This window comes from Grus americana, chromosome 1 (genome assembly GCF_028858705.1).
Source record: "Grus americana isolate bGruAme1 chromosome 1, bGruAme1.mat, whole genome shotgun sequence".
Classification (NCBI taxonomy): Eukaryota; Metazoa; Chordata; class Aves; order Gruiformes; family Gruidae; genus Grus; species Grus americana.
This window is the reverse complement of record NC_072852.1, coordinates 25,188,800-26,192,170: the sequence shown is the minus strand read 5'-3', so window position 1 is coordinate 26,192,170 and position 1,003,371 is coordinate 25,188,800. Positions and strand designations below refer to the sequence as shown.

Here is a 1,003,371-nt window from a genome sequence, read left to right as displayed (position 1 = left end):
TGCCTATCACGGGCTTGAGTAGGGATGAGGAAATAAAAGTAGAAAATGAGTGCTTCTTGGTGGGAAGAGTGTGGTTTTATTCTATGGTGCTACTTATAGGGTATTGTACTGTGTGAGAAATATGATAGAGGTCATTTTAGCTAAACAAATGTATAATTGATTATCCAGCCATTGCACGTCACTACACAGAAAATGGATGCATTGCTCTGAGATCTAACATTTGTTCAAATATAAGACCATATGAATTAAAAAAATGCAATTATAAACCACCACAATCTATTCGTGTAAATTACCTGTTGTAATTTTAGCTCTAGACAACAATGACAAATTACAGTCCTCATTTCAAGGATATGAGATGCATTACATAATGCAGATCTATAGTGTTTAGAACCATTAATCATCATCTTCTGGCAGCACCGTTTGTGTTAATCCTGTTTACAAAAGAAGAGACGCGCTAAGACATACTATTTTAGGCTTTTCTTCTTCCAGTAAATATTCTTTAGGAGCAAACATTTGTAACCTGAATTTATGTTTCGCCTCAAAATGGAAAAATGGCCCAGATGTAATCACAGCAAAGAAATGTTGACATCTATGATAAAAAAGATTTTTACCAAATCTTTATCTGTTATTATGTTAATTAGCAGCTAAATGTTGTTATTAAATTACAACATTGTGTTACCTGATAGTTTTAAGATTATACCTTATGCAAAGAATTTAGGGGCTATTGGATTTTTCTCAGAAATTTATAAAACGTTGTCTTGGAAGGTATATAAAGTTCTCCAAGTTTTCCGTCAAATTTTTCAAGTGAGACTCTCCCTGTCTATATACGGAACATTGTCAACCATAGAGGACCAGATTTCAATGCTAACAAAAGTCATTCTTAATGATATCAGGATATAAATACATTCACAGTCAAACTGAAATAATATGAGTTTATAATAATGTATAATCATAAATACTTTTTATTAAATCTGTCCCTTATTGATGAAAGATGGTCAATGTCACATTAGACCAGGAAATGGTTTTTTGATCCCGTAAAACTTTTTAAGGTTTATTAAATGTTCTTTTTCTTCACTAAATGACATTATCCCCTTTCAATTGTATGGATGCACAGGTAACAGTCTGTCAGTGAGAGCAATTTACCTAGGATGTGAAAGATTCAGGTTCAGCCTACAGGTCTGCCATTCCTCCCTGTCCCAGAAATCTGCTCCAACCACCAGGAAATCAGCTCTGCAGTGATTTGCCTAAGCTAGAGATGGATTACGACTTTTTGTATTTGTACATTTTGCTTAAATTCTCTGTAACAAAGCCGTGAAGCTGAGTGTCCACCATCCCAGACAGACAGAATAATCGTCGGACCAGCTCTGTAGCAGTTTCTCTCACACACAGCGGTCAGGGGACTAAGTTAAGATCAAGAAGAAAAAAATCTCAGGCCCAACACCTAAAAAAGGCAGAAGAGACTCCTGAATGTGCTGCTCATCTCCCAAGAGAGTTTCACCATCACAAGGCTATTACCTACTGTACCCTCTGGCTCTCTTTGAGTTTTGCATTTCAGTAAAAGTCTTGTTGAAGCACCAAGGTTCTTGCAAGTGCCTTAGTATATACTGAATGAGTATTTTCCAGCTTAAAAATTGTTTCATTGAAGAATTCCCAGTCAGCTGCATTCCCAAGTGTTTTGCATTAGTCTTTAAGGGCAGACACAGAAAAGAGCAGAGAAAATCTGAGATTGTAACTAATAGAGGATTTCTAGTTAAAGGGGAAAAAATATTTGTGTTTTCAAATTGAATTGGAGTAAAAAATGTGGTAATTTTATTACTTTCTTTATAAATTATTGACAGTTAATTAACAATAAGGATTTTTATTTTTTCTTAATAAAAATATGTTCCCCGGCCACATTAGCTCAGAGTTGCTGACATGCTGTAAATTCAGCTTGTGACCTCCCATGAAGTAGCTCTCTTTTCTAGTAAAGCCCTTAATTCTTATAACTTCTGTGATACCAACAAATTTAATGGGCAAAACATATGCGAATGTAAAAGACCAGACAGCTCTGCAACCAACATGCATGAAAACGAAAGCTGGAAAATCTCTCAGTTCGAACTTCTTCACCAAAATTAACTCTTTTGCGAGTAAGATCTCCTGCTCATGGTAGAAAAGCTGTTTTTAAAATGGCATTCCTACCACTCGTGACACTGGAAATATGCTGTTTATTGCAATGGATGCCAACTAATATTATGCCAGATAAGTCCAAAGTGGCTATGTAACTCTCTTCGTATTTTGTTGAAGTACAATACTGACGTAAGGCGGATGTCTACCAGGCAAACTCCATGTGCACTAAAATAAAAGAATATTGCACACTGAAGACTTAGATTTCTTTTTTGGAAAGAACTGGCCTTGAAATACATGAGAATTGTGGACATGTCCAAAAACTTGAAACAAGATCAGTACTTCTAAAATGGACTGCAATGGGACTTACTGCCTGTTCTGTTTTAGCAATGCAATTTCAAGTAACCTTGGGCATGCTTACATTAAGGATTTTTGCATTTATGCAAACAGTAAGTAATTTGTTATATCATTATGGTATGTGCTGATTGCAAACCATTAGAAGTCATCTAAAAATGCGGTAAGGTTACTCCACCAATGCATGAAATGAAAAACAAATTAGGTATTAACTTAGCCTGTGGCAACTTTTTACTCTTTATTTCTATAGTTACTAACATGACAGGGCTCACTAGATGTGGGACCATGAATTTGCATTTCAAAGCAAAAACGATAAACAATAATAACCTTAAAGTAAGCTGATGCAAGTCAGTAGGGAATAATATTAGCTCATTTGTAAGCTAAGCAGGTATGTTGTTAATAGTGATGCAAATTTGACCAAGGATATATAAACCAGGCATGTTTAGATCATGTGAAATATTTGTAAAAGTTAAAAAAATCACATAAAAAATGTCAATAGGACAGTTGGAGAAGACCTTATGTGCTCTCCAAATTGTCTGTATTTTCATCAGTTGTATACATCTCTAATAAAATAATTATTACGTGAATTAGCTTCCCCAGAAAGATGACTTGATTATATCTTTAGAGCATCACAGCTACAATATTAATACATCCAGTAATAACATTTCAAGCAGGTCAGTTCTTCCTTTTTTTCCCCTAAGTTTTGCCTAACATTATCACAGCAAAGAGGTAGACCTGTGTCTTATGCTAAATTTCAGTAGATCTTGTCTCCTTTGGTAAGAAGTTATGGTATTTGCATTCTGTCACAAGGACCTGTCCTCTCCTGCAACTCCTCTGAGTCTGAACTCCAGTTTCTCAGGTGCCCTAATCTCTGCACTGCTCTTGCTTAACGACCATGAAGAAGAAGGTGATTCCTGGGTTATCCTCAGGCATCTGACAGTGTATGCGCAGGAGTAGTGAAGATTCGTGCCTGCCCTCAAAGTCTGCATGCTCTCCTGTGGCAGCTGTGCTCTTTCAGTCCAGTGGGATCGAGTGCACCCTCAGCAAGTTTGCCGATGACACCAAGCTGTGTGATGTGGTTGACATGTTGGAGGGAAGGGATGCCATCCAGAGGGACCTTGACAGGCTGGAGAGATGGGCAGACACAAGCCACGTGAAGTTGAACAAGGCTAAGTGCAAGGTCCTGCACGTGGGTTGGGACAATCCCAAGCACAACTACAGGCTGGGCAGAGAGCAGCCCTGAGGAGAAGGACTTGGGGGTGTTGGTGGATAAAAAGCTCAACAAGAGCCGGCAATGTGTGCTTGCAGCCCAGAAAGCCAACCGTGTCCTGGGCTGCATCAAAACCAGTGTGACCAAGGGTAGTTATTTCTTCCTCTCTACTCCACTCTTGTGAGACCTCACCTGGAGTACTGCGTCCAGCTCTGGGGGGCCACAGTACAAGGAAGACATGGAGCTGTTGAAGCAAGTTCAGAGGAGGGCCATAAAGCTGATCAGAGGGCTGGAGCACCTCTCCTATGAAGACAGGCTGAGAGGGTTGGGATTGTTCAGGCTGGAGAAGAGAAGGCTCCGGGGAGACCTTATAGCAGCCTTCCAGTACCTAAAGGGGGCCTCCAGAAAAGCTGGAGAGGGACTGTTTACAAGGGCATGGAGTGATAGGAGAAGGGGCAATGGCTTTAAAGTGAAGGAGGGTTGATTTAGAGTAGATATTAGGAAGAAATTCTTTACCATGAGGGTGGTGAGGCAGTGGAACAGGTTGCCCAGAGAGGTTATGGATGCCCCATCCCTGGAAGTGTTTAAGGCCAGGTTGGATGGGGCTTTGGGCAACCTGGTCTAGTGGAGGGTGTCCCTGCCCATGGCAGGGGGGTTGGAACTAGATGATCTTTGAGGTCCCTCCCAACCCAAACCATTCTATGATTCTATAATGTCACTATCTTGGCAAATTTCTCAGAGTATTTCTTTCCCCTGCTACTGCTTCCAACTTCTTTGAATTTGCTCCAGGGACAAAGGAGGCTCCAAAAGCATGAGTTTGGGTGGAGGGTAATACAACTGCATTGTCATCTCCTAACTTTCAGCTTTTTATTTTTTAAACTGCTCCATCTGCAGACCTCAACTCTCAGAGGACATGTCTTCTGAGCAGCACAAGGGATAGAAGGTGTCATGTCCCACATTCTTTTATGCCACTGATGGCATAGAAGTCATTTATAGCATTTCTTGGTGGAAAGCTAGCAGATATGGACTTCTTCCAGCCACAAGAAGGTGCTGATCTCGTGGTAAAAATTATGGTTGTACGTCTGACAATAATAAAAATGCAAGAAATATCTTTCATTACAGACAATTAGCTAAAGGTATTTGAAACTTAATATTTACTGGAAATAATAATGAAAATAATTATTTTCAAACTTTATTTCCATGCATGCCATGTGACCCAGCATTCAGGATTTTAAGAAAATCAAGAGAACAAAACTAGAAATTCTGTGAGCAGTAAAACTGCTTAAGTCGATTCCTTGTGCATTTGTGGCTTACAGTGGTGCCTAATAAGTAATGTTCACCAACTGAAGCTCCTTCCATGGCTGGGGTACTCATTGCTCTTGTGTGTGGATGCTCTTGAGTCTAATAGGTGGAAGGTTCATATCGCAACCTTTTCCTCAGTGAAAGGAAGAAAAAAATCCCAAAACTATTATGGACAACGGAGCACTTAAGAAGTACACAATTCATCTCTAAAAGAACATCTTTTCTTTCAGAAAGGTTGAAATTAGTCAATTAATTCAATAGAGACAGGGCAGAGTGGAAGGACAAGTATAGAAGTGTGCACACAAACATATGGATTGCTCATATAAGCTTTATTTCCTTAGGAAGTCAGGATCAAACATTTCAGCGATTAATATATAAACGGCAATTGCTCATATCCTGCAGACTTTGAGGAAATAACTGAAAACTGCAAGTGAATTTAACCGAGTCTGCAGCAGATAAAATTAACTAAAAGATGAAGATGTAATTGCCTGAGTCTGTACACAAAGTCAAGCTGAAAGATAAATGGCAGTTCCATTTTCCTGTTGACTGTTAAAGCAAATTAATTATCTGGGGTCATAGATTTGTTTCCAGAAATAGGAACGTGAATCTCAGAATCTGAAAGCGTTTGTAATAAGTAGAAAAGGAAGGTGATTTCTCAGATAGATTACCATCCAGCCAGAACACTTCTGGGCCAAATTTGCCCTTTTCAGGATCATTTCATGGAAGTGTGAAGTTTCTGCACCAGACAAGGGTAACATTATGTATGTGATAGGCTCACCCAGCTTTTTCCTAGGATCTGGCTTTGGATGGAGTTTCCCATCACATAAATTTGATTGCCCAGAACAAATACGATCATGCTGTAACCCTTATGTGGTGCTCAGTCTCAAGACAATTTAGTTATTTAACTAATGTCCTCCGATAGCCATGGTGTGTAGTACAGCAGGAATGATAGTTATTTCCTGCAGAGGGAGAATGAGGCTGCGGGTGATGCCCCTGCAACAGCAGAAGGGGTGGAATATGGGAGATGGCAGGGTCCGTGGCAGCTGGGAGGGACAGCTGGACTGTGAGACTGGGAGGACTGGAAAGAGTGGAAAAGCAGCAGCAACAGCAGAAAAATAGCAGGCAACAAACAGGAAGTGAAGAGGAATTATAATAAAATAGTTGAAAGCATACGAGGAGACCAGCAGGCCTGATGCTGACACTGGTGGACAAAACCGCTAGGAATGCTGCGATCGACAACACATGCTCGCAGCAGTGCACCGTGGTGAATGGATTCTGGCCTGCCAGACAGGGCTGCTGTAGTGCAGCAGCAGCAGGTGCCAAAGAAAAGCAAAATGCTCGTTTCTAGTAGTTTGAGACCTGCCCAGGCTTGTAGTTGTACGCAGGCTCTGTTGCACCACTGCCTGGTGCCGCTTAGCTGTCACTGTGTCTTAAAGTTCTTCTGTGAGAGCAGGCTAGCCCTTGCTAACAGACAGGTTTTGCTTTCTGCACTCCATATGTCAGTGATCTTTGTGTGCAACGGGCAGCGAGGCTCCCTTATAAGAAATCGAAGCACAGGAACCTACCAGCAGCAGCTGAGACCCGGAGCATCAATCTAGGGATGGGCTAGGTAGGTCTTTCCTAACTTTTTCAAATCAAAGCATTAGAAAGGTGTCCTTAAAAACAAAAAACCAAAACATAAGGACTATAGGTCTGGAAACACTGTATTAGGCAGGAGCTAAAAATCGGAAGAAACTATAGAAAATATGCAGCTGTGAGAGTCCTAAATGGGTACAGAAAGCCCCAGAAATCATACAGCTTAGAAGACAGAATGGATCTGGAAGGACCAACGGATTGATTGCAGGTGGAATATGAAGACGGTGAGGATGGAGTTAGAGATGTGGTAAACGACCCTACATGTGGGAAGAGAAAGAAGAAATCAGAATAATAGAAAAAGGACATTACAGAGATCTGGAACGGGTAAGGACAGAAAAGAGGGAGAAGATTTAAAAGTCTTAACCCCATCTGAGAAGTGTACATCAGAATATAAATCCATGGTTTTAATGAGGTTTTTTCCTCTCAGTTGAAAACTAATGAAACCTATGTAAGCAATTAGCTTAAGGTAGATTACCGGGCAACCAATATTTATGTCATCATTCTGTCACAAGAGATGATACATAATTTATGTGAAATATTTTCTGGAGAAATGCCATCAACATTAATAACGTTATAGCAACAGGAGAAAACAGCAGCTCCTGTGGCCTCCCTTCCTTTCTCTGTGCTAGAGCAGTTCTGTTGCTGTACGGAAGTTTTTTGAGCAATGTCAATTGGAATTCACAAATTGAATTTCTTTTTACCTTGAGTTCACGGCTGGTGTTTAGTTCTTTTTCACTCTATTTGCATCCCAATAAACACTGTCATTAATCCATGTTTCCTTATCAGGAGCCGTTCTAATTAGGCTGTTCTAAAAGTTGAGTTAATCAATAGAGTTAATTCTTTACATTTATACACAACAGGAAGTTTTCCATTGTAAAAGCAGTTTCTTTTTTTTATGGCCCGAGTGGATAATCACTTCTTAAATGTCAGCTTAAGCTCAGTTCCATCAGTATGTCATGATAAGCAGCACTTACACACAATCCCACTGAAGTTGGTGTGGCTACTCATTTGACTATACAAGATGAATTAACATTGGCAGAAATGAAAAATGTGACAGTTTCTCCATCTGACTAAAAAAAAAAATACTGAAGAAAACTACAGGTATATAAATAAGTTCCTGTTTGCTTTTCAACAAATACTGAACAAAGTTAAATTGCATTTTCATTGTATTCTAATACATAATCCCCTCCCATCCCCTGCTGTAAAGCATTACAATGAACAACTTTTGAAGCAGGTTCTGATTTTTATAAAAGCCTCTCACATGTTCCAATAAACCGTGAAACACAAAGGGGGGCACTTGAAGACAGCAGCCTGTTGCCATGCCCAAGTTTCATTTTCCCTTTCCACTAACGTAGACGTGCACATGCTGTTTCTAAAGGGAATGACTGAGACAGCCCCAAGAACTGCATTTCTTGGTTTGCTTGATCTGGGCACCACAACGCACAGAACTAGATGAAAATACCTTTGCGCAATAGCCCTCTGTGAGGATTTTGCCCACTATTCCCAAGCTTGCAAAGATGAGAATGTGGCAAACTCAGGCATGAAAACTGGAGCATCAGAGAAGTCACAAGGTCCCAATGTACTGGTTGTCCGAGGATTTTGGTCATGAAGCAAATAGTAAGAACGTTTTGTATGCCTGTGTTTCAGTTGTGGTTCTAACAGTGGAGTCTTTGTACGGTATTTGCGTACAATGTTGCTCTCTTAAACTTCTGCTGCATGAAACATGCTCCCAAACATGTTGTGATTTTTTTTTCTTTAAAAAGCATTAAAGCCACTACTGACCTTAAAAGAAAGTGACCTCGTCCATTCAGATTTCCCTAAATTCACCTAGCTTGTCGCCTAATAAATATGTCATTGCTTTGTTGTGCTTTTGCATGGGTCATGTTCTCTTGCTGCACCAAACCCTTTCAATTCAATAAAAGCGCAGGCATTCATATTCCTAGGGTCAGTCTTGTCTTCCACATAACAAAATGGGGCCAAGCAATTTCTTACACAAAACTTCAAAAACATTGTCATTCCTACACCAGTGTGTCAGAAGTCGTACAGTAAAGAGTGATCTGTATGAGCAACAGTATACAGATTCTTTCAACTAAGGCTTCTGGTGGATAGTAACTGAGCTTAATGGCCAGCTAAAAACTGTTCATTGGTATGTATGAAGCTAGTTGATATTTCTCTTTTGGCAGTACAAACGACATGGCTAAATGATGGAGCGAGCATGGAAAGTGACCACTTTGGCACAGCATTTTTATTTCGCAAAGTTGATAGTTATTGTTACACCTTTTTTTCCATCTATAATGACACAGAAATTAAAAAAGAAAATGCGTAGCTATGCCCTATATATTTGAGACATAGCTAACATCAGTCTTCATAGAGGTTACACACAAAATTTATGCTTCACTTGCCAAAATTCAGTCATCCTTAGCTAACTACTCACAATATCTGAACTTAAACATGAGAAAAGAATGCCATTTTCCATTGGTCCTGACACTCAGAAACATCCCAGACAGGTTTTTAGTCAGACTTGGCTTAAGCATACACTTTCTGTCCTTGCTTGGATGCATATGGCACAGATGAGAACATGAAAAGGAGATAAAAAGCACAGCGGAAAGCTAGCCTGTTCCGCTACCACAATTCTTATGCTCCTGTACCTGACATCACCTGTACCTGACATCATGCAAGCCCTAAAAATTCCTTCCCCCAGTCAAAAAAACCCAACTGCATAGAAGCATCAGTCCATGACTGGAGCAATAAATATTAGATAGTGATAAAACAGTGATGAAATAAACTATTTGGGGGATTGAAACTGCATAAAAACCCTCAGCCCCCAACATTTAAAATTACATTAAGAAGTATTGTAACTGGATTGCAATCACTACTATCTCCTTCGGGTCTTTTCTACCCTGAACAGCAACTCTAAAGCCCACAGAAGTTTATGCTCTCGTATGCCTGCAAGGTTGTTACTACCTGCCTTACTGACATATGCTAAACAGAGCGGCTTTCTTCACCTAGTCATGAGAAGACACAGAAATTAAGAGTAGTTCCATTAGTTTTGTCATTTGTTATGCTTTTTCCGCACTATTACCAGCTGTGAGCATTTAAAATAACGGTTAAACAAACAAAAACACAGAGCCTGATCAAAAGGTCCAAGTTTTTCCTTTCTCTTCTCCAGGCTAGCGGCGCTGCGCTCGGGTCGGGGGACCCCCGGGAGGGCCGGCAGCCGCACGTCCCGCCTTTGCCCGGCAAAGCGAGGACTGAGAGGGGGCTCCCGCCGAAAAACCGCACGGACCCTGGGAGTCGGGCATGCCGACGGGACGGGACGGGACGGGACGGGACGGGACGGGACGGGACGACGAGGGACGGCCACCGCTCGGCGTAGCGGGGCAGAGCCCCAGCGGAACGCCCTGAGGGCGGTGCTTGTAGTTTCCCGCCGCCTCCCTGCGCACGGACTACATTTCCCGTCAAGCAGCGGGGGAGAGCGCGAGGCACGGTGCGCGTCAGAACCGCGGACAGCCAATCGCGGCGCGGCCGGAGCGAGCGCCGTCAGCCGCCAATGTTGTTTTCGCTGAGTCGAGCTGCTGGTGTTGTTGGCGGCGGCGCCATATTGGAAGGGACGAGCCCCCGTTAGCGAGAAGCCCCTTGGCGCTGGCCCGGCCGCCGCCATGCTGTATCTGGAGGACTATCTGGAGAGTGAGTGTGTGCGGGACGGGGGTGCCGGGCGGCCGGGCACGGCCGGTGGACGGGAGCCGTGGGGGAGCCGCGGCGAAGAGGCGGCGCCCCCCCTCCCCCACGGCGGCGAGTGACTGACTTCCTCCCTCCCTCCCTCCTTCCTTCTCTCCCCGCTCCCCCGCCCCTCCGTGTCCCCGCAGTGATCGAGCAGCTTCCCATGGATCTGCGCGACAGGTTCACCGAGATGCGCGAGATGGACCTGCAGGTGCAGAGTACGTGAGTCCCGCCCCCTCCGCCTCTGCCCGCCCCCTCCCCTCCCCGCGCCACAGCGCCCGCCCCGCCAGCAGGGGGCGGCCGCGGGCACCGGCTCCATCGCCGCGCCCCGCCGCAGGGCGCGGGCCCGCGGTGTGGGGAGGAGGGAGGGGAAGGCAGAGGAGGGAAGGAGGGGGCGAAGAGGCGCCGCCGCCGCGGCGATCCGACCTTGTGTGGGCAGCCCCGCTCCCCTCCCCGCCGCCGACCCGCGCGCTGGCCCGGGGTTGTTCGCGCCCATTCCCCACCCTGCGCCCCGGCTCTCCGGCAGCGCCGCTCCGGCGCGGGAAGGGGGGGGGGGGCGAGCTCGTCTCGTCGGCACCGGGCGCCTGGCGTCGTCTCCTGCCGGCCGGCGGTGCGGGCGCGGGGCGGCGGGCGCTGGCGCGGCTGCGGGAGGCGGCGCTGCGGAGGCCCGGCGCCGCGCCGGGAGCCGCCGGGACGCAGCGAGGGGCGGGGCGCGCTCGCCTGGCGTTGTGTCAGCGAGCGGCGCCGAACCGCGGCCCCGCCGAGCCGCCCGCCCGCTCCGGGCCCGCCCCGGCCCCCGCCCGCGGCCCGCAGTTGAGTCTCGGCGCAAGTAGGATCTTACACGAGTTTCGCTCCTGGGCTTGTGCTGCTCCCCAAGGCATTTTCGGTGGCACGTCCCAAACTCTTTAGATTTTTGATCCCTAAGAGCAGTGATGGTGGTTTGGAAGATGAGTTATGTCCCGCTCCTTCAGCAGGTAGTGGCGTGCTGTCTCTGAAACTTTCCAGCCAGCTCCCCTCATAATAGCCTATGCGAAGGTGCTTTTTGCTTAGTCTGTTGTCCTCTAGCTGACGCGTAACCAAATACACAGTCTACTTCATGTTTCTTTGTAGATCACTCTGTATATCTCTGCTTATATCCTGATAGAATGCACTGCCTTACGCTGTTTTCAGGATGCATTGCCTTTTCATCTTTTCTAATGCAATCTCATCTGGTGTCCCATAACACCCAGTTAGGTGTTCCTGTCATTTAATGCGCAATTAATATGTTCATCTGTAACTGATGCAAAGGTCTTTGTTAATGAAACTGTTACTGCACAAAGGATGAGAGGAATCATCAATACAGAAGGGTCAGACTATTGTAAAGAAGAACAGAAAGAGCAAGGGTTGAAATAACAAGTGAATGCCATACAGGAATGGAAAATGCAGGACTATGTGGGAGCACAGTTCTTGAAAACAGTAATTTAACCAATAATACTTTGAAGTGTGGTCTCAGGCTTTCCCTTGGATATTTACTTTAGTGGACCCAGCAGGTCTGTTTAATAGACTTTACTGACACATGTTGAACTGGCTGTAGGATATTTTATGTGTATTATGGCCTAGGTGCTGTCTTGGGTTCAGTACTTTGAGTTGTGGGAACAGGGCAATGGCTCCTTACGGGAGATAACACCTCTGAAGTAACTACTGCTAGGGAGCACCAGGAGAGGGAGTGAGCTCACTGACTTAGGTAGTTCTCAGTAAGTTCACAAATTCTACTTCTATTCAGTAGGGAGGCAAAGAAGCTAGTAGTTTTTTTGAAGTGTATGTCGGAACTGAGCCAACTAGCGCTGCCAAGGTTGCAGTAGTGTTATTTCCTCTGCTTTAACTGGAAGTGGCAAATAACACTGAATGTTGTATACTAAAACCAACCTTTAGCCCGGAGAAAAATTCTCTCAGACCTTGGTACTTGTGTAATTCTTGCACAATGAGTGACAAAGCATCCAAAGACATTTATGAAACTTCTGGACTAGCATCTCTTGAACATCAGTTGCCAAACTGCCCACTGAATACTGCATGCAAACCTGGAGATTGTTCTCATGCTGTGACATAGTGACTTGCTGTGAAGATTCAGTATCTCTGAAGTCATTGAAAACAGTACTTTGATGAGCAATGGTGTCCCAGAAACCTGTATGAGTTGTAATTCAGAAATAACTGTGCTGCTGTGTTTTGGAGTCAATGTTGACTTTATATTCTGTCCTGTTTGGACCACATGGACTTCTGATGGCACAGGTGCTGCTGTTTGTTGTTGGAAGAAATAATAAACCAGCTGTACCTACTGTAGGTTCTGATAGGGCTGCTGTGGGAAAAGTAAAGACCATCTGATTTGTGACTTGACTCTTGAGCTTTAATTGAGCTGCACATGGAGCATAAAATGTGTTTATTTAAGTTCAAATCATGGATTATCAGGCCTCCATGGTAAAATGTCAAGTTCTGGAAAAAGGCCTCTCTTCTAATAGAGTTTCTGGCAACTCTCATGGGAAATCTGATCTAAGAAATTAATAACTCAGAATATAGTATCACAGTTGGATTGAAAAGGTAGGGGGGGAGAAAAGGTGAAGGAACTTGAGTGTACCAGAGAGAACTTTTCATGTAATTCAGTAGATCTGACCTGCATTCCCCTTTGCTATGTCTGCCCTTTCAAGAGAGACCAGGTCCTCAATAAAAAGTAAAGAGGGAAGATTTTTTTTTTTCCTTTTTCTTTCTTTTCATGTCTGTTAAGCCATTAGGATAATTATCACCTAGCTGTTTGCACTCTGGGAGTAGGAGATAGAACATTTTGTCTCTTTGCTTTATGGACCAAATTACAGTCATTTGGTCAAATAACAAAGCTTTTAGAAGCCTCCACATAAGGTGTGTGCTGCTTGCATGCTGCTCAGGTTTCTTAATCTTCTCAGTGAATAACAGAGTGTAAGTGGAAGATGCTCATTGTACAGATTCTCCTGTCTTTAACCTGTTTTACACCAAAACTGTTTACTTTGTCTGGGTCTAAATAAAGTTGACGTGAGCCTATGTCACAACTGTTCCAGCTTGGGATTAATTGTGCTCAGTCTGGTCTGTTGTTAGGTTCCTGTTGGGTTTTATGCTGGGGATTTCCAGCACAGGGAAAATCGATTAATATTTTTGATCATTTAGAATAAATTATTTTTGGTTATTTACATGAACAGTTAGTTCTAGTTGTGGATTTTCGGAGTGAGAAAACCTTCGGGCTCCATTGGATTTGAAGAGTTAATCATACCTGGGGATTCCTGAGTTTCTTAAACTAGTTAATTCACTTTTTTTTCTTTTTTCTGTTTTCTTTTTTTTTTTGTAAGAGATGATGGCCATCATGTGATCCAGTTTTAATGGTGGTTTCTGGAAGGTATCTGAAGTGTTTTATATCCAGAGCCTGAAGTTTGTAGGTAGTTGGTGCATTGTTACATTTTATTTGAAACTGCTATCTGGACGGTATTGCTGAGAGTGCTGTGAAAAAGTTTTCAGTACTATCATCTATCCTGAGACTAGCAAGGCTGTCAAAGCCAGTTTTACTGAGGCAGATGCATGTTTTTGGGAATACACAAGCTGTTGCATGCACAAGTGTCCAGCTGTTGAAATAGTATACTCGGTGTTTTGTTGGGGTTTTTTTTGAAGGAGGGAAAGGGAAGGGAATCCCTGTTCCTGTCTGAATAAACAACAAAACAGAGAACTTGTAGTTGACATTTTTCTTTCTTACGATAGTTAATGTTAGAGAATTGGTGGCTTTATTTTTTCACTTACGATATTTCTCAGCTTCATGTAAGTGAGAATCCTGTCCAAATAGTATTTCGCCAGTGCATTTACCCCTTAGTGCTGCCCTGTGGGGTTGGGGGGAGTAACTTGGTAAGTGCTTTCAATTTGCTCTCACCCTTCCTAGCATACAATGGAGAGGGCCTCGACTTAAAGGTGGTGACTTGACTCTTCAGTTGCTCTACCTTTTTGCGGCACTAATTTTTTTTCAATTATTTGGTTTTGTATTTGACTGTTTCTCTTAGGAGAACATGTTGTTTCCTGCTCAGTTTGTAACTGGCTAGAATGTTCCAAAGTCAGCAGTCTAGAGCCCTGGGTGAGGAGTTTGGGTCGTGCTTTAAGTCACTACCACTGCTCTTAGGGACAAAAAACCTTTAGAACTTGGAGTCCTGCCTGTCCCATGCTGGAGAGCACAAGAACCTTGATGAGAATCCTACCAGAATGCAATTCTGCTTCTTGGAAATTAAGGTAAATATTTCCCTCCTCTGTCCACTGTCACTTGGTTGTTTTGGTTTTTTTTGTTTTATTCCTCTCTAATAGTTTGCACCTCAGTCCTGTCAACTTTGTTTAAGGAAAAAAATGGGTCTTATTTCATAATGTTTATATACATGAGAAGATAACATTTATCTTAATCTTTTCCTGTGCTACAGATGCAATGGATCAGCTTGAGCAGAGGGTAAATGAATTTTTTATGAACGCAAAGAAAAACAAACCTGAATGGAGAGAAGAACAAATGACATCGATCAAAAAAGTAAGGATATCACAGGAGTGGGTCACATTTTTCTCTTGCAAACGAAGATAACCTTAGGAAAAAATAGCTTATGATTGATGGAGACTTAGCGTTCAGAACTGTGAACTTCCCTTGGGCTTTCACAGAGATGAATAGAATTACCTAGGAGGAGAAAAATGACTGAAAGGTTTCTTTGATCAAGCATTTCTCTCAAGTTTTACCCAGTATTTGCTAGCGTTTTAAAAATTATGATCCTGAAATGGTGAGGAAACCAGGTATTAAATTTTCAGCTCAGACTTCTTGTTTCTGCTTGTGTGGCATGAAGCTGCATAAGTTAATTGGCTTTCTTTTAGAGGATATTTTTCAAGCTTAGCTTCAGCATTTCCTGTGATTCTACCTGTGTCCTTGTATATGTTACACATATGGTGTATGTAGCTTTAGGGAGGGAGGAATAAGAAGATGGATGTGTTTTGTTTTATCCTTCAACGCTCAGGCATTGGTGGTGGTATTGTTAGCAAGGTAGTCCATCATTTTGTCAGGAGAAACTCCTTTTTAGTCTCCTACACTTGTTACTTCAGCCCTTTATTTGACCAAGGGTGGTTTTTTTTTTTTTCCTTAATGCAAATAGATTTCTGTGTTTAAAAAAAGAAATAGTCAAAGCTCTGACTTCACAAGAATAAATGAAAAATCTGCTTCTGACTTCAGTTGGACCAGAGTTTCAAGTAGTTTTTGCCTAAGCAAAATACTCTTCAGTGGAAATTGAGAATAAAAAGGCACTTAAACATCTTTAATTGTGGAGTAAAAAGATGTTTAAACATAACTTAAAAAAAGGTTTTGTCTGTGGATTTCCATTAGAGCAGATTTTAAAATTGGATTGCTTTAGTCAAAATAACTTATGATTTACATAGATCTATTTTAAAATAATTTAAACTATAAATTATATACATCATTATCTCTATTTAAGTACAGTGCTAGAAAGGCCTCCCCTCACAGTACTCTTTAGCATCATTTCAAAGGGCAGTGGTATCTGCAATAGTCGTAAAGATCCATACAAAGTAAAAGACTTCATCTCATTTTGAGTCCGTAACCTTATGCTGTGTAATATAAAATAAATCCAAGATTGTTTCTATTCTTGTGGCATTTCTTGCAGAAACCTAAATATCACTGTGGGAGGAAACGTCCACATCTTGTAGTTTGGCTATTTCTAAGGCACAAACAATAAATTGATACGTAATACATCTCTCATCTAAAATTTAGCTGACTGTTGTTAACAGTAGAGTTTTAGTCTTTCTGAAAACTTGACTTTTAATTTCTCACATTTTGTTCTGGATATCAATAGCTTAAAATGACTGAAATTAATTCAGTTAATGTTCATAATTTAAAAAATATTCTCTTTATAACAGGATTATTATAAAGCTTTGGAAGATGCTGATGAAAAAGTGCAACTGGCTAATCAAATATATGATTTGGTAAGTAGACAGAAGGTTTGTGGTAAATTACCTAAATTTATGCCCAAAGGAATTTTAAATACTTTGATAAGCACTACAGCTGTGCTACTTGTACTGTTCTGTCAGCTACACACAGATATTTTTGCTGGTGAAAGAAACATTTAATATTTTATTGACTTTAAAGAATTCTGTTGCTTTGGGTAGTGTTACTTAAATACAAAACATACAGAAATAATTTTAGAAATCCTAAGGTTTTCATGCGTGTTGATTTTATCTTAGTTATTTTTTTCTGAGAAGAGACCACAAGCAAGTTACTCTTCCTTATAGCATGTGGATTTTGAATTTTAAGTATATTTATTTTACATTCACTGGAAGAACAGAACCTGCAAGTCAGACTACACTAAAGTATAGTAGACATAAAACAAATGCTTCTTGTCTGCTTTAGTTCCGCTTCAGCTAACCAAAAGTTAGTTCCAAAAGTTGGAACTTACCTCTGCTCTTTTGGTTAGCTGGTAACTGCAAAAAACCTGTTCAATTTTTAATAGTTTAGAGATAGGTACAGTATTCTGCTGTATAATTACAGGTGAATAAAGCATTTGGAACATAGCATTTCTTTCCATGATACTAAGCTTAAAATTTTTTTTAAGATAATTTTCAATACCCAAGAATATGTCATGCTTGACTCAAGTGCACAGGAGTCTTTACATTTTCGGTTAGAGGCCCTTTTACTCAATACTTAAGCTTACTGATGTCTATAGTGGCATACAAAATGCAATTTGGTACACTTGCAATTTCCTCATGCAGCCCAGCCTCTTCTAAACTGCATGTTATGTACTGTTCTCTGTTCCCCTTTCTATACCCATACCCACAACACCCCCAAGTCCTCTTAGTCTTTTTTTCTCAAAAGAATCAGTGTTATGTCTCGGAACATTGCCTACAATAAGAGGAGGGCTTCTAGCTGCTGAGCCAATATGCAGTCTTATTTTATCCTGTGATTGACTGCGCAGCTTAGGAGCAACAGCGCTGTTTTGGTGTTAATTCTAGTATCTCTGCTGAGATAGGGAAATGTAGGTGACCGAGACGTTACGCTTCTGTGTCTTTTTATATGGGCTTAGTGCCGCATGGCAGAGAATTGCTGGAAGGGAAGAATTTAGCAATCCTGAGATTAAAGGTGTAGATATCCATGTTACAGAACTGGATGCTAGCTATTGTTGCTTTGTATCAAAAACAGGTAGACCGTCATTTGAGAAAATTGGACCAGGAACTCGCTAAATTTAAAATGGAACTTGAAGCAGATAATGCTGGAATTACAGAAATATTAGAGAGAAGTAAGTATGCTTGATTTTCTTTAAGAACTTGACAGATTTTCTGTCAATTTGCAACATTAAATTGTCATAAACTTGTTAGTGGCATGCAGTATTTCCGCTTGTTCCAAAACTGTGTTTTGACCTGCATACTTTTCATCAGTCAGTGATTCTCAAATTTTAATTTCAACCTCAGTTTTTACCAGTGAAGTCAAAATACAACTGAGTCATTAGAATAGTTTTGTTCACACAACTGTTGCACTAGTGAATTGCTACAGCAAGGTACAGAGTTCTTTAAACCTATTTTTAATGACTGTAAGTATTCAGACAAATACTTCAGCCTAAGCTTGCCACCTACCCAGTTGAAAGTGTACCATTTCTTACTTGAATTGATTGCCACCAAACTGAGGAGGGTCATTATTTTAGTTATAGGTGTGGAATGTCAAGTTATGTACTCAGTGGTTTTCTTTTTCTAAAGGGGAGAGAGTGGTTGTTTTGTAATGGGTTAGCGAGGGAGAAGCATTTTGGGTAAGAAACCTGCATGCTTAACAGACATAGCAATGCTAGTATTCAGAATGTGAACAAAAATGCAATGGCACAGCTTTTTGGCCAGCCTGGCATAGAAGAATCTGGCCTTTCTGTATGCATCAGCATTTAGACATCAAATGTGATTTCGGAGTTGACTTAACTACTGTGATTTTGGAGCTAAGAGGCAGTGACTGTTCTTCATATCCAAGGACAGTGAAAAGTAACATAAATTACTTGAGGAGATTAGGAATAAATATTCTTTCTTTGAACTTTGTGTGGTTTTGCCATAAAAGCTGGAAGTTTTTGGATACACTACTTGTAATTGCTATTACAAATAACAGGTACAAAAAGAAAACTGCAAAGTACGTGTTTTTAATGAACTAGCAACTACAGAAAAGGACTAGTTTATTTTAGTTGGAGTCTCAGCTGCAGTTTCATTTGCGGTACTACCTGCAGTTGAACTACGTGTTTTATGAGCTAGGTAGGTAGAATTTCAAGAACTCGGAAGAGAAATGTACCAGCCTGCATGTTGCATCTTTAAGGGTTTGTTTGTTTGTTTATTTTTGGTTTGTTGGGGTGGGGTTTTTTGGGGTTTTTTAAAGTGAAAAGTCAAAGCCTCTTAACATTTTTTAGCTTTCAGAGTAAATACATATTGTTGAGGTTCCGCCAGAGGGCAGCCTTCGGACTCGTTCATAACATGAGTAATGTTATCTCCGCCAAAAATATCTCCTTATGCTTTGAACCTTTCCTAGAATAATTTTCTTTAAACTTTTGTGATGCACACATACATGTTTTTGAAAGAAAAAGAAAGAGGTAAAAAAATGTTGAAACCATAGATTTTGAAAAATGAATGTGAATTACTTTCTTGAATTTTCTTCTGTATAAATGTAAATTGGTAGGTATTGCAGCTGATTCAAAATCTTTTTGCCAAAGATTGATACACAAACCATTGCATATTGTTCTAATGGAAATATATGGTCAAAGTCTCTTCTATGCTGCAATCATTTAGCCTTTGACTCTGTGTGACAAGATGCCTCATTAATACCATTTACCTGTTACAATCTTCTTTTCAATTCATATCAGTGTAGATTGTTAGTACTTTTGGTGCAGCATTTTCCAACCATCACTGGCTTGTATACAACTCATTTGAGTAAGTGGCATGTTGAGGGCAATGTTTTCGTTTGTTCTTTTATTTGCCTTGATTTTAACTTCTTGATTTCAACAGGTGAACAGGAGCAGTCACCAATATTTATTTTAAAACTGTTGTTCTCATTGACTCTTGGTTGTACTACAGGAAGAGTTTCTAGCAAAAAATTCTTCTGATTAAAATAAATAAAGTTGCATAGTGATTTGGTTGATACTAAATGAATCTTTATAATATTTAAAACTCAGAATAATGCCAGTGATGAAATTTTCCTATCCTTTTTGCCTCCCTCTTAGGGTCTCTGGAGCTGGATACACCATCACAGCCTGTGAATAACCATCACGCCCATTCTCACACTCCAGTAGAGAGTAAGTATTTGATACTTTAAAACATGTTCACTTTTTGTGTTTCCTTAATGTTGCTGAGTTGTAGTAGGGGAAAAAAAATGCTCACAACTTTTTTCTTTTTTTCTAAACACTGGGGGGAAAGAAAGCATAATGCAATGATGATAATGTCTATTCAGAAGAAGCGAAAGAATGAAATAATAACGTTTTGCTGGTGGGAATTAATTGAAAGTGCTGTTTTATTATCTTTAGTTATAGTTTGACTTTCAAGCTGAAAAGGTTTTGCATTTAAGTTCCCTTCATTTGTTTCTTTTAGAAAGGAAACATAATCCATCTTCTCACCATAGTACAGCAGATCATGTTCCTGAAAAGAAGTTTAAATCTGAAGCTCTTCTATCTACCCTGACTTCAGATGCTTCTAAAGAAAATACACCAGGTAATCTTAATTGTCTTGCATTTTATTGCTTTTTAATCAGAAGAAGAGAAACCCAGTAACATTTGTGAGTTATTGTCTTTTGACATCAGAGGCTCATCCCTTTCCTCTGGATTTTCAGTCATTTGAACCATGAGAAATTGCAGGCATTGTTACTCATCTGTGTTGTCCATGAAGTGCATCAGCTTTGTTCTCATTTAACAGCTGCATGTTGGCTGTTCCTTTTTATTGACACTGCTTGGAAGAAGAAAACAGTACAGTTTCATTCAGCCAGTAGTAGAAACAGAAGAGATCAATGCATTATTATTTTGGGGAAAAAAATGCATGCAACAATTTCCAAAGTAGGGGAAAAGAATTTTCACACTTTTTTTTTTTCTCCAAAGATTGGTCTGATGTGGCATTCAGCTACAATAAAATTCTTTTGTGTGTTGTCTGTTTCAAAAGAGGTGAGAAGTCTTTTTGAGTAGTGAATAAAAAAAAAACCCCACAGCTTTCTGCCCATTTTAAAAATTAGGGTCTTTCATAGTTTCTTTTCTGAAAATAAAAGATTGTGAGAGGTTATGTTTTGGAATTTAGTGCTGTTAACCAGACTTAAGTAGTCTCCCTCATAGCCATTTTACTTTTCTTTTGAAGGAACTTCCTGTGAGATGGCAAATAAAATGTAACTATATTTGAGTAACTGTCAGTCTGTAGACAGCCACGTAAATCTGTGTCGTATTAAAACTGTGATTTGTAGTTTTTAGAATTAAGGTTGTTAAAAGTTTTACTTCAGAAGGAGTATAGTTGTACAGTCAAATTCTTACCCTTTTCTTGATGATTACAGGAGTCAGCATCATTTCAACAGAGATTGGGTTTATATAGACATAGGCATAGCAACTGCATCTGTTCTTTGGTAGCTGAATACGATAGTGAAGAGTATTTTTCCAAAAGGACTCTCTGCATATGAGGATAGGTGGGGAGCAAACTTTTTTTTTTAAAGCCAATACTGGCTGTGTCAAATGGCTTTTTAAATTTTTTTCCAAATGATGACACTGCTCCAATGCATAAATGGAGTTCCTGCTCTTTCACTGGTTGTCATATATAACTCTTCTTAAAATGCAAAGGACTTCAGTTTCATTTTGAATTTCATAAATGTGTTCTGTTCATCAAGGGTGTCGAAACAGTAATTCATCATCCTCTTCAAACAATGCATACAATACAAACTCTTCTCAACCATTGGCATCATATAACCTGGGCTCATTATCTTCAGGATCTGGGGCCGGTGCAATTACCATGGCAGCAGCTCAAGCAGTGCAAGCCACGGCACAGGTAATGTCAAAACATTCTTGTCATTTTGCCATCCGCTATTGATAAAGAAGAAAGGCTAGTGATTTTTTTTTTTTTTTTAAAAATCTGATTTCCATGATCACTTTCAACTGATGTGATTCAGTTGTCCTGTTATCATTTTTGTTTATTTGCTATAGTTTCTTCCTGTAAAACTTGAATAAAGGGACAGCTTGTTTTCTAGCTTTTCCCATGGGATATTCTTACACCTTTTTACCACTTGCTATACATCATTTTTTTAACACAGTTACTAATGAACCTGTGTAAATAATTAGTAGTTAGCAGTCTGGTGTATGTCTTCTGTAAGAGCTCTACTGTGTAATCTGATACAATATCAGTATTCCTTTTAGATGAAGGAAGGAAGACGAACATCCAGTCTAAAAGCCAGCTATGAAGCATTTAAGAACAATGATTTTCAGCTTGGAAGAGAATTTTCATTATCCAGAGATTCAACTGGATATTCATCATCAGCTCTGGCATCTACATTAACACAGACATTAAGTTCATCAACCACAGATTCACGAAGTGGCAGAAAAAGCAAGTAGGTTTTCTTATGTGTTGATTGCAATTACAGCTTTTAAGACAGCTAAGCTTTCTTTTAAAGGTCATGGGCTGTATGACAAATACATCATATTAAGTATCTGGGGGGCAGGGATCAGCAGAAGGTAGTTACTGCCTGCTGGCCTTTTTTTTGCTCAGGGCTTTCTTCTTTTGTCCTCTCGCTTTTTTTTTTTTCTTTAAGCAAATTCACTCCAAGGTTTTAAATAAATGTCTTGATTTTCTTTGTCATCTGTGATACAGTCTGGTTTCTTCCCTTATTTTTCTGTATTTTGGAGAGAAGATTTGGCCTAATGGCAGATGTTGGGAATTACTGTGCATTCATAGATGGTTTTGAAATAATCTGGAGATCTGCTTCCTGCCACTTCAGAAATAATCACAACGCTTTGATGGTTGACCCTTCTAGGACAGGAAACAGAGTGAATTTTATTTCTGATTAAAATGAAATTTAAAAGTGTTTTAAACAACACAATGTCACAACACACTTGTGACAGTAATCACAAGTTGTACTTGAAAGATTTTGTCTCAGAGTGCCCATCCTTTTAAACTGACTTGCGTGTTTTTCTTCATACAAATTTATGTTTGGTCACAGCTCAGTTAATAATTTTGTCTTTAGAAGCATTTTTCATCTATGGATATCTTGGGTGTCAGGTCTGACCTATAAGCAAAAGCACAGAATTTGTATTCTCGCACTGTTCCTGTGGAGTGATTGGTGATGCTTGAGTGGAGATTAACATAGAATCAGTCATTTTCAAAACACAGCTATCTATTCTACATGACATATGACATTATTTATATGTAAATTCCTGTTTTACTGGTAACATAATTTTTATGGGGACTTTATATCAAGGCTGTTGATGGAAAGTTTTGTGTAGAAAAACATTGATTAAAGCCATTGGGCACTTTAAAGCTGTTAAATTCCATTGATTAGAATAGTCTGTCTTGCACTTGTAAGCTGGTAAGATTTGTTTCCTTTTCCAAAGAGCATTCCAGGTGTCCATTTCAGTTCTTGCAATTGTTGAATGAAATCTGTCAGGGAACGATGCTTTGGGATTTATATACTGCAGTATTTCAGAGTCAACAAAATACTCGTTTTGTGATCCTTTCACTTGGCAGGAAATGAATTTAAATTATGATAGAGTATTTTTAATTTTTTTTTATTTTAGAAACAACAACAAATCCTCAAGTCAGCAGTCGTCCTCATCTTCCTCTTCTTCATCTCTGTCATCATGTTCTTCTTCATCTGCACTGGCACAAGAACTGTCTCAGCAAACAGCAGTAATACCAGAGTCTGATTCTAATAGCCAGGTTGACTGGACCTATGATCCAAATGAGCCACGTTACTGCATTTGTAATCAGGTAAGGATGGCTTCCAACCTGAAATATAACTAGAGCTGCTATTTCACTGTAGTTGAACTTCCTTCTCTGATTGCTAATTTAAAAATATTCTATTTGCAGTCTTGAAATTGTGATCTTTTTTTATTTACTTACTGGTGACAGGAATAATGAACTCAACTGTTGAAGCTAAAAACAAACATACCTGGAGAGTTTTAAGTCTTCTAATGAAGACTTCAGGAATAATTAAATTAAAGATTGAACAGGTTCACAGTGGATTTAGTTAAATAAAGCGCATGAAATTGTTATGCATGCAATGGAAATGCCAGTCATCAATATAATCTTGAAAACTGGGCTGATAATGTACTGAGCGCTGTTGTTTAGACCAAAATGTAGTTCATTCAGGTTTTGAATGCTGACCTTTCTCATCCAACCTGAAATATGCAGAAGTATCTCTTTTTTTTGCATTAAAAAAAAAATTGAAAATCAATTTGCTATGAACGTGTTCTTTGGGTTGTATAACAAAAGTAAAATCAAAATACTGTTGCTGCTGTTAATGGAAAAACTCCTCAGAGGAAGAAACTTGAATTTTAGCTCTTTGAAAATGTTGATTGCTTTTAATTAGTAATATAATTATTAATATTTTTTTTCTTATTTACTAGGTGTCCTATGGTGAAATGGTAGGCTGTGATAACCAAGATGTAAGTAACAAAGTCCAAAAAGTTCATGAGATGCTTGTGCATGTAACTATTGCTTGCAGGCGTTACTTTTCTTTGGAGTTGGTTTTAGAGTAGCGTTTTTTAGAGTAATGTGCACATGAGTTGAACCATTCTACAGGAAACTTCTCATCTGTCCCCACAGTTCAGGTTCTTTCAGAAGGCTTCACCCTTCACTGGGAAGATTTGACATCTTTAAAATGTCCTATATTTCTGGGAACATTTAGCTATGTCACTACTAACATCAGTTTCCCCCTTCAAATTAAAAAAAAGATGTTTTTAAAGAACAGTTGAATGTGATCATGTACTTACTGAGGTACTACATTTGAACAGAAGTGAGTGATAAGATTTCTTTTGTGTCACTTAGTGTTGTCAAACTAGGTATTTTGAAGCACAACGTACTTCTTTTGCTTTGTTATGTGAGTCCATATATGACTCCTAGAATTTTTATCACTTTTCATATTCTATTGAGTGTATGTTAGGGACTGAGATACTCCTCTCTTCTCGTTTTGTCCTGTGACTTTGTGTGAAAAGCAGAATCTATGCTTTTTACTCATGCTTCATTTTCATAGAATTGTATTTGTGATGGGTGTTTTGGGGAAAAAAAAACAACCCAGAATCCACAACCTTCTCTTTAACTCTGTTTTTATAGTGCCCTATTGAGTGGTTCCACTATGGATGTGTTGGACTGACAGAAGCACCAAAAGGGAAGTGGTACTGTCCGCAGTGTACAGCCGCAATGAAGCGAAGAGGCAGTAGACATAAATAAGTTTCTTCATCTGGAAAACAAATTACATACTGAAGGTTTTATAGAGGACTTGGGAGGGGAGGGAACCCCCACCACACTTCCTTGCAACCACTTAAGGGTTAACATAGCAGTCATAAGATCTTGAACTATTGATTTTGCTAGTTGTGTTTTAATATTGTAAGTAAATTATTTATGCACATTGATGTGCTACAGATATTATTCCAGTGAGCCTTGGATTGTTCCAGTGGCCAACATATGCAGACATTTGTACTATCAAACCATTTCTCTAAACAGTGGGCATTCTATAATTATTCAATCTTCAAAAAATTCCAATAAGTCAAGATTTTAAATGTATGTTTTATATTCCACAGATATATTCTGCTGCATGTACTGTACTCAAGAGCTGTTATGTAACACTATGTATATAAATGGTGCAAATAGTCAGTGCTTCTGAAAAAAAAAAATGAGACAATGGTTTTTAAAATGCCTTTATAGCTTTGGTTCTTTATGAAACTTAATTCAGCAGGCTGAAGAAAATGGTTCTCGTATACAGCGGGCTGTTGTCCTCTAGGGTACTTGAGTATGTAAAAACAAAAAAAAAATGCTGTAGAATAAAACAAACTTGTGCCATTAGTCTTTATATGTTTCTGCTCCAGAGAAGGCGCAGGCCATAAGAGGAAAAAAAGGTGTTAAAGTGATGATAAATTTTTATACCAAATGTGTTTATTTTTTTGTGCAAGTAATCCTTTAAATTTGAATTGTATTAGGTGTTAAAATAAAACAACCTCAACTCCTCAAATTCATGTTTTCTGTACATTTGTCAGAAGCGTTTTCAGGTTTGTCCCTGAAACGGTTTCAGAAGAATATAGCTAAGTTTGCATAAGAAATTGCTACACAGGACCCATGTGAAGGATCATTGTACAGGAGGACATTGCTTTGATGGGTGGATAATTAATACAAAAAGAGGCAAATGCTGAAATATCATTTGCCTTGATGTCTCTGTCTCCAGACAATAAGTGGCACTGCTTAAATGGGCACAAAAGTTCTGTTTTCCATGTGGTTAAAAAAAGAAAATCCCTACCATGTTGAGATACCATCCACAGGCAGGATTGCCTTCCTGTTTCCATGGCACGGATGGAAATGGGAAGGGGAGAAGAAAACCATGGTAAGTGTGTCTTGCTCCCATGTTCCTTCCTGGACAGTGGTTTTCCTGTAAAAACCAACACACAGCTCAGGGAGGAGGAAAGGGAAAACCAGTTCATCCTGCTGTAGAATCTTTAGGGTAACGGGGAGCATGATGTTAGGAAGCCTAAATGCAGGCCCATAAATGTTTGGATTTGTTAGCTGTACGTGTTGTAGTACAGGATCAGAAAACTCGTCTTTAAATCAGATCCCAGACCATGAATATAATGGAAAGATTTTTCTATATTTTTCCCCCACTTGCTTATTTTAGACAAAGTTTGGAAATTTCCTTTCTCTGACAAGTTCCTTTTGTTGTTTTTGTATGGCTCTTTCACGCAGCAGAACAGAAACAAGATGATTGCTCCCTTTTTCTTCTTCCTTCCACTACTGAAAAAAATGCACTTTCCCTTTGGAATGAAGATTTTACTTTAGCACTGGGTTGCTCTTTGGGCTGTCAGGCTGGAAGATCATGACCATGGCAGCTTTCCAAACCCATGCAGAGGGGGAGGAGAGGGTGTTTCAAAGTGTGACTGTGCAAATAGTGTCAAGGAAATAAAGAGTTAGGCTCATTAGTCATAAGAGTAAGCACAGAAAATGCAGGCTTTACCTAAACCAAAATGAAACTAGGCTTGTGCCACAGCATTTGTTTAAAAATAAAAAAGTAGGCATTTTAAATCCATGAAGTGAGTAAAAGGAGATGTGTAAGAAGGAAATTATAGATGGTGGTAAATAGACTTTGGTAAAAGAACAGTATAGAAGTTGGTGAAAATAAACAGCGAAGAGCAGAGTAACTAAGGTTCCATTAAAACTGGAACCGAACCCACTGTGTATGTATTTCTGTGGAAATATCAGTCTAAAAAAACACTTGAGAACTAGAATATCTGGTTTTAAGTGAGGCTATTGAGACAATAGAGATATCAGAAACTATTTGTTCTGTTGGAAACTGGTGCCATGCTATGAATAGAAGTTAAATAATGAACAGGTAATCTAGACTCCTCTTGGACTGAATGTCTAAGTCTCTAAGGTTAAGAAATAAGTCCGTGAAGAATTAAGACTCTACATAGCAAAATCCCTCACTCTGGTGGTAACCATACCTAAGATGGTGCAGAGGCTGCAAATCCAAATAACAATTTCAATTTTCAGTGTGAGCATTGATTTTGTGTTTCATTGCACAATATAAAATACTTTTTCATGGAGGAGCTAGTTAGAGAACTCGAGAAAAAACTTACCTTTGTCCTCATTAGTACATCAGTATTTTGTGTCTAAGTTAAGAAAATAGAAATGGACAAATCTGGAAAACATGGAAAAAATGCAATACAGAGGTCAAAGATGTAGAACAATAAAACCTGTACATGCTATTGTTTTGTTTTCTTCTAAACAGGAAGCCTGTGAGAGAAGCTTAGGGGTCAGCATGTGATTATGGTGCAAAAAGCACTGAAAATTTATAAAACAAGCAAAATTATTTCTTCACTGTGCAAGAGGTTAGACAAATTTGAATACCAGGGCCCTTTCTGCAGGTTGCTTGAGGATTGCTGTCAAGGTGAGGCACCTGTAGAAATGGGTCTGCAACAAATTGGTGGGACCAAACCTGCCAGAGTTCTAGGAGAACTTGCAAATGGAATATCTGAGCAATTATTAGGTATTGTAAAATGTCTAAAGGAATGGAAAGCATTAAAAAAGGCCAATTTTTAAAAAGCTTCAAGTTGGATCTACAAGCTTAATTTTTATTTCTTTGTACATTGGCAGAAACTGATAAAAACTAGAATTAGTGTATGTGTGAGTAGTTACTCATTGGCAGAGTCCTTGCCTCATGGTCATCAGCGTTTGTGGAAAGCTTCGCTGAGTAGACGAAGGCTGGCAGATTGGTGTATATGGGGTCTCATTAAAGTTTCTTTCACAAACTGTGATGCACTGGTTGAAGAGCGGAGGTCCCTTAATGTTACATGGCTGTTTGCAAAATAGAATAATAAAGAGTAAAGGAATAAATTACCAATATTCCCAACATGGAGAGGCTGCTAAAGGAGTCCTGCAGGACTCTGCTGCTCAGCAGATACATAACAGATCAGTTAAAGAGGGGTAAATAGTAACGGAATGTTTGCACTTACGTTGGGTGCCTAAAAATAACAAAAATGCAAAGTGTTAAAAGTAGCAGAACAATCTCATGAGACTGTCTGATAAAGTGGAAGATGTAATTCAACATTTGCTAAAATAATGTAAATAGAAAATAATAATTTACCTGCAGCTAGCGCCTCTGAAGTAGCTGTTGCTGTGTAGGAATGTGGTTTTGGAGTTAGCTAGGTAATTCTATGGAAACATCAGTTCATTGCTCAGCAGCAGGTCAGACAAGTGCTAAGAATGACTCAGTAGGAGATAAAGAATAAAACGGAGAACAGTTTTACAATGTGTAAATTGATGTGCGCTTGGGTCTTAATGTAATACAAAATTCTGGTCCACTCCTCTGTGAAAATGTAGCAAAACTAGGAAAGGCTCAAGGGGGAGGATGGAAGTAGTCAAAGCTGTGTAATGACAACGCATCTGAGAAGCAGCTGGATTGTCTGGGACTCTTCTGGCTGGGAAGGAGGTGGCTCCGTAAGGGTATATATAACAGGGACCTGTAAATGCAGGAGTGCTGTGGAAAAGGTGTGTCTTTTGACAGGCAAAGTGGTAGGGAGATAGCCAGTCCTAAATGAAAAAAAGAGCAGCATTTTTTCACACGTGGCATGCTTAAATTGTGAAATTGGCCATGTAGCTTACATGGGTGTAAAGAGCGACTGAGACATTAGCGGAAGCACAGCCCATGGAGGTGTAAAATGCAGAAGTAACACATCTGGATCAAAAGATCACTAAAGACTGATCACTAGAAATTAAGAGTTTGTAACCAGGGACGTGTTCCTGGATGCCTGTGACGGTCCTACGCTCCCCTGGCATACGGCACCGCATGCTGCCCGCTACAAGGCACTAGGTTAGGCGACCCTTCGGCACTGTGCAATGCAGCTGGTTTCAGTTTCATCCCGGTGCTCCAGCGTTTGGGTAAATTTTTAGGATGAGGAGGTATTTGTAGTACCACAAACTGAGAAGCGATGTGCTAAGCCCTGCACCAGTTCAAAAAGTGGCCTCTGCCTTGTAAACTGTGTTGTTTGTTTGCATTGTGAAGTAACATTTTTTCTCAGTTGTAGGTTTTATTTATTCTAGGTCTGAAGTGAAAAAGAGGAAGTATGTTTCCTGCTTTGAAAATCCTGCTAGGTTGTCTCTCTGAACAGCACAGAATAATTTGCCTTCTTGTTGTCTTTATTGAACTTTGCACAATGTTGTTCAACCACACACAATAAAGATTAGAAATTCTGAGGTTTGTTTTCCCCTTTCTGTTCCCCCCTCACCAGGGAAGTAATTTCCACTGTGAGCTGGCTTTTCTTGGCAAATTTTCTCCTCTCCCACCTCATCCTGCTGGAATGTCTGGACCCTGCGCTCTTCTTGTTCCACAGATGTGACAGGTGACAGAAGGAGGACCCAGGTGCCCTTCACCTTGACACCAGAGGCTTCGGGTTTGCACTTAGGCTAAAAATCCCTGAGAAGCAGAATTGCGAGAGGGATAGGGGTCTGGCTTTTTACACTCTCTTAGGGGTATACTTGAATAACTCAAGTTGGGCCACACTGTATGAACACTTTGCAGCTTTGTTACTTTTCCCAGGATTGCCTAAAACGCTCTGAGAATAACTAAACTGAGAAAAATGCCACACTTCATTATATCTATACCAAGTTACAGTAATATTCCTATTCTAGCACTTTCAAATACACATCTTGCTTTTATACTCTTATCATATTCTATAAAGACAAGCTGCAGCTTTTCCCTCTAGATATATCTTGTATTTAGGAGCTATTTGAGCATGCATAAGTTGTCAACGAGTAGCATGATTGATTACAGACATGTGCTTGCATACATCATGTCTTATATTTTAGAAAAAACAATAGTTTCCTACACTAGTTCATAATAGATTTAAAGTCTTAGAAAAAGTCAAGAAAATGAAGAACAATGTTAGGATCCACAGCTAGTTTTACGCTTTTACATTTTTAAAGCCCTAATACTTATTTGTACCTTGTACCTTATATTATGAAAACAGTTCTGAGTGTTGTGACTGCTTTGCTCCTAAGTATTTATTCAGCAGTGACATATACATTGAATCAAATCTGTATGCCCACATTTATGAAACTAGCTACTGCCAATTAAGAGAAGTTTTACTGAAGCTTAAGACTACAATGAGAGGATTCTTAAATAGATACAGTTGTTTGGCTACAATTTGTATGTTGTTCATAAAAATAACAAAATTTTGGGGAATCTTAAGTATAATTTTGTTGCTGAACACAGATTTATTTATTAGTTTGACAGTTAATGTGGGTTTCCTAACTAGGGTTATACTAAGCCTTTCTTCATAGAAGAATAAATAATAGTTATACTGTAATTGCACACATGAGAATTGGTGAAACAGGAATAGGGGAGCAATGCAAAGATAATTTTATATTGTTTCCACCTGTGAAATTGTGGCCCTATAACTTCAAAGTAAGTTTTACTATTTATTTTCAGGAAAAGACATGGGGTATAGATGTTTGGATAAACTTTGCAAGCGTGAGTGTCATTAAGTGCTGGAAGGGGTCAGTCAGGGAAGTGCTATGGAATTAGGGAATCCTTTCTTGTCAGAAGTATAGGAATATTTTTCCCTGTGTTGATAAAGGAAACGTTTTTGACAGTTCTGTTTTCTTTTATTCTGGTGAGACTAAAATTACATTGTTTCTGTGTGTGGGTAAAAATAAGTGCTCATCATATTTAAAAATTGTTTTAATATATGTTCAGTTATGTGGTTTGCTTGAAAAGGTGACAAGTTGGAGTGTTTCTGCTGTGATGAATTCATCTGGATATTCTTGACTGAAATTATTTTAAAATGTGTTTAATTTCTCTGTTGTGTTATTTGGGGCTAAATTAATCTCAGGCTTTTAAAGAAAGCACATTCTATAAATGGATGGATTAGTCAACAGTTGAATGAACTGACAATAAAAACGTGGTCCTTAGTCAGGTCTGGAAAATGGAATGGTTCTACAGTCAGTAGTATTGACCAACCCCTTATTTTAATTTAGGAAGGTATACCATATTCCTTGGCATCCTCCCAATAGCCTAAAACACTTGGAATGGCTAAGGAACTAAGGAATAAACAGAGGTTAAGCTAGGACTTCTTTTAAAATTACCCTCAAAAATTAAAATTATGTGTTAATCATTTTCATCCAGAGTAGAAATTTTCTTAGACACTGACTTAAAGCATGCTTTTGCACACAGAAGCCCTGATTTCAGAAGTAATGATTACCTTTGAGACAGTCCCTTACATCACAACGGTTTTGCCCACCTCTTCTATAACACTGTTGGTTGCTCTTGTAAGACGTAGATACAATCTAAAATATGCACTGGGAAAGCATCTCAGTGAAGTTTTAGCCCAGGACAGGAAAACTAAAGATGATTCTCAAAAACAAAAAAAGAGGAAAAAAAATCCAACTTTAAGGTGTTTTGGTTAGTATCTCCACTATTGTTCAAGATTTACCAACTCCAAAGTACTTTTCATTTTCAAAGTTCTTTCCAAACACTCACATACAGCTGTTTACTTAAAAACTTCTGTTAAGAGGGTGAAAGGAATGTACTGGGATGGGAATGTCTCTTTATGGACGCCAACAAGCCTTTTAATAGAAAAGATTCTAAGTTTTCCTTTCCCCTACTGTTTAAATCTTAAGCAGTAATATTTAAACTCATGAAGGAAGGGGTCATCTAAATGTATTGTTTGTAATTACATCAGCACATTTTAAAACTGTAACCTGATTTCTTATTTGGCTAATGATGGCATGATTTTAAATCAACCTCAAATATTCTCTGTAATTCTCTTTCTAAAGTCTAAATTAAAGTAAATTAGCTATCAGCCGTACATACATTCTATTAATTTTCTGTGTTCGTACTAGCTGATTTTACTTTATTTTCAAAACAAATAGTCTCTTCAGTATGCTTTAGTTTTAAAAGTGCATCAAAACATAGTTATATGGAAAAAGTGATTGATTTTAAAATATTAATAAGATACTATTCAGCTACTTCATACTGTATTTCAGAGGGATTCTGATTTGGTTATATTTTAATTTTTGCAAAATCAAATCCTAAGAACATCTATAGAATATACCTCCATAATTAAAAAATATAAGAAAACAACCCACAAAAGAGACAACCCCAAACAACCCAGTAATCAGACAATGAACAAAAATACTTCTATTCACTTTTCAGGCCATCTGGACAACTCAAATTAGGTGTTAAGTGAGAAAATGACAGCAAAACATTTTAGATCTCTCAGATCTGAGAAATATCTTGCTTAAACCTTGCGCTTTCAGCAGCCCCTTGCCTGGAACGCTAGTTTTACACACGACCCGTTTAATCAAAATGGTTAAGATCACCCACTGACACTGTGATGTTCAGCTTCCTGCCAGCCGCATCACAGCGGTTCAGCATGACATCCCTCCCTCAGTTTCAGCTTTCAAGCCCCTTCCTCGCAGCCCAGTGCAATAGCCACCCGGCGCGGTTTGAGCAAGCTGTGCAGCCCGGGAGAGCGGAGCCGGGAGGCAGCGTGGTGACTCTGCGTGGGGCAGGACACAAAGAACTCATCCGTCTGCGTGCCAGCGGCAATGGGGACATGCCGTGCCGCCTCCTGCAGCGCACGTATTCTGGCCACCTTGCTTTTGTTGGCTGCAAAAATGGTTAAACTTAAATTTCAGCTTTACTTTTAGAAGTACCATGTGGACTAGGTTGTCAAAAGTCAGCGCTTAAAAGACGTAATGCACTTAAGGGTATGTCTAAAGCAACTGCTGCGCCACGGTGGTTGCTGTCTTCTTGTTCTGCTGTAATCATGCTGCGGCAGCTGGACCCATGAGAGAAACCGTATAGTTATAATCAGATTGATAAATTCAGAAGTATGCCATTATCTTTTTCTGCTTGTCCATAAGAACAACAAAATAGCATGTCTTGCATCTCCACATATTCTGTTTGCTTGTACAATAATTTCTCATATACGTGCACAGTATGTGAAGTGCCCCGGGTGACACATCTCTGTACTGGCTTATTGTATATTCTGGCAGCACCACAAGAATGCCACAAATGGGAATAAACTGTTAATATACTCCAATATATATAATAATGGCTGGCCTTGATGGGGCTGGTTAGATGTATGGGTGTCTTGAGAGGCACAGGTGAGCATTTTGTCTATCTTTCTGGATGATGTGGTTGTCTTAAAACTCTCCTTGATAAAAGAGAAACTCTGTTAAACCAATACCCATCAGTACAAAGCCTTTTGATACAAAAAAATCAAGTTCTTATTCCCTTGTGCCTAAAATGCCCACACGTATGAACTTGTCCACTGAAGTCAGTGTACAGTCGTACATTTGCGTGGATATTTACTGTACTGGGGCTAACCAAAATTTAATAATAAAAACATCTGAAATGATTGGAACCTGGAAAACATGATCCAAAATGACAGAGCTTGTTTGCAGTTGTGGCAGGCACACCATCTGCAGCAGCGCTGACTAAATCCTCTTGAGGACGACACAGAGACAGCTGTAGGTACCCGAGACCATTGCACCCCTGTTTTATGTGCATACAATAGAGGTAACACTAAACGATATTTTCTTGTTTGTAGGAGACCTCTATTCATTTCCCTGCTGCCAAAGAGCATCAGGGGACTGCTGAACCTAGGAGACACTGGGACGGTCATTCAAAAGTCTGAGAGTGGTCTCAGCAAAGCAACCACTCTGCTAAAGGAAGGGAGGGTGTTCCTGATCATGGGAGCAGTGAAGAGGAAGAAAGGCAGCCAAAGGTAATGGAGCAGAAGAAAATACCGTTTAAGGAATTTAGAGAGTGAATCGGAAGATGAGTGTTTATGGAATGGAGTCTAGTTGTATTTTTTGTTTTCAGCTTCTGAAAGCTGGTTTATTTGAAACACAGCTTGCTTCTGAACTTGAGGGCAACATCATCAAACTGATGCTTGGGGATGACTGTCATGAATTTTCTGGTTACCTTGGCTTTCCTCATTTTCTGGACCGTCTTGGGTCCACTTGTGCTGTAGAACAGGTGAAAAAAATAAACGTGCTACTAGTCTTGGATACCTACAAAATGAGGCCAGGCTAAAGTGAAAAGGGAACATGACAATGAAATAATTTAGTTTACACAAAAGAAGAGGAAAGACCGTGTGACAGGACCTGGAGCACTATGACATTTCAAGTCTATATTTGGGGTTTATTAGAATACAAACTAGAACAATCAACTTAAAAAAACCACGGGGACTGGAGCACAAGTCTTATGAGGAGCAGCTGAGGGAACTGGGGTTGTTTAGTCTGGAGAAAAGGAGGCTGAGGGGAGACCTTATTGCTCTCTACAGCTACCTGAAAGGAGGTTGTAGCCAGGTGGGTGTTGGTCTCTTCTCCCAAGTAAGAAGCAGTAAGACAAGAGGCAATGGCCCTAAGTTGTGCCATGGGAGGTTTAGATTGGATATTGGGAAAAATTTCTTCACCAAAAGGGTTATCAAGCACTGGAATAGGCTGCCAGAGGAAGTGGTTGAGTCACCATCCCTGGAGGTATTTAAAACATGTGTGGCTGTGGCGCTTAGGGAGATGGTTTAGTGGTTGGACTTGGCAGTGCTAGGTTAACAGTTGGACATGATGATCTTAAAGGTCTTTTCCAAACTAAATGATTCTATGATTCTATGAAACAAACAAACAAACAAAAAAAACCCCAAAACAAAACAGAGAAAATGCAGAATGCTAAACATTAGAAATAAAAAGGCATGTAAATGCTTCTCTTCCCCCTGCTAAATGCCCTTACAGACTGGGCCTTTCCTTCATGTTTGTTGCTCTCATTCCAGGAACTCAATGACTGGCTTTGAAGCTTCACACATTCCTACTGTATAGGAAGCTATTTAGGACATGTCCTACTGTCACCCTGGAGGCCTGGCTGTGATCGCTCCTTCCTCTTTGCAGTAGCCTCAAAACCGGTATGCTTGCCAACGGTTGTCCCTCTCTACCCTGTCTCCTTCTTGTGGAAGCTTTTCTGACCTGGTACTGTGGGGTGGAGGGGAAGGGCCTGGTGTGGGGAGGGTGTCCCAGCACATGGAACAGTTGGTGAGCATTACAGATACCCTCCATTGCAAACACCATTTGAGCAGGTGTGAAGTGGCTAGGACAGAGTCAATGACACTGGTATTCTCAGTTTCTTCCCACTCCCATTGGTCATTTCAATACATTTTCACCTGAATATAAGCAACTAGGAAGAACTGCAAGGAAAACGCTACTATCCAGCATATAAAGTGCATTCAGAGCCCTTCTGCAGGTACAAGGCAGTGAACAGCTCTGCTTACAGAAGTGCATGAGAAAGTAGAGAAGTATTTGTACAAATACCTTTCATATAACAAGCCCAGAGCATGTAACTGAAAAAAAGACAATAAGAAGGATCTAGATAAGCTGAAAGAAGAGATTATTCAATGTGTTAAAAGAAGAGAATTATTTTGAGAGAAGACAGAGCTGTCATTAGAAAAAGTTTGTAGGAAGAAAGAGGAAGACTTGAGAATGGATGTTCAAATGTTCCCACCTGAAGTGTGAAGAAGAGCAGGACCAGCAAGATTCCAGAGGAGAGATGTGGACCATGACAAAATAAAATATTTCACTTAAAATAAGAGAGACCTTATAGCAACTTTCCAGTACCTAAAGGGGACCTACAAGAAAGCAGGAGAGGGACTGTTTACAAGGGCATGTAGTGATAGGACACGGGGTAATGGCCTTAGGCTGAAGGAGGGTAGATTTAGAGTAGGTATTAGGAAGAAATTCTTTACTGTGAGAGTGGTGAGGCACTGGAACAGGTTGCCCAGAGAGGTTGTGGATGCCCCATCCCTGGAAGTGTTTAAGGCCAGGTTGGATGGGGCTTTGGGCAACGTGGTCTAGTGGAGGGTGTCCCTGCCCATGGCAGGAGGGTTGGAAGTAGATGATCTTTGAGGTCCCTTCCAACCCAAACCATTCTGTGATTCTGTGATTCTATGATTCTATGAAAATAAAAAGGAACACAAATGCTGTCAGTGGTCATGAGACACTTCACTGTGTTTCTGTTCTGCATACCCAAAGATAAATGTCCATGTTTTTGCAGCCTATCTAGGCATTTTTTGATTATCAGTGTTTCTTATACAGCTCTCAGCAGTAACCAATGAGTCTGAGCAATCAAACTGGCTACAGAATTCATAAATCTCTGTGTAATCTCAGAACAACTGCTGCAAGGGGATTATGTCAAGAGTCAGTGAATAACTGTAGACAGGAAGAAGCAAAGAATTTACTGATCTATTTCTTCCTCCTGACATGCAAATTTGCCTTTTAAGCAGGAACCACTTCATCAGACTTTGATCTTCAGCTGCGTTCCTTTACCCTCATGTCAAGCAACTTTGTGTATTAACATATATAAATAAATAGATATCTGTGTTTCGCTGTCACCCTTCTGCTGAAAGATAGTAGTGAGGATCAGAGATCTTCTGAGGCTGAGATACAGGGAGATGCCTCTGGACAAATAACTCAGTTGGCCCAGATCCTGCCTAAAAATTTTGGGGAAGCTGGGGTAGGTTCAGTAGCCTGGTGAGCTGAGTATTAAGCTTTGCTGATGCCTAAAAGGTCCTGTTCCCGTCCTCTGTTTACATCCTCTCCCACTCGTGTTCTCCTGCTGTTTAACTTGTGCCAGCCCTAGGGCCCATTGGACCTCTCAGTTGATTCAGCTAACTCACCTGGCAGAAAACCAACCCAGCAGCGCAGTTTTTTCTCATGACAGGATCTAATGAGCACCACCACAAGGCAGGAAGAGGGGAAAGGAAAGCAGGAGCAGAGGTGAGGAGGAGATGCTAAAGGCAGGGGAGAGGGGAGCAAGCAAGACCTTCCCCTTTCCATTACTAGAAATGGGAATTACTGGACTGGCTGATCTGCCCATGGAACTGCAGGCCTAACAGCATCTTTCTTGGGGCAAAACAGCAATCACAGCTCTTAACATACTGATAAAATTTACGGTCTAAGGATCTAAAACGGACTATATATCAACTGTACATATATATGGACTGTAAATCCTATCATAAGAGAAGTAAACACATTACTTGTGTAATCCAGATAATTTATTGCTTCTTACATAAAGACAAAATATTAAATAAATCAAATAATAATGAGAAGCACAACCAAAATGGGAGTCTCCCCTAAAACTCTTCTCCCATTGACATCAATTGTTTTGCTTTCCAAGGATTTGCAGAATCTTCTCCACTAGCTGCCTTCACTGTGAGCCAAGACCAGAGAGCTGAGCCAAAGTAGGATTCAGACGTGGATCTTTGTTCTCTGGAGTGCTCTGTGGAACAAAATCACAGTATCGTTAAGGCTTACAGTGTTCTATGAATGGGAAAAGGGGAGAGAGTCTGGGTTTTTACTATGCTGGGATTAATTTAAACTTCAGTAGTATCAAATTTTCCAATGTGCAGAGCAGTAGTGAAATGTATTTCTCCTATTTTCTTCCCTGTGTTACTCTGTGCCAGTCTTCCCCATTCACTATGTGTAACGGGACCACACACAGGACTGAAGACACTACAAATCTAATTGCAATCTGGACTGAATTCAGGGTGAAGTAAAAATCCGTGGAGGGTGCGGCAGAGCAGGCTTTCTCCAGTACAGTTTAACTAGATGCTTTGCTTGAATATTTACAGTGCTATTAATGCCTCTTGTTCATAAAGCTTTTATCCAATATTTGAATTTAGTGAGAATTTATGGCCCTTGGCATCGTTTTTAGTATGCTAGAAAATAAAACAGAAATTAAAGAGTTGACCATAAACAATGAAAATTGCATATGAGTTTGCACTGTGAAGATGACAGACATGATTACAAGGACTTGACTATCAGTTCATTTAGAAATGAACTGTTTGAGCTTATTTTTCATGTGAGCTCATTTATTACTGAAATCATTGCTAGGATGCTATACTTTGTAATTTGAAACTTGCTCTAGAAAAGGGCAATTGTGAATAGATTTTTAAACATATTTTCTTCCTGGCAGCTTCTATACAGTGAAATTATTGATGCAAAATGGGTTTTATTATATTGAGTCCTGATCTTACAAGCACTTATGTCTGGACTTAACTTTATTCAGAGTTGCAGAATGATTCATGTTAGATCTCTGGGCGAAGTTAAGCATGCATAAAATGAATCTATTCAGCTGGCCTTAAATTCCTGGTAACTTTCTGTGCCTAATATTTTCTTCTTGGTTGGCTCTTGGCAAATATCTGTCCAGGTCACTACTTAGACCATGGAAATCATTCCTCGGTGGTCACTAGCTTTCACCACTGAACAAACACAGAGACTTGTGTAAAATGGAAGCAGTGTGAATATGAGCTGGATTGCTTAAAACCCCAGTGAGATGATGAATGGTGCATGTTAGGTGCCTGCATGGCGCATTGGCTAAGTCCTTTCAAATCCCAGTCCCTGGCAATTTTTGGCAAGTCTTACGGCTTTCCTCTCACCTTTTCTGTGTCAGGGTACCTTTAAGCACTTACAGTCTATCCCAGATGATGCAGATGGAACTGGCATTCTGGCTGAAAGCACTGGAGACCACTCTTGACCGCTGTGGCTGGTTGGTTTTGGCAGAAGCGATGCCTGCAGGACCTTGCCTGACGCAGAGCAGGGCAGCAGCTGGCTGCTGTAGGGAGCATCCAGGAAAGCAGCCCTGAGTGAGTGGAAGGAGTAGGAAGAGGAGCAGGCAAGACCACCCTTAATCCATGCAGTGGGAGCAGCCACTGGAAGCAACAGGTCTGGGAATCCCAAATGGGAAATGAATACTAGATTTTTTTTTTTTTATGTCAGAAAGAGGAGATTTGCAGCTTTCTGCTAAGACTTCTGAAATATGTACGTATACCCGTAAGTATAAATAGTTAGCTGGATAATTCTGATCTTACAGGTGATTGTGTTCTGCGGTTATTTGAATATTATGCACTGAAGACTCACGTGTTTGGGAGCCAGGAGGCCTGACTCTTTATCCACTTACATCCTTTTTGTAAGTGGCTAGTTGACGCTGGGGAGATTGGTCCCATTTGCAATAGTCTTTGCTTAATTTCTGAAGTATCAGAATGTGACCAGATAAGTCAGTAGACACGTAAGCCCAGAGGTGTGGTGGAATCTTGATGCAAAAGATGACAGGAATCATGTTCACTGCACTCTAGCTGTGATCGAGAAAAGTATTTACAGCTTAAGAAATGTGCATTGCATGCTATTGTCATGAAAAGAAACCACAGAACATAGGGAAAAAGCCAGCTCACTCCTTGGAACATAGGGAAAAGCAGATGAACAGAAGGCTGATTCACAGGAGTATACGGGAGGCAGCGATCTGCCTGTCCTCTGCTGATGTCCCTTCATCTCTGTTTTTGCAGTATCAGTCTTGGTACAGTAAGTGAGTAAAAGTTGTCAGCTTGTCCTGAAGACCTGGGGCCCATGAGTGATCTTCGGGCTGCAGGAAGGATGAATTGGCTCTGAGACATTGGGGAAAAAGTGAGGATAAAGACCCCACTTAGGAGCTTGAAAGGGGAAAATGATGTTGGGCTGGAGGGAGAGCACGGTTCCTTGCTGTGCTGAAGGTAACTCAGGGAGCAGGGGGTGCAGACAGGAAGGATTACTTTGTTCTAGCGTGGGATTCTATCACGAGGGTATGATCTCCACATCATGAAGGAACCATTAATCCAAATCTTTATAAACTGGCTTTAAGCAAGTCTTCTAACAACTGCACGTAAAGCTCTGACTAAAATCCCCTCACTAAGAACTTGGAAGAAGTTGACAGTCTCTTAAAACAATAAAGCAACTCCACTGTGCTCTCCTCCTCTGCTGATGGGGTCACTGTGGCTTTCCCAGGCTGGCTGCAGTGTCTCTGCACTCCTTTGACTGAACCAGCTCCCCGAAGCCAGCTGCAGGGAGCCCATGGCTTTCCCACGTCCGCAGACAGAAAACTAACACACAGTGCGTGTGAGAGCCGAGGTTCTGCGCGAGGTGTTGAATCGCTTCTGTGGTGTTTTTCTATATGCGCAAAATTGATGGGTTTAGTATGGGGGGAAATAAAAAAAAGGATCTGAAAGCTGAATAAACACCAACACTTCTAACAAATACACACTCTACTCTTCGTTGCTGTATCTAGGCCTCTAACTTGCCAGTGTTGCTGCTGCTGTTGAATTGTGTAGATTGGCTCAAAGTTATCATAACAACGCTCATTTCTTATATATGAGGCAGTGTAGGAAGAACTCTTTCTTTTCAAAAATAACTAAGGATGGAGGATAAAACAGATGACTTGTATACAGATATTTTTAGCTAAAACAACTTGATTATATGAGAAGTTTAGGTCTACAAAGATAACAGAGTTCCTCAACTGTTCCCATCTGTCTCGTCCCAGTCCTGTGTCAGCAGGGGGAAGTAGAAACTCAGACCTTCTGTGGCTTAGATACTAAGTGCTTTCATTGGAGTATTTTTGTCTGCCCTCCTTTCTTTCCCTCTTTGACATCAGGAAGAAGTTTTATTTATACACTGCTATGAGATATTATATCTACTACGGAAAATTACTGACAACTGCTTTGTCAGTGATGCTTATGTCCAAGTAAATCTGCTTCCTTTTACAACATTTTTGTTAATCTGGATTAAAATACTGCAGGTGCTGCTCAGATTCCTGCTGCCTGCAAGATATTAATATTGTTTCAATTAGACTGATTGCTGTAACAGCAGTTTTCTAAAAATTGCAGTGATGGTGGCTTTGAGGCATGCAGTGTGAGCAAGGACACCTCTTGCTCCCCATCCAGATCTCAGGCTGCGTCTCCAAACCCCGTGCCTGCTCGGAGCGGAGCTGGTTTAGCCCCACCCTCCGAGCAGTCCAGCCTTTATTTATATGAAATCTGTGGTCCAACTGGCTTCAGACGGCGTGTGTATGTGCGTGTGCCTGCCTTCTGAGTGTGTGAGACGAGCTGGGATCATGAGCCAGGGTTGTTCCAAGTGGTTTTAATCAGCAGCCCATTAGAGGAGAACGGAAAACTTCTAACAGGATAAGAACCAAGTAAGTAAACCTAACTTTGAACTCGCAATCTGGACAAAACAAATGCAAACGAAAAGCTTCATAGACTGTCAGTTTTCAGATAAATGAGCACTTTTAGAGAGAAAGCTGTGCATGCTGACAGGAAGGAGGCAATTTAAAAGGACTGGAATGAAGGAAACAGTAAAAACAAAGTGGGAACTGAGCATGCAAGAGAGAAAAAAACAGCAAACGATTGTTCATGACGTTGGTACACTCTCTTACTCTTTTCAGCTGTGGACAAGACATGTTAAGCTTTAAGCTTTTGCTTTCTTGGATACTATTGTCTGGCTGAGTAGTTCCTTCTCCAAAGGGGGTGAAGATTTCAGCTCCTCACCTGTCTGCCAGCAGGTCTGCTCTCCCGAGAGCACGGTGTGGACGAGCTTGCCACGGCTCCTTACAGAACTCCCCATGGCACGCTGCTCTTTGCTGCTGCTCACTTGTTGTTTTTCCACAGGTTGCCCCCGTACCCCCACGGGAGAGTACTTCCCAAGCCTCGGCTCCTCTGGAACCCGTGACTTCTTGCCAGGAACCAGGAAAGCGCCCGGCAGCAGACATGGGGAAAACTCTTGCTAGTTTTGGGTAAAGCCTGCCTTTGACATTTTTTACCCTGGCAAGACGTGGCTACTCGGGACTGCATCTGCAATGTGGCAAAGGGTGAAGTGAGGACGGCAGAGAGGCCATGGTTTGTGGGCACGTCCCCAGGTGCCGCAGGCTTTGTCGCCCTCGTCCCTTCCTTCTGGCCTTAGTGGTGGCCGTCTGCCTGTTCTGCCAGACCCTGACTCCTCTCACGACCAGCATCCTTTCGGCAGTCGTTAATGGGATTGCACCCAACAAACTGACTAAAACACAGCAAGGGAGGTACAAGGAGGTCCCCCCAAGCGACGTGCACTGCTTCCTCCCTGGCAGTAATTCACAGACAGTGAAAAAGGTAAGTCAGCTGGAGCAGAGTGCTGAGCAATAATTAGCAAAGCGAGGGATAGTGCGTCTGGCAGGATCATCTGAGTCCAGCTAAAATTAGCCTAAGCTTGGAAGTCTGAGCTCTGTATACAAACAAATGGGCGATCTAATGACAGCGGCATATGCGCAAGCACATCTCCCTTACCAGCTCCTCAGTGTGCAGTTATTAACACAGGAATCCTGAAATCCTCCACCGAAACATGGCATTGCTCTGTGACCCCAGGGAGATTTCAGTTTGCTGCACAGACCATATTTTATTCTGGCTTCAGGAGTCGGTTCAGAGGCTTTACAGTACAGGCACGTAAATCAGGAGCCAGTGGGCTTTCATGAGGGTGACTGGGGCTGTTAATTAGCACCGGGCCCGCAGCTGCCCTGCGTGGAAGTTATCTGCTGGTCAGTTTGGAACTTTACTGGGATTCTGCTGGGAAGCTGAATTTAACTGCATTTGAGAAATAAAAACCCCTGCTTGTCACGTTTTTGGATCACACTATTTCCTTTGGAATCTTTGTCCCACAAATTTTACGTTGTCCTTAGGTTACCTGACCTTATGTTTATTTTGTATAGGGTTCCTAGAATGGGTGTTAAAACCTAACAAATGCAGACACTGTTATTTTAGTTGGAAAATGTGGTTTGTTAAATAGTTCAGACTGAGGTAGTTATTTTTACTCTGGAATCTGTGATCAGCACTAGCGCAAATGTTTCAGGTTTTCTTCAATCCTATAGAGGGCTGCTAATAGTGTAGTAGATATCTCACGGTGAAATTAGCATTATGCTGGCATTTTATATACAACTGTATCAGGACTATAAACATTAATCTGTGACTTCACAAATTATGGACAGCATCCACATAAAGCAGTTCAAGTTTAAAAAAAAAAATTTAGAAGGCTGCTTTTTTGATTAGACAGGGTTCACAGCGTGAAAGGTCAGCAATATTGATTTTAGGAGAACAGTTGTAAAGTGCATCTTCTGCAACAATCAAAACCAGATATGTGAAATAACTTTGGCATGAACTCTTTAACCTTCAGCCTTAAAAAATGGATTGTTTTTCTTGTGAAGTTCAGAGAGATTTATCTTATGAGTTGCAGAAATCTACTCCATGCTGCATTTGTCATAATTTTATATTTTAATGACCTTTTAGTACATCAGGTACCCAGTTTTGGATCTGTTCAACAATGTGACCTGAAGAATTACAATTTAAAGGGAAATAAGCACAGCTGACGGATGCGGGTCACATTATGTTACAGATTTTGACACTTACAGTCTATTCCTTTTTACTCATTGCTATTGTAATGGCAAAGAACATTTCATTTCTTACCTTGGGCTACCTAAAGTCTGTAAGAACTGGTGAAATAATGGCAAAGTTTTGCTAGTATGCTGTTTGGCTGAAAATATCTGTAATTTCATCTTTCCCAATTTGCCTAAGAAAAATGCAGATTGACATTGAACGTGGCGTGCTGGCTGTTTGAAATGAGAAGGAAGCTTATGTTTTTATAACATGCTGTACTTACTGCCCTCCAGCATACGTGGTTGGATGTGACTATCACACGCACATGCTGGACCTACAGTGCAGATGTAAATGCATATGTTAACCCTTATAGGTATGTTTTCCAGGGGTGTGCTACTCTAACACATTCCTCTTCAAGTTCTGAAGACCACCCATAGCTGGCTCCCTATTTGTCTTTAAAGTTTCCTCTAGAGCATGATGAACGAAATGTCTTGCACATGTTGGGATGTTACTCTGGGTAACTCTCTGTTTCCAGAGAATACTCTGCTGGTTGTGTGGGCTGAATAATCATCTCAGGGAACAGAAAAGACAAACATCTCCAAAAATCTCTGCCACTTTGCTTTGAAAGTGTGTTCTTGAACTGAGTGTTTTCGCCCACTGCTTATTCAGATAGCTGAACTGTTATCTTGTTTGATTTTATTGGGTAACCGGTAACATCTAAGACAGATGTCATGGTTGAAACTTTACACTACTTTATTTTACAGTCACATGCCCACCCACAGTAGCTAGTTTGGAAACAAGTTTTCATTAAAGCAGTGGTTTAAATCTTCATGTATGAATCTAGAAAAATACTTTAAAATATAGTCCAAATTATTCAGTTATAATTAACTAGTGACACATCTATTCTTATTCTATAAATAGTCCACCAAGCCAATTTATTAAAAAGAATCTATTGTGCAGTTAAACAGTGACTTAAAGCAAACACTGCAAAGTGTCTTATGAAATCAAAGTTCATGAATAAATTTCAAGGAAAAGAAGACCCTGCTGGAGACGATATTCTTTAGATAATACCCAACGTTTCTGGGTTTTGAGCCATAGCATCTGTCACACTGCAGAATCTCTTCTGGCTGGGTAGGGGCAGGTTTAATTCTTGCTTCCCTCAGAGAAGCAATCAGTATTGTGTTGAGCCTGCTGTGAGAATTTGGTTATGATTGTTATTGCATGAGCAAAATCCCCTTCCAAAGTCTGATAATTTCTCCATTCAGAGTATGCATAGCACTAAGTGCCTAAAAAAAACCCCCAAACCGGCACTTTTTATGAGCCATTGCGGGAAGCAGAGGGAGAGATCTGAGGAAAAGTGCAGCTTTGCCACTGCCTCTCTGATCTCAACATTCGTCTCATTTTAGAAGGGAAAGTTCCAGACAAATGTGGAAAAAGCATGGGGCTGGAAATTGCCCATTTGATCTGTAAATGTGTCTTTAACTGTATCCATGATGCCCTGGGATGGAGCCATTACTGTCAGGCACATAGCGCAAGCTGTCTTTTTTAAATTGCAAAAATGCAGATTTCATACATAGCCTGGAAAACCTGACAGAGCTCATAGTACCTCTCTCTCAGGTATCACACATTACAGGAGCTTTAAAAGCTACTGGAGAGCTGGTCCTGTAGTCTTATTTTCACATGAACAGAGGTCAACATTTTCTGGTACAAAATTAAATGTTAATATATGTACAATGAAAAATAGAAGGCTTATTTCTGAATCTCCAACATTACAAACATTACAGGGAGATATCACATCCAGCAGCAGGCTGTCTTCAGATTCAGCCAGGCACGCTTACCTCCTTCACGACAAAATATTTGTGAATATAAATAATAAGAAGAGTTGGTACTGTAGCATCAAAACTGAAACAGGGATCAACAAAAAAAGCCCATACAAGCCCTGTGTGTAGGTCTGCCTGGCGTGGTGTGGTAACCAGAAATACCTTTGGTACCAGCCAGATGTAAAACCATTACACTCATCCTAAGTAATTCAGCTCTGCTTCTCAGCCTGTTCTGAGAAGAGCTAATTAGCTGATTATGGTAATTCACACTCTCTGAATTAATTCAGCCAGAGCCAACTGAGGTGTCTCGGCACAGCAGTGTGTTTTGCCCTGGCAGATGTAGTACCTCTGCCGTTGGGAGGAAGCAGTGAGACGGTATTGCTCACGTGGTAGGCACTGTTTTGGCATACTAGCTCTCTAACCATGACCAGTGTATAAAAAAATCCTAGATTTTTACATACTCACAAGATACTCACAAGATACTCACAAGAGCGTTGCTTCGCATCCCCTGGCCATTTCAGGCCAGCTGAGAAAAAGAAAACAAACAAGACATACAGACTCTCATGATTATATGAGAATTTAATGAGTGGGTGAGGCTGGCATCTTAATAACTGAAATATAACAGGTATGGTGAAAAAAGCTGCCTTCACTTTCAACTTCACTCAATGTGCTACTTACATTTGGTGTAAAAGATCTATCTCCAAGAGGAGCTATAATGAGGTGAGCAAACAGGAAGAATGAGAAAAGTTTTTTTTATGGCTTCATTCTGAACAAATAGGATAGGATATCATTCACTGGGAGTGGACAGTATGAAAGATGCAAGATAATGACAGCTTGATGTGGCCATATCTCAGAGATACTATGCAGAAAAAGAGAAAAAAAGGAAAAAAAAAAAGAGAAACATCAGGTGTAAATCCTAACCAAGCTCTAGAGGTAGATTCAGCTGAATATCTGGCACAGGTTAGAGGCCCAGGTACCTATAGTTGAAAATTGGGAGTGAAATTACTGAAAAGCTGAGGAATTGTTACTAGAACTGTAGAACTCTGGACATCCAGAGTGGAATTATCCTCTCTTGAGTGCTCCACTCTATCTTGTCAGAGCCAGAAAGCTGGACTTCATAGTCAATGGAAATAACTGCCTCTAATGCAAAATTCATCATGACTTAATGCAGACATTTAAAACAAATCTGATTAACTTCGCCCCCTAAAGGCATATGTCTGGGTTTTTTCTGTTGATTTTTTGGATGGAATATACTTGCTTCCGTCAGAATAAGCAGGGAAGGAAGGGGGCAGGAGAGGAGTGTCATGGAACGGGGAAAGGAGGCACTGGCTGGGGAGATGTGGGAGGCAGAGCAGGGAACTGCGGCTGCAATGTATTAGTGTCCTCAGAAGGCACGGAAGAGATTGTGCACAGAGGGCGCTGGATTTGTGCTGGGGAAGAGAAGGGGAGAATGGAAATGGAAAGAAAAGAAGACAAAGATAGTGGGAACTTTTGAAATGTAAATAGGTGAAATGGGAGAAATGAAGCTGGATGATACAATGAGAAGGGGTGATTTTTGCTATTATGCAGAAATGGAGTGTGGTGAGAGCTCTGGATAGAAAAGATTGCATTATGCGTAATAAGGTTTGATACATTTTTAAAGCAAATTTAATCTTTAAAAGGATATTTATTTTATAGAATACAGTAGGGGGATGAGAACTCTTTTCTCCTCACAAAAGAACAAAGAACTTTCCTAGTATGAAACCTCTGTTAATAGAAAGCAATCAACAGATGGTATGGTATCAGCAACTGGTTTCCTTGGAATGGTACCACATTTGCATTGCACCCTCTGAAAGCAGGACATTTTTTGCAAAAGGCACTGAGGAAAGAGCTATTTTTACTGCACAGATAGCTAGAGATATTTTGGTGATAAAGAGCAAGGCTATTGTGGTAGCAGTCAGGAAAGAGGGGCAGGGTGGAGACTCTTTGCAGGAAGGGAACTTTGAGAAGGATGCATCAGCAGCAAGTGGGAACTGGAGGCAGAATCTCGGTCACGCACTTCGCTGGAGCCCTTTCCTCAAAAGCAGCTGTTTTGATAAGATGGTAGGATTGACTCGTCGTCTGTTCTCAAGAGAAGGCAGTTGGTGCCATGAACTACATGCAATCATAAAGCAAAGGCATTTTGATAAAATAGCTCTGTACTTCCAGCTCAGAGTGCTGTGGATGACTATGCAAATAACTCCAGTTTTGCTCTTGGATTTATGAAGTCACCAGAAACCAGCCATCAAAGTAGTGCCAATAATCTAGTTGCTTGTTCTGTATTTATTCAGCAAACAATTGGAAGCAGGATTACATTCCAACCATTTCATTCTACAACCCAGTCCTTTCTGATTAGGAAATCTAACAGAACATAAAGCTGACACATTTAAATACCCTCCAGAAAGTGAAACAGGAAATTAACTTCTCTGTTACTTCTTGATACGGGAGCTATGTGCACTTCAAATATAACGGTAGTATGAACAACTTGCTATTTCTGTGAACTTTTATGCAAACATGAAAAAGAATTTAAAAGTCACATTTGGAATTAATAAAGCTCTGCACAGGCCTATAAATGAACGACTTAGGGCATTAGAGCCACATGCTAAGTTTTTATTATCGCTCTTCTTATTAATGCTGTTTAATATTAGCGTGGTAGTTTCTAGGAGTCTCACTCATGGATTTTTTTGTAATGTTGTTGTGCCAGGTGGTATTTAGCAGTAAAGGTAGATCCACACTTCCTTTGCTGGCTAAATGGGAATTTAAGTGGTCAATATTGCTAGTCATGCTGGTGTTGTTTACATAAGGCTGGTTCTCTTTCGTAGTATTTCTGTTGCACTCCCCTTTCATGCAAAGGCCTTTTGGTTTGCAGAGTGGCTCGTATCTCTCACAGCAGCCCAGTACCTGCAGAAAGCAGTGGGGTTAAAGCAAGCTGCAGTCAAGTTACTCAAAGCTTTTGGACAAGACTGACAGCCTTGGCTAGCTTGGTGTAAATCAACGCAGGGACTAACGCCACCACAACTGGGTAGCTGAAAAGATGATTCACAGTTTTTGGGTTCTTTCCTGAGAGAAGCTTAGGCAGACATGAGTTGGGCCATTATGTTAGGAAGAAGAATTTTGTTTCTGCAGTTGAAGTGATGGTCAATGAAATTCTATGGCAACAGTTCAAACTGTATATTTGCTTCCTTGCCAGGCAGAGACAATGCATCAATATTTATGGAATTATGCAATCTTCCTGGAATCTGAAAAAACGCCAAGGAACTGTTTTTCTCTCCTCAACTTGAAATATCTTCGCTGTTTTCTTCTTGGCCAAAACAATGACAGTAATTATATATTATAACACTCAGTTACTGACCAAATTTTGGATCTTTGGAACAACCCAGAAATTCTGTACAATAGAGGAAAGCTTCAAAGACTAATACAATCAATTATATCTTTATGCACTCATAACCTAGAATTGGATAAACTGGTTTCAAGGAAAATGTCAAAACATTTTCTCTTTAACAGAGAACTTCACAGCTATGTGGAACTTGCAGACAGGAAGAACTAAGAACTGCAACTCAGATAGATAATAGATGTCTATTTTTGGACAAGGATGGTTACATAATTCTTGAGCTTTCATATTATGTAAACTGGGCTGTTTGTCTTGTTTGTTAAGACCTCAGAGGAATATACATTTGATTTGACAATTTTTTTAAAAATCCATAATAAATTTTATGGAGCTCAATTTGTTTTCTTTTGCGTTTTTCATGTTATTTTGTAAATGGAAAACAAAATTACAAAGTTCATTTTTATTCACTTTACAGCCCATTGTGGTTTGTTTAGGCCAGTTTTTAAGGCTGTGGATCATCTGTGTAACAGCCTATTGCACTAAAATGAGGTCAGTGTCTCAGCTAAGTGCAACGGTTGGCAAGCTGTAAGAGCAGGTATATCATGTCAAAGCTGACATAGGCCTCATCCTAAATCATATGGGAAATCTCAGCTTTGCTGTAAAGCCTCATTAATTTCTGTGGAGACAGCCACACTATTCTCTAGGTAAGACATGGGCGACAGATGTTCTTTACCAATCCTTTTCACATAAGGTGTATTGAATCTGTAATACACTGACCTGCTAACAAATAGCCCGAGACTTCATACTAGGGAAGAGCTAAGAAATGGTTGGGACATGAAAACATTTGACCATTTAACAATTATTCTCAAATATTCAAAATATTATGGATCCTTTTTTTTCTTTTTTTTTTTTTTTGGTCAAAGACTGCTGCACATTAAAGTTATAGGAATGCCAAAAAAATCAGAACCATAAACCGTCAAAATATGTGAACAGCTTATTTTCATCTATTGCACTCTGCTTCTTTTATACCAGCTCTCTGCGCAGACTGCATTTTTATGATTGAGAAACATTTTATAAAAACCAGCAGACTCTTTAAGTGTATAAACATGATTGCTGTTGCTATAATATTGGAAATTCTGAAAACATCCAGTAGTAACTAGATCAGCATGGCCAGTGATGTAAGCCATTTTTATATAAAGCTTTGGAAAAAATTATGGAATCACTTGCTACAAGCGTGCACTTGGCCAGAATTATTTTAATTCTGCGTAGCTAACAGGAGGTTTAAAGCAAAACAAAAAACCCACCCTACATTGCACTGACTTGGCAAGAAAAGAGAGAGGACACGTTGCATCTTGTAACTTGGACTGCAAATAGCTCTTAAAGGAAAGGGCAGAGGAAATAAATTTGGTAACACTACACATGGACCTCAAGCAAGCACGTTAAATGGTGTTGAGCTACTTCATCTTATTTAATAGTACCAGATGAGAAATCAAGCTGTTAAATTTCGGACCCTGAATTGTCTCGGTGTCCCGAGGATCCTGTCGTGGCTTTTTGGGAAGCCAGTGGATAAAAGTGCCTGGTGCCTGGGCGGTGGGAGGGAGGCTGGGGGCGCAGACAGACAAGCGTGTCCCCTGCCAGCTCTGCTCCGTGCCTGCCGGCCTTGCGTCGGGGGGCTGTGGACACTGGCAGCCTGAGGGGTTTTCACATACCTCTGGACTGCATGTCCCAAGGAAAGCCCTCCAGAGCAGCGAGTGGCATGCTCCGCATGTGAGGGCCATCGCCAGCCGCCATGAAGAGTGCAGGGTGGGAGCCAGCTGCTGTGCAGGCCCTGTGGAGCCGCTTGAGGCCGTTTGTGTTTTGTGGAAATGACCTAGGTTACTGCCACTGCTTGAACTTCCTTTTTTTTTTTTTTTTTTTTTTTTTTTAGTGCTACTATCAATATTCTTTTGAATATTTGTCATTGCCAAGCTGGAGTGTTGCAAACACTTCTGCTGATCCCCAGGGAACTGGGGAAGATGCCGTCTGCATCAGTGGGGGCGGGAGGGAGAGCTCCCTTCCCCTGGAGGGTCCTGCTGCAGGCAGGCTGACCCCGTGGGGTCCCCACGGCCCTCGAGACGCCTCCAGGCCAGTCGGTTCATGTCCCCCTGTGCCTCGCCAGCCAGGCACGGGGAGCGGCGGGGGCACAGCTCGGCCCCAGGCCAGGCCAACACCCTGGGCAGCCAAGGCCTGTTGCACAATGCATGGGCTGCAAGGTGGCGGCTGGGCTGGCGTGAACCCGGTGAGGGCCGTCCTGGGAGTGCTGCCCGCAGAGGAAAAGAAAGTCATTGCTGGTGCTTGAGCAGAAGCTCTTAACGTGTGTTTGAAGCAAAACACTTAAGGAGCGATACTGCAGGAGGCTTTGGTTTCGCAAAGAAAGGTGCGTTTTGGTAGCATGATGAAAGTGTGATAACTGTTAGTGAGGAGAGGTGCGCGCTAAGTGCCGTCAAGTCCAAGGCGGGACTTGCACCAGGGAGTGGGCACCCTCAGCTGCTCCGGGAGGGACAGGAGCGGGAGAAGCCGTAATCGTTAGCTGAACCCGGACAGGGATGTGCGCTGGGCTGCAGCCCCTCCGTGCTCCTCACGTGTCCTCAGTTCACCCCGCAACACTCGTCCTTGCAGCACACGTGGGATTGAAAATTGGATTTGCTGGCAAAATAAAGCGAGAGGTGTCTCTATCCTCTGAGTTTCTTCCGCGATGCAAGTGAAATGGAAAGCGGGACGTGTCTGGCTGGACTGCCAGGAGGAGGGAGCGGGAGTGCAGAAGCGGGGCTGAGGCAAGGGCTGGATTTAGGAACTGGGAGGGAGGGAAATGGAGAGAAAGGGCTGCCAGCAGCTGCTGGCGCTGCAGGAGAGCAGGAAGGAGAGAAGATAAGAGGAGAGGAGGGAGGGGCAAAGGCATAAGGGAAAGAATCGCGGGTGCTGTGGTGGGGAAGGGCGATCTGACACGCTCTAACGCTGTGCTTGCCACCCAATTAATGTGTTTTAAAAACACTGGGATGCCAGGGAGGACATCTGACAGGTTGCCTAACTCAGTTCCTGTGACTTCACCCTGTGCTATTTGTGCATCTTCCGGCTAGCACATGATCAACCTTTACTTGACTTTCCCAGTGCCTAAAGTAGTTTTGGGTTGCACATTTAGCAAATATACATGAAAGACTGACAGTGTTGTACTGAGATATTTTTCAGGATTTCCTCATCGGTGATACTAACCCTCTTCACAGGGGGATGTCTGCTCTGGAGCAAAAGCAGAGGTGGCATTAGAGGCTCAGGGCTCTGAAATAGTTTGTGTTCCTCACTGCCGCAGAGAAGCTTACACTTCAGCCAAGCGTAACGTAAAATTGCATTCTGTAATTGGGTAACAGACTGCTGAGAAGAGGGACTTTATCACTGGATCTCAGGCCTATAAACAACTGGACACATCTTGAATGACATTTGTTTATGTCATAGCATCTGTCTCTTTTCAGTGTGGTCTACTGTGCACAAAATGGTGGTGTCTTGTTTGTGTAGCACTTCCTTTCTCCAGTGATAACCTTACTAAAATTAGAAGTTATGGAATAACTTAGTTTTTAAAGGACATACTGCTAACTACTGCTGAGTTGAAATTCATGAACTTGCCGATAACTAATTTCATGTCCTGAATTTAATCCCTTGAATGCTGGTATGTTTCAATCCTAAAGACAAATACTTTATAAGAAAAGAAAATCTTGTCTGTAGATGGTGTTTTTATCGCAAAAGAACAGCTAGGCTATTCCAGATATTAGTGACCTGTTTCTTACATAGAGCATCCTAATTTTATGCCTTATGTAAGACATAAGATATCCTCCTGTCCCAAAGACCCAATGACAGTGGCCCAATAATTTGCTTTTTTCAGAACTTAATGTCGAGCTCACACTATCTCTGTGTGTTTGGGGTAGCTCTTTTCCATTTTTCCTTGCAAGAAGCTCGTATCCCAGGCTATTATACAGAGGAAGGGTTTTCTCTAGATGCCATTGTCCCTAGGCACTATGTGGGAAGACAATGAATGGTAGACAATGCAAGAGTTCCTTGGGATTCATTGGAGACATACACCTTTCCACTTGCTCCTATATACAAGCCTCTCTGCTAGTCCTCCTATGGGTGGGATCGTTTTGGACTAATCAGGCAATGAGGTACTGACAAGGTTACATTTAATTTGCTAGAGGCACAGAAATCTACAGTACTGTTTAGGATTCCCTTGCATGCTTTTACATCAGTACTCTAATGAAGCTGTGCAGCAGAACTCAGACCCCTGCACTTACCATCTGTGTAGGACTCACGTTCCTTGGAACAGTTTATGTGGGACCCACCAAGTCCTCTCTGCTAGGTGACCCACAGATCAGCCTGAGGCCACGGTCAAAGTCAGCTGGCAAGTACTGTTACCGGCTCCCCAGAGCAGCCCAGATTTCAGCCAAAGGTGTTTCCGTGGGGGCAAGACCACGGTTTAAAGATCCTCCATTGCTGTCCTGAGCTTTTGAACCCTTGCAATATCAGTCCAAAATGAAAAAAAAATGGAGAGGAAGACAAAATGGAATTTGTGGTCAGAAGTCCCTGATAGAAGGAGAATTCTTAATTACACCAGAACTATTTCCCTGATTGTCACAGTAATTTACTAGTTTCTTTTTTTGAAAAATACCAACTATATCTTATACTGCTGAGGAGTGTGCTTTCTTACCACCATTGTCTTTGGATTGTGTTTGCTGTAGATCGATGACTCCATTCTCCAGTACTTTGGAAGCCATACGAGAAGAGCAGTTCTGTACACGCCTCCTGCCCACCGTGAGACTGACCGTCAGCTCTGTCAGCGCATCCTGGCAAAATATGGATATACAGTCACAGTCTTTGAAAACAGGACACTGAGGGAAGATCCCAGGCATGAGGGCCCTTACCACAGTAAGATTAATTGTACTTAGTTAATTCATTAATTACTAAATGTTAGCTATTCATCCAGCTTTCTTCCACAGAGATAAAGCTTATAACATCTCGATGCAAATATGGATAGAAGCCAAATTCTAGTTGTTCTCAGTTATGCAGCTAATTTTCTGCAATTAGATGATTCTTCCATTAGATATATCCTTCTGTAAAAAAAATGCAGCAGAGTGATTCATCATAGTCTTGGCAACCAAATCAGATCAGTTTTGTTCCTGATGACTTCTCATACCAACTTCATCAATATAACTGAGTAATTTTCAAAAGAGCATTTCATAACAAAACAAACACCTGCTACATTTGGTTCTTTCTCCTTTTCTCTCTTAAAGAAAAGCTGTATGCAAAACTTCTTCCAGTAAAGTTTTGATTGTTCTTTTTAAAGAACATGATACAGAAGAAGTACATTTTGCACTTGCTGCAGAAGCTGGTGTAAGTTATTGTTGGTTCTTAGTTGCTGTTGAAATGTGATCCACAGGTAAAGCAGGCTACTGAAGAAGCTTGATCTCTTGCACAAGGGACTATAGCTTTGTCATACAGAGTTATACTGTGCTTGATAGAGGAGCTTTAAGCACCAGTTATGTATATGCGGACCATGTTTAAGTGCTCTTGGACACCTTAGAGGTATGAACTGAAATTGTGCTCTCAATTTGGTATTCTGTTGGAAGCCAATTTTGGAACTGGAAGGCTTTGAGAAAAATACACAGGCCACCATGCTGTCAGTAGAAAAATGGCGTGGTTGATGATTATTTCTCATGCTAAAGGGAGTGCTGCTTGCATCATTCAGGCTAGCAATACATTCCTGGGGTTACCAGAGAGCTCAGTTTTGCTTTATGCTGTAACCAGTCAGAGTAGTTGCATAGATGAAAAACATAATTACTTAGCATGCTTAAGGCTGCTCAGAATTCCACCACTAATTTCAAGTTTCTTTAAGAAACTTTCTTGAAAATGAGGTACATGCAGTTTTCTTGGCACGCTGTATCGAGATATATTAAATTGTCTTCACCTCACTCTTATTTGAATATGGTTTCTTAGGCACCTTTCAGCCACTCCTTGCCTTGAGTACTGTCCATCTCAGAGTGACAAGACACAGTGTGTCTGCAGGCTTTGTTAACGTCAGATGGGCTGCAGAGAAGAGATGGCACCTCTGGGGACCTGCATACCATCTCCGTGAAATACTTTTGTTTCAAATGGCCACGGAAGTACATATGGCAAATTCAGTTATTACCTAGAAAAAAAATGACTGTGCTAGAGTTTACTACAGTAATCAGTGCTAGCTGAAGTTCTCCAATACAGGTTTTTACCCTCCAAACACTTCCTCTGCAGAAATCAACTTAACTGTGGGTATTTATATTTTTACAGGCTAGCACCAGCACTTCCTGTAGTATTTTTCCAGTAATGGAAAAAAAATGATAAAAAGGTTTTAGGTACTTTCCAAGAACATCCTACAGCTTTCAGCAGATGTTGGAGTATATAAAAAAGTCAAAAGGCTTGCCAATTTAAGGTAAAGAGTAAGACCCTACTAATTCCATTTAATGGCAACATAATTCTGCCTTTAACTATTCCCCGTGTTATGTAAGTGCCTAGCTTTAAAATTATATTTTAAAAACAACAAGTAAGTAAAAGAGCATGTCTGCATACCAAACCAATGATCTTTTTTTAGAACTAAACAAGTTACACTCATAGTTATTTTTGTTTGGCAGTAGATGATGGGGTTTACTGTTCTGGAGGGGACAGTACTCCTTATTTTGGAGAAGGGTATTTTGAGCTATGCTTTGTCATAATATTTTCCTAATAGGTGTGTTATAAACTATTAAAAATATGTTCCTCTATTAAAAATATGTAGATAATGAACTGAGAAACATAGATCATGAGTGAAAAATCTATTAAAAGAGTCGTTCCTTCTTACTTGGTATTATTGAGCAGCTCTATCCGGTGCTTTTATTTTTGGTGCAGTCTGTCTTACTCGTGTATCTTTCAAAGTTCACTCTAATTTTGAAAGGATTTTTTGTTTAGAATGGCTGAGAGCCAAGAGTCTAGCTGAAGTCATATATGGAAAAAAATTCACCACAAAACATTCCTAACTTTTTTGTGCTGGCCCGCTATTAATTTTAGGACCAGTTCTGCTCCCTTTTGAAACCCAAGTGTCACGGCTCTGCACACTGATCTTCCAGAGAGATACTCCACACCTGGCCTGCAGCATTGTGTTTTGTTCCTTGCTGTCAGAGAGAAACATCAGGAGAATAGTTTTCTCCAGTGGAAATTTTTTACTTCTTACAGACCAACCAAAACATTTTGAGTTTTGGTAACTGGAAAATAGTTGGCTAAAAAGGAAAAGCATACCCCTTTTTTTTTTTTATGGCAAAGAGACTGTGGTTTATGGGTTTCCTATGAAAAATCCATACAGATGCGTTCTGCAGTAAAACATAAATTATTCAAACCCCTAATTTTTAACTGAAAAATAGCTTTGTCAGTAAATTTTCAAGCAGCTTTACTTGAACAAAAAGTAGCTGTGCTTTCACCATTCCTTAGCAATTAAGCCCACATGGAGGGAAAAGCCCCTGGACTGATGGTATCTGTGCCTGCTCCGAGCTCTTTGAGTTTTCCTTTTGCAGCAGCCCTATATCAGCCATTTTTTCTGTAAGGCTTAACACATCTCTTAGTCTGCTGCTGGGCTGGCGATAGAGAGGCAGTAAGTACTGTGTTTGTAGCAGATGATGGGATAGCCAGGTTTTGCGGAGAGCTGGGATTGCCACCTTGGGCGTGCAGCTGCTGCTGGAGTAGATCCATTTAAGCATGGTGTGTACCTCCAGTGTCTGTGGTAAGTCCATCATGAAGCAAGCAGTTCAAATGATAACAGAACAACAGCTGATGAGAAAGATATCAGGTTATATTGGCAGCACATCTATAAATGGTACATTTGTCTTGTTTGCCAGCTAGGCAGAAGAAGGTGTTCTTAGTGTGTTGTTCCCTCCTTCCTTCCTCCTCCTTTTTTTAAAATGTGACAATCTGCTCATAGGGACATAGCCTCTGGGATGTGTTCTGCCTTTGCTGCAGCCTGGGAGTGGGTCTGAAACAGGTGTCACACATCTTGATGGAAAATATTAAAAAGATCAGAAGGAGGAATGAGAAAGCCACACACCTCTGGGCTTTCACCTGGGAGGTTTTCCGTGCCAAGCCACACAAGGCGCAGGCTGTCCTTCCCGTAGCCCAGCATGGAGCTGTGCTGCTCTATCAGAGGTGAATGGGACGAGCCGCCTGGCTTCAGAGTGCCCTTAGGTCCTTCCAGAGCAGCAAATGCCGGAGAAGAACTTGCCAAATATTTTCCAGAGTCTTCTGCCTTCTTCCCTGTCCTTCCAGTCCGAGAAGCTCTCATCTCTGGGGCCACAGGAAACATTAATAGGATCTGTGGGTCCCTATGGCTCTGTGATGCCCTGCCAATATTTTCACAACATTTTTTAACAGGGAAGTTTTATCTTGAAATTTGTTGCACTAAAATGCATTTCTGCCCTCCAAAAATAACGTTCCTTAGTTACTGTCTGCTGCCTGAACCTTTCCTTAATTCCATACTTGCCCCAGATGACATCTTCTAAGATAATTAAACTACTTATATCTTTTTTTCTGAAGCCATGAGTTTTTCTGTCCTTTGCTCAATGTGCCTGCCTCATTAGTCAATGGTGACTCCCCCCTTAATAGGCATTTCCTTTATTTCTCAATTCTTCACCTTTACTAATAGTTACGCAAATCTCAGAAAACTGCAGGCCCCGAAAAACATGTGCAGTTGTATGCTACAAATCTGACCAGCCAGTTTTAATTCTTTCTGCAATAACATGCAAGATGTTGTTACTGCTAGCTTTTGGAATGGAAGAGATTCTGCATAACCTTAATGACAGTCAGTTTGCCCATGGGAAACAGCGCATCTATTCAGGCTGCTGGCAAACTGAGTGCAGCGTAACATTATATGCTCCCTGCTGCCTTAGAATGTTAATTTTAATAATTTGGTGGAAATTTGTGCAATTGCAATGGCTGATTTTTAAAAAATAATCATAAACCATTTTTATAATAGTGATTTTACGTGAACATTTCCTATTTCTAGAATACTACAGTTAAGTATTTAAACTTTACTATGGCTTCTTGTTTGCAGTTTGAGTGCACTCAAGATCCACTGAAGATGAAATTTTAGCCATGCCATTAGAAAGATTGTTACAGTACAGCTATTGATTTAGTTTTCGGTTGTGGCCTTTTTTAGGGTTTGGGGTTTTTTTGTGATTTATTGTTCCATAAGATATAAATAAGATATATATTGATTTATTGCAAAGAATATTAGATCTGAAGTTATTTCCTCTTTGCTGACTTTATCAATACGCACTGAATTCTGTTCTGTTTTCTGCATTTTTAGAGCATGTTGTGTCTAAGTACTTGGCTGTGTAAATTAAGCCCTGGTTCCAGCAACTAACTATGAGGATGATCTGGCTTTTTGCAGATGTGGGAGCGGTGCTTGGGTGGAGCTGCTCCAAGAACAGGAAGGGATGAGTGAGACAACAGACCCGTGGGAAGAAGTCCGAGCAAATCTTGGCCCTTGTCTTTACGTGCTGGGGTCAAGAGATCTGTCTGGCATTTAAGGTGGCATCTCATGGCATTACTTAGGTATTACAGCAAGGAGTGAATAACCCCTCATTGTTAAAACTGCCTGAATATATTCAGGCATAACTCATTTTGTTATAAAATGCTGATTTGAGAATTGTTGTATTGTTATGGCAGATATGGCCTCTGCTGCCTCCCTTATTGGGTCTCAATAGAGCAATCTGTTGCTTCCTTGAACCCCGCAGTTGCTCCCTGTAGAAGCTGCTGCTTGGGGAATGTCGGGAAGCGTGAATCTGCAGAAGCAAGCACAGGTGTTCAGCAGACGTGGAGTGGTGATAGCTGCAGGTTTCTGTCTCTCTCTGGATAGTGAATGACTGAAGAAGCAGTTGGGGGCAGAGGAAAGAAAATTCTGCTTTGATTCTCCCAAAAAGCAATTTTTCAAGTCAGTCTTTGTCAGTTTTTCATTTTGGTTTGTGGAGTATCCTTTGGAAAATTGCTCTTTAAAGAAAATCTACATTTTCCATGGGAAGAAAATGTCCGTGTCTCTTCACTTCTATTCGCAGGAGGACTAGGAGGCAGAGAAATGTTGCCACACCGAAGTTGGAGAAACTAGGATAAAAACCATATGAGTCACTGTCAGAACTAGGGTAAAATGCATGCTCCTTGCTGTATATCTTTGCTAATCCTTTAGCATATTGTATCACCTCTAGTACCCCTCACTATTCATACTTTTGACCAGAGGCTAAATCAGCAAAAGAATCAGCTTAGCTGCTGACATCTGGCCAGCAGCAAGGTAAGAACTTGCAGAAGTGCCGTGCTACTTCAGAAGTGCAGCCAGTAATAGTTTCCTCAGGGCTGCTAATTAGTCTAGAGAATAAACTACAGCCGTGGATTTCGGAGGCCCCCAGGGCCACGTCTGCTGACTGTCAGACATTTGCTTTTCATTTTCCAAGACATACTATATCAGCAAAAATAGTGAGAATTAGAGGAGGTGGTAGAGACAGGAGGACGCAATGATGCTCTTTCTTCAATGAGTGTGAAGACTGGTATGACTGGGGGAACAGAGGTACTTGTTAATGTAAGATATGTAAAAAGTCTGCTGCCAAGGAAAAAAGAACAATCTGTTCTTCATGACTATGGTAAATAGAACATGAACTACTACAACCACAACAAAAAAGTTAGGTTAGGTATTAGGAAAGCTGTTTTGGTGGTCAGGCTAATGAAGTAATCAAATGGATCCCCTGGAGCTATGGAACATTCAATCACTGGGGTCTTGAAATGCTAGGTAAAGAAATTTTATTTGGTGTAGTGTGTCCCCTTGTGGGGTAACAAGACGGACTCACAAACTTCTTGAAGTCTGTGACTAGCCTTGAGCAAATGAAGCAGATAGATAAGAAACTAAAGAGAGAAAACAGTGATTTCTAAAGCAGATGGAGAGATTTCAGGTACAAATCAGCTGTGGTGACTTAGGGCTTTAATTGAGGAACAAGCAGTATGTAGTTTACAGCTTCTTCTTAAAATGCAAAATATTCTCAAAAAAAAAAAAAAAATCCCAAATGTATGAGAAAATATTGCTGATGGGAGTGTGGAAAAGGGAAGGGAGCACAAAATCAGCCAGCTGAAGTTTGAGAAGGTAGAAAGCAAATAACATACTCTTGAAATAGGGAGGGTTTTCATGGGATGGCATGTAAAAATCAGTCCTAAGAACCAAATCTTCTCCCTTAGTGAGTGGTTTTCCATGGAGTTTGAAATACATTAACAGGAATAGCTAGCATTAGTCTTAACTTTACTTTTATTTCATGTTTTATTTTAGTTGTTCAGAGTATAGTTAGGAGGAGACCCTACTTGCTGTTTGTTACTTAGACAAGTTTCCATGAAGTCCAACTAACTTTAGCAAACAATTATAAAGAGTAAAGGCCTCAAGGAAAATTGCTGGTGTGTTCTGTAAACATCTGGTTGCCATTTTCAATTACAAGGACCAACCCACTGAAGGAAGCAGTTTAGTTTTTTTGGAACAGAAATGGGACACTGGGGTTTTTGTTCTTTTTCATAGTGGAGAGTAAAGGAAATGTCAGGAATAGAGAGGTCACTAGATGCTCAGCTTTTCTAAATACAAAAGTCTCTGAGAAAATTAAAGTAAATTGAAATCAGGTTCTGAAAGTGTAAACAACCCTGTGGAGGTAAGGTTAAATAAGCAGGACTGGAGATCCTAGCATGCCAGTAAGAGCACAAGATCATTCTATCAGAAGTCAGTCATTTAAAATGTTGTGCAAAATAATAATGGTGAGGCTAGCCACAGAAGTATTTTGTGGGTTACCATACAAATACATGGATATCTTCAAATCTAGAAAATTTATATTCTCTTCCAAAAATCATTTTGCTTAACTGTTGGTACAAATATATAGCTGACAGTATACAAAGCTAGTTGGTTTCCTAATGCAAAATATATGTTATGTGAATCCTGGACAAAGTTTTGAGGAGTGAACCATACATTTCAGAAGCATTCTTTTTGTATGTTGTTAAGCAAGGAGCTTCTGAAACAAGCTAAATAGGTAGAAATATGATTCTCAGAGCATACTGAGTTGCAAGCACACTTAATGTTTGTTAAATTTGTTCTGCTTCCTTAAAATGAAAGTTCATATAGTTTTAGGAAGAAAATGTATACCAGACACATACACTGTCTTGATCACTTTTTAATTTTGCTTTTAGCAATTAAGCCTGGCTATTTGGCAAGTAGTTGAGAGTGGATGCCTAATCTCATGCCACAGACATCATTGGTTTCAGTACAAGACAGATCAGTTTCTGACATACCCAAATTAATGCTGCTCTCTGATGTGATGCTGTGGTTTCTTGTTAGAAAATCTAAATGCATCATATATTTTTCTGAACAATATGTATTCTCCTTCCTTATTACTAGCAGAACATATTCATGTTTTCTAGCAGAAGAGCACACAAACTATTTCTTTGTGTCACTAAAATAAACCCTCTGTAGAATTGTACTAAAAACTCTGTTTCAAATGTGCTATTTTCCTTGAGAAAGGGAAATTCTTGATTTGCTCATAACAAAAGTATAAGGACATTGAACTTTGTCAAGTATTTATTGGGCTGACCTAGAACTTACAGTAATTAAAATATTACACACTGATTACACAGGGAGCTAAAATTAAAACTTTACTGGAATAAATTATGTCATGTTAATAGAATCTGAAAAACACCACTGTCCAGGCAGATACACACATAGGCCAAAGGAAAGCAACAATGTGCGAGTCTACTGAAACTGAATAAATACGAGGGATTAAGGTGTAAGTATACAAGCTGTATAACATGCTAGTAACATGCAAATCCTGTAAAAAGGGTTTGAGGCAATGTTTTGTAAATGTAGGCTATGGAATAAGACGGTAACAGCAGGTAATTGTTTATTCAAGTATTTTTAAAATGCCTCCCTCTAAGAAATGAATCCTGGCTCTGATAGGGTTCAAACAAAGTCTCTGGTTTATAAATATATATGTCTGTTCCTAAATGTCAGATGACTGTCTACTAATGTAGGTGCTGGGAGAATGACAGGAAGTGTAGCCAGAAGCCCGTAGCAGACCAGGCAGAGCACTCTGTCTATGGGATTGTTGCATTCGTCTTGCTCAGTGTTTTGGCTGCTGGAAGCTGTGCACCCTTTTGATGCACTGACTGGCTCTGAGCCCTGATCAGCTGTGAGAAGTGTGGTGTCTTTCATCACTCTGCTCCCATTTTAGGTAGAGGCATTATATACCACTGAAACCGAACCTGGCTGGGGTTTTTTTTTACCTTACTTTAGCTACCATGACTTTTATTGGTTCAGATAGCAAAAAGCTAATACACCATGTGGACCTTCCTTGTAATTTGCACCCAGCCCACTCCATTCCTAGGTTCAGATTCCAACTTTCTCCAGCTGCATCCACTTTCAGCTGACAGCTCTTTTGAATGCCTCATCCCAAAAATGCCCCAGACAGCAAAAGTGCAGTAGCCACCCACGGGTTAGAACATGTTTCTGAAAATTTCACGCACCAGAGTGTTACACTGGCTTATTTTACATCAAATGGGAACCTTTCCTTTATGAGGGGAATGATTATTCTCTCCTTCTGACGTTCATTATAATCCCTCAAAATTGATTTTTCAATGTAATATTGAATATTCTTTTATTTGGCTGCTGAGGTTGTCCATTTGGAGGTAATCCTAGTTTGCACAGATGTTGAAGAGAAAGGAAGCTTCTCTGGCATATTCAGAAATCAAAACTAACTATCCTTCAGTTTCAAGTTGGTCATGAGAGCTTTCAGATTTCTGAAAAAAAAAATTGTACAGAAGACTAATACTAAAAGTGGCACCTTCTCTTTGATTAGAAAGAAAAAAAATTTTCTATAATATTTGGCAGGCACATTTCTTTACAAAACAACATCCGTTTTTAACAACAGGAGGACAAAATATGGAATGGGTTTGGATTAAAAAGTAACAAAAGAATAGGCTTTGAAATAAAGTTGAGGAACCTTAACCGGTAGCAAGAATAAAAAAATATAGTCTAAACATATTCCCTCAAGGGTGCCTCACGTAAGTAAAATATATTCAGACTTTGACAGAGGGAAGGACGGAAGAGCTGAGTGGTATGTATTTTGGAAAGTTTGAAACAAATTATTCAAGGCATAAAGTGTTTCTATAACAAGCTCATTGTTGTAATGACTTTGTTTCTGACATTTGTGGTAATGCTTTCCAAAATAAATATTTAGCTATAAAAAGGAGTTTCATTTTTAATTTATAGCAACTACTAAAAGTGTGTCTGTACATAGAATATACCGGTGGGGGGTTTTTTGCATTGTGTAAATGCAAGATGAATTTGGCAGAACTGCAGTTGTTTTAAATCTGACAGAATACAGCTCTATTGATTAGCTTTTTGAAAGAGGACTTTTAGTGTAAAATGGTAAAATAAGACAAAACCATTTTTTCTTTATTTGGAAGGAAACCACTGTTTGCTACAATTTTTATTTTTTTTTTAAAGAGATAAACCAGAAAACCTTTCAAAATATCAAAGTACTTTGCTAAACAGGCTGATAAACAAAATAAGAACAAGACCTAGCTGTTTTGGACCAGATCAAGAAGTATTTGTCTAAATGGGAATTAGGTATTTAAATATTTTTTTTCCATCTGGCTTCAGCAACTGTCTCAAAAAAAAAAAAGCAAAGCACTAGCTCCAGTTTTCACAACCACAGTGAGGCTAGGTATTACTGGTGCCTTTCTAGAAGTCAGTCTTCAACAGAAAATAATTGAGGTAATTCTCTGTAAAGAGTAGGCTGAAGACAAGGGCTTTAAATACATAGAGTTTGGCACGTTAACCCCATTTTCACTTGGAATGAAGTGCAATAGCTTTAGCAAAAAGGTTAGAGGACCCTTGGAGAAACCTCTAAGAATAGCAAGAAAAAAATACTTGAGCTGGTACTAGCACGGAAGGTAACTGTAGACCAGTTGGATTGTCCTCTTTATGACAGGATAATGTGTGAGGTAGGAGAAAGCAGCAGGTTTTTTTCTTCTCTACCCAGCACCACGACACATCTGATTTACATCCCAGACATTATAGTACACATTCTTTGCAGATCTAACAATGTGGGGGGTTCTGCTGACCTTCAAAAGTGAGAGATCTGACCCTATGTTTCTTTAAAATGTTTGGAGAGATAATGTTAACGTCTACTTTGAAGTCCATGTTCCATGGATGCTCTACATGTAGTCATGATGATGTCTGTATCGCTGACTTTCACTACCCCATGGCATGCCAGGTGAGTAGAGTTAAAGGCAGCGTAGTGTTCTGCAGAGAAAACAGCATCTGTGGGGTACAGCTGGAAATCTCCCTTACATTAGCCATGACTTAATTATCGCATCACTGTCTTCTGTTGTTTTGTCTAAGTCATAAATAAAAAGGGTCAGTTGCCTAGTCCTGAGGAGAAGTGATGCCGTATGGCTCATGTCCACATACCTAAACTCTTTTCCCCTGACTGAGGGTGGCCTGCTGTTCACTGAGTTTTAGGAACTGTCACTGGCTTGAGCTGTCTCCTGGGGCATCGCATGGCCACCCAGGGAGAAGAAAACAAACACAGTGGATGATTGCAGGCCAATGGTTGAGCCTGTGTCCTGACACTGATTTACCCATTGCCTCTATTCCCAAGCTTCTCTTTCTCAGTATTCTGGTTGTTTCCTGCCTCTTGGGTATTAGGGAATCTGACACATTAATTAATGTTGGCGTGGGATGCCCGAGTGCTGTGAATGCAGTGATCAAGAGCCGCCATTCAGACTTTAAAATATGTGCTTTGTTTCTTGCAAAGGAGATCAAATGCCATGCTTTTAACACTTTAATTGTAATCCTCATTCATTGTAATTAGAATGAGATAGGACATTAAGCCAAAGAAACCCATCTACTCCTTAGCTGCTTATCGTGAGGCTCTTCTATACCCATAGAAGGGAAGAGGCAGTTTTCTCAGCTCTAGTAGTTTCTGCCCTTTAAAGTCAATGATGAATTCTTATTATTGCTGTCATTCAGAGGGCTTCTCAGCTCAGGTTCCTCATGCTTTCAGTCCTGTTGCAAAGAGTGGGAGTGGTAGAAAGGTTGGGGTGAAGGGCAGGATGGAAAGTATATTCAAACGGGCAGTTTGGTTTCCTTGGGCAGAACTCGTCCCCAGGCACTATCCCATTGAATTGCCCATTGAATTTCCAGCCTCTGGCTCTCTCCATTTGTTGCATGTGCCTCTCTAAACACCCAGACTACTCCTTGTAAGAGTAGCAGGATCAGCAGGCTCGGTCATAATAAGGTGGGGAAGATTCCTCAGTACCTCTTAGTTTTGTTGAAGCTCCTATGAGCACACTCATCCAAGTTAGGGATTGCCAAATCCAGCAGCCCGACAGAGGCAAGGCTGACGCAGCGTGCTCCTGGGTCTGGCCAGCAACGAGGCTGAGCGTGTGCTCCCAGCCGCACACCTATACACCCCACACATACCGACACACAGCCAGCCACGCAGATAAACACACTCAGCGCTCACACAAACACAACAGCGCCTACAGCCTCATCCACTCGCCAGCACACACACACACACACCCCCCCGCTCCTGCTCCAGCTGCTGCCCCACCATGGACACAGCAGCTTCCGAGCCCTGGTCCCACTCCAGGGGCTGCACGCAGAGCCCCAGACACACACATGCACACATGTGCGAGAGCCCCACAGCCAGGAAAAGAGTTGGCAATGGAGTTTAATGAGAGGACAGGAACAGACTGTCCTGACCAGGTGCAGGGCATGGCCGGCCAAGAGTAGTAACCACCCACTGCTTACACATAGCAATCCCTTTTTAACCCGTTATTCCTCTGTTTTCCCATGCTCGTTCCTCTCCAAACTACCTTGATACCTCCTTTTCCCCACCTTTGGTTCCTCCACTAAACAGCCTGTAATAAGCAATTGGGAAATGCTCTTACCCTGCACCTCCTAACGAGTCCCACACCCTTAGGCAATGCACTTCCCCCCACCCCCCTGCCCCCCGGGTCCACAAGATGCTTTGGGGCTCCTGTTCACTCGCCGTGATGGGCACTGGGGCTGAGTCTTCCCTAGGACAGCTGGGGAGGACCAGGGCAGGGGCTTGTGTCTGACAGGATTATTGGGGTTCCCCCACCCAGCATATTGCCTCTGTGCTCCTTCGTGTCGTTTTCTTCGCTGCAAAAATAATTGGAATTTTAGTAAAAGTTTCTGTAATGGAATCTTTGAATCCTGGTGATTTTGCATCAATTGACTCTGTTGGTTTTTCATTTTACAACTCTCTATCCAGCAAAGAGGAAGTTTTCCTGTCCCCAGTGTGTTCTTCATTGCCTCATGTGTTTGCTTCCCTTCTTTTGCTACTCTGCTCTGTGAGTGGCAGAGGTAACTACCTCACGTATTTAAACTGCTACTTTGCTTTATGTTATCTGAAGTCTAAATCAAATAACTTTATTATGAACAGTGGGAGATCTTGAAGAACCTTGTGAATATCAGACCAGAGCGGGCATATTATGCACACAAGCAGTGCACAGTTAGCTACGCAAAAGCTGTGACGTGCACTCTTCAACTTTGATTTGACTCACTCGCTTGTGATACATCCTTCCACTTCATGACTGCATGCCACTTTTTCACGTGACTTTGCCTCAGGGTGCACAGAACAGGGATACAAAGTTCTTTCCTGGATACAGTCCTGAGAGTTATCAGTTGGAGTAACTTGGATCAGTGAGGGTTGTCCCAAGGCAGTTGTGTCAGGCGGAGTCTTCTTCCTTGGCACAAAGCGGGGAGGAACTATTCTTCCCTCTGTGCTGAGGCTTGGAGAGCCAAGCACCCTCTTCTTCAGCTCATGAAGCAGTGTGGTTTTCCTCCCTCAGCAGGATGCACGTGTGAAAATCTGGCAATACTTTGATTTATTTTCTTTGATCCATGTGTGGCACACTGCCACCTGTCATGCTCTGCCCCAAACCCTGGTACCAGGACGGGGACATTATTGCAGATTTTCCAATGCCTATGACAGATGGAGCATATGGACAATAGCATCCTTAACTATAGAGTTGCCCTCCCCATGAGCTTCTTCACCCCAGTCTGATCCCTACATGTCTCAACTGCATGATCCTTCTCCTCTCTATATGCACATCCTCTCTTTCCAGTTTTCACCTGGTCCTTCATCCCAGCCCACTGTCAGTAGCCTGTCTCTAATATCTCTCACTCTGGCTTTTCTGTCAGACAGTTGCCTTCTCCACCTTCACAGCAGGTAAGGAAGCACCCACACACATGGATTAGCAGAGCTTTGGCAGATCTGTGGCAGCTATGTGCTTTAACTAGGTACCAAGTACTTCCATCCCAAATGCTTTCTTGTGCAAGTGAGAAACATGTCTAGCAGCTTTGATTGTGGTAGCCTACCTGGCGTATTAAATATATAGAGAGTAAGAATTCCAACATTTGGGAGCAACTAGGAATGTAAACCTTTTTTAGCTTGCATACAAATTGAGCATACCATATTGGATTACTAGATGCTTTTGGTTTTACTGAGGCTTGCTACGCAGAAAGTACCCATGTGTGGAGAGCATACCAGAGTAATCTGAATATTCATCCAAAGCACAGTGTGTAAGCACAGAAGTGGAATAACAGGCTTGAGTGTTTTAATTGCCCTGATGTGTTTGCCTGTGGGTCAGGACTACATATTTTCCTTTTGCTTGCTGTTGAACCTCTACTGTAGCTCAGAAAGTATTTTGACAGCATGTTTTCATAGCTTGAGTTGACAGATTAAGCCACGATAAAAACTATAGGTTGAGTTACAATCTGTAATACAACTCAGTGGAGAATTATTCTTAGCCTGACACAGCCTCTCCCCGATAAACTAAGAACCATCCAATGCACCTGTCTTACACACTGCAGTACTCTTCTCCCTATGTCAAACTAATCTAATTTTTGAATGTACTTCAGTTACTTCTATTTCCAAATTATTCTTTGATTGCACAGAAAAATATGTGGATATAGTTTAATAATACTGTAGGTTTTTTGTGTACCACTTTTTGTCATCTTACAGACAACCATATATCTGCAAATTGAAAAACACAGCTTTACACTGTTTGCTGCAGGTCTACAAATTATTTCATGGTTGTCTCTTATAGTAATTTGTTGATTGAAGAAAGGATTATTAATCTATTGCATGAGTGAATGTGATACAAATGGAGAAAGAATTGTCCTGTCTCTTCTCCATTCTTGTTTTTATGCCTATGATAGATTTCTTTTGCTTCTTTTAGAGAAAGTCATCTGCCTTGTATTATCAATTACTCCAGTAAGGAAGATGGTAACTGGTTGACCTGGTAGATAGGTCCAAGGCAGTTTTAGAGTCTGAGACCAGGTGGAAAAAGGCAAACATCTTGCCATATTTGAGAAGAGTTTTGGGAAAAACTGGTAGTTCTTGGCTTGTTACACTCATTTATTTTTTTACTCTTAAAATTCTGATTTGGACTGACAAGAAAAGCAGGCTTGCAGCCTGGCCCTTCATGATATAAGGAAACCATAATGAAATAACTCTTTTTTTTCCAGACAAGAGTGGAATCATTATGCCTCCCCATTTGTAGTTAGACCTAACATCTCTCCACAGTATTTGCAGAAGAGATACAGAATAGCCAAGCATCACCCTTTTTTATGGCTGAGGCACTGTGATAGGACTTCAAATGGCTATTTCACTCCCCAAATGCTGAACTTGGATAGGACACTGCATTAATTCTTGAGCACAGGACAATGTTTTGTGCTAAGCTGTTCAGGGACAGGTGAGCTGTCCTGGGAATTAGGCTGGTTCCACTTGGTTCACGCCAGCCTCTCCTCCACAAAGAATGCTTCCCTTGGTGCTTCAGATCCTCTTAGTTATGGTGTAACTGAGCCAAAATAAACCACTGATCATCCTCAAGGAAGGTGAATAGTGACTGTCCTCAGGATTCCTGCAGCCCTTCCCAGGCAGCCATACAGCAACTGTACAAAGTATTTTGTGAATGAATTGACTGCTTCCAACAATCTCAGCCTCATACATAGGGTGGGGTTTTTTTATACTTATAATATGATACTGCAATTAATGTGCCAAAATATTTCAGCCTAATTTGTTTAGTTAAGCAGGTGGTTACTGGACTGGACTCTGCGTTATGGTTGAGTACAGTCAGTCTCAACAAGTAGCATGGAGAACGCTGTGTGAAACAAGGAGAGGTTTGCACATGAACAAGTGAACAGCTGCTTTCCAGAATAGTTCAGAAAATATCATAAACCTTGCTGTCTTTTCCTACACTATCTTCACCTACCAGAGTGATCATTTCTTCATTGTTGTCATAGTGAGTTCAAATTGGTGATAGCTCATGACTATCAAGAGCCATGCCAAAAGAAAAATTAAAATACCTCCAGTAACTACTTTAAGGGAAAAAAATCCTGCACACCTAGGTATGAGACATCCCTCTAGGGAAAGCCCTACAAATGAAACAGTGATATCAAAACCTTATAAAAGGACATAACAAAGAGAAAGCATTCAGTCCAACAAGTGGCATTCTAATCTTTGCACTAGCGAGACAGCCAAGCTGCTGTAACCAGAAATAGTCTTCAAAGGATATTTTTCCCTGGAGTGTTATCAGTGAAGCTCAGATCTTCAGAGGTGTAGAATTCCCATGTCCCCAAACCCCGTCACGCAGCCTGCCTGATGCTGCTGCCCTCTGAGATGCTGAGGGGCATAAAAACCAGCCCGGAGTCCAGGGCCAGTAGTTGTTCCACTCTAAACTCTTGACTAGCAAACCGTTGGCTCCTATAAATTGACAACATTGCAGGGATGAAGCCTACTTTGTAAAATATATTCCTCTGTCTTGTTTAAAATTGGATTTGTGCACAAGCAGCTACTTCCATAAATATGTGCCTCCTCACAAAACTTGGTTCAATCCGTGCTCACTCCATTACCCTGCAGGAGCAGAAGAGTTTGGTTTTTTTTCCCTGTAAACTATGAGGACTCATGATACCTAAAGCTAAAATTTACATTCATCATATTTATTTTTTTTTTTTACAGATCAGAATTATAACATGCCAAAAGTATATTTGAATACAGTTTAATGTGTCAGTACCTAAACAATAACTTTTCATGAAAATCTTCTCTCCACATCCATGCAGCTCAGAGGTGCCTGGAAATATATTTCAAGTAGAGCTGAGGGGAACATCTTTTAAAAAACTGTCATTTACAAATCTCAGGATCTCCCTTGGCAAGGGTTCTGTAACCTCCTAAAGTAACATATTCCACTACTTCATCCTTGCAGTTAGAAACTTTCCTTATATAACCTTTGCTGCAAATTAAAATGATTACTTTGTATTCTGCCACCAGTGATTAAAGAGGACAACTGATTTTGGATGGGTAAAAATTTATTCTATGGTGTAGTGGTTTAACCCCAGCCAGCAACTAAACACCATGAAGCTGCTTGCTCACTCTCCCCCAGTGGGATGGGGGAGAGAATCGGAAGGGTAAAAGTGAGAAAACTCATGGGTTGAGATAAAAACAGTTTAACAGGTAAGGCTAAAGCTGTGCACACAAGCAAAGAAAACCAAGGAATTCATTCCCCACTTCCCATGGCCAGGCAGGTGTTCAGCCATCTCCAGGAAAGCAGGGCTCCGTCACGCGTAACGGTTACTTGGGAAGACAAACACCATAGCTGTGAACATCCCCCCGCTTCATCCTCCTTCTTCCCCCAGTTTTTTTCTGAGCATGATATCACATGTTATGGAATATCCCTTTGGTCAACTGGGGTCAGCTGTCCTGGCTGTGCCCCCTCCCAACTTCTTGCCCACGCCCAGCCTACTTGCTGGCAGGGCAGCGTGAGAAACAGAAAAAAACTTGATGCACCATTTGGCAGTAGCTAAAACATCCCTCTGTTATTGTCCTGGTTTCAGCTGGGATAGTTAATTTTCTTCCTAGTAGCTGATATAATGCTGTGTTTTGGATTTAGGATGAGAATAATGTTGATAAAACACTGATATTTTAATTGTTGCTGAGCAGTGTTTACACTAAGGCAAAGACTTTTCAGCTTCTCATACTGGCTTGCCAGTGAGAAGGTGGGAGGTGCACAAGAAGCTGGGAGGGAACACAGCCAGGACAGCTGACCCCACCTGGCCAAAGGGATATTTCATACCATAGGACATCACACTGAACAAAAAAACCCAACAAACCCACGTCAGTGAAGCTGGCTGGGGAGGGTGGCAGATGCTGCTTGGGAACTGGCTGGGCATCGGTCAGCGGGTGGTGAGCAATTGCATTGTGCATCACTTGTTTTGTAAATTATCATTATTATTATTTATTATTATTCCTTCCTTTTCTGTCCTATTAAAGTGTCTTTATCTCAACCCACAAGTTTCACCTTTTTTTTTGATTCTCTCCTCCATCCACTGAGGAGTGGGGATTGAGCAAATGACTGGGTGGTGTTTAGCTGCCTGCCAGGTTAAACCACAACAGTTGTCAACACTGTTTTGGTCACAAATCCAAAGTATAGCACAATACAAGCTACTATGAAGAAAATTATCTCTGTCCCAACCAAACTCAATACATATGGGGAAGCCATTTCCTATCACCTTAACTTGTTTTAGTGAAAACACATAAAAAAAAACAAAACCAAAATTCTATCAATCTTCTTCATAGTTCAAATGTGTTGTATGTTGACCCCAGCCAGTGACTAGGGACCCACCAACTGATCACTCAGCACCCTGTGCAGCAGGATGGGGGATACATTTGGAAGAGAAAAGGCAAGAATAATTTCTAGGTTGAGATAAAGACAATTTAAAAAGTGAAGGGGAAAAAAAAGGGAAAAAACCCCAAGTGATGCAGTGGTAATTACTCAGCACCCCCCATCAGCAGACTGATACTGAGCCAGCCTCCATGCAATGGTGGCCTTGGAAAGACTACACCCAAGTTTTATTTCTGAGCATGGCATCATATGGTATGGAATATCCCTTTGGTCAGTTGGGGTCAGCTGTCCTGGCTGTGCCCCCTCCCAATGTCTTGCCCACCCCAGCCTGCTCACCAGGGGTCAGAGCGAGACCCAGAGAAGGCGCTGACACTGTGCAAGCACTACTCAGCAATGGCTAAAACATTGATGCATTATCAACACTGATTTGGTCACAAATCTAAAAGACGGCACTCTGCGGCTGGAGGGAAGATTAACTCCATCCCAGTCAGACCCAGTACAAAGTCTTCTAAAACTCACCTCCTTCTTGTAACCCTCTGCTCAAACCATGTTTTCCAAAACCGGGAAACAGAGTTACTGATGAGGTATGACCAACACCAACCGCGACAGCAGGATTACCCCCTGTTCCTTGTATATAACTCTCAAACGGGTTCAGTTGCAATTCTTAATGCCTGCGGGTTATGATTATAAGGAAATAGTCCCTATTATTTAGAGTTCTGTTTGACAGGAATAAATTTAAAATGCAATTTTAAAGGAGGGGAAGTCGGCTCTTTCAGTCCCAATAAATCTTTGTGAACAACTCAATAGTTACTTGAGGATTCTTTTTGCAACAGTATTATGTTGTTAATTCATACGCAGTTTATGAATCAGATCTTTTTCTGCGGTAGTGTTCTCTGGCCAATTGTATCTGTCCATCTGATTTCTCCTTCCAAATTGTTTTGAATTTCCTCAGGTTGAATTTGGACCATATGTCAAAATTATTTTGAATTCTGATCATGTCTTCCAAAGTGCTTATACTTCCCCTCAACTTGATGTCATTTGCTATTTATAAATGCAATTGCTATTCCATCATTGAATTTGTTAATGAGAAATTTGAACAGAACTGAATGTACAGTGGGGTATGCTTTGAGGTTCTGCTCCTAAAAAAAAATCCACTTTGATAATGTAGAGTTCATTTTTTCAAATAGCTGTGCACTCACCCGACAGGTATGTTATGTGGAAACAGTGTCTAAAGACTTAGTAAAGTCAAATTGTTTCATCGCTACTATTTCCTTTGTTCACTACATCGGTTACTCTGTCAGAAGAAATTAAACTAGTTTTATATGATGTGTCCTTGGCAAACAAATGTTGGCTGTTTCTTGTCATCATCTTATCCTCTAGTGCTTGTAAATTGACTATTTTTAGGGTGATGGTGTGAACCAGTGCAAAATTGCAAATTGACTAGAAGTTAAAATAAAAATAAAGCTGACCAGCCTTTTAATTTTCCAGAATGAATGAAGTACAGAAAGATAAGAATAAAAGATGAAAACTGTATTTGATTTTCAAAGTTCTTTCATTTCAAAATTCAGAATGAGGACGTTAGCACTGAAAAATGAAAATCAAGCTATGATATTGGGATGAAACTTACTCATTTGGTTAAAGCAAAGAATACTTTTCTGTGTATACACATAAGAGATTAAAAACTCCATTGAGCTGCATGCATCTAACAGTTTTCCTGCAAAATCCAGCCTCCAATGCCATAGCTCATGGGGAGAATGTGATAATTTCAAAGGTAGCAATAACATTACTTCATTTTAGAAATAACCTCCAGAAATTCTTGAAGTTCATCTATAAAATGTATATGCTATAAGCTTAAAACCCCACTAAATCCTACAGTTCTCATTTTGTTTCTGTTCACTTTGAATACAAAAACTCTCTGCAGAATATTTTTCTAGAAAAAGTTAAATGTTTTTATTGGTCTCTGCATTGCTGTTTCCACTGCTGCTAAAAACATGTTTGTTTTTCTCTCTAGATTGTTATCTTTTAGATTATTTTGCCATGTTATCCATTTTAATTCTTTCAAGTAACAAGTCAGAGTCAAAGCCAATGAAAACAGTGGTATCTTGTTGAAAATTATGATTTGTACATTATATCAATTTTCACTTGAAAGTTATTGGTCTCTGAATTGAATAGTATGTACTGTGACTCATTCAGAATGAGAGTAATTAAAGGTAGTCACAGTGGATTGGAATCAAAGTAGGCTGTAGTACTGATTCTTGGATTAGCAACTCGGCTTGGTACTCTCAGGTAAACAGGAGAAACACATTCAGGTACATAAACACTTTTTAAGATGGGATTGCAAGACAGGGCTACAAAGACTGGAGGAGAGGGGGGAGAAAGAGCTGGCAGAAAAGATAGATGAATAAAAGCCTCATGCTGCCAGCTTAAGCCGTATCCACATTAAGCTCAATTCGCCTGCATAATAAGATGTAATTCTGTAGATGAACGTTCCTTGTGTAGGCAAGGCCTTAATTAACAGGCTGAACTAAAAAATCCGGGTTTGAAAAGGTGCTCAGAGAGGGAATGAACATACAATTGCATGTCCTTATCTGAAGTTACCACTCTTCTGCTTGTCCAAATGCAAAGTAATGCAAAGCAGTAGAGACTATCTCCATGAGGTGGGATTTCATACTGTTTAACTGATCTACTGCTCCTGCATGCTGAGCTCCACTGGTTTGCTGAATAAAGCAAACAAGATTTCCATATCTGTAGACAAAGCCCTTTACGTGGAAAAAGCTTCATGCAAATTGCTAGTGGTTAAATTGTTCAGATAGGAAGTATCCTTTTTAATCTTCCACTTCAAATGTCCTGTGAAAGCTCGCTTCTGGTGTCAAGTCTGCAGGGAACCAGCAAAACAGTGTGTACATTGAAGGCAGAATAATATGGACATTATTTATGCTTCTTCACTAAACATGTCTAAAAACATTTTGAAACACAAGTTTTTCCATGCAGATGACTTGTATTATTACCGTCACTTTTGTTCTCTTTTATTGTAGACTGCTTTAGCTCACACGTTGTATCACTGTTTTATTTTAGAAATAATTTCTGTGAAAGGGATCGTCTTCTGTGTTAAAATACAATGCCTGACAGCTTAGGATCCTTCACCTGAGCCAATTGGTGTTACTGGAATATTAATAACACTAGCACTTTTATGCTGAGATATAGTTTTATAATTATTACATTTGCAGAAGGGAGGCAGACTCATGGTCTCACGATCATAGATGTTCATTTTCCACTAAAAGTTAAGCTGTGAGAGGAATGACACGGGCAATTTCTAGGCTGTATCTATTCACAGAAGAGCCTACTCCAAAACCAAGTAACTGTTGTAACACATGCCTCTTTCATTTTTGTTTTCCAAGAACAATTTTTCAAGTGTAGCTGATTAGAAACCTATTGCTACATTTAAATAGAAACCAGACTGCTCTGTCAGCCTGGATCTGAGAGACAGCACTAGGTGTACGCTGTTTTTCTAATAGGAAGTCTCCTGTTTCCTATAAATAGACATGTTTCAGTCCTGATTGTTCTGTACTGAAATAACTGGCTAGATGTCTAATTACTCTAAATAGAAAACACAAATAATGGCAGGCATTCAATCCCTCCTGAAAAATTGTTCCTAGCTGTTAACTGTTCTGTTTCCTGGGCACTGGCTGAGAAACACACTGGGTCTGAGGGCCCTTTTTCCTTTCTTCTTCTGCTCTTCGCTACATTCATATCGATCACTCTGCTGTGTCCTGAAGGCAAATGATACACAGTGCAGCGTATCCTTTGGAGTCAGGGATCAAATTCATGCCTGGCCAGGATGTGTAATAATAAACAAGGGAAGGAAATGAACTGCTTCTGAGAAATGGAGTTCCCTCCAGCTCCCTTTCAATTTGCACACAGCTAGGCATTGTGCTTTGTATATAATTATAATGATTTATTCAAAGGTGTTTACTAGTCAAAGGCATCACATCTTGCCAATCTGATAATTACATAGCCAATGAGGTCATGGAGTAGGTTGTTAACACTGTCAATCTTTTGCGCTAAAATGAAGTTTTTGCTTGTACATTTCTTTAATGTTTCATTTATTTGCTATCTGTGCCATTTTTATCTACCTGCAGTTTTTTGTTTTTTCTTTCACAAAGGAGCGTGTAGTGAATCTGTCTTGCCTAAATTTCACATGCCTTAGTTATTTTTATACCATAATACTGGTTCTCATAATGTGAAATTGAAGAATTCTTTACAGTAATGGATGCAGCATAACTGAAAATTCATCTCTTCAGCTTTGTCTCACTGCTTATAAAAAAGGTGATAGTTACTTTCATAGTCCTGGACCCATTCTACACAATCAGTTCATTACTGCCTTAATGTAAATTGAGTGTTAAATCTCCTTAAGTGAAATCTTCACCCTGCTTGGCATTTGTGATTGGGATTGGGCTAGGAAAAAATTACATTTTGGAGGGAGCAATCAGCCAAAATAAATATCTCTGTGGGCCATCAGTGGGACCAAATTTAGGGGGTAATCTAATAAAATTAGGAAGGTATCACAGATGGGTAGCACAAAATAGAATAAAATGCATGTAATCTTCTCAGCCTTGGGAAAAAGTACCAACCAACCAGCCACTGAAATAGCTGTCCTGCAAAGAGCTTTGACCTAATGCTATACCCTGCCTTGGATGCTGTACAGCTCCTCTGGCTGCCCTTTCTGTTTGGAAGTTCTTTATTTCCAATTGTCATCCTGTCACTGAAATGGTTTACCCTTTATTGAACATATTCATGGTGTCCTCAACAGATGTAGTGATTCTGTTAATCTTTTGAGAGATGCCACTATCTCTTACTAGTCCAAATTACAAAGGCTGTATAACAGAAGGAAACAAATAACCACCTGAGGGAGCTGACCAAGATCATTAGAAGCTACATTAGCATTTCTATACCACCTCACATGCTGTGACATGGGCAAACTCCAAGACCTATTTTTGTATCTTCTAATCCATAATGGTGTTTTAATTGGTGCAATTTAGTTTTTTCTCTTCTTCAAGCCATCTCTGATTCCGGTGTTGCTTGTTTCCTGATAGTAGAACCCCATGGTCTCACAGGTCAGCTTTGCCCCAGAAAGGAAGCATCAGAACTAGCTCTGAAGCTAGCTACTTGCTCAGAGCAACTTATTTCCCACTTGTACACCAGTTCTAGATGTTGGCAATCTGGTGTCTGATATTTAGGAAGCTGCTACACCAAAATTCAGGCTAGATATTCCTGTTGTTTGTAATAGCATGGCCAATATTATGTCCTGTAAAATTTACTTCCCAATAATGAAAGACCTCAGAAGATAACACTGCATAGAGTGGATGTGTGTTATAAGTGTGCATGTTGAGGAGTTCAGAAAAAAGAACAAATTAAAGCAGCACCATACTATTCAGCTTTTTTATTTCTGAATGCTAAACAGGTGACACACCAGGGGATGGGGCATCAGTAGGCAGGTATAAGAGGAGGTGCCAACTGTGAAATACCTAAATATAGTTCCAAAGCTCGAACTGTGGTAGTGAATATGTCTTTTTCCTTTCTGCCACCTGTAGCTGTTCTTATTCCTAGCACTCAATCCTTAGGATTTGGCTCTAAGTATTTTTTTTCAAATAGGAATTGTGTGCTATTTTCTTTCTCAGTATGCTTCTTTTCTTTCCTGATAGGTGGTACAAGCCCCTGGGATCTTTTGATCTGCTTATCTTCCAGAAAAAATGAAGGTACTGGCTGCATTCAAATAGAAGACTTGCATCATCTAGAGTTATTCCAGAAGGTACAAGATTATTGTGTTATCCTTTGTGGGAATGAGGACAGGGCTAGACCAAATTTTTAGCACTCAGTCATAAAAAGAAAAGTATCTAAAGCTTATTTTATACTGCAGCAGCATGGTTTAACAGCAATAAAAAGGTTTTTTCGAGTTTCCTGTCTACTGAGAAATACTTGTCAGGTACCAACATTTCATTCGTCTTTCAAAAGTGATCAAAAGCAATTTCTCATTTGGACATGGTATGTTATTTTGGATGCAAGTATTTCAGTGTAAATACTGAAAATTGTTACAAGTGAGTGTCAGGTTTTCCTTTTCTCTTCTTTGCTTGAACTTTTGTGTTCTTGACCACCCTCAACCAGCATGTCAGGCAGCAAAAGCATCACCAGAAGTCAAGGGAAAATTAAACAATTTACCCCATTGGAAAAAGAGAATTTAGAAATGGGGAGAAACACTAGCCAATGCATGCAATATTTCAGAATAATAGCATAAGCAGAAGATAAAGCTGGACTAATTTAGGTTTCACATCTTATATCAGTATTGAGTTTCATCTAATGTAATTGCTCCTTTGTAAACATAATTTAGGCACCTCTCCAAACAGTGACAGTGCTCCTACAATTGATAATGTGTGAGCTGGACTGGTGCCCTCCTCCAGGGCCTTCAAGGGAGTTCCTTACTCTGGCACTGCAATCTGTTTACTCACAGTGATGCCAATATTTTATGTATTTTCAGGACTTTTTATTTTTTTTTCACTTGAGTATGTTGTGGGCACAGTTTAGGTTACTGCGGGACTGGGAGAAATAGAGTGGCTTTTAAAAGGTGTTTAGTTCAGACAGGAAGTTCATGAGGTTGCAAAGAAACACTATGTGTCCACAGAAGTCCGAGCTAGGAGCATGTACGCTGGGGTTCCCTGGGACAGGATGCCTTATCTAAGTATATGCAAAGTGAAATTTTTATAGCAGTTCCAATTTGCTATACATGCTTTGGATTCAGGTCTCAGATCATAAAACATCCCAGGCTTCTGCAAACTGCTCTTTGCTCATTCTACCCATATTATCATATCTGAGACTCTTATACTGTACAATATGATAATCCTTACAGCACTTCGCAATGTCCAGAAGTTTCACACATGAATAACTGAGACATAAGGTGATCAAAGGAATTGTCCAAGTTCCCTCAGGAAGTCTGCAGCACAGTAGGGACTTAAACCAGATGGCCCATATCTCCGGATAACTTTAAATATTGGACTAACATTACTCGCTGCTGCCATGTCCATACCATGGTGCAACACAGTTCTTTGTTGCAGAGCCTGGATGTGGTTTAGCTGTGTTAGCTTACTGCTGCTCCCAAGCACAGCGATTCAAGAGGCATAGACTATTTCCATGCGGTGAGAGACAGTGATTGATAACTGGCAGAGAACAGAGAAGCTGCAGAAACTAAAAAGAGGGCAGGGAAGGGGTGAAAATTCAGCAGCCCGGAGGGGAGCCATAAGTCTAAAATTTTGATTTGTGATGGCTATGGAGGAAGAGCCCATACTTTAGCTTGATTATCTCACGTTGCAGGAATGGCAAAGTTGTAATTTGCTATTGACACTGAGAGGAGTTTTGCACATGAGGTGTGTCTGATAACTTAAGCACAACCCCATTGAAGGCTCCAGGAAAAAGAGCGCTTTTCTGAATGAAATCATTAAAGCTTATCTTTCTACCTACAGGTAAACCTCCTTCCAGAAATCCAGCATTTCCTTTGCAGAAAAGAGGGATTATGCCAGATAACAAAAGCCTTTTCAGGTAACCTAATTTTTCAAATCTGCATATATGATGATGGTCTTTTAATAGTTGTCATAAGAAGTCTCTGAAATGACACTGTCAGGCTTACAATTCCTTTTTATTTTTAGTCATGAATGCATAGGAAGAAAAAATGAAACAAGAATGATAATCCATTTCAGACACCTCTTAAATTACAGTTGTGCAGTATCTTTTCAGGTAAAGATACTGTGTTGGAACAGCTACCTCAGCCCCTAGACCACCTGCTGATGTGGAGACACCTAGATTAAAGAGACGGATTTTTATTTTTTTTTTAACCTTAAAACACTGCAGCTAATTTAGGTTCAAAATCTTTTTTACTGGTAACTGAAAGGCGAGGGGTAGTCTTTCTTCTATCTGGCAATTTTCAACAGCTAAAGTTGTTTAGCCATTGCATACTGCAGAAATAATTTGACCATAAGTGTCTTATTTTTGGACTGTTTTGTGTTGATATAGTGTATTGGTGTTTACACTTCAAAGCCCTGGGTTCGGTGTAATGTGTTTGTTCAGCTTTACAAAAATGTTGTGGCATGGAGAAGGAGTAGGAGTTGGGATTTGGTTCCCATCCAGACGTAGTTTACTGATAAAAAGCCTTTGTGTATTAAGATCATCAACCAGAAAAGTTTAAAGGTTACGGGCCAGTTGCCAGAGAATTCTAATTTACTATGGGTGAAATTCAGCTTTGAATAGAAACTGGAAGAAACTGTTGCGCACCATATTAGGTCTATTTAAACTACAGAGGGACACATTCTGGTCTCAGCTACACCACCAAATATCCAACATCAATGCTAATTTGGATTTATGATCTATCCCATATAAACTTTGCTTATAAGAAATCTTGTCTTTTTTTTTAATCCAGTAACAACCAACCCCACATTTATTCCATCAGTATTTGGGCTTATTTACAGACAAATATACAAGATTGATTGATTGGTCTTGTCTTCCTCTTCCTCTTCTCTTTCTTTTCACTTTTTATATATATGCTACATTTAGCACATAAGGAAAGGATTGATTATGTCTCATTTAACCATTTAGAAGTCAGGTATCTTCTGCACCAGTATTCTAGTCTTCCTCTTAAGCCAATGGAGAGAGAGGGGCACCTTCAAACACTACTTCATTTTATACTAAACTATGTGTTTAAAATAGGTGTGTTGAATTACCCTCTGCAGGTACTTACTACACAATTACCTCTCACCACTGACTGTAAGTGGAGCCTAGACAAGTAGTTTAGATTAAATACCTGACACTTGGACGCTTGACTAAAGCTGAGGTTAGGTAGTTTCTAACCTAAGCATTCCATATTTTCCCTTTTAATGTTTTTACTGTTTCATTTAAAGATTGATCAATATTTAAAACTTATATGAAGTGTTTCCCTTAAAGAACTGTATGTTGAGGGTCAGTTTAAATTGGACATTTCCATTTTCCTGGTGCGGTAAATTGTCAAAACTGGTCATAAGGAACATGCAGTATTAAGGAACATCTATCCAGGTCCCATGAGAGTCCTTTATTGTGAACTCATATTACACCAGTTATGTGATATATTCTGGTTTGGCTGAGTTTTAAATATGTCTTCAGTGATGCCTAGTGCCTTGATTCCCTTGCGCTGGGAAGTGAATTAGAAAGTATTCTGATATAGTACCAGTTTCAGACCAACCTGAGCAGATTTCTAAAAATTTCAGGGACTTCAGGAACTGATATTTCCTACTTATGTTGTAACAGACTGCCTTTAAAAAATATTGGTTTGCCCTCGTACTTGGAGAAAGGCCAATTGCAGTAGTTTTATTATTTTGCTACCACAAAACCACAAACACAAGAGGCACTCGCCACACACAGAGCTTTCCCCTTAAAATATGCATATTTTCACTGTTGTCCATAAACTGTGGTACAAGCCACTTTGTGTAAGTGGTCTGTCAAGCTGTCCAGTGTTCTCTCCTCTTTAGCGAAGGGCTATTTGTAAACATCTTATTCCATACTTATATTATTAGTGCTTTCCTGGCAAAGAGAAAAGCCCTTCTGACTGTTGCCGAAATCCCATTGAAATCAAAGTAGTATGCGTGCTTGGCAACAACAGTCTGAGTCCTACTCACCCAGTAACGGAGGATTATTTTAGCAGTCTGCTGAGGGACTGCCAGATAGAAAAAGGACTACCCCTTGCCTTTCAGTTACCAGTAAAAAAGATTTTGAACCTAAATTAGCTGCAGTGTTTTAAAGTTAAAAAAAAAAAAAAATAATCCATCTCTTTAATCTAGGTGTCTCCACATCAGCAGGTGGTCTAGGGGCTGAGGTAGCTGTTTCAACACAAGGGTCTCATGCCAGCTGAGATGTTATGGAGAGTCCAGGACGCCCAGAAGGATGGGCAGATTCGGCACAGAACCTATGTCTTTCTGGTCCAGCAGCTGGAGGCCCAGAGGGATATCCTATGGTGTCCTAGATGGCAATGTGTGAACACCTGAATTTAACACTTGCTATCTAAACTCCCAAAATTAACAGAAGTACAGTTCAGAGCGAGCAAGCCCAAAAGAGCATTTACTTTCGGCACAATTTAGGGTTAGCTGAATTGCTCCACACTGACTGTGTAGACTACACTAACGTCCACTGACAGGAATGGCAACTTAGATGGTGGCACACAGGGGTTCATCTTTGTATAGACCAGGCTTCAAAGTGTCTCAATCCGGAAATTAATCCCATTCAGTATCACTGGATATGTAACATCTAATTTACTATGAGTGAAGTTCACCCATAGAAGGTGAAATTAGAATCAGAAGGGTAATTAATTTGATTTCAGGTTAAGGGGACAAAAAGGCAAACTTAAAAAGTTAAAGCAAACTTCTATGTAGACCAAATATTTCAGATCCTCTGCTCCCTTTCCATTCATCTAATAAAGTCAGCTCCTTCCACTTCTTTCTTTTGCTTGCATCCTCTGACAGACTTTTCTTCCCAACAACAGCAAAGTTGCCAATTATTAAGATTTGTTTGACCCTCAATTTTAAAATTATTTGGGGAAAGAATGGTTTTCATCAGTATTTCCTCCACAGAAGAGTTTGTTTCCTTTCAAATCAGTCACGTACTTTCACTCTTGTGTGTTTGAGACAAGGCTTCTCTGCTATTCCGGTTGAAGAGGATCAGTTGGTTTGTTATTACTGTGTTTGTCATTTAGTCAGCCCCCCAAGGAGCCAAGCAATTTCCTGTAAAAGTGAAAACATAAAGTTGCTGTTCTAAGAATTGTGTGATCTAATTAAAGACACACTAAGTAGTAGAAAGACATATCAGGCAGCAAGGCTGAGATGATGGGATTACTGGATTTACTGTGGGGATGACAGTGTTGATATTGATAAGCAGTGGGTACGAGGGTAAAGGTTATTTTTAAAAATTCTATTTGTTGTTGTGCAACTCTTAAGCTGCTAGGTTTTGTATTTTAGAGAGCATGCCCCTTCTCATATCCCTGTTGTATCAATGTGGGAAAGAAAATGAATTGTAGAAAACATCAGGTCAGTGCTTGTTTCTTTGCTTTGTCTCTTTAATGGAAAATCTTTTTGTTACTCTGAAAATTCAGATTGGTTCTATCTGTATGGGGGAAAAAATTACACTCATGCAGTGATGACTCCTTTTTTAGGAGATAGGAGAGAAGCTGGGAAGAGGAAAAAAGTTCAGAAAGACAGAATAGAGGAAGAATTTAGAGGAGCAAAAAAAGGCAAAAAATATGTGATGTGTGTGAATAAATTGGATTAAGTAAGAGAAGGAAAGAGATGAAAGCAGTTGCTGGAGGATGGGCACATGTGGCAGTGGGTTTGTGATGAGGCATAAGAACGGTAATGGATCTTAAAATTCAACATGGAAGACACTGATAAGTTCTTGCTGCTCAGCCTGAGAAGATTGGCTTCACTCCTGCTTTTGCAGGGCATTTGGCCCAGTGTTTAATCAGGTGCCTGATGTCTGCTCCCTATGTGGGACTTGGGCCATGAAGAAGTTCTGGCATGGCTACCGACTAACCAAGGAAGGCTCCTGGCGCTTATTGCTCAGGTCAACAAAAGTTACGGCTGTTGCAGGGATCTGTGAAAGAAATCTTCCTGCAAGCAACCCAAACCTAGGAGCCCTCTGAGGTTAGAGAATGACTGGCAAAGAGATTTCAGGCACTTATACTCGATGTCTCATCACAGGTGGTGGTACAACTGGGCTTGGCTACCTCCTGGAACTACTCACAGCTAGGAGATGGAGAGGACTAAGGTCCGCAATGTCAGCAGAACTGCCCAGCCTCAGTTTAGGGCACAGGAAAGGCATCCTGATGTATGCACAACAAATACAGTCTTTGACAGGTTTTGTCTGGAAAAGTAGTGGGAACACTTACAGCATTGCCTCCCTGATTTTCCTGTTCCCCAAGCAGCCCAGGCTAGTCTGTCAGCATTTGTCTTGCTTCATCACTTCCAGGGCCCAGACTGTGCCATGCATAGCTGTTTTCTCTACCCACCCAGATCACTAATTCTTTTTAAAGTAATACTTCTGCTGTAGTCTCCCTTCTGCATTTCTTTTTATTAGTGTCACTAGTGCGGAGACTTTATGAGTGTCTACCAGCCTCGCGTGCCCACTTGGTCACCTGCGGGGCTGGCCAATGGTGTTAATCACACAGAAGGTCTCGGGATAGGCAAGACCCAAATGAAATTGGGTGGGAGGGAGAGCCAAGATAGTGCAGGTGTGTGACTGTGCTCTCACAATGTGATATGTTTACTGTCTGGTGCTAGACCCGCTCCAGCTTTCCTCTCCCCATGCCTAGCAAATCTGCCCTCTTTGTCCCCAGTGTCCCTGGCTGTGGGGGTGGTGGTCAGTGGGAAGGGTGATGAGGTGAGGGGAGGAAGCAAAGCCTTATTGGGCCACCTATGTAAGAGAGCAATTATAGATTAGATTTATTTTCTGTTGTAATAATTCAACATCTCTGTGACAGGAACATGCTTCTTTATAAAGCGATGCATTTCTTTTGCCAGCTGGCCCCTATAAATATCTGCACACCAGTTGTGATCAGTTTTGTGCCCATTACCTTTCTGCTACTGAAGTTGCTAAGAGCCTCAAGAGTGGCCAATAAAATCAGCATCTGATTCTTTTGAGTTAATTTGATTATAAAGTATGTGGGGCAGGATTTTCTTTGTTTTACAGCAGGGTCATATCTCAAGACAAAAATGTGCTTCTGTAATAACAACAAATATGAGGACACTGAAAAGAATTAAAGCAGCTAAATGAATTTAATTACTTGGGCTATACTATTCTATATTCTGCCCTGTCACTAGTACACAATCGTAGCTGCGGCTCCAATAATGTAAGTCAGCCAGCATTTTCACTGAGATGCTTTTTCCAGAATTTTGTAGCTTATCTATAAATTTAAGTTCTAGTATGAAAGGTGCACACAGAAGAAGCAGCCCTTATGGAAAATATTGAAAAAAAATAACCCTATCTTTTAACTGTGAGGATGCTTTAGGAATGAAGAAACAAACACTGTATTTAATAAATATGGTTTGCCAAAACAGAGAAGCAGAAAACATAGTAAATGATTAATCTAAAGGGAAGCTGTATTTGCTACTGTTTTAGAGAGGAAAATAAACAGCACATACACTTCAAAATGATGCACTATCATGATTTTGTCTTTATAACTCTGAAATTTTACAGGTGTTTTTTGGTATGAATTTCAGTGCATTCCAACCCACAGTTTAAATTCTTTTCCCTCTAGATCTACTTTACTATAAACTTTTTTTTTTAATACTAAACAAATTTTAGATAGTTTAAATTTCTAGAAATGACTAATAGTTTGAAAATTCTGAATATTCAGAGTGGGTTGCTTTGAGATTAACTGTATTACAGAGGGAGGGATCACTCCATTTTTTGAATATGAAACCCTTTTAGGGACAGCCAGATCAATACTCAGTAGTGGGTGGGATATTGAACCTGCAGCAATGTGCACATCGCAAATGAAGCTTATAACACATGTCAAAACCATCACAAGAGTGTTAATTATCAAGCAAGAAATCATATTCCTGTGAAATCAATGGAAATTTTGCCAGGACTTCATGAGGCGGGGGGGGGCAGGATTGCTCCTAGTCTTCCTAGCATCCTTCAAATACTTGGCGTCTGCTTTGAGTTACACAGCCACCCTTTTCTAAATGCATAGGTTAGAAAACTGAGTGTTAAAGGTTTTCTTTCTTTCTTTAGCAACCTCAAGGCATAATCTGTAAACCGTAGGAGAGTACTAATCTTTGTTTCAGAGTCTTTTCATCCAATAGGTCAACTGGATAACAGAGGCAATTAAATGGAATACGTCTGCTTTCTGTGACAAGTCTGCAATGACCTCAAGGCATGTAGCAGCAGTAGTTCAACTGAAATCATCCATCCTCCAAAATCAACACTGAAAAATGAAAAAAATGCACTTTTAATGCTCATGACTTTCGTGGTTATACAGCTTAGAGCAGGTTGCTATACATGACTGAGCAAAAGGTACTGGATAGTAGACTTTATTTTGATCAAAATCCCCTAGTCTTGGAGGTGCTTGGAAGTCTGCCTAAGACTCTATGAAAGCTTTTTAAGCATCTCCTGATGTGAAGCAATCTTTGCAGCTGTTTAACACACCTTTCCAACCTACAAAGGCTGGAAAATTGCCCAGCTGTAAATACCAGAAGAGGACCAGGTTGTAGCAATGCAGTTTGCCCAGCCTGCTTCAGAAATAAGCTCTTTGTGTTCCAGCATCCCGCAGCAGTCAGGCAGATGGATGACCCCAGCAGAGGAGGCAATATGAAGTTCTTCAAAGTCACTGAGATGCCCTGTCAGAGAGCAAGCCTGCAAGGCAGGCAGAGAGGACCTCTTATCAGCCCTTCCTGAATACTGTGCTGCAGAAACTGCTGAGAAATGATGTGAGGTGACTCTCATTCTCCTTTTTTCCCATGTGAGAGAATTCAGGCTTCTGTTAGAGACAGACTACCACTATGAAAATGCAGGAAGAAGTTCAGAAGACTTCTGCGCAGATGGAAAGTCTCCTGTACGCTTTCAGGATTAATGTACTTTCATGTTCTGAAGTGACATTTTTCCTGCTAAAAAGAAAAGCAATTGGATGGAGACTCTGCAAGTACAAATATGCTGAGCTTACAATGTCCTTTATGGAAGAAATGAACAATGTGCTGAGCTCAGGATGAAGCACAGTACCTTAGTTGTGTTTCATCCCATCTCTAGCCTTGTGCTTCATGAAACAGCTATGAGCTCCCAAGGTGACTCAGTTGCTCTTGAAATGTTTCTAACACATCTGACAGTTGATGGGCACTTTAGAAACAAAATGACCTTTTTCTTACAGGCAATAGCCTTAATCGTTCCTTGCTCCATGTATGAAGTGTGTAAAATATAGCCTATTTCATCTTGAACAAAGTAAAAAAAAATTAACAAACAAAGCCATATCGTAACCCTCGTTGTAACAACAAAGGATAATATAAAAGGAAGGATAAAGAAGAGGACATATCCTCATTCATCTTCTGTTTCCTTTTCTTTCAGCTGAGTGTTACTCACTTAGTTCAACCAGTAGGTCCTTCTGCTGAATTCATTACCTTTGCAGATCGCCAGATGTTCATGTTAACCTAAGCATTCCATTTACCACCAGTCCACGTGTCCACAGCCGAGTCAACACTGACCTGGCTCTGCTCCAGGAAGTCTATTTGTCCAAATGTTCTTCTAGCTATTGGTAAACCTTTTGCTCAGCCACATGCCGTAACTCTTAAATCAGCTATTCTTTATTGCATATGGGTTGAATCTCATGTTACACTTCAGAACTCTGAGCCAAAGACAAGTAAATAACTTGGGAGCTGGAGATGGGGGGAGAGGGAGCAAGAAGTCATGGCTGTGTAAAATACTTGAAAGGCCTCATTAGATGTCAGTGTAGCTGCTGCGTTAGATGTCAGTTGTTGCTGTCAACTGATCTGTTTGACTCTCTGGTACTTTGAGAGATTGCAGTTGACAGAACAATATCTACCACCAGCTCATGTGACAAAGAGGTGCTTAATTTTTTTGATCTAGAGGTGTTGACTTGCTTTGGTGGATCTTATACCTCCCTTTCACATGTGTCCCCCAGCTGTTCCTACGTCTCAGATCTATGTTTTACCCGTTGCTGTGGTTAGAAGGCTAATGTGCGAATTCAGCTGAGAACTTGTAGTGGCTTCCTTACCCATCAAAATGGCATCGTGGAGAACACCCTAGGCAGAGGTGAAGTGGTGCTGTTTGTCAGTATTTTCAATGGGAACATTTCAGAGATGTCAGCGTAAGAAATCTTCTTCAAGCCAGAATTTCGAGGAAATGAAGTTTTGGGGTTTTTTTAAGTGAAAGCAGGTATGTGGCCTTAGGTCCTTTGCTGTACACTGGATCATCACAGGTGGCAGCAGCAAAAATACTTGAAGCAAAGCCTGCAGCTGCTCCTCAGGAAAACCAGCAGTTTGTGTAGCCTTTCCATTACTGCATAGCCACTTTAAAAGGGAAAATGTTCTTTTATAGTTTACATCTTTTATTTTTTTTTTTATCTTTAGAGTCTGATACAAAAATTACTGATATTAAGATCTGGATTTTTGAAAGAGGGGATGTAATCTGGACATGGCACTAGGATGCTGGGACTCTTTCTAACTTGGCTTCCCAAACTGCCTGACATATACCAACTGCTGAGCCTGCCTCACCTCTTCTATTATAAAATGTTGATGTTTTTTACGTACTTCAAAAAGACTGTTTAATTAACAACAGCTTGTAGAGTGATTTCAAGATGGAAAAACACAGCAATTACTGCAAACAGTAAAGGAACCTCAGGCTAATTTTCATTGATGATAATGTTGATTAACAAATTTACAGCTTTAATAAACACTGTTACTGCTTTTGAGTGCAAGAGCAGGTGAAGAGTTGCCATGAGAACCGATGCAGCTGAGTGTGCTGCAGTTCAGCGCTACCGATGTCTTTATTATTATGATAATTGTATTCATTGATTACTAGGAGTAGATTTACCAAAGTGAGGGACTGTCACTCCCTCATTAACTCTGCCTCATGGTGTACGTGCTGTGTATCATCTCAAAGGAGCGAGCGCCTTGTGACAGTCTCACTCCCCTTTCTCCTTCTTCCACCTTGTGATGGGCTCTCTCCCAGGTGTGATGGGCTCTCTCCCGGGTGGATGCTAGCACAAACCAACAGAGATCTGTAAGGCACCATACCAACAGGATGCTCTACAGCATGAGGAATAATTTATGAGCATTGCCCCTTCTTTGTTCTCGATGCTAATTGCCAACACACTGTATTTCTTTAACCTTCTCTTCTTAAAGAGTTTTCATTTTATTACGTTGAGGTATTTTGCAATGACTTAGGGCAATATTAAGTAGCTTCTACCCAGTAGTCTGAGAATTTCAGGACACCTCTTTTTCATCTGCCCCTACCCAGTTTTTTTGTTATGTCCAGCTCTAGTAAATGGTCCACTGGGTAGTGACAAATGAATTAATGTCAAAGTAATAATTTCTATTTCCCTAAAACAGCTAAAGCTCTCATTTAAGAGGGGTAAATATAGGTACAAACCTCATTACATTCTTTTCAAACTCTGCCTTGTGAGTTAATACCATATTGGTTACTTGTTGCCTTAGCAACACAATTAAAACCATATTTTAAAAAGGAAAAGAGACTTTCTAGTTTCTCTTGAGTAACAAGCTGAACAGCCCTTCTCTGCTGCCCTGTTCTTATTTTCAGTGAAAAATTGGCTTTCTTTTAAATAAGAAAATCATGTTTTGTGCATTTCCCTTTTCTCAACATTATGGTCATTTTAACTGAAGCAATTGCTGAAAAATGTGCATCTTTGACATAATTTGTCTTTCAGATAATCAGCTGAGAAGAGAACTGTCATTCTTGTCCTTTGCATGGTTCTGTTACTGTTGTCATGTAGCTATGGCCTAAGGTAAAAAGTGTATACGCTATAGGGAGCTTGGTCTGGAAGCACAGGTTCTGCCTCCTTTCAGCTGTGTGCTGTAGCCATCAAGGTAGGACAACCTCTCTCTTGTCTGCCCCGAGACAGCATTGGCAAGGGGGTAGCTTGGATTGCTGTCATGGGCTTCGTTGAGTTTTGTGTGACGTCTTTGATTCTATTCACGGTCAACAGATCAGTATCTTGCTGTTTGAAGATGTAGGCCATGAGATTTGAACTCCAGAGTCTGACGGTGCTGGGCTGTTCCTGATGGATGTGCTACAGTACCAAGATACAGGGGTACAGGGCTTGGCTCCAGAACTCCACAGATAGTTGCAACAGCTGAGGTCTGCGTCTTACCGTTTTACCAACATGATGATAAATCAGAAAAAGATTTCTAAAGTCATCTGTGCACTGTGGAGGGTCTTTATGTGTTTTAATAATTCTAGTTTTGCCTGAACACCAAAGCTGTATGATCAAACTCTATACTCTGGGAATTACTTGCATCTGCAAGTAAGTAGCTTAGTTTTCTTGCATAGTCAGTGAAAAAATACAGACCAGAAAAAAAAAAACAGAGGCCAGTTCAGAACCAGTATTTCCCTTAGTGCTCCAAGGACTGGTCTCTCTCTCTCTCTCTCTCTCTCTCTCCATAGCCTAAAGATGAAGCCTAAGAACACTATTTTGCTCATACAGGCACTTCAGTTAGGTAACTAAAACGATGCATAGGAGTAGTTGCAGTGGGACTATTGCAAATTGCCATGGTGGAATGCCATTGTCTCTTTATAGGGTGGAAATTGCCATTGTGAAATGCCATTGTGTCTTTACAAGGCAGATATGGAAAAAATAGCTCTTGATTTAGCAGATCTGCTATCTGTGCATATTTAGAAGCAAGTCTGGTAAATAAATGACTTAATGGGAATTTACTGGCTTATTCCTGTCATCACTGCACAGTCAAGTAGGCAGACAGTAGCCCGTTTTGTCTCTGCTCCATCAACAAACAGGTAGTCACAAAGTCCAAGTCAGTTATAATGCATAACACAACACAAAGATGCCAATGAGAGTATAATCTGAACATGAGGTGCTATATTAATAAGTGCCTGTTTTTCATTAGTAAAGCCTTTAATCCTGCTAAATGGTGCATATAAGGCAAAGGACCAGATTAATTTTAGATCCCAGTTGAGCTTGGAAGACTGAACTGAGCTGATCTGATGAACAGCTGATAAACAGAGACAATCACAATGTCATTTTAACAGGATCTGTATGAAAATTAATAGTTCTTTTCCTTGAATGGCTGCTCACAGCTCATCACCAGAAATACAACTTCAGTTTTATTTTTCATTTCATGTACCAAAGTAGAGAGTGCATGCTGTAAATGAGAAGCTATACAAATACATTCATAACATTTGCGCTGTGCAGTATGTAATTAAAAAGATAAGTAATAAGGTTTGGGAATAATGTGAACAGCTTGACTTTCCCTGACTGTTACTTAAGAACTTGAAATGTGAGGCGTGTTAGAGTTAATGAAAACCACCCTACATTAAATAATGATATAACGTAAGGGCTCTGTGCCTTTTTATCAGCACAGTAAAAGCAGAAAATACATACCACCCGTTGACTGATCTCACATCACAATATTTTGATTACTATTAATAGTCACATGCCTCAGTAATCTTGAGGACTCTCATATATCAGTCCTGCTCCCACTGTGTTCAGTGGCAGAACTAAGCCTCCCATAGATTTCAGGAACTACAAAATGTAGCCTTAAACGGTGAACCTAGAAACAAGGTTATGTGGTTATTTACTGAGCTGTCTGTGTGATTACAGTGGCAAAGTCCCTTGGTCCTTAGTCAAATAAATTTCTTATCCCCATTAATTGTAATTAGGGCTACGTGAGAAACAAAGTTTTGGCATTCTATATTTAGAAATAAAGGATTTCTATTTAGAAGAAGGGGGAAGAGGATGCTTTTTGTATGCAGCACTCGTGCACTCACCTATGAAGTGGGAGTTGCAGCTAAGCCTCTGGACTTGCAGCTGGAACGGGGTGCTTGGTGGGTGTAAAGCTCTCTGCTAGCAGATCCAAAAAGGATTATAGTCTCAGCACTTGTTATTTTACGTTTTCAGCTGACGCTGTCAGCTCCTCTCTACCTATTGTGTTTTACACACCCTTAACAGCAGGAGTCAACCGCTGCTTTCAATGCTCTGCTGACTTTCTCATCCCCTTGGTACTTTTTCAGACCTGCAGCTCCCTGTCATCTCCCCAGAGTGCTCCGGCCAGCCTGGGCTGTCAAGGGCCAGCGCCACCAGCAACGTGTCCCAGGGCAGCGAAAGCACTGACAAGACACGTACAGCCCATCTGCGGTACTGGTGGAAGCAGAGCGGGAGCTCAGAGCTGTAAGCTAATGACACCCCACCCTTGGAAACTGCGAGTGCTTCATTGTGCTTCTAGTTGGGAGTCAGGGATGCAGAAGGTAGCAAGAGAGGAGACCACAGCAGGTGGAGCACTTGGGTGTATTGCATCTCTTATACTTGCATAATGTTTGCTTCTGTACCAGCCAAGCTTGAATGTTTTGTGTGTGAACAGCTACGTCTTTATGTTAAGGGCATTGAAACACCTAGACAGATAAATACAGACCCAGAGACACCCCTGAATGTTTAGGTCTCATATTGGCTGAGCTATTTCTTCCTCCCATCCTTGCCTTGCCCCTAGTACAGACACACATATGTAGGTATTCCTATGCACAGAGACCCTCCCTAAAGTGAAGAACTAAGCAATATTTGAGAACTGGCTGTCCAAGTGCTCTTTCCTATGTTACAGTATCTCACAAATTTTATGCTCTGAGGCCCTACCATTCTGCAGAGGGGAGAAAAAGGTCTCTTTAAGATAGATATTATTAGACTCCCTTAACAGATAGCAAAATTGAGGTCTGGAAAGGCCACATATTGGCAAAAATTACACAGAAATGGGAGGAGAGCCCTATGTCTTTTGCCAGTAATCAGTCTTAGAGACCCGTAATTTGTATACTCATCTTATTGCATTTGCTATGAGGTAGATTGATGCTCAGAGATTTTAACAGGCAGAATAATAACCACATTTGTGAATATCCCCAAGTATAGCTCAGATTTTCCCAAGTAATAAGCTTTTAAATAGCGGATTTTTTTCCTTGGGTTTGTTTTTTTTTTTCTGTCCTGTTTCTGTGGCTGATTCTTTTTGTATGGACTGTAAGTGTTTAAGGCCAGGTCGGATGAGGCATTGAGCAACCTGGTGTAGTGGAGGGTGTCCCTGCCCATGGCAGGGGGGGTTGGAACTAGATGACCTTTGAGGTCCCTTCCAACCCAAACCATTCTATGATTCTATGATTCTATGACTATGGGAGCTGCAGGCCAGTATCTAGAAAGCCATGCCACTTCCTAGACAAAGTTAACTTGCATAATTATTCTATGTTTAGCTGATTTATTATGGGGTATTTCTAGGTGTCATTGCCACTCATAATATTTAGAATCATAGTTCATGGCTTTCATTAGGGAAAGCATGCAGTACCACATGCTTGTGTCCCTATATTGCATCGAAGAAAGTGCTAACAATAGTGCAGTCTTTCCATAGGTTAGGGGTATTTTTTCTGAATTCACTACAAATCAGTGTTAAATTTGGGTACCTGCGCTATGCACTTCTGTTATTTCTTTATTTTTTACCTTCACTCTGAATGTCCTGGGTTTGCAACAATTACAACATGCCCACAATGCATTTACCCACATGTACTCTGAAGCATAACTGCCTCCTAACATAGTTACTTTCTGTGTATGGAAATTCAGATTTTAAAATACTGAAAGCAATAAAAAGACTTGATATAAAGCTTTGTTCCAGCCTGCTTGACTTCATCTACTGTGGTGTTTAGCCTGGGTGGGCAGGGAGAGGCTAATTTCCTATTTCCACTAATTTCATTATTTCACTATTTTCTTAAAACTCATTTTCCTCATTTGCAAAAGCATTTCATTAATGCTATGTATTCTTATTACTTTCCAGAAATAAGGTATCAGGTTCACCAGACCACAAGGACGTCCTTAAAGCTCAAGACATTTCTGTCATCATAAAAGCATATGTACTTGTGACATCCTTAACACCGCTGCGGGCATTCATTCATTCAACCGCCACTGTCTGGCATCCACCCAAGAAGAAGCACTTTTCTGTAAAGGTAAAACATTTCATTTCCTAATTTTTCCCTTTTTCAGGCAAAGTAAAGAGACATTAAATGAGATAATATCTTTCTTCTTTTTTTACCCCTTCTTTATTTGCAGTCTCCAGCTGACATGTGAATATGCTCCTCATGTACAGCTTTCATTTCTCAGGACTGGGGTTTGGTTCATGAAGGAGGGAAGAGTTGCCCTGTGCAGTGGGGTTATGAAGGGCCCTGGGATTTGCTTGCTTCAGAGCCCAGTTTTATTGGTGACATTTGACAGCAGTTGCAAGGTTTTCTCTAAAGCACAGCAGTGGGGGTGCTGTCATGCAGTAACGTCTTTTGCCCGGATATTGACAGTGTTGTAAAAAAGGAAAGTAAATATTTAAAAAAGTTTGTTTAGATTTCTTTTTTAGGTGCAGTAAAACAGAATGGAGGAGGGTCAGGGCACTTCTAAATAGGGGGAAGGAAGTATACCATGCAGAGGGTGAGCCTCCCATGGTGTCTAGGTTTTATGAAGAAGGATGTTTTACATGTGCCTTAATTGGATTAGCTCTGGACATCTCCAAGTGCCTGGAGAGACCCCTCTCTCTCCACATCTAGTTTGCTCAGCAGTACTATGGATTTCCACATACGCTTTCCCATTCCTTTGTTCCTTCAGCAAGGAACTGTGCTTGCAACACAGCAGCTCTTCGTGAATGAACTACAGTTCTGTGGTTGCTCCTTTCCTTTTGAAGGAATAAGCCGACAAAGTAGCAGTGATTTCTTGAGGTCACGGAGATCAGCTCCTGCAGCAGCCATCTGAGGCTGGCACTTTGCTCATGTAGCCCTCTTGGGGTAGGAACAGGTCTTGGCTTTGGATTGGTCTGAGTGTTGTGGTGTCACTGTCAGGGCTTTTGATGATGCCAGCCATTTGGTATGTTCTACAATTTTAGCTCTCAAAGTTAAGTGGCTAGTCTAAGCTCATTATCTAATTCTAGTTATTGGAGAAACAGACACCTCTAGAGAACAAATCATCCCATCCAATTTAGACACTAATTTTGGAATGAGATGAGTTTCCTGCTAAAAGTGTCTGCTTCCTTCCATGGGCTATGACATTCTTAGAGAACATGCCAAATTGTAGATTGCCAAAACTAGGTGAGATGAACGTGCTTCTCTTTCTTTCCTCCTTTGGAAGCTATGGAAGCCCACAAAGATATAGTATTTTGCCATCTATTTTCCTCTGTTTACATTTAGGAAGACTAATGGTCACTCATTTCCAAACCATGGGGTTCAGCTTTGTTTTATGTTTATTAAAATAGCATGATGTCCAGCGGCATCACTATTGCAGTTGAAATAAGGGCTACTTTAAAGGCTAGCAGTCATTAGTAATTGTGATATGGCTCTGTAAAATAATTCCCACCGAGGGAAGTCTGCTGAATGAGGTGCCAGCCACCACTTACAGAGTATTTTTGCAACTGAAGAAGCAATAAAAATGATAGATAGAAGCAGCAGAACATCTACAGTAGTTCCAATCTGGTTAGTGCTGCTGTGGTGTTATATCTTCCACAGCTTTAGGCAGACTTGTCAAAATGGCAAGAAATAAACAAAAAATAGGCACCACGGAAAGCACATTTGTAGCGACGTATAGATTGAAATGCAAATTAACAAAATGATGGAAAGTGGGGCGTATAAGACTGTCTCTCAGCATAAACAGTGTGCCCTACAAAGAACCTGGGAGGAGTCAGGGAGCCTCCACAAGAAGTGAGACACTGGGAATTCACAGAGTGCCCAGAGAGCACTACTGGGAGAATCAGAGAGAGGCTTCTGTGCTTGGTGCAGAGGCATCAGGCAGGAGATCATCAGTCAGACAACAGTACTTGGGAGAAGGTTTGAATTCAATTGTTGATAGATTACATCAAGTTTCTTATAAACGTCACGGAGTCATCACTCGTTGCCAGTGGGAAGTACAATGCCAGCAGAGCAATCTCTCGCAAAGTAGCCAGTGAAGCTACACATATTTGTACCAGCCAGGGAACCTGATCCAGAAAGCTCCTAAGCTTTCAATTCCTGCCAACTCTGTTGTGTAGGAGGGAAAATTGTTTGTTACGTTGTGAAGCTCCAACCTGTCAATAGTCAAGAATGACAGAAAGGATCTCTAAGACCTGTTCTTCTGCTGATTGACAGAATATCCATTGGTGTCACTGGGGACTGAACATGCCTATGGAGGAGCCTTTGGTCTGGAAAAATTTACTAGTGTTTGATGTGTTTTTCCCCAAAAGCAGCTGACTGATTTTTTTTATTATTTTTTAATAAACAGATGAGAATAATTTTAAGCTGCTGCATTGCCATCATAGATGTGCTGCTTTCAGTAACATTGCACAATAATTTAGAGACCTCCTCAGTGTACATAGGCCTTTGGTCAGCAAATTTTCTCAAACCAGAATAAGCAAACTGTTATTGATGAGAAATTGATCCACAATTGTGATTAATTTGGTTACAACATTACTATCATAAACTCTGTATGTTAAGTTTAGAATTTGACCCCTATGTACAACAACCCTTTTTGGTTGCTAGAAGTAACCAGAATGTGCTATATATGAAGGACAGATTTTTAAGACTGGAGATGGGGTACCAGATGATATCAAATGATTAAGAGAAACTGTAAAGAAAAAACAGAAGTTTAATGAATAATACTGCATTCCCTACTGCTTCTTTGTTAGTAAACGATTATAAATGATTTTTACAACTCAGATTTACTTATCCTAATCATAGTGGCAAGGCTTCAGAATTACTCCTTGAATAAGCATTGGCCAAATGGCAGTTCAGGAAGAGTTCAAGTGTGTTTTGCTCACCAGCTGCCCGTTTTTCTCTGGATTATACGTATTTTAGTATCTCAGTTCAGAAAGCAAAGGAAGCTAATCCTGCACTGGCATGAGGATTTTGTGTGTAGTCAAGGAGTGGCAAAAGTGCGACTCTACATTTGGGTCCTGGCTGGGAAGATGCAGGAAATGCAGGGGAGAGAATGGCTTGCTGCCACACAAATGTTTTAATAAGAGACTTGCGTAATAGCCTTATTTCCTTGAGGAAATTTGGAAACCTCTTATTTAGACCATCTGTGCTTTGAAAAATTAATAATAAAATAGAAGCTTTCTGTTTTGCATATGGTACCAATTAAGGGATGGGTCTCTGTCAATGTATGCAATAACTCCCTTCGTGTTAATCGACATCATGCATGTGTTTTGAGCAGAAGGCTGGCCCCTGAATAATTTTCTGTTTTATAGAAGCTGATATACGAAACAGTCATTTATGATTAATTATCTCAAGGTTTAACATACTGTGAAGTGCTTCCTTTGCCCTGCCATTAACCTTTCCCAACCTGGTCCCAGTTCTTAATGAAGGGATGCACTTTTGTACACTTTAGTGGTGCCACATCCTGCATCACCTGGGAAGGTTCTTCTCTGCTGTGAGCAGCTTTGCACGGCCTCCGCTCTGGTTCACCGTCCCTTCGCTCATCCAAAATAGACAGTCAGGTGTCTCCTGGATTTGAATTTTTTGACTGGTGTGCTTGCATAACCCTCGATACCCTCAGCTGAAACTATGCTCTTAAGTGATTTTCCAGTTGTGCAGTGAAGTAAACATAATTTATTAAAGCAGTTTGCTGTTAAGCTTGCTGTGGTATAAATCACTGTAACTATCGCTGAAATTCTCTCTCTCTGTATTAAACATTTGAAAACTGGAATAAAAAGAAATAATTTTTGTACTTAACATATATGCAAATAAAACTAGACCCTCACCTACCCAGGAAATACATCTTTTAATAGGACGTGGAGGTCTGGCTTAGAGCTGAACACTGTGAAAATTAGGTTGTAGTATTGCCCTCAAGTGGCCAGTTTTGATACTGCTTCAAGTAATAGCCACAGATATTTAATGTGAAATAGAATGCAAACATACACTCAGATAAAGAGCAAAATGCTTAGAAACAGCAGAAAGGCTCAGGATTTTTCCTTTTCTTTTATTTTTGAATTCCATATTCTTGTCCTCGCACTTAGCAGAAGCAAATAAAAAAGAAAATTACCATTGACTCTTAATCAGTTAGATTGCGGGATTATTTGGGAATAAAATTAGATTTCTTCATTAGGTTCTGTAAGAACTTAGCATACGCATTTCACTGCTGCAAGTAGCCTGTGTAGAGAATCAAATTCTCCAATGCTTCTCTTCCTGGGAGGCTAAGCATAACATAAATGCCATCTCTGTTTTCTGTCCTCATAGCATCTACAGCCCTATCATTTCTCTTTTCGCTGATATAAGAACAAAAGTCTGTCTAGACTGAGTGACATCAAAGACATGCTTAGACATGTTTCTGGCAACAACCAGACAAAAAAGCATCCTGAAACTGTAACGGGGCAAGCAGAAAATGGTACTCGTCCTTAGGCAGACTATAGCTATTTCTGGCAACCTGCGAGGTAAGACACACAAAATTGGAAGCAGAATATATATCTTTAATAAGCTCCAGGGGACTTTTACACCGTGCAATTCTCTACTAGATTTTTTAATCCATTAATGCCTTTATTCTTCCCAACATCTTGCAGTAATGACAGTCTACAGATTATTTATGTGTTGCCTGAGAAAGAATGTTTGCTTTAAAACTTCTACCTAATTACTTAATTTCATATCCCTAATTCTTGTCTTAAGAGAAAGAATGAGTAATCATTCCTTCTTACCTTCTCCATGTCTGTGCCAATCTGTCATGCAGTGCAGAACCAAAGTTAAAATTCTGCCTGGAGTTCTTTTCTGCTCTTCTCATCATGAACATCCCAGTTTAGCTAGTAAGAGCTCTAGACTGATTATTCTTTATATGATGTGCATATGTTATAAGTAAGTCTTTACACTGTTATCCAGGCCCTTAGCTCTCTCCTTTTCTCCTGCACCACAGACCCTCTCACTCTGGCTGCTCAGCGCAGGCAGCTCTGTCAGCATGCCCTGCTGTGGCTCCCAGCTTTCCCAGACCTGCCTTCTGTTATCCTGATTCCTCTTTTCAGCTTTCTCTTTTTGCTTTCCAGCTTTCCTTAGTCAAGCTGATCCGCTTTTGATCCACAGAGAGCTGGGAAATGCTGTTAGTAAATCACCTTTACTTTTCCACTAAGAAGTCGATGCTGGGTTGGGAAACCACTCTTAGTTCAGTCTGTCAAAGGACCTAATTTAGTGGTTGCTGAAGCTAGTGAGTGGCCTTTTGTCTTTGGACTTAGTCTTAAGAGCAAGGATCTTTAGAGGAAACGTTTTTCAGATGGCTTTTCCTCCTCCAGGTAAGTAGTTACAAAAGTGTTAAGTGACAGGAGGTTTTTTTTGTCCTCAGCTATTAAATAACATCTCTCAAAAATCTTATGTAAAGAAAAAAAAATATGCATAAGTGGGAAATCTACTGTATAAAATAGCTGAATAATACTATGGCTTCCCCCTTCATCAAGTGCCATGTTAGAGCTGCAGAGAAATGGCACATCATAACAATAAATCAGGGGTGGAATAAACAGACCTACCTAAAGCTAACACTATAAACTTATGATAAATTACTGCACTGTTTTCTCTGTGATGTATTCTGGAATCATTGTTTTGATTATGGGTACATTTTTCTCCTGTTATATGTCTTATGATTTTTTCTATATACTGTGATCAGTGGAGAGGCCTGCCTGTGTTAGCAGGCAACATAGGAGATATAGCTTCATTGCAAAATATGTTTTTTCTGGTCTTCTGTGTGGAATCAGTCTGTATTCTTGCAGACACCTTAGATATTTAGATACCTCCATACATAAGGTGAAAGAGATTCTTGTTTGTGTGTCAAAGAGTATTTTTGTATCTATGAATGACTACTTACACTTGGTGAAGAAATTTCACTAAATACAGATCCAGTAAGAACAATGAATGTACAAAAATGAACTGACAGTACAGAGCCTATACCGAAAGCTATCAGAGATTGATTGAATTGATTCAAGCAAAAACATCCTCAGTTATTTTCAAGGGGAGGCAATTACATTAAGTCTTTTGAGACCCTGCAGATCCAATTGATCAGAAAGACTGCAGCAGCTCCAATGAATAGCAGAACAATCTGGAGAGGACACCGTTACTTCAAAAAGGGTCATTTCTTGAAACCAAAGGTCATGCTTTGGTTCCTCAGATGTAAACCTTGCTGTCAGATATGATCCCGATAACTTTGCCTGCCATCTAGTTTTGAAAGCTACAACTAGAAACCAGCAAGATCCTTTCAAAATCTATTCATACAAATCCTGTAAAATATGATGCACCAAATCCCAAAAGGTATTCCTCAAAATTACACTGAATTACTCAGTAGCCCAAATGGCCTCTTATCTTCTGTCTCCTTGCTTCTTGGGTAAGTTCAGAGCTCAGCTACACTTCCAAAGGTGAGATACTGTTGCAGGAGAAAATTGATGAGTTCCCATTGTTTAACCAAAGCCAGGATAGAAGTGGCTAATTGATGACATGTAATTAACTGGCAACCAGTAATAATAATAATAAAACACTCACTATCAATTTAAGTAACAGAACAGGTAAACCACGATACCAGACACTTCAAAAATGTTAATAAACATTCCACATTTCTAAACATCTTTCTATAAATGCCCCCTGAAGCTGTAGTCACACCCAGCCGCTCACCCACATTTACCCAGACCCTCTCTCACAGGCAGCACGGGTTGCAAACACAGCCCCAGCATCTACTGGGATGCAGCTTCCCTTCTTGCACGCACCTCTGCCTGGAGAAGTGGGGGCTCCAGCTCTGCCTGTACCCATTCAGGACCCATGCCCATCCTTTCACCCTAGTATTCCCTGCAGCCTCTGCAGAAGGTGTGATGCCAGTGGGCTGACTTCTGGCAGTGCCTGAGCAGGTTTTGACTGCTGCTGTTTCCACCCCAAAGTCTTCCCCCACACTGCAAATTTTCATGCTGCTTTTGTATTATTTCCCAAGCTGACTCCTTCCTAGTTTCAAAAGTCACTTTGTAATTTCCTGGTTACTGTTTAACCTCACTGATGGTTGCCTTCCTCTTTATCATGATAAGTTTGGGCAAACATCCTCCCAGACAGGTTCTGTATATTCCAGGCCCACAGGTTTTGCTGTCATGGGTGGGCTGTGCGAGCACTCTGGTGGTATATCTCCTAGCTGTCTTCAGTGTCTCGTTTAGATTCCCTGTACAGTCACTGGAGGAACAGAGCAGTTTTAGATTGCAATTAATGTCACCATTTTGAGATGTCTACCGTAGGATGGCATAAATCATGCTCTTGAAGCGTCTGTGTTCTGCAGTGAGGTATAAAAGGAACCCAGACATTTAGCTTGTACGCAGACGTAAGCCGTGTAGTCTTGTAGGGTGGGATTCCTCTACAGATTTTGACACCTGAGGGAATTGTCTTCACGTGAGCTGTGCCTCTGAACACCTATCACAATCAACAAAAAGATAATCAGTGCATTGAAGGCAGGCATTTTAAGTTTGCCTTTATTGCCATTCCTTAGGGTAGTCAAGAAAAATCTTTGTCATCTCATCAAGAGAGAAGACTCTGCTAGGACTGAGCTAGAAGGCAATCCCAGAAGGGTTGCTAAAGGGTTTTTTTTATTACAGTAAAATTAATTTACGTCTTCAGTGGAATGTTGGTATACAAGGCCCAGTGCACACAGTGTCTGGCTGTGTCTACTGCTCAATGCACTCTGAGCAGGCCCCTTAAAACAAGGGGCGGAGGTAGAAGGGGCTGGGACATGGCTGTCTAAATCAGTTTATACGCTTTTGCGGGGAAATCCTCAGTCGACCATTCAGCTAGCTGCCCCAGGCTGCCTCAGCATCTCTTCTAAGAAATTAATTTGCAGAAAAATTGCCAGAGGAAAATCCTCTCAAGGGAATTACTTCAGTCACCATCCAGCCCTGTGGATGGCACACACTCTTCCACTCTCCTCGAGTGTCCATGAGTCTGTGCATGAAGCTTGCAAATCGGAATTCCTTTGTCAATTAAATTGCATTTTTTCAGTGTGTCAGGCCTTTAACTGATGGTTCAGTGTATTTTTGAGGAGCCAAAGGGATCCATGTCACTGAGATCATAAACTTTATTTTAATGACTGCAGATTTTAAACAGTGGATGTCAAAGCGAGTAGAGAAAAAACATTGTAAAATTAATATTGAGTTAGTCAAATCTTTTTTTTCCCCAATGGCTTATCCTAAAGTGAAAGTTGTTATCAGTGAGCAAAAGGTCAATGAGTTAAAATTAATCTTAAGAATATTTCTAGTTCATTCCACCTTTAGAGAAAATGTGTGCTTGATCCATGTAATTTGACTGCATTTACACACTTTCTGAAAGGCATTACATAAATATGTGGAACATACCTCCAACTATATGCATCCAGCATGTGGATGAATGTCTTCAAGCTCCTGAGGAGTCTTGCGATTCTGTATACAATGGTGTCATTGTACAAAATTTTTGTGCATGTCTGCATTATGTTTTACAGCCTACTAAAATTTAAGCCATATTCCTCTGCTTAAAGATTTGCCAGCCAGAAGTCAGCTTTCTCCCAGACTAAATTCCTGTGATTGCCACCAGTTTTTCCTATTCTGTCCTCTTTTTCAAGGCTGCTTTTAATCACGGTCAACAATAATGAGATTGAATCTTGCTGGACAGGTAGTCTGTTTCCTCTGAAGGTGGGAGAACAAGCATTAGTGGTGATTATCTAAAGTAACCTTCAGCTCAGTGACTTTAATATTTTGCAGTTGAATACAGATATTTATAGAACTTTATTGGGCATGCTCAGAAGAACCTGAGGTTGCCACAGGTTTTCACACTTTATTACCCCTAATCCATATACTCTACTTTTTACCTACCAGTTGCTGAAAATCCTGTAGAATCCGTAGGAATCAAACCTAACCTGAAGTGGTTTAAACAGGATTTTTTTCATCAATTGGAATTTAACCTGAAGTATTCATCTCTTGTCTCTATTGGTCCTGAAACAGACTGACTAAATATTTATTTTCAGTCATTGGGTTAGACTAAACATTGTCCTAAAACCTGATATCCCCTAATGAGGACCTGTTGACCATTGTTTCTTTTCTAGTCTGGCTAAGGAGGGCTGTAACTAAAATGCAGTTCCTTGGAGAAGCCAGTTTTATTTTCACACCTGTTGCGTTGGAAACAATTTGCTGTTATAGCCAACAGCATGCTGTGAGTGCAAATAGGGCAAATCAGCCTGGTTTTCATCAATTCTGACTAGAAGTATAGGCATTGTATATCCTTTGTGTTGAGGTGCTTAGGGATTGATTTATGGTGAGTAGCGAATGAGCTAATGGGGCTTTTTCTGTCCTGCTTTCCCTTCCTTCCAGTAATCCCCACCTCTCTGTGGAAAATTCTGCAACTCCTTATCTTCCCTGTGTAGCAAAACAACACAGCTTCTGCTTAGCCCATCAATACACACTGCAGATTTAGGACATCAGAGAAAAGGTGCAAGCTAGTGTAGCAGGAATGTGAGTGATGTACAGGATCTTTTAGAGATGCTGGAAATAGTTGTCAAAGTCAGCTGAAGAACTACCATGTAGTCCCACCTTGGTGAGATGAGTCTTCATTTTAATTTTTTTATTTCATGTGAACAGTTTAATTAACTGGTTTTGCCCTGAACAAGGAACTGAAATGGGACAATTTCACTCAGAGAGGAATCTAAATCAGAACTGATTTGAAAAATGTGAAACTTCTTGTTCTTAATCTTTTTACTACTCTGTGGGAGAAAGACAGCTTTGGTGATCTTAGACTTTGGAAAGCACAGACTCCCTCTCAGCCTGTTGTGGCAATGAAATGGAGTGTGATCTGAGGATTTGCATAATCTTTTTCTAAATAGACGTTCCAGGGCTCTTTTGCCCTAGAGACTCATGGAATTGCAGTACACGTGGAAAACTTTCTACAGGGTAACAATAGTGTGATGTAATTCAAGATTCCAACATGACATGAATATCCAAAGGGCAGAGTTGAGGCTATATGTGCAACCTTTGCTTTACAATGTCCTAGCAGTCAGAGGTTTAATTTTATAACTTTAGGCATATATACTGTTGTCATTTTTTTTCTACCGGCATTTCAAATAACTTTATTGGAAACAGGAGAAAGAGTCCCAGGCATTGCAAACCATCAGCCCAGATCGGTGCATGGGACACATTTCTTTTAGTCAGTAAAGCTTGGGAAGGGAACCACTTGGTAGAATAAAACCAGAGGTAATAAGAACAGGAAGACAGGCAAACCAACTTCCTACCCACCAGTTATTTACCAGTGCAACAGAATGGAGTTACTGGAATTGAAGAGAGCATAAAGCAAAGCAGGATCAGCATTAGCTGCATACTTGAGTATTTCCCATGGCTGGCCGTAGACAATGATACAGTGATTTTTTTAAAGGAAAGTGGAAAATGCTTATTACATTTAACTGAAATATGCTGCCTGAAGAAACTGAAATCCATTCATCCATGCCAATGCAGACCAGCATGCTTGGCAGTATTCATGCTCACAAGAGGAGGCTCCAACACTGTCTAGAAAATTCTGTGGACTAGACTACACAGAAGTATGTTGTAAGGAGATCCAGTGTCAGCACAGAGAATGCATCATAACACATCGCCAGTAACTAGCAGTGTATGCCAGGGGTCCCTACTGGTTCCATTCCTGTTCAACACCTTCATTAGATGTCTGTGTGATAGGACAGACTGTAGTGTCTAATGACACAAACCCCGGAGGAGTGGCTGATATGACAGAGGGTTGTGCTGCCATCCAGAGGGACCTTGACATCTCTCCCCCATGGAGAAATGGGATGACAGGAACCTCATACAGTTCAACAAGGGAAGTGCAGAGTCCTGCCCTTCGGGAGGAACAATCTCACCAGTACATGCTGGGCACTGACCAGCTGAAAAACAACTTTGCAGAAAAGGCCCTGGGAGTCCTGGTGGACACCAAGTTGACCATGAGCCAGCAATGTGTCCTAGTGGCAAAGGCAGCAAATGGTATCCTGGGCTGCATTAGGAGTGCTGCCAGCAGGTCAAGGGAGGTGATCCTTCCCCTCTATTCAGCATTGTCAAGGCCACACCTGGAGTGCTGTGTTGGGTTTGCATGGCAAGGTTTTGGTAGCGGAGGGGCTACAGGGGTGGCTTCTGTGACAAGCTGCTAGAAGCTCCCCCTGTGTCTGATAGAGCCAATGCCAGCCAGCTCCAAGATGGATCCACCCCTGGCCAAGGCCAAGCCAATCAGCACCTCTGTGATAACATATTTAAGAAGGAAAAAAACCACTTAGAGGGAGCTTTTGCAGCTGGAGAGAGGAGTGAGAAGATGTAAGAAACTCTGCAGACACCAAGGTCAGTGCAGAAGGAGGGGGAGGAGGTGCTCCAGGTGCCGGAGCAGAGATCCCCCTGCAGCCTGTGGTGAAGACCATGGTGAAGCCCGCTGTCCCCCTGCAGCCCATGGAGGAAGGATGAGGGGGTGTAGAGATTCCACCTGCAGCCCGTGGAGGACCCCACGCCAGAGCAGGTGGAGGCACCTGAAGGAGGCTGTGACCCCGTGGGAAGCCCACGCTGGAGCAAGCTCCTGGCAGGACCTGTGGCCCCATGGAGAGAGGAGCCCATGCCAGAGCAGGTTTGCTGGCAGGGCTTGTTACCCCATGGGGGACCCCACGCTGGAGCAGTTTGCTCCTGAAGGTCTGCACCCCATGGGAGAGACCACGCTGGAGCAGTTTGTGAAGGACTGTAGCCCGTGGGAGGGACTCCATGCTGGAGCAGGGGAACGATGAGAGGAGTCCTCCCCCTGAGGATGAAGAAGCGGCAGAAACACCGTGTGCTGAACTGACCGTAACCCCCATTCCCCGTCCCCCTGTGCCGCTGAAGGGGGGAGGAGGTTGAAGCCGGGAGTGAAGTTGAGCCCGGGAAGATGGGAGGGGTGGGGGGAGGTGTTTTAAGATTTGATTTTATTTCTCATTCCTCTACTCTGTTTTGCTTAGTAATAAATTAGATGAATTCCCTCTCTAAGTTCAGTCTGTTTTGCTCGTGACGATAATTAGTGAGTGATCTCTCCCTGTCCTTATCTCGACCCACAAGCTTTTCGTTGTACTTTTTCTCCCCTGTTTAGTGAATGAGGGGAGTGAGAGAGCGGCTCTGGTGGGCACCTGGCCCCCAGCCGAGGTCAACCCACCACAAGTGCTGTGTCCAGGCCTGGAGTCCCCAGTACAAGAGGCATGTGGAGCTACTGGATAGAGTCCAGCAAAAGGCCGCTAAAATGATTAAGGGACTGGAACATCTCACATATGAGGAAAGACTGAGAGCTGCGACTGTGGAGCCTGGAGAAGAGAAAGCTCAGGGGGATCTCATCAATATGTGCGAATATCTGAACAGAGGCTGTAAAGAAGACAGAGTGAGGCTCTTTTCAGTGGTGCCCAGTGTCAGGACAAGAGGCAATGGCCACAAACTGAAAGACAGAAGGTTCCATCTGAACATCAGGAAACACTTTTTTGCTGTGAGGGTGACTGAACATTGGAAGAGGTTACCCAGGAAGATTTTGGAGTGTCCATCCTTGGAGGCATTCAAAAGCTGTCTGGACATAGTCCTTTGTAACTGGCACTAGGTAGCCCTTTTTGAGCGGGAGTTTGGACAAGATGACCTCCAGAGGTCCCTGCCAAAGTCAACCATTCGGTCGTTCTGTGAATCTCTGATCATGCTTTAGACCCAAAATATCAGTAAGCCTTGTTACAGACTTCTGCTAAAGGCCAAGCTTTGTTAACCCATCTGCAATGAATGATCATGACTGTGGTCAAAGGCAGCTAGAGAGATGCCAACCACATCAGTCCCCAGTGGGGTTGTCTACAGAAGCCTGCATGCTTCAGTCATGTTACCCTAGTGCGTCATGTAGGATAAGTGAAAATAGAAAATATATAATTGCATTTCTAGGTCAATTTAGTAGAGAAATTCCTAGAAATAATCAAATATTTTTTTTCTTTTCTGAATATCGATACAAAACATGTTCTGTGTATACTTTATGTGCCTTATCTCTGAAGACAATGCTTTTATACTATATAAATGTATCTGGTAGTACAGGACTACTAAATTATCTAATAGTTTTACATGGTCCAGACATTAATTGAGTTCTGTGCAGTGTGATAATATAGTTCAAAGGCAGCCCTTTTCTTAGCACAAAGAACTCTGATGCAACAAAACCTGCCTGTGTCCTACTCTTCACTGGGGCTCTGTGTTACTCCAGTTCTGTTTTGCTGAATCCCTGTCTGAAGTGATGAGATGGGTGAATTCTCATGAGTGATGAAAGAAACCGAGAGGACAGTGTTAGGCAGGCCAGAGGATATGCAACTGGGAGGATTCATGAGTCTAAAATCCTCAGGATGTGCAAGAGTCCAGTCAAAACACAGGCTGTGGTGGCTGATAATTTTTTTCAACATCTCTCTTCTATATTCTATTTAAAATTTGTTAACCTGGAATAAGGATTCATAGTCAAGGTCAAGTGGGATAGTACTTGTCACGGTATGGTAACAGGAGAAAAGGCTTTTACTTTGAGTGTGCTATTACCTACTGCTGAAGAAATAAGTGTTTGTGGTTTCTGTTGCCTAGAACCAGTCGACAGCAAAAAGTTTTATCAAAGTAAGCTTAGACTGTGAGCAATGGTTTTTAAAACCGTTAATACAGAGTTCATCTCTGATATACTTATTGTGAAAAAAAGAATCCTTCTCTACTAGTATACTGCATGGAGCTTTTCGTGCCTCTTTTCTTTACTGTGCAAATGAATAAGAACTGAAGTTTACATTCTAAGGCAATTTTTACTTGTACCAGCCTTTTAATTTATGATCTTAAGCATTGAATTACTATAAATGTTAAAAAAAAGTGTAATCTCTTCACAGCTGCAAAGTTTTTTTGAGATATTCTTCAAAAGCAGTTCTCCCCAACAAGCCTTCAACAACATGAAGGAAGCTATAAGCAAACTTCTACTTATAACTGAGGTCTTCAGTGAATCATCTGCCTCAGGACCAAAGTATTTCAGTCAGTAAGTGACTCGCAGTGGTCATTGCTATGCTATTGTCAAGATAACACCTTAGAAAAGAATGAAAATTGTAGAGGATACATGACTCCTGAAATAATGAAATCCTCTCTATTTCATACTTCCTTATAGAGTGAGGATGTGCTGCATTTAGGGAGTAAAACTCTTCAATATCCACAGTGTTTCTAGTTTGCAAAAAGGTTATGATCAATACCTAGGACGAGATGCTGTGTTCTGATGGAGTGTTTCAGGCAGTACAAATAAACAGAAATCCCTCACAACTGGGCTAGTCCTACCATATATAAAGCCGTATTTCCCTTCAGTGAGCCCTCTGTCATATGTCAAATATTTAGAGTAGCCCAGATGGTTCAGAGCTGGCTGCAGCAGGCAATCTGAACAAGAGACACTGTAGAACACTTTATGAAATGTACCGTATGAAATATACCTACGCAGTAACAGTCACTTTTCTATGGGTGTTAAATCACTGTAATCACTTCTATTTGAGTGTTACAGTTCTTACACATAAATCAACATTTATTATGTAATATTTTATTAATTAAAATTAGTATTTGTTCTATATATGTTATGTCACATCCCTGACATTTTTATGGTAAATAGTAAATAAGTTACTATTTATGACATTTATATGTTTTATAAGCTATTTGAGAACCCAGGTGTTTTAGTAGCAGTAATATAAAGCTCATTATTTGACTTATGCAAGTTGGGAATAAAGCTCACATTGTGAGTGGAGAGGGTAGCGAGGAGGGGAGGACTGTAACAGGGATGGAGCTTTTTTGACAGTGGTCCAAACATTTTTTTTACCAATGGGATGGATATCTCTTGTTTATATATCCCAAGACTTGCTTAGAGCTCCTGGCCCATGCCTTCAAACATCCCCATAGCTGCAGCACAACTCTTTGGCTTCAATGAGGCCACAGAGTTTTGCCATCTGTTGCCCTCCAAATGTCTTCAGAGCTTTTGCAGGACCTCATTCTCATCAATAGGCATTTCCTCCTCCAATGTAGTTCACCTCCCTCACTGGTTTAAAAGTCAACCATATAAATACACATTAATCTAGCACTGTTTTCATCAGCTCGCAGTCTGACTCTATGTTTAATGCTGCTGGCTCTTCTTAGAAATTTTATTTAGTCTATATCGCATGCTCCTCTTGACCTATGTCTGTACGTTCTTGTGTACGTTCTCTGGACCTCTGCGTGTATGTCATCGTAGCATATATTTCACAATACCTAACCTCACCAAATGTCATTCCTGTTATATTGTATTTCAGATGCAGACAATGTTTTCAAATGCTAACCTTTGACATTGGATTTGGTACCTCCATATACCCAGTAGTTCTTGAGGTGAGAAAATTACACAAATTATTGCTTGTCCCACAAAACTTACACCAAAAAGAACACAGCAGAGAACCCTCTCTGACAGTTGCCCTCAAACCTCTGACAAATGTCCAAATACATTAATATTAATTTTGCCTGACAATGAAGAGTTGCTGTGGGAGAAACCAGTTTTTAAGGGACAGAGTTCCTGTGATGAAGTTCAGCACACCACTGACGTGTGCAAACCTGTCAGTTTTAGCATTACGGAACTATCACCCCAGCTGAATATCAGCTAAGCAAAATCCATAGGAAGCATTACATGCAAGTGGAGTTGGGTATTAACTGTGTCAGAACAAAGAGGAAGGGAGGAAGTTAAAGTACCACAACTGGCTTTTAATACAAGTTAAAGCTCTCCATGAATTACATCGTACTTCTTCAATTCATCACCTGCGTTGACCTCCACTGTGCTGCCTTCTTCCTGGATGGTCCTCAAGGCCCTCAAAACCAGGGAAATGTGACTTGTGGCATAAACTCCCTGTGCCAGTCATGTACCACTCCTGCCTCAGAACAGCCTGCCAGAAACGAAAATTGTACTGCTTTCCAGCTGCTTCTCATTACCCCTGTATATACATACAAATGTGTATGTACCGAGGTATATTCACAGAATCACAGAACAGTAGGAGTTAGTTGGAAGGGACCTCTGGAGATCATCTGGTCCAACTGCCCTGCTAGAGCAGGATCACCTAGAGCAGGTTTCACAGGATGGCGTCCAGGCGGGTTTTGAATATCTCCAGAGAAGGAGATATATATATAAAATCTTTGTCCATATTTATGTTACACAAAAAGAAAAAAAAAATTAGTAAATATATCCTGGGAAATTAGAGAACACTTTTAAAATTCATCCTCAGTTAAAATCTGTTCAAGTTCCTAGTAACAACAGTGCAGTCAATCTCTCCATCCTTCACAAAACAAAGATCCTTTAAACACAAAGGAAAAATGGACATGTGAAAGAAAGTTTGCACAGTTTTAAAAATCCATGAAGACAACATCCTTAATTAGTCTGACAAGACTTGTTTAGCTAGTATAAGAAATGTGACATGTCATAAAAATTTTAATAATTGTTTATGAAGCTGTAAAAAAAATCTCCCAGGAGTTGCTTAAAAATCTAAACTAAACATAAAGCATAATGTCTACCTGCCTGTGTAGTAGTCTCAGCCATCAGCCATAATCCATAAACGTACAGTAAACAGTAAACCACAAGTGTTTAATAGTTTCTTAGGAAAATACAAATTACTCTAAAAAATAATGGTTGATAATTACTATGACATTTGACTTTGAACAGTAGCCCTTGGAAGCTGTATTATGCACACACCCCATGCAGCTTGAAGTTATATTTGTGTTTATGCTAAAATACTAATTTATTCATATTTTATAAACATGAGTTTATTCACTGTGTTTATATATTGTAAAATTTATACCTTCATATGCAGTAAGTTGTAAATACCTGAGAGACTTGTCTTAACACGTAAGCTGATATTTTATTTCTTTAATCAAATTTCAAATCAAACACGGAAAAAAAAGCTCTCACATGTGAATGCAATATTGTACTCTGTCCACTGGAGGTCAGCAAACATTGTGGTGTGTAGTTCTGACAGAAGATGTGCTACAGTATTTGCTATATTATAATCCTGTCTTTTATTAGTATTATTCTGACTTTTTTTTAAATAAATAGTTCCAGTTTGGTATATGTGGTTATGAGAAGACTGGACTTGATATTCAAACTATAAATTCTTATATTGTTTTCCAACAGGTGCATGAAAACTTTGACTTCCAAGATGAGGACGAATCAAATATTCAGGACCAAACTTTCAAAGAATTACTTTTTGAAGATACTTTTAAATTTCTCTTATCTAATGAATCTTCAACATCCAGTTTCATAGAAGCTTTACAAAAAATATATGGATCAGCTGTGAGCAAGGTAGTTCATTCCACCTTTTTCTTATTATTAACTATTTTAAAATATTTCATTCTAAGTTGTATGCCTTTCTGAAACTGTTGGTGCTAACATGTAGAATGAAGGATTTATTTAATCAAAACTGTCTGTTACTGAAGTCTAGGGAAGTCATGAATAAAACTGTAATTATATTGAATAATCAAATTTTCTTTAACAAAAATTCTACTCTCAAATTATGTTATTCCCCAAAGTACAGTACTTTAAAGATATTTTTTAAACTTTAACAAAGTAATTTCCCCACCATTTTTTTAAGTGATCTTTTTTAATATACAGGATTGTATGTTTTCATAAATCTATAGCTGATTAACTCAAACAAGTAGATTCATGAGCATCAGAATTAAATTTTGTTTCCTACAACTTTGTGTCTTATACTGAATGCAAAATCTGGGTCTGTATGAAGTTTGCATCACTTGTGAAAACTGTTTCTGTCAAGCTGGGAACTCCTTTAGCGGTATTTCTCTCAGCCTGGGCACTTGTGAAGGGGCGTTTCTGAGCAGCTCCCTGCTTGCAAGACTTACAGGGACTACACTATCCCTGCAACTTCTGCCTCTCAGGCAGGTGTGACGAAAACAGGGTCATGGTTTCTAAGTTTGCCACAGGGTAAAGTAGGAAGCCACAGACATATGCACACATATGATACCATTGCCTAAGTCTGTTTTCCGTAGGAGACCAGACCACATTTCAAACTGCCCACTTCATTGTCTATACTTTATGCAGTCTCTTCCCATGGTACTTTCTGTGGGTTCTTTTCTACACAAAGCTAATGCACAGTCTACTGTATTATAGACCGAGAAATGGGAAGAGTTATCAAGGAGCTAGCTTGATGTGACTTTGGATGAGGTTAGGGCAAGTTGAGAGCTGTTGTAACTTGTTCCTTTGATCACCAAAGGGATTGGGGTCTAATGAAAGCACATCGCTTTCCATGTGATTTCACCAGAATATGCTGCCCTTTCCTTCACAGGATGGAACTTACCACAAAGAAGATGAGCAATGTTTGTCTTTAGAAGAGATAAATTCAATGATTACTTTCATAAAGGAGCTGAAGAGTCTTGGACAATTTGAGCTGGTAAAATAAACAGTGTTTTATTAGATACATATTTTATGTATATCTCTTAACATTTCTTCTTCATTATAATTCTTCACTGTCTGGCACATGCATTAGGCTGGATGAACGGGGAAGCAGGGAGATAGAGGTTATTCTGATTTTATTTTGGAGGATTTTTGGAATTTAAATTAAAAGAGATAAAGAAATAAAACAGAATTTGAGTTGAGGATTCATTGAAAAGGACAGTGTTGTGGTTTAACCCCAGCTGGCAACTAAGCACCATGCAGCCGCTTGCTCACTCCCCCCTGGTGAGATGGGGGAGAGAATTGAAAAAGTGAAAGTGAGAAAACTCAGGGGTTGAGATAAAACTGGTTTCATAGGTAAAGCAAAAGCTGCACACACAATCAAAGCAAAACAAGGAAGTCATTCACCACTTCCCATCAGCAGGCAGGTGTTCAGCCATCTCCAGGAAAGCAGGGCTCCATCACACGTAATGGTTACTTGGGAAGACAAATGCCATCACTTCGAACGTCCCCCCCTTCCTTCTCCCTCCAGCTTTATATGCTGAGCATGACATCATATGGTACGGAATATCATAGAATCACAGAATGGTTTGGGTTGGAAGGGACCTCAAAGATCACCTAGTTCCAACCCCCCTGCCATGGGCAGGGACACCCTCCACTAGACCACGTTGCCCAAAGCCTCATCCAACCTGGTCTTAAACACTTCCAGGGATGGAGCACCCACAACCTCTCTGGGCAACCTGTTCCAGTGCCTCACCACCCTCACAGTAAAGAATTTCTTCCTAACATCTAATCTAAATCGACCCTCCTTCAGCTCAAACCCATTACCCCTTGTCCTATCACTACACTCCCTGATAAACAGTCCCTCACCATCTTTCCTGTAGGCCCCTTCAGGTACTGGAAGACCACAATTAGATCTCCCTGGAGCCTTCTCTTCTCCAGGCTGAACAATCCCGACTCTCTCAGCCTGTCCTCATAGGAGAGGTGCTTCAGCCCTTTGATTGGCTTCGTGGCCCTCCTCTGGACTCGCTCCAACAGCTCCATGTCTTTCTTGTACTGGGGCCCCCAGAGCTGGATGCAGGACTCCAGGTGGGGTCTCACAAGCGTGGAGTAGAGGGGCAGAATCACCTCCCTCGACCTTGGGAGGTGATCCCTTGGGTCAGCTGGGATCAGCTGTCCCAGCTGTGTCCCCTCCCAACTCCTTGTGCACCCCCAGCCTCCTTGCTGGTGGGGTTGTGTGAGGAGCAGAAAAGGCCTTGGCTCTGTGTCAGCACTGCTCAGCAGGAACGAAAACATCCCTGGGTTATCAGCACTGTTTTCAGCACAGATCCAAACCACAGCCCCATACAAGCTACTATGAAGAAAATGAATTCTATCCCGGCCAAAACCAGCACAGCTAAAGCAGAAACAGAGATCAGAAAATAGAATAAAAGGAAAAGGAGGAAAATTATGCAAATGACTAATGAGTTGGTAAGAAAATAGAATTATAATTCAGCAAAGCAGGTGTGAATGGGAGAACTGGAGAGAGCACAACACTGAGATCATGACCAGAGAATACATATAAATGAAAGAGTGGCAAAAAAAGCAGGTGGAATATGTAATATGTCATCATCTTCACACTTGAAGTGAGTTCATGGAGGAATAAGCATCAGTGTCTGTGAATAGGCATGGCAGTTAATGAGGGAAATGACAAGTATTGGGGAAATAAAAGATCTGCAACTGGATCTGTTGTTCAGAAAGTCTGCATGATATCAGGATTTCTTCTAGACCTCCTGGATGAGTATCAGGGCTGGAGATTAATGAGGCTTTGAGTTGAATAGATCTGAAAGTTGAATCAGAGGCAAAGGAGTTAGACTTCCATGTCAGTACTAGTAATCCTGATTTGCAAGTCTGGGCAAGACAGTCATTTCCTACACATGTGGGAACGACCATTAATATAAATCAATCCATATGCTATATACTCTGTGTTCTGATCATTTCTCATTTCTTTGCATTGTACAAATATTATAACATGTAGTTGCTAATCAGTGTCTCTCTTCTCAGCTTTTCCCTTCCACTGCACCTGAGATTCAAACTTTACTGCACGACCTTTATCACATGGTAGACCCAATGAGGCGGCTTGGTTCAGTCCTGACTGTGCATTGGTTGCTTTCCAGTTTACTTGAACAGTTCCAGTTCATGACTAAAGAGGCACATACAAATCTTTCCGAATGGTAAGATAGCTATATGATATATTCAGGAGTAGTTTCTGAAATTATATTAATTGCAATAGCTCCAGTGAGCACCTTAAAACTTAATCCTTCAGTAGATGTAGGTGTACTTAAAGCAGTTATGATGAAGATCCATCATCCCATCATGGTGCCCTGTCAGCCATTCTGCCATTAGAGTTGCAGCTAGCTTTCTACATAGGATGGTTTTGCTCATTAATAGAGAGGGCTCTGGGTTAAAAACTTAATTGAAGCTACAGTAAATTTTTTTCTAAGAAATACGAAGAGAATAAAGTAGGTTGTTTCTGCACAACTGTAAACTCAAAATTAGGAGTGCTTCCCGTGGTTAAGAGCATCTTTTAATTTATTCACCAATTAGAAGCAAAACTGCAAAGAAAATATAAAATTTTAAGTGAAGGTTTTTCCAAAAGGGACTTATAATTTTAAGTGGTTCTAAATTTTCTGTCCAATAAGAGACAGGTCTAAGAATACCATACTCTGTGATCCTCGTTCTAACTGTTTTTGAAAAGCTGGAAAAATATTGTAATGACAAGTTGTATCCATTGAGCTTCTGGCAGGAGATTTTAACTTTCATAAGGAGGGAGGGAGGGAAGGAGGGAGGGAGGAAGGAAAGAAAAGAGGGAGTAAGGAATTAATGAAGGGATGGAGAAAAGTTGTGGTATACTAAATGTTTAGTATAAAATTTGTAAAAAATGTGTTTTCTGTGCTCATTCTGTCCTGGCTAATGACATTTCATACATGTGTATGCCATACTTCTTTACTGACTACAGGCATATATTATTTTTCAAACAAGGGCTTGGGAACAGAAGCACATTAGAAAATGTGTGTGCTCAGTTCCACTGAGTCTCAAGTAAAATGGGCAAATGACATTATTTTGTACATTTTGCTTAGACAATACCATAGTGATTATATACGGCATCTGTAAGATTTCTTAAGTTTTAATTTTGTTCCTCATTGAATTGAGTGTGGCTTTCAGCAAGTCAATCGTCATCTATATCTTTGTTTGCTTAGCTATAAAGCGAAGCTTATACTTTACCACTGTGCTAGGTAACTGTTTATTAGTGTTTTGGAAATACACAGTTCCATGAACGTGCTAAGTATTATTGTTGTTACTGCAGGCCACTCCATGAAAAGTAACTCAAAGATGCAGCTGCTTGCATTCATGTGTAAGCCTTTGCCCTTTTGCCAAAATATTTAGGTTTGCATATCAAAGCATACCGATCTTTAGCAGCTTTCTGTTCTAATCTAAGCTGTGCCACTCACTCACTTTGAGCAAGCCCCTTGGCCCCTTTTTTTTTCTTCAAGCTGAACTTTATTGTATGTGTATAACTATGTAGAAGTACCATGACCTTTCTCTAGGGCATAGGCCAGTCTGCTTCTTTGCACTGTATTTTTCTGCAATGGCTAAGCTAATAACACCATTCTGTTCATTCACTGTATAAAACCCCATGTGTTTTGACATTGCTAAATCGTAATCTTCCACTCCTATAGCTACATGCATATGATGGTGATACATGTGTCAGATATGCATGTAATTATACTTAATTGCAAGGAAGAAAGAGCTTAGTGGAGCTTACTCCCCAAATAACTCAGGTATGCATTTTCTTTGAGCTTTGATTAATCTTTTTTGAGATTCCCAGCTTTGATGAGTTTGTATATCAGAACACTTTTCCTGAATTTCTTCAGTTAAGGCCAGGTTGTTCCACTGATTTATTTAACAGTTCTTATTTCTCTGACTATGCAAAATTGGTATTTCCATTTACAAAATTCAGTGATTTGCATAGCTGACTGTCCAACCAGACAAGCATGGGAAAAATAATAACTTCTGACTTAGGTCCTGTGCAGTTAATGCTGTTCACTGATCATGAATCCATCCATAGCACGGAGACAGGATTTGAAGAACGTTCCAGGTGTACTTTTCTTAACCCATTTGATCCATAGGATTAGTATTGAAACTTTAAATGGTATTAGTGAACTCTCTGAATTCCTTCCACAGGAGAAGCAAGAAGAACTCTAGAAACATATCTCAAACTATAATGAAATGGTTACAGCCTAGGTGAGAATGACCATCTCAGATATATTGGTATAACATATGACAAAGTTCTTTGAAAGTGATGGAGTAGTACTACCTAACATGTACACTGTAATAAGTTCTCTGCATTGATTGTGCACTGTTTTTAAATCTGCAGTTTCAACTTGTGATATGACTAAGACATACATCATTACTGTCTTTTAGAATACAGGCTATGAAGTACTGTGGCAAGTATGTTTGGCTGTGTCAGACAGCCGAGTAGCATGGGGGAATCCAGTTAGTGAGAAAAGCTAACCCTTTTGCATTTGCATGAGACAAAAGTGTAAGCAGATCAACAAAGTTGCAAATGCTTTTATGAAATCAACTGATATAGTTGGAGAAGCGTTACTAGCTTCCCATATGCAAGTCCTTTTTTAGGTCAAAACAGAAGCAGCAGCCCTCAAATTGAATTTGGGTTGAAAGTAATTTCTTGGAGTTTAACTCGGTCATACTCATCACCTGGGCAGACTGAGAAACAAACATGGTTTGGACTATGAAGCAGAAGAAGACAACAGCAAAGAAGTCGGGAGTAAGATCACTGATCTGCAATGGGAAGAATGAGAGACAGAGGGAAGGAAGGAAGGAAGGAAGGAAGGAAGGAAGGAAGGAAGGAAGGAAGGCAGGCAGGCAGGCAGGCAGGCAGGCAAGACATAGTTGGGATTGACTGCCACTCTGGAGTATGCAATTTTATATTTCTCTTTTGATCAGCACAAGATACTTCATTCAGTGAACCAAATGCCCTCATGGAAACTCTGTGACTGAAGCCAACCAAGCACTCTACAAAACAGAGCGCTCACACTGCCAATTAATCAAACAGAAGAAAAATTGCTAGTGATCATGTTTCAGAAAATTACCTGTGGTGGCTCCTCATTTTCAAGAGACACCTACAAAGCACCATTTAAAGAAATAAAATTCATGACTCTGCTAAATACTGAAATATGATCTCAACATTGACTTTATGACCCATTAAAAATTGCACCAGAGGCCCCAAAAGTGACCAGATTTTTACCTTTTTATGTTTTAATCTTACAAAAGATTAAAAAGATTACCCATTTCTATACATCCTTCATTGCTTATGTCTCTGATTTCTTAGACCATCATAGCTACATTACTATTGCTGCTGTCAATCCTTTCGCTTGTTCATTTGCTGAATTAGAGAGATTCCTAAAGGACAGGTTCTCTGTCAATAGTTTGTGATGTACATAGTGGGGATCTCTCATAAGGTACATTCACGAGCAATCATTTGCCTAGGGTAATGACATATAGTCATTAGTTTCATTAGAGCTAATTGCAAAGTGTGTAGGCAATGCGCACATCTGTGCTTGATAGCTCCTCTGAGATACTAAGTAAATAAGAGGTCGCTCATACAGATGAAGGTCCCTCCTTGAGTAACAGCGCGTGAAGGAAAGGACTCTGCAGACTCCAGGATCTCAGCCACTCTCTGCCTGAGGAAGAGCTTCATAACTGCATCATTCCTCAGTCCTGCTGGCTGCAAGGAGTTTGGACAAAGGAAAACTTAATGATGCTGATGATCAAAAAGTCCAGTCTTCAGCAGAGATAAATACAGTAATCTGAGTATCTTGCTGTAGTATCAGTTCTAAATATTGCATTCTGATAACCTGCTGTAATTAGAAAGAGTTATTGTATGTCTCAATGTTTGATGATAATCGCCATCTCTTTACAGAATTGACATGTGCAGGTCATACAGTTTCTCTGGGAGCCGAGGCCTTGCACTGGTGGTGGCTGCCACACTCCTCAGGTGTCCTCTGGCTAAACAAAAGTCTGGCATTTTATAGAGTTAAGACATCTTGTTTTCACCTTACAATAGGGTTTGTGACTGGGCAATGCAAAAAGGAACAGTGGAGGGAAAAAATGTATTTGACAGGTGTTAGCCATTACCTCCTTGGCAAGCAGAAAGAGGGGTGAAAAATGACTTATAACTTGGAAAACAAACTCTCTACTAGTTTGTTAAGTGCCTCCTTTGAAGGAGGTTATGAATGTGCATGAAATTAGGGCGGTGCAAGCTCAAAACTACATGTTCATGCACACACAGACACACAGAGATCTGCCAGCTGCTTCTTTCCTTATCTCAGTGAGATAATGCGGAAATCTCTGTTTTATTATTGGGACAGTTTACCCTTTACCATGATTGACTTCGCTGTTGCTTTCAGCAGCTCCTGTTGAAACATTAGCGATGACTGATTGCACAGAACAATATTGCCACCTCCCTTCCTTGGCACAGACAGTGACTTTGTGTCTTTCAAAACCCAGGCTGAATGCGCAGCAGTATCTGGGAAGAAGCTGCTTTATGAGCACTTTGAGGGAAAACACTGGGAGGAAAAAATGTGAAAGCTTCAAGAAATGCTAATGGACCTCTGAAAAGGTCTTATCAGCTAGTACCTGGATTGGAGAGGAGCCTACTGCCTTTCTTCTTCTAAATGCTATATGAAAGAAACTCTGCAGAGTCAGCAATATGGAGACACCACTACTATGTTAATGAATTATTGCAACTGACTTGTCTTTTTTCACGGAGGATTTATATATATATTCTGTATGTTGATCATGTGATTTGTTTTGAATTAGCAAACAAATCAAAACACATAGATGTTCCTTTATATAAATTCATGCTAACCTCAGCACAGATAATCACCATGACACAGGCTTAATTTATATTTAAATCTTTTTGAACAAAGTCTAGCTTTAACATCAAATATATATAAAAAAACCAGCATACAAACAGTTAAGAGATATTATTTGGATTATTTTATTATTGGCTATATCCACTCTTCCCAGCAATTCAGCTATGTTTTGAAATTTATTTCTGGTTTTCTTTTTTTTTTCATGTTATATGCTACTGTTTGTTATGGAATGTGTGTTTTCTGTCATGTTCATTCAGGTAACATTGCTAATGCTGGGAACATGAATCCAGAAGGTTCATCTTCCCATGGAGAATATTAAAATACCATGTGCCATGGGCTACTGTATAGAAATTTTTGAAAAACATTCCATGGATTCTATTTCTTCCATTCATGTAAAAATATGTCTGCTATTGAATTGACAGGAATTCTTCTCAAGAAAATGCGAGTCGTAGGCAAAATGTTCCTTCTGACTTCAGGAAGAATCATGAAGGTAAGGAATCAGAGTATGATCTTTCATATACGGTATGTCTTTCCGATTTGCACTACTTCTGATAACGTGTATGATTTAGATTACATTGTTTTGCATTCCAGCTGGAAGGTCTTGGCTTACTACATATAAAAGACTAATTTCTTCCTTATCTGTGTAAGTTGTTCTGCTGAGCCCGTGAGCGCTGTTCATGATCCTAAAGCAAAGATCTCACACTGAAAAGAATAAAAATACACTGTATTTTTTATAATTAACACAATGAGGATTCCTTCTCCTATGTGATTGTGAATCAGGCTTAGAGCAAATAATTATTAATTATTTCCATTTATCTTTCAGCATTGCATTATTCCAGTAAGACTAAAGAAAGACAATGCAGTTATGGTAAGTCAAGGTCTTTCTAGTCCATTAAGAGGGAAGAAGAGAGATTACTTGAACAAATTTATTGAGTTTTACTACATAACCTTTCAGTGAATGGAGTGCCTATGGGCTATCATGTTAAAAAAAGGATTTTTAAGTAGCAAGAATGTTTATGAATCACTCAATAATTGGGCTATTATGTTAAATAAGCCTCAAGCACAAAGTTAAACATTGCTATGCGTGCATATTAATATGAGTATTCCAGCACTCATTGATCCCTTGCAGCTCTTCAATAGACTTTTGCCCCTTATTTCCAAGAACTTCAGCATACATTTGTTCTTGTGGAATAACCTTTAAACTTGTATGGAGTTTAATCAGCCTTGTATGAGGCCAGTTCTTCAGCTCAGTGATGGCATTTTAAAGAGCTGCTTAAGAGATGAAGAGTTTTTCTAAAATATCTGCTTGTAGGAATATTTAAAGTATATTTAAAGATTTGTAAAGATTTAAAGTATATTTGTCTTTGGTGGGAGCAATGCTTTCTGCTGCCTTCCTCATTGACACGTTATCTTAGGGGTCACTTTATAAACGTGAAACAATTGCTCTGTGACAGAAAGGCGTTTCTACCCATTAAGCCTCATTTCCCCCCTGTTACTGAACCCTGAGTGCCTCCAGGAACTCCTCTGCGTCAATCAGAGGCTAGAAATGCTCCTGGGCTGGCGGACTGGCATCACCATTCCGTTTATATCCTATGTTATTTTGAAAATAACTCAATTAATTTTATTTTGAAAATTCCTCCTCATTTTTAAGCTAGTAGTGAGATAACTTGAAAGGCACACAGGATCTGGAGAACTGTTTATACTGATCTGCAGGATTTTTTTAAATGGCTTCTGTGTGTCAAGTTACTAGCCTCTATTCCCCTACAAATCTAGTCCAAATTCTGCTCTTCCACTGGAATAACCTCCTTTACATTTTAATCTATGCAAGAGAGTGCTGATATTGCCCTGTTTTGTTTCTCAAGGCAGATAATTCGAGGTGGAAAAGGCCCACATAGAACTGTTTGCATCCTTTATGACCTTTTTAAGCCATGTTTTAAGCCACAAGATTTTTTGGATATTATAGTAAAAGAATTTCTTGGCTGGTGTATTTTCTGAAGTTCCCAGTTTTAAACACATACTATGTGGAAAGCAAGTTTTGAATGTGTAATTATACTGTAAATCTGAATCCAATCTGGTTGGATTAAAATATTTGTCATAAGTGGGTTGCCAGCAAATAATTATTCTCATGAGTCATCTGGCAAACACTACAAAATAAAGGATACATTTGAGCAAATAGGATTTGATTGTGGAGATTTCATACACAGGGAAGGAGCTGGAATTTGTTGATTTAGGAATTTTAATAAATCATTCTTCCAGCTGTACTGCAAATGACCCCATGGATCTAGATATCTCCATGTGACTTGTTCTTATGAACAGTAAGAGTGTGTCTAACTTATTTTGATTTTTATTGGCAATTACACATGTACATAAACCCTGTACACAGGCTGGTACCTAAGTAGGCTATGAATTTTGGCCTAACTCTTCTTTAAGTTTCAGTTAACCAACTGGAGACAGGATCTCCCAGACCTAATCCTTGCATTTTCAAAGGCTTACTCAGACTTTGAGTTTTGTGACTCTGACTAGAGTCATTGGGCACTGAATGATTAAAATCCCTCCAGGGTCTGAAAATTTCTCTCAAGTGCCAATGCAAACTCCATTAAGACCTTACAGCAGGATTGTCAGTCTCAGAGTGACCAGGCATTAAAAATCTTGCCACTGTACATGTTATCAATCTGCCAGAAGTTGCATGTTACTTGAAAATGTTCATACATTTCACAGTTTTTTCTTTGATGCCTTCTTGGAACAGATAAAGATACCCTATCTCATATCAGGCAGATCTTCACCAGTCCACAGCTGGACTTGAATCCTCAGTTTAACCCAAAGATCAAGGAATACTATGCAGAAGTCCCATTTGACATGGTGACAGTGAAGATAGGAGCAGAACCCTCTAACTGTCAATGCCAAGTACACCTTGATGAGAAGAAAGGACCAAGGTATGAGCAACAAAATATCACTGTAAAAACTAAAAGTATTCTTAACTTTGGAAATACGTCAGAATATTACAAAATTGGTTTGAGTTTCCAAAAGCAGAGAATGCCTATAGATGAGTCACAGGAAAGGCAGGGGTAGTTCAACATTTGGAAGTTTGCATTTATTTGTCAATGTCCTAGAGGCAATGGTGATATGTTGTCAAGCCATAATTAACTCTAGCTTTACAGACTGCACAGTTGCTAGCATCTCCCCCGGCTTCTCCGGTCACTCACAGCATCAGAGCTGGGTGGGAACAGACCATCATTACACTGCACACAGCAGGGCAGCAATGAATTTGAGCTTTCGTATCCAGGCCTTGATTCTGCACTGTGGCCTAAGCTACTGTCCCACTGGGCTTTGTCCCTCAGCCAGCAGTCTGCTGATGTGGGTCAGAACAGGGCAGTTGGGACCAAAAGAAGAAATAAATTCATAGAATCATAGAATCACAGAATGGTTTGGGTTGGAAGGGACCTTAAAGATCATCTAGTTCCAACCCCCCTGCTGCGGGCAGGGACACCCTCCACTAGACCACGTTGCCCAAAGCCTCGTCCAACCTGGTCTTAAACAATTCCAGGGATGGGGCATCCACAACCTCTCTGGGCAACCTGTTCCAGTACCTCACCACCCTCACAGTAAAGAATTTCTTTCTAACATCTCATCTAAATCAACCCTCGTTCAGCTTAAACCCATTACCCCTTGTCCTGTCACTACACTCCCTGATAAACAGTCCCTCACCATCTTTCCTGTAGGACCCTTCAGGTACTGGTAAGCTGCAAAGTTCAAGTTTACTTATTCAGAATGATCCATTTTCATCAGAATTATATTATAAGGGATTGTCAGCAGCAAGAGTCCCAGCTTATCTGATCTTTTAGAGAAGTATAAGCCTGGAGGATAGGGGAGAGAGCAAAGTCATCAGTAAACATCAGGTCTGAGCACTGACCCACAATCATCCATGATGTTTAATTGCTACTATGATCCCTGGCACAGTTTTTGCTTTCCCAACCAGCTCTTTCATCGACAGCAGCATGTGCCGGGGATTGTTCCAAATACTCATTTTGGGCATGGCCTGGTTTAGGATGTTGGGAGGGACAAACATGTTTATTTACCTGGGTCAGGTACCTCAAAACCAAGAGCTGACCTATTTACTTAGCCATCAGTAACTTGATAAAAGATTTCCTTGCTGACCTCTGGATATTTCAAAGGGAGGGCAGGGACAACGATTCGGTTGGGAGGAAGCATCCTTAACCATTACAGAACTAGCTTTGCTCCGTGGTATGATGTGCCTATGCAACCCACAATCTTTCGACTGACTATGAAGCAGATACTTTGACCTGGAACACCTGCTAATAACCAGACAGTCTGTATGGTTGTTACTGATCTAATGCCTAATATGCTTCCTGTATTTTCAATAAGAAATTAGTCTTGATTTATCATTTCAAAAGAATCTCCCACAAAGTTCTTCTACCCAACTTTTTAGTGTTTTCATGTTAATCGTCTTGGCAGTCAACACAGATATGTGTGAAAAACTTAAGAGATTTCTTCCTTGTAAAAGGAAAACAGAATAACAATATGTCCTTTACACTGAAAAGTAAAAGCCCTGGATTTGCAGGTTCTGTGTCTTTTGGCATTTCTCATTTCCCTGCCAAGGGAAGGAGAGCACAGTCCAGCTTTGCTCCTGTCTGTCACTCTGACCAGTTTGTCTGGGACTCCAGCACATTTGGCTAGTGGACAATTTCAACAGCTAGCTGACACCTCTGATCTTGTTTGTCTCCCTATCGACTTCACCACAAACTTGGACCTGCCAGGAATTATTGTCCCTAGTGGCTTCATTCACAGGTTTCATGTCAGAATTGTTGCCACTGCCACTGAAACTGTTTTCACTAAGTTTCACTGTCAGTATTTTGTCTTCCTGAAAGAACTGTAAATTGTTTTTACAAATCTTATTTTACATGTATTTTTTATTTAAAATCATATGTATTTTGTAAGAGAAAGAAAATATTAGAAATAGAAACCTCAAGGAGCAAGTAAAATTTAACTGCCATAGGCAAAGCAGTGTAAATCTTCATTTCTTTAGTGTTTATTCCACTTCTTTCCCGTTTTGCCTTGCAGCATTGCTAACTACCCACTTGGCCTTGGATTGAACAGAGTCATTGTTCTCGTAACAGATGATTCACAACCCAAACCTCAAGTTGTGAGCAGCTACAAAATCACAATTTTTAGAGAGGACCGCCCTAGCCTGCCTTTGTTTGATGACTATATGATGTGTGGGTTTGTGCAGGTATTGTCTCTATTTTCTTTTGCTATACAAATTAATAGTGAATTTCACTGTTTTCTGTTCATACAGTGGTATAAATTAGGGTACATGGGCCAAAGCTGGGGTAGAGTCAGTTTTGGTGAGATTAGAATCTGAGTTCTAAATGCTGTAATTGTATGAAATACAGCATTTACACAACTTTTTGGCTAGAAAGAGTAAGACCTGCATAAATACCTGTTACAGTTACCATGCATTTGAGAAGTCCAGGCTAAGTAATCCTTACTTTGGTCAGCCAAAATCTTACCCATCGGAGAGCTGTTTGCTTGTGAGAAACAGTCCCTCAGTACCACGCGGTGAGCAGACTGCAGTTTTTGTAACTCTCTATCTATGACATTGGAACCATGGAAATTCTTTTACCAGGAAAGATATTTATTATGATGGTGTGTTTATCGCTGTTCAAGAGAAATGCTGCTAGATAATTTATGAATGAAAAATGTTTATTCTAGAAGACCAACAAACACAATGGAAACAAATCACTGATGCTTCCAAAGGAAGGGATGATTATCACTTAGATCACATTTAGCCGAATGTAAGTCTGGGGATGCAAATAAATTACTCCCAACAAATAACAGTCCTTGAGAAGCAGTGGGTCTCTTGAATGCAAAAAGGTGACAATCTGTCCCATAGGGCTTAGGAGGGGATTTTAGGGGGAAAGGGGCCTCCGGCTGAATTAAACACAAAATTGGAAGTAAGATAATGAAAAAAAGGAACAGTGAAGCTTTCAGTTAGTGAAACTCTGATGATAAAGATACTTCTCCTAAGATAGAAAACTTGCGATGCAGGCTGGAGCAGAGCTGTTTGGATCCTGATGTTGGAGGACTAAAAGTTGGTATTTGATATGGTGGGCAAAGATAAGCCAGTCAATTCAAAGAGGGAAGTGACATGGTAAATCATAAGCAAGGGCAGTGCTTTTGCCGGTGGGATTTTAGACAGGTTCAAAGGTTTGGTGGGTTCATTCTAAATAATACAGCCTCCAGGAGGAATAGTTTCACTGCAATTAATTCTGCAACCAGGAAGCAGGATTTTCAAAACCATAGAGTTGAAATTGTTATCTGTGTCCATGTCAAGTGTCTAATCCTATCTTATTTATCTTCTTTGTGAAGGTCTTCATATATTGATATATCCTTTCCATAAAACTTATTTCCCTTCTCCGATTCCTTTCTATATACTTGGGAGACCAGGGTGGGAGAAGGCAGAGCATTTTACATGATGGGACAGATCAAGAGGGATTTTTTTTTACTGTGGAGAAATAAACACTGGGGCTTACAACAGGAGCCAAAGAGATTATAAATGTTGATAGCAGATTGCATGTCGACAATAATTATCTCAATCTGCAAATCAGAACTGTCAGAGAAAATGTATGTAGTAGTCATAGCCTACTGACTGCTGATCTGAATACCTGATTATGGTGCTGTCTGGCACTCTACCTATTTGCTGTCTCTTCTCTTACACTTATCTTACAAGCTCGAAAGGTCAAGGACCATCTTCTTGCTCTTTGTACTGGCTCAGCACTAGATCTGCTAGTTGCTACAGTAATACAAACAAGAATAAAACCATATAAGACCCAAGATTTTAGTTCAGGTATACAGCAATTAGCCTGACACCTTAGGTGTGAATTAGTATGAAAAGGAGAGCAGTAGTAGGTTCAGCTGGTGTTATACTACCAGGAAAACACACTGGCTGGGAAGATGTGAGGAAAGGTCCTCTTGTCACCCAATTTAGGGCATGTATCTGGATGTAGGAACAGGAATTCAACCTCATACACATCCTCCCACACTAGAGTTCACACTGTTGTTAATGTTTTATGGTAGCATTTATAAGACTGAGTATGAATCTTTGAAGCACTGTGAAGGCAAAGAGATCTAGAATGATAAAAATGAAATGTGTTTTAGAAGTTTATTTTGATTGAGCTCAGTTTTCTGCTCATCTGTGAAAAACTGCTCTCTAATTAATATAATTGTTCAGAGCTAGGGAGGACTTCAGGAGTTTTGAGTAAAAATGAGATGAAAAGCATTCTTGTGGTATCTAATGAGGGCTGTGAAGATACAGTATGAGATTCTAAACCAACATTTTTTTTAGAAATGTTAAAGGCAAACTTATCAGAGAGTGCATTTCAAAAACAAACAAAAGCTGGAGCTGGAGATAGAAATGGCATTCTAAAACACTCAAAAGCCTGCATTTTTTTTCCCTTTTCCCTATTTGCTAGAAGATAATTTATTAAATTTTGCTTAGAGTGATGGTTTTTATCAATACAAAACTCAGGTCTTAAATAGCATTCTTACATTCCGCTTTTCATACCAGAGAACATTATGCGCTCTTGAAGGGTGGGTTAATACACCCTGAGCAATGGCACAAATGCTTGTTCTCTTAGTAACAAGACACCTGTTTTAGGAGCAAAAGGATAAATACAGTGTGAACTGATGGAGTCTCCTTTGGACACTTGACTAGGCACAACTGGGATCATGCATGGGGAGAGAAAGGTCACGGACAGTAGTGTGGTCTTTCTCACAGAAGGCTTCAGTTAAAATTCTAATCCAGTGACTTTTTTTCCTGACTTTCTTTTATGTTTAATCCCATTAGGATATTCAGGTTTCACTGCAAGATGATACTATAAGGACGGTTACAATAAAAAGACAGAGCGCGGGATGTCGTTTCCAGTCCTCTAACAATTCTCATGCAGTTGAATAATCCTGGATTAATTTCAAGGCTATTGAGTTAAAAAGTGTATGGTTCCAAGCCTTGCAGCCCCTAAAAGGGGAAAAATATTGTCCTCTCTACTTTTTTGATAGCAGCTATAATATCCTCATTAAGACCAAATTAGTAGGGGGTAAACTGTGGCATCACCATAGCACCTACAGCAGCTTTGGTCGCCCTTCATTGTGTGCTCTGCATTCTGACAGTATTGCTTGAACTGCAGATGGAGAGGTTATTGGTTTGTGCTTTAACTTAATTTTGTGTAATTATTGACAATATTCAAAGTAGGTGTTCTTGAGAGAACTGGTGCCATTTCATTATCCCCTGTGAAGCCATGATACCAAGATAGGCAGAATGCAAAGCAAGCAGCAAAAATCAATGAGCTCATAAGACAGGGGTATCAGCATTACCCTCAAGTGAAAGATCCCAGACTACCTACACACTGTCATAAAGCACAGAATATTTTATACATTCTTGCAGTGCCCATTATCTTTAAAATGCAAAAAGATTTATCCATGTCTCAAAATGTGTGGATGCTACCTCTTTATCGTTAATCTTTGCCTCATTGCAGTCATAGAAAGTAACTGGTAACTGAAACTTAGGGAACCATGTTTCACACTGTGAACTTTTGTACCTATAGTGTCCTGCAGCCACATATGTTTTTGTGGGTTTTATAATTTTTTTTTATTTTAGTAATACAGTTATTTATTTAGTTTTGCATTGTGAGTAATGGATAGCTAATATTATATTTTATAGCCATAGTGTGTATGTGTTTGTCTGTGCATTTGCACAAAACATGAAAACGTACTTTCCAGAATCAGTACAGTGCAGTGGGCTGATGCTCTGGCTGTCCTACAGCTTTCTCAAGTCTGAGACAACAGACTTACAGAAGTACAGCTTTAAAAACTTCCCTGATTTTTATAGAAGACCTTATTTTTAAGTACTATTATCTCTTATATTTTTATAAACCCTTTTATCATACTCATTTGCTAGAGTGCAGATGGCATAAGAAGTCCAACAGAGCCAATGATGAGATACTGGTATAGCGTTGCTGACTGCGTAACATCAAATGGCTGCAATGCAGCTGGCAACAAGATGCCAGCAACAAGATGTTGATTTCTCTTCCTGTCTGCTAAAATTCCATTGATGAAAAAGCAATTAAGACCTAGGCCTAATAAAATAGCTATATTTAACTTTACTGTAATCTTTGACGTGTAGAGATGAGAAAACCCTTTACAAAGGAAGAAGCTTTTAAAAAAAAAATCAAAGTAATTTCACTTTTTTTGTTATGAAAGGTATGAGAATACTTATATTTTTTTTCAGCTCAAGTTATAAATTTCCAAAGGAAAATGAAATGTTTTTACTTCATTTTAAACTGCATGCTATTACAATTACAATGCCTTTCACACCAGATAGTACAAGTAAAAACTGTCAATTATCGAAACATGAATTAGTCTTTGCCTAGTGCTTTCATGCAAAGATTTTAAAGAACCTTGCAAATATTAAATAAGGTCCATAAAGTAAAAATTTAAAAAAGCTTAGGAGAGAAACAAAGAGCTTGTCCTATAGTAGAACAGGCTTGAAGCACACTGTATTCCCCATTAGCTGCATTAGATTCGGTGTGACCCCCATTACAATCCACCCGTCTCTTCAGTCCTGAGAACACTGCGGGTGCCACGTGCAGACTCTTAGGTTTCTCAGTGCTCGTTGTAGCAGCAGCTAACCTTCCTGGCAGCGCTGGGTTTGAGTGCCTTGCTTGAAAACACACAGAGAGTGCATCTCTGGCACTGAATATACAGCCTAATTATATCAGCAACCAGATTCTGTCTTATCTGCAAAGTTAACTTCCCTTCCAGAGAATAAAAGAATATCCATTATAGGAGCAATCATGCATTGCATTCTTTAGTCTTCTCAGATCTGAAACTGGTGAGAATTTTTTTAGTGGTTTTGAATTTTTCAGAAAACAACAAAAATGCCCCAAACTTAAAAAAAATAGTTTCAGTCATTTTTTTTTTATTTTTCTGTTTTTTAAAGCTTTCTGATTACGGAAAAAATGTAAAGAAAAACATATGCTTTCTTCAAAAGAAGATGTTTTGATTCAAAGAGAGTTATTTGACTAAAAGAGATTAAAATTCAAAATTTATATTGGCATAACTGTTAAATTAGAGATTTTAGCTATTGTGCAGTCCAGAGTGCTAACTCTGTTTTCAGGGAGGGAGTGGCTGGGACAAGCAAGAAGCCCACTCATTATTAGATCTGAAATAACTCAAGCTTATATTTTAAATTTGCTTTAGAAACACTGGTGAGAGCATAGTATGACAGTAATTTTTTCCAGGAGCAATGCCAACTTAAGCATCCCTCTCCCTGCCTGCAGCTACTCATGAACCAGATGGGAGAACTTTTTTTTTTTTTTAATGGACTAGTTTCTAGGATAAGGTTCCCAATCTTTCTGTGTTAACACAAGGGAAGGGGTAGGTGCAGGGGCAGGAATGAGCAGCTGAGCACGTAAGAGTGGAGGTGGGTGCTTAAAGCAGCTTTTTCTTCCTTCATGAAAGAAATTCACATCAAGATTGGGTTTAAAGCACTTGCGAGTGAATAGTTATAGCTGTAGAGAGAAAACCTGAGACCTGGTTTTCAGTAAGCAGGAGCTTCATGTCCAGAAATTGTAGAAGTGGTTTACAGGTGAAAACACACAAAATACTAGCAGTACTTTTGCATTGCTATTAATCTATTAAATAAAGCATAAAATATTTTGGGGGTTGTGTGCCTGCAACCCACTCACCAGGAAAGACAATGCAGTGTTCACATAACCTTGAGGAGCAAATATGTGGAAACTGATTGTTAAACTGGAGGCATCATTTCAGATGAAAGCCACAAAATGTTTAGGGAGCTAGTACAGAGACTGCCATAGAAATAAAGGTGAGAGCTTATATCTTCAACTGCTGTACATCAACATGGTTCAATTAATTTCAGGGGAGCAATTCCAAATTACACTGATGGAGTACCTGTCCTGACAGAAACATATGGCTAAATTCTCTTCCATTATATACGCCAAGTAATGTTAGTGAGCGGATTCATTTGCATAAAACTGCTGAAATTGTTAGAAATTTTCCTAAATACTCATGGTCAAACTGGAGCTCAGGAAATCCTAAAAACTATTTGAAGTATTTAAAGATCAAGACATGTAAAATCAGCATTCACTGTAGGTATAAAATGAACAAGTACCTAAATCTAATAGCACAATTTGATGCTTCTAAAAAGTATATTTATGGAGGTATAAAAGTTAGAGATGTCAATAATAAATACATTGAGCTAATTTGTAAGTAGAGGGTTAATTTCTGTGCGTATCTCAGAACAAAATGGTTTGTTAAGTCAGCATATTCTGGCTTTGTCAACATCTCTGCCATTGGGGAGAGAATGTTTGCCACATTTTCTTAATTATAAGAAAACTTTTGTGATGATTTAAAGCATTGCTTTGTAGATGAGTCAGAGGAACAATTAACCATTATGATGGATCTTCGCTACATTTATGCTGTTCTGTGCTGAACTCCTTTTGGATCTCAGCAGAGATGTAGCTGTTAGGTTGGTATCTCGATCAGTGGCCAGTATCTGCTGCTTTAAGGAAAGGTCTCAAAAGCTCAACAGAGCACAGATCTGCCCTTTGGGGCAATTAATGTAACACTCTGGGTTTTCTCTAGAAATCAAACACAGTTCTTTCACCTACACAGTTGACTTCATACGTAGTGTGCACTATTGTCTGGTAATCATGAGTTCTTATAATCACTGTTCACTGTCAGATATCTGTGGGACTCTGAACAGGCCATAGAGAGAAAATGGGCACGACTAGGGCATAAGCTGGGAAGAAACAGCGAAAGGAGGAGTTTGGTTGTGCTTCTACTTAGGCATCTCTTTCTCTAAGCATGGAATTAGAGTGTGCTTTACAGTTTCATCCTGTATCTCCAGTAGGCTGTGCCTGACTAGAACCATCATCATACTCTCCAGCATTTTGGAGGTGCCATGCTGCAGAGCCCAAACTTTGAAGCTCAACTCCATCTTGGGTTCAGCTGCCTGGAGAAAAGCATATAGTCTTCTAGTTTACTGCATTTTGCTTACACTCCTAATTTTACATTAGTTGTGCTTAGTCTTCTCTGTATAGCTAAGTTTCCTGTTTAACATGTGATGCAAGATTAATACCAGATACCCTCCAGGAAAGGTCTCCAGAAGTATCAGGCAGAGACTGAAGAGAGCGGATATTTCCATGCAGCAGCCACATTTGTCATTATTACAATGCATTGTACACGGGAAATGGTGTGTTACACAGATCACTGATGGATAACTTGGCACCAGTGCCTTGAGACAATGCATGTGAATGCTGATTCAGTGATTCAACAATTTTAAGCCAATAATGACAGAGATGACACCAATGAACTCATTTTGTTTCTCATCATTAGCCAGAGGAGATATATTAGGTTGCTATAATAATTAGCCCCTGAAGAGATAAATTTTTTTAAGCAGCTTTCAGCCTTCATTTTTCCTCTGCTCCCTTTGGGCAGCACTCTTGCAGTTAAGAAGTTCCTAAATCAGGAATGATAACATTCTTCACCACCACTGAATTTATTGATACCAGATAGTGTTGTTCGTAGCACCTCCTATCTCTAGCAATGGAAAATTTAGTATATCCTTTCCCTCTTCTCTATGTTTGCAGGTTAGCACAGTCTTACTAGGAACATCCCACTATCCTAGACACTCAGGTGACTCCTGACTTGAAGGGTTATTTTGCTATTATGCTGCCGTAGAAAATTGTCATTAGTATATCATTATGTAAGGAACAAAACCGTAAAAAAGAAGCATCAACACCCTAACAGAGCAATTCCACTCTTTTGTGTGTTCAAGCTGTTCTCCCCCTTCATACAATTACTTATGTCATCCCATGGGTGTGCATGACCCATTAAAGATATAGAAGATGAAGATCTGCCCGGGAGTTAGCCAAGCAGAAACTCATAATTGCATAACTAAAAATGTTAGGGAGTCAAATTATGACCCATATGATTGCAACTGGTGAACAAGATCCCACCCTGGTGGGGTGTATGGTTGGACATTTCAGCCTGACAGATGCCTTGCAATACCTGCTCCCTAGGGTGCTGCAGGACGGGGAGATGCTGAGACACATACAGGGCTATGGATGCAGATTCTGTAGATACAGTGCTATCTCTGACCCTATCGAGGACTACTAGTACAGACTGGACTAGACCCAGGTTTTCCTGATTCCTTGCCTTTAACCATAGGATTGAAACGCCTTTTTAAATAATAGCAGTGAACCATTGTGGGTGGCTGTGAAAGGAGACAGACAACAGTAAACACTGGGTAAGCAATTCAGCTCCTGGGAGAACACTGTTCTCTGGAAAAGCTTCTCAGAAAAGCTGCTTTTATATAATTCTTGTTAGCTATGGGGTTTTTGTTTGTGTTATCAGGCAATCATCCCACATATTTAGAATAGATTTTCACTTATGCTTCTTTTTTGCTCTTATTTTGGATGAATTCAATATAACACAGGCCCTGTAACACCAGTGGAATCAATTACATTTTTCTAGAGAACTGGTAGCAGTAACTTCTGCAGAAGACTCCACACAGCACTGACTTTTTTTGTGCTTATTCTTGTTTCCTCTCCCTGCCCTCCACAGTAACTCCTCCATGCATTTCTGCATTGTGGCCCAGCTTGGCCAGGAGAGGTACAGCTTGATGGACTGATGGTTAGAGCCCTCTAGGGAAAAGAGGGAGCCATGAATCGCCTCAGCCCGAGGCCATCCTAGAGGCTGGGTGCCTGGGGGATCCTGACTAACCACGGAAAGGTTTGTTCTGCTGGATGCCCCTGCCTACAAGAGGGCACCGCTGGAGCCAGGCTCCGGGCAGAGGCAGCTCCCAGCCCTGAGACAGGTGCTCTTGAGATGTACCCTGTGTGCCGTACTAATAATTATCAGCTGGCTCTGGGTACCCTCGTCCCCGGTGTTGGGGAACACTGAGTCACCTTGTGAAGGCACCTGAGATCTCTGGAGAGAAGCAGATCATTCACTCAGGGACTCTCAGTGACTCATTAGCAGCTGATGTTTTTCCTTGATTCCACAGGAAAACCTAGCTTAGGCCATCTCAATCACCCTGGTGGGCCACGCTCTTGCTTTTCAGGCTTTGCATTGCCTACACTTGGTGCTTACAATTTTTCTATGCTTCCGTTTCTAACTGTGCAATACCAGGATATAAGCATTAACACCCCAGTAAAGTGTAAAGTCTTACAAGGATGAGCCATGTAAGCATGAGAACTGCAAAGTATGACTTAAGCAGTTCTCCTTTAAGAGCCCCAGGAAGTGCAAGGACACGTTTAAAAGTACAATAATAGAATGGGGTGGGGAGGAAGAAAAGGTCATCCAAAGTTTCTGAAGCCTCACTGAAATATTTACCTTATGTTTTGGGTAAATAGCTGTGTCAGTGTTTGCATTCTGTCAATGTACCTGATTCATGGAGAGAAAGTTCATTAATTAGAAATAACTTACACTGTGTGACAGCACACAAAATGTCGCAAACGTGATCAGACTGCCAGTTTAGAAGTCGCAGACAAATCAGTACATGAATATGGGCAAAGTATTTGCAAAATGTATGTTGCGTGTGCATCTAGTTCTGGGGGGTTTTTATAAACGGTCATTGCAGTTTGTACTGGAGCAAAAGTTATGGTTATAAGGTTAAACTTCAGTAGCTTTGTGTGACACACCAGGGCTCTGTGGTGCCTCAGCTACATTTTTTTGTGAATGGTGGCATCTGTTAAATTGCTGACATGACAGTAGATTGCTGTGGAGCTACTTGTAGTGGCTGTGAGCAAGCTGGTGCGAGTACAGGGAGCAAACAAGGTGCCACTGCCGCATGGCACCCAGGCCAGCCCAGCTCCATGTCAATGTGGTGTCATGGTTTCTGAGCTTATTCTGTCTGCAAGACTTTCTGTCATGCTCATAGACATATCATCAGGGGTGCGTGGTAAAACTGTTTAGGGCCAAGTTTGGGGCACACAAAAGTTGCACCTTGCTTAGTGCACAGTTGTGCAAGTACACCTCAGCTCTTCCAGTTCTGAGATTCTCCAAGCAGACTGTCATTTGGATTTAGTAACAGCTTCTGTACCCATTTTTGTGATGTCTATAATAGTAAAAGAAGAGAAAAATATCCTTACTCCAAGCCCTTTGAACAGGGAAAAGACTCCCATTAACTTCAATGTAATTTGGATCTAACTAGACTTATTTTGTTAGCATGTGGAGTCAAAAAAATGAGTCTGCAGAAAAGAAAGTATGCCTACCATTGCATCTCCAGAAATAATAACTGTGCTTTGATCATCTCAGCATTTGATGCTAGTGGAAATTATTGGTGACATTTTGCCGTTAGAAAGCTGTAATGTGAAGTAGGGAGTATAGGTTGTGACGAAGATGATATAAGGGGAGGACTAATGAGTCATAGTAATGACTCCATAACTCTTCTTAGTAATTTGTCTGGTCTTTTAATGATAACTTATAATTCCAATTTGGTAAAATAAAAGCAAAAAGGGCAGTTCTGCAAGTCAGCCATATGGTACAGTAGAACAATAGAGATTGAAGTGATTTATTGCTTCACTGTGTAAAGGCTATCACCTCTTCCAGCTATATGCTCACAATGCATAATTGAAATTCAGATTGTTTTCCCTGTGGATTATGTTGGTAAAGAGGATGTGACATGACTGAAATCCTGCTGTGGGTTTGACCATTTTTATTTTCATTGAAAGAGCCAAGGGTGCTGTGGCACCAAGAGTGAGTAACTTACTCAGGCTGCCACACGAAAGCCGGGAAATGGGATAATCCCATCTCTCAGTGAATACTTGAAACAAAACTGAGACCTGAAGGTTTTATCAAAATATGGGGCAGTCCTTGCATTCTGGGCCTGTCCCAGAGAAAGTGGAAAATTTGGTCACCTTTGTTTAGAAGCTTGAGAAATGGTGTGCTTCGTGGACTGGAAAATTATAAAAGTATTTAGCCTAATTCATGTCTCTAACATCAGTCAGAAGTAGTTGTACCTAGGTCACAAAGCCATAGATGTTTCATAGTTTCATCAAGTCAAAATCCAACTTCCTTTCTCAAAGGTCAAAAAGCAAATAAGGAAATCAGTGTTCTTGATTATTTTACTTTGTTCCGCGGTAGTTTCTTCTTGCACAATGTTCTTAATTGAGATCCAAAACAGAAAGTTGTTTAACTACTTAGCTGGTTAGTTTCTTTTCTGTCTAGATTTATAAATATATGAAACAGTTTTTACTGTTTTAAAGAGTGCTGGTATTTGCCTATGTTACACCTAAGTAAGACAGTGAAAGCTTATTGCATGGATATTCATAGTTTTAATTGGCCTGGTTTTGCTCTTGATAAAGAGCAGTAAAATGAGTCAGTGAGAGGTATTTACTACGCAAGATGAGCCTAACAGCAGAAGGACAAGGTCCTGCCAAAGTCAGGAAGCCAGTCTTCACTGCTCTTGTTCCTTTTGGAATCAAGGTAGATACAAAACACAACCGCCAATATAAGAAAAAAGGAGACTCATATTTGATGCAATTCACTTTGTAAGTATCTTCACTGAGAAAATGGAGTTCACAGTACATATCCATTGCTATTTCTGTAGCTGTAAAATTGTCTGTATCCTAAAGAGAACTGTTATTCTCTCTACCTATCCTTGTACAGTTTGTGTTTCAAAGCTGAAATCCAGGGTATTCACAATTGACAGTTCAATTACTGTATGCTTTTCAGTTCACCTCATACACTGCTCTCAAATTCATCAGAAAATGTGAAATAGCCTGTTGAATTTTCCCCTTGATGATAGCACAATAGATCTGAAAGAAGAGCCTTCAGTATGAGGCTTCCTAAGTGTTAACAGATCATGAAAATTGGCAACAACTGTTGTGCCGAGTATCATAATCTGCAAGAGGAAGGCCAGCAATTCCACAGTGATGAGAGGAGAGCGCTCGGTGTTTGAGCTGTGGTCACATTTGCCTTTCAAGTCATTTGGGCCTCCGTAACACACTTTGTGGGAGAAGAAAGCTAATGCAGCTGCCTTTGCTAATCAGTCAGTATGACCCAGCCCCTCGGGGAGGCAGGCAAAGGCAGATACATACTGAGACACACAATCCTTGCTGATTAACAGTGAAAGCTGGTAAAGTTACTCTCTAAGCCTGTCTGGCCCATCAGCTCCAGAAATGTAATTTAGATGATTATCTACATGCCCATTAAACCTTGTGACCCATCGCTAGTCTGTTTGAAGTTTGCCTGCTTAAACTTGCTAATAGGGAGAATAGAAGGATTGACTCAGAGGTCATGAAATAAGAGAGCAGCAAAGAAGATGACAAAAGAGCAGAGGAAAACTTCCTACTGCATGTATTTGGTAAGGAGAAAGAACTACCATACCACGATCATCTCCACAGATACTGCTACTTTATGGAGCAAGCGAGCCAACTGGAATTCAGGCCATTTAATACATTTTTGTGCGCTTTCAACCTATTTTGTTTAGCTGCACAAATAAAATGTGCTACCTGTGTGATAAATGTTGTCAAGTTAGATGTTTACAGAACATAACACAACCTATTGTAAAAGAGCAGGAATGACTGATGTATGATAGGTGTTTCTGATTTTGCTCAGGGTTACAGGGTGTAGATATAACCAAGGAAGCACTTAATTTAAATCAGTCACATCAGAGTAGTTGCAATCAGGTCAGAATCAAGGCCAGCCTTGTTCCCTTTAGGGTAAGAACTTCTAGCCATTACAGGTGCTTGTGAACTTAAAGATTATCAATGAAAAGCTTACATGGTGAATCTGTTTTTTAATTACTCAAATTGAAATAAGTATAAACATTTAGAATGATCTACATAAATTAGTCACAGGATGTCACAGTAAAAATGGTGACCGGTTAAAACTAAATTTGTAGAGAAAAGGTGGGATTCATTGCAGAAAACAGAATGGAATACATGAGTACCTCAATAAGGGTGTCCCGGCGGTCTGACTAGTTACTGGAAGAAAATGAGCTTTAACTTTAAATGGAGTCTGAAGGTCATTTACCTACTTTTGCATATGCTACCAGCCTTGGAATGAATCCTTGCCCTTTTGCTAAAGACACGGTCAACCTACTTGTGGAAAAACATTGGTTGGGGGCATATTTCACTGTATTTCAAAGAAGACAAAACCATTTCACTAGTGTTATGTCTGGATCCCTAGGTTTTGCAGTATGAGATCTCTTTATAGAGAATTATTGTGGTCTACTTTGCAATACTTTTGGTACATTTATTTATTTATTTATGTGCTTTGTGTTGATATAGTTATGATTAAATATAGTTCTGTTTATCATTTTATTATGTTGAATCAAGCATATTTTCCAGCTGGAGTCTCTGTATATCTCAGACTCCTTTCATTTACATGCACAACTCTGTATGAGAGAGACAGTAATATGCTGGTGGGGAAAAAAATAGAACAGTATTCAGTGCTGGGGCAATTCATTTTAGAACTTGAGACTTTTATTTTTTTCAGTGTTCTTAGTAATTTTTTTTTTGTGGCTGATACTGGAAACTCAGATACTTGCTGCTCTGAAGCTGCTGCCTGTACTTTGTAATAAAATGCATCAATTTTAAAATTCCACTGTAAGCATCACGCTGAAGCTGCCTTGCACCTTAATCTGGTTAAAAGTATTCAACATTAGTATTAACCACAGTTGGGCTCTTCAGTCTGAAACTATTATCCTTTGTGTGTTGACCACTGGCACTGGTTCTCACCTTGAAGAATATATTTTCCCAAAAGTTTTAGAAAGGAAACAAACTACTGTTGCTGATCCTCAGTCTTCCATTGAGTGGCATGTGCTCAGCTGCTTGCAGCCAGACAGCTTCAGAGGACAGAAGTTATTCATAAATCTCATTCTGTCGGTGTTGTCTGAAAAATAAAGTAGATGCCAATATCTGCTGGGAAGCCTTTTAGAAAACAGATCAAAGGCCTCTGGAGTTTATTTAAGAAGGACCAGTTGTGAGTGGCTTAATGTCTGAGCATGGCATGAAAAGTGAAACAGCCATGACAATGAGCCACCATACACAGAAGTCCTCTGTGCTTCAGCAAAGAATTTGGGTAATATGTGGTACAGGTGGGCTGATGTCTCACCCTGTCATTCTGTTATTCCTTTGCCTCTAAATGAGCATTGCCCTCTCTGTCTAACCCTCTGAAAAAGGGAAAAAATTCTTCTCAAAGAGATTGCAGAATAGAGCCCTCTTCACTTACACATAGTGAAGTTTTCTTCTCATGGTCCTTAGGTTTAAAGGGTCTGTGAATCTGTGTAATTCACTTAACCTGTGGTCCGCGTTCTGGCTAGCATTTTTACTTTGAGAGTTTCTCAAAATGAATCACACCCTTCAGTGTATCCCTGTTCCAGGTGTGAGAAACTGGCTTATTTTGCATTAGAATTATCTGTTTTATTTATGTCTACCCCTCTTATGTCCTGCAGGATGCCTTGATTTATAAAATACTTGGAGACAGCTGCAACATCCCTCAGTTCTTACCAGTGACAGGTCGGAATACAAATAGTGCCTGTGCTTTCCTACGGAACCATCACACTCATGTTTTAGGGATTTCTCTTCTATTCATTTTTGTCCAATTATTTTCTTCTTCCTTCAGACATTCCCCGTGTGACTACGTTTTCAGCATGGATGGCAAGTACAACAGAAAGAACAAAAAAAACTTAGAAGAACCCCCAAAAGGGTTAAAATTTTAGAGAAGTGGTTATCTGGCACCTCAGGGTGGGCTCTACTCCTTAGGCAGCTCTCTGTTTGTTGATCTCAATGGGATGCAAAGGCACAAGTCCTTTCCTGGCCATACCATCCTCTGCTGGGAGAAGGGTTTAGGACTACTTCCAGTCACTCAGACCTCTTAGCCTAATTTCATCCAAGGAAGGGAAATGCTTCAGCAAGGAAGTTCCCAACTATTGCTTCTTTAGCAATGAAATCACTTTAGAAAAAGGTCAAGGAACCTACTAGGAACTGCCATGTAGAAAGGATCTGAAGAGAAAGGAGCAGGGATCAGTTGCCCTGATATGTACTTCTTGTCACATCAGAAACTCAGGATCACATCTCACCCCAGGCTGCTGATCCCAAAGAGACCGGGACTGTGCATACTTGTCAGTTCTGTGTGAGTGCTTAGTATGCTGAATATAATTTTTACACCTTAATGCACCCACGTGGTACTAGATACCTGTGTTTCAGTACCTGTACCAAACCCTGAATGGTTTTGGCTGATCACCTGATGGGTTAAGATAATTCCCATGACTTTATGAATTTCTTCTATGAAGTATGTTGTCACACCTCAAAAACCCTACTGATACTCCTTCTGATACCTGGCTCCATTGTGCTATACCTTTCCTAGTCCAATAGCCTAGTGTTTTTCATCGTATTAAGCTACAGATGAAAATGAAAAAAAAAAAAAAAGAGATTGGAAAAAAATTGCTTGAGGATTTATCTTCTTTTAATCAAAATAAAAACTTTCCTAAGTAAAGTTATTATGCAGTTTGCCATAATAGCATTATCAACGGATGCAATGCTTGACAGAAACACAATTTTTGTTTAGTGGTTGCTGCTGCTTTTTTTTTGAGACAGATGTTTGACACTTCAGAATTCTATTCTGCAAGAGGGTGGATGTGATGGAAATTGGTTATGATGTTACCAGAAATCTCTAGGATCTGCCAAGTAAATTCTAGGCAAAAGGGAACGCTAATAGAATCCAGGAACTGAACAACAATATGGTGACAGCAAAAAGACACAGAAAATACTTGAGGAGAGCTCTAATCCCCATGGCTTGATGAGGTTTCAGAGGGAAAACATGAAGATTTAGTGCATTTTTCTGCAAAGAGGTACGCGCACTTAACTCACACACTGTGGACATTTCCACTGAAGTCAGTGGGATAACTTGTTCTGAATAATACCATATGTCTCCATCTTTGCAGGCCCAAAGTCTTAAGCAGAATTTATTAAGTTTGGGATGTGTATAATTGTATCCATGTTCACATTTGTCCAGTGCTAAAACAGGACAGTCAGTACTTATTTATTCCTAAAACAGAAACATATCTTTAGTGCCTATTAATGCTCGTGACTTTTGTCTTTTAATTCTTTTTGCTCTTTTTCGTGGTGACATGCTTTGATATTTATGAAAAATGACCCTGTTCTTTAGATAGGAAAAAGTAAATGCTCTATTTCAATTTTATGTGAATTATTACATTAGTAATTCAGAGAAGCAGAGTCATTAATTACACAGAGCCATTGATAAGTATCAAGGAGTTTCCTATATATATATGGGGCCTGAATCCTCTCTTCTGAACTAGTTTTACACTGGGATTTCCTGGAGTCTTTACAAATTGATGGAATATAATAATCTGCTAGAATAATCAGAACTAGCAAAGAAAGAATATATCCTCTTATTCTTTCAGTCTTTCAGTCTTTCTTTCTGTCTATATGCCTATCAGTAACACTTGGTCGCTTTCTTTGGGCAAATGTTTGTGGCAAATGTCTGTTAGGTCCACTATTGATGTCCATGACACAATTAAAAAAATGCTAGTCTTCATTGGCTGGTAAAATAATAAAGTTTGAGCAAATGTTTTGGGTAAAAACAAGTCAAAGACATGTAATTTCAGAAAGTACCTCTAATGAATTTACAGTGTGTGTGTGTCCTCAATTCCCACCGGGCTAGAGCCTTGGTAAGTAGGACTAGTAATCAAAGGAGAAAGAGAAAATTGAATTTGTATATTTTGTGCTGGAGTGACTGAGCTTTTATCTTGTAAGCATCATAGAGTAACTATTCAGACCTCAGGTTGTGAATATCTTTTCCACTTATTTATGACCAGAGTAAAAAAGTACTCAACTAGCTATAGTGACCTTGCATGTACCATTAAAATTTCTCCCTAAAAATATTTTGCCAGCAGTGTTGAATCAAATGCTTTCAAGTATTCTGTAGCTGTTTTACTCAAGACAAAAAAAGTATATTAAATGAAAGCTTTACCTGATCAAGTCATAACTGAAGCATTTTTTATTTTTAATAGTAAAATGCCTTAAAATATTATACAGTGCACATTATGTATTTTGGCAAATATGATTTTATGTTCTTCCTTTTCTAAGTTCGTTGGTCAACACAGAGCTTTCATTTGTCAGAAATCTGCAAGATACTAATTTTTGTTACCAAATCAACCACTCCCCTTACTGTTCCTTTTTGTTTGCAATTAAATATATTAAGTTTTCCCTCTGCCAAACCTTTGTATTCTTTCACGGCATGAGTTGACAAGCCTAACCTAGGAGTAAACGCAACACCTGAAATCCTCTAGCTGATTGAGCAATGAGAGCAGAGGCTAAACTGAGGTCTTCATGAGGATCTGGAAATCCCACAATACAATTTGAGAAAACAATATGGAGGAAGAATTCCGTATTTGTAATTGATCTTAGGAAAACGTCAAAAAGTGCAGACACACAATACAGGACTGTCTTTTAGTCCTCCCATTAAAATCTTAAGACACGACTTTTCCATTCTTTGAAGGGTGTGGAAAAATTTAGAGGAGTGTTTTGTTGTGGACTGTTTTGGGATTTTTAAAGCTAAAATTCAAATCTTGTGGCTGAAAACTTGAAATCTAAATGAAAGCTATAGGCAGTGCCAGTCACGAGCAGAGTCCCTGCCTATGGATGTACAGGATAGGTCTCTGCAGTACACATACTGTATACCACTAAACAAATGGCAGGAACATGTGACTGAAGAATTTATTTGTGTTTCAGTAACCTTGAGATCAAAATACTCTAGATGGGTTACAGTGACCAAAGGAAAGTACTACAGTTGTCTCTACAAGCAGCAAATTCACTGAACAAAATAGCCATGTGAGAACACTTACAGCAGTAGATCTCTGTCCCTGGCAGGTGCACTTACACTGGTATTTCAGTATTTTATTTCTGGTATTCAAAGCCTCTTGTATGTGATAACCTCTGCCACTGCTGCTCCCTATTCATTTGTGCGTTCATTCTTCCATTGTAATATTTTGACTGCTACAGAGGGCTGGAGAAACTAAAGCTGAGAGCAAAACTAACAAAATAAAATTTTGTTAGTACAAGATTATGGTACTTTATTTCTCCTGCCTGAAGTTTTATAGGACTTAAATTTTCTTCTCTCTTTCTCCTTCCTTTTTCCTTTCACCTTTCTCACTTTTCTCATTTCCTTTGAGACTTCTGCTGTATCTTGTTAGGAGGATGTATATAGGTTGAGGGAATAAGGTTGCAACTTGCTCTGAATGAGCTGAAGCTCCCAGCCATCCACCTCCCCTTCGGGAACAAGTACAACATCTGTCAGCTCAGTCACTGGGTAAGTTCATGCATAAGTTTTACTCTCATGAATCTTCCAGTTCCCCAGTTGTAAGAGGAAAGTAGGTGTCAGGAAAACTTTCAAATTTGCAAATAAATTGGGTATGTCCCAAGCAGAACTGGAAGATGAGTACAAAAGACTGTAAGGCCATCTAGGTCAGGTGGTGAAGCCCAGAACAGAGTGAACACCTGCACTGATGTCCTTTTCCCCTGGTTGCAAACAGGGTTACTGCACTGTTAAATATTGCAGCAAATCACCGAGCACTTTAGGGGCTGTTGGTGAACTGCATACCAAGGACTTTGAGGGCCAGGATGTAAGGACACGGTCTGTGAATCCATGGCTGGGCAGATACATTTGTCGTCCGCTTCGCTGGATGGTGCAGAAAGTGTTTGGACAGAGGGAGCTGTTCTGCTTCCTTGCACCCGAGCCCGGGGCGGGCTTTCCTCAGTTTGTCTGGCAGGGTGCTAAGACTCAGCATTTTGTCCCAGGCCCACTCTTTCCTGATAAAGAAAATGCACCGTAAGCTTTTAGAAATAGACAGTTCCCAATGTTGCTTACTCTCACTTACAGACAGCAGCTGGTGTTACAAGGCACTGCTACCTGCCAAAAAAACCTTTCAGAGGAAAATGTAAAAGACGTCTATATTGAAGGCATGAGCTAAACAGCAAGCAACGCATTGTAGATCACAGTGGGAGAAACTTGCATTATGTATCGCTATTAGCAGTTCTTAACTTGCAGTAGGCAGGATAAAATGCCTGAAAAGAGTTTGTGCTGAGGGATGAGAGGGTGCTTGGCTCACAGAACCCCAACCCTCTTCAGTCCCTACTTTTGCATACACTGATTTCAATTCTGCACTTTCAAAACTCAGCTGTTGCTGTGCCAGTCTGGCGTAACCCCACCAAAATAACTGAAGCTATTGTAACTGAGTACAGACTGTAGGCTTGTGTATTTTGCAAAGCATCTGGAAACTTTGGTGGATCAGAGCCAAAATCATAACTCATTGTTATTGCTCTGATTATGTGATGATTTTATGACATATAATATCCCATTTTCTTAACAGCAGTCTTTTAAATGCAAACCTCTGGGAACTGATATATTTCTGTCTCTAACTTTTGTTTGTTGCTAGCTTGGGTAAGGGTGTTATGCTGAAGACCAAGTAAAATGTATTTGTTAGACTTTGAATCTAATGCTCGAGTATGACGAACTTTTAACACATTACATAAGCAGTTCAGGCATTCAAGTCAGCTGCCAAAACAGGACTGGGGGCATCATAACACACCTGACCTTAAGTCAGAAAAAATCATGAAGGACCAAACCATTCATTCACTGTCTGAAAGACTGAGATACTCCCCTTAATAACATAATTTGCCTGGGAACCTCAGAATTCCCATTTGAAATGAGCACAGCAGAAAAATTGAATGAAACAAGTTGAATAACCTCTTTTATACCTCTGGCTGTCTTTAGGAGTATAAAGAAACTTAACAGATATTTGCTGCTTTGAATGTTTGCAGTGTTAACCCTAGGTCTGAGACAGGATCATTTATTTTTATTTGATAGGTATTTTTTTGGTACTTGCATTTTCAGAAATACTCCGCCAAATTTTACATTTGAATCATTGTATATAACTAAATATTCTCTTAAAGCAAACAGAGACTAAAGCAAAATAGGGGTTCAATGGAAGGCATAAAGGTCTTTTATTATCACCTTGGCAAGTTCTACAATAAAATGTGAATAATTTCTTTGGAAATTAGTTGATGCATGTGATAATTAAGTTCAGAAATACTGATTTGTTGTCTGTTCAGGCCTTCAGTTTTTCTACCCCTATGTTGGCTATCAGATGGCCAAAGAGACTTTTTTTTTTGAAGGCTGGTTCAACAGATTGGAAATTGAGCAAGTTGGTGGTTTTTTTTCATAAAATGAACCTTCAACCCAAAACTTCCTTCTGCTTTGCCAAGTCGTACCCCAAATTGAAAAGAGTAGCAGCTCCCAGCTTCTTTGTCTTCTGCCTCCGCCCCACTGGTTTCCTGTCTTCCTTATTCTGAATGGCCTTCTCCAGTTGTTCCAAATCTGCTCCAGGTTCTTCTCTCTATATATCAAAATAGAGATATTTTTCCTCATAAAATTATTTTCTCTGATGGGAGAGGAGAATTGGCTTCCTGGCCTGTAGTTTACCTAATATTTCATTGGTGAGGTGACGTTCAGATGGCCTGAACGCATGATGAGTGTTCTTGTGCCCTCCTCCTGGCTGGCTGTTGCCCTTGATGAGAAGTGTGACACCACCTTAAATAATTCTGGTAACTCCTGCTGGTGGCCTTAATGATTCCATCTGAATCATATTCCAGTGATCATCCTGGATCAAAATATGTGACTAGTCAGTTATCAGAGAAGCTTTCTATTATTGGTTTATAGAACTAAGTTCTCCACAGTCCCAAGTCAATATAGATGTCCTAAGGCAACAGTGTCTGTAGTTTGATCTCTTATATAACTGGATGATGGATTGATGTACAAAAAGATGATTCTCTCTTACCTTAAATATCATACAAGTTTAACTTCCCAGTCAAGGAAAATTCCACTCATTTGGGATTTTATCCAAGACAAAATATTTGCAACATCAAGCAGATGTTAAAATTTGAAATTATCTTTTGGGGTAAACTGTCAGTGAAGGACATTGATCACAGATGGAGACTCCAAGAAGAAACATCAGACAAAACTGGATTACTGAGAAGGTTCTGCAGCTTGTTCATTCCAGAAGTTCAAACCTTTCACTAGGACACCTTTGACTAGAGGTGTGTTAACCAGACGGTGGGATACACCAGCTCTCTGCTCTATCACTTTCAGTTGCTGCTGGTCAGCTGTTTGGTACTGGCTTCTCAGCAGAGGTGCAGTCACTTCTTGTATAAATGCTTGTCGACTATTTCAAAATAAAATTAACCAGGTTTGCTCATACGGGTTAGTTTAGCAGAGAAGAGGGAGCACATTCACTAATATTGTTTTTCTATTCTTACACATTTTCTTTCTTTAGCATTCTTATTTACAGTTATGTAAACCTCTGTTTATGTCCATCACATTCAAATAAAAAACTCATCTTGCTTCTCTACCATTACTCTGACATTTTGAAGGACAGAGTTCACTGAGGTCCAAAGGATACCATATATTCCTTCATTTCATGTTTAATCAAAACCTCCGCTCAGAATTTGACTTGTAGTCATATTCACTTAAAAGTAACAGGGATTAGTAATCAATATCTTATATGAATTCATATTTTGTAACATTTTAATTGAAATGAGCATAAATAATCTGGAGTTTTCTGTTATCAGGTCTTTTGGTTAAATATCCCTTTTTGTTTAAAATTCTGGATTCACTTTTTTCTGAATCCTTCTTGTGCTTGAAGGAAAACTCATTCATGCCAGTGTCTCTTCTCTATTGCACTGGTTTTAATTAACTTTATAGTTGCAGATCTGTAGAGAATTGCTTTTTGCCCTGTGAATTAATTCCTTTTTAATAACAGTTAGTTATAGATCCATCTATGAAACAAAGGAAAGTCCTATAAAGAAGAAATAATAAATGGAAAACAGATATTTGGCAAAGAACATTATTGCTCATTCCTTTCACCCATCGCTGTTTCTTAGCATTTCATGAGTAATAGACTATGTGGCTTCTCCCAGGTTTTTTTTAGCTATGTTGTGGAATGCCCTTCACTGGAAGATTTTAAGTGAGATTAGTAAAACTGCTGGTAAACTTGGTCTTCCCTCAGTATGGGAGGATGAACTAGATGACTTCATGGTTTTCTTTGCTCACGGGTTTCTTTCCTGCTTTGTGTGTATGTGATTCTCACAACTCGGACTCTTTTAGTAAAAAGCTGTGCTGTGCCGCATTTAGTTTAGCCTGAACTGGAAATGAAATAAAACTGCTAATGATTTGCTCTGTCTATATTTCACATATCTGAGCTTAAGAACTTCTTCTCTTTCCATTGAGTTGTAAAGCAGTGAAACAAGAGAGAAGTATAATTTAGAGACTTCTTATTGCCAGAAATCTTGCTCACAAATGCTTTGTTCTCTAAAGATAAAGGTCAAGAGGGTTTTAAACCAGGATGTTCTTTGCCAACTGAGCAATTTAGGAAGCAGTTATTTGTAGCTAATACGGTTTGGGATGGATGCCATCATTAGAACAATGAGACTTTTGCCTTGTTTTTGATCCAGTAAGCATTCTGTTACAGAGCTATGTAACCATACATGTGGGCATTAGGGAAATGAAGGCAGAATTTGAAAAAGGAAGTCACTGAATTGAAGACAAACTCATGATGCAGATTTTAACTCAAAATGAAGCTGGGCTCAAGAATAAAGGCTTCATTTATGATTGCTGAAGAATTATGAGGTTGTTGGAGATCAACAGAAATGTGGCGTTATGATCTACATAAAAGTATAAAAATAAAGAAAGCAATTACTTTAATCCATTGTTCAAAGAAAGCTATTATGTCTACCTAGTTTAAATTAATGAATTGTGATGTAGTAGAAAACAAAGACTTTTCAAACACATATTTTACTTGCTAGCAAAGTGATCTCAAACTATATATTGCTGCTCTAATGCTTTTCCAGAAATTCAGCTTAATCAATAATCAATAAATTTTCCAGAAATGTTTTTCTATATCAGGTTCATAACGCCAAATTGAGAAGATATAGACAAAAGCATTTTATTTGAAATGCCTTTTTCTATCTGAAGATAATTGCTGTGTACAAGTATGAGAAGCTATATTTTGTCACAAGAGGTAAAGTTCTAACGTAACTTCTTTTTTACAGCACAGTCATAGGAAGCATTTAACACTTTTTCTGCAGTTCTGGTCAATTGTGCACAATGAAAGCAAATTATTAATATTTTTCCTGTTCAGATAAATTCTTTCCTCTGATATTGGTGGCAATTCCAACTGAAAGGAAGATACATTTGCTGAACAAAACACGTGTTAGCCACACAGCTCCTATTGTATCTCAGAGTCCTATGGAATGGCCAGTGTCCAAGGACACAAAAAGAGGTAAAACATCTGTTCCAAAATAAATATGGAAAACTACTTTAGGGGACATTTATGTCTATTAACATCAGCTGTGTCACATATGTTAAACTTATACTAAGCTCTAGTGTGCTGAACAAAGCCAGAGTATGTAAAGCTCTGTTCTTTGGAAACAACAGAACAGAAATAGGACAGAAATGAAACAGTAAAAAAGCAGCTGCAAAAAGAAGACCTGTGACCACATGCAAATACTAAAAAGATTACATTTTTTCAATTTTAATGATGCTACATTCCTCATCTCCGAAACATGTATTAACACATAGGTACCAGAAGAGCTGAACATAGCTTGTCAAGATGTTTGTTAATTTATTAGAAGCAGAATCTATCTGGTTGTTTCTGAAAATAAAATTTGGAGTGTGGTTCCATACATACTTGTGCATCACTAAGCAGGAGTATTTTAGGCTGCCTTTTTTCCTCTTGTAATACTATGTTAGAGATTTTACCTACACGCACTCCACTCTGCCTTACTGATGCTTTAACACAGTGAGGGAAGGCTCAACGCTTCCTTAGTTGTAACAAGTAAAAGATCAAACAGTCTCAATTATTGAGACTATGTTTGGTCTAGCCACCAAAAATATTGATTTTAATGATAAAAATCGTGTATCATATTTTAAGCATAGATAAGACTTCAAAAATAACCAGAGAAATCTAAAAATATCAGCTCAGTCCTTCTGTGTGGGAAGACCCTGATGGCAAAAGCTATGGAAGGCCAAAATGGCAGTAGGCTTTATTATGCAACTTTGGTGTTTGGTCCAGATGGGCGAAATTGCGGCGTCTTTAGCCAAGGGAAGTTTTCAGTGACCTCTTCCAGGCACAAACCCAGAAAAACACAGTCAATATGTCACCTGCATCTTCTTTAATATTTCTTTCCACTGGGGCTTAGGTTGGGAAAGAAACTCTTTATTCCTTGTTCTGTAGGTTTGCCAGAGTTTGAATGCCTGGCAGGCCAAATTAAGGTGAGGCATTATAGACCAAGCTCTGTCTGAAAGGTTCATTAATAAAGACAGAGACCTCTGCTAGAAAGAACAGTGTTTCAGAAAAAGAAAATGGAGCATTGTAGTTGTTTTGTTCTAGTTTGATAATTCTGTGTTTTGTGGCGGTTTTCAGCAAAGAACAGATGGAAAACTGAGTCATGGATTAAAGGTATACCACACTCAATAGGAATTTGATTATTTATTTTCTGTTTTACAAAAAATTAAATGAATAATCATCAGCTTTAGACAGGAGCCCATAAAAATAAGAAAAACAACCGAAAAAGAAATGTGAAAGAGTATAATTTCTTCAGAATGCTTTTTGTTGTTCCTTTTGAAAGCAAGATATTGAAAATAGTACAGTTTTAGTTTAGCCTTAAAGCTCTGTTTTTCATTATTGTGGCTTATTGCCCACTATTAACTGTTTCCAAAGCCCATTTGTAGCTCATATGTTCTTTGACTGCTTCTGCTACAGATTGTGAGAGAAACTGCTGTATATTGTGGCCCATTAAGTTTTATATTTGGTTTGCTGTAGAAAAAATATTAACAGTATCTTCTACCGCCTACCCTTTTGACAGTAGGAAAGATGAGGACAGTAGTGTGGATTCCCTCTGTGCTTTGTAGAAGTCTTAAAAGAAATTTGTTTGATGATGAGTTGCCAGAGAGCTGGCGTGGTACCCGAAGAGCTACTGTGTGCATTTCTAAAGGGTGCTCTGGTACCTGACAGCTTATACTGACCCCCTGTACCAAATAGTTTGCTCAGTCCCCACTCTCTGCAAAAATGAAAATATGGTGGTATGATGGCGGCGAAAGCCTTCAGTGACCCAAGTAGTTTTCTCAGTCTGTACAGCGTGGATGGGATCTGTCTCACCTGACTTCTGTTTTCAGCAATCTAGAGCTCTACAGCAGAGCTTGTTCCTTTGGATGCCTTTATAATCAACTGGGAAAAATCAGCGGATTTAACGCACAATTCAGCGGATCTGTTTTTGAATATCTATTTTAGTTGTCTGAATGGCTTAACTATAAAGATGTAGTGTCTGTGTTTCAGCTGTTAGTATTTGATCAGATGAAACCTATCCTGTGTAACTTGCACCCTGAGCAATCCTGCTAAAATATGTGTGACAATTCATGCATGCAAAGTTACATGAGTCTTGTGTTCACAGGAGGCAGGGAATGTGGTGCAAACTCCTTTAGCAGGATGTTGGTTGCGTCCACCAGCATGTGAGATAGATAGAGTTCAAACTTGCTGTCATAACTGTGGTGCCACTTTGTGCCTGCTGAGTAGCTGAAGATGGATGTGATGTTCAGAAGGTAAAAACTCGTGGGGTGCTGGATATTCTGTATACATATATTTCAGCAGAATGAAAGCATATGTTCCTAAATCATTTGGTCTATGTCAGATCTGACTCTTTATCCACTGAAAATTCCTAAAACTCTTACCAATACAGGGTCAAGCCATTATAAAGGTAATGTGATTTTTTTGCATAAAGGTTTGTTTTGGAAAAGGAAGTGAAAGAAGAGAAAAGGGGGGAAAAAAAAAAGACTGGTGATGAAGGAAATTAAACAGCAAAACCACTTTTCCCATAATAATTTTATTTGAAAGTATAAATTTGTGGGGTTTTTTTTTACTTTTTCTTTATATGCCTTGAGGCTTTACCCTTCATCCAGGGTTTTATCATCTGTTAGGAATGCAATTTATAATTTAAATAAACAATACAGAAATAAACGCACTAGTGATAAGACTGAAGGCTCCGTCTTTAGTCTCTATGAAATAAAAATTCAAAGTGTTCACCCCTCACCTTATGAAATTATAAAGCTTTGCTCCAGTCACATACTTTTGTGACTGTTCCTTACCTATAGGTGTGAAACACTTTGTAACATGTTCAAAAACAGTTGAAATATATAAGCTGATCTGTAAATATTACGATTTGCTTTTATTATTTTGTAATATACTAATATGAACAGCACAGCAAATTAACATACAGTGTATAGGTTAAAAAAATGCACTTTTTTTTTCTTTTCATTCTTTTGAGTTCTCAAGTCCCAGCCTGCCAGTCTGGGCTTTTTCAAAAGTGTTCCTTAACCTACAAATACGAGCTTGAAAGGAGGTAAGGACCATCTGGAAAAGTCTTCTCCCTGGAAAGAAGAAAGAAATGGATGATGTCTAAGTCTTAGGGGTAGGTGTCCATCAAGACAGAAAGAGCACATCAAACACTTAATTTTGGATGTGGTTTTCACCATCTCACTTGCTGAGCAAGTGCTGGACTTTAAGAAGCTTGGAAACTTAAGTCGTAGTGCTAAAGACCTGGATTAATTCCATTGCTCTTGACAGGAGCATTGACTTTGCATTAACTTTTCATGGGAGCATCTGTATTAAGGGGATAATTACAGTGAGTCCCCTTTGTGGCAAGTGGGCACTCTTTGGGTTCCTCCAGAAGGCTGTTAACTTTGGCATGATCCAAATCAACTTCTGGAGCTGCTGCTCTCCATCCTTTGAATAAAGATGGCTTTAGCTGCTGTCTCATAACTTACAGAACACTTTTAAACAGGAATATGGCACAAAACATCCATTTACGTGCCGAGATATGAATGATACAATACTCTTGTGTCGATAGCTAGTCTCTGTCATAAAATGTTATTGTTAAAAAATTTAAGACAACTCTGGATTTCATAGTCCTCCAGGGAGGGAGTTGGAGAACCTAACCCATGCCATTCAGACATTACAGAAAACAGCTCTTCTCAAAGTCAATAGCAGCCCTATTCTTCCCCTTCTCAAGGATAAGAGATGATGATCACTTTTAAAACCAGAAACATAGTTTAGGTGATGATGAGAAAAAAGATGTTTGGTAAGCTTGTACTCTGCCTTACCACAATCTTTGCAAACTGTCTTGCAGCTCAGAAAAGACTTGTGAGTTTCCTGGCTATTATTTGTGAAAGCTGATATAAATGAATACGTATTTTGAGTTCTGTATTGCTAAAAATATCTTGTCTTTATAGACCAGAACTGTGACTGATACCCAGACTTAATTGCAAACTGCAAGTAAGTGCTAAATTACAGCTTCTTGTTTAGTTGAAGCTGCAAATTATCTAAATAGGAGTTAAAATACTAGTAACATCAAATAGATGACTTGTCAACCTTGCAATCATTCAAATAAAACTTCATTACAACAGGTATAGTGCATCTGGTTAAATTAGGAATTCTCTTTACAGCTCATAGTAAAAATAATTTGATTGTGGGTTGTTTTCATGTATGACACAGTTGCCTAAAGTGGAGCAGAATCTCCATGCCAGATGAACCTCTACTTTAGTCTCTGCTTACCCCACTGGAGATTTTTTCCTTAAACCACTAACTGAACTCCCATCAATCAGTAGATAAAGGATTTGAACTTTCATCTCCTACATCTCAGCACTACTCATTAGGCTCCTGGAGATTACAGAGATCTGTTAGCTGTGTTTTCCGCTGGGCTTAGTCTGACATACACATTTGCAGAATATTTACTAATCAGCCTCTTCTGAGAAAATTAGAGGAATACCTACTTCTGCCTTGAATCTCAGCACCGTCAGGTCCGGGGTAGTTGTGTGCATGCCAAACTACAGCATAAAAAGCCCTTAGGGGGCACATTTGACCTGCAGCATTTGCCTTCTGAGGGGAGGCTGAGGGAGATGGTCTTTTTTAACCCAGAGAGCAAAAGGTTTCAGGCAGAGTTAATAGCAGCCTTCCAGTATCTAAGAGGAGATTGCCAAGAAGAGGGAGCCAGGCTTTTTATGAAGGAAGTGCACAGCGGAACAAAAGCCGATGGTCATGAATTGAAACAGGGCAGTTTCTGGCTGGGAACATGTAAGGGAACATTTCTCACTTTGAGGACAGTCAAGTGATGCAGACTGCAGAGGGGGGGTTTGCAGGCTCTGTCCTTGGAGGTTTTCGAGACCAGAACAGACAAAGCAACCAGAGCAACCTAGTCTGTCTGATCTCATATCTGAGTCTGCGTGGAGCAAGAGGCTAGATTAGAGACCTCCTGAGGTTCTTTCCAACTGGAATGATTTTGTGACTCTGTGATTCTGTGAACTGTATGGAAGAAGATGCACATTTTTGAGAGGTATAAAACAAATCAGATGTGCTCTTTGACTGTGGCAAATCATTATGATGTGAAAGATTCAAAGCTATATATATGTTAGTTTATATTAATAATTAGAAGTGCCGTTTTGAAATTCTATCATTTGACATCTGAAGTAACTAATATACTTTACAAAATATGAAGCATGTTACAACTGTAACATATAAAACACAGATGAACATACCGTAGGCTCAAGGTAACCCATTTCTTGCTTTATAAGTCAGAAATACTTGTGGGAGTATCATAATATTCCAGAGTGCTACACTGTGCACACAGATCTCTGCTCTTAGTTGACAGATGTGGAGCAAAAACATGTGGTCAGGCAACCCCTTAAACACTGCACATGTGGATGTTGCAAGTGGCAAGTTATTCCAGATAAAATCACTATAAAGTTATGAGTTAAGGTCAGCATGCTTTCACTCCATTTATCAGTTTTCTGACAGTGTATCATGATTTGACATTGTATTTTTTGATACCGTTACTGTCTGTGTGAGGAAGGCTTTGGATAAGGAGCGTGTACTGCAGAAAAGAAGGACAAAGAGATTTGAAGAGTTGCTCTGTTGGAAAAAACTTATGTATGTGAGCTGTCTCTGGTAGGGTACAAAAATGAGCATTCGGAGAACTTACGCCTTGCATTAGTTCCTGGCATTTGAGGCATTCACTATTAAGCATTGTGAAAGGCTAAAGATTACTTTTGGAACTCATATTTGCTGTGGAGAGGTACTCATTAGCCTCGTGGTGTTTGAGATAATTGCACTCAACAATTGCCACTGAGGTCAATCAGAAAACAGGAAAAAATATCTTGGGAAATGTCCAACTTCTTGTAAAAACTGGTTATGAACAGCATACTGCCAGTAGACCGCCAGCACTCATAAATAATGATAACACCTCTGTCGTTTGGCTTTAAGTCGGAACTAACTTCACAACTTCAGTCAAGGCTGAGAAAGGCAGAAGAGGGCTGGGACAGCTTTTTTGCTTTACAAGTACTGTCTTACAGCACATCAAAGTCTCATTTACATGAAGCTTCACTTCTGCACTTTGGTACAGTGAAAGGGCTTATACTGTTTTACCAGGAGAAAGCGGAGTCATCTCCAAGCCATTGAATTTGGCAATGTGAAGGCCATTTGGAGCCTCTGTGCGTCTGGGTTTTCATAGCTGCATTGAGGTAATTTGCTGGACCTGCGTACCTTTTCATTCCCTAGCATGCTAGACGCTGAAGTTCATCAGCCTAGAAGAAGGAGCTTATTTAATCACCATAATCTCTGTGTGGTGCAAAATTGTAAGCTGGAGTTTATCTACTACGTGGTTTTTTAGTGCACTCTATATGAAATCAGTAATACAGTGTTTTCAAACTAGCGTTCAACCTTGAGTTGTTTCCTCCTGTGTAATGCTTTCAACACAACAGAAGGCAGATTCAATATTGCAAAATAGAGGAATTTCAAAGTATTTGCTAATATTTTTTAGCAATTGCCAACAATTATTTAAGTAATTCTATTCAGTTGTCATAACATGGCACATCTAGACAGCCATGTACCCTAAGAAACTCATTTACCATTTATTTAACTAATATCCTTCTCTTTTCCCTTTCCTCCTTCTGATCTTCCCTAAAGCTTTCTCATTTTCTTCTTCATGTGAGTAATATGAAAAGAAAATAACTGAAAAGAAATAGGTTATCAAACATAAATACTTTTCTAGAAGTATCCTCCCCTGATTCAGTCATGCAGAATTGCCATTTTCGTGAGAGAAAGGGGTATTAGCTGCTGAAGTGTAAAGATCTGTATGGTAGAATCAGCACAGCAAGATTACTCTACATCTGTGTATTTCTATAAAAAAAGACTGTAAAGTTTATACAATCTCTACTGTTGTCAAATGATAAAAAGGCTGTAGAAAGAATGTGGAAGGAGGGAATTAAAAAGAAGTAAAAGCAAGACAACAACATCCTTGCACTAATATTTAATTTAACTTCTGTTAAATTACTATCGTATATCTAATATAGATTACAATATACTGTATATAATGATCTCTAATGTATGCTATATCATAATATACTGTATTCTAATATTTGCTGGAATAGGTCCCTTCCACTATCTCAGTCCTTTTGTCTGTAGTACATCCTCTAAGTCTGATTCGAACTGGAAATGCTTCAGTTTTCTGCAACAGCCGAGCCTGCAGCAAGGCCAGGGTCTCGGTGTCCACGGGTAGGTTCTGGGCACCCTTTGCCGCACAGGAGAGAGCTTGCGTGGGAGGGAATGTGGGCTCTGGCTTTGGTTCAGGAGTTGTAAGGGTTTTGCTGAGTTACTACTGGGAACACACTCTGAGCAAAATTCCTGTTGCAAGATATCCAGTATCTTACTGAGGAAGAGTAAGAATGTGAAAAATAGCTGGTTAACAACCAGGAGTATGGGCAGGCCAAGAGCATCCAGTCCGCTAGGCTGTTCATCTGTCTAGGCAAAAATATTTAAACAATAAGATAATATTCAATCCCTGGATTCAGAGCTGCTCAGGGGGCATTGCCTGTAACCAAATAATCCTATCAGTCAGAAAAACAATGTGAGTTATAACGTGGGAGGCTTTGCTACGGGATGTGAATGTATCCATGCCTACTTTGCTGAAGGAAAAAACTTGTTCCACATCTCCACAAGCCTGATTTTACAGCAATTCATTTTATTAGCAGACACGAGAAAGTTAAACACAAAACACCTCGTAGGCTGACTCAAAATATATACGAAAGGTGGAGGAGTCCTTAGCTCTACACAGAGTTATTTCTTTGAAGTGCTGAGTCTTGGCGAGTGTAGGTTGGGTCACCGCCTGGGCCTGGAACATTGCCCAGATCCAAGTGTAGCCTCTGTCCTTGCAAGAAAAAGAGTAGTTAACATGTTTCTGACATTTTGGGGGAACAACCGGAGTCACTCTGAATCACTTAGGTTCGTAGTGCTGCGCTGGCTGCATTATCTGTCTCCTCATTGCTCCCCAGACCTGAAGTGAATCACAGAAATTTTCCAGACTTCTGGCTATTAGGGAGAGTAAATTGCTGTATAAAGCTATTTCTGTAGGTCAGGGGAACTTAAGTGATTAATAAGCTGTAATTAACTGCCTTTATATATTGTTGAGGGAGCCTAAATTTCAAATTTTAAGGTTTTGTTTTTATTTCCACTGTGCTCCATCTCTGTGCTGCTGTCATCTCAGTATTGACCAAAGCAAGGCTTCAGCTCAGCATCACTTATCATGCCTTGTGCAGTAAAATAAACATCGTCACTAAGCACATTATTCAGTTTTCAAAAGTAATTAGTTGGTTTTTGTGAGGGGTGCCTTGTTCAACTAGTGACTGCTTGATTACTTTAGCTGAATGAAAAGGACATGCAGTAGTAAATTACTGCGAGCAGGCTGTTGGAGAAAGCAGGGTGAATTCTAACATCAATCTGCTCATTTGGCACTAACTGCGTGCAATCTGTTTCTGTCCATGTGTGAAAGCTACCTGCATGCAGTCTGCTGTTCAGTAAACCATCAAGCTGTAAGGACACTGCATTTTCAGTCTGCTCTGCACCAGAAGGCAAACCTTTAATCAGTATCTTTTGAAAAAGATCATGATTAATAAAAATCCGTGAAATTCACTTCTGTGATTATAGCAGCAAGTGTGCTGCAAGTTCATTAGAGTCAATTTTGACCCCATTATAGTTTAGAAAATAAATTACTACATGGCCAGATTTGTAGGTGTTCTAGGAAAGCAGATTTGCCTGTCTTACTCCTGTCTCCCAGCTGTGTATATGAAACGAGTGTCTGGGGATATGTAAAATTTAGTGCTGGACATAGCTATTAGACAGCAAGGAAAATATTCTAGCTCAAAGGTTCTTTTGAATGAAACGTATATTGATTTTCAAAGGCAAATCAGTCCTTCATTACTTCATTCTTTTCATGGTAAGCCACAGTGCGGTAAAATGGAAGTATAAATGATAACCAGACACTGTCTATAAATACATTTATCTTTTCTGCTTTGATACAGTCTTCATTGTGTGCATTGTCCAAGAAACTTTAATCTCCAATGATGCTGACTGATTTCCTTTTAAATATTGTATTTTCACTGAAGCTTTTCACTGAAGAGGAAGAAAGGGGGAAAAAAAAAGCCCCATCACTTCTTAAATCTTCACATTCTCTCACTCTCTTTCATACATACAGAGTAAAAGTCATTGTCTTCCCTTCTGCACTACCGTAGGCTTATACAGCACCTACCGAATAGAAGTAGCTTCAATCTGAGTTATAGATAGTGTGGAATGGAGACCTATCCATGTGCCCTGGACACAGAGACTTTCTCTAGTGTCATTTACACATGTTTAGTTTTAGCCCTCGCATTTCTTTGTGTATACAATGAGACTCTAAACTTTACATCTGCAATAGATTTTTCATAAAATATTTGCTGATTACAGTTAGAAAGATTTACGTATGTGCTCTCTTTCTAAAAAAACACAGTCTCAAGATCTTTGAACCTGTATCTTGGCTCACTTAAGCAAACAGCCTGATGTCTTAATAAGAGAAGAGTCTGATATTTGGCCAGAAAAGCCTCAGAGATGAACCCTTTATCAGAGGTGGGTCCTTCATCGAAGGCCACTCTAAAAAGAGAGCTGAATACAGAACGGTCAGGCTGCTGGTTGTGGGGCTGCCAGCCGCTATGACCGGCCTCCCACTGAGCTGCTGGGAGAGCACAAGGTGTTTGGGAGGAGAGCAAGCATGGGTCCTTTCACCAGGGGTATTGCTTTTTGAAGAGGGGTGCATCCGGCTCTTGGGAGTTGGCCTGAGTGACTCGGGTGTTCAGCGCAGCTGCTCTCTCGATCTGGCCCTGTGTGTTCCCTGGGACACCGGTAAAGACAGCCGACATCAAAGTGCACGGCTGCATGAAGCTGGCCGTGTGCTCGGGCTCTTCGAACATGTGCGTCAGTGCAGACTGTAAATATGTAAAGGGAAATACCTCCTGTTGTCCACCAGATACAAGCGTGCTTTCCATTAAAGTGAAGGCTCCACACATATGTAGACTCTGTCTTTACATGAAAGGCAGGAACTCACTGGGTTTTTGGCATTGTCTAGGAAAACAGTTTCAAACATCTTCCACTTGGTGTTTCTGAGTCTGTATTAGTGGCTTCCTCAATACTCCCCAGACCGTGCATAGCTCTGAAATATATTCCAAAACCCAGTATGCCACAGAGAACAATTTCTGTATAAAACAGTGTGTGCAGTAATTCCTTAAACAAAAACCATTTTAATTCACCCTGCAACTGACATAACATAAAGTCATAAAAATTTTTTTTGTTTTTTAATGAATATATTTATTCCATTCAAATATTATCTCCATAGATGTGTTTTTGTCTACTTTTCCAAATTAACAAAGCTCTTGAAATCTTGCTGTCAGTCTATCCATGGCTTGCTAATGCCTTTTCAATCCTTTGGGCCAATTTAAGCTCAATTTAGACTAAGAAAGGAAATCTCAAAGTTCCTTTTTTTTTTTAATGGGAAAAAAACAGAAGCAAAATCAGTGTTCCTATTGAACTGGAGTTGCAGAACTTAGTCCTTTTGCATCCTGTTTGACAGTCACCAGCTTGCTATTCATCATGAATATTTTGCTGAAAAAAAATCAGTATTACATTCCTTTTCTCATGCCCAGGGTATGTCTAGGAGAATCCAGGGGAATAGGTTGGGAAGACAGGTTTAAGCATCCTGATGTCTAGCGAAACAAAAAATGTCCAAGCTCCTTATGCATTGCACAGGGAGTGTTAGTGAGGTAAAGCTTGCAGGGAAAGGTTTAATATTTTTTAGTAGGATAACTGATAAAACTAGGGAAAAAACCACACCAGAAAAGTGTCTGGGTACAACCCCTTTTTAAATTTCAAATAGCAGAGTTCAGCTTGTAAAAATATGATCTACCAGAGCCAGCACAGTGATTAGGGAGCCAAATGTATTGCCCAGCAGAAAATCACATGGAAAGGAATGCATCTTAAGTGTACCTTTCTCTGGGAGTTACACATCCCGCCTTGGGTTACCGGAGACCCTTTCCTCCACTTGGAATTGCAACCTGCGCTCTCGGGGAGTTAAGTACCCACTTCAGTCGGTCCTTTCTGGCGTAGCAATTAACAGGGAGCCTGGTGGTGCTCCCTCCATCCACTTTCACCCTGCATTCTTTACACACATCTAGCCTGCGGGTGGAGTGGGTTCAAGGCTCTTTACAAGTCAGTATTTAATTATGTGTACAAAGCAAATGCAAACAGCTTCCTTGGGAGAGACTGAGACAGAACTGCCCAGAATGGCCTATAGCCTACTGACTGGAGGGAAGATATTGGGAGCTTGAACTGAAATCTCTGCTGCAAATCAGTTAAAAGAGGGACTTTAAATTGTGTTTCCTATATCACAGGGAAATGTTCTACCTATTATTTGAAAGGGGAAGTACCAAGTAATGCTTTGTGCAAGGCGCACTGCCGGTGGCATGTCCTGAGAACGTCTGCCAGATCAAGCACTGTTGGCAAAGGGATTTTTGAACTCTGTTAGGGCTAAAGGGGCTGACTACCGTAGCTCAGCGGAGCTCTGGGTGGGTTTACCTATGCCTGCTAGAAGAAACTTAGGAGGTTGGTAGCAACAGAGTGAGGGGTTTGAGACAATACATTACAGGTGTTGGATGGAGCTCCCAGTCATCTGCTGAAGCTGATACAGAAAATAAGAGGCAGAGTTGTGAATCGGACCCAAACATCCTAAATCTTTGCTTGGAATCTTAACCTCAGTATGCCCCACATCCTAAATAAAGTTAATGGATGCTCTTGTAAGGTCTACAGGATTTTGTGCTAAAAATGAGAAAGAAGTACTTTTGGTACAGTACGCCCTGAAACACTGAGTTCAAACCTGCAAGCCTTGCTTACTGCGAAAAGCAGCTTTAACAGTGGCTTTAGCAGCTGTATAGCTCACTGGACTGACTCCTTGGCTAACATAGGTTTTTTCAATGCATTGCATTCATTGTCAAAGTATTTCAATTTCAGAATTCAATGAACAGTAATGCTTTTCAACTCATTCTTTCTCTCCCACTTTCTGAATGCAGCGATAGCTGTTCGGTCTGAGTTCTGCTGTATTCATCATGGCTATGATATAAAGTTCTGAGTCGAAAATCAAGGGGACGAGGCTAGAGCTCAAGTGCCTCTTGCATATAAGAAGATGTAGAGTATAGATGTCTTTGCAATGTGAACTGTGAGCATGGGAGGGTACAAAAGAATGCTTCTTAAAAAATAGCCACAAGGCTGTGGGATGTCCCAGCTAAGACAGTATATTTTTTTACTTAATTACCAGGGAAAACAGCCAGGGCCACATCAGCACCTTATTGAAAGAGAACCATAAATACCTAATAATTCCTTTGTTATCACATAAAATATTTACTTCTGAGGCTGTCAAAGCACATGGGTTTCAAATGCTATTCCCCATTTTCAGACGGTGAATGTGGCAAAATTCAAATCAATTCACATTCAGAGCTTGCACTGGGAAAAGAGGGAGGGGGAGGGAAAGAGGAGAACTAAGTGGGAATCCGAAACTGATGCAGCTCTTAAAGCCTCCAGGTCAACATTACGGTCTAATTTTTTAAACTTAAAAAAACCACACCAGAACCTAAAATAGTAAAATGCCTCTCTTTATCTGCTATTCCTTGTTCCTGCTTTATCTTCATTTTGAGGGAGGAAGAAACACTAAATTCTTTTCATGCCTGTTTTTCTTGCTTTGTGCTTTTAGTCTATTAAGCATACAAACTGGAAATCATCACTGTTCTTACTTGGGAAAAATAACATTAGTTGCATTAGAAAACATGCTTGCTAAGAAAACAGTTGAAAAATCCATGCAGATGTTAGCTTTAAATACTAAAAAAAAAAAAAAAAAAAAAAAAAGCCATAATTGTCTTTAGGTACAGTTTGAAATATTTTCCAAAAACTTATGTTTACAATATTTTAGTCTTAATGGAGTTGGATTTCACATTCAGCTGTCTGTCTTCAACTAATTCTGTTGCATCTCTGAGCTGTGCAGAATCATAATTCACAAGTCTCTGCTAGATTAAGAGCTGTGCTTTTTAGCCCTCATGTGAACATTTTTGTTCTAAGGTTCACAAACGCAGAACTTTGAACTATTGACTATTTGGGAGCAGGGAGGCAGATACAGAGTCTAACTGACATCAAGTGTGCAGTATTAAACATGACGTAGAATTGAATTGAATAAAAATCCTTCATAGATTGAAAGGATTCTTTTATATTCTACGCACACATAAAAGATATTAAAATAGGGGTATGCAACTTGCAATATTTTCTCTTTAGAAATAGTGTTCAGTTCTCAAAACAGTTTCTTAGCTTTCTGTGTGGTTAGTATTCTCAGTACGGAGGAAGATATTTTGCATATGCTTTAGTGTCAAGATGAAATTTATTTGCCTATATAAACTGTATGTGCTTTGAGGCAGTGGTCTTTGTAGAGAGGCACCTACTGGGATTTCTAAAAGCTCTTTAGCAGATAGTAAAGATATTGTGTAGATGTGACATTCTTCCGTCACTGCTTAAAGCATGTGGTGTTATTCTCCAGAAAATTTTCTATGTAGAAATTTGTGATTGAGAGAGAAAAATCCTGCCATACATGGTATGCTTGTATTCTTAAGACAAAAAAATAATAGCAACAACATGAATAGTGCTAGTAAGAACTTGAAAGCGATTTAGACTGATGGCTGCACTTTGTCCACATTTCAAACTTCTCTGATGTCTCCACCATGCCTTCACAATATGGCCAGTATCTCAGCGTTTCATATCATTCCCAGTCTCCTACTGATGTCTGTGCACTGCATGTTCCAACTCTGTGAGTGCCCAGACTCCTTTTCTAAAGTGTTTTTATGGCCCTTTAACAGATCCCTGTGGAACGGAGCATCTCATAGTCTTTTAATGTGTTTTTTGTGACAGTGCCTTCAGGGTCATTGGGGAAACATTATCCCATTTTTGCAGATGGAACACATTAGGTTCCTTAAAAAACACAGTGGTGGCAGTTTCTTTCCTTTAAAACATAGCTGCAACACACAGACACACGACTCCATCAGTTCACCCCATTAATCCTATACTCTCAGTTTAATGGATTTGTGTGTCTTTTGATATAGGCAATGTCTTCATCTATGTCTTAGACAGTGCTTGATGAATAATAATGGTCATTGTTTCCCAGCCAAAAGCAACAGGGAACTGAAATTTCTCGGGAGACTGCCTCTCTCCTTGTGAGAACTTTCTAGACCTATTTTGTACACGCAGGAGTTTCAGTTCAATCTAGTTAATTTTGGGTGTTGAACTGAACCAGCCTGAACCTCTGAATCTTTGGAGGTCCATCTATCTCTGAATAATGCAGCCGGACAGAGGGAGGCAGTTGAATAGAAGTCAATATGCCAACTGTTCCTTCATTTGTTACTGCCATATTAATAAAGTTGATAGAGTGGAACTAATCCATCTGCTCACAGTTTATTCCCTAGCAATAAGATACAATTTCACTGTTTCATGAGCTCACTCTTTGACTAATTTTATTAGAATTCCTTCCATAGCATCATTTTTAATCACTTTTCATCCAGGTTTAGTTATGTGTAAAATAGTAGAAAAAGATGGGCTAAAGAGAGATGAAAGGATTTAATGAGAAACCTGGGTCAGCTTAAACAGAACCAGATCAAATAAAGTTAAGTCAGCGAGCCTGCAAAGGCCAACAGAAACGCGTTCAAAATTACCTCTTTCACAGGAAGCTTTGTTCTGTCGTGTCTAAAACGTAAACAGGCAAAAGCAATAAGGCAGCCCCAGCAGCATCATAAGGCAAGGCAGGGCTGCGGTGCCTTACGGGAGGTGGCTGATGGGCAGCGCTGGCCAAAGGACTGCAGGTCAGAGCCTGATGGGCGGAGAGGTCCCCTCACTTTGCCAAGAACTAGTGAATTTTCTCATCCACTAGTTCCCAGACACGTGTGAGCTCTGGATGTTGAAAAGATGCAGGATTTTGGTTACATGTTGTTTGTATGCTATGCTAAAATTACATTTCTCTTGTTGTTCACTTTAAAACATTCTGATAAGCTGATTCTTTATTAGTCTGGTAGGGGTAGTCTTCAGTGATTTGGGCTAGGTGCAATCTGAGACGTGAGTACCGAAGCGGAAATTACCTGGTTTGCAAAGTACTGAGCCCACCATTCCCGTGGATCACTAGGGGTTTTAATACAAATGCAAAGAGGAGTCCTGCTGAGAGAGCTGAGAGTAAAGCCTAGGAACAGGCATCCTGGTAGGAGTTTCCAAAGCATTCGATTCATTAACATAAGTCTACTTCCACTGAAAATGATAGTTTTAGGAACGGCTTTGAATGGACAGAGTTGGGTTATCCCAGAAAAGTTCTGGAAATCCTACCTTCCTATTTTAAAATGCTTTTTTGAGCTGAACAAGTAGCAGCAGCTGTAGATGCTAAAAGTAACTTGTTTTTTGTTATGCGGTGCTCTGTTACTGCTGGAGCACTGACCGTTCAAATGAACACAGACAGTTTGTCCCTGTTTGATATGAGTTTTCCCAGGAAAACTCATGGGCTTCTTACCTTCTCTCTTTTTAACTGCTTCCAGTTTGGTGGAAGCTTATGGGGTTAATCTGTAGGCAATTACTGCAATTTCAGAGTAATCATTGTTTCATTAGGGTGGAGGTGGTAAAAAGGTACAACAGCAAGTAAAAATCCATAATAGTTAAGTTAGATCTCTTAATCTAAAGCATAATTGCATCTACAATGATATTATCTATATAACATTCTTTCCATGATATTAGCTGCGTGACTGTGGATCATCTTTATAATGCTTTGGTTATCTCTCTCTCTCACACACACATCTACATGATTTTAAAACTGGTATTTTTTTAAATATTTATGTACACCTGAGTGAAACTGTGTGTGTGTATGTGTATGTGTGTGTGTATGTATGTGTATATGCATAAGTATATAATTGAGAGGAAATACAGTGCAGTTATTGCAAGCTGAGCTAAACAAAATTCTTATTAAATCAGGCATCTAGACTATAAATAAATGAAATAACCTATGCATTAATAATTTGAAAAAACTGTAAAAACCCCTGTAGAGTAGCAGGCTCAAAAATTGATGTGATCTCTTCATAAAGGCTAGAACTTACTTCCTTTATGAGGAATCAAGTTCACCGTAGCGTGCTCTGAAAATAAACAATTTTCATTTCACACAGCGGATGGACTCCAGAAATGCTCAGTCTCTACGTATCAGCTGCTGCTGACTGAAAGCTAGCTAGACGTACAGAGGAAAGCTTTTTTCCTCTTTCATTTGCCAGTGTCCAGAAAATCTGTAAAGATAAAAGAAAGTTTACTAGTAAAATGCCAAACCAGTCTTATAAAGAGTCGATTCTAACTCTGCACTGAAGTACATAATGCAGGGGAATTTTTCTTTTGATTCCAGTCCAGACATTTCAAGGGCCATTTTTACGTCTGCCTTCTAAAAATGAAGGTTTGCAGGAAGAACAGACGCAGAGCAAGAGCTATCATTTAAGTTTACATGTCTGGCTCTCGTCTTTGCCATGAGTGATCTTTTGTAAACATACTTAAGATCACAAGATGTTTCATCTTTGGGCAAGGCAAGGAGGGTGTCATGTCACTGCAGCACCTTAAGAAAGCTTTTACAAATCTGCAGGCGGTTAGAAAAGCCCTTAATGTGCCGTACGTTGGCGGAGCTGCGGTAAATCTGTGGCTGCCGCAGATTCATTTTGCACTTTATATTAAATACGTCAGTGATACTAAAGGATTGGTCTCCCACAAAAGTGAAGACGAAACAAATAAGGCTTGTTCAGTGATTCACAATATCTCATGACCGTATAGTTTTAGATGTGAATTACATATTAAACACAAGCAGTGTCCCTTAAAATTCATGGTTTGCATACCTTGAAAACACAACGAAGTCAAAGGGAATCAGTGACTTAGTTTGACCTGCGTATTGATTGTGATTAGTAATAAACCAGCCACATGAAACTGTTACTGATACTGTCCGAGGAATGCAATTAAAATCAATTTTTGTTTGTTTAAACATATACCCTGGGCAGAGGTATGAACAAGAAAATCCCTGTTGAGTTATTTTATGGCACTATGTTGAGAGCAATGGCAGCGCATTCAGGAATTTCGGGCTTTCTTGTGAAGTCCTGTGCAAATTGTTTTACTGCAAGGTAGGAGCTTTCTGATGTTAATGTTTGTTGAAGTAATACTGTCAAATAGCTGTACAGTGTGTCCAGACCCAGAGGCTCCAAGACAACATCACAGTTTAACACTAGAAGATACCGTGCCATTCATTTTGTCATAACAGCTTTCCCTAGTTATAGAGCATTAAGCAGAGAACAGGACAACTGTACAAAAGAACCCACACATATCTACCATTTCTCCAACTTTTTGTGCCCAAAAATGACCTTAACCCTTTGAAGTCAGTGGGAAGATTTTGTTTTACTACTTCTTTCCACCCCCCCACCCCCCCATGGAATTTAATGAGATCTGAATAATTGTGAGACAACTATTTCACTTTGGGTTTTGATTGCATAATCAAGACCCACCAGTATTTACTAAATGCCAGGATGAATTCATATCTCCATCTATATCGGTGGCATGTATCCTACTAACTGTCAAGTTTCACCTTTACAATATTAGACATAAATGTCACTTGCTCATTGGTCCAATTTAGGCATAGCATCCTAGATGTAGCATAATTTCATGGAAACAGTGAATGATATTACATGACAGTTGCCAAATTATTTTTAATATCATTTCAGAAAATAAAAATAGAAATCAGCATACTTCAGTGAAGAAAAAGCCAAAGAATTTTTTTTTCTTTTTGCAGAAATTACATTTTATTACTCTTTTATTTCAAGAATCCTCCTCTTTGAAAGGAACACACTCCAGTAAAAGTGTGTTTCCATTTGTGGAGTTTATTTGTAACTAATTAGTAATACTAAGCATATGAAATTCTTTAAAAAGGCAAATTTTGAATTATTGAACATTACCATAACTAATATTCCATTTAGACAGAAAGGGCCACAACTGCATTTTTCATATAGTATTTAAAAATAAAAGCACATTAAGTGATGATTGCCATGGTTAAATTTTCATAGTATTTTCTCCTTTGACATAAAATGATCTTTTCACTATTTTAAGTCCCAGTTTTATAGCTTTTCCATTTTGGGAAACAAAATCCTCATTGTGTTCTGGTGACCTTGTCACAATACAGAAATGAGGGTGACTCAATGAAATATGAGATAGGAGACACTATTTCTTGAGCTAACACTGCCCCCAGAATGCTCCTATCTTCTGATGAAACAACTGGCAATAGAACCAGTTTGGGAACTGCGGTACGGAGGATGAGTATTTTTACAAAGTAATCTGAAGAGAGATTCATCTGAACTAATGTAGATATATGCCTTTTAATTGTTCTAATTTCTTTTTACGGTTGAGGGAGAAAGGCATTTTTAGGATGCGATTCATTTTATCCCACAATGCACATCTAAACCAGGTTAAAAATGTGTCCTAGGAATGCTGTTTCTCTGCAGAAGCTGTAAAGGAAAGCTAGAATGAGCAACTCTTGCAGCCATAGATACTGCAGATGTCTGAAATCACCAAAAGATTTGTCCAATGTTGCAAATGCTGTGATGTCATTTATGTGATGTCAATGGATGCTTAAACATTATAACTGTAAGGCACAAAGTTGATATAGCCCATTACTTAAAATGTACGAATCCACATGTGCTAAAACTTATGGTAGGGAATCACTATTTATCTTGATATTTCATCTGAAATTTTTGGGAGCTGCTGGCACCTCTCGCCTTTCACATAGAATAATGTTCAAGTTTTCTAAAAGCCAATAACACTTTTCACTTGTAAATTTTAAGAAAGTTAATTTCAAATTAATTGATTGGTATTCCAAGTTGTTACTGCTATTTTTTTAGGCATCTGGCATCAATTAATTCTCATATACGTTTCTGCTAATGCCTATAAAATTTATCAGAAATGATCAAAATGTGAGAACCTTATGAAGTGTGTTTACAGTGTATGCCATTGCATTAGTGGTCTCTAGTTCTTTACTACATTTAATAACCAGCCCATATTTCTGTATCCAAGCATAAACATAGATAAAATATTTCTGTATTAATTGTGGGTCTTAGTAAACACTTCTTTAACTAGAATATGAAAAAAGGTCATATTCTTTTATATGAAGAAAATTAATTAAAAGGTTAATGTTTTAAAACATAGATATTTGTTACCCTTATGGTAGTGTCTGAGGTTTACTATGGAATACATCTCACGTGAAGACCCAGTCAGAAGATTGTATTTATATTAAATCCTTTCCTCCAGTGCCCCTAATAAGTTTTTGTAACCCCTCTACTAGCTCAAACATTTTTCCCTTGAAATTTTTATTTTTTCTTTCTCTTTTCCTGACTTTTTTTCTCTCTTTATGCACCTGTATCTCCTGAAGCTAATTGGGGGCATTTCATCACAGAAATGTATTCTGTATGACTGCAGATATTCGTATAAAATTGCTAAGGGCAAATAGCTAGAGATTGTAGGGTTACTAGAGATAACATTACATGAATGTGATGTATGTTTGTTTAATAAATTTTCTTATATCTTTAGCAAATATAGTATCTTGTACATTTACTGTGGATTGGGATAATTTATTACAAAACCATGTAATGGAATGGAAGAAGGATTCTAAATTTCTTATTGAAAGTGTATTGAAGAGCAAGGGATGAATGAACTGTAGAACCAACCCCAAATAATTTTTTTCCTTTTTAAATGTCCTTGAAGAGGATTTCAAAGTCATATGGATGGGTGTAGTGCTGTCATTTTCACAGATTTCATTTTAATTCAGGACTGTGGTTCTCGAATTCGTCCAGAGGAGTCCTGTGGCTTGCAGCCTCTGTCCCATGAATATCTCTCAGCAATTACACAGACGGTGTTTAAGACCTGTGAAGCTGGAGACACAAAAGGTTTGTACTTAATGCTCTGTCTTCTGAAAATTAATTCATGCACCTCATCAAAGCAAAACTAGAAAAAAAAGGTTTCCCCTTCTATGGACATGCACTAACCCCCACACAATAAATTTAACTAATCTCTTGTAACGGTTACAGATTTTTAAAATCAGGTTAATTTGCTTATGTGACAATTTTTTGTTCAATAAGTTTCTAATCAGTGATCCACGACTGCTTGGTTATTGTCATGTTGCCTTTAAAATGCTTTGAAATATTTCCATCAAAACCATTTAAAATAAAAGTACTTTATTCTAAATGAAAGGGATTATCTACTCAAAAATTAGCTTTAGGAAAAGAATGCAACATTTTGATCCATTTGAATTTTATATATTGGAAACACCAAACCAATTTACAAATTCAAACAGTAAAGTATGTGGTTTTACGTATATAAATACCTTAAAAATCAAGATGGACAAATCAAACATTATACAACAACCAATACGATCAAGACATCTCTTCGGTTTACCCAGATTACAACAGACTGTCAGACAGATATTCACCTTTAGGCCGCAGCTGCATGAAGATTTATACAAGTGTACTTTAACAAATCTGTGTAATCCACGGGACTACTCAGGTGTAGGGTCTTATTCGCAACTGAAGTTGTTGCTGGGTTAGACGGTAAGTAATTTTGGTCAATGCTTTATTAGACAAATGAAAAATAACCCAACACTCCCGTATCGTCCGCTAACACAACTGTATTTTTTATCTTGCCATAGAAAGGAGCAGCTTCTCCCAGCAGTAAATTTACACAAACTCATGGAATAATCAATACAAAATAAAAGGAATGTGGGAACTGCCTGAATGCATCACTTTATGTGAAACATAGAGGCATATATTAATTTTGTGTTATATGAAGGGAACACACAAAGGAGACACTGTTGTACCTAAAACAGCATGTTTTAATCACGCAGCAAGTTGTGAACCATAAAGAAGCACAACCCATCCTATGCTACTGTGAGTTCCTGACTAGAAAGCCCAAAGGAAATCCACAGAGGAGTCCTTTTGGGGCAGACAGTCTGTTCTCCTGATATATAACAAGCTCCTTTTGAATACTGCACCTAGCTAAGTGAAGCTGAATACAAAAAACCTTTTACAGCCTTATTGTGAATAATACACACAGTTAAAGTGGAGACAAACTTCAGGAGATGTAGTCTCAAAGGACACATATATTAAACAGGGAAGAATAATTTCTGCTTATAAAGTGAAGATTGCCAAGAGGTGTCTAATGAGCCTAGAACTGGGGTTTGCAGTATCTGGCAACAAGTGACTGTATAGTTTTAATGTCCATCACAGCTTCCAGCTGGAACTGGAAAGCATGGCTTTTTGTGGAAAATCATTCCAAATTTGTAACAACCGAATGATATCCCAATCCTGGCAGTGAACATTTTCCTAACATGTATGGGAGCAATTTCAGCTAAAGCAGCAACATTTCTTTTATGTAAATAAGTTAACTTTTCAGAGAAGCCAAGCAATGTCCTGTTTCCTCTCAGAAGAGAATTCAAAACTTCTGCAGAAGTAAGTCAGCATCGTACATTGCTCTTACACCAGGGAACAGCTTAGGGATACTGAGGACCTGGCTCAGCAAAACGTATGTACGCTAGCAAAAGCTGTGTTTGTGCAGACATAGGCAGAGGCTGAGGCAGAGATAGAGATGAAACCTTAGTTCCTCTGAATTTAATGGTAAAGCTTAGAAGTCTGCTCTGCAGTTTGGTACAGCCAGGATTTCGGGGCTCCTTTCTAGTCCTTTGATGCAGTTCAGAGACAGTAGTTCAGGGTCTAACCAAAAGCAGAACTCACGACCCCCTGTCCTAGTCACCATGGCACTGTTCTTTGGAGGAAGCTCAGCATCCTACCAAATATGCACTTGAGTTACATCATTTCTTTTTCTCTCACTTTTTTTTTTTTAACAATAAATAGAAATTGGAATATTCAACAGGGGAAGTTTCTCTCTTTCCATCTTGTTTGGATCATGGAATGAAATTATGTTTCTTATAGCAACAAAAATATTTTTCTTTCAGAAAAATCCCCTTTGATTCAGTGGGGTTTGAACCAGGCTATCATAGGAAAATTAGTTCTCTGTTCAGTATTGCTGTGTTATCGATAATACAGAAGTCAGCAAGCACTAACCATGTGTGTGGCTCCTCAGAGAGAGAGAAAATTGACAGAGACCATGAGAAGCCCAAATTGTGCTAAATTCCTGCAGGTGAATCGGGCTACTGCAGCCTGTGGAAATTTGGTATGCAGACAATTACAAAATCTGGTGGGTGAGAGATCATCACAGCCTCACTGCTAATGTTCTGCCTTGCTGCTGTGCCGTACGTGTTTTAGTTGTATCCAGCTTTCCACACTTTCCACAACTGTATTCAGTTTAACGTAATTCTGTACAAGCTCGTTCTTTGCATTTAGCAGCCATCTGGATTTAGGGCCAATAGAGATATAAACTGATGTTTAACCAAATGAGTGTCTCCTTCGATTACAAGGAGTAAATGTCACTTTGGACATGTTTGTAGGCCTAAGGCCATTTTATTCTGTAGCATCAAAATCGTGTCCTTTTTAAAATAATTTAACTTTTGTTTTTCATAAATGCAGCCAAAAGAAAAAAAAAATTTATACCCTGTTCACAGAGGAAGCATTTTTTAACAGTCAAGATGCCAAATAGACACCAAATGTAAAAGTAAATTAGTAATAAATCAACAAACTATTTTTACAATCAGTTTAGGTTAAATATTTAAATTTAGAGCTGTCAATTTAGAATTTTTTTTTCTTTTTATATGGATAATTGTTTGGCACTATAGAAAAACTTTGAATAAAAGTAAAAAAGGCTGAAAGAAGAAACAAAACTATCAAATTAAGTGTACAGCCTTTGTTGGTTAAAAGTTTTTAACTTTAGGCTAACATTTTTTAAATACAAGGTAAACAGTTCTAATGAGTTTTTTTAAAATTATATTTCTTTTCATACCATTTTAGGACAACAGTCTATAGGAGTACTGACAATGTTTAATCTCATATCATAAGCAGGAGATTTATGAATGCAACTGATAAACTGCTCTAACAAGCCAGTTTACTTTCACTCTTCCTGTGGAACCCTCCTACTTACAGGCTTTCATAAAACTTTGTTCTTAATTTGTGAATAAACTAAGAGGAGCTCTCTCTTTCCCGCTCTCTTTCATTGACTCATAGGTAAACTTTGCCTTGCCTGGTAGAGCCGACGCTAACTCTTTTAGCTGAAGCACCACAAAGCGCAGGGTGATTGAAATGGTGCTGAAAGCTGCATTGCGTGCTGCTACCTTATATAAATGCGAAAAAGCAACTTATAATTGCTATAGAAAATAAGCTTAATTTCCACACTAATATTGATTGTTTGCAATTTTTCACTGTTAATTGTCGTCTTTTATATATGAGAGATTCATTCTATCTTTTAACGCAATCTTATTTTTGAAGGTTAAGAATGCATTGACTAACTGTTGTGAAGTTACAATACGAAAAGTTCATAATATTTGGATTAAAAATGGATAAATTTACACACATCATTTAAAAATATATGTAAATAGAAAAAATGCAACTATTCTGTTAGCATTAAATATCAGTGCTTCCTATAACATGAATTTATCTCCATATATCCTTGGTGTCTGTATTTTTTTACATTTGCCACTAACCTTTAGCATATGCCAAAAATGGAACTATTTTTTTCTTAATATATCTAGAGAGCTATTAAATATAAATCAAACTATTTGAAAGAAACTTTTCAAAAGGTACTTATCACTTCCAGTTGCCAAAATTTAAACTTTTATTGTTCAGATGTTTCAGCTTCTCAATATTCATTTTATGTAGTTCTACTTTTCTAGTTTATTACCTAAAACCAGACCAGCTCATAAATGTATGGGCTGTTAAGAAGAAAATTCCATAAAATGAGGGATCTCCGATGTTGTATACATTGCCAAAACTTTCATGTATTTGGTTTGAAAGTAAAATTACAATGTCAGGAAAAAGCCTGCCCAGATTTCATATAATTTTTAAATATAAACCACTGCCCAAACCAACTTTCAGACCATTTATGAAGCACTGTGCAGTAGTGGTAGTCTCTGAGTCCAGACCTCAACCCAACCAACCATTCCATCCTTGCTGTTACTCAAAAGGCACGAAGCAATAAAAAGCGTTCGCACGGCACCTATTGCCGTGTTATCTGAGACCTTGCACTTCTTGGTCTCTTCGTACGACTGCTGTGAAGCTGGGAATGACCCTTCAGCCCTGGATTGCAAATGGGGCACAGAGGGAGCTAGATCCACAACAGAAATCTTGGACTGTTAAAGCATGCCCAGCCCCAGTGGTGGCCAGGAGGCCACAGCCTGGAGCGAGGGACCTCAAAGCCAAGGGACAGCCAGCATGAGGAAGGGATTCACAATGGCCAGCACTGGAGGCTGCAAGAAAGAGGAATCATCTAAATTCAGCCCTGGGTTTCCCAGCTGAGCAGGATATTCAACTGGAAGATCACTCCCAGCTCCTGGTTATCCACTTTGTACCACCTTTAGATAAAGATTCACTTTAACCCCAGATACAAGTCTGCATAGAATCTCACCCAGGGACCAAAGTTTGGATCTGTCTTCTCTCAAATAAATCACCAGGTTATAATCATGCTATTTTCCCATCCTAATGAGTTTTGAACTTTAAAGCGACCCTCAGCTGATGAGAAGAGTGGGGAAAGTTATCCATAAGGACAAGCTAGGTGATTAAAACCCAGGTGATGCAAGTTTGGAAGTCCTCTGGGCAAGCAACGCTGAGCAGGTCCATCTCCCTGCTTGTACCCCAGCACCATGGGCCTGAGCATCCTTTCCTTATGCCATGCTGAACCAGGCTGCTTGTCCAGAGGCAGCCTTCAGGAGGCACGCGTGGGAACCAGGGGAGCTGGGTTATGCTCACTGATCCACAGCATGGTGAAGTCAGTGTCCAGGCTTTTTTTTAGGTCCAGTCTGCTGTTACTTGCTCCACATCATCTGGAAGTGTAGCTGAGGCTGGGGTGAGCATGTTCTGCACGGGGCAGAAGTGGCGGATGCTGTGCAGGCTACACAGCAGGTGGAGCTGCGTGGGCATAGCCCTGTGGGATATATTCTGCCCTTAGACGTACCAGTGCGGGCTCCGGTACAAACAGCTGTTGATGGTTTTCATTGGAAGGATTTTTTTATCTGCTAAGATAACTCCCCCCTGCTACTTACCAAAACATATTCGCTTGGGACTTTTGCTCAGTGCAAGTGCAGGCGGCCTCCCTGGGAATGCCCCTGCTCCTGAGGTAGCAGCTGTGTCTCCCAAGGCCACTGGGATCCTTGCAGAGTTGCTTTTCTCAGCCTCCCACTCAGTCCCTGGACTGATAAAAGTCGATAGGCAGCAGCCTTGGCTTTTTGCTCTGGCTTCTTGTATCACAAGAATCTATTGCACACAGTGAAGAACAGCAGGCTGGCTGCGGAGCTGCTGCCCTGTAGCAGCGACAGTCACAAACCATCAGCCCAGATCAACTCTGAAACCATTTGATATTGGAGCTGTTTGCTGGGCTGCAATGAGAAACCCGGTTGTGCTAGCAAGGCCTGATGGCATTGACACAAGGACCTGGGGACATCTGTGCTTTTCCTTGTGTAATGCCTTTAATCAGAGGCAAAAGCAGGTTTTGCTGCTATGTAGACACTGGGAGATATTGTCAGGACGATGCACCTGTATGAGTGAGAAAAGTGTTTCTTGTGTTGATCTGAATATAGAGGCAACTCAAAAGTTTTCTGTCTTCCTTCAGAAGCTCAATACGTCTGACTTCCATTAGGATTTTGGAAATTAATAGCTTTAGAGAACTAAAATAACAAAACCATTCAACCTTAGGTAAGAGATGCCTAAAACCCACTGAATTTTTGTAATCCCACTTTATGCTTCTAATCTGTAAAATCATTTTTGAAAATAGGGATCAGACTCTAATAAATCGCATAGGTCATTCATCTCATATTACTTTCAGCTTCTGAAAGGTATATGTGTAGTCTGGGATGGTTCTCTGAACTCTCAGAAATTAAAGAAATTAGTATTTCCGAGGGAAAGTCATCCTCTCTCATTATCTGTACATTATCTGTAAAACCTTAGATTCATTTTTCTATCAATCAAGGGACTCTCAAAATCTAGCTTCGATCAACCACCCAACTTTCAGATGTTTAGTGGTAGATAAGAATGAATCTTGTCTCTAAACACTTTCTGAATGTGAATATTTTGTCTTCCCATTCAGCCTCCTCACCCCCTTTCCCTTTCTCGTATAACTTCTGTGGAGGAAGGACAAGCTGCTACAAGAAAGGCAAACTGAGAAATGAAGCCATGCACGACTGCCAAATTTGAGCATTCTCAGGAAAAACTCCCTTCCTTGCTAAATGCAAAAGGCATAACACAGAGGAAGGAAATAGTCTTTTCAAAGGGTTGGGGGGCATTTAATTTAGGGAAAACTCCCATGACAAAATACTCAGAAATATCTTGCTTGCTGCTCACAAGAATACAGAGGAGGTGCTGACATCCCGTTACTGTTTTCCAGGGCAGTGGATTGTCCCTTGCCTCAGCTGCTCCGACAACAGGACCTGCGACTGGAGAGAAATAACGTGGCAGCCCCACGGCTGCCGATACTCTGTGCTAGCCAAGCCTGAGCTCCAGCGCTGTGTGGAGGGCAGAAAGGTATGTAATAGATTTTACATTTTAATTTGGTTTTATTCACCCGGATATTTAGTGTCCTGAAGCCTTAAAAACAGCTTCATGATTGATGTGTAAGAATAATCCCTTTTTATTACAATTGGAAAAAGATTTGGTTGAAAAATCCACAGGGACAAAAACCAACCATTGTCCATAATTTAGCATCATACGCAGTCCCAGTTATCTGCTGCCATTTTGCATAGAGCTTAGGTCTCACCTGTGGAGTTTCAAGACCTACGGTATACGTGGTTGCCAGTTAGACCTGCAGTGAGTAGGTAAGGACTGTAAATGGAGGATGGATTTGCATTGTTGTCACAGTTTGTCTCACACTTGACATGCAAGTTGGGTTTCTTCTGCTGCATACCTAATGCATGGCATTGCTTGTGCACACTAATCTTACCAAGTCTTCTTGCACATTCTTTTCTTGTAGTGAAGCTTCTAAGGTGATTGCTTGGAAATGCAAGGTCTCCTTAATAAGCATGCTATGACTGTAAAACTGTTGAGAGAGCTCTGATCTGAGGCTCAGGTACCTTACTGAGGATACAAGTATCCAGAAAGTAAGTAATTAATTGTTATAAAGATTTTTATCTTTTGTCTAGGTAAGAAAATAGTAATTAAAAGTGGCATTTTGATAAAATCTGAGAGCATTTCTATACAGACAAATTAAAAAAAAAAAAAAGATTCTTTCAATCGACATTTCTTCCTTCTTTTCTGGTCATTTCTCGTCCTGCACAAAGTCCTTCATTGCCATTTGGCTTTATTTCTGCCTGTGGTTTTCTCCGTTACTATAGAGCTGTGGGTTTCTCCTACCATATTTTTCTAAAAACCCATAGGTTTATATGACAGAGGAGAAGCTTGATTTGCTCATCATGGCAAAGTAAGCATTTCTGGTTTGACCACAGCAAAAAATATAGAAGAATTTGATAGCTTTGTTTTGGTCTTTAATTTCCATAGACATCGGGCTGCTTCAATAAGCAAACAGCCTTTGGTCAGGCAATTGAAGGATAGCAGAGGAATGATATGCCACTATGGAAGTGGATTGCCAGGGTATTGCTGGGAGGATTATGCTGATATTCCCACCTCCTGAATCCAACCACTGACGTTCACCAGTGTCAAAGCAGGACAACGTTCATTAAGGGTCCATTAAAACCACGTCTATGAAATGAATGTTTGTGAGCTGGATTTCTTAGTTCAAATTCCATTATATTCTGACTCTCTGAGGTCACTGATCTATTCTAGTGTCAGATGAGAGCCAGATCCTATGTGACCTGCATTAACGCCATGCGAGAAAAATCTCTGTAAAACTAATTGCACTTGTTTCCCATTCTGCATCTTTTGCAAAAGTCTTCTGTCATTGTCTGATAACCTTGACTGCTCTGTAGAAATCTGGTGGATCACTCCTGTTACCTTTGCATAAATGTCCATTTAACTGGTTTATTCTTTTGAAGTCATTACTCTAATGCACGTTCCCCTTTTGGTATATTTCTCCTATATCTTTCCCTTATTTTTGTCATCACTTTGCAGTGGTTTTAACTTTGTGTGGCATTTTGCAAAAGCAGTTTTCCTTCTTTCACCAAATAAATAAATGTAGAGCATGGACCAACTCCCTTGTGTCAGTAGACCTTAAGAACTCTGAGAGTCTTTCTTCACTCCTAAGTCAGATGAGTAAAAATGGGTCCTCAACTTGGGTGATAAGGTCCTGATTTTGTCTGTGGTTAAGACAAACTTTAGAATTACTTTACACAGTCTCAGCAATGTAACAGAAAAAAGGGGGTTTTTTTGGGTTGTCACTGAAAGAGACTTTTGCCTGTCAGTTCTATTATATGCTATTATATATGTTTAAGCAATCTCTATCTTTTATAAGGGAGCTATTGAATAGACAGTAAGATAGAATTTTTCTGAACAAATATGCTTTTATTATATGAGAGATTTTGGTAATCATCTATAAATATTTATATTTCCCCTTTTTTTATATTAGTTTAAAACCATTAAGCACTACAGAGATCACTGACTTCTACCCAAACCAATGACATCATAGTTTCTGTAGTAAAATAAGCAGGTTTCAACACTGGAAACGTAAGCAGGCTGCAAAAAGAGCAGGAGTGCAAACCGTAAGGGCAAAAATCATCAACCCAAGCGAGGACACTGAGATGATCTAGAATGCTTTTTGATTTATCTTGTCATTTGCTGAAGCTGGATAAGAAATGTCTCCTTTGCAAAGGAACGTTTTGCAGCCTCAGAGGCAAAATCGTTCCATCAGAACTGGAAGTAACCATGAGCTCTCCCAACCCTGGCCCCAGTTTCTTACCTGCAGACCACACAGCATCCGAATTCTTGCTCAAAGTTTATTCTGAACTAAGGCAATAAAACCTCCGTACACCCCACATAATTACCAATCCTTCCTCAGGCAAGCAGAGATATGTATGTCTATAGCATCATTGGGTCAAATGACGTCACACTTTCCATCAAAACACTAACAGCCCTCTATGACTGAATTTCTCACCTGAAAACCATTCATAAAAAGTTTAGTCATGCAAGATTTGGCCAGGAATCAAAGGTAAAGCAAGTAGTGGCATTTGTGATTCACTAGACCGAAGTCTTTGATTTTTGTCCTGAAAAAAAAAAAAAAAAAAAAGATTTGGTTTCAGGATTCTGACCTGCTGGCTTTATTTCTTATGATTAACATGTCATGATAAGACATTATAAACAACATAAGTGTCTGTTATTATGTCTTTTCTTTTAAATAGGCGATGTTAATTACTATGCTGCTGCCAAATTCCAGCTATGATAACTGCAGGCTGTTTTCTTATACTCCCCTATTAGTTTTATATGAAAAAAAAAAAAAGAAAAAAGAAAAAAGGCTACTTGTCTATCTACTTTGAATGAACGCAAAGGGAAGCATGGAATGAGTTAACCACTGCTGTGCTGTGTCCCTGGTCTGGGTGCGCTGCAGCAACTGATGAAATAAGATGTACAGTGAATGCTCTTTTTGGCTGAAATGCAGTACATGTAAAATCAACTGTATGTTTCAGTACAATCATTCTGGTTTTCCCATGTTTCATAGAACAACAGTAAAATGCAACATTCAGCTACGTCTCTTGCTCATTAATTTCTTTTATGCATTTGTCAATGTTTCTGAAATATGTTTATGGTCACCCGAACAGAGCACTTCTTTCCTATCTACATCATAAATAAGCCTTCGAAAATGCTTTCTAATTTGTTTTCTACCTCCAGGCCACTTTCATGTCTTATATTAAAACTGATTTGTTTTTCAGAGCTCATCTCTAAAATTATCATCTCCTTTATAACAGAAATTCATTTTCCCTGGCTATGACTTCCAATAGATTTCACATCACTGTTAATTGCTATTTTAATCTGTGTGCATATAAAACTGTGTTTGAGCTAAGTTGTTTCTGTTTCATAAAAACCTAAGACCACCTGTACTGAAACAGTAACACCCAGATTGGTGGAGACATGAGAAAGGATATACATCCACAAAAACAGTTTATGAGGCCTTATTTTGCTTTATGATGTGTTAGCAAGACTAGTCAGTCATATGTTTGTATTTCAGACACAGTAAATAGGAAAATTTTGAAGTGTTGAGGCTAAGGTGATTCTGGCTGAGTAGATTTTCATTCAGTCCACTTCTAATATCTGCAGTCCTTTTTCTCCTCCATTTTAAACTCCAAGGGTAACAAGATGCAGGCTATGTTGTTCTTAGGCAACTCCTCATGCATGCCCTAATTGAATCAAAAAAATAGGCAATCATAATAAAAATATTATATCTGTTTTATATTCGCTCAACAAAATCCTCTGTAACTGTGGTTAATGAGCTTTTGCTGTAAGATTTATACACTTTTATTAAGACATGATGCTTTGACTTTTGTACGAGAACTTTAAAAAATGGGTGAAGGAAAAGGGGTTCTAACAGGTAATTATTTATCCAATTAGCAGCATGTAGAAAGCTGGCCTTAATAGCAGGGTGATATATATTTTGTTTATCATTGAGAAATACTACTCAGAGTTTAGTCTTATAATAAAGTACCATTGAGTCGTGTGTAATTAAGAACAGGAAATATGAAAAGGCAATATTTGCTGAAGTACTTAAAATTCAGCTGTTAAAACAGGAATTTAAACTTATAATTTCTTAATAATATTTTAGAGTTAAGTAGTGTTTTGGACTTACAGGTGTGTAAATTTCCTAAGTGTGGTTAATTTATAATGATAGATCTGGTTAAGCAGTGAATTCCACTATGCTTACACAATCTTTTAAAGCCTGTAAGCTATAATGGAATTTTTCACACAAAACAGTTATAACAGAAGACACTGAAAACATCTGTCTGCCTGGAAGTGTTGTTCTTTGTTTGGTAAAATTATAGCCTTATGTATGTTTGATCCTTTAGTCATCCTGCAGACAAATCCTCCATTGACCTGAACAGTACATGACTAAGCCGTGTACCAGACTGTAAAGAAAATGAGATATGGCATATTCTACACACCTGAGCCATCATTTTGCTCATTATTGTCACAGAGCTAAATAGAGAATCATCCCCAGAGCCCCTGGTTCAAATCATATTAAATACTACATGGCAGCACAACTATAGTAAGTTCATGCAACTGTATGGAAATAAATGTGGACATAGCTACCACACATTCAATTACATTGAATAATTATTCTAATTTATTTCAGTTCTGGGCTTAGTTGAAGGACATAAGTTTTATTCCTGGGGCTATACACCACTTGCTTTAGCCTTTGGGTCTTCCAAGCACTTTTTGTAAATGAAGCTGAATTGCAAAAGGTGGATGCTTTGAAAAATGCTGGTTGTGGTCTGCATACCACAACAAAATGTGCTTAACCAGCTCTGCACAAGGGCGGTTTGAAGAGCTACTTTGCAGGTAGGATTCCCTACCTGTGTCCTGTTCTTCCATCTGGAATTTTTTAGGGAGAAGAAAAAGAAGAATTTGTCTCTTTTTCCAGGTTTTACACGTCTCACAGCATGGTTGGACCAATAGTTAGAAGCAGATTACTGGGTGCAGACAGGTGTTAATGGATGGATGCTCTGTGTGTGCAGATTTGCTGGTGATGTGCTACGCATGCACCAGCCTGGGATGCATTGGATTACAAGGAATGCACATCCATCTTTCTATTTGAAATCTTCTCTGGAAATGTGGGAGAGTACACCCTTCAAAATCCCAGCACGCGCAGTCTCCAGAGTGTGGCTGCTGATACCCTCCTGTGATGACTACAAACAGACTTCAGAGCTCTCCATCAGGGCTAGAGGGCAGGGACCATAGGTTCACATACTGCAGTCCTAGTTTTAATGACATACCTTTCAACAATGCTGTGATTTCACTGTGAAAGAAATAGCTGGAGTGGAACAGAGCTGCACGATTCCAGTGATACGGTCCTGGTATGGCTCATACTTGAATAGTCAAAAGACTTCTTGACTGAAAGCTAATATGGTTTCTGTAATTGACTGACATCTTTGAGGATGACCTACACTTTTTACCTGGCTTTCTGTACAATCACAAGTCCACTTTGGCTCCTTTCTCTCTTCTTCACTTACATCAAGTCTTAACTGTTCTCTTAGCAGACTTGTTTCTGGGGACTCAGGTTAGTTTCCTTAATGAAACAACCTGTATTCCTCACCAATGTGATGTTGCCATCTGTCTCAGTCTTGACTCATCCTGCTCAGACACACCTTCTGCTAGGAATAAGTGTACGTTCCCAGACACTCAATAGCATTAGCTGTCTGATCTAATCTATTTCCTGACCTCCTGCTTTACCTCTTCACAACAAGCTCACTTAAGGGTGAAAATGGAGATGTTCTGAGACTCAGAACTTGCTCCTTCAGAGATGGGCTGTGTGCAGTCTCACCAGTCTTGTGATAATATTTGAAGAAGTGTGTCTGGGCCTTAACAGTTATCTGTTTCATCCGGTTGTACTGACTGCTCTACAGGAATCTACTCTGACTCCTGTCACCCCCTTCATGTTCTCAGAACATCAGGACAACAACAGTAGCACTGTTCTAAGACCCACCTGAGATTTTGATATGGTGTTTACAGACTAAAACTGCAACTGTAATACGTGATCGTACATAACTTGTCTCTCCTGGTACTGGTTTTCTAAATGACTGCACATAGTGCCCTCTCATCTGCAGGCCTGGCCAGCTAGGTACCCCAGGGCAGGCTTGAAAAACTCACTCATGGATCCACTGCTTATGTGTGCGTGTGCATGCAGAAATTGTAAAGCCCTACAACGCTGAAGTATTTAATAGTGTAAATTGAGTGTGTGCTGAAATTCTGACATAACAAAAAAATGGGACAGAGGCTGATGAGTCGATCCCAGTATTTGATGCTCTGCAATGTTTGAGACTGGAAATATTTGGGATGACACTTCACACTTCAATTGCAAGAGAATACACAGTGTTGGCAATGCATGACATCTGTGTATCGTGTTAATTGGCATTGGCGATGGTTCTTCTCTCATTTTATTCCATGAAGGGTGTTGTTTGCTATTTGAATTCAGTAGCAGGTGAGATTAGACCTAATACAGTTAGAAGGAGAAAATATCTATTGGCACCTTTGTCACAGTAGAATGAAGAGTGAGATAAAAATGCCACATCTACCATATCAGTGTAATTTACACCTAAATACACTCCTTTGCAATTAGAAATCCCTATGGGCAGTGATAACAAAAATGAGATCCTATGTTACTAGAAGCAGAAGAAAAACAATCTAGCATGTTCTACCAACTGCTCTATGTGTGTAACCTGGTAGAGCCTGTTTGTTATTCTGCTAATGATGTTCTGTGTTTTTATAGAAAAGTTCTCACCCACCTTGCAAGTTAATGATACCCTTGCCTGCTAATATCTGAGAACTGCTTTTAAATAGATGTACATCTAGATACCACAGTGATGGACTTACGAAATGGAGATTAAAGAGACATGGATATAGACACATTGGAGAGCTTAAGAGATTTTGCAAGTTAAAACAATTGTTTAAAACCTCAAATTAACCTACTTTAGAATTAGGACATATTTTAAGTGTGGACTGTCTTCCTAATTGTAAATAATCATGTGTCTGTGTAGGGAGGGAAAGAGAGAATATCCAACCAGCCGTTCCAAGGATCCAAGGATCCTTGATTTCTGTGAGTCATGTCATGCTTGGTTTAAAGGGTTTCTTCTGACACAATGTGAAAAGAGTTGGAAACTCCCATACATGTGAGAGAAGTGCTTGTGCAGTCCAAGCAGGAATAGCAGCTGTTTCAGAATTCACTCCATGAAGCAGTTTTGAGAGGTCCAGGACAGGAGGTAAAAGAGCCTCTATATGCTCAGTGCTTGTTTTAATTTGTTTGCTACCATACATAATCTATCAAGGGCTTCTCTCCAGCCCACAATGAGCAAGGCATGGGAAGTTCAAGTCATTGTCATGCCCATTCTTGGCCCTGCCACCAGATCAGGCTATGTTCATCTGAAACTGCTTCTGTTCTGTGGGAACCATCATTGGTACACTGTTGTGGCTTGTTTTTGCTCACAATAGGTTCATAGTGGTAACTGGAATCCATTCCTAAAACTGTGACATTCCTGAAGGGAATAGATAAATAGAGGTATATTAGATGAGAGAAGTCCAAGACGCTTTCACCACATAAAATCTCTAAGAGAAGCTTTGGAAATGTATTCTTAAACATGTAATCTTGTGCAGTCTGAATTTTATTTGCATAACCGAATATTCAAGGTGGAAGTGGTAAAGCATGAAGCCCCAAATCAAATTAAAAAACTGAACAAAACCCCAGCTTACAGAGTGCCAACTACCCTGAGTGCCAGAGAAGGTAGGAGAAGTTGCATACTGCTGTGCAGAGAACAGGGCTGTTACTGTGTTATGGTTCTGTGGGGTTTCTGACTCCCCGTTTTACATTTATGCCCCTTTATGTGGATTTCTGGCTGAGGTGACTGTGGCAATAACTGATTATGTACACAGTTTCATTGGGAAACCACAGCGAACCTGGGTTCTTTTCCCGTTTGGACTCTTGTCATTGCTTACACGTTCTCTTCAGCAGGAGGAAATGCTAGTCCTATCCACTAACAATAGGGCAATTACATTAAAAAAAGCCCACAAGTTAAGTTCTGTGGTCTCCACATACAGAGATGTTTGAATTGTCAGGGAAGTCTACAGAATGAGTAGGAGCGAGCCCAAATTTGACGACTTCATTTATTTGCAAGTTCGGAGTAGCCCAGCGAAGACTGCTGATACCTGAAGTACTTCTGTCATCCTGCTGGCCTTCAGGCCACAATGCTTCCCGGTGGTCACCTCACACATGCCAAGACTATATTCAGATTATTTGCCACCAAAATATCCCCCTTCTTTTTCCTCCTCTGAAATGGCAGAAAGACCATCCCTCTACAAATAAGGCAGCGGCTGCATTCATTGATGCGTGTGTGTTTCTGTCACTTTGGTATAAATTCTAATGAATCACATTTATGGAAGACAGACATTAACCAAGACGTGCTGTGTAGGAACAAACCACATGAAAAACTAGAGGAACGAAAGCAGGAAGCTGCAAGCAATCATAAGAGGCTCTGTACTAGCAATTGGAAGTAAATGTAAACTTAAGCAAAAGAAATGATCAACAAGGTTGAAAAATGCAGGACTAACTGTGCAGCTATAGCCATCTGTAACCTGTACTTTTTGTCTGCTAAAGGAGCACTTTAAGTAATGAGATGTCAGGGCTGGAGAACCGGCTGCTCACGGAGATATTTCTTGAACATTATGAGAAGGGTTTAAAAACCTCTAGACTAGCTGTATTCTTTCCTTAGCTTTTGGTTTTTGGAGTGTACACCTTCTAAGTACGTTGTATCTTTTTTTGCATCCAAAGATTCTTTTTATAGGTGACTCAACTAACAGAGGGATGATGTACTATCTAATAGAAAGAGTGAATAAGACTCTTCAGGAATGGCAAAAGACTCATGATGTTAAATGTTATCATAATATCAACGAGGGGAAAACATTTATCAGTTACTCATACTACCCCCAGTTTTGGATGAATGCAAACCAGAGACCGACTTTTGAAAAAGCACTAGAACAACTGCTGCAGAGGTACCGTACAAACTCTACTGCTGGCTTGTTTGTATTCTTACTCTATTTGCAAATGTGTTTAACACATTTTACAATTAAAGTCGGTAACAATTAAACATATGCGTGCAGACTGTATTGTGTGGTTGAAAAATAGTAGAAAATGACATCAGACCTCTGATCAGGATGCCAGACAGTTCACTGAAATGCAATGCAATGCAATGCAATGCAGTTAAAATGTTTGCCATCTGTTTTAAGGCAACACGTTGTTTTTCCTTTCTGGGTTTCAGATCACGTCCCCTGGAGAACACAGACCAGACCGTATTAATTGTAGGTGGTGTTCAGTGGCTTAATTCCAATCACCTGCAAATTATCCAAAAGGTGTTGAACAGGTAATGTTATGTGCTTGGTGTTATTCCAAGTCTTGATAGGATAGATTAAGGAAGACAACTAACAAAAATTTTAAATACAAACATTTAATTTGTTTTCTCATAGATGTGCACTTAACTGACTTTGAAAAAATAAAAACAAAGCGTCTTTTGATGTGTCTGTTAAGTAAAATGTGTATTTTTTTTTAATTTGTCAAACAGGGAAAATCTATCAAATATCCTGGTAATTATCAAATCCATAGGGATGGGTTTTCACCTCCCAGTGGATGGAATACATTCTCTATCACAGGTAAGCTACAGTATATTTAGAGTGCATTTTCATGGAAGACTTGCCATTTCAGCAATAATTTTGCTGTCTGGTCAAAATATGTTACAACCTCTGCTGAGCAAGCTTTAAGTGGATCAGAGAAATAATAATGTTTGTATTTGCTCATACGGCTTGCTGATGTGGGTTCAAGGCAATTTGCCTTCATGGATTCCACTGCAATCAGAGCATCGTTTGAGACGCTGCGCTCAGTCAGCCATCCCAGGAACCAGAAGAAGCTCCGATATTAAGCCTGCTGCCAAAGTTGAGAAATCAGGCTAGAGATAGGCAGATTTCTCCTCGTACCATGTCAAGCACAAGCGCCCCCCAGGCTTCCTCCATGGTTACTGCTGGATCAAATTTGCTGGTCTGGCTGCATTGCACAGCTCTCCATAAATCTATCTTAACCAACCTATGAAGCCAGAACGTTACAGAGCAGCTGGAACGTACCGGTGAATCTAGCCTGTTATTTGTATGTTAATCAGATGTTACAGTCAGTTTAAATCATGTCCAAGACTCTCAGAGTAACAGGTGGGTTCATTTCAATGCGCTGTGTAACTCATTCAATTCAATATTTTTATTTACAATTGGACGGTGGTTCTCTACTGAGCACATATAAAATGTATGGATGAGACGGGGCTGGGAAGTGCCAGAGGGCAGAATGGAGTAAATGATGCCTAACCAGCGCCGCGTGTAGCGCTCCAGCTATTCACAGGTGTTGAAAAGAGAAAATTATTAGCTTTCATAGTTTACGTACAGCACTCCTATCACACTGGGGACTGGTGCCCACGTCTTTTTGCATCCATAACACACTGCTGTATTCAGGGTGCGACTTACTGTTCCTCTCACCCTTCTTTCTGCTACGGAGACTGCCTTGTCAGATTTTCCCCATTCTTTCTTTCTAAGTTAGTACTATCTGCCTTGTCTCTACTGAATGTCTTCTTATTGATTCCAACCATTTCCTTAATTTATCCAGATGACCAAATTAGAACACGGTAGGGAAATGGTTGGACTCAACATGATACGTTGTTGTAGCTCCTGCCATAGCTTTCAGGGGAGTTCAGTCCTGGGAGGAAGAAGCAGAACTTTGATTGAAGGTAGGTGAGGCAAGGACAGAAAGAGTATTAAAGGTGTCCCAGGACGGCCTTTTTCTGTTTCTCATCCAGTAGTTTATAAAACTCCAGAAATCAACTGCAGTGCATAACCAACATTCTTTTCCCTTTCAATTTTTGAGTCATATGCCAAATGACCCATGTGGTTTGGGTGCTCTGGACTTCTGGATTACCCCAGCTACTCTCAAAGCCCTTCTGTCTTCAGTGTCAAACCCACCGCCTTGACAAATTTATGGGTAACCTTTTTTCTATTCCTGGCCTTCCTGCAGTATCTCAAGAAATAATAATCTGTTCTTCAGTGTAACCATGTCTAAGATACCCATGGCCATATACTCCTTTTTAAGCAACAGTCTCAATGACTTTGATTTGAAGCTGAATTTTCTTTTACAGGAACAACTTCACCATCTGTTACAGACAACTTTAAAATAGGATTTTTTTTCTGAATTACACCTTATATTAGCTAAGTATATATTAAAAACAATTACGCAGTAATTTTATTTTAAACAACATTGAATTCTTTCTATGAAGGAAGCTGCACAACTATTGAAAAGTAATTATAGTTACTGCTAACTTGATTTTTAGTTTTGATCTTATTGAAGTCAACCTGATTTTTTGTGTAATTAAGGGGAAATTTTTTCAGATTTTCTTGTAACTATTTTTGTGCTACAAATCCCATTCTAAGAAATTTCTGCAAAAATCTGCAACAGTCTTGGAGTAATAACTACTTTCAAGAGTGAATTTATAGTAATTCATGTCTGGAGTATAACATAATTGCTTTATTCAAAATGCAGTTTTGCTATTCATTTCAATGGCAAAATAAAATAACCTTTAAACAGCCCTTCTGACAAGACATTGCAATATTTTATCTGGAATGCAGGCAGAAGTGCAAAACTTGTGGAATGAAAACTTGGTTATTCTGGATACAGCAAAAAATTTCGGCTATGAAGTTGTTGACACCTTTGTCATCACCATGGGACGTTACAAAGAATTCCTGCAAGGGAAGTGTGGCTGCCATTTCCATGAGGTAATAGTTTACGCTCGTATCATTCCCAGGTATTTAAGAGCGATTTTAACTGTCAGGTGCTTAGAAACAAAAAGGTGTGCAACGAGGTTCGGATCCGTGACTCATATTTAGGCCTGAATAAAAACCGCGGAGATAGCAGTTTGTACGGCGGCCCTTGTCCCTCGCCACTCCACACGCAACACCGCCTGAGGACAGGCTGAACTGCTGTAGTGGTGATTCCTTGAAATAAAATCAATCAGGCTCTTCTGCAAAGGTAACCTGTATAAAAGGATGCTGTATGGTTTCCAGGTTCTTATATTATTTGCTATGCATTGTATATCCCTGCTGCTTCTGCACGGACTCGGTTTAGCTTTTTGCCATACCTCAGTCTCACAGGGTTCTGTCTGAAGCCTTCCTAACTGAGCGGCTCAGCAGACTCCCATCAAACCGTAGGCATGTTTAAAATGGAGCTGAAAACTGAAAGACCGATCTTACTGCTGTGTATCTGTGAAAGGGTTATCTGGGATAGTTACAGTGACTGACTAGACAAACGGAAGTATAAGTCACTTGTTCTCACTCATACCCATAGTTCTGCTTTCTTTTTTCGTCTGAAATCTATAGAAATTCTGTCTTCTGTTTTGTAACTACTGGACTGGTGGAACAGGAACATGGTAAAATATATATGGGAAGGGTAATTGAGAACATTTTCTTCTGTTCATTCAAAGTTCTGGCAAGGAATCTTCACAATATATTACAAATTACAGGAGTCCGTGGATTAAATCAAAAATGAATAAGCAAACACATTATTATATCTAGGCACAAAATCAGCCCAGAGCCTGCCAAACCAAGGAAAGTGAAGAGTTTGAAAAACAAGATATTTAAAGTTTTTCTGGTTTCCTTTAAAATGTATTTTGAGTATGTGGTATATCTTTTTATAGTGAGTGCTCTTCCCCATCAGCAGAGGAGGTATCTGGTTTAGTTTTGCATTTCTTGTACCTTATGTATAGCAAATGAAGAACTGCACCCCTGGTTTAGTGCAGGCAACCCTGAATGGGAGAAGCGAGTATAATTTTTGAGCAGTTAAGTAAGCAGGTACCCTCTGCCATAAGACTGATGACAGTAATTTTGCATAGACCAGTTAAAGAACTGTCACCAAGGCCACCAGACTCTTGCTGTAGCTTCCAACCAAGTCCTTTCTCATACCCATGACACCAGCTTGTTGTTATAAAAGCCCAGTTCCCAGGTTCCTGTTACAAGTGGTCAGTCTGCTGAGAATCCAAACACGTCATTGTAAAGAAGACCTGTGAATATGACGTTACTCCCTTTGAAAAGCAGATAAAGCTTTGAGGAATAAAGGAGGCTCATATCTTTCCAGGTGCTTAGCTCCTGATTCCCAGCAAAAAATATTTCTCCAGTGAAAACTGGAATCGTGCACTCAGACATCATCAGTAACCCCATGCCTCATTTTGTTGCTGGATATAAGGACAGAGAAGCCTTCTGGTACTTCTAAAGATAAAGTCATGTTCAGCACAGTAAGAAATTTCCTGTGATGCTACAAGGATCTTCATTCTTATGAAATGAATCTGGGTTGTCTGTTTAAGAAAAGACTAGGAAACTACCACAATTTATTCCATTAAAATCTGTTTAGGACCATAAAACTTGAACTGTCATAGCTTTCAGGAAGATTGCATTTCCTCTGAGTGATCAAAAGAGAGATGACAGGTGCACGTTCTTTCATAGAATGAAATATAGAATGAGAACAAATTGTTACTGAAAAGTTAAAACTGGAGGTGAAAAAAGGATGCCATGAAAGATAACTCTTTGAAGCCAGGAGTTAATGAATTTATGGTGTTTCACAGTCAGCTGTGGGCTTTGAGCCAGTAAGAAGCTACTAGTTGGAAGAAATCTCAGGAGTTTGTTACTGACTAGAATAATGACACAAGCGATTTGATGTGTCCTTTAGAAGACAGAGCTCCACAAGTTAATTCTTATGGAGAAAATCCTAGAACTTTTTTTATTAGAGTTATCAAAAGTGCATAAATGTTAAAAAAAACTATCAACCACACAACTGAAATGCTAGCGTTTTTCCAACATGAATTTAGGAACTTGTTTTCTGTCAAAGAAAATTACTTTAAATAAGAGAGACCACCAAAACATTTTCTGAATCTCTCAAGAGAAAGGTAAAACCCCTTTGCTTATTTTGCCAAGTCACGCCTGTCTTTCCGTAAGCCTCACTCTGCCCAAGCCTGTTCCCAGAACCTGGATGTGTGCAGAGCTAGCACAGAAGCTCCATAGAGCTTCGCAGGTACAAAGGTGGGCCGTGACACCAGGAATGAAGTGGAAGCACTAATTTTTGCTGTGAAGAAATGTCAGGACAGCTGAGATATATTTTCCTTAAAGATCCCAAAAAAGCAAAGATCTAAAAATAAGGTTTCCTTCATCAGACACCCACAGTATACACTGAAAAACAAAATATACTGTGGCTAATTAAACTCAGGAGTAGTTTAAACCAAACAAACTAAAATTCAGTGGTGATGATAGTAAAACTCAAGCATAGGCTCTGGAGTGTTCTTGCGGTGTCTGCTGGCCAAGGACTAGCATAGCAAGCCTAACTATTTTCTTGTAACCAGTGGATTATATTTAATTCTCTCAGCCACAGCAGTCACCTTTACATAAATTAGAATTAAAAAAAATAATAACTATAAGGCTTTGATTTTTCTCCTTAAATATCACAGGCAGAGATATAATATCAGAGACAGTCTACCGGACAACAAATGCATTCCCAAAAGAGAGTGGGGAGACGATCAGCTGTCACTGGTTGGGGCTCTGCTGCAGTGTGGGGCTCACTGGGACTGAGCACAGGTTTGGGAGCGTTATCGGACCCGTCTGACCTCGTGTGCTGACCTCACAGCTGGATTCCACCTCAGGCTCCTCAGCAGCTCACATGTTTTCAGCCCATTGCCATGGCCTCCATCCCACTTTGGGACCAAACACAGCAGGCGTGGTTAGTTAACCAATCCCTTAATCTACTCTGCTCAGTAGATGAGAGAGGCACAAACACAGCTCAGTCCAACTGGAGCTGGAAAAGAGGGAGTAAGTCACAGAGCAGATATTTATGCAATGGATAAATAGTCCCATGGAGTAAATGCCTCCCTCCATTTCACCCAGACAGCTATATTGACTCTTTTTTGTCTAGAATCCAGATGCTGGTGTCTTCGTGGGTCATTGCTGATGCTCGCCATTTCCACAGAGCTTTTGAGTGAAACGGAGAGCTTCAAAGTGAAATATTTCAGATGCTTTATATGGAACTGGGTGGAAAACAACAGGGTGTGATCGGTCATCAGCATTTTTCATGCACTCCTCCATCATTTTGTATGAGCTCATGTGCAGGTTTGGCCTTGCTTCTCTGCTGGAGGAATCTCAACAGAGAGTATGTGTTTCTGGGGATGATCACGGGAGAATTTGGCTTACGGAGCTGTTGTTAATGAGGCTTGAGAGGTCGCTGTGCCTAAAAGAGGAATAGATGTGACCAGGAGAATCCATCAGCCACCAAAAACCAGACTTGATCCCTGAGGAAAGCAAAAAGAAAGTCCTTGAATGCTTTTGGTACCTCATTAGTTTTAACAGTTTTGTCATCAGTTTATTTCTGCATCCGGGCAAGTGGAGTTTCATCAGGTGCTGAAGCAGTTTGCACTAGGAAAGTGGCATTTTGCCTCTGAGGAAGGAGCCAAGAACACAGAATAAAATCTCAGCACTTTTCATGTTTTATGAAACCAGACGAGATGGATTAAATCTACTGCTTTGTACTTTCACTTTCTTTCTCTTAAAAAATGACCTCCTAAACTCGCAGAAGACGGCACCCCTCTGTAAATGCCATCTGAGCTATGCGGGAACAGAAGGCTGGCCGTTCTGTGCAGTCAGAAAACAAGAACAGAAATGCATTCAGCAGTTCTCATTTAGTTCTTACTAGCTGGCCAAACAGAAAGCTATTTCCCCTGATTGTCCTGATAAATTACTTGAGTTCCCATGAACCCACTTCAGAGGGCCTCGGGTCACCCTGATAGCATAGAAACCTGCAGCTCTGTAGACCCTGCAATCTTCGCTCAGATTGCCAAGGAATCTCGACTAATAAAGGGATTATATTGGTCTGGGACAAAAAATCTTGCATAACTCTGACACTTTCTGCTCAAATGTACTTCTAGTTCTATGCACACATGCAAACCTGATTTTTTTAATTACCTCATTCTTCACGAATGCATATGGAGAAGTAGATTGGCCTGCAGTTATAAAGACCTTTATGGAACCTATTTTTTTATTCAGATTTATTTCCTAACTTAATGGCAATGAAATCATGGTCACAATATAGAAACTAGTAACCCTGGGATTTTGGTATCTTAATCAGTGGCTGGCTGCTGGATGAACATCAGATTGCATTCCTGGGAGATTATGCCTAACAGGAATGCAGTTTGGGTGATTGGTTCAAGGTGGCATCATTTTGAAATAGTTGTAAGATCTAAGGCACTAATTTAGAAAAATGAACCTGCAGTAATGGCATGAAAACAAATAACAGCCCTTGGCTTAGCTGTATCAAACTGATCAGAGGATATATTAATTTTCTACATGGATAATTCCTGGTCTTTTTTTAGTTTTTAGTTCAGCCAGCTCCCTCATAGCCTTTCTGCCCAGTCTTTCAAGCCTTTTCACATTTTATTCCTTCACTCACATTTAATTTTGTATGAGTTGTTTCATTTATTATGAGCTTCACTACATATGAACATTGTTTCTGATTGTTCAGTGACAGTAAATATACCTTACATTTTTAAAAAGCTAATATGCTTCCACGTAAATATATGCATTAGCAAATGAAGTCTGCTTTTTCAAGTGTCTGCTGTGATTGATATAGTAGGAAAATTGATGGGCATCAGAGCTATCAAGGCAGAATATATTTACTCTTTTTAAAATAAGTTAACCACTTGGCCCTTTTTCTGCTTTCTCTGGATTTGCCAGTGCTTGGGTGGGGTTCCTCTGTCCTGCATCTGTGCAAGGCTCTGAGGTTTTGTCTCTCCTGAAGTTGCTTCATTATTCAGCAGTGACTGTGTGTTCACTGAGACAAGACCTTCAGCATCTCACAGGAGACCACCCCCCTCAGTCATTAGGCCCCTGACAACCATACCTTTCACTTTCTCTCTCATTCGCCCCATGGGCATTTGTTTACTCCATACAAATTGAACATGATAATCCCAGAGCTTTATACATAATTGGGGGTCCAAGGAGGAGTATTCTTCTGCACTAAGTTACTGAACCACATTGTGGTTATGTCAGTGTGATGCCCCAGAGAGAGGGATGTTAAACTGCACTGTAACTCCCTTCTTGGAGAAACATGACACACAAGTGTGTTCATCTCAACGTGGAGCTGGGCCAGGTTTGCATCAAGACTTGAGAGCAAGACATTCTCGTAGGGCTCACAGCTGAGACACAGCATATGTTCCTCAAGTGCTTGGGATCAGAGCAGGATTTAAACCTTCTTGCAAGTCAGGGCTGTCCTGAGTTTATTTTTTCCCATGGTAAATATACAGACAAGCTGTTAAGTATGAATTTTGTTGTTCAGATAAATTGTCTCTAACGAAGAGGATGGAGTATAATATACAAAGGCATTACAGAATCGACCAACTGAGTGTAATGGGCCAATACATTTAGATTTCAAGACTTAAGTGAGTAAGATCTTGCACTTTAATTAGTATGTAACATAACAAGTTGGCCTACTAAAATACTCTTTGTGAGCAACCTGCAGCTCAAGGTAAGAGTATCAGGACTGCTTTGTGGAGAACTGTCTCAGCGTTTCTGTACGCACAGCTGTATATCCTCCTATGTTACTTCTTTTGCAGGTGGTGAAATCCAATCCCTCTGAAGAAAGTCCACACATAACAATGACGTTATCAAGGCACTATACACTGGGGAAATATTTCGGCAGTCAAAGCAAACCATCACAACTGCAGGACTATGCAACAAATTCTCAGTCCCCATATCATGTCCGAGGTCCAATAAATCAAGTTTATTCTGAAATCCTTCTCAGCAGGCTCTGTGCAAGTAAGAAGAAGCTTGTCAGCACATAGCCTCTCTTGGATGAAGCGCTGGGACTAGAGATGTGCGGCTACCTGAGTGACAATCAAAGGACCATGGTGAATTTATGACACGCTTCCTTGATTGGCTGCACACACACCAACAGAGTTTGGGACATGTGGCATTTTTCCTAAAACTTTATGAAATCAGGATGTGCCTTGGCAACTCTGTGCTGTCAAAATGGAAGATGGAGGGATGCAAAGGAGAGAAGAGAGGAAGTTACTTGAACTGTTGCCAAAGGCTAGAACAGCTGTAGCTCAAGCAACTGCGTATTAATGATAGCAAAGAGAGAGAGAAATATATACACTTGAACGATTTGGAAAGGACTGCTTTAGCTCTTCAGCACTATCTAGTTTTCTATTTATAGAGACACTGTAATATTTGAATGTATTTAGAAACTTGCTACATTCCATTTTAAAGAGTTTTATTTTATGTGGATACGTTCCCTTCGATATCAAACCTTATCTATTTAGACACTTGGTTTATACAATTTGAAAATGTCTATTAACTTTTTACTGAAGATGCCAAGTTTTGAACTCTAGTGTTTTTAGTGAAAACACACCCCTTTGATGGAATAGATGTCTACTCTATTTTTTGCATGTTCTAAAGCTAATATAGAGATAGATTACTTAGACTTGAGACTGATTATAACTGTCTCAATGTAACATGTAAATATAATGAATATGTTAACATAACCTTATTTATGGTCCCAGTTTAGGAGAATGGCCATATGCAGGAAGACTTCTTAGATATGCGCTTCAGCATCTGCCTTGGCCTGTAAGCCCAGCAAGTGTTCTTCCCACATGAAAGTGCCATTTCTTTTATGATTTTTTATAAAATACTTGCCAATGTGTGAAGTCAGTACCACAAACAGAAGAAAAATCCCCTTTGCAAGCACATATAAGAACTTTGGGGTCTGGTTTTTAATCTATCATGATGAGTGTGTGATGCAATGTGATGGGAGCAGAATATACTGCCTGCGTCTCGTGCTTGGCAGTAATAAGTCCTTCTCTGAATACTAGTTTCATGCTGTAGCCCAGCTGCATTACCGATGTTTGCAGACCTAGTATGGGTGAAACCCCAGGGAGAAGCTTCACCACTTTAGGGGGGAACTGTCTGCTGATCCCCTGCCACAATGCTGACAGCACATTCATTTGCAGCTATGGTGCCCTGATGGGAAACCAAACATGGTCCAGGCTTAGCAGCTGGGTGGTGGGTTAATGGCAACGGAGAGCAAAGCCCCCTGGGACTGTTCTCCCGACAAATTATCCAGTTATGGATTTTTTTTAGTCCAGTCACAAAGTTGGCAATCAGGGCACCACTCTCTCCCACCATGCACTAGTGAAGGGAGTCTGAACCAGGTAAGTACGAATCTAACGAAGGATCCGCTGAGCTCTGTGGCATGCTTCCTCCTTCTCAATTTTACATATAATCCTCCACTAGCTTCTACTGCTGGTGAGAAAGGAAGGCTCAAGAAATGTTAGCAACAAATTATAGCACAGAACTAATCACCATCTTATTGGCCTTAGATCCAGACAGAGGGGCTGCCCTAGATAGAAGTAGGACTAGAAATTCATGACTCCACATTTAGGGTTTGCCAAAGATCCTTAAACTCAACACAGTCTGTATCCCCCACTAAAGTATTGTGAATTCTTGCTCCTTCAGCTAAGATCCACGGAAATATGATGGGAAATGGTCATGCAATGTGGAGTTTGGCTTCCCTAGATGATTGGAGGATCCTCAGAAAGAGGATCTGACATATCTAATTCATGAGACTTTCCACTATATTGACAAAGCTCCTAATTTAGACAATGACATTACATTTAGTAAGACAGTGTGACTATTTCTGTTTCTTTATAATATGCTGCTGTTGTGCTTACAGTAAATGTCCCTGAATTTCTATGTAAGGTTTTCCCTGGCACGGAGCTTTACATGAAAGATGGGTCAGGAGCTGTGCATAAATACTGAAAATGTCAGCATTTGGTTTTGAGCAATATGATTATCTAAGAAATATAATTGTATGCAAATTATATAATATATAATCTTGAGTCTGGAACTCCAGGGCTGCACAACCTTCAAGTGGAGGGGTTTAATATCATGTCATTAATATCACTAGATGCAAAATGCAGCCAGATGTCTTAGGTATTAAGATGATCAATGATAGGTGTATTACAATTCTGCTTCTGTTAAGATATTTTTTGTAGCTCATTTAAATCCAGATGCTGTTACTCTTACTGTACTGTACACAAATGTTTTTAAGGCATGAACTGGTTTTTATGTTTGGGGGTTTTTTTAATCAAAGTCTATTGCTGAAGCATCAGCTATAGTGATGAAAAGGAAAGAGCTGACTTTGTTATATTGTAGCTGATATCAGTGAATGTGCAATTCATCACTTCTGGTTTCACCACAAAATTGTTTACATGTGCTGTATACCCAGATGTCTTAATGTTTTCCAAATCTTAATATTTTTCAAATGTATCAAGTTGAAATTTTCCTGTGTGTTTTCTATTTTTTACATGTCTATGTACATATATATGTCTGTACAAAGTCATTAGTCAATTTGCAAATTGATCTTTAAACAAGTTCTTTGAATAAGTTTTTTTCCAACACTATATATCATCCATGTAATTTTAGGAATAAACAAAGGGAATGCAGACTAAAGCAGGTACCAAGGCACATTTGCCATTATTTAACTTCAAAATATATCTAGCATCTATAGGTATGTGAAAGAAGAGAGTTGAGATTCACATGGAAGCATTGCTTGCTCATACACCTGAAAATTTACAGATTTAGACAATAAACGAATTATTATGTTTGAATTCCAGTCAGAGCACATGTGTTGCTATCAATGTTTTACTTTAGAATTATCACATCTGCTGTGACATTTTGCCTGAATAAGCATTAAAGTGTTCCTCCTATATTAAGACTGATTCATAATGTAGGATTTTTTCCCCATATATTTACCTTGGTCGCATTACTTACCATGAAAATAGAAAGGACCTAACTGTCAAGGTGAGTTCCAGCTCCTAATGCAGACACGAATGGCCCTGGAATTGGTGGTAGGATTGAAATAATCAGGCTGGGGAACAAGTACACCAAGAAGTGGTGTCTCCTGCTCAACATCTGCCCAGCAGCATGTGGAATTTAGAGTGGAACCAGGGTATACTTTAAGCTACAGATAGAGAGACTGAAACTGTGCTGCAAAAAATAAATACCTTGATATACAAAGCAGTAATCTCAGCTATTATTGTATCCCTTTACACTTTAGCTGAAGCTGCAGTATGATGTACCAGCATCCAATGAGTTTTAACTCCTCGTCTCTCATCTAACTCCGTAGATATTGCATGGTGATTTGGGTTTTGGCCTTGCGGGGTAGATGGCCACCATGATCAAGTCCATCTCGGTGAGTATCTTTGGAATAAATGACTCTAACAAAAAAGATTTCCCTATTTGTAGGGAATGCCTTGACAAGTCAGCTCTGTCGTTGGAGATGCTATGTTTCAAATAGCCTTAACTGACAAGGAGCTGAAAGAATGAACTACGAATACTATTTTTAGGCTTAGTATTCATTTGAAAATATTAATCTTTAGAATAATCTCTTTCACACCACTAAATATAAGGCCTTTGTTTTTCTCTTCTGTGACATATTAAAGGGACATCAAAGTCAATTTATTTGCTTAGTGGGTGGGGTAGCGTGGCATCCAATTACCTCAAGGTTGAAATAACCACTAATAGTTATGCTTCTGTTGCTATGCTGAGCCAAATAGAATGCTTTGAAGAAGCAGATACGTGTGATATTAAGTTGACTGCAGTCCAGGGATCTTTCAGATTACTTTTTTAGAGTAAAGCAATTTTTTAGAGGTGCAGCGAGCTATTTGGCATAGAGTCAAACTGCTAAACAAGCCTCTGTAGGCTCACATGAAAAATACAGTCTTACCTTTTTGTTTGCCTGCTAGCCTTGCATCTGGCTTGTTTTACCTCGCTGTTACGACTATCTGTACCTGCTCTATTCCACATCAGCTTTTCTTTGAGATGACCTGAGTAGTTTCAGTTTCATCTTAGAAGCAACTTTTGGAAATCTGAGAGGTGATTGTTGCAGATTCAGGCTGACTATTATCTTAATGTTTTTGTCAATTCCAACAGCAAAATATCTACTGAGTGCAGCAAGGGTTGAGGAAGACTCTTCTCTAGGGCAGTGATTTTCTCTGATGAATTTAATCCAGCTGCATTGTGGTAAGTACTTAGTGTGCACTAGCACTTAGTTCTTCACGGAGCTTGCCTTTACCGAGCCAAACTCCACCTTTCAAACTCCACTGCCATCTTTACCTGTGTAAATCTTCAAAACACCAGAACAGTCGGTGTATAACGTAGGCATACGTATGCATTGGTGCTGGTACATATCCTGCAGTATTTGCTGGTACCTTCACACTATCCATTGAATGGAAAACCCTGACTACACAGTGAAAAGCTGCTATGCATTTTAGCCTTACTTACATGCGGTTTGGTGGTAGTAAAAGTAGTGTTACATGTGTCAGTCTAGGCCAGCACCTAGAAAGCTACACGAGTCATTAACTTGAACAGGCAAGATGGGACTTGCGGCACCAAGAGGGACTCCTGCAGCACCAGTTTCTATTGCGATGGACTTCTCCCTTTTCTAGGTTCATTCATCCAGCTGCTTGGCCAGCTCCCCGGCAGCTGTGGGCAGCCCTTCCTGCAATCCCTTAAACATGTTCAACAGCCTTGGCAAGGTACACCATGTTACATAGCCCTGAACTGAAGAAAAAATGTATGTTTAAGTGAAATCTGAACTGAGGTCTTTGTGAAACACAGCACCTACTCAGCATCTCCGTGATTTCTTCTAGAATTGAACTTCTCTAATGAGGAGCAGAATTCAGTCCCTCTCAACTGAATCTCAGATAACAGTATTTTTCTCAACTTTTGACAAACTTTATTCCCACTGCTTGCTTACATGAAATAAAGGGAGGGAGAATGGATCTTCTCTGCACACTCCCGCCTAACAGAGTGAGGTGAGCTGCGTTCACACAGTCGCTGCAGTAGGCATTTCCCTCATATACCTCATTGTGGGGACAAATTTCCCACGGCAGATGGTGTTTTCAATATTGCGATTTTTTTATGAGTCTCGAGCAGTGAGAGGCAATGCGGTTGAAACAGGCAGTGCCTGGCTCAGTGTCTGCCAGTGCCGCCTGCCCCAGCGCAGCTCTCAGGATGCCAGTGACATTCTGGGTGAAGACGAGACAGCAGAACTAAAATCCTTGAGTGAGGAATCAAAATACCTCAGACACCTTTTGGCAAAGTCAGGGCAGTTACAAAGAGCTTACTACAGATTGAGCAGGCAAAATGAAAGTTGTCAAGAGTCCTTTAAAGTCAGTAAATTCTGTGGGATATTGCCAGGGTCTGAATACCAAATCTGTATTTGGCAGAGTTTCTCACATGCCATGTTCTGAAAATATCTTTTATCTTTTCTTTTGTACTTGTCATTATCAACTTCTATATTTCCGATGTGATTGTCTGGGATTAAGGAGCTTAAAGTAATATTTCTGCTCTGCTTGATAATGACTGTGCAGCCTCCCCGAATGGTAGTTGAATTGTCTTACAGATCAGAGAAGTTTTATTATTTCTGCAGGGTTTTTTTTTTCCTTTACTTCCACATGCTGGCTACAAAGATTCTGTATATTTACAGTTAATCATCAGTGGCTTTAGTTATAATAGCTTTAATGTCTCTAACGTATTCGAAGAAACCTGCTGATCCATTTTTATCCTAATAGGATGGCAAACACTTTAAACCTTGAAAACCTGACCTTGCAAGTCATTAGACAATGCAGCACCCAGCATGATCTAGCCCACAACTGGCTTCCTTTAAAATAAAGAATCAGAGTCACATCTTCCTATATAATAATGTGATGCTGTCCCTTACTAAAGTTTTTACTATAGTGATTACAATTTGAACACGATTTGTATGGACTGATAGGGTTTTTCTCATCTCATGGCCTTTGTTGAGCTCTCTTTACAGCAAATGGTATTTATTAGCTACTGTAAAATCCTGTTTCAACATCCTTTCTGCACTGTGTCCTGCCCAGTTATTATAAAATACATACATACAAGGGAATTTACAGCTGATGGTAAAAGGTTGAATCATAACAGGTCTTACTGCTCCGTGGATTACCGTGCCCTAAATTCCACATTGTGTCATTTCTGTGCAGTAACAAGGAGTCAGGGTTCAGTAATCCCGTAATGCTGGCTGTCTGCATGGCTCCTTAGTCTTTAGCACTGTTGTTCAGTGCTGAAGCCCTGACGGAGCTATCAAAATAGCACACCTTCAGCTATGAAATGCATACAGCAGAGCCTGCAGACATACTCAAAACATGCCTGTTGGGTCAAGTTCAGCCTGGAAGTCAAGGATGACAACTTCTAGAGACTATCTAGAAGTACTGCATCCAGCTCTGGCGTCCCCAACATTAGAAGGACATGGAGCTGTTGGAGAGAGTCCAGAGTAGGACCACGAAGTTGATCAGAGGGCTGGAGCACCTCTCCTGTGAAACCAGGCTGAGAGAGTTGGGGTTGTTGAGCTTGGAGAAGAGAAGGCTCCGGGGAGATCTAATTGTGGCCTTCCAGTACCTGAAGGGGCCTACAAGAAAGCTGGAGAGGGATTGTTTACAAGGGCAGGTAGTGACAGGATGAGGGGTAATGGCTTTAAACTAAAAGAGGGTAGATTTAGATTTGATATTAGCAAGAAATTCTTCACTGTGTGGGTGATGAGGCACAGGAACAGGTTGCCCAGAGAAGCTGTGGATGCCCCATCCCTGGAAGTGTTCAAGGCCATGTTGGACGGGGCTTCGGGCAACCTGGTCTAGTGGAAGGTGTCTCTGCCCATGGCAGGGGGGGTTGGAACTAGGTGATCTTTGAAGGTCCCTTCCAACCCAAACCATTCTATGATTCTATGATCTATTTTCAGGCACCAGAACCTTGATTCCTCCTTAACTCTAGATATTTAACTGAGACATTTTAATTATGAATGTGGTCACACTAGCCTTCTTCATACTCATCAGGGAAAGACCAAGATCTGAATAATTCTCTAGCAGTGTGTTACTTCTACAATATTGCTCATTATACAGGGAACCTAAAGTAACTCTCAGAATCATCTGATAGGTGCCTAAAGTTTTGAGAGATGAATGTCAGCTCAACAGAGTGGCTGTGGGATTCATTTTGCAGGTAGATGTTTTCACATCCCTACTCTGCTCATTTAGACCAGGAACTTGATCATAAGCCCACCACTACCACAACAAGGACATGCTCCCCAGCATGACCTAGGGTGTACATTCTTAACATCTGCTCCTGGAGCTGGTTGATTGTTTAAATGTGCTGGATCAGAGGGAAGCCAGCCCTGTAGGTAACCTGGTGAGCAGAACATTTGATGGTAGTATGGGATATACAGGTTCAAAGCCCTTCATTTGGGAAAATGAAGAACAAATGTCCATCTACTGCCATACAAAGGGGCTGGGTGGATGTCTCTGTGAGAAAAGCCAAGCTGACAGGCACTTAACTGCAGAAAATAATAGAGATACTTTCTGAGGTTTAGAAACTAGATCAGCGATAGGTACCTGGTTTGTATCTGAGAGCTCCAGCTTCTAGCGCTTATGCCTGTCCTATAAGTGTATGGCGAGCCTAAGCAATTCAGGGGCTGCTGACTTTACTATGCAGCAAAAGCATCTAATAGGTGTTGGAAACCTGAGCCAAACACCTTCGTCACATACCCCATTTTGGCTCTATGAAGAATTTACTGCTCTGAGCATCTCTCCATGCCTCACGCACACAAACACTCCCCCAACATTACTGCCCTGTTACTTTGGGGTTTGTAACTGTTCATGTAATTGCTCTCTAACTCCGCTCACTCAAAACAGTACAGGTTAGAAGAGACCTCTGTTAATTAAAGTGTGTAAACTAACCTGGGCAATTTCAGATGATTTGAGTTGGGCAGCTGGTAGATAGCAACTATTCCAGTATGTGAATGTAGCATCCCTGAAGACGTAAAGGGGAAAGGCAAATGATGAGCTGGAGGCAGGATGGAGCTGACAATCTCTCCACAAGTTAGCTGCAGACAGAAAAAGCGGCTTTCCCCGCTGAAGTCCCATTGATGGACTTGTCCTGCAGCCCCTGGGGTTTGAATGCCTGGCTTCAAAGCAATATCCTTAAATTAATATGAATAAATACCTGCTACAAATACAAGTCTATAAATGAGACAAAAAGGGTCAAAATCAGGAACTTCTAAATGTTTGGTAACTATATTTAACTGTGCCTAGGGAGTCTCTAGGGACTATAATGAGTCTATAAAACAAGTTAACACCTGCTCCTCACACTTTCCTTAATTAAAATTCAGTAGAGATGCAAGTCATTTTAATGAGTGATCTGTGGCTCCACAGGAGCCAGTCTGGAGTGGAGGCTGTCTCGACAGCACCATGCGGTTTGTGCAAGGCAATTACCACACTTTGCGTTGGGCACACCGTCTTCAGTGCTGCTCCAACCCAGGCAATCGGGTTTCTTCCTGGGGTCTGGGGAACAGAATATCAACCATTTAGTCATTACTCGTTTCCCAGGTTCACACTTGTTTCTAGTTTGGACTGATACCCCCCAGAAAAAGCTGTGTTTTGACTGTGGGAAGGTCAATCCAGGTGCGCTGACCTGCCTGTAAGGTATCAATGCTCGAATAACAGAACCTCCGTCACAACACTACAGAGTACGGTCCTGCAGCTACTGTGAGAGAGTCGGTACGTTTAGCACACCGCAAGCAAAGTGACTGAGCGCCGTACGCCAGCCGAAGGCAGCACTTGCACACCCAGCAAGACTTTTGTTGTCCTGAAGAGGTGCTCCCTGTCGTGGGCCTGCTTCAATTTCTTCCATTTGGGAATGTAAAACCTAGCCTTGCTCTCTCCACCATAACCAGGGCTCTGCCTCCTTCTGGGCCTTGGGGAAGCTGGGGTGATTCTGCTCTTTTCCGTCATCCTGGCCACACATTTTCTGGGATGTTTGCAAGTGAAAACACCACACTGACTATTTGTTACCTGGTTCAAGGCTGTCGCCGCCTCTGCTGGGCAAAGGCTTTCAACACAGAGTGTAGAGGATCTGGGTAAGGAAAACTGATGGGGAGAAAAGTCCTTTGGCACATTTAACGGTTTGACAGTAATTCAGCCACAGAGAAGTTGCTGAAGTGAAAAGTATGGCTAATGTCCAAGTGGCAGCTCGCTTCAATATAAAATGAAAGAAAAATCAAAGCTTGATTTACAAGGGCTCTCGTAAAAATGCTATGACACAACCTTGGTAGATTTTTCCCTATTTGTGTCTTAAAACCTTTCACCAAGTAATATTGAGGGACCTAACCTTTTTTTTTTTTTGTTCAGATGGAATACTTGCAGGTTTTTTCTCACCACAGAACAACATTAATGGCAGTGCAAGCTATGCTCAATAGACAGAAATCTAAGGTCCAATCCTGGCTTGTTCATGCATGATATCTTATTACTTTTGAAGGAAAAGAAAATACCCAGCAGAAGTGCTCAGTATCTTTCCAGGTTATTGCTGATAGATTTAGAGACAGCTACTATGAGAGCATCTAAGCAAATGCCCTGTCACGACCACATATTCAGCTGCTCTTAATGGACTGTTTCCTTGATCCGTAAACATTTTATAGCTGTCTAGTCAAGAATGTAGATAATGCTGTTTGGTATTAATGTCTTCCACATAGTTCCAACATGTGGACCAGCTACCTGGGTCCTTTTCCTCATGTCTAGACTCCTTCCTTGAACTGTTCCCATTTTTATTTGAAAAGATCCCCAAAAAGGGCTTCCAGATGGCCAGAAAATGACAAACCTCTGAAGCCCAAAGTTCTTCAGGTTTGCTCATGCTTTACTTGGATGCGCACACTGCTCTGTATGAACATGACTGCACGCAAGCAATTCATGGGCTCTCTTGGCTCGTCTTGATGAGTCCTGCAAACAAATAATTCCCATTCTATTACAAAAACATTCCCGGCTTTTTATTTTTCCTGCCTTTCATTGAATATTGCTTTGTAAAATCTTTCAGCCTTTCTTTTCCCCTTCCATCGTTTTGCCTTACTTCTTGTGTGGTTCCGTGCTTTCCATGTGCCCCGGCCTGTGAGCAGTTGATCGAGCTCATTTTTCCAGTCTCCACACACCACCTTAGCCTGCTGACTAGTGGTCAGTTCTCAGATGGTGAAGCTGTGGTCTCCATCAGCTTTATTTGGGCGGACAAGTGGCGAAGGCTTTGAGAGGGAGCTGGTATGCCTCTGTGCTGCAGCCACTTTCATAAGGATTACAGACTATCGTGCCAGGGAACAGAAGGGGCAAGGTGCACGGTCTGTTTCCTCAGAAGGTGAGCGAGCACCGTACAGCCAACTTACAACCACCACCGGACCTCCGGACTCAGCAAACCTCCAGACTCAGCATGCCTCTCCTGCACTAAGACTCCTTGTGTTCACAACTGGGGTCCGCTGCGTGACTAAAATCTGCTAGAAGTAAAAGTTGTGAGAAGATGAACATTAAAATCAGGTAGGAATGCATTTCAGTTTTCCATGTTCTCTTACAAGAGCCATTTCTTCTTTTGTCTCCATTGTTTTGTTTGCCAGTACATGAGTTTCAACAAATCTCTATTTTTATAGAAAGATGTCTTACCTACCCTTTTAACTTCCATTCCCTGTGCCTGTATAGCTGAAATTACATGGTGCATTTACACAGCCATGTCCTGCTTTTTAGTCGATCCTAATACCGTGACAGTGTACTGAAGGAAAGAAAGTTTTGTATCGGTGAGGTGGAGACCCCTGATTTGAATAGGCGGAGCTGCATTCCTGTAACATAGCAGATTCGGGATTTTGGTGAGTAAATTGCACAAACTCTCACACTCACACGTGCGTAAGTGGTCCCAGGAGCCTTATTGTAAAGCAGCCTACCTTGTAACACATCACCTCGGCATACAGCTTTAAGTGTCTTAAAGCTTACTCCTATAAAAAAGTCGTTTCCATAGCTCCTGGCCACTTTCTGAAACTCACAGATTCTGCAGCTAGGGAGTAGTTTTACATCTGAATTTTTTATTTTTTTTTCTAAACAGTTTGCTTATCTTTGTAAGGCAGGTAAATATAAAGTTAATATACAGCCCCTCTCTAGCCACAAATAATACAATGAAACTTTGTCCTCTGATATTGCTGCAGGGATCTGATCCAGTAAACACTTACTGTTAAGTTTGTATGATGAAAATACAGTCTGATATAGGTTGATTCAGCAGACATTTATATTTTGCTTTATTTATACTGTACGGATAGCGCCATTTGTTTCCTTGAAAGTAGTCACAGATATAAAATAGAGACCATATGGAATATTTGCAAGCTCTGGGTTTTTTATAACCAGATCTGAGAGTATGTTCCTCTCCCTTTTCAAATACATATGATTCACTTAACATTTTGTATTTCTACATTTTGTATTTCTATTTCCCTTCTAACTGTGCTGCATTATTTTTTGCCATTGCCGGTTTCTGTAACAGTACAAGTCATCTTTATTGATAAAGATAAGTGAAAATTATTTTTACTCTGTGTCCTTCCAATTCAGTTTATATTTTTGTTTTGGCTTTTTCAGTATATTTTTACCTCTCGATTTCTATATTCACCAGAAGGAGAATATTAATGGAGACATTATTGTTGGCCCTGCTAATGATAGCATTTTCAATCTCAAATGTAAAACTAAAAACAATACATCAGTGCTTAAAACCATGACAATAACATAAAATTTGTGACAACTATAGTAAAACGAAATATACTGGGTTCTCTTTCGTATTTTTTTGCACCTGAACCACACACTCAAGCTTCCTCTACCATCATGAAAGCTTTTAATCACGTTACCATTAAGTTGTACTTCAAAACACAGGCCAAGTATCACCAAGTCAGTCTGCAAATCTTTCCTATTGCATCACCTGGAGCATCGGCCATACTGTGGTATCCTGGGGAGCCTAAGGGTGAGATAGATAAGAAGTGCAAAGAGATACTGGATTCGCACGCTAACCAAGTCAGCTTTCTGATAATAAAAATAGAAAGCCCCTATCACTTTCCTCCCATTTGCTTGTGTAACAAGCCTTGGAAAACACAAGGTGAGGTGAAGATAGTGATAGTCATTTCCAGAAAACAGGCCCATTTTCTCTTCTTTTTTTTGGTGTTGGACCAGGCCTGCTGTATATCATCCTGATGTTTGTCCACGAATGAATGGGCTCTCTTGGGACCCTTGCAGATAACACCCCCCTAGGGCGCAGCTGAAGAGGGTACACGTCCCATTAAAACACAGATAATGGGATGTCTGACACTGGAAAGTAACTCTGAGTGATTATATATAGCTTACACTCAAATTTTGTTATCCAAATGTAGTTCCTAATCACTTCTGTAGGAATAGCCATAGATATAAAAAATTCAGCAACAGCAATGAAGCACCTGTTAGGCTGTCACACATGAAAGTACCAAGCACAGCTGGGGCAGAGTGATGAGACAGAGTAAATTCTACCGCAACTGCTGAGAATGCTTAGGAAATAAAGTAGATTAATATTTACACAAATGAGAAATTAAAGGACTTGATGGTTCTGCCTGTTGTCCTTGTCTAGCTAAAGGGCAGGAAAATTCTGAATCACAAGATAATTGAATTTACTGAGCAATAATGAGGGTTGAAAGAATTTGCCATGAGCATATTGAAACTATAAAAATATGTCTAATTTCTAGGCAGAAGAAGTCATTAACTTGGTGTTGAGGCTGTAAATAAATTGTTCATTCAAGAGGGAAACTTAATACTGTGTGCGCTATTAAAAACAGATATGGTACCGCAGCACTTAATTTTACAGCTGTGTTTGTGAACTCCTTTATGCTTCATCTGGGGAATCTTTTGCATACCACAGGAACTGCAACGGGCAAGAGTTCCCAGCCTTCCGGGCAGCAGCCCTGTCTCTGTAGGACAGGCAAGGAAAGGCAACCCACTGTTGGGGTCAGGATTAGCCACTGCACTTTGAAGGAGCTGAGACTCTTCCTGGCATCACCCGGATCCTCCAGGGCAGCATCGGGCCACATACCTCCTGCTTGCCTCTCCTAAAAAAACCAGCCCTGGCTGTAGCGGCTCCTGAATGGGGTTGGGGTGGAGGGTGCCTTGCCCTGCTCTCCAGGATGAATCCCAAAGCATGTTTGCTATTGCCCACGCCGTGCTAAGGGATGCTTCCCTCTGCTCACATGAGTGGGGGAAATTGTAGATGCTCAAACTCCACACTGACTATGTTTTCACTGGTGATCACTGGAGATTTTTGCAGCTGTTCAACCACTCAAACATCTCAAAAGACAAGAGTCAAAGTAAGTTTTCAAATAAATAATTATTAGCACAATAAGAAACTACCTCTGAGAAGGGCATAAAACCACAAAAAAACATCCCCAAACAACCTAAACTACTCCTTTTTATCCCCACTGGCCTTAACTTTCGTGTGATTTAGGTCTATGCTATTACAAGGTTGCTGAGATGTCAAACCCCAGCTACTTTGATAACTCGCCAGTTTAGCAGAGAGCTCAATTAGTTGGGGACAGCCTAAACCCTGTGGACTTTGGCATCTTGCCTGCGGCTACACACTTTTTAAACCGCAACCACCCTGCCTTATGCAACAGTGGATAAATATCACAGCTGCAGGGATGTAACAAGGGTAAGATTTCCAAAGCTGAAAGACTCTCTGTGACAATGGTGCTAAAAGGTTTAAGTAGGTTCAAATACTCCAGTACCAGGCCCAGCCAAAAAAAGCATGTCAGAAGAGAGGAGGAGGGGATCACTACGGAGAGGAAAGAAGAAGATGGCTCAGGAAACAGGTAACACGTAACACAGATTTAGCAAGATGTAGTAATATTCAAGGAAGGATTTGATTTTTATCATCTAACCCAATCAAAAATTTTGGAAGTATTATAAAACTGTCTACTTCAAGGCAACCTGTAACCATTTGACATTAAAATGAACCTTTACGAAGGGACAGATTACCTTCTTAGTAGGGAGTTTCTTGCACCTTTTTTTTTTAACATCTGCTGTGCTCATTATCAGGGGAGAGAGATAATTTTACACGGACCTTGGATTACCCAGAACATACTTGTATGATTTTTTTATTTTATTTTCATCAATCAGAAAGTGCTACGTGGGAATGGTGTAAGACTTGAAGCAAGCATTATTAAGGGTCTAAAGGGAAAATGCCACAGCAGAAAAGATCAAATTAATGCACTGAAACAGGTAGGATCATTGAAATTGGAAGAAAAGGTGGGTAATGAATGGTTTGACTTCCATGCTTGGGATTTTTTAAATGTTGTCATAAAACTTGAAAGACTGTGAACTTGAAAAATTAGGCCATTCATTCCTTCCTGTCACCACCACACTGCAGGTAGCAGGTGACTACAAGCGTCCTGTGGTTGTCAGCGCAATACCATTCCCTCCCATTTCTTCCTGAGCTTCCTCCTTTTGCAACTGGCCTTGTAGGTAAATTCACACGTGTGCTGCAAGTGGTCCGATGACTGGACCAAATGCTTTACAGATTAGGCACACGTCCGTACCTCGATGAATGAGAACGTAATAAAGTGAGTGCTGGCTTTGTGTTATGACAGTTACTCTACAGAGTAGATTCTTCTGTTTCTATCATTATCCTCGCTCAAAGGATAACTAACTTGTTAGACATAGAATTAGCAATGACAAACTGAGGTCCTAATCGTGCTTTTGATGATGATGTGCTATCTGACACCAGCAAATTAAATCTCTCTCTGAATGTCAGTTCTCTCATCACAGGATGGCAATAGATCCATCTGTGAATCATGTCACTATTATGAGAAATAACAAAATTATTGCTATAAAAGAGTTGTGTAAAAAGCATTGTGTGCAAATTACGAGTCGGAGCAGGAATATAAACTGACTGTAGACAACACTGCTCCCAGGAGAGCAGCTTCCCCCTTCCCCTACCTGTTGCATACCTAAAATACAGCAACCTCCTTGTGAGCACGCCGCCGCTGTGCACACAATGAACGCGCACGCATGCACAAACACATGCGCGCACAGAGAGCATTTTATCCTGTTATCTCAGGAACTTCTGTATAAAGCTTCCACATACAGCAACAAAACAGTGGTGTTACACCCTCAGGGGAGTCTGATTTCAAAACTAAATAAGGAATACTTCCAGACTTCCCCTCTCCACTAAAGTCGCTTGGGTTTTTCCACCACTTGAGCTACTGTTTTCACCAAACTCTGTAATTACCTCCTAGAAGTTCTGTGACACCAGCCAGCAGCACCAACCCTCCTCTAATCTCATACGCTTTATCTACAAAATAAAAAAGTATAAACAACCAGAGAAATTCATTGATGCCATAAAGGTGCACTGTTATCAAATACAATCTTACTACTAATTTTAATTTTTAGTACTAAGTAGGATGTGGGTGAAATCAGAATTAAAAAGGGGATTTTTTCCACATCTTTCACACCCCTTTTAGTTATGCTTTGAAACCTTATCAGTAGTCCCTTGACACATTCAATATCGGTATGCCAAAACATCCCATGGAGTAACTCTAGAAAATGCCTACATTTAGACTGTCCAAGTCAGAGAACAGAATTTGCCAGCAGCGCTTCAGATGAAACCTGGATCTACTTCCAGGATCCCCCAAAATATGAGCAGATCTCAAGGTCTCATGTAAATATTGGTAAGTCCAGGATACTGTCTCCAGATTTGCGACTGTGAGGAACAGCAGACCCCGGGGTCAGGCTGAGTCGTCTCTTCCTCATCCCTGTCCTTCTGGCAGCGCATCACCAAGAGATGTAGATCGCCAGCAGATCTGCTCGGCAATTGCTTTAGCAACTGTTGCTGTTGTTATGGGCTCCAGAAAACTTACTTGGAGGCTACACTAGCTTTGTTCTGGATGTTTTGGTAAGAAACGGAAGGGATTGTGAGAGGTCTGCTCTTGCCTTGCCTTCCAGGTCCTACTTCTCCATCGTTTACATATCCATGAACACAGAGAATGCGGTTCTATATACTGTGTTGTGCAGCTATTATAAAGATACCATTAAGGGGTAGCTTTGGAGTCATTACGCATATGAGAGGTCTGTTTGTGAAGTCCCTGTCTGCCACCATGTCGTTACCGGATGCACTTTAATTGCTGTCCCAGGCATTTGTGATCTCAGCGTGCCAGGTCTAAATTAGCAACGGACATGTGTACGTTCAGGCTATACACACCGAAATGAAAAATAACACTGAGAACAGCAATAATTTTAAACCTCTGAACAAGAGGCAGGTGGGGATCTCAGGGGACTCTGTATGGGAGAAAGGGCATCTCTAATTTCCCTTCCACTACCAACCTGAGCTTATCGAGGGCCTGACTTGTTTGCTGAGACACCAACTCACAGAGCAGAGAGATGCTGCCGTGTCAGCGGGCACTGTCCCAAGAGCACAAGGACCCCCAGCCTGATGTCTGGGGTCTCGCCACACACCTCTCCTCATGTCCTTTCTTGCTGAGAGTACGGTGCCCTCACAGCCCCCGCGGTGTGACAGCTCTGCTCAGGCAGCACTCCTTTTCTGGGGAGCCCTTCCCCGCTGCCGGAGCAAGGTGGCTGGCACCAGCAGCACTGCGAAGCCCCGGAGGAAGGGACTGGAGGCAGAGAAAACAGGCACGGGGTGGCTGGGCTGGGTCTGGCCTCCCAAGGCACAAGCTGGGTTTGCCGACGCTGCAATATCATGCTATCAATTCCCGGTAACCCTGGCAGCGTGCCGAGCTGTGCGTGGAGGACTGTGCTATCAGGGTATTGCCCCGCACCGGCTGTGTGACTGATAAGTGAGCACATACAATTCACAGCTGCTGACTGAGTAGCAGTGACCTTTACGCTTACTTCAAGGCTCTGCTGGCACGTGATCTCTGGAAACAGCCTGGGTGCTTTCCTCAGAAGAGTTTGTCACAGTCATCACATACAAACCTTGATGACAACACCTAACGCTGCGCAGTTCCAGTTTCTTCCGTGCAAAGCCTCAGCGCGTCCCGGGTTCCCAGGGCTGATGGGCGTCATCGTGCAGCCGAGCACGGAGGTGGATGGAAAGCGTGTTTGTTGCATTAGAAGAATAGAATTTGTGGTTGGTCATCAAACCTGATAAATTTCATAGCTGAAGGGATAACCTGAGTTACAGAATAAGAGAGATTTTTCTGTTTGGAAGGCAGGGTTTTTTCTGCTAATTTTTTTAAGATAAGGGGGTAATGCCCCTGTTGGTCAGTTGGGCCCACATCTATAGGTGGGATACTGCAGTCTACTGTGGTTTATTGATTTTTTTCATCTCTCTGCTAGGGCATCAGAAGTTCCAGGAGAAGGAAAATAATTTGAACAAAGCTTTCAAAAGTGGTGACTTCTTTAGCAGAAGTTAACTTCGTATATACTTGCATTTAGTAAATAAGATGTCAGACCTTCGTTATAGTGAGAGCACGAGCCACTGACTTTTTAAAGAGATAATTGGTCTGGTCTCTGAAGCATATTATCTGTCAAGTGATCTGCTTATTCACACAGAATCTACACAAGACAGTATTTTTCCTTATCTAACAATGAATCAAAAAATATATATCTGTGATTGACTCTGTCGAGATCACATTAATCATCATCAAACAGTAAATTAGTAAATGTCCAGTCAGGAAATACCTCTCAGCTTAGACACATTTCCTTCTTTTTTTCTTTTAACAACAGTTTATTGTCTCCTTTTTAAAATAGAAAAATGTGGATATTATAGTATGAATAGCCACAGATAGCCCCACCCTGGCAAAGAAAGTAAGATAAGCAGTAAGCCTAATTTATCTTCCCTGATTTATAGCAAATTGTGATCATTCAGGCTTGGTACTTGACCTTCTCTTGGATTCCGGTTCATTGTCTCTGCATCACAGTCATGTTGCTGTCTGTTGTGGGGTGAATGGTCTTCCAGCACAGAGGGCTCTGAAGCACCAGTGAATTAGAATTACAGACTTTAGAAATATTTGACAGATTTCATTAAATTGTGGTAGATCAGATTTCCAAATTGTATCCCATTGCAGGATTGCAAAGCACATATAGCTTGCGAAGTAATTTGCCCTTCCCTTCCCGGTAGCCAAGCGACCTGTATGCACAAGCATAGCTCTAGACTCTAGAGATTGTCCTATACAGAAATACTCCTGTACGTGCTGCTTTTGCCCAGGGAGGAGAATATTGATGGAGGAAATAAGAGAGATGATGTACATGGCAGACGGGAAGCTGAGAGGCAGGAGAAGGGAAGAGGCTGGGGGATCTGGGGACGAACCAGGCTGCAACAGCCAGAGAGGAGTTGCAGGGGCTGTGGGTGACAGGGGAGTGGTTGTAAGGGAAACAGATGGGAAGCGAGGCAGATGGGGGATTAGGGCACAAATGCATAGTAATCCAAACTTCTTTAAATCAGATGGTCATGGAAAAATGTGGTTTCCTTCCAGTCCCTGCTATAGATTGAATGGGATGATCTCAAGAAGTCCCTTACGATTTATATTATTATTCTTTTTCAGCATCAGCCCTCCAAACTGCAACTCTTTCACTTTACAGGAGTGTGCATGACCAAAGGGTTTTCCTAACTACATAGTGGTTATTGTAGCAAAACAATGCAGGCAAAGTCAGATCCCAGCATATGGAAACCAAATAGACTGGTAATTTATTTATGGTATCATATATAAGATATGCTACAAACATGATTGGAATTTTTTAAATAGTTATTTTTCTAATTTAAATGTTACATTGTTATTAGCATATAAGATTCTGCAGCTTCTAGAGAAAAATTCACATATAAGAATTTAGGACCAACGGCTCCATACTAATTTAAAACCAAAACCAAAACCAAAATCCAAACAAACCACAGAGAAGAACTCTGTTAAAAGAACTGGCAGGAAAAAATCATTTCAGAGTGGATGATAAATGCATATAGCAGATCAAGAAGCATATAAGAAATATATGGCTGCTAGACCAGGGCTTTGAATTAACTTTAGTAGGTGGAGCCAGGAAGCAGCAATGAGGATAAAACGAACCATGTGTCCTGGAATAATTAGATAATTCTCTGACACAGCCCACACAGTTTTGGCTGGTTCAGGCCTGTTTCATGGCCGGTTCCCTGTGTTCCGATGTCGTCCTTCATCCATTTCCCTCACTCTGGACTAAGTTCCTCCGCAACCACAAGCAGATGTTCTCCAGACTACAATTCAGAACAGAGAAAACAAGACGTATCAGAAGGTTTAAATAGCTCGTGGGGTCATATGGCGTCTGCCCAGAACTGGCGATGCTATGGAGACCCTTTAAGAGCAGGCAAATGAGCACGAAGTAGGAAGGAGACATAATTTTATAGATCTAAATGTACCACAGACTATGCTCTTAAAATATCTCAGCCCATCCATGGGGAAAAAGTTAGGGGGAACACCGCATCTATGTGATTATTCCTCTACATGTTGTACTCTTAAAAATGTACATCTGTCATTTGAGAAGATTTATTGCACTCTTCACTTAGAACCATTGTCAGTCAACAAGAGCTATTTCCTAGTTTACAACTGTGTCAAATTAAAGTCTTTGCAGAGCTGCTATTTTATCCAGATTATTTTTAGTGCAGGTGTTTCACTTACACAGAAGGAAGCAGCAATACATTGTGATCAAAGAGGACTTGAAAGTCCAGAGTGCCAACACCAGCTCTTCATCAGGTGCTGGCTGACTCATTGGCTTTTAAATGTGCAAAATGAGTAACTAACAATTATTAAGGCAGTAGCTGATAAGCCTGTCTCACTGAAGTTAACAGGAGTGGACAAATGGTGTCCTAATGAATATTGATGCCTACTCGGGAGCCAGTTAGTTAATGCTGCTGAAGTGTAAGAAAATTTGAATAAAATGCGGGGGGAATGTTATGATTTATTAACATCAATATTTTGTGCAAAATTTCTGTGGATGAAATCACCGCAGACCCACAGGTTCTTTTGCCTGCAGCCCCACTCTGCCACACCCGGACCCCCGCCAGCACCCCTCGCAGCAGTTTCTCAGCGCTTCACACCCCAGAGGAAAGGGGCAGCACCGCAGAGGGGCTGGCGAGCAGCTGCACCAGTCCCGGCCGGGGCACAGCAGTGCGGTGCAGAGCGGTGCGGAGCGGAGCGGTGCGCAGCCCCCGCGCTCCCGACGCACCCCGGCCCGCCCCGGCCCGCCCCGGCCCCCGGGCGGCCAATGCGCGGCGGGGGAGGCAGAGCCGGGGACGGAGCCGGGGAAAACATCAAACCCAACTTTCTCACCTTGAAGGGAATCAAGCGCTCCCAATGCTTCCCCTCCTGCTGCCCTCCCCTCCAGCCCATCCTCCCCGGGACGGCCCCCCGACGGCCCGGGCTCCCCCGGCCAGCTGCCCCCTGCCCCTCGAGGAGGAGAGAGCCGAGTAGGGGGGCGCCACTGGCGACCGTCCCCTTCGGTCCCTGCTGCCCGGGGGTCCGGGCGGCGGGCAGCGGCGGCTCGGCGGGGCTCGATGCGGCGGCCATGGGGCGCGGGGCCCCCCTCGGACCGTGCCTGCTGCGGGCAGCGCTGCTGCTCGCCCTCTGCCCCGCCGCCGCCGGCGGCACCTGGATGTGAGTAGCCGGGCGCGGGAGGGAGGGCTGCGCGGCGCCCGTCCCCTCGTGTCCGCCGGGGCCCGGCGCTGACGGGGGGGCTGCTTCTGCAGGTGGCTGGGCATCGCCGCCGCCGGCGGGCCGGAGAAGCCGGGCTGCGCCAGCCCGCCGCTGAGCCGCCGGCAGCAGGACCTGTGCAAGCAGAAGCCGGAGCTGGTGCCTGCCATCCGGGAGGGAGCGCGCCTCGGCCTCCAGGAGTGCCGCAGCCAGTTCCGACACGAGCGCTGGGACTGCCGCCCGCCGCCCGCCGCCCGCCGCGGACCCGCCGCCCCCGCCGCCTTCGGGCACCAGCTTAGCAGCGGTGAGTGTCCGCCCCCACGGGGCCGCCGGCCCGCAGGTGCGCCCGCCGCCGCCCCGCCGGGGCAGGGAGGGGCGCGGGGCTTCCCCGGTTCTCCTCTCACCGGAGGAGTCCCGTGGGGAGGGCGGCGGAGAGCCGGGGCTCCGGCGGGGCGGGCGCGGGGACCGGCAGCGCCGGGCAGCGGAGTGCCGTCGTGGCGGGCGGTTACCGCATCCGCCCCGGGAGGCTGACACAGGTACACGAAATGCACGGAGCTGACAAAACCTGCCACTGTCTTTCCAAAATCATTGTTCCTTATTGTAATTTTTGCTGAATACGTCGGTGGATGACAGTGCCTTTAACTAGATCCACTTAATTGTGTTGAAATGTTGTTATTCTTAGACTGATGTTGGGTTTATCCCCTTATGTCATAATTACTAAATAAGTGCGGTAATGACACATAGTATTTCGAAAAGGTCACTCGATTGCAGGTAAGAATCTGCTCACAGCACCGTATGCAATGTGAATTACATTAAAATGTATCGTATGTGCTCAGTTATGCAGTATTGCTCAGCCCAGCAAGACCAAAGCTGCTTTTGTTGCATGAACTGACGATGGCACTGCTGAAATTTACTCTGAAATAAGGACGTTTTGTTTGTATCAAATGGTCTTGATCCCACAAGATTCTTTTGAGCACTCTGCTCAGTGATTTTGCTGTAGCCGTTGATGTGAACTCAAGTATTGTAGTACTTCATTTTGTGTTTGTGCAATCTTCACTTTATACTGCAACAGTGAAAAAACCCCAAACGTTAACCATGAAAACATAAAATGAGCAATCAAGTGTGATGAATATTCCAAAAAGGAAAAGAAGAAAAACAGGGAGCAGGAGCAGTTTACGCCACCACATGTAGCCATATGTGTTGTATGTTAGTCCCTTCTGTCCAATGGGGAGGACATTTCCTACAAACCCATAAATGAGTGGCACTGCTAACCCACAAAGCTTCACTAGTGTGTTCTGTGGGAGCATTTTATGATGGTACCAGCACCACAGACTGATACAAACAGGAGGGACAAACAGGAACTCTCCGCCCATGAGTGGAAACTTGGGAAACTGGAAATAACAACTTGTTTTTAAAACAGCGGAAATTAGTAAAGTGAAATTTTAGCTGCAGTTAATGGCCAGGCATTGATTTTCAGTTTGCTTAGAGAGTATACCTTGCTTAACATGGTTTAAAAATCTGTGCCACATTATGCCAGAAGTCACAGAGAATAGTACTGGCTGAAGAGGCCCAGGCAGGTCCCACCAAGATTCTTCTGAGATATAAGAATTAAAGGGTTTTTATACTGCTGTTTTTTCCCATGGCCAGCTTGTTCTAGGAGTAGCACATGGCCTAAATATCCTTGTGCCATCTCCATTTCTGCCTGGTTTAAGATTCTTGGAGCTGTTTGCAACCTTTGTGAATTAGAACAACCTCAATGTTTGCTAAATTTAGCATGAGGTGAGTTCTGGCCCTATACCAAAGTAACCCGGGATCGTGACAGATTCAAGTTCCTTCTCTGGGATCTGAACTAACCTTTTCTTCTTCTCCAAATCAATATGAATAGTGAAAAGTGGAGTGTGGAGTAAGGGGTTTGGGGTGTGGTTTGTTTAGGGTTTGATTTTTTTTTATTATTAAAACTTAATTGGCTTGAAAGTTTCTGTGGCAAATAAAGTTCCCAACCAAATTTAGATAGGAGTTACCAAAAATCTCATGGTACAAGCAGTCAGAGACAGCACCATTAATAGCATGGTCATAGAAAGAGGCCCTGAAGTCTTGGACATGAACATCCACTGCTTTAAACAAGTTAACTCTACAGACCAAGCTGTGATGACTTTAAACTTGTAACTGTTCCCTTTTAATAATAAATAGTCTGGCTTGTAAAATCGGTTTCTACAGCTCCGCCAGGAAGGTAATCAGGGAGTTATGAAGTAATATATTCATGCCTTGCTTTGTAGGCACGAAGGAGACTGCGTTCATATACGCAGTGACATCAGCGGGCCTTGTGCATTCGGTGACGCGATCGTGCAGTGCAGGGAACATGACCGAGTGCTCCTGCGACACGAGCCTGCGGCACGGCGGCTCGGCCAGCGAGGGCTGGCACTGGGGCGGCTGCTCCGATGATATCCACTACGGAATGTCGTTCAGCAGAAAGTTCCTGGATGTGCCCGTTAAGGATGTAACGGGCAAGAGCGGGAGCGGGCTGGCGGTGATGAACCTGCACAACAATGAGGCTGGGAGGCAGGTATGTGTCACCATTCAGAAATGGGAGCAGTTACTTGGTCATCTTCATTGACAAAATGTCATTAACCAAACGAGGCCTGTCCTTGACTGCAGGTACAGATGGGGCCAGTGGCAAGAACAGCATTAACACCACTGAAGCAGAGGTGTACAAACCCGGAATCAGAGCTGGTTTTAACTAAGTAAACTTCATAGGTTGAAATAAAATCCACAAAATATTAATTAGATCTGGGCTAATAACCAGAGTAATCTCAAATAGATATTTGATATTCTGTAGCAAACTCAAAATAGTCTTGTTATCAGCATAATACATTAGGAGTTTTTTTCATTTATTATCTGTAATATTCTGTTATTATCATGACCTGCATTTTTACTTCCCTCTAATACTGAATGAGCAGAGAGAGGGGACATAAGGCATCGTTACCCCATTGGTATCCACGGTCTGGGGTCTGCATCTGAGAGCAGAATCATTCAGAGAGGAAACTGAGAGTTAAGCTTTTACTTAACAAGATGGGATGGAAATGTCACTCCTGTTTTAAAGTATCCCACTGGTTAGGGCACTCGTCAGAGAAGTGAGGGGTGACTGGCTTCAGATAGCTCTTCTTCAGCCCAAGGGACTTCAAACCCACAGCTGCAGAAGGAATGTGGGTGTGTGTGATGTTCAGTCCTTCTGTCTTGTTCTGCAGAGGATGATAAATGGGGACAGAAGAAGCCAATATAGGGAGGTGTGAGTCTGCAGTCCTGTGCTTGGGCTTACATCTGGAATGGCAGAGACTCAGATTCTGGTTCTGGCTTTAAAATTACTTTTTCTGCTTTACCTTGGAGTTTTTAACGTTGTAAGTGTTTAATGACTCTCTCTGGCCCCATAATACTTTAAATCTGTTCTGGTCAGTGACACAGCTATAACTAAAGAAAAGAAATGGAGACCCTCTGGTTTTGACTACACATATTGATGGACTCCACCATAACTCGGTAATTTCCTGTAGCCAGAAGCAGCATCAGTGGGTTTTACTGAAAACAGCTTACCTATCTGCCGTAGATGGGGACTAACCATAGTAAGCCATCGTAAGAGCCGTGGTGGTATCATTGCAAACTATTTTAATTTAAACTAATTTTTACACTTTATAAGGTAATATATGTTATTTTATTCAATTCAGGTATATAAATGGAAAACCAGAAAATCTTTCAGGGACATAGGCCCTTTTCAGGTCTGAAGTAGAAGAAGCAAACTTTATACCTAAGCAGATGCTGACAACAGTTACTGTGAGTTTAATTAGATGCCAGTCAGCTAATGTAAATAAGAGGAACAGAAGATTAAGTGATTATTTCCTTAGGGAAATAGCAAAGGGTCATTTATCATGCTTGTAGAGAGAGTCAGTTAGGGGAGGAGATAATCATCTCCATAAAACTATCTCTCTTAATTTCATGATTTTTAATATACAGTACAGATATGAATTTTTATTTTAGTACTCATGTTTGTCATTAGACAATGCTATTTTTCTTGGGTTAGGGTGACAGTGGGAGTGTAGGGAAGAAGAGTGCAAAGCTCCAGAGGAACTTCAAAGAGAAAGAGAGATGTGATTTCTGTGTTTAGATGGTCTTCTCTTTGATACCCTGCTCTTTATGTTAGCAGCAGCAGTAGAATCACAGAATCACGGAATGGTTTGGGTTGGAAGGGACCTCAAAGATCATCTAGTTCCAACCCCCCTGCCATGGGCAGGGACACCCTCCACTAGACCACATTACCCAAAGCCTCATCCAACCCGGCCTTGAACACTTCCAGGGATGGGGCATCCACAACCTCTCTGGGCAACCTGTTCCAGTGCCTCACCGCTCTAACAGTAAAGAATTTCTTCCTAACATCTCATCTAAATCGTCCCTCCTTCAGCTTAAACCCATTACCCCTTGTCCTGTCACTACACTCCCTGATAAACAGTCCCTCACCATCTTTCCTGTAGGCCCCTTCAGGTACTGGAAAGCCACAATTAGATCTCCCCAGAGCCTTCTCTTCTCCAGGCTGAACGATCCCAACTCTCTCAGCCTGTCCTCATAGGAGAGGTGCTCCAGCCCTCTGATCAGCTTCGTGGCCCTCCTCTGGACTCGCTCCAACAGCTCCATGTCTTTCTTGTACTGGGGCCCCTAGAGCTGGACATCAGTACTCCAGGTGGGGTCTCACAAGAGTGGAGTAGAACCGTAGTTTGCTGTCCTTTTGTCTTCAGTGACAGCGTTTGCTTATGGTCTTCCAGCACCACCCTTGTGCTCATCTCTAATTGCTGCAGGTATGCCAGCACAACTGTCTGGGCTCTTGCGCTGTGAACTGTACCAAGGAGCTTTAAAAACACACATATTCACACACACAGCCTGGAAGAGAAACTTTTTTGGGGGGTTGATGTCTTTACAGTTGGATCAGTTCCCTGACCTCACCTATAGCGGTCGCACAGACAGTTGCACACCTGCGTCATGGGGACAGGAGTGACTGGCAAAGGGGAAGAGTGCATTCAGCTGAAGATAACATATTTTCAAATAGTGAGCTAAAGCTACAAGGGGTTGGAGGATGAGGTTAAGTGAGTCCTCATTTTCCAGAAATAGTATTTTTGATAGGATCCAAAGTTGTCTTAGATACTTGTTACATGCGTGAAAATATAATTGATTTGGAATCCACATATTTAATGTTATGCAACTGTAGTATCTTTTATTACTGTTCATGTTGAGCAGTACCTCTTACCATACATAACTTCATGAAACCAGAGTTCTAGACTAGGCTGTCAGTCTCTGGGAACAGGGTAGAATCTGGCCCAAGAAGATCCATCAGGTCCTGAGGACCTCTCAGGGTTTCATGCTTTTCACGATACTGAGCTCTCCAACGAGGCTCTCAAAATATGCTGTCACAGGCTCATTGGGTGCACACGAGACATATGTTTATTCCTTTTCCAAGACACTTCTTTGTTGGTTTTTTTTTTAAAAAAATAATCCACTGAAAGGCTGGAAGATCCTTATTTCACTGATTTTGTATCAATGGTGTATTTGTTGTTCATTATCTTGGAAGAAAATATGCAAGGTATTTAGTCAGCTTCTGCAAATAAATATTTTGTAACTTAATGGCAAACTGTAGGATAAAGCAAATATTTTGACCACTCTCCTGAGTGAAAGAGAATATTTATGGTTGGTACTTGGGATTTCTAGCAGTGATATTAGCCAAAGTAAAGTTGAGGAGAACTCTTGATTTTTGTAGTTTCAAAATTCTTAACTAGATGTTGGAAAATGTTGACCTTCATGTTTTGGGGCTTACAAGAAGGATGTTTTGCAATATATTTTGGTACCTTATGACCTTTTGTAATAAATACTATCATGTTCCTGGTTCTGCATCTTGCAAGAGCAGTCTTGCAGGGACAATATTTCTGAGTTTGTTTGGAGTTACTAATGGAACTGGTATGTGCAGAATTCTCTTCTTCCTTTCCCATTTCCGTACAAAATACTATTCTACATTTCTACATCTCATAGTTAAATCCAATAAATATAAATTTTAAAACAGTAAGGATCCTTTGACTGGGCTGTCCACTGTTTAGGATACTAACCTGAACCTCAGAAGATCCCAATTTCATTCCTTACTCTGCCACAAGATAAGTGTTCATCATCTTTCATCATTGTAATGAGTCAGGCAGTGTGGGTTGACTATTATTGTATTAGTATTTTTTTTACAAATTGAAGAATTCTACTCAGTTTTGCACTTGTGGAAATTTATTTGGTGTGCAGGACTTGTGTTCTCACATTGAAATAGCTTGGCTCATCAGAGTTTCTTTTTACTGATTCTTGTGGGTTGGTAACAGACCCACCAACAGTCTGCAACTGTTCTTACGTGCTGTACCTCTGGTGGAACATATGCTTGTCTTCATGAATAGTCCTATTAGTTCTACGAGTGGCTTAAATTAGGCTGTTTGATTACAGGCATCGGTTCCCATTGCAAAAACAAGTACTGGCAGCCCCCGTCTCACAGCTGAGAACAGTGCCTGCAAACAGAGAGCTCAGCTTGGGGATATTAAGCATTAATTGGCATTAAGGGGTATATAAACTACAGTCGCACTGATACTTTCTTTTGCTGAAGACTAATCTCCACTTTCTGTCCGCCCGCCTGTTCTAGCCACAAATTCCCAACCCACGCCGCTCCCTCTGTTAATTGCATTTGATCAGTGAAAGGAAGTCAGTTTAAAAATGATCTTTTTTTCCAGGTTAATTTTTAACACAGCTCAGTGTTCAGCACTGTATCCGGTTCATCACTTACCCCTGTACTCTTGTTGCGCTAGTACCACCAGAGCTGAGGGCAGTGACAGGCCACAGGGGCAAGAGGAGCTGCTCCGGTGGGCTTGTGGCTGAACACAACGCTCGTGGACCCAGCTCATTTCCACACTGATCGCGTCCCACCAGAACTGCGTTGGCTCTGCAGGCACCCTCTTAGGTGTGTTTGCAAGAAAACGGCAAGAGAAGATTCCTAGTCCCTAAATTTTGCCAGGTGTTCAGCTTTGAGTGCTTGTTCACTGAAGTTCACACGGCAGCCTGAGATCCAGCGGCATGTTTTGTGGTCAGCCAAAGCAAGATGTCAGCTCCCTGTGCTGGCAGTAGAGGCAACCCAAAATATGCTGGAGTCCAATCAGAAAACTTGCCCATCCTAGCAGCTAGGAAGCAATAACCTGGGTTCATGAACAATTGTGATAACACCATAAATCATTCTAAAACAGATTGCATCAAAGCTTCATGTGAGAAGCCTGAGCAACAGAGAATGAAAAACCCCCAAATGTCTGTAACTGCTACAGATGCTCTCAGTGCTTCCACACTCAACCACGTTTGTAGTTTTTGCATTGATTTGATCTTCCATACACTGCCAATATATGCTGCATTTTTATATTTTTATGTCAACCTGAGACTCCAACATCAGTTGCTGCTCCTGTTTAGAAACTCTGTCTCCCTTTGGTTTTTGTTAATTTATCCTCAGAGGAGGACTCTGAGTGTTATCTACTGGGCTACTTGCCCACATGGAAGTATCTCACCCTTAGCACCTAGCAGACATGTCCAGGGCTTCCTCTGACAATTTGTGGATCCTTCTGCCTCATCCAGATTTTACTATGCCTGGTTCTAGCAGACTTGGATGCCCACTTCTTTACCCAAACCACAATGTATATTTTTCCCCTGTTGTTTCTTCCCTAGTTAGTACCCTGTCATATTGCAGTGAGAGCAAGGATTAAATCTGTAACCTTATAAATCCTACAGCACAATGTGATTTCGAACTACTTTGAGATTCCAGTTACTTGTCTTGATACAAATAACTAGTCATTAGAAATTGGAAAATACTGTTAAATCCCTTCTGTTTGTAAATTGTGTGTAAAATGTATTTGTCAATACTGTGTGTCTCTTGCCCTTGGCATTTTCTTAGGTTATCTGTAGTCTAACAAAGACTTTCTGTCCTTGGATCTCTAATTGTCATCTGCCTCAATCACTGTTATGTCTTAATGATGCATATTCTGACTACGCAGTGATTTCCTTATTGATAGATTCTGGAGATACGAGCATAAGGTCACGCCTGTCTATTAAACAGAAACGAGCCTGTGAAGGAGGGAAGAGAAGTGTCTACAAGAATTACTGCCATTTGATTTGCCAGTGAAAGAATCTGCGTGTGCTCTGGGGTGAGGGTCTGTTTGTTGCAATATTCTTATTTCTCCAAGGGTGGGGAAAAATCTCCAATCCCAAAAGCATTCCACAGCATGTAGAAATATCTCCTGTATTGGTGCACCGCTTCACCAGGTTTAGTTTGGAAGGCTTATGGCTGTTCTAGGTCAGGGCATACACCTGCTCTTTCTTGCTAATGGTTCTTTGAATACCTCGCTTGTTTGGCTTCTGTAGTAACCTCGACCAACAAATAGGTCCTGTTCATTCACCAGAGATACGACTCCAGGCAAACACTTTGGCCATGTGTATTTTTAATAATGTTTGTAGAGTTATATGCAAATACCAACTTGGTCTTGTGTCAATATCTTTGAGGCAGAATGTGCCAGGAGGCCTCAGCTCCCACTGGATTTAACCATGTCGGACTCGTCCCAAACTTCGGTGACTGCATTTACCGTGATGAAAAGTCCCAGTTTAACACAGGGGTAGAAACTGCTCATTTTATCTGTTCTGTGCCTTGACTAGCTCTGAAACTCTGAGGATGGCATTTGTGCTGCCTGAGCTACAAAGCAGTCTGGGACCTGAGTTTATTTCTGGTCCTGCAGAGGGTCAGTGGGGCTCGGTAGGATTTCAGGGCTCCGGTCTCACTGCAGAATCAGGGCTTAGGAACAGGCACAAATGAAACTGCTTTCTCAAGGAAAAAACAGAGGAAGGTGTTAGATAGTTGTCTTCTGTTTGGGTTTTTTTTCCCTAAGACAGTTTGAGAAAGACATAGATTGACAGTGGTTACTATTTGTGGGGGCTGTGGAGTAAATGAAGGTTTAGGGTGAGCATTAATAAATATCATGAAGTTGGGGTGGAGGTGGGGTTTGTCTTCCCATTTTGTGGGAAATAGTGGTTCCTCCACAGAGCAGTAATTTGAATCTGTATTTGCCTTGCTGCATGAGAAGTTTTAAGAGAAACTTACTATGAATTCATTTAAAATTCACACTTTCCGTTACACTTCCCAATTGCCTTTATTGTGGAAATTAAATATGAGGGGAAAGGATAGAAAATGGAAGATGGTAACATAGGCTTTCTACACCATTAACCGCTGGCCTGAATGAGTCTACAGGATGGCTCCAGAGGGTCCGTTAATGGAAAAGTAAACCAAACCAAAACAAAAATTATGATATCTTGTCCTTTTGCTATATCTGTGCATGCGATGATTTTTCTGTGCACTTTTCCAAACTATAATGTGAGATGTGTCACAAGTCTAATCGTATACTCTGACTATTAGGTATTCCAGAAGGAAGTATTGATTGTCTGCTGACAATTTGAGTTGCAGTTCCAGATAAAGAAAGTTACTGCTTGTTTACAGATTCCAGTTCTTTGAGGCTTGGTCTTGTATAAACTGAGCCAAAATTCTTGAGTGTTGCAAAAGCTTATCGCAGGCTGCAGATTCCCATTGTTGGTCAGACAGTTATTGTTCAGCCCAGTGCTTGCATCTGCACGGGTGTAGAAAAGTAGCTCACCTAAGGGTATTTGAATGTTGGTAATAACTGCGGAAATTTTGCTAAAACATTGAAAGGTATAAAAGTAATGTGAATGCAACAATCAAAGTTTGTTAAGTAGAGCCATTATGCAACTGGAAACACTGGAAACCCATGATAGTACTACTATGTCTAAATTACAAGAACAGGGTTTGATCCCGTAAGTGGTAAACACCTGAGATTTACTCCAGAATACCTGAAGATAGCTCTGCTGACCTGTAGCGGCTCCTTTGATGGCTTTTACCTGCAGCTCAGAGATGTGGCCGTCCTCCTGCTCTTCCAACACAGGTCTGCCCTGAGGCATCTCCAGCCCATACGCTGCGCTGCTTCCGATGCTGAGCCATGCTGGTCACACAGGCACTGTTGTGCAACCTCGAGCCATTCCTGTGGCCTTAGTTACAGACTACGTTGTGAACGTTTAGTGATCCGGATGGTAGCCACAAGGCAGCCTTAAAAGATGGCATAGGCCTGCCCAGTAAATGTCTTCCAGTGTAGGAACAGTGCCGTTACCTGTCCAGTCTCTGCTTCCCTCCTGCTATTCCCCACGGGAGCTGTTTGCATTCTAGCGGTGGGAGCAGTGACACAGGACGTGTCGTTTCAAGTATTTAGGATCCTCCAGAATGAAAATCCAGCCAGAAATACAAGCTTTCCTTATTGCGATTCAATATTGCTACGTTATCGCCATTGCAAAGTGCAAATGCAGAGCACTTCTGGAGATCAGGCTTCCCATAGCAGGGGTCCAGAGTTGGAAACCTGATTCCTAACATTTATCCTCCTGTGCTCTGGCTTCCCTGTCGCTGAAATGGGAGTGATAGCTGTAATATTCAATACTTCGAGACCTCTGTGTTACTGATGTCAGGCAGTATTCCTAATGAATGAAAGACCACATCCAAATATTGTTTTTCCTTTGCTTTCAGGCTGTAGCAAAGCTGATGTCAGTGGATTGCCGTTGTCATGGTGTTTCTGGGTCCTGTGCTGTGAAAACTTGTTGGAAAACGATGTCCTCCTTTGAAAAGATTGGCCGGTTTTTAAAGGATAAGTATGAAAACAGCATACAGATATCAGACAGACTGAAGAAAAAGCTACGCAGGAAAGAGAAAAGCCAGCGGAAAGTACCAATTGGGAAAGAAGACCTGCTGTACATAAACAAATCACCCAATTACTGTGTCGAAGACCAAAAATTGGGGATCCCTGGGACTCAGGGAAGGGAATGTAACCGCACCTCGGAGGGACCCGATGGCTGCAACCTCCTCTGCTGTGGGCGCGGGTACAACACCCACGTTGTCAGGCACGTGGAAAGGTGTGAATGCAAGTTTGTCTGGTGCTGCTACGTGCGCTGCCGGCGGTGCGAGACCATGACCGACGTACACACCTGCAAATAAGAAGAAGTGCAGCAAACATGGCCAAACCATCCCGCGCAGTTTGGTACACGCAACTGCCACACAGGCAGCAATTACTCTTACCGTGTGGGATTGCAGGGGGATGAGCCTCAGGGGAGTGGGTATTGCCAAACAGCGGGGAGTCCAAGAATTTGGCATGTGAAAGGGCAACTGAGCGAACAGCAGCCTGCTCGCAGGGACAGCTAAAACAACAAAAAAGGACTCCCGGTGACACATCTGAACAAATAACTCCATGAGCAGGGACAGACACAAAACTTTCCAAGTCTTTAACAGCCACAGCATCCTGAAGGTCCATGTGGTCAGTAGGTGCAGTGGAGAAAACTCAAGATCTCGTTAGCCAGTGACTGAGGATTTAAGAGGATGTGTAAGATACATTAGATATAATCTTTATATCTGTATTTCTAAAACTAGGACTAGATGGATCCACTAGATGGTTTATTTCTGCAGGCTTTAGAAAAAAAAAAAAAAGGGGGGAAATGTTCTGCTGTTGACCATGAAGTATTTGCTTTGTGACCCTTTGGAAAGCCATCTCCTGCATAATGTGCAGGAAAGCACCTGGCACTGAGAAATGTGCGTGACCGCAGAGAGCTGGGCTCTGCCTGGACAGATGAGGAGGGCCCATTGGCATGGAGCAAGCTGTGTCCAGAGTAGAGGGGTTGGAGCACAGCTTGGTGAACGTGAATGGTGTACCACATAGCAACCTCGGGACTTTTTTTATAGGTTGTCTTTCAAACGCACAAAGGACAGGTCTGAGGAGGGACAGAAATATAGTTTGGTATTTGAAGGAAATAAAATCCTTCATAGGCGTTTCCTCAGTATCTGAACACACAATTTGCGAGTCAGCTGATTGTCACCCCACTGTTGGACTGTATGCGATAACCTGCCGTGTTCAACCATCTTGCTGGTGGTTCACCGTCATTTTCATAATTAGCCATGTGAGACTCAGCCCAAAGAAATCTTCCATAAAGTGAAAAAAACTTTAAAACATTGCTTTCTCTTATAGAATAAGCAGCTAAGAACTTTCCAATAGGTTGCATCCTAAGTAAGTTCCATGCACAATGTAATTTATGGATTGGCTCACACCACTAAAATATTTAAACAGTTATTGATAACATTTTCTCCCCCTCCATATGTTGGCTCAGTTTTATTTCACATCTGTGAAAGGTTGTTTATTTTTATGCAATGATTTAATGCCTGGCTTAAAAAGCATCACGTGAAAGGATTTCTGTTGTTTAAATGTGCAAAGACCTATTTTTGATAAGACAAGAAAGTTTATATTTTGTAAATATTTAAATTATGCAAGTTATGTAAAAGGTTTTGAAAACTAATGTGATAAGATTACAGCCTTTGACATTTGTTGGTTAGATATTTGTTACTATTGTAGTAGCCTTTAATTGATTTTTATTTGCATGTGCAGGGGGAAATTAGAGAATTACATAATTTTTTTTTACCATCAGTGTGGTTATAACTATTGCAGTTAATACACACTGATGAGAAACACTTACTATGATTTTCTAAATGATCAGTTAATTGCTACTCTGTTTTCTTTTTTATTCTTTTCAATCCCTTTTACCAACAGTGAAATCCCAGCTCCAGCAGTAGGTGCAGGACTCGCACTGACATCAAGGGGACTTGCATGGGTTTGCAATCCCTTAACTTGTTCTACACTAACAGTTTTTAGAAAGAAATCATCTTAGACAGTTTGGTTGAGGCTTTCAAAGTTACTTTGAGGAATTAATTTCCTGGTTGGCAATTATTTTCCCACAAAAGATGGTGGCCAGATTCTCTATCACTCTTTATCAGATGTGTAGGTCAGGAGGAAGCAGACAAAATCTTCTGTGGTGTGGTACTTCACTGCCTTATGTGGAGTATCTTAGGAACACCAGTTCAGCGAGCAAGAAGTCCTTTGTCTGCTGGTTGTTTTTGGACCTTCCCTCCACATTTGACCAGTCTGTAGCCATTGACCTAGCCAGATAAGTATCCTGAAGCCACAAAATTTGCTGTCTGTGGGAAGGGTGCTCGGTGTACCAGTTGCTGTCACAGGAGGATTCGACACCCTTCCTGTGAAAACTTGAATGGGGAGGACATGTCCTGGTGGAAGACCCTAAAGAGAGAGTTGTCAGCCCCAGGTTGTTCCCATCTACCAGAGATGAAGATAAACCCGCAGTCTCCAGAGGCCATGGCACAGCACTTACTGGAATCATGGATTGGGACATGCTACTGGTCACTGTAGATATGAAGGTGTTGTAGAGACCACCCCCCTCTCTCTCGCTCTCTCTCAATCTGCCTTATGTCAAGCTGATGGTAAGTGCCTCGGTGTCCTACGTGAACCTGCTCCTAGTGGTGCCTTTGCCAAGACCTGTGTTGAGGTCACCACCATTTTGTTGTACGGGGCTCCAGCAGGAACCAGCTGTTGGGAGTTCAGCATGGAGATCGAGATCTTCTCTCGAAGCAGCTCCAATCTGTGTCTCAAAACTACCTTAGCTTTTATCAGACCTAAAGTTTCTTCCATGCCTGATCTGTAAAATAAGGAAAATCACCAATGCACTTCTCAGTACGCCTTAACTTCTTGCAGTGTAGGAAATGAGGACAAAATGGTCCTAGACTCCTGGGCCTAAACAGCTTCAGGGATTTGCCCAGGAGAAAAATCTCAGCAGGCTGTTTCTGTGGGTTTGAATGGGAAGGCATTCACATCAGCGTTGCACTGAGATGTGGGGCAGTCATGATGCAGCCAACACAGTCGCGGTGTCTCTTGCCTGCTCGGCTAGCCAGTATGTGAGGCTGTGGTAATTCTGAGAGGTCGTCTAGTTCCAACAAAATAACTTTTTGTTTTTAAATGTTGTTAATAAAATATTTTTTTCTGGTTTATGGGGGGGGAAAAGAGTTTGTTTTTTTAAAGAGTGACAAAAGGGAACAAAGAGAAGTGGCAACACACATGGTTTATGAATGCTACAATAGCTCAGCAAACAAGGAAATGGTTTTGAAGTTTCACTGGCAGCTGTAGGACCCATCTTTCCCCTGAGAAGCTGAAGAGAGCAATTTCATGGGAGATGTCATTACACTTTCTGCACTGAGTGCAGAGCACTGGTGAGAGCAAGCGCATGGGGTCTGCGGGGCTGCCGCTCGCTCTTCTGCTGTGCTAACGTTGAGGGATTGGAGGGGGGGAGCAGAAGCCAAGCTGAGTGCATTGGGGAGACTGGAGCATGAGCCCCTCTCTTTACCTATCACAGCTGAAATTGCTGTGTAAGTAAGTTAAGCTCCACTGTAACTTATCTAAGTTACATCCATAAAACTAGTTCTGCATAGGCAGCATCTGTAAAAGCAGTTCTGGACAGGATTAGGATATGCGCATTGTTTTGTAGTAGCATCAGGCTTAAATAAATAAGCTGACATCTACTGCGGTATTTATTCCACAAAACTGCCTTTACTCCTTCCACACTCTGGAAAAGCTCTCCTGGGTGAGAATGAGAGGGAGAACCGGCTGTAAGACAGCATGCCTCCTTAGCTTTTAGAGAAGCCTATGTACAACATAGCTGGTTCAGCTGCTTCTGTGGGCATATGGCACAGATGAATTTCATTCACTCACTTTAATAGGGTGGGTTTTTTTCCCAGTGCTGGGACTGGAGGATCAAGGTTGTTGACTTTGAAAACATAGCTTTATAATAATCTTGTATAGCTTTACAATAATACATCTTTTCTCTTTGAAAGTAGCTGCGTGTGTGCTTATCTGAGCAAGAAAGATTAAAAAAAAAAGAAAGTCACAGTTTGAGTGGGGGAAAGGTTTTATCTCAGACCTGTTCCCTCACACTGACCTTTTATGCATGGAGCAGCCGTTTGTGAAAAGTAGCAAACGTGTGAAAAATGCCACAGGTTTACTTTTTGAAGAAAGGATAACTGTAACCTCTTCTGAAAGAGCAAGTTACATATGCCATTTTGAAAACAGAAATGCATGCGTGCTGGCTGCGTATTTGAAGAGCAAAGTTGTGTTGTTGACTGACAGGCTGACGTACTCAGAGGAGTTACTGCAGGACTACAGCTGGCCAGTCTGTCGACACGCCAGCCTGTGCGTGCTCTGGTAAGGGAAGAACACCGTCTTGTCCTGCCTGTTGGAGATCCCTCGTCAAAGGATGTCAAAGGCTGTGTGGTAAATGGAGATTGTCTCCATTGCTATCAAAATGTCTCTCTGCACTTTCCAGTGAACGGCAAGTATGTGAAACGTACGTGTAAAGTAACCAGCAACAATTAGCATTGGTCATTCAGAGGAAATGGTGTTGAAAGGACTTTTCTGACGAAGCTGAGATGCTTGATTTCATCGAAGGATAAGGTTTCACAAGACAGAAAACTTGACATTAGGGTGGTTCCTTATAGTTCAAAACTATCATGGCTAGGTCAGGTAAAATGCTGAAGCGGTACCAACTCACTCTGCTGGCTAATGTTTATGAAAAGCGTGTAAAAGGATCATCCCACTGTGGCAGACTTCATGCCAAATGAGGCACTGTCTTTCTGAGCCCTCTAATGTATTGTAGATATCACACAGGGTGGAATATCAGGAAGTATCAGGGTGGAATAAATGTTATTATTTGTTCCAGGTAACCTGACAAAAACGCTAATTGCGAATCCTCTCCTGACTGTATCCCGTCTGTCCTGCCAGGTGATCTGGAATGCCCAGATCCGGTAGTAACAGTGAATGTGGTATCATGACTTTATTTTTCATTTCACACAAGGATTTGTAATACCATTTTTTAGGATTTTACACACTTTCACATTTTTTGCTGTCAGTGAATCGGCATGGGCAGACGCTAGCTAACAATACCTAACTGAGAAACAGGGCTTCACACCCATACGTCCAAGAAGCATCACCAAGGAGGTTAGTAGTGGTAGCAGTTGTATTCTGACTATAAATGGAAATCTTTGGAGAAATGACATGCTCAAAGTCACTTGCAAAAGCAGTGGCAGACCTAGGTTTAAAGAAAAAAGGAAAAAAAGAGAATAGGCAGGTCTCCTGATCATCAACCCAATGCATTGGCTACCTGGTCACTGCATTTGTTTCTCAGCCCGTGTAGTTTGAAAACTGTGGTTCGCCAGGTGGGACTGTACAGTAACCATCCGAGTCATGAGTACTGGGCAAGTCCTGCTGCAGGGACCACTACAGGTTTTCAAGGGCAGGCAAAGACTAAAATAATCAGTTGGTGAAAATTGCATTTCCTAAACCTCCTGTTGTTTGTATTTCTGGGATTCAAATATGCCTTTTTAGCCCACACAAATGACAAATTCATCCTGACGGGAATAGAGTCTGTGAACTCCACGGTAAATGAATGCTGCAGATAAACAATGCTAAAATACCCCAGCCTGTCCTAGAGACTGCTGTTACATTGAATCGACAGCTGTGTAATTCCACAGGTAGTTCTGTTAAATAACTAACAGTTTACTCGGTTTAATGAGGGTTAATCCTCTCTGGCCACTGTGTCAGCTCTGCAGGGCTGGAGGTATGGTGGCAGGTAGGACCACGACACTGGAATTCATTTCACAGCCAGCCGCTAACGCTGACTGGTGATGCCTCTGGCCAGGGCTGGAGTTTGGAGGCCAGGGCTGGCTGCAAATGGCTGATGGCCTTCGGTGGAGGGGAGCTATCGCTTCATTTGCACAGCAAAGAGGCGTAACAAATAAGGCGCCTAGGAGAGTGAAGGCAGACGCAGGCGTGGAGTTTAGATGCACTAATTGAACTGGAGGAAGAGAGATTCGTTAGAGGATAGTGCCGCATACCTTGTGAAACCTTCTGCTGAACCGGAGCCTGCGAGCACGAGTAGAGTTTGTCACGGGCTGAAAGATCAGAGCCTCTCTCAGGGTTTGGCCATTTCATTTTCCTCTCAGCCTTGCTATGTTTATGACCATACAGCGTAATTTTAAATGAGCTGCACATTTTCCTTGTTAATACTTCAAGAATCATCAGCTTACCATCCATTTTTGCTTTTTTTTTTTTTTTAATATCAAGTTATGTGTGTATCAGGATGCCTTAATTAAAATGCTGAAACGTCTGATTGAGTAAGACTTCTATAATAATTTTCCCCAAACCTCTGAAAATTTGTATTTGATTGTGGAGCGGAGTGAAACACATTTCATGAGCATTTCTGATTTCTAGAGAAAAAGCTTGGCAGTATACTAGGGGTTAAAACCAGACTGCAGTATTATTTATGTGGATGATGATTTACCCTCTGTGCTGAAAGGTACATTGTGCCTCATGTCAGTAGCACAAAACCAGCTGACAACTGAAACAATGTCCCATTCTCCTGCACGGACCAATCTGCCCCAGAATCTAATAAATTAATTTGACACTCTATTGTGTCTCAGTATGTACTAAATAATATTTTGATGTTAAACATACTGAGTTTTTAGAGGATCTATATATATCATTAAGAGACTCAACGTGGAGAGGAACCCAACAGCAAGATACTATTCAATTCCAGTTTAAGATGTGCTATTTGGGTTTTTGAAAAACAGTTCTGGCTAGTCAGCGCCAATTATGCCAATGGGAGCAAAAACAGAAGTTACCTGAAACTTAGAAAACTAAGTTGTTAAGTTTTATGCTCGCTGAGTTCGGAGCTTTAGGCTGTAGTCTCATGTCAGGCTGGGTTTGCACGCCGGGTTGGCTGAGCGCGTGCTCGGGCTCTCTACCCCCTGCCCTGACCCCAGCCCGTCGATAGGTTTAGCGATACGGTTCACAGAAACCCTCCACAAACAGTAGATTTGGCTCAGTTTGGAGCAGCAAACTGCAGAAAGGACACGGCAGGAGGAACTCAGGGAGCTGACCAGGAGTAGTAACTCCTTGAGCTGACTGTACTGCCAGCATCAGGATAGTATTCAGCTATGGTTTCACACTTCACGTGCATTGAGAACTCCAGGTTTTGAACATAAACCAACCAAACCAAACCCCACAGAGCACAAATGGAGAATATTTGACAGAAGTTCTGCAAACAAAGCAGCTAGTGAAATAAATCCATTCTAGTCATTTCGATGCAAGAGATTTTAGGTAGAACCAAACTTTTGGCATTATAGAATGCTACAACTGCCTCCTGCAGAAGTTTTATGATCCCTCACAATGTGCAAAAATTGTGCCCTCTCAGGAAAACAAGCAAGCTGCGTACAGTAAGAAGGGTTGGGGCTTCAGGGCTGGCACATTTTCCATTGATCAATGATTTTATGGCACTACAACTGCAAGTAACCTCTTTAAGATGCCCTCCTTGCTTTGGGTCACTCAGGACTAAACAGCACTAAGGCAATACAGAACAGTACGTACTCTCTGCTGACACCATATTTGGGGTAACACAATTCTGTCTGCTTAACCTTGAAATATTAGTTGGATTCAGTGTTTCTTTTTTTTCCATTTGCTGATGTGCAATTGCGTAATTGCAATGCTAAGAAACCACTCTAAAAACCTCTTGCGTTGTAGCACACGATCAGCAAGAGGAACAGAATTAACCAGCTGCTTTGCCTCCAGAGATCAGAAATTTTCCGTAGAGGATGGAGTGATTTCTGTGCATTTTACACAGTACACAATGTGGCTAGACTATTAGAGTGTTCTATGCTGATCCCTAACCCTCTCCATATATATTCTAAAGCCCTGAAAGAAAGTTTTCATTTCTACATACTTCAAAGGATAACAGACGATGTTGATTTTATTTATTAATACACCACAAAACACAAGGTATATTTATCTACATTGTTTCTTAACCTGCTTTTGAGACATCTATGAGGGCTTAGATATAAAAGCCATAAATCAAGACATTATCCACCAGGTTTTCCAATGGGAAGGATGATTCAGCTGCCAAGATCTGGGAATGCGAGGCAGTACTGATAAAGACAATGTTGAAATATTCAAGGCTGAGGAAGATAATTAGCCAGAGAAGATTGCTGCAGCATTTGCTAGGAAAAAAACATTTGCAGACTATGTTCCACAGAAGATAGCACTCCCTTCCACTGCCATCCATCAAGCTCAAAGAGCAGACACGATTCCTCCTCAGATGGGAGTGCCTTTTTTCATGTCAGTGAGGTTATAGCTATATCTGGTACGGACAACACCCTAAGAAAGGAACAGACCTTTTTGAGGGAATGGGTGATTACAGATTTACAGATTATAGCAATTTTAAAAGGATAAATGCAAGATTAAAGGAACTGGGTTGCACGCTCTAGAAAGGAAAAGAAAGGGCCAGGAAGAATGTAGACATTCCAGAGGAGAGTCATCAATTTTTAACTTGCAAAGAAGTAATCATTAATTTTCAGCAAAGAAGATTTGGATGGTACATGACAAACCTATCAAGATGGTTAGTTAAGCATTGGAAGAGACATCTGAGGAACATGTTTTAACCGGAGTCTATAAAGGACGCATTAGATCTTGTTTGTAGGCTGACTACAGGAGCAGCAAGGAGGAACTGGAAGTGGATTTAAACTAATATTAAGATAATCAGAAATGTAATGAAATATCTCAAGTAGAGCACATGCTTTCTAGCCATTCTTCATTTTTTTGCCTGCAGGGAGGCAGCAGCAAGAGGCAGCTGAGCCCAGATTTTTGTGTCCTTTTGGCACATTGCTCAGAGGATGAGAAGCAGTGTCCCTCATGTTGAGTACAGCATCAGAAGCTACTGACACCTCATGGTATCACCAAACAGGCCAAGAGCTGCTCTTGCACCTTCTTTCTTTGTCCTCGAAGATCCCATCCAGCCTTCCAGGTTTCTTTTTAAATTTTCTTAGCCAGGTCCCTTGTATTAAGGCCAGCGTATGGCCTTACAGCCGTAACAACAAAGAGGATTTCATCAACAAAGAGTCCCTTGCCTGGTATCCGTGACCCAAGTCAGTTTAGGGAGGAACCATGGCCCTTCCCTTCCTTACATAGGAAAGTCAGTCCACGCGTACAGTGGCAGTATTATTACTTTATTTCTGCCTGGATTTATCCACCTGGCCTATATTTTACTAATACACTCATTCTTGAAAAACACTCACACTGCAGAAAATCCCATTTAGGAGACCTTACACATGCATCAAGCATTTAGTAATGTCAATGTTTGAGGAAACCAAGTGCCACAGTAATGCATCTGGAAAGCAAAACGTGCCGAGCAAAGGGAAGCTTTTTCCAAACTAGCACTTGGGAAACTAAAGCTGTAAAAGGCTGTTTCCAGAGGAAAATATAAGAAGTTTGATCATGAAAGGCAGTAGGAAAGATGCAGAGTGCATGTCAAGGTTGAGACCCCCTTCAGAGTCTTTCTTAAGATTCCTATTATCCGCATAAAGCAACACTAGTACAGCAATTGAGAGCTGTGGTTTGCAATGAAGTCTTCAGGTGACTTGGATCCCAGCTGGGTGCTTCTTGGGGAAAATGAAGTTACAATCTTCCTGTGTCCTCCCCCTCTCTTCGCACGGCTGCACTTTCTGAGGTAAACATTTCCCACAATCTTTCTCTTTCCTTCCCTCACTGCTCTGTTCTTAACAGGTCTGTATGATGCTGCAAATGTTCCCACCACCTCATGTAGGAAAGTACGCATCCTGGAGCTTTGTCACACACAGGTACTTTCACATGAAGCTGCCTGTATAAAATGCCTTCATCTTTGCAACCGACCGCTTCCTACCACCAGCTGTTGGAGAGACCAGGGAGGCCAGAGAAGTAATCTTTGAGTGTGGCAACTCAAAGGAAACACACATAAGATATCAGAAAGTCTTGCTTAAGAGTAAGCATCATAAAGCCTACCTCAACAAGAGGATACTGCAACTAGCCCACAAGACAGAAGAGAGGGCATGACTGGATCTTGTGACAAGTCAACAGCCCAGGATGATGGATAAGAGCAAGGAGACCCCATTTGCACAGCCACTCCAGTATGAGTTTTATATACTTGAAGAGTCTTACTAAATATGATAACACATGGGTTAGAGAACGAGGGGAAGATTTCCATCAAAATTACAAGAATAAAAGGATTTAAGGACTTACAAAAATAATCCTACCATTTTATTGTTTAAAAGGTTTGTGGCAGGTGCAACTTTAAGGTGTTAGAGTCATAATACATTTACTTAATTCAGATCGCTGAAAAAAGGCACAAATTTAAAATATACAAGGGCTAAAAGAGGTCTGCCTCCAGTCTTATCTCCTTTCCATTTAATTTTGTAGAGGAAATTTGAACTTTTTAATTTGATGAAAGATGAAATATTCATTGCCATTCAAAACTAAAAAAATGAAGACAAGAGTAGTCCTGGGCAACTATTAATTCATAGAAATGTTCTTCTCTTATGACCCTCCCAAGTAGCTTCAAAATTATTCTGATATTATTTTGGATAGCAGCATACCAATACTGGCATATACACCAACAAAACTGTATTGCTGTGAAAATTCTCAGGACTTGCACAATTAGTTTTTCACAATAGCCTAATGTTATGAAATATAAATTATTTTCCAATTGATAGAAATGGGGGAGGTTATTTTGATGAAAAAATATACATGATTTTCACATGTCCTACATAAGAAAATCTGAAACATTTAACAAAAGCAGTTTCACTGTATAAGATGTATTTATTGCTGCTCTATGTTAAACTTGATGGAAAACCACATTATTTAACAAGCTAGTTAAACATACAGAACACCTCAGAATCCAGTCTTACTCTGGTATCACAGGTTATTTGACTTACAAAGTAATTCCCAATATTGCTTGAAATTTTTAGTGCACAATTAAATTTGTCTAAGACATCAACAATAACAGTATTTTGAGTACCACTGTGCTCAACTTGCACTGTGGGTCCCTGAAAAATCCTTTGTGACTTTTGTCCCATGGTACTGGCTAGAAGTTTCTGAAGATTACACCAGAACTCACAACAAAGCTCCAAGAGATTACACCCAATTCCTTGTCAGCCCCTATTTTGTGAATACCAACACCATCAGTTACACCATACTAACTTAGCTTCAGCAAAGTTTCAAGCTGGCCCTACTTAAAAGAAACAGAAGTTTCCAAAGAAAGCTATGTTTTCTGACAGCTCTGATACGAGCTAAAGAATAAAGCCACTTCAACTGGGTCCATTTTTTTTCCATTTAAAAAAAAAAGATGAAGGAAACATTGTCAGTTAAGGTTAAATGTCACACATTGCATAACCCAAGATACGATGCTTTCTCTAACACCTCCCTGTAAGAACAGCTTGCTTCGGCTCACATTAGATGTAACATAGGTGGTAAAGGTGCACAACTGTGTACCCTGAAACAACTCTCGCTAGAAGGCAGACTGCTTTCCAGCAGGCTCTTTGTGATAGGAAATTCATTCCTGATGTTAGAACTAGAAGAGGAAGCCATACCCTTATGTACATTTACCATGTGACTAGCCACTACAGCTGAACAGCCATAGGTAGAATCGATGGTTAAGCAGCAGTACGAAAATTGCTATAAAAACTGAACAAGCTAGCCACAGTACTGCTGCTTAGCATGCAAAGTCTCTTCTACAAAGTAAACATTATTTTCAAGTTAAGCACGAATCCCTCCGAGCTGCTTTTAAATATCACACACACTATTTAGATATTTACTTTTGTTCTTCCCCTAATAAAAATAATTTATATTGCGCTTCTCATGGCATATCTGTTACACTATCACATATTCTTCCTTTGCTGATTATTCAGTTTTGATGGGGACTGCAAAATAAATTTCTGGAGCACTTGGGATTAGAATAACCAAACAACTTTAATAAAAAGTGATGCTGCCATTAAAAAGGCAGAGGATAAAAAAAATTAAAGCTCTTTATTAACTTATCACTAAAATCTACAATATTCCACAAAGGTTACATACTCACAGCAACATTACGCTGTTAAGAGGACAGTACAACATTTGTCAGGATCTGTTTATTATCCGCATATGCAATTCATTAGCCAGTTGATCTACAAGGTACTATTTACCACAGGCAAACTAAATACTGTGCTTTTAAGAAACCTGCATAGAAATGATTTGATGTTTCTTTTATTTTGGACATATTTACAGAAAGGATTTCTATGTGTGTTAGCAATAAATAATCTGAATATTCAAAATGTCAGTGCTCATGCACACACCGACAAGATGGTTGCATGCTTTAAAAATATTATTTACAGTACAGTCTCCTTCATAGCCCTCTCCCTACTAATAGCAGAAAGTGCATTTTCTTCCATATTTGCTCTCCTTTCCTTTTGTTTTCATTTAGTCTTGCTTCTGAGGGATACAGCCTTCCATCTCAACAACTTCTGGCCAGCCTTCGTACTTGTTTGTGTCCTTGTTGTTCTTTATATGCTATAAATAGAAAATATCAATCTACTGTTAATGTAAAGTCATGTATCCTGTTGCGTTAACTCACAGCTTTAAAAGACATTTTATTTACTTGTTTTCAGGCCATAGACAAAGAAGACATCACTATTAGCCTCTTGTGCTTTGTATCAAATATAACAATCTCTCAGTATTTATCACAATGTAACTTGCTCAGATAAGTGTATGCTTAAAAGAGTTAAGTCGTATAGGGAAAGCATTTTTAAAATTTATTTTGGATGTTTATTTAGGAAGAAAAAGACCAACTGCATTAAAACATGAACCACTAGAAAAAATAAATAAGAATACTACATTTATAAGGCACTGTAAATGAATAGTCAGAACTTTAAGAACATTATTTAATGGTGAATGTTCATTTTGTTGTTTGGTTTTTGGTTTGTTTTTGTGGTTTTTTTTTTTTTTAAATAAGGGTTTATATTTCCACCAAGCAACCATCTGCAGTCAGGTAAGACATTACTGCCTCCAAGAGTTTGCCACTGCTCCTGCACCAGTTCCCACTCCCTCGCAAAGCTGGCAAAAGAGAACACACCTTCCTTACTCTCCTAGTACAAAACTACCTTTACAGGTAACTAAAGGCAACAATGACATATGTTGAATTTTAACAGCTAAAGTATGGGAACGTATTATATTTCACAAATTTTGCTACGGCAGCAATAATTTTAGCCAGAAGAGCAAAGTGAACAGCAGGGAACACCAACACCGTAACTACCACTTATTTATCAGAGGTCTACCATTGTTAGTGCATCTCAAATACAAGCGTTAGACAGTAAGTTTTAAATTTTTCAGTTTAATTTGATTCATTAAGAAGATAAATAATCTAGTTATTGGGATACTAAGATCTACCCCATAAAGATTTTTTCTTATTTGTTAATCACCAAAGAATCTTATTTTGTACATTTAAACGGAGGAGGCTAATCAAGGAATAAATATGAAAATAGCACTGTGTGCCACTACTACAACAGATAGCCATCTCGAACAAATGCATGGTATTTACAAAACATGCTATGCCTTTATTAATGTGAGCTGCTAAATTCCAGTAAGTTACAGAATCACAGACCTGTTCAAATGGGCTTTTAGTCTTAATTCCTTTTCCACCGCAGAAGACCCAGTTGTCTCTAAAGCCAAGGTTAGTAATAGATGTGCTTCCTAATTCAGCGATCAGTTTCCGTGCTTCCTCATTAAGCCTTGAACAAAACAGAGTTCAGTATGTGAATAAAATACATGCCCCTAGAGCTTTCCTTGTTCAATGGACCATTCAGCTTTAATCTCATTAAATATAGTTTAAGTCAGTCAATATTGGGCAAGATCTATCTTTCAAAAATCAAATAAGGCTAGTTCTGAAGTCACCTGATCTAATAAGCACTGCTCTTTAATCTTATAATCTCAAAGAACAGCGTACAAACCTATCAGTACACCAACAAAAGCCAAGAACCCTCTCCTGTGAAAATTTATACATACATCTCAAGTCATGTTCGCAATATTCCATGCAACTAAAAAAGTCGACCTTTAAAGTAAACATTGTTTGCAAGCTCAAGCTGAAGTCTAGATAAAGTAAAAGCTATTTTGGATTAGGAGAATGACTGAAATATATGAAAGAAGTTCTTGTCTGCTTGGGTCAATTAATTCAAAATGCAGAATGCTGCCCCACAGCATGGCTCAGTGCCTGTAGGTCCAAGTAGGATAATTTTAGTGTTGAAGGGAAAACAGAAGATGATAAGTTATCATTCCAAAACCTCCAAATAACAGCTCTTTATTTCTTCCTTTCAGTTACTATATTTGCCGGATTACTAAACACCACACACAACTTCTGATTATTACTACTTACTGAGATATAGTTGTATGACTCACTTTAGATAAAATTATGAAAATTATTAAGTACTTTGGAGGTTATTTGCACAACCCATGCTCCAATTTTCTAGAGCATTAGGGCAGCTTATATTTTAAAAAAAATCAAAAGGAAAATATTTTATCTTTTAAACATGTTGGTTCTTCACACTGAATTGTTTTCAAGAACTGGCATTTATGATTACCATCAACCACCAGTGGTAAGGTTTTGGCTAATTATGTAATATCACTAATAAGCAGTCATTCCTGGCTGTCAGCATGAATGGGCCAAATTCACCTTCTTGTTTAGCTGACAGCGTATCTGCATACCAGCTTTCAAAAACATCACCTGTGACATGACTATTGAAACAAACTAACTGTACTTATTATCTGAAACCTCAAAGAAGAAAGGGAAAAGAGCAAAGAGAAGAAAAGTCACAAAACAACAGACAGGAGATCCAGCCTTGGCATAAAGAAACATTAAATTGTTTTCTTCTCCTAAAGGCAGTGAATGTACACACACGTAACCATTTACTGCAAATATTGCACACTGAAGTCAGGATTTTGTCATAGCAAAGCTGGTCCTATATCAAAAATACAGACAAGTTGTGGATAACAAATTGAACCAAAAGAGAAAAAAAAATGTACAGAACACATTAGGAAACAGTTATTATTAAACTAATAGAGGAAAAGGAGGGAAAAAAAAAAGTTAATTTTCACTATGAAAACCAATCCTTTGGATAGGATGACTTAAGTGAGGAGTAGATTACAATATAAATTCTACAGTAATTTCGAGTATGTATTAAAGCTGACCAAAGTTGGGAAGGTTGGAAGACAAGTTTAAAGAGAACTGAAACCTCTTACGCTATGTCTACGCTAGTAAATTGAACAGCTTTAGGGTGGCACAGTTTCAAACACTGAGGCCAACAAGCATGAGGCACACACTAGTAACCTCTCAGACTTCAAAAGGAAGGATACAGGCAAGGCCCATCAGGAATGGTCTCTGCACCCGTGTAACCAAGCTCTGTCTTTGAGTTGATCCAAGAAAAGTGCTTAGTGGAACAGACCAATTTCCACCAGGTTATGTTCTCACAGTATGTTCCTATGTCTGGATGTATCTGAATTTACTAGGATAAGACAGAACAAGCTATACGCAACAGAAAAACCAGCGTATCTCCAAAAAGATTACATATCCTCAGCAAAATTCAAGGAGAGTGGCTAGAAACCTACAGGGTCTTTAGGAGCCAGGGAGAATAAGGGTATGGTTAAAAAAAAAAAATATATATATATATGTATATATACACACCCAATGTCTGACAAAAAGTATATTCTTCACAGCTATGACTAAATACTTTGTTGGACTTACCATATGCCCTTCACTGTCGTCTTGTTGCATCCCCATCTTCTCTCAGAAAAAGAAAAAAAAACCAAACCAAAACACCCCACATCAAAAACCCCACCTATGTGTACTGATACAGCAATTGCTAATTAGTCAACTATTTATCCCTAGCCTTTTCAGATTTTCAAACGGCATTTGGGATATTTCTGCTAAAGGGTCTGATATAACATCTGATTTCTTGTTTCTCTGTCGTGAGGATCACAGAAGTATGCACCTAACACTCCTCTCTGTGAATATATACAGAACCCATTACACCTGGCTAGTTTTAATCTGATCCTAGTGGTCCCTAAATCACAGCATTATAAAACTAATAAACTGAAAGCATAGTTTCAAATCCATCATCCTGAAAAAACAAAACTTTATCAGAAATGATTGTGTAATAAAGAATGTAGGTTTTTTAGTACAAAACAATTACAAGTTTAAGCAATATTTACTGTATAAATCAATGACATACTTGGTTGCACCATCATCGTATGTTCCCATTAACACTATCGTTCCATCCTGGATGGACTTCAGAAATTCAATAAATGGTGCCACATCTGAAAAGAGAGACAACATAAAACTGTTTAGTAAGAGGGCAACCATTCTATATTTAAACACCTGCAATTCCTTCCTGCAAAGACATTCCTTTTAAGAATATTTGTAAGTATACTTATAAATTTATAAAAATTTATTAAAAGTGGGAGAAAGATAAAATGCATCAGAGAACTCCCTCATTTTATAAATAGAGTTTCATCCATATTGTGTAAAGACACAACAACTAATGCGAGCTACTGGGGAGAACAAGTGTGTTTGATTAACCATACCATTCCCCTCCCCCCTCGACTATTTGTGTTTCTTTAAAGTTGCATACTCCTCGCAATTACAAGGTAAAGGTGAAGCACTCCTTTAACTATCACCTTAAACCATCACAACAAATGGAGCCTAGAGAAGGGAGAAAAAAAAAAGAAGAAAAAAGGGTCTTTAAGTTGTTTCTCTCTAACCAGCTACGGTAACTGCACCTACCTCCTCCCCACATGTCAAAGAATTTAGTGTCTAATGGTTCTCCTGTTTTACCTGGAGAAAAAAAGAAATATTTGGTGTCAAATATAGCCAAAATTATTTTACAGACAACATATACAAATCCTCTTAATGACTCTTTCAAAGAAAGTGCTGCAGAAGACACCATATAAATTAATTACTATGTAACTCATCTTTTATGAAGATTTCTCCTTAAACAGCATAGTAGTTTGTGAAAAGGTGCAGGAAAAGGCAAGAGGAAAAAGAAAGAGAAGATGCAAACTTCTGATTTTACTTCAACAACAGAGAGCCCACATCCTCTAAAACCAGTAAAGAGAAGTCACATCAAATATTTGCCCTTTTTTTTTTTAAGTTGTTTTTGCAAAAATAGACAGCACAGCTATAGGTTGTCTTTAGTGCCACATGGAAAGTAAAAGATTAAAATTACACTGGAAATAGACTGGAAATTCTTAGTCAATTTAAAAATCCAGAAGAAATAGAAGAAGGTGGACAATGTAATGATCTCATTAGCTCTTTTTTATATATATATTTTTTTTAAACTATGCTGTCTACCAAGGCAGTATTTAATGGAAGGCAGAATTTTCTTCTCAATATAAACATTCATTTAAAGTTTGGAAGACAGGCAGAAAGACTGGCAGCTATCTAATACAAAGGTAGGTATTTTGGGTTTGAACAGATTGAGACAATTTAGGAGGGCGAAATAAGATTAAGTGACTATTGTTCAAGTCATGCTTTAGATGACATAAACCTGAGTACAATCAAAAAATAACATGAATTTATATTGCAGTGAAATGACAAAGTGCTATCTCAGTGCTACAAGGAATTGTTTCCTACACATTAAGGACAAATTTGCCAGCACTGATGTTCAGTTCAACTTTCAAGGCGAGACACAGGTAAATTTGTTTGGTTTTAATGAAAGTCAAGAATCTTGAACACAATTCCATAACATGACGTATTTTGAGACAAGATCTATAGATATGGACTAATTGAATATACTGATTTCAAGTTAGGAAACAATGAGCTGGTTTAACAATTCTCCTACTACATGGAAAGACAAGTTTCACTGAAAAAAGGGCAACAGAAGAATTTAGTCTACAAAGTTTTATTAGTGCTGGCAACACACCAAGTCAAAAGAAGTAGCATGCATCTTGTGTCTCTTTCCATTTTATATGTATGTTAGGAATTTATCTATCACCGAGATAGTCACCACAGCACTCCACATGATTATTTTTGCTACACGGTTTTAGAAACAAAAATGCACTTAGTTTTTCTACTTTCTAAAAAAAAGTAGAAGTGCCAAGATCTGACATTATCTCAGTATAAATATGCTGAATACTTCCTTTTCTCCTCCTGCTTGCCTTTCACCATTCCTTAGTATTTCACTTTGAATTTCAGAAACAATTTGAAAATGAAGACAATCTGCTCATGTAAAACGTCACTTACCATTGACCAAGGCCACATTTATTCCTCTGCCGACATTATTTTTAACTCCACTCATTAAACTGAAACAAAATAAACACATTTATTTTTAATAGGACAATTTTCTGATGTTAAATATTTCTGGTTTTTAAATAGGATCAAATTTAAGAGATAGCTGAAAGACCACATCTTCACGAGTACTTAAATGAAGCAAAATCTCCTTGAACTAATCTATGTGCTCTTATGTCACCACTGAATTAAGAACAATAATAGATCAAATATCCTCAGTTGTATCCATTTCATTTGATTGCTTAATCATCTTGGTTCCAAAGTATGTGTGTATATTAAAAATGTCACAAAAAATAAAGTACTATTAATGTATTTAAGAAAATTCCTTGCAGTTAAAGAACCTGAAACAATGAATAATTTGAGGAGCTTAACACAGTCATGTAACCAACAGTTTAAGCTTTTTTGTAAGCACATGATGAACAAAAATGTGTTAATGAGTTTAAAAGCTAACTGAACCGAGGTATTTAATATTGCAGCACCACAAAAAGAAACAAGAAAGTCAAAGCAGTTAGCTACTTGTACCTATAATAGGAAACCTAAATCCAAGAAAAATAGTTCATACACAGATGGGACTTGAAACAAAAGTTGAATATAATCTTGTAGTACAGTTACACATCCCAACAAAATAGTCATAATCTATGACAGCAATTATTTGGCCAAACTCAGACTGGCAAAGGAGCTGGAAAGTATAGACATGTTGTGAAATGGAAGCCCTTCAGAGCTGTAAACAAGAGCTAACGGGAACATCAAGACTGTTAGCTAGGCTGCTGCGCTGTCTTGGACCATGATGGGTGTACCACTCCAGTGAGAGGAAGCTTAGAGACCTCCTCATCTCTTTTCACTGGCAATCACTGGCAGAGATTGTGTAACAATCTCTGTTCTGCCTCCAGGCCCCAAATATCCCAGCATTAACATTTTGAAGCCAGGAGTAAAAGAGTTAGAGAAACAGGAGTAAGGGTTGAAACTTACATAAATTAAGATAATGAAGAAGTCTACAGGTGAGATTCAAGAAAGCACCTCAGCAGAAGCATATAGGTGCATATATCTCATTAATTACAAACACATTCTAACAGGTGCTTTAATTCCATCCTGATCAGGATTTCTTTAACCTCCCTAGCTTGCTCTAGGAAGGGGCTGCAGATGTAGGTTGCTGGTAAAGAAATATAGCAATATCACCCCTTCTTCTAAACCCATTAAGTAGTAACTGCAATATTTAGTATTTTGACCATGACTACAGTAGAATTTTTTTCCTAATTTGTACTACGTCTTTCCAATATAGGAGAACAAGGCTATAACTGAACTTCTACAGAGCAAAATTCCTGTTTCACACCAAAATATCTACATAACTAACAATAAAAATTAAGAAATTAAATGCATTCTGAAATATTTCAGCACATTTAGTACTCTCATAAACAAAATTTAATACATTAAATCCTTAGGTTTAATACACAGCAAAAACCTAAATTGTAAATACCATTGACAAGTTATGAAAACTTGTCCCTGCTTCCTTGTCTTGGAAGTATGAAGAATACAAACTAATCAGACAAAAAGCATTTTGCAGGAGTGAGTTCACAAAATATCACTAAAAAAAACTACTGAAGAAGAAATAGGTTCTTTCAGAACTCTGAGATACTACTTTACACTGTCAGAAAGACTACAGGCTGTAATGCGACAGTCTTCTCACAGGAGGGCAGCCGTTCATCAGTTTTAGAATTCTTCCAACAATTTACAATCAAGTTATGGGAGCTTTTGAAAGAGAAATCAAATGTCTTATGAGCAAAGCAGGAGATCATATAAAATTAATCACATTTTCTGATGGACCTTTAAACAGACATTACAAGTCCTCCTCAGAAGGAATTCAGAAAGATTTTTGCCAAGGAAAAGTGGACTTAAGACTCCACTAGCTGTGCACTACCATGTGCACTAGTATTAACAGAACACAAGATTTCTTTCCAGCAACTACTTTCGTTTCATTACTTTCTTCAGTGAAATATCCAGTGGAGGATTTTTTTTTTTTGACAGGAACAATTTCTTATTAATCAGTAAGCAAGACATTTAAAAAATAAAAAAAAAATCAAATCCTACAATCCCAAAGTTAAAATATTATTTGTGCTCCCATAACTTTTAATCAGTGAATCACCTTAAGTCTTCACAGGTATTAAGCTTCCTAGCAACCAGAATGAGAAGCTGGCAAGTTTTGTAACGTCAACAAAACTACCATGCAGAGAGATTAGATAAGACTGTCCAAGGTCATGAAGCATATCAACGATAAGAATGGAAAGCAGAACTTAGCAGCTTCTAGTTAGTACGTGTCAACAGCAAGCTCCTGCTCGCTTTGCACGTGCTCCCCGACCATACCGTGATGCTCCGCTGCAAACGCACTCCTACACAAGTGAGCAAGCTGAGCTAAGTCAGCCTCACAGAAGAATGGCTTGATATTTGAATGGTGCTTGTGTTTCTACTAATAACACAAAGTGAAGATGCTGCACATGTTTAGTTGTCAGGGAAAAAAAAAAAGCTCCCATTTCAACTTCACTACATCTTAATTGCTAGAGTCAATGCTAAAAATACAGTCTTCCCTAAGTTCATGTAAGATTAATCTTACAGTGTTACTTTAGACAGTAAAGCGATGGAAAATGTAAACCAGTACTTTTTATTCCATTACAGATTAATTATCCTATTTACTATAGTACATGGGGGTTACGTTGGTCACGGTAAAGTTGCCATTTGCTGTAGAATTAATTAGCAGTGACTGCTGCACGTGCTCTCTGAATCACTCTGTACTAGCATAGCGTGGGCTGAGAAACAGCTAAACTAGAGTAGTTGAAATGCAAATGGAAGGCAAAGGCTGATATCAGTGCGGCTGATATTAAAAAAAAATCTGACAACGCTAACATGTCTTTTCTGACATGTAACACATGAGTGGATAGCTTATGTTACATGAAGCTGCACACTCTAGGTGACAATGAGCAGGAACAACCTACGAGCAAAGAAACAGAGAGTCTAAAAATAAATAGTAATATTCCCATTATGGGGATTACTGAAAGGTATTCACTTTCATACTCTAGGCATAGTATTACTGATAATACTGTGTTAAAAATACAGCATTAGAAATACAGGACAAACTCAAAATCAAACTGTTTCAAGCAGTTCCTTTCCTCATTTCACGATTATTTTAAATTTATTAACTTTAGTTACCATCAGCACAATTAAATAACTCCTGATCATTAAAATAATATTTTTTCCTTTTGAAGTCATTCTTTAAGGTGGAAAATATATTCTGACATTGGTATTATGGAAATAGTTTAAAAGATGACTTGCAGGACAATTCCACAGCACAGTTTTAGCTGATGACATTCAACTAGAAATATCAAGAGTAATTACTTAACAATACAATTGTTCACTGAATTACTATTAGAGGCACAAGAACAAGTTACTTGAAGGCAAGTTTGCATCTGACTTGACAAAGTCTAACTAATCCTTAAATCTGTAAACCTGAAATAAAGTGTAAGCTATTTTGCATGTATTAAAATAGCATACATTTCTGCATTTGCTGCAGCGTATTAAGTGTGCTTCATCAGAGATTAAGTTATAATGCAATATAATTTTTTCACGTAGTCAAACCATTGGCAAAACAAACCAGAATTATTTAAACTACTGATTATGTGTGCGTAACTTAGAGGTAAAAAATACTTACACATTATCTTCTACACAAATTTTAGGTCCAACTACATTTGCTGCTCCACTTGCCATTTTGAATGCAAAATGCTTTTCAGGACAAGCTTTCGAGATCCCACATTTGTATCTTGGAGGTTTTGTAGCTTTCAAAAGGAAATAAAACATAATTTTAGAGACAACACCAGAGGTAGGCTAACAGAGAAATATTAGTTAGTTTTCTGAAGGAATTCAAGGAAAAGAACAAAGACAAAGGGTATCTCATCTGCAGTTTCATAGCAGCTTAAAATACTTTAGGTTCCTGCAGTATCTCATTATTCTATTTCTTGTTCTTACCCCGCTGCTTGCTCTGGCACTGTCATCAAAAGCCACAAGACAAAACTACAAGTGAAGTGCTGGCAAAAAACAGACTTTACCAGAAATTTAGGAAAATCAGGAAAAGAAAATTAGTTCCTGATTGCATTTAAAGTGTAATTAAGACCTTCTTAACTATGAAAATTCAACAGTCTTTCTGTTATTAGGAAAAGCAAGTCACAGCAGTAATACATGCATATGAACACTCACAGCGTGCAGCTGCATCCAGTGCTGATCTAGCTAAAAGGCAAAAAGAAAATTTTACAAGATGTTACTATTAAAGTGTCATCTGCTATAAAACATCCTATAAATTTAAAACCTTTCTGTACCCCTATAAAAATAGATTAGTTGAAATGAAGTATCAAATACATCTATTATGTTCCAATCTAAAACATTAGCCTTTACATGGTAGAAGAATGAAAGTGGTCAGGGACCACATTTAGAAGCACTGCCTTAATTTATGACATTATTATTTAATTAACTCAAAGATCCATGGTAATACAAAACCCCCAGGATCTGTGGAGGTATGGGCACTAAAGTGAAATGAATTCCTTTCTTCACCAGGATGAGGGTCCTTCCACCTAACAGCGGAAGCCTGCAACTCAGGTGTATTTGAATCCAACCACTCATGACTCCCTTTCTTGGGACAGGAAGAGACACAAGTGACATCATGCACATATCTACAATGCAGCTGTAATACTTAATGACACCTGTGTCTTTTCAATTATTATTAAAGATGCCTCTGGTGACTGGTTTAGATGTCGGCTCACACTGTAGTAATCTGAAGTTAAATAACATGAACCCTACCTACTACCTAAAATTGTTTTCTTTATAATGAAAAGCCCCTTTAAAGGTAAAGTTGGTTCAAAACATACACTCTGAATTTTAAGTCACCTCAGCTGCTAATCCTTTTCTGTGTAGAACCTGGGCACATCTGAAATGTTTTGATTACTGCATGTTCAATTGTACATGGTACTGTACCTGTACAAGCAAAAAAGCCCACCCAAAACAATTTTTGAATTGCTTAAGCAGCAGAAAGGCAGAGTGCAGATTTCCAGAAACATCATTCAAGTCGCCTAGTTTACAACTCCAGACTAAGACTTGAATTACCAGTACACAGAAAAAGCATGTAAGATTCTGTATACTTGGCAGGCAAAAGAATGAAATTAACAGAGTAGGGTAAATATTTCATATAGAAAATAATTTAATACATACATTATATAATATATATAAAAAAATAACAAGTACGCACATTAAAAACCCACAGAATTCTTCTTAAATGTAAGAGTGTAAGTTAAGCTTAAAGCAAAATGAATATGATATTCTTGATTATGGCTCAAGTAAATACTAATAGATGTCCAGAGAAAACAAAGTCATCACTTACCAAATATGTGTCCTAAGTTTGCATCCATTTTTATTTCAAACACTTGAGATATGACATAAAACGTCAGTAAAAAAATTGCTACGACTACTACCAACTTTGCAGCACCTATTCAGAAGCAGAGAAAAGTTTCAAAAAGTTATCTGCAAACAATAACATTAACTCTACCAAAATTAACTACATGAGAAATGTGCATCAGATCACATTAAGGGGAACTCAAAAACAGGATGATCATTTGTGGATTCGCTAAACAGAAGTAATCTGCAAGAAATGGATGCTACAATGGGGGATGCAACTGAGCCAGTCTATCAGGTCACTATACCAACCACATACCCTGCTCTCAGCTTTCTCCAGCTCCATGCTGTCTGACAGCACAGTACACCAAATCAGCTCAGCAGCCAGCCAGGAGAAACCAAAGACTTTTCTGGGGAAATCCAGCTTAACAAGATGAACTAAGCTGATCTAACTGGCTGCTGTCCAAAGGGAAAACTCCCACCTCCCTCTGTTACACTTCCCTGTTCTCAGCCACGTCTACCTGTTTCCTCACTGTTCACAAATACTGTCTTTTTTTTTTTTTTCCCCATCCACCCCTCAAATTGAGCTACCTCTATTTTAATGTATGGCCAAGACTGAGTGATTAGGGATCTGTCCACATACTGTAGTTTGGCTGCTTTGGTCAGTCAGATCTGAGCATTACACTAAGAATCAAACAAACAACAACAACAAAAAAACCCAAAAAACAAAAAACCCCCCCCCAAAACCAACACAAACAAACAAACAAAAAAAGCAGCAAAGCCTCCTCACCTCCTTTTCAACAAATTCAAATTACTGACCTTCAAAAAAGCAAGTTTGAAGACACAAAAGAGCTAATTTAAGTAGTAATAAAAAGCAATACCTCTCCCCCTTCCCCTTTTAATATGTTGAAGTCTCAGGTAGCTTGAATTGTTACAAGCCTAACTTTCTCCAGTGCTGAGCAGTCCAGCTACCTCCTGTGAGACGAGCTGGAAGCACACAACCACAACAATTTACATCTGAAACGTAAACTTGAGTGTATGTGGTACTGCCATGAACCCCACCACTTTTTAGCATAATTTTCAATAGATTTTTACAGAATACTCCACTCTAAGCTTATTATAAAATACTAACTGACTGAGAGTAAAAGTCAGGTGAGGAGGCATCTGATCAACATCCTGCCTTCCTGTCTCACCCTGGTATGTCAAACTCTTTGGAAGAAGCAGCCTTACAGCATGCTTCTGTTTCTCAGATTGCCAGCCAAATAAATCCTTCAGAAAAAAACCCAAACTTATGGACTCCTGCAGATCTCATACTGCTGCTGTGATGGGCTGTTCAGGAAACCTTAAAATAGACAGATTACTCAGCCTTCAGAAGGGTGAGAGATGTTAATCAATCCTTCCAAAAGGCTAAAAAAAGATAAGGGGATAGAAAACGAAAAGAAAGGTGAAGAAAAATATGCAACTTCTTTGTTTGCTTGTAGTTCAATCTTCCTCTTCCACTTTCCCTTTTTGTGTGTGTGTGAACACATACGTACTATTGTAAGAACACACAGATGCAAACTTAATTTAAAAATATTATGCTGGAACTCCAAAGATTATTGCACTTGAAGGGAAGTGAACCACATGTAAGCACGAGAGAAAACAGATGATCTGAACATACGTTAAGTGGTGAAGAAAAGGTTTTCAAACCAACACTGCTTAAAAAGACAAGATGGTACCAGATTTTGGAATGTGTCATCTAGCGAGTCGCACTTGGAGACCATGTTGTTTCAGTAGACAGTAGGTGAGATGAATAAGAACTCAAGTCTGAGCATTAATCATCCCCCTCCACTCTGTCACGAGCCTTTCAACTGAACTGAGCGCTTCCTCTATGGGAGACGTAAGAATTCTCCTAGAAAACTCTTTTAGCACTTGAATCAAAACCAGCCTGTTTGCTACAGGTTAAACATTCTACACGAACTGCCTTATCTTCTTTGTCTGTGGGTTTTAGCAACAGAAGCAGTTAGATAGAAGAAAAAAAGAGATTTAGGAAAGTCATTTTACAGGTGATTTAGCCATCTTCTAAAAATTGCAGCATTTTCCAGTTCTTTATCAGATTTACTTTGGCAGGTTGCTCCCGGAAAACAAAAATCAGGACTAATTTCTTGCATTAAGAAGGTTAACGTGCAGCTCTCAGAAAAGAAGGTGTCATTCTCTCCTAGAAGAGCCAATAGTTGCTCCTTTTGCAACATAACACTATGACTATGATAAAAGTGCAATGCATCAGAAACTCAAAACTGTTCAATTGCCACACAGGCTATTCTACTGCAAGGAAATGTCAAAAACAATATTTTCTTATAGTGTTATATTGGCAAAGAACTTATTTTTACAAGCACTATATCTTCTGTCAAGTAAAATCAATTTCTCAAACCCTACAGTTACTGACCTCTATGAAAAGGCTTTCACAGCTTTTACACTCCCAGTAACCATTCAGGAAGTTTCAGACGCTATATGGTAACGGTGCATAGCGCTTTTGGTTGGGGTGTGAGGCAGGGAGCAAATCACTTAAGACATCAATTGGCCATTTCCTTGATCCTTCATCATCTTACAGAATTAGCAGCTGAAGTATGTGAAGTCACAGCACCTTAACCAGTCACTGCAGATCAGCTGAAGCATTTTAACCAGCTGCTTGCTCTTAGACCATCCCAAATTCCAATATTAGTTTCATTAAACATTAAATGGAACAGCAATGCCTGTTATGCCAATTAAGTTTATTTTAATACCTTATTGTCACAACTTGTTAATGCTGTCTGTAGAACTTGCTGCACAAGTGACAAAAAGTCTGATTTTACTGAGCACACTTACCTGCTATTCTCATGTTTAGTGTTCAGCCAGCTAATGACACTATTGCATTAAAAATAGCCACCTATGGAAAAAAGAAAAGCACATCATTGTAATTACAGCCAAATAAGCACTGTTGTGATGAGTTAACAGTAAAAAAAAAACACCCCATAGACTTTCTAGCTAACAGCATTAACGATGATTGTCCTGAATACCTAACTCTTAATGTTCACAGTGAAGGGAAGAAGATTCAAGATGGGTTTCTGATGTACTTTCATTTTTTACTCCATGAAACAAGTGTTCTGAAAAAATATTAATTTAATTTCATCCAATACACTACAGTTCTGTTCAACTTTCAGCCCATGACATAAGTATTTATCAGCGCTGTATCTAAATGGTCTTTAATTTCCTAAAGCTACGTGGTAAAAGTCAACAACGCCATCTGCACTGCTTCAAAGTCCCAGCAACTTTTGGATGCAAGTTGTTCTTTGGCAACATAACATCTCAAACTTGGAGAGACAAGATTTAAGCATTTTGGCCTTTAGGATACTGCATAAACTGGATTCAATGGAACTGAAAGAATGTTATTCTAATACTATGCCTTACAGAAATGTAATAACACGTTTGCCACTCATAGAAGCAGCAGCACCCAGAAGATTCACATCATGGTCAATGGTGACAGAAGCACCAACCGTAGAACTGACTATCTCAGAATAAACTGAAAACTATTGCCTATGACCAAACACCATGCAAGCACCCAAAGGTTTCTTCTTAAGAAGAGCCTGTGACCACATAAGTCAAAACAGGCCACAACCCACACAGACTCTGCTCAAGGGCTACCATCTCCTCCACAAGCAACCCCTTGTCCCTGGACCATGCCAAGCCTCTTGCCCTTTGCCTGGTCACACTCAGGCGCAGTGGGTGCAAAATGCACTGAGCCTGGACATCTCCTGCCTCGAGTTTCCCCCTACTCCTGAATCAAGAAGCATAGAGCAAAGATGACCACGTACAGCCACTTGGCATCCCCAGCACTGATATGGTATCTATGCAGATCAAGTTTGGCAAGCATTGTAATCTTTGCTAATACAATACTATATATCCATTAGAAACACAGTAATTTGTTTTACAATGTGTAAATAGATTAAGCATGTAAAATTTTTTTTAAATGAATGGAAATTAGAATTTGCTTGAAAACAGCATGCTACCTGAACTGTTCTATCTCATTTCTTCTATTCTTATTATCGTAAGTAGGAAATAGCCCTCAGTTACTTTCAAAAAATACATGAGACATTCAGACACATTACAATCTGTACAATGAGTACTTCCCTTCTGGATTAAAAGAAAAAAAATTCTGGATTTGCATTTTGCTGCATAACTAGTTACATTTAATATGGCAAAAAAACCCTACTGGCATCCAGGGATCTTGTGAGATCATCTACACTAAGGCCAAATTTGAAAACATGTAACAAACTATCATTCTAATCCAAGTAGCTGTCCCACACCACAAAAGCTATAGCATCGCTAACACTCTGCCATCCTATGTCATGATTTCAAATAACCATCAAATTTCTTTAGAAATTATTTGAAAAGCTATTGTTATTAGAAATCAGAAAATGCAAATCATTTGGAGAGGATCACCAAAACCCCCACGTAGTTCTCATGGTCTATGCTACAGAGGAAAAAACATTACACAAACAAGCTTTTGCCTTCACTTAACTCAGTATCTGTAAGTTCAGTGATTTGTATCCAGATCCTCTTTGCCAGAGACACAGACAGTCATTGTGCTCTATTGCTTAAAGTTTCCAAGAAAATGGTCATCACAGAAATAAACAGGAAAAACCAAATACAAGTACAGAAATATTTCTTTCTACTGCATAAGAATTGGAAAATAAGTATCAACAAAGTTTGAAAAGCAGACAATTGTTTTTGAATGCTAAGACTGTCCTACAAGGGAAATCTCATTGCATATTACAGACATAATATATCCATTATATTCAGAGCCATACATATTATATCCATATATAATATATTCTTTCAGTGAAAGACTAGTATTTATCTGTCTTATAAAAAGACAAAACGAATCTGCAAGGGCAGATGAACGCGTTTTGTTTCAAAGTCTGTGAACAGAGTTATTGCAAGCTCCTTTGTCTCCCCTCCCCACCCCTGGAAATTTATCAACATTAAAATAAACACTGCCTGTAGTATGAACAACCACAAGCTTGTTTTAAGTCAGCACTGAAAAAAAAAAATTCCTCTTTTTGTTTGACTATAAACAGAATCACATAACAAATTCAAAGCTTGAGAGCAAGAATATGAACAAAACGAAAAAGCAGAAACTAAATGAAACAATCACATCATCCAACCTTGACTGCAGAATGCCTTTATCTGAATGCCTGCATCCACCCATCTTGGTGATGATTATTTGTTGCAATCAATAAATATTCATCAGATGCTTTTTTAAAAAAAAATTTAAACATTTTTTGATTTAGAAAACAGTAAAAATTAATGTTATGCCTCAACTTGAAAAGAATTTTAGAAGCTATGCAGAGATTATTTTCCTAAATTACAGCATACCAAAAAATTGTGGGGTTTCATCTAAAGAATAAATACAGGAATGCTATAGTACAGATTAACATTGCACAGCATTTTCCAGCTGCAAAAGACCTCAACTTATGAATGCCAAGTCCTTTTCCTATACAGTAATTTTTATTTTTTATTTTTTTAATTAAAGACAGGAGTAAAATAGGACAGCCCATGAGCCCTTATGAATCAAGAATAGACCATTACTCCACATGTTTAGTATTAGACCTCATAATTGGAATTACAGAAGCGCTATAAAAATGTATCTGGAATTTCTAATAGTGCTTAGTTTACGATGTTTTAAAAACAAAGAACACAGGACTACAACTGAGCTTGCTCAGACTTAAATGCACAAAACCAGTATCAACAACATTCCTTCAATTGCTTTAGGAATGGACTAAAAACCCAAACACCGTTTCTCTCCTCTTTGACATAAGATTCCATCAAGTAGAGGCAGCAGAATTACAACTAAAGTATCTTCTTGGCTTATGAATGTCCAGTAATATTAATAACCATTTTTTTAGAATCATAGAATAGTTGGACCTTTAAGATCATCAAGTCCAACCATTAACGTAGCAGTGTCAAGTCCACCACTAAACCACATCCCTAAGCGCCACATCCACACATCTTTTAAGTACCTCCAGGGATGGTGACTCCACCACTTCCCTGGGCAGCCTGTTCCAGTGCTTGACAACCCTTTCAGTCAAATTTTTCCCAATATCCAATCTAAAACTCCCCTAGCACAACTTGAAACTATTTCCTCTCGTCCTATCACTTGTCACTTGGGAGAAGAGACCAATAGCTACCTGGCCGCAACCTCCTTTCAGGTAGTTGAGGAGAGCAATAAGGTCTCCCCTCAGCCTCCTTTTCTCCAGGCTGAACAACCCCAGTTCCCTCAGCTGCTCCTTGTAAGACTTGTGCTCTAGACCCTTCACCAGCTTTGTTGCCTTTCTATGGACATGCTCCAGCACCTCAGTGTCTTTCTTGTAGGGAGAGGCCCAAAACTGAACACAGTACTCGAGGTGCAGCCTCACCAGTGCCGAGTACAGGGGGACGATCACTTCCCTACTCCTGCTGGCCACACTATTTCTGATACAAGCCAGGATGCTGTTGGCCTTCTTGGCCACCTGGGCACACTGCTGGCTCATATTCAGCCAGTTATTGACCAACACCCCCAGGTCCTTTTCCTCCAGGCAGCTTTCCAGCCACTCTGCCCCAAGCCTGTAGCATTGCCTGGGGTTGTTGTGACCCAAGTGCAGGACCCGGCACTGAGCCTTGTTGAACTTTGTACAGTTGGCCTTGGCCCATCGATCCAGCCCATCCAGATCCCTCTGTAGAGCCTTCCTACCCTCAAGCAGATCAACACTCCGGCCCAACTTGGTGTCGCCTGCAAACTTACTGAGAGTGCACTCCATCCCCTCATCCAGATCATTGCTAAAATATTCAACCTTAACATCATTTATCTCTGTCAGGCAGTACAGTATGGCTCACATTTATCACTTATTAGTCAGAGACTGAGGCAGAAGGTGCAGCAGCCTACAGTATAGCCTATAGGCAGCACTCTGATGAGCAGAACCCCATACAGATGCAACAGCCAAGGAGAGCATGGTGAAACAGGCAACAGAAGCAATCAACATCTACAAGTCACAAAGTAAAATAGTTGGATTTGGGGAAGCATTATATTGTATGATTGTGAAACACAGATATTCTTTTTTTTTTTTTCAGATTGTTTTCTTAGTGCAGAACTTAAGAGGTTTATCAGTCGAGGTCTAAAACTTGGGCAGTGGAAACAAACCAAAAAATCCCTTGCATGCAGCATCAAGTGCCTTGAAACAAGAAGCCATCACATAAGAACCTAAAACCAGTGCCTTCAGATGCCAGCTGTCTACTTGAAGAGAAAGGAAGTTGTTATCATAGCATGGTTTGGGTTGGAAGGGACCTTAAAGATGACCTAGTTCCAAACCCACTGCTATGGGCAGGGACACCCTCCACTAGACCACGTTGCCCAGGATAGGCTATTAGAAGAAGCGTGGCAAATTGCAGGTTTACATCTATCATAGTCAGCAAGCAGTAAAAGCATTTTAAATCAGAACACATAGTTACAATCAGCATAGTCAAATATCTGGCACGTTGTTCACAAGATGAATATCGCTATTTCAGCTATTCTATTAAACTTCTGATATTTCTATCTGTCAAAGGAACCTTGTGCAATTCTTCATGAGGCTGGAGGAGCGCGGTCTCCTTTTCCTATGATCTCACTCAGTGCTAAAGGTGGGGACACGTACTCTCTCAGCAACCACAACTGTCAGAGCTTTCTGAACCCTGCTGCCTGTCATCACCAAGTCACAGTAGCCAGCATTCAGGAGAATAATCAGTGGCAAGACGTTCAGACCAGTGAACTCACCAACAGTAAGCCATATCCACATCCTAAATAAAAAGCATAAAGCTACAAAGAGGTTATGGTCCACAGGCTGGTAAGAGTCAGGTCTTTTGTCACTATGAGGTGGGTATTTTTCTTGGAAGGCTTCGATGATGCGCACCTTCAGCCGAGCTGAGCTCAGCCAGCCAGCCACACTGGTCTAGCGAGATGGCAAAATTCCAGTATGTAAAGCTGTGAAATACTGAACAGTAGAAAACAAAGGAGAAGGGAATACTTTGTTAGTTAAACAAAGGAAGTTGACTCTGAACTGGCAGACCATGATGGACTCGCCAACAAAAGAGAAAACCAGCAGACAAGCAGAAAGCTGGTGCTGCCATATTAGAGAGTTCAGAAATAGCTCCTTCAGCACAGCCCAGCACATGGGTTGGTCAATCCCTCAAGAACAGGAAGGAAAAGGTAGACAGCTCATTGAACCAGAGAAGATAAGAAGTTACGGATTATAAATCCTTTTTGAACGCTGGCATGGAGCTGCACGTCTATACATGCAGAAAAGAGTTATTTATTCTAGATGCAAACTACTAGGGAGTGGATTTGTGGAAAGACAGTTGGGAGCTGAGGTTACTGGTTGCTTTTTCTGCTCCACCCATCCTTGTGCATTGTATTTTGCTCCAAAGCAGGGGCAATTTCCAGATGTTGTGATATCCAGTGCCAAAGCCATTCCAAGCAACCCCCACGACAGCCCAAAATGCTATACATAGGGCAACATAACAAAAGTAGAAGACTTACAACAAAAAGGAAGAGAGAAAAGGGCTTTCCCTCACTTCTTTACCGCTCAGTTTCAGTCTTCAGTGGATTTTTAGTTTGCTGCTCTCCACTTATTAACTTGTGTGGGGATGACAGATTCAAACCCAAATCTGATAAATTTAGTCCATACGTCCACATAGCTACTGCACATATTCCAATGCATACTTGCTTTTAACTGACAATCTAGTTTTAGTATCTGCCGCTCGAAAGTGACCTGTGTCTCTTGAGGAAACCCTGCCAGGTACTTCACACAGTGAGCTTATAATATAACTTCATTTAGGAAAACTATGAATCTGTAATCCTGTCAAGCGAATAATCATCATGTTTTCTTAGATGATTAAATTTTATAATATGCTAAGACTGAGTTCTCCCTGCATTCGTGTACTAGATATGATGGTCATCAAGCAAGTTTTCTTCCTCATATCAAGGTGCAAGAGGAAATTTTATTGAGGCGAGTAAAGTAATTGATAAAACACGCAAACAGTTCTTATTACTACTTCCACACTGATGTAACACTGAACAAAGTCCAGATTTCAATCCCGAGCTGGATGCAATTCAGTTCAGCCAATTCTTTATCAGCCTTGCTCAACATTCGTGCCCAGAGACAGTGCCATGGGACACACACGACATCGGGCACATGTCGCTCAGGCACAGCCTTTGCCCTACGTGCTGCATGTGACAACTTTGGCCACTTGCAATGTACTTCTGTTTATAAGGGTTTTTCAAATACAATTGTGATAAATGTTTTTATGGACAATAAAAGAATCGGGTTTGCCTTGCAAGGAACTGTGAAAGCAAAGAGAGAAGTAAGGAACAGATACCTTTGTCTCTTACCTCCAAGGTGTAATTTTAAAATTGTTTTAAAAGATCCTAAGATGGACTGTTCTCAATACCCACTAGCTGCTGCTTATCTCTTCGTAGCTGTAATGTTGAAAAAAACCACAACTTTGCAGTTACAAAGATAAACAAGAAATACAAAAGAAGGCTGTAAATCATCATAAAACTCTGGGAAAATACAAGAGACAAGTTTTCTTAACCTAGATACTCTACAAGGTGTGAGTTAGCATCCTCTTCAATATTAACGTGTCCCGCATATTTCTACACTATTATATGCAAATCTGTACCGAGATACATAATACTAAATTTGTATCAGCCTGAGATGCTTTGAATTAAATTCAGAGGGAAATTTTTCCTCCAAACAAGATTTAAAAGTTTGTATAGTTTAAAAAATGGTCAAATAAGGTTATATCTGTTTTTATCTGTATTTACTATCTGTTAATATGAATAGTATACAAGCACACTGTACCAGAATTAGATAAGCATTCAAAATTACTTAGTACCAAAAAAAGAAAAAAAAAAAAAGGTCTTGAGCTTTTATTTTTATTTCTGAGTGATGAGTAGATTAAGACGGTATTTATTTTTTGCAGCACAAACTGTCTTCCTCAATGATTAGCAGACGCATTTTTTTTCCTGTCAGAGAACAGCTAAAAAAAAAAAGCCATTTTACCTTTTCATACCTGGTAAAATGGAATCAGTGAAACAACATTTTGCTTAATCCAGCCTCTGTTAATAGATATTTCAGTCTGTTGTTTTCAAGCAGTTCAGAGCAGTGGTGGTTTTATTACACAGTGAATCAGATATGTCAGGGACAGCTTTAGCTATTCTTATGTGAGCTCTGGTTTTAAACCAGTGGTTGTGCCAACCTGAATTACACGCCACAGACCAAACAGCTGAGACAGTCAAAATCATTCCAATTCTAAATTGGCATAGGAATCTAGGCTTCTAATATAACCATTTTATTCAAATACAAGATGCATTTCCTTACCCAGATGATTGCTTACCCTTCTGCTAGACTAAGCATAGTTTTTCCACTATGTTTACAAAATTCATTTAATTTGAAACTGATGAATGGCAGACATAGAAAAGAATTACGTCTTTAAAAGAGTAACTACTGTAGTTCAGCTTTACTGTATAATCATGCACCATTTGTATCTTCTGATAACACAGGCTGTAACCCAAGCAGTTGTTCCCTACAGGCATTCCTACATCCATATGAATTCCCTGTGGTTATGGCAGAACTCCGCCCAGGCAAAAGGTCTGTCCACACAGAACAACTTAAAGACTTGTGGATAGTACTTTTTCCTCATTTGAGACAAATACTACCATGAAGTATAATTATTAACTTCTTATAAAAATGATACCACCTAAATCATATTCTTCCATATACGTGCAAGATTCAGCTTGGTACTCTGACAACACTGAGTTAGACCTGAGCGTTTGCTTGTTAAAACAAGATTTTATGCTACTGCTGCTACTACTGCAATCAAAACCCAAACTTATTCAAAAATTTAAAATTGGTAATTCTGCTACTGTTGCATGTCCTACATTGCATATACTGCTAAATGGTTTCATTTCTAAGAAAGGAAATATACATCAGAAGCAGCATTACTCTGCCAGAGTGTTTTGATACCTCACATGCAAAACTAATGTTTCCCAAACGACAGTTAAATTACTGACCATGCAGGCTTTTGCTAGTACTTTCGCCTTAGGCAACACACAAACTAGTGTCTCAAACAGAAAAATTTTCCTGAATCCTGGAAAGCCCAAGATAAAAGTACAAATGAAACTCAATCCACATTCCTTTTGCAATTAAAAAAAAACCACCCCACAAAAACCAACCAACCCCACAAACCAAAAACCAACAAACCAACAAAGCCCCAAACCTTGTAAGCACCCAATCCATACTTTGAAGACTCTTACACAAAATTTACTGGTCCATATATTTAAAAATGGGATTTAATTTATGGTCCCTAAAATCCATATTTTCATGTGATAAACTGTACATTGCTGCTGATATAACTATTAAAGAGAATCTTAGCCCTGTATTTCATAGGGTTGGATAAAATCACACAGAGAAATTCAGATAGATAAAGTTCTCAAGGACAAATTACCGAACCTCATTCACCCACTTGCTTTCCAACTTCATCACAGAGAAGTACATATTTCTCACAACAGAGATTTAAGAGAGTGAGGTTTAACATTTTCTTCTCTGACAAACTGATGCACTGCTGTGACTACCACCTGTTCAAAAGTTCAAAACCACTGATTTTTTTTCTGTTTGTTTTTTTTTCTAAGAAACAAATTACCACCTCAATTTCATAGAACGACAGTCTGTTCAGTCTTTCCACAACAGGGAAGAGTAAATAAAGCTTTGCAATGCATTTATCTGCAAGATCACCAGGTCTCACTTGAAACAAGGTGTTGCCAGAAGCCAGTAGAAGTTTCAAACATACAACAGGTTTCACATTGTTGTACATCACTACCATGCATCTTATCCTGCCCCATACAGCAATTTGCAATAGATCTACCATACAAAAACGTTATTAGTCTGAAGAACAATTAACATACATATAATTAGTATGACTTGATATAACCACACACCACCACCACAGAAATTCATTTGAGGTTATGGTTACAGCATGTCACTTCACACTGGAGCCCATTTTAAATAAAGTTATCAAGCAAGCAGAACAGTAAAGGAGCATTACAAATACTTCCTCTATAGGTCCAAGTTTACTACAGGAAGACTGAGTCGCTCCTCTCCGCTATTCTCCCCAAGCACAACCAGACTCTAGAAAGTAGCTTTAAGATGTCAGAATGAGATCATCAACTTAAGAGTGAGATTCCTTTACCGCACAGACCACCACATCAACCTCATCACAAAGCTGCACACCAAGACCACAGACACAGCAAGGCATGGAGCTCCTATATATTTTGTAAGGCAGAGAAAATCAAGGGTACCGATTGTAGCAAGGGACATCACACATGACTGCCAGAAAAAAAAATTACTATGATATTACCAACCATTTAAGCGTCTTTAGCAAAAGCTCAGCGTGATCTGAGGCTCCATGTTGAAGAGACGCTTTAACCTTTGCTCGGTAGCAAGGTGATCTCACCAGGAAGCCGGGATGTGCCTCCAGGAAAAGTACTTCCAGGTGATAACCACTGCTCAGAGCAGTGTTGGTATCTCTCCCTCCTCTTGCTCTAAGGGACACAGAATCCCCTGCTCCACCAACTGAGTGCCTTCTCATCCACTCATCTCCCATATGAGGCAGCACTTGGCTTTGGCCTTTTGCAGGCTAGAAAGAGCGTGCCGCTGGCTGAGGGAAGCACCCTGCAGAGAAAGCATCGAGCATCGGCTCGGGGGGAGAAGGGGCGGCAGCAGCACAGCAGGCCCTGGATGCAGAGTGGCAACGCTATGCGTACAGGACGCTGCAGAGTGGGATCATATTGCAGATATGACACTGCTGTCAGTGACTAATAACCTCCACGCTGCATGACGCACTCAGAATCACAGTGCTCCTGTGGTACAGGCAAGTCTTTGCTACTGGTCCATATTAGCACCGGACAGGCCATGATTTGTGAGTGATGAGGTGGAAGACACTCAAAAATGGAGAGGAAGTCAGCCAGTTGCATGATCCCTTACAGCTCTGGAGTGACTCACCTCTTCCTACTGAAGACACAGAGAGACAGCAACAAAAATGGCAGTCTCTAGACTGGCTTCTGAGCATGAAGGGATTAGAACAAAGATCCATAACCTACCTCCTGGCTGGGAACAATCTTGCAGTAACCAGTACCAAACACATAAGCCATATCCAAGAATAATTAATTTCACATAAAAAAAATTATAGGGTCAATGTATTCTTTTTATATGTGTGTGTGTGTATATATATATACACACACACACACTCACTTTGTATAATTTAATATTTATTTAACAATTGGTACACACCCTACTAACTAAAATCCAACACAGCCATCTTCTTTGAGATTTTAAAATCTAAGGATCATCATAGGTGGGAAAAATTAAAGTGTGGGATAGCAAGTTACCGCGTGTCATCACCTATGGAGAAATTTGCCACATTAAGCATACGTAAACTAATTTAAGGACCAGCATCCCTCAGTGACAGAAGGGCGCTTACCACAATGAGCTTACAACTGAGAGAGACACTATACACAGCCGATATGAAGACACTGATACAACTCCTGATGCCATGCCTCTTTGGATCATGCTGTTTTAAGAGATATCCACTAATTATTACAGAAATTCCTGTAATAAACTTCTGCCTGAATCAACTCAAATGCAGTTCTAAAGCCATCCAGGTGTCACTGACCTTCAGCTGACCAGCAAGCAAACAGCCAGCCATGGCAGTTCCCTCAACCGCCTCACCCGGTACTTGCAAGATCCAAAAGCAGAAATAAGTGTCTGGGAGCAGGTCAGCAGCTTTCTAGCAGCACTAGTACTAGCTTATACCAGCTTAAATGTTTGTGAAATGGTGACTCAACTAACCGGTGATACCAAAACTGATCAAGGAAAAAAGTCTTTACTACTAGAAGATGGTTACTTTCTCCTTAGATAAAAGAAAACTGGAGAGAGGATGGGACAATGGAAGCCAGCCAGTCACAAGAAGAAAGCAAGTCTTATGAATAGAGAGGACACTGTTAAATGTCATCTATTTTGATGTTAATTAAGATTTTAACTGGACTTTCATAAGAACTACCATGCTTTTGTACATATAAACACATTGTGCAACTTTCTGCCATTAAAACTGACTCAACAGCAGCACACATCGAATGCAGGGCAGAGTCTACTCCAGCAGCTCCCTCTGTCCTGACAGTCTTCCAAATCTTCCGCCCTCTCCCATAAGTCTCTTCCATATCCTCCTCTTGGCACTGAGCTCCAACAAGAGCTGGGAAAAGCTAAGTTGCAGCTCTGTCTGCAAATGAAGACATAAACTATTTTTGTATCATAGAAATATGGTACTGTACATGGGGAGCAAAAATAGTTGAACAATTCCAGAAGAGTAACTATCGATAACTCCCTGTGAAAACTTAAGTGTGACTGGATTTCAGGAAGCCTGGTGAAAATTAATATTAAATATTGTCATCAATGACTTGGACTACTGAATAGGGACAAGGTTTTCAAATTTGTGGGTAACATCAAGATGCAGGCAGATGCAAACAAATTAAAGGGCAGAAATAGAAAGTTATCCAGAATGGGTTTTTTTCATTTAAGAAAAAAAAAATCCTAAAGTCCTCTCGGGACACATATGCTATTAAGAAAAGCATGAGGAGGCTATGCTTGGATTCGTGGTTAGACACAGCATTTTAGACAACAAAGTAGGAAACCAAGAGCACCTATTTATAGATTGCAGATGCTTTAACATCCGAGTTGAAAATTCTGGTGCTAAGAAATGAGGTTTCAAGCAGCAATACCAGTTTAAAGTTATTTCCTCATCACCGCTCTTTGTGTTCTCATGTCACTGGGCCTCAAGCCTGGATAACCCAAGGAAGCATGAAAATTTATGAGATAGGTGAGCTCACCTGCCAGGTTGTTCCAGCCCCACTCACCAGCACTCCAGCCCAGGCCACATGATTTTACTCACTAAGGAAAGCTAACCTAGTAAAAAGGAATTAATATTATTGCTGCCAGATTAGCAGACAACTTTTAGGAGTGTTGGGAGGCAAAGCACAGCAGCATCAGGCTGTTAGATTTGCTCGGCCATCTCATGAAGTCTCACTGTAAGACTCTAAGATTTCTGATGCTATTGTGGATTACATTTTTCCTAAAGTAATCCTGAGAATTTATGGACAATCTTGGTTTCAGATCAATGTGAGATTTCCCAGAGGGATCCTTGTAAACTGTGAAACAATTACAATAATTCCAGTGCTGTTGACAGCAAAACGATTGTCACAGGGTTGTGCAGCTGGTCACTGGCAGAGAAAATACGCAGGTTTACAATAATTATGCCTTAAATTCTAAACTCTATCAGCAGATTTTAGTGAAAAACTGAAAACTGAACATATATATCATTTATATTGGGCCTCATGGAGATAATGATCGCCAATGTAAGTGGCAAGACTTGCAGCCCTTACACTCGCATGTTAACCCTCTGACTTTGCTGGGACCATAGGTTTAAAAACCAGAACCAGAGTTCCATTTAAATATCAGCTTCTCTTTGAACAATATAAATCTTAACAAACAAGTTCTCTGTGTCTGCTGCAGATTCATCTTATGGACACCTAATCTTTAGGCTATGAAATAACCTGTAAGCAAGCTGGTATTTTTTGCATCTTACATAGTACTGATCTGTCTGGTGATCTTACAGAAAAGAAAAAAAAAAAATCTCTTTCCCATATACAATGCTAATATTCTGAACAAAACCAGAAACTAAGCATTTAGTAGTAACAGTTCACTTTTTAAGTATTAGCTTGTTGAAGTTTCATTAAATTCTCAAACTTTTTCTATACTATTACGCTTCTCTTAAAGCACTGAGAAAATCCTCATTAAACATAGAGCATGTATGCCCTGAAGCACTCGGGCTGCACATACAGGGGCTAAGGCAAGTAACTTGTGAGTACCGTGAGGCGACTTACTTGTAACTATTTACTCTGCACTTACTGAGCGAAATGGTCAGGACTGTTGGAAAGAGATGGAAGCAATGGCCTGCAACAAACCAGGTGCCTCCTCCATCCCAAAGTGATTAGATGTTATTACATGACAATACCAAGGTATTAGCTTGTGAAGAGCCTACCTGCAGGCTTAAAGCAAGTTACAGAACTTGTTTTGCCACACAGACAACTATGCAAACCAACAGATGAAAAAGATTTCTTCATACTTAAAAGAATCCCAGGGGGTGGAATATGTGCTAATGAAGACATTCATACCTTGATTAGTTTCAGAGGCTTTAAAAAAAAAAAGACAAAAAAACCTGTTGTGCACAGCCATTAACGAGCCTTTTTTTGTTGTTCCTAAATAATTTTCATATTAGTATTAAATACTTTGTTAAAAGAAGAGGACCAGTCAGCTAGGTTCACCAGCAAAGAACCACCACGGGCTCTAAGCCTGCACGGCGTTACAGGGCACACATAATATTGCAAAGAATACCTGGTATATTTTACTTTACAAAAGTCTGGAGTTATTATGTTATCATTTAACCTCTTTTTAATGTGAAAAAATGGAAAGATCAAGAAATCATGTGAGTTACGCAGTCCCTCAGCAGCTCGGGCAAAAACGTAACTTAAGATATGGTAGCACTTACCTACCAAAAAAAAAAAAAAATTACTGTATTTTTTCCTACTTCAGCAACTCAGAGGCTAGAAACCAAAGGAACGCTGACTGCGTCGCCAAGTGTCTCTCTGCAACCCTGGATGCGCAGCACATTCTCCTCCCTTAGCAGTTCACGGCTGTTCTCTGTAACGGCGGATTTAGTGTTTTAGTTAAGGAAGAGTTGAGACTCACAACCCATCTGCCAACAACGTCCACGATCCGCTACACAGCGGAGAAAGAGAAGAGCACACAAGCACCGAAGAGCAGCACCGCTGCCTTCTCCCCGCGCTAAGTCTTTGTTTCAGCAGCAAGAGGCTGCCTGCACGGCGAACACTTCACTTATTTAACTGGACCGGAGCGCCCAGCTCCGCCGAGAGCCGCCACCACACGGTGCCGCCTCCACCGACGGCCCCGAGCGCTCGCACCGGCCCCGGGCGGAGAGCAGCTGCCGGCCCCGCACCGCCGCCCCTGCCGCCGGGCCGGCCGTGCCGACGGAGAAGAGGAAGGGAACGGGGAGGAGAGGAAACCCCCGCCCCGCTCGCCGCCCAGCTGGTTGCTCCGAGGGACCTCGGGGGACGGGGATGCCGCCCGGCTCTGCCCTGCCCCGCACCCAGGTCCCCGGCCCGCCTCACTCCTCCCGGTGGCAGCTCCCGGGGGAAGGGCCAAACGGTCCGGGGAAGTTGCACCGCTGTGGGAAGCCGTCAGCCGAGGCAAGGGCAGGCGGCCAGCGCCAGCCTGGCGCGGCGCAGCTGCCCCGCGCAGGGGAGAGCGATGCGCGCCCGGGCGGCAGACCCAGCGCTGGGAATCCCCGGCGGGAGGGGAGCCCGGACGCCTGCGCCCCCACGAAGAACACGAGTCCCTACCTGGGCTGTACGGGCACGTCGCGCAGCGTCGCCGCGTCCCCTCAGCGGCCGCCCAGGCTGCCCCGGCCCGCCCGCCGGCGACGGAGCAGGAAGCCGAGCGGAGCCGCCGCCGCTGCAGAGGCAGAGGCAGAGGAAGGGTCGGAGGCAGCGCGCCCGCCCCCTACCGGTGGCGGACCATGGCAGCGACGGCACCGCCCCACAGCCGCGCCCCCGCCCGCTCCGCACCCCCCCGCGTCCCTCGCCTCCTCCCACCGCAACCGGAGGGGTCGGCCTGGGTAGACCCGGCGGGCGTGCGTTCCAGTCGCAGCGCGTCTGACCCGGCTCGGGGCCAGACCCCTTCCCGCTGCCCCCAGGGTCTTTCTAGGCGCCCCTCGAACGCGCTCCGGGCGAGTCGCTTGGGCTGGGCGGGCGGCCACCGGCCCGCAGGGCCGCAGCGCGGGGCAGGCTCCTGCGTTGCTCCGAGCGGCCACCGGCCGGTGGCTGCCGCCCGGGGGGCAGCGGGGCCTCGCCTCCACCTGCCAGGTGCCCCCCGGGCGCCGTGAGGAGGCTGGGTACGTAGCAGTCCTAGCTGGCATGGCGCAGAGGCTTCGCACAGGAAGGTCTGTTCTGGACTACGGCTTCTCGGACCGTTTAATGAAGGCTGATAGTCAAAAAATCCCTCACGGGGGCACATCCACGGCCACGTTCCACACGGGAACGACGAGGGTGCTAGCTGTGCCTGAAAGTCAGCCTGGTGCCCGGGGCCGGGCGGGACTGGGAGACTGTTTGAAATGTTTATGCTTGTTTTATGTTTTAAACACCTTTCCCACACACCCCCAAACACACCAGAAGTTATCTTCTGTTACCAAACAGAAAAGGTAAAAAAAAAAAAAGTTATTCTTTTGGTTTTTAAATAAAAACTTTTTGATCAGTAGGACAGAGCTGACCTGTGTTATCGCATAAGAAGAAAAGATAATCCATTTTTCTTCTTTATCCTTGGCTGTGCTCTGTGGCTGCTGGGGGGTTTTTGGTGTGTTTCAGTGTGTTGGGTTTGCGTGGCAAGGTTTTGGTAGCGGGGGGGCTACAGGGGTGGCTTCTGTGAGAAGCTGCTAGAAGCTTCCCCTGTGTCTGATAGAGCCAATGCCAGCCGGCTCCAAGACGGGCCCGCCACTGGCCAAGGCCAAGCCAGTCAGCGCCTCTGTGATAACATATTTAAGAAGAAGAAAAACACTTAGAGAGAGAGTTTTTGCAGCCAGAGAGAGGAGTGAGAAGATGTAAGAAACTCTGCAGACACCAAGGTCAGTGCAGAAGGAGGGGCAGGAGGTGCTCCAGGCGCCGGAGCAGAGATCCCCCTGCAGCCCGTGGTGAAGGCCATGGTGAAGCAGGCTGTCCCCCTGCAGCCCATGGAGGAAGGATGAGGGGGTGTAGAGATTCCACCTGCAGCCCGTGGAGGACCCCACGCTGGAGCAGGTGGAGGCACCTGAAGGAGGCTGTGGCCCTGTGGGAAGCCCACGCTGGAGCAAGTTCCTGGCCGGACTGGTGGACCCGTGAAGAGGGGAGCCCACGCCAGAGCAGGTTTGCTGGCAGGACTTGTGACCCCATGGGGGACCCCCCGCTGGAGCAGTTTGCTCCTGAAGGTCTGCACCCCGTGAGAGGGACTCCATGCTGGAGCAGGGGAACGATGAGAGGAGTCCTCCCCCTGAGGATGAAGAAGCGGCAGAAACAACGTGTGATGAACTGACCGTAAACCCCACTCCCCGTCCCCCTGTGCCGCTGAGGGGGGGAAGGTTGAAGCCGGAAGTGAAGTTGAGCCCGGGAAGATGGGAGGGGTGGGGGGAGGTGTTTTAAGAGTTGATTTTATTTTCTCATTCCTCTACTCTGTTTTGCCTAGTAATAAATTAGATGAATTCCCTCTCTAAGTTTGGTCTGTTGCTCGTGACGATAATTAGTGAGTGATCTCTCCCTGTCCTTATCTCAACCTACAAGCATTTCGTTATGCCTTTTCTCCCCTATTTGGTGAATGAGGGGAGTGACAGAGTGGCTCTGGTGGGCACCTGGCCTCCAGCCAGGGTCAACCCACCACATTCGGGTTGGTTTTTTTTTTTGGCACTGGTATTCCTTTAACCCCACCGTGAGCTGGTGTAGGCAGGGAGCTAAGCTGGCAAACCATTTTATTGCCTGGAAGAAGATTCCTGTTGGTCTGCCTCCCTCAGCTGGACTATTGCTGGGGAGGGTATAGAAAGTGCTGGGGCAGCAATCAGCCGGAGTCAGTCAATTCCACTACCGTCAAACCATAAAGAGAGCACTTCTATAGAATCAGCGTGGCACTTCTCTTAGCAGAGAACAAAGCCACAGCTAAAATATAGGGCATATCGCATATCATCAAAGTCAGGTAGACAAAAGGAAGTTTCCATGTCTTATTTTAACCACATCTGGTCAACAGATCTTTCTTTTAATGGGTTTAAAATAACATACTCTGATACTGACTGCTCCTTGGTAGGGGATGGTTATTTGAACATCAATCAAGTAATTTCTTTAGTAAATTCTCACAACACATTGAAGCTTCAGGCATACTGTAATCTCAAAATGAGCAAGGAAATACCCAGTGGGAGCATTGCTCACGAAAAGAAAGACTTCATAGCTTTTACTTCTAAACGATGATCTGGATATATCTTAGTTTGACAGTTATTTCAGTGCTTAATATATGAAATTTTACTACATTCCGCTGATTACGTATTAGGTTACACTGTCTATGTAACAGACTAATAAGATCAGTATGCTAAAGGAGGCTGGCTCCTTTGATAAGCAAACAATATTTTGCTTTTGCAATAGAAACAAACATTTTAAACAGATTACCTAAGTAGCAGTATCAAAATATTAGAAGGAGAAATAATACTATCTGCACAATAACCAACACCTCAGAATACATCTGTATCAAAGTCAAAGAAATGACTAGAACTTGAGAATGGCCACGATTAAATCCTGTTGATTATTTACCTGGCTGAAAGGCCACCACAACTCACGCAGGGTAGAGTCACAGTTCCCTGGCAATGTGGCAGCTGGCAGGAGCCCAAGGAAGAGGGGGTATGCCAGACCCCACAATGTCTCAAGAAGGCTCTGAGTTCCTCTTTTCCTTTCCCCCCCCCCCCCCGATTTTCCTTATGATTATTCCCCCTTTTTTTTTTTTTTCACAATTTGCCTTATAATGAAATGGCTATGGCCATTACGTGGAGGTCTTCCATAAGAAGCAGAAATAATGTCTATACCTACAAGAGTTTATTTTCCTTTTTGTTGTTGTCTATGATGAATTGACCATTTTTTCTTCTGTAGACTCAGAAATTCAGTATGAAGCAGAATGTGTTACATAGCCACATACGTTCTAAATGTTTCATCATGACGTAATATGTTCTAAATTTACAGGTTTTAAATCCAAAATACTTACAGTTATTTCAAACAGTAAAACAGCAAAATAGCTTGTTTTTCTCATTAAACTATTAAACTCTAAGAAAAACACATACTGTAACTAGTTATTTTGCAAATGTCAGAAACCAAGGCGTCTTAAGAATTCGGGTACATTGAGCCTGAACAAAGGTGACCTTGTTGGCCTTACTTGCATCTTTGACAAGTTTCTTTGCTAGTGTCTCTAGCATTTGACCTAAACTTACTTTCTCATATCTCTCATAACTACTAATTTTTACGAAGTGAAATTATAGCACTGCACTGTGTTTATTTTTTCTAAAAATGAAAATATTTTCTTCATGTAATTACAGGAAAGCTAAATGTGATGCATGCCTTATTTAGCATCCTAGGGCTAATGGGGATAAAAAACCCCAAAGTACAGAAGCAAATCCTTTCAGGTGCTTTATCTTTAGGCTGTTGATTATTGCCGCTGGCAATAGATGTTCTGCTAATCAGTCATCAGTCTTGATTTTCAGTTCTGGTATCAAAGCAATTCCTGGTGGCTTTTAAAAAAGTACTTTTTTTTTCTGTAAGCCTAAACTTCCTGTTCGTACGCTCTAAACTAATACTTCTGCCCTAGCAGATCTTTCCATGGAGTTTTCAATGAGCCAGCCTCAGACTGCTGGCAGAGACCCAGCTCTCCAAAGCTTGGAGAATCAGCATTTCCTACATTCCGTAGGATAAGTATTACAATGCTGTTTTAAAGAAGATGCAAACCCTAGGCCTTCTTTTAAATGTTACATGGGGAAAAAATAAGAAAAAAAAATAAGAAAAGAGAAGAAAGTTACTTAGAGAATGGTGCAGGCAGTTTGCCTTGAAGCAATTGGAAAATGTGATTTTCACTAAGTTGTGAGTAGCTTAATTATAAATAGAAACTAAAATGTGTAAGTACAACATGAAGCCCTCTCCTCTCTCCTCTTCTGCCTCTTCCAAACAGTGAGAACATGTATGAAAAAACCTTGTTAGCTTTCTGGCTGGTGTCATCAATTTTTTATATAAACAGTATGGATGTGTGTGTGAAAGAGAATGAGTTATTTAGTGTTTGCCCTATGATGTGGTAGGTATTTAAAATAGATAACTTCTCATTTTTGTGACTTCTCCCCCTATTACTACCAGACATTAATGCACAAGCAGCCAAAATATCAGGTCTCTGATATCAGAAATCTGAGTAACAATGGATAGAAAGGATGGATATGGAAGTAATTAAAAAATCCAAGTCCAGAGGATGGATTTGAACACCTCCAAAGTCACTGATGCACTGATCTTGACCAATACTTCACAGATATCTCCTTTTTCTGTAACATCAAAATAAACTCCATGTCCAAGCAGTCCCAAACTTTCAGATTTGTTTGTTGGGTTTTTCCCCCCTTTATTTAGGCCTACTTTTATTTGAAGTTAAGTGCATCTGAATATAAGAGGAAATCTGTATGTAAGTGAGCAAAAGTCCACTGGAGTCAGTATAATTGCAATTGCTACAATAATGTGACATTTTGACCACAGTGTTTCTTGTTTCCTTTTCTTCCCTGTGAGTGCATCTAGTATTAATTCTTATAGACTGACAATAGTAGAGACCAAAGTCTTCTGTACATTATATATGATGGGTAGGTTAGAGGAAGCTTTCTAATCTTGTTTGGTAAAGCATCCTAATTGTTACAAGGGCTATTCCTTGTATATGATGTCCTATTAATTCCATATGAAATATAATATTTTTTTGTGAAATTAGGCAATTTGGTGGCAACGAGGACAGGTTATTCTGTTATTTAGACAGAAGAAGTGGAAGGTGGTAGTTTTCTTTGCCATATGGGACTCATAAATATTTGTCTTAACATCTAGTACATAAGTATTAGCACAGATGCAGTGAAATATTGCTGGCTTGAGGTCTTATAAGCAATGTGTAATGAGCTGGAGACCCACATGAAATCTGCATGCGGTGATAAAGAGCAAAATGGCAATCTTTTGCAAAACCTCTAGTCTGTGCATGTGGAGATCTTATGGTTCCCACATATGACATCATTGACTCTAAGCAGCCTCCCAAAGAGCTTTAGAAGTCCTAAAAATCAGTGCTCCAATTTTAGATGAGGAGCATCTGAGGAACACTTACAACTGAGATTGTACCCATTCATATCAAGAACAAGCATCACCAGCTGGAAACTGCAGATGCCCTGAGACAGACACGCTACAGATGGTATTGTTCATGAATTGCACTGTGAAAGGTCATGAGCACCACTCTGAACATCTTGTGGTAGCATGAGAGCTCTTCTTTTCCACATAATGAAGCTCCTCCAACTACAACTCTTCCGCATAGGAAACATATAAAGCTTGCTTCCAAGTTTATTAATGCTTCATTTCAGCAAGATACTCTTCCCGACACGTAAGCTCTCAACCAGCTCATACCTTTCTCAGGACACAGGTCCATGCATCCTGCTGCTTGCTCACAAAAAGGGAAATTCCTCCCCTCCCTCCCAGCCTGTCCTTGCTAAATTGCCTGTATCTATCCATTGCACCACCTCTGTTGGGTAAGCTATCCCATGACATCACTGTGATGCTAATAAGATATTGTAGCCCTGCAACTGCATTCAGACCTCTAATTCCTCCTGTCCGTTCTCCATGCTGCATGCATTAATGTAGAGGCACTTCAGATGGGCACCCAGTAGTGCTGATTTCCCAGAAAATGTGTGAGAGCTTTCCCCATAAAATCGTACTGTTGGCACTTCCTTACTGATGTGCGTTTGCTTAAGTTGACGTCTTTCACCCTGTTCTGTTGATTACACATCACCCTGCACCAGTTCCTTACTTGATCGTAGGTCATCATCTCCCTCCCTTGTTATTCCTAATTTAAAGCTCTCCTTACCACGTTGGCCAGCCATTTGGCAGAGCTGCTTTTGCCTCACTTTGTCAGGTGGATCCTGTTTCTTCCTAGTAGTTGTTGACCGTCAGATAGGGTCCTATAAACATAAAACCCAAATCCCTGTCATTGATGCCAGCTGCATGATGCTGGCTGGTGATCTGCAGTATCTGCCCACTCCTCCTTAAGCCCTTCCTTTCCTTTCTCTGGCAGGATCAAGCAGAAAACCACCTGGGCCCCTATGTCCTTGACCCTCACCACCATAGCCATATAGTTATACTAATGTTCATGGCTTCCCCTGGCAATATCATCGCTGCCCATGTGGAAGAGCACCAGAGGATAATAGTCTAAGGCCTCACAAGTTTCAACAGTCCTTCTTCAATATCTGAGATACAAGCTCCAGCAAGAAGGACATGCCCTTTGCCGGCGGTGAGTTCAGCTGATGGGGACCTCCTTCCCCACAGCAGGGAGTCTGCCCCTACTATCACTTGCCAATTCCCCCTGGTGTTGCTGCGGGGTCAGGCTTAGCGGGTGCAACTGCTTTGCTGGACCGAGCTCCTGGCCCCTCAGCCGCTACCAGGGCACTCAGTCCAATTTGTAGACGCAGATCTGCAGATGGACCGGGAGCCTTCCTCCTGTTGTTAGAAGCCACAAGCTTCCAGCCCTCATCATCATTTCTTTCCTCCCACCTATGTAGGTGCATGAGCAATGTGTTCTGTTTTTCACAACACAACTCAAATGATGACAGAGGAATTGATGGACAGTCTCTCCATGTCCACCCACACCTTAGTGCTTAATCAAGATAACAGCTCTTCCTGTCTTACCAACATGTAAACCATTGTCAGTCATTGTCATGTCTGTGTTTTTCTAGTGGAGAGGAAAGAATCCGATCTTGTGAGGAAACTCTCAGGGTGATAGGGCAAAAAGACAGGGTGGCTCAGCAAATATCTGGAACGTAGAGCCTGTGCTCGGTTGGGTGCTTAAGTGCTACTATAATAAAACCCATTAAATCTTATGTATCCAGAAATAGAAAGCAGCCTATATAATTAAGGATTCTGCCAGCTCACACAGTTGTCACCAGCATGGGATGACCGGACCCCATCCTTCTAAGCCTCAAGTGATGAGTAAGATAAAAAGTGCAGAGACGTTGGTGATCAACCCATCCCTACTGTTGTACTTGGCTAGGCCACAGAAAAAAAAAATTGCATCCTTAGCCGTAGATTAATAGGCACAACCCTGAAGAGGGGATTCTAGCTCTAACCACAGAGCGTTACAGAACCGGTAACGGGAGGCATCTGACTGACTTTGAAAGTGAAAAAGAGAACTTGGACAGTAAACACACTTTGTGTGAAGCAGATCCAAATGCAGCTGGTTTTAGGTCAGAGATTTATCTAGAGAGCAGACTAGGCTACACCAGTGCCCAGCTAGTACAAGCAGCTCAACTCTAATGAAAGGATCCCTGGCAACTGTGGAACCTCCAGGAGCAGACACCTGGTGATGCAGCAGAGCTTATGGCTCACCAGGCTTGAGATCACACTGCAAAAATGATCTTTTCAAGGATGAGGAGATGCAGTACTCTGAGACTAAAATACTGAAGCTGTGGCAGTTTGGACACTGAGGTTAGATGGCATTACTTTGCAGTTGTGGGGACAAGAACCAGAACTGTGAGAACTTCTGGAATGACTTGGAAGATGGCAGCTCCTCAGTTAACCCGCATTCGCTCTGATACTGTTCACCTGCCATCTTCACACTGGTATTATGCCTCTATGGATGTCACTGCTGTTGCTGAAAGTCTCAAAGTAGCAACAGTCATGGTGAAATGCAAGCAGACTATGGCTTTGCCTGCAGCTAACCAACTCCTGACTCAAAAGCTCTTCACAGTCCAGCTGGGACAGAGGTTCAGCCTCACTGAGCAATAAAATATATGCAGCGGGGAGTTTCTGTTCATCTGGTCACAAGCATAGTGGTTTTCTCAGCTCGGCAGTTCAGGAGGAAAAAAAATATTTCTCATTGCTTTCCTCCTACCGCACTGACACGGCCACTGAAACTCAGATGTCTTTGAAGGAGGCTTACTTCAAAAGTAAAAGTAGTATGGTATGAGAAGCAGCCAATTTTAACAACAGTTTCATTAAGCAAAATGCCTTGTCAGAACTGACACCTCCTGTTTGCAGCAGGACACTCACTCCTTATGCATCAGCACTTTTAACTGTTTCTCGTGCTGCTGGGTTCTATACTGTACAAGCTTAATACCATGGATTTTCTGACAAAGGAACAATGTGGCTTTCAGTGAATTTAAAAAACCCCACATATTCCCAAATGATACAACTACAGCTAACTTTAATTTTAATTCAAATAATGACATTAAAAACACATATATTCCCAAATGATACAACTATGGACAACTTAAATTTTAATTCAAATAATGACATTGGGAGAACGCTTGCTCTGTTTCATAGTAAAGTGCTGTACAAACAGCATAGGAAAGAAAGATCTCATGAAGTATGGGAAGATGCAGCTTGCAAGGAATTCAAGGCAGGCAGCCTTTGGTGTGTTTCCTATTCTGCTTTTGCTGGGTCTGTTCACCCAGTTTGTCGGGCTTGTGGTCAAGCCTCAAGTTAAATACTAGCTTTTGGATTGTCCAGACAGCACAATCCCCTAGATTCCCCTCTAAAAATGCAAGGAAGGCCAGCTTTTTCAAATAAGCACAAACTTCTTCCTCCCTCAGGTCCACACAGGAGGCCATGCCCTCCCTGTCTTTTCAGCCTATGTCTCTGTAGGAAATGTTCTAAAGGGTGTGAGGTTGTACAGGTGCCTCCCTGCGTAAGTGCACAAAATGGCTTGCACTTCTTAAATAAAGCACTAACAGCCCTTTCTAGCAACGCTCCCAAAACATAAGACAGCGGTTTTGTTATTTACCACATGTATTTCCCTGAATGTGGTTTGGGTTTTTTTTCCTTTTACTTGTGTTTTTTTCAATTATTTTTTATTTTTATTTTAACAATGTAGCTTGTCAAAAGGAAATCTATTTAGTACTTTTTAAAAAAAATAATCTAGGAAAGACTTGAATCCTGAACTGTTATTACTTGCAATCAATCTTTTATCCTGCAAATGGAAACAGCAGTGAAGGGAAGGGAAAGGAAAGGAAAATACCGGAGGAGTGAGAGTCTGTTATGCTGTTGCACTGTCAGTGTCCAGACAGGACATATTGAAGCTAAAGTCACTTGACTTACACTAGACAGAAGTGTTACTGTAGCAGATTTGTGGTACAAAGTATCCTTTTGACGTACTTTCCTTCTTAAAGTACTGTATTTCTGTTAAAAATTCACTGAAGATGTTTCTCCCAGTATGCTGGTTTGAAATATCCCTAAATCCTTTCCTTTTAGAATATGCCAAAACTGTTACTGGTTGATCAGATAAAGTCACACATAGTTTTCATAGAATATTAGGACGAAGCTGAAAGGGACTTTTAGTGGTCATCTAATCCATCTTTCTACTTCCATCAGAATCAGTAATACGCTAACCTTTCCTTACAACTGTTGCTTCATATTTGTATTACCTCCATCTGGGGATGGAGAATCTAGGTTCCACAAGTCATCCATACCATTACCTACCTATGCTTATGATCCTAATGTCTAACCTAAACCTTCCTTGCTGTAGTACAAGCCCATTTCTTTGTATCATCTACAGTGATGACAGAGAACCAAGTATTTCCTTTGCCTTTGCTATTAGCCTTTTATGTATTTGAAGACTTTTTTTTTTTCTATTTTCTCTCAACCATCCCTAACCAGACTGAGAGAAAGACACGCTTCCTCTAACCAGTGTTCACAGATCATGTTTACCAGACTTTTAGTCTCCTTCTCTGGATTACGATTTCTTTGAAACACGGTGCCCAAACCTCAACACAAGTCTCCTATTTAGGCATTACCAACATACAATTATCTATGGCACACAGTTCTCTTACATGATGTTTTCTTCCATTTATGCTACAGCAATCCTGTTGACTGATGCTCGGCTGCGGCTGTGTATGACCCCTACATCCTCTTCTGTACAGCTGCCACCCTGCTGAGAGTTTCCAGTCCTATACTTATACACCTTGTTTTTCTAATGAAATTGTAGCCTTTTTTATACCATTTCTGCTATGTGTCAAGATATTTCTGAAGTTAATCCTGTTCTCTAAAGTCCTCACAGGCTTTTGCAGATTGGTTGTATCTGCTTATTTAACAATGAGATACTTCATCATCTGGAGTGTTAATGGGAGTAGTGTTGTGTACTAGAACCAGGACAGACCACTGGGGATAGCACAGCACAAAGGGACTTTGGCTTTATATAGCTGAGTTAAGGGTTTTTTCCATCAGTGTTAAACCCATGTCATAGCAGTTTTCTCTAAATCTCATATGCCAAGATTGCTACTGAAAAATCTCATGAAAGGCAGAGTTCATAACCCCACTACCATCAAGGTATATGACATCCATTCTCCTATCTATGTGGCCTGTTACCTTGGTTAGGTCATCACCTAAATAATTTTAACCTTCTTTAGTGTGATAGAGCCTCTAACATTTGCCTGAGGAAAGATGTTTGGTTCTCATGGTATTTGAAATAACATTTCTTCTGCATTAATAGAATCTTCATTGATTTCACAGCAATTAGGTGATATCTGCCCACCTAATCACAAAACAGATTTAAAATCACAGAATGGTTGCTATTGACATATAACCATTTCTTAATTGAAATAACCAGAAAATCTTACCCTTTCTGAAGTTGCTTTTGGGGGATTAGATTTTATTTCTTGTGGCAGTATTACAAGCTGTCTAAATGAACACAAACTGCTTACAGAAACATATACCAGGATTTCTGTAGGAAATCTTCCCTTCCTGTATTTAAGACTAATCTGGTATTAATGTGTATCTTTAATCTAGTTCAATTAATTGTGCAAGGGCTGTTCTGAACTTAAGAGCACTTATGGACATATAAGAAATGTAGCAGTAGAGAGCAGTGGATTATCTTTTGGTAGCAGTGTGCTTCACTTCATGCAATTTCTGTAACTGAGGCCTGAATGATGGAGCTGGAACTTAGATTTCAGCCGGAGGGAGGGGTTCCTGGAGTAAAACCTCAGAACCAAATGCCATTGCATGTTCAGAGTGCTTTGCTCATTAATCTGCTCCTACCAAACCATGTGGGAGTGCAAAAAAAAAAAAAAAATATCCATAAAATAGCTTTATCTACTTCCAGCAGTGAACAATCTGGCTAGAAAATTTCTGATGAAATATTTTCTCATCAGGATATGCCATTCATTGAAATCAAAATGTTCCACAAGAGAATTTCCATTTTTGACCAATTTCCAATGGAATCCAGGCATGTTTCCAAGACAACTGAGCCTGCCAGTTTGCCTGTCTGTCTTCTCAACAGCCCTTCTGGCTGGTTCTAGGGGATCTTGGGCTTACAGACTCCTTTGCTTTGGGGCTGACAGAGTGCTGAGAGCTGGGAAGGAAGGACCTTCCAGCTTGTGGCTTCTTGGCAATCTCGATTCCCCAGATACGCAGGGGGCGAGGCTGACAGGCTGCCCCAGACCTGAGGCATCGTGCCACGAAAAGACTCAGCGCTCTTTGGTTTCATGCCAAATTTTGAAATATTAAAATCTTCTACTGGAAAAAAAAATTGTATTTATTCATACTGCTCTAATGAGTCTGTATTCCTGATCAGAGCCTAATACTGGAAGAGATTGCATATCTATTTTTACAAGCTGTTGTCTAAAATTACACAGATATTTATGGGGCTCTGACAGGCTGACTCCACATAGGCGTATACATGATAAAGGTCACACCTGCACATAAGACAAGGCAGTAGGTGCCCATGGTGATGTGGTTACGTACCGCTGCTATTACTAACACTTTTCTTCACAGTACTTAACAACAGATTAGTTCTTCCTTGAGGTATTAATAAGTAATATTCCATTTTACAGGCAAAAAACTGGCATGGAAATGTTACTGGTTTGCTCAGAACCACAAAACATATCAATATCATCAGGTTTACTGTTCCACAGTTCAGCATATTCTTTTAAGAGTCCTAGTTAACATAAAATATCTTTTTTTTGTGCCTTAGATGATAATCCAATTCTGCCTTCAGCCAATGAAAACAACACCTTCCCTGCCTGTTCTTTTCTTTTTTCACTTTTCCCATGCTAGTCTTACAATCAAGGCACTTACTGCCCTTACAGCTCAGCTCACAGAGGGACTATGTGACTGTTTCTTATCCACTTCTGTGTGATGGCACTCATTCTGTCTCATACGTAGCCTAATAGGGAACATGACCTATGTGCTGATTCTGCTGTTGACTTGGGGATCTACAGAAAAAGGACAGTAGCAAACAGCTATGGAGATGGTAGTGACTTAAAAGCCACATCAGATTTTTCTAAAAAGGCTACTTGCTATTCGTATTATTCATGGTTGTTTGACATTCCCACACAAAAGTTTTGGGACAAGGTCAAATAAACCTTTTGTGATGCACAATGTCAAATATAGAAAAATATACAATTAGAATTACTAAATGTAAAGAAAACTATTAACAATCTTCTAAGTTGGCGTAGTGTGTGGCACGCAAAATAGTATAGCTTTGGTCCAGAAAGATCTTTTGAAAGTTGATGATTGGGCCAACAGAAACCTCATAAAGTTGTAAGAGGGGAGTTGCAAAGTTCTGCACCTGGAGCAGGATAATCCCATGCACTGAGAACTAACTGACTGAGTAGCAGTGCTGATGAAAAGGGCTGGTGTTAGTGTCACGGTGGATGCTAAGTTGAATATGAGCCACTCACATGGTGAGGGGATAGGAGCATGTGATGTACAAAGCCTGAGGGAGTTTGTTCAGCCTGAGGAGAAAGCCAAGAGAGTAATGCAATTGCTGCTTTAAACTGTCTGATGAGGGAGGGAGGGTTTAAAGATAAGACAGAGCTAGTCTCCTCAGAATTGCACAGCAAATGGACAAGAGTCCACATTCAAAACCTGCAACAAGGAAGATTTCAACCAGACAGACAGACATGAAGCCCGCAGTAAGAGAGATTATGCACAGTAGGAGAGATTGCCAACAGAGACTGAGGAATATCCATCCTTGGAAATACTGAAAGCCTGATTGGAGAAGGTCTTGAGCATCTTAATCTAACTTTGAAGCCAGCCCTGCTTTGTGCATTAGGTTGGACCAGGTGATCTAGAGCAGACCTTTCCAGTCTAAATTATTGTATGCCTCTGTAACTGTGCTCTCACGGTGAATAAGGCAAACCGCATACTGGGCTCTATCAGGAGGACACTGGTCAGTAGATCAGTGGGAGTACTCATCCCCCTTATTCAGCACTGGGGAGGCTGTCCCTGGGATGCTATGTGCAGGTTAAGGGTCACCAGCTGAAGAAGGATGTCAAGAACTGGATAAGACCCACAACGCCGTCAAAGGCCTGAGACACTTGACTGATAAATCATAGCTTATCAGCTAACTGGTTAGGGTTAGCTTATCCTGTAAGCCAGAGTTTATGGGATTTGAACTTGTTCACTCTGGAGAAGAGAAATCTCAGGGGTGATCTGATAGCAGCCTACAATTGCTTGAAGGACAGTTACAAAGACAACAGATCCAAACTCTTCTCAGTAGTGGCAGATAGCTTGACAAGGAGTGAGAGCCATAAAATGCCAATTGGGAGGTTCCATTTGGACATTAGGAGTAACTTTAACTCTAGGAGATTGAGTCAGCACAAGTCACCCAGAGAGACTGTGGAATCTCTGTCCTTGCAGGTTTGCCAGTCCTGATTAGACTAAATCTAGCTGACTTGATTTAATGTTGACTATAATCCTGCTTTGAGTGGGAGGATGGACCAGTCAACTTCCCTAAGTCCCTTCTAACCAACATTTCTATGATTCCATTAAAATTATATTTTCTACATTTCTATTTAATTAACATTAAACACAATTGTCTAGCTGAAACCAAAACCTCTGGAAGTTTCTTTGTTGCAAATAATCAGGGTATCAGGGTAAGACATACTATGAAAAAACCTCATTATGTTGTACTCATGATTTTTCTTAATCTTTTTTCCCCAAGTATATAGTACTAGCCACTGTCAAATACAGAGCTAAAGGGACAGTTAGATTGACCTGTCTATTAAGGAAAATACTAGTTCTGGATTCTTAAAAAGAAGTATCATGGCTGTTTCCACATTTGTAGAATCTGAACATTTGCTGAAGGTAATAAAAGTCTGTCTGTCTTCCAGTCAACAGTCATGGCCGGCAGACACAGTCTGTTCAGATACTGCCTCTGAGGGAGCGTGAAATCCTGGTGCCATGCAAGATCCGTGAAAGTTTTCCCATTGATTTCAGTGGAGCAGGATTTCAAGCAGATAGTCTTAATCTGACCACTTATGAGACTTGAAGACAGTGGTAATTTACCACTCACTTGACTAAAATTGAGAAGTATGTGTATTTTAGAAAGTAAACTAAGCAAAAGGGTGTGCCTTGTTTAAGGATAAATATGTGTTGGCAAAGATGGATGGATTCTCCTTTGACTGCTTACCTAATACTCTTTGCACATGATAAATGAGTTTTAAAATATCCTTATTTTTGCTATCATGCCAAATACACCACCATGTGATGAATATGGGGGAAATCCTGACTTCTTTGAAGTCATGGTAAACTTCCCATTGCCTATATTGGCCAACACCTTGTATGCACATGACTGTGTGAGGCACATGAAACGAAATTTTAACAAATGTGGGCAAGAGTTGCTGGCAGAGTTGTATCTGAGACCAAATTATCTGTTATATAGGGATTAAATTTTATTTCCCACTTAGTCAAACATTCAGTCATGTTAAGGGATAACAACTACTATGCCACAGATGGAAAACTCAGAGCGACTGGGCAGCAGATGAAAGGCTGGTGTCTGAGCCTATCTCAAAGCTCAGGCTCCTCTTTCTGTCTGTTACAGCATTCTTAGGCGAACCCACGTTCAAGTTTCTTGCCTTAAGGATGATCTTATTCCTTGATTTTCTTTCCAAAATACTAGGGCCCCAAGTTTACTCTCATTGACTTCAAAGTGAGCAGATTCACTCCCTCTGTGGATGCACTTTCATCTAGTGTATTGGAATATTTCACATTCAATAGGCTATTTTTTAATGAAATTCCAAATTTTTATTTATACAAAACCTCTGGGTGGTTTTGACTCAATCTGAAATTTATGTACCTTTGGGCTCCTGCTACTATTTGTCTTGGCTTGCTTTGACAGTTCTCATTTCTCTGTATGTTGTAGTACTTGGGAACTCAATTGGTAACTATTCGTGCTCTTGGATAGGACTTTCAGTCTTACAACCTAACACCTCTCCGGGAAACAAAAAAATCATAGAATCATAGAATCATAGAATATCCTGAGTTGGAAGGGACCCATAAAGATCATCGAGCCCAACTCCTGGCTCCACACAGGACTAGCCAAATCAGAGCATATGACTGACAGCATTATCCAGACGCTTCTTAAACTCAGTCAAGCTGGGTGCTGTGACCACTTCCCTGGGGATTCCAGTGCCCGACCACCCTCTTGGTGATGAACCTTTTCCTGATATCCAACCTAAATCTCCCCCATTGCAGCTTCATTCTGTTCCCTCGGGCTCTATCACTGGTCACCAGAGGGAGGAGATCAGCGCCTGCCCCTTCGCTCCCCCTCATGAGGAAGTTGTAGGCCATGATGAGGTCTCCCCTCTGTCTCCTGTTCTCTAGGCTGAACAAACCAAGGGACTTCAGCCTCTCCTCATATGTCTAGACCCTTCACCCTCCTTTGGACACTCTCCAATAGTTTTATGTCCTTTTTGTACTGTGGCACCCAAAACTGCATGCAGCGCTCGAGGTGAGGCCGCACCAGCGCAGTGTAGAGTGGGACAATCACTTCCCTAGACCAGCTAAGCAATGCCGTGCTTGATGTACCCCAGGATATGGTTGGCCTTCCTGGCAGCCTGGGCACACTGTTGACTCATGTTCAACTTGCTGTCGACCAAGACCCCCAAGTCACTTTCAGCAAGAAATATTGGATGCAAGAGCAAGAGAAGTTAACTTTCTCGAGTCTTCTGTTTTGCTCCATTGAGTATCCAATCAGTCAGAAAAACACAGCTGAAAAGGCATTTTATACAAGTAAAGTTAGGTGCAGGTCAATTTGGCACAGAGTGGAGAGCCCCACCCCACCCAGAGAACTCAGAGATACAAGTATAAAATTAGTTACATCTATGCTCACCATTTCCGATGTGGGTTTCCAGTCCTTTTCCCTCAGACTTTCTATCCATGGTTTAGTTAATACACTGTCTAAATAGTTTCCAAGATCTCTGAAATAATCTAAGAACCTAAATCAGTTTAGTTGTAATGTAAATGGTCATCACACGCCAATTACACTGTGGTCTGGCGTTACAACTGAACCAGCATCGTGACCACATTGGAAAACTAGTCTGTGGCACTGCTCTGCCCAGCATGCACGCTCGTACTTCACCCGTTTTAGCAGTAGGCTGCTGCTTTTATGAATTGCCTTCTGAATTACTGCTTTTTTGTCACTTGTCAAGGATTCCTAAGTGTCTGAGTGTCTGCATGTCCATATATCCAGGACGTACAGCCACTTCTCAAGTGCTTACTTGTGCTATAGTGTATAGGCACAGCATGAGAGGTTTATAGCATACGGGGCCCACTGTGCAACTGATTTGCACATGCATTGGAAGTAAGACACATTTTGAACACTGATTTTTCAGCACATTGCATTGAAGTTCAATCTGCATGTGCACAATAGTTCTGATGTGTCTGGGATACATCAGGCTCCGTGCACATGCAAATATGTATGAGCTGTGTTAGTCTGAAAGAAGTTACAGAGATACAGTAAGCAGGATTGGAAATAAGATGATGGTCTTTCTCTGACTTCTTTGGACTCACTAGCAGAATGAAATGCTGTCCAACACATGCCCATAGCATCACTGGTTTCAGACAACACAGATCTTTTCCCCAAGGCTGCAAGATAGTTTGAAATCAGAGGGCCAGGGTGCTCATAGGTAAGAAAACAAGAAGTATTCTCATCTCAGACTCATACCTTGGTAAAGCCTATGTAAAATATAGGGTTCAGAATTAATGGCTATGCATGAATTGTTACTTCATTAAAGCCTGTGGTAGTACAGCATGACCTGCCCCTCAACCTGGCTGGCCAAGATGGACATCTGCCATGTGATCAGAATGAAGAAGGTATGGTGTATGACGAGACACCGCTGTGGCTATCTGCCTTACACACTTAATGGCAAGTGTGCAGGAAACTTCCTCAGAAGTAGAACTGTGCTTCCTGTAAGGGCACGGTGCTGTCCTTTTATCCCAGTGCTTTGAGAGCTCTCTCATGCAGCAGGAAGCAAGGAACAAAATGTAAACCTGTAAATCAGGTACTGTGGTGGCTTGTCCTTGGCTGGAGGCCAGGCGCCCAACAAAGTTGCTCTATCACTCCTCAACTGGACAAGGGAGAGAAAATATAATGAAAGACTCGTGGGTTGAGATAAGGACAAGGAGAGATCACTCACCAATTACTGTCACGGGCAAGATGGACTCAACTTAGAAAAAAATTAATCCAATTTGTTATCAAGCAAAACAGAGTAGAGCAATGAGAAATAAAACCAAATCTTAAAACACCTCCCCCCACCCCTCCCTTCTTCCCGGGCTTAACTTTACTCCTAATTTCTACCTCCTCCCCCCCAGCAGCACAGGGGGATGGGGAATGGGGGTTGTGGTCAGTTCATCACACGTTGTCTCTGCTGCTCCTTCATCCTCAGGGGGAGGACTCCTCACACTCCTCCCCTGCTCCAGTGTGGGGTCCCTCTCATGGGAGACAGTCCTCCATGAATTCTCCAACATGAGTCCTTCCCAGGTGCCGCAGTTCATGAACTGCTCCAGCATGGGTCTCCCCACGGGGTGCAGACCTTCAGGAGCAAACTGCTCCAGCGTGGGGTCCCCCACGGGGTCACAAGTCCTGCCAGCAAACCTGCCCTGGCGTGGGCTCCTCTCTCCATGGGTCCACAGGTCCTGCCAGGAGCCTGCTCCAGCATGGGCTTCCCATAGGGTCACAGCCTCCTTTGGGTGCTTCCACCACCTGCTCCGGCGTGGGGTCCTCCATGGGCTGCAGGTGGAAACTCTGCTCCCCATCCTCCTCCATGGGCTGCAGGGGGACAGCCTGCTTCACCATGGTCTTCACCACGGGCTGCAGGAGAACCTATGTTCCGGTGCCAGGAGTACTTCTTCCCCCTCCTTCTGCACTGACCTTGGTGTCTGCAGAGTTTCTTACATCTTCTCTGCTCCCTCTAAGTGGTTTTTTTCCTTCTTAAATATGTTATCACAGAGGTGCTGATTGGCTTGGCCTTGGCCAGCGGCGGGCCCGTCTTGGAGCCGGCTGGCATTGGCTCTATCAGACACAGGGGAAGCTTCTAGCAGCTTCTAACAGAAGCCACCCCTATAGCCCCCCCGCCACCAAAACCTTGCCACGCAAACCCAATACAGGTACCAACTCAACAAACCAAACTGAAAAATTAGGCTTGATTGCTGAAAGATACACAGACAGCTAGTGCTGCAGTAGCTGCTAAAAACTAATTTTGTTTTCTTCATATACAAGAAAACCACCAAACTTGCCCACAGAGCTTCCTGAGTCTCAGCGGGCTGCACACATGTATGTATGGTACAGTATGTTTCTGCTGTAGTCACTTCCATTGTATAGAGGGGCTAGTCTTGAACAAACTGAGCAATAGCAGAGGGTCTTAGCACAAACTAATATACTTACTGCTTCTGACTTCTCCCTTTCCACTGCCACAGACCTGTGAGTTCAGTAGGAGTACTCGCAACCACCCCTATACTCGAAGGTAACACTTTCTGTTGCAAGACATAGCTATTGGAACATCAGTAAATACCATATTATTTTCCCTCTTAGCTTGTAAAGCAAACTATGAAGCAATATCAATTTGACCTTAATTGCAGTGGCTTGAGGTATGAAAGTCTGTACGGGTACAGGTTTTTCCACATTGTTTTGCCAAAGTACTTCAGCTGTGATGTAGAGCTTGTAAGCTGTTCTGCTCCTGAGCCTGGGCTGAACTGAAACTGTCAGCTCTGATGATTTTGATGTTGTAAATGCAGACCCTGTGTGCGATAACTGTCTCAATTTTCACTTTAAACTACAGATTAAAAAATAAATTAGTTCGAATGCTACTGTAGCTTTAAGATCTTCAAGCTAAGGCCTTGAGAAAAGGAAGATATCTAATTAATTTTTTGAAATTGTTTCTTGAAGAAAAGAATATTAATATGGTGGTAACAGGTTACAACATTTAACACTGTAGCCTTGACATTTCTTATTAAATATTTAACTGCTGGCAACTGCGTACTTCACAAGCGCCTGTGAAAATGAAACCCGGTTTTGAGAACACAAGGTTGATACTCATAAAATAAAGATGAGGACATGGATAAAAAGAAATATTATAAAGTTGTCACATCATTTGTTAGCTCCAGGACAAGAGTTGAGACTTTTTGGTATTTGCTTGCATGCATAATATTTTTCCTGTGGGGAGAAAGGCTTGTAGACTCGCTGGAATAAGTGTATTTAATTAAAAAACTTTTGGGTTTGGGGGGTTTTTGTTTGTTTGGTTTGTTTTGTTTTCAGGATTGTATGTAAAATACTCCTTGTATTTTTAAAGCAGGCTATTTTTGAAATGTGGTGGTCAAAGTAAAGCCAACAGATGGAGAACTTCACAAAGATAGCAACACTGTGCACCTTTATACCCAACCTCAGTATAATTTCTTTTGCAATGATACTTTTAAAATAGGAAACATCTGAGTCATTTGGCTTTTGAGAGCTAAAGGTCAGTGCTGATCTAAGTCTCTGTAGGAATTTTACCCTGACAAGTAGATGAAACGTGGCAAATTAAGAATTATTTCTCTAATTCTTGCTTTAAAGTGTTTTTTCTTTTTTCTTTTCTTTTCTTTTCTTTTCTTTTCTTTTCTTTTCTTTTCTTTTCTTTTCTTTTCTTTTCTTTTCTTTTCTTTTCTTTTCTTTTCTTTTCTTTTCTTTTCTTTTCTTTTCTTTTCTTTTCTTTTCTTTTCTTTTCTTTTCTTTTCTTTTCTTTTCTTTTCTTTTCTTTTCTCTCCTCTCCTCTCCTCTCCTCTCCTCTCCTCTCTTCTCTTCTCTTCTCTTCTCTTCTCTTCTCTTCTCTTCTCTTCTCTTCTCTTCTCTTCTCTTCTCTTCTCTTCTCTTCTCTTCTCTTCTCTCCTCTTCTCCTCTTCTCCTCTTCTCCTCTTCTCCTCTTCTCCTCTTCTCCTCTTCTCCTCTTCTCCTCTTCTCCTCTTCTCTCTTCTCTTCTCTTCTCTTCTCTTCTCTTCTCTTCTCTTCTCTTCTCTTCTCTTCTCTTCTCTTCTCTTCTCTTCTTCCCTCCCCCCCCCCCGAATAATAAGAAATACTGTAAAACTAGTAAAACGCCTAAGCACCTATAGAGCTTTTTTATTATGCATTTATTATACACTGCACTTCTCTACCCATATTTTGCTGCATCATATGGGAGCATTTAAAGTTTGATTGTAAGTAAGGTCTAGTACCACCTAATTTCAACAAGGAATACTCCAAGCTCCTGAGGAGTAACCTTGGCAAAGACTCCTCAGAGACAGCCTACACAAGTCCATCTCTAGTTATTTCTGAGGACAGCAGTTCATTATTTCCTCTTCAGTATATTCAATCACTTGAATTAGTGATCATCTGAATTTTCCTAGTAAGGGTGGAAATAGCAATTTAATGGCTGGTTAAACTGGCTGTAGTCATCTTGAATGAAATCTCAAAAGAATAAAAAATGAATGAACAAAACACTGATCACAAATAATGACAGTATTACATAGTTGGTATTGTCATATTTAAGCAATAGAATAGATGTTCTGCCTACATACCTAGAATATACTAAGCAATTTATATTCTTATTCTTTCTTAAAAAATAATACATGCAAAATATCCAACCTATAAAATATATCACATCAACAGGCCTGGAAGTGAAGACCTCTGCTGAAAGTCAACCGTTCCTGAAACAAGCCTCAAGAAGCTGGCTTTGTGCCTACTGCCTGTGGTGGGAGCGAGGATAAATGTTTTATATGTGCCGGTAGGTCATTCAGCATGTTCACCTCAGCTCTGTATCCATTGGAAAGAAAAAGGGAAGGAACACTGTGGTACTTCACAAAACACGAGACGAACACACACACAAACACACACAGCTCACGTACTAGTGTGCTGAAAGCTGTGTAAGGATAGGTAAGTGGCCAGAAGTTGGACTTACGGGGGAGCTGCCGGCTCTCAGGCAGTTCACGCAGATGCTCGCTGCTCTCTGCTCCTGCGAGTGTGTCTCCCGCCTGTCCCAAAGGACAGGCCCTAAGGAGCAGTGAAGATTTCATTCTCTGTCCTCTGGCAGTGCTTTCAGCTCTTCTGTTGAAATTGCCAGCACAGGTGCTGGTTAGTGGCAGGAGCAGTGATGATTTTGCGATGAAGACTTGTCTCTCTTGGGAGCTGGATGAAATCCATCTAACATTTTGCAGGACTTATTTCCGTAGACTGTACTACAACCTCTTTCAGTCACCATAAGTCTTACTCGATTCAGATGAGCAACAGATTCGGAAAACGAAGAGGAGTTTAACTGCACTTTTGAAATTACATTGCCATATCTATTCCTGTTTCTATATGTAGTCATATTTTCTTAGCACTGTCTCTGAGCCATAGTGATTTTTGACAGCTTGTTGCCTGATTTGATTCCCCACAAAGAGACACAAAACTGGATGGCAGATGAGATGCTTTTATTAGACACACTCATGTCCGTCAATGTGCTGGGAAGGACCAGGCAATCAGTTCTGCCTTGCCCTTGCCCTTCCAGCATGTTCACTGATAACGGCCACAGCCACAGAGCAGCTCACCATTTTCTCAAGGGATAACACTGGCACTGTAAGCAGTTCACATGCAGAGTACAAGGGGATGCCTTCTGACACCGTTTTGCCTTCTTGGATATCTACAGAAAAAAATCCCATCCTGATCTTGCTCTTTATTACTGCTCCTTAATAGATTTAAAAAACAAACAGCACTTCAAGCAGAGCATTGCTAAAGGCTAATTCCATGTCCCTAGTAGTCAGTCACTTAGCATGCAGCAGCATGGCTTACAGCATTCACTACCTGAAGTGTGATAATAGTTACTGAAAGATAGATTTGTTTATTTGCCTGGGGGAAAGCCTTTAGTCTTTACGTGGTCTTGATAGGAATGTCAACAAAAGCCACAGGCTTCCAAGGATGGACTGAATCTTTTATTTTTTTTTTTTTCACATCGGCATAAACATTCTCTGCATAATTCAATTTCTAATTGAATTGCTCATCTCAGTCATCGCTGCTTGGCTAATTACTCTGGAAAATTAATTTTATTTACTTGACTGGCTTTTAAAAATGATTACTTCTGGGATACTGAAACTTAAGGATAATTAGTTATTTGGGAGCCGAGGTGTCTTTGTGATCTAATGACTATGAGAAAAGTGAAATCTCCATCCTAGCAAAGTTTATTTTTAGTCCTGAGCTTTCTACATTTACTGTAAGATAAATGCAAGCTTGGCACATCAGATTTTAAAACTTTTTAGATAGCTTATGCTAATTTATGTGATGTGCCAGATTCATCTCTGTCAACTCTCAGTCAAAACCAGGATGTCTGTCATTGGTTTTAATTATTGGAATGCAAAAATTTGACTGCATAAACCAGAAAGGCTTCATCTGGGTGCTATTAATAGAAGACAGATTGGTGGAGCTGAGGTCATTCAGGAGAAGGAGGATGGTGGAACAGTGAAGTTGACAGAGACTAAAGGTTGACTCTAGCTCTAGGGCATGACCTCAGCTAGAGACAAATGAATGGGCTTAATGAATGGGCTTGGGGGGCGGGGGGGGCAGACTGGGGGAAAACTCAAAATGAATGAATAATCTATTTTTATTTCTTTCCTCTTCCTCAGTGCAAAGATATGGAGCTTGGTACATGTTTGAAAATAAAGAGAACATTAACAAAGAAGCACACTGCCAACCACTTTTGTTTCTAGATAGAGTAGCCAACAACTCTACCATTTTGGCTAGCTGCTCAGGATGAAGGGAATAGCAGTATTGTATGAAAATGCTTCTTTATTAAGAATATTTTGAATCCCATTATGTTAGAAAAACATGGGTTTTTCATGAGTTATGAGTCCCAAAGGAAGTCCAAAGTAAAGCTTGCTTGTGTAAAACTTCACTACCTGTCTCGTACAGAGTAAAGCCTTTCAGATAGATGCTTTAGTGCAACTTGACAGGTAGGAAGATAGGTGCAAGCATATCAGCAGATCAATAAGTGCAGAAGTGGTAGGGATTCTCCCCTGCAGCATGTTGTGGGGACAGAAGCTTAGCAGGACCCTGCATCCTCTACCGTTATGGATCCTAACAGGAAGAGCTCCTTCAGCCTCTCATGTAGTCACTTGTGACTTCATGCATGGCTGCTAGTATTAGCTGTTAAGATTATACAGCATTTTTAATGGACATACTTGTTTTTCAATATCTTATTTTTTGAATTTTAGATGCTCAGAGCCCATTATGGTTGAATTTGTTCAGAAACATGGCTAAATGAGAGAAGAATCTGACATAGAAGTTCATTAGAGTTGGGAAAGCATCATTTGCTATGCTTGCCAAAGCTTGACTGCATTTTAAATCTCCAAATATTCTCAGCTCTGGAGGTGAAGCATGACTTTTTCTGTAATGCAGCAAAACAGAATGCTGCTGTGTCTAAGTTCATTGAGGGCTTTTGGAAGTGAGGATGGAATTACGGAGGTAAAAGATTAATAGTCTGAACGGCAGAAGAGCAGCAGACAAAAGAATTTGGAAGGAAAGAGAATATAATAACTGACATATATATCTTTCTATCAGAAAACAGCTTCCACACTTATTGTAACATTTGTGACTCTTCTTTTCTTAGCATAGCATCTTATTATTACTATCTGCTTTTCCAGAAGTTCAAGTGATTGAGTTGGCACTGCAAATGAAAGTTAAATGTTAAAAATTGTGTTCAAAACTGGTGCATTAAAATAGAGAAAAGGTTTTGAATTCGCATATTGAGAACTTAGAGGATGACAGAATTGGGGATCTCTGTGCAATTTTAATTTGTTCCTTTGAGGCACAGACATTATGATTCTCTTTAATAGTATCAAACTGTACTGCTATTTTTCAGTAGTTTCCCACCTCATCCAGTGATTTGGATTAAAATGAAATCTCGTTTTCTTTACGGAGGTTTCAGGAGTGCTGTTAATAGAATAAGCTAAGTAATTCAAAACCATTATTATAGTTATCTCTACAATGTGATTGTTACATTATGTGGTATCATTATTCTCGTTCTATAGGCAGAGGGAAAGAAATGAAAGCCAAAAGTATCAATACCAAATATATGCCAATTTCTACTGTTAAAAAAAAATAAATCAGGGCCCTAACTTTTCAAAGTATGAGGTTCACTTATTGGCCAAGCCAACAGGTTAAATGTAAAAAAATTGTCTAGAATCACAGAAGCAGTCCACAGCTGACAAAAGGTTAGGATTCATTCCCCTAGAAAAGCACTCAACTATTGAGTCTTAAGGTCATCACTTGCCATCCTGCTTTTCCTGGGCTTACCCACTGCACGTGTACTTACGTCTTTAAAGGAAGCAGCCTACAATCTCTACCCTTACTGGCTCCAGATTTGTCCCAGTGTGTCACCCATTCCTTTTGTGAAGTTGGAATATCTTGTAATTAACTTACAATTAAAGATGGTTATCATAACACTTAACGCACACGAAGAACAAACTGAGACAGCATGAAGGGCCCTAATTGGGACATCTTACAGGCTTGCGAGTGCTTGGCTTTACTATCTTATGGTTTTAGATGTTTGTATTAGGAAGGAAGAAGCTAATTTCAAGCATGTTTCCAGAGAGGGCACGATCATCAGCATGCCAGAGTTGTACTAATATTCAGTGTTAGTAATAAAGCAGTCAGCCATCCAAATAATCTTACAGTGACTATTGTGTACTCAGCTGCTCAAATGAGTAAAAAGAGAAGGAATAATTATAAATTTCAAAAACATAGTGTATTTTTTAAAGAATGGTACAAGAAAATTTGCTGCAAATTCATTCTTTTGCACTGTGTATTAATTACCTGTGTATTTGAAATGACTGGCTCTGATCCAGCTCATACTGAAATGTGTGAGAATCTTTCCACTGACTTCGGCGAGCACAACAGCATCTCTGGATGGCTGTAAGGTTTGTTGGCATTTGCCCCGAACGAGGCAGATTCGGCACCTGCAATTTCATATTACTGTTGTTAGCTCTTTTCTCCTAAACACGGTGGTTTTACAGCTCTTAACCATTCATTCATGCGTCTGTTTGGAATGATGCTTTGTGGTAGTTGGATCGTCATGTAGTTTTAAACATATGTCCTATAGTAGCTGAACCTGAGAACAAACTGCAGAATCACGGAGAGAATGTCAGTACCTAACTGCAGCTTTTCAAGGAGCTCGTCGATGTTCCGATTACAGCTGTACAAACAGAAAGCTAGAAAGAGAGGGAAACGGCAAAGACTTACAACTAGCAAGCCCCTACCATACCCACGACTACAATGAAAGTAAAACTACAACAAATCCCTCCTGCTGGAAAAATGCCAAGTATGACTTGGACCGAGCCCAAGATTTCTGCAAACTACATAAAAAATAGTGTTATCACTTGAATAAACAACTCTGCAAGGTCCAAAAAACCCACCTCTTTTTCAAACATTCCTACTGTGTGCAATCAGGGCCACATGGGCCGTGTCTGGCACACTCTCCCTTGAACACGCTTGCGTTAATGTGCAGTGACACGGGAATACCGCATCCCAGGGCTCCCGTCACTAACCAGGGCACCCAGGCCCCTGTGAACCCGTGCGGCACTGCCGCAGGGCGGGTGCCCCAGCAGACGCGGCTGACTGCAGCTGTGCACGTAAGGAGGGGGAAGAGAGAGGCTGTACATGGGGCTGGTGGGTCCCATGTCCATCACTGGGGATGACATCTCACATCAGCTTCTCTTATAAATCAACTCTTACATTTTTTTGTTCATTATTTGGTACTGCCTGGCCAAACCCATCATTTCTTGTAATAATTTGTTGGGTTTTTCTGTGCTTTTTACACCATAACCACATTTTTCCAGGATTTCCAGATGTCTCACAATGTGACTGGACGCTACTGCTCTGACTGATGTCCCCAAACACTGGGGAGCCCTGAGAAATGAGTACTTTGTACTTCTACTTTGCATGTGCAATGAGTCAGTTGCAGTTAAGACGTTCCATGTGTTACAGAGTATGGTGGTTGACCTTGGCTGGCTGCCACACATCCACCCAGCTGCTCTCTTGCCTCAACAGGACAGGAGGAGAAAATAAAGTGAAAAAGCTCATCGGTAGAGATAAAGACAGGAAGATCACTTGCCAGTGACGGTCATGGGCAAACCAGATGCATCTTGGAGAAGATTAATTTAATTTATTGCCAATTAAAAAAAAAGGAGTACGATAGTGAGAAACAAAGACAAACAAAAAACACCTTCCCCCCACCCTACATCTTCTTCCCAGGCTCAACTTCACTCCATGATTCCCAACTCTTCTACCTCCTCCTCCCCCAAGTGGTACAGGGGCATGGGGAATGAGGGGTTACAGTCAGTCCATAACAGATCATTTCTGCTGCTTCTTCCTGCTCCTCACACTTTCCTGTTGCTCCAGTGTGAGTCCTTCCAATGGGATGCAGTCCTTCAGGAACAGACTGCTTCCATCGTGGGTCCCCCATGGGCCACAGGTCCTTCCAGTAAACCTGTTCCTGTGTAGGCTCTCCACGAGCTGCAGGTTCCTTCAGGGCACGTCCACCTACTGTGGCACAGGGTCCTCCATGGGCTGCAATGTGGATGTCTGCTCCACCATGATCTTCCACGGGCTGCAGCAGCACAGCCTGCATCACTTTGGTTTTCTCCATAAGCTGCAGGGCAATCTCTGCTCCAGCACCTGGAGCACCTCTTCCCTCCCCTTCCCTGATCTTGGTGTCTCCATGGCTGTTTCTCTCACATTTTCTTACTCCTCTCTCTCACAGCTACTGTGCAGTGTCTTTAACCCTTTCTTAAATGTTTTTGCAGAGCTGCCACCAGCTTGGCTGACAGGCTCAGCTGTGTCTTGTGGTGGCTCTGTTTAGGAGCTGGCTGGAACTGTCTCTGTCCAACACAGGGGCAGCCCCCGGTCTTTTCTCACAGAGGCCACCCCTGCAGCCCCCACTGCCAACACCAGGGCATGGACACCCAGTACAGTTGCTGTGCAAGTGTACAGTAAATCCGACTTGTCCAGAATGCACCAGGTTGCAGCACACATCCAGCTCAACTCTGCAACCCATCTGTGACTGCATCTGTCCTACCTGTAGTGAGTCAGTGTGCAGGTCGGGTGCAGTCTGGACATCCTCGTGGCTCATTGCTTCCCGGAAGACTGCTCCTGCCCTTTCTTCCCATGCTTGCAGCCACATAACTCTCCTGCTCTAGCATGTCTCACACCACATGATATGCTGATTCAGTTTGTTAATCCGATGAATAACTGCTCCTTTTTCATTTACAGAGTTACTTTTCTGACAAGTTTGTTTCCTGACAGATGGTGAGCATCTAACTAACTAAGTTAGTTCAGCCGTAAGGTTTAACTGTGTGTGAACAGCCGTGATGGGCTGTGTACATGCACATTTTTGTTCCCAGAAATCCCAGATGAAAGTATGGGATGCTTTTTGAATGTGGAGTGTGGACAGGCATACATGATAAAACAGAGTTGCAAATCCCCATGCCAGAGTCTGTTACCTACTTGGACCTCTGGGGAAGAAAATGAACGAGCTTGCAGAATGCTCTATTATTTTGCACATTATAGCTCAGACAAAAAATATCCCAAATTGCACAAAACAATTAAACCCAGGCAAAAGACTTGATAATAGGTAAGGAAACCAAAAATCTCCAGCTGAAGGTCCAGAGTAGGATAAGGATGATCATAGAACCATAGAATGGTTTGGGTTGGAAGGGATCTTTAAAGGTCATCTAGTTCAACACCACCACAACACCCCCACCCCCCCCGCAATGATCAGGGACGTCTTCAACTAGATCAGGTTGCTCGGAGCCCCATCCAACCTAACCTTGAATGTTTCCAAGTTTGGGGCATCTACAGCCTCTTTGAGCAACCTGTTCCAGTGACGAAACGTGCAGAACAGAAAGGGAAGGATTTGCTTAGTGGACAAGGTTATTGGGCCAGTGGCTGGGGGAGTATGCCTTGTTGCTATGCTTGTCTGTCAGTGTCAGCATACTAGGCTGGATGGACATTTAATCTGAAGGAGTACAAACACATTCTTAATGATAGACTATAATTTAAGTTGAGCAAGAGGTAGAAATAAATAATATGATTTATTGAACATTTGAGAAGTGATCATTAATCACTATGCTATGATCTTTTTCATTATGCATGTCCTCATCAAGCACTGCAGGTAAAAATGAATGTCAGCTTTAACCCTAGCCAAGATGACAATACCAATGCTTTCGACAACTTGAACATTTACAAGGGAGAAGTGGAGAGAGCACACCAGAAGTGCTGCACGTTTCTTACTCTTGGAGGTCAAGCAGCACTATCCAGACAAGCAGGAAGCCTGGGTGGAAGATGGTGGGACTGCCTGAGGACTGGAAATAAGGGGCAATTGGAGACAAAAGAACCACAACAGAGAAACTCAGTAGATTCTTTGCTTCAGTCTTGGGAAGGCTCCCATAACTTATATATCCTTTATAGCAGAGAGACCAGATGAGGTAGATATTAGATTGGTTTCAAGTAGGCATACCAAAAGTATTTAGACCAAACAGAAGATTTAAATGTTAATGTCACCAGGACCAGATGGCATTCGCCCAAGAGTTCAGAAGGAAACGAGACATAAAATTGCAGAACTGTCAGCCATCTACAGCAAGTGCTGGAGGGGGGAACCTGGGAGCTACTGAGAGTGAGTCTGACTCATGAGAAAATGGTAGAAAAGGTCTATAATACAGAAAGAGATTGCTGAATACATGAATAAACAGTCTATTGAAAAAGTGTCAGCATGGCTGGGGTGAAGGGGCCTGCTGGAGTTCTATAGCATGGACAAAAGGAATAGTACATTTGAATTTTTAAAAAGCCTTTGACCAGATTACATGCCAAAGATTACCAGAAAAAAAACCAATTTACACTGCCACAGGATTGCAGGAAATGACCTTTTATTGACTGGAGGATGGATAGAGGATGGAAAATAAAGATTAGTGCTTTCCAGGGTGGAGAAACATCAGCAGTGGAGTCCTGTAGAGACTGATGTTGGGACCAGATTTATTCAGCTCTTCACCAGTGATCTGGAAAGGGAAATGCAGCAAAATCCTTATGTTTGAAGATGATACTAAGTTCTTCTGGTAGGCAGGGAGGAATTCCAAAAGGAGTTTACAAAACTGAAAGCACAAAAAGGCATCAAATTAGTTTCGCTGCATCTAAATGAAAAGCAATGCATCTAGAGAAAAATAATCTGAAGTGCGCTGACATGCAGAATTCAGAATTGGCAGTTTCAGCTCAGGAAAGTGATCTTGGAAACATCATGGTCAGTTTGTCAAAATCATTGGCCTGGTGTTCAGTGTCAGTCAAAAAAAAAGCTGTCAAAATGTAGATCATCATCAGGAAAGGTGTCAAGAATAAGACAGGGAACATCATTTTCCCCACTATGTAAAACCCTCCTCTTGAGAACTTAAAATTTCTGGGTCCTCAAGAAGAGCACAGTGGAGTAAGACAAGGTACAGAGAAAGGCAACTAAAATGATTGAGGGGATGTCATGGCAGCCTTATTAGGAAAGATTAAAAAGGCTGAAGCTGTTCAATAGGGAAGTGAAAAGGCTGAAAGGAAAAAGGAGTAAGATTTATAAAATTATGAAGGTGGTAGAAAAGGTCAATGCAAAAGTGAAATTCACTAAATCTTGCAATGCTAGGACTAGAGAACACTAGGTGAAGCTAGTTTAAAATAGACAAAAGGGAGATACTATCACAGGCTAGACAGGGAGTAGACAAATTCCTTAAAGGGAAAAGGCAGCGATGTATGTTACCTTCTGACATCTTTTAACCAAGACTTGTGCATGCTGTGGAACTATAGGGCGAGTGGACTCCAGATAGTGGTCTTGTCTGCCACATCTTCTATCGCCACAGTAAGACACAGTATAGGGACTGAGAGTTTGATTGACTGGTCATACGATAGGATGTTTCATGTATTCTTACCTGCAGACCAAATGGGCTGGACTAAATGAGATGTGAGGAGAAACTTCTCTCCTCATAGTGAACGCATACAAAAGCCATTGCTTTAATTTCTTCAAACCCCTTTAAAAAAAAAAAAAAAAAAAAAAAAGAGGAAAGGAAGGCATTTCCTTTCACTAATTTCTTCTTCCCCCTCATAAAAACATCCTATTTCTATTCCTTCTTTTAGTATCAGCTTATTAAACACTAACAACATTACAAGTTGTGCAATACACTCCAACTGAATACTAATACAAAAATAAATACAATAAATACAATAAACACAAGGACACAACAACATTAATAAATACAACATTTCTTTCTGAAAGCCCCTCAGCCAATGAGAAGGAAGATTTTAATTTTCTTCTGTGCCCCACATGCTGTTGATCAAATGAAGTGAAACTAGATTTCAAGTTTTCACAGCTCTCTGCATCTCAGAAACCTACAAAAGGTTTTACTGTCCTCCCACTCTGCTCACCACTCCTCCAACTGACATGCAAATAAAATCTGCTCTCCTCCCTCACCAGCTCCCTTCCTCCCACCAGTACTGATAAAGAACAAGAGTGGCTTTCCTGACTTCTCACTCTGTTGATGACCATGCTTGAAACTTATCTTCTCACAGCCCTCTCCCATTCACAACCAAAAAGAAAAGAAAGGAATACTGCATTATTTCTTTCCGGTACCTGTAAAACAAAGCAAGTCAAAGCTTTTCTTTCTTCCCACACTCCTCTCTCTCACTTATCTTGCTTTACTTGCTGTCCTCTTATTAACCCCAGCAGGATGGCACAGTTATCTTTAGTTGTTTCATTACCTTTAGGTGTCTTTATGGTTTCTTATCCTCCTTAATCCTCATCTATTCAGGGCTCATTCATCCTGTTACCTTAGTTGAATGGCTAGTTGTGGCCTCCCACATGTATCCCCCGTTCGCATCTAAAGTCCTGGTCGTTCTGCTCACTTTGAGTTGCCCTCGAAGCTGTGACGCTGCCTAGTGTTGCCTGTTGCCCACATCACCTGTCCTGAGTGGGGATGCAGCAGCATACCCCGCAAGCTCAGCCCAGGACACGAGCAGAGTGCAAGTGAGACAGCAAGACCCTTTGTCCCCCGTGAACATTCAATGTTACTCATGTTGAGTTGAACTGAATAAGGGCAAGTGACTGGAAAATCAAAGTCCCACAGTCCCTGGGCTCAGAAGATTTCAAGCACTCCTCTGGATGGTGTTTGTTCAGTTGACGAGCAGAATGGCACTTGGAACTCAGGCCATTCCCCGCCCTGGGGAATGCCCTAACCAAAGGTAACTGTCAAGTGGAAGTGAAGCCACAGCCATCCTTGATTTCCTTGGCCCCAGCAGGACCTCAGAATGCAACTTCTCATGTTAAGCATTTAACTTGCTCTAAAACTAGTAATACATCCACTTGAAGGAAAAAAAAAAAAAGAAAAAGAAGAAAAAACAGTTTTCTGGGTTAGCTAAACTGCACTTTTTTGAAAGGTTTTCATTCTGCCACTGAATCAGATGGCAGTTAGTCATAGAGGTTTCACCCAATATACCTCGTAAACAGCTAAGAGAGTCATAGCAATAAATGTCTCATCTGGAGGGACCACATTGTTCTGGAAAGAAAGCATAATTATGCAATATTTTTGTAAATTAATATTAAAATCAGCTTTTTATGGCCATTAGAGATTTTTGTTCCTATCTCTTTTAATTTATTATACTTTTTATTTATTAAAAAGTTTAAATGGTTGTGTGGTATGTGAGTAGAAGTTACCTTTTTATTTTAAAGACTGCAATACATACTAAGCATTAAGACAGAAAATTAAATCAGCTTAGAAGGGGGTGATTTACAGAAAAATATCTTTATTTTAAGGAGACTCACTAGGACATTTATCATTCTCTTTTTTTCATAAAGATTCAGAGCACATATTGGTCTGAGAGACATAAATGACAAAATGTTCCGGGAGCAAGAACTTCACTGTGAAGTTTCAACACTTCAGTGCAGGCACCCGCAGACATTCCTGTGTTTTGTGTTGCACAGTCAGCTCTGTATGTCCAGTCTGTGTTCTGTGTATTTGCATCAGTTTATGACAGGTAGAAATTTTCATAGCAGAACAACCACATAGAATCAGTTTTGGTAAGTCATAGCATGACAACTGTGGGGAAAATATTCTTTGAATTTATTGCTCCTGGTGAGCAAAATGTAACCTTCCCTTTACTATTGAGCAATGCACTGCGTATTTAAAAAAGAATCAATGCTCAGTAATTCATGACTATCATCACACTCTTCAGACAAATAATTTCTGTGTTGCTGAGGCAAAAGCCTGGACAACTTCTAACACATCAGAGAGAAAGCCGGTAAATTTGGAATCATTCTGTAACACTTACTTCTGTATAATACTGTACACAACTCAAACAGTCCACAGATATTCTCCAGTGGAATCGAGAAAAGCAATCTACCGTGTATCTACAAACAAAATACTCATTGCAGCAAGTGAGATGGCTACAGCAAATTTCAGCTAGTTTCTAGTAATACATTGTGATGCACAACACTGATATGAGCAGAAAATCATAATAGAATTAAATAGTGGATTGCACTCTCTAGCTCCTAATTTTTGAGACAAGGCTTCAAAACTCATTTCTCCTTTTTTTGAACATAAAATCCACAACTTCTGGTTTCTTCCAGTTCAAGTACTATATGATGATAAAAATAATCATCAGAACGCTACTTCAAAAAACTTCACCGTTAAAACCGCTGTGAAACTTAGGTCTTCTCTTGTAATAAAGGAAGACTCAGCCCAGGTGTCCTAGATCCTATCTTGAGAACTTCAGCCTTGGGAGGTGTACCTAAAGAATACAATGGTTTATGTATGCATGTCGTTGTAAAATATTGTGGTTTAACCCTGCAGGCAGCTGAGCACCACGCAGCCACTCGCTCACTTCACCCCAGTGATATGGGGAAGAGAATCGAAAGAGTAAAAGTGAGAAAACTCGTGGGTTGAGATAAAGACAGTTTCATAGATAAAGCAAAAGCCACGTGCACAATCAAACCAAAGCAAGGAATTCATTCACCGCTTCCCATGGGCAGGCAGGTGTTCAGCCACCTCCAGGAAAGCAGGGCTCCATCACGTGTAACAGTTACTTGGGAAGACAAACACCATCACTCCAAATGTCCCCTCCTTCCTTCTTCTTCCCCCAGCCCCTTATATGCTGAGCATGACGCCATATGGTATGGAATATCCCTTGGGTCAGTTGGGGTCAGCTGTCCCAGCTGTGTTCCCTTCCAACTCCTTGTGCACCCCCAGCCTCCTCACTGGTGGGGTGGTGTGAGGAGCAGAAGAGGCCTTGGCTCTGTGTCAGCACTGCTCAGCAGGAACAAAAACATCCCTGGGTTATCAGCACTGTTTTCAGCACAGATCCAAACCACAGCCCCATACTAGCTGCTGTGAGGAAAATTAACTCTATCCCAGCCAAACCCAGCACAATGCAATTAGGAAATTGAACTCCCGTGGGAGCAGAAATGCAGGTGATGCGTAGTGGCACCCTTAGAAAATGCTAAGCACTACGCATTAGCTACAGCAGAAGGCTCTTGGTCAGCGAGATTGTACAATGGACTGAACTGGTTGTATTTTAAAGACAGGAGGCTTACAATAACACTACCAGAGTTAAAAACAGCTAAAGTTCTGATTGTCTGGGCATACAAAATTTGACAACTATTTTTCATGTGTGCCGGACGCAAAATGTCTTCTGTGCACTTGTCAGAAAGATAAGAAAGGACATGAAAGAGGGCAACAGTAACTAAAAAACAAGTGACTGAGTCCTGGGTGCTATCATTACAGTCATAAAATTGTATCTCATAATTCTTGCCTGTTCTTAGTTACCCAGTGCATCAGGGTGTGGAACAGCAACTGCAAATACAGGAGTACAGAGAACTACTGTTCAAAAGAAGAAGAAACCCTACTTCCAGTTTCAGCCAAGTCATAAAAGAGTTGAGCTAGATAAAGGATTTACAGTGTGAGATTTTGGTCTAATACTTTGCTATATGGCATGCAGTTACTATACACACACTTACATTACATTACATTAATACATTTCTATATATTAATTTTTATATAAGAATTAGGAAGATGGTTACAAACTCAGCTGTCATCCCTACAAGTCTGACAACACTCACAGTTCTCTGTTAAGTTTGGATAGCCACGAGTGAAACACAAAGATTAGACAAATAAATATAAAGGGATTTCTCACTCTGAGACAGAATTTATAACAGATGCATCAAACTCTGATAAGAAGCTGGAGAAGCCTTGGGTTATAACAGAGGACCCCATGTTCTTACAGGAGCTTTGCACCTTTAAGGGGTACTTACCACCTCCAGGTGTTAGACGAACTGTTCAGCACCTTGAAGAACGAGATTTTACTCAGAGTTGCACGTAAAGCTCCAATTAATGTGCATTAGCTTCACAGGCATGATAAAGAAACAGGATAACTATAATCTGCCTGCTTAGATATTACTGACTTCTTATGGTGCTGAAGAGCTCCTAGCTTTTGAAAGGGAAAATTTGTCGGTTTAAGTAAAATAGATTTAATGTATGGTTTATAATTCATAAAATCTAGAGGAAATACAGAATTTGCCTATGAATTATGTTTTAAATAAAAACTGAAGCAACAGCACAAAGCAATTATTCATTTTATATGAATTATCTCCATAAAGGAAAAGATATTTCTCCAGGAGTGCAAGGAATTAAACAGATTATGGAGAGACACTGCCAAAACTAAGGACAAAGTATAATCAGTTTACAAAATCCATTTTATTTTCTTTATCTGTTCCCCAAAGCCATGGTATTAAGATCCATTTTCATTAAATATGTCCCAGGCCTATTTTTTCAGACTACCTCCTTTTAGACTCCTTTTTGCAGCAGTTTTACAAATCTGGGAGATCCTACCCAGTCAAAAAAGGAGATGCATTACCTGTGCCTCTGAGCATCCATTTCTAGGAACCATCTGTAGGCATTTTTACTGAAAAAAGAGGGTCGTATTCAGAACGGTCAGTAACTGATGCAACATGTAGGAGACAGTCAAGTATAAAGCCTGTTTGTTGGCTCTCTTCATTTCAAGAGAAACTGAGCCTTATCTCAGAAGCCCATAAAGAACCTTTGACTCCTGAAACATAGACAGCACTCACTAAGGTTCTGGTAAATTTTATATTGACAGCTTCTGTCTAAATTAAGAGACAAACTCTAATCTCTTCCTAAGATACACTCTGTGATATGCATATCTGGCTGAGAGAGATAATGTGCGGTTTGAATGGAGTCTATTTCATTTAACTTGTTAACAGAGGTTTCAGTCACATCTCAGGTTTTCTCTTGTGGGTTGGATTCACCACTGCTGTGCACTACGCATTGGTTATTTTTCTCGTGTCTGAAATAAATGTAAATTGACTTGCTAGCAGTTAACTGCATTGGTGTAAATGACTGCCTGCGATGCAGCAAAAGGGTGAGTCAAATGCGCTGCATGCACCTGGGGCAGACATGACAGAGCTGCCTTCCTCTTGGTCTTGTCAGAGGGCTCTTTGGCAGTCCATCACGCTGCACTGCACAAAGCTGGTTCACCCATTCCAGCCCCAGTGAGCGAGGTAGGCTGAGTGACCTCACCAAAGCAAGCAAACATGTTTTTCTGCCCCATAGCTGAGGAAGATTAAATAGATTAGATTAGGTTGTGGATGCCCCATCCCTGGAAGTGTTTAAGACCAGGTTGGATGAGGCTTTAGGCAACGTGGTCTAGTGGAGGGTGTCCCTGCCCACAGCAGGGGGGTTGGAACTAGATGATCTTTAAGGTCCCTTCCAACCGAAACCATTCTGTGATTCTATGATTGATGGTATTATTTTGTCCTCATACTACGTCATAAAAAATCAATTTCATGGCAGCAGCAAAGCTGCTTACTAAAGTGTCATCTTCCATGACCAGCTTGGAGCCCTGAGGCTGAGCAAATCCCCTTCTCAGCAGGGGCAACCATGGATCTGCTACCTCCATGGCCCTCTTTTCCCTCCCATCTCCTGTGCCCAGCCCCACTCAGGCGATACCATGCCACTGGCCAGGGAAAGGTGAGACAAGGCCGTGCTGCCCACCACTGTGTTCCCTCTTTGCTCTCTTCCTCTTTGCTCTCGTCCTGCTAGTGTGGCTGCTCTCCTCACAGGGTGCAGAGGCAGGCAGGGAGCAAGGGCAGGGGTGCAGGCAGCAGCAGATAGCTGTGTACTACAAGGGCTGTGGAGCTTGCTTGGCCTCTACAGTCTGAACCAGTGACAGCGAAGGGGCCCATGTAAGAGCCACTTTGCCACGGCTGCTGAGCCAGTGTATATCTTTCCGCAATTATCTTCTTCACCTCTTCCCAAAGCCAGTCCTGGCTATGAAAGAGCTGGTATTTAGGTCCTTGTTGTCAAAATGCGAGCTATGGGGATTGGTCATCCTCCTGAGACATCAGTGGAATTTTTTTAGTTTGTCTTCAGTGAGAGTATGTTTAGGTTCCAGGTATGAGCATGAAAAAGAAGCTGAGCTATGTGGCTACTGAAACCAAAAAGTAGCATTTGGAAAATTTCTGAGGTTCTACATTTCTTTTTTTCCTAGCCACATTTTTTTTGTCCAAAGTAGGCTGTGTAAAAATATTCTTCACTAGACCATCTTTATCCTTCTGATTGCTGGAGCGGGAACTGACAGTGGACAGAGGTACTTGATGTCAATAATGAAAGGGTCTTGCTGAGAGCTGTAAATATTGTTAAAGTTAGAATATAGTGTACTTAGACTTGGTGTTATCTTTTCATAATCCTATAGAAAGGTGATCTGTTAATATTCCGTGGAGAGACATTATTACAAGCAATGGACATCTCATTTCAGGTCAGCACTAACTCCACGGGGAGACACAGATGTATCACATACCTACAAGGCTAAGTGGCATACAGGTTTCACTATCTTGTATAGCAGTGGCGTCAAGCCAACCCTTGAGAATTTAGCTCTAGTGTATTAATAAAAATAGAGGGAACTTTTGTGTAGTAACTGCTTTTCCTATGTGTAAAGTGCTACATAAGTCAATTTTGTAAGCTAATGGGATGGTAACGGATCAATGGCAATAGCGTGAGAAAATGTCGCTCTAGCACACAGAGACCATCAGATAAGCTGATTAATGCTCCATCAGTCATCTGGTACAATAGAAATAGTCATTATGAAAGAACATCAGTATGTGATCTCTTTGGAAAATAAACACTCTAACCTAACATTTTTTTCCACAAATGCTGGAATGTTCCCTAAAAGCATTTATGAAGCAGCCAGATGCATTGACCACACATAATGCTAGAAAAAACAGCTCTCCAGCCATAATTGTTCTTCAGCCATAATCCTGAGAAACACAAAAAAGTGAGTCTTTCATGTTTCCCATGTCCCTTTGGTGTCAATAAGTCAAATGGAACACCCTTACAGGAATTACCTAGGGAGGGATAGTTTTGCTTATTGCTTGGGAGTGTATGAATGGGACCATTCTGTCCCTCACTTTATGACCCACTGGCTAATCTGCTAAACTAAAGCCAGGAGTGTGGAGAAGAACACGAGGGCTTAAGGATATGAGTAACTTTTCTTTTTAGTGAATGTCATTATCTCATGTTATTCTGAAGCATTCTTAGACTTTGAAACCCAGAAATGAGGGGCAGGATTCAAAGCCTCTGTAAACTTATAAACTAAAACTGAGCCAAGCTTCACCCTGAAACCGGAGAAAGCCAAATACCTCCCTAACTGGGTTTAATGGAAATCACATTATTGCTGAAAAGCACTGAATACTTTGCTAAGGGGACAGGAAAACCTTCATTACCTGATGAAAGCTTAGGAAGAATTGAACAGCTTGCATATGTGAATAGTGAATTACACAGTCCTGCTGTTGAGGGTTCCTTTGACCCTTGAGTTTTTCCTCCTTTTGCCCTCAGATGGCTGTCAGTGGTTAGTGAAGTTTCTGGGCCCAGGGCTGTTTTCAGGCAGACCCATTTCCAGATGCCTGCTTTCTGTAAAGGAGCCTTGGAGATGGTCCTGGCTTGGTACTGTCCCCTGTAGCTGCAGTATTGCTGGCAGCAGTGATGGTGTTTCTGCTGTATCATTTACCCATTGGTATCGTACTGCCTCGGTGCTTGGTCCAGCCAGTACAAAGATGCTCTTACCCACCTCAGTAGCTTAGCTCTAGGGGTGGTGCTCTCCCTCTTTCTGTTGTCTGTTTCTCCAGGCAATGCCTGGCTGAGGCAGGATGCTGCTCCACAGCCAGGATGGCTTTTGATCAGCAGAGTCCAGACAAAGGAGAGAGAAAATCCTCAGACAAAAGCCTGAATTTCAGCTCTGCGAGAACACTTGAGAAACGTCTGAACACCAGGGATAGCCTTCCACTTGAGAATACATCTCAAACCTTGCCCTGGCTTGTGTCCCTGAACTGAGAGTTTGGATAAGACAGTGTGTTCACTCAGGGCATCTTAAAGACTCACCATTTTTTGGTATCCCTCTCTTCTTCCACTGGCCACTGTCACGTCCTGGAAGCTGTTGTTGCCTCAAGCTGTCTCAGGGAGATCCACTGTTGCTGTAGGCAGTGAGGGTAGAATGGGGAGAAGGCAGCAATGGCTGGAAGGTCTGTCTCCTGCCTTTGCCTGCCAGAGGCAGCAGCACTGTGGCAGCTCATTCATAGCCTCTGGAGGAGGCATTTGTCTCTTCAAGTGTCGTTCATACTTGAATAGCAATCCAGTCTCCTCCAGGGAAGAGACCAGATGGAAGTGTCCTATATGCCAGGTTTGACTACAGGTTGCCAGTTGGACCACACTGGGTCAGACAAGAGGGCTCACTAGCTTTATACCAGAAATTCAAAGGATTTCTGGCCAGCCCCCACACTGCTTGGCCTGGCCTGAAGTCACGCAGAAGCTGCCTGCCCGTTTCATTCCCTCCTATACATCCTCTGTAGATGGCATCAGAGCGCTCTCTCCATCTGTGAGCTTTAGCCTTCAGGGCTAATGATGCTTTTGTCATTTTCAGTCTTGGGTAATTCTCATGTGTGGCACTTTTACAATTATCACAGACCTGCTCTTTTCTGCAGTGGAACTGGTTGACTCACACAGCAATAAATGGAGCATGTCACTGGTGTGAAATGCTGGTCATCAGGATACTCCTGTGGAGTGTAGATGCTGTGATGGAGACCTATGGCATGAGGCACATTACCTCCCATGGAACACCAGAGTTAATCACACAGTTAATGCCTACAAAAATATGAAGTGTGAGAAGATGCTGTGAACTAATTTAGGCTTAAGCATGATGCAAAATTATGCTCACAGAATAAAAAATTACCAATCGATGTCAGTGTGCCTTTGGGTGTTCTCACTGCAGAAGAGCATAAGGAATTAGTATCTTACTAACTCATTCTTGGTTTTATAAAAGTTATTTCCTGTTAAAAAAATCCCTCAAGGGCATGACCTACTAAAGCATTTTCTTTCATGCAGCCTGAAGTATTATCTGTACAATAACAATCCTGTCATTGGAATGCAAGACATCACATTATTTTTAGCAGATTAGTATCCAAAATCATTCGACCACAGGCCAGGATCCCTTCTGAGAAAAACCATGAGCTCAATCCTCCATTTATTACCTGCTAAAATGTTCTCATTTGCCTTCCCTTCGCAAAATTTGGCTCTCAGTACTCAAAGGGATTCAGTTTCAGAAAAGATATTTTCACAGTAATAAATCTCTGCATTGCGTCAAAGGGCACAAGTCGGAGGGGAATATTGGGCTGTATCCAGGCAAAACTGTCTCTAGGACAGAGAGACAGGCTCAATTACCCTATTTGATCATGGGGAAGTTGTGGCAAAAGTCAGAGAAAAATGAACCCACTATTGTAATGTGTTGCAAACTCATTTAACCAGCTAATACAGACTGGGTGCCTCAGTCAGTCCTTCCTGGGCAGAGGGCAAGGGGAGCTGTATGGAGTGCCCAGCTGGAAGCTTCTTCTGAAGGTGTGAGCAATTGCCCTCCCAGTGCATTTACGTGAGTGGGTGTGCGAAAGCAAGGAGACATCTTTCTAAATACATATTTCTAAGATGGAAATAAATAATAGTGTCTCCCAGCTGCCATGATATTAGTTGTGGCAAAACTGTGAGCTAATCTATCTGGCTTTTTATGGTGACACTCCCCAGACAAAGCATCTCTGTGTCTTGTAGGCAGAGACCTGGGAATGGGACTGCCTTACAGGGAGGAAGACCTGAGTGTGGCATCACCATTTTTGTCTCTTCCCAGGGAAGAATGCTGGCTCAGGCATTTTCCAGAAGGAACAGACTGGCTGCTCCAAACATGGCTTAGGGCAAAGCCATGTCCTAATGCTGCAAATCAGGACAGATTTGTTTTGGAAACCTGCTTTTCCAGAGTGGTCTGGCTGACATACTACTTACTCCCTATTCTTGGCAATTGCTGGCTCTGACTGAATGTCCTTTTGAAAACTGTTGACAAGATCTACGCACCACCCAGAAGGGCTGGTCTGCACACAGCTTGATCTGCACACACAAAGTATTCTTCGCTGAAGTGCAAAGAGGGTGCTGGACAAAAAACTAGCTACAAATATGGGCAAGGAATAATTGTGGTCGGCACCACTGCAGCTACCAGGGTGAAATTCATATCACAGATTATCCACAGAGAGGCACACCCAAAAAAATCCTCAGAGATTTTACTTGCAAATAATACCCTGACATTCTGTCATTCTAGGCAGTGCGACCTTATTGAAGACTCCTGATTATTGTCAAGAGAGGTTGATCTCTGGATTAGTTTAAGTTAAATGCTGTAGTACTTGAATACTGGTCTTCCTCTTTCATTAGGAAACATTCTTAGGCTGCCACTGATTTTGCTGCCCCCAGTCTGAATTAAAAATAACTCCTTATGAAAGGAAAAGCAGGCACAGCTATACTGCTATTATATTCAGTGGCAATGCAGGAACTCCTGGGAGAAGCAGAGGTTTTGAAATGGAAGGCAATTGCCTTCACAGTACTGTTCTTTCCTTGTTTCTGTGGCTGATTTTCTGCTTATTTCTACATATGAGATTTCTTTAAGTTATTTTCCATTTAGTGAATTTTCCACACAATATTAGCTGTGAATATAGACGATTTTAAAAGAGTCCTTTAAATTCAGAGTGCATTTCAGTGTCTCATGCTTCTAGTTCAAGGATGCTTCTGAAATCCATTACAGGATGTTCACCTTGCATTTTGCTTGTGAGTGCTAATGATATACCTTCCCAGTACTATATTAGTCAACAGGGAAGAGGAAAAAAATGAATGGAGCAAGGTAGTAGCCAATCATGTTAATTTTTGCTTCAAGAGAATGGAATTCCAACACTGCTGGTTTTAATCTCTTTCTGGAGTTTAGATTACATTGTTTATCAGTAATAACCCAAGCACTGAATGAAGCAGAAAACCTTTGGATGAATTATTATTGAACTTTGCAGTGAGACTCTACTTTAAAAAAAATCACTACTACAGAGCAAAATATCACCTGCAGCAGTAGAAAATCCTGCAAAGGGAGAAAAAATGTAGGCCGAACAAGGAGGTTTTGCCAAGTGCTTGTGATGGATTTCTTGGGCCCTCATCTACCACTGGCTGTATAATTCCCTGAGGATCACCCTAGGATGCAGCCTGCTTGCACCTCCCTCTCTAGCACCCATCCTGCTAGCACAGAAAGCAAAAGGGTGGTGCTATGCAGCATAACACTACTTCAGGATTGGCTTTCAGTTTTAAGACTGCGATTCCTCAACATGCTCTGCTCCCCCAAAACTGCCTGAGCCCCTCCTGGTTTCATAGGACAATTTCTGTCGATTTATACAGGAGAAAGAACATGAAATGGAGCCATTAATTCTCCTTCACTGTAGTGTTTACCTTTGCCCTCTGGTTTATTAGGTACTTATTTATAGCACACTCCAAAATAAAGTTTCTTTCATTTTCTAGAAATCAAAGCTTAATGCAGGAGAGACTTGAAGTCCTCTTTCATCCTGATGACTAGTTCAGTGTGAGAATGTTTGCAAACCAGGATAACACAGTCACAGCAGCTGAGAAGAAAGATCATTACACGGAGAAACACGCACATTCAATTTGGGCTCCTCTGCAGTGCAAGTAAGCTGAATTTTGCCACCCCAGAGTAAATTGGCCATTTCTTCCCAAAAACAAGGTGCAGAAAGTCAGAGGACAGGATGGAGCCTGGAGAAAAGAAGGCTCTGGGAGATCTAATTGCAGCCTTCCAGTACGTGAAGGGGCCTACAGGAAAGATGGTGAGGGACTGTTTATCAGGGAGTGTAGTGACAGGACAAGGGGTAACGGGTTTAAGCTGAAGGAGGGTTGATTTAGATTAGATGTTAGAAAGAAATTCTTTACTGTGAGGGTGGTGAGGCACTGGAATAGGTTGCCCAGAGAGGTTGTGGAGGCCCCATCCCTGGAAGTGTTTAGGGGCACGTTGGATGGGGCTTTGGGTAACGTGGTCTAGTGGAGGGTGTCCCTGCCCATGGCAGGGGGGTTGGAACTAGATGATCTTTGAGGTCCCTTCCAACCCAAACCATTCTATGATTCTATGATTCTGTCGGTAGCTGAGGGGAACAGAGGGGTGATTACAGCGTGTCAGAGCCACCTGTCCTGCAACAACAACCAACTCATGACCCCCTGCCCTCCCGCTGACAGCAGCAAGAGCAGTAGGTGATCTGGCTTCCCACAGCTCTTGCCCAGGCAAGGTGGCCCCCCAGGCTGTGACACTCCTTCCTTCCCTGCTTCCTCTCTAGCAGTCCTGCACCCTATACAGCTGCCTGTTCACCTCTGCCTCAAAGCAGTCCCGAAATAGGGTGGAACAGAGGTGACCTACCTTCTGCCAAGCCAGTGCCAGTGCTTGTTTTCTGAAGGAAAACACAATTACAAAATAAACATGATGTAAGTTCTTGTAATACTTTATAGTAGGTACAGCTAAATGCAGAAAAAAGACATAAAAAATGCCCACTAAAAATAAACCCTTTTAGTACCTAACAAGCTTTTATTCAACACTGACAGTATAATCTCCTATTCTACAAGGAAAGCTTTGCACGTTCTTCTCTGTTTCCAAGAGCTCCATCATTAATATTATTCCTGCATCTATAAAGTGAACTCATGACTCTGCATAATCACTCTCCCTCCTGTATGAAACGGAATCGAGCCAGCATTGCACATACCATTACTCTTGAAGGGCAGCTTCCAGAGCTGCATTTTAATTAGGGTGATATGTTGTTTTGTCTCTAGTGGTTCAGACACACTAGTGGGTGCTGAACTTTAATAAGTTACTGCATGTCAGCTGAGGCAGGTGACTGCCAAGGTGCTCGCTCCTTCCCTGGCAAATGCTAGGGAAAACATTTTTTCTCTTATTAACTTAGCCTGAAGTCTGAGCTGACACATTTTACATCACATTTGCAGTGAGAACCTCCAATCAATTACCAGTAGCTTGTTGAACTGCAGGTGAAATAATCTTGTCTCTTAGTGCAGAGTGCTTAGGCACGGCAGCGACACTGCCCATCGTATCTTCCTTAGGAGAGCTTCGTTAATGGGAAAGAGGAAAGTTCATCTTCTTTGCCTTCTGTTTCTTAAAAATGCATGATAAATGAACCCTGGGTTAATTACATAGGTTTGCTGTCTGTAGGAGGAAAGATAGCTCTGTATGTTAATGTGAATCCACAGACAGGTCATTTCATACATTTTGACTATAAAATAGCATTGGGATTTTCTGATATCAGCCCTTCCTTCCAGTGGTGCAGATACTGCAGTAATTTGGGATTGAAGCTTTCCTGTTTTACTTGGTGTCATTTAATCTCACTTGAGCTTATTTATTTATACAGAAAGTGGGGAAAGTAATGCTTGTCTTTCTCACAAGGCTGTGAGGAAGCTTTTATTGAATAATGGCTGCAAAAAGGCCTGGGAACCTTGGGTAGAAATAACATAAACTGTTAGTGTGCTCACATTAGTTGGGGATTTTTTTTTTTAATGTCAGTCTATTAGAGTAGATCTTCTAGGATTGTTTAGTCTTTCCAAGGAGACACTCAGATATTTTTCTTTTGGTGACAGAAATACTGATTTGCTATCCAAAATAAAACTTGTTTTCTTCACTTGTTAACCCCACAGCCAAAAAAAGCGCATCTGTAAATTAACCAAGTAAGAAAAGACTACTCTTCTTATATTTTTTCTAAGGAATTGATACAATTTACAATGGGCTATTGCACAGATTGCAAAGCTAGAGAAGAAAAGGTGGGAGCACTATAGTTGGAAGTGCTGAATGTATTTCTCTTATAGTAAAGTAATAAAAAAAAATACTTCGAGTATCTTATGCTGAAATTCTAGAAACACAGGTGATGTCCCTGTTCAGGTGGTGACTCACTGCATGACTCACCATGTAAAGCTGTGGCTGTCCCTTGGAAGGGATGCTAGGTGCACATGCTTTTATCTGCGCCCTTTGGAGACGTGCCCGCACATGTGCTGGACGGGGGTGTGAAAGCTCACAGGGGGTGTGAAAGCTCAGAGGGCTGGCAGCTCGGAGCAGGTCATTTCTGCATTTGCTTAGGAGCCTATATTTAGACTGCAAAGATAAGGTCCAGATAACCCATCAGCATTACAAGGTAGACCCACAATAAATGTAGATGCCAGATAGGCTTTACAGGTGCAGAAGGGTAGGCTGTCTCAGTCACTTTGTTCCAAATTTCCATCACAGGAAGACACCTAAAATCCAGCTCTTAAAAAATTGCCATCTAACCCTCAATATGCTTTAAGTCCATTGATATTCGTGTTTCCAATGTAATGTATTGCCCAGGTGTTTGCAAGTTTTGGTATCTACAAAAGCTCAGCAACTATTTCACATTAAGCCGCATAATGCCTTGTAAAGTGGTATTTCTCAGATGGGGACTCAGCCCAGTAGGCATCTATATTATAATGACTAGATAGATCTTTCCCAAATACACAGCCAGAGAGTGTGCTTGTAGTGCTACTTTTCTTCTTTTTGTGCAGATGTTCAAGGTTTAGCATTCAAGACAAAAGAATTTGGGTTCTGCCTCTTCTCATGCTGAAGGGGGTTGGAAGCTGCAAGCCTAAACTCTCAGAAGAGCATCCAGACTTGCTGTGTATACGGCAGTGTGTGTTGCGCTGGAGATTGTGGGTTCATCAAAGCGGTGGGCACGACAGATGGGGAGCGTGAGAATGAGTCAGTGATCTGATGATTCAGGCACCTGGAAGGAGGAGACCTGGCCTCTGGTTTGTGCTCTAACCTGTACACAAAGCATTAATAAGAGCAGAGGCTGTCCTACTTACCTGTAAAGGTCTGATGGCACAACAGGATCTAAACCCAGGCTCTCTGTTGTTAGGTAGATGTTTTATCTGGCATCACCACACTGCCAGAAGACCCAGGGTTCTCTTGGGTGACAGCAAGACTCACGTAAAAGCAAGAGCATTGACTGATACTCACTTTAGCTTAGTGAGCAATGATTTCTGTGCAAAGTGGAACTTTTAGGTTATGTGATTTAAGGCTAATCTCCACAAACATGAAGGAGCAGGGGAGCAATGTAAGGCAGAGGAACCCAGTTACCTAACTGGTGCCAGCCTACCACACCTACTCTCTGGGCTACCACAGGGGAGCAATCAGCCCCGCTGCCCGGGAGGCTCTCCCTGGATCGCCTTGCAGACTGAGATGGGGAGTGCCTGCCTCCAAGGGTATGGGATCCATTATGGTATGCTGGGAAGAGCGTTTTGGGCATGTAAGAGGCTTATTGTGGGATGTTTAGGGGAGGAATCAAAGGTGGGGCAAAGGGAGGCATCAAGGTTGTTTGAGGAGGAACAAGTATGGAAAAATAGAGGGGAAAGGGGATGAAACGTGTAAACAGGTTGTGCCTGGCAATGCCCTGCGCCTGGTCGCCACAGCGGGTGTGTGTACTCAAGGGGTGTGTGTGCGTGCATGTGTGTGTGTTTGTGCATGTGTGCGCAGGTCAGAGTACCAGCAACTGGGCTGGGGTGCTGGTCTGGGGGTGCTTAAGTCCCAGTGCCAGCAGCAGGGGAGACTGGGATCCAGCTACTGGTCATATGCATACATATGTATTTACATATTTTCCACTAACGGGCTTTCATCCTGATCAGCCAGAGAGGGGAACTGGATCAGGCCTTTTGTGCTGCGCCTGCTTAAATGCTGTGTTTTCTGTCTGTGTTGCCAGCCATGTACATGAGTAGATATATCTATGTATAATGCATATATGTGTATATCTATTGTGTGCATGTGTGTGTGCACGTTGGGTGCACACGCTCAGCCTCACTACTAGCTGGACCTGGGGCTATGAAGTTGTGGCAGCCTCACCTCCAGTGGGCTGGTGGACCTGGCAGCTTCTAACAGGGACAGTCCAAACCATGAGCTGTGAATGAGGACCCAGATGGGAGAATGAATCCCTTCACAGAGAAGAATAATGAAGACGCCAGCATCTCCTTTCCAGTCATGACTCTAGAAGAAGGCTGTGAAGCTAGGACAGGCTGAAGTTCTTTAGTGGTGCCCTGATTAAGGCACCTAAATTTCAGAAGGAAGGGAGGGTTTTTAAGGTTTAGCCTAGATGGCTACCTGTTCACTGAGCTCATTTCTCCAGACTGTAGACTGGTCCCTTGCATTGAGGCAACCGATTCAGCCTGAAGGAAGCTCTTACTGCTTGGCTCACATAATAATATACAATGTTATGATATTCTTTCTAAATGCTTCTCTCTATTATGAAAAGTTCAGACTTGTTTAGTCATGTAAAAACAGTAGAGGAAGAGAGGGACATATATGCTGCTCACTTTTGGAGTGGGAGAACCAGATGGTACAGAAGTAGAAACTACTGTTTCTCAGGACTGTAAACAGCATTCCAACTGATACAAATGTCCAAATACAAAGATATGAGCAGATAAAAAATATGAAGAAAACTCAGCATCAAAAAAAACCAACCCAGATACTTGTGTTTATTGGCTGTTGTCATCTATGGAAGTCTGGTCCGGGGGAAAAAGCCTAATATATACAAAATAAACAAACATGTGAGCTAGTGTCCTGTCCCCAAGCAAATCACATGGAATTTTATCACTTCAGTGAAACAATGAATTCACCAAAAGTTTTGTTAAAATATGCGGGGAAACGAAATATACTGGATAATATCTTGGTCTGGCTGAAGGTAGTGGGAAAATTTCCACCAAATTCTACCAGAGAAGAATTTCTTAATGAACAGAACAAACCTTTTAATAGAAAAGTACAAATAAAATACTATTGGGAATAGCTGCTAGTCCTTAGCATGGTGTTAATGGTATTGTATTTGGTTCAGTAACAAAATGAAGTACAGTTACACATGGGTCCTAGGGGTTAGTTGAATTATATATGGTGACTGGGAGTAGGGATCCATGGAGAAGAAGAAATTTCCTAAGTCTCATTAGTTGGCCTCTGATTGAACTACTACAGTCCTCCCAAATACACTGGTCAGACTTTGCCTGCGTGCGCAATATTTGTGACTTCTAATAAAAATGGTAAGATTCAAATAAGCAGTTGCTAATCTTTTCCAGACAGAAGCAAGAGCCTCCATCTTTGAGGGTAAGAGTAGAATCTCAACTTTCTAGCAAAAGGCATGAGCAGGATTTAAGAATTATACAAGGAGAAGAGAAACAGAAACAGTAGCTCATAATATCTAGGAAAAACTTTTTGTTTCATGTCTGGTTTGTGTCTGTGGTGCTTTTTGGTTATTAATATAAGCTCAGCAATAGAATTTGCTTTGAATGTTTGCACAAAAGTTTAATTATGGGAGAGAAAGGCTGACAGGGAAAAGCTTTCCCAAAGGAAACCTTGAGATTCAAGATTTTCATATGATTGTGCATATAATTTTCTTTTAATTCAGACAGTTTTCATGGCTTCAGTAATGTAATTTAACTAAAGGTCCATGATGCAAGTCCGGTTCAAGAATTGCACAATGCACATTCCAAGTTGATTACATCCACTTGCATCTTTTCAAATTACACCCATTTTAGGTGATAAGATCTAGATACAATGGAAGGCAATATTTCCCTTCAGAGATTGCAATCACTGGTGATTTTGTCTATTCATATGGAGTATCAGGCTCAGCAAGGTGCTGTCCTGAAACATGCTGAACACTTCAGAATGCCAAATTGACTCAGCTCCTGCAGAGGCCAGCATTGTGGAGCTGGCAGGTGTTTGGCATGTTCCAGGGCGAGTAGTGAAATTACGTTTTAGGACTTTTCCTTGTAATTACTTTGCCTCGTGGGAACTCTAAATTTTCTTTTTTTCTTTTTCCTCTTGCAGATGTTACAGTCATGTAAGATCTACATGTAAACGAGTTGTTCTCATTTTATGAATGCTTTGCTTGTTGCCAGTAAAGTGATACTTGCAATTACGTACATGGCTGTGTATGTAGTATGTATTGTGGCTCTACTTATCACGAACTGAATTTAAACTTAAAAGACTTCTCTGGCATTCCTTCTGCAGAAAAGATACAACTGAGAAAGAGCTGATTAATTCATCCTCTACGCCTAGAGGGAAGTAAGTGTCATTTATCCAAAGCGCTGAGAATTACCTCCTTTGCACTCCACGCTCCCAAACGTACCCTTCCTGTTTCGGAGAGACTAAAAGCCTCATAGACGGTGTCATATTCACAGCTTAGTGTGAGATTTGCTGTAATAGCTCTACAATATTCAGCAGCACCTTCCAGTGCAAAGTCACATTCTCAGTTCAGTAATGCTAATTACTTTCATATAATAAACATAAATAATTTAATATAGTTTCTATTAGATATCTGGTAGGAGATTTGTATTAAGCTAACTTTTCCACCAAAACCTCTACTTTGGAATCTTTTTTTTTTTCCGCCAGATAACAGTTTTCTTGGAGGGTATGTGTTGAAATTCTTATTAATGTATCCCATCCTCTCGCTTCTGTTCACAACCTCTTCTGTCCCCTCAGGAGCCTATGACTGAGGTTTCTGAGGCTGCTCGGCAGCTGTGACCCGATGGGTCCAATTCTGCCCGTGGGGAAGGGGACTCTGAGCTTAGTTACACCACTGGATCATCAACATGATGTGCTCTTTCACATTTACACCCACTGGGAATAAAGCCAAGATTTCAAAAATGATAAGAAAGATGCTTTTTTAAAAATAAAGTAACTTCTTTTTGAAGGAAGAAATCCTATGTTATGAATTTTATATCCCTCTCTTCATCACAGTCAAGATTTTCTGGTGATCATATTTTAGTCAACCCAGTTTGGGGGATGTGGGGACAGTGAGTTTTTAGCAAAAGAGAATTTTGTGTCATTTGCAGGGATAAATTATTATTATTATTATCAGCAACAGCTCCTAGTGTTGCAGTATAATAATTTTATGCTACTATCTATAGTGTGAATAGTATTATATAGTACTGTTATCTATATATTATCTCTATATATTATCTATAGTATTGTTATCTATCTGGGTGAAAGTAGGAGCAGAGGCTTAAAAGGAATCTTCAAAGCTTGTACCTTGAAATTGCAGGTAATGACTCAATGACAACAATCATAAAGGTACCCAAACAATCACAGTAGATTCAGAAAGGCCAGGACACCTGCAGTGTACCAGGAACTGCACAACACTTCCTACAACAAGAAAATTTCAAATATTTCATTTCATAAGCCAGAAGCATAAAAAATACACAGGAACAGAGCAGAAGAGACCAAGGCCATGAGAACCATCAGGGAGTTTGTTAGGATCTTAGGAAATGCTCTGTTTCCATCATGTAGAGGAACAAACATTCCTCACACAATCTGGTTTAAGGGAAATTTAAAACTAAGTATTGACAAATGTCCAACATCACCCGTTACTCACACTAGTCCCTAGCTGTTTTGTGAAACTTTCCCCAAATAGTCAGTGTTTCTTGCTAAAAAGTCAGCATGAATTGCATAGATCGAGTCAACAAAATTCTGGAGAATGATTTACTAGAGATAAGCAAAACATGAGTGACCTTCTGGCTTGGGAAAATCGAAAGAGGATAAAAAGGAGCCTGTATCTTAGTTTCAGCTTATCTGAACTCTGCAACTACGGAGAGATTCAGATAAAAGCTTCCAAGATCACGTCATCTCCTTTGGTGACTGCATGTGGATGGATCTGAAATAAAAAACCCGGACCTGGATTCTCATCAGGGTCCTCTCCTTGGCAGCTGGCACACGGAGTACAGGAATAGATTTGCAAGATGCCATTTAGATCTGTGCTCAGTATTTTCTTTGCTTCTGTTTAAGTTTGATCTGCTCTTTATTAAACTATTCTATTAATTAATCTACCATGTTACTACATACCACAATTATAAATCAAGCTTATAATCAAAGACTCCAAGGGATGCACTCGAAAACTAGAGCCAGCTTTCCATAAGTGCAAGGATGATACATACCCTTTCAACACATGCATTATTTATTTACTACTTTTATGTTTGAGAAAATTAGAAATCAGTACCCATCAGAAACGCACGTGACATGGTATGATATAAACGGGTGTTCAAAACTGCTTTGCTTTTGGTAAAAAATTCTTATAAATCTTTACAAAAGATTGACATGATGGCATTTGGTTCAATAATGCAGTCTGTGACCAAGAATTGCTGGGGCTCTTGGTGCCATCTAGTGATGTTTGGGTAGAATTGAGATGTAGCTATTTTCACAGTATTACATACACGTTACAGATATATCCTATAAAAAAAACTCTCCTAGATTAGCAATACGATTTTTTTTTTCATATAAATAACTCTTTAAATTCCGCTGTGCATGGATAATACCAGAAATCACATATATATTGGCCAGATTCGCTTCTAGACTGCAGCATGTTGAACTCTGAAATGCAAACACTTCTGATGGGAAAACAAGGCAATCTTTCTAAAAGAGAGAAAAAATGGTGAATGCAATTTAAAGTAAATGCAAAAATCAATTAAAATTACAGAACCTGTCAGATTTGAACTATCTAAAATGCAAGCTAGTGATATATATGCTTGGTGACCTGATAAAGCAGGAGAAAGCAGCCACCTGCTCACTTTGTGTCCTGCAGTTCTGGCCCTGCATCTTTTTGGGGTTCCTGATTTCCCACCGCCACCACCACCACCACCTCCTTTTCTATCTTGTAGCATCTGTGTATTGCTTTGTCTTCACAGACACCTCGAAAAAGATTGGTTTGTTGAAAAAATTGACTGAAGAAAGAGTCATCAGAGAAACTTTTAAGGTCCAAACCATAGGTAAGGAATTTACCTTCCACATTCAACCCCAGAATAACCCTGAGGTTACAGCCTTTATTGGTGACATTCACATGTTGTGTTCAAGGCCTATCTTTAAAACATATCATGGCTGATTTTGCTGTGTACTTCCCTCTCATTGTCTGGATTTTCTTGTGAATTGCTGAAAATCCTTAATTTTAGTATGGGAAAAAGAATTTTTTCTTTTTTTTTCTTTTTTTTTAAATTTTTTTAATTTTTTTGTAGACTACGAAAGCTGTTTATTGACTAGTTTGGATTGTAATGTTATAGTGTCTGAATTTAAACCAGAACATTTCTGAAATATTAATAGCATTACGGTCTTATCTTCAGGCCTTAGTTAGATGTAAATAATCCTTTACTGACTGCGAGTAAAGCACATATGAAGTGCGAATTCCTGTCTCAACAGTGCACACAGTCCAAATCCAGAGTGCAACTGCACTCAAGTGGGTGTACTAAGCAAATGGAAAAAAACTGGTTTTTGGAAGACTGATAAAAAAATGCTAATAGTGAGTCTGTCTGGATGATGGGTGCAGGTTTGCTCTGCCCCTGCTCAGAACTGATGGACCTCTTGCCCGAATGCTTGGGAGCTGAGCTGAGCTAACCCACCTCAGCACCATCCTACAGCTGCTCAAATATCTGACTTCTGCAGGGCAGGACAGGCATTTGGTGGTGTCTGAACCCCTTTGTGTAGACACACCCTATATAAAAGCTGTACAAACTATACAGTTTTGAGTCGGGGGTGGGGGGGGGAGGAAATATAAAAGCAAGAGCTTATTTCCACTGCTGTATTTAAACTATATTTCAGCCCAATTTGCTTAAATGTGTCACTGGAGAGGAGCTCATTTCATAAACACTTCATGGGAGGGGCGACTGCTTAATACAGAAAACGTGCTGGAAAGACCACCAGCTTCCCCCTGGATCACCTAAACCTCACTGATGGGCCAGAGTCACAGCACTGAAGACGACAAACTCTGAGAGCAGGAGGAATTTACCAGATGTTTATGCATCTTTCATCTGCCGGATGAAATCATGCGAGAAGCACAGTTACAGCATGAGTCAAGGTTCAACATTAACACAAAGAAAGTTTGTATTGATTTTTTTTTTTTTAAACTTTGCACAACATGATCACTTCCATTTTGCCTTTGCATCAACTGCCTTTGACAGGGATATGTTTTATGATTTAGAATAATTTTACTTGTTGTAGACCTAAATTTCATCCACAGCATGGCATGCTGAAAATAGCTGAGTATTAGATAAATCTGGGCTCAGATCCCCAAAATATATAGACTAAGCAGTTCAGATCATTTGGCAAATCTCCTCTATGGCAACAGGACAAAAAAAACCCCCAAAACCCCCAAACCCTGTTGACTTTCTATTTCTAGCTTCCAAGAAAAGAACCATGACTCAAAAGAGCTTCTTTTATCTCTGATGTGAGGAGATTGTATTCCTTTTTCTCAGACGTGGTCCTACTCATTCCAACGTGTGCTAAATTATTGCAATTCCCAGCTGATCTTGAAGACCAAGTGGAAATTGAAATAAAATTTAGTGCCTGAATTGCACAGCCTTGAGGTAGTGCAGCCCAGCAGCAATATGGACATCAGATGGCTCCAGTCCTGTATCGGTGCCAAAGGGTCTGTCTTGACCTTTAAATCTAATAAAAATCTAGGTCAAGCTTTCAGAAAGGCTGACTCTTCTTTTATGACCTTTGAAGCAAGTGCAGTATCTCTGGTTCAGGAGGAGGGGAAGGGGTGGAGGAGGAGAATGTTTCAGCTTCTTTCCTAAAACATCATCAGTAGCAAACTGTACCTGCAGTTATAATAGGTGGTGTCACAGCAAATGATACCAAAGAGGATCGTGCTTACTGCCAAGCACAACAGAACTGTTAACTTGTTTGATAAAAGAACCCAGTGGGAGTTATGGGGGCTGTGGATGGGAAGACCTGCTAACCTCCCTGCTGCTGCAAGCTCCCTCTGGGGAACTCCATCTCCTGATGCAAAGGAAGGTGTTGGGACTGCTTCTCCTCCAGCCTTCTGTAGTAAGGGAGGCTCTCCTCCCTCCTTACCTCACTGTGACCCAAGGTGCTCTGCCCATAGTTCATTCATTACGACTCTGCGCTTCCCTTCTAGACAAAGTTAGACGGACTTTAGGACTGTGCAAAACATGGTACAAGGCTAATTATGGGGACCATGATACCATGGTAGCTTCAGTCCCCAGGTTCCCTGGTGTTGTTCGGTGGTGGTTTAGCATTGTGATAGCATAGCAGCATCTCTGCATTGCCTTTCTGTGGCTTCAGGGTGTGCCCTGTGCACTGTGACTTGGGTATCAGCTTCATACAAGTATGTCACACTAGTCAGGAATGCAAATAGAACCATAGAATCATAGAATGGTTTGGGTTGGAAGGGGCCTCAAAGATCATCTAGTTCCAACCCCCCTGCCATGGGCAGGGACACCCTCCACTAGACCACATTGCCCAAAGCCCCATCCAACCTGGCCTTGAACACTTCCAGGGATGGGGCATCCACAACCTCTCTGGGCAACCTGTTCCAGTGCCTCACCACCCTCACAGCACAGAATTTCTTCCTAATACCTACTCTAAATCTATCCTCCTTCAGCTTAAGGCCATTACCCCTTGTCCTGCATGGCTCATTCTCCTGTCACAGGTAACGGTCTCCAAGGAGGATGGGAACAAGCACTGACTGAGGGCAGCCCCATTTAATCTGCAGAGCTCCTGCACACCCATGAGCACCTCAGACAAGTGCCTGAAATGAGATTGTTAAACAGAGGCAGTTGCTGAGATTGTGCATGCAGCAGAGGGGTGTAATTGTCCTTTCATCTGCATGACTTGGTACTAGATTTGTTTTACGCATCAATATTTCATCAGGATTAACATCTGGTGAAACTCCGAAATTTATCAAATGCAGTTAAGCTTTCTAATTAACTTTCAACCTGTCACAGCCAATCACAGCCACCAACATAAGCCTCATATCACTTGGATGAGGTAGATTTTTTTCAATGGTTCATGAAGAAAGCATTTCAGAAGTGATTCCAGAAGGAAACTCATTAAACTCAACCATATTGAGTTCGATTGCTTTCTGAAATGACCAGCTTGTCAACTAAGCAAACCTTTCGTGAGTCTGTTGTTTGAGATTAATTTCATTAGTCTGCTTCTTGCTTGTTTTCTGAAATCCATGGTAAACATCCATGACATTCATGTTCAGAAGATGACAGTGGCTCTGTTGGGCCAGACTAAAGGTTCATATAAATCCAGTATCTTGCCGCTGATACTGCCCAAAAGCGGATGCCTAGGAAAGACCATAAAAGCAGGATGAGCATATACAATATGTTCCCCAAGTACTCCCTGATCTCTAGCCAGACTCAGAGACTTTCTAAGCTATATTCTATACGTTCTTTTAAACACAGATGATTTGTTCTCCAGACACCTATCAAGCCTTCCCTCAAATCAATGCAAACTAGTAACATCCACATCCTTGAGCAAGGAGGTTTACAGCTGAACTACATGATGTGAGAAAAAAAAATAACCTCCTTTTTGTTTGTTTTGAACTTGCCTCTTCATTGATATCACCCAGCTGCTGTACTGGAAGAGAAAGTGAACAATCTATCCCTAGCCCTCTTCTTATGCCATTCATCTCTGAACAGACCTCTGCCCCACTGTGAGCAAAACTTGTATTCTTTCTGTTTCCATCACCTCTGAGTCTTGTCTGCATTCAGTCCCTGCTCTTCGCAGCAGGCTCCCATGTCTAGCTGATGTAGAGGGTTTTGTATGCTGGGTGCATCTCTCTCTGTCGCAGAAACCTCTCTGGTGCCTTTTTGCTCCCTAACACAGATTTCTCACTGATGGACCTCCTTTGACTTGAGGGGACAGAAAGAGAACCTGCCACTGTCACATTGCATCTGTCAGTCTGCTGTTGCCCAGGTCATGGTTTTGCTCTTAAGGGTTAGCATCTGTTATACATGATACATGCCAGCAGCACTGAACGACTCATTTTCAGTGTTCGCAAGGCCCACTAGTAAAGCATGAGGCACTTTCCAGCCTGCAATGTCTGAAGTCAAGAGGAACAGATACAATACTAGGACAGAAATGGTTGTTCTGATTAGAGCAAATTGTTTCAATGATGTCAAGTTCTGGATAATGTAATCAAATTTTCCTGAGAAAGAAAAACACCATGCTGGTTTAAAAAAAAAAAAAAAAAAAGGCCATTTTCCTTTTGCAGCAGGAAATCTAGCAGACAGAGCATCTAATGGGAACCTCATCTAAAATTCCTAGTAGTTAAATAAGAAACCCCTTGATTATAGCCATGTATTGAGTCAGACATGGAATATTTAATTGATTCTTTTTGACAGCACTGAAGGTGGCTGCCATCTCTGTACATAAAATTTAATGCAGCACAGGACTCTTGCAGGTGGTCTCAAGCAAAAAAAAAAAAGTCAGATGTCTTTGAAAAGCAGATGTCTTTATAAATCCTTACTGAGCAGCTGGGAGCACTTTGGGCTGTAAGTCACAGGAGAAGGTAAGGCAGGTGTTCTGACAAATCTTGCCACTAATCAGAGCAGAAATGAGGCAACTACTAGTACTGTGTTTCAGCCAAACCCATGTCTCCTGCATTTGATTTAATAACTTTTTGCCTGGCAAGGTGCCTGCTGTGCAGTGATTCACTTCATATTTTAATAAAGAATAACTCAAGATAGAAAATTGAATATTGGATGGTAATGCAATGTAGGGAGTTTTGATGACCTGCTAATACAGTGAATTCAACTTAAGTGGTTTGTGAATGACAACAAACCCCTCATATTAAATTACAGTAGGGCATATGTTTTCAATCATGCACTCTTTGCTGTAGTTTATAGCAAGAAAAGAAAATCCAAAACACAAATAATACAGTAAGACATGGATTCCTCTGCACAAGAACAAACAGATAGTTTGGGATGGTAATAACAGGGCAACCTACCTCTGGTTCGTTAAAATGAAAACATGTTAGCACGTTTTGCTTGGAGGTGCTCCAACTGACAGGTATGCAACGTGGGCTGCAGAGTTAACCTGTGCCACAGCTGAGGGGAGGTTTTGTCATGTTAGACATGGAGCGGGTGGGGGAAGGAAGTTGTGTCCTAGCAGCAGCAGCAGAAGCAGCAACAGCAGCAGCAGCTGCGTTTTGGTATCTGATGTAGAAGTAGGATTATATTTGATAGAGTGAAAGAAGGATTACAGTGCCTCTGACAGTAGAGGGGGCTTGCAGAAAAATTGTTTGCCATGGATTATGGGGACATAATCTTTTAATGTCCCCAGTAAATGTTGATTTTGGAGGAAAGATAGATAAAGCGCATATTAATCTTTAGGGGGTGAGGGATTGTGTATATGTTTCCATAACAACCTAATATGATTTTGATTTGCTTATTATTGAGAAAGTTCCATTTCACAACGTTTGTTACAGACCGTGGTACATGTATAAATGTATCACAGCTGCAAATAACAGGCATAGAAACAATCAGGTATACTACGTCTCTTTATCTAATACAGTATTGATGTAGACTTCCTACCAGGAAGCCATATTTTGAAATCATTCTGTAATGCTTGTCAAGGAACAAAAAGATCATGCTGAGCCTTTTTTCCTTTGTTTTTCAGTTCAAGCCTCACAATCATCAGATAAGTAAAAACCTTGATGAATATGTGAATAATCTGGTAGTATTTGATATTTTCTAGTCTTTAAAGAAAAATAAAGCAGAAGTGCATTTAAATAACCAGTATTGCTACTCTCCTTCACTTCTGGGAACTCATTTATCCTCTAAAGCTTGTGTGAACAAGTTTTTATTGTGGGGATAGAAAGTATTAGATATCAAATCCAGTATAAGAAGGTGAAAATCCCGTGGAAAATCCTGCAATTTATCTCTTGCTTCCACTTTCTCAAGTTTTCTTCCATAAGCATCAGCTGACGAGGAGCTGTGGCAGCCCTGATGTGCAGGTCTGAGTGCATTACTGGATTGCTAGGTGGCCCTTGGGACTCACACCTGCACAGCAAAACTTGACTTACTTTCAGTTATTACTTGGTGCTGGTGGAGACAGTAAGTATTATACATATTGAGATGTTAAAAACATATCTAAAGGCAGGCCAGAAGCTCAGGGCTCAGGCTGTTTTAACTTGTCTCTCTGACAATAAAGGCAATTGACCTAATTTTTGAGAGTGAAATCTGTGGGACTGGGATTTTGCTCCGGATTTATCTATTAGTATGTAATTATACACAAGAGGATTGTAGGGAAAGTGTTTGAGGCTTAACTAGGAACTTTAGAACAAATAAATAAATAAATAGAGAACAAAGCACTCGGTAGAACCGTGGGACCTACCACAGGAATTTAATTAATGCCTCCTAGGCACAATTTACTTATCCGTATTTTGGTACTCAGAAAATATGGGAATCACATCTGTTACCAATAGCCTGGCTTCCTTCTTTTCCTTTTCAGCAGAAAAATCGTTGTCGTGAGGATCGGGAACAAACAGCAATGAGCAGACAGTGACAGAGAGTCATGACGCCCTGTGCAAGGTCCCACTCAAGGCTGTCCACGCGTGAGCTGCAGTACTTTCTACTGTTCAAGCACAACACTTTTAATGGGGAGCAAACAAAGGCCTTTGTGGCATTGTGCAGTACCATCAAAATCCTTAGAGACCAGACTGGGCAAAGGGTTGAGTTATTCCTGTGAGTTGGATGCACTGTATCGTTATACTCCGTCCAGGGATTTCATTTACTGACAAAAGTTGAAGACAAGAAGTCTTCGAGCATCAGACCTCAGTTATGTGGCCAAAGCTCCAAGCGAATGCTGCTCTCCCCAGACTCTTGCCTATGGTTGCTGAAACCAATGGCAAACCTCACGCCGACTTTTAGAAGAGTGGGGTTACGATAACTTCATTTTACAGAATATGGATGTATTTAATGTTAGTTTTTAGTAGTGAATGTCTTCAGGAAAAGCAGCTGAAATGCATACGTGGCTGATGATTGCCAATGCTAGTGTTTTACTTTTCCTCTGAAGTATTTTACTTGTTGTCATTCAACATATTCCTGCAACTAATTAATCTACAAAATCTAAAAAGTCTTCAAGTTTATATATTCCGCTCAAGTAATCTTCTATGGGTATCCAAAATTTATAGGAAAAAATTATACTGATAACACATGATTGAGTCAACATTTCACTTTTCAGGGAGTTTTTACTGCAATAGCTAGACCATGACTAAAAACCGCTGTCAGCGTTAAGTGGATTCCAGTTAAACAATCACAACATAAATGACGTTGATTGTCACAGTGTTTTATATGGCAGCATGAGTATGACTAAAATTAATATGTGAAACAGAGCATTGATTCATTTTTCCTCCAGCACAAAATGTCTTTATGCCATTGCATAAGAGGTCAGGGTGGTCTGCATCCTGAGCAAATGTGATCTTCAGAACTGAAAAAATCCTGTTTAATAGAATAAAATATGTAGACTCAGAAACTCTCTCTCTGTTTTCTTTGGTCACATTGCGTTTCTGGCCTATAAAGAACTACCTGTTCCTGTGTACCTGGAAAAAAATATGGTCCTTGGTATAGAGCTAATAGAAATAATGGTATAGAAGTAATGGAAACAACTTTTAAGTAGAAACGGATCTGAAAATGTAATTTACTTATGTAGCATAAAATTCTAGTAGTACATCATCCTAGTATAGCTGTATCAAGCCATTAGTGCAGCAAACATTCAAATAATTGTATTATCTAAACTATAATTTTATAATTTTAATTTATAACTGAGTCATGTGTAACATGCTTTCCTTAGAAAGTAAGTGAAGGTATGAAGACTGTCTGGACTTAGCTCAAAGATTAGTGATCAACCTTAAACAACAGATGCAATGGAGATTGTTTGCTGTATGTAACCGAAAGCACATCTGATCATACAGGTGTCTTCCATAGGAACACACTAATTGGTTAATTTAAAATTTGACAAAATAGGTATTTTTCTTATATACAGTACTATATGCAGTGCTGTGATTACCTTTGACAGTCCAAAGACTGAGAATGTTTATTTCCAACAACTAAAAAATATTTTGCAGTTTGTTTTGTGTAGTGCATCAGGTGGTAGGTAAAATACAGAACTAAAATACCGAACTAAAATACAAAAGCCATGTGTTTCTGTGTAAGCACACACATGGAATTCCTTTGGTTCACAGAAAAGCTGAGCCATTCTGTTCTTAAGAACAGATTTTCCTGCTCTAGTTTAGTCTTCTCCAAGTTAGGTGTTTAAGGCTGAGCAAGGTGCTAAAGGTTCCTTTCACAGCCAACGGAGAGAAACAGGCGCCTTCGCAAAGTAACTTTTCTCTTCCTGCAATGGGTAGATGAATCTTATTCTATGGGCTAGAAACTTCCTAGGTTTTGGAAAAATGTGATGGATTGGGGATCATACCTGTTCTGGGCAGACATAAGGAGTTTACTGACAATACAGAGAATTCCTGACCTAAAATTTCTCAAATCCTAGTTTTGCCAAGTGTGTCACAGAATTATCACCGAATTAAAAAAGCACATGTAAGAAATAACTCCTTTTCCATACAATGCTGCTATTTTAGAAATCAAAGATAAAAATAAGCCAAAATGCAATTTCCTGCAAATGCTGTTGGGTGCCATGAGAATATTAAATTCATTTTCCACAGGAGATAAGAACTAGATCCAGGATTCACAGTATTACAGAAATTATCCATTTTCCTTACCACACCTTTAAACATTAAACTGGGCCATGAATTAATTCTTATAGTGAACAAAAGACCTGACAAACTATTGCAGAAGTTAAAAAAAAAGAAAAAAAAAGAGTTCAGTATGTAAGGCAAGATTACAGAATTTAGCATCTTTGGTACAGATTCTCCCCCAAAAGTAAAGAGAGGAAAAAAAGCAGAACTATCTTAAATACATATATGCAGATGTGGACTGGAAGATTGCCTATAGAAATTAATTTCTCCAGGCATTAAATAACTGCAGTATGTGACTAGCAGACTAGATGAGGGGCTAAAGATGTGCGGGTACATGTCACAACCTCAGATTAGTGTGTAATAAAGTTCTCAGTGAACTTTATTTTCTTGAAGAAGGTAATGCTTCTGGTAGTTCTGTTGAGTTATGAAACGCACTTTTATATTTACTCTAGAAACAACTGATTGCAAACCACATTATCTTGGTTTGTGAACTTGTAGTAGTCATCAAGACCGTGCAAACACCTGCCATCAGCGAGGCCCTGCTGTTTCATCATGACATATTCACTTCACCTGAAATGACGTCATATTGAGTTTCCTGAGATTTGATACAAAAAAAATACAGTCAGTTGACCAGGTGATTTACCTGTAGCTTTCTGTTAAGGGACACAAACTGTGAGGAATTTCAATAGAGTGTGAGGTTTTTTTCTTTCTCTAATTGCCTTTGGGTATGAATGTTAGCTCATGGTGTTGTATGATAAGAAATTGTGCTGTTCTGGACAGGAACTCAGGAATCAGCTGTATTTTTTCTGTTCCTAGAGATAACAGGCTAAGTAAGAGAAACCCTCGGAGCACACAGGGCAGCGCCATGAACGCCAGTGGCATCAGTCAGGATCCTGAAGCTGTGGGAAAGGTCGGATTTTCCTGCCTTGGCAGGGCAGGAGAAAGCCTGGCTGCCACAATGTCACCTGGCAATAGCGGCTTCAGCAGCGTTTGGTCGCAAAACTGACCGTGGTTGGGTTCAGCAGCAACGCCCAAACACATGTCGCCTTTCTTAGCAACAGAAACCCAGAATTTTGGGGTTTGAATTGAAACAGTCGCAGAAAATGACACCAGAAGATATACCTAGAGTGGTGGGGTCTGAAATGAGAGGTACGTTAAAACATAAAGGATGTAAAGAGAAAAAATCCTGGGCATTTAAAGATAGAAAGATCATAGAGTGAGTGAAATGAACCCGCTGGATTATACTTGTGTGTTGAGCTCTAGGCAAAAGTAAGATTAACTTTATTGAGGTCAATAAATAAACCTCCCCTTCAGAAACAAATTACTTAATTTAGCTCTGTGGTGAGACAGAGCCATCTGCAATGCCCACCCATTGCCAGAGCGGTTCTATAAATAACTACCACGGTTGCACTAAAGCAGAAGAGGATTAAAGCTCTCGTTTAGCTCCCTTGCAGAGACAAAATATGAGGTTTTTACTGCATGTGAGCAGTGTAAGTGGTTGCTTAATGCTAGGTGAATGATGGCCATCACAAAAACCTTCCCAGGGCACAGTGTGACGTGCTCATCTTTCCATTTGGAGCTAATATTTCTAGATCAGGAATTAAAGAGAAAACCTTCTTAGAAAAAAAAATTATTGGAGTAAAAGTGCAATTGAAAATGAAATCATTTGATAGGTTGAAATCTGGGTTGCCAAAACAGTTTGGGACACATAAAATAACTGTTTTAAAGACTCTTTTTTATGTCCCTTCATTTTTCATCAATACGTACTTTGATTATATAGGTCCCCTATCAAACGTCAATGAAGAACACACTGCAAATAAGTTGTTTCAAATATACTAACCAATTCAGTGAGTCTTACTTTTTTATGAGCTTAATGTGAGTAACTTCAATGCATACTGTACCAGAATAGGTTCTGCTTCTTTCCTAATGATTCTCTCTATCTTTAATTGAAATCTTACTATGAATGGCAAAGGGAAATAGCCAGAATGCAGTATTTTATACTGAGTCGAGACCCATGAGGATTAGAAACAGAGGGAGAAAGATGGAGGAAAGAATATCAATGACCAGGTGAATCAGTATCTGAGGCATACACTGGTGTTTGTCACTGTCCACACAGCTCTCTGATAGGGGTTATGGGCTGCTGAAAAGATGACATTTTCAATACTGTTTTTGGGAAAAATGCTAAAGAAAATTTTGGAGCAATTCTTTTTTAGGAGAAAATTAGCCACCAACTTTGGTAGGTGTGAGTAAAATTAATGGAAATAGGGAGGTACCTTGTTCATTTATTCTTGGGGGGTGGTGCCTCTAGTTATTCTTTTTACACATACACGTTGCCTTGTTTGCTGCCTGAAATGCTGCAAGACATTGGCAGTATCCGCTGAACCTACTCTGGAAGGCTTTTCCTAGACATCTACAACAGCAAATCTTCAAAGACCATGATCAGACATGATCGTAAAGGTTTTGAGGATGGAAACGAAGATATCTCTCCAGCAGTTACTCACTATGATCTACGAACTGAAATGTAGTGCTCTTTGGGGTAGTAGAGTAAATGCAGCGAAACAGCATTTTTGACTTGACATTATAGATTCCTACCTCCAAATAAACCCGAATTGTTGTTTACAAACATGCAATTTTTATTGTGAGTAAAATCCATGATTCTCAAGGTACTCTGCACATACTTGGGGAAAGTCCGTAGGCTCACTGAAGGTTTAAGCTGAGATCACTGGTTTTACGCTGATACAGATGAAGCACCAACTTCTCCTAGTCTGCCTCTACTGGTAACTTGTGACAAGAAAAGCAACCTCCACAGGGAAAAAGGGTGTGGAAACAAGCAGGTGTATTTGAGGGAGCAAGTGGTAATAATGGCCATTTCCTAAAAGAATGTGTTATTTTTAGCATGACAAATTTAGACAAAGGCATGACACCTCAGACACCTGGTGAGATACGAGTTTCCTAGCAGCATGTATGTCCATCCTGTTTTCTCTTCTTTCTTGTGAGTTCAGAGGAAAATCCTTCTTAACTAAGCTTGTAATGAAATAAATGTAAAAGCAGAGGAAATGAGCTTGGCAGAACAAAGACTTCTCTCTTTTTTTTCATCTAGTGCTTTGCTTGAGAAATCAGACAAGACAGAGGAGCTTTCTAGGGGAAGGAGGAAATACAGGTGTCAACATCTGGTTGACACAGCATCACATGGATGGTGCCCACAGAGGAGGTTGTGCTTTCTTCCGCCCGTAGAGACGGGGCATGGGCTGCTGCCTCTCCCCAGTGAAGGCACTGCCAAGCAGCGTGGCACAGAGCACTTCCAAGGATTAGACTGTTTCCTCAAAACCAGGGTGGCCTTACCTCTCCTGCTGACCAGCAGCACCCTAATGGCCCATGCTGTCCTCTGGGGAAAGTAGCTAGCACAGCCCAAAACTGTTCCTGGGAGCATGCTAGTGACGGCATGGTGTGGGCGCTCCTGTGCCACTGCTGGTGGCCCTGCCCTTACCCTCTTGGCTTTACTACTACAGATACAGCCCCAGGGACTAAAAAAGGCCAGAGACACAGTGATCTTTCTAATCTGGCAATTGGCTGATGCTTGTTAAGTGGGAAAATGACTCCAATTTTTTTCATACCAAAATGCGTACAGGAATTTTCTTTCTTGTGTCTTTACAGCAGGATTTAAGGAGCTGTAAGGAGGAATTTGCAGCAGATCACAGTAGGAAAGAGGCATGAAAAGACAAAGAAAAGGCAATGTAACAAAAGCAGAGAAGACCTCAGGCCTTTGCCTCTGTTAAATATTTATCTATTCCTCTCCACACCCACCTCTGACAATACATTATCTCTTTTTTCACTCTCTTCCATGTCTCCATTTCTTTTTCTCTCATTCTTCTTTCTCCCATTCTCATCGTTAAAAATGTTTTCATTTCTTTTTTAATCCCCTTACTACAATGATTCCTCCTGCCTATTGCCCTCTGACTCTTCAACCTATGGTTTCTCCCTCTGTTAAAGAATATTTCTGGTAGTTACATGTTGTGAGTAATTGACAGAAAACATTTCTATCCATGTATAACAATTTGGCAGAATAGGGGACCATGGATTTATTTTTTTCCAAATTATTGCCATGAAGCACTGAGATATGCTATCAGACAGGCTAAAGGCACTACATTTAAACAGCTTCAAAACCAACAACAACCTGATGAAAGCATAAATGGCACAAGAAAATACAATAGAATATCTATGTACATTGTGATTTAAAGAGTTTCAGCTCAGTGTTTCTCAATTTTTACCATTCAATTATCCGACTAAAATGAGGTTTCCAACAAGTTTCTTATCCCGGAGTCCTATTGAAACTATGTGTTAGTTTGCTGTTAACTCTGTCTTCCTTCCAAGGGCTTTCACTGAAGAACTGATTTCATCTCTGGTATTTTCTGTTGCAGGTATTAAAATCTGAAATACGAATTTCAGCTGACTGCCACAAGTTGTGCCCCAAGTGACTACTTCGTACTCCTGTACAGATCTCAAGATTTATTCAGACTTAGGCAAGGAATTGCTCCCTCCCAGAATTAATCCCAGACTCATGGGATGACAGAGCTTCTGGAACATACTGGAAGATGTGATTGAGAAATACTGTTTTATGCTTCTTTATATAGGCAGTAAACAAGATCCCACTGGAAACAGCGTGATTGATGCTGTGTAAATTCTAAAAAAACATTTGGAGGATGCTGGAGGAGTTAACCCAAATTACTTTAATAACCTGATTTTTAGCATGTCTCTGTGAATGGTTGATTTGGCACAAGCAGAAGGAAGCAGAGCGCCAAGGGAGGTAGAAAGGTGGGAAAGAGTTTCAGGGAAAGAGGTAAATTGAACCTCATCCTGTTAATACCTTTAATTCATTTATCCAGACTTCAGTCTATGGACACAAACCAGTATAAGACCCAAAATACTCACTTGTAACTGATCTCAAGTTGTGCTCAGCTGTACCTCACTTTTAACCATGAATTTTCACCTTTTTCAGGTAGTCATGTCTTAACATCACAGCAAACCATCAAAATGAAACTACATTCAAACAAGCCAGCAATCTGTTCCTAGGACCTCATTTAGGTTTTGGGAAATCTACTGCCAGAGTGTGCAGAACCCAGGAATAAAAGACAATATTGTTTTGAGACTGTTATATTGTAAATCTGTTTTCATTGCTGGTGTTTTTTCAAGGAATAGAAAATGGGTAGCCATGGAAGACTAGATAGTTATACTGACTTGTGAAAGGTTAAGGGGTCAAGATAGCCTCTAGCAAAGACTCCATTCCAGAGACAGATTATTATAAGAAAATATATTAAATGTTTAAAGTGGGAGAGCCAGCTGAAATTCAGGGCGCTGTAAAGAGGTGATGGAGAACAGAGCATGAAAATGAATGAGAAAAAGCCTCTGACCGTAATACAGTGGAAAATCAGAACCAGTGGAGGATTATTATCATTTAATTTTAAAAAGTCAGAAGTCAACTCTGTACAATACTGAGAGACTAGAAAAACCCTGCATAAGTTTACATTACTCCCACAAATTTTGTCAAATACAATTTTGGTGGCCTCAGTGGGTTTAAATCTGCTTACCCCAGCTGAATTTGGCCCATGCAATTTAGAAAAAGGCTACACAGATTCTTTATTTGATTTCTAATGTAACTGATTTAATTAGTATATTCGGATTGCTAGCATGCACATTTCAGAGTTTACAGCATCCATGAGCACATAGTTGAATGAAAAGGTACTATTATGCACTTCAAGTGGATTGCCACAGTTCATAAAATCACTGAATCATAAAACATTTTATTTGGAAGGGATCTTTTGATGTCATCTCATCTAACCCCCATGACCATACTCATGGTGAAAAAATTTACTTTTAAATATAGTTGCTATTTCCTCTCTTTTACCTCGTGTCCTTCGCTTCCTGTATTGTCACTGTACCTTTGAAAAAGATCTGGGTCCATCTTGTCTATATCCCAATCAGATATTTGTAGATAGCGATTAACTATCCTTTCAGCCTTCTCTGCTTAGGACTGAACAAACTCTGTTCTTTCATTTTCTTGTTATATCCTGTTCTCCACATCCCAGTGACCTTGGTGGCACTTTGCTGAACTTCCTCCAGTATGTCGCCACCTTTCTTGCACAGAAGACCCTAAAGCTGGACACAGTTCTCTCCAGATGTGGGTTCACAGATATCAGTAGAGGGGAATAACCATTTTTCTTCATCTGGTCACTATCTTCTTCCTGAATACAGCTCAGTATTCAGTTGGGCCTTCTTCATGGAAGAGGGTAACACAGCTGACTCTTGTTCAGCTTGTTGTCCACCAGGATTTGCAGTTCCTTTTCTGCAAAGCTATTTTCTACCTAGTTAGTGCCCAGCCTGTACTGTTACATTAGGTACCTCCTAGACATGGGACTTTTCACATGTCTTTGTTGAAACTGGAACAAGTCCTGCTCAGTCACTTTCTGTAAGACAGAGGGAAAGAGAATAATAAACATGGTTCTCAAATCTAGTCGTTTGATTACTCTTATAGAAGAAAGGAGTCTTGCTTCCAGTCTGGAGTTCAGGGAAAGCTTAAATATAAAAAAGGCTTAAGGGTTTGACTGGAAATTATCTCCTCTCCCTGTTAGGTGAATACCGTAACTGCTAGACTATAGAACTCTGTCTGGCCCAGTGAAACATGGGACGCAGCAGGAAGGAGAGTGAGTAGTTCATCCCAGAAATCTTCTGCACTGTCCTTTGGAGGTGCCTATTTTTCCCCATTGGCTGGTGAGGGAGTGTACAATGAGGATGTTCCTGACCTAGACATCTCTGGAACATAGCTAAACTTAGCTGGGTTGATTCAGAGTCCTACTGCTAAAAGTGTCCTGTGTAGATGCAGCCCTAGTCTTAATGAATGGAATAACTTATGGCAAGTGATAAGGCCCTCAGGGAGGATGAAGACCATGTGGGGATTTTGTGCTCAAAATTATTGTAGCTGAAAATAAATATTATAAATTGGATGACACGGCACTTCTTTCTTTTTGTGTGTTTAGAATGGTCAACATTGGATAAAAAATTTCCTAGCTGATGGAAAATGAGCAAAACTTTTTGTGTTGAAAGCACTACAAATGAGATGCACAGTAGCATTCATAATGTTGTTGGGACTTTAGAAAAAATGGTAAGCTTGAATTTGACAGAAGTATTCAGAAACATCACAAGAATCCTCTGTGATAACTGATTTGGTGAATTTATATCAATGCAGGCTGCCTGTCTAAAATGCACTTTGATCACCACCCACATGGCAATAAAGAACATTGAAAATAATACACTTTTTATTCAGCAAATAAATCTATTTTAAATGGTGTTAAAGTGGGAATTGTTTGGTATAGAAAATAGTCCAAATTGCAGTCCTGGGGAACTAGGAACCGTTCTTTGGCCCCAAGAACAAGCAGTGCTGTGCTGCTTGAATCCACACAACTAAATGGTTGGTCCCTTTCCTTCCATAGCCAAGGTGGTCTCATCCACACTTACCCTCCAGAACAGTCCCTGGCCCATGTTAGTACTGTGCACAGCACCTGAAATGGATCACAGTTATTCCCAGGAACATGGTATTTAAACCGTGTGGATGACCATGAACAGACCTGTTTGGTTTAATATGTTTGGACTCGTCCATTTCCTTCAGAAACCCATTCCTTGAGCCAACTGTGTCTGAGTCTTGATCAAATCTTTATTATTAATATTAAAAGTATTAAATTTAATATAAATATTAAAAATACTTACTAATATTGTATTCTGAGGGCAAGTGTCCCTTTAATTCAGGGAGATATCAGAAAATATTTTTTTCTCTTTTTCATGATTACTTATTTTTGTCTTTCTTAGGATTTTTAAGTGGTAGCCAGTTTCTGATCAGTGTTTTTCTGGTGATAATCGGTAAACATTTTTTACTGCTATTTCAAACAGTTTCCATCCTCTTCTTCCCCCTGCAGCTTGCTCCTGTCCCATCAGCTAGAACAGGGCCATTTGACTTGGCACAGAAAAGAGGGTAGAGATTTCTGGAAATGAAGAAGTGCAGAACAAGGGAGGGGAAATCCTATCAGTGACTGTCAGGTCCCCGAGACATGCAGCTGAATGTCAAATCAACTGTCTGCCTGGCTGCCTTTTAATCTCTGGTGTGGGAGCGGTCAATAGGAAAAAGAGGTTTTTAATCTTTTTTTATTCCATATCAGTTTGCAGCTGAGCTTTGCAGGCAAAATTAATAGTCACATTTTGACTCACAGGTGGAATTGTTGCTGCAGTTTTGGCTTATACAGAGACCAGTTTTGATACCATGTTGGTAAAACTCTCTCTGGGAGAAAGATCAAAGTTGGTGTCCTGTCTGGATCACACCATCATCAGCAGAAAGGTTTACATTCACATCAGCTGCACTGAAGCTTACCACAGAATCCTTAAAATTTCATGGTCTGTGCCCTTGCTTCAGCAGGGATGGAGTTAATTTTCCTTCTAGCAGCTGGTATAGTGCTGTGTTTTGGATTTAGGAAGCGAATAATGTCGATAACACACTGATGTTTTTAGTTGTTGCCAAGCAGTCAAGGACTTTTCAGCTTCTCACACAGCCCTGCCAGCGAGGAGGCTGGGGGTGCACAAGAAGCTGGGAGAGGACACAGCCAGGACAGCTGACCCCAACTGGCCAAAGGGATATTGCATACCATATGATGTCATGCTCAGTATATAACTGGGGGGTGGGCTGGGGGGGCAGGGCAGCTCAGGAACTAGCTGAGCATCGGCTTCAGGTGATGAGAAATTGTGCTGTTCATCACTTGTACATTCTTTTATTAACATTATTGTTGTTATTATTATTAATATTATCATCATTATCATCATCTTCCTTTTCTGTCCTATTAAACTGTCTTTATCTCAACCCAAAAATTTTACTTTTTTTTCCATTTTCAAATCTCTCCACCATCCCACTGAAGGCGGGGGGCAATGAGAGAACAGCTGTGTGGTTGTTTTAGCTGCCAGCCAGGTTAAACCACAACAGTCTGAAAGTGATTATATACCTCTTTTTTTTTTAATAACTTATCCGTACTCAGATTTTACTCAGCCTTCAGTGCAGAAAAGTATGTAGGAGCTAAGTGGGACTTTAAGGCTCCAGGGCTGTGATTTTGTATCACTAAAATACCACTAAAAATATCATTCTTGAATAAAAGCATTGAAGTAGTCTTGCTTCTCAGGAAATTGGGACAGACAAGAGCGTTACATTAATTGAGGGTAAAGGTTAGAATTTCTTCACTGTACAATTTTGATACAGTGAATCCATCACAGTTTCTGTTAATATTTGAATGTCAGCAACAGTATTGTCCTAAAGAAGTTCAGAGATTAATAATTTTACGTTCCACACAGCACCTGACCTCTAATACCTTTGTTCCATGTACCAACAGTACAACATTTATCAGGGTTTTAAGCAGAAGTTCTTGTAAAGATCTAGTCCACAGCGACAACATATTCCTGTTCTCATACATATGATGCTGCAGTGATTTTTAAGTCATCATTCTCTTGGTTTAGAGAAGTCCCAAAGAGGCTGGTGGCCTTTCCTCACTCAGAACAGTGCTCTGTTGCTGCCTGTCCCTTCTGGGACTTTACATGACCACTTGTGCTGGGTGTCCATTGCAAGAACAGAAGTTACTAAAAGCAGGGAGAAGCACTTCCACATCAGGAAAAGGCTGAGGAGCCTTGATGTGCGTGACCACAGCTCTGAGAAAGATTAACTTAGCTGGAGAGGGAGAATTCAGTTGCCCTCCAGCTTCTGACCTACAAGGATGCACACAAGGACTCAGGATTTGTTATATTTGCATTACTGTGAGCCTCCTCTTCCCAAGGGTCTCTAACACACTGGTTCATACTGTCAATCTTGCTAAGGCTATTAACAATGTCATTATCCAAAGGAGAACAAGCCTGCACCCGGGGGCAGTCCATCTCAGAGAAGCCAACAAGTGGCAGCTGCCAGAGGCAATCTATATCCATCAGCAAACGATTGTACACGAGCATGCTGCCAGCCCTTCTTTCAGTCCACCCCACTGTTCCATCCCACAGCTGACACCTACTACAGAACAAAACTACTTTTGGGTCTAGAAGTGAGTAGGCATGTCCTTTTGGTCACAGCAAACTCCTGCAGACCTGAGGTACTGTGGTTTAGTGCAGGTAAGTCTATGCTGATAATAATTTGCTGATTGCTGTGGTAAGTAGGGGCCTTACTGTGCCCATAAATGGCCAAGGTGTACATTACCATTGAGTACCCCTCAGAGAAATGTTCTCATTGTAACCATAAGAATGACAATCCAGCACTTCCCAGCGCATCCCAAGACTGCACAAATTACCGTAGACAACAAATATGGAGTGGGATTAGTTTTGCCCATGGAGTATGCCAGGACAAGTGCCCTCAGGCTATCCCCCAGGAACTTGTGCTGCCCTTGGTGAGACCTTTCTAGCATTTGCACCACTTCTGACTTGTCTGCAGCCTCTACACCCCATTACTTTACTGTGCAGGTGTACTTAACAGGTTGTACCCAGCACTGCAGCTTAGTGCCTACCACAATCTCTCTGTGCCATTGTAACATGCTCTGACTTCTGATATTGAGGCCATTATGAGGAAAAAAAAAAGCATTTTTATTTTGAGAGGAAAAATATTGTATTTCCAGAAAACATATTTTTAAAATAAATGTTTGTCATTAGCATATGAAGGGAAGGAGACAAAAATCAATTGCAACATTTTCTAATAACATAACAACATACATCATTAAACAAGAAACTTTTCTGATCCATTGAATGTAAGACAGCCATTGTTTACACCTACCTATGTACACTTCCTTCTACAAATCCTCATGGACTCTAGAACTTCTGTAATAGAATTAAATAAAATGGCTGAAGGAGGGGAAAGAAAAGGTTCCCAGTCTATACAAAACAAATGAAGATGTGTAATGGTCTTTGCAGGATAATTAGATGAAGCATGAGAAAATTATCCATTATTCTGAAAGGCATATTTGAAACAAGGACGTCAGCCACCTTATGTTATGCATAAATCCTGGGAGGCGTTGAGTAATAGCTGACCATCACACATCAGGGTTCAGTCAGGATAAAGCCCTCAGTAATAATGTCAAGTTAGATGAACCTCCTTTAGTGTGCTGTTTAAATAAACACTTGCAAATAAAAGTATTACACTGTCTGGAACAACTAAGAAAACATACCTTTGTGCAAATCAAGGAAGGAAAGGAGTAGCTGGTAAAATATATTTGGGTTAAATGCTGAATTTTGGTCAGTCTACAAGCATAACATCATGGGCAATAATTTATTCTTTTTTAGCTTTTTCTGAACCAGAATCTGGATTAATTTACCAGAGATACAGAAAGATTTTTTACATTGCAGATTCATTTTAGTTTGCAGCAAAATTCAGTATCTGTTGAAATATCGGTAAGTGGATGTTGGCACAAAGAGAGCTGAAATAAATTATTCATAACAATTACCATAGGAGTGCAAAATTTCACAGGAGGGATTAAACTGGAATGACTCATTCAATCTATCTTGCTGTTTACAGAGGTTTCAATAATCTAGTGAGGGTGGAAAAATTGCCATGTGACTGAGGTTAGGTAAAGAGATGGTTTGAATAAGCTAATTGTAACAGCAGTGTTTGAGTAATGTGTTGTCTGAAATATTGTTGAAAAGTACTAACGGATTCCATGAAATGGGTCTGTTGCTTAATACAGAATAGCAGACTAATTTACAGATGGTGGATACGCTGGGTCAATGGAATGAGCAATCAAGTCCCTCCATAGAGAGTAGCCCAAAACACCATTCAAGGCAATGGGGTCATGAGAAGACCTGATCAGAAGCTAGGACACAACATTGCTGGATATCCATAGGCATTTGAGTAAGAAGGCAATGGTGCAATCCATCAGAAAATAAAAGGGTTTCAAGAAGCAGCAAAAAATTAGAGCTTCTGGGGCCCAGAACTGACAGAAGATTCAGATATGGCACTTGAAAGCAAAGAAGCTGCCTGTTTCTTATATGCAAGAAAACATCCTTGCGTACATCCCTTGTAAACAAGCAGAACTGCAGCAAAAGAAATCCAACTCTCACCATTTGTCCTTCTGTCATAACTAATCTTGCAAGTGCCTGATCAGTAACTAACAACTCAGATTAATGGGGCAAAAACATATTCAGGAACAAAACAGATGATAAGAAAGACGACATAGTTTATAGTTCTGTAAGGGCCTTAAACAAGTGTCTGTATCTGCCTATGACAGTCAGGCCCTTTCTGAGATCACCTGTTTCTGTGACATCGCATAGCTTTTTAGAGGAATTTGAAAGCCTGGCAAGATTTTGACTGGAAGATGATTGTGAAACCATCTAGGACATAAGTCAAGCTGAAAAGCAAAGTTGGAGAAGAATTCATATGAGTAGAACATTATAACAAGATGAAACTGCTAGTAAGTATTTGTAATTTGTCATGCAGCTTGAAGAGAATTCTCCCTGGAGCTGTGAAATCGCTCATAGTTAAAGTTCACTCTAAGTAAGAGGTGACAAGAAAAATTCAATTTCTCCAAGACTTGATTCTTGGCTATGATCAATGCTCTGTAAACACATGCCCATTTTTTTCAATTAACATAATTAGTTAGAAGGATATTTTGTGCAAGAAATCTATTTTGGCCCAATCCTTTTAAAGCTAGTAGGTAATTTAAAATTAGTTGAATGCTTCTGTTGCATTCTCAGCATTCATTCATTGTCTTGGATGATTTTGGCTGATTGCAATGATGTCAAACCATCAGTTTACTAAGTAGCCATCTCTGTGTAAACAAGTCCACTTGGCGATGGCACAGTATTTATAGGTCTTGAAGTACAGTGGGATTCAGGTGCAAATCTTCCAAGGCATTATTTTGCAAGAAAGAGGAACAACCAGAGGAGAAATTTGATTGGGGAATGAACTATAGTAAGTGGTTCACAAGACAGGGTCAAATTCAGATATTCAGCACTGATCCTGAAAGCTCAGCAGTATGCTGGGACTTTTTGCTAGAATGTTAATAGAAATGTCATTTATGGTATCAGACTGCCTCACTAACTCCTAAGTTTATTCTGTACTTCTGATAATAAGGAAAATTACAAGATTTGATTAGTCATGTATTCACCAACTTCATTTCTGCTGCACCTGCAGTGGTCTAACTAAATATTGGTGTTTTGTACAAAAGCATTTTAGCATCTTGTATGACTTTCTGTATACCTTTGTGCAAAAAGTGAGACTCACATACAGATACAAATCCTATTTTCCAAAGAAGCTTGATTTCTATGACATGGAGAAAGAATCATTAATTTCTATAGGTTTTACTCTAAGCCTTATCTTTCTGTAAATTATTTCAATGGCTACTGTCTTTGTCATTTTGATGGTTCAAGTTCTGGCCCCTTTTGCTGTTACTTCTTTAATAAGACAGTACTGTTTTGTACATACAGAATGCCAGCAAAACTGTATTTATATTTGTGTTTCCACATTTTAAAAATTAAAAAAAAGAAAAAATATGCTTAAAATACAGTATAAGAACTTCAACCATATAAATAAAGGAGAACAAAAAAAGAAATACAACAACTGTGATGGGAGAATGGGATAGAAGTAAAAGATCATCTAGAGATTCATTGGCCTCTGATTTCAGTAAGGATCATGATGTTAAAAACAGAATAATGGAACAATTACATTTGAAATGGACTTCTGGAGGTCATCTAGTCCACTGTCCACTGTTCACCCCATGCACCCCCAACTCAAAGCAGATCTAATCAGAGCAGATTGCTCAGGGCCATACCCCATTGATTCTTGAGCATCTTCAAGGATGGAGATTCCACAGCTTTGGACCAACTTCGTACTTAAAAAAATAATAAAATTGTTCTAATGAATCACAATTCAACATATTCCAACTTGTTTTCCTATCTTCCTAGGGACAATCTAGTCACTGCAGGTGAGGATATGAACATAGAAACGTATAATCAAAAAGGAAACAAAACTCATAGGGGTTAATGACCTTAGGATGGTGGGTAGGAACTGATCTAATGGGTAGAACACTGTGAGTTATGCTGAAGAGGGAATTGTTGAGTTTGAGAGAGGTTAGTAACAGAGGCTTTTATAAATCATAATTAGCAGTGAGTTTTCAACATTTTCATTAATAATGATTAATAATCTGGGTACAAAACCCAACACTTTATTAATGCAATTTGCTGAATACGTAAACTTGGAAGATAAGAACAATGCAGAGAGAAATCAGATAACCTTAACAACTGGACAAAAAATACAAACATCAGATTTAATAATATGAAATGCATACCCCTCCATCACCCCAAATTCACACTTTTTAAACTGGAATCTGACCGTGGGTCTTGGGCTAAGACTCAGCCCACTCCCCTGGTTAGGGTTAGGAGAGAGGCAAATTTTAGAAAGCTGACAAACTCTGGTGGTCAAAATAATGTCTAGGCCATGGATACCTGTTTGGGGCTAAGACTTATATCAAGACTAGGGCTCATTCTAGGTTTAGGGTTGGGGTTAGATTTCAGAGAGACAAAGGTTAGACTGTCACTCACAATCTCATTTTGATATGAAGTACCACTAAGCAACTGTTTCTGTTGTATTTGCAGTTTCTAAGGTGAGCAAACAAATCTTAGCCCCCAGATCAGTGGGTTCATCCATCCATGAAAGCACCACTGCTAATATAATTAAAATCTGTCACAGCAAATATAATCTAAAAGGCAGCAATGCAGCTTTTAATTTTCCCCATACACAGTACATCTATTGGCCTTAGCAATTTAAATGAATTCAGGTTTTTTTTCAGCTCAGGTTTTTATGAGTTGAAGGAATTTCACCAGAATATGGAATTTTCTCCTAGTTCCTGGTTTCAAACATTACAGTGCTCAACTACCAAAAAACCCCTAACCTCATGTATGGCTAGTTTTGAGAATTCAGCATTGGATTGTACCAATGTGTGAACATAGGGGATTGATTTTAGCAAGTGTTAAGAGTTTGAAGGCTTATTTAACTCTCTTAGCACTGCTGAATCAGACTCATTTTATATGAAAGAGTCTACTTTTGCTGCACATGCAGGTTCGCCTGACTTCCTTAAAATTTTATTACAGACCATTCAAGCAACCCATATCCTAACACTGCATACACTGGGAGGGAAAAAAATATCCCATTTGTTTGATGAGTTGAAATATTGAAAGTAGGAACAGGGCAGTGTCAGAAAGCTCGCATGACTGTGAAGTCACTTGTCTGAAAAAGACTACAGCAGAAGCAGGATGAATAGAAAAAGCTTATAATAACATCCATTTTAAATGGACTATTGAGTGTACACTGGGGAAATGAAACTAATTAGGAGGTTGCATAGTATGCTCCTAACATTTATAATCTTCCAAGCAACTGTCTCTACTTATTTTCTTTCTCCACTGCAAACAGAGAAAATCGGGGAAGAGGGTTGGTTTGGGAAAAGAGAGAGTGTTTTGAAGAGCACATTACCAGTGTGCATAAGGGATAATTTCAGTGGTGACTGTGGAGCATCCTGCTCACTTGTCTGCTCCTGGTGTCCGGGGCTCAGGGGAAGGCCTGAACACACTGTTCAGCTTTGCCTTCCCTTGACTCCCACCTACATTGTCTTACAGTAGAAGTGCACCCACACAGGAACTAATAACCTGTATTTAATCAACTGTCTTGTTAGTATTGTTCTAAATAGTGCAGAGCAGTTTAGGCTTCATAGACAGAAGGAGGTACAGAATGATATCATTATTTTACTTAGTAAGGTCCAGAGTCTTCTTACCATTACAAATCCAGTTCAACACAAACAAATTATGTTACTTGAATCATGAGACTGGAGAACAGAATTTGTCCCACTACTGAAGGGCCCTCTTAATCAGCTACAGCTAGGTTGTGCTATTTAAACCTGTTAGCAGAGACCCTTATTCCCTCAGGAGTGGATACAGCTGAGTGATACAGTGCCTTAGCACTGCTCAGGGTTACAGGATGAGAAGATGGCTGTATTGCTCACCTGCCTCCTCCTCTCAGTTAACACTTCAACTGTATCCCTACCTATACTGTTATGGCATTGTGTAGACAATAACCCTGGCTGTGAATTTTTCTTAGTATGAAAAATTAGCCCGTATTAATTATATATATGTTGGGAAACTCAAAACTGCTTGCTAGCTGTCAAGGTTATGTGTACCTGTAGGCAGATTTTCACAGGGACTTTGTGGGCACATTCCCAAGAATGAGTGAACCTCCAGTTTTAATTACTTGTCCCAAAGCACTGGGATGCAGGAGATTTTCAGCTAAAAATGGCACGTTACAATTTTCTGAACTCACTTTTGGAAATTACTGGTTCCCTCAAACTGAAATTAAAAATAATCGCTTTAGGTAGCCACCAGTACTGGACATATGCTTAAAGACTTCAGATTTGGCATTTGAAGAAAGGATCGTATAATCAAAAGCAGTAGTGTGAATTACAGGCATCATTAAGAGTGCTGCCTATAGAGAAATTGGACCATTCATTAAACTATAGTTCTTAGCCAATTAGAGCTTTAAACATGGTGTATTATAAAAATTATAGCAATCACCATGATAATTAAATGAGTCATCTATGACTACACATGAGCTTAATGTCATGCTTAAGGCAAGAGGTGCACTTTATGCTTTAAAATGTTAATTGGCCTTTAGGAGGAAAAATAATTAGATGGACTTAATACAAAGGACTAGATGGTACCTTGGACTGTGTTTCTAAGTAGTCAAGTATAGAATAATAGCAATATTCCCTATGTGTCTCCATGACCCCCTTGGACTACTGTAAGAAATTTTACCTGTAGGCCAAAAAAATCATAAATTTTAAGACTTTTTGGATTAAGCAAGACAATCACTGCCTATTTTTCTGTTCAAATTTTCAAGAATTTAAACATTTTAATAATAGCAGTGGTAATTGTTGGTTGGCACCAACCAACAGTTGGTTGGCATCACCTGTTATTGACTGGCATGTGAGCCTGTGGTATTTAATGTTTTATGTTATCAATAAAAAGAAGTGAATAAAGCACTGAGCTTTCAGGGAACATCTGATATTAACTAGTTCTTGAGAGTAACATAGCACTCCTGTGTCGTACAGGATGTGCAGGATCAGGCTGTGTATATTTACAAGGCCTGAACAGCCTGAAGGAGCCTGAAACAGCCTGAACAAGACTTGCAAAGCAGTTGTCAGATTAACCTTGCACCCATCTGCCAATCAAGAGTTAATCGAGGTGGCTCCTTTCATTACTCCTCCTCCTGATGGCCGATGACTGCTATGAAAGTGTCACCTCAGTGTTCTGTCCTCACTGCCTGTGACATCTCCATATGCTCCCTCCAGCCCCTTAATTCTCTTAATCTCTAGCTCCCCATGCATACAGAGTCAATGCTGGGATGTCCACGTGGCTAAAACAATTGTATTACGATAATGGATGTTTTTACCTATGGAACCTTTCATTCCTTTTTTTTTTCTGTTGTTGTCGTTTATATTTTCTTTTTGTTACCAAATCTTACAAACTACATTGGAAATGTCTTTAGTTTCAGCCCTGAGTACAGCTGTAATACCTAAAGGAGTCCTGATTTTTGTCAGAGAACTCTAACTCAAGCAAATAATTCGCTACACACTCTTCTTTGCCTTGGCTTCAGACTCCAGTATGAGGGTCACTTAGGCCACTAAGCTTACTTGTAGGAAGAAGTGATGGGCAGAAAGCACTCATTGCCGCCCTTCTTAAATTCATGGTCTAATTAGGCCCGATATGACATAAAAGAAGCAAATGAAACGAGCTTACATGAGGGACTCCCCCATCCTGTCCACCCTGGGAGTAGAAAGACAACAAACTCTATGGGTTTGTTTCAGATGCTCACCTCAATCAAACTCAAAAGCTATTGCAGATGCTCTATGGTATCCCACATCTTTGCCATTAGCTGATGATCCAGAAAGGCATGGGTCTTTCACAGATTTTCAGTAGCTGTGTTTTACTCAGTCTATTAAGCACCTCTCGTCTCTTCCAGAGACAAGTATGTTACTGGCAATTTCAGGGTAAGAATCTGCGTTAGCTTTTCCCTCATGCACTTGTTCTTTTCTCTGATGGTAGAGGAATGTTGCTCTTCTGTGAAGAACCCAAAATTTCCCTAAGAACTCCCTTAAGACAGGACCTGCCACCATACCCCTCGGTGTCCCCTGAATGAGCCTCCTCCAAAATGCAGTCTTCTTCCTACAGAGAGTGAGGTGGGAACAGGACAGGGTTAGTGTTTGTAGGATTAGGAACCCTTCAGAAATATAAATAAGCTTCCCTACTTCCGGAAAAGACTGTCTAAATCTATATCATCTAAGGACCTGACTGAGGGCAGTCATACTCAAATGACCCCAGACCAACTTGGAATCTAGATGAAAACTCTCTGCCAAAGGGGGATGAAGATTGCTCTCATAGCACCCTATTTAACTTGGGGAATTCTGGTAGACAGGATGCCTATACAGTTCGCAACCCTCAAAGTGTCACAAAGGAATCACCTTTTTAACACCCTTTTTTCCTCCTACACTTTTGTTGCTTTGTAGTTTAGGCAGCTCTTCAGAACAAATTTCAGACTCACAGGCAGGTTGCTCAAGGAGGTGTCCTTTAGGTTAACTCCTCACTTCACCCTGAGCCAAATTCATTTTTTACTATGTTTGCCCCTGGACTCAAAAAACCTAGAAAGCTTAGTCAAAGAGGAACAACATTAGTAAGAAAAAGATGAATTACGAAAACCCTTTGGTGCTCTTATCCACAGAGCTGTGCTGAATAAGAAAGTGATAGACAGCAGCATTCACGTTAGGTGCTTTCAGGATCAGGAATGTTAGAGAAGCAGTAAACAGCACAAGCATGGATAATTTAGCATGCACAGCATGAGGCAGAACCTCTGGGGAATAACAGAATTAAACCTCAATTTGTTCTCCACTTCTAATACGCGCTATGGGCTCTGGCCTCCATTCCTCTGAGGAAATTGAACATTACAAGCAGGAACGCGCAGAATTATGACTATTTTTGCCTGCAGTCTTAAGACCCTCTAAGTCTTAGCTCTCTTAGGATTCCCTATCCTGTATAACCAATGATAATCTGAAACTCTGACTATGTAGGAGCTAAGAAAACTGTATGACAGGTAGCAGTGAAAGGCACAAGGTCCAGGGATCTTCTTCAGCACCCTGATACAAGACTGTATCAAGATACAAACATTAGCTATCACTGATGCTGTTTGGAAGTTACTTACATTTTCCAGTATTCTTTGCTTAGCTTTCTTTTTGTTTTCATATTACAACCTCCTGAGGGAATATAACAGTCCAGTCAATAGATCAGCTGCATCAATTTCTGCCCGTTTCTTTGGTGGATTTCTGATCTCTCAAACCCAGCAGGCTGTGAGGTACAGGCTACGGTCATGCTGTAAGCCCCACATCTGATTCTGCTGCCCTGACAGCCACAGAAACGTTGTTGTCACAGCTCACAAGGCTGGACTAGTGCCAGCTAAATATAGCTTTAATGGGATCACTTTCTCTGGTGATTTAGGAGGCTTAGCTGCCATATGGTCTCCTTAGACTTCTTTTCAGCTAGTGCTGTGTAAGTGAATTGCCCTGCCACAAGCTGTAGAAGGAGGGATAAAGAACCAATGTTAAGAAAGACAAGATGAAAGTGCAAGACGTCAAGCAGATTTATAGGTTAGCAGAGGAGTCATTTATCCTGAAGACTAAGTCTTAGTGAAAGATGGCAGTCAATGAAGGGGCAGAAGACATGAAGTTCACTGTCCTCTACCACATTTCCCTTCTAAGGTGGAATCTACCAGCAGGTTATTTACCTGTGTTTCTTTGGTGTTTTCCCAAGTCCTAAGAACTAAATGTTTATTATAATAGAGATGAGCCTGTAGAAATTATCCAACAGTGTTCAGAGAGCAGGCTTTGGCAATTCCCACAGCAACACTGGGGAAAATAGTCCTAGCAAGGACCAGGGGTGTCCTGATGAAAGTACCTATTGACTTTTCAGCACATCCTTGAACTGATAATTAAACCAAGTGAGATGAAGAAAAAAGTAAGTGGCATTAAAATTTAATCAGAGTGTGATAAATGCAAATGTCAATAATTTAATTAGTGCTATTCTTCCTTGAGAGGCAGCAAGTAAAAAAACCCCAGCAGATTACAGTCTAGGACCAAGTCTACACTTCAGGCCTGCCTGCTGTATAGCAGAAACCCTATTGCAAAACCAGTTGCAGTTTCATAGCTGTCCTTCCACCACTATGGCTGTTTCTTCATGGGAGACATAGTTTCACTCTACTGATCCAGAGCATGCAAAGTACTGAGACTGCTGGAGAAACTGACTGGCAAAGATCTTCATGACTTAATGCTGATGATACGGACTTTCCCTAAGACTCCATTGGCACAGCCCAAACAATTAAGGCCCTTAGTTTTAGTCTGTTGCTGTTCAGAGTCAATATCCATACATGGGAGCTTTTTCTGACTGATCCCCCTGAGGGAAGCACAGGCAGTGCCCAGAGAAAGATGTTTTCCCTTGTTGAGACAGACACACCATCATACTTAGGGATGTTAACATTGCCAATGAAAGCCTCCTCCAGTTTTGCTGGCATAAGCATGTGAAACAGAGGATATGATTTGTTCACACTCCCTGTGACGGCAATATCTAGTACAGCTGAACCCTCTATCAGTGTAACTTGAGGATCTCAAGCCAAATGCATGCAAGTTTTTGCCAGGGTAGCAAGTGTTGGCTAAGACAGCATCTGCCCTGAGCAATTTGGTTATGCCACCAAATGCCACTTGTAGATCTGTCAAATGAAGGGTGAGGATTTTTTTCATTTTGTTTAGCTCTTTGAAGAAAACTATGCAAGCTGCATGGTGAGGGAAAAAAGCCCTCCGGCTGCTGCTCCACATTGCGTCTCCACGAGAGGGCTCTGCTGGCGTACCTACATGGGCCCAGCCGGAGCAGGAGCAGGAGCCACCTCCCACAGGTTCCTCCGATCTCTAGGGCTGAACTGCCTGATCTCTCTAGGACAGTCCTTTGTGAACCCTCGGACTAGCTGAAAAAAATTAAATACACAGAAATTAAATCTGAAATAAAACCACAACAGTACACCAAGATCAAATATCCACCATTTTTTCAGCTCGCAATGACAGTTACAAAGGTCTTGACCCAATAAGGATGTGTGTGGTGGACCTCTTTATAAGGGCCAAAGTTTGCAGCGAGAAGTTGAACCTTACCATAGAGCAAAAGACACACCCAACATGTCACAAATTTTGCTCTCCAGTGCCTTTGTGTTTTCATATGCCTTAGAGCATCATTAGGCTTGATCTTTCCTACTCCATGGCTGCTGTGTTTCCCTCAGCAGTGCAAATCCAGGTGAACAGAGTTCATCTCCCTAATCTGGATGATGCAGTGTTTACGCACTTCATATAAGGACCAAAACAGTAAAATCACTTTATCTGTTGTTTGCCACTGTACAATTGATCTCATAGTCCCTCATAAGTGAAGAAGTTCAGTCTGTGCAACTGAGTGTAGGTGAAAGGAAAACCCAGGCTGGGGCTTTCACTAGTCTACTCAGCATAAAATCTTCCTGCACTGAATGATGAGATTTCTGAAAGAGAAGTTGACTCTGATGTGCATATCACCAGGAAAGCAGAACTAGGTCACTGTCATGCTAGAAATAATTTTTATGTTTCACCATAGCAAGTGGTTGGCTTTATATATTGGAAAGTTATGGAATATTATTAGTTTTCTAATAATATAACTGCTTTCTAGTTTTTTCTCTAATAATTACAGAGGTTTTGCATGCCTAAGACTGACAACACATGGAAGGTTTTTTTCTATTTTTGTATATATGTGGTATATTGATGTACTCCGCAAACTGTGTTTTCAAGACATTCTTGTAAAAACAGCTTTGCCGTGTGAAATAACTGCAAGCCTAGAATCACCTTTTGTAAAATGTGGCTTATGAATTTGAGACCTCTACAATTTAATTCAAATCTCATGGACAGCACCCAGGTGAAGAACATTGTGAACAGGGCTAAAGACATTTCTGCAGAGATCAGGAACAATAATGAATGTAAAAGACTCAACTCTGGTAGAGCTGACTACTGCCATCTTAGTTCATGGCCCGAGCTCTCACGTGAGCACAGATTCCCCAGCACAGAGCCCACGCACCAGTTCAAACTCTGACTCACGTCTGGAATGAGACAACTGGGTCTCCAGGCAAGCAAACTCATGTCCAGACTAGATCTACCTCACACACTGGTTTTGCCCTTCTAGGCAGAATGGGTACATCCAACTCGAACTCTAGCCCAGCAGACAGATACAGTATGAAAGTAGCCGCCAAATGCCTCTTATGCTTTTAATACACAGGGGAACAAAGTCGTGTGTGCCAGTCTGTGTTTTCTTAGCTCAATGACTGCATTGTCCTATGATCTGCATTTGAAGACTATTCACAAATTTCAGCTGATTCAAAATGCAGAAGGCAGCTGCCTGCTCTTTCCTCAGCATATCTCCAAAGACACGCAGCGCACTGTATTGCACAGAGCGCCCAGGCTCCCAGGTCATTTGTAACCCGTGGACAGCTGTCACCTGTGAAGTGACACATACCTTTGTCTTTGATGGTTTTAGAATTTGTTGCTACACGCTCTGAGGTTAATGATGATGCTTATTTTAGCATTGGTGGTAGAACACTAGCTCTGAAAGAAAGACTGTTATATGAACCCAAATAATGGTACAAAAGTCTCACATAAAATTGTATCAAAAGTCTATAACTCCTTCGCCCCCACACCTTCCCACACACAATATGCCTTTTTGGTCTCCATCACAACTACTGAGTTCATCTGAGAGGCCTGACTGAACCCTACATCAGTTGAAACTTCTGAGTCTTGGTGGCGTGGTGGTCTCAAGGAAGGGCCTTAACCTTTGAGAAGTTGCCTGCAGCTCTTAATTCCCAGACCATGTTGAAACACCTTCCACTTCATTTGGCTTCTGATGAAGGAGGTTGATGATGAAGAGTAGCATTTCAGACAAAGATGTTAAAATCTGATGTTTGATATTTTGAATTTTATATTGTGTCACTCTGGATTTGATTGACTTTCAATATGCATTTTATTCCAAATGCTGAGGCATAATTTAATGAACTGGAAAATAAAATTACTAATTGTCAGCATGGCTGTTTAGAGATTGGAGTGCTCAGTCGCTCTCGAGTCTGGGACATTTTTAAAGGTTGCATGGGATTTTAGTTGCATCAGTTCTGCTAAAGTCCTATCAAATTAGACACCTTTACCTCTCCCCTCTCAGCAACTGACAGGAGAGCAGTCAGAGTTAAAAGACCACACATGAGTTTGAAAAGGTAGTACATAAAAGTTTTTTAGGAAACATAGAATGGATTAAAATCTTGGTAGTCAGTGTGAAACTGTGAAGTAGCGCTTACAGAGAAGCATTTTTCACTTTGCAGGCATCATTCCAGCACAAGAGACTTGCAGCTAGAAGTGAGTCTGGCCAAGGTATCTATCCGCCTAGGTGTATGTACTGCTTACTTCTGGTGTAAGGGGAATATCTGGAATTGTGTAAGACCCTGTCTTGGTATTCAACTTATTATTTTAAAAATAAAAGAGACAAGCAGAAGAAAGAAGAAAGAAGAAACGTGTCAGCAGCCATGGCAGTCAGGCATACCACACTCTCTTCTGACTAAGCAGTCTGTAACGTTTTCAGGAGCAGACCCAGTACTGATCCAAATGGAAGCTCTTCACAGCTACAAAGGTGGCCTATGGCAAACACCAAGCTGTGGCTTATATGTCCTGTATTTCTTTCCTTGAAATACTAGGCAGGAATTGAGATAGTTGTTCCGAACCCTCAATACATACCTATTCCATTTCTGTTTCAGACTGCAGTCTGAAGTCCATTTTATCAGGATTGCAAATTTCAAACAGCTTTCTATAACCAGGTGGCAAGACATTGGAAAGTCCCACCTACTCGCTAGGGCAGCATGCTTAGCTTTGAAAATACGATCTCCGTAACACAGTGTGTGGGGTTTTGCCTGCTCTCTGAAATTCCTAGGATAATTCTGCTATGGGTGCTGCTATAAAATTCCGTGTTGAGAATTGTGTTCCATTGTCTTAATGACTTGCTTTTCACATTCTTCTGCACCTAATTAGATTCAGATCAAATGAAGTCATAAGTGCCTAGGGATAAAGAGAAACTCTTAAAGGGCAATTGGCTCAGACAATGTAAGCCTCTAAGGGGAGTTTGAAGCAGATGCAGTGATTAATTGGTTATTTGAACTTCGTGTGCTGAACTGTTCTGACAGGACAGGTATTTTCATGCCAACTGGCTGACTCCATTGCAAAAACCATTGGTTGGGTAAGAAAAGTGCAGCAACGAAATGAAGAGATGGCTATTTTATGTGCGCATGGGGAGTGTATAATCAAAAGCAGCATATGGCAACTGTACTCAATATTTAATAAAGAGCTGTAATAATTAGTCTGGGGAGGCTAAGAGCATATTTCTAAGGTCTAGAGTATGCTGAATATTTTCCCAAAAAGGGGTGCTGTTAGGAACAGTATGTCAAGTAATAAATATTTAGCTGAAAAAACTGACATCAGGAATTTAGAAGTAACTATTGGAAAATGTAAATTCTTCTGTATTATGATGAGGAAGTCTTAGAGAATATGCACTGAACTGGCAGAGTAATGGCACCAGGAGCACATACAAGGTCCATCAGGACCTAAGCTATTAATGAGAAGCCATGCCCCAGCACTGGCACCTGTTGCCTCCAGTTCTCTATGGGCTTGAGAGTGTTAGGGTAAACTTCTGAAATGTCGGTCTGGTCCTATACTGCTCAATTAGCCAGTGTTGAAAAGACTCCATGCTCTACAGCTTTCATTCAGCTTTACAATGCAAACTCTCAACTTCTGTTTCATTTACTAACTCGGGAGTGAAACCTTCATCAAGAGAAGGAATTTCACAACTTGGTCCCTTCCAGGCCGTAACTGTACGTCATTTCTGTCGTATTGCTTTGACCTTCCACATATGTTATATTGGTTATGTTGTTAGATTACAGTTTGTTCTGAGTTTGGCCGCTAACAACCACCTCTGGGATCTCTTTGGGCTCCAGCATTGGAAGTGGTTTGCATAACAGACTTTCTTGTAACTGACCTCTTCCCGTCATTCCCTTACTGTCGCATCTTTTGTACAGTCAGACTTATATCCTGGCATCGGTTCCTTAATCTTTCTTTGTTTTGTTCATTACTGTCTCTTTCTTCTTCTTTTGCTTTGCCTTTCCTTTTCCCTACTACTGTACCCTGTGCAGACACATACCCTCTTACCCTAACATTGCTTTTTTCTTCTATTTTTATCTCAATTATATTTAAAATAAAAACCAAAACAAACCCAAAATACACACAGGTATGCACAATGCCTGAACTAGTAACACTCCTGAAGGAAAAGAAACATATTAACATATTACATTTTGGGCTTACTTCCCTTTGTTCTTCCCATTCTTTTGATTTTTTGGCTTGATATGTCATGAATAATCAAACCATATAAATACTTTGGAGTAGGAACCATATCCTTTATCAGTACAGCACCTAACATACTTTTGGATGCTATAGAAAAGCTACAATATGTGGCTGAAAATATTTGCTTTAAAAACTCAATGATATAGGTATTTAGTATTCAGACTTGATTATCTTTCTTACGTTAGGCAATTGGCTCTGAAGTAATAACACTGATAACAACATATGGAATTAGTCAGCTTGTATCAGTCAAGGGACTACTCTTCATTCATTTATAGCTTATTCATATGGAAAAAAAGCTCAAGGCACCTTTACTGTTTCTTTACAACTTCTGCCTGGCAGTAGAATACTTCTGCACTAAAGATTATACACTAAATTTACAAGGGAAGAAGAAGAGCGGAACAAAAGCTAGTAAGGTACAAATACCGCTCAAATTACATACTATATTTCTCCATAAATAGAGTTCAGTGATTTGAATTTTCCTGTTTTCACCTAAGATTTTTCTACTGTGCATGCCCAGTGATAAGCTACAGGAGCTCCCCAGTCACTGGATCCCTTCCCCAAGCAAATCTACTACACTCACAGGACTTGCGCTCCCTTTTACCATATCCCATGCTCAGCATGGGAGATACTAGCCTTGCCCACAACTTGGCGGTTAGCAAACTTGCCCGAGATGTTTGATCTGTGGGTCTGAGTCTCTTCAGGTGTCTGTGCCAGGCCTGAAGGAGAAGTCTCTTCCCACGCTTGCAGGAGTGCTGTGACCACTAGGATATTTGCAAGGCATGGAGGGAGTATTAGAGTAGGGATGAAGGAGGCACTTAACTGTGCTGAGAGGGATAACAGAGAGATCATACGACAGCTGCAGTCTCTAATAGATATTGAAGAGAGGCAGAACTTCAAACATGTTTCCCTTTGCATTTTCTGATGATATCCATCTACTTGGCAGCAGATAAATCTTGATTTCTATGCCACTAGTCCTCCATTCATTGCATATTAAATTCAGTCAGGGCTATTAAACGCTGCCCAAAGAACCAGATACCTAACTGTTAGCATGGCAAAATCAGAATCCTTCTTTGAAGCTGGTCTATAGTTTTGTAACTGGAGCAATTAGACAGTGCATTAGACAATGCACAGAGTGAGGTCTTTTCAATCTGATTCTTTGCCAGCTACTAATGGCTTATTACAATTCTTATTTAATTAAAAACATAGAGGTGTTGGAAGAAAGCAACAAGCCTGATTTTTTAATTTCATATCATACTCTTAAAGGGTATGTTTAAGGAATGCTCAATGCAAAATTAGCTTTAATGCATAACATTTACAGCATTATGAATAATGCTACATTATTAAAAGTTAATCAGTCTGAAAAATACAGTTCTGCACTCTTGCTGCTGGCAAACTTTTTGCATTTTATTCATCTGTTGTGACGAGCATAGACCTTCAGGTTATCATTTTGTTTCAATCTAGTCTTACATTTCACTTTGCAGACAGGATCAAGTTTTAGCAAGCACTGAAGGGAATGTGGTTAAACTCCTTTTCACTAATTTTTTTTATACAATAGAAACATGTGAATGAACTTCCAGTTTGGTAATTTTTTCCAGTGCTAGACAGCACAGCAAAGCTAGGAAGAGTAATCATCCCCTCCTCAGATATGAGGGTTTTGGATCCAAAATTACCTCATGAAACATTTCACTTAAGCTGATGTTCCAAGAGCACTTCAGGACAGCACAGGTCAAACATGATACCAAATGTAACCACCTGTCTCATAGCACCCCTCGCCTCGTGTGGCTGTGGAGTGAGTACACAGGATCAGGCAATCAATCTAATTAGAACTAAAGCAGAAACAAACAATTGAGACAATCAAACAAACCCGCACCTTTCTATTGTGTGTGTGTCCCCCCGCGCCCCAGGAAATCAGTCTATGCAAAACCCTGGTTACTTTTAATTCAGGTCGGTTCCCTCCACTGCAATCAAGAGAAGCCTAGGCAAGAATTCAGTGGGTACCAGCTCACATCTCAGATGGCCTAGGATATCTAAGGTACCTCCATGCAGCTTGCATGTCCGTTGCAAGGTCTAAGGCAGACCCATGCCCTTCCAGAATGGTAGCTGGAGGGCAAGTGGGTTAGTCTAGGGACATGCATGACACCAGATATTTATGGTTAGCCAACTGAATATGAATGTAGACATTTAAAAAATTTACCTGTCTTAATCTCAGGCTGAATCCCAGCTCTAAACTGTCTTAAACTACAGCAGAAACCCACTCACAAACACACCAGCAAGCACCAGGGAGAAGGGCAGCGCAAGCTGTAGTTTATTGCTCAAAGGCAATGGGAGTGAAAACCTTCTTTCTTACAGCAGAAATACTTACTTTCAAGAGATAAAAGTGTTAAAGGAACTAGTGCCAGAGAGTCAAAAGGGGCCACAAAAATGCTTAAAGGAGAAAGAGAAAACTCTTATTGATTGCTGATGAACACTAAACCAGAATGCTATTCAGACAATAGCACTCCTTTACCCCTTCAAATCTTTCACATACCCAAGATAGCTTAGTTTTAGCTACAAACCCAACAGTTTTAGTTTTACACTAAACACAGAGATAAAGAGAGACCTCTATATTCACACTGACATTCAATATCTTCAGGGAGACTTCGCTGAATGGAAATCTCCTTGTGTGCTAGAACATGTTTTTAATAATTCTCATGCTATTAGTAAAAGTAACAACAACAATAACCTTTTACTTTTAGAACACAAGAGGCCATGAGTCCCCCTTTAGTCCTGCAAAGTCCTCTGGGGAAAGAGGTCCGGCCCAAGATGCATCTTCTCCTCTTGCAGTCTCTATCTCAATGCATATGAAATTACTCTGGAACATTTTATGTAATTAGAGTTCTTTTCTCCACAAGTTAGAGCCCCTGACTCAAAGTGCTTCTGGACTCAGCCTGTGATGAGGGCAGGCCGGGAGGCTCAGCTCTCATGGGGACTATGCTGCCTGACAGTGGAAATGAAGTCTGAGGGCTGGGACAGTAAGAAAGTTGGGATGAAGTCCCCTCCACTTCTAAAGCACTAAAATGACATAATTTCACATATGTGTGATTAATAAGGAAAAAACTATATTTCAGAAATGCAAACTGCTGCTGACTGTATGACTCTGCAACCAAATATGTGGATAACCTGAACTCAGCAAGGATGAGAAGTCTGATTTGCCTCAAATTCATGAGTTTCACCTTATTTCATTTTTCTTCTGATTTGATCTGAATTCCTTACCTACTCTTCCATAAAACTTGTGGATGATAACTTTGATTTGAATATTTCACTTCTAATGAAAACAAGTGTTCACACAACTCACTGCTTAGGTGAGATTTTTTTACGAGCATCTTCCTGCCGCGAGGAAAGGGGAAAAAACCCTATTCATTCCCTATTGCCATCTGGATCTTCCCTTCTCAGAGGTTACTGCCTTTCCTTATATCACTCCTCTAAACAGAGACTAAAAAAACAAGCTGAAAAATGAACAAAGAATATTCAGGAAGCACAAACCCCTCCTTCAATATTAAGTTTACTGATTTTTTTTTTTTGCACAATTTTTACATGTATGAACACTGAAAGCTCCAGACAGCAGCATGTGGCAGAAGAGAAACAGCATAGAGTTTATGCAGAGGGGCTGATTTGAGAGCCAGGAGCAGCCAGCCAGTCTCAGAAAGCATGGGAAGAGCTTCCTTGGAAGTGTTGTTGCAACTCAGAAAGTCACTGACTAGGCTAAAACCAAGCCTGGAAGCAAGGACTTGCCTGCAGGGACCCCATGAGTAGGAGGAGAATTGGATATAACTCCCAATTTTTACTCCTGTTCTTCTTGACCTATTCATTTTGTATTTTCTTTGTGTAGTAAATTAGATCACCTTGTATAATAAATACTGCCTTTTGTATTCAAAAGTCCCTTTGGTCATCTTTGGCACACTCACTATGAAAGAAAAGTTCAAGTCAGGAAATCCAAAGCTCATTTATTTAAATTTTCCACAAAATTTTCAGATAATGTTCAAAATATAAATTCTGAACTGGTGAAGGAAACCATCCCTGGTAGTGAAATAACAGGATAAAAACTGCTGGGCAATGTTATAATACCTTTGCTCATATAGCAGGCATCTCACCAGGCATAGCAACAAGAGTGCAAATCTAGAAGCATGTTTTAAATTTGAAGCCATAGAAGTATAATAAAACATGAAAATCAAAAATTGTACCACATGAAATATGCAATTATATCTTCCCTGGAAATCACCCATGATTCTGTCCAAGAAGATGGACCCTCTGCAGGTGCTTTGGCTTTACCTTCTGAGAACTGGCTTCAACTGCCTACAAGTGGGTAGGCATGTGAAGGTGCAATGAGAGCTTCTGAAAGAGACCTCTCAAGGACTTAGAAAAAGAAAAAATAAGCTTCCCCTTTAGTTCTCAGTCAGGCTGAACACCATTAGAGATGATAGATACTTCTGCTAAAAACTCTATAATAGTTACATATTTTACATGGAGAGGGCCAGTCCTTAAAGGAAAAGACAGTTATCTTCAGACTGTACAAATAGGCCAAGAGTACAGATTTTTTTCTCTAATGGAAGTGTTTTAATTTTACAGGTACAGCTACAATATATTGAACTTATATGCAGAAGTGTTCCTGAGAAAATTCAGACAAGGACGCTTGAACCTGCCTAATCAAACTTAGCAAAGATGTTTAAAATGATTGATTTCACAGTAGTTGACCTTCAAGCATTGCATGCACAGGAAGTCTCCAAAGTTATTAAGGGTGTTGAAAATCTCATTACAAAGATAAAATACAAAGGTAACAGAAATGCACGTTCAAGATATTCTTCAGGTATGGTTTTAGTTTCAGTCATTGCTAAATTGTTACCCAGTCACATTTATTGTCAGCTGAATGTCAGCTCACAGAATAATCACTAAGATCAGCTTAGCGTATCTGTTTGCTAAGCTCACCTAAATAACAGCTGCCTTCAGAAGCAGAGAAGCTAATTGAAACGAAAGACTGCTAACAGTGAACATAGCCACGGTCCTGTGCCTCAGAGCTGAACTGGTTTAAATTTTCTTATGTACCTACAGAGACTAAATAGATGCTTCAGAAGGGTATTATAAATAAATGCAGAACAAAGATCTTGTTTGAAACTTGTCTGAAATATTCAGTATACTATTGTTTTTATGGAAAAAAGATTCCCCAAAGTCTTTGCAAGCAATGTCAAGCATTGTATTTCTTTGGGAAAAGAAATTGTATCCTCAAAGTTTTTCCATTTGTGTTTTGTAGCATCTACAGAAATTTGTTGAACCTGGAAAGTCTTAAGTTCCCAAGAGGAAAAAAAAGTTCTAGTTTATTTAAAGTGAAAAACTTGAAAGGATGAGCCTTAATCTTATAAAGAGTTTTCAAGCCAGATCCTTGATACTCTGACAAGAGATTACAGAATTAAACATGGTTTTAAGTCAATGCTCAATTTATTACCTTGGAGCTCTTTATTTTCACGTCTAGCAGTGGACTTAGTCCATGATTTTGAATGTTAGTTTGGCAGCACTGGATGCCCAGCAATTAAATTAAACTTGGCATCAAAAGGACTACTTTCGTACTTAAAATAAATCACATAACTAATGCATATGTGAAGCAAGAATAGGATTTAAGGAAAATAACAATGAACACTTGAGTACTACCTATCAGCCAAACAGATGACTCTTAAAGGCCCTGATTCTTCAGACATTTTCAATGTGCAGTGTTTTACTTAGTTTGATTAGTGACGTTGAAAATAACAGGACCTTTTGTGTGCACCGCTGTTTGAAAGACATGCTGCTAAACTGGCAGGAGCTACTATATATCTATTCTTGGGCAAATAGGCTGAAAATCTCCAGTCCTTCTCTGAATCATTGACAGATTCTAATTTTTTTTTTTGCTTTACAGGTAGCATTTTGGAAGTCAGCTCAGTTCTCTGCTAACTCAATTGTTTTGGTTGGTTGTCTCTGCTAAACTGAAAACAGCAATTTTCTTTAATTTGCAGCTTTTAAAATGTATTTCCTATAATTACCTGCTGTATGGTATTCCTTCCTGCAGTATCTGCTCTGTAATTTGCAATGGATTTCTAGCTGCTTTAGAGTGATCTGCAATACCAGTCCATGAAAATATTTTGGATGAATGTTCACGAATATTTGATTTGGTAGCAAGGCTGTAGATTTTTACAAGAAAATACATCTGGCCTTGATCAATTTCATAGTTGTTCTTTGTTATATTATTTTAATTCTATCCCTTACAGATAACTAATATCTGCAGCAGCTGCATGTCTTCCTTTAGGGATGCTTTTTGCAAAACAGAGGCATTTAAGTATCTCAAAGAGGAAAATGCATCAAAACATTCTGGTTTTCTAACTTATAAAAATTCATGTAGTTTGCAAAGACACGAAGATAAACTGGTTCAACTCCCAGTTAGGAATAAAAGGGGGACGTGTTGGGGAATCTAACAAAACTCCTGAGAGAAAGGGGTTCAGCCTGGCTAAGTCCAGCTACTTTCCACCACCACTTTACCTACCTCTGGAGGAGCCTAACTTCGTTGCATGCCTCATTTTTTAGCATGAAAGCTTTTAGACACTCTAGTACCTGCTCCTGGAAGAGGAATGCTTATTTCCCACCTGAGGCTTTACTGCCTGGTAGTTCATTCAGATAGGTGGCCTTTAAGTCCTGACAGCAGCCTGGAAAGTTGTGCTCAAAACTAACAGTTAACTTCTCCTGACCTACTGATGCTCTTTTCCCTTTCCCCACACGTTGTTGTAAGGATGCTTGAGGGGATCATAGAAAAGGGGCTGGTGTGGGTGCCGGTCTCTCTTCATTTGAGAAATACAGCAAAAACCACAAGACTGTGGGCAACGGGAAGCTATCTCCTTGGCTAGTGCAGAGAGGAGTCTCCTGCCTCCTGCCACTGGGTTTCTGCATTCCCCAAGAAGAGTTTGAACTTTACAGAGGACTGTTGCTGGGCGGAAACAAAACCAAGGCTGAAAGTAAGGTTGTTTCATGCAGGCAAGTGCCATAATCATGAGGCCAGAGCCAGGCTTTTGCTCAGCTGCTTTCCTCTGGCTTGCCCCAGCAGCATGGGGCTCAGTTTTGACAGAGGGACAAGAAGACACCCAGAATTTCAGACCATGGAATGTTGTCAGTTCAGGTATTCTGGAGACCTCAATCCTTTTTAGACTGGAGGAGCACAGACCCATCACCTAAGTCATCCTGCTTTCTGAGCAGTTCTGTTAATCATTAGGCTATAACATTAAAGATAAATATCACTGCTCTCACACAGCTCCATTAAAGTTATTAGAAGAGAAGAGCAGGAGTAGACTGCAACATGAGTGACAGATAGCTAACATCAGCAATCTGAAACATCCCTTAAAGTTGCCTAAATTCCCTACAGAGAAAGAGGGAATCACTTAAATTAAGCATAGAGAGTTCAACCAGCATGGATTTTACATAATTTTTTTAATGGCATGGATTCAGAACCTGGGGGAAGCAATTTCCCATCTGGCCACAGAACAACAGAATTGGCTAAGAATGAACTGAAATGCCTGTTTTGCAATGCACATCGTGATCAAAGTATTTGTGCTTGTGAGAAGTCATCAGGTGACTTATTCCAGTGAAAAGATAGTCACATTTTGGTAGGGAGACAGTTTTTTACACTATTTTACATGCAAGATGCTCCTGCAGAAAAAAAAAAAAAAAAAAAAAAGACACAGTGAAGAATCCTTTCTAGATACTTATTGTTCTTCAGGCATCCTTTTATTTTCATTTTCCACATTCTCTTACCTTCCTTTACATTAAGACAGAGAAGATGAAAGTCTCACAATGGCTGTGGTTTGGCTAAATTCTGTGGCTAGTTGCAGTCTAGGAGCAGTCTACTGTTTGCCATGCAGATGGTGGGTATCACTCTGATTAACACGCAGTTAATCTCATAGATATGTAGCTGAATAGAATGTGAAAAGCTCAGGCAACTGTTTGGACAACACGGGCTATAAATGGATTTCATTAGTACTGCACTAATAACTCAACGCATTAGCAGAAAGAAAAGCATATAGGAAACACAGGATGGAAGCCGTTATCAGGGCACTTGTTTGTTTTCGCTCTGGGGTGACAGAGCGCAGGAATTGATGCTTCAGTTACTGAAGCTGGTGTGCAAGAGTAATACTGCAAATAACTGATAAATCCAGACCATTTTTTTTTTCCTAATTGATTATGAAATTATATTAATTTATTTTTTTAATTCTTCTGCACAGCTATGTAACTTCCATTCACTGGGTTTAGGATCAGTGAACAAAATGGATCCTGATCCATGCGTTATTTGCCAAATTTCATTTTTATATTGAAGTTAGAATGTCCTAAATTGTTGAATTATTGATGAATGTCAAGATGAATAAAACAATTTCCTACAGCATACATTTCTTTTAAAAGGCAAACAGCAGGAAGGAAAGAAGAAAAGAAAATATTTTACAAGCAGGATTTTTCAAAAACAGCCACAGGGCTAACTGTTGCATGCTCTCACTCTGAGAAAAATTATGGGAAAATGCACAGAGAAACTGACCTACTGGTAGATTCCTCTTGTGCCTTTTTACTTTTTCCTCTGTTCAAACCTCTTTGCTTATGCAAGGCTTATGGGGAAAAGCAGTGCAGCCGTGGCTCAGTTGTCACTGGGACAATGCTAATTCAGTGAAAGAGAAAGATGTTCTTCACAGTGAGGTCAGAGATGCAAGAAGTTTACTTGGGCTCTAGGGCAGAGGCAAGCACTTGAAGAGAGGTCCGTTACAGACTACAAGATCAACTCAGGAAGCTGCTGGACTGAAAATGGTCAGAGGCTAAGGGTGATGGGAGAAGTGTACTGCAAACGCCTGTCCTGTTCTCACTCTTCCTTAGGTAGCTGTTCACAGCCACCGCTGGAAACAGAATATCGGCTTAGAAGAAGCAATTGGGCTTTTCACAGTGCATTGAGATTTTAAAGAAAATATATTTCTGCCTCATAATTAGGCAGGAGACTAGAAAAAATTCTGGGTATCTCTAAGAAATGTTTGAAGTCAGTTCATTAGATAAATAAGTCAGTTAAACAAAATTTAACTCTGAAAAACTTACTAGGGAATTCTTCCTCATCTCTGACTTTACCATCTCTGACTAATATATGCCTACAGGTCTGTAAGCCAGAGCCCTCCTAACATATTTTTTCCTAGAAAGTTTCATGTATTCCTTTTGCTTTCGTCACAGAGATTTTAGAAGCTCAGTTAAGATCTTACAGTGTGAAACAGTTAAGCAGTGTACAGTTACATAAGCATGAATGACTAAAACTACAGCATTCATTTTATATACAACCTTGTCTATAGTGTGTGAACAGTCCAAATTGTAATGCTGTGCAGATGAACGTGAATAGTCAGCAGTGAGGCTGGACTGTTACATCACACCCAGGGAATGGGTATGTACATTTAGCATGTACATAATATTTTCATCCTCAAAGAGTTTCATGAGCAACCACTCATTCATCTGTGAAATATGCCTCAAAGCCAACCAGGTAAATATTACCATATCTGTTTCTAAACATGAAAGACAGAAAGTCAGAAAGGGTAGGGAAATGACTCACCCAAAGGCAATCAATAAAAGAAAGTCAGAATCAGAGATATAATTATAAGTCGAGTACACCTAGTTATATCTAGACTGCATTTAGAGAAGAAGCCTGAGGCCATGCAAGTCTAAATACTTGTGTCAGCATTGCAAACATAAGGTTGTGGTGACCTTTGGAAAAAGCCAGGGAAAGAAATTTTGGATCATATTCTCCCTTAGTGCCACCTGCCTGATCCAAACACCTCGATAATTCTTTTCAGCAATGTTTCCACCATGCTTTGCAGTATGATGAATGCGCATAGAGTTATTTTGAGATCACTGAGCACCTCTGCCCTATGACTGAGTGGGATTTGTTGACAAAATAAAAACTCCTACTGTTGGTAGTATGGATTCATGAGATCGGTTAATGATGGAGAACAAGCTGGGCTGGACCCGATAGTTTCCTATCCTGAAAGCATCAGGTAGGTGTGGATGCCACCTCTAGCTCTCATGATTTGACCATAAGCCTCCATTTTCCAATCCCTGCTCCTTGATAAAAGGAATTCCACTTTCATCATGTGGAATCTCTCTCAAAAGTTCAGTCTTTCTTTGAAGCTTACTCTCCCCTGTCTGCCTCTCAGAAAAAAATTCCTTTGTTCATGCCCATATGAACTGTTGCCTATTGACTGTTCCTTCATGATGAGGGAATTAATCTCATTCTCTTAACACCATTGTCATCTCTTATCATTGTCATCTCTACTCCTTATTAGCTTCATCACACAAATTCTTTGTAGGAGTCCTACATTCTCCATAGCTCTTCAGCACAGCAACACAGTTCTACCTAATCTCTCACAAACTTCATTAACCCATTTTTCAAACTTTTTCTATGCCTTTTATCTCCAGTCGCATCTGTGTAGTTCATGTTGCCCCTCTCTCCCTTCCGCATCTGCTTTTCTACAGAGCAGCTAAAAAAATACCTTGCTTTCTCCTCTCTCTCATTCCTTCCACACAAGCCCTCTGCATTCCAGCCAAACTCCCATCTCAGCACTCTTTCCCTGCTCTACCTAAAGTTGAAAACACCAAGGGTATTAGCATAATTGAGCAACTCAGATGACTGCAATCAGGTGAAGGTTTGGGGTTTTGAAAAAACTTCGCTCTGTTCTCTTTTGCCTTAGTCAGTCCTTCTCCACCCCCACACGATCAATTCCTTGATGATTTATATCTTTGGTTTTTACATCTATCAAACAACATAACTTAGACTGTAGATGTTATAGGGCAGAGCGCTTGCCTTACTCCTATTCATTTTTCTAGCACGGTGATTAACTACACAAGTAAGAGTTGCACAGTTCTTTATAATTCTGAACCGTTCCTTCTAATTTACCATTCAAAGGTGGTAAAGACTAGAGCATCCAGTGAACTGAGTGAAGTGAGGATCTCCTTGCCCTAGTGGACAAATATCCAGAGCTGAGACATGTCTTTTCCACAGGCAAGAAACGCAAGAATTGCCAACCTTTACCAGCTTACTTATTCACATAAACCCATAAGATTTCTGGTGCTATTTCTTCTGTTTTTCTGTCCCTGTGTTCAGCACATGCTCAATATCATGTGGCCAGCACCTGGCCAACAGTGCACAAATATACAGTCAATCTCTTTAACCATTAGCTAGCTCATTTTAATTGATTCATATCAGTGACTTTGTGGGGAAAAAAAATGATAAGGAAGAAGCTAGCTTAAAGGATTGAATTCCCTAGCCTTCAGAAGCATTCCTGCGTTTTGTTTGGTCTTCCATTATTGTATTTCTCTTTCTTCCTTAGTTAATGAAGAATAGTGCAGCCTGGAAAGCTGAGCTTATCTCTGCTTTCAATGAAGAAACCTTGTCAGTAGAATTTGTCGATGAGTGAAAAAAGTGAGCCCACAGAGACCCACTGGTAGGATCCTATTCTGAGATGCATCTTTTCTGTTTGCAGATATTTACAACAGTTAAAGCAATTCACTACTGAGATCCAGACTGAATGATTGTAAAACACTTTGCAACCCTGCAGAAATACACAGGAGACAGTATCTCCAGTACTATAAATGAACGTATCACTCTCAACTTCAAAGAAACTAAGATGTTTCACACCAGGTGAAGACCCAGTCCCGTAGGAATTTCCTGTTGTGCCAGTGTTCAGTTGCTGTCGCATGTCTGGCTTCTTTGGCTGATCTGGATCAAAAAGGTTCCCGGTCCCAGCTGCTTCTCACTGTCTTCTCTGAAGGTTATCCCCCCCCCCGATATGTGTACGTAATTGTTCCCTAACCCAGTTCAATCAAAATGAAACAGGTTAGGAAAAAAACCCTACTATTTAAAGTGTGTGAGCTAACCTGGATCATTTTGACTTAACTGGGTCAGGGAGTGATTATATGTGCAGTTATACCAGCTGAGTGAAAAGGAGGGGGACAATCTCTTTGCTTGGCTTAGTAACAGTCAAAACATGCCATAGGACTGCAGCTTTATATGAACAATGGATGGTAGAAATTTGCACGTCCAAGAGATGTCTCACCGTTCACAGCCACCTTCCTTTTGATGTGTTTTCTGCGTGCCTGAAATGCTCCAGCAAATCCTCCTGAAACCATAATGGAGTGGTCAGGTGGGCATTTTAGATCTCCCAACATGCCGATGCCTTAGGAAGTTCTGCCACACACACTAAGTACCTGCAAAACTCTGCAACCAAAATGGTTTAAACAGTGCTGGGGGAGATTCGGGGCAAAAGCTAACATGTATGTCTTTTGAAATTAGCCCGATGGTTTTATTCTGGCAGATAGAGGCAGCCTCCTTTTACCTACTCTGAAGAGGAGAAAGGATTTGCTATCACCATCAGCATGCAAATGTTACTGCATCCTGTCTAACAGATTTAACTGTTCTTCAAGTGAGGACAGTTAATGTAGACATTTGGGTTTAACAGAAAGCACAGTCTTTGTCAACAGCTCATTTTATATAACAATCTTGTGCTCTGCCTGACCTTTTACTAAGGAAAGCTATGGCAGGCCCTGCATGGCCTTGGATGTGTACATTTTGGACACACAGAAAGCTAGGCGTTTCCAGAGATGGGGCTAATATTGCTCTGAAGCTTATTTCCTTCGTGAAAGAAAAAAATAAAAAGAAACGTCTGATGACTTCGTTTGGTCCGTAGCATAGAAACATTCTTCACTACAACTCCTCTTCCTCAGTTCTCCATTAGCCAGGTACGGACAAGAGTACAGGAAAGATTGTCCCAAATAAATAGATCTTCTGGAAACCATCTGGGTAATGACAAAATGGGAGCCCAGAAGAGTAATAGTCCTGCTTGGCCTAATTCACCCCGGTGTCTGCTTCTTATCAGACTCGGGGCAGGAAACCATCTTGTCTTGCAGACAGCATCACCTGGATTCAGCATTACCATGCACTTTGAAAAAGGTCCCTGCAGAGTGGCTTCCTGGCCATACAACATTAGTTTATCTTCTTTGTAAAACATTCTGAAGAATATCACGTTCTCAGGTGAATCAGGAGGCTGAACTAGAGGCAACTCTAAGCATTTAGTACAGATGCGCAGAAAATATGAATAAACATTAAGGACAGCTGCCAGTTAGTGCCATTTGAAAATCCTGCTTGAGAGCTTTGGTTCACAATCCCTCTCAAATTCAGGACGTCTTCAGAGCGGGGGGGGGTTAACCCCAGCTGATGGCAGTTTACACAGGTACTCTTGGCCGGGAGCTGTGGAGTGCGAGGAGAAGACACGCTGCGTGCTGCACGGACTCTGCAGTGGGTTGTTAATCTTTCCGCAGGAAAAGGGTGGACAGCTGGAGGCAGTAACCTCTTTTGCCATTGTATTTAAATCCATCAGAGACTGTGAATCAGAGCCCTTATTATTTTCCACATGAGCGTTCCCCATTTATGCTCTGATGAAACGACGCATTCAACAGAAAACAAAATGAAGTGCTGAAAGCATTAAACTCTTTAATAACAGGAGACATTGCAAGTTTTTGTCATTAATCTGCCATAATTAGGAGCTGCTGTTAATGTCTTTCAAAATACAGAACACTGAAATGTTATTACTGGAAATGTTATCACAGAATGATATGGTGGGATGCAGACTCTCATCTACACCCTATCTTGCACTCCTGCCTTTGTCGTGAATTAATGTAGGAATAATACAAATATAAACTTAAAAAAATATGGTATGAAATTAAACTTTAACTTCCAGAATTCTGGTGGGGTTTTTTCCTGAAAAGAAAAAAAAAAAACCAAAACCCAACTTTTTAAAATACAGGGGAAGTGAGGGGAAGACTGCCTGTTTAACTGAACCAAAAAATTGTCTGATTTTAACTCCAAATTGAGATTAAGTTGAATTTCAAAGTTAATCACAACCCAAAACTTCAGAGTTTCAACTCGTACTTGAAACCGTGGAAGAAAAATGATAAGAAAATGTGACATATTTACATGGAAAGAGGAAATGGTTTTCAGGTTACCTGATTTCAGGCCATATAATCTGAACAGGTTTGGCTATCTTCATCATTGCATACAATTTTTGTTGAATTTATATAGGCTGAAGCAACACTACATGTACATGTGTGTGTTTGTGTGTATATTTTATTTTATATATGTATTAAGTATATTTACATAAGCATATATATTTAGACAGGCAAGAACAGCAATATAATAAAGAAAAGAAGTAGTAACTCTTACATATACATATTTATATAATGCATGCAAGAATGACAGCAAAAGATCTCTCCTTTGCAGAGCAGAGCCTGCTCTGTTATATTTAACAAGCAAATGCAAAGAGAATCCTGATTTGCACAGAGATAAAAAAATAGACAAAGATTTTTTAAAAATCCAGTCTGAAAGAGAATGCCAACCTCCGTCCCCAATACTTTTCATGATTTCCAGAACAAAACTCCACCACTTTTAAACAAAACTGAATTTTTCAGCTTCCACATAAGGTACGGAACTGAAAAGCCCAGAAATCTGATTTTTCCCTTCTTTTCCCTCACCAACATAAGTCGTGCTGCTGGCTCCTTTTGGAGCCAGGGCATTCAGACTCCCTGCCATACCCACAACTTGGCTGAAACAGAAGGAATGGAGAGACAAGGGAGGGCAGGGAGGACACGGAGGCTTCTCTGCTTCTCACTACGTCTGCCTGTGGGTTTCCAAGTGGAAGACTCTTTCCAGCTCTTTTTTACTACTGAATAAAAGCAAAATTGACAAGAACCTGCCGTGCCGAGAGCTGTGATTTTAGTTTTATGTGATGGAAATATCGCTGATTATGCAAAAGTATGAAAAATCTCTGTCGACTCTATGTACAACCTGCTTTTTGGATGTGTCACAAGAAATGAGATTAGTAAATAGCGTGAGGAGAGGAAACAAAGTGAACACAATCTCATGACTATTCTAAACTGTGCACATCTTGATGGTTCCCTTCAAGATGATTTTTTAATGGCAAATTCGATTTTCTTCTTGCAGACAGAGTGGAAGTAACATTAGGCATATGTTATCTCCTATTTTACTGCAAGATCTGTTTCATTCTGCAAGAAAATAAGACCACTCACAACTAATTATCATGTGAAATCACATTCAAGCACAGAATGTGGCAGCCACAGTAAAACTCTGGGAGATTGTTATTTATCATTTTTATTTATGGAAGCCTTTGGTATTCTTGGCACTGTACAAAACAGAAAAAGCCAGAAACAGTCTCTTCCCTGTGGAGCCTACAATCTATGGCTTGTGCTGTGCAATTTAAGAGCAGCCTGAGTCTAGAGCAGTGGAGAACTGCACCATTTCCTAGAGTGGGAGCGTGCCAGCTGCCGCCCTCCTTGTGAAGATAAAGCTTGCACATCTGGCGTGCTAAGCCAGCTTTGCTCTTTCCTTTAGGTCAGTGACCATCCCCAGGGATCCAGTAAAAATGCAGGATACAACAGCTTTTTCAGAGGGAAGCAAAACCACCTTGAGGCACAGGCTGTGCAGGCAGTTGTCTAGAGCAGCAGACTGCTAGGCTTGCGAAACGGCCAAGATTTTGTCTACTCTGTGTAGGGCAGTCTAGATTTGCTGCTGCTGGTTCTGTTGCTGAGGACGGGGTCAAGGTGGGTGAAGCAGTAGTTACTGCAATGTGGGAGCAACTCCAGTGCAACCCCTTTTTCCAGATCTCCCATTCCTGTAGCAGGGGTGTCCTGTCCTTGGCTTCCCACCTTCTGAACAGCAAAACTTATATTTTCTGAAAAGGAGACTACTCTGTACACTTGTACAATTTATGCAGTGCTGTGTAGACAGCCCCATGCTAGGGCTGGATAAATTAATATATTTAAATAGTACAGTGCACTGTCTTGCAGAGATATTAGTTTGTCTCTCAGAAGCATAAATTAATAGTTTGGGGCAAGTTTGGATGATGCATCATTCTGACATGGCTATAACCCTTGCAGGTTTTGAGCCAGTTCATTTGCAGACGGTTTGGATATGCTACATGCTGCTACACTGCCTGATGTGCATTTATCCCTTGTGATCTCCCTTCCCTCACAGCCTCGGTAGCTGAAGTAATGACCCACCCCAGGCAGGTCCTAAATTTGCTAAAGCAGCTCAGACACTGAATATACTGAGTAAGCAGATGGTGTACCCAACTCAGAGTGGTTTAGATGCCATTTTATGATTAAAAACTGTGTAGTGAGCATAATTCTTGCAACAGGTTACTTATGGTAAGCACTTATAAAACTGTATCTAAGGGGAAGAGATAATGCATGTGGGTGGTCATTAGGCAGGAGTTCAAATGTAGATGTCCCTGGAGAGTGTGGGAAGACAAGAATGTGAGACCATGTGGCACTTAGAAGTGGCCCCAGACAGTGGAAGTGGAGACAGTGAGAAAGGATTTGCACACAGAGCGAGGAGTTTGCTGAGCCTTCAGATCAGGTTTGAATGTGAGTAGAAAGGCTCAAGTAAATTCGTGTAGGAATTCGGATCTCTCAATGAGGGAGAGAGGAGGAGAGATCTGCCCCTAGTGGGGATGCTGCTGTAAGTTGTCCACTCCATTCCACCAGCGATCATTCAGCGAAAGACTGTCCCTGGTTTGTTTGCTGGGGAAGCAAACAGCAGAAAAGCCAAATTATTTTTTTTTAATAATGCTTTCCCCTGAAAGGTAGAAAGCTATGTAATTTTTAATAAGTTTTTAGTAATAATTTCATGTAAGGAGAAGAAATAGACTTGTTGTCATATTCAATAGAGTTACCTTTGTTTCTATTCTTCTGATTGGAGATAGAGTGGAGTAAAGATAGAAAAACAATTCTCTTCCACACTCCTCCCACCCTTGCTGGCATAGTTCTTGTTCCCAGTCACACAATGGGGAAGTGCAGCAGCCCCGTGCATGTGCTCGCTGCCTCCTCTTCTGCTCAGGTGTCAGGAGCAAGCCATCAGCCTTCCGCATGACTCCCCCTCTCCTGTGGCACAAGGGAAAATGTGAGCAAAGAAGGACAAGTCACCAGTTAATCGGTTTGAAAGGAAGATATCATCTGTTATTGTGTTTTAACTGTTGTGTACTGGCTGCATGGGCAACCGGTTATTTCTTCCCTATAGCAACAGAGTGCATGGGAGAATGCATACTTTTGTCATACTTTTTCCAGTCCCGCAGATGCAGCTATAAAACCCATGGCACCTCTTGCACAGAGTAAGTATTAACCTGTTATCTAGCTCTTGTCTTCCACAGAAGCCTGAATTTATCCTTATTAAAATAAACCCCCCGCTATTCTTTCAGGAGTTGTCTAAGGGGGAAACTGGATAAGCAGTAATGATTCACACTACACATATTTATAAGCACTGATATGCATTTTGGGTTCTCTTGCAATATTTTCACGAAATTTTCCTTCCTTTATAGGAAGTCATGGTCAATATAAACAATAAAGTCCCATGTTTCACTCCCTGTGAACTCCACTTACTAAACATAAAAAAGCCTCTATGGCAGAAAGATGTTTTGTCTCAGTTCCCAGATTCTCCAAGTATGAATGACTCGGAGTATCTAAGATGAGACCTCCAGGAGCTTGGCTTTTTCAAAAAGTTGGGGCTTATGTAGTTGTCCCTAAAACTGACATAGCCTGAATCATAGAATCATAGAATGCTTTGGGTTGGAAATGTTCTTATTCTTTCTTTTCTCTGCTTTCAGGATGTTTTGCTTGCATGTACTCTCATATAAGTGTCCTTCAGGATCCTCTCCACACTGAGCACACCTAAAATAGATAGTATTCAAACAAATGCATAACTAGTATCACTGAAGATGCCTGGGGCTGCCCTATAAAGAATATCCCATTGGTCAGGCACTCCTCCATAGGTGTTCTATATTTCTCTTGCCTTGAGAGCATTCAAACCTACAGAGCTCCCAAGAAAATAGTCATCAAACTATTATCACCTTCCATTCTTTTTAAGTTGAAGCTGGAGTCACAATGAAGAAAAAAGTATAAATTTCAGGATAACAGAGGAAGGGGAGTTACATTCTGTAGCAGTTTGCTTCACATAATGAAGTTCAATAAATCAGAGAAATAAAGAAGATTTTAAAGGAATTTTGATGTTGAAAATTCATTAGTATACGTAAAAATCATGCTACCATTAATTATTCAACTGTCTCAGAGATGCTGCTTTAGAGCAGCAGAGATGCTGGTTACTTTTATGCATTTTTTTCTCTTTCATATTATGCATACTACAGAAATTCACTACTGAAAATATTATTAAATCATATGCTGATGAATGAGCACAAAACTATTAATGGCACGTAATTTGCAGAGCACATGTCCACTAGAGTATCTAGCAATCCATGCAAATCTTACAGTATACCCTATGTGCTTTGATTTTCTCTGTTATATGATTGAAAAGTGTTCATTAAGAGATTTCTCTAATGAGCCGTGTTCAAGCATAAAATAGGCCACTCCTTTTATAATTTAAGTGTGGGTTTTGGAATATAAATATCCTTCAATTCCCTATAGGAATTGACTTCAAATAGGGATTTTGTCTTAACACAGATTTCAGGATCTTTGAAGGGTCTTTGAAGTTTGTAATTGGGTCCAAGCTGAAATGTGATGTCATTCACTCAAATACTGGAGTTTATTCTGCTTATGGCTGGTGGAAAAGATGCATTTAATTTTTTTTTTTTTTTTTTGAGATATATCCCCAAAACTCTTTGGTTACACACTTAGGCAGAAAGTTGGGAGAATATTCACGTTGTGAAATCAGTACAGCACCCCCTGAGCCTCTGGTCAGTTAATCCTGGATCCCATTAATACAATTACATCAGCCTTGCTCTCTTTATTTTCCATGAAGTTATTAAAGAGAGGGCTTTTTTTGCTTTTATTTATTCTGTTTTCATTTGCAAGGCACTGAGAATGGTTAGGCAGAGCAATAGGCAGTTTTAAAGAATATACATAAAGGCCAAATCTTATGAAAAACGAAATAGTCTTTTCTCATGTACACGGGTGGAAAGCATAGAGTGAAACAGCCCTCTGAAATACCAAACTGTGGTGCTGTTTTGCCTTTCTGAAGTCTGGTAAAAGTAGGAGCCTTTGCAACATGTCCTGAGAGTGAAACAGATCTGAACTTGTGGCCTCCTTGGGGAGGTAAGCCTAGCTGAGGACATGGCTTGTCACAAGTGGCATTTCCAAGCTGGATGAGCTCACTGCGATTTGCTGTCCCTTTCAGGGTTGAACAGAGTGACAGATCAGGAGCATTCTGCTTCAGTGAAGCTAAATAGCTAGTTATGTGATGAAGTGAGAGGACTGAAGCTCCTTTCCTTTGCTATTTCCTCTTCAGTCATGAACAATTCATAGCTAATGTTAAATTGAAAACTCGCTTTAGCTTCAAGCTCCACCACAACTGTGCAGCTAAACTCCAAGCTGAGCTGCTGCACTCATCACTGCTTTGGCTTTCTCAAGTAGAGACAAAGGAGACTTCACATGTCGGCAAATCAAAAAGACCCACAGAGACAGAGAATATACCTCCGCACAGAGGTTTAGCAGATTTGATACAGGGTGATGGTGCATTATAAGCAAAAAACCCACCCACGTTGTAACCTGCTGTGTCTTCCAATAGCTCCATGGATGAATGCAGGACAAGGGTCCCATCAGAAACACACTGTAATTTTGGAATGAGTGGAAGGTAGACCCATTGTCCATTGAAGCTACTGAGCCATCTAACACAGCTAAAGAGAATCTGGTTTCGGACTCACGACTGCTCTGGAGGGACAAGTGTGTAAGGGATCTGCTCTTACAGGAGCGCTCTAACCGTTAGGTTATAATTACATTTCCTCATGCCTCGTATTCTCTTGTCTCTGTTATCACTGGCGTCCTGGTGAGCATTCACGTCCTCTTGAAATATAAGACATATGAGTTCTTCAGCTCAGAAGTCAAAGTGAGATTTCTTCCTTCCTAGGCAAGTACCCAAGATGGTAGCATTTATGGTAAAGGGGAAAACTGCTGCCGCCAAATTCAAGTCAGCCATGATTGTAGCCATCCATGATTGTAGCCATCCAAATGGTGTATGAGAAAGAAAACAACCCACATTTTTTTAATATATACAAGGTATCAGGATGATTGAAGTCTAATATCAAGCTCGGCAATATTCTTTCTTCTTTTTCTCAGCCAAAAGACTCTGGGGACGCTCCGAAGACTGAGTATGAGAGTACTGTCACATCATAATTTAATCACTTCTTCCTTTTCCCTTCCTGGAAAGTCATCTTGGATGGTGTCTTCTGGGCTGAATGGTACACAATCAAAATCCCATTAGTTTTACTGTCAAAACCAAATTCATTAAACTTCCCAACTGAATTTAGGCAATTGTTCTTCAATGTCATCGGTGCAGTCAGAATACTTTTTCAATTAATTTTCAGTGAGGAAAAATTCCAGGGTTGGGAGTGAGCAGCAATTTCTGCTCCTGTAAGTTACACTTGCTTTTTCATTGCCCCAATTTTATTGTAAAGGTTCAAAGACATAGTTTTCAATTTCTGTAAACTGGCAGTCTATACACTGAGACACATGAACAAGTCAGGTAATTAGTCTAATCTTAACAGCCATAAATCACCTGTACCTTCAAACCTGAAATCAGTATGAAAGCTTGTTTCTCAGACCAGAATTCAAAGAGACAAAACAGCCATTTTCAACGTGATAGCCAGCTCATTTCCTTTTGAAGACCCTTTTGATGACTGCCTTCTATTTTTCCCACATCACTGAAAACAAGCACGAATTCACTGCCCATACCTTAATAAAACTGACAGTTTTACAACCTGACTAATCCATAGCCATTTCCAAGATAACCAGCAATCTTTAAGATGTAGTTTGCTGTAATAAATACGAGACTGACTGAACTTCTGCTTGTTCTTTAATTCTCTCCACTCAGTTGGGGCTTTCCAGTTGCTGCTCACAAGTCCTGTGTGGGTTACCAACATCCACCATTCATCGTGGGAAATTCACTGTGCATTCAGCGCGTCCTTAGCCATAGTTCATTCTGGCATACCTTTATGCCTTGAGAATACTCCATGAATAATCCACTCAGATCCAAACCTCCCTATGTAAGAGGCTGGAAAATGCTTGTGAAATGGGTAACTGAACAGATCTAAACATTCAGTGAGTTTTTCCAGTGCTTGAGAAACCACGCTGCAAATAATTTTCTACAAATACCTGTCTGATAAAGAAACAAGGGTATTTGGCAGCATTATCACTTAAGCCATATATTTAAAGTGCTAGATGGAGTGAATAAATGGTGCAGCGTGAGTGGCCAAACATGCCACAAAAGACACAGTAGCCTCCCTTCTCTCCCTATGCTCCTCTCTGCAGAAAATCTGTGTTTGAGGGCCCTTCTTAGTTGTTATACTTATGATCAAGAGAGATGTGAACTCAAGTCACTGCTAATCAGCCCATGTCTGTTCATATGCTCAATGGAAAGAAGCACATGCAATGACAAGGCTAGAAGGACTTCAATCTCTAGTTGTACAGATTTTATGTATACACCATTGAACCAATAGCTTGAGGCTAGTACATGAAGAGCAGTGAAACAAACTTCTCCCAGTTCTGTCTAATTTTGATACCACACTGAATTACTAAGATGTGGCATGCCCCCACATCATCTGAACATGGCTTATATTCTATTTCTGCACAAAGCATGAGAATTGCATCCATTCTGTGAGGCTTTCAACTCTGTATAATCTCACTCTGGGCAATGTTTCAATGTCTATGGCACTTTTACACATTTCTTCATTCTCCTCACCACTTTTGCAAGACAAGTAGCATGGGGTTGGACCTCCTAATGAGTTGGCAGAGTTTATTGTTTACTACAGGAAGTGTACTTAGTTGTGCCTAAAAGCTCTCCAAGTTCTTCTGCTCAAGCCTACTGCTTGTCTGACCAGACCTTCACTGTGTTTCTACATGTTCTCTTTTGAAGATGACTACTTATCTGCAACTGAGGATCGCAGTCACAAATGTAACCCATCTCTTACACATCTAAATCAGGGGAAAGAGAAGGTTTCTAAAGGTGAAAGCCAGTGTTGAACTAGGACATGGGAACTTCTCCCTAGTCTCATGTAGGCATAAAGATTTGTTAAAGATGGTCTGGTTGACAAAGATCTGCCTGTGACAAATTCAGCAAGAGCTTGGCTTGGCAGAGAGAGTCTGAATGGGGGAGTGAGGAGGTTTGAGGTAAGAGAAAGGATATTCTCACCCAGACATGGGATGAGTGTGAGGGTTTGCATCTGTGTAAGGCAGTCCTAGAGGCAGGAGTAGAGACCTTGGGAAAATACCCACAATTTCATTTGGACATCAGGCAGCTTTAACTTCTGCAGGCACTTTGTCTCTCACCAGCTCTGGAACAGTTACCACAGTGATGGGCAAAGTGCATAAGGGCTGTAGGGAGGCTCCAGCTGCAGTCAGCCACACGCTCGACACATGGAGACTGGACAGGATTCTTTATGTTCCCGCTGCTGTTAGGCAGGCTGTAAGCTGTAAGGCTTCTGTTGGGCTGGTAGTGTAAAGGTAGTGTATGTACTGTGGCTATGTGTTGTGTGGATGCTTTGTAATCTGAAATGACCTGGAAAATGTATTTTGCTTTTCAGATATGTTCTGGCATGCTCCAAAGCACACACAATCTCTTGCAAACTGAAAGGCTTTTTGGCATACCACTTCAAACAAGCTTATCAAAGAAATACCTGTGGTAGATATGTCTCTGGGCAAAAAACCCACAGCACAGAGAATTAAAGTAATGGCCATCCTCTGCATTCCCATGTATTTTACCACCTTGGAACTCACAGTGTTTTAAGAACTCTAAGTCATAACCCTCCAGCAAGCCAGAGAAGTATTATTCTCCACTTTGACAGATGAAGAGGCTGAAGCTCAGACTGCCCAGATGACTCACCAGCATAGCTAGGAGTATAAAACATCCCTGGAGTAGCTGAGATGAGTTACAAAGCAAGCCTAACAAAGAACTTCATATCTCTTTCTAGTCATTTCAAACTGAAGAACATTTCTCCTTTTGCCCTTTTTATTGCTATCATTCATCCTGTACTTTCTCTAATTCACATAAACTCTACTAATTGTTCAGTCCAGTCATTTGCCATTTTTGTCACACATAATATTTTGTACCTAAGGAATCTCGAATTCACAACTGGATCTTGCAAAGGGCTAGGTGGTCTTGTAAAGGGCATCTGTTGACTTTCTTAAGTCATAGCTCATTCTACTCTTCTGTTGTGTAGAAGTCAAGTACAATGGGAAAACCATTTTTAGTTAGCTTTCTGGTTCTTTCACATTCTTTGTAGGATTCTCCCTGAATAGTCTACAAGTCCAATTGTTTTTTTAAAAAAATATTACGCAATAAACCTATTTCATTTGCAGCTTCCTGAACACTTTTGTGGCAAAGCAGAATATAAAATCTGTACCTTGATTCATTAAAATTTCCCATGGCAGTTCAGCTCTGAAAAACCTTTCTTTAAAGGCTAGCACAATATGTTAAGTGTCCAAAGAGTTCAATGCTGTTGCCTTTGGATACCACATAACATGGTACCAAAATACAGGAAAGATATAGAACCAGAAATGCTGCACAGAAATGCACTAATTAGATCATTGCTTATTCAAGGGAAGAGATCTTTCATCTCCAGGAACTCCAGGCAATTAGGTGAGGTCCCTCACAGTACACCACAGGGGCAGTCAGCTGATACTAATGAGTTTTGTGCTGTAGTTGAGTAAACAACCGGTCATCACAGTCTCATTAAGGCTCTTCCATTTCCATGTTTTCTTCCCAGATGCTGGGCTCTGTGGTCCAGTAACATGCAATGGCCTTGTCATTATTTTGTGCCTGCACATATCACTTCTGCTTGTTCCTTCTACTCCGTGCCCACGCTGTTTTGTCTGCAGTGTGGGACTGGTGCTGACCCTGCCCATTCAGCCCGCATCCCATCGGCATCATTCTTTTCATGTCCTAGCACGGCTTCCACTGAATGTGCAAACCTGCTTATAGATGTGCCTCTTTCTTGAGCTCATTCTACCGGTTATGAAACTTCCAGTTATAGACAATAACTCTTTCAGTTCTGGTCAGCTATCATGCTAGTCAGGATAGCAATCGTCACAGCTAGATGAGCTTTAGGCTATTTTATAATGATCATTTACAACAAAGTAACAAATTTTTAAGTTACCCTGACAGCACTTATATTTCAAGCTGTCCAAATACTTCAACATAGCTAATTTTCATTATACCTCTTGAGCCTGTTGATTTTTTGCATGTATGAATTAATATTTTGTGGGGGTTTTTTTCCGAAATAAAAGTATCTGTACACAAGAAATAACTAAAGTCTGAATGTAAACCAGCTTAACCATTTGAATTCATAGAGACAGTAAAGACTGGCTTTAAAAGCAGATACAGTAACTTGTGGACTGTGGTCCAGACTGTGCTCTCCAGTGTATATCCCCTGTAACTTCATACTAGAGCAAATGACAATGGAAGTGTGATGTGAGAAGCTATGAGAGGCCAGAACCTGAACAGCAGAGCTGGTTGGAGAAATTTGGGTAGAACTAGAGACTGATGGAATCAGCCGTTCTGCTGAAATCTAAGACCTCATCAAATCCGATCAATATCACTTGTATTTTATTTCCAAAGAAAACTAGACTACATCAATACACTGGTTTACGTACTTTAATTTCTTATGTAGATTATTTCAACATAGATTCCTTTACATAAAGAGAAATAACAATACCTGCAATGAAACCAAAGTTGGAATTCAGTCAGTTAAACAGAGGTACCTTTGGCCATTTGAGATGCACTGGCTGACAGCTGCTGCTCCATAAAAGGAGAAGGTCTCCCAGAGGTTCTGTGCACAATTAATATAACACAGGTAGATAGATATAGGCACAAATATATGCATTAAATATTTGTAGTTAGGCAACTAAATCCCAGCACCAGTGACTGTGAATAACTGGGTTTAATGTCTGGATACATTTCGGCATTCAAGGTTAATATCTTTAGATTTCTTTTACAATTAAATATGAATTTGTTTGTTTTACAGTCCTTGAACTTATCCCAAAACATCTTCCTTAAAATGCATTTGCTCCACCATCTGTATATACTGCTCACTGTGATGTTTCTTGAGCTATGGTGCATAATATTCTATTGTTTCCAGTGAAGAAAAAATTATTTTCGTAAATAGGTATCTATAATGTCTGTCTATGTAGACTTTATTTGGGACTGCTTACCTTAAAAAAAAAAATTCCAAATTAAGACATTTATTCCAGGAGGAGAGTATTTTAGAAGTAGATAGTGCCAGGAAAATGCGCTCTCATTCTGACTAAGTTCCGTGCTTAGCATTATACTAAATTCAGTAGTCCTGAATATATATACATATATATGTGTATATATGTGTATGTGTATCCCATCTTAATCCAGAATAATTTTCAGATGCATGCGGAGCATTGGTTATTTGCACGTAGTTATATGAAACAAGCTTTTTCTTGTCGTATGCTTTTCTTTCCCAACCTTTTCTTTCTTGAAGTAACCTAACCCTTTTCAAACAGAAGCCTGCCAGACCACAGACTTTTTTTTGTCACTGGGAGAACCCTGGGGTATCAGTGAGCAGGCACAAAGAACATAACAATGCCCAAGAAGTAAAGTATGCTTTGTATGAGCATATTTAAGCAGAAGAACCTGTCTCATCTCTCAGCTTGAACATATTTCACAATAACTGCAGAAAAACTTGAAAGGGTGGGGAAAGAAAATACTGCCTGTCTTAATGCCCTCTGAAATGGTAATTGGCTACAAAATTAGCATTAAGGTGAAGACAACCACTCACAAAGTACAGTCAAAACATAGCTACTGAAGTTTTAAAAAAGAGGAGGTTTTGGTTTATACGTATTTTTTTAATGAAACACAGGGCTCATGAGGCACGAGACGGAGCAAAATGCAGAAATTTGAGTGTAGATTCAGCTCTTGGTTTAATTTTCTGCTTTACCAGAAGCTTTTTAAATAATTGGAGAAGTCACCCAGGGACTAGACCCATAAAGGGAGCATTTAAATTGACCCTTAGGCTTCTATAACCCTTAGGTATGTGCTGAATGTCGACACAGGTCTCACCCTGGCTGCAGGTGCACAGAGGAGGTCCCGTCTGTTTCGGTCTCGAGAGACAGATTCTTGAGGATAAGTTAAAACGCGCCTGCACCCAATGGACAAGCGAAACCTGATATAAAGAGCTGAACTGGCTGATTTCTGGGCACGGGAACTCCTAGCAGGCAGAGAGCTGAACGTAGGGTCTTTCTCAGTCAAAAAACCTCTAACACTTACAGAGGATGTGTAACTGTGCGTAGAGAAAGGGACTGGTGGGTGAAAAAATTGACTACCTCACTCCCCTTGGCTCATATGCATAGGCAGCCCATCTCTATAGCAGAAAGAATTATACTTAGTTTTACACTTGTGAAGTAGGAGATGTCTATGCTGGTTTTAATGGAGTATACATTGCAATGTCAAAGAAGGAGTCAAGCCCAGTCTTGTTTGTGGCTAGTTTTTACCCAGAGACTGAGACCGCCGATTAATTTTGCCCAGATAACCAAAAAGCTGTTGTGGTAAAGGATTTGTTTTTTCCTACAGAGTTGGGCTACCACAAAAAACATTGACCTGGAAGTGAGATAGCCACATAGCTTTATCCATCCTTCGATAAATTATCTCTTTTTAACATACCTTTTCCTAAAGAGTGACCAGGAGTTGATATTCAGGTTTTGAAAATTGTTAAAGATTGTATTCCATTCTCATTTACACCAGTGTGAATAACACCACTGAAGAATCTGATCCAAGAATTAATGGCAAATATTTTCTCTTGACATGAACAAAACTCATTCTTCTGTTATGTAACTTGAATAGATTTTTAGCTTTGTTTTCCTTTGTGTTTGTTTTTGGTTTGTTTGTTTTTTTTTTTTTCTTTCCTATAGCTTTAACATAAAACAGATGGGAGTTCTGGTCAATACAGATATTCATGAGAGAAAGATAAATTAGACGTGGTGGGTTTAATTTAGCTAGTACATAAATGAATGACTGTCCTTCTGTTCTTTGTCTTTCAGTTATTTTTCTTTTTGTCTGTGGTTTACAAATGAACTCTTCTTTTATTAGTAGACAAGGTCATTGTGTTCTGTAATTTTCATGTTACATTTATGAGGAACATCCTTTTTATTATATCCAGTCACCCTTAACCCAAGCACCAAAAATTAAAAATACAGCACTGCTTCATACATATGTGGAACACAATGGGGAACAATCCTACTAGACATTGAGAATACTAGATAGTATTACAAAGGCAAGAAACTTATCCATTAATTACAAGAAATGTAATCCGGACGGACAGTTGAGATAATGGAAAATACAGATATTTATCCAATTACAGCTAAAATACTTTTACAATCACATATAGACATGGTAACACTATATTGAATAGCACTCTGTAATGCAATATGGAATAAAATAAAACTCCACTGTGTTTATCATAGAAAAAGACTTACAAACAAAAAAGACTTACATTTTACAGTGACTATTCTATCTATAAACATTGTTTAAAATGCCATTATTACTTTAGCTATCGTTAAGTTTCCAAAGTGATTTCCAGCTTAACCTTGCTCCTAATTTTTTATAATATTCTGAAAGATTCTACTTTTAGACTGGACCTCTTTGTATTTTGTATCAAATAAATAATAAAAAGTTTGTCTTCTTTATGATCTGTTTTCTTTATAATATTTCTGTCTCCTTGTTCATTCTTTCTCTTTTCTGACCTCAGCTGAAGTGAGCATAAGTACTGTGACCTAAAATTATATTCAACAGCAGATCTTTCTGCAGCAAAACTGTAAAAATGTGCACTGACCTTTAAAGATTATGCACAATGAATTCTAAACACACCTGTGATGTTCTGTAAGCCACAAATGAAGAGCAGCTTTTATGAGTAATTGTGTGCAATGATGGGTGTACTTCTTCTGCAAAGGCAAAACCTCTAACTCCAAATACTGTTGTAATTCTCAAGTTGAAAAAGAATGGTTTTATATATACAGAAGGGAGTACACACTATATTTCAGTGTTGATACGTTACCTCCTATCCTGGTATCTGAGGATGCATCTTACTGGTAAATAAAATGGAGCAGGTCCCATTCTTTGGCCCTGAGGGCAAGTTGCATCATACAGATCATATCTGTACAGCTAAATTACGTTTCTGTCACCCACCTCTGAAAGAAAATGGCCTTCTCTATACTTAATGGAAACAGCTGCTGGCCTGACCTCTCCCATACGCTGGGAGGGTTTGCTTCTTAAACCAAACCCATGTAAATGTAAGTATGTGAGCAACACGGAGTGCTCAATGCTTTGCCTTGGTCGTGTTTAGTATCGTACTATAGCCAGCTCATGTGATTTCTGGCACTTGTTGAATTGGCATTTGCAATTGTAGTTTGACTCTCTCTGGTATTACATCATGGATAGCTTTCTAAGATCTTCGGTATACTTTCTTAGGTCATAAGACTTCCAGAGGAATGTAATCCTGTGTCATTAGTCCATTTTCTATCTTTATCTTCTGTCTTTCCAGAAAGCAGATTTATCTCGATATATCTGCTTTCAGAGTTATCTAGTGCTTCTGGAGAGAGTGTAGATGTTCAGGGGTAGATATGATGCTTCTTCCCCCTGTGTGTGCTTTTACACCCCACTTTCAGATATAAGTAACTCCTATGTTATACCAAAAGTATAGTATTAAAGGACATTGGAATAATATTCCTTCCCTTTTTCATCTTTTTGTCAACCGTCTAATCCAATTATGAATTATGTTAAAGTTAACTAATCATCAGTATGCAATAAGTAATGCAGTGGCATTTAAATGTGATGCTGAAGTGCCATGAAGCAAATGTCTCTAGATTGTTAACATGACATAGTTATCTCCTCATGCAATGTGATTTTTATAACAGGTAATGAAAAGCACTTTCTGTAAAGTATAACAATTGCCACCACTAAAACTATTGGCCAGATCTACACAGAGATACCTCTAGGGAGAAGGGGAAAACAAAACCTTTTTCTTCCCCATCATCTCTAAATGGAAGCCCAGTTCTGAAGTTTTTACATCAACATCAATGACCTCACACAACATATTTTTCCCATTTGTATTCTTCACTGATTACCATTCTGGATAAGTGATATTGGTTTGGTGTTGATGTCATTAGACCAGAATTTCAACCTTTCTGCCTAAAGTGCTCGGGAGCCCTCAAGTATCAAAAGTCTATCAATATATTTTCACAGTTCAGTGTAGTATGCTGCCATCATACAGAATTAAAATCCTGGGAATAATCTCTCTGATTAGATAACATATCAGTGTTCAATGTAAGTCATGTGTGCTCTTAAGCCTTCTTGGTATGAAGGGAATGTAGAATTTTATGTTTCCTTATCCAAGACTCCCACTCAGGGTTTATTCTTGAGCATGCCACAATAACTGAAAGTAAGCAGATACAAGACTTCACAGGGTTTCCAAAACATAATTATATTCTATTTATCATAAACATACACTGATCTAGAAAAAAACAATAACACACCTGTCAGAATTTCCCCACCTCAGTTACCTTCACTTCAACATTCATTGGATATGCTTCAGAGTTCTCTGAGAAATCGAGGATCCTCCACGCTGAATGTGAAAGCTCTCATCACCCTCATGGCCTCTCTCTTGCTCTCAAGCAAGCAATTTAATTTCTTCTTTGGCTTGTCTCACCTGCTACGGCTAACTGTGTGAGACTGGAGCTTAGTGATGGTGAGGTAAACTTTCGGCATAGAAAGTTTGCTAATGGAAAACCCACGTGAAATATATCTGGCTGCAATATTGGGGGTTTATAAAAGCATGTTATGAATCACTTCAGGGGGAGCTGCAAAACTTGCAAAACCTCCCTCCAAGGAGAGAGACTCCACAGCCTCTCTGGGCAACTTGTTCCAGTGCTCAGTCATAGAGCACTGGACACCCAGGTCCTTTTCTGCAAAGTTGCTTTCCAGGCAGGCAGCCCCCAGGGTTGTTCCTCCCCAGGTGCAGGACTTTGCATTTTCCCTTGTTGAACTTCATGAGGTTCCTGTCAGCCCATTTCTCCAGCCTGTTGATATCACTCTGAATGGAAGCACAACCCTCTGGTGTATCAGCCACTTCTCCCAGTTTTGTATCATCAGCAAAACTGTTGAGGGTACGCTTTGTCCCATCATCCAGATCATTAATGAAGATGTTGAGAAGTATCACATCCAATATTGGCCCCTGGGGTACATCACCAGTTATTGGCCTCATATCAGACTCCATACCACTGATCACTACCCTCTGAGCTCAACCATTCCAGCAGTTTTCAGTCATGTCACTGTCAGCTCATTCAGTCCATATTTCATCAGCTTTTCTATGAGGATCTTATGGAAGACAGTGTTGAAAGCATACTGAAGACAAAGCAGACAGTGTCCGCTCCTCTCCACTCATCTACCAAGCCAGTCATTTCACCGTAGGTTGTTACAGGTTTGGTTTGGGTACTTTGATTGCATCAGCAACAGGGAATTCCTCTGCAAAGCATAAGGGCTGACAGAGCAGTGTCTCATGCTGAAGCTATTTCAGGGCTTCTGAAGTCACAGAAGATTTAGAAAAGGTCACAGAGTCCTAGAGATAGCCACGGTTGAGCACTTAAAAAGGAGCATAAGCTAGTTTCTGTCCAAATGCCTCTATAAACATGAATGCAGCAGTGCAGGAAGGGTCAAATCTATCTTTTTTTTTTTTTCCTGACCAAAATTATGCCTGAGGAAGAAGACTACAGTCTTATTTCTCTTCAGTTATAACAATGAAGATGCTGAAAGAGGACATCTAATTCTGTTTTAGCTGACAGAAGTGTTAATGCTAGATGGAAGTTATCCTGAATCAACACAGTAAGTAATGGTGTAGGGTTCTTGAACCAGCAGGAGATATCTGCCCGAACTAACACTACCGCTGCTAAAAAATCTACTACACAAAAAAATCCCAAAGATCAACTGGATCTTAGGAAATATCTGTCTTCAAAGAGATCTGAGGCAGGTATATAGAGGTGGCTGTGTGTTTCTAACTCATTGTAGATTCATTTTCCAAATCTGGAGATCTTTTTATATTTCTTCATTTCAATTTACCACAGTTTAGAAATTATTTGCTACCAGAAAATGAATTCTAATGATGACCTTTGCCACCATTTTGTATCAAACTGCTTACTGAATTATAATTACCTCATCTATTAGATAGCAAATTCTTTGCAGGTGGTATAGCATTACCTAGGCTGAATTGCTCAGGGAGTCAGCTGGGAGCAATGTGAAAAAATAAAAATAACAGATATTTATGTATTTCAGCTGATATGTCAAAGCTGGTGAGCTTCCTTTTCAGAAAATAGGTGTTAACTTCTTCCTATTGGCTCCTATTGATCTTTAAAAAAAAAATAATAAATCAAACATCTAGTGAGAGATTTTTAAGTTCTTTTAATGTTCTTACTTAATCTTCCATATCGTTATATTTGTCTGCAAAACCGACCAAGAACAGAAGACATGACCGTACTAAGAGAATACAACCTTTTTGGCATGAAGCACTTACAGCATCATCTGTGATAGTTTTATACTAAAAGGTAGTTATGGACAGGTTGAAAACTGTCATTTAACATCTTTTTTTTTTCTTTTTTTTATTAGTAAACATGCCTATATTGTATGATGAAAGACAGTTCAGCTATTAAAAACACAATACAAAAATAGGTCAGTGGCGGATTACTGTGATACTGTGAAGAGCACGGGTTTGCAAATGTCAGTCATTAGGGGTCGTTTGAGAAGCTAGCATAAGAGTGATTTTACTGAGCCAAACTGGATACACAGACTTTCTCAGTTCAATGTTTCATAGTAAACATACCCAAGAAAGATAGCAGCAATTAATTAGAGTGACTAAAGTCCACATGAATGTAATGTGATGACAGCTTTTGTGTTTCACTGGTTTGGCTAAAGTCAGGTACAAGAACTGAACAAAGATGCACATACACTATCATGCATATTCATTAAAAATGACGAATTGAAACTGCTTTGCCTAATTGTTCTTGTATTTACTTCCCATGAATACAGTTTCAAACAGGAATGATCAGTTAAACAATACATTTCTAATGAAGAATTAGCAAATAAATGTACGTTTTTCTCCTTGTGAAGAAAGCTATTTCCAAGTTTTACTCATCCAACTTGGGGAAGAAAGGAACGTCATGTGATCAGCATGTTCTAGCACAGTTTGTATTTTGCATATTCCTGCTAGCATACTCTACATATAAAAATTATTTACAAGAAATATCTAGTGAATAAATTTGAATTGCAAAAATGTTTTATTTTTGAATTGAAAAAAACATAAATAATTTTCAGGTGATTTGACTATGAGAAAAAAGCTAAAATAACCAAATTATTAACTGAGGATTAGCTATTTAGCTTTATCTGAGATATTTTTATAATTCTAAATAGGATTGCAGTTCACTCTTCGTAAATATCACAGATGATCACTGGAAAAATTCAGTTGTTTCAGATAGTCGGATGATGGCATTGATTGCTTTCCTAACAAAGCACAGGTATGTAAACAAAAACTAAAGTCTCGTTGAGCTTTTTTGGTTGCTTATCACTTTCATATGAGAATGATCGCTTTTAAAGAAGTTAATGTTTGTATTAAAAGGTAAATAATTACTTACCAGATCTTTTACTAAAAGACAATTGTTTTATATCTTTAAGCCTGGGCAGGCTAAACAGCACACCCATCATCTGCCCAAGCAACTTCCTTATTTTGGTTTTAAAGGGCGATCAACAGGTTTTCCTGGGTTGGGCTGGTTTTGTTTCAGCGTGTCTTATATAAAGAGTTGACTTCTGTCTCATATAACGTGCTTGACTGATTCTTTTTCTTCAACATGCAAATCTCGCAATATCACATGATAAACCTATTATTTTCCAGGTGATCAAAATCAATATTTCGTATCATAACTTTTATGGCATGACATGTTACAAATGTGGTGTTTTTATCAATTATTTGAAACTCTTTACTGGCCACTATGAGAGAAAATCTATTTCTTGTTGAAAACCTCACCTCCCTTACTTCCGTGGAATTTAGAGCTAATTATTCCAACCAGTGACAGTTTCTCTCTCCCTTTGTAGAAATGTCCCTCAAATCTTTCCAGAATCTGACCATATTTCAGTGCAGTGGCTGCCTTGTGGATTGCCCTCCTCTCACTCAACAGCATAGTCTTCCAGTAAAATTCCAGCAATGTCTGATATTGAATATAGGTAAGACTAAGAAAGCATTTAAGTAATGCTAGCTACCTTTCAAATTTTTCAGTGAATGAAAGAAAAAGTCACTAACTCAAGTAAGCATTAACACAGAAATGTAGATTCATTTTCAGTATTCAGAAAAATTGCCAGTAATATACTTTTAACTCTACACCTGTACACTTAGGAACTTTTCCACAGTCAGGAAAGGAATGACACCAGTGTAACATCCCTGGCCCAAGCACTCAATATGTCTCTTAAGAGGTGTAAATTGCTGAGGCTGTGGGGTAATATATATCACACTAACTGAGGACTTGCTAATTTTTCACAAAGTCTTTAAGCATTCAAGTAGGAGATATTGGCCTAGGTGATTTGAAAACATCCAGGAAGAAATTGAGGGTGGCATTCATTTCTCTTGATGTCAGATATTTAAATTTTACAAGTGAGATTCATTTTGCTTAGCCTACGGTGTTTACATGTGTGTTATACTCGCACATAGACATGTAATCTGAATTGCTCTATAGAGACCACTGAATGCATCTAAACAGGACTCCGGCTGTTGAATATTTGTGCAACAAAGTCTTAGAACAGTTTGTAGTCAACACAGAAATATGTTATCCATCTTAATGGTGGATACTTCTCTCAATTCCTCTTTAAAATGTGACAAATTGCTTCTGAAGATTAAATTTTGTCTCCATTAACTAGAAATACAGTCTAAATGAACCTCTGTCAGCTCTAATTGTTAAGCCCTTAGAGGTGAAATCATTTGCTCAGACTTCAGTGCCTAGGGACATCTGAGATTCTCTGGGGTATACGAGGGTATATGTATTTAGCTTGGCAGCTGTGGCACAGGATCTACGAGAAACTTTCTGGAGTGGCAGCTAGGAGCTAGGCAGGGCATCTTTGGGCAGCTCACATGGCATTGGATCCCCATGTGGAGACAGCAGAATCAAGATCCCGACTGACACATATATATATGCATGTGAGGTGAACCTCATCCTAACTGCGATTGCTGATTTAAGTCCATCATTTAGTTCTGCATTATTTCATGCCACCAAACTCTTGCACTGGGTGAAACTGTTGACTTAGCAAATTAAGTTGACTGCTGGGTCGTAGGGAATCTTGAGGGCCTTCATGAAACCTGTAGCTGCCCGGACATCATAAGCTCTAATGCTGTAAGCTGCTTACATGCTTCTCAGAAAACAAGGTCTTTGACGATGGTCCTTTATTGGTCACCAACTCCTGGTGGAAGTGCCATTATAACCATTAGAGCCATTAAAACTTGTTTTGGTTACATTTAGTTTGTATCACCTACATTTCAAGACTGCTACTGCACAAGGAAAAGATTTAGACACTTTTTTTTTTTTTTAACAAGCTTGGTTTTCTGTTAATTTTTTAGATGTCTCAAATTGGATTGTGAGGAGGAACAGAAAAATAAAAGTTGTTGTGGAGTTCCTGGGCCTGCCACAGGCAGCTTTTGTTGCAGTCATGCAGTATACGTATGTGACATGCAAGAACAAGAAGACTGGAAGGCATGTGAGTATATTTGTGCATGTTTGCTTTGAATTGTAATACACAAGAAAAGAGTTGCTGCATTGCCACAGAGAAAATGTTCAGCTGAAGGTTGGACTGGTCCTCCTGCTTTTTCAGGAATAAAACCTGAATGGTTTGCACCGTCTCTGCATAAAATCCATGCTCACACGTCCTCACGATTACCACTCTACTTCACTTAGTTCTTGTTATCTTCTCCCTTCTCTCATTTGCACTCTTTCTCAACTCACAGCCTGTTTTTGACTGTGAAAAAGAACAAATACAAATATATAACCACATTATCAGAACCAGAAATTATTATCAAGTTAAATAAGGAAAAAAAAGTTTTTTCTCTGTGTTGATGCCTGTGTAATTACACTCACGTGCAGAGAAGAGCAAGAAGAGTCTTGGAGACTGTTTCATTTGGAAAGTGCTTTGTTAGCTTTCAAGTAGGTTACACCTCATGTGATTTGGTGGAATTATTTTCCCTTTTTTCTTTTCACCCTGGGTGAGAGCAAAGATTTAAACACTGTAAAGCATGTATGCTACAGAAAGTAGGTTAGAGGAATTCTGTGATTATAGCAGTTCACCCAACTTTTTCCCCAATTAATTTTCAAAGCTTTTCAACAGCCGTTCCTGGCTTGTAAATTCTTGTTCTCTCATTATTTACTCTGTCCTGCATGTATAACCTGCAATATACATAAACACTCTGACATAGTAGGCTTACTTCCCATCTCAGCCGAATCTGTCTCATGTCAGTGATTTTGGTGGAGTCATCCTTGTTTCAGGACAGTGATGAATAGAAATCAAGGCTTTGTATACAGAATATTTGAACAAAAATGCATAATTGAGAAAAGAGGGCAATGTATTAACAGCTGATTGCTTTCCTGTACTTTTGCCTTCCCACTGATTGCAATGACAGTGAAGCTGATGAACATTTTGTGCAGTTATACTTGCTACAGGAGTGGAAAGCTCTGGGGTGAGTAGAAGTGGAACTCTGATATAAGACCCGGCCCAGCTATCTCTTCCTGCAAACCTGATTCAGAGTCCTCGGGCACAGACATTAAAAATAAAACGTTTCTGTTTGGTGCTTTATCATAATTATTCAGGTTTGAAAACATTAGCCTAATTTTCTTAACCACATTGATAGGAGATTTTCCTGACTCCTAGGTATTTTTCTAATTACAAATCCTTTTTTCCCCCTCTGTCTCCCTGCCCTGCTTTTTTGTTTTGTTTTGGGGTTTTTTAATATAAGATTACATTAAAACATTCCTTTTGTGGAAAAGCATCTCTAGGATGCATGCTATTTCTCTTTTTATAGTCACATTCCTTTACTAGTCCTAAAATTTGTCAAAAATAATACATATATTGATCTTTTTTGGCATCTTCACACACAAAGCACTTTAGAGAGGCAAGGACCTCAATTTTCAAACAAAAGACAGATTTTCAGAATGTCATTGCTTTGCACTTCTGCTTACTGCTCTCTTACAGGAAGCCTCTGTTTAACTTCAAGCCATGAAACACACATGCTTGCAAATTGCTTTGGAAAATTGTAGTCCCTTCAGTGAAATTTTATCTCTATGGAGGACCTGAAATAAGACATCTGAATGACTTTCTAAAAGGTCTGTTTCCAAATAACATGATTTTTGTACCAGTACCTAAAAAAACATCTATTTTTAACACCAAAGCAATAATATTTTTTTCAATATATTACTTACGAAAGTCTGGCTTCCACAAAAATTCACATTCTTCATATGGTTTCCTTCACTTTGCCCCTGAAAAAGTGCAAGAAATTCTGATTGTTTTCCAAGTGATGTTGGTGCTTTTGGCACTTTGGAAACACAGGGAAATGTGATTCTTGTCTTACGGCTCAGTTCAGCCACAGAAAATGGTTCAGACATGTCTAAATATATGAAAGTAAGAAGATATTTATTTGTAGGCTTAAAATAATAAGTATGCTTGAAGGAATGGTTTGGTTGCTAGTTGGGAGCAATTCCGTGCATGAAGAAGATGTTTCTACTTCTTTAAGCAAGGATGGAAAAAGTTACCTGATACAAAGTGGAAGTCGCAAGCTCTTAATAAAACTCATAATTGTTTCCAACAAAGAGGTTTAGGATGCCAAATTTGGTGAAGGACAGTTTTTTCCCAACAGGACAGTCAAATTCTAGTCTGGGGCGGGGGGGTAGCAGTTTTCCCTGAAATCACTCACCAAGGTGATCAGTGAACCACCAGGCTCATTTAATTCAATTTTGGTGCATATCCATGACAGAACTTAATAATTCTTCCAGCACATAAAGGGAAATACCACCAGCAGTTGCAGAGAGCCAGAAGCTATGTGGCTTTTGGAGTAGCAGGGAGAAGTTAAATAGACTGGGAGCTGGCTGCAGAAAGAGGGCTGGGTGGCTTGGATATTGGGATGAAAGGCTCAGAGCTGGCACGAGAAACAATGTTTCCGGCAAAGGGGGCTATAATCGCCATGAAAGACCCTTGTGGGTGGCCCGCTAAAAGGGGGGGTTACAGCTGGGTCTGAAGGAGGCTGGCAGAAGAGGGTTCCTGGCTGTTGAATTTGCCAGCCTGAGTATGCTTATAGCAAGACAATGACCTACAAGGAGCTGGCTGGACAAACTCCATCTCTACACCCAGCAGGCATTGGGCTGTCTTTAGGTTTGAATGAAGTATGGTGATTTCACACTGGTTGGTAACCATTTGTATACACAAACATGGAAAGAAAATTCCTCATAAGCAAAGGTTGAGAAAGGGTAACTTCTCTACAATAGGATCAAGCGAACACGAAGCATTCCTGAGAAAGGTTGATTTAAACACATCTGTAATTCTCCAGGTACTAAGATTGCACAACCTCCTTAGACTATCTTTTCTAATTCTTTACTCACCTTAAAATTATAAAGTATTTTCAAATAAAAACAAAATTTCTAGCAAATTAAGCTATTTACTTGTTACTCTACCCTCCATGGACTTGGAGTACAAAAGAGAAATATTCTGCTAACAACAAAACAAACCAACCAACCAAACAAAACCTGTTACAGGATGGAAGGCTTTTCATGTCTTTCCTCCCTTTTTTAGTTTATTTATGTGTAGGCTAAATATAACCATATCTTTCCAAGCTTTTCAATGGGTTCTGTTTTCCAAAGTTCTTTTTTTGCTGGCTTTCTCTAAATTTTCTTTGCATCTTTCTTAAAATATGATGGCCCGACTAAATGTAGTACTCCAGCGAAGTCCTCACCAGTGCCAAATACAGGAGAAGAGCGCCCTTCCAGACAACACAAAATGACATATGCCTTTTTACAACAGCCTGGCATCATTGATTCAGAGTTAGTCTGTGAAGCTTTCTAAGTCCTTTCTCTGTTATTGCTGCCAATCAGTTAATGCTTTCTTCTGTATTAAATCCCCACAAGCAGTATATTGAATTTCGCCATTATTGAAATTCACTTTTTTCATATCAAATGATTCTTCAGACTGTCAAGATCATCTCCAGTGAACCCTGCCTGCCATCTTCATTCACTCAGTTTTTAATGAAAGTTGTTTCATCCAAACTATTAAAAATATTGAAGAATTTTGAGCACAGGACAGAGCCCTTAGAGAACCTGACGTAATAAGAAATGGTTGACAAATAGCTCTGGAGCAGATGTGTGCTTCTACCTGTGAACCTGCCAAAACCATCTTTTATACAAGACTTCCTTGAGAGAGCATCATGTGGAAAGAACTCAAAGGCCAAAAGTCAAGATACGTCTTCCTGCTGCCTCTCTCCGTATGTGACATGATTTTCTCTGGAGAAGTAAGGAATCGCAGAAGATTAATATGTTTAATTCTTGACAAATCAGTCATCTTTTTTCTTATTGTGTAATTGTCCTTTAGATACTTATAATCTGCTTTTAATAATTTACTTTTGATTCTTCCTGGCCATCAAAATGGCATATTTTTATAATTCCATTCTACCCTTTTCAAAATTGGAAATATCTTTGCCATCAGGTTCCCTTGGCTTCCATGATTTCTTGAAGAAAATTACTGCAGGTTTGGGACTTGTTATAATACATTCTGTCAGAACCTCCCCAAATTTGAGAATATCTAAAATATTCAAAGATTTTTGAGCCTGGGTTCTTATTTCTGTTTTTCATTCTTATTATTTTAAACATGTAGAAGAACTAATTTTTTTGTCATACTTGAAATAAAAAAGACTTTGAACTTCTTAGCCTTTTTTCACCCATTACTTTCTCTCCTTTCTGGGTAAGTACTAGGCTTATTCTTGCCTTTTCCTTCCCTTTACTTCTAAGATACAATTCAAAGTTTTTCTTGTCTATTTTTTGTATGCTACCAATCAGCTGATTTTTTAATAATAATTTTATTAGTAATAATGTGTCTCAACTAGCTCAGCCTCCTGACTCAATTGTATTGTTACAGCTTGCTTCTACTTTTATCCTTCCCCAGAGCCTTTCAGTAGATAGACTTCTGGTTTCTTGGAAGCCATCACATTAAGCATATTCATTTTTTATATATTACATCGTTACATACGTTGTGTTTTCAGCCTTTACTATGTAATCTATTGCTCCGATACTTACATGAAGGTGGTCTAAGGAAAAGGAGATTCTTGTGTCATAAGAAGGTGGTCTCATAGATTATGGTGATTAATCATCATAGAATCATAAACACAATAAAAATGTAAATAGCAAAATGTGTACTGCTTTGCAACTCACTTCTTAAATGAAAAGAGAACTCCAGCGACGTTGAACATCTCGGTGCACACTGGAGAATTACTTTCACTGTAAGCTAAAGTAACTTCCTGCACAGAGAACCAGTCCTCTTTCTCTTCTGCTGAGATTCCCATTCCCATGAGGAAGGAGAGCTGAGTGTCTTTTGTATTTCCCTGTGCGCTGTGCTGAACAGAAAGCCTAAGGTCTTGCCTGGCATAAAGGAACTGAAATAAGTAGACAGTGTATGCAGCGGTGGCTTCTGGGAATGGTTTCAGGACTTTGTATTTCCTAGTTATTTTGTGCTTTTTTGTCAAAGGGTAAACATTTCAAGCTAAATTATTCAGAAGGGATTTAGGAGGTGTTTTCTTTAAGTTCTGCTGAATACAAATGTGTGAAGAGAAAGAAAAATCAAGCATTCTGCTTTGGTTTTGTGTTTTTGTTCACTGGTTACACTGAGATCTTTGAGGAAAAGGATTGTATAGATGTGTGGGGTAATCCAGTTCCCACTCTTCCTGAGCAGGGTTTTCATAGGAAGCCACTCCAAACTGCTACTTGAAGAGGCATATCTCAAACCTACTAAAGGAGAGAAAAGAAAAATCCTGACACAATGAAGAGCCATGATAAAATCTGAGGTGACTCTGTTACCAAAACCAGTATGCTAGCCACACTTCTTCAGCGCACAGGAGACACTGAGTACTTTCCAGGAGATGGTATTATGGAAAGAGGTGGCATATTTCAGCAGTGCAACCCCAGCACAAGGCCTCAGAGTGCAGAGTCAGTTCACATCCCTGAAAAAATATCTTCTTTACAAGCGGGGGGAGGGATGTAGCTCCTTAAAGTATAGGGTAGAAATTCAAGTAGGAACCATGTGCTTCTGGATTATCATGCTCATGATACAATGTATGCATGCTCATGGACGCTTGTAATTTAAAAAAAAACAGCATCGGTAATTACTAGAACCATGACATGGCCCAGCACACATATTCTGCACGAAGCTAGAAAAAAGCCATTTGACCCCAATACCTTGAAGCCTCCCCCAAAGGCTGGTGAAAATGCCATCGTCCAGATTAGTGCTTCCTGCAGTACATGGGAGCAGATGGGCAGCCAGTGCCCTGGGATATGACCAACTGTAAAACAGGGCCTTGACTATGTTTCATTATTGTAAAGACTCGGAATTTTAAACATATGTGTTTTGACAAAATTGTGAGGCTGTTTATATGGGAGGCAAGAGGGGAACAAAAGTTGTTTCCTGACATCTCAGAAAGGAGACAAAATTAAAAGATATTGTGGTCTCTAGAGATACTGAGGACTTAAGGCTTAGTTATGCTAAGTAATCTGCTGAGCCTACATGTCTTGGTAAGGTTGAATAACACCAAATGCTCTTCTCAGGGTCACTGTCTTCCTTCGATGTGCCCACAATGTAATTTGGGTAGTGGAAGAAACAGTAACCCCCAGAAAGCTATGCTCCCCGTGGCGCACTGTCCCCACAACAGCGGACTGCCTCCTTTTGAGATTGGACCTTTTGGTACTCTGGCATTCATCCACGCTGAGCGTTATTTCTCTCATCTGTTATTATGTGTTTGGCCTAATTCCACATGATACAGAAGCACGTGTTTACTTTTAAACATGCGAACCATTATGCTGACTGCAGTACAATTACTCTTTAGCAACTGACACCAGGACAACAATTCCATTCCAAAGCAAGGCATTGTTCCAGATGTTTTTATAATGATATTCTTTCATAGTTCACAAAGTCGTAGGTGGCAAGGTACAGGCATGCACAAGAAGCTCTGTACATACTGGCTTTCAACACATGAGGTCCAGGTTTACATCCTCGTCCTCTGTTTCAGCATAGTCTGTGATGTTTTAGGGTAGAGTTTTCAGGCTAGGACAGTTATTTCTGGGCAGGTTTCAGGTATGCAACTGTGAGAGACTTGTTTGGAACCTTCTTGACATTAACTCTATTAAAATAAATTTCAATACTGCAAGGGAGCCCTACTCTTCCTGTGCTTAAAATTAAGTACATGCTTAAGAACTTCACGTATCTGGAGTTTGTGAATGAGAGTCCCCAAAACTAAAAATAAATGGGAATGAACTACTTATGACAGAGCTCCAGTACAAAATGTATCATTGAAAGATAAGGATGAGCTCGGTGTATAAGAATGCAAATACAATGAATAATCTTTATGATGTATTCTTTGTGGATTTTTATCACAGGCTTAAAATGTTCCAGCAACCTTGGAAGAATTTTAGGGATGTCCCCAAGGAAGCAATGAATTCCTAATTTGCATGTAAAGGGACAGAGGTAAGGAGAAAGGAAGACCCTGCTGCTATGCATGACTTTTGATTCTTGAAATTCCTCTCCAGAAGTCAATGGGGAGAGACACGAGACATGAAAGCTATGCTGGAGATGAGTGAGAATTACATTCTGTTGTTTTGTTTTTCTCTTTGCCACTTTGTTTCCAACTCGGATATTAAGAATTTAAGATTTTCCTTTGCTCAAATAAAAGTGCATTAATTTTCCCCATCACCTTTCCGGTGCTAGGCCAAGGGAAGCTGACAAATTCAGCTCACGTTCTCTCACTGGAGGTAAAGTAGGCAAGCGTCAGTCTAACGCTCCCCCCACGAGGTGCACCCTGAATGCTCTCAGCCGGGCTGGAAGGGTCAGCCGGGGCCTGGGAGTGCCAAGTGCTGTATTGAGAAAGTTGTTCCTGGCAGGCACAGAGAACACCGCTTCTTCCAGGAGCAGGTAACAAAGAGAGACCCCTCACAGCAGATCCCCGGGGAAGCTTTCACACCAGTCCATGGCTTCAAGGGAAAATGCAGCAGCTTTCAGCACAGGAGAAGAGGTTGAAACTAAATTAACCAACAGAAAATGTTGGACCATACTGATTTGTGAGATTGTGTTTGAAAACAAATATTTACAAACCCTTTCTGCAAAGTTGTTACTACTGTAAAATATTCAGTAGAAGCTGTTTTCATCAGAATTAAGAAAAGAGGCAGCTCCTTTAGTCTAATGATTTCCAGGGAATTAGTTCTCTAGTAAACCCTTTGACCTGAGACCCCTGCTGTAAAATATTAGTCTGTTCTACATATTCTGAACAGTATCTAGCGGCTCGCTCACTCCAGCAGGCATTGCAACCATGCTGTTGTTTTTATCACTTCAGTCTGTAAGGCTCTGCCCTCTCAGACTCACGCCTTGGGAAAGTCTCCGGGGAAACTACTTGAAAGTCTGCTTATAACCCAGATCCAGGCTTTGGAGTAGGTCATTAATGCTAAGGAGTAGGCTACCAGGGTATAATGCTTTGGCGGATATTGTCCATAAAAGAACAGAATGCAGACCATAAAAATATGTATTACAAACACTAAAGTAAGGTGTCTGTTACATCACACTCATGCCTAGACTCAGCTTACTCTCTCCAGACACATCCAAGCTAGATGACAGACCCACCTGGACTCAGTTCATCAAGTGATGATTGCATTTGTCATGTGACTGTTATATCTCTTTGCCCTTTCCCGCATAACCCTCTCCCAGTTATGAATAATTCGGCAGGGTTTTGTGTATTTTTCTAAGGTACAAAATGCCCCGTATAATTTCCTTGTCTAACAAGTGTAGGACAGTGTGTTTGTGAAATGCCATGTCTTCTCTATTCCACATGGAGAAGAATAAAAAGCTCAAACCCAACCTACCAGGCTGTTTGTGTAACAAGATGCAGTAGGTAAGAATCACGACAGCTGAGAAATAAAAGCAAGAAACCAAGTAATGCTAAATGTAGAGAGCCATTTGTTTGAAACATTTGGAACAACCAATTTGTACTCCTATTTCACTATGAAGTGCAAGCAGCTCTTGGAATAAATTACGAACGTGAAAACCTGTGAAGAAGTATTTATTGCAACCTAAAATCTGATCTTCTTCTCAGATATAAAAGGTAAACAAGATGTGGGGAGAGTTACTATTTTTTCTTGCAAAATAGGTGACAATTACACTGCCATTGTTTTATAGCTATTGTTGGATCCTTTTTTAAGGTCGATAAAAAACCCGACAGATGCAAAAGACAGGAATATATTGGAGAATATACACCAAATATTATTGCTAATAATTGAAAAAGGTGCACTGGAGCCTGCACAACTAACTGCAGCAGAAAGGGTTATAGCAATGCCTGTGAGCAACTACAGGCAAAAACAAGAGAACACTGAGCTGTGAAAAATAGTTCATACTCCTCCTCTTTACAGCTTTTTCTTACAATCCTAATTAGACATGTTCAAATAATTGATTTTTCAATTTGGTGGCTGAACCTAAAAAATACTTTGTCATTTGTTTCAGGTCAACCCTGAACTGATTTCTTTTTTTTTTTGCAAACATAAAAAGCAGCAGCAACAATATTTGGTTTTCAAGCACTTTCTACATTTGTGAAAATTATTTGAAGCTTTTGTTTGTTTGTTTGTTTTTGTTTGGTTGGTTGTTTTTTCCCCCCCCTAAATGAAATAGGAATAGACTTCTGCAAGGAATAATCATTAAAAATTTTATTAAAAAATAAAATTGGAATTTGATTCAAAATCCATAAATTATTTTGATGGACCAAAATCCTCTTCTCTCATGTGAGGTTTTTCTCCATTCTAATTTGAATGCATACACAATCACCATTGTGAAAAACCTTTACTTTTTTCCCCCCTAATTTCACATTATTAGACTTAATTCTGCCCTCATGTCAATGGAGCAATGCAGCTTTCACAACCACAGGGTCCTGAATCAGCAAAGCACTTGTGTATGTCCTTAATGATAAGGAACCTGAGAAGACATTTGTATTTCTTTCTTGAAAATTGGGTCAATTTAAAAAAGCACCATTTCAGCAGCTTACTCCTGCATTTGTGTGCCGTCATCCACCCCCATCAGTGTCTGCAGTAAGTATAGTAACTCTTCTTCCAGATTTTCCAAAATCTTGTCTGTCCTGTTGGGGGTCCCCACAACACACGGTGAGGGAGAGGTAACAGAGGGTGGTCTATAAGGTCCCAATCCACACTGCTGATTCCTGAAATGAGGAGTCTTTGGGGTGCTTCTGATCTCCAAGGTCTAGAACCACGCTGGTTTTCTCTTGGGATGATCCTTGGCTGTGTACAGCTCTCCTCACACTGATTATTGTGTGGATGAAACCCAGGCATATGGGCTAGACGAGACCCAAGGAAGACTTAGGTCAAGCTCTCAGCCCTTGTAACTGGGTGAACCAGGATCCTTGAGTTTCCCCACGGGCAAAACCAGTAGCTGTTGAGTTGTGAACCATTCCCATCCCACCATTGCCTCAGTAGTTAACCTCTTACAAAAAAAAAACCCAGGAGATGCACAATAAGACAGTAATTGCTTGTATCAGCAAATGAGGAAAATTAACTTTGTCACTTGGGCAAAATCAATAAATTGTAGAACAGGAGGAAAAAAGAAAAAAAGAAAAAAATCATCAAATTTCTTTAGCAATCTTGACAGCTACTTGTATCAATGGTTCCCAGGACTTTTTAAAAGGGATAGTGATTGTCATACTGCTGCTTTCAGTTTCTTTACACTTTTCTTTCCCTAAAGACAAGAGTAAAAACATTTCCTCTTATTTAGGGTGTGCTAGAGGAAGCTCAATTCAGGACATTAAAATCACAGCCAGATCCAGAGCCCTTTGTTAAAACCTGCTTTTGGAGAATCCTGACCCCTGCTGCTGCCTCTTTTCTGAGAGCTGTGCCACTCCTCTTGGCAAACTGGACCTCCTCTGCTCTTCAGAGGATCCTCATCAGATTCAGACTAGGAAATCCTTGTTCCCTGGTGGGCAATGAGGCAGTCCGTGCCATCTTCTCTGCCAGCTCTGTGGGTAGCTCCTATTTTTCCTTTCTGTCTGTTCAGGCTCAGACCTAAGAATCCCTGCTCCTAAGCAGAGAGGGTCCCCGCAGCTGCCCTGTGCTTAGGTCCAGCTCAGGTTCCTGGTCCCAGAACCAGTTGATATTCAAATGACAATATACGCCTTCCCATTCTCAGTCCCAGCTGAAATACAGCTTTTGGCCCTTCCTTCCAACTATTTACTAATTTCCCCCCAGGCATTTAAAATCTGGGGATCCCACTGATGCACAAATGTTGAAATCCCACCAAAAATGTCAATTTGTCAAGAAGAGGTTTTGCCGTGTGTGTGCACATCTCTGTCATGAGGGAGCAGAACAAACAATGCTGCAGTGTCTGTGCACACCCAAATGCTCCCAAAGTTTTAAGGTGATGCAATGTTGCAGGAACTAGCTTGGTTGCAGAAAAGAGACTAATCCAGCTGAGTCATACTGGCATATCGTGAAGTAATAGATTTTCCTCAGTCCTGTCACATCACTTGACTTAAACTGGAAGAAGTCGGGGTTTGTGCTCCATGACAAAAATCTTCACAGCACTGAGACAAAACGCTGGACTTTGATTCCCACAGTACAAGTGTCTGCATTTATTTGCAGATAACATTTACTACATATCTGGTAATGGCCTCCATGTCTTCTGCCAAAATAGTTTTTTCAAAGTATGCGCTTACAATGCGTTCAAACAGCCCAGTTACAGCCTAACCTGGACTGCCCACTGTCTATACCAGCTGTCACAGTGCACCACTACATGGAAAACTCAGAAACAGAAAGTAAATAGCAGGTAGAGGTAGGCTGACTCTGGTGAAGCCAGGGCAGTATCTAGGAGGGAGACAGGCCTGGAAATGAGTCTCTATTCCCAACTTTGTTTGCACGTTTTGTCCAATAAATGTTAAGTTCACAGAGTGCAGGCAGTAGTAGCATGTGGCACTAGTAAATGTCTACATGTACATGTCTACCTGTAAGCTAATGTCTGAGCTCCCACTATAGTCAACTCTATTCATTAACCTAAAGATAGGCACCTACTGCCGTTGAGACACCCTTGGGTCTCTGAGATGCCTGCACAAGGCTAGCAGATATGAATCAGGACTCACGGTAGTTTGGCACTGAGCACTCCACAATACCCAAAATAAACACCCAAATGCGTTTAGACAACTGAATCCTATCCTGGAGATCTAGATGACACAGACAGTGGAAAATAGAAAGCATCTCCACAGGCTATATATGGGTCATGTTAAAATCACTCTAGTCTCTATGAGCTGTTGACTGAATCTACACTGACTCTTGGGAGCTTCAACATCTAGTTAACGTTTACAAGTGGACATCTAGGTTTAAGTGTCTCAATCTGAGAGCTGTGACTTGACCTATGATTCTATGGCCTTTTTTCTCAACAGCTTTACTCTGGCAGGTAGGACAGCCCAAGCACTTAAACTCTACGACAGAAACTACATTGGCAATTGAATTTAGAGCCATACAGGCTTAGATCTGAACTACTAGCTAATTTAGGCAAGCTAGACTGTCAGAATCTAACCATTATTTCTAGATGCTGCAAAATATAGAATAGTTTATTAGATTTACAGTAAAAATTATCAGATGATTTTAGAGCAAATAGAAAGAGCCGTCTGTGAGACTTCTGACTGAGCAAAGGGCTGGGTGCCAACACTTAACTGAAGTTTCTTGCAGAGGTAAAAAGACGTGTGTTTGTGTCAAAGCCACTCATTCAAAACTATCACATTATAACCAGCTGCTGTTTCTGTCTCATGGCCATTTGGTAGTGCCCATATATAATGATCCCAGTCTAGTTGCCACACAAGGAGGTTCTATCATTGCAAAGAGTCCATTCATCTCCCCCACACACAGTTTTTGAAAGGGGGCTAGAGACCTGTCACTAATGCTTTTACTCGCCCTTGCAAGCAAGGCCCGAGCCACATTCACTGGACATGGTGTAAGGGTAAGAAATTGTATTCTTCTCAAGGTGTTTAATATATTTCTTCAATTTTTAGGTTGTCAGTCTGATAGCCTTCACTGGGAAACCAACGCACATAAAATGAATACATAAATGAGTGGCAGCAGCATTGAAAGAAGCAATGTCAAGAGACTCTGAGAGAAATAGTAGATTATTTCTGACAAAAATATCTGTGAGTTCTAAAAAGACAGTTGAAAAGACATCAGAGGGGCAGGGAAAATCAGATATTTTCTACCAGTTCTGACTACAACCGTAGTGAGGAAATTTTCCCTGACACATAATAATTCTACTGAAAAATCAGCTCTACATATCTAAGCAGTTGTACCTTGAACTCTTTTAATATGGTGGGAAGCATTTTTTTCAGATAGAGATGTAAGGTAGAAACGTAAAGATTTTTAGCATTAAAATCTCTTGCTTGTTGCAAACAGACTGACATAGGAGAAAAGTATAATTAATTTGCACAATTCTTTTCCAAAATAGAAAGACTTTATTCTACAAGTGAAATCTTCATAAACTAAGTGGTTCATCTTGCTATCTGTGTATTCAGCTATCTGTAAATTCAACTCCAACTCCCACTCCCTCCTCAAAGGGCTTAAATCTGAAAAAAAAAAAAAAATAGAACTGAAACTAACACACAAAAATTGTGGTAGGGAAAAGAGTGACAAGATTAAAAGGGCAGATGAAACCATGCAACTCATCAGTGAAATACAGTAGCCTAAGCACAGATTACCCAGACAGCTATATGGGATTTGGGGAGGTCACTATAAGGCAGGCTCAGCCTCATGGTGTCCAGCAGAGCGGGGAGGTAATTGATGAAGTTCAAGGGCTGCTGGAAGCAGGGACAGTACATACCTACAGGAAAGCTTGGTCCTCAGGTTTAGAGACTGACAGGCACTTGTGATGGCCCAGGCTAATTGCTTTCAGGTCTGTGTCTCCTGCCAAGGAGTCCCCTGGCAGGGCAGAGGCCCTCTTCACTGAAGCAGCCAGAAGTTATGAGCTCCAGAGGAGCAAGGTAAGGGTGACAATGGAAGTTAAAAACTTTAGTGAAGACATATCTGATCCAAGAAAACTGGAGAAGAGAAAGGACTTGGGAGAAGAACTGGATAATGAATTATAAATAACAGACAGACAATTGCATAAGACTCAGCTTTAGAGAAAAAAGATGTTTTGATGGCAGGAGCACTCCTGCAAGTCGTGGGTCAGTGCTGGATGTGACAGGAAAGAAGAGTGATTCTTGTTCTGAAACCTTGTTCTTGCCTCTCTGCCTAAGTCCTCTTCACAACATAACAGTAGGAAAGAGTTGTTAACTGTACAAAACAGCTGCTGCTGTGCTTTCTACTGTCTCCAGAGTCCTTTGATCACCCAAAAATATGAGCAGAGGCGCAGATTCATTGCTAAGCAACAGACTGCTTAAACACATACCTAAATTCAAGCGTGTGACAGAGTTCTGTTAGTAGGACACAAACTTGTAACTCAGTTTAAATCCACGTGAGTGTTTTACTGAAGAGTGATGGGGTATGGAGGTGGCAGTGTGAACCCTCTGCCCAGCACCACCAGTGTCAGAGGAGAGGTCACAGGAAAAGACAGGCGACAGACTTCAGCTGCTTTCTCAGTCTCAGCCATTGCCGGTTTGTGCCTGTTCATTCATTTTCTGCAGCAGTTCTTGAGTTTCCCCTTCTCGTGAATTAGGGAGAGGTGGAGCATGAGCAAAATGTGAGAACATAACACCTGAAGGGATCACTGGGTCATCTAATTCCTTTACCACCACTACGGGACACCATGCACTAGTCTTTCAACATCAGGAAGGCTCTACAGAACATCCTCTTCCATACCACAGTCCTGGTTTATAGGACACAATATAACATCTTCCCCTTGCCCAATATTCATTTCTTTGTCTCTGCTGCAATTCAGCTCAAGTCAGCAGTTGGTAGACTGGTTTAGGCTGATGAAGTTTCCTCAAGGAACACTTGGGAACTTCTATTGACATTCTGTTCTGAAATTACAGCCCATAAAAAAGAGGGGCGAACTGAGAATGTTGTTCCCTGACTGACCCATGGGAAGACTGGCACAGAGGAGAACAGTCTTAAAATATTTCTCCTACTAATAAAAAGAGCAGATCAGGCAGAACATACTTGGAGCCTTCTTGCAGTCTTATCACAGAAGAATAAAAGCAGCATGGAAACCACAGTCTGACAGGTTGAGGATTCATTTAAGGACAAGTATGCGATACTTTCTTTTTCATCCTCCTCTAAACATTGCCTTGGCTATCAGTTTCTTTCCAATATTAATTTTGTTCACTAAAACCATTTTTTTCTGCATTTAGATTCCTTCTTCAGGTCCTCTCTTCTGCAAGAAAGGTGAGTGACCCAATTTTTATATATATGTATATATGTGTGTGCACATGTATATATATAAACAATAAATACAACATACTCACAAATATATGCGTTTACACAGCTACTTACTTTCAAACCAGACACCTGAGAAAAGGAAATATGGGATCTTGGTGCTGTAGGACCTATTCTTCTTTTCCCAGTAGTCTCCACACTGTTTGTTACCTTCACTTCTCACAGCGCTGTGAAAATGAGCTTATAAGCATTTGGGACCTGAGAAGTGCAGTTCTGTTCAATCTCTCCAATCAATAGTTTTAGTTGCTGCTTAAAACCTGTAAAGGAATCAGTTGCTGTAACAGCCACTGAAACTGTGTTAGAAACTTTGGAAAAACTAACTGACCTGTGATATAAAGGGATCACACAAGTTCACAGTTATTCTATTCTTTTTTTACTAAAATCTACTAGGGAAACGTATAAAGACTCGTAAGAGGCAGCAAGGTGATGGCGCTGACAGCCAGCTGGGTTCTGGGCAAGCACCTTCATGGCCGGGAATGGCACTGGGGCTTTGCCAGCTTTTCTTCAAGAGACAGAAAGAGCAAGAAATGCAAAATCTCCCACAGGTGGGATTCCTTGCACCTCACCTCAGATGTCTATAATGTAAATGTCTATGTTTGAGGTAGCTATCCCCAGGTAATTTTACCTGGAGGTAAAACATCTTTCCATTGTCAGATCCAGGGATCAGCCTGACTCATCAGATGCAAGCAATGTGTAATTATATAGGCTAATTGCGGTTGCAATTTTCTCCAGTTGTAACTTTGTTGTTTTAAAGTTCGGAGATCTGTTCAGTTTACTTGAACCACACCTGCTCAGAGAGCAATTCTAAAATTTTGCCTCATGCTTTTTTTACTGACATAATGATTATAATTATCACCCCACTTCAGTTAGCAATGTTTTTGATGTGGCTTCTGAGGGCTCAAAGTTGACTGTACAGGGAAAAATATTCCTTCAAAAAAATGCTGAATTTGACTTATGTAAAATATTTCACACAAATGTGAATGTCATCCTGGAACCATCACTCTCTTCTTGCAAGTAGAAGAAATGTTCAAGCAATCTCAATAAAAAGAAGAGAGTAGCTCTGATTGAAGATAACCATAACGTGGCAGAAACAGTTAATTCTTCCTTCTACTTTCAACACAATTCCCATATGATCTAATATTCTCTTCAACAGGTCTGAAATATATTTTGTCTTGATCAAAGGCAAACATTACATTTATATGTTATCATTTCAATTATTATCTTACACTAAATCATAAAGTGTATTCTATCATAAATTTAAAAACAATTACGATTGTGTTTTATAGAAAGTGGATATCCCATTGGAAGTAAGCAGTTTAATCTCATCTGAACAAAACATTCTCATGTATGAAGATGAAACATCTCAAGAAGACTGGTCCAAATTTTTCATTTTTCTAGAATTTTGAAATATTTGGCTTCCTCCAGAGTTCTTTGAGAAATGGAAATTCATATGAAGCCTGGTGAAGTTTAATGGGGAAAAGTAATTTTCAAGGACTCTGAAGGTTACTCAAATTCAGCTACAAGCATTTGGATGAATTGTGAAGAATTATTCTTTCTAAAAACTGGATATTTTTTAAAATTTGTGTCATTGTGGTGCTCCATTAAAAAAATCCACATGATACAAACCAAATAGGCTCCTTGAATAATTATTGCTGAGAATACATAAAAAATCCTGTGCTTTTTGCACAGAAGTGAATGAACAGATAGTGCCTCATTCAGGTCTTCTCTCCGAGTCTCTCAATATCACTTGGAAAGCTAATGAATTTAAGCCCCAGAAAGATCAACCCATTACCGGTATTTTCAGTAATTTTAGAAAATGGTAATGAAAAATCAATTAAATGGAAGCACTCAAAACAAAGTACTTAGATGTTATCTCAGACTCCAATTATAAAGACCAAAGAGCAAAACCTTCCAGCAATCATTAGGATCACAGGAGATCTTTTTACTAAGCTCATTTAAAACCTAGATGTGCACCTAAATCCCTTCTCATGAAAAACATCTTCCTTCTCTCTAAAATTTCCCAGAAGTATAAATGTTGAGGCACTGGTGTGCAAATGGAGCAATTAAAAGGAAGATTAGAAGAAATTTAAAGAATATATTTCCTTCATAACTGCTCTCATAACTGCTCTGAAGTTCCTCTGAGTCTCATTGGAGTTCCCCAATGGATTTTTAGTCTTATTCTAGTATCAATATCAGTCACACTCTCTCCCTGCTGAGTAACACATCTATTCTCAAGGAAAAGAAGGGCAGACAGATATAGAACCTCTTCTGAATCAAGCCAGAAAACTTGTGAACTACTTACGCATTTTGTTTTCCTTCTTGCATTCTCACAGCCATAGGGAAGACGTAGCAGGTGAAGAGATACTCGCTGCGGAGAGAAAAATATCACAAAGATTATAAACTACAGTTAAGCCATGTAGTTCTCAATGACAGTCAGGTGTACTTAAATAAATAGAACTCACATTTATTGGAAAAAAAAATAGGTTTTATTTGGGGTATTTTTTTCCAAAGGCAATTTAGGACTTTGCTTTTTTTTACTGAGTGTAATGCAATAAACAATTGTTTTTAAGATTGATCACAAGCAGTTTATAGAGAGAGGTAATTTTGCTGAAACAAAATCTTTATGAGGAAAATCAGCTATATTTGCCTGAAAGAATAGCCTTATGTATTTGAAAATAAAATGGCTTAAATCTTTGAGGGGTTACCTGAGCTCTCACATTCCTAGATTACAAGTTGTATGCAAGGAACCCAGAATTGACGTATTTTGAGTTTAAAAGCTCTTTACAGCTCCTGCACATTGGACAACTCGGCTGCTGCTGAAACAGTTTAATCAATATGATCGCTACAGTTTTCTTGTACACAAGTTGCAGTTAATGGAAATAGCAAAGAGCACAGTTGGGATTTTATTGCCAGAACAGTTTCCCAGCTTGATTAGCCAATAATAAAAGCTGGCAAAACACCTTCTACCACCTTTGATGGCCAAAATGCTATATCCTACCCTCTAGGAAAGGACCCAGTCACAACAATACATTTGATTTCTCCTCCTTGGGTCTGGATGCTGAGGCAAGGCAAAACCTTTACCTCCTATAAGGTGCAGCAGCTCATTTCTGATGGGCATAAATTTTGAGAACACCTGAGGTTCAACGCTCAGCACCTGCAGTTGTCTCCCTTTCACTTCAAAGTCACACTGACACTGTGAGCTGTCAAATGTTTGATGTGTATTCAGCAGCCTTATTTAATTGTCTTCAACTGCTCCTATATTAACAACTGCATAGTCATTCTTCTTTTAGACAATTAAACCAATGGTGCCTAGGGAGTGCAGAGGAAATTCTCTAGCTATGAACCAGCATAAGAGAGATACAGAGAAAGAGGGAGAGCAATATAGCGCAAAGCCAGGCCACTCTCGGAATGGAGTATAAAATGTCTGCATAAGGCTTAACAAGATTTAAGAACCAAGGAAAAGAATGGACAGAACAAACTACAGAACAATCTACAAAAACCTGTCAAAGTAGTAAAGATCAGTTCCATCATGCTGTCCACTATTGACGACGCTGTGCAATCCATGGCTAGCATACTGAAAGTCTTAGTGCCTAGAAAGAAAGTCAATATGGAGTGAAGTCGCCTTATCCCTTTGTCACTTCTAGAGTTGCTATGGTTCATCTTAGGAAAAGCCCATAGCTATTTTATACTGATTGGCAGCAAATCTTAAACCATCCAGAAGTTAGATGTGAAAAGACATACAAAGTTATAGAATCCATCTGCTTATTTTTACAGGATCGTTTCCTAATTTATTATTGCTCATCAAAAGGATGACAAGCCATTGTCTTATGTGACTTTAAACTCAAAATCAGTCTGTAGTTTTTTAACATCTAGGAACATGTTTTCTGTATAAAAGCAGCAAAATAAGGTTGATTACCTTACTTTCTAAATATATGGTACCTTACAGGTCTTTAAAGAAAACCAGAAGAGCCATTTATTCCAAATTGTTGGATGGAAAATTGACCTCTACACTATTTTAGTTCCAAGACTGGACTGAATCACTTTTCATGCTCTCAGGTAAATTTGGAATTCAGGTTACACAATCAATGAATGAAATTACACATACCTTCATGATCACCACTACTTGCAGCGTTCTTCAGGACAGCATCCTACTTGGCAATCAAATGAGCTTATGTTTGCTTTGAACTTTTTGCTTCCAACAGCTCTGACTCAGTTATGAGTCTGTGATGCCGTGTATACTGATCACATAGTTTGATTTGGGGAAAAAACCCAGGTCAGTGATCAGCAATACCACCTCTGCAGCTCTGACTGCACTCGTATAGATGGCGTCAGTATTACAACTACTCTGCACATGCTGGGCTCCGATATGTTTTACAGAACTACTTCTGAATAAATTGTTCTGCTATCAACTATTTATTCTGACCTTTATATCTTAAGTTCCATACTCTTCACCTGACAGTAAAATAACCATTAGAACAATGAATTGACTGTGGTATAACATAATAGAAACTACTATGCATTTTTATATGCCGAGGCTAATTACATTTACAATTACCAACCAGCCACCGCAAGGTGTAAGTTTATACCCCATCAAGAAGTTCTAGTCACATCAGAAGCCACAAGTCCAGAGCTTAAGTTATACAGCCACTGGAAGCCCTCTGCTGAATTATATTTCCAATAATTTAAAGCAGTTGGGTTTTTTTTAATAATTTATCCTAACATAGACCTGAGCTAGGATCCATGGCCTGCCTTTGAATCTCCAAAGTGTTGTTTACAAGGTTTCTCTTCGACCTGGAATATATCTTCCATCCCTTCCTAACCAATTCTTAGAACTTTTCCATTGCCTTCAGAGAGTATGTCTTCCTCCCTGTACTTCACTGCTGCATCTTCTCTCAAAGCTCCTGGTATTCCCACTATACTTTTCCAAGACTCACACTACCACTTCCAGATGCTCTGCTTTCTGTCTGGCTTTCTACCTCCCCACTGGAATGGCAAGTCCTCTGCTCTAAAGAACCTGATAATTCTTCAGCTTAGGCAACTTCAGCCTTTCTAACCAAACTCAGAAGTTCTATTGCCACAAGGTTTGCAACCAGCTGGGTGGTGAATTCCATGAATTATTAAACTAACACTTCTTCAGTATTTTATTCAAGACTGCCTTGAGTCTTTTCTGCTGGAACCATACTGATGTGCCCATGTGACTGTGTTTCTGCTGATGTTATAAAGTGTGTTGAATTTATGACTCACCGCCATTTTAAAGATATACATATACACAAAGATCAAAAGGCTTGTCATCACTTAACCTTTTCAAATCCAGTTTATTTGCTATTTGATGTCAAACACAAAAGCCTTATCTGATCATAAATACTGAATGCTACTGACCATGAGTCATTTTTGAAGTCTCATTGCAGCAGGAAGCTTGAGTCAGAAACTGCTTGCTCTTTTATCGAAGATCTTAATGTGTAACAGGTATTGCTTATTAAGGTATAAGTGAGGTATTGCTTATTAAGGTATATGTGAGGCATAAGAAAAGGAACAACATACTCTACTCATTCATATATCTGTGTCAGCAAGATAGCTGCATCTGAACATCACAACCAAATTTCAGAGGTGCGTGTCACTGTTAACTTTCACTTAAGCTGATGGCAGCTGCATGTGCAAAATCCAGTGGTCAATGAGAGGCCTTATTTTCAGTGGAACAACTTCAAGTCCAATAGAAATGACTTTTCAAAAGTTGTACATTCCTGAATGTCACATTGGTCAAGATTAAAGAAATTCTGATACTTCATTAGAAATTTTTGCCACGAATTACAATTGAAAAATACCAAATGTCAGAACTTCCCAGTGAGCATATTTGCTTCTGAAAAGTTCAATACATTATGTTTTGCATTTGTGGGTGTTTATTTGTTTGTTTGTTTACATTCTTATTCTAGCATAGGTTTTACAGATGACTTGCATCCTAAAATACCTACTTCACTTTATTGACATAAGTGGAGCCACAGACAGTTAAGACATAGACACAACAGCTTAGGTGTCTATAGTTTGATGGGATGAATCCCAAATTTCTAATTCAGAAGCCATGAGACCTAAGGAGAGATATAAGACAGCATGACTTGTTGTCCAACACAGACTACAGAGCATTATCCAGCGATCCTTTCCCCAGATCAAGAACTTCTCCTAATAGATAACTGATATTCCACCTGTTGAATGAGGTGAGAAAGTTAGGCATAGACAAAGCAATATATAATATATATATGTATCTTAAAAATATAATATATCATAGCATGGATGATATATAATCCATTATTTTAGAGCCAAAAGAGACAATAGGTCATTGACACCACTATAGTGAATAAACTTGTCTCAAACATACCAGCAAGGCTTGCAGTTTTGAGTCAGACATCATTTCCCTAGTAGTTTTGTTCCAACTAATCCAAATTTTAAAAATATACACCTTCTAACTAATTATCTGTTTTAACTTCCAGGCACTGCCTTTGCCTGCTAGATTAAAGACTGTGATTGCATCTACTGATGTCTCCTTGTTGTGTACATGAAGGTATATGTATATATTTATATAAATACATAAGATTTAAGTCATGCCTTGATTTTCTTTTTGACCAGCTAAATAAATTAAGGATAGGTCCTTCACTGTAACATATGAACAATTCATAAATTCTGTTACCTTTTTGATGAGTGGTGGCAAATGTGATCTGCTTTAATGTAATGTCTTCACTGTGAGAAAATAAAAATAGAAGTATCGTATCCTATTCATTGCGATAAAAGTTTTAGTGTCTGTATCTGGCTTCACTGATAGTAATTAAAACTTTAGAAAACAGCCCTTAATAGGATCAAAAAGGTGGTTTTAGTTTTAATTCTCCAAATGCACATCAAAGCCTCCCACTCCCTCCATAGCGCTGTCAAGCTGCTGTATAAATATGCGCTCTGTTGTCTGACAGTGAAGAAGAAGGAATTTTTGGCAAAACAACAGTTCAGCAGCAATATGACCATTGCAAAACACAGTACTGTGGGTAGGGGAAAGAGAAAGTTTTACTGTGAAGGCATCATGAAACTCAATTGAGCCAAAAGCACGCTGGTTTTCAAAAAATCAGGTATCCAAAGGCACCGTTTGGTTGATGGAATATGAACATGGCTTTCCGCATTCTTACAGTAGCTTTATGGAAGTTTTCTTATAACCAGCAATTTCAAAGTTTACATTTATTTGAACATAACTTATGATGCGCATACCAATATCTAGATATCCAGATAGTATCTTTGTCTTCAGCAGGGTAAGGGAACAACTGGCTACAGGTATGACTCTTCTGTGGTGTATTGAAAAGCAGGTGGAAAAGAGCAAAAGGGCTCCAAACAGAACCACTGGGTTACAAATATCAAATATCCTACATTTTGTGCCTGTGTTTTCTGCCTAGCTATTCCCATGAACATACCAGAAGTTCCCAAGAAATGAAGACTTCTTCCTATCTGAAGAATTCTGGCTCCTTTCCCAGATGCTATATTGCAAAGAAGGACAGTGGTTATTATCATGAGGTCTTCACAGTGTATAGCTCCAATAGCAAAATGCATCCTTCAGCACTGCAGAAATCAGCACAATATAAAAGCCCGGGATAGATTCATTCCTGTAAAGCTGGAAGGCATTATTAGCGTTGCTTAAGGTAAAGTCTTCAAAAGTGCCTAAATTGCTTAAGCTGTTGAAGTACCATTTTCAGAAATGACATAAGCACTTAGAAACATAAATCCCATTGAAGCCACAGCCTCGTGATTACTATAGCATAATAAGTTACTCCACATCAGCTGAGCGGCAAGAACTGCTACACTTACCCTGCTAAGCTCTGCAAATGAGGCTTAGGTGGCTCTTCCCTTGCAGGTTAAGTACACTCAAATTCTTCTTACTTCCCGTGTAGCACGGATGCAGCCTGTTATGAAGGCCTACCTGACACGTCGCAGATGATTAAGTTGTAGTAACTCCACCATCAGCAAATGAAATCAATGGGACCTTGGAACTTATGAATATGTAAATTCAGCTCATGAGAGGTTTTTGACTCATATCCTAGACAGAATTTCACGCAGAAGTTCCTCCAACAAGCCCACAGTGGCTCATTGAATAGATACCTGAATGCATTTGCTAGCTGAATACACACAGAAGGTTGCTTCCTTATTCTTAGAAATAGCTACAGATTTTCAGTACTCTGAAATATTATTCTGAATACTCGTACACACAGGCACGTATTCTCCAAAAAAAGAGATCCTGTTGATACTTTCAGTTCCTTTATTTCTTCTACCTGTGTCAAGTTACCCAAGTTTTTGAGTAGGTATGTGCCTTCTGTGTATGTGTGAATGTCTGTGCACACATGCACATGTGTATTTGTTAAAACTACAAATTATGAACAACACTCTAAGAAAAGACACACTAACAGGTTAATCGTCCGTATAAAACCATGTGTGGGTGGTTAAATAATTCGTTTGAAATATAACTCACTTCTCACCCACTCACAAAGGTGTTACTGAAGGCATGAATTTTCTTTCATATTTGGGAACAAAATAAGGCTTATTTTTTGGCTTTTATAAGAAATGCTAAAAGCAATGTGAGAAATCATCTTCTCAAATACACACAGAGTTCTCACAAGCATTTATGCAACATCTGCTACTGTGGGCTGAGGCTAGTAAACAGTAATGTTAACACAAGCTAATAATATATTATTACTAATAATACAAAGTAATAACACATTTCTAATGCTTACGGCATCTACAAGTGTGTATCCTAAGGCAAAGCTTGGATTTCACCTGGAGCAGCAGAAGGAAGAGAGTCACCTGTTTACAGCAGTAAGTGTCATCCTTTGTAGTATTTCAGCTTCTCTGCTGCAATATGATGTGTATTCATTTGTTCTAAATGTATTGCTCTGTACCTAAGAATGGATGCTGTGATCCAAAAGGCATGTACAGAAGAATCGCCGGTTTGATTGCAGGACCACACTAGTTAGGTCAGGATATGATGGATGTAAAGATTTTTTTTTCATGAACATGGTGAGTTTTCCTGTGGAATTATCTGCAACTGGATACCCTGCTTTAATGAAAAGTACACACCATTCTCTATTTACAGAATTTAATTGTTTTCAAACTGCTGGTGTTGGATAACAAAAGCTTATGAATCTTTTATATTCCCATGTATTAAAGTTCTCAGTCAAATAGGCTTGAAAGGGAGCATCTTGGTGCTGTTTTTAGTCATCAGGTAAATATATCTCACATACCCCATGAAACATGACTAACATCCTGTTTTCTTCCACTCTGCTTTACGCTTTTTAGGTACTTTTAGTTTAAAAAAACCCACCATGATGTTCAGAAATTACAAGGAATTATGTTTTCATGTAAGAGAAATCCTAGGTGGTATATTCTAGGACATTATGCTTTCAGAAAACAAATTCTAAATCCAGTGATTTGAGATTTTAGAATTGCATTGAAAAATTCAGGAGAATGCTTCTGAGAAGGGCAAGGTATGCTTAACCTTCAACTTTAGGGAAGTGGTAATTTTACTGCATATTGCAGCACCCCTGAGACTCTGTTCTTCAATGAGGCATTGGCTTCCTGACAGTCACTGCACAGTAAAAACAAGCTCAAGGGGGGTTTTGTGCAAGAGTTGACATAATGCGGTTTCCCACTCTACCTTACTATGTGGTATCTTGCTCACCCATTCATAAGGTGGACACTGTGCGTAATGGAATACTGTGTTGCAGGAAAGCATTTTCTGGTTGACTCTTGCTCTACTCAGACACTCGCTTCTCCCCTACGTATGCTAGTGGACGAGGAAACCCATTGCACCAAACTCTGCAACCAAATGCAGGCCAGCCCCTTTGTTGGTATAAGTCAATCTGCACCACCGATCCAGTTCAAGCCCAACTGGATTGAAAGAGGGTCTTTCCACTGTGTTTTAGATCAGGTTACGCATCCTGCGTAGGATAGCCCAACAAAGAGGTAAGAGCTGGATTTGCCTTACGTTACACTGTAGTACTCTACTGAATTAAATCAATATTGTGCTGATTATTTTTTTATATATATAAAAGCCCTTCTAATTCCATTCAAGTTCCCTCCTCAAAACATCTTCCTCTTCTATCAGGAGAAATTCTGAAATATTCTCATTTTCCTCATGCTGTGAAATTACAGTACATGGTCTTTATGGGCAGTGTATGATGCAACTGGCAAGTGTTAAATAGCTGGCCACCCACTGTGGAATAATAGTGGATGGTTGCAAAAGCACAGTAAAAGTCCATCAAATAAAGGGCCAGAATTCCTTACACAACAGTTAAAACCCCAGGGATAAAGCAGTCGAGCATCACTTCCTGCTTAAGATAGATGACATTCGTATCCAATGAAAACAGACCTAGACTCGTAGGGGGAAATGCAGACCAGATCCTGAGGTCTAGATGTGAAGGCACCCCATTAGCTGCACTTGTTATCTGTCCACAAAACAATGCATAAATCTGTAGTGCCGCCTGTTTAGAAAAATAAAAGCACTATATAAACCAGTTTATAATTTTTTACAGTTCCTCATTGCAGCTGGCGATTGCTAAAATAGATGATCTCATAGTCTGCTGTGTGCCTGCCAGATAGCTTGCATGCAGATAGATGCCTTTGTGCTGCAGACCATAGAAACCTGCATAAAATTGGCCTTCTTTCCTTAATAGAGCTGCATGAACAAAGATGAGTTTGTTGCTCACCAAGAACTGAAAGCTTTGTTTTGTAAGACTCTCTGAATGTATTGCACTTTGCCAAAGGAGAAGGTTCTCCATAAAAAGAGAAAGAAAGAGAGAGAGAGAGAGAGAAGGAAAGAGATAGAGAGAAAGAGAGAGAGAGAAAGAAAGGAGAAAGAAAAAGAAAGAAAAAAAAGCGGAAACCAGACAAAGTGCATACACTTCTGGTGGTGGGTATTTGTGACTAAAGTGGGCTGAAACCTTTTTTTTTTTTTTTTTTTTTGAATACTAGTCACATTTCTTGAGCTGAATAAAAATGAAAGAAAAAGGAACTTTAATTAATGGGATGCCTTTTGATTTGTAGAGCAAAACTGCCAGAGCAGATGTACCAGCAAAGAGGATTAGATTGTCCCTTCTCTGACGCACTGAAAATTTCTTTTTCCCCTTGTAGTAACCCCCATTGAGGAGAGGCTGTCTTTAGTGTCTAAGATTCAGCACTGCTAAAGAAACTGTTGTATTTGGGTACAATGGGCAGCTCTCACAAGACTAGACAGAATATGTGAGGAGAGAGCTAATATTCCTTTAAATCCAAGGTTGATTCCACTTTAGTATTTAGAAAAGTCTAAATAAAAGAGAATTTCTAAGTCTGGTTTCTTTCAAATCTCATCAAATATGTATTAAAGTGAATCCTGAAACAGCCATGACTAACGTTCATCCTTTTTAAAAGCTCAAATAAGTTAGATAAAGGGTCTTGAACCTATTTTTGTTTTATTTGTATTAGTCCATCAATTCACCTATTTCTGAGATCTTTGTCTTTGGCTGCAGTTCTCCTTTAAGCAGAGTGGAATGATGAAGAGCACATTTAACTTGTGAATTTTATACACACAAATTAAGCTTCATTAACAAATTCCTTAGGTATTCCATTTTATATATTTAAAGTGATGTTTTCAAAACTCTAGTCTGAAGAAAAACTGATGTCCCTTCACTTCTATTTATTTAATTTCCTTTACACTAGCTGTGAGATAAGATGTGCATAAAAAAGTCTTTTTTCCTAGTGCCTTGTTTAAGTTCATTTTGAGTTTCTTCTGTATTGAGAAGAAGCAAAAAAAAAAAAAACCACCCCCCCCCCCAAAAAAAAAACAAAACCAAAACCCCAGGTTATATTGGAAATATGTAAGTGCTTGAACAGTGCACCTGCTAAGGTATGAGTATACAGCAGCCTAATTTATCCAAAGAGAAACTGGATGGCTGCAGGAATTTAAAAAAAAAAACCAAACCAAACCAAAAAAAACCCCAAAAACCACCACCAAACCAAACCAAAAAACCCCACAAACTTATATGCTGTTTCATATATTCTGTTCCACCTATAAACAACACACAGTTTCTAAAGTAAATGTGTGCAGACAAAAGAGGGGCAATGGAGTATTTTGGTGTTTTCTTTAGTCATTTGCTTTAAAGGAATGGAAAAAAGGCCACAGTGCTTATTTCTTGGTTTTTTGGATGACTCCTGAAATGGAGAAGGCACACAGGGCTTCAGTTTACATTTTCTTTCCTTTTCAAGGGGTAGTAACTCTGGACTACATTTATTCCTGCCGTAGCCAAAGGCTAACCTTGATGTCAGCTTTCATGAGGATGTGCACAAAATATGAGCTTATTGCTTACTGGTTGGTTAAGTGACAATGTCCTTCCCTGCCTGATATTTTCCTGTTGTTAAACTGAACATTTCTTTTTTTCCGGACAGAAATATTTTCCCTGTTTTACCCACAAGAATGACTCTTACATTGTAAAATTATTTAAAACAGTTAAAACTCAGCAATATTCAGAAGTTCTGATATAAATTAGTCACAATAAAAAGATAGGAAAGCATATTTTCATTGTAAAGCTAGAAGAGAAATTTAACATAGGTAGTAAAAAAAGAAACATTTTTGGCGACCTAGTTTCAGAAGTCTTGTGAGTAACATCTTCTCAAAGATAAACAGGAGACATCCTCCTACTGTAGAGGAAACCTTACCTTATTCTACCTATGTACAATTCTGGGGTTTTTTTCTGGCAGTGCTCACAGGGAATATCTCTCAGCAACAGCATATATTTTATATCTAGATTTCCAAGCACCTGCTTGAAATGAAAATACGAAATATTCACCATACCCTTTATATCCTATTGGGGCACTGCAACATATAACAAAGATACAAAGAAAACATTCAAAAATGTGATTGGCATCACAAAAATTTTGTTTTAGGTCTAACATTTTAGGCATTTTTGTAAACCAGAGAGACTGCTCTGGAACAAAGGTCCCTGGGAGTGACAGCAACAGTAAGAAACGAAACTCCTTGTATTTTGGTTTTAGGGAAAGTAGCAGGAATAGCTTTCATGATCAGGGTAACTAGACAAATCATCGTTTGAAGGCATGGCTTGGGTAAGGCTTGGGACAATGCATCTGTCAAGTCAGAGAGGAGGAAGAAGGAGGATTGTAAACTAAAAAGGAGCTAGGTCAGAAACATGCAAAGACATCAGCAGTTAGAGCCAGAAGCGTGTAACAGCGATCCTCATTTCACAGGTTGAGTTATGTGATGACCCCCACACTGTCCTTTTGAAAGAATTACAAAAGTAATAAATTCTTTGACATGACCGTTTTGCAAATTCTCTTCTTGCATTGCTAGCCCCCTGGGGTTTTTTAGGGCCAACATTGACGAAGGACAGGGATCCCCAAGGTTTTGTTCTTAGAATGCCACAGAGACCACTCAGGCTGGGGACTACATAGCAAATGACAGAAATCCTCCATCACCACCCCCAGCAACTTGACAGCCATTAACCAACCACTACAGAAAGTCACCTATGAGCAGGAGTGTAACCCTGGGGTTCCTCTGAGAGCCAGCTGGTGGGTGGTTTGGTGAGGTGAAGCTGCTGTGAGCTCTGAGGACCCTGGACCCCTTGTATTCAGGCACAATCTTCAGTTTCCAAATATCTGGAAGAGACTCCAGCCTCAGTGATTGCTTGGTCCCCTGAGGAATGATCAGAGTCTCACAGGTGGCCTTTCTGAGAGCCACGTACAACAGATCTGTGGGCCACAGGTGACTACAGTTTGGTATTACCACAGCTTCTCTAAATATTATTTCAAATATACCACTTCTGACCCCAGTTTACTTCCCCCAGAATAGTTTCTATTGCCAATTCAAAGCCCCAAAGTTTTCTTTTGTCAAAAATGGCTTCTTCTGGTGCAGAACTTGGCCATTTATTTCTCTCCCACTGGGTAAGTTACTAGGTGGTTTAGGATATGATATCGAGAAGTTCAAGTCCTAATGAAACATTTTAAATTTGTCTCTTCTTCTTGCAAACCAGATTATACATTATACTTGGCATAATACTCTTGTTGCTACTATAGTGTCAGAAGCTTTATATTGGCATCAAAACTATGTACATCTTTTCCTCACAGAGACCTATCCATGAACAGCATGCACATCGTTGCCAAGGAACCAGAGCTTTTATTTAGCCAACTGTAAATCCTGTAGCACACAAATCAAAAGTCAATAGAGGAAATTGGCAAGTTAAGTCATCAACAGCAACTTTATGATGGTATTAAGTTGTTTCTACAATCTCTCCAACATCAAGATTGTGGATGGTTTTCTGGGATGGATGTAATGGTACAATCAGCATAGCATTAGGTAAGTTACCTCACTGAAAGGGCTTACCAACATCAGCTGCTTCCCACGTGTACACAGCTAGTCTGCAGTCCTTTCTTCCACACTTATCTCACATACCAACAGCAGGTAGAAATGAGTACGTGGCTTACTTATCAGGGAACAGTGATGTGTTGCTCTCCCCTTCCCAGCAGGAGCTTGCTTGGTCGTCTATATTCAACAGTTGACCCCACCCTCAGCTTCGAAACTTAGAAAAAAAAGAAGTAAAATGAGCATAAAATTGTTACTTTTTGGCAAAAAACGAGTATTCTTAAGAAATTTTATGTGATCTGGACACCAGATCCCTAAACTGCCCATTCTAACACTAATGAGATCATTACAGCATAGATTTTCCAGAGCTTTTACCACTCTGTAACAAAAATTCAAGATTGGCGAAGGCAGGGATTGGAGTTCATATAGTGAACAGAAATGAAGAGCAAATACATAGACTAATTTTAAGAAGTTATTAACATTTTAATTAGTAACACGATTGTGGCTGTGAAGCACGGGTGTAGTAATACTCCTGTGATAATGATGGGAAACAGAGGAGTCAGGCAGGGAGTGAATTTTCTTTTTCCATAGATTTCCTAGATGTCACAAAGATTTTCTTCAAGTTTATTTCTCTTTCATTTTCAGCATGAGTTTTCACATACGATTTTACTGTGGATGCTTCCTTTTTTTTTTTGTTTTAATGCAGTATTTATCATTCATGGGCATAATGATTGGCTTTAACTTTGTGCTTTTGTTTGTTTAATTGTAAGTATAACATTTATTAGGAAGGAAAACATAGCTTTTTAATATCCCACTATCGAAAGAGCTACAAAACATGTCTTCCTTTATACTGGTTTTGTTATATCTGTACTGACAGAACTAAACCTAGCATCTGGGGCTTGTGCATGGAAATTGAATTAGCAACAGAATGTAATGTGAATAAGTTTATCACAGTCGCATTTCCATAACAGTATTACAACCACTTTACTTGCACTTGCTGTGTAATTAAATTCATGATTCAGCTTGTTTTGTTAAATTACATTCATGTCTATATATGCAAAGACTTGATTCTTTTTCTTTTCTTTTTTCTTTCCTTTTTTTTTTTTTTTAATTCTGGAACAGAGTTAAGATGTTAAGAGCCAGTTACATCAATGCTTGCTTATGAAGCACTACACTAATTCTTTGTTCCCTTTTATTTATTTTTTTTTTTTTACTCTAACTTGCTTGATTTGTAATAAACACACTCCTTTATTCCAATACCTTAGCTTCACTGCAGTGATTTTTTTTTTTCCTTTTTGGTATTTAATGTACCACATTATTTCCTATACTTAAATATGCAGATAAGGTAATGCAGTATCTACTGATAGAGTAATGCAAACTCTTTATATTCCAATGTATGTTTCTCCAATTAATGCTGCTCACGTGTTGCAGTCTAGCTTCCTAGATACTACAAGATTTATTCCCCTTTTAATATCCCTCAATCGCTTGCCTTACTTGGTTTCTCTGTATTCAACCTCATCCCAGTCTTTAATGCTAACGCATCTCTCTGGCACCAAACTCCAGAGCTTTCCATGCATTTGTAACTCCAAACCACATACAGTTATTATTCAGTCATTTATCTCTCAAAATATAGAATCTTCTAAATTATTCTGAAATTACCCACTCTGCAACTCATGTCATGGCTGCTAAAATAGTCATTTTCCATAATTTATCCTATTGTTTTTCTTTTGCTCCTCCCATCAAACACAGCTTTGCAGGTTTTGCATTTATAACTTGAGAACTAGGAAGAAAAAGTACTTTGTGCATTCCATTATTTGATTTAGACACTGTCCTTGATAACTCATATATCATGCCAGAAATCAGAAAATAGTTGATCACTAGACTGGTAGCAGGGGTGTTCTTGCCTCCTTACTCTGTGTGCCATGAGAATGACTAGCAAAATACAACTTGCTGATGACTGCCCCACTCCAGCTGCATAGCCTCAGCATGACTATTGGTAAATGAAGAGACATCGAGCAGGCATGGAAGTGTGCATCCATAGGAGAAACTTCACAGTGATTATTGTCAAATCAACCTGTAAAGCGCAGAGGTGGGTTCTGAGGCAAGTGTTACCCCATGAGCAGCGGGGTATCCAAGGCAGGGCTATAAAAACAGCTCTCGAGGGCTGCAGTCCTCAGTTGCTCTGGCAGAGTGGGACAAACAAGAAGTGTCATATTAAGAAGGAGAGAAGATACAGGCAGAAATTCCCAGATGATGGCAGAGGCAGAAGTAGTAATTGAGAATGAAGGAGTTTTACTGCAGGAAAGAAAAACAAAGCAGGTGGGAGAAAGATCAAAGATCCCCCTGTGTTGCTGTGTGATGGCAGCTCACACAGAGGAACAACGTGAAGCACTTTCCCATTCAAAATTCCTCTCAAATACTGCAATATGAGGAATGGTATAACATTTGGATACGAAGTGTATTCCCATCCCCTTTTTAATGCTATGAACCCAATCTAGACATGCAATTTAGACACAGACATGCTTCCACTTTGGGTGCCTGCCACCAGTGGGAGGGAGCAGAAGAGGAACGCCTGAAAGTGAAAGGATGCTGTCCCTTTACACAGAGGAAAGCATCGGCTTCGCTTGCCTTCTGCAAACTGCACCGCCCTTTGCAGTACAGCTTCAAGGGAGCCGAGTATCTGGGTGTCCATAGGGCTGGGGGGCTGGCCACCCTTCAGTACGGCCTGAAAGAAATCAAATCCCCATCAGGTAAAGAAGGTCTGGATTCAAGGTTTCCTATTCCCAAAACTGAGCAGTAGCCGGCAGCTTCTGATGTAACGAGGACATGAATGCTGATTGCAGTTCAGAGTGGGAAATAGTTACCTGTCTCCTCAGCACAAGTGTACATGAGTGTTGAGAAGGTTTTTCCAAGCCTTCCTTCAGTGACATGCCTAGGAAGATCAGTGCCTAAGGGGTTAGGTAGGTAGCTAGGCTGGAAAGATGCTATCCTGTTTCATCATCTTTCACAAAAAAGCTTTATTTGTATTTATCACAAGATCCACTTCTGCCAACTTAACTGTCGTTGAATAAGCACCTTGATCTGTGAGCAATTCCATCAAAATCAACCAGCTCTTCTCACACACTAAGGATCAATTTGATATAACTCTGAGGAACAGAGTCATGGCCTTCAAGAAAATATGATCCACTGTGTTAGCCCTCCCACCTCCAAAAAACCACTTACTATAGACTTTCTGTCATTAAATCTTCGTCTTTTCAAGGTTCAATTATTCTTTAAAATATGCCTTAAAAGAACTCTGCCATTTTCAAAATTCGTAGTTGCCATCAGGGCACTTTATATCCCTGAATGAAAGGTCAGGACAGATTCTAAATTGGTATCACTTGGCACAAATCCATGAGCTTCCATGGAACTGAGTTTATTGACAACAAATGCCTTCCTGGCCTTTTGAGAACAAGATTTTATTGTTATTATCATTTTAAAGGCTACCAAGGCAGCAACATTTATGCAATTCGTTTCCTGAAACTTCAGTTTGTAAAAAGAAAGCAAAACCAAAAAAAACCAACTTTCTCTTTATTAATTTTCTAATTAAATCCACATGGAGAAAATTGCCACTCTAAAAATAATTGGGTATATATTCTTGTTCTTGCAAGCATGAAAAATTTTTCAGCAAACATGATTGCATGAAACGTCCCTTATAATAGGCTCAGTGGCTCTCACAACTAATTGTGACATTATGTCAGAGGAAAAAGTCCATAATGCTCCTCCACTACTGAACCAAGGAAAAAGGCGTATTAATCCATGCCCAAAAGTTATCCTCAAGCTCTGAGCCTCTTACTCAGAGCCTGAATCTGCTGCTATGTCCCTGTTGAAGGGAACAGTATTCAGAGCAGAGTCCCCACAGCCATGTTACATCTAGAACTGTTTTACAGGATTGGGAGCACATGTGCTGTCCCTTGGCTCCCATGTACAGAGACTTCAGGATTTACCCCCACCCCATAGTACCGTGGTGTGCAGTATAATGTCATTTACCCTGTCCAGGTGATCCTGTGAGGAGGCCCACACAGCTACGGCAGGGTTTCTCCTGCCGTCAAACAAGTGTCTCGCTCTTGGGCTGAGCTCCCATTGCCGCTCCTGCACACAAGCAGCACAAATTAACACGGGTCTGCAATAGCAGGTGCTCAGTTTTAGACAGACTAACAGTTTCCAGGCAACGCAGTGACCATTGTTGTTCAGAGGTATCATTTTGTTAACTGCAATTTTATATACTATCTCCGCTTTACTGAGAGACACCTAGTAAATTATACAGGGAAGCGTTTCACTGAAGGGAACACAGGCACCCTGAGAAACTCCAGCTGTTACTCAGCAATATTTATTATTCATATGCCATCCCGGTTTTCTGTGTGAGGCACTTCACATTGCAACAAAGCAAAAAGCAAAGATGCTATCAGTTGACATCTTGCAACTCTGGCTATAAAAGTTTAACTGTTTGATCCTATGGTCCTCAAGCAGGTTGTTCTTGGCTTAATAGGGTTTTCGCTGCCCAGCGAGTAGTTTACAGTAGGTGACCAAATAAGCCCAAGAAATATAGTATAGTATAATAATGGGCTTCATTTTTCTGATGAATAGCATTAAAGCTACACAGTATCTTCTGCTTTCTTCTAGAAAAGAGCACAAGGATGTGACAGATCAAGAACAGTGTTGCTTGCCACAGCCTTTGGTACACCAGACATTTCAGGTTGGTAGGCAAAAGCACATGCCCATGTGTCTGATCCAGCTGTGTTATTAATTGAGGGTCTTTGCAGAAGAAATGGGGAGGTCATTACAGCTCATAGTTATTCATGTACGTGCAACAAACATGGAGAGGGAACGTATCATAAAAAGTAGGAGAATAAGGGAAAAAACTAGTTAAATTCCCCTTCCTTTCATTCTGTGGCTGACTTCTGCTCTGGGTGCTGTGGTACTAGAGAAAAACACCACAGCCCAGAGACAGATAAACCAACCTGCCTACCCACAACACCCTGACATCATAGGCTTCAAACAGGAGCAAATGCGTTGATAAACTGTGAAAGATGAGCCTAGATGACCTACAGTGTGGATGTTTGATTTCATGGGACACCATGTTGAATGAACATTCCCAGCCCAGCTGAACAAATAATCTCTGATATTTTTCTAGGAAAAGATTTGTTGAAAACTGTATTTTCTGGAAATGGCATGTTTGGGAACATTTATTTGCTTACCAATCAGAGCTTTGCAGACCAGGTAAGGATGGATGTAGGGAGGAGAATTTCCCATGTACTGCAAAGAATGAGTGATGATTGAGAACAAAAGAATTGGCATCACTTTAATTAAGCCTTCAGGTCTGTGGAATAAAACACTGGATTCATGATTAATAGCCAAAACACATAACGTTCTCTTCAGAGAACAAAGTGATGTACTATTCAATAACACCATGGATACTAGGAGAGTGGGCAGAGCTGTGGTGAGTAAGGGAGAATTATGGTGCCATATGGCAGCAGAGCCCACACAGAACGAGCAGCTGCAAATCCACAGCAGCAGCAGCTGCCGAAAGGGACTGAGGGACAGGGAACCCCCTAAAAATGCCCTGGAATAGAAAAATATGGTGGTATGGGGATTGCCCACACAGCTATAATTCTTCCTGGCTTAATCACTATTGCTAGGCACTGCAATGGAGTGGTGCAGGACCATAGCGGTATTTTCCTGGTTACGACTCTTTTGACCCTCAAGTGCGTCTCAACTGGTTCTGCCATGTCTCTGTCCCCTGCCCCTCCATCCTTCCCAAGATGACTCCTGTGCTCTTATGACAGGAAAATAACCTTGAAGAACCAGTTCTGTACCTAATCTGGAAGTTCCCTATGCTCTGCAGTGAGAGGTGTTTTAGATGTGGCACACAACCAACAGTAGAACAAAGGAGCCATGAGTCAGTTTTCAGCCTCCACTCTTCAGTCCCTCCTGGCTGCACCTACTTGTGGTGAGGGAGAAAGGGAGATACATGCAGATAAGCCTTAAAGAATAACCCTTTACCAGAGGGTTGCTCCACCCAAATAAATGTTGCAATAGCTTCTGAGTATACAAAAACCTATAACATTTCTAACACCATAGAAGGAAAAAACCAGCAGGAAACGCTGTGCTAATTAAAATACAGCACCTTACAAAAGGAGGCTAGGAATATTTTAACTACAATTTCCTGTTTGAATGTGCACGTACCTTTAGAAAAGCAGCCAACCTTAAAGAAAATTCCCAGCAATGGCGAACCTATCAAAACCCTGAATGAGTTGTTCCTCTGCTTAATTAGCCTCACCATAATATGCTAATCAATGGTAAATAATTGCTTTTTAATGGTAACCACTCTGTGCAGCCTTTAATTATCCACAAGTTTCCTGTAAATCATCACCATCTCCAACCAAGCAGTAACATACCCACTAATAGCTCTGAAGCTTCATAAATATCTTTGATGATCTGACTGTCTCATCCAAGAAACCCAGCCTTGTCCCTCCAAAGTCAGGTACTCAGAGCAGATTAGCATATTTGGAGAAGATCAGACTATAAATGGGGAAAAAGGCAAGTTTCACCTATATTTACCAGGCAGAGCTTGGCTTTTACATTGCTGTTTCTCTCTTTTGCTTAACACATGCATTTCATTTGTGATGAAAAAAAATTATGTCCTCATTTCATTTTGTACGGAGTACATATGGGAAAAGGCTTCCATGTGGCAGCAGTGATCTTAACAGATGCTCCCCTTTGGGCAAACATGGGCTTATAATGGAAAAAGTGCTGAGCGAGGTGCCAGGTACCTTATCTTGATGGAGCAAATTAATTTTGAAATGAAAGTTTAGTTTATCTCTAGTGTTCCTTATTTATGATGTTAGCTGTTAGCCATTATCCTGCATCACAAGCAATGCTTAACTTAAGATATTCACATCAGATATAAAAACAGGGAATTGGAACTTAAATCAGTTAATGAGCACAGTTCATTAAATAGCCAACCTAACCCATGAAAAGGGAGATTATAATTGCAGTTTATTCTTCATCTGTCACTCATTTCTCTTAAGGGAAATGATTGTTGCTTTTTACATGGAGTCATCAGTCAGACTCATGGGTGCCTGATGAACTGCGATAAAATGAACATAGGAAACATAAAGAGTCAAGTCATTCATTACTTTCTCTTGTACGCCACTTGTAGACAAGGTGCCAGCTGCAGGAAAATCTCTCTCTGCCCCACACTTGAGTTGCAATAGGCCTATTATTCAGTGCCAGGCTATGGTTTCCTAACTTTTCCGGCATCAGCTTAATAGTAGCGTCAGCTGGGCATCATGCCATGTACATCAGCTATGCCTCATTTACCCTCCTGCTCCCAATTAGCTCGATCATGATGATAAAACCAGGAGAAAGACCTTTGGATAGAAGGCACATATTTATTTGGCCAACAGTCTAGTAAAAGGAAGGAAGGATGGGGAACTCATAAAGGGGAGGAAGGATGGATTGTGATCTTGGCTGTTCTGCAAATGCTCTGCGTGACTGCCACTTCTCTCAGCCTCCTCTTCTCCTTCCCCCCCCAACTGGGATAATTCTTTGCTTTGCTCATGGGAGTCTTGTGAGCCACTTGGATGCCACAGTGACAAGACATAGAAATGACTATAAATAAAGGAGTCCAAGAACTTTAAATAGCAAGATTAAACACTCGTGTTCACAGACCTACAGTTACTTGCTAATGTCTGTTCATCAAAAATATTTGTTGAATTTCATGTCATCATATTTTGTTTGCTGTGGCTGTTAGGTTGTGAATCAATCATCTCAGCTGTAATCCAAAAAGCTGAATGTGGTTATTTTGGGCAGAGGAGAGAAACCTTCTGCTTTAAGACCTTTGTGCAAGAGTTACAAGCCACTGCAAAATAGCTGTGAGACAGAAAACTTTTATTTATCAGGCAAGTAGTGTTTGCACTAGCACGCAGGAGCATTACTCTTTACAGAGATCCCTAGATTTGAGATACAAGCAGGGCTTACTACATGCTGGACAGGAAAGGGCAATTTGCAACTCCCTGCTACTGACTTTGTGACATTATCTGGCAGTGTAAGGACAGATCACTTAAATGCAAAGATCCTGTATCTCTCTGTGAACCATGATAGGAGAAATGTTGCTCTCGGTTCCAAGGCAGACGAATTGAGGAAGAGATGCTAAATACCTCTCCAACAGATACAAAGAATATCTTCACCTGGAAAAACTCCAGAGTTTAAGATTTCCTTCATTTTGGCCTTTTGGCCCATTTTCTGTAAACTGTTGCCCATCCTCTAAAAACTCCTTTGGCCTACATGATTCACGATCTTCTAAAGAGACATGTTCTTTTTGAAGATAATGAAATCAAATTAATGTTGTCTGAAGTCCTCCAAAAAATCTATACCCGCTCAGGTGTTCAAGGACGTTCAAGGCTGGCACGGTCAGTCTGGAAGTGCCAGCACCCATCACAGGGCGTATCGCAGCCTCAGAGCACAGAGACACAGCAAGAGCCAAGGTAAATGTCCCATCCAGACCAGCTGCAGATCCCATCTGAGCAGGCCTAGCTCCTGTCCCTTCCCACCATCCTTAAAATGGTCAAGTTGGGATCCGAAATGAGTCTCGTTTCGTCATTTGGGCCGCAGGTATTTGTCACAGTTTGTCTTTTTGGCTGTGACCCTCCATTCATCAAAATGAGTGACAGTGGAAGCAAAAGAGAAAAAGAGAGAAATCAACATGTGATGCCATTTTTATGCCATCTGGTAGTAAGTATGGGGATGCATATGGGCAAAACACTATTTAGAAGGCTTCTTAAAATGTTTACCTACAAAGATCTGTTAGTTCATTAGTGCAATCTTTCCTAGCAAGAATAATTCTCAGAATGACTATATCCTTTAAAACTCATAATAGTATTTACACCTACATTATTTAAAAGTAATGCCTATGTTCCACCTAAGCAGGCTTTCTGTGAAAGGCACTGAACAGAGTGTAAATCACTTACAATACCTATGGATTTGTATGTAAATTTTATTCTCCTGATTCAAAGACTTTGAATTTGTTGTGCATAGCAAGGAGATATCCTACAATTTGACTTCACTGAAAAATTTCACTTATTCTTTAGAGACCAAATGCAAATCAATATCAAGTCTGTAGGAATAAATTCCGTCTGCATTGTAATAAACATTTCTGCCTCTGTTTACTTTCATGTTTCTTTGCAAATTGGAAGACTAACACATTTGTTTCTTTATAGCAATCATAATTCAAATCATGTTCAAAATTAACCCCAAGTTTCTTCGAGAGCCTTAGGTTCTTATCCAGGAAGACTGATTTTCATCCCTGGAGTGTTCTTAGAAACATTTACCCAATCTCATTCTAGGATTAATGCGATCCCATCCCTCTTTAAAGTAACTGTCCAAAAGCTATAAAATGGTTTGGCTTGGAAGGGACCTTGAAGATTATCTAGTTCCAACCTCCCTGCCATGGGCAGGGACACCCTCCACTAGACCAGGTTGCCCAAAACCCCATCCAAACTGGCCTTAAACACTTCCAGGGATGGGGCATCCACAGCTTCTCTGGGAAACCGGTTCCAGTGTCTCACCACCCTCACAGTGTAGAATTTTTTCCCTAATATCTAATCTAAATCTCCCCTCCTTCAGCTTAAGGCCATTACCCCTTCTCCTATCACTACATGCCCTTGTAAACAGTCCCTTTCCAGCTTTCCTGTAGGCCTGTGTAGGTACTGGAAGGCTGCTATAAGGTGTCCTCGGAGCCTTCTCTTCTCCAGGCTGAACAACCCCAACTCTCAGCCTGTCTTCATAGGAGAGGTGCTCCAGCCTTCTGATCATCTTAGTGACCCTCCTCTGAACTCCCTCCAACAGCTCCATGTCCTTCTTATGTTGGGGCCCCCAGAGCTGGATGCAGTAGTCCAGGTGGGGTCTCAGGGGAGCAGGGTAGAGAGGGAGAATCACCTCACTCCACCTGCCAGTAGTTGTGCTTGGGATTGCCCCAAACCATGTGCAGGACCTTGCACTTGGCCTTGTTGAACTTCATGAGGGTTGCATGGGCCTACCTGTCAAGGTCCCTCTGGACAGCATCCCTTCCCTCCAGCATGTTGACTGCACCACACATGGTGTTGTCAGCACACTTGCTGAGGGTGCACTTGATCCCACTGCCCGTGTTGCCAACAAAGATGTTAAACAGTGCTGGTCCCAATACCAACCCTTGAGGAATGCCACTTGTCACTGATCTCCACTTAGACATTGATGGCCTTGAACCTGATCTTCTATAGTGGGTGGTTCTTCATTCTCCCAGTCCCTGCCATTGCCTTCTGTGACCTGGGCAGTGTGGCTTGAGCATTTGCCAGTGAAGACTGCGGAAAAAAATTCATTGAGTACTTCAGCCTTCTCCATATCCCAGGTAACCAGGTCTCCCGTTTCCTTCTGGAGAGGGTCCACATTTTCCCTAGTCTTCCTTTTATCACTGACATACTATAGAACCTTTTCTTGTTGTTCTTAACATCCCTGGCCAGATTTAATTCTGTCAGGGATTTGGCTTTCCTAACCTGATCCCTGGCTGCTTGGACAGTTTCTCTGTATTCCTCCCAGGCTACGTGCCCTTGCTTCCACCCTCTGTAGGCTTCCTTTTTGTGTTTGAGTTTGCCCAGGAGCTCCTTGTTCATCCATGCAGGCCTCCTGGCATTTTTGCTTGGCTTCCTCTTTGTTGGGATGCATCGCTCCTGAGCTTGGAGGAGGTGACCCTTGAATATTAGCCAGCTGTCTTGGGCCCCTCTTCCCTCCAGGGCTTTGTCTCATGGTATTCTACCAAGCAGGTCGCTGAAGAGGCCAAAGTCTGCTTTCCTGAAGTCCAGGGTAGTGAGCTTGCTGTGTGCCTTCCTTGCTACCCTAAGTAAGGATCTTGAACTCCACTGTTTCATGGTCACTGCAGCCAAGGCTGCCTTTGAGCTTCACATTCCCCACCAGCCCCTCCTTGTTGGTGAGAACAAGGTCCAGCATGGCACCTCTCCTCGTTGCCTCCTCAGTATATACATCACAGTATATACATCACAGTATATACCGTGATGCCTTGAACATGTTCCTAACTTTGCTTGCTCAAATTAATAGTATTCACTCTCATGTTTGTAGAACTGGGCACTGAGTTTCTACATGATCTGAGTACGTAATGTAAGTATATAACCTCCAGCAAACCATTAAAGTGAAATTTACTTTGTTAAAGAAATAAAAGACTACTTCTCTTACTAACATCCCCAATCTTTCTTTCACTACTGTGCGCAAGATAGCATGTCAGTGGAAGAGACACATCTCAATTTGGAATGGTTTCCATTTTTCTTTCAGTAGACTTTCTACCCGGGTATTGCAGCCCCAAGCACTCTGTCATAATTCCTCAAATAATTAACAAGGAGATCATTTAAGTTGAGCAAGTCTCTGAATACACCCATTGCTCTCTAATATGGGAACATCCACAAAATGGGATGGTTATGCAATGGCATTTGTACGCAATATCAAATAATCTGGAACACCATATGAAGAATATACCAAAAGTCACAGACAGGATGTCTCCTTTGCAGCCAAAAGAAAATGCTGGTTTTCAACTGAAATACGAAGTGGAAGAAATGCTTGCTTTCTTAAAAAAGTACTTTGGTGCCAAACATTTTGGAGACATTGTTGAAGAACAGTCCTTCCTCACATAGAGGTTATCCCTGTGATGCTGCCAAGGTCAGTGCCTGAGCGGGTGATTTGCCAAGTAAGTGCCAGTTGTGTAATATATGCTGTAGCAGGCATGGAAGCAGATTTTACTTTCACACCCGCCTTCTGAATTGGCATTCTTTGCCTCTTTTGTGCCAGTGTTGCTTCTCTTTCCCATTCTGTGCCCTCTCTTTTCACTGGAATGCCCTCACCCCTCACATATAAGCTGAATGTCCCGTTGTTTGCTAGAAAGCAAGACTTGCTGAATATGGATTTTATGGAAGTCACACAGGAAAGAGAGACTGTATAACTTACTACATACCTTATTCACATGGTGACCCTACCAGGATTGTATTGTTTAAAAAAAAAAATCCTCGTATTTTGTCATATGTACTTGTCTACCTTATATAACGGGGATGAAAATAGCTCCTCATTCCTCAGGAGCTCTTCTTTCTCATCAACCCATTCTGTCTTCATGACTGTCTAAATTTTGCTTCAACTTTTTTTCTCTCTCAAATCTTGATTGTCTTCAGATGTCTTCCTTTTAGGGTTGCAAATTTCCATTGATTGGATAAATATTTTCCTACTTTTCAATCCTTTTCCATATGTTTTGAGTCAAGTCACTAACAACTCCACACAGAACTTAAGCACTTCTTTCTGAATGCTGACATGTACGTGTGTCCTCTCAAGCAGGCAAACTGGGTTTACCAAAGACTTTTTAGAAGCAAGAGTTAGTAGGCAGGTAGGTTTATGCAATCAAACGATAGAAACTTTTGCACAATATTAGAAAGTTTCTGCAAGTTACATGTATCTTTCTCTGGCTGACTTGGAGAGTGAAATCCCTGGGGTTTGCATGTTGCTTTTAGTCCAGGCCTCCTGTAGACCACAATGTCCTTTGCTATGGGAGCAGGGCAGGATGAGGAGGCTGAACAGGGACCATATCTTTAGAGTCCCACACCTACCCCTTGGTGGCCAGAGTAGATCAGCCTTGCATCCTTTGAAGTTGCAAAGGATTCCTTCCAGGAGCCAAGAACAGGCTGAGGAACAATAGTTACTCCGAGGCTTTGGGTGTACGTACAGGTTACCTCAGCTGCACAGGTCTTCACTCATCAGGCAAGCAGCTGTATTAGTCAGGGTGCACGCTCTGATCCCAAGGCAAGCATTAGGTGTTTCAACCTAGCTTGCACCTCTTTCACTGTGGCCTAATCTAACTCAAGCTTCTTCTTCCTGTTATCCCAGGGTTAAATATAGTAACATGATGGGGTGTGGGAGCTCTGAGTCATAATACCTTTACTGAATGTCTCTACGATGCATCACCTAAACTGCTCCCTGGCTCAGGAAAGAGCCCAAATGTTAAGCCAACCGAGTTGTGTATTAAAGTATTTTGTGTATGTCTTTTAGCCAGAAGAGACAGAAGGGACCTCATTGTGCAGGGCTCATCAAGCCTCCAGGGATTTGTGAGATCCAATTAATATGTACTCTCAAGGGTGGCTGCTGCCACTGCAGAGTGACCATTCAACCAGTCTTATACCTGGTATGCACAATGTCACTGGAGTCTTTGGCATCTAATGATTTTGCCATGGGGAATTCTACTTAAGAGAATTTTTCTTTGGAGGCAAGTATTAGTTACCCATTTATTAATGCCTGCTATCAATAGGAAACAAACAATAAAGACACCCTGCTGGAAAAGGAAAAAAAAAATTACTCTTTGAAATGTCTGGACAATATTCTTTTTTATTTCGGTTGAGAGCTACGGCTTCATCTAAGCATATGTCAAAGTAAGCTATTAAGAAAGAGTAGTTAACACTCAGTTTAGACTCCCTGTCAGGTTTCTCCATTTCTAGGTTCATGAGCACACAGACACAGAGGGATGTTGAGTACAGCATTTGTATGGGGAGAAATGAGGAATGAATGGAAACTCATTGATTTCTTTGGAAATGTTATTATTAAATAGGTCACCTTCTTTAACAGAGAGGAAAAAGTCTGCAGATGCTAATCTTTGATGCACTTTGAATCATACTTTCTTTTGTAGAACATTGATATCTGTACTTTGCTATAACTGAACTCAGAAGAATTGCAGGTGTAGCCATCTGCTATTATTTTCAGGAATCTAAATATATAGAAACCTTGCACAAGCTTCCCAATATTTCTTTGTAGAATTTGATTGCACAACATGTCTTTAAGCAGTTTAAATAAATTTGGAGAAAAAAAACCCAAACTTACAGAATACATGAGAATGTATTCTTATCTATGGCAAAACATATTTGATTCTGATTTAAAATTATCTTTTGCTAAGCTGACTTTGTGAGTTACTTTCTCAGTGGGAGATTTTATTTCTCCAGCTCTTCCTACAGTAAAGCAGTTGCTCTTTTTTAATAACCACTGTTTATTAACTTCCTTCCTATCAGAGATTCTAACAGGATGCTCAAATTATCTTGTTCTTCCAGATACTGTATTTAATCAGAGACTTCACTTTATCTCATTATTTCTACAGTTATATTAATATATTTAACATCTATGTCTAACTTGTTAGTATGTAGAATCACGGTATCGATGGTTCTTCACAAATAAATAAATAAGAGCCCAACAGGATAAGTTTCATAGAATCATAGAATGGTTTGGGTTGGAAGGGACCTTCAAAGATCATCTAGTTCCACTCCCCCTGCCATGGGCAGGGACACCCTCCACTAGACCAGGTTGCCCAAAGCCCCATCCAACCTGGCCTTAAACACTTCCAGGGATGGGGCATCCACAACCTCTCTGGGCAACCTGTTCCAGTGCCTCACCACCCTCACAGTAAAGAATTTCTTCCTAACATCTCATCTAAATCGACCCTCCTTCAGCTTAAACCCATTACCCCTTGTCCTATCACTACATGCCCTTGTGAACAGTCCCTCTCCAGCTTTCTTGTAGGCCCCCTTTAGCTACTGGAAGGCCACTGTAAGGTCTCCCTGGAGCCTTCTCTTCTCCAGGCTGAACAACCCCAACTCTCTCAGCCTGTCCTCATAGGAGAGGTGCTCCAGCCCTCCAATCAGCTTTGTGGCCCTCCTCTGGACTCGCTCCAACAGCTCCATGTCTCTCCTGTACTGGGGCCCCCAGAGCTGGACGCAGTACTCCAGGTGGGGTCTCACAAGAGCGGAGAGTTGAGGGGCAGGATCACCTCCCTCGACCTGCTGGTCACACCTCTTTTGATGCAGCCCAGGACACAGTTGGCTTTCTGGGCTGCAAGCGCACACTGCCGGCTCATGTGGAGCTTCTCATCAATCAATACCCCCAAGTCCTTCTCCTCAGGGCTGCTTTCAATCCATTCCTCGCCCAGCCTATTGTCGTGCTTGGGATTGTGCCAACCCACGTGCAGGACCTTGCACTTGGCCTTGTGGAACTTCATGAGGTTCACACGGGCCCACCTCTCCAGCCTGTCAAGGTCCCTCTGGATGGCATCCCTTCCCTCCAGCGTGTCAAGCCCACCACACAGCTTGGTGTCATCGGCAAACTTGCTGAGGGTGCACTCGATCCCACTGTCCATGTCGCCGACAAAGATCTTGAACAGTGCCGGTCCCAGTACCGACCCCTGAGAAACGCCACTCATCACTGGTCTCCACTTGGACATTGAGCCATTGACCACAACTCTTTGAGTGCGACCATCCAGCCAATTCCTTATCCACCGAGTGCTCCATCCATTGAATGCATGTCTTTCCAATTTAGAGACAAGGATGTCTTGCGGGACAGTGTCAAATGCCTTGCACAAGTCCAGGTAGATGACGTCAGTTGCCCTTCCCTTATCCACCAACGCTGCAACCCCATCATAGAAGGCCACCAAGTTTGTCAGGCACGATTTGCCCTTAGTGAAGCCGTGTTGGCTGTCACCAATCACCTCCTTATTTTCCATGTGCCTGAGCATAGTTTCCAGGACGATCTGCTCCATGATCCTGCTGGGTACAGAGGTGAGACTGACCGTCCTTCCTTCTCTTGCATTTCCTTGGCTTCCTTTCTTGCATTTTCTTAAATTCATGGGAGTAATAAAACGTAAACATTTAAGTGTTTGTAAAAGAGGTTTTTCACTGCCAAACAATCCATCATCTTTCCTGGAACTGTTCTTAACCAAACTGCATTGGAATAAATGCCCAGCTCCTTTTTCACTTTCTCTTTCTCTTCTGCATCAGCTTCAGCTTCTTCTCTTTCTCAACACAGGTTAGACTCAATTTATGTCTAGGACCCATGAAAGTGGAAGTCCTACTCTCAGGAGTAGGATCTCACAGATCTCTAGGCAGCCAAAAAGAGACTCAACCCAACTGAAATTATGCAATATGCTAAAATGATGCAAAAGAAGCTAACTCTCCACAAGTCTTCCATGTGTTGACTGTTGGACCCCTGCAAGCTACGGCCCATGGTTTGAGATGACCCTGACTCCCATCTTAATACATGCCTATACTAAAAGGGAAACTGCACTTGCAGCTGGACTATTAGACTCTAAAAGCAGAAGAGAATGATGGTAAGATAAATTTAGCTTTTCTTTAGTTAATAAGTGCAATGAAATTTTTAAGAAATTGAAGTTTAAATTAATTGGGACATAAGTACATGGACAGTATTTTGCCTTAATTAGGAACTGCTTATAAAGAAAACCACTAATATGTCTTCAGTTCACTGATAACCTGACTTTATCCGGTTACCCAATAAATTAATTTATTTCTGTTAAGGGCCAAATGTTAAAAAAAAGCTTAATATTCACCCATCAGTGCACATCATTAGATTCTCTATCCTCTCTTTTGAGTTAAAGACAATATTGTCTGAGTAAGTTGCATTCCTCGAGTGCTTGTGTTTCTCTAACCATATTAACAGTTACTCCACACACAAAAGCTTACATGTTTTGCCACTTCTGTGACACTCCCAGTAAAATTCATTTGTAGATCACAGTTTCAGGCTGACATCTAGCTCACTTTAGGGAGACATCACAGTATGTCCTGCTACATGTTTCCTGCTCCAATATAAAGGTATAGCTAGAACACTGAAGACATCAGTTCTTTATGCTGGGTTAATCACCAACTCCTTTTTAGGCACCCATCATCAGATATATCCTTCAGTGGGTTTGAAATGTGCTCTAATTTAGTTTTGAAGACTATTCCAGCATACAGTGTGTGAAGAATTGGGCTATTGTGACTTACAAGGTATTCAGAGGCAAGAGCAGAGGTTGCAGAAGGAAGACTTTAGAAAAATGATGAAGAAATCAAGCTATCTGATAAAATGCTTGTTGTGGTTGCAGTCACGCTGTAAGTAGTTTTCTTCATAAAAAAAAGAATTTATTTTTGCATGCCTGGAGTCTGCTCATGTTATTATCTGAAATGCAATACTTGAAACATAGGGGAGTGCAAATGTGAGGTGAGAAATTCCTAATACAATTCATTAGCGTATCTAAGCAACAAAGTGAAGGACTGGATGTGCTGTCTCATGGCCGCCTGAAACTTTACAGTACCTGCCACTCACCAGTGTGGCCCACTCTGACAACAGACGTAAAAATGGAAACTTTGATAAATCTGACCTCAGGACAAGCAGTACGATTAAGCTGTGTTTTAGCATCATAGACTCATCGCATAAAGTATTCAAAAGAGCTGCTGCAGGCTGAGAAGAATAAACTTTCCATCCCTGCTTCATTCACCATGATGTGCCTCTCACTGCTTTCTTCTCTTCCTCAGCCCTCCTTTCCCCTCCTCCTTCCCTTTTCAACTACTAATTCTTTCACTGCTTCCCATTCAGGCCTTGCCCTCTGCATTCAGTTTCTGCTTCTCATTCCCCTTTGCCCGCTCCCCACCCTGCCTGCTCCTTTTTGGGTTCAGTTCTTCTTACTTCAGGCTTTTATTTCTCTGAGGGATTTGAATAATCACTCCTTCTTTTTTGATCTCATTGTCATCTCAATAGGTCTTGCTGCCTTCCACCCTCTCCTCAAAAGGTAGGTTTCCAAAGAACGTATTCCCTCCAGAAAGGAGGAAAGGGACCTCTGAAACTCACTGACCCTTTCTAAATTGGATGTCCCATTGTGCATCACAGAATTAGGAATTTTTCCATTGTATGAGAATGTTAACTTTGTTAGTGAATTTTTTTTGTTAATGAGCACATTAAATTCCTCCTTGGCCTTAAAAAGATGTAACTTTGTCTATTTCTCTATCATGATTAATTTCTGTCTCCGCTTGGCTGATGGTCAGTTTTAACAAGGCTGATTTAATCATACACTAAATTTTATGTAAAGCATCAGGAGGGGGAGTAGCTCTTACTACAGGCCAAATCTTTTTTAGTATACCGTCTTGGAATCTAAAACAAAGCTGACACACAGTTTATACTCTTGACCACATTTTCAAAATGCCCCTCAAATCTTATATCTGCAACTGAATGCTTTTGAATGCAACTATGCACAGCTGAGCATCTGATCGCACTACTTGGGCAGAGAAATTTCACATCTGTTCTTGTTCTGGGCCATAGGTCAGATCAAAGAACCAGACACAAACACCAGATATCCCAGAAAGAAATTTTACAGTGGTATTTCAGAGTCATAACTACTGCAAATAAATTAGAGAATAAGTAGAAAAATAAAATAAGAAACAATATTGCAGCTATTATCAAAGGCTGTGTCCTTCTTTTCACTATATGTGGAAAATGAAACAAAAGAAAATTCTCAATGATATGCAGTCAAAGCCACAAAACAAGAAGACCTTGAGCCAAATTTCTTCAAAGGTCAAGGACACAGGCATTAAGATATTCAGCTAGGCTTTTTGCTCCTTATGTATTCTTGCGGTGGCAGACCACTGCAAGTTTGATTACAGCCCTTGTAGCTAGGCCAGCAAATGTTAAAACATTCCTTTTTTTCCTGCAGTATCCTATAACCAGGATACTAAATAAGCATTCCAAAATAAAATGAATGCAGAACCATATGGTTAGTTCTGACTACCATCTTGCAGAAAAAATTGCTCATGCTTCTATTCTGAACCACAGATGGTTCTGACGGACAGCATCATGCAAAACCACATTTTTATTGCTGAGGAAAATGTGAAGACAATTCTGAAAATCTGTTTATGGAATATTGTGCTTCTATTACACACAGGGATAGGTAACCTGAGAGTACCTTTAAAAAGTTGCCATTTCTATTCTATATTCTGCTCCACACATAATATCTGATCATGCAAACATCTTAGCAAGTGGAAAAACTGTCCTTTGACCAATGCATTACTGGATCCAGCCCTTAGGACTCCATTTTCTTTTATCACTTTCATCTCAGTTCCCAGAACTCTCATTTCTATCTGCAGGACTGAGCCTGTTGTTACTTGACCTTTTTGTGCATCAGAAAGTACGATTATTTTGTCTTCTAGATTTGGTAAGCCTGACTGCTTGGTCTTTTGAAGCAACAGTAGTCTTTAGTAGTTGCATAGTAGACACATCTGACTCATCACCTTAACTCTGTGGGCTGTTGGCTGGAGAAAAAAAAAAATTAGTCCAAGATCTTTTTTCCTTTATACTGGTAATTCCCATTCATCTCAACAGTTTTCTTGTTAATGGATGATGTAAACCAATGAGTAACTTTAACATTTAGGTTTTCATTTACAGTTTTCTTCTACTATAGGACAGTAATGTCCAAAATGTTCAATCTAAAGATATCACAATATTGGCAAACAAAATTTTACTGCAAAACATACATATTTAGATTAAAATGTCTCAGAGATCTCTGCACAAAACACAGGAACATTAATTTTAACAACATCAAAAAATCATTTTCATGTCATCTGCCTGTGACCATAATATTATGAATTTCAGTCTGCTCCCCCGAATTCAAAGGAAGAGAAATCCAGCCCATTCTCCCTCCTCCTCCTCCTCTTTGACCTTCGCAAGAATTTAAATAAGATTTCCATATCTACTTTTACCACTTACATTCTGTTTCACAAATAAGCTGTTTTGTGTAAATGCAGATAACACACGTTCACAGGCATTCCTGTTCTACATTCAGTTTCTACTAGTTTGCATAATTTTCTCTTTAGGGATTCTTACAAAAAGTGACAGGGGGATGGAAGTCTTTTTTTTTACCCCTCAGCCATGAATTCCATCTGTTGTCATGGCACTGAACCCAGTGTTGAATAGCAGCCAGCACTGCTTTTGATGTTCTGTAGGATTACTAGAGATGTCTGATGTTATTGTGCAAGATTATTCATAGGAATAGCTCTACCTGAGCTTTATGCAAATGTTCAGTTGCTAAATTAATAAATAAATATGGTATGCCATCAAAGTTCACATTCTGGGGTCATTCCCTTGGACCTTTACGATTTCCATAATGGCTCACAGAAAAGTTTTTGCAATTACTCGCATTTCTACAAACACAAACCACATGTGTGCAGCATTTTGTTAGAGGCAGTTGAGAAATAATATGGCCAATGAAATACAACTGATGATCTGTAGCTGATGATCTGATGAGACAAACTTTATTTATGTTATCTTCTAATCAAAATATTTCATTATTTTGTTCTGCCTTTGACTCTGATGTTTTTTTACTGAGCTATCAAGTAGACAAAGTTCTCATTGATCCTAACTCTGGGAGGAGTCAAACATCCAATAATTAGAGGTATTCTTCAATGCTCAGAACATTCCAGTTGTCCTAGTTCAGACCCTCAAATTTCTTGACACATATTAATCAAACTTTCACAAATGCCCATGGAGTAGAAGAGCTTTCTTTGTTGGTTTTGTTTTACTTTCTTATAAAGATATGTACCAGTGCTGCTAAGGAGTTTTTCCTGCCATTTCTTTTTCATCAAAGGTTATCAGTCTATCAATACCTTATCTTGTTTATGGATACACTTTGGAAAGATTTCCAAGCTTCACCATGGAGTTTCTGGTCAAAACAGAGAACATCTCGCATTCACATGAGCTCAGGAAAAGGAAGCATAAACAGTTTTCTGCAACAAATAATTACAAAGGGCAGCAAATGAACAGAGCTTTGCTGCTTCCTTTTCCTGCTTCTAAGAAACCAAGTTTGCTTCTGCTTCTCAGGGAGTAGCCAGGTTATACTGGGCCAGGGCAGTGGCTTTCACGTTGAGGGGAAGAAGAGGCAGCAACTGACACCTCCTGTACTCAATCATCCTTCCCTGCAGAAGCAGCAAGCCCATTTACTGTGCCGTTTCCTGTGGAGAAGCAGTCTAGCACTTCACCCTTGGAAGAGAAACCTTCAGCTTTGCCTCTGCAGCTAGGAGATCTTGTCTCAGCTTCGGCCCAGGAGAGTAGCCTGGTGGATGGGGCTTTCTAACAGAAGTGGAAGACAGGTCTAAGATGCAGAGCGGACTCAAGAGAGACGTGGATTTGGCATCTCACAATGAAGACAAGTGCCTTGCTACTGACTGTCTTCTACTGCTTCAATAAAATGTTCTAAGAGAGAGTGAATGCTATCCTGAGAAGATGAATAGGAACTAGCTATATATTTTCTTGCCTAACTTCTGCAGTATTACTGATTTGCAGCCCCTTAGATTTATGCTATATTTCTAGATTAAAAAAACACCATTTTTTTCCTAGAATCATTATTTCCATATCAACGGCTTGCACAGCCTACAAGGTTCTCAGGAATGGCATTGGACTCTTACCAGTTTTGCAGTTTACTCTGACTTTTCCACATTTGAACTCTTTTTAAATAAAACTGTGCAGCCACCTCAGCTGGTGTTTATGTGGAGTAAATCCACTGATTTCAATAGTAGTATCCTGAAGTGACTTCAGTGCAAATTAACATGTTATTAAAGTAATTAATCAGTTGCTGATTAGAAATGCAAATATAGAATACAGATAATTTGCCTTGCAGTTCAATGGCAGTTTTCTGAGGTTTTCTGGGGGAAAGGATACGGATGATTGGACTTCTTGGGATACAGGATGGAACAGAGAAAGCCAGTATGCTGTGCTGGGCAGGTGGAGTTTCAACTGTGGATGTCTTGCCCTGACTGGTGAGCCAGTAAGGCCAAACGTTGATAAATTCATCGAAGTTAGGGAGCTTTAAAACTGCAGTAACAAATACACAAAAAGCACCTGTTATAGAGTTGATAGAGCTAATTTCTTGTTTAATTTGAAAAAGAAGGAAAATCAGCATCATTTAGTCTTGTGGGAGTGAACTGGCAAAAAGAGACAAGTTTTTATTTTAAAAGAAGTCATCAGGGCCCACAGTCCTTTCTCTCCTTTCTATAAAGCCTTTTCACTCAAATCTTCCACTCAGCCTATTAAATATGTTTCAGCTGATGTATCAATGTCTGTACATATGCAGCACCACATGTGGATGATTGGGATAGGGCTGGAGAGTAAATTGGTTTGGAAGCAGCACAGCTTAGCTGCTGGTGAGACAGAGACCAGACACTCGCTTTATACCGATCCCTAAATCTCATTGCTGGGTGACACCTCAGTGCCCAGCAGCTACAGCCTGCAGCAGATGTGTAGCATGGGAGTGGCATTAGCTTGGAAACTCTGCTGAGCATCGGCTGCAGACCTGCTCACCTCTCATTTCGACCTGGCCATTTCTGGCAGAGCAATGCAATATGTTCAAATATTTGCTGTACAGGCTCTGTGTCCCTAGGGCTTGACCATACATCCTTCAGTAGGACTAAGAAAGAGATTACCATGGCTGGAGATATGGGTGATAACTCTACCCTTGCTTTTCAGTGAAGGGAGGAGACAAGAACAGACCATTACAGAAGTGAATAGGGAGTACCGTATCTGGACCTGGTCTACTGTGTGGTTGGGAGTCCCTTCTGCTGCTCCATAGTATGAAGAGTGTGGTAGAGCACTGACAGTGACAGCACTACAATGACCTCAGTCCAAGGTCAACCACAGCTGTTTTTCTGGTTTTCATGTGGCACAAAGGAAGGGGAAAAACAGAGAGGCCAAGAATTTGGAGTTCATTTGCAGGTTAGATTGAATCTCATTGTAGTGAAAAATCTCTCCCTGATACCATGAATACCATTTAGTCCCTGCGTTAAGCACTCAGTGCAGATTATACAATACAGATGCATGTCATTTGTAGCATGTAAAATTAAAGATTGTCTTTTCATTGATGATTTGATATATAAAATACATCCTTTGTAGGCTCCCAGTGCACAGATGCAGCACTGCCAGCTGAACTTCAGCCCATGAGCTGCGTGGTAAGGAGGGGTGCGTGCGTATTAGCAGCAGGCTTTATCAGTGAAATTGCTTTCATTTCTCACTGTCTTAGTCCTGTGGGTTAGATTGAGCTGCCGTTCAGTAAGCAGAGTAGGGCTTGGTTCCCTGTGCCCAAAAGGAAGAGTCTCATCTAGTGAATAAGTGTCTTGATATCTAACTGTGTGAACTTTACTCAGTTTCATTTTTCCAGTTTTTATTATTTCATGTAGCCCATAGATAAGATAGCACGGCAGGAGAAACATATAGATCCAGGGCCAGAATAATTGCGTCTCCTCTTAAGAACCCTCCTTGGCCACTAAAAGATTTATTCTCCTTCTTAAGAAGATCAGAAAGTTATTCTCTTTCTTAAAAACACACACACACACACAAAAAAAAGGATGTTCAAGCACTGTTTTTCAGTGTTTTAGTAAACCACACTGTATTATTTGTGTTTTATTTGGCTTTGCACAGCATTGAGAGTATCTTCAGAGATAGGAACCTCGTTGATAAGAAGCACAATTGTCTAATCTGTGTCAGTCATGCTGATGGATGTTGTAGATAGCTTGATATTATGGTGCTCAGTACTGTCAGATGGAGCTTGCAGATCAGCATAAAATTATATTTATAATGAAGTTGAGAGCAAATGGTAATTAATATGTGCTGTTAACAGGTTTTCAAAAAGTGGCAGAAAGCTTACTGAGCTCTCTTCTCATAACGTATCACCAGCAAAAGTTTTAGAGATAACCTGTTTTCAAAAGACAGAGAGATAGCAAGACAGCTAGACAGAGATCTATCAAAGCAAAAGCATTTAGGGGCAGATTATGAAGCCTTTACTGAAGCTGTTGAGCACTTACATGTCAAGTCCCATTGACTTCAACTACTCATTAGCATGAGAAAGAGTTGCACAGTTTGGCCTTTAGTGAGATAGTAGGCTTAAAAAATACACATTTGTCGACTTTCAGCTGAAGCATCTCACTAACACTAATTCTATTCAGACTACCCAGCTAAAAGAAAATCGAATAAAGTACTTGTACGGTTTTTTCTATGCACTTGTGTACACAGAAGTGAAATCCTGTTCAATTTAGAGAATATAACTTCTAGTATAAGGTTAAAAAAAAGAATCACTGTCTGCTGCATTTTCTTACTCAAATGCTGAGCCAATCTTTCTGAAACTCATTACGATTTGGATTCAGTTTCTGAAATGTGCACAGATTTCACAGGTATTCCAAAATATTTCCTTTTTATGTATAGAGAAACAACACAAATCTTACCAACAACTGAATATTCTTGGGCAAAAACTGCCTTCAATAAGTTTGTGCTAGGAGCAAAATCTGTTTCTTCACATAAAAATAAACTACAGAGGGCTTTCCTTCACTCAATGTTAGTAACAATTAGTTATTTCCTAAATTTACAAGGATTTCAGAATTACATGATGCAGATACAGCTTTTTTTAAAGCTGCTCAGGCAGTGAAAGGTGCTGATTCAAGAGCTCTTTTCTGTATATTCTTGAAGCTATTATGTATGCCAGACAAATTACACACCAGAGGCTGTATGTGTACTGGGATAGTCAAACATTTCAGGGTAAACTTGCAGGGCCCTCATCTCTTTCAGTAATCCCATGTTTTAATACACGAACACAATTCAAGACTATTTTGTCCTCTGAGGATTTCCATAATTGTTTTGGAAGGTCAGTGTACAGTTCCAGTTGGTTTTAGATAGAATCCAATTGTATCAAAAGATACAATAACATAGACATGGCTCTAGGTAATAAAACCAGAACAAACCCAAAACTTCATAGAATTGTTTGCCTACAGTATTTAAGAGATACTGGAGAAAAGATCCATGCAAATTTCAGAGTGGGGATGGGCTAAGTAATATATCTTATATGTTCGCTGCTACATGTTTAAATTATTCCACCAGTGGTTTTCCTATGCTTTCTCACTTGTTGCTGTTAAAGAACAACATGTCTCACTACGTATATAAATCTTCCTTTCTGATTGTTCTGGAGAGATTAGTTCTCTGCCTCTGCAATCTGGCTTTCAAAAACATTTGCTTTGCACCTGGACTCTGCAAGGACAGAAGGAAGTGGCAGCATTTAAAAGCATAAGAGCAGCACCTATTCTAACAATTTCAAAGCTGAGCAAGACTCTCTAAGTATTGAAGAAAATGAACCTGTAGTACACAAATGTATTTAACAAAGTACAGGGGATTAGATTAAACCACGAACCCTTGTAAATAGGGGAGTTGTACCACTGACTCCACCAGGCGCTAGGATTGCATCCTCACTGCATCCTATAAAAGATTTACAAATTCTCTACTCCATATAATCTGAGCCTGAATTCTCCTCACAAACAGGAATGATGCACCCTGTTCTGTAAAGACTCAATAGTCTTATCTCAATGGAAATGAAGACAGATTCGGAGTGGGAAGATGCAGTCCTACAGCACTGTCAATCCCATGCCTAAAACTGTACACAGTGCATTTTTACAGATATACCCTGGGACTGCACAAGGACTGTCTTATCTGCATGGATCCTGCCCATGTCATTGTCCTACCTGAACCTTGTGAGAATATTCCTCACAAGGAGGTGGTTCTGTGGTGGTTATATAAGATAATGTAGGAAATATTAGGAAGACAAAGGCCATCCATATATTCAGAAGCTTTCTTATCCCAGGCTTGACCTAGAGGCAGTAATATAAAGCTACAGTCCATGCCAGAAGGACAACTTGGTTTTAGCAACAGTCATCTAGCATCTAGGGGAGAGATGGATGAGGGACAATGACATTTGAACCTAGACTTTCTAAATTTACACAGTACAGGTCACAAAATCCACCCATCCTGAGAAACAGTAATCTATATGCCTCCCGGGGTCATTTATAGCAAGTCCTGTGGTAGGACAGGCACAGTTCAATGAAAGAAAATGTGTTTTAAATTTTGAACTGACCCATAGTACACCTATGACAAAGGACAGGTGTATCAGTGTGGCATTTTAAAGTATCATGGTTTATGTCACTGTAGCATTTCACAGACAGTTGACAGTTACAGCGGTCATGTATGCCCCAGAAATTTGGGGAGGGCAAATCAGCTAGGAGAAGAAAACACTCTGTTGTTCCATGCCCTGAGTACAAACAAATTGAATACAGAAGATTTCAAATTCAGTTCTTTACTTACCGTGTATACCAAGAAACCATGAAACTATTCTTCTGGTTATGGAATTTGTCACACCTTTACACACAGCAAGTCTTTTAAGGCTGCTGCCAACTTCAGGACAGTTAGCAGATAAGGGAGCCCTTAGCAAGAGTGACTGTCCAGCTCAGCACTGCTCAGGGTGAACTGATGTGCAGAAGCAACTCACGTCACACTGGCTACAGTTGGTCGCAGGGGAAGAGCTGTGTAATTCTGTTCTCATCTTTTAATTTTTTTTTTTTTAAATATTCTTGACTGTTGCTGGAGTCTGAAAGCTAATTTGAGATTACAAAATTAAAAAAAAGAACAGTGTGGGAACTTGCTGTACTCCACACACACATACACAGACAATCCTCCACCCTCCTCTCCTCCCTCCCCTGTTAAAGTAGCTATCTTGCACATCAAAGGTTGGAGGGTATTTTTGGTGCATTCACAAATCGCTCAGGAGATGAACGAGCTTATTTGTTCCAAGTGATGAAAGTTCAAAGTATTTCATTTATGCTAACAGTTCATTAATGTAGCCATTCATGTGTGCTAATCCCACTTATTAAGCCTCCCTGTCTCCTATTAACAATAATTTAGCTAAATATGAGATGTTTCAACAGGGTTATTCATACTTTCATATATAATGATGCTAGATATAGGTATAGGATCTCGATAATAATCTTCCTCTTCACAGAATCTTTAATCTAAATAGAGCTTGGAGTGGCACAAACTGCACTAGGTCCTGCACAGGCTACATTTGTCTGAAAGACTACTGTTACTGAGCTGTCTGCAGAGTCCTTATCTCCAAAATCCCTGTGTGAGTAGAGAAGCATGGTTATCTTTCCTGAGCAGATAGAAACCTGTAGAGCAGAAAAACAAAGGACCAGAACCCACAAAAGCACTTACACAACTTAATGGGTCCCAGAACCTTCAGGCAAATTCTGGGAGTGAGAAGCAGCAGTGAACTTTCCAAATGAGATGGGCAGAGGACCTGAGTGTCCTATTGCCTATGTGAGAGCTTCAACTAGTATACAAAAGTGGTCATTTCTTTCTTCAGCTGTGCTTGAGAAGTGAGCCAATTGTCTGTACCTTGAGAGATGATTTAGTCCAAGATAGTTAAGCCTTGGCAGCCATGGTTGCCAGATCTGTATTTAGGACCTGCTACAGCTTTCTTCACCTCTGCTATAAGTAGTCTATTTCTTTCATTCCCAACATAAGTATTCAACTTTATGCTTCCCCTCTCCAAGTCCAAGAACAGCCATTTCTCCTCTTCTTCTCCATACAAGTATCACATCTTCCCTTTCTCCCCAGCACAGTTCTGCCATCTCATTGATCTATTTTCCCACTCTCGTACAGGGTAGCCCACCTTCTCCACAGATAGCACTTACACAATTAGTTCCCAAAACGCATTGTGCAAACAGACTGCCTTTCTCTCCACCCTCCTGATTTCTGGCAACATCAGCCTACCTGCTTTCTCTCCCAGCTGTCTCACAAGCACCCAAATCCTGTTCTACCAAGCATCACAGCAGGACGAAAGGTATCTCCTCATTTCCAACAAGGAAGAAGGAGAAGGCCAAATAGAAGCATCATGATCAATCACACATGGGCACCAGTCAGTCCTACAGAGAGGATACTGATCTGGAGAAAGAGTCTGCTCTTCCCTAACCCCTGAGTGGTGCAGCACTTACCTCAGGACCATGCATCTTACTCCAACAGCCAGACATCTGAAGGCAACATGGAACGAAACTCAACACCCATGCACCAACACCCTTTTGTGGATTTAGCTCCTAGCAGTTCCTTCAAGGTGACAAAACAGGGAGAAGATTCAGCTTGAAGATGACGACTGAGTGCATGTACCCATGTATAGGCATCTGGTGACACTTGAGATGCTTTATGAGTTTCATGCAACTCCTTATGGCTGCAGGTCTCATCTAAGTCCTGAGGCAGATCTAACAGCACGGTGTGCAGGTCATGGAGGTTCTCAGGTTTTCAAATAGCACTATATTTAGGAACCTGAATTGAGCCCTTAAATGTCTCCATGTATGTGAGGTTTCTAAGTTCTCACAGTAGGCAGTAAATATCCAAATTGAAACACACAATGGCATTTAGAGAGCTATTCAACACACCTTGCAAAGCAGACACTGACCTTTGGTCAGAAAACACTGACCAGTTCTCCATGAGCTATAATGGGAGTATCATCATCTTGGGGGTCCTTATATTTACGTGTCTTTATTTGCAAACTATAGCCTCCCTGTCAAGACAATCTAAAACAGAATCAGGAATTCAGCTTGATCTCTTCAAGGACAGCCACAAAACAAGGCAGCCTACTGATTCTGGTGAGGTGAAATCATGTAACCTGACACTAAGGATTGACTATTAACCCGGTATTCGCCCAAATGATATTATATACTATTTTAAAATAGTCAAAGATCGCAACAGAAATGACAATCCAGGCAATCAGATGGATCTTCACACATTGCTGCTGATTCATAACACAAAGTGGGAATGTTTCAGTCAGGTTGATTTAAGTAAAAAAATACTGACCAGCCACCTGCTCACACATGACCAAACCCCTTTATGCTCCACATCAACATTTTCCCATCCATGTTTCCCCATTCTCCTTGATCCTTCCCTTTCTCCACTCTGTTCTCCCTCCAGATAATCAAACGGCCCTCAGTTATTTTCCCCGTTGGTACCAGTTTTCTTATATCTGTATCCAAATTTGGTATTTTTGATACAATTACCTAGGTAATCTTGACCTTACATGGTTTTACCGATATGGTTACCTAGGTACCACTGTCATTACAACTTCTTACCCTCAAAAGACCCCACTATTGCCCTCCCAATTATTATGAAGTTTGGCCCCCTTTCATGTAACTCACCCTTAACCAACTGTGAAACACAGCCAGCCTTCACAGTACTGTTTGCAACTTTTGAGAGCTTCTCACTCTGCTATTCATTACGTCCCGCAACATAATGTCTGATGTCATGTTCAATTAGCAGAACCTTGAGCCAGGGCCCAGTCATCTCCAGCATACCTTACACTTGGCTCCTTAGCTTTTGCTTAATTGGTCCCTAACTCTTACCTTAACCATAAAACTTACTTAAGGATTTTGCTTTCTCCTGAAAATTAGTTCCGTGGAAATGTTTACATTTTTTCCAGTTGTATTTTAAAATAAGCAAATGACATTTGATAAAAGCATAACCTAATGGTATGGTCTTTAATTCCAGACAGATTTTTACATTGTGATAGCAAACACCATTGTTATCTTTTTTTTTCTTTTTTCTCTTTTTTTTTTTCCTGGCATATTTAAATGTGCTATAGTTTATGTCGTTACTCAGGACCGTACCTGTAATTAACAAGACCTGTAAAGGTCTCAGCTGTCCGTGCTGAAGGCACCTATAGCAATGTAATCCAAAAGTGTCTTTTGGCTCAGAAAAAGCAATCATTCTCTCTCCAATGGTTAGTAGATGCCTAGGAAAGAGAAAAAGAGGACTGGCATATGATAATTTCCCCAAGTAACCTGCAACTTCTAACTGTTCTGAGTTCAGGAGATTTACTGAGACTGATGATACATGTCCATTTAATAACCTTTAATAAATCTTTCTTCCAAACTCTTGTTGGTCTGCCCTTGAACTCTCATAAATTCACTGAGTCCAAAACACCATTGCCAAGGATCTCCTGACTCTCATCGCAGGAAGAATTTGGTGTACGGAGTCTTTTTTGAACTTGGCTCATGCTAGCTTCATTTGCTGCCAGCAGTTTCTTCTGTTGGACAAGTGAGCAGTCATTCCCCATCTACCTTCTCCATAATCTGGCCTGGTTCTACAGACCTCGATCATAGGTTGTCTCTTTTCCAGACTAAGGAATCCTAGTCTTTTTTTCCCTCAAATTCCTCAAATAGTTGTTCCTTAAACATAGAAGCCATCACACCTCATCTTTGATCATCTTGTTCTGAGAAGAAAATTTGGGGATTTGCATGTGTGTAGTGGAGGGGGGGAGGAAGAGAGGTCCTAAAGAATCATTTCGTATTCAATCTAAGAAGTGGCAAGAGAGAAGAGAATTTAGAGTGGCATAAGTAATGCTCTCTGTTTTGTTCTTATTTGATTTCTGATAATTATTAAGAATGTTTTTGCCTTTTTTCGACATCTACCACGTACTGAGCTAATATTTTCATACAACTATCTATCATAATCCCAAATCTCACTCCTGAGAGGTAATAGTAATCTTAGAGCTCGTAATTTTCCATTAGAACCTAGGATTCTTTTCCTACATGCATTGCATTTTTCTCTGTGTATATTATAGTCTATATATTTCAGTTGCCACAGTTGATAGGCAGCTCTGAAGATTTAATAGCAAACCAAGATACATCTATGCTTTCTGATTAAATTTCCTTCAAATTTAAGAAGTTATTCTTTCTAGTAATAGATGTTCTGAGATCCTAGAAGCCATTACAAAGGAATGACTGCCTTAAATACTTTTCGATGTTAAGGAAGAATATTCTTTTACTTGTTATTCCTTTCTCTACTTGAAAAACGTGTGCCTTTTGTTTCTATGTGCTAGAAGCCAATATCTCTGCCTCTGTTTATTTTCCAATCAATGTACCAGCAACATTGGTGGTACTGTCAAAAGAAGGATGAGCTATGAATAGGTTATTTTACGAATACTTCAAATGCTGACAAATAGTGGCTATTTTTGAGATGAGTTATGGCATATCAGCATACCCTTGTTGCTATTTTGTTGCTGTTTACTTTTATCTGCAGGTGAATAGTAGATTTCAAAAATACTTACATATTTAAAAGTAATGAGAATAATGACAGTCAGATACTAGGTCAGTTCCATAATCTAAGTTGCTTTTAGTTCCAGTTAAAATTGAAACATAACCTCCTCTAAAAGTGGTATGATTTTCGATAAGCAAAAAAATGCAGAAAAAAAGGATAAGCATGCATTTAAGAAAAAAAAAAATCTATGCTTCGTTTGCCAGCAGTAAAGTGTTCCTACTATTCGATATGCATTATTTGAAAACTCCTCTGTGCAGCAGCATCAACAATGTTTACCCAAGCATGATGATTATGATAAATTGTTCCAGGGACTTCATATCTATTGTGTTTGTAGGTTGGAACTTGCAGTAATAAGAAGGCCACCAGATTCACAAAGGACAGAAAAAATAATTGGCAAATGTGATGTCAACGTAGGAAATACTGTTTGATTAGATCTGCAAATGAGCCCAAACAACTTGCTTTTGGCTGGAATTGACCTAGCAGATTTCACTTTAATGGCTGGTTGCAGGAGAGATTTATTTATTTGTTAATTTATTTATTATTAAATGGCCTATTGTAAAAGCCTGTCACATACATAGGAACTCTCTGTTTACTCTACATGATCAAATGTTTGAGTCTATGCATGCCTCTAATATGTAGTTGAAGCATGCACTGGAGTTTTCCATTTTGGCTCGCTGTTTTTTTAACTATACATTTTGGTTTTACTTCTTCGAATTTCCTATCAGGATGTACACTATTTTTAAAAAGAATGCAGCAGAAAAAAGAGCCTTTTAATCATCAACACCAGTGAAAACAGTGACTTATTCTGCAGTTACTGGATTGAAAGAACCTTCTTCGCTGGGATAGAAACCACTTCTTTACACTCTATAACGAGAGCTTTACCGGCAGTAAGAGCCAGAGAGGAAGGAGACCAGTGAAATTGTTACTTGGAGAGGCGGCTCACTGCATGGGTGACACGAAAGACGGTGTGCTTCTTACACGTCTTAAAGCGGAGGGTCAAATTCAGCGCCTGGATAGGTTGCAGAGGAGCCGGGGGAGGCTTTGCACCAGGCTGCCACCGCCCCTGGCATTCAGGCAGACCTACCTCTACCTGCCCCTCCACTGAAAGACGAGCAAAAATTAAACCTCCCAGGAGGTCATGCTACCGTGTGTTTGGGGATTACCGGAGAACTGAATGTTAAATAATTCACTCCTGCCCACTCTTCATTTACCATTTCAGGACTTAGCCTTATCTGTGTCTGTGGGAAACTACTGTGTTGCTAACAGGTAACTATGCAGTGAGATGATATGCTAGTGTGGTCGTAACTGTGCTTTGTGTTCCCAATTTTACATTTAATAATCCAAGAAGAAATGAATAGGAATGCTAAACAGGACTATGAAATATTATTTTCATTTTCTCTGTTGCTGCATAGCAGGAGGGAAAATAACCAAATGCCCCTAGAGGTCTATCCGTTTGCCTAAAACATAGGAAGGGATTTGCAACTCGGAGTCAGAGCATTTTACAACATGGCCATGCCTCTCAAGGAGATTAAAGCATAGTCAGAAAGTCAGCCAGTGGTGCGTCTTTCTTCACAGATGGGTTTCATGTGGAAAAATAGCACCAACCTCCATGGGAAATGTTGGAAACACTTGTTTGCAACAGGTGTTGAGTAGTAGTGGGTGTTGAGTAGTAGTGTTGAGCGCTACATTGCAGAGGTAAATTGTGACTGAACAGCCACAAATGAGTATGAAGGAAATGCAGACAAATTTGACTCGGTGCTCATGCACATATATATAAAATCAATCTGTTCAAAGTTTGCGTTTCAGCCCATCATTGCTTGTTTCTCATACTCTATAACCACTCTGCTCGCCAAGTAGTGGGGTTAGAAGGTCATTCTTCAGCAGATTTAACAAGCGGCAGCTGTTCTGACACTGAAGGAATCAGCTAGGTACAGACTGGTTTTGCCAGAAGAGACAGAGTTTGTAGAGAGATGTGGTTTTCATTTCAAGATCAGCTGATAAAGCTGGGAGAAACAGATATCTACGGTTTCTAGCCCACAAACCTTTCATTAGATCATCTGTTTTGCCAGAAGATGTGGTATTAAAGCCCTTTCCATGGCCAGGCCAGGCAGATAGCTGCGTAAAAAGACAGGTTTAAACCGTGCTGTCTTTAGTGCGTTTAACAGCCCAGGTCTTTTCAACTGGTTCTTACTGAGAACTAAAATAATAAAACCAGACCATGTGAATAGACACTGTCTCTCGCCTAGCTCTTCCCAGGGTCTGATGGCACCTGGCTGCTATCAAAGTGTCAAGTTCTGATCTTTTGCTGAGAGGAAAATATACACCATCTACTGCCCTTGGGTTTAGCTTTGAAAAGCAGCTGAGTTACACCTTCTGTTTAGCAAAGGGCCAAATAAGAGGTTCAATGTCATCATTTTTCTTGTCTTTCTGAGTTCTTGGAGGCAACCGAATTGGGAAAGTAATCCCTCAGTCCAATCCCCAAAATGAAAATAACATGACACAGAGTGAAAAAATGCAACTCCCTTAAAATACAGAAAAAATAGTCTTTATTTATTTGTTAGTAAGTTTTTAATGATCTGGAAACTCTAACACGCCAAACAAAAGTGAAGTAGACAAAAAGACTGGTTTTACTTTAATTTTGTATCTTAATATTAAAAAAAAAAAAAGTTTGAGATCCTATGCTAATACTCCTCCATGTAAAGGGACATTTAATACTAAATACTCATGGGAATAGGTACTCTGAAAAAAAACCCAGTACTCTAACCAGACAGATCTGACACATTTAACTTCAGCATAACACTTAATGAATTTAAGTTTTGGGTTTGTATTATGTGTCTGAATGATATTCCTAACGATGCCAGTTATAACTATTGCCAGGACAACACACCTTTTACACACATCTTTTTAATATTTTGAATTTACATGTGGGCTTCTCCAGTACATTAGAAACTAAAGATGGAAGTCCACCAGATTCTTTGTTAACATACTGTAACATACATATCAAGACATACTGGTGGTATAGCCCTCATATAGGAAAGAAGGAAAGAAAAATAAAAGCTGCATGTAAACCCAAAAAAGGATTTGACAAATATCAAAGACAGCACTGAAAATGAAAACATTTACCACAAGAGAAGAAGATAAATGCAACAAGAAATTGACATTATTCTGAAAAAAAAAACCACCATAAGCACTCAAAACAAGCTCGAAAAAAAGCTGAACAAGACATGGAATGACTCACCCTGGAAAATAACAAGATTGTCACAATACAAAGGAGAATACAGTATCAACACTGAGGAGAGATTCATTTAGGCTGAGAAAAAATCTAACAGTGGATAAAAAGAGCAGATTTGAAGAAAATATTCAGTATCGGATGAGAAGAGTAAAAGAAACCTGAAAATTAAAGAAGTTAAAAAAAAATAAAAATGGAAAGGCTTATCAAAAGGGGAAAATGTTAACACAGAAACTAAACAGGGACTAGTTTCTTATCAAGACTTGCTAATATTCCATAAAAGGACAAGTAGAAATATTGTGTAATGAAAGAGAAGCTTTATGTAAATCTGTAAAATATTTACTACAGTGATGAAATGTCATATTTTCATTCCTAAGTCATCAATAAGAACAGTCGGTTTTAGAGAAATAGAAATCCGCAATGTTAACTACAAGTCTTTTTCATGTCTGCTTGCTATCGTATCATGTTGTGGGTTATTTATACTTCATATAGGGGAAAGAGGAAGCAGTAATAGAAGTCATGTCGTTAGAGCTAGTGAATTGATTTGCTTGACAGATTTCCTTATTTCCAAATTAATTTTAGTGAATTTGGATTACCACAGGACAAGCTAAAACTTCATGACATGACAGCTAAAGGTGAAGATGAATAGTGCCACCCTACCACGGCCAAGCATTTCCTAGACTACAGAGACAGCTTCTTCACCAACCGTTCTTCAGCGCAAGAACCAGAGGGGTATTGTAGGAATTGGCCTCTGGCCTGGTGTCTTTTCTAAACCATTGACATCTGCTCAAAGCAGCTGTAAAGTGCTATCATATCAGGATATTATCATTTTATTCTTATTCTGACCAGATATGCATATACACTGAAAGGCCAGAGATGAACCTTCTAATCCATCCTTATTATCTCTGTATTACAGGCTATAAAACTGCAGATGAGTTACTTAGTGCAGACATTTGTGGTCATGTTTTAAGGGACTAAATTCTTGATGTAAAGGTTTCCAGTGATGGAGAGTCTAACACATTCACTGGTGATCTGTTCTAAATGTTTCTCATTCACCTTGTAAAATATTAGTGTATTACTTAATGGAAGTGAAAGTGAACTATTGGCATAATGACCATGTCAGGACCAGATTCTCTCTGTGTAGTAATTTACTGTGAAAAACTAGGAAATAGTTGTGCCATCTACAAGTGCCGTGCTTGCCCTTCAGTCTGGGTGTGTTCACGATGGGTAACTTGTTCATGGTATAAATGAGATGCTTAAAGCAATCCTGTAAGAAAGGGAGCATGCTGACCTACCTAAAGCTTTTCCAGCACCTGTGTGAGTAGGTAACCACGTTAGCAGCTGTTAGAGGCGATCCTTTAGCCTTGTCAGATGGTCACAGCTGAGAACCTGGAGATGAAAAGGCACCAAACTGCTCAAAAGTTGGTCCCCACCAGGGTGGAGAGGGAACCTGGAAGCTGATGCAAGTTCACGTGTACCCACAAGCAACACAGCTGAGTTATGTCTACCCACCAGCTTGAGAGGAAAGCCAAGTGGAGGTATAGCCCAAGAGCCATGCATTACTGCAGTCCTGCAGGCATTGGCTTTATACTCTATATTTTAATAACACCTATACATATTGCTAAGCAATACTGTATAAATCTTATTCCTACTGAGAAACTGAGCCAATTGCAAAATAATGTTGGAGCTGGAGTTTGTCTCAAATATATTATCCACGGGTATCAGTATTTTGTTTAGCATATCTGTATCGGTGTGTTTGTGCCTGCTTGCATGTATATGGGTTTAGAAATCACTACGGTTATTTTCTGGCATCTAGGTTCTTTCAGTAACATGAAAATCAGCTGACTAAAATCTTTAACAGCATTTTCCCTTAGGACAATCCTAAAATAGTTTTTTATTGGTGGAGTTCAGCACATGGAACTTGTTTCTTCCCGTGATACCAGAAGTCCATTTAACAAGAACTGTCATTCAAAGTTAATCCTTCTCCTAATGAACCAACCTCTATTGTATGTAAACTCTGTAGTACCCTGAAAGATGCTGACCTTGCATGAGAAGACACGTCTGCAGTCTGCTTTCCAAATACAATCAACGGCTTGAGCATCTCGGTAATTTCTTCTGTAACTTTCGTTCACTCAGAAATTTCCAATTTGCTTCATGTCAAGATAGCTCATAACATCCCAAACAGCCAGGCAGAGCAGCAGACAGACATCCAAATGAAAAAACAACACAGGATTTTATTTGTTTTCCTTGAAGGACAAGCTGGCAGAAGCGGCTCCGGTGCCTGAGGACTAAGAGGCCGGGTAGAGAAGAAGGGTACCTATAAAGCACCAAGTGTTTTTACACTTTAGTTGCCCGCCATTAAAAGTCGCATCACATCCGCGTAGAGTAGACGGTTACACTCAGATGGGAACAGTATTGCAAACACAGAAAGCATTCACACGGCTCCTGGGCTGCACTTTGGCGGACCTGGGATGAAGTGGAGGATCGTGTGTCTCACCTTACGCTCCCAAAGCCCCGAGTGTTTGCCAGGGGTGTTTCTAGCCCCCCACTACCTTTTCACACCAGGATGCCGAGAGGGCTCAGCTCAGCGCGGGCAGGCTGTGGGGAGGGCAGGCTCAGCCGGCAGGCAGGGTGCCCGCCCGCTCCCCCCGGATCGGGGTGCCACGCAGGGCGGGGTGTCTTGGCCGGGCCGGGGCTCCCCGCCGGGCCCACGCGTGCCGCTGCGCCATGCGGGTCTCCCCGGCCCGGTCCGTCCCGGCGGCACTGCCGCCCCCACCCTACACTTCCTCACCACGCGGGACCTGGTGCGTGTTCCCCTTGGTTTTTCACTTCTTGTTTGGGTGGTTTAGGGTTTGGCGGTTTTTATCGTGGGGGGCTTTTTTCGGTCTTGCTTTGTCTTCCCGAAGAAACGGTGCCAGTGCCTGCGCCCTGACCCACTTCTAAGGCGGATAATGATATTCTGCTGCTCCAGCCCCCTTCCCCCGCTCCCCCCTCCAGTTCCCAGGGAACACGTACCCTCTCTGCTTCCCGGCTCGGGAGCAGCCTGCGAACGGCACCTCCGTACAGGCCGGTTCCGCTTACCAGCCCCGCCGAACTCCCCGCGATTATCCTCACGGTTACCCTCAGCACTAAGCGTTCCAAAATCGGGGCCCTAAGCCACGGCGGGGAGCCGGCCCCGAGACGGTTGGGTTTTAAGGGGGCTCCTCCGCCAACGCGCTGTGCGGCATCCCCGAAGGGCCGCCAGGCTCCGCGTCCCGTGGGGGACCGGCCCCTCACCTCGCTGCCCTCCGAGACCCCAGCAACCCCACACGCCCCTCGCCGCCTCCACGCCGAAATAAACTTTTCCTTCGCACGCCCGTGGGGGAATGGCGGTGTCCCGGGGGGCTGCCCCGCGCGAAGCCGCTCTGCCCCCACGCCGCCGCTGCGGCGGGGCCCTCCTCGGCCCCGGGGCCAGGCTTTGGCTGAGGCGACGTGAGTCCCTCCGGGGCCCCGGCCCCCTCCCTCCTGCCGGCGTGGGGTGGGGGGGGTCCTGCCCCCTCCTGCCCGCGAGCGGGCGCGCGCCACCGCACTCGCTCGCGCATTACCCCCCCCGCCGCACACGCATACACACACGCACGCAGACACACTCACACGCGCGCACACGTGCGCGCCCGCCCAGCAGCGCGCGGTCTCCGCCCCCCCGCGCACACACACACACACACACACACACAGACACACAGACACACACATCAAGCACACACGCGCGCACACCCGGGCACACACACGCACACTCCCGCGCGCACACCCGCACCCACCCGGGCACACACGCACACACCCGCGCGCTCCCCCGCAGCCACTCGCGCGTTGGGCAGCGCGGCCGCTCGGCGGAGTGCGCGGCGCGGCGCGGAGGGCGGCCCCCGGCGAACCCCCGCGATGCGCTGAGCCGCGGCCCCGCCAGCACCCAGCGCCGCTGATCCCGCCCGCCCGCGGCGTGGGGGCGGCCGCCGGGCGCGGCCGCGGCGCGGAGCCGGCTCCCCACTGGGGAGAGGTGCAGCTGCCCGCGGAGGCAGGCAGGCAAGCAGGCAGGCAGGCAGGCAGGAGGCTGAGAGGCAGTCGGACAGGCAGGCAGGCAGACGGGAGGAGGCAAAGGACGATTTGGACATGCTCATTCTAGGGCGCTTGGTTGCCTGCATCCAGCTCGTCTGTATCCTCAGAGTGGGTGAGTGATATTTGCATGAATTCATCTTTGGGTTTCAGACCAACTTTTCTCCCCGGGCTCCGGTGGGGTTTTCTCCCTCTGATCCGTTTTGCTTAGAGCTGCAGGTGCAATCACCGGCTGTTCCACACCGTGGAAACATGCTGTCAACACCTCGGGTGGAAACGTTTCTCCTACCCCTTTTTACCTCAGTCTCCTGCTGCCGGGCTCCACGGATGCGCGGTACCCCACGCCACCCCCGGCACAGGCGGGTTGCTCCGGAGGGGGGGCTCGCCAGCCCACGCTGCCTCTGCTCCCACAGCGGCGTCTCGCGTGGGGCTCCGCGCCCGGCGGAACCGCTCCGCGCCGAGCCCTCCCCAGGGGTCTGGCCCCGCCGGGCAGCCCGCACCCGCGGGGAGTGGGTGTGCGCCTGTGACAGGAGGGAGAGGGAAAATCCCTGCCGAGCAGCGTTGACATCGGTCGAGCTCCTCTGTGGACGTGGGACAGGAAATTTCACTTTAGCTTCTCGCATGAATTGTTTCGAAGAAAACCGGGGATGGGTGCAAAATTTCAGTCCCAAAAAAGACTCGTTCTCCAAGAACGGGCGACGTCAGCGATGGCCCTGAAGCCGGGTAAAACTGCTGCCGCGAAAAGCAGCACACAAGTCGTTCATTCATGTGGGACACTGCATCCAGAATATGGATTCGAATATAGATTTTCGTAGGGCTACTTACATAACCAAATTAATTTTCAGCTCATTCAGATCTGTGCAACTGGAGTGCATCCTAAAAATCATGCACTGCTCTGTTACTCGGTATTATTATTGTAACCAGCGTATGAGTCAGGTGATGCTGTTAGAAGTGCTGTTTTAAATACTTTGTCAGACAAATATTTGGAGCTTAAGTGGTGGGTTTTGTGTTGTATTGAATGATCGTTTTGAATTTATGAGCTTCTGTCAAATAGATCACTAGAAAATACTAGTTGTTTGCTTACAGTTAAGCATGAGGAACTTTGGAGCTTCAGCCCATTATGTACAAAACCAGTTTTACAATAGGTCTCTCGTGATAAAGTAGGCACTAACCTACATTTTTCACCCAATAGGTGGTGCTGCTTCTGAAACCATGAAGCTCTATAAACAAAGATCGGTGTTAGGTTACTCGGAGTGAAAGCAATTTCATACCAAGTTCTGCTAGTTGGAGGAAAGTTTTTAAAATTTTGTCATGTGAAAAATATTTTTACCTCCTTTCTGAAAGTATATTGGAACAATTCAGCTATAAATGTGATGAATGTAACTGGCCTTTAATTTATAAGTTCATTAATAACATTTTAATGTCACTTTTAAACTAACCTATTTCTAAAAACGGGGTACTTATTCTAATATAATTCCCTTATACTAGTTTGACAAAGAATGTCATAAAACTTTTGCTAAGTTTTCATAACCTCTTTCTTATGTTGCCAACCTGTTTCCTACAATCGGATGTACTCCCAAGACTACTTAAAGGACAAAATTAGCAGGTGCTTGTATATGTGTGTGGAGGTATATGAAAATGTGTGACTATGGATCAATTATACCATGATATGATCATAATGTAGTACAACACAATTCAATTTTGGAGACTGACTTCCATGTTCAGATGATCCTACCACATTGCAAGCAATGCAAGACATAAACATAACTTTTCTAATGAAACCCTTTTTTTTTTTAGTAATTTCATCTTGTGTCTTTTTAGAAATAAGGTAGTTTTGTATAACGTAATAGTCAAATACATGGTCTGCATGTGTATGTTATATTTGTGAATTTAAAAAATCTGGGAAAACAAGGTTTTTTACTCACACAGGAGATATAAGTGTGGCTACTTTTTTTCCCCTCTAGACTGATAGACTATTGTTTTCAAACCCGCCCTGAAGGGGATTTGGTCTCTATGGTGGTTCATTCTGAAGGCTCATGAGCTAGACTGCTCAGTGTGTTCAATGACATGATCGTTCCCAAAAATGAATACCCTGTACAAGTTATTAGACTGATTTAATCAGATTTCATTTGAATATGTTCCTCTTTGAGTATCTCTCCATAAATAAATATGCTCTTATTTGATAGTATTAGTTCATAGGAGTAAATATTTTGTTAGGATTTTGACATTATATCTTTTTTCTTTTTTTTTTTTCATAAAAAATAAATAATTGTATACTACAAATGTATGGTTCTTAGGGCTTGGTGAGAGAGGAGGACTGGGTCAGACAGGCTGGCTCTTACCATTAGGTATTTCTGGTACGGAAGAAACCAGACCCAGGACTCTGTGAATAGGATGTTGCTGAAGAGCTGGGCAGTCTCCTTTTGCATTCTGGAGTCTGTGCTTACTAGTTCGAGGCTAGGCAACGTGTAGGTCCCAGCCTCATTTCCCTGTAGTTTCAAAAAATGTTGAGTTCTCAGGTGGTCACTACAGAGCTCTACAGGAGGTCCTTGCTAATGAATCTGTTTGGGAGTTTTGCTATTGCCTCTGGGAGATTCAGCAGGAAAATCTCAGTCTCATATGTGTTCAGAAAAGACAAGGCAGTCAGCTCAACCTCACTGAAGAAAAACGTGTTAGAGCAGACAGAGGCAAAAAGTTGTTTTGGGAATGACAAGACAGCGACAGTTCGTTCTGTCTTATTGAAGAAATGCTTAGGGACTTGATTTTAATACCCCCGCCGAGATAGGAATAGCACCTTCCTTCTCAGTGTTACTGAAGCCAAGTACTGATGTAATTTATGGAGCAGGCTATTATCTGAGTATTCTCAGTGAGTGCCATTCAGTGAAGTTCAATGGAACTACTTGGGGAGTGAGATGCTATTCAGTCACAAGTCAGGACACATGAGAAGTCCTGTGTGATTATTTGTGGACGCTACTGTGTAGTTAGAGATTTCCTATGACATTCTTACTAAAATTAAAGGAAAAAGCTCCTCTGTGGACAACTCATTTGCTTTTTACATTTTTATTTTAAATGAGAAATATATGAATCTGTAATCTTCAGCTTGCATATATCTCAGGCTGAAGATATTCTTTGAAATTCTGCCCTGGCTTACTGATGTGTTCCATATAACCTCCTGAAAGTCAACGGGGTGTGCCCTTTTTGTAGTTTTTGTCTGATTGTGCTTATGGAAAAAATATCTGGAATCTTTTCAATAAGTAGACTTTTTATGAGTCCATGTAGGCAAGAAAATGTTAATAGAAAAAGGAACATGTTTTAACAAATTACATTATAATTGTGGCTAGATTTGAATCAAAGAGGTGTGAATATTTAGATGAGACTTAAAAGTATTCCCTGCTCTCACTAGCAAAATGTATGGGTAATTTCCCCAAATAATGTAAGAAGTCTCTCCAAAATTAGCTCATCTACACCTTACTATTATCACTATCTGACCTCAGCCAGGGTTTTGCCTTTAAAAGTGCAGCTAACTAAACTATGAATTGTTTAATTAGTTGTGTCTCACTGTAATTTTTCACTATCTAGAAAAGATATCTCTCTCAGTTTGTTTCTGCAGTCCCAGTACCATGACTTTATTCACACAAAAGTAGTAATGCTTCTCTAAGTATTCTAATTCTTGGTATACAACTGACATCAGGACTGTATTTCCAAGCTAGCAGACAACATACATCTCACTACCAACAAGAAAAGCAACTTCTCTGTGCTCTTTACTGGATGGCCCCAACTAATAATAATGAGAATCTGAAGGACAGCATTGGCTCAGCTTTCTAAATCCAGCCACGCTTTCTGTTCATTCTTACATCCGCATGTTTAGATTCAACTATCTATTTTAACCACCTATATTACAAACATCTATTTTAACCATCTATATTATAAGCATCTATATGTTACGCATTTTTGTACTGTAGAGATTGATGTATACCAAAATCTAAATATACAGTATGGATTTATTTTAGGTTCAAATACTGGCTGGTATGAAAAGTTGTGCAGAAATGAATGACATTTTAAAAGTTAATGTCAGTGTAAGCTAATATTTATTCAGCACACTACCCTGTAGGACATATCTAAAATAGTTAAAGCTGTAGTTTCCAATGTTGAATCAATACAATGTATAAGGAGAGTTTTCTTAAGTTATATTTAGCATTACTTTGTCTCTAAATATACTCTTCTGTCTGAATTCCTGGAAAGAAACTAAATAATATATGTAAAAATAAGGTGGTAATTTGAAACTATTATAATTATAATCTGGATTGTAAATCAGAATGTTACTTTATGAATGTTGGCACTTGCCCATTTCTTAAGGAGGGTGATTTCCTTCATCTTCTGTGCTCATCATCTAAGTGGTCACTTCCCACTATGAGTTCTCTAATTAGGAATTTAAGGGTGAACAGATTCTGTTCTTTCGCTGACAATTTCAATTCCTCTTCAAACGTGCCGTGCTTCTCAGTATTCCCTGTAGGGCCTGGAAGTCTGTGGCAGTTCCGGAGCCCCTTGCTCCCATTTAATAGCTCGATTCTCACAGCTTCGTGCACCATTTATGTGGCTTTCCTGTATGAGACATCCTCTGGCTATTCAATAAGCTTCTTTTCCCATAAAGACAAAAGTTACCTTTTTGAATACATGTCAAGGCTTCTGCATTAGAAAGATAAATCAACAGGAAGAAAAGGACTTACAGTATTAAATAAACAAAATCCACAAAATGAAAGATAGCAAATTTTTCAAAGAGGCTGGGACTGCAAATGAAACTTGGCTCCAGCAGGTTGTTGAGGAGCTGTTGGCAGCAGAGTACTTTTGTAGGAAGGTACGGTGCAGGTTGCTTGTTGAATACAAATTACTGATGTCAGTCAATTCAGTCTTGAGGCTCAGGTGGAAATAACTGGAGATTTTAGAAATGAGGTGAGAGTTTATTTTACTTTTTTTGCATCACTGGCTGATGCTGTGGCACTATCTGTTTGAGGTGAAATAGACTTTTGAAGAAAAACAGGCACCGTATAAAAGCGTCATGGATTATTCTAGATGAGGCATGCCTCTCAAAAGCTCCTATTGCCTTCTACTTTTTGCCCATACTTGACTTAGGGTCTCTTTGATCCACCAGAAGTAACTATATTTTACCTTAGAAATTGAAGACTCCAGGAGCTATTGTTTAAGTTAACTAATTTCAGAAATCATTATTGTGGTAAAAGTCCCGTGGACAAAAATACTACCCTACATCTGATAAGGAAAGCTCAGCACTGAAAGCAGGATGCTGGTCAAACTTAGGTGCTTCAACCCAAAATGTTAATTAAAAGAGTCCCTGACTCAGCTAGTACCTTTCAGGGCTGCCAGGGAAGCTTTCAGGCAGGTACAATTCCTCCTCTGCACGTGCCTTACCTGACCTTATTATGTACATCTCAGTGCCTCTTTCCCTCTTAACTTTAATTGGGATCCAAACCCAAATGTTCTTTCAGATGACTTGCCTGATCCCTAAGTCAGTAAGGCTTCCCTAAACGGACAGGATCGGGTGTCGTGATCTGACTGCTGCTGCTACTTCTGCTTAAGACGAAGGACAAGGCGATGGCTGTGCCACCTTCCCGTGTTGTGGTCTGGTGACTGAAGCGTTTTACCAAGACAGTCTAGAGGGAAGACCTCTTCTGAGCTAAAGGCATCTGAACCTACATCTCCTGTCTCCAAACTTTAGGTTTTGTCAAATGAGAGGACTCTTGTACTTCTTGCTTATGAAGCAAGATGAATCATTTTGGCTTTTTTTGTTGTTGTTTGTTTTGGTTTTGTTAAAGGTCAAAGGCTAAGAATTGCAGGGAAGGAATAGGGATAAGAACAAATAACATCAATTATGCCACTGCATAAAATCGTAGCTAATGTACTTCTTAGATATCGTGTACGTTTCTGTTCACCTTATCTCAAAGGGCACAGCAGACTTGTTAAAAAAAAAAAAAGTAAGAAAATAACAACAGGGAATATCACAGTAATCTGTTTTCAGAAATGACAAAATAAGCTAGGACTCCCTATCAAGACCAAAGACAGCTTAAGATTTTGTTGTGTAGAGCATTATGAACTCACGCTGCACTCAGCTGCCTAGCTCACCTAAAGACAGTGTAGGAGCCTGAACATCAAGGCTCTGGAGCCTGTTGCTAGTGCCTAATGGGTGAGTCAGAAGCGCAGCCTAGAATTCCCTTCTGGGATTAAGTATCTGGAACTTTCAAAGAAATAAGCAAAACCTGCTCTTTTTAGAGCACAACCAGAGAGGAGGCAGTGGTTGTGACTTAGGCTGCACTTCTGAAGGACCAACCTCCCAAACTTGGGCAGAGCTCAGATGCGTTTCCACCAACTCAGCATTTTACATCAGCCGTCCTGGGCAGCTGAATACCGTTTGGGCAAGCTGTTGCTTGTGACTGCACTCGGCTGCCTGGCTCACCTACAGACAGCGCAGGAGCCTGAACATCAAGGCTCTGGAGCCTGTTGCTAGTGCCTAATGGGTGAGTCAGCTAAATACCATCTTGCATCTGGGTTTTTGTCTTAAGTCAAGGCCCTGGAATACATCATTTACACCACATTTTCAGACTCAGCAGCTAAAAAACAGGCTAGACATGGCTTGGCTACTTGGCATGTAAAAACCAGTGTTTCCTTCTCTAGATCTTTATAGCATCCAGTTAGACGCAGAAGCTAACTTTTTTTTTCCTTCAACCCTTTATGTTTCGCTAAACTTAGAGACTGTAGTTACCTGGAAAAATATTCTGTGCGATGCTGAAATATTAAAGATCGTACTGTGCAGATGGTATTCAGCAATTTACGTTTCTGTATGAAGATATTAGGACTGCTCACCTGACTAGTGAGAGATTTCATTAAGAGTTTTCAGGAGCAGTATATCTGTTAGTACTTTGGCTCTGAATTGTCATCCTCATTGCCAAAAGACTTCTGCTAAATACTGGCTTACCTGAAGGCTGGAATATAAAGTGGGTAGAATTTGAAGAGGTATCCATCTTCACTGCCTTGTTTATCTGTTTGCTGAGATAAGGTAACAGTAAAATCAGTGAAGAATTGATTAAACAATAACATCACAAAGGGTGAAATAAGAGACATCTAGAGTACTTTTACTGTATTGAAATCGTGTTACAAAATTGGTCTTTGAAATGCTGTAAATAAAGGACGTTGTATAAAAATAAATGAAATCAAATGCATCTTAGTGAATGAAGACATATGTTTCTGTAAATGCCCTAACAGAACTTGACAAAGAATTCCTGACTCATTTAAAATTTCCTTGGAAATCATGACATGTTCTTTAATTGGGACAGGGTTTGGGTTTTTTTGTGTTTTTTTTTTTCTTTTAATAAGTTATCCAGGCCAAATAAAAGTTTTTCCTAAAGTATATGGAAGGATTTAGTGACTTCATTGAGATTTAGACTAGTTTGTGTCATAATTCTTCAAAATACACTTTTCCAAATATAACATTATTTTTCAAAGCTGTCACAGCCTTGGAAAAGAAAAATTTGTAATGTTCTGCAGGGGCAGCTTATATTGAAGAAACTGAAAGCTTTTTGAAATCTAAAGCAAGTATTTTAAGGGAAAAATAAAGCCTTTAAAATCAGTGTTTAAAAAAAGACTTGATTCTTCAATTGCTTTATATGCCGAACTCTGTGATTTCAGCAGAAGTTCCCAAAAAGAAAAACATCTGCTTGCTTAGACTAAATAGCTAATGATCGGAGTAACAGCTGGCTTTATAAAAGTGACCTAATATTACTCCAGGCAGTTTGTCTTCTACCTCCTTCCCCAAACTGACCAACTGTGTTTCATCCATTTCTAGCCATTTGGAAAAATAATTTTGTTCCAAGCATAAGTCAGTTGTTTCTATCATTTCCTTTTGTAACTCTTATTCTGATAGATGTATGGAAGTATGATAATAAATTTGGCAGGCCGGGACTTTCTGAGAGGCTGAGCCTTCTGCCAGCTCCCTGGAGCACTGCTGTTAGGTGTGTGGGACATTTCGTGTTCCGTGGTAGACTCACTCACCACACAACCCATCCACCCATCATCTGCACAGAGTTTGGGGTGAGTCCTGTGTAGTCTGTGCCTACCTCTTTCTTTGTAATCTTTGATTTTTGGACAATAGCTTTGCAATTCATGTGTCTTGCAATGTTGCAGAAAAATCCCAAGGAACCAGGTTCTTTTTTGGGTTTTTGTTTTGTGTTGGGGTTTTGGGGGTTTTTTTATTAACACACCTGAGATTTGTGCTAAAACTCCCCTGTGTACCACTGCAGATACACAGATCACAGTAGAGTTACTTCTGGCTCATATTGGTGGAACTGTGCGTGAATAAATCCTGGATGACCACCCAGGAGAAAAGATCCGGAAGAGCTATTTAAGTTGTAGGATAGTGCTGGCACAAAACCAAATGGATATAAACTGGCAATGTGCAAATTTAAGCTGAAAATTAGAAGGCGGCTCCTAACTGTTACAGCAATGGGATTTGGAAAATCTTTCCAATGGTAGTAGTAGGAGCAAAATGCCAATCTATTATTTTTTTTTTTTTTTTTAAGAATAGAGTACCATGTTTTTGCAAGATCCTGTGGCTCCTGCAATAGGAGAGAACCCCATCAATTATCTTGGAGTCCCCATCAGTGAGTACCGTGGTACAGTTTCAGCTGTACTAAGTAAGAAAACTGAGCACTGTGCACGTGGCTGTGCCAGCCAGCTGCCCACCGCTGAAACAACGTAAACCAGTCATTGTGCATGATGGACTGACACATTTGTATGCGGACGTACTGGGGACTGAGTGGTCACTTACCATCTCCAGTACCGCTCAGCATGTCAAACTGCACTGAGTAGTAAAACAGCACAAATCTATCTAGGGAAAGAAATAAAGTCTAATATAAAGTCAGAAGACTTAAAAATGTACATTTTGGGTTTAATTATTGTATTTTGAAGCTGTTGACAATTCATGATTTTAAATAAGATTACTTGTACAAGCACAAGGTAAGAAACCTCCTTTAAAGTATTTGAAATCTCATGTGGTTGTATGACTTCAGGAGCTAGGGGTTTAGTTAAAATACTAGCATTCGAAGGTCTTTGAGCATGGTAGTGCTCTCACTTTCTCACATGTTCCGACCATAGGAAATTTCAATTCATTATATTTCAGTGTCAAATTTTACATTGGCTGAATTCTGAGAGTTTTCTCAGGCTCATCTGCCCATTTCTTGTTAATCCTCTCCATGTTCTCCTCTCACATTCTCATATAAATGGTTTGGCCTCCCCGACAGCGCCGTGAGCTCTCTCCTCACCACATACACGTTTCTCGAAAGACGCAGGCAGTTACATGTTAGTCTACTAATGTAAAACTACTCCTGCAACTTTGTAAGGGTCCTTCTTGATGGGTTTCTGCCCCCCGTTTAGTGTGTATTTCTTACATATCTGATACAATTCCTCTTCGCTGTTTCTTCCCATATTTTGCATTATCACTAACTTTCTCCCCTTCTTGATTTGGGATGAAGAAAAAAGAATTCATATTTTGTTTACTGCTTTATCTGTATGGTAAAAAACCCCAAACACGTCAATCAATATAATATGTATTAGAACTAACCAAGCAGTGTATAAAAAAATTAAATTCCTTATTTTTTTGTCTGTGAGTTTTATTTTCCACACAGTTGTCTAATCATTTGGTCAAAAGTTTAGTTTTTGGTATCTCTTGATGAGAGAAACAGATTTCTGTATTTAATGTATATATATTTGAGCAGAGGTCAAGTCAGTATTCCATTCAACAGAATTCATTGAGGAATACTTAGACTAGAAATTATTCTTTTAATCCACTAGTGAAAAATGCATCAATACAAAAAGATTATGGGAAGCTATCCTTTAATCTGAGTATTTTTCATTCTTTTCTGGTTTGTGCTATCCACTGTGGGATTTGTAACACGTGAATCAACAGAGAAAATACGTTTCTATGTGGCTGTAGTCTTCACTGTCTGTATGGGAAATTCCAACCTTTTTGTGCGAGGTGGTAAGACTGGGACACAACATCTGCTAAAGATTTGTCTGAGTAGTGGCTTTACTCATGGAGGGAAAGATGACAACAGGAACGGATATATACTGTTCATTAGGAATATGTGCACATCTTCAATGATCTGATTAGCTTTTGCAACTATTTAAGTGTTTACAGTCGGAAAGAGATTCATCCTATTAAAACAAATTGCAAATGCAATTTAGGGCAGATTAAAAATACTCTTATTGCCCTGCTGAATGGGAGAAGGCAGGTTCAACTAAATCAGGTGAAGCTAATAAGGCGATGATGCATAATGGAGAGTTTCAGATTACAGGCAGTTGAGTGAAACAGAAGAAAATGTATGTGGAGCAACCAGATAATGTAGTCTCATTTTTGGTGAATAAAGTAGTATGAATTAATCAGCTTTCCCTAATATGATCTACACAGTCTATCACAATTGTAAACAGTGCATTTGAATAAAACTGTAATCCAGGTTTTCGTGGAAAAATTATAATTATTGAGGGTTTTTGTTCATTAGTTAAAGAATTCCATGGATGTGCAAGAATTTTTCTAAGCATATGAAACCCTGGTCCCCTGAAATCTGCTGTTCACTTGAAAGCAAGAGGAAATGTGACCCACTCAGAGTAACTTTACAGATAAATAAAAGAAGAGGTTTAGTCACCTTGCAGCAGAACTCAAAATGCTGGGTTTGCCATCCTGCTTGTCGTGTACAGAGCACAAGAGTTACAGGCACCGAGATTGGGATGCACAGCAGCCAGCATGTCCGGTGCTGGGACACGCGAGCATAAAGATCAGTGTAGATAAGACAGTATAAAAAAGTAACAAACTGGGAAGTGCCTCTTAGGGCCACATATTGGGAATAACTATGCTGAAACATTTTGTTGAGATGGCTAGACCCAACAAAAAATAACTTTGAATTCAGAATTGTTGATCTTACTACTCCCAAAACAGCCATAAGATGCTGATACTGGAGACTTCTCATAATTTCCTGATAGTAGAACATTTGCCAAAGAAAAAGGAGATGGCCATCCTAAACCTTTCCTGTGTAAGGGGGTTTGAACCGCAGCTGTGGAGAGCACTATTACGCACAGGATGACAGAGCACAGCAGTTGAGGATGGGCAGCAGTGCTGATCTATACCAAGGCTGAAAATGGGAACGGTAGAAAAGTTTGAAAGCAAAAACCTAACTATCCAGTCTAATGGGCGAGATCACATGGTCCAGCACAACATTTCCACGTGCCAGCCTAGATTTTTGCCCTCCTTTCTTCACTGTGCCCCCCTACCCTGCCCCAGAAGCAGCAGCTGCTGCCGTGTGCAAGCAGCAGATCCCTGGTCTCCTACTTCTGCTGTGGCTCCCCTCCATCTCCCCCTGCCACGTCCCCCGACATCACTGTCTGTCTGTGACTGCAATACTGCATCCCTGCGCTGGGATGGATGCAAATGTGGACCAAGGCATTTGGCTGCAGAGGCAGCCCGTACTGCTGGAAGGGCCGCTCTGTCTGCGACGGGGAATAGGAGACAGGCCAGAAAATGTGTTCTGCCGGCTGGATTCAAGCCTTGGGTCAACAGTTGGACCATGCTGGGTTATGTCTCTCAGTGAAAGGAGTGAGACATGGGGTTTCAGTCCCTGTCAGTTTGATTATTTCTGTCTTTTACCTAGCTGCTATCCAATGTAAAAAACACCAGGATTCCTGTTGTCTCCTGTAGTTCTGAAACCTGCTGAAGAATGCTACTGTATCTCCTGGATGGGTCGGTCTGATGCTTATCTAGGTCTCCTGGGCGTCTCTGAATAGCCACCTGCTTACCCTGGATCCGTGAAGTCTGTGCATCTTTCAGTCTTGGACCAGTTCCTATTTCTTATGTTGCGGGATCTGAACCAGTCAGACACAAAAGTGTATTGTATCTTTCCCAGAAAAGAAAACTCTGTCGCTGTGTCGTTAGTCTGTGTAGGAAACGTATGCGTTTGCACCAGCCCTGTTTGAATAGCAGGAGATTTTCTGCCGCAGGCAGGTATGGCAACCGCGTGAGCAACAGCTGCAGTGTCCTGGAAGAAAATACAGCGTGTGGTCCTTTTTGTAGCAAATCAGCTGCTTTAGATGGCATAGAGACAACAGATTCATTTCCCCGGTGAATCACTAAGCCTCCCTAAAGCCCCGTATCTCCAAGGCTTTCAGCTGAGGTGGAGCATATTACACTGCTCCCGATACAGCCAAAACCTTAAAGGCTCAGTCAAACCTATAATTCATTAACACTTGTGTAATGCTTAGAAGATATAACTCACTAGATGAGTACTAAGGCTGTTGCTAATGATTTTAAATCTACGAAGCAACTTCCTAAAAACCTTTGAAATTGGCAATTATAATGTTCTGTCTTAGATGGAAAAGCTTTGATCACTCCAGAGCAGGAAATAAATGCATGACTTAACTGGAGAGATACAGTGACAGAACAGCGGCAAACTGCTAAATACACTGGCGTGGCAGAGGGCCAGAGGAAGATTTGCTGTTGCTCCTTCCAAAACTCGATTTGAAGCCATTTCAGTATTTCTGTATTGCATAAATGACTGTGCAAGTCCTAGGAAGTTTACAGTTGCATGTACTTATGGTCTGAAGATAAGGCTTAATTGAAGAATTTTACTTTCATGCCCTCTGCACTGGTTTTTATTATTATTTCTGTGCAATTACAAGGCTACATTCTGATACAGTGCTAGAAATGAACCTAATGAAAATATTCTGACTTCTCCCGTCTTATGGTCCAACATAGATGCTTTAGTAAGATTTTAAAAAAAAGGATAAGATTTTTAAAAGATGATAAAAATGTGTCCAAAAGCCTATTGTTTTCTGTTCAAGGGCAGGAATATTTTGTAAAGAAACTAACTGCAGTCTAGAAGCTTGATTTTGCCATGGTGTTTTCTGAAAGCAAAATATGTGAAGCTGCCTTCCTTGCTTGACTAGTGCTGGTTGTGGGTTCAGCAATGACATCCACCAAACCATTTCTCTAATTTATTCAATTTTTCATGAGCTGATTAAAATTTAAGAGGCTTTTTGGTGTAAAGCGGTGTAGTCTTTGCTTGTAAACTTTCTACACTTCCTCAAATAACTTCCAGTTATTCATGGGTAGAAGAAAGAAAATAAGAACATTTTAAGAAAATAAAAAAGGCATTATAGAAAGACTCTGCTTTTAAGGATGTATGGATATTTTTAAGCTAGTGTTGTCCTGTCACATGCAAATATTGTATGCCTTTTGAAGGCATCTTCAGAAACATTTTAGTTATTTTGATTAATTGCTTAATAAATTGTCCCTAGTAGATGTTTGAATATGTAAAAAATACTCTTCAAGTCGCTCCTTGAAGGAACAAATATTATTATAAAGGTTTAATATCATAATAACTTACTAGAAAAAAATCTAGCTCTCCTTTGGACATTCCTACTGTCTCAAGTGTCAGTGTTTGAGGACTAAACTGGTTTTTGAAATTTCACTTACAAAATAAAGTTACATCCAAGTAAAATGAGGGGAAAAAAGCCTATCTCACTATTTGTCTGTAAGCTTTCCACTGGGGGATTAAATGTAAATGTACTATGCTTACTGGTGCAGTGCCAATATACTTCAGAAATTTTACAAACATTTGGGAAATATAGCTAATGATGGGAAATATAGCTATTTAAATTGCACATTATACATATTTCATTCCATGGACCTATTAAGCCTCTAACTGGGCTTTTAAATGGGTTGGATATGCAATGAAAAATGGGATCTGAGGTTAAACCGTCATGTGGAGATGCTGTATAATCAGGAAATTGCTATCATTTATTATTTATGTATCAACGGCATGTAAGTGTATTTGTCAGTGACCAGGGTTTCACTGCACAAGGTACACAGACCAGGAATATGACACCTGCCCTAGGGAATTTAGAAATAAAATACAAAAAGAGAAGCTGATAAGACAGAGGGGTGTGATGCTAAGAAAATAATTATATTATATTTTAGTCAGTATAAAAAGCAGTTGAGCTGGTGAAGCAGCAATCTGTTGCATTTTTTCTAGCTATTCCTGTGAGCGAGAGTTTTCAAAGAGGTACCGAGCGGGTCTCTTTCAGTTCCTCATCTGTAAGGTAGAGGTAGTAGTACTTTACTCAAAGGTGTTTTGTGTGAACTTGAGCTCTTTCACATTTCTAAAGCTTTTTCAAGAGAAAAAAAGTTAGCTCCAAGTCTGACATTACAGGGCAGAGTCCCGCTGCGAGGAAGTTATGCAGGTAGCCTTCACAGTCTCCGTGGGACCCAAAGCGAGCGTGCAGGCAGGTTGGTTTGCAGTCACCTGGAGCCCTGGGGCAGCCCCTTGCGTGCCGTGTAAGCCCCAGGCAACACTTACAGGTGAGGAGAAGCATTCACCTGGACACCCAATGCATTCTAGTTATTCAATAGGGAACTGAAAATCATGAGACCTGGGAACTAAATCTGGCAGACAGTGTTGACTCAAGCGTGTCATTTTACCTTCTTTGCCTCAATTTGCTGTCTGCAAAGCTGAGACAATATCCCCATATTTTTTGAAGGCAGGAACAAAAGTCAGGAATAAATAGCGTGAGCACTGGCATGTGAGGTGTGCTTCTTCTGATGACAAGGTCGCCCTTTCAACATGACCACAGCCTTCCTAATGGTGTTAAGTGAGACTGCACGTACATTTACACCTGACAACTTGGGTCAAAACAGCTGGTCTGAACATGTATCCTGTGGTGGATCCTCTCTGATCACATTCCTAAGTGGAAATTCTTACCCTTCGTGACCCAACAATACCAGAAACCATGGACTGCAGCAAGGCCTGTTACCTTGTGGTCCCGGCCTGAAATTCAGCACAGAGAAATGTGGCAAAATCTGATAGGTGTGTGCTGCATAAAACAAAGCTCTAACATCTCACAAAAAGAACAGTTATACCGAATGGGGATACCACTGATGTTATTTTATCTAATTGCAGTAATTTAATGTTTATATGCTGTGTATAGCTAGAAGTGTGGTAGGACAGTCATAACATCCTAAAAAATTAGGGTTTCCTCATATGTAGCAGTCAGTACAGCATGGGTCCACATGTCATGTTTGATGATAACAGCAGCAACAACAACAATAATAATAATAAGATCATGTGTCATTCTTCTTCATGCTGTGAAGGTGGGTATGTGAGCATGGGCCTGGGGCTGGTGGCTGGTGGCAGATGTTTTCCATTAGCTGCCATCTCAGTTCCACGGGGTCTTGCAACACACATTGCAAGTTACCACAACAGGTAACTGTTTTCTCTAATTCTGGCTTCAGGCGGGCGATGCTCTGTGTCCTTTACTCATAATTCAGAAGTAAATGTTGACTTTTAAGTTGTTACCATAAGGACAAATACTGACATGGACAAAATCTTTAAATTGCACAAGTGAGCAGTGGATAAAAACCTACCTTTCTTTTTACTCTCTCCTTAAAAAATAGCATATATTAAAAATGAGTAAAAGGACTGTTCCAGATTTATGTTGTCTTCTAGTAAATGATGACTTACAGGGGAAAAAAAAAAGTAAAAATAAAAAGTAAAAAAAAAAAGTGGTGAGCCCTCTTGACAAGAAGAAAGGTGTTAATGGTAGTTTCCAGAATCCTTATTCCAAAGTTCATAGAAATCCAACAGAGAAATGAAGAGAGAGAAAATGGAGGGGAAAAAAAAGCAAAGGGAGAGGCAGAAAGAGCAAGGAGGGGATGAAGAAGGGAGGGAGGGAGGGAGGGAGGGAGGGAGGGAGGGAGGGAGGGAAGGAAGGAAGGAAGGAAGGAAGGAAGGAAGGAAGGAAGGAAGGAAGGAAGGAAGGAAGGAAGGAAGTTTACAGATGAGACACACTTGGCACTTGTGCAGCTTCTGTTTATCTCATGTTTTTTAAGTATGGTGTTGCTGCAGTCTGCAACTACTCACCGTTTGTAACGGCTAGAAAAGGAGACTGGGGAAGGGAGTTAAATTACTCCTGCTGTGACTTTCACAGGCATCGCATCACCAAATCCAGAGAGAAATGAAGTGACTGAACACCAAGCTTTCAATCTCAGTTGGTTTTAACGACTTGCTTCCACATAGTGGGGAAAATGAAGAGGGTAATGCTACCAATTTCTTTTTTTAAAAATGCAGCCAGGTGGAGTTTATTGCAGAGCATTTTATGAGATGTTCATTCATCAGAACAGAGAAAAAATATTCAGAGCAAGAGATGAGAAGTCTTTATATACTTGCCTTTAACAGGAATTGTTTATGTAACTTTCTTGGCATCACCACAACAGCGATCTCTAAAGGTACGTAGGTATGCAATACTTCTAGCAAATACATAATGAACGAATTATAGAAAACACGTGTTGACACTTGCAAGGAGAAGTTAAGTGACACAACAAGAAGAGCAGTGATGGGTTTGGGGAAGTAAGAGACCACCCCCTGCCCCCTTACCTGCACTTCCACACTGCCTTGGCCTCTGGTCTGTGGGTGACCCACAACCCCTCCTCTCTTCTGCTCATAGGGGAACTTATGCACTTCCCTTCCCCTCCTTCTCTTCCTGGGCCACACACATGGTTGTGACCCAGATTCCCGTTCAGAAAATCCTGTTCTTCTACAGGTGAGGAGAGTTCTTGTCTGACAGGGGAGGAGGGAGTCCTGCAAAGCAGATTCTGGGTAATTGTCACTTGCCGCCTGTGGCAAGCATCCATATCTGCGATTATCATTTAAATTCTGTTTATACAACATGCAGTCCCAATGCAGCTAGAGTTCTGTGGATGTTCTGACAATATTACAAATAAATCATAATAATAGTTGTTAATATGTGAGTGCTGACGGTGATATTCAGGCCATAATGACCACTGTAACCTAAAAAATCCCAAGGAGCTTTGTTGTTTTCTAAACAGAAATGCGTATTCTTAGGCTGAAAGGTAATTTGGTTGGAATGGTACATTTCATTTGTAATGAATGTATCCAGACTTAATGCTGCCTCCTTGCACATTATGCAAAACCAAGATTTGATGATAAAACTCACTGCCTCCGAGCATGGCACACTGGTACGTCTGTGGACAGAAGATAATTGTGCATTACAGATCAAACAGGGACTGTGCTGGTTTGCACCAAAATGTATAGACCTTTGGTAATAACTGGTTTTTGGGGGGAACGTTTGAAGAGGAGTTAAAAACTTGGACTTGTCAAGACTGTGGCTGGGAAGAGTTGAAGCCTGCAAGGGGGAGTGGACAGGCTGGCGCGGCATGTAAGTTATATAAACTTAAGATCTTTTTCAGGGAGGCAATATTTGGAAATAAGTTTCAGCTAAATTTCACAATTATTTTAATTGGAGAAAACAACTCCCATTCTTTTTGATGCAATATCTATAATGAGTGCTATTTTAAGAATCCACCCAAGGCTCTAGTCATGAAGAAACATGTGCTTGACTGGGTTGCATTCACTCTAGAAAATAAAATTGATGTGCTGCTTGCAGCTCTAAAGGGAATATCTTTGTTCTTTTTCCTTCAAGCCAGAATTCCATGATGGTTGTGATGAATATCCTAGTTTCTGGGGGGTGGGGGGGGAGGGATGGAAATCAAAAGCTGTAATTGTATATGGAAATAAATAAATAGATAGATAAATAAGTAAATCTAACATGATATTAGCAGTAAAAAAGACATATTAGTGCAAATCCTGATCAAAATAAATCCTTCTAGTCAGTTCTAAACTATGTCCATAAAATTTTTGGTGTACATTTATTAAGCATTACAGTTTCCTGACATATATTACACAAGAAATAAATTTGTAAGAGTAAGCTAATATTAGGGTAGGAACTAGTATCCAAGAGCTACTCTTGGATTTAAGTAAGTGACTCAGATGCTCAGAAAGAAATCAGAAAAAGTTAACTGCTAATGCAAATGGCTGTATAGCAAACTCAATTTGAAGAAGAGCCTTGGTTCCAAGTATACACGAGCATCTGTTGTGTTCAATGTAGGAAAGTATCCAAAACATGGCCAAAAATGTGGAGTACTCAGTGCTTGAATAAGAACCACCTATTATTCACTCTACACCAAAGTAGCATTGCAAGCACTATAAAGATAAAAGTAGAAATTAAGATACCAATAAAACTAACAGAACCTTTTTTTCCTACAGTAATATTCTTCCATCTCCTTTCCTTCCAGTGCTAATACAGAGTTTGTAAGAGACCAGATACATTTTAGAGAATGAATAAAACTTAATCCTAGCACAAAAAAACTAGTACATTGCCAGTATAAGAGCAGTGAGCCCATTCATTTGGCAATAACCGAGGCATTGCTGGATAAATTAAAATGCAACCCTTTCATCACTGCTTGATTTAGCAATTAGTTGACATCAAACTAGCACACATGCACTAGACAGAGAATATAGAACATTTCTCCATATTAATGCTCTAGTCTCTCTTTCATTGCATACCTTCATAGTAGGCAGAATTAATACTGATAGAATTTCCATTATTTACTCAAAAAAACCCCACTCATATTAAAGTGTTAGTTTGCACTTACCTGGCACTCAGTGTAGATGAGATCTTCCTTCACCCTTAATCTAATTATGACAAAATTAATAATGACAGGCCTTGAGAAAGTAAGTGTGTGACAATTAGTAAAGAAGTGGTTTAGATACGAAGGAGTTTGCTTTGCTGATGATGACAGGGCTCAGCCTATGAATCAGCAGTATAAGAGGAGTATGCTGAGAAAAGACAACCATAAAGATAAAGGTAAATTATGAAATCCAAATGAGACCCTGGGGACTAGGAAGATAATGATGGGTAAATCAAATCTGAGATGTGGGCTGAGGCACAAATGTATAGGTGAAAAGGGGAGCTTCAATTTGATACAAGAAAAAGTTCAAGCCATGATCCGCATGTTATATGCAGCCTCAGAGAACAATTCATCCATCATTCAGCCCATTGCTGGCAGTTTGCTGTCCCTGGGGAGTTAATTTGATGGCAACAGCCTGCCCTTAGCTGTCATTTTTACCAGGGCTGAAAAGCTTGCTCCTATCACGCTGAGCTTATTGCGCTTGCCTGACGCCATGCATGCACACAAATAGGTGCCTGCCTACGCTGGGGTAGAGATAGCCACCAAGAGCAAACCAGAGCAATTAATTTGGCCGTTAAAAAACTCTTGGTCTGCTCCCAAGATGACCCTAGGAAAAAGGATCTGACTGCTTTGAGGACTGCAACCATCTTTCAGCCATTGCCTGTATTGATTCTTCAGTGACACATGAGCCTATCCTGGCAGCAGATGAAGTTTTGGACCCTGCCCACCAGGTTGGCCATTGCATGATAAGTTGTATGAAAACAGATTAAATACAGCAATTAAAACACTAGAAATCTAGAATGAAATGCATATGGAATGATGACTGGCAGGAAGGTTAAATGGACAGCTTAAAGTTAGCAAAAACTAGATGAAAACTTTCATGCTGTAAAATAAAGCAGAAAGAAAAGGAAAAATCAGGAATGAAAGGAAGGAGAGAAGGAAGAAACGAAACTAGCAGAGTGAAGGTTTGGGTCCCATTCTGGATTAACAAAGAACTTCTTCCAGAAGCTTTTTTTTTTTTTTTTCCCCCATTTTTCCAAAAGCTCTATTTTCATTTGTACTTTAAGCTCCACATACACTCTATAGTTTTGATTCCCTTTCTTCTGGAAGGAGAGATGAAACATTTATGTCCTGTTTTGTAAAGGTGTGATGACTTAATTTTGATCTTCAGCCCACGAGTAAGTTTTACCAATAAAGATATAAAAATGGCCAGAAACTCAGTCTGTGGGCTTCTGCACTTTGACCTCAAAAGTGAAGGAGTTCAGGTATTTATGAAAAGCCATTCCTAATGCTACACTCTCCTAATGAAAGCCAGGATACATTTATGTGAAACTTGGAATTTGCAGAAGAAGGTTAGACCTTTATTAGTTTTTTCTTTCCAACCTCATGTGTAAGATGCCTAGGAGATTCATGCTGACATAGGTCCTTTCCGCTATTGTGCCTCAGAGTGCGAGAGAGGGGAGAGTTAATGATGATCCATATATTCTAACCATTCAAGGACCAAATATCTTTCCCTTTGGGATGAAGATTAGAACTTTTCTTTTCTAATGTAGACTTTGATACAGTTATCTATTTCTCATTGAATTCAATTACCTGTAATATATGCCTCATGAGAACTTTCAAAAGGCACCATTCACACAGATCGTAGCCAGCACACCAACAATAGGTATGCTTTACTCCTTCTCCAGAGACAGCCTTTACTACCTGCTTACTTCCATGTGTCATTCTCAAAGAGTGAAGAAAAAAAAAAAGTTTGATTTCTCATTTTCTTCTCTTATTTTGCTTTGGTATATTTGTGCAGAAGCCTGTAGTTTGGAAAGAAGCAGTACTTTTCACCATAAATTATATATAACTTCAAATAATCAATGCTTGTAGCTTGGAAAATTTGCATTTCCCATAAATGAAACAGTATATAATTTATGTATTGCTTGTTCACAGCAAAGCTTTTTCCTTTTTATGGAGAGACTTATTTTGATGAAAGTCCCTTGAAGCTGATGGTAAAACTGAAGTACCAAGTTAATGATATGGAGTACCAGAGACTATTGCATGAACTATTGAATGCTGAATTGCAGAAAGTCGTGTGGATATGAATATTACGTAAAGTATTGAATGCTGAATTGTAGAAAGCTATGTGGATATATGAAATACATTTCTTGTTAGTGATAGATATTTGTGGACTAAAGAAAGATTTTTCCAGTTTCTTCTCCCAACTATGATTATTCCGTGCATGCCCGTGGACAAAGATCACTTAGAAACTCAAGATTCGTGTCTTTTTTCAGATGAGTGTCAGGAAGCTTGATTTCTTCCTAGATTTATTTTAAGAGCAGAATATAAGGTACAGTCTCAAGATTAGCTCTGAAGTCCCCGGCAGAGGTCACTACATATATGCATGCATGATTATTGATGTCAGCTTAAGGATTTTTACTTACTAGAATTCTCTTACACACAGAATAAATGATTAAAAAAATTACCTAGAATAACCAATGCCTCTTAGTAAATTCTCTATTTTCTTTTGCCAAGAAATGTATTTTATTGCTTGGAAATAATTGTTAAACCTTGTATTTGGATGAGCGGATAATTTAAAGCTTAAGGAGTGCTTTGCTTTAAAGGAGACTAGGGTAAGGGAAAAGTTTCTTCCAGTTCATTTATGGAAGTTGTGTTCCAAGCTATTTGAATTGAGGACATTTTAGATAACGTTATGAGTGTTTTGTACTCTCAGATCACACCTGAGCTTAATGGTCTCAGCAAAATCAGCGGTAAAACTTCCTGTTCCTTTAATGGCGCTACAGTTTCTCACAGAGAGGCTTGGGTGCGTAAGGGAGACAAGAACGAGCTTTGTAATTGGGATTGTGACATGGTAGTCTGACTTAAAAATAATTCACATCTTGTCAGAGAAACTAGCAATTAATTCTGAACTCTGTAAAATTTCCATCCTTAAATATAAAAGAGAAATGTGTTCAATTTGTAATTATCTTCATAGGCTGTAAAAATAGACTCCAGATAAAGAAAAAAATAGAGTTCCTTTCATTAAAAAACATGAGTTTTGTTAGATGGAAAGGGCTTCACTATGAAAATGTTCGTTAACTTAAAATCTCCATGTGATTCTGTTAGAAAAAAACCCAAATATATATTTCATTATTGGAAATTCTTTCAGCATGTACACAACAGAGTAGCAGGAAGGGTTTTGCAGGTGCAGAAACTGCTGAGAAAGGTTTGGAAGCCAGCACAGGGAGAGTTTTGTGGAGGGAATGCACAATGCCAGTTAGCCCTAAATGAGCTGAGAAGGGTGGAAGACTAAAGATTAGATGTCAATAAAATCAGAAATATAAGCTGAAGCATTCAGGACAGGATGTGCATCCCTCAGTGCTTTTGGATTAAGAGACTATTCAAGTAAGACACTGACCTTTCTTCATCCTGTAACATACCATTCACCAAAAGGTTAGCCTAGCAGGATGGATCCAGATTCCTCAGAAAGATCTCATTTTCTGCTCAAGAGGTATTTCCTAAGAGCAGGTGTATTGCTGCTTTTCAGGGAAACATTTTAAAAAGAATTCATGTCATTTGGTTGCAGAATATCTAGTAGAATATCAAATATTCCATTTGAATTTGGAAATCTGGGATCTCCCAAGCTCTTTTTTAAAATTAATTCCTAATAATCATATATAAACATAGTTGCTATAAATCCAATATCTAAGAGGCCCTGTCCTGGCCTCTCTTCATTCCAAGTCCTTGATGTCTTATGGACCAAAACTGATTTCAGTGAATTTTTTTTAACAAAATTTATAAGAATGAGTCTGAAGGGGAGAATGTTATTCTTACGTTTGAAAGAGTCTGGTTATGGTGAAAATGGCTGTCATTTTTAAAAAGGGCAGCAAAGCCAAACTGCATTGAGGACACCTTATCGGTCAATTGAAGGTATTATATTGGGCGGGGGGGGGCTTATGTGTAACAGATGCACTGCTGTGACTTGCAGAGTAATATTTTTGACATAAAAAAGCTCACTATTATGGCAAAGAAATATTTTTTATTGTACGTGGGATATTGCCAGACTTTTGATTTTGCAGCAAATTAACTTAAGGTACTTGGATAGTGATTATTTATTTTAAAAGGCCATTTTAAACAGCTACCTAAAATATTTTTTTTCCTACTGTTTAACTAATTTGCAGGGTTTTTTTACTGTAAACTCTATTTTATGAGACAAAAGTATGTATTGTTGGAAAGTTTCATCACAATATTCATGCCAGTGAAAGCTTGGCTGCCTGTTTTCTCTGCAGACTTATGTAAATTTCTAGGGACCTTGTGTGAATGGAAGGAGTCTGAATTTGTGTCCATGGTAATCTGTTCAACGTGTAGAGGAAGTTACAATGGCATTAACCCATGAAAAGGATCGGTTGTTTTCATGGAAAGCAGTCAAGACATGCTTTGAATTCAGATAGTCAACTTAATCAAAGCTGGACATATTTTTTTTAAGGGTTTCTCTTTGAAAGAGCTTAATGCTGGTCACCTGCTGCAGTCAAAATACCTCATTTATCTGTAAAGGGGCATAAAAATTTAACAGTTAGCTGAAGAATGGATACATCCCTGAAATAAAGACAATAAAAAAAATCCTGCAGTTATTTACAGCCTCTACTTGGGCAACTAGAAGCATGGAAATGCCATAGTTGTCCTGGCTCATTACCTGCCTTCTGCTGCTGGGAGCTGAGTGAATTCATGCGGTGCTTCCTTAGGACTGGAAACGCAGCAGCACCCGTCCTCACTGCCTTCCCGGCTGCGGGGGGAGTCCTGCCTGAGCAGGGGTGGCCAACACACCTGAGAGGCAAGACATAGGTGGGCTTGAGCAAATGTGGTGATTCACAGCCTTCTATCAACTGTCATAGGACACAACAAGAATTCAGGTCCAGTCCCCCACCTCATGTTGCTTTTCCTCAGCCATAAGACATGGTACAGCTGCCCTGGTAAGAAGAGAGTGATTGAGACTATATTCCCCTTTACCAGAAGAAATTTACATAGCAACCTCATTTGGGTTTGTCTCCCACATTTAAATTAAATTACAGTACAAGGAAGAGTAGCATTAGGCAACCTGTGTTTATTTGGCTATTCAGCAGAGATTTAATTTGCAAGATTAAATAATACCTGTCTCAGCTTCATCTGTTTCAGCTAGTGAAAGTAAAAGATCCTTCTGCTCCATATCTTAATTAATTTGCTACGGGATATTTCCACAGTTTAATGGTAGACTTGTATTAGGGATGGCTTGCTTTTGGTGATGTTGAGGACGACAAGGTTAAAAATAATAAATACAATTAATGTAACAAAATAAAAAGTTCAGTGTCTATAATTCATATAAGTTTTTTTACAGTATCTGTCTAGGGCTACCTGAACATTTTATACCAGTGTTAGCGAAATGAATTTGCTGTACTGCTGTGTGAAACTGCATTTTGAGAGCACTGTAACTACATTTCCTGGCCTTCCTTGAAAATGGCATTACCCAGCAGCTTTCCAGTGGGAAGAGGCAGGTCTTTCAATGCCGAGCTCTGAATTAACGCAGCAAGAACAGCTGGTACTTGCCCCTAATCCAATTTAAGAGCTGTAAGTTCCCGGAATTATTTTCATAAGAGCTACTGTGCCCTGTGCATGTTCACCAGTGGAGATGTTTGGACATTAAAACTATAATGGGAAACGTGGTAGCTACTCAAGACATAAGGGAAAAGACCATTGATGGATGATGACAGTGTAAGCAACAACATCATCTCATCAAGAGAGAGGAAGAACAGTTAGGTAAGTACTGTAATGGCTGGCATTTTTACTGGACATTTAAATTGTCTTTCTCCATGGGAACAGACAATAGCAGCAAGGATTTTCTCATAAGTTGCAACAAAAATAGACAGGAGAGAATAGACAGGAGTCTACTATTTAGGAGTATCTCTTGCCTTTACAGGAGGCGTATGGGTCAATGGCCAGATCAGGCTATTCTTCTGGTTCTCCAGGTTAAACACAATTAGATAAAGCAGAATGTCTAGAAAGTGCCCAGCGGGGGGGGAATCATAATAGCAGTAGTCACCTAAATAAGTCTTTTCAGAGGAATAAGGTTTTGAGAATGAACGATACACTGCAGAATCACAGAATTGTGCCATTTGAAAATACCATTGCCCACAAATTTTTAGGTGTACTCTGTAGCGTTGGTTAGGCCAAAATCTCCTCTGTCCTGTTCTCTTATAAGGGGAGTGAAAGCCAGTATTGTCTAAAACCAGCATTTGCTCTTTGAATATGGTGGATATTGCAACACAAGAGTCACATAATCCCCAGCTCTGTAAGGAAGCTGCAACTGATGGATCCGAGATTTTTCCATTTGTTAGGTATATCAATTTGCAGTCATGTTTTGCTGTCCCTGATGGAATTTCAGACTGTTAAGGGAGACATTGCTAAAAGCATCTAGGGACACATTCCCTCGAATCTAAGCAAGGGAAGAGTCAGTCATACCACTTGCTCCAGCCAACTTCTCAAAGTTAACTTTGTTGCTTACCTGGATGCAAGTAGACTGGCTGTTACAGAACAGTAAGTTATGTTTATTTTAAGTTTTAATAGTAGCTGCATTTCATCTAGGACAAGTACTACCACTGTTTCAAATGCCGTGGATCATTCATGTGTAGTATGCAAATAGGAGAAAAAGCCATATTGGGTCATACCTGAATTCACCGTTCTCTGACAGAGGCCAGTGCAGATGCTTCAGAAGAACAGGCATGAAATCCTCCAGTAGGTAGAAGTGAGATGCTTCCCCAGTCTTTTCTCACACATCTCATCTATGCTAGGTGCCTCTCTAAATGTATTGTGATAACTCCAAATAGGCTTGATATCTTTATAGCTATTTTGAACTTCATTTAGCTGTTAGCCTCAGCGGTTTCCTGCAGTGATAATTGCCTGGATGTGAAAAAAGTGTATCCTTTCACTGCTTTTCTTACTTTCAGCCTTCTCATTAATGCCCCCAGGTGTTCTTATTCTTCTAGAGAGAAGGAGAACAAAAGTTCCCAGTCTTCATCTCAGCAACATTCATTATTCTTTATATTTGTTTTCTTCCCAAAATAAGCAGTCTTAACCTTTTCCATCTCCCTTTGTTTGGAACTTTTCCATAGTCACTTTTATCAGTGTACCCTCTCACCAATGTTATTGTGCTTAAATGTTTTTGAGAAGGCAAGAGCAGCACAGAATTCATTTTTCCAGATGAAACCACACCGATGATTTGTGTTAAGGGGCAATAATGTTCTTTCTTCATAATTTCTGACATATTTCCAAATTTCTGCTTGGACTCCAGCTATACACTGAATGAAGACCTTGATTTAGCTGTCCAGAGATGCCCTGGTCACTTCTTTCCCAACAGAGTAAAAGTAGTTTAATATTTCTCAATACTGGTTTTTTTTTCAATTATTTTTGCTGCTACATCTATCAAAGCTGCATATTATTTGGTGGTGTTACATATTTACCTTGCTTGTTACAGCTCTCTGAACTTAGTTGAAATTATCACCCTGTCCAAGCTAAATAACTGAAACACCAGGGCATCGCAACATTTTGGCATATCCTCTTGAATCTTTTAATTTAACCAACTGTATCCATTTCTGGAAAATTAGTAGATATTTTTAAGACTTCTAAAAAGTGGCATTGCTATCAAAAATGGAAATGTTTTTATTTTGAGGATCTTTGAAAAAACTTGTGCATTTTATTTACTAGAGGTTGGTGTCAATGTACTAATTTGACACCCTTGCTGGGCCTTGAATGTCAATTCAAATTATATTGCAGTCATCACTCTTTAGTGGCTCATCTGCGGTCGCTATGTGACCTGGCGCTATGCTGTGCACATTATATGAGTTTCTCAAGAAAGGCCTCTGCTGGTTTGTGTTCAAGAGCTACTTTTCAGATTTGCACCTGCATTATTTCTCTAAGCTTTGTCCTTTTGGGCCATTTGGCCATTTTACATATGGTAATTGAAATCCTACTGGTTTGTTACATTGTGCTGATCGTTTCATCCTGCTACCCCTTAGGAATTCAATTTGCTTTTGTTTGCTAGACTCTGTGGTATAGCCGTATTAATATATATTTATATTATTTGGGCTCAGAGTTTGTTTTGGTATAGAGTCAGCTGTATGTTCCTCTCCTCTCAGCAGTTTTATTTTCCCCAAGATGTTCTCCAGACCCTAGAAGTTTAAACCCTCCTTGCTCACTCACAGAAGTGAGTTTTAGCACCGTGTTCATTTTGCCTCTTTGGGCCTGCACACTTAATTGGAAGCATTTATAAGAAAACAGGCAGTGGGAGAACTTCTTCTCAGTCTATATGTAAACTTCCAGGCCATCCCCTATTCACAGCCCTGCATTGCTCAGCGTGATGTGTAAAGCAGGCTTCCTCCCTAGCACAATGGCAGAAGTGTCTAAATGGCTCTAGTACAAAGCGTCCTAATTACTTGCCCAAAGAATATTCACAGAAGACACTCTGAATCCGGCCTATTGAAGTTTTCCCCCATACCATAAAACCTTTATATAAATATTCATAAGAGCAGGGGGAACAGGCAGACACGCTTCACCGCCTGCTAATTAATGCCTTTACCCAGGGTTTTAGTGCTCTACACCTAGACCAAGGGCAGGTGTCTGTTTATCAAGGGCTTTGAGGATCTTCGAGACCCTTCAATGGGAGTTCAGTGTTATAATCCCTTTCTAGAACTAATTCTTCATCACTTAAGAGCCCAAACTCTCAGTTTTATTGGGAGTTGAGATCCAAACCAGCAAAGAGCTTACACAGGCGAATTCCCTGTGGGAATAATTTGATCGGTCCTGCTGTAAATTCACAAGTCACTTTAGGTGCGTTGAAACCTGCTTATGAGGTTTAAGCATGCTCAAACTATTACATTTTTAGATAATGTTTTCCCCTGATTCTGGTTAATTGACAGAGCAATTCATTACTGTATTAATTGGCAATAAAAATCATTTAATCTTGGTAGATGAGTCATCGCAATTAACTGAAGACAAATTTAATAGTTAGATATGTTGTATTTAATTTCTTCATGTTATAGTGTTTAGTTTGTAGTAAAAATTTGCCTATGAATCATAATGACATTCTCAGGCGTCTTGATTTTTGTTTCAAAGATTTAATTTCTTTCTGCTAGAAAGTTGCAGTCGATTTGCAGTTGGTTATTGAGCGTTGACAGCCGAGTGCCACAATGTATGAACTTTCAGTTGTATTGAACTAATGTGAACCTAGGAGGATTGCTGCAATGAGCTGCTTAGTTCAAACCGTGTTATACACCCAGTGTAGGATTGCAAGTAACAAGAGGTCAGAACCTCCATTTTGTGGTTCAGTGCACAAATTAAGGCTTTTCATGGAGTGCCACCACCACCTGAGACCTGGAAAAAAGCTTTTTACTGCCTTAGTGAAAGGTTGGATTATATGGGAAAATGGTTATTGCAATAAGGTGAAATTTCATGTTTACAATGATTGATTAAACCATGTATCTATCATCTTATGGGGCTATTATTTCCACATTTTGGGTCAAACCTTGTTCAGCTAGGTGTATGTCTGCTGACAGAATTCAACAGGGGTTAGAGCAGAAAGAATATGAACTAACGGAACAGTGTTGTTCTGGGGGTTTTTTGGGGGGGAGGGTTGTTTGTTGTTTGTTTGGGGTTTTTTTAAACCATAAAGTTGTATCCTGTCTGCTATTACTGTTATGTAAAATGTACATAAAGCAGACATTAGGAGGTTGGGAGGAGAGGGATGTATGCCTATAAAGTGCTGTTGTGTTCTGTCTGCATTCACATGGGCCTTATGTATCTTCCTAGACAGATTTACCTCCCCTCTCCAAGATGAAGACCATATTGATTAAATACAAATGAGCAAGACACATGACTAAGATCATGCAAAATATCTGGCACACTCCTGAGTCCCCATTCCCAAATATTATTACTCTCTGAATTACGAAATTGTCTGAAGTTTTAGTTTTGTGGGTGATGTGGGACAAGGACTAGAATGGGACTCCTGTTTCCCTCATGGTACTGTCTTGGACCTATGTAGAATCGTAGAATTGTTTAGATTGTTTAAGATCATCAAGTTCAGCCATTAACCCAGCACTGCTAAGTCCACCACTAAACCATGTCCCTAAGCTCCATATCTACACATTTTTTAAACACCTCCAGGGATGGTGACTCCACTGGGCAGCCTGTCCCAGTGCTTGATAACCCTTTCACTGAAGAAATTTTTCCTTACATAAAACATGAGACTGAATTTGACCTCAAAACTGTATCAAATGGTAGATGCAATATAGATAACAAGGTACTGAAGAGAATAAAAAATGAAGTCAAGAAAGGAAATATGAACAAAATAGATTTTAAAATGGCATGACCTTATTTTATTTGATATCTCCTTTTTTATATAATCTGATGGAAAAAAAATCAAGTGTTAATATTGCTGTAGTTAGCTACAGTAAACAATCACCTCTAGGAGCAATCAATACACCTTTTTGTTTTCAGCAGTCTGTGAAAATAAAAATATTGTTCTATAGAAAAATATACCACATTTGTTTAAGTTTGATGATGCAGAGGACCAGAAACTGATGGTTTGCTTTTCAAAACAAGAGCAAAACATGCTGGCCAGCAAGAGCCCAGTGTGAGCACTAAGTGCCTGGACTGTACGAAAATACAGCTGTGATGTGGTGCTCTACTTACATGGTGCAGGAGTTGGCAAAGCATGGAGGAAAACCCAGACCATCCACTTCCCTGTGGAGTTAGCATTCTTCCATAAATCCTCTAAACCCCAGGATTAAATGTGGATTCCGTAAGGAATTTCAACATATCCCCCTTTTATGGACCTCTTTTATTTTTATATGACATGTTTTCCCAAAGAAATAATAGGAAAATAAAACAATGACATTTAATCTGTTCATACTGACTTTTAATTTTTTAAATCAACTTCAGAATTGCTGGAGCAAAATGATAAGTTATCCTACCAAAAGCAGAGGCCTCACTAATTAAACTTGAGGCTGTGTGTCCTTGGTAGCTGTAAGGTCTGGATGAGGGTTTTGGGAACCCCAGCCCAATCCAGTAGCACCAGTCCCCCAACAAACAGCCAGCCCCTTCCCACTGCCTCAACATCTGAACCAAGCTCAAAGATCTGGGAAAAAAACTCTGGTTGAGTACACTAGATTTTTTTTCTGGATCTAAATGACATGTACTTCTTATTACAATCATTTCTGTGTTTAGGTAGTGCCATAAAGGTTAAATTCCAAATATATCAGGGTGAAATCTCTGTTAGTATTAGACTCTACTTAAAGTCCACTGTTACTGTTTGGCCTGTTCAACAGTGAGTTTTCCAAAGGCTTTTGTAATTGTAAACAACAAGTGAAAAGTGAAACTTAGGTAGAAGACAGACACCCAAGTCCAAAGTCACCCAAGTCCTGAAAATACTGAAAAAGAGTTGCCTGACTTCACAGATACCTCAGTTCCTAACCTTAAAATTTCTTAAAGTTTCTCAGTCTGGATAGTGTGGAGCAGCTTGGAGCCTATTTCATATCTAAAATATGTTTCTAATTTAAAGACTTAGTCATCTTTCAGGCACCTTTTCAAAATTAAACCTTATTGGAACATGTTAAAACACACAGTTGCAACGCTAAGCTCCATGTAAGGTATTAGCGACACTAATTCTCCTTTTCACTACGTCCTGCTGGCTTGAAAACTACATGGACATCAGGACACAGGCTCCCTTCCTTCCTCTGCCTGGGGAGCTGCAAATCTACATGGCAGTTGCTCCTCAAGAGCACCCAAAGGTCAGTTACAAGCTATCTGCAGGAGCAGGAGGGCCCCTTGTGTTTCTGGTGAAGGTGTGGTGGGTTGACCCTGGCTGGAGGCCAGGTGCCCCCCAAAGCCGCTCTGTCACTGCCCTCCTCAGCCAGGCAGGGGAGAGAAAATATAACGAAAGGCTCGTGGGTCAAGATAAGGACAGGGAGAGATCACTCACCAATTACTGTCATGGGCAAAACGGACTGAACTTGAGGAAAATGAATTTAATTTATTACTAATCAAATCAGATTAGGGTAATAAGAAAATAAAAACCAAATCTTAAAACATCTTCCCTCCACCCCTCCCATCTTCCCAGGCTCAATTTTACTCCCGAATCCTCTCCCTCCTCCCCACCAGTGGCACAGGGGGGCGGGGAATGGAGGTTGTGGTCAGTTCATCACACGTTGTCTCTGCCACTCCTTCCTCCTCAGGGGGAGGACTCCTCATACTCCTCCCCTGCTCCAGCGTGGGGTCCCTCCCACGGGGTGCAGTCTTTCAGGAACAGACTGCTCCAGCATGGGTCCCCCACGGGTTCACAGCCTCCTTCGGGCATCCACCTGCTCCGGTGTGGGGTCCTCCATAGGCTGCAGGTGGAATCTCTACACCCCCTCATCCTTCCTCCATGGGCTGCAGGGGGACAGCCTGCTTCACCATGGTCTTCACCACGGGCTGCAGGGGGATCTCTGCTCCGGCGCCTGGAGCACCTCCTCCCCCTCCATCTGCACTGACCTTGGTGTCTGCAGAGTTGTTCCTCTCACATATTCTCACTCCTCTCTCTGGCTGCAGTTGTGCAGTTTTTTTCCCCTTCTTAACTACATGATACCAGAGGTGCTACCATCATCACTGATGGGCTCAGCCTTGGCCAACGACAGGTCTGTCTTGGAGCCAGCTGGCATTGACTTTATGGGACATAAGGGAAGCTTCTAGCAGCTTCTCACAGAAGCCACCCCTGTAGCTCCGCGCTACCAAAACCTCGCCACGCAAACCCAGTACGGAAGGGACCTATACATTAAGTGCCTTTGTTTTGCCTTTGGTTTGTGCTTTTAGTGTGCCAGTGTTTTTCACAATTTTTCTCTGTTGTTTCTAGCCGTCACAAGACACTTCCTTTTTCAAATGATGTGTTTATGCAATCAGTTACAATAAGGAAATGTCTAAAGGAAAAGCATAAACATGAGATTTATAACATGATACAATCATAAGAAATTGCAATATGTATGTTTATATATTTATATACCCCTTTTTGACAAATCCTTGTAGATATACATATATCTGTGTATACCTATGCGGATATAAAATTGTAAGGATTTGTCAAAAAATGTCAGTCTCTACATTTGTTTACAAGATTTTTATTGTATTGTTTACATTATGTTCATATATTTTTTGTCAAATAGAGACACATATAATTTTATAGATGCGCAGTTGATACCAAGTGTCCATGATGAGCTTTGGAATTTTTCGGTCTTGACGTTGTGAGTGTAGATCTTCCTCAAGGGAGTAGAATGGTTTTGGTATGTGGCATAGTCCCTAGACTTATATGAATACTTATACAAATATCATCCAGAGCAACCTCTCTTTTCCCCTTTGTTACTGAAAAAAGAATTTCACCAAGATGTTTCAAGTAAATACCTCCCTGAAGCAAAAGATACTGCTGTCTAAAGAGCCACCTTTCAGGAAACTTACTGGAACATGACTGGAGGGATAATGGTTGAGTAAAATTTGCAATTTCAGCATCAGATAAATGAGAAAGAAAAATATTTAATAATTAAAGACTTCCTCCTTTAGAGAATATATTTCTCTCAGTCTCCCCCCTACCAGCATGTTCATGGGATTCGGTCTAAGGCTGTTCATTAGACTCCACAAGATGATTTTACCTTTTGAAATAGTTTGCAAAAGAGAAAGTTTCTGACAGCTTGACTTCACAGCCCCTACTATGCTAAAAAGCATTTATTTCAGTAAATGTGCCTTTGAGATGACTTGCATAAGGTCTACTCTCAAGAGTTTTAGATAGCTATTACCAAAGCTGTAGAGCTTTACTGATCTGTAGATGTTAATATTAACAGGTGGAGAGGCACTGCGGAAACATAGTAAAGACTTTTAAAAACGTTTCCAAAAGGCAGTTAAATGCAAACTCTGAGATTTTGGATATAGGACTTAAATTTGGTTAATTTTTCACTGCAGTTCTGAAATGTCTACTGCAATGTTTCTCGTCTGTTGGAAACGGGATTGTAAATCTTTTTACACTTAGGTGGTAAATGTAAGAGGTGAAGCACATATTCTTATTTCATAATTATATTTAGTACAGGTCTTGACACACAGTTTTGCTAGAAATCAAAATTTTAAAAGTTTGTCTGTGGAATATCCAGAACATTGAAGAGGATCATGCAAATAAAATTAAGTTACCATTACTATTTATGTTTAAACTAAGTCCAGTTCTGTTCAACTCTATCTCTTTCCCACTTCTCTGGTAGTGCTAACAGAGAAGAAAATTCATTTTGAAACCAAATGCCTGTAGTTTCACTGACTTGATTGAATTTTTGTTTGTTCATGTCTGATCTGGATTTAATTTTTATTTATGTGATTCTGTTAATTTACATGTGTTGCATTAAAAAGCTATCTGGCTATGGGGAAAGGAACCTGAGTAGCAGCAGAATGATATAAAAGTGTGTCCTAGGAATCACAAATTGATAACTGCTTTTTTTTAATAGCAGTTCCAATTTCTATCATAATCCTCAGTTTGCCTCACTTCATACATGGGACAATAGTGTAACATCTTTGGGGAGATTACAGTCCTCTTAAGTCCCTTCTGGTTTTGGCTTCAAACACCTAAAATGCATTTAACATCTTCAGCAGCAAGCCAGTCATCCAGCTTTCCTGGGTTACTTAGTTCTGTAGGTTCTTACATTACTGGGATATCTTTGTATTTAGCTCAAGAGCTTCACAGGCACTTCATTTCACTCATCAGTGCATGTTCAGAAATATCCATTCTGGAAAGATAAGCACCACTCTCCCACCTAAAATGTGTATTTTCAGCTTCATTTCAGTGAGCAGACACTTGAATGCTACATCAGTTACCAGAGAAGCCTTAAACCTTACTATAGCCAATGCTTCAACTAACTGTTAATGGCTGTGTAGGAAGCTGAAGTCTATCAGACCATTTTGCTCCATCTTCAGATGATGTCTAGTTGCACAGTATCACAAATGGAAGGAAACGTCTAACATTTCATACTACTTTGCCTGTAGTCAGAGTGAAGGTGGAAGCAGGTATCAAGCAGATTGGATCACACCCTGTGGTATCCTGAGATCCTTCCCACTTTCCCCCGGCTGCTTAGAAATTTCAGAGGCTCTGCAAGCCCCAGGCATGTAAAATTACAATGGGGTAGAATGTAAATTGGTCAAACTGGAGGCCTTGTTCCTGTGCATATACAAATGCACTGGAAAATTGTGATTAAATGTGATCTATAAACTTTAGCGGATACCATAAGGATTATTCCTGGCACTGTTCACTGTAAAGTTGTGACAAGTTAAGTCAGCAGAGTGCCTATTAATACTCTGGGTCTTAATGCTAACTGCTTTCAAATGAAACCAATCCATCTTTTATTTTGTTTAATTTTTTTTTTCTTTTTTAAGATTTAAACACAGTTTGTGTTAGTAAATACACACAACAATTGTCAAATTGTAAGAGGAGTTTTGTTTTGGCTTTATATTTAGTGCAGGGAAAGTTTCAGTTTTTCAGTCTGTATTGGAATGAGCAGCCTACACTCCAGCATAATGAAGGGAACTGACTCCCTTTATAGATAGCTGAATATGTACCGATGCCTAAAATAAGCCTATACAGAAGGAACTGGTGTTAAAAAAAAAAAGATTTTTAAGTTTCTCTGAGGCTGGGAGATTTCTCAGACAAATCTTACAAAAGATTTAGACACTTTGACTTTCAGGGAGAAAGAATATATAAAATTGTAGAGGTGGGCTATTACAGTGTTTTGGTGGTTTTAAGGATTTTACAGATGGCATTACAAAATTAAATAAATCCATAAGAGAGCTTACTCAGGTAAACGTAGATAATTTTCCCAGAGGGATTTATAGATAGCTCCTGCCAGTTAGAACTTCAAGACTGTTAGCAGATTGTGCTCTGATTCTTTTCATTTCCTCCATCAGTACAAATCAAGAATTATTTCAGTTCAGGCAATGAAGCTACACCTTCATAAAATGGATGAAAGGTATTAGAAGTAGGTCCTGTGACCTTCCTGTCAATGGAAGAAGCTAAAATAAGAAATGAAAATTGTTGAAGAACCACTCTATTTATCATGAGAGGTCATTTTGCACAGTTTTAGCTGTGTTTAAGGTTCTGTGTTTACTTTTGGAAGTAGAACCTACATAATAAAAGTCTTTCTGATCTATTTAATTGTATTCTTTTTAAAGGTGAAAAACATTGAGCATCTATTTTGCTAATCACATGTAGCTGCTTTTCTTTAAATTTATTATCATGCCAGTTTTGCAGTTTGTCTTCCTCTCTTTGACTTTGTTGCAGTAACTTTGTCTGGTGTCCCACTTCTTAGCCACCAGCCGTGTGCAGTTTTTCTTCCAGCTACCCTGTATAACCATTGTACTTATCAAACCATTTCATTTTCTTCCATGAGCCCTAGTTCTTCTCCAGTGAAGAAATTTGTGTCTTAATCTAAAAATATGACTTTCAAAATGTTTTACAGTGTATATAAGTGCTGATGAAGAATAGAGACAGTAGATTAAGTAGGACACAAAGACTGAGCTACCTCACTCTATTTGAATGAGCATCATCCAAGACTTTCATATTTAGGTGCAAATTTGTGCATCTTAGTAGCCTTCGGTGGTGTTGGGTCAGTTTGTGTCATGGAAAATCTGAACCTGGGTATATAGACCTTTGTCCTTCTAAACAGTTTGTTGAGTGTCTCGGCAAGTTAAACGTGTATTTGAATAAAAATTTTAAAACTGCTTGGCTAATTCAAGCCACTTGTCTTGTAGTCTGTCTCCAACAATAACCAGTAGTGAATGCCTGGGCAAGAGCATTAAATAGGGCAAATATGAATGAGAGCTTCCCAGTATAGTCCTTCCAATTTCACCAGTGGACTTAGTGAGCCAAAAGTGGTGTCAGTGTGTTTAAGAGGTGTTTGTGGATTTCTCCTTCACAGATTTTTCAAATCTTTTCCAAACCTGTGTAACCTTCTGGTATTCACAGCTTCCAGTTTCTGCAGCGTCAGTAACACAAATGTACATAGTAGAGATCTCATGAGACACAAGTTGTTTAAAATGAGAGTTTTGTATTTCTCAAAGAGAAAATGATCACATATTTTCAGTGAATGTACACATCTTTGCTGGCATCCCAAAAGTTTCTATGATCTTCCTTGGCTTAAGAACCACAGGCCGAGTCCTGTCCATATAAATTGAAATTCCCATCAGTTTTAATACCAAGACATCCTTTATGTCCATGACTGTAATACATTGCCATTATCCACTTATACTAGATGAAAACTTAAGACTTCAGAGTTTATCCTCTTTGCTCCCATCTAGTTCCAACCCCCCTGCCATGGGCAGGGACACCCTCCACTAGACCAGGTTGCCCAAAGCCCCATCCAACCTGGCCTTAAACACTTCCAGGGATGGGGCATCCACAACTTCTCCGGGCAACTTGTTCCAGTGCCTCACCACCCTCACAGTAAAGAATTTTTTCCTAATATCTAATCTAAATCTCCCCTCCTTCAGCTTAAGGCCATTACCCCTTCTCCTATCACTACATGCCCTGTAAACAGTCCCTCTCCAGCTTTCCTGTAGGCCTGTGTAGGTACTGGAAGGCTGCTATAAGGTGTCCTCGGAGCCTTCTCTTCTCCAGGCTGAACAATCCCAACTCCCTCAGCCTGTCCTAATAGGAGAGGTGCTCCATCCCTCCGATCAGCTTCGTGGCCCTCCTCTGGACTCGCTCCAACAGCTCCATGTCTCTCCTGTACTGGGGCCCCCAGAGCTGGACGCAGTACTCCAGGTGGGGTCTCACCAGAGCGGAGTAGAGGGGCAGAATCACCTCCCTCGACCTGCTGGTCACACTTCTTTTGATGCAGCCCAGGATACGTCTGCTGGGTCATGTTGAGCTTATCATCCACCAACACCCCCAAGTCCTTCTCCTAAGGGTTGCTCTCAACCATTCTCTGCCCAGCCTGCAGTTGTGCTTGGGATTGCCCCGAACCATGTACAGGACCTTGCACTTTGCCTTGTTGAACTTCATGGGATTCACATGGGCCTGCTCCTCAAGCCTGTCAATGTCCCTCCAGCGTGTCGACTGCACAACACAGCCTAGTGTCATCATCAAACTTGCTGAGGGTGCACTCGATCCGACTTTCCATGTTGCCAACAAAGATGTTAAACAGTGCCAGTCCCAATACCGACCCCTGAGAAACGCCACTCATCACTGGTCTCCACTCGGACATCAAGCCATTGACCGAAACTCTTTGAGTGTGACCATCCAGCCAATTCCTTATCCACCAAGTGCTCCATCCATTGAATGCATGTCTCTCCAATTTAGAGACAAGGATGTCGTGCGGGACAATGTCAAATGCTTTGCACAAGTCCAGGTAGATGACGTCAGTTGCTCTTCCCTTATCCACCAATGCTGTAACCCCATTGTAGAAGGCCACCAAATTTGTCAGGCACGATTTGCCCTTAGTGAAGCCGTGTTGGCTGTCACTGATCACCTCCTTATTTTCCATGTGCCTGAGCATAGTTTCCAGGAGGATCTGCTCCATGATCCTGCTGGGCACGGAGGTGAGACTGAACAGCCTGTAGTTCCCCAGATATTTCTTTTTTAAATTAGGGTTATGTTTCCCCATTTCCAATCGGTGGGAACTTCACTGGACTGCCACGACTTCTCAGATATGATGGATAGTGGCTTAGCAACTTCATCTGCCAGCTCACTCAGGACCCGTGGATGCATCTTATCAGGTCCCATGGACTTGTGCTCCTTCAGGTTCCTTAGATGGTCTTGAACCTGATCTTCTCCTACAGTGGGTGGTTCTTCATTCTCCCAGTCCCTGTCTTTGCCTTCTGTGACCTGGGCAGTGTGGCTACAGCAATTGCTGTTGAAGACAATTGAAGACAATTGCTGGTTGGCCACTCTTCCCTCCAGGACTTTGTCCCATGGTATTCTACCAAGCAGATCCCTGAAGAGGCCAAAGTCTGCTCTCCTGAAGTCCAGGGTAGTGAGCTTGCTGTGCGCCCTCCTTGCTTGCCCTGAGGATCCTGAACTCCACCATTTCATGGTCACTGCAGCCAAGGCTGCCCTTGAGCTTCATGTTCCCCACCAGCCCCTCCTTGTTGGTGAGAACAAGGTTCAGCATGGCACCTCTCCTACTTGGCTCCTCTATCACTTGAAGGAGGAAGTTATCATCAACGCATTCCAGGAAGATCCTGGATTGCTTATGCCTTGCTGTGTTGTCCCTCTAACAGATATCAAGGTGGTTGAAGTCCCCCATGAGGACCATGGCTTGCGAATGTGAGGCTGCTCCTATCTGTCTATAAGAGGGCCTCATCCACCAGTTCTTCCCAGGACCAAACCACGTTGGCAATCTGAATGCATGGTTAAGAGTGCCAATGCCTACTGTACACACAGACCATCAGTGCCCCATTTGTAGAAAATCTCACAAATGGAGACGTTACCCAAGTGTGTCCCAGTTCCCATAAATAAATCATTCTGATGTCAGAATCTTGTAAATGCTGGCTCAGCTGCAAGTACAGCTCGCAAGTTCAGGCTGAGTGGAGGTAAAACCATAAGGAGGTTGCCCTTTTGTCCTCTTGAGTCTAGTAGCTGATATCTCTTGACACTGCACTGTCAAAAAGGACAGGCATAAAGGGCTGGTAGAATTACAGCAGCCCGGTATAAATTACAGTGCCAGATTACACCTGAGCTTGTATCCTGTGTAGCAAAGCAGTATGTTGAGTGTAGCATCCCCAAACATATTCTGTGTCTCGGGCACTGTCCTCAGAATAACCTTTTTACTGAGGCTTAGGAGAGACGTCTCTGGTGGATACATGGGGCTTTTGCCTCAGCATCTCTCAAAGGATTCTCCCCGCCAGAATTCAGAGGGTTAAGGTCCCGTTTCCACTTCTCTGACTCATTATCCTGGCCAAATCTAGAGGGTGTCCCTCAAAGACATTTCTTTCTGTTAATCTTTAAAGCTATTCATTTTTTTTAGCTTTACATATGAATAAATACACATCGAAGACCTGAATGTTTCATTCACAGCGTAAATCAAAAGCAACTCAACTGAGGCCAGTAAATGCAAAAGGAATATCAGACTCATGTCAGGAGGAAGAAAACCTGGTTATTTATACTTTTTAAACAGGAAAAAATGTCTACAAGATCTTATTAGTCCCAGCACTATGCTAGAATCAGAAACCCAACTTCTCTGTTTGCTCACCATGACTGAACAGGAGACAAGGTCAGCCACAAATCAGTCGGTTCCACCACCCCTCGTGAGCAGAGGGGAAAGCATTTGCCACCATTATTCCTGACTTCATGGGCCTTGGGCAATGGGGTAAGCGCTATTTGGACAGAGTATAAAGAGAAACAAGTCTCAGCCTCAGACAGAAACCTTTGGTTTTGAAGGAGGGTAGAAAAGGGAACAAAAAGCGTCTAATGGTATCTTGCATGTCTCCTTGACAGGCATAGAAAGATAACCATAAAACTGGTTAAAACATGATCCTGCAACTTAGCTGCCTTATTCTATGAATAAATCAACAGTCTGTGGAAATATGTTCAACAGTTTCCTGGAAGCAGAACAGAACATTAAGGATTTTTTGCTTCATAAAGCAGCACCTCAACCAGTAAAATTCTAACTATTTTGGGCATTGGCTGAGGATGGCAGTCAGTGTCACAAGAGTCATGCTGACTGTCAAGCTGATCAAGCTCAAGTATCAATATCATAAGTTTACATACAAAATCACAAATTTGACATCAGTTTTGCCTTTTGTGAAGATGTTCTCATTATTACTGTATTCATTTACATTAAATGAATGGAATTTAAATACACTGTTTGAACAGAATTACCTGCTGTCATATACCATGAGCAAAAGGGATGTCAATTTGTTAACTCATAAAATAAAATAAAATTTAAAAAAAATAAAATAAATAAAATAAAAATTAAAATAAATAAAATAAAATAAATAAAATAAATTTCCTTCCAGCTGGTTTCTATACTCTTAGCTGGTCAACACTGCCTGTTTACACAGCAACGCTTTATAGGACACGTGGTTGCGTTTTGCGAGGGCAGTTTACACAAGTAGCTCAAGGGAAGAATTGCTGCATTCACTTGTCCTCATACGCTCGCACACAGCTTTTCTGTGACACCCGTGCTAGCTGTGATTCCTCAGTCCCTTCCTTCCCCAGATGAAATTTGCTTTCCTTCTCCAATTTTGCCACATATTGGTAGTGGAAAGAGGCAAGACCGAAACCACTGACAATCCCTGCAGATGTGAGAAGGCGCATGGCTGTGAGTCTGCTGTGAAGGGGCTGTGGGAGCACAATACGTGAATAGCAGAGGAAAGAAGGTGTATGAACTCCTAACGTCTCCTGGCATTTATAAAGACTTTCCAAAAGATTTACTGGGTCTATAAGTGTGTAATGCACCAAAAAAAGTGAACCTTGCCCCTTTTTTTCTTGTTCATTGAAGCTATTGCTCCCTGTCCATCAGACCTCCGTGTGGAATTTAAAAAGTGGTGGGACGCTCTCACGCCCAAACCCTGCTTAGTTAGCATATGAATGCTCAACTAATTGTTTAAAGTAACAATTAAGAGGACAATAGATAAAGGAGGAAACTGGAGACAGCAACTAACACCTGTGAATCACAACTGAAACAGCTTTCTTTTACATAATTAATTAAAGAAGCACGCACAATGCACACTGACTTGAAAATGTGGTCCAAAGACAAGGCTGGTGCATGTAAATCCCTTTTCAGTGCCATTACTTACATGTAAGGTTTGATCTTTTTGTAAAAATCTTAGTCATGAGTGAATGTTGCGAAGTGTTGCAAGGGTGGGTTTTTTGGCATAGGGGAGAAAGGGAAGAGAAAAACACTTAAGGGCAATCGCAGTATCATGGAGGAGGCAGAAGTGCTGATGAAGTTATTTTATTAAAACCTATGGACTTCAGATAGGTAGCAGAAAGTCATAGTAAAACACAGAACATTTCTAACCTTGCAAATAGCAATTATGGTTTAACATCCTGTAATCAGCACTACATACTTTTCTGCATTTAAGAAAAAGAAGTGGATGCTATGAAGCTGTTTCATTAAATTGTATTTATTGCAGAATGTGAGCAGAATTCTATGGCTCTTTCTCAAGGAAGCAATCCATATGTGTGCTCTACGTGCTCATATGCAATTATTTCTTAAATAGATTATATTGTGCTTCTCTAGAACAGTATTTAATGAAGCTAGTTAACATTATGACTCTCAAAATGACAGTCTCAAAAAACCTATATCTGCAATTTACATATATTAATAAGTATTAAGGGACATAGTCATCTATTTGCACACATCAGTAGTGTTGCTACAGCTGTACTGACATAAAAAGGATAATGGTGAAGGTTATTCAGTAGTCAGAATGAATCAATGAGTATTTATACAGTTAGATATTTCTCTCTAGAGAAATACAGTGTCATTAAAAAGTATCTAATATCTAGCCTTCTCTCTCCATAAAGTTTATGGAGGTACAAGTAACTTCACATACTTCAGCTGTAATATTGCTGCTGAGAGTACACAGTGAAATGCCGGTTTAGAATAATTTGTCCACTATCTTTAAATGGTGTCAGTAGTACAAAGTTAGAGAAAATATGTACAGTCCTGACCACACTGAAGCCAAAGTTTAACTTGCATTGACTTCCGAGTAATCTAGACTGGTTCTTTCTAAAGGACATCAAGGAGGTGGTTTCTTCAAGGGGAAATTGTATTAATTGCAAAAGAGAAAGTGTAGTTGTGATGAGAAATGGAGAGAGATAAGAAAGAAAGAAAGAAAGAAAGAAAGAAAGAAAGAAAGAAAGAAAGAAAGAAAGAAAGAAAAGAAAGAAAGAAAGAAAGAAAGAGGAAGGAAGGAAGGAAGGAAGGAAGGAAGGAAGGAAGGAAGGAAGGAAGGAAGGAAGGAGATAAAAAACTGGGTAGAACATAAAGAAAATAGACATAATGTGAACATAATGTGGTGAATGAAGTTTGGGGAGAATACATACATCAAGTCTTAAGCTAAGAGTTAAAAACTGAATAACAAACCACATTCAGATAAACCGAAAAGTGCTTCTGTTTGCTTTATGTCCTCTATATGCTATAATGTTGATGGTATTTATATACTGTTTAACCATTACTTACCATTCAAAGTCCAAGATAAGGACAAAGTAAATAATTCATCAGGAATTAAAGCAGTGGTTATCTTGTTGGAGGGGGGTGTATCATCTATACTTCACGTTCCTGTTAGGCTTCTGGTTTTTATATTGTAAATTCATTACTCTTTTGCAGATTTGGTGTACGGATACTATAGGCAACAGCGGAAATTGATTGAAGAGATTGATTGGTCATATACAGGTAAGCAAAACTGTGTATTGAAGAACTCATTTCGCTTTGATATTTTCATGTTCATTATTGTAACTTCATGAGCCTGTTATGTCTGTATACCACTTTCCATATGCCTAAACAATTGTTGAAGTAAAAATGTAGGAAATGGAGTGTGAAAAATTGCAGGAATGTTACAATGGGAGAGACTATTTTCATTTCTTACATCTGTTACTTTTGTGAAGAGAAAGTTCTCATCTTTAAAAACTTAACCCTGAGACATGACTTACTTGATGAAGGCTGGGCTAATAAATCATTAGGTGCTCTTTTATCATCTGAATGTTATTGTTCTAGCAAGTTTGAAAAGCAGACAGGCTGAAAGAAGGCACAGGATGTTGTGTGGGTAAGAACATATCCATGTACTGCATACAACCTTCTGCACTTTGCTTCTGAGCACCTGAGCATCCTTTGCAGCTTCCACCCTGATTCTCCTAAAAAAATCAGTCATTTGGGCTCTCTCATTTGCATAAATAAAGTTATACCCTTAAATTCTGCACAACCTTTGCCTCATCACAGAAGGACTATGGGAAATTCACAATTTGCCTCCTAGATTCTTCTGTAAAAGTCAAGCCACTTCTAATATTGGAAAGATAATTTTGTCCTAAATGATAGGTATATTTTATCCAGAATGTAAGAAGTGACTTCCTGAGAATATGCATAAACTCTTACATTTTTAATGATTTAAGTTACTGTTTCAAAAAGCACCAATTTATGAAAAGAAATAAGGACTGTCAGATTTCAGTGTTTCATATATTTGGTTCAAAATATGTTCCTGTAGTTAAAGAAAGTTTCACCATTCTCTTTCTTTCTCTCACTTTCTTTCTCATTTTCGAGATAGTTTTTATCTTCCAGGGTAAAATATATCTAACAAGTTTTGAACCTAGAGAGAATTGAAACAGGCTAGTCATAAACCCTTCAAAATGAGATTTATAATGAAAACTCCCACTTACACACATAGTACTGCAAAATCCAAGCATAAGATCAATGAATACAGTATTTCATGTTCAAAATCCATCCATTTTTTAATATTGCAGTTAGTGGAATGCAGGGATAAGCCTCCAGGATTACAGGTGACCAGAGGGCAATTTATGAGTTTACTTTAAAGAATAGCGATAGGATAAAGGTAGCATAGGATATTGGAGGGCAAAGCTGTTCCCTAGCCTGCACAGAGCACCCACCCGCTGGGTGCTGGGTTTACTGGGTATTTTGGATGGCAAAACAGCACGGACTTTGCAAGCCAGCGAATTGAGACCTGTTGGTTCTCTCCCTTAAAATGTGAGGTACCTTCGTGTAGTCATCTCACTTCATGTGCCTTGCCCTAGCGACTCGACTGCTGGCAAAGCCTTTCTCCCTCTTCAGACCTATATAGTCAGGTGCCTGTGGTGCATGGGGTGACTGAATGTGATAGGAGCCCTGCTCAGCAGCGTGTGCCCTGATCGACAGCCTCCTGCCCCAGCGGCATCCTGTCCCTGGTCCTGTTGCCTCACCAGGTCCTCTGCCACGTGGGCTTAGCGTGCCCCTGGCACTTGTAACACAGCCAGCTCCAGCGGCTGCCAACTGTATTGTGAGCCGTGTAGTATGGAGTGATTTCCTGAAATACCAGGTCACGAATTCAGCTTTCACTTAAAACCCTACGGTCTTCCTGAATGTGAAGAAAAATTACAAATTTTAACGTTGTATGTTGGAGGCACAGAAGTCTGAGGCATATTGATTTTTATCTCATTTATTTATTTATTTTAATCTCATCATTTTATTCCTAGGGCAAGCGATATCAAGTACTGTATGTATAACTGCTATACCTAGCTCAGACTTGTGGTTTCAAGTAATAGATTAACGTGCACATTTTTGAATAGATGACCTACGCTTTGTCAGTTCATCCTTTCCTCAGACACCAGTTATATTCCTCTGTATTATAACCCGCTCACTGAAAGACTTGAAAAATTAGCCTCTGTGCACCAAGGAAGTGTTACGAGTGGGCCTTGGGATTCTGCAAGCATGGAGTTTAATCCACCATAACCCAGAAAATTCTGACTTGGTAAACTACTCAGAGTTTGAGCAGATGTAATTCTCTATATCAAGTAAGAAATTTCAGATACATTAGCCACAGTGGGTCAATACACTCCTTTACTGGGATGGTGCTGTGAGATGAAAGTAAAGTGGAACTGGAGAAATAACTTGAATCTTACCTGCTGAAATCGTGCAATTTCTGAAGATTAAGTTTCATAATAAAGCAATTTCACATACTGTAATTTATGTGACTCATCATCAGATTTTGACTCTCGGGTAAATGTCTAATGAAGGCATAAATGTTACTGGAAACATTTTGTAGTACTTCTAAGAGCTCTGCTTCAAGCCATAGACAAATCCTGCATTTGCAAGCATGAATTCAGTTTTTTTGTGTCCTATCTTTGCATATATTTGCATAAACAAATACAGTGTTAAAGAAGAGGAAAGTGCAAGTGCACATTACAGATGCATCCAACTTTTTTTCAGGAATAAGTGGTTCTTGAAGCTAGTTCATTAGTAAAATGACTTTATTTTAACAACCTTACATTGTATTTTTCATTAAAACGGTGATAGAAATAAAAAATTTATAACAACATGAATATTTTCATATTATGTCATACATCAAAAGTGAATCCAACCATTTTTGTTGTAGAAAAAACAGGTCTACTGAGAAAGTTCATTTCCTCAAATCAGTTACATACTAATTGATGACCAAAGATCATTTAGACATTATTTGGCTGCACTAGTAAGGTTACACAATCTCATATTATTTCAAACCATAAAGGAAGCAATATGAGCTTCAATTATTTCTCTATTGTGCATATGAAAGATTACTTTTTACTGATGCTTTGTTTATCTGCATTGTTTTTGCCAGAAGTAATGATATAGTGCTGGTTTCCTTTTGTTTTGTTTTGTTTTAACATGGCTGGTTGATAGAAGTCCATGAAAACTCCAATTCTGAATGTTCACATGTAGAATTATCAAACGATACAACAAAGAAGATTTTTTTTTCCTAGTGAAATTTCTTTCTGTTGGGTTTTTACTCTTGGATTTGGCTTCTTGTTTACAACAAACAAGTTATGTTGTGTAGGGGAAAAAACAGACCTGGATTTTGCTAAAGGCAAGAAATTCTAAATAGCCTTCCAGGAATTACAAAAGCTGAGGGTTTTTAAAAATTGCATTTACTATGTAAATGGATAGCACAGCCAGTTCAGTGTTCTTTGCCTCATCATTCAAGGGTATTAATTTCAGTTTGTGCTGCCATTCATTATGTGATACACTGATACACAATTGCCTTATAAATACTGGCAACTCTGATCTTGAGCAAAGGGTGATTTCAGTATAAACTCTTGGGTCTCTGGGTATTCAAAGAACAATTTGGTTGTTTGCAAGCAGAACATGAATCATATTCCTCTTTTCTCTGGGGGAAGATTCATGAATCACAGAATCACAGAATAATTTAGGTTTGAAGGGGCCCTTGGAGATCATCTGGTCCAACCCCCTGCTCAAAGCAGAGAGAACTTCAAAGCTGAAGCAGGTTGTTCAGACCTTGTCCAGCAGAGTTTGGAAAATCTCCAAAGAGGGAGATGCTGCAGCCTGGGCAATGTGTTCCACTGTCATTTTGAAGAATTTTTTTCATTTACCCAACTGCAATTTCTCTTATTGCAACTTATGACCATTGCCTCTTGTCCTTTCCCTGTGCACTGCTCTGTTGATTGCTTTTACATAGCTGTAGACTTCAGCTAGGTTCCCCCTCTCTTCTCCAGCCTCAGCAAACTCAGGTGCCTCAGCCCCTCCTCGTACGTAAAGAGCTCCAACCCCCATATCATCTCAGTGGCCCTTAGTTTGTTAATGTCCATCTCATACAGGCTTGGGGAGGAAGTCGAAATTGGACTCTGCATTCTTGATGTCACCTCACTTGTGTGCAGTAGAGGGAAACAGTCACTTCTCTTGTCCTGCTGGCTGCACTCCTGCTAATGTAGCCCTGTACTTTCATGGTCTTCCTGGCTGCAAGGGCACGCTGCTGACTCATGCACAACTTGTCTCTCAGGATAATTAATTATGAACTTTTCAGATAATTTTTAATATCTGGTGTATCTCAGTAGTAAAACTTGGCAGTACATTGATGATACTCTTTTGGCCCTTGCACCAAAACTTTCCACAAAAACAATGGCTAAATGTAATGGCTTGTTGGTTTTGCTCCTATGTTGAACATTGAACTGCTCTTGTTAAGCTTAAAATTGTTATCATTCTATGTCTGATTCAACACCCTCTGGAGATATCCCCCTGGTTTATCATTCCCCATTACTGTCACTACATAGACAAACCCCTGGTTGTCAGTTGAAAGGCTGTTTTTGCCACTCCAGGTCCTGGAAATTTGCACCGATGGCTTCAAATGTTGATGCCTGTAGTTTGTCTCAGAAATGAAAATGGCCTTTTTTTCAGTGGTACTGGGAAAATGTAATTCTCTTTCTTGCCCAAACAAGATCTAATGTTTTAATTTCAAATCTTGTTCTATCATCTTTGGGTACTGAGGACATTCTCCTGCAAAGTCACTGTTCATAAAGTTTATGGGAAAGTAAGTTGTTGCTTATATCCATAATAATGTACAAGAGTGTGTTACTTTTTGCTCAGCCTTAAAAGTGAGCAAGCTGTGACTCAAGAAAATGTTTTCTACATTGGTAGCTAATTCTACGTATTTTGTGAAACATCTCCTGCTTCTATTACCCCACAATTTGATCCTGTTAAACTGGGAAGTTTCAGGCTCTGCCCTCGTCATCATCCTCCCCCTGTCTCCCTGTTCGGCAGCCATCTACTGGGAGGATGGAGAAGGCCAGGCATACAGGCGTTGCTTTCTGCCCTGCAGCTGCAGTGGAGAAGAAGCTGTGCTGGAGCGTTTGTGTGAGTGTGGGCACCCGTGCATGCTCCTCATGAGACAGCTCCAGGTGCAGGACCAAAGGAGGTAGAGGGTAGAGGCGTAGGGCCTGGGTGCTACCCATTGCAGGCCAGGGTAGAGTATGAGAGAGGAGCCATTTCGTGAGTGAAATCCTGACAATCGGGCTGTGTGGGAGAGCGGGAGGCACCAGCAGGAGCCTGCTGGAGGTGGGATCCAGGAGCTGCTGGCTGAACTGACTGATTTAATAGGACAGTTCTACCAGATCGAGCTGAAAGGTCTCCAAGAGAGCCCTGGCCAAAAGCTGATGAAACCTCCTGCCTTCACTGGATAAAACTGTGCTCTGGGGAGGTGATGCATACCAAATTAAGTTAACTTTTTTTCTTGCTAGCTAACTACCATGGCAGTATCAGCATAACTGTGTGAGAAGATCTGGTCTTTTTATCACCTCCTGTGAAATAAATCACTTTGTGTTTTATATTCAACAAGTATAATCATGACTGATGTGCTGTATCTGTTGTGAGTAATAAAGACAAGCCTATACTCTTGGGCCCTGCGGGTTCCTTCTGTAAAGGGTGCAGCATAAGAAATCAAAATAACTTTCATTCTTTTATTAACTCATATAAAAATAGCTCTGCAGAGGGTCTTTTCTTTTTTAGTAGACCTTATGCTTCAGAGGCTGTCATACCTTTTCTTGCATGATAGCTCATTACACGTATTTACATCCCCCAGATCAAGCAGTCACTTGTGGTTCCAGTGTTTTGTCACTAAATTCACAAGCTCATTAATTAAAAAGCCTATGACATTATTATCATTTTGGGAAGGCTGATGATTCACCAACAGAAATTATAGTGTTATGCATCTGTTCACATCAAAGAGACAAGGTGTCCTCAAGCGGGAAACTACATGCTGACATTGCTGGCCATAGAGAAATCCCTTTTATGGTACCTCAGTGTACGGAATCAACAACACAAAGCATGTTATTCAACACAAATAAGATATCTATTCAGTATATTTTTCATCAGACTTTTGAATTCATGTGAAGCGATATGGTTTGGAAGAGTTTGTTTCAAACATCCTTTCTGTTCAATCAGGAGAGCTGATCTTTGAGCAGTAGAAGACTATTAGAAGCAAGGTGCAATTTATTTAGCTTTGATTCAGTCAATATTTGGACAAACTGAGTGAAAAACTGTTACAAGCAGTTTTTTTGGAGAGGAGGTAAGAGGATTAGACCCCATATTCAAGAACCTTTCAAAGTTGGATGCTTGTAGGACAGGCATGAAGAACCACATGCTGGTATTCATATTACCTCACTGGTAAAATAATAGCATTTTTCTGTCAACAAAGATTTAAGTGATCTGTTTGCCAGAGTTTCCTGGTAAGGAACTCTGATAAGACCAGTTCCTTCCCCCATTTCATTCCTTAAATGCTATAAGCAAAGGAAACAGCTGGGTCATTTTCAGAAACTGCACAGCATCTCATTCTGAGCATCAGCTAGATTATTCCAGCACAGGAGGGTTGGTTTCTGAAGTGTGGAAATCAAAGCATGAGGTATTTGCATAGTGTGGCACCGCTGCTTTGATAAGGTCTGGCCAGGGGTCAGAAAGATGTGGATACTACCCATTAACTAAATGCTTTTGAAATTAAAAGCTTTTTTAGAAGTGCTGTCTTTAAAAATACACAAAAGTGAAATGAAAAAAGCAGATTGTGGATATTTCACAGTAGACTACAGCCTCTGGTTAAGCCTCTTTGCCCTTCAAAACGATCATAAAAGCATCCTCATGTATATACTACTGAATGATTCCTCATTTACAAGTGCATTCAATCTGTGCTGCAGTGGGAAGGATATGTTCTTGAGGACTGCTTGCTTACAAAATGCACAGATGATTACTTTGAGATCATCATCGCCTCCATATCAATATGATTTATGGATTTGTGAAGTTTAGAGCCCAGCAAATAATTTTCCCATTGCTTATGTTTACAGACGGCCTTGCTTTACTCACCTGCTACAGCCTATTTGTTTAGGACTTTCTTATGAACATTTTTACTCAAAGGCTATTCTGCTGTTTTTGTAACAGTTTTGGGGTTTTTTTTCCTAATGTATTCAAATCCCATTCAGTTCATTTATGCACAGTTTGCTAATGTACTGGAATAAGGGCAGTAAATAACTCTGTGCAACGTACTCACAAATTTGAAGCCATTCACGACCTTGTTGTAACTCATTAATTCAACAGAAAACAAACCCTTCTAGATAGTTTTTCCACAGGTCAATAAGGGTTAAAGCAGTCCTCCAAAGGGCATGGTTAGACAAGTCTGTGTGGCTAGGAGTGCAGAGAGTGAGGATGAAGGGTAAGAGGAAGGACCCTGAGAAGGAGGGGGCAGGAGGAGTGTGGCCTCCCTCTGCCTCTGTGACGGCAGAAAGCTCTCATGTAGGCTCAGGTGCCCCTGAAGGCACAACCACCGCAAGGTCCGTGAGGAGTGTGTGCTTGGTATTTTGCAAGTGCGCCAGCCTTAGTTAAGCAGAGCATAGGAGGGGCAGCACATACTATTTCAATTTCTAAATTTGGAATGCTACGTTACTGCAAATTACTGTAAGTGAACTTAAACCACGTTTTCACGCTGTACTTTGGAATTTCATTTTCCAATGTTATAATGTGACTTTTCCCCCACAAAATAATAACTTTTGCAAAACTTTTCAAATTGGGAAATGAGGGAAATCCATCAGCAGTCTTATTTTAGATGAAACAGCATTTGCTGAAAAAAAAAAACTAAACCACTGAAAAATCCTGACCTTTCTAAAATTAACTTGTAGAAATGGCACTTCCACTTCCATAGGTCTGCCCCTGCCATGAGAATGTCACCTTCTCATTTCAGAGGTAAATATAAGCTTCTACTTCTTTTCAGCTGCATGCCCAGTTTGCAGCTTGGTGGCTGGACCCCATGCTCTCTTGTGAAGCAGTAGCACAGTTGCTGCATTTCTTCCCACCTGCTCACTGCTAGGTAGGCCAGGAGGTTGTGCAGGTGTCAGCAATAGCTAGTTCGGTCTGCAGGCTTACTATAAGTGGTACTAGTTAGTGACAAAGAGGGTAAATCAGCAAGGGACAGAAATCAGTTTTATTTGTACACAGAATTGTTTCTGTCAAGGGTTTCTGAGGGATGGTATGTGGTATTTATATATATGCAGTTGGCTTATACGCAGTATCATGACTGGCACATAAGCACAATTCTAAGAAACCCGAATCATATAGGAGAATTATGCAGTTTATTATTTACAACAGGGAGATCCATTCTAGGTCGTTTTCCCAAAGAAATCTGTGCCCTGTTCCTCTACCAGGCTAGCAAGCTTTCCACACCACCCTGAAGAAATAGTGGGCATGTTGAAAAGCTGCTCACATCCTAAAGAAAGTATATGATTCCAAATTAAGGCTCTCTGCCCCATACTTCTTGAGTTTCACAGCCTTTCTTCCATTTGCCTTTTTTGTACAATGGTGTGCATATGAAACCACTCTTCCACAAAGTCATCCCTTCTTGTGGAGAAAGTCCTGCTGAAAGCTGTCAAAGTCTATAACTGTTAATTTGCAGCAGACCACAGGAAAGTGGCTGCAGCGCTGTGCATCCAGTAGATTTATCAGCTGAACTGTTCCCTCCATTATTTGGTTGCCAGAATCACAGAAGTTCAGTTCTGAGCATCTCTTTCAGCTGTGAAAGGTGCACAAATTCCTTTTTGTGAAAAGCCAGGTCAGGGCATCTAGGTGCATATATATTTATCTAGTTCTTGCTATGCTTCAACAGTTGTGCTTGCAACAAACTCCATATTCATCCTGTAGTGGCCCCTTTCTGCGCTCTTCCAACAGCTTTCTTTGTGAGAAATTAAACTCTGGCTTGATCTGATATTGCCTGGCATTAATCCTATTTTAGGAGCCACAGAAAGAATTGACTGTCTTCCTCCAGCCTTTATCATAGATGCTGCATTTAAGGGCTAAGCTGTTTTCCCTCTGAATGTGGTGTTTCTCTGTCAGTGCCTTCTCTGCCCGTGAGCTTTATCTGATGAAAACCGTGTTAACCACAGACATTTTTTAAAAGGCAATTAAGAAAATGGAGATATTAAAAATGGAAAAGCAAAGAGAGGGATGTGTTGAATGCTGGAAAAGAGAAAGAAGAATCATTTACATGTAAGGACTTGGCAATTTGTTGTCAAACTTCTAGTATTTCCCTAGCTGTGTAAGGAGTCAGTTCAGGGCATGGTTGCATAGTCATAGACTGACAATTATTTTTACTGAGTTCATGGCAAAAACAAGCACACAGCAACAAAAAACCCACCTTGCATTACCTGCCTGAGTAACTGACAGGGAAAAACTGAAAAAAAAATACCATTGCTGGAGTATTTAGGAATACTGGGCAAATGGTTCATAAATTCTTTTCTCCTGTTTCAGAATAGAGTGGATTTTCTGACTGCTTGTACATGTTCTGACCACTTTGCATATACGCAGTACAGTATGATCAATCTCTTTTTTTCCAGCTATATATTTTCTGACAGGTTTCAGGAAAGCAAATATTTATGGCTGGAATGCTACTCAGTGAAAAATTACAAGCAAGATTTTTTTTTTATTATTATTATTATTCAAACTCATCCTCATGAAAGCTAGCTTTACAGTTGGGCTGTGGTATGTATGAACAGAGTGCTCTAAATAGGAGCGCTAGCACATTACCTTTTTAATCTGTATTTTACCTGCTTTCTGAGTATCCAGAACAGATCAAAGGTGACCAGCGCAAATGGGCAACAGACAATATGTAACATGTTTTCTTGGGGAGGGGGGCACATACTTTAAATAATGCAACCATTTGTTCTCTTCAGCTGTAAGTACCCACTTCAAACAGATTCAGCACGTTACTGTAACTAATCTTTACCAACACATTTAACCACCAAGAAGAGATCTGTGCTCCTGCCACTCCTAATGTGACCATACCATGTGTATCTGCTCAAAACGAGAACAATACTCGTTCTCCTCTGCGTTAAAAGGAGCCAATGATAATCTCTTACAGTGGCTTGATCACACATCTGAAGTTCCTTTTGAAATTGTTTGTTTTGTCTAGAGAAGCTGTGGAGCATATGCTAAAAAGAGCTTTTCTGGATGACTTCTCTCTCTGTGTCTTCTCACTCCATCCCTTTTTCCAGAGCAAACTTCCTACCCTTTCCATTTTACAATTTTTATCATATTGGCTTATTTCCTCTCTTACGGTGCAGCCGCAACATATTTCCCTTTTATTATAAAATTCTTTTTTTTCCCACCACCAAATGATTGTATAGTGGTTTGTTGCCTACTTCTCCCTGACATTCATTAACGGCTGCACGAAGGAACTGTCAGTTTGCCACTTTATCTCCTGTGTTTCCAGGAGAAACTCTTTCTCCTCCCAAGTAACTAATGGAGAAAGACCCGGCTGAGTGTTTCCTTGACTATCTTGCAGTCTCTCCCAGCTGCCTTTTTCGAAATGTCAGGCACGCTCTCCAGCGTGGTTACCATGGTGCGTTCAGCTGGCACGCCAGCAAGGGTTCACAAAAGCCAGCACACCCGCTGCACGTTTTTTAGGAACATACGATGAGGGAAGGCACTTACCTGCTCTATCACAGTTAAATAGAACATAACAAAAGGTGCTTTTTGATGCATATTCTGTATAAGATTGGCTCCAATTTGGTGCCATAAAAAACATCAATCAATTAAGAATATTCTCTCTGTGCCTTCATTTGTGAGAGTCTTGGTGTATCTATAGATGTGTTACAAGTTTCATATATAAACTTGCTGGTGAGCTTGCCAACTCAACAGGTCACTATATAAATGTAAATGCTGATGAAGAACAGTGAGATTTACACTCTGCTGTATTTATTAACTACCTTCTACAAAAAGACTTGAAGGTGTTTTCTATTTCCTCATAATATATTATTCAATCTGAAACATTGTTATTAACAAAAAAGCTTTTCTTTGATATGGTTTCCTGGTGTGAAAGTCAATACAAATAAAGTACATCCTGCATCCAGCCAGAAAACATTATTTTTCAAACCTCAGGTTTATAGCTAGCAACCTGTAGATAGATTTGTAGCTGAAATTGAAAAATCCTTTTTTAAAAAGCCAACAGATTTAAAAGCTCACTTTGAAATCCCATGCAACTGAACCATATTGTTGTCTCTAAAATATATCATTCACTTTATACACAGATTTCAAACATAAACATGAATAAATGCCTTTGTTCCAAAAAATAAACTACCAGTAAGTTCTGTTCCAGTCACTTGTTTCAGGTTAACTTGGTCATATTATCTTCAACAAGTGGTTAGGTAGACTGGTAACATATTGCAACAGATTCATTGATCATAGAAGAGCTCTGAACTACAGTGTACTTTGGTCTATCTCCTTGATAAATGTTTCATAGAAACAAAATATTTTTCTCTTATTGCTCAGCTTTAGCCCCTGTGAATGAAGTCAGTAGAATTTTCCAGTGTGATTAAGTTCTTTTTATTGAACTGTTCAGGTTTTTCTTATTGGGACCAGATACGGACTTCTCAACTCCAACATCCTGCTCTTACAGGCAATCATGCCATCTAACTCTTGCATAAAATTAATCAAACTCTGTTTTAAAAGTAGTTGTGGTGTTTTACTTCATAGTTCCACTGAAAGACTAGCTCAGAAACCCACTCTTGACTTCTAAACCTTATGCGGATTTCCAAGCTGGCTGTAGTAGTGGACCATTGAGGTCATCTGGCTCTTCTGGTAGAATTGATTGGTTTGGGTTTTTGAGCGTTCTTTTCTATTGCGAATATTTTCCTGCACTGATATCCCTCTCCTGTTTGCTTTTTAAATTAAACCAAGATAGTTTAGTCTCCTGTCTCCCTTTGATCATTGCACTAGCTTTTTCTACTCACTCATGGTTCAGCTAATTTTTTTTTCTTCAACGTGGGTGACCAGCATCTTACGCACTTATCCCAGATGAACTGTCCCCAGGACTTTGTACAGAGAAATTAATACTTTCCTATCTTTACTAGGAGTTGCTTGGTTAGAGCCTCAGAACACACTTGCCTTTCCATCATACCATCTGTTTACAGTCCTCTGAGACTGTCAGACATGGTCTGGTTCTCCTCCTCCCCCGTGTTTTTCTATGGTGAGATTCTCATTAGTAACAAAAACTCCCACTAGTAGTCTCCAAATGTATGATTTTACAAATTGCATTGTTGAATTTCATGCCATTTTTACTACTTCACTTCTCAAGGTCAGCTGTTTTTCCCATATGCTATGTGGGACCTCCTTGTGATGGCGTGTTTTCACACGTCATGTCGTCAGTAGGTGTAATTAGCAGAACTGAGAAACGCCAGAGTTTCCTGCACACGCAGAGCCTAGGACCTCCCATTTACTGCTGCTTCCTAGTTTTCTCCCTCTCTGATATTTACTAAACAAGTGAAAGTACTGATTCGTTAGGTATTGTGGTAACAATTTGGGGTATTTTCTGATCTATTCAGCACAATTACACAATTTCCACTTTTGCAAAGACGTCCCTCCCTCCCCTTCCTTCTTTGCCACCTTTCCTCCCTTCCTCCCTTCTTCCCTCCCTTCTCTCCTTCTTTCATCTCCCAAGATGTCTGAACTTGGATACCAGCTAACCAGCCGGCTGTGTTCTCATTCATATTCTGCAGGCAAATTCAGCCTCGCTTTAACTCCATTGACTTTATAAGCATGAGTCAATATAAGGAAGTTGGCTCATAAAGTGTTCTGTATCCTAGGCGAAATAACGCTTATGTCGAAAGTTTATTTCCTGTTCAAGCATCATTAAATTGCAATGATTTATAGTCTTAAAATAAATGCTTGTATGAATATTAAATGCCCAGTTAGCAGCTTTATTATGCTATCACCCACAGATAAATCCCATTTTGATAATTTCCTACGTAAATAACATTTTAATTATTGCTGTGTAAGTACTAAATTTTACAACCGCAACTAATTACCTATATTCAAATGTCAAACTTTAGTCTAACAGCCTGAACTAAAGCCAACTGAAATCAGTGAAAAGATACCCCTTAACTTAAAACTGAACTTTGAATCAGCCCTACCTTTTGGTTACAACCAATTTATATCACATTAACAATGGAGTATGTTTCTAAACAAAATTTAAGTGTATGGATTTTAGCAGTGATGGAGTGGGTAGCAAAAATACTCAGAAATGTATTGCAAATATTTATTCTACTTTCAGTGTGTAAAAATTATTAAATGATTGGAAAAAATATTATGGCAAAACTAGGAGGGTTTGGCAATTAGCTGACGAATCATTCTATAATGCCCAATGGCAATTAGCTGTCCCTGTGCAGACCCCTCATTATTTTACATTATAAGAGAAATTACAAGCATATTAGCTTGATTCTACAAAGTTGATCATCAGTGAAAATTAATGTTGACATTTAATTGTCCTGAAACTTCATATTTAATATCTCACTAAGATGAATGGCTCAGTTTACACCCTCCAGAGCTATTGTTTCAGTCTATGGTAGTACCAGATCCAAGTTAATGCATGCAAGTACAGCTTTTTCTGCACAACCAAAAATGATGGAGACTTTTACAAAATTAATGATAGTGCGAAAATATAAAGTAATTTCATAGAGTCTACCAAGATATATCCAAAAAAGCTTCTTCGTGGATGTGATATTCTTCAATAATTTCACTAATATCTTGGATGAGAGAAGAAAGAGAGGGCATTTGCAAATTCATTGAGGACACCATGCTGGAAGGTGCAAGAATTTTGGGTGACATAATCAGAATTCAAAATGAGCTTGACGGAGAAATTGGAGAAATGTTCTGAAATCAATCGAGTAGAATTTGTCAATACAGTGGTAACAGTAAGCACAAAATACTCCAATCAGGAAAGAAAATTAAGCATATAGATACAAAATGGGGACTCTCTGGTTCGGTGGCTATATGGCAGTTAGCTGTAATTGCATCTGAACTGACAGTATGCTGTTGCTGAAAAAAAGGCAATCCCATTTTAAGGTGAATTAACAGGAATGATGTATAAGGCATGGGAGGCAATTATTCTGCTCTACTTGTCACTAGGAAGGTCTCAGCTGTACTTCTGTATTCATCCTTGGGCTTCACACTTGTAGAAAAGACAGTGACAAATTGAGAGAAAGTCCAGAGAAGAACCAAAAAGAATGATGGGAGTCTAAGAAAACCCAAACTTCTTGGAAAAAAACTGAAGGAAATAAGTTAGTATAGAAAAGGGAGTTATGATAACAGTCTTCAAATATTTAAAAGTTGTTATAAAGTGATCAGTTGCTCTCCATTCCACTGAAGTGACAAGGATGAATCAGTTTAATTTGCAGAAGACAAGGTCTAGGTGCAATATTAAGAAAAACTAACTGTGAGAATAGCTAAACTCAGGTTGCTTAGGAAGGCTGTGGAATCCCTGTCATTGAAGTTCTTTCAAAAAAAATGAAGACAAGCATTAGTGAGGGATAGTCTAATTATACTTGATCCTGTAATGAAGGAAAGGGCCCAGATGACCTTTCAGTCTTGCACATCTGTGATGCTTTGGGGCGACTTAAGACCCTATTTAACAATTTTCCAAACAGCACCTAGTGTATGTGTTGTTGCACAGACAAATTGAGTATTACCAACCATTCCTGAAGTTACCCAGATTTTCAGTCCTTTACTACTTTGTTAATCATCAACCATTTGTCTAAGAAACCGATTTTCTATGCTACGTCATTTCCCCACTTTTGACTGTTTGAGGCTGTGAGAGGAAGGACTGCAGGGAGTATTTCAGACAAAAATGTGTTTTTATAAGGAAATCCAGAAAAATGTGTAACTTCTCCCTTCAAAAAAAAAAAAAAAAAAAAAAAAGCAGTCTTTTCTCTAAAGCCCTAATATATCCTCATTTTGGGTCTGGAACCTGGAAGGATGAGGTAGCTTTTATTTTATCAACTCACTTTCTGTCTAGGGCAAGTGTTTCTGGGGCAAACTCTTACCACCACGCCCTGGCATAAAATATGTGTTGAAATAATTTAATGTTATCTGGGATTTAGACTACTGTAATTATTTTGAATGGAAATACAGTAGGCTCCAATGGGGCAGAAACTTCTGTGTGAGGGCAGTAGCTTCTTAAGCCACTCAGATTTGTTTCTAGGGCTTGTTTGATTTGCACCTACAATTCAAATTTGACATGAAGGATTTCTAGTAACTCTAATTTCATAACTTTTTGTGGGTTTTATCAATCACTTAGTCCTCCAAAGCTTTTGGATCCCATCTTGAAACCCAAACTCATTTGCTTTGCACAGACATTAAAAAGCATTTTGCTTTTCTTTGGACATTTGTTGCTGACAATTTGAGATTAAATTGATTTCATTTTCTATCTCTTGGACTACTGCAAGCCTTCAGTCATTGCTTCTGTCTGAGGGAAAAGCTCTTTATACTAGAGCACCGAGGGCTCGCAGCGCTTTCTCATGCTGCTGAGCAGCTCTGACCGGCTGGACTGTCAGCAGCTGGAACCTGCTGACTTTTCTGTCGGAATAGCCCAAGGGTCAGATATTCTGCATTTGTACTGCTTTTAGCCACTTCTGTGTTTGTGGGCACAGTGTGGACTAGCAGAGCCTGTCATTTCATCAAGCCTTTAGCAGTCCTGCCATAGCAATGCAGCCGTGCAGCATCACCTGTTCACCCAGCTAATGGCTTCTAGTGGACGCTCTGTATTGTTCCTAGCATTCACGTTTTACATTAATGTGATAATATGAGAAATCAGCTTTTGCCAGCATGCTGTCTCAGAACACCTCCACAGCTTCCTTCAAGCAGCACAGTGCATCATTTGTGCTCATGCATTTGTCCTTGGTGAATCAGTCTCCTTCATGTCACACTTTTTTGCTTTCTGCCTAGCTGATGAGTTCCTTATAATATTCCCAGAGGTGACTGCACCGTGGTGTATGATGAACCCGTGTCCCTGGGAGGATAATGTTAGGTTTCTTTTATGTGTCATAATGATACTGCATAATGGAGCCAGAATATATGCCCAGAGATGGAACAGTTACAAATAAAACCAACCCAACAAGAGCAGATCTAGAAAAAACAGTTGTAATCACTTTTTTTAAATGTCAGGTTTGCACCTGCATATCCTCATCACCCTCTCTTATATGTTCTTTAAAACACAAACCACTTTCTGTTTGCTGAGCAGCCCAGAGCAATCACATAATTGTATAAGTTTTGTGCATGCTTTCATAATAAACTGGCACATAACTAGATGCTCTTTTACCTAAGATATAATAACACACACTTTATGGACTTTATGGGCTAAGCAGTCCCTTGAGGTTACCAGGAACGCAAGGCACAGCAATTTACAGGCTTATGCACTTGGCTGATTTAAAGACAGAGATGCAGTCAGGAAAAAAATGTCTCTGTCACTTCCCAAACATCTTTCTTCTTCCCTCTGACATCTTTCTATAACCCATGAAGTGGCTATTCTAGTTGTCAGAAATCATTGGCTTTTTTTCTGGGAGCAGAGCACAGAAGTGCTGGTGTGTATGAGGAGCAGGGCTGGCTGTCTCTGCATCAGTGCATCATATCATGTTCATCAGGCTCAAGTATCATTTGTTGTGGGGTTTCTTTTCAGATGAGGCACCCACTGCTATTAATTAGTCAAAGTGAAATGAAATACACCGTCAAACAATACTTTTCCATTATAATGCCCTTTTGAAATACATTCAAATTTCTATTTACCTCTTTGCACTCTCCATTTTACACACTCCAGAATTTACAGCTTACAGTCTCCAAAGTTGCAGGCTCCTACGTGAACTGTAACTACTCTATCTAACCTCCTACAGCTCCTTTCTTCCTCCTGCAGTATGGTGTAATTTTCCTGCAAATTAGCACAGCTTTCTGGAGTTGAGGTTCCAGATGCAGCTTCCCCACCTCTCAAATTAGATTGTCTCTGAATAAAAGGCAAGAAACGGACCTAGAAGGAGAGACCAGACTTCAGGCTGTTCCCTTGCCCTCCTTCCCCTCCACTAAATGCTATAACCACAAGGTGGAAGTCGGGCTTCTTGTTGCCTGGAGAGCTGAGGTCTCTCGCTGCCCAGAGGCCACAGCAGCCCAGCCTTTTTGGAAAGCATGGCCACTTCTCTGTTTTACTGATTAAGCCTTTTCCTAATGTCTTGGCACAATTCCTTCAGGAAGAATAAAGCCAAGAATCCAAGTCACTGCTTCCTCACCCAGTGCTCTAACTACTAGTGCAGAGGCAGCGATATATTATCTGTGGCCATCGTCCCCATTGCCATTAAGAGAGAACCAATTGAACTGGACAGATTGGACTGCCCTTTGAGAGGTGCCTGCCTTCTATGTAGCCGGTGAAGAGAGAGAGGCATTTAATTTATGAACACTGGATCTCCCCCTGCAAGTCCTTTCACCTTCAGCTGCGTAGCGTATTTCACTAATTGCATTAGATGTACTGCAGTAAGCCTGTGCACTGCCACGGAGAGATGGCCAAAAACTTCCGTGCATTTTCCCTCTCAGTTTCCTCTTTTTGTTTGAGTGAAACTATAGCATATAGATGCTCAGGAGAAGGACATCCTTTAAAAATAGGCAATGTGATTGTCAAACCTCAAAGGCTGACAAATGCGATCCCTCAAACCAAGTAATCTGATTGTCATGAAAATGACTGACTAGGTTTCAAGTTGGCAGCAAGCATCCTTTAAACTCTATGCAGGGCAGCAAACCTGCAATTTAAAAGGCAAAATCTTAAGCAGAAAGGCAACTTATGAAATGTCGAAATGACTAAATGCTTCTTCAAAGTTCGTCATAGATCCACTTCTTATTTTTCATCCTCTGCTTCAATGACGGTTGTTTTTACATTACACAGTTCATGTAGGAGGCTGTGCAAGGAGTTATTAATAAAATATTAATGCTGTCATCCCACAGGACATATTGTTTATACCATCACAGATGCAAATTACATCTCAGATCAATGGAGCAATTTTTTAAAAACCTCTTTCTAAAGCAGCAGTTGGAGTATGATTACAGTTGTCCACAGTAGTTATATCATACAGCAAATTAGGAAATATATGTCAGGACCCATTATTCTAATGGGAGTCTTGTAAGATTTTTAAACAATGTAAGTAGATGCCAGACTTGCAAACCGATGACCCTCTTTGAAACAATACCCCCAGTAGAAAGGAGAGAACAAAAATACTGTTGACTTGTGTATGGCTGTCAAGTTAACGCTTCACAGGAACCCACAACACTAATCGCCCTTCTTGAATGCAAGTTCTTCCTTTCTTTAGCTCCCTCATGAGGTATCCCTTAAGCACTCATTAGACCAACGCAACTGAAAATTGGTAAATTTGTTTTCAATGTCAGCTACCACCATTTCAGTCCTGGCCAGATACAAAGGAGACAGCACTGTACTGCTCATGACATTTTGTTTCCTGCAATGTTTGTAAAGAAACATTTTGTTTTCAAAACCCATTAAAACAGAGTAAGATCTTATATATTTATGCTCCATCGAATGCCCAGTACGTACAAGGATGAGAACTATAAAACTGCATAAGGCAGAGGATGGAAATCCTCCATCCTAAATGGCCATTTACGTAACACATCTGGAGAAATGCAACTGCCAAATTTTTAGCAAGCAGCAGCAGCAGCATTAACAAGGGAACAATTGTGGTATGTCTAATGGCGATATTTATTTTATGCAACTAAGAGTTTGTCCTAATATTGAATTAAATCATGTAACAAATTAAAGGCAAGATCATGCTTTACAGTCTTGCAATGGGTTCTACTTATTATGGAACAGGGACTTGTCATACCTAATCGGAAGGGGTGAGTTTATGCAGATCTACAGCTGCAGCCAAGTCAAATGGCACAGGAACGCAGAGTGTGCAAGGGCAGGGAGTAAAGCTCCCTTAGTGCTCTGTGCCTGCAAGCTGAGGATTGTTTGAACAGTGATCAAATGTTCTCAGGAAATGTGTTTTAATTAAATTCTGCTCAGCTAAGAAGTGAGACAAGGACACAATTGTCAGCAAAATCCCTCCTTGATGTGAGACTGACTGCTAGTATCATGAGCCCCTCACAGCGTCCATCAGTATTTTGCTTTGGTGGGATGGCAGTAATACTACAGGTTGACACTGCAGAGGCTGGCAAGGACAGTGCTCTTCACGGTCTGCTTACTGACATTGCCAGTGTGGGCATGGAACATAATTCTCCAACCTGTGGAGTAGTATGCACAACTCATCCCCAGGTTTTGTGGATCCCATAAATGAGATGGGGTGCCCAGGATGGCCATATAGAACACTTGTAATACTCCAGGAGCTCTAAGCTGGTATAGTTTATGCAGCTCTGGTGAAGAGATTTTCTTTCTTACTTGGCTTCACAAGTCCATATTATCTTGTCTTTACAAGGTCCAGCATAACGGGAAAAGAGTATTAATGTATATCTTCATCAGTGATCTAGATGATGAGGCAGAGGGCAAGTTTGCTGATGATATAAAATTGGGAGGAGTGGTGAGGGACCTCAGCAGGCTGAAGAAATGGGCTGTCAGGAACCTTACGAAGTTCCACAAGGGAAAGTGCAAAGTCCTGCATCTGGGGAGGAACAACCCCAGGCACCAGTACATGCTGAGGGCCAACCAGCTGGAAAGCAGCTTTACAGAAAAGGACCTGGGGATCCTGGTGGACACCAAGTTGAACATGAGCCAACAATGTGCCCTTGCAGCAAAAAAAAAAAAAGGTTAATGGTAACCTAGGCTGCATTAGGAGGAGTGTTGCCAGCAGGTCAAGGGAGGTGATCCTTCCTCTCTACTCAGCCCTGGTGAGGCCACACATGGAGTATTGTTTTGGGCTCCCCAGTACAAGAGAGACATGGACATATTGGAGAGAGACTAGGGAAGGCAGTGGGCACAAACCAAAACACAAGAGGTGCCTTCTGAACATCAGGAAACACTTTGTACCTGTGAGGGTGACTGAGCACTGGCATGGGTTGCCCAGGGAAGTTGTGGAGTCTCCATCCTTGGAGATATTCAAAAGCCATCTAAACATGGTCCTGGGCAACTGGCTGTAGATGACCTTGTTTGAACAGGAGGGTTGGACAATGACCTCCAGAGGTCCCTTCTACCCTCAACCATTCTGTGGTTCTGTGATTCTGAGTAAGAGTCTCACACAAAAGATAGATTATTACTAAACTGGAGAAGGAAGGAAATACAAGAACACAGCAAGCTAAGAGATGACAAGGGTGAGTGAGACTCAATACAAGTTTGTATGGTGAGTCTCTGCAGAATGTTTCGAAGACAACCACCAGTCAAGGAATTATTTATCAGAACTGCAGTGTGACAGGATATTAGCAAAAGTAAAGAGGCAATATAGAAAAAAAACTCATTTTCAACAGATCTCCTGTGACTCATAGTCACAGACTGGCAGTATTTTTCTGTGAAGTCAAAAACATCTTTTCTTTGCAGAAACAATTCCATGGAAACTCCACTCACTGAGTCTTCTAGATTTGATGTTTCCCCACAGGGAGGTAGGCTGTACTGGAAACAAGAAATTCTGGGTATTATTCCAAGATAAAGCTGATTCTCTTGAAGGGAAAGGTTGTTGCTGCCCACAGCAGAGAGAAATTATTAAAAAAAGAGTTCACAATTACATATGCAAGAAGCTGTCTCTGCATTTTCTCAGAAACTTTCATTTACATAGTGCTTTTGCCTTGCTTTCCCACCCCCGAGCTCCCACCTTTTTCTAATCTAATATGTTATTCCCTGTCTTAGAGTTGATGCAGACAAATCATGTAATTCACCTACAGTGGTTTTTGATCAGCCCCTTCAGAATGAAATCTCTGCGTAAATGTCATGCAAGTCGTTCATGAGTGAGACTAATCTTTTCATATCTTCAAAACTATACCAAGATATATAGATTCAGATCTTGGCCGTTAGTATGCTTTGCCTGTGCGATATGCCTTAACTAGAAACTCTGTCCTTGTATGTCCTCTTTAACCATCGTAATCTTTTACCACGCTTTCCACCCCAGTTGCAATCAGTGCCTGCATTAGTCATCCACAGCTGCCCTGGTTAGGGAGAAGTCATACACAAGTCCTCAAAGAATGAGAGCCCTGGGAGACTGTGACATACACTGTGCTGTAGAGTGCACATGGTAAGCACAAGGGAAGTTCTTCCAGAAAAAAAAGAAAAAAGAAAAAAAATGTTTTTAAACCAGTAAGTGATTGGTTTATACTTTGCATAACCTAGGTGAGGTTTTCTTTTCTGTTTTTCGCAATTATAATTTTTGATATGCAATCTGAGTTTCTTGTTTGAGAATACAGGAATTAAACATCATCATTTGATATAGACTTTGGTTAATAATCATGCAACTGTGTCAGAAATCTCTTAATGCGTGTGGTGCTGTTTTGTGCTAAATGCCATATTGCAAACACTAGCCATTGTGCTGAAACAGCAAATATAAGCCAACTAGAAATTTATTATATTTAATTATTTGTAACAATTACTTCCTGTAATTGCTGTAATAATAGTGGGCTTTGATTTGCCACAGAAATATGCAATTTATATGAACAGAGTAATGATATACAAGGTGTCCGGTGGCCGTCAGTACATTCTGTGACCAGAATAGCTGGCTGCCCGCATACATGTGGTTGTGGGACTGAGGCCTAATGCAAATGAGAACCAAAACACTAGAGAAATACTATAGAAGAATTAGACTATGATTTAAGGTTTATGTGTGCCAGTGGAAGCTACATGCAAAATAATCTATGGTGCGAATTCGAAATGTGCTAGTTATTTTGCAGTAATTTGCTGTGTGGACTTCTCAAGTGCACAAAGGTTTAGCATGTCCTTTTTTAAAAGCACTGATGACTGAGGGATCGTGGAAACATATATCTTCTCTTAAGTTCACAATTCAAGGTTAGGCACCTACATTACACACCTAAACAACACAAGGGGGTTACTTGTCTCGGAATCCACTGATTAGCAGAAAGGCACCTGTCTCAGCTCATTTGTGGCATCCCTACCCTCTCCCTGCTGAATGAACGCTCCAGCTGCTGGACTACAAAATCAACCTCCCCCCTCCTCATCTTCTTATCACCCAATGATTCTTGAATTTTTAGCCTCACCATATCACAGCGCTGGTGGGGTGAGTGAAGAGGGCTTGTTCTCTTTCCCTTTTCAATATTCTCAGGCCTTGTCATGGGAAATGCAAGATATGGATCATGAATAATTTTTTTTTTAGCTGAGGAGGGTATTTAACTCATGTTGTCCCGAATGCACTGCCTAGATGTAGCTGCTGGGATATTGTATTAAAACGGGCATCGCCTTGAATGTTCTTGAATAGCAGGAGGCGCAGCTGCAGGGCTTTACTTTCATCTCGGTACTGTTGGCTTCACAGTCTGAGGGTCACTAGGCACATGCCAGCTCGGTCTGTGCCTTGGGCGATCGTGGCAAGGGATGACTAGTCTGTGAATCCAAAATGGGCTTTGATTTTGGTTGCTCAGCTTAGTCAAACTGACAGTGCCTCAGGTCACAGGCAGTGATAGAGTATTTAGGGAGCTTTTGGTGAAAATTTGGGAACCTATGAACTCTAATGTGGCTTGGTCTCTTGAGCTTGATGAGCTACATTTCAGTTATCTGCACAATAGGCATGTATAGGGGAGATTTTGTCCTAACAGCTTACAGACTTGTGTTTTGTTATGGCTATCCAATTCCTTGCAGATTGAACAGAAAAGATTCTTGTCAGAAAATTTTTACTCTGGAATAATTCAGTAATTGTAAGTGCATTTTTCAAGATAACATAATAAAATAACATTTACATTCAAGATAACATGTTTAGAGTAGCATACATTTTTTTCCTGAGCATCAAATCGATACTTTACCAAGAGGGAAGAGGAAAGGAGAAGTAGCGGTAGATAAAATTTCACTAAATCTTCATCTGCTTGTATAGAAGCCCTCCACAAATCTAGGAGTGTCGGGATTCTGGAATACTTGGGATTACTTGGTACTGAGGTCACTTGTGTGCATCCAATCCCCCTCTTAGAACTGGCTAATTTCCTTTATGTGAATGATAACGTAACTCTGTGGCAGAAGATACTTGCTCCTCTGCACTGGGGAGAGCTTTGATGGTTAAATGATGTTAATGTGTCAGAAATACCATGTGTCCCTCTTGCTCCTGCCATAGTAACTTCCTGTTGAAAATAGATAAATGAACCAAGAAACATGCCTTTAATTTATCCAACTGTGATAACATATGCTACATCTCTTCCTCCTTGAATGGCTTACTTAGTAAAAAGAAATAAAGACCATATTTTTGCAGGTGTTAAAATATACCCTACATATTTGATCCCTGGTAACAATGTGAAGGAAGAAAGAAATTAACATGCTCTTCTGATCCTATTCTACTTTGCTATGCATAGAAATGAAAGGAGATTATTTTTTCTCCATACAGAAAAGAAAAAGAAAAATGATGACACAAATCTTCATGGAAGTTGATTATTTTGCATATTAGCCATAGATAAAAAGGGGGGGGGGAAGTGCTAAGCCATTAAAGAGTTTAGTGAATTTAAAGCAATATTGATATGAATATTGATATGAAAACTGGAATCCCATAGACATGCGATACGAAATCTTGCTAAAAGATGCTAAAAAGAAATCCCACTTTCACAGACTCACAGAATCACAAAATGGTAGGGATTGGAAGGGACCTCTGGAGATCATCTAGTCCAAGCCCCCTGCTAGAGCAGGATCACCTACAGCAGGTTGCATAGGATCACGTCCAGGTGAGCTTTGAGTATCTCCAGAGAAGGAGACTCCACAACCTCTCTGGGCAGCCTGTGCCAGTGCTCTGTCACCCTCAAAGTGAAGAAGTTTTTCCTCATATTCAGATGGAACTTCCTGTGTTACGGTTTGTGCCTGTTGCCCCTTGTCCTGTTGCTGGGCACCACTGAAAAGAGTCTGTCCCCGTCCTCTTGACACTTGCCCTTTAGATATTTACAAGCATTGATAAGATCCCCTTTCACTCTTCTCCAGGCTAAACAGACCCAGCTCTCTCAGCCTTTCCTCATACAAGAGTTGCTCCAGCCCCCTCATCATCTTTGTAGCCCTCCGCTGGACTCTCTCCAGTAGTTCCCTGTCTTTCTTGAACTGGGGAGCCCAGAACTGGACACAGAACTCCATATGTGGTCTCACCACGGCAGAGTAGAGAAGGAGGATAACCTCCCTCGACCTGCTGGCCACACTCTTAATGCACCCCAGGATACCATTGGCCTTCTTGGCCACGAGGGCACATTGCTGGCTCATGCTTAACTTGTTGTCCACCAGGACTCCCAGGTCCTTCTCCGCAATGCTGCTTCCCAGCAGGTCAACCCCTAACCTGTACTGGTTCTTGGGGTTATTCCTCCCTAGGTGCAGGACCCTACACTTGCCCTTGCTGAATTTCATTTAGTTCCTCTCCGCCCAACTCTCCAGCCTGTCCAGGTCTCGCTGAATGGCAGCACAGCCTTCTGGTGTATCGGCCACTCCGCCCAGTTTTGTATTGTCAGCAAACTTGCTGAAGGTACACTCTGTCCCCTCGTACAGGTCCTTGATGAATGTGTCGAATAAGACCGGACCCATTACTGACCCCTGGGGCACACCGCTAGCCACAAGCCCCCAACTAGACTCTGCGCCACTTCACACAGCCCTCTGAGCTCTGCCATTCAGCCAGTTCTCCATCCACCTCACTGTCCACTCATCCAACCCACACTTCCTAAGCTTGCCTATAAGGATGTTATGGGAGACGGTGTCAAAAGCCTTACTGAAGTCGAGGTAGACAACTTCTGCTGCTCTCCTGTCATCCACCCAGCCAGTCATACCATCATAGAAGACTATCAGATTGGTCAAGCATGATTTCCCCTTGGTGAATCCATGCTGACCACTCCTAATAGCCTTCTTTTCCTCCACATGCTTAGAGATGACATCCAGAATGAGCTGTCCCTCACCTTTCCAGGGATGGAGGTGAGGCTGACTGGCCTGCAGTTTCCTGCATCCTCCTTCTTGCCCTTATTGAAGACTGGAGTGACATTGGTTTTCCTCCAGTCCTCGGACACCTCTTCTGTTCTCCATGACGTTTCAAAGATGATGGAGAGTGGCTTAGCAATAACATCTGCCAGCTCCCTCAGCACTCACGGGTGCACCCCATCGGGGCCCATGGATCTGTGGGTGTTGAGTTTGCCTAAATGATCTTTAACTCTATCCTCCTCAACCAAGGGAAAGTCTTCCTTTCTCCAGACCTTCCCTCTTACCTCTAGGGTCTGGTTTCCTATGGTATTATGTTCTTCTGGAGATATGTAGGAGCTTCATTTTATAAAAATTGAAGCTCTGTAAAAATGAGAACCTGGGGAGCAAAAAACCAGAATTGCTTCTATGTCCTTTTGGACATTAGGGTAATTTATCTGCTGGCAGCTGCTGGGACTGACTGGACAGGGATGTGATCCAGTAGTCTTTTATCCTTATATTTTTCTTGCTTCTCAGGATCTTTATGTTATTCTTTACAGTTGAAATAAATGCCTTTTTTCTATTCAAGTGTAAATGCCAACTTTTTTTCATGGCTATTTGTGGAATTTTTGCATCCAGGGTTCCATTAATGTTGGTTAGTAGTGATTTTTTTATTTATGCACAGCCGATCTGATCCAAAGGCCAGAGAACCTACTTGTGAATTATTTATGTACTTCAGCAGGCTTTGGATCAGAACTTATGACTGTGCCCTTTATGAGACATATTATTCTTGTAGATAGGCTAGTACTGACAGAAGTTATTTTTCTAGCTGATAGCAATATAATAATGCTTGAGTTTGGTAATAGGAAAAAGTGCCCCTGTGGTATACCACCACAGGACTTTTCATGGAACTAAACAGGCCACTCATTAACATCTAATGGTCCAGGAAGAAGGGAGGAAAGAGGGAAGAAAGGGGGGAAAGAAAGGAAGGAAAGAGGGAAGGAGGGAAGTGGAATGGGGGAAGGAGGGAGGTCATACCACAACAGAAAAGGAAACCAGACTGATTTTCTCAGTGAAAGCCAATATTGTTAGATCTGTTGATCTGTTGAGAAGCTGAGGAGGAAATTACATGCTCTCTTTTAAGATTCATCATTGCATTTTGTTTCTGTTTTGAGTGCCTGGTTCTGCTACCCAAGATAATTTCTAAAATACAGCAGAGTCTACCTTGCAGTAATGAGGAGTGAAGAGCAAAGACTGTCATAGTGCGATTCATTAGACTTGGATGGTGATCTGTACTGTGGTAAAAATGAGGTTTCTTGCTGTTGAAGATGGGTTTCATTGTGCTCATCTCCTGGAACTACATCAACTATCACTTATCAGACAGATGCTAAATGCTGCACTTGAAGTAGATTATTGCTTCCTCTTTCTTTGCTCCAGCTGATGATCCTTTAAAGTGCATTTTTTTGGTCTGTTTAAAATTGGTGCAAGCTTTGAGTCTACACAATTTTTGTCATATGCATATTACATTTCTAATAGAATGGTACTTGCATGATATGGGGCAGAGGGAGATACCTCCATAAGCTTCATTTATGCCCATGTTCACCAACAGAAAGACAATATACATCCACTTGTTCTCTGTGCAGTAGCTGTTAAGTTTGAGAGTAAGCTTTACTTCCAGGAAGTACAACTGAACTGTGATGGGGCTGTACCATGTTGGAAAGCTGTTGCTTTTATTTTGCCAATCAGGCTGGCTTTACAGGACAAAGTCTGCAATCGTCCCATTTTATTCAGCTTTCCTTGCTAGCAGTATGCCAAACAGCTCAAAACCAGGTGGGGAGTCCTGTTCTTGTGGAAGACCAAGCAAGACTTTGACATTGCCATGACACAAAACTGACAGCTAATTTTATGATATACACCGTGAAAAAAAGTACAACTGTAGGGTATATGAATTGAAGTCATAGGCCATGTTCCTCAGCACTGGGCAAAAGGCATTGCCTATTTCTTAGCCTAAAAGTGAGTCAGCTCTATGTGTTCCAGTTCTGTTTTCAGCTCTGGTTATTTGTGATCTTGGAATGATCTTCGTCACTCAACAGTGTTGTATGCAGTTTCATGATCTTAAGTATTACTAAAGGTAAAAGAAATCATTACTACAACCTGAATTCCTCAGAGCAAGGCTTAGATGTATTAAGGGCTTCCAATTAGGACTTCACATATTGTCAAAAATGAAACAAAAGCAGGATGAAGAATATGTTTCTTTTTTACTGGACATTTTCCCATTTGGCACTGTACCAAATTTCCTTCCTTAATACTTACTTGGAAAATATAGCCTATATCTTAACACTACATTAATTATAAAAAATTACTTGGCAAGTTTTTGTTATATATTGCTGCATGATTCTCTAGCAGCACTTATATGCAAATTTAGGAGCAATGGGATGAGAATAATAGAAAAGAGGTATCTTAAAAGGTTGACTGAGTTTGTCCCATAATCCTTCTCCTGGTCTAAACAGCTATCCCATTGACTGCACTGCAAATGGAGCATCAGTGATCATCTGTATTCCTCTGGCATAGAAGAGTTTGATTATATATTTTCTAACTAGCCTGCAATGGCCAGATTTATCAAGGAATGAAAGGAGAAGAGGAACAGCAAACAGTTGCTATATTGAAAGAAAGCTGTCCATTGGCATTTATCCTCCTTCGCATTTTGCTCAGTAATTCACTTAGTCCGACTATGAATCATTATCAGACTGACTTCCAGGAAGAAATATCACCAGACAGCCACTGTGTTAATAATACTGATTACAGTTTTCCATTGTGTCTCAACAACTGTAGTTTATTCTATCTGATGTGGGTTTTTTCTGTGGGGATAAAGTGAAAAAAACAAAACATTTTTCTTGCTCAATTGCTTTTTGGTTACTTTATTGAGCATCACTGTAGATGTGAAAGAAGCATAAAGTTTATGTTTAAATAAATAAACAAAAGATGACAGAAAGATCCGATAATCTGAAGATAACAAAATGTTTCATCAGAATTTTCCTGACTCATCTTCTAAGTGAGATTTTAATAAGGAGTAAACAGTGCAACATATTTTAGATGAGGAACAGAGAAGATGAACATACCAGAGTTCAGCTGAAGCCAAGTTAGCGTTGTGCCATCTTTTAGGGTATCTTCCTCAGAAGAAGTCCATATTCGCCTGTGTTTATACAGTACATATTGTCTTTTTTTTGTGTGCACATACACACAATAGACAGACTGTAAAGTAGGTATGCTGATACTTAGATACAAAAATGACAAATAAGGTACTAAACAAAAAATAATAGATTAGATGTTTTGGCTTGCCTGGATGCATCTAGTTGCAAGCAAGAATTTTTTGTTGATTCTGCTTTATTCGAATTATTACACCCTACGGTAAGAAAATGTATTGCATTCATTTCTCTGTCACTGTATGCATGCCAGAAAAAATCCATGGGATAAATATATTTGGGTCTTGCTCATTTAAAAGCAAGTTACTTTATTAGTGTTGAACTTTGAGGGTTTAAATGCTATTAAAGTTTTTTGGACTGGCCATCCAGTTACTCTGTGAGCTGACTCTCTTTAACATAACCAGTATAATTTAATTTTTGAGCACTTGACCAAGACATTGGCAAGCAATACAGTCTTGGAAAACCCACAAGCAATTAATTCACTGAGATGGGCATGATAATTGGCTAAGCCCAAACCCGGAAGACAAAACTTCTCTGTACTTGTGACTCTGTCCTGACAAGTAATTTCACCTGTTAAAGTCTGGGCTTTTTCAATCTGAAGAATTTTTATAAACATTATGAGACTGATCATGAACAGTCTTGTGGGGATAATTAGGGCTTTTGGAAGGGAAAAACACAAAACCCCAAAATCCTTACAATGAAGATCAAGATGAAGCAGAAATGTCGTCTTCTACTCAGTTATATGTAAAATGTAAACCTTCCATTTTTTGATGACCAAAATGTTTCCCTAGAATGCAATGTCTTATGTCATGGCCTTTGTAATACGAGCTATGGTAACATTCACAATATTAGTATTGGCAGTACTTCTCTCTTTGGGCCACTCATCCAGAAAGTGAATTGAAATCATTCCTCTGCCATGGAGGATTACAGACTGCATTGTGCAACTTTTGGTAATAAGCTCGGTGCCATAGCTGTTAATGGTATGAAGCATCCTGAGGTTTGTTGATCTCCATCTCCTCTGTTCACCCAGTTTGGATAAACTATCTAAACAGTGAAGCAGAAATAGAGAGGGGAAAAAAAAAGAATAGCTCTACAGTTTGGTGTTCAGAGCAGTACTGGTTGGACATGTAAGTTTAAACTTTGTCCCAGTATAAGTACCCACATCTTTTCATGGCCTTATTTCTGATTTCTCGTATCTTAGATAAAATGTGTTTGCTCTAAAAAATACCCCTTGAAATCACTTAATACTTCAAAGTGGTAAGTCAATAACATCTTTGATAAGGGAAATCCATTAACAGTCCTCATAGAGGGGATATCCTTCATCTCCTGTATGTATCCAATCTATATTTGTAAAAGTAATGATATCATTGTGAAAGCAAAAGGTCATGAAAAATGGAGAGGAAGAAATTAAATAGAGGTAAAGAATCCATTTCTCTTTTCTGCTGTCTTTCATCTATAACATAAACCCTAGGTTTCACATCACTTTAAATCATGAAATAATAAATGAGGTAGGAGCAATGGAAAACATGAATCAGACCTATGATTATTTCTGTACTACCCATTATTGCCAGTTTGAGAAGCAGTGTTAGTACTCTGTAACTGGTTCAAGTCTAAAACTTACACGGTCTTAAGTTGTATCCCTATTTCTATCTAACAGTAGATATCTAACAGTGATGATGTTGACCTCCCTGTTTCAAAGCTTACGCTTGTGAAGATAGTATGGTTACTTCACCAATATTTAAAGCATTTCTTTTTCTGTAACTGCCACTAAAGCTAGAGCTTCTTATAGATCCTGAGGGAGCACATGCTAGGAGTATGCCCATTCATGAGCAACATGATCCTAATAAGAGCTAAGAATGCAAACTCTGTGATGTCAAAACAATGGTTACTAAAGAAGTGAAGTGCTGGGAAGTAGAATTTTCCAAGTAAAACATATGTCCTCACTAATGCAATTTTCTGACATCGTTATTAATCCTATAAAGCCCAAAGCATTATTTTTAAGATTGTATTTCTTCAGAAACTACACCCATATTCAGTATGAAGAAATGCAGAGTATTTGTCTCACATATTTAGAATCCCATTCTTTGGATTTGCGGTTTACATTTTAAGTTCTTTATGTATATTTTCCACTGATTTAAAAAGGTATCTTCCATTTTTCATAAACTGTATTCTACATTCAGCTAGTACTGATACATGGTAGTAAACAGCAGTACTCATAATGAAGGTTTACAGCCCAGCAGACACGCACGGAGCAGTGCGTGAGCACGCTGAGGACCACAGCCCACTCAGTTTCACAGCTTGTCTTCAGCCCTGCTCATTCTTTCTGCTTACATAGCATACTGACACACAGAGAGTTGGCAGATGCTTTTCTTTCAAGTATTTTTACAAAAGACAGAAGTGCAGTAACACCTGGTGGGCCAGATCTTCTAAAGACAGCAGTGGATAGAAGTGGAGGACAAAATGAGGATTGGATGATTGTTGCAGGGATGGGATCACCGGGACTAAGGACAAGGAGCAATTAGGTATGAACATTTCCTAGAAAGAAAGAGTAGGCAAATTTTCTTTGGACATTAAGACCTGGGCAAGAGTGGTAAAGGTTATGGTATAGGTAGTCTTCCATTATCTTGTAATTTGCTGTGTTCAGGCTCATTTTCATTCATTGTGAATTGTGAGCTACGTCTTCAGAACTGACAGCTTTGACAAACATTGCTTGTTCTGTGCACTCTTCAAGATATATTGTGCACATTTTTATTCTCCTCAGATTTCCAAAGCTGTTTGGGGGAATTCATTTTCAAAGCTCAGTTTCAACAATATTTTTCAAAATGGCTGGCACTGCTTTGATTTGTGATTTCCATCATAACACCTACAGTAAAACAATCTGCTCTTGTTTAAAAACACTTGGTTCTTTTGCTTTTACTTTGGCTTTCTGCAAGTCATGTAAACGGCAGCAGTTTTACCACCTGCTGCCTACACTGGCTGCATTTACATTAATGCTTTAGTTCAGATTGAGAGTGGACTTGTGAAGCAAACCTCCTGGCTGGTCCCCAGTTGCCAAGCTTTGGTTGGCAAGGTAGAGTTGTGTCACAGTGTGTGACGTGGGTTCATCTTAACGGATACCAAACAGGAGATGTGCTGCAGGAATGCACCTAATGGTCTTCAGCAGCCGATGGGCACTCACAGCCCATGGGACCGCACAGAGTTAGGCTGAGGTAAAAATCTTCTGAAAGACATATGGTATGGACATCTGGTTCTCAACCCCAACTCTTTCTATATGTCCACTTGTATTGGTCTGCACTACTTGCTAACATAGACACAACCATTATCTGCTCCAACATTGCAGGATTTATGCAGAAACATGTATTATGCTGCTCAAATATAATTTGGATCATCATGACTGAACTCCAGTTCCTTCTGGAATTCCCCATGTTCCTGCCCCAGACAAGACCACCAATGATTTCCTGTACATTTCATTCCATAGATTTTGATCAATGCTACAATTTCTCAGTAGTTACGCAAGTGTGATTTTCCTCTCGACATGCAAAAGGCACACAGATCTTGTTCCTCGTTACTGGGCTCAATATCATTTTTACCTTAGAAAGAGAGCTTCCACTTTGCCTGTGTTTCTCAGTGCTGAGGTCATTTGTACTTCTGCAATTGTAAGCAATAATGATGTCCTTTGCTTTGGTAGCTTTTTCAGCTACATCAACTGGTGGACCACAGAGAAGAAAACTGATTAGAAGTTGTCAAATACCTATTCAGATTTGCCAGCAGGAGCATTGATTGGGAGCATTCAGTTAATTTGTCATAGCTGGAAGTCTTATCTCCTGTTCTCTGCAACCATGAAATACTTTTTTGTTTATCCTTGGTTGATTTCAAGCTCGCATTCATACAGATGGGATAGTTATTTTTCTTTTTGTCAACCAGAGAGTAGCTGAAACAGTATTTGCATCTTTGTCATACAGAATATACATAGATCAGCTTCTTACCATGACTATTGGTGAGTGTATGTCAATATGTAATTACATGAAAATCATTGTTCTAAAACTTTCTTTGGGTCATAAAGATTCATAGATGCTCCAAGTTTTCAGTAAGGTGTAAACAACAAAGTAAGTTCTTTATGAAAGGAGAATTTTTTTATTATAGTCACTTGCTTGACTGAATTGCCTTTGTTTCTACACAGAAAAAAGGCAGATTATCAAATCTTTTTAGCAAACTCATTCCATGAGTTTGAGGCCTTTCTGGGGACAGGAAATAATGTTCTTCATCTCACTGAGTCTTCTAATTTCCCTTATTTCTTTCTGGCAATGCTTACGAAAAGCTTCATATCTAGAATGAAAGAACAAACTTCCTTGGTCGGGCCACAGCATTGCCGTACTGCCTGCAGCCAGCATCCTACATCACTCCACATGCCCTGGCTCAGGACGTTGTGATGGATTACAGTGTTGGCACAACACTGTCTTCTGGGATGAGCTAAGATTACTATTGTTATCATTAGCTTCATGCTGGGAATTTGTTATATTACAGACTGAGACACAGATAATGACTACCAAGTCAAAGAATTTACATTCTACATAACAAAAACCACAAAATATGAAACTATGGATGTCGGAAGGAGATTATAGTTTTTCTAATTTTAATGTATTTGTTTTTATTGAACAATAAAAACACTATCCGTGATAGTGGATAGTAGGAAATTTAAAGGAAAGATTATGGGATAATGCCATTCATCAAAAGAAGCATGGAAGAAAGTACCCAAAAGTACACTGGTGGGAGAGAGAAAAGAGTAGTATTTTCAGTCAATTCTGTTGTCAGTGGTGGAAAGAGCAGAATAAGGGAAAAGATTCATGATGATGTTGGTGTTAGGAAAAGATTCATGACGATGTTGGTGTTGGGAAAAGATTTGTGATGATGTTCTGAAGGAGAGACTGCAGGTGAGCAATGGGAATGGGTATGTCAGTGGAAAGAGAAAGGAGATTTCTACTGGCTTGGGGCAACAGCAGGAGCCTGGGGAAGTCTTGGGCTGTGGCAAAAGGAACGAGCAAAAGAAACAGATCACAGAGCAGGGAGCACAGCCTAACTGTGAGGGACAGCTATGGGCAGCCAGCCTGGCCCAAACTGGCAATGACTTTCAAAGAGCCAGGGAGGGCTCTAAAGAGTTTGCTAAAGCTTGGAAAACCACCAAACTGGCTGAAAGCAGACCTGGAAACAAGGGCCTGTCTGCAAGGATGCACACAGCAAGACGAGAATTATTATTTCTGTCCTGTCTGACTCTGTTTGGAGGCTTTTTGGTTTAAAAGTTAATTATTCTAATTTATATTTAAATAAAATTTTCTTTCTTGGTTTTAAAAGCCTTCAATATCTGTTAGAAAATTCACTATAGAAGATCTGAGCAGATTCGTCTCCAAATTTTGGCTGACTTGGGCTCAGAATTTCTTAAGGGAAGCTTTTCAGAGAGAAGGTGAAATATTAGCCACTCTTTTCTTATGAAAAGCACATTAGAAATCAGGATATTGCATTATTTGCCCAGGTGATAAACTATGACTGATAGCTAATGTCCAGGACAAGTGTGACTTGAGGAGGAGCTGGAAGGTCCCCATTCCCAAGGGGACCATGGCTTGCTCGATATAGAGGTCTAATCCCCACCCGCAGGATATTCAGGTTCATAACCCTGTGACTTAAACTCATTTCGATTTGCTTGGCTGTTCTACCCAGCAGTTTCTTCTGTTGCTGTTTGCAAGAAGTAAATAGGTTTATATACCATCTGACCTGCAGAAATTCTGATGCAGCAAGGTGATATTGGTAACTCACTTGACTTGATACTTGTTTAATAATTTAGCTCAGGTTTGTTTCTAGGTAGCTAGGTATCCAGATGAGCATCTTGTGTTACTGCCTATTGTCATGGTTACAGGACTGGCTGCATCTCTTCTGCCATCTCTGAGTCTTCTGAGTGCAATATGAGGGCTGTCCTTGCCTGAGGTACAATACAGCAAATCTGCCACTGACAGACTTGGATGTAGCGCAGTGGCCTGTAAATAAGCACTGGCTCATTTCAACATGTCTAATAGAATTCAAATGTGTGCATTGGATGCGCTAATATTAGCTCTTAACTACTAGTAAGTGGGAAGCTAACTGAAGCAATTATATTTTCTGAGGTCTGTGCAGTCAACTCTTGGTTTTAATTAGCCCTTTGAAGTGTTACCAGAATTCCCTGTCTGGAAAAAATATTTATAGGTATGCAAACACACAAACATACACAAAATATTGTATTATTTATATTACTATATTATATAAACAAAAAATTCTCAGAGCAGCTGCTAACCCCTCATGCTGATCTGTAGAGTGCTTGAGCATTTCTCATGGAAAAGAATCAAGTCTTTGGTGAAGGACATGCTATCTGTATCCATGTTGTCTATGTCTGAACTGCCCACAGTGAAATGCCATGCAACCCCCGTGCCCTGGAGAAGGTGCCCTGCGGCAGCACAGGACCTCCTGGCTGCTCTCGCCTGGCAGCTGCAAAGAGAGATGGCTGGAGTGTGCGTGCATGGGCAAAGCCGGGCCATGCAGCCGGGCTCTCTGGCCAGAGCATCACTAACCTTTGTCCTCTTTCAGGGTAGAATCACTTTACCTTTTTCCCTCTCTGAAAGGACTTTTAAAAAGATCTTACTACTTTTTTTTATTTTAAAATCTTATTGGATGGCTGACTTCTGTGGGTAGAAGTAACATTAATGACATTAAATGAGTTATTTGGAAAGGAGGGTTTTGCAGTAGTTCCCAAGGTTTTTTTGAATGCCAATTTCTTTTACCTGAAAGCTTTTTCCCCCCTCCCTGTTTTATTATTTGTGTATATTGTGTGTGAGGGGTTTTTTTATTGTTTTCTGCTTTCCCTAGAGATTCGCAAGCATGCATGTATGATGTTTAAAATGGTCAAAAAGTGACTTAACTGTTGAAGGTAGGATGCAGTGGTAGGTGTCCTAAGTATTGCTACAGATGAGGCCTAAAAGAAGGGCAGATACTCGGATCACAGATTGCAAACTGTGTTTTAACTTTCCCACATTAAAAACGTGTGGATGCCAGTTTAGGTTTTAAATGTACTTACCCCAAATATTTTCATGTCTAGGAACTTTGAACCAAAAGAACTGGGGAAAGAAATATTCAGCCTGCAATGGTGCCAAACAATCTCCTATTAATATAGATGAAGATCTTACCCAAGTAAATGTGAATCTGAAGAAACTTAAATTCCATGGATGGGAAAAAGAAACTTTGGAAGATACTTTCATTCGCAACACTGGCAAAACAGGTAAAAAGTCAGATTTCGTGTTTGGAGTTAGATGACGTCAGAAAAGTGATATAGAATGGACAGTCAATCAAGGACTTTTACTGAAACATTTTCATTTCATTTTTCCTTAACAACTGGTGCATTCTGAATTTATCCATTAAGAAAAAAAAACAACCCAAACCAAAACAAAAACCAGGTGATGGCAATAGCTAAGCATCATTGAGAAATCACACAAATGAAAATTATGTGCACAGACAGATAGAGCCAAAGCAACCACATCGTTACTATCATCCCATCATGAGCACTTCATTGAAGCTAAATAGTAATTTAGCACTTGCTATGAAATAATGATAATTATTACTACAAATCTAGATCTGTAACAAGTATACAAAAATTATTTTTTAAAAGTATGAATAAATTACCTAATCATCTGGAAGCACTTCATGACTGAGTTATGGTTTCAAAAAACACAGGATAGGATGCATCTTACTTACACAGAGACACCTATAATGTAGATACTTGCATCTGAATTATTCACTTAGATGACTTCTTACAGTCAAAGAAGAGAAATAGGTGCTTTTATGGTCCGATTTGTCTTACATATCTTAGAAATGTATTTTAGAAAGTGATCTATGCCTGCAAGTGCCTATTTCTCCCAGCTATAAAAGAAGCTTATGGTGGCATTTACATTGTCAGACAAATCTTTTTGCAACCACTTATAAATCCAGGATAGCAGTAACTAAAAGCTGCTTGTTGAAAGTACTGTTTCTTGTTTCAGGCATAGGTATAGAAGAAGGAATTTCTTAACAACTGTCTTTCACCTTCTACCAGTTCCATTGGGACCAGCTTTTATTTTATTATTTTATTTTATTTTTCCCAATTTCTGTTCGTGGCCCCATCGTGTACTTCCTGCATACTACTCCACAAATCACTTACTTCCCTCTTGACCTACTAGCTGCAATAAATAGCGCATTTGTCTTTTCAAGAGATCCCTGAGGAAACATTCTTTAAAGTCCGTAAAAGTGAATGAAACTCTTCCTCATCTACAGCAAATCAGATATTACAAAAGGAACTGCTAAGCTCTGCAGTTAAAATTCTCTTCAAGGTTTTGAGGAAAGGAATGTAATGAAACTGAACTCCATTAGTGCTGTTTTAGTAAGAGGTCAAACAATTCACAGTCACTGGAGGTGGGACAGGCAAATGTGGGGCTTCGGTCTATTCCCCCCTGCTCATTCCCTCCAGAAGACTTATAAATGCTCAGTCCCACCTACAGTTTGTGTACAGCTATGTCTCCCTGAAGACCTGCCATCACCTTCTCCCATGGGAGACTGCTCCACAAATAAGGAGTGTCACAGACAGGAGAGTCCTCCTAGGAACCGGCTAAAAGTTTATTTTCCTGTGTTGCCTCATGATTTGTATCTAGAATTATAATAAGGGGCGGGGGGAGGGTGGGTATTTTACTTTTTGTTAAAACCACAGGTGCTTTCAGGAAGCTATGCATTTCAGGACTTTCTTTTCTTACACAGTCGGATTGGTGGCTAAGCCCGTTTTCTGAGCTTTTTAGCATAGTTCCGTGGCTAGTTTCAGACAACAGGAGACCAATATAATAGTGCACGTCATTAAATGACTATTTTATGAATTGCAGCATGAATTGAAACATACTTCTCCATGCTAATTGTGAATTATCCCACTTCTTACATAGTTTAAATAACCAATTTCCTGTCAAACTGCTTATGAAATATAGGGAAATAAGCGTATCATATTTACCTTTTAGCACCTAATACTGAAAAATGAGAGTCAGACGTGCCTTGGCTGGCTTTTATATTGACACTCCTTTTTTTTCCCTCCCTCTCTCTCTTTGTTCAGTGGAAATTAACCTGACAAATGATTATTATGTAAGTGGAGGTGGGTTAGACACCGTATTCAAAGCAAGCAAGATCACTTTTCACTGGGGAAAATGCAACGTGTCATCAGACGGATCAGAACATAGTTTAGAAGGACAAAAATTTCCTCTTGAGGTAAAGTACAGAATAGATTCTGACAATTTTGATGATTTGACATTCTGAAAAAAGTAATACTGTTTACCAAATACTTTTGTTTATTACTTGATTAAAGTCTATTTGCAAATATAATCATTCAGTTAAATCCAAATTAATAATATTAAAATGATGCATTTTAGAGGGGCAGCATAAGGCGTTATTCCATGGCATGTTGCGAATGTCTACACTGTGCGTTTTTGCACGTCTTCTAAGTTGACATTACAAGTCAGTTCTGCTAATCTGACAAAGTTCAAGCTCCCACTATCAGTTCAGCTCCTATGAGTTTGGCCCATAACTTCCACAGCAGGCAGTTTAAAGTGTACATAGACTTTTCAAAGCTGGGACTTTGCTGAGAGCCCATGGGAGCTGCTGGGCCTTACCAAGACAAAGCGCAGCCCATGTTGCTGGGCTGGAAAGAGCTGGCAGCAGAGTGCCAGGAGCCATCGTGTGAGAGCAGGTCCCGGGGGCGGCCACGTTCACAGGCAGCCAGGCCAGCATAGCCCTGGCTGGTTTGGCAGAATAGCTTGCAGCAGCGTGGGGATGGGGTGGAGGAGAGGAGCAGCTCTTGTTGAGATGCACGAGGGCAGTCTGCAGACCAAATTTTCAACCCTCAACGTGGCGTTGTGATCATTTTCCAGTTAAAAAGATGTAGTTGTGGCAGGCGACCGTGTTGCTTCTCACTCCACCTTGGACTTCTATGTCACAGCAAAGCAATAGAGCCAAGGTTGTCCTATACTCTGTGGAGAGCTGTGAGCCAGGAGCTTTCCCTGGGCAGTGTCGTTTCCTTTACCTCATTAACCATTTAAAAATTCCCGCTCACGCTCCACCTGTTCTGCCAAGGCATTGAAGAGAATATTCTCTTCCATCATCATCACATGAAAAGCTAGTAGGAGCAGGACACTTCCCCATTCATGTTGGTGACCCAGCACTGGAGGAGATTTCCCAACTGCATCTGGAGAAAGAGAGGAAGGGGTGAAACAAATGCAGTGCCCATCATAGCAGTCAAATGTGGCCACAAAATACCTGCTAATCTTTTATTACCAATGCTTCTCTACACCTACGGCAAGGCAGATGCAGTAGGGACATCATGCCTTATTATTCATGTTTTGCCACTGATTTCAAGATTCATCTCACCTGAGTAGTCTAGGTTACATGTCCAGTATCAGCAAGTTATCCCGGCTTACTGTATTATCCATGGAGAGTGTTGTGCTCCTTGAAAGGATAACTCCTGCATACTTAGTGGTTTTCTAAGACAGTTCATTTTTAGATAGTTAACAGCTGATGAACTCCATTCTATCTCTTCAGATAATGCATGTGAGAGAGATTAAAAATCCATATATTTGTAATGAAATTTACTGCTTGGACATTTTTTTCTCAAAATGGGAATATAAATAACTGCATTGATTAATTTTTAATTTTTTTGTATATATAACACTTGAATATATTTTTATTTTCAGATGCAAATCTACTGCTATGATGCAGAGCAGTTTACAAATTTTGAAGAGGCAATTAAAGGAAATGGAAAGTTAAGAGCTTTATCAATTTTGTTTGAGGTAAACAAAGTATATCTTTGTGTCATTAAACAAGCATTGAAACACGGCAGATGTTCAAACTGAATTTAAGTGGTTCCAATGTGTGATCACTGAGTTAAAATTTGCATATATCTTTCTAATGTATTCTTACAGAAAAGCAAGCGGGCACAAAACATTTTCTCTGCTTTAAGTCATCTATAATTTTGGTGGTAAACTGCAACTTTCAATTTCTTTCATGAAGCCTATACTGTTAAAAAAATGCAATTTCTTTTTAACAGATTGGACTAGAAGATAATCCGGATTATAATCCAATCATTAATGGAGTAGATAGTGTTAGTCGTTTTGGTAAGTCTGCCTCCATGTTTTATTGATTACAGATAGACTAAATTCCATTTCAGTGTAATTATGAAACCTTAAAGACATTGGGGAGCACGGTTCTCTAGAGCTCAGCCATGTCTATTTTGTTAGAAACCACAGAGGTAATCTGGATAGAGAGTTGGGCAATCACCAGCTGTATGAAATTTAATATAAGCAAGTGCCAGATTCTGCACCTGGGACGGGGTAATCTTGGTTATATGTACAAACTGGGCAATGACGGGCTGGATAGCAGCCCTGCGGAAAGAGATCTGGGGTTTGGGTTGATGGCAAGTTGAATATGAGTCAACAGTGTGCCCTGGCAGCCAAAAGGGCCACCTGTGTCCTGGGGCGCATCGAGTACAGCAGAGCTAGCTGGTCGAGGAGGTGATTGTCCCACTCTACACTGCACTGGTGTGGCGCCACCTCGAGTACTGTGTGCAGTTTTGGACACCACAATATAAGAAGGACATCAAACTATTAGAGTGCATCCAGAGGAGGGCGACCAAGATGGTGAAATGTCTTGAGGACAAGACTTACAAGAAGCAGCTGGGGTCACTTGGTTTATTCAGTTTGGAGAGGAGAAGGCTGAGGGGTGACCTCAACACAGTCTACACTTTCCTCAAGGGGAGCAGCAGAGGGGGAGGTGCTGACCTCCTCTCTCTGGTGACCAGGGATAAGACACGAGGAAATGGAATGAAGCTGCATCAGGGGAAGTTCAGATTGGGCATTAGGAAAAGGTTCTTCACTAAGAGGGTGGTCAGTCACTGGAACAGGATCCCCAGGAAAGTGGTCATGGCACCAAGCGTGTCAGAGTTCAAGGAGCATCTGGACGATGATCTTAGTCATATGGTTTAGTTTTAATTAGCCCTGTGAGGAGCAGGGAGTTGGACTGGATGATCCTTATGGGTCCCTCCCAACTTGAGATAGTCTTTGATTCTATGGTTTATTTACCCCAAGACTGAATATTTGTAACAACGGCAGTAAGTGTAAATGAATAAATATAACTATCATGAGGAATCTGTACCTCTTTAAATGCTAAATCAAGAGAAATGTCTGATTTATTCCATGAGTTTTTTTAATCATACATATCTGGATTTTTATGATGTGGTTGGAAGCCAAATAACCCTGTTGCAGCCATCCAAGATGTGTCTTACAAGCATGAGACTGAATATCAGTATTCAGTAGACTCAGCGGAGATGAATTCTTTTTTCAGTAGCTCCTGTGTAAATCTGAAATAATCCAATTATATTATATTTGCACTAGCATTATTCAAACCAAATGTTGACATTTGGGTGTTTTAGAATTCCTTGCAGTTTCACATCAGAGCTCATGGACTTCAGGGTAGTGCATGAGATCTGGGTGCTGTTTCTAACTCAGTTTCATGGTGGCTTCTCAGAAAAATAAACATGAATGAGAACTGTCTTGAACAGGGATATTTTCTTACATCATGGCCATGACCTTAAGTAAATGGCTAACTTTGTCTCAGTTTTCCTATATGTAATGATGCTTGAGCTTTGTAAAGCCCCTTAAGCTATTAGTCCACTATTTTAAAAGCTTTCAAAAGTATGACACTAAAATCAAGATTGTTTTTCTCCAGAAAACAAACATCATTCAACAAATATCAAAGGGAGCAACCTTCATAAATTTCAAAGATAGAGGAGGAGGAAATATAAAGCAGTTAAGATTCATTATCTTTGTGTGCCATCTTCTATGAAACACAAAGGAGAATGAGTAATACATCAAGGCAGATACTGTCCTACAGCCTTGGAAGGAGCTGTAAAACTATCAGCAGCAAGATTCAAGATACAGCTGCTACATAGCACTTCAACAATGAGTAGAATATCGTTTTCTTGAATAAAATGCAAATGAGCTCTGAAAATTCAGGTCATGAGTAAATCAAGTTGTTCCTCCTGAAGAAAAGTGAATAGCACACGATCTGTCCTTCTCTGCGATGTACATGATCTGTCCTTGTCAGTCATATATGTATTGTGCTTATTTGAATCCCAGTTGCTGAGTTCTCAAGCTCTGCAGAGGAGCAGTCCTCTTCCTTCCGGACAAACTCTCTGTTTCGCATCATTTTTTTGTAGGTGTTTGATTTTTAGAATCTAGGCTGTCAATCACATTAAAGGGCATTTCAAAATTCAACGTTGCAAAATGTATGGCAGGATTCTTACTATAAATGAGAAGTTTCACATCCCCAGGCATCGATATAAAATGAACTGGCCATTCATTTTTAATGAAGGAAGAATGCGTTAACTAAACATATACCAGATAGCAATGATAGCTTCTGTCTGAACGTTGATTACCATGTTGACAGGAGAAAGAGAAAGATGGGCTTTGCTCAGCACTGCTAAATGTTCCCCTTTCATGATAAGAGAGAGGAGAGGAACCACGCTTAAACCTTAACTCAGCAGAACAGTCACCGTACAGAAGAAAAGCACCAATGTAGTAAACTATTAATGTTATTTGCTGCTCTCATCAAATTTGTAAGGAATTATGAAGGCAAAGACTGGTCAGAAATCTGTACAGGGCTCAAGAAGTAACATATCTGTAAAACCACAAGTTAATAGGCAGTCTGAAAATTCATTAGATATTTGTAAGTGAATACTTATTAAAAAGGAAAAAAATTAAAGTCAGTAACTTTAGATTGAAATAAGGTATATAAGGATCTACATTATTCCAAGGTATAAAAACCAAGTATTATTTTGGATGTACCAGACAATAAGGCAGATAATTGTCATGAGATCAAGAATTGTCACAGACTGAAAAAATCTGCCTTGAGGAAGTTGGTACCCTTTCGGCCAGTTTCTGTTGGTGGACCTTACTGTCATGTGCCAGCATAAACTTGACTTTCTGTGGATGGACTGCTAGCAATTCTTCATGCATACTCCCAGCTGACAAGGTACCAGGTAAACTGCTGACCTGAAAGATGTGATATTATTTTCACAGGACAATAAACAGAGTGGTCGTACTCTCCTGGAGGAGGTCTTTGTATCCTTCTGCACTTTGTGTAAAGCTATTACAGTTTTTCATTGTATTATCACCATCTTAAAAACTCCTGATCCACAGAAATTCTGCTTCTGTGGTCATAAGAGTAATATTACTCTCAGGTCTAACATGGTGACAGTTCCCCAGGCAATGATATTCTGCAGAAGTTAAGATCCTGTGAGAAACTCAACAACTTCACCAAATTCATGGAGAGTTTGAAGCCATGTCATGAGACCAAGAACAGAGATTTAACATATTTTTTTTCTTTGAAGTTCACGTGTGAGGCAAAGATTTGGCATCTTGGACATTTATGAGTAAACTTACAGGTGAACAAATTCTTGTGAACCAATGTACTGATTATTTATTACTGGAGTAACTCATTATACCTTCCCAAGTAAAAAAACTTGATTTTCAACAATAGTTATTCAAACTAAATAGAAAAGTCTCAGCAATTTATTTGTATGCTAGTCTTTCCAGAAATCAAATTTTGAATAGCCTCAAAATTAGCATGTTCCTATAATGGTAACTCTTTTGGAGAGTGTGATTTCTATTTATTCATTGCTTCTGCAGTATTTTAACTATCTGACCCTAATTTATTTTTTTCCCCCAGGAAAACAGGCTGCCTTAGAACCATTTATTTTGCTGAACCTTTTGCCGAATGCAACAGACAAATATTACACTTATAATGGGTCTTTATCAACTCCTCCCTGCTCTGAAACAGTTGAATGGATTGTGTTTAAAGATACTATTAGTATTTCTGAAGACCAGGTAATTTGTTTAATGTATTAAACCCAAATAATTGTACATAACACCAAAGAATGGCAGTTGCCATGTATATGGTAAAAGCTCATGGCATTCATTGCCAGCCCAACAACCTAGCTTTTATCTAGTTATAAATTTTTCATACAGCTATTAAATTAGAAAGGATATGAATTACTTGAGTGTGTTATCTTTTCATTTTTTTTAGTTCAGGACTAGATTCTGACGCATTTCTTGCCTTCGAAGGGAGTGAGAACACACTTCCTAACTCTGCAGGCTATCTGGACTTCTAGCCCATATAAAGAGGAGTGCAAAACTGGGCAGAGCAGAGTGGTTGAGAAATACAGGTGGAGTAAACCATTAAATATACTGCCAGTACAGAAAAACAAAAGTTCAGTGCCACCCAGGAGAGCTCAACAGGGAGACTTTACCCGACATCTTTTCCCCAGAGTTTTTGCCTGTTAGCAGAATCTGGTTAATTTGTTATGACTTCTGACTTCCTTTTTTCCTTGCCTCTTCTAGTTAGCTGTATTCTGTGAAGTCCTTACAATGCAGCAGTCTGGCTATGTTATGCTGATGGACTACCTGCAAAACAACTTTCGAGAGCAGCAATATAAGTTCTTTGGGCAAGTGTTTTCCTCTTACACTGGACAAGAAGAAATTCATGAAGCAGGTATTTACTGAATAGTGATTACTCTCTTCATAGATTGAAAGACAATTTTCAGTAAAAGATTCATCCTAGTATGGAGATACTCATTTTAAATTGTGTAGAAAGTAGCACGCTGTATTATTACTCATAAATACATCCCTTCAGAGAAAAAAAACTAGCAATCATAAAACATGTCAGATTAAATGGAGTGGAAAATTAAATGCTTGTCTTGACCAAACGTTCAGTGACGATCACGTCAGTTCAAGCTTTCTTGCACTGCCCTTTTAATGTTTCAGACATAAACAAAGCTGCCTTTTCAGGGGCTGCAAAAGGATTTTGTTTTACAAACCCACTTGGCTTTTTTGTTGTGTAATATGGATGCTTTTCCAACAGAGGCTGAAGTGAGGTCACCAAATTCATTTCACATAGTCTGCTGAGAAAGTGATAGATGCAGAGAATCCCAGAAGCCAGATTCTGTTCTCTGTTTTACCTAAAACCTCAGGGAAGTTTGTGCAGTTTATATGACCAAAACAGTATATTATGTAATGGGAAACAAAATCTAGCACTAAATATGGAAGATGATGATTTCTATACTCACAAGGACAGAGGAATAAATAGTAAAAAACTAATTTGGGGGCATTATGTTGCTACTTGGGTGGAGATGCCTGTAGATTCTTAATCTCAATTGCACTGAACTGTGTTTAATTAGAGATAGACTGATGACTGAAGCATGTGGTATAGGTGTTCTCCAGATTAGAAAGAAGTGTGGTTTCATTTTAATTCACCTAGGTTGGGTGGGTAATATTTTTTCCTACTGGAAGGATCCTGTGTATGAAACTTGCATACAAGCTAGGAGATGTTCATCATTCAGCACTGCCGGAAGGCTGTCCCCTGCACAAGTGTACCACCTGCTTCGCCACAGGATAGCTTTACTGCTTCATTTCTGTAACCAGTCAGTGACACTTCTGTTTTGACCTCAGTTTGTCATGAACTCCTCAGATGTGTACCCAGGATATGAGTTTTCTTGCATTGGTCTAAACCAAGAAATATCTGTTCTGGCAGGTTTGGGGTTTTTTTGTTTAGGTACTAAGGGCGCTTGAAATTTTGAAGCTTGGAGAAGGAGTATGGAATTGAGATGCAGCAATCAAGCATATTATCACTATTAAATATATTTCTGTTTCCAAATAGACTTACAATGGATATTGTTGATTTGGCCTAACTTAAAAGAAAGATCATCCTTCCTCAAATGCCTCTGTTTAATGAAAGTCTCTGGCAGACAGGTCACTGTAATACAGACCACTTTTTCTTATGTCCGTGTTGTCAGAAGGAAATTAATCTTCTTAGTCCTTTATAAATAGGAGTCAATCTACAGTGAAGTAATGTTGTAGGCAAAGGACCTTTGAAAACAGAGACTGGGACTTCTTCTGCTACCTGCAATCCACTTGCCTCCCAGGTGGTTGCACTACAGCCATGACCTTGGCCTTGACCCTTCAGCTCAGTCACTGCAATAGAAGGAAGCTACTTTCAGCTCTGCCATCCTAATCTAGATTTCCATAGAGACTGACAAGAACAAAAGCTGGATAATACTGTTTAAGACAGGCTCCTTCTTCCTTCTGGCCACTCTATGTGCTGACACTTGAAGGAGCTTTCCATGTGCTGTCCCAAAGCAGTGCGTGCATTAAAACTGCAGAGGAGGTTGCTTCTAACCAGTCCCATTTCTGCACTATATCAAAGAGAGTTTCTGTGAATTTTCTATCTTATCTGTGAGTTTGGTATCCATATAGATTAGGAAAGAGTGTCCAGCCTAAAGATATTAGGATCCTTTTCTGCATTGAGTTATACCATTTAAAATTAGAAGGCCCTTCTGCTTCATGTAACGATAAAATGTGTTGTACAGAGCATACAAAATTTCTGTGTGTGTAGACTTGTATAATACCGAACAAATGGGTTTCAATCTGCTGAGTTTAAGACAAAAGTGTCCTGCACTCACATCACTGTGGCAGCAAACACATGTAGTTTTTATTCTAAGCTAGGTATTTAAAGTAACAAATTGTAGGTTAAAAATTCTGGTGTGGCCTTAAACAAGGAGGGACAGAAAGGGATCACTAAAATTTCCCATATATATATTTCACATTTCTGTTAATATTTATATGCACTATGTAAATGCAACATCATCACATACACATACATGTACATATTTATGTACACACATGTACATATATGCACACAAATGCAATTATAGGATTTGTTTAATGTAGAACATTAGAGGAGCATTTATATTTTCACCTCCATTTTAAGAGAAGGTAAATAAAAAGCCCTAGGAATCATTAAACTTAAATGCTGAGATGTAAAAACTGTAACATGAATGTCTAAGTCTCCAAGAGTAAATAGGCTTATGTATTTCATATTTAATATTGCAAAGTTCTTGTAGTCAACAGAGAAAAAATAATCTTTGAAATCGCTTTAGATGACAAAGAGAAATGGCAAGAGTGGGTCTTACTCAAGTAGACAGCTGAAAAATTATTTTTTGTTGTGAAACCTAGAATCCCCATTTTCTCTTGTTGGATTCAGTGTAGACTCTCATTAGGCAGTAAGATTAAGTGCTTGATTTATTGCTGTTATTAATACATTGCATGTCTTAAGTAGAGCTAAGTTTCCTTAAAAGGGCTAAAAGAATCTTTCTATTCCATTATAAACTAATTTCAGCAACATATTGTCAGAAATTTTCACACAGTGATAACCTCAATATTCTTGGTGTACAAGCACTGCCCTACTGAGGGCATGGGAAATACTTCATTCCCCAACCTGCTTAGTGATACATGTAATTTTCCTCTGTAATATATACGTACGTATTTATTTAAGAAGATTAAAATAGCTAATCCTTACAGCCATACTTGAGGATTCAACTCAAAAAACTTTTTGAAACTGTAATGCTTTATCTCCACCAACCTCATTTCCATTTATAATAGAAATCATTGTCTATTCCTATAAACCTGAGAACCATCACGGTAGCTCCTGGGCCCAGTACATAAATTCCCATCCGCTCCACTCTTCTAGTAATGCCTTGTATGTAAGTACAGAAACACAATTCTTGTTAATCTTTCTGGTTTTAGTAAAGATATAAAAAACAGGGGTACTTAAAATTCAAGACTGACTATATATTGGTAAAAAATATTTGTCAATCTGTTTTCCCATGGAAAAACAACTGCGTAAAGTTCAGCAGTTATTTTAGTTAAATTCTCTTGCAAGAATAAAGGTAAGGACTCAAGCCTTTACCACTTCACATACCACAGATGACATAAATTAGCTATAACCATTTTCAGATTCTCTCAAGACATTTCCTTCCGTGCAGGATACTTATACTGACATAACGTGCTGGGTGTTGGTGCCCAGGCACTGGCAGTGGGGCTGCGGAGCGGCCTCTGTGAGGAGAGGCCGGGGCTGCCCCGTACCGGACACAGCCGGTTCCAGCGGGCTCCAACCCACCCCCCGCAGGGCACAGCTCAGCCCCTCGGCCAATAGCACCTCAGGGAAAACAAAGTTAAGAAAGGGCAAAATGCTGCACGGCAGTGAGGAGTGAGGAAAAAAGTGTGAGAAACAGCCCTGGGACACCAAAGTCAGTGAAGGAGGAGGGGAGGAGGTGCTCCAGGTGCGGGAGCAGGGCTCCTCTGCAGCCCCTGGAGAAGACCATGGTGAGGCAGGCTGTCCCCCTGCAGCCCATGGAGAGCCCATGCAGGAGCAGGTTTTCTGGCAGGATCTGTGACCCCATGGGGGATCCACACTGTAGCAGTCTTTTCCTGAGGGACTGCACCCCACGGAAAGGACCTATGCTGGAGAAATTCATGAAGGACTGTATCCCGTGAGAGAGACCCCACACTGGTGCAGGGGAACAGCATGAGGAGGGAGGTGCAGCAGAGGCAAAGTGTCACGTACTGACCACATCCCCCATTCCCTGTCCCCCTGCACCGCTTGAGGTGGGGAGGTGGAAAAGTCAGGAGTGAAGTTGAGCCTGGGAAGAAGGGAGGGGTGGGGAGAAGGTGTTTGTAGTTTTGTTTGTGCTTCTCACTATCCTACTCTATTTTAATTCGTGATAAACTAATTTCCCCAAGTTGAGTCTGTTTTGCCCATGACAGTGGTGAGCGATCTCTCTGTCTTTATCTTGAGCCATAAGCTTTTTCATCTTATTTTCTTCCCCAGTTCTGCTGAGGAGGAGGAGTGAGAGAGCGGCTGGGTGGGTGTCTGGTGACCAGCTAAGGTCAATCCAGCTCACATACCTACTGTGCTGCTCCACCCTCATCACAGACATAGAGTAGATTGGGAATATTGAAGAACTACTTTTTGCCACACACTGTGACAGGGAGCTGAAAAGCCCTTGAATGTCTTCATCTAAATGAAGTGATTTCACGACTTCCACAATTGAAAATCTGGATTTAAAAGATAAAAATCTCAAACCCAGATTCAACTAAAAGTAGAAGGAAGCAACAAATGCGGAAAAAGTCCCCTGAATTATCCAGTACTGCCTCAGAACTACACCTAGTTTTATTCCAGCTGTGTCAAGCTCAGAGATACTTAAAGCCAGGCATATATAGATATGAATAAGCCAAATCCAGGCAGCTTGTAAAGGTCTTTTTGTCAAAAACACAGGCCAATTACGTTCTCACAATGATTTGACTAATGTACCTTGGTGTTTCCCAATGATGCAATTCAGTTTAGTTTAAAAACTTCTAAGTTATATGGGTAGCATTTTATTCCACAGAAGAATAAGCAAAGATAGGTGCATTATCATGATCCAACATGCAAAACCAGCATCTGAGTACTCACCTAGGGAAAGCAGAGACCTGAATTCAAGCCCAGCAGGGGCTTGAATATAGGTCTCTGACTTCCTCTGAATAGTATTTTGCTGCTTGAGACTTGTAATCCGGTTATGACTTCAGACTAGTAACAGACTGAAGAACTTCTTTTCTTGAAGTCTCTTTGCCCAGATTTTCAAAGTCCATATCAGAGCAGAAGTTGAATTAGGTAAGTTGGTATGCAATCTCCTCACTTTTCCTAGTCTCTGGAGAGGGAAAATGGGAAAATGCAGGAGCAAAGTATGTCTGTGATACTAAGACTGGCAGGAAAGGGAAGGAAACAGCACAGGCAGGTTGACTGATGAAGAAGGGCAAGAGACAACAGCTTGGGAAGGAATCGGCATGAAATAATATGCAGATGACTGTCATGTAAGAATATTGTTGATCATTGCTGAGATGAACAGGAACAAGCATCAAAAGGAGAAGAACAAAAGGGAATAAAACTTTTTTCGTGAAAAAAAAAAATAGTTGGAAGACCCATCTAGAAAAGAAAACAGAGCGAAACTGAAAGAAATATTATTGGAGACACTAATCTTCCACCTTTAAAAGTTTTATAATATTGCTTGGTTAGTCTGAATACAGTCAGAGATTTCAGAACCAAATTCACTCACAGACAAAAAAGAGGAAGGGAAGAAAAAGGACAGTAGAAAAGAGTTTGGACAGGAAGAAGCTTGGTCACTTATACTGTGAAAAAGTATTTGGAGAGTTATTTTAGACACCTTCAGAAAGAAATACCTGAAGAGTGTTTTGATTCTTTTTAAAAAAAAAAAAGAAATCAGAGTTTAAGTCATCTGCCTTAATGCTCAGAATTGAGAAGGGAATCGTCTTTGCCGGTCTAATGATTTTCTTTTGCCACCTGGTGGAAATGGGGTGGAATGACAAATTTTAAGAATGGAATGTACACAACTTCAGATGTTTAATTTTTTTTAATTCACTCTTCCTTTACATCAATTCAAAGAATTCAGTATAATTAATAAAATGGTGTGTCAAATACATAGCACAGCAGATTCAAAGCCTGGCAGAATTCAACTAAATTGCACAGACTAATACTGCCTCTACCATTAGCTCACAAACAGAAAAGAAAAAAAGAAAATCGCTGCTTATTTTCCATTGACTAGCTCAGATCAGAGCTGCTCAAAACTGCCTACCTGTATACAGAAGGGAAGAAATCTAGTTTTTCAAAATATGGGGGTTTGGGTGCCCTCCTGTGTTCGAGTGGCAAATTGCAAAGTGAATAGAAATTATTTTTTCCCTTTCTTTCAAAAATGCAGTATTGTCTACCAAAAGCATTGTAGAATCATGGTGTTTGCTTCCTTGAAGTGAACTCCGAAGAATCTACGTTTGTTTTCTTAATTAGCTAGGGGGGTTTTTGCCTGCTTTTGCTAGCTGCTCAGTTTGTTTTAAACAGATTCTGAGATTCAAAAAATGTTTCTTCATTTATTCCAAAGTCAAGCTAAAAGTTTTGTAATAAAAATATATCCATCTAATAATTTTAATATGTAAGATTTTATGAAGTTGTGGAAGGATTCAAAGTAAACTTCATGAACTCTGATCAGTGGTTTTGACAGGGCTCGTAGACAAAACAAAGCAATAGAAATGAGGTACTAAATGAAGCAATAGATTGAATCATATGCCTTTGCAGTACATATGAAAGGAGAGAGAGGAACTTCCCAAAAGCTAGGGCAGGGGCAGAGCACTCCGAACATTTCAACCAAAATGCAAAAACTTTGCAGTTTCAAAGAGATAAGAAGAGGGATTTATAAAAGGAAAAGTCAGGGACCCCTGGCCGTCATTCTGAGACATCAGAACAAATCCAGTTGCTGTGCTGTCAAGTTGGGAATCAAAAGTCAGTGACCACCTTTGACAGTCGTTTTCCTTCTTCAGTGCTGTGTCTGAAGACACACACAGTTCTCTGCACTAGTAGAGGGGATGATGGGAGCAAGGAAGGGGAACAGGGTCTCAGCCCAAATGCAAATGAGCCATGAATGTTGCAGCTGTATATGATGTTGCTTTATTTTTTTGCGTATCACAACTTATTGGTCATTTTTCAGTGAGCTTCAGCTAAATAATTTACATTTTTTGCTAATGTAATTTTTTCATACAGGTTAATATACCTTTGACCTTGTATATTATTTTTAAGCTACACACAGGTACTTGGGCAATTTAAAAAACAAATGGCAGAGTCTCAGTAAATTTCTAGCACACTGGTAATCAGTACATCTATATGTCTAGAAACATATCAAAAGGTTCAGCTTACTGGAACAAGATGAAAAGAGTATTGGAGGGGAAAGGCTGGAAGAGATGCAAGAGTAGTGGCCTGAGCAGGCTTCTGGAGTGGAGGTTCCAGGCTCACAAAGAAGGTCTGCATGAGCCCAGGACCGCAACAGTCTGATCAGACTTCTTCAGCTGATGCCTAGACGGTGCCTTAAAATATAGTAACATGAAATCACTACCTGCTAACCTAATTATTTAGCCTTTCCCTGTTTGCCTTTTGTCTCTTCTTTAGGTAGTATGAAAAGATTCAAACATCCTTGAGAGGAAATTCAGGTGTGATAGGTTTACCTTTAACCTTTAAAAATGATCTACTACAGATTACAGTCTATTATAGCTGGTGAGAGGGTGCAGGTCTTCTAATGTTACTCTGATAGACCCATAAAGACAGATTAATAGAGATTTTTTTCATCACCAGGACATATATAAGAATCTTGATGTTTTGTGGTTTATATTTTATTTCTTGGGAACTGGATATTAATATTTCACAGAATATGATATAAAAAAGGGGGGAAAGGGGACTTAGTCTTCAAATTAACTTGATTTTGAAAATCTAGTGTTAAAAACTGGTTCTGTTTATAGTGCATGACATCTCAGATATTTTAGTGGAAAGCTAAAAGTGAGGCACATGAAAGACTTGCATTATTTTTCTCTGGAGGTGGCTCAAGATCTCAGTAGAGTCATTTGTACCACTTAATAAATGTATTCTTTCCTCTTTTCTTTCTTCCAGTTTGCAGCTCAGAACCCGAAAATGTTCAATCTGATCCAAAGAATTATACTAGTCTTCTCGTTACATGGGAAAGACCTCGGGTTGTATATGACACCACAATTGAAAGATTTGCTGTCTTTTATCAACAGTTGGATGGAGATGACCAGACTAAGCATGAATTTCTGACAGATGGGTATCAGGACTTGGTAACTGTAAACTCTTCAAGTTTCATACAAGGGGTGATGGCAAAACACTCACTGTTAATTGTCTTAAGGGCTTGAACAGTGGCTAGGAGCTGATTCATAAAAAAATCACTTCTTTGGCTGCAGCTCACAGAAGCTGTATTTCATTTTTTGGCTGTAAAGCCACAAAGACAATTTAAAAAAAGAAAACAACTCTCTTCTTGCCCAGAAGAGAGAAAGCTTTCGCAGATTGCTGTTCTGATTTGCCTGTACTAGCCCCAAAAGTTTATGACCATGTCAATCTCAGAGCTCCTAAGCCGATTAATAGTGGTCTGTACTTCATTGCTCACTGATGTGCAAGGAATGACCTACACAAGCAACTAATAAGATTCAATACAATCATACTGTTATAACTATTAAGTTACTGATTACAGCTTCATGGTATTTTACTAATGTCATCTGTTCCATTTGCCCTCTTTAAAGACTCATAATTTATCAGAGATAATGTTACCTGAACTGGTGTTCAGCATTAAAAAATTATATAGTTTTGGTATCCTCCATGTAAAAATTCACAAGATTTTTTTTAAAGTTGGTTGGAAAACATTTGTGACAATAAAATACAAAAAGCATACATTAGAGTCCTAGAAGAAAGGAACTTTATGGCTTATATGAAAAATGTGTTATGAAAAAATTAATATTTCCAAATATTGGATACTTATTTGCAAGTAAATGATTAAACATGGTTTTTCTTTTAGGGGGCTATTCTAAATAATCTGCTGCCCAATACAAGTTATGTTCTTCAGATAGTTGCTGTTTGCTCTAATGGTCTATATGGAAAATACAGTGACCAAGTCATTGTTGATATGCCTTTAGAGGACCCAGGTAAGTGGTCTTTTGAGCTTAGTGATCACTTTTAGCTGAAAATCTGTGTTTGAAGAAGTAGTTTGTTTGCAAACCGGTTAAAATGCACGACTATCAAAATACGCTAAAATGAAATTTCAAAATCGCTGCAGTTAACCTTCAGCATGTACTTTGCTACTGATATTTTACACAATGTAATTCGCCATTCCTTGTAAACATTACCTATGAAAGACTGCATGTTAATTTTTTTTAACTCTAAAAATATTCTGAAAAACACCTACCTGATTTCAAAGCTCACAAGTGTATCTTTTAGCAATATAATGTAGGGAAATAAAACCATGTTTGGTATTATTTCTCTATGGTTCAAGCATCCTCCCAAAATTAATCCACACAGCTGAAGTATTAAGGAAACAAGTAATACAAACCCAATATATGACTTATAAGTCCATATCAATTGATTTTGAAATTTGATTTCTTATGATTACTTGGAGTTTGATTTCAAAGGACTTGGTGGTGATGGAATTCCCTTGCTTCTTAATGCTGCCTCGCAAAAAATCAAAAGGCCTAACAACCAAATCTTACTGATTTCACAGCCAGATTTACTTCTTCTGCCTGCTGGTAAATATGAAATAATTTGAAATTATAGCATGAAGCTTGATCTTGTCCTTAATAATTCCTTAAATTCTGTGGAAGTTTTAGCATCAGACCCAGTTCTTATCAAAGTGAGAGCGAGCTGTGTTTTTAATTAAGAACCCTGTAATTAATCATAGGAAAAAATCAAAGACTTTCTATCATGCAAGAAAATATTTTTTTATCTAAGGGCCTGGATTCTTGCTGTTTATTTATGGATTCTGTCAGTTCAGTTTTGCACTTCATTAAGTCTGTTTAGCTATAGCAAAGTCTTTAGTAATGTAGTGATGCACTTGGGAAAACAGGTCAGTTTTTCAAGGGAACCACATTCGTTTACAGCAAGAAAGAATATGATTCTCAACAATCTCTACTTCATGAATTATGAACTAATAATGGTAACAGGCTTATAATAGTGTGGTTTTGTCTGAAGGAGAGGGATGCAGGTTCAGGTATAGTACATATAAATTTTCAATAAACATTTAACTTGTCTTTCAAACACAAAGTGTTAGGAAGAATGCATTTTTTTGAGTCTTATGCTAATATCTACCAGAATTTTCCTGTTTATCTTCAGTTTTCTAAGAAGTCCACGACAAGGTTCTGACATTCTGCCTGATATTTCACTTTTCTGTTATCCTCTATCTACCTCTTAGATACTATATTCCTCCACATCCTTTCCAGAATTTGCTGATTTTGTGTTTGAAGATTTTCTCAGATGAGCTTTCATCTAAATACCCCCACATCCATTTCTACATGGAATGACAAATAAGCAGCATAGTGTTGTCATTATTAAACAACAGTCAGTTCAGCAAATCAAATTAGTGCAGTGCTGCCATCACAGCTTTAAAAGCTCAGAAAACAGACATTGCAACAAAAGATCCAATGTAGGTCATATCCATAGGATAATCCACCTTACTACTACTGTCGTATCCCTGCTGTAAGGATCAGTGAGGCTTGGTTGCACATCAACCTGCTATGTGCCGTGGTTCCTTTTGGAAGGAAATGCGGATGCGGAGGTGGAGAGGGAGACAGGAGCTGTCTGGGGCTGGGTAACCCCGGAGCCAGCACTGCAGGCAGCACGAATTGCGCACCTGAGGTGCGAGCACGTACTGCCAGGGAACCAACCTGGGAAGAGGACAGTGGGGCGTTAGATACAGCCACTGAGCACAGCGTCCCTGTTGTACTGCTGCTGAAGTCAGCAGTGGCTTTGCATTCCTTTCAGTGGAAGGAAGAGTGAGGGCCTTGCTTTGGAAATACATACTGGAAAACTCATTTCACCTTCCAGTATATCAGCAGAGATTTCTCTGAGATTTGTATTCTCAGATGAGAATTCAGTGCAATAAATGTTATATTTAGCGGTTCTGAGTAAAGGTCTGACATTCTCATGTCTCTTTACACAGACACACCACTATTTTATTTTTGTTAAAGAAATGAGAAAATACAATGCAACAATACCTAGGAGGCATATCAATGTAAAGATGTATCTATATAAAATATGAGCAGATTAGCGTAACTAATGGTTATTTTTGTGTTTTCACAAAAATAACACTAATGGTATTTTTGTGTTTTCAGTCATTTAAACATTTAAATGTCTTCTTAATGTTGCGTTAAAGCAGATTAATGTATATAAGTATATTCATATCCTTAAGGGTGTTTTGGTTTTAAATAAAGCATTGCAAATAAGAGAGTTAAATAGTCTGCATATCAGAACTGTATAAACACCTGGGATTTTTTTTCAAATTTCAAGTAGTTCTGGAAATTTGTAATAGCTTCAGGTCTACCTAAGGTTTTCGTTTAGTTTTCCAAAAGCTTCAAAATTGAGGAAGATTTTTTTCAGGTCAATTGAAGTGTTTCAAGGATACTTTAAATTAAAAAAACTAAAAGGAGAAGTTTATAAATAAAAATGAAATATCAAAATTAATACTTTGCCTGTTTCAGAAAAAACTGTTTCTTTGGGAGGCTTCCTTTCTGAAATGGACACAAAGTTATTACATGTACTTTGTGTTCTTTTATTTTGACACTTCCACAGTGGTACATCTGAAAGCATTGGATGAGGAAAATTCAGGGAAAAATCCCTCCCATGTAATTAGTATGATTACTATGGGTGTACATTGTGCTATAAATAGCTTTTATAGATGCTGTCTCAACCCTGGATATCATTTTAAAATATGAAAAAACTTCCATTCATTTCTAATATTAATGTTTATTTGCATACTTACTTTTACTAATTATTTACATCTGAATTAACTGTTGCAAATATTGCAAATATTTTCATGTTTAATATTTTAACATTGCAAATATTAAACAACAGAGATATGAGAATGTAGATATCTAATGAGAAAGATTTGTTCAGAGCAACTTGCTGGTTACAACTATAACATCAAATTGGTTTTGTGATCTGCTTTATAGATCTTGAGGCAAAAGGGGAATTCATGGAGCTCCTGCTTGTGAATTTATGAAAGAAAAGTTATCTTCACCATGAAGACATGAAATAAAATTGACTCACATAAAGCATAAGCTAAAACTTTGATTTTCAAGAATTAGTCTGAGTAAGCCAGTTTAATTAAGATGAAATTCACTGCAGTTACCTCCAGATCAATTAATCTTCATGTTAAGAGCTAAAGTGAGGTGTGAGTCATGTGGAAGCATTAGATGGGCCCTTTTCCAGGAAGAATTCTGCCCTTGGAGTGGCCACTTTCAATGGGGGAAGTTTCAGTACACTGTGCAACACAAATCTGGTGTTCAAAAAACTCATGATCCTTGTTTTAGCCTTTTCCTTTGAGATGCTTGCAAGAGAGAGCACTTCCCATGCTGTCTCCTCACCCTGTCTGGGTGTCTGTCACATGTGGTTAGTGAGGGCTTTGCAGGCTCCAGGTGATCCACAGACCAGGTTTAAACCCCCTCGTTCTTGGCAGTGCTTCGTAAGAGGAAGGATCTCTTTTGGGCCATGCTCTCTCCCTCAGTTTGCGGAAGCCTCAGAAGCTCTGATATGACATTGGGTGAATGATCATAGTTGAGACCTCTGCTTTTTGGTTTTTTTCTAAACTGCTCAAGTGGCAGCCTTTCGTCTTGTGATATAGTGTACCTGCACACTAAAATTGTTTCCAGTTAGTTTCCAGATGCCCTACATGATGTAGCGACACACCACCACTGAAAATGAAGGGAATCGTGTACATAGTGGTTTAGTCAGCTTTGACAGAAGTCCAACCTTTATTTACCAATTTTTCATTTGCTATTAGAATTGGATTTTGAATAGCTATCTAAATGTGTGCTTTCACTCTCTAGATAACATCTGTATAGCTCTGAAAGTTCTGCAGTAGTTTGTTGTGTAGTTCATACCAGTGTTACTTACATGCTTTTGCTGACACAGAAAATGAAAAATAAGAATATATCTCTCCTCTCATCTGCCTTTGTGTAGACTTTGGTTGGTGTTTATAAGAAAAACCCATGTTGGGATATGGCTCTCAAATGCTGTCTCCTGCATGGCAGCTCATGCTGTCAGCAATGCTTTGTGAGGGTCTAACTATGCAATTTCTTTGTAACTTGTCTTTGTGAGTGATTTTTGTCCTAAAAACAGTAAGCATATCTTAAATGTTTAATTTAGGGGATACTTTTTCCTAATTTTGTATTGATAAATGTAGAAATCTGGAAACTAATTTAATCAGAAGAAACAGGCTTTACTTTTGTTCTTACCATGCCGTTTATTACATAAGACAGTACAGAAATGCAAACAGTTTCTGGTGTGCATGCTATTCTACAATTACAAATCAGACTGTTTTAAAAGATTTTTTAAAAGATTTGCATTGAACGTAAATGTAGGGAAATAGTTACCTTTTTTGTCTTTGTTCTAGCATTTCTTCATCTGTCATTAAAATGGACTATGAAAAGACTTCTACAAAACTTTCTAACTAACAATTTAGTTACTTTATTTTAAAATGTAAGCTATAAAATAATTAAATGTGCTTCCAGAAAAAAATAAACAAGCTTCTTCATCAACCTACATCAATGGGTTGTTTTTTGGAGGGTGTGGTTGGGGGATGTTAGCAGATTTCCATAATCTCCTATCAAATCAAAAACTCAGCGACAGGATTAGCAGAACTTCTATAAGTGTGTGTCTCTAATGCTTTTGACAAATACATTTTCTGTGACCAAATAAATTTAAATAGGCTTTGTAAATACCTGTAAAATACCTGAAGATTTAGTGTTGTTAATATATATTTTATATATATACACATATGTTAATGCCTCTTCATGGAGACAACAGCAAGAAACTGTAGTTTTCTGCTGGTGGAATTTGAGACCACATACCCTACTGTGTCCTCTAGCACATCTGGCACAATTTTATTTTTCTCATTCAGTCTGGTTAAAGCTCAACTCGAGAATAGTGACCACAGAAAGAATGGATAGCATTTCTCTGTATTAAAAATATTTTCAGACAAGTCTATTGAGTACATAACACATGGAATGGGTCTACTGTGGGAAGACTTTCAAACTTATGACTACAATATTTGATTTATATCATTGAGAAGCCAGGGAATATCATTATCTCCTTCACCCCTTCCTCCCCTCTGCTCCCCTCCCCACCCTGCCCCGGAGCCTCCTAGGCTTCCAGGAGTCAGAGGTAAGATAATTTTTCTCTATCATCTTCTTAATGAAAATTTAATTAAGTACTTGGTAATTTATAAATGTTTGTTACAAAAGAACAGTTTATGAAGATTTTGTGCAGCATTGTTCAGTCAAAATTTGTTTACAGGCTATAATCTACAAATAAAACTGTATGAGCTTGTTAGTTTGATAAACTTTGTCTAGCGTATGTTGCATATAATACGTCTCAATTAGTTTTGAAAGGTAGATACAGACAGACCAAAGAGAATACAAATTAAGTTACAGATGCCCATCTGACTTTGCAGAGATGAGAAGTTAAAGATGACATCTTTATACTAGTGTATTGAGGAAACTTCAGTTGGGAATTGTGGAGGAAATGCAGACATGGAGCTCTGTGTGATGCTATTGTTAGAATCTCTCCCCAGGCTGAGATTGGCATTTTTGCTTGTGCAAATGGGCCCTCAGAATACATGCTAGCATTGATGTGCAGACAGAGCACTAGAACATTGCTTAGGAGAAAGCCTTAGAAGGATTCAGAAAGGGTATGGACCTTTCTGAATGTGATGGCACAGCTGTTGTGCTAGTACCTAACTCCAAGCCTGGGTGCACAAGTGAGGAATTTGCTTTATGAAAATTACAGAACAAATAATTTTACAATATCTTTAGAGCTTTCAGATTAAATGTAGAGAAATAGTTGATTCCCAGACTTACCTTTTTTCTCTTGTCTGCATTTCTGCATTAAACTGTACTTTCTCATAGAAAAGTTCCCGTAAACTTGGTTCTCCCTGGCCAGGATGTGGTTCCTCAGTGCAGATCCAACATGTTCTGCAGTATCAAATTGGAGCCAGGCAAAGGTGAACGTGTCCTGTCTAGATGAGCATTGCTACCCTTAGAGCTAGTCCTCAGCCCAGGCGGCTGGCCACTTCTCCAAACACAATCCAATAAAACATCTTAGACAGAGTCTCAATAAATGTATTAACTAATCAGTTGAGTCCTTGCAGAATCAATAATTCTGTGAATTTAAAATGTTGGATGATATGGTGTATATTTTTGTTTTATAGAGGCTGATCTCATTCCTGAACTGAATGAAACTGAAGAATATGAGGTATAGCATTAATTTATTTTTAAGAGAGTATTTCAAATACATACGTTTCAACTAAATTGAATTGATATTCTGTGAAAATTTATGAAACTTTGTCACCAACTAAATGTATTATCTGCATTTATATATACATATATATGTGCATATCCAGCCTTCTCTTTCAGCTATACTTCTCCCTAGAGATACCTCACTATTTAGTTCTCTGGGGCTGGAGATACATGGAGAAGTAAGGGATATCACAGGATACACCTAAATATTTTTCAAAATGGGACATCAGATTACTCTCACCTCTGAGTGAAATCTGACAAAATTGTTCATTTAGCTGAATCAAAGCTGTCACCCCATGTTAGGCTTTTTAGTTTGTGTAAAGACAAATCTGACTTAAGCTTGCTTATGATGGTCTTAGCAGGTAGTAAACTAAAGTAAGGGAGGAAGGCAGTTGTGCTGAAGAGTGAGATTCATGTGTCTGCTATCAGTGTGCTATTGATTGAATTTAACAGTTATTCCAAAATTCTTGGAGCGTCATTTACTTCTTGAACTCAAGTTAGACTTTACAGTATAACTCTATTTTATAGAACTTTGGGTGGTTTTATATGCAGACTTAATACTTGGTAACTAGGTTTCTGGTGTCCCAGCAAGGAGAGAGGTGAAAATATCACAATGAAGTTTTTAACAGCCTCGAGTACAGATTTTGCAACATGGATAGTTCCTTCAGTAAGATCTACATTTGTATCAAGTAATCCCTCAGAATTTTTATTTTATAGTTTCAATCTATGACCATAATATTCTCACCGAGTGGCAAATCCTTATTAGTTAAATAGACAGCCTGTGTTTACCTGTCTATTTACCCTCCCTTGTATTTGTGGATGCTGACTAACCAATAGCACAGTTATTTCTCTGTTGATGTAAGCTACATATCTAGATTATTAGATTGTATCTGTCAGGGCAAGAGCTGTGTGTCAGTGAATGTCAATTGAGTTTCACCTGAACCAAGAAAGTTTGAAAGTGCAGGCATTGCCCTTCAGAAAGTGGATTTTCAGAAACAAGGGCCTGTTCAGTCCAGTCCAGGTTCGAGGGCACACAGTTTAGGTGCTGCTGTCCCTACATTTTAGGTATTTAGCCCTTGGAATGAAATCCAAACCTGAGAGTCATGTCTGAGGTCCCTTATATTGTGTGAGTGCACTAGATGTTCCTGGTACAAAAAAGGGACTGCAGCGTGAAGCACAGCTCTAATCTAGTGGTCAAAGCCCTCACTCTTGTAAGACTTGATAAAAGCTAACAACTCCTATTAGCTGAGTGCCCCAGTTAATAGTTTATTCAGCCGTGCTTCATCTTGAGCACTTCCTTTCAAAGACAGTTTTTTTACATTCTTTTCTTTCCTGTGCCCTGCTTGCTTCAGTGCAGGAGTGGGATAGCTACTCAGCCTATAATATAGTGGAAATTGAGGATTTCTCAGGCTGATAACGGTGTCCCAATCTCCTGTCTTCTGGGTGTTTTCTCTCAACATCGTGCTTTGGAATAAAACAGGTATTGCCACCATATCATCAAGCCAAATCTTCAAAAGAAAAAAGAGTTGTAACTGTATTTTGTGAGAGGCTCTGTCCTGCTGGTGTCCCTCCAGGCTATGTGTGCCTATCAAATCAAGTCCCTTCAGAAACCGAAGGTGTCTCTCAATCCAGTTTGCAGAGTTGTGCTCAGACAGGTTTGGTTCTGGTGCAGTTCTAGATGGGGGCACAGCAGAGAGCTGCAGGCACTGCTGTGTCTAGGTCAAAATGAAAATGCCTGCTGAGCAAGTTGGACGCTTCCACATGGCGTTTTTTTTGATTTGAGACAGGGAAAGTTGGAGAGGGGATGAAAGGATTTGAACTTAGATCCTCAAGGACTGCCTAAATCCTGATTGTATTTAGGCAAGTAATTTTTCTTTTTCTTTTTGGATCTTTCCTTAAAAGTCAGAACTCTAACACAGATTTTTCACAAAGTATCATTATTCATGTTCAGCAAACAAAGGGTCATAACAGGGACTAGGTGGTTTCACTCACAACACTTTTGAAACTGTTACAATCATGCTGATCATCCTGAAATCTTCTTTTTCAGAAAACTCTGAAGATTCAGCAGATTTAAGAACAGGTCATAAATATGTTTTACAAATTCTGTTACTATGACAATTTAATCAACATCAGGATATTAGTGCACATCTCTAAGACATCGTGATAGCAAAACTATTTTTTCTTTGGTGTGTACTGCATATACAATTGCATTTTATTAGGAAAAAGGTAGAGCTTTTTAATAAAGCAAATAACTACTATGAGTGGGGTTTTTTTCTTTCAAATAGTAATTTCAAATAGCAAAAGTAACACAATATTTAAGAAGTTGTGACACAGGATTTTTTTTGTTTGTATTGCAAACAAGTAATATTTTCAAGAGAGAAGAGGATACTTTGCAGATAAATATTTTGCTGTAAGACCAGCAGTCTTCTCAAGTGTTGTCTTGTTTTGCCTCTCTTGTTTTTATGGAGCCAGGAAAATATATTATTGCAGTTTTGGTTTTCGTTTTTGTACAGTGTCTATAAACATTTTTAATTGTCTTCGGCTATGATATTTTTTCAAAGGATGAAGTTGATGAAAAGGAAGCAGAGGTGAATGAAGAAACTGCAGTGATTCCTAGCATTGACAGTGCAATAAACCAAATGAGGAAAGATTTCCAGGTGACTACATCTAGCTACAGTCAAGAAAAAATGGGGACAAAACCCAATGAAGATAAAACAAATAGATACTTAACAAGAGAAGAAGAATTGCATGGTAAGGAGGATGTTTTCAAAGCAGTTTATTACCCTACTTCTCCACCTGTTAGTGAAATTTCTGAAGAAGAGGAAGATCCTTTTTTGGAATCCCAAACAATTACTGGAATTCCTCCTCAACTCATTGACACAACCAAAGGCATAGAAGAAGAATACATATACCTTTCTTCAGGCACTGAACCAACAAGAATAACCACTACTGGACATAGTGACGAAGATTTCTTACTGTCTCCTTTTAAACCTCATCAGGAATCTGATGACTTTTGGAGTTCAGTTCTTACCACTTCTTCAGCACAGCTGGTTACAGAGGAGACCTCCCAAGAAGACACCCTTCCTTCAGGAAGCCCAGATATAAGCATACATGATGTTCTTTCCCAAGGCTCCATTAAGTATGTTTCAGAAGGTGTAGCACCCTCAAGCTCTGATGAGCCTCCAAAGCATATTTCTCCCACTGACGGAAATTTATGGTTTCATAACGCTACAGATTTGACAACTCAATCTGTTGATACATCGGATAGCAGGCAATTGTCTCAGACCAGTTACACTGATGCTTATGTAGAGGGATTAAAGCCAGCTACAGTGCCATATTCCAGCAGCCCAGTGGTTTCACAAGACACTTCAGATGCGGATTTAGAATTGCCACATTATTCTACCTTTGCTTTCTCCTCTGCTGAATTATCACCTCACTCTATCTCTTCAAGCTCTGGAGAATATGGTTCTGCTTCTGCTGCCAGTGAGGTACTCTCTCAGACAACTCAACCAGTCTATAATGGTGAGATACCTCTTCAACCTTCCTACAGTAGTGAAGTGTTTCCTCTAGTCACCCCTTTATTGTTTGACTCTCAGATGCTCGACACTACCCCTGCTACATCAGATAGTGATGTGACCTTGCATGCTACACCTGTATTTCCCAGTGTTGATGTGTCATTTGAACCCACCCTGTCTTCCTATGATGATGTACCTTTGCTTACATTTTCCTCTGCTTCCTCCAGTAGTAAAATGTTTCACCGTCTGTATACAGTTTCTCAAATGTTTCCACAAAGTGCTACTCCAGCTGTTGCAAGTGATAAGGTGTCCCTGCATGCTTCTTTGACATTGGCAGAGGGTGATACATTAATACAGCCAAGCCTTGCTCAATATGCTGATGTGGTGTCACATCAGACTACTCATGCTGCTTCAGAGACACTGATATTTGGTCATAATAGAACTCACATATTTTCTCAAGTTGAACCATCCAGCAGTGATTTAAATATGCATGTACTATCTACAATGTCTGAAGTTCCTTATGCTTTGTCTAGTAATGTGGGCTCCCTCCAAAGCTTTACTGTTTCCTATGACTCCGCAGAATTTGTGCATGATTCTGTTGATGTATTTCATCAAGATCCTTTATTTAGCAGCTATAACAATGTACTGGTGCATAAACCTTCTTCTGTAATATCACAAGCTGATACTTTGCTGCAGCCTACGCACTCTCTATCTAGCGATATGGATTGGTCTGAAGCATACTCTGGTAGTGAGTCCCTTTTGCCTGATACAGATACTTTGACGGTACTTAACGTTTCTTCCTCTGATTCTGTAGATGAAATTACATATGAATCATCTGGGTTTAGTGATGTTAATAAGATGCTTCAAAAAGGTGATGTTGTATATGGAGATGAGAGAGAACTGCAAATTTCCTCTTCCTTAAGTGAAATGGCTTCCAATGCTGAAAGTAAAGTGATACCTGAACTTTCTACATCTGTTTCTAATAATGATGTAATTAAGCAGAATACGTCTCTGCAAGAAAGCCCACTTCCTGTTTCTAGCACAAAGGGAATCCTTCCAGTCTCTCTTGCTTTTCCCACTACTAAGATATTTGGTCGTGATATTAGTAAACTTACAGAAAATCACCTTTCCGTTCAGCCTTTGCATGTTACAACTCCAGCCTTTGATGACACTTTGCTTGAACCTATGCTTAGTGCAAGCTCAGATCAAGCTCTCTCTGCCCCTGCTTATAGCAAAATGTTGTCCTCGACTCAGCCCTACTTTTATGAGACCTCAGCTGCATTAAATAATGAAGCATTACTGCAATCCTCGTTCCAATCTTCTGGCGATGGCACTCTGCTTAACACAGCTGCAGTTGTGCGTAGTGATCCAATATTGGCTGAAAGCTCCAGGGTTCATAAAGATAGTTCTACATTTGACCAAATATTGCATCAAATGGCACCAGGTTCTGCTACAACTGAAACCATGCTGCATTCTACATCTGCACCTCCCGTTGCTGATACGTTGTCAAACACTTTTAGTAAGCCCACAGCGTCACTTCAAGGTTTATCTGTTACTTATGCGAGTGAGGAGTATGTTTCATCCAGTTTGGTTAACAGTGAAGATGTTCAGCAGGTTATGCCTTCATTGTACAGTAGTGATGTTTCATTCCAGCTGACCAGTTTAGAAAATACAAATGCTTTTCCCCCCCAAGCAGTGAAAGCTGTTACAACTCCCTTCCTATCAGGTGATACATTACCACATGTAGCTACTCCTGCAGACAGACGTATCTCTTCAAGTGTTTTTGCAAGAAGTGAGGCTGCCAGTGTTTCTTCAAGTTCTACACTTGGTTTTGATCCTGTTCATATGCCTGCAGTTGTTTCTGATTCTGACGTGTCCATTCATCACACTCTTCCTTTACCAAATGTACATATTTCTGTTACGGCTGTTCCTCCCAAAAGCGAGATCCCTGTAACCTTGAGTAGGTTGCTGGTTTCTTCTAGAGAATCCTCTGGGTTGTCTCCCAGTATCATGTCCAGTACCGATTTGTGGCCTTCTGTAGTTGAGGATGACTATGATGAATATGACGATGGCTTCCCTGTAAGTAACTGTATCTCATGCACTTCCCATAGAGAAGCTCAGGATATGGTAGTAGAGGAACAAAATACAAAGGTAAACAGTAACAAGGATCAGAGTAACCTAATTATAAGCTCACATTCTGAGAAACCTGAAGAAGAAGAGAAAATTTCAACTGCTGCATCAGACAGTCAGATAAACCGTGCCATGGACAGAAGTAATTATACATCCGTACCAACTTTGACAGCAAGTGTGATACCTAAGAAGCACAACAACCCAACAATTTTGGAGAACCACATTCAGACTGCTAGTGTCCCATTGCAAAACACATCAGAGTCTAAGTCTTGGGCTGTTTTTACAAGTGATGAAGAAAGTGGTTCTGGCCAAGGTACCTCAGATAGCCTTAATGATAATGAAACTTCAACAGATTTCAGTTTTCCTGACCTTAATGAGAGAGACACTGAAGGGGCAGTTGAAGCAGGTAACTCAGAATTAACTCCTGGATCATCACAGTCATCAGCCTCATCTGTTGATAGCGATCACCCATCAGTATTCAACATCTCTGAGGCAGGTTAGTTATGGATAAGTCTAATGAATACCACGGAAAGCTGTGAGGGGATACTTTTGTGACATAGAGAATAAGAAGGTTTATCTACATATAATAAAAGGAGAACATAACAGTGCCAGTGGGTGTGATTAAGGAAGCGTTGGGGAACAGGGGGCGCATGCTAAGCTGGCTATCTTGTGAATGCTACTTCTGGCTACTTAAAACTGCACCTGAAATACTCTTCAGTAGGAAGATTCATGCTCTGCTTTTGGATAGATGCGTACTGTCAAGCAGAAGTTGGGTGGTGCACGATCTAAAACCAGAATTTGTTTCAATGTTTATTGTTTAATTTTAGTTTTAAAGGTTTAAGAGGGATGTAAGTTCTCTGTACAAAGACAGGTGCTGCCCTTATGGAAATACACCAGAGGACATCATGCCTCTTCCAGAGGAAACATACCTCTGAGATTCTGGGTTTTAACTTGCAGCAGCACATTTCCTCCTTGTGTTTTGTTTTGTGTTTTGTAAGATGTATTGAGCAAGGAAGAAGATGCTTCAGTTTGATTCTGATTCATCTTAACTCATAAAAACGTTCATTTTCATTCTTACTCTGTATGCCAGCTTCAGATTTCAGTGAGACGCAGACTTTTTTTGCCAGGTTTGCATATTTCTAAAATATTAGAGCAAGATTCTCCTGCACCTGTTTATATTTAGTGCTATTTTCCTATTTAGCCCTCTTAAAGTCAGCAAGAGTATTTGTGATCTGTGACTCCAAGGATAAGGTTCCAAAGGCAAAACTGAACCTCACATAGATAAATACCTGATAAATATAAAAGTTTTCCTTTGTATTTAAAAATGCATTGTGGAAAACCTGAAGTATTCAGACACATAATTTGCATTGCCTCTTGTTAGAGTATTGAAAATCCAAGAGTAAAGTCAGAAACAATCTACAATGTTTGGAAAAAACCACACCAAGAAGCAAGGTTAAATTGGTATTTTAGAAATTAAATTGAACTTCCATTAAGTACTAACAGCATCTGTAGAGGGCAGTATCATTCAACTAAAGCCACTAAGGAATGGAATCCACAAAGCATAGGAAATTTTCATCCCAGTCCTACAAATACACAGTTAAATCACATGAGGTTATATTACTCATGAGCAACAGAATACTAATATGAACTCTGTGACACTCTGTGTAGCTGGGGCTAGTAGAGTGGGAAAAATAGAAAATAAAAAAAAAATAGAAAACATACTGAAACTAGTAGGAGTCCTACCAAGGTAGGTGTTATAAAACTGAATAAGTGAATTAGTTCAGTAGGTAAGTAGTTACAACATTGTGTAAAAATGCATAACATTTCTTTAAAAATCAGCAAAAAGAACATCAATATTTCAAAACTTATGTTACTAATGTGAATGAGTGTTACCATAAGAGATTTCTAGTTTACATAATGGGTGTCATTTGAATTGTTACTGATAGTAACTCAAAAAGTTACTGGAGTAGTAGGAGGAGGAGGAGGAGTAGTACAACAGACTTAGGGTTTCTCTTCTAGATATTATTGAAAGACACTATACAGTATCATTTCATGTACATTATTTTTTCCAATAAATGATGCCAAATATTGTCTTTTAATAAACTGAAAATTCAATGTGAGCATGTCTAACATGGTGTCCTGGAAATCAAAGACATCTTTGCTTAATTCAATTATAAAGAAATGAAACAAAAAACCCCAAAACTCTCACATGAGAACTTATTTATACATTTCAGTGAATTCACCAGAAACTGATTAAATGCCTTCTTGTTGTGACCATTACAGAAAAAAATTGTCATTTAAACTTTTCCCAGTCTTTGTAGTTGTTGATGCATATTTATGCTTGTTCTGAACTAAAGTTTTCTCCATAAGACCTCTATGGCTACCTAAACCTTTCAACTTCAGTTGAAAAACTGTAAGAGAAATTAATACAAAGAAATATGCAAAGGATCCAAACACACCAATTATTTGGGAGCAAAGAAATCTACTAGAGATGAGACTACCTTTTCAGCTGCCATCATTGGAGTGATGGCCAAGTAGGCAAGAAACCTCCTCGTTGAAGGAGAAGCCTGCTCTTCATTGCCCGTAGAAGGAATCCTGATAGGATTTGGTTATGCAGTTTGAAGAAACCCTGTGTTTACACTATGAATTAGTCCAGAGTTGGATAAGCAAGTATGAATGCTTCAAAGGGACCATATTCTGATCTCTCATGCATACACATAGTTTCTTCTGAAATCAATAGGAAATACAGAGTTTAGCCTACTCACCAGAAACTCGGGGACAGATTTTTTAGAAGCAATTTCTGCCTGCAATTACTTTGCCCACTGAGCCGCAGGATTTAAAGAGTAGTGAGGGCATTAGAGTACTTTGAACTAAAACCAAGAAGATGTCTGCAAGATCAGAGCCTAGACCTTTTTGCATATAAAGCCCTGAAAGCCCCTAAACTCAAGAAAATGGAACCAAGCAGAGAGCTGCCTGGAAATCTGTACTGTGTGAAGCTGTTTGGGGGTTTTTTGACATCCTATTTAGAACATATGATTTGGGGGATTTGGGGGATTTTTTCAGGTCCAACTTCATTCCCTCCTCCCTTTTATCCGAAAGCTTTTTATTCATGTAGAATTGGTCCCTTGAAATCCCAGTGGAGTGCCGCTGATTTCTAGACAGCAAAATTCCACTCCCATACAGAACATTCATTGAATTAGGACCGTTCACATAGGCAGAAAACATTCTTAGAAAATTTAGGGGGTTAATTCTAACAAGTACAAAAGTGCTTATTTCTGTGTTTTAACTCACATAATTGTCACAGATCACAGTAAACTGCACACATTGAAAAGAATCAGTCATTTGTGTCAGGGGTTTAAGGTGTTTACTTCTTGAGGTATGACTGAAGTAAAAAATGCAAGATTGGTCTCATCCACCATTGTGTTCCCTTAATTAATAAGATTATAAAATGTATTGTTTTAATCATCATACAGATTCCTAAAGCAAATTATTTCTGTCATCCAGCATTACAAGGCTGACAGAAATGTGAAATCTAGACAATATCTAAGTAATAATTTGGTCACCTGTAAAGATGGAGGAAGGAAATTTAATTCTGGCTCCAGTACAGTTGGGGGAGGAAGTACTGCAATTGGATTCAAAGGAAGCAGGATGTATCTATTAGGCGACTTACAGAATGGGCAATCTATTAAAACACAGAAGTCTTAACTGCCATACGGCCAGCACATAGGGACTATTGTAAGAAAATGTTCCTATTAAACTGTTAGCCAGAGAATTAATTTGCATTGTATCAGTGACAGTTTAATATCGGAACGTTCTTTACACATTCCAATATTATATATTCAGATTGCTTAACTCAGTTGGCTTTCAGCTAATAAACAGATGAAAATAAAAAACTTTCTTCTCCTATATTTTAACAACAATCTGCTATTCTTACAAAGAGAAGTCTCCACTGCTGGAAGGCTGAGTCACATAAGCTTGAACACTTTGCTTTACCCTCTATCTGCTTATTTTCTGTGAGCTGGTTTGCAAATGTATACACTTTCTGCAGTACATAGTAAAAACCAGAGGTAAGTGGTATTAAGTAGGCTCATTATAAGACACATTCACTCGTGCTGTGCATTTCTCAGAATTTAAACATGGATTGTTTCAATTTTCTCTGACTGCAGAGGCAAGTAATAGTAGCCATGAGTCTCGTATCGGTCTAGCTGAGAGTCTGGAATCAGAGAAGAAGACAGTTATACCACTTGTGGTCGTATCAGCCCTGACTTTTATCTGTCTAGTGATTCTTGTGGGTATTCTCATATACTGGAGGTAAGTTGCTTTTTGGTTGGTTTATTTTCTTTTCAGTTCTAAAGAGCTCTGATTTGAGAAATGTGATTGACATTATTGAGCTGGCTTACAGGAGGGAGACTGGATCTTGTCTCCCACCATGTCTTTGTATTGTTCCCAGTGCTGCAGTGACATTAAGCTGACAAAGTAAGGTGGTTTCTGTTCAAAATGCTCAGCTATAATTCTTTTTGGTTGCAGAGGGCTGAACCATTGCAAATAGTTTATTTCCATACTGAGAGATTTTAGTAAACAATTACTTGTGATTATTAATGCCTAGAAGTTAAGTGACTTAACGGAGCACTAGAAAGAACAGGAGGAAGAAGAAAAATAAATAGCATGGCATGGGTTTATTTCCTATCTTTCAAATTCTTTAACAGTTAAAAAAGGTAGGTGTCAATTTAGGATGAGAATCTGTGGTCCCCAGCAGGACTATGTGAATAAACAATTCATATAGGACTGTAGGACTGCAGGACCGTAATGTAGCTGACACTGTATGCAAGACAGAATAGAGATAGTTTAATAATACTATAATAGTATAAATGTTTTAAGATCACTTACTCTTACAATGTTCTGTGATTAAAAAATTGTTCTACTTTCTGATTCTGCCAAACCAAAATTTGCCCCCCAGCCTTTCAAACCATTCAGCAGGTAACTAAGGAAGTGTTTCATGTGCACACACATGCTCAGGTTCCCTCATGGGTGTGTTTCTCTGTGACTTGATAAACTGATAAGACAGTAAGAAAAAAAATTTAGGCTAAAGGGAAGCGGTAGCTATAAGAAGTCATGATGACATATTTAGTGAGGGCAGAAGACTATATACTGTGAAAGAAAACAGACCAGGGACTCTTCTACAGCCCCAGCTGGCATGGCACAGATCTCTTCCGTACAGCTGAAGTCTCTTCCCTCACAGGGCAAAAACCAGAGTGGCTACATTCACATCACCTGCTGGGGATGGTCTCTGTCCTGTGCTAACCCAAGCTGTGTCAAGCATTGTGTGAAATAATGCAAGTTGGTCTGAGCTAACAGCATAGCAGAAATCTAGTTAGCCATATGACAGTATGTGGCAGTGCTCAAGCCTTTGTCTGGTGCCGTTTCCTTGGTTCTAGGTAAAGCCAGAGAGTCTTCCTAGGGACAGATCTGCTTAAGCTTTCATAGGGCTTTCAAAATTCATGCACAACCCTAACACTTTCTCGAGCGTGCAGGTTGCCAGGGAGGAAGCACAGCGGTCGAGAAAGGGGAAATAAGTTGAAAAAACTCCCTGCCATGGTGATTCTTGCTGTTTGGTGATTGCCAGGAACATGAGCCTATTACTGCCTCTGTAGTGCTAACATGTAAACTAGCAGCGAGAAATAGGATCTTGCTCTTCCAGGAGCAGCACGAACAAGCAGTAAGGCAGGTCCAAACACATCACAGATGCTTCCAGAACTTGTTTCTTCTCTCTCTTTTTTTTTTCCCCCCTACACAATCCTGCTTAATCTAAAATTTGAGCAGTGAATTTTCAGAAAGATTTCTTCTTCTTTCCAAAGAAGTAGTTAATTGCCTTAAGAATTGCACCTTTTATTTCTCAGTTTATGTCTGTTTGGATAATTATACTCTCCATCACAGGATTTCCAGCTAACCACTTTCATATTGATAACCTTTTTCTGTCTTTCATGTTATACAACATGAACGTTCATATTCATCTTCCAAAGGGTTTCATCCCTGAAGATAAATAGTATTTGAAATCTCTTCTATTTGCCAAAGAACACCATCCATTTTAAGACCCAGATTGTACAGTGCAGTTCTAGTAATCCTACACGTTACAAGCTTGTTTTGTCGAATAACATTGTGTTCATTTTGTATTCTTTCTCTGGGAATGAACAATGCTGTAACATAGGTCTTTCAAAATAAAACAAAAATCCCGTTAGCAGTAATATCTTCTTGAACTTGAATTTAATCTTTTCTGTATTTCTTGTGTATTACAAAATAAAATATGGAGCTCTTTTTTTGTTAATCCTCAAGAAAATTTTCTTGGCATTATGATAACACCAGTAACGTTTCTTATTTCAGAGGAATGAAACATCAACAGTATGTATGGCAGGTAGGACTTCGTGGCTCTCTTTCAAAGGTGCCAAGACCCTCAACTCTTTTTAAAGCCTGGGAAATATCAGAACATTAACTTTATTGCTGTGCAGTTTTCTTTATAACTGGAAAATATTATTATAAAGTCTGTAGGCATTTTTATGGTTAGTTTTAGTTGATTTTGAAATAATTGATGTAAGCTGTCAATGTTTCTTTTTGCAATGCTTTTTTTAGGTGAGCCAATTATTCTCACTTATTAAAGTCCATTAAAAGTTTAGGTTTGCAAGAAATTATTCTATATTCCTTTGGCAACAGTACTCAAAAAATTGCAAAGGTATATCCTAGCTGAGTATTTGAGTCAATAGTGCTTTGAGTTGTCTCTGCTATTAGCTCCTAATTTGAATATGCAAAAGGTGTGTTTAATATGCTAAAGGTGTGTTATTTGGTTTAAAAAACAAATAACTTCCAAGAGCAACAAGTTCCAGTTTCTCAAGGTTAAAAAAAGGCAAAATTATTTTGTTCTTCACGTGAATGACTTGTATCAGAAAAAATAATTCTGTACCATCTGTTGTTTGGGTTTTGAAGGGTTTTTTTTTTTTACATGAAATTGTTAATCAGCACTTGAGGAAATTCCCCAATCTCTTCACTATCTCATTAGGCACACTTTCAATCTTTCTGTGATAAAATATTCATTTTTCTGACAGGGATGAAAACTTTTAATGGCAATATTGTCTAAAGATTGTCTAATTGCCAGTAGGAAAATGCGCAATTTTGAACTACTCTAGTTCTGTGTATCAAATCTTTTGTAATTCAAGCTATTTTCAAGCAATGTCATTTTCCTTTCATTTCTTCAGCATGATTAAGATTACAGTGGAATAAACAAGGAGATTCTTCTGCCTGTTTAATGGCCTTGTCATCCGGATAGATTTTTTTTTTACAGCTTTAGAGAGAATCTTCTATCCAAACCTAGAGTCTCTCAGTATCTATCTACTTGACTGAGTCCTGCAGCAGAGAGGCAGCAGGGATATTTGAATCTCCTTGCTGGGTTCTTTTCATTTCTGGATGGCTTCATCATTCCCATTTTGCTGAATTAACCTTATCTGTTAAGGTGACTGAAATAGAAAGTTACTCTGTGCTGACATATAATACATTGGAAATTGCTTATGCGTGTGTGTACTCTTTTGGAACAGTCCATAGAAGTGATCAATGAAAATAAAGGTGATGAAAAATTATGTATAGGAAGAAATGTCAGGCTATTTGTGCAATCAGTTTTTCTAATGGTTATCATAAGAAGAGCTTGGAAAATAGTAAAATGGTAACAGTTGTCAGTGGGAGTTGTACCATTCAAGATTCTTTTTCAACAAATGTGTATGAATCCCAGTAAAAGACTAGCTCTAATAATGTGAACAGCAAACTGGTAATGCAGTTCCAGCTACATTTCTATCTATAGACGTACTGAATGTCAGCTGGCTGTCATGAAGCTTCGTAGAAGTTATATGACAGCAACGCTTCAGAAATTACCAACCCAATGACAGACAGCACCCTGAGTAGTCATTTAAATTTTAACTTTCCTCTACCACCCTATATCTTTGAAACACAGCTGACAGAATGTTCATTTTCTTGTCCATGATTTGAACTGATGCCTTGGATCCTGTGTTGAGAACCCTCTGTAAGGATAGTTAAACCTGCACATGCAGAGACACACTAAAACCAGATTCAAACTTACAAAGGCCATGGCTCTTCATCCATGAAGGAAAAACTCCACTATGTTACATCAAATTATATATAAAAGAGTTAATAAAATTTGAAAATTAAAATTTCAGCTGGCAAGCACTTAAAAATTAATTGGAACCATTTAAAAATGGAATAATTGGAATCACTGGATCCACTGATCTATTTAAAGATCCTTCGGAACCACTAGATCTTTAAATGATTGGAACCATTGAAAAAAATTTCTAATAAGTGTTTGAGAATACCTATTGGGAGATACCCTGTGAGCACAAAAGACCCTGAAATTCTCAGAGAAAGAAGTAATCATGCGTCTGAGGCCATTCTGGGTGAGCGCTGGATGTGTAAACCCATCATGTCACAGATGCCCCTGACTTTGAGGTTCAGCTCCCCTCCCCAGGCCAGGCCAGCAGTGAACACCCTGCACACACGCACGCTCACACGCACACACAGAGCCATGCTGCGTTGCCTGCCTCGGTGACAATCCCAGTCAGGCTCTGAGCAGCTCCTGCCCCAGGGGAGAAGTAGGCAGCACGTGTCCTCAGCCAAGGTCCAGGGGCCTACACACCAGGAAAATGAAGTCCCCTGCGGTCTGAGGTGTAGTCTTGTCCCAAGTAGTTCACACTTAAGTATTCGTTCACATCTAGCATCCCTCCCGTTAAACCAAAGAGCTGCTGCTGCCTGCCTTCCTGTACAGATACAGACACTCTAATTAATTCAATGGCTTAGCACTGTCTCCATATATAAAGTGAGTGTTCAAAGAAGTGCAGTGTCTAAATTACAAATTACAGTTTAAGTTGAAGATCTAAATGCTGTGATGAAAGGTGTAAATTAAATAATCAGGTTAACATTGAGTGATGGGACCTTTGTCTGGAAGTTTGAAATAGTCATCACTTTTTTCATTAACAACAAGTAATAATTAATGAGACATGGTTATTAACATTAGATTTAGTCATGAAGGCTTTCACTGCTGATGCAGAAGCAGATGGAGTGCCTATTTATGAGTCTTATTACAGGTTAAGTCAACTGCTATGAATTTGTCTCCCAAATGTGCTAAGGGTGTAATTTATTTTCAGCCACAATTAACTTGTTAAAGATTAAAGATACAGTGGCTCAGTAAGGAATAGTGAATGTATGGCATATTATGAGGACATTTTAAGTACTGCTTTAGATGTGAAAGCCATTATGCTAATGAAATTCTTTTTAGCTCAATCTTTTCTCAAGCAAAGAGGTGACAAAACTCTGTAATGTTAGTCCATAAACTTTATGTATGATCATTGTTCATAAGCAGTAGGCATTAGGGGGAGGACATTTTTTGGTTTCAAAGCTTTAATCATAGAATCATAGAATAGTTTGGATTGGAAGGGACCTTTAAAAGTCATCTAGTCCGACGATCAGGGACATCTTCAACTAGATCAGGTTGCTCAGAGCACCATCCAGCCTGACCTTGAATGTTTCCAGGGATGGAGCATCTACCACCTCTCTGGCAACCTGTGCCAATCGGGCTGGTTGGTTGGTGCCGTTTTTAATAAACACAGCGTTCTCATTGCCCAGCAGACAGGGACAGACTTTCCAAAAGTGTTTAGTGATTTGAAGTACTTTGATACTTGCCTACCTCTTACAGACACATACAGAATTTTGCACATAGCCCTGAGACTAACTCTTGAGTATTATGCTAGCATTGAGACAGCCTCTCTCATCTTCGGCAGCTACTCACTCTATGGGGTGCTAATGTCAGAGCCCCTTTAAAATTAGAAAGATGTTCCCAAGCACATCCTCAGTGTGTTCTTGGTCTGCATCCAAAATTGCTATTTCTAAGTAAAACTAAGTACATAATGGATAGTCTTACTTCAAACATATCATGCAAAGCCAAAGCTCCTCTATGACCATCACAAATTTGCTTTTAGAGGATTCTAGCTGGACTCCAAATTTAATTGTCATGTGAATCACCAGAACTATTTTGCATGCCACAATTTTCCCTTTGATGTAGCTGTCCACTTTTTCTTGTGTTTTAAGAGAATCTGCATTTTACACAGACAGAAAATTCCCAGCACATTCCAAGACTGCGGGCATGTTTCCCAGAGGCTTAATTCAAATAATCTTGCCAAAGCCTTTATGATCTACATTAATGGTTTTGGAAAGAATGACACTATCTGCATATTCCCTATCTATTTCTCAAAGTAGCCTCAAAATTTCTTTTTTATTATAACAATTATATGAGAGGTTTTATCCATACAGTGATACAGGAAGAGTACAGAAGAATTTAAACCACCAGTGATTACACAAAATAGCAAAAGATCTTATAATAGCTTCAGCCCACAGCTTTGAAGAAGCAGAATCTTGTAAAATTAAAATGAGATTAATATTTTCCTGATGCATATATTTCTTTTTAAATTTAATGATTAGTGAATAATATTTCAAATAGATTAAATGACCCAGAGTAAAGATTGTTATTAGCATGTCTAATCATATGGAGATTTTTTAATTAAGGAGGCTTTGCAATGCTTACAGCAGCAGTTGGCTGTTTAGTCCCTTGAATAGCTTGGACTCTTAACAGATGCTATTCTTATTATCTTCACATCTGGATTACAGCACAGATACAAATAACATTGTGGGTCATAGTTAAGGTTGATTCCATTTGTATTCATCCCTCAATGTTTTTGCAACAAAGCTAGCATCTCTTGGAGTTATCAATTCCCCTGTCAACTTCGGGAAATCCTCCTTGGTTAAGGTGTCCCTCAGTGCTGCAATTACATTATGAAAAAAATGTTTAGCCCCAGTCATAGTAGTTCCAGAGATGCCAATTTGTCTGTTACAGGGCATGTTGCCTTTTATTGCATTTCCATGTCTGCAGTAGGATCTGTCGATGAATTACCAGAAGTGATCTCGTACACTGCTCCATCTTCAGGCTAGCATAATCACGTGAAAGGGCACAGTAATTATGTGTGTGAATTTGGATAAGCAAGGAAGACAATGGCATTTTTTATACTTGGAGTTGTTGTGCAGCATCTACAGTAGCTCCTGATGCAGAGATCCCTTTTCAGCTTTCACTATGTCTGATGTGTGCTCTGTCTTCTGCCTCTGGTATAGGTAAAGATGCATGAACTATGTATTATGCCGAGTTAATGTAGTATCTTCAAGTTGTATGCATAATTTGGTGGTGTGTTGGGGGAATATTTGTATTATAGCAGTAATATTTGACACTCCGTGAAAAGTGGTTTTCAAAACCGTGATTTCTTTCTTACTCAATAATGCCAGAATTCCAAAAGGTCTCAGATAATATTTTATTTTCTGCAATATTTATTTATGTTTCTTCTTCTCCAGGAAATGTTTCCAGACTGCTCACTTTTATTTAGAAGACAATACATCACCTCGAGTGATTTCTGCTCCTCCAGCTCCAATCTTCCCAGTCTCAGGTATTTTTTGTCAACTGTTCTGTGGATTGGTGTTAGCTGTTGGAAGATACTGCTTCGTATGTGTCCATATGAATTCTTCACATACTGTAATATCTATAAATCAGAGATTTCTTCCCTCTTGTACTAATAAACCCAGGTGCACTTGACGGAGGCAGAGACTAGTGTTACTAATATTCTGTCCTGTAGGTAACACAGAAGAGAAATATCCTCACCTTACAGAGTTGTCTCAAAGATACGCTGTGCCTTCTAGCCGTTTGAGGTATAGCCTCACTAGAAATGGCTTCTAGTGTAGCCATCTGAGCTACACTAAATAGCTCTAGTTCACTGTCACGAAGTAGATGATTACACCAGCAACATGTTCTCCTGTATTTCTGCCTTTAATTGAATTTGTCACCTATGTATAGAACACGACCTATTCTTTTTACCAGCAGGGCCAATATATGCCTCATCTGTCTGCATTTCATTTGCAATTACAATATTTTCTTTAACTTATAAATTTTACTAGCATAATTACTACTGGTAAAGTTCTCTGTGAGCCTCTCATAAAAATGGTACACAAGTACAGAATATTATTAGCATCTTCTGGTTCCGTATCCATCACAGTTATTTGAAAAAATGTTTCTTTTCTTTCTTCCTGGAAGAGTATTGGAGGAGCATGTGCAGCCCTCCCAGATTTTTCAGTCTGAGTAGAATGAAAAGTACCTTAAATAGATTAATTCTGCATCAGATCCCGAGTCACATTTTCACCCTTGAGAAGAGGATATCTTGTTCCATTACTTCAAAAGTAATGCTTTTGCAAACTGTGCTATTACACAGGGGGATGTGTTCCCTTGGAATGACTAAGAGAAGCAAAATCAGCCCTTGTGTAGATAACTAGTAAACACATTTAATTAACTAAATCCCAAACATTAGACTTCTGTTGTACCTGAATTGTAGGCATCTTTAAATGCCTCTTGTATTGATTGCTATTGTTAGGAGACACATAACCTTTTCCTAAATGATTAATAGGCAGGGATATAGCTTGATTTCAGAAAACATGTGATTATATATGAATGTCAAGTGGCAATCATTATAGGAAATCTCTGCTCTTACTCTCTATCATTAACTGTATTGCAGCATAACTGTATAATTTTCTTGCAATTTTTCCTGACCAGCTCACCTCAGGGAGATAGTGTTTTCCACTGTCATAAGACAGAATTGCACTTACTGTTATTCTGAGTGCTTAAAATATGTGTTTTGATGCTGGATGGTTTCCTTCTGAAATACTGATTAATATTAACTTAAAGAGAAAACTGTTTTTAAATGACTGAAAGATACATTAAAAAATTATAGAAAAAGTTGCAAGCACTGAGGAAATATTTTTGGTTTATTTTGTGTGCAACAGACTTCAAGTGAGCAGTTTTTGTGTTTTCTATTGCACAAGTGTTTCAGCAGTGTAATTTCACAACAATTGAGACTAACTGTGATATAATACTGGCAAAGAGTGTAGAGCAGGAAGAGGATTTTGTAACTGCTAAGTTTAATTTTTTATTATGACTATGACTAAAAGCACACTCCACAGATCTCATTGTACATGAAGTTTTCCTTTTCTGGGGTTTCATTGGCAGAGATAGGAGAATTGCAGTTATTCACAGGAAATGCCCTGGCACTTCACAGCATAATTCAAAGATGCATTCAGAACAAATAATGAATTACAGGGTAATATTAGGACCCACTATTAACCTTTAAGTAGTTTCAAGTGATACCTGCTATCCAGATATAAAATATATTCCTGGAGTCAGAAGTGATTGAATTGGGAGATTAGCACTGGCAAGGAAATAAAACAAGTAATTACACCAAACCTGAGATCTCTTTCTCCCTTAACTGTCCTTGCTCTTAGGGTCATTTACCTTCCCTTCTGGTTTTGTGTTTGCATATCATTAGAATAAACACTTTATGCCAGGTTTCATCTCCGAAGTGTGAAGATAGTGTTACACATTTGTTCAGCTTCTCTTAGGCTTGACTGGATAAATTCACTTTTTGTATTCAGATCCATTCATGTAGGTGGAAGACCAGATGGATCTCAATACAAATCAACAAATTCTTGGTAACTGAAAGCTAAAATTATTAGGTAGCCTAAATGCTGAACATCTGTTGATGTAAATTACAGGTCCTTGTTCAATGTTTTTGATGTTTCTTTCTCATATGAAACAGTGATGAAATTACAAATTGTGAAATAAACATATTTTTAATACATGAAAGGCTTTAAAAAACAACAAAAACAAAATTATTCCTCAGAACCAAAACTAGCTGATATAATGTCATCCTTTAACAGGTAATTAACAGAACAGATGACTTTGTTTACATAGCATATTTGCAGGAAAGAGAAGATTAAAAGTCCCAAAGGTTTTTGACATGATCCCTAATGAATGTTCTACACAAGAGTGTTTTTCTGTATTTGTATAAAGTAAAAAGGAGATATCCTGAAATATAAACATCAGATGGAAAATTCACACTCAGTATCAGGACCCAGAAGTTGCATGAATCACATTTATTGGTTGAGAATGTAGATATTGTCTTTGTGTGTATCCAGAAAGTCTCAAACTTAAATCTTTCACTTAAAACTTGAAGTATAAAGCCTGATGTGAAAATTTGCAGTCAATACTCCCAGGATCCGATATAAGATTATTATCAATAGGTAATCATAGAATCATGGGGAGAATGGGGGGGAAATCCCTGCTGGAAGTACTCATTCATTCAGTAAAAGATGAAAATTAGTTGTTGTTTCCTTTGAATACCAATGCAAACATGCAACAACATGAATTAAAATTATACTACTGGCATAATGGTGCATCGATGTCGTTGGCTTGGGACTATGTGGCTAGTCCGTGTACTGTATCAGAGTCCCAGTGCAACACTAACCAGCCTAAGGCACACAGACCCCTCTGCCTGATCATTCCTTCTTTACCAGTATTATTCAGAGCTCTGCTCCTGCCCTCTCCCATTGAACATCATGTAGCTAATCCTCCCATTTCCCCTTGACTTCACAGGTAGTTCTGAGTGCTCTTCAATTTACAGACAAATCTCAGCAGCTTGCAGAGTCAGCACCTTGATTTTGGGGACTTAAAGACAGAGCAAGACCTAGCAAGGCATTTTCTATACCTTCTTTCCGAATAGTCGTTTAGAAATGTATAAGTGTTAGAGAATGATTTTAGAAATGTTAATGATGTCAAAGAGTGTTTTTATTTTTCTGGGAGTTGTATATCCAAAGTTCATGCCAAAAATTTTATTTCAGGATGTTGTGTGGATTGCCTACATATAAACTTCTTTATATATCACTGGCTTTTTATTCTTCATAAATATATTTTTTGTCTTTTCCCACCCCTAAGATGATGTTGGAGCAATTCCAATAAAGCATTTTCCAAAACATGTTGCAGATTTACATGCAAGTAATGGTTTTTCTGAAGAATTTGAGGTATGGCTCTATGATGTCATCTTTCTTCTTAGCACATACAAATAATGTTAAGATTAAATGCCTGGAAACAAAGAACCGGGTATTACATTCTGGCTTGGCAACCATTTTCATAAATGCATGTAAATATGAGTCCTGTGAGCCCAGTAAGGACAGTTTATGCATAAAGACTGGAGGGATTTATAAAAGCTAACACGCCTGGGATGCAAATGACAATGTTTGTCACTGTGATAAAATACTAAATGATTGTGTGAATAAACTATGCAAAGATAATGCAATCTATATCGCTTATCAGATACAGTTGTAGATCTAAAGCTTTTCCAACACTAATGCCAACTGAATTTTGCAGAAGCTACCCACATTTGCTTGTTCCATTTACAGAGAAAAAATATGGAAGTAATAATGAGTACACGTGGCAAGACTTCTGATTAACAGGGGAGCTAATGTAGTCTTCATATGTGGTAGTGAAAACTTTACAGTTCCTTTCCTAAAATATATGGTTCATATGAGGTATTTCAAAACTTGGAAACATATGCTCTCATCATACAATGTTATTGTCATCATATGTAACTAATAAACTTCATTGTTTTTTTCACATTCATATGCATTACAAGCAATTTAAAGATAGATGTGTTCTAACTTAAGTCACATAAAATAAATAAACATTATAAACCCAAAGTCTGTAATTAAAGCTGTGCTATTAAAATTCTTGGCAAGTGATTACTAACACACTCAGTCAGTTGGGATGGAAGCAAGTTTTTTAATTGATCTCTACTAATTTAAAATATGATTGTAATATTCCTGCTGCAAAAACAACAATACTGAAAGTAAAGGAATTCATAGTTTTGCATCTTTTGGTTTTGTTTTTGTTTCCCGAGCCAATGTGTTATGATCTAACGGACCAAAATTCCATGTCATTCACCTAATCTTCTGCATCAGCATTTCTTCTCCAATTCACTTAACATTCAGAATATCCATCTGATTGTTGGACCAAACTTGTAAATACTTGTGAATGTCCAGTACATGTTCATATGTTACCCAAATGCATGCGCATGGACAGGACTGGGCTCCACAGCTAAACTGCCTGTTAAGAACAGCAAATCTTGAAGGACTGTCTGTAAATATAGTGGTAACAAGGTTCTTTCACCATTAGTGAGGACAGCAATACAGAAATCAAATTGTTAATCCTAAATTGTTCTTTTCCTAAAAATTGTTCTTTTCCTAAATTACAGCAGCGATCCAAAGACCAAATATGCTGCATCTCCCTGAGCTACACCTACACCATCTGAAATATTTTGTGCTTGTTTTAACTATTACAAAAAACTCAGTGTCCTTACCATTTCTTGGAGATCCTTTTTGGCTTTACAGACTATCCCAGAATTAGCTTCCTGGTCTTTTCCCTACTGATAAAGAACTTAGAAGATATGGAAAAAATTGAAATATAGTCATTTTCTTTGCAGAGTCAGCATACATTTGGAGAGGAGAGTATAGGGGTGGTTTAGGTGGTTTTATTTATATTACTATAAGACAACTCATATTTACAATGTAATTTTCAGACAGGTAACCACTTTTCATATATACTTAAATAGCTGAAGGTGAAGGTGATTAATATTAAAATAAATCCAAAAAAGTGTTGGGAAACATTATTATGGTACTTCTAGTCATCACAAGATATTTTCTACTTAACAGTGTGGACCTTATAAATGCTTGCGTTTCCTGTCAGTCAAACTAAACAATAGAATAAAATAAATAATTTTTGTGAGTTTTATAGACTTTGTGCCTGTCTTCAGGCCTGTGTCTCTCTTTATAAGAACGTTGGGTTCATTGAGAAGCTGGTGGCAGACCGGGGGCTGTAATGCTGCCCTTCGCCAGAGTGCCATGAGGCTGCCTGTGCAGCACACTGTCCTGCTCCAGTGACGGCTTTACAGCTGGATGCAAAGAGAGCAAAAGCATTCCGCAGAGAAACTAATGCAGTTATAAGGACCAATAACAAATCCTACGAACAGTTAAATATGTAGATAATCTGGCTAAAGCCAGTGATGTTGCTCATATGTATAAGCTTTCACTGGCCTAAGGTCTAACATTAAAGCTAAAGATAGTAAAACAGATGCCAGTATTTTAACAGGAAAATTGCCTCTTGTTTCCTTTAAGAGTTATGTCAAAATATTCAGCTTTATTGTTATTATAGAGATATATATTGCATGACCATAACTGTTTTCCATAGAGTAATTGTAATTTATAAAAACACTTTTATCCATTTGTTCTGTGCTGTGGAATTTGATTTTTTTTACTTTTTTTGCATTCATTCCCTCATTAGACACTGAAAGAGTTTTATCAGGTAAGGAATTATTTCACTGCATTTTTTTTTTTTTAGCAATGAACTAGTTGTAAAATATCATAGATAATTGGGTATAAGGTTGTGGCTCTTTTCGTGCTGCCTTACTGTTTTTTAAGGCATTTTATGTATATTGATACTCACTAAAGTATGATGTACATTTTTATTTTTTTTTCAGGAAATCCAGAGCTGTACTGTAGATCTAGGTATTACATCAGACAGCTCTAATCACCCCGACAACAAGAATAAGAATCGATACATAAACATTGTTGCTTGTAAGTAAATGCTTCACTTGGTGTTTTGTTTAAGAAATAATTATATACAAGTGTAGATTTATATATTATCAGAGGAAAAAGAAAAATACCTCTATACTGAAAGCTCTGGCTACTGTTCAGCAAAATGCTCGGAGAGGAGTAGCGTGAGAATTCATATCTCTTCGAGTTAGTCCTCTGGCATTCTGCTGCTTTGATGAGCATGTGTTAGCAAGACATATTTGTGTCTTCTGTGATGACCCAAAGGGAGTTGGGAAATTTCATTATAATGCCATTATAAAGCCAAAGAAGCCGTGTTTTGATTGCCAAAATTAATCCATCTTTGATCCAGAATAATGATGATTTATCTTCTCTAGGAGCTGCACAATCTCTGGATATATTTACTGTCATATATAAATGTAAATGTACTGGTTTTATGTTGTATTGTGCCCTGCCACAATGCAAGAGATCAGCTTCATTAGCCAGGACACACATTTTCCCATTGTGTTGCCCTTCACTCTCCCAGATTTTTGTTTTCTAAAACACATCTATTCATTTTTGTTAATTTCTCTTTGTAGCTATTGTCTCTGGGATCTTGATCATTTTGGTGGTTTAATATATTTTTCTTAACTCTCTATAGTATTTCAACTTTGTTCTGGTAACAAGAAGCTCTAAATTAAATATATGTTCAGCATTCAGCATCACTAGATCTTAATAGAAAAAGAGACAGAAGCAGCCCATCTGGCAGAAGACAATGTAAACCAGCAGCAAGAAATTTCATTCCGCCTGGCTGAAAATACCTCTAGAGGGAAGGAAAGTCAGGGATTTTCCTCTGCCACTCTGTGTTTGTACCTGATGGTACAAAAGGTGCCAACCCAGGGGCTTTGTTATCAAAGGGCAGCGCACAAGCAACTTAGGGCAGCTCAAGTAGCAAGAATTGCCCTGTGCACCTGAATCAGTCTGTCTAATCAATGCAGGCTACAGAAAGCTTCAGCTCATCCTACAGTAGTCACTGCCGAAGCTCTTCAGCTGACCAGCTTCTCCAAGGTTGCATCACTTTCCAGGCTCCAGGCTTGGAATGACTCTGCGTAAACACTGGTGCCTACTGTTTGAGACATCCCAGGGCAGGCAGGACCCCGCAGACTTGGCAGTCACAGCACAGGGCTTATGGGAGACCCGTGTCCCTTCACAAGTAGCAGCTGGAGCCTCAAGGGGAATATGTCATGGTGCCTAAAATGACCCCAGGTGCTGCTGTTCAGGCAACTAAATTCTGAATCCTTGAATCCTTGGATTCATTAGTTTATTTTTCTGGAAACTAGAATTTTGAATCTGATTCATACCTAAGCACAGGATGTTTGCATATGTGATTGCCACTGTATTAGTCTTATGTATTGTAAAAATCCATTTCAGTACTTTTAAAAAAGATTTATTATAGAAAGTATAATTTTTGCAGACAACTATGCTTATTTTCTCCCTTGTTTTACTACAGATGATCATACTAGGGTTAAATTAGCACAGCTTGCAGAAAAGGATGGAAAACTGACTGATTACATTAATGCCAACTACGTTGATGTAAGTGCCTTTTTCTGTCTGCCAAGCCCATTCATCTGTCAGCCTTTTCCATAAATACTGATATATGAAAGTGAATAGTCTTAATAAAAAAAACCCTAGCACAATATTACAGATTTTGTTAAAAAAACCTTTAATGATCTAAGTTAAGCTTACAAAGTTAAAGCACAGGTAAAACTCCAATTCTTTCTTGAATCCATCTTGATATTGTGGCAGCTGCAGCTTAGTGAAGAGCTTTGTGAAACCAAAAGTGTTCTGTCAAATCTGAGTCATTTCAGAAGCATTTTGCATCTGAATGTTTGTTCTTTTATACAGTTTTGGTAAGTGTATCTTCTGTCTGAGATAATCTCATGAGAGAAAGATGCCATTTGGCTGAGAGCCTCATCGAGGTATCATTTATTCAGTTTTCATTACCCAGTAATTTACATACAAATGATCTTGATTCATTTTTTAAACCACTATCATAACAGATGTCTCATAATCACTATCATGTCAACATTCTGCCGGAACACAGGCACTTGAACATACATCCTATTTGTTGGAATGATAAACATTGACATAACAGTTGCGTTCATATGTCATCTGATACCACGGGGTTTCCGCCATTTGGATAGTTATAAATTCAAAAGTACTTAAAAGCTTTTGACATTCTTTAAAAATAGATACATAAAATGTCATGTACTCCTCCCAACCTCCTTTTGCTTGTGGACTGTGATTTGACAAGTGTCATTTCTTGTATTTCAATTTAGGGCTACAACAAGCCAAAAGCCTACATTGCAGCTCAAGGGCCACTAAAATCAACAGCAGAAGATTTCTGGAGAATGATATGGGAACATAACGTAGAAGTTATTGTGATGATAACTAATCTCGTTGAGAAAGGAAGGGTATGAGTACTTTTGTTTGTTATTTATTTCTCTGATGTTGATAGATCTACCTCTAGCAGACTTCCCTCTTTTAAAAATCTGGTTTAGGCATTTATTGAACAAAAAGCAGCAGTTTGTAGTAGTTACTTGTACTAGGATTGACTATAGAAGTATAAAGATGAGGATTTGTAGTATGAAACTAAAGAAAGCATTTAAACTCAATTGTCAACAACTGAAGTCTTGAAAATACCATGGTCTAACTACAAAAGACTTTTATACTGAAACAAAGACTTCTTGTATATATTTAAGAGTGGCCAAACTGTGGATCTTGCACTACATTCTGCTAGCAGTCTGCTCTCTGTCCTTCTCTTTCTCAGGGGTGCCTTAGACCCTGCAAAGACAGCCATAGTTTGGGTGAATTTTTCCAGATATTCACTGGCTGCTCCCTGTTAACATCCTGTGGGACCCACAGTTCCTTTCCTACTACATGACTAGATACACATTTGTCCAAAACGAGGTCAAACCCTATCACAGGATGTGTGTTTCTCTGGTTATGTGATGGGAGTATTCATGTACCCTGGTGTCACATGAGGAGACATTGCATCACACTTGCCACATGCTGGCAGCTATGCCTAAAATGCATGTAAATCTTGTCATATGCCCAATTAAGAGTCTGTCAGATGATAACAGACACAGAAAATGCAGACAAGGGCTGCACTGGGAGTCCCACTTCATTTATAATACCATGCTATAAACATGTACTCTACTAGTGCTCCTAGAGAAGGCTATATGGCTGCCCAACAAAAAGGCTGGACATCACAGCTCTCTACTATGTATTCTGGCTGTGCACAAGCTCACTCTTACCCTCACTGATCAGATATGGGCAACCTGGTCTAGTGGAGGGTGTCCTTGCCTATGGCAGAGGGGTTGGAACTAGATGATCTTTGAGGTCTCTTCCAACCCAAATCATTCTATGATTCCATGATTCTATATAAGTATACTCTACCCATGCTATGAACTGACCAAAAGCCACATATAACTCTACTGACTTGAATGTATTCCTGTTATTCCTATAGATTATATGTTATTTTCTTTAGATTTTAGAGTGTCTACAGAATGGCAAGTTCCACAACATTAGAATGCTGTAGCTCTGATCGTGTGATTTAAACCTATTTATGAGTATTCCAAATAAAGAACATCTTTGCACAGCCATCTCTCTCTACAGCACAAAAAAATGCACATTATTTGTTCTTTTGCACTGAAGATCATGTCTGTTATAAACTACACATACTGAGAGTCCCTTTGCGTTTCTGGTTGTCTCTGCTCTAAAATTTGAACATTTCAGCTTGCTAGTTTTACATTTTGTTTTCTTTCTCTTTTTCTCTGTTTTTCATTTGCTTTCTAACAGAGAAAATGTGACCAGTACTGGCCTGCTGAAGGTAGTGAAGAATATGGGAACTTCTTGGTTACTCAGAAGAGCGTTCATGTACTTGCCTACTACACTGTGAGGAATTTTACTCTTAGAAACACCAAGATCAAAAAGGTTTGTGGCATCCTGAAAACATAGTTTGGGCAAAGGGGAGTGTTAAAAGTTGCTGAGAATATTTTTAAGGCAGTCGGCAGCTCTTCTGTTGTATACATAAAGCTGAATCCTATAGGTCTCAGCCAGCCAAGATGCTTGTCAACTTCAGTAAATTTGACCATATCAACAAACTGAGAAGACACTGGCCTGTAGTATTGGTGTGATGTAGGACCATCAGGAAAAAAGCAGCAATCACACTGGAGAGCTGATGCGGACTTTGTCTGCCTGGTGAGCAGGAGGATACATTTTCAGAAAGAGAGCAGCTAGTAGAAAATGAATTAAATTATCCACCTCAGCTATCCATTTGTCTTTTTAAGCACAGGTGAATCTACACCTTGTTTTACTGTAATCAGAACCAGCATACTCTCAGCTCAGCAGTGTGACATTGGCTACTTTGAGGGGGATTCTGAAAGCTCAATTTATTTCAGCCACCTAAATGTTAGACATCTAGTCTCTCAGCCTCCCTGTACAATTAATGCACAACGTATGGCACTTACTGTCAAGTAATTTATTCTGCCTATTTTAGGAACCAGTCTTTGAGATGACCTGCTCTCTGAAGGTGTCCCTGCTTCTGGGTTGCCATTGAGGGAGGGAGCTTAGAAAAGCAGCCTACACAAGGCTACTTCCCTTGTAGATCACTAAAGCTGGGTGAGATGAATCCTTCTCTTTCTGTCTATCCAACAGAGGAGCAGAGTGGCACAAATAGCTGGTGACTCTTAAGAGCAGCTGTAATTTGTTATCCCTCCCGTGCTCTTAACCATTATGGCTTTCAGAGGGACAGTGCCAGGTCATTTTTCCATTCAGTGGGCAAGCTGAGGGAACAGAAGCACTGGCCCTTCCTCTTCTCTTTGAAAGGCGGAATATTCAGAGCCAAGTGGCATGCTGTTAACTAAATAAGGACAGTACTAATTCAAGAACTACCTGGTATGTAAATAAAATTATGAAGAGCTGCCTTTCAAATGTGGGCTGCTTACAGATGGAATGATTTTTCTGTTGCAGGGTTCCCAGAAAGGGAGGTCTAGTGGACGCATAGTAACTCAGTACCATTATACCCAGTGGCCTGACATGGGTGTTCCAGAATACACGCTGCCTGTGCTCACCTTCGTGCGGAAGGCATCGCATGCCAAGCGCCACGCTGTTGGGCCTGTTGTGGTTCATTGCAGGTGTGGTTTTTACTGCCATAAGGTTCACTCCGCTTTTGTTTTGCAGAAAAAAGAATTTTTCAGTGGTGGGTTAAGCAAAATTTCACTCTCACATTTAACAATTCCTGATGGAATAAGATTAATTTCTTAGCTGATATTTTTATCCTTCATAAGGCAAACTAATCAACTGTCTGTGCCACCTCTATAAATCTCCATAATGGCTGTAAACAAGATGATGCTACTCTGCACTATGTTCTTTTTTTTGCAAAAATGCTTTTCTTTTTACTTTTTTTGCACATTTCTGTACTACTCTCTTGATTGCTATGAGCTTACCAGATACATATATAGCAGTAATTGTTTCATTTCTGCAAGGATATCATTAGGATGGTTTTGGCTCATGCTTTCTTTGGTGCAGGGATACTCTGTAATCCTAAGAGGAGCTCTGTCTACAAGAGAAGACTCTCTATATTCCTGGCTGAACTACAACTCTGCTGTTTTTAACATTACTCTGCGCTCTAGCAGTCATTTGCAATGGAGGAGCATTCTGGGGAATGGTTTGAGGTCTGCATGTGCCGCAGTATGCAGGCAGGTGTTCTGTCAGTGCTCACGAAAACTGGGCAGCTCCGGGAAAATTGGTTAAAAAGGGCTTGTAGGGCCTGGAATGACTTCACAATGCCCGTGAAGGACCGGGTTATTGTAAAATATATAAGCAGGTTCTGGTTTTCCACTGTAGTACCTCACCTTTGATGGAACATTTGGAAAGAGAACCTCCTCATGAATTCTGTCCTTCTGGAGCTGACTCTGAGGAAGCCAACAGGTAAAGTCGCCTCACAAATGCTGCAAATGAAGATATTTTATTTCTGGGATGATCTAATCTGACTGAAATCTGTTTTTAGCTCAGAAAATGAAAATTCCACGTTTTGGTTGTTCTGCTGCTATCTACATCCTGCCTGTTCAAAATAAGATTTTCCCCAAAATACCAAGTCTGAGATCCGTGCTAATGGGCTGAGAGATCAGCAATACATTATAAGTCAATTAAATTAAGTTTTTAAAAAGTGAACTGTGGTAAGTTGTGTGGCTTCAGTCAGACCTCTCCACTGGGTCATAGGTGTAACTCACCTCTGTCTGTAGGCAGTTTTATACGGCTTTTAGTTCACCCATCCCCATGCAGTATGGAATTTCAAAGGAGTCATCTCATGTTAGAAATGTAACTTTTATTTATCTTTACAGGCTATATGGAGGACACATATGAGGAACTTCATGAAACTTTTTTTAGCTATGTTTATGTTTCGGTGCTTTTTGTGTTTTGTCTTTCATAACAAGTACAGACAGCGTCTGGTAAACTTTATACTTTTTTGTGTCTAATAGTGTGTTGATAACCTGGACCTTTCAGTTTTATATCATGTTTATTTAGATAGCTTATTACAGCAATCTGAGCTCACATTACCCATGCTTTGTGCCACCTCTGTGGAAGAAATGAGATGACTGAATTAGCATGTATGGACTGAGCTTGGATCTACCTGTAAGGGAACATGCAGAACCAGCCTAGTGTTGCTGTCACGTTACATGGACCAATGCACATAACATTTTCACCTAACTTAGAGGGGAATTACAACTGACTAGTTCCCATATATGACTAGAAAAAAATATGACCTCTTGACTTTTTACTCCCTACTCAGGTATTTTATGAAAGAAAAAGTTGGGGGTTTATCTTGCAATACAGCCATTTCTATGCTAAATGAGTCAGAGTTCATAACAGGAGTGAGGCGATTAACCCTTTCTTCTGCATCTTACCTTTTTAAGAAGGGTTTCAACCATTGCTTGCCCTCTCAGCTGTATCTGGAGAGCATTAAACTTTTTCTCTTACAGACGTATCTTCAGCAGCTCTGCCACTTCCTCGGGTTTTCCTCAGTTTCATAGCTTTGAAATTTCCCATATGTGTAATGGGTGGCATAATGCAACTTTCCCTTTAAAGTGATGTGTGTTTCAACATTGAAGAACTTGGGCACATTAACTGTGCCCGAATGCTGACATATGCCACCCTATCTAGGTATACTTGACAAAGTATCCTAAGGAATATCAGAAGCCCGAAAACTGCAGACCTGCAGGAAACCACTTAGTTCTGTTTCACCTGATACTTTAAAAATTGTTTGAGAAAAATGATCTTTAAATCTATTCTTGCACAAAGAAAAAGAAGAGTTGAAAAGATTTTTCTTCATTACCAGCCTTGAAGTTTTAGCAAAGCATATCATATAATAAAACAATTTGTAGAGGAAAATCTTCCCTACACACCAGTTTGTTGAAAAAGTTGTGTATACAAAACAGTTCTTTTCATTGTTCTTTTACTTTAGGCTCAAGACTATTTTTTTGTTTTGTAGTGCTGGTGTTGGAAGGACAGGCACATACATAGTGTTAGACAGCATGCTGCAGCAAATTCAGCATGAAGGGACAGTCAACATATTTGGATTCTTAAAACACATACGTACCCAAAGGAACTACTTGGTGCAGACTGAGGTAAGACTAAAATATATATAGCAAGAGACTGTTATAGACTATTTCTGTTTGCAGGAGGAGGGATGATGCAGTCGTCTTTTGGCACCACCAGACAGACTGGCAAACAGTTTCCAGACTGGACTTTCCCTTTTACTTCCCTTGTTTTTATACAGACATTCTTCTAGGCTTGCTTAGAGCAATGCACCAGAAATTACCTATCTGTGGGCTTTTGTCTGTTTATTAGGGACAGAAAGTCTGCATAAATCATGCTTCCCGCAGTAGCATTCTTGGCAGGGCATGTGTTTTTGTCATAGATTTTTTTAAAGGAAACACCATTGTCAGGTGTTCAGATCTTCACTGAACCTGATCAAACAGTTGATAAGAGGCAATAAAAAGTGTGTGGGGGGGGAAGCTGTTTCAGACAGAAGATTTTATATAGCTGCTTTAAACTGAAGATTATATATAGAATAGTGAAAGAACAGAAGAAAACAATAAGGACAACAACAGGGCATTTGAAAGTCTATTTCAGGTTTCAAGAACAGGAGGTTAGATTCCCCAGTGCCTTTCAATAGAAGAAAAGGTAATCAGCAACAGCATGGGCACTTGCTCCAAAGAATAGGAGAGGAAATAGAGGATAGCAGTAGGAACTGGGTGTGATCACTTTATTGCAAGAAAGACAGGGACAGTCCCATAACAAGCTGATTTGAAAATTTGACTCAAGGCTATGCTTGCATTTTTACCTGTTCTGTGAACATGAGATGCCACAGGTGGTGAGGATTTGGTATTCTATCATACATACTTTGCATGTGTAGTTCAATTGTGCTTGTACATGTGTACTGTCACTGCAGAGGGACAGCCTTCCCTGTAGAGGATCACTTTTGAGAAAACTCCCCCACAGCAGCACGCTATGAAGAAATACTAACCACGTCAGAAGCGGCAGCTTTAGCCAGAGGTGTCCAGGGGAATCCGAAAATAATTAGAGCTCGGATGTTTGGTTTTATTTTCCTAGGAGCAATACATCTTCATTCACGATGCATTGGTTGAAGCGATACTCAGTAAAGAAACAGAAGTTCTTGAGACTCACATTCATGCCTATGTTAATGCTCTCTTGATACCTGGACCAACAGGAAAGACCAGATTGGAGAAACAATTCAAGGTGAGCTCTCTGAGATAGTAACATGAAAAGCTTTAGCCTGCAAGCTTGAATGACTTAAAAGTAGGTATTTCAACACAACTTTCAATGGTTTTCTCTATCCATAATTTAACTGCTGAGCCTAAATTCAGAGCAATTTAACAAATGCATGCAGTCAGTTGGGACAAAAGAATTACTTACATACTCTTAACCAAGTTGTTTTTTCTTAAAAACAAGAGACGAGATGTAGAGTGGTAAGTGGATTTTTGGAAGAGCTAACTACATGCCTTTGCATGAAGATTCCAGAGGTGAAACAACTGTCTGGAAGGATGTCATTCTGGCAAAAATGACATGGGCTATGTTGGTCAATCAACATATTCCCCTCAGTGTACAGCAGTGGCTAAAGGACAGACTTCACCTCAGCAGGCAATAAGTGACCACTTTGGTGCCTGTGGATGTGGAGATCAGTATGTGCATGCACAGGACTTTGAGTCACCCAGAGAAAGAGCAGACCCAGCTGGGTAACAGCCCAGGACCTGTGAGAGAAGCAGCTCATTGACTCATGGGGAAAATGCGAAGTCTTAGCTCACTCACTGGGTCACTTGTAAAGGAAACATGGAAAATCCTACCTTTTCAAATGAATTTGAATTCAGAAAAGTAAATCACGCTTAAACGTTTTCCAGATTATGCGGCAAAACAGACTTTGCTCTCCCTAATCTAACAGGAAATTATTAATTAGAACCTTTCTCTCTAAGGATTTTAATTCTAAGGAGGGCTGCATGGGATAGTATGTACTCTTTCTACAATTAACCATTGGTTCATGATAAAAAAATATAAGCAGATAAGTCTGTAGATAATGTCAGGCTATGAAAAATATAAATATATTTATTTTCTGAAGTATTTTGGTCACATAGACACAGTAACCAGTATTTCTTCAAGTTAATGAATACAGAACAACAGAATAGGAACAACATACCAAAGGATTTCACAGTTTGCTGCTATCCTGGCTGGAATGATCCAACAGTGTTGCATGGTTTTCCCTACAGAAAAGTAGGGATTCTTATCTCAGCTGTGATGTGCTTAGAGAAATAAGCATCCCACCTTCCCTACACAGATGAAAAAATAAACCACATAATATACACAAACAGACTGTGTAAATATATATAAACACAGTGTGCGCAGCACAAATGGCAGGAGCCGTGTAGAGCTCTAATTTCAAGAGCTTAAATGTTATCAAAAGGGACGTGTCTCATTCAATCTCATTTTCCTTTGCAAGCTAAAATTATTGGAAGTTAGAAGAATAACAAAAATGTGGAATCTTGCTTTAATGAAGAACTATCCCAGATGAAAAAAACTGTAGTCTAACTCATTTTGATGGAACTTTCCTTGATTGCTATCTTTTTTTCCAAAGCAGGCAGCTTCTGAAAGCTGCACCTGCCCAGCCCAAAACATCACAGAAAAATCTTTTGAATTCTTTTGAACATTCTGATCAATCTGGTTGATTTTACTAGCAATCAAAAAAAAAAAAAAAAAAAAAACCAAAACCAACCTTAAAAACTAGGAAAAACCTGCTTTCCAAACTTATTTCATGCCTAAGCATTATATATACACCATTGTGGACTATATCTATATGTTCCTTCTTATACTCTTGTCTGTTTGAATTGTATTAGTTGAAACAAGTAAGTTAATGAGACCCCCCCAGATCAGTCCTATTTTCCTCTCACAGGTTTGGAGAGAAAATCAGGAAGCTCATAACTGGGACATCTAGAGCTGCCTCACATAAGGAGCTATACTGCCTGAATAACAATGCAGATTTTTCTGCACAGACATTTGCTGTTTTCCAAAACTAATTAAAGTTACACAAACAGGTGTGCAGGCAAAATGGAAGTGATACCGGGGTGGCAACCAGCACTGGGGGGGCTGGATATGGACCAACATGAAGTGTCATTTCCTTCAAAGACATGCTTATGGACCTAGGGCTTAAGTATCATTTGAACTGATAAAACAGTGGAGAAAAGATTCTGATGACCTACTAAGTACTTTAGCCAGATAATTAGTTACATAAAGTTGAGAGACAGCTAACCTGCAACACAGTGCACCCTTCTGTTTAATGCAGCTAATAAAGGAATGGCTTTTGCACAGTGACCTGATTTTTTTTTTTTAACTTCATTGTTTCAGTTACTAAGCCAGTCTACCACGCAGCAGTGTGATTATTCGACTGCACTCAAACAGTGTAACAGAGAAAAGAACCGAACTTCATCCATCATTCCTGGTAAGCTTGTTCAAATTGGGCTTCTCTGGGTGGGAAAATGTTTATGAACTGTGTCAAACCTTTAGTCTTTCCTCAGCAAGAACTGAAGACCTCTGCACTGGTGTGGAGCAATGCTCTGTAAAGTACCTTTAGTGAAGAAATTATTTAAGTGCTACACATAGGAAAACAAAATAGATGGCTGGATAACACTTTACCCTGATTGATGTAGCTTAGTGTTATCATTACAATGAGATATGTGAGACAGTTGCTATAATATATGAGTCATTGCAACATATATACTAGATCATGACTTTTTTTTGCAGTGGAAAGATCTAGAGTCGGTATCTCGTCACTCTCTGGTGAAGGGACAGACTACATCAATGCTTCCTATATTATGGTAAGTCAGTTAACTTTGGGTTTGGTATTGGTGAAAAACAGTGTCCCATTGTGTAGCTGTTTTCAGAGCTGCCATGTGTCCATGTTAGGGTGGCACAATCCTGATTTTGAAAGCTCCTTTCTTCCATTATTCACTCTGCCTGAAAGAGTTACTTCCCCTAGGAAGTATTATTACTGTTTTTAAGTTTGGTTAAGTGCATTGCATTCTGACAATCTGTAGAACCAGAAATCCCATCATGGTTTTAAGAACTAGTATAGCTAAATGCCACCTATGGAAAGATCTTTTGAGATGAACTAAAAGTATTAACTACCAAGTTAGTTTCTAATGCCTGTGCTGCAAGTTTGCCTTCCTACCTGCTCTTCTTGTAACTGGCATAGCCCAAGGCACCATAGCTTATCAGCTTTCCATGATATTTTTGTTCCCTGGGTTTTCTTCAATTCTTTTCCTCTTCATTAGCTGAGAGGGAGGAGTAAATGCTTCCTGGACATTCAGGAAAGAGATGGGAAAGCTGTCTGCAGTACTGTGTATGCATGATCCTTCATCAGGTGCATTAGTGCAAAGGAACTCTCTTTTGTGGTATGAAGTTGGTCTGGGACATCTGTACAAATTAAGAGACCACTTGGGATTTTTGCAGATCTTTCAAGTATTCTTTTATTTGTTTCAGGTTGCCAGCTCCTCTGGAATTCTGGCTAATGTAGAACAATTAGCATGTGTATATAAGTTAATGTATTTTCATTCTGAGTTGGCTGTTCAAGTCTCCACTGATTTCTTTTGTCTTTTTTTTTATCAAATTTTTTGAAGTTTTAAAAATTATTTCATTATTCTTTTCATCTGGAAAATACTGCAATGGAAGTTTTATATTCTTCTAATATTTGCAGGAAGCCAAAGGAGGCACAAGTCTGCAATTTATTTTCTAGGTTTCTGGCTCTGTCCACTAGAAGCTTCCATTAAATGTCAATAGTTGGACATCAATTCTGAGTCTGTTGATTTTGCTTTGCAGGGTTATTATCAAAGTAATGAATTCATTATTACCCAGCATCCCTTACTGCACACTATCAAGGATTTCTGGAGAATGATATGGGACCATAATGCCCAGCTAATAGTCATGCTTCCTGATAGCCAGAATATGGTACGTTTTGTGGCTGATTGTTATGGGTTTATGTATGAATTTTATTAGTACTACCATTTTGAAATATGCAGGACATGAGATAATATCTTTGATTTGGAAAAAAAAGAACAAATTTAAAATTAATGAAACTGTACTGAGTGTAAAATCCTCAAATCATCTAGTGGAAATCTAGAGATCCTTATCTGGGCAGATTGCAACTGGCATGAGAACCAGTATTGAATCATTCCTGTATAATTTATAAAAAGAGCCAAACAGTAGAAATAACCATTATTCAAGGTTAGTTTTCACTCCAGGAGCTTTACTTTAGTTGTAGCACGGCTTCTTCAGCCGTTATTAGCTAAGGGGACAAATAGGAGGTTGTTTCTCTTGCTCATCTCCTAAAGTTACAAACAAATGTTTATCAGGAATTTATCTGACTCCAAACAGCAAAGGAAGTTCACATGTTCATCCTGTATGTGTAATTTAATAACAAATGAATACGTTTTTCAGTTACTAGAAATGCAGGAATATCTGAGAGCTTTTAGGGTGATACTTAGAGAAATCTTGAGTTGCGAGAGGGCATCACGTTTGGTAATGAGTTTGGAGGAAAGCCATGCAAATGCTCTGAAGAGTCTTACATGATTGGAAAAACATGTACAACCAAGACAATGTTTGGGTTTTTTCTTCTCATCAAATGTTTTATGAATGTTATACTTCCTATAAAACAGATGGATTTTTAAGTTAGCCTGAGGGCCAGGCTGGACTGTGGCACAGTGCAGCACAGCACATGTTCATGTTACATGGGTCACTATCTCCGCAGAGTACAGGAGTCTTCTGCTCAGGACCACTACAGAGGTGTCTGAAAACCTTCACTTGTGATCTTTGTAATCCCACTCAAATTTTGATTTGTCAGTTTAAATCTAGCTGGCTGCATTGGTTACATACATGACACATTATATATTATGTTGGATTAAGTTTTATTTTAAGACCCCAATGTGACTTATCTTTATGGTTTCTTTTTATTTTTTTCCTGGAGGCTGAAGATGAATTTGTATACTGGCCAAACAAAGATGAGCCTATAAACTGTGAGACTTTCAAAGTTACTATGATTGCTGAAGAACACAAGTGTCTGTCTAACGAGGAGAAGCTCATAATCCAAGACTTTATTTTAGAAGCTACACAGGTAACACTGTCATAAACATGTAACTCAGGACTTGATTTGTTAAAGGTAATGCCTACAATTTTGTTACATTTTTTATGGTAAATGAGTGATAAAATTTCATGCCCTTGAAACACACAGGGAGGGAGTAACCTCTATAGGTAATGTGGTGACATTGGGAATAGGATAGTCCAACCTCCACAGCAGTGGGATTCTGTATCTGGAGGCTGGTGCCAGACTGGAAAGACAATCAATCTTTTACCCAATTTATTAACTTTTTTTTCATTCTTTTAGGATGACTATGTACTTGAAGTGAGGCATTTTCAGTGTCCAAAATGGCCAAATCCTGATAGTCCTATTAGTAAAACTTTTGAATTGATCAGCATCATCAAAGAGGAAACTTCCAACCGTGATGGACCCATGATTGTACATGACGAGTAAGAACTGCAGCTTTCAGTTTGTTTTGATGTTTTTCTGTGGAACTATCCTTTCATCTCATTTAGAGTGAAAGCCGCTGAAACAAAGCACAAAGTCTGCACCTAACAATACTGCTGCTGCTTCTGTTTCAGCTGCATCAAAAAAAGAAACATTTTTGGTTTATCACAGTTCAATGTTCATTTTTCAAGTCTACCATTCTGATACTCCGGATGATTGTCAAGTAGGGCACCGGAGAGGAAATCAATCAAGGCTCATTGTCTATTATTGAAAGAAGTAAGACTATTTAGATTAGTCACGTTACCCTTCTCCATCTGTTTAATAATGGCCAAAAATACTGAAATGTTGAAATACTGAAGGACCTGAGGCCTTCAGGATTTGGTTAGTAGAGGATTGCAGAGAAATAACTCTAAGACTGGCTGTTAAAGACTCTGCAGAAGTTGTAGCCAGGTGCTGTGAACGTTGTGTTAAGGCACTGCTGGGGCAGGCCTATTTCAGAAAGTGTAAAGATCACATGACAGAAATTCATCTTATCAGTTTACCCTGGATTTTGTATTTTCTCCAGCTGTAGAAACTTGATCCAGTTTCTAGAGACTTTTTTTGTGTGTTTTGTTTGTTTTGTGGTTGTTTTTTTTTTACTTTGCAAAGGCATGGAGGGGTGACAGCAGGCACTTTCTGTGCATTAACAACACTGATGCATCAACTGGAAAATGAGAACTCAGTGGATGTTTACCAGGTAGCAAAGATGATAAATTTGATGAGGCCTGGAGTCTTTACAGACATTGTAAGTAATAAGCAAAACATGTGCATGTTGTTTTTTCCTGTGTGTGGTATTATTAGCATGCTTAGATCTTTGGGTAACATCACTGAACCATTGGCATTCAGTTTCTGCCTGAGTTAATCAAAACTGTCTTCCAAAGGTGCTGTAGTGCTCCTGCTGCTTATTCCAAAACAAAATATTTCCTGTGAAAACCTGTTATGTGATTATCAAGTGGTCATATTCAAAATGTGCAGATCTGCCACCATCATCATAAAATCTACACTATGTCATATAAATGAAGGGTTTGATTCAGCAGGAATAAATTTGTACTCCAAGTAGACCCTGAAGTAGTTACCCTAGTTTTCCATTTCAGGATGGACTTTGATCTTTGAAGATCTGCCGAATGGTCACTTGACCTCATTGTCACTGCGCTTACAGAAAGAAAAAACCATGAAAATTATAACAAATACGAATTACTTACTAAGTCAGTGTCATACAACTGAAAATTAATCACGGAAATTAAAAACTACAAACCATGCCCCTTTGGTCACATCACTACAAATCTGACTGCTGTAGAGCTACAAGGGATGTAATAAGGAGAACACTTTGAGAGTGAAACATTGGGGTTAGCATTATCACATTTTTGACAGCACAACCAGGACTCCAGATGTGTTTGCCCCTTGCCCTGCCCAGCTAGCCCAGACTGAGGTGCCTGGAAGGCAATCCAGTGAAAATGGGAACTCTTCCCACCTCAGCAGCACTGTTAGGACCTTCACTCCTCTTGCCCCAGGACCCTCCAGCAAATACCTGGGCCCCTTGTTTCAGATTTCCAGTTTCCCATCCTCCTACTGCAGATTTTCAAATTCGTTGTTCTTTCTACCCCGTATCTCTTAGTGCAACCTAATAGTCCAGGCCCCAAACCCCACTCAGTCCGTCTTCCTGCTCTCCACTCCTTCCGTCACAGAAATACTTCATCCTCATATATCCATCACAGAACCCAAAATATTCCTCTGCCCTTTCAGAGCATCCACTGTTACCCGGATGCAGGCACTTAACACTGTGCCTGCGCTCTGGCGATGCTGCCCTGCACAGAGCATCCAGCTGTTTCCCCCTTCCCAGCCCACGCTGCAGTCCAGTGGGCTTCTGGCACTCCCTGTCTCCCACTGCACCCGAGACCCCCCACTCCCTCGAGGCAGTTCCTCCCCAGTACATCTTCCCATAAAGTCTCATCTCTCTTCCTATGCTTGGCAGGGTCTTCAAAAAGTACCAAAAAGAAAAAAAAAATCTGCCTCAATAGGATTCAGAGGGCAAAAATGAGAACATACTCAAGGGGAAGAAAAAGCCAACAGACAAATAGTAGCCCTAATCCTGCTCCCATTCAGTCAATGAACTTTGCAGTTGACTTTAACAAGGATCAGATTCAGCACATAATATTTCTTTTAAAATACAGCTTTCTCCCCTACCGGTACTATGTTCATTAATGTTGTGCTTTACATTGTGTACAGGGGGAGCCATTAGCCAGAAAATTAATAAAGCTGCTAAGTAACACAATAAATTGTGGAGCACAGTACATTAACAGACTGACACATCGGCTGTTAATTAATTTTGAGTAACAATATTACAAGATAATCTAGTGTCATTATTTCTGACACCACACTGACTGTATCCTCATGTCTTCTCCAGGAACAGTACCAGTTTCTGTACAAAGCTATTCTCAGCCTCGTCAGCACACGGCAAGAAGAAAACCCCTCAGCATCTATGGACAGTAACGGCTCAGCTTTACCTGATGGAAATGCAGCTGAAAGTTTAGAATCTTTAGTTTAATTAACACATCAGATTAAACACACACACATACCTACATCGCACCAGTCACACCTGGAGTTTACCATTATTATTTTCAGTTTTATATTCTGTGGGAGGGGCAGTCTGTCCAGTTACTATATATATAATCAGATCCCAACCCTTGCTCAAGCAAACAGTCACTTCTGTTACATATGACTTTACTGCGAACTTTTATCATTAACAATGTGTGCCTTTTCTTGAAAGATTTCTTGTAATACGTTGTTATGTCTGGACTAACTTGATTGATTTTTACAGTGTTTCTAAGAATTGAATTGTGGTATGTTTTTTCAGTATTAGTTTTTGATTTATCTGGCTTTACTTTTAACTTAAAAATTATCATATTTATAGATGTTAGAGGATTCTCAATTACAAACATGTCATGGGTTTAGTATTTGATTTCTCTGCTGTATTTATAACAATTTACATTTGCTAGAAATATAACTTTTAATATAGTAGAATGTAAATAAAATACTGTTCTCCATAACATTCAACATTTTAAGACTTCAATTAGACATTTAGAATAGTAATCTGATACTTACTGTAAATACTGCTACTTCTGTAGTGATTCCATGGACCAAATTTATATTTATAATTGTAGATTTTTATATTTTACTACAGAGTCAGTTTTCTAGTTCTGTGTAATTGCCTTGTTAAAATGATGTAGTCCAGTATGTTTTATTTTAACAAAGTCTTCTGATATATAATTGTGCATCTTAAGCAATTAACCTTCATATAGCTGCATGTGATTTTAACTTTTTGTGGGAAATAATAGAAATCATTTGTTTTGAAATGAGAAGTTTTTATGAGAATAACACCTGTACTTGGCATTGTTAAATTGTTTTTACCTATGGCATTGCAAAAATAAATATAAATATTCCAGTCTGTGCTTAGCGGTCTACCACATACAGAGAACCATCTCCACTGTCACATAGGAGAGCTTTTACTTACAAGAATAAGGGCTCAAGGCTGACCTGGAGACGGCTGCTTTTGCTGTGGAATCTGTGAGTTCAGAAGACACTTTTGGAAAACGTTTTTGCTATTTAATGTCTGCTCCACTTCCACCCATACCCACACTGTCCACGTTAGCTCCTTTTTAGCCTCTCCTTGCACATCTCCTGATCTGGTTGCCCACAGGCTAATGGGCTGTCCCGGGCCTCCAAACTGCCTTAATTCCCCCCGCACACCACCCCTCCATGCTGGCTTTGCTTCAGGTCAGTCAGTCAGCTGCTGAGCTCTTTGCTGCCTCCTTTGGCAAAGCAAAAGCCAAACTCTGGCAAGCAGCAAAGCAAGGAATCTCTGCAAGAACAAAAGCAAAATGTTTCGACTTGGGCACTCAATTATTGTCTGTAACCTTCTGAACTGGTAAGAAAAGGTACTGATTGTACTGAGGGTTGTAGCACTGAGGGTGGAGCAGCCTGGAGCAGACTAGATCTTTGATTAAAGTAACACAGGCCTTGAGACTCTCTTCTCACTTTGGTACATTCAGTTGCTACCTAGAAATACTGAGAGCACAGAGATGGTTCTGGACCAGAATGCCAGATAAACTAATGGACAGTATCTTAGATGAAAAATGAGGATGGGAGAAGATGGACCTGATGTGGACTTGGAGATTTTAGTCAACTGATGTCCTGATGCAAGGGTGTGTGAGGGCTCTCCGTGTGTCAGCAGATAGATCTAGACCCCTTTCAGCAGTGTGGGATTGAGGACTGGTGGAGCTGCAACAAAGCCAAAACAAATTTAGATTTAGAGGAATCTAACCAGTGGAAACTTTAAAAAATCCTCGAACTGTTGATACATGAAATGAGTGTGAGGTGGTAGACCAGGATGCAGAATGGCACACAATGACAGAATAGCTAGCAGTAAAGTAGACTTTTTCCTGCTCTTGTCCCTTTTTTTTTTAAAAAAAATAATCCTATAGACAAAATAATCAATGGAATGTATAGTTTATTTTGTAAAACTGTGTTAACATTTAATGCGCTTGAATTCTGTTTTGCACTTGACCACTTCTCTTCATAACCACAGTAACGCAGTCCCAGGCATTATGGAGTGGCCGATTCCACCGGGCTTGGGGCCCCAGGGTTTCCTGTCCCCTGTCCGCCAGAGCCGGACGCAGGATAATTCTCCTGTGTCAGCCCAATTCCCCTTTGCAGGCCCGGCCAGGGACCACGCAGGGCAGGTATTCCGCACAGGGACATACACACACACGCACGCATACTAGAGAGAGTGGTAGAAACAGGACTCATCACACAGAAAACAGGATTTAAAAAGAAGGCAGGACAGGGGGCAGGGATCAGGTAACGGGCGCAGACGGGCAAGAGTACTGCCCAGCAGCCTGCTTACACGCACGCATCCCCTTTTACCCCCCTTCTCTCCATTTTCCCTCTCTTATTCTTCCCCTTTCCACCTTGATCCCTCTGTTTCTCCACCCTGGTCTTCCCGTCTCTTTGCAGGTAAACAACCTAATTACCTAACTACCTTTTTTACATGGGCCCCAGTTTTGTTACAGCCATACCCAAATGTGAAGCCTCTGATGCTGCTACTTAGATCATCTCAGCCGTACATGGTATTATCAACACAGGGACCTCGGTACTTCTGGCCTTGCAAGCTTTCCTCTCCAGAAGGTCTCTGCCAGAGTTTGGCCTTCCCCGACACACCTCCTCATGAACCGCCCGTGAAACGCAGCCAGAGCCCATGGCACTGCCAGCTGCTCACCCCTGCTCCCCTCAGCAGTTTCCCATCCCGTGCCGTGCAGTTTCTCAGGTTCTGTGCCGGTAGCTCAGCCTCGGGCCAGGGGTGCGGCCACGTGCCTGCAGGTACTAGTGCCCGCCTCTTTAGTTCACAGCCATAACTAGTTGATTGAATGATTCAGAAATGAGGGAACCTACTTTTCTGAGCCAAGACATCTTTATTCAGGTTTTACATGGGGGTTTGGGGTTGTTTTTTTTTTCCCTGTGGTCCTTGTCATACCTGCATATTTGCTAATGCCGAATTCAGGGAAGAACGGGACTGAGATACGGCTTCTAAGTGCAAGTGAACTTAAAATGGATCCCTAGCAAAATCAAACACCTGTGAAAAATAGGATCTAGATTTTTTTTTCCTTATTATATTTGTATTATTTGGGGGGTGATAAGAGTTACAAATGTAGAGAACGGGCTCATTGTCCCAAGCGATACACATTTTTGAACACTGTTGAATTACGCATGCACTTTCTTCACAGCTTTCAGGCAGAAAGTTGGTGTACACAGAGATGTGTAACGATGGCTCTTTGAGGAAGGGAATATCTTCTTTTTCCAGGCGGCCTGGGCATTCCGTTCTACTTCCTCTAAAGCACTCTGGTTGACTGACGCCCTCACTTGTACATCTAGGCTAAGGGGGACAACCATATTATATAATTCCCCCCTCTCGTTCCAAAAACATAGACACAATTTTTCCTTTCTTAATCTCTAGGGGTGCCCATATGAGTGAGGTTAATTGTGATCTTATGGCCATTTGCAAACTGTATTCCATAATCTTCTTAGCGTGTACTTCTGCTCTTCACCACATTAGCACATAACATAGAAACTGTAATGCTCCTGTGCTACTTCTCCAGCCTTTTCTTTAGGAAAACTGGCTCGTAGCCTCACATAACTTCATGCTTTTTATTTTGATATCTTCTATTCATGTATTTACAGTTTCATATAGTTGTATATACAAAGTCTTTTTAGGCCAATTAATTCTGCTATGTTTTTCAAGCCTCTACGGACCAAAACCGAAAAAGGAATCCTCCTTTCTAAAATCCCGTCTTGATATAACTGTTCCTTTCACCCTAAATGTTTTGCAGACATTTTAAAATGATAATCCAAGGAATCAGCTGTCGTGCAAGGTTTCTTCCAGAGTTGTTTGTAATCACATTCATCATCTTAGCATGCTGACAAGTTATTTAAAACATAAGTGCTTAGGATAATCTCTTTACTCACACATATTGGTTCTGATCTAGAAAAAAATAAGAATCATAAAAAAATCTTCTATAATCTTCAACCGTGATGGATTACAGATTTTAATAAATGCGTGTCAGTTCCCCTCTCAGACAAAGGCCATATTCTAATTAATTTTTTTCTTGTAATCCAAGCTACAGACTCCAAAGACATACAGCCTGCCTTTTCAAACTGGGTCAAGTGTGGAAAAGATGTATCATCTCCTGCAAGAAGTAGGATATTAATAAACAACGTCAGTTTAAGATTTTTTTTTTTTTTTTTGCAAAGCTGTAAATCACGTGTGCCAAGAAAACTTGACTAGTGAGCTTCCTCCTAAGAAATCATAGGGCAGTAGAGAGTTAAAAAAAAAAAAGCAAACAAGTAATTTACTAACATCACCAACTTTTTAGTGATTGTGATGGTATGATTTAATCCTTACAGAAAAGCTTTACAAAAGTGAGCAATAAATGATGACTAGAAGTCACACAAATTCATAGCTATCAGTACAATAGCATATTAGTTAAAGACCTTGGTACAGACTTTGAAAATCAGTTGACTAAACTAGCCAGCAATGTTTTATCACAATGCTTTACCTGGCACAGTTCATCACGATGTGCTCTGGTAACACGCGTTATTTCGGATGGGTTGGCATTTTCTGCGGTGAATGCTTACTTCAAGATGAGCTCAGCAAAGTTAAACTCGTTTCTCTCTCGAATAGTTCTGAAGCGCAAGCAAAGCAGGGCTGGGGAGGAGAGGAGTCGCGTCGTCTTGTTGAGGTTAAAACAGAAACGGGGGCCCAACTACCACCCTAAGTCTGAGGCGCCCTAGGGTATGGTCTTGGTTTTCACTGCTCCCCTGCAGCAAGGCGAAGGTCTGACCATCCGTTTCTGTTCCACAGGTTTGTGCCGTGCTGGATTAGGGACTTTACTTTCAAAGGGGCGAGAGGGAAGAGAAGTCTCAGGACATCTGGACACATTTCCTCTGATTCGCCTCTGTTTCCAATTGCATTATTTTCTTTTTAGAACCAAAAAAGTAGGAAAAAAAAACCCCAAACTGCTCTGGCTTACTGAACTCATTCCCTTGTTTTAGCAAAGTCACATACTGTGACCCTATAATTAGTCACAGTGTATTCAGGATGGTCTGATTTGGTCTTGATAAATTCTGCTGGACACTCAAAGCTAATTTTTTTCTCCCCCTCCTTGTTAGTTTTCCAGCCCAATTACAATCACTTTACCCCAGATATTTATTCCCCTTGAACAGCTATTGTGCTATGAGTGCATGCCCTTGTCTGGCAGTCACACTTTTGTGCTCCAGTCCCTGAAAAGGGATGCCATTCTCATCTGCAGGAATATCCGGGGCAAAAAGAGCGTGAAACACTGAGGCAGGGAAGGGAGCCTGAGTATAATGGGGCTTGAGCACCTCTATTTCAGAAAGAAACTGGGATCTTGTCTGTCATGGAGAGCTGGCACTGGAATAAATTGCGAAATGAAAAAATAAGAGACACACAGCGGCCAATAATCTGTTCCTTGCAGCCTGACGTGAACGAACATCTGAAGAGCCTTTCAGCCCAGGCAATGAGAGCAGAGACCAAACCACACATTCAGCCGAGCAAGGCCCTCAAGCCGAGACAGGCAGCGAGACACCGAGTTTTCATTTCTTTCTGGGGTACAGGGAGATGTTATACATCCACTGTTCTGCAGCTTTCCACTTAAGTAGTTGTCTTTGTACCCAAGCACAAAACTTGTGCTAAAAAAATTGCATCTCTTAAGATTATAACTGAAGATGATGTCTAGGTACAGAGAGAGATATATATGTGTGTATATATATGTATATAAATATATATATGAGTGTTAGATGGGGATGCTTAAACAATCCTTGAAGAGTCTTCTCTTGTGAGTCTAGCAAGAAGAATGGAAAGGTATTTCAAGTACATAGAGAAGTCCATGTGTAGACACCCTTTCAATACAACCACCTATGTAAAAAAACAAATCCCATTCATATACATCTCATTAGACTGTAAAGATGGCATGACAATGAAACGCAGGTTTTCAGATTTATTTTTCAATATAAGATACAATTATCTTTCCAGTAATATGCAGAGAGAACTGAGAAGTCTAATCTTCATACAAAAGCTGAGCAATAAATTCATTGAAGTCTAAACATAGAAAACAAAAAGCAGCATTGCACTGGGAAACAGAAATATATTCTGATACAAAGTGTTTCAAAAATAGTAGCAGTGTTTCTTGAAGAAAACACTCTGTAGTGCTCATTCTTTTTGTGCTCCAAAGAGATTACATACTTTTTAAAAATTCAAATTTTCTTTGCATAATGCATTTTCTAGGCAGAAACAAGCAAGGTGCATGCATATATACAGAATCACAACTCCACGGTTGTGTATTTGTGGGGTAAAGGAGGGAACAGAGCATTCTGGAGTGAAATCCTGGTCTCACCAAGCTGGACTGGAAAGGACCAGCAGATACAAGTCTAATTTTAACCCTTAGTTGTAGGCCTTTAATCTACCAGGGGAAGGAGGAGGCAGCAGAGAGCAGAACATCCATTGCAGGCTCCATCCTTACCCCAGCTGCACGTACCAGCCACACACCAGACCCGCAGCTTGTACGGCCAGTGGGAAGCAAAGCAGCTTCGTGGAGCCAGGATTTCATCCGATGCTCAGAACATGCACGGCCCTGTAACAGAACTCAAATGTGACAGTACAAAAGCATTCAGTGGTTCAGTATAAAAAGCCCTCCTCTTTGACAGTAATACTCTGCCCTTCATTCTTCCTTCTCCCTTTGGCTCCTTTCACCCTCCTCTTTGTTGCAGTTGCTACTTCATTACATATGCACAAAGAAAATCCAACTCCTGAGTAGCAAGACTTGGAGATCAAAACTTCAGCTATTGTTATGGCTGCTTTTCCTACCGGGCAAAGCAACACCTGGAATTCCAGCTCCTTGGGACTATGATAATAGCACTGTGCTTCTCAGGAAGCAAAAAGCTGTGCGTTTATCAGCAAAGTGCGCTTGTTAGCAAAGCTGAAAGCAGAAAGCTTCCAGCACCGGTATTCAGCTTTAGAAAAGGGGAGCTCCAGACAGTTGCACAGGTACCAGTGCAAATGGTACGTGCCCACAGCATTGCATCTCACAGCCCTAACTGGTGAAGCCTAAGCCATGCTTGCATTGCAAGGTGGTGCAGAAATCCCTGAGCAAAAGCCACAGAAGCAGCCCTGAGCTGGAAGGAAGCAACTGCTGTTTTGTCAGAGAGAAGCTGCACTCAGGCTAAAGTTCAATTCTGGCTGATGTGGCTAAACCGCTGCTAGAGCCAGGCTGGCACGTCTGTACAACACAGCACTGGGCATCAAATGAGCTGGTACGCTGGCAAACTCTCATCAGTCTAAAGTGGCACTGTAGTGAGTAGCGTGGATAGGCTCCCAAATGAACTCTTCAAAAGCGTGATAGCAAAAGGACAGAAGCTAACTCAAAAAGTAGTGATTTAAACCTCTAAGCCTACTGCATTTCACAGCTGCTTATTCCCTTTGTAACAGTACTTAACCTGGACCAGGCACGCAGTGTAAGTGGAAAGAGTAAACGTGCTTAGAAGCTGCTCCAAATGACATTAACGGTGTTGTATTTCAGAATGCCTTTCCTAGCTGCAGAGCCAAAGGCTGATGTGCTCTTTGCATCAGAAGGCAACACGTAACAGCAGGTACTTCAACGTATGGCAACCAGCTTCCACTCTGGAACGGGAAGGGATATGGGGGGAGAGGCTTGCTTCAAACCTCCTCCCTCTTCCAATTAATTTAAGTTTACATTCATAAGAGAAGGATTTCAAAAATATTAAGATCCAGATTTCAAATATTTAACAACTGAACATTTTCAAGATTTAACAGGATCTTGTTTGCTAGTAGTGCAGAATTTCTAAACTATTTCTTGCATATATTATTGTGAAAACATTCACAAATACTGTTAAAAGGAAAGGGATAATGGGACTTAAAATTAAACTATCACTTTCATTTCTGTTATTCTGAGAAATTATTTTTACTACGTGAACAATCAAGCTTAATCAATGGAATTCATTCACCAATCGATTTTTCTTTCAGCTTAAATTTGTCTGAATAATAACCCTATACACTTAGAATATAAACTCTATTAATTAAAAAAAAAAAATCCCCTTCCAAGATATTTCAGCAAAGATAGAAGGAAAGACCTGATTGATGCTGAGACATGTACATGAAAGCATAACTCTTTTCAGAGGAAAATACCACAATTCATGCATCTGGGTATCTACAGTTCCATCATCAAAGTCAGGCCACCAGTTTTATGGAAGGCATCGTTTGTGTGCGAAAAGGCAGGTGCTGCTTTAGCTGGTCCAATTCGAGATTCTTAAGGGGAGATAGGTGGGGAGGGACACGACGACACCCAAAGCCGAAACCCAATTCAATCCCCTGCTTCCAGTTACTGTTTGATAACGCTGTGAGTACTGTACACAATGCCTTCTGCACGAACACGTTCAAGTATTGGTCCGTAAACGTTCTTCGTCAATGGTATAACCATACCTTTGGCATCTATTTCACCTGAAATAAAGGTAGGAAAAAAAAGCGTTAAGTGCTGTACTGGGTTTACCCAGCAAAGCTTTGGCGGCAGGGCTGCGGGGCGGCCTCTCTGAGGAGAGGCCGGGGCTGCCCTGTGCCAGACACAGCTGGTTCCAGCCGGCTCCAACCCACCCACCGCAGGGGACGGTGGCTGCACCTCTGGGAAAATGTATTTTTAAAAAGGGCAAAACCCTGCACAGCAGTGAGGAGTGAGGAAAAAGTGTGAGAAAGAGCCCTGGGACACCAAGGTGAGAGAAGGAGGAGGGGAGGAGGTGCTCCAGGCGCTGCAGCAGAGACTCCCCTGCAGCCCACGGAGAGACCATGGGGAGCAGGGGAGAAGCATGAGGAGGAAGGAGCAGGAGAGAGGAGCTGTTATGGACTGACCACAGGCCCCCATTCCCCATCCGCCTGTGCCGCTCAGGGCAGAGGGAAAGAGCCTGAGGAGTCAGGAATGGAGCCTGGGAAAAAGAGGTGGGGGCAAAGGTGTTGTTTTGTCTTTATTTCTCACTATCCAAACCTATTTTTAATTGGCAATAAATTAGTTCTCCTCAAGTTGAGTCTGCTTTGCCTGTAGCAATAACTAGTGAGCGATCTCCCCGTCTTTATCTCAACCCATGAGCTTTTTCATCTTATTTTCTCCCCCTGTCCCGCTGAGGAGGGGGAGAGAGCAGCTGAGTGGGCATCTGGCAGCCAGACAACGTCAACCCACCGCAAGTAAAATAACAATTTGCAATTATATAAACTTTAATTTTTATATTTTTACGTGTGTATATATATATATGCAGATTTATCAACCTTGTCATTATGTTCTCACACAGCAGCAGTATTGTATCAAAGAACAAGGGAAAAAATTTTGAAATAGTAGCATACTAGCTGTGAAACTGTGATTAGGTGAAAAGGATCTAAACTTCAAAATTTTGGGGTTTGGGTTTTTTAAATTATAAAAAAAGACAAAAACAACTCACCCAAACCTAAAGTTTTTGCTCATTTCGGTTAGCCAGGAGAAGAATGAAGTTCTAAAGATTAAGAGTATGCAAGGGGAAGTCACACTATTGCCTTAAACATGGTGATGACTACGCAGAGTCTGCCTGTTCATATATACACACAACATGATCAGGTAATATGCCCCAAGCCTCAAATTTGATCAATCCAGAAAGTAGAAGTTGAAGTCACTAGTTTGTTCAGCACAAGTATATTTTAGCCTGCTTCACCGTGGCATAATCAATTGTAATTTACAATGCCAAAGGCCCTCTCTATACCAGCGAAACACTTAAGATTAAATTACTAAAAATCTCTATAGATTAAGAAGTTAAGAAAAGTCACTGAAATATCCATATATGCAGGAAAAGTTTGATTAAATAAAAAAAAACCCAACCAAAATAAAGTATATACACTTCAGAAACACTACATATCTGCTTTCTATAGTCAGGAAGATCCAGTGATGAAATACTGGTGCCAAAGCCTGAACAGTCACTTACCATCTAGAACCATCTTAGCAGCAATAGCCGTGGGGTATCCTACTGTTTTAGCCATCGCAGAATATCCTTTGTTATCACCATAGACAACCAGATCAATAAATTTATTTTCCAAATGACCAGAAGGATGCCTGAGACCTATTTCATTTCTCATAACAATCATATCTCTCTCTCCAGTGCCTAAGAGAAAAGCACACAAACTATTCAGTAGTTGTATTTCAATCGTAGCAAGATGGAGTTCCCGATGAGCAAGGCACTATGCATACACAACACATATATCAGGGAAGTGAGTCAACATAAGAACTATTAGGGAGGACAGAATATAAAGATGAAACTAAAAACATAACAGGGAAAGAAAAGAATAAATTGGGAAAATAGAGAACATCACAAAACATTAAAAAACCTAACATGAAGGATTTTTAATGAAGGTGAACAAGCTAATCTAATTAAGGCTAAGAGATAGCGACATGTTCCACTCAAAGGCATGAAAAAGAATTTCTCATACCAAAGGGCAACTTCATCTCCATGTGCTTTGCAAGAGCCCCCACAATTGAATCTGCTGCTGGAACTGGTTCATCTCCCAATAAACCTAGCCTGGCAGAAGTAATGAGACAGACTTATATCAGTGCCTATCAACAGCTTAGTCTCAGCTTTGTAATTTCCAGCTTGTTCAGCATACCAGTTTAACAGTCTCAACATGGACCAAATTGGGTAGAATTGCAAACCTGTTTTTTGGTTTTGTTTTATTTTCTTTTCTTTTAAACCTTTAAAAATCACTGGAACATTTTACCATTCCACTGCCTCTAGCTGACTTTCATCCTTTTCCAGTTTGCTAAATACAGCTTCTTTAAGAACATGGTACTCAGCAGGTGGCTTAATTCCAACCAGTTTGCACATGAGCTCTTTCTGTATTAAAAGAAAAGAAAAGAAAAAAGGTTCCTGAAGGCCTGACATCTGTTCCCACCCGTTTTCAGTCAAGGTTTTGAGAACCCACTGCTCCACTAAGCTCAGTTAATATCCAGAACTTCTGAGAAGACAGGGTATGCATACAGGGAAAGTGAGATAGTTTGAGAATTTTAATCGCAACAAGATGGATAATAAATGGAGCTATGAACAAGATATGAAGCAAGCAAGAAGTGCAGAGTTTGTTTAGAAGCTCAGGTTGGCCTGTCTCGTCTGCTTCCCAGGCAGAGGAGATAAAGGGAGAGTACTAAAATCTAACAACATTGCTGAGACAAGGTTTGCAGTGAGACTAATGAGTTTATAGTTATTTTCACAGATTACATGGCACTGTATACTTATTCATTGAGGCTAGAAGGACTGGAAATTCTAGCCATCTTTGCAAAGAAACCTTGAAGATATCAACCCTAAAATTGCAAGTGGACACAAATCAAATCATTCCAAAAAAATAAAAGTAATTCCCATACGGCAGCCAAAAACCTCCTGGAGTTTGGGAAGATGAGCAGTGCTGTATGTTAGTCAGAGACAAGCAAGACTGGGCCTCTTCACCTTGTGCTTTCTTGGTTTTGAGAACACTCAAGACATTCTTAATTTGAAATAATGGCATCGTCAGAGAAATACTGTGCTCTCCTCAGACCATCGCACAGCATAAGCCTGGTGTCTTTTTCCAGACTAATGCTGATGAAAGCACAAGGAGGGAACAGGAGACAAATCTGAATTTTGTTCATATGAGCAATAAACAAAGCTACTCTCTCAGGAGTTTGCAAAATGGAAGAAGAATTTCTCACAAGACAGAAAAACAGACCTGACAAGTAATAAGTTGTTTGTCAGTTCAGCTCTCTTTACACCATACTGAAATATGAAATTCCCTGCTTTGCCCACGACAACCAAAACGTTGATTGTCAAATGTAACAGTAGTACATCATAGGAGCCATACCTTGGTTGAGATAAAGATGAAGTGAGGCATCAGTAAGCAAGACCGAAAAGCAGCATAACAGAAGACAAAAAAAAAAAAGTTTGTACAGAGTTTTAACAGAAAAAAAGATTTTAATATACTCATTTAGGCATGATCTCTTACTTCCTGATGGCCTAAAAAATACTTTTACATTGAAGAGCATGGGCCAGTACCAATATGGACACTGCAAACTCACAGCTGTGGGCTGGATTCTGACTAACAGAAAATCTAAGACAATTCATAAAAATATTGTACAGAACCTCTGAGGGTCATCTAGCCCAATGCCCTACTTGAAGCAGGAGTACCACCAGCACTCGTCAGCCATGGCTTTGTCTAGCTGAGTCCTGAAACCCTCTAGTGTCAGAGACTCCAGAGTCTCTCTGGGGAACCTGTTCCAGCACTGAATTACTTTCCTGCTGAAGAAAACCTTCCTAATTTCCAGGAACAAAAAGCAGAGAAGACCAGGATGCAATACAAGATTCTCATTGCTAAGCACACCCAAGCCTAGCAATAAGAAAAGCATCAATAAATCAGAGGAAAGAAGGCGGAGTAATCAGAGTAACTCACCCAGGTTAGAGGTGGCATAATTGAGCTTAGCAAGGGATAAGGATCTGGGTTAATTAATCCTAGTTTTACAAAGCCTCCCATAGTTTTGGAGTATCCCTGAAATAAAATAATATCAAGGTTAAAAATAATAATCACTTGAAACTGAGGTCTCCTTGGTTTGAATGCAGCAGTGGACACAGCCATGGTAGTGTTAAGCATTATTCCCTTGGGAGGACAACCACAATAACATGATGCCAGCGGGGTTACTGCTACAGAGGGTACCTTCCCCAGCCCCTCTCCACTCCTCCCTCTACTTTTTCAATACCCTCTTTAATGACTTATTCTGCCATCAATACTTCCATTGGTTCATGAGATCAAAGGGCTAAGCTGGCCAGCACTAGTTCAAACTCCAGCATGTCATTACAGATAGGGTTATGTCAGGCAGCTGGCCCATAAACAAACTGCTGAATACAGAGCACCCAGCGCTGAACTCAGCTCACCCCAGTTTTACACCAGTGTGTTGTATGGACGTCAGAGAAACTGATTTTAAAGATAAGAATCCTGTCTGTTTGTATCTTTCCTTCAGGAGTATCAGAGACAACCAGGACAGCAGGGGAATAGTATTTGAAAGGCTGCAATAGGCTACACAATAAAAGAAGTCTCAACTGGTTTCTGCTCTTTTTTGTTTGTATCCTGTTAACACTCCCACGCAGCTGCTGGATGTCTGAAAAGAATTACATGCAAGTACTTAGAAACACTGTAAAAAAGCAGTATGGTGGAAATAAAGCACCCTGAAAGACGGCTAATTGTAATTAGGAGCCACATCCACCAGCACTAGGTTATCAGCTCTGATGGCCTTGCAGTGAGATCCTTCTGACACCTCTTTTTAAACTGACTCCATTAACTCTCTGAAGTTAATCTATAAAAGGCACTCTGAGGAGATGTTAGCCTCCGCGCTGAACAGATTGCTTTCTGCTCTGCAACAGGGCAGCATGTGCAAAGGGCCAACATTACCTTCTGCCCTGCTCAGCACTGTTGTGTCATGTAGGTACCATGCAGGCAGAGGTATGGCAAGCTCTTCCACACAACCCTACTGACATCACCCCACCCCAAAGTGATGGATCTGCTTTGGGGGTTAAAAAAACAGTGCTAACCACAGAAACATCATTCTTGCAGCACACTGGTAACAACTCTTCATGTCACCCGGACATTTTTGCTTTTCCTTGTGCGAACACTTATACAAAAAAAAAAAAAAAAAAGAAAATTTTACCAAGCACCAAATGGAAGAGTAGATACTGTCATATTAAGACTTCATGACAAGATAGATGCCTTCCACATATTGTTAGCTTCTGAACAAGAGATTGTATCTAGACTGACAAAAGGAGAACTATTGCAATCTGTAACCCTTATTCCCATTGCCCTTCCATCTTCTTTTGCTAAGCAAGCCTCCCTCCCAGAAATAAAGAAAAAAAATCCTGTTGTATTGCAGCAAAGGAATTAAGAGGGAAAGGACATACACGTTCCTCAAGCCATGTACAAAACAACCATAACTTAAACTTTGTCATAAACCTTAGCTCAATAGACATATCACAACATCCATAAAAGCTTTTTCAAATCTTCAATATGGGTTTAGGTTTATTCCTCCTTAGTGTATATTGACCAATAAAATAATAAAAAAGAAATTTGAAAGAAAAAATAAGATGTTTTGATTCTGCTCTGTTTACCTAACAAACGAAAGGAAGAGTCTATCAGTCAGAAGGAAAACACATTATCTCTTAACATTTTACTTAACTGACCAAAATGTTAAAGCTGCTCAAATTCAAGATTTCCAGTTACTTAATGACAAACTTTCTCAGTTTGATGGAAAACAATCATTTTCTGTCAGATTTTTACATTATGTTTTTCACAGGAATATAAGCAACAAACTGTAAGTTCAAATTTTTATCAACTTTAAAAGAATAGATCAATTCTTAAAAATACATAACAGCAACACACCACACAAACCCATCAGATTTATTTAATTTCTTTTTTAAATCTTCCATTGATCTGACACCAAATACAAAGCCAGAGGGAAAAAAAAGAAACACAGATACAAACTATGCAAGCCAATGGACCAGCTGCCTAAAACAAGTAAAACTCTTTTTCTGGTTTGCAACAAACACCTGTTACATAAACTAAGTAAAGCTACATTAAAAAAAATGAAAGAAGTGCTTTCAGTTATCTCTCAACTGGGATAGTGGAGAGCTCATACACAGCAACTACAGAGCTATAAAAGGCGAAGTTTTAAATACATAGTTTTCTTGAAATGACAACATTCATCTTTTGAGGAAAACAATAACAACAACTTACTTTGTATCTTAAGGTTCCTCTCAACAAAGTGTGAGCTGTCTGAATACCATATGGCTCAGCATATTTGGTACTGTCTCTGTTTGGAAACCCTTCGAGATTTAATCCTGGGAAAAAATCCATCGGAGTAACAGAATCAAGTAATGCTCCTCCGGCTGGAATATTGATAATCTAAATTTTGTGAAAGAACAGCAATATTATTTCAGAGCAGTGTTATTTCATTTATTTTACAACAGAAAAGATGAAGTATGCTCAAAATAGGAATAATATGCTTAGTGTTTCTGGGGCAAACAAAGGCCAGATCTAAATAAAGCAGTTGCACAAGCCATTTAAGCATATCCCGTGATGGAGGAGCATGCACTATGTCAGCCATTGCTAATCAAAGGGCTCAAACAAGCCATATCCTTCTCATACACACTGTTAATTCCTGCTGCACTTATATTAAAGTCGCAGGTTCCCATTTCATTTATATTAGTGTCATTTTGGAGCACCTCCCCAAACTACACCAGTGTGAAGGGAGATTCTGCCCGTAGGCTCCTTGCTTTTTGGCTAAATTTTTTTTTTTTTTTTTGGGGGGGGAGGCAAATGTAAAGAAAAGTATGGGGTTTTGTTGTGGGTTTTTTTTGAAGATTAAAATAAATCAGGTGGTAGCACACTGATAGAAAATTGCCGCCCATGTGTATCTTTACTTGCATCTACAAAGCACAGAGAGAATGCACCATTGAAGGAAAACAAAATAAGGTTGACTAGTTCTATTATCACTCCCAACCAAAGCCTTGAACCCTGCTTCCTTCAAGCAGCTGATGCACAGATCTGCTATGCAGCTTCAATACAAACTCATCCTGTGACTTCTGAGCAAAGGGGCAAGGTTTCCTTGTAGAAGAAAGACTAAAGCAGTAAGTCTGCAGCAATGCTGAAAGATCTTATTCTGTTTATGAGGCAAGACACTAGTGTGGAAGAATCCTGCACAACAGTCAAAGACAGCTAAGGATTTAGTGGCAAGGAGGAAAAATTGCACAATTTACTGACAAGCTCGCGTAGTGCTCTCATAATGAATCATTCATATGCTTGATATAATTTTTCCTAGCAATGGGTGAACCAGGTCAGAATTAAGTAAGAAACATTTTCACATTCTCCAAGAGACCCCTTCATCTGAAACTTTTAACTACATCCTATTGCTTTTTAAATAATGATCCAATGTACAATCCCTGAATTTCTCCTTTCTTACTGCAGTAAGAACACTAGAGCACCAAAATGTCATGATAAAACATCTCAAAAGATTTCTCAGTTTTGCAGATCAAAAAGTTTAGATAATTAGCTAAACTTTACAGTGGTTATACAAGGCAGTCTCCTTGACATTTGAAGAGCCCCTGCTCAGTAACTACTCTGAGCAAGTGGGAGTGATGAGACAGGACTGGAAAGCAGAAATGTGATAATGGCTTGCAATAGCTTTGCACAAATCAGTTATGATCTTTCCATAAAACAGATGCAGTGACATTTGCTAGGTTAACTCTACTCTAATGAGTCCTGCACAAACAACACAACAGAGCTTATATAAAACACATCAGAAAGCACTGCACACTTTCACAAAACCCACTCAGTGGGTTATTGGTATTACAAATTGCACCAAAAGAAAAAGAAATCAAGAGTTCTGCTATACACTATGCAAGTACAGAATGAAGCTGTTTGGTTTACAAACATGACAAGACAGAAAAGCAAGCAGAAGGATGCACTCACCTTTGTTTCACAGAGCCCAGGACAGGGAAATTAAGTGGCAAAAGCACTGCACAACAGGGATGGAAGCTGAACCCAGAAGACCAACCTCAGTCCAGTGCTTTAGTCATTAGAACATGCTCCTCCTTGGCAATCAGTTTCCATATACCAAGAATTAAACTGGCAGCAGACAGGCACCATCACGCTCCAAACACAGGATTAAGTGATATGTGCAACTTGCTGAGGCAACTGACTGTCGCTGGCTTTAAAGTAAACACAGCACCTTACAAATCCCAGTTCCCTCCTTAGCCCTATACCACCTTCTTTGTCTGGCTTTAAAGGGAAATGTTAGGATTACTTCACCTCTCCATTTTTTAAATATGTAGCAGACTGAACCGTATTCAGCAACACTCCTTGTGGGCTCCAGCTGAACTTGTATCTCAGAGGATTGTCAGAGTGCTCTGGAGCTGGTAGACCACCACAGAAAGAAGTGTAGGAGACAACCTGTCAGATTTATCCACAGGAAAAATCAATGCAGAGAATACAGACCAGGATACAAACAGTACAGAGCTACCCTGCAGAATCTCCATTAGTTCTTAAACTTTCCATTGATGTTATCCCCCACATGGACCAAATCAGAAGATCTACAGTGGACAGGGGAAAGCAAAAGAATTTCACTGAGCAACAGTGTCAAGCTCTCACACTGCAGGCACTGCCCATAAAGGAGAGGAAACCAAACCACACACTGGGGCAAAGCCATCTTAGTTGATGGTCTCACCAATTGGATTAGTTGGCACCAAATTCCAAGCATGAGAAAAAGTAAGGTGTCCAGAGTCCACTGCACATCAGTGACATGCCCAAAAACTGGGTGGTGTTAAAGGAACAACTTAACCAATAAAATCTTGGCAGAACTATGCACTACCTGCCAACCTTACCGTAGCACCAACTTCTTTTGCCTTGTCAATACATTCCATTGCCAACATATGGTCAAGACCAGGATCCAAACCCATTTCGCTGATAACTGTAATACCAGCAGCTTCTACACTAAAAGTAACAGAAATGGAGAGCTGTCAGAATATTCACTATTACTGCCCTTTTATTCAGGAAATCTGTCCAACAAAGGCCCAGTGAACTTTTCCCAACACAGTAAATTCTGGGACCTGTCTGCAGCTTGTGGGAAAAAAACCAGAAGCAGATGTTAAAACCTGAACAGTGATAATTGTCTACAAGTCATTCTAGCCTTGGTTTCTCTTACTTTGCTGCAACATCTTGGGGCTGGTGGAAAAAGAAATTCCTGCCAGCTACTCTGTCTCCCACATTCTCCTGGACAGCACTGTAATGCAGGAAGATAGCAATGCAGAGGACAGCACAGAGCTAGTCATAATTGCCCTGAACAGCTCCTGCAGGGGAGAAAGATTGAAAGGCCTCCTTTCCCAAATTACAAGCATTTGGGTTTTCTTTTTTTTAACAGTTGCCTACACTCCCAGAGCAGCTCACTAATCACCACAAACTGAGGTGATTTATTTTATTCTCAAAATCACTTTGTGTTTTGACAAATGAGAAGTGTCCTTTTTTTCTTTTTTGAGAGCATGCTATGACTTCTGGGCATCACAGCAAGGGAAGGAGAGGCCCCTAAACCTCCCCCATTGTCTGCAACACTGGTTCTCTACCTGTCTAGCTTTCTCTGTTCTGTCTTTTGTAGAGACACAGCATGTAGAAGTCTCATCTCACTCACGTCAATTCACTTCAGAGTTTCCAGTACCATGACTGAGAGGAGCACCGAGATGAAGCTGCATGCCCAAAACAACTGCCGATCATTTAATAAATAGGACAACAGAAACATTAGAATAGTTAGAACTGTGACCAGTTTGGGACTAATACAGTGGGCCCATCCAAAAGAAGGTGACATGAAGGAGGGTATTACTGTAGATACAATAAGCCAAGAATGAGTTTTTATTAGGGGAATGTGAAGGATGACAAATATGTTTGCTGTCACTGGTAGGACAGGACAGCCCAGCTGCTCAGCTTGAGTATCAGCCCAGCTCAAACATCCTGACAGGTTTGAGGGAAGAGGGGAAGGCACATTAACATGGAATAAGATGGGGCATGCAGAAAAGTATGTTCCAGTGTTTAGAGCACTAGTCTGACCAGAATGGAGTATGCACTCATTTCTCCATTCTGCCACAGCCTCCACATGCAACTTTGGGGAAAGCTACTTAGTCCTCCATCATGGAAAGGGAAGGAGAAAGAACACAGAAAATAGTAGTAGTACACAATAAACACTGCAGGTGTAATGGACTGAAAAATATTCAGAAAATGCACTAAAGAAGGAACCAACGCCAGGGAGATGCTACTCTCACACCTACCTCTCCTGGAGTTCTTTCATAGCTGGTGTTAAGTAGCTGGCTGTTACCAAGTTCACTTTGCTGTCAATACATTTCTTAGCAACCAAGGGATGTGCTGAATATGGCAGCAAACTACAATTGAAGGAGATTTATGCAACATCAAAATCCAACTAGTTACTTATGCTGTCACTGGAAAGACACTCTCAAATGTTTTTTGTATGCCTACAAAAGAGCTCAAGTAAATGCAACAGTCATACCTACCTTGCCCTGAGCAGTTTCATACCTACGTAAGTGAAATGCTACCCTATCAGAAGAGCATTGTTGTACGCACTCAGAACAGGGGGCAGGACAATAGGGGAGTCATTCTTTAGACAGCATCTTTCGTCACACTTGTCTTTGTAAAAAACAAACCAGTAACCTCTTTTCAAGGCCACCTTCTCAACAGGCATGCTGGAGGTTTAGAAGATGCAAAAGTGTAAAACCATGCTTGAGAAAGCTTGCATTACCGTGATCTTGCTGAAGTACTTTGTGAAAAGCAAATGCCTTACATGGAAAGGAAACAAAACTCATGAGATCTGTGGCAAAGGGGACAAAATGGCAAGGACTATGAAGTAATTTCCTCCCCTGTTTCAATACCTGGAAAGAGATCTTTCTTAATGGGATATTCAGGAGAAATGATCAGGATGTCAGAATTTTGCCTGCCCTTGCAAACATGCAAATTTCATCCCAGGAATACATATGCTAGTGGATGCAGCTGACCCCTCATACTAAGACAACTGTCCTTGTAACTGGTGAACACTTCTAAAGAGATGCTGCAAAGCCCCTTTGAAATTCCTGATGCCCCGCAATGTGAGAAGTCAGTGGCCAGTTACAACTGTTTACATACACAAATATGACCTTAGTTCTTGGGCATTAAAAAAAAAAAAAAATTACCAGGTTGATTTACGTCAATGAACTAGGAGAAGGAAGCAGCATGACTTAGGGTTGAGTCTATCATGTTTTACACAGAATTCTGACCTGATTACAAGGTCGTGTTTCTTCACCAAGGAGGACAGCTTTTCCTCATGCTTCATGACATCCATATGAACTGAAGTAACGTTGCTGTATTTTTTCGTCAGTTGTTCAAGTTGTTCCTTCATGACAGATGCTGTTTTAAAATTAAAGCACATCAATTGTTACCTAAAGATGAAGGTAAGTCCAAAGCACTCCCATGTATAATTGTGCTTTGCACACACGTCCTTCTTCCCAAAAATAAACAGGTACATGGATGTTTTCCTTCACTAACAGTTGAAGAGAAATAAATAAAGCACCTTACTTCCCCTAAAGCAGTCAATTTTATTATCAATTGCCAGTGTCAAGCCATAGCAGCTAAAACTCAAGAACAAGAATCTACAAAGAATACTTACTCTCAGAAGTAAAGAACCGCTTACTGCTGTGTAACAAGAACAGACTTGTAACCAATTAGCAACTTTGTGGGTGTACTTAAAATTAACAAAAGTTTTAACTGCAGTTTTCCTATCAGCAGACTAGATCAACATAAATTATTTATGCAAAACTAGAAGTCATCTTCATTCTTTTCCACTCTATGAAGAAGTAGGTCTAGAACATGACATAAAGGACAGTTAAACCTATCTTTGTGCAGTAGGACATCCCTGAACCCACTGGTTCACTTGCATCACATGCACGTTTCCTCCCAGCATGGTTTTCTACAGCAGCACTGTCTACATTTGCCAGGTAACTGAGTACTCACATAGTGGGAAAACAGATAAACTAAACAGAAAGAAGCACACATTCACACCTAAGTGTTTTCTAGAGAGAGGGAAAAAAGTCTGCTAAATGGATGCATCTCTTATATAGAAATGTGTCACAAAACATGTCATTAACTAGTTACAAAAACCCAACACTTTTTTTATAGGCTAAGCAGGGTTGTGATCCACCCCAAAAGCATACTCCCATGTCTTTAACTCTGACCCCTCATAAAAACCCATGGCTAGGTATATTCTAGGTTTTAAAAAACATACACACTGGAGGTTCAGTCTTTGATATCTCAGATGAACACCTGCCACTCTTTGGTAAGTGTTAAACTATACAGAAACGGACATTACAAAGTTTTCAAAGAACAAGTGACCAAACCACTGATGGAAGGATAAAATCAGATTTTTTTAGAATCCTTAGAAATGCGCAGTTATCTTGGATCTAGAAGCAGATCAATTAAAGAAAGTGTTTGAGGGTGAAGAATGCAAATAACAGCCACACAAGAGGGACACCTGGATGCGTACATTCAGGCTTGAAAAAGGTTTTAGAGAAAGACCACAAGAAAACAGCAAAAGCTGTAGTAAACACTTCTATTGATATAGGAGAGGGCAGCTCATCTGAACTGGAAAAATAATCCTACAACATGAGGTCTGGGAAAAATAAAATAAAGATGACGAGCAGCAAAATATAACACCAGTTCCACTATGCCAAGTCAAAAGTACCACTAGCCCATTCAGGCAGACCAGTTTTGGGTTTTTTTCGGAGATAGAGTATTAGTGGAAAAACTAACTGTTAGGGATAGGGAGTCAAAAGGATCAGACAAATGAAAAACTTTAAAAAGGAGAGAAAGAGAACCAAAGTTAGAGTAATAAGTAGGAACTCAATGACATCCCACATGAAACTATGAAACCAAGCAGCCATTTTTCTTTTCCTTATTTATTTGGTGGACAATCATACAACAGACTTGATCTTCATGCTTTGATTTGGGGAGGACATCACCCCTTGGGTCTACCAACCCTTACTTAAATGAGTCATCCAGTGGTTTGCTTGACAGAACGAGGTGTAGGAGAAAATTTGAATGCCAGAAACCATGCTCGCATCATGGTCCTAGATGTACTGACATTCATAAGCTCATCAATTTGCTGGAGAAGCACCGTACAACTAGAAAGGTAGGGGGGGAAAATTAATAATTGCCTACCCCAAAAAGTGCCTTTCCTTGCAGGTTTACAACCTCATGTGAAACAATAATTAAATAGCATTGAAACAGGCAGAGATTTTATTCTTGCTTTGACTTTCACATGGAAATACAGAAAAGGCACTCCTGGTGCTTCCCTATTTAATGAAACATTGTGTTGCACTAACTCTTAATAGAAGATTGCAATGGAAACATTGTATGCCCAATGTGTTTTAAAAGTAAATTGGGTTTGGATTAGCATCATCCTGCTGAAAAACAACCATTTTCAATTAGTGCGACAATTTATCTTGCGGCCTGAAGTATTTTAGGTCACTATGCAGTACAAATTTTCTCCCATTTTCAGAAACGGTCACTGCTTTAACCTAGCCAAATAAACGCAGAGGTGAAGTATTCAATCAGTTTTTGATGGTAGTAGCTATTTCTGCAAAAGCACAGACTACTTCACTGAAAAGCAAGAAGCAGGAGAAGAAAAAGTCCAAAGAGGAAAATTTGGGTTTTTTTTTTTTTTTTTCAGGCTGTGCTTGCTTTAAATGAGACAGGAAAACCTTAACTAGTTTTAAGGTCTTGATGAACATGCAGGTTCAACACAGCCAACTAGCAGATTTAGTGAACAAACACATGCCCAGAAAAGCTTATCCCATCCCTCATTCCACACAGCCATACATTTATAGATAAATATGGTTAAAATAGACATCTTTCAAAACTCTGTTTCGATACATTTTAACAGAATTCCTATTTATAGCCAAGAACAACTTAATAGCTTAAAAGAAAAACAATTCACACCATTCACCACTTTTAACACAACAAAGATAAAAACATTAAGCTTTTGCTCTAGGCCAAATACGACTAAAAGGCCCAGATTCAATCTGACTAGTCTCAATATTTACCTATGGCTTAGTCCTACCAATCCTGCATATGCTAATATTATCACTAAAAGGGAGAAATCCAGTCTGCCTGCCTCCATGTGTTCCTTCCTATTATCTTCTCCTACTGCCATTACCATTATAAGGAAAGCAGAACTGAAAAAGATATCTAGGTTAAAGCAACCAGTATTTACCACATCTGACTGAAAGTGAATTGTGAAAGCTGCTAGTGAAAGAATGACAATGGGAACACAGCCAGGAGAAAGGGGTGGGCAATGAAGGCAGCAGGTGGGCACAAGCTTATGGAGAATTAAAAGCATCTGTGGCTCTAACTTAAGGCCTTATTTCCTTATGGCCTTTCCAAAGTCAATGGGAAATAAACACTGCCAGAGGGTGATTCTCCATACCCTACTAATTAACTTATGCTGAGAGAAAAGAGCTAGGCAAAATCATCTACAAATTCAAACAAAAAAAAAAGTTGATTACTTGAAGGTTTCCCAACTAAGATTTTTGTCATTTGGATTTAAAGTGGTGTAGCCTAACAGTAGGGAAACAAATGTGGCACTGCAATGTGTGTTTTATGCTTTCTCCATCTACCTGCCTGCTGCCAAATATTAGAAAAGTAACATCTTTGTGTCTTTTTCCTTCTGAGCATCTTTTCGTGCAAGCTGTAGAAACTGCATGTTTTTAAGCTACCCAGAGAAGAGGCACCGCCTGTGTTTGCACAGTGCTTGGCAAAACAGATCTTCCAGTTCACCTGGTTTCCCTTACTGCTACTGTATTGCAGGGACTAGACACAGGTTCCATACTGATGAGGGGACAGACGCTGCACAGTGGTGTAATCCTTCCCTCGTCATCGCATCAGGCATCAATAAGGGTGCGGCTTCCTTAGAGTTCCCTTCTTCCTAGTAAATCTTTTCCCAGGGGTTAAAAGTACTATGGTTATCACCACAAAGGGTAGCAAAAGCAGCCAAGTATGAAAGTAGCATGAAGGAAAAACAAACAAACCAAAGCAACAACAACTAAAATCAACAGAAATATAATGGTAAGTTTTAAAGGAAACCACCTCTCAGCAAAGTATCTTTCAGGCAACGCAGCCTGGGTTCTGAAATCACAGAATCAGGGTAAAGTCAACATCGAGGGTACAGAAAGGTGGTTTTGAGATGCTCAACCTGAAATGTGCTACAGAAAAAAACAAAACAGAGGAATAAACAAGCAGGCATGTGGGGCTGATGGGAAGGTCAGGGTCTGAAGGTTTACTACCACAGTACTGGTTGTAACAACAGCTGAGGCTTCGCTCATACAGAGGTCTATAAAAACAATTTCATCTTGTTGTGTGAGGCTGAAAAGACAGCCAAGCATCAACAAAAGTGACTGACTAGCTACAAAACCAGTCCCAAGCCCAAAGCAGGTTAGAATGAAAAATACTTCTAATCTCCCTATAGGTTACATACGCAAATAGTAAACTTTGCATGTGTCTATGTCATTTTCAAATCAATTATATAAACTTAAAATGCTCAGAAAGCTAGAAAATGCTTTTCTGCTGTGCATAATAGCAAAGATTTTCTTTATCTGTTCTGAGAACCAGATCAATTTATTACTTATGAGAAAGGTTCTGCCACGCAAGCAGGTTTAAATAAGACGTAATTTTTCAATGAAAAACAAGCGAAGTCTTACATACCAATTGTGATGTCAACGCTGGGATCTCTAGTGAGATATTCAAGTACAGGGCCAGAAACATAGCCAGATCCGAGCAATAAAACCCTCTTCTTATTACCCATCTTCAGTGACTGAGCATATTCCCTAGGAGGTGTTACAGGCAAAATTAAAAACCACACAGAAGGAAACTGTAAGCTGCTAAAGCTAACAGAATAAGTATGTTTTAGTAAGCCTACAAGCCAAGAGCTCTATTCAGACCCAGAGTCAAGTTCCTGGCTAACTAACCCAAGACTGGGCAATCCCTGTCTAGCAGTGCTTCCATTCTTCTGCTGCATAACTTCTATTTTCTTTCCTCTATTATAAGCATGATCAAATCCATCGACATCTCCACTGCTTCTCCAACTGCTACGGGCTGTTCAAGAAATTTTTCCTCAGTTGTCATTATATTTTTCCCAATGGCCAAGTAACTGCAACCTGATCACTTGAGCACTGCCAAGCTGTCTATGTCATCTTTGGCTGTCAGAAAGAGATTCCAGGCTCTGCCTTGCTCCCTTTACATCACAGCTAACTGTTAAAGTGCACAAAACCATGCTGGTGAAAGTGTATTTTTGTTAAGTTATACTAGGTTCATATTAGCCCATCATAGGAACATAACAGACAATAAAAGTCAAATAAAAGTTAATGCCCAATTAAGAAATCCTGTTTGCAGACAAGAACTCAAGTCTAAAAACTATCACAGAGTGTTTCAACCAAGCTTCTACTACTCTCCGAAATAAATTTAAGTAGCTCTCCTGTTGACTTTCCATATAAAATGTATTCACATCAGATTTTGCATTTCTTTTTGCCAACCAGAATAACATAGTTCAACAGTTGTTTAAATATGCTTTCATAAATGTGTACATTGTACACAAACACATTTTGGTTGTTTATAATTATTTTTCCTTTTTAGCTTAAATTTGCATTAAGTTGTAAAATTAGGATTGTAAAATCATTTGTCTAAAGTATCACTATGCAGATAAAAACTGTTTAGCAAATAAAAAAAATTTCTTAAAGCATTTTTTACTGTTGAAGAAAAGGAAGCTGTTCATTGCCATATTGTTTAACCTAATTAATGGAGATTGAGGTTTTGCTTTTCTTATCCCATATCCTGAAAACAAATTTCAATAAATAGGTAGGACCTTCAAAGATACAGACTTAGGGGAAACTTTTAAGTGTATAAGCAAGTTCCTGAATTTCCCTTTTATCTACTGAGAGTTTACACAGGCATATACTGCATTGTGGATTACGCCACAGAAAGAATCCTGACCTCTAGCTGACAAGCTCAGGTCCACTTTGCTTAAAGCTATTGTCCTTAAAAGAGGACTAACCATATGTCTACTAAATCATGTTGGTTCAGACCTTTTTGGGGCATCAAATTATATCCATAAGTCAATTTTCAGTTGTGTTTTTTCAGTTCAAAAATGGCCATAGTAATGAAGGATGGTGTCGCAGCCTGCCAGAGCAATACCTAATAGCATGACAACAAGAGCAGTCTTGCATGACTTAAAGCATGGCATGAAGTACCCAAGTACATTTGGGGGAACAAGGCCTCAAACAATAGCATTGAAAGACTACCTTGAGTGAAGAGAGTTAAATCAATACCAAATACATCTATATCATCTGTCTGAAGCACATTCCAGCCTAGTAATTGTGTCTAAGTATTTGTAAAGTTTGAGATGTTCCATCCTCCCTTTCTCTGCTTTCAGGCTTAATTCAATTTTTTTAAAAGTCATTTTTTTCAATTCATTAAATCTGACTGAGATGTACCAATGCTTCACCTCTCTAATCTATCTAAATTATTACTATAGATTACTGTACATTTTGACCTTCATACAAATTTTACAGATTTGATTTTTTTGAAAAGTTAAATCATGGTTTAATCCATTCACAGAAAGTCTCCTACGCCCATCATATCCTTTCATATGACAAATCCAAGGACCTTCCTCCTACTACTATCAATTCTAATAGAACATCTTCTTCCACAGCTACACCCTCGTGGGCAAGGGAAGAGAAAGAATTCCTCTCCACCCTTTACTTATAGGGAGCAACACTGGTATGCAGGAGCTTGGAGCAACAGTGTTGACGAAGGGGAAACTTCCTATATGAAAAAAAAGCTGGATTTTGCAATCAAACTTCTTATCATATTTATTAAAACCTTTTCCAGTGTCTAGAATGAGGTCACACTTGGAACAAACACACCATGTCTTGCTCTAGGACAGGAACAAATGTGAGCTGCCAAATGACCTACCAAGACCAGGGACAGGATCTACACAGTCCCAGAAAAGAACATGTCAGATTATGCCTACCTCTACATACAAGTTTAAATAATTCAGTTATGTTAATCTATGAACAAATGACAGTAATACTTAGAGGTCTACATTGGTAATGGGATGTGCCATTGCAGCTGTGGATGAGGTAGCAAGGTATAAGGTAGCTGTGGATGAGGTATGAAGCAAGTAAAGGTGAAAAGATAGAGACAAATTCAGTAAATCAAACTGCTCATGCATTCTGATGGTATCCAAGACAGTTCAGTTCATATAGTCTGGCTATCCTATAGTCTGAAATGTCCATGTACACCCAAAGGGTATAAGCAATTAGTCTAAATAGAGCCCTCAGAGACTAAACTAGACACAGCATAATACTTTGTTAGAATAATAACACAAGCCACATCATTCCTACAGGCTCTAAACAAGAGCCTATCTCTAGCTAAACCATCACACTTTAAGCAGTAAAATCTCTGCTTTCATTTGCAATATCCCCAAAGTTGGCAAAGTAAAGGAGGGTATTGTTAGGTCTTGCTTTTCTGAAAGCTGAGCAACACCAATGAACAACTGAACATCACATGCAACACACAGGTCTGCAGAAATATCAAAAGTCTACCCACAAAAATCCCCTTGCAAATGAAGTCTCCAGATTCTCAGGGTACTTCACACAAGACCATGCAAACGATTATGGAGACAGCAAAAAAAAACCAGAGCATCGTGCTGGGTGAGGAATAAGAAAATCTGTTACTGAGACAGCCTCTTTAGGTGGTCTACCAAACAGCACACAACAAAAATCACTGTGAGTTGAAGTCCTTGAGAGGCAAACAGCATGTTACTTTGGGTGTGAAGCACACCTACAGTTCATCATGAACAAGTTCATAGCCAGAACTCACAAAGTTCCCAAAGGAAACTGGAGAAGTTTGGCATGCAAAAGCCAACACTCTATGATTTTAGTGCTTAGCACATGCAGTGCTTGTGATCAGACCAGTTTCAACTTTTCTATGATGTATAGTGCAGCTGGCACTGACCATGAACATAAAGCCAGAAGTACCCACTTAATGGCAAATTAATATTTTTCATAGATGTTTGTTAATAATAGGGAGCAAGGGGAAGGGAAGGGATACCCAGGTTATTTACACTTTTGTTGGCTTAATACACTCAATGCTACTTCTTTCATGTTACCACTGGCTGGTAACTACTGAGACAGGGTACAGATGAAGTGGTAGCTAAAGCTGTAGCTACAGTAGTGTAATGAAATGTCTGAGAGTCTCACAGAGGCTCCTGAATACGTCCAGTCACAGAACAATGCTATACAGCACAGCACTTGAGCCATACTAGAGGAAACTACATTCACGGTATACTAGAGAGCCTTTTCTTTTCAGCCACTCCTTTGAAAGGACTGCATGTTATATCCATTTTGAAAGGGCAAGGAGTAGCAGAATTATACTGGCATGTGGCTGTATTCTGCCTCTGGTAAAACAATCTTCATAACATCAGAAGGAGAAAAATGACCACTTTCTCAACTTCAGTATAAGTTACTAACAACAAATGTTAATGATTTAGGCAATGTGCGTAAAGAAAGAAGGAAATCATCAAGCTAGGAGACATTTAGACACAGTGCAACATAGCAGTATTCCACCAAAACACAAGAGTAAATAAATGCAAAAGGGGAGATAGAATGCAGGCAAGGTTTGTTTTTTTTTAATCCTGAACCAAACAAACTTTAAGAACCTATACATTACCTGCTCTCCCTCAATTTCTGGATATATTCATACTTAGCTGTCAGTGAGCCATTGGATGCAATCACTGCCTAAAAATACATGAAACAAATTTTGAGGATCTTTTGTACCTGTACATTTTAAAGCAGAGGAAGACAAACAGAGTGCCAATTTGCAAAACTTACATCTCGAACAACAGATGAGTAATTCTGGCCTTCAAGAGGTTCTGAGCCTTCTGATAACAGCTATGGAGATAAATTATTTGAAATGAGGTCATGTTATTTCCCACAATTTTTTTCAGAGTAAAACATCAAGATTTTAAGCAACATTAAATGCATGCAACAATGTCAATATCTTGTAGATCTGAAATTCTCCTGGCCCTGATCAGTGTCATTTGAATTTCATGAAAATACAGGAGTTCAAACAGCAGTCTGATTGGGAGTGACTGTTGAGTGCCCCAAGAAAATCAGATTTAGGCATCTACTGCAGGGTCCAGGAGCAGTGAACTACCTGCCAGAGCCTGTTTCCTGACTACAGAAGGTGTTCTCGATAAATCCCTAAGACATCCAGGTCACTAATGTCTCATTCATGTGTTGCTTTTTGAAAGTATTGCCTCAAGACTTAGAAAGTGGTTTTTTGGGTTTGGTTTTTTTTGTTTTTTTCTTTTTTAAGTACAAAGTCAGCTATGTTCTACAGCAGATTCCTTTTGAATATATACAGGAGACCAGAAAAGCAACAAACGAGCAGACCAAAATCCAAGTCTTTTACCTTCTTGTTTGACACATAAAATCTTACCATCTCTTCAATATATGGGAAAAGCATATCGCCAAAGTACTCTGTTGCTTCTATAGGAAGCTGTGCTGGCAGATTGTCAATGGAACACATCAGAATCCCAGAGCCTTCAACACTGTAAGAGAGACCGTAGCTCTTCTAAACTACTTCTCCTTGGTACTCCCTTTCAGAAGTGTTTTAAATGCATGATTTTTCAATATAATGTTTCACTGTACAAATTACAGAGGAAAGCAATACAAATTAAAGGCTCTCCCACCTGTCATGAATAATATGCTGGTCAGCATCATACATACAAAATGGACTGTCAATTGTTGTACACTCCGTCATAAATTCTATAGATCCTCCAGTGTCTGCTGAAATGTCACATATTGCCAGAAGTCTGAAGAGATTAAATAAAAAAGAAAAAGGAATAGAGCATTACCCAAATTACTAAGGAACACCGGTATAAGAGATCACGAGTGAACAGGAAATAAAAGAAACGTGAGAAGATCTATCAGACTTGTAGTTTCATTCATTTTAACCAATGTAGAAGTCAACACAATGACCTCCAGAAACATAATGGAAATCTGGCCCTACGGTACTCACAGGATTTCCACTCATGTCAACAGGATCCATATTTCATGCATAACTTCTCGAAGACCAAGAGAATCACAAAATCATAGAATCATTGAATCGTTTAGGTTGGAATAGACCTTTAAGATCATCAAGTCCAACCATTAACCTAGCACTGCCAAGTCTACCACTAAACTATGTCCCTAAGCACTACATCTACACGTCTTTTGAGTATCTCCAAGGATGGTGGCTCAACCACTTCCCAGGGCAGCCTGTTCCAGTGCTTCACAACCCTTTTGGTGAAGAAATTTTTCCTAATATCCAATCTAAAGCTCCCCTGGTGCAACTTGAGACCATTTCCTCTTGTCCTCTCACTTGTTACTTGGAAGAAGAGACCAACACCCACCTGGCTACAACCTCCTTTCAGGTAGTTGTAGACAGCGATAACATCTCCCCTCAGCCTCCTTTTCTCCAGACTAAACAACCCCAGTTCCCTCAGCCGCTCCTCATAAGACTTGTGCTCTAGACCCTTCACCAGCACTGTTGCCCTTCTGTGGACATGCTCCAGCACCTCAATATCTTTCTTGTAGTGAGGGGCCCAAAACTGAATGCAGTACTCGAGGTGCAGCCTCACCAGTGCTGAGTACAGGAGGTTGATCACTTCCCTAGTCCTGCTGGCCACACTAGTTCTGATACAAGCCAGGACGCTGTTGGCCGCCTTGGCCACCTGTGCACACTGCTGGCTCATGTTCAGCTGGCTGTCAACCCCCAGGTCCTTTTCCACCAGGCAGCTTTCCAGCCACTCTTCCACAAGAGTTGCATGGGGTTGTTGTGACCCAAGTGCAGGATCCGACAGTTAAATTCTTTATTTGTCAAGTAAGACAAAGAAAGGTGTCAAGAGTGGACAGAGAACAGACACAGACCTCCATCCTCACCAGGATATACTGCCATCTCCCCCCAAAATCCATCCCCAGGCCAGTCTCCCAGAGAACTATTACACAGGCCTATTAGCAGAAGGGTGGCTCCTACCCTCACTGAAAGAAGACTAACCCTGGATTTGCACCCCTCGTTCCATCCTTGAAGCTATTCAGAGTTGTGAAGCATTCCCACTACCTGCTGCAGAAATCAGAGGTATTAAGGAACAGTTACTGAACCTGTACAAGCCAAATGAATGGGTAAGAAGAACTTAACCAACACATTTTGCTCAGGCACAGAAACTTCTAGCAATAATGGTGCAGTAGGTACATTTCCCAGATGTCACACTGTTTGTATTGGATTCTGCACAAGGATCAATGACAGAACTACCTTTGCAGAAAGACAGCCAATACCTGTCAGTCATTTGTACTGTGATGTTTTCAAAAACTCCAAACTGTGAAAACAAGACTGCAAAGCACAGAAGAACAAAAGCAGAATCAATGGGGCATTTTGCAACATGCAAGACGAACAATGTAAGAAACAGAATCATTTAGTAGATATTGTGGTGAAACTGCCTAACATTATGACTTAATCATGGTGCTGCAGAATTGTTACGAGTGAACTGCAGTGTCTTACTTGTGTGGTAACTCAGGACAGCCCTCCGTTGCACCAGCAGCAGATTGAATTGGTACTAGCAGCTTCTGAGCATCCTGTCGACTTAACAAGCGAGGAGTATGTTGTTCCCAGTATATGCCATTAATTAAACAAGTTGTGTAGGGTGCAATCTGCAAAGAAAGTTACAGATGCCTAATGTTCTCATCTAGTACTTCAGTAAGTTGAAAGGATCTGGTCTAGTGTATTAAATGAATGCTTTCTCAATCGATGGATAGGCAAAGGTGCAGTAACTACCAACACTCTGTGGAAAACCTTTCATAAAAGAACAGAAGAGATGCTCACATCAGTGTTAAAGCGAGAAGTGTAAAGTTCTGGATGTTTATCATAGTCTACTGGATCATATAGTCCATCATGTTTCCTTACAAGATGATGGTGACGACTTAACACTGTCCCATAGACTTTTCTGAGGTCTGAGAAAAAAAAAATAAAATAAAAAAAAAAATAGCTGTTATACTTGGACAAAAAGTGTCCTAGTGTTTTCAATCACTTTATTGTCACAGCATACCTCCAGATCTGGAAACTTCCTTTAACTCATGTGGTTCCACAAACTCACATGGGAGGGCATTGAACATTTCTTGGGCACCCTGTAAACCATGAAGTAGGATCAGAAATAGCGGAGAATATAGAAATAGTGTAACACTGCTCATTTGGTGTGTGAAAACAAATACAAAAAATACCACACACAACTTGACAGTCCTGCTAAAGAATATATTCAGAGATGTACAAACTGTTTCACACATATCCCCGCTTATCCAGAACAAAGCTCATCTCTAAGTACAAGGAATTTACATCATTCCCCATGAATGCAGTATGCCTGACCCATAATCCAATGTCTGGTTCATATTTCTAAAGGCAGAGCTGGGAGGCCTCAACTCAGCCCAAACAGATGGTTTTGCTGCCATTCTGAGGAGCAGTTTCTCTTTATGGAAGACACCTGAAGCCACTCCCTCACCAACCAGGCTGTTCTAAAGGCAAAGAACTTCAAGATGACTTTCCCAATGAGCTGTGATCACAGAGCAAAGGCCTTTCAGACACGCCATCCTTTCGACCAGAAAACACACATTTACATAGGCAGTGATTTCACTTTATAGCTGGAGCCTAGTTAACTGATCTTTGTTGCCAAAACCAGGGCTTTTCCCTATGTCGTAGAAAATAGCTCTAAAGTCCAGCACTTGTAAGCCAAGTCAATGCTATAAAAACAGATATAAAAAACTCAGCAAGTATTAGAAAAATAATTATTTTCATCATACTTTAATGGGGTGACTCAGCATACCTTGTGAGCTCAGAGTCAACAGAAGAGAAAAGGGAGACAAAAATCATGTAGGTGGGAAAGGAGAGAGGAGCAGTAAGACTTAACCCATTTTTCTTGGTAAGCAGTTAGCATGGTCAGCCTTGTCAGGCATGATCTCATCTTAAACGCATTAGTTTATAGAATCATAGAATGGTTTGGGTTGGAAGGGACCTCAAAGATCACCTAGTTCCACCCCCCCTGCTGCGGGCAGGGACACCCTCCACGAGACCACGCTGCCCAAAGCAAGAGTTCTTAAATATTCTTACCAGCAAAGGAAAACCTGAAGTCCAAGCAAACAAAATAAATCCATCTTAACCCATTTAACCTGACATGTATCAAATGCCAAGAAGTTCTATTAAAAATAATATAGCATTTCATCTTGAAGACAGAACTCTTACCTTAGAAACATTACCAGTGCCTGTAAACACAAATGTTAAAGGCCCAACGGACTTTGGCATCAATCCCAGTGAAATTTCATACCCGGCATCCCGTACTGCCTGCACAGCCTGACTGCTATTCCTGTAATTATGCGCCATTCCAATGTGCTGAAATCAAAGGCACAGAACCATCAGGATATTTTCCATATTCAACAACAGATAATTAGCAGATGCCCAAATGTCATTTTGCTAAACAAAAATACATACACGTATACTCTTACCATGAACGGAGTGTGATGTCCCAGGGCTAAAAATCGTAATCCCAATCCATGTAGAATGTTGATCATTCCTATTGTTAAAAAAAAAATCAGAGCATCAGTGTTAATTATGAACATGCACAGTCAGAAACTGCAGAGACTGACAGAAGTCTAAAATCACCCTGAATATTTTTGCCCGTGTTTTAATATTAATATTTTACTTCTACAGAAAGTCTACATAAAACCTGGGAAGGAGAAATTCAATAGCAAGCCATGCCATTAGACCTGCTCTTGGCCTACGTTATGCATTTCAGCACTATTTAATACTTGGATATCCTTTCGTGAGATGCATCCACATCACCAGATTCCAAAGAAGTAGATAATAAAGAGAGTCTCTGAAGAAAGAGTTGAAGTTCAGTAGAAAGGAATGAGAACCATGCCTCACAAAAATCAGTGTAAATGGAGTGACAAACAAACGTTGTTCAAACTTGCAGGACTGACAGCAGCCATTTCTTTCAAAAGTCTTTTCAGTTCACCTCTTGATATTTAGTCTGCCTCAGATTAGTTGAATAGACAAACAGGATTTCAAGACAACATAAAATAGTAGATTTGCCAGGAATCCACAGGACAATTTGACATGTAATCTCATCAAAAGTAGGGAGCACAAAACAGAGTGGGAAAAAAGCTCTTAAAAGCAAGAGTTAAAAATGCAGTTAAAAATGTATTGCAAGCCACAACTTTCAGGAAATGTAAACAACCAGAAGTATTACAAGAAGTTACTTGTTGCAAGCCTGCCTTTACTTCGTGCACTATACCTGCTACACCAGCCCACTTTCCAAAGGCCACAACTCGCATTCCTTTATGATCAACCATTTTTTCATAGTCAAACAGTCGAATTTCCTGAAAATACATAGCAAATTGAGTATTAAAATTTCCAGTGAATGCAGCCAGTGGCACATTGCTGTCCTAGGAACTACCTTTTCATATGCCTTGGTCATCCTTTATGTTAGAGGCTGATGGGCATATATATGAGAAAGGCAAAAAATTCATAACAAGATTTAAATATAAAAATAAAAACCTAAAGGTTGCACTGAATTCCTGTTTAAAGAGTCTCTGCACTGCCCGTGCACTCTTGACACAGAGCTCCCCAACAGCCCACTCCAGCTGCTGCAGACCCATTCACATCCTCTGCCAAGAGGCTGCTCATTTCTGAGTGAACCGCTTGCCTCCCTCTAAGGGAGGCAACCAATACACGCTCTGCCTTAAAAACTTTCCAACAAGCCTTCGTGCTCACACAGCGTGAACTTCTCTTGAGTATATCATGCTCGCAACTCATCTGCATTACGCACATAAACACAGTACCACTGCAAGCACGAGATCCTCCGAGTAAGAAACACTCAGTTCCAGGAAAGGATACTGAAAACAGCCCTCGTTAACTATCTACAAATAGGCATGCTGAAAAGTAACCACAGTAGGCAGCAAGCCTTCCATCACGCTTCAGCATTAAATTCAGTTTCCACCCCATGCTAACAGCAAATTGTCTTTGCTATGACACAATTTACCTGTCTTAGAATCTCATCCAAAAGGGCCATGTTTGCCTCTTGGGCTTTAATAGTGTGAGAGAAGAAGGCATAGTTTTTTTTAGGTATTAATTTGTCCTCTGGAGGTCTCTTCACACCTACTATCAGAGAAGCCTCGGAAATATCTTCTTGAATAATGCCACCTGCTTTGATGTAATCCTATGAAGGAGAAAAATCAAAGTAAATTTTTCTGTTTATTTTCATATTCAGATCTCAGCACGTAAGCAGCTAGAACAGAGGACAAATAGATAATTCTATTATGCATGTATCACAAGTTACTGCATGTGATACATTCATAAATCTCTTTATCAAAAGGGGTATCAAATATCAAACTGAATTTCCATGCTAATATAATATCCTATTATAAAAGACCCAAACATAATTATGTGTTAGTAAAATTCTTCATCTTAAATTCACAAAAAGAGTATTTTGCTACATTTAAAGTATCTTATCGTATTGCAATAATGAACAGTCCTTCGTAATGTGCTGAAATACTTGGAAATAAGTTTAGAGAAATCTGACAAATTAATCTGAAGACTGATGATATCTGATTTTATAAAATTATATAAGACTAAATCCAAGCTGAAGAGCAACTTATAAAACAATGTTTTGCCATATAAAGATATATTTTTTTCTCTCTTACCTCAAAAATACATTAAAATTCCAGCTTTCAGTATTGTAATTGTGTACCTAATGTGATCTGTGCTTCGGTGAAAAGCAGCACTGTGCCTTAATTAAAAGGTGATATGTGCAAGCGATCACTAATTCTCTACACATGATTCAATTTTCATTTGTTGGCTCATACGCCTTACAGCAGAGTATTACTGCTGCTACAGGAATTGTAAAAGCCCTCAGTCCTGAAGCTATCAGCATTACCGAGAAAACACATCTCTCCTCATTTCACATGATTGAAGCAGGAATGGGATTCACCAGATTCATCCTTCCTCTTTTTTTTCTTTAAATATGCTTATTTTTAGAGTGTTGCCTCCATGCAAACAGAAGACCAGAATTCCAATGTTAAAGGAATTCCCAAGTCTCTACTCCAAGAGCACCTAGAACGTCTTCAAGACAGATGAAAGGGCGAGAAATCAATAAAAACTCACCAGTGTGCCAACATTACACTAAAAGGTTGAACAAACTAATCCTTTTTCTCTCCACTAGGACACAATAAGTCCTTATTTAACAACCAAATGAATAATACATTTTCTCACATATATCCTTTGAATATTATTTTTCCTGTACTATTGTTAATTAATGAACTATGGCTTTGCTTATCTAACTCAAAATGGGACCCTACCTTTTCATGGATGGCTCTCCGGTTTGATGGCTGCACCAAGACCTTGTATCCCATCTGTGTCAATTCCTTAACATGCTTTGGTGCTAGAGGTGCTCTTCTTTCCCATGCGTTGACATCTTCTCTCCTGATTGCCAGCACAGACTTACGATGATGCCAACACTTAGCATGATGGAACGCACACCTACCATTTGTGTGACTAAAGGCTCGCAGCATGGTAAAGCCTGATGGCAGCAAAGACAAAGTAGTAAAATAATACGTGTATATGTATGCTTCAAACACTGTTTGTGCAAAAGTTCTGGTCTCCTCTAACATCTGCTGTAAAACACAAACCAGTCACTTTATGCTCTAGTTGCACTCTTTTGTGAGACATGAATTTACTTTCAGCATGCTTTGTTGCATCTCAGTTTGATGGGGTGTCATGACGGAAACAAATTCTTTGTACTACTGCAAAGGAAGCCTTCTAATGTGTTCAATGTACCAAGTTTTTAATTACATGGCTTAAAAAGAATGCTGGAAACTTAAAGATACCAATTAAATTCATTTGCCAGCATAAACACACAAAGAGCAAGCACTTATTAAAGCTAGCATCAACAAAAGTACAAAGTAACAAACACAGAAAGCAAGTAGAACACAAGCTATAATGCAAGCAGTTGACTAAAAGAGAAAGCCCAATATGTAAGACCAATGTTAAATATTTTTACATAACTAAACTTTACACAAGCTGAAAACAGAAGATAAGGACAAGACCTTAACTACTGCTCAGCAGTCAGCATATGTGTGGCCAGGAGCAACAGGTTTTCTTCCTAATCAAAATTTTACGCACAGTGGAAAAGCTTCATTATGACAGATTCCCACTACAGATGATTATCCCTTTATTTTCTCTCTCCTCCTCTTCACTCCCAGTGAAGCATATACGCCACTGCTCAGCTCTGCTGAGAATGGCAAGGGTTCTGCACAGGTCCAGCACCCAATGCCCAGGAGTCTAAGGACTTCAGATATTTATGCAATTAAAAGATACAGATCTCAAAGATGGAGGCTTCAAAGATGTGAACTTTGTTTCCAAAGCAATTTTAACTGATAATTACATGAATCTCTGTATCCGAATCACTCGGAAAATCCTGTTTGTCCTCATGCCTCAATCTTGTAACATCTCTATACAGCTAAAGCCTTGAGAGAGCCTGTTTAACTCCAGGCTTGCTTAAACAGAAAAACTAGCAGACTAAGGAAGAAGCACATGATCCTCTACATTAGCTCCAAGTGTGGTTTTCCTACCATGGCTAAATCTGTCCACCAGCAGAATTGACTGTACAGAAGTTGGAGTTATTTTATGACACCACTCTTCAGCATGCTAAGAGGGTACTCAGAGAGCATGTCAGTACCTCTCAAAAGCAGAGAAGTCTTGTCACACAATGTCAGTTACTGCATGCTAAAATATAATGATGAGAGCAGTTCCTATGGAGAAATCAGTGCACTGTGCACCTCATAACCAAGCCTGCAGTGAAGCAAATTTCCCTCACACAGAGGACTCCCACGAGAAGAAAAATTATGCTTTCAAGGAGGAGCGAGCTGCCCTGCACTTACAGCATGTGGGTGAGGGGGAATCGGGGCAGTAAGCAAACACTCCCTGTGAGCTCTGGCAGGCCAAAAGTTCACATGCCTGTGTATGCTCAGGCTTAGCCAGAGATACCGATATCCCGTTGTAAAAGTGAAAGTAACTTTAGAATTCAAAGCTTGCAGAGCTGTTGAACCCTCCCTGGCCTCCTCAGCACGCCAGCTGAGCGAGGGAGCTGAACAGCACCAGTTGGTTCTTCATCACCCATGTTGCGCGGGCTGTTCCACACAACTTTCAGTTTCACTGAGACTAAAATAACGCTGAGGAATATAGCAAAGGCAAAAAGCCTAAGAGCAATGCATTTGATTACAGCACACAATTTTAATATGATCTTATTTCTAGAGTGAGTTGAATACGCTTACACGGGCGACTTGGCCTCCACTTCCTACCTGAGACCCAGCTAAACCAAAGCGCCCGGCGCTGCCAGCAGGTTTCACCCCCTGAACCTGCGGCTGTGGGTCTCACAGGGCCCCGCCAGCCTCCCGCGAGGAGGGGCGACGCGCAGAAGGAAAACAAATCCCCGTTATTAAGAGAGGCAGGGAGGTGCGGGCAGCCAGGCGGGCAGGGGGAGAAGCGCAGTGAGCGGGCGGCACCGGCCGCGGGAGGCCGGGACGGAGCGGCCGCCTTGCCGGCAGCGCTGCCCGAGCGGAGGGCATCAGGCCGCGCTCGCTGCCAGGGGGAGCGCCGGGCTCTGCCGCCGGCCGCGGGGGACGCCGTGCGACTCAGCGGGGCGGCGGGGAGCGCCGTACCTACCTCAGGGCGAGCGGGGCAGCGGGGGAGGCTCGGCCGCACGACCCTGCTCCCTCCTCCGGCCACCGTCCAGCGCACCGCCGACGCCCAGGGCGGCAGCCAACCGCGAGGCGCCCTCCGGGTACACCCTTCGCTGCCCGCCAATGGGGAGGGGCTCTGGCCGCGACGTCACGGTGGACGCCGGCACGGCCCCTCAACGCCTCTGGCTTCTGGAAGGCCCGGCGTCCCCTCACACCCCCCCTCGGCGCCTGGCGGGCGCCCGGCGGCGGCCCGGGCAGGCGGGGGCGGGCAGCGGCGCGGGGAGTCCCGCGGGCCCCACGCGAGACCCTGCAGGTTCCCCGCACCGGCACAACGATCCCCCCAACGCCCCCCGCGGGTACAACCGCCGCACCCCGCACCAGTCCCCCCTCATCCCCTCCCCCGCCGTGCCCGTGGAGAGGCCCAGCACAGGCTGCACCTGACCCGTCACGGCCCTGTCAGCTCTGTCCTCCCCACGGCCTTCTGCACAGGCTGTTTGCCTACTACCCATCGGCTCAAACTATCTATGTACATTCAGTCACGTTGTTCCTTTCAAGTGTCTTTAACATGGCACAGGAAATGGTAAACATTATTTTGTCTGTCAAATAGAAATTATGCTTGATTTGTTATGTATGTTATTGCCAATATTCAGCTGGAACTTGGTCCTTGAATTAGGTCCTTGATGATGGGCCTCAACTGCTAAATTGGCTTATCACAAATACTAATGGGATATTGTAGCTGTAAATCATGAAAATTATGAGGTGCAAGAAACCAAAATCAGAGTCATGTACTGGGGTTGTGGGGTGGAGAAGAGCTTTCCTGTCAGAGAAAGGCATGCTGAGCACTGTGGAAAGTACACCTCGGCGAGTCTCCAGGGGGATAGGTACTTGCTGTTACCCGTCTCCATCAGCAGATGTGAGGACATTGCTACAGAGTGTGAGAACGTGAGGCATTGTGACTGCACTCAGCAGAAGCCACAAGGTCTAAAGGGTCTGAGGAGAATTCGTCCACATCCCTTGCCACAGCAAGGTCTAGCTGTGATAAGGGAGAAGTTGGAGCCGTGGCACAGCCTGCTTCGCCTGTGCTAGCCACTACCACTTGACCTCTTCTTAAGAGAGCATTAAATTTTGACGGTACTACATGGCTTTAGAGATACCTCTTCATAGATTACTTTCTCCTTATAGTTTTCTTAGTTCTCTTTAAAACATGCCCTTTTTTTTCATTATATGACCCTGAACTTTCCCCTCTCCTCCTCCTCCTGCTTCTGGAGGCAGCATTTGACTGACAATGATAATCTGTGACTTCAGTTATAGAATCATAGAATCACAGAATGGTTTGGGTTGGAAGGGACCTCAAAGATCATCTAGTTCCAACCCCCCTGCCATGGGCAGGGACACCTTCCACGAGAACAGATTGCCCAAAGCCTCATCCAACCTGGTCTTAAACACTTCCAGGGATGATGGGGCATCCACAACCTCTCTGGGCAACCTGTTCCAGTGCCTCACCACCCTCACAGTAAAGAATTTCTTTCTAACATCTAATCTAAATCGACCCTCCTTCAGCTTAAACCCATTACCCCTTGTCCTGTCACTACATTCCCTGATAAACAGTCCCTCACCATCTTTCCTGTAGGCCCCTTCAGGTACTGGAAGGCTGCAATTAGATCTCCCCAGAGAAATAAAAAAAATTAACAGTCAAGAACAGCAATAGGTATGGCCATGCCTAATGGCTGGGGGGCTCCTCCATTACAGAGCTTTGCCAGAGCCTTCACCAGCCTGCGGTCGCTTCCAGGTGGTCCCCCACCCCCGAGGAGCCCGTGGCTGTTAACCGCCACCACACCAGGGCCCCCACATTCGTCACAGCAGATTCACCACAGCAGCAGGGCTACCAGTTCCCTGGTTTAGCTCCAAGTATTTTCCTAACTCACCAGGGCAGGACAGGAGAGCTGGAAAACAGCATCGAGGCTTGACCTGCGCTTCAGGTTTGCTTCTGTAATACAAATTATATGGGGAGGTGAGCATTAGGGAATGAAACAGAATGGATCAGTAGAGATTTTGGGGGTGAAAGGAGGTAAGGCCTGAAGATCTGGGTTGTATCGTTTCAGAGACTGGGAGGTGAACATTAGGCAGTGAGACCTGGAATGGATCAGCAGAGATTTTGAGGGTTTAAGGCCTCAGCAGAATGGACAGAATCAGTGGGGTTGAGGGATACTGTACAAGTACAAAGCCTTTCTCTCCACTCACTAACTCCCACTCTTTATATAATATATATAATATTATATATAATATATATGTTATATGTAATATATATAATGTTTTTATATATATAATGTATAATGAAGCCATCATTATATTCTTGCATAGCCTGTCTTTGATTAAATTAATGAAAGTATTTTAGGAGCTGCTTCGTTTGTTGACTGAATTTGGAACCAAACCATGATGAATTTATTGCAGTAAGTAGACCTCACCAAATCTACTTGAAGGGGTATTTTTATTATTATTTTCTAAGTTTTCAATTTTTTTGGAAGTTCTTTCTTTGAGTCAGATGTTATCTCAAGACTGTCTACAATAGCTTCTTATAGGTTTAGTGCCTAATTATGTCTCAGTACTCTTCTGACTTTTGCAGATAGGAATCTGAACCCAGAGAAATGAAGGAAGAAACCCACAACATGCTCTGTCTTGCACTGGGGTTCCAAGGCCTGAGCTGGGAGCTCAGCCTTTGTGCTACAAGGAAATACGTGAAGAAAGGTATTTACAGAAACTGAGCGGGAGCCACTCTGGCAACTCAGCGGAGCATGCCAGGAAAAGGCACTGTGCCTGAACCTAACACTGCTCAGAAAGGAGCTGACTTCTTTTGCCAAGAGCTGTCAGCTGTGAACTTTCCCCAGGAGCTCGGCACCCTTGCCAGGCCACGTCTGCCTTTGCAATGGAAATGTTTCCTTTGTCTCGCATGCTCTGGCTTGGCCACTAGCCAAATGCTTAGAGCACTCTACTAGGAAGTTGAGGGCTGTTGTCAAAGTTGCAGTCTCGCTCAAAACATTGACTTAAAAGCATGTGTCTGTAGCATAAGCACTGGAAAATTGGGGTTTCTAAGGTGAACTTCTTTCAGCTTTTTACATTGAAAGATACTATGTGTAAATGACTACTTATAACTGAAGGGTCTTATATGAGTCACCACTGAATGCCCTAACTACTGTGATGGTAATGAAAAACTTTTTACAAGTTCGCACTGTGCTTTGTGGGGGCCATGTTATGATCTAGACACGTACTGGATTGGCTCCTGTAGATGAGAAGGGTACGTTGATTCCTAATTTGAGAGTGTTGCTTGGGTATACACAGGAATGAAGCTCCAGTCAGCTCAGCAGACACAGAACTGGATTTTAAAAAATAGTGACTAAAACCATTTTTAACACCAAAACATTTAACTTTCAAAACATTTCTGTTTGTAAGAACTTTTTATTTTGAAATTCTTTCATGTGTACATAAAAGAGACGTCACTTTTAGCTAAAAATCTATATATGCCACTTCACTTGGGGTCTAAGTATCCTATGTATAATTTGACGTTATTGGGGTTTGTACATTTTAGTTTACTGATCGTTTTAGAACGTTCTTCTAGGGAAATGAAGTTCCAGGCTGGGCCAAAACAATCAGCAAACCAATGATCTGTCCATCGCTATTCACAGAGTTATACTTGGTGACTCTGGCTCTATCCAGCAGCAGAACTTTAAGTGCAAGCAGGAGGAGCAGAACAAGTAAGGACACGAATGAGATACTCTGCCAAAATGCCTATTGGAGAGTTGATTTCTGCTACAGATTTGCCATCTCTCTGAAGGGAGATTGCGAATTTTATCAGCACCATGTAACTCTCTTCCTGCATCTAAAACAGACCAGGTGAACTGCACTCCAAAAGTGATATTGTGGTCCATAGAGAAAAAGGCAGCCTAAGTAACCAGTGTGGACTCATGCTGTGACAATGTAAAGCCAGGTAAGATGAATCTCACCTGCACTGTACTGTGTTCCAGATGGGGAAAGCAGAGTTGCTTAAAAAGAATAAAACAAATCTGAAATTCAGGTTTTACGAAACACGCTAATACGTAATTGGAGCTGGTTTTTGTTATAAATACCTCCTGGTTTGGGTGGACTGTGATTCCATCTGTTTGACAATCCCTAATTATAAGGTCTAATTCTTACCCAGCTGGAACGCTTTTTACTCAGCACTGTGGGGGGAGTGCTGACTTCCATTACGGTAACAATAAACTCCCAGAGCACCTAGAGAGAGGTGGACTTCATAGATTTTATTCTTAGAATATCAAGGATAAATCTTGAATCTGTTGAAGTCAATGAAAAACTCACACCAACTTCTGCTGGGCTAGGATTTCTCCCTAGGTCTCAAATAAACAGGGGAATTGGCATCCTGAAGAGATTTTTGCAGACTGTGTAGCTACCTGTCAAACTCTGTTTCTTGTTTAATTCTGATTTTCTACTGCAGAGATCAAGAAGTTCCAAGAAGCTTTCAGGCTTTCAGTCAGAATGAGGCTATTGAAAAACATGACCTTTTATTCAAAAGCCACTACCTGCAGTGGCTGTTGACTGCCACTGTGAATACTGACCTCACAGCAGAGTACTAGACATCACTGAACAGCACAGTGTTGTGTTCTCTACAATCATGTAGAGAATATATTTACATTCCTATTGCCCAGTGGGGGAAACTGCCATCTCTCAGGGCTTACAGCACCCCCAAAGAAATACCTTATACTTTTAGTAACACCTAAGACTTAGGGTATATCTGTTCACATTTGTACACACTAGAGTTCACAGCAGCATCATATATGTCCATGTTCACAGTAAAACTCAGTACTTTTGTGTTTGCAGTGCGTATTTAGACTGCTGCATCAAATTGAGATGCCTTATTAAGTCATTCTCATAATTCCTAAGACCCCAGATAAGTATTTTTAAATTGCTGTGCAAATAAACCTAAGCACAGAAAATTGCAGCCTATGATATCAAATTAGTGAATTAACTCATTAGAAGACAAGTACTAGGTTCATTGCAAGAAACTGCAGCAGCTCAGCTAAAATAATCTGTCTGAAATATACTTCCATAAGAATCTTCATTGAGTCTATTAATTAAACTTACCGATGCTCACACTAGTAGGGCTTTCAAGTCAATAACAATCTACCACTAAGTATGGATCCATAGTGTGAATAAAATCAAAACTGGGGCCTTCTTTTGAGAGAATCAGGGTTTAGTGCTTAAAGAGTCCATTAAAGCAATTATGCCATAGTTGCATTAAAAGTGCAACCTTGCTTCTGAGGCTCCTTCAGCAAATAATGGTTGTCACTGCCTTATCGCCTCCAACAGCAGTTTGTTTCTGTCAGAAAGTGCTGACCTTCTGAAAAAATCACAACAAAAGCCAACAGATTTTTGCACTTATTTACTGCTTTCCATTTTTGTACCGCCAATGTCTTTATCGATTTGCAGTAGGAGAATGTGTATTATTTGTATTCTAAAGCTGGGAAAACAAACACAAAAATTATGGTTCAGCCCATGATTAACATTCAGATGAGTGTTAGAACAGAAGTTCAGGACTTCTTGACTAATGTTTTTTGCAGAAGTTCTTGATTTTTTATGAACCTTTAAAATCAGAGATTTATTTCAACAAAACCATGAAATTAGTAAGAAGTATGTAACATGTATAGTGACATGTTCTAGACCAGCCATGTCTACTGTAGCCATGTAGTAAAACAAAACTCAGCTAGCTTAAAAAAAAAAAAAAGCTATTTCATTCTCCAGTACAACTCAGCAGACTCAAACAACTAAAGGTGTGTGCAGGCACTGGAACAAAGTGAGACAGGGATGGGAGGAGAGAAAGAAGATGTCTGCTTAAGCACAATTGCTGCTGAAAAAAAAAAGCATGTTAGACTATTGCCTCGATATGCCTCAAATGGCTTCCATTGAGAAGTACATGTTGGAATAGGTCCTGAAGCACTGGCTATAACCAAAATTTTACCCAAGAATTACAACCAACTATCCCAAACTAGGTCCCCAACGTGCTCCTGCATGTAATCAGGGTGATAGTACACCCAAGAGCCTGTCTGCTTTCAAATGACATGCAATTTCTGGGTGTCATAATAAGGCAATTCTGGAACATTTTGGAAAAGATTAGTCAAAACATTTCTTTGAACACACTTCTACTTTGACTCACTTTATGTGAATACTGAAATGCAGAAATTAATCTTTAAATCTAGTTTTCAGTTTTGTTCAGCAATTCAGCTGTAAAATGGACTATGGTTAAATTAGAAGGGAAATTCTTACATCACCAGAAGCTATGGGTAAAAATCAGGACATGATCAAGTAAGTCTTTTGCATTCCCAATTTCCATAGTGCACTAAAAAAGAACAAATAAGGATGCAAATAGATGAAAAGAGGCATATCATCAATTATCGTGCTTCCATTGTTTCCTTTTCTAGTAAGAAAAATACCAAAGCACAGAAAAAAATTGCCTGTTTGATTCTACATGTAAATACAATCATTTCAATTGTCAGCCTGTGTGCAGTGTTGACCTCAGAGTTATGTAAATAAAATGTGCAAATTGCTTTACACAATATGTCCCTGTATAATAAATGGATCTCACTGTTTATCATGACAGGCCACCAAAATGTAAGGTTATATCGTATATAAATGACTGGGTTTATTTTAGCTCATCTATGTTAGTGGAAAATGGAGATAAAGATCTAGTTGCCACCAGATTTTCTCCTACTCTGATCAAAATTCTTCTTTGAGACCAAAAGCAGTTAAAATTGAACCTACTGAGATTACCCTTTACATGTAATCAAGATTTTCTTCATCTCTTCAAAGGAAGAGGTCACCTGAAGATTTCCCCTCAGTTTTGGAGTTGCAGCTTACCTCTAACAGGAGAAGCCCAACTCCACTTTAGCCTTATACAAGGAAATTTCTTTAGGGCTGTCTATCATTGTTTAAAGTCAAAATTGATTCTCTAAATGTAACATGCAGTTTATTCAAGGAAAAGGGCATAGCAAGTACACATGGGTTACGAATATCCACATCTAACTTTTTTCCCAAGTTTTACTAACTTCTGTACAGGCACCTGCTTACATCTCTAGCAGGGAGACCAAACCTCTGATGATGATCCTCTTCTGGTCAAAATGTCACCTCCAGCATCTGAAACCTGACACTGCTGGAGAGGTAAATATTGAGTTCTGTCCATTTCATCCTCAGCTCTGGCATTGTGAAAAAGGAATGAGAAAACACACTTGCTTTGCAGAATGTATGTTATTTGCCATTTCACAATTAACAGTTCTATTATTAGTGCTTCTTTAAGAAGTGAGACCTTTGCTGTCCTTCTTTCCCCTGAGGTCCCTAACGGTTCTGGTAACTCTTTACAGTTCAGTAGAATCAAACTACTATGAGGAAGAAGATCTGATAAACCTAAAAGTAATCATCCTTGTTCCTACCCCTCCCTCCTGTTTATGAAAAGAACCAAATGAGTAAAGGAAGTGCAGAGACTTTTAACCCCTCTGTCGTGGGCAGAGCATAACTGCAATACCTTTACTGGAATCATCTTTGTGATAGAATTATGGAAGACCAAACTCCACTATAGAGTCATTATAACTACTTCACTCTTCTCCACCAGCTCAAAATCATTAAAGCTTTTGAGCATTTTTCAGCGTGAGCCACATGCTTCTTCTATTACTGGGTGAAAATACATTCATGTATGCCATGGTAATTTCTACATCCCTTCTGAGACAGAGTCAGAGGAGCTACTCTGACTCTGACTCAGATTCAACTTCTCAGATTTAACTTCTTTGAATCCACAAGATGAAACCAGGAATTCAGAAAGTCCTTCAGAAGAGTGGAATACTGTTTGAAGCCTGCCCACAAGTCCATCTTTGCACCTTTGTAAGATCAGACATAGGAAGATGCATGCATTTTGCCCAGTTGCAAGTCTGTCAGTGTCTCATCTAGCAGTGACAACTCTGGTAGCCCTGCACTTTCTACAGATAGGCAGAACATCGCAGCCCCACCTTTCCTCAGCACCACCGCCTTCACCAAAAGCATCAAAGACACCTTGTGTGTCATTGCCCTGCGTAACAAGATGTATTGCAGCTGGCTGCCCTTTGTTGAATGCTGGGAATCGGCCAATTCACTTGTCCTGATATATCTATAAAACTAAAGCCTTACTCAGACAGGTAGACAATGAAACTGCCTACATCCAGCATGACCAAAGTTGCCTTCTCTAGAGTCAGTGCTTCTGCTTTAAAAAAAAAGCTAGTGGATGAAGATTTGAGTCATATGTACATGCTGGACTGGAAGGGGATCTTCAGGAAACTGAGTATTTCTCTGCCCTTGGCTTGTTCAGGAATCACATTTTCAGATTAGCAGCATGAAGGCCATCAAAAGTGTTTGCCTGGTATGTGTCACCAGATGAACTACTGTACTCTCTCTCCAGCCTTCCCCCATCACATAGTTAGGACCATACTGCATTTTCATCTACCTTCTATCCTTTGGTCTTAACTTTCATTTTGTTGGTTTGTTCCAGTGTCGTGGTTTAGGCCCAGCCGGTAGCTGGGTGCCACGTGGCCGCTCACTCACCCCTCCCCCAGTGGGATGGGAGAGGAGAAGTATAACAAAAGGCTTGGGTCGAGATAAGGACAGGGGGAGATCACTCACTAATTACCGTCACGAGCAAAACAGGCTGAATGTAGAGAGGAGATTCATCTAATTTATTACTAGGCAAAACAGAGTAGAGCAATGAGAAAATACAATCAAGTCTTAAAACACCTTCCCCCACCCCTCCCATCTTCCCAGGCTCAACTTCACTCCCGGCTTCAACCTCCTCCCCCCTCAGCGGCACAAGGGGGCAGGGAATGGGGGTTGCGGTCAGTTCAGCACACATTGTCTCTGCCACTTCTTTGTCCTCAAGGGGGAGGACTCCTCTCAACATTCCCCCGCTCCAACATGGAGTCTCTCCCACGGGCTACAGTCCTTCACGAACTGCTCCAGCATGGGTCTCTCCCACAGGGTGCAGACCTTCAGGAGCAGACTGCTCCAGCGTGGGGTCTCTCCCACAGGGTCACAAGTCCTGCCAGCAAACCTGCCCTGGCGTGGGCTCCCCTCTTCACGGTCCGGCCCGGACTTGCTCCAGTATGGGCTTCCCACGGGCCACAGCCTCCTTCAGGTGCCTCCACCTGCTCCAGCGTGGGGTCCTCCACGGGCTGCAGGTGGAATCTCTACACCCCCTCATCCTTCCTCCATGGGCTGCAGGGGGACAGCCTGCTTCACCATGGTCTTCACCACCGGCTGCAGGGGGATCTCTGCTCCGGCGCCTGGAGCGCCTCCTCCCCCTCCATCTGCACTGACCTTGGTGTCTGCAGAGTTTCTTACATCTTCTCACTCCTCTCTACGGTTGCAAAAGTTCTTTTTAACTCTTTTGTTTTCCTTCTTAAATATGTTATCACAGAGGCACTGATTGGCTTGGCCTTGGCCAGTGGCGGGCCCGTCTTGGAGCCGGCTGGCATTGGCTCTATCAGACACAGGGGAAGCTTCTAGCAGCTTCTCACAGAAGTCACCTCTGTAGCCCCTCCCGCTACCAAAACCTTGCCACACAAAACCCAACACATCCAGTCATCAAGCTTCTTCTCTTTCAGTTTCAGCCATTTGGAATAGCAGATCTTCTGACTCAAGCAAGAGGGATTTTTTACCACGTTGGCGTTTAATTTAGGGCAAACTCTCAGAGATAGGGCCAGCTACTATCTTCCATTAGCTTACTGCCACAGTCGCTTTCAAGATCTTCCTCCTCTGATACCACTGGCTAGTGTGTCCCCTGCCTACTGCTGCTAACCAACAAGCTTTAGTCTTTGTCCTGATCTGGCATGATTCCCTGCTTGCTCCTCTAAATACAGCAGAATGAGTACCTGAACCTTGTTTAGATTTTTTGAGTCTAGCCTCCGTTTTCTTCGCGTATCTACACAGACTGCATCTCATAACTTGTCTTTTCTGTGTGTCCTCTTTCTCTGACCAGGGAAATCCCCAACTGTCTTTGCTGGTTTGGGCAGTGATTCTTTTTCACTGAAACTCTTTTGTCTTAAGCCTGGTGTCCCCAGCCTACAACAGCTGAAGTGCAAGTTTCTTTTGAGATCGCACACACACACTCACATGCACACACACTCCCTCTCAAGCTCACAGCTCAGGGAACAGGCTTGGCTTTCCGATTAATAGCTCTGCCATTATTTCCTAAAGGCTCTTAGTATTTTTCCCAGGTGAGATCTGATCACTGGCATTGTTTTGTTTCCTTCTTGCTCTGCCTTACAGTCTGCTTTTATTTATCAGAGCGGTATTTTCAAGCTGAGTTAGATACCAACCTAAATTAATAAATAAATCATATGAATCTCATCTTCTTTCTTCACAATGTGAACTTCCCACCCCAAAATTTGTTAGCTGATGAAGCCTGGACTGAAATCTTTTTTTCCCTTGTTCTTCTCCAAAATATGAAGTGTTCTTACATGATCATTAACTGTAAACTGTGGAACATTAGGGTAAGAGCCTGAATAGTCTTGTAAGTGGGACAAAGCCTGCTCTGCCTTCCCATCCATGTAGCTGTGGAGATTCCTTTCACTCCACCATCTGGAAGAGTGCAGTGCAGATGAAAAACAGCTCTCCACAGAGGGAATATGAGGGCCACAAACAGGACCTAGACTAAAAAATCTAATGCCATGAAGATTTTCCCTTCTTTTTAATCCCCCCATTTTGCTATGTGAATTTTATGACCTGGTTCCTTTTCCCTTGCAGCTGATTCCACCTGCCCAGGAATGTGCCCAGGTGCCTGACACCTGAAATGCTTCTTTTGTGCTGCCCTTTAAAAAATACTTTCGTACGCCATAAATACCTCATAAAACATCATACCATTAACCAAGGCACATTATCTTTCTATGTGATTTCCAGTATTTAGATTTTAAATCTGCTATTTTTAAAAACACTATAGTAAAAGTGATAGACCCACCACATAAGTATGTGTGAATACATTTATATGCACATACACACATACAAACACATGTGTCTATGCATACTCACATTCTATTTCTTCATCTTCTTCAGGAAAGCATTTAAAATACATCCAGCACACACATTTGGAGAATAAAAAAATGTACTGAAAACTAGTCTGCCACATAAATTGTTTGGTAAGAGTGAAATATTGTGTTTATGAAATCAAATCTTTGTGTCTCTGCTCTGTGCATCCCATATCGTAAGATAATGAATAGTTCCATAGCAACAAAAGTCTACCACTAAACCATTACCTTGATTTCAATTCTTGAACAGAAAGAACACAAAAACCAGAAATACCAGCTCTAAACTTGAGATAATAGCAATGATTTAAATAGGCTGGTTCAGAGTATCTCTTTAGTCAGAAAATTAAAATGTTTATCATTTTATCATTGAAAAGAAGGACATTAGAATGAGTCAAATAAGGCTGTCTTTGGGTTCACAGATTAAATATTGTTTATGCAATTATAAAGTCTTTGAGCCACCTCAGCAATTTTTAGTGATCAGGGTATTGCTTTAACATTGATGTAGAATTCAAATGACTAACAAATTGCTGACACTATTCAGCAAATGTTTTTGCTACTAAAAGAGATTCTAATAAACTCTCAAAATCAAGGCACGGGATGCAACTCCATTTGTTAGTGGCCAATAACAAACTAAGAACAATTCTCATGTTATTCAAAGTGATTATAGAACCATTTTCTCTCTCACAGATATTAGAAACCAAACCACGTTTCCAAAGAATTAAATAACAAACTCCCTGTTCCTTTTAACAAGAGTACACTGTTCCGATGTGAGGTCTTACAGTTGACACATTAGTTTCCATATGCATAAAAAACAACTACGTGCTTTCCTCACAGTGGTGTCCCTGGACACTTCAAGAGGTAAGACACCGAAAGCAAAGATATATAGTAAATACATAATTAAATATATTTCATATGAGATTCTTGAAGCGTTTGGCCATGTCCTGTCTGCTCTTTTTCCTAAAATACACACGTATATATTATAGTTAGTCTCTCCTCCAGATACAACACTCAAAAATGCTTAAGTAAATTAGTATTTCAAGTACAGTCGTACTATTCCCTTGAGATCCAGAGGGCCAAATTCTCAGTAATATTTATACCCTTTTAACCACTTTGTAATGTAGTGGGCTTCTAAAACCCTTCAAATGTGTACAAACAGCCCCTTTAAGAGTAACTTTTGTCTAAGGAGTTTCTTTTTCTAGTACAGTATAGGGCTCCAGAGCATCCCAGGAGACAGCAGGAGGTGGTAGGTGGCACAGGAGCATGCCAGGAGTGTATTCAGTATTCGATGATCTAGAACTATGCTCTGGTTTCCAGGTCTCACGCAGAGTGCTTTATACATTTACAGCATGCTTAATGATCACTGAGGAAAAAAAACAGGAGTCAAACCTTACGGTGACGAAAGCATCAGTGGTATTTTCTTCACAAGTTGGACCCTTTTGTGATGTGTCTGTGGGGATGAAAACATAGCAATGACACGCTAGAGTTTGTCATACCTTCCCAGCAGAGTATAATATAGTATGTTGGTCTAAATCCATTATTATGGATTTAGAATTATGGAATATTATAATGCTTCAGGAGAGTAGTTTGTCAGTGATGCCAAAACATGGAGATATTTTTTTTATAAATACATACATACATGTGTATATGTAGTATGTGCATGTGTGTATGTACAGAGAGACTATCTTCTGAATTTAATTAAAATAATACAATCTACCAATTTTGCTCTCATAGAAGAAAATGTGGTAGTTGATCACAGAATCATTTAGATTGGAAAAGACCCTTAACATCATCGAGTCCAACCATTATAGTACATTACCCTTGATATATAATAACTGATGGCAAGAGTGATCTCCCTGAATATAAAAGAAACAACATACTTCGGTGTAATAACAGTTCAGAAATTTAAAAAAAAAAAAAAAAAAAGAGAAGTGACCAAAGTGAAGAGTTTTTCCAATATTTCAGTTAACAAAAGAGTTCAAAGATTTTGATCATTCAGTTTGAACTCAAGAATCTTGGTTCAGCAAAAATTAAACTTTTATTTTGAATGATTATTAACATTCAAAAATAAAATTACTTCAGTTTATAAACAAATGTTTTTAAAATAATAAATATCTAAATGTTTATTTTAAAGACATTTGGAATAGCCATGGAAAAACTCAGTAAAAATAACACAAAATCCTGAGTTAGTTAGGTTAATCCAGGTGTCTTGATATTGAAAAAGAAGCCTCCAGAGGGCAGGAAATGTATTTTTTAAGTGGCATGGGTCTCTGAAACCCGTGACTATTCTTTCTGTTGAGCTGAAGTTTATCCCGTGCAATTCCTCCCTAACATAAAGCCGAGGGATTTGACCAGCATTCAGCGAACAAGCAGCTTAGGCAGTGTCAAGCATCACCCACCTCCAAGTGACGTTCTGCTCTGCCAGTTCCAGTGTGAGAGTAGGGTAAGTCCAGAACAGAGGTGAAACACTGAGGGGCTTCTTGGACCGCTGCAAGGGGACTTGCCAGAATGAGTTTCCCTCCTGGCAGGTGATCCTACATTTAAAAAAAAAAAAAAAAGAAAAAAAGTGTTTGCCATGAGAAATTTAGAAATGCAAAGGAATGTGACTTTTAATCCCTGCACATTGGAACAAATTCAACACATAGCATTGACTGCTGGCTGGCTCTGCAGAAGAGCTCCCTCAGAGGGACCGCTGTGCTCTGGAATGGGGATCTGGCAATAGGTAATGTTCCTGCCGGGAGCACACTGCCACGTCGACAGCAGGGATATCGCAAAAACAGAGAGGAACAGTCTTTAATACAGCCGTAAATGTGATTTGTCAAAAAACAAAGGATTTTTGCCATGTGTGAGAGGAGAGGATATTGGTGCCTAAAACATGTGAACAGGTGGGATTTCTTGCCAATTTTAGACCAGGATATAATGTGTACAATGAGGAAAACATTTCCACCGCAACGGTTTAAAGTGCTGGTATATCTAATGAAGCACTGCCACTTTGCCAGCTCTTCTCAGCAATACAGAATATTTCCACTTGATGGCACCAAATTTTTTTTTTTTTTTAAACCTCAACTGACAACAATTTTCTAACAAAAGAGATGCTGAATTCGAGGAGATAATCAGGAAAAAAACATGCTTTTTTCTGAGCACATTTTTTTTCTTAAAAAATCTGGAGTTGTTTATAAGGAATAAAGTGAATTTGTTACAGTGGCTTTGTCCCTTCTATTTGACCATGACCATGTAGTCATTTGAACTGCCTATTTTGTTTCCCCTGCTTAGAGAGTATCTCCTTTCAGTGAAGTAAAGGTTGTGTTATCGTATTGTTAAAACAGTCAACTCCTGAATGTAGATGAATCATGCATTTTAAGATGGATTTTGCTTCTAGCCCCATCCTTGAAACTCATCGTGCATTTGCTTGTTTTAAAAATGAAAGGCACCTGTACAGATCATAACAAAGTAACAGGCAATTTTTTAAGGGCTGAGTATCAATTGTGATTCTTACCCTAAATTACCTGTTGCTTATTAGTAGTGATTACTGACTAGTAATTCTCCAATAGCCTTAACTACTTTAAAAAACACTTTTAAACCTTGCTTGTCTGTTCTATTTGGGTACTAAAAGTGTAAACAAGCAAAATTAATTTAAATAGTTGTCCAGTTCTTGGAGATTTCACAAGCTTTAGAGAATGGTCAGAATCATGTACAATGTACCAGATAATAATAGATTATGTACTGGATAATATTAGATTACAGTAAATATCCATTTATTGTTCCTCATCTCCTCTTTCAGGAATAAGCTGGGTAAGGCAGGGCCAAGTCCTATGTCTGTGCGGTACCTGCATGAGGGAGGGAGGATGGCCCGGTTCATGACTAAGCCTCCCAGATACTACAGTGACACAAATGATGTACAGAACCATCTGTTGAGGTTCTACAACTGCAAACTAGCATTTTAGCCACATATAATGAGATCTGTCACATCTCTGTCTGCAAAACAGAGAATGCAGGGCAGCACTGGGGTTTGGAAGGATGAGGGGCGTAGTCCTGGACAGGGAGAGGATTGGGAAGCAGGGACAGATCAGTCCTGTGTATGTCCTCATCCAAAATTAGGGTACCAGTTAAGGGTTTTGAAGGCAAAAGGTAATACCAAAAGTCTTCTGCCACAGACTGTATTTTTGCCTGAGCCTTGTAGTAGACTCCACGATGCATGTTCTGTACAGACACTGTGCGTATGTGCAGTAGACAAGCACTTAGGATGTGCTGAATTTGTCGGGCAGGTGCAAATCAGCTGCCCAGTATGTGCAAAGCAGGGCTGACGCTTCCCAGATACGTCACATTTACTGTGTGTCCATGACAGAACTTCTCCGTGCATGCACATGCACCATCGCTTAGAAGTTCAGATGTGCAGCATGACTGGAGCTACTGTCACTGCCATGACCAGGCTGCTAGGTATCCAAAAGTCTCACCCAACTTACAGGAAAGAGGACTTCTTTGGAAAAGCCTTGGTATAGGCTGCTTTCATCCATGAATCGCCCTCCCTTTCTGCCACCTGCTGTCTTTTCCTGCCCTTGAGTTCCAAACTTCCCTGTTGAGTGCTGAGTCCACCTCTAAAGGACTCCTCTGATCCCTAAGTTTTAAAGGATTATCCAATGCAACCTGTTCATCTACCTCCAGTTCACAAATCTGTGATTAGACTGATTTCCTATCTTCTTCAGAAGTATCTTTCAACTCTAATTTCCACAAGATTTCTCTCTCTTCTGTGAGAAAGCAAGCCACTTGCGTAGTCTTGGTTCCCATCAGGAAGCTTTTCACACAATCTTAGCTCCATTGGACACCTACTCTTGAGGTCAAACCTCTCTCTTTGAGGATGGGAACATTTCAAGTAACTGGGGTTCTTGTACCAGGAACTGAACTCAGTCACTGAGATTAGTGTCTCTCATAAGCTGACTTTCCTCCTTTCCTCTTTAGAAGAACAGCACAAGAAGAAAGGCAAGTCCTGCAAATGTGTAAGGACTGCACTCTTCATCGACATCCAGATACTGTTTTTAAAAAGTCATCTTTTATCATTTCTGCCTAATAACATCACTCATTGCAACTAACTATCAAAAAAGAGAAGCTTTTCATTTGATTTTAAGCTCTTCTGTCATTTTTTCCCTGCACATTGCTGTCATTCAATTACTACCTGACATTTATGGTGTTTCATTTTCTGTTAGAAGCTGAAAAAAAATGGTGAGGAAATCCAAGAGCCTGTGAAAAGAGCATGAGCCTCCTTTCTGGCTCTGGAAAATACAAAGAGCAATCATTACTAGCCAGAGCTTTATTAGAGATGAAACATAGCAGCTGCGAGCAATATTTGTCTTTTCCTCGCACAGAGGAAGAAAACTCCTGGCACCACAGCCTCTTCCCAAGCCACTCCAGCTATCTAGAATCCAGCCCAAAGCTGCTTCTGTGGGAGCAGAGATCCTGCCAAGGCACATCACCCCAGAACACGCTCCGCTGCTGCCGTTCTGCCGAACTGTGTTTAATTAACAGATGTACTTCCCCGACGACAGAGGTCTGACAACCAAACTCATTTTTCACCAGCAAATTGATCTTGCTTAAACCCTTAATTTTCCCTCTTTAATACAGGTTGGTCATGTTAGTCTTAACTCACAATTAAACCAGAAGTTACTAATGCCACACACAAACCCCCTCTCTTTTAAGTACTCTTTCCCCTCCCATATTCCAACAACTACTTTTACCTGAGGAGTATCCTGACAACGTACCCATGATTTAGCTCTCATGTTTTAGAAATCATTTACTGCTGTTCGACACAAAATCTGTATCCCTTCATTTTTATTACTGAAAATTATTTTAAATTAGAAATAGTCATGGAGCAAAGAGAAAAGATGCATGCCAATGCCAAATAATTCCGCAAGCCTCCTACCCATATACTTTTGCCTCTGTTTTTTTCTGTCACACAGGCTTTGTGTTTAAGTATGGTTGATGTTATGAAGTTTTTAGGAAATTACTGTCTCTGTGCTTAGATTCTGTATTATTCTGACTGTAAATTACTGTTTTGCTCACTTTCTGTTTAAGTGTATTTCTGACATGGTTTTAGTAACCACACTCAAGTCTAGGTGCCACACGCTAGTCTAAGGTCCCAGACACGTGTGGTCCAGGCCATTTTGCAACCATATTAATTATAGTGGAAGAGCTCAGGCATGACCCAGGCCCCCCACATGTTTTACCTTTCCCAAGTGGGAAGCCAGCTGACCTTCTCCAAGGCAGGTGTAGGAGATGCCCAACACATGGGCAGTAGGGATAAGCTGGGACTTTGGGCTCCAGTAAGAGTTTAAGCCCTGAGGTAACGTGACAGGCATGAACAGGGTACAAGAATAATATTCAAATTGCTGTTTATTCACAGACCTTTCAGAGTATCCATCCACAGATCTCCATTGCCATAAGCAGTCTCACCAAGACAGTATAGTATCAGCAGAAAAAAAAATAACTGACCATGGCTGTTGTACAGACTGATGCCAGAAATGTGTTCCGCAAGGGCTTTAGAAAACAGAAGCCGCTGAAGAGAGCTGAACTAAGTGGAAGGAGTTAATGGTGTTAATCTGTGCAGGATCTGAAGCAGCTAAGTGGTCTGCAATCCGGGAAGCTGCTCATTTCCGAATAGTATTGGGCAAAGAGACAGAGATATCAGCAGAGCAAGGGTCTCAAGTGGCAAGCTCACTGAAGCAGAGGGGAAAAAAATCAGATAGGTTGTTTATGCCATTTGAGTCCTATTGTTTTGTCAAGAAAAAAGACCCTTCATACAGAGAAGTGTTTTCTATGAAAGAAATCAGGAACCCACAGAGGCAGCTACTGAGTGGGTAACCTAGTTATACCTATTAATACAAGATAGCTATTTCACTGATAAATGTGACATGATGATAAAGATCACAAGAGAATGACACTCAAAAAAAATGCAAAAGAAATCACTAACATAGGACAATTTCATATTAGAAAAAATCATCAGAAAGCCAGATCAAGCTATTCAGAAGAACAGAGAGAAATACTCCCTAGCACCAGTGACATGCATATTATAAACCAGAAGGGTAGTACCAGCAAATAATCACACACGCACAAAATGCAGCAGTGTGGCACCAGACACTCCAACTTAGAAATAGAATCATCTAGCAAAGCTGCTACAGATTTTTAGCAGATGTGGATTCTATCATGCAGAAAAGGAATGTGTGTCATTAGGGAAGCTATGTACAAAGCAACACAAAGCAAAGCATTTTACATTAGTATCCTGTACAGACGAACAGAAGAAACAGGTTGTACAGGGCACACAACTGAAGGACATCTCCAAAAAAAGTAATGTAGCAGCAGTGAAACTTTCTTCCTTTTGGCTACCATGCAAACTGGGAACTGCGTTGTGGTAAAGCATATACAAATACCTAAACAGATCCAGAAAAAAAGACGACATTTAAAATGGATGTTGAAATGCAAATAAGCTGCATCTCTTGAGAAAGAAGATAGGTAAAGTTTAGCCCGTACCATGAGACTATTATCTTTTGGGAAGTCTGATTAACAGGGTATACAACGCAGAAAGCATATGTGGTGGGTTGACCCTGGCTGGAGGCCAGGTGCCCACCAGAGCCGCTCTCTCACTCCCCTCCTTCACCAGACAGGGGAGAAAAACTACAATGAAAAGCTTGTGGGTGGATACAAGGACAGGGAGAGATCACTCACTAATTATCGTCATGAGCAAAACAGACCGAACTTAGAGAGGGAATTCATCTAATTTATTACTAAGCAAAACAGAGTAGAGCAATGAGAAATAAAATCAACTCTTAAAACACCTCCCCCCACCCCTCCCATCTTCCCGGGCTCAACTTCACTCCCGGCTTCAACCTTCCCCCCTCAGTGGCACAGGGGGACGGGGAATGGGGGTTACGGTCAGTTCATCTCACGGTGTTTCTGCCCCTTCTTCATCCTCAGGGGGAGGACTCCTCTCATCGTTCCCTTGCTCCAGCATGGAGTCCCTCTCACGGGAGACAGTCCTTCATGAACTTCTCCAACGTGAGTCTTTCCCACGGGCTACAGTCCTTCACAAACTGCTCCAGCGTGGTCTCTTCCATGGGGTGCAGACCTTCAGGAGCAGACTGCTCCAGCATGGGTCCCCCGCAGGGTCACAAGTCCTGCCAGCAAACCTGCCCTGGCATGGGCTTCTCTCTCCACAGGGCCACAGGTCCTGCCAGGAGCTTGCTCCAGCATGGGCTTCCCACGGGGTCACAGCCTCCTTCAGGTGCCTCCACCTGCTCCAGCGTGGGGTCCTCCACGGGCTGCAGGTGGAATCTCTACACCCCCTCATCCTTCCTCCGTGGGCTGCAGGGGGACAGCCTGCTTCACCATGGTCTTCACCACCGGCTGCAGGGGGATCTCTGCTCCGGCGCCTGGAGCACCTCCTGCCCCTCCTTCTGCACTGACCTTGGTGTCTGCAGAGTTTCTTACATCTTCTCACTCCTCTCTCCAGCTGCAAAAGCTCTCTCTAACTGTTATTTTTCCTTCTTAAATATGTTATCACAGAGGCACTGATTGGCTTGGCCTTGGCCAGCGGCGGGTCCGTCTTGGAGCCGGCTGGCATTGGCTCTGTCAGACACAGGGGAAGCTTCTAGCAGCTTCTCACAGAAGCCACCCCTGTAGCCCACCCGCTACCAAAACCTTGCCACGCAAACCCAACACAGCATAGAAGGAGAATGCCAAGATCACCACCAAAGGAAATGCATTGCTCTACTTTTCCATGTAGGAAGACATGCCTGCAAATGGCACATGAAGGCTGATATGTTTGCTAAAACTTCTGCTGGTAAAGGACATCTCACAGCTGAGGAAATAAAAAAAAAAAATAAATTTGAAAACAGAGGGTATTGTTGCTATTAAGAAGAATAATTAGTCATGGCATTTCTGAATGCCATCTATTTTCTGAAGAATGCACAGTATGTGGGTGGAATTAGGTAACTGGTGCATGTGGCCATGTGCCTACCGGAAAGGCACAGGAAGGCAATATTCAGCCAACTTAGCACTGAGTGCTTACAACTATAGACATATACCCCAAGCTGATTATCATTACTCCTTCTATACTCCATGAAAAAAAAAAAAAAAAAAAAAAAGAAAACACATCTAAAGCACAGTTCAGGCAACCAGTTTTAGAGGAGATGGATCATGCTCTAGAAATGCTTATTTCTCTCCAGTGACTCTAAGGGGAGTCTGGACAGGCAGATCATTGGTAGATAATTAGGCTGTGAACACCTTATCTTAGGGAAGATTAGTGTCAGACAAAGAACCAAAAGAAATGTTTTCCAATGATTCTCTGTATCTGTTGGACAGAATTCCTGAAAAAAATGCATGTATTTTGAAGTCTTGCTTGTAACACTTGTTTAGTTTGAATATTTCTAGGTCATTTTCCCTTGCTGTGAACAGTTTGACCCAGGACATGTTCAGTCAGGCTTATCACTTTTTATACAATCAGTGACACTAAATACTGGAAAGTGGAGACATCGTGAGTATAGAAAAATATATATAACAACCTTCTAAATGCTGCTTCAGGCCTGTGTCATCACACCAGACAGCACCGAAAACATGGTCCCATGCCTGAATGGACCATATGATTGAAGAAGCCCTAGCAGCTTCTCAAAGCTTCTTAAAATTTTCAGTCCAGTCCTCCCTTCAGCACTCCCCAGAAAATGAGGGAGCAGACTGCTGGCTTGGACATGCTCTATATGCCCATCACAGCTGGGGTTTTTTTTCCTCCTGTAGATCTGCAATCAATCCAGCCATTCCATGGAAACACCACCTAAATTGCATAAGCACAAGCATACACAATAGCTGCCCCTGTGTTAGTAAGTAAAACACGCACTGGGCTGGTTTGCAGGCACTTAACCTAGTTGGCACAAAACCAACCTGTATCTATATTATTCAACTTTCTTACCCTCCCAAAATAGAGTGGCTGCATCCAGCCTGCCCAGTGGGAATGGTGTCTGGCCAATACTAATCCCTTAACCATGCCTGGGAGTTGTTTTGGCTGGCCCACACTAAACCATGCTAATGACTGAACTAACATTATCATCTGATAGTACGGACAACTGAGTTTCAGTGCCCAAGAGGGGTCCCCAGCTCTATTTAATCAACTATTTTGGAATTAGCCAATATAACCAGTCACGTGGTTGTGTGTCAGGACCTGTACAGAGTTTTCCTTTTGCTAAAGCAGAGTCTATGTCTCCATGACAGTGTTATTTATGAGCAGTTTCCATTCTGATGCTGCATTGAATAGGAGGACTTCATGCAAGCCACGTGCTCATGTGCAAGGGTCCCTGACAGGACCAGGGATTCAGGCTGGGATGGTGAGTAAGACACAGACACCTGCACTCTACAGGAATTTGTAAAGCCCCAGGCGCAAAATGAGTATACAATTGCAGGTTTGAATGAGTATACATAATGTATTTTTTCCTCTCTCTGTGTGTGAGAGGGTGAGAACGGAGTGGGGAGGAAGAGTTAACTACTTATGCAAAGGGAAATTATGGGAAAAACAAGTTTCTAATCTTGGGTTTTCCCAAAAACTTCCCACTGAATTTCCACTGTTTGCTTTCAATTACCAGCTACAGAAAACAATTGCTTAAATCTCTGCCCTTCACAGCTGAATCATCAAGCAAAGATTTAGTTCAATTGGATTTCACAGAGATGACAGGATCTGTCAGTGACTTTAACAATGAAGATTTTCTCCTATGTCTGGTTTTACATGCCAAGTTTCTTTGTGCTTAGCTACAATCTTAGACATGATCAGTGTAATTCCAGTGCAAAAGCCTAACTCAGACTGTTTCTTCAGAGCAGGGAGGGATCTGCTACATATTACAGAGTTTTATAGCCAGAACAGGTGCTCTAGTCACCCACCTCATCATCATGAGGACCATGCTCCTCTTAATTAAAAGAGTATATCATTCAAGGATATCTTGTTATGACCCACTTCTGTCTTTAATATGGACAAATATAAAATGATGGCATTAGTGGTCAGATGAGGATTTAAAAAAAAAACAACACAGTTTTGAATTCCATCTGTCTTCCTTGACAACGGGTTCCTTCACTGGTGTGATGAAGGTTCAGGACAGAAGGAGCCAATAACAAAACACCTTCTCAATTCATAGATACTGAACCCTTGCATCTTTCCTCATGGCAAAGACCAGGAAAATCTCCTGGTTTGGGAAAACAAAGAGACAAAGTAAACAGATGTGATACTCCCTCACAAGGAACCCATGAGAGCTCAGTCTTGACTGTGCCTGAATATCGAGGGATCTATCCTCAGAAAGCTCAAAGAAGACCTGAGTTAGATCCCTAAGCCATCAAGTCACACTTGAAACCTACTCCCTTTTACTGGTTAATAGCCTATACAATATATCACAAGAAAATTAGCAATCTCTTTACAGTGTTATTAGTGTTAATAGCTAATGAATTATAAAAGCGACAGTTGTTTTGTTGGTGGTTTGTTTTTTGGGGGTTTGGGGTTTTTTTTCTGATTCATTTAAATTTAACCTTAATTTGTTTAGATCTCACTGAGAAGCTGCTACCTTATTCTGAGCTACAACTGTTGCAATTAGCAGCAGTATCCCACTGTGACTATAAGGCTGATTGCATGGTATATGTCTGCAGCAGAATGACACTGCCCAGATATCTATTGAAGAGATCAGACTACTAACTCAAAAAATGCAGGATTATCTATAAATATTTGTTCAGCAGCACATTTCAAAATGGACTATAGCATGGCAACATTTTGTGAGTGGAAAATATTGTGTGCCTTACTTTACCCACCATTGTTGATGCCCAAACATTTTTACAGATATAAACAGAATATTTGGGATTTTGGGGATACACTTCCATCTTCCTATCTTTCTATCTTCAGAATGCTTATATTTGGATTTTAACATAACATCTTTACAAAACAATTAGATAGTGAAGTGGATAATATTTCAGAATGTTCATATCATCTTTCAAATACCCCTGTCTCATGCTTGTTCCACTGAATTTGGTGGCAAAATCTAAGTTCTAAGAAGCTTCTGTCTAAGCTCTTAATAAAAATAAGTTATTCTATTAAAAAATAGACATCACTTTTCATTATTAGATGCATTTTCAGAAGTGGATTACAAAATCTGTATCTAAATTGTAAAGATTTTCTGCTGCTCATACTGAAGAATTCACTTTTACAAGAAAACAGATTACCAGTGTATCACCAGATTTTTAAAAAACAGTAGCAGAGTAAAACTCTAAGATGCCTGAGAACATACAGATCAATTAGGATATGGTGTTCCTGACAGCGAGGAAATCCCCATGGAAATGGAAAATGATTACTTACAGATTAAGGTACCATGAACCATATCTTACTTTTTTAGATTCCTGATAACACAGGATAATTGCCTACCAAAAATTGTCTTATCTGACCAGTTGAACTCAAAGGAGAGAGAGGGGGGTTTTCCATTCACTTTAATAGGATTTAAATTCCACTCTTAGTTAAAAAAAAAAAACAAAACACCACACACAAAACAAAAAACCCCCACAAAACAACAATAAAACAAAACAAAAAAATCCCTCACCCAAACTCCAGAGACCCTCAATGTGATCAGAACAGCATAATTTTATGTTAGCTCTTCAGTATCACAGCCTGGCAGGAGCCCCAGTGCTTGAGATCAAGGGTCTCCACACTGCAGTTCTTCACTGTGAATGGATCACACCCCCCTACAAGTGCAACTGCCACATTGAAGAGATGTCAAATGACTCACCGTGAGTTCATGCTGGCACATGGGCTGCTGGTTAATTCAGGTCCCCATTGGGGGGAAGAGGCAAGAAAGCAGGAGTGGGTCTGCAGTCATGGCCACCAGCTCGACTAGGTCTCAGCTTCACATCTGATCCAGCCCCAGCAGCCTCGAGACCACCGTGAGATTCCTCCCAGCACTTCCTCTCCTCTTGGCTTCCCAGGTATAAGGTATGGGTATGATGGCTCTCAAACATTTGAAGAGGTTGATAGGTATCCAAGTGTCAAGAAGGTTGTCTGCACTTGTTGCAAATGTTTCACAGATAAAGCAAGAAGCATTCCCTTTTATGTGGCTTCATACAACCCAAAGTATTGTATGTGAGTGGGAAATATGGGGAGGTTTATATAGTCAGATTTGCTTATGCTAGCCTTTGCTAGGTAAATACATTCATTCTCCAGTAGTGTTAATTTTCAAATACTATTTTTGTTGGAGAGGTACAGATATCCAAAAGAAATTCCCCTCCAAGGAAGAGCCTTTTTCAAAAGCAAACAAAGGACAAGTTTCCTGATTATTCCAAATAGTTGCAAAGTCTTAATAATTCAATAAATCTAAATCAATTTTGAGATATTTCTTAAAGAACCAAGAGAAGTCTCCCATGTGTTTAATTTTTCTTTACTGAAGAATCCAGAACCTTTCTGTCCCCTCAGCTGTGCTAGCTACTAGAAACAGGAACTGCTTTGACAACCCGTGCAGCAAAGCAGGGTACAGCTGCCCATCCTCCAGCTATGTGGATAAGCAACTTCACTGCCAAATTACTATGCAAAAAGTGGTCACTAGCGCCGTTTCCTGGGATTTCCTGTTGTCCTCGCAGAAGTTGCAATAGAGAAGAGGGGTGCTTCGGTAACTGGATTGCTTCAGGAGGCTGCTGGAAGAACTGCAAACTGTCTGCAGGGAAGGCAGTACCTACCATGGGAGGGACTGAATCTCTTTGTCATGCTGCTAGAGGCACCTATGTCTCTCCACTGACAGTTGTCCTGGTTTTGGCTGGGATAGAGTTAAATTTTCTTCCTAGCAGCTTGTATAACACTGTGTTTTGGATTTAGGATGAGAATAATGTTGATGACACACTGATATTTTAGTTGCTGCCAAGCAGTCAAGGACTTTTCAGCTTCTCATACTGCCCTGCCAACGAGAAGGTGGGGGAGATGCACAAGAAGTTGGGAGGGGACACAGCCAGGACAGCTGACCCCAACTGGCCAAAGGGATATTCCATACCATATGACATCATGCTCCGTATATAACTTGGGGAGTTGGCCGAGAGGTAGTGCGGCTCACGAACTGGCTGAGCATTGGCTTCGGGTGATGAGCAATTGTGCTGTGCATCACTTGTTCTGTATATTCTATGATTATGATTGTTGTTGTTGCTGCTGTTGTTGTTATTATATATATTATATATTATTATAATAACAATATCATCATCATTATCATCGTCCTTTTCTGTCCTATTAAACTGTCTTTATCTCAACCCATGAGTTTCACCTTTTTCTTTTTGATTGTCTTCCCCATCCCACTGAGCAGGGGGAGTGAGCAAACAGCTGTGGGGTTTTAGCTGCCAACCAGGCTGAACCATGATGGTGATGTAGAAAATACAGACATTTATGTTCATTTGCTTCCTGTTAAGGTACCCAAAATTTTAGTGTAAGCATTGCCCAAGGTAGACAGGCTGGTTTGACTCATGCCTTGAACAAGACTGAACTTTGCTAAAAAGAAAACAAAAATCTGGAAAATGAACGATTCATAACCTAATTACTCCATGTGGTGTTTGGCAACCACTTGATTAAAAACAGGAGGTAGGGGTAACTGTATCTAAACCTTGGATAAGACTGTGGGACACTTTACAAGTTGGTGCTTCACACTCCTTAAGAAATGAAAAAAGACCAGGCTAAGAGGTCTGCAAGAGAAGCAGATGGCTCATACAAAGAGCATGACCAACAAAACTGGCTGGGAAAGCAAGAATTCTGGTTAGCAAATAATCTCATAATTCCAGCATTTATCTTCCTTGTGCACTAGGGTGAAACCAAGATCTTTCAAAAGTATCATAAGCCCACCCAACAGTCCTTTTCTGACACTCACAGAATGAAAACTTAATTCCATTAATCTGGAATAGCAAACAGCCTGGGAACTAGGAAATGTTCCTGAGACGCCTGGCATCCAATTTAAATGATTTCTATCTGCTAAGGAGTTGCTTAAGCATAGTAAGATCATTTTTAATTAATCCACATTTTACAGGGTGGTTCTCTTGGAAAATATGGGTACTGACCACCTGCAGTTGGGCTGATCCCATGCTGCAGATCTGGGACCCAAGTCCAATCTCCAACTCTCTCTCTGATCCTATGACTGTTTGTCATTTACACAAAGAGCAGCAGTCCAAGGAAAGCAGGAAAGACCAAAACAGACACACTGACTCTACAGCACGGGACAGACACCACTGAAGTGCTTGGAACCACGTGAAGCAGAGGGGGCATTTGAATGTGAGTGTGACCTCCTCAGGCAAGAACCCAACCCAGCAGACTCCTCCATAACCTTAAGCTGGTTATCTCTGGTTTCAAGCAAATTCCTTCCAATACAACAAGTTTTTATGCTTATGTTATACCAAAATCTACTTGTGAACTTCTACAGAGAGTTATAAATGCTTATTTGTCAAATAAATTTCTACAAAAAGATTGAGAAAAAAATTCTTATAAAGTAGCACCCTCCGTAATTAGTACAGAGACAGATGTAAGTTAAATATAGTAAATGCAATTCAGCTGTGCCGTACTCATTTGCTTGCATAAATTAAAGTAGCTCTTTTCCCACTGTAACTTCCGCTACAAGTCAGTCTGGCACGCAACAGCATTCAATGTCGAGGAGGGTTTAGAACAATTTCTGACTGCTTTTTCAAGAAATATGAGTTTTGCATTGCTGAGGACTCAGCTGCCTGTCTTGTGGCAGATCTGTTTTGGGGTAACTCAGCCTCTGCTGTTGTTATAATCCTTATGTAATTCAATATTTTCACAAAAAATGTAACTGTACACTGCATTTCTAAAGGTATGTGAGAAGAACATACCTAGAGAACCAGCATGCTCCACAAGAACAGAAGAAACACTGTTTGTAGGGAAGGGTGTCTCTGCTTTTTAGGGACTAGCAAATCAAAACAGTCCACAACTTTATTATGTGAAATCATAATAATTACAGGTTGTCCACCAAAGTAATTATGAATTTGTTTTGGTCTTTACCTAACTGTTCTAGCCAGTTCTACTGTAGCTCTTCAAACTGGATGTTCCCATAAATTGAAAATTGTAATCTAAATTCATTTCTCTGTATCTCTTGCACTTCCCAGGTTCACAGGATGCAAAAGCATTACTGGACATAAGCAAGTATTTGTCCTCAGGTTTTAGTATTCAGTTAAAGTTGCCCAAAGTGGTTTTTCAGGATGTATTCTTATTTATGATATGTAGATTAATGTATTTGCTGGCAAACATAAAAGATAAAAAGATTATGTGATTCCTGCATTCCTCATGATAATTATTTATTATTTATTTTAAAAGCCAATGTATTGTTCCTTTACAATATAGTAGGTTAAAAAATAAGATTGCCATTTCTTTTTTATTTTCTGGCGAACACAGGAAAAGAAACAATCAATCAAGCCTTTTCTAGTTAAAGCTAAACAATTATTTTTTGTGAACATATTGTGGTTCAAATTTTGTTTTCCTTCTTCAGCAGAGATTACTTTTACAAATTCTTGCTTCTTCAGGAAAAAAATATTCATCTGAACGTATTTATTATCCAAGGGTTTTTCATCATTGTTATTTAGAAATAAAGTTCTTGTTCAAGATTATTTCTTCTAAATCTGAAATAGGCAAGGTTTTTATGTGGAGGTATAAACCTTCAGGTGTTTCTTGGTAATATCAAGAGGTTAACAGGTAGTTTAGAAATATTTCAGAAAGGTTTATTTTGTGTCATCAGTTGTATTTAATCCCTCTAAGCTAAAGTACCATGAATCAAGATTTCTCTTACGTGCTGTGTCAGTCTGCAGCTGAATCTTACAGTCCCATCCCTGAAAATAAATGTTTAACCTACCTGTGCAGTTGCAGATAAGTTGCTCACACTTACATTTGCAAAGTACCACTCTTTCATTTTCCACCCAAAATAAAACTTTTTCATAAAATTCATCAGGAAAAACAAAAAACCAAAACCCAACCAAACAAAACCCCACAAACAGAAAAACAGCTTCTCTATATGTTTTAATTGATTGGTAACTGAAGATGATTTCTTGGAAATCACGTAACAATGGTGGTGAAAAATCAGCCATCTCAAAAGCAGAAAGGGAGGAGTTTTTGTATTTCCACAGGCACGGTTATTGGATTTAATACTGTGCCTAATCAAATATGCAAGGATTTGATTACAACAGAGTGACTGAACAGCATAGCCATTAAATAACTTCCATGAAAGCTTCAAAGGAGGACTGAAGGTAGACACTGCTGATACTTGATAATGCCACCAGAGGTTTTAAATGAGGAGTTTTGTATTGTTTCACGTGTTGCAGTTTACTGAAGCAAAATAACAACTTTCTGCAAACCCACGGGAGTAACGGTGAGTCCAACCAGCGTTGCAGGGGGTCGCAGTGTGCTGTGCAGCCCCTAAGGGATCATCCAAAAGTAATCCAGCCTGCAGCCTCGGACCGGGAGGAGAAGGGGGACCCAGCATGGAGCAGAGCTGGAGTTACCACTGCTCTTACAGGAGCTAAAACTACCACTGCTTTTACAGGAGAGGTGGGAATTACTACTGAATTGTTACTGCTACGGTTGCCAGCAAGGTACAACACGATTCTCCCGCTGTGAGGATGGTACCTGAGCAAACCAGGAGCCAGATAGCCAGTGGGTGGAAAGATTTACATACCTACAGAGTTAAAATTATTTCAGATTAGCATGTCAAAATGCCAGGCACAAATCTGGTACCTGTTTTCTTTGCCAAGTACCAAAGAACAAAATGGTGACCGTCCCATTCTGTGTGGCAAATGAGGTGCAGAGTAGGACCTTTACAATTTCTAGTTTTCATGCACTGTCCAATTAAACTGTTCTGGTACTAGGCTGTGACCAACCTGCCTTCATTTGAGCTGGCTCCAGATGAGTTTGTGACACATTTAGTCTCTCTATTTTCACCACTGTGGTAATACAGAAAAAAAAGAAAAAAAAAAGGAAAATTAAAACCAAAATGCTTCATTGACTGAATACTGTCTAATATCCATTTTACGTGCCTTGAGATGTGTTGGATTTCTATTTAACAACCGGTGAAGTGCAACATGGTGTTGGATAGCTATTGGAAAGTTTTGTGCTCAGTTTACATTTTGACATGCATGGATTTTTCTTTAAAAAAAAGTCATAGCAGTAGTAAAGCAAAGCCAGTACCATTTAATCTTCAGAAAGAACTTCATATCTGACTCTGTGAGAAGATCCTGCTGTTGCTATTATTTTATTTCTACAGCAATGTATGGCAGCACTGGTAATTCTGGTAGCTCTTCCAGATAGACGGCGCTTTCAGCATTGACGCATGTTAACGTAACTGTAGCATCTGACAAGCACAGAAGAAATTCCTTGCTCAGTCCCATCTGAGAAATCCAGGACAGGGGTAGAGGGCAACAAACAGCTCCTCCTTTACAAGGGCTCTTTGCTCCGGGGTCCCATACGCACCAGTCTTGTCTCCCTTTTATTCCATACTAAAGTGAAGCTGTTGTGACTGATGGGGGGTGGGCTACAGTGTGGTCAGGATGTTAATGCCCAGCTCTACAGCTGTTTTAGCAGATATAAATACACTAACGCTCTTTCCTCACAGCATCCACGAGGGACTGGTAGAATGAGGCTGACCAGTTGTCACACAGGATGCGGATAATATGGCAACGATGCTGGATGGCAAGCACAACCAGAACATATAACCTTTCCTTTATGTAAAGATGACTCCATTTCTCCTATTATTCACAATTTAAAAAAAAAAAAGAAAAAAAAGTATTAATCTTGTCTGGGGTAAGGAGAGCTGTTAACACCTCTAACCTTGGATGTATATGAAATTATGGCTTTTGTCTCTCGTGATGATTTCACAGCTTTGAATTGCCTCTGACCATTAACTAGAAATTCACTTAACCTGGGATTAATCTTGAAAGACAGGAAATGAAAGGTAATGCTGTGCAGGCCTTCCGAGACATGTATTAATCCCAGCCTTTGACACAAACATGGTTTTATATAGCAAAATAACAAATGAGCTATGCTTATCTCCCTGTGAAGTCCCACGTCTGTAACGTTTACCTCAAGAAATCTAGGAAGGAGAAACACTTATCCATGCCCATCACTGACTTTCTCTACTTCACCTTGGAATAAAACTAGAGTGCCTCATTTCCACTCCATTTCAAAACGTGGTCACTCAGGCACAGGAGTTCCTGAGCAAAACAGCATTTTTCATCAGGAAGACACAGAAGAACCCAGATTATGCAGTGGCTGCAGATCTTTTACAGGAGGGAAGGCAAAATACAGATTTCTGTTTATAAACCTGCAAATGGCCTATGGTCAAGCACCATTGGAAATTCTCTCTCCTTCTCTAGCCATACAAAAGGAATAAATTAACTGCCGCTGCCTGGGGAAGCCTGAGCCCTCATTTCTCCCAGCGCTTCGAAACAGTCTGAAGAAACATGGTGGAATAAAGAATTGCCAGGCACCTGAGTAACCAGAGCCCACAGTCTTCTGTGGTGTCTTCAGGCCTCACATAGATGTTTAAGACTGAGGTTACATACTCATTACAAGGTGGCCAGATTAGATTCTCCTTTCATTTCATCATATATTTACATTCTTATCATTTTGTCATGATACAAAATACTTCTGTGACTGTTCCAGTATACCTGCAGTGCTTGAACAGTTTTAAACTGTTGAAAAGAGTTATAAAATGAAGATACTTAGCACCTTGCCAAGATAGTTGCAGTATCTTGTACTGTCACGCTTGCTGAGCAATAAGAAAAGTTGGACTTCTGCGTCTATTTATTTCACTCAAGCAGAGGCTCAAAGAAATGGCACACCTACAAAATTTCAGTGGTATCTTTGGGACATCTTGCCTTTTGTTACATGTTGCAAAAGTTTACCTTTGGCAAGCAAGGAAAGAATAGGAACTAGCGATGCACTGCAGTCACCTGTTTTGGGAGGAATTTATCCCTGCTGAAGCCTGAATGACCCTCTCCTGGCCTCGGGAGCCGGGCAGAGCTGGAAGGGAAGCGACCAGAGGGACGGATCCTCAGGGGAAACCCAGCCTGTCCCCCTCTCGCCGCAGGACCCTCTCCTCTCCGCCCCCTTCCAGCCCGCCTCCCGTCTCACCCGGGGTCACTTCAGCTGGTCACTCACCTCCCGCACCCCGCTACCTCCGCCACCCACGCCTGCCCCCGCCGCCGCCAAGCAGCGTGGAAGAGCGGGGAGCGGCTCCCCGTTTCCCCGAGGTCTCCGAAGCGGAGACCCCGCTCCACGGGGGCCCCCCACGTGTATCAATGGGCTGCACTGAAGTCCCTCCGCCCAAATCACCAGCCGGGCTCCGGGCTGCTTTTCCACGGGAGGGAAACGGCTCGTCCCCTCGGTTCCCCCAGGCTCCGTGAGGGGCTGAGCCCTGCCGGGGTGCCGCGGGAGTCCGGCTCAGCTGTAGATCCGACCTGTTGCTTTGCTTTTTACAAGTACAGTCGTCCGTTCAGAGGATTACTTCGGTAATCCGAGATGTGTGAAAGGAGAAAGACTCGCTTCCCCTCTCAGCCACCTTCAAAGGCGCGCGGTGGTGAGACAAGTGCCGCCGGCCTAAACTGTAAGGCCGGACCCGCTGGTTGCAAACACCCCTGCGAGGGGCGGCCCGGGGAGGGGGGCGGGAGCGGCGCCTGCGAACGGGTATCCCTCTCCTGTATGTAACGCTTTAGGCACGGTTATAACCATCGCGTCTCGCTCCTTCCCGTACAGCCAAAACGCAGGAAGGGCTCCAGGTGCTGCAAAACCTAGGCAAGAGCAGGGATGTCCCGCGGGACCAAATCACACGTTTGTGAGGGGTCCGATCCGGAGCGGTTCCGCAGATGTGACCGCCAGGTCCCCCGAGAGCGGGGCAAACCCCCACCGCCCGCCGGGCGCCCTGCGCTTCTCCCCGGGCCCCTCCGGCCCTGCCCCAGAGAAGCACGGCCCCCCCGCCCGGAAAGGGCCTCCGAGCCCAAGAGCAGGGTGAGCAGGTACCCCTGTTCTTCCCGGGAGCAGCACCCATTTCTCATGCCTGTTTCAGTTACCCCGGGAGAAGGGGTGTGTGTGTGAGGTGGTTTACAAACCCAGCAACCCCCTCCCGCCGCTCCTCAGGCGCCCACCGACGAGCAAGCTTTGCTTTCAAGGCTCGGCTTGGCAGAGTCTGCTGAGCAGCTAATAACATAACAACCCGGCTTTGATCAATCCGAACTAATTACCCCTCTTAATTAAAGTCTTTAGCGGTTGTTTCAGTGTTTTGGCAAGGAAGCGGGAGAGGTTTGCCGTTAGACAGCACCAGCGCCGCGCTCCCCGCCCGCCCGGCCGAGCCGCAGCCCCCGTCGCCGCAGTCACTCGTGTTCAAATATTTATTTCCACCAGGTCAACGAATTTTTTTTTTTTCTTCACGTGCAAGAATCAAACCGAAATTCAAATCAGTACATAGCGAACCAGCTCTGTCCATATAGATACGATATTTAGGGGGGGGAGAGGGAGAAGAGGAAACCAAGAAGGGGGGGATAACCAGCAGGCAGCGGAGACAGGGCAGGATCAACACAATGGAAATATATATACATCGAAATAATTAAAGTGGTGCAGCGTTCCCGACTCGGGTAATACAGATCCCAAATAAATACAGCAGAAATTGGCTTGTCGCTTTTTCTTTTTTTTAAACCATCTCTCCACCTGAGATGCAACGACAACAAAAAATAGAGTCTTTATAAAACGAACAAAAAATTAAAAAAAAAAAAAAGGAAACAGTCAGTCCAATAAACGTTAGTGGCGATATAGAGCATAATACACAAAACCGCTTAACAGGTGCATGCAAACAGGCGGGCGGGCGGCGGCGGGAACTCTCACCGGCGGAGCGGCGCTCCCCGCTGGCGGCCGCCCCTCACGGCTGGAGCGGCGGCGGGCCCTGCAGCAGCGGCCCGGGCGGGGGCGGCTGGTCGGGCCCCCCCAGCTCGGCGGGGGGCCGGGGCAGTCCCAGGGCGCTGTCGTGCAGCTTGCGGACGTGTTTCTTGAGGTCAAAGTTCCTGCAGAAGCCTTTGCCGCAGGTGGGGCAAGTGAAGGGCTTCTTGTCGTTGTGGGTGTGCATGTGGAAGGTCAGGTTGTACACCTGGTGGAAAGCCTTGTTGCAGATATTGCACTTGAACTGCTTCTCCCCGCTGTGAGTCAGCTTGTGGTTTTTGTAATTGCCTGGGAACAAGACAAGAAGGGCAAAGGGACCTGGGGCTGAGAACTGGACGCTGCAAAGAGAAGAAAAAAAACCCCCACAAACCCCAAACCTTGTCCCATCCCGAGAGTTCGGCTTTAGCCGAAAATGACTGCCGATCTCTTAGCAAACATGCTTCTTCTCCCCATCCTCCCTGCGGCTGTTCCTTTGACAGACGAGAAGGGAATTATCGAATAAACCAAAATCACATCAATTGCAGAAACGAAACCCCTGGGTTTAGCCTTTCCAGCAACCCAGGAAGAAAAACTAACCAAACTCCTGCACTCGGAGGGGAAAAAAGGCGGCGAATTCGTTTCCCGAACTGTGCTGGAAGCTGCGCGTTGCGGTGTACGTAAAACGGGCTCTACCCGCGGAAAGGCTTCCCCCGCGCTCCCCCGAAAACGAAAGCCCTGCCCCAGTCCGTGGGCCGTGCCATAGGAAACGTGCCGAGGCTAACGATACTTAAAATCGACCTAAATCTCTAATAACAGAAACTAAAAGCAAAATCAACTCTCCCCCTCTCCCCGTCGCAAATTGTCCCGACGCTTGACCTCGCCTAGGGGGGCCTCGGGCAAAGGAGAGGACGCTGGAGACCAGTACCTTTCTGGTGAAATCCTTTGCCACAAAATTCACAGACAAAAGGTTTGTAGCCGGCGTGTATTCGCGTGTGTGTGTTCAGGGTCGAGCTCCGGTTAAAGGCTTTGCCGCACTGGTTGCACTTGTGTGGCTTTTCCTGGAGGGAAACAAACGCCAAGTCACGGCTTGTTGGTTGGTTTGCAGCGTTTGTGTGGTGGTTTGCAAGGTTTGTGTGTTAGCTGGCTGCTCGCAGCTCCCAGTGCCGGGCACCCCGCCGTACCCCACCGCTCTTGGGGCAAACGAAATCGCCCAGCGGCTCTGGCTCAGCCGCCCCCCGCACCGCGCCGCTGCCTCGGAGCGGCCGGACAACGCCGGGGTCCCCAAAAAGCGTGAGCGAAGGGGTCTTGGGGCGGGAGGGAAGGAGGGAGGGAATGATGCACGGTAGCTCACCTGGGTGTGGATGATCTTGTGCCGGCAGAGCGTGCTCGCCTGTCTGAAGCCCTTCCCGCAAACTTTGCAAACAAAGGGTCTGGCTCCCGTGTGCACCGGCATATGGCGAGTTAAGTTATAATGTGCATTAAATACCTTGAGAGTGAAATCAGACAAAAAAAATAATAACAATAGTAATTGCGATTAGAAGGCGAGAGGGCAACCTGTCGTTTAAAAATAAAGCAAGCAAGCGACCGACAACCCGGCGGACAGACGGACGGGGGTAGGAGGCTGGGGAAGCAGGGGGAAGGGAGGCGGGCTGCGGCTCTACTTGCCTTTCCACAAACTTCACACGTGAAAACTTTGGGCTTGCTGCTCGGGGAGCCGCGGCTGAACTCCGAGGTCTTGTAGGCGATTTTTTCCGAGAGGATCTGAGCACTTTCTTTCATGTAATGCTGCAGCTGAGCCTGCGATAAGTCCTTGAAGGCTACCCCCGCCGGGTACTTGTCCACGGCCGGCAGCACCAGCTTGTTCCGCTCCGCCAGGTATGCCTTGGGCTGCGGGTGCAAGGGAGAGCTGAGGAAATAAGAAGCCACCGGGTGGATGTTGACACTGGAGGACGGGTGACAAGGGCTGTCGCCTCGGTTGAAATAGCACAGGGCTCCCATGGCGTGGAAGGAGGAGTGATTGACCACTCGGGGTCTTACCAGTTTGTACTGCTGCAAGGGCAGGGCATCGCGGGGGAAATCTCCTTTCAAGCTCAGGGCACAGTTCAAGAGATCGCCGCAGCTAAAGGAGGGCGAGGAAGAGGAGTCTAAATGAGCCTTCCTGGGTTCCGCTCCGGCCACCGCCGCTTTGGGCAGGGGGTCGTACGCCACCGGGACAAAGGGGATCATGCAGGGGATGGAGGAGTTGAGGTGCAGCGGGTGCTTGGGGTCGCCTTTGGCCACGGAACCGTGGAGGAGCTGCGGGACGGGGATGGAGCGGGGCTCTGGCGTCCGCGCCATGATGCGCTCAATGGAGAAGGCGAGGGGCTTGGGCGTGCTGATCATGTTGCTCCTGGCAGACAGGCTTTCTCTGGCCGGAGGAGTCGCTAGGATTTTGGTCGCCGTGTGGTGGCCACTATTGTCCATGGCTGGATTGCATTTGTTCGCCCGGTTTGAGCCGCTTTGGTAGACGCCTCTTTTTTTTTTTTCTTTCTTTTTTCTCCTCTCCCCTCTCTCTTTCACTCTCTCTGCCCCTTTTCTTGTCACTGATCTGCAAGGAGGGAGACCAGCATCGCCGCCGCCACCATCACCACAGCCTCCGCCGGCGGAACCAGCCTTCTCAGTCCAGTGGACTCATGCCAGCCCATCACAGTTTACTTTGGCGCACCAATGACTCGGGACAATCGCTACTTATTTCTATCAATAGAAAGTGTTGTGTCAATAACGCAGCCAAGATCTCGCCAATCGTTAACTTCCAAGAGGAGAAGGTAAACTAGATAATTGCTCAATTCGCTTCCAACAGTCAACAGGAAAAGTTTTTTCCCCCCCAGTAAGCGGCTACTTTTCATTGGCGCCCGCGCCTCCCCCGCCCAGGGAAGGAGGCGTCTCTCCCTCCTTCTTGCCTCTCTCCCCTCTGCCTCCCTCTCTCTCTCTCCCTTTTTTATTATTATCATTTGCAATCTGCTTAACCAGGCTTTAGAGGCCAAGCAAATCCGAGATCAATTTTCTTGTTTGGCTTTAAGTGACATCATCTAAAATCATTGTCCAAGTGCTAAATAGGGATGTGAAACCCAATTCAAGGGCAAGCGCCGGGGTATTTGTCAAACGAGGTGCTGCAGAAGAAGCGTCTGGAGGGGAAGCTGTTTGTTTCCTTGCCACTTTCCAGCCCGAGCTCTCTTTGTGCGTGGGTGTGTGTGTGTGTCTGAGGGAGGGAGATGGCTGCTCTGCTCCTGGGACTGCTCCTGGTCTGCTCACTGCTTTAAAGAACAAGGTCAGGTAGCAGCGAGCTTTTGGAAAACACAGTAAACAAATGAGCGGGGAACTTGCGACAAACAGACGGCGAGAGCAACGCTTGGGGATGCAGGAACCACCCGGGCCAAATCCAACGAGTACTTGTGAGCAAAAGGATGAATCAAAACCTAGGGCTGGGGAAGAGAAGGAAAAGGAGGTAGGAAGAGGGAGTGCCTTTTAAATCTGAAGCACCATATATATATATAAAGTAACCTGCATATACACTAAGTATAGCATCTCTGTTCTTAAAGAATACATGCACAACACAAGTACCGAAAACTCAGGATCGGTATAGATACACGAAGAAATATACAGCACACACACTGCTTATAGGTATCTGTGCACCTAAGCAGACGCGGTCTCCATGCATTTAAGCGAAGCTCGGCGGCCCTGTTCCGGACAGGTAGCTCCAACGCCCCAGGTGTTTGTACTTACAGCGAAATGGGGTGTCGGGGAAAGGAGAGGGACAGCGGTGGGTAAGGGGCTTTCTGTATTCACCCCCTGTCCCACCACCCGACAGTTCGGGATCAGAACAAGCTCCCGTTCCTGCCGACGGCCTGGGATTCACTTGGCTGGTGACTGAGAAGTCGCTACCGAAATCCCCGGGAGCAGCCAAGGGTCCCCGTCCCCGGGAGCGGGCGGCCGGTGGGGCACCGCGGGTCAGGTCCCAGCCGCTTCACCCGGCGGAGGGGCCCACGGGGCGGCTTAGAATCCAGCGGCCCAGCACTGCTCTTCTCAGGAAGGACGTCCTGGGTCTTGCTGGTGGACAGAAGCCTCCAGCGAGGCAGGGAGGCCCGGCCCCCGCTGCTCGGGTACCAGCTGGGGAACCTGCAAAAGGCTGTGTGTGTCCCCCACCCCCCTGGCCCAGGACAACCCGCTTGAGGGGAAGCGGGAGCAGGGAGGAAGAGCTGGGACCCCGACGAGGGAGGGATGGAGGAAGGCATCCTTGCCCTTGGCGCTGTGACCGGGCCGATGCCGCCCTGGGTCACCGCGGCCCCTTTTGAGGAAGACAAGGCAGCGGCTGTTGCACGGCGGTACCTTCGCAGCCGGGCGCTGCCGTGCGAGCATCGGGGAGCTGCGGGGGACGGAGGAAGAGACGTCCCGCGTCCCCGGGACAGGCCTCCGATGACGGACCGTGGCCCGGGCATCCCTCGCTGCGGAGGATGCGCCCCGCACGTCCTGCGACCTCCATGTCCGTCCCGTCCCCTCGGTGTCCCGGGGGCAGGCGACAGGAGCTGGGACTGACCCCGGGGGGGTGCCTGGATGGGCACAGCCATGCGGACAAGCGTGGGGCGGAGGAAGGACCCGAGCCGTGCCGTGCGGGGTCCCCGGCTGCGATGCTCCGCTCCGGCCCCGCTCCCTGCTTTCCCTTGGCCGGGGAGGGAGGCCGCCGGCTCGGGCGCGGCTGCCGCCTCCCCCCCGGCAGATGGGTCGCGGCGTTAAGACTGTAATTGCTGCCCCGGATCGGGTTGCCTCAGCCGCCCGCCTCTTACCTGCTGCTTCCCGAGCCGGCACCGCCGGCCCCGGCTCGGCCGGTGTCACTGACCCGGGGCGGGGGGACGACACGACTTTCGGGGACCTGAGGGGGGGCCGGAGCCGTGTCCCCCCAGCGCCGTATGGGGCAGCTGCCCCGGGCTACCGGGGTGTCGGTGTCTCTCGCTTATTTTGTGTCTGCCAGAGGAGAGTTTCCTCCTTCAGAGCAATTTACATTTAATTCAATCTAGGCAAATTTCCTCTTGATTGGTACTGAAGAAGGGAATTATTGTTGAGTGGGTTTTAGAGGCTTCAAATCCCATATACTTAATATGTTAACAGCTTGCTCTTAACTGGTCTTTTTGGGATTGACTTTTTGACATGTGTTTGAAAGTAAAATATGTAGTGTCATTTGAGCAGGGTAAATATCCCAAAGCAGCAATTACAGCCCTGCCATTACAATTATACTGGCCTGCTCAATACTGAGATACACTCTTGGAGAAGCGGGAGCTTTATTATTCCTTACTTCTTTACGGATATGCCTCCTTTTCTTTCCGTACCGCACAACGAACCTTACGTTCGTGCCTAATTATTAAATAGCGATCTAAAAGCCGTATTTTTCTGTTTTTAAAATGATTTTTCTTTTTTGGGAAGTCATTCTGTTCCGTCTCAGAGATGGAGCCTCGCTAGTGCTGGAGTTGCCTGCAATACAGACTTACTAAAATCAATGCCGATATATTTTTTTTTTTAGACCTATCCCGAGCTTTGCTTTTCGCTCAGACCGCATCTTTTTAGCGATGTTACACATCTGCCGAGCTGCAAATATCCTGCAGTCGTGCCGCTGCGGGGAGGTTTTTCCCGAGGCAGAGAGATTTACAGGCTCTGAGGGTGGAGAAAAGTAACCTCTTGGCTGGTTTCTTTTTGCAGGGGGCACGGCGGGCTGCAGGCTCAACCAGCCTCCCCGGGTCTGGACCTCTCTCCAGGCTGGCGGCACGTACCGAGTCCCGGCAGAAGGGGCCGGCGGGGGAAGGAGCGGGCCCGCCGGCCTCCCAGAGTTACAAACCGTCGGAGGAATTAAGGGCAAAAGTTTTGCCTCGAGTTGATTTCGTGTTCTGCCCGGGAAAGCTGCTGTTCTCTTTTTCCCCGTAATCGGTTTTGTGTTTCATTCGCTCCTAAGCTATGTTCTTGATATTGCTCACTTGCATTATTATCATAACGTATCTCTACATGTACTCAAAATCCGAGTCACCGGCGAATTCATCTCGTCGTCAGGATTACTCCAATCCGATCCCAGAGGCGATTAGAGGGAGGTAAAATACCGCCTAAAGCCTAATCTTTAATTTCTTCCTCCTTAATAAAATGAATAATTCCATTGCGTTTTTAAGTAAAAAATGAATTGAAAAGGATAATAACTCCGCTAACCTTCTGTTGTGTGTATTAATCTTTTCCTGGAAGTGTTTTACCGCAGCCCTCCTGCCCGAGCAGGCTGCATCTCGCAGCGAGCTCCCTACGTGCGCTCAGAGCCTGCTCCCGCCGGCTGGGGAAGGGAAGATACCGACCAGCCGGGCTCCGGGGCGGTTTGTCTGGGCGAGCTTAACGTGGAGGGACTCGGGAGGTTACGAAAAATACTTCTGGCCGCGGCACCAGCGGACCCGACGGAGCTTGGTCAGATCCCGATTACTGTTGTTGTTATTGTAATAATCATCCTTAATAGTGCCACCATAGAGATTCGCTGCAAAAGCTGGGGTTTGCTCTCGCTAAATACCAGTCCTCGCAGTCCCCTCCCGAGCCGCCGGCTTTGTGAAGAGGCGATTTACCCCCGACACGGGACAAGAGCTGCCTCCGCTCCCAGCTCCGCTGCCGGCCCCGTGTCCCGGGAGCGCCTTTTCGCCGCGCAGCCCGCCAGCCCGCAGACCCCGCCGCAGCGAAGCACCTTGACTGTGGCTTGTTAAAACTCGGAATTAGCCCCTGGCTGTTGGGCTCGCTGTTCGTTCCCACTCGGGACCTGCTTGTTTGGTGTCTTTTGAAGGGAAAACGAAATATTAACCGGGGAAAGAGTTAAAGCGAGGGGAAGCAGACCCCGGGATTACCAGGATGGTGGGCCAGCCGCGGTTCCCGTTTATCCGCCGGCGTTGCGGGAGATCCAGCACCGCCGTCCTTTTCGGTGGGAACCTGCCGCTGCCCGCCCGGCTGCTGGGACGGGGGATGGGGATCCCCGGCCCGTCCGGCCCCGGCGAGGCGAGGCGAGGGCGGCAGCAGAGCCCGGGCACACCGGGCAGCAGCCTCGGACTCTGCTGCTTCAAGAGCGCGGGCAAAGGCGCTTGGGCTTTGTGGGGTTGTTTTAAGTTGTAACACTTCGGCGTTTCCTCCACTGACATTTTCTCCGGGGACAATCTATATATATATGTGTGTGTGTATTTATCTTCTGAGACTATGTGTAGTCTCCCCATACAGTGAGTGCGTGTTAGCATCCCTCCGTATCAGTTCCACAGCAAGGAAAAGCATAAAGTATTGCTATTTTTAACCGAATACATCACAAAAGAAAAACAGTTGACACTGACCCGCCAAACGCAAGTGTTCCCGGAGGTAAAACAAAGTTTGACAGTACAGTACGTCTCGTACAGACCCCTCTAAACCGAAAACCAAACGGGTGCAAATTAAGCCTTTTCACGTATAAAGCCTTTAATCACATATAATCGAAATTACAAGTGACCCTCTAAAGCAGCGCTCCCGGCCCTCCCGTAATTCATGCAAGCGATTTGTCTAAGTGTGCCAGCTACGAACGTGAACTGCAGCAATCACGTCTAATCTAATCAGTCCGCCTGTGAGGGGACCCAGCGGTGTCATCAGCTCCAAAGGGCCCTTGGTGAAAGTGGCTGGGAGGGGCCAGCGGCAGCTGGAGCCATGAATGACACTTTCTCATTTGTTCCTTTCCCAGTTCAACAAATGTTTAGCCCCGTTGCTGCTAAATGAACGCCTTGCGCTCTTTGGCTCGGGGAAGCTATTTATTTTTAAGATTCCTGAATAGGATCAGGAGCAATTAACTTATTTTTGTTTCTATTTTCTCTCAGTGTATTGGGAGCTAACCTGGAGCAAAGCAAAGAGCTGGTCGGCTGCGTGGGCGCCTGTGTGCTGCATTCCCGGCATCTGGGTACAGGGGGCTCGCCTTGACGGCGGGGACGAGGCGTCCGCCATCAACAGGCTGCCGGACACGGAACCGGGACAAAACCCCGCTCTCTTGTGGCGAGGTCCATTTCGGTGTTCCGCAGCCGAGAGGGAGGGAGAAGCCAAGTGACAAACATGAAAATAAGAACAAAAGCAGGAGCCATACCCCGTGGCGGCGGCTGATGGACGGCGCCCGGAGAGGGGTCCCCGCCACCCCCGGCTGCTCGCCCGGCACCCCTACCCGGACACGGACACGGGGGACAACAGAGCAGCCCTCGGCATTGGGGGGAGGATGGGGGGGGGGGCAGACGACCCACGACAGTATTTCCCCTGAGGCCAAAAACTTAAACTTTGGTTGTTTTTTGTTTCTTTGTTTGTTTTGGAGGGGCAGTGTTGTTTGGGGTTTTTTCGTCGCTATTAAAACGCGCCTGTGCCGGTGGGAGCCCGGCCGGGCCGGGGGCTGCGCTGGGCATCCCGGGCCAGCCGAGGTGTCTCTGTGGGTCCCACGGGGGTCCCAGGTTCCGTCCCTTCCCAGTCCAGCTTCCCCTCTGCAAGAGGACTCTCCCGTGGCTGCCTTGAGGCTCCCGCCGTCTGCTACGCGCTCGTTAGCGGTCAGTCAAACGTTTGATTCAAAACCCCTTCGACAGATGCGTAAAAGGTACTCTCTGTGCAGGAGGGCTCACCAGCAACCCACCTCACAGCCTTACACCCCTCCCTGACACCCCGCGCTCATTGTCACGTCCCTCGTGGACCCGCACTTGCTGCCCATGCAGAGGTGCCCCGACCGCCCTCCGCGCCGAGGGTTTGGTGTGTCCCAGGAGGAGCTCTGCCCCCCCCCCCCCCAAGCCTGGAAACACCCGGGGCCTGACCCGAAATCAACCCGGGACCCCAGGAAGCGTTGAGTGGGTGCTGTGTCCCCAGGGCCAAGGAGGGAGGCCGCTCCTGTGGGAGCCTTTTATGAGCACCCCCCCACCCCCGGGAGCCGCTCGCCCCCCTCGGGTACAGCGCTCCCTCCAAAGCTGCGCCGGCTCCTGCGACGGAGGCTGCCCGCTCTCTGCTCGGGATCGGATTTAAAGCGTGGGCTGGCTCTACAACCACGACGGCGGGGAACCACAACCCGGTGACGGCGGGGAACCGCCGGTGCGGGCGCAAACGGCGCCAAGAGGGTGTCGCGCTGCCCCCGAGGGCCGGCCGTGGCGGGCAGCGGCAGCCGCAGGACGGTGCAGCGGGGAGCTGCGGGATCCTGCAGGGGCCCGGACGGGGGTGGGGGGGCTCGGTCCCCCAAACCCTGCCGCTGCGGCGATGCCCCGGGCCTCTGCCTCCTCTTGGCCCGGGGAGGGGGGGGAGGAATAGCCGAGGGGTGCGAGCTCTTGGCCCCGGGCACCCCCTGCCCCGACGGCGGGAGAGAGCTGGCAGGGGCAGCGCCGCGCTCCCGCCCCGGCCCCGAACATCGCCCGCAGCGCGGGGCGCGCACCCGGTCGTGACTTTTCCTGGTTCGGCTTCAACAGCCCCTTTTATGCCACAAAGATACAGGGGGGTGAATTAAACGAGACCCCTCCCGCCCCCTTGCTAAAGGCTTCCTGCACTCCGCACCCGCTTGGGAAAAGCGGAGGCCGCGGTGGGGGCGGCGGCTGGGGCAGGGCCCCCCGCGCAGCCCCGGGACGGAGCGGCGGGAGAGCCGCTGGCTGCCTCCCACGAAGATGTACAGCGAGAGGCGATGCTCGCCTCTCCCGGACGGGCAGACACCTCCAGGAGTGTGCTGAGGTTTTAAACACGTAAATTAAAATGTAAAGGCGGACCTTGCTTCCGTGCCAGCGGGGTTTTGCCGCGGCTGCTGGCGGCGGCGGTGCCCGACTTCGAAGCTGTCACACAGATACTCACTGGCCTTCTCAAGCTTGGCGTTTGTTCACGGTTTCACAAATTTAGTTACTAATAAAATATGTGAATTAATAAGAAATGGAATGACCTTTGGAGCGCTGTCATTTCTGTATCTGCCTTCCTGTGATATCTGCTGTGCTGCCTTTCTAATAATAATTCATCACATACTTTGTGTCTAATTTCTCTGAAATCACAAACATCTTGTAACTTCTTCATGGTTACATTATCTTTACTTTTTTTTTTTTTTTTTTTTTTACTATTTCCTTACTCGATCTTACTGACAGACGTGTCTTGCAAGTACTGGATGCAGATGAAATTGTATAGCAAAGCGCTCGACATATGGGGTGTACATGTATCATGCTTCATGAAATGTGAGTAACTCAGACTCACTTCAAGCCACAAAAATTCATGGATTTTTTGTTTTGTTTTGTTTTTAATTATGTCAGGGCATAGAAAGAGTTGATGGCTCCCTAAGGGACAGGGCTGGTCCCACCACACCCAGCCAGTGAGCAGGGCAGGCTGGGGCAGGCAGAGAGGTGGTGGCAACCCAGAGTCCAGATCACTGACACGTTTGTGATGATCAGGAAGGTCTGAAGTCAATTCATGGGTCAGGGTCTGGATCGACAGGACCCATAAGCAAGCAAAGGTGGGGCTGTAGCTGAGTGAGAAACCAGCACTCCTACTCCATTGCTGGGGCAGAGACTGGCAGCCCTGGACTGAGCTGAGGTGGAGTCCCTGGGCAGAGGCTGTGGGTGGGGGTCCCAGGTGGGGCCCATCAGAACCATGATGGCCTATGAGTCCTCTTGGGTCCCTGGCAGGTGAAATTACTATAATCTACTCTGGCCAAATTGTTAGGGAGAGTTGTTTGCCTTACCAGGAAACCATTCTCAGTGTGGTCACTGCCCCATAACCACAGGGTCTTAGGAATGTAAAAATGGTGGGGTGAGGGCAAGCAGGGGGATCTTTGCAGAGACAAAGCTCCCCTTGGGCCTGACTGGCACTGATGTCTCTGCCTCATTGGGTCTGGGAGCTGGGTGTCATGTTGGGCAGCCTGGCTTCCTCTGTACCCCGCTGCCTGCCACAGCCAGACTGGGGCTGAGGCTGCAGCTCCTGGCACGGCAGGCTGCCCCTTACCCAGCCTGGGCTTCAGCCAGAGCCCCACCTGGCCCTTCAAACACTGTCAACTTCCATGCATCGGCGCGACTAGGACGAGAGATGGGAAAAGGATATGCAATTCTTTTACTGCTATCAAAACCTAAACCAGCAAACCCATCTGGGAGCCTGGGAATGGTGGAAAATACTGCTGAGGCTCCCTGTGCTCCCTCCAGCCCAGCAGAGCTGGTAACATGAACACAAAGCAATGGAGGGGAACACACTGTGTGCACCCTCCCCGCCTCTCTGGCCGCCCTGCCCTGCAGCAGCCCCCTCTCACCCTGCTGCTCCCCAAAACACACATTGCATTGCAGCTGCACACAGCCTGCACCCCTGCCCTCCCAGTCTCCCCGGGCACCTCGGGGTGAGCACTCACTTGGGGCATGAAGAGCTGAGAATGGTTTTCATCACCAGCTCCCATTTCTTCCTTTTCACTGAATTCACCTCATGTGCAGATGAGGAGGCTGGTTTGCCGCAGGAAAAAATTGCCGCTTTGGATTTCTCCCTAGACAGGTAGGAAGAAGCATAATTTGCCCTTCCTTGCTTGGCCAAGCTTCCAAGTGTGTTGAAAAACCCTTTCCTTACAGCTCTCGTTTGCAGCTCCTGCAGCCCCACATGCTTGCGACAGACCTCTGAAGTTCTACGGGCTGTTCTTGCAGGGAAACTTCACACCAGCCTTGTAAATTCCCGACAGTCCATCAGCGAAGCCCTTCAAGTATAACACTGTGGCTTAATAAGCACCTCAGCAACCTTCCTTACTTCTCTGGGTATCATCTGTGTTCTTTCTGATTTTGTCTACACAAACCCAGGAATTAGTCATTTGCCCCTGCCCCCCCCCCCCCAAAAAAAAAAGCTGTATTTTTCATATGTTGTGGGAGTTCTGACTGATGAAAATTTGAATTCTTTCCAGCTCACAGTGAGGGCATAGAAAAATGGGCAGCAGGCACTGTCTGTTCGTCTGCCAGTGAGGAGTTTTTGTTTGCTTTTTTGCTTTATCAAGGCATCGTGTCCTTGGATATTTGTTTGCTATATATATCTGCTTTATAAAATAGATATATTTGCTATAAATCTCTATATAAACTAAATATAATAATCTTTCAAAAAACTTGTTCTCATGAGACATCATACAACAGTTCAAATGGTTTGAAATATTGAAAACATCTTTTAATTGTAGAATTCTATACAAACTTGGGTAGATACAGAAGTGGTCACGACAAAATGTGTTCTTATTGCCTGAAATTTGTCACAGAAATAGAAACATTGATGGCAAGCTTACTGACATCCAACATGATGAAATATCTTTAAACTTGCAAAATGAATAGACACAACAACACTCCTAAGTAGTTTGTATGTGTTTGACTGTCCTTGAAGTCCTACTACTTATATACCAACCTCAAAATACAAAGAACCAAGATTAAAATTTTGAATGCACATCACATAATAATGTAAAATTAAGCACAAAAAAAGGTAAACAAAGTGTAATCCTGAAAACACACTATTTTTTTACCTAGGGTACTGACTTATTCCAAGAATGATTTCCTGTATAGTTGGGTTTTAAGTGAAGCACACACTTTGTTTTCTGCACAGGACATCAATATCTGATGAGATACAAGAACGAATGGTAACAAACAAAAGGGCAAGAAACGTAATCACAAGTGGAACTCAAACTCCATGCCAGTGTTCTTGCAGCCCTAAGCAAAGCTATACATTAAAATATGCTACAACCATTGTTCTCAAAAAGTCCTTGGCACTTTTCCTCTGAAAATCTTACTTTCATTTAAAAAAAAATAAATGGAGCATATTACATTTCTGCACCTATATCATAAGGCAAAACTATAAATGCAACTACAAGGACAAATTACCAAAAAAACCCCCAAGCCAAAGATAACTCCCACCCTCAGATCATCACTCCCAAACTCCAAATGCTTGGTGAAACAATATCATCCTTCCTCCTCATCACTGTCTTTCATGGTAATGCCCTGAAGTCCTCCCGCATCCGTGACTGAGACTGTGGCCTCCTCTACGGTCAGACGGCTGTGAACGGTATCGTAGGTTTTACTGTTCAGCGTTCCCTCCAGCACGCCTTGCAACCTGAAGTCTCGGTAGGTTTTCTGCAGCAAAAATAAAGCATCCTGAATCAAGAAAGTCTGAGCAGTCTTCCGCTACACACTGGCCACTTCTAGCATGCCAGCGGAACAGATTTGTTCCTCCTGCAGTTAGGGACTTATCATCTAGAGTTTACTAAAGATTTTGCGGTCCTAGTTTCTGGACTGCACGAGATTTCTATAAACCATAGACAGTCTACAAGCCACACTTTGATGGTCATTCCTTTAAGAGATTGTGTTTTGTACTACATTTCTATAACTGTATGCTGATTTCTCAGTAATTTCCATTTATCTCATTTATTCAATAAGAAACCAACAAAGATTTTTTTTCTAACTGCACATTAAAATGTGAATTTGGCTACAGGTCATTTCACAGAAAATGCAAATCATAGAATCATTTAGGTTGGAAAAGACCTTTAACATCATCAAGTCCAACCATTAACCTAGTACTGCCAAGTCCAACCACTAAACGATGTCCCTAAGCATCACATCTACACGTCTTCTAAATACCTCCAGGGATGGTGACTCAACCACTTCCCAGGGCAGCCTGTTCCAGTGCTTGATAACCCTTTTGGTGAAAAATTTTTCTCTATTATCCAAATGTCTGACTCACCATAATATGACTTTATTTGCATTTATCTTTACATTTATATTCCAAATGTGGAAAAATAAAATAAATTTTAGATTATGATCTATATTCTGTGATGTAAAAGTTTTTCAGTAGACTACTTCAGTCAGTTAATACACATTCTGTCACATACATTTTGACTCACATCTAGATATTCCCCCCCCCCCCCCCCCCCCCAACTTGAGGAAGTTTTGTTTCCCTGGTATCCAGCCTTCCTATGAACCAGCAGATATGACTTTCTTCTTTGACTTTCTATCAAGTAAGAATTCTGAGTGGAACTGTTTTGTTCATTGATGCTATGTTCAAGTGAGCATATGGAAAATCATCTACTCTACCTTCTTTATTTTTAAGTTGTAACACATTTGAAATAATCTTTCCTGAAGTTAGCCTAAAAATCTTAAGAAGGACAAGTTGATCTAGTTAGTTTCTTTTTTTGTGTACACTGTTAATACGAGTTCCCAATGTTTATGGAAGAGACTATAGAAAAAGAAAATGGAAAATAATTAAGGGCTATCAGGCCCATTCCTCCACTGGAGGAGACCGTGCACAACCCTTAGAGAAAGAAAAGAGAAAAGAGCTGATCTTGTTTCACTCAATACTTCAGAGAACTGCAAAAGACACCTCTCAAAATGGGTAACATTCAGCTGGGAGAATTTTTTCTGCCACTATCTATGATTATTATTTAAACCTTGTCTGAATCACTGCAACTGAGATTTATTTGACTTTCATAGGTCAACTTCAGAGTCAATGGATGCAGCTTATGTTTTGCTCACACACTCCTGCAAGTACCCTGCCTGGTCTTTTTCAAGTGTCACCATTGCATTCCCTTTTTATAACACTGTGCATTCAATTTCCTTTTATGCTGTTAACAGGTCCTACAGCAATTTCTTTCAGTTTTACATTGTATTCCTTGAATTCTCAGACCAGCACTGTGGGGTTCAGTCATTGCTCTTCTCTTGACATACTTTTGCAGGATAATAATGTTCACTTCCAAGCTTAATTTTTCATTTCTCCCTAACTTTCCTCTTGGTCCTTGACCCTTTTTTAGTCACGTCCCTCTGCACGTGTCTCAGACATCTAACGATACCTTTATGCCATCATCTGTCTTGGTTTTAATGGCAAGAAGCAATTTTTAATTCTTTGGGTCATTCTTAATAATGCCACTACCTTTGCTGCATCCAAACATGAAAGAATCATCTATTTCTTACTCATCCCATGTCCCTTAAAAATGCCGTCCTACTCCTTTTTTGGAGTATTTCCAAGAGATGACAGGGGCAACACTGCCTCACAGTTTTTCGGAAAGCAGACAGAGAAGTCCATTCATTCACTCTAGCCTTTGGAGGAACTGTGCCTCCCCATGTGCTTCTCCCCAGCTGGGCTGTGGCAGTGAAAGCTTCTTATGATACTCTACTTGAACCATTTTTTCTTGTTTCCCAGCAGCCTCTCGTTGGATGAGTTTCTGTTTTTCCAGTTCTGCCATCTTCACCCACCAAAACAAAGGTGGACAAGATTTGCTATCTTCCAATACATTGACTGGTACCTCTATGATTGACATCATCTTCTTTGATCTTCTGTGTCCACAGAAGGTGCCATGGAATAACACACTTGGAATTTATGTGCAAAGCAAACCAGGTGCACAGGCACAGAAATGCTGCTGCCATGACCAGGGTGTTCCCATCGCCACTGGGACCCTACTTCTTTTGAACAAGGCTAATATCAGTGTGCCAGGCTGCAGAAGGAAGGCTGGCTGACAGCGCTGCTCATTCACCTGAACTTCCATTTTATAAAAGCCTCTTCCTTTAATTTCCTGGGTCATATTTAACTGGTATAATTTAGTCTGCCCATTCTTAGATCTCACTGGCCACAGTTTTTAGATCCTATAACACTTTTTCCCCTCCAGAGGACGATTACCTTCACTTGAGAAGAGCTTGAAACCTTTCACAAGAGCCATTCATTTCAACCACAAAGAGCAAACTGCTTCTACCATTTTGGCACATAATATAATGAAGAGCCACATCCTGTTTCCAGAGAAATCAGTTAACGTCAAAAATAGCAAAGCTAAGCTGGAGTGGTTCAGGGAGCCATGATGACATCATTATTATGACTGTTTTCTTGCATCGTTGTCTCTTTTTTCCTTTTAACTACTGAATCCTGCAAGTTGCAGTTGCAATTCTAGTGTCCACAAGTTAAAATGCCTCTGACTTTACAGGATTGCATGAACTTAATGAGAAAATATTTTGAAGAAATCAAGGTCAGCATTGACAACAGGAGCTTCTTAGAATCATAGAATGGTTTGGGTTGGAAGGGACCTCAAAGATCATCTAGTTCCAACAATCTTATTCCACATTTATACAGGTAACAAGAATGTTCAGAGTTAAAGAAAACAGAACTAAGAGGATGAAGATCTGAAATGGCTTTCTGTCTCTTGCTTAAGGGTATTAACAGATCTGAAAGGGAGCTAGGAGGAAATTTTCTTTTATGGTAGGTTAACCCATAATTGCCTATTGCAAGGTATTTTACACTTTGCTCGGAAGCATTTGACATTAGCCATTGTAAATGACTGAGGACTGGATGGGAGGGATTTGTTTTCTATTGATAGTTATCCCAGAGTATGAAAGATTAGAAAATGTTATCTAACATTTTGAATATTGTTTTCCAATTGAATCTAGTAATCACATGCACATAAGAAAGAGAAAATAGTTACTTTTCAGGAGAAAAATGGAGACAAAATGGAGAAAGACTGCTACTGTGATTATTAAGGTAAAACAAAAAACCCCCACTAATATGATAAACAATAATTTATTAGGAATACTGTACAACATTACTGTACTGATAGCAGTAATCTGTTAAAATGCCTTGGAACAATTATAATTGTCACAGAGTTCAGGATGGATAACAATTACTAGTGCACATATAATTAACATTAGAGGTTTTAATAAATTGTTTTTCTTCTCAAACTTGCAACTGCTGTGGAAAAAAGAAACCCCAACCCAAAATTACATAAACTTGCAACTTTATTCGACATTTTTTAACTTTGAGGAAATTATCCATGTTAATACTTCATCGCTTTTCTCTCTTTACTATGCAGTCTAACTCAAACACATTTTATTTACCTTCACTATCTTGATGAGAGTCTTCAGCTGGTAGATGTGGAGCTGAAGGTCTAATCTATCAGCCAACCACAGGCATATGACTTTCATGGAGCTGCTATACCATTGCTGAAAAGAAAGATAAAAAAAAAAAACAAAACAACAAACAAACCACCAAACAACCCTGCAGTAGTCATTTAACAGATTTGGTAATGAGAGGTAATGAAACACTTTGAAATGATCACAGATCAGCACTTGAAGTCAACAATGATATAATTTCCTGTTAAGAGAATTGCATGGGTCAGTAGGAAATCAAATAACTTGACCTGGACTGTTCTTTACATGAATTAGCAACTTCCATTTTATCTTTCGGTTACAACATTTTCAAGCAAAATCGTGTTGCGCACTTTGCTATCTGTCAGTAAGAACAGATATTAAATATACAATTACACGAGAGAATTGACAGCTAAAACAGCACGGGGAAAAAACACAGGTAGGGTATCTTGAGAGAGATTTTGCAATACCTAGATTTTCCAATCCACACAGGAAAACAGCATCAAACATAGAATATAGAACCTGTCTTGCTTTTTTCTTTCAAATCACTTCTTTGTTAAGTAAAAAAATTCAGAAATCCATGGAAACTGTATTTAAGTATGATCAAAGCACCACTCCACCCCTCCCAAAATAAACATGTTAAGGTTTTGTTTTATTTTAATTACTAATTATAATTACAGCCTACCTTATTTCCTTTTTGTGTCTTAGGCATGGGTATGTTTTCATTCAAAGCTGCACAAATGGATGGGGTAAGAATAAGCTCTCTGCTGTTGGTGTCTATGTTACTGTAAAAAATGCTCAGATCCAAATAGCTACTATAATAGTTCTTTCACATTAACTGGATGAAAAGAGATTTTACTAAACGTAGTTGTAGCAGTTTTCCTCCCCCTCCTGTAAAATACCATCCAGATGTCATTTAGTCAAACTGTAAAAAGGAAGGGATTTTTTTTTTTTTTCATTTTAGCAGTGAGAGATTAAAAGTTTGTCTGAGAGCTGTTTCTAGTCTTTTTCCCCACAGGGAAGAGGCTTAAATTCTTTTCTAATGTAATTTCCTGTGTCTTTACAAAATACGCAGATATGCAAAGAGAGGAAAGATTGTGCATATCTGAAAATGCAGCATGTTAGGGAAGGTAAACCTCGTGAAGTAATTCAAAGGAAAGATCTGACACGTCTCATGAGCCATCTCTACATTAACAAATAAAAGAAAATACATATCGAAAAGAAAGAAGACAAATTGCTGGCTACTGGATGTAACAAAAGGCAAAAATAGAATTCTGTAATCAAAATGTAAGGTCTCTGGCAAAAGCTTTAAATACATACAGTAATTATAGGTAAATACCTTTTCCTTACAGGAAACTGTCTCGTCTCATTGTAACTATCAGTTTCAAGATAAGTTTGAAATAAGAAATAGGATTTTCATATAATAATGACTTCCATTTATTTTGTTTAATGTGTTAAAATGTGTTTTAATTATAAATCATTGGAAATAAATTACTTTTACATTTTTTAAAGTTTCTGCTATTAATTTACTATTTTACAGAAGTAAACACACCACACAAAATTCAGAAAGCTGCATATTTCATAGAAGTAGTTTGATTTATACAATAAAATGTGGGACTGATTTGGTATCCATAAAATACTGGGGTTTTATCACTGCATGACATTCTTATACTATTTACATTATTTCACCTCAAACATGCACGCTGGCTTTGATTTCCTTTATAAGTACCTGTAAAATATTTTTAACGTGACAGAGTTGTTACTAAGTGCCACTGAAAACTATATGACAGGTGTTGTATGAATACAGATGTCTAGAAAATAAAATACAGTTGATCTCATTCACTCAGGGAACTCGATCTAATAAACATAAAAATTCATATGCCAAGTGTTCTACCCAGAATACCTATTGTTATTTGCAATAAGATGAGCCCAATTATTATATTATCATTCAAGCTCTGCAGTTGTTAATCTTTAACGTAATCCTGGCAGAGAGAATGATTTTAGTAGCAGAGTTTTCTCAAAATTGATATTCTTCCATAAAAAAAAAAAATCCTGTAAGACATCCACGATGTATTCGGTTTGTATCCAATAGAAAGCAGAAGGGGCTCAAACTTGCTCACACGAACAAACTACGGACAGGATGGGAACTTCAGTGATCGGTTTCCCCGCGCAACACCACTGAATGGTGCCGGATCACTGAGAATAGACCCAGTCTCAGTTTTCTGGCAAAACATGTGTCTTAAAGCCCAGCCAGATAACTTAATTAAGATGGACGCAGTAAAAATTAGACTTGCCATACGTATCTGTGATACACTTACATGCACTGAAAACACAGATAAGAAATTGGAGGGATTTAATTTTGCTGCTCAAATTTGTGAATGAAAACGATATAATATGTTTTCCTCACTAGTTTTAGTATGTTAAACTTTCAGTAGAAATGTTTAATTCGGTGATGGTGAAATGATACTACGGTACTTGCTCCTCTGTCAACATACATTGTTCAGGAAAAATACGACTGCTATTATATTAGAGAAAGATGTATTCTTATTTTGAATTGTCACAGTATTTTAAATAACAATCACACCCAGTGTATTTTTAGAGTCCTCCCAGAGGTACTTGTGGATAGCATTCCTGTTCACTGTTGGCCTTATACCCACCAGTTTTGAGCACTCAGTAGAGGCTGAAGCTGCACAAAAATAAATCTGCTGGACTTCATAAGAAGAAAAGTAAATACTTCCCTCTTGCTTCTTTTGGCGCCTGTTAAAATGCACAGCACTGCAAATGCCTCTCAGAGGTGGAATGTAAGGCCGCACATTTTGACAACTGTGAGCATGTTATAGAGGCAGGGATGCATCTGCCGTGACTTACGGGAATCTGTTGCAAACTCACAAGCTTCCCCGATTAACCAATGGTTCTGAGATTACAGTTTTTAAGTAATAATAATAACAAAAAATCCTTCTAGGTGGTTTTAAGAAAAAGTCACTTTCCCACTACTAACAATAGCAATGAAAGGACAATGCGACTCTTGCAGATGTCAATGATATGGTATTAGTGCCATATTCTTTGCTGTTGTCTATGCAATAAAGCAGTAAGTGTTTATCATATATTTTTTTCACATCAGCGCATAACAGCAGCCAACCACTTTAACAAAAATACGTTTGCCTCCTTGTTTTCCCCCCTCTTCTTATTCATAGCTCATCCAGCTCCTGTAAGGGCATGCATTACTCACTTCATTCTCCTGAGATACCTCTTTTAAAGTAAAAAATAAGAGAAAAGGAAAGGCTAGGGTTGACTCTGTGAGACCCCTGTATTTATTCACACTTATTGTGCATGACTGTAGACTGGTAAATCATATTAGCAGCCTGTCTCCCCATCAAGCTGCTACTTGCTTTCCAGCCCTGGGAAGGTTCAACAAATCAACAGGAGCACGGAAAACAGAACATCAGTCTAATCTAGTGTTTAAGGTGAAGTTTTCAAACCCAATCTAAGAAGATCTTTAGAGCAAGCAACAAGCTGAAGGGCTCAGAAGGTGGTATTGACAATGAAAGAGTGTTGAAATATTGAGAAGCGCAGCACTTGTGCATTTTTAATAACAAGAGGGTCAACAAGGACACAGCTCCCTCAGTGCCAATAGTTGCCACACCAGGGCTATAAACGCTCTCAGTTCATCAGATTTCTTAAACAGTTCATCAGCTTTCTTAAACACCCTAAACCCCCTCAGCGGACCTTTAGTCTTAAATTAACAAACCAAAGCAATGAAAGAGGGTGCAGCTTGAATGGCCAGCATTGATCCCCAACGGGGCTCGGCGCGGCTACAGGCACTGAAAAACTCGCTCCATTGTCGGGAGGAATTGACAAACCTCCTCGCCTAAATAGTCCAGCTGAGGCGGGCTGGAGGCACGCAGCTGTAAAGGGCTCCCCTCGCCCCGCTCCCAGCGCTCACAATGCGCCAGGCATGAGCTCTTTGTCAGGCCCAGACTCTGCAATTTTCTAACAAGGATTAAAGTTGTTTCTCGGCAGGGCCAGTGAAAAGCGATTTAGCAACATACCGTGCTTTCTTCAGGCAAGTTAAAGAGAAGTAGTTAAGGAATTTCATTATTCTGTTGACCGGTGGAAATACAAAACAAATATATTAAATATTCACCATCTTTCTGGGTGCCTGCGCTATAACATTTGCAGAACGGTTCAATTAAATATAACACTTATTGGCTGAAAGCAAGCACTTCAGATTTATTTTTGAAGTTTTATAAAAAGGTGCAGCTGTTTGCCACCTGGAAGGAGGCTCAATACATACTAGTACACAATGCTTTAGCCCTTCTAGGGCTGGTATCCCTAACGCCTCAGACACAAGACCCCATCGAGTTTCTGTATCTTGCCTGGTCTTGATAAATGGGCACTGTCAAAACGCTTTTTCTGCTGAATATGGCAGGGGGATCGGCTTTTCTAGGAACCGTATTTTATCTTCCTACCAAAGCCTTTATCACATTATTGATCAGGAATTGAGTTGCTCAGACGATAACGGGATGTTTTTACTTCCTCCAGCTCTGCTTTTCCTACCAGGAACAATAACAAAAAGTATTCTTCTCACTGAAGAGATTGTACATCAAAGGCAGCATAAGCTAAAATGCTTAAGAAATGCTATGAGTTGTAAAATATTAAGTTCTAAAATGCCTACTTTTTATTACAAGGCAACACTATTACATCGTTCCAGGATTTTGGTAGTTAGCATTAGTAGTGTGCCATGAAACTTTTAGAACATTTAAAAAAATGTTAAATGACAAAAGAATAAATAAGCTATTCCTTAACAATGCAAACAGCAAAATTTAGAAAAAAGTTCCTGATTTAAGTTTCATAATTTGTTTCTCTCTTTGTAAAATATGAATAATCATACTGACCTCCTTTGTTGAATGTTAATGATAATGAGGGAACCAAGTGTTAGTTGTAGCAGCTTTGAAAATACTTTGAGGTCTAGAAGTTAGAGTTGTATTTTCAAGTTTAAGTATAGACATCATCCACCTAAATGAGGATTTCTACCTGAGCAGCATAGACTCTTCTGAAGGCTGGAAAGCCTTGGTAACTCTTAAAAAAAAAAAAAAACCTGGGGAAGGATTTCTCAACCTGCGGGCCACCACAATGCATCAGAAGGTCATCTGCATCATGTAAATTCACACAGGAAAACCAAAGTAAGAAATCGAGTCAGAAAAAGTAATTAACATTGCAAATATCTTTAGATTTTTTTCAGAAATGAAAAACAGTTAGTTTCAAAAGCAGCAATGAAGTAACTTTGCCTAAGATGTTTATGCTTTTCCCTCAGGTTTAGGTAGCCTTTTGTTTAAGAAAGTCTGAGAAACATTTGAAGGCTGAGACAACTGTAGGTAGACAGAAACAGAAAATTTAATGTATTGGCATGTAGAAGTTTTGTTTGCACTGTCTTCCGAGCCTATCAATTATGATTCCTTGCTGGGGCACTTTATGAACTGGTTAAAATATCCATTTCTTCTAAAGGAGGGAGACCAGAACTTGTCGACTAGTGACATAGTGCCCTCCCACCACTCCCTCTTGTATTTTCACTCCCTTCTAGACTGCACTGGTCATAGATGTGCACCAGTCTGTGAGGCACTTCCAGTCGTATTTCCAAAGAGAATAACTGTGTCAGTGACCAGGAAAATGAAGGAACAGAAGCTGGAGAAACCTCAGAGAAGAGAAAGCTCTCATGCAAGAGCTTTCCCATCCCACTATCAGCCACCATGTGGCTTCAGGGTGACAGCCATGGCCCTTCTGCATCCAGTGACCCCTTCTGGGTCATCCAACCCCACAAGAAAGTGGTTTCTCATTACATGCAGCCTCACAGTGCCACAACATCAAATGTTGAGCTAGGTTTGACTCTGAGCACCCAAGTTTACAGTGCCATCCCTGAAAAAATATTTTCATCAAACCCCAGAATTTTGCCTTTGTGGGAAGTCCATGCAAAGATGAATTTTTTTGTGTGTGCGTGTGTGTGAACATTATTTTTCTGAATCAACAGAGAATTTTATGTTATTGAGATGTGCTTCTACAGTAGAAACAATAAGATTTCTCCACCTTTTGATTCAAAGCATTGCTATGACTGGAGAAAAAAAAAGTGGCATAAATTTCATATAAAAATGAAATAGCTGACATTACGACTGTGCTGAGAGTTAGAAGTGTATCTATCTCCATTTTACGGGCACTGATTGAGCACTACTTCACCAGTACGTTCACTTCCTGTATATTTACTGTATCAAGACACATTACTTTTATTGTTATTTAAAACATATAAAATACAATAAATACAAATACTAAAATTGAAAGGGTACTTTAATGTACTTTAGCTTTCATCCAATAATAGTATATATCCTTTAATATGCAGACCTCAGACCTAGCAGGCTTGAGGGGCTTATTTTTGCATTTTCTCAAATGTTCACAAACTTCAAGGAGAATACTATTGGTTTTGGGGGTCACTGTGATGCCACTACATTTATTCCTTCTGCATTTTTTTTTTCTCCTTAGGAATTTTCATTTAAGAAAAACTGAGATAAATGAAGATTAAACTAAGCATGAGTGGAAAATCCACGGAGTTAGCCTTGTTGGAACCATGGAGTTAGGGGGCAGTACAAACAAATGAAGCCTTTTCCCTACACTAAAAATCAGATGTTTAAAAGCCCTTGATCTGGAAAATGCAAATGATTAAATCAATATTGTGTCATATGAAAAAACTCTATTTGTCTCCGCTCCCCGTTTCACTGCAGTTCCTTCCCACATTCTCATTCAAGGACCTGTCCAAAAGCCCCCTGTTGCTGTACCACTCATTTCTGCTGTAACGTTCTCAAGCCCTGTGTTCCTTCACATGCTCCTACTTTGCACAGAGCCCCTGGCACACACCTCTTCCACCCCACCAGTGTCTTAGGCTTCTAATGCTCGGCTCCACTTATCGGGGCATCTTCCTGGAAATCTCTCACGCTTTCATCCAGCTTCCAAGTTTTGTCTCCTCTTCTAGGCCTGAAATGCTAAGCCAAGCTTTCAACTTCATCTTGGGAATGTGCAAAAATTTTCACAGCCTAAATTACAGCTACATGTACCAAGAAAGGAGAAGTGAGAAAGAAACTACATACTACTTCATACTTCTTGTGATAAAGGGATCAGGACTCTTAAGCTTGGTCATTTCAAATTACAAACTCTGGGTACAAAACACATTTTAAAAAATATTTTTTCTGTCTTCCTTTTTTTTGGTGTGATTGTAGCAGATTTATTAACTTGCCTCTTGCATACTTGCTTGGCCAAGGAAGAAAGGTTTTCTTCCTTCCAGTGGGACTCTTCCTTTGGTTTCCTTCTGCCTTTTTTGTGCCATTACTCCAATGAACCTCTCAGGGAGCTCAAAAAACATTTTGGTTTTCTTAAGAATGACTAATTGATGAAACAAACACTTTAGTGTCTAGTCAGTCTCTTCCCTGCCTATTTGAATGAAGGATTCCCACTGTCGCTGCCAAAGCAATTGGGAGAAAAGGGAAAGGAGCTCAACAGAAAGAGGAACCCAAACCTTTGCAGAAAGACCCTGTTCAGCAGGACTCATGATGACAAACAAGTGAACAGTTACTGGATGAGATATTTTGATGATACAAGGACACAAATTAGGCAGGCTAGTTTTCAGAAATCAGTAATGAGAAGAAAATGGAGAAAGGGGCTCATTTAAAAGCATATTAAGCATCTTTGAAACCTCTAGGTAAAAAAGGATATTGTTCTGAAATAAAAAAGAACATCTAACATATGAGAAGCTTATCTTTTAGGAGGAAAGTAAATTTTTCATATTTTAGGCTTATAATTAGAAGCTGGCTAGTTGCTATGGAACTGCTGCCAATACACAAATAAATATAAATTTTTAATACAAAATACACAGTACTCATCTCTCCCTGCATTGTACATTGCTTGCTAAACAGCAATTTACAATATTTATGCTACTTTATAATGTTTGTGACCTTCGTTTTTTTTCTGGCTTCTTCACATATGGTAGATGCACTGGAAAACTGAAAGTTTGCAAAATTAGGCATGCATAACTTCCTTCCGTATCTGGACATATGTAATGTTGCTGTTCTGATTTTAAACAGTAGGTACTAACATAATGCTCATGACTGCAAGAGACTAACAGCACAAACAGTTTCCCCACTCCACTCTGGATACGCAGTGCATCTGTGAACAGTACTTCCATAGGTTATTCTGGTGCTAAAACTCTCCGGAGCAAACACTGTCAGTCTTGCTACACTGTGTGTTGTGTTACATTTTGGGTATATCTGCAAACATCCTTGAAGGCACAGAACGGGGAACATCACTTGAGTGACCTTGAAATGAAAGCCAGCTTGGATCCTCAAAATAAACAAATGAACATAATGCGAAATGACCAAGTTGTTACTCATTATAACACCAGCCTCTTCCTATCAGGCTCTAGTTTTACAAAACCTACGCGTGTGCTCAGCTGCACAAATGGTAAGCGGTCTTCTCAAGTGCATGTGTACATTAATAAGGTTAAAGGTCCAGGTTCGCTCTGCCTGTAAGGTGTGTAACTGAGACACCTACCTCTGCTTTTGCCCAGTCCCCTGGGACTCCCCGGGGACTCCCCGGAGCGAGGCATTGGCAAAGGGTAGGTGATTCAGGGAGGTGGCAGAGTCTTCCTGTGAGCTGCATCTCTCCCTTAAAATGAACATATTCTCAATCTCTGTACTATCTATCAAACGTGAGGTCGCCCAAAGTTGGGTCAAAGCCTGTGTTGTGACTTTTACACTCATATTAGTAGCTCTTGTCCGGGAGTCTTCTATTTAGACTCCTTGCTCCATGTGGACCGAGGTTAAGTACATATTTTAATGAGTATTTAAACCATCCTGGGTTCCTCTGGGTGAGTATTTTCAGGCAGCTCATTTCTTTCCACCTCTGCAATCTTGACTCATCATCCGTTTACTCTGTATGTTATTGCAGTGGCATATGACAGGGCTGGATGCAGCTGTGAAGTTGATAGGGAGCTGCACAGCGGTGTAGCCACTCCTCTCCTACGTCGCATCGACTGGGCACCACACTGAGCAGTGCTAATGTGGAGCAGAGGTCCAGCCTCCTGCCTCCCTCTTGCTTCTCTCCTCCCCTCATCTCTTTGGAGAAAGCGTCCTGGTGCCTGCTTTGCTCCTTTCCATCTCTGACCCTATTGCTCGAGTGCACTCTTTCAGCTATGCAGATTTTACAGCTGCAGTGCTTTTTTTTTTTTGGAGTTGAATTTTCTGTTCATTATTTGTACTATTTTTCTTGCACATTGCAAACACTTCTAGTACAGTATGATACACAGGATACTCAACAAAATGTAAATTAAGAAAATATAGGATGAAACACTCAAAAATTATTTAAAGGAAATCATTTCTATATAGGTCAAAACTTTGGGACATTCAAATGAGCACTAAAGCCTCAGTTCCCTGTGATCAAACAGGTTAAGAAGCTCTTTCCACTGACGAATCAGTGACTTTGTCAGAGCACTCTGCAGCAGCCTCACCTGGTACTATTTTGATTTACAACATAGCAACCTCTTTCTGTTACTTCAGACTCATTATAGTAAAACTAGATTATCCTTATGCTTGCTGGCACTATTTTTCTGGGAATACGATCAACAATGTGGTTGTGTGTCTATTTGTGAACGCTTACGCAGAGGTTTGCTTGATCTTCTTTTTTAAACTAAGCTTGACTCAGATGAAATACAAGTATAAATATCAAACCCGCAAGCAAGGTTTGAGAAACCGCAAGGTTCTCCTGCTGTTTATACGTGTGTGAATTACAGTACATCAAGAAATCAATATTCCCTAGATGGTGCTTGTGCCTGGCACTTCATGGTGAACAAACATTAGATAAGACAATATAAATGGTACAATCCTTATTGATTTCTCTTGACTGCGTAGAATGTGAAAGCTGCAGCCACAGTTAACACTTACTGACAGACTCATCTAAAGTTTCAGTGCTATTTTATATTTTTATAGTTGTCCACGCTCAATTGATTCCATTAAGTTGCTAGACACATTTCAAGCCATCTAGATAAGAAAAAAAAATGCAGTGCCTGGAATGAGATGCTGCTACTTTGTGCCTAGCAGGATAAAAAGGTTAAAGGACTAAATTGTGCCTGGATGTTGGAAGGAGTTCTCTTTTATTTGATAGAATTTGTTATTGTTTTTAGTGAATGGATACTGTGAGTGATGGATAGATGCATTTAACTAAGTTAAATAAATGAACGAGCAGTATAGACCAGAAATGTCTATGGGGAAACTGTACTGGAAGCTCCCAATGTTTTAGCCCCTCCCCAAACAAACAAGCAAAAAACCCTTACAGTCCCACTCTGATTGATAAAATTCCCTCAGAAAAGAATCAGATTGGCTTTAAAATCTTGAGGTTTTTTTTTTCCCCAGTTTTCCTCTTTTGACTCATGATGCACATTTAAAATTGCCTTTTTGTAGCAATTTATACTTTTTTTTTTTTCTCCAAAAAAGTGATCTTCTCACACAAGTCAGAGAAATTAGGAGGTGGGACAGCACAAGAAATGCTGAATATCAGGATATGAGATTTAGTGCCCTGAAAAATAATTCTCTATTTCTCTTTTATACCCAAATAGCTCTTTTAGCAAGATATCAGAATATCTATTTCATAGTTTCTTACTCCCCCGCTGGGAAGATTTAAATAATATGATTGAATTAGTGTGAAAAAGGTGGCAGACACCCATTCCATGAATACTAAATGCAGACTGGGCTATGGGATACATAATGTTTTGAGAAAACCCTTTTTATATCTTTTTGGACTGTTCAATACCCAACAAGATGGAAATTTAGAAACTAAAAATGGTATAAAAATTGAAGACGTGGGGAAATGTATCATATCAAAAAACGTATCAAAAGCAGCCATAGTGTTATGGTTTCCTCTAGACAAAACTCTCAGCTACAGTGTAAAACAGCTTACAAAGTGCTGAATATTCTGATCCCAAAGCAGCAAACTCTGAAGCACACGCTTTCCTTTAAGTGTGTTGTGGTCCCATTGATTTCAACAGTACTGAGCTTTGCTGGATTCATAGCAGCATAATCAGCACCCTCCAAGAGTGGGCACTCCTTTTCTCAGCATATTGTAGAAAAAAAAATCAAATAAAACTTATATGCTATATGAAATCAGACGTGGGTTACATTTGTCAGCTTTCAAATGAACTGTTCTTTTATAGAGATTTCTATCTCAAAAAACGTGGCAAATCTACTTGAAAACATCAGGAATAATTTAGTGAACTTTGAAAAGACTTTGAACAGTAAATCTGCAAGATGTTGCTTCCATCTCACAGAAGACTTTCATACATTTGAGCATGTTAATATAATTCACTTTTTTAGTCCACATTTGGTGACACTGCCTGCAGCTTTCTCTAAAATTCTTTCTTTTACCAAAAAAGAACAAACTGTTTTAAAATGACCAGAATGTCTTTAGATCAAGAGAAAACTGCAGTCTGGATCTCATATCAAGAGCTTTCTATTTTCCCTATAAAATATTAGGCATAATTAAAGGTGAGTTAAGACTTTGGTGAAAATCTAAAGAGCATCGGCAAATCTGAGCACTGCTCAGCTTTTCAATTGCTTTTCTACTTCTCAGTTCTTTTAAATGGTTTTCTATGGCAGGAACATTTTTCTTAATTAGTCACAGCTAATTAGTGTTCTGGCATAGACAAGTAATCAGAAATGTCAGAGCTGCAAGGCTACATCTCCCTAATCCTTTGATAATAATTTAGCCTCCTGGGAGGGCCTCAAGCTGCGGTAAGTAGTGGCTGACAATAAGGCAAAATTAGGTGGGCAGCAGACCATTAGGATAGAAAAATAAAAAGCACTACCAAATCCTGCTGAGCACCATCAGGCAACTAACTACACTGCCAGATGAGGTGCCTGTTTAAGCCTGTGTTGTTAATTAGCTGATTCTACCAGACCTGCCACATATGTCCAGGTGCATCATGCAAAGATGTGTATTTCTGGGTTTGCGCCAAAGGACAATTTTGCACTGTGATCAAATTTCAAGAATCTGAGAAAGAAGCCCACATATTTCTTGAAGATTATTCTGAGTTATCAAAGAATTAAGAAGATCAACAAGCTACAATCCATTTCTGTTGAGTCGCTCTTAAGTAATTAGGCACGGTCCTCTCATGTTTCTCAGAGGTTAATACAAACACAGCTTTTGATTCAAATGTGGCCTTTAACCAGTCCTACCTAGTCTCAACTTGCTGAAGTTGCCTTGGCATATAATCTAGATCAAAAAGTAGACCTTTTGTAAAATCACTTGCACACTGGCAAATAATTACTTAACAATGAAAGTGAAGATTACTTATTAAAATTAACATGACAGGAAGCAATCTGAGAATGAGAAAAGAAGAAGACAATTTAAGTTTTCTAAAAACCATTGTTGAATACTAAATACTACAGTAATGGTGCTTTTGAGGTAGACATGGACAGCACAAGGAGTTGGTACTACAGAAAACTCACATTTACTCATGTGTTCCTCTAAGCTGTGTAACACCAGCTGAAGATTAACTCACTTGCCAGGGAGAAGCTTTTGCACATTTTTAACACATTTTTTGTAAAAGGTCAGAAAACTTATAGAAATGATGCAATTGAATAAAGCGTTTGCTAAAAATGTACTTGCAGATATAATGGCAAACATAAATGAATCAGATGAGTACTTCATTCATATATCCATTTAGGCACAGAATGAAGTACATGACATAGTAATCTTTGGAGAATAATTACTACCTCAAATAACCTCAAGTACATCATTGAACTTATATCGTCCATCCCTGCTACTAATGGAAAAGGAAAATAATGGTTGTGATATGGGAACACTACTAGCATTTAATTCACATTCCAGACAAAATACAAGCATTTTTTCGACAGAAAAAGAGTATCACATTACCTCTACACTTTTGAAATACAAAAGCCAAACGCAGCTACGTAAGGCTCGTGTGCTTAAGCATTTATACTACTCAAAAAGATGTTCACTCTTTCTGCACTCCAAAGGAAGTGGTATAAGTTCCCTGCCATTAACATCTCTTACGCTGCTTGTTGAAGTCACAACAAGCCACAACCCCGAGGACATTCTCCTAGATGAGCAGTCCCTGTGGAGTCACCAGGACTACTCAGCCACACCACACCAGTTTAACACCCGCAAGACATGGACGATCAGGGCCAAAGTCAACATCTACTGACAGGTGCCATCTTGTACAAGACAACCAAGGGACCTATTCGCCAATGCCGACCTTTCCAGGATGGACTCTGACTACTTTACGTGTTTACGGTACACTTGTCCACAGATTCCCCAGAAATTAGAGCCTAAAAAAACTGGAAAACCTCTAAGTGGTATCAATGGTAAAACACTGATTTGTTAGAACTGCTCTCTTAAACCGTTCTTTATTTCTTAAAGCAGCAATCAATTATTGCATAAAGATTTCATTGCATATATATAGTCTTAATAAAATTGGAATTGTACATCTGTTTACACTATAAGTTTTTCACAACAGATCCAACACAAATATAACCTATAAGATAATGCTCTTAATGACAAATAAGCCAAGAGAAGTTTTGAAGGGAAAATGTTTGAAATGAATTTTTTCTGTGTTCAGGCAAGAACATCCGTATTTCATGTGCAATTAACAGCTACAAGAAAGTGAGAATCTACCCAAGTGGCACTTAGGAACTTTATATTACTACAGAAAGTAAGTATTACATTGATGTTTTACGCAGTGTTTTATGCAAAATGACTTATCTTTTTAAATCTGGGTTTGTTAGCAAACTCCAATTTTGTTTTAAAGGAAACTGTTTTTAATTTATGTCTATTTTAATTTAAAATGCTCAGGAGTAAGAGGACTTATTACTCCCATCTTAAAAATTCAGGTAGAAATGTGATTCTAAGTCTAGTCAGTGATGATAACTTGGCAGGTTTATGGATACAGCACTGCTTTTATTGAGGTTAATGATAAAACTCCCATTGATTTTGATAGTGTAGAACCAGACCCACAGGAATTTCATAGTTGGGTACTTTTTACATCTGTTAATTTTGTGATCAGACACACAGCACTGTTCTTTGACAGGCTGCACAAATGTTCTTAATCATCCATCAAGCGGATTAAAAATAAGAAAGGCCTTAATAATTTGTAATATCTTAGATTTATTCTAGGTTTGTGTAATTCTATTTAAATACTTCATTTTCCCACTCACCAACTGCTACTTCTACAGCCTTTTCTGAAAATAAGTATTTTTTAAACACTAGTTAAAAAAAAAAGAAGACATTAAAGTACAACTTTATTTCTGAAACATTTTACTAAACATTATTTTAAAAACTGATGAAACTTTAGAAAAGTTTCAGTGGGTGATGCTTTTAATCATAATTAAAAATTGTAATCATTAAACAAACACCGTACTGCCTGTCTTCATGATTTAGTTGTTATACATCGAATCTACCTGAGTCACTGCAGCATTAGGGGTAGAAAAAGTTTGCTTTATTTGAGTTCATTAGAGAAACTTGTCCCAGTGTAACTTCATGGTCTTAGTTTACTTCAGTGGAGTATGGGATTGGAAGGAATCACATGGACCATTCATTGAATTAAGCCTACGAAAATCATGAATATGTAGCTGACATTTAGCCCAGAGCTACTGCAGACCAACCACAACACGTTACAAAACCTCTCTAGTGCTCTTTAAAATCTGCAGTGTTAAAGCCAACCAACCAACAAACCAACCAAATAAGCAAACAAGCAAAACCCTACAACTATGAGCTTCTACAGCATGAGAGTAGGAGATAAATGCTCTGAGTTCCTGTGACAGGAAGGAATTTGATAAGTAAAATTCCCAGCTGATCTCAGGAAGAAGACCATGTCCCACACCACAAAGGAAGACAAAAAGTCCTAAGTGTCTCTGACAAACTGACCAAGCAAAAAACTCTATAACTCCAAATCTGGCGGTTAACTTGAGAACAAGAAGACAGCACACTGACCTTGTACAGACCTTGCTATGAGGAGCATATTATCATAGAATCATAGAACCACAGAATGGTTTGGGTTGGAAGGGACCTTAAAGATCATCTAGTTCCAACCCCCCTGCTGTGGGCAGGGACACCCTCCACTAGATCACACTGCCCAAAGCCTCATCCAGCCTGGTCTTAAACACTTCCAGGGATGGGGCATCCACAACCTGTTCCAGTGCCTCACCACCCTCACAGTAAAGAATTTCTTTCTAACATCTAATCTAAATCGACCCTCCTTCAGCTTAAACCCATTACCCCTTGTCCTGTCACTACACTCCCTGATAAACAGTCCCTCACCATCTTTCCTGTAGGCCCCTTCAGGTACTGGTAAGCTGCAATTAGATCTCCCCGGAGCCTTCTCTTCTCCAGGCTGAACAACCCCAACTCTCTCAGCCTGTCCTCATAGCAGAGGTGCTCCAGCCCTCTGATCAGCTTCGTGGCCCTCCTCTGGACTCTCTCCAACAGCTCCATGTCTCTCCTGTACTGGGGCCCCCAGAGCTGGATGCAGTACTCCAGGTGGGGTCTCACAAGAGCAGAGTAGAGGGGCAGGATCACCTCCCTCGACCTGCTGGTCACACCTCTTTTGATGCAGCCCAGGACACGGTTGGCTTTCTGGGCTGCAAGCGCACACTGCCGGCTCATGTGGAGCTTCTCATCAATCAATACCCCCAAGTCCTTCTCCTCAGGGCTGCTTTCAATCCATTCCTCACCCAGCCTATAGTTGTGCTTGGGATTGCGCCGACCCACGTGCAGGACCATGCACTTGGCCTTGTGGAACTTCATGAGGTTCACATGGGCCCACCTCTCCAGCCTGTCAAGGTCCCTCTGGATGGCATCATTGTTCTGCATGCTGTCTACACCCCTTCCAAAGGAGGTGAAGAATGAAATGCACCCAGAAGCCAAGTTATTCAGAGAAAAGGAAGGAAAAAAAATCCCACCTTGGTTCTGCTGCATGATCAGCAGAGGTACTGAAGAATAGCATGATTTAAATGGTTTAAAAATGGTGCAGAAATAACTATCAGTCCAATCTTCTTTCAAAGTCCCCTGGAGATTTGAGCCTCTCTCATATGTAAGGATTCCTATCAAGCTTAAATTCCATTCTCCTGATTTTTCACATTTTGTATAGCATGGTAGTGCTTTTCCAGGCTTATCAAGCACCATAAAACAATGCACAGTTTTCGTCTTCTCCCTAATTTGAGATTTCTCAGACAGAACAATTTCCAACTTCTAGCCTTAACATATATGTGACCCACTGGCAGACATTTCTACTTGTATCAATACTATTCTTCAATTTAAATGATCCTCTTTTATGTGTACATTACTTCGTATGATAGATATCCCATTCTCTTGGTCGCTGCCAGTATATAGCAGCCCTGAATCAAGTCAATGAAATCTGTCCATAAATAGTTTGTAGGTACGCATTTTTCGGATTGAAATAGTGTCTGAGGCCTGATCTTGTCTATATTTATAACTATCACTTCTAGCATACAGAACTGTCTGGGTTTTTTGGTTATTCTGGATGAGGTGTTTCTGGCTGAAACACAGACGTACATTTTTCTTATTTCACTTGGCTGATGGTTTCATATCTGATAGAAATATAACGTATTGTAAGGGGATATCAACAGTGATCTACAACTGTAGCCAGTCAAATGGCTTAAAGTATATTTACAGAAAAACTTGAACATATTTTACTCTTTCTATTAAAATATAACTTGATAGAATTGAATTTATAAACAGTACCAGCTTTTGTTGTGTCACTAATTTAAAAACCCCTTCCAAAAATCATGGGCAAAATCTTACTCAGTCATACTGTTCTAAATCTGAATTAATCTCAGGAAAGGTGAGTTAACACAGTAAGATGCCTTTGTTTTAAATTTCTGCAAGCTATAAGCTTACATATTTGTTAGTGCATTTATCTGATTCTGTCCAACTGGTTATATCTCCTAGTGCGATGTTACGAAGAAACGTGATACCACCATATATGAAGAAAAATAAAGATACAAATAGATATTTGATACGCAGAATACTTATCACGTACATCTTTTCTCTTTCCTTACAGCTACAAGCATTGGCCATGACAGCATACAATGCATATTACTGAGCAAAAGGGGACAGGAACGGTTTTGCATCACCTCAAAGGCGAGTGCTATGTCATGGCTTGCTTCCACACAGGAGATGTTTTCTTGTGCTGAACAGCTTGATTGCTGAAATCAAACCTGGAAGAGGTTGTTGACCCACACTAACCCAATTGTACCGAGGGTCTGTCCTTGGGTTAGTGCTAGTTGGCCTAACCCAAAATCACACCAGGAACCATGCTGATGACTTAACGGTACGGATGATCACCTGCTAGTTCTCAGGCCCGTGCCCTGGCCTTGGCCAGTTTACTGCTATGGACACAGCCCTGAGGCTTGGTCCAACCCCACTACATCAACAAAGTCAATGTGGTCTCTCCAGTGAGAGTTAGACTTGGCCTTAGGCATGTAATTTTATTAACATTCAGAAAATTACAACATAAGCAAAAATAACCCCAAAGAAAAACAAAAAAATAGAAACTTGAAAATGAAACATATGCTTGCAGATTCAGTGCAAAAGCAAACTGAAGCAGAAGTTGCTAATATGGTTTTAGTACTTTGTGAAGGTGCCAGCTGGATGGATGATAATTTTCCTACCCCTGCAGGGCATCAAAGCTTTTATAAAATCATTCTTTTCACACATATTAGCACTTAGCTTATTAAAACAGATGATACTTTTTTTTGTAAAGCTGCCTGGGAGTGTCTGGAAATATAAAATCTGAGAGATAAGTCTCATTTTGACCACCCAGTCTAACAAACAACAAACACTGACATGACATACCATGGCTGAGAGTCTATGTTATGGGACCTTCTGTGACTACCACAACTGTAGTGTCACAGTAAAGGCTGTGAATTGCTGTTATGAAAACATTTGCTGTAACTTGCATAATTAAATGAAACTGCCAGCAAAGCTTTCTAAAATACTTAGGAGATGACACACAAATAAATACATTTCAAAGTCTGTATTATGTTCCAGAATTTGTTTTGTAATGAATTGCATTGCACAGTGCCAGCGATGACTTCTTTCCTGTTCAAATTCCTACATAATTATAAGTGACTGACATCATTGTCCTGTAAATTGATCCAAGTTTATAATGAAATAACTTTTTAGACATATTTTACACGTGTAGTGCTTTGAATTTATACAGAAGGTATAATTTCAGCTGCCTACAGCTTCTCCTTTAGACAACTCGGAAAGAGACATACTAGACATAAATTAGTGGTCAGAACTTGAATGAGCAGAAATATGCCTAAGAGTGTTGTTAGTGGCCTTAATAGAGAGCCTTGTATGAGGAAAATTTTTGTAGAGTAGGTGATTATTTCTAACAAAAAGAGGAGGAATCGGGGCAAAGGAATGAGTGGAAGAAGACTGCAGAAGCCAATAATCAAAGCTGAGGGAATTTATTGCGAAGATACAGGATGGCTAGCAATGTGTGGGCCTTCAGGATGACAAGAGAGTTACGCTGAACTTGCAGAAGTGGGATCAGAATTTTGAAAATGAGTTCGGCAATTCAATAAATGATGCACTTTAAAAAATTATAAGTCTTAAACTAAAACTCCATAAAACAAAATTCTAAAAGTCATTCCATGAAAGTACGAGTCAAACCTGTAGATGTACCTGGCATAACTGGCCTCTTTCTGTATACGAGAAGGCAGTGATATGTACAAGTTCTTTATTTAGGAAAAATAGGTCTGCAATGGAGTCCACAAACCACATCAATCCAATTCTCTCCATTAACATATTCAAAATAAAAAGATGGAATAAAATTGGACTACTCACAGTGGAAAAATTACTATTTCAAATAATAATCTTCTACCAATTTTATTTATGCCTTCTAGCCCTTAAAATTTTCATGCAGAAAATGTTTAAAGAAAGGCCACCCTTGATAGCTGAAGATGATAAATAAAAAGCAAAAGCAAAAATGATCAACAAGGAAGAACATCTGAGTGGCTTGCTGAATATCTGTCATCAAAATGCAGCTTATCCCTTCTGATGTAGTAGTGATACCAGCAAGCTTTGCAAAGGTAGTTACTTACATCAAACAACTTCTCTATGTACATTTCCTCATTGACCTTTTCTCGAAGTATATCCTGGTTTTGTCGAACAAACATAATGTAGGTATCTGCTAGATCCATCCCTGGTTTCTGTGGGGACATAAAGTAAGGGGAGAAAGTAGTGGGAAGGGAAAGAGAAAGACCACTCAACAACTGAAACTTATAAGAAGTTATATTTAATTGTAATGAAAACGGAAATTATGTTACAATGCTCTTGTATGTATAAATTGTATTTACTAAATCTGCTGTGAATTCTGGGTTAGTTACCAAGTTCAGGAGGATTCACTATTAATAAAGTTCTCAGTGTTATAATTTATGAATGCTTGGAGTCATAAATCTATGCTGCCATATGTAACAGAATGAAGTCTTGGCTCCAGTAATGTCAATGGCAAACTTGGACATTTTCCCTCTTGCCTTAGTGAGGCTCCCATAGCTACTCCACCCTCAAGGTCCAGATCCTGTATCACATTCAGAAAATGGTTAAAAAAAGCATCCAGTTCCTTTTGCATCACCTTGGATTTGTTGCAATTTGCTTCCAATGTAGAGCTGAATTTTGTGTTTGAGGTTAGCTTCTACTAATTCCAATTCAAACTAAGTTCAAGCATTTCCCCGAGAGCGACGGCATAAAAAGTTTGGTATGAGAGCAGACCTGTAGCCCTATTTTTCTGAAACTTGCACTGGCATAATCAGCTCAGAGGATGAGTAGGGAAGGAGCAAGGGCTGAAATGTTTCCCTCCTTGTACCGATCGATGTTGCGTATGAATAGCAGAGTAGGCATCATTTTCATACCACACTCCCAAACATGGGACAGGCTAGAATACGTTGTGTGTGTGTGTGTGTGACACTATGTAAGGCCAGGCAGAGTGGTTGCTGAAACTGCTCTCTCCTGCCCAGCTGGGACTTCTGGACCTCTGTATCCACAAAATGTTCCACACTAAAGCCCCCGACAGCCTGCAATGTCCCCTTTCCTGGCAGTGTATGCAGAGCTGGTCGGGAGTTCCCCGCTCTCTAACAGGAACCAAGAATGAACATAAGCACTTTGGAAAGTCTTCTGTAAATGCCCTCTGCATGAGCAAGGCTGTAAAAGTAGCACTTGCTCCCAAATAATAGCTTTTAAAGTTCATGGCATGCAAAAGAAAGCTGAGTTTTATAATACTTCACAGTAAGCTTTAGCACAAAGCTGTTTATGAAGGATTCAGATTTGGCTAAGACTGACTCTGTACAGAATAATTAAGAGGTCTAGGGAAGGAGGATGAAAGCAGCTATACCCGCTCCCTGAATTCCCAGGCATAAGTCAACTGTATTTCTTAGAAGCTGTTATTGTCTGTAAACAGCATACCTACAAAGTTCTAAGAGTAAAATATTTAGCATATTTTAAAGGCCTGTATGCATAAACATGCTCATATAGTTAAAATATTTACATATATTTTTATATTAAGGCTTCCTTTCTAGTCTACAAGTGCATAACTTTTAATTTTTCTCATTCCTTATTATCATGTATCTAATATATATACACAGGTCTGAGTGCAAGAGGGAAAGAAAGGTGCATCATGCCCCAACTAATACCTGTCCAGAAACTGCCATGACAATAAGAGGGTGAGAGTATTCTCCCCTCAAAACTTCAGTGAGTGAAATCTCTTGTATCATGAGCTTCATCTCTCTTCTCCTGAATGTACCATGGACACACATAGGAATAAGATCCAAAATAAGAGCATTTTCTTTTTCATTTATACATGTGCATCGATGGCAGTTTTACTTCTTAAAAGTAACAGCTAAATGGGGAATGACGGCCTGGTTTAACACTCCTAGCATCTCCAAAACCCACACTGAAAAACTGAAATGTCTCCTGCACATTTAGATTGGTCATTCCAGAGGCAATGAAAGCTCATTTCAAAAACTTATCACATACGTACATGCCTACATGAAACTCTTAAGAGGAAAGCAAGACCATTTATATTTACATCTGAGTTATACACCTTGATCCTAAGTATAGATATAAAAATGTAAGATTACAATAGATAAACCAGTTTTCTGTTGGAAAACCTGGCTCATGGAAATCAATGTATTTCCTTCATAAAAATGTGCCTTTATTAAAATGTGACAGAAATGTTTTTAAATTAAACTAAATCACAAAGTCAAGGAGATTTAAAACAGAAAGCTCCATATCTTACCTTAGTATAGTAATTTGTGATGGTACAAAAGAATACATACAATTAGCGTTGAAACCTTATGTACTTTCTAAAATCTGACAGGTAATTTATAGGAATTGGACTAGGTTTAACTTGGAGGGATAACCGGAAAATATTTTGAAATCTCCAGGCATGGGTGAAGGAGATAATCTAACAAATGAAAGGCTGGTTATAGTTCTTGGATATATATATTCAAATATTAAATGAATCTTCCACTGAATGCTAAAACCTAATGGTTCTCTGATTTGTGCAATTTCTTCTTTTACTAAGTTCAAGAAAAAATGTTCATCTTGCAGACAGCCAAGCTAGAAAAATAACATTTCCCATCAGCACTAACTCTCCCCTTATCTTTGAGATGTTTACCTAGTCTTGAAGCTGTGACATATGGGAATTTCACACCTAGTGAATATATTTTCATGTAGCTTGTGGCACAGGAGTGTAATCATTAAAAGAATATACACAAGTAAGAGTAACTGCAACAGCTGGTGACATTTACCAATTAGAATTACAGTTCTTTAAAACACTTCATCCTTCTTTAATGTGTGCAGGGTAATTATCTTTGAAATTGCTGCGGAAAAAAAAATTAATTTTCCTTTTAAACAGTGTCTGCCTACAGTAGAAATATGTCTGGGTAAGGAAGATAATCAATACTCTAACAGTATGACTCTCTTTTAGAATCTCACCAAAATCATTGTGAGTTAACCATCTTTGCTCATCGTGGGCAAAACACACATTAAACATTGAATGAACCAACAGTATATCGAATACTTCCTCATCTCTCCATATTGCATGCATTGAATTTATTTGTTTCCTCTAAACATGTGAAAGAAGAAAAGAAAGCTACTATAAGCATCAAAAAATGGCTTAGTGCTATATTTCATGTTTTAACTATTTGTAATAGGGAATATGCATTCGATGGGAACCTCCGATTGCATGATCCTCTATTGCTCTATTTTGGACTATTAAACTTCAGAACAAAACCCCAGGTTAATGTAGAATAAAAAAACCCAAACAACAATTAAGCAATTGGATGTACCTTAAGAGACAAACAAATAGAAACTGAGATATATTTTAAATAACTGTCTCAGTGGGCATTTCATTACTAATATCAGACAGACTTAAGCAACTCAGTCTCCACTTCTATACCCAAAATCAAAAATTCTGCTCTTCTGAATCTCTGGCAAAACATCTGCTGAAGTTAAGGGGAGAGAGTTATTTGCACGTCTTTAGGAGAAGAATTTAACCTGGTATATTTATCCAGATAAGTGTAAAAAAGGTATTCTGTCTGAAAACTTCCCCAAGAAAAAAAGTGGTTTTTTATGATAGATAAAAAGTTATTGTAGGTTTGTTTTATTCAGAACAGCAGACAAGATGTTTTGCCTATCTGAAAATGAAAGAGAACCAAACAAAGAGATGAATGGAGAAACTGGAAACACAAAGACATCAAATAAAATACCAGGAAATGAAGAGTTGTAAATAGGGTTACTTTGTCGCTGGTTACACAAGTAACTGAATACACTGGCGAGTGAATGAGTTTAAACAAGGGTGTAGGCTTCAGCACATTCTTTTTTAGGGTTAATCACTAGTTAACCTGGCAAGATGAACATGCTGTTTGGGGGAAAAAAAAAAAAAATCCTTGTTAATTATATACTGCAAGTGCTCTTACTTCCTGCTGCTGCAGCTAATCCCACAGGTGCAGGTTGTCTCTTTTACTATTCACTGGTAGGTGGGTCCAGATCGACAGGCACTTTTTCATAGCAACAAATTCAGATAAAGAAGAAACAGCCTAACTTTCCCCCTTTAAACAGGAAAACATTATCATAGTGTCTATTTAACAAGGAGGCAAATTTTAAAACACATTATTCCGGTTTCCAAGATGACGTAGAAGCTGTACTCACACACATCGCTCCCACTGGCAAAATTTGCCTGAGGGACCCAGTCAAAAGTAACGCATTGCCTTGATTTCCAGGCACTCAAATATTTTTGCTGCTGAAAGGTTTGCCACAAGCTTAATAGTGCCACTAATATTAGCCTTTCCCTACAGGAGAGATACACCAAAGTTTCTGCACAGCTTTTTGCAATGCAACAGTTGGACACAAAGATCAATAAACCCCGTGTACATTTGTAAATACTTGAGTTATGTTTATTCTCACTTTGGCGTTTGTCACAGAACATTTCTTAACATCAGAGAGTATTAAACAAATTTGTATTCCTAATATTACTGAATATTAATGAAGAAAGTATCTAGTTTTACTGAGTTGCTATCCTGTCAAAGCATTCATGTTTCAGAGAACAGATGCTAGAGACTAACTATATAGTAACAAACTTCATCCCATTTTGTGTTTGCTCTCGTCTCCACCCCCTTCCCCTCCCCTGCATCCTGGAGGGAGACGTTTTAACTACAGCCTGGATGTAACAATGAAATGAAAAGGAGTGATGAGCTGGAGGGGGCTATTGTGAGAAACACAGGAGCTCCTTATTCAGTGTCCACTACCAAATGAAAGAGCACGTTGGAAAATTTCACTGCCTGAAATGTCTCCTCTACATACTGCAAGGTTCATCACTTGGGCTTTGGAACAACAGAATTAAAAGATCATTAAAATATTTTTGGAATAGAAACTACTACTACTTATGACAAGATCCTCGCTCCCTTCATTTCCAATATATCAAAAAGACATAAGCCAGGCAGGAAGATGCATAATTTGTATAATCAGTCTATTATAAAGGTAACATTTTATTCTCATGTGGTTCTGAAAAATAATATTTTGCTTAAATGAAAAAATACAATGCATTTTCCCTGCTTCTAGTACACCTTCTTGTAGAAGAAGAAACAACCTTGGCAAAGGCTAAACGTGTATTTTGAGAACTGTCATGCAGAACTTAAGCTGTGATTCTGCAAGCATTTACGCAAACACTTTTTCATGTATGTATAGTTTCACTGCATTCATGGGGCAACACAGGCATGCAGGTGTCTGCACCAGGAACTTCATTCTGTAGTGCAAAAGGTCTTAAAAATGCTACAGTTCCTATGACAAAACCAGGTATTAAAACACATTTTTTCACCCCAAATAACTATGCTCTATGTTATTTTAACTTTCCTACTGCTTAGCAGCCATCCTTCTGATTTCTGTTTAAGAGGTACATCAAAAATACTGCTGACTTAAAACAGATGATGCAGGGCTTTCCTTCTAATTCTGCAATAGGTTATTTTTATGGATCTGAAAATGGAAGGGTTAGTTCCCAGGTTTGGGTATACAGAACAGGAGGAGCAGGAAGGCAGGAGAAGCCCTGAGCATGACAATAATGACTGTTCTGAGCTCTTTATTTTTAAACAGAAATCTCTAACTAAATCTTGCTTAAAAATGAATGGCACAATATGGCCACACCTGGGAAAACAGTGATTTCCCAGAAAAAGTAATTTGCTTCTTAAAACCAGCTCAATGAGGCCATGCGGTACAAGTGTGACATTTGGAAACGGAGGTATGTGGAAGATCCCAACGTGTATGTGCCTGGTAGGAGGCAGAGTTCCTACTCTGGCCTCTACAGGACCCCATAAGTCAAATACTGGCACATGTGTGAGGCCCCTTTCCATACCTTTGATCTCCGCATAAAGGCAAGAGCGGAGCGAGAGGGCTGGCATTGTGCGAGCTGTGCACTGCTGTCAGCCCTGGGTCCTTCACGTGGCCTCTCTGCGCTTGGTATGACAGGTGGCCTACATGACGTCAGGGAGGATTAGGTTCCTTCTGTGCCCTCTACATGACTGGCATAGATTACTGGCTCCTACAAAGGGATTCAAACATACCTTTCCGAACAAAAAGCAGTATATAAATATGCATGTAACTGGATGCTCAATTTGTATGAGTAATTGCTCTGGTTATATTTGTAAATGAGGCAAATGTGTGTAGAAATGACCCGCTAGAGACACAATTATTTGTGTGCCAAACTGACTTACATGATGAGAAACTGAACACAATGAAATTATCTACATGATTGAGGAATAATAATAATTTGAGATTAACCATATACATTTTTTTGTCCCCAATTCTACTGCATTCTTTCCCTATTCTCATTAATTAACTGGCTTTGTGAACAGAATGTTACAAAAAAGGAAAGAAAAGTAGACAGGTTGTACTTCCACATCTCCTAAGGATTGCTTGGGCTTTAAGAGAAACTAACAAAGAATTCTAGAGGATGGGGGAAAGTGTTTAAAAAAAACCACAACCTAAATAATTTCCTGCATTCCCAAACATCAAAAGATAGCATTAACAAGAGAACAAATTGCATCCTTGCTCTACTGCCTATATTTGTAACTTTTCTGTTATTTACCTCTGAACATTTGGTTTCTTTCACATGCACAGCAGCCACAGTTTCTTTCACTTCAGAAAATGGCGTACTGTGACAATTACCAACAAGAAGAGCATAATAGTAACTAGATTTTTTCATTATTATTTTTAGGAAATCATAAGCCTTCATTGTTGTTACTCTTCACAGTCTGGGTTATTTTGCGCTGTTCCTAGTATTTCTGTTGGTGTTTCAAATACCAAAACACACACAGTGTCCATATAGCCCTCTACGCAATGGCTGGGGAAAGCAATGACAGCTCCTTGTGACTGTGAACATCCCACTTCCTAAAGGGCATTCTGAAAAATGGAGGCTTATGTTGAACATTTTATAAACAGCTTAAAAAAAAAAAAGAAACTTTTTTGGATGAAGTTATTCATAACTCTCTGGCCAGATTAATGAATAGAAGGGTGGATAGCAACATTTTTATAAACATATCTGCCAAATGAACTGCAAGTCTGTGTCTACATTTCCCACCATGGCCCTGAGAAGTTGAGGGATGCCTTCTGGGGAGTGTGCACCTTTGTGCCCAACTATTTAATGTCTAAATCCCCTCTCAATATTAATAGAATTAACCTTTTCCTCAAAATGACCAAGAATCGTCAAGAATGTCCCCCTTCTTTTTGAATCCTTTATTATTTACCTTTTAACTTTTTTATCCCCTTTACCTCTCATCCCCTCTCTCTAAAACGTTCTGCTCAGTACTACCTTCATTTTCTTCTAACATCTCTTGTCTAGTTAGTTTCTTCTTATTTCACTATAAACCAGTATATTTTTCCCTCTTTGCCAAATATTGAGCCTGGTAATCAAAGCTCAAAAACTCTGTTGAATTCACACACTCGAAAAAACCCCAAAGGCCTTTTGCCCCCCACAACCTCCTTCTCCCCTAGATCCACCAAGCGATCAACAGCTCTGTTTCAGGGACCCCAAGGACAGCGCTAAGGTGACCCAGTGAGATCCTTGAATGGAGGCAGGGCATGGGGGCAGAATGTGGTCATTGAACAACGTGCAATTTTGCACATATTTGCAACTATATCAAAAGAAAAGGCCTACTGTGGTCACCTTTAAGTCACTTCCATATATGCACCTATATGGTAAGGAGGGACAAGAGATTTTAAACCGTATCGGTTCAAAATACAGCCACACGAGGCAGTAAATTAGCTTCAGTGCAGGCTTGCTAGGCTACCATCACACCACCAAGAGCTCAGAGTAAAGTCCTCACCCTGTGCCACTCCCCCCGCCCCCCCACTTCTCACTTCAGTTGTGAGCCCAGGAGATGGCCTTGTAACACCATGACTTACAGCCTCCTTTTGCGGTTGGAATTTGTAACTTCCACAAGCGGTGATTTTAGATCCTATTCAGACCGGACACTCGCTGTCAGTTGTGACAGTAACAACTCCTCTTGGCCTCAACTGCGTCTTCACAACAAGGGGAAGAATGTGGAGAAGCAAAACCAAACCCCAGACTAGGAAATTCCTTCAATCCAGGAAGAATATCCTCCAGAATTTGGAAAATGTTTCCTTGGTCAGATCCAGAGCCTCCCTGAAGTACAGTTGACACCTGTAGTTTACCACTGTAGTACTGTTACTCTAGCGCAGTTCAGACCTTGGCCTGTGGGAAAGGTGTGTGGGACAGCTGAAAAGCAAGGGGGATGTAAAAATACAAGGATCCTGAAAGCCTGACTATAACCTGGTCGCCTCTTCAGACCAAGCAACACCACTCAGCGAATGTGAAAAAGGCAACAGGGCTCCAGCAACACCTCCCCTCTCTCCGGAGCACTGCATCCCTGGGTGACCTGACTCGCAATATTCCCCTGAGCTTGTGGCAAAGGTATTTTTCAGTCTCATCTTTATCGCTAACTTCAACATCAACATATCCAGGCTAATGGTAAAAGACTTTGACATCTCCTTCTCATAGATATTCTATGTAATTTGGAGAGTTTGTCACGTTACCTAACAGAAGTCAATGAATTCCTAGTTTGTTCAGTAATTTTTTCCTTAGGCTTTTGAGTCTTAAGTGCCTCACCAAGGACCTTTTGGGGCAGCTCCACAGCACAATATATTAACAAGAGGTATTCTAGATTAACTGGATTTGATATGAGGTCATCCCTTTGAATGCAAGATTGGGCCTACTTTTTTTCTTTTTTATAAAACACAAGAGCATTTATACAATTCAAGGAAAAGAAAAAGTCCACACATAACTAAATAAAAAAAATTCTAGAACATCATCCAAACAAAAATGTTACAATTGGTTATCTTATGAATAAAGCGAATATGAAGATAGCAAAATAACAATAGAGATTTTTCCTTTTATTTAGCATGCATGTTTTTTTAAAAAATATGTAATAACGTAAGCTTGCAAGTGTTATATTTCAAAGTACAGAACTGCTGAAAGTTTCTAGAACCATACAGTCTAGCATGTCTGGCGTTTTTCTATATTCGTAATTTTATTTCTTGGAAGGTCATTAATATAATAATATTAGTCTTTTTTTGCTATGATTGGAAAATAAGATGGTCTTACAATCATGTTGTGAGGGAAGAGAACGCAGACTTGTGAGACAAAGGATTTTTATTGACAGCGATAATGACAATATTTGATAATTTCTTCCTTGCTTTTTTAAAGGAAAGATATTTTACTATGATACTCTAATAAAAATATTCTAATAGCTGAGTTTTGCTTTTATGTGTCGAAGAGCTCCAACAGGTACCCTTTTTAGTTTTCATTTATACCACACAAACATTGCATAAGCAATAGTAAATCAAACAGAGATTTAGCAAGCAAGGGATTAAATAAGCAAGATTGAGTCCTGAAGTAAGAAATCAATAAAAGATATTTGAGTATGATGCTGTTACTTGTTGCTTATCCTGTACATTTGAACAATTTATCCAAATGATGGAAAGGCCCTTACAAAGAGTATCTAAGTTACAATCCTTGCTCTTCCACAACTGAAAAAGTGCATTTCTAAGCTTTGCTTTGAGAGTTACTCATTGCTTGAGGGAAATGAAATGCCCTCTAAGGGTTGTAGTGGCTGTTTAAATACTCCGTGTAAAACTATAATGAATCTCTGTAGGAAAGCAAAATGTCAACAATAAAAAATGTGAGCTAACAAAACCCCTACTTTTTGAATTATTATGAACACTAGAAAAAATAAATTAAAAGGGTTGTACTTACGGGAACGTCAACATATTTTGCAGCTGCTTTCACCTTTAGAAAATTAAAAATGAAACAACACACAGTAAGTGCTTATTACTACAGATTGTGCACAATTTCAGAATTATGCACAGAAAGAAGAACAGAACCATTGTGAATCCAAACACTTACAGTGAATGAAACTAATGACGAGAAGAAAGTGCCTTCGTCGTATCTTGACAATTTAGACAGCACACCTTCTAACACTGAAACAACCTGGAGGAAAAGCACAGAGAAAAATCTAAATGCACAGTATGAAAAGTAAATATTTTGAATGAGAATGTGAGTTTTTCTTCCTCAGATTTTTATTGTTCAGCAGGGCAATGCAAACTGTAAATTTTATCACTTTCTCCATTGCACAAAGTGCTAAAATCAAGGACAACATTCTTTCCTCAGCTTCACCTATCAATTGAACTGATTGGGTCAAATCACTACAGAAACAGAAACCCAGCCCAAAAATTCTCCTGATGTGGGCCTGCTACTGAACACAACTTTGCTGCCTCTGGAACACGTGGCTCAATATGAGAGTGTGTGTACCCAGCATGTATTTTGGGTAGAAAACACATGTTATTTTCCAGCACCACAGTTTCTAAGATCACAGCTTCAAAGATGATGGAGCATGATTGTTAAAGCCGATTATCTCGGTATCATGTTCCTCTTATCTTTGCTCTTGAATAGAAACCTAGCCTTGATGTCACCCAACAGTGTAATAGCAGTAGTGTTTTCCGTCAGCTTATCTTCAGCAGCGGCATGTGCTGTTCAGCTGCTACTACATGGCCAAGAAGGGGCAAGGAAATGTAGGCCCCAAATTTCTTGTACGGCGTGCTTCCTCGCCCCCATACCTTCACCTGCGATTCTCTGAGGAGCGTGACTCCTCAGCTAGTGGCATCAAAAGGTGTTTTTGCCAACATTTATTTCTGACAAAAAAAATCTTATTAATTGCATTAATTATAGCCTTTATGTTTAAACTCCCCCAAATTAGCCTTAAAGCAAACAAATTCCCTTCTCACGTCCCTCTGTGATGCTATGTTGCTCAAGTCATTCATGGTATATAACATAAAATATCTGTCAGCCATCGTATTCGTGTGCATTTATTTTACACGTATGAATTGCTTTCCAGTTTATATAAAGATTGTTTTAAAAGTCATCCCTTGCTCCCAACACAGTCATTCCCACAACCACGAGTATCGTTTTATGAGTGTGAGGACAGAACAAAATTCCATCTGGCATGCTGTTAATGGGCACTGTAACAGTGTCACAACAGTGTCACCTCCAGAGGAACTGAGATCATCACTTTACAATAAGCCCTGCTCTTAACAGTTCAAGGAGCAGGAGCAAGTGCAAACTTACATTTGTCATTTATCAATCTAACCTGTCATATTTACAGTGATTAATTAAGACACCAGTACGTAGGTGCCGATCAAGAAATAAAACCACATCATGAGCTACTGGAGAGAATGGCAGTTGCTTCTGCACACCACGCACAGGATAATTACAGTCCCTTTATTAGACCAGATACCAGCTTTCTGCTTTGCCGTTGCATGCCTGTGAGAAGCTGCTGTTCATACTTTATCTCATTTTATCTGACTGGCAAGGATATTTTCTGCAGAAGGGTGTTCAATCTTACTGTGCAAAGACCTGCTATGGAAGGGGCTGATCTCACAGACAACATGGTGTCCACAGTGCCAACAAATGGTTCTGATACAAGCGGGACACAAAAAGAACAGAGAACAAAACATTGCAGTGTCAAGATGTCCATTTAAATGAAAGGTTTAGTTACGAAGCTGGAGACTTGTTTTCTGAGATCTCAGTGTACAGACATGTAAAGCTCTAAGAGCATTTCTGCATATATCTCGCATTCTCTGAATTGGTTACCCTGAGACACACTGTGCTTTGTTTCCCTGTTTTCTACCATTCCTGTGATTTGTTAAATGCTTTAGCTTGGTAAGTCTTGCATACAAAATGCACAGTATAGCCTTTACCAAGTACAGTCTCACTGAAGTGAAAGTACTCTTTTCATTTTCATAGATGACTTGCAACTAAACCCAATGATTGAAACACTTATTTCACTGGAACGCAAAGGCAATAATAGAGAGGCAAAGGCTAAAAAATAATGAAAATATATTAGATGAACAAAAATGAACACACATGGATATCATGCACATTGATGTGCATTTTTCCTGGCCAAAACCAGGAGTGAAACATCAACTTCCTCTGCACCCTCAGAGGCTTTCCGCCTTGAAACAGAAGCAATCAGGATGTCATTGGCATTTCACATCTCAAGTGAGGAGAGACTGGTTAAGCTTCTAATGATCAGCCAGTGACACAAAATATTTGCTTCCCCTTCCAAGATTTCAACCTCTGGTAATAGTATAATAATGCAAATCCCTCTGTAGAATTTCTTGTATGTATACCCAGGAGGAATATTACTATTTTCTTCCTTCTTCTATAATCTCAGATATTAAAAAAAATAATCAAAAGGTTTAACTTTTAATAGCATGATTTGCTCTGATTAAATTCCCCTTTCTTCCTCTTCAGTAACACTAAAACCATAAACTGACAGGTTAGTTCAGAGTGATGACAGGCAGCATGTAAAACTCAAAATTGTCCAGTTGAACCATTTGTAGTTATGTTTACATCAAAACTTCACTTTAGAAAAAAATGTGTGGTTTCTACACATTTCTCAGTAAGTGGACACATTTTGCTTAAACTTCTACAATGATTCTACAAAGCCTTCCTCTTCAACTCCTGTGCAAGCATGGTGGGTGTCAATCCGAAAGGAGATTCCCGCTGCCCCCATCCCCGCCAGCCAGCTGTGACAAGTGAAACCGAAGGCATAATGAAAATATGACCGGACTCTTATTTGTTTTTTATGTGACCAACTCACAAATTGTAAATGCATGGCTTATTTCCCCTGCTTTGAAAATCAGATATTTCTGGGTAGTTTGCAATGCACAGATAACAAAACTTCTTATAAAATCTTTCTTTTCTGTCCTTACTTGCTGGGTCCTTCAAACTATTATCGACTGAAAACTTTTCTTTTCTATCAAGCACTTAAGACTTTTACTGGAGTAGAAGTGCTACAGTAACACAAGACATTGTTTAAGTTTTCTTCCCTTATTCTCCAAGATCCTACATCATGTCAAAACTTTTTTTTTTTTAAATATAAAAACCTACAAAGTCAATTTCAAGAAATAACAACTTATAACATATTTTTAAATGAAATGGTTCGTGCAACAAAAATCTCATTAAAAAGTTATACTGACACTCTGGATGTTGTCCATCTCTAAATACAAAATTTAAATACTACTTAGTGATAGGAAGAAAGTTTTCATGTGAAAAATTAAACAAAAAATAAAACATGCTATTACTTAAGATAATATTAACATAATCAAGTCCTACCAGTTCTACTAGCTGCTAGCAGCTCTTATCTATAACAGAAATACAGAAGAGAAACTTATCTGATTAGCAGGTTGCACTGAAATTGTTTACCTAATGAGTTATAAAAATTATTTTTGTAAATTCAATATTATCTGCATGACTATTATTTACAAATCATGTTGTTGTCCCCTCCAATCTCACTGTGTATAGAAAAACTGTGTGATATGTAAAGACACTTTAGAAGTTCAATTATTAGAGATACATTTTCTGCTTTATTACAAATTAAAATCTAAATAGTTTTACCTTTGAAACGAGAAGTGAAATAATTTCTTTAACAGTTTCTTCAATCAAGTCATCTATTTTTGAATGGTATTGTTGCTGTATTTCAAAAGATAAAGAAGCATTAGCATGTATATGAACACACACTTTTGTCATAAGTCATAAATGGTACAAAGCTGATAACCCTGCCAGATCAGATTTACTTAAAATTATCATTTCGAACATCAGAAGAACAAACCCTTGAAAACGATCCACCCAATCAACACTTTCTTACATTCTGTGTTGAAAATTTTCCCATGTACACTGTTGAGTTAAGCAGCTAATAGGGTTATTATTTAGATGAATTGAGTTCTTATTCTTATTCAGGCGAAGGAATGTGAAGGATACTTTTTGTCTTCTCCTATATAATTAAGGTGGCCATGTATTTTTTTTCTAAAGGGTTGGTTTAGCTGGAGAAGCAAAAAGACTAGAATAAGATTTAATTAATACAGCATTTCATGTCTGACAACTCTCATTCATAAGTTATTTTAAATGTCCTCTAGAAATAAAATGGGCTCCAATTGTTCGTCCTAAAAGAGCCTTTCTGTTAGCACAGTTAGCTGCAGTTTATACAAATCTTACAATATGCTCAAGCAAGGGCAAAATTAAAATTTCATCAACAAAGTAGAATAGATGGTAACAAATTAATAGGCCATAAAAGGCATAATAAAACAGACTTCATTCTCCATAGCCTTTTTCTTGTGCTTCTTCATAAAAAAGGTGCCTTTAAGTAAATGCTTTTAAAATAAATCTGGAAGACTTTTTAGACAATACTACAGAGTTCCCTCCCAAAATTAACAGGAACTAGGGATCCCATTCTGTTAAGGAGGCACATCAATTTAAACAGTAATTCTTCCTTCAGAAACATTTATCTGACAGCAAAGATTGTCCCCAATAGCCACTTCACAGAAAATGTGACTTGTAAAGACTAACCCTGTCTTCATAGTTCAAGGCTACTTGGAACAGCTAACAGCATAATGCTCAGAGTAAAAGTACTGAGGTCAGTATAAACATTAGCCTAACTTAGCAGCTGCCAGCTGAATAGTTTTCAGAGTTGTAAGTTTTTAAAGGCTATTTTTCATCTGTCTCAGAGTTGCCATACAAACCAAAACATTAAATCTGATCTGCTCAATATATTTAGGAATGATTTGCTAAACAGCACAACTACCAAACCTGTGTTTAAATTAAGAGAGAATAAAACTATGAGATACTATGAGTGTTTGCCCACACGTACGTATCTGTTACAGGTATCAACTCCAAGCGGGTTAATTTTTGGGTTTAATTTCTTTTAAAGTTTAAAATCACTTGGAAAATGTGAATACACATCTCGGACAAACAGCAGCAAACATCCTGGAATAGTGAAAGAGCTTATTAGAAATACATCAGAGAACTGTCCACAATTCCAGATATATTTTAGTCTAACCATATTAATGTCTTGATCAAGATAATATTCTCTTGATCTGCTAAGGACTTAAATGACCCCAAACTGCCTGTGACATCTGTCACTTACACAGCCTTCAGAAGGCAATGGTTTCTTACTCTCTGAAAACAGTAATTACTCTCCCACAAATGCATGTCAAAACTATGCATATTCCTAAGATCCATGAAAACTCTCAGCTGTCCCTCCCATAAAGTGTCTGCAACTTTACCTCCACAGCACATTAAATTAATGGATCTATGTATATTCTAAGATGAGTTCCTACAGTTTTGCTTCCCCCCCCCCCCCCGGGCAAATATAATTTTGCAGGAATGGAATATAATCAGTAACTTCACTGTGTGACCACGAAAAACAAGAACTAAATAAAATTATTCAAAAGTCACAAGCTTCCAAAATTATGACTTTTTTTAGAAATAATTTTTGAATTTTTGAATCTGAATTTTTTTCAGGATTTATTTTGCAAACCATGAGATCATAATTTTTTTAACCCACTCCTCCCCAATGCCAACTTCTACTAAAACAAAACTTCAGATCCTCATGGAAGATTATCTGACTCCAGAAGACAGCCTTTAAGAAGATGGCAAATATCATAGAATTAATGATAAAATCGTATGAGCTAACAAGGTTGTATGCACGATCCTGAAATCAGCACTTGTAGGACTTTTCTACTTCTGCCAAGCTTGCTCAATGAGAGCAGACAAATCCTCGCCCCTTTTCCAAACACATTTATGGATAGTTGTGCCTTTATGTTCCTCTGCTGGCTGAAGTGACCGCAGTCCACATGGAGTCTGAATCCAGCCAAGTCAGCTCCCACAGCTAAATTATTTGAATACACATTGTGGAGATTTTCAGCATCATCCCAAAGCCCCTGAAGGAGGTAATGTAGGACACAGCTCTGCATTTCCAGCTGCCCTAGAGTAACTCCCAGTAAAATACGAAATATAGCTGCAGCTGTAGGAGGTACACAGAAGAAAACTGCGCTTAGTGGTGAAGTGTGTCATGAGATGTAACCAAACAGGACTGGCTTTTGAGGACAATCCGCCTGGCTTCCAAGTGTGGTTCTCTGCTCCTACTAGCATTTGGAAGGAGGCAAAGTATTTTAGTGCCTTTTGACATTTGTGCTTTTGGGGAACAGAGGAGTTTGTTCCTAAATCCTGTGGTGATGAGCTGAGAACTGTAACTTGCTCAATTCCACAATATATTCAATTTTCTTTTCTATTTTACCTTACTGCGACCCAATATTGGAGGTGGCTTTTTTAATTACTTAGGTATTTTGGTTTCTGTTTTGTTTAAAAGATTTTCAAGCTAGCTTTCCCTTGTTTGTTTTAAGGTTGAACGGCTGTAAAAATAAATTGCACATGATCATCTGAACAGAATCTGCTACTGCCAACGTATAACATTACAATATTCTATACATATTAAATTGTCTCTGCACTTTTACTGTCAAATTGGCTAAACTCCCCTCGTACTTGTGCAGTTAAACGAGCCTCCTCCTTGAATTGTATGAAGGAAAATAGCTTCAGAAACAAAGTCCATTGAACTAAAGCCCACTTTCCCCTAAAATTTTCTACAGATATACATAGCACTGGCTGTGGCACATTCCACTGAAATGGCATGTCAATCATTTTTCCCCAAATTGAAAAGTATGTCTCTCTTCTTTTATAAGCATGATAGAGTACTGAGAGGCTGGAATTCTGAGACAACTAAAGTAGCTTCTGTACATGTTTTGCTATGAAGCACTCAACAGTATAGACCAATGGCATTTACTCTGTTCTTGCTACCCAGTTACACAAAACGACAAATAAGCTGTGACTCAGATCTAAGGTCCTGCTTGTATCTAACAATTTGTCAACCTAAGTGGCCTCAGAAACATTTTCTACTTGATTCTTGCCTCCAGCAATATTTCCTGTGTGATTCTTACCTATCATACTCAAAAAGGTGAATGTTGCCAGAATACTGCAGCATCTAGATCACAAAGTTATAAGTTAACAGGTTTTAAACTATTTATCAGAAATAACAAAGGCCAAAAAAATCTCTGGATTGAACGTTGTGTGACAGAAAAGGTTTCCTTTGCTGCTGCTATTCATTTGACTTGGGATCCATGGACTGTAAAGGAGTAGCACTTGTTGGCTTCTGGTTCAGGAAAGAAGGATGTGGAATTCTGCTCACCGTATAACTACCCAAGATTACATACACTGAAACTAAGAAGCCAGGCAGGCAACTGTTTGAGAAACAGCAGCAACCAAAATGTTACTCAGCTGTCTTGCTGCACCCTTCCCCTGTACTCCATGAACTGCCATTCTGGTTGTCCATGAAACAGGCTGCAGGCACCAACAGTTAGTATGAGATAAGGCAATTCTCCCCTGGACCTGCTTCTCAAACCCTCCTAAGGCAATTGCCACCTGAGCTCTCTTTAAACACAAGGTAATGCTTGCACCTGTAGCCAAATTCTGCTGTGCTTCTCCTAGGTTTTAAGATGATATCCAGAAGGCAAGGATATCATCTCCTGAATGGCACTTGGCAACTCTTTATGAGAGTGGACTTAACTGGAAGACATTTTGGAGAATGGTGAGCAGTGCATGAAGTAATGTAGGAAAACCTGCGGATTCAATCAAATTTAAACACTAACCTCAAGGTGCTGTATTAGTAACCATGACCACAATGCCCTAATTACATGATAAGTAAGAATTCCCTCCTCTCTGACAACACAGGGTGAAAACGTCCACATGTGACTCTACTTGAACAAGGTATACAACTGCTCAGAGCTCTGTATAGGGAATGAAAAGAGCATGCTGCATTCAAGATGTTTGAGTCTAACTATCTCATTAAATAGCACTTTCCACCACTTGCAGAATAAATTCAAGAAATTGTCCGATGGATATTCAGTGTTGAGTTTTAGGTGAATGAACAGGCCTTTCAAAAAATGTTAACTCTGGCTGTATGGAATGTTTTTCTTGCTTGGCAGAAAAGACAATGTTTGAGACTAAAATTAAGATGAAGGAGGACAAGGGAAAGAAAGGTAATATGGAAAACATTTCAAGACCAAGTGGCTAAGCAGGAGTAATTGGAAATGCCAGAACTGCTATAGAGGAGCCAGAGGTGCAACTGTTTATGCTATGAGATGATCTCCTGACTGCTTTAGCAGATGGGCAGATTCCAGAAGTATCTCACCCAACAAATCTTGAAGCATTTCAAACAACCACGATACCAACTACAAGCAACTGAAAAGCCTATTTTTTCTTAATCTTCGAAAAAAGCCTTGGGAATGGAAGAAACCGATAGACAAGAATTCAAATTTATGAAAAAGAAGGAAGTTTCCACATTATCTGATAATTTCTGATACGTGAAGAATTTGAGATTCCTTTGGTTTATTAGATGAATTGGGATGAAGAATAATTTGGGGACCTTGAAAGAAGTACGTATTTCATCACAGGCATGCTAAATCGTCAAACTCTTGCACTGAAACGAAGCATTGGGATCGTTTGGGGTCATGGTCAGGCCTAGTAGGGAACAAGGATTATACTTCTGTTCTGGAGTTGTGAAGAGTGTATGATGGAGCTCGAAAATCTAGAGAAAGGGAAGATTTCAGAAGAGAATCTGGTGAGGGTCTGCAGTCCAGAAGGTAACTGCAAATGCTGACTTTGGCTCTGAGGGAACTGGCTGACAGTGCAGGTGAGAGGAATGTGGAGAATAAAGCTGCACCATCTGTCTGCAGGTCTTTATGGACGTACTGGTATTGCCTGTCCCAAAGACGGGTGTGCACATGTGTGTTTCCACATTACTGCTCGGACATTAAGTAAAAGATGAAATGGCAGCGTCAGCCTCAGGCAAAGAGTTGTTAGTTGTGGTTTACTTCTGATGAGCCTAAAAACAAATTGTTTGTTGCTCCTTTGCCTCATTGAGAGGTGAGAGTCCAAAACTTTGTGACCCTGAATTTGAAAAGCAGAAGAGTGAAGAATTAATCTGGAACCAGCTTAGAGGATGAACAAGGAAAGAACTGAGAAGCCGATGATCAGTCTGTAGCAAGGTCAGGCTGTAAAGGAATTCTGAGTGCTAGGATAACAAATTAACATGAAAAGCAATATTACCATTTAAAATAAAAAGTGGTTGTTAATAATTAAAGAAAAAATGTGGGTTAAAAAACAATGAAAAGAAACTTACCCATTGACTAGCAAACTGGTTCACATCACGGAAAACCAAAAGGAAAAATAAAGATGACAGGGTAGAACAGGAAAATGATGAATGTCTCATTGGATTGGGGAAAAAAAAAAGACAATTATATTGAATACGCTAACTTGAAAAGATGAGGCAATAAAATGAAGAGCACAGTACAGAAATGGAAAAATCAATAGGAACAATATGACCAAATAATGTAAATGTGACACTGCCCACAGCCAACATACTTTTTTGTTGCCAAAATCTGACAAACACTTTTACCCTCTCTCCAAAACCAAATCTAACAAAATTACACTGCTAATGCATTAGCATAGCAAGAACAGTTTTAATTTTATGCTGGTGGTCTCGCCAGTCTACGTAGTATGCTCTTTTCACTTCACAGATTATTCCTGCCGAGAGTGACACCATGGGAAGGACAGTAGTCAGTGAAGTCTAAATATTCTTCGAAAGCACATCAGTGCTCCGTTGTGGAGTATCTACAGTCCTGGCAGCAGACTCCTGCCAAAACGGCCCCTGTCCTTGGAGACCAAATAAAAAGTCCCATTAAATTACCTGATATCTTCTTTCCTCTATTTTCAGCATGTATACAGGCATGAATGCTGGATATATGAGCCATTTAAAAACAAACCTTACTCATTTAAAACCTGGCTGCAAAGGACAATGTTTTGGCTCTATTTTACTACTACAAAAGAGTCCTGAAGTGGGCTGTTTCTCTGCCGCAACCCAAGAGAAATTCCTGGAGGGGCTGTGAGTCAAGAAATCTCCTGAACGTTCAACACTCACAGGTCAAAGCAAATAAATTACAGAAGCACTCTGTGTCTTCTCTGGTGGAAGATGAGGGGTTGTGCCTTGCATGATGCTTCTAGGGAGCACCCTATGCATGCTCCTGTACAAACAGAGCTACGTGACACATTTCAGCTAGTTTGAAATGAATCTACTAAGGATTGTCTGCAGCGTGAGATGTTTCAGATTAACCAAACATAGGAATTAAACATACAAATTTCCACTTACCTCTTGCCCTCCATCCAGTATGCAGAGTTTAGCCGTCTGTTTTTTGGCATCAACTAAGACATTAAACATTGTACACAGAGAAAAAGGGATACGCAAGTCCGTCGATTTGTTTGTCTTTTGCAGCTTGAGTTCAAATGCAATTCTTGTTCTATCAAAACACAATTCATAACATGAGTCTTTGATAATTCTGAACAACCAGGGCACAAACGTACAAACCTTACTAAACGTGTTGTCTTAGCAATGTACATGCATGTGAAAACATCTTAGAAATAAAATTCTGTAAGTGCAGAATATCCACCCCCCATTCAATAAACAATTGCATTGATGGTAATCTCAAGGTTCTGCACTGCTTCAGCTAATTTAGTCGAATAATAAAAGTATTATCTTCTTGCCTACTAGATAACAATATCCTTGTATGATGACTAAGAGCAATTTAAAGCAATGAAAATACCCCACGTTATCCAGCTCTTCTATGTTAAAATGTAGTTTATCACACCAAATACTTGCTTCTAAGAAATATAATTAAAACAATCTTCTTCTGGCTTTAACAGAAAAGAGAATTTTATTGAAGAAAAGGAGTTTATTATTAAGCAAATATATTTATATTGAAAAGTAAGATGTATCAGGAGACACATAATACAAAAAACCTATTTTCTTCTCACAGCAGCGTAAATAAGGAGCAATGTCACTGAAATAAATTATGATAGATCAGAATACATTAAGGTAATGTTTTATCTCCACCCTTATTTTTAAATGTGGGTACCACAATCTGACACAATATTTTAAGAAGATGGGAACAGAAGCATCCAATTTCAATTCTAAAAAGTCTTATAGATCATATTAGTATAACAATAAGAGTTATAATAGAATAGTTCTGTCATTCTTTTCTGAGTTGCTACTGTCTAATACAATCCACCCTATGGATATAATTTACTTTCTTTTTTGCCTGACGGATGGTCTCTTTGACAACACTAAAACATATTTAGTGTATTAACACTAGTATGTTATGTATTATCTCTAAAATAATAATACATTTTATGTATTGACACTAGGATCATTCTGTAATATTCATTAAACCTTGATTTATTGTCACCACAATCTTATTCTCTACAAAAGCAAACAGCAATGATGTCAGGATTGGTATCACAGACCAAAGACCGATCCATAAGGAATTATTTTTGTAATGCCTCTGTGTTAGTAATTCTGTTCTCAGCTTCTGGTTGTGAACCTTGCAGTGAGCTATTTTTAACCTATTTTGTATGTGCCATTAAAATCCACACAGCCAAATCTGTATGGTGCAAAGTTTTAGATAATGACAACATGTGGCATTAGATTTATTGCCTAGGACAAACACAAATATTTACATTAACACAAATGTCCTTCCCACATTAATCTCTAAAAACCTTTAAAAAAGACATGAATTTGAAAAGATTCATTTTTCAATGAATTATTTTAACTAGTACTAATGATATACATCTTTGATAGTTACTCTTGATAGAGTTCCAGTGTAAAGATTTTTTTCATTTTTTTCCAGACTTGAAGTCAATATAAGCAATATATTACTGCATCTCAATGCTACTCCCTTTATGGTTTTTAAGACTAAAATTACACTGATAGTCTTCCAGTCCTTTAAGATTTCACCATTTTTCTAAGATTTGTTAGATATTTGTAGCTGACTGAGCTCCGATGCCAAATTCTTTAGAACAGATGGATGTAAGCTTACATGACTTCAATTTTAATAGATATTGTCTCATATCTTCCTTTGCTACAAAGTTTAAACTTTTATTCCATTCACTATATCATCCCCCTTCCAAAATCAAATAGAAATGTTTGTGAAATGCTTCTTCTCTACCTTTTTTTACCATCACTATAGCTCTAGTAATAGGCTCATATACTAAGCCTGAGGTTCTTCTTGTTGCTACTACATTTAACAGAAAATAATAAAATACTATGTTATCGGATTGTCGTGGTTTAATCCGGCAGGCAGCTAAAACAACCACACAGCTGTCTGCTCACTCCCCTGCCTCAGTGGGAAGAGAACTGAAAATAAATAAAGGTAAAACTCATGGGTTGAGATAAAGACAGTTTAATAGGACAGAAAAGGAAGAGGATAATACTACTAAAACTACTACTACTACTACTACTACTACTACTACTACTACTACTGATATACAAAACAAGTGATGCACAGCACAATTGCTCACCACCTGAAACCAATGGTCAGCTAGTTCTCAAGCCAAACCATCTCCTGGCCTACCCCTCAGTTATACACTCAGCATGACATCATATGGTATGGAATATCCCTTTGGCCAGTTTGGGTCAGCTGTCCTGGCTGTGCCCCCTCCCAGCTTTTTGTGCACCCCCACCTTCTTGTTGGCAGGGCAGTGTGAGAAGCTGAAAAGTCCTTGACTGCTTGGCAGCAACTAAAATATCAGTGTGTCATCAACATTATTCTCATCCTAAATACAAACCACAGTGCTATACCAGCTGCTAGGAAGAAAATTAGCTCCATCCCTGCTGAAACCAGGACATAGATTTAACCTCACTGGACATTAAAGGTTCTCTGTTTCTCTAGTCTTCCTTATCAATGTTGTATATTTTCTGATTGACACTATTAAACTGTCTACAAACTTACTTTATTTTTTCTCCATTCTTCTATTTATTTAAAAAACATAATCAGTATTCTTATGTGTATAGACTAAGCTTTCTCTATATGTGGGATCATGGCTTCTGAAGCACCTAATAGGAAATCCCTGTAAATTTTCTAGACATTCAGACATTTCTTCTAAACTCAATGATATGTACTGAAAGCTATGGCAGAAATCTTTTTAGATCACCTATGCTGAATTTAAAAGAATATACCCAAAATTATAAGATACAGCTCAAGAAAAAAGGAACACTATATTTTCTATAATTTCCAAAAGCTTAGCAATGTAAAACTTAGTTTCAGTTGGATGACTTACAGATAGCTTTCTTTTGATTACTGTATAAATGCAGAAATGCTGTGAACTCTTCAGTTTGCAAAATATTTCTTAAAGAGAGTACTCTAAACTAATGACAAGTTAAGTAGTATTATTAACTGAACATAAAGAATAATAGAGTAATGGAGAATGGTAATGTACAAAAAGAAAAAGGATATCTTCGACTAGAATTCTGAGATTTGTTAATATTTGCCACAAGGATGGAATAGAGAGAGATTTGTTTTATTCACTTCCAAGGGTCTATTCACAACATATGTAGAAATTCTCCTTGGTATTTCCTAGATGTTGACAAATTGCTGATTGCCAGATGTTGAGAAACACACACAAGTCATGATCTTTTTACAGTTGCCCTGATTACTATGACAGGATTTTGGTACAGATGTACCTCTGCAAGCCAGTATGGCTGTTTCTATGTTAACTTTCAAATCTCTCCCAATTTTTAATTGATCATTTCAACTGTACCTTTTAACGCAGGCTTCTATCATGTCAGTAGCCATGAGTTTAAGCCTCTGCTCTAAATGGTGGGCAAATTCTGGTTCTGGCCAGTGAAGATCAAAAACAAACATCTGCAGAGCATCCAGTTTCCAGAAAAGATCTTCTGATGTAGCTGAGCCATTGCTATAAGAAACAAAACAAAACAAAGTCCCCAAGAAACAAGATAAATGTATGGATGTCTATCCCAGTTGCGACAGTATTATCTAAGGTAATAAGATTTCCTTATCACACCATCTTCCTCCTTCACTTCACTGTCTCTCACAGCACAGTTGGTCTTATTTCAAGAATGTGAAAATGGTGATGGAAAATTTAAAATAATTCCTATTAGGGTGAAAAAAGTAAAGTTTTCTCATGTGTTAGCTGAGAAATATGACAGGCTACGGAGGTAGATGGGATGATGGGGAACATGGAAAATGAAGTAGCTCAAATTTCAGATTGAGACAGGAAAAATAAAGGGTACAGGAATTATTAATTAGTAAGGACCTTTTCAAAACAGTGAAGACTTTGCACATACGTTTTATTGCCTTCACAACTCTGGTAGATAAGCCTACCAAAGAAATGAGGATGCTAGTAGTAATATTGTAAAAGAGATACCCAGATAAATTGTCCCTTGATAAATGCTCATTAATTCTAACTGAGGGAATAACATCAGGTCCCGGTAGAAAAAAGAGAACAGAAACTATTTAAAGAAATTTGTGCACAAACAAAACAGGGGATTAATATGGCCCTATGTCATCTCAGATTGTCTATGTAGTTTTAAAGTTCTTCTTCCACCCCGAACTGATTGCTAAATTTAAAGACATCTGCTTGTGATAAGATACAATTTAAGGCTAATCTTAGCAGTAACTACAGTTACACTTCCACTGTCATTGTGGATTAATTACATTTTCATGATGCATTGTATTGCAAGGCCTGGGTTACTGTTTAAGGACAGTTCTACTACGCAGCATGGCATTCCAGACTGTTAGTGACACAAGCAACCACAACCCAGCCTGACAGTCCCAGTTCAAATCCACATAGTTTAAATACGTCACTACTGCCATTTTCTTTCTTCTGCCTCATGACAGAAGAACATAATTATCAAAGCGTTAAGGGATCCCAACTCTCATGGAAGGAGTCAGTGAGTGCTGAATGTGCTCAGAACAGAGTCAGATTAAAAAACCAAATGAAAACAATAGAAAGGACCTCTAATATCTGACCACCTAATGCACCCTCAGACAGCAGCAGCACTACCGGTTCACACCAGGTTAGCCGAGCCAGTGGGCGAAGTGAAGCAAAGCACAGCTCATGTTCAGGGCTCGGAAGAGGCAGCACGGATATAGCAGAACTGCTTCGGTCCCACAGCACCCCATCACCTTCCAGACCCACCCAACTGCCCTCTTGCCCCGCTGCCTTTACGCTACCACGACTTCAGAGCCATCGCTGTGTTCTGCAATGCCGTCTCAGTGCCGAAAGGTGCCGCTGGGCCAGGAGAAGGGCTGGGCAGTGGGTGGCAAGCTGGGAGCACCCGCCTAAGGAAAAGGCTGGCTCCGAGCGACGGACCCCGACTTCGGCTTTGGTTTTAAATGACACAAGTTTTGGTATCTTCACTATGCATGAGAGGACATTCCATAGTTTTAGACCGGCTTTTTCGATATCATGCATATTTCCCCCATTTATTTTAAACAGCAATTGTTAATTTTACATTGTATCACGCTCCTGAAGGAAAACAGCAGAAACAGGAAAAAGGCCCGTGGGAGTGCTAAGGTTACAACTTGCATAGGGACGTGACCTGTTCAGGTTGGACACAAAGTTTAATTAAGAAATAGAAATAACAAACCACCAAAACTTCTCAGAAAGTTTATAACCCTGTTAGACTGTTTCTTAAGTTATATGATAAGCAAATATTGAAGATTTCATTATATCCATTGTGCACACTGGCAGTGAGTGAGGTTGCAGATGCTACATTATACATGTTATTTGATTCAAAAATGACTAAGTCCATTTTTGAGACAGCTGGGATAAAAGAAGATGGCAAATTATAGAGTGATAGAAATGGGAACAATCTCAGTATATATTTTACAGTTGATAAGGACATGTTTTCTAGAAAACAAACCATACTTTCTCAAGAAACAGAACTACCATTTTTCATCACCAGATCACACAACTTAACCATTTTTTTATTCTTCCATAGTTTTTTTCTTTTTTGCCTAATGGCATTCCAAATGAAATTCTTTAGGACTCAGGAGGACTAACGTGCTCTCAATAAGATCAATGTATTCTTACACACGTTCACTCCCTGGTAGTCACTTAATTTGGTTTCATTAGACTACCAAATAAAGTTTCACAATTATGATAAATGTAATAATAGATACAGGTTCATGACACACTAATTCCTTCTCTGAGAAACACTAATTCATTCATTCTCTTTTCATATCATTTTAAGCTCCCATTCTTCAATTTTTTATTCAGTATTGTCCAATGACATTCAAATTTGACTAACATATTATATTAATAAGATGGAGAAGGAAAGTGCTACAACAGAAACTATTTCTTCCTAGTTCACACATTCAGACACAAACGTCTAATTTGTTTGTTAAATGCTGCAGAAAACTGTGATTTCAATCACCTTGTTACTGGTATTTGTACCAGATACTTGTTTTATTTTGATTTTAGGATTTTTCCTGGTCCTTGTTCAGTAAAAGCATTAGAAATGGTATTAATTATCAGCAGGCACCTCAATTCCCTGAAGTGGTTGTACAGCCTATAGATTTTCTTTCCCTACTAGGAGCTGGTTATATCACTTCAGGGTTTAATACTCCATAAAATGTAACATGAAGAAGAGCCAAACTCAGTTTTTACCTCCTCCTGGCAGCAGGAGGAATTCCTGCATTCAAATCAAACCACCAAAGCATTTGACTCTACATCCATAATTACAGAACCATTTTTTTTGGTCAAGGGACAGGACACATTCTTCGCTATTGAAAAGTTTTTATTTGAACATGTATGGTAAAACTACCTCAATCTAATGAATGGAATAATATTGCTCTACAAGGAAACTGAACTGGTACTCTTTCTTAAAAAAATATATATTCAATATAGTTACCTATATTTTTAAAATTAAGCACAAACTCCAGTGTTTTGCTGGTCAAAACTTAAGCTTTCAGCACTACTTCTTTGTGCCAAAGGTACTATCTAGCTGTCCATTCTTTTTAATAAGTCATGGCAGTAAGAGAAGGTTTCTAATGATTAAAAGAGGCAAATATTATGCCCATTCTAGTTATTTTTTGAAATGGAAATTTAACTTTGTATTTGGACACACTTTGCCTGGGAGAGTGGACAAGGTATCTCCAGAGGTCCATTTTAACCTAAATAATTTTATGGCTTTATGCCTTGTGTCATACAGAACACAGGGGGAAAAAAAAAAGGTCCAAGACCCTGCAAAATATTCAACTTAAGAGCTGCATCCAGCCTCCTAAGTAATTCACTTATCCACCGAGAGCTGAGAGAGGCAGCCTCCCACTAGGCTTGCCAGCTACCTAAGCAATAGCAATTAGTCAAACAGTCCACTAATAAAGCACACTGGCTGCAAGATCAGCACACACACAACTCCAGAGGAGATGTAGAATATATCATTTCTTGCGTAGATGTGAAACTCCATAGGGTAGCTTGGGATATGAAAATATGGGAGAAATATTAAATATCTAAGGACATTATCAATGAACCACAAGATCCAAAAGCAGCTGGCTTCCATTCTTGTAGAATTTACCAAAGGCAATGATAGCGATTTTATAAATTACTGCAATTATCTTTTTTTTAAGGTTATTACTGAGTTACTACCCATTAGTGTTTTGTGAGGACTGACTCTATATCCTTTGTGAGCCCCCAGCTTGTGAGCTCCAGCTCTACTTCCTTTATGCTTCCTCCAGACATTTAGTCAGGGCTCAGAAAGTCAACTAAGAATTTCTGCAACAGAAACAGATTTTCAATAATTACAGATTCAATGGCGCTTAGCCCCATCTCTCTATTTTCCACCAGCAGATGAGGGGGAAGGATGGAGCAGAACTTTGACAAGTAACAGCTTGTGTATGGTACCTCAAGGATATTTGGGACAGGGTTACCGCACAGTTCCTCTTGCTTAGTTCAAGAGTGAGGCAACCTGAGGATCAAGCAACCAAATCATGTTTCTTAAGTCTCCTTTCTTCCTGCATGTTAGTATTTCTGGAAGGAAAGAAATTTGGCCCACAATATACATTCGTCTTCCAGAACGCTCAATAGGAACTCGCTTTGTTAAAAACTCCTTATTCCACAGAAAGTAGGTCAGCTAAATTTCACTATTCCATCAGTCCTATGGCTATACTTTTAAACACTCATCCTTAAAAACACAGACCATGGCCTCCTACCACTTTAGATGAACAATTAAAATCACCCACAAATCTCACTTAAAAGCCACGTCCAGAAGAGGTAGAGGAATTAAATTTAAAATATGAAATAGAACAAAAATGCAATTTAAAGTACATTTGAATTAATGAATAAGTAAGGAAACTCCCCCTCATTCTGGCTGATTAGAAGCTTTTACAAAATATTCAAACTTTTTTTGCTCTTTAAGCATGTTGTCTTCAGCCAAATGGAACGGTAATCCACAGTGGTCTGTATGTCTAGCCAAGGTGTCCTCTGAGTTGTCCTCTCCTGAGACCAATCAAGAAAAACAGACTACTACTCATAACACTTTCCCCTTTTCATATCTCCCTTTCCAATGCCCAATAAGAAAAGGTTAAGCCAAAACAACTGAAAATGAGGTAATGATCTTCCTAAGTGCTGTTATAAGCAGCATACATTTACTGCTCCAAAACATGTGATCAAGGAAAAAAAAAAGAAAAAAGCAACAGTTAATTAAAGATATAAACAATCTTCTCTAGTAACGTTCAAAAGAATTGCAGCAACTTTGACGTGAAAGAGGGGGAAATCTATTTTCATCAATAAAGTACACAAAGAAATGTCTAACTGTGAATATATTTTCACCTCTTTCTCTTCAGCAAAAGTTCTTAGCTAGGCACATAACAGCTCCATTGAATACGAGTGGCCTTAAACATGAACATAAGAGCATGAACATGAACATTAGTAAAGTTTGGAGAATATTAAATCTCTTCCTGTTGCAGACAAAATAGACACAGGACTTGGCATTCTCGGTAAACATTTAACTATAACTCAGTTGGCTCACAGACTGCTTTTTCTTATCCTTTTTGCCTGTAGATTCTTCATTGTGTAATTCAAATTGATAATGAGTAATTGGCCAAAATCATCACTTTCAAAGAGAAAGAGAGAAGTCCAGCACAACTTAGTGATATACACAGTCATCTTCTTGCCGAAGCATCCGCTGTGCAGCCAGGAGAAGGGAACACAGTGAACTGGGAGAGAAAGACTTGGGGGAGTCAGTGGAGAGAAGGAGCCACCTGCCATGACAGCAGGACCCGGTCTCCTGAATTTAGGTACCTCCACTGACTCTATGTACAACACAATATGCCACTCTAGTCCATTTAAGGTGGGTGTTCATCACATTGAAAGGGAAAACCAACAGGAAACACTGGGTTTTGCTTAACAGGTATTGGAACCTCAGTATTTAGTTACTCCCCATTGGAGAATTTAACTAGAAAGAGGAAACTTTGTTTTTCCTGAAAAGGATGGGATGGGAAGAATGGGGGAAGTAAAACCCTCCTCTTTTCTTTCATGTAATATTGAAAGTAAACCATTTCCTCTGCTGGAAGCTGAGACGCCGTAACCAGCAGGAAAGACAAAGCTCATTAGCTTGGGAGGAGGAATAACTGGTTTACAGTGCCTTCGCTTTTATTTTTTGATCCAAATACAATACATGGCCATTCTGAGAAGTTACCTGGCTCTTCAGCAGGACGTAGGTAGGCTGATTCTTAAAATACTACCTGAATTCCACAGTATTATGAAGGTAACTTAATACTACCTGCAATCTTGAATGTTAATTTATGCACATTTTATAAAATACAACTTCAAAGCTCTACATGTAGGAAAAAAGAATGTGAAGAGGTGCCTACAACGGAGCCGGCACCTTGGCAGACCTCTTCTCAAATGCTGTGTGGGGCGGCTGAAAGGGGATGATGACCTTACAACGGCCATACCGCAGTGGGGACACCGTTTGTCTCCACTTCTCTTGAGAAGCAGTAGAGCGACAGCTACTGCTGGCAAGTGCTTACAGCACACGTCAACTTGAGTGTTCACCGAACACTTTGAAAACCTCACTGATTAGTTTAGGATGTTGTGCATACTTTGCCATACACAACTGTGAACCTTAATACCAGATGTGCAGCGGGGATGAGCCAATGGCTGAATTTCACTATATTCACACATTTTTTGACAATACAGTTTAGGAATTTATTGCTACACCAAAACCTTAATTTGGGAAAGATCTATCAGTATAATCCTCCAACCAGAATCCATATTTATTATATATTAATTATAAATTCAATATTCAAAATACATTGATTTTAATATGTACAAGTTATTTTTACTGGATGGAGCTGCTAGAATACAGACTGCAAGAAGACCACATCTAAGATTGTAACAACTCTTAACTCTAAAAGCTATTCTTTTTTAAAAAAAGCAACTGTTGAAAGCTTGGGAATAACAGAAAGGAATCTGGGTAGCAGAAGACCAATTAGTTTGTATTCAAAGCTGAAACGACTTGCATAAGCACATCGAGAGAAAACTAGCATTATTATAGGAAACACAAAAGGTACCAAAGCCAAGGATTAAGAGGAATTTTGTCAATTTTTAGGGGAATTAGCAGCAGAACAACAGTCATAATACTCAACAGAGAAGTGCCAGACGTGTGGCAGAGGACAAACTATCCACTCCCTTTTTACAAGGAGTCACGTGGAAAAGACAAGGGGTAATGGGTACAAGTTACTCCTGGGGAGATTCTGATTGGACCTAGGAGGAAAATTGTTCACAATGAGAGCAATCAGCCATTAGAATAATCTCCTCAGGGAAGTGGTGGATTCCCCAACATCAGACACTTTTCAGATTTGGCTGGACAGGGTGCTGGGCCATCTTATCTAGACCATGTTTTTGCCGAGAAAGGTTGGACCAGATGATCCTTGAGGTCCCTTCCAACCTGGTATTCTATGAACACTTGCAGTAATGGATCTGAGTGCTTGTCAGGAGTGTTTAACTCTGCAATAAAACTTAAGAAGACAATACTTGGCTGGAAATCATATTATCAAGCTTTGCATCTTGAATGTGTGTTTTTTGAAGTCTTTCACATTCATCCTTTCCTAATACAACTTTAGCTAAAATAAGGTTCTTCTTGAGCCTTTCTCTAGTGTATATGAATATGTCCTCACACAGAAATCTAGCCTGTAACTATGGGAATATTCCCACAGAACAGGGTATGTCTGCTCCATGTTTTTTTTTAAAGAAAAGAGCGCTGAAGTGTTGGGGAGAAATTATAAAAAAAGAACATATTTTTTCAGACAGACAAAGAAATGGATGTACTTCTATTCTGGGTACTTATTAATGTTTTACTATTTTCCTGTAACATGGATATTTAATGACATTATTTGCAATCGATGATTTTCAGAACCAATATACAATGAGTTGATCAAACCCATGCAAAAATATGATGGGCTGCCTCACTTTACAAACGCACAATCTAAAAGCAATTATCCAAAAGGTTCCTCGCTGCTTATTAATCCAGAAGAGTCATTATGTTGTTTAGGGTATTAAACACCATTCATACCATGACAGACCTTTGCCAAGTTGACTTTGTAAGTTATCAGGTTTAAGACTGCTACATTTTAATGCACTAGAAAGCGCAACTCACTAACAGTCCATGCTTGGCTCACTCCCAAGAAACAATATTTTCCAGTTAAGAGATCATGAACACCATGCAATCCAAATACAGCTGCACAGAACACTAGCAAGGCCATGCAGAGCTGACATACAGTCAGAAGGTTATTGAAGAATACACACGTGGAGTCATACAAAGAAGTCATCCAGGTTGGTGTAGTAAAGCTAGGTATTTGTGGAAGATTAAGAGGCAAACTTGGAACTTTTGGAAGAGCTACATTAGGAAGACTGTTGGTGATGCTCCTGTGAAGAAATAAACAATGTAGGAATACAATAAAAAATAGAATATTTAGAGGACAACGGGGGAGAACACCTGATTAGACAGAAAGCTATAGGCAGGTGCTTTGTTCAGATCTTGTAGAAAGCACTTACTTGACAGGTTGCCACGACTCTTGTTCAAGACCTCTGTGAATGGACTGGGCAATTGATGATTCCATGAGATCGATGTAGCGGACGACCATGGGAACAAAAATTTCTTGCAAGTGCTTGTGAAAATTTCCATTGCACAAAAATGCTTTAAAACCAAACAAAACACAAATAAAAAATGTCAGGCATTTCCCTACTTTATTTTGCTATAGGAAAAAGTATCTCTTAAAATGTTTTAGTACACAGAAGCATTTTAAGAACAAGAGCCAGCTTGTGTAGGAAATACAGTTCATAAAAAGATAAATGAAGTGCTCCATGAGGACACTGAAGTATATTTTAATTAAAACTAGACACATACTGAAGTTCTTTGTTGAACCAGAACACTTCTGCATCTTAAAATTAATAATATATTTTGCTGACTCTAAGCCTTAGCAATTTTGTTCAATACTTGGACACCAAGACAGAACAAAAAATCCAAACCAAACAAACAGTATTTGAATGTTACTCAATTATTTTTATCCTCCTTAGGCTAAGAAGAACAAAGGTTACAGTAAAACATTCCTCACTAGGCTACATACAAAAATACAGAGGTATACAGCATTTCCTCCAGATTGCTTAATGGAAAAAGGCAATATGTGACATATGAGTGTTTGGGGGAATAAGAACAGTTTACCCATCTGCTCTGTGTCCTCGGGAGCTGGCAAAGTCCTGAATCACTGTCTACAGCTATACAGAATGCTCAATGAGCTCTTGAATACAAAACATGCCTTGGTATGCCTATGCCTTTAAAAATCTCAAAGGCCAGAACTCACCACCAGAATCCCAGCTTTTCCCATCCTGACATGTGCACAAACCTCACCAAGACCCCCAAAACCAAAAGTACCTCCCAGCCAGTCTGTGTTCATGTGAAACTCAGCCTCAGCAGCCCAGCTTGCCTCTCCTCTGCCCTCTCAACTGTCTTGCAAAATTTTAAAGAACATTAATTCTACGCTTCCCTTCTGGAAGTTTGCTAATTCTCTGGTGTGATTAGCTCCAACTTTACAGCAATTGTAGTTTTATAACTAAAGGAAGTCCTGAAAACTATTTGCCTAAAGTGCTTAGGAAAGCTGAAAACATGCAACACACCTAGAGGTGTTCTCTTGTTTTTGACAGAAATGGAGTTGACTGGTGTGCATACTACAAGCAGGAAGCATATTACTGAAGAAGAGTAAAGTAGCTATAAGCAGTAGAAATTTACCTGCTTCACGGATGCATGAAAAACTATACACAATGCAAACTGAAGATGCTTAAAACCTGAAATTAAATTTGCCACCACCACTGCTTGTCCCTGTATTCCCTGAAATGTTCTCTTAGCACACTAATGTCCTGTCCCACCAAGGGAGTATTTCAGTTTCATGTTTTGAATGTGTCGGTGTTCACCCATTAATCCAGTGCTATTATTAGGACCTATAAGAATATTCCCGTGTGTACATGAAAATCATACAGTCAAGCTGAGCCACAGAGAGAAATTTTCATGATTTTGGTAGCCCTGCTTTTCTCCCATCCATACTCTGTTGTTTTAAATTCTCTTGGGGGTTTCTCCTCCCACCTATTCCTGCATCCAGGCTTCTCATTTGATTTGGGTGGGTACCACAACCACATTTTGAGGAGGTTTCCTCTTCTTCCTAAGAAGAAAAGCCTGGATCATGGTGCTCAAAACCCTGGAAACCATCTCATAAAGTTACAATCTCTCTTGTCCCACTACTAGTACAACTCCATGTATAACATATAAAAATAATTTCCGTAACTTCCAGAAAGTCCTTTGCCTTCCGTTCCTGAATGATGTCCACCACAAACTGAACCTGGGAGACATGGAGACTATGGGGAAAATGTGTCATCAAGTTTCAGTTCCTTATTGCTATTTGTATTGCAGGAAGTGCCTTTGTTTCTGAATGTCTGGACACTAATATTAATTTTTTTTCTTGAATACAATGATCTGAAAGTAAGAACTATTTTCTTGAAAACATCCTTGCAGAGTAGTGGGAAGTTATGTATCAATCACTTTTACCTAAGGAAACAATACTAACAAGATCAGCCCTCTCTAGTTTTGGTCACCTGCCTCTCTCTTGCTAAGAATTTTGAAACTTTTAGCTAATTTCAACCACATAGGGGTGGCGATATCAGATATATGAAGTTTCATGAAAACAGGCAGCTAGGTAGCAGGCAGAGATTATTAGGGTTTCCACTGAGAAAAAGGCAGCGGCATAGGCTCAACTCTTATTAAACACTTGAGAATCCACCCTTGAGAGCACCTATGAGTCCATTACAAACATGCTCCATTATTTACACTGCTCATAGAGCTACTTGTTAACTAGCTAGTTCTGGCATAATTATTTGTGTATCAGGCACTCAAAACAGTGTTCTTTTTTCTATATTTATATATCTTAAACCTGCAGCATCTGTGACCGGCAATAATAACAACTCAGAAGGATTTGGATATTAACACAAAGGTTTCACAGTAAACAGCCGATGAACATTGCCTTTGAGAAAAAAAAGGTGGCTGGTATCAAGCTGCATATTAGGCTGATTTTTCAAGGCAACTTTGAGCTTAAAAACAACAACGAGTACAACTGTGTCAATTAAGCCAATATTGCCGCTTTATTGCAAATCAGTGCAGGAGTGGCATTAATCAGGCAATCACAGTTACTTGAAGGGTTAAGCTTGTAGTTTACTGTTTTCTGAGCACACCACAGAAATGCTCTGCTACAAGCCCTACTCTGGGAATTACAGTAATAAAGCCTCATGGGCAGGAGGGCGACTCTTGTTATTCCAAATCAGAATGAAATTTAAAGTCACAGGCAATAAAAGCTGTTCAACTTAAAAAGCTGAATCATTTTCCTAACACCCTGACACCAGTCTTCGCAGGGAAGTGAAACTTTCCAAAATGATGCCAAGACTCTTAATATGACTGCACCTCCACAGACATCCCTCTGTACGTGGGCACACACACAAGAGTGTTGTCTCGGATCAACAACTCCGTGAGCATTCTGTTTTCCCAGGGCTGAGGACATGGCAGCTCTGATTTACCCATCTGGAGATCTCCGTCAAGGATTACTGCAGGGCAGGGAAAGAACTCAGAGCGCAGGGGTAAGTGATATAGCTGAGTATCATCAGCAGACTCATGGCACTCTACCCTAGGATTAGAATTGATCTTGCCAAAAGGTACCACCTGTGCATCAAAGCAGATGGGAAACAAGAGATCCTTGAGGAAATGCCCCACTTCAAACCCCTCAATTACCACTTGTCTTCAAAGCTATGTAGCTTAATTCTCCATTGTCTTGTCAATATAGACACCCCACACCCTCTTAATATGAGCCATCTCATATTCACACAGACAACAACAAAATGAAAGCCTATGCCAAGGCAAGCTAATGCATAGACAATATTAATGGAAAACGGATTACAGGAACAGAAAAAGATCCCCAAATGAAAAATTCTTCCAATACTGAAGTTGAAGATGAAAATTATTCAATTTTTACATATTAGGTAGCTGAAATATATTGAAATATGACGAGAAAAGACCAGAGACAAAAAGTACAGTCTAATAACGCAGCACTGGAATGAGGTTTCTCCTCTAATAGTAGGGAAAGAATCTACTGTGCATATGTACAACAGAAGATATGTGGCTTGTTTTGCTTTTACTTATGCAGGCACAGCTTAGGAGTTATCCTGGAGTCAGCATGTTACACTGTCCTCAAGAGCTTCTGCAGAATCAAAGGAAAGAATCACACAGGTTAACAGGAGTCTCTTTTCCACTGACAAAACTAGCACTTTGGCAGACTTTCTATAATTATCCTGGTCTCCATAGGATTCTTGGGAAGGCACCACTTGGATTTTTTGGCATATTTTTAAATCCAAACTAAAACCAGTAAATTTCAAGAAGGAAATTTCCTTGGGGCTCCATATTCTATCTGTAGCAGTTGAAAATCACCCAATAACCTGTAAAAAGAAAGTTTATATTTCCATTCATTTCCTGTTTATATTACATTCTGCCTCCACAGAATATTTATGAATCAGTTACTTAAACTGTGGTGAAAATTGCAAGTATTTCAGCTTGTATGCAAATTATTGTGTATTTTTACACACAAGACATACTTTAAAAGTGAATTTTAGAGATATACTATGTGGAAGCAAGCCGAAATTTTATTTCATCTTTACAAGACAGAGTGACACGAACAGCTTATTGCACAATTTTCTTGTGCCTAGAACTCCCATTCAGTCAAAAAGGTTATTGAATATTCCGGTAAGCACTAATGCAGCTTAAGTTAGCTCTCAGTATCAGTAACCAAAACATGTAGCTCTTATCTGAAGGCAGGTTATGATTTCAAAGCAGCTCCTAATAGGATGGAGCAAAAGTCGTGAGTCCCCGATCTAAGTTTCCCCCTACAACTAATATGAGAAGTGTAAGGCTTGATGAGAGGTGTTGGTGTGGGTGTAAAGTTTGCCCTGATTACCTTAAATGTAAACTGTTTTCTATCTCCACCCTGTAGTTTAAGATAGGGGCTATGATGTTATACATTAATTCTAGTACAGAAGCGGTACCCAGGCTGTAACAGAGCAGGAAGGTGATGCTGTCATTGGTGGCGGTTGTCACTCTGCTACTAGCAAAAGCAATAGTGGAAAAACATACCAGAGAATTCCTGTTTGAAATCAATAGCCATGATAAAGGCAATGGCTTTCAAGAGGTTAACACTCAACATGCTGGTTTTTCTAAATTAGCTTCATCAGACTGTCTACAGGTGTACCATGGCTGAGTTAGAGCAGGTACACAAACATTTCACTGAGTAATACTTGATGGAAAATGAAGATTATGACTTAACTTTATAATACTCCTTTTTTTTGACTGATTCATGGCAATGTAGTAATGCAATAATGCAGAGCAACAACACAGTACATAGTGTCAGTAAGTGACACTAGGAAAGAAAACTTGGCAAGGAAAGGAGCAGAATATTGAATACACAATTGAAAAACCTCTAAAATAAGCCAAATATATAGACATTTCATGTAACTAGGCATATGCCACTAAAAGATATCTCTGACACCATCTTAAACGAAGAGGAATTAATCCATGTCTGTATTGAGGCACTAAAAACTTGATTAATGTGAATAATTAAACAACTACAGAAAGTAAATTGCCCTCTAGAGCAAGCCCCTTCATAACATAATTTATAGGCTCTGTGAACAAAAAGTAATGTGGTCATTACAGAAAATAAGACACAATCCTGGGACAACCATGTCCTTCCCTCTACGAATATTCAATTCTGGAAAAAAAATAATTTCACTATCATAGAGAGATATTGGGAACTGTTATCGCTGTTCAATCTGCAAAGCTTTACAGTCAGGCATAAGTGTGTAGGAATAATAGAAACTTTGGAGATCATTAAAATGGATACTATAAAAGCAGTTACAATATTTTTTTCAAACCTTTAAATTTTGAGAAATCACAACAAATTTATCTACAATCTATGACTCATCTCCACAGTAAATGTGATTTTTTAAATAAGTTTTTGTTATTTGTTAGCTCTTGTCAGAAAAGCTGAAATATTTTATAGGAAGATCATACTCCTCCATCCATTTTTTAAGTAGTTCTTCAGCTAGACTTAACAGGAAAGCAATCACTGATGAACTCAACAATGAACTCTTAATTGTTGTGGAATAAGGTCAGAAAAAAATGGTGAAGCTTAAAGTGACTCAAAATGGAGTCCTTCATAATAGAAATGTGAAGCTTCAGTCAGGACTCCCTCTTCCTCCCCGCTTTTGCTTCATGAAAAGTTATATGCTTTATTGAAAATTGCATTTTTTTTCTTCTCACGGTTAAATGAATATCAGCTTTGAAGTATTCGGCTTGAATATTGTACAAAGTTTTGCATACTATGTAAAATAACATAGTTGATATTATTTGAATAGCAAAGACTATGCATTTGCATTATCTCACAGTCTTTATAATGTTATATTTTAGTGCCATAGCTATAAAAATAGTCCTACATGTAAGTTTTTTTAATGCTGTAAATGTTAGATTGTTTCTTTATTGTTAGGAGTTCGCTCATGTCAGGTTTACATGAAAACTGACTCCTGCATCGAAGATTTAGAGCTCATTTAAAGCTCTTGAGATAGAATAACACGCAGGTGTCAGTCCTCCAAATTTCACTGAAGATTAACCTAATATGCAATATGGTGACCTAACAGTTCTTCATTTGAAAGAAATCTGAAAAGTAATCTCTGATATAGCCGGAGAGTGAGAATAACCCAGTGGGATTTCCACCTCTTCATTTCCTAATGAGTTTTTTGATAATGAGAGGTGACTTTGCCAGTCACTGTGGGCTCTATTATGGCTAATTTACTCCACTTCACTCTCCTTGTTAATTATTAACACTAGCCTTTTTATCCTCATGAGACCACATTCCAGTTTTTCCCTTTTTAGATTTTTTTTTTCCCTAAATCTATCTTTATGCAGGTGATAGTTTTCAGGAAAAGGTTTCACTTAGGGTAAAGCCAGAATTATTTATTTCATTTTGGAAGACTGTAAAATTGATTATATAAGCATGGGGAGCTCTTTCTAATGGCTTTAATGCACTTGCAAGGTGAAAAGGCTGTTAATTAAAGAATAAGCACTGAGGTATGTTCCACTTGGGAATCAGTTCTTGGAAGAATGGTCACTTGCCACTCGCTAACATATCCACCGATTACAAGGTGACTAATTTCCATGGTTGCTTTCCAATAGTTCTGGGGGAAAAAAAAAGTGTATAATTTTCCAGATGGCTTTCACTTGCCAGAAACTGTCATTTACTATATCTATTACCATTAGGGAATTACTGAAATTGGTATACAGGTGTGACATTTCATACAGCAGTCGTTTTGTATCCTTCAGTCAAGGTTTCACAATCTTTCTAATAATTGCTTTGACATGGAAGTTTTCATAAGATGTCTTTCCTAAGGCTGTTTTAATCATTTAGCATTATTATCCATTTAATCTTTTAAGGAAAGAAAAATCAGTAGCCTACCAGAAACCTCTCTGCATGTGAACCTTGTTGGTTTCTATCGCTTCTCTCAAGTTGGAACCAAAGCACGAAGGAACACAAATCACACACTAATGTAGTTAAAAGTGGTGCCACAAATCCTTCTTGTAAGACTACTGTAAAATACCTCCACAGCTTTCAGAAACCAAATAACTGTTTTAAGTGCAGATAACATCGCAACTAGACATGCGCTTCCTAAACTGAAAATGTAAAATGGTAAGAAAGACACTTGAATATAGGCTTCAGATTTTTAATCTGGATTTTAGATGATCAGACACCCACTTAAAGTAATGCAGAATCCACCTTGCAAGAGTCTAACTCTTACGAGGTCTGCACCAAGACTGAAAAATTCCTACACCCTTCTGAGTAGCCTTCTAAATTGAGCCTGAATTACCACTAGCATGGCAATTTTAATACATTTCTGTAGTTGCACTTTGTCCAACAAAGGATCCAGACAAAAAATTCATGAATATCTTAAAAAAAACCGTAAGGGAAACACTAGGAGATGATACATTTTCTTTCACTACGATGACATGTGAAAAAAGAAATCATCAGGGATATGGCATTTCATGTATTGCTAAATGTCAGGGTATGGAAACCTAATTCATGAAAAGAGACAGAGCTCTAAGACTGGATGTTAATGTTCGTTCGCTCTGTCCTAGATCACATCCAACATGGTGCAGTAACAGTGACTTTCAACAATCCTGTTTAAGATTCAGCTTTGCTTCAGGGGCCCTGTCCATTTGCCCCTTTCCCTCCATGAAGTTCATCACCCATTGTGTTACAGTGAATTGCACATTTGAATTGTACATTTGCTAGTTGCTCCATTTCATGATATGGTGCTGTGCCCAACAGGTACTATACTGAGACAACTTACATATTTCAAAAACACTTGGCAGCTAAGGTTAACAATAATACAATGATAAATAATATAGGTTGCAATATGTGTAACCTTGGAGAAAAGCTCTTGAACACTATTTTCCATTCTTTCAGTCAAGCAGTTTCCATACACGGAGCTAAAATTCTTAAAAGCTACTGAAGTTCCACAGAAATCAAATTGATTTTCCAGGAAGACTTAAAAATGATTTCTTGTCTTTATAATAAAAAATCAAACTTTGGAGTAACTTGAATCATATAATAAAAATAGCATTTGGATCTCCAAAATAATTTAAAAAAAACCAGGTCATTTTCTCATTTTTAAAAATAGAGTATGAGTAAACATAAAACATGGCACAAATATATTTTTTTTCTTTGCGATGCCTTAAAATGTTAGGCGCAATTCAGTGTTTTTAAATTAACACCTAATCCATTTTCTTTGGTTTCATTGGTTATTTTCTTAATTCCATTACTGAAATCATTTTCACACAAAACATGCCTAGGCCATCACTTAACTATTATATATATAGAGAGAGATATATATATAAAAAAATATCTCTTCAAAGATGAATGAAGGCAAGATAATATGGCTATCTCAAATTTGGTCTCCAACTCAAATAATGAAACACCAATACACCGAGTGAAAATAACACTCTGATTTGTTGTGTGTATCTTACTCCATTCATGCTAAGCCTACAATACCTTTGTAGACATAACTAGTCTGAACGTAGTTTACATGAAGGCTTAGTAGGGAATATTAACCACAATTTTATTTAAGTAGTATAGATTAAATATGAAATATCAAATACATATTATGCTGCTTGTACATCACTGATTTAAACCTGAGCAATCTGTGAAAACTGAATCGTTAAGGGATTGCCAGAATAAGGACTGAAATGGTGCAAGGAGAGAGAGAAACTGCTCGACTGCCAAGAAATGGAGCACCAGGATATATATCATAAACACAGGCATTGTCACTTTTATTTTGAGAATTATATTATTTAGAAACACATTTCTAAGGTGTGGACATATTGAATAATCTTATGCACACAATAAGTAAAAAACCTTAAGATCTTACTGTCATTTCTGAGGGCATTATTCAGCAGCTGGAAAAGTGGGAAGCTGTCCCAGGAGTCCTGCGGCTGTGCCTCGAGTGCTGAATCCATATCAACAGAATACAGAGACAAAAACTTCTCTGCATGCTCAGCCAATAATTCTGGCCACCAAGCGAACGCCTGCAAACATGACAAAATAGAATTACTAAACACGAGTCATAAAGTAAAGAGATGTGTTGCGTCTATTGCAAAATACATTTGGATATGTCACTTCATGTCCCATCTCGTTTGGGGAGGATGAACAGGCAAAGTGAAAAATGTGAAAATATTTTATAAAATCTTGCATCAAAAATGTAAGAAATCAAATAGATTATGCTGCGAAAGGTGATATAATCCGAACAAAAATGTAACACACACACAAAAAAAAAGAGTATAAATCTCTGCAACTCTTTTTTGCCAGAGAGCAAAGACAACAATGAAGGCCTCATCCTTGAAAAATTACTGTATATGCTTCTTTTGATTTCATCGATTCCAAGGCTGTAAGTAATCAGATAAATTTATTTTTCAAATAACTTCTTGTGAATACATTTTGCAGTCATTTCTTAATCAGAAGGGATGGTTTTAGTGTGACATTTTCTTCCTTGAAGTCTAAGGGGGTTTTTAATAGATACAGACCACATTTAATTCCTATTTTTGCCTTAAAGATGCCAGCTTCTCCTGAGGAAGGCATCCAGTTTTCCTTCCACAAATGCTATAAATACATCTTTAGAAATTCACTAACGTCTATATTAATTTTCAGTAACTTAACAACATGTTGGAATACACAGTTTTCTTTGGTAAAAATTCAGATTCTTAGGTAAACCTAGCTTAAAAGAAGAGATCTGTGAAAAGCAGTGTTTCAGCAAGTAAAGCCAGCTCTACATTAGAGACTGCTTCGTGTATAACTCTTGTACCTTTTTACTGTCACTTAAATCTAGGCCTTGAAAGGTCAGTATTGAAGCTGAGTATTGGATCAGAGGGAGCTGTATGATCCTGGAGTTGAAGGTGAAGTGAGCTTCTGAAATAGGATGATTATCACACACCGCTGAGAGGGTTTTGCTCAGAGTTAACAAAAATATCTGACAGTGAGAAATACCTACACAAACTAGATAAGAAAATTCTTTCAAACTTACGCCCCTCATTTTGAATATCTCATTTTGAATATTTTTGAGTTACCAGCATGGGACATATGAAGCTTGATCTATACAAGTGCTGAGTTCCCACAACTTCAAATAAAGTCACAGAAATCCTTACTTGTAGATCCTAGGTAATATAGAATTAAGAAACACAGATCCTAGGTAATATAGAATTATGTACCCAGGCCTGAAAGGCATCAAATAAAAGACAACTTCTGAAAACTGGTGTACAAATATTTTTTTGCATCCTGCACTTTCTGATGACTGCCTGTAATTCTTTTTGACGTGGGGCAAATAGAGAAAAGATGAATTGGCAAGAGGTTTTAAAGAAATGCTGAGCATCCTCTGCTATTACTGGTAAGTACTTTGTGTGTTGCAGTGTCAGGATTGAAGGATGCTGATGGGCACCACAGTGAAAAGGACAGATGAGGTTTCAAAAATTTTGGCAAGAGTTTGGAATGGAGTCTTCTTCCTCAAACTGGAAGAAGTTTCTCATTAATAAATTCTGTTTAAATGGGAGCTTATTAAAGGAACAGATTCCTTACCCTAGAAAATAACTAAATGCAAAGAAATAAAGAAAGAGGAAAAGAAATGTATACAGGCAGTGGCAGGTGTCCCTTCTAGGCAAGCGAAACTCTTTTCAGAAAACATTGCCGAAAACTCAAAACAAGCAAAACCAAAACCAGAAACCCAGCACATTTTCTTTCCATCTTTTTCCCCTTTGCAAATGATACTTTGAATCCAGAAAGAAATTCGTCTGACCCTCTCAAGAACTACCCATCATTGCTTAGGCAGCAAGGAAGAAGAATAGGAAAAGAAATGCTACAGCTAAGATAGATGTTCAGTCACTATGGAAAATATGAAAAAAGGCCAAAGGCAATTAGCAATTGGTGACACACATTCTGAGAGAACAAAAACATTGACCAGATTAAAGGAAGACTGAAGTTCTTAGATTCCAGAAAGACACACAAATGTGGCAAGACAACACCAGAAATCATCAGAACAATTTATGCTACACATTCAGTACACAGTTCCATGCTATAAACTGTGAAAAATAATGCTTAGTTCATCAGGAATCACATACCTCTCTTCCCTTTGGGAATTCCAGAAATTTGGAAGCGTTATGAATTAAAAAAAAATAAAAATCTAGTATTAAAAAATGTACTAATTTAGAGATTATTGATCCTTTTCATCAACTGCACCATCAAACACTGAACATTTACTTAACATTATGATATGAAGTCACCATACTTAAGCTTCAGTTTTTTTAATAGGGAATGTATAATTTTGTGATCTTGTCCTCAGATATATTTTAATATTGAAATTCTGCATGCTCTATAAATTTCAGTAAAATTGAACATTTATAACATGAATGAAGGGGAAAATAAAATTATCTTTATTCTTTTCAAGCTGTCTCAGATAAGACTGAAAACTTTTGCTGAATTGATTTTTCTGAAGGCACATGCAATATATTTACCATTCTGAGAAATAACACATCACTGACTGCAAATAAGTAGTACGGAAAGTAATCTTTGCACAGAGATGCTTAATCATACATGTATCATTTGATCTGTTTCTTCTGTGTTCTTTCCCACAGAAGTCTAATATTCTTACAGTAATGCAGGTCCTCAAAAGACAAAGACAACAATATATACATTTTATTAAGTAATCATTACAGAGTAACACAGTGGCAACAGTAGTGTAGAACAGGACCTCCAGGGAATTAGTTTCAAATCATCGAAACAGCTGTTTCTTCAGTATAAGATAAAACATCTATAACAAGTTCACACATGACAGATGTAAGCTGAAAACTAGATTCCATAGTGTGATATAAAACCAGATGTTTTGAATGATCATACTTAAAACCATATATACTAAATCATGTTCATCCCTTTGCATATTTTCCCAAAAAATATTTATCAAGTTTTTTGAGAACATTTTAAAAATGATTTCCTGAACCTTAGAAAACTGTATTTATTAATTAAATATTAATAATATATACAATTGTGTGTACCTGGTCAAGTTTATTTTTGTAGTTCCTTGATATAAAAGGTGCTATAATTGTAAATATTCTAAATATTATGGTTTCTGTATCATGAAGCAAAAGACTTGAGAGTAAGAAGCATGAAATTGGTGTATTTTATTTCTTCAACCTTATAATGCCATTTTAAAAAGCACAAGTTTAAAAGCAGTACTTTTCCAATCAACAGAAGAGCAATGTGAATGTGATTGTTATAGCCATCATTATTTTTACATTAAAATCAAAATACAGCATGATGAAAACTAGCATTCAGTTATATTTTCTTTCTATTTTGAATGAGAGGTGAAAAGTTGGAAGGAACAACTGTATACAGAATGTTTTCCATACCATTTCACCACCTCCAGCACAAAGATGCTTTCTCTATTTTATGCTCTTTAATTTTCATTTCTAAATCTACAGTTCATTCAAGCGAATTCAAGTAGAGTTTTATTTCACTTCACTTTTCATAAGCTTCAAGTCTCTTATTCCTCTGTAAATGTGAACTGCCTTAAACATATGTCAGAAAGTAAAGCTAAAATGTTTCTTGACAGAATTGCTTCGCATCAGGGGGGAAAAAATCTCAGAACAAGCCATTCTCTACAGCAAATGCAGTTATGGCCTCACCTCTGAATGATGTTCTTCATTTTGCTGCAATACTTCGATACAGAGTTCTGCAAGGTGAAGAACCTCTTCCAGTTTTCTAGCAGGTGTTGCTTGGTTCATGGTCTCTGTATGAATATAAAATGCAAACCAAAATTGCTTTAGTTACAAGTAAGATTCAACAGTAAGAAAACAATGTCAGAAAGGAATGGGAATGGTGTAAAGTTACAACGTTCTGAAGTATAAGCAATTTCACGTGTTAATCATTTAATGCAAGTAAAAGCAGCTGAATGTCCAGATCACTAGAAAGAGAAAATATTTAATTTACAAAAGAATCACTGATCTTTATAAACATTATCTGATTTAATATGCGAGAACTAAGAGGTGCATTAATGTATTAGATGCTCAACTTCTGCAACAAGCAAGTTCTAATTCTCTTCAAGGTCAGACACACAAAGACAGCAGACAGTAGAGACCTCTTTTGTTAGTGTACCGTCAGCACGATGCTGTTCTCGCTAGATGACTCACTGTCATCAGTAAGATTCGTGCATTTTGCAGTAGTCAAAAATTCCAAATGTTTCATCTAAATAAGACACTACATTTTAGGTGTATTTAAAAGTAAGAAAAGTGCAAATGACAATAATTATTCAAATAACCATTTTCTAATAACTAATCAGTCAAACAACTGATTTTCTACCTGCTGTTCAGCAGTAAGAGTGAATCTGCATTCTTTTAGGTACCATAGTGAAAAGTAGCACTATGAAATAAAGACGTTATAACAGAATTGAAACAAAAAAATCCACATAAAAAAAGGACAAATGCAAAAGTCACAAATGATGTGAGGATCACGCATTCTACAGAGTAGACTTCAAAAAGAAAGCAAACAACAAAGGTTAAACAAATGTAACTAAAATTCTTACAGGGCAATTAAACTCAGTTTAGTTTTCAATTAAAAGCAAATCATAGGACTAGATCCCAGGAAGAGTGATGGGAGATAAGGGAAGAGACGAATAGCAATTTTTTACAATCATATTGTAATCAGTGAAAGTAATTTGTCCAACTACATAATTTTTATCATTAGGAATAAAAGTTCAGTACTAGCTACCTGAGCTTGTTTAGTTACCAAAGCTCTTGTTCCTAAGTGTAAACCATGGGATGGAAATGATGTTATAAAATATAATCGTATATAAAGTGTGGTCACATTAACCAGGTTTGCAGAGGGCTTATGAAGGTGATAACATAAGGTGAGTGAGGGTCTCAGGAATCTTATTTTTTCATTTTCTGTGCATGCTCATGGATCACATGAATAGCAAATCACATGAATACACATCTTCATATGCAAAAAATTCTGCTGGCATTTCTTTCCCACTTTATGCATTCATCATGACATAGTACATTAGCAGATGAATTAAAAAACTAACATACTCCCCTTGGTGTCAGTAAGAATACCAAACTGCATGCATTAAATATTTTTAACACTTAACATTTCTGGCAAGTCAAAACAACTTTTCAGACATCTTAAAGGCAGGTGACCTTGTCCAGTTCTTCAGTACTAACACATGGATGCATAGTACCTTGATGAAATATATACCTTTAATGCAATTTTTGAAGAAACATTAGATTAGAAGCTCCAGCAAACATCTACTTAAAGGTGACTACAAAACCATGTTGTTTTCATGCAAAAAACAAAGCAGGCAAACTAATTCCTGAAACATCTTTTTTTTCTTTTTTTTCCAAATCTTATTAAAATAGACCACATAAGCAGACATGTTGAAATAATATGATTTCTAAACCCACAATCTAACTCAAGAAAGGGATATTGTATGAACATGGACCAAACACAAAACACACACCAGGACACAAAACTACATTCACAATGTCAAGATCACAGTTATTAATACTGTTCTGAATTTGCAAATTTGATACTGTAAGACAATTATATGAATATAACCACAACTATACTAATGTATTATGTCAGGTGAGATTAGAAAGGAATGATCCACCCCCTATTATTTAGGTTATAGTATGAAGACTACTATTGGATTCAGACTTAAACAGTGGTTTCTACGCTTATCCTGGCCTGAAACTGCTGTTTCCTCTAATGGTCAGTGTCCTCCCCTCCCTGAAGATACAGCAAGTACTATTCATACAGCTGATACACCGCGATCAGTATCACTGATGTTAATGAGTCTTAGGAAAAAAACAGTGATATTAATACAGAGTATGAATGCCACATCTGATTTCAGCATAAACAACTCATTTTATTACAAGTTCAGCCTGAGCTTCATAGACCTTATCACTAACCAAGTAAACAAAATAATTGCATTCATAATTGCATTCATTCCCAATGAAACTAAATAAGCTGTAAACTATTCAAAAATTATATCCTAGAAGGGCTTCTCTAAATTAGTAAGAAAGTAATTCCCATAATTATATTGAATCTGATCTTGCATTTTTGCACTGGAGTAAGTTCACTTATTCCACACCTGGAATAAGCTCAAGATAGCCTAAAAATGGCTATTGAACAGACATCATTATCAGTAGGGAAAGCAGGAGAAAGACCATAGATTTACTAGCTAACTGTGAGATTATCTTGAACCACCACTGTGATGAGATCATGATGAAGAGAAACATGGTCTCAGGGAAGTATTAATTCCATTGAGCAAGGCACTGAGGAAATGCAGTTCTGGTCATCTGTGCTGGAGTGATGAATTTTGATCAGAAATGGCATTGAATGGAGTGTCTGATTTTTTGTGTGTGTGTGTGTGCATTTATTTGTTTGTTTGTTTGGTTTTTTTTTTTTGTAAGGCATAATAAGCCTAATAAAATGAAGGATGAAAGGGGATCAGAAGTGTTCCCACACAGTCAATGTGGAACAAGTTGGGAAGGAGAAGACCTGCTTATGGTCAGGAACGAGGCTGGCATAAAAATAAATAGTCATGATAAATTATTTAATCCAGAAATTGCAAGGATTTCAGTCACTGGGGACTAATGTTCAGGAATAGGGTTTTTTTCAATAGGATTAGTGTGTTTAGGAGGAAAAAGAGGACAAAACCTGTACATTTCCCTTCGAGGTGACTATGGCAAGTTTCTGAATGACTAAAAATGTGGGACAGATTAAGCTTAATGAATTCCAGTTTCAAGTTTGCATGAAGTTCCCCATGTTATTTACTATTTACTAGTTTACTCCAAAACTCTTTATTACTTGCAAAAAACACACAAATTACTCTTGATGCTTCATACAGCTTTTGACAATATTTCAAAAATCATTATTTTCCTGTAAGATTTATTGATAAGAAAAGGTGGCAGAGAATTGCCCTCACTGTGCATTCTTGGACAAATCTCTCTAATTTTGTTGTTGTTTACTTATTCACAGAATAAATAAATACATGCAATTTCATTTGGATGGTATACGCTTCTCCATATTTCGCTTAGGCTTCGTCTAAAGCTTCCTTTTCCATCTGTAAGTTACCAAATCAGCTAGTCTTTTTTTCTCTGTAAGTAAGGACCTTTCACTTTCCAAAATCTAATGAATATGTTATGGATAACCACCATTTACACGGGTGTATAAACAAGGGGCTATGAAGTAATTTGAGATAAAAAGAACTAAATATTAACTTTTTTTTTTTTTAACCAAACAAATCATATATTTGAAATATGAGTACCAATAAATTGTTATCTGGAAGTTTTGGAACCTCCAAAACATGTGAGCAAAATACTGTGTTTGTCTTTATAAGCGTAAAAAAATTACAGGAATGGAAATCAGTACTGTCAGTTTTCATTATTTTCATGTCTTTCTCCCCACAATTACTAAGGGTTGTTAAGATGTGTTTACACTGCTCAAACTAACAAGTTGCAGCAGGAGTTGAGTCAGTAAATATGCTGCTTGACATCTTTTAGAAAATAAACACAAAAAGCCATCAATCATCTGTTTTCAGCTTCACATTCTGCTGAAATGAAAAAGCGAGCCAGGCTTTGCAAATAATGGATGCTTTCTCAAGTACGCATTATCAGTGAGTCACATAGGTACCAAGAAAATATTGTTAAATGAGCTAAGTTAACGGACTAAAACACTACTGAAATGAAAAGGTGACTGCTTCACGGACTGATAGAGCCTGGGGCCACAAGGGACTGTCAGATCATCCAGTCTGACCTTCTGTGTCACACAGGTCAGAGAACTTCTCCCCGTTCCTAGTTTCTTGTGCCCATCAAGATGTCTAAAACCTAAGCTCACCATGTCTAAAACCCAACTTCAGCTTGCTTTCCAGAAGAGAGTTTATCCTTGAAAACAAATGTACAATTCACCTTTCTTTTTCTCCCCAGCATGTAAGAAATTAAACATGTGTGTTTAATTTCTCAGTGACATTTAGTGAGAACAGAAATCTGCTGATTAAAGAGGTGATTCTCCTCCTTGGTATGAGTCCAACGCAGCTAGGAGGTACCTGTCTCTGGCCTGCCAGTCTCCCCGCTGTGGCACAGCATATATCCCTTACTGGTTTTCTCTGTCCCGTATTTCATCCTTTCTCCTTTTCTTCAAACAAGCACATCCAGACTAAGACACTCAGGAGAGCCACCTTGTCTCCAGGCCAGAGGGTCTCCCACAGACCGATGGCAGGGATATCGGAAAAAGGGCAAGTATGGTGAGAGACCCCGAGTTCACAGCCCAGGTGGGCTTACAGGTACCTTCACATCCAGACAGCTAGATGGGGCTGGAGACTTCTGTGGTGATGTTGCAGCTTAGGATTTGGTCCAGTCCATTTTATACCAAACTGAGACAGAACACCCAATTTGCATTTCGATCCTTCATGTAAGACAACTCGCGTTTGTTTTAATTTTCATTAGTGCAGTTGGTCTGGTTGCTGCCAGCACTCGAGTCTGGAGAAAGCGAGAGATGTCCACTAATGGAGGTGTCTGACCATCAACTAATTTGTTTCTATGCACATGCCAGACTTAGACTCATGGGAGGGCAGGTAACGTGACAAATGCTGCCTGTCAAAATTCTTCCAGGATGCACTGTGCACACAGCAGTGCATGGCCTGAGCAAATTCTGGAGTTTCTGAAGGAATACTGCCTGTTTGGATATTGTGCAGAGGGACATAAATCTTACGTACTTCTTTCCAAATCCAGCTGTAGTGCATGGAGCCTAAACGAGCTACCCTTTATCTATACCAGCTCTCTTACCGAGGAACTAGACTGATTCACTCCAAATCCGAGCCTGGGAGTGAACTCATATTGTTGCAGAGGGGATGACAAGGAAGCCCTGCAGTAACAGGCCATAATATAACTTGATAATATAGATATATAATAATTTGAGCTGTACAGACCCAACTCTGCTCCAGTAGGGCCCATTAATTCAGAGTTTTTGACATGTGAAACCAGCAAGATTGCTTCTACACTTGTCTCAAAAGCAGTACAAACATCAATAAACCGGAGCTAATACACGTTACTAGACGTGAACTGACTCTGCAGAGTTAATCCGCAACTGGGATAATCCACCCACAGATAATTTTGATTTGACTCTGGTGGATTTTCTTGCAAATTCTCACAGAATTAATTCTGCATGAAAAAATAAGGAGTAGACATCTGGGAGGACATCCTATATTTTTCTGATTAAAAAAAATTCTAGCCTTATATAAATAATGGAGTTTAGCTTTAATTATGAAGTTGAAACCAGTCTTTCCATAATTAAATAGGATTTTAAATTCTTGGGACAAAAAGAAATTAAAATTAGTTACCATTATCACCTATGCACAGAGAGATTATAAGATTTGTAGAAAGTTAGAGTTCACATCTCCTAGTTCATAACCTATCATTTTATAAAGTGGGTCACACTACAATGTTTTCAATTTTTTAAAATTTATCATAGTTTTCAATAGTTTTCATAGGACAATCACAGGTGCATGGTTTTGGTTTTGTTTTTTTTTTTTTTTTCAAAAAGGGAATCTTGGCTCATGGAAAAAAATGAACCAACAAATCTGAAAAGGTAAAAGCAAAAGAAAAAGGTAGAGATTAAAAGAAATCTCAACTTTTCATTGCTGATCAAAGGCACTTAATTTATGACTCTCTGTATTCTGGTTTTGGTACCACAGATACAAGCAATTGGTATTTTCTTCCTTTCCCTCACTTCTAATTTCTCTTCAAAAGGGGAAAGAACTAATGTTCTTAGCACTTTCTGTTCCTGTGGAATAAAACTCTGAGGTAACAAACATGGCAAACTGAAGGGCTCCATGAACGAAGAGACCTGAATAACTGACACACTAGACTGAGAGAAAACTGGCACTTGAAAGTGTAGACTTAGTACTAAGTGTTTTTAAAAAAAACCTAATAATTTTAAGAGTCTAAATTTAAGGGAGTTAGTTACTGAAAGATGACAACAACAAATCTAATGCTGGCAGGTAAGGAGGAGGGAAAAGTGATGTTGACAATTAACTTTTTGCAAAGGTAGGATGCACTAGACTTGTGCAGTAGCTTTTCTTGATAGGATATTTTCTTAAAAAAGCAATTCAGTAGATCTCATCTATTCTGACCTTCATAAAGCATTTGATACTGTGCCTCATGGGAAAACTACCAGTTAAGCTGAAGAAAATGAGGATTAAAAAAGAAACTGTGCTGGATAAAGGGGCTGCCTCAAGAGAAAGGCAATAGATAGTGTTGAAAAAGAGCAAAGAAAGGTTTCTTGAGCAATTCCTTGAAGATCCATGTTAGGGCTGAGCTTCCTTAATATTTTCACCAATGACTTCAGAATAAATATCAGGAGTGCACCAATAACAGTGTTGCAAAACACTGACAATAGATAGCAGGGTCAAAATGAAGTAACAAGAATTGGATAATTCCAAAGAATGGGAGAGAGAAACAAAATTTAATAATTTAAGAAGGAGGACAATACTTTTTGACACATGAACAGCAATAAACATTTGCTATAAACTGGGAACTTGTCAGCTGGCAGTATCAAAACTCTGAAGACTGGGTGGAATTAACTTTTCACAGAATGGCTGTGTGCCGCAAGCATGATAAAGACAGAAAAGACAAGTGTTCCTTGAACATATTAGATTAAGCATTTCTGGTATGATAGTACTACTAGTACTGCGCAAGGCATCTCACGGGGATGACTTTGCACAGTTCTTGTCACCAATGTTCAGGAAGATGGAATTCAAACTTTAACAGAGAAAGGCTCCTAAGATGATAAAAATGAAGAACAGGAGGCTCTGAGACAAGGTGATGAAAGCCTAGGTTGCATGAGTATAAAACAATTGTCTAAAAATACATCATAGGGCGAGGAGGAATTGGAGATGATGAAATGCTAATGAAGGAGGCAACTATCCCTCCTTCAATAGGGATACAGGACAAGGTTAGCATGCTGAGAACTAGGAACTAATTTGACTGTAAGGTGATTCCTACACCTACAGAGCAACCAGGACTTGAAATGGCCTTCACACGGGTGAAGCAGGGGGCAGAAAAGGGGAAGAGCAGTGACAAAGACTGACTCAGCCCAGCTGTTAAGAGAGGATGTGGGTATGTTTACAAAGGAGTATCAGGACGTGGACCTAACAATCCAGGGGCTCTTTCCCAGACTTCTGCTCCAAAATTGAAATCAGGGACATTTGCCCATATTCTCTTCTTTCCGTTTAGTTGCACAACAAACAGAGACCAAGAAGGCGCTATGCTGCTGTGCAACTCATTCGTTTTTGTTTGTTCGGTGAAACGAACATGCATGGAGAGCTTTAATCAAGTCCTCTCCAGGTACAATGACTCTCTCCACTTGCCTTCTCAATTTCAATATGTTTGTAGTGTTCTTCTTTTTAAGTCAGATAGATCCTTCTGAGCCTTGAGGGCATTTACATACTACCAATCCTTTAGAAAATTGTATGTAATGAGTATGTTAACGATCGATGTCCTTTAAAAACCAGCAAACTGTTGAGTTGCTCCTGACCTTCTATTGTACAGAGTTAACAGTTATCCAGCCTTTGGAAGTCAGTCTGGTAGAAAGAAATATTGGGATGACAACTGTGATTTGTCTTTGAGCAACTGCACGCTACACAGTTACTATGTGCTCTGATTTTAATCCAATTTATTCTCATTCCTTTCATCAAAACTGATTGGCAGAAGGAGCCCAGTATATTCAGTTAGTACAGACTTTGAAAAATAATGAGTTAATAACCAACTACCTAATAATTCAGATCTTTACAATCTATTGCCTCAGCGATGAATATCTACAGACAATGACAGATACTGCCCTGTTCGCTTCACAGCCATTTAGCACTTTAATCCCTAACCCAGTCCCTTTATTTCTCCACAGCAAGGTAATGCCCTTGTGCTGAAAAATGTATTTATATGTAGGTTTCTATCACTTCTCTTTCGGCAATGACAGCAACCCTGGCAGAGTCCATTACTCCTCAGCCATTCAGATTTCAAATAAATTTAAATGGGGAAAACTATTTGTTTTTGAGAAGGAATTAAAGAAAGTATTTTATTACTCTCTGTGTGTGTTAATGGATATCTATTAAATATAAGTAAAAAAATATGAATTCTGTATAAGGAAGGCTGTCTTTTTTGAAGGAGAGAAAACAGGTGAGGGAGGCATGCAAATTTCTAGAACTTGTTCATTGGAAGCTATACGAAATGCATCTGAAGAATGCTATTTGTCTCTGGCCTCACCATCTAGCAGGTCCATTATGTTCAACATTATCTATAGGAAGAGTTAACTCAAGTTAAAAACTGAATAAGACAGGAAAATATGCCATACTCAAAATGATCTAAAAAATACTTTCAGGTAGCACAGTCTCAAAGGCAGCATGTGCTGAAATGAAAATGGTTTATATTTAAAAAGAGATTTTCACATATTGATGCTGTGATCATCTCCTTGACAAATTATAAACCCTTGCTGCAAACTACAAGGGCATTATATGAGAGTTCTCAGACATAGTTCAAAATTATAATAGTAGGTTTGCTGCTGTTCTCCTCATAATGGCAATTATACTGACTGAACAGATTAGCTGCTCCATGAGAATTTCAGCTGTACATGTCATAAGGAATGACATGCTGAACCCTGTATAATTGTCATTGCAAATGTAATTTTTTATTGCAAAAAAGCTGTTCTATATTCATAATAGTACAACGACATAGGAGTGCTAAATAAAATGTCATCCTGACTGCAAACAAATCCTGTTGATGCAAGTGCTGCTTATACCACTGTGTCTGCCATTAAGAAAGTAACCACCGTCTTCTGGGAAAGCATTCAGTCTTGTTCAAGTGAGACTGTGAAAATGAGAGCACTTGGGGAATAGACCTGGGAACCTGGCAACCACACTGCTGAAAAAGGATTCTCGCAACAAAAAGAATTTGCATGTTCACCTCTGTATTACCTAACAAGGACACTCCTGCAATTCAAGAATATACAGTATCTAGTGCACAAGTTAAAGGGTAAATAATAGTTATCAAGAAATAGTTTTTCCTTATTTTCCATGACAATGCAATATATGGTATTAGGGCTAAACATACTGTACATCAAGTTCATGATGAAATCTGTAGGAGTTTAGGTAACGACACCAACAGGAGCAGGATTTGGCCCTGTTAGCCAGGCTAAAATAGAATTTTATTTGGATTCCTTTCAGCTGCTTCATCCTTTCCCATCAGAGAAATGGGTTCAATGGGACACAAAATTTTGGCAGAACACAGGCTATTTACCACTTTCAATAAAAGTAATTTTTCTGAGTTGTCTGATAAATTTTCAGCTGCATTCTTAGTCGGAAGCAGAATTTAATTAAGCAATTGAATTATAAACATAGCCTACAAACCTCTACCTTCACCTAACTCACACAGTGAATTTCCATTTACTCACGGTATGTGATAGGCTTTCCTCTCATCCATTCCCTAACACAGTTATTTGCCAGGTCACTTAAGGGACAGCTTTGCCATCCTGTCTTAAGAACATGGCAATAGTTTCTTTCAAAGTGTGCATAAACCTAATGTAAAATGAGTGAGATCAGGTACAGACTTTTTTTTTTTTTCTTCTTTCTCTGTGCTTGCAACTGTATGCCATCTGTGCTTAATGGTCTGTATTTCTGACATAATGAGCCTGAGAAAAAAATAAGAATAGCAAGCGTGTATGGTACAACAAAGATTTGCACTTGAGGTGATGCACATTATATAAAGCTGAGGTTTTAGAGCGCAAAGGTCGAAAGACACAGACTCTAAAATTAGTTTTCTCATTTCACAAATTAATTTCAACATTTTTCTAAATTTCTAATTTGAAGAGAATTTTCTTCAATATCTACAAGCATAAAATTACTAAATGGAATATTTGTGCTATCTAGCTTTAGGTATCTTGCCTAGTAGGGAAACTTTCTTAGGGTGCATTTCTACTTGATGGCATGAGACAGGTACTTTCATGGAGAAATTGTTGAAGCAGCCTCCACGTGCTCTGAATCACCTGCTTAATGAACCTCTCCCTGTTGATCAGAGGGGGTCAGGAGATTACCTGATCAACATGAGCTTGTACGAACTGATTCTAACAGACTGTGGCACGAATGCCCATACCACCACTGCATTGTCTGCTCTCTTTTTTAACAATGCCAAATAGAGCTCTTCTATTTCCAGGGCGCATAAAGCCTTCAAATGAAAACCAGTGGAAATTCTGGGAACCAATGGAATTTTTGGAATCTTCAGTTATGAACACCAACTTTAAAAAAAGTAGTTTTTATAATTTGCTAGAGGTTTGTTTTTGGGTTTTTTTTGCTTGTTTACTGGTTAAAGAAGCTGTTCCTCCAAAAACGAACCATCTTTCTCCCTTGGACCTCATTGGCACCTCATTGGCAAGGAGCTCTATTTTGAACTACTTTCATGCAACCTCTGAAGTCATCACCCCAGTCTATCTTTCCTGATGAAAAATGATTTCATCCTGAGACAGCTACTAACTTAATGTCCCTTCCCATAACTGTGGCTGATATTTGTAGAAACTCCACAAATCATCATGATCAGGCTTCCATTGGGTCTATGTGTACGTCTTTAAAAAAGGTAAGACAAAGCAGTGCGTGCATCTAGTTCAAAGTATATATATGCACAGTCCCTCATAATTCTTCACAGCCAACACTACTCAGCCACAAGTACTACTTCAGCTATGCTCTTTTTATGATCACTCTGTTAAATATTTGGATCTAAGAACTCAAAAAACCTCTCTGCACTATTGGAGAATATACAACACATCAGCTTCATGAAATTAGGAACACAAAGAACTACCATCCTTGCAACCTTCAGCTGTAACTAGAAAAATAAACATATCGCTAAACAAAGCTGTATAAGAGAAAGGTAAAACCAGCTTTATGAAATCAGTTCTACCATCAAGATCTTCACCAATAAATCCAGTAGTCCTATTAAAAAAATGGATACCATTTTTGCTGATGACTATGAAATTACATTTCTCGAAATACACAAACTGATTTTGAATTTAACAGCCAAACTTTTCTGCATCACTTAGTTACACCTCTTTCACAGAAAATACAATTGCATCATATTCCAAAATATAACATTTTCTAAATTGCTAATAAATATGCACATCATAGTTAAGTCAGTGTAAATGAAGAATGCACGTACTATACTACATCAAAATTAATTTTAATGTTCACACATGGTCTGGTCAATATCTTGATATTGTTGAAATCAACAAAAATAATGAAACAACAGACACAACACACTAAATCTGTAACACATGCAGACATGCACACAAATAATAATCACCTGAGTCCTTTTCTGCTGTTGCTAAACATAAAACAAAAAACAGAGAAGAAAAACATCATTACAGACATATAACTATTTTAGTTTCATTAGAGTAGAATAAATACCAAATACAGAGTTAAAATCTCCTTAAAATCTTGAGTATAGCAGTGAGAGTCCTGACAGTCATCTCACCCAAGTGATGGGTTTTGTCAGCTGAGGGAGAAATGGTGTATGTGTTTAGGTATGCATATTTTTATTTACTAGTTCTATACAGTCTTTATTTCAGGCTCATTGGCTGAGTTTGTGTCCATACTGTGCCTGGGAATTCAGAAACATAAATAATAGTAACAGAATATAAGAATTTAAAAATATAAGAATATTATTTTTATTAGAGTCCTCTTTGTATCTCTAGCTTTTAGGTAATTACTGTTCATCTATGGCTGATATTATCATGCAATAATTGCATTTTGACTGACTGATACGATGTTGAGGAAATCAAAGAATAGGAAAAAAAAATCCCAATAATGTATTACAACTATGTATGACATTTGAGGACATCAGCATATTATAAAGATAATGATTATATGCTTTCTGTATGCAATTTGAGGAGTAAGCAATTAATGTAAACACTAACATGCATTACTTTCAAGAGAAGAATGTAATTTCAATGCACAGATACAATAATGTTCCCATAAATCTAAAGAAGCAGAATGGAACCTATTGTTGAAAACCATTACTCTATTACAGTTACATTGGTAAAAATGTAGGATATTTGTAATGACCTGAGTATAGAAAGAGACAAATACAGGTCTCATTGCTACTGAAAACCAATGTGTTTAATTTTCTGATGTTATGATGCTGGAGCCCTTCACTTTCAAATAGTACTCTATTCTCAGAAAAGTACTCAACCTGTTTCTCGTTCAGGTACTAGACTTATATATGCAATCGTCCATTGTGCTTTGGATTTACAATTACATGAGTGCAAAACTACTTACAGAAATCTAGTTGTGTTTTAACCAAAAGACAATAAACCTGAAAAGAAATTTGCAAGTCAAAATATGCCATGGGATGGATGGCAGTTTTATGTGCTGTTCCAGCTTACTGCACTGTTAACGGTGTGAATATTTTAAAGTGCAAAATTTGCTACTCTCAGTGGTACTGCCACAATTCTCTAGGACACAGATAAAAATCCTGGGCAAAGATGTATTTACTTCACTATAAAAAACTTTTCCAATCCAATTTAGTGTCAGTGAGTTTAGATATCTTGTGCATGCTTTTGTCACCTTTTAAAAATGTTTCTATTTTTACATTCATTATTTCAACAAGTTTGCTAAAAAGCTGAAATATTGAGCATTAAAAAATCCTTTTTATGAATACAGAAGGATAAAAACTAAGGAAAACAGTATTTGTGCTTTTTCATTTTCCAGAATAGATGTAATATTCATCCTTCTTTCTTTAACACAACGTGATATCATAATTAATTATGATAAACGGGTTACTAAGATGGTTTCATGTTGTTACTCCCATGATATAATACTGGTTGCTATAGTGATGAGACGGGTTTTTTGTTAATCACTCGTGAGATTGGTTAACTCATGTTTTTCAGAGAATTTGAGCAGAAATGGAAAAAGGAAAAAAGTTGGCTTTATAATATTGCTAAACATATGAGGCTTCTTCATTTTGCTGCTACAATAACTATTTCTTGTAGCGCACTGCCAGAAATATATGCTATGAAAAAACATAATATGCATAAAAATTGGATTTTTTCAAGCAGAATTCATCCTTCATATATTTTCCTGCTAATTTCCAAAGAAACAGCTATATAGATGTGCACACACTGTTTTCTACTCCTGAATATATCTGTACAGGTATATCTCAAGCTTTCGGCACTTTATGGAGAATAACAGATGTGTCTTGACAAGGCAATTGAGCAGTATGACTTCCTTTTTGATCTACATGAGGTTTACAAATATTAAAATGACGCTGTGTGTGTGCTGGCCAGTTATTTTGAGCAAAATCTTCATTAATTCCATGGAATACATTCTAGAACATACATAAATTCCAGAAAAACTGCTGATTACCATTAGATCTAGTATTTCGTCCCATTAGTTCATTCACGAAATCAGGATGTAATTAAGGTTTTAATGATCAGATTATTATTATACATCTGACAACACAACAGCAAAAATAAATAAGACTTATCTATCTGCCTGCCTTGTAAGTACATCAGAAAAGCATCTATACCCAGAGTTTTCAAGTTTCAAGGTACTGTTACTGCTGATAATGAAAGAATTTCCTGTCAGTCGTTTAATTACTAGAAATAGTTAGAGAAATAAAAAATAACCTATAAACAACCTTTTAGATTCATGGAGAACTCAAAAGTAAGAACAAAGGGCAACTTAAATTAAGAAGTCCTAGTCTTCCATTCAAACAGGGTCCCAGGAGGCATATTAAAGCAATGAATAGGAAAAAGCTCCCTAGTTCACCAGCTGAGATTTTAATGAGACATTTCCCCTTGCTGTGGAAGGGGTTTGCTCAGGAAAGGGAAAAGGCTGCTCACAGAATATTCAGTTAATAGGCATTGTTGGCTTTTACAGCCACTTTGGCAGTTGATTGCTGTACTAACCTTCTATTTTGGCATATTCTGTAAGTCGAGTGTAATTGATCAAAGCAGCCTTCTCCAGACATTTTCTAACCACTTTCTTCACCTCTTCTGCTGGTATGGGAGTGGCAATATCTTTCATTAAAACCTGTGCCAGAGACAATTATACCACTTGGTTACACTCATTATCCAAAACCCAAGGGAAAAGGACAAAAGTATCCTAAAGTTACTACAGATTTGATAATGATTAAAGGCAGAAATCAAAAAGGAACAATTTCAGCTGATGGAACTCGATATTTGTCTTTGAAGTTTTCTGTTCATCCCTGATTTGACTGCCTATACGGTATTTATATACAATACTCCTACTGTTCAGCATCTTGCAGCATGCCAGTCACTCTTCATTTGGGTGACACAAAGACCAGTAGAACAAGAGCATTCTGTGGATGGGCTGGATCATGATGCCCACTAAAGATGTGGATGCGGAAATTTGCTTGCGTCTCACCTGTGGAAAAGCTTCCACCATTGCATAACCATTGACTCTTCAACAGTGTAAAGGAGAAACTGTGAATAACACCATCAGAGCTAGCTAAAAATGACTTGCTTTTCTTCCCTCACAAAGTTATTCAAATTCAGCATGTCCTTGCTGTGAAAAAGTCATCTATAGCAGGCAGGGGAAACATTGAACTTTTGGCAGAATATTTGATGATGAACAAGTAGAAGAACAGATCATATAAAACTCTTCTAAAACCTGCCAGTTTTTAAAGCCTATTGATTTTTAAAATATAGGATCACCTGTTGCAAGTGAGGTAAACTGAGAAAATATACCTCTTTATATGAGTGCTACATTATATACTCTGGTTTACTAACGTTGACATTGATCATCCAAAATAATGGAATATATATGGTTAACAATTCACTTGCATTTTTACTTTAATTCAACACTCCGTTAACTTTCAACAGGTAGACGTAAATAAACTCTATGTTTTTACATTTTAATGTAAATAATTAAATTTCAGATAACTCACAACCTTTTAAAATTACTTCTCCAATGGATCCCAAGACAAGCTACACCCTTATACAACATATCTAAAAATTCCTGTTAAAGGGAAGGAGAAAGACGCATGGTCTGGGGAAGGATATGGTAGAAAAGAAAGAGGTTCAGCAACAGAGAAGTTATTAGGAAGACGTTGTTGCAAAGCAGGCTTCCTCCATTACTTGCGCACACATATGACATATCTACCTTTGTTAACTTGCTTCTTTTTAATTAATAACAACTTCTGAGTTATCAACAAGTGAAAATACAGTATTCAAAAAGTTCTATTCTGGATCTGATTTTTTTCAAAATTTTCAAAGACAGGTAAAATAAAATGTTAGCAACCCGCTGTGCACCCACAGGTACAGGCATGCACATTTATTCCCAGTCAAGACTGCCAACAGTGTTGCCTAAGCACCAGACAGGGAGTACCACTGCCCTTTGTAACAGCAGGAACAGTGAGAGGAAATGGTTGCTTCATATAGCACAAAGGAATCTACACAGCACTACAATCACTGAGATTATAAGTGAAAGAAAACATATATGCTCAGATTCTCTATGTAGTTTTGAACATGACAGAGGTTTTCTAAGACAGAATCTCCATCCATGGAGTGTTCTGCAGTGCAGAACGAATGACACTCCCTGGGACCAGACCTCTCAGATTTTGGCAGAGCTGCACAGACTGGGATCTAAGCCTTTTTTTTTCAATTCATATCTTCGTTAGGCACTTGCTGATAAAATTCCTCTGGAATCTTTGCTGCAATTTAAAGTTCCCTGTCCTCAGACAAGTCTGAGATGCTTTTACCATTATGAGGTCTTGTCCCTTCCAGTCAATACAAGAGGATTTGTTGGGCAGGAGTTTACATTTATAGCTGTCCATGACAGTTTTGCTGCATATAGTTTTTCTTCTTAAATTGACTCAGATTATGCATTTATGGAAGATTATTTGATTATATAGAAGCTTTTTAATTTTACATATCAGTATAGACAACATCAGCAGCACAGAAGCTATAGAAAGCAAGAAAAGGGAGCTGTAGAGTAGACTCGTACTACTTTAGAGGTAATGCTGAGCAACCATTAAATTATAAAGAAACAGAGAGTCACTACAGTGGCTTGAAGTGAAAGTCCAGCAAATAAGTCCTACAGAAAACAGCTGTTTGCCTCTGTGGAATACATTGAGGAAAAAAAACCTCCCAGTGAACAATTAAAACCAGTAGTAAAATACCTGAGAAGACATGAGTCTGCTTTCAGTGGCCTGAAGGCAAAAGAAAAATGTAGGCTTAGTACTCAAGCAGAATTTAAAAAAAGTTCTCAAACTTACCCTTTCAAGTAATGAAAGTGTGGCTTTTAGAGCTCCTTCAGGACGTCCAAAAGGGAAACAGTATCTTAAAAAGTAAAAAAAGAAAAAAGAATACAAAGGGAAGAGAAAATGATCAGAATTACAATACCTAAGTTAAGAATTTACTTTCAGACATAACTGTACACAACTGGCATTAAATTATGTTATCAGAAGACTCCCATATGCAAAGTGCTAATGGAAGCAGGGGGCCTCTTCGGTAGTCTACCAGGGAGCATATACGTAGTACAGCAGCAGCAGCCCACCAGCAGATCAGGCCTAAGTACAGAAAAAAATACAAAAGACAAAAAGCATCACTTCCACTTTCTCAGCTATGAAGGACATTTAATGGTCTCTGATGAGCTTAATTGTCATCTTCTTGGAAAGAGGTACGATTTCTCATGCAGCATGACAGCTACTGGACCTGTGAAGTAGCATTGTATATTGTACCTTGTTTTAACACTGGATAAATAATAAGGATAAAAAGTCAGATATTTAAGTTTTTAGAGCTATATCAGAATAAAAATGCCTGCAGATATTCCATAGGTTTTCCTATTATATTCTAAATAGCTTGGAAAAGCATTTTATCCTAAATTTTATCAGCCACAATTTAAACCATACCCACTTCTGTCCTGATACTTCTAAAAATATGTAAATTAAAAAGTGATCCCATTCATAGCTTTGTTTTTCATTTTTGTCTACTGAGTGATCCAATATATCAGCTCAATGAGACTACAATGCTCAGGCAACTGTAACCTCTCCTAATCCTGTCTATAAAATCTTGCTGGGATATCCCCAATTGGAAAAAGGATTTTTTGCTTTGCTGAGATTATTTTTTTCTTATTATTACTCACTGAGAATGGCAGCCTCATATTCTAATGTTTTCCAATATAAAATCTTTTCTAATGATAAAAGGATTCAGACCAGTGAATTTTAGATATACATTTTGGTCAGCCAAAATAAAGCCCTGTAAATGAGGTCAAAAAAGGATTTCCTGCAGCAAGAATTCCAGTATTTGCTTTGCCTCATTTTATTTCTTTCTTACTGTAGTGCTAACAATTTTTGGGGACAGGTTAACAAATTAGCAAAGCAGATTTAATAACTTTTAGGGGTTATCTTAAAAAAGAGCAGGTCTTTAGGTGGTTTGTCTCCTTCTCCTTTTTCAGTATATTTCCACAATCCTCCACTTGTCTTTCCATTGTTTATTCCTATCAACCTCTAATGGTAGTTTTTGAATAAACATCACACAGTTCTTGATTATACTTAATATTTCAAATCAAAGAGTTCCTTCCAGGTTTGTCCTGCAATGTAAATAACCCAACCAGTTTTAAGTTCATGATGCAGACACACAGTAGAACAGGGGTTACTCAGTTTGTTGCAGAGACAATATGCATGAGTACAACATGGGCAGCAAGCTTATGTGTGCAATTGGTGCAAGGAGTGTCTGACAGAGAAGAACTGTTTTCTTGAGATAAGCAGCTTAAAGAAAAGGAAATGTTCACAGTAGAGGCCTAAAGGGACACTCAGCAGTCCCACCTCTGTGCTGCTGAGGAGGCAGGGAAGCAGCATCTTGCTGGCAAGGAGAAATTCAATCTCTTGGATAAAACCCCCATGGCAGCCGATTTCACGCTGTCCAGCTGGGCCAGGGATGCTCCCACAGCTGTGGGGATCTTTAAGGATAGGGAGACATAGATGGCGACAGTGGTCAATTAAATTATTAGATATATGGACAATTGCATCTGTGACATCCAAGAGGACCAAGCAGTAAGTTGCTTGCTGAGTACAAAGGTAGTGGACCTCAGGACATGTGTATATAAGTTACCTAGGGCAGAACGGAGAAGTAGCAGCATGCATGGTCTATGTTAGTACCAGCAACACACAGAAATATAGGAGGAACACTCCAGAGATTAAATTCACACAGCCAGGCAAGAGGCTAAGTCCAACACTGTCATGGCAGCTTTCTGTGAAATATTGGCTCCTCCACATTTGATGCCTGAGAGGCAGGCAGGGATCTGGAGTCTCAGTGGGTAGGTAAGATGACAGAAAGGAAAGGTTTAAGTACCTCAAGAACTGGGAAATATTTTAGATGACAGCAACCTGCGCAGAATGGGCAGACTGCATCTTAATCACAGTGGAGCCAGGCTGATAGCAATGAAAATTAAAATTAAAAAGGTCATAGGGGAGTATTGAAACTGGAAGCTGCGGGTTAGCTGGCAGGCATGGGAGAGCACCTTCTTCAGATGGGTGTGACCTAGTGACCTAGGTCGACATAGCAAATGTTCAGTGCATCTCTGAAAAGGCAGGAAGAGAAACACACTCTTCTGTTAAACTGTTGACAGCTGACCAGTGCACGCAGTTCTAAGCAAGGGCAGAGCTTAGAAAAGTTCTGACATATTACAGAAAAAGAAAAGTCCTTGAAAGTCTGTACCACTGACCCCCTAATTAGGAGGATGAGAGTAATTAGGAGATGTTAAGTGAGATTAGAGGAACTGCAAATTGATGACAAATAGTAAGAGATTTCAACTATACACATGTATACTTGATCAATGTCTCATTAGGATGAGATATAATGATAATATTTTGGGACACAGTATTGAATTGCTTCCTTGGACAACTAATTTAGGACTCACAAGAAAAGATGCTATTCTGGATTTGGTCTCAAATGTGAACAGGACATACTTTGAGAGGTGCAGAGCAGGAGAGGTGCTCTGTAGTAGTGATCATAAAACAATAAAATTTAATAATGTAGCAAAAGAGAACAGGCCAAAAAAATCAGTACATGTACATTCGGTACATGTATATTCAATTTCAAAAAAGGGAACTATGAAAAAATGATGAACTTGAAAAACAAAAGCCAAAACCTTAAAGGAGCAATCCAAAAACCAAGAAACCTGCAAGCAGCCTGAGGGAAAATTCAAAAAGTAGGAGCCCAAGTAAAATGCATGCCACAATTAAATTTGGGCAAACCCCCAAACAATAACCTCTCTATGTGACTCTACAAGAAAGATGAAGAGGTTATTGTAAAGAATCTGGCATTTAAAAACTGTAAAACCTATTGGAACAAGGAGGACAGGAAAGCCTGTAAAATATTCTAGGGCACACGTAAACAGCACAGACGCTCAAACTGACAGTAGAAAGACCAGTGGAAGCAGGAGGCCAGCTTGGGAGATGGTGGGACAAGGAATACAGGGCACTCAGGGACAGCAAGGCCAAAGTAGAGAAACTCAGTGTATGCTTTGCATCAATCATATTATTCAAAATATTCAGCATTTCACAGTTATCACAACACTTTTGATGGACTGAAATGTGGAGGGGTTTTAATACCATGTTTTCTTAAGAAAGCAGTCTCACAGTCAAGATTATTCTGTGTTAATTAATGATACAGGTGATCTTTTTACATTATTTGAGTCTACGTTTTCTTTTAAAGTCTAATGCCAATTCTTTATCAGGATATATATTATAAATATATTTATAAATTCAGATTCTGGGACACTATTGATCCTTCCTTCTACCAGCATCATGGCAATATCCTTGTTTAAATCCAGACATTCCACCTAGGTTTTTCATTTCTAACATTTGCTCAGAGAAAGATACAATAATTGCTCTTCATCTGCCAGAGCGCTATTTCTCTATCTTGATTAAATAGGATTTTAAGGCAAACCTTAGAGTCCTCTCTAAGGATGGAAGCATTCATCTTTGAATGACACATTTAATTGCTCTCAAGGAGGAGCTTCTATCGTTGTTTGAATTCACTCAAAAACCAGCCAAGACTGAGGCCGAAAGATCCTGTGGTCACTGATATAGCCCAAGCTCATCAACATATGCTAGTGTGTAGCTAAGCAGTTATGATGGATTTTACCTTTGTTTGTTCCAACTCAAGTAATTATTTAGACATTTTAATATATTATGTAATTAGTAGCAGGTCTGAAGGCTCACAGAATTATTCTGAAAATATCCAGCCTCTTTTCTTGTTCTCTTATCTCCTTCCTCTCTCTATACATATTTAGAAGGTTTCTGCTGCTTCAGTATTTTTGGGGCCACGGCTACTCTCACTGACCTCACCATTGTGTATAAGTAAAAGGAATTACTTTGCTGGAAATTACAGTGATTGTGTTTCTACCATAAATACGACATGATATGGACATAAGTATGCCAATCACAGGCCAGAGGTCTCCTGGCTCCAATACCCCTTCATTTTTCTTTGCAGCAAGCATGAGAAGATTGTCACAGAAAGTTTTCCTTCCCCCTACAGATGATGTTCCCTGTCAGTACTCTCCTCCTGCTCTTCCCAAACCTGGGTAGGAAGCACTGTGTCTTACGCTACTCTGCATTGCTTCTCTAGCAAGAGCGAGTTAATCCCAGGGAAGACAGGAGGTAGGAAATATGTCAGGGAAGAATCTTTAAAGGAAATAAAGGAAGGGAGCATTGTTTTTTCTCAAAAGTAATTGTCTTCAAGGATAATCCTAGCTCTCTTTAGTTCAATACAGAGATGAAGTCCCAAGTGAAGACTGCTACACATCCTCTATGCTCAAAAAATCCCTAACCAACCTAGTTATCAACACGATAGATACCAGTGATTACTAGACACGTCATCACACCAGAGTAGTATCCAACAAACTTACAGCCAACCTTGCCAAACAAAAGAAAGCTGTTTCACACAGCACAATTTAAACTGTGAAACTGGCTCTCACAAGATGATAGAGAGACAAAATATATATAAATACATTCTAAGAAAGGATTAGATTGACAGAATGATGGCAGATAGGTTGGCTTAGTGTGATAAACTAACAGATTTAGTGGTCTAGATGCCAATTTTATGCTAAGGTTCATAAACCATCAATTGCTAGAAAACCGAAGGATACCAGAGGAAATATCACCCCAAGTTTGCTCTCTTTCTTGCATTTTTTCCCTAAATATCTCCTGTTGCCATAGCAGTCCTTACATTGACTGTCCTTACATATGACAAACTCTTTATTGAGGATGATGGACCTTTGCTGATTTAGGCAAGATAAGTGTATCACAAAACCAAGCAAATGACATTAGACTTCCAGAAAACAGTAGTAGCTGTCATATATCAAAGATGTTCTCTACTTATATAATTTTTCTTGTCAGCACTAATCCAGAAACTGGTATGGCTCAGTCATTTTCACACAGGCAATTTTCTTAGAAATAGAGAGCTTAGAGTTTAAAAGGACCCACAAAAATCAGGCCTATAATCTTGCAAAATCTTTTCTACCATAGAAAGAATACAGCTCACATGATACACAAATCATTTGTGTAAATATATTATTACATATTTAATATATTAAAAAACTATTTGCAGGTAGACTTTTATTTTCACTTTCCTTGTTCAAGACCAAAATTGAACATCATAATGAGAAAATTCTCCCAGATAAAACTTAGTATTAATTGAATAAATTACACACTCACCTGAAATGGCTTATTTGGTTTTCTAAAAGGGACGAAAGTCTGTCCTTCATTTCCTCAAACCTTTCTTTCTCTTCAACAGATACTGTTCCAATTCCATCTGGTCTGTAATATTAAATATTTATTAATTGTTGATATCTCTTCGTGCCTATTCCTCTCTGAACAGTGATCTTTATTTTTAAAGCTTTCAGTTAACATGCGCGCTACTCTCCTTTCCCCTTTCCCATTGCCTTGAAGGATAAACTGTAACTTGTCAATATAGTAAAGATTAAACTGCAACTAGACAAACAACTTAACTTTTGAGCTGAACTTTTAAATTCAACTCCTAAGTTTCTACCTGGTCCCAATATGAGCACAAGGTAGCATGTATTTCTCCCAGATCATTCCCAAATATATAGTATCGTTTCTCCAGAAAATTAGTACTGTTAGCACAATAGAGGGGCCTACTCTGACCTTGTTGAATTTCAACTCCTTGAATCTTCCAGATATTTTCCCAGAGGCACAATATGTCTGAAAGTGATTTTAAAATAAAGATGGGAGGCAAACCACAGTGAGAAAAGCCAGAGCAGGCAACACCTAGAAATCCACCTGCTTAGAGTGAGCATAGATTATTGATCCCTCATCCCATATTGACAAATAACAGCATGTAAACGAGTCTTTGATACAAATATAGCATAAAGAATGGAATAAATAAATAGTCTTTAAAAAAACAAAAGCACTGGCATTTCTTTAAACATCATATTAAAGTCCTAATAGTTAATAATAAGCCTTGTAGTAAGTATTTTAAACACACACTTAGAGTCTTATCCTAAAGATGTTATTAATGTCTTTATATTGAAATAATGACAAAATTAAAGAAATTTAAATACATGTTTCCAAAATGGCATTTTTGCTATGCAGTCACAACTACTGCACATATAGCATACTTTAAAAAGAACCTATCTGAAAACCTCATGTTCCTCTCTTAACTTCAAGCTCCAGGGTAACAAAAGAGCTACTGCTTCTCACCTGAATTTATTACTCTGACACTAAGTGTGGATCTGCCCTGTACCTTCTCCAGAGCCTCCAAAACTGTATCTCATTGTTTCTAGAACTGAGAAAATTGAAGTAAAATGACCTGAAGAAAGACAACATTCTATGAATGTTCTAAGAATCATTCTATCATTCTATAAACATCTTTTTGTTAAATTGTTACCTTAGCTTTCCACACTATACTTAAATCTAGAAGAGATAAGTTGCTACCTGGCCATGACATAAACAAGTCTCTCATCCTTTAAATCACTCATATTTGTGATCTGTAAAGTCAAGGTGGAAAGAATGCCTAAACTCCTTAAACTATTGTGAAGACAACAATAAAAATCAGATATGGTGGAGATATGAGTAACCAGGCACATCAATATGCTATTGTATAAATTTGATGTGAAAGAGCAAATAACTTATCTTCCCTCTTTTGATGGATGCCAGGATACTTTACCTCAGCCTCCTGACAGATGGAACGGGTTCAAATTTAACTAAATTGCACTGTCTGATTTCATTGTCAGGAGAGATCGTGCTGTGGAGTGATAAAGCAAATAGTTCTGTCATATTAAACCTTGCTGAGGCATGTCATATACATGACAGAAAAGACCTAGGGGTCCAGATAACAGTAAGTGAAAAAGGTGAGCCAGTAGGATGTCATATCTGTCAACCTGCACTAAGGCTAGGATCACTACGAACCGCGGACCTGTCACTTCACTGAGTTTGTTGTCATAAAGAACATCACTGACAACACCTAAAATTTTCAGAACTGTTAAATATATTTTCTGTGGATCTTTGCATAGAAGCAAATGTCCCAGAAGAAAGAGTACACAAAAAGGTGTTAGAAAAATGGACCATCTATAGCACTGAAAAACTCGTCTCTTGAAAACACGCTTTTAGAAAACAGCATAAACTCAGAATCATTATTTTGTTTCTTCCTGTTAGCCTTATTGCAACAAGCAGAATATAAAAATGCATTTTCACAACACAGTTCTGAGATACATATTGTCCTAGTGATCATTTTTTTCTACTCTTGGGAATGTGTATCTACTACTGAGAAAAAAGAATCCACGGAAAAAAGAATCTGATTCTGACATGAACTGAAATAGAAAAAATAAATAGTTTCAAAATTCCCACTAATTTAGTCTTCTCGATTTTTTTCTTTAATTGTTTTAAAGACAGAACCAAATAAAATAGCACTGTTTTGAGACGGTTATTTTTATTTACAAATTACTGTGCCTGCCAAGAAAATCAGACTCAAGCAGTCATTTGGTTTTCAAGGTTTAGGTCATCCGTAAACTATGTAAGAACTACTTTGCAACTAAAACCAACAACAAATGAGCCTTTCCTGCTGTTCCAAATGTTATGGATAGTGGTTTGTACTTGATTTTTTCAATTCAAAACCAGTATTCAGCTTTCTTATTGCAGCCTGGGATGTCTGTTTCAAGAACTCAGCCACGAAAAGTGATGGACTGTCGTAAGAAGAGTTTTTATTTTAACATTATCTTCTCAAGAAGGTAAAGAGAGAACGAATTTTCCTTTCCTCCACATTCTTTTTCTCTTTATTCTTCACAACTGCTTTTGGGATTAGAGAACTAGGTGAAACTGAACACTCAAACTCTGAGTAGCCTTCTCTCTCTCACTTACATTAGTTTTCTATTTTTTGAGAACTCTGTCAATTGGATTTGGATTGGCCTGTCTTGTCTGCTTAGATCACAATCTAACTGGCACAGATGTAATGTTGTCTCTTGTCACATTTCAAATTGTTTAATTCACTCAGACTTAAATATCAAAAGAGATTTGAAATAAATACCTCATGAACTAGAGCTAGCAAATTCAAGTGGGAAGTAGCTGTTTGACCAAAACACACTTAAATAATGACACCAAAAATAGAGGTTGACCAGAGTTTTTAAAGAAACTTTTGCTGTGACAGTGTTGCAAGACTGCTGTCCTGATGGCAGTTACTCTAGGGAAGCTGATTGATTGGGTGGTGGATTTCTTTTCTTCTCTGGGAATGGACTGTTTTTCCTCACTTGATATAATCCTTTAACGCCTGGAGTACCCTCTAGAAATATTCTGATGGCTGGAGGTCTTTAAACCTGTAATAATTTGCAGAGGTAACTCGATGCATTGTAAGATTAAGATTCTTGTGAATGGCTATGGCACATGAGATAAAAATGGTATTCCAGTTCCAATGGGAATTAGATATGATGGACCCTGCATTGACCGTAGATTGTTTCCAGCCCTGAACTTTGGAAACAGCTTCTCCTAGTGGCCTTTCAGAGAGTGAATTGTTACCTTAAGCAAGACTGCTTTGTTGAGACAGCCTTGCAAAATACTAACTGAACTTGACTGACTTTTCTTTTTGCCTCTGGAACATTGTTGATACCAGTGCTTTTTGAAAATTTGCATATTTTAAAAAAGTTTAAAGTTTTTTCAGTACGTTTTCATCATTAAAAACATAGACCATCACTTTGGTCTGTCATGAAAAAAAAGAGTATGATGAGAGGAATGCACGGATTGATATTCTAACATGTACATGCACCCCCACATAGATGAGAACAATAAGGCTGACCAAAAGAATCTGCCAGAGAAAGATGAGAAATTATGATGAAAAACAAAAAGAGAAAAATACTTCAGCTAAGGTCTTACTTCAAGACATTTATACAATAAACTACATTTCAAGGGTGTAGGAAAAACAAATCCAAAACTTAAATGTCATCTTGGCTCCTAGAAACAAATTGTTTTAGAAGACTTCAGTGTTTTCTAAGAGCACTTGTTTTTAAATTCAGTGGATGAAAGAAAAGTGACAATTTTCAAATTAGTTTGACTAATTAGTTGACTAATTAGTTTTCAAAAAGTTTGACTTCTGTTTCTTAGTAAACAGAAGATTAAATTGTTTAGAATTCTGATGAAGAGATTTTATTATCTATTTATAGGACTTTAATAACCAAGGACTTTAATACCCAAATTTTCCTTTAAAACACAATTGTATTAATTAAAGCTTTTGCTGAGTCCATGGTTTATGTTAGACAAATCTAAGAAAAGCAATGATTTAAATTATTAGCTTAGAAGCAGGCTGAGCAGACGTCTTTTTATTAACAGAAAATGAAGAGAGCAAATTATCACGTGGCATTTAAACATAGCTTTAACCAGCAGGCACTTGAAAACCGAGCATTTTGTTGTTTATATTAACTATTCTTCAAACATTCTGACAAAAAAAAATGGCACAATAGAGCCTTCTGCTGTATGCATTTCTCAGGCTGATCCTACATCTGCTTACAGGTCATACCCTCTTTTTCACAAGTGAACAAAAAAGACCAATTCTGAAGGCCACTAAAACAGATTAAGATGATAAATCAGGTTAATTTTAATGATCTTTTATGTAGTTACATTTTAGGTGGGACTCATTAATGCCCTTCTACTGAAAAGCTAAGCATGTACTAATATAATATTTTACCCAAAGTATAAGAGTATGTATAGGCATTAATCAGTTGAAATTAATGACAAAACAATGTATAATATTTAGGAAAGGTGAGAGTATGTAATAGCATTAGCTGTTCCTTCATTGCTTAAGATGGCAAGTATCACCTTAAATATGCAGAACTTTGTTCTAATATTTCTTAATAATGCGTGAATTGTGATTAATTTTCTATTGACTGAGGCTTTTCAGAAGCAGATTTGTTTTGATATGTTGAAAAATGTGCCTCTGTTAATATTGTAGTGAGGACACATTTTATTCTAACATTATTATAGTTATCAGCACCTTCCAACACAAGATAGTATCCTTTCTTAAACCAAAGGTGAGGTCAACATGGCTGCACTTGGTATCTGCAACACGAAGAACTTTGCTTCTAGCTTGGAACTCCGGAGAACTTTAGTGATAACTTTCTTGTGGCTATTTACAACAGTAATATATAGAAAGCTCTGTCACTAATTGAACAACATTAATTAAAAAAACCTCAAACTTAACTATTTAGAGAGCCTTACATCAAAGGCTTGGGGGTAAGATGTTCATAGATGAATCACTGAAAAAGGAGAATACAGATTAAATGAAAGAAGGTTTACCTTCCTCTGTGCTCCATATACCTTGGAGATGATCAGCTTCCAAAAATGAAGGATGAACTGGATGACGCAAGATGCTTGGCACGGGGCAGTACATAAAACTGAAAGACCTAGTGAAAAACTTCTATTCTCAGCATTGCCCAACGAGCCTCAGAAAAGGGGAAGATTATACTCACTTGAAGAAAAAGGATATAAATGTCCAAGGAGCAACTAGTTTTTCCAGTTTTGAGAGAACTCTGCTTCTCATCTAGAAGCACAAACTCACATAGCATATAAATCCTAAAAGGTGTATTTTCTCATTCCATTATTCTGGGGAAATGGAGACTGATAACAAATGACTTCTGAATAAAAACACACTTTCAAGTACAAGAAATCCACTCTCATCATTTCCATTATAGAGGACTGATAGAAAAATGAGACAAACTACAAAAGCAAAAGACTCTTGTTAAGTCTCTAGATGCTGTATCAAACATGAGAGAGAATTTATATAAGATGCTGGTAGACTGATGGAATATAACTTCTGTTGTAACACACTTCCCTAAAGATCCACACTGTAAGGGAACTCATGCTCCTTCCTGCAGCTGCTGGACAGCCTTGGAACAGATCTAAGATTAAAGCAGAAGGCCCAACTGACAATAAAAACCAGTGAAAGAAGACCTTGCACCTGCTATCATTACAACACAGACAGAACACGTGGGCTCGAGCGTGAATAAGAAGCACAGCGGAAAGAGGAAGCATTTTCAACTGCTTAAAACTGAAAGGTTCCACAAAATCCTGCTAGCAATGCTTTCTTGGGAAAACCATCTAAGAAGTCTACATGCTACTAAAATATTTTTATATACAAAATTATACGTATAAAAACATAACACTTCTGGAAAGAGATCAACTGGACAAAACCTTTCATGTCATATGGTGACCATGTGCAAATAAATAGTGAAACTACTGACTTAAGTTCTGGAACTTTAGATCAAATCTTATTAGATACTGTTTATGAATGACATAAAATGAAGGAGAAACCAGCAAGATAGAGACAACCTTACTTTAGAGTTAATTTAGTCAGAAGAGAAGGAAATATCTATTCAGAAGTTCCACAAAAAATGATTAGAAGAGACAGAGCAATGTAATGATATTGTTTTCATTATTTTTACAAAGTTCCTTGTCCCAGATTTGAAAGGGGTGATTTCTCTGAACATTCTTTCATCACTTGACACAAAGTGTAAAATTGCAATAAATGGTTCTTATCACAAAACATTGAAAAATGAAAAGAAATATATGAATGCATAGCACTCTCCAAAGTTTCCATAGTTTCATTTCTCTTATGTGTTCATTACTTCACTTTAAGATATCTCCTCCAAGTATAACAGGAGGAAGAAGCCTGTCACGGAGAGTCTACAGTGCCAAATGATGGCAAGGCTCTAAAAGGAGCTCTCAGAGAGGGCAGGGCTATTGCAGAGTTATGAAATGAATTCTTTGCAGTGGTGTTTATTATGAAAAGAATTAAGACGACTCCTTTGCTGGAACTCTTCTTTGTTGACGGCAAAAAAAAAAAATCTTTATTTTCAGCGCAGAATCTGTCCAAAATTAAAGCAACTAAGAAAAAGCATATGGAACAAATTAGAAAAATTACCAGCAGTAAGTTGCCAGGGCAAGAACTGAATTATCTGTGGTTGTGTGAAAGTTCTCACCAAGAACTGCCTTCCTCCTGAAGAATGGGAGGTGAAGAATGTAAGATGAATTTAAAAATCAGAAGAAGTTTCCAGGGGAGGTAGAGGGAACTCCAGTCCAGTAAGCTTTACATACATCCCAGAAAATTAGAAGGAACTATAATATAAGGATATTTAAGGATAAAATTAAAGAAAAATGGGTACATATTATCTATTGTGAAGAAATTTGTATGGCTTTGAAGCCATAAGGAAGAGAAATCTTACCTTCTGATCTTCCTGAAGTTCTCTAAAGGGATCAAAAACAGGTGGATGAGTGTGACCTAACTGATATGATGCACCTGGATTTCCAAAAATCTTTTGTCAGAGTCCCTAACCGAAAGCTTTTAGGGTAATTAAGCAGCCACTGAGTAAGAGTGAAAGCCCTTACATTTATAGAGAAAAAGAGCGAGTAGGAATAAATGGTGAGTACCTGCAGCGAAGGTAAGTTATAAGTAGAGTTCTGCAGGGATCTGTGCTGAGACCTGTGTTATTTTATAGTATTCGTAAATGACCTAGCAAACAGCCAAGAACTGAGGAGATAGTAAATGTAATTGTAATGATAGTTTTGTGGCATAGTGTGGAATTCCAGAAGGACCTTATGAAATCAAGTAGCAATAAAACAGCAAACAACGATCACGGTAGATAAATGTAAGAAAAAAATCAGTTCCTATTCAGGACAGAGATCTTGGTGTTATGATGGATAATTCCATGAAACCGCCCCTGTTTAGTAGCAGTCAAAGAAGTAAATCAACATTGGGAATTACCAGAAAAGCATAAGGAATTAGCAGAAAACATCCACTCAGTAATCAATGCATGGTTCGCTCATACTTCTTGAATCTTAAATAGCAAAGAGACTCTTTGCTCTCTCTTCCACCTCTTCCAATAGCAACAGAGAGAGAAATGAGACACGTAGGAGTCAAGTTCAAAGCAAGAGTTCTTCAAGTAAGAGGAGGGTGAGTTGTGGAACTTGCTGCTAAAGGTGTTGAGGGTGCAAAGGGTTTACACAGGTTGAGGGGTGCAATGGACAAGTACCTGAAACAGAGGCTCACTCCTGGTTACTGAACAGGCATACAGGCATATTCTGAGCTGCAAAGTGAGACTGAAAGAGCACTAAGAGGAAATACTCCATATGCTTGTCCTTCTCTTACTCCAACCAGGTCAATGCTGGAGACAGATGACTGTCTTAGAAGAACCCTGGCTCAATACGACTGTTCTTCTATGCAAACATACATGCGCTGAAGACTTCAAAATGAAGGTGGAAATAAATTATTTATCTTTGGTTATAAATTGATTTTTGTAGCATTACTTTCACCTTCACTTGTCATATAAGACCTTCCAATAAATTAGCTTTCTTTCTGAATAGAAAAAAGTATAACCAGGGAATATGTTTGAATTTTGAATTTTTCAATTCAGTCTGTAACTCAGCAGGTGGAAAGAAGTCACTTTGCACTTCATGTGATACCCACCAGCATCCATTTCAGACAAGTGGGACTAAATAGAAGTCACAGCATGAAAAGTAGACAAAAGTGAATGTGATGGGGAAGAAAACAATAGGTCCTACCTGGACTGTTTAGACCGAAATGTCAGCATTCAGGAATATCCTGCAGTTCTTGTTCTGCCCATTTCACTTTCACCAGACATACACAAATGTATGCATAACTGCAGTGCAAAAAGTTCACTCATGAATCAATGACTTTGACCATACAGTGGAACATTTCAGAAGAAAAACATTGTGAAGAGGAGCCAAAGGAGATGCTATTGTAAAGTTACATAGCTCTGGAAGCACAGCCAACAAAACCTGATTTTATTTAGGAAAAGGAATCAGTTGATTCAGAAACGAGGATGTGTTTTTGTTTAAACACTCAGAAAGGCTATACTTTTACTAAAATATTTTGCTTTTTGGCTATTTAGGAAGAGAATGTCTTAAGAATGTAATCCACAAAAGCAGAAATACCTCTTCTACATAAGCAGTTTGTTAGCCCAGTCGTAATGCTCTTCCCAGCAGAAAAGGAAAGGCACAAATGAGGCTTGAGAAGGGCATGAATGAAGCTTGAATTCCTCAGTCCAGGACTCAGCACATTGTGTTCGACCCTACATAAACATTTCTATTCCCAAATCAACAACATTGGCACAAGAGGCACACTAAGTACCACCATGCTTGGTAACTCCGTCAGAACTTGTTACCTATACCTTCGTCTAGCAAAAGAAACCAGTGGGGGACTGTTCTCTGGTCCTGACACCACGTGGCAAGGTCTGCTGCATACAGCCTGCACCAGAGCTCAGTTCAGGTCTCCTCTGTGCTCCACAATGTCCCTGAAGCTCTAGAACAACAATTTACTTTTATGTGTTTATTCCAGGTGTGTTGAAAATAAACTACGGCTACTGTGTTACAGACTGCAAGAGCATTACAGCCTGCAGCATGAAGCAGAGTTTGTATTTCAAGTCCTAGGGCGAAGCTAAAGAGCACAGGGGATACCTGAGGGTTCAAAACCTGCTGGAAGAGTTCTGGAGACATATGAAGGGTGGAAAGAGCCAAAGCTGATTCAGCCTTGTTTGTAGTGTTTACTGGGAGCGGTATTCAGCACACGCAATCCCACAATCATGCCTGGGATCTTAGAGACTGTCTATGACTAAAAGACAGCTGGGGTCCATTGTACGAGGCTTCTTCCTCACCAGTTTTATTGAGCAAATCAGATCATTGGTGTGCTCAGCATATGTCCTGGTGTGGCCCCAGTATATTTTGTAGATTTGCTCTGATTTGCGCTTGAGTTTCTCAACAGACTACCAGAAATGGAGGTGAGTGACACCTTTATCTGATCATTTGACTGATGTCACTAGATTGCCTGCTACTCTAAAATTCATGCCTAAAGGAAATTGATAATTCGAACTACAGATATGCATTTCTACATGCTCCTCCATCGCCTGACTTCAAGATCATTTTTGATGATCTTTCTCAGGCTAGTGGAAGGTCTAAGATCCCTCTGTGAAGCAAAGGTGAAATATAAATTGAATACATCATGCCCAGAGTATAAAGCTCTTTGTCTTTGTTCTGTGGTCTTTCTAATTCTCAGCCTGACTTATAAAACTAAGATGTATAACGCCAGGGATCAGCCTAGAACTTTGGCCTGTCGTGCATTGTCTGTGAAATTCTTTTTTCCCTTTTACTATTTCTTAGTGCTGTGGCAGATGAATGAGTGGATGTATTATGTGTGTATATGTGTGTCTGTCATCCTCTGTGAGTGTGTCTGCTTCTGTCCTTGACTTACTTTTCTTCTTTCTTCATGTTTCTTTTTTCTTCCTTTTTACAATATCTCAGTTCTAGTCAGACCCTCTCTGTTCAACACTTCTTTTATTCCTAAAACACTCATAATGCTATTCAGAGAATATCTGTACAGAAGGAATAGACAGAATACAAACAGAGTGCTTACCACTGTGTAAATGATGTGCTCCCTGAGATATTTTCATGCACTGCACGCACTGTTGTCCTTCACTTAAATTATGAAATAAAAAGAAATGTATCTACCTTTCTTTTGAATTCTTGAAATAAGTTTGAGCAATTATCACTGTATATTTGTCTTGTTAGGTTGAAACCAGTAATAAAAAGGCTAGAAACAACAAAGACTTAGACTCAATAGGAAATACGAATGTGTCTGGTTCTTCAGGAACTGACAAAAGAAGCATGCTTTTACAGAGAATAGGTTACCAAGTGAAAGCCATAAAATCTCCTAACTTACCAGTATGAACATTAAGATTATTGAGAGTATTTCAGGCATATTCAAAAACATTTTAATTTTGGATATTATTACCAAGGATTACATAATGTTAATCTCCCACTACCAAATCACCCAGGTCACAAATGCCCAGCTCCTGTTCTCACAGATGAGGCTTTGTCTGAGCCAATGAAGGAAACAATATCCTTTTTAAGGACCGTGCCTTCTTCACTGGCTCGAGGACAAGTAAAACGGCCTCTGTGACTGACTGGTTGCAAGGCAACATAAGCATACATCTTGGGAATAAAACCTCTCTTTCTCCTGATCCCTACCAGGATTCAGTTTTGGGGATTTATTGACAGCATCACAGTAATCGCTTTTTGGTAATCACTTTTTGGGACTGTGAGTAGCTTTTCCTCTTGCGGCAGGATCAGATCAGTTGAGGGGGGGAGATCTATTGGGTTTTCCCTTGTTATTTTTGAACTTTTAAAACATATTTCCTACAGCAGTCTACAGATCTAGTGTGCATAGTAGGGTATAAATGCATGCTGTGCTATAATTTGATAGACTGCCTGCCCCACTCCCCACTCCAGGACAAGGAAGACAGGGATAAACTGGAGCAAGTTCGGTGGACGGCGGCCATGACAGTCAGAGGCCAGAGCACTTGCTCTGAGGAGAGGCTGAGGGCGCCCGGCTTGTTCAGCCTGGAGAACAGGTGGTGTCTAGGGGGACTGAATGGCAGCCCCCCAGCTGCTACTGGGAGGTTGACAAAAGACAATGGATATAACTACACTGGAATAAAACAGGCTCAAACTGACTGGATAAAGCCCTGAGCAACCTGGTCTGACCTCACAACTGACCCTGCTTTGAGCAGGAGGTTGGTCTAGAGACCTTCCGAGGGCCCTTCCAACCCGAGCTATTCAATGATCCTATCTCCAATACCTGCTGTTTAACAGAAGAGCTAGTTCCCTCACAATTTGGAATAAGACATAGATGAAGCAAAAGCTTCTTTTAAAGAATGTGCTTAGCATGGCAAAGCAACAACTTAATTTTTCCAAGTCTTTCACTTGCAAGTGGAAGGAAGACATCATCCCAAGATCATCACTGTGACCAACAGCTCCTAAAGCATCCTACCCCTTTAGTGGAAAGAATTCCAGAACTGCCCTTGCTCTCCCTGGCTGGGGGTCACACCACATTCCAATATATGTTATTTCTTCCTGTGGTAGCACAGGCAGAAGAACTCAGTATAGTATGATTAGCTGCCATGCTACAGACTGTAGAAAAAGAGTCAAAGCTTCCCTTGAACTGCAAAATTGTTCAAAGTGTTCACTGGAAGCACCATTCACTAACACAACACAAACGCAAAATGCACAAGACTACCTTTTTAAGAGGATGATACCCTTTAGCCTTTAATCAGCCCATCTATACAATGCCCAAGAAAACACACTGCATTAAGACAGTACAAACTGAAAGGAGATATTTTTTTAAATAGCAATCTGTACAGAACTTCCAATACCCCTGAAGAACCTTTCATGAACTGATTTCTGTTGTGTGCAACTTTCCTACCTGGTGAATGCAAGAGCCTATAAATACTCTTGCTTCATCCTAAGGCTAAGAATTTAAAAATATACCATGAAATTACCTGTTACCATGAACATGAGATGCACAAAATGCAAAACTATAGTGGAGCAAGGTTGGATCGATGACAGAACCATTTTCTGAATGTTCAATCAATTCATTGAGATAGCAAAGATGGCGGTGACAGCCTCTCACTCCGTAGCGAGCACAGTATTCATCTAATACAAAGACTTGACCTGGGCTAAACCAACCCTGAAAGAGAAAGGCAAAAAACCCCAGAACATTTTGAGATTTCTCTTCCCACTCACAGCTTTAAATCAAACAAAGAACAGAAGCACATATTTTTATCTGTATGACATGCACTTTTTATACTGGAATGACTTATATCTGACTAATGCTGATGGCACTGGAAGCTGGATCCAACAGTAGCCCTCCTGCTGAAAGCAGTAAATGTCAGGAAACTATTTGCAGTTCTGAGTTACCACTACTATGAAATATATGGTTTACAAAAACATGCTAATACATCCGAAGTCTGGCACAGATTCAATTATACAAAAATCTAACATAAAATAAACTAACACTTCAAAATAATTAATTTTATTAAAGTAATTAATTGTAAGCTATAAGAGAACATTTGGGTAAGGTGAGGGACATTAACATGGACAGTTATAACACAGTTTCTGGATGGTCAGTTCCCTGTGGCTGCAACTTTAATATGCGAGAACCACAATTTGACCATTTACTCTGTTTCTTATGTGGCATGCATGCACTTTTAACAACTTTTTAACAACTTACACTAGTAAAGAGATACAAAGGTAGGTAGTTTGTTAAAAGCCACCTGAATAAGATAAGTATGATTTGACCTCAGACAGTAATTAGATATTCTGGGGCATACTGAGGGCTTACTCGGGCTGAGTCTTGATGAGACCAGAACGGCGTAACCCTGACACAGACACGAACAAAGTAGAGACTCCTTCCCACCACAAAAACAGTTCTTGAGCGACTCCAGAGTGAAAAAAAATAATAATTGATTCTTGATGTAGAAATATAAACCAGAAGAGTTTTGATTGCTTTGCCTCCCAATATGAAAAAAGATAGCACAGTGAGCTTCCAAAAAGCAGCGGGGAGAAAAACATAAAACTTGGAAAACCACAGCTACTGCATAGCTCTTCTAAATAAGCATTTTCCTTTGTTCTTTTCTTAATTGTGGTGATATTTCCCTCTCATCATCCCTGCCAAATGGTTAAGAGAGACTGAGGAACACGTGAACCCAAATATACAAATAACTTGGATAAGCAAAATGATTTTGCAAGTCATGAATTTGTAATGTCAGTTTAGCAGCTGAAGATCAATATTTGCCTATTGCTTGTGAATACTTCTGCAAGCTCAGATGTTTAATATTTATACAAATAATCAGCCAAAATGCTATTAAACAATACTTAAAAATATATTTACATCAGGTTTAAATCTGTGTTTTAATTTTATCAAAAGACTCGCATGAGACAGGAATTTAAATTTTATATTCTCCCTCAACTCTTGAATTTAACATCTTATTTGAAAACAAGAACAACTCCAGGTTATTTCAAAAATTTATTTGCACCTGATTAATTTCTTTGAAGTCAATGTTTCCATTGCCTTTAAAGAGCTTCAGCTGTTTCTAGAGAACATTTAGCTTTATTACAGCACCCAGAACAGTACTCAGTGTTTTAAACTAATATCCAGTCATGTTGCAATGGCTCAAGTAGTTTAAAAAGTGTTTGCTAGAAAATATGGTATTCCATTGAAAGATGAAAGGGATTTTAACTGAATTTCTGCAATAATATGTATCCTATGCCTAGATAAAATACACAGCGGTTATTGCGATGATTGATATTCTGCCGATACATCGTCACTGTCACTGATCTCTCTCTACATTTTTATGGAAAACACAAAAAAATGCTGCAATGCAAAAGGAAGTAAGTATTAAAATTCCTCTATGTTCTTGTAGGAAAAAATTGTGACAAGAATACAAATTTTTAAAGAACGCATTACTTTAACTTCAGTCTCTGTAAGAGACCTGTTTTAGTGTGGTCATTTTCATATAAAAATGTGCCTTCCTTGCCCTTGTTCAACCCCATACCATGCATAAGTCTCACAAACACAAAACAACTATACGCTACAGAGTATCAGATAACAGCATATTTTTTATTGTATAAGTGCAAAAAAAAACCCAACAAAAAAGAAGCTCCTCAATACCAAGAAGAATGTAAAATTAAAGAAGCTTAAGTCTTATAGTAATTTAATACAGAACTGGGCTAAATATTAATTCTTACACATTTTTGGTTTTATTTTTACAAGTTGTATGTGTGGTTACTCTATATCTATCGAAATAAAGGGATGCATTGTTTCTAAAAATGATAGGAAATGAGCTGTTCAGAAAAAAATATTCACACTTATATGTTCATGTATTCTACTGCTATCTTGACATTCCCAGTTTTTTTAATTAAAAAATACAGTTAAATATGCAATTTAACAAAAAATGATCACCCTTTCTACTTATTAAAAGCTGAATTTTAAAAAGAACAATAAGAAATGCATCTGCTTTGTGGTTGCTATAGCACTGTGTATTTCACCTAACCTCTTCTAAAAGTTCCTGATTTCAAGGTTATATTAAGTGTCTTACTATATTATTATAATAAAAAAAGATTTTGACCCCAATGCACTGTTAGAAAGCTAACCATTTTCTCTTTGAGTGCCAATTACTTTGTACAGATGTACCTTCAGGCCTCTTCTTTGATTCAGCGTGCAACCCACAGACAGAAAATAAGTCCTTTAACTTTTTCTATACATACTTATCTGTTAGTATTTTAAAAAGGAAGCAACTGTCACCAAATAATCTTTTTTTTTTTTCTTTTGTACACTTGCAAACAAACCTAAACCCCATCATTGTCTTTGTACTACATGACTAGTCAGATCAATGGAAAAACTCAAGTAACAAAAAAAGTTATCCTTTTTTGTTGCTGTTGAGATAGTAAAGTGAAAAAAATTCTGTGCTATGAGGTGTTTTAGGTTCTTAGTGAGAAATCACTATTTCAGACACGGTATCAGGTGAAAAATAAAGCCTCAGGAAGGTATGAGGTCTGACCCACGCAAACCTGTTTAACAAGGGTGTAGAATCTGACGGACTTCCACAAGATTGTTGCTGGTTTTCCCTACTGAAAACAGACCCAGAAGCAGTCCCATCCTGGAGCCCTGGCCCCCCAAAGCCTAGAACAGAAAGTGTATGTAGGAAGGGGAAACTGTAGCTGGAAATAGGGAAGCATGTTATGCCAATATTTTATCTTTTATAGCTGTCTTTGAATGTGAAAAACATTAAAGAGAGCACACTTAGTGTTGTTTAATAATTATGCTCCCATTTGTTTTTTGCAATTCAAGTAACACATATATGCCCATATATCTATATTGGCTGTCATTCTGCTTCACTTCTTTTGGCGTTTTTCCTTCTTCACACCACAGTGGAATGAAGAATTACAAGATAGGTGAAAACGTCTAACATCAGGCGACCGCATTTGTACCTTAAAATGCCTGTACAGTGTCAGTAAATCCTACCACAGGAGCTCTTACCATTATCAAAACCTTCTGTTTTTATTCAAACCTCCATACAGGACATGATAAATTTCAGCTGATAAAATCAGAGACAGTTTGGGTCTCTTTGCTTTCTATTGAGCGGCACAGCAGCAGCTTGCAAGTGTATAATTTTCAAATTTGAAACCAATCGATTGGACCCTTTATTCCAACTACAACCGCAGCTATTGAATGAACTAGGAAGAAAGGACTACTTTGTAACAACTATTTCTCACTTCTTTATATCTATCTTCCAGCGAGTACTCACCAAACAAGAATAGGAGTCATTCAATCTGTGATCCAAGGTCTGCCTCTGAAGCAGTCTAAAGAGGGAAGCATGGTCAAATTTGCAGGGATTAGCAGAAATAAACTCATCCATGCCATGTTTCTGACCACGGTCTGTATCTGTTCATGAAAAGGAAAAATGTGCAGAACAATACAGGTGAATGTGCATGCAGATTTACAACTGCAAGTGTACATGTGGTATATAACTCTCAATATTCCAACTTCCTTGAAAATATCTCAAAGAAGTAAGTCACATAAGTAGATGCTTGGTTTTTAAACTCAAAATCATATTACTGAATTATTTTTCCATCATACCGGTCTACGGAGTGTAACAGTGAAAAAAAAATAAAGTTGCTACCCACTGACAGATTAAACAAAATTTAGAAAGGCTACTGGAAAATACAACACAGTGCATTAAAATAATTCTTAAAGTATGGTTATCTAGTGGAGCTCTGCAAATATTACAATTTACAAAACAATGTTATGAGTATGAAAAAAATGTATTCTATAATTTCCTGGGTTTGTGTGGCGCTCTTTCTAATTTTAGCAAAATAACCAAATAAATATCCTTCCCTCCATTGCAAAAAAAGAAAAGGTTTATGCATTTATTTCTTCGGATAAGAAAGAGCATCTTTTCTGCAGATCAAAGTACCGCTCATAGAAATATTCATCATGGCTTGAAGCCTACTTCTCAAATGGCAAACTGGAGCAGAAATGAACACACTGGCTTGAGCTAGGTCATTTCCAGCCTTCTTTTTGTACTCAGCTTTTAATGAGACAAACCTTAATGTAGTAATGGCAAAGAGCTCCTTCAACCTTCCAGCAAAGAGTACTGAAAAAGGGAGCAGCATTTTTGTGTAAATACATCGAGAAAACATACCATCCCAAATGGCACTTCAATCAAAGGCCCAAATTTATTGTTCTTCACAGATTGCATCTTTCAACGCCTTTAAACCCCGCGGGTTTATCAAAAGAGAAGCTCTAGCGATTGCTTTCATTAATGCTATGTTTTGTCAAAGTCCTCAATGTGAATTATCTATCAAGTATGGACAGAAAAAGCCTTACAGTGCCCAAAAGGACTAGTTATGTATTAGCACATTAGCTGTCGTGGATTCTATAGACTGTACTGGGGTGAACAGTCCTATCAACTTAAAAATTGACTTCCCCTTTCAATAGGGTCTTAGCTCTTTGTTCCTTTAAATTCAAACCTAGGTCTTTTTATATTCGTTACTAGAAAAGTATAGATCTAAGTGTATCCTAAATGCAATTTTGAAAACCTGCATAGTACAAACCTAAAATTTCTAAAGAAAAGGAGACAAAAGTTTATTGATTAAACCCAATTATAGAGTCAGGTTCATAATAAAACTCAATATTGATCTGTGGGCATGATGCTAACATAATCAGTCACATTTAGAAATTTAGCCCCAGATCATATTGATCCATGTCAAGTCCAACTTTCAGCTGTATTTGTAGATGGGAGAATTATTTAATTCAAGCTGAAGGATCTGCAGCATCACGTCCTGGAAAGATGCAGAAACTAATTCATATCACTTGGCTTTGCATTGTCAAAGCAAGAGTCACATCCATGTGACAGATTTCACCAAGGTGGATGCAGCAAATAAACAGTATGACAATACATCGACGGTGTAAGGTACGAGACCATCATCCCAGAGAAACAGCAGCATGTATTTTTAATGCTTTAAGGATCAGTAGCATATGTGATTACATAGATTAACGATATTTCCATAAGCATTAGACTAGCCTATCACTAATGACAAACTTAGCTCGTATTTTTGACATAGGTACATGAAATGCTCTTAGTGCATTTTAAATATATTTAAACACAGGAATTCAAAGATAAACAATTGATATCAACACAACTACATTACCGAAAGTCCTAAACTACAATGTGAAGTTATCTACAGTTTCCAAAATGATTCACACACGGATAAAAGTTTTCCAAACCCAGTATGTTTAATGTGTAACTGGTTTCTATATTTCTTGTAAGTTTTCCTTCTTATGTGGATATCTGATTTATTGAGCCATTATTTACAATAAGACAGATGACGGAAAAAAGAAAGGATTAGTATTTCTTTCTGCCATTGGTCAGATGTACAAATTATACACAGGTGAATCTTTCTTAAATTAACTGGCTAATCTGGTTAATCACACTAATATAAAAGACTCCCCTTCTTTTAAAAGAAAATCGGAGTAAGTACTGACAAGAAATTAAGTATTTTGAATTCAGGAGACTGGAAGTTGCAAATGAAACAGATTCAACATTCTGATAGAGTCATCCAGATGATCAGAATGCGTAAGGTAACCTATTGAATACAATGCAGCTTGTGAAAGCAGAAATTGCTATTACATAATTTGGGCAAAATAAGCAAAAATATTTATCTAAAAATATTAATACTTGCTAAATCTAATTCTACAGAAAAATTCAAAACTGATCATCATCTTTTTAAGTGACTCAAACAGTACAAATAACATTGTCAAACAGTAACAGAAGATCTATTACCAAATATATTCCAGCAACAGAAAAACAATTAAAAACTTACCTTTGCCAGCTGTAGGCAAGCAGGAAATAATAGAAAAATAGATCTAGTGTAATACATTACATTTTATTTTATTGTTATGATATAAATACAAGACGACTGGTAAATCTTTTCAAAACAGAATGGATTTTTTTAAAAAAATATAAGAACTTGGTCAAAGATTATGAGGAATGCATAAATGTTATATGACTGTGATTTAAAAATTATTTAACACCCTACTTTTAAAAATTGTTAGAGTGATTGTATTTTTCAAATTCCTACACAAATGAGCTTTTGATGTCCTGTTCAAGCTACATGCAAATGCAAAAGACAGAAAGAGAACTATATTGTGATATACAGTTAGGAAAAAATACAATTCCATTTTATTCTCTACACTTTCTCAATCTTGGGAAATATTGGGAAGATATTTGGGGAGAACTGTGAAGCAGTAATACTTCTCCTGCTTTTTCACAACTCATTTTCTTCCATTCCTAATGGCATTTGTTGTCCTGCTTTCAAGTTGCATCTAACACAAACTCGCTCTTTTGGCTGCTATTTCCATATTACATTGTCTGTTTCAGGCTGCGTATTTATTTCATCTTTTGGGAACTGTTAGCCAAAAAAAATATCCTTTTTTTTTTTGGATCAAGGTAGGATAAATATATATGTATATATTTTAAAATCATGGTAAAAACTTACAAAAGCTATTGCAGGAGTTTTAGCAAATTCTTTGGTTGTTCTTTTCGACAGGGATATTCATTTTGGCAGAAATATCATCCTGAACATGCCTTTTGACATCTTTGCAAGAAACTTCCAATTTTAGTCCAGCTGCAAAGGCTATAAAAATCATCACATCCTCAATGACTAACTAGAGTTGAATGAATTAAGACTATCAAGAATTCCAGGTTTATGGCACATGCTCGAGTGGTTCCTGGTGATAACCAAACCACTAGGCATCACCTCTGCCCCGTTCCAGCCCGGAAGCAAACCCACATTTTCTGTAGCATTTACTCTGTGCTAGGGTGAACTGCAGGAACTGGCCTTGCAAAGTGGCGACCTCCTCCTTTTTGTGGCTCTCAGTGACATTCCCGCTTGAGTTTAAGCATCGTGGAAGCAATTTGAACTAACTGAGGCAGGCAGGAAAGAAGAGCAGGCAGAGACAAGAAATCTAGTACTGTAGGGATCAAAAAGATTTAGAGACTGAAAGTAGTAGGGTAAGAACTATGACTCTGACACAGAAGAGGCTGGAACTGGTTGGATGAAGATGAAGGTGCACATGCTTTTTGCAAAAGACAGTGGCAAGACATGCATTACATTCCTTCAAGTGCCACTCCATACAGATAGTGACAGCTTACATCGGGAACATTTCAACTCCTGATCATTGACCAGGACTCCAAAGTGCTACATGCTTAGAAACACAGGCCAAGGAGACAATCTCTGCCCCCAGAACCTTATTATTTAAATATCAGACAATGAAATAACTGATGGAGAGAAAGTGGCAGAATACGAGAAAGCAACTGGCCCACATGGCCCGACCGTCAGGCTGTGGATAGCACACTGATGGACTGCCAGCATTTTGCCGAAATACAGACTTGAAGAGGATACTAATTAGTTTTTGTATGTTTCTGAGTATTATGGGAGAGAGCATAAAGGTGACTTACTGACTGCCTAAGGTGGTGGGGGCCAGTGTTAACCTTTTCTTTCTAAAAGGGAGATGGGAGGAAAGCAGGAATGGGGGAACATGCAGGGAGGGTGGAGTTACTCCACTCTCCCAAGTAACAAAGTGTATGGTGGATATAAAGATGCCACTGAACCTGCTGATAAAGCTATGTCAAATGAAAAAAATATCTTTTATTTATATTTGTTTCTAAAAGTTTTAATTAATGGAACATACAGATACAAACTTCTCAGAACTATTTTAAAAGAACTGCTTTACAAAAACATTACCAATTATGTCAAAACTGAGCAATGCTACCATAAGGTTACGCAGTGGTATTTCTTTCATGTATGTATTATGACCAGTACCTTAATATTAGTCATATTCTGGTTTTCCCACAGAGTCTCTGATGTAGCCAGTTCGAAGACTGACAGTGATACAAATAACATTTAAAAGAAATATGAAATTCATAATTTATTCCCTTACCATGAAACTATGATAGGGAAAGAAATTTTATAGTGCTTTTCATTAGTATATCCAAATAGACTGAAAAAGTTAATATTATATTTTCATGACTAAGCCCAAAGCATTTCTTCATTTGGCAAGTTGCCTGCACTTTCTTCTTGATTACACAACACTGACTGCTCCACTCAGATGATTTAAATGTCCACACAAGCTTCCTCCGTGATGCTCTTTTGGTCAGATGGATGTTTCATTTGGAAATGCCTTCAACTGTTCTGTCACTGGACTGATGTCTTGTAATACCAATGTATGGCCTATATATTTGACTCCCTTTGCTACTCCCTTGCTACTTAATAAATAGGATTTGATGTTTTGCACAGGAGCTCGAAACAGCATTTTAATGACAACTGTTATAATTGGTCTCTGCAAAATCTCAAATTATTTTCCTTTTATAAGCTGTTTTGATAAGTGACATCATTCCAAAAGAGAGATGAGGGAAACTATACATCTTAGATCAAATGATTCCTAACTTCACTTGGTTTTCCAGTATCTGTCTCTCTCCTTTCTTATCTGCAGGTATTTTCAAAGGGAGAGTGTCTCTGAACTCATGGTGGTGTAGGACCAGAACGATGTTTGGCTTTGCGTTGCTTCATTAAGACATCACAATCCTCTCATGTCCTGCTGTTACTTCTTCGTTATGACCAAGTTATTAACAGTGGTCATCACATCAGCAGCCTTTCTAACTGTATGAATAGGCATCCTAGTACATTGCTCATTAAGGAAGAGATCGCCTCCCGCATCTTTCTATGACTCAGATGAACCTATTTTGAATTAGTGCTTTGCCTGAAACATTCACATCCTTGGGAAACTTCTGGCTTTTCTACAGTCTTGCATCCTTAAATACTCTGTTCTTTGCATTACAGCATACTTGCTCAGAATAGCGGAACTGAAGAGCAGTCTCTTTCTTGATCATTGCTGACATTAACCTGACTTCACTCTTGTTTTGACCCACCTAATACTACAAAAGTGCAGCACCAAGTTTTTTTACTCAGAAATGAAGAAATTGGCCAGTATTCACTTTAGAAGTTGGACAGGTACAACAGCAGTTTGATTCCAGTGCCACACCTGTATGCGTATTTGCCTGATTGGTAGTAGAGAATATCAAGTTTCTTATACGTTACCTCAATGATCCTAAAGTGCCATAGAGCATCAACAAGAAGAGACTGCACATTCAGATCAGTTGGAGATCTGTAGGCTGGCCTTTTGGAACGCTGCTGCTGTGCACATGCAGGAGCATTTCCATTTCTGCATTTGTGATAATTGCTCTAAAGATCAGTCAGACCCTGGGTGTCTTATTATAATCACATGTCTAGTTTCTTTTCAGGAGTTCCTGATGTGTTTGTTTTGATCCAGCTCAGAGGTGGCTGGATCTTGTTCACGTCATTTTAAGCACTCTTCTACAAGGAATTATCTTATGTGGAACAAGGCACCAATAACTGCAAAAATATGGCCTTTTTTTTATACGAAAAGTCTCTTACTCCTTGCTTTCTACTACTTTCTTTGGTACAAAATGAGTCATGGTATAGATCACAGGAATAATTCTACCACAGCTTACAAAAACTCCTTAAGAGTTTTGAACTTGAGAATATAGAAAACAGTAGAGGCTGTGAAAACAAAGAATCATTTATTGTCATTTACATATATCACTTGATTAAAAATGTTAAATGTTTAATGAAATGCTTGCACTTTGCCAAGTTGTCATTTGAGCTAATAATGTAACTTTAACTTTGGAAGCTGGACCTTTGTCTACAAGGCAATGGAAAATGGAACTGCTAGTATTTATTACTAACAATAAATTAACCTTAATACAGTTAGGTATGTGGCATATTAATCATCATCATGTTTTAATTTCTTTAATGACAACTTTCAGTTGCTTTTCTTATCAAGAGAATTCCAGGATTACAGAAGATATTTTATAAACACAATATATAAGGATGATTTTTCTCTACATCCAGCAGTTTAAAGATATTTAAAGTTTTTCAAGCTATTGAAAGTTCTTTTCATACATTTTACCAGGATGAGTGAGTTGCACTCTTCCTACAGGGTGACGAAGACAGGGACAGACTTTCAAGGATTGAATATTATTAAATGACATTTGTTCTGCAAAGCCCTAGGTGGTTTTCTGCTTTTTGTATGGGGAGGGGGCATTGTATGATACACTTTAAATACTAAAACAATGTAATCTGTTGGCTGGAAATGCTTACATGATGTATTAACTGAAAAATAAGATACATGACAAATTCTCTGGTCATAACTGTGTTTCCCAATATTAAAAATGTATCATAGTAAAGAAGGAAAAAATGAAAATGAATTTCACTTAATATATATACTAGCTGTCAAGTATTTGGTGTCATATCTTGATTAAAAATAAAATAGTCTTAACTTTATGCAAACAGTTTTCTAGGGGGAAACAAAATTAACTTAGGAAACTGAACATATTTAAATCTGACAAAAGGTCAGCTATAGATTCCTCTTAAGAGTAAAACTGTGCCCCAAGAAAATCAGCACAGTATATGTAAATGAAGCAGGAGTCTTAGAAAATCATTTAAGGTTATATCTGTAAACCCTAGATCTTGCATTTTCTTAGAAACTGATTAATTTGATTATGCCCATTTCTACCTCAAGTGCAAAAGACAGAATAATAAAATTTTCCTCATGTAGGCAGAACTGGAAGCATTACAGAAGTCAAACATTGATTCTTTTAAGACTAAACCTCACATTAACTTAAATTTCACAAGTTACTCTGTTGCAAAGTATTCTATGAATTAATTACAAAATACCAACATTGAAGTATATTAAAACCAAAGGCAAATAACAATTTAACCATGGATTTTTGACTGATATACGGTTCAGTCATACCAGTTTCTGCAAGTTGATACATAAGCATGACAGAAGAATACATGATATTTTGAGGCTTTCAAGCTTCCTTTAAACTGTCTTTAAAATAAACCTTATTTTCCTATGGTTTCCACCTAAGAACTGTAGTCACCCTAACTGTCTAAGATAATATCATGATGTGTGAATCTTGGTTTTTTAATTCTTTACCACTATTAGTAATTTTATCTCTGTATATCGAAATGTGCAATTGTTCTTTGTACCTTTTTCTTTCTATAACTTTCCCCGCCCTGTGGTCAGCATTTTCTAGTTGCTTTCACTTCCATGGAAACCCTGTGTCCAAGAAGAAGAACAATTCCTTGGCTACTACTGATTATGGTCACTTCTTTTGTACTTTCCGATGCACACACGGTTAGGAGGGGAACAGAGTGAACTCCCAGTACCCAGCCCAGATCCAGGTAACTGGGAGGAGGTGAGCACAAGCACTCCTTGGCTGTTGCCCCACTTTTGCTTTTGCAGTGTTACTTAGGTCCTACAAAATACTTCACCTCAACATCCCCCGTGATGAATGGTTACTTCATCCTTCCAAATTGTTTCAGATTAAAAATTCAACAGATGTCCGTGCTTTTGTGACATTAAACTATGTTTTCTTCAATGTTCTTGACAGCCCAGTCCGGACATGAGATAACTGAGTTTAACAAGCACATTTTACTGTCTCCTAATAGCAAAATGATAAAAGATTACAGGATGAATGGAAGGCTGTGAGATCGAGTGATAGCAGGACTGATGGAGGAGAATGGTTTTGGGTCAATCTGCTTAGACTTCAGACATTAAACTAAGTTGAGTTTAAAACATTTATCTCCCTTCTATCACTCTACATATACAGATATATGATAATGAGGAAGGATTATTGTATACAGTCATATGACACTGTAAAAATTGGATGGCTATTACAAAAATCCTTGGATTGCACTCAGCCTCCAGAACAACAACAACAAAAAAATAATATATGCTTCCTATACACAGATATCTACATGACAGAATACCTTCAAAGAGACTACATGAAAATTTCAAGTTATGGTTAATATATGCTATCTACCTTGATTTTCTCTGAAACAATATTATCCTCAAAGAAAGATGAGGAAAAATTAAACCTGTTTTTTTGGGAAAATTTTTTATATGTAGTTTAATATTACACTGAGGGGTGCAAAAATCCAGCAGCCCATCTAGTGGCTTTCAGTTCACAATGCACTGTCTGCACAGCAATTTTATGATAACTAATGTATACAATGTATGATAAAGCTGACCTAAATCTATAAAATTCTGAAAATAGATTGATGCTTTTCTATTCAACACTACACTAGCTGGCTACTGAAAAAAATAATATAAACCAAACACCATCTCCATGGTAATATGTGGGTCAACTGTAATGAATATGAAGCTAATTGTCATATTTTCATGGATTATAATAAAAATAATGACCTGCAAGTCAGGATTTCCCTCTCTGGTAATAATAATCTGAGTTAAAGAGCTTCTGGCTAACAACAAACTGCTAGGCACATTTCCCCAGTGAATGACTTCTGCTTAATTAAACTTCATTGAGGGAGCTGCGACATACTGTACCAACTAAAACCAAAACCAAAGCCAGAAAAGAAAAAGAAAGCCAACTTACAAAGTGGGGATATATCTGCATCGACATTTCCTCCTTTAGTATTCATCTTCTGAGCTTGACTTGCAGGAACAGGCTTATACGATTGACCTGTGGCTCTGTACATGGCTTGAACCCAGAGTATTCTATCCTGCTCATCATCGCTGGCAAATATCACGGTATCGCCTTCTTTAACAGCATTGAAAAACATTCGACCACCCTGAAGACCTGGAACAGGAAATAGGAAGGTAATCTTAATAAATTCAAATTATTTCTAAATCACTACCAATGTTTATCACATTATTGATTTTCATGTGTGTGTGTGTTAAAACATTTTATAGGTACTTATGTCCTAGAAAGATGATAAAATCTAGAGCTATAAGGATCAAATGGTAATACATGGAAGTAACATATAAATAGAATAAATATAGAAGTCACAGGAGAAAATATTTCCATAATTCCATTTCCAATTCAATTCTCATTTATTTCTTATTCATCTTCTCTATGTCATATGCTATTCTGCATTTCTCTAACATATCCTCCTCCTAGGCATCATTTTCCTAGCTGGAAGTCCTCGTCAACTTTATCTCTCCTTGAACAGAGGCAGCTCCATACCTCTTATCAGTGTTGCTGCTCCCTCCTTGGTACCTTTTTCTTATTCCAGTGTTTTGTTCTGACAGCGCATAACCAGTACAGCACACACCAGTCAACGGGGCTGCGCTGGGGTTTTTTTACGACAAAATTGTTTTGGCTTTCCAAACACCTTCTGAGCATTGTTTGCCTTCTCATTTATCCTGAACATCAAGCCAACGTTTCCAAAGATCAATCTTCAATATCTTAGAAGTCTCAAATTCATAACCTCCCACTGCGTAGGTAGAGTAGAATTGTTTTTCTCTACATGTATAACTTTGATTTCCCTCTGCCATTTTAATACTAACTTGCGTAGATTTTTCTGATAACTTCAAATTTATTTTTGAGTACTCTCAGTAATTTGTCTTTAGCAAGCACTGTCATCATTTGCCTTCTTTTCTAAGACATTTATGAATATATTTCACAGCACACTGCCACGGGACTCCACCATCAAAAATAGAGAGAAAAGGGAAAGACTGACTAGGATTCATATTTTCTTCCTTGTATCATAAGTGGTCTTACAATGTTGCAGGGAACCTTAGTGTAAGTTTATTGTTCAGTCTTCTTAAATGAAGCTTCTTTCTAAAAGCATGATTTTTCACACTGGAAAATCCTAGTGGAATAATTGCAAAACCTTCAGATGCTGAAAAAAAGAACCTTGGGGGTTTTTGCTGCTAGATCAAAATGAACAAATTGAATCAGCTGTTTTACACAAACATATCATACTTCAAAATCATGAAAAGTACCTGTGTGAGGAGCTGTATAATCCACAGTGTATCCTTCAAGTTGCATCAGTTCCTGAGGCTCAGATTTCTTTTCTCTGTAACTGCACATTGCAAATGTGTACTGGCTAACCTGAATAAGAAAGGACTTCTTAATTGCTGAGTTCCATTCTAGAATTGTGCAACACGCAGTACCACTAATTTAAATTAGCTTTCAGTTGTGCTGAAGAAATAAACCCCATTTTTTTTCCAGAAATATTTACAGTGTAAATCTTTGTGTTCTTTCCCCTTCCTGCCAAAAGGAAGGGAAAAAAAAGCCATAAACACATTTCTTTGCAGTTTCCTGAAATACAATGCAATTTGGGCTGTTGCTTTATGAAAAATTGAAAGGAAGTAAATCAGGTTCTGGTAGGGAAAATACTTGGTACTGTGGTACTGACCAAACTGCTTAGTCTGCTGTGTGAGAAAAAAAAAGTCCTGTATTCCAAGCAGCTGGGAAAAAAAGGACTTTTATGTATAAAAGTACTGTTTGTAAAAGGAGTGCCACAACAATCATGCAGCTGGAAAGAGGAACACATAATCTGGCCACTTCTAGTTAAAGATGGTAAGTACCAGAACCTTCAGTTTGATTTGTAGTCTAATTTCTGCATCTTTTGTACCTGTGTTCACACCCATCTCGAGGTTGCTTTGCTCACTGGATACAGTACTTTGTAGGTCAAGCAGCCTGCAGCTGGCATGAGCGATGTCGGTTACTTCTCATCAAGTACAATTATTTAAAAAATAATAAAGCAATGAGAAGAGAATCTGTCAGCATGTGGCATAAGACTCCATAGAAAGAATAAAAAGTAATAAGGACAGCTGAGGAAAAAGCGACTGGAAAGATAAAGAAAGGAATGTAACAGCTGGAAGAGGAAAAGCAATCACTGAAACAAAACTGAGATGTTCCCAGTCTTAAATGAAGAGCTGGAAAGACTATAAAAGGTGACCAGAAGAGCGTGCGAATCTGTGAACACTTGAAACTTAATGGAACTGAATTGACATGGGCCTCTCAAACTCCCGTCTCCAAGGACTGTAGGATACCTGGCCAACTGACTTGTTTTGAACTATAATATCATTTCTTAGATCTGTAAAATTATGCAGGGACCTAAGGATAGGTAAGGAGCTTGTCTGATAGATGATGGACTGACCGTCTTCATCGCAGTTGCTGACTGCTCAACTATTACCTAGATTTATTGCTTTGGCTGTAACTTCAGGAATGATCCCTTTCGAAGTGAAATTTCTACAGCTGATTTCAGCTTCATTCACGTATTCGCTGGTGGAGTACCTGCACACCACTCCACCTCAAAGTCCAGTGACTTCAACTGCTATTGACAAAAGATTTTTGACTCTCTGTAAAAGATTGGTATTTTTGGAAAATAAGGATAGAAGGTGTGATTATTATCTGCATAATGCTATAAAAACATTTCATTATTTTAAGCATTTGGGTTTTCTAGAAACAGGATTATGCTGTGCTATGCAGTGTATGGTGACTGAACATCCTCCACCACAGCACGTACGAGCAAAAGGATCAAGCGTAACAGCTCTCCCCGCAAAACTGCCATCAGGCCTCAAACGCTGAACTAAAGTCTCCGGAACCACAGCAGAAGTCTACAGCTGAGAGAAATTAAACATAGGTATTCCCATTTAATCAATACATTAGTTAAGTGAAGGCAAGAATCGTATTTGCCCTCATGCACAAGCACGAGGGAGCTGTTGGTCAGTCACAAGTCACAAACCTCTAAATCCTTTGCAATTTGCATTGTATTTCATGAGAGCTCCCTCCTCTCCTTTTTCTTGTAAACTTAACCTACAGATTTAATTTTCGATACCTAGCACTGCAGTAAAAATGTTTTTCAAATTATTCTATTTTGTTGAATGAAATAAGCAGGCAGGCACCCACGTCACTCACATTTTCACATCAACCATACAACCACACTGCACAGGCAAACTCAGCCATCAGAAAGGAAGCTAACAGACACTAATTGTGGAAATGCACAGGATGCCAATTCTTTTCAGATTTCTTCAGCCACTGTATGTTTTTGAAGATAAGCTTGTGGAAGAGCTGGGCTGTGTGTCTTTGTTCATTTTTAACCTCACCTCTATAACAGGACAGAGATTATAAGGCTGTTGATTTTACTTTTTCAAATGTATTTCAAATGCATTCTCTTATTTCAAAGGAACAATTGATAAAAAGATATTCATGTCACAGTCTTACATTTCATCTTTTTGTTGAAAATGAGACATTTTAAAGTCTCTTCACCAAAGAAACAAATAGAAAAACTCCAGAAAACTTTGTTGGGGAAAAAGTCTCAACAAAAGAAATACAGACCTTGCCTCGTTTGTTTACACTTGCAATCTCTTAACCCCTTTTCCTTATGGTTATTGGTGGCTGATATCAGTTACTATAGAGAGAACCACCAGCACAATCTGAAATTACACTTTTTAATATAGATCTATGACTGACTTTAAGTGTATTGTTACTAGTTAATGGAGTTGTAGGTGAGCTTTCCTTAGAATTCAGCAAACTAGTATCAATACTTCATGGAATAATGGGTACTCAAAAGTCAGGACTAGGTACAACACATTCTCAGATAAAACCAGAGGCAAGCCACCGTCTTAAATAGTAATTCTTGACAGGAGAAAAGGGAGACCTCTTCCTAAAACTACATTTACCTGATTTTCATAATTTTCCAGAGGTCCAAACACCTGACTACCAGCCATTCTACTTTGTTACAAAGTGAAAACCACCAGCCTGTGCATGGATGACTGACAGACATCCACAGAAATGTGCACAGGACTTAGGAGCAGCGTCACTAGGGGATGCCGGTTGAACTCGATGATCTTAAAGGTCCTTTCCAGCCTGATTCTATGATTCTGTGTCCCCATGGGGCAGGAAGGCCCTGTGTAACATGCTGGGAGGAACTGTTACCGCAAACCTGACTCTGTGGTCCCTGCTACAGGGTGTCACTGGGCAGCCTGCTGCAGGAGTTCAGCAGCAAGAATTAGCCTGTGTGGTTGGTGTGTTTAGAAAAAAATTATCTATGGAACAAATGACTGACTTTTCAAAACATTAGAACAGATGAAATTAAAATAACAGAAGTGAATCTGCATTCAGATTACTGGAGGAAGATATTATCAGCCAGTAAATGAAGCAAAACACAGATGTCCAGCCGAGGCTTTTTACCTAACACATTATGTCCCTGTCTCTTTCCAGTATGAAATGAATAATCTTTTAGAGAAGTGACTGGATTGTAAAAGGAAGAAAAGCATATATAATGAAGAGGTTAACATTTCCAGACTCTGTAACCTTCCCATAGCATTGAGCTGTTCTTTCAGAAACCACTAACAACTTCTAATATGTGTAGCAGTAACGAACGTGCACATTACTTGCATCACGCTCCTGAAAAATCAACATTATTCATCTAATTTCACACCTGAGTTAAATTTCCAAAGCATGTGTGAATCATATTGATAGCCTCTGTCTTACAACTGAATTTCATGGCCTTAACATTTTACTAATGTAAGGTAAAAGCTAATCTATAGAGGAAAACTCATCGATATGTCAATAATATATCAATAAAACAGACTGATATTCATTACTGAACGCTTATTTCACACGTATTGACTTTAGCTTATAGTCAGTGTATGTATCACGGCTGGACGACATAAATGAGCCAGAGGTGTCCGGACAGTAAATATTGATTTAACACACTATTTTTTATATAGCCTTATTGAGTTGATAGCTGCTGTAAAATGAAATAGATGTCTAAATCCCATCACAGTTGGAAAATTCCTGTAATATTCCCCTCCAGTATTTCAATTTCAGCATAGAAAGCAGAAGATAGTTAAAATTAACTTGGCTGGAATAAACTGGTCTCCCAGGTGGCTCCATATCACACGCACAGAAAGACTATGTGTTTCTTAGGTGTGCGCTTTAAACTCAGATGATGCCTGTGGCTTAAAGGAAGAGAACAAGGTCTGTCTTTGGTGAAAGGGGGGATGTAAGGTAGTAAGAGTGTGAAAGAAAAGCATGAAGGACAAAGGAGCATTCTAGCCTTTCTTTTTCCCTGTAACTTAATTTTCCCCTCACATCCACGCCTTACCAGCTATCCTATATGGAGATCTTCCCAACCTTTATAAATCAATAATGTCACAAAAATTCCTCATCTCTTCACAGAGGACCTTGGTAAAATCAGAACCAAAATAAATCCAGTAGACTTTCCAGAAGATCCTGTTCAACCTCATAAACATTACTCACTGATTATCAATATGGAAGCCAATTCCCATTGGAGCCAGGAAGAACACTGTATGACATAAAGCGTAGCAAGAATAACATGCAAATACTCTCAGCTTTTAACTTTCCTTTAATAAAGACCTTGTTCAGGATTTTCTTTTTTTTACATCCTTACAATTTTCATCATTTAGGAGTAGCAAAGAGTGTGACTGATAGAACGGTAGAGAAAGGAATCAGGCTTTCTGTAAAGCTGTTTTAGAAGCCTTCATTCTTAAAAAAGCCTCATTAACGGGCTTCATCCTTTGTATGACGTTTATGGAGACTCACACTTTAACTTAGTTTTCTGTCAACAAAACAAAGGACACAGAAGAATAGCGTTCTCTGAACCGACTCAGAAGAACATCAAATTTGTAACTGCAATCTGAAGACAAGCACAAACAGAAAATAATGATTTTTCCAAAGACTCAAAAAATCATTCACTTCTCAGTTTTAAACACTCAAGATCTACTTTTCTATTCCTATTCTATTAATCTCATGTTAATGTCACCATTCACTAGCATGTGAAAAGAGTTCTCGGTTTGGACAAAAAGTTCTAAAGTATCAGTCCAGCACATTTTTGTGGCCAAGAACAATTGAGACACTAGATTTTCTGTTACAACTACATAATTTTACCCAATTTAATATTGCAAGGAAGAACAAAAAAATAGCATTGTTCAAAAATATTTATGAAAAAGTTCTTAAGAGTAACTACCATTGTTTAATTTTAAAGGCAGGATTTTTTTTGTTGAGATAGAATAAATGAAACAGTAAGTATAATCCACTTTGTGAAATGTAACTTTATTTTAAATTGAGTGCTGCTAGAAAGCTGTCAACAGAATGTTTCAAGGTCACAATTTGATACAGAAATTTCTAGGTTTCAGTTGAAACATTGCTCAGTGTAGGGACTCATTTATATATATCTGTAAAACTCAGTGACATTTCTGTTTCCTACGTATGTAAATTAAAAAAAAAAACCAAACACAAACCTGGATGTCTCTATGCTGTAAGAAGTTTGGATTAGTGCTGCATATGTTGCCTGAACATACTGATTTACTAATGGCTCCAGAAACCACAGAAAGAAAATTGATAGTCCAAGACTATTTTTTAATGAAATTTCATGGCAGACTACTAACCTGAACAAGAACAAAGTAGCGCTTTTTCCATCGCTTCCAAACCTTCTGTCCTAGAGCGTACAAATATCTGCAAAGGAAATAATAAAGGGAATGTGTTTCCATTAATAAGAAGCATGATATTAAGAGCACCCAGTACAAATGATTGTATTAATTTGTTCTGTGTACTGAGCTGATTCTTCAGTGTTGTCACATCTAAGAAGTGATTTATTTTTTTCTTCTATTTACCCAGACCACGAAAATGCAAAGAGAATTCCTTTCCACTCAAAATAAGACAAAAAGCAGACGGAAAAGATCTCATGTTTGAGAAGACGAACCTGTTTATCACTTATATTTCACCAATTGCCTCTGAAAATAGAAAAAATAGCTTAAAGGTGAACATTTTTGATTACATAGAAATACCAAATATTAGAAAAGTTAAACTGCCCAACATTTTTCCAGAGATTTTGCTAGTGTTTCTCTAGTCTGTGAGAAGTCAGTCACAGTGTCAGTTTGGGAAAATGATCAAATAGCAAAATACCAGCAGACACACAAGATCAAATTTTTTTCCAGAGTAAACTAGAATCTAATTTCCCAAACAGAAGCACTTCACTATAAAGACTCTTGGATTACAAAAGGCTCCTTGTCACCTTGGCAATTTCCAGGCTTTGAATCAGACAATGTGAGCAGGAGTATCAACCAGTGAGATGACAAACCGCTGATGCTGTTTGGTGGTAGAGGAAGCACCCTCATTACTCAAGAAGTTGGAGCAAGTTTTATGGCCTTATAGTGACACTTTTTTCTGTCACTGTGGTCATGTTGCACTGTTGTTAACAAAGAGGAAAAGGAAGAGGATGAGCTGTGGGATTGTAAGCAAAAGCCTATGAGTGGTAAGGATCTGCTGCATAAACCTGACAGGAAAGCAAAGTATTACCTATGAGATGTCCCTTCTGGCTGGCCAGCTTCCATCAAGGGCATCTAGTACAACTAGGTGCCCTAGAGTCAAAGGCAGAACAAAGATGCAAATTGTTCACGCCAATGAATGCTGGCTTCACAGGGCACTCTCCAGAGGATGCTGGTACATACGTTATCGAGAAGTTATAATAACTAGGACTGGAGATGGGTGGTTGGATCGTTGATAGATGGACAGGTGCCTTTTGGTAGGAGGATAGGGTCTGCTGCCCTCTATTTTCTGATCATTACTGGGGCTTTGTTGCCTGGTGGTTTTTAACTCAGTCAAAAAACAGAACAATGAACCAACATCTCATGTGAAACAGGCAAGTAAGACACAGGCAAAACCTTTTTTCCACCTGTCCTGGGCATACACTCAAGGACATTCTTTCCCGCTTTAGGTACCACAAAGAACAAATTTTTGTCTAACATGAATGTTCAGCATAATGCTTATTAACCGTGGTGGTCTGTCAGATTACATTGCAGCTCCCTCATTACTACGACACCAATATCTTGCCTTTCTTGAACTCCTGCTACACCTGTGCTGAAGCTCTGCCTTGCTTGGTTACTCTGGTTTTATTCATATGAGAGGGAGGACAATTGGCTTTGTGTACAGGATTATCATGTGATGCAGCTTTCTTTGAACCGTCCAGATCCTGCCACACTCTTTTTAACTTATAAAATCATAGAATCACGGAGTGGTTTGGGTTGGAAGGGACCTCAAAGATCATCTAGTTCCAACCCTCCTGCCATGGGCAGGGGCACCCTCCACTAGACCAGGTTGCCCAAAGCCCCATCCAACCTGGCCTTCTAGGGATGAGACCTCCACAACTTCTCTGGGAAACCTGTTCCAGTGCCTTACCATTCTCACAGTAAAGAATTTTTTCCCCATATCTAATCTAAATCTACCCTCCTTCATCTTAAGGCCATTGCCCCTTCTCCTATCACTCCATGCCCTTGTAAACAGTCTCTCTCCAGCTTTCATGTAGGCCCCTTCAGGTACTGGAAGGCCGCAATTAGATCTCCCCGGAGCCTTCTCTTCTCCAGGCTGAACAACCCCAACTCTCTCAGCCTGTCCTCATAGCAGAGGTGCTCCAGCCTTCTGATCACCTTTGTGGCCCTCCTCTGGACTCGCTCTAACAGCTCCATGTCCTCCTTATGTTGGGGAACCCAGAGCTGGACACGTAGCACTCGTAGTAGTCACGTGAGCAAGTAGAAGGGAAGAATTAACTTCCCTCGACCTGCTGGTCACACTGGTTTTGATGCAGCCCAGGACACGGTTGGCTTTCTGGGCTGCAAGAGCACATTGCCGGGTCACGTTGAGCTTCTCGTTGACCAACACCCCCAAGTCCTTCTCCTCAGGGCTGCTCTCAATCCATCCTCCACCCAGCTTTTATTTGTGCTTGGGATTGTGCTGACCCATGTGCAGGACCTTGCACTTGGCCTTGCTGAACTTTATGAGGTTTGCACAGGCCCACCTCTCCAGCCTGTCAAGGTCTCTCTGGACAGCATTCCTTCCCTCCAGTGTGTTGACCACACCACAGTACACCACACAGCTTATTATAAATTCAATAAAAAGAAAGGAGGAGTAAGGGTTGTATCAGAAAAGGCACAAAAAAGGGGCCTGTTAGGGTTTATTTGAAAGTTTATAATGTTTTGCAACTAAGGAAGCATTTACCTCACAGAGTGATAGGTGCATATTCCCCCACAAAATATTGACTGTTTTACTTTTCATATATGTTTCAAAAGAGCCAAGCACATTCCCCTAAATCAGAGCTTTACATTCCCCAAAGCACACCACATTGCTATCGCCCTGTTAATCTCTTTACTATTGCCATAGGGTGGAGGGGGAATGACTGATGAATTTCACTCAGCCTTGAAGATTAATGATGGGAGGGAGAAAAGTAAAAGGGTCCACAGGTGGCCTTTGGGCTCGCTGAGTCCTAACCCTGCCCTGTTCTTCACAATGATTCTGCCATCACATCCCTCAGAATATCCAGTAGGTTTCTCTGCTGTATATCGGAGGACAACTGCTCCATGGACTGCGAAGACCAACTGAGAATATACAGTCCTCAAATGCTACAAAAAGATATCCTGACCATGTTCCCACTCCCTTGGCATGTCTTAAATGACTAACAGAGTATTCTTCTTCCTCGAGAATAATCCTGGTATCATCAGCGGCAGTGACCTTATGTTTGAACAGGAACACAGCAGAAGATGAGTAACTCAACTCTAGAAACACCTGGTTTAATTCATTCTTTTTCATTATTAACTGAGCCTCATATAGAAAGGTGCTTTTAAAATAAGAGATCTTAAAATAACATATGCTATCAGAGAAAGAGTTGGTTGCTTTTTATATTACTTCTCACATAAGAAGGAAGAACTATCACAAGTTACAGTAAATTCAAAATTACAAAATAAGAAAGCACACAAAAAAGAAACTAAATAGCAACGTGCACTTATTATTCCTCCTATAAATCACGTCCAACTAAGGTGTTAAATAAGAGCTTCCTTGGGAACAAAGGAGTGGAACATTAACTAGCCATCTTTAAAATCCGCTGGTCTTAGATAAGATTAGGCAACCAAAAAAACAGCATTCATGACACAAAGCTGGGATTTAGTATAGAAGTGCAAAGCCGTATGTTACTTGGTTTTACAAATCACTATAAGCACACAGTTATAATCTTATGTTATTAATCCCTCTTCCAGTCCCATGTCTCATGGTGACAAGTTTTTTTTTTAATGTAGAAAGTTTCAGCCATTGACAGGGGGTATATCCTGTGCTCATCTTAAGTGTGCATGCTCCTGAAAGATGAAAAGATTAATTCTTACTCAAGAATCTAACATTTATACCCAGAAGGAGTCAAATATCCTAGACTCCTAGAATCCTGTTCAAACTTCTCTTTCCATTGAGAAAAATGGGAAGCAAAGGACCTAAGAAACTTGTTAAATTTGGACAGTAATATCTAGGATTTGTAGATACTGCATTTGACATCTGGAACAGAAAAAGTCTACAGAAGCCAGTTTCCAGAATTAAATGACACTTGGGTTTCACAACTGGAGCAGAAAATTAAGAAGTTAACAGATTCAGAAGTGAATGAAGTCCTAGAGCTAAGCTGAAGAAAGTTTTATTTTTAATATGGGGAATTGCATCATTTTTCACAGGTGTCAGGTAAATGTCAGTACCACAAACCAGAGCAGACCCTCATAGTCACCAGCTCACAGAGCTGCAGCCTGCTACTTCTCTACCCATATGTGCATCTCCTTGTATTCACCTACAAGCCTTGCTTACTCCATCCAAAAAAATGTGCACAAGATGCATAGTGTGAATTCTTCAAACTGTTTTAAAAACCCTCAGCAGCCACAAGAAACACACGGCAGCCATTCCTTCAAACACTGTACCTTTCTTTAGGTAAAAAAAAGAAACTGATATTCAGAAGTAGCCAAGTCCATAATCTAAAAATCAACCACACCGTTTGCCACAATTTTTCTCACTCTAATTTGGGTTCCAGAGTTGGATAATCTAAAATAATTCTTGAATTATTACAGTTCAGCCACACACTGAGAAAAAAGATACCAAAATAGTTCCCCTGTATCTGAGCACTGAAATAGTAATTGCTTGTTACTAAATAGATTTATTTTGACTTCTATTCAAGACCATATTTTCAGAGTGTTTAATGAGTAGACTAACAAGAAGTTAGGAAAGATTGGTTTTCTGATGTACATAGAAACAGATATAGATGGCAGACTTCTGTTCTTTAAAACTATATTAATATAATAAATAAGGTATGTATACATAACATCTATATCTGTACATTCGCACATTAAAAAGCATATTTATAGTAGTATGTATACGCTTGGTTGTCTTCTTCAGTGTTTTTATATTACTCACATAATTTCCAGTAATTTAATGCACCTGCTTTTATACAGCACATAGAAAATAGTACCTTGATCAAACACGTTGAGTCATTAAGTGCTACCTCAATGTAAAGATTTTCTAACACAGTTTTGTAGTAATATGAAAATGCAACCAAATGTACAAACCATGCAATCACTTCCCTGAGACTTTTGCTCTTAACAACAGTTCCACAATTTTCTTTTCTTCAACGTTATTTAATACTGCTTGCTTTCCCTTCACTCACTCCCAAATTAAAAAGTAAAAATCGGATTTGTATGAAGTCACAGATTTACCCGATTATACCTCACAATCCTTACAATATGGTAGAAAACTAAACATTTAATATTTAAAGTTAATTTTCCTGGAAAACAAATGAAAATACAAGAAATTACTTTTCCACTACAAAACACAGAAAACACCTGGATAAAAATGTTTGATGCATCATCTTGTCTCAGTCAGTATCATTTTCTCCTCCAGAAACAGAACAAACGAATGGAACAAGCATTTTCTTTAAAAAGTCTGAGCATCGCTTCATTTAAAATACATAAAGGTTGAATATTTTTCAAAGCGCATTTCCTCGCGTTACAAAAATGCAAACCCACATTGCTAAATATTATAGTTCAGTTTCAATTATGTGATGACATACACAGGAAAGAAGATGGCAGCTTATTTGCACTAAGTCCGTGCTGCGAGAGTGCAGGGTTTTACTTTTTGATGAAAAAAATCAGCACTAATGAATAGCTGAAAAACATAATTGAGTGTGGAATACCGGAGCTATTCACTGCTGGAGAAATGAGAAAGGACTTGCTACTTCTACAGAGATCATTTTTAGACCGGCCTTTTTATTCTAAGGAATGAAGCAATCTATCTACATCTTGAATGATAAATTCTCTACTTGTAAAAGGCTTCATTTATCACAAACAATGAAAAAAAAATATAGAAAGAAAAATCAATACGTGTAGCAGTTTAGTCCAGCAAAGGCCTTTCTTAAAGAGAAACCTCAGTCAAGGTTGAAAGAGCAATTAATGCAGTCTCAAAAATCTGGGCCACTCTGATAGAGTTCGGTTAACATGTGGCAGAAGTAATCATCCACTTGTGAAAATGATTTTCAGTTCATTCTCAAACACCTTTCAGACACTCATGATCCCATTTAACTGACAACAATACAGGCTATCTGTGGGCATCATTGCATTCGCTGTGAGAGCCAATGGGGACCAAATGCCCACAGGCACTTTCAGTCATCCCTGCACGCTTGCATAAAAGGAATCTTCCTTGCACCGCATTCCTTCTTTTATTTAACCCCGCAAGATTAAGCCATTTTTTTGTCTTCAGTTGAGGATGAGAGAGAAAACTGATTCAAGACAACAATATGACCTGGGTCATAAGAAACCTAGCTGTAAACATTCTCAGATTCATTTTAGTACTTTCTGTGCTCTCGAGAAAGAGAACTAAATAAGCCTTCAACAGATGGAATGAAAAATATCAGCCTAAACTTCTACTGTAATTATGCCTGCTAAGGATAAAGAAATGTTGAAGGATGTCAAGTAATACAAACACCACAGCCACAGAATACAGTTCCATTTATTCCAATGAGCAAGACACTCGTAATATGAACAGGAAAACATGTGGGTTCCCTCCCCCCCACCCCCAACTTTTCACTTACAGTATAAACGCTTATTGGTATGCTGCAAGATCAGATATCCCTAGATTCTTTAACGGTGATATCTTACTGCACTCCAGAGCGCTTCAACATTTGTGAATATGCATGCCAGTACTTATGGAACCTGTGAAGTAACTGCAATGGCAACTTGAGAATTATTAATCCAATTTATTTCATATCATGAAATCTATTTGGTATGTAAAGTGGGAGTGTTTGTCAAGACAGAAAAGCATCCTGTAGCCTTGAGAGAATTCCAGGCAACAAAAGAATGAAATCCTTCAGATGCAACATAAATGTAGGAAGTGTAGAAAGATTCTAATGTAATCTAATTGTCACATAAGCAGATAATGCAGCACAACTGCAAAACAGCTGGTGCTGAGGAGCAGACATCCACTCCGTGCTTTCTGATGCAGCTTATTTTGGACTAGCTCTAGTCTGAACCCACGGACCAAGTAGCTACCAGTGGTTGCAGCATATACGGGTGCACCCCTGGAGCTCATCTCTTGGTTTCATTTCATCTATAAGGATAACAGTCTGTGAAACACAAACTGCTCCGTGATGTCAAACAAAGCTCGGTAAGCAGAAACAACTAAGAGATTGGTTTTAAAAGTGAAAAATCTGAATTTTAATGCTAATGTTGATGCAGCAGAAAGTTTCAATTGCACTGCTCTCCCCTGAGCACCCAATTTGGCTGTGGAAACAGTTCTTTACATTGCCAGACCTTAAATCAAGTCAGAAGCATCCTGAGCACTCAGAGGCATCTGGGCATCCAGCCTAGACATTGCTCCATGTCACTGGAAGCACACGACACTGCTATTAGATAGAAAACCTGGTGACCCTGTTTCCAGCCAGGTAGTGATATTATTTGTGATCTAGAAAGCCTAAATGGCCAAGGACCTGTTAAAATGAAAAATCTGCTTTTGTTTCTAGGTCATAGGCTGCCACTGATGGAATCAGTCAAAACACCCTGCTCAGTGTCACACTGGTATACAACAAATCAATGAACTAAGCTGCCAACTGAAGAACTCCAATTCTGGAGTCCCACTGTCAAAAATAGCCCATTTTGGGAAGAGTGGCGGAGGCTAGAAAGAGCAGTGAACTCTTTTAGGAATGATACTTGGCTTTGATTATCTCTGGCTGGTTATGTATTTCTTTTCACTGCCTGGAAAGCTACTTTTGAATTGCTATAACTTTAATTTCATAAATAATATAGATCTCAGAAGAGCTAATTCTGTAGTTTTTTAGTAATAAAACATATAAGCAGAACAAGATGCATACATTTCCATCCTAAAGATTGTCAGTTCTAAGTATTTTCATAACATTTAAAATACCCACTAGTGATGAAGACAATAAAGTCTTTATGAATTAGGATAAAGAGGTACATCTGATCTAGCAAAGGCATGAGGAAGTATGTTACATCTGGTATCTCTATTTGTGATTTGCAATGAAGCACAGAAATTATGATAATGAATTAGTCTAGCACTTCCCTTCAATTTGTGCACACAGATGATGTTTATTCAGAATGTTGTGATGTTTCATAACTATTTTTTTAAATTTTGACAGCTGTATTTTATAAAAAATCCCTAAAATAATTCAATTAAAAGCACTATTTTAAATCATCACCAAGTTTTGAAACAAATCAGTTTAACAAGTCCTAACTCACCTATCACTATTTTCTTAATAGGAACATTGCTTGACACTTGAGTAGTGCTTTATAAACTTCAGGTAATTCCTCCTAACGACATGTCCAGTGAGGGAGGTTAGCATTATTACATTAGCCTCCGTGGAAGAGAAACCAAAGCGGAGAAAAGCGAGAACTGTTCAGAACCTGAGGTTCTAGCACAGCAGAGGAAACATTCAGGAAAGCCTCACACCAGCCCTTATCTTCCAGACATTGGAAAATGCATTTCCGAAGCCTGTAAAGCTGTTCAGCCTTTTCACTCCATGTGTCAAAACATGAATAAAAAAATATAAAAGAAAATTGTTCAAAGGGAAACAGAAAATTAAATATGTTTGTCTTGGCAACTCTACTATGCCACTTCCAGTGACCATGTTTCCCTCGTACTTTATATGGATCCAGTGTAAACTACTCGGGGCATATTTCATCTTCAGAGCTTTGCACATTACCCTCTGGCAGCGCCCTTCTGTCTCCACTGGCTGTACCTGATCCCTCCAGCGCCCAGACTCCAAACTTAGGCACTGCAGTTAGTTGCCTGAAAATAGATGAAAAGAAGGAGGTTTCCCTACTTAGGCATCATGAAAAGTAGATAATGTGACATTCACGGAAAATGTTTGTTGTTTGCCGTTTGACAAAAGTACTCATTCTAAAGCACAATTCAGAATAACATATGTGTGTGCTCTTTTCAGTCAGTGCTATGACATAAAGTTTCTGTGGATGCAATGACTGAACTTAGCTAATAATGAACAGAGACGACATTGACTGTAAAGATTTCAAAATGCTTGGCACGCTCGGTAGAAGAAGAATTCTTTTTAGTTGTGCTACTACAGAGCAGCCCAGAATGAAAAGTACTAGAGAACAATTTAAGCAACAGTGGGGAAAATGCAGTTACCTTCTTGGCATTCATATACGATCTTTGAAATAGCAGTCTCTCCCCATGTTGCAGAAATGAAAAAGTTTTTTTATTGGGAATGATATGATTTTCTTCTGGATTAAAATTTTGACACTTCATGCTTTCATACATTGGAAAACTCCATTTTACTCTACGAGACCATGTAAACATTGGAACCTACTTCTCTTTCCATCCAACACACAACAGCAGAAAAACACGTGATGCTGCCTGTTATGGGTGGTGCAGACTGTCTCTGTTGCATCTGTAGCACCTCGGAGGAATGCAGGAACAGTGCCAGACATTAATTTCCATTCTCACACAGCAGTGCAACTGTTGTGGCTTGTTTCCATGAACTCAAATTAGTTACATTTCATTGTGCATTTCAGGCATTCTTGGACAGGATTGTGAAAGAGAAATTCAACTGCATTGAATGTTAGCATATGCAAAGAACCGTGTCTGGCTCAGAAAGTCCTTGCTCTGCAGACACGCGGACTCTGAAAGAGTACTGAGACTACTCTGATAAACTTTCCCAGTCATCTGCTACTGGCCATAGTGGGAGCCATGATACTGGGATTAGGTGAATGTTTGGTCCAAGACAATACGGCTAATCTAACACTCTGATAGAGACCTTCTGCCTGGGAAAACCTACCAGTGCAGAATGACAACTGTACGTGATTCTTTCATCAGAAGTTAGAGTCAAAAAAGTACTTTTATACTCCTGACTGTCTTGTGATGATAATACAGGAGTAAGAACAAGGAAGAAAGCTTTCATAGTATTACCCAGCCAATTAGTTCTCTTAAAATTCCATTTTAAGAAACTTTCCTATACAGAATACACGTAGAATTTTACAGATGCCAAAGAAACAAAAAGACCTCTGACTCCATGTCGCTTTGGCTCTTTTGAAGAAACTTTCTCTATGAAAGAATGTAGAAGTGGCCACCCAAAACCACATTCAGGCCTGTTCCTTGTTCCCAACAGGATGCAGAGGGAAGCAGCAGTTCTACATCCCCAGAATTTTCTCCTACGCTCAGCTATTACTGGCTCTAGGAGTCTCTTTATCTAGAAATGGCGTCTCTGTATTTACTACTTGCTAACGGATTTGTGTTTCAATGAATTTCCATAATGGTTTTCTCGAGCCTTTTACATTTCCAAAATCCACACCTAGCAGCACAGTTCCACACCCCAACTAGTTGTGTCCTGCAGCAGCTCTTTTGGTTCGCTCTGAAACTGCCACCTTCTAGTATTATTTAGCAATTCTCTTGTGGCACTGGAAGAGACAGCTTCCAGTGTCCAATAATTTGCAATAGAACCGTTAACGTGATCGGATGTTTATCCTTGGAAATGCCACACAGAAGCAAACAATCTAAAACTGAATTCTGCAGGAGTTATTCTAGGAAAGAATAGAAATGCATCACCGAGAAATATATCCCTTTTGAGAAACTTACTTCAGTATCCCTTCACTGAACTCAGGATTTTTAACATGGATTAACATCAATAGGAAAAAAAATTCCTAAAGAAATGTTAATATCTTTAAAATAGTTTTGTTTTGGGGGGTGGTTAGACAAAAACAACAAAAAAAGTGATATACAGGAAAGATATAAGCCTATAACAACAGCATGGATTTGCTTTTGTGAAAAGTTCTTTACCATAACAAATAGGTAGAAAATAAAAACATTGAAATGCAGTGTCCCTGCACTAGAGCTACTCAACTGGACCTGATTCGCATTTGGAGCTGTCGAAGTAGGACTTCAGGAACGCAGACGTTACCACCTGTGAGGGAGCATCAGAGACATCTGCTGGGGTCAGCCCATTCCTGCTGCACAGGACTGCTCTGACAAGCAACTCTGTCCCCAAAACAGCAATACTAAAGTGATATTCAACCGTAAAACTGCTGTTACATAAAAATAAAAAAAATCCATAAAATCTAAGAGAAAATATGAGTTGTAACACTGATGAATTGGATGTGAGGGGAGGTTTGAGTAGTTTCTCCTCACTTGAAGTTTTAGAAATACTTTTAAATAGCATTTATTTGTATTTAACACAAAGGGTAAAATGCATTCTATGAGTGTTTTGGTGATCAATTTAAATGGAACAAAAATTGTAATTAATCTTTTTTTTTTGTGTTTGTGTCTGTTTATTTGGACACACATAAAAGGACTAATCTCCTGCTATAACTCAGTGCAGAGCTAGAGAGCTGAGTAGTTCAGTGTCCTGTAAACCTACTGGAATAGTAACCTCCACTCTCCAAATATTTGATTTACCAAAGTCCTATAACAGATTTTATCGGAATTTGCAGAGCTAAATTTGCAACTAGGCTTTAATAACTCCCACGTTAAATATTTTAAAACCTTTTTCTAAAGCAGACTGTATATATACAGAGAAAAACTTTGCATTTATAGCTACTAAGAAGCTACATTTGGAAACTTCTAAAATTAACATGCAATTGCTCAATTGTTTTCTCTCTATTGGCTAGAATCTCAATTACAAGAGCTTTCAGAAAACAATATAAACAATCAAAAGTGAGATTCATTTAGCTGCATTATAACCATGCTCTCATCTTCTCCCTTAATTGAACCATGCTGCCCTCCTGTGGATGTCAGTGTATGGATAAAGCAATGGCTCAGACTAAAAATCTAATTCAAATTGATCCCTGCTACCTGTTTGTGACTGACTTGAAGAGGAAAGAAAATGCCACTGTGTAACCACAAAAAGTGGTTAAATTAAACTTCAAGGCGAGGACAGTGAAGCTTATATTGGAAATAGTTTTAAAAATGAGTATTTTAAAGAGGTAGAATGTCTTCTCATTCCACAAAGCATGTGTATGTGAGAGCACAGAGTCATACATACTAATAATCTATTTATTCTCAAATTAGGGGGAGAACATTCATTGCATTATGACGAGTTACTCCATCCATTGAAGTGTAAACACAGTTGAACACATATATTATAAAGATTATCCAACAACTCAAAAAGCATGGTAATCTTTTGCAAAAGTATCAGTATTTGGCAAACTGAAAAGAAAAAAAAAAAAGGTGCCAAGTAGTGAAACTGTAACTTTTTTTTCCTGGAACAGAGATACCAAATACACCTTGAGGAATTCTTGAGTCAAAAATACATTATGCCTTTAAAGAAAAAGTATCAAAAATGGTTTGGAACAGAAGAATCTAAAACTAAGGAGAGGTATAATAGCTGAAGTGACACAATGCTGCTGTTTTTCTTCTAGACTAAATTTGTAAATGCTGAAAAATTATGCTTCAAGTTTTAATAATAAAGAATGCTTAAAAATACAGTTTTCAAAGAAAGACTAAAATTTCTATAAGCTACAAAAGGTAGAGTGATACTTTCTGATTCTAAAACATAATATTAGGAAGGAAATACTTTTCTTTAGAATCTTTTTTGTCTTTAACTCAGAAATAAAAATGAAACGTGAAATATGAAATTTTAAATCAAGGTACTCCCTGCCAAAATATTTTATATATTATTGAAAAGACTGTGAAACAAATAAAAAGTCTCAGGAAAGCAAAAAAAAACTGTAAAAAATTATTTTGGACAAGACAAGACATTTACTATAGTCACATCCTATTTTGTGCCAATTAGCAAAGTTGCTAACATGCCCTATCAATAAAAAACAATTGACCTAAGTAGTGGGGCTAATTAAAAGATGTAAGATAATTAAATGCTTCTCAATATATAATAAAAAATGATGGCTGAAAGTGTTCCATAATGTTGTCTTTTTGTTTTCCTATTATCTGCTTTTCTGCTGAGTTTTAATCAGTGGATATGCATAAAAGATAGATAGTGTCCAGATGTTAATGTGTTAGTGGCAGGAATCAGGTGTTCAATTAAAATTTATTGAGTGTGCAAGGAAAAAACCTAAGCCTTCCATTAAGTAGCATACATACAGCTCAATTAAAAATGAATGTAGCATTTGTGATTAAATGGAACACTCACATTCTATAATAGCAATAAAATTTTACATTACATGATTACTTTATTAACTTAATCATATTATGCTAATCTAGGGATTAGAGTTATCTTCTGTTTGAAAATGGATCCATTGCTTCTCAATATACAAAATAATGGTAAAGCTGCATTTATACAAGTTGTTGGTTCTTCTCCTCTGATGCACTTTTTTGGGCGTAAGTAGTGAATGAATGAAAAGCAACTGTAACATTTTTGGAGATCTTAGTCTAGCACATGTTCTCAGCTATATTTGTTATATTTAATACCAGCCCTGGTTGTGTTGCTTGCATAACAACTCCAATTTTGTTCGAATGCATTCATTGCTTCAGATTTCAGGTTGCCCTTCAAAGCTAAGACTTACAGCCAGATCAAAAAGGGCCGGAGAGCCCTAAACATTCAGTGTTAGAAAAGAGACTGGCCATCAGGAGTCCAGCTGTGAGGGGAGCACATCCTCAGGTAGAATTCTCCATGCCAGCACTACTACAACCTGAGTTTCTTATTCTCTTCTACTTGGTCAATGGCATGGTGCAGTCCACTCAAAACTTTGAACTTAAACTGGTTTCAAAATTTAAATAAGCTTAAAATATCAGTGGTCAAAATCAGAAATGGAGGAACACACGATAAAAATAGTAACTTCTAAGCCACTGGTTTACTGAACCAGGGTTACTAGTTTTGTATTTAGGAATCTGCTCTCTCACCAGAACCATATAGCTTTTCATCTTTGGAATGAACTTTGAGGAAAAGCAGATGGCAGTTTAGGGCTGGCAATCTTCTAATGTTATCAGAGGCGCTCTCCATCTGGTAAAGCAAGGGAATTGGTCTGACCCCAATGGAGACTTAGCGGTGTAACTCAAACCTACACCTACCACAACACTTCTGTTGCCAATTTGTTCCCAGTTTACTCCATAAAAGCAGCATGAAAGATAATCAAACAGATTTTTTTTCTGTTTCTTGCTTCAAAGACAAAGCATGCCCAGGATTTGGCATACATATGCATTCTTCACCTACCGGATCTCTTATTGTTGTTGTGTAAAGCGAAAAAAAAAAATCCCACCCATTACAAAAAGACAAAGCAATACTACATTGTTGAACAGACACAAGTTAATTTAGGATGGGATTAAATTAAAACAGGTTTGTGGCAGCAAGCACGCTAAAAAGATTATTTGTAGTGCAGGGTGAGCTCTTAATTATGTTTTTAATCTAAATAAAGACAGAGTGAGCTAATCATACAGAACTCTGTATGAAAGCACTGCTGCACCAATGACATAACGGAAACCACCAGCCTACCAAGGTGATGCTGTCACGTCGCTTACTTGGGGATGTGAGATGTACTTGAGGACCCTAACAAAATGGTACAGTACGGAACTGCCAACACAATTGTGTTGACATTTAACAGGACGCGGACTATTTAAAGGGAGCTGGCTCTCGTGAATATACTATTTGGGCAAAACAACAGCAGTGCAGGGCCACGGGGACTCTGTTACTATGTTAAGATTAAATATAATACTATAATCATCAAAATTATACTACTGTGGAGAAAAAAAACGCACAAAATTGAATTTATAAAAAGTTACTTCTGCCTTTACATCCAGTATTGTGTTAAAATTATTTTTGTCTATACAGAACGAACAGCGTATTATGAATTGAAATCCCCCCTCAGACACTGTGTAACACAACTGACCCTACAGTATTGAACTGAACCAGCATTCTGGCATATACAGAGAATTAGATTAGTTATGTACAATTAGCATTTAAAATTAATTTTTTCTGTCGTAAGTGCCTTTGATTTTGTAAGGGTTTATATTTCCAAAGACAAAAATTAGGTGAATTTTACCCTTCTACAAGTAACAGATGGACAGCGCAAGTGACAGGAGGACACGACAGGCAGGTGGCATGCCCCATCCTTGCAGCTAACAGTACTGGCACTCTCTGTACAGATATAATGCCGGGCCATGCCAGATCATATGGAATGTCAACGTATGTCAGGTGGAAATAACTCCTTCTTAAATTCTACGTCACAGATTAGCGTACGGTACTAAGAAACAAGTCAGATCACCTGACGAGAAAGGCTACTAAACTGCGTCTTTCCCCTGCATGATATGTGTGCTGCGCTGATTTGTAGTAAAATAAAGCAATATAAAAAAAAATCTAAAACAATTATTTCAATGATGTTTGGACCTGTAATCTGAGAAAATAAGAATATTGCTTAGGTGACTACGTACAATAATGTTATAAAAATCAGTCAGTAACATCTTCTTTACTACAGAAGTTTCCAGGCAGCTTTCAAAATGAACTTAGATGGTAAAAAAATTAAAAATTATAACACAAAATAAATAAAAATATAATACAAAATGTATATATATTTTCCTATATGTAATTCCAGAATAGGTTATGAAGCAGGGATACTTGCATGCTATTTCATTCTAAAGATAGCCAGCAATATTTCGGGTGTATTTGCAGAGTAGTAATTTTTTTCTCAAGTTTTAAGTAACGCTAAGAGTAAAAGTGAGATGTGGTTCTCAATGATACTTTTCCAAAGCTTTTCTGAATTCCGTAAATTATGATGACAAGTTCTCAGTGATGCTGCAGCACAGCTCATCACCATCTTTATGCTCTGAAAGTGACCTCATCTCTAATGCGATAAACTGAAAATTGCTCCCAAGGTTTTTTTCACTTTTTTTTTTTTCTCACTAGGAAGTTTATATGGGGAGAGATCTAAAATTGAGAATTGCAGACAGAAATTTGACAGTATAGACTAGAAAAGTCTACCTAGCTGCTCTATGGGTCACTGAGGTGCTCGGTCATAAGCTCTGAGATCTCACATGGTAAGAAGAAAAAAACTGGCATTTACATCTGAATGCAAGGCACCATCAAGGTAAACCGTAAGAGACAACCCATGCCGAAAGAATGGGAGTTTCAGACCCAGTGAGACTGCGACATAACTGCATTAAAGAAAGCTGAGGAGAGAACAAGGTGCAAAAACCAGTACGCAGGAAACGGACCGGTGCTAACAAGACCAGCTCTCTCCAATTGATTATTCTGTGAGGCTGAATAAGGATTTCAGCAAAAATGAAGCAAAGAAGGATTTGATACACGTGCAGTTCTGATTATGGGGATTCTCCATACCTAATCAGTTATGTGTACTCAGTTCTAGGGAAAGCAGGAAGATATTGAACAATTGTTGTTAAAGTTACGATCTAAACACCATAGATATACAACTGAACTTGCATCATTTTGCTCATCACAGTGCTGAAGAAACACCATCTTAACGTTTTCAGAAGCATGTTGCTTTTCAGTGAAATATAAGAAAAACGAACACCCTATATAAACAGTTTTAATGATTTTTTTAATGTGAGAGTAGAATCATGACTTAAATATAAATTACATAAAGTTCTTAAATCTATTCTCAATTCTTTTACTTCATGTTTTAAAAAAGTATGAGTAAAACCAAAGTAATTTTTTTTTAAGAAAAAAAATATTTTAAGTTTTCTGACTATTAGCCTTGTTTAACCGATAGATCTTCTTCACATAAAGACTGTTGTGGTTAAGGTAAGTGAGTTTGGATCTAAATTTATATCTCAGCTTTTACAAATATTTCAGATTAATTACTATGGAATGAATGAAGAATGACACCTTAATTAGTAATGCTTCTCTTGGTAATTAAGATTCTCTTGGCTTCTCTTAGCAATTAAAGTGGCAGTGGCATATCATTAAGGTCTTCAAGATTCCCCATGCCTCCTCAGAAGCAATTACTGTGGGAAGCACTGAAAATCAGGCTCATAGCTCTAATCTGTTCTCTAAGGATCTAGCAGCAGGATAAACACTTTTGCTTCTTCCTTCCATAGTAATTTTGCATTAACCCATCATCATTATCCAATCAATCATTAATGTAATTTTAATGTGTCATTTTTCATGAAGTTCAATTTTCATTTTTAAAAGGTAACTGATTACAGTCAATTGATTTTGCGAAAGAGTATAATATTAAAATCATTTAAATGAAGACAGTTAACACATTAGCGCTTTTCTCCATGGGAAAACGCTAGCATTCATTTAGCACCATGAAATACTCGCATTTAGCACAATTTAAACTAGCATAACAGAAAATACTGCTATGAGATACACTGCAATAGTAATAGTAAGGCATCCATACATCACTAACAGTTAATTAAAATCAAGCCATCCTATCATTCTGCTTATAAGGTGCACAGGAAATTTTTACCTTAGTATATGCAAGCACATGTCACCTTATGAATGTAAAAATGAGGACAAGTTTGTCAGAATTTAGACAGACACAGCTACATGAATGACACTTCTGACCCTCTGACTAACCAAAAAATACACACCATTGCTATTGGACCCAAATGTAAAAATATATATTAATTATGGGCCAAAATTTGACCAATATTTCTGTTGAACTATAAAGTCACTGTTTAGTTTTCAAATTTTGTGTTAGTTTCTCAGGAGTCTCATTCCATGTGTCAGAAGTTCTTGAAACACTCAGGTTTACTCTGTGCTGGGATTTATGAGTCTTGTCTTGCAGAAATGGATACTCACACACTTGTCTTTAGGGTCTAGGATCTTTGGAGTCAGCAACTATCATCTGAGAGGTACTCCTGAAAAAAATGATAATCTTCTCTTCCTAGGTTTTAGTAAAAAGCTCTTATGGTTTCAAAAGAATCAGGTAACTTCACGCAGCAAGAAGAGTAGTTAAGTTACAGATCAGCAATGCCAGTCCTTTCCAGTTCAAGGTATTCAGCAATGACTACGTTTCATAAAGTATTCTGAAGTTTGCAGCCAGGATACTTTTCACAGTAGTTTCTGACATATCCTGCAGGATCATTCACTGAGTAGAGAAAATACACTCTACACATATAAATATGTGGTGCTGGATGTTAGATGACATTTTGGCATTGTCCATGCTTTGAGTCTGAGATATGAGCCACCTCTAATTCAAAAGTGTTGTGACCATGGTGGTGACCCCAACAGTTTTGCAGTGTAGGTGCTGGCACCCCACTGTCAGATAGTTTTTGGTCAGGCTGGAGAGCTGGCCAAGTACAATTTTGCATGCATCTGCCCTCTTAGACACACACACACATGTCTTCTTAAAGGTATGCACCATGACATGCAGTACTGATCGCCTTGGTGATCTTGGTATAGAAGATAATGCCATCAAGTCCCATGCTGACCTCCTCAAATGGTCATATTTGAAATACTTTGTTAGAATAGAAAGAAACCTCTAATTCACTTTTGCTTGATAAAGTTTCTTTACTAGACAATTCCCTTCAGCTATGTTTACTTTTGTTCATCTTCCATATTACTGATATCCCCACTAGCTTATAATGAACTCTTTGGAAAGTAGATGAGAATGAGGTTCTTCTTAGGACAAGTTGGGCACTAATTTTGACACCAACTACACTCAGCAAACATCGTTCCATTTGACAGGAGAGACAAGAAAAACTTGTGCACGCTATAAAATCATAGTTAGAGGGAGTGACTAAGTTTTACCTGGACCCAGCTGACTTGAATACACACTTGATTCCTGTGATGGGATCCTTTTGCAGCAGACTGCTAACAACATAGTACATCCCGCAGCGTTTCAACATGTTACACAAGTTTTCATTAGGTAACAAATGGGATACCCTCAGGAAATAGGAGGGTTTTTTGGTTATATGGTTAGTGAATCAAGACTCAAGTGAAGATCGAGACTTTCCTTCATGGCAGGCCCCCTCTACCTACACATGAGGAATGAGTGGCAGAGGATTATCTTTTCATTAATGGCACAAAGGTAGTTTAATAACCTCCCATTTGCATATGGATTACAGGTCATCCCAAAATACTGGAAGGCCTGATGTTGGAAATGACAGTGGGCAATTTCTGTCAGACATTTGTAGAAAGATTTAACTCCTAAGTGTATTTGAGACTAATAAGGACTAATTGTAATAGAAATTATAAAGAGCATTGATATACTCCACCCATGTTTCTTACAAGTCTGCTGTTCTTATGATAGCATAAGAAGATGCTTTGAACAAAACGGCAGATGTTAAAAATACAAATCGAGTATATCTGCTGCCAAATACAACAAGCCATATGTGTCAGAGGACATCACAAACCCTAAACTACCACCAGTGCGAACAAAAAATCCTCACAGGAATTAAGTGAAGTAACATTTACTTCACATAAAATATCTACTTAATTTCATTCATCTTCATAAGACTATATGCACAGACACTATTTTACCAATAAAGATCAGTATTTATAGCTAGTAAGAAAATGAAGACCTATCAGTAGAAGTGAAGATATATCTCTGAACTTCATGGTTATCTGTAGCAAAATTGTCTTACTATCTATCAAAGTAGCCCGAGTTTCATTCAAAATAAAAGGCGACTTAGCTTTTAAAAATTACTTAGGCAGCTATGCATAGTTTATCTCTGACCTGAATTTAGATTTGAGAAACTGAATTAGGCAGAAGAAAAAAGATGACATGACTGAAGCTCACCTGTTACTCTGGTAATTCATCTTTCCAAAGCTCTGTTGTCTGGTGATTAGGCATTTATTTTAATTTAGTAGAGAACCTGAATGCAATATATACAGAGAAAAGTTTACCTTACCAACTCCAGTGTACCTTTCCTTTTTTTTTCTATAGCCAATGTCTTAGCATTGATAAACAACCCTGCCAAGGTATTCCTCCCTACCTAATGACTTTTGAGAGAACTTAGACAACTCTGAAATAGCCTAAATTTCTAAATTTTGGGCTGCTACAGTGAGGCCATACGACTTAATGATCAGAAAAAGGACTGAATCCAAACTATCTGATGTTATGTAAAGTTTGCAAAATTCAAACAAACTCAACAGTTCCTTTCATTTGACTTTGCTTATGCTTCCCAGTGTTGACCTTCGCAAACTGAAAAACGTCCTTCTGGTAGAACTATCTTTCTAGCAAAGGACAGCGAGAACTTTGTTTTTCAAAGCAGCAGCTGAAGTTGGTGCTTTGGTGCCCTTTTTTAAGCTGGAAGAAAAAGTGCAATAGCAACAAACAGAAAGCTAGATGGTGCTAATATACTGACTTTACAGTTTCAACTAAATGTGCTGCACACAAACTTGGAAAGACAAATTAAATGTTAGAAACAGATACAGAAGAGTTTACATATATAGATGAAGAAATGCTATGGTTAGATAAATACCTACATATCTTAACATTTGGTTCAGGCAATTGCACTGTGTTGCTAACAAACGAGAAAGAGCAACTGGAATCTCTTAGATAGCCCCCCTTCCCTTTCATAAGAGAAAAATGTTAGTGTCTTCATTAATGGGAAAAGTATTTTCAGTAACTTTTGAGAAGTAATCTAGAAAGTTCTTGTTTTTATCTAGTGGCAAAGAATACTAACTGAAGAAATCTATGGTGCATATTACCATATCATAAGAAAATATTAGGTAGGATTTTTGAAGATGTTGGATACGTACAGGTTTCCAACGCTTTAATTCACTTTGAAGCAATTGTATACCTACTAGTTCTAAAAGAAACTAAACTTGACATTTTATCTTAGCTGAAATCTGGTTTCTATTTAATCTTTTTAGTGTTGGTACAAAAAATGTAGAATTATTCTGACATATCTATGTGTTTTGGCTCAGAGAAAAGGTCTGAAACTGGTTTCAATTTTATTACACACAACACAAAGGCCTATCTGTGACAGGGATCCCGCAGCACTTGCTAAGAGAAGCGTGATTGTATTCCTGACACTTTATCTGTAAAAGTAACCCAGAACTGAAATAGAGTAATTTCAATGTGGTCACCTTACACATTTCTCTGAAATAATACTAGGAGTAGATCTCATCTTCAGATCAGCCTTCAGGTTACACATCTTGAAGTTGTAAAGCTAATTCTGTTCCTCCTCCTGCCCTTCTTTGCCAGGTGACCATGGACAAGCAGCATGTAAGAGCTGCCACCACCATTGTTCTGGCTAACTTCACTGTCCCTGTGGCTCTTCTCAGTTGACTTATGAGCTCACCAGTAGCTATGACAACGGTTTATCCAGGTGACAGTCACATGCTAGAACCCTACCCACTGAGAAGCCATCAGACCCCAGTGCTATCCTCAGCTCGGTCACTGAATTGCCCGTGACCTTGGGTGATCTCTGCTCATTCCTGTGCTTCATTTCGCTCATCCGTAAAACAGAGATAATTACACTCGCATTCCTCTCCAGTGAACTCTTTATCAATGGGTGACAAGTGTCATAAAAATGAGAGGGAAAATTACTTATCCTCTAATTCTGCATCTTGGATGGCTGCTAACCAGGGCATTCATCTCACAGATCTCCTTTAGCTCTAAAACTGTGGCAGCAGGAGGAGAAATGTGATACTTCAGTCACATACAGGAACCAGAAGCTATATTTATTGTTTATAAATGCTCTCCTATGAATATTTCAGTCATTTCTGAGTGCACAACAGAATTTTTTTTAAAAGATTTTCAAATTCACAGTGATCTTTACATTCTGAAAATACACCCATAAAATAATAATAATAAAAAGAAGTTGTGAGAGAAAAATTATGTCACAGATTCCTTACAATTTCAGAGAGTACAGGATCAAAAAAGTCACCAAAATAATTGCTTTACAGATGAGCGACAGGGAGAAAATCTGGGCATGTACATACTGAAGTGCTTGTATAATGTCTATTCCAAACACAAATGTCTAAGAAATTAAAGATATTACATTTCTATATGCAACATGTCATAGCAGAAAGCGGAACAGAACTTACAAGAATGAATTTTGCCTTTCAAATCTTGGAAAAAGTTCTGGACAAGATCTATGCTGAAATGTTTTACTTCCAAAGTCAAATGCAAATAATACTACTTTGTAATATTGTCCTGTTTAGGCTGTTCAATTTTTAAGAATTTAATTTTACGTTATTATTTATTTTCCTTTTTTAGGTATGGCCATTAAGCATTACTAATCCTTTTAAAGCAAGCTATTTGAAAAAAATCTCAATATTCCTTTTTTATTTCTGGATTGGAAGCAATAGAACAATACCCTTTAGTAACCACTAGGCTATGCTAACAGACAACTGACACAAAATCTACTTTCAAAAATAATGCATGCTTTAAATGCACACGGATATGCAAAGGCATATTAAAAAAACCCCACATTAGAAAATGTATTTACAGTAACTCAAACATCTTGAGTGGATTAACCTGTCCTCCTTAGGTTTTCAACCCTAATTTAATTATGAGTTAAGGAGAGCCAAGTGAGCCTTCCTGAAGCAAACAGTACTTCCCTAACACTGCTATTCTAACTCAACAGAAATAAACAGGGTTTTAGCATTTTATGTAGGAATTTTTTAGGCCAAATTTTGCTTATTTCCTCTGATGATTTGTTTTATCTTCAAGATTGCAACAGAAGAAATTAATAGAAACATTATGAAACCTCCTTTTGTATGGATGGTGGTTTTACTACCTTAATAAAGAAGATAAAAAATATCTTGTATGTGCTCTGCATTTTAGACCAGGAAAAGGTTACCACTTTCTATGAGAAGGCAGCAAATACATTACAAATTATGAGAAAGGAATCTGAAGCATTGTGAATTGCCAATACTGAGAACTGTTCTACAAGTCCCCATTAATGAGTGACCTTTACCTTTACTCAGAATTCCTAGCTGTGCATGCTTCCCCTTGTAATCTACTGACTGGGTTTAAATAGAAAAGGATGGTTACATATCCTTTGGGTTGTTTCATACTTTGAAAGCCTTTTATGCAAGAATTAAATACATCTAAAATAAATAATAAGATTATGTTTACTGTATGACATATATGAGTATTCCTTAATTTTAGGCATATAACAGAGTGCATAGAAAAATCACGGAGTGCTTCCTTGATCAAGTGTTCTTTTAACAATCACATTAGTGGAGTAATACTAAGAATAACTGTATGAAGATGTCACCATAAACACTGGTGTAAAAGCAATGTGCTTAGCAAAGCTACCTCTTTTTCACCGAGGTACAAATGAACTGCGATTGAGATTCATAGTAGTGTGGAGTCATAAGGAGTTTTATTTCTTGCTCTTAGAAAGGTTACAATTTATATTGAAAAAAATTACCAAGTTTATAATTTTATTTGAAATATAATTATTTGTTATGACTGTGGCAACTCAAAGAAAGAACATGATCTGAAGGTCTTGTAGTCCAGAATACTATTTGGGAATTAAAAATCTCAGTTGAAGTACAAGACAGTATAATTTGTAAAACTGCATATACTTGAAGCATAAATGCGAGACAGGTTTTGAAGTCTTCCAACACATCCCCTGTGTCAATAAGTAACGTCAGTCTTAAATAGGAGAAACTTTTCTGAAGGAGTAAAACTGTAAACCCAAAATTAGCTTTGGCCTGTGAGTTTTGCTGACTCTGCAGAATCGGAAACATTTCAGTGTAGCTCCCATATCTGAAAGAACAGTTTCTTAGTATCATTATTATTTTTAATCATTATACAGCATTAATCTAATATAACACTTCTTTCTGCAGTTGGCTGTGGTGTAAAATTTTAATTCAATTTTTAATAAATTTTGAGATTCTCAGCCGAAAGGCACTACCTAATGCCAACAGATTGCTTTTTTCTCCTATGAGACAAATATGAATCTTGTATGTTAACTTGTTAACTCAGACTGACGCAGAAAATGTAAGTTGTCTAGTTCAAAGACTGGACAAAGATAAAGCATGAGATGTTTCTGAAAAATAAACTGAAGAATTAGAAATGAGCACTGGGATAGTCACACTAACTACATTAAAAATCTGTTACTAAGGTTGTAAAATTCAAGTTCCTAACTTGCCAAAATTCCAGCAGTAGGGATGATCACATCTTTTCATCCTTTTATTTCTCCATTTTGTGTACTCTATGACACTATGCTTAAATATCTGACTATATACTAAAAATAAAATAAAATAAAATAAAATAAAATAAAATAAAATAAAATAAAATAAAATAAAATAAAATAAAAGCCTCCCAGACCTTTCACCATTCAGGATAGCAGCAGCTGCCTTCCAGCTCTTCAGTTTGTTTTCTCCTATGGCTTGCTTCATTGCATGTTAATGCAGACACTGCTTTATAGAGAGAATTGAGTTATTTGCTTTTCTACCTCATGCAGGTTCAGCAGGGACTTGCAGAGCCTGGCACAGCAAGAACACTGCACAGCAGAGCATAAGCCTTTGGCCATGTGTTCGAGAAGTGACCATGCCCCACCTTCCCCAGCTCGTGAGGTGCGCAGGAACCTTTTCTACCAGTTGCTTCCCAAGATTTACCTTCAAATGTCTGCGACACTGGGAGATGATGTTATTCTCACGTCATAACGGGAGAACTGAAGTACTAAAAATTTTAGGCTTCAGATATTAAGATGAAGATCTAATTTTTAGGATATTTGGACTCTAAAAGCACAATGTATATTTACAGCCCAGTTTCCACTGATTTCAGCTAGTAGCTGTGAGTGTTAGGCACCTCTATGAAATCAGATTCCAGTTTATCAAATTTGGCACAGGAAACAAATAAAATACCAAGAGAAGCTTGTTTTCGGTCTCTTATAGACAGGTCCTTCTGTGTAGCACAACCAGGAATAAAAGCCAGTTCTTCAAGGTACCTCTCAACTACCTTAACCACAAAATATTCCTTTGTATTTTCTGTAATACTGTCCATCATCCACCACGCGTTTGCCAGCCTCTTCGCAAATGAGGATTTCTCTGATAATGCAGTATCAGTTCAGAACCACAATAGCTTTAATCTGTGTGTTGAAGTGGGTTGGAATCCCTCTTGAAAAAATAGCAAATGTCCACTTAATACTTATACTCTCCCAGGAAGTCAAGAGAAAGCTGCAGAGAGTGCCTGGATGATGATGGCTTTTCATAACATTAACGGTTTCTGACTGTACACATTAATAATTCTTCCAGCCGGTGTTTTTTCCCCTCCAAACACCCTCTTCCTTCCTCTCACTGCAATTCCAGCATCATCATACAGTATTTCATCAACTTTTCAATGGTTATCGGAGGAATTATTAACCTTCTATTTCATTTCACCTACATTTATGGTGGAGGAGTCCACACAGCCCTCGCTTGGTGCCCTAACTTTTCTAGACAAATGTGTAGGTAATAATCTTTACAGCTAATGGCTATAAAGGAAGGGAAATGATGACTGACCTTGAACATTTTTGGTGGGAAGAACAACAATATTTGCCTGGAAAAGTGACAGCTGTGACCATGAAGTAAAATGAAGAAGTAAACAACTCTGCCAGGAGATTAGGATTCAAAATCAATGTGAGGAAGTAACCAGCAACAGCAGATGAAAAGGATAATGATTGAATTAAATTACTGAAAGTAAGATTTGGTTGAGCAATCCATTTAATGCTCAGACAAGATGACTAGTGATATACACCAGTATGGAGAAGCAAACTGGAGGGTTAGGAAGACCCTCTGAAGGCCCCAGAAGAACAGCTCCCAGCCAAGAAAGCCTCTGGGGAAACCCAGGACCATGATGGGAGGAGCCATTGGAGCCTTGTCCTTGTTTCTGGTCCCAGGTCAAAATAAGTTGCATGCTGTACCCTAACTGGAGCTGCAGACAGCACAACCACAACATTATCAGTGACCTAATCAGAAATGGGGACTTCTCCCAGTTACCTGTTGGAATAGGTGCATAGCAGCAGAACATTCCTGATGTAGCTGTAGCATGGAGTATACAACTGAACCAGGTCACCTGCAAGTCAGGTACATTGGTCGTGCATTATGGATTAGTGATGTTCAAGTCACCCCGTCCCCATGGCTGCCTTTTGACAAATTGCTGAAGAACGCAGGCAGCACCATGCCACCCCTGCAGCATTCACTGCTTCAACTGGCTGAATAACTTCCAGCAGCAGGAGACTAAAACCATGCTAGTGGACTGAATCTAGACAAGGATGTGCCACAATCACCAAACCATTTCAGAGGTGTTTGGTGAGTGCAAATGAATGGGGCAGGGGGTGGGGACTGACAGGAGAACATCATGCTTTAGTACAAAGACTTTTCTCTCCTCTGTACATCCTCTCCACTCCAACTTACTCATGCCAGCCCGGTATTCTTGCGCTCTCCCACCTCATTATCCCATTTCTCTTATTCATGTATTTGCAGCCTCACCTCTAAGTCTTCTCATCTCAGTCCCAGTCTCCAAGTACAGTAGCTCCAGTTCCCCCATTGGTTCCACAACTGGTTTCCCTCTCTTTCCACCCAGCTCCTGATCACCAGCCACAGACTTCCAGCCAGCAAGTCCCATTGTTACAGTCCTGATCATTTGTGTCAAAGTTTCCCAAAACCAAAATGAGGGCTGAGGTCAATACCTGGGAAATCCCAGTCCAATGAATTACAGCTTTGCCAAAACTTATTTAAGGTTTTTTTGGGGGTGTTTTTTAAGTATTGAATATAGGAAATTTGGGCAATTGCTGTCTGTATACAACAAGCAGAATATTAACAGGAGATTAAAAAGAAATTTAAATAGTATGGCCACTACATTAATTCTACATTAACATGTTGAATAGTCCTCTTTTTTTGAAACATACTTCTCCTTAATTCAGAAGAAGTTAGAAAGATGGAAAACAGCCCTGGTGATTGCTTTATAACAACAGATACAGCCTAGCTTGCTGTTGGCAATATTACCTGGTTTTGCAGTTGGGATGAGGAACAGTGGTGGCAGTTGGCTGGGGGAGCTGTCTTTATGAATAACCTATTCCATATAGTTTCAGTGTTAGACAGAAAAACATCCTTAAATTGGTATTCATACACAAATTTCTTTCAAAGGAAATACCATACAGCGGACAAAGAAGAAAAAGGGAGACTGTGTTGCAAGTACCATCACATTCAGGTATGTAATTAATCCTATTTTAATGGAAAAATACGTTTCTCCTAAATATCAACTTTTTTTTTTTCCCCAAGTGCTATAAATTGTAACATTCAAAACCAGTTTCTAGATGACACTGTGCTCTTCTGCATTTCGAAGTTAGCTCATCATCTGTCTTTACACATCACTGAACACCTGAAATGAATGTTATTCCTGACTATTCCAAACTTTATGTATAAAATGAGGATATAACACAATGCCATACTAAAGGAACTGTTGTACACATTTATGTTTTATAAACTTTATGGTTTTAGCCTCATATGGTTAAACACAGGCACAGTGAGGAATATAATAAAATACAGCCAGAAAATGAACACTTACCCACAGTGCTTCATGTGAGGTGGTTTATCCATTCTCACCGCCAGTTTAATTTTCAAGTCACTGTCTTGGCTGTTTTTGGGGACTATCATTTTATGCAGATCAGGTGACTTTGGGCTATTGGATGTTGGATACAACACTACCTGCAAGTCATAAAATAAAAACTTCAATGAGTTGATAACAAAAAAACTCTGCTAGTCTTTAATGGAACCTTCTAAGCAGTGAAGATTCTTATTGCATCTTCTCCAATCTGAAAGATGACTAAAAAAGGTTTCATAAATCTAATAAACCAGTTGACTCAATCTTCTTATTGTAAAGGACAAATTTCCAAAACGAACTCATTCATTTTCTTACAAATGGGAATTTTCATATAAAAATTCAGTTAATAAAATTTCCTCCTCTGCTAGTTCATTCTGAATTAATAATTTTAAACAAAAAGGAACAGTTGACACTTGAAAATGGTCATGTACAATTAAACAAGAACTTTTACATTACTCAGTGCTCTGCTGGCAACATCCTACTGAACCAATCTGCTGTAGCATTATGCAACTGATCATCCCTCCAGCAGTAGCATTGCTTGAGTGAAGAAAACCAAAATATGCTTTCTCACCAACTCCATTTTTTGACCAATAGCATTAATAAAAGACAATTATAGTAAAAATCACAGAAACTGGAAATTAATTCCAAAGCATCTTTGCTGCAAACAGAGTATAATAAATGTAAGATACTACATCCAGTTCACAAATGATATGACAGAAACCTTTTGTTTAAACTACAGTGGTAGACATAAAAAAAGTAAAAAATACACTGGATTTTAAATATTTAATTGTAAAAACATTTATATAAATGTCTTACTAGTTTTACTAGCTATTAATTTTAGATTAATATTAGTCACACGCTGTTAAATATTTATTTACTATCCAGAAAGTTTATCCATTTATAGCAAGTACAATTAAATATTACTACTTAATGAAGTCCTTACCCACAGTCACATGTTTAGCAGTTAAATGCTGCTGAAACATAATTTCCTTTCATTCTTATTATAAGCACCACTTAATCAGTTTAGACTCTAAAATATTCTAAACATGCTATTTAGGAGACTTTCATAACATTCAGTGAGTTCTGAATTACCATTATCATGAAACAGTATTTCAAAAGTAACAACACTCTAAAAAGTAGCATTCTTCACCTCTTTTATTTCTTGAAAAGTAAAATTAATCATAACGTTAACCATCAAGTTAATTTCTTATACATAGTCCTTGTGCCTTGTGCCACATATATAAAACACACTCTGTTCTCCTCTGTGTTATTAGGAAAGTTAAATCAAGGATTTCAGTAAGAATCTCCAAGCAAGCATAAATCTAACAGATATAATTAAGATAAAAATACCACAATTGTGTCATTCAGATCTAATAATCTGAAAGATGACGTAAGCTGAAGGCCTTCCATTTCTCCTCTCAGTATTCTGCAGAAACACGTTCTTGTATCCCATTAATATCAGCAGCTCCAGTGAAGCAGAGGAATATGATGCATCACCCCTCATCAAGTGTGCAACCTTTATAACACCAGTGGAAGAAATAACCTGTCAGAACTATTGAGTACGTTCAGTGCCTTTTAAAGAGATAGGATATATATAGGATATATATTCTGGTTTTAATAAATCAGAAGGTTACTTTTTTTTTTTTCTTTCTGCAAATGCATAGCAAACCCTATTTATAACAGAGCTTATTCCTTCTTTCCCAAGAAACAGGCTGATTTTCATTTTGAGTAAAAGCCAACCCTTAAAAAACATTTAAAAGCATTATGAGTATGGCAACCTTTGAGTTCTGAAGCATCAAACAGAAAACGATTTTTAGTTTGTTTATCTTTTTAAATGCAAGATTATATAAACAGAATTATTACTCATTCCTTGCATTTAATCACTTGGCATTCACATAGGACTGTAGGTGATGTTACGAATTTTTTCTTTTCTACAGGCTGCAGTTCCTGTTGTCCTGTAACAGCTTATTACAGCTCATGCATCTCAAATGACATCTTTCTCCTGTCAACTTCTTGAGTTTTTAGAATGCTGATGAAAATATAAGCAGACAAGTGTATAATTAATTCATAACTTCAGTACTGACAATTCCTCTTCTGAATTTTTAAAGAAGTATTTTTGAGCTTCGTTTTCAAACCTCTCACAATGAATAAGTATCTGGCAGAACATTTAAGTATGCACTGTGTTGTGTTTCTATTATACTTTGTCATGCCTTCCAGCTTTAAACAATGAGAGCTAAAAGAACTTTGTCATCAAACTTGTTATCATTACACAAAAACACACCTACACGCATGGACACAAAGCATTTGACAGGCATTAATTATCTTTGCAATAACCTTCATAGTAATATTGCCCTTAAGGGCAATACTAACCATTGTGTACCACATCAACAGGTGGCACAAACTGTAAGTTCCCATGAAATCACTGAAAACAAAACACTGGGCAATTGTTCCTTGACAGGAAAAGTAAAAAGTTGCTGAAATTTGTATTAAAAGCATTCTCTCCACTATGGCACACTGCAATGCAATGTCATTGACATTGCCCATGGAGAAACTTTCTAAGCTATTCTGCCTCAGATTTCCTTTCAAGCACTGCTTAAGGGATTTTAATCTTCTACCTGTTGTTCTGTAATGTGCTTTAAAAAATACAGTGGTATCAACTCATACGTCTTCTCTGGGGGATTTAAAACTCACAGGAGACTCTTTAACTGTGCCTAAAACTTCTAAAAGTTTCATAGAATTCCTACTACATCATAGGTTTATGGATTTTATTTTATTTTATTTTATTATTATACTTGTGCATATCACCATAGTACATTATTCAGCAGCAGCACAGAGAACTATGAGTTTGTCTAGGACTGTGTTTACAATAAGTAAACCTAACAGGTAATCTGCATGAAAAAGTATAATGAACTACTAATGACCAGAATGTTACACAACAAACATGGCTGCTGTGCATGACATTGCTTCAGCTGATTTAAGGCAAATTAATAGTATGAGAACTGTGTGGGTTGAGATAATTCAGTAAATTCAAGTATCTCATGATCATTAAAAATAATTGACCACGTGGTCTGATTATATCTAGTATTACATTTCCTCAGACCACACTGTAACTGAAAAAGTGGCAAGTTCATTTTATGTCTCTCCTGATTTATATGTAAAATAAACACAGAAATCTTAAATATTATAGAGCAGCACATTTATGAATTTGTGCAAGGTGATGTTCTCAAAACACTGTTTCTTAATTGTGAATGACTGAAAATGTTTCTCTCCTGGACTTAAAATATGACAGGTTGAAAAATATGAAGCTAATATCATTCGATGACTTAACTAACCATCATTTATTGTGATTCACTTGTGTATTTAAGTCTCCAGCTGTATCACAAGAGAAGTAGTTATTTTAAGCACATCTGAGCCAAATGGTCAACCCAGCCAAGCACCTTTTAACTCTGGCACACGGATCATATATTCTTTTAAAGGTATGAAAGAAAACAGGTTGAGTTGTCCAAAATACTCTGAAAGCTTGAACAAACCAAACTTGGGACAATCTTGCTTTCTCAGAGCAGATAACCAAGCAGAAGGTTCAAAGTCAAAAGCACTGTGCAGAAATACCTGCTATTGGTATTCCCATGTTTAGATAAAGCTCTCAACGTAAGCATTCCTGGCCACAGTTGTCCTGTTGTCAAAAGAAAATGCAGCCTTCAAAAGGTAGCAGTGAAGCTAAGAGGCAAGCAGACTGGCAAGCCATATGCACACTTGAGAAAAATCCAGATAATGTCTACTTTTTCCCCCACCCCACACTTGCAGCTGAGTTCATTTACAGCCAACTCATGTCCTTGCATCCTGGCTGCTCCCCCTACCTGTCTCCTACTTCCACCCAAACCCATGATATTCAAGACTTGAACCCAAGCGTTGGAGTTACCCACTCTTTTAACCCAAGTATTTGAAATGAGATAGATTTTACAAGTTGGGGTGGTCTAGGACGCATTTTGAGATCTCAGACCTTGGGCATCAGACCTTGGTAATCATGGTAATTCTGAGCAGACTATTCTGAGTTTTGGCTCACTGTCACAAGCAAAATACATTAAAGTGAAGAAGATCTGCAGCTGCTTCTTAATGCCCTGGCTGAGAGGCAGAAGACACTTAACATGCTATTACAGAAAACCCTTATCTCTTTTTCAGTACAGCTCACACCACACAGCCTTAAAGAAAATAAAGGTGCAGCCCATCAACAGTCTCTTGTCCATAACACTGCCCGAGCCATCTTCAAACAGCAGATCAAACCCTCAACCTGTCCCCATCTCCAGGGAGGTGCCCGATGCCTGGGGCTGCCCTGGTGTCCCCCATCCTACCCTGCTCCCTAACACCCTAGGGAGCCGCTGCTCCTTCTGACACCCAGCTTCCTGTCCTTTCTTCAAACTGCAGGGTCCCCAACAGGAAAGTCAGAAGATTTTATTAGATAAAAGAAGTTCCCATGCCTGGTGTGCTCTTCCAGACCACAAACGGTGCCATAAATGATTGCTTTTTGCCATTGACCAAACCCATATTTTCTTTTTATCTTCCTCCATACCTAGGACGAAAAGTTTTAGCCTCAAAAGTTAAGGTCTGACTAAGTTACAGGCAATTGAGAACTCAATCTTACGTCACATGGCCTTAATCATGAGCAGCATTGCGAGCTCTGTTCAGAATAAGCAATACACTCATGGTCATGCAAAAAACCCCACAATGAACTGGAGAAACCAAGTTCTCTACCTCCCGTGCTCTATCAGAGACACTTCTAAGTCAATTTGTGATTATTTAAAACTATGAAAAATAGTGAGTACCCGACACATAACATTGCACGCTCTCTCAACTGCATTTGTTGAAGCTTTCATCACACAACAGGATTAATTCATTGTATGAAAGGCTTTTTCTTTTGTGTTTTAAAATGTAGTAATTTGAAAAGATGCCACTGCAAGCAGAGAGGCCAGGCAAATTTTATGTTATGAAATAAGCACCCATTATTATCTGGCACATGTAAATTGATGCTGCTGGTCATTGTCTAAGCAAAGATCTTAGGAAAATTTCCTAGTTAAATACACTCTGTTTTACTGATTTGAAAATAGTGTTATAGACCAAAAATTATTGATGCTGGTTTGGGATAGGAAATAAATGACTTGTAACAGTGTATACACCCTTTAATGTTATGTTGTTTGTGTAACTCTGGCCCCAGCCTTACTTAGGGGACACTTTCCTGTTTTTGATAGAAATATCTACTGACTCAAATCACCTTCTCCCCTAACTTGAAAGTTTGGAGCTGTTCTGAGTTGCGTCAGCCCCTTGCCCAAAGACAGGTTAATGTCAGAAAGCCAGCAGCTGCTGTCAGTGTGACAAGAAGTGAAGTTCCCTTGAATGCCCCAGAAGCAGCCTGCCAAGCACAGCACTGCACTTGTGTTCCCTAAGGGTTAAGTCATGATGCGCAGCTACCAGGAGGATGAAGCAAAAGAAGCTCAAGGGAAGGGACAAGGTTGGAAGTGGACAAGGAGATGGCTCTCTTGAAATTAGCTTCCCTACGGAAGTTCTCATTTAGGGAATCCCTAAAGAAAGGGTTAATAAGAGCTTGATCACTGAGGGAGCTTATGAGTATTTTACAGAAGCTCCATCATCTCACCTATTGAGCGATTTCTTGCTTTTCAGCTATGATTGTATTACAGCTGAAACACTGAGACAAGGTGTTGGGTAACAGGTGGTTAAAAAGAAATAAAAATCAAAGAGAAAAACTGAACAGGCGCACGGTGAAAGAGCTATCTAAAATACTGTTGACAAAGAACCGGGAAGACTGCAATTTATACAATCAATGGTCTTCCGCTGATGCTGCCAGCTGAACCTTACCTTAATAGATCTTAGCAATTGATAAAAGTTGTCTTTAAGTCCTTTCCAAACAGCCTGTCCCCCAAATCTAAGAGACAGCATGTCTGAATGAAAACTATCTGGAGAATTTCTGATGAGAGGCATTCTCAGAGAAGCTACTGAGAAAACCCCTGTTAGCATGGAAACAATAACACTCAGCCAGACATAGCAGGGTGCTGACAGGCAGACTGCTCGGGAAGCAAGAGAAAAAGGGGGAGTGGAAACAATCTCTTATCATTTACCAAACTTAAAAAGAAAGACAGAAAAACTCAGATCTGTGAAACCTCAGTCATTTCAAAACATGATGGAGAAACACATTCCCCAGGATAGCAGGCTTTAATTTAACATATTCACAGTACAAAATTGTCTCTGCTCAGCGGCCCTTTGAACGCAGCACAGAGGATAACCAACATGCCCGGTGCAGTAGGCATTCAGAAACTAGGCAGTCATGCAAGTATGGGTACCTAGCCAGAAGAGCTATTTTTTTAGTGTCTTTAAATCAAACCCAGAGCAACAGCACCCATGAAAAAAACCATAACTGCACAGCTAATTATTGCTGGCTGCAGCTGACTGTGACAAGCAGGTTGTGAGACAATAGTTCCCTTTTAATTGAATAGTCAGAGCGACAAGGCTGAAATATTCTTATATTCAAAAAGTATCAGCCATTAAACACCACCTGCTGTTCTCACATTGTATTCACATGTGTGCTAAGCAAGCACAATGGCTGTCACTTTGAATTACTAGGTTTGAACATCTTCATACACAAAGTACTGAACAAGGAAAAGTGGTGTCAGATCCCTGAGTTTCAGAAACCATCAGGCTGATTTTTCAGAAGTGTTTACTCCAAACTCTGAAAGCTTCTTCATGCTTTCTCAGTTGTTGCATGTACAAATGCACATACCAAAATTACTGAAGTGGCCAGATCAGCATTAGTCACATAAAAACTGTGCGACACATTTCAAAGATATTTGAATAAATTAAGTTCTTAACATTTCCTTATTAGAAGAAACTTAGCTTCAAAGATGCAGCCTGCCTCACTTTCTAGAAGTTAAATTCAGTGACATTGTGCACAGAGGTCCGCACAACCACTGACACAGACCATGACTCCAGAAGCTCAGGTTCTGCAGAACCCAAATCCAAATAACATCCTTTCCCCTTCTGTGCAGCATGTGTCTCCATTTTTTCTTTCAGCAGAAAACTGAGTTTGTCCAACTGTCCTCCAGCTTGTATAGAACAGAGAATAAAGGATGAGATTTGGTTTTTGTTTGAAGATACTTAAAGTGGTCAGCAGGGAGACATAATAATATCCTCCAGCAAGCAAAATCTTCTCTTTGCATTCACGTTTGGATTTATTTTGGTTTTTTTAGAGGGAAAGAACAATATTAGACAAGCAACATAGTAAATACTAATTCCTGTCGGTTAAGCACATCTTAAATGCCTTGAAGGGAGAAGATGTTAAGTACAGACAACAACTCTTCTGTGGCTTCATGCTTACTGGTGACTCTGCAGCAGAGGCTGAGCAATCCCCAGCCTCTGCTTCCCAACAGGGAGTATATAAAGCTGTAAGTACGGACTGAATGCGTGAGCCTGCATCCCTTCTGCTCCAACATGAGCTAGCTGCTTCTGGAAATCAGCCGTGTCTCCTCCTTAAACTGAGGAGCTGTGGGGCTGTCATACTGACATCAGGGCCTGCATCTCAAGTTCATAAGTGTGAGAGACTGCCATGCACTGATGGGGTCAATGGAAATGCCTTCTCCTCTGCAGTTCTGGGGAAACCTTTGCTGGCTCCACATTTCACACCTTAGATCTGTTTCCATAAAAGGCTGATCTCTTGGTGGCAGAAGAAACCCTTTGGTATGTGATGGAAGCTCAAAATTCAAATCATGTAGCTTGATGCCGCCTTCTATTTCTAATTATAGATTAAACAGAACAAAACCTTCACAATAACTGCAGGGTATGGGAAATACAGACTTCAATAATGTAGAAATGCAGTATCAGGTCAAGACACATGCTTTGAAGAAAGTACTTGACAGATGAGAATTAATGTCTACACCAAGCCTACCTCAGAAGAGGCAGGTTTGAGTTGAATTTGTAAGTACAGAAAAAAACACCAGCAGAAGTATCCTCAGGCCTTTTCAGAGCATAACAAACCTACCTGAATCAGCTGCACTCCTGCAAGTCACTGCAGTGTACTGACCAGGCATAAAGTTGCCAAACTTTATTAGAATAAAACTTACCCAGTGGGATCCTGCATATTTTCAAAGGCTACATGAATTTAAATCTGTCAAACCTGAAAATGAAGACATCGACAACGACGCAAACCTTTGAAAGCTAAAACATATACCATGAACGTATACAGCACCTTAAAATTATTTTGTAAAAATTCTGTCAAATATTGTCCCAATCTCCCCTAAAGCTAGCAACTACCACTCTCAAATCCTCTGGTTAAACCAGAGAGGTAGCTTGGCAGATTCCCCCTTCTCCTGAGCTGGGCGTACACCACCACCAGCTGGAAGGTGTCTGTCAGCGACCCCGGGTACTGCCAGACACGGAAGGTGCAGGAGGACAGACCAGATGCCCAAACAGGCTGATGGTTACTGCAGCCAATGTGCCCTTTTTCAGCTTCTTTTCCACTGCTAAGGACCATGCGCTGTACCTAATGTCAATGTGGGCGGTTTATCTTTTACTGACTTATCTTTTCCAGCAGGTATTTTTTGGGCGAGGATGGGGGCTGGGTATTTTTTTAAATCAGGAATGGATTATAAATTGTAAAATCAGTATCCAGGCATCTCTCAAGTACTCGTTTGCTATGCTCAATCTCAGCACAAGCTATAATGCAGGGGGAAAATAGATGATGGCCTTTGTCCTTTGTGACAAGGGGGAAAAAAAAGGCAGCAACAAGCGGTGATTTTAATAGTCTAATTATGGTACAAATTGCCAAACCTCAGAGCATATGATAAAAGCATGCAGAGTCTCTGCCAAAGAACAACAGGAGAATAAGAATCAGCAGCAGAAACAGAAGATTACTGTTCCCTCCCTCACCTTTTATATATCCTGCTTTGTCTCTGGGAAAGCTGGGTCAGACTCCAACAACATGGCAGTGAGCTTAGCCCTAGCCCCTCTCAATTACCTATTTTTATTTTCTCTCTCTCCCCACGCCACCCCTCACCAATAAAGGAAAGTTATTACCTTCTTTAGACTGGTTTGATCAGCTGACAAATACAGATGTGTCAGAAAAAGGCCAGGAATGGGAAGGGAGCAGAGGCAGGGAAAAAACACAGAACACACCATCTGGGACCACAGGATACAGTTAAGGCAAAAACTATGTTCAATATTTTACATTTGAAATGTTTCAAGTCTTTAAAATAATTTTAAGTCTTTTCTAACCTCCTGTACTAGAAACTCCAACAAGCTACAGCATAAGGAGACCAAGACCTGAACTTTGACTATTTAATGCTGCAAAGCAAGAGAATCCTGTTAACACCTGTGATTCTTAGCCTCTTTATTCTATTAATGTTTCTTTTTTCTCTGACTCCTTGGCGATGACTATGCTGGCTACCGTTCACGATGGCCACATAGCCCCTTCTCCACTGCACTTCACCTTTGCGTTGACTTTCCTTTTGCTTCTTCGAAAGGACTGAGCTAGCAGGGACATATAAGAAACTTTTCTGTGTTTAATAGCACTATGCAGCTCCTGCAAGTCCACCCTTTCAGTGTCTCTCTTCGTTGTTTTGAATCTGCACATTGCTGACTGGTGTGCTCAGCTGCACCCCCGGGGCTCCTCTGCCAAACGTGCCACGACACCTGCCCAGCTCCTGCCAGTGTGTTACCCCTAATGTCTGGGAACCTTCCCCATGCAGATCCCACCTTCAGCTTGGCTATCCTTCACCAAGTGACCTTGGAGGTTTTTGAGAAGGACATGAGAGGAGGCAAGGAGAAGAAGAAACACTGGGGATTCAGCCCTCACCTTAACACGTGACCCAATGTGTGGGAGAATCCATCTGTGTGTAGCCACCTGCACTTGGAGGACACAAAGCGGGGAAGAGCCCTGCTCTTCCCAACAAGCTGTCCTCGCTTGAGTGAGAAACAACTATGACTCTGAATGTAGAATTGAGTGTTAAAACGTGAGCTGTCCTCCACGTGGTACATGTCAGAGGGGAGAATTTCAATAGGATTTGCGGGGGGGGGGGGGAAGATTTGCAGACCGTCTCTGCCTCATTCACACTACCCTCCTCTTTCTATGATACAATACACTCTCTAGCCCCTGATTTTGGCCTAAGAAGGATAGATGCTCCTGTGAAGACAGGGAAGATGTGAAAAGGGAAGGGAAGCGCATACACTACAAAAGTGAGAACTCTTATTTTAATTTGATATATCTCTATCACTCCTTTCCCTCCCCACTCCTTCCACCAATTAAGTCCTTCCTTCCCTTATTGTTTGCTGTGTTTATTACATGCCAAGTCTTCTCTCTCTCCTCTTCACTCCTAATTTGAATAGCTACAGGCATTTGTAGGTCACACAGCAATTAAACCAGGTTTTAAACAAGGCAAAGAGAACTGTCATGGATCCCTGACACAAGTTTCTGAAAGGCAATCCAAGTCAACATATCACGTTTTGAACACTGGGAAAAGTCATCCTTAAAAGAAAAAGCACTGTTTGGTACAGCTGCAGCAGAGCAGGTGCTGTACTGAATACCTTACACGGTTTTATGGCATGTTTTATCAATAGTCACATTTCTATGCATCATTTCTCACATATTTCTTGTTTCTACACATAATACTCACTCTTCCCAGTTCTTTATCTTCCAGTGCCAACACCCCAGTGCTTTCTGTAAAGAGTTTTACTTTGACAACAGGCCGAGGGTGAGTAGTGGTGAAATCTCCTTGAGTCCCCCATCTGGAATCAAAAAAAGAACAGAATTTAACTGAGGCAGAGGACAGGCCTGAGAGCGATAGGACTGTAATCTTTTGTACAGAATATTTATTAATGCACTCCTAGAACTTAACTTCCAAACTTTTGATGGGACAGGGCATAGAAGTACATTTTTGAGCATCCAAGATTAAATATCTACATGGGAAAACTGGCTTTTCTCTGTGATAAGACAAATCAGGGGATTTCCGTATGACTTTGTCATCAAAAATCAGTAATAATTTTTTTAATGGCAAAACCCAAAGGATTGAAATTATATCCTCACAGGGGAAAACAGAACCAAGCAAGAAAGCAAAGGAGGAGGCAGAAGGAGGAAAGCGAGAAAGAGGGAAAGGGAAGAGAAATCTTTTTTCGAGTCAAATTAAGTCAGTAAAGAATCATGTCTCAATTATATGTTTAACTTTAGGTGAATAAACTATGCAGAAAGTAAGATGCTTGAACAGAGAAAACTTTGTTTCATGAGATGTTACAACTTAGTATAAGCATGTAGGAAATATGTAAACACCAATGCAAAAACTGAAAAAAAAGTTATTTATCAGAGTGACTATAGCTCTGCAAGACAATTACCGCCACAAGGCTTCATGCTTTTAGAGAGGCTAAATTAGGCAGACAAGCTTCTAGCCGTTAATCTCTTATCTCAGTTAAGACACTTGGTTTGTCAGCTGTTCTCCCCCACACCGTGTGCCAGTGGTACAAAAAAAGGAAAGTTATACAAATTAGATTGCAACTTCCTCCAACAAGTTATTCCATTTGCCTAAACAATTGCCTGGTACTCATTGCATTGATGATACTGATTCTGATTACGCTACTAGACATAAACAAAATGCAAAAAGTAAGCACAGCTCCAGTTTCACTTCATTTTTTCCACTATGATCAGCAGAAACTAAAGAAATAAAGAAAATAGGTGACCTTAAGAGCATGCTCTATAAAAGGATGTATTACACAAGCTAAAATCTTAGAAGGCCTCATTTACACAAAGCAATTATTTTTATTTTACTTTCAAGAATAATTTACACAGTTTCTCCATTCTTAGGAAATGAATACACAGTAGTAATCCTCCAGGAAAGGGATCTAACAAGGAAAAGCAAATCTTTCAACATGAGTTACAGACTTCAAGACAAAATCTAGAAAGTAATATGTAACCAAAACCAAAATGTTTTAAGAAAGCAGTGGTTCTGTGTAAACAAGTCCTAAGGGTGTTTGAATGCATGCCAGACTACAAAAGTGAGGTTCACTGAGAATTAACTGCATCTTACGTTGCATGCTGTATTCTTTGCTTTGGACTAGATAGATGCTTGCTCGCTCTGTCTGTGGTGGACACAGCCTTAGCCTTAGCCAAGGTGGTAATTGAAACATGGAGTCTGACAAGAAATTACCTTCCTGAGAGGAAGAAAACCTGTTTTGTGATCTGATGATCAATGCTGCAGTTGCAGGACAAGACAATGCCTAGCACTACTGCTCTTCCCAGCAGCAGTCCCAGGGGTAGGTTTTGTCACAATACAGAAATAAGATTTCCAAGGAGAAAGCATCTTCATACAAGATGAGACAGTCATATCTTCAGTCTCCCTGCCAGATCCCACTATTAAGGAAGCACGCTGCCTTGCAATCACAAACACAGTCTAACCACCCTGTTAGCTGCACTCTCTCTTGGGCACCAGGATGTATTTGTCCCTGAGCTTACAGAAGCCTTCAACTGTGCACACCACAATGGATAGGATCACCCAAACAATCAAGAGAAACTCCTATTAAAATAAAAAAAAAAAACCAACCAACAAACCAAAACAAAAGCCTCTCTACAAAGATCTAGTGCCAGCATGAACTCACAGACAGAAGAAAAGGAATCAGAAGTTGTTATGCTGACTAAAGAAAAGAAGAGACCCAGCCTGCTCAAGGAAGAGAGCATCACTGAGGGCAGCTCAGCTTCTGCTTCAGTATGCACTATGGCATGTTCTGGGTTCTGGGCAACCCATCATGTGGCTCCAGGACCTCCACAGAAAGTGGTGCAGCTTTCTCTGGAGACACAGACCCACTCTTTGTTCCTGCAGGACGCAGGGAGGGATGGGGCCCATGTAATCCTTGCCCAGGGAGCCTGGCAGAATTTGCTGCTTCTCTAATTTAGGTGCACAATGAGAGACTGATGTGGATTGGACTAACACTGGGTCATCCACCTGTTGTTGGCACTCATGTAGTACTAGAAATCATTTTCAACGTCAGATCCGATTACTAGCCTTGACTGACATCTTTCTGCCACCCATTGTTCCATTTGCAGCAGTAAGTGAAAATCCTGGGCTGAGAAGCAACGGTCTGAATCAATTCTTAAAGCTTGATGTTCATGGTGGAAAAATTCCACGCATTGATCTTCAGGCTCCTTGTTGATCAGGACTTCAGCTAACTCTGACAGCCTTTTGAGACCATGTCTTTGGAAGTGAACTATCTGGTACAGCAGATGGTCACAGATTTTACTACCTAGACTTCAGCAGCATTCCTCATGAAAGAGCATGTAAGGAATCAAGTTCTGTTAGAAAAGACAAACCCAAGATTGTATTCTTTAGCGTCTTGCTTACTTGCAAGCATCTGATATTCCTCTCAGCTGCCAATATCACAGCAAACCGCACAAGGCTCATACTTCATCTTGCTTTTTATTCCTTGTGGATTACTAGAACACAAGCCCTGTTTCTTTGGAGCTCTGTGTTGTTGCAGAGGTATCCTCTTCATGCCATTTGAAATCAGAGGCTGGGAGAAAGCACCCAGAATAGAAGTGGTATCATGTTCATTTTAGTTTGCTTCTTCCAAGAATGAACACAGGTACGAAAGACTCAATAATCCAGATGAAAATTGAGTTTATCTATATGCTGTACATTTTAATGCACAATATTATGTTATTATGCATGCTATTAATGCATCAGGCATTAACTGAAGCGGAAGTCAGAAATTACAGCGTTAACCAAAACATATGATATTGAACTCCCAGCTGCAGGCTAACCCCTATGAACATTGCTGCTAGTAACAATTCCCAATTTGCATTTTCCTGTTTTGTCAGTATAAAATGCAGTAATAAGAATGGGCTTGTCAGCACCCACTAATAAACTTCTGTCTTGTTAAAAAAATTCTAAGCTGTAAAGATTGTGCTATGAATATAACAAGATACCAGGCATGCAACATTTATTAAGGGTGATTGGAAACAAGGGTTGGACTGAGTAAAGCATGCATGTGTACCTAACCTAGCCTGTTTTGCAATACACTTAACTGTTCTAAAAGTAAATAATATTGGTGCTCAAGATCTGACAGCTTTCTCTATTCTTTTTTTCCTGGCTATTTCTTTTATGACACTTGACGATAGGCCATTCCACAAATGAACTATTTGTTTAACCTTACTTTTTACTAATAATACTTAATTTATACAAAATTCCATTCAAATGGCTATCACACTTTCAGCTTCTATATCTGAAAGCATAAAAAGAGGTATCAGATTTTCAGAGAACAGATCATCTTAAAATTACCTTATACTGTACCAATAACTGTGGAGAAACTATTGTCCCATCATCATCAGTGACTAAGAACCGTGCAAGTAAATTGCATCAATCCTAAATAATGCAAAGACCATAAATATAGCCTTCCTAGCCAGCAAATATGAATTTACTTAAGCACTTGTTATTTCCACTGTAACATTCTGTCAACTTTCTGCAGACTTTTGGCTATTTATTCTATAACTATATGTCTGTTCAAGGAGCTAAGTTAAATGGTGAAAAATAGGTTAGGAGGATATCTAATAATTCATGGAATCAATACCCAAACAGTAATTATTCATGACGCAAGTCTTGATCACCATTAAAGTAATTTCTTATTTCAATTTATATACTTTATGTGCTAATATAATTATATCCACTTGGTTTCTCAAAAATTTAACATTTTTCTTCCAAAACACATTTGTATTCTGTCAAATGCATTTATTAATACCTATTGAAATGCTAATATTTCCTGTTAATCTCATTGGAGTGGCTGTAGTGGAACATTTCCTTTAAATTTGAAAGCTAAGCTGCCAGGTATAGGCCAGCCAAATCTGTATCTTTCTTTTAAGGTTGGGGTTGCACTCTGGTATTTTCCTGGAGAAAATACAGTACTTCTCAGAAATGCCTTTCTGATCCACAGATTAAAAAGAGTCAACCACCATGCAAAGGATTGTTTGTGTTATTCATAAAAGTGACTAACAGCAACAACAATAAAATATTTTCTGCAAGAAAATAAATCCTACAGCCGACTTTTACTTTTCATACGGGGGACAGGTGAACCTGTAGGTTGTAACTTGGTTTTCTGTGAAAACAGGAGGAAATTGTATGTGCTATTCTGATCTCATTTGATTCAAAATATGTTGCAGATAATTTCTTTCAAGCTCACTCTACTACAGAGATACTGAACTGTGGAAGAAAGAGTGAGAAGGAAGAACAGGTAAATTAATTCACCTAATTTCTAAAATTGCTATTTACAAAAAGTGTATCTTTAATAATTCTCAGCATATCAGAAAAATGCAATGCTTTATAATAGCGTATGTTTTAACTACCACATGTTTGTAAGCAATGGAAACAGCAAATCAGCCACTTCCACACACTTCCACATTTGGAATAATTGTCGATTTATGAATATCTGCCCAGTGATTTTTGCTAATGTGAACAATTTTGGTGCTGAATGTGTCTAGACGGGAAGTGCAAAATTTTTGTCAAAACAAGTGTGGATCTCATGCAGTGTTCATATTAAGGTAAAAAAAATTCCCATTATTGTCTGGTTTTGTTTTTGTTTTTAAATCTTGCCAGAAAAGTAGTCAAAGGTTACAATAATTTCAGTGCTAAATGCTGCAGTGCTGCTCACTGCACTGTCAGCTGCAGCCTGTGTAGCATACCTAGAACTCAAAACCCACCAACTTTAAGTCTAAAAAAAAAAAAAAATAAAATCCTGTCTCTTCAGGCTCTTGTTCTGCCACATTATTTTCCATTGTGTACATAATTCTTCTGCTTTCACCTACTCATTCTCCTTACAATAGAATCTGCAATGATTTGATGTTTGATCATGTTCACCCATAAGCCGCAGTCTTTTCGCCTTGTTTACAATTCTGTCAGAGGTACATGGGCTGATAGAATAATTAGTGACAGAATCCTTTGCCAAAGTTGATTTCCCTTCACTGCAAAAGTACCCAGTACCAGCAAGGAGGTAGATGTTTCTTTCAGGTAAAGATTTATCACTGTGTCACAGAGCCCACTCTAAGCAAATTTATTTTGTTACTTCATTTTGGAACACATTCCATACACTGGAAACAGCAACAAATTTCTCTCTCAGATTTTCCACTCTAATCACAGTCTGTGTTAGTCAAAACTTTTCTTAATGAGATCCTAAATCTCCAGCTTTACATGGGAGTGAATGTTATAAAACCTACTATTCTAAGCAAACATCTAGAAATTTTATTTTAGCACTATTTATTGGAACATTCTCTTTCTGACAAAATATCAAGTCTACAAAATTTTGCACCATCAGGAATTGATTTTCCTCAGCAATTATGAATTCTTCTCCTTTTTGTCTTTTTGATACCAGTACCAGAGTGTATTTGTCGTCTTGGTGCCCCCTTTTGCATCTTTCCAGGTCTGATTCTTGTTTTAAATCTACTGCATAAATCTACCTCAACAGATTTCTTAATTCTTCATTCAATCACCTTAAGAGGTCTTCTGAAAGAGTTTTCTTATTTCCTGTCCGTACAGGGATGTGCTGCATAGCTGGAATGAGCAGAAAGACCCACCAAGACCAGTTAGGCAGCTGACTGCTCCACGGGACTAAAAGATTTAGAAGCACTTCATCTTTCCTCATCTCGGAACTGGACTGGAAATACAATGTTCAGGTCTCCATAACATCTCAGTGTCTCAACTGTTTCAAGAATCTATACCAACTTTGTTTGTACTTTGTTTAGATACATACTTTAACTGTAGAAAACTAGGTATCTATAATCTTCAGGTTAGAAATCATACCCACAGTGCAAGTTGTAAGATGAAAGGCCAGGAAAAAAAAAAGACAGATGAGACTCACAGCACCTCCCTGACACATCTGACTGCACTGATACTTTAATCTAGTTCAAAATACCTTAAATCCAGGTCTGACAAACATTCTGTTGTTAGCAAAATATTGTGTGAATGTGGAATTTATGAAGTGTTGCACATTACTAACTACAACTGCATATATACAGACAGAGAGAGAAAAAGCAAGTCATTGTAGCAGCAGTGCAAGTTACCCCACAGCAATCTGACAAAAAAATCTTTAATTTGATGAGAAGGCTCCATTCAGCCAAACAAAAATAGAGTTAAATCCATACTTATCTGACTCTGGCTTTTTTACTGAGACTCCCAAAGAGAGTATTAGTTGGTACTAATTGCTGCTAGTTCTTGTCCACTAATTAGACAAATATCGTAAGCATTTCCTTTTCTCTTACAAGCAGAGAAATACCCGTTGTCCTGGTTTCAGCTGAGAGGGTTAATTTTTTTCATAGTAGCTAGTATGGGGCTGTGTTTTGGATTTGTGCTGGAAGCAGTGTTGATAATATAGAGATGTTTTTGTTCTATGGACCTATTGTTCAGCAGTGCTTACACAGAGCCAAGGCCTTTTCTGCTGCTCACACTGCCCTGCCAGCGGGATGGCTGGGGGTGCACAAGAAGCTGGGAGGAGACACAGACAGGACAGGTGACCCAAACTGACCAAAGGGATATTCCATACCATATGACGTCATGTTCAGTCTATAAGGAGCTTGGGGGAAGAGGATGGGGGGGCGGTGGTGTTCAGAGTGATGGCGTTTGTCTTCCCAAGTAACCGTTAACGCGTGATGGAGCCCTGCTTTCCTGGAGATGGCTGAACACCTGCCTGCCCATGGGAAGTGGTGAATGAATTCCTTGTTCTGCTTTGCTTGTGTGCGTGGCTTTTGCTTTACCTATTAAATTGTCTTTATCTCAACCCACGAGTTTTCTCACTTTTACTCTTCCAATTCTCTTCTCCATCCTGAAGCGGGGGGAGTGAGCAAGCGGCTGCGTGGTGCTCAGCTGCCAGCTGGGGTAAAACCACAACACCCATCCATGGGCAATGACTGACATCAGGATGCTACACTAGATATCATGGCCTTAATGCTAACAGCTGTCTCATACAACCCAAAGGCATGTTTATTTTCTGTCTTTTGCACACCTTACAAAATAATATGAACATTCCAGCTTCTCCTGTTACTGAAAGTTTTTGAAAAAAGATGTTGAAATGTTACTGCACAACTGACAAAGTTTATTATGCAGCATCAGGAATTTAATAGGGTAATGATTATTCCTTATATGCAACATTACAACCACTATTTTATTCAATATATGTTTATGTATGTATTCTCCATTACATCAGTGAGATCTGAAACTCAAGTTTGAAACGACAAGGGGAAGAGTTCATATGTTTGTACCTTTCTATAATGTTTATAATGTGGTTTAGGTTGCAAACATTTTTCTTGGGTGGGGGGTTGGGGGCGTGGTGGTGTCCACATTTTCTTATTTCTCTACTTGAACATTAGTCTTTTATTTTGATGTAAGTGCAAGATGCATAATTTCCTCCATCATAGCAAGCACATTAAACTACAGCTGAAAGGCAATGCATAAAGAAGGTTCTAAACAAATCATAATGTCCTTTTACAGTAGAAGCACAGACAAGCCCTGCGCTCAGAAAAACTAAATCGTGAGCTTGGCCAAGTATCTTGGCCTTTTGTCACTAATCTCATCTAATCTTTTATGTGTCTTGATTCTGTTCTTCCCTGTGTTACTGTGATTCCACTATTTTATGCAAAATATTGCTGAGAACTACAGATTCATTGTTTTACAATTCCTACTACAGAAACACTGATACTTTGCATAAATACTTTCAGTGCTGTCAGCTAGTGAAGGAGCATTACCATAGCAATGGTTTTAACCCTGAGGTTCCCATCAAAATCCTCCTAAAACTACAACATATATATATGAGAAAGATAAATTGTTCTACGGAGATAGATGACAGTAGGAAGTAGTACAGAAAAAAAGGGAAATGTTGGTATAAGGATGGAAAGTCCTGTAATTGCCTTTAAGTGTCACCTTTGATTTCACCTAAGTAGGGTCTACACTACTGTCCCTTTTACCATTTTTCATTTATTTCCATCTATATGGGAACTTTTGACTTGGCACACTAGTGGTTTGAAATGCAGACTAACAAGCCATCTCTTCAGCACTTTATAGAAAAATTGGGTGCTCAGCACATGTGGCTGTATACACTAAGTAGCCCAGAATTCAACTTCTGAATGTATCGTCGAGTCACTATCATCTAGTACAGTCACTCAGAAAGAGTGCATGTTGGTTGGTTTTTTTCCCCTGTGGATTCAGCAGCAAAATTAAAGGCTTTTAGGCTGGTTGTTACAAAACATTGGCAATTCCTCTTGGAATTCTGTTCTGAAGAACTGACAGTTCCAAATCAGATCCTTACTTTGGCAACAGCAAGGATACAGTGTTTTGATGGATATGCTATACTGTAAAGCCCCTTTAACCAACTAGACAAATATGAAAGGAAAAAAAGAATAATTGGATCATATGGTGTTTTTTTTGGAGTTTGCTTTTGGTAAAAATAATAACTGTTTTAAATAAAGGAATTAACAGAGCTCAAAATTACTAACCATGTATCAGAGAGCTAATAATGAGCTAGACACAATCGTGTATTTCTTTTTAAACATAAAACATTATTAATATCTGGAAAAAAATTACTTGGGGAAAAAAAAAGACAAAATTGTGAATAGTTTGGCTTTAAAGCAAAAAAGTGTCCAATACAAACCAGAAAGAAAAACCAGAAAAGGGGTTCAATGCATAATAAGCAACTAAGTAAAAACACCCATTTAGGTTTTCTACACTGAATTTGAGAAAAGTTCACTCTAACACTACAGAATGCTATTATGACAAATATTGTCATCACAAACATAAAACAGTGTGAACAAATTATTACTTAGTCTTGCTTTACCATCTCACTTTCAATACAGGCAACCAAGACAAGCCAGGGTGAAGATTTTCAAGGGTATGCAACAATACTGACACATTGCCAGACGCTGGGAACCATTGCTACATATTGCGTGAAGAATTCATGACAGGTATTAACTCCTGTTTCCCACCGAGTTTCAAACACAGCTAGGGGCTGGTGATGGCAAGGCAAGACATGGTAATTTATGCTCTTGAAGTTTCTATATGCATATTTACCTCACTTTTACCTTCAAAGACAAAATTATGAATCCATCACAACTCTCTTAAAAAGTTGCAAATCCAGGTTTTTCTTCACGTTATTTAGTATGTGTGTGACATCTTAAATCTTCAAAATGCTGTACAAATGTTGATAAACTGACAGTACTTTGATAAAGCAGATAATGTTGCAACTCAGTCTAAAGTTGTGGGAAAACAAATCACAAAATAGACTGACCTATCTGACCCTGCTCAGTCTATCAGGGAAGTCCCAGTAATCAATTCAGAAAATTTCAGTATTCCATCTGGCATCACATCACTTCTCTTTTATTCTGAAACCCTTTTTACTCCTCTTTCTGACTCCCACTGTTCTTATCAGCTGTCCACATTATTCTGCCTTTGTTTCTGCTGTCCTCCTACTCTCAATCTGCTGGTACTGCTTTCAAGTAGGCACATTAACCTGTAGACTCATACCTTATATGCTAAGCAGTTACTAAGAAATTTAAAGATCTATAAATGTTTTTCTTTCACTGTTCAGTGGTCTATTCTGTATTTTAAAAGGATTAGATCTCTTGACAACTCTGAGGATCTATTCACATGCTCACACAGCAATAGCCAAGAAGAATCTGCCCATGGTGAAAAACAGTTTTCTGAGTATCATGAGTATTTGAGATGTACAAAATATTCTTAATCCGAATAGGGCTCAAAAGTAAAAACTTCTTTCTTTTAAACCCTTTTCTTCAACCTTTCTCTTCACTCAAAACAAAAAATCAAAACTAAATAAAACCATAAAATTCGTTTCAATTCAAACACTGCATCTAATCAAAAGTTCAGAAATTGTTTTCAATGTACCCATAGTATATCGCTTACAACAAATATAAGTAAATTCTTGAGAGGTCACTTCAAACCAAGATACAAGAATGGTATATTTTGAAAATGTAAAATGGGACATTCTGATCATATGAAAATTTAAGAGAAGTCCAAAGGAACTGTCTTCATGTCACATGCCCACAAACAATTGTAGTTTCAATAATTCAATTTTTGCAAAGATGAGGCAGGTACAGACCACTTTGAATGACAAATTTTAAAGCCACTCTACCAGAGTATTCCAGAAGGAGACTGGAAGTAAAATTTGAGGTAATCCTTCCCAACCCCACCCTTTTTTTGACAAACCTCCACCCCTCTACATGACACTTTACAGGCTGCCTTTGCCTTCACTTTGACCCAGCCAGAGATCATGTAGCCGTATTAGTATGAAGCTTAGTCTGATCCAAAACGTTTTCTTCTTAGCGGGATAGAATTGGCTTTGGCTCAACATCACACTATTCATAGCCAAATGCCTTCCAGTTTGAAGCTGGATCACACATCTATAGATGCTTTAGTGCAATGTTAGAGAATGCTTATGTCTATCTGCAAAACATAAGTCACATTTGCTGTGGATCAGGTAGGAATGAGGATGGAAACAGATATATCATGCATTAAGCAGCATGTAAGCAGTCTTTCTCCAAGCCCTGATCATTATAGTGAAAGGGATAACAGTGGGACATGCATCTTCAAGCATTTCCAAAATGCACTATGAAACAAAAGTCGTATCAGTCTTGCAAGAGACATGTAATGTCATTATACATTTTGAAAGAAGACAGTCACCCCAAAACAGCTATTCTTTCCAGCAGTGACACTAGATGAGGAGGGTTACTATCCCAACTCTGAACAGAGTGCCTATTAATCATAAAGTCCTCATCCCACCAGCTTTCTGCCTGGGGCCTAAGTGCTGCAGCAGAAGGTGGTGAACCAAAGCTGCATTCTTCAGAAGTGCAAACATCACACCAGGGCAGAAATCCTGGTTGCTTTCAGTCAATTATTAGCATGCTGAGCACACAGGAGCAAGGAGAACAACCAGGATTTAGCCAGAACAATCAAAAAGATTAAGGTGAAGAAAATTAAAAAAAAAGATATGCCCTGGTGGCAGAAGGATTATGTTTATTGCTAGCTATCCAAACAGAGTAGAGATTACAGCCAGCTTTAATTATCTCTTTCCTCCTCTCTTCCCAATTTATTCCATGCCACACTTGTCTTGATCTGACAGGTGAATATTTCCCTCTAACAACTGTGGTTTCCACAAGTTCCTTAGGTATAGACTTATGAGAGCATATTTTGGGAGTTAATCATAGAATCACAGCAAAATTTAGGATGGAAGGAACCTCTGGAGGTCATCTAGTTCAAACCCTGCTGACAGCAAGGCCAGTTAAAATCAGGATGCTTGCGCTATTAACCAGTTGCGTTTCAAATTTCTTTTAATATTAAGAGCCTGTATACAATTCATATTTCTCTGCAGTAAGAGAGGTGAAAAATCTCTTACACAATACAAAATAGTAATCAATGACAGAGTACAGCATAGAAACTTACTTATTTTGGAAATCCTATATCTTTTTCTTATGCATATCGTATTGCTCCTTATATTTGAACTGATCAGGTATTATTTCTTTTCTTTAAAGAAGCAAGCAATTGATCAGGCATCAAGAATAACTGAATAAAATTGTCATGTAAATTTTCAGCCAAATCCATATTCCTTTTGTGAAACTCTTCCATCATTAATCCAGAACACAGGCTGGGATAAACGTGTACTTTTTTCTTCTCCATCTTTTCCTTTGCAGAACCAAGAAAACATCAGATAATTTCATACTGGCAATTTCTTTTTTCCTCTTCACAGCTGGATACTAGACAGGCATATATGGTATTTGCTCATAGCAACCAATTTTTTGAAAGGTAATTTCTTCCACCCTATTTTGTGAATTGCTCCAATCATGACAATCCAAAAAAAGAGAGACTTACTGACATATGACAAGATGAAAACCATGATGGAATTTATCCTTTAAAGATATAACACTGAATCTTAGAGCAAGTGATAATAATCATTATGCAACTCAATCAAATCTAGTTTATGAAAGCAGACACACTTTGTTTCCTGTCATAATTTTTACCCCACTGGTTTCTCTAAAATTCTATAATAGGAGGATCACGCTCACCTTCCCCAAGTTTTCTACATTGTCCAAATCCACATAATTATGTCTCTCAGCCTTTAGCCTTTGAAATGATCTTACTAGTAATACACAGAGGTTCTCTCGCATAAAGCCTCACTTTTATAAATGTTGCCTAAAATGTATTATGTTTTAAAGAAAATAAGTCTGGATGCTAAAAGTAGGATGAACAATCCTACTTTGTTATTCTCTGGAAGATCAGCGTTGGATTTCACTGCACTTATCTGCAAGTAAAAAACTTCCACAGGTAATAGTCAGAATAACAGGTGAAATCCATCAAGTAAAAGACACTGTTCCAGAAGCTAAATCCTATAGAAATATTATCCTCAGAAGACATAAGAGGAAGCATATAAACAACAAGCTAAGCATGGTTAGATCAGGCACTATGAAACCACAATCTTCTTATCCCTCTGTAAAAATCCCGTGTGCAAATATACTCATTTTAACAAAAAGCACCACCAAACAACTGAAAAATCCCCAGACACCCTAAAGGAGAGTTGGTTGGCTTGCCAGCAACAGACCAGCTTGATTACTGCTTCTCTGATCAGTAAATCCCTGTGTTTCTGTGCCTCATTTCTTCCTATATTTAGCCTCTAGTTTTATATTTAAGACTCGAAGCAATAAGAAGCAGGGACAACTTTTTCATTCTGTTTTTCCTCCTGTGCAAGAGCAGTAACATGGATTCCTACACATGTAATCAATATAAGGAATGATAACTAAACACTAACAGTATAGTTAAAAGTATTGCTGACCAAAATTAATCTCATTTATGCAGCTGTATCAGACACAGACCAGTAGCGGGGGTGGGGGGGGAAGAAAAAAAAAAGATGGGCCTTCCCTTTTCTTTACATACTGTACAGCTGTGTCATGACACCACAAGTTAGGTAACAGTTGTAGGTATGATCATCTTTTTGTCTCCCTTAATCAGAAATAAAAATTAGAAAGTTGCAAGGACTATGATGAAGAAATGAAACTAGTTGTTGCTTGGTTGTCACAGGTTATTAAAGTTGTCTATCCTTTTCCCCTTCAAAATTTTCATCTTAGGTGTTATCCTCAAAACATTATTTTAAAAAAGTATTATTTGTTTCATGACTGACCATGACATTTCAGGAAATTCTAAATTTTAGAAGTTAAACCTTTTTATTATTTTTTAAAACTGTTCCTTTTTTTTTTTTTTGCTAAGTAATCTTTAATTATGTATCCACAATTACTGTCATACTTCAAATACTTTATGGAATTAATGGTGGTAGAATATTGCACAAAAGTAATACGAGCAGCATTTACTTGATTTGTGCAGTCTTGACTGAGGTTCCCTGCCTCCTCTGGTTAGATATTTAATCATGCGTTCTTCACATACTTCTAATATATAACAGCCCTTTTTACAAGGTTATGCAATCACTGGCAGCAAAATATGATAATCTTATTTGTCTTGTTTACATGAAGAATATCCTGGCTCTATTAAAATTTTCTCATCATGCAAGACATGCTCTTTTTTCTGTTTCATAAATATGTGACAAGGGAATATCACTTGTAGTGATAAAAGATAGCATATTCACATCTTTTATCTTGAGGCATGATTATACATATCCAAAAGACGCCACTTTCAAGAAACCACATTATTTAATATTCAGAATGAATAAAAATCAATGATAAGAAAACATGTGGACACCAGACTCCACAAGACTAAAAGCTAAGCCACATCAGTAACATTTGAAAAATGAAATTAGCACTGGATTTTGCAAGATGACCCCCTGTGGCATCACAGCAACAAAGTTATGCAAAGCTTTGCACAACTGAAGGGGTCCTCTAAAGGCTCTGCTTACTGATCTTTGGCAGAAAAGGTCACAGGCTATGTTGGAGGGATTTTCAGCAGGGCTAAAAGGCAGGAAACAGTTGGAAGGAATGAAAAAATATTTCACAGGTGGTAATAAAAATTTTATAGGGTTTGCATGTGAAGCTGTATAACTGATCTGTTTGTAAAATTGTCCAAGACTTAAGCTCAGTCAAACTACATTGTTCTACAGCATTTACATTTTAGAATGATCATTAGCTCCTCTGTAATGTACATATAAACAGTGCTTTATTTAGCTTGTTAAAGAAGAAAATGAAGCACTTCAATATAAACTCACAAAATTATTATTCAAAGAGAAACCAAGCAGACAGGGGTTAAAAGCAATAAGAAATTAGAAAATATTTATAAAATAAAATCTTACTGATACACTGTCAGGATAAAACTGTGCTCACCTCTCTGGGACTCTTAGGTCTTTCCCCTTTAAGAAAGAACATTGTTTCTAATTTCCTTATTACTCTTACGGAAGCATTCAGGGATTCAGAGGAATACTTGAATACATATTCACAGAAATAACTGAGAAAATATTCAGCATTTTGGAATAGAAGATAAATCCTGAATTAAGTCTCCACTTGACTCATGTTCCCATTAATCTCCACTCTAAGGTCACACTGGCTTGCACTCCATCTTTAAGCATTTGTCTGAGTATCTCATTTTCTCCTTTTCACTGTCAAAGCTTTTGAAACTGTGTAGTAGCATTGCACTTCATACACTGATGTTTCACAGATGAAAAAAACAGGCATAAATAATTCTTTATACTGCTTCTTTTCACAAATGTAGCTACCAGTTCAAAATGATAAACCAACTACAGAAAATGTGTGTGACAAGGACATGATTTGAAGCTCTTGCCAGCAGTCTCCCACAGCAGGCTGGTGGTAATCATTCACTTTTCATCACTGTCTCATTCTACGCTTAGTATGAGAGCTTTGCTACCCTTTTCTAGCTGCACGTCCTATATAAAATCTGAAGTTATGTTCTCATTTATCTGGGATTTGTCAGTGCAAATATGTTACTGCTAGTGATTTGAAGAGTTGAGCTGAACTACAGTTCTTCTTGGCTTTTTTTTTTTTTTGCAATGAGTTTTGTGTTTTCTCCTTCAGTCTCACTGATTATTTTCCTTCATATCAGATTGACAGTACTGAAAATTATCCCAGTAAGAAGCCAGCTCCAGCAGCAGGCAAAGTAGGCAGTAGCCTAGGGCAGCTGACAGTTTGGTTTTTTCTGTATCAGAAAAGAGATAGACTGACTGTGCTTGCCCAGCTGGTCACTGGCCTCTACTTACATGACTTTGCCAACTGCTGCCAAAGGACCGAGGGGGAGAGGAGGCCTCTCTCTTCCCAGTAGTGGTACCATTACTAACATCAACAGGAGCAAAAAGTCACTTCTGTTTCCACCTCATCCCATACCTCCTCTTTGCAGGAGAACATCCAATCCTTCGCCCAGTGACTGACCCTCCCCATCACCCCGGCAGGTCCCTATCAGAGAATAGTGATGACTGCTGGAAGAAGCAAGGGGGCAAGAGGAGACAGGTGACTGCATGGGGCAAGGGATGTGTTGGTCATAAAAGTAAGAAAGATCTTAGAAGGACTGGACACAGGCTGGCGATAGGACAGAGAAAAAGAGAGACACCTTAAGCCTTCTGAAACCTGGGGACTCCTCACTGCCTATAACAGTATTTCCTAGGCCTTCTTCTACCAGTGCAGTTTTCTGATTAAACTCTGCCAAGCCCTCTTAGTTCCCTCTGCCACCAACCAAAAAACCCCAAACCAATATTGCTACTGCCAAGAAAATCTGATTTGGCTTTAACATCAAAATTAAACTGTGGAATAAAGGATCTCCCATTCCATAGGCAGCTTCCTCTGTCTTCTTTACTGTTTGCCTGTAATTTGCTAATTTCATGCTTGTCTAATTTAATATTCTCCTCCGTTGCCTCAAACTATATCTCTATATATGCTCACAAGCTACATGTCTCTATATGCTCATAATCACACTGTATTCCAATGTCTCATAATTACTCTTGCCAGAAATGGAAAACAGTACAATTCAGAAGAGCACAAGAACTAGATAGATTTTAGAGCTTATCAGCTGTGCCCCTTCAAGTTACATTGTTTTGTAGGATAGCAGGTCAACAGCACCAATAACTCCCATTCCTGTCCCTCCCAGTGTACGGTTCAGGGCATCTCTCAATCATTCACTTCCTAAAGATGCATAATTTGTTTCCATATAAATCTATATGAATTTGGTTCATACAACACCACTTACATGGAATAGCCTATAACCTGTCTTTCTCCCATATTCAGTCAACTCATATCTATTCAGCCCGAAATGTGCTCAATCAGTTTACAAGCTCAGAGCAGGTCCTAACATTACCCCTTTTTCCTAGAAACACTCCAGTTGTTCTCCTATTGACTCCATCTGTTCTGGAACTTCCTTTTCACAAAGTTTCCACTTTGACAGGTAGGAAAATCAACTAATCTGCTATTAAGTTTTAGCAGGTGTATCAATAAACAATATATACCTTCTGATTGGTTTTACAACCTTTACCTTAACCTGCAACCCTCAGTATGTAATAGGTAAACCATGAACTGCCCATGAACCATCACTACCATGTTTTGTTCACCATATCTGGAAATAGCTGGAGAGAAACAAAACTCTTAACATCTATAGATGGTTTTCTGGGAGGAGAATAACTGTGCCCAAGATTCAAGCATTTGTGCATTCTAAGTGATTTCAGGAGATTTGAAGACCCATACCAACAACATCAGAGGTTAATTGAGCATTTAAAACAGAAGCTCAAGGGTGAGGAAAAAGAGACACACACCATCAGAAGAAACAGGAACCTTGACTGTGACAGGGAAAGGTTGGAGGCACTTGTTGCATGGAACAGTATGAGAGCAACTCTGAGTATGAAGACAAAGCACGGCCTGGTGATGTGCCCTCCAGGAGAAAGCCTTGTGACTCTCATGGGACCCCGAGCTACCAGAGAACACCTCAATGGGTCCACAAATGAGCAGGGGATGCTGCATAACCTCTTATGACCTTGCTTCAATGCGTATACCTGTGTGTCTTTTGTGCTATTGTTGCTTTTAGAAGTTCCCCATGTACTACATGCAAATGATAAGACACAGCACTCCTGTGCCCTGGAGAAGGAACACAGCCAGGGACTGCGACAACTGAATTTTACATCTTGTCTCACGTATTCAGAGTTCTGCAAAGCTGTTTGAATATGTTACTGGAGTAGGCTGCTGGCTTACTGGCCAAGGAAATTTGCTGCAGCTAGGTGAAAGTCCACCAAATTAGATCTTCTCCTCCTCCTCCCAACCGCAGAAGAGGCAGATAAAACTCTATGCTTATAGTTTTGCCTAACAGACATCTGTATTTGTGGTCTGAATGGAATAGAAACTACCATGCCAACTCTGTTGAAGATGTTTTCTCAGACACTCTAAAACCTGCAATTTTTAAATTGTCTTTCACAAGGCACACTATGGTGCCAGTAAAACCCCAACGTGATCTCTGGAAAGTTATCTACAAAAGATTCCAAATGACATTTTAACAGAGAGAAAAGTGTCTGAAGTCAGTGCGTAGGTCAAACAAATCAACCAAAAAACACACTTAATTTTCTTCCTCTCTGCCACTCTGACTGGTTCAACTACAGATGTCATGATGTTATCCCCCTCCAAGTCACTTTGCTGACTGCCTCCCTCAAAAATTAATTGAAAGAAGTGGATCCTATAATTTAAAATGAAATAGGCTCAGCAGGTGAGTAAGCTTTGTCAAGATTGATTACTGAGTATTGATTTTCCACCAATTGTACAAGTTACACTCCACGAGGCCACCTGCACATTAACCTAGAATACATAAAATCACCTCGGGCTACCATCTATCGAGAGGTTTGTATTTTCAGAGGGTGCAGATAAGAACACAATGCTGCAGTCTCTAGCTCTTCTCCTCACACATAAATTCAATGGCATTTATTTGGACAGCATTCACACTTTGTACTTACTTCACCATAAATAACTATTATTTATATTTTCATTTTTCAGAAAGAATTTAAGATAACTAACCCAGGAAAAAATTCATATAACCTAGCACTAACTTAATTGCAAAAACTGTAAAGATATTCAGTTAGGTTCTCCCATGATATGAAGGAAAGAGATGCTGGATGCAGTGACAGCAGAGCGGCTTACTGTGGCCTGGAAGCTTCTGCTTGGTCCGTCTGAAGCTTCTCGCCCCCTTCCACTTCCATGGTGCAGTAGACAATTCGATTGGGAGCAACTGACTTTAAACCTTGCACCTCCATTATAACAATCTGAGGAAAAGAAAGCAAATAGTTTATCCTTCAGAAAACATTACATAGCACAGCTATTGCAGTACTAAGCTCCATGCAGGTAAAAAAAAAAAAAAAGAAAAAAGAAAAAAAATCCCCAAACCCCACTCACTGAAATCTTACAGACAGAGAGGAGTTTGAATTTTTCCTTCTTTTTCCACTTTCAACAACATATAGTAGGAATTGAAATTTTTGCTCTGTTTCTACTTGGACAACAACCAAAAACTCACTCCAGCCATAATTTAAATGCTGGTAGTTGAATTTGAGACCAATGTCTAAATATAATTCTAAATGTTAGTACATAAAGAAATGTATCTTTTAAGCAGTCATCTAAGTAAGTATTTACAGAATAAATAGGTTACTAAGTCAGACTGTAAACAAGACAAGCAAGTCCACTGATCACATCTTGAAAGGTTAATTGTGGTGCCGTAACACTGGAGGTTGCAACCCTTGAATCTCAGAAGCGATTTGGTGGTGTGCTGAGCCGGAGGCAGGTCAGCGCATTGCTACATGCTGTAATTCTTTTCCCCCTCTACCTACCCCTTCTCCTTCTCCCAGCTCAGTACTTGCGGTCAGGTTTGGCGTGCAGATTGGGACGAGGCAGGGGGCGGGAAGAGAAAGGGAAAAAGCCACCTATACCAGCTGCAACCTGAGAAATTTCCTCACCAGGGAAATTCTGAGCTTGGCAGATTCCATAGTTTTTCAGCTCCTCTGAACTACTCTGTTACATCTCAGAAGAGCCCAATGCAGTCCTACTTCAAATGCTCTCTGCCTTTTATAAACCTTACGGTTTGCCACAGTGTGAAATTATTGGAAATTTTACACTCCAGATGTTTCTAATTCAGAGAAGATTTGAGAAGAAAGTCAAGTTTCCCTGCTTGCTTTGGAAAAGCTGCTTTCATTTCCAGCTCCATTTGGGCCTATGAGAAGAAACTGGGAAAAGCATAGTCCATTTAATCAGCAGAGAAACTGTCCTCAACTAAACTATACACAAAACCCAGGATTTGTTTGATTGTTTTAAAGGTGACAAAAGTAATGACTACTTTTGGTCTCATGAGAGGTAACTGGTTTCTTAGATCAGCAAGCAACTATTAAAATATTTAGCTATTAAACTGTTTGCTTATTTTCCGATTCATTTCCATTCAGGTATGTTAAGCCAGAATTCACCCCTAGCTGTAAAATCCTTTGCACTCCCAGAACCTTAGTAATAGTCAGATGTCTTGTAAAATTGCTGGTTTGGTAATATTCAGGGAGATGACAGTCATTGATCATTTAGAACATTTTTACATTAGTCATAAACTATCAACACCGCCTATTACGCTTTATAAATAATAACAGCAATTCAGGGAGAATGAAGAAATCATCTCTCTTTTCCATCTTTTGTAGTCCAGGAATTCAAGTAGTTATCAAAGTGATCAATGATCACTGAGAGACTGCACTACAGATCCTTCTAGCTAATACTGCCTATATGGTCTTTCCATGTGCCAAACATATGTCCTTGTTGAATGCAGACTTTATGTTTATTCATTTTTATGTTGATACTTCTTTTCCTTGAGTTTCCAATTTAATTGCACAGTACCTTTGTCTTTGATAGCAATTCTGGATTCCAGTAATGGAAAAAAGTTGCATTTCATTAGGAAGGAAACTGTCTCTAGCTGATTTACTAACTCATTAGCTGATGAACAGCTTCCTAAATATTGCTTGTCTATTTCTGAAACTGTCCAACAGCTGAAGAACAGAAGTAATTAAGTCTTCTCTGACTACCTTGATATTTTATTTATTTATTTTATAAATTTCTGCAAGCAGGCTATTTGAGGAAACATTCAACTTGCAAAAGCAGTCACTGTTGCTTGCAATGATGCACACGGGTGTCTCTTATCTTAGCCAGCAAGGTCGATTCCCAACAGAACATTATAAATGTTACTAGCGTCTTTTGTTGTTCTGTCTTAATAACAACCTGCAGTGGCAGCATGAACCCCAGCCACTTCCTCCCCAAGGAATTTTCATCTAGTTCTTATACTCTGTCCTAATGTTTAGACGCGTTATAGATTTCCTGTTCGTTCATGAGCCTGTGCAGCTGCCCTCAGTGGGGATTTTGCTGGTTACCCTACGATTTAGTTAAGTCATACCACAAAAGACATGACATGGATATGTTTATGTGTAATTCAAGAAATGTGAAATTGTGCACATATGACCTCACATTTTCCAAAAACAAAGTATTCTGTCTCCAAGGAAATACAATAAGCTTTTCTTATTTGCCAATTTGCATAGAAAAAGAGCAGATCTCCCAGTTTAAATGAATAGCAGCTCAGTTGTTTCCTTTTGCCCTTATAGCCTCTGAGATGTAACTTCCCAAGAGTAAGATATGCACATACTTGGGTAAGAAACTCAATTTATGTGGTTAACATAATGTTCAAAATGAAAATTTGCCCTACTGAAAAACTGCTACATGGAGAGTAACACTTTAATTCTTTGCCTTGCACAAGATGAACTGTAGGTTACTAACCTGGCAGAATATTTGTGTGTTTTCTTTATCAGTGATGGGGAAAAAAAAAAAAAAAAAAAAAAAAAAGCTAAGTTCACCAGACCTAATAGTCTACATTTCTGGTGTTAGAGGGGAAGGGCTGTAAACAAAGCAAAACTCTTACAAATTTACTGGAAATTTTATCTCCTGCCATTTTTCATTTCATGATTGTTTCCATCTTTTACTGTGTTTTCCCCCCAAATATCACATCATTTTTAGTACATACTTAATATTTATCTCTAGAGGCACAGAGAAAGCTTTTCTTCTCACATCCCTCACCAAGCAAACCGTCTTGAAGACAGAAAACATTATCTTTTTCAGGTACTTTTTAGGTTCTTCAGAACTATTCTTTGTTATTGCGATTTATGGACCATTCCAGGCTTGGTATTCCACTCGAGGCAGGCACACGTGATGGAGACGCACAGGACTCAGCACAGGAGTTATGAAACTATTTCGTCATTTTGCATATTTCAGTACTAAGCCCTGCACTCCAGTTTTACATGCTTGATGAACTTACAATTTTTGATATATACTATGATGGATCTTACTACTCTTTGAAAGTTGATGCTGGGCTTTTACATTATTAGCTAGTAATATTAAAATTGCATACAGTGGGATAAGTCCTTCCTCTGTTATACAAAGGATTTAAACTTTTTCATCTATTTTTGACATTTTTTTAATTCTATGTGTATATTCATGACATTGGAAAGAAAAATTGATCTGAATTTTCAACATTACATGAAAAAAGCAGATTCTCATTTCACTTAAGAAAAAACATTGTTTAAAAGATAAACAATTTTTGTTTTAAACCATTTAATAATTGAAATATTTATTCTGTAACATTGTCCATTGTCTTAAACAAACTGAAGCCACTTCAAGTGCAGGGCACAAGCGCGGCACCTTTTGAACAACACACAGTACACACCCTGGAAATGTTTTGATTCTATTATTATTGAAAGAGAGATCAGCATTTCTGGATATGCACATTTGCGGAATTGGAACTGAGCTATGATGCTGTCATCAGATATGTTTAAGTAACTAAGTGTATTTATGGCTTCCTCTTGAAGTCAGTTGAGCTCTATATGGATTAGGACTGCATCCCTATAGACCAGACTTCCTGCATAATCTCAGTAAACATGAGCTAGTTTCTTGAGGAAAACACAGACATTTATAAAAATGTGTTATGACCACCAGTAAAATTTTTTTTGTTTATTCTCTAAATGCTTTCAGTCAGAAAACACAACTTGTTTGTGAAATTCTATGAATGAGTTTCTGATAACAAGTGTTTCATTATTATGTTCAAAAGTATACTTAGTTATTTAATGCACTGTAATTAATTTAAAGTTACATTTGTGTGGGCCCAAACGCAACTACTGTTGCAAGATGAAAATGTATCATATAGCTACATGCTAACTCCTACTTATCAAACAGACAATTTACTTGTTTAACATAAAATTTTAAAATTACCAAGGAAGGATTAATAACAAAAAAGCATCAAGACGTAGATATTCTAGTAATTTAAACTGTCAACAAGTTTTCTGTGAAATACATGATTACCTCTAATGTGAAGGAGAGGACCACGTCAGACTTCGACAGCTGAACCTCATTTTCATCTCCTATGTCCAAGAACGCAGAATTCTGTGATCGCTTTAACTTCTGCAGTTTGAATTCCGGCCCACCTTTAGACACAGGAAGACTTTCCAAATTTGCCATCAGCAAATTCACCGAAGACCGCAATTCTTCTATGTACATGTTCTCCATTTCTCTTGTTACAAACTTTGGGAATTTTCTTTCCTTGGAAGATATATTTTAAAAGTTAGGGAGGAAAAAAAAATATCTCACACCATACGTTATGTTAATTTACTGATTTGCTCTCAGTTAAGAGATGTTTAATAAAAATAAAAGTCTTAATTGCAGTGTCTATCTATTTTTATATCTTCAAAAAAGTAATGGGAAGGCAAATTCCGTCCCATAAATACAGTTAATTTTGACAAGAAGAAATGTAATTTGAATTGAGAATTCCATCATATTCCTCAAATATAGTAGACAAAATATCTCTTTGAATGCAACAAAAAAATGAAGGGGCATCTGTAAGAATGGAACCTCTTGCCCCTCCAGAATCATTTAACTGTAAACCCAGGCTGAATATGTACAGATTAGATATTTCTAAGACATGTTTTAAGTGTATCAATTGACAATATACCTTTAATGTTACCTTCAAATATTTAATAAATTGACAAAATGAACTGTCCAATAAGAATTTTGTTACTTCATCCATTTCCCATGCTACCAAAAATAAGTCAATATCGCATGCATGCTTCTAACATAAAGCTGTTAAACTACAACTATGACATGAAATTCCTATCATTGTCTATGTCTATTTTGAATAATAGGTCATTAATTTTGAAAGTAATACTGAATTATTACACACGGGATTATTTTAAACATAAGTGTTAGAGAGAACTTAAAAATAACTTCTTTCCTCTGTAGGAGTTAGTAGTATTTAAATATTGTGTTTATAACAAAGAGGGAACATAAAAACATATATAATGCATATATGAACACATACAGAGCCAATATTATGCACAATTTCTCTCAATAGTGAATACAGGGCAGCTTGCGAGAATATGACACTCAACATTAAAAAAAAGTGTAAATTATTCTAAAATATATATTTTATGTATAAATGAGAAACAAACACTGCTCCCCATGTACTGTCTGCAAAGGTAGGCACCTTGCTCCTAAACCAAACAATTTTTATCATTAGCTGTTATAAGGAGTAGCATAAATTGTTTTACATTAAAACTTTTACAGTTGATTTTGTTTCAATAACAAAGACCAAACAAGTTGACTGTGACCCAGAACACCTGCAGGAAGTCCAGTGGTCTGGCTCATTACAACTTTACAGAGCCAGTGTATTACAGACTGAAAAAGAAAAAAAAATTTATAGTTAGAAACTAAAAACACAGGGCAAGGTTCAGGGTGCTCTAGCAAAAAAACCCCAAACAACTCACTTTAGACAGTTTTTCAAACTGTACCTTATCCTTTGAGGATCATTCAAATGATAATAATATGCCAACAGAGAAGACAGAGAAGACAGACTGTTATTATGTTGTTAAAAGATCTTTCCTCTTGTTAAGATGCTTTTTCCACCCCAATTTAAAATCAAGGAAACTTTTTACAATTCCCTTGTGTCGTATATTTTTTATGACTATAATCTTCGATGATTTAAGACAGCACTATCAGAATATATGGAAGCATTTATTTCTGTAAAACCTGAATGTTTGTAGCCACTTCTCCCCCTCACAAAACAAGGGCGAGGATCCTCCATAAAGACTCTGAGGTCTACAGATTTCACCCCTCCCACCCCCTCACCTTTTATTTGCTTTTTTTAAGATGGTGAATTTGTAACAAATTGTTATAGCACATGATATTTAAAGTAATTTAGAGACACAACAAAAAATAGTGGGGGGTTTTTCCCCCCAGTATTTTTTAGTGCATATGCACAGGAATATAATTAAGTTGATTTGAAAAGCCCGGATTGTACAAAGAACACATCCCCCAGCACAGCACTGGAATTTTGGGAACTCTGATTGCAATGTACTGGAATATATCCTGAAACAAAGACCCTGGGGACAGATGTGAGGCACTCATCAGGCTGATGTACACACTAGCCTTTAGGTCTGGCTTCTGAGAGTGCTAAAATGGATTTTCAAGATGCATTTCTCAAGGAGGAAAGATATTGGGTTGTCTCTTCATAGGATCATGTAAAAGTTTATCTTAAAAAAGCATAGCACCAGTTCCAATAGGCAGAAAATCCCATTAGGTCATACATACTTTGATTTCAACTACTTTAAATTTGGTCATATGAAGAAACAGGTGGGCAAATAGATGCACAAATTCCTCATTGCTTTCATTCTGTCATAGATGAACAAATTTCTAAGGTTCTTGCCTCTATTAAATAGCCTAAATTATCTTTTCTGCTAAAACGAACTTCTCATATATTAACAGCTTGTAAAATTGGTAAGTAATGTATTTTAGGAACCATGAATGAGACCTCAACAACAACAAAAAAGCCATATGCAGAGATTTCTTTTTAGCTGTGCTGATCTTTTGAGACTGCAGTTTAATAATTCTCTTACAGCCAGGTAATCACTGAAAACTCTTTTCTTTACCAACACAGATGCTACAATACATAATCCAGTATAAAAAAGCTTCTTATGTTGTTTTTGACCTCTGAAAATAAAGTTCATATTTTGCAGCATTTGATATTGCTTAGACTTAAATGATCTTAATAAACTCACAGTTGCTAGAATTAGGACTAGCTCTCAAAGTCCACCACAAAAAAATCTGCATTTTAAGTAGTTTAAAAGAGATGTATGAAAACTCTGATTTGTGACTTGGATGTACCATGTAGGACATGGAATTGCTTATTCTGTGCAAAACTGTGTAGTCCACACTGTGGTAACCATGAGAATTTTCAAGTAATGGTTCAGGTAAATAATGGAGAGTTAAATTTTTCTTTAAAAAATCTACAGATGTGCAGTGTATGCACATTAGAGACACAATGAACAAGATCTGCACGGTTTAAATAGTGCTCATAATTTTCACTTGCTTTAAAATTAATTTGAAACTTTTATGGACAGCATTTTGCTTTTTAGGAAGACTGTGCCTCCAAGTTGTTATTTATGAACTTCATAGACCTAAATGACAGTTCTTTCCTTTTAAAGAAACAAGCAAATCTTAATTGCTTAACAATTAATATCATATTAATATAATATACTTTTTTCTGCACACACACAGTATAACATACATGCTTCCAGTATTTTGTAACTTTTGGAGCTGAAGGCAACACTACAAACAGGATTGTTGGACAACTTTGATTATAAGCCCAGGATTCACAGAAGATTGAAGAGATTTAAGATTGCCTTTTTCTGAAAAAGGAGTCTTTCCCCAAAATTTAGTAAGATGTGGCCAGGGACAATACCAATCCAACTTGTGATATTTAATACAGAAGGGCATAATCCTGTCCACTGAAATAAAATACAAGCTATAGGAAAGAAAATTGGTTTAGCGTTCTAAAATTTACAAAAAGAATTTATAATTTACTCAATCACCACTAATTTTACCAGCAAGACTCACTCATGGTTTTGTTACTTGCAATACTAACATAACCATTATCAATTTAGACTTAATCTATAAATGTAAACTATATTATACATACTTAAAAAGTATATCACATATAACCTGTAGTAAGACATAAACATTATGGTTATACCCTAAGCCTGGTATAAGCACTTCTGTATATAAAAGATGACTTATTTTAGTTCCAAAATACATGATCCCAAATGTGCTAATAATATACCCTTTGTTTCACAACTGGACTTGCTGATGAAGGAAAGGTAGGGTCACACAGCATATGACTTTCCAAAAACATTTTACTTTCTCCCTACCCGTTTACACGTATACCCCAGAGAGAAAAAAAAAAATAAATCATCTGGCAGACTGTTATGTCTTCAAATAATCTTCTGCTTAATTTTAGAATCAGAAACTGGAAACACACACTATGTATCATCCCAGTCAATATCTTCCAAGTTTTTGGTACATGGAAGCAACCACTTACCCTTGCCATTTGTTCTGCCAGTTGTAGTCGTCCATCTAGTTCACGTCTGATCTGGGCCGCTTGCTCATCTCCATTATCCAGCTTGGATAGAGAATAAAAATAAAGTGTAAGAAACACGTGCTATATTTTAACTTCATAGCAAATAATGTAGTTAAAAACAAAATAGAAATTAATTACGTCATTTTCATCTTAAAATCAGTGAAACACTAAGCAAATACATGGCTTTGAGTCTTATCAAGATGAAGGAAATGTAACGGCCACCAGTTACCCATGGCAGTCAGGGTCTCTGAAGGGTAGCCAGCATTCCCTTGAGTTTTTAATATTGAGGCTAAACAGAAGCAGCATTATTTCCTTATGAAAATAGTAGCTGAAAACACTTCTTCATGAAACATAGAACTAGACTGACAGACTGGCTTAGAAAATGTTTGCAAGGAAATCTGCTCTTTGGTGCCATGAGTTCCTGTATAGGAATATATAGGTATAGGGAAAGAACACTGTGTGCCTATGCCTTCTAATTACAGTATTATTTCACTCACCTAGCTCTTTTCCCCAAGTATTGGCCAACTGCTTATATTGAGGCATGTCCAATTTTTGAGCCTCCAATATTTTCATGCCTAGGGAACAGCCATGACTAAATGTCCGACTTCAATCAGGCAGGTGAAGGGGAAGGACGCTTCTCTCACCTCAACAGAACAGCTGGGTATCAACAGAAAAGAGACTCCCCAACTCATTTTTCACCTGTTTATTTGTCAAAGGCAGCGGAGGGGGAGCGTAGGTGAAGCGAGGCTTCACCTCACCACACTGGCCTACATGGCTGGTTAAGAGGAAGAAGAGTGATGCATCTGGAAAGGATCAGGCACAACTTGCCTTCTTACCTTGAATAAACGCCAAACAAGGACAAAGACGGAGTCCCAAGAGAATGCTCTCTCTGTCCCTAGGGCTAACCACAGACACGATGCAACATGCTGATATGACCCTAGTGCATTTAGCATGTGGCTAAGGTTTAAGGATACCTGAATTGCTCTTCACTAAAAAAAAAAAAAAACAACCCCAAACTTAAATTGATGAGGGATGTAAACTGGCAAAAAATTGGTTCTCTAATTAAATGAGATCTTCAGCTAAAGAACACACACTTAATTTGATAAAAGATTCATTATATTAAACTAAGGTTTTTAAGTAAGACTGCTATTCAGTGCATCAGGCCAAATATGTAACACCATCTCCTTCGCAACACTCCTCAGCTAAATCTGTTAGATCTTATTGAACAAAGGCGCTCATGAAAATCAGGCATTTTTTTCTGTCAAAATCCAGTTAAAAAAAAAAAGGAATAATTAAAAAGACACTATCCAGTGCTTACAGGTCAATTACAGCATTATGCTTAATGCAAATCTGACCACATTTAGCAACAGGATGAAAAGTTTTCCACTGCTAGTATGGAAGCGATGACAAGAACATGCAATCTGTCACCTGTGCAATCTGGCGTCTCACAAGTTCCTTGCAGGAATTCATCCAGACTACCAGAAAGAAAGAGAACAAAACCTGATGGCATCCCCAAAAGAGGCTCAAGTTTAAACTACAGAGTAGAAGATGGATCATGTTCCAGACTGGAAGAGTCCTCCTGCTAAGTGAGTCTGTAAATCTGCTCCTACTTTGACTGTGAGCATAAATGAATGGCAAGAGTGTTCCCGATGAAAGCAAATATTTTAGGTTTTGAAGAACTGAGTTACAGTATTTCAAATACAATCCCAAATTTGTATTCTTCCATTTCTTAACAGAATAAGAGACTGCTTATTGAACTTGTCACCAAGAATATTTCTATTTTCCTTTGTATTATAACTACATAATTTTTGCAATTATTTTTGTTTAATCAGTACGAAAGTCAGTCTAATATGAAAATCAATTTTGTTTTCCCTTTTGCGCTATGAGAAGGTCAACATTATTTTAATAATATATCCCTTGACAGGCAATTGCTTGAAAAATATCTGCTTGAAGGTAATTTTGATGACTGAATTTTGATTTCTGCAAAAAGGAGGGTGTGGGAGAGCAGAACAAAGCTAAAGCTTTTTCCTATGTCAAGGTACAACTTAAATCACTGCCTCTATTATTAACTCATTGGAAGAGGCAAAAGCTTTTGTTTAAACACTGTATTTAGTTATTTTTTCCATTTAAAAAACACATGAAATGATCATTTACGTTAATGAAGGTGTAACCTTGTTTTGTAAATCTTAGCATTTTTTCCTTAGCTATGCATTGCTTCCCATTATCTGTTTGTACTTGAGTACTTAAAAACATGCTGATTTCCCTACTTATTTTTAAACTTCAGTCTTCTTCCTGAAATAGTTATGTATTTTAATGGTTTTGTTAACGTATGTATGTAATGATGTTTTGTAAGGTGTGGAAAGAAGCTGAAGAGGTGAAACACTGAAGAACGCTGCTTTACTTATAGAAAAGAGCCGAGGCAAGAATACGGGTAGGTTATTCGCAGCTGTCCTAATGAGAAGTAATGTTGTTGATATTAGTATTTTTGCAATATGCAAAATGAAGTGACAGTGAGAAGAACAGTAAGTTTGATATCATGCTCCATGCAAGGTCATTCTACTTGCTTTTCTTCTAAAAGTTCAACAAAATGCAGGAAAAACAACTTTGTAAGCAAAGCAGTCAGCAATTATGAAAGTGTAATCCAATCATACTTTATATATCTACTGAATCTGAAGTGACGACAACAGTAAGACTTAGCAGATTCTGAAACTGAACGTGACATTTGGAATTTGGGAGTTGTGTCCCCTTTTTCACATAGAGAATACACTTGATACAACCCACTGTGCGGGTGGGAAGTGGTGACAAGGGTTAACATTAAGTGCACCCTTTTCCTTAATTCCTTATTTGTGGATCAAACCCATACCCAAGACATCTGTGGAATACAGAGTTATCACAACCACTGCAGTAATTTTCAAACTGTAAATAAAAATTAGAAAAGCATATGAGACTGTGCACAGAAATTAATATAAATGTAACACTGCAGAATAGGAGCTCAGATTCTTGGTACTGCAACTGAAATCTGGTTAAAAAATTCCTAATTGGTAATCACTTAAAATTCAAGTAGAAGTGGTTTGGTTTTTGTTTGGGTTTTTTTTTTGGGGGGGTGGGGTGCGAGTTGTTTGCTTTTTAAAAGAATAATTGGCATTTACATGGCATCACATAATGCTTCCCACCCTTAAATATGAATGTGTGGGTTTTAAAAGAAGTTATAGCCTTAGAGATTATTTTAAAAGAGGGTACATACGAATTTCGTTTAATAAAAACATTTCAGTTTTCTACAATGGTAGCAATTACACAGCCTAGCTATTTATTGACTACACCAACAATAGAGATGCTCCTCATGTTGTTTAAATCACACATAACCAATTAGTCAGTATTTTAGCAGCAGGGAACCTCACTACAGAAGACTCTGCAGACACCAGAGACCTGTTTTCAGTGTAAACTACATTAGAAAGCCTGATCAAACAAATCAGTGTTGCCCCCAAAACTTGCAACACCTAGGCAAAGAGACTGGCTCCCTTCTGGAGGGCTAGTTACTTCAGTAGGAAAAATTCCAACTGAGCAAGAGTATGAATAAGACACCTGTGTCACTTGTGCCCTTTCTTTTTTGCAAAGATGATTATTTGGATTTTAAAAGCTTCTTCAGAAAAATCAGTAGTTATGAATGACTATGCTTGGCTGCATAAGAAGCTACTTTTTATTAAAAAAAAAAAAAAAAAGCGGTTGCTCATCATTATTTTCCCCAGTGGTGTTACATAAAAACAGCTTTCTAAAATAAACCTGCCACCGCTAGACATCAAGCTATTCATTTAAAAATATTTTTATTCAGTAATGCTTGAAGTTGCCTTTATTTTTTCTCACTCTGAAAAGGGCAAGCATTTTTATTACAAACTTCCTTATTAGTAGAGATGGAGTGGGAACAGTCCTCAATATACAAGTTTCCCAGCAATTGTTAGTAGAAGATGTTTTCAGTTGCTTATATAAGTGTCAACTTCTAGAAGACAGACTGAAGTTTTCTACTCCAAATTTATGCTTTAACAATTTAAGCAAAAACACTCCTTTGCTTCTGAAGAGAACAGGGAAGACAATACACTGCTTTATCCATAATAAGAAAAATGGTGACCATCTTGTCAAAGAGCTCTAGCACCATCTTGCTTTGAAGTAAGGATCTGAAATTAAGCAGGGCCCCATCTGTCAGAATCAGCTCAACTCTGGCCAAGTTACAAACCTTTGTTAAATGAAGTTTGCAGCAGTCAGGCTGTAAACAGCCACTACCAGAGGCTAAATCAGGTTCAGCATGCAGACTCATCTCCAGGTCATGCTGCTCTCTGTCTTGAATATGCATGGAGTCTACGCTCCTCAGATTATTTGCTCATTTAAGAAAGACTGTAAGCTTATCAGAGTTAAAAATCAATATTTGGATGAACAGCAGGATATCTTGCTTGACAAACTGTTGTTTTATTTCTGTGCGTAAACAGCACAGAACAGAAAAACATTGGAACACATGAATGTTTACACATTTTAAAAGGTTGGAAAAGACTGCATACTTTTTGATTCCTATATAAATAACTTTTAAAAAAAATATTGCTTAAAAGGCTGTAAAATATTTGTGTAACATTTTTGTATTTTAGTGCAAAAGAAAAATGGTACACTGGCAAAAAATCTAGTTAATATGCAAGAGCAACTTACTTAAGGTAAAAAAGGTACTAATGCTGCCATGAGGTACCGCACTAAAGCCTGTGGCATTCATTTGCTTTTCTCTATGTACAAAGTCAGTCAGAAATCCTTTGCCCAAGAAATGAGACCAGTTTGAGTATGGATGAGTACTGACATGCTGCAAGTTATTGTTTTTTACATTCACAAGTGCTCAAAGTAACTGATAGTTCCTCCAAGTGACTGTTTTATTAATGTTCGGTTAGCTTCCCTGCAGCTTTCTAATTCACAGTAACATCAACGTGAAATTACATTTACCTGCCCATAGCAATATTGACAGTTCACATATCTTAGGACTTGCTCTTATTTCTGCAACACAAAATCCAAAGTCTTTTCATTCTGTGTGACAGTAATGGTCATTTTTTCTTTATAGCCACTTTTTGCCACACGTAAGCAAGTCTGGGCCCTGCTGAGCTGACAGGTTATTTGTGGATGCCCACGTGAGGTAACCTGCAGGGTCCTTGCCTGACTACTGTCTGACAGCCAAGGCAAAAACTGTCAACATACACCAAACGGAGTACAGGGCTTGGATTAAAAGTGTTGTGATTATATAATGCTAAAAAAAAAAAAGTATCTCTGGAAGCAACTAATGGCATCCAGCAGCAAGGCTGGAAGAGAAAGCGAAGGCCAGAGAAGTCCTAGTGCTCAATTTTGGTTGTCAATCAAGTAAGCAGCAAGCAGGGAGTAGGTGTAGCAGATGCAAATACTGGTGGTTTTCACACCGTTGTCCTTGCTACTCTTATCTCTGACTCTAAAAAAAAAAAAAAGAGTTTTACTTCAAACAGACCTGCCGCCTCTAAGACCCGCAGGATTTGTTCCCATTCTTATCTTTGCACAGGTGGAATTGCTGTAAAGGAACTGGAAGAGATTAAAGGTGTCTGCAGCATTAAGGAGCTGCCGTGCACTGAACAGAGTCTGTGGAGATTTCCGAAGTTTCCCAAGCTTGTGAACCAGGATTAGCAGCTACATATGTAAAATCATAGAATGGTTTGGGCTGGAAGGGACCTCAAAGATCATCTAGTTCCAACCCCCCTGCTGCGGGCAGGGACACCCTCCACTAGACCACACTGCCCAAAGCCCCATCCAACCTGGCCTTGAACACTTCCAGGGAGGGGGCATCCACAGTTTCTCTGGGCAACCTGTTCCAGTGCCTCACCACCCTCACAGTAAAGAATTTCTTTCTAACATCTCATCTAAATCGACCCTCCTTCAGCTTAAACCCATTACCCCTAGTCCTATCATTACACTCCCTGATAAACAGTCCCTCACCATCTTTCCTGTAGACCCAAAGTAGAAGGATCAACAACTTCCAAATCAGGCCGAAAACAGAGCGCCCAACTCCAGTCTACGACAGCAGACACTTTTGGACATGAATTCAACAGGACTTAACCTCTGAAGAACAAAATCACAACAGAAGTAAATTGCTTTCACTTCCTACAGGAGGGAAAAAACCAGATTTGATTAAAGGGCAGGATGTGTGAAGCTTTCTGAATGGCTTCCACTGGACCTTTTCATAAACCTTCTGCCTCCTGTTTCACAGGCAGAAAGACAGCTGTAAAAGGAAAGAAAACATAGTCACTCCTCTAGAGGAAGCTATGCTGTGTAGTTTCAATTTCAAAATCTTTTCTCTTCCTTGTGTATAGATTATATAGTGGATTAATTCAGATTCATAAAATGGATTAATAAAATGTTATTTTAAAGCTCTCTCATTTTCTCTGCACCCTGCAAAATCCTGATCATGTATCAGGCAAACGGCCGTGGTGACGGCTGACCCTGCCTGTGACAGTGAAATCCTGAGGATTTCCCACAGAACTCTGCCACAGGAAAACTTTAAAAACTCAGTTCCTAAATCTTCCTCTTCCCAACTCGCTCCCTTTCCCAGTCAATACACACCACCAACTAAAAATTGCTAGATATGGCAAATAAACTCAGAGATGTGTTTCAGAATATGTGCAACACAGAATCAAAATGATACAGAAGAGGAAGGATGTCAGAGAGAGAAAATCTGTTAATGGTTAAAATAAAGGGGGACGACAACGACACTCACCTATTTTTGACATTACTTCTCTTGTGGAATACCAGTGTACATATTTTCATGTAATTAACTCAGCAACCACTGAAAGAATTTCTACTTTCAATCGGTCTGCAGCAAGTAGACTTGTAAAAGCTTGCAGGTCCAAAGCCTGTATGAGGTGTTCTAACAACTTTTCACAATGCACCATCAGGCCTCACAGCCTTTTCTTATCGATTGTGCTTTAATAGGGCACAAGAAGATTGCCTGGCAGACAACTGCCCAAGCTGATTACTTGGTTTTACTGCAACACAGTGCCAGCAAAAAGCTGGCAGTTTGAATTAATTTGTTTTAATACCAGTTCTTACTGACTGCTATTATTTTTTTTTTCTCATTTTTTGGGGGGGAAGCAGAAGGTTTACAATAATATAAATATTGAAATTAGGATGGAGTGGGTATAGATGAACAGAGCAAGCAATTTGCATATCACTTTCTCTGTAGCCAATATTGTTAACAACAAATAATAATGCAGATAAAGAACAAGGCCAGTCAACAGTCAAATACTCTACAGTGGCTTCAGCTGGAGAAAACAATTAAATCCAATCAAATCAGTGTTTTCAAAAGCTGTGCCTGAGTACCTTCAATAACTTCATGAGAAATAATACCTCACTCGAAATTTTCTTACAAGCCCGATACAACCCCAGAAGCTCAAAAAATTCATGCACAATCTCAGATGGTGAGAGGTTTTGATCTCTGAAATATTTTTATAAAGTTCTGGACCTGCTTATGTGATTTCAATGTTGATTTGTATATATATGACTGCTTAAGGTTGCAGAAGATATCATTTATACTAACTGCTTGTACTCATTAATTATACTGATTATATACTGGTTTATAAAAAAATTATCATAAAAATATTAAACCCAAAACAAAATCTAAAGTCAAGATTACATTAATTCAATGTAATTAAAAAAAAGAAACTCAATGTTCTCTACAACAAAACTGAAAATTATAAAATTTTAAAATTTTTGACTTTTTTAAAAAAAATCAGCCATTGAAAGGACACTTGGGCAGTTTCCAAAAGAATCAAAGCTGAGACTTTGATATGGCATTTCCCTACATTCAAGCTTTGAAAACATATGAAGTACAGTTTTGAGAGTTTCAGCACCAGCTGAAAAGTTGTCTCTTGCAATTAGATTTCAGTTTATTCAGGGACTACCAATACCAAACCCCCCAGGAAAACCTTTAATGAGACTTGAAAATAAACAGGAAAAGAAGCACATACAGTATCCAGCCAATCACAATATATGTAACGGGAACAGTTAAAAATTGGTATGAAGTCCACTCCACTCAAAACTTAACATAAAGTACATTTCCACAGGTCAAACTTTCACTGTACTTAGCCAATGCTGTGAGTGGGAAGACATTTAGAGAAGTAAATCCACACCATGTATTAATGAGAAAATCTCTAGGAAGAAAGTTTCTTTTACACTGCGATGTGCAGATGTATAATGCAACTTTATTCAATGACCATGTCGCAACAATCATCTTTCATATTTGACTGCTATTAACCTTTCAGAGAAACCGTAACAAGTTAAATGCCTTTTATTAACAGCTAACTTGATTAAACTCGCCAGACAACCTTAGCCAAAATGATATGTGCCAAACGGCAAAGAATAATCCAATCTTTAAAAAGAGCTTCAAAGGATTCTTCAGATGCAACATATATCTTCTATTTAATATTATCTTACTGAAGAAAATTGAAAAATAAATTGAGAGTTCAAAATTTGTCCTAGCCCAAATTAAAATGTAGTCTTCAATATTTTATTGCATATTTTCATCTACTGACTCAAACTGGTATTTTCTGAATAGGACACTTGGAAAAGTAACACAAATGTCTTTGCACTATAAAGAAAGAGTTTTCTGTTTGTCTGTTTGGACTTGAACAGACCCAGCACTCATCATCTACATAGGCTGAGAAGAGAACAGAGCTTCCCAACGAGGATTTTCACTAATTTATATGCATGGTCTTTTCCATGACACACTGTCACATCATTGCTCTGTGACTGCCCAAATGAGATATTTTTTCCATTTTATTTTATCTCACTGAACTGAAATTAAAAATTGGTGTTCTGCTAACCTAAATTCCAAGATTTGAGAGATCTGTTTCTCTTCTTGGCCAAATCTTGACAGGTGGTTTGTAAATAAATAAAAATCAATAATGCACAGAAATCACCTTTTTGCCAAGGTATTTCAATTATAACATTTGAAGAAATTCTGCTAAGTCCTCATATATACAGAGGAAATCACTCTGTCACAATACTGAGTCTGCTACTAGTTTTTCCTCTGATTTAAGGCAAAGATAAAAGTTGAAGTTTTATTTGGTTCACAGAGGATGTTATTTATGCAATGAGGGGTTTTAGTGAAAAAGACACACTGACCTAGATACAAGTATTTTAATATTTATTAATGCACAGCAGTCTGTTTAGGCATCAAGGAGAGAAAAATCAGACAGTAAGTATTTAGACAGTTAATGATTTGTCTTTAGCTAGCATTTCTTGGATTGTATTTTCATGATAGCAGTTCTCTGTAAGTATTAGAGGTTCTTTGCATAGCCTTAGAATTATTATATTACTTGGACATCACTACCATCAGATTCTGAGAAGGAAAAACTCATTAAAAATGTTCAAAATTAATAAAACCCTGAATTTTATTCACTATATAAATGTTTTTTCATTTCATATCAGTGTTAATACACTGTCACAAGCTTGTCCATGTATTTTTTAACTATCCCTCTGGTTGTACATATCTAGTGGCCACCACGGGCAGTGAAATAGTATATATGAAACCCACTGCATGATTCTTGCTTGTTTGTTGTGAAAGAGTGGTTCATATTGCACAGCAGTTATTCTGACGCATGCTTAAAAGTAATATGGCTGCTGCTTTCATGAGCACTATCCTCATGTGCCTTGCACTAGGTAAACCATCAAGATTTAAATAATAAAACTAAAAGCAATTAAATTAGTTTATCTCTAACAGTAGGGCAGATCCTATTTTTACCTATATTGCATTTATAAATTGTTAAAAAAAAAGTTCAAGAAGAATCTATTTAAGTTCAATGCAAGCCAAGAGCCTTGGCTTTCCCAAGTAAACAATGGGTAGAGAGGCAATAAAGCCTGCATAAAACAGGACAGATTACTTGTTTTAAAGCTTAAAAGCATATATAGACAATTGAAAGAAACTGAGGCCAGCAAACTATTAGAACATTTAGTTTACAGAAGCCATTCCACTTCTATAAATCAGTGCTATAAGAATTTTAAAAAATAATTATAAATTGTGCTTCATTCTAAATTGCTTACTTTACAAATTACTGTTTTACATCTTTTTTTGGCATTTTGACTGATCTCATAAAATTATGCTATTCTTCAAACTACAAAATATGTAATTATATGTATGTATAATTCCTGTTTCATCCCCCAAATTTTAAAGGAAATACCTTCCTATTTTCTCTCTGGATTATACAATCATCTTGTGTACAACAGACATAAGAAACACCGTGTTAGATCAGACAAATAGTGCACACAGCCCAGAACTGTGGGTGTGACAGCGACAGCAGAGGAGGTTATTTAGATAAAATGCTGGAGCCTGCTTGTTGATCATTGTAGAGCCCGAGGAAGTGAGAGGAATGTTAGAGGGTACATCCAGGCCTAGTCCTATTAGCATCAATTCATGGACGTCTTCTCCAGGAACTTGTCCAAACCTTTTTGAACCTCCTGCTGCTGTCTGCCCTCATCACTCCTCATGACAAAATGTTCTGGAGGTTCTCCAAAAGCCAGATAAGGAAGCGTTGCATCCGTTTTAAATCTCCTACAAACTTCCTTGAGTGTCCCAGTTTCATTTGGTGAGTGAAGGTACACATTCACCTTGGCCATTGCTTTCATAACTTTGTAAAGCTCAATGATACTCCTCCCCATCAACCTTCTCATCTCCAGACTGAAGAGCTTCAGCCCTTTCAATCTCTCCTCAAAAGGCAGCTGTTCCATGACTTTCAAAGCTACCCTCCAGTCTTCACTGACCTCCCCTATATCCCCAAGATGGAGACACCAAAACTGCATACAATACTCAACGTGTGGGCACAAGAAGGTTATATACAGCAGGTAAATGATGCTACTGTTGCACACACAGGGAACCCAAAGTGTCTTCCTTGATCTGTAACTACCCATGCTCAGTTCAGCATCCTGTGGGCATAGGCTAATTTATTTCCTCTCTGATTTATGACCTTATGTTTAGCTACATTAAAACTTATCCGTCATGCTTTTGCCATGCTGTTTTGGGAGGTCCTTTGGGAGGTCCCTGCAACTAGAGCAACCTTAGAGTACCAAACCCAGTTTAGTATCATCTGTAAACTTGGAGATTTCCCTTACACTGCCTTCTACAGGATATTCATGAAGATGTTGAATAAAGATGCAACACTGCCCTGAAATAGATTGACTCAGACAGAAACCACACTTAAACTCTCTCGGAACCAATCAAAAGAAAAACAAAAGAAACCTTCCCTCCAAACCTCCTTCTAAAATATCAAGACTGCACTATAAAACCACTACCATCGGGCCTTGGATATTTAATACAGAACCAGCCATTCAGAAACAAGTGTCACGGGCTGATGACAAATCATCCCATTGGCTGTTTAAGAACAGCACTATTTATAAATCAACAAGTATTAACATTGAACTCCAGAAGCCACATTAGGATGATTAGAATCATGTTAGGATCCAGGTAAGTGGTTCAGTAGTGGACTATAGAAGAGGGAAAATGTTAGCACAGCTCAAAAGTGTCACCACAAGCAATGAAAATTTCTGCCTTTCGTTCTCCTGGCGTTTGTGACAATTGCACAGATCAATAGCCAGAACCCAGGTTGCCCTTCTTACTGGTCGAGACTGCAGTATCCGACCACCTCTGTTGGACAGGATGAAAACCCAAAGAAAGTATGTTGTGCTGAGAGAGAAGGAAGGAGAATAATGGCAGGCTCTTAGTATTTACAGATCTAATCACTCTAAATATTAAGAAGATAAATCAACAATGTGGATGCAAAGCATCATTCTTTTATTAACAGCAACAGAAAAATTAAGATCTGTAATATGTCATACTGTAAACATATTTTATCCAAATGTATCCTGTTTTTCACATCCAGATATTGGAGTTCAGGGATCCTGCCAAGACAAACTCTACACACTCATCACTGTGTCTTCCATAATGTAGAAGTCAAACTTCAGTTGTTGCTAACTATGCAAAATGCCTTGCACCTCAACTTTGCAAATACAAAATTATAAATATCCACACACAAAAGAGTTTAACTTTATTTATATTCCACTCAAGTCTTTGCCTTGGTATTTGTATGGGTGTTCTTCCTACAGCTAGGCAGTGAAAAAAGCTTCAAAGCTATGCATAGAGCCTATTGTACCATCCAAATAAAGTATCTTTTAAGTCAGAAACCCAGGGTCTCTAGGTAATCAATGCAGAGACAGAAAAGCCTCCAGAGAGTTATTAAAAGCACTTAAGCAGTTATCTACACACCTACCAGAAATACTGTGGAGGTCCCAACTGCACCGGTGAGTAAGATGATCAAAGAAATGGGTGTTCTTATTCTCCCTCTCACCTTCCCCCGGATCCTGCTGAAATAGATATTGGCTGTCTCCTTCAATACAAGTTGCTTTCAGGTTCTGGCTAGGGAATACCCTCCCACATCCACCCTAACCAAGAAGTGATGGGCCTTAAAAAAGCTATGACTCATGTTCTGATCCTCCTTAGAAAACCCCTTCTGCCCTCCTCTTCTCCCACCACCTGCACAGAGATTAGCATATCCAACAAAACCCAAAGATTAGCATGCAAACCTTGTTGGTATATGCATATTTATGTCCTATAATACTAAACGGGCTCACAGTGTTTTGTATTTTCCTAAAATTATCCTTGCTTCAGAAGGAAATCCCCTCTCCTTTTGCTTACCCTCCTCAGTCTCCAAAAATAGCATGCAGAATGTTTTCTTGACTTATTAATCACTGATTAGATTTTCCTTGGAGTGTTGAAACCAAAGGGAATATATGCAATTAGGGTAATAAATGTTAATGAGCATTGCATTAAGTAAGCAAAAATACCTTGAATGTCATGCCAATATTTCTCCCCAAATAATTATATGTGTCTGACTTAACTAGATAGAAAACTTAAAATTCAGGCTGACAACTCACAATTGAAGCACTGATTTATCATGGATTCTCAAAAAACTATATATGACGTTGCTTTAAAAATGCACCATGAAAAAACCCCACCCCAGACCAAAACATTCAGTTGCATATCAAAATTTCTTCTTTCAAATAGGCAAGAAGTTTCTATTTAGTTGAAAGTCTGCATTTATATTTAAATATATACAATATCTGAGCATTTTAAGAATAGTATTTTTTAAAAACAGCTAATAATTTCTTCAAGAAAAACTATTTAAGAAAATCACTGGATAGAAAGATATACTACTGAAGCTGTTTGTAAATATGATGGAGAGAAGCTAGATGACGACAGAATTGGAAGCCTATTTTCTCCCTTTCTGTTCAATTCTGTAGCATCACCTGGAGAATGTTCTGTATTGCTACCTTTTTCTAGAAGTCCATGCCATAGTCATGTGTACATACCTACCCATAAAAATCCCAAATAGTTGAGTAAGGACTAAAAAAAATAGATGCAATCTAGAGGTTAATGTATAAGAAGGCTGCAACTCAACCAGTTGGTTCTTAGCCCATAATCATGCTCAATTATCCTGCCAAAGGTGCAAAACTTTCTGCTTCTCCTTGAACTTCATGAAATTTCTGTTACCGTAATGTTCAAGATCACCCTTAACCAGTCAGCATGTCAGCTGTACCACCCTCCCCTTCAGTTTAGTGCTGTCCACAAATTTGCTGAGGACACATTTTGTCTCATCATCCAAGCTGTCAATAAAAATACTGAACAATACTAAACTCTGCGCTGTATTCCCAACTACAGACTGAGCTTTTAATCCACTGCCTACCATCCTTTCAGTATAGTGATCCAACCAATTTTCAAGCCTTCTAATAGACAACTTACCCAGACCATACCTCCTCCACTTACAAATGTGAATGGAGTGGATGATGATGTCAAAAGCCCTACTGAAGTCAAGGTACGTTACCATCCACTGCCCTGCTTATTCACACAGGCCTTTCATGAAAGCAAGCAGTCAGGTTGGTCAGGCATGATTTGCTCTTGGTATCCAAGTAAACAAACAGTGATTACGTTTACGCATGTGAAAATAGATTGCAAGAGGTTGTGCTCCACAGTCTTTCCAGAGACTAATATAATGCCTGTAATTCTCAAACTTTCTGTACCACAGGATGGTTTGTTCCTGAGCTCTTAATACGTTTTCTTAAGAAATGAGCCAACTCCTGGGCTCTTCTTTTCCCCACATTGCAGCAATTCTTTAAATAGGGAGTAAGTTCACAGCTTACCTTTTCAGCCTTCCTCCAATTCCTGAACCGCCAACTGCTGATTTCTGCAGCCCAGCTGCTCCCTGTGGTCACGTTCACCCCCAACTCTTCCCTGTTTGTGAGTAGCAGGTCAAATATAGCACTAATCCCAATTGTTCCTTTTGCATTTGTGTTCAGAAATTATCACCAACACACTCCAGAAACTTCCTCAATTTCTTGCACAATGCCATTTTACCCTCCCAGCAATGTGGTGGCAGGTGTCTGAAATCCACCATGAGATCAAGGAGATTTCTATTAATTGTTTGTAGATAGCCTCATCCTCTTGTTCAGGTGGTCAGTAACTGACCCTCACCACATCACTACCAATATTACTTTCCTTTCTGATATTGACCCAGAGACTGGACTTCTGGTTTGTTGCCCAAATACAGTAGACACTATGGTGTAGGCATTAGAGTAGACACATTTTTGAACACTCTCCTTTCTGAGAATGAAAGTTTATTGTCTCCCTTGTAGCCTTCTACCATATGTATCTTCTCCACATGCGTTACTTTCTCATTTAACCCTGAGATTAGCTCCCTACTTTCTAACAAACCTGGTTTAAAATCCTCCATGTTAGGTTAGCAATCTTGTCCACAAACATGTCCATGCTTTCTTGTCAGGTTCATTCTATCACTTCTTACTAGTTCTTCTCAAAACAAGGTGCCACAAAGGTCAAAGCCTCACTGATGACATCAATTATGCAAGTTGGATGTGTCACCCTGGGCCATCTTTGCTCTCAGAGTCTTACAGTCATCCTTGATCTCCTCAAAGTCATGTCACTGGTGCTCACACAGGCAAGCAGCAAGGGGCAGTAGCTGGAAGGCTAGATGGGCCTCCGCAATCTCTCTGCAACATCACAGATACATGCTAGAAGTAAAAAGGTATGGCCAGCCCATGGGTGCTTTTGTCCTGGACAGGGTGGAGTCACCAAACACTCACACTTGTTGCTTCCTCTTTGTGCTTTGGTCTCAATCCCATGACCTGAGGTGTCCAACATGCATTCTTCCCACAACAGGACTCACTTCTCCTCTGCTGCCGGGGTTCTGAACCAGTTTTCTAGATGAACTATTGCAGAGAAACAGGGAGCCATTCTCCTGCTGCTAGAAGTTATAAGCTTCCAGCTTCCCTGCTCCTGGAAACATGGGAACACGAAGAAACTACTAACATTAAACAGGTGGGAAAACACCAGTTACAGAAAGTCTGCTATCCATCTGTAAAACATAATACTTGCTCCGGTATGGCAAAACTGGAATACTGGTCAGACAAGTTTCCCTAAGGAGGGACAGGTGTTTCAGGCAAGATCCTGCTGCCTGCAGTCTCCAGTCTCATGAAGAAAGACATAGAATTGGGACAAGGCTGTGCAAGATTGATTGGAGCATGAGTTTACAGTGCTCCTAGGGATAAAACAAAGCTACTCCAGAAATTGTGTGTATCTTTGAAGGCTCTGTCAGGCATGGCTCAGTATTATATTCCCTCATTTAGGGGCAGTCCTGCTGTTCCCACATTAGAAAAGCTTGGCACTGCATGACCAGTTAGGAAAACAGTTTATTCAGAGGTGACAGAGGATTGACTCTTCCCTTACTTCATTTGCAAAGGGATATTTCTTTTGTTGTAGCCCCAGAGTGCTTACCATACAACTGCTCCTTTCAACAGCAGCTAGAAGTCAACATTTCTACTAAATAAGTAGCCTCAATTTTATTTCAGATTTTTCCTGTTTATAGCTAAAATGCCTGGAAGTCAAATTTATTTATCTGTTATCTCAAGAAACAGATTCCCATAGAGGACACACAGTACAGATGAATCGTATGTTTCTCTCCTCTTACTCTTGCTCTTCCCAGTAGGTTTTAAGCTTTTAGACTGAGGGTTGCAATTATTTTTTCTTTTCTCTACTCGTGTTACTGACCGAAAAAGGGTTATTTCAGTTGGCCTGGGAATTTTTCATGCTTGTAGCAAAAAAATAAAATGAAGATAATCTACCTACCTACAGAAGACCTACAGAGAGAGAAACAGGCATTTTCCTGTAAACATGTCTGAAGTTTGAAATGATGAACATCTAATCTCAAAGCATACAGCCTCAGCACTGACACCAGACTGAGTCTGGAGGATATGAACAACTATCTTTGAGTCTTGTAATATAAAATACAGGAATAAATGACAGGCCAAGGAGCATCTCCCTGCATGACGGCTCTTCTGTTGAGAATCAATCCTCTTTTAGGGTGGACGGGTGTCTGTGGTTGACATACTGGAAGGACAACAGCCTGGACATTAAGACAGCCTCAGCAGAGGAAACAGCTGGAAAGCTGACCTGAGAGCTCTCTCATCTCTAGGATGGCCACAAAAAACACCTTCCTAGTGGATAAAAATAATAGACACACAAATTATAGCTTATTCAAAGAGAGCTGCAGATGTCTTAGCCATTCTATATACACAATTACTCTTGTATAGGACAGTCTATCCTCTATTATGGCTGTGCTTTGATATTTCTGTTTAAAATATGTATCTATCATGTATAATAGCTGTCTTATTTCCAAATTTACCTGCATATTTCCCTTTTAAGTGATTGGGGCATGGGAACTCATATGAACCTTGTCCAGGCAGCCAGTTGCAAAGAAACTTCCTCTCAAGAAGGAAGAGCTAAGAGGGTTCTCCCTTAAAAATTTCAAAACTGGGGGGAAAAAAAGCAGCTAAGCTTCAGAGGAAGACATTCAGTACCAGTGAGTGAGAGGGATACAGAAACACAGGCTCATTCTTTTCCTGTGGCTTTTTCAGCTCCTTCCGCTGGCTTCACACTGGCTGCTGAAGACACCTCACAAGATGAAAAACCCAGCAGAGGAACAAACCTAAATAATCAAATTGATCCTTGGGATGGAAGTGACTGTTCCAAGCAAAACTGCTTTACTTTGAATTGATAAAGAGGGAATACAGAATACTACCATGTCTTAAGAAGAACCTGTTCTATAACAAATTTATGCTAAGGGTCATTAAGTTATTCGGCTTGCTCACAAGCATTCGTTCAAATGCACATATAAGCTAGGAATCAGACACATTAATAAACTTAATCATCAGTCTGGAAATGTGGCTGTAAAAATTATTTGTTTTGTATTTATTTACCTGAAGACACAGAATCTCTCCTTAAAAACAAATTATTTTTTAAAAAATTAATACTAAAGCCTTTGGGAGAAAAGATTTATTTCTATTGCTTAATACCAAACTAGAAGAACATTATCCTCAGCTGGTAATATTAAACATAATGAGTCAAATGCACTGGTGATGTTAATATAAGTGCAAGTTAAATGCTGGGTATATTTGGCTTTGAGTGTTGAGGCAGCTTAACTCCCTTGGATCTAGAACTCAAGAGAATGTCAAACCAGCATTAATTACTTCATGAAGACTGCAAAAGAATATTTGAGGGGAAGAAACACAGGGAAAGGTAAAAAATAGAAGCTTGAAAGGACCTACTTTTACAAAGCCAAAACCAACTTCCTTATTTTTTTATGCTACGATGCCCATTCTGCTGCTTTTTTCCTGCACTCATTGAATGTCAAAGGCAGTCTCAGAAAAAAACAAAACAAAACAGCTTGAAAGAAAAGATCTGCAACCCAAATCCCCATGCTGATGATTTCAGTCCTCAGAGGAGGCACAAGACAGAGCAGGAGAGATGGGTAATTCTCAGCTTCTCTCTGCTGATTCTCAGTCAAGCTTGGCTTACCTCTTGGGACAAGAAAGGTGATACACAAGAGAACAGGCCTAGAAGGATGCTAACTTAGAAAACACAAGTAAATCCACTAGTCTACGAATGCTGGTAGTCTCTCAGGGTACTGGAGACCATACATGTCCAACTCCTTCACATAGGTGGAAAACAAAACACAGCAAGAACAGAAGCCACATATGCACAGAGTTCTATGATGAAAAATCCACAAGTAAATTTTGTCTTAAAAGTGATTAAAAGTGAAAAACTATCCCTCGATGTTTTTTCTTAACATTTATAGTGAACAAATAAACCTTCGAGTATTTTCATGGTTTTCAGATGTCCCGCTCAAGTTTTCCTTTTAAATGTAATGTCAAAGCCATTTTTTCTCACCAAATAGCTGAATGTAAGAAGGATACTGCAATACCTCAAGTACTGAAAATGCATTACTGTTTTCTCAGTATCCCTTCAACTAAAAAAAATACTTCAAAGTACTTCTCCATTATGTAACTTGCAAGGCTTTTAAATGTTGTTCAGAGTCAGACATTTAAACATGCTAAAAAAGTAACTTGCTTCTCTGAGGATGCTTTAATACCCTTTCCATTTCTGTCTTCTATCATTACAGTAAATGAGATCAAATCAACACCCTTTAGGGCATTCAGAGACTTTTTTCCAAAGTAAACTCTGCTATTCTAGAAAAAACACTTGTTTACAGGAGCTAAAACTTTTTTTTTTCCTTTTGAAGTATCTTCAGTGTGTGTTAACAGAATTGAATCACTTGGGAGTTCCAAGACTTTTTCACCGGAACTCACATTATTAAGCTGAAACTCCAAACTCGCCTGACATACACTGTTCAGCTTAGCTCTGGATTTCTCATAGTTCCATTACAGAAGTAGTCTTAGGAGGAATATTTGACGTTGCAGCACTATTTTCCAAAGCACTGAAACTTCTGTCTTGAGCAAGACCTCTCTAGATTTCTTGAACGGAGGTAAAAGACAAATGAAGCAGCTCAGCAAAACAACATTTAAAAAAGATAACTGTTGAAATAACTTCACATTAAATTCCTCTGTGCATGTAATCAAGAGTGACATCTCATGAAGAAGAGACATCTAAAATTCTGTGAGAAATTACAATTTACTTCTCCATTGAAATATTTGGTTTGAATTATTCTGCTCTCGCTGACGAACAGACAGTGGCAGATCTTTTTTTTCCCCTTGAAGAATGGAAAAATCGATCAGAAAGCAGATTTTTTTGTGAGGAGGAAGGCACGGGAGAAGATATATTCTTGTATTTACAGGTACTAGAAACCAATAGAGTTGATGTGTGAACAAGCCTGAAGTGTGAACATTTGAACGTTTCTCTTATCAAAGGCATGAAACACTTTCCAGGTTGACAGACACATATAACAATTTTAAAGCACTGACCTGTTCTGTAAGGAAGCATATTGTTACTGCATCATGATTCTGTGCAAAAACTTTCTAGACTCACATTGATCATATAAAAATGCGCCCAACACTTGAATACTAACTATAACTCTGTAGCCTCCCACAGTCTCACAAAATTATTGCTTTTCTGCTCCTAGAAGATCACCCATACCACTGCAGTCTTTTCTGCCCACCAAGAGCCTGGACAGCTTCTCCCCACACTCCTATCCTGCCTGCTGTCTGCTCTGCAGTTGCTACAAAAGTGCCTTTTATCTAGAGAGAAAATAAATCCTGCACCCCACCGGGGGCCTGAACTGGCTACCCAGCGTAACATCTTAGTAGAGTTAAGACCTGAAGGTAGCAGATCTCCTGTATAAAGCAGGTGATCAGCATGAGGGGTTGTGTGGTTTTGGGTTTTTTTGTTTTGTTTTTATTTTTTTAATAGGGGAGTAGGAATATCTTAGGCTGGGTAAAAACACATTTTCAGCGCAGAGGGATGTTTAAGACATCAGTGGATGTCTTATCTAACACCTGATGCTACTATGAAAATACAGCAATGGACCTTGCCAACATTTTTCAGAGGTTACTTTGTTGTATCAGGTATAATTTATCACGAAATAACTAATGACAGTCATTGGTGACCATCAGAAAGATACTGGCTTAGCTGAAGCCCTGGTGACATTGTAACATCTCATGAAGCCAGTATCTTTTCTTTTGACTAAAAAGACTCAGATATAGAACACATACTGTTATGCAATATGTATAATATACAGCCTAAATCAATTTTTCCTGTGCCTTGTCTCAACTTAACAAATTAATTAATCTGTTCAAGTTTTGGTCTATATACTAAAGGGAATCTTAACACTTGTTTAATTACTTCAAGAAGACTATCAATCAACTCTACACTGAAACGTTATGTACAAAGATATCATTATTCTTTGGTTTATAAAGTTTATTTTGTCCCTATAACTTATACAGGGTATGAAAGTTTCTAAGAAAAATATCCAAAGTATAGGAATCTCTGTGATCCATGACATAACTGCACTATTTTTCATTATTTTACTGAGGAAAGGATCAGAACTACAAACATTCAAAAGTCATGAAGGCCTTGTTGCAAATTAAATTGCCCTTAATTTGACTCAATTCCAAAACTGCATAATTAACTGGACTTCAGTGAAGTGCTGGGTGAAACAGCCCAATCGTATTGAGCACCATAAGCAGACTTCTGTTCAGGAGAAATTCTTGACAGAAAATATTCTCATAATTAAAAATAAAAAAAAATTATTACGGAAGACACAATATAGTCCATCATTCTCAATATTAGACACTTATACAAAGAGTTACATTTTGAAAAAGCTAAAGATAATAAAGGATGCGAACCAGACATAATAGAAGGCTTTTAAACAGAAAATTATATCTTGCAGCGAAGTACCATCTAAAGCTATTTCCAGAAGAATTAGTTTGCGGTTGATTCCCAAAAAGTTGACAATAGAAGACTTAGGAAATAATTCTTCTGAACTGTTACACTAATCTCAAAATTATTTTTTACCTGTCAGAAAAGAGAATGTGACTTGCAAGAATTCTTTCATTATGAAAATCAGTGTTGTTCTCTCCTTCCTGCACCCAAGACAAGGGGTTTAGATCAGCCAAAAAAGTCAACTTTATAAAGGTACTTCCAAAATAAACTCTGAATGGAGTGATGATTTACCCAATACAGAAATTCTGGTAGCGATGAAGTGGTGTAATAATAGTGCATGACCACACATCAGTTTGACTTTGACTTTCAGTTCGACTTTCTGCATCAAAGTTATCCTCTACATCAGTGAATAATTAAAAAAAAAAAGAAAAAAGACTATAACATGTTTGATCTCTATAAATCAAAGAAATCATAACACCACACTGTGGCCAGGCATCTCAAAAGCAAGTCAAGGAGCTCATTAAGTCCCAGCTAACTGGCAATCATTTCTTTATCATAAAACACAGCTCGAGGCAACACAATGTAAATAAAAATCAGGTGAAAGTGTTAGCACTTACCAAATTGAGTCTTTTACTCACAAAGAGATATAGGTGGCCTTGCTCTAAGCTGTAAAGTTGAAAACCAGATCACAGAAGAAGTCTCCAACATCCTAATATGAATGTCCTGTCAATGTTCACTACCTAAGGACAAGCTTAGGCATTTAGTATGTTAAAAGATTGAGACAAAAAGTTGTTCTTCAAAGTAAAACGCATAAAATTCTCATAGCTATGTGGACTGTGTATGACAATGTCAGAGAGCTGGCCTATTAATATTCACTTTATTTTTTATTAAGTTCTCATTCTGATTGAATGAACACTGTTTCTCACTGCTATCACACAAAGGATGGAGATTGGCAACCTGCGTGGACCTGCAGTAACCCCCACACTATCAAAATTATCTGATCAGCTGCTGCAAGATACCCAAGGGTTTAAGAGTTGAAGGGAACGCTCCATTTAGAACAGGCTGGGGAGCAACAGCTGCTGAAAACCAATAAAAAGTTTCTAAATGCAGTGAAAGTCACAAGGAGGAGGCTGGCAGACAATACCTCCTACTGTTACAAATAGTATCCTTGTCTGCTTAGTAGCCCTGTAGGTGCAGGATAATTTACTCTTATCATCGACATTGTAAGACATTTTTCTGTTTCCTGTTTCCAAAAGGCTGGAAGGAACAAAAAATGGGGGGAAAGAAAAAGACAGAGTTTTCTGCACAAATTATAACTGTACAGATTTGCTGTTAAGGGCAGCTGTTTCTCAGAGCTGCAAAATACACAGAATTTCATCTGATTCTCTGCTAGAAGCACAGGCTATAAGCCAACTCATCAAAACCTCTATCAAAAATACAATTTTAACATCTGTTTGGACTTTCACTTATCTCTCTGCTCCCAGACACTATTGATTATCATTATCTGCAAGTCTCTAGTATTCTAAACAGCAACGGCAAAGGGAAATGAAAGTGAGCATTTTCATACAAAGACAGATAGAGGCTTCTAGGGCAGAATTAGAACTGCTAGTGCTGACTGAAATCCAAGTCTAACTTCATCTCATCTTCTATAAACACACTGTCAATAGAAAGGAATAAGGTACAGCCTAAACTAAAATATTTATTAAAACTGTAATGAGAAGTAAGGGATTTTGCCAAAGGAGAAAAGGCATTACATTATCAGAGACTGGTTGCTGTCTTTAATATACTTCCTGAGAAGTGTATGACTGTTGTCTTTTTCTTTGCAACAGACTTCTCCTCATACTTTTGGTGTATTACGTGCTTGACTGAACCACAGGAACAGGATATAAAATGTATGGATGGTAGCAACTCTGTTGGAGTACATAATGAAAGTTTTTGCTTTAGCAAAGTAATCTCATTGTTGCCTTGAAAACTAAACTTCAAAAAGCTAGAACCTCAAACAAGAAGGGTATAGGCTTGAAGCCTTTCCCTCTCCATTCTTCCCAGCTTGAAATACGTAGTTGCTCCTATATCTGCTCCCAAAGAGGTGAGTCTCCCTTTCTTCCTGTCCTCCAGTATTTACATGAATCCAGGGTAAACAATGTGTACTCTGGAGACCTGCACAAGAGATTTTACAGCCTTCAGTGCTCAAAACCAGGAAGAGCAAGATAAGAGTCTTCTCTCAAGCCCATTGTGTCATCTTAGCACACATCAGGATGATCAATCAGTCTTTCTGCCTTCCTACCTACCACAAGATTATTTCCTCTTTAATTTGCAATTCAAAAACCAGAAAAGAAAATCCTCCCATACTCAAAATTCTACCGTGGTAGAAGACAAAAATGAGTCACTGCGATGTTTCAGTCTCTCCATAGGTTATGAACTAAGTACAGACAGAAAATTGTTGATATTTGATAACCAGTTTTGTTCCATGAACATTCCTACAACTAAGAGCCAAAATAAAGAAGCCTTCAAATATACAAGAACCTAGTGGACTGTATCATCAGAAACTCTTCTAGACTAAGGGAATGGTTTTTTTGTTTGGTTAATTGTTCAAAGCTCTACAGTCACGTTTGTTTGCGATCCTCTAGCACAATGCAGACTAACAGCAGATTTTGACCGTTCACAGTGACGCATAAAGTAAGATTTTGCAATCATCAGACACCAGAGGAGGGACGAATCCATACAAAGTTTCTGCTATAAGTAACAGGTTATCTATTTTTGGGGAAAAAATAGTTATTTTTTCATGTTTTCAGCTATTGGAACAGGTTGCCCACAGAGTTTGTGCAGTCTATCTCCATTCTTGGAATTTTAAGACCTGACTGGTTAAGCCCTCCGTAACTTGGTCTGTCCTCACAGCTGACCCTGCTTTGAGCCGCAGGTTGGACTGAATGACCTCCCTAGGTCTTTTCCAAACTGAATTACCCTATGCCTCTATGTTCTAGTGTATAAAAAACCCTCAAATCCCCCAAGATTTCAGTGCTTCTACATCTCATTACGAACCTGTGTGTCCCAGAGGTTAGCTTCATGATATACATCTATGTGAATTAAGAGGCAAAAGAAAAAAGATGGGGCAAACAGGAAAAAAGAAGGAATATTTTCTCTCTTTGCGTTAAAAACACTGCTCATTCAGAAGTCTCTTTCCACCCTGTTGGTGAACAGCACACAGTGAAAACAGAAGTCCTCATAATTTGATGCAGAATAAAATATTACACTTTCTCATTATGAAAGTTGGATCTACGACCCTGAGAAGCATTGAACACCACAGATGTTTCAGTCATAGAATAGTTACATGATTTCATGCCACACTACTCCATAAATGAAGTAGGCAACAAAGTCCAAGATTCCTCTTGTTCCCGTATTAAGATGGCCCATAACTACAAGCCAACCTTCAGCATAATAAATGAAAAAACAGCTTAGCTGTAGTCTGGTGTACTATTTCATAGACAGTGTAAAAAGCTGTGTGAGCTCAGTTTAAATGCTACATCCACACTGGTCAGTTGCAAGACTTTCAAAAATACCTTGCTTTTTTTCTGGTTTTTCCTCCCTAAGGAATTGCTAATTTATAGTTGCATCCCTATGAAGACTGGCCAGATAAAATATTTTTACATACCATTTACACTACTGATTAGCGACAGATTATACATATAAATCCAAATACAATTGCTGATTAGACTGTTTGTCTTGGCCTCAGCTATTTATGGGCAACATCACTTCTCTCCAACAAAACAACAAAGTAAAAATGTGCAAATTAACTTTTTAGATGGTGTTTGAAGTGAAGCACATTGAGTTCTAACATAGCAAACTTCTAGACACTGTATGGCCAAGAGCATCCTGAATTCAATCATCTGTCACCTACCTATTTATGGCAGCAAATTTCTTTTAAAGATGTACACACATACACACAAATGTATGTACAAACATACATACGTAATTTATATGAGGGTATGCAGGTATACAGATCATAGAACATTCTGCAGAATCACCCAAATCACTGGAGCTGTGACACTGTAAAAGGTCTCAGGAGATCCCTGTAGCATAAGTACCATACACTCTGGCATACCCTTTCTCCAAGTGCTCTCCAGTGACCAAATGATGCAAAGATTCCTTCCTGAGGGGTCTCATCTCCTCAGACTGTGTAGACCTACTTAAAACTGAAGGCTTCTGAACACAGGGAGGAAGCACTTGACCTGTTGGTGGAGGGGAGATATTTTGAACACAACACAACACAACACAACCGAGTGACAGCAATACTTACTTGGCAGGCATTATAAATCAACTGATGTTCCAATTTTTTGATCCCTAGAATCTGCTGAAACATTTCATAAAGCTGTTCCTTGCTCAGAATCAGCTCTGATACAGCACTTAAGGCCATTCTATTCGGCTGTTTGCAAAAGTCCTCTTCTCCCCTGTATATGGCATCGTATTTGGCTAGCCAAGAACTTAACACTGTCTCTTTGCTTAATCCATCGATTTCTGGCAAACTTCGGACTCTCTTTTCTATGTTTTTCTTAAAAACATCTCTAAAGTCATTTGCAGAACATCCTCCACTGTGGACCATTCTTGCAACCCGGTCACTCTTGAGAAATACCTTTGAAAAGAAAAGAAGAGAAAAAAAAGAAACACAAAAAGTTAGGCATGGACACAAACATGAAAAAATCCCTTATAAAGTGATTACAACCTAATATTTTGCTTCTGTGTAAGATGGCTTTATAAGGAACAGTTATACAGGTCAAGTTTGCTCTATTTTTCATAAAGAAACAAGTGACCATGTTGAAAAAGTAAGTTTCTGCATTGAACAAGTACTTAAATTAAGAAGCTTTTAAAGCATTTATGCATAAATTTACAATAGGTAAGCTAGAACGAAGTTTGACCTAACAGCAGCCAACTTAAAACTTACCTACAAGATTTAATTAATCTTTCCTCCATTAAAGCCACAGAAGTCTAAAGTTACTTGCAAGTAACTCATGGATAAGCTACACTGTCTCAAAACTCAGGACTATAAGTTAAAATACGATCTTTAAACCAGCCAAGAATCTCATGGAAGATGAGACAGAAATCCAGGGGAAAAAAAGTACTAGAAAAATACTACAATCAATAGTAACAGTAGAGAGAAGAAAGACTCAAAGACACAGAACTGGTTGTACTACTGTAGATACGATACTGGAGACACAATACAGGATTCTGTGTACAAAACCTAAACCCACCCAATGGAAAACAGTCCAAGAAAAACACATTCTAAAAGTTCTGGTGCTCCTTGATACATGTTTCCCTGTAGCATATTTTAAAATGCAGTTAGTTACAAAATATCATAATTGATATTGGACAGAAGGCTGCAGATTAAGCCTAAATGTACTTGCCCAAACAGATTATTCAAAAAAATCATCAGCAATATCTGCTAATCACATTTTATGCTCAAACTGTACCATGGTGGATTTCCTTTTTTGGAAACGTAAGTATCTAAGGTTAAATTCTTATTCATAAAAGGACCTGACATGGTTACCGTCAATTAATACTGATATTAATTTCCTCAAAATGCTACACAAATATTGAATTTCATTTCAAAACAAAGAATAATAAAAAATTCCACTCAGCAATAAAACTTATCAACACAAACAGGTACAAGGATATTAAGCCTTTCTTTGTTCTAACAGCCTGTAATTACAATCGATTCATTCCTCCAACAGCTTCACTGGAAAGCAAATAGAAAAAAAAAATTAAAAAATATGACTTCAGACTAACTTCAGCTACTTTATGTTGTTCATAAACAGCATTAAATCTTCCATCACATTAGTTTGCATATCCTATGACAGAAAGCAGATGCAGAAGAAAGAATGAAATTAAGAATATTTATAGGCTCTACCCCCAAAAAATCTTATGTTTATCCAAGATTACACAACCCTATGTATTGCTAATATAACTGGATCAATCTAACAAAAATAAAAATCTGCAAAACACACACTGTAAGGTCATCAGAACATCATTCACCTTTCATTATCTTCTTTCAGTCATATTATTCAAAACCATTAATCCAGAATGCAGGGGCTGAAAAGCTGCTACCACTTCCCTTGACTTATGAACCAGACTAATTCAAAACTTATTTCTGATTTTGAAGTGGCTTTTCTAGGTGACTGCAGGAAAAATCTGTTCCATTTTTTCAATACTTACCCATGGAAGGGGAGTACTATTGTAACACTTGGTGCCTGTAACGTTGACCAAATGATGACATATTCACGTTGGGCAAAACAACAGATATGTGAAAAACAAAATACAATTTGCCTGCATCCCTGACCTTAAAATGTTCACTTCTGAAGTGTTTTGGGTCACAAACTGTATTTTTATTAAATATTCAAAAATTATTCCAAGATAATTCTTTCGCAAAAGGAAGTAACTCAACATATAAACCCAAAGTGTGAATAACAGACTATAAAAAGTACATGGCTGGTTCTGAAAAGGATTCCATTGGACCTAAAGCTCTTATTCTACTACTTCTTTTTGAATGGCAATTTACCAAAATTTCTCCTGAAGGAAAAAAATGTATCATCATCTTTAAAATGAACTACTTGTATTTGAGATCATTAAAAAATAGTAATAATATCTGAAAAGAAAGACTCCATTTTTAAGACTTTGTTTGCAACAGAAAACCATACGAGAATGGAAATTCATCTAGGAGTCTACCATATGTGCCTCAAATTTGACACAGTAAGATGCATTAAAAAGCTATTAAATGTCTCGTTATTCCTGTTCCTGAAAGACATATGGTACACTTCATGTTAAATGCAAAATCCTTTGCTTCAGTTATACTTCTTGAGATTTGTCTCCTCAGTGTCAAAGCTTTTCTGAGCTGTTTTATGCTGCATTTTTAATAAATTCTAAACAGATGCTTATGGAAATTACTACTATATGGAGAATAATATCCCATCAGTTTCATGCCAGTGGAGTTATTGTTTCCACCACTGTTCCAGAAAGCCAGTTTGGCTGAGTATCTGTGGGTTCAGAGTCTAGGCTAGGACTGCAAACTGGAATACATACAAGCTTTACAACACTGGTGGTACTTTCTTGGCAGCATTCATTTTTACAATGAAATATATAAGCTTTTATAGTAGTCTTAATGTAGTCCGCCACTTTTTCTTTAATGTGGATTATACGTGCAGACCAATTATCCCCATTAGGGAAAACATTTGTGTTGATATCTATCTTTAAAGCAAAATACTAATTACATACATTCACTAAATTGTCGGCTCTTCTTCCCTTTAATCCTGCATTTGGATTGTCTGATCATTAGACTCAGTTCTAATTAAATAATCATTCAAAAACCTCCAGTGTTAAAATGTTATCTCAAGTCTCTCAACATAAGGAGAGAACTGGAGAGAAAAAATATTAAAGGTTTGAGTGTAAAATATAAAATACCACAAGAAGTTACTGTGGGGACAAATAAATCTATTTCTACAGGGAACTAGATTTGGCAGATCAGCCATGATCATTTGGAAATCCTTGTTTTATTTAGAAATAATTTGACAGGAGTCAAAGTTTTTAATGAAGTAATTCATGTTTCTACCATCATTTTCTGGACTTACTCAAAGAAATCCTGGGTGACGCTCTTTGTCAGTTGGCACTTATTGTTTTACTATCATTATTGGTTCCTTTAATCTAAGTCAACATTCACTTCATGTTACCCACTGCTAACAAACTATCAAAAACCAAATCGAAAAACTCTATTAACATATACAATGCGTTCAGGAAAAAACAGATAGTTAAAAGGCAGGTTTTGATGGGCCCAATATATCTACCTTGAGGAATTTTTTCAATTCACATTATTTAGGGCCCTTCTAAGTACTCTGAGACACACCCGCAGTCTTTGATGGACAAAATTCTCCTCATATCATAACTATTCAAAGACAATCACGTAAAGATTTTTAAAAAAATAAATTAAAAATCCTCAATTTCTTCTTCCCTTATAATTACAGTAACAATTATCACTTGCATCTATCTACTGAAGTAGGGTTTAACTCACTTTTTTCCAATCATTATACATATGCAATTTCATCTGTTGCAAATGCTAGTAAGAAGTTTAATTCAAAATGGTCTTTAGCACTAGATAGTTACATTAAAAGTATATTTCTGTTTAGAGATGAAAAGAATCATTATTTAGCAGTGCCTACAACTTGAGAAAATATTTGAAATATTAAACAAAGAACTGTTTTTACATCTTCTATTGCATACCCCTTGAATTATATTTCTATTTATTGAACATCATACCAAATTTAACTAATTATATATGCAGGCAACGCAAACATGAAAAATATTATTCTCTACTGTAAAGCTTAGAAAAAAGTATAAGCAATAGGCAAAAGAGTTTGCATAAGCTCAACCGTAGAGAACTTCTGCCTTTTCTTTGTAAACGGATTAACTATGAGGTCCATTCGGCCATGCATTACAAACTTTTATATGTGTTTTCTTTCATTTGAAAGACACATAGTAATGGACTTCTCTATTAAGGTCACCTTTTTAATCAGTTTGGAAGAAAAAACCCCAACACAATAGTTATAAATATCTATAATGTTTCTACCAGTTTGTATAAGTGGTGTTACCAATAAAAACTAACATCTTGTAATTCTACACATACCAGTAAAACATGACCTTTCAGCTACTTGTCTATCAGTTCTAGCAGAGCCTGACTCAACTCTAGACACAGCACCAACTGGTAACACATTAAGCTTGCACTGACCAAATTATTTTACAAGCTCTTTTATTCTCTGGCAGAAAACTTTGTAAAAGGGATTGATAAGGAGAATATTTATGATCTAAGCCCCTCCCTTTTAAACAAAGGATTGCAAAAACAAGCAAACAAAAAAAGGGTGCTCTAAACACTACATTACCTCAAAAGGGAAATACATATATTCATTAGGATTTTTAACCAAAATCTTACTTCCATACTAACATTCTCTTCCAAAGGAAAACACAGACAGTAACTCCCCATATTTTTAATTGCAAAAATGTTGTGTCTATGATACAAACCTCTTGCAGAATACCACTCACATCTGTGGTATATCCAGTGCTATAAAATAAAACCCCTTGTTTTTTTCGGTAATAAGTTATAATGGAATGCTTTTTTCAACATAAAATTGCCTTCTTATTAACCACGTGAAAACTGAAATTTTAGTTTTGGGGAATATAAGTGTGTGTGTATATATATAAAAATGCATATGTGTCTGTAATGCATGTGTGTTTACACACACACAGAGAAAAGCTTTGCAGTCAGTCAAGTTCATTCACCACCTATTTTGGCGACAAACTGAATTCAGCTATCACATTACTTCTTTTGTTTTGAGTACAAGTTTTGTGTGGTAACAGGATTTTGTTTAAGCAAAACTGTGTTTGCCCTTTTGAAATTCAAAAGGGTGCTGAGAAGGGCAGAAGGAGCACAGGAATGATTTCTCCGTCTCTGAATAAGAAACTCCTTACTCATTTGGCCCCTGTACACCTAGTAGCGCAACTGCACTGAGATTCTCCTCTTCATTAAGCAACTGGGAACTTAATTTGCCACAAGAGGAGCTAAAGATTTTTCTTCATTTTTGACAGTGACTGCTGTTCCTCTACCTTTGAGGCAATCACATTTACACTCTAGACACGTCCTATGTCTTAACAGCCAGGGCTCACCGCATATCTCATGGAAAAGATGGCTGCAGCTCCAAATGCACACTACGTCTCTGGGGCAGTAAACTTCCAGACATACTACACATCATCTGAACCAGCTTCCTTATTGCCATTCTTTACAACACATAGTTCCAGTTGCCTAATAGCTTTTTTTCACTTCTGTTAAATTCTGCCATTACTGGATCCAAGCTCTCGGCATCCTGCATGTTCCAGCCCAGTAATAGGTGGAATAAAACACCACAGCCCTCACACAGAGAGGGCCTCTAACTGTTCACCCAGGAGTTGTAGTAGCTTCCTACTTCTATTGCATGCCATTCCAAATTAAGCATACATGTCCTTGTCTTCCATGCTACCAATCACAGCTGTAACAGTATCCTCTGCGCTGATGTAGACCACAGGAAATGCTTCATTACCTACACTTGGGCATTTATAAGTGATTGCACCAACTGCTCCAATTTGGTTGTGAAAGTATATTACTCCTCCTAATTAGGACTATCCAGGTCTCTGTTTTTGTTGGCCTCCTGAAGCTTGCTAAGTTGCTGCAAGCACTGCAGTGTGGTCATTTGGGTAGCACCACCAATGCAGACACATTCTTTAACGGTGAAGTTCTTCCAAAGACCCCACCGAGTGCTGACTCCCACATGGTCTTCTTGTCAGCCTGGAACAAAATGCTTAGGCAACCAATTCCCAAGGTTTTGGTGAGGGTGAGGATAGAGCCACTGTCCCCAAGATAACAGTAGCCCCAATTTCATCTGCTTGTCATTGTTACTTATTATACAACTCTCTAATCCTACATTCCTTAAATATCAATGCCCCTACGTAAATCTTTAAAGTTTAGTTTAATCTCTCTTTCTCTCAGGAAAAAAAAAAAAAGAGCAAATTTCACTGTAAGGCATGTAAGGAAAGTTCAGCCTCTGACAACATCACACATTCCACCTTTCAAGTGTTTCCAGAGCTTTCAAACCGTATTCCACACATAAGTTTTAAGCATATTGCTATGTGAGGGCCAAACGCTGTCCCTCCTACGCTGGCTTACAAAGACGGAGGAGCCAGCTAGTTAGTATCTAGATCTCCAATGTATTTATTCACGCCAATGTACTGCAACTGATGCTTGGGCCATCCTTAAAACACACTAACGTTAAAACTGAACTGTTTCATATAACTAAGAAAAAAGGTTGTTGGATAAGGCTTACAGATATTTCTCTTTGGAGATTTATTTCAGGAAAACCCTATCAACCAGACACAGATATACAACCACAGAGGGCAGCATTTTGTCCTGAAGGAATCATTCGTTTATTAACAGGTTTGTTGTTGTTGTTTTGTTTTTTTACTTTAAGCTTGCTTGAAACAAAGCTAGAACTATATTAAGATTAATGGCAACTACGTCATATTGGAAATCGTCAATGGAAATTAAAAAATATAAATGAATAGAAGTACTTCTTTGATAAAGACTGAACACAGGCAAAAAAGGACTTTGATGGAAGTCCAAAGACTATTCAAGTTTGTGAATGCTTTTCAGGTTCCTGATGGGCTTTTCTGATGTCTTCTCCACTCAAGCTCCTGATGTGCTTCTTTCAGTTACCGGAACTCTTGAGTTTATGACACACAATAAATTTTTTAAAACGGCCAGCAATTTTCAGGGCTAAATTGAGCTCTAAAATTTCTGCAAAATACAATAATTCTCTTTATAGGAACTAAAAGGAATTGAAATAAGTTTCTTACTTAAAAAAATGATGTGACATGCATCATCACACTGTGCTAGAAGCATTACTTGATGCAAAACAAACCATAGGGCATTTACTGTGTGATATTAAATAGCACCTTTGCTGCTACTGCAGCAGCTCCTCAAAGCTTCTCATACAAAAGCTCGTTAGCAACTCTCATCACAATCAACAGCTCTCACCCACTTCTTAAAGTCCTTCCTGTTCCACAGGAATAAAATTATTCCCCATTTCAGTCCTTAGTGTGAGCAATATTCTCTGGGACCAGCTCACACAGCCCTCAGTAGTTCTACTGTATTCTGACATTGCACAGTGCATCGCATCAGGAATTAGGGCTAGTTTGATGAAGGTGCAAAAAACTTCTGACAGTTTGGAGAACAGCTTCCACAACTACGAATTTTAGGAACAAAGGCTTATGCCCAGTAGGAATAAAAATATATTATAACCAACACTGTTTACTGCTATAACCAGGAGCTGCAGAAAAAAACATTGTTTCAGATATGATGTTCTCACTGCACTTAGGAGAGTCTGGAAAGAAATAAAAAACACTCCAAAAATTATGAAGTTGATGTTTAGATTAGGTTTAGTCTGATCAACTAATCAGACTACAAGAACAAGATCATTTTGGGTCAAAAATAAATAGCTTATGCAGTAGCTTTGACAATCTAATAGTACATATTATTTATTTTTATGCTAGTTGAATAAAATTACTGCATTAGCCATGGAAACAGCATTTATAGTCTATGAAGAGACTAATAGTTACCAAAGCATTTTAATAACTACTTTTAATAACTACTGGCTGCTGAACATGAGTGGAAATTGAACTACTAACTGAGATTTGCTCAGTATTTTAAAATCAGAAATTTTTTTTATGTTTTTAGAAAAAAAATATATGACTGGCTTTCAGGTTGTCTTCCTTCATCATTCCCTTTCACCCCCTAGAAATATCTTCCAGGAAATATTTTTATTTTTTTTTCAATGAAATTATCAGAGTTAAAGGGCCATTTTTCTTTATCTATGTAAGTCTTCAGAACAGAGTCCTTACCCTCAGGTAAAAGCAAAAGATACTCAAATTTTAAGAGATCACACTAATAAACTCCTATTTCTCCACTTAAGTATTTCTACCATGATTTTGTTAATCTCAGGTTTCTTCTCCTAAAAGTATACTACACTGTACAGTCATCCCTAATTCAGGGGGAAAAAAAAAGCTGAAATAAAAAAAATCTTAAATTTTGGTTAACGGCAAGTTAAGACTAATGGTTCAGAAACCATCACAGGTTGAAGTCTTAAGGTTTTCAGGCTACACATTGGAAATTTCCCACAGCTTAGCAAGCAGATATGTGTAAAAACCCCACCAAAACCAAACTCTTGCAAATTAAAATGTGTGCTACTTCTCTGGGCTTACATGCTTGTAAGCATACTACACAACATTGTGCACTGGGATTTGTTTCTTTGCCTCCTTTTTGAAATTCGTAGAAGGAATTGCCCAAAGTCTCCCCAAATTTCTGTTCCTGATGGCTACACATTTCACTGACTCATGTACTGCAACGTTCATGCCTTGGGGACAAGAACAAACAGAGCTGTAGTGACAATCACCATAAAAAATCCACAAAACTATTTCACCCAGAAGCAGTGTTTTCTCCTGGATTCATTTATTAAAGTTATCCAGATGCCCTTTTGGAACAAGCCTATTTATCCTCCTTTCAAGGCTGACAACAGCAACAATAGTTTTTGCACCCTGGTGAGACATAGCAAATTATGTACAGTTGCCTGTATGAGCATAGCTGTGGATTACGTTAGCAAGAGCTCTACTTGCTACAGCCACTGCTATCTTCTCTTCAAAAGTACAGTCTCCCCTTCCACCAAGCCCCAGAGTTCACTGGCTGTCTCAAGCATGTTGAGGGATTTTGTGCTCTGTAGTATTGGCCCTCAGGTGGTACCAGCACTCTAGAGAAGTTACTCTCCAACTATCACCTGGCTGTGTGACTTCAAAGTGGTCCAATTTCCCTCCTGAGCGACTTCGCTCACACAGGCAATGAATGTTCCCATGGTGTGAGATCTGTGCAGGATAACCCACAGCCACATCTTCAACACTGGCAGCCAGAAAGAGGCAAATCCTCTTCCCCAAAGATGAGGCTCGAGTACCTTCATGCTAGACCCTGCAACTACAAGCAAGTAATGACAAAAATGACTTCTCATCTTCCAGTTGTCTACGGCAGGGAGAAATTAGCTGATAAACAGGTAAAAGGACAGCAGAAACAGAGCTGCATTATTTCAAAATGTTGTGAGGCTTGGTTTGTTGAAACATAAGAAACAGCAGACGTCTCAGTAATTCTGTGTTCAATAATGGCACTGAGACCTCCGACATGCCGCTAAGGAGAAAGCACTGTTCCTTCTGCATATGGCTTTCCTCCTGGCTAGGATATCGTAAGTCTGCTGTGGACAAGGCCATGAGGTCTGAAAATAACACCTATATGGTCCACTCATCATTCCTATTTAACTGTGGAAGTAAACGTGTAAATGTCTCTGGAGACCGAGCAGTTTCTGTACAGGCCTAAGCTTTTCTGTCCAACAGCTTTCTCCTGTAGATGCTTCTCCAGACCTTCAGATATAGAAGAAAGAACAGACCGAACAGACTGAATCTAGAATAAATCATTAAGTTCAATAGTTCCAAAACAGAAATGGTACTCCGGCTGTCAGCCTGCCCAGGGGAAGATGTTATGTACCATCATGGCAAGAGAAACTTCAACTCCATGCTAGATACGAGATGTTTTCAACATCCATCTTTTTAATGTATTGACTGATACAGAAAATAAACACAAGTGGAAGTATTTTGTACTGAACACCAAACCCCAAAGGGAGGGAGAAGAGTTTTATGCTTTGAAGCACACATGTGTTTGCTTGCAAGTTAAATGCAGGGGTTGTCTTGTCCCCAAGCCAGACAAGTTACCAACAATCCATTCCTATGCTATTTTCCCAGTTTATTCAACACTTGGCAATTAAATCAGACATGAAACTATTTCAGCATGGAGATACAAAGCAGAGGTTTTCCTTGACCATGTAAGGAACATCTTACTCCACTGTGTAAGGCTGCAACACGTTCACTGTCCTTGGTTATATCCATCGCCATCTACTTGGCAGAGGAGTAATTTGCAAAGTCTCTTTTTGCCAAAGTACATTTTCTTGGTTAGAAAAGTGAAATTCAGCAAGCGTTAGGAGCTCATCAACACATTGCTTCCAGAGTACTTTGCCTCTTTACAAGAGCTGAAAACTGCTCCCCAATATGCTGATCTGGCCTGACGAGAACTCCTTTTGGGGACCAATGGAAAGCTCAAGGTGGTGTCAACTTCAAAGGGTCCCATTTTAGCTATCATAAGCCAGAAGAAGGCTGTAAACTTGAATGTTTAACACAGCATGCCTTGGAGATATCACTGAAAAAAGGCTTATTCTCACTGCATTATTGATCCTATCCATTTTCCAGCACACAAAGTCCAAGAGGAAGGTGTCCATCCCTGACAATAAGGGATGAAGGTGAAGAACAACAAAAGCAGCTAGAAATAATAAAGCAGAAAGAAGAAAGAGGAAACCGAAGATTGAAGGAAACAGACTTCAGAAAGGAGAAACATACACACAAAAATAATGAGTAGCAAACACAGCCATGCTGAAAAGATTAGAAAAATTGTTTACGTAGCATACTTATTTATTTCACAGTCACAGCTGATGATTAGTTTATGCATAACTACCTTCTTGGTACCTGCAAACTTGAGAAAACCATGCAGCAGTTCAAAATCAATAGGCCACATTTCCATTTGCCTTGCTAAGGAACTCCTCCATTTGCTGACTTTTTGGTGTTTGTTTAGTGTTGTACAAAATACAACAAAGCCCAGCACTATATCTTACAATAGTGTTTATCTCAGGATACAATCTTTCTAGATCGAACATCCAATTTCTTACATTAACTTTGAGAAAAAGTGAAGTAAATGGGCAAGTACAATAAGGAAGGGAAAATAGTCCTTCACATCACTGAATTTTCCTCTAGAGTGACTTGTGGTTCTAATTTTTATTCCATTTGACTGAAAAGTAGAAGTTATGTGAGTGACAGTTTTCATCATTGGTATTGCACTGGGCTTATTTTGTCAGAGATTAAAAGAATTGGCCATTTCATTTCCCTATTGCCATTAATGTTCTCCTGCATTAACCGTTTTCACCTAAGTATGGATTAATAGCTTTTAGTCTGAATGAACATATGACTCTATCTCTATTTTTAAACATAATACCAGGCAGACAGAGTAGCTCTGCTGAGATCTTTTTGGTCCCTATTCCCCACCACCACTCTAAATATTTTCATTTAAAATGAGAAGGATGCTCTTTCAGAATGTATTTTTTTACGCATCAAGATCACTTTTTCATTTCCAATTTATATATTATGCCAGTGCAGATGAATGCTCAAAAAGCACATGAGCAAATAGAAATTGGGCTTGAAGCCACCTGAAACGTCATCATGTAAACATAATTTTTTCTTTGTTTTAGCAACCAAAACAGTGTCAGCAAACTGACAGCTTAAACAATTAACCTGCCACTGTACTATTTCATTTTGGCAGTTTATTTTCTGGTGGGGTGGAAAGGGTGCTGTTGGGCAGGGAGAAATGTTAAAGCATTGAGTTCACTCTGTGGTCTAAGGAAACTGGAAAAGAATTGACACACCATGAATACTGCAAAACTTGGATAGTCACTGGAAAACAAAGACAAGAGTAGACCCCTCTTAAGCCTTGCAAGGCTTAGTGATGATGTCTCATCCTTTAGGATAGCATCTGTCTCCTACTATGATCCCCCAGAAGATTAAAGGAGTAAAACCTCATCTAGTTCATAACTTTGTGATGTCTAAACTCTCAACAAAGAGAAAAATGAAAAGCCTCAGTATTGTGCCTCCATCTGTATTTATGTACTAAGAGAAAGGAACCATTCAGAGGAGAATAAGGACAAATAGTCCTACAACCCCTGTTTAGCTATGCAACTCACCCATTTTAGACCCCTTTCTACATGCTGGGAAAGAGCAGACTCATCCAGAAGGCAACTCAGAGCAGTTAAGCTCTGCTCTGAAGCACTCCCTGGAGGAACCTCCTCAGTGAGGACAGAGAAGCTCACAAATATTTGTTGTCCACGCTGTTCTACAAAGCATCTCAAGGTGAGAATGCTTCCCAAAAGTTTCTAAATTGGCCAAACAGAAGGCTTCAAATAATTTTGCAAGTAAAAGGATGGAACAGTATAGTCAAGTGCAAGCTGATGTGATAGATAATACTTGCTTCATGATGACAACATATTTGATATTACAGAAATTGCCTCCTTGACCCCCACCCCCCCCCCCCTCAAGACAATCTGTACTCCAAAGTGTTTCCGTTTTAAGAGGAAGACATGAATAACAGAATATGAGCGAAAATGCAGGCAGGGACAATGCATCATGAAAATGGGACTGTTTGGGGAATTGTTTTGTTTTTACACTTAAAATGCATTATTATTTGTCTGTCTGGACATTTCTGTTACAGCAATATCATCACTCATTATAATGCATTTCTATTCTAGAAAGTGGCATAAAGGTTATACAGAGCTATTAGACACCAAGCCATTGGCACACAGGATTTAGCTGTTAACTGTAGTCTTACAAATATTTTTATCCCACTACAAGTTTCTTAAAAAGTCAGTCTTTATCATAAATACATTCCCTTCTCTCCCCCATTATAAAGTGTAATTTTTGTGTGTCAAAAAACAACAATACATTTTCCTTGATTAATTTTTCACAAGGGTGATCAATTCATGGTGTTGGTAGAAAAGTTATAACACACATAAAAGCTTCAAAATGCATGCTGAATCTTAAATCCTTCTTTAGATTTAATAATCACCCAGCTGGCTACACTTCAGACAGCAATGCTTCAATGGGAAGATTAATGAACATTTGGTCTGTGGTTTAATCCCGCTAGATTTTAGTATGCAAAGTGCAAACTTTTATAAATTAGACTATTTTTATGCATTCCAATTATATGTCAAGGTCCAAATAGCTTTAATGGTAACTTTGAGGCTTCTTAGTCATAGTTTGCTCTCTCTTTAGAGCACTTCAGTTTTTGAAAATATTCATTTACTTTACTACAGTATTCTCTAGACCATTTTAAAGATTACTTTTCAATACATCATCCCAAGTCAGAAATACCTTCAATTTCTTATTTATTTATTTGATACAATCATCAGTTCTTTTGCCTTGCTAGCAGTATATTCTATGGCAAGGATTTAACTGAGCAAACGATTTAAGACACAAAAGTGAACAGGAACTTCCCTCCAGCCACACTGGTCAGTTAATGCCTCTACCTTTTACAGTGACAACTGCACCTTGCCAAGCTCCTGCCGCCCCTGACCTCCGAGGTGCCCATACCGTTCAGATATTGCATAAAGTCCAAAAGGATGCTACAGTCCAGGTAAGAAAATCTGCACCCAGGTTCGGGCAACAGGGAAGATGTTGTCACAATTCCCAGCAGTGAGCATGGGGTAGAGAACTGAGGGTGGAAGAAGAAAGGAAAACCACCACCTCCACGATGTTGAAAAGTTTTCCATCTCCAGTTTGCTCCTAGTTCAGTTTTAAATTTGCAGTAACAAGACTTCATTCTCTTTCTCTCTTCTCCAATTATGGGCACCGGTTTCAATGAACTAGAAAGATATAGGAAGGTATGCTTCTTTTTTATCTTTTTTAAATGCTAGTAGTAACTATACAGATATTCCAAAATATTTTCAAGCTAAGCCAGGCAAAAGCTTTGGCAAGAAATGCAAATGGTATACAAGTCAGATGTAATAAGCAAACAAACATTACCCTCCTGCTGTAAAAACAGTGCTACTTAGGCTAAGATAAGGCTTAAGTGATTTGGTTATTTAGACTAGCCTATTAGTCAACATCCTAATGCATTTTTAATGCGCAGAGAGAAGAGCGTGCATCTCTTGTCACCTCTAAGGCTAAATCCTAAACACTGCAAACCCAAAGTCTGATCGCAAATTCTTCTCGTTTTAGTTTTCATTTTGTTATTCCACTCAATTTCTAGTCATAATTCCACTAATGCATAAAATTTTTCATTTTTACTACAGCTTCTTCTAGACTATTCTGAAAACATGCTTCCCACTTGCTTATCTAAGAAGCAGACTCACAGTGATCTAAGTAGTTTTTATAAAAAAGGTAACTCAATTTGGTGTCAGGCTATTTGGAAACATTTGCACTATTCGTCTGCCAACTTCTGAAACACATTACTCATACCAAAAGCCTTCTGCCATCGTCAAACACAGATTTTCTAATTTGGTGCTCTGAAAAGCCCAGAATAATCCCTCAAGGTTTTTTATTTTAATCATAAATTTTATGATAGCCAGAAACAACCTCCTTATCATGCCCACTTCTACAAATGATTGTACCTTCCAAGACACTTGTATTACAGATTAATTTACATACATATCTTAATCACTATTTAAGTAATGAAAAAAATCAGTTAGCAAAAAAGCAATAAGCCCTGTATCTAGAATTTACATTGTTGATGTTGTTGCAGAATTAACGCTTCCACTCAGTGAAACATTTCAGATTATCTTACCCTTACACTAAGAATTGAGCCCATAAATCATGAAACAAGGAAAAAGCTAGTAAATTTGAACAGGTAAAGGATAGAGATTAAGAGAAGAAACAAAACTATAACAGGAGGCAGCCTATTAGAAGGTAAGTCTAATACTTGCGGCATCCACAAAGTCAGTACATAGCTGCCCAACAAGAGAAAAAAAGTGAACTCTCTATTGCCAAGCCAAGGAGGAAAGAGTTTTTAGAAGATTGTTAGATACAAACTACAAAGCCCAGCACACTGGAATGCAGCTGCGTAGCAGCGCTGCCCCATCTCAGAGCATGTGCTAGTGGAGCCACGGTTAGAAAAACGCACCAACAACAATGCACGCAAGGTACAGCAAATACAAGAAAGCTGCCTCGGCATTACCTGGAGTTGCCCTCGCTCAGCACATCCAATTGGTTTTGGCAGGTTCTTCACACACTGAGAGCGCCAAGTTCAACATCTTTAACTTCCAAGATAATATATATTTTGGCAGGTTGCATTTGGAATCTGTCTGCATTAAATTATACCAAAAATCTTGGAGCTTCTGGGCACAGAGCAAGGTGCAGCATCACTCTTGTAATCAGGAAGCAATTAAAGCTGCAATGTCATCAAGTAAGAGACTGGCAGTGAAATGATCATAGAGGCAGCTCCTTGTCAAAAGGGATGAAAACTTCACTGTCACTCTCAGCCTTTGATCTTTTAAGATGCAAAGAACAACTGACACCAAAATAAAACAACATCCAGCTGAGCAGCCACTGCTAGGTTTGAACAAACCCTACAGTAAAACTGCAGCAAAGGCAGTTATGTTTTAATGTCAGCAACACAAACAGATTTATATTGAAGTTTGACCAGATCTTGGTTTTAATTTGAATAAAGATTCATTATAGTTTTCCAGCAATTCTTACTTGTACTTAATTAAAAGCAAGATGCTACTTTTCTAACAGCTGCCTTTACCTACGCCATTTGAGATAAGACTCTATACCAACTTATGTTCCACCTTCATTTTAAATGGAGCACATCAGAAAATATCAAAGCGTCCACATTCTAAAGCTATGTTTTATAAAAAAATTTGAAACAGTAATCTAGAAGAAGGAAACTCTGAATACCAAGAACTCAGATCCACTGGGTAACCCAGATAAAACAGTCCTTGAACTCAAAATCTACCGTCCAGCAGCCCTTCATGGTGGACTCCTTTTCCCATGGTTTTGTTTTATAGCCTAGAAACTTCTGATGGCTTCCTGGTCCCCAGGAAAGTAATTTCCTTCTTTATTTCCTGTTAGGCTGGATCTGTTCCCTGCTGGAAAATCCCGGGGAGATCTTCCATCCAGGAAGATGGAGCCTCCTCTCATCAAGTCTCCCCAACCTGGTGTGCAGCAACCACTGAAACACAGCCGAGTCCCTTTCTCTTGCCTGCCCAGGCACACTCAGAAGTAACCGCTAAACTGAACAAAGGCATTAAACCAGATGCATGCTCCACACCACTGCTCTCTTCATCAAAAACACTGTTTATGAACATTATGCCCATCAAGTTATCTAGTAAGCAACTCATAATGTAAGAAAAAAGGTGGTTTTGTTATATGTTGTCAAATATTGCATGGTTCCAGTGCAGAACTAGCATAGCTAACCCTAATTTGCTAGAATTTTCTAGATACTATGCTTGTGTTCACTATGCTTCATCTAGTGCTTTTTGTTTGTTTTTAATTTTAGAGTAAACCTGAAGCTGGGCTTCCATTCAGCAGCATTATTCAGAGAAGAAACAACTGAAGGACTGGAGAGAGCTTCAAAATAACCCATTATACTGAACAGACTTTTGTTGAAATGCTATATAAGCAATATGAATTTCTGATTCCAACACAGCCGTAAAGAAGAAATCAATGTCATCAATCTAAACCCCAATGGAACTGAGTTATTGACTTTCTCATCTTTTTAGATGACATCTTCTGGTATATCAGTTAGGATCAGAGGACAGTAATTCAGTTTTTCTCATTTTATCTAGTTGGGAACTCTAGAAACATTGCAGAAGAAAAGTTGCATTTTCTAATCTGTGCAAATAGGAGTAGGAAATAAATGTACTATAGATATGTACCCCAAGTACACAGAGGTGGCTTCTCCCTTTCTCCCCTGACTTTTCTTTTTTCATTCCTGCAGGTGTTTAATTGTGTTCACTTTGTGTCTGTAAGAATCATGAGCTACACAGTACATGGAGCACATAATATCAAAGCTCTTTCACATGTCAGAACAGTCATGATTATCTGCATCTAAAAGCGAAAAAGAGTGTGTGCAGATGGGGGTTTGACATCTACACGTCTTTTAAGTATCTCCAGGGATGGTGACTTAACGTGTTCCAATGCCTCACAACCCTTTCGGTGAACAAATTTTTTCTAATATCCAATCTAAAGCTCCCCTGGTACAACTTGAGGTCATTTCCTCTTGTCCTATCGCTTGTTACTTGGAAGAAGAGACCAACAGCCACCTGGCTACAATCTCCTTTCAGGTAGTTGTAGAGAGCGATAACGTCTCCCCTCCTTTACTCCAGGCTAAACACCCCAGTTTCCTCAGCTGCTCCTCAGAGGACTTGTTCTCTAGACCCTTCACCAGCATCGTTGCTCTTCTTTGGACACGCTCCAGTACCTCAATGTCTTTCTTGTAGTGAGGAGCTCAAACACCGTACTTGAGATGGGGCCTCACCAGGGCCGAGGACAGGAGGACGATCACTTCCCTAGTCCTGCTGGCCACACTATTCCTGATACAAGCCACGATGCTGTTGGCCTTCTTGGCCACCTGGGCACACTACCAGCTCATATTCAGCTGGCTGTCCACCAACACCCCAAGGTCCTCTTCTGCCGGGCAGCTTTCCAGCCACTCTTCCCCAAGCCTGTAGGGTTGCGTGGGGTTGTTGTGATCCAAGTGCAGGACCCAGCACTGAGCCTTGTTGAACCTCACACAGCTGGCCTCAGCCCATCGATCCAGCCTGTTCACATCCCTCTGTAGAGCCTTCCTACCTTCAAGCAGATCAACACTCCTGCCCAACTTGGTGTCGCCTACAAACTTACTGAGGGTACACTCCATTCCCTCATCCAGATCACTGATCAGCCCCAAGGTGACGGGGGTTGGGAGCATGAATACTACATCTCCTATATAATTGTCCATCAGTGAGGAGACTGACTGTCCTCTCAGTCAAGGAATCTACTCCATCTTCCTACTATGGCCCAGATAGAGGAAGCTGGCTCTCCAGATTACTCATATTATAACACCCACCTGGGAGGAAGCAGTCTGTATATTCTTATTCCTCTTCCAAGCATGTTAATCTGTTTTAACCAGTGATCAATTAATCTAGAATATATAAATAAAAGCATGAACAAATTGATGGAGATAAGCCTTAAGGAAGATGAAATGCCAACAGAGTAGGCAGAAAACCAGATAAAAACTCTGAAGGAGCTATTGCTATTACAGTTCCTAAAGTGAGAAACTGCTTGCAAGCTTGACATGATCTTGTTTCCATCGTTACTAACAAATATCTGACCTTCTGAGCAGAGAATCTTACTCAGGTACCATGTGTTAATTCTGATAACTCAAGGGAAACCTAGCTTATATTTAACTAATAATATATCAAAGGAGGTATCTATTCTGATCTTAAAGGCTCCAATCAACCAGCTCTTATGGAAGTTTACCCAAAGAGCCAAAGAGTTAATTACTGCCATGTTAATTACTATCATTTTTTTTTCTTTTGTTAACAAGAAAAATAGCTAAAAGCCATGTCTCGCTAGACTACAACTGGTTCCATAGTAGTTATAGGTAGTATTTAGAGAAGATGCTGAGGAACACCATTGGCATTTTAATTTATAGCACTACTAAATCAAAGGCAGAGAAAATGCATCTTTGCCTTGGTAACTATGGCTTTTCTTTTTTTTTTTTTTCCTCCACCTTCAAGGAATACTTCTCTTACCAATCTCCTATGCTTCATATATTCTCAGTTATACTGACTGGTACCAGTTCCAGCTGTTTTACACTCACATTATACTCAATTGCAGGCTTTCCTTCCTCTTGGATATGGTTGCTTTCACTCACCATATTTGCAATCCTGGTTTGTGGGTAATCAACTTTTATTAAACAGCTCCTAATTTTCCACATCCATTTTTCTCCTCCCAACCAGTGCATCTTACCAGTTTCTTAAGCTTCAGGAAGCTAGTGATTCTGCTCCACTTCAGGAACTGCAAGAGTAATTGCATTTACTCCAGCAGCCTTGCTGAAGAGCCCTTATCATCTGCAAACTGTTTTATATATACAGATACACACATAAGTATATATATGCATGTATACACTTTATGTGTGTATATACACATAAGTATAGATATGCATATATACACATAAATATAGATATATATACACACACACACACACACATAAATGATGTCCTTTCCTATGGTTCTTTTAATTCTGCTATATCTTTTTCTGGACATGGAACAAATGTAGCAGTAAACAGCAATTAAAGTCATACAGAATAATTATGGTTTTGTTTTTTTTCTTGAGGATTCTTCTCTGTAGAGTTATCACTTGCTCTCTACAGATCATAGTTTGGTTTCTGCCATCTGAAAATATGCTGCAGCTTCCTGAAGATGTCTGTCGCCTTCAGTTGACTACAGGGAGCATTTGTATGACTACTCACTTGGATTTTACAGCTCAACTTACTGGAAATTATTTTCAGCTTTTAATTCACATGCTCTGCTTAACTGACATTCGTTTAGATTGCTCTTTACTATTTAGTAACTGATTTTAACAGATATTTTTCCTATTTTTTTCTAGGATATGATTTATGATTTCATTTACAAACCAATGTATTATCCCAAAGTGACTGCTTTCTCCTATGGTTTACTTTTAAAAATCTGGTACAAACTTTTTCTAATTTTAGGTACCAGCAACCTAGTTCTTTTCTGGCTTAGGTGATGCCCATCTTTTTCATACAGCCCTCTGATTGCCGAAACTTTTGCTAGTTCTTAACAAACCTCCTCCTCCTTGCAACATATTCCTCAAGAACATACCGAAATGCTCCCAGCACAAGGCACAGGGCCAGCTAAACAGGCAGGATGAGCTTCAGAATGCTGCTATGGAAATTCTACTCTTTAAATCCTATTTTTACATGACCCAAAAGAGTTCCTTCACTTTAGAAGTCTATCCTATATGAAAAAGCATTGCAAGAAGCCTTAAAAGAGCTGATGGTATTTTACAACCAGCTACATGAAATCTCCAACCAAAGCCATCTAAATATAATTTTTCCATGATAACTTTTCCCCTCCTTGAAACAGAAATTAAGAAACAAGTTTCTCCCATTCTCAAACTTAAATCAGCAGCCTGCACGAGATGCCTTCTCTTTTATCTGTGAAACCAATTTTGCTGAATTTCTTATCTTTCAGACTGTTGCTTGAATTATTGCTTTCACAAAAAACTATGCATAGCCACAAGATATATATGATTAGATTTATTATTTAACATAATTACTACCTTTTTTGTTTAGGGATGCTTGAGGTGGATTTGTCATGGGTGGGGCTGTTTCCTTTAACATCTTTTCCTTGAGGCTGGAAACATCCCTTCATTCCCTACCCTTGGTTACCCTGTTTGTTAATCAGTATGATATGGCAGACACTGCCCTGGCCAGAGTTTCTTCTCCAGAAGTGTGTCTCAGGATGCTGTTCACAGACAGAGGGGCCTCGCAGAGCAGCACCGACTGCCTCGTGCATAGCAGAAGTCTCAGACCAGCTATGAAACTCACAGCCCATCCAGCAGCATCCTTTGGGTCAGCGCTCTGCTTGTCAGGGCTCTGAGCAGGTCAACAGTGCAGCCGCCCAACATGGCTTGGAGATCCAGGAGAAGGACGACAGGAGCACGCAGAGGATGAGCAACGAGATTAGAGCAGTTAAGCCGCAGAAGCACGGCCACTGCTTGAAATGGGTGGCAACACCAAACCCAGCTGAAAGTGACTCCCAATAGAAATGGACAGACCACTCCTCACAGACCACTTCACCTGCCCTTCAGAAGGATAATTTTTTAACGTGGCTGGTTTCCCTGTTACCCAAAATGCTGTAAAAATACTTTCCATCTGATGCACCAAGTTTATTTTCCTGCACCTAGCTTTCAGCTTTCCTAATGAGCTGTCGATTAGTTATGCAAATTTGAAGAAACAAACATTCAGCTCTGCTTATGGCAACCTCTTTCATCTTACCATTTAAGTTCACCAGTCCTCTGTTGCAGAGTATGCATTTGATTATCAATCCCATCCCTCACAGAAGGCAAGGCAGCACCAGCAATTTCTGTGTAAAACACGAACTTTATGCTAGAACTGTAAATAACTGCACATAAAATTCCCATGGAGTTTTGGTCCATTATTCCCTCTTCAACTGAACAAATGACCACTGGAAAAACTTGTTTTAAATCCTGCTTGTTAAAACACCATGTCTGGTTATTATTCAGAAACTCAAAAAAGCCCAACCCTAAACCAACCTCCACATAAGGGAAAAGGTGAATTTCTAGGCCTTGCACAGAATGTGTTGAAACTTGGCAAAGATCTAAGAAATTGAGGGGGATTTCTAGTTTAAACAGCCTTGCCAATCCAGATGCAAGCACCAGAACCTTAGCATTTCTCAAAAATGTAGTCTGATATGCTGCTGGAGTCCAGAATAAACAAATTTCTGTAGGCTGTAATGTGATGAGTCCCTTGCTGGAGCTCTATTAATTAGCTAAATGTGTGCTGAATTTCAAATTTAAACAGCCTTCCTTGTAGCTGTTCTTCACGAATGCATTTTATTTCACTACTGAGCCATGCTCAGGGCATCCGCCTGACCAATGATCCAGCTGACAGGTCACAGCTGGATCACGATGGGTCACACAGCTGCATCTGAATTAACTCCAAGAACATTTTAACAGAAATCATCTTTAAAAGTGTCATTGTGGCTTTTTCAGATCTCCATTTAAAGCTTCTATATATTCTGGATTCACTACACCTTCTTTCACCATAATGCTTACTCAGTTACTGAACAAAGTAAGAAAAAAAACACAAACCACAAAACCAAAAACCAAACCCCCAAACCCCACAGTAATTTAGGTATTTTGCACTTATTCCAAATCTCTGAAGTACAATGGGCTTCTCTTTCCAATTGTTTTCAACCAGAATAACAACTGTTTCAGGATCAGTGATTTGCATATTTTAGAAATATGTTTTAAAGGTGAATAAATAAATGTTTTAAAGAACCAACAAAGACTGAGCTAAATACTTTCATTAGTTCAAATATTCTTAACATAAATATTCTTGTATTGTTACACAGGTATCCAAACAGAAGAATGCCGGACAGTGAAGTCCTGAGCATCTCCTCGAACAAAGCAATGGCATTTGAACATGCAGCAGGTGGATGAGACCTTTCTGCTACCTGCCCTATGCAGAGAACAAGGTGATAAAAAAGAAGCAACACTGCTTTAGTGTAAGTATTAGGAGTCATGCTTTTGGTGCTGAAGGTAAGAAATTCCAGCTCACGGGCTGTCTTCAGGCTGGCTATAACATTATTTTGACAGGAAAAGTAGACTTTTTTTTTCTTTTCCAAATCATCAACTCCTTTGTCATAGTCTGTTGTGTGGAAAGGGAAAGTTGTTAACCGCTTTCAGTAAAGACACATCCATGCTGCTGTTTAACCATAACTTTTTCTGACAGTTTAACTGCATCGATTTAACATTCATTAACATCTATTCTAACTTAGGCTAACAGGCAAATCAAGACCATCTCCAAAAATTACATTCGCAGACTGTTTTATAAATTATGTTTTCTATCTTGTTAACCCCAGTACATTTTAAGAACTTTCCTTAGAAAGGTTTTTTTCCCCCCCTCTAAACTAACTAATAAAAAGGACTTCTCGTTATTGCTTACACTGAACAGAACTTTCAGTCTACTCAGGCTCCTGTTCTGCAGACTCCCCTGCCACCAGTATTCACTGTCATTGTTAGTTTCTCAAAGGATCAGGTCTGGGCTCGTACACAGAGACAGGGCTCATGTACTTCTTCTAAAAGAAATGTCTGATTCCTTGACAGCTGAAGTTATTCCAGTCCCTGTAGCACATGTTATCCACCTATGCGTTTTTTCAGACCTTCAGGACCACTTACTCGACTTCTTAACTGTTGAATATGAACATGTTTTGGAAGCAGCGTTTGCCTCCCGTGTTACTTGAGGAAAGACAGACGTACTTCCCCTTCCAGTAGAGGAGATCGGGTTTAAAGAAAGAATTATTATGAAGCCTACAGCCATCGTGAGTCTTCATATTTTAAAAGTCAGGAGAGATGACTATGCATATTCAGATCAAGAGCCATAAAACAATGCTGAGCCTGAACACATCCACGGTGATCAATCTGATTCTGAAGGGATATTCACAATTTATGCTTCTCAGAGTTAATAGTAGAACAAAAATCTGTATTTCACAACCACAGAGAGTTAAAACATCTTCCCCTCAACTGCTTGGAAACTTCTGTGACTCCTATTGAAAGGGACCTTATCTTTTCTCCACAGCCTGTCTTAAAATAGTTATGACAACTCTCACACTAAGTTTTTCCTTTTTTATTGCCATTTTTTCATTACAGAAGTCTGACCTCTGCATCATCACCCTGTCTTGTGATGCTGGCAGACAATTCATTCTCTTGTTCGCAGACCTACAGAATGCAGTTAGATACAAGCAGCACACATGCTGGGTCACGATGAACAGGCTGGCATGTCACAAGAGCAGCCTACTTGCATTTCTCAGACCCATCTTTGTGATACTGCCAAGGAAACAAAGGCTACATAGCCATTCTGGGTTCATCCTCAAAATGTAGGAGAGTTATCTTTGCTTAACGCCAGAAACAAGGCATCCTTCAAGGAGAGAGCAGTACTTTTCAAGTAGACCCTGGGGTGACATCTCAGCTCTTGTTTCAGAGGTATCCACAAAAAGGATTTCAGCATCCATACCTATCTGGGCCAATGGCCACAAGTCCTGTGTGCTTAAAGCTCACTCCTCTAACAGCGATAAACACTCTACTCATTTAAGGGTAATGACGCATCTTGGACTTTTATTCATCTTCTCTTCAGGGCTTGCGATTGGTGTGGTGGTGGCTCTGTCCTTCCTTTCAGTCTTAGCCTTGAAGTTCAACACTGAGTGTTGAACCAGTTCAACACCAGAATAGTATAATGGTGGCATCAGGAGCTCTTCTGCAGTTGGAAGAGTCTTTCAGATTCAGATGAGAACTGGTTCCCAACAGCGGTACTACGCTGAGGAGACAGCTCAGGGAAAAGGGATTCGCAGCACATTTTGGTATTCACTCAGATGATACATGCAAATGATGCCTTATCTGAGGCATCACATGCCAACAGAACGTGTTGTTAGCAAATGACAAAGGTGTAGTTTTAGCCGTGCAGCTCTGCACATTTGAAAATCTTTCAGACAAAAAGATTTGATGGTGTAGCCCTCATATGAAGGAAAAAAAAAAAAAGAAGAAAATGAAGCACCACAGTGCCATCTGAGCTGCAGAGTAAGCTGAACATGACTAATACGAAGAAGGTGTAGAGCTGCTGGTGTAGTTGACGCTGCATGTCACACCCAGAGTACAAAAGGAGCGTATTTCTGTTTAGGTACAGATACTTGTCTCAAGTTCATCTTTGATTTCAATGTTATGTTCACGGAAATGTAAACATAAAAATAGGAAAGCAGCCCATCCTTTTCAACCCTTCTCTGAAGTGAAGGGAAAATGCATTTAAATGTGATTCACATGCTCAAAGAACAACCCAAGTAGGGAGGAAGGACACTCTTTACTTTTTCCTTCTTCATCAATTCATTGGCAGCAGAGATTGACTTTCTGAAGCAGTGCTCACTGCTAGTTGGATTAGAAAAGTGGTAAATCTCTTTCATGCTGAAAGATGAAAGCTTTAGCTTACTTCCCAGTGAGCCTTTATGGATGTGCTCAGTAGTCCAAGAGGGAAACAGAGCTAAAAGCATCATGGTGAGCTGCACAGCCGCGGTGGAGCTGTGGGTTCCCAGCACGCTTTGAGACACACGCTTACTCTTATTCCCCTCTGAGTCCCTTGCCAGGAGCAAGGCACAGAAGACCCATCAACTCAAAGCATACAGAGAAACAGAGGGAGCTAAGTGGAAAGCATCACTTCTTTTTATTCCCTTGTTAAATTTTCTCAATTGTATTTGCTGCATGTCTGAAGCACAGGCAGAAGGCTGAGAGTTGGAATAAGGCAACCAGAATCATTTACAATTAATCACCAATTATTGCTGCAAGCCTCAAATCAGAACCTGTATTTCCAAAGAACTCTCTTCTCCAGCTACACAAATTACATCAGTTACCGGGGCTTCAAGGACCAGCCTACTCGGTCTTTTCACAACTGAGCATTTGTATAGTTGTTAGGACAGAATGCCACTGTCCAGAAGACAAAAGTTTGTATTTTAAGATCACTTCTGTAAGTCCATCATTCCCTCCCAACATAAGCAAAGAAGGACTGGATGGATAGCAAATAAAACCAGCTCCACTACTGTAAGGACAAGGAAATGAATTGATTCTGGAGCTAAGACTACAGGGCTTCTAAAACTTCTCCCATATCCCTCCTTCCTATCCCCAAAAACAAACTTCTGAGAAATGAGAAAAGGAAACGTTTTAACAATTGCTGCAAGTCTCATTTTCCAGACACAGATGACTGCCTGCACAGAATATGAACACAGTAATAACAAGCTCTTCCTGTTGTTGAAAGATAAAAATGAAGAACTGGTTAATTGCCTTATGCTGTTACCAGTGATGGAAAGGTGGCCAAGTAGAGGATGTCCCTGAGCCCTGACAACTGAAATCACAGAGAACACTCACGGAAATCATTGCATGGGCCTCCTCTGCCCAGGTATTTTTCATCAGCAATCTCCTTTGATTATCTGAGAAAGGATACTGAATTCCTTGGACTTTGATCTGACACAATATTGCTCCTTGGATGTTATTAAGTTTGGGAAACTTGTAATTGTCCATTGCCTTTTTTTAAAATCAAGTTTTGTAAAAGATTTGGCTGTGTGGTTTTTTCATAGTTTTCCACTAAGTTTTACTGAGCTACCAAAAGCTCAAAAGCCAAGTAAAAAGGTAACTTGCTTTCCATTACAAAAGGTTAGATTTTAAAATTATGAAATTACTTCTTAATTAATGGCAAAAATAAAGGATATTTTCTAATTTGCAGATTTATCTCAAATAAGAAACTGCTGCACTACTGCCCTGGAGGAAGGTGCAGAGAGATCGCATGAGAGAGTAAAGCCAAAGGGGTTTGACGTGGGCATTTCAATACTACTGATCACGTTGTATGTGCCACAGCTCGTTATGACAGTGCAAGAAAAGCAGTACAGGACTGGACAGTTTGCTTTGCTTTGTTTCATTTTGCTTCCATCTAATTTAACTACTCATAGAGGAAGTACTCTTCAAAGCATTAAAAACCGAATTGCATTCAGAGACAACCAGTAAAACAGACAAGGGACCGTACTAGGATACTGACTCTTGTAATTTGTCCACCGATTTCTAGCACAGCATCCTAGACTGTCTGGACATAAACAAACCAAGGATAGGAACTAAGACCAAATAAACAAGCTATAATTCCATATATAAACTGACAAAGGTATACTCCTTTTAATGCTGGTGTTCAAAGGAAGATTATAGAAGACTCGCAAGTGCATAGATTCAAAACAGGGAGATAAGTATATATTCATGGCTAATTTTATGCTGGTCAGGAAGAAAAGTCTGAGAAAATGTTGGAGTTCATTGAAAATAAAATCTGATCTCTGATTAAAGTACTTCTTACTCTTAGACTTGGAAGGCTCTGCTGCAGTACTATCTGCATAGGATGAGCAGAATAACATATTATTCATGGTGCATATTTATCACAGTGAAACTGCAGAGACACAAACACATACAAATGATGCCTGCTGCTCTCAAAGGAAAACCTTTCCTAGTCTTAGGAAAGGTACACCAAGAACAGAAAACTTAAATGTAACAAAAACTTCATAGTGTCACCCCCAGGAGATTATTTATTTTCTCACGTTGGGCTGTGAAACAGCATGCTGACATTCCAAACTGAGGGGAAACACTGACAGGTAGGCAATGCTCACAAGTCCCAAACACTCGTTGCAGCTTTCTAGCGGGAAGTGCTGGCCTCGTAGCATGCCACAGGTGAGCATCCTAACATTTATTTTGCCAGCGCTGCTGAAAAGACCAAGAAACAGAAAGACGATGTCTAGAGAAATCATATGCATGTCTAGGACCACATGAATCTATAAATATAGATGCAGAACTGCATCTTTTGACTACTTCATTTCAGGAAAAAAACCCACTAGACAGCAGCACTGCCTTTAATCATCTTGCCATTCACTGGCAACTGTGCAAGCAGGCATGCTGTGTGGGACTCGGCTCCGAACGCTGGAGTACACCTCCATGACAACGCACTGGCAAGCAGACAGAAGCTAGTTCTGCACTAGCTAACGGAGGTACTACAGACAGCGTAGCTCTGCGTACAGCTGCCCCAGACACCTGCTCAGACACCTGCAGACGTAGCTCCAAGGCTCATTTCCTATCCTGGTAAAGTTGCTTGTGAATCCTCCTTACTTTACGTCAGCCTTAAAATTCATATCCCTGCTGATCGCTCACTTCTGCAAGGACTGTCACCTAGCTGGGTGAGAGGAATTACAGGAGGAAATCATAAAGCAGCACAAAGCATCAGAACTGCACCAGGATTTGGGTCTGTGTCTGGAACCCTGATTTAGAAATAAGAAAATGAAAAGGTCCAAAGAGGGATCATACTAAATGCCTGATATCAAATTATTTATTACAGATTAAGAGTATGTAATTTGCTCAGCATTTTTGTTTTGCTAAGGAGGCACAAGTCAGATCCATTTATACAAAGGGTAATAAAATAAAAGAAGAAATTGTACAGTTTACATTTAAAAAAGAGCAAGCTAAGCAATGAGCTTAAGTTAATAAGAAAAACTGAACTAGGAAATTAGGGGAAATGGTTTGATGGCAAGGCCAAGTGAAAGAACAGTTTCCTTAATGAGGTAGTTACTGTTCACTAGCGGTACTCAAAGCAGGCATTTACTAACTGGAACAGACTGGGTAATCTATTTCTCTTAGTATGCTCCGTTTAAGATAATGTTTCTTGTTGAGAATCTTGTGTGGATAGCAACTTTATGCTTAGACTTTACTTCAAAGAAACCACTTTCTTGCTCTGTGAGGAGTACAACCTTTTTAAGACAACATGAAATAGAAAAAGCTGTTTCTACAGCACCATAAAGTTTATTTCAGAAAATAAAAGCTTGAGAGGAATCTCATTTTCCAATTTGGCTTTTCAGCAATAGATCAATCAGAACCTGAAAACAATCACTAAGAAAATATTCACATCATCATTGTCTGTGTTCTGCCTTCACAGTTCTCAGGATATAAGAATTTGTTGTTGTCTTTTGAAATTAGTAATAGAACAGAAATGAAATGGGCTTGAGAGAGATCAGTGAGAATTTAAAACCTTACTTCTCATTTACTGACTTCTGGATTTCAGCCATGCATTTGCTGACCTTTTTTATCCCTTACTGCCATGTTCTCTCTAGCTTGGTTTACTCAGAGATTATCAATTCACCATTAAGAACAAAATGCCACTTTTCCAAGACATTACTTTAAAGTTTAAAAGATTTTGACAAGTCACACATCTCTAAGGATTTGACAGGTAAAGCTTTCCATCACAAAGTAAAATGGTAACAGAGAGGTTCAATCAAAATATGCAAACAAAAGTTATTCATCCCACCATCTAGAAATCTAAGAGTAAATGAAATAATACCCAGAGTAAATACCAGTCCTAGAAATTCAATCTAATGGTACATGAAAATAGGAGGTTTTCTCCTTTACTATTTGTTTGCCTGGTGGGTTGGGTTTGGGGTTTTTGTTTGTTTTGTTTTTACGATGAAGAAATCCTTTAGCTATTAGTTGCTTGGAATTCAGTGGAATGATTAATTAGAAAAATACAGCAACTTTCTACAGTGGATCTCTAAGCAAAACTTGATTAGAGCCTAAAGATATTATGTGAGAAAATTCCAGTGCCTACAGAGTCAGGAGAGAGAGACCCTGGTTGGACTAACTATGGCTCAAACAGAGCCCGTAGGCATCTTGCGGAAATTTTCACTTGTATTCAGATACTTCAAGTGCACTATTAACGTGAAACTACATGCCTCCCTCTGGTCATGGAGGAAGACAGCAAGTCAGAGATTGGGCTGAATATCTGTTTGACTGCTGAAAGGAAAAAAAAAAAAGTGTCCTGTTGCTCCCCATTATTTCGGAGAGTCCCTGAGATACTGCTGACTGGAACACACAGACATCACAATATAAAGGCACAAAGGAAAAGTCATTCGCATTAACGTAACTCTTTTAATGAAACATTTTGCAGTATAATTTCCACTTCCAAAGGGCCAACTCTGTGCTGAGACCTGGAAAAGTCAGTGGAAAGGATAACTTGAAAAGATCAAGAGTTGTCATCCTTTCATCATCCATTGAAAGAAAAATCCTTCCAAATAATGATTTCTAAATTAAAAAAGGAGAATAAAATTTTAGTATCTCCTGCAAGATTTCTGTAGCACTGATATCAAACTGTCACATTTCTTATTAGTATCAGGCTAGCTGAAAAACACTCCACTGTTTTCTGTTGCCCAGAAAACAGCATCAATAAAAATGTGTGTAGTCCATGTCTCGGTGCAACATACTGTTAACCGTGCAAAACCAACATCCAGATAAGTTTTGTTTTCCTTTGAGACCGAGTAAAACAGTACTGGAATTAGGAGAAAAATCATTAAGCAACGCAGACCAAATTCACTGTTGTGTAACAGTCTGAGCCATTCTTGGTTTTCTAATTGGTTTGTTCAGATTAACAGACATTCAGAATTTACCTAATAAACAAGTAAATAATGTCACATAATGCTTACTACAGTAGAGACATACCTCACTACCCAACACTAATTACTTCTACAGCGTAGGGTCAGATCTACAAGGCATTCCTTATTTGCCTGTAACAACAGTGGTCGCAAAATGAATGAAAAGGATACCATTACTGGGACTTTTTTCCCATCTAAATTCAATGAGGCATTTCCTCTTCTCTTCCTATCAGCACACATCACTTGCAAAGCTAAGGGTCGGTGCAATTAATGCACTAAACTCCATCCATCAACTCCCTACCTCATTTAGAAGTTTGAAATACAAGTCTGTTATAATTACATCTGTTATGCTAATATGGAAACTGTATGACATCCTCAGCCAAATTAACAATGATCATCTACAAATATCAGTGTCCAAAGAGACTGGATAGACACAGTTTCAACAGCTAGTAATCATGTTCTGTGCAGATGTACAGCAAAATGCTTTGCTTCTCTGACATCATACAGGTGGAAGTGAAAACGGGGTTTCCAGTCTTTGAAAACACAAAGAATATAGTTACATGTAGCTATTTGTAAAGCAAGAGACTAGAGGATTTCGGCACGGACACATTTTCCATGCAAGAGCGATACAACACCACTCTCTCAAGAGAAAGCTGTCTATGGCAAAGCCTGCAATTCGACTCTATCGGGCCTCTCCTTAGCACACAGGAGGTCTAGATCATGTAAAGCATATTTTAATTTGTTGTATCTTATCTCCCCTTCACTTCTTTGAGGAAAAGAATTAGACTGCTAACACTGAGACAATCTCCATTACACGCCAGGCTGTGGTTGCTGATCCAAAACGTTGAAGGCGTTAGAGTTTCTTCAATAAAATGGATGACCTAGATAAACCTTTGTCATGCCTCTTTCTTGGAGCTGGCCTAAAAACATTTTTTTGAAGCTTTTCAAAGAACTGGCCTAAACCAGGCCTCTAAAATAACAGCCCCCATGCCAAGATTACATTGACCTCAAGTGTGATGATGTTTTAAAGCAAATGGAAGGAAACTGTGTAAGTGCTGATAAGTGCAACTATAAACGTATTCGTTGTTGAAAGGCTCCCTCACAAGGGAAAACACAAGATTATCCTAAATTTAATGTGGGAAAACATCCTGTTGAAACAGCTCCTTCAAATTAGACTGTATCAACAATAAATCCCAAGTTGGCCTTGTATTCATGTTTTTGAAGAGGATCTGAACAGAGCAAAAAGCCCGTATCCTTAAATACACACATATGTCAATTGTGATTTTTGAGAAAAGTAAAAGCAGAAATCAGTGAATTTATGCCCTGAAACCCAGTTAGCTTCTACAATTATTATCCTAATGTATTTAAATAAATGTTTAATCTAGTGATTCCATTATCTTGCCTCGATAATATCAAAACAGAACGTACCAACATTTAGTTACTATTTGTTTTGTGTGTACTACATTTTGATTCTAATGAATGCTTTTTAGTTCCTTTAGGGGTCATCTTAATCCCTGAAATATTCATCAGGATCAACAATGCCTTTAGTTGCCTTGAATAAAAACTGTATACCTAAAATAGCTGATATTAAAAATCAAGCTGTAAAAGCAACCAAAAAACCACTTAGTCCAGAAAGCTAGTTCCTTTGTGCAATTTCATCAGCAAGACCCTTTTACCCCTCACTTCTGTGCAAAAAACCTGCAGACCAAGTTTTCCATAATTACACGCAGAAATAGCATCATTGCCTCACTCCTTCCTTTGCAGAAATATCTCAACTCTTTTCAGAATGACCCGACATTTGAATGTCTTCATATAAAAAAAGCTCCAAAAACCACAATTCATCCTTTTCTAAGGGTAAGTGCAAGAAATAATCAATGTTTTTGTCACAGTGCTGTGTGCTTCCACTGTGGGCCAAACAACTGCTCTGTGTTAAGGGAAGGAAAACATTTTCAGGATGCCTGTAAATGCTCACACAGCTTTGATCGAAACAAAGAAATAGTGATATCACAGGTACATCCACACTGGCAGATGTTCATGGGATTATTTTATATATAATTTTCTTCCATTCTCAGTGTCTGCAGAGCTTTCAAACTCCTTAACAGCCCAATATCAACCATGCTGAATATGCCCAAGATTGGGGTTGGCCGTCTTTGCCTTGCACCATGACCACCTCAACCAGCTGCCAAACCCCACATAAGGAGTCCTTTCTGCAGGCCACCCGCAGCACAGGGAAGGAAGGTGTCCCCAGCCTCAAGAGGAGAGAGAAGGCAGGCTGCACGAGCAAAGACTAACCCAAGCAGCGCAGTCAGGTTTAGAAGAGGTGTGCCTACAGACACTGGTGCACATCTAACCAGCAATGTGCAGCCAGAATTCACGTCCTACTCCTCCCTTGCCAACGTGTTACCCACAAGGGCTTGCACTGGCAGTTCAGCATTTGGTACCGAAGGAGGAAGGTGTTTGTAGGTCACTTGCAGTGTTTACTGCAGAAGTTGAAAGGTGCAACCTCTCCCCACTGTGGAGAGGGAATGGAAAGGGTTTCTCTTACCATTTAGAAAACTATAGAGGGTACATTTGGATTGGATATTGGATATAAGGAAGAAATTTTTACAATAACGGTGGTGAGGGACTGGAACAGGTTTCCCAGAGAAGTTGTGGATGCCCTATCCGTGGAAGTGTTCAAGGCCACGTTGGATAGGGCTTTGGGCAACCTGGTCTATTGAAAGATGTCCCTGCCCGTGGTAGGCAGGTTGGACTAAATGATCTTTAAGGTCCCTTCCAACCCAAAACATTCTATGATTCTATGACATGGGACCTCTGCTATTTCTTATTGTTGATTTTGGTTGTTTTCTACCTTTAGTTCACTTTTTTTTTTTAAACCCTCCCCTCAGCCAGGCAGTGCCGATCCATTAGCTGGGTTTGTACACAAGTCTCCTGCCTCATCAATTTTTGCTATTGGCCATACCTCAGCTCCTTCCTATTGTCTGACTGTGGCAGACAACAATTTAATTTGCCAAGGTCTATAACACCTGAATTTAAATAGAAATTAAGTTAATATGATCTCTGTATCACAGGCAAACTGATACAGTCGAACTAAGTCTGATGTTAAATTCTGAAAACCCCTCATAGTGCTAACTGCTACAGATCCTGCATTTAACATTCAGATTTAAGCAGCATGCAGTAATTATGGCTTAGAACCACATATTTAAAATGAAGCAGCAAGAAAAACAGGAAAAAAACCCACAGTACATAAAATTTCTTGCAGCTTCACAAAGCTATAAGCAGAGAGTTAAACCCTGAGAACTTGCAACCATTAAAATATAAAAACATTTTCACAGTATTTCAAACATTCATTACAGTTCTTTGCACTCATTTTACTCATATCTAAGACTGCATAAATTCAAGACTAAAGAACTAGTACTGCAAGTCTAATCCAAGGTATATCCACGCTTACTAAAGGTATGTATATTACTGGTGGCAAATGAACCTCTTAGGGCTCTGCACAAGAGCCTTTTCCAACCTCCAGGAAAGAGCATGCAAGAATTGATAAATGAAAGATCTACTATTTTACTGGTAACATTTTTGAAAACTGGGTTGAAATATAGGCAAAGACTTTATTTCATAAGTCACTTTCTCACTTAATTTTACAGTCAGCAGTGTGTCCAATATAATTACTCACAATAAATTGCCATATGATTGAATTTTTGTCTTTATCCAAAAAGCATCACCGACATCTGATGTTCTACTGATTAGAATCTGGCTCAATGTCTGTAATGGAATTTTCCACAAAAAAAATAAAATTCTGTGTTAATCCTAGGAGAATGATTACAGAAAGAGAATTGTAAACATTTCCACACCTTCTCTAAAACTGGGATAGAAGAGGAAATAATTCCTCAAGACAATCTTAATTATATGTATACAAAAATGAATCATGCTAAATTTCAGTGTGAACCTTTACAAGTAGTCCTGACACAGGAGGAGCATGACTCTCCTACAACACAGGGAAACTGATGAGGCAATTCACATTTATTTTTTTAGTAAATAAATTACTCTCTCAGCAAATGTTTCTAGAAAAGTAAATCGAAGACTGAGCTATAATAAGTTTCTAAATCCTTGGAACTTAGACTTAGATTCTTAAGAGGACAAATTCTGAACAAACCTAGTAATAACAGACAGATTTACTGACTCAAAATACCTGCAACTACTGATACAGAGTTTATGTCACATGCCCAAAACAAACCTCTTTTACAATCAAAGTTAAAGAGTTGGGTGTGGATATCAACTACGGTAATGAGAATATCCTGGCTTTGCAAGCAATATTGTTATAAGCCTCAAACCATGACTACTGCATAGGATTAAAGGCAAATTAATAATTTTCAGAGTAAAATAATTACTGTGCAGACCACGTATTTGTTCCTTCCATGTCAGATAAAATTGAACTGTAGCTCAGCAACTAAAGTATAAGGAAATTAACACTGAAGCTTATGAGATGCTGTATGACAGAAACAAGCAAGATGTCCATAATTCAAACTACTAACAAACATCATCAAACAGGAGATGTGATGGACCACATGTGGAAGACGGAGATGAGAAAGCATCAGAGTACAGCATCAACAGAACACACAAAGGAGTAACAGAGATTAATATTTTCAACAAATGGCTAACGAAGCAAATGAAAAAGGCACAAGAGACGCATATAAGCGATCATATGAGAATATGTGGTGAGATGCATAAAATTTGATTAAAATGCATTGAAGAGGAACAGTAGCTTGAACTAAGTCTCCAGCTGGATTCCACCACTGCAATGTTCATTAAATCTAATATTGCGTACTGGTGACTATCTACTATAACCCTGAAAAGAAATTAAAAATGACTAGCAAATACTGACTAAAACTGCATAACTGGAAAAGGTTGTGCAAGTCTGGAAGGAAATCTGTGGAAAAAAAGAAAAATGGAATTGGAGGAGTGAGATAAACAAAAAAAGACTGAAGAACCAAGTTACAGCTGGTAGATGAGCTCACAGTGTATTAACATAGGATGAAGATCCCACTAGCTCATGGTGTCATTATAGCCTTGACAGTGATGCCGATAGCTTTGGAATCCGCTGTTTGAAACTGGACAACTAGAAGATTTGTACACTTATTTCAAAGTCTTGAATGGCTGAAAATAGCTGGAGAAATTGAGTCTTCCATTTTATAGGGCTATCTTAGGTTATTAAGCGTAGACTTTCATTGCAACAGCATATATGCTGAAAAACAGAGTTCTCAATGTGTCCAAAAAATGTCATTAACAAAAGACACAAAGTAAATCTTAACAGGACAGTTACTGTTTAGGCATTTATTTTAAAATAATTTTTATTCACTATCACATCCATTCCAAAAGGCAGGCTACTTCTTCTAACACATCAAGCTTCACAAATTTGGTGGCCTTTTATGATGGGGTTACAGCGTTGGTGGATAAGGGAAGGGCAACTGACATCTACCTGGACTTGTGCAAAGCATCTGACACCATCCCGCAGCACATCTCTAAGTTGGAGAGACATGGATTTGATGGACCACTCGGTGGATAAAGAATTGGGTGGATGGTCGCACTCAAAGAGTTGTGGTCAATGGCTCAGTGTCCAAGTGAAGAACAGTGATGAGTGGCGTTCCTCAGGGGTCAGTACTGGGACCAGCACTGTTCAACATCTTTGTCAGCGACATGAACAGCGGGATGGAGTGCACCCTCAGCAAGTTTGCCGACGACACCAAGCTGTGTGGTGCAGTCAACACACTGGAGAGAAGGGATGCCATCCAGAGGGACCTTGACAGGCTGGAGAGGTGGGCCCGTGTGAACCGCATGAAGTTCAACAAGGCCAAGTGCAAGGTCCTGCACCTGGGTCGGCACAATCCCAAGCACGACTATAGGCTGGGCGAGGAATGGATTGAAAGCAGCCCTGAGGAGAAGGACTTGGGGGTATTGATTGATGAGAAGCTCCACATGAGCCGGCAGTGTGCGCTTGCAGCCCAGAAAGCCAACCGTGTCCTGGGCTGCATCAAAAGAGGTGTGACCAGCAGGTCGAGGGAGGTGATCCTGCCCCTCTACTCTGCTCTGGTGAGACCCCACCTGGAGTACTGCATCCAGCTCTGGGGGCCCCAGTACAGGAGAGACATTGAGCTGTTGGAGCGAGTCCAGAGGAGGGCCATGAAGATGATCGGAGGGATGGAGCACCTCTCCTATGAGGACAGGCTGAGAGAGTTGGGGTTGTTCAGCCTGGAGAAGAGAAGGGTCCGGGGAGATCTAACTGTGGCTTACCAGTACCTGAAGGGGGCCTACAAGAAAGCTGGAGAGGGACTGTTCACAAGGGCATGTAGTGACAGGACAAGGGGTAATGGGTTTAAGCTGAAGGAGGGTCGATTTAGATGAGATATTAGGAAGAAATTCTTTACTGTGAGGGTGGTGAGGCACTGGAACAGGTTGCCCAGAGAAGTTGTGGATGCCGCATTCCTGGAAATGTTCAGGCCAAATTGGATGGCGCTTTGAGCAACCTGACCTATTGAAAGATGTCCCTGCCCATGGCAGGGGTGTTGGCCTAGATGATCTTTCAAGGTTCCTTCCAACTCAAGCCATTCTATGGATCTTACACAGCTTGCTGAAAGAAACATAAACATTATGTCCTTTTCAATTCTACCTCATGTTCAGTATCTTGAGACATCCCACTCTTCTGAAACCTACTGCTGGGCAGCTAACTAGCTCTGCCTTGCCCTACATCATCTTCCAAACTGTCCTTCCTCCTTAACTTCTTCATCAGTTATACAGAAAAAAGGATTACTTTCTAACAACTTCTGTACGGTTCTTGCACCTCTACATAATACCTCATGAATGTTCATATTCTTGTTTCATCTGCAGAATCATCTCCATCCTTTCACAAGCATTTTTATGATATTTCCTTCATTTCAACTGCTGCAGAAGTGCTCAGATTGTGATTTGGAGAAACTTGCACTGCGTTCTCACATTTCTGTACTATAGGAAACTCGTTTGTCCACTCCATCTCTTTTTTTTTTGTGCAGCATAACTTAATGTAGATAAAACCAAGCTAAGACATAAGTCACATCTTCTCCATGAAGAAAAGTTTCATTCACTAGCAAAGGAAAGCTGACAGAGAAAAAGGATAAATAATATATAAAAAATAAAGCAAAAAAATTTGGAAAAAAGATGTGGTAGAGTGAAATATGGAGGAAGACCCTTCAAAAGAAGTACAAGTTTAACATAGAGCCCTTGCAATTCATTGAGCAAGTCTGAAGTTAGATGAGACAAAATTAAATCACAGTACCATTTACTAAGATTAAGAAATAAATTTTCTAGCCATATGCTGCTGATGTTACAAAAACGACAGTGAACTGTTCTCTTAGTTTGGAATGGGACCTCTTCCTTAGGGAATTAAAACCACATCTGAAGATCTGCACTGGTGGCCATAGGCACTGAACATGACTGGGAGGTCACAGTAGAACCTGAGAGCCGGTCCAGTTGCCTGGAAAGCTTCTCTTCTTTGGGAAGAGAACAGGTGGCTCCTCTCCAAAAACCTCTGCATGGTAACTAAAAATCAGAAGACACAGATTTCAAGATGGTAACTTACAAGTGAAGCACTGATTAAAAGAGGTAACGTAGACACATGGCGATAAAGATAGCAGTGTCTAGTGGTATCAAATGCTGCCAGAAAGATTTTTAGAACCAGGGGTTTTTCGTTTTGTCTTCCCTCTCCCACTTCTTCAAGTGGGTGGATATTTTCCAGTTCAGTTTATCTCTTGTGCCCAGGCAGTGGATTTCAACTTTTAAAAATAGCAAAGCTGGAGTAGGAGGAAGCTGTTTCTAGAAGGTTTGGAAGTTCACAGCCTTAAAATTCTTTTCCTTGTATCTGCATTAAATGAGATCCTATGAACTTTTTAAACAATTCAGAAAACAAAGCACATAACTTACCTCGTAGTAACTTCGCACAGCATTGCAAAATGCTTCATCTGCTACGATTTGTGTCTCCCCATTCAAAAAGGCCTGGAAACGTTCCTTCAGTATCTGTAGCTGCTGCTTATTGAGCTATGCAAGAAAAAAAGGAGAGGGGAGAGAACAATAATAAATGAAGTTAGTCTCAAAGTAAAAATATGCAGCACTATACACACTTGGAAGCTGTGAACAGGGAAGAAAAGGCAGAGGCTCCCTGGCCACCTTGCTCACTAGTGAGTGGCAGCTCTTCAGAGTTCCATCTGGGCAACCCAGGATGCTGCAGCAAGTCATGCACGCACTCAGCATGCAACTAAACCTCTACTCTTTCCCTTGTGTTCTCGGGATGCTACAGGTAAGTCTGCATGGATACTTCTGAGCAATATTTTATATGCCTGTGCTGAATAAAATGACTGACCTTCCTCATGGCAGCAGCACCAGCTAATAAAACTTAGCTACAAGCTCCAGTCTTCAAACATTTCAATTTTTTTCAGCCTTCAAATAATTGAAAAACAACTGAAATGCCTCAATTTTTTGGAGTAATCTAGGAGCTACCATTGGCATGTTTTAACAAGCAAGCTCACTGTGAAGAAAATGGATGCAACCTGCTCCCTAGGAAGCAAATGGACTTCTAGCCACTGATGTTATACCACTATAAAACAACATGAAACAACTAATCTTGGGAAACAGCAGCCACAAGGCTCTAAGACTGATACCAAATTACATTTGGTGGATTTCGTATCAAAGTTGAGTGCATTTTGAAAACAGACTCATAGTAGAGAACATTATATGATTAAACCTTTCAATCAACCCATTTTTATCAAAGTTTAATGTTATGGTAAAAAAGCAAAACCTGAAAACTCTCCAGGTATCCAGACACAGGCCTTTTGCCAAGGTTCCCATCAACTCTTGAAATATTCAGTAAGATATTTCTCCTTATCAAATCCGTGAGAAGTTATAATGTCACATCAAAGGAGACTGCCACTAACATACTAATATAACAAAGCAACAGTTAAAAATAGTTGTTTTGCTTTCCCAGAACTTAAAACCTCATTCTTCCAGTGAGTATTCCTGAACTTTAAATTTAACACACAAAAAAAAAAATCCAACACAACTTATTGAAAAGTTTTTTCATCCTTCCTGCATTTTGCTTAGTTAAAAATAAACAAATAAATAAATGTATAGCCAGAAATTGAAAATATTTTTCCACAAGGCAGCAAGTTCTATTTGTAATGGCTAACCTGCAACAAATAACATTACCCAGATCGCGTCATCGTTTCTTACAAAAGAACTTTTTGGCATCTACAGTAAGTATGGTGACCTTAGGCTTTCAGGTCTCTAGTGTCAGCACTTTGAAACCTTTTAGCTACGACAATGTGACAAGATTAGCAACATTACTGCTACCCTGATAATGGGCCTACCTTGGACAATCTCTGCTTCCTTCATATCAAGAGGGGATTTTCATCCTCCATAAGGTTTGCTAAGTTTGTCAAGTCATGTGCTTCTATGAAACGTGTAGCAGTTTACTGCAAAACTGTCTCCAAATTGAATGCAAACCTGAAAGCTGTTCTATTTTCACAGGAAACAATAGCATAGATGCCGTCTAAAATCCTCTGAAAAATAGTGACATGTAGGCAGTACCAATGCAAAGTCAAAGAACTATGCTTTGAAAAAAATCCAAGCTAGTTAAAAATGCATGATAAATCTGTCCCTCATCTTAACAAAATGATTAGCAATACAGAACAAGCCCCAAGGAACTCCTACAGAAGAAAAGGCCTCCTGTTGAGGCAAGCAAACTTCAACAGAGGTTGCTGTGACTTGGAAAAATTTCCTGCAGGAGCTCGAGAGCAGCAGTCCAACACTGACACATTGCCAGCCTGTACCACTGCTAGTTAAAAATCAATGGAGAGAAGTACTTGTATTATATCTGCTCATACACCAAGAATGGCATCTATCCCCCGTCTGCCAGACGCCCATTCCTTGCGCAGAATCTGCACCACAAAGGTTAGCTGTTTCTAACAGAAATCAAACTTTATTCCCAGATACACCGGACAGGTCTTTCCTTTTATTTGATTTCCCTTACTCTTCTCTCATTTTCTGAAGATATTGGACAAGTTGAGATATCAGAAAATGCAAATCATTAAGGATGATTTGATGGTTTTGTTCAGCACACGCTTGTTCTCGTAGCGGACTTAACAAAAGAGCCGAGCGCTCCTGCAGACAGTTCACCACTGCTGAGCAAGTAGCTCCTTCATCCCATGGAATATTCACAGCTCTGCCACGAGAACATGAGGGCTTCCTGCCAAGGCAATTATGGAAATGTGTTTTCATGCTTGCAGATTTCACTCTTTAGGTGATTTGCTTGCCTATTACCCACATATCAAACAAAAACATTATGAATAAGGCAATGAAATATAAATTTAATTCTGACTTCCTCATTTCTAACCATCATAGTTCAGCAAACTGAAATGCCTTTAAAATATTTATATATATGGCTTTCATACTCACTGCTTCAGGTAGTAAGTAATTCTAAGGGTTGAGTGGCATTTTAGGATTACTGTACATTTCTCAAATTACTTATGTTTTGGTGCAAAATCTAGATGTACTAAATAATAATAAAGATTCCAATGAAACGTATGAAAAGCTACACCTTGCACTAAGGACGATCTGAAGTCTATTGTACAGGTCTTAAGTACTGTCATATATAGAGATGCAGTCGTGCTAACTTTCAAGATACAGAATAATTTATAGTAATGTGCTGTAGCATACAGTTCCTCTGGGTTTTTTTATTTGTCAGAATATTGAGTGTGCAGCGAATTTTCACTCATCTTTTTTTTTTATTTTGGTGATTTTTAATGGGTTCATTAACACTCTTCAATTTGCAGCCAAGCACCTTTAAAAATGAAACAAACCAAAACTAACAGTGGAAGTAGTAGCTTAGAACTCCGGAGAAAAGAAGGAAGTCTAATTGCATTAGAATGCCATAATGGCAAATGGAGAGAAACAGGCATCTGTAGTGGACATTAACTCCTGGCCACTGCCAAACAGCTCTACCTGCCCAAGTCTGAGCTACCTTTGAAGTTGTCCATGTTGGTTAACAAGGAACAAGAGATGAGGACATCATGCATAATCAGAATCCCAAGTGAAATGCTAAAACTTAAGGGCAATAAGCCTGGCCAGATTGTCTCTGGCAGGAATTCACATAAAGGAGCTCAGAATCCTTCTGCAGCAGGATTACCTCCCCGCTGCATGTGCCCTTTCCTCATTTCCTCCGTGCAAGACCCATACACGTCAGACCTTTGCTTTCAGTCCCTCACTACTTCTTTACCTCTTTACTGTCAGTGCTTCTGTGTCCGCTTTTTAATTCTAATAGAAAGGACCATGAACAGCAAAATTAAAATAAAAATTGACATTACTACATGTAGCCCCAAATGTAAACTGAACTCAGTATCACCTGAAGCATACAGCAAAGCCTCACTGATTCTGTTGGTTTCCATCAACCTGCTTCAGTTTTGTACTGTTTATTTGGATTTTGTGTTCTCAGTGGTATGAAATATGTTGTCGTAACTCTGTGTGATACTTCATAAATAACTACTGCTGCTTCATGGAAGAATGTATAACTAAATTCCAGTGACTCAGAATATCAGGTTTGATTGCATTCAGTCATTCTGCAGAAGATAAGCAAAGACAACTTTCAGGGAAAACAAGATTAACTGCCCTCAAATTTGCTTTTTCTTTATTGCAGCCACGCAACAGATAAAAGTTTCTTTTCTCCTCCATCCCTGTGCCTTTCACAAAAGGTAATATTTATTTTTTACTCTACATTTGCTAACCTTAGTACCCTATCAAAGAAAGAAAACATATATTTAAGATAGAATAAACTTCTCAAAGGGCTATTTAATTAAAAATAACTTTTTTTTCAAGTTGCAGTAGCAATTTAACTTTTCATAATTTACAGAATAATACAAAGGTATCAAAAGAGCCTCAAGCACTTAACTATTAAAAAAATTCTCACCTTGCATTTAACATTTCAAAGTACTCTTATGTATTCTAGCATATTCCTCTTTGAGCACTAATTTAAAGATTTGATTTTTCCCTTGTAAAGTGAAACTTGGGTATGAAAACCTAGAGGCATTTCTGGTATAGCTCCACTCACACCTTTAAACAATTTCAATAAATGGATTTTACACAGAGTTTAAATTCTTATTTTTCTAAGAAGTTACATTTCAAACAGATCTGGCAGTTTAGGGAGTTGTTCCAGTGTCACGAGTTTTACTTTACTAAATAATAAACGCCAACATTTTGAAGGAAAAATGAAGCACGTATGTATTTGTAATAGTAATACTGCTTATCTTATCTCTGAAAGAAAGAAGGGGGAAAAAACCCCAACCCTAGCTTCAGAGTTTGATGCTAGATTTAGAGCATTTTCATCTGCTTCTGACTGCCTAAGTACACAGAGCAGATCACCACTGCCCTGAACACATGCAGCCAACAGCAGCTAGCAAAGACATAACTCAAGCACAACTGTCCCCTACAAAACTTTGGCCTTTAAAATGAAAAAGCTTAAAATGTGGCCTGTGTGTTGGCCACAGCCAGCCTCCCTCCCCATGCCCCAGAGCACCGCAGATGCTGGCTTGCAACCACAGCCTGCGGCTGACCCTATTCCCCGCAAGTGCAGCCAGCCAAAGAGCTGGCACTGGAGAAGGAACATTCTGAACCATTGCCACCTTGTGGCAATTTCTGAAATATAGCAAAGAAATAACCGCAGGTTGCACGTCTCCACACTCGGAGCTGGGATCTGTGCGAGTATCAATAAGCCCCTGAACTTAAGCAACAGCATTGCTTCTTCTCTACTCCCACGCTGTAGTGTGAAATTACCCCTTCTCAGCCCATATGGGTAGTTTAGGAAAATAGCAGGAGGTGATGACTGCAATTGTAGATAGAGTTAGATAAAATATTTCTTATGCAGATTACAAAAAGAAAGGGGTAGGGAGGAGCCAACCAAAGACCCACTCCCTGAACTCTCAGCTGCAATGTATATGATCTGTAGCACCAAACATGATTTAAGTCCCTGAATACTTCCTAAAAATAAGAAGCTTTATTATTTCAAAACTATGCCATTTTCTCCCATGCCTTCCACAACAGCAGCTGCTTCTGGACAACTTTAGCCAAAACTATACTTTTTGAGAGCAGAGAAGAGTGGAAAAAGAAATAACCTGGTGAGCATTCCCTCAAACAGCTGTCTCTCCCTTCCATTTCAGTGAGGAGATAAACTTGCATCTCCTGAATGAACAGAAATGAAGGTACAAATAAAACCTTTTCCATCCCACTTCTCGCGCACTTCTTTGAACATTGTTTCTTGTCCTGATGGGGTCTTTGTCAAGAAAAAAAAAAAAAAAAAGGAAAAAAAAAGTAGAAATTATGCCCAGGACTAACTTTCTGATGTCATGAATTGAGTTTTGCTATAGGGTAATTCATTCCACTTGCCCATACCCTCAGCCAGAACCAAACCTGGATGATACAACAGGTCAATGCATTTACAGTGACACTCAATTTAACGCACCACTTCCGGGACAAGAAAAATTTAACTTCCAATAATTTCCTAGTAATTCAAATAGACCATGTGTTCAAGGCCCTACACATTTAACAGGTACACTTAGACATCAAACCAAGTTTTCAACCTAAGCTCCACATGCCTACAGAAGGAGCACGTATGTGCTTTGTACGTTGGGTTTCTTCAGATTTTGTTTCATATGAATTCACTCTGCCTTGAAAGGTAGCTGCTTAAGTGCTGATATATCTGCCATCTCCCTTGTCTCCCCACCTTCCCAAATCCTCCAGCTGCCGTAGCGTGCTCAAGGATGTCGAGCCCAGCGACTCCCTCCCTGCGCCTCCTCTGCAGGGTCTCCCAGCTCAGCTGTGCAGGGGTACTGGTCAACCCATCACAGTGGGCTTTCCTCACCCCAAATGAACCTCAGAAATGACAGGACAGCATCTAACAACACTTGAAACAACCCTCATTCTACTGCTGAGTGAGACTCAAGAGTCACCCAAGTCTCTGTCGCAGACCAACTCTGCTGTAACCCCAGCTTCCCACCACCACCCACGGTGGTGGGGAGGGCTTTATCCACAGGGCCGGACTCTGGAAAGCCATATGCGCACTTCCGTGAGAGCCAAGAGCAGGGCACAGAGCATTAGGCTGAACCCATCATCATCCTCTCCTTCCAGGGAAAAAAAGAAGAGAAAAAAGAAAAAAAGGGGAAAAAAAAAGCCTGTGCCACATCAGTGAGTGGCTGTTAATGAGAATAAACTTGCAAAGCAAATAGCTAGTTATAGACAGTGATTCTCGCTCCATTTCCCCTCCTTCTCCCCCACCTTACCTCCTCTTCCAATATCTGCCTACACAAGAATATTTCTTGCGTTTCGGAGCAGCGACCAATGTGTTCATTTATAGTGAATTACTTGAGAGATTTGCTACTGAGGAAAAAGACTAAGTAAATAGTATTAGAGAATCTCAGTGCTAAGACAGGGGGGATAGCTGTGCTGAATTATGCAGGTCTTCATCATGTACAACAATGGTCCTATACAGCATGTGGGTGGCACACAATATATGCTGTCCTTTACTATTCATTGCATAAACCAGTTTGATTTTCTAAATAACAGATAAATATTTTGCTGTCACTTAGCAACCTTAACTGTTCTTTGATTTTCTTAAAGCTGAAGTTATTCCAAGTAAAACAGTGTCTGTAAGGATTCTGTTGGCTGTCACTCAGCAGACTACACTGTGTACATACTCGTGCAACAATTCAGTGCCTCATAGAATCAAACACTAGATTTCCAAAATCGGCCCATACATTTACCAAACAAATCTATCACTCTTTATAATGAAACAAGCACAACATGGCATTTACCTTTTGTTGGTCTGCCACTTGTTTAATACCCAGAAAAACTACCAGTAATGCACTGGTCATTCAATTCCACTTACAGAGTATTTCCTTGTAAGTTAGAAATATTTTCTGTGCCATTAAGTCTGAAACTTTACATATTTTCATTGTCCAGAGCAGTATATTCAAGATTCTTTGACAGGATTGTAAAACATTTCACAAGGAACAGAGGGTTTGGGGGTTGGTTTTCTTCAGGGAGTAGAGGGGATGGGACAAAAATCACAGGCAGTGGGAAAAGGCAAAGTCTGATTCATGTGAAGGAGTTCAAGTGTACCACACTGACCACCAAAATATAGAACTGAAGACAGCTTCCAAAAAGGTCAGACTGGCCACCTTAGGGGAAAGGAAAAAATAAGTATTTTGATAATGAAGGAGAACAAATACTTTTTTGGGGAAAAAAAAATAAAAATCAGACTTTCCTAATTTTTGGACAAGAATGAAAAGATATAAAGAAGTGCAGAAAAAATTAACTACTTAAAAGTTCCTCATAGCAATGGTAGATTTCTTTATTGTTGAAAAAAATTGTTGACCTTTTACAGACTATGCCACACTAGGAAAGAAAGCATCTGCTACGTGTTTGTCCTAAATGCAGTAAATATCACACCCCAATAAAAGCAATCTCCTCTGAGATGAGGTTGTCAGTGCAGATGCAATCATTTTCTTTGTACCTACTCCTACTCCCTGAGATTTGCTGTAGAATTTAGCTGACAATCATCAGCTAGGTTTATATTATTGTATTTGTTTCTTCTGTGCGGCAGACTTCACTGATCTCTTCTCAGTCTCGAGCAGCTGTATGGACACACTACAGCTAGGCCAGCTATGTTCTGCTGTTCCTCGTGCCGCCGCTGTTTGCGGCCATCTCCCATGCAGAGGACACAGTGGCACCGCAGCTTTACTTCCTCGAGGTTGCCAGAGCCACAAGGAGACAAGTCACGCCTGAAAGCTACACAGGCAAAGCTTCCAGCCAAGAAAGCTGATGATGGCTCATGCAGGTGGACCATGAAAATTATACCTAGCAAAGACGCACAGTGATCCTTGCCTACGGTGGGAACCTCAGCTACGAGTGCCTTTCCAGAAACGACAACTGAGGGAAGGTTTAGAGGTAGCTGCTACTAACATGTAGAGAGATGCACAGCTCTGACTCACAGTGTACGTCAGCAGTTCAAACTGTGTTGAACTGAAGGGATTTGCATCACTTCCTACAGCTCAGCTCCTGTCTTTCTCCTCTGCATCTACATCATCTTTTGTACCCTGTGTCAATTGTGTACCCCCAGAACTATCTGTCAGAAGAACTAGTTATTCCAAGAAACCAGCTTTCTCATTTTGCAAAACTTCTCCACATACAAATTAAGCTATCATAAACAGCTTGTTCATAGCTCAAAAGCGTTGCACTGAAGAGCTTTGTTTGCCAACAACCTCATACCAGGACATTTTGCCAGCAAAGATCTCTAAGTGTAGCTGAGGGGGCTACAGCAGAGCCGCTTGAACTAGTGGAAGCATCAGCAAAATGCATGTTCCTCCAACCTACTCTCATCTTTCCAAGGTTGACATTCATGTTCCATTTTAGCCCACTTTTTAAGGAGGCACTGTGATCATACAACCCTTCCTTGGTTGTACAAATGTCACCGTTTTCCCCGCACATGTAACTTCTGCATGCACTTCTCAGTTTCTATCAGTTCCGATAAAAAAAAAAAGTGCAGAGGTTTCACAGATAACAAGATTTTACCTTGTCTGAAAAATGGAATTAAAAAGAAATCCAAATTGTTCTTCTCAGTGATGGAAATGCAAGCAAAACTAAGAGACTGTAATTTCTGCTTGGCACCTGGCAAATACAAGTTATATGCCCATCACACTCTGTGGCAACACATTTCAGGACTAGTTTGGCTTAAATTCAAGGAATAGAAAGTATCAAAATAAAAGTTGGGGTAAAATTCAAATCAAAATACCCATTTTATTCTGGGTTCTGAAAACATTTAAAAAATTATTTCACCAAACTACATAATTTTACAAAATATTTTCCACAAAGTTTGTCTAGTTTCATTAATAAGCAGAATTGTGTCCATACGCCATCTACCTTCTCTGTGAGGGCTGTGAAACAGAGGAATTTAGGATGGGTGGGACCTCCAGAATTCATCTAGTCAAACCTCATTCTCAAAGCAAAGCTAGCTCGGAAGATACATCATGCTGTTCAGGACCTTGTCCAGACAAGCTTCGCATATCTCCAAGGACGAAGATACTGCAGATTCTCTGTGTAACCTGCTCCAATGCTTTTTCTGAAGTTCCCTCCCCCACCCCCTAATATGTAGTCAGAAGTTCTGGGTTGTGGCTTGTAACTATTCCTTCCTGCTCTTTTCTTGTGCACCTCTAAAAAGAGTCTGGCTCCATCTTCTCTATAGCCCTGTCCTCCTTAAGGACTACAAGACAGCAGCTAACCTCTTAAACTTCTCCAGACTAAACCAACCCCGACCTCTCCACCTCCCCTTCTGTATCATGTCTTCCATCTTCTGATGGACTTCTTCCAGTTTGTTGATACCACTCCTCTACTGGGGGACTCAAAACCAGATTTTTGTATTACAGATGCAGTCACACCAGTGTCAAGCAGATGGGAAAAATAAACATATTTCCCTTGACCTGCTAGCTGCACTCCTCCAAACACAGCTGAACACACGGCCAGCCTTCATTCCCCCAACTCACACTCTACTTACTCTCCATCAGGATGCCCAGGTCCTCTGCTGCAGAAGACTCAGCCAGTCAGTCCCCTGCCTGTAAAGATGCATGGGGCTCTGGGCTGAAAGCGTGGCTTGGCTTTTGTCGGTGCTGAATGTCCAGAGGTTTTTGTTGGCTCATTTGTCCCGGAAGTCAGGAGTCGCCTGAGTAGCTGCCCTGCCCTGCTGCTATCATGTGCTCCTCTCAATTCCATGTCATCTGAGAATGTGCTGAGGCTGCATTAAGTTCTATTCTTCCAAGCCAATCTATGCTTGATTACTATACTTGTACATCAGCATTTTTTGATCAACCTACCCCTACCCTCCAACGATTCATCGTCCCAACAGAAACAAGAAAATACCACTTCTTTATGGAGATTGGAAAGATAAATTGACAATACATAATTGCAACACAAACAGTTGTTTTGCACTAAAGCTTTCTGGCTTCCCTAGAACTAGATAGGAGCATACTGTCCACACCACTGAATCACTCTTCAGGTTAAGGGCAATAAATTCACACTTAAAAGCTATATGTCATTAATTACATGCATTCAACTCACACTGAAATACCTCTGCGCGAATGCACGGAGCATGGGGAACAAACAAGAGGAGTTGGAGACGTGTGTGTGCCTGCAAGGCTATGTCATTATTGGCATTACAGAGACATGGTGGGACAGCTCCTATGACTGGAGTGTTGGGATGGAAGGGTACAGGCTCTTTAGGAAGGACAGGCAGGGCAGACAAAGAGGGGGTGTTGCCCTCTATGTCAATGACCAGCTGGAGTGCATGGAGCTCCACCTGGGGATGGAGGAGGAGCCCACCAAGAACCTATGGGTCAGGATTAAAGGGAGGGCTGGGGCAGGGGACATCATTGTGGGGGTCTGCTACAGGCCACCTGACCAGGGAGACCGAGCAGATGAAGCCCTCTATAGGCAGATAGGAGCAGCCTCATGCTCACAAGCCCTGGTCCTTATGGGGGACTTCAACCACCCTGACATCTGCTGGAGGGACAACACAGCTGAGCGTAAACAATCCGGGAAGTTACTGGAATGTGTCAGTGGTGACTTTCTCTTCCAAGTGATAGAGGAGCCCACGAGGAGAGGTGCCATGGTGGACCTTATTCTCACCAATAAGGAGGGCCTGGTAGGGGACGTGAAGCTCAAGGGTAGCCTTGGCTGCAGTGACCATGAAATGGTGGAATTCAGGATCCTCAGGGCAGCAAGGAGAGCACTCAGCAAGCTCACTACCCTGGATTTCAGGAGAGCAGACTTTGGCCTCTTCAGGGATCTGCTTGGTAGAATACCATGGGACAAAGCCCTGGAAGGAAGAGGGGCCCAAGACAGCTGGCTAATATTCAAGGGTCACCTCCTCCAAGCTCAGGAGCGATGCATCCCAACAAAGAGAAAGTCAAGCAAAACCACCAAGAGGCTGCCATGGATGAACAAGGAGCTCCTGGGCAAAGTCAAACAAAAAAAGGAAGCCTACAGAGGGTGGAAGCAAGGGCAGGTAGCCTGGGAAGAATACAGAGAAACTGTCTGAGCAGCCAGGGATCAGGTTAGGAAAGCCAAAGCCCTGATAGAAATTAGTCTGGCCAGGGATGTCAAGGACAACAAGAAAAGCTTTTGTAAGTATGTCAGTCATAAGAGGAGGACGAGGGAAAATGTGGGTCCCCTCCAGAATGAAACGGGTGACCTGGTTACCCAGGATATGGAGAAGGCTGAGGTACTCAATGACTTCTTTGCCTCAGTCTTCACTGGCAAATCCTTGAGCCACACTGCCCAGGTCACAGAATGCAGGGACTGAGAGAATGCGGAACCGCCCACTGTAGGAGAATATCAGGTTCGAGAATATCTAAGGAACCTGCAGGTGCACAAGTCCATGGGACCTGATGAGATGCATCCACGGGTCTTGAGGGAACTGGCGGATGAAGTGGCCAGGCCACTTGCCATCATATTTGAGAAGTCCTGGCAGTCTGGCAAAGTTCCTGCCGACTGGAAGAGGGGGAACATAACCCCCATTTTTAAGAAGAGTAAAAAGGAAGACCCAGGGAACTACAGGTCCATCAGTCTCACCTCCGTGCCTGACAAGATTATGGAGCAGACCCTCCTGGAGACTGTGCTCAGGCACATGGAAAATAAGAAGGTGATTGGTGACAGCCAACATGGCTTCACTAGGGGCAAATCATACCTGACAAACTTGGTGACCTTCTATGATGGGGTTACAGCGTTGGTGGATAAGGGAAGGGCAACTGACGTCATCTACCTGGACTTGTGCAAGGCATTTGACACTGTCCTGCACAACATCCTTGTCTCTAAATTGGAGAGACATGGATTCGATGGATGGACCACGCGGTGGATAAGGAATTGGCTGGATGGTCGCACTGAAAGAGTTGTGGTCAATGGCTCAATGTCCAAGTGGAGAACAGTGACGAGTGGTGTTCCTCAGGGGTCAGTACTGGGACCAGCACTGTTCAACATCTTTGTCAGCGACATGAACAGCGGGATGGAGTGCACCCTCAGCAAGTTTGCCGACGACACCAAGCTGTGTGGTGCAGTCAACACACTGGAGAGAAGGGATGCCATCCAGAGGGACCTTGACAGGCTGGAGAGGTGGGCCCGTGTGAATCTCATGAAGTTCAACAAGGCCAAGTGCAAGGTCCTGCACGTGGGTCGGCACAATCCCAAGCACGACTATAGGCTGGGCGAGGAATGGATTGAAAGCAGCCCTGAGGAGAAGGACTTGAGGGTATTGATTGATGAGAAGCTCCACATGAGCCGGCAGTGTGCGCTTGCAGCCCAGAAAGACAACCGTGTCCTGGGCTGCATCAAAAGAGGTGTGACCAGCAGGTCGAGGGAGGTGATCCTGCCCCTCTACTCCACTCTTGTGAGACCCCCACCTGGAGTACTGCATCCAGCTCTGGGGGCCCCAGTACAGGAGAGACATTGAGCTGTTGGAGCGAGTCCAGAGGAGGGCCACGAAGCTGATCAGAGGGCTGGAGCACCTCTCCTATGAGGACAGGCTGAGAGAGTTGGGGTTGTTCAGCCTGGAGAAGAGAAGGCTCCAGGGAGACCTTACAGTGGCCTTCCAGTAGCTAAAGGGGGCCTACAAGAAAGCTGGTGAGGGACTGTTCACAAGGGCATGTAGTGATAGGACAAGGGGTAATGGGTTTAAGCTGAAGGAGGGTCGATTTAGATGAGATGTTAGAAAGAAATTCTTTACTGTGAGGGTGGTGAGGCACTGGAACAGGTTGCCCAGAGAGGTTGTGGATGCCCCATCCCTGCAAGTGTTTAAGACCAGGCTGGATGGGACTTTGGGCAACCTGGTCTAGTGGAGGGTGTCCCTGCCCACAGCAGGGGGGTTGGAACTAGATGATCTTTGAGGTCCCTTCCAACCCTAACCATTCTATGATTCTGTGAACTCCAACTAACAAATTAATGTCAAGAAAATTCAACAAGAATAGTGAATAACAGATATGTATCACCACCTTGTCAAAGTACATTGTAGGTACCAAAAATCTACTTGGGAGATTAGACAAGTTTATGGAAGAGAAATCTACTGCAGATTATATGCACAGAAATGCTACACACTAAATACAACCCTCACTCCCCCATCTGGTATTGGAAATTCCTGAGATTAATATAATTATGAGAATTACCACATACACTTGGTCCATTTCAATCTCCACCTAGGCATCTGATTAAGGTCACTGTTAGAATACTGTAGATGTATTGTTTTTCCGATCCAGTTAACCGAAGAACCTAAAGAAACAGAGGTAAAGCCTGGCCCATAAGGTCATTAACAGTTATGTCTTCACATCATACAGACACACATATTTTACACATGACCACACACAACCCAATTTAGCTATCGTATGATAGAAGTAGGATGTTTGAAGAGCCATAATATTAAGGACTGTAAGAAAAAACCCCAAAATAATGTGCTAAGCCAAGTGAACTTCAGCTTGTCTGGCAAGGACATCACTTGTGAAAGAGACTGCAGCTTTGAATGAGCTATCCAGATATCACCTCATCTCATCTTGTACACTTACATTTGTCACATGCTCTTCTACCTTAGAAACCCATAGCGGGAGAACTTTCTACTTTGAAATTCTTCCTCAGCCTCTCAAGATGAGCCTTCAGACATTTCCATCTTTTACTTTTCAAGGAGCCTCAGGAATCCATTTATCACAAAAAACATCTAGACACTATCTGAACAATACATACAAACATCTGCATAGCCATCACAATAAACATCCTCTGTGACAGACACATCCAAATCCCTGAATAAATTTATTTCTCAGCACATAATATGATTTTGAACCAGCACAGCAGATGATCTCATGAAAACCACAGGGATGAAACTAAGCAACTGCACATGGCAACCAACTCTCACACACACATTTCCTTAACAGCAAAGAGAGCACTTCTCCTGAAAGTGCTCCATCTCTGACCTCCCAGCCCCATCTCTCAGAGCTACCCCTGGGAAGTAATTTTCATAAACCTAGAGGACTGTAGTACTCATGAACCCAAGAAAGTTCAGGTTTGTGTTGCATTATAAAATTCTACCAGAGAAATTTCTGGTAAGTAGGTAGAAGCTTTATCATGTCACCTCCAATACCCACGTATGCTTTCCACAACTATCTATTCTCTTAACACAGTCTGATTGACCACCGTAACGTAGTTCAATGAAGAACAATTATCTCCAGCTAGCAGTTAAGTCTGAAATTTTATGCTTCTATCTCATACTTGACTATCTCACATGCCTAAAACTCCCTCCTCCTTCCCTGCCTTCCCCAACCATACAGACTGGTATAACAGAAAGTATTAATTTTCCCCCCCAAATCTCGTTCTCCTTACATCCAAGAGATGTGATGGCCACAGCATTATTCAACATCAGCAGTCTATCTAATACACTCGAATGAAAATTCTTAAAGAAAAAAACCCCACACCACTAGGTTTTGCTCATACGTAGGATGATGTAGATGTCGGAGACTCTCCATCATTTGAAGGCTTAAGTACAAAGGAACATCTCCCTGAATCAAATGTTCCTTTTCTTAAATCCTTTCTTTCTGCTGGAACAACAGGATGCATGTTTAAATCCACATAATTAGGAAGTCAGACAAGTTCATCACAGTCCTTCTGGTCAGTTTGCAGAAAGTTCTCAGGGCTTAATTTACGCAGCTGAAACTACCAGGTGAGTAATACAGATTTTATAATAACATCTGACTGCAGCTTTAAGCAGTACTCAGTTTCGAATTCTCAAACTGAAAAAAAAAAAAAAAGCCTTCCAAAAGGGATGCAGAGATAACATACGATCCTTGAGTATATCACAATCAAACATGTTTTATCAGATGTCTGTGTTCACTGGACTCAATTCATTCTTTCTATACTAAAATACTATCTGTATTTACATACTTGGTCATATTGACCCATGTATCTGAAACACAGATCAAGAATTGCACAATCTCATTCGGTTATACATATATATACCATACATGACTACGGTTTCTTCTTTTGTTGAAGTGTTATTTTAGTCTATGAAAAGTTTACATGCAGCACTCAAACATCTGTTGACATCTTTTTTCTGCAGCATCTTTATTAACAGGTAAATTCATCAATTAGTGCAAATTCACTCACGTTTCTAAAAAAATGAGCTTGTCTCAGAATTATGTTATAGCATTAAAATGTAGAAGGAAAACACGGTATATAAATCTAAATGTACACTTTTCACATTCTAAAATCTGTCAGACTTCACACATTTCTTAAGAGAGGCCCAAGAGACTGCTATACTAATTCTATCCAAAGTTATACTTCCCTTGGCAATCTTTATATAACTAAGAGCCACAAGAAAACACTTGATTAAAATTCCCTTAAAAGGAGAAGGACTCAGAAAAATCCCCCTAGAATATCACAAATAAATGGCTGTCCATTCTGTTTTAGAGGTTCCAAGCAATTGGATCCTCATAATCATTAAACTGGGAAATTATAACAGTAGATAACATGTTTATTGTCAGGCTTTTCCTGATAGTGATTCAGAACTTTCTCCTTTTTTGCTGTATTTGAATCCTATTTCTAGTGCTTCCTTTGGCTATGCTAAGTGATTTCCTCTGCTTGGTGTGCATTCACATCATCCAAGCCTTTTAGAATTTACTTCTGTTTATGAGCATCTTTTTCCGGTCTCACCCTTGTTCCTGTGGTTTTTTTTGGAGGCAAGAAGCAGCTTCATACGTTAAAAAGAAAACATTTGGTTTTGGGTTTTTTTTCTTTAATAATCAAGATTCTGGATTCTGTTTCCTTTTTTACTTAATTAAATATTTCCCTCTTCTTAACCATTTGAAATGAAGTCACAGTATTTGCTATCATACCACCTACTAATTATCATCTACAAATTTCATTCCTAAGTGTTAATTCCATCTTCCCTTGTGAAAACGCTGTATAAAGCAATCCAAGACAGATGCTCCTTGGCTCTCACCAAGTCCTTCTGTGACCTGATGTGCACAACTCAGGCCATCACAATTCCTGTTAACTGCTGAGTTAACTTGGTCTCCAGCACATACGTGCTCACACACCACGTAACTTGAATAAAAACCAGTATTAGTATGTTAACATTTCTGAGTAAAAGACCTAGTTTTGTCACCTCTGCTGTACAATGTGCTGGCCAAGTCAGAGATCACCCCTTTCATGGCAAAGAGCTCTGGTGGAAAAGGGCATCAGGGAGGTCCTGACTCTCCCACCTTGGGAGCCGCTTGCCCCGGCCCCTGTGGTGGCTGTGTGGCACTTGTCAGTGCCCCATCTCCTGCCTCCCTGATATTCAGCCCGATCCTCACGCACTGACATGACTCTTTGGCTCGGCCTTCGATCTGCCTCATCACCATGGCCTCCCTATGGGACCACCAGACAGAGGCTGATCCTGAACACTGCCTCCAGACCTGATCCAGCTTGCCTCCCCTTATGGGCCACCCTGTCCTTACTGCTCCCCAACATCCCCTTCATTCCCCCCCTCCCCTAATTGTCCCTTTCCTAGCAATAACCCGGGGCCTCCACATCTGCTCTCCTCTCTTTCCTTACTCCTGCCTCCAGCCTTGGTGACCACAGAGCTTCTAGCATGCTGCTCCGCATCTGACCTCTCCTCTTTCTCTTCAGTCAGGTATACTCTCAGCAGAAAGGCAGAAGAACACCCTGAAAAACAACCACCTCTCTCTCTCATGAATAAAAATGTACCTTTAACATTTGAATCTACATTACTGAAAATACAAGCAGAAACTACACCATTTATAACATCTCCCTGTAGATCTCTACTTCTATCCTACGTAAACTATATAAGCTATTCACTGATGTTATCAGAATAGCTTTCATTAAGATCTTTAATGATTTCTTTCCAAACATAACCCAAGCTGTATCTTTGTCTTCTCCATTCGTGTACCGTTTTCAAAATTTTACAGTCTTTCAGCTTTCATAAATCAATTTTCTCCTTGTATATCTTTTTCCTCACAGGTGCTTCAGAGACGACCCAGAAGATTTCACCTTTGGATTCACCTCAGCTCACATGGACAAGTAGATCTCATTCAATAGGCTCATGTAAGCAGACGATCCACAGTTCTCTCTTCTTCCCTCATCTCAGGTTTCACTTAGAAAAAGGGACTGGTGTTACATTGTCATTCTGGTATCTCTCCCATGGTGCCCAGGTGTCAACCTGGGTCGAGTACAGCCCTCCTCAGAGGCTCACAACGTTGTCCACGCTTGAGGCCCCCTTTCCTTCCTTCCCTCACCACCCATGGATGGACACTGCACTTCTCAGCCAGGACTAGAGTCTAAATCAGCTTCAACTCAGTCCTCCTTCTAGGCAGACTTTTTGCTTCCCCCTATAAAATCTCTGTGATCTAATTTTTCCTACATTCAACACAAGCTACTTACACTTGAGGTATTATTTCAAATTCTACCTAATAAGCACAGAACCATTGTCTTCTAAAGATGTGATTATTCACCACTGCAAATACCTGCTCCTTCCTTTTGCCATGAAAAGAAGGTAGACAGTTGAGACATAATTCAGTCATATCACCAGTTTTACACTGATGTATTTTTCTAAATCAATTAACAGAGAAAGTTTGGTGTTTAAGTACTTAATATTCTTGCATTAGGATATTTTATTAGGTTTTCAAAACAATGTTTAACTAAAAACTTCATGCCCTTTACAGTTGTATCTCAGTAACTCATTTCCCATACAGCCCTTTTGTTCAAGCAACAGGAACTATCAGACACATTGCAAAGCACAATACAAAGCGTTGACAGAAATTTAATTCTGTGAAAATAGTGCATAAAAGTCTGGAGAAGTCTGGCCTTAACCTTATCACTTACCCTATTTAAAAATGAGGAAAAAAGTCATAGCAAAATTCTGCTTTCCCACAAGAAATAGTACTGGAAGAAATCACCTTTCAATTGAAGTTTCAACATTAAAAAAAAAAAAATCTCATCTCCAATTATAAATCAGAGGTTAGACTTACATAAGATTTCAGTACCAGTAACACAGACTGAGGAAACAAAAAACCAAAAGATAAGTTTAATTAAGGTGTTCTCCACTGTGCAATAATGTTAGCACTAATTTAAAAAGTTATTAAGCTGCACTTATTTCCATAGAAAGTTATTGGCAAAATATATTTCCTTTATTGCAGTCTTTGATGCCTTGAGGGAACAGAGTTAAATGGCTGAGTCAGTCAGTAAAACAGCAAACCAATTCCCTTACATCACGTTCTCCTCCATGCTCTGAATTCTGAACAGGACAGAATATTGAAAACAAAAGCTGACTGTCTGCCAGTTGAAACATGACTCTGTACCATACTGGATGTATTGATAACTTGCTCCCTCTTCAATGAGTAAACCAAATGAATCACAACAAACAACGAGGTTGTATGGTGTAATACTACAGATTTGTTTACTCCATACATCAACAGTCCACACCACTTCCCTGCTAGGAAGTGAAAGCGTAGTACACCTCCAAGAATGAGGCTGGAAAGAGAAGTGACAGAAAACTTGAGAGTTTTATACTATTGATTTGGACTGCAATAGTTCCTGGGTCACACTGTGGAATCAGGTTTGATAAAACCCAACAACAGACTGGCAGGAAAAGGCAACGACATGGGATGTAAGCTGGGTGGAGCAGGGACAGACGGTACGAGATCCAAGTGAGGGAAGTCAAGTTTGAGCCAAGCTCAGTAGGTTGTCACTTGTTGAAGCATTTGGAAAATAGAAATAGCTGTTCTTTGACTTGATAAAGTAACCCAAATATGAAAATCGTCATATAGCAACAATGTTCTGCTGACCCTCAGCTCAAACCAGGAATCAGCCAACAAGTAATCATGTGCATTTCCTCCTCTCTGATGTCTGCTAGAGATTAAATCACTTAAACCAGTGCCAGGGTTTCTTCTGGAACAACAGGACACAGCAATAGATAAATTCCATTTTTACCACCTCCAAATTTTAACTCATATATGATCGTTTCTTTATGCAAAGGACAGTACAACATCTAATAACTTTTTCAGATAAATATATTACTAAGTCTAGAACTGTTATAAATATCCCTAATTAGCTTGTCGCAGATTGTTCATTAAGGTTTGAAAGGGAACTGGATTGACACAGTATTTTGGGATACGTTCATTTGTTAAACTCAGTGCAGAGGAGGAAAAAAAAAAAAGAGTCAGATTCAAGATTAAGTAAGTATTGTAGAAGTCTTACATTTCTGATTAGGAGCTAGCTAAAGAAAACAGACAAGGAAAAGTACCACACCGTTACAGGAAATCTAGCTGTAAGAAATATTACTAGAATTCAATGACCATTTATTTAGAAAACAGCAATCAAGGGAATACAGTCTAGAAAAAGAATATTATAAATACAGTTTGGGAAATACTTGGTTACTAAACTGCTTGGGGTTTATGTACACAGTAAATAACTTTTTGAAACAACTGGTTTTAAAACTTGGTCTAAGAGTATGAAGGAAAGGATGGAGTCTATCAATCAGCTTTTACACTTGATGAAATCCCTCCACTTCTGACCTCCTAACACAAGACAATAAAGCTTTCAATTACACGTTATACTTAGTTTCTGCCTACACTAAAAAAACATTACTTTATAATGTTAAGAAATAGAGGGGAAAAAAGATGTACACAAATGAAACTGATTAACCGTGAATGACTAGCAGAAGAGAAGTCTGAAGTATCAGATTCACTAGGGTTTCTGGCATTGAAACTGGCCAGCTGCAAGGTAAGGACAAAGCTCAACATGATCCAAACACCAAGGGGCAATGTCGTGTGCCAGATTTTAATAGACAAGTACAAAAAGGATGAAAAGGGGGAGCAGAGCGCTTAAAGAAAAACCCTACCTGGGTTACAACAGCAATGAGAGACTAGCCCTCAGAGTGACATGGGCTGCAGATAAGTGAGTGGAGACGCAGTTTTCTACTTACTTGAGTTACTCCTGAATGTTCATTAAAAATCTGCTGGGAACGCTTTCATTTCGGCCTGCTGAAATTCATTCCCCAATTTATGAAGTGTAGAAATGGAATGAGCAAACTCTTCTCAATTTACCTTTACTTCTACACTGACAAGTATTTGCAGTACGATGTGTTTGATTAACATATTACAGGTTACGGTTCCGAGAGTAATTTTACTCCCTTAAATTGCTACCACCCTAACATACATAAAAATTAGGCATCCAAGTAATCTAGGAAGAGAAGCAAGAAAAAACACATTATACATGTCTTGGAAGATACGTAGGCACAACTGCTGATACCAGCAAAAAATGTTTTAAGTTTAAACTAAAAATTACATATTTGCATTTCACCTAGTTAAAAATCTCAAAAACCCTGGAGAACAGAAAAACAGTGAAGTTTAGGATTATGGGTGGAGGTTGTTTTTTGTTGTTTTGTTTTTTGTGTTTTTTTTTTCTTTTTCCTATTAGCCGGTGGAGTTGTTCCAGGTAATATGGGAAACATATTGCCTAACAGGAGTTAAATCTTCTATCTCTAGGATGCCCCTTTTCAAAATCAGTTATATCAAAACATCTTATCCTAGATACCACAAAGGAGAAAGTGAAAAAGCAATCATCCTTCTCTCTTCCCAAAATCTAAACATTTGATCACAAATTTTGCAATATGCACATAATAAACTGAAAAGGGTTTTCCATATGCATTTTACTGCCTTAGTCTTCTACAACTCTTCCTTTTTTTTCCACCCTCACAAGGAGCAAAGTTTTCCCAAGGGGGGGGAAAAGGAATAGAATAACAGTGTTAACTGTTTTCTGTCTAGTTAAAGGAGTAGAGAGAGACGATGAAAACGAGGAAACACAGACATACCAAAATTGCCTAGTTGACTATCAGCAGCTAAAGCTACTGGTTAAACTAGGCACTGGAACAAGTTTTGCCTCCATAAACTAAGCTATTAAGCAAAAATTATAAGCCTTTAAGGGCTTACTATGGTTACAATTACCTGAAGTCAAGCAAATAGGCTATATTTCAAGGAAATATACTGTAATTAGGCCAAATTCTAACAACTGCATTTAACTGATTAATACAATAGAAAGCAGGCAGAGATTAACCAGAGGGGGTATTCTGACATCATCAAAAGTCAATTCTGTCACCATGAGTATTTCCCAAGGTACAGGATTACTTCCAACATCTTTTACAGTATCAGCAGCACCTCTGCAACTGCAGCTATGACAAAAGCCTATAGGTTCCAGTGTACTGGTATGTGGCATTGCTACAGCTCAGCTTCTTCTCTGTTTTGACAGTCACATTCAGTTCATGGTTCTAAACCACGTCACAAAATAAGCTTGCCCCATCCCTCCCTAACTGGTATACCTAAGCATATTTCTTTCTAGGATTTTCCTAACAGTTGCTTATTTTTGGGTAATGTCGCCAAAGCTCAGTATGTCCCACGCTTTTGAGACACATCTGTTTTCCTGTCCATGTCTGAATACATCATACATTTGGTACACATATGCCCAAATAAATCAATCCAAAATTTCTTGGAAGCATCAAGCATACTGTGCAAGTACACACCATTTGTGTACTCCTCATGCACAAAAATCACAGAAAAATTTAGGATAGGTGGGATCTGCAGAGGTCTTCTGGTCCAAATCTTACTCAAAGAAAGGTCAACAATCAAAGCTGCTATATTATAGCTACCACAGTGCTCAGGGCCTTGGACAGTCCAGGTCTGCACACCTCCAGGGATGCAGATTCTGCAAAATCTCTGAGCAACCTGTTCCGGTGCTTAACTACATTCACTACCAGAAGGTTTTTTTTCCTGACACCTGGTTGGAGTTTCCTTTGTTGCAACTTGTGACTTTTGCATCTGATCCTTTTAGATGTCCATCTCTCAGAAGAATCTGGCTTCATTTCTTCTGCACCACTGTGGTGGGTTGACCCTGGCTGGGGGCCAGGTGCCCACCAGAGCCGCTCCGTCACTCCCCTCCTTTACTAGACAGGGGAGAAAAACTATAACGAAAAGCTTGTGGGTCGATACAAGGACAGGGAGAGATCACTCACTAATGCTGTCACGAGCAAAACAGACTGAGCTTAGAGAGGAAATTAATCTAATTTATTACCAAGGAAAACAAAGTAGAGCAATGAGAAATAAAACCAAATCTTAAAACACCTCCCCCCACCCCTCCCATCTTCCTGGGCTCAACTTCACTCCCGGCTTCAACCTCCTCCCCCCTCAGCGGCACAGGGGGACAGGGAATGGGGGTTACGGTCAGTTCAGCACACGTCGTTTCTGCCGCTTTTTCTTCCTCAGGGGGAGGACTCCTCTCATCCTTCTCCTGCTCCAGCATGGAGTCCCTCTCACGGGAGATAGTCCTTCATGAACTGCTCCAGTGTGGTATCTCCCACAGGGTGCAGACCTTCAGGAGCAGACTGCTCCAGCATGGGTCCCCCACGGGGTCACAAGTTCTGCCAGCAAACCTGCTCTGGCGTGGGCTCCTCTCTCCACAGGTCCACAGGTCCTGCTAGGAGCTCGCTCCAGCGTGGGCTTCCCACAGGGCCACAGCCTCCTTCAGGTGCCTCCACCTGCTCCGGCGTGGGGTCCTCCACGGGCTGCAGGTGGAATCTCTACACCCCCTCATCCTTCCTCCATGGGCTGCAGGGGGACAGCCTGCTTCACCATGGTCTTCACCACAGGCTGCAGGGGGATCTCTGCTCCGGCGCCTGGAGCACCTCCTCCCCCTCCATCTGCACTGACCTTGGTGTCTGCAGACTTTCTTACATCTTCTCACTCCTCTCTCCAGCTGTAAAAGCTCTCTCTAAGTGGTTTTTTTCCTTCTTAAATATGTTATCACAGAGGCACTGATTGGCTGGGCCTAGGCCAGCGGCAGGTCCATCTTGGAGCCGGCTGGCATTGGCTCTATCAGACACAGGGGAAGCTTCTAGCAGCTTCTCACAGAAGCCACCCCTATAGCCCCCCACCCCGCTACCAAAACCTTGCCATGCAAACCCAACACAACCACTGACTGCACCTCTGCAAAAGCTGCTGGGAAATTGCTTTTGAGACCATTGTCCATGATTTCTCTATATTTCAATAGCAAGTCATTCATTAAAAAGATAAACACTGGAAGACATCCAGGCAGCAAAGAGGAAGACACATCAGGAAATAGCGAAATGTGTCTTCTGCACATGTGATTGGCAGATACAGGAACACTTGCACAGTCAAAAAAAAAAGTAACTAAAAGTACTTCAGAGTGCTGCTATCTAAGAGATACTGCACACATTCAGGTTTCCCTGGGTAACTTACCTTGCAAACTTCTTTGCATTCCTTAAAGGTTCCTCATCTCCAAACCATGCTGGCAAGAGCAGAAAACATGGATGTCTCATTCAAGGTACCACAGTTCCTGTGCTAAGGGCCTTAAAAGTGTATACATTGATTCTACAATCTCATCTCTTCTGCCTGTACCAGAAACTGAATTTCTGATATAGTGTTTCTCTATGCAAAGTAGTTTAACAAGATTTTCAAAACTAGGAAGAGTCACAGTATATTGGAATTATGGGTGCCAGTACAAGGCTTTTAGCTTACAGATTGCAGTTATCCTCCAGAACTATGCCTTACAAATAGTTGAAATTCAGAGTTAATTATGCCGAAAACCAAACTCAAGACTAAAAGCAAAAAGTATGATTAAGGCACTCAAACACAGTTAGCTATTCCTACAACATAACCAAGAGAAGAAAAAATACAAAACGTGATGAATCTCCTGTATCTATTAGAGTCAGATCAAACTCACTGGGGAGCAAATGTCAAAGCATGTCTGAAAGCACCAGTTATTGCATGGTCCGCAACAGAACAAGACAACTACTCTGCAGATGTCTTAACTGTGTTTCTAAAAGTTACTAATCCAATTCTACTATACAGCAGTGATTTTTTTTCCTAAAGGAAGAAAACAGCAATACTTTATAAATATTTTAGAAGTAATGTCCTGACTGTCAAATCATAGCCTTTACCGTATGCATGGGAAAAGTATTATTTCTTGTGGAAGGGGTTGCATTTAGGGGGAGAGGAATGCTGTTTCAGAACGGTTCAGTGCTTAGCCTAGTTATTCATACGTATGACTTACTTGGATTGCTCAATAGTGAGTCTTCAGGTTTCAGTGACCTGACTCTAGAATATTCCTGTTTACCTTATTCAAGATGAATTATGCTCAAACTGCAAAGGAATTAAAGGAAAGACTCCCTAATGACAGGTTTGAAGATCCGACCTTACATAAGGCTTCTCCATCACTAGACATGATGGCAAAAAGTTTTAAATTCTTGCTTTTTTTGAAGAACTTAAGTTTCATGCTCTGCCTCTGTGGGCTGGATAAACAGGTGAATATATTTTCTTTCAGTATTTTTGAGCATCAGTTTGCCTAAAAATCTTCATGTGGACTCTTGTTAACAACAAAGCATGATTTAGTTGGTATTGTATATATACATCTGAAATTTATCATCCTGACCAGAGAAACAGAGTATGTTCACAACTACAAACTACATTTAGTCATACATCTGCAGCACAGTAAGCTTATGTCAACTGTGGTAAGAAACGTCTGCCCAGACTCTCCATATACCAATTCAGATTTTTTTTTTGGTTCATCAATATGTAATTCTTTATCACCCTCTCCACTTATTCTGCAAGAAAATGTGGGAAGGAGGACAGTGAGTTCTTGACTGGTATAGTCCAAGTGAGTTTTAACTCAGAGGCTCAATAAAACAGGAAAGCAGACAAGCTTCTTATGGAGCAATTGGATCTTTCAACTGGGTTGAAGAAGATGTTAAAAGAGTATTGATTAGAATCTTCTAGTTCCCTTAAAACAACTTTCCGCCCTAAAATGATCCTTCCCACCCCTTCTTGTCCCTATCAAACTTCAGCCTTATGTTATTTGTCATTACACCACACTCCCACTGATTTTCTCCCTGACTTCAAAGGCCAAATGTTCATCCATCTTGAACGAGGCTTTCCAGCATCCATGACTACAGAAGAGTAGATGCCAACTATTTCAACACTGGAAGAATCTACCCTTGAAAGAGGAGAAAGAAGAAAGGGCTTCCTCACACAAGACCAGCCAGGTCTCTGCCAGCACACAGGACAGTAATTTCAATGGAAGAACAAAGATAAGCAAGCAGGAAGAGGAGAATTGTAGCAATACAGAGAACAGGAAAAGCCCTCACATGAAATGGTATGGTTTTGTGCTTTAAAACACAGCCTCAGATATTTATGCCTCATCAGTGGAATGGCACTGTGTCCAGAAGACAACCAGCTGGCAGTACTGGCTCCTGCTACCTTGCCAGAGAGAAAACAAGTGGCAGAGGCAGGGATACTTGCTTCTGAAAGGCCCTCTGATCTCAGCAATGGAGTACAAAACCGCCAATTCACAACAAACTTACAGAAAGAAGGAAAGGCAAAAAGCCGAAGCATTAGCAAGTCACTACAGCCACTCCCCGGGTAAGAGCTGCCTGTCGTTACCACCCACTTCCACATCAACATTCACCCAAAAGCAACAATTTTAATACCAATGAGGAAAATAAATCTCAAAGTTCAAGGGCTTGCTAAAAATTGGCTTGAAGAAAGACGGTAGAGAAAGAGGCATGATTATTTGAAAGCTGCATACACAGGGTTTCAGTTTGGTGTGTTGCTTTTGTTAAGAGTGTTCTTTTTTTTTCTCCCTGCTCGCCTGTTTTTCTCTTCAGCATCTGATATTTTTCACCAAAAAAAAAAAAAAAATCCACTTCACTAGATGAAGTGATTGAATCTTTTTATGATTTTTGGCCAAAACTCTCTCCAATAAAGCTATTACACCTATTTTAAACGCTCTCCGTTCAGAGGAAAGAACTGATGCCCATTAGCTAGGTTGCAAGCTGTCAGGATTCCAGTATTGCTTTTGGCTCTTCGCATAAAATAACACATCCCATGTAGTTTTCTCTCATTTCAGTATTTTAAAATATTTGCTACTCCTACAAATACGTAAAGAAGAAGTTGGTAATGATCTGTTATTTTCACTGCCTAGCATTCTGTCCTTCTAGAAAAGAAACATGCAGTATCCCATAGAAGCTCTGAATCTCAACATTATTTGCAGCAAATCGTTGAAGTTAAATCAAAGCCCTAGACTTCAGATTTATTTTGTGCTTGCCCTGAAGCTTCGTTTAGATTCAGCAGCTATATACGTCTGAAAGCTTCCTGGCTTCCCACGTAGAAACTAAAAAATTGTGTGTATATCAAGATGTTTGACCATACAGAAAACCAATAGTCAATATATTAATAGCAGCACCGTTAGCCTGCCTCTCTACTGTAGTAACAGACATTTGCAGGCAGTTCATAGTATGTTCTCAAGAACTGGAATTCTTGTTCTGGGGTTTAAAATGGAGTGATTATGGAATATGTTTCTATTAGTTAAAAGATAAAGAACTGTATACTGAAGTTATGTTTAAATTACCTATCCAAATCACAAAAAACAAGGACTCAAAAACCAGAATTAAAGTTACCACCTTAACTTGCCTCCATTATATCTATACACGCTACCATCACTCTGACTGACATCACACAAACAATCACAAAATATTTTGCTCACATGACTTTCATCTTAATAAACAGCATACACACAGACATATGTATGTTTGTCTTCCTTGCACGTCAGGTGTCTTATCTAGAAGACAGTTCCAATCCTGAGGTACTCCAGTGCCCCAGTAACAAATTTAGCTGTTGACTGTGCAGACAATTAAGCTGTTTGACCAAAAGCTCAGTAAAGTTTTATAAAAGTAGCAGATATTTTAATTAAGTCCGTAAAATTGCAGTCAACTGACACAACTCTAGTTCCACAAATAGAACATTTGTCAGGACAGAAGCAATGGGCTGTTCAGTCCCAAAATCTGATTACCTCAGTGAGGATGAGGTTAAGAATGTTCTTTGTCTACTATTTGCTGCTGTAAAGATAAGCAGTTAAATAACTAATGGAAATCCAAACTAATCACTTCATTCTTTTCTGTGATATGGTGATCTCACTTACACAGATGAAGTTGAATCTTAAAAGAAAGTTTAAATAAATAAGCAGTCGTGGAAAAGAACTGAACCAAGCAGTTGAACCGAGTATTTTCAGATCTGTCTTATTAACCAAAACACTTCTATTAAATCTGTTGTGCAAGACTGCTTCACAGATTTCTTAGCAGGAAATCGGGGACGAAATAAGATCATTAGTATTCTAACTAATGAAAGGAAAGGATGATGGTTGATAAGTTTGGTCGAGCACATTGACTATAAAGGATAAATACTAGCATTGACAGAAGCAGAACAACTAGGTAATGAACTTCCTACATCCTAGCAGTGTGAAGAGGACAAGAAATCAATCCAAGTGACAAATTCTGAATCTTAGAAATTTGGTTTATAGTTTGTATTAAAGATTCTAAGACAGCAGTAGATATTATTACCAACTAGAAAAATCTGCCTTTATTTCAGAGTATCAAATTGTCCTTTCCAAACCTACATGAAACATGAGTTCCAAATGGAATTTAACAAACTAATTGCCTGATCTGCAATCACACAGGCGATCAATCATGCTTGCAGTCCTGGAACTTTTAATTTGAAATATCAATTGAATCTAATCACGTAACCATCCGTTGTTCCAACATAATAATAGTGAAATTTAGGTTGGCAGGAATGCCTGGAAGCCATTTAATGTAACCCCAGGAACAGAACAAAGCTAAATTCAAAGATAAATCAAGTTGTCTAGACCATTAACAGGGATATAGTTATCCAGGATAATTTAGAAATCCTTCATTTTTAAGTCCCATGTTGATGAATTGTTATAAGAAATGTTTAAAGAAAACAAAGCACAATAAATTACTTCAAAGTTATCAGAAGAAACAAAATTTTATCTGCCTAGTCATTAATCTTAGACTAGTATGTAAAAGTCTTCCTCAGGTAATCAAATTGATCCAGTATCTACCATCTCTTATGTGTCTCAAGACACCATCTTTCCACTGTCCTAATTTGTTAAATGCATTGGAATTGTGATATGTGGTAGGTTGGTGCTTTCATAGTCTTTATTGTATAACATGGTAAACAAACACAGAATTGCCTGTTCTTACAGACTATCATAAACTAGTTCCCCCTCCATCCTATTTTTCCTTACACACTGAAAAATTGTGACAAATCAGCTAACCTTACCTGATTCATTAAAAGTGGGAAACGCTTAAGGAAATATACTTTTCCCTCCTTTTCTTCCACCCCTGATCTCCCAAAAGAAAAAACATCCTACAAAAAATGGTGAAAACATGTTTAATCTTACACTTAAAATCTATGAAACAGTTAGACTTGGGAGTTCATCAGCTACTGAAACTCAACATAAACTTTCAAAAATCCCCAGAAATCCAACATACACCAGCAATCACAATAAAAGCATAAATTCCCTAATATTACTACCTCAGGAAATGCTAGAAAAGATAACTCTCCCAGTTTCTTTGGGACATCTCAGTTTATACCTTCCTTCTAAGATTTCATAGAAGCATTTAGGGCAGAGATATGAGAAACCAAAAGATGGCAAGCAAGGTACGGAAACTGTACAGAATGTAAATTTGGGTGAAATCCAAGGCCACTCGCCATCATATTTGAGAAGTCCTGGCAGTCTGGCAAAGTTCCTGCCGACTGGAAGAGGGGACACATAACCCCCATTTTTAAGAGGGAAATAAAGGAAGACCTGGGGAACTACAGGTCCATCAGTCTCACCTCCATGCCTGGCAAGATCATGGAGCAGACCCTCCTGGACACCATGCTCAGGCACATGGAAAATAAGAAGGTGATTGGTGACAGCCAACACGGCTTCACTAGGGGCAAACCATACCTGACAAACTTGGTGACCTTCTATGATGGGGTTACAGCACTGGTGGACAAAGGAAGAGCAACTGACGTCATCTACCTGGACTTGTGCAAGTCATTTGACACTGTCCTGCACAACATCCTTGTCTCTAAATTGGAGAGACATGCATTCAATGGATGGACCACTCAGTGGATAAAGAATTGGGTGGATGGTCGCACTGAAAGAGTTGTGGTCAATGGCTCAATGTCCAAGTGGAGAACAGTGACGAGTGGTGTTCCTCAGGGGTCGGTACTGGGACCAGCACTGTTCAACATCTTTGTTGGCGACATGGACAGTGGGATCGAGTGCACCCTCAGCAAGTTTGCCGACAACACCAAGCTGTGTGGTGCAGTCAACACGCTAGAGAGAAGGGATGCCATCCAGAGGGACCTTGACAGGCTGGAGAGGTGGGCCCGTGTGAACCGCATGAAGTTCAACAAGGCCAAGTGCAAGGTCCTGCACGTGGGTCAGCACAATCCCAAGCACGACTATAGGCTGGGCGAGGAATGGATTGAAAGCAGCCCTGAGGAGAAGGACTTGAGGGTATTGATTGATGAGAAGCTCCACATGAGCTGGCAGTGTGCGCTTGCAGCCCAGAAAGACAACCGTGTCCTGGGCTGCATCAAAAGAGGTGTGACCAGCAGGTCGAGGGAGGTGATCCTGCCCCTCTACTCCACTCTTGTGAGACCCCCACCTGGAGTACTGCATCCAGCTCTGGGGACCCCAGTACAGGAGAGACATGGAGCTGTTGGAGCGAGTCCAGAGGAGGGCCACGAAGCTGATCAGAGGGCTGGAGCACCTCTCCTTTGAGGACAGGCTGAGAGAGTTGGGGTTGTTCAGCCTGGAGAAGAGAAGGCTCCGGGGAGATCTAATTGTGGCTTACCAGTACCTGAAGGGGCCTGCAGGAAAGATGGTGAGGGACTGTTTATCAGGGAATGTAGTGACAGGAAAGGGGTAACGGGTTTAAGCTGAAGGAGGGTCGATTTAGATTAGATGTTAGGAAGAAATTCTTTACTGTGAGAGTGGTGAGGCACTGGAACAGGTTGCCCAGAGAGGTTGTGGAGGCCCCATCCCTGGAAGTGTTCAAGACAAGGTTGGATGAGGCTTTGAGCAACCTGGTCTAGTGGAGGGTGTCCCTGCCCACAGCAGGGGGGTTGGAACTAGATGATCTTTGAGGTCCCTTCCAACCCAAACCATTCTATGATTCTATGAAAGAGGTAGAACAACTAGCTGTGCTTTAAAAGAAGCTAAAATTGAGGGCTAAAACCAGAACATGTACCTACAGAACATACAGATAGTGCATCCTACAAGTAACAAATATGAATGATAAAGTATGTATCACTTCTCCCTGTTCCATATGGGGAACAGACCAGGATTCAATTTATTGTTTTGGTTGGTGGGGTTTTTTTAATTACTGACAGGGTTGGGGTTTTGCTGTTTCTATTTTCCTGGAGAGGAAAAGATTTGAAACATACAGAGGAGAACAAAAAATAGCTTCATAGCTTTCAAGTCTTAGTGTTTACATCAGCACAGGTAAGTCCCAGTTTTATTTACATTTGTACAGGAAGGCCCCACTGAATCCAGAATTTAAGATCTGCCATCTTCTCCTGCCTTCCTAAGACATTGCTCAAAAGGACTCCAGCTTCTACCTTGCATTTTATCGCTGCAGTAGTGTAGTAGTATTATGCAAGATCCTAAAATACTGCTCAGTGAAGAGAGACATCCTCCAGCAATTTAGGGTGCTGATCAAGATACTACAGCTCCTGGGAAGAATTCAGACTCCTTAATCACTGAAGAGACATTTCTAAGGATGGAAAGATCAGTCTTAATAGAGGCTTATTGCTCTCTTGTCCTGGACAGGGCTTCTTTCCAAAAGCATCCTTTCTCTAGAAGACTGCTTACAGATGAGAGGCTGCCTAATTTCCCAGGCAAGATATATAAGCAACACACAGAGAACAAAAAGTGAAATGCTTCTCCTTTGCTACAACAGACTGAACTGAATAACTGATCATCTGGCTCCGGGATACAGTGGGAACAGGTCACAGTTAAGAACTGGTGAAAATCAAGACTCCACTGAGCAAGTGACAAAAATCTCAGGTTTATTCCTTTGTTCACAGTACAAAGGCCAGCAAGTAACAGTGCAACCACTACCAGAATAAAAGGCTTCTGTACTAACTAAAGTTGATTTGAGATTAATTATAAATTTCTATCAGTATGACAAAACCAATGAAACTTTAGCAAGACAATGAAGCTGAGGTAATGCCTAAAGCCCCATCCAATGTGGTCTAGTGGATAAAATTATTTTCCTGATCAGTGTCATCTGTTTTCATCTACAAGTCCTTTTTTTCCACAGAGAATATGCAGAGTGAGCTCTCGGAGAAGGGCTTTCCCACACACACATTGCCAACAACATAGATTAAAAGTTAGCACATTACTGAATATATTCATATTACCATACTGAATTATGGTAATAACAGAGGCTGGTGATAAGTCTTTTGTCAAGAGTTCTTTATACCGACAATTTCTACCTCTTGGAAAGAGGACTGAATTCTCTCACTTAAAAACATCCCACACAATCATGAATATGTACATCAACAAAGGGAATTGCAAAATATTATTACAATGATTGTATTTTAATAGCTTTTTCACTAGATACAGATACTATTACTCTTTTTCCTTCTTAAAGAATTGCAGGACCCCATTTTATACATATGCACACATGCTAATGGTAATATGATGGGTTTTAATACAGTGCCTCATGTTAGCAGATGGCCCTTCGGTGCTGTGTTTTATTAGTCTGTTTTGCCCAAGAAATATTTGGCTACAGGAACTGCAGCATGTCATTGATTTTATTATATTGGTGAATTATCTCAGAGCCTGGTAATACAAACTCCTTAGGCAGTTATTCATTTAATTTATGTTTTGCTGTTGTTGAAGAAACCTCTTTATCATTCCCCCTCTGCTATCACTTCCTTCTCATCAGTCCCAACTGATGGTTTTCCCATGTAACATCCTTGCCATTAAGTCATTTTCCCCGCTTCCTGTCCTTTTGGTGTTCAGAGTAAATTCAGCATCCAGCTCAGCTCACATACCAGTCCGTGCCCTGGCTCATCTCCCTTCCTCTGGTCAGCACTGGTGACAGCCTCCCTGCCAGCCACCAGGCTCTGGGACAGCTGCCAGCCTGGCTTTTCCTATGCTTGTGTGCTCCAACACTTCCCCATCTCGCTGTGCAGCATGACGCTCATGCGCAAGCCGAATTCAGGAGGGGAGTACTGGTATAAGACCATCCTTCGTGCCTCACAGAGGTACCTGGCACACCTGTGGCTCTTCCACTTCCTTCCGTAGCTACCAAGACCATAAAGGACACCTCTCTGGTCTGAATGAACACACACCATTAACCAAAAGCATGCAATGCAAGTGTTGTGCACAAAGCAAGTGTAACATATTTACTTTTAAATACAACTTCTCCAAACACTTTCAACAGTTGCTCCAAAATAATTAATTATAGTAGCTTAAAAAAGAGAAGTCTACTTTTCCGTCTTATGTAGGTCATCCAGTGTTGGAACTTAAAACTCTCAGATTCACAACACAGTTGATAGGAATGACTGGAGGGGAAGCAGCATGTAGAGAAGCCCATATGGGCAACATATGCTCCATCAGGAAACCACTAACTTTGTGACAGTAGCAGAATTTTCAGGGTAAGAGATGTTTATACGTTGCTCCAAGAACAGAGTGTGGTCTAAAGATGGCAGGCAGCATATCCAATTATAAAATATCCCATTAGAGTCATCTGTGGGAAGAGAACAGGCATGATCCCCTGCTAGAATACTAAACAGCTAGAAGTGCTGAAACACAGGAATACTAATACAGCCAAGGGTTCCCTGCATGAATTCAGTTTAGAGGTAATACAGTCCAGCATTTTCTGTCTAAAAGACAACATACATTAAAAAAAATAAAATAATGTATGGTACATTTTAAAATTATGCCCATTAGCAACAACTTCTGTATTATCAAATATAATGTTAAAGTTTACCCAAGTCTTTTCCAAAAAGGCCAAAAAGCAGAAGACTTCCAAATAGTCCTTAGCACAGAAAGTGCTCAAAGCCACCAGCTGAGAAAAGATCCAGTGAGCTTGGGAAAACTGACTGCTTAGGAAAGGCAAATGTCAATAATCTTCTATTCTTCCCTTGAAAGGTGATAAATCCTACTTGTGTCTCATATAAATATGGAAATCCTAGAACCAAAAAAGTATTAAAATCCATTTTTCACCAATTATCTTAAAAAACCCCAACAAACAGGAGAGCAGGGAAATACTGTTAGTATTGTCCTAATTTATATAGGAGCTAATTAATAAAAACAAAGGGGAAAAAAATGCTCAGAGAAAGAATTGTTAGCAGGTGGGAAAATGTGTAAGTGAACTGTTGCAACAGCCAAAGCTGTTTGTCATCTCTAGGTAAAATTCACTGGTGACTATGAAATCCCGTGAATCATAAAAAATGGTGGCAGGCTCAGAACTTATGTGATGTGCATAAAGGTGTGGAGAAGCCTCCACACTTCTTATGTTGGATGATCACTTTAAGTTACAGAGCTAAATTCTACTCAGAACTCAGCGTGAAGCCATATGTAAACATACAGCTTTCAACTGTAAAATGGGCTACAAACAGCTGCATCCCACAAACTGTACAAAATCTTGAACAGTTCTGAAAGTGTCTAAAACCACAGTAATACAGCTACAGTCTTTGAATGAACTGGGTTGTTTTGAGCAGAGTAGATAAAAAACAGTTATTACTTTTTCTGCATTCTGCTTTGACTAGACATTCAAAGATTTTTCAAGCAAGCCCATGATTTTCTATGAGCAGAAATTAAAAAGTGAAGTTAAGAATCTTTGGGGGGGGGGGGGAATCAGAAGATATTGTAAGGTAGCAATTTATTGTCTTTTTTATATTTCTCAACTTTTTGGATTGAAAGACTATGATCAAAGAGCTATCAGTATAAAGAGAATTCTAACAACTCATCTCTTCTTCTTTTATAACCTATATTTAATGTAGTTCATTTACTTGTATTCTTCCATTCAATATTAGGGAACTAAATTCTACTACCTGAAACTTCAATGTATTAGTGTCTACATCACTTTCAACCACCTTGTAGCGCAAATGATTTTACAAATGTTTTATGAAAATATAAATCTGGGCTGTTCAGACAAGAAGAAAAGGCTCCTTATCAAATACTTTCATTGTCCTCTAAATACATACTACCTATAGATGCATACCACCACAATATATTAAGACATTTCAAGGTATTGTTGTCTTTCAAAAAAAACCCCAAAAACAAAACCCGCAAAAATATCCCCCAAAAAACCAAAACAAAACCCAACCAAACCCTCCCCAAACCCTCCCATTGTACCATACCTGCTACTTCAAGCAAATAATACTATTTTTACCACCAGTGCAACTTTCAGCCAACAAGGTCTCTAGGATTCAAGTCTATTTCTACTTGCGCTACTGAAAGTACGAAAAGCGTTCACACATGCAACAGAGAAACTCACAATCTCCTGGCTTACAGGAGATTCCCCGAAGATAGAGAACAGTGTGGTGTTATCTTCTCTTCTTACACTTACTTCTACTACTTCTTTTGCCTCCTCTTTTTTCCCCCCTTACATCTCTCCCAAAACTATACACTTCATAGCAGAGCTCCAGTAGTGTTTATCAGGAGCGTATTTTATAGACAGTGCAGTATTTGAAGTATTCAGAGCTACACTCTGCCATTTCGTTTATACACATACAGATATGCTTCAGCTATACTGTTGGGGTGACTCTACAAGTGGATGCAAGGGAATACAACAGTCATTTCTTCCCTCTTTTACTTATTCATACAAAATGTGCTTGAGGAGATGACCATTTAGTTCTAATCTAAGTGTTAACATAATGGAAAAGCTAAATGTTATCTTGTTTAAAAAATACATTCTACATGTGTATATATTCAGTCTCACAGACCACCACGCTCTCTTTCATAGCCTAGGAAGTAGGAAGGTCAGTTATCCTTTAAAACTCTCGTGTGCCAGTAGAGAAGATTTCTGGTTTGAACTTCAGGGTATGCAATGGATGCATTATGGAAGAATAGTGTATGGAAGGAACAGCACAACACTATCAATTTTCTTTCCTTTCCTCTCCCATATCTTAGTAGTAGGCAGTTACGAAGCCTCAAACCACTTTCTTAAAGTGCTAGCTAATTCTGTCTTTATCAGCATTTCTTTATATTCTACTTGCACAAAAGACGAAAGTCATAGTTTGCATTTAAATGCAAATTACTGAAGATAAGCCAAATAGTCAGAATTTTTAAGAAAATCCATTTCCTAAAGAAAGAGAACCACAGAAAACCACAAAACACCTAAGTATTAAGAAGCAGAGAATAATTTACTTTGTTTTTAAACAAACAGATCTCACTTACTTCTGAATGATGTAGGAGTTCTTTTCCTGACAAGAACTTGTGATTCCAACTCATCAGTTAATTACACAGCAACTTGTCTGGCAATAAAATCCCTGTGCCAGAAGTCCATAGCCTTATAGCTCAAAGCCTTCCCAGTGACAATTTTCCTCCACAGATTCAGGAGCATATGTTATGTCAAGACACAGACTTCTAAGTTTATAAAGTTTTGGGAGAGCTTTCAGGGATTCAAATAGACAACCTACACCCTAGGAATATTCTAGGCTCTGTATTTTAATCTGAGCTAGAAAGGTAGGAGGAAAAATATAAAATCTTGAGGCCAGACTGGACAAGTGAAGGAACTCATTTAAATTCACAAGTAGAAAGCCCCTGATCCACTCAAGTAATGCAAAATAAGACAGTCATTAACAGGAAAAGGAGACAATAACAAGTGTTTAAATTAGTGACTTTAAATACGTTATTAGGTTTTCTCAGATTGCAGAAGGATTTTAAATACTTCTACAAGCATTGTAGAAAAAAAGTCACAACAGAGAAAAAGCATTTGCTAAAATATTGTATGACAAACTTGGAGCATGAAAAACATTATTAATAAGATACTGCTTTTTCCTCAGTAAAAATGTACTAAGCTTCTACAACAAGAAGTTCAAATGACTCTGAAAACCCAAGCCTTCTCACACATCATGACTGCTGTTTAGAAAGCTGGTTACATAAAATTTAACACAATAGTGACAACACATGCTGTAATGTTCCCCTTCTCTCCTTCAAAAGCACAACCCAAAATACACAGACAGTATCAAAGGCATAATTCATCCAATCTGAGATGTCTTTGAATATATATTTATGTCCACAGCTGAACCATCAGTTTAGGCCCCTTCCAGTCAGTGGAGATGAACAGGCATAGCACAATCTGCTCATCCCAATGCAGACATCTACAGATGAGACAAACTGCAGCCCAGAAATGCCTGCTTTTCCTCTGCCGATGATGGAAAGTGACCCACAGCACACGCTCAGCCAGACATCTCCACTTGGTAGGATGAATTCCACTCGTTCTGCCATATAAGGTCCGATTCCCTCATTCCTGCCATAACTACTAAAACTTAAAAAAGAAAGAAACGAAACAAGATGAAGCCATTACTTTTAAAGTAAAGGTAATTTGTACATAAAAATCATACAGAGATGTATTAAAAGATATGTCAACTAAAGAAGCCATTAAAAATGACCATACCATAAGTATCAAATAAAATCTCACCCAAATCCTAAAAAAAGATTTTTCCCTTACGCTTATAGAAAGGTCCAGCTGAAATCACTGCATCTAAAAAGGAATCTGTGGTATAATTTGCATCAGTAAGCAATAATGGGAATATGATTCAGCTCCTGATTTAGAAAGGAAAATATAATTTGAAATGTTTTTTGGCTAAAGTTCATCAACAATTTTAACCTAACATCAAGTTGCAGTACTATATGTATTTGGATGCTGCTCAGTTTTCAGCTGTAGGTTAAGAGTGCATTTCTAATTGCATTTCTTTAGTTTCCTGATTCTTCCTGAAGAAGTTTTACCTTGTTTTACAGATGTAGTCTTCTCACAAATAATTTTTTCCCCTTATTTTATATTTCAAGTGATCATCTACACTAGAAAAGTCAAGGTGACTTCTCCAGCAAGAGAAACAACGTAAACTCACATCATGCATCTGTGCATTGCGCTACCACAGTTAAAGCCTGAGATCTTCTGACTATTAAATATTCTCTAGCAGTGGCTATTGCTGGAAAGCATTAAGGCCTGTGCTTCTACATCACACAAAGTTTTGAAGCCCCCTCCGTTAGACACCTACATATAGGAATTACAGTTGCTTGCCAAAAGATTTTGGTATTTGTAGGACTGGGGGTTTTATCCTGCTTATTTGTTTTTGTATGCAAACCCAAATCTTAACAACTCAATAGTATGAATGAAGTTACAATAATTCTTAGGATTTCCATTGTTTCAGAACAAGTTCTCTCAGTGCTACAGTGAGCTATTAAGAAACAATAAAACTGAGTTTACAGCAAAGTTACTTGTACTTCAGTATAGCTTTTCTTTCAAGCACACCAACAGTCTCAAAGTCAACTGGACTATTCAGATAACACTGTAAAATACTAATTCCATTCCTTGTCAACATTTCAGCGTGATTTTAATCCAAGGAATTTAATTCCTCCTTTCTACAGGAAAGTACAAGAAGGCATGTAAATGTGAACGGAATCAGGCTCACATGCAAACAATTCTGTATGCTTGAATATCAGACTATTGGATACATCTAGCTGGATTTCTCTGCTATTTTGTGCAATTAAAAAAAGTGTCTTGAAATCCAGAAATACAGCTTAGTTGACAGCATACCACGACAGACATAGGATGTAGGACTTGAAGTTGCCTGCGCCTGTGTACAAGTAACACTGAGGTTAGCTGTCCAGGCGCTGGCAGGAGCTCCATCCTTTCCCGATTCTCCCACATCTCAAGCCCCAAGCTCTCCCCTACCTGCTACAGCCCCAATAGCCAGCCTTCTCCTCATCAGCTTTGCTTGCCTATCAGCTCTCAGTGCCAGCCCAAAACTAAGCATTCCCTCAAGTGTATCAGGTGGGAGAGGAAAGAACAGAAAAGGCAAGAATTTCCACTATGCAATAAAGTGCCAAAACCCTCAGCTTTTCCAAAGAGATATGGTCCCCTGTTCTTCCTTCCCTGACACATTAAAAGCTAGAAGGCATGAAAGTCAATCTCTGATCTCCAGTAGCAATACAGGGTCACCTTTAGAGACAGGGTGCTGCAACACAGCTCTCATTTCCCCTCCTGAAACCAATCAAAGCCACAATGGACAGAAACCTTTATATTCATGTTTTCTTTGTCTCCTTCAAGTAACAGATAAAAACAGAGAGAGAAAAAGAAAATAAGTAGCCTCCCAAGACACCTCCAACTAAAACAGCTCTCTCATGTTCCAGCCTCAAAATTACATCCAGTTTAGGTATGAATACTTGTGGTACCGATGCTGCAAAATAAAAACCCCACCAATGCTACTGGCATGCAAAGGGAGCAGTGCTTGCTTTGCACCTCTGAGGGTCTAGTGTCACATGTGGGGAGGCCAAGTTCGACTCACATTCCCTCTTTTTAATATTAAAGATGAATCATGAAGAATAGCAGTAATCGCCATGAAGCAATAACTTTTAATACAAGGGGGTTTAAGTGACTATATTTATCAGAAAAGCTTCCCCCCCGCCCCCGGCTTTTATTGGTAGACAGGAAAAAATGAAATCTCTGTAAAGCCTACTATTTTTTCTTCCTGCATTATTTATACCAATTGTTTTGTTTTAAATAAAAAACCCCCAACAACCAAGAAATATGACAAAGGACCATGCAGCTCTTGATTGAACACTACCCCTTCTCTGGCTGCCACAGCAGATTAAAAAAACCAAGCATAATATCCAGTCAACCTAGACCTAAAAAACAACCAAGCAGTTAATTATATCTTTTCAAATAAGAAAAGGGGAAGGAAGATGGATTTAAATGTTATCAGAAGAAAGTAATCAAGATTATTATTCTACCAGAAAATATCCCAAATGCATAGAGAAGAACAAAACCCACAGATATATAAGCAATCGCTGTATTGTGTAAATGGACAGTTCACTTCTTAATAAATCTGGCTGTTCTTACGCATGATTAAACATACTTATATAGATGTTTTGCTATGGTAAGCGAGAGTAACAGCACTATATTGGAAACCCCCTTAACTGGATCGCACAGCAAAAATTTCAAACAAATATTTAGGCTACAACTTTGCACACATCTGCCAGCAGTGATCCCCCCGTCGCAACTGAGGCAATTCAGCAATGCCTGAAGGGCAGCCCAGGCAATGCCCACTGCTACAGGTACAGGTGCGCTCCTTGGAAAAGCTGCAATGCCTCTGTATGCCGAGAGAGGTCTTTAAAGCGTGATAAAAGAATGTTCCCCGTGCCCAGAAGAGGTATTTTGCCATCTACATAAAAATAGCTTCCGGTTTTAGACAACCTATTGTACTGGATATCCATGCCCAGGCACTGGCAGTGGGGCTGCGGGGCGGCCTCTGTGAGGAGAGGCCGGGGCTGCCCCGTGCCGGACACAACCGGTTCCAGCCAGCTCCAACCCACCCCCCGCAGGGCACAGCTCAGCCCCTCAGCCACAATGGCGGCACCTGTGGGAAAATGTATTTGAGAAAGGGTAAGAGGCTGCACAGCAGTGAGGAGCTAAGAAAAAAAAGTGTGAGAAAGAGCCCTGTGACACCAAGGTGAGAGAAGGGGAGGAGGTGCTCCAGGTGCTGGAGCAGAGATTCCCCTGAAGCCCACAGACAGACCATGGCAGAGCAGGTTGTCCCCCTGCAGCCCATGGAGGAGACAACACCAGAGCATGTGGTATTTCCTGAAGGACTGCAGCCCCTGGGAAGGACCCACACTGGAGCAGGGGAAAAGCGTGAGGAGGAAGGAGCAGCAGAGAGGAGCTGTTGTGGACTGACCGCAGGCCCCCACGCCTGCTGTGCCACTCAGGGTGGGGGGAAGAGCTAGCTGAGCTGGGAATGAAGGAGTGATAATGAGCCTGGGAAAAAGATGAGGTGGGATGGGGGCAGAAGGCATTTTAGTTTTCATCTCTGTTTCTCACCATCCAACTCTATTCTGACTGACAATAGATTACATTAATTCTCCCCTAGTCAAGTCTGTTTTGCCTGTGACAGTAACTGGTTAGTGATCTCCCTGTCTATCTCGACACATGAGCGTTTCCATTTATTTTCTCCCCCTGTCCTATTAAGGAGGGGGAGTGAGTGAACAGCTGGGTGGGTGTTTGACAGCTAGCCAAGGTCAACCCAGCACAGCTATAAAACTCTCCTGTCTACTCAATCAAGTCTTTTGCAGCTGTGTACACTGAAGAACCTTCAGAAGCTAGACCCTCCCTGTGCAACCAAAAACCCAAGTGCTGGCCTGCCCTCTGACACAGCTAACAAGCTAACACAAGTTATAAGGGAAAACTCCAAACAGCAATGCTGCCTTTGACAGTCTTTCCCCCCACACACCTCAAATCAATGAGACCACTCCCCTCAACTCAGGGTATCCTTGACACTAGGTACTCAAAGATGGTGAAATAGAAGGTGACCTGATGAATGAAGAAAGGAAAGAGTAGGAGGATAGTGAAAGGTTGGAAGATGACAAGTGGGTCAAACAGAAGAACAAGTGCGTGCTGAAAAAACCCTCAAAGCATCCTTAATGATTTGCATTTTCTGGTATCTCAACTTGTCCAAAATCTTTAGAAAATCAAGTGATGGGATAAGGGGTAATGGGTTTAAGCTGAAGGAGGGTCAATTTAGATTAGATATTAGGAAGAAATTCTTTACTGTGAGGGTGGTGAGGTACTGGAACAGGTTGCCCAGAGAAGCTGTAGATGGCCCCTCCCTGGAAGTGTTTAAGGCCAGGCTGGATGAGGCTTTGGGCAACCTGGTGCAGTGGAGAGTGTCCCTGCCCATGACAGAGGGGTTGGAACTAGATGATCTTTGAGGTCCCTTCCAGCCCAAACCATTCTATGATTCTACGTGCAGGAAGCACTGGCAGAAAGGAAAGGCTGTCCACTATGGCTAAACCAAAGCCAAAACCCAGCCCATGCTCCCTGGCAGCAAATTGCTCCTCCCCAGCCACATGGGCAGTAATGATGTTTTGCACAGTGCTCTTATTACTGTTATGTCCCCTCTAATGGGGAATGACCAAGCAGGATGTCAGAGGGCTGCCAGTCAGGCACCCCGAGGGGCAGAAAGAGGGGCCCAGCACATGCCAGGGCAGCTTTACAGCACTGCAGCTTGAGGCTGCACGAGGCTTCTTCCCCCCACCGGTACCTTCTGCTGCCAGGTGGCTGCAGCCCAAGTCCCATCACACTCCCAGCATGATGCTGCACAGAGGGCTCCAGCAGCATGGGTGCACCAGGGTGGTGAGGGGAACTGCAGGGTTTGATGGGGGGCCAGCCCCAAGGTCCAGCCTGGAAGCAGTGATCCAGTAAAAAAAAAAAAAAAAAAAAAAAAGAAAGTTAAAAATGTGGTCAAAGGGTGAATTTCCCCAGCAGGGGAATACGGAGGGAACCAAATCTTACACAACTTAAGAGTCCTTCACCACTTCCCAGCATAAACCTCCCCCCCCTACAACCAAACTATGAAGATAAAAGGTTATCATTTGAAATAGTCACTGCAGTTGCATTGAACCATGACACAAGGAAATACCAACAATCTTAAGGAAAGAAACTCAAGATCATTTATAATGAATGCAAACTTGCAGCAGGTTTGAAATGTCTCCCTTTGCCAGCTGTGGTTCCACATTAATTAATATTAAATCTTTTCCCAGTAAACTATGCAATTCAGTAAACACAATGGAAAGTGTTACTGCATTGGACGTTTGTTGTTTAAAAAAAAATCCTTGATGGTCTCTAATAATTCAAATAAATCGTATGATTAATACAAAAATATGAATGCAACCCATTCCATGAATTATGTGGATTTTTTGATGATACATCAAATGCAGGTTTTCTTCTTCAGTTTTTGCTTGCTTCCATTTCTCCTGTAATGACTTCAGACTCCATAAATGTATTGACCAAGGACATTTGGTAGGTGACCTTTGAGTTTTCAAGTAACTTGATTATTCATCACTCTGAGTGACATTATATACTAACCACTATTTACATTTGGCCTTTGAGCACCTATGCTCACTTAAGTGTTTTTGAAAAACAGCGTCTTTCTCATTCCCTCAATTTTTTCTTTTTTAAATGGAGTCCTCTACAGATAAAGAATTACTTAGGAAAAAAAATCCACCACAGTAAATTAAGTGATTGCACAAAAAATGCCTTTCTGACAACATAATCACTGTACTATCCATCTGAAAAGACTGCAACACCAAAAAGTTTCAACTTCTTAATATTTTTTTTTTTAAAAGGAGCTTACTGTGGTTTTAAAGTCATTTATTTCACCCTGTACTCATTCAAAGGAAAAAGAGAGGACAAGATGATGGGAAAAAGGAAAGCACACAGAACAAAGAGATTCACCAAGTCTCCGCAAGACACTTGCAACAAGGATCCTAGCCTTCCAACAGCTACCTAAATAAAAGTTTTCCCCCCTCTGTTCCGTGGTCCATATAAATCTCCTCCCGTACCCAAATTTTCCCCCTTGCAGCTCCACTCTGTTTCAGGCAGAGTGAAGACTCCAAAAGTTGCACACCAGGTTTCCCAAGACTGCAGCTCAGACCCTTATCATAGAATCATAGAATGGTTTGGGTTGGAAGGGACCTCAAAGATCATCTAGTTCCAATGGGTCTCTAATACAGTTAGGAGACTTCAGTCATAGGACTATACCCATGTCTGCCAGCAATGTCATCTTCTTAGCTACTACCCTTCATAAAGCTTCTCAGCTGCTTTTTCACTGTCAATCAGGTCTGACGTGAGTCTGGGCTCCAATAAATATTAATTTATTTGTTACCGTGCCAATTTGGTTTTGTGCTTTAAGTTACACATAAGCTTTCTACACTATCTGAAGTGCTGTAGACCACTGTATTGCAAGTAGTAATTATTTGAAAGACTACATCTCCACATACTTTTGTTTACCCCTCTGGAACAGCTTATTCTTTTCCCTTACCTAAGTGAACTTTGCTTCGATAGCAAAGAGTTTGCACAGCAGGCTACTAGGCAGCACATCGAAAGCATCTCTACCCTTGAGAGAACAGTAGCAACACTGATGGAAGAGCTCTTACAAATTCTTGAGTGGCAGATCTTAGAAGGATGTTACGCTTCAAGGTAAGATTTGCAGCAAAGAGAGAAATCAATAGAAAAGCTACATTATGCCCATGGAGTGCTTGTTCCCACTATGAGAGTCTCCTCTAAGTAATTACATTCCTGTGCTGAAGGCAGACTGTTGTTACAAGCCTGAGTCCAAGCAAACAGCTATAATTCAGTCCTCTTGTAGGCAAAGTCTGATTTCACATCCGTAAGAAACGGGAGGCAGTTCCGCTCACAGAGCGCCAGGCATGCTCTGGTAGGGTCACCGCTTCAACTTCTGCAGTCCTTATGCCAGTTAAACAGAAACCAACAAGAGGCTCAAAAAAAACCCCCCAAAACCCCCAAAAACCCCACCCCCAAAAGAAACCCCCAACCATGAACAGGGAGAGGTATTAAACCTAGTGCCAAAATGACTTTTCCCCATAGTTAAGGAAATGGAGAAGAAATTATTAATCAAAATGATTTTTTTCCCCCCGAAGGACCTGTGAGTAATGTTAGGGTTCTGTTTCAGTTTTTAAACAAAAAAAGCCATATTCATAGGTTTTCATATGGCTCGAGATGTCACAAATGTAAACATTTAAGTTCTGACTTTTCTGTTCTTTTTTTAAAGAAAGGTATTTTATACTCTGGCTCCAAAAGAAGCTTACCAAGCTGACCAACTTGCAACAATAGTGGTATGTAGGAAAGAGAAATATACAATAATTTAAAAAAAGGAAAAAAACAACAAAAAAGCTGCATGACCTCAGCTTCATTTAGATTCTCCAATAGAAGACAGTCTTCTGTGAACACAGGAATAAGTAAGAACTCAATTCAAAAACTTTCCAAAGCTTCTCTGACCAGAAATTCCAGCAAAATGGTGCATACCTACTACAGAGTCCCATGGGCGATACAAGTGAACACGGTTCCCAGAGAAAAGGAAAAAAGGGATTGCGAGCTCCACAGCAGCACAAAGATAACAGACCAGAAGTGGTCATGAAAAGAATCATCTACAGCAAGATAACACAGCTTTTCTAAAGTATCGACTACTAAAATATTAGAGGTATACTCCATCATCTTTTGGGTCTTGCAGATTATGCTCCTATTCTCTAAAGGCAGCACATAACTTTGTATTTTAGTTTTCATCTTTTTCAGTTACTTCATGTGCATCTTCAGCTACATTCACTAAATAATTCACTTTTACAGATGTCTCATAACATTTCAAAACTCCTTGGTAATCTAACCTGGCTTTACAAGCTAGCCAGCTGAAAACAAACCAAAAATTATTAGAAACAACTAAGTTTTTAACGACAATTCTGCTCTAACATTACTGAAATCCCACCTCATGATCTTTCCTGATATTAGAATTCATTATGATCTGCATGTCTGTTTCTCTGAACAAAACACTGATTCCCCAAGGTATCGCTTCTGATGTGTAAGTTGAAGCTTGCAGGGAAGCAAAGCATTCTCATAGAGGCATTATGTCTTCCTTTGAAATAAAACTTGAAACTTGCAAGTTTAATTTTCAAAAGCCCACATCCCAAGAAAGTTTGCTTTTAAAAACTGCAAAAAGGAGGTAGAGCTTCTGTTCTTATTTTAAAGGCAAACATATGAAAGCACGTTGTGAAGCAATAGGAGCTGTAGCATGAAGTTATAAAAGGTTTGAGAGTCAGCAAGCTACCCTGAAAAGATTTTCTCTCAGGAGAATGACTGAAAATAAGATTAATACTCTTGAGAAAACCAGAAAGCAAACAAATAATATAAAGAATGAGATTCTATTTTTCAAGACAATAAATTAGCATAGGTAGAACAAGCAGTATTGTTTCCTAAAATCTGACTTTATGAAGCTCAGAACTGGACAGGCCTACTGCCAAAGCTAAAACTGTAGTGCTGTGGTAGCCATTCTCTACAGAGAGATTTTAGGGAGAAGTATTTTTTCTAGGACCACTGGATCCAGCAGGAGGAAAAAAAAAGGAAGGCAAACTCATCACGAGAGATTACTTCCTTCAAAACAGTGTTTCTAAAGCTCTAAAAATAGGAACAGATAGGCAACCAACACTGAACAAGCAAACAATTAAAAAAAAAGACATTGCACCAAAACCAACCCCAAACTAATAAGCTAGTTGCTGTAGAATAAGGCCCTTTTTCAGGGGAAAATAATCGTCAAACAATTGTTTATTAAAAAATGTAAGTGTATTTTGCTAAATAAAATTTAATATAATTTGATATCACACTAAAAGCACAACTGCTCTTTTCTTCAAATACAACAAAACAAGTTGCAAGAGATATATAAGAGGTACAGGGAAAAATAACCCCCTAATTAGGGGGCAGATCATTATCAACATTAAACACAAGACAAGCTAAAAAAAAAATCATACTTCTTTATCAAATAAACTTACTTTCTAATTCTAACTATTTTATATCTATTATAGAAAAGGATGTGTGGCCAACTGACACAACACTTGTCTTTATTAGTCAAGTGTACTGGAATAAAATTGTCTTGACTTCAGAGAGCATGGTATGCATTCAAACTTAAGGCCTATCTGTATTTCATGACCCAGGAGCATCCCAGCCCACCAGCTGAGAAGTACTTGGCCACAGCAGTGTACTACAGCAACACTGATGTACGCATGGAAGCAAAGATCCAAGTTGATAGAGAGATTCACCTTCACAGAGAAGTTCTTGAGCTCCTATTAGATCAGAAACTTTTAAATCCCATCACCTGGCCAAAATTAAATGGAGTAGCTTCATCCTGGTGCTTGTCCCAGTAAATACGAGGACATCATTTTGGGAAGTGATGTTGGTTTTCTTAAGAGAAAGCAGAGGTTTCTCAGGGCCTCCCCTTACATGCAAGCAAAATAATGTTGTGTGAGTCCTAATCACTTCGGATTTGATGAACTCTGGTCTTGAAGGAAGAGATTCCATGAAAAACACAATGTTGTAAAAATGCAGCAGACCAGCAAAATGAATACAACACCCAAATTCAACTCTCGTTACAGTTTATACTGCGAACAGTTTGGCAATATTTCAGGATGCAGGACATATTTCCTTATGACAGTCACACTGATATACATTCCTTACCATGATTCAGGTTGCATTCATCACACCCCAGCTCAGCACTTCCCACAAGCCAGAGATCCACGCAGTTGTGTCCCACCTACACTGCCAACAGCTGGAGAACTCCGCATAGGATATTCTTCTCCAGATCTATGGAATGTCCCCGTGTGCCCCGTGTCCCCCCCGCCATGTGAGTGGTCAAACCCCAGAAGAGATGTCCAGAGAGGTCATAGTCTTTATCCCTGGAGGTGTTCACATTTCCCCAGATGCTCAGTGGGGATCTTACCCATGCAGCCAACGTAGCCAAGCAAGCAAGTCACCTCACTCTAGTGCAGATGCCTCATAAATGGCCCAGATGAGTGGATAACCTAATGAATGAACTGACAGACACTAGTCTCCGCTGACCAGATCACCACTAACTAAATGGGAGTCCAACTAAATGGGTGCCCAAATTTACGGATCTTACTGAACCTCCTCCCTTCCTAGCTTTTCTTCTTGTGTGACACACCGATCTCTCCAGTTAAATAAAAACATTACAACTCGCTAACTCATTTCTGAATCACTGGTTACATATGTGACAATATCTGCCACTTCAACATTACAGCACTCGAGAAGTAATAAAGCCTCTTCACGTATCCAGTGAGAGAAATAATCCTACTGTATGAACCATTTTGTAATTTACAATAATTAGGTATTTTTGTAAATACCTAAAAATGTTTTCCAAGCTTTTATTTGTAAAATACATGAAGGGTAGTTGCAGTCTATGGGAGCATAAGGAACACAGTTTCATTCATAGCATGAAGGACAAATATTGTACGGCCACTAGAAAGGTTGACACAAAACTTTACATATCTCAGTTTCCATCTTGATGCAGCATCACAGGTTACAAGATACTTGGAAATTGGAGCATTTTATTACCCAAAATACCAGATGTTTCATGACAAGACAGCAGCATGCTCACTACATCCACAATACACTATCAGTTGTAGAAAAGCCACACTTAAGGGGAGCAACACTTCAGGACCAATGCCTCTCTTACTTTAGAAAATATATTCTGGGTAAGCAAAAAATTGGAAGTTTTCATTACCATATTTAATTAATTATTTAATCATAAACAGTGTCAAACAATGGAAAAATAAGGAAAAGAAACCAAGATTCTGTGAGCGTTCTGTAAACATCACCTCATCTTTCAACAAGCAGATTTTCCCCCAGTATTCAATCTCAATTTCTGCTGACTTTCACAGCTACAGAAGTAATGCATATCCATCCTAAATTCCTAATCTCTAACAAGAAGATGCAGGGTTTTCAGGCATATTTAGCCACACCATGTTGCTCCTATGAACAACTGCTACAAAAGAATCTAAACAAAAAAATCCTAAAAAATTTATCAATGACTGTGTTGCTTATATACAATGAACTCCCAGAGTCACATGTTAAAGAATAAATTCATACTCTCCATGAGGCATCTGGCTTAAAGCCAAGTATTCTTCTCCTCCACCCAGAAATCTTATATAAACATAAGAATAGTACATTACTGTTCTTTCAAGAGGAACACACCTAGCAAAAATCAACAATTCCCTCTAAGCCGGCTTTATGAACACGTTTTATGAGGATAAATTTGCAGCCTGTCCATTTCTGACAGCAGTCAGAAAGAAAACCTATTGCTGAACAGGAGGCTGAAATAAATTTAAGAAAAAAAGATATTTAGAATCTGGTCATGGGCTGCTATTGCCACACACCTAATTTTCAGTGCAGTATTTGCCATTTACAGTGGTATGGGCTCACGCAAACAACACTGAAGTCCTTTCATTACTTCCAGGTTATCTCACTGCTCTTATGTCACAGGCCAATTAATAACTGCTCAGCTGTATATTACCTCAACAGGCATTTTAAAGTCAAATAATGACACATTTGTCTCAGACAACTAATGCCCGGTACCAGTGTTTAGATTATCCAAGTCTTTCAGATGCTTGTCCCTTCTCTAATATTGCTTTTTATCTTCACAGTCATATACTGTAGGCTCCCATCCACCAACAGTTTTGTAATTCCTATTAATTTGACTAAATGAGTATCATGACAGCAGAAGAAGAAAAAAAAAAAAAGGACGGGTTTTGGTGGTGGTTTTGGTTTTTTTTAATCATGTCTGACCTTCAGAGGCACTGTTGTCAAAACAGGTAAAACCAAGTAAATTCATTTTTGGAAAAAATATAAATTTCTAGGAAACAATATACTATCCAAACTAAAAGTATACTGAGTTCTGAACAATTATGCCAAAAAATGATCTGACAGCTTTCCTAATTTTTCTAACTCTCCTGCAGTTTTCTCCCAAGTCAAAACATTCAAGCAAGGGTGTCCGTCGCTACCAGTAAAGGAAAATCCAGATTGCCTCCCTGAGAACAGATTATTCACCCTCTCATCTGCCTTTATTGACTCCTCTGCTAACACTTAGCCTGCTCCTCATTCAGTCACCTCAAACAGGAGGCCTACAGGCCCTGCTTCCACTCCTGGGGCTTTCCCCCAAGCTGCCCACCGGAGTGGGACAGAAAGGCTGTAACCTTCAACTCTCAAGAGCACTTTTTGCCTGCTGAGCAATCAGACTAGCAGTTCCACCAACTTTGTAGCAAAGGATAACTGAACCTCTAGACAAAACTGAGGCACCTCCATCCTCTCCCCTTTCCTGATGACATTAGACCTCGCTCGCAATGACAGTTAAGAAAGTATATTCTATACATCTTCCCAAAAATAGAGACAACTGATGTATCATCATTTACACATGCCTCCAAAATTTCGCATTATGATTACTATTGGGGACCATGCAGAAACCGACATGCCAGCCATTTTACAGTTTCTGCCTATTTTCCTGTACATATTTAGTTCATACGTAGCTTTTACAGAATCTCACAGTACTGCTTAAAATTCAAGATTTGCTCATTTGCTTCAACCAAGACACTTAGGGGTCAAAAGCATTTCCGCACCACTTTGGACTAAGCCAGTTTAGCCCAGTACTCTGCCGGTGACAACGGCTAGCACTAGGTTCTCTAGAGGAAGATGCAAGATCTTCATGATAGACTGGAGGCAATTTGCCTTAAATAAAAATTTCATCCTGTAATAAACAGGGATAAGCTTAGACCTTGAGCCATAAAGTTCAAGGGCTTTAAAATATGTTTTGATAGTATTTCAAAATGAGGATAGTGTAAGTCTTGAATTTTAAAGTTTTTTTGAAGGTAGGAAGAAGTTTATCAAAAAAGATAAGTTTCTTTAGTCTTAAATTTCTTTCTCAAATTCTTGTCCTACAGCCTTGCTCAGAGCGAGCAGAGGGCTTCTGTCCAAATAGTAACGTATCACACTGAGGTGCATTGCTGAGAACAAACTGCACAGGTAAAAAGCTTTCAAATATGTCAACCAAAGGACCAAAGCTCAGAAAGTGTCCGATATACCAATCCCTCTGCAAAAACATTAATGAATAAATGAAAACACCATGAGATAAGAGTGATACGATATAGTTTTCTCCTCTTGCAGGATTTGTTTAAAAGAAAAAAAAAACCACACCAAACCCAAACTAAAGACAAGTAACCCAAAGTTTTATTCAGCAACTTCAGCAAGTTACTTGCTGCCAGATTTGCTATTCCTCAGTGACAGCAAGCACAGCTGAGAAGACTTCCCTCCTGGAAACTAACTATCAAAATTATAATATTCAGATTACATTTTCTCAATTATTTCATTAAAAATTGGGAGTGAGGATGGGAGTTGCACTGCTGCAAAGCATATCTTGAAACATCAGCAGCTGCATCCCAAAATCTCACTGAGTTTCAAGACAGCTGTTGTAAAGAAAAGGAAGACAAGGGATACAAAAATTTTTACCGCAAGTGTTCCCCACTCCATCAGCAGGTCTTTAAAAATACTACTTCCAGGGAGAAGCAAACCAGGGAAGTAAAGGGGAGCGGGGAAATCTCCCAGTCTACAAACAAATCCAGAAACGTAGACCCAACAGCTGACTAGAGACAGTGGAAAACTATCAAGTTTTGAGTATCATAATAGTCCATGCTCTTCCTTACCTATTTTAATGCTACGGCTGGCTCCATAGCCATACCATGTTATGTTCCTCTGGACAATGAGGAGGAGCTGACATTTGATGTTTAAATACTGATAAAGACAGGAACCCGCAGTGGGGATACAACGCAATTTAGCCATTTTTCAGATCTGTGTAGATTAGGAAAAAGCATACAATTATATCATATTTTTAATTCTGTTCCAGTGATAATTACTTGATTTCTGCTTAAAGGAAATGGCCAAGAAAATTTTCTCTCTCTGCCTGATGCTAGAAAACCTCTTCAAGAATGAGGTATTTAAATTAAAAGTTTACCAGCTCTTTTTTTTTTTCCTCTACTGCCTTATCATTGCAGAGTGGTATGATTTTTCTCAAAGTCTACCACTTAAAAAGCTTAAGGAACAATCTCAGAAATGTTTATTTCAAAGTGTTGCATAATGTCATTATTAGCATTTTATTTCAAATCATGACTCATGGATATTCATTCTGAAAAGCTATAAAATAAAAGCACTAGGAAACACGCAGTGAGAGACCAGGGCAATAATGAAAACGAGAATGGAAATCAATAAAGAGAAAAAGAACTAGAGCAGTGGGACCTGGACCATATCACAGACCATAATTCACTGGTGACTAACTTAGACTGAATGCTAACGACTGAGTGCTGGCAGGAACACATTTGATCAAAACCTACCTGACACAGCGCAGAGCTCAAAAGGCAAATCAAGCAGGTCTCTCTGAAGCAACTGTAATTAGAGCTTAGCGGTGTGACCATTTTTTGCTCCCTTCTTAAAGAGGAAAAAAAAAAAAAAAACAAAAGAAGAAAATAGTCTTAAAGCTATTACTCTCTGTAAATGCTTAGTTACAACTTCATAATATATTCACAGAGCATCTACTTGTCCAAAATTCCACTGATACGGTAAAAGTTTGCTTGCTCGTGTTCCCTAAAGGTCAGGGTCTGAGCAGGGTATTGCAGGCACGTTAATGGGGGGAGGTTAAGTGATCCCAAGACAGCACACATATTTAATAACATGAAGGCAGACGAGATAACATCAGATGTTTGGAAGGAACAATGAAAGGAAGTCGGCTGAAAGCGTCCCAGCTTTCCCTGCTGACAACAACCACGCTCAAAGGCAAGCCTAACAAAAACGGACCAATGGGAGAATTACCGGAGTAGAATGAAAGCTGTAAAATCCAGACCCAAGGGAGAATAAAGACACTTTCAAACACGGACCACTACAAGTATGCATTTATAGAGCATTTATAGTGATGGGGAGCACTACCAGGGAGCCCAGGGAAGGAGATGGGCATGTCACCTGGCCACCACAACAAAGCAGGAACACAAAGGTACAAGCAACAAGGACAAAATCCCAAATTGGTGGGTCAATATGCTTCACTGCCCAGTGAACATGTCCTGTCCCTCTCCATCTATGGCCAAGAAAAAATAACCAACTGCTCTCCCCCTCAGGTGTGTGAGTGACAGTGTCTTTCCTTTCACTGTATTTAAACGTGGAGGGGGAAGCCGGCAGCTTCCTCCTCCAAACAGTTTACAACCTGTTTTAATCCAGTGAGAACCCACTGATCAGCCACAGTGTATGTTCAGGGTTTATCTCCTGTCCTCAGGTCTTTCATTTACGTTCACACAGAAGAAGAAACCCTGCCTTACCTTGAAATAAATTCACCACTAAGTTCTTCACAGGTGGTTTTACAATAAGTTTAGGAGGCAGGTGAACTGTAGCTTTCTGATTATGGAGCGGTAAGCTGTAGGAAGAAAATACAGTATCTCCAGATGTATTTTAAACCTCTGAGGAGTTAACTTGAATGAGGCACCCAGTCAACCCATCAGTGTCTGAAGTGACACCAAAGGCTTACTCAACTAGTAGGAATGGAAAGACTGCATTTTTTTCCTCCCCAAAACACTGCATCATCTAGAGGTTGGGTTTTCATTTGTTTGTTGTTTTTTTATAATATCCACTTGCTTTAACAGGAATTTTTCTAACAGTAACGATTCAGTTTTGGAAAAAAAGAAATCAGACTAACCTTGTCACATACAATTATCAAGTACCCTTCCCTCTTGGATCACCAGGAGGGGTTCAGCCACAGATCTTTAGATGCTCAGCACAGGCCTTTCTCGTTTAAGTCAGGAGTAAATTATCTTTTATACTGCAAAAGCTGCTTAAGAAGATTTCAGTACACACTGTGCTGGTAATTTATGTATCTAACCAAAAGCAACAGAATAGGATTCCTGATCTCTATCTCTCCCACTGTCACAGAAAAAAAATGGCATGGTGATTAGGAACATGCCAGAGGAACAGAGCTGACACTCGCATAGTCATTGCATAGTGAATGGGGACGGGGGAGCATTCTGGAGATGCAATTTCCTTTCCAAACTTCAGATAAAAAACAACTTTCAATACTTCTATTATTTGCAAAGTGATGGTAGAGGACCAATACTTAGCAGAGGGCATAACAACAAAGGACTGAAACATACAGAAATCAGAGCATTCAGAGGGAGAGATTGAGCTTATTCCTTCCTCCAGCTCCCCGTTCCACACTCTTTTACCGAGACAACCGAGTTAATCTGACAGGATGCCTCTTTCCCCCTCTGCTTCCCTCTGGTGCAGAGGGCCAGACAACACAATCCTGAACCAAAAGAAAAGTCCTATATGCTGTTCTGTAAAATCCAGTATAGCTGAGGAGTGAGAGAAGTGGAAGAGAGTTGTGAATGAGGTTTGCTTAACTTTGTGCAAGTCAACCTCACAGGGACAAGAACCAGAGCTTCCAAGGGATCCACTCAGTCCCTAGCACAAGCACAAGCACGGTTCCCGAGAAGCACAGAAATAATGACTGACCTTCAAAATAATTCACAGCATGTTCTTTGTACCAGCTTTTCCAAAAATTATAATTACTTAGAAGTGCTGAACAGGAGTAAGGCAAACAGGCCAAGGCTCCTTGCAACTTTCCAGTGTTGGGAGATGCCTGAATTATAGCACTACAGGCAGGATAAAAGATGAGGTAGACCCAGAAATCACACATTGTTGTGCTCTATTCAACCACAAAGTGGTAGTATCAAAGGAAGTTAGGAAGGAAGCACAAATCTATCTCTTTTGTTGCACAGAAAGCCAATGTGTATACAAGTCAGTGGGTTTGAAAACAAAAACATTGGCCCAAGTACACTGGATAATATTTTAGAGGAGAGAATTAATTCCAAATGCTGCAGCATAATTGCACTGTTATATATGTTGTCTGCCACAAGCATTCATGCCATATGCAAAAGTATAGTAAAAATTCACAAGTCTAGACACATTCTGTAGAGAAATCAGCACATCCTGACCATTTAACCTCCCGTGGTCAACAAAAAGCTTGACCCAACAGATGTTTGTTAAACTCTGCTCTGCAGTGTGCCAAATGTGGCCAGGGCAGAATGCCAGAAACAGCCTTTTTAGAAGCTTACTGGACTCAGGACTTCTGATAGCAGTTGGGCTAAAAACAAATTAAAAGGAAAGCATACAGCAATGCTAGAACTGAATCCATATGAACTGCACCACTGAACGGTCTTTGTTCTTTATCACTGCAGCACTTAATTATTTTGAGAGCTTGCTGATACGCATGGTTATTGAACATGAATCCAGTCTCAGCAGTTTGTATTTTGTGAGAAAGATCTTTTTAGCCTGGAAACTGAGAAGTAATAATTTATTCTCTACGTCAAGGAATTAAGAGGAGTTAGTCAGTTCAGTCATCTAGACTGAAGAGTTGGGAGACCTGAATGAGGCAGCGTGGAAGGTCTTTAAAACAAGAGTCTGAAAGTTGTCCAGCACCACCCAAAAAAACCTCCTTCCCAAAGGAAGGCAGCAGGTCTCTATATTCAGAGCAGCATAGACTCCTCAGAAGAAAGATAAAAATAAAGTTAGAATCAGGGTAACGGGGCAACATCTGACCGAGAATGGGAAGGATTAGTCACACAAAGTCACAGATTTGCCAGAATTACTTAAAAGATGATAAAAGCAAGTAATTCGATTGCTTTTTATTCTTGCTTTCTGGCTAAAAGAATGCCGTAGATCTTATCTAGACAACAGTTAAGCAGCTGAGATACTGCCACAAAGAGGAAAAAAGTCCATAATAACGTGCGGGTAAGTGTTAAAGAAGGAATAGCAGCCCTCCAGAAAGGTAGGTGCAAAGATCTGGAGGGCTATACCTGCAAATTAAACATAAATGCAATATTTCCATACTTGTCATGACAGAGAAAACAGGAACATGACATTGGCACCTTCTGATTTTGAAATTCAAGGCTGGGATGCACTAACACACAGAGTGGATAAAAAACCATACTGGAAAACACAGCCAGCGTGGGAGCTGCAGTACAGAAATGGGGTGTAATTCAGAGTCCCACACTTCAGGCCAGGGCGCACAGGAACTTCGGCGGTATTTTCGCTCTCCTTGGCTGCTCTGAGCTGAAGGCCTGGATGCGCTGCCTCAGTGTGCCCCAGGCACCGTGCTAAGGTGAAAGGTGACATGAGAAGGAGGGTGCATTCATTCCAGCTGCAAAACATACAGAGGGAGGCCGTTAAAATAATCAGAGGAGAGAGACTACTGCCTGAGGGATGGTTCAGGGCTTGGACTGTTTCATATAGCAGAATGAGACACCATCCTCAATTAAATCCTTCAGGAAGAAAAAGCTGTTATTTTAAATTAAGAGGAGAGCTGACAGAACAGCAAGTGGGTATAAAACAAACTGCAAATGCATTCAGTCGGGAAACAGAAGTCTCACAACTAAGAGTAATGAAAAACAGTGGGGATACCTACTAACTGAAGTTTTACCTGCTTATGAAAGAGACAACGGCTCTCTTTTTTGGAGATGAGACCTCCTCCACCCAGGAGGTCCCTTCCCATTTGTTGTAAAACTATGGTACACAGCAACTTGTTTGTACGTTGAAGACATTCACCAGCTTTGCAGTAATTTTGCAAGATAAGCTTTCCACCTCACAGCAAAGCAGTAATTTCATTCAGCCATGATATATGCCAGGTTGTTTACTAGGTGTACCTGAGGCACAACAGCTTTGTTAGCCTACCTTACTACACATTCTGTCAAAAGCGAAGCATTTAATTAAACAGGCATCACTAAAGGCATAAATATGGTAGTGGAGCTGTTTGACAGTAGTGGTGCTATTTCCTGATAACCACTTTGTGATTCAGAAAGAATCTTCTGAACTGGCAGGTGGACAAAATACCTATTTTAACACAAAAACAATATATTGAGGGAAAACCTACAGATATGCTATTTGTGCCACCCTTTAGAAAAAGCCCTTATTTTGGTTCCCTAATTTGTACGCATACAATTTGCAAACACACACATGAAACTGCTTCGAAACTACTGCATCAGAAATGGTGTCCCTAACTCAGCCTATCTCAAAGCATCCACAAGTTTATGACTCCTTAAAAAAACCCCAAAACCTCCTGCATTAAATGCCATCCCCTCTTTAAAACTATATCAGTTTATTCCATTACAATCCTTCTCACTCTTCTGCACTGATTGCACAAATTTATTTACTTGTTATACAAAACCCCCACAAATTATTTCAATGTTTTATTTGGCTTAAAATCATTAGGCTTAAAATTAGCAAGCAACTTAAAAGCATTTTGATACAGTGTTACAATTTTGATAGTACCATAAATTCTGTTTTTCTACTTACTCATATGAATGGCTGTAGTGAATAAATATTCCCTGACAACTGCCTTAAACACACAAATGCACATACTGTCCAAGGATGGGTTCACTCCATTGACAAAATGATCTAGTTTCTCACTCTGAATCCTTCACCCTCGTTGAAAGAAAAGGTTAGAGGCTACCTATTGTCTTCTGACGTTATTATGCAATTCTGCCCATTGTTCTCCAGCATTAGAGACTGAAATGGATTTGCTTTGCTGACCATCTGTATTGCTCAGAGCTTCAACATCTCACGCCTCTTTATTCAGTCTCTCAGTCTACATACCACTCCAGCTATTACAATCAGGAAGTATGCATTACCCCATTTATCTTATTAGCACTGAAGCAGTGTGATTCTGGTCACTGATATGAAGAAGCTGTTCCACTCTAACGACATCACTATTAAAAATAAAATGGGCCAGCTTCTTTTTTTTTCCCCCCAAAGAGTGGCTCATGACAGCTGTGCCAGTTGCTCGGTAGCCTCGCTAAAGTCAGTGAGAAAAAGGTAAGAGCTATCTGCACAGTCGTGCAGTGTAGGGGGGTAATTTTTTTGTTTGTTTTGTTGGTTGGGTTTTGTTGGTTAGGGTTTTTGTGGTTTTTTTTTTTTTTTAACCACACAATCAGGATAGCTGTTTTCCTGTTGGAACTAATTATTTTTCCACTGTAGGAAAAAGAATACAAATTGAATCAAATTAGGAAAATAAATTATCCTTCACACTGAGAACACATATGCTATGTTTCAATCCAGAGCAAGTTTCCATAGCCAAGGTATAAATCCATCCTCAAATACAAAACCAAATAAGATATTTAAGTCTTATGCCTGTAAGACCTAAAGAGCAGAAACAGAAAAGTAGAAATTCAGTGTACTGTATTCAACAGGGCACACTCTGAGCTAGCCCTAAGGAATCAGATCAATTCTGAAAATTCAATATCAATAAAAAAAAAAACCTTTACTGTTAATAGAAGCAACAGGAACATCTTTGCTTCTTTATCACAAGGTTTAGGAATTCATTATACGCGACGTAGCTACCAAACTGAGCCAAGGCAGAAATACAGATCTGCAGGGTTTGGGGATGTTGGGTTTGTTGTTTTGGTTTGGTTTGGAGGGGTGGAGAGTGGGTGTTGTTTGTTTTTAGAGAACATAAATGGCGATTTACAATTTTTACAAAAACAAACAGAAACAGATGTTCCTGAAAACACAGCAGTATTGAATGACTCGTATTCAGTATTTTACACTCTATGTGTAACCTCTTTAAAACAAATTAGATCACAACATGCTATGGAACACTCATTCTGCTCCCCTCGTATCAGTATCTATAGCTTTTTTCCCTGCCCCTCTCACGCATACACGCACACGCTCTCCCTCCTTTTATATATAACCATACATACGCATATTTTTCATCTCCCATAGGGAATCTGGCAGAACCACAGCATGCAGGGAAGCAAGGATGCACTCCCCGCACACACCACCACCCCCACACATGCTTTGGCCACACAGCATGGACGTGGTCTCACTTCAGGCGTACACGAGTCAATAGTTTCCCCTCTTCCAGTACATGAATACATTCAGAGTTACAACACACAGCCTTTCGGGACCAAAGAGATATTGATCAACTTATTGAATCCCAGAACAAGTAAAAGACACGATGGAGGATATGGATATTTCAGTTCTGGGTCTGCTCCCTCTGTGAACATGAATCTCATGTAAAGGGGGGCTCACAGCAATGATCACACATTGATCGGTGAGAATTAAATGTAATGCCTGTCTGGAGGAGCATCATACGGCAGTGGGTTGGTCACACAGCTGAATTACTTAAAGGCACCCATGTCCCTCTTGACTGCCTCCATGCTCACCCCCAAATTTTGGGGCACCTCAGCTTCCCATCTTGGCCTCCAGCTTAGAAGCAGCAAAGGAAATTACACAGCAGGTTTGATGCTTCCAAGCATTTATAGCTTTGTAATTCCTAATCTAAGTTTCTATAATCATGTCAAAGTAATTGAGGACCAGGGCTATTAAAAACATTTCAAGTTTATAAATCAAGGAGTGCACACTTAGGCAGGAACACCCAAACAGGTGCCTGGATAAAACTTAACCCTTAACTAGCCTCTTTAAAAAACTGCTTAGGATATAAAAACCTCATTAATCAGGTTAGTTTTGGTTTTTTGGTTTGGGGGGGTGTCAAGGAAGATAAATCTTTAAGCTTCCATTTTTGATTTGTCAGATGTAATTTTCAGATTGCTATTTTTTTCAAGAACCTAGAAAAGAGAAATCACAGTCCATTTGGCAGCCCGTACACTTGACAGCAAACAGTTGCCACACATACACACACTACTAATCAACACAGAGAGGCTGCTACGCAAAGGCCTTCTCTGAGCGTTAAAGACCTCGCTCAACTGTACGAGCAGCAGAGTATTGCAAAGCCAACTATTAAAATAAAGTATGTCAGCATATTTTATAACCAGGTTCTATTGAAGTCATACATTAAAAGAAAAAAAAAAAAATCGAAGAGAGTATTTGATATTAAAATGGAAACGCTATTCCTATTCTACCAGTCATTCTGCCCCCATTAATCCCTACCTCAGCACTAGAAAGTATAAGCACAGCAACCTCTTGCAAATCAGTTCAGGTCTATCTGCAGAATTAGATTCAGTGGATGGCTCACAGTGTCACAATATTTTCCAAGGGCACTTTATTTGCTGTCTGAAGATACTCTTGAAAATGATTTCTCAGTCATTAATTATGCATTCTATTTCTTATAATCAGTTCTTTTAATTAGTATCCCAGGCAGCTTTGCCAAGGATCCCACACTTTTAGTAATTAGGGGCAGTTTGTTGCCCCTAATTAACTTCAGACATAGCAAGACTCTATTACTTTGTTACTTCAGCTGTTTTTATGTTTGCATTGCATATTCTGTCATGCTTTACTGGTTCAGAAAGGAGACTGCCCTGTTGTGCTATTTATCTCATTTAGGTTCCGTCTCTCTTTCTTGACTCTGTGTTAGTTCCCGTATTTTAAATCTCTCTGACTCTCTCTGAAGTCACGTCTATGCCGGCGAGCAGTGTGACACCAGAAAAGTGCATCTGTACAACGAAGTGGTTCGTGCTGAGGACCTAACACCCACCCTAAATGCATTTCAGGAGGCTTTACCTCAGTCTAGTTGCACGGACTAAATGTGCTCCCGGAATGTAATTCCTGGTTTAGCTTTCCCCACACAGTCATATCCACCCAGTCCAAACCAGAACTCTGCAAGTGGGACAAGGAGGGTGACTTCAAAGCACACTCCTGATCCAAGCTAAAACAGTGATGATGATGTTGTCACTGATTCAGTGTGTTACCTTTGGGGGTGGTCTTACTTTTTAAAAATCTCAATTATCTCAGCAGATTGTATTTCCACAGCTACTGGACAGTAGCCATGATCACTGCACATCAGCCCAAAACCATCAGGTATGGATTAGCAAAATACAGCAGTCAGGTTTAGAAACAGATCTTTATAACACGGGAAGAACTCTGCCAGCCCGTACAGCCTCCTTCCCTTGTGTGCTGCTCTGTGGAATTAAGTGCACTTGTAACAGATACAGGTTGTAATACAGCAACGTCACGTATGGAGGCTTTAGCCAGTTTACCAATTTTATCACATCTCTGTGACCTCTTGAAGCACATTCCAGACTGAGTTCTGACTAACAACTGTAGTTAGTAAATTAATCTTTTAATAATCTATTAAGTGTTTAAATATCCAGAACACATAAAACAGCTAGCAGTGTAGTGAAAATCTGAATAATTTTGTTGCCATTTTAAATAAGTAATACTTCTCATTCTTACATGATGCTTTTCTTCTGCAGACAGCAAGTTGTATTAAAGTAGCATAAAGACTTGTAATCCAGTTGCTCCAAGGCAACTTTGGGGAAGAGCCACGCAGGGACCAGCCCTGTTCACAGTGTACCACTGTCCTTCCTTGCAATTTATAGAATCATAGAATGGTTTGGGTTGGAAGGGACCTCAAAGATCATCTAGTTCCAACCCCGCTGCTGTGGGCAGGGACACCCTCCACTAGACCACACTGCCCAAAGCCCCATCCAACCTGGCCTTGAACACTTCCAGGGATGGGGCATCCACAACCTCTCTGGGCAACCTGTTCCAGTGCCTCACTACCCTCACAGTGAAGAATTTCTTTCTAACATCTCATCTAAATCGACCCTCCTTCAGCTTAAACCCATTACCCCTTGTCCTGTCACTACACTCCCTGATAAACAGTCCCTCACCATCTTTCCTGTAGGCCCCTTCAGGTACTGGTAAGCCACAGTTAGATCTCCCCAGAGCCTTCTCTTCTCCAGGCTGAACAACCCCAACTCTCTCAGCCTGTCCTCATAGGAGAGACGCTACAGCCAAAAAAAAAAAAAAGTAAAAGCTGGCTCCAGCCAGCTTTTTACTTTAGAAAGTAAAGAGGTCTTAAACAGTCAATACTACTCCTAAAATTCCCTGCTCCAGCATGTGGGAGGTGGGGGCAAGGAAGGGACAAATGAACCTTCATCTCGCTGTCACAGCAGCCCCGTAAGGTATTAACCATCCTGCGGACAGGGTGTCCGAGGGAGAGCTTACTCACATACACTGGTACTGGTGGGTGACCGATCTGCCTTTAAATTACACTCGTAATTTATTTCCTTTTCAGCAGCACGTGAGCAAAATATATCCATATATCCACAGGCTGCCAGATCTCATAATTCCCTGATTACCTTTATAGAATGTTTATTTTTTTATGTTCCAAGTAGTAAAACAGAAGGCTTACATACACGAAACATAGCTAGTCATTGTCTAACATTTATTATCATGGAAAAAGGCCTGGAAGCATTGAGTAAGGATACCTAAAAACTTGGATGGCAGAGAAAGACAACTTTAAAAGTTGGCCTTAAAAATCTCAAGTGATGTTTTTAAAGTAATTGAATTTGCGAGCCAAAACATTCTGAAAAGAACCCAAAACCATACCAATGAGTTTGGTAGAATTTATATCAAAGAATATTTAAGCAAAAATGCTTCTAATCACTTCATAACCACGTACGAGCACGCTCAGAACCTCTACCGTTTGCAGCATATATGTGGTTATGAGAATGACACTGCATTTGGTGTTAAGTCACCACAGGCTGTGGTGTCTATTCAGGCAAATACTCCAACTCTGCAAGTTGAAGATTAATAGAAACAAAAAATTCTAATGGAGTTTGTTAACTTTCCTCTCCAGATAATATCATTATTTGTTGCTCTTCAGTCCCCACTGGTAAGAGACTGAAAAATTCTCTGCCTTTTAATGACACTGTAGGAAGGAAAACAGTCAGAGGGGAACTGATTGCTAAGATGATTTAATGTAAGATCTATACCAAACAACCACTTCTTCTTCATTTTTATTTCTTTTCTTTGCTTATGCTCCATCCATAAGGAGATAGAAATAAAAAAATGAATAAAACTGGTCAACATTAATATTTTAACACTAATGCATATTTGAGGTATTAAACAGAATTGAAACATTTGTAGAGCACTTTTGAACAAGAAACGGACACCAGTACCTTGCTACAAGGCCTCAGAATACATAATTTAGAAAGAAATGAAGGAACGTATGAGTAATAGACAGAAATTGGGGATGCTCCCCAGCAAAAGCCAGCAAGCTAAATATTTGGTGCAGACTGCCTGGAGGTGGATTTTTTTTTTAAGAAAGTTCATGAATTCACCATAAGAAAAACCTAAACACATAAACCAACTGCAACCTTCTGCAGAAAAAAAATCTGGGACCGAAAAAACTTTTTTCCCCAAATGTACTATATCCTACCATTCTGATTTCCATGGGCTCCAACTTCTAAGCACTAAGTTTCTCATCAACTCTTGGCCCTTGCTATTCTGTATTACACTGACATGGATATTCAGACTATTCACTTTTTTCCAGCTTAATCCTTATCTCTTTTTCCCTAGCCCAGTATCTTTCCTGCAAACTCTTATACTCAAGATGTTTCTCCTTCATTTCTGTTTCATACTGAAAAGCATAACTCTTGCGACCAGTGGATTTCTCCGCTACAAATTCATTCCTCTTAACTTTCTCATTGTCCTTGCTAACCAGTTCCTCTACTCCAGAATTAATTCAGTTCCATGTACTTTCTCAATACCTTCAATTCAGTCCATGAAACTCTCCATCACTGATTCTCATTTCTTCCCTAATCTTTGTAGATGTACGTCATCTCTTTGGACATCTCATTTATACACGGAGTTTTGTCCTTTCTTCCACATCCTTGTCTGTGGCCCAAACAAGTCTACTCAAAGTACTATCCTAAGGATTTTTTTTTTGGTGCGTCTATACTATCACTCAGAGTATCCCTCCAGCACTTTCATTAAACAGATGCTGCCAGCCTCTATTTCCAGAAACCCCACAGCCAAGATAACTGAACATAAATGAATAATTAATGCACGAGAGAAAAATGAAAACAGAGCTGGAGAAAAATTCTTGCACAATCACCTTCTCTTCTAATTTTTCTTCACCAGGTCATTTAGTTAAAGTAGTACTCACTGTAGCTCTGTTCATTCTTCACAATGCTGTTAATTAATGCTTTTCCCCTTCCTGACAGGAAAAACACTCAAGAACATTCTTAAACTTATGCATACAAGTAATCACGCTTGAAGAGAAGCATATGCTTTATCTTCTCGCTGCAAAATAAATAAGAACCAGAAATAAATTCTTTTGGGCAAGTACCATCAACTTCTAGAGAATTTTAAACAAAAAATGAAAAGCCTTCAACGCTTATGGCTGTGAAAATAACCTTCAAAACACAAGCCTAAGCTGATGCAGCCTGGTACCCACATACAAACACTCTGCCTTTCCTGCTGCTCAGAGTTTCCCCCACACAGCAACAAACTGAAAACTGCCTTTTCACAGCTGCTATTCTGAAACCTGCGGGAATCAGTTGCAACGCACAAGAACTGGGCTGCTTGCAGTTCGGTGCCAGCACTTCTAGGCAGAAGCGGGCATTGGAAATAGGCACTAGGCAAAGGGAAGAGGAGTTCAGCAGATGCTGTTCCTCTCCCTGCCTCCCCTCCTGAATGGCAATAGCTAGAAACCAAGAAGTTTGAGTACCAGACCTGGGCATGCCACAGCCATCAGCAGGCAGCAAGAGGAGTAGGTTGGAAAGAAATATAGGAGGCATCTTTGCAGCCACTGTGCCAAAAAACCCCCTATATTAGAAGACACTTGAAGATTACAAAGTTTAAAAACCTCAGAGGCTGACACCCAGTTCGGATAGAGTAATATACTGACTGGGGCTCAGTACAACTAAATATAGGACCAGAGTCAAGGCACAAAGACCAGCACCCCAACACACATCCCTCAATCAGCAGAGGAAAGCCAAGCACCTTGCTAGAAGACGACACATCATCCCATCATCCCCCATGGATACCTCTTGGGTTGATAAACAGGAAGCAAGTTTTGTTCCTGTGCTATTAGCTTTCCAGTTCTAGCAAGCATACGAATAACAGGGAAGCAGCAGGAGAGAGGGATGTGTTAAGCTAATAAAGTAGGAGACATCTACACACAAAAAAGAAACAAGGATAACAGGAAAGTACAACACAAATACAGAGGTACATTAAAAAAGCAAAACAATGTATACCAAAAGCAACTTCAGGATGATACTCACAATATTAAAAAGAAATGGTACAAAACCAGAAAGTGAAGAACCAAGTCTAGTACGCAGCATGCAAATGGAGAGGTGATTGGTTAGTAGTGTCCCCAAACATGACCTGGTGACAACAGGTATGCATGGGGGAAGAAGAGGGGAAGCGGTAAATTTGATTTTATAGAAATACATCATTCAGTGAATAGTCAACTAGCAACCAACAAGTATTTTCTGCTCTGGCAGTATTCTACCGTTAAAGACAGTACATGGTAATGAATATTTTGATATACTGCCCCTTTCCCGGTACAGGGAAAGGAATATGGTTCAGAGGGGAAAAGAGTATTTTCACCCGCTTTGTTCTTCCATGGCAGCAATGAGTATTTTTCTCAGATGATGTCAGAGAAAGTTACACCAACAAGATGAGTTGATTTGGTATTTCTGCTTCTCTGTTACCAATTACCAAGTTATCAAATACACAAAATATAATGCAAGAATAACAACTGCCTGCAAAGGGTGAGAAATGCGAGGCAGCCCAGCCAGCCAATTCCCCCGTACTGTTCCTGCAGACATGGCAACAGTCAACTGATTCTTCAAACTCCCTTCCTGTCAGCTCCCCTGTAGCAAAAAGTAATAAGTAGTCTTCCTCAAGCACTTTAAATGGGGTATTTGCCAACAGACTTAACACACTTGTCAAACTGCATGGGTGCCAGAAAGAAATAAACAACCTGAGGTCACTCATTCAGGAAAAAAAATTAAAAATGGTTTCCTCAAATAATAATAATTAAAAAATGATCACATTTCAAAGGCAAGTATGGGTAAACCAGGCAGGGAAAACAAAACAAGCAAGAGAAAGAAGAGACTGATGAATTTTTCAGCCTAGCAAAACTAGGTTTGCAGACTGTCCCTACATGTCCACTTCATTACACGGCTGTTTGCCAAAGCCTGGTTCTCCCAGTCCATCACTTGGCTTTTGGCCAAGCCACACCGATCAATGTTGAGCTGGCAGGACAGCAGAACAGTTTAAGATTAAAACAAAAGTCTGATGGATTGTCATTTCTGAAGTAGCATTGGTAACTAGAAGGCTCTGCTTCTCTCAGCACCCTTCAGTATTTCTTCAGCCATGGTTAACACCATAGGACAAGGGGTAATGGGTTTAAACTGAAGGAGGGTCGATTTAGATGAGATGTTAGAAACAAACTCTTTACTGTGAGGGTGGTGAGGCACTGGGACAGGTTGCCCAGAGAGGTTGTGGAGGCCCCATCCCTGCAAGTGTTTAAGGCCAGGCTGGATGACGCTTTGGGCAATGTGGTCTAGTGGAGGGTGTCCCTGCCCACAGCAGGGGGGCTGGAGCTAGATGATCTTTAAGGCCCCTTCCAACCCAAACCATTCTATGATTCTATGACACAATTGCCCATCATGAGCAACTTTCCTACTGCAGGCAAGAACATCTTCTTCCCCAAAGAGCAGGTTCTGACTGCAGTAAAAGATGTTTGCCAATAATCTTGTCTCAAGCTGTGTAGGCCACCATCTTAATGGACTTTGACAGCATTTGCCAAAATACTCTATCCTAACTTGACTGAAACAAAATACACATGGCTTAGAGCATCATGACAAGGTGTTATCAAGGTGTTTGTGATGCGGAAAAACAAAGAGGCAAATAAACTTGATTTAAAATTACTTTCTGAAACACTTCACAAAAAAATTTAAGATTTGTAAAGGAAACGTGGAAGGGAGAAGTGGAAGAAGTCTTCCTAGAAAGTTCTTTGGCAGAATTTTGACCAGATGGCCAAGTTTTATAGCTAAGCTTCCTCTGAAATGTGTCTACAGTTTCTGGCAAAAATGGCTTTGGATGTACTCTCGTTGCTACCTTCGCAGTAGGGAAAACAGTGTCTTACGAAGGAGGCTCAGAAGCCAAGAGACAATTTTTCTTTCCCAAAACATGCTTAGCCAACCAGTAAGTAGATACACATCACCAGCTCAAAAGCAAGGAAAAGTGGTGCTTGGAGCAGGACACATAAAGATGTTGAGAATAAAACTGTGATCCAGAGAATGAAGTCTATCCTTGTAACCAACATTTTTCTGATAAAGCTATTTAGTGGACATGTATCATTGCGAACCTCTCCTTTAGAGGTAAAGTCCAAGAAACAGGAAACAACAAACTCATGCAGTTCAGATGAAAATAAATTACTGATTATTACCACTCCTACTTTTGAGAATTGACTGGAAGTCAATGTTTTTGATATACTTATGATTGAGCAGGTGGATAGAAGAGAAGAAATAGAAGGAAAAACAGGTCATCATGTTTTCAGGAAGTAAACTCCTTTTGTTATGATTTCTAAATGGCCAGCTCAATTACTTCTGCTACTTATCACCTAAGAAAGCAAGACTTGAGTTATCAGTTTTGATGTGCTAAGCCTTTCATGTACTATGAAATCTTGCTTGGTATAGGAGTGTTACTTCTTCCCCAGTCTTGAGTTTCTGTATGACCACTTGATTACTAGAGTACATTTTAAAATGTTGAGGAAGAAAACCACTGGAAGAACACCTTTTTTGTTAGTTAATTGTATCATTTCACTGTCCCTTCCCTCCCCAGGAACTCTAACTCCGATTCATCTCCCAGATGCAAAGCCCACCTTTGGCACACACTCCTTGAGTAAAACTGAGTATGTACGTACACGTGTACAACTGATTAGTATAAACATATGATACTAAATGATACTAATTTCACCACCTAAATCCCAACCTATGGGCAAATTCAATCTGTTGGTTTGAGATTCAGTTTGGCTGGGGTGGGAGAGAAGGAGGAAGAGGAATGGGATTAGTTGACTATTCTTCTCTTTTGTTGAACTGGAAAGGAAGAGGAGCAGAAAGGCAGAAAAAGAAAGATGCTGAAATACATTCCAGAGGATTCATTAAAAAAAAAAAGTGTAAACTACAAAAAAAAGTGAGAAGTCTCTTGAAGTCAGGGACAGACAAACCTTGCTTGATAAAAGCATGACATGTAATGCATTGATGCATTAATATTTCTCTAAAAGTCTGTAAAATCATGACCAAATGTCCATAAATATCTATTGAAAACATGTTACAAAGTACACATTAATTCTACTCTGTGGAACTAATTCCATCTCTGTCAGGACCTGCTACCTCACATGGGGTATCACACCATGGCTTCAGTTCTATCTCCAATACTAGCTTATTCTTCCTTCTCCACCACAAATCTATGAGTAACCAAAGTAAGACAGGATGTAATAGTAGATCACCAACTAACTCTGAACAGTTAAAAAGAGTATTTCTACCACATATCCTACAGATTAATAAAAATAAATGCAGCCAGATTATTAAAGTATGTGTTTCAGCAAAGTCTGGGCTAATTTACATTGAATTTGGCATTAAAAACAAGTTAGCAGAGTTGATGGACTCTGGTGAATTATGATAGGTTTTTTTCTTACAGTTTGATTTCTTTTTTTTTAATTAATCTTATCTATCACAATAGAGCTGAGCTAATTTTACTTAGTTAGAAGAAAGAAGGATGAGAAAGGACAACAGAGGAGTGAAACACTGCCTGCACTGAAAATTCTTTACATTAATTAGCATAACTCAGGCCATTAAGTATGATGGTTTCAAGATTGTCCCATCCCTAGAAGTGTTCAAGGCCAGGTTGGATGGGGCTTTGGGCAACGTGGTCTAGTGGAGGGTGTCCCTGCCCATGGCAGGGGGGGTGGAACTAGATGGTCTTTGAGGTCCCTTCCAGCCCAAACCATTCTATGATTCTAAGATACCATATAGTACATTTTAATCTGATACTGAAGCAAGAACATAAGAAGCCAGCCATATTGTAAACCATTCCCATACTGATATTACAATGCAATTGAGAATATTCGATATGTGAATTCCATCTCATTCCCTTACTGGATAATATGTTCCACATTAAAAAAGAAGCAAACTGCATTCTGCAATATTTGCTCAGCAATATGCCAAATGAACTGGCAGAAAGAACAAATTACTTCTGCTCTCAAGCAGGGTGGATACTATTCTTAGGTTATCAGAAAGACTGCTGGTGCAAAAGCATTACGAAGAGTGCACAACCAGAGACAGGCAGACTGGGCTGGGAGCTGGAACCACAGAGCATCGCAGGTTCTCGTTCGAAACCATACCTTGAATCACTCATCCAGTGACGATGGACAGGGCATGCAGTAGTTAATGGCTCCAGCTAAATAACACAGGTGAGGAATCCCAGTCCAGCTCACAACGGACAGCCAGCCACATAACAGAAGTAAGATGTGAAGCAAAAGAGCAAGAGATTAAGGGACTCACCTGTATCATATCTTAGCAGTGAGATAATTCATTCGGGAAATAAGACAGTACTTTTACCCTATGGAATATGAGTCCAGCTATCACACATCCATAAGTGTCTTAATACAGGGCACAGTGTAAGAGAGGTGGCTGCACTCTCATTCCTAAGGCTGATACAGGGCCACCATGCAGCACAGAGCGCAAAAATCAGAGCACAGGAGCGGGCTCCTTCGTGCAGCTCTCAGCGATCCTGAACTATCAAAGCAGGGTTTCTGAACTCTGAAAACTCGGGACCAGTTCTGCTAACCTATATTCAGTAAGTTGCTGAGTAATATATCAAATTGTCAAATAACAGGAAGGATGTTTATGTATATTTCATTACTTCTAGAGAGAAGTGCGACTCCAAGAAAGAATTATTTTCTTTGGTTATGTCTTATTTAAAAACACTAGTTCCTGACCAGCAAAACAAATCATCCTTGTTCTGCAGCTAATTTCCTAAACATGACAAAAATATCCTTCTACATATAGCAGTTAAACCAGAAGTCAAAGTTTGCTTAAAAACAGTAATTAGCAAGAGTAACATTTAATTTTAGGTATCAAGTCAATTCTGTCAATCAATCTGTTCATTGCTCATGTGTGAAATCCACAACTGTTGCATTGCTGTATTCACTGCACATCAGTAATCTCTCTTCATACATTTTATTAATAAAAATAATTAATACTGTAGTTATTTTTAAAATGCAATTCCTATACTTAGTGACTGAGATCAGTGAGAACTTCTTAACATTCACTATCTTCTGCAGTTGATGGCCACAAGTTGTAGCTTGGAAGCTGATTAGGAAAATTTCATCAAGAGGAGGACAATGCAGCACTGGGGCAGGTCACACAGATGGGTTGGGTGATCTCATCTCTGAAGACTTCTGAGTCTCCTGCTTGAACCTAGACTGATATCAACACTACATCAAGTCAGCTTTGGCTTTGTTCGGTGCGAAGTCACACTTAGATGACCTCCAGATGTCCCTTCAAAATATCATTTCTATGATGACTCTGTTTTGGGGTGGGGATTCCACAGTGGGGTGGTGAAAATTCTCATTTTGCCAGATTTTCTTTGGCCTCCTGCTACAAGATGTCTTTATGCAGGCTTCACAGTTTAAGTACCTAACACTTAATAAAAACAAAATGTTCTTCCAGAAATAATATTATTACCACCACGTGAACTTGTCAGAGAATTCACTAAGCACAAATTACCAAAAGCAGACATAATTCAGACACCCCAAACCATTTAGTATTGGATTTTACAAACCCTTAGAGATATGGAAGTACCAAGATCATAAAAAGCCAAGTGGAACTGAGGGGTTTTTTGTGTCCTATCACTATCCCTCCAGAAAGTAATGTGGAAGGGGTTTTGTTCGTTTGTTTCTTTTCTGTTTGGGATTTGTTTTACAGAAGTGAAAGGGAAAAAAAAAAAAAAAAGGACAAATCTTTAGTCTAAAACATTTCAAGAACTGTTCTTTTAAGTGGTTATCTGGAAATGCAGCACCTTGTTTCAAAACTTTCAGTATTCTACCTATTCAATAACTCAGAAGTAACAGAGAATAAGCACAGTTACAGCATGAATACCTACCACATACCTGCTAATTCTCGAGAGCTTGTCTCCGATGTACAAGATGCAGAGAACGATTTTGGGCAGCCCTCACTAGAAGGCTGCTCTCATCACAAACACGCATATTAACGGTTTTTCTGTACAGAGAGACTGCGCTTAATGAAACAGAATAGTTTCCTTGTTCACCTCTGTATTATGGCTGAATTTGCTCGAGTTGGGCACAGATGGTCAGAATACGATTTGCAGGAGGCACCTCTGGGAGGTTTGACTCCATCCATCCCGCAGCGCCGAGAAGCAGAAACATCTCCTCCACTGCACAGCGGCCCCGGCGCCCCTACGCCCGCACCCTGCGCTCCTATTCCCTTCTCACGGCGACTTTAAGCGCAGCTCTAAAAACTTAAAAGACTTTACCGCTGTTGACTGATGGATTTCTAGGTAAACGGGCTGTTTCGGAGAAGCCGCGGTGAGATCTAGCTGTGCAATACCCTGCTCTAACACTGCCGGTGCTTGCGGTGCCGCTGGGGGCCGGCGGCCGCTCCCCCCGCCGTGCCCCAGCCGGCGCCCAGCGCCCGGCTCAACCTGTTGCGGGCCGGAGCGCGGCAGCGGCAGCACTTGCCGGCGGGCGGGCACGGGATGGCCCGGCGGGGGGCGAGCGCAGGCGGCGGGGGCCGGGGGCGGCGGGGCTGGGCGGGAGCGGGAGGGCGAAGGCGGGGGCTCACCTTCTGCTGCCGGCGGGCCATGTCCGTGGGCTGCTTGGCGTTGAAGGGGTGCGCGATGCACCTCGCGATGAACACGTAGAGCTGCAGCCGGAGCCGCTTCTCCCGCTCCTCTCGCTGCAGGCGCTCCTGCTCCTCCCGGCCCTCGCTCAGCACCGAGGGGCTGGGGCTGGCCGCCCGCGCCGCCCCGGCCTCCCTGCCCCGCGGGTCCCGGGGCGGCGGCGGCAGCGAGCGCGGAGAGCCGCCGCCCGCCGCCACCAGCACGTCCCGCCGCTCCTCTTCCAGCACCTCATCGGACTCCTCCTCGCTGGAGGACGGGTCCAGCATCGCGCTCGGCGGACGCGCCCCGCAGCCGGGCGCGGAGCGAGGCGGAGAGCTGCGCGCACCTTTCCGGACACGTCGAGTTTACACACAGACTATTTCCGACCGGCGGCGGCCGCCAGGCGGGAGCGGAGGGGCGGGGAGGGGAGGCGGGGTTTGGGAAGGGGGTCGAGCCTGGGTTGCCGTGGGAATTGCTCCGAGCGGCTCCCGGCGGAGGCGGGGCCGGGCTGACACCTCCGCCCGCCCCGGCGGGAGGCAGCGGCCCGCAGGTGGCTGGTCCGGACGGGGCGGCGCCCCACCTGCCCCGGCACAGCTCGGCACGGCTCGGCTCGGCTCGGCTGCCCTGCGACAAGGGCAGCTGCTGGCCGGGAAAGCCCCTGGCCCCCGCTCAGCAGCGCGGCGCCGCTCGGACCCTGCCGGTCCTGGCAGCGGCTGGCCCGGTTGCGCCCTGCCCCGCGGGCCCGGCTGCGCCCTGCCCCGCGTCCCGGGGCCAGCGTGGGAAAGGCTGCTCGCCCGCCGCTCCTGGCCGGCTCACACACACGGGGGGACGCCGGGCTGGGAGAGGAGAGCGGTGGGCTGTGCCCTCTGCTCGGCTCGGCACGGCACGGCTCGGCTCGCTGCCGACCCCGAGCTTGCTGGTGTCGTCTGCCACGTAGTGTGTGGGAAAAACGAGAGGCATCTCAAATGCCCCCAGAAAAAAGAAGCCACTGAAACCATGCCTTTCTGAGATGGGGAGTGAGCTGATGCTGAAGTGTGCGTTGCTCTCGCAGGATACATCTGTTGGGAGCCCGCTGCCACAAACAGGTAGTTCACATCTCTGTGAAATCGTTGTTCCAGGCTATCTGTGGATCCAGCCACGGTTCATATTCACAATGGTTATCTTCACAGTTAACACTGTGAGAAACATGTGAAAGCCTGCCACTATCACTCTTTAAAACGAAATTAAAAAAGGCTCCATGTGAAAGCTGAATTTCTGGAGTCTGATTAGGGCCCCGTGGAAAGGTAGCCCTGGGGAGGGAAGACACATCAGATTTCATGTGGATCAAGTCCTTCTCTTGCTCCCTACACACCCGTGTGTGGTGATGCCAGTACCGGGGTGGAGGTGGGAACTACTGAACAGGAAGGATCAGGGGTCAGGAGGATGAGGGCTGGAGGGATGGACTGGCTCACAGCAAGGCAGTGTCCCTGTATGCTGCTTTAAAACGACGGCAACTGAGGCTCTGTCCACACAGCTCTTGGCCTCTGCTCATTAGCAGTGGCAAGTTCTCAAAGCCCTGCACGGAAACTCAACAAACTCAGGCAGCCTACCCAGTTCTCGCTGTATGAGCTGGGCTGGGTTTAGAGTGGTGAAAGGCTCTAGTCCATTACCAATATTTTGAAGTGCCCAGTCCTCTCGTAGGGAGGAAGGATCCTTAGGAAAGCATCTTTAAAGCTGGGCAGTTATCTCCTGAGTGAAGCAGCTTTCAGAAGGTGAAATTACTCCTGCTGTGGGCAACAGCTATTAGCTAGATGGCAGCATCAAGCGTTAGGAGTCCGGGTTCTGCCTCTGGGTCTCTACTGGAGGAATAAGGTGGAGCACTGAGGGAGAGCCATGTTGACAAGCACACTGGCTTTCTTGGAACTTTGGGTGCTAAGTGTTGCAATCATATAAAAATAACTGTGTTTTTTATACAGATGGCTCGTGTCCTGAACATTAACTGATAATAGCAAGCAAAATTTGTTAAATGCAGAAAGGCAGTCACGGAAAAGTATGGATTTCAACCTATTGAACATCTCTGGTCACATTTCCTTAGTCCAGGAATTGCTAATGCCAGTTTTTGTGGGTACCACCATCACCAGTCACATGTCAGTGCTTATGTGCCCAGTGTATCATTGCAAATAGTGCTAGTCCTGTAGTAGGTAAGAGGTAGTTCCATAAAAAATATGGAACTGGTTACTGTAAACTACTTTTTCACTATGAGGAATACAATATGCACTCAGATTTGTGGTACAATAATTTGTTCTCATTCTAATGGCAAATAAAGTAACACAACAAAAAACTTGCCACCAATGATATGCCAAGCACCAATTGGGATATGAACTCTCTGAAACTTCGAAACAGTCAGGTCTCAAACATTTTTAAAGGTAGTGGCTCTGTCCAGCAGTGTCATCTCACAACTACTGCTGCATTAAGACCAGGATGACTGTGTTACCATGCGTAAGATTACACGACTCTTTATAGAAAAGGTCATGTTTGCTCCACTAGCTGCCTGCACCTTTTTGGAGGGAAGATATCTCTTATTTTCCTTCATGCTTCATAACAGAATCACAGAGTTGTTGAGATTGGAAGGGACCTCCTGAGATCATCTAGTCCAAACCCCAGAGCAGGGTCATCTCGAGCAGGTTGCCCAAGGCTGAGTCCAGCCAGGTTTTGAATATCTGCAAGGATGGAGACTCCACAACCCCTCTGGGCAATGTGTACTGGTGTTTGACCACTCTCACAGTAAGAAAGCTTTTTCTTATGTTTAAATGGAATTAATTTCCTGTACTTCATTTTGTACCCGTTACTTCTTGTCCTTCTTTGGGTACCACAGAGAAGAGTCTGGCTCTGTATTCTTTACTCCCCTCCATCAGGTATTTATACACATGAATAAGATGCTGCTGAGCCTTCTCTTCTCCAGGTTGAACAGTCCCAGCTCTCTCAGCCACTCCATGTAGCTCACATGCTCCAAGTCATTAATGAGCTCCCTTACCTTTCACTTGCTCCAGTATGTCCATGACCCTCTTATCCTGCGGAGCCCAGGACTGGACCCAGCACTCCAGATGTGGCCTCACCAGTACTGAGGAGAGGGCAAGGATCACCCACCCTTGACCTGCTGGCCACACTCATCCTAATGCAGCCCAGGAGGCTGTCAGCCTTCATTGCTGCAAGAGTGCATTGCTGGCTCATGTTCAGCTTAGTGTATACCAGGACCTGAATCTTTTCTGCAAAGCTGCTTTCCAGCCGGTCAGCCCCCAGCCTGCACTGGGGCATGGGATTTTTCATCCTCAGGTGCAGGACTTTGCAGTTCCCTTTGTTGAATTTCTTGAGATTCCTGTTTGCTGTTTTCTCCAGCCTGTCGAGGTCCTCCTGAACAGTCACACAACTGTGTGGTATATCAACCACTCCTCCCAAGTTGACATTGTTTGCAAACTGTCAGAGGGTGCGCTCTGGCCCATCATCCAGGTCATTAATGGAGATGTTAAATGGTATTGGTCCCGGTATCAGTCCCTGGGTAAACCACTAGTGACTCCAAGTGATCTTTGTGCTGTTGATCACAACACTCTGGGCCAGACAGTTCAGTCAGTTGTCACTGTACTTCACTGCCCACTTATCTAGCCTACACTTCATCAATTTGTCTGTGAGGATGTTATGGGAGACAGTGTTGAAAGCCTGGCTGAAGTCAAGATAAATGACATCCACTGCTCTCCCCTCATCCACCAAGCCAGTCCTTTGGTCATAGAAGCCTATCAGGTTGGTCAGGTGCGATTTCTCCTCCATAGATCCATGCTGGCTACTCCTAGACACTTTCTTGCTTTGAATATGTTTGGAAATAGTTTCCAGAATTATTTGCTCCATCACCTTCTCAGGGATCAAGGTGAAGCTGACTGACCTGTAGTTCCTTTTTCTTACCTTTAGTGAAGATATGAGTGCTATTTGCTGCCTTCCACCACTTAAAACACCCATATAAAATGTCTTCCCTAGAGCTGCATGCAAAGGACCTCTCTACTCCGCTCTTGTGACACACCATGTGGAGTACTGCATCCAGCTCTGGGGGCTCCAGTACAAGAAAGACACCGAGCTGTTGGAGAGAGTCCAGAGGAGGGCCACGAAGCTGATCAGAGGGCTGGAGCACCTCTCCTATGAGGACAGGCTGAGAGAGTTGGGGTTGTTCGGCCTGGAGAAGAGAAGGCTCCGGGGAGATCTAACTGCAGCTTACCAGTACCTGAAGGGGCCTACAGGAAAGATGGTGAGGGACTGTTTATCAGGGAGTGTAGTGACAGGACAAGGGGTAATGGGTTTAAGCTGAAGGAGGGGCGATTTAGATTAGATATTAGGAAGAAATTCTTCACTGTGAGGGTGATGAGGCACTGGAACAGGTTGCCCAGAGAGGTTGTGGAGGCCCCATCCCTGGAAGTGTTCAAGGCCAGGTTGGATGAGGCTTTGAGCAACCTTTTCTCGTGGAAGGTGTCCCTGCCCATGGCAGGGGGTTTGGAACTAGATGATCTTTGAGGTCCCTTCCAACCCAAACCATTCTGTGATTCTGTGACTCTATGACCTCTAGCAAGGCAGCAAAAGTTGTCGTCTTTGCTTTCATGCCTCATCTTTTCTCATTGTATCTCCTTATCTGGGAAAAAAGATAAAAACAAGAACAATTTAGATTTTTTTTTCTATCAGACCAGGCTCAAAATAGAATGTTCTCAACTTGGACTTCACTGCATTGATAAAATGAATTGACAGTATCTATCAGCATATCTAACAGCTTAGGACGAACATTCTTACCTTCTGCAGCTACTCTTAACACAACCCTTTATTTGGTATTGTATGTTTCCATTTTGTAAAGCTACTCTCACCTAACATTACTTGAGGTTTTAGTTCTGATCTCCTGTTGGTTCTTGATGCTATTTTTTCATCTGGTGCATTTAAATATAGAGTACCTTCTTTCATATTTTAAACATTTCTGCAGAGCATGAAAGCTACCCTTCCTGAGTGCCCTTTGTCTACTTTACTGGTAATGCTACCATCAAACATAGTGGTATCAGTCTTGTAAGAATCAGTCAGAACTTGTCCCTGAATTCCTCAGAGACCTGTGTTCAAATGATGGTCATCCAGTTACGTACACAAATGTCAATGCTGAATGTTTATATTCAAATACCTATATGCTCAAAATATCCAGCCACAACAATGAAAAGGCATTCATTGCTCCTCATTAAGATAATCTAACCAAACCTGTTTTATTTGTACTTTCTCTTTGCTTTGTCCAACCTCAGCACAGGTTTATTTACAGATGCACTCATTCAAGCGCATTTTTTTTCTACCTAGATGTTATATTTTGCCTAATATAGTATGTAAAGCACATTTATTTTAAGAAAATGGTGTTAAGAACTGGACTGTTCTCTTTTATATGGCAATGAGATGAGGATTTTGTCAATAAAGCTTTCTATTTAGAGGATAAAAGAAGCAGTAAAAATAATTAATAATGAAAAACTCAGCTTTGAACTGATCCAAGATTTTTATTTCAAGATGCAGATAAAAATTTTAGCTGTTTTCAAATCCTTCATTTGGGAAAATATGTGACTAAAAATAAGGTGTGTATGGGATATA

At 39.9% G+C, this 1,003,371-nt stretch overlaps 9 protein-coding genes across 40 annotated transcripts; 5 read left to right on the top strand and 4 right to left on the bottom strand.

Annotated features, from left to right (window-relative positions):
* The first annotated feature begins 10,110 nt into the window (after nt 1-10,110).
* Nucleotides 10,111-25,532, top strand: ING3 (inhibitor of growth family member 3). Of its 6 annotated transcripts, none has more exons than XM_054813366.1 (13): nt 10,128-10,291; nt 10,471-10,542; nt 14,484-14,590; nt 14,773-14,873; nt 16,256-16,321; nt 17,532-17,628; nt 19,573-19,644; nt 19,937-20,056; nt 21,204-21,361; nt 21,727-21,917; nt 23,101-23,293; nt 23,932-23,970; nt 24,638-25,532. In XM_054813366.1, exons 4-13 carry the CDS (start codon nt 14,778-14,780, stop codon nt 24,752-24,754), a joined length of 1,149 nt encoding a protein of 382 aa, XP_054669341.1. In that variant the 5' UTR covers nt 10,128-10,291; nt 10,471-10,542; nt 14,484-14,590; nt 14,773-14,777; the 3' UTR covers nt 24,755-25,532. The 6 variants fall into 6 exon arrangements, with proteins under 6 accessions (XP_054669337.1, XP_054669336.1, XP_054669341.1 ...); XM_054813363.1 differs by having other exon boundaries at nt 14,368-14,590; XM_054813362.1 differs by lacking the exon at nt 14,484-14,590 and having other exon boundaries at nt 10,111-10,291; nt 21,303-21,361.
* Nucleotides 25,533-40,918: 15,386 nt separating this feature from the next.
* CPED1 (cadherin like and PC-esterase domain containing 1) lies at nt 40,919-194,248 on the top strand. Of its 5 annotated transcripts, XM_054813355.1 has the most exons (24): nt 40,923-41,057; nt 41,530-42,003; nt 53,184-53,370; nt 76,923-77,029; nt 78,732-78,807; nt 90,994-91,150; nt 92,781-92,949; nt 106,814-106,956; nt 108,239-108,311; nt 110,095-110,262; nt 111,260-111,364; nt 113,410-113,579; nt 115,591-115,650; nt 118,727-118,794; nt 119,128-119,172; nt 121,051-121,237; nt 123,384-123,552; nt 166,724-166,841; nt 173,431-173,567; nt 182,458-182,678; nt 182,945-183,046; nt 183,245-183,332; nt 185,337-185,483; nt 191,348-194,248. In XM_054813355.1, exons 2-24 carry the CDS (start codon nt 41,755-41,757, stop codon nt 191,573-191,575), a joined length of 3,174 nt encoding a protein of 1,057 aa, XP_054669330.1. In that variant the 5' UTR covers nt 40,923-41,057; nt 41,530-41,754; the 3' UTR covers nt 191,576-194,248. The 5 variants fall into 5 exon arrangements, 4 of the variants coding, with proteins under 4 accessions (XP_054669333.1, XP_054669334.1, XP_054669330.1 ...); XM_054813358.1 differs by lacking the exon at nt 115,591-115,650 and having other exon boundaries at nt 40,919-41,057; XM_054813357.1 differs by lacking the exon at nt 119,128-119,172 and having other exon boundaries at nt 40,929-41,057.
* A 17,320-nt stretch (nt 194,249-211,568) lies between these two features.
* Nucleotides 211,569-229,446, top strand: WNT16 (Wnt family member 16). The gene is made up of 4 exons (XM_054813232.1): nt 211,569-212,241; nt 212,334-212,581; nt 214,554-214,840; nt 222,941-229,446. Exons 1-4 carry the CDS (start codon nt 211,583-211,585, stop codon nt 223,403-223,405), a joined length of 1,659 nt encoding a protein of 552 aa, XP_054669207.1. The 5' UTR covers nt 211,569-211,582; the 3' UTR covers nt 223,406-229,446.
* Nucleotides 229,447-233,952: 4,506 nt separating this feature from the next.
* Nucleotides 233,953-264,592, bottom strand: FAM3C (FAM3 metabolism regulating signaling molecule C). Of its 3 annotated transcripts, XM_054847599.1 has the most exons (11): nt 264,443-264,589; nt 263,572-263,723; nt 249,730-249,790; nt 246,875-246,979; nt 245,701-245,730; nt 245,159-245,282; nt 241,417-241,475; nt 239,959-240,009; nt 239,408-239,492; nt 236,788-236,914; nt 233,953-235,697 (listed from the first exon to the last, which is right to left on the bottom strand). In XM_054847599.1, the coding sequence occupies exons 3-11, from the start codon at nt 249,740-249,742 to the stop codon at nt 235,608-235,610; spliced, it is 684 nt and encodes a 227-aa protein (XP_054703574.1). In that variant the 5' UTR covers nt 249,743-249,790; nt 263,572-263,723; nt 264,443-264,589; the 3' UTR covers nt 233,953-235,607. The 3 variants fall into 3 exon arrangements, with proteins under 3 accessions (XP_054703574.1, XP_054703565.1, XP_054703582.1); XM_054847590.1 differs by lacking the exon at nt 263,572-263,723 and having other exon boundaries at nt 264,443-264,592; XM_054847607.1 differs by lacking the exons at nt 263,572-263,723; nt 264,443-264,589 and adding an exon at nt 264,122-264,201.
* A 187,825-nt stretch (nt 264,593-452,417) lies between these two features.
* On the top strand, nt 452,418-594,712 carry PTPRZ1 (protein tyrosine phosphatase receptor type Z1). Of its 6 annotated transcripts, XM_054803493.1 has the most exons (31): nt 452,418-453,041; nt 494,855-494,920; nt 530,145-530,324; nt 532,170-532,321; nt 533,800-533,895; nt 534,153-534,219; nt 537,830-537,987; nt 538,501-538,651; nt 546,479-546,663; nt 547,395-547,521; nt 553,794-553,837; nt 556,443-560,022; nt 563,693-563,837; nt 570,969-571,060; nt 574,429-574,514; nt 576,829-576,849; nt 577,025-577,121; nt 578,587-578,669; nt 579,416-579,550; nt 580,938-581,072; nt 582,111-582,274; nt 582,987-583,070; nt 584,632-584,767; nt 585,756-585,902; nt 588,057-588,150; nt 588,453-588,526; nt 589,527-589,655; nt 590,671-590,817; nt 591,088-591,230; nt 591,877-592,012; nt 593,672-594,712. In XM_054803493.1, exons 1-31 carry the CDS (start codon nt 452,984-452,986, stop codon nt 593,810-593,812), a joined length of 7,053 nt encoding a protein of 2,350 aa, XP_054659468.1. In that variant the 5' UTR covers nt 452,418-452,983; the 3' UTR covers nt 593,813-594,712. The 6 variants fall into 6 exon arrangements, with proteins under 6 accessions (XP_054659468.1, XP_054659478.1, XP_054659487.1 ...); XM_054803503.1 differs by lacking the exon at nt 576,829-576,849; XM_054803512.1 differs by lacking the exon at nt 582,987-583,070.
* On the bottom strand, nt 489,259-998,144 carry CADPS2 (calcium dependent secretion activator 2). Of its 12 annotated transcripts, XR_008574139.1 has the most exons (31): nt 997,710-998,144; nt 927,411-927,524; nt 889,777-890,109; nt 864,668-864,748; nt 860,602-860,838; nt 856,381-856,502; nt 837,920-838,031; nt 827,214-827,353; nt 799,980-800,046; nt 794,559-794,667; nt 793,207-793,410; nt 783,967-784,103; nt 780,160-780,347; nt 768,026-768,127; nt 762,581-762,644; nt 760,251-760,374; nt 757,646-757,666; nt 745,937-746,040; nt 742,141-742,297; nt 733,138-733,279; nt 724,876-725,031; nt 721,433-721,580; nt 720,407-720,421; nt 714,793-714,867; nt 711,241-711,324; nt 711,091-711,123; nt 701,372-701,479; nt 699,395-699,478; nt 682,882-682,928; nt 682,167-682,271; nt 678,404-678,431 (listed from the first exon to the last, which is right to left on the bottom strand). XR_008574139.1 is itself a non-coding variant. In XM_054803630.1 (30 exons), exons 1-30 carry the CDS (start codon nt 998,031-998,033, stop codon nt 678,261-678,263), a joined length of 3,897 nt encoding a protein of 1,298 aa, XP_054659605.1. In that variant the 5' UTR covers nt 998,034-998,144; the 3' UTR covers nt 677,463-678,260. The 12 variants fall into 12 exon arrangements, 8 of the variants coding, with proteins under 8 accessions (XP_054659605.1, XP_054659528.1, XP_054659539.1 ...); XM_054803630.1 differs by lacking the exons at nt 682,882-682,928; nt 699,395-699,478 and adding an exon at nt 732,889-733,008 and having other exon boundaries at nt 677,463-678,431; XR_008574137.1 differs by lacking the exon at nt 699,395-699,478.
* On the bottom strand, nt 599,825-632,455 carry AASS (aminoadipate-semialdehyde synthase). Of its 5 annotated transcripts, none has more exons than XM_054803663.1 (24): nt 632,306-632,455; nt 629,941-630,161; nt 628,626-628,802; nt 627,879-627,963; nt 627,088-627,155; nt 626,828-626,974; nt 625,644-625,722; nt 625,421-625,548; nt 625,100-625,248; nt 623,253-623,375; nt 623,000-623,111; nt 622,390-622,449; nt 622,229-622,296; nt 618,206-618,327; nt 613,729-613,858; nt 612,733-612,843; nt 611,302-611,410; nt 610,730-610,870; nt 608,657-608,824; nt 606,329-606,424; nt 604,637-604,752; nt 604,352-604,440; nt 603,850-604,026; nt 599,825-602,353 (listed from the first exon to the last, which is right to left on the bottom strand). In XM_054803663.1, the coding sequence occupies exons 2-24, from the start codon at nt 630,151-630,153 to the stop codon at nt 602,235-602,237; spliced, it is 2,787 nt and encodes a 928-aa protein (XP_054659638.1). In that variant the 5' UTR covers nt 630,154-630,161; nt 632,306-632,455; the 3' UTR covers nt 599,825-602,234. The 5 variants fall into 5 exon arrangements, with proteins under 5 accessions (XP_054659638.1, XP_054659643.1, XP_054659649.1 ...); XM_054803668.1 differs by having other exon boundaries at nt 599,825-601,516; XM_054803674.1 differs by lacking the exon at nt 610,730-610,870.
* LOC129199160 (basic proline-rich protein-like) lies at nt 663,408-663,824 on the top strand. Its single transcript, XM_054809100.1, has one exon. The coding sequence runs from the start codon at nt 663,408-663,410 to the stop codon at nt 663,822-663,824; it is 417 nt and encodes a 138-aa protein (XP_054665075.1).
* On the bottom strand, nt 665,330-667,788 carry FEZF1 (FEZ family zinc finger 1). Its single transcript, XM_054803695.1, has 4 exons — nt 666,991-667,788; nt 666,677-666,811; nt 666,251-666,383; nt 665,330-665,634 (listed from the first exon to the last, which is right to left on the bottom strand). The coding sequence occupies exons 1-4, from the start codon at nt 667,786-667,788 to the stop codon at nt 665,330-665,332; spliced, it is 1,371 nt and encodes a 456-aa protein (XP_054659670.1).
* Nucleotides 998,145-1,003,371: the final 5,227 nt, after the last annotated feature.

Excerpts from the sequence above, each read along its gene's own strand:
- ING3 (XM_054813361.1), top strand. The coding sequence starts at position 10,264 with ATGCTGTATCTGGAGGACTATCTGGAGA. Across the intron at positions 21,362-21,726 it reads CAGTGCAAGCCACGGCACAG|ATGAAGGAAGGAAGACGAAC; the intron begins GTAATGTCAAAA and ends TATTCCTTTTAG. Across the intron at positions 23,971-24,637 it reads TAGGCTGTGATAACCAAGAT|TGCCCTATTGAGTGGTTCCA; the intron begins GTAAGTAACAAA and ends CTGTTTTTATAG.
- CPED1 (XM_054813355.1), top strand. The coding sequence starts at position 41,755 with ATGGTTTGTGGGCACGTCCCCAGGTGCCGCAGGCTTTGTCGCCCTCGT. Across the intron at positions 42,004-53,183 it reads ATTCACAGACAGTGAAAAAG|ATCGATGACTCCATTCTCCA; the intron begins GTAAGTCAGCTG and ends TGTTTGCTGTAG. Across the intron at positions 166,842-173,430 it reads TGAAGCTGGAGACACAAAAG|GGCAGTGGATTGTCCCTTGC; the intron begins GTTTGTACTTAA and ends ACTGTTTTCCAG.
- WNT16 (XM_054813232.1), top strand. The coding sequence starts at position 211,583 with ATGAAATCACCGCAGACCCACAGGTTCTTTTGCCTGCAGCCCCACTCT. Across the intron at positions 212,242-212,333 it reads GCCGCCGGCGGCACCTGGAT|GTGGCTGGGCATCGCCGCCG; the intron begins GTGAGTAGCCGG and ends CTGCTTCTGCAG. Across the intron at positions 214,841-222,940 it reads ACAATGAGGCTGGGAGGCAG|GCTGTAGCAAAGCTGATGTC; the intron begins GTATGTGTCACC and ends CTTTGCTTTCAG.
- FAM3C (XM_054847590.1), bottom strand. Across the intron at positions 240,010-241,416 it reads AAATGTGGCCTTGGTCAATG|GTAAAACAGGAGAACCATTA; the intron begins GTAAGTGACGTT and ends TTTTTTCTCCAG. Across the intron at positions 236,915-239,407 it reads TACGATGATGGTGCAACCAA|GCTTAATGAGGAAGCACGGA; the intron begins GTATGTCATTGA and ends GTTTTGTTCAAG.
- PTPRZ1 (XM_054803493.1), top strand. The coding sequence starts at position 452,984 with ATGCTCATTCTAGGGCGCTTGGTTGCCTGCATCCAGCTCGTCTGTATC. Across the intron at positions 538,652-546,478 it reads AGAAGAAATTCATGAAGCAG|TTTGCAGCTCAGAACCCGAA; the intron begins GTATTTACTGAA and ends TCTTTCTTCCAG. Across the intron at positions 591,231-591,876 it reads CCCATGATTGTACATGACGA|GCATGGAGGGGTGACAGCAG; the intron begins GTAAGAACTGCA and ends TACTTTGCAAAG.
- AASS (XM_054803655.1), bottom strand. The coding sequence starts at position 630,252 with ATGTTAGAGGAGACCAGAACTTTTGCACAAACAGTGTTTGAAGCATAC. Across the intron at positions 613,859-618,205 it reads CAGCGTTGACATCACAATTG|CATCTGTCATGAAGGAACAA; the intron begins GTATGTAAGACT and ends ATTTTAAAACAG. Across the intron at positions 612,844-613,728 it reads AAACACGACCTTGTAATCAG|TTTGCTGCCATATTCAGCAC; the intron begins GTCAGAATTCTG and ends CTTCAATTGTAG.
- LOC129199160 (XM_054809100.1), top strand. The coding sequence starts at position 663,408 with ATGACCCTCTCCTGGCCTCGGGAGCCGGGCAGAGCTGGAAGGGAAGCG.
- FEZF1 (XM_054803695.1), bottom strand. The coding sequence starts at position 667,788 with ATGGACAATAGTGGCCACCACACGGCGACCAAAATCCTAGCGACTCCT. Across the intron at positions 666,384-666,676 it reads ACAAGATCATCCACACCCAG|GAAAAGCCACACAAGTGCAA; the intron begins GTGAGCTACCGT and ends GTTTCCCTCCAG. Across the intron at positions 665,635-666,250 it reads CAAAGGATTTCACCAGAAAG|GCAATTACAAAAACCACAAG; the intron begins GTACTGGTCTCC and ends TCTTGTTCCCAG.
- CADPS2 (XM_054803630.1), bottom strand. The coding sequence starts at position 998,033 with ATGCTGGACCCGTCCTCCAGCGAGGAGGAGTCCGATGAGGTGCTGGAA. Across the intron at positions 793,411-794,558 it reads TTATACAGCTCCTCACACAG|GTCTTCAGGGTGGTCGAATG; the intron begins GTACTTTTCATG and ends TTCCTGTTCCAG. Across the intron at positions 733,009-733,137 it reads GAGTCGTGGCAACCTGTCAA|GAGCATCACCAACAGTCTTC; the intron begins GTAAGTGCTTTC and ends ATTTCTTCACAG.